Below are 1,153,433 nucleotides of genomic sequence, written 5' to 3' on the forward strand. Positions count from 1 at the left end.
TGGGCTCTTGAGCTGTCAGACTTTCTGTAGACTGTTCTGAACGTCCTCCCATACCGCCCCCGGAGTCAAGGTCTGTAAATAATGTTGAAGTTGTCGGTAAGCAAACCAGTCCGCAAGGGGTAGATGAAACTGTGTCCGTAGCTCGTCAAAGGGGACAGGAAGACCCGTGTGGAGCACCGCCTGAGACACATACTGGAGACTCACCTTAGACCAACGCAGGAATAATGCAGAGTCCAAGCCAGGTAAAAAGTCTCCATTGCCAGCTATGGAAAGGTAAGGTGTACTGCAGGGAGAGATCTTCAAGAGCTTGCACAGCATTTTCCAAGCCTTACACATTGCCGGTAAGAATGGATGTGAAGGCAACAGAGGCACATCCGGCAAGTGGAGAGCATGTAGTAGATAACTAAAATGGTAAGGCTGAAAGTGAAAGCATTCAATCTCAGGTAATGAAAAACAAGTAGTATTACAAAACCAGTCATGGATATGACGTAATTGACATGCAAGGTTAAACCTAGACACACACAGAAGACCCAACCCCCCCTGATTAATTGGTAGCATCAGTTTAAATAAGGAAATCCTAGCCCGTTTACCCTGCCACAAGTATGCAGAAAGATGGGACCTATGTTGGGATAAGTGTGAGGATGTTAACATAATAGGAAGCATTTGTAATATATAAAGCCATTGAGGCAATATCATCATGTTATAGAGAGCAATGCGGCCAGAGAGGGAGAGAGGATACTTCCGCCAATCATGGAGTGTGTTCGCTGTATGACGCAATAAGGGCAAAACATTAGCATTATGAAGCCTATCCAGGTCCTGAGGAATGACCACCCCTAAGTAAATCAGATGAGAAATGGCCCACTGCAGGGGAAATTCTCCCTGCCAGGTCTGTCGCACCTCAGGCAAAGTCGGGAGCGCCAACGACTTCTGTTTATTGAGGACTAAACCCGAGTAGAGATTGAACTCGTCTAGTAGGTCCAATGCTCGAAACAACGAACTATGAGGGTTACCCAAAGTGAGCAGAAGATCGTCCGCAAACGCTAACACCCGCAGCTGGGAAGAACCCTCTGGCAACCCCGTGATCTCATCATCCCTCTGAAGTGTGCGTAACAAAGGGTCCAGATACAAAAGAAAAAGAAGGGGGGACAGCGGACAACCCTGTCGCATCCCCCTGCCCACAGGGAAGGAGAGGGATCTCACACCGTTGACCAACACCGAGGCAGTTGGTCCCGAATAAAGTGTTTGTACCAATGCCAAATAACTATTAGGAAGCCCAATATACTGCAATACCTGAAATAGGTAATGCCAATGAACCTTGTCAAAGGCTTTTGCCGCATCTAACCCAACAAGTAAACCAGGATACTGGGTTTGTTGAGCTCGAGAAAAGGCCAACAACACCCGTCGAACATTGAGAACAGAATGGCGAGTCCGAACAAAGCCCACCTGTAAAGGCACAATGATAGTAGGCAACAGAGGCGCCAACCTATCCGCCAATACACGAGCCAAGATTTTAATATCAACATTCAATAAAGATATCGGTCGATAAGATTCTATGTCTGTGGGTGATTTAGAAGGTTTCGGAATTAATGTAATCAAGGCTTCATTGGCATATCGGGGGAGTGCACTGCGGTCCTGAACAGCCATGTAGTAGTCTAAGAGAGACCCCCCCTATAGAAGAAGATAAGATCTTAAAAAACTCAGGGGAATAACCATCCGGCCCCGGTGCCGTATAAGGTTTTAATTTCTGTATGGCCTGCAGCACCTCCTGCAGGTGTAAAGGTCTATCCAACAGGGATACCTGGGCTGCTGTCAGGCGAGGCATCCCCGCATCCTCCAGATAATCACATACATCAGGACCCGTGTAAAGACCCGGGGATGCATAGAAAGCCTCAAAATAGGTTTTAAAGCAAGCCGAGATATCCACCGCGGATGTCAACATCTTCCCCGAACTCTCCCGTAGCATGGAAATGTATCGAGATCCGTTCCAGCTCTTAGTTATGGACGCTAATAGTTTCCCCGCTTTATTGCCATATTTGTAAAATTGAAATTTGCGAAAAAACAACAATTTTTTATACGTTCATGAATAAGAGAATTTAACTCAGCCAGCACTGCTTTATACACTTCATTATTAGCCACTGTGGGATTACCTAATAAATCACGTTTCAATGTCACCAACTGACGTTCAAGCTGTATTATACGAAGCGCTATACGTTGGGTTCTAGTAGTAACATAGGCAATGATGTCCCCGCGTAACACTGCCTTGGCTGCGTCCCAAAATAATATAGGTTGGTCCATATGTGCGGCATTAAAGGAACAATAGGCCTCCCACTTTTCCAATAAGAATTTCTGGAAGTCGGCATCATTATGTAAATAGGAGGGAAATCTCCATCCGGACCCGGGACCCACGGGACCGCCCACTGCAACATCATGCCAAATCATATGGTGATCTGATACCTCAAGGGGGCCTATTGTTGCTTCAGAGACCCAAGCAAATAAGGGTTCAGAAATTAAGATGTAGTCAATTCGAGAAAATGAACCGTGTGCTCTAGACTGGTGTGTATAATCCCGCTCAGTTGGGTGAAGTAACCTCCAGGGGTCCACCAACCCCAAAGCTCGACAAAGATAAGGGATACCCTTAGTTTGCTTTACAGTCGCCACTCCCATTGACCCAGAGCGGTCCATGCCCGAATCTAATACTTGATTCAAGTCACCCACCAGTATCAATGGGCCTTCAGAATCCTGTAAACAAATGTTAACCAAATTTTGAAAGAAAGAATGTTGATAACCATTAGGGCCATAGCCCACCAATAACCGAAAGGGCCCACCAGGTCCGACCACTTTCATCAAAAGGTAACGGCCCTGAGGATCACGCCGCAGGACCTGAACTGTGCATGGTAAGCCCTTCCTAATTAGTATGGCCACCCCTGCCCTCTTCCCCAGAGAAGAAGCATAGTGCAAATCCCCAACCCAACCTCTCCGAAGTTTCTGATGTTCTAACTCCGTGAGTCTAGTCTCCTGGAGGCAGGCTATATCTGCCGAATGATGCTTCAATTGGGATAGGATTTTCGTGCGTTTAGCAGGGGATGTAATGCCCGACACATTCCATGAAAGTATACGTAATGTCCGGTCACCCATAGGGAACCCCACCAGGAACACCAAAGCAAGTAAACCCTCCCATAGGAAATGTCCCAGGGTGCCCAGCCTCACCCCAAGACTCCACATGCACACTCCATTCAAACCATTCAATCAGCCCTATTGAAAGAAACCCCAAACAACCGGTACTGTGATTTTGGCAGAAAAATGTCCAAGTCGTAAGCCTGCCCTAGTCCCACCCATACCACACCTCTAACATGTCTCCTTGAGGTTTAGATCAGGGCTGCCCAAGTCCGGTCCTCAAGATCTACTGGCAGGCCAGGTTTTCAGGATATCCACAATGAATATGCCTGCACTACCTTCTTGGAATGCAAATCTCTCTCATGCATATTCACTGTGGATATCCTGAAAACCTGGCCTGCCAGTAGATCTTGAGGACCGGACTTGGGCAGCCCTGGTTTAGATGAATTGTAGGTGAACAGTATATACATTCATTTAGAAAATAGGATTTGAAAATAGTGAATTGGAAGGGTTTGACAAGAAAAACATCCATCTGCCCCTTTATGCCACATACTGGACATTTTTTTTTTCTTTTTTTGAAAATGAGCTCCATAGTATTCCATACTTGGCACCAATATTTTTTAAATGATTTCACATTCAAAAAAGAATGTGTTTAATTGTTCCAACTTGGGTTGTACAGGACCAGTAATGTTTACAAATGGATAGGTCAATGTAATGGGCTTTTAATGGAGTCCACAAGGATCTGTGAGCTAAGAAATATATGGACATGATTTCTGAGGATGATTTAGTGGAATGGGAAGTTAAAAGCCAGAAATTATCCCATTCTGAATCAGTAAAATTGTCATTTAAATCTTCTTCCTAGCCCTTTCTGAGACCAGAAGAATTGGGAGGAGACAAAACACTGAAGGCCATAGAAATGGGATACCTTGTGACCAATTTGCTTAAATGTCAAACAAAATTTAAGTAGGTCTGGTTGCCGGTTTAGGTTATCGATAGGTATATTTCATTTATATATTGTCAATTTAAGCTGTAACCATTGAAAGAATTCAAGATCTGAAAGATGGTGTGTTGATTGCATCTCCTCAAAAGTAAACCATGAAGATGAAGAGGCATCAATAAAGGCACTAATATCTGTTTTTTTAAATCTTTTTATCAATGAGTAATTGAGGGTTATTCCAATGGGATTAACAGTATAAGTTTGACCATGGGATTTGCAACATTTGGTCTATGCATCTAAAAAACATAAGTGGTTTTAATAATAGGGTTGAAGATATACTCCTATTCACTGCATTTATTAAAACCTGGCAATCTAGACATAGGGATGGGGAAATAATTGCAGTTTCAAGTTTATTAGGGTTTACTATCATGCTCTTATGGTAAAAATCTTCAAGGCAGCTTATACTTCTAAAGGAGATAATATAGCACGTGTGCTTGACATAGATATGACAACGATGGTAAGGTGGGTAGAACTTTAAACTCAATAGGAAAAAGGGGGATAAAAACATATGGTAATCATTAATCCTTTCAGATTGTCGCTTTTTGCTGACTTTATGAATAAACATTTTTGAACAAGAAAAATTTTAAGTTCTGATTTAAATTTCACAAGGGTTGATTGGAGTCATATGAATTTGGGTAAAGCATTCCAGAGAGTGAGGCCATGGACATTAGGATGAAGTTAAGAGGAGTAATCTAGGGGAATATTTTTTTACAGAAAGGGTGGTAGATGTGTAGAATAATCTCCCGGTAGAAGTGGTGGAGACAAAGATTGTGTCAGAATTCAAAAAAGCATGGGGCAAGTACATGGGATCTCTTAGGGCACAGGTGTCAAAGTCGGTCCTCGAGGGCCGTAATCCAGTCGGGTTTTCAGGATTTCCCCAATGAATATGCATGAGATCTATGTGCATGCACTGCTTTCAATGCATATTCATTGGGGAAATCCTGAAAACCTGACTGGATTACGGCCCTCGAGGAGGGACTTTGACACCCCTGTCTTAGGGAGAGGAGGAGATAGTGGATGCTGTGGATGGGCAGACTGCAAGGGCAACTTGGCCTTTATCTGCCATCATGACAGTTTCTTGAAACGAGGGAATTACCATTTGGTTCTGGTCTGCTGAACGGAGGGTCTGGTGTAGAACGTAAGGCATCGGTTTCAAGTAATTGCCGATTTGGGGAGGACAGGTCAGTGGTATGGAACCATTCCGAGTCTTGCATAGAGATAAAAGTTTTATGATATAAAAGTAGATCAGAAAAAAATAACACCTCCTTGAGGTTTAGGAGCTTTTAACTTAGTCTGGGCTATTCTAGGCGGTTTATGAAAGTTGGTCATCAACTTATTCACTTTTTGTGGGAACAAAATTGGAAACATACTTAAAACATAAGTGATCTTAGGGACAGTCATCATTTTCAAAGAGTCCAGCTTGCCCTCCCAAGAAAGATGAAGCAGAGACCAAGGTTTAATAGCCTTCTTAACCTTATTGACAATATTGTCCATATTTTTTTAAGAAGAAACCAATGTCTTTAACAAATAATATGCCAAAGTATTTAGTGTATGCAGAGAACCACTTTAGTGGATAATTTGAAAGATAGACAGGTATACAATGATCATTTAATGGCATTAGTTCAATTTTATCCCTGTGCTGACTGTCCAGTAGATTTCAGTTACAGACATTGAACTAGCAGCTTAATAATATCACCAGGCTGGATTCTGCAGTTCCTTAAAAAAGCTTGCTTGAGTAACTTAAAACAAAGACATAAAATAGACTTACAATTCTGTAGATCTTAAGGATTTCTGCACTTCCACACTTCTACCTGTTCATCCCAAGGGCTGCAGAAACCTGTGAGTGTATCTTCACTACTTTCTGTGAAGATGGTGATACTGTAATTTAACCTTCACAACACCAGATTAATTAGAAGCTGGTAAATTCAATGTGGAAAACCAGAAGATGGCATAGTCCTGCACTAATCCAAATGCTCTCTGACAAAATGGATTCTGATTAGAGAATGATGCGGGGAAAAAAATTTGTCCCAGTCCCCATCCCATCCCTGTTCGCAATGGGGCTTATAATCGAAAGAGAAAAACATCCAAAAACCGGCCTAAGTCGGCATTTGGACGAACATTTCTCAAAAACGTCCAAGCGCCGAAAATAAAAATGGGTTTTGGACGTATTTCTAAACGACCTAGGCCTTCATAGTGCTGCTCAACGTCCAAAACGGGGCATTTCGGGAAGCATGTCGAGGGTAGGTGTTGGGCGGGACATGGGCTGGCTTAGACTTAGTCGTACAGCATGTATAACCGAAAGTTATACAGCCCATGATCGACGGAACTTGGACGTTGTGACTTAGACCATGTAAAACATGGTCTAAGTCACAAAAACCCACCTAAAGTCACCAGATAAGCACTGCAAACACATAACACAGACCCCCACACACTACCCCAGTGATCACTAACCCCCCCACCCCCATAAAAATTTTATTCACAACTTTAAATTTCAGCCTCCAGACCATCATCACCTGGCTGCCTGGCATAGGAAAGCCTAGTCGTCCAGCTCAGAGGCAGCTTAAGTCATCTTGGGGGTGGGTTAGGTAACCATAGAGAGGAGGACCCATGCCCATAAGCCCCTGTAATCACTACATTGATACTTAAACATGTGCACTGCCCTATACACCCCCAAACCTTTTTTTACTGACATATAAGTGGCTCCTGCAGCCATAAGGGGTCTAGGGGATTCTGGAGGTGGTTTGGGGGGCTTAACATGACCTATAAGGTAAGGGAGCTGTAGGGAGGAGAAACCATGGCACCCTTTTTGTGAAGTTCACAGCAGTGTCCTGTAAGGTACCCCACTATTTAGGTGGCATGTCTGGGTGTTCAATCCATCACTTTGCAGACCCCTCCCACATCCAACAGGGCTTGTTCTAGGCGTTTTGGACTTGGATGGAAAGTTGGACGGAAATGTGGTATAAAGATGGACGATTTAGCAGCTTGGACGATCAGATTGGCAGGACATATAATTAGACTATTTTCGAAAGTAAAAAAAAGTTGGACGTCTCTTTCGAAAATGTGTCTTAGGCTCTTTTTAACTTTGGACGACTTGCGAGATGGACGTAAATGGACATAGATCTCCCTTTCGATTATGCCCCTCTCTGTTCCTGCAAACTCTGATCCTATCCGCACAAGCCTTGAATAATTATGATTTTATATTGAAATCATTTTATTAAAGTATAATAAGAAACAATATTCTGTTTAACTGTAATTTTGTAAATCACAAATACAGAAAAAGGATCAACAAAACCCATCTCCCAATACAATCTCCCCTCCCCTATCAGAAAAAATGAACACTACATAGAAAATTCATCCTAACAGATGATTCATCCTAACACACATAGAACACAAATGCCAAATATATAATAGCTGACCAAAAATGATAAACATAAACCAAAATACCAAGAAGAAATCTATTTCCTCCTATACTGTGCAAAATATAAAGATAACACATGCCAGGGATGTGGTTAGGCCAAGGAGGACAATAAGTGCAACTGTCCCCTAGCTAGAGAAAGACCTAAGCCTGCTGGAAGCTGAAGATGGTATAGGCTAGTAGTAGGCTTTAGGATTCCCTCCCAAATTTCTGCCCTGGGTCTTACCCATGTCTAACACCAGCCCTGACAGGATAAACATTTCAGTAATCATATTTTCTAATCACAAAACAAAATAAAATGATTTTTTTCTACCTTTTCTTGTCTGGTAATTTTATTTTTCAAGTCATGTTGGTCCCACCCAGGCTCTGGTTTCTATTTTCCTATGTCTTTTCTTAACTCACTCGCCATGGACTCCTACTCATTTAACATTTCTTTTTTTCTGTGCTCACCATCCACCTTCCATCTTTGTGTACCTATTTTTCCCTTCTCTGTGTCCCCTGTATTTATCATCACTACTCTACGTCCTGAATTACTCATCTCCCTTCTGTTTTCCTATTCTCCCCCATATCTAGCACTTTCCATCTGTGTCCATATAACCCCTCCCATGTCTGGAATTGTCCCTCTTTGTCCATGTACAATTCCCATGCAATATTTCCCTTTGTGTCCCTGCCCCTATTTCCCCTCTATTCATGATACCTTCCTGTGTCTCTTCCTTTCTCTACTTTGTGTTCAGTATTTCATTCCCTCTTCCTTCATCCACTTAGTATGGCAACTTTTTCCCTTCTTTTCCCTTCAGCCCCTCCCAACAGATCCAGTACCTCTCTACCTCAGTCCTCCTTACACAGGTGCAGCACCTTTCCCCCTTCCCTCCATCTCCCTCTCCTACAGGTCCTGCAGTTCTCTCACTTCTCTTCAGTTCTAGCCCTCCCCTCCATATGTCAAGCACCTCTCTCTCCCTTTCCTCCAGCCCCAGCCCCCACTATTCCTTCCCTCCAGCCCTAGACCCCTCTCCTGTGCCCTGTCTTCCAGCCCCATCCTGTGCCCTGTCCCCCAGCCCCCCTCTAGTGCTCTGTCCTCCAGACTCAGCCCTTCTGCCTGTGCCCTTTCCTCCTGCCTCAGCATCTGTTTCCTTGCATTCCCCATCTCTTTCATCCTTGGGCTGACAGCTTCAGTCTCCCCTTGCGGGTCCCACGGGTCCAGCCCCTTTTCCTTCATGATCCGGCAAATCCAACCTCCCTCCCTCCCTCCCTGCTGTAGGCACATACCAGTTTGTAGAAGAGTGCACCAATCTCTACACAGGTCTGCTCAATGGTGCTTACAGCCTTCCTGCTGCCGGGCTCCTCCTTATGATGTAACTTCCTGTCTTTGTGAAAAGAGTAAGTTGCATCATAAGGAGGTGTATGACAGAGAGAAGGCCATGAGATCAGATGCTTTTCTACAAGGTATACTGTATGCCAGCAGCAGGGAGGGAGGGAATCCAGCTGGAGTTGCTGGACCTGTCAGCAAGTGAGAAGGGCTACAGCCACATGAAGGGGGAGGGGCTGGAGCCACTGAACCCATGAGTGTGTGGGAGGGGGAAGGGGGGCTGGAGCCACCAGACCCAGGAGCGAGGGGAGGATGTGAAGCCTCTGGACTCACGAGGGGGGTAGGGATAGTGGGAAGCTGTGATCATGAGGGCTAACCCCGCAAGATCAAAGCCTTTTACCACTCCTACAGACTGTCTGCCAAGTCTCTTCCCTGAAGAAGCCCTTTCTGGAAACGTCAATCTCTCCTCCTAAACTTACTTGCTCCACTTCATCACTGACGCTGAAACCGTGGATTGAAGACAAAGTTTTATTTTATTTTTCTTTCCAGCTTATGATTTATCTTTAATCTTATCTATTGTTTTGCCTTTTGTCTTTGTTTTGTTCTATTTCTATCATTTAAATTTCTCCAGAATTCTACTGTTCAACGGCTCCCCCTTCTGCTTCTATTCCTTTCTCTCCTCTCTTCTACCTTCCAAAGTATTTAGATCAATGCTGTCTTGTTAAAATGTTTATTTTATTTTTCTTTTTCCTCTAACTCTACTTTTCACTTCTCTATTACCCTCCAGGTACTTTAGTTAGATTGTGAGCCTTCGGGACAGTAAGGGAATTTTTCAAGTACCTTTCTTATTTCTAATCTTAATGTATATTTTCTGTAAACCGCTTAGAACCTAACGGATGTAGCGGTATATAAGAAATAAATTACATTACATTACATTACATTGTTCCCGCATCGGCAGTAAACACACAACATATTTGCCCATTCCTGCAGTTTTCCTGTGGTTTCTGCGAGTTAACCAGGGGAAATGGGCACTGTGCCGTTCTCTAATTCTGATCTCACACAGAAACATGTGCAGAACATTGTATTTGGGGATGCATTTTCACGTATTAAATGTTGCAGTAAAAAAGTAATGATCAAGTGGAGGGGCATAATCAAAACATTCATCTAAGTCCCATTTGGTCGTATGGCGCTAGACACCCAAAGTCAGCAACATGAAAATGTCCATTCTCGAAAAATACGTCTAGAATATATATATATTTTTTAAATCGTCTTTGGATGTCCAGGCTATTGTTCGTCCAGACTGCCAGTACTTCTGTCTTTATACCACATTTTCAACCAGAATTTCGTCCAAGTCCCAAACACCCAGAACAAGAACATTTAGGCATGGGAGGGGTCAATCTTGTAATGGACTGGCCACCTAGACATGGCAACATAGCAGTGGGGCACCTTACAGGGCACTGATGTGAACTTCACAAAAAGAGTGCCAGATGAACATAAGAATTGCTGCTGCTGGGTCAGACCAGTGGTCCATTGTGCCCAGCAGTCCGCTCACGCGGCGGCTCCCAGGTCAAAGACCAGTGCTCTAAATGAGTCCAGCCTCACCTGCGTATGTTCCAGTTTAGCAGGAACTTGTCCAACTTTGTCTTGAATCCCTGGAGGGTGTTTTCCCCTATAACAGACTCCGGAAGAGCGTTCCAGTTTTCTACCACTCTCTGGGTGAAGAAGAACTTCCTTACGTTTATATGGAATCTATCCCTTTTCAACTTTAGAGAGTACCCTCTCGTTCCCCCTACCTTGGAGAGGGTGAACAATCTGTCTTTATCTGCTAAGTCTATTCCCTTCAGTATTTTGAATGTTTCAATCATGTCCCCTCTCAGTCTCCTCTTTTCAAGGGAGAAGAAGCCCAGTTTCTCCAATCTCTCACTATACGGCAACTCCTCCAGCCCCTTAACCATTTAGTCACTCTTCTCTGGACCCTTTCGAGTAGTACCATGTCCTTCTTCATGTACTCCAGGTGATGGTGCACCATGGCCCAGTACAGCGGCATGATAACCTTCTCTGATCTGTTTGTGATCCTCTTCTTTATCATTCCTAGCATCTCTCCAGACCTCCCTTATAGGTTATGGTGAGACCCCCAAAACACACTATACTTACCTGTCTACAACCCCAATAGCCCTTATGGCTGCAGGTGGCACCTATATGGCAGTAGAGTAGGGTTTTGAGGGGTTTTGGTGGGTTCACATTTTCACCATAAATTTAATGGTTAGAATGACTGGTTCCTCCCTCTCTATGGTTCATTAGCCCACCCCCAAGCTTTTTAATACACCTCTCTGCAACTCTACTAGGCTTTCCTATACCAGGTGCTGATGCTCTGGAGACAGGTATGTATGTTTTTATTCCGATCTTAAGGGGTGTGTGAAGGGTTCAGTGACCCCTGGGGGAGTATGTGAAGGTCTTTACTTTGTCTCTGCAGTGATTATCTGGTCACTTTGGATATCTTTTTGGCACTTATACCTGTGTTGACATCGTCTAACTCACAACGATTAAGTTTCATCCAGGATGTCTAGTAAAACCTTCGATTATCCCTGCAGGACAACTAAGTCTATGTCGGCCCCCATCCCGCCCACACCATTCCTCCAGATACACCCATTTTAGCTTTGGGCACACAGCGGGATTCAGAGGCCTGTCTTTTAGGTCATCCAAGTGCCAACTTGGGCAGGTTTTTAGACGTGTTTAAGTTTTGATTATGAGCCCTCTTAGTGTACTTTTTGAATAAGTCTAACAGTCTTCTGGAAATATGATTTGCATCACATATGAGTTATATCCATACTAGCTTAATGTTCTTAAAATCTGGGAATAAATGATGGTGTTATTATTGAGGTTTATAGTGTCTTATTCAATAACTAGAATATCTGATCACTTCTTCCATTTTTAGATAAGCTTTTGAAACAAAAACAGCCATCACAAAGAGCAGAATCAGACAAATGACTTTCCAAAAAGCTAGAGGGGAATCAAAATTAATTATTTATTCAAAAACCACCATGAACAAAGGACACACAGTACTGATCGTTTATATCTAGTCTCAGCTTATGTGACTAAGAACAGTTGAACATACAGTATATATTTTATAAAGAATGGTAAAAAGATGCTGGAGTAACACAAAAATATTAGTTCACTATTTATATCTTCAGTTTCAAGTTTATTAAAATTTTTGATAAAATGCAAATCAAAACTTCTAAGCGTTTTACAATTTGTGATTAAATAAGGGGGGGGGGGGGTCGGTAAACAAGGAAATACTCACAAAATTGTACTTGACCAACTAGAAACAATAGGAAAATAGGGAGAACTACAAATTAAAAGTAAAGAATACATAAAAGGCAAGCCACAATAGGAAAACTAGGGAATAAAGATTATAGAATAACTCTAGCTTACAAGTTAAAATATTGGATTCCAGTAAAATAAAAAGTAGTGTTTGTCAGCAAATACTGTAGCACCTACGGGTCTAAATTCAGTAAGTGACGCCAAAATGTGGGCGCTGCTTATAGAATAGTATTTAGGGCCATATTCTGTAAATAGTGCTATACGTTAGGTGGTGGTGGGTGCCTTGATCACACCTACTAGCGCCTAACTTAATTGCTTTAGTTGGCGCAGTAATTGACCATATCATTTAAAACCAATTTTAAAAAATAGGTGCCGCTAGGCGGATCCTGGAGTAGGTGCCTGAATTGCACCTACAATATGGTGGCTAGTGGTGCCTGAAGTCAAAGTAGGTGTGGTTAGGAGGCGGAGATGCGATTCAGAAATTCTGATTCGATTAGATGACCTTAGGCACCGCTAGACCCGATTTTCAAAAAAAATCTTAGGTGCCGCTAATGTAGGCCTTTAAAACACTGGCCTATATTACTGGTGCCTAAGTTTTTTCTTGGGTGCCAGTAGCCGTAATTATCCCAGGACAAGCAGGCAGCATATTCTTGACTGATGGGTGACGGCACCGACGGAGCCCCGGTACGGACAATTTTAGAGTTATTGCACTCTAAGAACTTAGAAAGTTCTAGTTAGGCCGCACCACGCGTGCGCGAGTGCCTTCCCGCCCGACGAAGGTGCGCGGTCCCCAGTTTCTTAGTTTCCGTGGAGCTAAGAAGACGCATGTTTCCAACGGCTGTTGGACTCTCTTTTTTCGCCTTCCCGCTCGCGTAATTTTTTCTCGTGAATTTATTCACTTTTTGTTCTTTTCTTATTTTCTTAAAAAAAAAAAAAAGTCTATTTTTTTTTTTTTTTTTACTTTTTTCGGTCGGCCCCGGCGGGGCCTGTTGGCACCATCGCAGCCTCGGGCTTCGATTTTGCTACTGCCGTTTTTCCCTTCATGCCCCCTTCACCGGGTTTTAAGAAGTGTCAGCGGTGTGCACGCCCTATTTCCTTATCCGACACACATGGGTGCCTTCAGTGTTTGGGTCCGGACCATAGGGCAGAAACGTGCACCCGCTGTAGTTCTCTTCAAAAGAGAACTTTGAAGAACCGCCAAATTCAGCAGCGGATTCTGTTCGGTGCCGCGATGGAAGTTCCACCGGCGTCGACTCCGGCGACTTCCTCCAAATCGGCACCGGTGGTTTCGACACCGCAAGAGGTCTCTTTGGTGTCGCACCCTTCAGGTAAGCCGGCTAAGAAGCCATCCCCTTCTGTCCTTGGCCCGCCAGTCGATCAAGCAGTGAGCCAAGTCCTGAAGACTGCGCGCCGGCCCCGCAAACGCTCCGCTCCCCTAGAAGTCACTGCCTCTTCATCGGCATCGACTTCGCCTGAGCGTCGAGCGGCACCGCAGGTACCGAGCAAGAAAAAAGCGGTACCGGTGCCATCGGGACCGTCTCTGGATGAGCGTATAGCCTCCATCCTTCAGGTCCAGCTTAAGGAGCAATTGCAACACCTGCTCCCGGCTCTGCTAACTCCGAACCTTCCGGTGTCGGTACCCACTGAGCCTGCGGTACCGATAGTCGACCAGCCTATGTTATCGGCATCAACGCTATCGGCACCGCTTAAATCTGCCTCTTCCATTTTCATGCCTGTGTTATCGGCAGAGCCGAAGTCTCTTCGACGTACGGCTCACTCGGCCTCTGATCCGGTACCGCTCTCTGACACCCGTCCCGTGTTACAGTCACCGGGTACGGTGTCGATGCGTTCAGGCAAATCAGTACGCAAAACCAAGCATACCGAATCCTCTACTCCTTTGTCTCAGGGCCGTCTCCCATCGGTACGGGACCCTGATTTATGGGATGACTCCGATGATCCCCTCGGTACCGAGGAGGATTTTTCATCGGATGAGGCTGACCCATCGGTGCAGGATCCTGCTAGTAAGCCAGAGCACTCTTCCTTCACTAAATTTCTGAGGGAGATGTCAGACACCCTTTCTCTCCCCTTGGAGTCTGATTCTAAAAAGTCAAAAGCGTTCCTAGAGGCTTTGGACTTTGACCAACCTCCCAAAGAATTTTTAAAGTTACCCTTTCATGATATCTTACGGGAAACTTTTTACAAAAATTTGGAAACTCCTCTTACTATTCCAGGAGCTCCAAGAAAATTGGAATCACTTTATAAAGTTATTCCTATCTCGGGTTTGACAAACCTCAGCTTCCACATGAATCTTTGCTGGTGGAGTCAACCCTCAAAAAATCTGCAGGCTCTAGTGTATATGCCTCTGTCCCTCCTGGCAGAGAAGGCAAGGCCATGGATAAATTTGGTAAATGACTCTACCAAAATGCTATGTTGGCCAACCGTTCAAGTAACTATGCGTTTCACTTTTCCTTTTACCTGAAACATCTTATCCAGCAGATGGCCTCTTTTGAAAAATATATTCCTGACCGCAAGCTTTCTGCTTTTCAACAATGCACTGCCAGTCTCTTGCAACTCAGGAAGTTTATGGTCCGTTCCATCTATGACACTTTTGAACTGACCTCCCGAGCTACTGCTATGGCTGTAGCGATGAGACGATTGGCCTGGCTTTGCGTCTCAGACCTTGATGTGAACCACCAGGACCGCCTAGCCAATGCTCCCTGCCTGGGTGATGAGCTGTTTGGAGAATCTCTGGATTCCACCACTCAGAAGCTTTCTGCTCATGAGACGAGGTGGGATACTTTATTGAAAACCAAAAAGAAACCCCCTCCTCCTCGTCCTTTCAGGCAGCAGACGTCCTATCAGAGGCGTTTTTCTGCTCGGCCGATTCAGCCTCATCCTCCTCAGCCTCGGAGGCAAAGGCAGCAACAACAACAGGCTCGCCAACAACAGCCGCCTGCCATGAAGCCTGTTGCTCAGCCTAAACCGACTCAGCCCTTTTGACTCGCTTCTCCAGGGCATTGCCAGTCTTCCTCCCTCATGTCCTCTTCCGCAACCTATAGGAGGTCGACTAAACATTTTTCTAACTCGATGGGAAGTTATCACCACCGACCAGTGGGTGCTCTCTATCATAGCCCACGGCTACTCCCTCAATTTTCAGACTCCTCCGCCGTTAGGCCTGCCAAAAGAGTCTGCTTTCAACAAGTCTCAGTCCCTCCTTCTAGCTCAAGAGGTTCAATCCCTCCTTCTTCTCAACGCCATCGAAGAAGTTCCTCAAGATCAGAGAGGTCAGGGATTTTACTCCCGGTACTTTCTAGTTCCCAAAAAGACCGGAGACCTCAGACCTATATTAGCTCTCAGAGATCTCAAAAAATGCTTGGTCAAGGAGAAGTTCAAAATGCTCTCTCTTGCCACCCTCTACCCTCTCCTCTCTCAGGGCGACTGGCTATGCTCCCTCGATCTAAAAGAGGCTTACACACATATTCCTATCCATCTGGCGTCCAGGCAATATCTACGCTTTCTCATCAATCAAAACCATTATCAGTACAAGGTGCTACCCTTCGGTCTGGCCTCCTCTCCCAAGGTATTCACCAAGTGTTTGATTGTAGTAGCGGCCTATCTACGCTCTCACAATTTTCAAGTCTTCCCTTGGGTGTCACCTTAGACTCTTCTCTATCCTTCAACGAACATCTCCAATCCCTGGTGAAGAAATGTTTCTTCAGCCTTCACATGCTAAGGAAAGTCAGACCCTATTTTCACCAAAAACACTTCGCAGTCCTAGTACAATCCATCATCCTCTCCAGATTGGATTATTGCAATTCTATCTACCTCAGCCTAACCAAGAAAAGCCTCCACAGACTTCAGCGGATTCAGAAAGCCGCAGCTAAGCTTGTTTTCGCGAAAAGCAAATTTGATCACATCTCACCACTCCTGTCTAAGCTCCATTGGCTCCCAGTAATCCCCAGGATCCACTTCAAATGCGCGTGTCTGGCCTACAAGATCCTACATGGCATCCTTCCTGCCGTTATCCCTCTATCCTGGAACTCCCCAACCCCTACTTCCTTCAGATCCTCCCAAATTTTTAAACTATCCTTCCCTTCCATAAAAGGTATTTCCCATGTAGGCAAACTTGGGTCATCCCTCCCCTTTAGAATCACTGAGATCTGGAATAACCTCACCTCCCCTCTCCAAACCTCAAGCTCCCTCCAACTCTTCCGCAAACACCTAAAAACCTGGCTATTCTCAAAACTGTAACACTTCCCCCCTCTTAGGCCTCTCACCTTCCCCCTTTACACCTAACTCTTTAATCTCTCCACTGTAGTTCCTCTCTCATCTTTCTTCCTGTAAACCGTGCCGAGCTCCGCATTCGTGGAGATGGTGCGGTATATAAACCCAAGGTTTAGTTTAGTTTAGTTTAGTTTCCCTTACTTGGACGACTGGCTGATCAAGGCTCACTCTCCTCAGGCGGTTCTGCTTGCCACCAGCCAGACCATTCACTTCTTTCGACTATTGGGTTTCGAAATCAATCTACCCAAGTAGCACCTCATTCCAACCCAGCGACTTCAATTCATTGGAGCCATTCTGGACACTATTCTGATGAGGGCGTTTCTTCCATCAAACTACCTTCACACCATCCTTCATCTCTGTCAGCAGGTGTTTCAACAGATTACCATTTCTGCAAATCACATGATGGTGCTCTTGGGGCACATGGCCTCCACAGTACATGTCACACCCTTCACACGTCTCCACCTGCGTACTCCTCAATGGACCTTAGCGAACCAGTGGTCTCAAGCGACGGATCCTTGTTCACAACACATATCTGTGACCTCGTCTCTTCGACAGTCGCTTCTTTGGTGGTTGACATCTTCAAATCTATCCAGAGGTCTGCTGTTCCATCTACCTCCTCATCAACTAGTCATCACCACAGATTCCTCCCCCTATGCCTGGGGAGCTCACTTGAATGAGTTCCAAACTCAGGGGTTTTGGACTACCCAGGAAAAGAAACACCACATCAATTTCCTGGAACTCCGAGCGATGTTTTATGCCCTCAAGGCATTTCAACATCTTCTCTTTCCTCAAGTACTACTCATTTGCACAGACAATCAAGTTGCAATGTACTACATCAACAAACAGGGAGGGACGGGCTCTCGCCTGTTATGTCAGGAAGCCCAACTGATTTGGTCTTGGGCCACAGCTCTTCACTTATTCCTGAAGGCTGTCTACATTCAAGGGGAACAGAATTCCTTAGCGGACAATCTCAGCAGAATTCTCCAACCTCACGAATGGACTCTCGATCCCACGACTCTTCAGTCCATTTTCGCTCAATGGGGCACTCCTCAAGTGGACCTTTTTGCAGCTCCTCACAATCATCAGCTGCCCCTGTTTTGCTCCAGACTCTACTCTCCTCACCGTCTGGCGCCCGATGCATTTCTCCTGGATTGGACCAATCTCTTCCTATATGCATTTCCCCCTCTACCGCTCATGCTGCGGACATTGTTCAAGCTCAAGAGGGAACAAGCCACCATGATTCTCATCGCTCCACGGTGGTCCAGGTAACATTGGTTCTCCCTTCTACTTCAACTCAGTTACAGGGAACCCATACCTCTTCCACTGTTTCCTTCTCTGCTTACTCAGCATCAACAGTCTCTTCTGCATCCCAACTTACAGTCTCTGCACCTGACAGCTTGGTTTCTCTCGGGCTGACTTCGGCTCATTCACTCCTTTCTCAGCCTGTCCGTTCTATCATTGATGCTTCCAGGAAACCGGCCACTCTTCAGTGTTATCAACAGAAGTGGTCTCGGTTTTCTTCCTGGTGCCTCTTGCATCACCATAATCCCATGTCTCTAGCAATGGGACTGGTGTTGGACTATCTTCTTTCCTTGTCTGACTCTGGCCTCAAATCCACTTCTATCAGAGTTCATCTTAGTGCCATTGCTGCCTTTCATGAGCCAGTTCATGGAAAACCCCTCTCGGCTCATCCTTTGGTTTCTAGATTCATGAGGGGCCTTTTCAATGTGAAACCACCTCTCAAGCCCCCTCCTGTGGTTTGGGATCTCAATGTGGTTCTTTCCGCTTTAATGAAGCCTCCTTTTGAACCTTTGGCCACAGCACATTTCAAATTTCTCACTTGGAAAGTGGTCTTCCTAATAGCTCTCACTTCTGCCAGGAGAGTCAGTGAGTTGCATGCACTAGTGGCCGATCCACCTTTCACTGTTTTTCACCATGATAAGGTGGTTCTCCGTACACATCCAAAGTTTATCCCTAAGGTTGTGTCTGACTTTCATCTTAATCAGTCCATTGTCCTACCTGTATTTTTTCCAAAGCCTCATTCTCATCCAGGTGAACAGGCCTTACATACCTTGGACTGTAAACGTGCTTTGGCTTACTATCTTGAACGCACGAAACCTCACAGATCATCTCCTCAACTGTTTTTGTCTTTTGATCCTAATAAGTTGGGTCATCCTGTATCTAAACGTACCCTATCCAATTGGCTTGCTGCTTGCGTTTCATTCTGTTATGCTCAGTCGGGCCTGACACTGGAAGGTTCTGTCACGGGCCACAAAGTTAGAGCTATGGCAGCATCTGTAGCTTTCCTCCATTCCACTCCTATTGAGGAAATCTGTAAGGCTGCTACTTGGTCCTCAGTTCATACTTTCACATATCACTATTGTCTGGACGCATTCTCCAGACGGGATGGACACTTCGGCCAATCTGTTTTGCAAAATTTGTTTTCCTAATGGCCAACCTTCCCTCCATCCCTCTTTTTGTTAGCTTGGAGGTCACCCATCAGTCATGAATATGCTGCCTGCTTGTCCTGGGATAAAGCACAATTACTTACCGTAACAGGTGTTATCCAGGGACAGCAGGCAGATATTCTTGCGTCCCTCCCACCTCCCCGGGTTGACTTCTTAACTGGCTTATCCTAACTGGGGACCGCGCGCCTTCATCGGGCGGGAAGGCACTTGCGCACGCGCAGTGCGGCCTAACTAGAACTTTCTAAGTTCTTAGAGTGCAATCACTCTAAAATTGTCCGTACCGGGGCTCCGTCGGTGCCGTCACCCATCAGTCAAGAATATCTGCCTGCTGTCCCTGGATAACACCTGTTACGGTAAGTAACTGTGCTTTCTGGTAACAGCACCAATGTGTGATTGGCATGGGGCTGGTGCCGTTTCTCTAGGCGCCATCTGATTTAGACGCCGTTAACAGAATCCAGGCCTTAGTGCTGGGATCTGTGCCTAGTTTAGGCACAGGAATAGAAACCAAGTGAAACCTGGTGTAAATCCTTGTGCGTAGATTAGGTTTAGATCTGCCTTATTCTATAAACTGCGAGCCAGTTCTAAAAATACCTCTGACTCATCCATGCACCTTCCATGGCCACACCCATTTTTTGGGATCCATGCTTAAAATTTTACATGTGAATTTTTATAGAATGTGGGCTAGGTAGATGTGCATGTAAATTCAAACTGTTGCCAATTAGCTTATTACTCTATTATATTGAATGTACACTTTGGGCATGCACCCAAATTTGCATGCGTAATTTTTAGCGCCACTATTCAGGCAAACTGGGAAAATCCCTTCTCTTCAAAATCACAGGTCTTTGGAACAACCTCACCACCCCGCTGCGGAACCAGAGCTCCCTTCAGTTATTCCGCAAACAACTGAAAACCTGGCTTTTCAGCAAATTGTAGCTCTATCCTTCCCCCCTTTCTCTCCCCCCCTTCTACACATAAGTTCATGTAATCCTTTTTCTTCTTCTCTACCCACTATTTTAAGTTCTTGTAAACCGTGTCGAGCTCCATTCTCATGGAGATGATGCGGTATATAAATTTAAGGTTTAGATTAGATTAGATTAGATTAGATATATAGAATATGGGGGATTGTGCCTAAATAATACAAGATAAAAATTGTGACTATTACATCAAGAATGAATATCGCATTATGCTACGAGGTTGTGCCATTCAAAATTCGTGATAATGCTGTAATTTAAACTCCTTCCAGAATCCCTGAAGTCGAAGAGAAATGAAATAAAACCTACCTAAGCTTCATTCTGGTTTTATCCCTGACATTTTTTGATGGGTTTTAATGAATTTTTTCTTGATCTTGGACACTGTAAATTATTTCCAACAAAGATAATTTCATTATGACATTTGTATTATCTGCTGGGCTTTCATGGGTGTGATTGCCAAAATGTGTATGTGTTATGCTCTAGATGGGGATAATGAGCGAGCATTTTATTTTAATGGAATGGTTAAAGAGTAAAAACTGGTGTGGTATAGGGTGGTCTTTCATTTTAAGTAAACTAATATCAAGTTAACCTTTCCCTTTGCAATTAAAGGAAAGTTAAAAAAAAAAAAAAAGATTGTATGATTCTAGTATTACATTCAGTGGAAAGTTTAAGTTATGAGTTTTTCAAAAGTATTCATTGCAATGTGGGTCAGAGAAAACCCAAGGAAGTAGCAACAAATCAATTTCTATTTTAAGTAAAAAAATAAAAATAAATGGATAATATCTGCTAGCTTCAGGTACAATACCTACACCAAAGAGTTTTACTTGCTGATGGCCGCTTGCACTGGATCTCGAGAGAGCAGAGACAGTTTAAGCAGCATTTTGGAGAGGACACACAATTCCACCCAGAGCATCCGAATCTGGACATCTACATTTAGACAAGCAGTTTAGTCAAAAGGTCTGCCAATGTAGATTCTCTTCTAAAATGCAAGCCCCAGCAGCAGAATAGATAGCAAGAATGCTCATTTAGGAAAGCAGACAGTGAAAAGAAAAATGATGATTCTCTCTACCTCCCCCACCCAAACACACCAGGTAGATCATGTGTCAGGTTCAGCACTGCCATGCTTATATGGTGAATTTACACCATAGATGTGTCATACACTGCATGCCGGTAATTGACCTGGCATCACCAGAACTCCCTGCACAAAGCCTGAAGCACTCCACCGTTACAATACCTCCTGCGCAGATCCAAACTCCTAAAGCAGAGTCCCCTGGACTCCCACCTCCCTGGTGTCAACTCCTGACCTAGTCCCTAGACTTACTGGGGGTCCCTGCTGTCTACTGTGGTGGGAGTGATATCCACTAACTCCCTTGCCACACCTTGCAAAGCAAAATGGATGTCTTGCACCCAGAAGGAATAAAGGTATCGGTGCCCATTTTGCTTCACAGGAGGGCATAAGGCAGGAGTGGGTAGCAATCCCACAAAACTAGACACCAATAATTCCAGGGAATGGGTCAGAAGGTGAGGGTTGGGTTCTTGCACTCAGCTGGGCTATTATGAAGGTGGCAAAATCAATTAAAAATAAGCAGTGAAGCTTTTTAATATCACACAACTCCCTAAAGAAAGCTTCTTATATTCAACAGGAGAAAAAGCTAATGTACAAAATTATCCTAAAGCTTTGAGCACAGAAGAGTGATGTTTGAAATTGTGATCTTATTAACCTGAAGCAGCAAGTTAGCGAAATACTGGTTCATTTTTGAGCTCTGGATTTGAGAGATAAGTTTTCAGTTGCATTTAACACAGAGTTTATGTTTTTGAAGGAAGGTTTTGGGTTTTTTTGCTAATGAACTACCCTCTCCAGTCAAGAGGACAGAGATTTGCTCCATATTGGGTTCAGAGACTTTTTTCCTCCTTTTTATGATAATTTTTTACATTAGCTTTTTCTCCTATTGTATATAAGAAGTTTTCTATTGTGAGTGGCTCAGAGAAGTGAGTCTGGTAAAGACTACCACATATCAAGTTCATGCACACCTATGGGGGCTATCCCTGCTAGGAAAAATGGTCTAGGAGGGGATCTGAGAACAGGAGTAGGTATTATGATTGTAAGTGTGATATTGAAGATATAGCAGTTTCAGGTGTATGGTGGGAGGAAGATAGCATGGAACCAGGGAGTTGCATGGAGACAGAAATTTCACCTATCCCAGCCCTTCCTTACTGGAATCTAACCCAACCACACATACCTGCTAAGATCCATTTCATCCCCACCCACCCTTACAACTAATCTTCTCCATTCCATCCATACCCATAGGTACTTCCTTCTATACCTCACCCAAAATATCTTCTACCCAATTTCCTTCCAATCCCAACAACTTCCTGCCTCCTTTCTCAAAAAACGATTTCTAGGTTGTTGTTGTTTTTTTTTAAATTATTATTTTCACTATTAAACCAAAGAGTTTTCCAAGCTTCAGTATTAATGTTCTGGCTGCCCTCTAGGCATTCCAAGCCTCATTCTGATTCTCTCAGGGTGCTTCAAGCCTCACTCTGGCATTGTCAGAGATTTTAACTTCACTCCTGTTAGAAACCTGGACTAACGTCCTCCATTTCTGCAGGAATACCACAAATCCAGAACCTGTGAAATTTTCATGATCCCCATTCACATGCAGCCCTCCATATGGAACTCCATTTGCCAAAATTTACCTCAACCCCCGATGCAGGCTCTTAGTGGTGTTTGAGAGCAGGTCTAAATTCTGACATTAAAGTATAGAAATTTACAATAATCCAGATACGGGAGCCAGACTGCCTGAACTACTGTTCTGAAGTTGCTTTGATTCAGGACCGATTTTATCGCCTTTAATTATTTGTATGAAGAAAAAATTTTGATCAGAAAATCAATCTGGTCTCTAAATGATTACAGCAAAGGAGCATTATTCCTTGTTTCTGCATTGATATTTTTCTTTGATTTAGATTTAGAAAATGATACTCGAGTGACTATTTTCTCATTGAGCATTGCTTTGTGAACTGATCCATGGAATTACTTTGTCAAGTGGTCCATGGAGTCTCCAGATATTAAATTTCCCAAATTAGCATAATATTCTGGACAAAGGTCATGGTCAAAAAGTTGCACAAATTGAACCTAATCGGATTGATTGAGAATAGTTTTGGAGATCAATAACTGGAGCAGCAATGTTAGCCTCATTATTGTATAAACTTATGTTATAAACAAACTCAAACTAAGGGCTCCTTTTATGAAGCTGCGTTAGGGCATTAACGCGCAGAATAGCGTGTGCTACATTGCCGCGTGCGCTAGACACTAATGCCAGCATTGAGCTGGCATTAGTTCTAGCCGCGTAGTGTGTGGTAATATCCTGCGTGCGCTAAAAACGCTAGCGCACCTTAGTAAAAGGAGCCCTAAGTAGAATAGATGTGTAAACACTCAAAACAACAATACTACACGGAAAAAGGCCGGTGTTCACCACAACATTGAGAATAGTCACTAATGATGAAAGTGAGGAGGAAAAAGCCTCAGAGCCCCACTCTCTTCCAAAACAAATGGCAGGCAATATGAGGGGTGATCGCTGGCATAAAATAAACCCTTCACTGACATATTTTCAGTGACTAAATCACACAGAAAACACACATTAGAAAGGCTTTGTGCAATGTGATAATTACAAAGGAATTTATGAACAAAGGAAAGAGCTTATTTGTGACCAGGGATCTATCACACCGACGTCGGTCAGGTTTTGCTATTGGAGCTGTCTCAAGGTGTGAAAAAGAAGATCCATCCTGGGTAGCCATTAGTTTTCTTGGTACACAGAACTACTTGTATGACTTTTAGGATGTTGCAGGCCAGATTGGCCCAACTGGTACAGTGTTGGCATTGTGGATTACTAATAGGATATATGGTGCATATGATGCTTGAATGTCTTATTATATGTATTTACTGGGAAGCAATCTGTGCAAACTGTTGCTAGTGCCAAGAATCCCAGTAATCAGTGGTGTAAGGGGGGGGAAGGTGGTCCAACCCAGGCGCCATTTTGTTGGGGGCACCAACACCCATCCTCCTCTCTGTACTTCCCTCACTACTGCGTGCGCGGGCCTTCCCTCCCCTCGTACCTCTTTAACGTTCGCGATGTGAGCAGCAGCCCCAACCTGCCGCTCGCACTAGTTCTTCCTCTGATATCACTTCCTGAACCCGCGCCTAGGAAGTGATGTCAGAGGAAGAGCTGGTGCAGGCGGCAGGTTGGGGTGGCTGCTCATACCGCGGATGTTACAGAGGTATGGGGGAAGGGAAGTGGTGTGCACGTGCAGCAGGAGGGGGCAGGGAAGGAGCGGATGGGGGTGGGGGATGGAGGAGAGGGTGGGTGAGGGGACGCCTCTCACACTCGTTACGCCACTGCCAGTGGTGATCTTTAGAACTTCCTTAAAGAGATGCAACTACGCTGCCTCAGAAGTATCTTTTTAATATTTTGCTGTCATTGGCATCGCAACAGATTTTAAGTAATTGAAGAATTCCAAAGAAAACTATGATTTTTTTTTTTTTTAATGGTGAAATTCTGTTCACTTATGTTACCATTATGAAAGTACTGCTGCTGGTAAACTGAATCATATAAAGCATATTAGATGTGACAGCTGGTGGAAATTGTTTTTTTTTTAAATCAGCATGGTTAATGGTAAATGTGATTGTTGATGGAGTTATGCATCTGACCCCATTTGCTTTCATTATGGGAATTAATTTTGTATTCATATATTTCCCCTTTGTTGTGCTTTGTTCTGTTAACTTGTTTATTTATGAAGATATTTCAATAAAAAAAAAATTGACCTTAAAAAAGGAGGTTAGAGTCCATAGCACTTAACCATATCTTGCTGGAGTTATTCCCCCACCCGCTCCGAATGGAATAGTTACACAAACCTTTACACCTAGTAGGGTGGGATTAATGGATGGAATGTGCAGGTGAGAGACTGGAACTCTAAGGTAATGTGAGTATAATAGTCCTTTTAAGGACTGCAAAGGAATTTGTTCCTTGCTTTTTCTTATTTTTTTTAATCTTTCCCACAAAGTGCTAGATTATTTATTTTTGTGTTCCCTTCCCTTTTGTTTTGATCCTTCTCCCTCTCTTTTACATTATACAAATGTATTTCTACCCTTTTTCATTTTGTTTCGATAAGTTAACGTTTGTCTGTGTGTCTGATTGTCTGTTTTATTAATTATAATTTGTTTTTAACCTATGCCTTTTTATTCTCTGTTTTTAAAATCTTATGTTAAACCGCTTTGAATTTTGACAAGGCGGTATATCAAATTTTTAAATAAACCTGAAACCTGGTTGGAAAAAAAAGGAAAATTAAACAACTCAATAAGATTCAGGTTGCCTAAAGCCCAGGCCCACAACCTCGTCCCTGAAGATCTGGATTTGTCCTTGAGGATTTAAAAAAGAATTGTTAAGAACAATAGACTTTCTCAGCATCTTGAAGAAAGTGGCCTAGAGATCTGTCACTCTGCTTAAACCCAAACCTTCACATCTTTCTGATAGATTCCATTCTGTTTATCTCAAAGATGAACAGTGAATTTCTGCAAATTTACCTTAACAATGGATTGGATCTAGGGCATGCACTAGATGTAATGTACTTAGATTTCAGCAAAACTTTTGACATAATTCCTCCTAAGAAGTTCTTGAATACATTTGATGGACTGAAGTTAGGACCCAAACTGGTGAATTGGATTAGAATCTGGTTGACGGACAGATGTCAGAAGGTGGCAGTTAACGGAATTCGCTCAGAGGAAGGAAAGGTGAGTCGTGGAGTACCTCAAAGATCGGTGCGGAAGCCATTTCTATTCAATATGTTTCTTTTTTTCAATGAAAGGCTTTTATTGAAATACACTCCAAACAGTACAATTTCACAGGAAACGCAGGAACAAAGATATATAGAGCAAAATACCTCGCTCGAAAATAACAACAGAAACATGTGCAATTCCCACAGACTAATAAGAACAATCAAAAATACCCACCAAATCACAGCCCATACCCCCCCACCCACCCCCCTAGGGACAGAGCACAATACCAACATCTCTCAATAAGGTTGAGAAACAATCTATTCCAAACAGAAACCAAAACATGAAAAGGAATATGGTTGGGGTCCCCCCAAGTATCGCCCATCCAGTCCTACTCCAAAACAAACCCAGAGCCCCTAGCCACCCCTACCACAAACCCCCACAGAAGCCCGAAAACTATGCCAAAAATGAGCATAGCCATGTAATTTACCATGACGCAAAGCTGTTAAGTGATAAAGGTTCTGCCAATTAAGTAAGCGTTGCTCCACCAGGGCCCACGTGGGAGGGAGCGCCTGATTCCACAGAGAGGCAATGGCCAATCTAGCAGCAATGAATGCCAACTTACAAAATAAAGAGTCACCCCAAGCCAAATCCAATTGATGCCAAAACAACAAGGCGTGTCGCCAATCAGCCGGTATCTGGACGTCTAAGATCCGGGACACCCGAACAAAAACCTCAGTCCAGAATCCACACACCTGCCCACACTGCCACTACATATGAAAGTATGTACCCACTTCCCCACAGCCCCTCCAACATAGGTCACTCGCACCTCCCTGCCAACGAGCCACAACCTGAGGGGTATAGTACCACCGAAAGAGGACCTTGTAACCATTCTCGATTAGCAAAGCAGCTATACCTGCCGAGGAGATCTCCGATCATATGTCACCCCAAGTGTCCCAGGAAATAGCTGAACCACAATCATCTTCCCAAGCCCTCATGTAGGGAAGGGGAGCCCCCCGACAATTAAGGCACCTATATACTGCAGAGAGAGCTCCCTCCCGAAGCACTGGACGCAATAGCAGCTCAAAGGGCATCTTACCACCCCTCAAGTCTCCCAGAAGACCCGAGGCCCTGATATAATGGAGAACCTGCAGGTAGGGGAACAAATCCCTTATCCCAAACCCATATTTGCCCCTGATTTCCGTAAAGGGTCTAACACCGCCCAAAACCGGGTCCCACAACTGTCCCACACAAACTAAGCCCCGTGACTCCCAGTCTGCAAACACTCCCCCATCTCTTCCCGGTGGAAAGTCAGGGTTGTGTCTCAACGGAGTATACCAGGAATGTCGCCTACTCCCCAATAAACAAGCTCTGGTCTGATTCCATACCCTCAAGGAAGTCACTACCGAGGATACCCCCCCTACCAGTCACGCCCTACCAGGCACCCACGGCCGATGTAACAAAGGTACCCCCTCACTTAACCTTTGCTCAATTTCCACCCACGGTTTCAGCGTCTGCATCTGCCATTCTAAAAGGGCGCGCAGCTGAGCAGCCTGATAATATTTCACCACATCCGGGACCCCCAACCCCCCGTCTCCTCTCCCCATACATAAGACCTTCCTACTCACCCTTGGCCGTCGACCAGCCCAAATAAAATTAAAGATATGCCTTTGAACCCCCTCTAATGTTTTTCTGCCCACCCAAAGAGGCAATACCTGGAATAGAAACAACAAACGAGGCAGAATCATCATCTTCACAATGGCCACCCGGCCCAACCAAGAGAAATACAGATCTTTCCAATTAAGCAAATCTTGGCGAATGCGACGAAAGAGCGGAGGAAAGTTGAGGTCATATAACTCCACTCCCGGCGGTCCAAAATAAACCCCGAGATATCGCAGAGAACGTTGAACCCACCGAAATGGATACCGATCTCGGAGATAGGAAACCCGGTCAGCAGGCAAGTTAATGTTGAGGAGCTCCGATTTACCAACATTGACCCGAAATCCCGACACCTCACCGTAAATATCCAACTCCCGCAATATAGCCGGCAAGGAAGTTGCAGGGTCTTCCACCGTAAACAAAATATCATCCGCAAACAAAGCCAACTTAAAATCCCCTCCCGGCACCGTGACCCCCTTAATATCCGGATTCATCCGCACACGCTGCGCCAGGGGTTCCACCGTCAAAGCGAAAAGGAGCGGGGAAAGGGGACACCCCTGACGTGTTCCCCTTGCCAGAGAGAAAGTCTCCGAATAACCACCATTCACCTTGATGCAACTCAGAGGCCCACTATATAGGACCCGAATCCAGTCCCGCATTCGTGGACCCAGACCCACAGACTCCAGGACCTGAAATAAAAAAGGCCAAGCTACCCTATCGAACGCCTTCTCAGCATCGATAGACAAAAACACAGTTTCTCTCACCCCCCCCCCCCCTGGCCCGGTCATACAAGTTATAGACCCTACGAGTATTATCACCCACCTGTCTGCCTACCACAAATCCCGACTGATCTGGATGGATCAGCCGAGGGATCCAACTCATCAATCGGTCCGCCAAAATTCGCGTGAAGATCTTAGTATCAACCCCCAACAGGGATATCGGCCTGTAGGAAGCACATTGGAGGGGATCCTTCCCCTCCTTAGCCAGCACTGTCACGCCCGCCAAGCGCATGAAGTAGGGGAGGGCACTATTCCCTTGTAAAGAGTTAAGAAAACGCAACAAAGGGGGCAGCAGCAGATCTTGAAAACGTTTGTAGTACCGAACGGTAAAACCGTCCAACCCAGGTGACTTACCAAGCTTCATAGAGCGCAGCGCACTACGAGCCTCAATCAATGTAAGAGGGCGGTCCAACCTCGCCACATCAGCCTGTGCAATCCGGGGCAACTCTGCTGAAGTTAAATAAGCGACCTGGTCCTGTGAGGGCCCTGAAGCTTCCGGGGTATAGAGTTGAGAATAATATTCCACAAAACGTGCACGGATAGCATCCTCAGTCTGTAACACTTCCCCAGAGGCCGCCCGGAGCGAAAAGATCTGGTTGCGCGTCTGTCGCACCTTAAGACGATGTGCAACCAGTCGACTAGCTTTATTAGAGAACTCAAAATATCTCTGTTGGAGGAGCTGTAAGCAATCTGTCCAAGTCTAAAGCCTGGAGATCCCTAAGGGCCTGAAACAAGCGCTCCCGCAATTCCACATTCCAAGGGGAACGCTTATGCAAACTCTCCAACCTACCAATTACAATCAACAGGCCCGCCGCATCCTCCCGCCGTTTACGCTGCCGGGCCGACGACAGGGCTATTAACCTGCCCCTAAGGGTAGCCTTTAACCCCTCCCAAACCGCTTCCAATGAAGCTCCACACTCCACATTTACATCTAGATATTCTTGTATCCACCCTTCAATCTGTGTTCCCACCTCTGGGTCATCTAGAAGACTATCATTGAAACGCCAAAATTTCCGTCCCGAGCCTCCACCCACCCCCTGGAATCGCAACCACACCGGGGTATGGTCCGACCACGTGAGGGACTCAATCCCCGCGGACTCCAACCTCCGGAGTAGTCCCCGCTCCACAAAAACATAATCAATTCTGGAATATGAGGAATGTATTCCCGAAAAGTAGGTATAGTCCTTAACCGAAGGATGGAGCCACCTCCAGCAATCCACCACATTCAGATTGGCCAATGCCTCACGCAACAGTTTACGATCCCTTCTCCCATAATGATCCGCCCTCCCTGAGTTATCCAAATGAGGGGTCACTGTAAGATTGAAATCCCCACCAAAAACCAGGGCCCCCCCCTTAAACTTGAGGATCCGAGGGACCAACTCACGGAAGAAGGTTCCCTGACCCTCATTAGGGGCATAAACATTTACCAGGGAGTACAAGACCTCCTCAATCATAGCCTCCAACATGATGTATCTGCCCTGAGGATCCCTCACCACCCTACGCACCTCACAGCGGATCCCCTTACGAATAAGAATTCCCACCCCACCCCTCTTAGAAGTGCCCACCCGGGAAGCCCAAAAGGCCTGCGGGAACCTGTGATCTCCAACCAAGGATTCATGGGACTGCAGTAAATGTGTTTCCTGGACAAAGCAGACATCAGCCCTCAAACGGAGCAATTCCCTGTAGAAGGCCCTTCTCTTGTTGGGGGAATTGAGACCCCTAATGTTATAAGAAACCAATTTAAACACCCCCATATTCCAAATAAAATAATGACAATGCAAACCCAACCCCAACAAATATGTCCTCACTACCCCCCTCTCCCCCCCATCCCTCCCCACCCCCCCCTCCCCCACAGTGAGAGTCCGCAGATCTCCCACCAACATACAAAGAAGTGAACCATCTCCATGGCCCCTTACACACATCCCACACTCAAACATCAACTATCAAAAATGGTGTATACAAAAATCCCCCACTCCCATCCCACCAATCCCCCAAACCCCCATGCTATAATGCACACTCTCCCCTCCCCCACATTGCAATACCCCCCATATAACACGAACCCAAACCCCTCAACTTCCTCCACCCGCCTCATCCCGAACCAGGTAGGATATACCCCTTACAAAACACTCTCCCAAGGGGCAAGACTCAACAGTCCATTCCCTCGGGGGGGAGTCCAAAGACCCCCCGCCGAGACAGAAAACTGGCAGTAGAAACAGGAAAAGAACAAGTACAGTCAGTCAGCTCTCAGGGGGGAGCACTCGAGGAAGAAGCGGTGGCCCGAAGAGGGGGTCCACCCCCTCGGCCGCCCCTCCCGCTTCGGGATCCATTTTCCACTCTTTGCCAGCGGGAGGAGGCAGGGCGCCCACCCTGGCCAGGCACCACACCTCCCGCTGGAACAGCCTCCTCAGGGATCTCAATCCCCGCTTGTTGCAACAGCCCACGAGCCTCTCGAACAGTGGAAACTCTGGTGTGGACTCCATTGATGGTAATAACAACTCCAAAAGGATAAGTCCAACGATAGCGCAAATTGCTGCGCTGCAAAGCCTTGGTCACTTCTCTGAACGCCCGCCGTTTCTGGAGCGTGCCAGCAGCTAGGTCCTGATAAAACTCCAGCCGGTGACCCTCCCAGGTGACCGTGCCCATCTCCCGGGCTCTGCGGAAGATCCTCTCTTTAAGGACAAAGCTCTGAAGACACAACACTATATCTTTTGGTTGATCCAGTGTCCGGGGTCCCAGCGCGTGATAAGCCCGCTCCAGTCCTGGCTCCAGGGTGTCATCTTGCAGGAGCCACCTAATCAGCTTGATTGTAGTAGCACGAACATCCTTAAACTCAGGCAGGTCTGGTAGGCCCCGCACCCTCAAATTATTACGCCGGGTGCGGTTCTCCAGGTCCTCGACCTTATCCAGAAGAAGTTGGTAATCCGCAGACACTGTCTCCAGTGTTCTCTGCATTCCGGTTACACTGTCCTCACAGCTATCCATGCGCATCTCCACCACCTCGACCCTCGTGCCCACCTCCACCAGGTCAGTGCGCAACTCCTGCACCGCCTCCCGAACCTGCACCGCCACCGCAGAGATTTCAGATTTTACCTCTGCAATCCATCTCTACATATCCGCTTTAGTAAGCGGGTCCATCGATGTACTCTCCTGCACCGGGTCCACGATCATGTCAGCCACGGCCGCTAGGGTCCCGCTCAATTTCGCCGCCTCCCCGCTGCACGGCTCAGAGCCCATGCTGCCATGTGCAGCTCGGCTCAGCGCCTGTTCCATCGTGCGCTGGCCGGGTTTGTCGCCGGGCAACTTTTTTCGCGTTGCCATAGTGTTCACAGTGGGTTCGCACACCTCACCAGCCCCCGGGGATGAAAAATTTGCGCCGTTTACACACCGAAATGATAGTTATTTCGCCGGCCCGAACGGAGCTCTCAGTTCAAGCTCCCATCCGTGGCGATGACGTCACTTCCTCTTCCTATTCAATATGTTTCTGAGCGACATCACAGAAGTGTTAGAAGGTAAGGTTTGCCTTTTTGCAGATGATACCAAGATTTGTAACAGAGTGGAAATCATTGAAAAAGATCTGCAAAAGTTGGAAGAATGGTCTAATGTTTGACAACTAAACGTCAGTGCAAAAATAGTGCAGAGTTATACATTTGGGGAGTAGAAATCTGAGGAAACCATATGTGCTGGGAGGTGAGAAGCTGATATGCACAGAGGGGAAGACGGAGCTTGGGGTAATAAGAACATAAGAATAGGCTTACTGGGTCAGACCAATGGTCCATCAAGCCCAGTTGCCTGTTCTCACGGTGGCCAATCCAGGTCACTAGTACCTGGCCAAAACCCAAGGAGTAGCAACATTCCATTATCTCAAGAGTAGCAACATTCCATGCTACCGATCCAGGGCAAGCAGAGGCTTCTCCCTTGTTCTTCTCAATAACAGACTATGGACTTTTCCTCCAGGAACTTGTCCAAAACTTTCTTACCACAATCTCTGGCAATGTTTTCCAGAGCTTAACTATTCTCTGAGTGAAAAAAAATATTCTCCTATTGGTTTTAAAAGTATTTCCCTGTAACTTCATCAAGTGTCCCCTAGTCTATGTAATTTTTGATGGAGTGAAAAATCGATTCACTTGTACCCATTCTACTCCACTCAGGATTTTGTAGACTTCAATCATATCTCTCCTCAGCCATCTCTTTTCCAAGCTGAAGAGCCCTAACCTTTTTAGTCTTTCCACATACGAGAGCAGTTCCATCCCCTTTATCATCTTGGTCGCTCTTCTTTGAACCTTTTCTAACACCACTTTATCTTTCTTGAGATAAGGAGACCAGAATTGAACGCAGTTAAAGAAATTGATCAGATTTGTCTGACAAAACCTACCTCTAATGAATGTTGCCTCAGATCCTGTAATCCAGAAACTTCGCTATTCTCTGGTTTAAAAGCATTTCTATTGTTCAGCATGGGTGTCCCTAGCATAAGGACGTCTGTGTTACATATTCTTGAACAGGAAATCTAGACATCTTTCCTGTTTGACAACTACTGTGAAATGGACATTTCTTTTTTGGATGTTATGAATAGGATGTCCCAATTCTGACATAGATGTTTTTTCGAAAATGCCTCTAGTGTGCCACACAAGAGGTGATAAAGCTGATGGACCAATTTAATTTATTGTACTTTTATTTCCATTCACAAAAAGAAAAATGCATGTATCATTTATTAATATACCCAAATTATAACCCCTTTAAATCTGTGCATCCCAGACCAACTCCATATGAAAGCGGATTTTTGAAATCACCATTTATACTTGAACATATCTATATATGTGAATGCCACTCTTTACATATAGAAATGCCAAGGCTTCTAAAATGATCTCCTTGGGCACCTTTTACAAAGCCACGGTGGAGATTCCTGTGTGGCAAATGCAATTCAACCCATTTAGTTCCTATGGGCTGTTTCGTATTTGCCGTGCCGGGACTTACTACCGTGGCTTTGTAAAAGGGGCCCTTAGGAGTCTAATTTTAAGAGCTCATGTTTTACCAACATCAAGCCCAAAATTTCTACCCTTCTCCCTCCACATTCACAAGTTCGGCACTCGAGACTTCGATTATTTGCGGTTTTCATCTTGCTGACTCCACCCCCCCCAAATGACATCATCTCAGAGTGCCAAGAAAAAAGTTCAGCACTTTTTGTCAGGTCTGGTAAATGGCAGTATCAGAAAAAAGTGTGCAGAGAGAAAGGGGTACAGAGAGATAGGTTCAGCACTTGCTTCAGCATGGTTGTGAATATACTAATGATAAGTTTTATTTGCAATTTCATGGTATTCGCAAGGGCTATACCACAAACCCTGTGAATATGAAAGTTAAAAGTTATTCTCGGTTCTTTGTTATTCGTGGGCTGTCTTTGACCCTAACCCCTGCGAATAAGGAGGGAGGTGTATTTCTGTTACACTGGGAGATCCTCCTGCTTACAGATATCTCATATTCAATAGGCACTTTTTAAATTCTCTGTTTTATGAGGAAAAAAATCTATATTAAAACAAAGTTTGTTATAAGCTTTCCCTCAAACTGCAGCAATCCATCAAAATGTTCTCTTCAGCAAATTTCTAATCAACATTGTTTGTGCAGTATATGAAATAGTTAACTACTGAAATCAAAATGATGAATTCATTTAATGTGTTTGCTTACAAAATTATGATGATGGTGTGCTGTGGATGGAAAATAAAGACACGTGCCCTGTGCATTACAGAGAGGAAAGTTAGTAAAGAAAGAAGTATATGCCTTTTCATTTAAATTGATTCACTACAGAAAAAAAGTACAGGTTTCTCTTTTTTAAAATGAGAAAAATAAGTTCACTTTTTGATATAACTTTAACTGTTATGGCGTATACGTGAACCTTTATTTAACTCATCAGTTTCAATAAGTCTCCACTGTAATTAAGCTGTTTGTCAGAGCTCCTTTGTCATCAGAGTTCCAAAAACTCTAATTAACAAAGCTGGAGTTTATGGGACCACCGTGTACATTTAGGTAGTAATTATTAGTTACCGGTATATTTTTGGATTATGCAGGAATTTGGCACACAAATGAAATAACTGCAATCTGTGAAAAAAAAAATCTTGATAATGGGGTTTGAAGTGTTTAAAGTATATGCGTTTTGGCATATTCCAGTGTCAGCTATTTGCAAGAACATTTGAAGAACATGTTAATGATTTTATATGCATATGGGGCCCCAGGGCCTACATTTGTGAACAGAGTTATGTTGCCAGGTTGCCTTTGTTGATTTTTTTTTAGAGATTTTGGGCCTGATTCTCGAAACGCGTGTCCCGATTGCAGGCGGGGTAGGCATCCTACCACCGTGTGGCAGCCCATCGGGATGCATGCTTTTTAACAAAAGTGTCTGAGGCAGGACGCCTACATTGTAGGCCTCTGTAGCACGTCTAGGAAGACACATACCCACACTTAAGCATGCCTAAGGCGGGGTGTGGACGTGGTTTCACCCAGAAGTGTCCTTAGGTGGGCTTAACTTGATAAATCTTTTTTTTCTTTTTTTTCTGTTTAACATTTTTATTAATTTTTTCATATAACAACAAGTGTATCATAAAAATTCATACAATTACCTTAAGTATACACTTGATATCTCCATAAAATATTGTACATACAACATATCTTATATAATCCTTACTACAATTTTAGACATCATATAAAATTTAATAATTTTATCAACTATTATTCAATTATGAATCCCCTTCCCTCCCCTTATTTTGTTAGTTGCACACGATATAACAACTATTATGATAATTTATTTATATTTTATGATAAAGAGAATAAACCTATCCCCCCCCTCCTTTATCAAGTATCTTAACCAATTGTTAGTGTAGTCCTTATTCACTTCTATCTAAATCACTAACTATTCTCTCTACTCTTTTTAAATCTCTAATATTGTAAAGCTATATGGTGCCTGTTTATATATTGCGGCCCCATATACACTGTAAAGAGATTATTGGTCTAATACTAACATATACTTCATAATATATGTATATGTATATATATATTACCGTATTTTCTCGCATATAACGCGCGCGTTATACGTGGTTTTTACGAACCGCGCATACCCTTGTGTGTTATACGCGTGAGCGCGTTGTACAAAAATTTTTTTACATAGTTTCACCCCGACGCCCGATTCATCAACCGGAAGGAGCGCTCGCACTCCCACCCCGAAGGGCCGCTCGCACCCCCACCCGAAGGACCTCTCGCACCCCCACAGCCTCCACCCCTCCCCCATGGAGAAGCTGTCTACCTTGTTTCCGGATGCCAGCCCAGCTGCTTCCTCTGCCGGCGGTCCTGCCCCTTCTCAGAGCCCTGTGCTGCGCTGCTTTCTCTTCCGGCGGTCCCGCCCTTTCTCTGACATCAGAGAAAGGGTGGGACCGCCGGAAGAGGAAGCAGCGCAGCAGGGCTCAGAGAAGGGGCGGGACCGCCGGCAGAGGAAACAGCTGGGCTTGCTGGCATCCGGAAACAAGGTAGAAAGCTTCTCCATGGGGGAGGGGGGGAGGCTGAGGGGGTGCGAGCGGTCCTTCGGGTGGGGGTGCGAGCGGTCCGTTGGGTGGGGGTGCGAGCGGTCCTTCGGGTGGGGGTGCGAGCAGTCCTTCGGGTGGGGGTGCGAGCAGTCCTTCCGGGTGATGAATCGGGTGTCGGGGGGGCATCAGGCTTTCAGGATGGGGACAGGACTTCAAGAGGGGACAGGACTTAAAGGAGGAAAGGACTTCAAGGGGGGACAGGACTTCAAGGGGGGACAGGCAGACCTTCAAGGGGGAACAGGACTTAAAGGGGGACAGGCAGACCTTCAAAGGGGGACAGGACTTCAAGGGAGGACAGGACTTCAAGGGGGGACAGGACTTACAGGGGGACAGGCAGACCTTCAAGGGGGGACAGGACTTCAAGGGGGACAGGCAGACCTTCAAGGGGGGACAGGCAGACCTTCAAGGGGGGACAGGTAGACCTTCAAGGGGGACAGGCAGACCGAAGGGGGTGAAAAAGCTATAAAATAAACCCACTAGCGTGTCAATGTGTTGAGAGGAAGAGGTGGTCTGGGAAATTCTGCTGAGAAAACTCCGGGTCCATTTCCACCCCCCCAGTTACCCTAGTCCACTCCACTCAAGTGGTTCACACACTGAGTGGGTCTTTGGGATCTCTTTCAGTGGTTTGTCAGTATCTCCTTGTGGTCCAAGGAAGGAAACTTTGTTAACCTTAGCATTGACCTTCAGAATATATTTGTAACAGCGCTGCTTGTGTGGCATTACCATAGGCTATGTAGTGATGGAAAGAAAAAAACAGACCTTTGCACATTTTTGCACTAGGTATATGGTATAGGTATATAGGTATAGGTATTCCTGCACAGCTAAGTCCTTGTGAAGTTACGGTACCTTGTTCTTTCTGTATTTGACATCTAGCAAGGTCTCTGTTTGGAATGAAAGATTTATGTTATGGTAAAAGCAGATAGCGTTGCTGGTTTTAAAAAGGTTTGGACAAATTCCTGGAGGAAAAGTCCATAGTCTGTTATTAAGATATGAGGGAAGCGTCTGCTTGCCCTGGATCGGTAGCATGGAATGTTGTTATTCTTTGGGTTTTGACCAGGTATTTAGTGACCTGGATTGGCTACCATGAGAATGGGCTACTGGGCATGATGGATCATTGGACTGACCCAGTTAGGCTATTCTTATGTTCTCATCTGTAGGGGCCTTTGTTTTCACTTCTTATTTTAATGTATCTTTTTCTGGGAACTTATCAGTGTTTTTTATAATGGGAACAAAAATGGACATAGGAAAACTCACGCACCATTCACACACCCTCCAACCAAAAACATCAAAAGAAAAAAACTGTTCATTCTTATAAACAACCGTATAACTTTTAATCTAGAGTTAGTGAGTATGAATTCAGCAACAAGAACAGAAATCACATGTTCATTCTTATAAACTATAACATTAACCGGTAGATCAAACGAAGTATCGAGGACAAAAATAATCTAATACAGTTACTGTAGTTACGGTAAAGTTGTACGGTAAATAAACAAAGTTTACAGGTTTATTCAGTCATCATCATCACAGTCATCTGAATCCTTGAATCCATCAAAATCTGAATTGTCATCATCATCATTAAATAAAGTGAGCACAGCCTGCAGACGATCCTTGTTTATTTCTGAAGTGATATCGTCATCGTCGTCGTCATCATCGCTGATATCCATGTTGTTGCCTCCTTCCGCTGCACTGGTAGTAGCCGTAGTGTCATTGGTTTCATAAACAATGCCCGCTTTTCTAAATCCGTTTCGAATGGTATCTGGTGTTATTTTGTCCCATGCTGATGCCACCCACTTGCAGACTTCTGTGAAAGTTGCCCGCTTCAGCCGCCCCGCAGGTGTGTACTCGTGCGTGCCACTCTGCATCCACTGCTCCCACTCCTTTCTAACAAAAGTCTTGAATGGATGATTCACTGCGATGTCAAGTAGCTGCAGCTTACACGTCAGGCCTCCAGGTATCACAGCGATGTGGGCACGAGTAGAATTAATGTAGGCCTGAACATTTTTTTCTTTGTGGGCAGCCATGGCATCAAAAATTAACAAGGATTTTTTTTGCAAAGAATCCACCCTGTCTTGCCCTAAAGAATTTATCTACCCACAATCTCATTACGTCGCAGTCCATCCATCCCTTCTTGTTGCAGTGCACAACCACACTGGTGGGCAGCTTTTCACGGGGCATAGTGACCCTTTTGAAAATGAGCATGGGCTTTAACTTAACCCCGCTAGCTGAGCAACCAAGAACTACTGTAAAACACGTTCTTTCATGCCCAATTGTGGTGATGGCAACAGATTTAGTACTTGTGGGGGCTACGGTTCTTGTCGCTGGAATGTCGAATGCCATTGGAATTTCATCCATGTTGATGACGTCCTTTGCAGTGATGCCAAGTTCAGATATTTCTTTGGCGACAAAGTCACGGAAATCAATCAATTTTTGCTGCCAGTCATCCGGAAGTCACTGGCCAACAGTTGTTCTCATTCGAACTGATAGTCCGTTCCTTTTCATAAATTTTGAGATCCATGTGAAGCCAGCTTTGAAGTCGGGTATTCCTCTTCTATTGGCAAGTAGTTTTGCCTTCATCTGAATCGCAACAGTAGAGACTGATTGATTTTGCTTCCTTCTCTCCAGAATCCACAGCTTCAAGTCATCCTCCAGCTGAGGCCATTTTGGTTTGGCCCCACGACATGGGGTTTGCGTGGATTGCATTTCTCCAGTTCCTTTTCTCCATTCACGCACCGATGTTTCTCCAACATTGAACTCTCTTGCTGCGGCCCGGTTGCCTATTTCCTCAGCTTTCGCAACGACTTTAAGCTTAAAGTCCGCTGAATATGACTTTCGTCTCATTCCTTCCATTATGGCGGTAAATTTAAATTTAATTGATAAACTCTACTACCGGGTAGATAAATGCAGAATACCAATCTGAAGAGATCAAATTACTGAAATGTGGGCACTACATGCAGCATTAATCTTTTATAGGCTTATCCCAAAGGCTGAGATGCTGTTGTAAAGGCAAAATGGTATTTACTGGGCAAATTACAAGGCCAGATAGAGGGGGGGACAAAGCCACATGGTCAAAAGCACACCATGACAAAGACCCACCTTGGTGACAGATCAAAAGCGCGCCCCGACAACCCGGCGCAGAAAACTGAGCGGCAAGCATGCTCAGACCATCTTCTTTGTCTGTAGATGGTCTGCGCATGCTTACAGAGCGGCAAGCAGGACAGGGCGGCGAAACGAGCAGGCGGGACCAGAGGAGACTCGGGGCAGGGCTGGAAACGAGCAGGCGGGACCAGAGGAGACTGGGGCAGGGCTGGAAACGAGCATTCGGAACCAGAGGAGACTGGGGCAGGGATGGAAACGAGCATTCGGGACCAGAGGAGACTCGGGGCAGGGCTGGAAACGAGCAGGCGGGACCAGAGGAGACTGGGGCAGGGCTGGAAACGAGCATTCGGGACCAGAGGAGACTCGGGGCAGGGCTGGAAACGAGCAGGCGGGACCAGAGGAGACTGGGGCAGGGCTGGAAACGAGCAGTCGGGACCAGAGGAGACTGGGGCAGGGCTGAAAACGAGCAGTCGGGACCAGAGGAGACTGGGGCAGGGCTGGATACGAGCATTTGGGACCAGAGGAGACTCGGGGCAGGGCTGGAAACGAGCAGGCGGGACCAGAGGAGACTGGGGCAGGGCTGGAAACGAGCAGTCGGGACCAGAGGAGACTGGGGCAGGGCTGGAAACGAGCAGGCGGGACCAGAGGAGACTTGGGGCAGGGCTGGAAACGAGCAGGCGGGACCAGAGGAGACTGGGGCAGGGCTGGAAACGAGCAGTCGGGACCAGAGGAGACGGGCAGGGCAGGAAACGAGCAGGCGGGACCAGAGGAGACTCGGGGCAGGGCTGGAAACGAGCATTCAGGACCAGAGGAGACTCAGGGCAGGGCTGGAAACGAGCAGGCGGGACCAGAGGAGACTGGGGCAGGGCTGGAAACGAGCAGTCGGGACCAGAGGAGACTCGGGGCGGGCGAAAGGAGAGTCGGGCGGCAACGGGAGAGTCGGGGCGGCATGCGCGGTATACGGGTGTGCGCGGTATATAAAAATTTCTGTACATAAATTTGTGGTTTTCGCGCGCTATACCCGTGTGCGCGTTTTACACGGGTGCGCGGTATCTACGTGAAAATACGGTAATTCTTTATTTTTTCATTTGTATGGACCTTCGGATATCAACTGGACCATGAATAATGCCCTGCAATCTCTTGTCTTCATCAGTCCACTTTATTGTTTATTTACTCAAAACTCTAAAATTCATTTAGTTTCATACTTATTCTTAATTTCATAATTCCATAACTATTTCTTCATTGTATTTCATTTTAGTTTCCTTCATTTCCTTACTTAATGTCTTTTTCTTCTAATTTAATCTTATTACTTAGCTATTTAGCTTTGAGGTTAGCTCTCAAATGTTCATCAATGCCACCTCTCCCGACATGCATGTTTCAAACAATGTTTTTCTTCAGGGTCGAGGGGAACAATCGAGTGTGTGAAGAAAGACTGCACACACTCGATTGTTCCCCTCGACCCTGAAGGAAAACATTGTTTGAAACATGCACGTCGGGAGAGGTGGCGTTAGTTCTAGCCACGTAGCGCGGGTTTAACGCACGCTAAAATGCTGCGTGCTCTAAAAATGCTAATGCAGTTTAGTAAAAGGAACCCCAAGATCATAGCCTGGACAAAATAATAATAATTTTTTTAACAATTTCATAAAAGTGCATGAAATCCACATTTTTCATAGCTGCCCTGTTACTTAGATGTCTTGACTATGATTGACTGATAAAAGTGGCCTCATAATTGCTCAGAAATAACACATGCTGATTGGACATTCTCAATCCAGTTTTGAAGCATGATCTGTAAAAGTTATAGTAGTTATGTTCCAATGTCAACAAAATTGTAAAATTAGAAACAAGTGATCTTAAAAAGTTATTTCTAATAGAAAAATGCATCCCTTATAATTTGATACAAAGACAAATCTATTGGTTTAACCCTTTCAGGACCATAAGGATCGTAGGCCAATTTTTGTGGTTTTGACGACATTTTTATGGTAAAAAGGGCTTGCAGATGCCAAAAAATTGATTTTTTTTGTGAAATATCATTATTTTTATTTAAAAAAATCACACTTCTGGCTTATGGACAGTGTGGCAAGTGAATCTTCTCGTCAATCTAGCAACGACGCTAATGAATGAATGTCGGAATCAGTTTGTTTACATAAAGGCAGTATCCTATGGAATCTGTACATATCAAATTTAGAACTGTAGACTATCCCAATCAAAAATTTATAGGATTTTAAAGTTATGGGACAAATATGTCCCTTGGTCCTGAAAGGGTTAACAACGAAATTAAAATAAAAGGTCAGAAATTTGAAAGAATGCAAAATTCATAAGTGGTTCCGGACTTTTGCATACCACTGTACTATGTGAATGAGTGTTTGTTGCATATTTGACTACATTTCAGTAGCCTTAGCTTTGAAGAGATTAAAAAAATGTTGGGAAGAGGGTAGGATGACATTACTATTTTAAGTAGGGAAAGGTTATTGAAAAAATAATCTATGTTTTTGTGTTTTTATTGATTAGTCATTGAGTGGGTGGGTGGGGAAAATGGTTGTTCATGTATATTTGTATGATGAATGTGCTTTTATTGACTTATTATATAGATACATATTTGTGTTTTGCACTTTTGATGTTTGGAAAATCAATAAAGAATTAAAAAAAAAAATGTTGGGTTATGAATAGGCCTGGTGATGAAGTATCGCATGATGGATTGTCACCAAACCTTAAAAATCTGTTTGTAGATCTCAAGAAATTGAGTTATTTAACTCTTGACATTAGCGATATATTAATTTTTTTAGTTCAAATCTGTTTATTGGCATTATAGAACAGTAAACAGCAATACAGAGAAAGAAAACAATACTTATATATACAATGTTTTACTTGTGTTATAAATATGGTACTGGTATAGCACATTTAACCACTGACTGTCGATGTGTTTATTGTATAGCTATGTTAAGTTTAGAATTCTATTTCATTATTATTGATGTTTTTCTATTGGCTATACGGTGTTCATTCATTTCTGATGCAGAGCTACACATGCAAGTATAAGTAGCAATATATTAATTCTAACAGTGATAAAAAAGGCCACACAGTTAATCTGAGTGACCACTAACAGTGGGCGACATCGAAGTTAACAGTAGGATAATTTTGATTGGAGGGTAGTGAGAGTAGGGGATTGGGTGGAAAAGAAAAAGGGGTGGAGCTTGGGATGAGGAGAGAAGGAAAGAAATCAGCGGGCTAGAGAAGAAAGTAAGGGTGAAAAACCAAGGGAGGAGAGTAAACGTTTTTGAGTTTCGTTCCCTCCCACCGCTATTCGGGATTTAGGGATGGGACAGGTGCATGATGGAGAAGGTAGGGAATTTTTTTTTTTTGGGGGGGGAGAGGTCGGTCGCAGCTAGTTGATTGGTGCCTAAGGGCAGAGCCGTTATTAGAAGCAGATAGAATTTGAAGTACTATCATTTTGAATAGTAATATGTCCTCGTGTGCGACACCGCCATGAGGTGAGGTGGCTGGGAGTTAAGGGAAAGTTGGGGATAAGGGAGCTACTGTTGATACCGAATAGCTCTTTGAGGGAAATCATAAATGGTTAAGTGTGAAGTTTGCTGATGTTCACAAAAATTTTTTAAATTAATGTTTGGAAATAATATGAAATAAAGCTATGGCCATTATTTGCCCAATATGCATGATTGTCCTGGATTATTATTTATAAATGACTGCTGTATTTCGGAAGGGCTGATGTATGAGTCCCAATGTTATAATAATGATGGCAATAATACTACTGCCCCTGTTGCCATAGCTATTTAATTGTGTAAAATAATCATATGCTTTGTTCAAAAAGGATGAAGGTAGTAATTTTGTATATTTCACAAAAAAAAATCATTTTTAACTACAATTTAATGCTTAGGCCTAATTTTCTCTTGTATAACATACATCCTACTTTATGACTGCTTAGACATAAAATCAAGGCAGAAGGCCACACACAGAGCATATTCATACTCTGATATCAACACAGAGGAAAGACATAGAGGGAAAATGGGAATTCTGTTTCTTGGGTGTGAAGTTGTAACTAGGGGGGCCCTAAGAAACTGAGGCCCTCTTCTATCAAACTGCGATGGCAGCTTTTAGCGCGGGGAGCCTTCCTTAATGGCCCGCGCTTCTTCCGACGCTCATAGGAACTCAATGAGCGTTGGGAGCAGCGCAGGCCATTCAGCACAGCTCCCTGCCCTAAAATCTGCCATCGTAGTTTGATAGAAGAAGGCCTAAATCTTTGCTATATAATAATTATTTCACAAAATACTTTTTTTCTTGCCCTTGGGTGAATTTCTGACTGGTTCATTTACTTTTTAAATTTTGTTCTTAACTTTCTCTTTCATTTTTTTTCTGTTTATGCTAATTTCAGGATTTATTTATTTAAAATATTTATTATCTTCCTAAAATCTAGACAGCTTACAATAAAACATTCATAATCAGTTGAACAAACAAACATTAAACAAATACCACATTTTATACATCATCCATAAGCTATGATGAAACAGAAAGCTCACCAAGGGCTCCTTTTACTAAGCCACATTACGGCTTTAACGCATGGAATAGCGTGCGCTAAATTGCCGTGCATGCTAGACCTTAATGCCAGCATTGTGCTGGCATTAGTTCTAGCCACGTAGCGCGGGTTTAGCGCAAGCTAAAATGCTGCAAGCGCTAAAAACGCTAACGTAACTTAGTAAAAGGAGCCCCAAGTTCATAGCCTGGACAAAATAATAATAATTTTTTTAACAATTTCATAAACTTCAAGACAATATCACATAAATATAAATTTCCAGGCATATCATTCCACATAACTGGGCCAGTCACTGTAAGAGAAAGTACATCACTTACCATCTTCAAATCAAATCTGAAAATTTTCCTGACCAAAGGCGCCTTTGACTTATGATCGTCCTTTTAAGGATGATGCCCTTTCTCTTTGCCAGCACCAATGCCGGCCTCAAGTCTCCCTGCCCCTTGGTTCTTCCCTTCCCTTTTTCACTATCCAAATATTGTAGTTTTTCCCCTTTCCTTTTGTTCCTGTTTAGTCCACGACTTGTGTTTATTTGTACTTTTTAAAATCATTTTATGTATCTCCTATCGTTTTAAATATGTAAACCACCTTGAAACCTGATTTGGAAGAATATCAAATTTTTAATAAACTTATAAAGGAGGATTTTGCTGTATCAACATAATGTACCTCTTCGCATCTTCCCGCATCTTCCTACATCTTTCAGATCAGAAACTAACCTTGCCACATAGGAAAGTCAGAAACACAAACAGGCAGCTGCCTGGCACTTAGCTGGGGATAGAGTTTTGAAGCGGAGGGAGGGGGGGGGAGGAAGGGAGGCAATAGGAAAGAAGGGACTGGGTAGGTCTAAGAGGTTAAAACAGGAATAAGAAAATGGGAGGTAGCTAAGGGTATTAGAGGGGGGATGGGTAGCTGCAGTTAGGAATGAGGGGAAGTCTAAGAGATGGGGTCAAGGATGGAGACTAGGATCATGAAGGATCATGAAGTGGGGAGTGGGCAACTGCACAATCTCCATTTTGCCTGCATCTATAACAGCGCTCTTCCACACCACCCGCCCCAGTTTAGGGGAGATAGGAGTCATGTCGCAACATTCAGCAGAGGCTCCTAGCCCGATAGAGCACACGGCAGTATGTTTTGATCAGTGGTAAAAATTTGAAGTTGTTTTGTTATGTGCTAGCAGTGAAATGGATGTTGTAAAAGACCCAGGTCAGTCTCTCTCTTCTGTGGAGGGGGGGGCCAGTGCCAGAGAAACAGCTAATTACTATCGAAGCAACCGGGAAGTGTCAAGTTTCTTTATTTTTGATATACCGTCTATCAAAACAAATGTCTAGACGGTGTACAATATGAAAAGATTGTAAGGGACAATTAAAATAGGTAAATAAAAGCAATATTTTATCAAATATTAAAAATACTAGACAAATTTGGATTACCGTACATGAGACGGAAGGAAAGAAGGGGAGGGAAAGTTTGTTTAAAATACATCGAAGTAAAATTAATAAAAAAGGACGGTAAATGGGGGGATGGAAACATTAGGAGGGGACTCATTTCAAAAGAAGTATCAAATGTTTCAAAGCTTCACATGAATCAAGGAGTTAAGAGGCTGAATCTAGTACTAAAGAATAAAGGAAAAGTTACCAGTTGGGTTTCTTTCTAGTCACTGAAGCCGGGAGCAGAAAGCACCAGAAATAAGATTGGGGCATAAAAGCTAAGTATAGTGAAACGTTTCAACTTGCTTTTTTAGGTCCTCTAACAAAAGTGACCGGTTAGCAATAAGCATGATTATGGTTAAGATTAAGGCTTCATTTTACGAAACCGCGATAGCAGTTTCTAGCGCAGGGAGCCACGCTGCTCCCAATGCTCATTGAGTTCCTTTGAGCTTTGGGAGCAGCGCGGGCCATTCAGCGTAGCTCCCCGCGCTAAAAACTGCTATCGCGGTTTTGGAAAAGAGAGGGTAAGGGAATCGTTAAATCACAAAGATGGACGTTATAAAAATGACCGTTTAAAAAGATTGAGTACATAAAAAAGATAGCAGGCTCCGAAGAGACCAATGATAGCTCGCTAGAGGCTGTTCTAGCAAGACGAGTTCTAAAGCTAGGGAGCCGCGAGCACTTGAGGTCTGATTATCCCGATTACCAATCTTAATCACAACAAAATTATAAATTAAAAATACTAATAAAAAAGTAATATTGTTTGGTTTCCTTGATTATGTTGAAATAAGGGGGGAAGGGGTGAAAATATTTTTCCTGTCTTTTATTGGAAGCTGTAAGGGCTCCTTTTACTAAGGTGCGCTAGCGTTTTTAGCGCACGCAGGATATTACCACCCGCTACATGGCTAGAACTAACGCCAGCTCAATGCTGGCGTTAAGGTCTGGGGCGCGGCAATTCAGCGTGCGCTATTCTGCGCGTTAATGCCCTAAACGCAGCTTAGTAAAAGGAGCCCTAAGTGTTGTCTTTCTGATTTTCTGTAATGCATTCCTAGATTACACTGTTTTAAGTTTCAAAATGAATAAAGAAATTTAAAAAAAAACAACTTAAGTTACAACAGAAAGAATTGTTGAGAAATATAGAGGAAAAGTGAAAATCAAGGAGAAAGCATTTCCTTAGTCCATCACTATTATAGTATAGGTGGTTAGTATGGGTATGATGTTTAATAACATATATTATTTTATTTTAGTTATCAAGTTTGAAATCACTCCTCCTAAGAAAGCTGCAAAGTGAAACCTAGGTCTGGGTAGAGGAGTGTGAATTGTTTAGAGCGCGTAAAGGTGGAACACTTGCCAAATACTGAATACTTTCACATACACTCAGTAAAGTTAGCAATTATAATGCATACAATAGTTAATCCCATGTGTTTATTTTGAGTTATATTATAAGCCATTACAGGATGAGCCTACAACAGCAAACAAACCCCCCTCTTCTACGAAACCGCGCTAGCGTTTTTTACCGCAGTGAGCCATGCTGAATGGCCCGCGCTGCTCCCGACGCACTTAGGAACTCAATGAGCATCGGGAGCAGCGCAAGCCATTCAGCGTGGCTCTCTGCGCTAAAAACCGCTAGCACGGTTTCGTAGAAGAGGGGGAAAGTTTGGTGATTATTTATCAAGTGCAGTTCAAAGGATTGTCATCACACAGAAGGAATATAACTTTTCTGTATCAAGAATTTCTGGTTTAAACAAGTGATTTATTTGTATGCCTAGCATTCTTTATTACTCAGTTCCAGGCATGATTTGGATAATGCACCATTGGTATGTGTGATGCTCTATTTTAGGAGCTCTTTTTCCATCAGAGGTATTGTTAAGAAGTATTGGCATGTGCTGAAATGACATTCTATTTTTAATTCTTCCCCGTGGTTTGCATTTTTTTTCCCGTTTCAAGAATTCGAAACAACAGTGACTAAATCTTGCTTTTATAATTTGACTTCATTTTCATTGATTGACCCATTTATTCCACGTTATCCAAAACATTTTGGTTCAATGTGGCTTGCATTAGCATCAGAGAAGAAACACAGCTACAGTAGAAATACAATTCAATTGACTTTCAATAAAAACAGAAACAACAGAGCGAGATCAAAGTTTCAAAGATCAAAAATCTATTGATGAAGGAATAGACACGTCATAATAAAAGGGCGTTAAAATATAATCGAAACAACACTTATTTCTTAGGTCCTATTCTTTAGTTCAAGTTCAAGTTCAATTTTATTTGATGAATCGCCTATAACACTTTCTAAGCGATGTACAATTTAAAACATCATATAAGATAACAAACAGTATTAAAAACAAAAATTTTTAACAAACTTTTTTTTAAAAAGCATAAATTTATAACATACAGTGTTAGAACTTAAGGGGTTACATCACTAACTAGGTACATTAGGGAAAAAAGGGCACAGTTACAATTTTCTCAATCTAAGATGGAAGAAACATTAAAGGTAAACACATAGGGAAGGGGCAAAAAATATATTTAGAAGATTAAAATTTTGAGCTTGAAAAACAACAATTTTTTAAACAGAATTTTAAATCTTTAAATAATAAAAGCATCTTTAAATAAAAAGGTTTTTAAAGATTTTTTAAAGGAATTGAGGTCTTTTTCTTTTTTTATATAGAGGGGCAGATCATTCCAAGTTTGAGGTGCTAAAACGGAGAACATTTCATTTCTTCTTGTACCTACTATTTTTAGAGAAGGGACTGATTAATAGATCTTGAGAAGAGGATCGAAGGGATCGAGAAGAATGATAAGGAATAATCATTTTGGATATAAATTGTGGTTCATTAGATGCCATAGTCTTAAAGATTAGTAGTGCTATTTTAAAAGTAATTCGGTGGTTAATGGGTAGCCAATGGGATTCGATCAATAATGGGGTTACATGGTCATATTTTTTTGCTTTATGGATTAGTTTTATTGCGGTGTTTTGGATAATTTGAAGTCTCTTTTTTTCTTTTTGCGGTATATTGAAGAGTAAAGAGTTGCAATAATCTAGTTTTGATATTATCATAGAATGAGTAAGTATACTAATGGATTTGGGTTCTAAAAAAGAGGAAATGAATTAAACCTTTTACTAAACAGGACTAGAAGTTTTTAGCACGAGCTGGTGAGGTAAATGCTTCAACGCTCAAAGAATTCCTATGAGCGTTGGGGCATTTATCACACTAACCCATGCAAAAAACCTTTAGCGCCGTTTAGTAAAACCCAGTGTAAGTAATTTCCCCGTTTCCTAGTTTCCAGTGGGAGCAAATTCCACTGCCTCGTTCCATGATAGGCGAACCCAGCAGAATAGACAGATTTCTATTTTATGTTTTTTGACAGTTGGGAAAATGAAGAATTTGATATTCTCTTGAGTCTGCTATAGCATTTCATGCAGGAAGTTCAATCATAACTTGCATATATCCAGGAGCCATGCTATATAATATTTGGTAAATTAATATGCGTAATTTGAATATCAACAGTGTCTTAATAGGTAGCCATAATTGCAATAGCCGTGTTGCTCTCTCCTAATGTGAGGTTCTATAAATCAGCTGTGCCGCAGTGTTCTGTGCAGTCTTAAGTGTTTTTAAAACATTGATTCTTTACATCCGATATAGATCGCATTACAATAATCAATCTGAGCTAAAACAATGAAATGGGCATATGTTCAAATGTCGGGAATGAATATTTTTGTTGTGGTCAGTGATTGAAGCACAGAATGACATGTGAGACCACACAAGTTGTTTATCTGATTCTGTGCCCTATGCCATATACTAGGCATACAAAATTGGCTGTGAAGATTTGTATTGCTGAGCATTTGAGCAAGACGGGGGGATTCCATGATGGAGGCACCATCAGTGGAACACCGACTGTCCAAGAATCATTAGGGTGGACTTACAACTTGTTGTTTGAGATGCAGAGATAATGTAGAGCGGGAGAGATGTTTTGAAAATGTTGGTTTTACACATGAAGAACTTTCTCGTCCAATAGCCTCGACCATAAGGTTGAATGGCAGGCTTTTGTATGAATTGGATTAAATGATTGCTAATGACATCAGTGTGTGTGAGTGTGTGTGTGGGAGGGGGGGGAAGGGATTCAGCAATATTTCACTAGCTTTGAAACACTGTGAAAATGGCAGTTGAAGTGAATGCTTGTATGAATTGATAACACAACCAATCTCCAGGGAATATATTTTTTGGTCTTTTATTTTATGTTTGTTCTTATTTGATGTAAAGCATTTACCCCCTATTTTACAAAGGCGCACTAAGGGGCTCATAATTTAAAAAAAAAAAGTCTAAAAAGTGTCCTAAAAGGCTACTTGGACGATCAAAAAGCCTGATCGTCCAAGTACCCATAATCAAAGCTGGTTTTAGACGTATCTAAAACCAGCTTAGGCTTTTCCCCTGCCTCTAAACACACAGAGAGAAAAGAGGCATTTTTAGAGGAGGGGAAAGGGCGGGAGGTGGGCCGACCTAGACCTAGGCGTGCAGCAGGTATAACCAAAACTTTAGGCAGGTTGCCTAGTCGGCACTTATACGTTTTGACTTAGACCAAGGCAAAACAGGTATAAGTGCCGAAAAGGGGCCGCTGAGCTGATCGGGGCTGCTGCGATCAGCTCAGCGGCCCCATCAACCTGCCTACTCCCTACAGCAATGATCGCAGCAGGAGAGATGGCTCATCTCCCCTGCCGCGATCCACCCTTCCCCGCTCCCTACAACGATCAGGGCAGGAGGGGGCCCAAGCCCTCCTGCCCCGCGGCACCCCCAAACCCCTGATGAAGATCGAGGCAAGAGGGAGCCCAAGCCCTCCTGCCCCGCGGCACCCCCGAACCCCTGATGAAGATCGAGGCAAAAGGGAGCCCGAGCCCTCTTGCCCCGCGGCACCCCCGAACCCCCCTCAACACGATCGGGCAGGAGGGAGCCCAAGCCCTCCTGCCCATGATGACCCTCCATACCCCCAAACTGATACATGCAGGAGGGAGCCCAACCCCTCCTTCCCATGATGACCCCCCATCCCCTGAACCGATACGGGCAGGAGGGAGTTCAACCCCTCCTGCCCATGATGACCCCCCACCCTCCCAAACCAATATGGGTAGGAGGGATCTCAGGCCCTCTTGGCCACGATGCAACCCTCCCCCCCGACGGACCCCCCTGATCACCCCCAAACCCCCGATCTCCCCCGAACCCCCTGACCCCCCGACCGACCCCCCCAACACCACTTCCTTACTCACAATCAGTTGGCTGGGTGGATGGGTCCAAAGCCCATCCGCGCAGCAGGCCCACCATCTGCCAAATGGCAGGCCTTAGGACCTGATTGGGCCAGGGATATAAGGTCCTGCCCACATGAGGGGCCTTAGACACCTGGGCCAACCATAATAGGCCCAGTTGCCTTAGGCCCTTCCTGTGGGTGGGGCCTTAGACACATGGGCTGGGTTGGCCTCATGTGCCTATGGCCCCACACACAGGAGGGGCCTAAGGCAACCGGGCCTATTCTGGTTGGCCCAGGTGCCTAAGGTTCGCGACAGTTCGAGGATCACTGCCGCGATTGTTGCCGGGGGGGGGGGGGGAATTCTTTTTAAAAAAAATCTTTAGTAAGTTTTCAAGGCTAATACAAAGTGTAGAAAATAATACATACATCAATAAACAAAATCAGCACTTACAATCAATCAATAACAATACAAAATGAATAACACCCTCCCTCAAGGAATAAAACAAAAGACTTTTTATTTTTTTTTGAGAATGGACATTTTCCCTGCTGCTACTTTCAGCATTTAAGGCCTTAGGCCAAAAGGGGTCTTAGACTTTTTTTTAAAATTATGCCCCTCCACATACTTCTTTTGCATAGTGTGTGACCAAAAAAGCTAGTGGTAGTCAATGATACTGTTTGAGGAATGGAATTACATGGTTGAAACAGCCTGCTTTACAGAGAATCCTAACGGCATGGTTTTGGATTGATTGCATTCTCTGCAACAGAGACTAAGAAATTCCAGTATAGGCAGTGGTCTAATCTGCTAATTACCAAAGTCAAAAGCAAGGTAATTTGCAAAGAAGAATCTAAGAAAGAACAAATAGATCAAAACTGCCTGAGAGCATACAAACAGGATTTTGCTAGTGAGTTAATTTGAGGCTCAAATGTCAGGGCACTGTCAATGATGATCCCTAGATATCTAAAGTGTGGAACCAGTGTAAGGGGAGTTCCATTGACAGTTGATACTAAGGATAGTTAGAGAAGAGAACTTGTTATCCAACTGCCAATTGTTCTAGACAAATTTAATGCTAGGCGGTTATTGTGTAGCCACTGTGAGACCCACTGAAGAACAGTTTGTAATGCTAAGATGACCAGTGATAAGGGATTTGTTTGGAATAGGTTGAGTATGTCATCTGCATAGAAATAGACTGAGAGCCCTAACTCCTGCAACAATTGAAGAGAAGGGTTTCAAGAAGACGTTAAATAATAATGGAGTGAGAACTGAACTCTGAGGGCACCACAGGGAAAGGAGTAACTATGAGATGTTGATAAAGCAGTGGATATAATGAAAGGTCAATTGGTCAAAAATGAGGTGAACCAGTCAAGCACTGTACCAGTGACGTGAATGTTATTCAGACACTGTAGAAGGAGGAAGTAATCAGTCAAATTGAACACTGCGTTTAGAGCCAATGAGGTGAGAAGTGAAGTCTGAGAAAAACAGTATAACATACTGAGGGACATTTTTGGAAAAAAATGTCTAAGTCCAACTTGGACGTTTCCAGATGATCGTCCAAAGTTGGAAGAACAAAAATGGCCATTTTCGAATGGCAAACTGCTGGACGTCCAAATATAGTTGTTTTTGGTTTTTTTTTTTAATCGTCTGCTTAGACATCTTGGCCACCAGGACATCTAACTATATACCCCATTTTCAATCAGAAAAACATCCATGTTGAAAACATCCAAATGTAGACCATTTGGACATGGGTGGGGTCAGCATAGTAATGGACTGGCCAAATAGATATTTCAACAGAGCAATGGGACACATTAGAGGGCACTGATGTGAACTTCACATAAAGGGTGCCAGATGTATATCTCACCATAACCCACTTATAATTTATGGTGAGCCCCCAAAACCTACTATACCATCAATAGCACTTATGGCTGCAGATAGCACCTATATGGCTCACACATTCTACCATAAATATAGTGGTTAGAGTGCCTTATGGGCCTAGGTCTTCCTCTCTATTGTTCACTAGCCCACCCACCAGGCTACTTAAGACAGCTTTACTAGGCTCCCCCATACCAGATGCTGCTGTTTTAGAGATAGGTATGTACCTTTTTGTTCTCATTGTCTTGTGGTGGAAGGGGTCAGTGAGCACTGGGGGAGTGTGGGGTGTCTGGTGGTCATCTGGTCAGTTTAGGCACCTTTGTGGCACTTAGATGCTTCAAAAACAGGTCTAGTTCCAACCATCTAAGTTCATAGAAACATAGAAAGATGACAGCAGATAAGGGCTATAGCCCATCAAGTCTGCCCACACTATTGACCCACCCTATTAAGTTTACTGACCCCCTTGATTATAATTATTCTGCCATTCTATTGACCCGCTCTTTCAGGTCTATACCCTAGTGACCCTATTCCTTTGCTTGACCCTCGTAGGGATCCCATATAGGTATCCCATTTATTCTTGAAGTCTGGGATGCTGCTGGCTTTGATCACCTGCACTGGAAGCTTGTTCCAATGCTCAATCACTCTTTCCGTGAAGAAGTACTTCCTGGTGTCTCCACGAAACTTCCCTCCCCTGAGTTTGAGTGGATGTCCTCTTGTTGTCGAGGGTCCTTTGAGAAGAAAGATATCTTCCACCGCGACACATCCCGTAATGTACTTAAATGTCTCAATCATGTTCCACCCAGGATGTCTTGCAAAATGTTTGATTATCACTGCAAGATGTCCATGTGTAACCCACTCTTAGGCAAGCCCAAAGCACGCCCATAGCACGCCTCCACCGTGCCCATCTTTTGCTCTGGACACACAGAGGCAGGGACACCTCGCCAGATGTCGAGAAAGGCGGTTTCAATTATCGGCACTTGGACGTCCTGGTGATTAGGACGTCCAAGTGCCAATTTAGGATACTTTTTGAACTTCTATGTTTTTTTTATTATGAGCCTGATTGAATACAGCACAGACCTTTTAAAGCAGTGGTCTCAAACTCAAACCCTCTGCAGGGCCACATTTTGGATTTGTAGATACTTGGAGGGCCGCAGAAAAAATAGTTAATGTTTTATTTTAAAAAATGACAATTTTGCATGAGGTAAAACTCTTTATAGTTTATAAATCTTTCCTTTTGGCCAAGTCTTAATAATAATATTGTAATTTATAAGCTAAAGAGACATATGATCAAGAAACTGTTTTATTTTACTTTTGTGATTATGATAAACATACCGAGGGCCTCAAAATAGTACCTGGCGGGCCGCATGTGGCCCCCGGGCCGCGAGTTTGAGACCACTGTTTTAAAGCATGTCTTTCAGCTTTAACACATGAACATCTATTATCAATGTGCTGCCCATTTGTTTGTCTGCATGCCCTTATTCATATTGGAACAACTATAGAACCAATTTTATTAAAATTTGTCACACTGGATGTGTGCTAAAAGTTGTCACGCAATGACATTTTTTGAGTCATATTGGTTCCACTAGGAAGGGAATGGAGGAAGGGTAAAGAAGCATTTTACTATTTGTTTAGGTTATAGTGGTTTTACTAGTACGGTAACCGAGCCAAACAATTCGATTTGCGTTATAACATGGACTGAAAATACTAGGGACTGGTTTAAATATTTAGGTTTTCTTCAGATATAGAATATAAATATGTTTGTAACTAAAGTACAAAACCATGACCTTGATTACAAAATCATTTTCTTTAAACACTTTATTCTTGGCTCATTGATTACAGGCTGTAATTTTCATATATCCTTCTTGAGCTATGTTAATTAGAGCCCTTGATGGAGAGGAAAAAAGAAAGATCTGACAGCCGAAGCTATGAATTATTAGGCAGTCTGTTTTGAATAAAAGACAAGTTTCTTTTTCTGTAACCTTTAACTAACCTGCCCACTGTCTTAACCTCAACTAGCCTTTGGCCTCACAGCTGTCCTTCACTGAGCCTCTTTCACAGAAGGATTTTAAAGGAAGACAACTTCCTTCTTCCTAGTATAGTTATATATCGGATGTTATGATTAGTCCTGAAGCCTAAAACCAAAATAATAGATGGCAAGCACCCTCCAGTATTGCATCTAAAAAGATCAAGACTAAACAAAGCAAAAAAAAACACCAGTTTTTTTTATTTCATATTTGATTTTCTAACAACCAGATAACAGGGTGTAGAACCATATAAGAATGCGGATTTGTCTTTACATTGACTTAAGAGAAGCACTGAGTTTTTTTTAAAAGTAAGGCTTTGTGGTAGAAGCTGCCAATAAGACATTTTAAAGCAAATATCCACAGGTATTCAATTACTATTTTCTCATTTACCAATTTTGTGTTTTCTTGCTTTACTAAATAGTTTCTTATTTTTTTGTCAAGTGTTATCATTTGAAGTGGTGTCCTAAGGTACTCTTGATGACACTAAGGGGCTTAAATGCAGCAGGGAAGCCCCTTAATTTTGTAAGTTCTGCACCTAAGGGAGAACCTCACCTATGTTCCGCCTCCCTCCCCTTTTAAAATACATGCTATTTAAATTAAATAGGTATGTTACAGAACACTATTTAGGTAGAATATTAACATTTATACATGTACCCTCATGTTTGCATGCACAATTTAATTGAGAAACAAGCCAATTAAAACCAATTAAAACCACTCATCGGATAAGTCTCTCTTATCTGTATCCTTCTCCTCTACAGTCATCTCCAGACTCCATCCTTTCTACCTTGCTGCATCTTACGCCTGAAACACACTGCCTGACTCGATATACCAGGCTCCGTCTCTGGCAGTATTCAAATCCAGACTCAAAGCCCATTTCTTTGAAGATGCTTTCAATTACAAACTCCAACCCATCTTCTAAACACCAATATCTGTCTTATCATTCCCTATGTAATTCCCCCACCTGATCACAGTGTATTGATGCTCCCTCATGTCCAGTTTGTCTGTCTTGAATAAGCTCTTTTGAGCAGGGTATGTCTCGTCTGTGTTTTGATATCCTGAGGCCAGATTTAAATTTTACTACTTAATTCAAATTTTGCTCAACCTCCCCCCTCCCACTTTTTAGTAGTAGCTCAAGGTGAGTTGCATTCAGTTATATGCCTCTTCATGCAGTTATAATACCTCTGTATCGCTCCAGGGTGCAACCTCGCATGGAGTATTATGTTCAATTCTGGTCTCCTTATCTCAAAAAAGATATAGCGGCACTAGAAAAGGTTCAGTGAAGAGCAACCAAGTTGATAAAGGGGATGGAACTCCTCTCATATGAGGAAAAACTAAAAAGGTTAGGGCTCTTCAGCTTAGAAAAGAGACGGCTGAGGGGAGATATGATTGAAGTCTACAAAATCCTGAGTGGAGTGGAACGGGTACAAGTGGATCGAATTTTCACTCTGTCAAAATTAAAAAGATTAGGAGGACACTCGATGAAGTTACAAAGACTAGGTGGACACTCATAAGAACATAAGAATTAGCCTCCGCTGGGTCAGACCAGAGGTCCATCCCGCCCAGAAGTCCGCTCCCGCGGCGGCCCTACAGGCCCATCACCTGTGCAATGGTCCCTGACTATTCCTATATCCTACCTCAACTCCTATCTGTACCCCTCAATCCCCTTTTCCTCTATCCAATAGGTGGAAATATTTTTTCACTCAAAGAATGGTTAAGCTCTGGAACGCATTGCCAGAAGTTATGGTGAGAGCGGATAATGTAGCTGGTTTTAAGAAGGGTTTGGATAATTTCCTGGAGGAAAAGTCCATAGTCTGTTATTGAGAAAGTCCTGGGGCAAGCCACTGCTTGCCCTGGATCGGTAGCATGGAATGTTGTTACTCTTTGGGTTTTTGCTTGGTACTAGAGACCTGAATCGGCCACTGTGAGAATGGGCTACCAGGCTTGATGGACCATTGGTCTGACCCAGTAAGGCTAATCTTATATTAGATATTTTCCTGTTCCTGGAGGGCTCACAATCTAATTTCTCTACCCAAGGTTTACATGACTTACCCAAGAACACAAAGAACAGCAGTGGGAGTTGAACCAGGCACGGCTGGATGAGGGGGTTTATTGCTCTAACTTATTTATTTATTTAAAGTATATACCACTTATAGCCCAAGTGGTTTACATTCAGGTAGTCAAGCATTTTTTCCCTATCTGTCCTTACAGGCTTACATTCTCCCAAATCTACCTGGGACAATGGGGGATTAAGTGACTTGCCCAGGATCACAAGAAGTAGCATGGGGTTTGAACCCACAACCTCAGCGTGCTGAGGCTGTAGCTCTAACCACTGTACCACACACTCCCACTTGTAGGCTACTCCTCCACACTTTCAAAGCAGCACATTGGTTCAGTGGCATAGTGAGGGTGAGTGGCGCTCAGGACAGTGGCACTCCTCCCATACCCTCTTTTCTACCCCCAGCCCTCCCCCCCCCCCCCACTTACTACACCACTGCATTGGTTACCTGTTCACTGCTTTAGATGTGGTCTAATTAGCCTGGATTGTTATCTGGTCATCAGTGCTAAATTTTGGCATTGCCTGGAAACTTCCAGCCAGCTATGCCACTACTCTATCCTTGGACCACCCTAGCAGTATCTAGCTAGGGCCTGTGCATTGTCCAGTTAGTTGCTGCTAAATAGCTGTACTGAACCTGATTGATGGAAGTTAACCCGGTAGGAATGTCTCTTACCTAGTTAACTCCCGCTCAGTATTGACATGTGAGGAGCCTATTGGCTAAGCTTCATTAAGGTTCTTCACCTGACCTGTTAATGGGAAAACATCTGTGTTAAATGTTGGGGGCCGCTCTGAATATATTACAGAGTAATGATCATTACTGTGACTTAACATCACACCATTAAGACAGCATGCAGTTAGCTACACCACTGGAGATGTAGCTAATTGTACCACATTATAAACCATATTAGTAGTTTATGTGTGGTAATGACGAAGTTAATTGCAAGACATAGCCCCTGCCCATCCCCCACACATCATGCTCCCTAATAGGTAGAGTTACCGGACATGTCCTCTTTTTAGAGGGCATGTGCGGGTGTTTGGATGGTTTTTGAAAACCCAGCAGTTTGTCCGGATTTTAAAAAGCTCCTTCTTTGGGACCGCATCGGGAGGGCATTTAAACATGTGTGGATGCCTTCCTGGCTGATGAGAACAGGTTGGGTGGGCGGGGCTGGGGTGGGCCTAGGGGCAGGGCTTTGGGTCCGGAATTTATTTTTTTTTACTAAAATCTGGCATTTAGCGATCACTAATAGTAGCATGCTCATTAAATGTAATGTGCACTAGGCCCTGGTTCTATAAATGGAGCCTAACTTCTAGGTCCCGTTGAGCTCAATTGTCAATCATGGTGCTTTTCAATTAATGGCACAAATTAAGCTAATTAAGAAAATTAAGCTAGGTGCCTAGATTGGCTAGGCTCGCCAATCTAGGTGTTTTACTTCAGGCGCTGTTTACAGAATCTGGACCCTAATGCTGATCAATAAATTGGGCCCTTTAAGATGTAGAGTTGGAGAAAATTACTATTGTGCTTTTGTAGAGGACGTCACTTGTATAATTTTATTGTGATTTTTATCCATTTTACAAGTTGAAGAAATTCAGTCCCGAGGCAAAAGATGGTCTCTTTTAAATTTATGCCATTAAAAAAATGTTTCCCTCCCTCCAATACACTCAGCTCTGGCCCCGATCATTTATCCCAAAAGCATAATTAAGGATTTCAATATTAGATTATGTTAGGGACAGTTTTTTCAAACATATATAATAACCCAACTTTCACGTATGTTTTGCTGTGAAAATAGATCCTGTCATAGTTCTAAAAGTTACCTTATATCTGATTCAGGACTACATTTTAGATCATGGTATGCCATCTAGTGGTTAATTCAATTATCAAACATTTTATCAACTTTTAGTCTAATAAGGGTTGCATGGTTTTTAAACCAATGTACATAAAACAATGGAATAGGCATTATGGGATATAATACTTTTATACAAACATGATTTAACTTGATGACTTTTATGCCATTATTTTAATATAAGCAAGAGCAAAAGTGGAAATGTCCAATCAAGATGGTGCACAAAAAGTGTCTTTCAACTCATCTGATAAATCCAAATGTCTTTATTCATCCAAAATAACTCTTTCATCCAAAGTAACTCATTGACTCGACATGATCATGTTTCGGCCACCCGGCCTGCATCAGGAGTCTTAGGAGTCTTTGGGTATCAATTGGATAAATATGCTCTAAAACACAGCCTGCAAGACTGTGTTGGTTTGTAGCGTCACACGATTCGGAGCAACGGTTTGATCGTTGTGTTTTAGAGCATATTTATCCAATTGATACCCAAAGACTCCTAAGACTCCTGATGCAGGCCGGGTGGCCGAAACATGATCATGTCGAGTCAATGAGTTACTTTGGATGAAAGAGTTATTTTGGATGAATAAAGACATTTGGATTTATCAGATGAGTTGAAAGACACTTTTTGTGCACCATCTTGATTGGACATTTCCACTTTTGCTCTTGCTTGTTTGTTTTTTGTGGATTTGTTTCCCCTGTTTTAGTGTGATTATTTTAATATAAGCCAGAAGGTGTAGCCTAGAGCAGTGATTCCCAACCCTGTCCTGGAGGAACACCAGGCCAATCGGGTTTTCAGGCTAGCCCTAATGAATATGCATGAGAGAGATTTGCATATGATGGAAGTGATAGACATGCAAATTTGCTTCATGCATATTCATTAGGGCTAGCCTGAAAACCCAATTGGCCTGGTGTTCCTCCAGGACAGGGTTGGGAACCACTGGCCTAGAGGTTAGAGTAGTAGGCTATGACCCAGGGCAATCCATTGACACTCGTTTTGGTCTTGGGTAGATCTCTTAACCCTCTATTGCCTCCAGTACAAACAAAGGGTTCCTTTTACATAGCTGAATGCAAAGAATCTGATTTTATTTCCATGGGCTTCTTATAGTTCGATGTGCCACTAACTGGTAGTGCAGCTTTGTAACAGGGGCCCATAGACTGTGAGCCCTCTGGGGACATAGTAACATAGTAAATGACAGCAGATAAAGACCTGAATGCTCCATCCAGTCTGCCCAACCATACATGCTCCATAAATTAATCATTTAATTTAAATGGTCCTTATTCTTAGATATTTCTGGGCCAGAAACCCAAAGCTCTGCCCGGTTGTATGCTTAGGTTCTATTACATTACATTACAGATTTCTATTCCGCCATTACCTTTCGGTTCAAAGCGGATTACAAAAAGAGTTATGAAAGAAGGGTTACAATGTTAGATCAGAGAAGGTTTCCAAGAGAGGGAAAAGTAGGATCTGGGGTTAGGGAGGGGATGGTAAGAGGGGGGTTAAGCTTTATCATGGTATTAAGCTTTATTAAGGGATTTCTTGAAGAGTATAGTTTTTATTTCCTTTCTGAACATCTTGTAGTCTGGTGTTGTTGTCAATAGGTTGGAGACTTGGTTGTCTATCTTCGCTGCCTGAGTGGCCAGTAGTCCGTTGTATAGTTTTTTCTATCTACTGGAGTCTCCATCAAAACTCACTCCAGCCCATCTAAACCATTATGTTTATTAAAAGCTTTAACCGCACTTCGATTTACCAACAGCATGGTGTACAAAATGCATAAAAACAAGAAACGAAAAGAACGCCATTTAAAATAGGAAAGCAAAGAAAAGACGAAGCCCTCCCCAGCCCGTCCTCAACTGAATGTCCATATACGGGACACAGACCGTGCAAGCCTGCCCAGTATTGGCCTTAGTTCCTTCAATGTATACCCATTATTTTTTGATTCGAGATCCTCTGTGTTCATCCCACGCTTGTTTGAACTCTGTCACTGTTTTCCTCTCCACAACCTCCCTCAGGAGCGCATTCCAGGCATCAACCACCCTCTCCGTAAAGAATTTCCTAACATTACTCATGAGTCTACCACCCATCAACCTCAAATTATGCCCTCTGGTTTAACCGTTTTCCTTTCTCTGGAAATGATTTTGTTCTACGTTAATACCTTTCAATTATTTGGACGTTTGAATCATATCTCCCCTGCCCCTGTTATATGATCGATGGCCATTTTTTAGGCAGCCGACAGCAATGGCATCATTTACAAAATCTGGGCCTTTAGCACCCAAATTTTGGTGACCTTTATAGACTTGTCCCCTAGTTGTTTATGCGCCAAACAGAATACAAACCATACATCTCCATAGACACAATAAATAAATTTAGGGGTCTTTTTATCAAGCTGCGGTAGGGGTTTAACGCGCGTAATACCGCGCACTAAACTGCCTGCTGCGCTAGCCGCTAACGCCTGCATTGAGCAGGCATTAGTTTTTTAGCTGGCCACGGGGGTTAGCGTGTGATGAAATGTCTGACGCGCTAACCCCGCTAGCGCGGCTTGATAAAAGGAGCCCTTAGTAGAGTTCCAAAATTTTGAATGGATGCACTGAGTTTGTGGGACAGACTATAATTTAAGTATGATTTTGGAGAGATCTTATTTTCAATGGCAATGAGATAAGCTCGATGAATGAGAAAACTCTACATAAGAACATAAGAAGTGCCTCTGCTGGGTCAGACCAGAGGTCCATCGTGTCCAGCAGTCTGCTCGCGCGGCGGCCCATCAGGTCCAGGACCTGCGTAGTAGTCTTCTGTATGTACCCCTCGATCCCTTCAATCCTTTTTTTTTTTTTTCTACCTTATCTATATCCTTCTAACTGTACCCTTCTTCATCCTATATCTTCCCTATCTATATCCCTCAATAACTTCTTCTTTCAAGAATTTATCCAATTTCTCTTTGAAACCCTGTAAAGTACTCTGTCCTATCACACCCTCCGGGAGCGCATTCCAGGTATTCACTACCCTCTGAGTGAAGAAGTACTTCCTGGCATTGTTCTAAACCTGTCCCCTTTTTAGTTTCTCCGAGCGCCCCCTTGTTCTTGTAGTTCCCCGTAGGCTGAAGAATCTGTCCCTCTCCACATTCTCAATGCCCTTCATGATCTTATATGTCCATATCATGTCTCCTCTGAGTTTCCGCTTTTCCAGGGAGAAGAGCCACAGTTTCTCTAGCCTGTCTGCGTATGAAAGGTTTTCCATACCCTTTAGCATACCTGTAGCTTTTCTCTGGACCCTCTCAAGTATCGCCATATCCTTCTTCAGGTACGGCGACCAGTACTGAACACAGTACTCCAGATGCGGTCTAATTACTTTTAAGACAGCATTATTATTGCGTCATGTTTAGGTGAGGTTTTTTTTTTTTTTTAATCTGAGGGTCTCTCATTTTCAAAAATATTAGACATTTTTTTATTGTATTATTTTGCAGCCATCAGGGTTTTTGTTGTATTTGGGATAATAGAAGTGCTCAGCATTTACTGCTACCCACAGTGCAGAAGCTGAACCATGCAAACATGTTGACACTAGAAATCCTGTTTATTGAGGTGGTCTTTGCAAGCGAATGGTTTCTCTTTGCATGCATGCATATTTTTCCAATTTTCAAAAGTGAATTTGTCAATCAGTGTGTACTATTTTTCTTGTTGCTGCTGGTAAACTGGCATGGCAGGAATACTATATAAGAGCAGGCAGCTCTCCCAGCTCTTATTGTTTAGGAGAGGAGACAGGAAGGATAGAGATAGAAATACTGATATGTTTTTTGTTTTTTTTAACAGGCTGTTGAATACTGCATAGCTATGAATGGTCTGGTCCTAAATAAACAAGACTGAAATCTTAGTGGTGGGAAGGTTCCCTCATCACTTTTTTTTCCCTTGAGTGCCTGTATGGTGTTCTCGGAGTTGAAGGATTTAGGATAGAGATGGGATCTCAGGCCTTTTGGAGTAAAAGAGCAAGTGTCTCACACAGTCTGGTCTCTATTATAAACAAAAAGCCTCTTCACCAGTTAAAGCTCTAACTGTGGGTCTATTAGGTGCATAGTGCCGTTACCAGTCCTTCTTTATCTATATATATAAAATCGGATGTATGTATGTATGTGCCGCGATCACGCAAAAACGGCTTGACCGATTTGAACGAAACTTGGTATGCAGATCCCTCACTACCCGGGATGATATGTTCTGGGGGTCTCGCGGTCCACTTGTACACGTGGGCGGAGCTACAAACAGATAATCGGATTTCACCCATTCATGTCAATGGAAAAAATGTAAAAACTGCCTCCGCAAAACCGGCTTGCCCGATTTGAACGAAACTTGGTATGCGGATCCCTCACTACCTGGGGTGATATGTTCTGGGGGTCTCACGGCCCACCTGCTCATGTGGGCGGAGCTACAAACAGAAAATCAAATTTCACCCATTCATGTCAATGGAAAAAATGTAAAAACTGCCTCCGCAAAACCGGCTTGCCCGATTTGAACGAAACTTGGTATGCGGATCCCTCACTACCCGGGATGATATGTTCTGGGGGTCTCGCGGCCCAACTGCACACGTGGGCGGAGCTACAAACAGAACTTCAGATTTCACCCATTCAAGTCAATGGGAAAATGTAAAAAGCTGTGGGACCGATTTGAACTAAACTTGGTATGCTGATCCCTCACTACCTGGGGTGATATGTTCTGGGGGTCTCGCGGCCCACCTGCACACATGGGCGGAGCTACAAACAGAAAATCAGATTTCACCCATTCATGTCAATGGAAAAAATGTAAAAAACTGCCATTCTCACAGTAATTCCAACTACCTGGGGTGATATGTTCTGGGGGTCTCGCGGCCCACCTGCTCATGTGGGCGGAGCTACAAACATAAAATCAGATTTCACCCATTCATGTCAATGGAAAAAATGTAAAACAGCTGCCAACGCAAAAACGGCTTGCCCGATTTGAACGAAACTTGGTATGCAGATCCCTCACTACCTGGGGTGATATGTTCTGGGGGTATCGCGGCCAACCTGCACACCTGGGCGGAGCTACAAACAGAAAATCAGATTTCACCCATTCATGTCAATGGAAAAAATGTAAAAACTGCCTCCGCAAAACCGGCTTGCCCGATTTGAACGAAACTTGGTATGCGGATCCCTCACTACCCGGGATGATATGTTCTGGGGGTCTCGCGGCCCAACTGCACACGTGGACGGAGCTACAAACAGAACTTCAGATTTCACCCATTCAAGTCAATGGGAAAAATGTAAAAAGCTGTGGGACCGATTTGAACTAAACTTGGTATGCTGATCCCTCACTACCTGGGGTGATATGTTCTGGGGGTCTCGCGGCCCACCTGCACACATGGGCGGAGCTACAAACAGAAAATCAGATTTCACTCATTCATGTCAATGGAAAAAATGTAAAAAACTGCCATTCTCACAGTAATTCCAACTACCTGGGGTGATATGTTCTGGGGGTCTCGCGGCCCACCTGCTCATGTGGGTGGAGCTACAAACATAAAATCAGATTTCACCCATTCATGTCAATGGAAAAAATGTAAAACAGCTGCCAACGCAAAAACGGCTTGCCCGATTTGAACGAAACTTGGTATGCAGATCCCTCACTACCTGGGGTGATATGTTCTGGGGGTATCGCGGCCAACCTGCACACCTGGGCGGAGCTACAAACAGAAAATCAGATTTCACCCATTCATGTCAATGGAAAAAATGTAAAAACTGCCTCCGCAAAACCGGCTTGCCCGATTTGAACGAAACTTGGTATGCGGATCCCTCACTACACGGGATGATATGTTCTGGGGGTCTCGCGGCCCAACTGCACACGTGGGCGGAGCTACAAACAGAACTTCAGATTTCACCCATTCAAGTCAATGGGAAAAATGTAAAAAGCTGTGGGACCGATTTGAACTAAATTTGATATGCAGATCCATCACTACCTGGGGTGATATGTTCTGGGGGTCTCACGGCCCACAACTCTATTTTGCTTGCTCAAGGGTGGGTTCACCCAAGAATTTATTTGTTCTTGCTCCAGGAGGTGAAACTAAAATTGTTGTTTAAAATCACGTTTTGCGTTAGTTGTATTGTATTCATTTTGTCAAATATTTCACTTTATAATTTGAATATTGTACTTTTTATTAAGCTGTAAAAAAATACTTTCATTCACCACTATAAAGTATCTTTATTTCAATCCGTTTACTGTGTTATTGCTATTATTAAATACCCGTGCAACGCCGGGGCATCAGCTAGTTTTATATAATTGTACGCTCTGTATTAGAGAATGACATGGGAATAAATTTTTCTCTGTCCCGCAGGAACTCAATTTCCCCGTCCCATCCTCATGAGCTTTGTTACTGTCCCTGTCCTTGCCCCACTCCTGTAAGCTCTGCCTTAACCGCACAAGCCTTAAATATTTATGATTTTAAAGTGTTTGAGGCTTGTGCAGATGAGGACGGAGCTTAGGCATTGGTGGAATGAGGCATTATGACATCACTGAGCTCTAGAATGTTGCTACTTATGATTTTAAAGTGTTTGGGGCTTGTGCAGATGAGGACGGAGCTTAGGCATTGGTGGAATGAGGCATTATGACATTACTGAGCTCTAGAATGTTGCTACTTATGATTTTAAAGTGTTTGAAGCTTGTGCAGATGAGGACGGAGCTTAGGCATTGGTGGAATGAGGCATTATGACATCACTGAGCTCTAGAATGTTGCTACTTATGATTTTAAAGTGTTTGGGGCTTGTGCAGATGAGGACGGAGCTTAGGCATTGGTGGAATGAGGCATTATGACATCACTGAGCTCTAGAATGTTGCTACTTATTATTTTAAAGTGTTTGATGAGGATGGAGCTTGCAGGAATGAGGCAGGGACAGGAAAAGAACTCAATGGGACAGGAAAATGAGTTCCCTTGGGGAAAAATGTGTCCCCATGTCATTTTCTATTCTGTTTGTGGTATTGGCCAGATGATACTATGCCAGTAGCAGGTAGAGTAGAATGAAACTGCTAGATTAATCTTTTCACTACTGCTCTGGGTTTCAGCGATCCACAACTCGATATGTTGTACTGGCTATTTGTGCAAATCCAACCATAATTTAAGATGCTGTGTATTAGAGGCATAGAGAGGGAGGTTGGCGCCCTGGGCGGTGGCACCCAGTATCGCCGCACTATGTGCCCCCTACTCCTCCCTGCTGCTTGAGTGCCCCCTCGCCCCTCTACCCACATACCTCTTGAAATGTTTGCCAGCGCAAGCGGCCTCTTCCACCTTCTGCTCACGCTTGCCTCAGCTCCCTTCTGACATCACTTCCTGGTCCCACGTGGAAGATGCTACTCGCACCGGTGAACATTTCAAGAGGTATGCTGGGGGGAGGGGGCAGATAGGAGGAGAGGCGCCAGCACCGGTGCCTAGGATGGCCCGCCCCCCTGCTTCTCCTTTCTACATCACTGTTGTGCATAATATGTAGAGTTATTCATGATGATGGCCTTAGATATCTGGCTCCGAAGTCAGTGACCTATACTCTGAAATGTAATCTGAGCTTGAGCCAGAGAAGCTTACTGGAAGCATTCTTAACAGCAGCGCCCATGCTTTGGAACAAAATGTCAAGGACATTCTGACTACACTTGTGTACACTTTATAGAATAGTTCAGTGTGTCGCAAACTGTGTCCCGCAGCAGATTCCAGGTGTGCCATGAGACCCCCGAGGAGGAAAGGCGCCGGCTGACTGCTTACATGCGAGATGGCATGTCCTACAGGTAGTCAGCCAGCGCTGGTGCCTCTCCTGCTATTCACATCTCTCCCTCTCCAGAACCTCACCACCGGCGACAATAGGAGTCTCCGTGCCGAGGGTGAAGCACATCCGCGCATGCGCAGACATCTACATGATGACATCCCATGTGCGCGTGACGCCATCACATTGACGTCTGCGCACTTCCAGATGCCCTCCAGCCGCAGCCCCGCGTTTAGTGTGTTGCGGCTTTAGAAGGTTTGCGACACACTGGAATTGTTGTACCTACGCATCCAAATGCAGCATATAGGCACCACCATTTAACCCAGCCATCGACATAAATGGTCATGCCTAAAGTTTGGCGCACGACTTCTGACTTGCGCTGACATTCTGTAACAGATTTGACATGCAACTCTGCCATTAGAGAATACTAGCTTAGTACCCAGTTTTTGGGGCGCCTATCGTTTAGTGATATATGTTGAATTTGCCCCATTTTGTCAAATTGGAACTGATATCTTTGAATTTTTATGAATGAGAATATTTCCTATGTGAGATATCAACATGGCTATATTTTATAAGAGCATGCTACATATGAAAAGTACATGTGTGTGGCCTTGATACTGACAGCAACACACACACACACACACACACACATGATCCAGATTGGATACTGTTGCAGACAAGATCCTGGATGATGGTCCATTGGTTCTTCTTAGCACAGACCTGTGCGGGTACTAAAGCGGTCCAATTACTAGAGCAGCAGATTCTAGGGCAGGTGTGTCAAAGTCCCTCCTCGAGGGCCGCAATCCAGTCGGGTTTTCAGGATTTCCCCAATGAATATGCATTGAAAGCAGTGCATGCAAATAGATCTCATGCATGTTCATTGGGGAAATCCTGAAAACCCGACTGGATTGTGGCCCTCAAAGAGGGACTTTGACACCCCTGCTCTAGGGGTATGGTTTACTATTCTAGATATCATACCTCTAAAGAGAACCAGGGGTGTCCAGTTCAAATTCTGTGGTGGTTCCATATGATCTTGGGCTATAAATCAGTTAACCCTCCATGCTCTAAGAACATAACTCACCTAAAACTAGTTTTGAGCTAATTGCCCTTCCCTCAAATGTCACTCATGTTTTTCCAAACAGACTTTTGCCTTTTCACTTTTCTATTTCATTCTTTTCCCTAAATGTTGTACTGCTTGGGCCTTCTATTTGCACATCTGCACTCTCTAAGCTTGTGAAATTGTTCTCTTTGAGCCCTTCGAGCTTACTTTACTGACTTGACTCTTTCTCCACTGTATTCTCTGCACTCTCTACTTGGGTTAATATTTCTCTCTTTTTCTTGCATATCCTCCCTGACCATTTTCCCAGGCTGAAAATAGTGTTTACTGTTTAAACGAAGATATCAGGAGACCAAATTCAGAACAGTCTAACGCATGTGCGGCAGACAAGGATTCAGCTGTTCAGTCTGTCCCTGGCATGGTGACACGTGCTCTCTTACTGGAGTCCAGCACTCTAACAACTGGAATATCTGTTCTGATACAAATACAACATTCTGTTCTGGAACTATTTCAGAGATGCAAACAATGAGCTCTCGTTACCAACTCATTATGAGAAAGTGCAAGGCACAAGGCACCTCTGATCACCACTCCCTGAACCTTGGACCATTTGTGACTAATCACAATGACAGTTTTATGATCACTAATCATATCTTGGACTCTATCAGTAACTGTCTGACATTAATAAGATGCATGTGATTTGAGGTACATGACAAGCATTATCTGCCATCTGGATTGGATTACAATTACAAGACTCAAAACCAGGTCTCTCTCTTTTCTTACAACTTTCCTACTTTCATAGTTTAATGTTTAACCATCATATTAAATTTTGTTTAGAAAATGATTCATTCTCTCCTTCTTTACATCTACAAATATAGAAATATACTCAGTTTATGTTATATGTTTATATATTTACTAGTCTTTAACGGGTGCTAGAATATGTCTGTCTGTATTTCTGTCTCTCTCCCTCCCACTATCTTTCGTTCTGTCTGTCTCTCTTACTGGCCCCCTTTGTCTGTCTGTCTTTCTGTCTCTCTCCCTGGCCCTGTGTCTTTATTCCTTTCTTTCTGTCTCCCTCCCTCCCGCTGTCTGTCTTTCTTTCTATATGTCTTTCTCCCTGTGCCCTATGTAGCAGCAGCATTTATCTCTTCCCCCACTTTCCTTTGCAGCAGCCACAGCAGCATTCCCTCCCCCTACATTTCCCTGTGCAGCAGCAGCATTTCCCTTCCCCCCACTTACCTGTGCAGAAGCTGCATCAGCATTTCCCCCCTCCATTTCCCTGTGCAGCAGATTTTCCCTCCCCCAATCCCACTTCCCTGTGCAGCAGCAGTATTACCCTCCCCCCACTTCTCTGTGCAGCAGCATGCATTTCCCTCCCCCCTTCCCTGTGCAGCAGCCGCAGAAGCATTCCTTCCCCCTCCATTTCCCTGTATATCAGCATTTCCCTCCCCCACCCCACCTCCCTGTGCAGCAACAGCAGAAGTATTTCCCTCCCCCTCCACTTCTTTGTGCAGGAGCAGCAGCAGCAGCAGCAGTGGCGGTATTTCCCCCTTCCCCCCTTCCCTTCCCGCGGTCTGGCCTGCTCCCTTAGTCCCTTGCCGCCCCCCCTTCCCTTCCCGAGTTCTGGCCTGCTCCCTTAGTCTCTTGGCGCCCCCCCCTTTCCCTTTCTGCAGTCTGGCCTACTTAATTTTTAAGTTTAAAGGTGCCGCGGCAGCTCCTCTCACAACTGCCGCCTGCGTCAGAAGCCTTCTCTGACGCAGGTGTGGCTCATGAGAGGAGCCGCCGCCACACCTTTTAACTTAAAAATAAACTTCGGCCGGTGGAGAGCAAGGAGGCCAGCATGTATCTATTTCTCTGGTGGCTACTGGTTCAGCTAAGCGGAGGAAGACACAGATGCGGCTTGTGAATTTGGGCGTGGAGTGTAAGTGAGTCGGCCACAGTGCACATTACCTTGGGGTCAGCGAGTGTGGGCCCATTGGAAGCACATATGCGCACTGCTGCCTGCCACGGACATACGGAACACGGAACATGCAGTAGGAGTGTGCATGCGTGCTTAGCATTTTATTATAGTAGATTAGCTCTGAGAATTGAGGATGAGAGTCTTGGAGAGGGAGGGAGCCATAAGGCCTTGAGCATGCACAGATGCTCAAGGCCCTGCTCCAGCTCAGCGTAGGACATTGGCGTCAGCATCTTTCATCCCCAGTGCACATATGGTAATCGCTGGGGGGGGGGGGGTAAGATGGACAGCAGTGCCGATCATCATGGATGCAGAAGGCAGGACAGCAGTGTGGTGGTCTAGAGGGGTGGATTAGAGTAGAGGATAACAGCACCAGTAGTTCTCAAGGGAGGGTTGGAGTGAAAGATAGTAGCACTGGTGGTCTTAGGGGGGGAGAGTTGAGTGCGAGGACAGCAGCAACAGTAGTCTTTTTTTTTGGGGGGGAGAGGCTTAGATATAAACTGAGGGCTCCTTTTAGTAAGCTGTGCTAGCGGTTTTAGCGTGCGCTAGATGCTAACGCCTCCATTGAGCTGGCAGTTTTTGGCGCGTAGCGTGGGATTAGCATGCGCGGCTAAAAACACTAGCGCACCTTAGTAAAAGGAGCCCTGAGATTCCTATTTTTGGCCCCAAAATCTTAATTTATATTTGAGTATATGTGGTATATATTTACTGCCATTATACAGATAGGCAGTGGCTCTGAATATACTGTACATAGAAGACAACTGCTATTGCCAGCTATGTGCATACCAGAGGTATTCAGCCATTATGGATGGATTATGCTGCTGAGCTGGCCACTCACTCATGGCAACACACACAGTGAGGAATCCACCCTTTGATGTTTCTTGATAATAGTTACAGCAGAAGGTTATTTCCCAAACCTTAAAACTTCTGGAAAACCCGACCCATGAAATCAACAACCGCCAACAACCATTAGACAGAACAAAAAAAATGCACCCCTATGTCCAAGGAGTAACAGATCGCTTTAGAAAACTGCTAAAGCAAATAACATCAAACAGCCTACAGTGCACCAAAGAAACTTGCATCCAAACTCACACATGTGAAAGATCGGTTACCCCCTGCTCCAAACCCCTGGAGTGTACTAAATCCCATGCAGTTGCGGTCAATTTTACATTGGTGAAATTGGGCACACTATAGAGGTAAGGCTGCAAGAGCACAAGAGAAACCACAAGCTATACAACACAGAAAACTCAGTTGTAGCCAAGGAAGCTGGTCATATGATTAGATCTAAGAATGCAAACGTCTTGGAGAAAGAAGATTGCTGGTGACTGAGAAGAATCAAAAAGGCAACAGAGATAGTAAGACACCTAATAACTTCAATAGAGATAAAAGGCTCTCCATAAACAAAGCATGGCAACTCCTCATCCAAAATAAATTTAGCGTCTAATGGACTAGGGTCGAAGACAAAAGCCTTCTCCCACTCCCTCTCTTTCAAACTTCCCAGCCTCTTTTCCACCAGAATTTAAAACTGTGACTAACAGATTTACCTCCAAAACTCAAATTTGTTTTTCCTGCCACAATTCAAATTTGTAACCAACAAACTTTCCTGCCAAAATTCAAATTCATGACCGACAGACTTTCCTACATCAATCAGTTCAAGCCCCAGACAATCAGGTTTGAGGAACCACTATATATAAAGACAAACTACAGACCTCATAGCACAACCTGAAGAAAGCTACAGCACAATGGCAGAAACATCGGTTCTACCTATCCTGATGCAACAATACCCAGATAACTCCAACAATCATGACACCAGTCATGGAAGCCTAAGAGAACATAACCCAGTATTGAATGAATAAATGTTACATCAGGGAGTGCTAGGGAGGTAAAATTGTTAAATGTAATAAATGACTGTTTTTTGAAGCAACTGCTCCAGGAATCAACAAGAGGGGTGGGGAAGGGGCTATTTTTGATCTGGTCCTTAGTGGAATACAGGGCATAGTATAAGAAGTAAAGGTGTTGGGTCTGCTGAGAAATAGTGACCATAACATTATCAAGTTCATTGCAGGTTTCCAGGTCTCACTGAGTCTTGTCAGGTAGAACTGACATTTCAGCCATCATGCTGTGGCTTTCTTCAGGGTATGCTGTGAGGTCTGCAGTTTGTTTTTACATAGTAGGTCCTCAAACACGGTTTGCTGAGAATTGTGGTGAATTAGATAGGAAAGTCTATTGGTCATCAATTTTAATTTTGGTGGGAAAATCAGTTGGTCTCTTTTTCCCATAGAAGAGAAAAGTCTCTGGTGAATTAAAAGATGTTCTCCCCATGAAGCTGGGTTATATGTTTCCTCAGGGTTTTCGCAGCTGGCGTCATGCTTATTGCAGGTTTCTGGGTCTCACTGCCATGTAAAACTGTCATGTAAAACTGTCATGTCATGTCATGTAAAACTGATGTTTCAGCCATCATGCTTTGGCTTTCTTCAGGATATGATATGAGGTCTGAACTTTGTCTTTATATAGTTGGTCCTCAAACCTGATTGGTTGGAGTTTCAGGTGAATAAAACAGGAAAGTACATTGGTCACCAATTTGAATTTTGGTGGGAAAATCAGTTGGCCTCTTTTTCCTATAGAATGGAAAAGTCTCTGGTGAATTAAAAGATGTTCTCCCTTTGAAGCTGGGTTATATGTTCTCTTAGGGTTTCCAGAGCTGGCATCTTGCTGATTGCAGGTTTCTAGGTCTCACTGAGTCTTGTCAGAGAACATAACATGATCAAATTTGAGTTAATATATGGACTGAAATCACAAAGGATATCTACTGTAGAAGCATTTAATTTTCAAAAGGGTAACTATGATAAAATGAGGAAAATTGTTAAAAAGAAGTTAAAAGGATAAGTCAAAAAGGTTAGAACTTTAAATCAGGCATAGACGTTTAAAAATGCCATCTTGGCATCTTGGTATTCCACGTATTAACAAAGATGGAAAGAAAAGCAAATGATAGCCAGCATGGTTAAAAGGTGAAGTGAAAAAGGCTATTAGAGCCAAAATTATATCCTTCGAAGAATGGAAAAAGGATCCAAATGAAGAAAAGAAGCAACATAAGCACTGGCAAGTTAGATGCAAAGCATTGATAAAGAAGGCTAAAAGAGAATATGAAGAGAAACTTGCCACAGAGTCAAAAACTTACAGTAACAACTTTTTCAGGTATATCAGAAGTAGAAAGTCTGTGAAGTAATCTGTAGGACCACTAGATCATGAAGGAGTAAAAGGGGCACTGAGAGAGGACAAGACCATAGTAGACAGACTGAATGAATTCTTTGATTCAGTTTTTACAGAAGATGTATGAAATCTACTTGAACCAGAAATGTTTTTCAAGGGTAATGATGTGGATGACCTCAAAGAAATCTCAGTGAACCTGAAAGACATACTGAGCCAAACTGACAAGTTAAAGAGTAATAAATCACCTGGTCTATATGGTATGAACCCCAGGTTACTGAAACTTGAAATTGCTGATCTACTGTTATTAAAATTGTCCAGAAGATTGGAGGGTGGTAAGTGTAACGCCAATTTTTTAAAAAGGTTCCAGGGGTGATCTGGGAAATTATAAACTGGTAAGCCTGACTTCAGTTCTGGGCAAGATAGTGGTAACTATTATAAAGAATAAAATTATGGAACACGTAGACAAACATGACTTAATGGGACATAGACAGCATGGGTGCAGCCAAGGGAAGTCTTGCATCACCAACTTTCTTCATTTCTTTGAAGGTGTGAATAAACATGTGGAAAAAGGTGAGCCGGTTGACATAGTGTATCTAGATTTTTAGAAAGCCTTTGACAAAGTCCTTCATGACAGACTCCTAAGAAAATTAAAAAGTCATGGGATAGGAGACAATGTTCTGTTGTGGATTAGGAATTAGTTACTGGAGAGAAAACAGAGGGTAGGGCTAACTAAACTAAACTAAACTAAACTAAATTAAACTAAACCTTAGGTTTGTATACCGCACCATCTCCGCAAGCGCAGAGCTCGGCACAGTTTACAGAGGTTGAGAGGAAAGGAACTACAAAGAAGGGATATAGGAGAGGGACTGAGAAGATAGAGAGGGACAGGGTACTAGAGAACGGGAGGTGATTAGATTTTTGAAAAGAGCCTAGTTTTCAAGTGTTTGCGGAAGGATTGGAAGGAGCTAGAATTTCTGAGCGGGGATGAGAGGTTGTTCCAGAGTCCTGTGGTTCTAAAGGGGAGGATGTTCCAAATTTTCCTGCGCGGGATATACCTTTTATAGATGGGAAAGATAGTTTCAGTTTTTGGGAGGGTCTAGTGGAGAGTGGGTTTGAGGAATTCCAAAAGAGTGGGATAACGGGAGGAAGGACGCCATGTAGAATCTTGAAGGCTATGCAGGCACATTTGTAGAGGTCATGTTTCTCAATGGAGATGGGTGAATAGTGCAGTGCCACAAAGATCTGTACTAGGATCAGTGCTATTTAACATATTTTTTAATGATCTGGAAATTGAAACAAGTGAGGTGATTAAATTTGCAGATGATACTATATACTATTCACACGTGGACTGTGAAAAATTGCAGGAAGACTTTAGGAAATTGTAAGACTGGGCATCCAAATGGCAGATGAAATGTAATGTGAACAAATACAAAGTTCCACATTGGGAAGAATAATCCAAATCAGTTACCAGATGCTAGGGTCTACTTTAGGGGTTAGCACTCAAGAAAATGATCTAGGTGTTAGAGTAGGCATTAGACTGAAATCATCGCCCAAAGTGCTGCGGTGGCCAATAAAGGAAACAGGATGCTAGGAATTATTAGGAAAGGTATGGTAGATAAGACCAAGAATATTATGTTGCCTCTATATCATTCCATGGTGCAATCTCACTTTGAGTACTGCATTCAATTCTAGTCACTGTATCTCAAAAAAGATGTGGAAGGTCATTTTCAATAGGATGTCTAAGTTCAACTTTGGATGTTTCTTGCAAGACGTTCAAAGTCAGAGGCAGAAAAACGGCTCTTTTCGAAACCGGCATCATTGCAAGATATCCAATTTTTTTATTTTTTTTTTAATTGCCTAGTTAGACGTCATGGCCTACAGGAAGTCCAACCCTTAGAATGTCCAACTTTATTCACCATGTTCAACCACAAAAATGTCCAAGTTCAAAATGTCCTCATGCAGACAAGTTGGACGTTATAAGGACCTCTTAATTTATTGTTTAATTTCTTTTTCAATTTTCTTTTATGTTTTCCTATATTTTTTTCTTTTTGTTAATTTGACAAGTATTGTTTGAAAACTTCAAATTAAAAATAAGACTGTCTTTTTCTAATGCAGTATCTGGTAGTTCTGGCGTGTTCATTCTATTTTTCTTTTACTTTATTAACGTGTACTCAAGTTGTCTCTCTTATCGAATGTTCACAGAGGTTTCCAAAGATGCAGAGGAATCATACATTGCTGTGTGGTCTCATCTTCCTGTGTTTTTCTTTTCTGGGTAAGCAGCATGTTTTAAACATTTTCACCGTTTTATTAGCCTTATCTTTTATTATTTCTTCCTTAAGATCTAGAAGTTCTCAGTGCTTTTGCCTATAAAGTTTGTTAAGCCTTCAGAGTGTATACAATCATGTTTGTTTAATCTTTTTTTCTCATCCATTCCATTTAACCAAAAAGCATAGTCTATGCCAAGGTCATTGCCAGCATTTGCTCACATTCCTGGAAGCATTAGTGCAGGTGGTGGTTGAATTTGAACCCTGATTGTAAAAACTCCCACTAATGCTGAAAAGATGGCACCACTTCTGGCACCAAATTCTACTTGAAGAAGGAAGGCAGGGACTTGAATTCAGAGTGTTACTTTAAAGAATCCCATCATTTCTACAATTAGTTTCTTTCTTGCTTATTATGGATTCAGGAGGACACATCAAAGGCGAAATAATGAGACAATTGTAATGAAATATATATCTTGATGTAACTGTATAAAATTGTAGCTTGAAGTCAGAGGCATTAATAAAATCATACAGTGAGTAGGTTGACATTTATTTATACTACTTGGGTTTGAGACTAATTGTTTTAATTTCCATCCTCCCCAGCATTCTCTCCATAAAAGGCTACTTACCAGATACATATCATTGGGATAAAGTCAACACTAGACTAAAGAAAGCAGAAGAGCTCTGTCTGTGCTTCTGCATTCATATATAGGTAAATTGTTAGAACCTATGGGGCTCATAAACAAAAGAAAAAAACGTCTAAAAAGTGGCCTAAATGGCTACTTGGACGATCAAAAAGCCTGATCGTCCAAGTACCCATATTCAAAGCTGGTTTTAGACGTATCTAAAACCAGCTTAGGCCTTTCCCCTGCCACTAAATGCACAGAGAGAAAAGAGGCGTTTTTAGAGGAGGGGAAAGGGCGGGCGGCGGGCGGGAGGTGGGCCGACCTAGACCTAGGCGTGCAACAGGTATAACCAAAACTTTAGGCAGGTTGCCTAGTCGGCACTTATATGTTTTGACTTAGACGAAGTCAAAACAGGTCTAAGTGCCGAAAAAGGGGCCGCTGAGCTGATCGTGGCTGCTGCGATCAGCTCAGCGGCCACAGCAACCTGCCTACCCCCTACTGAAATGTACGTTGCAGGAGAGATGGTTCATCTCTCCTGCCAGCGATGATGATCGCCCACCCCCCTCCGAACCGCAGCACTTTGGGGTGAGCATCGCGGCAAGGCATCTCCCCTGCCGGCGATCCTCACCCCGAAGTGCCGCGGTTCGGAGGGGGGTGGGCGATCATCATTACTGGCAGGAGAGATGAGCCATCTCTCCTGCAGCAATCAGCCCTCCCCCGGCTCTTACGATCAGGCAGGAGGGAGCCCAAGCCATCCTGCCCCGCGGCCCCCCTGATTACGATCAGGCCAGGAGGGAGCCCAAGCCCTCCTGGCCTCTCGCCCCCCACCCCCTACAAGATCGGGCAGGAGGGTGCCCAACCCCTCCTGCCCAGGCGGCCCCCCTACCCTCTACCCCCCACTACAATATGGGCAGGAGGGATCCCAGGCCCTCCTACCCTCGACACTACCCCCCCAATGACTGCCCCAACCCCTGATCGGCCCCCCCCGCTGACCCGAGACACCCCTGCTGACCCCACAACCCCCCACCCCTATCCCCCTTCCCCGTACCTCAAAACGTTGGCCAGACGGACGGGTGCCAAGCCCGCCCATCTGGCAGGCCAGCCGGCTCCGGAATGGGGCCGGATTGGCCCAGGCAGCTGAAATCCCGTCCACAGGTGGGGCCTGAGGTGCCTGGGCCAACTATAATAGGCCCTGGAGCTTTAGGCTCCTCCTGTGCGTGGGGCCTTAAGCACATGGACCCAACCTGGCCCATGTGCTTAAGACCCCACCCACAGGAGGAGCCTAAGGCTCACGGACCTATTCTGGTTGGCCCAGGCATCTCAGGCCCCACCTGTGGGCGGGGTTTCAGCCGCCTGGGCCAATCCGGTCTCATTCTGGAGCCGGCTGGCCTGCCGGACGGGCGGGCTTGGCACCCGTCTGTCCGGCCAACATTTTGAGGTACGACGAAGGGGGGTTGTGGGGTTGGCAGGGGATCGCAGGTCAGCGGGTAGGGGCGATCGGGGGTTCGCGTGGCGGTCATGGGGGGGTTGTGTCGAGGGCAGGAGGGCCTAGGATCCCTCCTGCTCATATTGTAGTGGGGGTGGGGGGTAGGGGGTCCGCCTGGGCAGGAGGGGTTGGGCTTCCTCCTGGCCTGATCGTAATCAGGGGGGGCGCGGGGCAGGAGGGCTTGGGCTCCCTCTTGCCCCGATGTCGTGGGGGGGGGGAGTTGTTGGGGTGGATTCTGTAACCGGTGTTGTTTTTGACAGACACCGGTTACATAATCCAACTTTTAGGCGAAGGACTGGCTCCTCCTTCGCCTAAAAGCCCTTGTTTTGGACATTTGGAGCTTAGGCTTTTTTTAGGTTGATTATAGGGTATAAGTTTAGACGTAGTGGTAGTCTGGGCATTTAAACAGCTGAACGTAGAGGCAGGCCATTATAAAAAAAAAACTCTTTTTGCACATTTTTTTTGATTATGGACATTTTCCCTACTTCTACTTTCAACGTTTAAGGCCTTAGTCCAAAAGGGGACTTAGAGACATTTTTTTTTTATTATGCCCCTCCACATTATCTCAGAAAAAAAAATGTCCTAGATGATTGTTATGATAGACCCTTCCAACCCGTGAAGGGGCATAATCAAAAGAAACGTCTAATCAAAAGAAACGTTAGTTGTTCAAAGTCGGCAGAAACAAAAATTTTTTTTGCAAAAATCGTCTATCTGTACGTCCAGGCATTTAATTGGCCAGACTGCCACTACGTCTATCTTTTTTTTTTTTAGTTCCAAAACTTTATTGAAATTTTGTATAATAACATGCAGTAAAGCAGGAGAATAAATTAAATGACTCGCTCATAACATTATTAACACAAAGCATAGGAAATTAAGACACAAAATCCTTGAAATAAACTCTCTCTCCTCACCCACCCGTCCCATTTGCAGAGAGTGAAACACCAATATCCAACCATATCTACATACATACATCTCCATTCTCTCACTATAATTCAACTATTATCTGCAAACTCTTGTATAGATGCCCATAATGATTTAAATTTGGCCCCTTTACCTCTCTTCTCCATTATGACTGCCTTTTATTTCCCATCTAAACACACTGAATTCTACCAAAATTGGAAAGATAACAAGGATGCATTTTTCAAAGTTTTCAAAATGGTTTGGATTGCTACAGCAGTAAGTATAGCTACTAGTCTTTTATGAATATTAGTGTTATCAGCTGAAGCAAAGAGATTAAAGATCACTCCAGCGTATGTTAAGGGAATATTTATATGCAATAATGTTTGAACATGACTCCACACCTGTTGCCAGAAGTCATGAACCATAGGGCAATAGAATAACATATGATTTAACTTTCCTTTTTCTTGTCCTCAAGACCAACATAAAGGAGAATATTCCGAGTTAATTTTGTTTAACCTAACAGGAGTCCACATTACACATCTAATCACAAAAAATAGAGATTGTTTCATGAAAGCAGATTGACAACATCGGATGTGTGTAAGGAACATTAATTGTCATTGGTCATCAGATATAGACACCATTAGTTCCCATGACAATACATCTATCTTTATACCACATTCTCGACCAAAAATTTATCCAAGTCCCAAATGCCCAGAACAAGACCATTTAGATGTGGGATGCCCACTCCCTCCTTTTGGAACCCCCGAAGCCCCCTCTACCACAAAATGTCAGGAAGAGTGCTCTAATTCCTCCTGCTGCCACCTCACTGAGACATCTACCCAGCAAAAGCGATGCTCACTCCCTCCTGCCGGAACCCCACTCCCAACCCTACAAAGATCATTGGCAGAAGGGATGCCCACTTCCTCTTATCAGAAACCCCCCAACCCCCACAAAGATCATCGGCAGGAAAAAAGGTCCATTCCCTCCTGCTGGAAAACCTTCCACCCCCCTGAGACATCTCCCAGCAGGAAGGATGTCTAGTCCCTCCTGCCGGAATCCCCCCCCCCTACTCCCCCAAAGATCATCAGCAGGAGGATTGCCTATCTCTTCGGCTGGAACCACTCCCCGAAAGTCATGCCCCCAACCCCCCCCCCAATTCCACCCAGACCTCACCAATACCTTTTCGTTGATGCTGTGTGGCATCTGCTTGAAGATTTCAAATTACGGTGGCTGGGAGGGAGGAGGTTGGTGGGGGAGCACAGCCATAACTGATTCTTCCGACTGCCAATTTTTGGGGAGTCCATGGCCCTTGTGGCCTCCCCCATTTTGATACCTATGCTTCTAGGCATTGATTTATTACCCTCTGTTTTATATTTGACTATAGACACTATGTATTATGAAAAAATGGTCACTGAAAAAACAATTGCTTAACATTCAAATTAATCAAGATGTTGTTTGCCTGCTTTGAAATCTGGAGAAAAGAATTGCTCCATTTAAGTGACTGATTCAGAATTTTGGCTTATTAGATCAGTGGTCTGAAACTGGCGGCCCAGGGGCTACATGCGGCCCGCTAGGTACTGTTTTGAGGCCCTCGGTATGTTTATCATAATCATAAAAGTAAAATAAAACAGTTTCTTGATCATATGTCTCTTTAGCTATAAATGACAATATTATTATTAAGACTTAGCCAAAAAGAAAGATTTATAAACTATAAAGAGTTTTACCTCATGCAAAATCGTCATTTCTTTAATAAGACATTAACTATTTTTTTTTCTGAGGCGCTCCAAGTACCTACAAATCCAAAATGCGGCCCTGCAAAGGGTTTGAGTTTGAGACCACTGGTTTAAATGTATCAGAAATAATGCACTTGGAAAGCTAGTTCTAGATTTCCTTGTAAATGTTTCGTCTCCTATCAGGGGAGTAAATATATTTTCTTTGAACCTGCCCAATTAGGCTTTTTCCTTGAAGGTAAAGCAATCTCTACACAGTCCGAATGATACAGGTTATTTCATGCGGTATTTAATTTTTTGGATAGGATAAGATCTAGCTGCTCTATTTCTTAACATTTTCATTTTCTTTTGTATATGTCCCCCTTCCCGAGGGGCTTTATCTTCATCTTGTTCTCCTCTCCTCAGGTTGTGGACTGTATTAGATGATTTATTATGGATGTTTAAATTTCAGTTCTTTAGTTTGTGTTATGACTAAGAGAGTATTATATTTCTGTATTTCCCTTTAAACATCTTTGTATATAGGATGTACTAAAATGATAAATAAATAAATAAAAAAAAAAAAAGGAAAGCTAGTTCAACCACTAGGTGTCATGTCTGTTACGTTCAGGGCATGTTGTTTCTTAGTCTGCAGAACTACTACTACTGCTATTTATTATTTCTATAGCGCTGAAAGGTGTATGCAGCGCTATACATTCTAACACACAATAGAAAGTCCCTGCTCAGAAGAGCTTACAATCTAATTTAGACAGGACATTTCAGGGTTGGGGAGATTATAGTGGGTATAGGTATCTGACAGCAATGAGTGGGAGATAAGAGTTGAAAGCAGTTTCAAAGAAGTAGGCCTTTAGCTTGGATCTGAACACTTAAATTCTGAAAGCAGGCAGCAGGGATTATTATACAATCAGTTTAAATCAGATTCTTTATGCATTTAATAATTGCAAGAATATAAGAATAGCCTTACTGGGTCAAACCAATGGTCCATCAAGCCCAGTAGCCCGTTCTCACGGTACCTGGCCAAAACCCAAAGAGTAGCAGCATTCCATGCTACCGATCCAGGGCAAGCAGTGGCTTCCCCCATGTCTTTCTCAATAACAGACTATGGACTTTTCCTCCAGAAAATTGTCCAAACCTTTCTTAAAACCAGCTACGCTATCCGTTCTTATCACAACCTATGGCGATGCATTCCAGAGCAAGGATAATGGATCATTGATGAAAATGTGTATTTGTGAAAAATGCTAGCATTTATTTATTTTTCACATTTCTAATTCACGTACATCTTTAGCGGAGCGCAAGGCACATACATAATGATAAAAACATAAAACCCCTCCCTTATCAGGAAAAATGTTATGTGATAATTTGGTGGAGGGAAGAGGTAGGGGAGAAAAAGTAATTTCCAAACTCTCCACTCTAAAACAAATCTGCATGTGTTTTACACCTTTGAACTTTGCACCAATATCAAAAAGAAAATATGGGCATATTTGCCACTACTTTTTCTGATGGTACCATATTATGGAAAATAAGGTGTGTAGATTTAAAAATACAGTATATATGCATTATGGTCCATATTCCATAAACAGCACCTTAACTTAGGAACCAGAAGGCACTCTACCCACACCTACGTTAAGTGCAAAATACCGTTTAAAAGATGTTTAAAAAATTCAAAGTACCTACCGGCGCCTAAAAAAACAGTGTCTGCATTGCGCCTACAGAGGCGTTTTAGAATGTCTAACACCACTGTAGGTATAGCTAACTCTGTAAGTGGCGTTAGGCATCGTACAGTGCCTCTGTAAGCATGATTCACGTGAAAGGAAGGCGCCGGAAAGGTAGGCCTTGAAAACTTTGGCCTACATTTCTGGCACCTACCTTTTCTCAAAAGTGCAATTCTATAAATGGTGCTGTTGCATGATTGAGACTACGTTTTTAAGACGGCCACTGCCACCGCCACCGTTTAAAGAATCCAGGCCTATGTTCCCGCTTCAACCTTTAACAATACTTAAGGAGTATATATTATATAAATCATCCTGTGTACACAAAATTTTTCAATTAAACACAGGATCGTTAAACAAAAATTAAAATTTTTGTGGTATGATGTGCTCAGTACTAGAGAATGACACTGGGACAAATTTTTCCCCCTTCCCGCGGGAACTCATTTTACCGTCCCTGCAAGTTCTTTTCTTGTCCCTGCCCCATTCCTGCAAGCTCCATACTCATCTGCACAAGCCTCAAACACTTTAAAATCGTGTTACAGGCTTGTACGGTTAAGGCAGAGATTACAGGAATGGGGCAGGGACAGGGACAGCTGCAAAACTCAAGGGGACGGGATGGGGAAATTGAGTTCCTGTGGGGATGGGGACAGATTTGTCCCCATGTCATTCTCTACTCAGTACCCTTAAACCTGTATAAGTACATTGCAGGAAACATGGGAATTATCATTGTCACATCGATGTTCCCTTAAAGCAGTGATCTCAAACACATGGCCCAGGGGCCACATGCGGCCCCCCAGGTACTGTTTTGAGGCCCTCGGTATGTTTATCATAACCACAAAAGTAAAATAAAACAGTTTCTTGATCATATGTCTCTTTAGCTATAAATGACAATATTATAATTAAGACTTAGCCAACAGGAAAGATTTATAAACTATGGGGCTCATAATCGAAAGAGAAAAATGTCCAAAAACCGGCCCGTCGGCACTTGGACGAACATTTCTCAAAAACGTCCAAGTGCCGAAAATAAAAACGGGTTTTGGACGTATTTCTAAATGACCTAGGCTTTCATAGTACCACTGAACGACCAAAGCTAAACGGGGCGTTTCGGGAGGCGTGTCGAGGGCGGGAGTTGGGCGGTACATGGGCCGGCTTAGACTTAGTCGAACAGCATATATAACCCAAAGTTTAACAACAGAGCCTAGATGGGACTTGGATGTTGTGACATAGACCATGTAAAACATGGTCTAAGTCACAAAAACCCACCTAAACTCACCAGATAAGCACTCCAAACACATAGACCCCCACACACTACCCCAGTGATCACCAATCCCCCCACCCCCCATAAAACTTTTATTCACAACTTTAAATTTCAGCCTCCAGACATCATCACCTGGCCGCCTGGCATAGGAAAGCCTAGTCGTCCAGACCAGAGGCAGCTTAAGTCGTCTTGGGGTGGGTTAGGGACCCATAGAGAGGAGGACCCATGCCCATAAGCCCCTGTAATCACTGCATTGATACTTAAACATGTGCACTGCCCTATACATCTAAAACCCTTTTTACTGGCAAACAGTGTCTCACTTCCGGTTCACCACACAATTGTTTCTCACGTATTCACCTTTATAGGACCCCCAGGGACCCCTGAAAATGACTTTTTGTTGAAACTCGGACCGTGTTGGGTCCTGCATCCCTAGCGGACTAGGTCATTTAAGGCTCTTATGTGGATGATTTACTTTTATGTGGATGGAATTATTTTATGTGGATGATTTCAGTGTACCTTTGGTACTTTGATACTTTCAAATAAAGTCCATTTAGGAACATCGTCACTCCACAGAGTTTTTTTTTGTTTTCTCTGGATTTTCTTCTTTGTGGATATTTTGGGGTCAATTCCTTTTGTTTTTTGCTTATATAAGTGGCTCCTGCAGCCATAAGGGCTATTGGGGTGGTAGATAAGTGGGTCTAAGGGATTCTGGAGGTGGTTTGTGGGGCTCACCATCACCTATAAGGGAGCTGTAGTGAGGGGAAGCCTTGGCACCCTTTTTGTGAAGTTCACAGCAGTGCCCTGTAAGGTATCCCACTATTTAGGTGGCATGTCTGGGTGTGCAGTCCATCACTTTGCAGACCCCTCCCAGGTCCAACAGGGCTTGTTCTAAGCATTTTGGACTTGAATGGAAAGTTGGACGGAAATGTGGTATAAAGATGGACAATTTAATGGCTTGGACGATCAGATTGGCAGGACGTATAATTAGACGATTTTCAAAAGTAAAAAAAAGTTGGACGTATCTTTCGAAAATGTGTCTTAGGCTCTTTTTAACTTTGGATGACTTGCGAGATGGACATAAACGGACTTAGACGTCCCTTTCGATTATGCCCCTCCACAGTTTTATCTCAGTCAAAATTGTCATTTCTTTAATAAGACATTAACTATTTTTTTCTGAGGCCCTGCAAAGGGTTTGAGTTTGAGATCGCTGCCTTAAAGCCACTTCCACCATTAACAATCTTAGCCAAGTGAAAAGACTACAACACTTATCTTTCATGAGGGTGGCTTCTTTGGCTTGATGGATCCACCAGTGCCTGTGTCACCTGTGAATCGCCAGAAAAGTGTCTAAATTCAACCCAAACATAGTGGAAAATGAACATGAAAAAGCACTCCACTTTTCAACTCAATCTGAATTTTGTATGCTTCCTCTCTAACCTAAATATGCTCCTCACCCCCAAGAATGCATCCTCTCAATGTGGCTAAAGTATGAGCATTCTGGACAAACAAATGGACTTGTGCATGCTTTGAGGGAGAGCAATTTTCAGACAACTGATTTGACATAGCTAATGTTAGAACTTATTTTTCTTTACTTGAAAACATTTCAGCAGCCCCCTACACTGCTGTGCTGGAACATATATGAGAATTCTTAGATGTGCTGCATATTCCAGTTTTCTTAGCCATCCTACAGAACTATAGGACCTGACAGGAAATTTCAGTTGTGCACTAAATTAAAAAAGCAACTGGCTCAAACAATTCTCATAAGTGGTTGGTAATTTACCATTTTTGAAAAAAAATGCAAAGGCTGATATATGAGGGTCATTTTATAAATAATGCACACTATTTTTTAAAATTTACATTTTTTTTTTCAAGTATTTCTTTATAGTCCTTCAATATAGTCTCCCTGCTTTGCAAGGAACGAGTCCCAACATCCGGGAAGCTTCATTATTCCATCCAAGTCACCGTTTTTGTTCAGTTGCCGAATGGCTCGGCTACTGGTGGAAAAAAGCTCTATCAGAGATGCAAAATGCTGTCCACGCATAGGTTGTTTCAACTTTGAAAAAAGGTCGAAGTCTGGTGGACTCATGTCTGGACTGTAGGGAGCATGAGGTAACACCTCCCAGCCCTATTTGTGTAGTTTTTCAGTGACGAGTGGAGCGTTCCATCGTCCCCACGACCAAAAAAATTTTGACGAGCTCAATCACAAGTCAAACAAATGATGATTTTTGCTTATGATCATGAAGGTATCATCATTACAAAGTTCCATGTGGAAGAAGTGCTACAGCAGTGTATTATCATGATTTTTTGCAAAAAATGCACAGACAAATGCGTAAAACCCGACCTCAGTTGCTCTTGGCTGGGCCACTCATTCTTCACGACAACATTCACCCGCACATAAAGAATGTCGTCATTGAAAAACTACGCAAATACGGCTGGGAAGTGTTACCTCATGCTCCCTACAGTCCAGACATGAGTCCACCAGACTTCGACCTTTTCCAAAGTTGAAACAACCTATGCATGGACATCTCTGGAAGAGCTTTTTTCTGGCGGTACCCGAGCCATTTGGCAACTGAACAAAAACAGTGTCTGGATGGAATAATGAAGTTTTCCGGACGCTGGGACTCGGTCATTGCAAAGCAGGTAGACTATATTGAAGGATTGTAAAGAAATACTTGAAATAAACCCCAAAATATGGAAATTAAAAAAAAATAGTATGCATGAAATGACGCTCGTACTAAAGTGTGAAGTTACCTTGTGTGCAAAAATGCACAAAACATGAGCAAACTAACAAATCCCCCAATATGCTGGCATTTTGATCATTATTATATTAAAAAATTTTTAAAAGTGACACCTACTTTTGCAAAGTGACTTTGCAGAACTGCCCTTCTCAATAGAAAACATTTGCCTATAGACCACTGTCCCACTAATTCTATAGTCTTGGTAACTAAACCTGAGCACCGCGCATCTTCAGAGGCCCTCAAGATGCGACCTGGAAGCCAGAAAAGAAAGACGAGGCTTTGCAGGGGAGGGGCTGAGGTCAGAACAAGGCAGAGCGGGGAGAAAATGGGACGGGGGTCATGTGTCCAGGTTTCTCCATGAAAAATTCTGGTAACCCTACATCTGGGTTTTACTTCCATTGAAAGCAATAAAAGTAAGGAGGATAGATTGAGACACCTAGGTTTTACTTCCATTGATAGCAATGAAAGTAAAACTCGGATGGCTTGATCCATATGATAACCCTATTTATTGCTGCACCTTCTTGTCCTGTTTGTCTGTCTTGACTACATTGTAAGCTCTTCAAGCAGGGACTGTCTCTTCTTTGTTTGATATACTACACTGCGTATGTCTAATCGTGCTATAGAAATAATTAGTAACAGTAGTAGAGGTAGTAAACTGGGAAAAAAGCAGCCTGACTGGGGGGACATAAAGGTGAGGAAGGCGTAAGACTGAAAGAAAGTGAGATGAGAGAAACCATGGAGAGATAAATACACATGGCGGGAAAGAAATGATGAAAGACTGGAAAAGAATTCTTGAAGGAACTTGAGGATAGAGAGAATACCAAAATCAAGTAGAGAGAGAGAGAAACTAAGCTATAGACACAAAGGTTGGAAAATTGTTTAAGATTTTATAAAGACTTCTACGTCAGCTGAGCTGGATCAAGGCAATAGCTATATTTTGCCTCTCTTCTCCAGCCCTGTAGTAACCCTGTAGTAGTTATTTTACTGGAAGGTCATGGGGGAGGAGGAAGAGGTTGTGCCAGTATTTGATGCCATAGTTTGAAGAATATATTTCTTCTTTTTGGCAGCTCTGAAATACAGAGACCTACGAGTTTCAAATTGAAAGGGGAATAGAGAGTAACACCATCTCCTTTTTTCACAAAAATAAAACACTCACTCATTGTTACATCTTATAGGAGACAGTAGTTTGAGACTAAGTGGGCTCATTATGCTGTATAGTCCCAAAGGAATAGCATGGCAGCAGCTGGGAGAGGTTACAGGAAAGATGGGTGAATTTGGAAGGGGTTAAGAAGTTCTTGGTTTGGTTTTCCTCACATGCATGATTATCTCCCCGCTGGCGAGAAATTATATGTATATGCTTGCTGCAAAGAGCTCCTGAGAGAGACAGAAAGGTACCTACAGGGACGTAGTAGAGAAGCACCACCTCCAGTCTGGCAGACCCTGTGCTGCCTTGGAGGACATAGGTCTCCTAAAAGAGAACATTACCCTAGAGGAGGAGGGAAGGGGATGTTTGGGTATGTGTGTGTGTGTGGGATGGGTGCCTGGTATGAGAGTGGCAGGAGAGCGTGGGCATCCCTCCTGCCATTTTGCTGCCATAGTGGCAGGGGGGGAGGAAGTTGTTATGGCAGGAGGGAGGGAGCATTCCTTCCTGCCATTTCTTGTCGTGGGGGAGATGGGGTCAGCATGACAGGAGGAAGTGAGCATTCCTCTTGCTGTTTCACTGCTGGGGGGGGAGGGGCAGGGTCGGCAAGGCAGGAGGAAGTGGGCATCCTTCCTGCCAGTTTTGTCTCGCGTCAGGGGTGGGGAATGGCAGGAGAGAATGGCCATCCCTCCTGCCGATGTTCGCTAGCGTGGGGGATAGATTCCCGGTTCCGCATTCGTCGGGGGTCGTTGGGGAGGGTTGTCATCGGTGGAGCGGGGCTTTTTTAATGGGGCAGATATTGTGCATGTCACTCCATGCCGAAGTGCCATTTTATTTTGGAAGTCAACTTGCTTCATCGCAGTTCTCTTATGAATCGGGGAAATCTATGCTTTAGCTCCAGATGAAGGAGGTTGAGATCCTCCAAAACGGAGTCCCGTTGAGTTTTTCAATTTGACTGGCTTGGACAACATTGTGGCAGGAATGAATTGACTGTCTGCAATTGTGAGACAAGTACTCTTTTGTTCCTTAAAAGCTGGACACAGTTTTCTACATCGATTCAGCATTGAAAAAGGACATTTTGGAAGATGATATTACCATTTAGGACTTTGTAGCAATTTTGTACAGCATACTCTGGAGAGTTTAATATCGATGAATGTTTTGTGTTTTTGCACATTTTTCACAAAATTCATGAAGGGTCCAGGGATGTTACACATGTGAAAAACCCTGCTGGGTTATACTCTCTCAACTCCATATTACAGGCTGGTCCTGACTGTGAGTTGTGTAAAACTGAGGGCCCATCACCAAAAAAAATTTAATTCATTAATATATATTTATTATCTTTATTGTTTGGCATTCATTCTTGATGGTGATCTCCCAGTGTATTTGTTATTTATAGGAGGAACTTTTTCATATTCTATTGTATAACATGTACAGCATCTGTGCCCATTAAAAAAAAGGTTTCCTGCCTCAAACAGCTCAGTGGCAGGAGGCTTTCCCCTGCCTCTCAGCTGTTCAGGCTTCCCCTTCCGGGTCTGCGCATGTGAGAGAGTCGCTCTTACTGCAATCCATCGGATTGGAGAGTCAGGGATTAAAGCGAACATCCACGTGAATCATTTGCATGCAAACATTTTAGTGCATCAATAGCTCTTTCTGAATCGGCCAAAAAATCGGTTTGGTGCAGACCCACACGGTTTTACCGATCCTCTTAGTGCATCTAGGCCCTAGAGTTTTAGCAGGTGGGCTGGCACCCAGTGGATTGATGCACACCTAGGTTCACTGATTGCCTTCTCAGCATGTGATCTTTGGGATTTTCAATTTGAGAGCAAGAAGTACCACATGCAAATGTGGCTCTAGGGGCTGTGGAGCAACTGATTGCTGAGTTTCCAAGGTTTGTGCATTCAGATGGTGGAGCAACTCATAGGGTTTTTCTGGATGAGGAACTGCTATTGTATTTCAGTCTGTTAGTTAAGAACATAAGAACATAAGCAGTGCCTCCGCCGGGTCAGACCATAGGTCCATCCTGCCCAGCAGTCCGCTCCCGCGGCGGCCCAAACAGGTCATGACCTGTCTGAATCACCAGAAGGGGACCCCTTGCCACCTTGGTTTCCCATTGAAGTCCTATCTTCCCATCGAAGTCCTAACCCTCCGGTCTTGCACAGGCACGACCTGGTTGGGTTTCTATACTTATTACCAGCCCTCTTACCAGTTTCATTGCTCTCCTTTGGACTCTCTCAAGTACCGCCATGTCCTTCCTGAGGTACGGCGACCAATATTGAACGCAGTATTCCAGATGCGGACGCACCATCGCTCGATACAATGGCATGATGACTTCCCGCGTCCTGGTTGTTATGCCCCTCTTTATGATGCCCAGCATCCTGTTGGCTTTTTTCGAGGCTGCTGCGCACTGTGCAGATGGCTTCAGTGATGCATCCACCAGCATACCCAAGTCTCTTTCAAGTCTGCTGTCTCCCAACAATGCCCCCCCCAATTTGTAGTTGAACAATGGGTTCTTTTTCCCTATATGCATGACCTTGCATTTTTCCACGTTAAAGCGCATTTGCCATTTATTTGCCCAGTCTTCCAGCTTGTCCAGGTCCCTTTGCAGGTCCTCACACTCCTCCCTGGACCTAACTCTGCCGCACAGTTTGGTATCGTCTGCAAATTTTATAACCTCACACTTTGCCTCCTTTTCCAGGTCATTGATAAATATGTTGAAGAGTAACGGCCCCAGCACCGATCCCTGTGGCACACCGCTCGTGACTCCCTGCCAGTCAGAATATTGGCCCTTTACTCCGACCCTCTGCAGTGTACCCGACAACCAGTGCTTGATCCATCTGTGCACATCCCCTCCCACCCCGTGGTTCCACAGCTTCCTAAGCAGCCTTTCATGTGGCACCTTGTCGAAAGCCTTTTGAAAATCGAGGTAAATGATGTCTATGGGTTCCCCATTGTCCACCCGACTGCTTATTCCCTCAAAGAAGTACAGAAGGTTCGTTAGGCACGACCTTCCCTTACAGAATCCGTGCTGGCTTGTTCTCAGTAGGCCATTTCTCTCGATGTGCTCGCAAATGCCGTCCTTGATCATAGCTTCCACCATCTTCCCTATAATTGAAGTCAGGCTCACCGGCCTGTAGTTCCCGGGGTCACCCCTTGATCCCTTCATGAAGATAGGTGTGACATTCGCCAATTTCCAGTCCTCTGGTACCTCTCCAGTTTTCAAGGATAGGTTGTAAACATGCTGGATTGTGCCCGCTATTTCTTGTCTTAGTTCCTTCAGAACCCTTGGGTGGATCCCGTCTGGGCCCGGTGATTTGCTGCATTTTAACCTGTCTATCTGTTTGAGGACATCCTCCTTACTTACCTTTATGTGCTCCAATTTTTCGGCCTGTTCCCCACTCATGAGCTCCTCTGAGTCCGGTATATTAGATGTGTCTTCTCTCGTGAAAACCGACGAGAAGAACGTGTTCAACCTCTCAGCTACCTCTTTATCCTCCTTAATCACTCCCTTCCTATCCCCATCGTCCAACGGCCCCACCTCCTCTCTCGCTGGTCGCTTCCCCTTTACGTAACTGAAGAATGCCTTGAAATTTTTCGCCTCCCTGGCCAGCCCCTCTTCGTATTCCCCTTTTGCTTTTCTAACCTCTCGGTGGCATTCCTTTTGGCATTTCCTGTGCGCCTGGTGATTTTCTTCCGTTGGGTCCTTTTTCCATCTCCGGAAGGATACTTTTTTGTCATTTATTGCCCTCTTTACTTCAGTTGACATCCAAACCGGGTCCTTTGACCGCTTGTTCTTGCAGCCTTTCCTGAAACTGGGGACGTACATTCTTCGTGCTTCCTGCAGGGTGTCCCTCAATAGGGTCCAGGTGCTTCCTACAGTCTCCATCCTAAAGATGTTTCTGAGCTTCCTCCCCACCATTTCCCTCATAGCAACATAGTTCCCTTTCCTGAAGTTGAGCGCAGTTGTTGCGGTCCTCCTTACTATGGGTGTCCCCCTTTCTAATGTGAATCTGATCGCGTTGTGGTCACTGTTGCCTAGTGGTCCTCCCACTTCTACCCCTCTTGCAGGCCCCCTAATCCGTTTAGCATGAGGTCAAGAGTAGCACCCCCTCGCGTTGGTTTCCTGACTAGTTGCTCCATGAAGCAGTCCCTCACAGCTTCTACAAATCCTGTTTCCCTAGTGCAGTTGAAGTGACCCGTACTCCAGTCTATCCCCGGGTAGTTGAAGTCCCCCATCACTGTTACACTTCCACTTCTGCATTCCTGTCTCAGTTCAGCTTCCAAGTCGTGTCCGACTCCTTCTGGCGTACCAGGTGGGCGATAGTACAGCCCCAGTTTTATGCCTGCACCCTTGTTTCACGGCAATTTGACCCATAGCGATTCCAGCCCCTCTGCCTTCGTTGCCATATCCATCCCGACCGAGTAGATAGAGTCCTTTATATATAGTGCTATGCCTCCCCCCTTCTTGTGGGTCCTGGGGCTCTGGGAAGGGGGAGTAGGAATAAGGGTGAAGATAAAAATGTACAATGAATCTGTTTAGAAAGTATGAGGGATGGATATTTTAATTTGAGTATTCTAAACACCCGACAGCAGATGGCACTAGAATACTGAACTGAACAATTTACTGTCCAAAATCATCAGTTGCTCATATAACTAAAATTGTAATCTTGCTTTTGGAGAGAAAAGGCATTAAAATAAATGGCATTACAGGAAGAAGTTAAAAAAAAAAAAATCAAACTTTCATGATGAAAGGTTTTGTGATCCTAAACTATATATTTCGCCACAATTGTTTTCATTTTAATTATAATTAGGCTTCTGAGTTTAAATTTTATAGTTTAGAGGGTGGCACAGTGGCTAAAGCTGTTCTTTGTGGCCTTGAGCAAGTCACTTAATTTCCCCAGGAACGTTAGATAGATCGTGAGACCGCCAGGACAGACAAGGAAAAATGCTTGAGTCCCTGAATAAATTCATGTAAACCGTTCTGAGCTCTGCTGCAAGAACAGTATAGAACATTGAATATATAGCTAGATAGAATTATAGATATTTTTTTTTTTACAATTAGGGCCTTACTCACATGTATGACTCTGTATAGGACACCTGGTCTCAGCAGCTTCCTAAGCAGCTATTGAAAATTGTTCACAGGCATCCTATATAGAATCACGTTTGTCCAACCATCCCAATTCTCTAACTGGCGTCCATGTCATATATACCATTTAAAGAATTGCATTGCCGCTAAACTGATCTCGGCAAGGGAATCTCCATGCCGCAATCAGCAGTGGCAGGGAACCCCTGAGTCTCCCCACACTGTCTGGCACACCCGCAACATCCCCGGAAGGAGGGATGCCCCAATTACTTCTTCTGCAAACTAAACTAAACTAAACTAAACCTTAAGTTTATATACCGCATCATCCCCACGGAAGTAGAGCTCGGCACGGTTTACAAGAACTTAAAATGAGAAAGGGTAGGAAAAGGTTTACATAGGTTTATAAATCGAGTGGGAAAGTAAGGGAAAAGAAATTACATGTTAGAGAAGAGCCAGGTTTTTAGTTGCTTGCGGAATAAATGGATGGAGAGATGCAAACTCCCTCCTACCGGCACCCCCCTGATCCTCCACCTCCCAAAGCCCACCCGGTCTCCCCAATACTTTTAACAAGAAGGCCAGCTAGACGGGTGCCTACTTCCTCTGGCTAGCAGGCCCGCCTCATCAGAAAGGCAGGCCTTCCTCTTCCCGGTGCATCCTAGGATACACTATGGAGGTTCCTAAGACCCTGACTGGCCCAGGCACTTAAAGCCCCTCCTATGGGCATCCCTCCTGCCATGGATGTTGAGGGGGGTTTGCCGGCAGGAGGGATTGGGCATCCCTTCTAAATGGGATATTGCGGGAGGTGCTTGGCAGGAGGGATTGGGCATCGCTCTTGCTGGGACATCCCTGCTGGCCAACTTGCGGTGGGGTTCGGTGGTACCCTGCCGTGGCCGCTCAGCTGATCGCAGCAGAGGAATCAACCCCCCCCCCACACACACACACACACACACACACACGCCTGACAAACTACAAATCACAAACTTAGGGGAACCAAATAATCAACTTTCTAAACAAACCCTTGTGGAATTTACAAACCTTTCTGTCACAAGGATTGCTCTAAACACATACAACTTACAATTGGCTGGGTTTGTTTTAAGGAGGAAAAAGCCTCAGATTTAGTCTTACCGTTAGCATATTTAGCATGCAGTCAAGCAATACACATGAAGATACTTCATTGGCATAAAAAAAACCTCCTCCTAGCCAAATGCCTTTAACTATGAGCAAACTTAATTGTGCCGAATGAAGCCTGAAATGCCAAATGAAGCCTGGAATGCCCTGACGCAGCTTCAGCAAAACGCTGGCTGGCCATCGTCGGCTACGGCTGAACTGATTGATTTTGAATGATTGTGCTGTGTCGATTCCACAGTTCTGTGACAGTGGTGCTGAAAGATTAGTACAAATCCTTCATACAATTAAGTTTGCTCACAGTTAAAGGTGTTTGGTTAGGAGGAGGTTTTTTTTATGCCAGTGAGGTATCTCCATGTGTATTGCTTGGCTGCATGCTAAATATGCTAGTGGTAAGCCTGAGTCTGAGGTAGAGGTCTGTACAGGAACGGGGATCGCGGGAATCCCCCCTTAACCCACGGGACTCCCACAGGGACCCCCCTCTAGCCAACAGGACTCCCACAGGGATGGAAGGCTTTGGAAGCAGGGTTCGTCCATATAATACATTACATTACATTACATTACATTAGGGACTTCTATTCCGCCTATACCTTGCAGTGCAAGGCGGATTACAAAAGAGCTAACTGGACATTTCCAGTGAAGTTACAACAGTTTTGAGGTTTTTTGTTGTTTTTTTTTGGTTACAAGGGAGGAGAGGTACACGTCAGCCTTAGTAAAAGAAGGGGTTTATAAGTTAATTACCTGAACAGAAAACAAAAAAAAGGGTTCTATCAAAGTGATTCCACAAGGAAAACAGCAAAAGAAACTGTGGAATTGATGATCCTGTCAGAAGTAATTGCTGCTTTTTATGGGGACGGGCGGGGATGGAGGTAATTCATTGCGGGGACGAGTGGGGATGGAGAGGATCCTAACAGGGACGGGTGGGGACGGAGAGGATCCTGCCGGGGACGGGTGGGGACGGAGAGGATCCTGGCGGGGACGGGCGGGGATGGGTGGGATTTCTGTCCCCGTGCAACTCTCTAGTCTGAGGCTTTCTCCTCCTTCTTTAAACAAACCCAGCAGATTGTGAGTTGTATGTGTTGTGTGCTTTCTACTCTGGACTATTGCAACATCGTCTCTATGGGTATACCCCAAAAAACAGTGAGGAAACTTAGAATTATTCAGAACACAGCGGTCCGCTTGATATTTGGATTTAAAAAGAGCGACCATTTCACCCCCTACTACAAACTACTGCACTGGCTGTCAGTCGAGGCACAAATAATTTTCAAGTTCTCCTGCATATGTTTCAAACTAGTTTGGGGACTAACTTCTACGTACTTGCAATCTCACTTCGTATTCTACAACCCTATAAGACAAACCGGAAACTGCTATCTTTTTGCATACCCAAGCATTACCAATTGTAAATACAAAACCTTTCTGGATAGAACTTTCACATACCAAACAAACAAACAACAACATTGGCTAGACAACTACATTAACAAAGCTAGACTGACCTACAACGCTTTTAGAAAACTCATAAAAACTGCCTTATTCGATAGATATATCACCTAAACAGAATCTGCACCGAACTCTTTTTTCTTTTCTCGTCTTCCCAATATGCCCCCTCTGAAATCCTAATCAAACTGTATTTTGTAATTTCTGGATCTTTCATCTAAAATATCCTCTCCGAAAATTCTTAACAAACTGTACATTGTAATATTCGCTGTATTTTTTTGTAATTCGTGACCTCTCTCAAACAGGTCCTCTCGGAAATTTCTTAGCAAACTGTATATTTTATTTTTCGCTTTCTTAAAGTTTCTGTACTCTGTATTTCCTCTGACTATCTGCATATTGTAACTCGCTGAATGTCCAGCTCTCTTGACTGTAAACCGCCTAGAAGTCGCAAGATTGTGGCGGTATAGAAGAATAAAGTTATTATTATTATTTAAAGCAATCCTTGTGACAGGAAGGTTTGTGAATTCCCCCCTCTCCCATCAGCTGAGCAGCAGGGACTCCCCAAAGCCTTGATTATGTAACCTGCACCCTCAAAGGCAATCCAACTTGGGCATTGGTTACAGAATCACAACTTTGGGGAGTCCCTGCCATTCAGCTGATGGGGGGGGGGGGAATTCCCCTGCTGTGGTCTAGGGGCAAAGACAGGCAGCCAAAATGTAGGCCAGGGTTTATCTAGACCTACATTTCAGCCTCCTATGTTGACTGAATAGGTACAGTTCTGTGACCAGTGCCCTGGATTGACTGACAGGTGATTGGCGGACGCTTTTAAGGCTGCCACTGACTTGAGCATTGGTTAGAGAATCTGGCCCTAAGTGCTTAACATAGTTAGTAAAAGGGCCTCTACGTTTGTGTCTAAGGCAATGGAAGGTTAAGTGGCATGCCCAAGATTAACAGGCCATCTGCCAATAATTCTTTTATCCAATAGTAATAAACTTATAAGAGGTCCACGCAAAATATCAGTGCGCTAAACTGTTTTTCTTTTCTTCTTTAAATGCACAATGCATAGTACTATAGGGGAGTTCAGATCTCCACCTGGGTTAATAAAGTCAAGGTGGTATAATTCTTCATCATTTCCAGTACAACATTTAAAACATTTCTCATAAGTTAAATTAATTTAAAATAAGCTGATTTTCCACTATTTCATGATAGAATTTTCACTATTTCATTTTGAGAATACTTTTCTAATAAATAAGTTCATAACTTAGGGCTCCTTTTACTAACGTGGGTTAGCGTTTTTAGCGCACGCATGAAATCGTGCGCTGCACCGCGTGGTACGCTTCTAGAATAACGCCAGCTCAATGCTGGCGTTAAGGTCTAGCACGCGGGGCAATTTAGCACGCGCTATTCCGCAGGTTAAGGCCCTAATGCACCTTAGTAAAAGTAGCCCTTAGCTTTGTAACGAATGATTCCCCATCCCGACGCGTTTCGCTTGACTTTATCAAGGTCGGGGGAACTTAAAACTAAAGCTAAGCTTCTCCCCTTCAGAGCAGCCGCTGGTGATCAAAAGATCTTTTGATCGCCAGCGGCTGCCCTGAAATAGTGGAAAATCAACATTTTAAATCACAATTAATCTAACTTATGAGAAATGCTATAAATGCTGTACTGGGAATGATGAAGAATGATAACACCTTGAGTTTATTAACCCAGGTGGAGATCTGAACTCCCTCATAGTACTGTGCATTGTGTATTTAAAGAAAAACAGTTTAGCACACTGATATTTTGTGTGGACCTATTACAGGATTAACAGGAGCATCCGTTTTATTTGAATTCTGGCTTCTCTAGTTCTCAACCTACTGATCTGTTAGCTATACCTTCATACCATCAAACTTGGAAGACAGTGGCTAGGTGTTGCATGAGCAGCAGGTGGCTGACTTGCCTGTATTCCTCCAGATTGTTCTCAGGAGAATCCTGTGACTCCATTCTCTCCTACCAACCTCTGTGCAGGTAATGCTTATATATAACCTTTTCTTTGTACCCTCACACTATGATGTGAGGGTACAAGGAGAGCTGATATGCCATATCTTTGCCAGGTGCAATGATCAGATAGGGAGAGGAATAGCCAGATGAAGATAGCGTGGCCTCCAGAATTGTAGAATATTGTACACAATTCTGGAGGTCACATCTTCAAAAAGATATAAAAAGGATACAGTCGGTCCAGAGGAAGGCTATGAAAATGTCTTCAACATAAGGCATATGGGGACAGATGTATACTTTGGTGGAAAGGCTGGAGAGGGGAGATATGATAGAGACGTTCAAATACCTATGTGATCCAAATGTGCATGAGTTGAGTTTCTGTCATTTGAAAGGAAGCTCTGGAATGAGAATGCATAGAATAAAGTTAAGAAGTGAAAGGCTCAGGAGTAATATAAGGAAATACTTTTTTACAGAAAGGGTGGTAGATGCATGGAATAGTCTCCCAGAAGATGTGATGGAGACAGAGACTGTGTCTGATTTCACGAAAGTGTGGGATAGGCATGCAGAATCTCTTAGAGAGAGGAAGAGATAATGGTTACTGTGGATGGGCAGACTGGATGGGTCATTTGGCCTTTTTCTGCCATCATGTTTCTATGTTATGCAGTCTGTGTCACAATATGCAAAATTTAATGGATTTTTTTGTGTGTGTTTTTTTTGCTTTTCAAGGCCAAGATGTGAAGGTTTTCATTTGAGGTGAGTTTAGACAGATACTTCTGACTGATCTGGAGGGTTCTTATTTGCTGCACTGATGACGTGTTTAAGAATTATACATGGACATTTATAGAAAACAAGTCATGAGATTGAATTGTTTTCTTAATAATTCTGGGAAACTATTTTTCTTACAAGACTAATGAGAATGGGGCCCATTGCTGGAAAGCAACCAAAAGATAATTTTTGATTAAATTCATTGTTGATGTATTATTACAATGATTAGTAATTTTTTGTATAAAAGCGAAACACTAAAATAAGTTTTCAGATTTGTTCAATATACATATATAGACAAAACGTCATGCACTATATTCTTGATATCTCTATATTTCTAAGCTAATTTTAGCATAGAAGTATATAAATATCAAACATTTAGTTGGGTTTGTTTAGTGTGTTTCTTGTTATTAATCAAGAACAGACTGTGATAATTGTGTCAAAGAGGATTGCTGTCCTTAGTGATTGAACTCATCTGTTTATGTGTAGGTTAGGTACAAGCAGGGTGGGCGTAATGTGATTCTTGAGGTTCAGTCCTACAGATCTATCTCAGGCACAGCCTGGGAGGTCATTCACTTATAGGCAAAAGGGCAATTCATTTTTACACTTATTTAGGCCTTGGGCTATAATTAGATTCAATTGTTTGTGGCTGAGGATTGCGTGCCCACTTGTCTGTTGACCAAATGAGCTCATACCAGTGAACCTATGACCTATTTTAAATCTGGCCTTCAGTAGGTGAAAAGCCAGAGCCATAATATACCATATCACGTAGTTTATCATTTTGTCATTTTGATAGACAAAAGTCAACATGCTGTGGACATGGCCAGCAAATCCTAAAATGACCTTTTGTAACATCAGGTTATAGTGTCAGAAAGAAAGTGACTTGGAGCCTAAGAGGTTTATTATTACCGAGAGAACAGTACAAACTGTCTGTATTTCTCCTTTGCTCATGCTTCTGGTGTACTTGTGCTCTTTCTAAAATATTTTTAAACAATCACTTGTTCTATAGGTGCTGATAATAGTCTAAAGTTATTTTTATTCTGCAATAGTGATAGTTTTTCAGATAATTTTCAGCCAGTACTATCTATCTCCAACCAAAACAAGGGTGACGACCTCAAAGTTCCACAGAAGCATGTAGATATTTTGTTTTGAAAATTGTCTCCATCAGAATGATAATAAATACGTGTCCCCTTTACAATGGTTCTAGATTTTTTTTTTTTTTAAAAGGCATTTGTGAGGGAATGTTTAGGATGTAGTATGAGAACAAAACAAATAAGAGAGAGAAAAAAAAAAAAGACTGTTCCCCATAGTAAGACAACAAATAGAAGAGTGGTGATGACCCAGAAGAGGAACAGAATACTTAAGAGTATAATGCAGAGATTTATTGTAGTAACCAAAGGGGTCAACAGTAATCAAAGTAACCTGATATGGCTGTGTTTTGGCATAGTCTGCTTGGGTCAGGGATCTAGGAGTGTTTGATACATATAAATACAGTAAAAAGCTAAGAAAAAAGAAACATTAAAAAACCCTTAAAACACATTTGTAAAACAAATTAAGAGAAACGATAATAAAATAGAGAAAAATATATAAAATTCTATATATGAAGAAAAAGAGGGCTAAGAGCTTTTCTATAAATAGTGCTCTGAGTTGTGCAGCAAGAAAAACCAGGGAAAAACCTTCACAGTCCAGCCAGGAACAAACAAACGACAGCAGAGATGCGAAATAGTGTTGATGTTCTAATTTATAACAGCGGTACCTGGAGTGACCCGCTCCATCCTACCTCTTCCCAATCCCAAGAAGACAAAACACCTTAAATGGTAAAACCAGGCCGCAGCCCTGTTTATTGAATGATAACATATTCGTAATACAATTAACACAATTAAATATACATAATTTAACAGCCACAATTAACATAAACAAAACCCCATAACAATGGTATCACCATTGTTACCTGATCCCGAGCTACCATCAGAAGTAATTGGCCCCCGACCCCGCCATCCAAGCTAGGGTCTGAGGGGTGGCATGTCCCACACATGCCCCATTATCCAGGGTCAACCGACCCACCAGGCACGGCTCCCAGCCGGCCCACCGCTCACCCCTTGATGAGCTCCAGTAGCCAGTAGCTCGGGATACCGCCACCCCTACCAATCCCACACCCCAGAGACTAAAGGGCGGGCGGGTGGGAAAGCAGTCTCGGAGGACCAAACCGTTTAGGTCCTCCGAGCACGCCTCCTTTTAACCCTTCCCACCCACAATCCACCACGGCTGCGACAGCCCACTAGAAGGGGGGGGGGCCGCGATCTCGAGTCCACGGACCGCCCCCCCCTAACTCTTTCCGTTTCCTTCTTACCTAACCCCCTCACGTCTAGCTAGCCCGACGAGCGACTCAGCGGGCCACCTAGTCCCGCGTTAGGGTCGCCCGTCGAGACTAGCTCTCGGGCTTGTTTATTCCAAAACAACAGTAACTGTGCGATGGCTCGACATGCACGTGTTTCAGCCTATGTGGCCCTGCCTCAGGAGTGTAAAGTTTCCACAAGAAATCCTTATTAGCATTTTTTTTTCTTTTTAGGCTTTTCATCTATGACAGACTACACCACGCATGAAATAGTCCATTATTAATAAGGCTCCTGAAGCAGCCAATATAGGCTGATATTCATGCATGTCGAGCCATGACACAATTACTATTGTTTTGGAATAAATTAGCACATCAACACTATTTCGCATCTCCACTGTTGTTTGTCTGCTCTGAGTTGTGTGGCATTTATAGAATATTGTCCAGCACAGAACACCTAACTTTTAGGCTTGAGGATTTATACCAACTGAACTAAAACTAAACTAAACTAAACCTTAAGTTTGTATACCGCATCATCTCCACAGAAGTAGAGCTCGGCACAGTTTACAGGAGTTGGTAAAGAAAGGAACTACAATGAAAAGAAGAAGGACTTAGAGAGAGAAGTTTAGAGGGACTTCGTATATCAATGAGGGAGGGGTCATTGCATTTTAGAGAAAAGCCAAGTTTTCAAATGTTTTCGGAAGAATTGGAGGGAGGTCAGGCTCCGAAGCGGGGTAGTAAAGCTGTTCCAGAGTTCGGTGATCCTGAAGAAGAGGGAAGTCCCTAATTTTCCTGCATAGGCAATTTTCCTGAAATCTGGTGTAAGTTTCTGCAGCTAAATTAGAAGCAGATTGAGCGTAGTTTATTAACAGTGTGTTCAAATTCATGGAACGCCCACAACCTACCATGCTCATGTCCCCTTTACAGATGCTCACACTAGATTTATGTGTATATCTTTATAGAATCCAAAACCATCTCAATGTCCTTGATGTTCCTTTAATTTTCTTTTAAACTTTTTTTAGGCCTCAGACTAGCCATTAGGTGCCATGCATTTCTATGGTCACCAAACAAACTTATGGCAATGGCATCCTCATTAGCCCCATTATATATTTTTTTCACATTTTTCTTATTTAAAGTGCACGATGCTATTTTTCTTTAGTGTCTCATATAGCTTAATTCTTAAAATTATTATAACTTAATTGACTTATCTTATCTCAATCAGCATTATACAGATCGGGATGGTGCGAACAAGTTTGAAAAGGGGGGACTTTTCTTGAAACAGCCAGAAGGCGAAACATGTCGGAATGACAGGTCCCTTCCCGATGACAGTACGAGACAAGACTGACTTAAGATAAGTCAATTGAGTTATAATAATTTTAAGAATTAAGCTATATGAGACACTAAAGAAAAATAGCACTGAGCACTTTAAATAAGAAAAATGTGAAAAAAATATATAATGGGGCTAATGAGGATGCCATTGCCATAAGTTTGTTTGGTGACCATAGAAATGCATGGCACCTAATGGCTAGTCTGAGGCCTAAAAAAAGTTTAAAAGAAAATTAAAGGAACATCAAGGACATTGAGATGGTTTTGGATTAGTTATGTTTTCAATGTCTTACATTTGACTGCAGGAGATATTATATCTTTATAGATGCATGCAGAAATTAGAATTTTTGCCAATTAGCATCAATAATTGATTTGCACCCAATTATTTGGGCTAATTGGTTTATTATTCAATTAAATTGTGTGTACAAATTTCTGGTACAATTTTGAGCTCCATTTATAGAACCTGGGGTTTATGTACTAAATTGAATAAAACAAATAGTTAATTTGACTTGTATATGTGCCAAATTCTAAACAGTGTCTCCTGCAATCTGTAAATTCAGCCTGTAGTGCTGTACTCATTTTACATGTTTCTAAGGGGGGAAGTTATCAAGGTGTGGTAAAAAGTAATATTTTACTGAACCTTGATTTACCACAGGATTCATCAACCTGCAGAAGAACTAACAAATCGATTCTGGAAGAGACCAAACCAGCTATGTCACTCGAAGCCCAAATGATGAAATTATAACTGTCTTATTTTGGTCATACTATCAGAAGAGAAAGGTCATTGGAAAAGGACATCATGTTTGGGAAGATTGAAGGAACCAGGCAAAGAGGACGACCTTCAATCAGATGGTTGGACAAGTTGAAAACAACCATGGGGATGACACTGGAGGAACTTACCAGACTAGCACAAAACCAATTTCTTTTTAGATTTGTAATTCATCAAGTCACTAGGACTCAAAACATGAGTCAATTGCACCTAACTAACTAACTAACTCATCAACCTGCAGTCCTTCCCATGGCTTCATTCAGCCTTTCCTTGGCTCCAGACCCAAGGCTTAAGCATCCTCACCTCTCAAAGGGCCCAAGATCCATATTCTCCCCATCTTCAAAGAGCCTTGGATTCCCAAAAGAACTTACCATATCAAACAGTGGTGATTCAAAGGATCTTCAGGCAAGAGTGATGCCCAGATTCTCTTGCCCAGTCTGGCATAAACTCAAATTGGCACATCTAGAATAATCTTGTGTAACTACCACTAAGGGTCATATTTCAATATAAGGAAAAATGACCCCCCTAGAGGTAGTTGGATCATTTTGAGGAGAGTGCAGGACTGGGTAGGAGTGATGGGGCATAATTCCTGCCTATAGACCTTTTTGACTGCCAACGCTTGACTTTGTAGGCACTTTTAAGGATTTTGAAGCCGTGATTCTATAAACAGTGCTGTTGCGTGATTGGCACACAATTGGCGGCCATTTTTTAGGTGGCCGATGATGACTGTGCAATTTATAGAATCCGGCCCTTAATATATAACGTATCTCTGGTAATCTGTGGTCTCAATTATTAATACAATGCTATACAATACATTCTTTATTTATATCCACCAATACCTCATGGAAGTTTACAGTGGTTTACAAAAAATAAATGAACTAATACAACATTATGAACAGGTTATCTTAAAGTGCAAGACCATGGTGGGAGAGTGTGGCACAGTGGTTAAAGCTACAGTCTCAGCACCCTAAGGTTGTGGGTTCAAACTCACACTGTTCCTTGTGATCCTGAGCAAGTTACTTAATCCCCTCATTGCCCACGTATATTAGATAGATTATGAACCCACTGGGACAGACAGGGAAAAATGCTTAAGTACCTGAATAAATTCATGTAAACTGTTCTGAGCTCTCCTGGGAGAATGGTATAGAAAATTGAATTAAAAATAAATAAATAAAACTTTATAGCATCCAAAACTTAAAAAACACCCTAGCCTCAAACGGTAACCAGTGTAGCTCTCTGTAATAAGGTGTCACATGATCCATCTTCTTTACATTGAAAATTAAGTGAACAGTAGTATTTTGTATTATGTTATCAAGTTTCAAGTTTCTTTATTTTTGATATACCGTCTATCAAAACAAGACGGTATACAATGTAAAGAGATTGTAAGGGACTATTAAAATAGGTAAATAAAAGCAACATTTTATCAAATATTAAAAATACTAGACGAATTCAGATTAATGTACATGAAACTGAAGGAAAATAGGCAAGGGAAAGGTTGTTTAAAATACATCGAAGTAAAACAAATGAAAAAGGACGGTAAATGGGGAGGTGCAAAAACATTAGGAGGGGAATCATTTCAAAAGAAGTATTAGATGTTTCAAAGCTTCACATGAATCAAGGAATTAAGAGACTGAAGCTAATACTAAAGAATAAAGGCATTTTTAAAGAGGAAGGTTTTAAGTTTGGCTTTAAATTTTTCAAGCGAGTTCTCTAATCGAACGTCTAATGCAGTGGTTCCCAAACCTGTCCTGGGGGGACCCCCAGCCAGTCAGGTTTTCAAGATATCCCTAATGAATATGCATGAGAGAGATTTGCATACCTGTCACTTCCATTATATGCAAATCTCTCTCATGCATATTCATTAGGGATATCTTGAAAACCTGACTGGCTGGGGGGTCTCCCAGGACAGGTTTGGGAACCACTGGTCTAAGGGGAGGGCATTCCACAGAGAGGTGGTGGTAACTGAAAAGATGGATTTGCGAGTAGTATTGTATAATAGTTCTCGTATTGATGGTATGGAGAGTAAATTTTGATTATTTGATCGGAGGGTCCTGGATGATGAATAAGGGTTAGGGTTAGGGTTAGGGTTGTAATCAGTTGTCAAATGATTTATTAAAAAGATACATTTTCAGACCTGTTTTAAAGTTAAGAAAAGATGCTTCCATATGCAACTAAGAGGGAAGAGCATTCCAAAGAGATAAGCACTGCATTGAAAGTGAACTAATGATATCAGTCTGGTAGAATTAGAGTTACCAGATTTTACAGAAGTAAAATCTGGACCCATGACCATATCCCCAGGCCCGCCCAGTCCTGCCTCATTCTGTCCGAGTCACGCCTCCGTTCCGTCCAAGCTCCACCCCCCTCCACCTGTTCACTTGTTCAGAGTGGCATCGGGAGGGCATCTGCACATGCGCAGGTGTGACGCGATGATGTCGCACACATGCAAACATGCCCGTGACATCACCGTATTGCAGCCACACACGCACAAATGACCTTCCGACACTGCTCCCAGCTAAAAGGTTTTCAAAACCCGGACCGCATACCGGGTTTTGAAAAGCTGTCCGGACACCCGGACATGTCCTCTTAAAAAAGGACAGGTCCGGGTAAATCTGGACTTCTGGTAACCCTAGGTAGAATGGAATAGAAGAAGGGAACGGGAAATAGATTTTGATGGGCAGAGTATAGCATTCTAGCTGCTGTATAGGGGGATTCAAGTGTAATTGATATTATGGACCAAAGAGAGGATCCTAAAAGGAACATTCACTGATATTGGAAGCCCGCATTCTTCCTTTAACAGGGGTGTAATATGGTCTATCTTTGAGAAGCGTAACAGCAACATTTTGAATCAACTGAAAATGTTTATCTACTAAATGGAAGACATGAAAGAAGACATTGTAATAATCCAGATGTCATATTACCAAAGAGTGCTGAAGAATATGGATAGTATTTTGATCCAAAAGAAATCAAATGGATCAGATCATGTTCAATTTTAAAGAAATATTTTTGGTTTGTCTTAGATATGTGTGTGATCGATAAGAATGTTTGTAATCTAATACAAATCAAATGTAATCTATCTCAAAAAATATTTCAAAAGATATATTTATCTCAAAATATTTTTTGAGATAGATTACATATGGTTTGTGATATTACCCCCTTCTCTCTTTAGTGTGTTAGAACAATGTGGGTAATATTTGTGTTATGACCCTTTCTTCTTTTTTTGTTATTTAATACAACACATAACATTTTTATGGACCTCACAATGGTGATATTAGACTCTGTTTTCAATAATGGAATCAAAAAACTTGTGGTACATCCTCTATAATAAAACCCTTAGTGCACATGTGCAGTTGAAACTCCGTGCATCCGTGCTTCGTGATCCGTGTCTCCGTGCTGCTGCAGTTTGTTCATCAGCCTCCATCCTCCATCCTTATGCACATACGCGGCAATAGCTTCCCCCTCTCAGACCCCAGCCAGCCTGCGCCTCGACGAACAGCAAATGTCCAGGCCTCTAGGGGTCAAGGCCCCGCTGCCAGGCAAACACACACAGGAAGGAGCTGGAGGTTAAAGGGAGGAGAGCTACGATCGGACATCTTGCCTGAGAGAGGTAGAAAGAAAGACAGACAGACAGTGGGCAGGGAGAGAGACAGAAATAAAGAAAAAGACAGACAGCGGGCAGGGAGAGAGAGACAGAAAGAAAGAATGATAGGCAGTGGGCAGGGAGAGAGAGAGACAGAAAGAAAGACAGGCAGTGGGCAGGGAGAGAGACAGAAATAAAGAAAGAAAGACTGAAAGGGGGCCAAGGAGAGAGACAGACAGAAGGAAAGACATACACACAGAAAGACAGGGGGGCATGGAGACAGAAAGAAAGAAAGACAGAAAGCGGGCAGGGAGAGAGATAGAAAGAAAGACAGGCAGACAGAAAGGGGGCCAAGGAGAGAGACAGACAGAAAGAAAGAAAATAAGACAGACAGATAGCTGGCTGGGAGAGAAACAGAAAGAAAGAAAAAGACAGACAGACAGCAGGAAGGGAGAGAGACAGACAAAGAAAGAAAGACAGGGGGCCAGGGAGAGAGACAGAAAGAAAGAAATACAGGCAGACAGGGGCCGGGGAGAGACAGGGGGGCAGGAAGAAAGAAAGAAAGAAAGAAACGCCTCAGTGCCCCATTGTACTAAAAGTTTACACATCTATTCTAGCACCCGTTAATGTAACGGGCTTAAACACTAGTAAGAACATGAGAGTTGCCATACTAGGACAGACTGAAGGTCCATCAAGGCCAGTAACCTGTTTTTAACAATGGCCAACCTAGATCACAAGTACTTGGCAAGATCCCTGGTGATGTGATTCCTCAGAACATCTTAAGCAGGTAAATGTGAGGGCTAAGATTGAATTGTTCCCTTGTGTGCGCAAGGCTTTAATACAGCTGTTTTTAACACCTGGATTAAGCTTAGCGCATCTGTATTAAACTTTGCACTGTTTTGTTAATATGCCTTCATACAGCTTTGTTTTAATAGGACCAAGACCTTGACCACTTGACTCTAATGGGAAACAGAATTTCTGTTTATTTCTATGTTTATCACGCCAAGAAGCATCAGTCAACTTTCTCTGAACATTGTGTACAAATCTTTCAGAGAGGCAAGAGAAGAACGTATGCCAAAGACTAGAGTTTGCCATTGATTTAATACAGTAATTCTATTTTAAAAGGGAAAAAAAGATCCAATTTCTTTTTTTTTTTTTTACCTGCTATATTCTCACATTTATGTGTGAAAATCTTTCCTCTAGGATGTCACTTCAGTCCTTAAAATGTTAGTTCCCTAAGACAGGCAAAACAGATGTGTAGTTCATAATGTTTGGAAAATACGTTTGGAATTTTCTACGTGTTTCTATGGAGCCTAACCGCTATCTTCTACTTACTTTTGGCAGATAATGCTTGATGAAAAACATGATATATTCCTCTAGAATAACAGTATCTTTTGTTTGTTTATAGAATCATCAACACAGGCAGGAACGTTTAGTACATGGGCCACTCCAGGAAAGAAATCCCCTAAAGTGTCTGTATAAGCTTTACAGGAAAGGTCTGTAGAAAAGAAATACAGAAGTGCAGATAAGGGACACCCAGCTAAATTTCATGTGAAATTACTGCAGCTGCTGATAAATCTATTCACAAAAATACCAAGAACCTCCCAAACCCCAAGAATGTAAATGGGTGAGGGGGAGAGACAAAGGCAAAGCACGGTATCAACTAGCTTAAACAAACAAAATTATTTGTGAAAACGGGAGAGCCCTCAGTCACACAGCCACCTGCTGGGGGATCCCAGAGGAAAGGCTGTCACTGGCTTACACCCAGATGGGTGTTAACTGTGAAACATCCCCGGGCTCTCTCCGTATAAATGTGTAAATCAAGTGCACCCCAAAAGTACAAAGTGTGAAAAAAGTATATAAATCAATCCAAAAAAACACACTCTCATAACGTAGTTTGAGTTTGTCTCTGCCCCTTAACCAGGGGGCCAAAAGGAAAAACAAGTGTCCAAAATCAACCAAGCTAATCACAAACTGGAAGTACTTAGCTTCTCCGTGTGACAAACAGCCAGCAGATGATAACTTCGTCCAACGGGACTCCGTTTCGGGGGTGCACACCCCTTCCTCAGGAACAACTGGACTGCGCTGAGCTTCACAATTTCTCCGACCCAGCTTAGAAAGCAAAGTAGAAATTGGATTGATTTATATACTTTTTTCACACTTTGCACTTTTGGGGCGCACTTGATTTACACATTTATACGGCGAGAGCCCGGGGATGTTTCACAGTTAACACCCATCTGGGTGTAAGCCAGTGACAGCCTTTCCTCTGGGATCCCCCAGCAGGTGGCTGTGTGACCGAGGGCTCTCCCGTTTTCACAAATAATTTTGTTTGTTTAAGCTAGTTGATACCGTGCTTTGCCTTTGTCTCTCCCCCTCACCCATTTACATTCTTGGGGTTTGGGAGGTTCTTGGCATTTTTGTGATTTTTTCACCTCCCTTACTTTAGGGTTCCTTTTTTGCTCTTTTGATAAATCTATTCATGCATTTATTTACTAAGGAGTCCTTTTATTAAGGTGCAGCGAAATCTAGGCTTAGCACATTCTAACACAGGACTTCACCATGACCGTCGCTTAGATTTACTGTGGTATTGAAGTCAGACCTTTTTTTTCAGTTCATACGATAATGTTCTCATGAGTGCATTAGTGCACACTACCTACAAAAAAAATAACATGAGAGGTGTTAAGTGCTCCGTGTTAACCCTGTGTTGCCAGTTAGTGGGTGCTAAGGTGAACGTGCTAGCCAGTAATAAGGGAATGCCCACTCTCTGACCATTCATTAATCATCACCCTGAATGAATCACTTCAGACCTCGACGGTGCTACTGCATTGGTAGATATTTTAGAAGGCAAACTTATCACACCACTGTCGTCATTGGTCATGTAATCCTCTTAATTCTTTAAACTTAAAGTACATATCATAGATAATTCTTATCTCAATAATTTAAGTAAGTAATACTCAACTTTATTTTAATAACAGCTAGAGGATCTCTTTCAGACATAAAACTACAACAAAACATAGAATCTATCAAGGATATTCCCCTTAATTAGATGTCCCCAACTTTACCTGCATTCAAACTCTTTAAGAGACATAGATTCTATGGGCTCCTTTTACTAAACTGCGATAGCGGTTTTAGCGCACGCTAGACCTTAACGCCAGCATTGAGCTGGCGTTAGTTCTAGCCCCTTAGCGCGAGTTTAGCGTGCGCTAAAATCCTGCGTGCGCTAAAAATGCTATCGCAGCTTAGTAAAAGGAGCTCTATATTTTGCTGTAGCTTTATCAAGGATATTCCCCTACTTAAAGAAGAGACCTCATCAGGGTGTAAATCGTTAAAAAAAAAGCTTTATAAATGGTTTGAAATGCGTGTATAGACACACTCTGATCATGACATACCCCCTGTAAAAAATAGTTTTATAAAATACTTAACAGATACTTAGCACGCACAAACAAGCCTAGTAAAACAAAATGATTTAATGAGTTTGCGGTAGCCTATTTTTCTTGCACTAACAGACGGATTCTGTAATCGGCGCCCATGTCGGCATCCCTCCTCGGCATCATGGTTGGGGGGTATTTCGGGTGTCAGGCAGGAGGGAGTGGGCATCTTTCCTGCCAATTGGGGGAAGGTCCTCTGCCACAGCCAGCTCTGCTGATTGCGGCAGGGTAATTCCCCCCCCCCCCAATTAACTGAGTCATCAGGACTCTTCGGGGACCCTTGCCGGCTCAGCTGATCAGAGATAAATTCCCCTGCCACGATCAGCTTATGGTTGCTGTGGTTCCCAGGCCTACATTTCAGCTGCCTATCTGGATGTGAACACAGCTAAGCAGCTGATTTAGCCCACCTAACATCACTTCCAACACTGGCCACGCCTACTTTGGCTTTCCGTGGCCTAAAGCAGCTACCTAGCCACAATTCCAGCTGCCTTTTATTTAGGCATTGGTAGGTGCTTCAACACTGCTGTTTTTTGCCATTTCTGACAGCGTTTTTCAATTAACTTAGGCATTGGCAGGGCGCCTTCCACCATCTAAGTGTAAGTGCTGACTATAAAATTTCCCCTAAGTGCTCTTTAGTGCTTAAAATCCTTTAGTAAAAGGGCCTCGAAGATTACTAAATGCCTTTATGAAGAGATTCTCTCACAATAATGTACAACATAGATATAGTAATAACACAATAGTAGCACAATTGCCAAGTGTCAGTCAGCATAATACACAATTAGATGTACATAAGAACATCTTTACTGGGAACATTCTTACTGGGATCCAAGAATAGCCTTACTGGGTCAGACCAATGGTCCATCAAGCCCAGTAGCCCGTTCTCACGGTGGCCAATCCAGGTCACTAGTACCTGGCCAAAACCCAAGGTGTAGTAACATTCCATACTACCGATCCTGGGCAAGCAGTGGCTTCCCCCATGTCTTTCTCAATAACAGACTATGGACTTTTCTTCCAGGAACTTGTCCAAAACATTTCTTAAAATCAGCTATACTGTCTGCTCTTACCACATCTTCTGACAACACGTTCCAGAGCTTAACTATTCTCTGAGTGAAAAAATATTTCCTCCTATAGGTTTTAAAAGTATTTCCCTGCAGTTTCATCGAGTGTCCCCGAGTCTTTGTAATTTTGGACGGAGTGAAAAATTGATCCACTTGTACCTGTTCTACTCCACTCAGGATTTTGTAGACTTCAATCATATCTCCCCTCACCCTTCTCTTTTCCAAACTGAAGAGCCTGAACCTTTTAAGTTTTTCCTCATACGAGAGGAGCTCCACCCCTTTTATCATCTTGCAAATTATGGGACCCTTTTTGCCTTGTTGTATGCGGAGCTGATTTTGGATTATTCCCCTGAAGACGCGCCTTGTGAAATGGGGTTCTCCCGTAGGGATCTCATGCTAGGTCGACGTTGCCTACAGCCGGAAGAGGAGCAGCACAAGATAAGGGGCAATTTTGAGTTCTCTGTACTGTTAGATGTTTGCTGTATGTGTGGGACCTATTAATACTAATAGATAGGCTCTGCCATTCCTGGTATTTGATGAGGAGGAACTCTAAGCAATACTATATACAGAATGACCACAAAAACACCCCTTGAATTTAAATGGCTACAAAACCAAAAGTTATTGGAATATTATTTCACCTTTGAGGCTACAGTTTCAACTCATATGGTATCTGTTGATTACATACACTCGATGCGCGCCCCACCTGTTACTCGGTAAGCATTGATGCGATAATCAAGCTCAGACCAGACTCTTCGAAGCATATCTGGCATGATTGCGTTTATATCAGGACTGCCCAAGTCCGGTCTTTCAGGATAAAGACAATGAATATGCATAAGAGAGATTTGCCTGCACTGCCTTCTTGGTATGCAAATCCCTCTCATGTATATTCATTCTGGATATCCTGAAAACCTGGCCTGCCAGTAGATCTCAAGGACTGGACTTGGGCAGCCCTGCTGTTGATCATCCATAGTTGCTGGTAGTGGAGGTACGTATACAGTGGTACCTCGGTTTAAGAGTGCACCGTTTTGCGAGTGTTTTGCAAGACGAGCAAAACATTCGCAAAATCGGCACCTCGAAAACTGAGCATGCCTCGATTTACGAGCGCCGCCCCCCCCGCGATCCGGCACCCCCCACTCACGTCGCACCCCCCCCACCGCGATCCAGTATGCCCCAGGCACCCACCCACCCACCCGATCACATTCCTTACCCCCATTTGGCACCGGCACCAACACACCAACTCACATGCCAGTGCCAGTGCCTGAAGATCTGCCTTCTTCTTCACGCTGGGCCTTGAGCATCTGCGCATGCTTAAGGCCTACAGGTTCCCGTTCTCTCCGAGATTCTCAGAGCCTTGAGCATCTGCGCATGCTCAAGGCCTTCGGGTTCCCGTTCTCTCCGAGATTCTCCGAGATGCTCAAGGCCCAGCGCGAAGAAGAAGGCAGATCTTCGGGCACCGGCACCGGCATGGCCTGGGCGTTGGTGCCGGTGCCAAATGGGGGTAAGGAATGTGATCAGGTGGGTGGGTGGGTGCCTGGGGCATGCCGGATCGCGGGGGGGGGGGCACCATGAGCGGGAGGATGGTGGATCATGCGTGGGGACGAAATGAGCGGGGGGATGGTGGATCACGCAGCCTTCATGAGTGGCGGGGAGCAATGCCGGTTCTTGGGGGGTAGAGCAACGCCGCTGGCCTAGGGGGATGGGGGTGGGTGGGAATGAATCAAGCGAGTTTCCCTTAGTTCCTATGGGGAAACTCGCTTTGATATACGAGTATTTTGGTTTACGAGCATGCTTCTGGAACAAATTATGCTCGTAAACCAAGGTTCCACTTTACTCTGTCTTTCACGTATCATCAAAGGGAAAAGTCACAAACAGTAATGTCTGGTGATCTCGGGGGCCATTTGAGGAACACCTGGTCATTTTGTCACGTTGCATTGTTTGAAGGTTGTAACTTCTGCACCAATTGCAGCTTATAAGGGTGAAAGTGCAAGCGGTTGTGTACGATCTTGCTAACCGTGCTTTTGGGGACTTATATATGCTGTCATCTTATTTATAAACATACTAGCTGATGCCCCGGATGCCCTGGATTCAAATAAAGATACTTTATAGTGGTGAATGAAATTATTTTTTTACAGCTTTATAAAAAGTACAATATTCAAATTATAATGTGAAATATTTGACAAAATGAATACAATACAACTAACACAAAACTTGATTATAAACAACATTTTTAGTTTCACCTCCAGGAGCAAGAACATATAAATTCTTGGGTGAAGAGACCCCCAGAACATATCACCCCAGTTAGTGAGGGATCTGCATACCAAGTTTCGTTCAAATCGGTCAAGCCGTTTTAGATTTACTGTGAGAATGGCAGCTTTTTACATTTTTTCCATTGACATGAATGGGTGAAATCTGATGTTCTGTTTGTAGCTCCGCCCACGTGTGCAGGTGGGCCGCGAGACCCCCAGAACATATCACCCCAGGTAGTTGGAATTACTGTGAGAATGGCAGCTTTTTACATTTTTTCCATTGACATGAATGGGTGAAATCTGATTTTCTGTTTGTAGCTCCACCCACGTGTGCAGGTGGGCCGCGAGACCCCCAGAACATATCACCCTAGGTAGTTATTGATCTGCATACCAAGTTTCGTTCAAATCGGTCCCACAGCTTTTTACATTTTTTCCATTGACTTGAATGGGTGAAATATGATTTTCTGTTTGTAGCTCCGCCCACGTGTGCAGGTGGGCCGCGAGACCCCCAGAACATATCACCCCAGGTAGTGAGGGATCTGCATACCAAGTTTTGTTCAAATCGGTCCCACAGCTTTTTACATTTTTTCCATTGACATGAATGGGTGAAATCTGATTTTCTGTTTGTAGCTTCGCCCACGTGTGCAGGTGGGCCGCGAGACCCCCAGAACATATCACCCCAGGTAGTGAGGGATCTGCATACCAAGTTTCGTTCAAATCGGTCCCACAGCCTTTTACATTTTTTCCATTGACTTGAATGGGTGAAATCTGATTTTCTGTTTGTAGCTCCGCCCACGTGTGCAGGTGGGCCGCGAGACCCACAGAACATATCACCCCAGGTAGTGAGGGATCAGCATAGCAAGTTTCGTTCAAATCGGGCAAGCCGTTTTTGCGTTGGCAGCTTTTTACATTTTTTCCATTGACATGAATGGGTGAAATCTGATGTTCTGTTTGTAGCTCCGCCCACGTGTGCAGGTGGGCCGCGAGACCCCCAGAACATATCACCCCAGGTAGTGAGGGATCTGCATACCAAGTTTCGTTCAAATCGGGCAAGCCGTTTTTGCGTTGGCAGCTTTTTACATTTTTTCCATTGACATGAATGGGTGAAATCTGATTTTCTGTTTGTAGCTCCGCCCACGTGTGCAGGTGGGCCACGAGACCCCCAGAACATATCATCCCAGGTAGTGAGGGATCTGCATACCAAGTTTCGTTCAAATCGGTCAAGCCGATTTTGCGTGATCGCGGCACATACACACATACACACACACATACACACATACATACCTCCGATTTTATACATATAGATATTATTGGAGTTTAACTGACCCTTTTCCTGAGAATATATGTATTAGTTCACTGAGGTGCCCATTAGAGACATAGTACTTGGATATAATAAATGTAAACTCCTTTGACTGTACCATAGAAAAGTTGCATATAAAAATCCCTTTACCTTTACCCTTAATTCTGGGATATGTACAAACTATCCCCATGCTTAAAAATTAAATTTATTTTTGGGCATATCTGGAGCATATTTTTGGGCATATCTGGAGTGGAGAACGGGCTGACTGATTAGCACAACTATATTGCCACATACTAACTGATTAGCATATGCTTATCATGTGAATCATGTTCTTATCATGTGAACCATTGCACTCATGGCCACACGCCCCCTTTGCCTTGCCTGCCTGGATTTACTCTGTTCCAAATGCTGTGTTTTTCCTGCTTGGTTCCTGAGGAAGAGGCTCTGGCCCTGAATCCCCGCTGGGTTGAGCCATGGTGAAATAGGACTGTACTTTAACTTGCGCCTTGAATTCAAAAGGACTTGGGCTACCTTCGGTACTATATGATTACAGGACTGCATATTCAGCTAAGTACCTGGAGGGATAAGTGATTGAGATTTACATTTCTTCTTCATGGGTCAACGTGCTCAGGCATTCAGGCATTCAGGGACATTACAGGAGAGTTGATTCCCTGCCTTCCTATTTGTATATATTTATTTATTTATTTATTTTTTGCACGGGTTTGCACTGAAATTGCACTTATTAAATGAAGGTGTGCAGCTGGCGGGAGTAGCATTGCCTGCTCTATGTTTGCCGGCTCTGCTTTCTGAAGCAGAGCGGCTCTGTTGTGCTGCTTTCAAGAGTTTCCAAACTTACGCCGAGAGTGCTCCTTAATTTATACATTTGAATTTAAGCTTTTGCTGGAGTGTGGAGGCTAGGGAACCAGAGAGTGGTAGAAATCTGGGACGCTCTTCCAGAGGCTCTTATAGGGGAAAGCACCCTCCAGGGATTCAAGAATGGGTTAGATAAGTTCCTGCCAGAACCAGAACGTACAAAGGTAGGGCTATACTCAAATAGGGCACTGATCTTTGACCAAGGGTCGCCGCGTGAGCGGACTGCTGGGCACGATGGACCACTGGTCTGACCCAGCAGCGGCAAGTCTTATGTTCTTATATCTTTGTGTCTTTTAAGTACATGGTTTTTCTTTTTTTGGGATATTTTTTTGCACATGCTAATGGGAACATTAGCACCTATCCAGTAATAGGGAAAATAGAAAAAAATTGCCATTTTACTTTGGCGGAAAAAAATGGCCTTAACGCAAGGCAAAGACCCAGGTAAACACGTGCTAAGGCCACTTTTACTACAGTTTGTTGAAAAGACCCCTTAGGGGGCAGTTATTGAGTGGTAAACTGCACGTTGTGCTTTCTTTTTTTTTAGTTCAATCATTTTTATTAACATTTAAAGAGATCATACATAAATGAACGCAACAGTAGTCAAATGTATGAGAAAAGAAAAGGTAGAGAAGAAAAAAAAAAGCAAAACAATATAGCGATATAATAACAATTAACAATTAATCAATAATGCTATCGTAGATACAACGAAGGGGACAGTATGGATATACACCAAAATTATATACAGGATGAGAAAGAACATACAGTGGTGCCTCGCATAAAGAACGCCTCGCACAGCGAACGCTGCACACAACGAACTTCATGTCATGATTCATACAACGAACTTCGTTTCACACAACGAAGTCGCCCGAGCTTCCACGATCGCTGCCGATGCATTGCATCCTTCCGCGCAGGCGCTGCAGGCAGTCGTTAGTCACTGCGCTTAACGCGTTTCACATAACGAACTTTTCGCATAACAAACTTGCTCCTGGAACGAATTAAGTTCGTTGTGTGAGGCACCACTGTATATTCATTTCAAATAATACCCTTGTCAAATATCATTTCAATTGTCTTAGTCCAAGTTATCCAGAGGTGTAAATCCACTATGATTAGCTCATAAACTTAATTCCTTTTTGGTTACTATCTAAGAAGGGATAGTAGTAACCAAAGCCTCAGATCCCTGTGTGTTGTATACGTTTCACAAGCACACATTGGCTCCCAAGTTCAATGAACTCGCATACCCCAATTTTTGATTAGCCCACAAATTTGCATGCATAATTTATAGAATAAGGGCAACTTAATTTGACAATTGTCTGTTAATTGGAATGAACAACCAATTATTGGCTTAAATTAGTATTAATTTAAATTAGGATTGAAGACAAAGTTTTATTTTATTTTTCTTTCCAGCTTATGATTTATCTTTAATCTTATCTATTGTTTTGCCTTTTGTCTTTGTTTAGTTCTATTTCTATCATTTAAATTTCTCCAGAATTCTACTGTTCAACGGCTCCCCCTTCTACTTCTATTCCTTTCTCTCCTCTCTTCTACCTTCCCAAGTATTTAGATCAATGCTGTCTTGTTAAAATGTTTATTTTATCTTTATTTTTCCTCTAACTCTACTTTTCACTTCTCTATTACCCTCCAGGTACTTTAGTTAGATTGTGAGCCTTCGGGACAGTAAGGGAATTTTTCAAGTATCTTTCTTATTTCTAATCTTAATGTATATTTTCTGTAAACCGCTTAGAACCTAACGGATGTAGCGGTATATAAGAAATAAATTACATTACATTGCATATTACTTATTACAATTTGGCATCAATTTGCATTTGCACACCCAACTGCCTTTAGTCTCCATTCTAGAAGTCACGTGTTTCAGATTCTTTTACACCCAGTTTCCAGGGGGTGAGGATGTGGGAGGAGCCTAGGCAAGTTAGGGATGTGACTGGGAGTTCAGTGCACAGTTACACATGAGCACTTACACCAGCCTATGACATGACATAAGTGCTCACACCTAAAGCTAGGTGCAAAATTGAAGGCTTTTGTTAGTATTCTATAATGGCATAGAGGGGCATAATAAAAAAAAAACGTCTAGCACTTCGGTCACTAGTCACTCAAAGTTGGCAGCGGCAAAATGTCCATTCTTGAAAAGTACATCCAAAAGTTTTATTTAAAAAAAAAAAAATCATCTACCTATACGTCCAGGCATTTAATCGCCCAGTCCAACACTAAGTCTATCTTTATACCGCATTCTCAAACAAAAATTTGTCCAAGTCCCAAACACCCAGAACAAGACCTTTTAAACGTGGGATACCCAGTCCCTCCTGTCAGAACCCCCAAAGCCGCCCCCCCTCCAACTCCTGAATGTCCACGGAAGAAGGAGTGTCCAGTTCCTCCTGCCGCCACCTTGCCGAGACATCTACCGGCAGGAGGGATGTCCAGTCCCTCCTGCTGGAACTCCCCACCCCCTGTGTTGGTGTTCGCCATGTTTAAAACTTCATTGATTTAATAAGTAATAATTATATCAGTGAGATATTATTTAGATTTAATGTGTCACAGCGTAGGATTTTAATATTGCACTTTTTCTATTTATTATGGTATTGCTGCGCCTTGAAGCAGTACTTTGCATACAAAACATGCATGCCAGCATTGGTGTTCTTTATCTCTTGGTAAGCTAAAGTCTTTGCCAGGACTTTACAAATAAGTCTGATTTAAATTTTCAACATAAGCTATTTCAATATTTAATATATATAGTTTACAATCAGATTCCCTGCATTACTCTATGAGCTGATGAAGAAGCATAGTGGCGTATAGCTCCATATGTTTGCTATCTTGTTTACCTGAAGTGCCGCTTCTGATGGCTCTACATAATTGAAATATCTTCAGTGGTATTGTGATGATTTGAATTGCAATATTTTTTTCCTTGGAAAACGTGATTTACAATATTTTTGATTTGGATTCACGAGTTGACATTTTGGATTTAACAAACCTCTAAACTATTTTCAGCTGTTTCTTGTGTAATAACCAGCAGGGGTGACCAATTATTTTATTTTGGATTATTATTTTTTTTAATTTTGTGTTGTTTATAGCACAAACACTGGTACAACATCAGCTACAGCACTATTTTTCCCCCTGAAGAAGCCTGTGGTGAAATGAGTGCACTCCATAGGGATCAAAGATTGAAGATAAGTACTTTCTGTTTGATTTTGCATAGTTACATGGATGGAAGAAGGGGTTTTTTTTAAACCTATGATTAGATTGTGGGCTATCATCGCAGTACCGTTGAAATCATTTGGTCAGCTATACCCTATGAGGTCTTTTTTCCTCCTTACATGAATAATTAAAATATTTAAAAAAATATGCTAGAAACATAAATTCTTTACCTTTCTAGGTCCCACCGTTATTGTATTATCTGAGGATATTGTTGTGGGTGGACCTTTCTACTCTATTTTTTGGGTTTTTATAGTTGCTATAGTCAGTCAGGTGGCACCTACACCTCTGCTCCTCAACAGCACCTCTGCTTCTTCTCCTCACCTTTCCTTCTGCAGCACCCTACCACCGGCGTATAATAGGAGGCTCAGGGCCGTGGCTGAAGTACATCCGTGCATGAATGGAGGTCGACATGATGATATCACACATAGAAACACAAAAACATGATGGCAGATAAAGGCCAAATGGCCCATCTAGTCTGCCCATCCACAATATCCTCTGTTTCCTCTCCCTATTGGCTAAGGCTTTTATACCTGCATTGTGATGTCATAGAGCTTTACGTTTATAAAAACATAGAAACAAGATGGCAGATAAAAGCCAAATGGCCCATCCAGTCTGCCCATACACAGTAACCATTATCTCTTCCTCTCTCTAAGAGATCCCATGTGCCTATCCCAGACTTTTTTGAATTCAGACACAGTCTTTGTCTCCACCTCCTCTTCTGGGAGAATGTTCTATGCAACTACCATTCTTTCTGCAAAAAAGTATTTCCTTTGATTACTCCAGAGCCTATCTCCCCCCAATCCCGCAGGAGGACACCATACATATTTAAAAAGAAACAGCACCAGCACCTTCATTGCTGCACGACCGGGCCGGCGTGGAAGCCCTGCTCCGCCCCCCCGATCCCGCAGGAGGACACCATACATATTTAAAAAGAAACAGCACCAGCACCTTCATTGCTGCACGACCGGGCCGGCGTGGAAGCCCTGCTCCGCCCCCCCGATCCCGCAGGAGGACACCATACATATTTAAAAAGAAACAGCGCCAGCACCTTCATTGCTGCACGACCGGGCCGGCGTGGGAGCCCTGCTCCGCCCCCCCGATCCCGCAGGAGGACAACATACATATTTAAAAAGAAACAGCGCCAGCACCTTCATTGCTGCACGACTGGGCCGGCGTGGGAGCCCTGCTCCGCCCCCCCCGATCCCGCAGGAGGACACCATACATATTTAAAAAGAAACAGCGCCAGCACCTTCATTGCTGCACGACCGGGCCGGCGTGGGAGCCCTGCTCCGCCCCCCCGATCCCGCAGGAGGACACCATACCTTAAAAGAAACAGCGCCAACGGCGCACTGCTGTTCGGCGCGCTGACGAAGGTGCACGGCAAAGGCGCCTGCGCCTTTGTGAGCGCCTTCGTGTAGCACCAGAGAGGAGCACCTGAAGGGGAACACTTGCGTGGAACACTTCACCCTAAAAAACCGCTCCACCAGATCATCCGCTGACCCCAACAAGGTAAGGAGCGCGGGACCCCTGCTCCTCCTCCCGCCCAGCACCGACTATCAACCCAGTCAAATCCGCCGCAGTCCTATAACAATTTATTTGCAATCCTTTGCAAGAGTATTGATTGAAAAAGATAGAAAGCCTATATAGACAGAAAACCAACACAAGTCAAGACTAGAAGGACACCAAAACCAGCAATCATGAAGTTCTTATCAATTCTACTGATATATTTACTATGCAACAATGTGAAAAAAGTCATATCACTATATCCAAAGCTACACTCCGCCCACGAACCTGACACACCAATTAAACTCCTAACTAACCAGCAGGAAGAAAGAGTAAATCACATTAAAATAATCACAAATAAGAATAAACCTTACCGTGCCCTCAAAAAAAGACCAAGGGAGATAAAACTCATCAAAACCAATACACCCACCACACTCACCACAACCACCTCCATTTCCTGCGCCTACCTCAACACTAGATCAGTAAAGAACAAAGCCTTCTTAATCAAAGACTGGATCGCTTACAAAAAGATAGCATGCCTCTTTCTAACAGAAACATGGTTAATATCAGAAGAGGACCCAATACTAAATGACCTAATACCAGATAACTACAAAATTCACATGCTAAACCGTGAAGACCGAAGAGGGGGAGGACTAGCAATCATCCTCAAGGAAGAACTCAAACTTGAATTAGTTGATTCCAAGAAAACCAATCAACTAGAAACACTAGCATGCAAAATTAGCAATAAGGACCTAGAAGAGTACATCTCCTGCATTCTATTTTATGTACCGCCAAAATGCTGGTCAAAAGCCAGAGAAGAACTCTATGAATTCATCCTACACAACTCAATCACCCCGTCTTACAATATAATAGCAGGAGACACGAACCTACATCTAGAAAAAGAGGAAAATCCCGACACAAAAGACTTTAAAAAATTCCTATCCTCACTCAACTTCTTTCTACCTTCATCCACACAAACCCATGAAAAAGGCCACCAGCTAGATTTGGTAGCCATGTCCTCAAAAGAAATCCTAAATCCCACTATTTCCATATCAAACGGCATCTGGAACCACGACATCTGGTCCGACCATTACACCTATTACTTTAATTTAATCTGGAACCAACCAAAAGAAAAAACGCACCTAAGGATAAAAAAAGAACATCTCACAAGGGGCCACATTAACCCAGAGGAATACTGGGCCCACTATGAAGCGCGCGAGGAGATGAACGAAGAAGGCGAATTCTGGGAACAATGGTCAAAAACAAGCACAACCATCTTAGACAAAATAGCTCCCAAACAAAACAGAACAAACCGCTCAAATAAATATAACAACTGGTTCGATCCCGAACTACAAAAAATGAAACAATCAACACGACGACTAGAAAGGATCTGGAACAAAACAGGTGAAAAATCTGACAGGAACATTTGGAGAGCAAACATAAAGGAATATAAACAACTGATAAAAGAAAAAAGGAAAAAATTCTACTCATCCAAAATATACACATCCAACACAAGCTCAAAAGGAATTAACACTCATGAATTGTTCAATCTAGTCAAAAATTTATTCGACACCACACGCCACAGTCAATCAACGCAAGACATAAAACTTCCATCAACAGACGACCTAGCACAACACTTCAACTCAAAAATTGTGAACCTAAGGAAAAATGGCCCAACAAACAACACAGATGAACAACAAATAACCAACATACATGAAAACGAAACACCAGTAGACATGTATTGGAACTCCTTTCAGGACCTAGAATGGAACAGCTTCATAAAACTATATAACAAATACACCAAATCAAACTGCATCCTAGATCCCTGTCCACCCAACATAATGAAAGCAGCCCCTCTAGACTTTAAAATAACACTATGGACTCATATGTCCAACAATTTAAAAAACGGAAAATTCCTATCAAAAAATGGTCACATTATAATCACCCCAATCCCAAAAAATCGTAAACTACCCCTAACATCAGCAACCAACTACAGACCAGTAGCATCTATCCCATTTTTCGTAAAAATAATGGAAGGCTTGGTACAAACCCAACTGATGGACTACCTAGATCGGTTCTCACTGCTACATGAAACCCAGTCAGGCTTCAGACCTCTGTTCAGTACTGAGACGGTGATAGCAGCAATCTTAGAATACCTACGTAACCTATTTAGCAAAGGCCACAAAGCCTTAGTGATGCAATTCGACATGAGCTCAGCCTTCGACTTGGTGGATCACAAAAAACTACTACAATGTTTAGATTCAATCGGCATCGGAGGCGAAGTGCTGGACTGGTTCCGAGATTTCCTCACAACCCGCACATATCAAGTCCGCTTCAACTGCAATCTCTCAAAAACATGGAGAAACCCATCAGGCGTTCCACAAGGATCTCCACTATCCCCACTACTCTTCAACGTCTATATAGCTACACTAGGCACGCAGCTAACCCAGCGAGGCATAAAAGTATTCAGCTATGCAGACGATTTCATAATCATAATCCCATTTACGGCATCCCCCTCTGAAACCATCCCCACAGCAACTGAAGCGCTAAACACGATGGAACAATGGACCACAGATTTCAAACTGAAGCTCAATTCAGAAAAAACTAAATTCTTCATAGCCTCGCCAAACGCACAGAATACGACAACATCACTACACATTAACAATCTAAACTACCCCATTCAACCAACGATGAAGATCCTAGGAGTAATACTAGACCAAGGCCTAACCATGAAGGACCACATAGACTCCTTAATCAAAAGAGGGTTCTTCACTCTCTGGAAACTTAAGTCCATTAAGGCGTACTTCCACACTTCAGCTTTCAGAATGCTAGTACAATCCCTAATACTAAACCACCTGGACTATTGCAACATCACCCATCTGACGATCCCCCAGAAGCAAATGCAAAGACTACAACTGATACAAAATGCAGCAGTCAGGATGATTTTCGGGCTGAAGAAGTCCGATTACATAACCCCTTCTTACCGACTCCTACACTGGCTGCCGATGGAGGCGCGCACAAAGTTCAAGCTAGGATGTCTCTGCTTCAAAGTATTAAATGGTCTAGCTCCAAAATACATCACAGATCTCTTCTCATTCCCAACCAACAGACACGAAAGAAAAACACACATGAAATTTGTCTCCCCACCGGCTAGAGGGTGCAAATATAAGAGACACCATCAACAACTGCTATCATATCAAGCAGCCATATGGGGTAAAGACCTAGAAAAACTCATTGCACACACAAACAATTATGAAGAATTCAGGAAACACCTAAAAACTTACCTATTCGTGAAACACCTAGGCAACGAACCGGAACAACAACCCCCCTCGTAACATCATCACATAACTAAACTTACAAAGTGTTAACCACAACCCCTCATCACTAACTACGAACACTCTATTCAAGTCACGGAATATCTCTACTTCTGCGCAAACAGCTTGGCACTTCCTGGCCTTGCAACACACAAACTGTTGTTAACATTATTAATATTATCAGATGGAGACTGCATGGTACGAGATGTATACTGCTATACTCTTTAATTCATTGTAAGTAAAGTTTCTCTTTATTATATTGAGATGTACACTGCTAAACTCCTTAATTCATTGTACGTAAAGCTTCTCTTTATTGTATTTACATTTTCTTTTATTGTATTCACAATCTCTTTTACTGTAAACCGCCTAGAAGTCGCAAGATAGCTGGCGGTATATAAAAATAAAGTTATTATTATTATTATTATTATTAACCTCATCCTATGCCCTCTCATTACAGAGATTACTTTCAATTGAATGAGACGTCTGCGCATTTCCAGATAACTTATCTTTTAAACTGTCTGGTGACTTTTCAAACCAGGAATTATATTTTCTTTGACATGGCACAACTGGAAAAGTTTCTATGAAAGACTACAGTTTCATTGAATGCTGAAGGACACAGAAGGGCAAAATTAGACCTCAATTGTTAGCTGAAGAATAGAAGACTTTTTAAAATAAAGTTTCTTGTATTGGTTATGGTTTATTGTTCATGTTTGCTCTTTTCCTTCTTCCTTAGATTTTGACTACATTGATGTTTTAGAATGCTGTTTTTAGCTTTCCATTTTTATTTATGAAATTAACACCTTTTTTTGTTTGTTAAAATGTAACATTTCAGAATGTTTGAAATACATGAATACAGTTGATGAACAAGGATCTTGAGTGGGATTGAGTAGGTTTCAAAGATCACATAGTAGATATAAAACCCCATTCTCTGAAAGCCTTTCAAAATAACACAATTTAGCAATTTACAATGAACAGGAGAATCAATCATAATAAATGGATCCAATAATTATAGCAATATTTTTCCTAAAAAGTGATATACTCTGGGGTTTGTGATTGCTGGCGAAGAGGTTGCCTAGCATGTATACAGACTCACTGGAAACCCAGTACATAAAAAATAATTTATTGATTTTGGTACCAGAGCCAGGACTGGCATTCATTAGGAGGCTGAATAAGCAGTTTGTCTAAGACTGTTATTCACTCCAGTCACTTAATAATTCAGACAATGCCATATCTGATATTATGAACCAATGTTTTATTAAAGACAATTACTGACAATTCACAACTCATGGTGTTGTAACCCAATATCAGTGCACTTTATATTTACAATTCACAGTTACACCAGCAATAAACCTATGATAACAGTAGTCATGTAAATAGATAACAGGGACACATCTAATTTTATAGTATTCTGCATGTTTTTTACACTATTTTTTTTCCAATATTTTTATTACAAACTAGTCTTATAGCCCGTTACATTAACGGGTGCTAGAATATATGTGTGTGTGTGTCTCTCTTTATTTATTTTTCTCTCTCTCTCTCCTTAGCCGTTTTCTTTCTTTCTGTCTTTCTTTTTCCTTGGCTGTCCATCACCACCCCTTGCCTGCTCCCCGTCCATTCTCCTTCCTTTTACCTCCCCTGTGTCCACCACCACCCCTTCACAGCTCTCCTTATGCAGCAGCAGCCCTTCTCCCTTTTTAGCTCCCCCCTGTCCAGCAGCACCTTCCTTCTCCCCCTGTCCTACATTAGGCCTCCGTTCCTTTTTCTTCACCCACCCCCTGTCCATCAGCACCTCTTTCCTTCTCCCCCTGTCCAGCAGTAGGCGTCCCTTCCTTTTTCTCCCCCCCTCCTCCTTCTTTTCCCTATGATACAGTTACCTTGCTCTGCCCCTGATCAGAGGTTCCCGACAGCCACCCAGTTGCACCCATTGGAAAAGTTCCCTCTGCGGCATCCCGCACCCTTCCTGACGCGACTCCCGCTGTCTTTCTTTCTGTCTGTCTCTGTCCCTGGCCCCCTTTGTCTGTTTGTCTTTCTGTATATCTCCCTACACCTGTGTCTTTCTTCTTGTCTTTCTGTCTCCCTTCCTTCCTCTGTCTGTGTGTCCAAAGCAGCATTCCCTCCCCCTCCATTTCCCTCCCCCCACACCAGTTCCCTGTGCACCTGCCCCTGTGTCTTTCTTCTTGTCTTCTGTCTCCCTTCCTCCCTTTGTCTGTGTGTCCAAAGCAGCATTCCCTCCCCCCACACCAGTTCCCTGTGCAGCAGCATTATTGCTTCCTCTACCCCCTTTCCCTTCCCACAGTCATGACTACAAACGGGTGCCCGAGTCCTTTGCCGGCGGCCCCCCCTTCCCTTCCCTTCCCGCGGGTCCGAGTACACATGGCGATTCAAGCAGCGTGTCCACCAGTCTTCACACGCTGCTTCGGGTCCTTCTACTGGCCTGATTTACTCTGGCACGTCCAGAACAAATCAGGGTAGTAGAAGGGCCCGAAGCAGCGTGTGAAGACTGCAGGACACGCTGCTTAAATCGCCAGTCGGGGCCGTGGTAAGGGAAGGGGGGGGGGCGGCGGAAATCTTCTTCTATCTTGCCTCTCCTCCACCGTCGGGAGTCAGCGCCAGGAGCTTTAACGGCTTGTTGTTGGTCCGCGCTGAAACAATCCCGCGCCTCTTTGAAAACTGTGACGCCGCTGGAGCCGGGAGACGATGGAGAGGGCAGGGGGTGAGCCGCGCATGCGCACTTCCTAGCTACAGCTCACAGAAAACGGACCCACGCTTAGTAAGTGCGCATGCTCGGCTTTTATTATATTAGATACATTTTATTATATTAGATACAAAACCAGTAAAACTACACATGAAAATAGTATTAACAAACAAAAAAATATGGTTCGGGAAAACATGGAGAGAATGGAGACACCTCAAAAGAAAAACGGGAATACAAAATCACAGATTTATATAAATTCTAACTCAAAGATTTAGTTTAGTTTAATTTAAACCACCAGGTCAGTCGGTTTTCAGAATAGCCCTAATGAATATGCATGGCGCAGATTTGCATGCCTGGCACCTCCATTATATGTAGATCTCTCTCATGCATGTTCATTAGGGTTATCCTAAAAACCCGACTGGTCTGGTGGTCTAAATTAAACTAAACTAAATCTTAGGCTTATATACCGCATCTTCTCTACAAAGATAGAGCTCGGCACAGTTTACAGAAAATTAAAAAGAATATAATAGGGATAGGGATAGTATAGAAGGAGGCGAAGATCACAATTTTGAAAAAAGTCAAGTTTACAGATGTTTTCGGAATAATTGGAGAGAGCCCAGATCATGCAACTAGACAGGAAAATTATTCCAGAGCTCAGTAATTTTGAAAAGAAGAGACTTCCCTAATTTTACAGCATAGACGACACCTTTCAGCGTAGGGAAAGATAATTTAAGTTTTTGAGTAGGTCTGGTAATTTCAAATCTTGTAGAATTCCAAAATAGAGGAAGGAAGGAAGGAAAGATGCCATGCAAGATCTTAAATGTAAAGCAGGCACATTTGAAATAGTCTCTAGAAATAATTGGGAGCCAATAAAGTTTTAGCAAAAGCGGAGAAACATGATCGAATTTACTTTTTGCAAAGATCAGCCTAGCCGCAGTATTCTGGATCAACTGAAGTCTTTGAAGACTTTTCTTAGTCAGGCTTAAGAAGGCCACGTTACAATAATCCAACTTTAAAGAATGATTGTACAAAAACAGAAAAATGTTGTTGATGGAAGCAGGATCTCCCTTTCCTCAACATATGAAGACTAAAAAACCATTTTTTCACCAGAAAATTAAGATAGTCGTTGAAAGACACCCAGAACTTTACTTGAGAATTCAATCAGTAGTGAAGATCCTGAAAGTAGTAGAATAGACAAAGGTAGCTGATCTAATTTGGGGCCTAGCCAGGACAGGGTTGGGAACCACTGATGTAGACCACCGACCATTTTAGTAGCCTTCCTCTGGACTGATTCATCCTGTTTATATCTTTTTTAAAGGTGTAATCTCCAGAATTGTACACAAGATTGAAAATAAGATCTCTTCAGAGTCTTATACAGGAGCATCATTACTTCTTTTTTCCTATTGGCCTTCCTCTCCCTATGCACCCAAGCATCGTTCTAACTTTCATGGTCACCTTTTCTACCTGCTTGGCCATCTTAAGTCCTGCTCCATTTTTGTACACAAAAATTATTCACCCTCTAAACTGTACCGTTCTCTCAGAGTTTTGCAGCCCAAATGCTTGACACTGCATTTCATAGCATTTAATTTTAGCTGACAAATTCTGAAACATTCTTCAAGCTTTGCTAGGTCCTGCCTCATGTTATCCCCACCATCAGGAGAGTCTACCATATTACAGATTTTAGTATCTGCAGTGAGGCAAACGTTACCAGACAGCTCTTCAGCAATATTATTTACAAATGTTTAATAGAAGAGGCCCAAGAACTGAACCTTGTGGCACATCAAAGGTAAAATCCCTTTCCTCAGAGTAATTTCCATTCGACACTAGCCTCTATCGCCTGCCACTAAAAACAGTTCATAACCTAGTAGTCCATCACTTTGGGGCTCATACTGAGGGCACTCAGTTTATTTATTAGAATCCTGTGTAGAGCACTCTCAAAGGCTTTACTAAAATCTAAATACACCACATCTATTGCTCTCCAGCTGTCCAACTCTCTTGTCACCCAATCACAGAAATTGATCAGATTTGTCTGACGACATGTCTCTAGTGAAACCATTTTGCCTCAGGTCCTGTAATCTATTGGATTCTAGAAACTTCAGTATTCTCTCTTTTAAAATGATTGTTTCCATTAATTTACTTACCACAGAAGTCAGACTTACCAACCTATAATTCTCTAGCTCTTCCTTGCTTCCACTTTAGTGGAGAGGGACCACATCCACCCGGCTCCAGTTTGAGCTTTGCATTTGTTGTTTGTTACTGAGGTTTAAAGAGTGTCCATATCAAATGAAGAAGGCCATCATAATGCAAACCTTTAATTAACCTTGATTATGTTTATTAATACCACCCCTTGTGAACCATCAGAGTGGTTTACAATCAATAAAAAACAGAAAGGAAAGGAACTACAATAATCAATCAAGAGGACAGCAAAACAAGCAATAAGGAAAACAAATATATATATCGTATGTGCTGATACCAGTCCAGATGCCCAACTATGACTAAGATTCTCCAAAAACGGCCTGCTTGAATAAATGAGCTTTAGTGTCAATTAAGAAGTGTTAATTATAAATTATCAGAACCGATTAGGTCAATTAATCAATTAAGTTGTAGGGGTACATTAGCTACATGCACTAATGTACACGCACAACTTCCGGTACCATCTACAGAATTTGGAGGTAAAAGCAAAGATGTGCAATCAAGATTTTAGAATGAGGAGACTAGTTACTGGATTTAAAGCCCATAATTACTGGATTTCCAGAGATGGTGCATATCCTCTGTTTAAGCCCTGTCGCTGCAATGAAATGGGATATACAAGAAGGGGAAAATCCCTAGGTATTTGTGAATAAAAGCTCATAATGCCACAAACCAGCCATGCTTTCAAATGAACTGATAGGAGGAAATTGGGACAAAATAAAATACTGAACAGTCTCACTAAGAGGAATAGCCTAGTGGTTAACCCTTTCAGGACCAAGGGACATATTTGTCCCATAACTTTAAAATCCTATAAATTTTGATTGGGATAGTCTACAGTTCTAAATTTGATATGTACGGATTCCATGTGATACTGCCTTTATGTAAACAAACTGGTTCCGACATTCATTCATTAGCGTCGTTGCCAGATTGATGAGAAGATTCACTTGCCACACTGTCCATAAGCCAGAAGTTTGATTTTTTTTTTAAAAAAAATAATGATATTTCACAAAAAAAATCAATTTTTTGGCATCTGCAAGCCCTTTTTACCATAAAAATGTCGTCAAAACCACAAAAATTGGCCTACGATCATTATGGTCCTGAAAGGGTTAAAGCAGCAGGATGGCAACTAGGATAGCTATAGTTGAAATCTTGCTTTACCCATTGCTATTCCATGTGACCTTGGAAAAGCCACTTTACCTTCCTTTGCCTTTGGTACAATCTTATATTGTAAGCCTTTTAAGGACAGTGAAATACTTGCTGTACCTGAATTTGGGTGCCAATGAAAAGGTGTGGGCTAAATCTAAGGCCCCTTTTACAATGTGGCACTAGCAAATGGTACATGGCAAATGCCCCAAAGCCCTTTAAATCTCTGTGGGCATTGAGGCATTTACCGCACCGTCCTGCGTTAAAACACTTTGTAGAAGGGGGTGAGGCCTATATTAAATTTCATATGCAACATCCCACCAGAACACTGTTACTGCTACTCAGCACTTTCATGTATTAAGGACTGTTTTGTGATACTTTAAAGTAAATTTCTAAGTTTCACGTCTTCGATAAATAAAAATGAGAAACAAAGACAATAATATAGGAAAAATTAGACAAGTGAAGCTGAATCAAGGAAATTGTAGTTGCTGACAATAGACAATAGCCATTCTTTTGTCTGCTGAACTTAGCTACAGAAAGAATATATTTTATGCCTCACGTTACATTTTCTGTTTATAGTAAGTGAATATGTTATAAAATGATTTATACAAGGGATGGGCATTAAGCCACACAAGAAATTCCTACCTCTCCAAACTGGAGTGACTCACATTAATCCGAGCCAGATCCAAAACTGTTTTGACTCTACTCATTGGTGGGAGCAGAGAGATTATTGCTCTGGTTAGTAACATCATTGCAGCTGCTCTTGTCCCGGAGGACCACACAGTTGAAGAAAAAAAAAGAAAGAAAAGAAAGAAATTAGATCTGGGGGTCCAGCTTTCGAGGTCTAGTGTGATCAATGACAAAGGTAAACAACATTCAGTGGGTGCTAACTCTATCATGAGGCTGTAAAGAACATGTGTGTGTGTGGGGGGGGGGACTATATAATAATTATAAGAGCTCTATAGTCCAGGTGAATAAAGAAGGGCCTTGCTGCTTTCCTTCAAGTCCCACTTAGAAGAGGAAAAGGATAACTTGATTCTTCACCCCTGAACAAAATCTGTCTTGCTCATTATGGTTTCAATTTACACATGGGAAATATTTAGTGTCAATGTTCAGCTCTAAATTCCTTAAATTAAAATGCATAGCTGCCAACTTACCCAGTTCCAGTAGGAACATTTTAGGCCAATCTTGGATTCTGAAACCTCCATCCAGATGCATTATACTCGCATAAACTGAAGCACTGATTTAAATGGGTAGAATTGGGGATTACAAACCCCAGAATTGACTGGGAATGTAATTTAAAAACCAAGGTCAGCTAAAATACTTCTACTAGGTCTGGTCAAGTTGGCAGCTATTTAAATATGTGCAATATTCCCACAACGAATATCGACCTCACTGGTTAGGATTCGATTACAGAATGGCACAAGAGCCCTTAAAGTGTCCACATCTACGATTGTTGTCTTTGGGCTCAAATCCTGGCCTTCTGATTAAATGTAGCTGGTATGCTTACTGCTGTATTAACTGTTGTCTTTTTTCAAAATATTTAAATAAATAAAATAAAGACTGAAAACAGCATATGTTTCATTTTTACTTATCCTTTAATGCAGTGTCTCTAGCATGCCCCTACAGGACACTATACGGCTCTTGTGCCATTCTGTAATCGAATCCTAACCAGTGAGGTCGATATTCGTTGTGGGAGTTTCCAAGTTGCGTCACTTATTCATCTTCAATATTCCTCTAGTGTTTAATATGTATGATATTCCCATTTAAAGCGGAGAAACTTGATCCAGACTGGATGAACATAAACACTGGAACAAGCCATAAATGTATCATATTAATTCAGTTGTGACTTTTCAGGTTCAGGTCTAAGACAATGATAAGGACTCACCAGGATGACTTTTACAAGAAGACAAACTAAATTAGAAAAGAGCATTTCCCTTGTAAGAGCTGTTGGTCATTTGAATAAGATGATACCCTGACAACAGATGTGATGCTCTGCGCTTTGTGTTATGCTATGATAATTGCTACTAGCAGTTTCAGGTTGTCCTTTTGCTTGTTTCTCATTGGAAATAAGCATATTTAGAGTAATATTTAACTTGCAGGTGTCATTTTTTCAAACAGTGGGTACCATTTTTATCATCCAATCTGGCTTTGAATATATGGTATTTGGTGGCCCTCAAAAATTATCTGTCTACCACCAATATTTAATTCCAGTGCTCAGATATCTTTCCAGGCAAGTTAGGACAGCTACTGGTCAGACCTAGATTGCTTAGATTGTTGTCCAGGTTCTGGCAGTGGCATAGTGAGGGTGAGAGGTGCCCAGAGCAGTGGCACTCCTCCCCCGCTCTCTTCTCCGCCCCTAAAGGGGCAAGAGAAGAACAACTAAAATGGTTAAGGGGCTGGAGGAGTTGCTGTACAGCGAGAGATTAGAGAAACTGGGCCTCTTCTCCCTTGAAAAGAGGAGGCTGAGAGGGGACATGATCGAAACATTCAAGTTAATGAAGGGAATAGACTTAGTAGATAAAGACAGGTTGTTCACCCTCTCCAAGGTAGAGAGAACGAGAGGGTACTCTCTAAAGTTGAAAGGGGATAGGGTCTGTACAAACGTAAGTTCTTTTTCACACAGAGAGTGGTAGAAAACTGGAACGCTCTTCTGGAGGCTGTTATAGGGGAAAGCACCTTTCAGGGATTCAAGACAAAGTTAGACAAGTTCCTGCTTAATCAGAACATTCGCAGGTAGGGCTGGTGTCAGTTAGGGCACTGGTCTTTGACCTGGGGGCTGCCTTGTGAGCGGACTGCTGGGCATGATGGACCACTGGTCTGACCCAGCAGCAGAAATTCTTATGTTCTTATATGGGCCACCCCCATCTGCTCCTTCCCTGCCCCCGTACCTCTTTCACATTCACAGCAGGAGCAGCAACCCTCACCTTCTGCTCGTGCCAGCATTGACTCTTCTTCTGATGCTACTTCCTAGGCACAGGTCCAGGAAGTGACATCATGACATCATGACGCTGGCATGAGCAGGAGGTTGGGGTTGCTGCTCGTGCCCAGAACGCTAAAGAGGTATAGGAAGGGTCACGTGCGTGGTAGTAAGGGATTGGGGAAGGAGTAGGAGGGGAGGACAGGTGCCCGGCACCCCCACCAAAAAGGTACCTGAGGCGGACCGCCCCTGCCCTCCCCTTACTACAATACTGGGTACTGGTACTGATTATTGGCAATACTGGATAACTTCTGATTCTACAACTGGATAACGCTACTTAGTATGAATGCATAAGCCTTGCGAGAATTAGTTATCCAGGCCAGATGAAACTAACCACATAAATTCTTTAAAAGCACTTAAGAATCTCTAAATTTTTGGCCATATAACTTAGTATGAAGGGTAGTTTCTAATATGCATTAATGCCCAAATTTTGTAGGTGCCTAACTAAATAGATTAATTAGCTTAATAAGTGCCAATAACTGGCATTTAACAACTCATAATTGATGTTAATTGAAGTTAATTAAATGCACAACTTGGTAGCTTCTGAGGTCATTGAGGAACAGTTTGTTCACACGATATATTTCTTTTTTTGCATACAAATTAATTAACAAGCTCTTAACTCTTAATAAATGGGCACTGGCACTCATTGATTGCATATGCATCTGTCTGTGTGCTATTCTATAAGACTTGGTGCCTAACTGCAATTAGCATGTAACTCAAAAGGGGGCGTGGCCATGGGCATGTCAGACACATTCTAAAAGGTTGCACACAGTTATAACTTGGGCACCAGCATTTATTCCAGGTTTCAGCAGATGTACGTCTGCCCCCTAAAGCTGGCTAAGGAAATCAGCACCATGCGCGACTCTATAAAGAACACGTGCCCTTTACTGGATCACACGTAGGGGTAGTTTTGACAAACGGCGCTGTGAGTTAGGCAGTGGTTTAATTGGTGCACTAATTGGCTGTGCCGATTAAAAATCAATTAAAATTTTAGGCCCCTCAATCAACTTTAAGAATTCTAACCCTACTTCCTCTTTAGTTAAATAATGCTCAGAAGAATAAAAGCTTGTATAAAATTTCAAAAACTGTTTTAATATATTATTAGTTTGATATTGAATTTCCTTTTTTTATCTATAATTGCTGTAATATTTATTTTCTTCTTTTTTGCTTTTAAATAATTAGCCAGTAATCTTCCCGCCTTATTTGAATTTCCATAATACATAGCTTTATGAGACACCAACTATTTTCTAGCCAACTGAGAAGAAATTTCATTGTACCTAAATTTTGTTTTAAAAAGGCCTGAAAAGTATTTGAACCCAATTTGACTTCAATTGTCTCTCTAAATTTTTAATACTTTGTTCTAAGATAAGAAATTCTTTATTTAGTTGTTTTCTAATATATGAAGAATAAGAAATTATATCTCCTCTCAAGGTAGCCTTAAAGGCATCCCATAATGTTTCTATAGATATTTCATTTGAAGCATTAATCTGAAAAAATTCATTCATTTTCAATTGAAATTATTGAATGATATCTATGTTACCTATATGTATATTAGTGTAATGTATGTAACACCTACTGTTCTTTCATTTGTATGACACTGTTTTTGATTAGAGAAAACCAAAAAAACTCTATAGGAACTCTATGAGCATCGGGAGCAGTACGAAGCATTCAGCGCAGCTTCCTGCGCTAATAACGGCTATCACGGTTTAGTAAAAGGGAGGGGGGTATGTTTCCTAAATGCATCACATATGTAAGGCACACCAGAGCAAGACCGTACTAAAAAATGAGAGTGATAACTCAAAATGAGCAGCGGCAGCTGTTTTTTGAAGGTGATAGGATGACAAGATCATTGCATGTCACTTCGACATATCACGGAACAGTATTTTTCATTTTATGTTATTCATGCATTTCCATTATTAGGTTACATAAAAAGCATATTCCAAGTTATCAGGAGGAAAAAGATTGCATGCCAAGATTTTATTTTAATGTTAAATATGTTTAAATGCTTTTCTATTAAAATACATGGCATAGAATATGAATGATGGCCCAAGATATAGGTATCTGTATAATTTTAATTGGTTACTTTTCCATCTTATACGTTAGGCCTTTGTAGTTATCAAGATCTAGTAAAGTAAAGAGAAGTAAAACTCTCAGTGTAGGGTTAGCATTGAAAAGCAGTGATCATAACTACCATTTATCAAAATGTTCTATACAGATAAAATCTTACAGCAGTGGCCTACAAACCTTTTTTTCCATGTAAAGGGCCACAGTGTGAATAGGAGAAACTCTGAGGACCACTAGAAGATTTCAAGTTACACATACTATGAATTTTGTAAAATTGCCTGGATATTAAACATTAAAAATGAATACTAATATTGATTCTACAACACATCAAGGATATATTTTTAAAACTCACTTTATTTTGGATTTCCAACACTAGCAAATTCCATAAATGAGACACCCGAGGCACTTAAGAGATTGTTTGCAGTTAAGATATCAAGTGGGCAAGACTGAAATGAACACATTTATAGGATTGAAGAGCATTTTAGCAAGCTGAGGACTGCAATGGAAGACTTTGAGGGGGCACATGTGTCCCTAGGGCTGCGCATTGGAGCCTACTTTTTTTTTTAGCTTGAAATTTTATTGAGTTTTAGTGAAATACAAAAAGGAAAAAGGTGTACAAGGGTCATAAGAACAATCAAGGACAATCATATAAAGGCAATATCAAAGAAATCAGGGATTAATGATAATAGATAATATAATTCAATACGATGGTCAAGCATGTCCAATATGTTACACAAAAAGGGAAGGTAAAAGTGGTAGGAAGAGAAGACAAGGGGGATGAGGGAAAGAAAAGTAAAAGAAGGAGAAAAGAGTAAAAAGGGAAGGGAGGAGAGGAGAGGCTAAACGAAGGAAAGAAAGGGGAAGGAAAGGGTAGAAAAGAAGAAAGAAAATCCCTCAGAGGACAAGGAAAGAAAGGAGAAGAAGAAGAGGAAGAAAAGAAGAGAAAGCTAGAAGAGAGAATCATAGAAGGTTAAGATAGTCTATGAAGGCAGACCATTTTAGACGAGCATTGGAAGACATGGGTGTATAAGTGGAAATCAACATTTCATGTTTATGTTTAAGAAGCACTGACTGAAACCAAAAATGGATTGAAATAGATTCAAATGACTTCCAATTAGAGAGTATAAGTCTTAATGCTATAATAATAAGTGTATCAAATAAAGTGTGTTGAGTTTGAGGTAAGTTAACCATAGAAGCCTTGGATTTTAGTAAAATAATTGATGAAGAAAGAGCAGCTTGGATGTTAAAAATCCTACTGAGATGAAACCATATGTCTGACCAGGATTGAAATTGGGAAACATTTATAAAACATATGAAGCAATGTGCCAAGGAGAGATTTACAATTCCAACATTTATTTGATGGAAGAAGACCAGCAATATGTAGCTTTTGGGGTGTCCAGTTCGTTCTATGATGTAAGAAAAACATTGATTGGGTTGAGTTTGCAGAGGAAACTGTTCTGATGACTGTAGACCAAAGAGTCGTCCATTGCCTGTCTGATATTGGGTGTCCTACATCGAGTTCCCAGGTTTTACATAGTGAGGTGTCAGTTTTCGTATAAGGGGTGATAAGTAATTTATACATTCGGGATGCAACATGACCTGTTGTAATAAGCAGGAAACAGTGTGAGAGCAAAGAAGGGGTTCCAACAACTACTGATTGTAAAATTTTTGATTTAGTGATTACACTAGTTAGTTGTAACCACTGGTAAAAAGTCGAAGCCGGTAAAGCAAATTTGCTACTTAGTTCTGCAAATGTCAGTAGCTGTAAGGCTGGCGTACAAATGTCGTTGAGGGACCATATCCCAAATTTAGCCCAAGAAGACCAAAATAATTGGTGCTTTGTCAATTAAGAAATGCGGATTGAACCATAATGAAGTTAAAGAAGAGGTACAAATAGAAACTTCAAGTAGTTTATCTAGCTCAAGTAGACAAGAAACAGATTGGGAGATGATGTGGTTGTTCTCGTGGAGTTTTGAGTGGGATGTCAGCAATGCAATTAGCGACGGAGAGAAGGTACAGAGGGAGTGTTCCAACTGTAGCCAGAGAGGACAATAGTCAGATGACAATGAAAACCATTGGCTAGATTGTTGTAGAATAAAAGCTTTGTGGTATGTCAGAAAATCAGATAGTAATACACCCGTCGCAGTTTTGGGAGCCTTAAGTTTTTTAAGGGCAATTTTCAGTGGTTTTTCACTCCATATAAAGGATGAAATATGTTTGTCAATCATTTTGTAAAACAAAGTTGGAAATAAACGTGGGATCATACTAAGGATAAAATTTATCTTAGGAGCTATGACCATTTTAATTGTTTCAATTCTGCCCCACCAGGAGATATGAAGAGGGTGCCAGGAATGTAATAGAGTCTTGATATAAGCAATAAGTTTTTCACTATTGTGGTGCATTGTAGTAGGCAGAGTAGCATATAAATCAATTCCTAGGTATCTCATACTTGTGGGAGACCAAAGAAGATGAAAAGGTTGAACTAAAGCTGGTTGAGAATAAGTTTTAAGTGGTAAAACTTCTGTTTTATGTTGATTGATTTTGTTACCAGAAAAGAGAGAAAAAGAGCATATTAAATCAAAAAGGGCAGGTAGAGATTGATCGGGATTAGTAAAATAAGCCTTAAGTTTATATTCAATGTTGTTATGGAGGATTCCAGAAATTCTATCGCAGGAGTTAATTGCTAGAAGAAGATGTTCAAGAGTGATATTGAATAAATAAGGAGAGAGGGGACAACCTTGTCGGGTACCTCTATACAGCTTAAAAGAGGATGATTATATGTTATTGGTGATTATAAATGCTTTTGGGGAAGAGTAAAGGATTTTAACATAATTAATAAATTGCAGGAGAAGTCCAAACCAGTGCATCGTAAGAAAGAGCTAGGACCATTCCACTGTCAAATGTTTTTTCAGCATCAAGGGAGAGGGCTAAACAAGGTTCTTTGAAGTTACGTGCAATGGAAGTAAGATGGAAAAAGAGATGGGAGTTGTCTGTTATAAGTCGTCCTGGCATAAAGCCCACTTGATGGGGAGAGATGAGCGAGCCTATTGAACGTTGAAGTGTATTGGATAGTATAGTAGCATAGATTTTATAGTCAGTATTAAGTAGAGCTATGGGTCTATAGTTTGAAATTAGGTGAGGATCTTTGCCAGCTTTTGGGATAACAGTGATAATAGCATCTAAAAAATGACTGTTAGATACTTTTTGTGGATCTAAGGAATTGAATAAAGCTGTGAGAGTGTGGGAGAGTTTGTCGTGAAAGAGTTTGTAAAATTCAACTGTAATGCCATCAGCACCAGGATATTTACCAGAAGATAAATGTTTTATAGTTAACAGAATTTCAGAAGAGTGAAGTTTTTCAATGTCTGATTAACCTAATTTAGGAGATTGCAGCGTGGCCAGGAATTCTTCGGCACAGGGTGAGTGTTGTGTGATTTCAGAAGAATAAAGTTGAGAGTAAAAATCTTGGAAGGCTTGTGAGATGTCAGAATGTGATGAAAGGAGTTTCCCATCTGAAGCTTTAATAGAGGAGATCTGTACTTTAGTTCATTTTCGCTTAAGATAGTTAGCACGCATTTTACTACTTTTGTTCATCTCTATATAATATTTAGTGGAAGTGGTGAAAATGTCTTGTGCTAATTTATTATAAGTGTATTTTAGTCTATATATTTGGGGCAGAAGAGATTTATCATTAGAAAGAAAAAAGTCATGTTCAAGACTCTTAATTTGAAGTTAAAGATGATGTTGCTCTTTTCTATCTTGTTTTAATTTAAACGCTTGACAAGAAATCAATTCTTCTCTTAATGAGACCTTGAAGGCCTCCCATATAAGTAGAGGATCCATAGAATTGGAGTAATTGAACTGAAATAATTCATTTATAAATTTAGCAATCCTCTGTCTAACAGATTCATCAGATAGGAGGTGATTAGGCAATTGCCAAATGGGAGATTTGGTTAGGGTCACAGCGTTCCACTTTAATGCAAGTGTTATAGGGGCATGATCGGAGATGACAATAGGATTAATTGAAGTGGAGAGTAGATTAGGCACTAGTGAGGAGGAAATAAGGAAATAGTTGATTCTCGAGTAGCTTTTATAGGGGGAGGAAAAATAGGTGTAATCTCAATCATGTGGATGTTGTAGGCTCCATGGTTCAGTAAGGTCATAATGCTTAAACAGGGAGTTAAGACAAAATTAGCTTTAGAAGGTACAACAACACTGGAAGAGTGTCTATCCAGCCAGATGTCTAATAGAAGATTAAAGTCACCAGCTATAATAAGAGGGAGGGTGTCAAACTCAGCAATGGTGTGGAAAAGTTGAGTAAAAAATTCAAGGGAATCTACATTTGGGGCATATACATTAACAAGAAGAACTTTCTGTGAGAAAATATTTGCCTTAACTATTAACTTTCAGTATCATGTTTGACTTCCAGAAGTTGAACCGGAATAGTTTTGTTAAATAATATTGCTATACCATGTTTTCTACCGACCGTTGAAGCCTCTGCCAGATAAGTCAGCCAATTAGTATTACCTAAAAAATGGAAGAAATCGGAGATATGTGTTTCCTGTAAAAAAACAATGGAAGGCTTGAATTTTTTAAGATGAGTAATGATTTTTTTCCTCTTTATGGGATGTCTCAGGCCGTTAACATTCCAAGAAATAAAAGAGAGGTTGGAGAATGTTTTATCATCTGCCATTGAATTGTAAAAAGCTGTTCATACGTACTTGGCACTACAACTCAAGGAAGAATGAGAGAGAAAGAAAAAGAGTGAGAGACCTCTGAGGGAAAGAAAGAATAAGAGGCATAAAGAGCTGAAGAAAGCTCAGCCGGTCTACAGGAATTGTGAGAGAAAGGGGGAAAATCAGATAGACAAGGAAAGCCTGAAAAGAGAGAATTCTCCTATAGATGAAACATAATGTAAAGAGGCCGGAAATCAAAGAATCAAGAAGTAGTAAAAGAAAAAACAGAGTTGGGAATTAATCTTAAATTCAAGTACATAGATCAGGAGGAAAATAAAACAATTTTGTATATAGTAAAGAAATCAGTTATTGAGGACAAACAACGAAATCAATAGAAAGACAGAGATGGCAATTAAATATGAAAAGCAATACAACCATCTGTCAGTGATATATTGATTATCAAATATTATAGAAAGGGAAAATGGTAAGTAAAAGTAAGAGATAAATAAATAGGGAATCTAAAACAGCAGAAATCAAATACAGCAATACACAATTTATATAGTAAAATTGTAAATCTTGTGCTAATATAGAAATGTAGTTAAAACTGGTTATTAGAAACATATTGGTTCAGATATTCAAATTGATCTCGATTAATGCAACAGAAAAAAGTAAACAGGAATAACGTGGAATCAATTGTGATGCTTATAGAGGTAATTCATCAAAATTCATAATATAGAGAGTATAAAGTATTGTTAATTAGAGTAATAAAAGTAAATATGACATTGCAGTTGAAGAAGTAACAATTGATAAGTATCAAGAAAGAAATGACAGGGGAACTTCATCTAATAATTAAGAATTAGAAACTACTGAGAAATCATTAGAGTAAGGGCAGACAAAGAAAATTCATTGTACATATAGAATCAGTTGGAGATGGAACAACAATTGATTATCTGGAGTTGTAGGTGAGAAATTAATGAGTACTTAAAGAGGGAAATGACAGAAATAATTCATCTGTTAAGCAATAATTATAAACTATTGAGGAAACTAATTATAAAAGACAATCAAAGAAAATTCATCATATATTAGAGTTGTGATATAAGTAAATTGTCATGAGATTAAATATTAAGTGAATTAAAGGACAATTGAGAGTTAATAAATTAATTGAGTTGAGCAATAATTAAAAAGGCATATAATACTAATAGAAACCAATTATAAAAGAAGATCAGAGTAAAAATAGACTAATGCATATCAATATAGTATAGTATTGAGCTTAAGAGGCAGCAGAGTCTGTATCTAAAGCAATTGATTTCAGAACAGGAACTGGTGGTAAATGGTTATACAAGGTACAAGTTACTGAAGGTTTTGACGTGATCAGCAGAATTGAAGACAGAAGTATAAATAGTAAATAATAAAATAATTAAATAGTAGGAGATATATATATGACATCAGTGCAGGCAGCATGTGAGCATAATACATACAGATAACAAAGGGATAAAATTCATAAAAATTCATCATTGCTGGGAAACCAGGAGAACATGAGGTGAACGTCATATACTGGGACTTTAGAATGGTAAAATCAGAACTAAGGAGAAATAAACAAGTGGACAAGTCTGATGGAAATACAAACAATTGATAGTACTAGCGAGTGAATATATATCTAAAGGAATATACCATAATATAAAGTAATAGTGGGACACCAAGGAGACAGTAAAAGGGAAAGGCAATAAATGAGCACACCACAAGGAAATGAACAAATGCAAACCTCGGGCTCTAAGGACCCAGGAAATCGAAACAGAAAGTCAGAGCAAACAAACATTAATGTGAAATTAGATCGAAATCCAGAATCCATATACAGACAATAAAAGAGAAAAGGAAATAGCACGGAGCGGGGAAAAGAAAGGAACAAACAGAAGAGGAAAAAGGACAAACGTACACATAATGCGCCAGTCGAACAGCAAAAAGAGAAGCAAGCAGACGAATTAGAAAACAAATATTGAAATCATAATCAATTTATGAGGCAGGAAAGAGTCTGAGAAACATGCCAAATGAAACATGCTATAGTGCATATCAAAAAAGAAGAATCTCTGAGGTAGAGTGCAGGCATAGGCAAAACTGCTTGAAAAAAACACCAAACAGTAAGACTCAGAGGAAAGCAGGCACTGAGCGCAGAGAGGGGGAGAACAAATAATAAAGGGAAAGAAACATCAAGAATCAGGGTGCAACGATGAAATAGTCTGCCACAAAATACAGGAGACACAGCAACACAAACACCAAGTGGTACGTTGAGGCATAAAAAGAAGATAAAGAAATATGCACGGGGAGAGGGAGGGGAGTATATGAAGGGAGATGCCACAAATATCCAGGAAGAAGAAAAAGGAAGAAAAGCAAGCAATAAAAGGTTCAAATATTCATTTGTTAGGGTTCATCAGATAAAGTAAAAAGAAAATAATGGTAAAAACCTCATTGTAGGAGAAAAATCAGGTGAAAGAAAATGGAGTCGTATCGAAAGAGGAAGAGAGACAGAAAGCAGGAGGGAGAAGAAGGCAATTCAAAATGGTGGCGAAAACACATGTAATAGATATAAACAATCAGAAACTGTAAAATGCTGTAAAACCAAACAAGTGAATGAGAATTCAGCATTTGCAAAAGTGAGCACAGATAACCCAATAAGGGGAAAAGTCAAAACCAGTGAAGAAAGTTGAATTTTGAACTGTAGCTGAGTCTAAAAGTGATATCTAAAAGGCTCCAGCGCCCTGATCTTACAATTTGATCTAAGCAGTGCGTTTGACCTAGTTGACCACACTATTCTCCTGGAATGCCTGGCCCACATCGGAATCTCAGACCGGGTACTCAGCTGGTTCCAAGGGTTCCTACGAAACAGATCCTACAGGGTACACAAAAATGACAACTTCTCCTACAGCTGGGTGAACTCCTGCGGTGTACCACAAGGCTCCCCCTTATCCCCCACCCTGTTCAATATCTACCTCGCCTCCCTCAGTAACCTCCTTCACAAACTTAAGCTCAAATTCTTCATCTATGCAGATGACATCACAATTGTCATCCCTCTAACCAGTCTATCCCAGGATCTTCTCAACTACATAACTAGCATACTCAGCCAGATAGAACTCTGGATGCTCTCCTTCAAACTAAAGCTCAACCCAGACAAAACAAAATTCTTTCTAGCCACCCCCAAAGACAAAATCAAAGACACCACAATCCAGGTGAAAGGATTGGTTTTCCCACTCGAACAAACATTAAAAATACTAGGAGTCACGCTTGACAAACATCTATCCCTAGAAAATCACACCGACCTCATTGTCAAGAAAGGCCTTTCAGCACTCTGGAAACTCCGTACCATAAAGAAATACTTCGATGACACTGCATTTCGACTATTAGTTCAATCCTCTATCCTCAGCATACTGGATTATTGCAATATCATTTACCTAAGCTCCACAAAGAAAATCACCAGAAGACTAAAACTGATTCAAAACACAGCTGTCCGCCTCATTTTCGGCCTGAACAAATGGGAACACATCACCCCCTTCTACCACCAACTGCACTGGCTACCCTTCGAATCCCGAGTCCTCTTCAAGTTCGCCTGCATCTGTTACAAGACAGTATTTGGTCTCTCACCAAAATACCTCTCCCCACATTTCAATATGTATTGCACCAACAAGAAATCCCGCAGAATCCAGTTGTTTACCTTTCCCTCCATAAAATCATGCCAGCTCAAAAGATTCATCGACAAAACCTTCGCCTTCCAGGCGGCCAAGCTGAACCCTTGGCTAGCCCAAATGATGCTAGAGGCCCCGACCTACCTAGACTTCAGAAAACTTCTCAAAACACACCTCTTCCGCGAACAAGACCCTTAGTCCTTACTCCCCGCATACACTCCAACCCCCCCTACCCCCACCTCCCTCTCCCCCCCCCTCTTCTGGTTTCCCACTCCCTCCATTTTATCTTCTAACCCAACTATGATAAACCTGTGCCTCCTTCCGCGCTACCTGCAATTCCGATAAAATTTTTGTAAATCCGGGTTCAGACCGGATCCTAATGTAACGAATGTAAACCGCCTAGAACTCTTTGGGTATGGCGGGATATAAGAACCTAATAATAATAATAATAATAATATCGGACAGGCACCAGTGAATGAGGGCAAGACAGTCAGGTTCCCATTCCGTTGGACTGAATTTGATCCAAATGCTCATGGAGTAAGTCAGGTGAGTCAAAGACTTTGGTAGCATTGTTTATAGTAACAATCATTCTTGCTGGGTATTGCAGACCATATCGGGCATTCATTGATTTTAATCTGGGTCTCATAGCCAGAAAGGACTTTCTTTTTCTGGCAGTAGTTTGAGCCAGATCAGGAACAATAAAAATCTTTCTTCCATCAATGATCAATCCAGTGGGTGCTCTAGCTGCAGTGAGTACATGCAGAGCTTGTTGAAAGCGGAGAAATCTAACAACATTGGGCGTGGGGAAGATTGATTTTGTGTCATTCTGGAGGGAACTATGTGAGAGCGTTCAATATCAATGTCATTTTCAGGCTCAAGCTGTAGTACTGTAGGTAAACATTTCTGTAGAAAAGCAGTCATGTCAGATCCCTCAATTCCTTCCTTTAAGCCAATAAAGAAGAACACCAGATTCATTTGGTGTGATATAACATTAGCTGAGCTGATGTCACCGACTGGTAATATTTATTGAATGATGGGGGGAGGGGGGACAGAGGGTAAGGGGAATATATGAGGTGTTATCAAGGGTCTGTAGAATAAGGATTGACAATTTTATAAGAGGAAGTAAGAAAGGGTTAATAGACAGAGCTTGTAAGAAAGAAAAATGATTAGGGAGGTTTCTAAGGTGATGGGGTGGAGCAGCCACGTGATTGGTTGGATGTTGTGGCAGGCTGGAGTGAACTCTGTGAGGAAAGGGGAACAGTAGAGTAGTCTCTTCAGGAAAAGATTATCCCTCCCTCCCTCCCTCCCATTTGTGCTGGTATTATGTTTTGTGTTAGTGTTGTGGGGGGTGTACATGTTATATGTCGACTTGGGTGGATTTGGTGGAGCTTATGGGGTTGGGGGGAGGTGGTCTCAGCTTTGGGTGGGGCGGAAAATGGGGTTTGGCCCAGTTGGATCTGGGAGATGAGCAGTTAATAAATAAATAAATGTAACACTCGTATGCGATACCGCTGCGAGGGGAAGCATGGCCTTGCGTCACCGTGGATCATGTTTGGGGGGAAGGGAAGCATGACCTTGCGTCACCGTGGGTCATGTTTGGGGGAGGGGAGGGGAAGCATGGCCTTGCGTCACCGTGGGCCATATTTGGGGGAATGTTATAAATTTAAAGACTTAACGGGAGCTAGTTTCGACACCAAATAGCTCCCTGGGGATGTGTGAAATATGCATTGGGGGTTTGTTGGTTTTTGGACACAGATTGTATTGTAAGTGAAGATAATATTCAGATAGATAATAAAGCTGCGGCCAAATATTTATTCCAATAAAACTGAGTTGTGTGATTATTGATTGATGGTGATTAGCTTTCAGTTGCAGGTGACGGGAATGCGAATGCTAATGTTATTCTCAAATTATTTATACGACTGCAATTAGCCAGATCTTCCAGGTCTTGTTCCAGCTTTTTGAAACGTTTGTCCATAAGGCTCTGAGATTGTGCTGATTCCAGCGCAGCAGTGTCAGCACGTGCTTCAAGCTTTTCAATGCGCAGCTGAAAGTTGGATAGTGAAGTATTAATCTCAGCCAGATCACCTTTTAATTCTCTGGTAGCTTTAAAGTGTTTAGCTGTCAGTTCCCTGAGGGCATGGAGTTCATCCAGTACAATATCACTTGCAGTAGTGGCTTTCTTTTCAGGTGAAAGTTTTTCAGGAGTTGGTGGATACGGTTTGGTTCTTTTCATACCAGCAGGAGAGCCAGTAGCTACATCCATTTTACATGGTTTTGATACTGGTATTTTCCTTTATCTGGATTGCAGAAAAAATATGTTTTTTGATGGATATGTTTAGTACGGCTTTGAAAGAAATTGAAGTAAAGGAGAAGAGCAGAGTTCAGGCTTCCATCTTGTCTAGAGCTCGGACACGCCCCGGCATTGGAGCCTACTGATCTAGAGTAAACCATGATGGAATGGTGATTTATGTTTCAAGTAGACCTAAACATGCAAAGTGCATTCAAACATTGATTTTACTGTATGTCCATACACCTACAAATTTCTGCACGTTTTTGCTTACATTTTAAAGTTCTTATGTGCATTCAGGCCCTGATTCTGTTTAGGACGCCCAGGAGAGGTGTCCTATACAGAATCGGTCCTACACTAAACCCCGATTCTGTAACCAGCGTCCATGGTACAGACGCCGGTTAGAGAATTGGGTTAAATTAGACACAGTCGCTACACTTATCGCTGCAAGGGATCTCTCCCTGCTGCAATAAGTATAGCGGCCGCGGCCGCCTGTCCCATCACCGGCAGGAGGATGCCCAACTCCTCCTGTCGGAACCCCGAACCCCGGACCCCCCTCCCCCCCAAACTCGTAATCGCCGACAGGAGGATGCCCAACTCCTCCTGTCGGAACCCCGAACCCCCTCTCCCCCAAACTCGTAATGGCCAACAGGAGGATGCCCAACTCCTCCTGCCGGAAAGCCCGACGACCCCCCGCCCCAACTAATCTCCCTCCCCCAACTAACCTTTAAATGTTGGTCGGCTGGACGGGTCTTGCTGCTGTCCAGCCGACAGGCCCGCCTCGTGGAAATGAGACGGGCCCGCCCCTTCCCGGCCCATCCCCGCTAAATCTAAGGCCTGATTGGTCCAGACCATGGTAATGACCATGTAAAATGTATGTGCGATTGCTCTTGTGAGATTCCCACTTAGAGGGAACATAGGGCTCCTTTTACTAAGGTGTGTTAGCGTTTTTAGCGCACACAGGATTTTACCACGCACTACACCGCGCGCTACGCCGCTAGAACTAACGCCAGCTGGCGTTAAGGTCTAGCGCACGTGGCAATTCAGTGCGCGCTATTCCTCACGTTAATGCTGTAATGCACCTTAGTAAAAGGAGCCCATAGCTGGACTGACAAAAAGTTTTACTCCTAAAGCTAGGTAATTTGGCAACTGTGTCACATTACACACAGTGGGACTCATTTTCCAAAAATGCAGACATCCAAAAATGGCACTTGTACATCCTAATCACTGGGACGTCCAAGTGCCGATTTTCAAAATAGTCTTTAGATTTAGGGCTCCCTCCAACTATTCCAAAAACAACTGAAAACCAGGCTTTTCTCTAACATATAACATTTCTTCTCCTGTTTACATCCCCTCTATCCATATGCTATTGTAAATCTTTCTCCTCTCTCTTCTTATATTTTTAAGCTTTGTAAACCGTGTCGAGCTCCACTTCCGTGGAGATGATGCGGTATATAAACTTAAGGCTTAGTTTAGTTTAGTTTAGTCTTTCTGAACGTCTTCTTCCTGCTGTGCATCCAAGAGTAAAAGGGGGGTGGGCATGTTGAAAGCATGTTCTGGGTGGGCTTAGATTTGGACGCCTTGCGGCTCTAGTCATACCTTTCCTAGGGTGACCTCGATAGAACTTAGACGTTTTGAACTAGACCTGTTTTAGAAGCATCTATGTTCCGCAGAGGTACCCAAACCAACCAAATGACCACTGGAGGGATTAAGTAATGATCCTCCTCCCACTCCCCGAGTGGTCACTGACCCCCCCTCCCATGCCCCAAAATCTGAATGAAACATGTCTCTAGAATAGCAGCACCTGGTATAGGAAAACTTCATAGAGCATCACACAGGTGTCTTAAGTAGCCTGGTGAATGGGCTAGTGAGCCATAGAGAGGAGGACCCAAGCCCATAGGCCACTCTGACCACTACATTTATGGTGGAAAGTGTGAGCCCACCGGAACCCACCAAAATCCTACCATACTGCCACAAAGGTGCCACCTGCAAGCATAAGGGATGTTGGGGTGGTAGTAGAGTGACCAGGTTACCTATTCCAGAAGGGAGACTTTTTGGCCAGTCCTGGTTTTATAATTACATCTCAAAGCAGTGTAGTATTTATAGTCCAGGATTCTATCCTTTGAAATTAGTGCAGCAGGTCCAATAATGCCCCAGGATTAGGTTGGCAGAAATCCAGGACTGGCGACAAAGTCTCCCTTCTGGAATGAGTAACTATCACCCTAGGCCTAGGTGATAGTTACTCATTCTAGACTTGATGGGCCGTGGCCCTTATCTGCCGTCTATTTCTATGTTTCTATGTTTAGGTAATAGACAGGTGGGCATAGTAGGTTGGGGGAGTTTTGGTGGGCTCACCATACATTAGAAAGGGGTTATGGTAACATATACTTCTGGTACCGTTTATGTGAAATTCACAGCAGTGCCCTCTAAGGTGCCCCACTGCTCTGTGGACATGTCTGTGTGGCCAGTCCATTACATTGCTGGCCCCTCCTATGTCTAGTTTTGGATGTTCTTATTTTCATTTTTTTAATATTTTTATTGAAATTTTAACATAAGAAATGTACATGAATAAATTAAAGGCTCCTTTAACTAAGCTACAATAGCGGTTTTAGCATGCACTAGACCTTAACGCCAGCATTGAGCTTGCGTTAGTTATAGCCATGTAGTGCGGGTTTAGCGCGCACTAAAATCCTGCAAGCTAAAAACGCTATCGCAGCTTAGTAAAAGGAGCCCTAAAAACAAGGATATTTTACAAGTAAAATGTTACTTACATATAAATCATAGATGCAACTAGTATTTTAGCCCGTTACATTAACGGGTACTAGAATATATGTCTGTCTATCTTTATTTCCGTGTCTCTCTCTTTCCCGCTGTCTTTCTTTCTGTCTGTCTCTCTCCCTGGCCCCCTTTGTCTGTCTGTCTTTCTGTGTCTCTCCCTGTCCCTGTGTCTTTCTTCTTTTCTTTCTGTCTCCCTTCCTCCCGCTGGTGCTAGAATATATGTCTGTCTTCATTTCTGTTTCTCTCCCTACCCCTGTCTTTTTTTTTCTGTCTCTCTTACTCCTGCTGTCTTTCTTTCTGCCTCTCTCCCTCCCTGGCCCCCTTTCTCTGTCTGTCTATCTGTCTCTCTCCCTGCCCCTGTCCCTGTGTCTTTCTTCCTATCTCCTTCCCTACTTCCCTGTGCAGCAGCCGCAGCATTCCCTCTCCCTCCATTTACCTGTGCAACTATTAATCTGGTGTCCTATTTTAAAGCTGGATATAATTGCTCCAGTTGGAATCCATGAACATCTTTCATCTTCTTTTCATAATTATGGATGGTCTCCAATAGTTTAATTGACTGTCTTGGTACTATTTCTGTTCTGTCTCAGTCCTCCGGTTTTCATTTTGTCAGGGGTTTCTCGGGCTGACTGCCACCCGCTGCTGGTGGCTCCGTGCTCGGCCGCCGCGGCCTGCAATCGCCAGCAGCCGACAGCCACCATGGCCTGCAGCCGCCGACAGCCACCGAGGTCTGCAGCCGCCGACAGCCACCGCGGCTGACATCCGCCTCGGGGGGAAGAGAGAGAGAGATTCGTGCGCATGCGCACTCCTACCTGCGGTGCCCTACAGCTCACAGAAAATGGGAGCACGCAGGTGGGTTTTATTATATTAGATGAGGACTAAAAAGCATCTATGTTATCTAACCAATATACATATGAAGTCATTTATTCAAAGGCAACTATAAATACTTCTATTTAAACCAGGGACTAGATTAGTTTTGATTATAAGAGACCATTAAAATTACATTTATATATTATACTCAATAATACCAGTTGGATAGTATCTATAAATTAGGGTAAAGAAGAAATATTAGCTATCAGTGACCACATTTTATTAGATTTAAAGCTTTTATTAGTAAGGGAATTGGCTTTACATTCATATTTATGAATCATCATAAATATGATGCCCACCAGATAATAATTGAGCTTATTTCCAATGTGAAAGAATCATTTGTATAGTGACAGCAATTAATGTATCAAGTAATTTGGAATGCCATTTCTTCAAGTCCTCAGGCAAAGCAAGAGATCGAAAGAGAACAATGTTAAACGATAATTGAGAAGAAATGGGTAATATTTATTTATTCTGTTGTCTCCAGGGTTCTCTCCATGCCAAACCACCCTCAATCACACATATATGCATCAGAAAAAAAAGAAATGTTTTTAAATCTGTTAAAAATGTATCCAAATTCCTTAGCAATCTAGCAATGTTTTCAACTTGGATGTTTTTGTGGTCAAAAATGGCAAACAAAGCTAGGCATCCTAGCTATTGGTGGCCAAGACGTCCAAATAAATGATTTTTTTAAAAAAAATTTGGACGGCCAGCGGTTTTGAAAATGGCCATTTCTCCAACTCTGACTTTGGACCTCTTGCAGGAAAAGTCTACAGTCGAATTTAGATGCACTACCAAAAATGGCCCGCCACATATTCTGCAAACTGTTTCCTTTCTTAAAGCAGTATTTCCCAATCCTGTTCTGGAAGCACATTTAGCTGGTCTCGTTTTCAGACATCCATGTGTATACACTTCCCCCTCCCTATTCGCGGTTTCGATTATCTGTGTTTTTATCCCCAGGCCCCCCCCCCTGAGAAAAAACGGCCCCAGGACTTGAAGGGAGGTGATCAGAGGCAGCGGGGGGCAATCGGAGGTGGCGGGGGAGGGGGTTATGTTCGGAGCATGGACCTTACCTGGTGGGCTAGCGGTGTTGCAGGACAGGAGCGACCTTCCTACTCTCCTGCCCCATACAGAGCCGAGCTGTGAGTTTCCGTGGTCTCACGAGACTACAAGAGGGAGTTCCTATTGTAGTCTCGTGAGACCACAGGAACTCAGCAGCACGTCTCTGCATAGGGCAGGAAGGTAGGAAGATCGCTTCTGTCCTGCATCACCGCTAGCCCACCAGGTAAGGTCAGGAGGTGGATCAGAGCCGGCCAAAAGTTATTCGCGATTCTTCTCTATTCACGGGACGGCTCTGCCCCTAACTCCCGCGAGTAGGGAGGGAGCAGTGTAAGTGATCTTTGCACATGCAGAAGTTCTAGTGTGCACAATTTTATTTTATGCAGATTTATAAGTGCAATGCTGAATATCTGACTGACTACAGTAGTCGTGTCTCCAGGAAAAAGTTTGGAAAAAAGGGTTAGAGGATTAAATGGGAAATTAAATACAGAATCCATGTAATATTTTCTTTATGGAAGGTTCATCCTAGGGAATGTTGGCGGCACCTACAGAAAGGGTGATGAATGCGTGGAATAGCCCTGTGGAAACTGACTGTATCAGAATTTAAGAAAGTACGAGGCAAGCACAAAGGATTTCTCAGGGAGAGGAAAGGATTCTAGAGTAAAAGCACCATATGGTCTTTATCTGCTATCATTGTCTGTGTTCTATGTTTTTAGAATAACAAACAAATCTAATGTTAACAGATTATTCTGTTGGATTGCCTGCCCCAAACAATATACTGCAATAATATCTGGAATAAAGTCATTAATGGTATTAAGAGCAAGCAGCCACAAGAAATGCCATTCAGAAGTTGAGAAAACTCGTGATACGGTATTTACAGAGTAAAGACAAAACTTAAAAGCACAAATGATCATATCAAAATCAACTGTAACTTTAATTAACTTTAGCCAAAAATAAAATATGACAGTAGAGTGACACATTTCAAGCACACCTAGTCCCACCAACAGTAACCACCCCTCCCGTCGCTTCCTCGAGTGTTAAATGATTGCAAGGACCTTTTAACAAACATTGATAGCTTACTTACGTCTGATATTTTAAGTGACAACACCTATAAAGCGTATAGATATTATAGTATCTTTGACTGAAAGACAGGAATGCGACTTATAGTTTGTGAACAACTTTGGTATCTCCGACTGCTAGATAAAAATTCATTACACAGTCAAAATTAGCTGAGGTTACATGACTTCAATCAGGGAAACTGTTTCCAGACATAAACCAATAAAGAATGCTATCAGCTTTCTGGAGCCTGTCTTCAGATTCGCAAAGAGAGTCAATTTTTGTGCTGCATGATTCTTTCTGTGTCTTAATAAGATTGACAATTTTTTTTTAAAAAAACCAAACAAATAACCTAATAAACACCACAGTCAGTGCGGGGTTTAAATGCTAGCTGCTACTTTAAGGGCTCCTTTTACGAAGGTGCGTTAGGGCCTTGACGCGCGGAATAGCGTGCGCTAAAATGCCATGTGCGCTAGCCGCTACCGCCTCGTCTTGAGCAGGCGGTAGTTTTTCGACTAGCGCGCGCTAACCCGGTACGTGCGCTAAAAACGCTAGCGCACCTTCGTAAAAGGAGCCCTAAATCTAGCCCTAAATATTCAGCGCCGGCTGACACCCTGATAGCAGTGCTGAACACCTGAGTCTACCAGCACATTGAGGTGTGGAGGATTTCTAAGCTGAATTGATATTCAGCATTGATGCCGACATAATTATCTGGTAACAAGACAGTTATTTTGTGGTTCTTTGTTGCCTAGAAAATTATCCAGGTAAGCTTCTGAATATTAACAGTACCTGGATAGCTGCTGGCTCCTTCCCTGCACCACCCAGGCTCTACATGTATCGTAGCAGAGCAATTACCGTATTTTCACGCAAATAACACGCACCCGTATAAAACGCGCACACGGATATAGCGCGCAGAAATCACGATGATTTGCACAAAAACTTTGATATACCGCGCTCACGGGTATACCGCGCATGCTGCCCGACGCTCCTTTCGCCCGCCCTGACTTTCCGTGCGCTGTCCCGACTCTCCGTTCACCCCCCCTGACTTCCGTGCACTGTCCCCCCTTGAAGGTCTGTCCCCATCCTGAAAGCCTGATGCCCCTCCCCCGACGTCCGATACATCCCTCCCCCCCCCCCGAAGGACCGCCGACTCCCCAACAATATCGGGCCAGGAGGGAGCCCAAATCCTCCTGGCCACGGCGACCCCCTAACCCCACCCCGCACTACATTACGGGCAGGAGGGATCCCAGGCCCTCCTGCCCTCGACGCAAACCCCCCTCCCCCCCACGAACCTCCGACCGCCCCCCAGCCGACCCGCGATCCCCCTGGCGACCCCCACGACCCCCCCCACCCCCCTTCCCCGTACCTTTGGTAGTTGGGCCAGAAGGGAGCCCAAACCCTCCTGGCCACGGCGACCCCCTAACCCCACCCCGCACTACATTACGGGCAGGAGGGATCCCAGGCCCTCCTGCCCTCGACGCAAACCCCCCTCCCCCCCAAGAACCTCCGACCGCCCCCCAGCCGACCCGCGATCCCCCTGGCGACCCCCACGACCCCCCACCCCCCTTCCCCGTACCTTTAGTAGTTGGCCGGACAGACGGGAGCCAAACCCGCCTGTCCGGCAGGCAGCCAACGAAGGAATGAGGCCGGATTGGCCCATCCATCCTAAAGCTCCGCCTACTGGTGGGGCCTAAGGCGCGTGGGCCAATCAGAATAGGCCCTGGAGCCTTAGGTCCCACCTGGGGGCGCGGCCTGAGGCACATGGTCGGGTTGGGCCCATGTGCCTCAGGCCGCGCCCCCAGGTGGGACCTAAGGCTCCAGGGCCTATTCTGATTGGCCCACGCGCCTTAGGCCCCACCAGTAGGCGGAGCTTTAGGATGGATGGGCCAATCCGGCCTCATTCCTTCGTTGGCTGCCTGCCGGACAGGCGGGTTTGGCTCCCGTCTGTCCGGCCAACTACTAAAGGTACGGGGAAGGGGGGTGGGGGGGTCGTGGGGGTCGCCAGGGGGATCGCGGGTCGGCTGGGGGGCGGTCGGAGGTTCTTGGGGGGGAGGGGGGTTTGCGTCGAGGGCAGGAGGGCCTGGGATCCCTCCTGCCCGTAATGTAGTGCGGGGTGGGGTTAGGGGGTCGCCGTGGCCAGGAGGGTTTGGGCTCCCTTCTGGCCCAACTACCAAAGGTACGGGGAAGGGGGGTGGGGGGGTCGTGGGGGTCGCCAGGGGGATCGCGGGTCGGCTGGGAGGCGGTCGGAGGTTCTTGGGGGGGAGGGGGGTTTGCGTCGAGGGCAGGAGGGCCTGGGATCCCTCCTGCCCGTAATGTAGTGCGGTGTGGGGTTAGGGGGTCGCCGTGGCCAGGAGGGTTTGGGCTCCCTTCTGGTCCGATATTGTCGGGAAGTCGGCGGTCGTTCGGGGTGGGGGTGCGAGTGGTCCTGCCGGGGGGGGGATGTATCGGACGTCGGGGAGTCGGCCGGGCAAGAGGGCTTGGGCTCCCTCTTGCTCCGATCGTGGATGCGGGTGTGGGTGGGAGCGCGTGCGAGCGGTCGTTCGGGGTGGGGGTGCGAGTGGTCCTGCCGGGGGGGGGGGGATGTATCGGACGTCGGGGAGTCGGCCGGGCAAGAGGGCTTGGGCTCCCTCTTGCTCCGATCGTGGATGCGGGTGCGGATGGGAGCGCGTGCGAGCGGTCGTTCGGGGTGGGGGTGCGAGCGGTCCTGCTGGGGGGGTGAATCGGGCGTCGGGCGGGGTGGGAACTATGTTTTAAAACTTTGGTATACCGCGCTCACGCATATAACGCGCGAGGGGTGTGCGCGGTAGGTAAAAACGCGTATAACGCGCGCGTTATATGCGTGAAAATACGGTAGGTGGTGTTGAAGACACGTCTCTTCAACACCACCCAAGCTTTTCCCCCTCTACCAGTTATAATCCCCCTCGAAAGTCCATCCCCTACCTTTTCCCTTCCACCCCCAAAGCTTAATGCTGTATTCCTCTCTTACTCACATGGTATATATCCTGCTGTAAACAGCGTTGATCTCTTGTATCCTGTTCATATTGTAATATCCTGTATCTTATTGTAAACATCCTGTACCTGTTCACTTTGTAATATCCTGTATCTTATTGTAAACATCTCCTGTTCCTGTTCACTTTGTAATATCCTCTATCTTACTGTAAACATCTCCCAATATCTCATGCACATTGTAATTCCCTGTATCCTATTCATTGTAATATCCTACTTCCTATTTACATTGTAATGATCTTCCTGTATTCAGCTTTGATCTCTTGTACCTGCTCTAATCCCTTCGTTCTGTAACTTGACTCTAAATATATCGCCTCCTATCGCTAACTCCATTACTCTCCTTCCCTGTACCTTCTTGCAAGCTCCCCCAACTAGTTCTTTTTCATTACCTTTTCTTCTGGCAAACTGCCCCATCCAGAAGCACCAACGCATCTTAGATATCATGTTCCAAAGCTTATGTATCTCAAATTCCTGGTTCCAATACTTAGCTCATATCTTGTTCCAAACATATGTCTCCTGCTGTTAACACTGTACTCTCTCTCGGCATGACCCTCATTGTAAACCGCTTCGAACTTAGGGTATAGCGGTATATAAGAAATAAAATTATTATTATTATTACAGAACAATTGAGTGGTATTACCTATATTTATTTATTTATAAATGTATATACCGCATAAAACTATGCAGTTAACATATTGGTTACACACATAATATACTGATCACCCTTTAGTCGCATGGATAAGAACAAACAATAGACAAACATCATATCAACAAAACATTCAGCAATAAAACTGTAAAAGGTTCAAACCTATATAATGCTACTGAAAATCCAAGTGCTGTTAGGGAAATGATATTACAATGAAATGAAGGTTATACATTAGAAAATAAGAAATGCTCTCGATTGCAATTTTTCAGAGGATGTAGTTCTCACATTTAATAACATCAATCTGCTTTTTTTTTTTTTTTTTATTATTCTGGATTGTACATCCAGCTGGTATAATGTCCACAGTGTCAGGTCAAAAGCGCACCGGGACATAGGCGCGTGCAGACAGTTGAGCGCAGCGCGGAGGTGCGCGCCGCAGAAAATTACTGTTTTTAGGGCTCCGACGGGGTGTGTGTGTGGGAGATCGCACCGCGTTGTGGGGGGTTTGGGGGGTTGTAATCCCCCACATTTTACTGAAAAAAGTGAAGTTTACAGTAAAATGTGGAGGGCTACAACCCCCCAAACCCCTCACAACACCGGCGCGATCTCTATTAAGTAAACTGGGGGGCTCCCCAACAAAACCCCCTGTCGGAGCCCCTAAAAACTGTAATTTTCTTTGGCGCGCGCCTCCGTCTTGCGCAGTTGTTGGCGTGCGCCTTTGTCTTTCGCGGGGTTGTCTATGAACCATCCCAAATTAACAATACTGCCAAAGTAGAGAAGTGAGAAGGAAAAATCCTCGGAACCCCACCATCTCCCTTTTGAATGGGTAGATGGTGTGTGGGGTTATCACTGACATTTAAAAAAAAAAAAGCTTCCTTCACTTAAACAACTTCAATGGCTTCATGCAATGCAAATTCAAGACAAAAAATGTGCTTATCTACTACGGGGAGATCAATCACACCAACAGTGGCCAGCGTTTCGAAATCCTAGCTGCATTGGAGTGTAGGAACAAGGATCCACCCTGCATCAAAACAATGTCTTCTCTCTTCACAAGGAGGAGAGAGAGTTGCTAGATATTTGCCAAAAATTCTAAATATAAGAGGACAAACATTCAGCCATGTTTTTTACAATCATGTTTGGTTTTTTTGTTGTTTTTTTTATTTATTTTAATTTTATTTTAATTTTGTATTTTCATGAGTGGACAGGAAATTAAGGGGGTCCTTTTATCATGGCGCGGTAGGGGTTTAACATGTGGAATACCGCACGTTAAACTGCCTGCCGCGCTAGTCGCTAACGCCTCCATTGACGAGGCATTAGTTTTTCGGATTGTCGTGGGGGTTAGCACGTGATGAAATGTCTGACGCGCTAACCCCCGTAGCGTGCCTTGATAAAAGGAGCCCTAAATCAAAATTGTGTAAGCAAGTTGGACTGAAGAATATATTTCATTTTTATTTTTCCTTACTTTTGTACAAATTTTGCACCTGGACTTGTGAGCTTTATTTTCTAAAACAGATTTTTTTCATTCTGTATTGGCCTCAAAAGTTCTTGATAATACAAATATCATATTGTTTGTTTTTTTTTTCAGATTAGTATGATTAATATGACAGATATTGACCTAAATATGGGGTATTTACAATTTTCCATTATTTGTTCATTGGCCTTAGAATATGAATTTGATATTCAATTTATATATAGATAGAAAATGAGACACAGATGTTTCTATAAGGTGTATTATTACTTCTAATTAATGTATTATATCACATGACTTGGAATTAAAATTAGCTGTTTCCTTTATGATATCATTCCCCATAAACATAGTTTTTCAAATACGAGTCAAATTTGATCCCATTTTATGGATGCAGAAAATGACTGAGCAATGTGAATCATGAATGCTTCAGCCTGAGTTTTATCTCTAAATTGGACACATAGAAGTAGAACATTTTTAGACATGAGTAAAATTAAATGTTATTAATTCATATGGTTCTGCAAGCATGTGCTCTATGGGGGGAAATTATATAAGCGATTTCAGATTTTAAAATACTGCTCAGTTTCAAACGAGCATGTGTTGTCCCTGAAAGAGTGGGAACTCTTAATGACATTGTTCCTGTGACAACAAAATGATATAAAATGAACATTCCCAGAAACAACATGGGAAATGACATGCAACGAAAATGTTCTGGCTGAAGCCCTAGACTTGTAAATGCGGCCAATTAAAGGGGTCTTTTACTAAAGATTAGCACATGTTATCTGCAGCAGGACCCATAGGAATAAAATGGATCCAGTGGAAGACAACATGCTAATCTTTGGTGAAATTCCCATAAGCTGTTAGGCCACAGATTTTAATTTTCCTCATTTTGAAGGCAAAATTAAGGGGTCCTTTTATTAAGCCGCGCTAACCGATTTAGCGGGCGCTAAAAATTAGTGCATGCTAAATGCTAAGGCATCCATTATATTCTATGGGCGCCTTAGCATTTAGCGCACGCTAAATCGGTTAGCGTGCCTGAATAAAAAGACCCCTGAATAATGGGGTTGCGAAAAGGTCCGTGCCAGCCAATGGCCAATGGCTGGCCTGGACCTTCTCGCCGACGTCAGAATTGACGTCGGGGGTAAGGCTTCTGGGCCGGCGGCGTGCAATCGCTGCACCCGCCTGGCTCTTCCTAGTAAGTAGCAACAGGTGCTGCTCTGAGCCAGAAGTCGGGTGCCGCGCTGAGCCAGGAGTTAACCCACCCCCCCCTCCTGCTGCTGCTGCTTCTTCGTCATCAGGCATAAGGTTTCTGGGCCGGTGGCATGCAATCGCTGCACCCACCTGGTCCTTCCTAGCAATATCTGTTCCGGGTGCCACGCTGCTGAGCCAGGAGTCCCCCCCCTCCCCTGCTACTGCTGCTGCTGCTTTGTCGACGTGTCGTCGCAGCAGCAGCTGGAGGTAATTAAATTGGGAGGGCAGGCAAGCAGGCTTGGGGGGATGGCGGAAGAGGACAGAGGCTGGAAGTCTGTGAGGGGAACTGGAGGGAGGGAGGAAGTGACAATTGTTGGGCTTGAGGAAGGAAAGCAATAAAGAAATCACCAGACAACAGGGGTGGGGGAGGGGGAGGAGGGCATTGAGGGGGACATAGGAGGCAGGAAGGGACAATTGTTGGGCCTGAAGAGGGAAGGAAAGAAAGAGAGAAAGAAATCACCAAACAATAAAGGTAGGAAAAAAATGATGTTATTTTAAATTTAGTTATTAAAATGTGTCAGTTTTGAGAATTTATATTTGCTGTCTATATTTTGCACTATATTTGTTACTGAGGTGATATTGCATATTTTAAAAAGTCATCTGCCTTGATATCTGTGCCCTGTCCCTGCCTGCCCTATGCCCTGTCCCTGCTCACCACTAGACCACCAGAGGGGGGACAGGGTACAGAGCCTGGCAAGGAGTGTGGGGTTGGGTGCAGAGCCTGGCAGGTAGAATTTGGTTCAGAATGTTTTTTATCTTGTTTTCCTCCTCTAAATTTAGAATGTGTCTTATGGTCAGGTGCGTGGAATCAAAAAGGCTCCAATATTTGGGGGCCTGATAGGCAAGAAGGTTATCATGCATTACGATCTTTTCATACCTTTAACAGATATTGAAGAGAAACAAGCCAGGCAGTGAAAGCAACAGTAGCAGCATCAATGCCCCAAGATCCCAACACTCCCAAAGAGGAGCAGAGGAAGAAGAGGTGCTTTTGTTTTATTTATCATTTCTTTTTGTTTTGGGGAGAGGAAATACCCCATTACAATCAAAAAAAGTAGAAGCATGGATCAGAGCAAGAGATGTGGCTCTATTGAATTAAGCATGTAAAAGTTTGAATCTTTGAATCCATCTTTGATTTAAAAAAAAAAAAAATAGTTTAGAAACTCAAATCTAATCTCATCTGAGGTCTACTGTTCTGTTATTTTTCAACTCAGATTCAGAGAAGATTACAAGAAGAAGAATCATATATTAAGGAGAGCACATATACTTAAAAATTATTGCACAAAGAGATAAAATATCAAGAATATCAGCAAACACGTCGCTGGAATCCGGAGGAGCAGGAGGGACTGAGCACCCCTCCTGCTTCCAACTTGGAGGTAGGGGGGATGCTTGGCCGGGCCGGGGGTGGGCCATCCGGTCAGGTCCGGGTTCAGTCGGGGGGGGGGGGGGGAGGCCTACAGAGCAGGAAGGACTGAGTACCCCTCCTGCTCCCAACTTTTAGATATAGGCGATTTTCAGGCTGGGTCGGGGGTGGGCCGGCTGGTCCGGTCAGGTCTGGGTTCAGTCGGAGGGGGGGAGGCCTACAGAGCAGGAAGGACTGAGCACCCCTCCTGCTCCCAACTTTTAAATATGGATGGTGCCGTGCCGTGCCGGGGGTGGGCCATGCTGTGCCAGGGGTGGGCTGTGCCAGTCGGGGGAGGGGGGGGGCTTGCCAATTGCAGGAGGGAGGCCAACGGAGCAGGAGAAAATGAGCACTCCTCCTGCTCCCAACTTTTACGGGGGTGTCGGGTCAGGCCGTGCCAGTCGGTGGGTGTGCAGAAATCCTGACAGCAGTGACAGGAGGCTGCTTCTCCTGTCACTACTGTCAGGGTCTGCGCATGCTCGAGGATCGCTCTCTAGTGATCCGTGCTGTGGGTGGGGGGCATGTCAACGATTGTCCCCATTTGCATGCAGGTCTTTTGTGAATTTGTTGGCCTGCATGCAATCGGGAACGGATCGGTGACAGACTGGGGGGGTTAGTGAATCTAGCCCTATATATGGGACACAAACCGTTTTCTTTTTGGAATTTTTGGAGGCCTCGTTTATCTAGTTTAAAACTACTGGATGAAACAAAAATCACCATATCAATTCCAAATGCACATCCCTTCTATCTGATGTTTTAATCCCTCAGAATTATATCTGAGGACTAAAGCATCTTTATCTGACCACTGATCAGTCTAATCTACAATTTGGAACTATTTTTATTTGCTCTCCATGATACATAATAAATGCTGTGCCTCTCAGTTTATTCCTTTAAACAGCTAGCAGCTTGTCCCAAAAGAACAAGTTATGCCCTAACAGCTCAAGGTACAGGATCTCTCATGCTTCTGTTTCCAAATGTTCTATGGGATCTGTCCAGATGGATCTTTTCACCAGCACTTATCCCAATGACTTGTTCAACACTTTCTCATCCCCTTCTCTCTGGAACACCTACAATCTCAATGTTGGTGCGCCACTAATGATTGTTCAGATCACATTCTCTTTTTTCTAATTCTTTCTTCTTCTTTTGAGCAGATTTATTTTTTAAGATTTCACGGAGGAATCAGTCTGTTCCCCAATATTAATTTTGTTTCGTGTGGTTCCCATTTTTTACATCCTTTACTGCACTTTGCAAAGCAACCATAGCTGAAGGAATAGCTTGATCTCGGTAATTTCATTTCCTGCGCTGAAACCAGAATATCGGCTTTCAGAATTGGAGTTTTCATGCCCTTCAAGTCTTTATGAGAAGATTTTATGTTTTTCAGCAGCATTGTTTCAGCCACAGGCAGATTGGTTGCTTGGATTCCTCCCAAGTCAGTATGAAGCAGCAGCATAGCTTTGTTTCGGTTCAGAGTCAATGAAACAAAATTATTCAAAAGGTACAATTAGAGATCAAGCCACAGCTTACTTTAAATGGCTAAGAAGATATTAAATTAATCCTTGTGGTGACTAATGAAAAACAAAACAAAACTTGCTCAGTAATTCTGATTGAGAAGCAACTGAACCTAGAACTCAACTGTTCTAAAGCATGGATTTTGCTACAAATCAACATGCCAAGGTAATATGGTTCTATATTTAATTGGAGAAATATTGCTAAGTTATAGTACACAGACATCTGTACAATTAAGTCCCAGAAAAATCCTCTTCTCCTTTATTATTCCTTCTTTTTTGAAGACTAGGAAATATACTGTGACTTCTAAATAATGCCCTTGATGAATTAATCCTGCCCTGGTCACTGTTGATTTAAGTATGATAGCCCAGGAAAGCCTTGTTGCTTGTTGCGTATATGTGTGTGTGTGTGGGGGGGGGGGAATTTCTTCCTGAGCCATACCACAAATGGGGGCTAATCCTCCCTCCACTTCAAAATCACTGAGCTCTGGAACAACCTTACCTCCCCTCTTCGGAACTTGAGCTCTCTCCAAGTTTTCCGCAGACATCTGAAAACCTGGCATTTCTCAAAAAATGTAAGTCTCCCTCCAACTTAGGAATCAAGGAAACTCTTATATCTTGGCATCCCAAATCCTCTAAATTTTCTTCACACTTCTACCTCTAACCCTCTGTTGTAGTTCCTTCCTATTTCTCCTACTGTAAACCGCGTCGAGCTCTATGAACGTGGAGATGATGCGGTATACAAACCTAAGGATTAGATTAGATTAATCTGGTTGAGGGGTTCAATATGGGGCGATCTTGTTGGAGACCACCCATGAGAGGCATTTGGTTAAGGGAAGCCCCATGTCACTTACTTTTGCACTGGTGCTCTCCCATTGCTCCCAGGCTGCTGGACTAGTGCTGAATGCAAGACGTCTCACAGGTTGTGTTAGTCCTTTAGCATAGAAGTACTACAGATATAGAGATACCACAGACTGGAGATTCCCATGCTAATCAAGGTGAGGTAAATGCATACCTTTCACTTCACCTTTTAAATCTTCCCCCCTTAACCCTTTGGTTGTTAATGTGTATTCAGGGTCGTACCCTCTCTTTTACTAAGCCACAATAAGTGGCCCAGAGTGCTAAATGCTCTGATGTAGCTCCGGTGCTCATAGAACTCCTATAAGTGATGGAGCAGTGCAGGAGTATTTAACGCTCTGGTCAACAGTGGAAACCTCAACTGCAGCAGAAACCTCAACTGTGGCTCAGTAAAAGAGGGCCATATTTATCTATGTGGGCTCCCATTAATACCAGTATGTATTATTTTAGCACTTACTTGTACTGTCTTAAAAGAGGTCCCATTTTATGCAATGAGACCTAGTTACTAATAACCGGTGTTATCAATAAAATAGCACATCTGATGAGCATTTTACTCTTAACACCAATTAATAATTAAGGGATAAGGGAGTAATCAACAAAGGCTTCTCTATGATGGTATTGCAAATACTGACAGAACGATAAGTACTCTTTGCACTACCGTTATGGCAAAGATGTCATGTCTTACGTTGATTCTGGAGTGAATCAAGGACAGCTATATTAACTAAATGAACCATATTAATTATTGAAAAAAAAAAATAAAAATCAAACTGATGAGGAACTGGAGCAATGACATAAGAGATACAGCTATCTTGTGACACACTTTCTTATGGTTGAAAAAAAACACATATTTTTTGAGAAGTCTCTTTAGAGGGGCACCTAAATTTTATAGCAAGCAACTTCAAAAGGGGTGTGGCCAAGGGAGCGGCATGGACGGGTGAGGGGCATTCTCAAAATTTAGGTACGATATTATAGAATGCCTGCACTTGCATGTCGAACTGCCATCAGGAGGATTCCAGCATCTACGCCAGCTTTTGGCAGGTGTAAATGCTTCTGCCCAAAGATAGGCAGAAGGCCCAGATGCTATGAAAGATGCCTAAAGTTAGGCACCTAGATTGGCATGCCTAGCTGAACTAGACACCTAACTTATTTAATCAGCTTAATTTGTGCCAATTACAAGCTTAATTGGCTCAGTTATTGGCTTATATTAAAATTAATTGGATGGTAGACGTCTACCACTTTCAGATAAGCACCCAGGTCAAGGCACCTATCAGAACGTGGACATGGTTAAGGGACGATTTTTTGCATGTAGACACCTAAACTGGACTTATATTTAGGAGCCGGTATTTAGCCAAGAAAAACTTAGCATAAATAGGGGACGCCTAAGGTTTTGATGCCAACTGGCACCTAAGTCCAAGTTAGGCATCGCTAGGTTCACTTCTATAAACGGTGCCCAACTTGTCATGTGCTATGCACCATGTTCCTCGATGCCTATGTTTTAGGTGCCGTTTACAGAATCAGGGCCCAAATGCGTGCTACCTAACTTGGGCCACTCATGGCTTGCCCAAATGATACTCGAGGCCCCCACTTACCTCGGCTTCAGAAAATCACTCAAAACTTACCTATTCAGCAAACAAGACCCCTAAGGGTCCCCCCCAGATTTCATTACACTTCGCCCCCCCTACTTCGCCCCCCCCGCTCTTCTCCTCCTCCACGATAGCTTCTCTATTCCCGATCTTCCCCAATCTCCCCTCCTCCTCTATCAAGTTCGGTTAAAATTTGTTATATATCTGATAAATTGTTGTAAATCTGCTTGTCAACACGGATCCTAATCTAACTGATGTAAACCGCCTAGAACTCGCTGGTTATGGCGGTTTACATTATTATTATTATTATTATTATTATTATATATCTAATCTAGCCCAGAAAAACTCCCACGGGAAAAATCCCCTCCATTAACAAGAGGTAAACAGTATAAATTTCACACAGAGCTGGGAGTAGAAAAAAAAATTGCATTTGGAGCTATTCCGTCCTGTGCAACCAGGACTTATGTTACATAGCGATCATGTGTTTGAGAAGTTTATTACCTCAAATAAACATTTAGCCACTATTAGAATGCTCAAGAAACTGCTGGGAATCTAACACCTCTGACATATCACATTGAGTCTTATCTGAAATGTGTACCATTTCAATAGAGATCCTCCCTCTCCCCCCTTCCCCCCCCCCCCCCCCCACACACACATTTCTTTTAGTCCCTTCTGGATTCCATCTCTTTCAGCTGGGTGTTTGGCCTAAGACAGCATTGTAGTCTTTCACTAGTGCTCCAAATCCATGGTTCATTTCCATTTGAAAGGAAATTGAATGCTCTGTGTTAATGTCTGCTGAATTATTAACCTGATTGCTTATATTCTTGTACATTTCTTTGTATGTTAAAGTGAGCAGTATGATTAATATGCCAGTAAAATTGTTGATAACACAGTGTTCTCTGGTAAATTTTGGAGTGCAACAGCAAAAGGATTGTCACACCAACGTTCATACCAAGTTTCAACAGGTATAAATCTGGTACTCAGAGCCAGCTTAATGATTGGACCAGGTGAAGCTCCGGCCCAGGGCACTGGTCTACAGGTTAAGCCTTTTTTAATCCCCCCTTAGGTCTGATCTGTCTCTCTCTTTCCTTTTCCTCATGGGTCTGACACTGCTCCCTAAACTCTCTCACTTCCCCTCAGTCCTGTAAAGTTCACATCAGTCACCAACGGCAGCAGCAGCAACATAATGACAAACTGCCTTCGGCCAGACCACAAGGCTTCGCTCTGTTGCATCCAGTTTCCTCTGATGCAATTTCTTGTGAGCAGATTGCAGCAGAAGGAAGACTTGGTGTCTGACCAAAGGTAGCTTGTCATACTGCTGCTGCCGATGACCAATATGAACTTTACAGGACCACAGAGGAGTGAGAAGTATGAAAGCAATGCTGGACCAGGGTGGAGGGGGGAAAGATGCCATCTCAAACGAGGAAGCTATGCCAAATTCATAGGGGAGGGAGGAAGGGAGGGGATGCCCTGCTGGCCACCTTAAGATTATTACATACAATCACGCCCAAGTCCTGCTCTGTCGTTATGCACATAAGTTCTTCACCCCCCGAAACTGTACTGTACCCTCGGATTTTTTCAGCCCAAATGCATGACCTTGCATTTCTTAGCATTAAATTGTAGCTGCCAAATTTCAGACCATTCTTCAAGCTTCGCCAGGTCTTTCTTCATGTTATTCACACCATCCGGCATGTCTACTCTATTGCAGATTTTGGTATCATCCACAAAGAGGCAAATCTTACCCGACAACCCTTCAGCAATATTGTTTATAAAAATGTTAAAAAGAACAGGCCCAAGAACAAAACCTTGAGGTATGCCACTGGTAACATCTCTTTCCTCAGCGCGATCTCCATTGACCACTACCTTCTGTTGTCTTCCACTCAACCAGTTCCTGACCCATCCCGACACTTTGGGGCCAATCCCAAGGGCACTCATTTAATTTATTAGATGTCTGTGTGGAACAATGTCAAACATTTTGCTAAAATCTAAATACACTACATTTAGCGCCCTCTATCTAATTCTCTGGTCACCCAGTCAAAGAAATTGATCAGATTTGTTTGACAAGACCTGCCTCTAGTGAATCCATGTTGCCTCTGGTTCTGTAATCATAAATATACAGAATACTATCACTTACACATGAGCGTGCCAGCAGATCACCTAAATGCATTTCTACAATGGTGTACATGCATGGAATAGTGTGTAAATGCAAAGGAGGCATCTAAATGGTTTGTTTTCAAAATATCAAACATGAGTCATCCAAATGCTGGCTGTATCTAATATAATAAAGAGCTAGCCGTGCATGCGCACTCCTATTTGCGTGTTCTGTGCGCTGTAGGTCTGTGGCCGAAGGAGTGCACATGCGCGCTAATACGTCACCAGCCGATCGCCTCCACAAGCCGGACCGCAGCTAGATGACAATCTCTCTTCCTCCTTTGCCGCCCACCCCCTTCTCTTCCCGCGGGCCCGAATGGCGATTCCAGCAGCGTGTGCATCAATCTTCACACACTGCTTCGGACCCTTCTACTGCCCTGATTTGCTCTTCCGCGTCTCTGATGATATCATCAGGGACGTGCCAGAGTAAATCAGGGCAGTAGAAGCACCCGAAGCAGCGTATGGAGACTGATGCAAGCGCTGCTGGAATCACCACGTTTGTAGTCCGGACCGCGGGAAGGGAAAGGGGGGGGTAGAGGAAATGCAAATCTGCTGCACAGGGAACTGGTGGGGGGGGAGGGAATGCTGCTTTGCACAGACAGAGAGAGGAAGGGAAACACAAAGAAAATAAGAAAGACACAGGGGCAGGTGCACAGGGAACTGGTGTGGGGGGAGGGAAATGGAGGGGGATGGAATGCTGCTTTGGACAGACAGACAGAAGGAGGAAGGGAGACAGAAAGAAAAGAAGAAAGACACAGGGGCAGGGAGCTACATAGAAAGACAGACAGGCAAAGGGGGACAGAGACAGACAGAAAGGACAGCGGGAGCCGCGTCAGGAGGGGTGCGGGATGCGGCAGTGGGAACTTTTCCAATGGGTGCAACTGGGCGGCTGTTGGGAACCTCTGATCAGGGGCAGAGCAAGGTAAGAGTATCATAGGGATAAGAAGGAGGAGGGGGGATAATAAAGGAAGGGATGCCTACTGCTGGACAAGGGGAGAAGGAAAGAGATGCTGATGGACAGGGGGGGGTGAAGAAAAAGAAACGGAGGACTAATGTTGGACAGGGGGAGAAGGAAAGAGGTGCTGCTGGACAGGGGGGAGGTAAAACAAAGGGAGAAGGGCTGCTGCTGCATAAGGAGAGCAGTGAAGAGATGGTGGTAGACACAGGGGAGGTAAAACAGGGGTAGCAGGCAAGGGGTGGTGATGGACAGCCAAGGAAAAAGAAAGGCAGAAAGAAAGAAAGCGGCTAAGGAGAGAGAGAGAGAGAAAGAAAGAAAGACACACACACACACACATATGTTCTAGCACCCGTTAATGTAACGGGCTTAAAGACTAGTAACTATATAACTGTATAGTAGAAGAAGAAAGAGCAGACCAAACAGGTGTGTGGAGCAAAATAGCTTTTATGTAACATTTGCCTGATGTGGCCACGTTTTGCCCGAAGGCTGAATCAGAGGCAAGCATATGTAGAATTCAGTCCAAAATATAAAACAACAATTCGGACACATACAAAAAAATTAAACATCAAGGTGTATTGAATAAAAAAGTGGGAGCACCCAGTACATCTGTTGATGTAGGTCATAGAGATCTCGCTGGTTGATGCAAGTGTAAGCTTGAAGAAATTACAGATGGAATTAAGTTCAGCAGAACTTTTTTCATGGCTGCAGTTGTGTTGGACAACAAAGAAAAATGGGGAGACCCAATGATCCACAGTGAAAACAATCCACCAATAAAAACAAAAACTGTGGATACAAATGTTCTGGAGATAATTTATTAAACACTGACATAAAACCATGAAAATTCAATTAAAAAAGTACAATGATAAAAAATACTGTGATAAAAATCCAACCGGACCCTACATAGTCTATGTTTCGGCAAACACGCCTTCCTCAGGAGTTCAATGGTTTGCAACCTCACATATAAAGAATTGGACTGAAAACAGTCTATTGTCTTTAAACATGTGAGCAAAGAACACCGCAGACAAGCTGAAGTAGCAAGAAAACCTCTGTTTTCAGTCCAATTCTTTATATGTGAGTTTGCAAACCATTGGGCCCCTGAGGAAGGCGTGTTCGCCGAAACACGGACTGTGTAGGGTCCGGTTGGATTTTTATCACAGTATTTTTTATTATTGTACTTTTTTAATTGAATTTTCATGGTTTTATATGTCAGTGTTTAATAAATTATCTCCAGAACATCTGTATCCACAGTGCAGTTGTATTGGGTCTATGGTTGGTGTAACTGTGTGAATATAAATGTAAGGCTCACTGATACCAGGTTATAATAGTATTCCATAACTGAATCTAGGCGTCCCGATGCCATTCCCACTGTACAGCATCAGGGCACTTAATTTGAAGCCCAATTATAGAATTACTAAGAACATAAGAATAGCCTTACTGACTCAGACCAATGGTCCATCTAGCCCAGTCTCCCGTCTTCGCGGAGGCCAATCCAAGTCACAAGTACCTGGCAAAAACCCAAATAGTAGCAGCATTCCACGCTATCGTGTCTCAACAGCAAACTATGCATTTTACCTCCAGGAATTTGTCCAAACCGTTTTTAAAACCAGTTACATTATCTGCTCTTCCCACATCCTCTGGCAATGCGTTCCAGAGCTTGACTATTCTCTGAGTGAAAAAAAATCCCCCCCTAGTGGTTTTAAAAGTATTTCCCTGTAACTTCTTCGAGTGTCCCTTAGTCTTTGTAATTTTGACGGAGTGAAAAATCGATCCACTTGTACCCGTTCTATACCACTCGGGATTTTGTAAACTTCAATCATATCTCCCCTCAGCTGTATCTTTTCCAAGCCGAAGAGCCCTATGCGTCCTAAGTGTGTCCTCTGCATAGTGAGACACTTATTTATATCAATCCGTTGTATCTTGTCTCTTGTCAAGAATAGTATTCTTCTTTTACTTTTCTGTAAAATGTTTGTTAAATTTCAAAAAATCACTTTACATTTTCCTTCTGTGATGGCAGTAAGCTCTCAAGCTGAAGTGTGTGCAGTGTTTTCAGCAGTGCCGTAATTGGATGCATTAATCATTATGATAGCCAGCACAGAAAATTTCCCCGCATAGTTTCTGCGATTTCTCTTTTAAACCTCCAGTGTACAACAAGCATCATTGATGTGGAGCTTTAAAAGGCCTTGATGGACAGGGCAAGAGCATGCCTTTGGAGAACATGTTTCCTTTAATACTAGTTGCAGCTCATTTTTCCAAAATCCCCAGAAAAAAATAAATATATAGTAAACACAAGCGTATTAGAAAGCTTCCTGTTGTATATTACACAGAGTTAAGAATATGTCAGTGCATGACTGATTCTAAAGGGAAGTGGTGATTTTTGTTTACTGTGCTACGCTTGCAAAATGAATGATATTAACCATGTTATGAATAGTGTTACATGGCATTACATTATATGACAGAAAAAACACAGGGGTATAAATGTATTAAAATTATGAAATTCACTATAAATGTAAAATAGTATTACAAAGTATATAAAGCAGCATTTAGCAAGCAAATGATAATTTTCATTAGTGTTTTGCTATGTATGGTAAAAAAGTAAATAAATAAAGCTTATTTCCCCCCCCCCCTTTTATAAAGCTGCATTAAGAAAATAAGAATAACCTTACTGGGTCAGACCAATGGTCCATCAAGCCCAGTAGCCCGTTCTCACGGTGGCCAATCCAAGTCACTAGTACCTGGCCAAAACCCAAGGAGTAGCAACATTCCATGCTACTGATCCAGAGCAAGCAGTGGCTTCCCCCACGTCTTTCTCAATAACTTTTACTGCTGCGGCCGGCGATAAAAAACACTAATGCATCTTCATAAAGGTGGTGGTAGTGGTGGTGGTGGTGGGGTTATATTTACTAAGCCAATATATAATTTTCTGTAAGAAAACTTTATAATGCCAGGATCTAACAGGCCCCCTTGGTGAGGCCGTGGGAGAAGATTTTCAGTGGTGTTTGGAATTATATTTGTCGGGATATCTAGATATTTATTTCTGTTTTAGGTTTTCTTGCAATAAAGTTTGCTACTTTGCATGAATTTTGGAATTATATTTGTCGGGATATCTAGATATTTATTTCTGTTTTAGGTTTTCTTGCAATAAAGTTTGCTACTTTGCATGAATTTTATTGCAAATAATGCCTGCAAACAGATCATTATTGCAAGGAAAATATTGCATGTCAATGGCCCAGTTTCAAGCAAACAACATAAATGAAATAAGGTGATACCTTTTTTATGCAACAATGCTTTTGAGGGTAACTCTTCTTCAGAAGAAAAAGGGTTACCTTTGAAAAATGGACCAACAGGGACATCCAAGATGGCAACAGCCTTACCTTAGGTGTAGCCTCAGTTTTCTTTTTAGTTATGCCTAAGTATAGATCACATAAGAGAGTTTATCCTCCCGTCTTCCAGCAGTCTTTCTTTTGGGCCAATGTATTAGCATGTAATTCACTCTACCCCTCCAGCTTCTTTCAGTGTGGCCTGCCAATCAGAGTTGATGCCAATTTCAGCTGGGCTGGCAGACTCATTTGAACTTTGAAGATTCTTTAAGCCTCGATTTACAGAATCTATCTAGGTGGCTTCAGTTGGAGGGAGAAGCTAATTCCTGTGGTGTTCCCCTTAAATTGCAATCTAAGGGGGCATTGGGAGGTAAAGGCCCAGTCCTAGATGTAGCATGTGATTCTACCAATAACACTACTGGGTAAGATTTAAACAAAAAATGTCCCCAAAGGTCTTAAGCAAACAAAACAAAACAGAGGGACAATGAGCAAAATATAATCCTTTTTAACCGAGAAGGTGCTCAGAACCAGTAGATGGTACGAAAATCACAAAACCGTGGACAAACCCCTCTAAGTGTTTTCAAGAATCTATCATTGCACCATCTACAATCGATAGAAAGGTTTAAATAGTGTCTGAATAAATATATTATTTTAAAGTGTCCATTTCTTTATAAAGCTGCTAACTCCAATAAATTAAATTGCAAATGTTTTCAAGAACTTAACTTGATAATAAGGGTGAGGTTGTTAGGAAGTTGTCTCACTCTAGCGGGTCCTGACGCGTTTTGCCAATGGCTTCCTCAGAGAACCCCCTCACGCTGGCTGTAACAGATGAGTAAAACTCCTTCCTCACTTTTCAGACTAGATATATTCCATGTATTAAAAAAGAAGGAAGTATGATCAAACAGCAGCCAGTGTAGTTTACAAGTGAGGTAAAGGAAGCTATTAGAGCTAAAAGAGAATCCCTCAGAAAATGAGAGAAGGATCTGACTGAAAATAATTGTAAAGAGCACAAGGAATGTCAAGTTAAGGGAAAGAGAAAGAAGGGAAGTGAGAAAGAAGGGAGAGAGAGGCCTTCTGCCCCCACTGCCCCCTTCTGGACCACCAGGGAGACAGGTGGGCCCAGAGGGGCCTACCTAGACATTGGAGGGGTAAGATGGGGGGCTTTTTCAGGGAGAAGGAGGGGTATTAACTCTTAGAGGGACCAGAAGGTGGGTTGGGAGGGATTTTAAAGGTAAAGTTGTTATGTGGGTGCCAGCCTGAAATTCAGCTGACACCTGCATAGCTAAATATTGTAGCTTAAATTAGGTCAGCTTAACTATGTGGATGCTGGCACTGAATCTTGCCAGCACTTACACAACCCTGGGCTCCTTCCCAGTGCTGCCCTTGACCTACCCACTTTCTGTTTGGGAAGTCTGTGTGGATATTCAGCAATACTCTCTGGTTAAGTTTCACTGAATATATTCACTTAGGAGATGGGAAGCGATTTAAATGGGCAGGAGAAATTATTTTAGCACAAGTTCTCATTTTATGCAATGAGAGTTAACAGTAACTGACATTGATAACCCCCCCCCCCCCTCTATGTACATTCTAACCTATATAAACGCTCCCCTTCCCAGTTGAATTATTATCGTTGTTTGTTCTCAAAGGGAGTTCGGTGTAGAAAGGATCAATGCAAATATATGATAACTTGTTCTCTCAGGGTTTTCACAGCTGGCATTGTGCTTGTTGCAAGTTTCCGGGTCTCACTGCATCTTTTCAGGTAGAAACTGATGTTTCAGCCATCATGCTGTGGCTTTCTTCAGGGTGTGCTGTGAGGTCTTCAGTTTGTCTTTGTAAATAGTAGGTTCACTGACTTGATTGGGAACAGGCAGTCCACCAATTTGAATTTTGGCGGGAAAGTCAGTTGGTCAGAAATTTGAATTTTGTAGGAGAGTGTATAATGACTGAGAAATTAAAATTGTGCTTATTTTAGTATGTGAATTGGAAGATAGATTTTTTTCCAAGTAACAGATTACATATGTATTTAACTTGATATACCTCCTTGTTACAAAAGCAATCTTAGCGGTTACTATTAAAATACATATCACAAACAATATACACTGGTCACTCAGTAATTCTCTGTGCATACAAATTTGTGCAGTGCTGAAGATATTGAAGGGTTGATTTTCTCAACTTGCTTAAACAGCTTAGCTAATATTTAAAATAATCAAAATATGTTTTCATTAAACTAATCCAGTACAACCTTGCAAAAAATAAAAATAAAAATAGGAAAGTTGGTCAAATAACTTGGGATACTTTCTGCATATTCACATACTAATATAACCAAAATTCGGATTTTACAGCCGTTATACACTCTCCTGTAAAAACAAGGAATCACTTTTTTTTTTGTATACTTGCATTGCTCTTTACTTTGGGAAAGGGGAATTAATAACTAACTCAGAAGCCTAAAATATTCTCATTGCCATTATTCATATTTAGGGTAACTCTTTAATAATAATGATTTGTACAAGATAGCTGTAACCCCTTTCTAAGTTCAGTTTCTTTGGTATTAATATCTTGAAAATCTCCTTTTGTCTTCTATTTTCCCTTCTTGCTTAGTCTGACTGTTCTCGTTGTCCCTATTCTGTTTATTTCTATGGTGCATGAATGGGAGTCCTCTTGGCATGAGGTCAAGAGAAACAGTCCCTGCCCATCCTCTCACTTGAGTTTTCCAGCTCATTATTTATCTCTCTCTCACTGTGTCATAAACAGTTTAAGTAACCTAATGAAGTGCAAAACTGGTCACTCAATAATTCGCTTTGCCTACAAATTTGTGCGATGCTGAAGATATTGAAGGGTTGATTTTCTCAACTTGCTTAATCAGCTTAGTTAATATGTAACATAATCAAAATATGTTCATGAAACTAATCCAGTATAACCTCGCAAAAACAGGAAAGTTGTTCAAATATGTTGTTTGTAATTTGCAAAATATTTTGAGTGCATTACAGCAATACTGTAAATCCCAGTGACAAACTAGGTCAACAAAGAAGCAAGGAGTCATACTCCGTGCAGTGCCTTCCTCCCAATATCATGCATTACTAGTTTAATCCTGCTAAGACAAGCTTAACAGGCCCCCTTGGTGAGGCCGTGGGAGAAGATTTTCAGTGGTGTTTGGAATTATATTTGTCGGGAGAATTTTGCCCTTTTGTCCTTTGTGTTATTTATGTTTGAATGGTTTAAGATGATTTTTTTTGCTTTTGCTATTATTATGTGTTGGTCAAAGTTTGCTTATGGTGGGGAGGGGCCTGTAAAAAGATTGAAACTGAACTTGCTAAACAACAACAAAAAAATCTCATTTTAAACATGTGGAGAATATAGGTTGTTCTTCCCAAGAATGTAAGGTCCTCAAGGAGGAACTGAGAACAGCATTATTTATTTATTTATTCATTCATTCAATTTTCTAGCCCATGCTCCCAAAAAAGCTCAGAATGGGTTACAGGTTTACATACATAATAAAGGTTAGCAACAAGGTCACAAGTTGGCATAGATAATAGCGGTGTGGCAGAGGCTTTGAAACCCTGCCTCTTTCTCGTTCAGCTCCTAAGACAGAAGGTTTCCTGGAAGAATCTCCAGCACTCCTTCTCCTGGTCAGCTGGAAGAAAGGCAAGGATAACTCAGAAAGGAAAACAGCTTCAGGAGAGGGGGAGGGAAGGAAAGTGTCAAACCAGCAGTAGTGGTGGAGAGTTTAAAAGGAAGAGCCAGGATCAGATTTAGGGATCCCAGAGTGAAGGACATGAAAGAACTGTAACTTATTCCCAACTGAGGTAGGAACCCGCTTAACTGAAGATTTTTTTTTTGCTTACACAGAAATAAGTAAAAAGGCTGCATTTTAAAACTCTTTCTTAGAGGCAGGGTTGCATGAACTGTGCTCCTAGCTGGACACGAAGAACTGTCACCCAGAACTCTGGATTAGACTAAACTAAACTGAGAGGGGCAGTGCATTTTGGGAATGCAGCAGGTTTCTGTGAGGAAAACAGACCACAGTGGCATACCAAGGGGGGGGGGGGGGCAGTCCACCCCGGGTGCACGACTTGGGGAAGTGCACAGCCAGACAGGTCCGGATCCTCCTGCCCTACTACCCGGGTCTTCCTGCCCTCCTGCCAGGTCCGGGTCCTCCTGCTCTTCCTTTCCCCCGGTCCGCGCCGCTGCAGTCTTACCTCCCCGCTGCTGCTGCTAATCGCTGACAAAATGTCTTCTTTCCGATGTCAATTCTGACATCGGAGAGGACGTTCTGGACCAGCCGGGCCGTAATTGGCCGGCCCGTAACGTCCTCTTCAACGTCAGAATTGACGTCAGAAAGAAGACTTCTTGTCGGCAATTAGCAGCAGCAGCGGAGAGGTAAGATTGCAGTGGCGCGGACCAAGGGAAAGGAAGGAGAGAGGCGCTTTTTTTTTCTCCGCGGCAGGGAGGGAGGGAGATAGGCTAGCTTTGGGTGTGGACAAAATCTGGAAGGCAATGGGGGGACATAAGAAGAAGGCACTGGGGACACTAAGGACATGGGAAGGGGGCACCATGGACACAGGACAGAGGCACTGGGGGCACTAAGGACATGGGAAGGAGGCACTGGGGGCACTATGGACATAGGAAGGAGGCATTGGGGGCACCATGGACACAGGACGGAGGCACTGGGGACACTAAGGACACATCCATCCACTCTCAGAAAGCTTAAGTGGAGGTACTCAGCTATAGAATTGCTCCCCTTGTGGCTGAATATGGTAGCTGTACATGTAAGAGCTAATTTTCAAAAGGGATTACCGTAACCAGAGAGAAGCATTGAGCTGAGCTGAGCTGGCCATCAATATTCTTAACCAGGTAATACCATTGAATAGAAACATAGAATATGACGGCAGAAAAGGGCCATAGCCCATCAAGGCTAATGACCCACCCTCGGAACTTCACCCCGCTAGAGATCCCACATGCATATCCCATTTCTTTTTAAAATCTAGCACGCTGCTGACCTTAATCACCTGCAGTGGAAGTTCATTCCAATGATCGACCACCCTTTCAGTGAAGAAATACTTCCTGGCGTCGCCATGAAATTGCCCGCCCTTGATTTTCAGCAGATGTCCTCTTGTGGTCAAAGGTCCTTTAAGAAAGAAGATATCGTCTTCCACCTCGATGCGGCCCGTGATATATTAAACGTCTCAATCATGTCCCCCCTCTCTCTACGTTCCTCGAGCGAGTATAGCTGCAATTTATTCAGTCTTTCCTCATATGGGAGGTTCTTGAGTCCCGAGACCATCCTGGTGGCCATTCGTTGAACCGACTCAATTCTCCGCATATCTTTTCTAACCAGCATTTTCCTAATTGACTAAGTTGGGGGACGGTCTGGGGGAGGAGCTTGGATGCAGACTGCATTTAGCTGGTTAGCAGTCATAATCAGTAAAGTATACGTCCAAATAAACAGACTGCTCAGAGATTGGGTGATTCTGGATTGTCAGGTTTTCCAAATTCTCAGACAGTACTTTTAAAATTCAAATATAAGGAAGAATAAAGAAGAGATGAACAAGCAAATTTACAGGAGATTCACATTGCCTGTTTCACCCAAATTTTATGCCAATCCGTTCCACATCATATGGTTCTCGTTAGAGTGGCTTTGAGATAATTGGACCCCTGATGAAGGAGTGTTCTTCGAAACACAGACCGTGTTGGGTCCCGTCTTCTCACAAATGAGAACCACCTGTTGGATTACTACAGTTTATTCATTCCAATAAAGTTCCTGTGCTTTGTACATCAACTCTGCAATTCTCTTTTTTTGCTTCAGTTGCTTGATGTTCACTGCAAAGCTGTTTGACTTCTGGTTTTACCAATTTTTTGGGACCAAGTACAGTATTTAGCCCTAAGGTCCAAATTCTGCATGTGACATCTTAAGCCAGGGGTGCCCACACTTTTTGGGCTTGCGAGCTACTTTTAAAATGACCAAGTCAAAATGATCTACCAACAATAAAATTTTAAAAAAACACAACGCACACTGTACGCATAGAAAATGTTAATTATCATTCCTATTCCAGGGTTTTTCAAAGAGGTCAAAGTAGATGACTCTATGCACTATCACCTCAGTAACAACCATACAAAAATGGACAAATATACCCCCCTCCCTTTTTACTAAACAACGATAGCAGTTTTTAGAGCGCAGGGAGCTGCGCTGAATGCCCAGCGCTGCTCTCGATGCTCATAGGCTCCCTGCGCTAAAAAACTCTATTGCGGTTTAGTAAAAGGGGACCTTAGTGTAAAATATAGACAGCAGATATAAATTCAGACACATTTTGATCACTAAATTTAAAATAAAATCATTTTTCCTACCTTGTCTGGTGATTTCATGAGTCTGGTTGCACTTTCTTCTTCTGACTGTGCATCCAATCTTTCTTCCCTTCTTTTAGCCTGTATGCTTCCTCTCCTCCAGACCTCATTCCCTCCCCCAACTTTTCCTTCCTCTCTCCCTGCCCTTTATTTCTCTCTGCCTCCATTTCTTTTTTTTCTGTTTCTCTTCTTTCCTTCTATCTCCCTGCCTGCCCTTTTTCTTTCTTTCTACCTGCCCTCCCCCAAGCCACTGCCATCGGGGACCAGGCCCCAAACCGCCACCAATAACAGGCCCGAAAGCCGACACCGCCCCAAGCTCTCCCTGCTTCGGCCGACCAGCATTCCTCTCCCCGACGTCAATTCTGCCGTCGGGGAGAGGAAGGCTGATTGGCCCAAGATCGCGATCGACCTATTGGGGGAAATGCTGCCGGGTCCTGCCTTCGCGGAAACAGAAAGTAGGCAGGACCCAGCAGCAAGAAGAGCAAATGCTTCACTAACCTGTCTCCCGCCTTAGCCCATAGCGAACGCTTGCTTCAGGGCTCTCAACATGTGCGTGCCGGCTTCCCTTCTCCCCCCCCGGACATAACTTCCGGTTTCGGAGGGAAGAGAAGGGAAGCCGGCACGCACACGTTAGAGCCACGGAGCATAAGTTCGCTACGGGCTGAAATCTCCAAGCCGGTTTTGTTTGGTTTTTTTTTTTAATGTTCAGCAGCGGCGGCAGCAGCAGATGACAGCTGGGCGGACCGCCCAGCTAAAAGGCCCTAGAGAGAACACTGGAGAGGAAGGCTGATCGGCCCGGTAGATCAGGACGGCAACACGAGTCTATCACGGAGCCCGGGATGGGCTCCGCGATCGACTCTCGTTGCCTTCCTGAGCTACTGGTCGATCGCGATCGACGTGTTGGGCACCCCTGTCTTAAGCAATGCATGTAAATCAGTGCACATAACCAATTTGCACATGTAACTTAATTATGTAACAAGCCAATTGGTGCTGATAATTGGCAATTAACACCTAATTGATGCTAATTGGCAACAAATAGAAGTATGAATCTCAAAAGGGAGCATGGGTGGATCGTCAGCGTCCCTAAAAGTTAGGTGTATTGTGACAGAATATTCCTGATCCACGCACAACTTAGCCAAAGTTTTTAGGCCAGGTTTTCATTGGCTTAAATAGGTGCGCCTAAATCAGGGGTGGGCATATTCATTGGGGAAATCCTGAAAACCCGACTGGATTCCGGCCCTTGAGGACCGGAGTAGCCCACCCCTGACCTAAATGTTAATGATGCATACTGTATAGGCACTAAATGTGATTCTATATACTGTATGGCGAGTGTCTTTTATAGATCTGCATTGATTTGTAGGAGCCATAAATAAAATTTGGGGGGGGGGAGTGCATAAAGTTAGGATAGAAAAAAAAGGATGGAGGAGAGTGTGGCATAGTGGCTAGAACTACAGCCTCAGCACCCTGAGGTTGTGGGTTCAAATCCTGTGCTGTTCCTTGTGACCCTGAGCAAGTCACTCAATCCTCCACTGCCCCAGGTGCATTAGATAGATTGTGAGCCCACTGGGACAGATAGGGAAAATGATTGAGTACCACTTAGATAACCTTGATAGGCAGTATATAGATATCTAAAATAAATACAAATATCCTAACTTTGGCCCCCTTTTATCAAGCCGCATTAGGGGCTTTTTTTTAATATCGCTGGCCACTGCAGTAAAAGCTCCAATGCTCATAGGAATTCTATGAATCTCAGATCTTTTACTGCAGTAGATGGTGATTAGAAACCCTATCACGACTTGATAAAAGGGGGGCTTTATGCGCTGAGTTAACCAGGAACCAATATGAATACTGGCCTAGCATTGAATATCCATGATTAGCTCAACCCATGGTTGTGAGCATCTTATAGGCCACTTACCCCCATAAATAATACTGAAGTGTTCAGAGTAATGTTCTCAGAGTTAATCCTTACATTACCTTTGAAAAATGGTTGATATAAGAAGTTATACCTTTACTATACCAGTAAGCCATTAGCTTCTTTTGTACAGTGTACATAGTTTTGATTACATAAAACTTTGCACGCAATATCTTCCTCATTCTAAATCTTCCTTCAGGAATGCTTCCAATCAAAATGGTTAAAAATATGCATACTATTTGACAACATGCATACTTTATGGGCCACAGTGGGTTGGAAATATTCAAATAATCCAATTTTCCTGGTAAAATGTTGTTTCTTTTTAAACTATGCAAATGACTATTATTGTCCTTTCATGTCCAAAACAATAGACATCAAATGCAATCTACTTTCTTTCCACCATATAACGTTTCTGATTATAATACACATTGAAATGTTTATGTTTTTGAGGGGTGGGCACGCATCAGGGGGTTATGGTAGGTTTGTGGACATAGATGTGGAGGGGGGGGGGGTCAAAACCAGCTGGGCGGGAATGTTTATGTACAAAGAATCCAGGCAGTGGATTTAACAGTTTTAAAAATCAGCAGTTCTTCCAACTTATCGTTAAATGAAAAAAAACCTGTCACACAAATAAAATTTCATATGGCACGATTGAAAATAAACAGAATGAGTCAAATGGATTTATATGAAGCTCTGTTTTTTACCATAGATTCTTAAGCTTCTTGGATGTTACAGAGGTCGAGGCGATGCTCCAGTGATAATGTATTTGCACTCTTTTCAGTATTTTTATGGCACTAATGTACAGCGGTATCTATAAATTAATGTCTGCTAATACTTAAAGTTTAAGGCAGTGTGATAAACAATACTGTGCAATTTCTGTAAATCAGAGCTGCCAAGTTTTCTGAACACAAAGAGAAATGAGTAACATTTTGGAGTTTAACCCCTTTGTACAGCTTGAAATGGTATGCACTTTTTGTCTTTGATTTACTTTGTTCGCTTTCAATCTCTGCACCTCCAGGTTTAGGAACTTCAAAATTACAGCTGTGGAAAAAAAAAAAATAAAAAAAAGACACCGAGTAATATTGGCATGTCAATCATGTTTAGATGTCATTAACAGAATCATGGCTACCGGTGCCTATGAAAAAAACTTTGCCGCTGGTCTTAAAGGCCTATATATCCAGCGCATATGTTTTACAGAAAATCATGCATAGCTACGCCTAACATCATCTCCACCACTAACCAAGCCTGATTTGACCTTAGGCACTGCTATATGCCATGCAGTAGGCGTGATTCCGGCGCCTAATTTTTTTTTTTAAATGAGTTTTTAATTGGTTTTAAATGACACGGTCAAATACCACAAGAAAACAGGAGATGCTATCCTCTCAGGTAGAAAAGGCAAGGTGACCTGAGATGCTCAATCTCTTTATTGAATACATGGAGACTCGACCCGTACATGTTTCAGCTGAAGGGGCCTGCTTCAGGAGTCTGAATGATAATCACATAAAGCAAAGTGGCAAAATAGCACAAAAGTCTTTGGCTATGTTTAGCTGATACACGGCTTGCAACAAAGCATATGCTTATTGTTCATTCATCAAGGATATCATAAAAAGGCAGAAAGATTAGGTGATATTTTGCCAATTTACTTTATGCGGTTATCATTCAGACTCCTGAAGGGTGTCAGGTCAAAAGCGCGCCGGGGCAAAGGCGCGCGCAGACAATTGAACGCAGCGTGGAGGCGCGCGCCGCACAAAATTACTGTTTTTATGGCTCCGACGGGGGTGTGTGGGGGGGAACCCCCCCTTTACTTAATAGAGATTGTGCCGCGTTCTGGGGGGCGTGGGGGGTTGTAACCCCCCACATTTTACTGAAAACTTCACTTTTTCCCTGTTTTTAGGAAAAAAGTTCAGTTTACAGTAAAATGTGGAGGGTTACAACCCCCCAAACCCCCCACAATGCCAGCGCGATCTCTATTAAGTAAACTGGGGGAGCTCCCCAACAAAACCCCCCGTCGGAGCTCCTAAAAACTGTAATTTTCTTCAGTGCGCGCCTCCGTCTTGCGCTCAGTTGTCAGTACGCGCCTTTGTCTTTCGCCGACTTGTCTATGAACCCTCCTGAAGCAGGCCCCTTTGGCCAAAACACATACGTGTCGAGTCTCCATATATTCATTAAAGAGACTGAGCACCTCAGGTCACCTTTGCTGTTGTTCTTGCCGTGGTCAAATACCACACCAAACAAAGCCAATTAAAACAATTAAGTTAGGCATCAGTAGGTGCAATCAAGTACCAGTGCCTAACTTACGGTGCCCTTTTCAGATTCCAGGCAAAGTGGTCTCTGTAAAGTTTGAATGGGTTGTTCATACATTTCTAAGCCAAAGCTTTACTTTAACAATTGTTCCCGTAGACCTCTGAGGGAACTTAGGAACTTTCTTGCTACTTGCTGGCTGACCTTTTCCATGCTTCTCTAGAATTGAGAGTAGTCCTGGAGTACTGGAAAAGGGTTCATGAGGTCCCTCTCCACAAGTGAGTAGGGAGGCAGTGGGAGGCTACAGGCCAGTAAGTCTGTCTTATGTTATGAGTGGATTAATGGAGATGCTTTTAAAACAGAGGATGATGGGGTTTTTGGAATCTAGTGGATTGCGGGACCTGAGGCACCATAGTTTCACTGGAGGTGGGTCTTGTCAGACCAGTCTGATTAGGTTCTTTGACTGGATGACCAGCGAGTTGGATAGAGGGAAAGAGCTAGATGAGGTATATTTAGAGTTTTGCCAAACATTTGACACTGTTTTGCATAGATGACTAATAAATAGGCCAAGTTCCCTTGATGTTGGACCTGAGGTGACTGGCTTGGTTGGAGACTAGCTGAGTGGAAGACAACAGAGTGGTGGTGGTAGTGGAGCTTACTCTGAATAGGGAGATGCTGCTATTGGTGTGCCACAGAGTTTGGTTCCTGGGCCAGTTCTTTTTAATATTTTTGTAAGTGTTATTGCTGAAGGGCTGTCAGGTAATATGTGCCTCATTGTGAATGATACCAAAATCTACAATAGAGAAGGCACCCATGATTGTGTGGATAATACGAGGAAAGGATTAGCAAAACCAGAAGAATGGTCGTGCTCCTGGTTGCGCCCTTTGACTGCAATCCACCAATTAACGTTCCTACTCCCACGTCATACCAAGTCACTGGAATCAACTGCCCCCACAGATCAGATCCCATAAATGACTCCTCAACTTTAGAACATAAGAATTGCCACTGCTGGGTCAGACCAGTGGTCCATCGTGCCCAGCAGTCCGCTCATGCGGTGGCCCCCAGGTCAAAGACCAGTGCTCTAAATGAGTCCAGCCTTACCTGCGTACGTTCCAGTTTAGCAGGAACTTGTCCAACTTTGTCTTGAATTCCTGGAGGGTGTTTTCCCCTATAACAGATCCGGAAGAGCGTTCCAGTTTTCTACCACTCTCTGGGTGAAGAAGAACTTCCTTATGTTTGTACGGAATCTATCCCCTTTCAACTTTAGAGAGTTCCCTCATTCTCCCTACCTTGGAGAGGGTGAACAATCTGTCCTTATCTGCTAAGTCTATTCCCTTCAGTATTTTGAATGTTTCGATCATGTCCCCTCTCAGTCTCCTCTTTTCAAGGGAGAAGAGGCCCAGTTTCTACAATCTCTCACTGTATGGCAACTCCTCCAGCCCCTTAACCATTTTAGTCACTCTTCTCTGGACCCTTTTGAGTAGTACCATGTCCTTCTTCATGTATGGCGACAAGTGCTGGACGCAATACTCCAGGTGAGGGCGCACTATGGTCCTGTACAGTGGCATGATAACCTTCTCCGATCTATTCGTGATCCCCTTCTTAATCATTCCTAGCATTCTGTTCGCCCTTTTTGCTGCCTCCGCGCATTGCACAGACAGCTTCATCGACTTGTCGATCAGAACTCCCAAGTCTCTTTCCTGGGAGGTCTCTCCAAGTACCGTCCCAGACATCCTGTATTCGTGCATGAGATTTTTGTTACCGACATGCATCACTTTACACTTATCCACGTTGAACCTCATTTGCCATGTCTATGCCCATTTCTCAAGCTTGATTTTATCACATTGCAGATCTTCACAATCCCCCTGTGTCTTCACTACTCAGAATAACTTCGTATCGTCCGTAAATTTAATCACCTCACTCGTTGTACCAATGTCCAGAGCACGGGTCCAAGCACCAAGCCCTACGGCACCCCACTGGTGACGTTCTTCTAGTCTGAGTATTGTCCATTTACCCCCACTCTCTGTTTCCTATGCTCCAGTCAGTTTTTAATTCACGTGAGTATTTCACCTTCGATTCCATGGCTCGCAAAGGCCAATAGATTACAAAGAAATATTACAGTAATGTATATTGGTACTAGATCCTCGGTATGTATCACATAGGATAAAAACTTATATTGATAAATCTTACACTGTAACTATGTCAAATTTATCCTGCAAACTGTACATTACTGTATATTGGTATTAGATCCCTAGTATGTGTCAAGTTAGGATAAAACTTGTATTGTAACTATGGCAAATTGTAACCTGTTAACTGTATATTATGTATGTTAATCTGTAACCCGTTTTGAGTTCTTTGGGGAGAATGGGATAGAAAGCAAATTAAATAAATAAATATGGAATTTGGCAATTATGATTTAATGCTAAAATCCCCCTCTCCCCCCCCCCCCGAAGGGTCATGAATTTGAGCTGCCTAAACCCGGAGGTACAGTACAGCATAGGGAGTGAAGAACCTTTGTGTGCAAAAGAGAATTAGGACTTGGGTGTAATCATATGTGATGATGGGCATGATGGACCACCGGTCTGACCCAGCAGCAGCAATACTTATGTTCTTATTAGGATGTCCGGGGCGGTACTTGGAGAGACCTCCCAGGAAAGAGACTTGGGAGTTCTGATCGACAAATCGATGAAGCTGTCCATGCAATGTGCGGCGGCAGCAAAAAGGGCGAACAAAATGCTAGGAATGATAAAGAAGGGGATCACGAACAGATCGGAGAAGGTTATCATGCCGCTGTACCGGGCCATTGTGTGCCCTCACCTGAAGTACTGCGTACAGCACTGGTCGCCGTACATGAAGAAGGACATGGTACTACTCGAAAGAGTCCAGAGAAGAGCAACTAAGATGGTTAAAGGGTTGGAGGAGCTGCCATACAGCAAAAGATTAGAGAAACTGGGCCTCTTCTCCCTCGAACAGAGGAGATTGAGAGGGGACATGATCGAAACATTCAAGGTACTGAAGGGGATAGACTTAGTAGACAAGGACAGGTTGTTCACCCTCTCCAAGGTAGGGAGAACGAGAAGGCACTCTCTAAAGTTGAAAGGGGATAGATTCCGTACAAAAGTAAGGAAATTCTTCTTCACCAGAGCGTGGTGGAGAGCTGGAACGTTCTTCCAGAGTCTCTCATAGGGGAAAACACCCTCCAGGGATTCAAGGCAAAGCTAGATAAGTTCCTGCTGAACACGGATATACGCAGGTAGGGCTGGTCTCAGTTAGGGCGCTGGTCTTTGACCTGAGGGCCACCGCGTGAGCGGACTGCTGGGCATGATGGACCACTGGTCTGACCCAGCAGCGGCAATACTTATGTTCTTATGATGTTAGGATGGCCAAACAGACAGAAAGGCCAATGGCTGATCCTAGAAGGGTGCTTGGATGCAAAGGGAGAGGAATGGCCAGTAAGAAACAAGAGGAAATGATGCCCCCTTTATAAGACCTCTTTTAGATTATTGTGTACAATTCTGGAGACCGTACCTTCAAAGAGATATGAACAGAATGGAATTGGTCCAGAGGGTTACTGAAATGGCCAGTGGTCTTTGTCGTGAAGTGTATGGGACAAACTTAAGAACATAAGAACATCCATACTGGGTCAGACCATTGATCCATCTAGCCTAGTTATTGTTTCCAACAGTAGCCAATCCAGGGCACACTACCTGGTAGAAACCCAAATAGAAATAACATTCCATGTTATCGATCCAGGACAAGCAGTGGCTTCCCCCATGTCTGTCTCATTAGCAAACTATGGACTGTTCTTCCAAGAACTTATTCAAACCTTCCTTAAACCCAGCTACACTAACTACAGTAAACATATCTTCTGGCAGAAAGTTCCAGAATAGAGAATGTTTTGGCTGACCTGAGGAACTCTATCAGCTGTCCTTCTCCTCATTCCATTGGCTCCTCCCCTTTTTTGACTGGTTGAACCTGGAGAAACTTAGCAGCATCTGCCCATGGTGAGTCCTTTTCTATAACTAGTGAGCCCAGGAAACCTTGCAGATTTAGATACTAATTGCTTTCTCTTTTCTTCAGCTGGTTTAGCCAGGGGACCCTGCCTGCCCTGCAGTTTCAATCACTAGGATGACAGATCTAAGGGGGGGGGCGGGAGGGGAATCTTTCAGCCATGCTGTTTTTGCTGCCAGTTCTTCCCATACAATGCTTTTCATTTCTGTTTGCTAACATACTCACTGGTACTTCCCACCTATGACACCAGTGTTACAGGTGGACAGGCAAAGTAAACAATAAGCAATTCTTAAAATGACATGTTTTGACAGAGATATAACCAATCTATGTCACATGCCTAAATTCAGTATTTACTTGCTGAGAGATTTTTTATTATTTTTATTTGTTTCATAACATCTCATAGATCTCTAGATCCTCTTAGTCCTGTAGTTAAGAAATACAACATATCAAATATGATGAAAATTATGGTGCAAAAGCTCATCTAGTCTGCACAGATTCATTCCTAATATTGTACTGTAGATTCCAATTAATCCCTGGCTTAATCTTAATCAACTCACTTCTTAGTACTTAGGAATCCATTATGCTTTATGATAATTAGCTATTAAAGCCTAGCATGTGAGAATGGTGTAATCCCAAAGTACTGATAGAATTGAAAAATGAACTTGTAGAAAAATGAACTATTGTATCTTTAAAATCCAGCATGGTAACAGAAGACTGGAGGGTGGCCAACATAACACTGCTTTTTAAAAAGGGTTCCACAGATGGCCTGAGAAATTTAGACTGGTGAGTTAGACAGTGGTGCTGGGCAAAATGGTAGAGACTATTTATTATAAAGAACAAAGTGACAAAGCATGAATTAATAAGACAGAGCCAACATGGATTTAGACACGGGAAATCTTGCCTCACCAATCTATTGTTTATTGTTATTCAGGTTTTTGATTGAACGCTTTTTCGAAACTACAAAGCGTTGTACAAAATTTAAAATTAACATTTAAACAAAAATGTAACAAATAAAACTTACATTACTGTGATGACACATCTATTATTCATTGAATAATAATAAAAACTACATGACTGACAACAAATACGTACTAGGTAAAAAGGACCGAAAAGCCCCTGGACACGAATAGGAAGAGGGGGAGAAATACAATCAGTATAGAAAATGTGAGAAACATTTAAGGTAAACACAAAAGGGAATTGGGAAAATAAATGTAAGAAACAAGATTAAGTTAATTACTAAAACACAGTTGATCAATTAAAAGCATCTTTAAAAAGAAAGCACTTTAAATTGCTTTTAAATTTTTGTAAGTTTTTTTCCATTTTTAAGTGTAAAGGAAGAGTATTCCAAATCATAGGGGCTGCCACAGAAAAGATTGAGGTATGACGTGTACCAATTATTTTTAAAGATGGAATGTTAAGATTATATTGTGAAATAGATCTTAAAGCTCTCGGAGGGTCATATGGGATCAAAAGTCTGTCTATAAATGCTGGTGTATTAGACTGTAAAGTTTTAAATGTCATGTGGGTGATTTTATAAGTTATCCTGTTTCTTTGAAGGGGTGAAAGAACATGTGGATAAATGTGAGCTGGTCAATATTGTGTATTTGGATTTTCAAAAGGCATTAGACAAAGTACCCCAAGAAAGATTTCTGAGGAAATTAGAAAGTCATGGGATAGGACTCAGGAGTTAACATTCTATTATTGATTAAGAACATAACATAAGAACATAAGAATCGCCATACTGGGACAGACCAAAGGTCCATTGAGCCCAGTATCATGTTTCCAACAGTGGCCAACCCAGGTCCCAAGTACCTAACTAGATTCTAAGTAGTAAAACAGATTTTATGCTGCTTATCGTAGAAATCAGCAGTGGATTTCCCCAAGCCAACTCAATAATGGCCTATGGACTTCTCTTTTAGGAAATGATCCAAACCATTTTCAAACCCCAATAAAATAACTGATTTTACCACAATGAATTCCAAAGTTTAATTAAACGTTGTGTGATGAAATATTTTCTCTGGTTTGTTTTAAATCTACTACTTAGTAGCTTTATCGCGTGCCCCCCTAGTCCTAGTACTTTTGGAAAGAGTGAACAAGCGATTCACTTCTACCCTTTCCACTCCAGTCATTATTTTATAGACCTCTATCATATCCCACTTGAGCCGTCTCTTTTCCAAGTTGGAGACCGAGCTGCTCCAGCCTTTCCACATAGGGATGTCATCCAATCCCTTTTATCATTTTTGTCACCCTTCCCTGTACCTTTTTAAATTCTGCTATATCTTTTTTGAGATACAGCGACCAGAACTGCACACAGTATTCGAGGTGCGGCCATACCATGGAGCAATACAAGGGCATTATAACATTTTCATTTTTGTTTTCCATTACTTTCTTGATAATTCTTAACATTCCATTTGCTTTTTTGGCCGCTACTGCACATTGAGCACATTGAACTGAAGGTTTCAACATATCCTTAACAATGACACCTAGATCCTTTTCCCGGACAGTCACTCTTAAAATAGAACCGAGCATCACATAGCTATAGTTTAGGTTTCTCTTTCTTACATGCATCACTTAGCACTTGCTCACATTAAATGTCATCTGTCATTTTGATGCCCAGTCTTTCAGTCTCAAAAAGTCCTCTTGCGATTTTTTACAATCCTCTTGCAATTTAACAACTTTGAACAACTTTGTGTCATCAGCAAATTTAATTATCTCACTAGTTATTCCCATTTCTAGATCATTGAAAAATATGAGCAACAGTTCTCCCAGCACAGACCCCGGGGAACCCCACTATTTACCCTTCTCCATTGAGAATATTGACCATTTAAACCCACTGTCTGTTTTCTGTCTTTCAACCAGTTCTTAATTTATAATAGGGCTTTACCTCCTAACCTATGACTTTCTAATTTCCTTAGAATTTTTTCATGAAGTACTTTATCAAATGCCTTTTGAAAATCCAAATACACAATATCAGTCAACTCTCCTTTATCTATATGGTCATTTACCCCTTCAAATAAATGCAGTAGATTGGTGAGGCAAGATTTCCCTTGAATAAATCCATGTTGACTTTCTCTCATTAATCCATGATTATTTATATGTTCTGTCATTTTGTTCTTCATAATAGTCTCTACCATTTTGCCTGACACTGACATCGGACATACTGGTCTATAATTTTCCAAATCACCTCTAGAACCCTTTTTAAAAATTGGCATCATGTTGGCCACCCTCCAGTCTTTCAGTGGTATGCTGGATTTTAGGGAAAAATTTACAAATTACTAATAACTGCAAGTTAATTTTTCAATGCTATCATCACTCTAGGGTCTATGCCATCTGGTCCAGGTGATTTGCTACTTTTCTTTTTGTCAAATTGACCCATTATATAATCCAGTGTTACAGAGATAAAGGGGCTGGAACATCTCTCCTACAGGGAAATCTAAAGAGGTTAGGGTCCTTAAGCTTGCAGAAGAGACAGCTGAAGAAAGACATGACAGTACCAGATGGTCTAAAAAGTCCTGAGCAGAATGGAGTGGCTCAAAAAAAGCTTTAAAACAAAACCCAGACAAACAACAGGAAATGTCATGAAGCTACATAGGAGAGCATTTTAAAACAATACAAAAAAACTTTTTACTCAGTGTATTGCTAAGCTTTGGAACTTTGCCAGAGGATGTACAAAAGTAGTTAATGTGGTTGAGTTTTAAAAAGGTCTGGACAGTTCCTAGAAAAAAAAAAGACTTTTATTAAGGCAGACCTGGGGAAAGCCTCTGTTTATCCTTGGAAGCAATTAGCATGGAATCTATTTACTTTTGAGAATCCTGACAGGTTCTTGTGACCTGGATTGGCCACTATTGGAAAAGAGATACTTTGACCCAGTATGATGATTCTTCAATCCCTTATGATTCAATTTCTGCTTCTCCAGTCTCTCAAGTATTTTTAGTAGTATTATCCTTATTATCAGTTGCTCTAGTGCTGAGTCTGTTCTCTTTATCTGTGTACACTCTACCAGATAATCCCTTCAGTTTGTTCCTCTTAAGATAACGTTGTTGTGTCCACATGTAAAGAACTTAGCCACAGATTATTTATTAAATCCTTCCAATGCTGTAACTTGTTCTGATTTTGAATCTAACTAGTTGTCATTACTCAGTTACATTAATTGTGTTCATAATGATCCCTCAATACCAAGTTCCCTTCAGGATAACATTTTCTCCTAAGTGAACATATTTTGGCCCTGATTCTATAAAAGACGCCTAAAGTTTGGTGCCTAGATTGACACACATATCCAATCTAAACAACTAACTTAATTTTTTTAATTGGTTTAATCAGCACTAATAACTGAACAGCACTAATAAAAAAAACAATACAAAAAAAACCCAATTTAAAAAAAAAAAAAATTTCTGGTTGACATCTACAACTTCCCATCTATATCGACAAGTAGGCATGGTTAGGGGCGGATTTGGGGTGGATTTTGAGCATGGTTTGACTTAGGCACCAGTAGGCATACTTATTTAGGCCAAGAAAGTCTTGGTCTAAATGGAATTGTGCCTTAAGGATTCATGGCCTACTGGCTCCTAAGACTGCTTAGGTGCCACTAGGCACGATTCTATAAACAGTGCCTAGCAGATGATTGATAGCTGTACCTAATGGCACCTAAGAGTTAGGTATCATTTATAGAATCAGGTATTTTGAGCCAGATTCTATAAATAACGTCAAAAATTAGGCAACAGAAAAAAAATCTGTGATCAGCGTTATTCAAAAAAGGGGATGAACACCCTTTATTAAATAGCTCTCAGCACTGATTTCCATGCCCAACTCTGGGCGCAAGGACTTATGCCTATGAAACCTGGTACGTTTGGGAGCGGATCTCTGTTATTCTATAATACTATTTCTAAATCTTGTGAACACCCCTGACCCACCCATGTCCCTCTCATGGCCATGTCCTCTTTTGAGTTATGCAATGCAATTTAGGCCCCCATTGTTATAGAATAGATCTGTGCACAAATCATAAATTAAGTGCTTGTTAACTCCAACAATTAAATCATTGGTGCTCTTTAATTATTTTGCATGCATATCTGGGATCAACACCCAGTTTAGGCAATCTTTACAGATTCTGGGGGTTTGTGCACTTAATTACTTCAAAAGACTAGGGGCAGGATGCACAAAGCTCCGGCAACTCATTAGAAAACAATGGATTAGGAGCGTTTTAGATTTTCCGGGCTATGCTCAACACAAATAGCATGCAAATCATATGTACGCTATTTATGCTGAGTATCCTGAAGAAAGGGGGAGGAACTGCACCTGTGTACAAGAGCTAAGCGGTAGACAGAGCTCTTGTGTGCTGGCCCAGTACGTTTCCGGTGTCAGGTCAAAAGCGCGCCGGGACAAAGGCACGCGCAGAAAATTGAGCGCAGCACAGAGGCGCGCGCCGCAGAAAATTACTGTTTTTAGGGCTCCGACAGCCCCCCCCCCACTTTACTTAATAGAGATCGCGCCGCGTTGTGTAGGCGTTGTGGGGGGTTTGGGGGGTTGTAACCCCCCACATTTTACTGCAAAGTTCACTTTTTTCCTGTTTTTAGGGAAAAAGTTAAGTTTACAGTAAAATGTGGATGATTACAACCCCCCAAGCCCCCCACAATGCCGGCGCGATCTCTCTTAAGTAAACTGAGGGGCTCCCCAACAAAAACCCCCTTCGGAGCCCCTAAAAACTGTAATTTTCTTCGGCGCGCCTCCGTCTTAGAAACATAGAAACATAGAAAATGACGGCAGAAAAGGGCCATAGCCCATCAAGTCTGCCCACTCCAACAACCCTCCCCTAATCTACACTCTATCACTCGTCCCCAATCTGCCCTCCTCTATGCTACCCTCGTAGGGATCCGACGTGGGCGTCCCATTTATTCTTAAAATCTTGTATGCTGCTGGCCATGATCACCTGCTCCGGGAGCTCGTTCCAATGGTCCACCACTCTTTCAGTGAAGAAGTACTTCCTGGTATCCCCATGAAATTTCCCCCCCCTGATTTTCAACGGATGTCCCCTTGTGGACGAGGGCCCTTTTAGAAGGAAAATGTTGTCTTCCACCTCTATTCGACCAGTGATGTACTTAAACGTCTCTATCATATCTCCCCTCTCCCTACGTTCCTCGAGAGAGTATAGCCGCAACTTGTGCAGCCTGTCTTCATACGAGACATCCTTGAGCCCCAGGATCATCCTGGTGGCCATTCGCTGAACCGACTCAACTCTCAGCACATCCTTACGGTAGTGCGGTAGTGCGGTAGTGCGGTCTTGCGCTCAGTTGTCGGCGCGTGCCTTTGTCTTTCGCTGGGTTGTCTATGAACCACAGTTCCTGATCACAGGAGGTCTCGAGCAAGTTTATTTTTGTTGTTTTATATTGTTATTTCACACATGATACAGGTGCTGATGTTGTGTGTATTTTGTGTGAGTGTGTGCCCCACACCTAATAGCAACACCTCATAAATCACTCTGGATTCTTTTTCATTTACACTTATATTTTACTATTGGACTTCAGCGGTGTCACTCTGGGCTCAATATATCTCATAGCCCTAAGATTTATACCCCCACCTCATCATCAGTTCATTACATTCATCTACTTTAACCTTTATATAATCTGAACATTCTTAAAAATGTAATTTAATTTAATTCACTTATCCTTTTAATGTTAGTTTTACGGCTTTATAATTTTATAGCCATTTCTGATAGTCAGGGGGAGATCATACGCATCCAACATGCACATGTTTTGCCAGCTTAAAAAACCTGTTATTTATTAAACCTTAATATCTTATTTTACTCTTAATATAGCTTTTGCCTTACTGCCGCATCCATCATTCTTCCCACTTCTACCATTGGTCAAAACACATGTAACAGCACCATCATCCTGTTCACTCCATGCTTCAGTCAACAGATAATCACGATTTGCATATAACGCTCTCTTGTAAGCTCTCCGGATAGTCTTTGATGGACAGCCACATTGTTCAAACCTTACGATTAAGGTTTTAGCTTGCTTTATAAATTCTTCTCGTGTGGAACATAGCCTTCTCAATATAAGAAATTGTGAGTCTGGAAGACTCTGTTTTAAATGGGACGGTGGTGTTAATGCCACGAAACGATCGATGGGCTTATGAAGTGGGATCTTTTTTGTTGCTTACAAAAGAATATAATAGCATTGTTGACAGTATATTTTTTTCCTCGCAGTGCATAAAAGTACTGTTCATTTAATTGCAATGATGAAAGTGTTTTATGCCTATGATTCTTAATTGGTAGAGTTGTATTTAATTTGGCTCACCATAAACTGAGGCTTTTTCTTTCATCCGGAAAACTGTAAAGATCATCCTCTTCAACTAAAATTCCAACTGCAATCAACTTCCATCGCCCCCTAATATTCCCCCTTCCTCCTGCACCCACTTCTCCATTCTTAACCTATATTTAAGTTGCTGTACAGTCTTTGTATTCTCCAAATGTATTCCACTCTGATGGAGAAAGTGCAGAGGCGAGCTACAAAGAACGACTGAGGAAACTGGGACTGTTTACCCTCGAGAAGAGAAGACTGAGAGGGGATTTGATAGAGACTTTTAAAATATTAAAAGGATTTGATAAAATAGACCAAGAAGAAGCATTGCTAACATTTTCGGATGTGACTCGGACAAGAGGTCATAGCCTGAAACTGAGTGGCAGCAGGTTCAGGACAAATGTCAGGAAATTCTGTTTCACACAGCGGGTAGTGGGTGCTTGGAATGCACTCCCAGAGGAGGTTGTGGCGGAGACTACTGTACTGGGATTCATAGTAACATAGTAACATAGTAGATGACGGCAGATAAAGACCCGAATGGTCCATCCAGTCTGCCCAACCTGATTCAATTTAAATTATTATTATTATTTTTTTTTTTCTTCTTAGCTATTTCTGGGCGAGAATCCAAAGCTTTACCCTGTACTGTGCTTGGGTTCCAACTGCCGAAATCTCTGTTAAGACTTACTCCAGCCCATCTACACCCTCCCAGCCATTGAAGTCCTCCCCTGCCCATCCTCCTCCAAACGGCCATGCACAGACACAGACCGTACAAGTCTGCCCAGTAACTGGCCTAGTTCAATCTTTAATATTATTTTCTGATTCTAAATCTTCTGTGTTCATCCCACGCTTCTTTGAACTCAGTCACAGTTTTACTCTCCACCACCTCTCTCGGGAGCGCATTCCAGGCATCCACCACCCTCAAACGCAAGTTGGACGCACACCTTCTTGCATATCATATTGAAGGATACGGTAAAGTCGGGTCTCCAAAAAGGAGTACCTAAATGGGCCGCCACGTGTGCGGAGCACCAGACTAGATGGACCTCGGTCTGATCCGGTGAAGGCGTTTCTTATGTTCTTATGTTCTTACTGTGAATGTTCACTTGTAACCCATTCTGAGCTACTGGGAGGACAGGATAGAAATTGAATAAAATAAATAAAAAAGTACAGTGGCACTTAGCGATTGTTCATTGGTCGAGAGTTTTGTTTTCTTTATAAAATAATGCATAAGCACTCCCTTATAAAACTACCCTCTAGATGCCCAGATAACAGAATTGTTTTGCCAAAAATGTGCTTTACAATACTGTAGTGTTTGCTACAATTAATGCAACAATCACTAATACAACTAAAAACTCAGTTTCCAGATAATAAGACTTAAGTACTTTTTGATTACAATCAGGCGGCAGATCTATTAGATAAGTAATTGGCAGACCATCAAAACATATCCTCTGTAGTCCACTCTGGCAACCTTTAATTAGGTTTATTATTAATTAACTCATAATTTGGATTAAGAAATTCATTTTTTCCTGTATGCTTTCTATTTTCAGGCAGAAGAAAAGGTCAAGGTTAATTATACTGGGGTATGGTAATTAGAATGTAGTATACTGCATTATGGAAGACAACCAATAATGTAACTACTCCGAATATATAACCTAGCTGTAAAAAATAACTTCACCGTAAAGTTAACGTCTAAAACGTAAATGTAACATGACTGAAAATGTATAGTCTATTATGTAAATGTAACATTAACGAAATTGCAACTTTGCTGTAAATGTACAGTCTCTTCATCTGTTAACCGCATAGAACTTCCATGGTAATGCGGTATACAAGAATAAAGTTATTATTATTATTAGAATGTATTGTGGTTTTGAACCATCCATAATTATAAGTAGATTTTTGAATATGATTTTAGGTGAATGCAGGGCAGGATTAATTCTTCGAGGGCCCCTAGGCACACAAGTACACTGGGCCCCCCCCTGGCCCTGCCCCACCCCTAACCCACCCATGCCCCGCCTATGTCCTGCCCCCACATTGCCCATGTCCCGCCCCAATTTATCTGTTTTCTTCACTTCTTTATTTCCACCTGCATTTCTTTTTTTTTTCAAAATTCAAAACAAAGATTAGCATACCAGTGCACAGTTTTTCTTCTATGCAACCCCCAAACATCTCTGAACAAATCCCCCTTCCTTCTCACCTACTTACCCAGGAATTTAACTCTGAACCCTTTCCATGCATATAAGAAAGTGTTCAAATATTTGTAAAGCAGTAATACTATCCGAAATATAAGTCTATATTAATAACCAAGTTTACAACATCTCTCAACTGCCTCACTCTACATCAACCAACTGTAACCCATATGTATGTATAAACAACCAAATCTGTAACTCCTCTAGTATGTTCCACTCCATGTATGTTAACTTGCAACGAAACAACAAAGCAAGCAGTCCACCAAAGAATCCAACATGAAACAAAAGAAGATTGGCAAAAAATAAGGAGATTCAAATCACGTTAATTCAAGGTGCTCCCAAAAACCATGCCTGATGCATTTTGCCAAACAAGGCTAGTCAACACTAACAAAAAACCATGTCTTTCATACAAACAGGTCACAGAAAACACCTTCACCTAGTATGGAATATGTAATCACAAACTAACCTCTCCCCCCTTTTACAAAACTGTAGTATGGTTTTTAGCCAAAAACAAAAGGAATTGACCCCAAAATATCCACAAAGAAGAAAATCCAGAGAAAACCAAAAAAACTCTTTGTAGTGACGATGTTCTTAAATGGACTTTATTTGAAAGTGTCAAAGTTCCAAAGGTACACTGAAATCATCCACATAAAATAATTTCATCCACATAAAAATAAACCATCCAGATAAAAGCCTTAAAGGACCTAGTCCGCTAGGGATATAGGACCCAACACGGTCCGCGTTTCGACAAAAACTCTTCTTCTATAAAGGTGAATACATGGGAAACAATTGTGTGGTGAACCGGAAATGAGACAGGGGGCAGGGTGGTATGGAACACATCCAGCTGTATTGCGGTTGCTGCCGGGAGGGGGGCCTGTTGCTGTTGCTGCGGGGGGGGGGGGGCGTTGCCATCAGCTGTTACAATGCTGCTTTCGGCCTGTATTGCAGTTGCTGCTGGGAGGGGGGCCTGTTGCTGGCAAGGTGAGTCGTCCTCTTTGAGCGGGCCCCACTCATCGTTTCGGACCCTAGGCACGTGCCTAGTGTGCCTATTGATTAATCTGGCCCTGGGTGAATGTTGTATTAATTGTGGTATTTTGGCCCCTTTTTTTATGTTTATCTTGATAGACTGATATTTTTTTAAAAAAAACTAATAAAAAAAGAGAATATAGCTTTCTAAGCCTCATTCATAAGCATCAATAAGTAGGAGGAGATCTTGAGGGAGTATGGATCATCAAACAATTAGATTTTGTGAGATCAGTTTGGATTGTTCTCAGTTCTATACTAGAATCAATTGTGAAACATATTGTGCTCAGTTCATGAATGACCAAACATAATTCGTGAATGACCAGTCATAGAAAAAAACAAAAATACAGTCATAAAATGCACATCCAAAAGAAATCTCAGAGGGGATCCAAGGTAACTATCTAGATCAGCTCACTCTATACTACTCTTCTGTAAGATGCAACAGTCTTCTTTTATTTGGGGGGATTAGATGGCTAGCATGGGTATTTATAGAAAACAAATTATAGACAATGATGACAGAAAGACCACAATGTCTATTTGGTTTTCCCTTCCGTAACAAACAACAAGCTCCAGAATCCTTTTTCTTCCTTAGAGATACACTGTCTTAAATTCAGATATAGTCCTCTTCTCCAACTCCTCTGTTAGAAAGCTGGTCCATGTTTCCATCACCCATTCTACAGAATGAAGAAATGTTTCTTTAGATTACTCCTTTGTCTAACTCTAACCCCTTTCATCTTCATCTTATCCTCCTTGTTTCAGAGCTTTCATTTGATTGAAAGAGCCTGCCTCCTTTGCATTTGTGCCACAGAGGTATTTAACTGTTTCTATCAAATCTAACCTCTCCCAACTTTCTTCCAAAATATTTATATTGAGATCTTTAAGTTTTTCCACACATGCTATATGGCAAAAACAAAAGACCAGTGACCATTTTAGAATCCATCCTCTGGATCATCCTATTTATGACTTTTTGAAAATGTAGTCTCCAGAATTGTGCAAAGTATTTCAAATGAGATCTAGAGAAGTATAAAGATGCACTATAAATTATTTTATTCTGCTAGTCATTCCTTTCCCCATAAACACACATATATTTCTGGCTTTTTGCCATAACCTCTTCTATTTGTTTGGCTACCTTAAGATTATTTTATATGATTACCCCCAGATGCTGTTCTTTTTTTAATGCATGCTCTTATTTTCCAAACACTGGGAGGACTGGAGAAAGCATATCCAATATAATTCAAACTCTCCACCATATGAAACAAAACAAAAATGCCGCCATGCTTAAGGAAAACGAAAGAAAAAGCCTGTCTAATTTATGATGACTCAGCTCAATGTACATCATAGGCATAAAAAACCTTTCATCTGTCTACCAAAACGTCACAAGGAAAAATGTACCACTAAGTTCTATATAGTATTTGGCAGAGGTCTGAGTTAAGAAGGCCAACGATCATTTCATGGTATAATGCCACTTCCTCAGGGCCATTAAACTTTAACTATGAACCTGCAACAAATGATTTTATCGATGTAAATTATTGCAGGAACAAAATAACCTCCAACAAAACAATGCATAGCTTACTTACTGCTTGAAGCTCAGCTTATATTTATTGCCATATCTGGCATTAATAAATTCTGTGGTGAATATTTCATATTTAGAATCCTGTGACAAATCGTAGGGCCCTTTTCTTTGATGAGGCGTTGCAGTCTTGGTAAAACTTCACTAGGCACCTTAACTAGTTGAGATTGGCCTTTATCTCCTTTAAAGCTGTGATCCTCCTGCAATATTGATCTTGTAGAGGTGGTTCAGTGTAAGCATGGTCATCGTACCAACTCTTCTCCCCTGTCTAGTTTCTTCTCCATTATAGTTTGTTTTCCCTTCCTCCACCTCCCATCCTTCACAATCATTTTAAGTTTCATTTTCTTCATTGTCAAACACACTCATCAAACACTCTTCAGTGCATATTAAAACCTATACTGTAAATAACAGAAAGTCCATCAGACTAGAGGTCTGCACGGGAATGGGGATCGCGGGAATTCCGCGGGTCCCGCGGGGGTCCCGCAGGAATCCCCCTAACCCACGGGACTCCCATGCGGGCCCCCCTCTGGCCCACGGGACTCCCACGGGGATGGAAGGCTTTGGAAGCGGGGTTCGTCCATATAATATAATGGACACGTCAGCCTTAGTAAAAGAGGGGGTTTATAAGTTAATTACCTGAACAGAAAACAAAAAAAGGGTTCCACCAAAGAGATTCCACAAGGAAAACAGCAGCACAAACACAAAAGAAACTGTGGAATTGATGATCCTGTCAGAAGTAATTGCTGCTTTTTATGGGGACGGGCGGGGATGGAGGTAATTCCTTGTGGGGATGGGTGAGGACGGAGAGGATCCTGACGGGGATGGGTGGGAAGATCCTGGCAGGGACAGGTGGGGACGGAGAGGATCCTGACGGGGACGGGCAGGGATGGGTGGGATTTCTGTCCCCGCGCAACTCTCTACATCAGACCAGGATTAAGGGCTAGATTCACTAAGCTCACCGGTCATGTACCGACCAGTTTGTGAGCCTTCTCTGACCCGATTCACAAATCTTCTGCTCGATCCGAACCGCACACAATCCAATCCGCACATGCAAATGAGAGGAAATTGCATGCAAAGTAGGAACACAGCGATTCACTAAACAGAGGAAGGAACACCGATTGGGTTGTCCGATCCAAAATGAAGCGACTGCTGAGGACCAGTCGATCACGTCCTTGCCAACTGTCCTGCTCTCTTCCGCCCAGCCCCTGCTGACTGTCTTGCTTTCTGCTGCACTTCCCTGAAGTGCGAGCCTGTGGTTTTAACTCGCAGTTTTAACCTGCGAGTTAAAAGCGTGTTCTGTTCCTGGCTGCAGCGTGTTCTGTTCCATATAGCTCTGGCTAAAGCGCATTCTGTTCCAATAAAGCCCACCCCCTTGTTTTGACCTTGCTTGTGCGAAGAGCAAGCGCATATGCGGACCGCATCTACAGGCAAAGAAGATGGTCTGTGCATGCGTCTGGATTGCTCTGCAGCAATCCATGGGGTCGCTGTGGGGCGTGCCTCCGATCGCATTAATTTGCATGAGGACTCATAGTGAATGGGTCGCCCAGGAAGACTTGGCCATGGATCGCCCAACAAAGGAGAGGGGACAGAAAAAGTGTTTGTCAAACAGGATGATTCTGCTCTCAGAACTCAATTAGCTACTTTTGCAGTAAATTGCTTTTAATCAGTTGGGTTGAGATAAACTTTTATCACCCTAATCACAATGCTGACCAAGACTGACCTAGAGAGACTCCATTTTTCATATGTTTTCTTTCTAAGAGGGGTGTGTTTCCTGCATCATTAGCATATCATAGATTATTGCAGTGTGGCAAATGGTTGTTGCACCATACCATGCACTAATTGCAATCAGCAATGGTAGAAAATGCAGATTTCCTACAGAACATAGCATGTTTGTCATCTCAGTACACAGTCTCACATATTTGTATTTGTATTGCATAACAGCTTTGGGTACCCTTTTACTAAGCTACACTAAAAAGTGGCATGAGTTATCAGTGGCGTGAGGCTTTCCTGGGTGCTGAGGCCACTTTCAGTGTTGCTATGAAATGGCTGCATTTCCTATTTCCCTCACTGATGGCCATGTGCTAATTTCCCCTATTAAATAGCCTTAGCTAGGTGGTAAGGGCTCCTGCACTAACCATGCTCAAGGCTTTCTGGCTCTCACCCACTCATGAGATTCTCATGAGATCTCGAATTTCATAGAAACATAGAAAATGGTGGCAGAAAAGGGCCATAGCCCATTGAGTCTGCCCCTGCAAATTATCCGCCAATTATTTCATGAGAATCTCGGAGAGGGTGACAGCCAGAAGGCCTTGAGCATGCGCAGATGCTCAAGGCCCCGCAGCAGCCCAGCAGAGAACCGTCAGCAGGCATTTTCAGCACCGGCACACGGGTAAGGACAGGGCCGGTCAGTGGGAGAGATGAGGCGATCGTGGTCACGAAGGGAGGGAGCAGCGCTGGTGGCCTTGGGGGAGGAATAAAGCTGGTTCCTGGGGTGGGGTGTCAAAGTGAAGGACAGCAGTGGGATAAGATAGAAGAAGCGATATGGGTCGGGTTGGGTGTCAGGTTGGGTGTTGGCTCGGGTTGGGGGTCAGGTTCGAGAGATGTACCAACCAGTATTAAGTCAGTGGAACGAATAATCCGAGTTGTCATTATGGCCTATGGGGAAAGTTGCTTTGATATACGAGCACTTTGGGTTACAAGCATGCTTCTGGAACAAATTATGCTCGCAAACCAAGGTACCACCGTATATGGTTTGAATATCAATTGATACGTTTTTAGAAGCAAATTTTCACTGAGCAAATGACAAGAAAGATGGAAGAATGAAAAAAAAAATCTAAATCAGAGCAAGTGCTAAAATGTGCGTAGAATAAGTCAAAAGCAAAACCAGATGTACAATTACTTGATATCTTTGTATGTGTTTAATACTTGGTCACTTTAACAAAAAACAGATGGACCATTTTCATCCTAGGGAACTGCAGCAATCTGTGTGTCCTGGTGAAGCTAAAGCTGCTGTAAGACTAGGAAAGCTGCTTTGAATTATACAAAGTTGGATGGTATGCTGATCTTACAAGATGACAGATTCCTAAGTTACTAATCTACAAGAAATCTTCTTTGGGGGCTTTCTTGGCAGTTTGAAAGCTAACTTCATACCATTACAATCAGTGGTGTACCTAGGATATGTGGTACCCGGGGCCCATCATTTTTTGACACCCCCCCATGTAAAAAAATATTTTTTGTAATAACCATGAAACGGAATAAATGGTCAGAATAGAAACAGGCAGTGAAAATTTTCTTTTATTGAACCACATATATGTAACCATTATTCCAAACATAATATAACATAAATTATGTCTGAATTGTCATGACATTAGAAGTACATATGGTATAGTTGCAAGTGATGCTTGGGACATTTCTGATTGTGTTAGTTCGGTTTTATGTGTTTTTTGAATAGAAGGGTTTTTATTTCTTTTTTGAAGGTTTTGTAGTCTGCAACTTTCAATAAGGACTAAACATATCTCTGGCTCAGACAAGTGGTTTCTCCCTCTTACCCCCACAGCATTAGGGGGGGGGCTAAGAGTGCGTGTTAGAAATGATTGCACAGCCCCCCTCTCAGGGGGGACAGACTTTTTTGGGGGGGAGGTGCAGTCCTTTGGGGGGACAAGCCTTCAGGTGGGGGTGCAGGCCTTCAGGGGGGTACAGGGGTTCAGGGGGGACAGACCTTTGGGGGATAGGTGCAGTCCTTTGGGGGGGACAGGCCTTCAGGGGGGGTGCAGGCCTTCGGGGGGGAGTACAGGCCTTTGGGGTGAGGCGTAGGCCTTCAGGGATGGGGTGTAAGCCTTCAGGGGGGACAGACCTTCAGGGGGGAGGTGCAGTCCTTTGGGGGGACACAGACCTCCAGGGGAGGGGGTCCTGGTGTAGAAGTAGACGGAGGGAGGGAGGGAAGGGGGGGCTCAAAGATACGTGCATATGCCGGACTTTGGGGGGGGAAGAAATAATGGGTCTAAAAACAGAGGAGTGGGAGAAAGATGGTGGATAATGGGATTTAGGGAGGGAAGGAACAGAAAGGGAGAGAAGTTGGACACAAGGGATGGTGTGGAGGGGGGATAAAGATACTGGATAGGAGGATAGTAGGGAAGAGAAAGGGAGAGATGGTGGACCCTGGGGTGGTGGGGAAGGAGGGAGAGATGCTGGATGAAAGGGTAGTTGAGAAAAGGTGAATCTGTGGATGGAGACGAAAAAAAAAGGAAAGATGCCAGATCTCAGGGGGAGGGAAGGGAAATGGAAGTGGAGGACAGAGATGGCAGATGGATGGTTAGCACGGAGAATGGAGAAAGAAGAAAGAAGGAGACCATGGCAAGCAAGACAACCAGAGCCTGGGACCAACAAGATTTGAATATTGACCAGACAACAAAAGGAAGAAAAAATAATTTTATTTTCTGTTTTGTGATTACAATATGTCAGATTTGAAAAGTGTATCCTGCCAGAGCTGGTGTTAGACCGCAAACGTGAGCTAGGATTTAACAGAGAGCGGAAAAGTCCTTTTTGTTTCTTTATTTTGTTTACACCACTGGTTCCCAACCTTGTCCTGGAGGACCACCAGGCCAATCGGGTTTTCAGGCTAGCCCTAATGAATATGCATGAGAGAGATTTGCATATAATTGAAGTGAGAGGCATGCAAATCTGCTCCATGCATATTCATTAGGGCTATCCTGAAAACCTGATTGGCCTGGAGGTCCTCCAGGACAGGGTTGGGAACCACTGGTTTATACCACAGCGCCAGTGTGGTTAGGAGAAGCCAAAGGGAGTGAAAAAGCTATAAAATAAACCCACCAGGATGTTTGAAAAAAACACCCAATTGGGCAGGAAAATCAAATCGAATTGAAAAACCAATTCAATTGGCTGAATCGAATCGAAATTTTTTTTCCTGAATCGGGCAGCACTAGTTTGCATTACTATCTTAGACTTTAGGACCTGGGAATGAGGAGAGATGGCATCCTCAGTACTTTATAATGCAAGTGAAATGATGATTTGGTTAGACTTTTGAAGGGTCTGCAGAAGAAAAATATTGTATAGGTCGGGGACATGAGACAGAAGGAAATGGGAACTTTTCTTCCATCTATTTTTGTGAATGGCAAGGCTGAGGATGTCAGAGAGTTCAGTTAAAATATGTGCTTTATAAGAAAATATAATAATGTGTTTTATAAAGTTTATAAGCATTGCTGGCCTACCCGGTGAGGTGTTCCTAGTGGTGATGGTAGTGGTGGTGGTGGCAGCGTGTCAATGTGTTGAGAGGAAGAGGTGGTCTGGGAAATTCTGCTGAGCAAACTCCGGGCCCATTTCCACCCCCCAGTTAGTCTACTCCACTCAACTGGGTCACACACTGAGTGGGTCTTTGGGTGTTGTGCCTGGGTAGTTGTTTTGGGATCTTTTCCAGTGGTTTGTCAGTATCTCCTTGTGGTCCAAGGAAGGAAACTTTGTTAACCTTAGCATTGACCTTCAGAATATGTTTGTAACAGCGCTGCTTATAGGCTATGTAGTGATCGAAAGAAAAAAACAGACCTCTGCACATTTTTGCACTATATGGTGGGTGTATGAGGAGATTCATATTTCCTTCACAGCTAAGTCCGTGTGAAGTTACCTTGTTCTGTATTTGACATCTAGCAAGGTCTCTGTTTGGAAAGAAAGATCTAAGCTTAAAAATGAAGTGGCCAGAAGTTATGGTAAAAGCAGATAGAGTAGCTGGTTTTAAGAAAAGTTTGGACAAATTCCTGGAGGAAAAGTCCATAGTCTGTTATTAAGACATGGGGGAAGTGTCTGCTTGCCCTGGATCGGTAGCATGGAATGTTGCTACTCTTTGAGTTTTGACCAGGTACTAGTGACATGGATTGGCTACCATGAGAATGGGCTACTGGGCATGATGGACCATTGGTCTGACCCAGTTGATATTCTTATGTTATGTTCTCATCTGCAGGGGCCTTTGTTTTCACTTCTTATTTTAATGTATTTTTTTTCTGGGAAATTATCAGTGTTTTTTATAATGGGACCAAAAATGGAAGAGAATTAATGTGTGTGGAATGGAGGGGGAACTAATTTCTTCAGCTAAATAAGTTTACTTTGGTGTTCAGAAGCCAGGTCATTAAAAATGGATATACTAACAGTATAGGATCCCTAGAATAGAGGTTCCCAAACTTTTTAATGTCTCCTTTTTTTTACCTATCTTCCTCTTTCTTTCACCCCTCCCAGTATCCACTTTCCTCACATGTTCTTAAGATAAGCTATGCTATGTCAAGTCAAATTCCTTGGGCAGTCTGCATCATAAGTAGCTGGCAAATACCAGAGTAGATTAAAATTTTGCACAGTTGATCTGAAACAATGTGATGGCTTTTACTGGTCTTTTCATTCAGCCATCTCCGTTCTGTTCTCAATACTCTCTTGTTTGTTCTCCTCTGATTGGGCTATCGGTCCCAATCCTAACTCTTTAAACTCTTACCCCACTGGTTCAAATTGCCACCTTTACAATCTTATTCCAATCCCTCCTCTCTTTCTTATGTACCTTGTGAAAAGTCTTTTGTCTCCAACAAGTTTGCCTACATTCATCTTTCTCTCTCATACTTGCCAACTCCCAGAGCAATGAACTACTCCTACTAAAAAGACAATGCAGACAATTAGAAAGAAAATGGAGGAAACAGTCAAGATTCATCAACCATGATAAAACAACAAACAAGACTGGTCTACTCACTGAAGAAATTCGACCACATCACAGAGGCATACCACGACTCACATTGGCTCCCAATACAAGCGAGAATACACTTCAGATTTTCCTGCCTACTATTTAAAGCAATAAACTGAGATAGCCCAGCCTATTGGAACAATCGACTAATCCACCTCAACCAGACACAGGAGAACCCACACACCATTCACACACCCTCCAACCAAAAACATCAAAAGAAAAACAACAACCTCCTAGCCACTCGAGCTGCAACACTCAACCCCCAACTATTGACCTCTGCAACTTACAATAGTTGTCCCTCTGCCGCGGTCCCGCCCCTCATCTGACATCAGAGGAGGGGCAGGACCGCGGCAGAGGGACAACTCAGGAGGCCTATGGCAACCTGCAAGGATCGCTGAAATACCCGTGAACCTTTCTGCAGGTTGCTTTTTACAGGAATCGGGTAAAGGGAGGTGAAAGCCTTGGGGTCGGGCCATGAGAAGGGAAGTTCCCGGGCCATGACTCCAAGGCCGGGAGCACCCCCCTCATGGCTTGCACCCGGGGTGGACCGCCTCCCCCCCCACCCCCACTCCCCTTGGTACGCCACTGGTTACAATGCAATTCTTTCAGATCAGTTTTTTTAGGACTGGGGACTAGTTTTATTTCTTCTGATTTATTTTCAAGATGGCATTTTATTTATTTTTTTATTTTGTGACCGCATATTTTACCAATCCATTTCTTTATAATCTTGTAACTTTATAGAGATAAGACTCATGCTAAATTTACAGGATGACTCCGAAGCAATTCTATCATAACTATTCCTGCTTTCTAGTAACTAAGCAATTCTCTTCCTGGCTAATGTGTGCCAGACAAGGTCTTCAGCCATGGGGCTTTTTCCAATATGCCAAAGCAAGCCATTTGGTATTTATTTTTATTTGTTTATGTGTAAAAAGATTCCCATTATGTAGAATCATATGGCTTTTATTTTGTCCTTCACCAGCAAAGACGGGCGGCGTACACAAGAGCAAACCTTAACTACAGAGGACTGAAATGATCTGCATTTTTATTTACCTACCTTTGGGACCTATTTAAGAAAGCATTATGAAAACATAATTTTACAGGAGTGTTAAAAACAAATTAGTGTCATGGCAGTGTGATACGTATTCACTAAAATGAGGATGGCAAAAACACTATTGATGTGGCACACATTAACATCCCCTCCCCCCTTTTACTAAGCCTATCATGGCCCAGAGCGCTAAATGTTCCAACGCTTTTCTGACCCTCATAGAATTCCATAGTTAACGTGGGCAGTTAGTGTAACGTGGTCCACATTATTTACCTTCAGACCTCTAACATTCTCATATCCTTGTCAGTGGGTTAAGGTGAGAAAACTTTTGACTCTGGTGGAAGGTAGAAGAGAATTAAAAAAAACAACAACAACCCAAAGAGTAGGACTGGTGACTTCTCAGCACTGTGTCACGGATCATAACTTTTTTCTCTGCCAGTTATTTCCTTAATTTTCCCCATGTTTTGTGAGTATGTCAACATGAGTACTAGTGTATTTGGCTTCCACTGATTGGTGTCTGTTAGTCTAACTTTGGTTATAAAGTGTGCAAGAAAAGATCATCTAGGTGTGACTGGTGTGTAAAAGGAGCATGTTAGCTGAATTGATATGAATGAAGTGTTCAAGGGAAATTATTATTATAATTATAATAATAATAAACTTCATTCTTATATAGCGCCCTGCCATAAGTTCTGAGTGGTTTACCTAAAAAGAACACTGAACATTCAGTGATACATACAGACAATTGAAAAACCTGTCAAATTTAACATAAGAATGAACACTATACATTCAGTGAAGAATACAAACAATTAAAAAGTTCATCAAGTCTCACATTTTTTCAAATGATTTAGGGCTCCTTTTACGAAGGTGCGTTAGGGCCTTACCACGCAGAATAGCGCGCGCTAAAATTCTGCGCACGCTAGCCGCTACCACCTCCTCTTGAGCAGGCGGTAGTTTTCAGCTAGCGTCCAAGAATGGTGCCTGATTCCTGATTAAAGATTTGCCTATCGATTCTGAACTGTCCCCTATTTGTTGTTCTTTGTTTCTTTCTTGTTTTCAATTGCCAGGAAAAACTTGGGTGGTAAGGGCGTGGGGGAAGGGTTTGGCATCTGGGAACCCGGTGCAGGTTTTTTTTAAAGTTGTAATACTGTAAAGGTATATTGTATACTTAGAGAAGTGGTATGTGTAAGAGCCACCACATATTGCTTGAATTGTTTGTATATTGTTCTGAAATCCCCCCCCCCCAAAAAAAAAAAAACCAGTTAAAATAAAAAGGCTCTGTGATTAACACAAATACAACTGCTAAAATGAATATGTAAACTAAGCCAGAAGGTAAGCGCAGTACAAGGGGCTGCTGAAAAGTTCTCAGCCAAACCAAGAAGAAAATGATGTGGAGCCATGAAACTTACAAGTTATTCCACATTTTTCTTGACACTTTTCGATTCATTTCATATCATTGAAACAAAAAAGTGTCTCTTCTAGGCTGGGATGAGAACTTTTCAAACGGTCCCTCATGTTTGAAGAGCCTGCTCAATCTCATGATGAAATTAAATCCCAAAAAACCTATAAGATGACCTGAAAGACAAGGGGAAATTTACCAGACAGATCAGGAGAAACGCTTTTCTTTTCTGAACAGTCTCTAGCACAAGACGGAGAAAGACATGTTGAATATTTCCAGAGCAGGGACAGATTATGGCCTCCACATGACACTACTACGCTCTACTTATGAGTTTTACCAGTAATTTTACAATTTTCTAATTAAAACTTACACTAAAATCTGTTCTAGTTCAGGTCTCAGAGTATGCCAGAATGCACAAGCAACCTGACCTGGAAGATTTCCCAGATTTGCCGGAGGTACTGGACCCCAGAGAATTCAGCCTAATGTGCACTACACCATGGATGCCAAACTATCATTACAGTGATCCACATGCTTGCATGCATATGGATACACTACAACTGGCGCACACTCCAGGTATACACACCAAGGAAGATATGAGCCTCAAATTCCTATGATTTGCAAGGATTAGATCTAACAAGTTTCTGTTAGTCAAGGTATTAACCATGCACCTACGTGGTTAAAATATGATATGAAATTTTGCAAATGTATGTCCGAGAACCCAGCTATTACTTGGGAGCACCGAGTAGTGGATATGTGGCTGGATGAGATGACACCGGGTAGGCCATATAATCCAGATGGTGGGGTAACCTTTTCTAACAATTATAGCTCAGACCGTAATTATAGCTCGGACTGCACTGTCAATTTTTCAGCCGGTCAGTCACAGTTACCCACTTTCACACACAGGGCAGTCCACACACAGAGCAAAAGGATTTGTAGGCAGTTCAATAATGCGCAATGCACCTGGCAAAACTGCAAATTCAGACATGCTTGCTTTCAATGCGGCGCCCACCCGGCATTCCAATGCTGGGTGGGGAAGGACAGGCGTTTCCAGCCAGGAAGCCAACTGCAGACAAACGACACTATCCCCAGCACACACCCCAATTAAGTACTCAGCCCTACTCCCCTGGCTAACACGGTACCCAAGGAGAGAACAGGCCACAGTGTTAAGGGCTGGGTTTTGGGAAGGTTTCAGCATTCCATTAATGCAAGGCATGCCGAGCACGGGTCGTTGCCCGAGGAATGCCAAGTCAATCGCGTCTCACTGCAACATTGCAAGGGACAAAATAAATAAAGAAGTTCAATTAGAGAGGGTGGCCGGTCCATTCACATCCCCGCCACTGGGCAGTATGGTCTTCTCGCCACTGGGTATCGTGCCCAAGAAGAGGCCAGGGAAATTCCGCCTCATACACAAGCTATCATTTCCAGCCGGTGCATCAGTTAATGACCACATTGACCCAGAATAGTGCGTGGTTCACTACTCGTCCATAGACAGAGCCGATGAGATGATTCTTACGGCTGGGCCAGATGCTCACCTGGCAAAGGCGGATATAGAATCAGCTTTCCGGCTGCTTCCAGTTCATCCAGATTCATTCAAGTTGCTAGGCTTCACATTTGAAGGGGAAATTTACTACGACAAATGCCTTCCCATTGGATGCTCCATTTCCTGTAGCTATTTTGAAATGTTTAGCACCTTCGTACACTGGGTAGTGGAGCAAATACTCGGTTATCCAGCGGCAGTTCACTACTTGGATGATTTCCTATTCATTGGGAAGTCGCATCAACAGTGTAACGAGGCTTTGGGGGTCTTTACGCGGATAGCAGAGCAATTTGGGATACCGCTGGCCCCAGAAAAGACATTAGGGCCCTCTCAGTGCCTGTCATCCCTGGGGATAGAATTAGACATAGTGGGCCGAGTATCTCGACTTCCGCAGGACAAGCTAGACACGCTGTGAATGGAGCTAATAACAGTTGCAGGAATGTAGAAGGCTACCCTAAAGCAATTTCAATCCCTCTTGGGATGTTTAGCCTTTGCATCTCGTATTATTCCCATGGGTCGAATATTTTCTCGGAGAATGGCCTTAGCGACAGTGGGGGTGCGCCGCAGTCACCATTATATCAGAGTTACCACACCGATGAGATCAGACCTTCAGGTCTGGTGCAATTTTCTGCGCTCCTTCAATGGGCTAGCGCTCTGGCAGGGGCATCCGGCCACAAATGACAAGCTTCAGTTGTTCACAGATGCCTCTGGCGGTACAAGTTTTGGGGCCTATTTTCAAGGGGCTTGGTGCGCTGAGCGTTGGCCCATTTCATGGCATGAGACCGGAGGCATGAGTTACTCGGGATATTACCTTTCTAGAGCTATTCCCGATACTGATTGCTATGATACTGTGGGCCCACCAGTTAGCCAATTGCCACATAGTATTCAGATCAGACAACGCAGTGGTTGTGGTGGTAGTGAACCATTTACATGCTAGATCGCAAGGGGTGGTATTCATTATGAGGCAGTTAGTTTTGAAGTGCATGTGTTTTAACATTACTTTTAGGGCGCTGCATATCCCGGGTATACAAAATAACATAGCAGATGCTTTTTTTCATTTCAAGATGGAGGAATTCCGTTGCTACACACCTGCCGCAAACAAACACAGGACCCTTTTTCCCTCACAGCTCTGGAAGTTTGGCCCCCCACATATGGCGAATGATCTTCGCATCCCTATCCGAGGCAACGCAGAGGAAATACAATGCTGGAATTTCATCCTTCATGCAATTTTGCAAAGAGCACCGGCTACAGGAGACATCATTCTCTTCCCCGAAAGTGTTGCTCCAATATCTACTTCACTTGCGAGAGCAAGGAGCATCAGTATCCAGCGTGCGATCATGTCTGGTGAGAATCGGGTTCATGGCCAAGGCAATAGGTGGCCCAAATCCCACCAATCACTTCGTCACATATTGAAGGGTTGGGCAATATAGTGGCCCAGGACCCCAGATGTCAGATGGCTCATTATATTTGCCATTCTGGAATCGCTGCTGCGAGCCCTTCCCGAAATATGTTACTCCCAGCTAGAGATCTATCTATTCAAAGCCGCATTTACTTTGGCCTTCTTCGGGGCCCTGTCCCACCCAATACGCAGTAGACTACAGGGTTATTGCGGGGCAATGTCGAATGTAAGCATAATAGATTGTACATACATATACGTCGGTCCAAGACGGACCAGAGGGCAAAAGGATGTAGAATTATTCTGGGAGTCATTCCGGGCAACAGCATGTGTCCAGTCAGAGCATTGGGAGACTACCTGGCCGTATGCCTAAAAGAAACAGTACATCTCCTATGCCATTCAAATACACTCCCACTAACGCGCTACCAGTTCACAAGGGTACTCACCACAGTTTTAGAACACATAGGGCTAAGCAGTAAACGGTACAGTTCACACTCATTTAGAATTGGGGCAGCCACCTCAGCGAGACTAGCAGGTTTACCAAGCCCCAAGATTCAGGAGATCGGCAGATGAAGGTCTAACCGATACCAGCTTTATGTTAGACCCCACCTCGATTTTGTCTTGTCTTTTAGAAACAAAGTAGTCTGGATTTGCAGCCATTCCTACGTACACTGGGCGAGCAGGAGAGCTCAATCCCGCAAAGCTGCTGTAGGCCTAGGCCTGTTCGTGTCTGGTGTCATGCTGGAATGGTTCGGAATGAAAGGCATGAAGTGGGACCAGTTGCAACCATCCATCTTTGAGTTGTTATTGACCCGAACTCAGCCATGGGCACTCATAGTGCATCTTGGAGGTAATGACATCACGTCAATTCACAGTATCAAGCTTATAAAAAAGATGCAATAGGACATGTTGGAAATAGCCAACATGTGCAGTGGTACGCGGCTAGTGTGGTCCCACATCATCCCTTGTCGGGTGTGGAGAAACGAAAAATCAAACAAATCCGTCGAAAAGACAAGACAAAAACTGAACAAGTGGATGCGCAAATTTATGTACTCATTGAGGGGAGTCACTATAGGGCAAGAATTAATCACGGAGGACATTGAATATGTATTTTGGGTTCCTATTCAATTGCAACAATTTCTAATAGCTCGAGAACAGAAATGTTTTTTTCTTATCGTTTTAATGATTCATTACTGAGAAATTGGTGGATGTAAGATTCCCAATAGTAGTGAATGGTTAAGATTCATTATGAATCGAGAACCAATTCCTTGTTTTCCTTATTTTTGTTAGTTGGAAAGTTGCATGTCTCCCCATTGTTTGTGGGTATGAAAAGAAATGTTTGTGTTGTATAAGTATTTGTTAAAAACTTGATGTAAGAAACCTTTATTCTTTATCCTTGGTATCTTTTGATATTGTAAATCACTAAATTTATAAATTAAAAAAAAAAAAACAACTGGCTGGATCATAGGAAACAGACAGTGGGGGGTAAATGGACAATACTCAGACTGGAAGAGCGTCACCAGTGGGGTGCCGCAGGGCTCAGTGCTCTTCAACATGATCTGGACATTGGCATGATGAGTGAGGTGATTAAATTTGCAGATGATACGAAGTTATTCAGAGTAGTGAAGACAAAGGGGGATTGCGAAGATCTGCAACGTGACATAATCAAGCTCAAGAAGCGGGCATCGACATGACAAATGCGGTTCAACGTGGATAAGTGTAAAGTGATGCATGTTGGTAACAAAAATCTCATGCACGAATACAGGATGGCCGGGGCGATCCTTGGAGAGACCTCCCAGTAAAAAGATTTGGGAGTTCTGATCGACAAGTCAATGAAGTCATCCATGGAATGTGAGGCGGCGGCAGAGAAAAGGGCAAACAGAATGCTAGGAATGATTAAAAAAGGGATCACGAACAGATCGGAGAAGGTTATCATGCCGCTGTACCGGACCATAGTGCGTCCTCACCTGGAGTACTGTGTCCAGCACTAGTCGCCATACATGAAGAAGGACACAGTACTACTTGAAAGGGTCCAGAGAACAGCGACTAAAATGGTTAAGGGGTTGGAGGAATTGCCGTACAGTGAGAGATTGGAGAAACTGGGCCTCTTCTCCCTTGAAAAGAGGAGACTGAGAGGGGACATGATCAAAACATTCAAAATACTGAAGGGAATAGACTTAGCAGATAAAGATAGATTGTTCACCCTCTCCAAGGTAGGGAGAACGAGAGGGCACTCTCTAAAGTTGAAAGGGGATAGATTCTGTACAAGCGTAAGGAAGTTCTTCTTCACTCAGAGAGTGGTAGAAAACTGGAACACTCTTTCAGAGTCTGTTATAGGGGAAAACACCACCCAGGGATTCAAGTCAAAGTTGGACAAGTTCCTGCTAAACTGGAACGTACACAGGTAAGGCTGGACTCATTTAGAGTACTGGGCTGCCGCATGAGCGTTCTTCTGGGCACAATGGACCACTGGTCTGACCCAGCAGTGGCAATTCTTATGTTCTTATGTTGAACTCAATATGGGAAGCTATTTCCACATTACAAACTTCCTTTGGAACTCCAATTCAAAATTTAGCTGTTCATTGTTCTGGTTTACTATCGGAAACTTCTAAGTTACAGCAAAGAGTGGGAAAACTGGAAACTAAAGTTCTTGATCAAGAAAATAAACTAGAAGTTCTATGAGCACAAAGTTCCTAATAAAAGATAATGGAAATATTAACTATAAACTTGATATATTGGAGAATACAACAAGGAAACAGAATTTCAGATTAATTAGCTTTCCTAAGTTATCTACCGTGTCTGCTCATGATTTCTTTCTGAGATATTGAAAGTTACGGAAACATCTTATCCTCCTATTTCAAAGATTTATTATCTAACTCCGGGAAAGAAGAAATTAATAGAAGATCAACGTGGTCTAGCAACAGATGCTTTAGATCTAACAGATATATTAGAAAGATCAGATATAGAACCAGTATTAACTGCTACTTTGTTTGTCCAATTAGCACTAGACTCAGAGTGGTTACTAAAAATGTTCTTTAAAGTTAAAGATAAATTGTTTATGAGTCACAAAATTAGAACGTATCCAGATGTGTCCAGAATTGCACAGAAAAAGAGGAAGCAATTGCTATTATGACTACCTCAAGTCTTAATACTGGCTGTATCTTTTGTCTTTAGATTTCCCTGTAAGTATTTGGTTAACTTTCAAGAGGATAGATACATTTTCTTTGAATCTTTACAGCTGCCTAGATTGTAAAGAATAAAGAGGTGATTTCGTCTAGTACACCTATTATTACACAAGAATGAAGCTCATAATTGGAAAACCAGGCCAGCTTCAGATCACCCTTTTTTTCCTTTAATAATTATTGAAAACAATTTTCTCTGTTATATTTTCTTTGCTTTCTCCTCCTAGATAGAGGACTACCTAAAACAGGGGTGGGCAACTCTGGTCCTCAAGGGCCAGAATCCAGTCAGGTTTTCAGGATTTCCCCAATGAATATTGTGAAAGGGAAGCCCCTGTCACGTGGAAAAACCCTGCTCTAAAACCCTCCATCCCTAAAGTTAAGCCAGTTCAGCAGCCAGAGAATAGGTTTTTAACAAGAGTAAAACAAGCAGGGTTAAAACAAGAGAGACATCCACCAGGAAACCCAGTGGGGAGGTCTCCCATACCACAGTCTAATTGCCATTATTCCTTTCCCAAGAGCAGAGAAGTTTCCCTAAAAAACCAAGCTGTGAAACAGAGAATCAACCCAGAAGGGGTGGGGCTACACTGGGGAAACTGCAAGCAGAAGGGAAATAGATTAACCCCAGCTGTGGCTGGAAGAGAGATTCGAGCCCAGCACCCAGCTCCTGGTGGGACATTCCCTCCACAGAGACAGAGAGGCAGCTTTTTGCCACCCAGAGAAGGACAAACAGAAATTCCTCAAGCAGATAAGTACTGGGACCTTGCAGAGGGTTTTGTAAGGCGAAGGCAAAGTAATGCTACAGAGGGGAGGAGGGAAGCTTGGCCAGCCTGCTCTCCTAACTACCCTGAAGGGGGACGGGAAGGGGAAAATGTAAATGCAGAAAGCATGGAAATAGCTGAGTATGATTGTGATACCAGTAGTATGGGCTGGGAGAGCCATGCTAATATCCCAGAAGAATATAATTTGCCAGAAGAAGGCATGGAGTTGTAATATAACTGCTCCCCAGCACTGCTCTTTGCAATGTTTCTCTAACCAGAATATTAAATGAGCTAGGAACATGTTGGTGTTGGGAGAGGGCTGCAGAGTGCTGTTAAGAAACAAGGACCAAGTACAAGTGCTAAGGGAATTAGCCAATCCCTTGAACAAACTTTTAAACTGCCTGGCAGAAGCAAGGGGTGCTTGGAAAATTGGGTGGGGCATAGCACAACTTTATGCATAGGAAGAGTTGTTTTGTTTCCACCTCCACTGCTTAGGCAGAATGGGAGAAGTCCCAAAAGAAAAGAGCAGTGAAAGCTGAGAAGCCAAAAGTCAATGAAAACTGTTTTGGTTTATGGTTTGGACTGGTTATGATACACCAGGCATTGCCTTAAGAGAGGGGAGTAAGCTGGCAAGCACTCACTAAGAGGGAACCTAACTTCCTGTGGGTAGGGGTCCCAATAGAGACCATCATATTATTTGGACATTATTATTGGAGGAAAATGAAGCCTGGTGGCAATAAACTTTGAAATGAAACACAATGAGACTGCATGCTTTACCTAGGTGGCAGTGAAGACTGAACTGCAGGGAAATTGTTACTGGATTTAAGTCTGATATTTTGGGGGGGTTTTCTTCTGGACAAATAAAGTGTAAACCTTATTTTGAACTGAAACCCCCCAAAATTCCATGTCTTTCTTTTCACCAATCAGATCAAAGGTGCCCAAAATCTTGCCTGCGGTCCGAGACGGGTCTTTCGCTTGCCCAGCCCGGCCACAATATGCATGAGATCTTGAATAGTGGTTCATGGACTGTAGGGGGTGATAGCTGTGGTACGTTAATGGAATCGACAGTGCATGACATGATGGTGCAGCATTTTGTGGAGTTTTTCTACAAAAACGCATGCTTTTCGTATGATTCTGGGTAACTCTAGTTAGATACAAGCACATATGTTAGTTAAGGCCATGCCCAATAGAAGCGTATGAAAAGTTGGTGAATAAAAATCTGAATATGGATGTAGCGAAGGCCAGAAAAACACACTACAGATTAATATTGGAAAAGCATAATGATATTCTCTTTATGTACTTTGCTATTAAGCCAGATCATAGAGGAAATCAGGATATACATGATACATAGAAAGATATTAAGAACTCCATCTTGAGGTAATGACTCCATTTTATTCTCTGTCTTTATGTATCTTCTGCTTGGCTTTACTCCACTTTGTGTTCGGCTTATGTCCCTTCTGAGCCTTTGTTCAACTTCCTTTGTGGTTTTAATTGATACCAGATGGGCTTGAGCTGGGCATAGAAGAAAAGCTTTCTTGCATTAAATGTGAATGAAATATATTGTGCAGATCTATGGATGAAAGGGGCCCCAAATGAATGATGTATGAAAGATATGTGAAAGAATGGTGTGTACTTAATTTCCAATATTTTATATAGTTTAAAATGCAAGAAACTTTAAGGAGAAATCCTGAGGCAACATCTGGAAATAGTTAGAATCAGAAACACTGAACCAGTTTTTTAGAGCAGGGGGGATAGCCCCTCCTCCTCCTTTTCTGTGCTGACAGGGAGGGACATGAATTTTTCAACACTTTGAAATGCAGGCTCTCTTAAAACAGATAAGCAGGTTTAGATTTAAAGTTTTTGGCTATGTTATAAAATGTTTATGTATATTCAGAAATGAATGTAAACAAAAATGTGATTTCTGAAACTTTTATTTCATGTAAAAGGAAGTTCTATGTCCAAATTTAAGGACAGCCTCTGTTAATGGATTGGCTGACAAGTAATGATGTCATGCAGGACAAAAGGTACATATTAGGGAGCAATGAATTATCGAGTTGAGATCTTTGTCAGAATGCCAGCGTTTGGCGTCTGTAAAGATTTCTCAGATGACACAACCAACCTTTTGAGGTCCATTATGGCAATTAATAAATGGAACTAACTATTTTAATAAAACTTGCGGCATGTGTCATTTTCCATGTACATTTTTACACACCTAGAGTGAAACTAGCAGCTTAATTACAGGTACTGCTGCTTAAGCGTGTGCTTATGTCCAATTACCCTGCTCAGATCTACAGTGGAACCTTGGTTTACGAGCATAATTCATTCCAGAAGTATGCTCGTAAATCAAATTGCTCGTATATCAAAGCGAGTTTCCCCATAGGAAGTAAGGGAAACTCACTTTGATTCATTCCACCTCCTCCCCCCCAAGGCTACCAGCAATACTCCATTCCCCCCCTTGAGGCCACCGGTGCTGCTCCATACCCCCCCAGCGATCCGGCATCCCCCCTGTGAACCGGCATCCTTCCCCCTGCTCGCATTGCCCCCCCCTCCCCCGTGATCCTACATCCCCCTGAGCACCGAAATAACATCCCTTACCCCAATTTGACACCAGCACCAACGCACAGGACATGCCAGTGCCGGTGCCCGAAGATCCTCCCTCTTGGCTGTGCTGGGCTAGGTGGTGCGTCAGAGATCCTCCCTCTTGCCTGTGCTGTGCTGGACTGGGCCTTGAGCATTTGCGTATGCTCAAGGCCTAAAATCAGGTAAAATATGTATTTTGTGTTCTTGCCATTTAAGCATGTTTAACTGTCTGGCCATATTCAAAATGTCCAGTGCCCGCTGAAATCTAAGTATCTTACAAATAAGAGGCCTTGGACCTTTTTTCCGTTGAGAGCCCTAGATGAAACTTTATGAGCTCTCTCAATTTCAAACGGATGTTTTAAAGTTAGTGAAAGAATCTTTGGCAACAGGTCCTCCAGAAAGGAGATAGGATGGTTCATAGACAACGGCGCGAAAGACAAAAGCGCGTGCCGACAATTGAGCGCAGCGCGCACCGCCTGACCGCTCTAAATTACAGTTTTTAGGTGCTCCGACGGGGGGTTTTGTTGGGGAACCCCCCCAGTTTACTTAATAGACATTGCGCTGGCGTTATGGGGGGTTTGGGGGGTTGTAACTCTCCACATTTTACTGTAAACTGAACTTTTTCCCTAAAAACAGGGAAAAAGTGAAGTTTTCAGTAAAATGTGGGGGGTTACAACCCCCCACACCCCCGACAACGCCCACGCCCCCCCCGTCGCTCAATTGTCTGGGCACGCCTTTGTCCCGGCGTGCTTTTGACCTGACACCAATAGGATTTGTTCCTTCTGCCCCCCTCTGGGAGCCCCAAAATCCTGATGTTACATTTCCGACTCCTGTTATTCACATCTTCTAATTCCTTTGAAATGCAAGATATTTCCTTATGTGCAGTTTGAACTGAAATTAAATGGCTTTCCACCTCTTTCACCCAGTGTTTTAAGAGGTCTGTTTTTTCCTCACATACCTTTAATTGTTGGGACAAAGTATGTACTTCCTCTTGTACCTTGTTCAATTTTATAGTATTATCCTGAAGCAAGACTGTAATATTATTTAATTTATCCATCAATTGTTCAAATTCTGAGGTCTCCTTCGGAAGGTAGATTTTAGATGGGGTTGGCGGGTCAGACTTGGCCCGTTTGGCATTTCCCCCTGCTGCAAATGCCGTTTCTAATTTTGATTGTCTCCCAGAAGCCATTCTTATATCAGGTAGACTTAACGATGAAATTCACCCGTTTTTAAGGAAAAATTTCTCTATTTGCAATGAGCAATCAGCTTAGAGGTGCAGATGAAGGAGGAGCTGTGGAGTCAACCGACCATCTTGTTCACTGGCAAGCCATACCCCCATTATTGCAGTAGCTATTGAAAGAATAGAAACGTGCTTATCTGTGTAACGTCCCGTTCGGTATCAGCTTGCTTTTACCACTTTCTGTGCTTATTTCAGTCTGTGCTCTGTGTAGCCAACACACTGTGCTTAATTTAATCTGTGCTTAATGCAGCGTTGTTTCCTGCAGCTTCTGAGGCCCTTTTTCCTCCTTTAAAGGAAACATTAAAGCACCATATTCAGTTTTTGCTGGAGTTTATAACTATTTGTATGTTCTTAAATATTATACAGAGATAAGTTATAAGTAGGTAGTGCATTCCTCAAATTAACTCCTATTTATTTATTCTTCTTCTCTTTACGTGTTATATTCTTTCATGTGAGGATCTCATCCTTCTTTTATTTATTCATATGTAAATAAATCACAGCAATACACAGCACTATTTTTGCTACCAGTGTAGTATGCATCTGATTTTAATCTTACCCTTATACTGTACATATCTCCTCTAAAGGATTATTTCAACATGCATCATTATGTCTAATGTAATCAAAACACAGGCACCAGTCAAATTTTCCAGATCTGGTTCCTTGAGATTGATGACTATTGTCTGAACAAAATCAAAACTCCTGGTGCAGGCATTGTTGCAAAAGCACAGTTGTGTCAAGTCTATTGAATTCATCTCTGTGCTATGGAACCTTTTTGATAAGTGTGGAATTCAAAATTACACTCGGGATATGGCTAGTCACCCAAACTTTCCTGTCTACTCAGCATGAAGAACTTGAGTCTCTAACACATTCAGGTTATTCCATGCAGAATCATTGTCCTACTAGTTCTGCCACTACACTTTACTCTGCGTCTTATGTAAGTGATATGTTTCCCATCTACATGATGGTGTTATTTGTCTTGGTCAATGATATGCTTCTTTCCTATCTACAATGGTGATCTTTTCCTCTTTTTTTTTTCCCAAAAAATTTTAGATTGTAAACTGCTTAGTTCTGTCCTTTACAGTACACTTGCAGTGATACAGCAAATGTAAAATAAATAAATATGTTGACACCAGAACAAGAGCCATGTCATTTACTAGGATTTTATGGAATAATTTAGCTGGACAATTAAGGTTGCCCCTTGTCACCATTATTGTTTAATATAGCCTTAGAGCCTTTATTAATTGCTTTCTAGCAGCATAACTCCATCCAAGGTATCCAATTTGGTACCCAAATTGCCAAATATTCAGCCTGATGTTCTTATATATTCAACTGTGGATTCTATAATCTATATACTAGAAATTATTGGGAAATTTTCTGCTTTATTTGGATACAAACTAAATCATACCAAAACTGAAATTATGCCTCTCAACTGTCCAAAAATCAATACAGAGATCTCATGTTATCATTTTAAAAGGGCAACATTTAAATTAAAATATCTTGGTATACTATTCGGCCCAACTACTGAAGAAACAGTACAATTGAAAAAAGACGATCTAGTTAAATCAATTCAAGATTTGACAAAAAAAATGGTCGCCATTATGACTTTCTGGGTGAGGCAGATTTGACACTATCAAAATGATGATAACACCTACAATTAACTATACTCTTCAGATGTTGCCTATCTATTTTAATAACAAAGTTTATTGCAAATTGGGAAAAAAAAACTTTACGTTTCAAGTTTCAAGTTTTATTAAAATTTGATTAAAACACTTATAAGAAATTTCTAAACGATTTACAATGTAAAAATAGACATCTTAAAATATATAAATGACAGACAATATCCTATGTATTGCTATTAAAAAATTAAAAGCTAATAAATCATATGGGGGAGTAAATTTCCCCAGTTTTATGGAGTATCACATGGCGCATATTCTTAAACAATCTACTAGATGGAATATTGATAGCGAGGACATTAATGACTACTCTGATAGCATGTAATATCATTTACATTGGATAATTACCCAATACATCTTCTATCGTTCTCATTTATTGATAATTTCCCTAATAAAGATGCTCTTCTTCATAGTACATCACAAGCAGTGAAAATAATAGAGAATTGTTTTACCATGCCGTGGGAGACTACCCTACATGTACCCAAATGGAACAACAGCCACAGGAAGATACAAGGGAAGATTGTGCATTGGTCAGTATGGCAATGGGCTGGTATTTGGTCACTTTATCACCTAAGGAATGACGATAAATGGTTAACCTTTTAGGAACTGCAGACCAAATACAATTTGCATCCCGGTCAATTTTATAAGTGGCTGCAACTTCAACATTGCCTAACTACTTTATTGAAATGTATGCATCTCTATTCTTCTACTCCGAGTCTGCTATCCTACATGTCAGTGATAACTTCCAAAAAAGGGCCTGTTTCTAAATGGTATAAACTTGCAGGTTAATACATTCTCCCATCCTAAGGGAACTGAATCTACATGGCCATTTGATCTTCAAATGGATGTTTCTGAACAATATTGGGAACATATTTGGTCTTCTATTCATAACTCATTAAGATCGGTTGCAATTATACAATCCTCTCACTCCTACATGAGACTCAATCTGGTTTTAGACCTCTTTTCAGCACGGAAACTGTAATTGCGGCTATTTTAGATAATTTGCATCTATTGTTAAGCAAAGGCCTCAATGCCCTGATCATGCAATTCGACATGAGCTCCGCCTTTGATCTAGTAGATCATGCGAAAATGCTACAATGCCTAGATGCTATTGGCATCAGAGGTGAAGTGCTAAACTGGTTTCATGGCTTCCTTCTATCCCGCACTTATCAGGTACGTTTCAATAATGATCTCTCCAACTCCTGGAGCAACCCATCCGGCGTACCGCAAGGGTCCCCGCTATCCCCATTGCTTTTCAATATCTACATGACCTCACTGGGCATACAATTAACCCAGCTGGGGATAAAATTATTCAGTTACGCTGATGACTTTATGATCATCATCCCATTTGCCAACTCCATCTCGGAAACCATTCCCAGAGCATCAGAAGCCATAAACTTGATGGAGCAATGGATGACAGACTTCAAGCTCAAGCTCAATACAGAGAAGACAAAATTTTTTGTTGCTTCCCCAGACCCGCTTGACACCAAAACACCACTAGGCAACAACAAACTTAACTACCCCATACAGCCCACCATTAAAATATTGGGAGTAACTCTTGATCAATGCCTAACCATGAAAGACCAGGTGGAATCCTTAATCAGAAAGGGTTTTTTCACCCTCTGGAAGCTTAAATCCATTAAATCATATTTTGACAACTCTGCATTCAGAATCCTGGTACAATCCCTCGTACTGAGTCAACTCGACTACTGTAACATCGCCTATTTAGCAACCCCCCAAAAGAATATGCGACGCTTACAATTAATGCAAAACGCTGAGGTCAGACTTATCTTCGGTCTAAAGAAATTTGACCACGTGACACCATACTACAAACAGCTACACTGGCTGCCGTTGGAAGCTCGTGTGAAGTTTAAGTTCGCCTGCCTCTGCTTTAAAGTTCTTTACGGACTAGCCCCTAAATACATAACTGACCTCTTCTCCTTCTCAGCCAACAGACACAAGAAAAGCTCCCACTTACACTTCGTTCCTCCCTCGGTTAAAGGTTGCAAACTAAAAAAAACACCACGAACACCTTCTCTCATATCAAGCAGCTTTATGGGGTAAAGATCTAGAACAACTGCTCTCGCCCACCACTTACGAGGTATTCAGGAAACGCCTCAAAACTCACCTGTTCTCTTTCCCCTCTATAACGGTTCTATTACACTATCCCCCTCTTGTTTTCCCACCCCCTAAGTTCTCTCAACTTGTACTTCATTAATCTTTTGTAAACTGCATAGAACTTAACGGTACTGTGGTATATAAACTGTTATTATTATTATTATTAATCCTGTATAATTTGTATTTCATAAAGAAGGTGTTGATGTCCTTGTACAGGCTCCACTTGGAGTATTGTGTTCAGTTTTGGAGACCGTATCTGGAGAGTAATTTTTACTCCTAGTGTCAGTTGATATAAGACTACTTTGTACTTGCTCACAAGCATTTGCTCTCCTCAATCCCATGTTACAGAACATGATACCAGTAGAATTATCTTCTATAAAGTAATATCCAATATTTATGATAAAGCTTAAAGTAAAGTTTTCTATTTTTCAATTAGGCATTTAGCAGCTGAGTGCATTGCAACCATGGGGAGATTGTTGGGGATTTCTGGTTGGAGTGGGAGAGACAGAATATTGTTAGATTTTTATTTGAATTTCTTTTATTTTCCAATTTTTTATTCATTTTCATAATTACATAAAGTGTAAGTATATATTCAGTCACATTAAAAATACAGATATCACTTACATTCTATCATTTGTTTATTACATAACTTCTTATCCCTCCCCCCTCCCACCCCTCCCTACCACATAACCAATAATCATATAAATACACATCAATTTGAATTTCTAATCAGTAGCACACTTTGGACTTTCTAGTTTAGTTTGCTATCAAATTCTTTAAAACCAAATGTTCACGGATCTATGCTGGTATAAGAATAATTTATTCACACTGATCATAAAAACATAAAACAAAGAAACAAAAATGAACAGTAGTCCTGTGAATAAATTGTGGATACAAGTGCTGGGCAATCAGTGAGATATATCATATATTTGTGACGGTCCATGGAAGATGCTTGAGTACCTGAATGTAAACCACGTGGAGGGGCATAATAAAAAATAAAAACGTCTAAGTCCCCTTTTGGCCTAAGTCCCTAGATGCAGAAAGTAGGAGCAGGGAAATGTCCATTCTAAAACAAACAAACAAACAAAAAAATCCAAAATGAGGGATATTTTTTAGAATGGCCTACCTCTATGCTCACCAGTTTAATCATCCAAATCACTACATCTATGCTTAAAAGACACATTCCCAACCACAAAATCGCCCAAGTCCTAAACAACCAAAACAAGACAGGATTCTGTAACCGGCATCTGTCAAAAACAATGCTGGTTACAGAATCCTATAATTGTCATCTTCCCCCACACATACATATACACACCCCGATTGGGGCAGGAGAAATGGCCAATCTCTCCTGCGAAGAACACCCCCCCAATACCTGTGATGACTGGCAGGAGGGATCCCCAAGCCCTCCTACTGGAAAGAACACCCCCCAAACCGCAAACCCTGAACCGGCAGGAGGTATCCCAAGCCCTCCTTCCAGAAAGAACCCCCCCTCCGGAACCCGGAACCGGCAGAAGGGAGCCCAAGCCCTCCTGCAGGAAAGAAAACCCCCTGAACCGTGAACCCTGAACGGCAGGAGGGATCCCAAGCTCTCCTGTTGTAAAGAACACTCTTCCGAACCACCGGGATGCCCAGCAGGAGAGAGCCCAAGCCCTCCTGCTGGAACACAAGCACCCCCCAAATCCCCGCACCCCCCAACCTTGCACCCAACCCTCCCTGGACCCCCCGAACCCTCAGACCCCTCTCTAACCTGAAAAGTTGGCCAGACGGGTCCTCCCTTTATCCGTCTGGCAAGCCTGCCTTCCTCTGAATGGTGGGCCTGCCCCTTCCCAGTGCATTGTGGGATGCACCGAGGAGGGATTTAGAGCCTTATTAGAGGTTAGAAGGGGGCTCGGGGAGGGTCCAGGGGAGGTCTTGGTGGTTGGGAGTGCAGTTAGGGGGTTTAGGGAGCGTGCTTGTTTTCCGGCAGGAGGACTTGGGATCCCTCCTGCCTGTCATTGCCGCAGGTATTGGGGGGGTGTTCTTTCTGGAAGGAGGGCGTGAAGTCCCTTCTACCGATGAGCCGTGCGGGAGTTACTTTCCGGCAGGAGATATTAGGCATCTCTCCTGCCGCGATCGTTACCGGTGTGGGGGGACAGATTGCCTGGGCTGTTGAGCTGATTGCGGCAGCCATGAACAGCTCAAAGGCCCCTATTTGGAAATTATATCTGTTTTGACTTGGTCTAAGTCAAAACGTATAAGTTCCGTCTGGCTACCTGTCAAACCTTTTTGGTTGTGGCTGCCAGACAACTTAAGTCTGGGTCGGCCCACCTCCCACCGTTTACACTCCTCTAAAAATGCCCCTTTTCGCTCTAGGCATTCAGAGGCAGGGTAAAGGCCTAAGCTGGTTTTAGATAGGTCTAAAACCAGCTTTGATTATCGGTACTTGGACTATCTGTCTTTTTGATCATCCAAGTATTATGAGCCCCTTAGGCTATAAGTGGTATATAAATACTAAAAATAAATAAATAAAATTGTATGGCTGTAATTGCTGACAAAGGCAGGAAATGGAATATTATAGATATTGCTGATTATTTTCCTCCTTCAAGAGGTATTGAATACATTTCTGCCCAAACTGAAGTTCATTGGCTGACAAGTTAACAATTTGTTATTTTATTGCTTGTAAAACTGCTTTTGCAAATATTCTCTCAGTCAATAATAGCTCCGCTGTTTTAGCATAAGCAGTTAGTCTGGTTCAGAAGTGCTGTTTAATGTGCTCTATAAATGTAGTGAAGGTCACATTTAGTAATTGATTTCCCTTTGAATTGTACTGTGAAAGAAGGAAAATCAACACAGAATGACAAGTGCAGTGTTTTAGTAGAGATATATTTGGTATTATAAATTCCAGAGGATCTTTTAACAAGCAGCCAAATTCTCCGTATTTCAAGTTCTTTCATATTCAAACTTGTCAAGTGCGGCATGCTATATGTCATTTGACACTTGTGGGGTAAAATTGACAACCTTTTATGAACCTTCACAAGAAGTATATCTTTGCAAACATATCAGAGCTAATTTTAGTTTGCTCAGTGTAACTCACTGTTTCAGGATGTGATAACAGCAGAACGCAAGCCACAGATTAGGGGTAGGTGCATATTACGCATTCGATATGTTTATAGGATTTAAGCCTTGGAAAGCACATTGCTTAAAGGGTTTAGACCACAAAGCGACTCTGTATGTATTACAACATATTGTTATTGTAATCTTAGATGTTGCAGATTTGTTTTCTGTCTTCCACTCATATTGTAAGTTTGACATTTGCAATCTTTTAATGGTAGAGAAGGAAAGAAGGATGATATTGTAAGGATCATATGAGCCTCACAAGTTACCTCAAGAAATACATGACTTGTGGACAGGCAAAAGAAGTAAAACCCATTCATACAAATAGGGATTGATCCATACGTAAAGTGAAGCAAATACATTGCTGCTCAACATACTAATCTTAGTGTAGCCACTGGTAGTGGTAGAAACATGGACTACTGCAGGCCAGAGGTAAGCATCGGTACTTGGACGATCTGTCTTTTTAATCGTCCAAGTACCGACTTAGGCCACTTTCTATACCTTTTTTTTATTTATTATGAGCCCCTTAGGCTATAAGTGGGAAGGGAGTTCTGGCAGTGGTGCAGGAAGGGGCAGTGTCTGGGGACCCTATTGTTACACTGAACATTAGGAGGGCGGGGCCTGGAGGAAGAAGTAACATTTGTCTATATTTGAACAGAATCAAAGGCTTAGAAAAGGGTGTGTGTGTGTGTGGGGGGGGGGGGTCTGTCCCAGGTGTGGTCTTCCTCAGGGTGCTGGCACCCCTCTGGCTCTCTGCCACACTTCCTCCCTGCCCCACGTGCCATTCCCCCGTACCTTTTTAACTTCTGTGCGAGCAGCCACGACTTGGCTGCTCGCGTTAGCTTCGGCACTCTCTGTGATGTCACTTCCAGGACCTGTGCCAAAGCTGATGCAAGCAGCAAGTTCAGGGCTGCTCACACTGAAGATAAAAAGGTACAGGGAAGGGGTGCACGGCAAGGGGGGGAAGCAGAAGAGGGGCGCCATCGCCCCGGGTGCCGCTCACTCCCGCTACACCACTGAGCATAGTGGAAGTACAAATGGGTTGTTAGGACAGTTTATCAGAAACTAGGGTTGGGTTTTCATTTGCAATATGTGATATGTTGATGTCATATCCCATGTTGTTGCGTGCCATTAATGAATGAAAATGAGTAGAAAACCAGTACATTTTGTGGGGTTTATATGCTTCATTTTTTTTTTCTTTTCATTTGCCAATAGTAAGACACAGTGTTTCCAAAGAGTGAGTGAGCCCTGAGTGTGAAGAGGGCTCAATCTTTTGAAAGTGTGTGCATTCTTTATCCAACAATGCATCCATTCAAACCATTGCACACATGCAAACCACCGCACATGCACGAAGCCACGAACCACTGAGCGTGCATGGCAGAAGAGTGCGCTCTTTCCAAAATGCAGGGTTATAGCCCCAGGTGTATAAATCCAAATACGGAGCACAAGATGGCTGTAAAACACAAATGTCCACATAACATAAAGAAGACCTCAAGAGGATTCTATCCAGTGATTTCAAGAAAGTGAAGACAAGGCAGAAACAATATCCAGAAGAAGGTTAAAGTGCACAAGAAGAGGTTATAGAAAAGGAGCAAATATTCATTACATAGATCATTGGTGAGACCTCATCTGGATTATTGTAAACAGCTTTCCTACCTTTGCAAAGTTATAGTAAATAAATGGATAGATAGATAAGCGCTGCACCACGAACCCTACCAGCTGAAATTAACACTATATATATATATATATGTTAGATGAAAGAAAGAACAACACCTTATGGGGGGAGGCTGTTCTATTAGGAGACTTCAACATGCCTAATGTAGACTGGAACACACTATCAGCGACAACTTGTGATAGCAGGAGGATATTAACGTCCATGAAGGGAGTATGGCTCAAACAAATGGTACTAGAGCCCACTAGGGCCCAGGCCATCCTGGACCTGGTACTTACAAATGGGGAAAGTGTCTCGGATGTCTCGGTAGGAGAGACGCTAGCCACCAGTGACCATAACATGGTATGGTTTAACCTTAAGAAAGGCTTCCCTAGATCACAAACAAAAACAAGGGTACTCAATTTCAGGGGCACGGACTTCGCACGCATGGGAGATTTCGTCTACCAGACGCTGCAGGTTCAAGAGGTAACTGATAATGTGGAAGCTATGTGGACAACCTTGAAATCGATCCTTCATGAGGCAACTATCCGCTACATAAAATCGGTAACCAAACAACAAAGAAAAAGGAAACCCCAATGGTTCACAGATGAGGTATCATACCTCGTCAAGGAGAAGAAAAGAGCATTTCTATCATACAAACGCATGGGGGAAAAAGAAGCAAACATTGAATACAGGACAAAGTCTGCAGCGGTCAAAACAGCAGTCAGGGAGGCCAAACTTCGTATGGAAGAAACTCTAGCGAAGAACATCAAGAAAGGGGACAAATCCTTCTTCAGATACATTAGCGACAGGAAAAAAACCACAAACGGGATAGTACGCCTTAGAACGCCAGACGGGAATTATGTGGAAACTGACTCCGATAAAGCCAAACTACTGAATGATTACTTCTGTTCAGTCTTTACCTGCGAGGCATCAGGGCACGGGCCTCAGCTGGATGCAAAGCAAAGCATGGATGACCCATTTCAGAAGTTTGAGTTCACACCAGCTGATGTTTACAAAGAACTGTCAAGACTCAAGGTGAACAAAGCCATGGGACCGGACAATCTGCACCCAAGAGTGCTCAGAGAGCTATGCGATGTTTTGGCGGAACCGTTAGCCATGCTCTTCAATCTCTCCCTAAGTATGGGGAGGGTCCCCCTGGACTGGAAAACTTCCAATGTTGTTCCTCTGCACAAAAAGGGTTGCAGAGCGGAGGCTGCGAATTACAGACCTACTTAAAGGGAAATTAGACACGATATTGGATGAGAAGAATCTGAGGGATCTCTGTCAACATGGATTCACTAGGGGAAGGTCATGCCAATCCAATCTTATCAGCTTCTTTGACTGGGTGACAGGAGAGCTAGACTCGGGAGAGTCTCTGGACATAGTGTACTTGGATTTCAGTAAAGCGTTTGACAGTGTCCCACACCGTAGACTATTAAACAAGATGAAATCGATGGGGTTAGGTGAGAAACTAACGGCATGGGTCAATGATTGGCTAAGTGGAAGACTTCAGAGGGTGGTGGTCAATGGCACCCTATCTAAGACATCGGAGGTGACTAGCGGAGTGCCGCAGGGCTCAGTCCTGGGGCCATCCCTTTTTAACATATTCTATTTTAACAATTCTATCCTGGAATTCCTCAAATCCAACCTCCACTAGATCCACTCAAAAATTAAAACTATCCTACCCCTCCTTAAAAGGCATCTCCCTTGTTGGTAAACTTGGCTCTTCCCTCCCTTTCAGAATCACTCAGCTCTGGAACAGTCTCCCTTCCCCTCTCCGCAATTTGAGCCCCCTTCTACCATTCCGTAAGCATCTGAAGACCTGGCTCTTCTCCAGAACGTAACCCCGTCCCGCTCCTGGCACTCTCACACCAACCTCTCTTCTCTCATACTTATATAATTCCACTGGAGTTCCGTTCCTTCCCTAACCATGTAAACCGTGTCGAGCTCCATCTGCGGAGATGATGCGGTATATAAACCCAAGATTTAGATTAGATTAGATTAGATAAGAGACTTGACCCGAGGGCTTCAGGGAAAAGTAGCGCTGTTTGCCGACGACGCCAAACTGTGTAATATAGTAGGTGAAAACGATCTGATGGATGGTATGGCGCAGGATCTGATCAAGTTGGAAAACTGGTCATCAACAAGGCAGCTGGGCTTCAATGCAAAGAAGTGTAAGGTGATGCATCTTGGCAGCAGAAATCCATGCAGAACATACACCTTGAATGGAGAAACACTAGCTACGACCTCAGAAGAACGGGACTTGGGAGTAATCATCAGTGCAGACATGAAGGCTGCCAAACAAGTAGAGAAGGCCTCATCCAAGGCAAGGCGGATGATGGGATGTATCAATAGAAGCTTCGTCAGCTGTAAACCTGAGGTCATAATGCCACTGTACAGAACCATGGTGAGACCTCATCTGGAGTACTGTGTGCAATTCTGGAGGCCACATTACCGTAAAGATGTACTTCGAGTTGAGTCGGTCAAGCGAATGGCCACTAGGATGGTCTCGGGGCTCAAGGGTCTCTCATATGAAGAAAGACTGGGCAAACTGCAGCTCTATACCCTAGAGGAGCGCAGGGAAAGGGGTGACATGATTGAGACATTTAAGTACGTCACGGGTCGTGTCGAGGTGGAAAACGACATATTCTTTCCTAAGGGACCTTCAGTCACAAGGGGGCACCCGCTCAAACTCAGAGGAGGGAGATTTGGTGGTGACACCAGGAAGTATTTCTTTACAGAAAGAGTGGTGGATCACTGGAACAAACTACCGGTGCAGGTGATCAAGGCCACTAGCGTGCTCGACTTTAAGAATAAATGGGACATCCACGTGGGATCTCTACGTGGGTCGAGCAGCACTCTGACTTAATGGGGTGGGACAGTAGAGTGGGAAGACTTGATGGGCTATAGCCCTTTTCTGCCATCATCTTTCTATGTTTCTATGAAGTAACCTGTTAATGTTCAAAGAAAGATTTAAACTCAAAGGGTTGCAGAAACTATATTAGTCTTCTTCCTCTCTACGAAGACTCAGAACCTGAACCAAAGAAAATAAAGAAAGACATGATTTTAAGATGCTACATACTGGCTCAGATACTTTAAACCAAGATAAACACTTTTCCTTGTTGAGCATGATAAGGAAGGAATATTGGCATCCTTAGGAAATTAGCTCAGTGTCCCTAGAAAATAGTTCATAAGAGGAGCGCAACCTGGTTAGAATTAGCTGTTGCCTGTCAGTGTCTAGGTATCTGTCACTCAAATTTGTGATTAAGATAACATTGTACCATGGATAAGCAGCATAAAATCTATTATACTGCTTGGGATCTTGCTAGGTACTTGGGACCTGGGTTGGCCACTGTTTGAAACATGATGCTGTGTTTGATGGACCTTCGACTGTTGCCAGAGGTTGTGGTAAGAGCAGATAGCGTAGCTGGTTTTAAGAAAGGTTTGGACAAGTTCCTGGAGGAAAAGTCCATAGTATGTTATTGAGAAAGACATGGGGGAAGCCACTGCTTACCCTCGATCGGTAGCATGGAATATTGTTACTCCTTGGGTCTTGGCCAGGATTGGCCACCCTGAGAACGGGCTACTGGGCTTGACTGACCATTGGTCTGACCCAGTAAGGCTATTCTTATGTTCTTATAATCTGTCCTAGTATGGCAATTGATATGCTCTTATGGTAAATGATAATAACTTCCAAGTATGTCACATAACTCATGCAGCATACTATAAGCAGATCCCTGTTTCACTTATGATGAACCTCAGCGGCACCACTCAAAGCTCAAGCTTTATCATTGCTTCAAGCTTCACGTGCCAAATCGTCATCGGTTCTCATCTCACAAATCTCTTTTTATAAATTCTTTATTAAGTTTTCTAACTACAATTGTGCAATAAATGATTCACAAGTATGGATAATTAGAAACAAGCACAATGAAACTTACAGACTTCAACTTACAATTATAATATCCCCACCTTCCCACCTAACATACAATTAAATAAACCTTAATGAAATTGTTCATGAAATCCCTAAGTCAAATAGTAGAATAGTAGATTACTATTTAAATTTTATAATTCGTAAGTTTGATATTATTTAAATTTGATACAGGGATATGCTTATAGTATGCTGCATGAGTTATGTGACATACTTGGAGGTTATTGAGACTTAATATATCCCCGAATGACTATATGAGCCTGTTTGGAAACTAATTAGCTTATGGTAAATGGTGGCAGCTAAAGATCTGCACGTCCATTGAGTCTCCCCAGCAAGGCAGCCAGAGCCATTCCATGTAGGTTTCACTCCTTCATGATCAAACACTGGCATCACCATAAGGCAGTCAGCAACATGCCAACCACAAATACGCCATTATATTTGATACAACCTTGAAAGAGTGGTTTTGCAATTTTAGTTGCAGCACAATCACATTCATTGTCAATACTTGATTAAACCAACAATCCAACAATGTTGCAGATATTTTACTCGCTATCAACTTTAAGGTGTCTTTCCCAACTACTGAGAAACCTTCATAGCATATCATTGAGATCTTTGTCTAGCTCATCCATTGTGCCATTGTGCTCATCCATTGTGTAAATAACCCCATGTGATATACAATAACTAAGGGGAAAATTATCAATGTGGGCTACTGTCAAGTCAGGTTATTTTACCACAGGATTGATTGTTTTAGCACAGGGTCCCAATTTATGTAATTAGAATCTGTGCTAAAATAACCTGACTTATCCGTATCATGTTGACAACTTACTGTCTAAGAAGGTAATATTTACCAAGTATGCTTTGAAAAATTAGTCTTCAAAGCAGACCTGTTGCCCACTTGAGGACAGTGTGGTGTAGTGGTTAGAGCTACAGCCTCAGCAGCCTGAGGTTGTGGGTTCAAACCCTGTGCTGCTCCTTGTGACCCTGGGCAAGTCAACTAATCCTCCACTGTCCCAGGTGCGCTAGATAGACTGTGAGCCTGCCAGGACAGACACTAAACTGAAAGCTTATATACTGCATCTTCTCTATAAATATAGAGCTCGACACGGTTTCCCAAAAATTAAAAGGGAAGTACAGTGGGAGTTGGTTTGGTTGAGTGCAGATTGGTAAAATGTTTAAGTACCTGATTTATACCTTATTCTGAGTTCCTTTGGGAGGAGGGGCACAAAAATAAATAAAAATTTCAGCTAGGAATAGTGGAATAGGACTCTTGTTCTATTTTGTTGGTTTTCGGAACTAGGGCCATGATTAAGAGGGATGGCCGGGGGAATTCGTATTGTGCCAGTAGAGGTGAAATTCTTGTACTAGTGCAAGACAAATCAAAGCAAAAGCATGTGCCAAGAATATTTTATTAATCAAGACAGTAATTTAGATAAAGTTGTCTGGATAACTTAAGTGAATATATTCAACAAGATTTATTCAGATAGGCTTTGTAGCCAAATAAATTCATTTAAAATTATCTGAATAACTTTAGGCCAGCCTTTTTTGTAGATCAAATCATCAGTCTAAATTTATCCTGTCAGTACTGAATACTAAGCCTTGGCATATAAAGTTTTCTGTGTAAAAACAATACTTCTGAATTTGCCCAGTCCCTCCTGTCAGAACCCTGAGGAGGGGGAGGGGAAAGTCCTGTAAGCTCAGGTGAAGACCCCCAAGAATCTCCCTGTCACAGCAGTAGCAGGCCAAAGTAAGGCCAGTACAGCTAAGACCTAAAATGGCTGCTGAAAAAGCAAATGGATTCTCTGACTCTCTGACTAGAAATTGTCAACTCTGAAAGGGACTGTGAACTCTGGAAGACACTTCTACTTTTTCTTAGAAACAGAGGGCGTAGTTATAGAGAAAAACAGTTCTGATGAAAAATATAGGCAGGATGATAACTTTATGAAAGTTTTACCAGAGGAAAGACGAACCACGGACAGAAGTGTACAAAAGGCCAACCACAGAGCCGGAAAACTGTTAGGCCCAGGTGTTCAAAAGAGGAACTTGGTATATTAACGGGACATTTACGGGGAAATGAGGGAGAAGCTTATGAGAAAAGGCATGGCACAGAATCACTCAATTTATGTTAACCAATCCATAGCTTAATATATGATATAATGAATATGATTAACCAATGAAAGTGTGAAATGTAATATGCACCAATGTGGGCCAGAGCTGTCAGAATCATATAAAAGAAAACTCCCTGAACCATGGTTTCAGAACTCATTGGAAGTTCTCCATCAGTCTGCCAGTCTGATGTATGCTCTATCACTCTGTATGCTGTGTGATTTGTTCCTGTAAGCTATTACTATTTGATTATTAAACTCATATTATTTGTATCAGCATAAGGAGAGTTGAGTGGTCTATCTGTGAAGGCCTAGGGTCTTCAACCCCCCTGAAGACATGCCCTCACCCTGACCCTCAAGCCCATCCAGACTCCACCAGTACCTATTTTTTGTTGGCCGGCCAGAGGGATGCTTACTACCTCTGGCTGTCAGGCCCACCTCCACAGAAAGGCGGGTCTTCCCCTTCCTGGTACATTATGGGATGCACCAGGGAGGGGCCTAAGGCCCTGATTGGCCCAGTTGCCTAAAGCCTCTCCCATAGGCCTTTGAATGTCAGAGTGGAATCTAGTGTGACTCCTAGCACCTTTGCGGAGTTTGTTATCTCGAGCGTCTCGCCTGTAGGTAGAAATAGTTTCTTGCAAGGTAACAGGCTGCAGTCACCAATCCAGAGCATCCTGGTCTTTTGTTTGTTGATTTTAAGGAAGCTGTTATGGGCACAGGTACATACTCAGGCTTTCGACGGCTGCTTTATGAGGTGCATTGTGTCTTCCAGAGATTCTTTGGCTGCGCAAAGTATGAAAATGTCATCTGCAAAGGAGAAAATATGTGACTGAAGGAAGGGGAGGCTGTTGCCCACTGCTCTTACATAGATGTTGAATAGGGAGGGTGAGAATGGGGAGCCTTGTGGAACTCCACAGGAGGACACCAGCTCTGGGATCTTTGGCCACCCTTCCAGACCTCGTAGGACCTGTTTTTGAAGAACTTTGAGAACCAGCTGAGGACTGTTCCTTGCATACCCAGTTAAGAACATAAGAATAGCCTTACTGGTTCAGACCAATGGTCCTTCAAGCCCAGTAGCCTGTTCTCACGGTGGCCAATCCGGGTCACTAGTACCTGGCCAAAACCCAAGGAGTAGCAATATTTCATGCTACTGATACATGGCAAGCAGTGGCTTCCCCCATGTCTTTCTCAATAACATACTATGGACTTTTCCTCCAGGAATTTGTCCACACCTTTCTTAAAGCCAGCTATGCAAGCCACTCTTACCACATCTTCTGGCATCGCGTTCCAGAGCTTAACTATTTTCTGAGTGAAAAAATATTTCCTTCTATTGGTGTTAAAAGTATTTCCCTGTAACTTCATTGAGTGTCCCTTAGTCGATCCACTTGTTCTACTCCACTCAGGATTTTGTAAACTTCAATCATATCTCCCCTCAGCCATCTCTTTTCCAAGCTGAAGAGCCCTAACCATTTTAGTTTTTCCTCATACAAGAGGATTTCCATCCCCTTTACCATCTTGGTCGCTCTTCTTTGAACCTTTTCTAGCACCACTATGTCTTGAGATAAGGAGTCCAGAATTGAACGCAATACTCCAGATGAGGTCGTACCATGGAGCAATACAGGGGCATTATAACATTCTTAGTCTTGTTAATCATCCCTTTTTAAATAATTCCTAGCATCCTGTTTGCTTTTTTGGCCGCCGCCGCACTTTGAGCAGAAGGTTACATCGTATTGTCTACGATGATACCCAGATCCTTTTCTTGGGCCCTAATCCCAAGGTGGACCCTAGCATCCGGTAACTATGATTCAGGTTATTCTTCCCAATGTGCATCACTTTGCATCTGTCGACATTAAATTTCATCTGCCTTTTGGACGCCCAGTCTTCCAATTTCCTAAGGTCCGCCTGCAATTTTTCACAATCCACATGTGTTATAACAACAGTTTAGTGTCATCTGTAAATTTAATCACCTCACTCGTCATTCCAATTTTCAGATCATTTATAAATAAGTTAAATAGCACCGGTCCCAGTACAGACCCCTGCGGCACTCCACTGTTTACTCTCTTCCCTACCCTCTGTTTTCTATCCGATAACCAATTCCTAATCCACAACTGAACTTTGCCACCTATCCCATGAGTCTTTAATTTTCTCAAGAGCTTTCTGAAAATCTAAATAAACTATATCAACCAGCTCACCTTTATCCACATGTTTATTCACACCTTCAAAGAAGTGAAGCAAATTGGATCATTTAATCTCGGGAGCAGGAGTGAGTAGTCATGTCAAAGGTGGAGATGTCGAACTGCATTACGATTGACTGTTTTCACATCTTTGTGTGGTGGGAGAGGGGTTCAGTGACCAATGGGGGAGTAAGAGGGGGCCATGCCTTAATCCCTCCAGGGCTGGTCAGTTTGGGCACCTTTTTAGCATTTAGATGCTTTTAAAACAGGTCTAGCTCCAAAAGTTAAAAAAAGACAATGGATGTTTTGTTAAAGGTTTGATTAAGTCTACAGAACGTCCAAGTCCTAAGCCCACCCAAAACACCCCTACCCCCCCCCCCCCCCTTTTAAGATTTGGTTGCACTGGAGATAAAACAACCAGAAAGATGTCTGGAAAGTTTGTTTTGAGAATGCCCATTTGGACGTTTTGACTAGTAAGATATCCAAGTGCCAGTTTATGCTTTCTTTTGGATGTCTATCACTTTTGAAAATGAGCCCCATAATATCGAGTACATGCCGGATTAAAGGATAGGCCTAAGAGGCATGTGCCTAGGGCCCGGAATTGTCAGGGGGGCCTTAGGGCCGGCGTTAGGGGGAAGCAAACAGGGCAGCTGCCCTGGGCCCAACAGATCCAGGGGGCCCCATGGTCCGAACTTCTTGATTGAACTCCTACATTGTCCTTTTCAGAGGGGCCCTGTCACGGCAGCTGTTCTCACAAGCTGCCAGTGGCTGCCCCAAAGTTTTCCCTCTGCCGCGATCTGCCCTGTCGGAAATGGGAAGTTGCAGCAGAGGGAAAACTTTGGGGCAGCCGCCGGCAGCTTGTGAGAACAGCTGCCGTGTCGGGGTCACTCTGAAAAGGACAATTTTGCCTGCAGGGGAGAAGCGATCTCTTACCTTGCCTCGCCTCCTCCCCCTCCCCCATACTGTTAGAATGCCTCATCTTTCTCCCCCAAGAAATTCAGCAGTTTTCCTTCCTCCCTTCTCAGCTAAATTGGCAGGCAGGGCCGGCATTAGAGGGGAGCAAGGAGAGCAGCTGCCCCGGGCCCTTGCCTTCTCTTTTGAGCCGCGATGGTTGTCTGCTTTCCCCCTGTTTCCCCAACGCGGCAGGCCCACAAGCCTTCTTCCTACCCCCACCCCCATACCAATTCTGAAGTTCCAGGCCAGCCAGGCAGCCCTTGTAAATTACTCTATGTAGGACAAACATCTAGGAAATTCAGTATTAACCTTGTAGAACATAAGAGTAATATAAAAAAATCAAAAAATAGGAGCCCCTTTAGCTCGACATTGCATAGAAAAAAACCATGGATTCTTTTCATTGAAGGGGATCATCATCGAAATAGTTAATCAGAGCACCAGAGGTGGAGATTTTAAACGCTATTTAGCCCAGCATGAACAACGCTGGATAAATCGTTTAGGTACTTTAGATCCTGATGGCCTCAACATCAATTTAGAGTGGCAACATTTTTATTAAACGTTTTGGTTGCCTCGGGAATTGATGTCCATTACTGATGTTGAATACTTACATTAAAGCTTTATTCATCTTTCCTCTAATTGATATGTTAGTGTGAGGTCACGTTAATACGTGACTAAATACGTTGCCGGAAGTGTATAAAACAAACGCTGGCACCATCTTACCAATGCTCGAGAAAGTTTGGCAGTCGTAAAACACATAGTGAGTACTTCTCTATCTTATGTCTAAACTGAGATTTGGTATGATGTTAATTATTTAATCTCGTTGTAGATGCCTTAATGTCTTTTGGCTATTGGCCCTGAAGCAGTGGACCTAGAACATTGTCCACGAAACACTGGATGCGTCGGCACTGGCATTATATAGACAGTACAGTCAGTACACTATATAACGGGATATTCAAGTCACAATGAAAACTGTTCGAGACAAGTAACTCAGCTGTCAACTGTTTTTCTAACTTAGAGAGCGATGCATTTTGAATAAGTTAAATTTTGTATTTTTAATCACATTAGTTAAGCTTCACTAAAGAAAAAGTTCTAAAAAAATTATTTAAACATTATAAAGTCCAGGTTTTTAAGCCTATGACTGGAGTATGGAGCTGTAAAATTACGCTGACCATTCAGTCCATGATAGGACTACGCGTATGCTCCGAATCTGAGGCCTTTTCCTGAACAAGAGTATGCTATCTGTTTGATGCATTTCTCATATTAAGTGGCATATGCTTTATATATGAGTATAGTATATTTTGGCCACTTGGGTTGATAACATTTAGGTTCTATACCAGAAAAAGGAGGACAGATTGAGACATCCGGGTTTTACTACCATTGCTTTGAATGGAAGTAAAACCCAGATGTCTCAATCTGTCCTCCTTACTCCCATAGCTTTCAGTGGAAATAAAACCCGGATCCTCCTTTTTCTGGAGCTATATGGTAACCCTATTTACTGTATATGAGTTAATAAAGACAGTATTTCTTCATATGTTCTGCTTCTCTTCTGTTTTCCACTCTCCAGATACTTCTGAATATCAGCAGTATCAACAGTAGGTGACTCTCAGTGGCTGTTCCAGACTTGCATATTCAGTGCTAGTACCTAGTTAAGGGCCAATAATGAATATCTGGATCTGATTCAGTCAATGGTGACCAACTTTTAAAAACTATGCTTGACACCATTTGCTGAATAACCCCCACCAAAGTAAATAACGGTTGACTGAAGGTTTATAATATCTGAAAACAGATATGGGGGGAACAATTTTTCAATGAAATTTTCCCAGATACCTAAGAAATTCTGCAAGGAAGTTAGCAGAGCTATGAGGGGCTGCTGAAAAGTTCTTAGCCCAACCAAGAAGAGAATGACATGGATATGGTTCAATCAGTGATCTGAAAAAAATGTCAAAACATATAGGGCTCCTTTTACTAAGGTGCGTTAGGGCATTAACGAGCGGAATAGCGTGCGCTGAATTGTCACGTGCACTAGACCCTCATGCCGGCATTGAGCTGGCATTAGTTCTAGCCGCGTAGCGCGCGGTAAATATCCTGCGTGCACTAAAAACGCTAGCGTACCTTAGTAAAAGGAGCCCATTGTTTTGTTTCTGCAAATTGGCACTTAATGAAATACGATAACACTTTTTTCAGCTACAGTGACATAATTACGCTCAGAATTTAGGAAGTCGGTTGGTTGGTTGGGCTGAGAACTTTTCAGCACTTCTTCATAATAACTGCTACCTCTCAGCAATAAAGAATATGTGCTCTTTCCTACCACACATAGATTGTGGGTGAATAGGCCAGTGCTAGGAGTAATATTATTGGGGTGTCAGGTCAAAAGCGCGCCGGGACAAAGGCGTGAGCAGACAACTGAGCGCAGCGTGGAGGTGCGCGCCAAAGAAAAAGACTGTTTTTAGGGGCTACGATGGTGGGGTGTGGGGAGGGACCCCCCACTTTACTTTATACAGATCGTCCCGCGTTGTGGGGGCGTTGTGGGGGGTTTGGGGGATTGTAACCCCCCACATTTTACTGAAAACTTAACTTTTTCCCTGTTTTTAGGGAAAAAGTTACGTTTTCACTAAAATGGGGGGGGTTTACAACCCCCCACAACGCCGCCGCGATCTGTATTAAGTAAAGTGGGGGGGGCTCCCCAACAAAAACCCCTGTCGCAGCCCCTAAAAACAGTCTTTTTCTTCGGCGCGCGCCTCCGTCTTGCGCTCAGTTGTCGGCGCGCGCCTTTGTCTTCCGCGTTACTGTCTATGAACCATTATTGGAGGGAAGGAAAAATGCATGCACAGATTTCATTTTACATGCTTTACTTGAATGTCTTTTATACCTTCTGCAAAAAAAAACAGAAAAAAACATAAAAAGTTGGAAATACCTCATGTAAGTTAAGTCTAGGAAAGGTACAAGTGAGGTAAGGAAGGAACCAAACAAAATGTCTGAGAAATGTTCTTTTATGCATTCACTTCACTGATTTGTGACCTCAAAAATACAAATAAAAGTCTCAAATATACATATGAAAGGCTCTTCACAAATATGAAGCTTGCATTTCATTTGAAGACTCAACATGGCCGTGTTTTGGCAAAAACAACGCCTGCATCAGGAGTCCAATTTCAGAATAATGTCAACAAGGCACTTTTATTCTGATGGATGAATAATTGGCTCAAAATGGCAGTGTGAAGCTTCACCACAGAAAAAACGCTGCTGTCAAAAGAGACCGGTTGCTACAAGAAAGCCTGCAAACCTTCCTTACCTCTCTTTTTTTTCTCTTAATTAGGTGTTTATAATAATAGTTTAATAATAATAGTTTATTTTTGTATACCACCACACCATCAGTTCTTGGCGGTTTACACAATAAATTACAAAGTATTTAAAATACAGAGCCAGATAACAGTGTCTTATAAAAGGAATAACACAATTCAATAAAAGATACTAACTAACAAAGTACGACCCTAACTCATTCAAACAAAGTATGCACAATACAGATTATTTATAATAAAATAGATAAGCTTCTGTAAACCTTATTCCATAAAAATAATAAAAATCCATTTATCAAATTGATATTGATATCTATTAAGTATTGTACTGTTTAAATAAATAGGTCTTAAAATCTTTCCGAAATTGCTGATAACATAAGCAATGCCTCTGCTGGGTCAGACCTGAGGTCCATCGTGCCCAGCAGTCCGCTCATGCGGCGGCCCAACAGGTCCAGGACCTGTGCAGTAATCCTCTATCTATACCCCTCTATCCCCTTTTCCAGCAGGAAATTGTCCAATTCTTTCTTGAACCCCAGTACCGTACTCTGACCTATTACACCCTCTGGAAGCGCATTCCAGGTGTCCACCACACATTGGGTAAAGAAGAACTTCCTAGCATTCATTTTGAATCTGTCCCCTTTCAACTTTTCTGAATGCCCTCTTGTTCTTTTATTATTCGAAAGTTTGAAGAATCTGTCCCTCTCTACTCTCTCTATGCCCTTCATGATCTTGCAAGTCTCTATCATATCCCCTCTAAGTCTCCGCTTCTCCAGGGAAAAGAGACCCAGTTTCTCCAATCTCTCAGTGTATGAAAGTTTTCCATCCCCTTTCTCAGATGCGTCGCTCTCCTCTGAACCCTCTCGAGTAACGCCATGTCCTTCTTAAGGTACAGCAACCAATATTGGACGCAGTACTCCAGATACGGATGCACCATCGCCCGATACAATAGCAGGATAACTTCTTTCATTCTGGTTGTAATACCCTTCTTGATTATGCCTAGCATTCTGTTTGCCTTCTTAGCGGCCGCTACACACTGTGCCGTCAGCTTCATTGTCATATCCACCATTACCCCCAAATCCCTTTCTTGGGTACTCTCATTTAATAACATCCCTCCCATCGTATAGTTGTACCTCGGGTTTCTGTTTCCCACATGTAATACTTTACATTTCTTAACGTTGAGCTTCATCTGCCATCTCGTCGTCCATTCCCCTAGTTTGTTCAAGTCCCTTTTCAATTCGTCACAGTCCTCTTTAGTCCGAGCTCCACTAAATAGTTTGGTGTCGTCCGCAAATTTTATTATCTCACACTTCGTCTCTGTTGCTAGATCATTTATGAATATATTAAATAGCAGCAGCCCAAGCATCGAGCCCTGCGGAACACCACTCGTGACCCTCCTCCAGTCTGAGTAGTGGCCCTTCACTCCTACCCGCCAACCAGTTTCTGATCCATATATGTATGTCTCCTTCCACCCCATGGTTCTTCAGTTTCCGGAGTAGGCGTTCATGAGGCACCTTGTCAAAGGCTTTTTGGAAATCTAGATATATGTCTATGGGGTCTCCTTTGTCCATCCGTTTGTTAATTCCTTCGAAGAAGTGCAATAAGTTCGTTAGGCATGATCTCTCCTTGCAGAAACCATGTTGGCTGGTTATCAGAAATTTGTTTCTTTCAAAATGTTCATCAATGTTTTCTTTTATCAGTGCTTCCACCATTTTCTCCAGAACCAAGGTCAGACTCACCGGTCTGTAGTTTCCCGGGTCACCTCTTGATCCCTTTTTAAAGATGGGCCTAAAGTTGGCTATCTTCCAGTCCTCCGGGATCATGCCTGTTTTCAGGGTTAGATTGCAAATTTGCTGCAGTAGTTCCGCTATCTTCTCCTTTAATTCCTTCAGAACCCTTGGATGGATTCTGTCCGGACCCGGGGATTTGTCAGTTTTTAGTTTTTCTATCTGCCTGCGTACATCTTTAAGGCTCACTTCCATAGATGTTAATTTTTCTGCTTGATTTCCATTGAAAAATTGCTCAGGTTCCGGTATGTTAGATGTGTCTTAGTTTGTAAATACAGACAAAAAGAACATGTTAAGTCTTTTTGCCACTTCTTTCTCCTCCTTCATCACTCCCTTCCTGTCTCCATCGTCCAGCGGTCCCACCTCCTTCCTAGCCGGTTGCTTCCTTTTAACATATCTAAAGAACCGTTTGAAATTTTGTGCTTTCCTGGCTAGCCTCTCTTCATACTCTCTTTTGGCTTTTCGAACCACTCAGTGACATTCTTTTTGATACTTCCTGTGCTCTTTCCAGTTCCCCTCAGTTTTGTCATTTTTCCATTTCCTGAATGAATTTTTCTTATTGTCTATCGCTTCCTTCACTATTTTAGTTATCCACGCCGGGTCTTTTGTTCGACTCTTTTTGCACCCCTTTCTGAATCTGGGGATATACAGATTTTGCGCCTCACTCACCATGTTCTTGAGAAAAGACCAGGCATGTTCTACCGTTTGCCATTTTTTGGAAGTGTTCATAAGTTTCTTCCTTACCATTTCCCTCATTGCTTCGTAGTTTCCTTTCCTGAAGTTGAAAGTTGTCGCTATGGTTCTCTTTCCTTTCGGTATTACTACCTCAACCTTGAACTTGATCATGTTATGATCGTTGTTTCCCAACGGTCCCACTACCTCTACTTCCTTTGCAGGTCCCTTTAACCCATTTAGTGGCATTTCCTCTCGTTGGTTCTCTAACTGATAAGTGAGGGCTGGAGTAATAAGAGCATTCAAGCTTGTATTCATTACTCCTGCTTGAAATGCCATAGTCCTATCTAAAAATTTCTTAAAACGGCACACCTTTGCTGAAGGAAAATAAAATCAGCCAGTTCTACGTATATTTTTTTACATATAAAAAATCTAAAATGAGCAACAAGATAAAATGGGGCCAACCCAAATAAGACTTTGTAGCAAATACATCCAAATTTAAACAACACTCTAGCCTCAAACGGCAACCAGTGGAGCCTTTGATAATATGAGCTGATATGATCATGTTTCTTTAGATTAAAAATCAAATTGCTGTGTTTTGAATTAATTTTAATCTACTAGTTGTTTTTTTATGAGCACCCAAATAAACAACATTACATTAATCCAGCATTGAAAGAATTGATGATTGAACCAGTACTTTAAATGATATAAAATCAAAATATTTTCTAATGGTACGCAACTTCCAAACAGTGATAAAATATCTTTTGACCAATAAATCTGTATGAGCCTTAAATGATAAAATACGATCCAAAGTAACTCCTAATATTTATAAAGTAGGAACTATTGGATAAGTTTGACCGTTTACCGTAAGCATTGTTTCCGTAAGCTTATCATTAGGGCTAGCCTATCAAGGTTATCTAAGCCACTGTCCTTCAACTGCCGGTCTGCAGACCGGTGTCGGTCCGCAGGAAATTTCTGCTGGTCTGCGCAGGGCCGACAAGATTAAGGTGACCATAGGTCCATTTTCAGACCTCCTGTCCCGTTGTCCCTACACACAGTTTCGGGACAGTGTCATGAAGCTGTGCTCGGGGACAATGGGACAGGCAATCATTTCCTGTCTCTCCCTGCTGCACAAAAAAAACCACCTCCCTCCTTCCTTTCCCCGTGTCCCCTTCTTTTACCGCCCTGCCGCTGCTGCTAAAGCCGACAGGAAGTCTTCTTTCCGACGTCAATTCTGACATCGGAGAGGACGTTCTGGGCCAGCCAATCGTTGCCTGGCTAGCCCAGAACGTCCTCTTTGACGTCAGAATTGACGTCGGAAAGAAGACTTCCTGTCGGCTTTAGCAGCAGCAGCAGGGAGGTAAGAGCAGGGGAAAGGAAGGAAGGAGGGAGGCTTTTTTTTTTTTGTGCGACAGGGAAGGAAGGAGGTTGACAGGCAGGCAGGCTGGCTTCGGGGTGGGGGTGGGACAAAGTATGGAAGGCAGTTAGAGGGACATAGGAAGGAGGCACTGGGGGCACTAGAGAGATATGAAGGAGGCACTGGGGGCACTAAAGACAGGAATGAGCACTAAGGACATGGGAAGGAGGCACTGGAGTCACTAAAGACAGGAAGGGGTACTAAGGACATGGGAAGGAGGCACTGGGGGCACTAAAGACATGGGAAGGAGGCACTGGGGACACTAAAGACAGGAAGGGGTGCTAAGGACATTGGAAGGAGGCAATGGGGCACTAAAGACAGGAAGGGGCGCTAAGGACATGGGAAGGAGACACTGGGGGCACTAAAGACATGGGAAGGAAGCACTGAGGGCACTAAGGACATGGGAATGAGGCACTGGGGGCACTAAAGACATGGGAAGGAGGACTGAGTGATTTCCCCAGGGTCACAGGGAGCAGCGCAGGGTTTGAACCCACAACTCCAGGGTGCTGAGGCTGTAGCTCCAACCACCGTTACCAATATAAACGACTGGGTAAATTCAAAAAACAGAAATGTTCCTAAGTGTCCATATCGAGAAACAAACTAATAAAGGAACAATGCTACTTCAAAAAAATCTTTAAGCCTTAGGTGGTGCTCAGATTCCTAGATGGAAATCAAGACCTCAATGTGGGGACTTAACCCCTATAGAGACTCTTGTGGTATCTATCATTGCACCGTGAAGATTTTTTAGAGTACTTGTTGGTAGTTGACTCAAAATATTTACTGGTCTCTTGTTTAAACAACTTCAAAATAGCTGAACTTGAAAGTGAATAAACTTGAAAAAAAAGACTTAGCTGTAGAATACAGGAAGCGTTGGTTTTGCTGGGTCCTGACGCGTTTCGCCGCCCTGGCTTCCTCAGAAGACCCGCATGCGAACTCGTATTCAAAGCTTGTCCTAATTAACGTCAGTGAATAGCAAAGTTGTGTTCAAAACTTGTCCCGCTGTAGCGCGGAACCTCTTCCCTCCAAGGTTACAGCATCGCAAAGATTACCGAGCCAAGTCACACCTCCTCACTCCAACGTTGAGGAGGTGTGACTTGGCTCGGTAATCTTTGCGATGCTGTAACCTTGGAGGGAAGAGGTTCCGCGCTACAGCGGGACAAGTTTTGAACACAACTTTGCTATTCACTGACGTTAATTAGGACAAGCTTTGAATACGAGTTCGCATGCGGGTCTTCTGAGGAAGCCAGGGCGGCGAAACGCGTCAGGACCCAGCAAAACTAACGCTTCCTGTATTCTACAGCTAAGTCTTTTTTTTCAAGTTTATTCACTTTCAAGTTCAGCTATTTTGAAGTTGTTTAAACAAGAGACCAGTAAATATTTTGAGTCAACTACCAACAAGTACTCTAAAAAATCTTCACGGTGCAATGATAGATACCACAAGAGTCTCTATAGGGGTTAAGTCCCCACATTGAGGTCTTGATTTCCATCTAGGAATCTGAGCACCACCTAAGGCTTAAAGATTTTTTTGAAGTAGCATTGTTCCTTTATTAGTTTGTTGCTCCAACCACCGTGCCACATGCTCCTCCCTCTTGTACTTTTTTCTATACCTTCTTCTGCAGTTGGAGCATGTTCGAGGGGCATGTTTTATCTGTGATAACCAATGGCCTAGAATTTCCGAAATGAAACATTTTGGAGCATTTGTCTCTGAATACACTAAGGGGTCCTTTTACTAAGATGAGCTAATCAATTTAGCGTGTGTAAACGATTAGCATGCGTTAAATGCTTATGCGCCCATTATATTCTAGGGTCGCATTAGCATAGTGCGCACTAAATCTGTTAGTGCGCCATAATACAAGGACCCCTCAGTAACAATTTTTTTTGTTCCTTTCTAATAAATGTTCTATCTTAATTGCCTTTGCCACAAAAGTGTAGAAAATAGTATCATTCCCCTCAAATTTTGCTTTTGTGACTAAAACATTGATATTTTGAAATTAAACTTATTTGCAGAACATTCCAGATTGCTTCCCAGCTGTGTAACCTTAGGGGCCCTTTTACTAAGGCGCAAACATCCAGCAGATGCATTTTGCTCTGCATGCGGCCAATTTATCAAGACAAAAGGGAAAAAGTACTCCACAGAAGCAAGGCATATTTCAGCATGCCTGTTGGGGATCAAGACAAATCTTGAGTACCTCACTTCACATGCGAGCACTGCCAAAAAGATGGTGAAATGCTTTGCTATAAAATTTCTTAGAATGTTTAACTCTTTGATACTTAACTTTTGGCGATCCATTTGGGGGTCAGATAAATAGTATATTGGAAGTTCCATTGGCATTGACATATGATATAATGCTGTTTGGTACGTTATTTTTTTTTTTTTCCCCTTTCTAGGTCCTTTTTTTTTTTTTTTTAAATCTTTATTAGCAATTGCAAAGGGAACATACAACCAGGATCACAACTAGCAGAACAAACAAATCAGGCATAGATACCAACTCTAGAAACCCATGACAGCGAAGGAGTCACAAAACAGGAACCCAATGGTCGCGGTCTGTTTGGTATGTTATTGATCGCCAAGAGTCCTATAACTTCATATAATAATAGACTACTTATTTTGAAAAATTGGAAAAATTGGGACAGGTTAAACTATAGTTTTTGGTAGGAATCCTTGTGCCAAACTTACAAATTTGAACATATGAGAGCAATTCAATTTGGACATTCTAAGAAATTTAAGGATGTTTGGGACCCATTGACAAAATTTTGTAAAGATTAATTATTGGTTTTAGCCTTCTGATTATACACATCCAGGAGGGGTGGGGATATGTCTTTAAAATATTATTTGATTGTAATTTGTTGATCTTGATCAATTGTATTACTCTTGCTTATCTTTATGCTGTATGAAAGGATGGGTGGGAGGAGGGGAAGGATATGTATTTATTATATCATTTGATGGAATTAAGTGCTGTTTATTTTGTACAATTGTTTGATAATATGTTGCACTTGATGTTGGATTTTTAAAAATGAATAAAGATTAAAAAAAAGAATGTTTAATTTTTAAAACTATTTACATTTTAAAATTTTCAGTGTTATTTGAAAATATATCATATATGAAATATGTTGTGAAAATCTCATATACATCAGTCATAGGTGAAATACATTTACTATATTCATTATCACAATTTCATAATGTTTGCTACCCCAAGAATTTCGGGGGAACCCACTGACCACTCAAACAACTGCTACTTCTGAATGATGGACCCTTTCAAATGTTGAACTGGCAAGCATGCTTCTGCAATCACATATCCGAACATTCCTTCATCCATCACCCCAATGCTACATTGCTCTGAGCTCTCCATACTCCCCCAGAGAGAGAGCAACTGTCTTCAGAAGATAACAACAAGTCAGAGAGTGATGGAGACGTGGATCCAGTTTACAATATCAGTGGTGCAGCTGATGAGAACATGAAAGCATACTCAGAGCAGCAAGGAGAATGCTTCCACCAGGATTTACTGGACTTCAAATGCCGCTACCAAGGACAATATAATGAGAACATGATGGAATACTACATCTGGGTGTTGATTAATGAAAGTGATTTATTGTCACAAATCTGAAAAACTATTCACTTCTAAATCTCCTGTGGTCATCTGTGTATAACTTCAATATAAATACATGAAAATTGTAATTCATATATTGCCTTTTATGACTTTATAAGAATGAAAAGATGAAAAATTGTTGTGTTCGCATTTTACTTCCTCCTTTACAAAGCTGCACTTATGTTTTTAGCGCCAGCCACGGTGCTAATAGCTCGGACGCTCAAAGGAATTCTATGAGCATCGGAGCTGTTACTTCGGTGGCTGGTGCTAAAAACGCTAGCACAGCTTTATAAAGGAGGGGGTTAAATAGGTAAATTGCAAAATTTCACAAAAGCACAGGGCTCCTTTTACTAAGGTGCGCTAGCGTTTTTAGTGCACGCAGGATATTACTGCGTGATACACCGCACGCTATATGGCTAGAACTAATGCCAGCTCAATGCTGGCATTAAGGTCTAGCGTGCACACCAATTCAGCGCGCGCTATTCTGCAGGTTAATGCCCTAACGCAGCTTAGTAAAAGGAGCCCAAAGTTTTATAGAAATAACAGACCTTTTCTATACTTTTTAGAAATGAGCAATTGTGAAATTACACTTACTGCCCAGGAACAAAAATTATGTTACATTGGGCTTCTTCTATTAAACTGCGCTAGCAGTTTGTAGCACATTGAGCTGCGCTGAATGGCTACGCTTCTCCCATAAGAACATAAGTAATGCCTCCGCTGGGTCAGACCTGAGGTCCATCGTGCCCAGCAGTCCGCTCATGCGGCGGCCCAACAGGTCCAGGACCTGTGCAGTAATCCTCTATTTATATCCCTCTATCCCCTTTTCCAGCAGGAAATTGTCCAATCCTTTCTTGAACCCCAAAACCGTACTCTGCCCTATTACCCCCTCTGGAAGTGCATTCCAGGTGTCCACCACACGTTAGGTAAAGAAGAACTTCCTAGCATTCGTTTTGAATCTCTCCTCTTTCAACTTTTCCGAATGCCCTCTTGTTTTTTTATTTTCTGAAAGTTTGAAGAATCTGTCCCTCTCTACTCTATGCTCTTCATGATCTTGTAAGTCTCTATCATATCTCCTCTAAGTCTCCTCTTCTCCAGGGAAAAGAGACCCAGTTTCTCCAATCTCTCAGCGTATGAAAGGCTTTATATCCCCTTAATCAGTCTTGTCGCTCTCCTCTGAACTCTCTCGAGTAACGCCATATTCTTCTTATGGTATGGTGACCAATACTGGACGCAGTATTCAAGATGCGGACGCACCATTGCCCGGTACAGTGGCATGATAACTTCTTTCGTTCTGGTTGTAATACCCTTCTTGATTATACCTAGCATTCTATTCACTCTCTTAGCGGCCGCTGCGCACTGTGCCGTCGGCTTCATTGTCATGTCCACCATTACCCCCAAGTCCCTTTCTTGGGTACTCTCAGTCAATTGTATAATTGTACCCCGGGATTCTGCTTCCCACATGCAATACTTTACACTTCTCAACATTGAACTTCATCTGCCATCTCTCTGCCCATTCCCCTAGTTTGTCCAAGTCCCTTTGCAATTCTTCGCATTCCTCCTTCATCCGAGCTCCATTAAATAGTTTGGAGTCATCTGCAAATTTTATTATCTCACACTTCGTTCCTGTTTCTAGATCATTTATGAATATATTAAAAAGCAGCGGCCCGAGCACCGAGCCCTGCGGAACACCACTCGTGACCTTCCTCCAGTGCGAGTAGTGGCCCTTCACCCTTACCCTCTGTTTCCTACCCTCTAACCAGTTTCTGATCCATCTATGCACATCTCCGTCCACCCCATGGTTCTTCAGTTTCCGGAGTAAACGTTCATGAGGCACCTTGTCAAAGGCTTTCTGGAAATCTAGGTATATGATGTCTATGGGGTCTCCTCTGTCCATCTGTTTGTTAATTCCCTCGAAGAAGTGCAATAAGTTCCTATGAGTGTCGGAAGCAGCGTGGGCCGTTCAGCATGGCTCTTTGCGCTAAAAAAAATGCTAGTGCAGTTTAATAGAAGAGGGGGGGGGGGATAGTGATGTTAGATGCAATATCCCTGATCATTTTCAGATTTTCCTCCAAATGCTCCAGCATTCAGACTGTAATATGCTGGGTGTGCATATGTAGGCAATTTATAAGAAAGATTCCAGAAGGATCAAGCAAATTCAGTGGTCTGCAAAAAGATGGAGACTATTCTCGTTGCATTGCTATAGGTTTAATTTACATAAATATGTAAATTAAAGGGGGAGAGAAATGTATTGCAATATAAAGAAGTCACTGAAGAATATCACATCACATTAATACTGTTTTAGGTTGTTGTTTCATTTTTATTGTTAAACCTTTGGAACGCGAGGAAACCACAGGGCAAAAGTGTTTTGTAGTCGTGGTAGCTTGCAGGTCTTCCATCCTGCTTCTCTCCAGGAAGTCCACAAGTGAAGGCAAGAACTTTAAACATGAAGTTCTGAGGTGATAGGCTCAGGAGTAATCCAAGGAAAGGGTGGTAGATTCATGGAATAACCTCCCAAAAGACTGTGTCCAAATTCAACAAAGCCTGGGATAGGCACGAGGGATCTCTTAGGAAGAAGAGGAGATAGTGGATGCTGTGGATGGGCAGACTGGATAGGACATTTGGCCTTTATCAGCCATTATATTTCTATGCCAAAGCCTGAGAGATATCCTGACTTGAAGAATAAGGGCAGCAGTCTTTGTTAAGAAGGTAGTTTTCAAAGATGTAACATAAAAAAAAAAAAGATGTGACAACATGGTTCTAAGGAAGTGAATTAAACAAATTGCTGCTTATTGAACAAAGGAGAGCCCGAGAGTCTCGTCTCAATGGGCGGCTGTAACTCGGGGATGGAGGTCCCGCATAGCCTCCCATGGAGACGAGTGCTCTGCGCGAGTGGGCGGGTATAGGAGAGCAGGAGGCAGCTTAGCGATAGGTGGGTTTTTCCTGCCGCGGGTCTGCCTCCTGATAGGCAAGGCGAGCGGCTAACGGCTGGGCGGAGACTATAAAGCCGGGACCTCGGAGGACTCGGCGTCTTCCTGGATCCTCCGAGGCGGCTTTTCCTGCCCACCCTCCCACCCCCTATTTGTCTGGTTTGGTAGGTTGCAGAGTTTGGGTTGGCGGTTATCCCGAGCTATGGTATGGTGTAACTCATCAGGAGATGAGCGGGGGGACCGGCAGGGAGCCGTGCCCGGGTTCTGGTACTCTGGTTAGGGGCATGTTGGGACATGCCACTCCCCAGACCCTTGCTGGCATGACAGGATCGGGGGCCGAATATTACTGGTAATGGTTTAAGGTGTAGCTCGGGAAACTGTTTTTTGTTTTGTAAGTGTTAAATTAATTGTTTGTTAATAAACAGAGCTGCAGCTATTTATCCATAAGCGAGTGTGGTTTGGTTATTGGAGGGGAGTTTATGTGTGGGTTGGGTGGGGGAGAGAGAGAGGCCAATACATATCCCACTGTTACAAAAAAATAAGAATTTTCTGTTAATGCTTTCCCGTCCTGTAAATGTTTTTATGGGATTTTGTATTTCCATCTTGTTGGATGAATTTAAAAGAAGGTTAACCGTTAGTTAATGTTTTATTATGTTTGTCTTATTGAAACATGTTTAGCATTTTTAAATATGTATGCATGTAATTTTGTAAACCGCATAGTTTTTATGTGGTATAGAAATTTTTAAATAAATAAATAAATAAAGCATTACCATTTATTTAGGTTTACTTAGTGGGTTTTATACCATTCCTCTGAACCTATTGACTTTTATATTCAGGATTGGTATAGCTGGACAGGGAATGCCCTCTGTTTTTAATTAGGAGACCATGTGTTTTGTATTACAGAACTTGTAAGGATACTAGCTTTGCTTCCATATTTCCAACAAGCCCTAAACATGATCTGACTACTTCACTTGCAGGGCTCTCTCACCTCATTCTGCATCCCTATGAAGCAGTTGCACTGTTATTCTACTTCTGTACAAAAGGACTGTGATTTCCTTACAAGGAAAACTGAGAAATGTCAAGGTTGAATATCTATACAATGTAACCATAGACACTCGTTAGATAGGTTTGAGTGAAGAACACTCCAATATCCAAAATGATCAAATGCAAGACTTTATCTCACAATCATGCAGTACTTTATTCTCTAGATTTTAACTAATCTTACTGGTCCTCAGCGGGCCACCACGCACTCAAACTACTCTCATTGTGCTGGGCTTTATGCTCCCACTCGTCATCGGATCCAGTGCAATAAATATTTTGATTATTTTTAATAGTTATAATTTAAATCATTTGAATAAATATGCACTAAAAGTACTTAGCTGTGCAAAAGACGCTACTCAACGGGGGTAGAATCACCAACATGTTTCGTCCGTGTAGTTCTGAGAGCTTTCTCAAGGTTCCCACTCCCTCTTTATACCATTCACTCCAACCATTGCGTCTGAAACAAAGCTTGTCCTGATGAAGCTCTTGTTTAAATAATAGGAGCGAAACGGAGATCTTCCGTCGTTAAGAATAAAATTGAAACAAAGTACTTTTCAGCTAAAGAATATGAAAAGCTAAGTACTTTTAATTAAACATGGGAGAGTGATGCATTAAAAATTTAGATTACTAGATAATTTTATCAGTTTCTCTAAATTAAAGAAAAAAGCATAAAAATAACAAAAAAATAATCAATGTTATAGAGAGTATATGGGACCGATGATAGCTCACTGAATTAGTCACTAGCTTTGAGAAAAACATCGGGCTTCTGACTGTGAGCACTTGAGACCCCTGGTTTCTCTCTAGACTACTTATTCAAGTGGTTATAGACTTGTGTGATAGCCAAGTCTTAAAGATTTCAGTGAGTTTCACAAGAGTTTGGAAAGTGGATTTCAAAGAAAAATGACCCAAATGATATAGGGGGTGGAACTCCTCTCATATGAGAAAAGGCTAAAGAGGTTAGGGCTCTTCAGCTTGGAAAAGAGACAGTGAGGGGTGGTATGATTGAGGTTTACAAAATCCTGAGTGGTGTAAAATAGGTAAAAGTGATTTGATTTTTCATTCTTTCAAAAAGTACAAAGACTAGGGGACACTCAATGAAATTATATGGAAATAATTTTAAAACAAACAGGAGGAAATATAATTATGTTATATTAATCAGGTTTTCTATTCTGCCTTTACCCATTCAGTTCAAGGACAGATTACATTACAAGAGGTTGGGTCAGTTACCCAAGAATGGACAGTTTGACATGGGCATTCAAAAAAGTTGTTATATCATAGTTACAAATACATAGTTATAAGTTCAAGTAGGTCATTGTTGGCTCATTGTTATGTCTAGGAGTTGCATTAGACAGTTTAGATACTGGCTTTTAAAATTACCATTTCAATTACTTCAGCTATAGCTCCCTGTCTTGGTACAAAAATGCTTTTGAAAGTTTTCTGAACTTGAGATAATGATCACAAGATTGTAGTGTAAGTGATAGTTGGTTCTAGCATTTTGCTAATTGATATTGGATGGGGTAAGGTAATTTGCATGGTAGACTTTATATTGTTGCATGCTGGGAATTTTAAGTGGAAAAGATTTTTGGTGGAATATCTGTTGGAGGCACCCTACAGTACGATAGCTAACTCTGTTAGGTTAGGTAGTCAGGGGCTAATTTAAACTTTATCTTTGCAATTATGGGCAGCCAATGAAATTTCATATAATAGGACTGCAGGTGTTCCAATTTCCAAAGTCCATACATGAGTCTTACTACTACATTTTGAACTATTTGTAGACGCAATAGCAACATTTTAGAGCAAAGAACTAGTGATACATTACAGTAGTTTAGTCGAGATAGGATTAGAGATTGAACTAAAATTTGGAAAGCCTCTGTTTCAAAATATTTCCTGATGGATCTTAGCTTTCTCATCACAAGGAAAGATTGTTTTATTATCGACTTTAGGTGACTCTTTATGGATGGGTGCTTATCAATTTCTACTCCTAAAATTCTAGTTCTAATAGAAAGTCTGTGTAGTCTACTGTAATCCTTGGAGTGTAGCATGGGCCAGTTGAGGGTCCTAACCAAAGGAATTTGGTTTTGTCTTATTTAGTTTGAGGCAGTAGGTTGAGGTCCAGTTTTCTATGATGTGGACATGTTTTTTGACAGTAGTGATGGTTGAAAGGACACCTCCCTTGTCATTCTTTTGTGCTAAGAGTAACTTTCCCACATCTTCCTCTGTGAAGACCAAGGCAAAGAATTCACTTAATCTCTCCGCTATGGCCTTGTCTTCCCTGACAGCCCCTTTTATCCTTCAGTCGTCTAGCAGGCCAACTGATTCTCTTCCTGGATTCTTGCTTTAATATACCTACAAAAAGATTTTACTGTGTGTTTTTTCATCCAGCACAATCTTCTTTTCAAGGTCTCTCTTTGCGTTCCTTATTAGCGCCTTGCATTTAACTTGACATTCCTTGTGTTGTTTACAATTATTTTCAGTTGGATTCTTCCACTTTCTGAAGGATTCTCTTTTAACTCTTTTAACTTTCTTCACCTCACTTGTTAACCATGCTGGCTGCCGTTTGGTCTTCCTTCCTCCTTTCTTAATATATTTATTGCAGCGATTAAAACCAATGCTAGCACCATACGATTTTCGAACTGTAGTTCAGGCTATGGAATATTGTGTACAATTCTGGAGGTCGCATTATCAAAAGATGTACGGAGAGTTGAGTCGGTTCAGCGAATGGCCACCAGGATGGTCTCAGGACTCAAGGATCTCCCGTATGAGGAACGACTGGGTAAGTTGCAGCTGTACTCGCTCGAGGAACGCAGAGAGAGGGGAGACATGATTGAGACGTTCAAATATGTCACGGGCCGTATCGAGGTGGAAGAGGATCTAAACTAAACTAAACTAAATCTTAGGTTTGTATACCGCGCCATCTCCGCAAGCGCAGAGCTCGGCACGGTTTACAGAAGTTAAGAGGAAAGGAACTACAATGAAGGGATAAAGGAGAGGGACTAAGAAGATAGAGAGGGACCGGATGCTAGAGAACGGGAGGTAATTAGATTTTTGAAAAGAGCCAAGTTTTCAAGTGTTTGCGGAAGGATTGGAAGTAGCTTGAATTTCTGAGCGGGGGTGAGAGGTTGTTCCAGAGTTCTGTGATTCTAAAGGGGAGGGATGTTCCAAGTTTTCCTGCGCGGGATATACCTTTTATAGAGGGGAAAGACAGTTTCAGTTTTTGTGAGGGTCTAGTGGGGTGTGGGTTTGAGGAGTTCCAAAAGAGTGGGATAACGGGAGGAAGGACGCCATGTAGGATCTTGAAGGCTAAGCAGGCACATTTATAGAGGACTCTGGAGTATACTGGGAGCCAGTGAAGCTTGGAGAGGAGTGGGGAGACGTGATCAAACTTGCCTTTTGCGAAAATAAGCTTGGCCGCGGCGTTCTGAATTAACTGAAGTCTATGGAGGTTTTTCGTAGTTAAGCTTATGTAGATGGAGTTACAGTAGTCCAGTCTAGAAAGGATGATAGACTGTACGAGGACGGCGAAGTGAGAATGATGAAAGCAGGATCTCACTCTCCTCAGCATATGAAGGCTAAAGAAGCATTTTTTTTACCAGGGAGTTGAGGTGATCATTGAAGGAGAGAGAGGAGTCTATGACGATGCCTAGGACTTTGCTTGAAAACTCAAGCTAAAGGACCCACGGCAACAAGAGGGCATCCGTTGAAAATCAGGGGTGGGAAATTTCATGGCGACACCAGAAAATATTTCTTCACCGAAAGGGTGGTTGACCGCTGGAATAATCTTCCACAACAGGTAATTGAGGCCAGCAGCGTGCCAGGTTTTAAGAAAAGATGGGATTGGCATGTGGGATCTCTTCATGGAGGTAGTTAGGGGGTGGGCCATTAGTGTGGGCAGACTAGATGGGCCGTGGCCCTTTTCTGCCGTCATTTTCTATGTTTCTATGTTTCTATGTATATGTAGTCTGGGCTTCCAGGATGATATTTTTTAATAACATCCACACTTGATGTATATTTTTGACCTTTGCAGTTATTCCTGTATGTTTCTTTTCTACCATTCTCCTCATGCTATCATAATGTCTTTTTTTATAGTTTATGGTTTATAGTTTATAGTTTATGGATTGAAGGCTATATCAAAAAGGTGGGTTTTTAGTAATGGAATGGGCATGACGGACAAACTCAGGTAGACTATTCCAGACATATGGTGCAGCTAGATTAAAGGAACAAAGTCTGGAATTGGCAGTAGAGGAGAAGGGTACAGATTAAAGCAGTTTATCTGAGGAAAGGAGTTCTCAGGGAGGTGTGCAAAGAGAGATAGTGAGGGGCTGCAGCATGAACATTTGTTGGTTAGTAATACAAGTTTGAACTATATGCGGAGGTGGCTAGGGGAAAATCAAGTGGGAGCGGAATTGAACACATTAACCTAGGAACCAACAAATTTTATTTATATAAACTCAAGTCAAAATAAATACATGTATAAATACATGGATATAGAGTCCTTTGCCTTTGGAGACCCAATATGGTCTGTGTTTCAGGAATGGGCATGACGGACAAACTCAGGTAGATTATTCCAGGCATTCGGTGCCGCTAGATGAAAGGAACAAAGTCTGGCATTGGCAGTAGAGGAGAAGGGTACAGATTAAAGCAGGTTATCTGAGGAAAGGAGTTCTCGGGGAGGTGTATAAGGAGAGATAGTGAGGGGCTGCGGTATAAACACTTGTTGGTTAGTAATAGGAGTTTGAACTATATGCAGAGGTGGATAGGGAAAAACAATTGGGGAGCGGCGTTGAACATATCAACCTAGGAACCAACAAATTTTATTTATATAAACTCTAGTCAAAATCAATACATGTATAAATATATGGATATAGAGTCCTTTGTCTTTGGTGACCCGACACGGTTCATATTTTGGCTTCCAATCAGAGGCGTGGGAGTCAGTCCACTAGATGGAGCTATTGTGCTGGAAGTACAAACTCTAAGCCAGGGGTGCCCACACTTTTTGGGCTTGCGAGCTACTTTTAAAATGACCAAGTCAAAATGATCTACCAACAATAAAATTTAAAAAAAACACAACGCACACTGTACGCATAGAAAATGTTAATTATCATTCCTATTCCAGGGTTTTTCAAAGAGGTCAAAGCAGATGACTCTATGCACTATCACCTCAGTAACAACCATACAAAAATAGACAAATATACCCCCCTCCCTTTTTACTAAACCACGATAGCAGTTTTTAGAGCGCAGGGAGCTGCGCTGAATGCCCAGCGCTGCTCTCGACACTCATAGGCTCCCTGCGCTAAAAAACTCTATTGCGGTTTAGTAAAAGGGGACCTTAGTGTAAAATATAGACAGAAGATATAAATTGAGACACATTTCGATCACTAAATTTAAAATAAAATCATTTTTCCTACCTTGTCTGGTGATTTCATGAGTCTCTGGTTGCACTTTCTTCTTCTGACTGTGCATCCAGTCTTTCTTCCCTTCTTTCAGCCTGTATGCTTCCTCTCCTCCACACCTCATTCCCTCCCCCAACTTTTCCTTCCTCTCTCCCTGCCCTTTCTTTCTCTCTGCCTCCCTTTCCTTTTTTTCTGTTTCTCTTCTTTCCTTCTGTCTCCCTGCCTGCCCTTTTTCTTTCTTTCTCCCTGCCCTCCCCCAAGACACTGCCACTGCCATCGGGGACCCAAACTGCCATCGGGGACCAGGACCCAAACCGCCACCAATAACAGGCCCGAAAGCCGACGCCAATAACACGCCCAAAAACCGACGCCGCCCCAACCTCTCCCTGCTTCGGCCGACCAGCATCGCGAGGAACTGTTGGGGGAAATGCTGCCGGGTCCTGCCTTCGCGGAAACAGAAAGTAGGCAGGACCCAGCAGCAAGAAGAGGAAATGCTTCACTAACCTGTCTCCCGCCTTAGCCCGTAGCGAACGCTTGCTTCAGGGCTCTCAACATGTGCGTGCAGGCTTCCCTTCTCCCCCCCTCCCCCTCCCCCTCCCCGGGCATAACTTCCGGTTTCGGAGGGAAGAGAAGAGAAGCCTGCACGCACACGTTAGAGCCCGGAGCATAAGTTCGCTAGGGGCTGAAATCTCCAAGCCGGTTTTTTTGGGGGGTTTTTTAACGTTCAGCAGCGGCAGATGACAGCTGGGCGGACCGCCCAGCTAAAAGGCCCTAGGGAGAACACTGGAGAGGAAGGCTGATCGGCCCGTAGATCAGGACGGCAACACGAGTGCGATCGACTCGAGTTGCCTTCCTGAGCTACTGGTCGATCGCGATCGACGCGTTGGGCACCCCTGCTCTAAGCTATTACATACACTTGTATAGAGTAGAACTTAAAACTCATAAAACAAAACTTTCTAAGCATAGATCGTAAAAGATCTCAATAAACTTAGGGAAAAAAATGTCTGGTCAGTGAAGTGATTTTAGGAGAGGGGTAAGGTGAGTGTAGTGAGGTTGGCAGAAGATAATTCGTACAGCTGAGTTTTGCACTGATTGCAGGGGAGAGAGGCGGTTCTGTTAGAATTGCAGTAGTTTAAAAGTGAGGTTATGAGAGTGTGGACAAGGATCCGGGTAGTGTGCTCATAAGACTAGCCAGCAGCTCATGATCAAGGAGGCTCAACCATTTATCATTTGTCAAACATCAAGGTTATTTGTGGGATTATTCACACCTAATTCTTTCTGAAAGAAATTAAGGCCTGCTAGATGCAAATGCATCTTTTAAACTTGACCACATATTTGCATGGCAAATCTGCATGTCAGAACAACTGTTCCTGCTGAGTATGGTTAGAAGAATAAGGTGCATAATCAGTGGCATAGTAAGAGGGTGGTGGTGGGGCAGTGGGGCGATCCATCCTGAGTGCCATCTTGGTGAGAGTCCATCCTCTCTGCCCACCCTGCTCCTTCCCTGCCCCCCCTATCACGCATACATGCTGCTTCCCTTCCTCCATACCTCTGTAATGTTCCTGGTGCCAATAGCAACCCCCAAGCTGCTGTCGCACCAGTGTAAGCTCTTCCTCTGATATCACTTCCAAGACCCGTGCCTAGGAAATAACATCAAAGGAAGAGCTGACACTGTCACGATGGCAGCATGGGGGTTGCTGCTTGCACCAGGAATGTTACAAAGGTACAGGGAAGGGAAGTGGTGTACGTGTGGCAAGAGGGGGCAGGGAAGAAGCGTGTGGAGGTGGGGGCTGGAGAAGAGGGCGGGGGAGGGATGCCACTTCCCCGGGCACCTCTCACTCTCTCTATGCCAGTGTGCATAATAGTGATTCTTTTTTAAAACTGTTTGCACAATAGAAATCAAGAAATTTATCAAAGAATCCCTTGCACTTCTTTCTAGTTATCTCTTATAGGGAAGCTAACACCACCTTTTAGCTATTAGCATAGCTGGGTTTAAAAAAAGGTTGGACAAGTTCCTAGAAAAAGAGTCCATAGTCTGATATTGAGACAAACATTCTATTTGGATTTTTTAACTGCCCTTTTCATAAACAGATTCACCCAAAGAGGTTTACAACATGTTGAATGGTAAGGTACTCTTCAGTATTTTCCCTATCTGTCCTGACAGGCTCACAATCTAACTATGGTACTTGGGTCAATGGAGGGATTGGGTAACTTGCCCAGGGTTACATGGATCAGGCTAGAATTGAACTCCCAGCATTAGGGTACTGAGGCAGCTGCTCTAACCACTAGGGATACTCCCTCCCTCAATGGTAGATTGGGGAAGCCATTACTTGTCCTGGGATTGGTAACATGGAATATTGCTACTATTTGGGTTTCTGCTAGGTACTTATGACCTGGATTGACTACTGTGGAAACAGGATACTGGGCTAAATGGACCATTGATCTGACCCAGTATGGCTATTCTTATGCTCATGAGGCTTAGGATTACCATAAGAAACATAGAACCATGATGGCAGACAAAAGCCAAATGGCCCATCCAGTCTGCCCATCCACAGAACCAACTATTTACATAAGAACATAAGGACTGGGTCAGACCAATGGTCCATCAAGCCCAGTAGTCCATCCTCACGGTGACCAATCCAGGACACCAGTACATGGCAAAAACCCAAACAATAGCCTGTCCCACGCTTTCTTGAATTCAGACACCATCTTTGTCTCTACCACCTCTTCCGGGAGACTATTCCATGCCTCTACCACCCTTTCTATAAAAAAAAGTGTTTCCTTAAATTACTCTTGAGCCTATTACCCTTTAACTTCATCCTATGCCCTCCTATGTCTCCAGATAAAGGAGGACAGATTGAGGCATCCGGGTTTTATTTACATCGCTTTCAATGGAAGCAAACACCAGATGTCTTAATCCGTCCTCCTTACTTACATTGCTTTTAATGGAAGTAAGATCAAGCTGTCTCAATCCATCCTCTTTTTCTGGAGCCATGAGGCTAATATTCCACACCTGCCTCAGGGATTGGGGTTCTGTTGTCATTAGTCAACAGGGTGAAAAATAGCATCTTCTATGTTACGATGCATCCTTGAAATATGTGTGCTATAAACATATATAACACAAATATGAATACTATGATGAACCAGTCCTGTCAAAGATTCAGCAGGAAACCTTATATACTGAGGAGGAATATAGTGGTGAAAAAAAAAGACTTCGGAGTTATATCACTCTCATTAAACCCATCTGCACAACATGTCACAGGTAAGAGCAGCTCAAATCATTGGTCGATAAAACACCTCCACTTTTCCCATATCAAAAAAGTCTCCTCGTGATATGACTTTTAGAACAATATCTCCTTAATTCTTTAGAACATGAACTAGAAAGCAGAATACTTAAAGGCAGGAAACTGATCCAAAATTACTCACTCTGATCTCATGAAAGAGTTATTGTTATGGACCTCACACACATTTTAGGATTGCACCGTTAAAAGCAAGCTGTGGATGAGAGATGAGCATTACAATTTAATAGTATGAGATTTATAGCACATTTTATACGATCAGGGTGAGGGATTTTGGATTTAGTTTCCCTCCTTTAAATATGCTGTTTTCCAGTCTGTGTCCTAAAGAACTTTAAAACATTGAGGAGATATTGTTCAATGTCATATTAACAGTAGCCTTTTTGATATGAGAAAAGTGGAGGGGTTTTTTTTTGACCAATGATTAGGACTGCTTTAACCCACAACACATAATAAAGGTGGGATTTAATGGGAGTGGCATATCTCTGAGGTGTTTTTCTCCACTATATTGCTTCTCAATATATAATTTTTCCTGTTGAATCTTTGACAGGATTGGTGCAGTATACTATTTATAACTACACTGCTTAATGCCCATGTCAATAGCAGTTAATCAAGAATAACAAACCCAATCCATTATGTTTGATTTTCTGAATTATACGAGGGGCCACTGAAAAGTTCTCAGCCCTGCCAACAAAGTTGGGGCAGTCTCCATCAAGGGCTATACACTTAGGACCGGATTCTGTATAGGACGCCCGGTCTCAGAAGCCACCTAAGCGGCTTTTGAGAATTGCACACGGGCGCCTATATAGAATTGCGTCTGTCCTCACGGACAGACACCTAAGCCCACCTAACACCATGATTCTCTAACTGGCATCCATGTCACACGTGCTGGTTAGAGAATTGGGTTGCCTCTGAGCTGATCGCAGCAAGGGAATCTCCCTGCCACGATCAGTTTAGCAGTCACAGCAGGGACCCCCTCCCCCCGCGAAGACTACTGGCAGTAGGGATGCCCAGTCCCTCCTGCTGGAACCCCCACTCCCGAATGTCTGCGGCAGGAAGAGTACACCGGGGAGGGGCCTTAGGCACCTGAGCCAACCAGAATCTTAAGCTTCTCTCCCAATGCATATAGGCCTAAGACTCTCCCAGTGCATATAGGCCACTCTCTCAGTGCATATAGGTCCATAGGGGGTGGCCTATGGGAGCTAACCAATCAGAATCTTAGGCCATGCCCAGCATATCCCAGAATGCACTAGGAGAGAGACTGAAGATTCTGATTGGCCCAGGCACATAAGGCCCCTCCTATGGAAGGGGCCTTAAGCACCTGGGCCAATCAGGGCCTTAGGCCCCTCCTCAGTGCATCTCATTGAAGGTGGGCCTGCCAGATGGAGGGAGGAAGCATCCTTCCAGCTGGCCAAATTAAAAAAGATACTGTGTAGCCTGGGTGGGCTTGGGGGGGAGGGAGCATGATCTTTGGGGAGGTTCCAGCAGGAGGGACTGGGCATCCCTCCTGCCGATGATCTTTGGGAGGGGGTTTCAATAGGATGGACTGGACATCCCTCCTGCCGATGATCTGGGGGGGGGATTCCGGCAGGAGGGACTTGGCATACCTCCTGCTAGTAGTCTTCGGGGGGATGGGTTCTCTGCTGTGGCTGCCAAACTGATTGTAGAAGGGAGATTCCCTTGATGTGATTAGTTTAGTAGCCGAGTCCATTAGAAATGTGGGAAAGGCTGAAAATTTTGAAACTGTGTAGAAAGAAAGTCATCCTGTTATGAATAAACCCTGAGGTAGTAGTACAATTAACACCATGAAATGCTGGCCGTGTTGGTGAAGGAGGAAGCAGCTATCGTTTACATCAGAGAAGGAGGCATGGGAGAACATACAATGTAGTAAATCAAGAATGAATGCTGGACTGCTAGAAAAAATACAGCGTCCAAGATAAGTACACCATTTTTTGGATTCCCTTTACTCTGGCAGTTCTCGTTTCTGAGTGTCACTGAATTCAGTAAAGAAAAGAAAGAAATTGACTTTGAAGTAGGTGGATATAAAGAAAATAGAATCCTGCTACATCATTCTCCTGGATGTAATATACAGTGGAACCTCAGTTTGCGAATAACGCGGTTTGCGAGTGTTTTGCAAGATGAGCAAAACACTCAGCAAACTTTTGTCTCGCAAACCGAGCACTGCTCCGATAAACGAGCACCTACAGCTGCAGGGGGTGCCTTCCACACTGGGTGCCTTCCGCATGTTGGAGAGCCTCTATCTGAGCCCACGCAGCCGAGTGCCATCCCACCTGCACATTGCGTATGATCATGCACAACGTTAATCATCGACGTTTTGCGTGATCATACGGAATGTGCAGGTGGGACGGCACTCGGCTGCATGGGCTCTCATAGGCTCTCCAACATGTGGAAGGCACCCGGTGTGGAAGGCTGACCGCCGGACGGAAGAGGAATCCCTCTGAAGCGGTGCTGTGTGGGCTCAGGGGTTCTTCAGCGGCTGGCGGACGGAGGAGGTGTTAATAGAGACCCGGCCCCAACAGGTACAGACCCCTGGGCCACCCCTCGCCACTTCCTCGGCACCTTTTGGGTTCTGGAATGAATTGTCAGCATTGCCATTATTGCCTATGGGGAAAGTTGCTTTGATATACGAGTACTTTGGATTACGAGCATGCTTCTGGAATGAATTTTGCTCGTAAACCAAGGTACCACTGTATAAGAGAAAAGAAAGTATAGAAACAAACAATTTGAAGAGAAAATAAAAAAATAATGATTTAATAAAGTAGGTAGGTTGGTGGTTTTTGCTGATTATTAAAATCAGGAACATGAACAGAGATCATATACAAAAACTGGATGGTGCTTGTGCTCCAGATCTGAGGCTTTTTTCCACCAAAAAACTGGAGAATTTAACTACATATATGAAATATAAGGGTATAATATTATAAAATATATATATTAATATTAAAAATGTACTAGAGTTATATGGAGTTCTCTCCCCCTCATCCGCCCAAGAAGATAAGAGGGATGCTCACTCCCTCCTGCCACTGGATGCTCCCCCAACCCTCTCAACCCCCCCCCCCCCGTACCTTTGTCCATTGGAAGGAGGAGGGAAGCATGGTCCCTCCTTCTTTAAGGCCAGCCAATCCTAAATGGTGGGCCTTCCATCCTTGGTGCATCATGTAATGCATAGGGAGGAGCCAAAGGCCAGATTGACTCTGATATCAATCGCCCCTCCCCTTGGGTGTTTGTAAGTGTATCTTATGTGTTCCACCAAGGATAGTTAGATTGAACAGAATATAAGTTATGGAAATAAAATAAATAGATGTATGCAATATACACATATACTGTATATGACAGTTTATGCCTGGCCAAATCACAAATAGGGTTTTAAAAATAACAACTCAAGTCTGCAGAATATGTTTGAAATAAAAAGTGCAGTTTTCCTTTGAATGTAAAAGCCTCCGTGAATTCACTAATCATTGATCTGACTTTAAGACTTGTAGATCACCTATATATATATATATATTTTTTTTTTACTTTAATTTTTTTATTGCATTTTCAATTTTACAAGCTTATACATAACTTGTTACAGATCAAGAAATAGAATTTTATAAATACTAAATATAGAGAAAAGAAAATATAGCTCTTATTTAGTCCAAAATATAAGAGATCAAGAATAGAAATTAAACTGAGGAAATTATTAACCTATTACAAAAAAGACAGCAAAAGATACACCTTCCTACAGCCGCTGGCAAATCTATAACAGAGCACCTATATTTTTAACATTTTAATTGTTTATTCCTTCTGAGACTATAGGAATATAAATATTTTCCAAAAAATGCTTAATTACATATGAATTCAACTGATTCAACTGCTGCCATAAATAATAGAATGGTGATTCCTTCTATAGAAATTAGTACTTGAATTCATCTCTTTACTGTGTCAAGCACATGAGATATAAGTTGGATATCCAAAAACATCCTAATTAAAATAGACACCCCATTCTTTGTTGTTGCTGGAGAGAAAAAATATAATCTACTATACATTTTGCTTTAATCTCAAGGCTTTTACATGTCTTTTCTTCAGCATAAGTATATACACATTTTCTTATTGACATACTGCAGTATTTTATTTCACATAATATGATGATTGATATTTTTATTTAGGGGTAATACTGTAAAGTCTTTTGACTAGTACCCATAATACTAAATGAATAACAGGCAAAACTGAGCATCCGTCACTGGAACCAATCCGTCAAGAGAACACATGGAACCAATCTAAGAATGTTTCTTATACAATAAAAGTAGGCAACACTAGATAATATGAAATATGAGATTTACATGTTTTTCTCAGTATAAAATCCAACTATAAACAATAATTGCACGGATGAAATTCTACCACATCCCCATCCAAAGAAATATCTAGTACCCTAGAAAAAAAAATTCATCATTGTTAGGAAGAAAAATTAATCAATCAATACACATATATTAGTTAACATATCATCTCAGTATGATAGCTAAAATATTATCTAATTCTAGCATTCACATGCCCATTCCTCCTCATTCCAAACATACCAAAATAAACACTCCCCACAACAAAGGCTTGTGTCACAATCTGTCGCAGCTTTATTACATTAGATAACATTCCATAACTTGCATGAATATTTGGTAAAAGTCTCCAGTTCTTAAATAACTGATGAACCACAACTTGTAACAAACTCAAGGTCAGTCGGAGACAAACTAACTCACAAACTTCCCCAGAGCAGCCTTCACAACCCAATATCATGGTCTGCGGTAAAGTTAAACCATACCCTTTTCTTTTCAGGTCCTTAGGGGTACTGCACATTAATCATTCCCATATTTTCTCATTCAAGATTTCAAACTTCTCCAGAACCATCATTTTATCTTGTAGCACAAGAAGGAAACTCATACTTCGCCAACAGCAGGGATAGCTTTGCTTGTCACCATTTCTCCACCCCAAAGAACTGTCGACTGATTGGGTTAAACACAAGTTTCTAAAAGATCTTGTATTCTAGATAATAAGATATCTATCCCAAAGTCCAAAAGATGGACACCGTCAGCCCAATATAACCTGGGGCAGTCTATAGTTATTAAATCATGGACCAAAATTAGCAAACTCCTCAGAGTGATGATAAACAGGTGCTGCACCATGCAATTACAAATCAAAACGACCATCCAGAAAGCCTTTATAGTCATGTGCAACCTGCGAAAAATAAGAAAATTCTTCGACAGGGAGCAATACCGTCTCATAGTCCAATCCCTAGTCCTGAGACTTTTGGACTACTGCAACATCCTCTACCTGCCATGTCCTGCAAACATGATAAAACAGTTACAGAGTACAAAACACAGCCCTCAGACTGATCTATTCACTATGTAAATATGACCACATCACCACAGCATACCTAGACTCACACTGGCTTCCTACCCAAGTGCGAATACTATTAAAATTTTTCTGTCTACTATTCAAGAGTAATGAACGGCACTGCCCCCACCTACCTAATCAATCGCCTAAACCAGAACATATCAACCAGACCAAGGAGAACTCAGACCCCATTTACCTACCCCCCAATCAAAGGTTCACAGCGCAAGAAGATGTACGACAACCTACTAGCAATGCAATCAGCAAAACTAGATCACCACCTCTCCAACATGTTGACAACAATGACTGACTACAAAACATTCCAAAAGGAAATTAAAACCTTGTTATTCAGAAAATTTATCAAGAAATACTAATACTAATACGGTACATCTCTTTGACTATTCCCAGTCTTGTAAACTTCCCAGCAAAGTCTCAACCATGTAATTAGCACCCTTATCTGTAATTTTTCTGGAAATGTCCAGTTATCTTCTTTTGTAATCCGCCTAGAACTGCAAGGTATTGGCGGAATAAAAGTCACTAATGTAATGTAAGCATATCTAGCTTACTGACAACCTCAGCATTCACTCTTCTGAAGCCTCTCGATTGCCTTGACATCCCTCAAAACCCAATTAGAAATAATCTGGGACAAAATCATAGGGGCTGCAGGGAAATAACAATGTGTCACCGACAAAAGCTGAATCAGCTCAATGCATAAATCATTTCCTCCCAGGTGAATCAGAATAATAGCTAGTGTAGAGAAATATCTGGCCTATAAAAGTAGTGGAAGAACCTTCACTAGTTATAAACACATTGCATGAAAGATGTGAAGAGAGAGCAGCAATATGCGAGTACTGTACTCTGGTTTTGAAATAGGGTTCACTTTTCTGCAGGACATTATATAAAGGCTCGAATAGTAAGAATATTTTACTTACACTGTAGAAGTCCTGACCTTGAGGCAACATCTATGCAAAACATACTGTATGTTTTGTACCACAAAAAGAAGTAAAATTTAAAAAAATTAATGTATAAATTATTTATTTATTATTTTAAAAGCTTCTAGCTCACTTATCCCCTCCTTTACAAAGCCAGCTAGTGTTTTTAGTGCTGGCCGCCAAGGTAACAGCTCTGATTCTCATAGAATTCCTATGAGCATGCTAGCTGTTACTACCACGGCCGGCACTAAAAACACTAGCATGGCTTTATAAAGAAGGGGGTTAAATCCTAAGTGTGTTTTAAAATCACATACATAAAATGCAAGTGACATATAAAATACATAATAAACTTCATTAAAATCAAAACAGTAGCATATTACTCCTACATCTTTCTCCAATGTTAAAGAAAAAATAAATATACTTCTCCCCCCCCCAAAAAAAAAAAAAAACAACTTTCACTAATCATATAATTTAAAAAAATGATGTAGGGTATTGCATACAATATATTAAACCAACCTCTGTTTAGGAAAAAGCTCCAATAAATAAAGAAATTTTCAAAAACTTTTTAAAAATGGTTTTAAGTTAGCTGTCATCCGTAACTGCCCAACTAACTTTTTCCATAATTTTATAACTTATTCCATAATTCCATAATAACTAATTTATTCCATAATTTCACTCTGGCCATAGAGACAGCTTTTGCTCTTGTGTCAGCAAATTTGTCTTTCTGTAAAATGTCTCATGGAAGACGCATTGCTACCTCTGACCTCAAGGAATGCTGTGGATGATACAATCATCATACTTCAAACTTGTTTCCTTTTTGAAACAGGTCATAAAAGATTGCCGACTAGATCCTCAGATGCACCACTCCATGTTCAATTCGATTTCATAACGTTAAGCTTAATGTGCATTGTCTTCATCAGATCCTATTTTATAAATTCATATATTGCTCTGTATATTAACTTTATAAATAATTTTAACTTATCTTTTAGTTGTGGTCTCTCTTTCTTAGGGACTTCCTTTTGCCAACATGTTTCGCTGAAGAGAGCTTTTTCAAGGCTCGGTCCCTATGGAAAGACAATGGTATATTAAACCAAATCCATGTAACCTAACAGCTTTATCCATTAAACTTAGCTAGTCCTAGTTACCTAATAGTTATACGCCATCCATCAAGATCACACTTCTCAATGAATTAAGATGGCAGCGGTTTGGTTTACTCCCCTTTTATGTTATCTCACAATAAGGAACAGCTGAGTGGGATGCATTGAATACGTAATAGCGTCCTCACTCAAACTGCACGGAGGGATTAATCCTCTCTATGGCATTTAAATCTTCCTATACTGAACGAAAAACCATATGCTTAAAAAGTATTATCCGTCCCACAAACTCATTTATTAGATGTTTTTATATGGTTAGATCAAGGAGCCCCATTCTAATTCCTAATTTAAACCGTGGGGAGCTACCGTATTCAATTGGTAGATCCACCTTTGTTCTCTAAAATTAAGAATTTCTTCTATATTCCCCCCTTCCCTACCCTGTATGTTGTCAATAATCCGCCATCTAATATCACTAATATGATGTTTCATCAGCAGCCAGTGCTGCACTAAAGGAGCTTATACATTACTGGTAGTGATCCGAGACTTATGCTCATTCAGTCTCAATTGTATTGGACGTTTAGTCCGTCCTACATAAACCTTTTCACAAGGACAAAGAATTATATAGACCACTTTCGCTGTTTTACATGTAGTTTGGCTTTTTGCTTTAATGATAAACTTGGTGTGAGGATCCCTCCATTCTTCATCTTCAATTGTGCATTGACACCATTGGCATTTTCTGCATTTAGCATGAAAACCCTTGCCCTCCGGGACATATCTCTGATGTTTATGTTGAATCAATAACTGTCCTAAAGATCTTCCTTTAGTAAAGGTGAATCTTGGTAATTCTTCAAAACCCTTATGAAATTGAACTATGTTCCAGTGATCCTTGATCAAACTGATAAGCTGTTTCGCTGCTTCTGAATACGGAAGGACACAAGTCATTCTTTCATGTTCTTTTTGAATAGTGGATTCTTGCAAAAGAAGTTGTCTATGTGCAAATTTTGACCTTAAATATGCTTGTTTAATGGCTTTCTTTGGATATCCACGGTTCAAAAATCGTTATGTCAAATCCTTAGCTTCCACTTGGAATTTCTTCATAGTGGAGCATATTCTTCGCGCTCTCAAATACTGGATAATGGGCAGGTTGTACTTTAATTTATAGGGATGATAACTTGAAAAATGAAGATACGTGTTGCAGGCAACTGGTTTCCTATAAAGATCCGTTGTTAATTGGTTCCCTTCTCTTTGGATACGGATATCTAAAAAATCTATAGTTTTTACTGTAAGTAACAGTAAACTTTAAATTAGGATCACGATCATTTAACCATGTCACAAATACTTGACGTTCTTCTTCTGTGCCCATCCAAATAAAGAACATGTCGTCCAGGAACCGCTTCCACATTTTAATTTTTTGGTAGTATGTCGAACCATAAAGTATCTTGGCTTCAAATCTATCTACATATAAGGTTGCTACCGATCGGGCTAAAGCAACTCCCATCGCTATACCCTGCGCTTGCCTATAAAATCTATTATCAAACTGGAAATAGCAATTGTAAATCACCCATTCTGCTATTTTAGTCAAAAAAGACATTGTAATACGTTGATAACCTTCTCTCGCATCTAAAGTTTCAATAATCACCGACATGGCTCCGTCCTGAGGAATTTTTGTATATAACAAAACTATGTCTAAAGAGACCAGCCATTCCTCATCTTCAATTTGTGATTCTTCATTAAGAATTCATAAAAAATGAGAAGAGTCTTTCAGATATGAGGGAACCTTCGCTGCTGATTGTCTCAAAAAGGTATCCAGAAATTTTGACAAGGGTTCCAACAGAATATTTCTAGTGTTTACTATAGGTCTACCAGGACGGTTATTAACGTCTTTATGTATCTTTGGGACAAAATATATATAAGGAGTTGGCGGGGCAAGAGGGCTTGGGCTCCCTCTTGCCCTGATGCTGTCGGGGAGTCGGTGGGGCAAGAGAGCTTGGGCTCCCTCTTGCTCCGATGCTGTCGAGGGTTCGGGTTGCCGCTGGGGCAAAAGGGCTTGGGCTCCCTCTTGCCCTAAACATAGTCGGGGGTTTGGGGTGCTGCGGACTAGGAGAGCTTGGGCTCCCTCCTGCCCAGATCGTTTTAAAGGGGGGGGGGGTGATTCTGTAACCGGTGTTGTTTTTGACAGATATCAGTTACAGAATCCAGCTTTTAGGCGAAGGACCGGCTCCTCCTTCTCCTAAAAGCCCTTGTTTTGGGCGTTTAGGACTTAGGCTTTTTTTAGCTTGATTATATGGTGTAAGTTTAGACGTAGTGGTGGTCTGGGTGTTTAAACAGCTGAACGTAGAGGCAAGCCATTATTTTTTTTTTTAAATTCCTTTTGGACTTTTTTTTGATAATGGACATTTTCCCTGCTTCTACTTTCAACGTTTAAGACCTTAGGCCAAAAGGGGACTTAGACGTTTTTTTTTTTATTATGCCCCTCCACGTATTCAATGCACAGTCTTTATTCAAAGCCTTTACAAATTGTTTCTTCGGGCCTAGCTTTATAAGGTATGTAGTGGTGGCAGTATGATTCTTCTCTCATATGCTACCAAAGGTTCATTGATTACATTTTGTCCTCCAACCACCATATATTCTGTCGGAAGCCAATCTTTTTTTGCCCAATGTTCATGTTTGGCTCTACTATCCCAAAGGCATAAAAAGCAAGGATACTTTGGGCTCCTTTTACTAAGGTGCACTAGCGGTTTTAGCGTGCGCTTAGTGCGCGCTACAATGCTGCGTGCGCTAAACGCTAGCACCTCCATAGAGCTTGCGTTAGTATTTTTCATTTAGCACATGGTTAGTGTGCGCTAAAAACACTAGCACACCTTAGTAAAAGGAGCCCTTTGTGTAGCCACTTTGTTGACCAAGAAGAAAATTAACCATCTTCAAATCTACACAAATCACCCATTGATGTTCTTGGTAATTTATCTTTTCCAAGACTAAAGAAAGCTTGTTATGATATCCCAAATCTTTTAAATAGTGTGAAAAAATTTAATTAATTCAACCATATCTAAGAAACGAGCTGATGCAGTCTATCCAACGCAATTTTCTGAATCTGCACCCCAAATAACCCTAGGAACAGGGTCAAAAAAACAAAGGCATCCAGAAAAAAAAAATTTGTTGGCCTGTGTAATTAACTGGAATAGAGGTGCACTGGTCTAAAATCACCCTGAGTAAATCTATTGAGAAAGGGATTGCATACTGCCTTCTTGTAGTTTGGCAACCACACTCAAAGTGGTTTACATACAAGTACTTCAAGCATGTTTTCCAATCTGTCCCCTTGGGCTCACAATCTATCTCAGGGGTCTCAAAGTCCCTCCTTGAGGGCCGCAATCCAGTCAGGTTTTCAGGATTTCCCCAATGAATATGCATGAGATCTATGTGCATGCACTGCTTTCAATGCATATTCATTGGGGAAATCCTGAAAACCCGACTGGATTGTGGCCCTCAAGGAGGGACTTTGAGATCCCTGATCTATCTAATGTACCTGGGGCAATGGAGGATTAAGTGACTTGCCCAGGGTTAAAAGGAGCACTGTAGGGTTTGAACCCACAGCCTTAGAATGATGAGGCTGTAGCACTAACCATTATGCCACATTCTCCTACCTGCAAGCTTTCCTACATTTCTACAGCTAGAGTTCTTCCCTCTTAGCATTTAACCAGTTCCCTCAGTTTTATTTTAACAAAATGGATACTAACCCTGTTGTTCCAAATGATTTTATTCAAAGCTCTCTGGATTGAAACAAGTACAGGGAATAAAGCTCCTTGCTGATCTCAGTATACTGAAAGTGCACAAAATGGAGCCGGGACTTGAAGACTGGTACAAAGTGTCAGCTTCCCCTTGCATATTTCAAAGTAAATGAATTATCCATTTTGGTGAAACTACTAAAAATTACAAAAATAATTTCTAAACCATACAGAGTCTTAAAAAAAATTACTATTATATTATCATATTTATATTTCTATAAAGCTGCATTTTAGAATAATCCAAATCCACAAATAATTGCCAGGTGATATGCAGAATGAAATATAAATCATAATTTGTAAACATCACCTTCTGAAATGAGACAAATAGCAAGTTAATTTTATATGTAATAAGAGAAGGATGGAAGCTTTAAGAAATAGAAAAGGTCAGTGAAATAGTTCCAGTTCAAAGAGTGCTAAGAGGCTCATTAATCAAATTGAGAAGAAGTGTAAAAAAATAAGCAACTAGGAGGGGGTGCTGAAAAGTTCTCAGCACAACCAAGAAGAGAATGACGTGGATATGGTTCAATCAATGATCTGAAACAATATCAAAACATAGAATTTTGTTTTTGCAGATTGGCACTTAACGAACAGAGGCAAAATAATGCTCAGAATTTAGGAAGCGGGTTGGTTGGGCTGAGAACTTTTCAGTACCCCATCGTGCATTAGCTGAAAACAGTAATGTAATTTTCACTGAAAGATTTTCCTGGAAGTCTTTGTATCCAATTCTTGTCTGTGGCGACCATATTTATTACATATGCCCCTTTGTTTTTGAGAACCCCCCGAGAGGACCCTCCAACCAAAGGCCCTGAAATGCTTTGCTCAACAATAATAATAATAGCTTTATTTCTATCCCATCATACTTTTCAGTTCAAGACAGTGTACAATAAGAGGTGCTGATAACAGTGGGTTAACATCGGTTGGAATTGGGAAGGGATAAGTGGGCGGTTATGTGGTTGGACAGCATAGGCGGTGGGAGGGGGAATGTGTAAGAAGTGACATGTTTTGTGTTATGGCTCCTAAATTGTGGAATTCATTGCCACATTATATCAGAAATGAAAAAGATCTTACCTCTTTTAAAAAATTTTTGAAAACTTTTTTGTTTCAAGACGCTTTTAATATTTAATATGTCTTATTTTGGACCCTTCATACTTTGTTACAGATATTAACCCTTTTCCCTCCCTCTCGTTTTTTCCATTTTATGTAATTTTCAATATAAAATGAATTGTAACTTTTCCCCCCTTTCCCTCTTTGATCATGTCTGTTTTTAATCTGATTGCAAAATTGTTTGTCGGTTTATTTATTTTGTATGTTGTCTTTTATACCCAATTATCTATGGGACCACTAACCCGTGGTTTTTTAAGTTGTTCATTGCTTAGAAAGTTTGTATAAGCGATTCATCAAATGGTAATAAAACTTGAAACTTAAGAAGAGGTAGGTGTTGAGCTATTTTGGAGGTTCAGACAAATTTGTCGAATAAGTGTGTTTTTAGTGATTTTCTGAATATGTGGTATGTTAATGAATATAGGATTAGGTCACTTAGGGTGTTGTTCCATATTCCTGCTTGGAAGGTAAGAGTCCTGTTGAGGAATCTTTTGAATCGGCATCTTTTGGGGGAGGGGAATGTAAACAGGAGTGTTCTGCGTGGGAAGCAGAATTTGTCCTGTAGGATGAAGTGTTTCAGGAGGTAGGTGGGAGCAATGCTGAAGAGTGTCTTGTAGCAGAGGCAGCTGAAATTGAAGATTATTCTGGCCTCGGTGGGTAGCCAGTGAAGTTTCTTGTAATATGGGGTGATGTGTTCAGATTTTTTTCAAGCCAAAGATTAGTCGAACGGCTGTGTTCTGGATTAGCCTCAGTTTCTTGATGGATTTTTTGTGCGACCCTAGGTAGATTATGTTGCAGTAATCCAGTGAGCTCAGGATCAGCGACTGGGCCAACAGTATAAATGATGTGAAATCAAAGAATAGTTTTAGTGTGCGTAGTTTCCATAATAAGTGGAAGCATTTTTTGATTAGGATGTTGGTGTGGGCTTCGAATGTCAGTTGTTGATCTAAGGCAGGGGTGGGCAACTCCGGTCCTTGAGGGCTAGAATCAAGTCGGGTTTTCAGGGTTCCCCAATGAATATGCATTGAAAGCAGTGCATGCAAATAGATCTCATGCAAATTCATTGGGGAAATCCTGAAAACCCGACTGGATTCTGGCCCTCAAGGACCGGAGTTTCCCACCCCTAAGGTGACTCCTAGGATTTTAATGGTAGGATCAATTGGGAAGTTTCTTCCATTAGGTTGATGGAAGGTTCGGCAGGATTGTTTGAAGGGGAGGCCATAAATATTTTGGTTATTTCCGGGTTTAGTTTTAGTTTGGAATTTGTGGACCAAGATGGGAAAACCAGGCCAAGCACAAGATAAATTCTTCTAAGGACAAAATGACAGTTTTAAAACTTCTTTTCTGCACATCTCTGTTAACTGCTGAATGACTTATGGGGACATTTTTTCAGAGAGCTGAACATCAGATAAAGGGCTAAGAGCAGCACTAAAAAGCAGAAGTTGTGCCATGGTCCATGGTGACAAGATGTTCTGCACCTACTCACTGACGCAACACTTTCAAGAAGAAGGGGGGGATTCTGAAAAGGGTCAAGTACATCTTGTGGTCAGCCTCAGGGATAAAGCTGTGTCAGGCAGATAAGATGGTGCTTTTCGGGCACCTCCCAAGACTGGTAATGGCATATGTCAATAACACTTCAACTTATCACAATGGAAACAGGTCAAATATCGGTTGATATATGTCAATAACAGACATGCCCAATTAGAAATTAAGTATGTAACTGCAAGCCAATCAATTAAAATGCCAAGGATTTCTGCCAATAGAATTAAATTTAATAAGTCTTCAATGCAAAGATGTGAAAATATAATAGTAGTTGTAAAACAGAAGTTAGATTAGAGCAGGCTCGGGGCTCCCAGACAAGCATGCAACTGGGGGCGTTGTTTCTGCTCCCACAATTGCTGTACATTTTTGTGATGCATTTCCTGTAAGCTGCCTTTATTATTCATTAAACTTAAGTAATTATATGAAACAACAACTGTGTTGGCGTTGAGGTCATTTCGTGAAGGGCTAAGCAGCCGGCACTTCATTTTGTCATATCCAGATATAAAATCCAAGAAAGTTTGGCAAATGTAATGGGTCAGAAATTGTGCTTAGAAGCAAAGAATCTGAGGTCCAGCTTTCCATGTCACAAACTTGAATATTTATTTATTTACCCCCTCCTTTACAAAGCCACGCTAGCGTTTTTAGCGCCGGCCACCACGGTAATAGCTCTGACTCACAGAATGCCTATGAGCATCTGAGTTGCTAGCAGCGCAGCCGGCGCTAAAAACATTAGCACGGCTTTGTAAAGGAGAGAAGGGGATGTGCGCACAGCCGGGGGGTGCGGAGAAGAGGGCGGAGGACGGGTGCCACTATACCAGGCACCGCTCACCCTTACTACGCCACTGAGTGTAACTTAATGTTATCAGTTAATGAAAAGTGTGAGCTAAATCTAACACCACAATATACCGTATTTCCCCATGTATAGGCTGCCTCCATGTATAGTCCACAGGAAAAGCCGATTTAGGTTTTAAAACACTTACTATGTTACTAGCCGCAGCTTATCCAATAATTTTTAAACCTACATTGGCCTATACTGTACATCGGGGCGGCCTATACATCCCCCTCCCTTAAATACCTCCTTTGCCACTCTCCCTGCCGGAAAAATCCTCCTGGACGTCTGCCTCCTCCAACCACACTCTGCAGGGCAGGAGCAATGTTTGCAATTTTAAGCCTCTCCCTGCACCACTTCCTGATTGGCTGCCGTCAGTTCGTGCGACGGCATCCAAAATTTCTTTCAAAATTTGGGGCTGCTTAATAGATAATTTTTGATTGGATATAAGGCAAAGGAAGGATGGTTGGAAGACATTTAGGTGATGTGTGCCTAAATGTTTATGGGATAATGGCAATATTTGGTTATATTCAGGTAACTTTGGGACAATTGTTCATAGTAACTGGCATATATTCAGTTAACTTTAGGACATCATATTCAATTATTTGAGTTGGCTACATAAGTTATCTAAATATCTGATTACAAGTTCATAGATAAATCTCTGCAGAAGCTGAAGGTGAAATGGCAATCTGTTTTCTTGAAAAGATAAGCACCTACTTTATTCAGGTTTGTTGCTACAGGCCATTTGTGCTGAATTTTACATGAAATGGAAAAGATATTGAAAAATTATACAAGTTGCTTAAATTAATAAGTTAGTAAGTACAATAATTTTATTTATTTATTTGAAAATTTTAGTTTCTGCTTACAACCTAGGTGGATTACAATAAAATAAACACAGAATATTTCACACCATCTTCACAACACAACAAACTGCAACTGCAACAAGTTGTTAAAAAGTAAAAAAAATAAAAAAAATTGTAAGGCTTTTATGACTGATGATAGAAATGTTTCAAGTCCTATAGTTCACGTCATGCTAGACTTGGACAACTGAGGTCCCCTTAGTGCAGGGCTGTCAAACTCAATCACATAAGGGGCTGAAATTTATAACATAGACATATTTTTTATTAAGATACTTAGGGGTCCTTTTATTAAGGTACGCTAACCGATTTAGCGCGTGCTAAATGTGCACCTTAATAAAAGGACCCCTTAGTAGAAGTATAGGGTTACAACCTCTTCAACCCCACACCAGCTCTGTGATGTAAACAAAATAAATAAGACTTTTTCTCTCTCTTTTAGGTCCTAGTTCATGGTTGCTGTCTAACACCAGCTCTGGCAGGATACACATTTCAAATCTGACGTATTTTAATCACAAAACAGAAAATAAAATTATTTCTTCTACCTTTTGTGGTCTGGTCATTATTCAAATCATGTTGGTTCCAGGCTCTGGTTGTCTTCTGATAACTTGCTTGCCAGGGTCTCCTGCCCATTTGTCGTTTCCTTCTTTCTCCATGCTAACCATCCATCTTTCATCTCTGTCCTTCCCTTCTATTTCCCATCCCTCCCCCGGAGGTCTGGCATCTTTCCTTTTTTTGTCTCCATTCCTGCAGCTGCTGTGATGGACCCCACCATCACCAGATCCACAATCTCTCCTTTTCTCAACTACCATTTCATTCAGCATCACTCCCTCCTTCCCCACCACCCCAAGGTCTACCATCCCTCCCTTTCTCTTCCCAACTACCCTCCTATTCAGTTGCTCTACCCTCTTCCACACCATCCCTTGTGTCCAACTTCTCTTCCTTTCTGTTCCTTCCCTCCCTCCATCCCATTGTCCATCTTTCTCTCTCCCTTTGTTTTTAGACCCATTATTTCTTCCCCTCCCCCCTCAGTCTGGCAATTGCACATCTCTTTGGACCACTCCTTTCCTCCCTCTGTGTACTTCTATACCAGAGCCCGCCACCCCCCCTCCCAAAAGGTCTGTATGTTTTCCCCCTTCTTTCTAGTGTCCTCTGGCTTCCCGGTCTCACCTTCAAAGCAGCCTGCAGCAGATCGCTAGTAGGCTGTAGTGATCCTAGCAGGTTGCCATTGGCCTCCGCAGTATGTTCCTTATGTCACACTCCCACCCCTCCTCTGGTGTACAGGACCATGGCAGAGGGAACATGCTGCGGAGGTCGATGGCAGCCTGCTAGGATCACTATAGCCGACCAGCAATCCGCTGCAGGCTGCTTTGGAGGTGAGATCGGGAAGCTGGGAGAGAGCTGGTGGACAATGAGATGGAGGGAGGAGAGGAACAGGATATTTTCTCATGGGTCCAATTTAATTACCCTGCAGGCCAAATTTGGCACATGGGCCTGAGTTTTACACCCCTGCCTTAGTGTATCTGGGTTAAAAAAAAATTTGGACACGTTCCTGGAGGAAAAATCTATATAGTTTGCTATTGAGATAGCATAGGAGAAGCCACTGTTTGCTTTGAGATTGGTAGCATGGAATCTTGCAACTATTTGGGTTTCTGTCAGGTACTTGTGATCTTGATTGGCCACTGTTGGAAACAGGAAACTGGGCTAGATGGACCATTGGTTTGACTCAGTATGGCTATTCTTATTTCTGAATTTCTGATCTGAAGAAGAATTACCTTCAAAAGAAGAACGCCTCGCCTTACGGAAACAATAGGGGAGGAGTCATTTCAGCCAAAGAAGTCTTTATTAAAACATTTTTGTCTACACACCACAGCGTTTGTAGGCTGCACTCTGCAAGCAACTGTTGCAGCTTTTATGCCAGTGTCCCCTGAGGATGGTGTTATGTCTCATACCGAAACCAGGATCCTTGTTGGGACATTTTGAATAAAGACTTCTTTGGCTGAAAGGACTCCCTCCCCTTGTCTTTTTCTGTTGTCTGAAGGATTACCTTCAAAAGCTCAATAATAAAAAGTATTGTCTGTCCAATAAAAAAAGGTAGAATCTTATTTTCTTTTCTTTTACTGCTTTTTATTACTTTTAAAAGTAGACTAACAAGGCTACCCTACTACTTTATGTTTAAAAAAAAAAAAAAAAAAGTGTTAGCACAATCAGTCTTATTTTTCTGTGCCTAAATCTAAGCTGTGCAGAAATTGTTTCCACTTGAAAGTTTTGAGAGGCTTCTACTTAGGTGCAGAAGAACAGAGTGATTTATGCTTTCACTTTTAGTTTTGTTTGGACCAGCACATACAGTATGCTTGTTTCTTATCATCTGTCTTTGAAACTTGCATGGGCTTCCTTCCACTTGCATAACAAGACAAATCCAGCACTTTAATATGAAATATAGACAAGAAATCCTCTCTGCAAAACATTCTTTGCTAAGCCAGACCCTTACAGAAAAATTCTCACTTTATGCACATGTTAAAAGTGGGCAGTGTACTCTCTGCATTCCACGACATAAATAAATTACTTCATCAGCATACATTTTAACACAATTTGTGGTGGTTTCTTCTGCATGAATTAACACCCACTTATATGTCTTCTCTGCATTCTTCAGCAGACCCTCAGCAACCCTGAGGCTAAGTCCTCAGTTGCTTTCTACATCGGCCCCAGAAATGGCGCGAAGGAGCCAGCTAACAGGGCCAGGGCAGGGGCGATGGGGGAGTTGCACAGGTCCTCATGCTCTCAGGGACCCCGAGGAAATGGCCCTGGTATGTACCTCCCCCCCCCCCTCCCAGGTGCAGGCAATGTCTCTCTCCTTCCCACCTTGAATCCAGTGTGTCTCCTTCTCTCCTGGATCCTATAAACTTACCTCATCCCTGGCACTAGCATCAATTAAGGCACACAGCAGAGGGCCTTCCCTCTGCTGGGTCCAGCCTGTATGGAAGCAGGAAATTACCTCACAGAATGCAGGACCTGCTGGGGATGAGGCAAGTTTAGAGGATTTTGGAGAGCAGGAGAGAAGTTGGATTTGAGGTTGGGAGAAAGGAGAAAGAGATGTTGGATCCAATGTGCAAGGGAGATTGGGACGAAGATGGAGACATGCTGGACTGTGAGACACCTATGACATGCTAACCCATTAGTGATGTGGCAGAGGGAAGGCCCCAGCGGGGTAGGCCGCAAAGCAGCCTTTTCAGAGCGCTCCCGCCTTGGAGGTATGGTATATCAGTCTCATTGTGGGAGGGTCAGTGAGGTTCTGCTGCACAGGGAAATGGGAGGGAAGGATATAAAGATGCTGCACAAGGGGATGGGTGAGAGGGGAGGAAAGATGCCTAACATGGTGGGGGGGGGGAGAAATAATAATAATAATAAACTTTATTTTTATATACCGCCATACCAATGAGTTCTAGGTGGTTCACATGAAAAATAGCTGAACAATCAGCAAATCATATAAATACATGACATATACATCATAAATGCAATACTAAACAATCAAGATATAAATTTATCAAACAAATAGGTTTTCAATACTTTTCTAAAAGAATGATAAGATTGAGCTTGCGGTATTAGAGTACTCCACCAGGTGTTCATTTTACTAGCCTGGAATGCAAAAGTTTTAGATCAAAAAATCATGTTTAGCGACAAGCTTTGGGGGATGGACACGCAAACCAATAAGATATGCATGTATTCATGTTCATTCTATGAAATTCAAAATGAGATACAAGATAAGCTGGGCTGAACCAAATAATACTTTAAAACAGATACAGCCAAATTCAAACAAAACTCTTGCCTCAAATGGTAACCAGTGAATTGGGCAGCACTAGTGTCAGGGATGGAGTTGGAGAGTGTCGGGGCCATTCGGGAGGAGCTTCAGGGGTCGATCTTAACTAGGGCTTATTTTTGGGGTAGAGCTTATACTAGAAGCATCTTTCAAAATCATGCTAGGGCTTATTTTCAGGATAGTTCTTATTTTCGGGGAAACAACAGTACCTATCATTTTACAGCTGTAACAGTTACATGTACCAATATAGCAACAACATTTTTAGACTGTTTAAACAAGCTAATAAGTGCTGGCTTTTAAAAAGCTGCAGTAGAGGTTTCTGCCCAGGCCGGTGAAGTGAATACTCTGATGCTCATAGAATTCCTACGAGTGTCACAGCATTTACCTTGCAGGCCCATGATGGAAACTTCTACAGCAGCTTTGTAAAAGATATTTGTTTGTTTGTTTATTTTTTTTTAATGAAATTGAAATCATTTTTATTTTGTTTTATTTTTTTAATTCTTCATTGATTTTCAAACTTTGGCAGTGTATTACAATTAATATAACTTTAACAGATTGCATATTATTTATTTTAAAAATTTTCCATATATATATTAAAGGGGCCCCACAGATTTCTCTGATAAAATAATAATGTTTTAGATTTATTTTCTGCCTTGTTCATGAAGAGATTCACTCAAACTGGCTTCAGTCGGGTACTGAGTATTTTCCCTATCTGTCATGGCAGGCTCACAATCTAATTGTGGCACCTGAGGCATTGGAGGGTTAAGTGACTTACCCAGAGTCACAAGGAATTGAACTTGTAATCTCAAGGTCCTGATAAAGTAGTTCTAACCACTAGGCTACTCCTACTCTCCTATATCCGGAAATTTCTTAGAGAAGCTTAGGAATTATCTAGTTATCTTCCCCCCCTCACCCCCCCCCTGCCTTTTTACAAAACTGTAGCGCTGTTTTTACCACGGTGGTAACAGCTCCAATGCTCATAGATGAGTGTCAGAGCTGTTACTGATGCGGCTGGTGCTAAAAAATCATGCTATGGTTTTGTAAAAGGGGGATATCTTTTCAAAAAAATTATATTATTTTTGGATCCCTTTTGCAAAGTGGCGCAGCTGAGTGCCGCACATCAAATGCTCCAATGCCCTCTCAGTTCCTATGGGCATCGGAGCATTTACCGTGCCGATCCGCACTGCTGGCTTTAGGAAAAGAGGGGGCTTATTTTGAATGAGAAGAGGAAGAAGCTGTGGCCCCCCCTTTTTACAAAGCCACGTAGCTGAGTGCCACGTGACAAATGCTCTGACGCCCATTCAGCGATTACGAATATGCAGCGATTACAACTAGTGCAGAATGCGGCGGTCAGGCTGATCTTTGGGTTGAAGAAGTTCAGTCATATAACTCCCTCCTACCAACTCCTGCATTGGCTGCCGATGGAGGCACGTGTGAAGTTTAAATTTGGCTGCTTTTGCTTTAAGGTACTATTCGGTCTAGCCCCCAAATACATAACCAACCTATTGTCCTTTTCAACCAATAGATATAAGAGAAGCTCAAACTTGAATTTTGTTTCTCCCCCGGTTAGAGGATGTAAATTTAAAAGACATCACCAACATCTTCTCTCTTATCAAGCAGCATTATGGGGCAATGATCTGAAACAATTACTTACGCTTGCCAATACCTATGGGGAATTTAGGAGACACCTGAAAACATATTCTGTTCTCCCACAATAACTGATCTCTAGAGCTGTTAATCAATAGATATTAACTATGTTAATTCTACTAAATCTGTAACATTTATAATCATTGTAAACCACATAGAACTTCACGGTCTTGCGGTATATAAACTGTTATTATTTATTTATTCAATTCCTATGGATATCAGAGCATTTATCGCACTGGCCCGCCCTGCCAGCTTTAGTAGAAGAGAGAGGGGGGCGTATATTTGTTTCATTTTCAAAATTCAAAGGGTTTTTTTGTTCACTTTCTTTAGAACAGAAATTATGTGCATGACGATACAGCAGCAAATGTGCTGTTTATGAATTAAAAGTAATTACTTGTGAAGTGTAACATTTTGTCCAGTTATATATTGTAAACACTTCCAGATATGAGAAAAAATAATGGATGTGCAAATTCCTACACTGTAAACATGAACAGATATGAGGAAAAATAATGGACGAAGAAATTCTTCAGTTATTATTACTTTTGCAAGCATACTTCTGAGTACAAAAATAAATGAGGATGTTTCTATGTTTCTATGTTTCTATGTTTTTTTAAGTGCTAACTAGTTTTCATTTTGACCTTTCTAGTTTTTGCTAATAGTTTAGAACCTTTTTTGTTGAATGGAGAGTGAAAAATGAAAACTAATTATTTTCCTATGATTTTGTGTTAGGATCCATCTAACTTCCGTCTTAATCAACCTGATTCCTCTTCCACACTCAATTCTGGTCTAATAAACGTACGCTCCATAAAAAACAAACATCATCTAATCCATGATATCATCACCCAATATAATCTCCAATCCTATGTATTACCGAAATCTGGTTAACTCAGGGAGAGGAAGCTTACATCACTCAAGCCTGTCCACGCAATTACAAAGCTATCTTTCAACCCCGCACAAACAAAAAAGGAGGTGGATTAGCAGTTCTATACCATTCCTCTATCCCTCTTCAGGTAAATACTTCCAACCTATTTTCTCACGCTCCCATCGAATCTCTCCAATTTTCTATTAAATTTTCCTCTCCCCTTAATTTTCTTCTTATCTACTTACCCCCACCAATAACCAAAACTTCACTCTCTTCCCTTATTTCCACTATATCTGACTTTAATATCGCCTATCCTGAATCCATAATACTTGGAGATTTTAATATCCATTTTAACTCTCCTAATCACCATAATACCTCTGAACTCTTAACCCTATTCGCCGACTTATCACTATCGCCCCTCATCCATATGCCTACCCATTCTGCCGGAAATACTCTTGACATAATTCTATGTCCAACTACCATTAATCATCTTTTTCATAATTTTGATTTCCTTTCTATACCATGGTCAGATCATACTCTGATTATTTGGCAACTAGACTTCCCAACACATTTAAACCACATTCAACAAACAAATAATGCTCCTTTCACCCACAACATAAATAACATAACGCTCCCAGCCATCCAGTCTTCCTTTGATCTAAATCTCAAAGACTTTTCCTCCCTTCCTGTCACTGAACAATTTTCTATTTGGGAAACATCTACGAAATCCCTATTAGATTCTCTTGCACCCAAATCTGAAAAACTAAATAAACCCATCTCTAATCAAACTTCAAAGAATCATCAACCCTGGTTCAACAAAAATTTGGTCCTTCTCCGCCGACAACTCCGGTCTGCCGAAAACAAATGGCGTAAAACACACTCTAACAGTTATCTCCTTCTTTATAAAGAAAAAGCCTTTCATCCAATGTTACCAAGTCTATACTCATTCTGTTACTATGTCTTACCCTAAATGTCACGTACCCTCCTGGAAATGTCCAGCTTCTTCTTATGTAATCCGCTTTGAACCGCAAGGTACAAGCGGAATAGAAATCACTAATGTAATGTAATGTAATGTAATTATTAAAAAAACCATTCAACAGACCAAAAAAGATTATTATTCTAAACTTATCTCTTCTACTCGTAATTCTTCCACTCTCTTCAGTATAGCTCAGTCTCTTTCAAAATATTCTAAAAAAAAACTTACCCTACCAGTTTCAACCTTACCATCTGCCGAAGAATTATCTCAATTCTTTGATACTAAAATCAAAGCTATAAGAACCCACCCACCTTCACTGCCTATCTTCTCTGCTCAAACTAATAACGATTCAACTCAACTACCTTTCAGCTCTTTCACCAATTTTAAAACGCCTTCTCTAGCTCAACTATTTCTTATTCTACAATCTATAAACTCCCCCAATAACCCTTCGGAAAGTATTCCCCCAATACTTTTTAAGAAATTTTTCTCCTTCTTTGGCCCTTACCTATGGGAAATGATTTCTAAGTCTTTCTCCGACTGCCTCGTCCCCGCAGCTTGGAAGACAGCTCTTGTTTTTCCAAAACTTAAACAATACAATACAGATCCTTCCTTACCCAACAATTACCGTCCAATCGCCAATCTACCTTTAATCACTAAACTCACTGAAAAAATTATTCATTCTCAACTGTCTGAATTTTTTGATCAAACTAACGCTTTACATCCTTATCAAACCGGCTTTCGAGCTTCATATTCAACTGAATTATCATTACTTGGCCTTATCACAACTATCCAATACTATCATGACCACCTCAAATCTGTCATACTAATTTCCCTCGACTTATCCGCAGCCTTTGATACCATAGACCACTCTCTTCTTTTATCTAGACTAAAAGATTGCGGTATTACAGGTCACGCTCTCACTTGGTTTATATCTTACTTTCACAAACGCAGTTCTAAAGTTCATGTAAAAAACCAAACTTCTTCTATGGTATCACAAACTTTCGGAGTGCCTCAAGGTTCCATTCTATCTCCGTTATTGTTTAATATCTTTCTATCCCCCCTTCTCTCTTTAGCCCAATCAATAGGATTCACAACTTTCGCCTATGCAGACGATATACAACTTCTTCATCCAATCAACACATCAAACATCTCAGATATAAAAGATTTAAACAATAAATTAGATACTATAAGCGACTGGCTCTTCTCAAATAAACTTTCACTCAATATTGATAAATCCTGCGGTCTCCTTCTTCCCATTAAAACATCTGAATCATTATTAGGACCAATTTCTATCAAATCCTTACCACTACAAATGGTTACCAAAGTAAAATTACTAGGTGTTATCTTCGATAGAGAGCTTACATTTCGTGATCACATAAGTTCAGTCGTAAAAATTTGCTTCTTTAAATTACGTATCATTCGTTCACTCAGTTCTATTTTAGATACCGACTCAATTAATATCCTTATTCACTCCCTAGTTATTTCCCACTTAGGCTACAGTAACTCTCTTTTTAATGGACTACCCCAAAAAGAACTTCGACGTCTACAACTTGTACAAAATACGGCAATAAAACTTGTTTACAAAAAAGGTAAATTCGAACACGTCACCCCTCTTCTCAAAGAGGCTCATTGGCTCCCTATCACCCACCGCATTATCTATAAAATTATCCTACTCTCCTTCAAAATCAAACTTTCTCTTTTGCCTTTATTTCTTGACAAATTACTAATACCTCAAAGTTCCCCCCGTTCTCTAAGATCAACCGACCAAAAACTTCTTTTCATTCCATCCTTAAAAGAATCCTATTATACTCGTAAAACCAACTTTGCAATAACTGCACCCACATTATGGAATTCTCTTCCTCAATTTCTCTGCGACGAACTTCAATTATCCAAATTCAAGACTAAGCTTAAAACTTTCCTATTTCAAGATGCCTTTAATAAATCATAATCTAAATTTATTTTTTTTTAATATATTTTTCTCAGCCTTATCCTCATCAACCATGCACCCTTACCCTTCTCGTTCTATCCTTCCCCCTCTATCTCATTTCTTCTAAATTATGTAACTTTTCCCTTCCTCCCCATTTATCCTCACTTTCCAGTTTGTCAGTTTACGTCATTTACGTTCACTTCATTTACTTTTGTGCACTTACTATTATTTCTTTCTAATTTTTTCTCTCTTTTAAATTTTATTGTTAACCGGTCAGATATTTGTTTTATGATCGGGATATTAAAAACTAATAAACTTGGAAACTTGGATATTTTGTGAAAACCAGACTATTTGCACAATAGAATAATCTCTACTGAAAAGAAATTGGTCTGATTATTTACTAAGAAAAATACAAATGCCTGGTTATCTTAAACAATTAAAATGATGTTCTGATCATCTGGCACATTCCCATTCAAAGTACTAAAAAGCTTAATGCAAGAAAATTAGATGTGGAGGACCATTTTTTTGTATGACATATAGAGCTCCTTTTACAAAGGTGTGTTAGGGCCTTAACGCACGGAATAGTGTACGCTAAAATGCCGCGTGCGCTAGCTGCTACTGCCTCCTCTTGAGCAGGTGGTAGTTTTTCGGGTAGCGCGTGCTAGTCCAGTGTGTGCACTAAAAACGCTAGAGCACCTTTGTAATAGGAGCCCTTAAATCTGAGGTTAGACTTTTTTGGTAGTACGTTCAAAAAATCAGATAGAATGAATACATAAATAAACAAATAAAGAAATAGAGAAAATGGCAATTTTTTTAAACAGTAAAACCTCTATCCTGCTTTTTCAAAAATGGCCATTTTTCAGATGTGTATCTATCTTTTTAAACCATTAAATACAATGCATAAAACAAGCTATTGGGATGCAGGAGGAGCCAGTATTTTTACAGTATGTTTATTAAGGTACTTATATACTCCATTTTGCAAGACCATCAAGTATTGTTTTGGGGTTTTCGTTAGAGTACCTGAATGTTAAAAAAAACAAAACAATCTAACAGGCTCATAATAAAAAAAATATAGATGTACAAAAAGCATCCTAAATCCGCACTTGGATGTCCTAATCGCAAGGATGACCAAATGCTGATAATCAAAACTGTTTTTTTCTGTACAACTAGTGAGGTGTTCCAGCTTCTGTGCGTCCAGATCATGAGATGGGCGTGGTCAAGACATGCTATGGGTGTTCCAAGGGCGGGTTAGACACGGGTGTCTTGCAGTGATGAACATTTTGCAAGACATCCTGCACGGAATTTAGACATTTTAGAAGGGTGCCACAAAAGTACCCAAACTGACTAGATGACCACTGCATGCATCAAGGTAAGACACCTCCACACTCCCCCAGTGCTCACTGATCCCCTTCCGTCAACAAAAATGAGAACAAAAAGCTACATACCTGTCTCTAAAACAGGAGCATCTGGTATAGGAAAGCCTAGCAGAGCTGCATACAGGCGTCTTAAGTAGCCCGGTGGGTGGGCTAGTGAACCATAGAGAGGAGGACCCAGGCCCATAAGCCACTCTAACCACTACATTTATGGTAGAACGTTTAAACCCATCCAAAATCTACTATACTGCTATATAGATTCTCCCTACAGCCAGAAGTGTTATTGTTTCTTCTACATACTGAGATTCTGGAGCTCAGCCTGTCTCTGGAGTCCTGCATGTGGAATAGACAGTATTTGTAAGAATGCTATCATGTAGATTCTGGATTTCAATTACTAAATTTATTTAGAAAATTTCTAGACCACTTTCTAGATTTTTCTTCCAGACCTTTTCTCCTGCACTTTTCTGTGTTATTGATATCCATATATACCACACAAAATTCTATCTAGCTGATAAATAAGGTCCACAACTTGTTTTACTTGGCAGGTAAATTACTAAGCAATCTATACAATCTCCAACAATCTATTTTCCTATTGATTGAACCACCAACTACAGCAGCAGTTTTATCCCTTCCCTATTGGATACATCCCCTCGAGACATGTCTTTTCCACATGAGGTTACTGCATTATCAGGGAAGATGAGGCCTTCATCGATGATGTCCTCCAGGAGCTGTCCCAAGTCTCTGAGCAGGCACAAGGAGAGACCTGCAGCTTTGGAAGTAACGGTTGGGGTACAAGAAGAGGCTAGAGATGTTGACTCCTGGCTGCTGGTTATCTCTACAAGCAAATACAGAAGACCTTCCTCTTCTTCAAGCAATCAGAGTAGCTTCACATCAACCCCACAGATCACCTTGAAGAACAGGTTCCAGCTTCTACAGGAAGGACCAGCCAGTGACTTTCAAGACGACTTTCAGGAGGATTTCCAGCGGATGACTCTGGCTCCGGGGGCAACGGATCAGCTCCCCCTGAAGAAGCGCAGAGTGGTAGTCATTGGGGACTCCCTGCTGCGAGGCACCGAGGGACCAATATGTAGACTGGATCTACAAATCAAGAGAGGTTTGTTGTCTGCCAGGAGCCAGGAGCCAGGATGTGACCACCAGCTTAAGAAGACTGATCAAGCCCCAAGACCACTATCCTATGCTTCTCATCCATGTCAGGATGAACACCACCACCAGGAACACCTTGGAGAAGATACCCGAAGACTTTGGAGCCCTGGGTAAGAAGCTGAAGTGGATGGGAGCGCAGGAGGTCTTCTCTTCCATCCTTCCAGTGAGAGGCAAGGGTAAAGCCAGGGAAGATCATGTCCAGAAGACAAATGAGTGGTTATACGGATGGTGCAGAGAGATGAACTTTGGTTTCCTGGACCATGGACAGGCACTTCAAGGACTACAGGGACCAGACGGGCTCCACCTGACCAGAAGAGGGAAGAATGTCTTCGGTAGACAACTGGCTCGCCTGCTCCAAAGGGCTTTAAACTAGGTAAGTTGGGGGAAGGTACCTACTCTCATCCTGGTGTGGTAAGTAACCATCCCGGTATGGTAAGTAACCACTCCATTACTGAGTCTGAGGTAAGTACTTTCATTGCAGACAGTACTGCAGGGGATAAACTAACTCAAAAGGGACAAAATAACTCAAACGGGAAATAAGGGACACACTAAATCAAACGGGAAAATCTCCACACAGTGGTAATGCTGCTTTACAGGTCCATGGTGAGACCACATCTGGAATACTGTGTTCAATTTTGGAAGCCACGTTATCAAAAGGATGTGCTGAGAATAGAGTCAGTTCAGAGATTGGCCACTAGGATCGTCTCAGGACTCAAGGATCTCCCATATGAAGAACGTCTAGGTAAGTTGCAGCTATACTCTCTCGAGGAATGCAGAGAGAGGAGAGACATGATAGAGACATTCAAATATGTTACTGGCCGTATGGAGGTGGAAGAAGACATCTTTTTCCTTACAGGACCCACGGCGACAAGAGGGCATCCACCAAAAATCAGGGGTAGGAGATTTCATGGTGACATTAGGAAGTATTTCTTCACCGAAAGGATTGTTGATCGTTTGAATGATCTTCCACTTCAGGTAGTAGAGGCCAACAACGTGCTCGATTTTAAGAATAAATGGGATAAACATGTGGGTTCACTTGTTTGAGGGGGGTAGGTTATTCGAGTGGGCAAACTTGTTGGGCCGACGGCCCTTTTCTGCCGTCATACTCTATGTTTCTATATATCTGCAAGATGCTAACTCTGTATTATAATACCTTAATAAAAGCTCATGCATTGTAACACCATTACAAAGGCATATATTGCTCTGAATTGACTCCCCAGTCATCATTAGCGATATAGAAGTTTTCAATAAACAGGTGCTACAATATTATATGTATCATTGTTGATTATTAAGTGATACATTTATGGTTATTTGTATGGATATGTTATCACACTTATTATAAGTTTAAAAATGAATAAAGATTAAAAAAAATAAAATAAAATAAAGAGGTGCTAGCTACAAAATTACATCCTTTCACACCAAGGTAATGTTCTTTTTACAGGTGACCTAGGTCCTCTAAGACAAAACGGGGACTGCCAGGCTAGAGTTGGAACCACTCTACTTGCAGGCCAGTTATATACGAGTGTCTGCTCCTTCAGAGTTGCAACTCCAACCTCTAAGAACTAGACTTATTCTTTCAGAGCCAGGAGCTCTTTGCATAGATGTGTAACCAGGTACAAAAAGGGCTAGTAATAATAATATAGGATTAATTATGCATGTTTGTAGTGTAATCTACCTCGAGCTGTGGTTTGTGTAGAATATTTATTTGATCAAATAACTCCATTCTACCATAAACTACATTGGCTTCCTATCGAGGGAAGAGTTCTTTTCAAATTGGATGCCTTGTTTACAAAGCCCTACATGGCCTACTGCTTAACTATCTAACTGCTCAATTCTTATTCTCGTCACTAAGCTGCTCCACACATTCCCGATCACTTTTTACCTACCCTTCAGTCAAAGGCTGTACTCAAAAAAGATTCACTTACTGACTCTTGTCATACCAAGCTGCTTCCAGGAATCGTGAACTGGGCCAAATGGTTAGAATATCAACATCATATATGCATTTTAAGAAAGCTATTAAAAACCCATCTGTTCTCAAAATTTTTGTAATCCCTTCAAAGCAGCATACTGATATGAAACTATTGTTAACTCGTTGATACCAATATTCTATATATTGTAGCTCACTGACAATGGTCAGCCCATCTCTTTTGTAGACTGCATAGAACCGAAAGGCTTTTGCGGTATATAAATAAAAATTTATGTTTTGTTCTGTTATTTAGCGTTATTTAACAGGATATGAGGGGCTCCTACATGGTTAACTAGTGCTAACCAGGTTGGAACATAATGCTTAGCAGAACTCAAACAGGTAGTACCACTGAATATTATGCCTGACTGCCACAATTCTTCCTGGTGAAGTCCAAGTAGAGTCAAGACATACCCAGCAGTTATCTGGGCATCACTGATATTTATTGCCAGTACCTGAATAACTAAATGGGCAAGTAGGACTATAAAAAAATCTAAGTTAATGATAGTATGTCCAGTTAATTATCTGGGTATTAACACTGAATATTAGCAGGAAAGTGACACCTTCTGGGGCTCATCAAAGAACCTGATATCCAGTATTGGTGGTCAGATATGACCCCACCATTGAATATCTTGGTCTAATTCACCCCATAGTGATCAGAGCTTAAATAAAACAACAACACTGACTGCCATGGCCTAAACACTGACTGCCATGGTTAGTAAATAAAGACAATGTTGGGATCTTTAGTTGCAGGGAAGCAGGGCCGGTTTAACCAATGGACTAGGTTAGGCACTGGCCAAGGATCGCCAGTGATAAAGGGTGCAAAACACCTGAGCCTGACAGACCATAGGTTAAGCTGAAGCCATGCAAAGAGGGAACGGCTCAGCTTGCTTACCATCTCAAGTGGCGTGCAGGTAGGAAATAGAATTCATCTTTCAGTTTTCCTCTTCCTCTGCTGACCTGCCGGTGCACCTATAGTTTTAGGACCTCCCCCTCATGGCAGCTGGCTTGTAATGCTGACGTCATCCCATTCCCTTAGGCTGCTTCATCCCTCCACACTTGTGGGAGCTGGCCTCTGATAGGTATACAAAACATCTAATCCCACTGTGCCTTGCAAGGAGGAGCAGGACACAGTGAAGTGGGATAAATGTGAAATGGGGGAACGGCAGGGGGCCCAAAAGGAAAAGTTGTTCCAAACCTCTTGAGCCAGCCCGGTAAGGAAACAAAATGAAAGCAGGAAATCAAATAGAATCTACAAAATTTTTTCAACAGAATGAGAAGAAGGCAAACCCAGTGGGTTTTGGCTGTCATTTTATCCTATGTTTCTTTTTTCAGATTAGATCACATTTAAAAGTGTCATGATTTTAACATGTATGCATTCTAGCAGTGAAGTAATTAATCACTAGGTAATAGTGCTAGTCTTAGAAAGACTTACCCCCCCCTTTACAAAAGTATAGCAGTTTTTAGCAACGGCCGTGGCAGTAACAGTTCGGACGCTCATAGGAATTCTAGGAGCGTCGGAGCTGTTACCACTGCGGCTGATGCTACAAACTGTGCTACGCTTTTGTAAAATGGGGGAGGGTGGGGGTGGGAGTGGTGGAGGGTTATTCACTTAATAACATAAATATGTAGGAAGTGCCAAATTGGTCAGATCAAGAATCCATTTCTCCAAGGTTTTCTCTCAGACAGTGGCAAGCAGGGAGAGCTTGGAGGAAATTTGTAATGAGTAGGGCATGTGTAGAGGAGGTGTTTCACTGCTGTTTTAATTAGGCATGATCTATGGATCTATTGAACCTGGAGTGACCATCAGGGGAAGCCCAACCATTAAGCAGGACTAGGCAGGCAGCTAGGGCAGCAGCTTTGGGGGAAAAGGGGAGCCAAGAGTAGCTGAACTCAAAACATTGTATCCTGGCAACCATTAGACAGAGACTGCCATAACATTTTTTTAAAAGATTAGTGTTGCATTCTTGGGCCCTAGTTAAATCATTAATCCTTATTTATATTTAAAGGGACAGGAGATTTTTTACTATCCTAGAAACACTGATCTTTCTACTGCAAATCGTACTTAGAAATAGCTTAAACAATGCTTACACAATCTCAAAAATGGGAGAAAAAAGGCCTCAGTTCAGCTTCATATGGCCATAAAAACTCCCAGTTTACATTCATGAAAAGCTTGTATCAAAAACTACACTGCACAACAAAGTTTTTGCTTCCTGAACACTGCTGGGTGTTTCTTATAGAATTTTGGGTGCTGATCATGAATATTACATCAAAAATTACCCATCACGTACCATTTCAGAGAAATCTTCAATTTTGTCGTGATTTTTTCTTATATTTGGATGCAAACAATTTTTTCTCCCATAAGTGTCTTATTAACAACGGTTTGTGCCACCTGGGTATGTCCATGCATAAAATCTAGCCAGGTTGGAAGCTGTTTTATGGAAGATGACATCCTGGGCATGTCTGGGCAGGTCTGAACGAGCTTGCGCTGTCTCACCATGCTATAATGGTGGCTTCCATACACCGATCCTGCTCATTTGGTTAATATAGATAGTCCGTGTGTGTATATAGTATCAGTATAGTAAAGTATAGTAGTATAGTAGCTGTAGCAATATAACAGTAAGTAAGCTTGATGCTATAGACGTTTTGGTGTCGGGCAATATGTCTCGTCGGTGTCGTAACAGCCGCGACACATTCTGCTATATCTGTGGGGAATATACACTTACGCCTCAGAGACGTTCGATGACTGCCCTTGTAAAGAAAGCCTATCATCTGTATTTTGGCTGCAAAATAGGTGATCAAGACAAGCAATGGGCGCCTCACATTTGCTGTGCGACATGTGCTGTTAGTCTGAGAGCCTGGCTCAGAGGTACTCGAAAGACGATGCCATTTGCTGTTCCGATGATATGGCGAGAACAGAAAGACCATGTGACGGACTGTTATTTCTGTTTGACTAATGTGTCTGGTTTCTCTGCCAAAAACAAGAAGTCAATTGAATATCCTAATCTGCCTTCAGCAATGAGACCCATGCCACATGATGACAGTCTTCCAGTTCCGAAACCACCAGAGGATTGGACCTTAGACGAACCAGATGAAGAAACTGCAGTGCAGGGTTCTAACAGTGACATTGACCCGGATTTTGAACCATCCTCATCAGGCGATCCACATCTGATAACACAGTCCGAATTGAACGATTTGGTCAGAGATTTGGGTCTGTCAAAAGCAAAAGCTGAGCTGCTAGGTTCGAGACTGCAGGAATGGTGTTTGCTATCACCAGGTACGAAAATTTCTGTGTTTCGAGACCGGCATCATGATATAACCAAATTTTTTGCACAAGTCGACAGTCTCTGTTTCTGTTGTGACATTGAAGGATTGTTCTCGGTCTTTGGTTGTGATCACAACCCGGAAGAGTGGCGTCTTTTCATTGATTCGTCAATGTTAAGCCTGAAAGCTGTTCTGTTGCACAATGGCAACGTTTATCCTTCAGTACCTGTTGGCTATGCAGCACATATGAAAGAAACATATGAGAATATGGAAATGTTACTAAAGTATGTCCAGTATACCAGGTATAACTGGAATATCTGTGGAGACCTCAAAGTCGTTGCTCTGTTACTAGGACTGCAGCTTGGCTATACAAAGTACTGCTGTTTCATCTGCGAATGGGACAGCCGAGACAGAGAGTCGCACTATTCTAGAAAGAACTGGCCACTCCGTAAAAAGTTAGTTCCAGGACAGAAAAATGTAGCACATGAATCGCTTGTTGACCCGACAAAGATATTTTTGCCTCCTCTTCACATTAAACTGGGACTCATGAAGAATTTTGTGAAAGCAATGAACAAGGAAGGGGAAGGTTTTCGTTATTTAAGACAGATGTTCCCAAGAATAACTGATGCCAAGATCAAAGAGGGTATTTTTGTTGGCCCCCAGATCAGACATGTTATGAGTGACAAGCGATTTGAAGATCTGTTAGTTGGGCCGGAAAAAATTGGCTGGAAAGCCTTGAAAGACGTTGTTGACAATTTTCTGGGCAATTACAGAGCCCCAAACTACATTCAGCTGGTAGACAAACTTCTCAAAGCATACAAGAGAATGAAGTGCAATATGTCACTCAAGATTCATTTCCTCCATTCACACTTGGACTTCTTCCCCGCAAATCTCGGTGCTGTGAGTGACGAGCACGGTGAAAGGTTTCATGAAGACATAGCTACGATGGAGAAACGATACCAGGGCAATTGGAATCCGTCAATGCTTGCCGACTATTGTTGGATGCTACAACGTGATGCACCAGACACTGAATATAAAAGAAACTCGGGAGCAAAACACTTTTAATTCTGTTTCATTTAGTCGCTTGTGCGAAACGTAAACTTGACTATATATTTTATTGTCAGTAAACATAAAAATGTCTATTTCTCATAGTTCTTACGTGATGCAGTAAAACCAAAACCATATTTGAGCATACCAAGTTGGTACCTGTCATAATCACCAAAAACTTTTCAGGAATCAAGACTTAACCAAAAAATTGTTGTGCAGTGCTATCAGTATTAATGCATATAGTTGAAATACAGTTCTATATAGAAAACACCACCTGCTAAAAGTGGCAATCAGCATCAAAAAACAGTCCCTTAGCTTATGTTGTCAAATTAGCCGTTCGTGCTCACTGCAACGGCTTGCAATAGCAGCGTTTTCTTCATCCGCTCCACCTTACATTAGATGCAGAGGGAAGCCATGTCCCTTTAAATATAAGTAAGGATTATTGATTTGCTTGATATTGTAAACTTACTCTCCAATATATTAGGGGGAGAGATAAAACCCAATGCTGTATCTTTACAAGCAGTGAAAAGATTTGCTGAACTTGTACACTTGTGAACTCTGCTTTGATACACTTTGGGCTCCTTTTTACGAAGGCGCGCTAGGGCCTTAATGCGCGGAATAGCGTGCACTAAATTTCCATGCTACCGACTCCTATTGAGCAGGTGGTAGGTTTTCAGCTAGCGCGCACTGTAGCGCGTGCTAATCCGGTGCGTGCGCTAAAACCACTAGCGCACCTTTGTAAAAAGAACCCTTTAACTCAATGCAATATGAAAGAGTAAAACAGACATAAGGCTGGCATAGTCTGTTTCCAATAATTTTCCAATGAAAACAATATGAGCGTGTTTTTTCCTATATATCTATATGCTAGGTTACCATATGGCAGGGGTATCCAATGTCGGTCCTCGAGGGCCGCAGTCCAGTCGGGTTTTCAGGATTTCCCCAATGAATATGCATGAGATCTATTAGCATACAATGAAAGCAGTGCATGCAAATAGACCTCATGTATATTCATTGGGGAAATCCTGAAAATCCGACTGGACTGCGGCCCTCGAGGACCGACATTGGACACCCCTGCCATATGGGATATCTCTTCAGAGCTGCTACACTGCTGGACACATTTGATTTCACATAATGGCTTGTTCCAACAAAAAGTTCCTGGAGCAAGGAAATTAATTCTTGAGTCATGCTAATTTTGGTGACACAGTACAGGTGGTGTCAACGACTTTACTGTAACAGATTGGTTGTGAAGATCTGAAATTGATTTTTGCTGTAGATTTTTTTTTTCTTTTAGTAAGCTAAAATTAAACTACCATGTCAGTGAAAAGTTAAATCCAGCTATAAAAGCTTTAAATGTGGTTTTGTTGCTACACAATAATAATGTTCATCAGCTGTATTTTATTAAAAATAATTGTAGTTTGAATGAATGAACATGAAATGAAACATTGCAATAATCCACCAAAGTTTGACGTGTAATCAAGAGTGTTTTATTTTTTTTCTTCTTTACTTCATTTTCTCTTCTTTTCTGCATAGTTAAACAAATGATTTTAATAGTATAGAAGCCAATATGTTTTCAAGTGTTATCTTAATTGCAATATTGTGATTTAAGAAACTTGAGTTTTGCAGAGACCATAGGTCAATTATTCCTAGTACTTGTAGCCTATAGGGAAAGGAAAGGGATTAGAAATGTCACCTTTCTGTGGTTACAATCAACGTACAGCTACATCAAAGACAGTGCTGGATTTAGAACTGGTGAGGCCCTAAGCTATATAAAGCTTTGAGGCCTCTTGTTAATAAGTTACACCATATCATATATCCTAGAAACAATGTCATGGGCATCGGGATGGCATCACAATATGCAGAACTCAAAGAGTTCTACTTGTCCTCTTTAGGATGCATTTAATATAATGCTCCAGACAGAAGAGGTTCTACAGGATTGGAGAAGAACTGATATGATCCTTCTTCACAAAAATGATAATATAGAACAGATTGCACCTGCATTCTCTATAACAAAGTCTCTCTTTCCTATATTATAGCTTCATTTTGCTATATTTCAGGTTTTTTCTCTTCTTATTTTCTCTTTGGCCTCTGGGGAATTTTTTCTCTTTCTTTTCTTCCTTTTATCTCTACCCTCTTTTCTTTCTCCCTTTTTATAGTACATATATAATGTTTAAATGGATAGGAGAGTTCAGTTTATTATGTATATGTTATCACTTTTCTGTTTCATACACCTCCATCTATTATAATGTAAGTTCTTCTTGTCTCGAGTTTTTTCTTTTGTATTTTGATGAAAATTTTCAATAAAATTTCATGGCTGACAAGCCTTACCTTTATGGCTCTAAATGGAGATGCTAGTGAAGGAAAGAATAATGAACTTTCTACAATTCAGTGAGTTGCAGTAGAGTTTTTACCAAAAGGAATATCATGCAAAATGAAATGTGATTGATTTATTTGACTGGATAACCAAATAATTAGATGGAGGGCATGCACTGGAGGTAATCTACTTTCTATGTAAACCGCCTAGAAGTCAATCTGACTATGGCGGTATATAAAAATAAAGTTATTATTATTATATTACTTGAATTTCAGCAAAACATTTGTTACTATTCCTCATAAAATTTGTTACTATTCCTCATGAATAAATTGAGCAGCCTGAAGTTAGTACACAAGGTAGTGAACTGGATTAGAAACTGGTTGACCAACAGATGTCAGAAGTTGACAGTAGATGAAATTTACTCAGAGGAAAGAAAAGAGAGTAGTGGAGTGCCTCAGGGATCAGTCCAGGGTTTGAATTGGTTCAATATCTTTGGGGACTTTTTACTAAGCTGTGTTAGGCACTAACACATGCCTAATGCAGCAAAAAAAATGGACTACTACCATGGGATGTTTTATGCATTAACTGCATGCTGTATTTTTTTTGTTTGAGAGGGGTATGCTGGAGGTGGAGTGCGGGCATTCCTACATTAGCCAGTTAGAGCATCTACATTACTGGGATAATCATGTGGGATCTCTTAGAGAGAAGAAGAGATAATGGTTACTGCGGATGGACACACTGGATGGGCCATTTGACCTTTATCTGCCATCATGTGTCTATGTTTCTAAGTTTCTGTGTGCTAACTGGAGCTGAAGAATTGTTTTAGGCCACCATAAAACGATTTATATCATGTCTGTTGCTGCTTCTTTTTTTTTTTGTTTTAATCAATTTTGCTTCTTGTAGCTCCTTATCAGCACACCATCTCACACTTTCATATCCCAAAGCTTTGCTTGTACCTGTTGTTTCAGGCAATTGTAAGCAGCCTTTCTTGCACAGTCAGACTTCACACTGATCCAAGCAGGGAAAGTGGCATGCATTGTACCTAGTAAGTGACGTCAAACCAGTTCTTAATGTAGAAACTAAAGATTTCCAAAGCATTCCAATAATCAGTGGAGATCAATATTCAAAGCAACTATGCAACTTTCAAAAAAAATGGAGAGAATGCATAAATCATCACATCAAAGCAGTATAATTCAACTGAAAAATAAAAATAATTGGCGTCAGATAATTTAGCTATTTTTCATTAGGACAAACCTCTCATGATTTAAAATTTGGCCAAGACTGAAGTGCTATTATAGTTATCCACCATGTATTTTCTTACCAAGTTTATTTCATATCCCATAATGTATATGTAATCCACCATAAATAACAGATTACAGCCAATTTTCTGTGTGAACAACAGCAGTCTGTAATTCACAGACATCTGCACTTTCCCTTGGTAAAAGCTGGCTTTTCTTTCAACTACCACTTATCTGTATGTTCAGCAGTAGCCTACAGATGGAAAGCATCAAAGTGACTCTGTTTTACAAATCAAAGTTGCATTTGTTTGACACTGGTGTTTTAACACCGATCATGCTTTAAACTTCTCCCATTTCACTTTCACTTTTTTTAGTAACCTGTTGGCTACTAAAGCGGTTATACCTGCCAGTGAAATCGAAACAAACATATAGAAAAAAAATCTCTAAAGAGGCGCCTAAACATTAAGATCTCCTGCATCTGAAATACTTTCATTTAGTGAAAATAAAACATTCCTCAGGGATGACTTCATAGATTTTTTTTTTTAGTTCATTAACTTTTTATTGAAAAAGTTTAACAAAAAAAAAATCTTTATTATTATTTTATATACTGCCTATCAAGGTTATCTAAGCGGTTTTACAATCAGGTACTCAAGCATTTTCCCTATCTGTCCTGGTGGGCTCACAATCTATATAGCATACCTGGGGCTATGGAGGATTAAGTGACTTTCCCAGGATCAAAAGGAGCAGCATGGGATTTGAACCCACAACCCCAGGATGCTGAGGCGGCAGCTTCAACCACTGCGCCACATACTACAATTATGCATGCAAATAATTCATGTACATATAAAATTCAAGAAAAGCACAATAAACTTACAGATATTAATAAATAATTATTTCCCTCCACCCTCCCACCTAGTAATCAAGAAAATAAATACCCACATGAAACTACCTAAAAAAATCCCCGAATCAATTCCAATGCAAACCCCTCCCCCCTCCCAGAACAATATAACATAATAACAGAACATAAAATATTCAAAAACACAATCCTGCAGGAACTGATGGAAAATTCGAGTATGACATGCTACATAATAGTTTGATGATATGTGATATGCTACCAGATAGAAATAATAGGGGAGAGACAGATCAAAAGTGAATAGTATCATGATATTCTAACACCTTAGACCACACTTTATTGAATGATAGTGATGTATTCAGTTTTTCTGCTGCCACCTTTTTGTATTTGGCATAGAGACAAATGGTATTCCACCACTCATTATAGTTTAGGTCAGTAAAGTCTTTCCAGTGAGACAGTATCGTTTTCAGAGCAATCAGCAGTAAACAAGTATATAATCTTAGACCATATTTATCCAATTTCGATTTAATAGTGGAGCCCCCCCAATAATATAATGGAAAATGAGATGTCATCAATAATAGGTAGTATTTTACATATAGTGGACCATATTGCTGTCCAAAATGGTTGCAGAAGCTTACAGTAGTAGAATATGTGTTTCAAGGTACCTATCTCTCCGTTGCAGGACCAGTGAAGGTTGTAACCAGACGAAGAAAGCTTGGAACGTTTGTATGGAGTCCAGTAGGCTCTGTGGTAAAGGAAGAGCACAATTTGTTTAATGGCCGACGACTGCAAAGACTTGGAAGATGTAAGCCAAATTTCTCACTGCACCATTGGAGAAAGTGAAGCCGAAGTATCTCTTGACCAAATGTCATATAATGCTGAGGGATAAGTAAACTTGAATTGCTTTAACAGTTTGTACCAGGCAAAGCCTTCTCCTCTCTGCAGTCTGAATTTCATGCTCCACTTTAAAATGGAGGGGATTTCAGTTGTTAAGGAAACCTTACTCAGCAGAGATTTAAGACAGTGGTGTAATTGAAACTAGTAGTAGAACTGGCTGGCAGGCAGATCAAAGACAACTGAGAGTGTCACAAAGTCAGATAACTTATTATCTACTAACAATTGATTTCTATTCTATGTATTGACCATGTATTCCAATAAAGCCATTTTAGTAGATTGTGTAATAATTAGAGGAGAAAAAAGCAGAATTGTGCAAGTATTCTTTGTTATATAGTTTGTGCTCTAGTCGTAGCCAGGTAGGAATATTGTGGTGTTTCGGTTCCAGCAGCCATTGTGAGCCTTGTCTTGCCAAAAAGGCTACATGATAATCATACATGCTAGGAAAGTTTCCCCCCCTCTCACCCCCCCCCATTATCTTTGGTGCATTTTAATTTCTTTAAGGCAATGCGGGGGAGTTTGTTGTTCCATAAATACTTGGCCAGTAATGAGTCAATCTTATTGTACGTTCAGATGGGAAATAAAAAGGGTAACATTGAAAGAATATAAGTAATTTTAGGTGCTAAAGTCATCTTAATGAAGTCCAGTCTGCCCCATCATGTATGTTTCAACAGTGACCACTGTTCAGTGAGGGATTTGATAATCTTGAAAATGTATTCGGTATTATATTCACAAGTTTCCTCAATATTATTACCAAAGAAAACACCTAAGTATTTTAGTTTGCTTGGAGAGTATTTGAGATTGAGTTGGGAAATGATGTCACTACATAGGAAACCATTCAGTGGCATAATCTTTGTCTTGGAGATGTTGAGCTTGTACCCCAAAATCTATGCATAGTATTTGATTGTTGGTAGAATGGTAGGTAAAGAGTCTAGAGATGAGAAAAGAAGGCCATCATCTGCATAAGCTGACAGTTTTATGGATAGCTCTTCCAGTTGTAGGCCACAAATATTGGGGTTGGACCTTATAGCAATTAGCAGTGGTTCCAACGCAATGTTGAACAGCAAAGGCGATAATGGGCAGCCTTGTCTGGTACCTCTCGAAGGATGAAAAGATTCGGAGAGCACATCATTAATCTGGAGTTTAGTAGTGGGATATGAGTATAACACTCCAACCATTTTGATAAATACGTCAGGGATGCCATACCATTTCATTGCTTTGAAAAGAAAGGGCCACTCTATGCGATCAAATGCCTTTTCTGCATCTAGCGCCATTGCTACCATTGGGACTTGTGATTTTAGAGCTTGTAGAATAACATGGATGAAAAGTCTATTGTTCTCACTAGATAACCTTCCCAACATAAAGCCATTTTGATCCACATTGATGATTTTGGAAAGAACAGCATTCAGTCGTGAAGCAAGGATTTTGGCATAGATTTTGGCGTCCATGTTTATTAAAGAAAGTAGTCTATAATTTTGAACATTCAAAGGGTATTTCTCTGGTTTAAGTAAAACTATGGTAACCACTTCAGTGAAAGAACTTTTTGCGAAGCCAGTGGTAGTAAGATAATGAAAATATTGCATCAAAAAGGAAAGAATGGTATCCTGAAAAGCAACATAAAATTCCATGCTGAGGCCATCTGATCCTGGTGATTTCCGTTTAGCCATGGTGTGTAGTGCTTCTTCCAGATGTGATTGCATAATTGGAGCACAGACTGTCGGCTCCGGGCGGCTTTCCCGCAGAGGAGAGAATCCTGCATTCACCGTGGGCCTCATCTGGGGCAGCCTCCCTGGAGCGGCTGGGGCACGGGCAGTGTGTCTGGGAGGGAATGCATGGATGGGAGAACATCTCAGGGGAGGAGACATAGGCATCCTGGGACTGTCGGCCAAGTCTCTTCCCTGATGAAGCCCTTTCTGGAAACGTCAATCGCTCCTCCTAAACTTACTTGCTCCACTTCATCACTTCATCATGCTTCTATTCTTTTCTCTCCTCTCTTCTACCTTCCAAAGTATTTAGATCAATGCTGTCTTGTTAAAATGTTTATTTTATTTTTATTTTTCCTCTAACTCTACTTTTCACTTCTCTATTACCCTCCAGGTACTTTAGTTAGATTGTGAGCCTTCGGGACAGTAAGGGAATTTTTCAAGTACCTTTCTTATTTCTAATCTTAATGTATATTTTCTGTAAACCGCTTAGAACCTAACGGATGTAGCGGTATATAAGAAATAAATTACATTACATTACATTACACAGAGGATTGAGGCATCATCTTCCATAAGCATGGTATGATGGAGATCATGTAAAAATGGATTAAACAAATTGGAGTCTGGTGTTTCTGACATATACAGTTTTTTGTAGAATGCGAGAAAATGGGAACAAATATCCTTGGTATTTAATAACATCTCATCAGAATCATCCCGGATAGCTGATATTGTTGTCTTCTCAGTATATAGTTTCAGGTATGTGGCTAGTTGATGACCGCATTTATTCATATAGGAATAGTAGCTTACTGATTTCAGGAAAATCTCGTTGGCTGCTGTTGTACTAAGAAGAAGATTATATTGAAATCTCAACTTTTGTAATTTGGAATGAATTTGCAGGTTAGAGAGATCTTCCATATGGAGACATTCAGCATCCTTGATTTGACGTTCCAAAACACGTAGTTCTGCTTTACTTTCTTTATTTTTTTCACAACATAGGCGATAATGACTCCCCTGATGCATCCCATGTAATTTGCCTTGAAGTTTTAGCTACTTTATTGAGATCAAAGAATTCTTTAATGTGTTTAGAGGTATGTTCAATGAAGGCTGGATCAGCTAATAAGGAAGTATTAAATCTCCAAGTATCTTTTGTAGAGGGGGTACCTATATCCTTAAAGGTGATTAATATAGATGCATGATCTGATATTGATATTGGATGCATTTCAGTGGTTTCTACTTTGGATGACAGTGAGAAGCTTGATATAAAATAATTGATTCTAGAATAGGATGAATGTGGAGGCGAATAGAAAGTATACATGCGCTCATCTTGGTGTAATAATCTCCATGGGTCTACTAATTTCATTTGATACATTAGATTTTGAATGCAATGTCAGGCTTTAGATTGCTGGAATGGGGCACGTGATTTTCTGTCTATAGATGGATTCAATATTTGATTGAAGTCACCCCCAATGAGACAAGGGGTGTCACCAAGGGACGATATCATATCTACTAGTGTTACAAAAAAAGTTGGATCATCAACATTAGGTGCATAGAGGTTAATAACTGTAAGGGGGGAAACCCCAATACAGAGGTCGACTTTAATCCAACGACCCATAGTGTCTACAGTATGAGATAAGATGTTGATATCCGAGCGGTGTCATATGAGAGTCAGGCATCTGTTTTTTTCCCCTATTGCTGGTGAGTAAAGAGAAATTTTGGAGAAATTGATGCAAGAGGCTCTTCCTGTAGGCAGTCAGGCAGCACCAGTGGCTCTCCTCCTGCACAGCGTCTCGTGGACACCTGAAATCTCTGGAAGCACACTAGTGTGCCGCAGCACACAGTTTGTGATAAACTGCACTAGAGGTAGGTCTTGTCAGACAAATCTGATCAATTTCCTTGAGTGGGTGACCAGAAAATTAGATAGAGGGAGTACTCTAGATGTGGTATATTTAGATTTTAGAAAGGCCTTTGACAGTGTTTCACATAGGTATCTAATAAATAAGCTAAGTGGCCTTGGTTTGACCACCAAAGTGATGGACTGGGTTAGGAACTGGTTGAGTAGAAGGTGACAGAGGGTACTAGTCAAAAGAGATCTCTCTGAGGAAAGGGATGTTACCAGTGATGTGCCTCAAGGTTCGTTTTTTGGTCCTGTTTTTTTTTTTTTTTTTTACATTTTTGTAAGCAATATTGCTGAAGGGCTGTCAGGTAAGATTTGTCTGACGTCAGAGGGAAGGTTTCCAGGTCAGCCATGGCTTTGCGAAGAGAAGTGTGGCTGGTAAGAGGCAGCCGGCCATCGGAGGTAAACACTTGCGGGAAGGAGGAAGGTAGGCACTAATTTGGGATGCAGAACAGAGGAAAGGATGACGCAGGTCAGTTGGGACATGGAAGGTAGTAGGAGGGTCATGTTGAGACATGAAGGGAAGAAGAGGGGGCATATTTGCACAGGAAGGGAGAGGAACTGTTGCAATTAGCACAGATGCAATTACCATCTGTTAAACATACTAAGATGAACTAAGTGTATCTAGACTACTATAAATAAACTTGGGGAGATTTTCTCAAGCAGTGTTTGGACCTGTTTTGACCTTAAGTCAAGTTAAACATAAATTAAAAGGCCCTAATGCTGCCCAAGCTAAAATACCATGGCAATATTTAAGTCTCCATAGGTTAGGTAGTAATAAAACATAGAAACATGATGGTGGATAAAGGCCAAAGGGCCCATCAAGTCTGCTCATCTGTAACATTCACTATCTCCTCCTCTTCCTAAGAGATCCCACTTGCCTGTTCCATACTTTCTTGAATTGAGACAGTCTTTGTCTCCACCACCTCTACCAGAGACTTTTTCACCCATCTACCACCTTTTCTGTAAAAAAGTATTTTATTAGATTACACCTGAGCCTATCACATCTTAATTTCATCCCATACTCTCTCACTCTGGAGTTTCCTTTCAAGTGCATTTATGCCACATAGGTATTTAAATGTCTCTCATATCTCCCCTCTCCCGCCTTTCCTCCAAAGTACACATATTGAGATCTTTGAGTCTGTTCCCATACACCTTTTAACATAGACCATTGACCATTTAGTAGCCTTCCTCTGGACTGACTCCATTCTGTTTTTAACTTTTAGAAGGTGCAGTATCCAGAAATATACACAATATTCAAAATGAGGTCTCACCATTGTCTTAAACAAGGACATCCATACCTCCTTTTCCTACTGGTCTACATTCCCTGTTTGTAAGCACTAAGTTCAGAGTAATTCATTTGGGGATTAATAATCGGAAGGAACTGTATATGCTGGGAGGTGAGAGGCTGATATGCACGGATGGGGAGAGGGACCTTGGAGTGATAGCGTCCGAAGATCTAAAAGTGAGAAACAGTGTGACAAGGTGGTGGCTGCTGCCAGAAGGATGCTGGGTTGTATAAAGAGAGACGTAGCTAGTAGAAGGAAGAAGGTGTTGATGCCCCTGTACAGGTCGTTGGTGAGGCCCCACTTGGAGTATTGTGTTCAGTTTTGGAGACCGTATCTGGCGAAGGATGTAAGAAGACTTGAAGTAGTCCAGAGGAGGGCGATGAAAATGATAGGAGGTTTGTGCCAGAAGACGTATGAGGAGAGACTGGAAGCCCTGAATATGTATACCCCAGAGGAAAGGAGGGACAGGGGAGATATGATTCAGACGTTCAAATACTTGCAAGGTATTAACGTAGAACAAAATCTTTTCCAGCGAAAGGAAAATGTTAAAACCAGAGGACATAATTTGAGGTTGAGGGATGGTAGATTCAAGAGCAATGTTAGGAAATTCTACTTTATGGAGAGGGTGGTGGATCCCTGGAATGCGCTCCTGAGAGAGGTGGTGAAGAGGAAAACGGTGACGGAGTTCCAAGAAGCGTGGGATGAACACAGAGGATCTAGAATCAGAAAATAATAGTAAATATTGAAGAACTAAGGCCAGTACTGGGCAGACTTGCACAGTATGTGTCGGTTTATGGCCTTTTGGTTAAGGATGGGCTGGGGAAGGCTTCAATGGCTGGGAGGGTATAGATGGGCTGGAGTGAGCTTTGATGGAGACTTCAGCAGTTGGAACCCAAGCACAGTACCGAGTAGACCTCTGGATTCTTGCCAAGAAATAGCTAAGAAAAAATTTTTTTTAATTGAATCAGGTTGGGTTGACTTGATGGACCATTCGGGTCTTTATCTGCCGTCATCTACTATGTTACTATGTTCAGTATTGCCCCATCCCACATGGGTTCCATTGCCAACTGCTGGAGCAGTTCTCCTTATAGAGAATCAAGGATCTCCCTACTTCTAGGAGATCCCGCAATAGCGATACACCAACCAGCATCTGGCTTATTAAAATCAGCTATTAGTAGTACTTGCCTTTTTAGAGCTATATTTTGAATGTCTTCTATTAAATCTCTCTCTATTTCTTCCAGCTGTGAAAGAAGCCTGTATGTCACACCAATGTAAATATATTTTCCATTCTCTTTCCAGATTTGTTAGGTCCTTGCCCTAACAATCGCCCTTGACAATTCTTCAGTTACTTTTCTCTCGTTATTGTGAAAAAAAGTATTTTTGCATCTTTTAATTCCATATATTTTACAGGTGTCTTTGTTAAAAAGGAAAATAATATCTTAAAGTTTAAAAGCAATCATCACTTTATTTAACTTTCTATACTGTTCTCCTGGAAGGGCTCAGAACAGTTTACATGAATTTATGCAGGAACTCAAGCACTTTCTCTGTCTGTCTATCTAATGTACCTGAGGCAATGGGGGAATTAAGTGACTTGCCCAGGGTCACAAGGTGCAGTGTGGGTTTGAAACTATAGAATGACACGGGGAAAAAATCTGTCCCCGTCACTGCACCGTCCCCAGCCCACCATCCTATGCACCGCCCCGTCACCGCCACTGCCATCCCATTCACCGCCCCGTCACTGTCCCCGCAGCATCCATATAAGCCTTAGTACTGCAATATTTAGCTTATTCCTTTCTTATAAATCAAAGTTCTGGCTGCTGAACTAGAGAAAGAGATGTTCAGCTGGCAGGGCTTTGTTTATAAATTTTTATCAACACAACTAATATACTACTTTATCCTAAAGCAAAAAAATAAATAAATAAATATAATTTTTTTTTCTTCCTTTGTTGTCTGGTTTCTGCTTTCCACATCTTCTCATTCAATTCCTTCCATCCACTGTGTGTCTTCTCTCTGCATCTTCCATTTGCTGTTACTGTGCCTCTCCCTTCACCCCCTCCCACAATTGGTCTAGCACCCATCTTCTTCCCTCTGCTCCCCCATAGTCTAGCACCTGTCTTCTTCCCTTCCAGCGTCTTCTCCCCACTCTGCCTTCCACATTTCCCTTCAGGGTCTGTTCCTGTCTACCCTTTTTCAATGTCTGTTTTATTCCTTTCCACTACCACCCTTCCCTCCCTCCTTTACCATCTGTTCCTTTCTACCACCCTTCTTTCATATGTTCTATCAGTCCCCCCACCATCACTAGCAGTCTCTCTTCTCCCTTACTATGAGCAAATAGAACTTCTGAAAATTGTATTGCTGAGGCATTATTTCTAATGCCTCAGCATTAGAGATCAATTTTATAATTCTTACTGTCTGCTCTGATTTCATTCACAATTTGGTTTGTGTTGTGGCTGAGGATTCCATGAGGCATTTAACCTTTTCCTGTCTCTTGAATTGTGATTTCAAGTTGATTCCTTCAATAATGGAGTCTCACGGCAGTAGCAGTTTTCTCTTTTGGGCTCTTTTGACGTTGTTTAAGGGATTTCTTGTACATTTGGTGCTGGTCTTCTTTGATGAGGTCACTTCAGAATCTATTTCCAAGGAAGAGAAACTTTTTCCCTTTCACTCCCTCCTTCCTTGTGTGTGCCGGGAACACGCGGTCCCTGCAGCCCCCACCCGCACGCCAGCTCGATCGTTTAACCAACTTCCTCTCTCCACCTCACCTTAGTTTGCCGGCTTTCTTTTTCGGCGACCAGCACGCTTTCAAAGAGCCGCGCATGCACGGCTGCTCAAAGTTCAATCTTCTGCAACTTCCTGTTTCTGGTTGGGTCAGAGCAGAAGATTGAATACTGAGCAGCCGCGCATGAGCGGCTCTTTGAAAGCGTGCCGGTCGCTGAAAAAGAAAGCCGACAAATTAAGGTGAGGTGGACAGAGGAAGCTGGTTAAACGATCGAGCCGGTGTGCGGGTGGGGGCTGTGGGGACCGCGCGATCCTTGATGCCTCACTGCGGTGACAAGACCATTCACCGCTCCACGGGGCGGTGAATGGCCTTGTTCCCGTCCCCGCAGAGGCTATTTTTCATTCCCCGTTTTGGCGGGTTACCCGCGGCTAAACGCGGTAGCCGCGGGTAAACCGCCACCGTGTCATTCTCTATTTGAAACCACAACCACAGGGTGCTAAAGCTGTAGTTTAAACCACCGCACCAAACTCTTCCTACCATAGAATTTTTAACTTTGTTTTAACATTCTAAGAATTGTATATTTGTTTTATGTAATGAAGCATATCACACAACAATTCTCTACATTCTGTCTTTGTGCTTACAGAATTTGGCAGAAGGTTTTATTTATAGAGCTTTTGATCTATTTTCTTTAAAGAGAAAAGTAATGTATGAATGCTGATCTTATTTGAAATATGTAATATCTGTCCATATAGCCCAGTGAAAATTGTGCATTTCTGACAGGCCGCATACCTGGAAACACCTGGTGCTTTAATATTCTTTGTTTTCATTTTTTTTTTTTTTATCAAACTATTAAAGATACCTGCAATCTCTAATTCTCAGGAATTCTTCTTAAATTGACAGTCTTGTTTCCTGATTTCTAGGCAATCTTTTCTTCCTTCATCTGCTTTCTTTCCCTATTCCAAGTTAAGATATATTTATTCAGCCCTACAAATTGCGGAGACCTTCCTTTCTCTTGAATAAGAACGGTTCCCTGGGGATAGAGAGATATGAGTACTACTGAAAGCCTGGCCTGAGTTGTTTTCTCAGGTGGAAGTCGTTCCAAATGGGTTAGTTTAGGCTTTTCATATCCAGATATTCATTTCTGGGCTATACAGATAGTGGCCGATGCTACCTCTAAGGATTGGCTGGGTGTGTGCACATTTTTTACGTGAGCGACAAGTTCTAAAAACCCACCAATTTTCCAGAATTGTAAGTATTTTTGTGACCAACCACGTAAAATCTGTGGGTGACGTTCCTAGAATGTATGAGCAACTGCTCATGTGCTCAGCTTAGAGCAGGGGTAGGGAACTCCAGTCCTCAAGAGCTGTATTCCAGTCGGGTTTTCAGGATTTCCCCAATGAATGCATGAGATCTATTTGCATGCACTGCTTTCAATACATATTCATTGAGGAAATCCTGAAATCCCGACTGGATTCTGGCCCTCGAGGACTGGAGTTCCCTACCCCTGGCTTAGAGGGAACAAAAGTAGTGGCATTGAATGGTACTTATTTGAGCACTGACAATATTTAGCCCAGTACCCAGATAGCTACCTGGATCATGTTTAGACTTCCATTTTTCAGTCCTGACTTTTTAGTTTTATTTATTTTAATATTACTTTAAAAAAAAAAAAATTTGTAAAGCTATGTTTGGTACTTCTTTTTTAAAAACCATCTTTATTCATTTTAAAGCTAAAAATAAGTGAAACATGTTATACAGACAGTTTTCACTTTAACAGCACTTAAATTCAAACAAATTATATTTCATAACAAATATCATGTCCCTTCCCCCCCATCCTTATACCCAACAATTACACTCTACCATAATTAAATTAAAATAATTTTCCCACCCACCCTGTTTGGTATTTCAATTATGAAAAATAGCCCGCTAAACTTCTTCTCATTATGACAGGTGTGGCTTTGCAAACGATTGCAAGGAATTTGAAAAATGGGATAAGTTAAATATGCCGTTTTGGTGAAAGACCCTATGGGCTCCTTTTACTAAGCTGCAATAGCGTTTTTAGCGCATGCAGGATTTTAGCGCGCGCTAGACCCGCTCTACTTGGCTAGAACTAACACCAGCTATTTGGCCTTTAAGGTCTAGCGCAGGGGTGTCCAATGTCAGTCCTCGAGGGCCGCAATCCAGTCGGGTTTTCAGGATTTCCCCAATGAATATGTATGAGATCTATTAGCATACAATGAAAGCAGTGCATGCAAATAGATCTCATGCATATTCATTGGGGAAATCTTGAAAACCCGACAGGACTGCGACCCTCGAGGACTGACATTGGACACCCCTGGTTTAGCGCATGCGACAATTCAGCACGTGCTAAGCGTGTGCTAAAACCACTATCGCAGCTTAGTAAAAGGAGCCCTATGTCTGTATTACCGATATGAGAAAATGCTTGCAGAAAAAATAAATGAATCACAAAGATTTATAGGAATCTGGGGTCCATGAGATTTTTATGTTAAAAAAACTTTAATAATACTTTGTACCTACCATATTAAAGATTTCATATTTTACATACAAATCCAGAGAGGAGGAGGGGATTATTTATTTTGTATTCATGTATTGTACATAAATGTTTTTCAAGAATGTTATTGATGACTAATCTGTTACACTAAGGGCTCCTTTTATCAAGCCGCGCTAGCGGTTTAACACGTGTAATAGCGTGCGTTAATCCACTTGCTGCGCTAGCCGCTAACACCTGCCTTGAGCAGGCGGTAGTTTTTTGGCCAGCGCAGGGGTTAGCGCGTGATTAAAAGTCGCCTGCGCTAACTCCACTAGCGCCGCTTGATAAAAGGAGCCCTTACTGTAAGATGTGTTTTTATAAACATTAAAATTTGTACAGCTATGTTATGCCTGAGTGGCGTCTGCTTCGGCCTGTCCCAGTTCCGATGCTGAGATGCTCCTGGAGAAGGGTCTGCTGCCAGCGTTTTTGCCTGCCATGAGGACCCCGTTCCTATATGCTTCAACATGCATCCCTCTATTTGCATCCTTTTATTATTTATTTATTGTTTTATTTATTTTTATTTTCTTTTATACTAGAGAATGACGCAGTGACAAAATTCATCACCGTTCCCGTCCCTGCGGATAACCGTGGTAAACCATTTTCATGTCATTCTTTAAGGAGAGAGGGAAGAATTAGAGTATGAATGGCCACAACCACTGACTCGCAAGCTTTGCTTTGAAGAATGCTGGTGTAGAAGGACAGAGAATGAAATGGACACTAGAAAATGACATGGGTTTATTTCCCGCGGTTATCCGCAGGGACGGGAATGGTGATGAATTTTGTCACCGTGTCATTCTCTGTTTTATACATAATCTTACCATTTAGTTAATGGCTCCTCCCTTTTATCCTTTCTTCCTTTATTGTCTCTAACCGATGTACGCTTTCACCTCATGTACTTTTATTTCCTATAATTCATCTTTAAAGGTTATTTAGCATAGATTGTGTTCTTGGGTGAGAGGTGACAGAATGGGATGACGTGTGTATTGGTGGAGGGGGGGGGGGAGAGGGAGGCAGCCAGTCAATCCAATCACAATTTTTATGGATGGAGCTGATCCCATTGAGGAGGAGTGCTAATCACATCGGAGGTTGACACAGTGCTGGAGGGACATTTTTTTAATGGGGCAGAGAGAAAACAGATGGGGTTGATGATGACCATGGAGGCTGTATGCCAGCCTCAGACCTGGGATAAAGTTTCTGGCATTGAGCTCCCATGGCAGACAACAGTACATAGCCCTTCATGCTACAGATAAAACTACTCATTAAGGGCACACCGCATCCCACAGTAGATTTCTGCATCAGTCCCAGAGTCTGAGATTTGTGTCTAAAAGTTGGAGCAAGTAAATCAGAGACTAACTGAAGCAGTTTTCTCTTTCGAGCATCCAGTTATACAATTGCCCTCCTTAGCCACCTTGGAATGTATTGATATAGTTGGTAGACAGTGAAATGGAGAGAAAGAGAACTTAGGGGCAGAAGGCATTCAGAAAATATATTTTGAATATGTGAAAGATATGAAATGGCATGGTGGGGGAAAATACATGCATGGAAGGAAGTGAGAACAAAGCAAAAGGAAAAGGAAACAATGTGATAACTGAGAAATGGGAAAAAACTTTATGAAAAGGAAATGACGGGACGTAAGGATAAAGGCCCCCTTTTATGAAGCCATGTGAGGCTTTTTTAATGCTGGCCGAGGTGGTATTATCTCTGATGCTTTTACCACAACAGCTGGTGATAAAAAAGCCTAATACGACTTCATAAAGGCGGGGGGAGGGGGGGGGGAGCGAGTTTGGACAGGGCAGAGAGTGTCAAAAGAGAATGCTATCAGGAGCAAATTAAGATACAATATATTGCAATTCTAGAAGCTATTAAAAACCCATCTATTTGTTTGGGCCCTTTTCAATGTCTGATTGTCACAGTATTAGATTTGTTTCAGCTGACTGAGTTACACAGCACTGTGACAAATAATTATGTGTGGAGGGTGTCAGCAACACAAAATAAAGTGGAGTTGTTATGTAAGTATATTGAAGTGTTAGTATTATGTCTGCTCTGCACATATTAATTTTATTATATGTGTTTTACATGTATGATCTACCTAGGTTATAGACAAGTTATAAATGTAATAAATAAATAAATAAATACATAAATGTGCATGGGAGACTTGATAATTGAGCAAATATAGAAGATTCATTGATTCTGCGTTTACCTTGTTGGCTGTATTTATGTTTATTTGGTCATTTCACTACTGTTATGCTGTTAACAAATTTGTAAATTTTATGTTAAACTGTAACTGCTGTATACCACCTTGGGTAAATCACTTCATAAAGGTTAATAAATCCAAATGAATAAATAAATAAATAAATTAAGGGGTCCTTTTACTAAGGCGCGTTAACTGATTTAATGCATGCCAATCTGTAGTGCGCGCTAAATCGGTTAGTGCGCCTTAGTAAAATGACCCTAAATTAGGGCATACTCATTTATTTATTTGGCTTTTGTTTGTGCCTTTTTCAGTAGTACCTCAATGTGAGCTACATTCAGGCAGGGCGAAGCCAGACACCCAATTTTGGGTGGTCCTTGACCCAAGTAATGTGGGAAGATCTCTCCATCCCCTACCCGGACGATATGGCCCCCCTGGCACTCTGGTGTCTCAAGCACTCTGGTGTCTGGTGCCAACCTTTTAGAGAGCCAATCTTCACCAGCAGCAAGCAGAGTGACTGATACACACTGCTTGCTCCAGCCCCACCCCCCCCCAGACTTCCTTGTGACGTGACTTCCTGTTTCCGCATAGGCAGAGTATTTCAGAAGGGAGGCTGTGGGGATGACATGAGCAGTGTGCATCTGTCACGCTGCTTGCTGTCGATAAAGATCAACTCTTTAAAGGTAAGTGACAAGAGAGATTTTGAGAGGAGGGCGACGAAAATGATAGGAGGCTTGCGCCAGAAGATGTATGAGGAGAGACTGGAAGCCCTGAATATGTATACCCTATAGGAAAGGAGGGACAGGGGAGATATGATTCAGATGTTCAGATACTTGAAGGGTATTAACGTAGAACAAATTTTTTTCCAGAGAAAGGAAAATGTTAAAACCAGAGGACATAATTTGAGGTTGAGGGGTGGTAGATTCAAGAGCAATGTTAGGAAATTCTCCTTAACGAGAGGGTGGTGGATGCCTGGAATACGCTCCCGAGAGAGGTGGTGGAGAGGAAAATGGTGACGGATTTCAAAGAAGTGTGGGATGAACACAAAGGATCTAGAATCAGAAAATAATATTAAATATTGAACTAAGGCCAGTACTGGGTAGACTGCATAGTCTGTATCTGTCTGTATATGGCCATTTGGGAGAGGATGGGCTGGGGAGGGCTTTAATTGCTGGGAGGGTGTAGATGGGCTGGAGTCAGTTTTGATGGAGATTTCGGCAGTTGGAACCCAAGCACAGTACTGGGTAGAGCTTTGGATTCTTGTCCAGAAATAGCTAAGAAGGAAAAATTTAAATTGAATCAAGTTGGGCAGACTGGATGGACCATTCGGGTCTTCATCTACTATGTTACTATGAAAGGTTTTGTTTTAGCTGGCAGGGATTGGGGATCGCCACCAGCTACTTTACAGATGTACTGCTACTGGGTGGGCCTGAGGTCAAAATGCATTCAGGTACACTAAGTATTTCCTTGTCTCTGAAGTCTTTTTGCTAAGCTGTGTTACACGCTAATGCGGGCCTAATGCAGCAAAAGTGGAAATTGCAGGATGCACTACAGCATAACGCAGTAGTTTTTTTATGTTTGTGCTAACCTTGGACTAAATCTTTTCTTTTTTTCTAAATTTTTTTAAATTTTATGTCCTACTAAAGGACGCCTTTGATTAAAAATCTCTTTTTAAAAAAAAAAAAATTCCTTATGCAGATGGGATCCCCTTCCTTCATGCACTAACCTTCTTTGACTTGCTGTTCTATAACAGATGTAGTTCTTCCCCTTTCTCCACAATTGTTCCATTGTGTTTGTTTGATTTTTATGTCATAGTATGGCTGTTTGAATATTTTATGTAATCCCCAATTTTAAATTTATGTACTCGGCGTAGAAGTCTGATAAACTGATTAACACATTTTAAATAAAGTTGGAAAATAAATAAACTTGGTGAGGGGGGGGGGTGTCAGGGGCGGAGAATGGGAAGTCTTGCACTCACCAGTTAACACATCTACATTATTGCACACTAACTGGTTACTGAGGGGATAAAGCAGGACCCCTTACCACATTAAGAGGCAGTAAGTGCTCCTGCAGTAATTTTTGAAAATGGTTGCTTGCTAATGGCAATGTTAGTGCATGAAATAATATAAATCTGTTAGATTTGCACAGAATATGGCTTGGTACACTTACAATTTGGCCCTGAAGCTGTGGTTATGAATTGAATTCCACGAAACGCTGGCCACATTGGTACTTTCTGATACACAAGCACTGACTGAAGCTAAGTAATTTTTCAGTAACATTTGAGTGCAATTCGCTGAATGGAAATGAAACTATTGTAAATGGAAAGAATTTTTTCAGTAATGTCTCATTAATATGAATTAGTGCAGATGAAGTTGAAGAATCATAGATAAAAGAGTAAAGAAAATCAGAAATAGATAAAAGAAAAAGAAAATTTTGGAAAAAAAAAAGTTTAGATAGTATCATTGTAGAATTTTTAGATTATCTAGTAATAAAACGGGCAGAAATAAGTTGTTTTGAAATAAGGAGATACTGGAGTATGGCCGATGATTGGAGCAAAGGAGCTGAGTAACTACGCTGATAACCCTAGTCAGTGAATACGACTAGGCCTCCTCCTGTATGAATGTTACTTTGAAGTGGTAATATTATGCACTCTTTCATAAAAGTGGGAAGTGTTTGATTTATATTATTTTGTGTAATTATTTCCCACTAGGGAACTTTAATTTAGAATGTTAGTGCATGGCCATTAATGGAAAAAATAGTAAGCTAAGGCTTATTTTTTAACACAGGTTAATTAAAGGACCCCTAAGTTTGTACCTGAGGCTATGGAGGGTTAAGTGACTTGCCCCAAATCACTAGGAGCTGCACTGGGATTTAAACTTGGCCATTTTGGTTGCCAGCCCAGCCCAGTGTGGTTGAAGAAAATATTCATATGTGCAGCACCAAATGTGTGTTGAAAAGGGAAAAATAAAGCATGGACAGGGATATGGCGTTTTAAGGAAAAGAAATATCACATGGCATTACAGAAATAAGAGTGGACACACTGGAACAATGGGGGAAAAATAAGGTCAAAAATAGTACATTGCAAATTAATTTAAATGTGGGTATTATGGAGGAAAATGGAAAATGGCTAGTTGCAATTGGTTTGTAAGCAATTTAGAAACTCATTGAAAAAGAAAATAATATAACGGTAGCATTATATTATGTTTACTAGTCTTTAAGCCCGTTACATTAACTGGTGCTAGAATAGATGTGTCTGTCTGTCTGTTTCTTTATCTCTCTCTCCTTGGCCGCTGTCTGTATCCTTCTTCCCCCCCCTTGAGCAAAGCTGTCTGCCCCCAGGACACACCTCCCCCCAAAGCAGCCACCTTTCCCTCTCCCTAACTGTCTCTCCATGGCCCTCTTCTGTCTCCCCCCCCCCGAGCAAAGCTGTCTGTCCCCAGCACACCTCCCCCCAAAGCAGCCCCCTTTCCCTCTCCCTATCTCTCCATGGCCCCTTCTGTCTCCCCCCAGCACACCCCTCCCCCCAAAGCAGCTCCCTTTCCCCCTGGCTCCCGGTATTGATTCCCTTCTTACCCTCCCAACATCCAGGCGTCTTCTGGCCTGCTCCTCTTCACCAAAGCAGCCTGTGATTGTGGTGGCCGGCTTTAGCGAACCTCGCAGGCTGCTCTCCAACTTGGTAGCACGTTCCCTCTAACGCGATCCCGTGTGTCAGAGGGAGCGTGCTACTGAAGCTGGAGAGCGGCCTGCGAGGTTCTTTAAAGCCGGCCACGATCGCAGGCTGCTCTGAAGAGGAGGAGCAGCGACGGCGGCAGCAGCGGCGAGTGAGGGCGGGAGGTGACACGGCGACTCCTTCTTCTGCAGGTGGAGAGCGGCTTGCGAGGTTCGCTACAGCTGCTGGCGAACCTCAGCAGGCCGCTTTGAAGAGGAGCGGGAGGGAGGAGTCGCTGGTGTCTTTGGCGCAGGCGCCCTGAGGACTGGCACAGAAGCACACCTCAGGGCGCCAGCGCTCATGAATTTTTAAGAGCGCATGCGCCTCTAGCATTTTATTATTATTGATGCTTATGCAGACCAGAATTTTACTACAGAAAACAGAAAACAATGTAGCCTGTGCTAAAAAGGAAAACAAAATGTACTTGCCCAAATCGATTTCAGTAGAGGTTCAGAGTAGTATAAGGAAAATGACTTATGGTGGTAACTGTATTCCATTGATTGGAGGTGAAGGGATTCGGGGGAAGCAGATGGATTAAGATGAATATGAAAAAGAACACTTAAATTACAACCCACAAATTAATCATGGGAACTGCATTTGGAAATAAAGCTCTTTTACAGAAATGTCAGAGACTCCAGAAGGTAGAGTTTATCTCTTCATTTTCTTGGCAATCTCTGAAAATGCAAAAGGTAGACATAATAAATGAATCCCAAAGGATTTGTAAGATTACAGTGTGACCACAAATTTGGGAAATCCATTGTTTTATCTGAAAATATCTTTTGACTAAAATGTATATATTTTTTTAATGAATTTGAGAAGAATTTCCACTTGTTTACCAGACTACAGTAACATCGAAACAGAGAAAAATAAAGGCAGATAAAGACCATGGGGTCCTTTTACTAAGGCGCACCTTAGTAAAAGGACCCCCATATGACTTATCTAGTCTGCTTATCCATTCCATCTACTTCTTCTCCCTTAGAGATCCAATGTAGGTATCCCAAGCTTTCTTGACATCAGATACATTTTTTGTCTCCACCACCTCTACCAGGAGGCCATTTCATGCATTCACCACCTTTTCTGTGAAAAAGTATTTTCTGAGGCACTTCTGAGTCTATCCCCTTTCACCTTCATTCTATGTCTCCTCTTTCCAGAATTTCCTTTCAACTGAAAGAAACTCATCTTTATGCCACATAGGTATTTAATCATCTCTATCATATCGCCCCTCTCCCACCTTTCCTCTAAAGTATATGCAACATGGCTACATATACATACAGTGAACCCTTGATTTAATGGACTGCTTGGGGGGAGGGAGGGATGTCTGTTGAATCCGATTGTCCAGAAAATCTGAGTATCCCTACCTTCCGTGAATAACTCCCTCCCCAGAAGCTTTTCCTCCAAAAGTTGCACTGGAATCACTCGATGAGCATCGCTGAAGAGGGTGATGCATTGCAAACTGGGAGTTATAATCAACGGAGCGCGGTCCATTAAATCCGAAGTCCGGATAAACTAGGTCTGGATAATTGAGGGTTCACTGTATTGTGATCTTTGAGTCTGTCCCTGTACACCTTATGACATAGACCACTGACCATTTTAGTACTTTCCTCTGGACTTGCTCCATCCTTTTTATATCTTTTTGAAGATGTGGTCTCCGGAATTGTACATAATATTCTAAATTAAGTCTCACCACAGTCTTATAATGAGGTATCATTACCTCCTTTTTCCTTCTGGCCATTCCTCTCTCTATACACCCAAGCATCCGTCTAGCTTTCGCTGTCACCTTTTCTACCTATTTGGTCATCTTAAGATCATCAAATACTATCACACCCAAGTCCTGCTCCTCTTTCATGTACAAAACTTCTTCACCCTCTAAACTGTACCATTTCCTCGGGTTTTTGCAACTCAAATGCAGTACCTTTGCATTTCTTAGCATTAAAATTTTACCTGCCAAATTCTGGACCATTCTTCAAGTTTTGCAGGATCTTCTTCATGTCATCCACACCATCAGAGAGAAAACTAAGTGGTAATAGTTTTGGCATCCAGATATGTTTATACATTCTAGATTGGTGAATTCATGTATGGTTATTATAATGAGTAGTGACGTGCATCCTTGTTCAGCTCACTGATAATAAAAAGTCAGTAGGATGCCCTAATGTATTCTATAACTGCTGGAAATACAATGTGACACAGAGGTAGAGCCCTTGTGTGTAGCCTTGGAGATGCACAAAGATTTTTAGTGCATTTTAGAATTTACAGACATACATTTCTGGTATTTCCATTCAATATACGAAAATGACAATTAAGTTCATGAACTCATCCTAGAAAAAGTGCTACATACCTCATTGCTGAATATCACTCTAGTCACCTTCTAAGTACTCCCCTTGGGAAGCTATGTACCAACTCTAGCATCTAGTCCAGAGGTGGGCAACTCCGGTCCTCGAGGGCCAGAATCCAGTCGGGTTTTCAGGATTTCCCCAATGAATATGAATTGAAAGCAGTGCATGCAAATAGATCTCATGCATATTCATTGGGGAAATCCTGAAAACCCGACTGGATTCAGGCCCTCGAGGACCGGAGTTGCCCACCACTGATCTAGTCCATCCTTCAGAACAATTTTGGAACTCTTTTTCTGGAATGCCTATCAGAGCTGTCATCATATTACCTTTGATGTCCTGAATGTCATCAAAATGTCTTTCTCTCAATATTTCCTTTATCTTCGGGTAAAGAAAAATCATTGGGGCCAGATCAGATGAGTATGAAGGGTGTTCCAATACAGTTATTTACAGGCTAAAATCTCCCTCACAGACAGTACCATGTGAGCTGGTGCATTGTTGTGATGCAAGAGCCATGAGGGACCATTGTTGCACACCTTTCTCATGCCAAGATTTTCAGTTAAGATTTTCCTGTTTCTCTATTGATGTTTACTTGGTCTGCTATGTTTCTCAGTCAACCAACTATTTTGATGCATAATTCAACAAATTTTTGCTATGTTTTATTATCAGTTCTGTTTGTTACTGGCCGCTCTGACCTAAATTCATCGGTGATGCTTTCTTTCCCCTCAGTAAAACGTTTAATTCATTTGTACCCTGCCGTTTTCTTCATGGCATTATCCCCATATCATATCCCTGATTTCATTTCCACTCTTGCCAAGTTTAACATGAAATTTAATGTTTTTTTGTTGCTCTAATTCATGCTCCAACATTTTTGCGATGACACACAAAAACATGCAACAATAATGAACACCACCCAGCAAGACGCCACCACACATCGACACAAACATATCTGTGAGACACTGATATACCAAGGTTATGAAACCTTATCAAGTTGTTTCTACATTCAGAAAGTGACTAATAATACATGAGACAGAAGGCTGACTAATGCCAGCCCCAACTCCCAGAGGCCTTTGGAATGTTTCAGTGGCCAAAAAAGAAAGAGGAGTAGTTACTTGTACATAAACTGGAAGGGTCTGTCCCCTGAGAGTGGTGTGCTCCAAGTCCTCCTGCAGTTGCTCACACAGATGAACTATGATCTTCCGATAAGCAGTGTATAGGTCTCTTTCTTCAGCCTCAATATACACCCAGATGGCAGATTGTCACTAAAACAAAAACTGGAATATCTGAAAATACTTGGGATTTGACCCCATGACTTTTGAAAGATGGTAGAGATGCCTTTAACCACTGAGCCATAGGTGCTTCCTTTCAGTCATGGTTTCCTGCCATGTGGTATGATAGCTTAGAAGATTATGCATCTTAGGGTAAAAATAAGTTTCCCTCTGATGAGTGCTGATGAAAATGGCAAAGTCCACTGTCCATAGTCTCTTATGAGAGCAAATAAGAAACTGTAAAGGTACTAGAAAAGGGAGGGGGTGGATTCAAACCCATGATCTTCAAAACATGAAAGAGATGCCTTTAACCACTGAGCCATAGCTGCTTCCTAGTAGGCAGGGGGTTCCTGCCATGTGATATGATAGCTTAGAAGATCCTAGCCATTTCAGGGTAAAAATAAGTTTCCCTCTGGACCCTGGAAAGGGCAGAGTGCTGATGAAAATGGCAAATTCCAGGGGGGGGGGTTAGATTTGAACTGATGACCTTTGGAAGATAAAAGAAGGGCCTCTATCCATAGAGCAAGAGGTGCTTTCATCTAGGCAAGGGCTACTAAGGTGTTTTTTTTTTTGTAAGTCTGCAATCTAGGTGCATGTTGATGATGTCACAATGATGTCAAGATTGTGCATCAGACACATCATCAGACACATCCACTTGCTCTGAAGGATAGCTATTGTGTGAGTAGTGTATTTCCTTTTTTTCTTAACCTTTTGGAAATGAGGTTTAGTATGCTATATATATATATATTCATGTGCTTTGCTTAAGTAATGCATTATTAAACATATTTTGAGCTTAATATGGAGTCCTCTATACCCAAAAAATAAAAGCTCCGTTCATCTATAAATGGATGCCTATAGCATGCCTAACTGACGCCTAAGTCACATCCACCTAATTCATGTCTACCTAGTACCCAGTTCACACTCAAAAGTAGACCTGGTTTTGTAACGCCTATATTTTAGGCGTTAGGTAGATGCATTCAGGTGATGAGCAGCATGTGATTCTCTAAACAGATGTCCACATCAAAGCAACTCCCATGCCACACCTACACCACGCCTATACCTATATTTTAGCCGCAGCTTTTTCCAATGGGTGTCTACGAAATTGTGGACATCTATTTGTAGAATCGGGTCCAGAATCTAAGTTCCAATTAATGATTGTTAAAGCCATTAAGTGGACATATTATCCACTTTATTTGGATGCCTAAGTCGGTGGACGTCCACATTTTGGATGCTTAAAGTTAGACATCCTTTACAGAATCTAGCCCTTATTCCTCAGGTTTTTTTCCATGATTCTTGCATTCTTGCAATAATAAATTATTTCTGGTCCCCCTTAACCTCATGTTTGGTTGGCAACATTTTACAACTCGACTTTCTACAATCTCCTTCCCCCCTTCCCATTACAATGCTCTCTTTAAATATTTCTGCCATGAGACATCATTAGCAAATTTTAAGGCAGCTCTTAAAGCCTACTTTTCTAGCAGTCATTTTGTGACTAATTAGGTTTGTGCCTCCAAGTTCAACATAGTAATTGCGCTGAGTCTTCTTTCTTTCTTCTGAATTTTATGATTATGCAGTTATATGTTTTGGATTGCAGTATAGCAAGACTGATAACAAATGTAAACATGCATATAATTTCCCCCCCAAGCACTCATTTCTAGTCCTGGCTCAAATGAGCACTTTGCAGTTTATGCATTCCTTGGAAAAGGTGCAAGCGTTGGCAGGGGAATTTTTGAAAACGTACATGTTGTCCCATTGTAAAAGGGAAATAAATGTATAATTTTTTAGGCCTATTCAAACACACACCCAAGATAGAACCCCTATAAATCCAGGCATCAAGGGCATTTTTTTCATATGTAAATAGGACCAGCTTCATCCTATGATTAAAACCTTCACTAAGGCCCAGATTTCATAAATTGTTAGGTGCCTTGATCGGCATGCCTAGCATATCTAGGCACCTAAGAATTTTTTGAAAAGCTGAATTGGTGCCAATAATTAGCAATTAACTCATAATTAATGTTAATTGCACTTAACTAAATGGTAAGGGTGCCTAGTGCAGTACTCAGAGAGACCCCCCAGAAAAGAGACTTGGGAGTACTGGTCGACAAGTCAATGAAGCCGTCCATGCAATGCGCAGCGGCGGTGAAAAGGGCAAACAGAATGCTAGGAATGATTAAGAAGGGGATCATGAACAGATCGGAGAAGGTTATCATGTCACTGTACCATGGTTATCATACCGCTGTACCGGGCCATGGTGCGCCCCCCACCTGGAATACTGTGTTCAGCACTGGTCGCCGTACATGAAGAAGGACACAGTACTACTCGAAAGGGTCCAGAGAAGAGCGACAAAAATGGTTAAGGGGCTGGAGGAGTTGCCGTACAGTGAGAGTTTAGAGAAACTGGGCCTCTTTTCCCTTGAAAAGAGGAGACTGAGAGGGGACATGATCGAAACGTTCAAGATAATGAAGGGAATAGACTTAGTAGATAAAGACAGGTTGTTCACCCTTTCCAAGGTAGAGAGAACAAGAGGGCACTCTCTAAAGTTAAAAAAGGGATAGATTCTGTACAAACGTAAGGAAGTTCTTCTTCACCCAGAGAGTGGTAGAAATCTGGAACGCTCTTCTGGAGGCTGTTATAGGGGGAAACCCTAAGTGGTTTACATTCAGGTACTCAAGCATATATTGAAGAACTAAGGCCAGTATTAGGCAGACTTGCATGGTCTGTGTCATGTATATGCCATTCAGTTGAGGATGGGCTGGGATGGTTTAGATGAGCTGGAGTGAGCTTTGTCGGAGACTTCAGTAGATGCACAATACCGGGCAGGGCTCTGGGTTTCTGGCCCAGAAATATCTAAGAAAAAAAACAATTTAAATTAAATCATATAGAATGTTTGTTTGGGCAGACTGGATGGACCATTTGGGTCTTTATCTGCTGTCATTTACTATGGGCTACTTTTATCAAGGCACGCTACGGGGGTTAGCGCTTTGGACATTTCATCACGCACTAACCCCCGCGGCAGCCTAAAATCCTAACGCCTCGTCAATGGAGGCGTTAGGTACTAGCGCGGCAGGCGGTTTAACGCGCGGTATTCCACGCGTTAAACCATTACCGCGCCTTTGTACAAGGACCCCTATGTATCTGTCTTGTTGGGCTTATATTCTATATAATGTCAATAGTCTGTTATTGAGAAAGACATGGGGGAAGCCACTGATTGCCCTGGATCAGAAGCATGGAATATTGCTACTCCTTAGGTTTTGGCCAGGTATTAGTGACCTGGATTGGCCACTGTGAGAACAGGCTACTGAGCTTGATGGATCATTGGTCTGACCCAGTAAGGCTATTCTTATGTACCTGGGGCAATGGGGACTAAGTGACTTGCCCATGGTCACAAGGAGTAGCATGGGATTTTAACACACAACCTTAGGGTGCTGAGGCTGTAGTTCTAACCACTGTGCCACACACTGTGCACCTAACTTTTATAGAATCAAGCTTAGTGCCTCACTACTTAGCGCCTAACTTATAGGCGTCATTTATAGAATTGGACATATAAAGCTTGCTTAGCACTAAGCGACCTTTATAGAATAGTGTTTAGCTCAGATTCTTGTGCTCAATTTGGGTGCAAGGACTTTTAAAAGCTGGTGTAAATCATCAAGCCCACCTGCCAAAAGTTAAGTGTATAAATTTGGTATTCTAGAACACTGTGCCTACATTTTTGAAATACCCTCATTCCACCCATAGCCATCTCCTGACTATGCCTCTTTTTGAGTTGCACATGAGACAAGTTCGGTACCCAGCGTTATAAAATACAGTAAATCCCCGCAAATTCACGGTTCACAAATCATGGACTGAGTAATTCACGGTATTTTCCAACTGCCTCTTCCTGGTACTAAAGTCATGGTTACACCAATCAGGAGCTGCTTTGACACCACTATCTGGCGTATAAAAGCAGCTCCTGATTGGTGTAACCATGACTTTAGTACTAAGAAGAGGCAGTCAGAAAATGTGCCCGGCTTCGTAAGTACAATTTAAGCACCCACCGTCGCCCCAGCTGCCTTCTCCTGCCTTCGATCAGCTGGAAACCCGTATTCACGGTTTTTCAAAATTCGCGGGTGTTCCTGTAATGGAACCCCTGCAAATTTGGGGGAGTACTGTAGTGCATAAGTCCTAATTAGTGGCAATTAACATTAATAATTGAATGCTAACAACTCGTTAACTAACTAGTATGTGCACGGATATGGGATCCACACCCAAAATTGGACGATCTTCATAGAATCTGGAGAACAGTCACATAAGGGGAGAGTGTGGTGAGGTGGCTAAACTACAGCCTCAGCACCCTGAGGTTGTGGGTTTAAACCCCCCATGTCTCCTTGTGACCCTGAGTAAGTCACTTAATCCTCCCATTGTCACAGGCACATTAGATAGACTGTGAGCTTGCCAGGACAGACAGGGAAAAATGCTTGCGTACCTGACTACAGTACTCCCCTGAAATTTGCGGGGGTTCCGTTCCAGGAACACCCGCAAATTTCAAAAATCCACAAATACAGTTTTTCTTTTTTTTTTTTTTTTTTAATTATTTATTCAATTTAATTAATACAAACAAGCAATAAACATACTTGTACACAGATTACACAAAATATTATAAGAAAAAAAAAACTATAACCCCAATTCCACTTAACACAGTGTTTTGGGTTACTCAATAATAATTCAAATTATTTAGTCCACAACTTTTGGAGAGAGACTTAAGAAAAAATAAAAATAAGAAATAAGACGAATCTTGTCCAACTTAGAAAGTGGCATAGTGATAGAGAATATATACTACGCTTGTTTTTTCGTCATATTAATGATCAATTTTTAGGCTCTAATGTTTGAATATTTCCTGATATGTCATTGAGATCTCAGAGGCGTAGGAAGGAATTCTTGGCATTATGGCCAAAAGTCCTAGCCTTGGGAGCAAATTTTATGTTGAAATTTCCTGTAAAATGTTTTGTTTCATATCAGAACAAGAATTACTTATTTTTTGAGCCTAAACAATTGATAGGATTTATAGAATCTAAAGAGCATGTAGGGCCTGTAACTGAAAATGAATAACCTGCTATGAATGGCTGTAGCACCGCTGAAAAATGCCGCTTTCTAAGTTGGACAAGATTCGTCTTATTTCTTATTTTTATTTTTTCTTAAGTCTCTCTCCAAAAGTTGTGGACTAAATAATTTGAATTATTATTAAGTAACCCAAAACACTGTGTTAAGTGGAATTGGGGTTATAGTTTTTTTTTTCTTATAATATTTTGTGTAATCTGTGTACAAGTATGTTTATTGCTTGTTTGTATTAATTAAATTGAATAAATAATAATAAAAAAAAACCAAATACAGTTTTTCAGCTGATCGAAGGCAGGAGAGGGCAGTTGGGGCGCCGGTGGGTGCTTAAATTGTACTTACGAAGCCGGGCACATTTTCTGACCGACTCTTCCTGGTATTAAAGTCATGATTACACCAATCAGGAGCTGATAGCGTGTCAAAGCAGCTCCTGATTGGTGTAACCATGACTTTAGTACCAGGATGAGGCGGTCAGAAAATATCGTAAATTACTGAGCCCGCGATTTGCGAACCACAAATTTGCAGGGGTTTACCTGTATATTCATGCAAACCATTATGAGTTCCACTGGGTATAGAAAAATAAATAAAATTCTAAGATAATCATTTACATCTGGGCTTCTGAATGACCTCAATAATCTCTCACAATTCTACTTTCTGTCCTTCAGGTATGCAGTGTTCATAGTAACAGTCTCTATACATTCCAAATATTCAAGTATCCTTATTACTCATTAATGTTGCTTCTTTTGTTCTATTACCTTTCAAGATCAGATTTTAGGAAAATTGTAGCTCTGAGACCACTTGAGTACAAAGAACTAAAAGTTCTACTTGAAAGAACTGAGCAGAGGTACACACGTCACAGTGGTTAGCATCAAACTTTAGCCATTCTTGTAATGAAGAGATTTGGCATATCACTTAGTTGTAAACAATGTGTATTGCATTCATAAATCAAATTAAATTGACTCTAGAATGCAATTTCACATTTTTGACAGGATAAAGAGTTATGCCAGAAAAGACAATAATTCACTCAAATTTGCTTGAAACCAGGCATGGCCTTTTGATCGTTCACAGTAAAGTCATGACACAGAAAACAAAACCAACATAATATGGAAAATATTATACAGTTACTGCTCCACATGATAATGTCTTACACTGCCCAAAAATGCAAGAATACAGGGACCTCAAATACAAGTTCCTGTATATTCTCCTTGTTATGACACAGCAGCACATTTGCCTTTTGTGTTTGATTTAGCACAAGTTATTGCAACAATAAAGTCATCCTGAGGCAGAGAGAGCGTCTGTTTCTTATTTTCTAGATGTGTTCTCTATTTAGCTTCCTGTTCATTTTTTTTCCTTGTATTTTATAGGTCCATATGTTCCATTTACCTACTAGATTTGAAAAAAACATATGTGAGCACATTCATCAGTTTGGAGGACAATTGCCAAAAACATGGACATTCATATCCTGCTGTTCGCTCCCTTCTCCAAAAACACTCAACAAAGGAGGCTATTGGCAGTCAAATGCGGCATCTTTATTAATATCCAGCTTAAACCACTAGTGAATGAATTTGAAATAGCGACTGCCTCTAGCCCCCTCTCAATATAACCATCAGATTATGGCCAACTCTACCACTTGACCTCATTTTGCATTCAGTTCTGGTTGCTGTAGCTCAAAAAAGACATAGCGGAATTAGAAAAGGTTCAAAGAAAAGCAACCCTTTCCAATTGAGGGTAGACCTGGAAAACTTTTTTAGGAAATTACAGTTGCGTCTTCATTTTTTATCTGTAGAAAATGAGTACACTGATCGTTCAGTGGTCAAGCAAAAATCTTCTTGGGTCCCAACTGGCCCTTTAGATCCAGCACTTCAATTATATAAAGATCTAGTTTTGAAAGATGTTGAAAGTCGGGAAGCTGAGACATTTTTCTATTCCTGGAATATGACTAAACAAGAGCATGGAGCAATAAAATCGCTACAGCGTAATAAAGATATTATTATTAGATGCACAGACAAAGGTAGAGCAGTAGTGATATTAGATCACCAGAAATATATAGCTGAAATTTTACGTCAATTAAGTGATAGATCTGTATATTTTCCATTAGATGAGGTTCCGACAGATGCTCTGAGAAAGGAGATTGCTTTCTTAATAACTATGGGTAATAAGCAGGAGTTTGTGACACAAAACGAGCTCCAGTTTTTATGCCCTCAATATCCAAATATTCCTTTCTTCTACATTCTACCTAAGATTCATAAGAGCATGATATCGCCACCAGGACGGCCGATAATATCATCCTGTGGCTCTTTATTAGAAAGAGTGAATCAATATATAGATGTTTTCTTAAAACCACTAGTGCCATTAACAAAATCCTTTATCCAGGATACTACACATTTTTTACTCCTATTGACTCAACATCACCCAACTGGAAATACGATTTTAGTGACCCTTGACGTGCAGTCATTATACACAAATATTCCACAGGATTCTGCTTTGGCAATTATAGAAGAATATTTAAATCAACGGGAACACCCACATCAAGTTCCTTCAGAATTTTTGATAAAACTATTAGCCATATCTTTGAAGAAGAACTATTTCATGTTCCAAGGGATTTTTTACCAGCAGCTATCAGATACAGCTATGGGTGCGACGTGTGCACCATCTTTAGCCAATCTTTTTATGGCACATTTTGAAGAACATTTTGTATATAGATCAGAATGGTTTTCACAAGTAACTTTATGGTGCAGATACATTGATGATATTTTTTTTATTATGGGAAGGTTCAATGTGTGATTTACAATCTTTGTTGCCTTTTTGAATACCTGTTTACCTACCATACGTTTTGATATGTCTTCTGGTGTTCAACAGATTGCATTTCTAGATGTGCTTATTACAGTCCAAGGTGATGACTTTTTTACCTCGGTCTTTCGTAAGGACAAAGCTAGAAACATCTTTTTAGATTTTTCCAGTTCCCATCCTCTACATCTGAAAGAAAGTTTACCCAATTCTCAATTTCTCCGGTACCACCGGTTCTGTTCTACAAAAGATGAATTTAAGATTCAAGCCAGAATTTTAGGTGATAAGCTGTTGGATAGAGGTTATCCAGAGGCATGTATTAAGAGATCATATACACGAGCATTACATAATTGACGAGATTTATTGTTACAATACACTGAGCGTGAACTAGAAGTAGACCAATTAGTCTATGTATTAAGACATTTGCAACAAGCACGTTTTTTTGGGAAAATTTAAAAAAAACATTGGAACTGTTTATCTATTCATTCATGCTTCAGGGATGTACAGTTGACCACAGCGTACTCCAGAAATAAAAAACCTACAAGAATTAATCTGTCCAACTAGCAGAGGTGCCATGACAATGGATGTTATAAGAAATATACAGGGTGAGGAGGTGGGTCATTACAAATGCGGACACTGTTCAATTTGTTCCGTTTCTCTGGACTGTCAATCTTTTTTCAATCCGTCAGACAATAAAGAATATGTATTAAATTTTTGCACGTCATGTGAAACCAATGGGGTAATCTATGCAGTGCTGTGTCCTTGTAATTTACTATACATAGGACAAACTCAAGACCTTTTAAAACTAGAATGATTGAGCACCGCTCATGCCTGTCATGCAATAGAATAGAGGCACCTATGGTGCAACATTGTTTAGATTTACATCATTCATTCGAAGATATGCGCTGTTGGATCATTGAAAAACTTTTTCCATCAAAAAAGGAGGGGACTTTAAATCACTGCTACGGAAGCGAGAACAGAAATGGATTTTTAAATTGCAAACTTGCATTCTGACGGGTTTAAATGCCCGAGTAGAGCGGCGAGCCTTTTTTTAGTTCCCCACTCAGGAATGATATTTGATTGGCTGTTTCCCCTGCCTTTGCTATGATTGGTTCAATAGGATGTCAGCGTGTTTCTTTAAAAGCAGATGCGTATTGTAGATAATGATTAGTAGCAGGGAGTCATTCAAGCCACATATACATGAATTGCTGGCACAACACAAACTGTATGAAAAATCATAATACAACGGAGAAAAATAAACCTCAATTGTGGAAGGCTGGGACTACGCAAGTGCCCAAACCCATGCACATCATCACGGGTTTATAAAAACACTCCATATACATATAAATAAATAAATAAATAATTTCCATTCATACAGAATTCACTTTTCTTCAAAATTTTTTTAGTGTAAGCAGTGTGCACAAAGTTCAATGCACTAATCATGTCCAAAAAGGAGTGACCAGAATCCCAAACTAACTAAATTATTAGCGAGGGCTACAGCTCAACTTCACTTGTGTAAGCGGTTGTGGAGGCGTAGAGCATAGAATCACAATAACAGAGAAAATACACTCATCTGAAGGCGTAGAACTTCAAAAAAGGCTTTTAACTCCTAGTCCCGACAGAAAAGGCTTTCTGTTTCGCCTGGGAAGGCTACTTCAGGGGATCCATGCAGTGTCCAAATATCTCCCCGCTTCTTACAACCTGACAATAGTAAAGCCGGCTCCTCTCAAAATGGTGCTGGGACTGTGAGATGTGCCCGGCTCGAATAAAAAGACAAATGAACCGGGCGATGTGACGTCATCACGAAACGTGATGCATGATAGGCTAAACACCGGCTCATGTAGAACCCAATATAATTAAAGGTTTTTTGAAAAGTATTAAATCATACATACAGGATACGACCCAATTTCTAAAGATGTTAAATGAGTTGGAAACTGAAATGCCTATAGACTGCATATTGGTCACCTTCGATGTGTGTTCATTGTACACAAGCATTCCACAAGAAGAAGCCCTTCAAGTACTCGAAGCTTTATGGAATTCTCAACTGTCTCATGACAACAGTCATACTTGTTTTTTAAAAGAATTATGTGCAATAGCCCTGAAAAATAATTATTTCATTTTCAATGGAGAATTTTTTAAACAACTTTCAGGGATTGCGATGGGTGCTTCATTTGCACCCACAATAGCCAATCTTTACATGTCATGGTTTGAAGAGTCATTTATTTACACGCTATCCGAGTTTCAACATATATTCAAATGGTGGCGGTTCATAGACGATATATTTGCTATATGGTCAGGCACTTTGCAACAACTTTTAGAATTTAACAGATTAATAAATCAATGCCATCGATCTATCAAATTTACTATGTCATACAGTAAGGACAAGATTAGTTTTTTAGATGTTCTAATTCAAAGGAAAGATTGCAGTTTTGAAACTTCCATCTATCGTAAAAAACAACTTTCAGGGATTGCGATGGGTGCTTCATTTGCACCCACAATAGCCAATCTTTACATGTCATGGTTTGAAGAGTCATTTATTTACACGCTATCCGAGTTTCAACATATATTCAAATGGTGGCGGTTCATAGACGATATATTTGCTATATGGTCAGGCACTTTGCAACAACTTTTAGAATTTAACAGATTAATAAATCAATGCCATCGATCTATCAAATTTACTATGTCATACAGTAAGGACAAGATTAGTTTTTTAGATGTTCTAATTCAAAGGAAAGATTGCAGTTTTGAAACTTCCATCTATCGTAAAAAAACAGACAGAAACACTCTATTGAAGTTTGATAGTATGCATCCTGTCCATCTGAAAACCAGCATTCCTTTTGTACAATTTTTGAGATATCGACAAAATTGTAACACCAAAGAAAGTTTTATACAAGAAGCGAAAATTTAAGAACAAAGATTGCTATCTAGGGATTATCCCGATACTATAGTTAAAAAAGCAAAAAAACGGGCTTTACATAATCTCAGAGAAACGTTGTTAGATTACAAAAAATCTCAACCAGAAGAAGCATTGATTCCTTGTATAATTAAACAAACCCGAATGTCTCAGCAAATTATTAAGAAATATAAAAGACATCTTCCACTTCTTAAAACTCTCCCTTGTTTTGAAAATAAGCGATTCATTTTCTCTCAGTCAAGAAATAGGAATCTAAGTGACTTGTTATGTCATACTTCCAAAGAAAAATTTAATGATGAGGACATGAACACCATATTAGGACATAGGCCATGTGGCCATTGTTCAAATTGCAACATAATGGTCACTGCTTCCAATTTCATTAATCCAAGTAATGGTAAGAACTATATTTTACGTCACACCTCTTCATGTCAATCTATCAATATTGTGTATGCAATCCAATGTCCATCTGACCTATTATATATAGGCCAAACATCACGTACTTTAACCGTGAGATTAACAGAGCACAAAAGTTGTTTAAATACACGAAAATTGACAGCTCCTATAGCTCCTATATTGACAGCTCATTGCATCCAATATGGGCACAGGTTTGAAAATCTGAAATGTTGGGTGATAGAGAAAATGCTTCCTTCCCAGAGAAGAGGAGATATTAGAAGAGTGTTGTGGCAGAATAAGCAACAATGGATCAATCGACTACAAACTTTAGAACCTCTTGGTTTAAAAACTGTTTATGAATGGCAACCTTTCTTTTGAATTTGAGAATGATTACAATACATAGATCCTTTAATTATATTGGGTTCTACATGAGCCGGTGTTTAGCCTATCACGCATCACGTTTCGTGATGACGTCACGTCGCCCGGTTCGTTTGTCTTTTTATTCGAGCCGGGCGCATCTCACAGCACCATTTTGAGAGGAGCCGGCTTTACTATTGTCAGGTTGTAAGAAGCGGGGAGATATTTGGACACTGCATGGATCCCCTGAAGTAGCCTTCCCAGGCGAAACAGAAAGCCTTTTCTGTCGGGACTAGGAGTTAAAAGCCTTTTTTGAAGTTCTACGCCTTCAGATGAGTGTATTTTCTCTGTTATTGTGATTCTATGCTCTACACCTCCACAACCACTTACACAAGTGAAGTTGAGCTGTAGCCCTTGCTAATAATTTTGTTAGTTTGGGATTCTGGTCACTCCTTTTTGGACACGATTAATGCATTGAACTTTGTGCACACTGCTTACAATAAAAAATTTTTGAAAAAAAGTGGATTCTGTATGAATGGAAATTATTTATTTATTTATTTATATGTATACGGAGTTTTTTTATAAACCCGTGATGATGTGCATAGGTTTGGGCACTTGCGTAGTCCCAGTCTTCCACAATTGAGGTTTATTTTTCTCCTTTGTATTATGATTTTTCATACAGTTTGTGTTGTGCCAGCAATTCGTGTATATGTGGCTTGAATGTCTCCCTGCTACTAATCATTATCTACAATACGTTTCTGACAAATATTTATTAGTTATTTACGATTGTATTCTTGAATTCTTTTAGTTGTACACCTTTAAAAGCAGAGCCAGACGCCGAGTCGCCATTTTCTTAGAGAAGATCTTTGAAGCAGCAGCTCATTTTTCAAATGTAAATTATATTGGAATGCTGTCCTTTTTGATGTAAGTACTGTGTGTACTGATATGTAACTAACTGGGACTTTCTTTATTCCTCAGAAATTCCCCTGATGCAGCATGGTTGCAAAACAGGGCCTGTCGGGAATTTCTTGGTTATTTCCAGTGCTATGTCATATTAAGTGAAACAGCACTGAGTGATTTTTTCACTGCACTGCAGTGATCTTGCCCACACCAGAGGACAGAAAGATACCATTAAAGATAAGTGCAAGTCTTTTATCTAAAAGATTTTTGGAAATATGTTTTTGTGATAATAATTTATTGAACGGAGTTTTTCTTAGACCAAGGATGTGTTTCCTATGACACTTTTGCAATTGCCATAGATGTTCCCTGAGTTTTTCTCTTGGAACACTGAGGTCTTTTCTCTGTATAATTTAGATACCTGCTAAATTGAAGTCTCTGGTAAGGGGATTTAGTGTATGAATATACTTTTAGTGGTTTTATATTAGAATAGAAAATGACACAGGGACAAATTTGACCCCATCCATGCAGGAATGAAGCAGGGACAGGAAAAGAATTCGCTGGCACAGGAAAATGAGTTCCCATGGGGTAGGGGAACATTTTATTCCCATGTCATTCTCTAGTTTAGAATAGGTGAAAGTGAATTCACTTTTTTACTTTTTCAAAAAGAAAGATTAAAGGAAACTCAATGAAAGTACATGGTAATACTTTTAAAACAAATAGGAGGAACATATTTTTTCACTCTACGAATATGAGTTAATCATTGGAACTTATTAATAGAGAATATAGTAACAGCAGTTAGTGTATCTAGGTTAAAAAAAGGTTTGGACAAGTTCCTGGAGGAAAATTCCATAGTCTCTTATTGAGGTAGACATGGGAGAAGGCACTGCTTGCCCTAGGATCAGTTGCATAGAATGTTTGTACTACATGAGTTTGTGTCAATGCTTGTGCCCTGGATTGCCCATTTTTGGAAGCTGGATACTGGGCTAGATTGACCATTGGTCTGACCCAGTATGGCTATTCTTATGTTCTTACCTTTAACCTGAATATTCTTTCTCAATGACATTCTGAATTAAAAAAAAGAGAACAGCTTATCAAGTTAACCCTACTCCCTAGTTCCATCTGCACTCCAGCTGTCATATATATATATAAATTCACAGAGAAATTCCTTTCTCCCTGCTTGTACCATGACTGACAATTTCAATTGCAGGGGTGACATTAAGGAGTAAGCTGATTGGAGATTTACTACTGATATATATATATATATATATAAAACTAAAAAAACAAAGACAAAAAGTAAACTTATAAAAACTACTTTGTAGAAGCCTTCTTTTGAATTAGGAGATAAGGATTAGAGATGAAGTACATATTATGCTTTTTGAAAAATGAAGAATTGATGGAAAAATTAGTAGGAAGGAATGTTTTTGAAAAGAAATGTATATTGCTTTAATGTACTTTTTAAAGTTTTATCTGTTTTATGATTATGTATGTATGTTGGAACCCGCTTAGTTATAGGCGGGCTATACGCTTTTAAAATAAATAAAATAAAAACTAGCTATGAAATAAATGTGTGCTGTCCACTCTCTTTATATCCCTAATGCCTATTGACAGTTGAGGATTGACCCCTGCTGTCCTTTCTCTACTGCCTTAATCTCCTAAAATGAAAGAAAATATGAGTTCTCCATTAATGAGCAATCATCAACTACCAATTAGAGCACAAATTAACTTTAAATTTTTTTGCTTTAGCTTTAAAGTCTTGAACGGGCTTGTTCCAGAATATTTCCCATCTTTGATTTATTTCCCTGGTAGTAGAGATGCCTCTAGATTGAGAAATCATCAGTTATTGAATTTTCTTTCTTTTTCAATTGATTTGCTTTCAGGGAAATCTTAGAAACATCCTTTTCTTATCAGGAAGTCTTGGTTTTAAAATAAAATACCATAATAATACTAATAACAGTTTATATACTGCAAGGCCGTAAAGTTCTATGCGGTTTACAATAGTTAAAAATACAACAAATTGAATAAAACTAAAAAGGTAAAAGCCAATAACTAAAAAACCCTAAAAAGATCTGATTATTGCATGATAAAATTCTACAAATCAGCTACCTAAGTACTTCAAAAACAGGTATGTTTTTAGATGTCTCCTAAATTCCTCATAAGTATCAGTAATCAGAAACAATTGTTCTAGATCTTTGCCCCATAATGCTGCCTGATATGAAAAAAGTTATTGATGATGTTTTTTAAGTTTACATCCTCCAACCGGCGGAAAAACAGAATTCGGGTGTGAGCTTCTCTTATGTTTGTTGGTTGCAAAAGAGAAAAGCTCAGTTATGTATTTAGGAGCTAAACCAAATAAAACCTTAAAACAAAAGCAACCAAACTTAAACTTCACACGCGCCTCCATCGGCAACCAGTGCAGCACTCGATTGGAAGGTGTTACATGATCGTATTTCTTCAACCTGAAAATTAACCTGACTGCCGCATTTTGCACCATTCACAATCGTTGCATATTCTTCTGAGAAATTGCTAAGTAGGCAATATTACAGTAATCAAGTTGACTTAATATAAGAGATTGTACCAAAATTCTAAATGATGAAACATCAAAATACGCTCTAAAGGGCCGAAGCTTCCAAAGAGTCCACCTGGTCCTTCATAGTCAAACCCTGGCCTAGTATTATCTTCATCTTATGTAGTTTTTCAAAAGCATTTAAAAACCTACTTGATTCAAAAATTCCTAATTCTGATTATTGCTGAAATCAAATATGAGCAGTCATAATTTCAGCAGTAATATAACATAACATAATACCGCAAATCCATATGAATTTTTGCGGTTAATAGTCAATTAAGAAAAACTGGACATCTATCAGTGAATTATAAAAAAGAATTGTCAATTATAAAAATCTATCATACAAATAAGATTTTAATTGTTTTCTAAAATTCATATACGATGTGGAAGCAAAAAATAGTTGCAGAGAACGGAGTCCCGGATGCTGCTTGATATGAAATAAATCTATTGTAAATCTTTTATAATGACATCCTTTAACCAGTGGTAACTTAAACATATATACAGGATGTCCGGGGCAGTACTTGGAGAGACCTCCCAGGAAAGGGACTTGGGAGTTCTGATCGACAAGTCGATGAAGCCGTCTACACAATGTGCAGCGGCAGCAAAAAGGGCAAACAGAATGCTAGGAATGATAAAGAAGGGGATCACAAACAGATCAGAGAAGGTTATCATGCCGCTGTACCGGGCCATGGTACACCCTCACCTGGAGTACTGCGTCCAGCACTGGTCGCCGTACATGAAGAAGGACACGGTACTACTCGAAAGGGTCCAAAGAAGAGTGAATAAGATGGTTAAGGGGCTGAAGGAGCTGCCGTACAGCGAAAGATTAGAGAAACTGGGCCTCTTCTCCCTCGAACATAGGAGATTGAGAGGGGACATGATCGAAACATTCAAGGTACTGAAGGGGATAGACTTAGTAGATAAGGACAGGTTGTTCACCCTCTCCAAGGTAGGGAGAACAAGAGGGCACTCTCTAAAGTTGAAAGGGGATAGATTCCATACAAACGTAAGGAAGTTCTTCTTTACCCAGAGAGTAATAGAAAGCTGGAACGCTGTTCCTGAGGCTGTTATAGGGGAATACACCCTCCAAGGATTCAAGACAGAGACAAGTTTCTGCTGAACAAGAACGTGCACTGGTAGGGCTAGTCTCAGTTAGGGTGCTGGTCTTAGACCAGAGGGCCGCTGCGTGAGCGTACTACTGGGCATGATGGACCACTGGTCTGACTCAGTAGTGGCAATTCTTATGTTCTTATGTTGATATACGTGGGAAAACATCAAACACTAGAAATATTGAAATGGTCAACTAAATACCCAGGAGCCATACCAATCACCGCCTTATAACATAAACATCCGAACTTAAACATCACTCTCGCCTCAATAGGGAGCCAATGTAATATGGACTTACGTGATCTGCCTTTTTCAATCTGCAAATCAGGCACATGGCAGTATTCTGTATCAATCACCATCAATGATCATTTTTTTGAAGACCGCCCAAATGTACAATATTACAGTAATCCAATATTCCTAGAACAAGTGATTGAACTAATAATCTGAATGCATTGTCATTAAAATAATAGGAATATGATGAGTTTTTCATTGTCAACTGTTTTGGATGTGTGTATCTCTGCATAGTTCTTTCAAGTAGAACTTTTAGCACTTTGTACTCAAGTGGTCTCAGAGCTGTAGTTTGCCTGAAATCTGATCTTGAAAGCTGTGCTGTATGTAATTCATTACGGTGTAATTAAATCTAATATAATCTCATCTCATGCAGTGTACATAGTAACAGTTTCTATACAATCTAAATATCCTTATTACTATTTCTTTTCTTGTATTAAATAGTAATAAGGATATTTAGATTGAATAGAGGCTTACTATGTACACTGCATGAGATGAGATTCGATTCGATTTAATTACACTGTAATGAATTAGGAACAGTACAGGTATGTTTCTACAACCCCTTAAAAGACTATAAGGCAGTCCTAACTATTGTTGAAGCATGATACCTAATGATGAAACTCAGGTTCCTCATGCAGCTATGATATGGGATCCCTGGATTATGGCTGCTGCTCCAATAATTAGACTACCACAGTGGCTCTCTACTCACTCCTTGTCCATACCCAGTTAGTCAGGTATTTAGGATATCCCCAATAAATAGTGCTTGCAAACCTGTTTCATACATAATTCCATTATGTGCAAATCTCTCTCTAGAATATTCATTTTGGATATCTTGAAAACCAGACTGGCAGGAGACAGAGTGGGTTGAAAACCCCTGGGCTAACACCATAAGCTCGGAGAAGGTCAATTATCTCTGGAAGGAGAACACAAGACAAAAGACATACCATACTGGGACAGATTGAAGGTCCATCAAGCCCAGTATCCTGTTTCCAATAGTGGCCAAACCAGCTCACAAGTACAAGGCAAGATCTCAAAGAGTAAAACAGATTTTATGCTGCTTATCCTAGGAATAATCAATGGATTTCCTCAAGTCCATCGTAATAATGGCTGATGGACTTTTCTTTTAGGAAGTTATCCAAACTTTTTTAAACCCTGCTATGCTGTTTTACAACATTTTTTGGCAGTTAATTCCAGTGTTTGATTACACGTTGAGTTAAGAAATAATTTCTAAGGTTTGTTCTAAATCTGCTACTAGTAGCCTCATTGCATGCCCCCTGGTTCTAGTATTTTTGGAAAGAGTAAACAAGCAATTCATATCTGCCCATTCCATACCAGTCAATATTTTATACACCTCTATCATATCTCCCCTGAGCCATCTCTTCTGCAGGCTGAAGAGTCCTAACCACTTTAGCCTTTCTGAACAGGGAAGTCATCCCATCCCTTCTCTGTACCTTTCTAATTCTGCCATATCTTTTTTTTAGATTCAGTGACCAGAACTGCACACGGTATTTAAGATGTGACCACACCATGTAGCAATAAAAGGGCATTATAACATTCCTATCTTTGTTTTCCATTACTTTCCTGATAATTTTTAATATTCTGTTTGCTTTCTTAGCTGCCACTGCACACTCAGCTGAGGATTTCAACATAACCTCAACCATGACACTTAGATACTTTTCCTGGGTGGTGACTTCTAATGTAGAACCCTGCATCACATAGCTATAGTTTGGGTTCCTCTTTCCCACATCCGTCACTTTGCACTTGCTCACATTAAATGTCATCTGCCATTTTGATGCCCAGTCTCCCAGTCTTTCAAGGTTCTCTCAAATGTTTTCACAATCATCTTGCAATTTAACAACTTTCAACAACTTACTGTCATCAGCAAATTTAATTATCTCACTAGTTATTCCCATCTACAGATCATTGATAAATATTGTATAAAGCAGTGGCCCCAGCACAGACCCTTGGGTAATCCTACTATTTTTTTCTTTTCCATTGAGAATGTTGATCATTTAACCCTACTTTATGTTTTCCGTCTTTTAATCAGTTCTTAATCTATAATAGGACTTTCTACTTTCCTCAGAAGTCTTTTCACCTTTATCCACATCCCCCCAGATTCTCTTACCGGTACCCATGTTGGTGGCAGCCTTAAAAGTGGGTGCCAATTGCTTGTCAATCATGGTGAAAGCACCGGTTAGGGAATCGTGCCTCAAGCACCTACGCCAGGGGTGTCAAAGTCCCTCCTCGAGGGCCGCAATCCAGTCAGGTTTTCAGGATTTCCCCAATGACTATGCATGAGATCTATTAGTATACAATAAAAGCAGGGCATGCAAATAGATCTCATGCATAGTCATTGGGGAAATCCTGAAAACCCTACTGGATTGCGGCCCTCAAGGAGGGACTTTGACACACCTGACCTACGCAAAGACGGGCACCAGAAATGTAGGCCCTGAAATCCCTAGCCTACATTTATGGCACGTATCTTTGCTAGGTAATCCCCTCCATAGTCTGCTATCAGCTGATCATGGCAATGGAATCACTGATGAGCTGAGCTAGCAGGACTCCCTGAAACTGCAGCTGTCCTGCTGAGATTAGCTGAACCAACAAGGAAATCTTAAATTCCTCTTTCTCTCCCTCCCTCCTACCCACCCACCCACTGACTGATTCCCCTAGTACCACTCCAAGGAGAGACCCGTCCTCTAAGCCTGAAATTCCCACATCACCCTTGTACCTTTGATTGACAATCTGCAGGAGGGATATCCATTCCTTCCTGCCGGCAGGCCTGTCTCTTCAAAATGGCAGGCCTATCCCTTCCTGGTGCACCCTAGAATGCACTGAGAGGGGCCTAAGACTCCAATTGGTCCAGGCGCCTAAGGACCCTCCCATGGGAGAGACCTTAGGCGCCTGGGCCAATAAGATTATTAAGCCCCTCTCACTGCATACCAGAGTGCATCAGGAAGGGTCCTAAGGTCCTGATTGTCCCAGGTGCCTAAAACCCTTCCCAAAGGATCTTAGACACCTGAGCCAATTAGGGCCTTAGGCCCCTCCCAGTACATCCCAGGGTGCATTGGAAAGGGGGGAACCTGCCATTTTGATGAGGCGAGTCTGCCAGCAGGAGGGGGGCATCCCTTCTACCGATTGTCCATCAAAGGTACAAGGGTGGGGTGGGGATATCAGGGTCTTTCCTTGGAGAGGTACCAGGAGGATCGGTAGTGGGTGAGAGGGAGGGAAAGAGGAATCGAGGATCTCCCTGCCGGTTCAGCAAATCATGGCAGAGGAATCCCCAATCAGCTATGCTGGCAGGACTCCCCAAAGCTGTGGTTTCAGGGAGTCTTGTTGGCTTAGCTGATTGGTGATTCTTCTGCCACGATCAGTTGATGGCAGACTGTTGACTGAGGACCAGTCAGCATGGTTTTAGCAAAGGCAGATCGTGTTTGACGAACTTGCTGCACTTTTTAAGGGAGTAAACAGACAGATAGACAAAGGCGATCCGGTAGACATTGTATATCTGGATTTTCAGAAGGTGTTCGACAAGGTTCTGCATGAACGACTACTTCGGAAAATTGTGAGCCAAGGAATCGAGGGTGAAATACTCACGTGGATTAAAAACTGGCTGGAGCATAGGAAACAGAGAGTGGGGGTAAATGGACAATACTCGGACTGGAAGAGCATCACCAGTGGGGTGCGGCAGGGCTCGGTGCTTGGACCCGTGCTCTTTAACATCTTTATAAATGATCTGGACATAGGTACGACGAGCGAGGTGATTAAATTTGCGGATGATACGAATTTATTCAGAGTAGTGAAGATGCAGAGGGATTGCGAAGATCTGCAATGTGACATAATCAGGCTCGAGGAATGGGCATCGACATGGCAGATGAGGTTCAACGTGGATAAGTGTAAAGTGATGCATGTCAGTAACAAAAATCTCATGCACAAATACAGGATGTCCAGGGCGGTACTTGGAGAGACCTCCCAGGAAAGGGACTTGGGAGTTCTGATCGACAAGTCGATGAAGCCGTCCACGCAATGTGCGGCGGCGGCGGCAAAAAGGGCAAAGAAAATGCTAGGAATGATAAAGAAGGGTTCAAGAACAGATCAGAGAAGGTTATCATGCCGCTGTACCAGACAATGGTGCGCCCTCACCTGGAGTACTGCGTCCAGCACTGGTCGCCGTAAATGAAGAAGGACACGGTACTATTCAAAAGGGTACAGAGAAGAGTGACTAAGATGGTTAAGGGGTTGGAGGAGCGAAAGAGTAGAGAAACTGGGCCTCTTCTCCCTCGAACAGAGGAGATTGAGAGGGGACATGATCGAAACATTCAAGTTATTGAAGGGGATAAACTTAGTAGATAAGTACAGGTTGTTCACCCTCTCCAAGGTAGGGCCAACGAGAGGTCACTCTCTAAAGTTGAAAGGGGATAGATTCCATACAAACGTAAGGAAGTTCTTCTTCACCCAGAGAGTGGTAGAAAACTGGAACGCTCTTCTGGCGTTCTGAAAACACCCTCCAGGGATTCAAGACAAAGTTAGACAAGTTCCTGCTGAACTGGAATGTACTCATGTAAGGCTAGTCTCGGTTAGGGTGCTGGTCTTTGACCAGAGGCCGCCACATGAGTGGATTGCTGGGCATGATGGACCACTGGTCTGACTCAGCAGCAGAAAGTCTTATGTTCTTATGTTGGGATCACCTGACAAAGACAGGCACCAGAAATGTAGGCCAGGGTTTTCCAGGCCTACATTTCTGACACCTATCTTTGCGTGAATTGCAGCTATATAGTCACTTTAGGCCACCTAACAGCACTTCTGGTGTTGGCCACGCCTACTTTGGCATTCAATGGCCCAAAGCACCTACATAGGCCATTTATTTGGGCCCTTTAACCTTACTGGTTTTTTTGCCATTTCTAATGGCATTCTTTAATTAGCTTAGCTGTTGGTAGGGCCCCTACTGGTACCTAAGTTTAGGCACCGCTTTTAGAATTTCCCCCAAAGTGTTTAGTATAGATTAGTATTTTAGGTTGCATTTCAGAGTATAAAATAAAATCAGATTAGGGTGAGGAAAGTCTCTATTTAGTATTTCATTCCATCCCACACTTCCCAGCTCCCACCCATCCCAAGGCTGATTAGGAAAAGAACATTGCTTTGGTAGGATATTTTTCTTCTCCTTTTTTTCATCAGGTGTGAGTACTTCTGCAACAGTATGGCTGGGAAGATTTGTGTCACAAAAGCTGTTGCTCAGGTTACAATTTCAGTCTCTCTGCAGACAGAAAATATTACCCAAGCAGAGACAGTGGTTCCATATGCAAACTATATTCAGCTTGAATCTCTCATGAAGGAAATAAAGGAACTGAGATAGGTGGCAAGACTGAGAAGCAGCTCGTAGAATGAGAGGTACTTCGATGAAATGCTTCATGAGGCATTTCAGATTTCCAGTAGTGGAGAAGAAGAAGCTGTGTTGATGGAGGGCAGCTGGACTCAGATTACATGACCCTGCCCTTGAACTTATATGCAGCCCTGGAAGTGTAGGAAATGAGAGCATCCTAGGGAGAGCAAGGATCAAAGCACAAAATTCCCCAAATTCCTGGATCCATGACCACTAGGAGGTGCAATATAGTGGTGGTTAGTGATTTCCTTTTGAAAGGTGCAGAGGTGTCCATCTTCAGACCAGACATGATGTCCCAGGAGGTGTGCTGTCCACCTGGTGCCAAAATTTAAGATGTTAAGGAGAGCTTGTCAAGACTCATCAAGCCTAATGACTATTATCTGATGCAACTCATCCATGTTGGCACTAACAATATTTCCAGGTACCCCTCTGAACATATCAAAAGTGACTTCATGGCTCTGGGAGCAGTCAAGTGCACAGGTGGTATTCTTAGCGATCCTCCCTGTTGAGGGTAAAAGCCAAGGCAGAGAAGCTCACATCCTGGAGATAAATATATGGCTGAATGGATGGTGTTGTCAAGAGCATTTTGGATGGTGCAGACTGTATTTCTGGAGTCATGTACTTCTGGAGTTGTATATTTCTTGAGTCATGTACATGCCTATTGTATAAATTGTGTATTATTCATTAAATACAAACACACATTTAGCTGGATCTTTTTTTCTGAGCCCTCTTCTGCTTGCCTGACCTAAAAAAAGATTATCCTCAAGATAAGCTATTTTATTAAATGTTTATGGGCTCATTATAGCTGTATTGGGGTTCTTTTTTCTCCATCCAAATACTGTATACAGTGGCTTTTGGAGTGGCTTTCCAGCTACATGGAGATGATTGTGTTTCACCCCCTCCCAAAAAAAAAAATATGAATAAAATAGTACATGCCTGTCTGTAGAACAGCAGCATCTGGTATAGGAAAGTTTAGTAGAGCATCACACAATGTTTTATGTTCAAATCTGTTTTTATTGTGAGTGAAGACAGAAAATAGAGCCAACAGAATCCAAAATAAACAACAAATAGTAAACAAGTCACAACTGTGCAAAGAAAATGCAACCCATCCGTATCCACCCAAGCCTGCCCCAGCAATGCAATCCCCTCCTTCCTCATGAGATCAGTATTGAAGGTGACCAGAAGGTCTCCAGCACACCAGAGGTGTTTTAAGTAGCCTAGTGGATGGGTTAATGAGCCATAGAGAAGAGGACCCAGGCCCATAAGACATTCTAACCACTACATTTATGGTGAAAAATGTGAGTCCACCAAAACCCTCTCAGCCAATCGGGTTTTCAAGGTATCAATAATAAATATGCATGTGAGAACTTTACATGCCAACTCCCTAGTTTATTGGCAGATCTCGCTCATGCATATTCATTAGGGATAACATGAAAACCTGGCTGGCTGGAGGTCCCCCAGGACAGGTTTAAGAATCACTGAGGTAAATTATTTATATAGCAACAATAGTCAGCAAAATAGCTATCCAAGTTCTGGATATTGATGTAGAATACTGCCATCATCTGGATATCACTGGTGGTGACCATTTTACCCAGACAGTACTGAATATTTAGGTATGTTCAAATATTGTAGTTATCAAAACAGAAAATCCATACATAAAATATATAATTAAAGAAATATACACATTAAAGTGAATAATGGTGCTCAGTCAAATTAATACCAGGTACATTAGTTAGATTGTGAATAAATATTGAGTTTTTGATGCTTCAAATATTGTAGTTGTCATTTAAAAGAAACACTGACCACAGTTTAAATATTACCCCAATAATTACAAATATACATTTTATAGGTTTATTGTTAGAGAGCATGATTGTAGAGCTTAATTATTAAAATCTTTCAGAAGCACTGAAGGTCTAAAAGTTAATAAACAGGGGGGAGGACGGACAAATCTGGAGGTTCCTCTAGGATACTTCGTACCTTTGCAGCTGTCCTGAGTCTCATCCCTCTCTTTATGCTTCTCCTGCTCAACCCTCTATATTTCACCTAATCAAAGAAAGATGTCATTAAAACTCATTTGTGATATCATAATCATGCTAAAGGGCGTTCAGGTATGGTTGCCACTTTAACCATTGATCTGAATTTCCTAACTTGTATTCATTTCTATTGAGATAATAAAGCTACTATAACATGGGTATATGTAAATGCAGTGTTGTTTTTTTTAAGCCGGTATCATTTTACTGCACTATGGTCACCCTACTAATCCTGGAAAGCTGTAGTATGAGATCATCCTACTTGTGTTGGCTAGAGGGCTCCAAAGGCCTGGACTTGGTTCAGCTTTTCAACAGCAAACGCTCAGCAACACTACGATCCGTCATGGTCTGTGGATGTCACTGCTCTGGCTGATAGCTGTCTTTGTGGAAATAAAGCATCATCATTACTATTGACATATTTATTGGTGAATGGTTAAATTGGTAACCCTGCAACTCATGGAAAACAAGCGTTTTATCTTGGGTTACATTTACAGATCAAGATAAATTGAGGTTTCACAATTTTTTTTTCTGTGGAATGTTTTTCTATTTCAAAAATTTATGGAAATGAAGGCCATGAATAATGCGTAAAAAAGACATGCTACAACATTTTAGATTTTACAACAGTGGGTAAGCAAACTTCACATAGAAACTTAGAACATCCTGCAGATATTGATCATATCACCATATAGATTTGAAGGCTTTGTAACAATTTACATCTGGTTATGACTCTGCCACTGCTTATACTTCTCCAGCTGGTTCTTCTCTGCAGTATTCTTACAGCTTCAATTCTGAACTTAAGAGATGTGGCTCTGGGATTCTCCAGATGCTATACCCTGAATTAAGAACTTGCAAACTGGTTACTTTGCCACATAACCTTATAGAAAGTCCCATTATGCAATCTAATACTTGCATCCTTTTCCTGTCGGCCTCAAGACTGACAGTCTTTCATTTAATACCTTCAAAAGAGCTATACTTCTGCCCAAACTTCAGTCTCTTGATTTGGTTGAGCCCACTTAGCTCTGTTTGTTCTGCCATTACCCCCCTGAGTTCTTTCTTGTTCAAACTGACTGTTTTGCTCAATACATTGGACAAGGGAGCCCTTACCACACCTACCTACTCAGAACTCCTCACATTCTCTAGGACTAACTTTAGCTTTTTTCTTGTCAAGGTAGTTCATACTCCTCTTACTTAGGCTTATACCTTTCTTCCACTGGGATCTCCACCCTCTCTGATCTTTGAGATCCCACCCTCAGAGTCTCTTTGAATCCTGGGAATTGTAGTTCCCTCTCCCCCAAGTTCTCTCTTTTTGATAGGAATATAAATCCCATCACAGCAGAGTTGTCAAACATTGGTCAATGAGGACCACAGTCCAGTCAGGTTTTCAGGATATCTCCAATGTATTTGAATGAGATCTATTTGCATGCACTGTCCCCTACTCTTCTTCAGTTAAATCTGAAAATGTCAGAAATTTTCCTCAAGTATCAAATACTCCCCCCAAAATTTATAGGGCTCATTAATTTTTTTTTTTTAAAATCCAAGAAATAACAAAACAGGGAGATGGACGGCCACCATAGTCATCAAAACATCCAAAGCATATAATTAAAAGAAACCAACCAAAAAAGCGTTGAACGCTAGTCACTGAAATCAAAATGTCTGCAAAGGGGGTATTCAGTGGGTGTGATGCAGTTGCAACATGGACAGTATCAGGGGATATATGTCATGGCAAGACTTATAATCCACTGAAGAAGATTAGGGGGCAGATGTGCAAAGCCCCCCCCCCCATGCTGGCAACAGGGAAAATGCTTAAGAGTACCTGTTTGCTCTCCAATCACCAATATGACCAAATCACTAGTAAGTCAAAAGACAATGTTGCTCACCTTATTTACTTTTAAACCAGATCTAAATCTTGTTTCAGAACACTCAAATCTTTCTGCTATCTTTGTAGAGAATCCAGGATCTCCCTTCTTCTAGAACACCCCACAATAAGGAAAGTTCAATCAACATCCGGCATGTTAAAATCATCTATTTTAACTTGCTAACATCTATTAGTTAGCTGAATGTCTACTATCTTTTGCCTGTGAAAGAGGCCTACATATATCACACCAATGTGAATATATTTTCTATTCTCTCTTTCCAGATTGACCCACAGTGCCTCTTCCTTACTCTACAGATCTTGCAATTGTGTGGCTTTAATATGATTTTTAACATAAAATGCCACTCCCCACCCCCTCTTTTCTTCCTACCCTGTCTTTCCTGAACAAACTATATCCTAGTCATGATTCTCTGTGCTTGGAAGAGGGCTACCATTCAGGATCTCTGTTCTGGGCTAATAATGGACTCCTTGATCTATTGTAGGACCTGCTACTAAACAGGAGACACTACACTATAGCCACTAGCCACCAGACTACAAGGGAAGCTGTGGACTTTGAGGCCTGTGCCTTGTGACATTTCCATTCCTAAGAAGGAACCTGTCAGGGTTAAGTCCTGTACTAAATAGAAGTTTCGTCAGCCGAAAGCCTGAAGTCATAATGCCGTTGTACAGGGCCATGGTGAGACCTCATCTGGAGTACTGTGTGCAATTCTGGAGGCCACATTACAGTAAAGATGTGTGCAGAATTGAATCGGTTCAACGGATGGCCACCAGGATGATCTCAGGGCTCAAGGGTCTCTCGTACTAAGAGAGACTGAACAAATTGCAGCTCTACACTCTTGAGGAACGTAGGGAGAGGGGAGACATTATCGAAACATTTAAGTACCTCACGGGACGTGTCGAAGTGGAAGATGATATTTTCTTTCTCAAGGGACCCTCGGCCACAAGAGGGCACCCGCTCAAACTCAGGGGCGGAAAATTTCATGGCGACACCAGAAAGTATTTCTTCACAGAGAGAGTGGTTGATCATTGGAACAAGCTTCCAGTGCAGGTGATCAAGGCAGACAGCGTGCCAGACTTTAAGAATAAATGGGATACCCATGTGGGATCCCTACGAGGGTCAAGATAAGGAAATTGGGTCATTAGGGCATAGACAGGGGGTGGGTAAGCAGAGTGGGCAGACTTGATGGGCTGTAGCCCTTTTCTGCCGTCATCTTCTATGTTTCTATAAATCCATTCCCCGACGCAGGAAACCGGTTGCAAGTAGAGCTCCAGAGGTTGTTGAGGATAGGGCTGCCTATTCTGAGGAGCATGAACATGACCATGACCTAGAACCCATTCTAGAGCCAGAGCATGTCAGGAAAGCAAGCTCCCTTAAAAAGTTCAGTCAGTTCCCAGACTGTGATATACCTAATGAACTTAAAAGGAGCCAGAGAGCATTCAAACCTGTGCTCCAGCCACATAAGATAGGGAGTGGTTTTAACTCCTTAAAACAGCTCTCAAAGTCTGTGAAGTAGGCAGCACACGAGGACCTGTCAGATAGGGCTCTTCTGGCCAGGCAAAGACAAGGCACAATCCAGGAACCCATGGAATGGGAAGGCTCTACACCCCAGGAGACTATAGAGCTGGCAGTTCCAGAGGAAAGCATGGACACAGCAGAGTTTGAAATGCCTGAAGCTGAAACCTTGGAACCAATGGACGTGAGTTTGGCAGTTTCTTGCCAGTGATTTAATTTACTCTTTTTGAATATTTTTGTTGGGACAATTTACCAAGGAACTGTTTGTTTTTGAAAAGTGTTTTGTGTTGCACAGCAGTGGGGGCTGGGCTGAAAGAAGTGCTGGAGTTGTGCACAGCACTAATTAAGCTGCTACACACCAGCTGTGACTGAGCCAGGAGAAAGCTGGTGTAGTTTTTGGCTGTATTGCAAGCCAGTGACTTACAGGATTGGGGAGGGTTCCCTGAAGACCAAGGGTTGGGATTTTGCGGGTGCTTGAAAAAGCCATTATTGAAAGGGGACCCAGCAATTCTGTTCCCAGTCTTCAGAGGCTAAGAGTTGCTGCAGCCTAAAGAGGCAAAGGCTACAAACAGCATTGCTTTAAAGTTTATTTTGTGGTGTATTGTTCAGGAGCCTGGTGAAGAACAGGACTGGATTACTAAAAGCCCAGGGCTCCAGGAAGACTTGGAGAAGTGTTTGCTTTATAAGAAGATAAGAACATAAGAAATGCCTCTGCTGGGTCAGACCCGAGGTCCATCGTGCCCAGCAGTCCGCTCACGCGGTGGCCCAACAGGTCCAGGACCTGTGCAGTAATCTTCTATCTATACCCCTCTATCCCCTTTTCCAGTAGGAATTTGTCCAATCCTTTCTTGAACCCCAGTACCGTACTTTGCCCTATTACGTCCTCTGGAAGCGCATTCCAGGTGTCCACCACACGTTGGGTAAAGAAGAACTTCCTAGCATTTGTTTTGAATCTGTCTCCTATCAACTTTTCCGAATGCCCTCTTGTTCTTTTATTATTAGAAAGTTTGAAGAATCTGTCCCTCTTTACTCTCTCTATGCCCTTCATGATCCTATAAGTCTCTATCATATCTCCTCTAAGTCTCCTCTTCTCCAGGGAAAAGAGACCCAGCTTCTCCAATCTCTCAGAATATGACAGGTTTTCCATACCTTTTATCAGACGTGTCGCTCTCCTCTGAATCCTCTCGACTAACGCCATATCCTTCCTAAGGTACGGCGACCAATATTGGATGCAGTACTCCAAATGCGGGCGCACCATCGCTCGATACAACGGCAGGATAACTTCTTTCGTTCTGGCTGTAATACCCTTTTTGATTATACCAAGCATTCTATTCGCTCTCTTAGCGGCCGCTGCACACTGTGCCGACGGCTTCATTGTCATGTCCACCATTACCCCCAAGTCCCTTTCCTGCGTACTCTTATTCAATAACATCCCTCCCATTGTATAGTTGTACCTCGAGTTTCTGCTCCCCACATGTAATACTTTACATTTCTCAATGTTGAACTTCATTTGCCATCTCGCCGCCCATTCCTCTAGTTTGTTCAAGTCCCTTTGCAATTCTTCGCAGTCCTCTGTAGTCCGAGCTCCATTAAATAGTTTGGTGTCGTCCACAAATTTTATTATCTCGCACTTCGTCCCTGTTTCTAGATCATTTATGAAGATATTAAATAGCAGCGGCCCGAGCACCGAGCCCTGCGGGACACCACTCGTGACCCTCCTCCAGTCGGAGTAGTGTTTTGAAGCTGTGTGAAGCTGCCAGAAGGTTACCTGGAACTTATAAGTACTTACCTGGGACTAAACTTAAGTTTATTCACTGGACTACAACTGGTTTCTATGAACTATTTGTTGGAAGAAGAAAAGCTGGTGAAATAGTTTTTGTGGGTTTTTTTTGTTTTGTTTTGGGTGAATTAAACCTGTTGCATTTGTCTGAGCACGTGTTGGCTTATTATTATTGTGCAGCCAAGGAATTTAGGGTCTCCCCCTTTGGGAGCCGCGCCAGGGTCGTGCTGCCACCTGTCGGCGGTCCCCCGCAGTTTTCTTGCGGGCTCGGCAGGTGACAACCTCCTCCCTGTATCTAATCTAATCTTTCGGTTTATATATCGGATCATCCTCTAAACCAGGGGTAGGGAACTCCGGACCTCGAGAGCCATATTCCAGTCGGGTTTTCAGGATTTCCCCAATGACTATGAGATCTATTTGCATGCACTGCTTTCAATGCATAGTCATTGGGGAAATCCTGAAAACCCGACTGGCATACGGCTCTCGAGGACCGGAGTTCCCTACCCCTGCTCTAAACAATAGAGACTCGACCCGGTGTACATGAAAAGGGGTTAATATCTGGTTCCTCAGGTGAAATAATTTATGTAACAATTTTTGAAAAAGAAACGTGTTTAGGTGTTTTCTAAAAGAGAGAAAATGTTATGATCTCAACTGGTAGTCCATTCCAGTAAAGGTAAATGCAAAGGAGCAAGAGACATAGCCTAGTACTTTTATTCCCTCAATTGAGGGAAAAGAAAGTTTGTACAAATGAACAGTTCTTGATCTTCAAGAATTAAAGGAAATGGGGACTAGAGGCAAGAAGATTCCATTCAAAATTTTGAATATTATCATTGTACACTTAAATTGGATTCTGAGAGGACTGGCAACCAATGAAGAGCCCTCAGCAAAAGGGACACATGATCATACTTCCTTTTCCTACATATCAGTTTTAGCCGCTGTATTTTGAATCAGCTGCAACCTCTTCAAGCTGCCTTTAGACAGGGATGCATAATGAGAGTTACAGTAATCTAATTGCGCCAATACAATAGATTGGACCAAAGTGGCAAAATACTGTTGAAACACACGGCAAACTTTCCTCATGACCCTCCTGTTCAACAGAGCCAGAGCAGAAGCCCCCTCCCCTAATATCAGGACTATGGGTTGATTTGGTTGGACAGCAGATGTATATATATGTTCCCTGCCCTTCTCATGTATATATCCCCCATCTGTGTCCATCTCCTCCCCTTCCCTATAATTACCTCCTTCATCTGACCATGTGTATGATTTTTTTGAGATCTATTTGTTAGTGTAACCTTTTAAAAATGATGTCACATTGTTCTTATATATATTTATTTACTGAAAGCAGAATCTGTAATGTGATGTCACAATTTTATCATCTGTATGTAATCTTTCACAGATGTATATTTCATGACATTTATAACCTGATGTCACATGAGCATCATCTCTGCTATTGCCAATGTGTAAATCCGACCATGACCTTGTCTAATGAATATCTGACCATGACTAATGAATATCTCCCTTATGTTATATGTCCTTCATTGTAATATGTTGCTGGAAAACAGCTGTTTGTGAATCTCCTAAAGGCCTCAGCCATGTAGGTTGAGGTACAAGATACATGCTAAACAGAGAGCAAACTCTAGTCTATGCACTATATTTCTAAATCTGGAGGCTTTGTCCCTCATAAGTTGCTAGCGCGAGACCACAGACCTTTACATTGACCATTTCTCCCACTGTGGGGTGTGTGACCAGTGTGGGGTGCTGTTTGGTGTGTGGTTTGGGGGGAGGGGGTTGAAGCAGCTCACTTGATGCAAGCAGTGAGGGTTATACAGGGATATTCATATGGGAGGTGATAAGTGGGTGACAGTTGGGGGATGGGTCCAATACCACTAATAGGGTTAGCGGCGGGAAATTGAGAAGTTTTTAAATTAGGAAGAAGGGGAAAGCCGACAGTCAACCAAGAGTCAATGGTTCGGGAAAAGGTATACCCAGGGCATACCGTGTAGGAAGATTGCGGGGAAGACTCACCATATCATAGGCAAGGCAGAAATCCTGACGGATCAAAAGGAACTCAAGAGGGGAGGAAATGCAAGAAAGCAACAGGCCGCAAACTCAAGTGTATGTACACGAACGCAAGGAGCCTAAAAAATAAGATGGGGGAATTGGAAGCTATAGCACAAAAAGATAACATTGACATCATCGGCATCACGGAAACATGGTGGAACAAGGAAAACGTCTGGGACACTGTGCTACCGGGATACAAGCTATACCGCAGAGACAGAGTGGGTCAAAAGGGTGGGGGTATTGCCCTATACGTCAAACAGGAAATTGAGTCTACTGGAGAGAACATGACGGAAACAAAAAAAATAAGGTAGAGTCTCTATGGGCCAAAATTCCGGGAACAAATAGAACGGAAACGAAGATCGGCATCTACTACCGACCCCCAAGGCAGTCTGAAGAAACTGATGGAGAAATGATGGACGAGATTAAACGCAACTGCAAGGGAGGCAACGCAGTTATCATGGGCGACTTCAATTATCCGAAGATAGACTGGAACCTAGGCATCTCCAGCTGCGGTAGGGAGATCATGTTCCTGGATGCTGTAGGCGATTGCTTCTTGGAACAACTTGTCAAGGAAAATACGAGAGGAAATGCAATTCTGGACTTAATTCTAAATGGACTACGAGGACAAGCGCAAGATGTAGAAGTAGAAGGGATGCTGGGAAGCAGTGATCACAATATGATCCACTTCAACTTGGACACGGGGGCAAAACAATGATCCAGAACGAAGGCCAAGGCACTGAACTTCCGAAAAGGGATGAGACTCATGGTGGGGAAGAAGATTAAGAAGAGGATAAGCACTGTAAAAATGTTAGAGCAAGCATGGTCCCTTTTTAAGGACACAGTCACCAAGGCTCAAAATCTATCTATCTATCTATCTATCTATCTATCTATCTATCTATATATATACCGTGTATCAACAAGGGATCCAAGAGGAAAACGAACAAGGAACCGGAGAGGCTCACTGTAGCTGTGAAAGAAGTGATCGGAGACAAGAAGACTTTGTTTAATGAATGAAAAAGGTCAAAAACGGACAAAAACTGGAAAAGCACAAACAACATCAAAGCAGGTGCCACAAGGTGGTAAGAGGGGACAAAAGAGACTATGAGGAAAAAATAGCCAAGGAGGCAAAAAACTTCAAGCTGTTCTTTTGATATATTAATGGGAAACAACCTGCGAAGGAAACAGTGGGGCCGTTGGATGACCATGGAATAAAGGGAGTGCTAAAGGAGGACAAAGCCATCACCAACAAATTGAACACATTTTTTGCATCTGTATTTACCGAAGAGGATATACACAACATACTGGAAGCTGACAGGCTATACGCAGGAAATGAAGATGGGAAACTGACTGGGTTGACAGTCAGTCTCGAAGAGGTATGCAGGCAGATTGATAGGCTTAAAAATGATAAATCCCTGGGACCAGATGTCATCCATCCAAGGGTAATCAAGGAACTGAAAGGGGTTATAGCTGAACTGCTTCAACTAATAGCCAATCTGTCGATCAAATTGGAAAGGATTCCAGAAGACTGGAAAGTGGCGAATGTTACAGCGATCTTTTAGAAAGGTTCGAGGGGAGACCTGGGAAACTAGACAGGTGAGTCTGACCTCGGTACTGGGAAAGATGGTAGAGGCGCTGATAAAGTACCTCATCATTGACTACCTTGACGGACACAATCTGATGAGGACCAGCCAGCATGACTTCAGCAAAGGAAGATCTTGCTTGACGAACTTGCTGCACTTCTTTGAGGGAGTTAGCAGGCAGATAGACAAGGGTGACCCGGTCGACATTGTATATCTGGATTTTCAGAAGGCATTCGACAAGGTCCTGCATGAACGACTACTTTGAAACATTTCGAGCCATGGAATCGAGGGTGAAATACGTGGATTAAAAACTGGTTGGTGGATAGGAAACAGAGAGTGGGGGTAAATGGACAATATTCGGACTGAAAAAGCATCATGAGTGGAGTGCCACAGGGTTTAAAGGTAAGATCGGGAGGCCAGGGGGGAAGCCGGAGGCTGTTACCCCCTTCCTTCCCTCCTCAATATGAACAGACCTCTCTCACATGATCTTCCCCCTTCCTGTGGACAAATCCAAAGTGATGCACATTGGGAAGAATAACCTGAATCACAGTTACTGGATGCTAGAGTCTACCATAGGGATTAGCACCCGAGAAAAAAATCTGGGTGTCATCGTAGACAATACGATGAAACCTTCTGCCCAATGTGCGCTGGCGGCTAAAAAAGCAAACAGGATGCTAGGAATTATTAATAAAAGGGATGGTTAACAAGACTAAGAATTTTATAATGCCCCTGTATCACTCCATGGTGCGACCTCATCTGGAGTATTGCGTTCAATTCTGGTCTCCTTATCTCAAGAAAGATATAGTGGCGCTAGAAAAGGTTCAAAGAAGAGCGACCAAGATGATAAAGGGGATGGAACTCCTCTTATATGAGGAAAGACTAAAAAGGTTAGGATTCTTCAGCTTGGAAAAGAGATGGCTGAGGGGAGATATGATTGAAGTCTACAAAATCCTGAGTGGAGTAGAATAGGTACAAGTGGATTGATTTTTCACTCCATCAAAAATTGCAAAGACTAGGGGGGACACTCGATGAAGTTACAGGGAAATACTTTTAAAACCAATAGGAGGAAATGTTTTTTCACTCAGAGAATAGTTAAGCTCTAGAACGCGGTGCTAGAGGTTGTGGAAAGAGCAGAAAGCATAGCTTGTTTTAAGAAAGGTTTGGACAATTTCCTGGAGGAAAAGTCAATAGTCTCTTATTTAGAAAGACATGGGGGAAGCCACTACTTGCCCTAGATCGGTAGCATGGAATATTGCTACTCCTTGGGTTTTGACCAAGTACTAGTGACCTGGATTGGCCACCGTGAGAATGGGCTACAGTAAGGCTGTTCTTATATTCTTATGCTCTTATGTTCTCCCAAAGGAGTCGACCCCACATAGAAGCACCCATGTGGGGGGAGCAATATCAATATATGGCAGTCTCTCCCTTCTGTCCTCAGGGCTTCAGTCCCCAAAATTGTTCTAGGTCCACAAGCCCACTTACCTACCATCCTCCTGACATAATTCATGGACTTACCAAGGGGGTTTTGCTGCCTTGCTGTGGTACAACCAAAGCAGATTACATGTTATATATGAGGTGCTACCCAAAAGTTTTGGAAAGTCAATCTGGGCCCAGACAGTTCTCTAAAAATAGGATATGTCTGGTAACCCTAGGGCAGGGGCTTCAAAAATGATGTACCCCACCCCTACCTCACCCACAGATACAGGAGATGCTGTATAGCAAGGTATGTACTGCTCCCTCTTATCCCTCATCCTCTTATCTCTCACCTTGCACCGTTTATTGCCATCATCACTCACTTGTAGCCCTATTTGTGGTATACAGACAAGAAGATGGCCACTGCAGAAGTCTTGTCTAGGACTGTAGGAAGCCTGACCTCAAGTGGTAATATTGTAAAACTGTTCTGCCCAGGGTATTTAACCACCTCCCTGCATTAGCCCCACCGCTCTGTATCAGTAGGTTAGTGCCACCTGCCATAACCTGTTTAACTTCAACACCAGTGGGAGAGTGTTCTTAGGGAAACCTACCGCTATACCACTAATTCCTTCATAATGTGTTAAAAGGATCTAGAGTGCATGTAAAATATTTTACATGCACATGTGAACATGTACATGAACATGTGAAACGGAGAAAATCCCCCAAGAGGGAGAAAATTGTGCACATTCTTAGGCCCTATTTTTGTCAACCTCAGCACATGTGTAGTCCTTTCAGTTGAGGATTTAATTCCCTGCAAGTATAGGAAAAGGAAAAAAAAAAAAAAATCAGCAGCAAAGGCCTATGAACTACTGTGGGGCTTTGCCTGATTCAATAATCTCTTTTTTGGATAAAAGTCAGAAGTACTATTTGCATTCTACAGATGTAAGTTCTTCTATACGAGGGGCTGCTGAAAATTTCTCAGCCCAACAACGAAGAGAATGATGTGGAGCCATGAAACTTCCACACTTTTCTTGACACTTCATTTCAACGATATGAAATTGAAACAAAAAGTTTTTTTTACTAGGTAGTGATGTTTCGGATTTTGACAATCTGTTTTATTGAAGTCTTGTTAGCCATGTACTAGTTTTAATATGTTAGACAACTTGGAGGAGTGAGTAGATAATATTGTACTGATTATGTATGTTTACTTTGTAAACTGCTTAGGTCTGAGGCGGTGTAGACATTTTTAAAATAAATAAATAAATTTTTTTTTTTTTAATCTTTATTCATTTTTAGTACTTTCATTAAGTGAATACAAGAAAAAAGATACATTTTACACTTTATACAACACTTAAAATCCTTAGAATATATAATAAGATCAACATATTTCCCCATTAAAAATTATTATAGATATAGTTATTGATAAAGTATATTTATAGCCTTCCAAAAGTGCAAATGTCAAATTTCATCTTTATAAGGAAATAGTGAGCTTATATTTTTGTTTCAGTTAAATAAATAAATAAATTATTTTCTTGGTTGGGTTGAGAACTTTTCAGCAGCCCCTCTTATTACTGGCAACAAACTATACAAGAAACTTCTCAAACCTAAGATGATGTAAATAAAAATGTTTTACTTTTAATATTTATTTACCTTTGACAAAATGAATATACCAATTATAAAATCATAGCTGTCCAGTACTGTTTTTTCCCCTATTCCTCTCTAATACCATTAAGTGGAGGAAGAGCTTAGTGGTTAGTGCGGTGGGATAAAAAGCAGGAGAATGCTTTAAGTCCCACCATGGCTCCTTTAGATCATCATCAAGTTTTTTAGCGCTCTGTTGCCCCAAATTCCAAAAACAAACAAGAAGCTTAGATTGTGAGTCACTAGAAACAGAGAAAGCACCTGTGCGAGGTGCTACCCAAAAGTTTGAGGAATGTGAACAGCGGGTGCAAACTGGAAATAGTTTGCCCTTCCGCCGCTAGAAGTGTCTAGCAGTATGCTTTGTGAATCAGTGTGCCAACGGGCATGCAGCTGAGTGGTCGCGTTGTTTTGTTCTGTGCGATTTTGTAAGATTGTGTTTTAGTGACTCGGCGGATTTTGATATGATGGATTTTACTGAGCAAAGAATCTGCATCAAATTTTGTTTCAAACTTTAAAAAAAAAAACTGCTGCAGAAACCCATCGTATGCTCCAGGAAGCCTTTGGAGATAATGCCATGGTGCCAAAGGAAAACCTTTCTTTGGTACAAACGCTTCAAGGACAGACGAACATCTGTCCACGACGATGACCGTTCTGGACGACCGTCAGTAAGCACACCAGAAACCATAGCAAAAGTTTGAGAGACTATCCTTGCAGATCGTAGGCAAATTATCCACGGTGTTTATGAGATAGTAGGACAGTCATACGGGATAGTTCATTGAATTTTGTCAGACGAATTGAACATCAGGACGCATTTCTGCGAAATTTATGCCAAGACTGCTAACCGGTGAACAGAAGGCCTTTCAAACATCACTCGTTGTTTGACAATTCCTGACTTCCAGAAATGTTACAATGATTACACACCCTCCCTTTTCACCTGACCTTGCCCCCTGTGATTTTTTTTCCTATTCCCCAAAATGAAATTACAACTGAAATGGCACCGTTTTTAAAAAAAAAATTAAATCTTTATTCATTTTAAAGCTAACAATAAGTGCACCAACAAACATTTTACACTTTAACAGCACTTAAATTTTATCAAATTATATTTCATATCAAACATGTATCAACCTCCCCTTTCTATATACCCAACAATTGCACTCAACCATAATTAAATTAAAAGTATTTCCTCACCCTGGACGTGTATGTTCAAAGGGCAAAATAATAATCATTCCTTACTGAATTTTGTTAATGGCTTCCAAACATCCTTAAATTTCCTACAATGTCCCTGCTGTAAGGCATACAGATTCCCACCAGAAATTATAATTTAACCGGTCCCAGTTTTTCCAATTCTTTTAAAATAAGTTGTATGGCAACTCCTGCTGTTTTAACATGATTGAAGAGATCCAGGCAGAATCGCAGGAGGTCCTCAAGGTACTCACCCTAGATGACTTCCATTGATGCATGGACTCATGGGAAAAACGCTGGGATCGCTGAATACATTCTCAAGGGGACTACTTCCAAGACTGTAGAAACTAGGAGTTTCGGTAAGCAATTTTTTTTTTTAAAACAATTGAATTCCCCAAACTTTTGGGTAGCACCTCATATATAACATGTAATCTGCTTTGGTTGTACCACGGAAAGGCAGCAAAGCAAATCCATGAGCACATCACCAATTAAATCAAAAGGGAAGACCTGCTACCCCACTTTTTTTTTTTTTTTTAATATAATGTAATTACACACTTTCCCTACCGTTCTAATCCCCTTCTAGACCTCATTTGAATCTTAATACTTTAGACGAGTCCATCAGAACTATATTCTGGTGAGCTGCTTTTATTAGGGCAGGCTTTTAGCTGTTTGCACAGAATGGAGAGGCTGAATAGGCAACACACACACTGAGGTCAGGCTTCTAGGCAGCTTGTAAAACGATCCCTCTGTACTGAGGCATCAGCCATCCTTAGCAAAGGGGCGCACTCGAACACACATTCCTGTCAAGTCATCTTGTGAAAGGCAGGCTGCTTCCAGCTTGGCTTGAATGTGCAGCCTTAATAAAACTCACTGAGGTCTGAGAGTAAATAGCAGTTCTGCAGCCGATGGCGTAGGGGGAAGAGACCGGGTTTATGCAGAGGGTTTAAGGCAGGCGAAATGCTGCTCAGTGACAGAGAGGAAGCAGCAAATCTGCTATTATCTACCATGCAATAACTGTTCCACATTTCTAAGGAAGCTCTCAAGCCACAGTGAAATAAAAGGCCTGTTTGAGCCAAATTAACACCTGTGTGATTCTCTACAATTCCTTTTCTGACGTTTTTAGGGTTTGGGCTTTCTTTCTTTCTTTTTTTTAATTTCCAAATAAAAGAACAGAGAAAAGGTTCCTAGAAAGCCAGGGAAGGAAGGTGTCATTAGAATGACCAGCCTGCTTTCACTTGCTCTTCTGGTTGCCGTGCTGCTGGAGGCAGGATGCAGCGTGCAGCGGCGAGGCGCAGAGAGCGGGGGCAGGAGGTACAGCCGGATTCAGCACGGCCAGTGCACCTACACGTTTCTCCTGCCCGAGCAAGACGGCAACTGTCGTGAAAGCACCACAAACCAGTACAACGCCAACGCTCTGCAGAGGGACGCTCCGCATGTGGAGCAGGATTTCTCTTCCCAGAAGCTGCAACGTCTGGAGCATGTGATGGAAAATTACACTCAGTGGCTGCAAAAAGTAAGTGTTGAAAAAAAACAAAACAAAACCCCAACCTCGTTGCCGGCAAGCTGTTTATTGTGGAGCGGATAAAGCCCGGCTTTTGCAAAGAAGGGGGAACTTGCACCACCTTCTCCGGAGGGCTGCGCTTACAAGCGGAACTAGTTGCACGCCGGGGGTCTTATCTCGGTGCGCTGCTTATGAAGTTCAACAGCATTTGAAGTCGTATTAACGCGACGGTTTTTGCGCGTTCTAGAGGGAAGGCGGAGCAGTGTTTCACCAAAGTCTTTTTATAGTCCCTCGGACTAAATGTCACCTATTGTATCCGGATCCTAATCTTACCGAACGCTTGCATTTAAGCGAAAGAAACGATCGCTGTGTTTTTTCAGTCCGTGTTTTGGTTTGAAATTAATATTGTGAATATAAATGTAATGATTATTTTATTGTATATTTATTGGATTCTTTCAATAAAATGTTATAAACTTAAAAAACCCCCAAACAACTAACTTGAAAATTTAATCTGCAAGAAACCTTCACTTTTATCTGTTGCTAGAATAGTGGATGTTAGGGTGATGGGGGGGGGGGGGGGGAAATAAAATGCAACACCGATTCTGGATTGAGCAGAGAAAGGTTTGCATGTTAATACTCTCCGGATTGAATTAGTTGCTGGATAAACTTTTGCTAGACAACCCTTCTTGCTCCAATTTGCTGCTGTGGAAACATGTCTTAGATTTTTGGGTTTATGCACTGGGATGCTTTTCTGCAGGATATTAGCAGCTGAATGTCATTAATAGCATGCACCGTGCACACCTATAGCATGCTCTCCTTGAAGAGCGTGTAACATTGGCGCATCGCTGCACGCTCTTTCCAGATAGAGGCACATGCATGAACTGTCTTGTGTGCATTCTGACAGGAAAGATCGTGCACGCTGGCAAAGAGTGCACATTCTTTAAGGAGAGCACGCACTGCCCTCTGGATTCTAGGTCGCCCAGCGTTTGGTGGTAAATTCTGCGCAGAGGTATTGGACATCAATTGGGCCTCTTAATTCAGGCTAATTAGTGCTCGATTGAAGTTGCCCACGGATGTCTCCTGTGTGCTGTTGTGAAAATTGATGCCTAACATTTGCTGCACAGAGCCGAAAAGGGGAGGGGCATAGGCGGGTCATGGGCATTCCCAAAAGTTAAGTACCAAGCGATGGAACAGTACCGATTTCAAACAAGAAAGACCTCTGCTGGAGAATATTCCAAAATAGAATAAATCCTCAAATTATCCTATTGGAAAATACATTAGATGTTGCCATCCCAGTTATGAGCACTGAGAAGCAAATTGAACAAATAAGTTAATAATTTGTGTAAAGGAGTCCTCGGCGTTTAGGAGACTAATAATAAAAGTTGCCAAGCGCTAAACTCAGTTGTTAAAAACTTAAAACATATCTCTTTATAGACATTCCCCTACCCTTCACCTCTTCCCCCTAACAACCCATGATTGAGCTTAACTATGTAACTTCAAGAACTTGATCTAACTCTTATTTTAAGCCACGTAGAATCCTTATAAAGAATTGCATTATATAAGACACTCTATTGAAAGGTTGCTGCATCCCGCACCATCAGTGGACCTTGTGTGGAAAAGTGCTCTTCTCCTTAAGTGTTCTCTTTTCTGTCTTATCAATTGTAGTTCCAATCCCTTCTTTCCTTTCGTTCCCGTTTGTCTTTGTTTTTAAAATTGCCTTTTCCCTCGGTTCGTTTTTATTATATTGCATTTTAATTGGCTTATTTTTATGGCACTTTTGTACACCGCCTAGAAGGCTCGAGTGGGCGGTATAATAAATTTTAAATACACTTGAAAGTGAATATTTAATATTTAAGCCTTTCTAATCTAAAATACTATTCTGCCTCTCATTGTCCACAAAATCAACATTTAAGCTGAGCGTGTCTACAGCTACTGGTCTCAAACAACCCTAATTAAAAAAATACATGTCTTTTTTTTTTTTTTAAAGGCCACACTTATCGCAATAAACATTCTATTGTGGTGCCGGGTTTTGGGTGAATCAGCTGGGTTCTATGAAGCTCCATAGTGGAACTATTACTTCCTCAGGAACCCAATAGTTTAGCTGCCATTTGCTCTCAATCTTGAGTCCCTTATGATCAAAAATGGCGCCGTCAGCTGATGCACTCAGCTGATATTCACATTCGGAAATGACGTCACTCCATCCAGAGTTCTGTTCTGCCAAGTCTCATTCGCTGCTTGCAGAACCTTCTTTCCCAAGGGCCTTTTTGCCGTTTCCCGGCAGGCTTCTCCTCCTTCAATCCAGTAAGGGTCACAGACCGTATTGTTGAGAGTGAATGTCGGCTAAACTAGCAGGTTCCTGAAGAAGGAATGTTTCTGAAAACAGAGCTTCGTAGGACCAAAACAGGAACCACAGTAGAACGATTATTGAGACGCGTGTGGCCTTTAAAAAATATACTTTTTTTGCTTGTGTCTTGAATATTTTTGTATTAAGGTTGTTTGAGATCAGCAACTGTGGACACTCCCATCGTAAATGTTGATTTTGTGGACAGTGAGAGTATTATAGATTAGAAAGGCTTACATACTGATTAGAAAGGCTTACACTGAAAAGTTCTCAGCCCAAACAACAAAGTTGGGGCAGTCTCCACTGAGGGCTATACACTTAGTCCAGCAATTTTTCACTTTTTAATGGTTCAAATTTTTCCGACGGAACAAAAATAGTGACAAATCACTGGACCAAATGTATAGCCCTGGATAGAGACTCCCAACTTTGCTGGTTGGGCTGAGATCTTTTCAGCGGCCTCTCCTATTAAATATTTATTTTCATTTTGAGCACTTTTCCACACAAGGGGCTAGATTCACTAACCTTCCAATCTGTGTCTGATCCGTGGGTGATTGGAGGCAGGCCGACCGTTCATCATAGAAACATAGAAATAGACGGCAGATAAGGGCCACGCCCCATCCAGTCAGCCCACCCTAATGACCCTCTCCTACTTTTCTCTGTGAAAACTACAAGAACGAAAGGGCATTCGGAAAAATTAAGAGGGGACAGATTCAGAACCAATGCTTGGAAGTTCGTCTTCACTCAAAGGGTGGTGGACACTTGGAATACGCTTCCAGAGGGTGTGATAGGACAGAGTACGGTTTTGGGATTAGATAATTTCCTGAAGGAAAAGGGGATAGAAGGGTATAGATAGAGGATTACTATACAGGTTCTGGACCTGATGGGCCGCCGCGTGAGTGGACTGCTGGGCATGATGGACCTCTGGTCTGACCCAGCAGAGGCACTGCTTATGTTCTTATGTTATGTTCTTAAGAGATCCCACGAAACGATCCCATTTCGTCTTAAAATCAGGCACGCTGCTTGCCTCGATCACCTGAAGTGGAAGACTATTCCAGCGAACAACCACTCTTTCGGTGAAAAGGTATTTCCTGGTGTCACCATGCAGTTTCCCATCTTCATTCAAATGGGGGGTTAAAACCACGGGCTCGCATTGCAGGGAAGGATGGCAGAGAACAGGAGAGTCGGGGTAGGCAGAGAGCAGGTCGCGACATTGAGCAGGAGAGCCGGGGAGCCAGAGAGAGAGTCGGGGAGGCAGAGAACAGGTTTATTTCAGGGCTGGCAGGGCAGGACAGTCGGAAAGGACGTGAGTGACTGGTCCCCAGCAGTCGCTTCTTGTTGATCGGCCAGCCCAGTTGGGCCAACAAGATTTTTGTTTAGTGAATCGCCATCTGCCTACTTTGCATGCCGTTTCCCCCTCATTTGCATGCACGGATCGGAATAGGATCGTTACAGAGGTGAGTGAATCGGGTTGGAGGGAAATCGGGTTGCAAAGGGGTCGCAAACTGATCGTTACACAATTGGTTTGCTTAGTGAATCTAGCCCAAGGTCCACTGATGATGTGGGATACAGAAACCTTAACAACTGAGTCATGTGGTGATGTTTAGAGCTTGTCAACTTTTATTATTAGTCTCCTACATGCTCATAACACACACTGAGGACTCCGTTAATTTTTGGTGCTTCTTACTGCTCACAACAACTAATGTATTTTCCAATAGGAGCATCTGAAGATTGATTATAGGTCAGTACCTTAGGCACTAGACTTATGAGGGGGGGGGAGGGGTGCTGAAAAGTTCTCAGCCTAACCAAGAAGAGAATGACGTGGATATGGTTCAATCAATGATCTGAAACAATGTCAAAAAACATAGAATTTTGTTTCTGCAAATTGGCACTTAAAATAAGACAATGTTCTTTTCAGCTACAGTGGCAAAATAACGCTCAGAATTTAGGAGGTTGGTTGTTTGGGCTGAGAACTTTTCAGCACCCCCTTGTATGTAATAAAAGTGAGCCAAGTATAGGACAATCAAACCATTGTGACATCACTAATGAGGTTGGCTCATATTGGTGGAATGAGGCATTATGACGTCGCAATCTCAGCTCTGGTTACCAGAGATGGAAACTCTTCACACTGCCAGGGGGTGCTGAAAAGTTCTCAGCCCAACCACGAAGAGAATGATGTGGATATGGTTCAATCAATGATCTGAAACAATGTGAAAAACATAGAATTTTGTTTCTGCAAATTGGCACTTAACAAAATAAGATAACACTCTTTTTAGCTACAGGGGCAAAATAACACTCAGAATTTAGGAAGTTGGTTGGTTGGGCGGAGAACTTTTCAGCGCCCCCTCATACACTTGTTTTTATCAGGAGTAAGTTGAGTGCTTCAAGTTAAGTGTGACTTACGGGCTATGTTGGCATTCTTAAAATGGGTACCCCTTGTAGAATAGGGGCTCAGTACTGGAATTTTCCGTCCTAACTTTCAATGCTGTATACAGAATTCTCACTGTGTGCACTTAGGGGTCAATTCTACAAATGGCGCTTTATGCTAGGCGGTAGGTGTTGTACCACTATGTAACTTAAGTGACCCGCATCCTTAAAACCTACTTTAAAGCACATTTAAATAAAAAATGTAGCTGCCTACCTGCGCCTCCCAAAGTGGCACTTCAGTCGTGGCTATAGAGGCACCTACCAGCGCCCATAACTGAAGCATGCGGGGCCACCATCGGAAATGCCGTTGGGCGCCTCTGTAGACATGAGTCACATGAAAGGTAGGCGACGGAAAAGTAGGCCTTCCAAACCCTAGCCCTACATTTCCAGTGCCTACCTTTCACGCAAGCTGCGATTCCGCAAAGGGCACTGTCACGTAATTGCCACGCAATCTGCTGCCGATAGCTGCGCCATTTGAAGAATCTGGCCCTTCACGCGTGCTGTTATTAGTGGAAGGCAGTTGTTTCAAACGACATTCCGTCCTTGTAGAATATGTGTTTTTTTTTTAGCAATGTTAGACTCGGCTGTGGCATGTTGTAATATACCTTTCACTATGCAAATAAGTGAAATTTTCATTCAGCAAAGAACAGGTGATAAAATATATTTGATAAACGGTACTTCATTACTTCTATCTCATACAGAGGGAAGCGATGTTGTTACTGTGTCAGCTCGCTCGGCTACAAAGGACGACAGAAATGTTTTCTTTATATTTGTTGCATTTGCCTAATAAGGAAACGTAAAAGTTAGTCGCATCCACCTTTTCTTTGGATTGAAAATACATCACCTACAAATTGTTCATGCATCTTTTGTGTTCAACATTACCTTGGACAGAATTGCATAAACGTGTCAGAAAAAAACGAGGGTAGGATTTGTGTTTTCATCATCATCTTCCCTAGGATGATTTGTTGTCTTTGATACATAGCTAAGCACTCTTCTGAGGTAATTCTCTCTTCATTCAGATTTCCTAATCTAATATTCTATATGTGCATCACGCATACCGATGCAGGTGGTACCTTTAACTAAAGCGTGCCGGACAAAAACACGCCGACAATCGCATGCAGGACTTATGCACGCGGCCTTAAAACAGTTTCTGTTAGCGCTCTGAGGGGTGTGTGTGTGTGTGGGGGGGGGGGAAATCCCCCCAGTATACTTACAAGTGTTCGTGCTTCCATTGGGGGTGTGTGGAAACTGCCGTTTTCCTTCGGTTTTGGATATTCGGCAGTTTTCAGTGTAAGGGGGGGGTTTCCCCCCACACCCCCAACGGGAGAGTGAACACTTGTAAGTTTAGTGGGGGAGTTCCCCCCTCAGAGCGCTAACAGGAACTGTTTTAAGGAGGAGTGCATAAGTCCTGCACGGGATTGTCGGCGCACGATTATTGGCGCATTTGTGTCTGATGTGGTTTTGACGTGTCACCAAGCAGGCTCAAGAGAGAAGTAAGTGGGAAAAAGAGGAGAGACGGGGAGGAGAGGAAGAAAGAGAAAGGGGAGGCAAGAGGGAATCTTCTAGAATTCATGTATTAAAGAGGAGGGTTTTCAGTTTCTTCTGGAATATGGTATAGCTAGGTTCCATTCTGGTTGTTTCTGCGAGGTCATTCCAAGTTTACACTCCTAGGAAGGTTAGCATGAAGTGAAAAACACGCTTGTACTGGAGATTTTTTTGTAGATAGGAGATTTAGTTGTATCCTGTTGAGGGTTCCTCTTTACTTCACTCATGTCTCTAGGTCTGTGTCCGCACCAGCACAATATCCTTGCTATTAATTCCTCCAAAACATTAACCAGTAGCAGCTAGTTGAGCATTGTATAAGATCTGTTATTAGCAATTTGTGAATGAAAAGGTGTTCACATTAAATGAAGCATCTCTTCCACTGTGCACAGCAATTATATGTAATTATTATTATTACTACTATTTTGTGTAGCGGTACCAGTGTGTGCATGACATTCTTTAAAACTTGTTTTGCAATATAGACAAGTAATGAGTGAAGATTCCAAAGAAAAGTATTGTTATGTCACAAACTGTATGAAAGGATCTTTTGTGTGCTTTATATTGATCTTTGTTTCCTTGTTCTTTTATTAAACTGCATGTTCTTTCATGGTTAGGAAATATGGCTGTTCCCACTGTTGTCCACTAGGTACTGAACTAAGATCACTGTTATTTTTGCTGTAATTTCTAGAGCTAAGCAGTCTGTATTATACCTTATCCACATTTTATATATACAGTACTCCCCCGAAATTCGCGGGGGTTCCATTCCAGGAACCCCCGTGAATCTTGAAAAATTGCAAATACAGTTTTTCATGGGGGAGACTGAAGAGGGCAGCGGCAGAGCAGCCAGAGCGCTGCGGGGCCTGGCGGGGGGAGGGGGTGGAAAGGCTTGTGCAGTCGCTGCTGCATGCACCTGATCTGTTGGCGAAGAGGGCAGTGGGAGAGCAGCCGGAGCACCGCAACTGTGGGAAATCACTTGCGGTATGCTCCGACCGCCTCTTCCTGCACTAAGTCGGACCTTATCCAATCAGAAAATCTTAATGTTATACTCACTTGCAACTTCTAACTTGTACAGTGCTCTGAATTAGATTGCAGTCAAAGTGATTAACCATAATGATTTGTACTAAAGAGCAAGTGAATTTTGATGGGAGTTAAAGTGTCAGGGTTTCTGGGTTTTTTTTTGCGGAAAATAAGGCAATTTCCTGTCACAAAGCTTTGACTTGTTATAGCAAGTCAGTGGTTCAGCTTGAATGTCATTATTCAGTTAATTCTTTACAGATAAGATTCAGGATTTCTAGATTTGTCTGCATCTTCAGGGACAATTTGTATTGTACATCGCTTAGGAAATTAAATAGGCGATTTATCAAGCATTAATAAAACTTGAAACTTGAAACAATCACTGAAGAAAACAAATGCCTCACCGAATCATGCAACAGTTAACCAAAAGGGGATTGTTAGGTGTTTCTTTTGGCTTATCCTGTGGCTTGAAGTAGAGTACTGGCTAATGGTATGAGACATTTTAGCAGGCTCCTTAATTTGTTTTGATGTTGTTTTTAATTATATGTATTTTTAAATGTATAATAATAACTTTATTTTTCTATACCGCCATAATCTTGCGACTTCTAGGCGGTTCACAATGAAGAAGAGCTGTACAATCAGCGAATTACAGTAGATGAATGCAAGGTGGTTGAAAGGAAAACTATACATAGGTTGAATTATGAGAAATTAACTATTTTACATTGAAAATAATCGGACACCAGCGAGTATCTGGATACAATTATGAAGAGGGAATTTTAGCAGACAGGGAATATGGATACCTAGTGTGAGGAAGAAATTCAGGGTAAGGTGTGGAAGTTATGTTCGCGGGAGAGCGTCTGGCTAGGACAAGAATTTCTTAAACAAAGTGGTCTTTAATTCTTTCCGGAAGATGCTGTAGGTCAACCTAGCGGCATCGATGAAATAGCCTAGCCATGATTGCTGTCTACCAGCTTGGAACTTTGAAAGTTCTGTCCAGGAAGGTTTGATATCTGCAGCCAGTGATTTTCGGGTATGCAAACAAGTTGTGGTTTCTGGTAGATCTAATGGGGGAGTAGAATTTGAAGTGAGGTAGAGGTAGTTGGGGGCCATTCCCCAGATTAGTTTGTAGCAAAAGCAGGAGAATTTGAATAGAATTCTTTCTTCGATTGGTAACCAGTGCAGCCGTTTGTAGAAGGGACCAACGTGATCACTTTTCTTTAGTCCGAATATTAAGCGGACGGCCGTGTTGAACTATTCACAGTTTTCTTACGGTTTTTTTAGGTATCCCCAAGTAGATGATGTTACAATAGTCCAGGGTGGATAGAATCAGTGACTGTACCAATAATCTGAAAGATAGAGGGTCAAAATATTTTTATTGTATTCTGTTAGTACTGTTTAGAAATATTTTTATTGTATTCTGTTTTATTGTATTCTGTTTAGTACTTAGGTCGTGTATAAATTGTTAAATAAATATGCACATGTGTTCATGAAAGCCCTTACTTTATAAGCCTTATTCCTATTTGAGATATGCATAAACTGAGACTGAATAGTTATCTTACTTAAATATTTAAGTCCCCACATTGCAAAACTGGGATATGCACCTCTCAAATCTAAGTGTGCAAATGGCAGGGGGCATGTTTAGGTAGTTCAAGAGCATGACAGGAAAATACACATAAGCTCCCCCCACCCTCATACTATTGCTATGTAAATCTGTCAGTGAAGCAGTCTGTTCGCTTTTCTGCTCTTGACACCCTTGTTCTTCCCAATGCATGTCCTGTAAGATACGCCAAACCCCAGCCCTGGATGACTTCTAAGATCTGCTGCTTACGTTCCTGTGCGGAATGTCACTGACTGAAATCTGGCACACATGCTGACTTTCTTCACTTCAATTCTTGCTGACTTCCTTCCAGTCTGCCCTGCCACTTGCCAAACAAGACTACTATGCTCGCTTGACTGATTCTCTTGAATCCAACCCTTACCATCTCGTTTGCATGCTCAACTCTTAAAATGCACTCACTTTTGATTCCTCCTTCGCTTTTTCCCCAAGACCATGGCTGAATACTTCCACAACAAGGTTCACAAGATTAACCTTGAGTTCTCGACCATATCGCCTCTGCCTCTCCCTCCTCTCATCCACCCCGCCAACCCTCCACTGACCCCTGACACCTTTTCTTCTCTGAAATCATAGAGGAGGAAACTGCACATCTTTTCTCCTCCTCCAAATTCACTACCTCATCCTCTGATCCCAACCCCACCCATCTTATGATCACCATCTCGCCTACTGTCATCCCCGCTATCTGCCATATCCGCAATCTATCGCTCTCTACTGCAACTGTACTGACACTTTCAAACATGCCATAGTTACACTGCTCCTCAAAAAAAAAAAAAATCACTGGACCCTACCTGCCCCTCCAATGATCACCCTGTCTCCCTTCTCCCTTTCCTATCCAAGTAGCTTCCAAGAGACTGGAAGCCCTGAATATGTATACCCTAGAGCAGGGGTGTCCAATGTCGGTCCTCGAGGGCCGCAATCCAGTCGGGTTTTCAGGATTTCCCCAATGAATATGTATGAGATCTATTAGCATACAATGAAAGCAGTCCATGCAAATAGATCTCATGCATATTCATTGGGGAAATCCTGAAAACCCGACTGGATTGCGGCCCTCGAGGACCGACATTGGACACCCCTGCCCTAGAGGAAAGGAGGGACAGGGGAGATATGATTCAGATGCTCAAATACATAAAAGGTATTAACGTAGAACAAAATCTTTTCCAGAGAAAGGAAAACGGTAAAACCATAGGACATAATTTGAGGTTGAGGGGTGGTAGACTCAAGAGCAACGTATGGAAATTCTTCTTTACGGAGAGGGTGGTGGATGAGAGGATAACGGTGACAAGAGTTAAAAAAAAAAAAAAGCGTGGGATGAACACAGAAGATCTCAAATCGGAAAAAATGAAGGCCAGTACTGGGCAGATCTGCACGGTCTATGTCCGTATATGGTCATTTGGTTGAGGATGGGCTGGGAAGGGCTTCGATGGCTTGGATGGTTTGGATGGGCTGGAGTGAGCCTTGATGGAGACTTCAGTAGATGGAACCTAAGCATAGTATCGGGCAGAGCTTTAGGTTTTGGCTCAGCAATAGCTAAGAAGAAGGAAGATTTAAATTAAGGCAGTAATTTAAAGAGTAGATAGGGTTGGGCAGACTGGATGGACCATTTGGGTCTTTATCTGCCATCATCTACTGTGTTACTATGTGCTGTTCACCACCATTGTCTTGACTTTCTTTTGTATCGAGCTATTCTCAACTTACTCCAATCAGGCTTTCACCCCCTCCATGCTACAGAAGCTGCCCTTTCTAAAGTCTTAAATGACCTGCTCCTGCCCAAATCCAAAGGCCTCTACTCCGTCCTCATCCTACTTGATCTTTCTTCAGCATTCAACACTGTAGATCACTTCCTACTCATTGATATACTATCCTCACTTGGATTCCGGGGTTCTGTTATCTCATGGTCTTCTTCCTATCTTTCCCATCATGCCAGTGTATGCTCTGGAGGATCCTCCTCCGCTGCCATACCTCTATCAGCATACCTCGATCTCGCTACTGACCTCAACAACCTGGCGTGGAATGGTCTTCCATGCCAGGTGGTCGAGGCCAGTAGCGTGATCGACTTCAAGAATCAATAGGACAAATAGGTAGGGGTACCACAGAGTTATGCTTAAAAAATGGATACCCCAGGGAGGGAGGGCTAGTCTTGAGTGGGCAGACTTGTTGGACCGCCGGCCCTTATCTGCCATCATACTCTATGTTTCTACGTTTACCTCGGGGCTCTGTCCTGGGACCTCTTCCTTTCTCCATCTACACTTCCTCCCTTGATGCTCTAATCTCTTCTCTAATCAGCTTCCAGTACTATCTCTATGCTGATGACTCACAAATTTACTTCTCTATGCTCCAAATTTCTATGAGAATCCAGGCCCGAGTGACAGCCTGCCTGTCTGACATTACTACTTGGATATCTCGCCACTATATATAATTAAACATGGCCAAAACTGAACTCCTTATCTTTCCTCTTAAACCTGCCTCTCCCCTTCATCCATTATGTATTTTGGTAGCTAATGCTCTCTTTCTCCCTGTCGCGTCAGTTTGCAACCTTGGGGACTTCTTTGACTTGTCTCTTTCCTTCTCTTCATATATCCTACAGACTGCCAAAACTTGTCACTTCTTTCTATACACTAATGTCGGTAAAGTTTGGGCTTTTTTTCTCAGCACACTGCCCTTATCCACACTCTTATCACCTCTTGCCTAAATTACTGCAACATGCTTCTTGCGGGTCCTCTGCTAAACCATCTTTCTCCCCTTCAATTCTATGAGCGTCAGAGGTATTACCGCCACAGCTGGCGTTAAAAACGCTAGCGCAGCTTTGTAAAGGAAGGGGTAAGTTTTCAATTGTTTAGCTTCTACCAAAAACTGCACTTGATTTTGACTTAAAAAAAAATCTAGTGGAAGATATTAAACCCACATATTTACATATGTTCCAAAGTTGAAAAGTGCCCCCTAAAGACTGGACCTGTTGTCTATTCATCAAGAATTTTTTCTTTCTCTTTTGAGCTGATTTAGTCGGATCTGGAAAAACCCAGATCTTCTGTCCTATATTCCACATTATCCCAGGACAAGCAGGCAGCATATTCTTTACGCATGGGTGACGTCACCGACGGAGCCCTCGGTACGGACCTTTTTACTAGAAAGTTCTAGTTGGCTGCACCGCGCGTGCGCGAGTGCCTTCCCGCCCGACGGAGGAGTGCGTGGTCCCCAGTTTCTTCGTTTCCGCGGAGCGAAGAAGACGTGTGTTTTTCAACGTCGTTGAAATCCTCCTTTTGCCTTCCCGCTCGCGTTATTTTTTCGGTTTATTCACCTTCGGGTGCTTTTTTCTTTCAATTTACAAAAAAAAAAAAAAATCTTTCTTTTTGCTTTATTTTTCGTTCCTGCCCCGGCGGGGCCTGTGGTCACGATCCAGGCCTCGGGGTTTGATTTTGCGGAGGCCGTGTTCCCCTTCATGCCCCCGCAGCCCGGTTTTAAGAAGTGCCAGCGGTGTGCACGCCCGATCTCCCTCACTGACCCACACAACTGGTGCTTGCAGTGCTTGGGACCGGAGCATCGGGCGGACTCCTGCACCCGCTGTGCCACTCTTAAAAAACGCACTTTGAAGAATCGTCAAATCCAACAAAATCTACTTTTCGGCACCGGCCCGACTATGGATTCGACCTCTTCATCTGCGGCACCGTCGAAATCGGCACCGACCACTTCGACGCCGCCTGAGACGACATCGGCGCCTCCGGCGCCAGGTAAGCCGGCTAAGAAGCCTTCCACCCTTGAGCGCCCTCCCACCTCGGGGACGACACCAGTCCTTTCGGCTCCACGCCGAACCAAAAAACGCTCCACTCCGATATCGGTGAGTGCCTCGTCATCGGCCTCCTCATCGCCGGAGTGTAGAGCGGCACCCATGGAACCAAAGAAGAAAAAAGTGGTTCCAGTGCCTCCCCTGGATGACCGCATCGCGGCCATCCTCCAGGACAAGTTGCAGGAACAACTCCACCAGCAACTTCAGCAGCTCTTACCCTCTATCTTGGCACCGCTGCTCTCGGTACCAGACCGGCCCGAGCCCCACACCGTCCAACCGGTATCCACTCCATCGGTACCTATGGACTCCTCCATGCCCATTCTCTCGGCACCACATCTCCATTCCCATGCCGAGACTATCGCCTTGACGACGACCGATCCTCCTCGGGACCGAGCAGGGCACCGGTCTTCCCACGACCCTGACCGGCACCGTACTTCCCGGGACCGAGACAGACACAGGTCTTCATCACCCGGTAACGTCTCGGTACGCTCAGGCAAGTCTTTGTCTAAAACTCACCATACCGAGCCCTCCACTCCAGTCTCTCGACACGCACACACCGATGTCAGAGACCCGGACCTATGGGAAGAATCCCCTCCCGGTACCGAGGAGGATGCATCGTCGTCGGACGATGAGCCTTCGGCACCCGATACCACATCTAAACCTGAACAATCTTCCTTCTCTAAATTCCTCAGGGAGTTGTCGGGGGCCTTATCTTTGCCACTGGAATCTGACTCTAGGAAGTCACAAGCTTTCCTGGAGGCATTGGATTTCGATCAACCTCCCAAAGAGTTCCTAAAGTTGCCCGTGCATGATATCCTACGGGAAACTTTTTATAAAAATTGGGAGAACCCGCTGACTGTCCCTGGGGCCCCCCGTAAATTGGACAGCCTCTATAGGGTTATACCAATCCCAGGATTTGATAAACCCCAACTGCCTCATGAGTCTCTCCTGGTAGAGTCCACTTTAAAGAAGACTCAGGGCTCCAGTGTTTATGCCTCCACCCCTCCTGGCAGAGAGGGCAAAACTATGGACAAGTTTGGCAACCGGCTCTACCAGAATGCCATGCTTGCCAACAGGGCAAACAACTACTCGTTCCATTTTTCATTTTACCTGAAACATCTGGTAATGCAACTCTCCGCCATGCAAAAGTACATGCCGGAGCACAAGGTTCCACTTTTCCAGCAGCACATCTCCAGCCTGCTTCAACTGAGAAAATTTATGGTGCGCTCTATCTATGACTCCTTTGAGCTCACTTCCCGTGCATCTGCCATCGCTGTGGCTATGCGCCGCCTGGCCTGGCTCAGGGTCTCGGATCTGGACGTCAACCATCAAGACCGACTAGCCAACGCCCCATGTCTGGGAGACGAATTATTCGGAGAGTCCCTGGATACCACCACACAGAAACTCTCCGCCCATGAGACCAGATGGGATACTCTCATTAAACCAAAGAAAAAGGCTCCTCCTGCTCGTCCTTACAGACCACAGACCTCATATCAACGCAGGTTCTCCGCCAGGCCGCTCAACCCACCTTCACAGCAACCTAGGCGGGCCCGCCAACACCAACACACCCAGGCTCGTGCCCAGTCTAATCAACCGGCCAAGCCTCTTCCTCCTGCCAAACCTTCTCAGCCCTTTTGACTCCTCTCTCCAGGGCTTAGCCAGTCTTCCACCCTCATTGCCTCTTCCTCAGCCAATCGGAGGCAGGCTCCACATCTTCATCAGCCGTTGGGAGGTCATCACATCGGACCAGTGGGTCCTCAACATCATCCGCCACGGCTACTCTCTCAACTTCCAGACTCTTCCACCAGACAATCCTCCCGTAGAGTCTGCTTCTCTTTCAACTCAGACCCCCCTCCTCCTGCGGGAGGTCCAATCCCTCCTTCTCCTCAATGCCATCGAAGAAGTACCTCTGGAACAAAGAGGCCGGGGATTCTACTCCCGTTACTTTCTAGTTCCAAAGAAGACAGGAGACCTACGTCCCATTCTCGATCTAAGGGACCTCAACAAGTGTCTAGTCAAGGAGAAGTTCAGAATGCTATCCCTTGCCACGCTTTACCCTCATCTCTCTCAGAACGACTGGCTATGTTCCCTGGACCTCAAGGAGGCCTACACTCACATCCCAATCAATCCAACCTCACGTCGCTACCTGCGATTCCAGGTGCACCATCGCCATTATCAGTACAAAGTGCTACCTTTTGGCCTCGCTTCATCACCCAGGGTGTTCACCAAATGCCTCATTGTGGCGGCGGCCTTCCTCAGGTCTCACAACCTCCAGGTGTTTCCCTACTTGGACGATTGGTTGGTGAAAGCACCTACGTCTCCGCTTGTGCTACAAGCCACTCATCATACCATCTCTCTCCTACATCTTCTGGGGTTCGAGATCAACTACCCCAAGTCGCATCTGCTTCCCACACAGCGCCTTCAGTTCATTGGAGCAGTTCTCGACACCACGCTAATGAGGGCGTTTCTCCCCTCCGACCGACAGCGGAATCTGCTCCGCCTGTGTCGTCAGGTACTCCTTCATCACTCCATTTCTGCCAGACGGATGATGGTCCTCCTGGGACACATGGCCTCGACGGTGCATGTGCTTCCCCTGGCACGACTCCACCTCAGGACACCTCAATGGACTCTGGCCAACCAGTGGTCACAGACCTCGAATCTTCTTTCTCATCCCATCTCTGTGACATCGTCTCTTCAGCGATCTCTACAATGGTGGTTGAACTCCTCAAATCTTTCCAGGGGCCTTCTTTTTCATCTGCCCCCACATTCCATGATCATCACCACGGATGCCTCCCCTTATGCATGGGGAGCTCACCTGGGAGACCTACGCACCCAAGGTCTTTGGACCCCACAGGAGCGTCTACATCACATCAATTTCCTAGAACTACGAGCCATGTTCTACGCTCTCAAGGCCTTCCAGCACCTTCTTTGTCCTCAGGTTCTGCTCCTGTGCACGGACAACCAGGTCGCCATGTACTACATAAACAAACAGGGCGGCACCGGATCTCGCCTCCTTTGTCAGGAGGCTCTTCGCATTTGGACCTGGGCCACGGCCCGCAGTCTCTTCCTCAAGGCTGTCTATATCCAGGGCGAACAGAACTCCCTGGCCGACAATCTCAGTCGCATCCTGCAACCTCACGAGTGGACTTTGGATCCTCCCACGCTCCTCTCCATTTTTGCTCGCTGGGGCACTCCGCAAGTGGACCTGTTTGCAGCCCCTCACAACCATCAGCTGCCCCAGTTCTGCTCCAGACTCTTCTCTCCTCACCGTCTGGCACCGGATGCATTCCTTCTCGATTGGACGGATCGGTTCCTCTATGCCTTTCCTCCTCTACCTCTGATGTTGCGGACTTTATCCAAACTCCGCAGGGACGGAGCCACCATGATCCTCATAGCTCCCCGGTGGCCTCGTCAACACTGGTTCTCCCTCCTGCTTCAGCTCAGCTCCAGGGAGCCCATTCCTCTACCTGTGTTTCCTACTCTACTTACACAACAGCATCAGTCTCTACTACATCCCAATCTGTCTTCGCTCCACCTGACAGCTTGGTTTCTCTCGGGCTGACCTCTCCAGGAAATCTATCTCAGCCTGTCCGTCTCATTTTGGACGCCTCCAGGAAACCTGCCACCCTCCAATGTTACCATCAGAAGTGGACCAGGTTCTCCTCTTGGTGCCTCCGTCATCATCACAATCCCACCTCTTTAGCGGTGGAACCTGTTCTGGACTACTTGCTCTCCCTGTCCGACGCAGGCCTCAAGTCTACCTCAATCAGAGTCCATCTCAGTGCCATCACGGCATTTCATGAGCCTGTCCTAGGAAAACCCCTCACGGCTCACCCTCTGGTTTCCCGTTTCATGAGGGGCCTCTTCAACATCAAACCACCTCTGAAGCCTCCTCCGGTCGTCTGGGACCTGAATGTGGTTTTGTCTGCCCTCATGAAACCTCCTTTTGAGCCACTTGCCACAACTTCGCTCAAATTTTTGACTTGGAAGGTGCTTTTCCTCATTGCCATCACCTCTGCCAGGAGGGTTAGTGAGCTTCATGCACTGGTTGCCGATCCACCGTTCACCATTTTTCACCATGACAAGGTGGTTCTGCGCACCCATCCAAAGTTCCTCCCCAAGGTGGTCTCAGCTTTTCACCTCAACCAGTCCATTGTGTTGCCTGTTTTCTTCCCGAAACCTCATTCACATCCCGGGGAACAGGCATTGCATAGTCTTGATTGCAAGCGTGCCCTGGCTTACTATCTTGATCGTACAAGGGCTCACCGCTTGTCCCCTCAGCTCTTCCTGACCTTCGACCCAAATCGTTTGGGTCGACCGGTCTCTAAACGGACGCTATCCAACTGGCTTGCAGCTTGCATCGCGTTCTGTTATGCTCGGGCCGGTCTGTCACTGGACGGTGCTGTCACGGCCCACAGGGTGAGAGCTATGGCCGCTTCTGTTGCTTTCCTCCGTTCCACACCCATTGAGGAAATCTGCAAGGCGGCCACTTGGTCCTCAGTTCACACATTCACTACTCACTACTGTCTGGATGCTTTCTCCAGACGGGATGGGCACTTCGGCCAATCTGTACTTCAGAATTTATTTTCCTAAATGGCCAACCATCCCTCCTCCCTCTTTGTTAGCTTGGAGGTCACCCATGCGTAAAGAATATGCTGCCTGCTTGTCCTGGGATAAAGCACAGTTACTTACCGTAACAGGTGTTATCCAGGGACAGCAGGCAGATATTCTTACGTCCCACCCTCCTCCCCGGGTTGGCTTCTTAGCTGGCTTATACTAACTGGGGACCACACACTCCTCCGTCGGGCGGGAAGGCACTCGCGCACGCGCGGTGCGGCCAACTAGAACTTTCTAGTAAAAAGGTCCGTACCGAGGGCTCCGTCGGTGACGTCACCCATGCGTAAAGAATATCTGCCTGCTGTCCCTGGATAACACCTGTTACGGTAAGTAACTGTGCTTTTTTGTACTTGAAGAATAGCCTTAAAACAGGGTTGTCCAACATCAATCCTCGAGGGCCACAATCCAGATGGGTTTCAGGATTTCCCCAATAAATTTGAATGAGATCTATTTGCAGACACTGCTTCCATTGTATGCAAATAGATCTCGTGCATATTCATTTGGGAAATCCTGAAAACCCATTGTATGCAAAGAGACCTCGTGCATATTCATTTGGGAAATCCTGAAAACCTGACCTGGCGAGGGCCAAAGTTGGATGCCCCTGCATTAAACTATGATCATGGTCTTGGGGAAATATAAATGGAGCCATTAGTGTGGCTCAACTGATTATTTCAGGTTCAGAGCTTTCCAAATACCCTGTTAAATCCAAACTATCTTGGGTTAAATTGTTTCATGTCTTAGAAGCATCCCTTCTTTCTTGAGGTAATGCTTTTGAAGCAATATAATGAACTTTTGCAAAGGGAGGCAATTGTTCTTTTGGAATACAAAATATTTCTTTAGAATTTCTTCAGATGACAGACTGGGATGTTTTGGAAAGTTTAAAAAACACAAATGAAGATATCTAGAAGAGTTTTTCAACATTCTGCAAGCATCTGGAGATCAGCATTTTATTCTTCACAATAAATAAGCTTTCTGCAAGACAGTAGTCTACCCTTCTAACTTGTCCAGTCAAGCTTTTGAGACAAACAAAACAAGATAGGCAAGCGTGATGTGTGTCAACCAACAGTTACATTTATTATCATATAGTCCAAAATAGAACGCATGTAAAAAAAAAATCCAATGGTGTTACTGGACTTGGAATCGGATCTTACAAAAGATGTCCGAGTCCAAGTCCAGTAACACCATTGGATTTTTCTACAGTGCTCTATTTTGGAATATATTATAATAAATGGAATTGTTGGTTGACACACATCACACTTGCCTATCTTATTTTGTTTGTCTCAAAAGCTTGACTGGACAAGTTAGAAAGGTAGACTACTAACTTGCAGAAAGCTTAATTCTTAGGCACAGGCAGACATAAAATCCTTAGGTAGGCTCCATTTAGGAAAGGGCTTTCTTGGCATAAATGAGTTCACCTAAGGTAGGCGCCTACCAACGCCTAACTCAGTCGATGCCCAAACTCTGCTCCAAATCTGCCCCAAATATGCATTTAGTCATGTCTACTTCATCGACACCTTCATCAAAGTGTTAGGTGCCTACTGGCAAATTAATTTAAAAAGTTCATTTCTTAATTGTTTTTTTCTTAATGGTGCTTTCGATTATCAGCACCAATTAACAAAATAAGTTAGGCGCCTAACTGATTCGTGCTTGCTTAGTGCATGAGCCCTTACCACCAAAAAAATGGGTGGTGGTAAGGTCCCACACACTATCGGCAACAGTAATGCATAGCTATTAATGCCATTAATGCCCAAAGTAGAACATCAGCTATTTTCGGCCATGGCAAAAAAGTAGCCTTAGTACGCAGGAAAGACCCACATAAGAGCATACTGAGGTCACTTTTTCTTGCAGCTTTGTAAGAGAGAGGTTTGTGAGAGAGAGACTTTACAACAGCTAGAAAATTTCCCTCCCATTGTACAATAAAAATCATTTCTAAGATCCACTTTTAGGTGTAGGAGAAAATCACTAACTGAGGGAGGGAGAGGGGTGCAAGTTAGAATATCAGCAAGCATTTTGCTAATCATAAAAGCATGTTGAAAAGAAAACTGACAGATACCCTTCCACCTTTCAGTTGTGCTGGCAGTGCTGAAGTTTGTCAACAAGGAAATTCATGTAATGGAAATATCTTGAGGTGCCTTTACAAAACCACACGAGCAGCACCGCAGAGGAATGTAGAGGAGCTTTGTTTGCAGATATCTGAGGAAAAAAAAGAGTCTGTGCTAGAAAATACCTGAATGTTTGCTTACCTGACCTTTGATCCTAAGACAACTTAATACTGTTAGAAGTGGTTCAAAAAACCTACTGTAAATACAGAATTACAGCCGGATCCCCTTATCCACATGCTTTTGACACTCTTGAAGGACTCCAAGGGATTTTAGGGATATGGTTTTCCTTTTACAGAAGTCATGTCGAGATTCTTCCCCAACAGATCATATTTACACATATGACTCATCATTCTGCTTTTTATTATAGACGCTACTGATTTCCTGGAACAGAAGTTCAGTTTACCAATGAGAAGTTCCCTGGGTCACAGTTTTTCTGAAATATTGATTTGTGTAAACTTTTTTTTTTCTACTTTATTATCCTTCAGATTTATGGTAATATAATCTTTGAATTCATGTGACTTTGAAATACCGCAAGTCAGCCTCAAAGAAGCACGGAGATTCAGGATAAAAAGCAGAGATGTGTATAGAACAAGTACTTTAGGGCTCTGTTTACTAAACTGTGAAAGAGCTTCGTACTGCGGGCCGGTTTTATATTTTGACTTGTGGACTTAGCATATACTTTCAAAAAAAAGGGACTAATGACCAAAACTTCTAGCTTAATCGTGCTCAACCCATTCTTTGGAACTTAAATAGCCAATCAGATCTTCAGGATATCCACAACGAATTGCATGAGATTAATTTGCAGACAATAGATCTCATGCATATTCATTCATTCTTTCTGAAAAGTCTGACTGGCTAGGTGCAGTGGCATAGTAAGGGGGAAGGGGAGCGGTCCGCTCTGGGCGCCATCTTGATGGGGGCACCGGTACCCATCCTCCTCTCCACCTCCCTGCTCCTTCCCGACCACTCCCTGCTGTGCGTCTTCCCTTCCCGTCCCTCGTACCTCTTTTGCTTTCCCGGCGGAAGCAGTGTCACAAACTTGCTGCCCACGTCAGTGTCTGCTCTCCCTGACATCACTTCCAGGCCCCGCACCTAGGAAGTGATGTCATAGGGAGAACCGACATGAAGCAGGCAGCAAGTTTGTAATGTCGCTCGTGTTGGGAAAATTAAAGGAGGGGAGGCGTGCATGGCAAGGGGAGTCGGGAAGGAGCGTGGGGGCAGAAAAGATGGTGGGGAAGGGGTGCCATTGCCCCGAGCACCACTCCCCCTTGCTACACTACTGGCAAGGTGTGTCCTCAGGATGGGGGTGAGAATCCCTGTTCTAGCTGAATGTACACAGCACTGATAAGGTTGTTGTGGCTAATATAATTTATTCTGTTGGCCCCTTTTATCATTTAATTAAGCTATTAAGCTCCTGGAAATATCAGCAACCTGTAGGTGAAAGTTTGAGGGGGCTTGCCAGTAGAGCAAGCAGTGGAGTGTTTCAGCTTAGTGGGAATATAGCATGGTCCAGGACTGAGAAGCAAAGGTGAGACCCAGAATGGCTCCCCAAGAGTTAAATTAAAGGGATTCTACATACATCTGAGAGTGGTTGCCAGGAGAGAACAGAGACATAATTTTGTGGAGACCTATCCCTAAGAGAAACTGAGAATGTGAGTGACCCTGTGAATAGTAGAGCCCTGTGGAGTGTTTCAGCTTGGCGGGAAGATAGCATGGTCCCGGGCTGAAGGAAGAGGGGAAAGGGAGGGGGGGTCATAGAGCAGCTTACCATGAGTAAAGCGGGAATTTGTGTGAAGAGATAAGGAGGGATTTATAATAATGATTTGTGAACTGGAACTTTGACTAAAGTTTTGATTAAAGATGCTTTAAAAAAAATATATATATATTTAAGAGTATGAAACTGCAACTAAAACTTTATCAATTTTTCATCAGTCTCAGCTTGATTTATTCCAGAAAGTTCAGGTTACAGAAAGTTGCTCCAGTAGAGCAGCTCTCAACTGGAGGGATTAAGGAAAGTCACAGCCTTAATCCCACAGTGATTTCTGTAACCCCTCATGAATGTGAAACTGGCAAGGGATATGGGCTCTGTGACAGTTTCAGTAACTCTGGGCATTTATGGTACTAATTTATTTATTTTTATAATTAACTTCTTACTATATTTCCATACAGAGTTGAGGGATTTCTTAATGGTTAGAGCAGTGTGTTGAGATCAAGTTGACCCCGTTCAAATTCTATTTCAGCTCTTTCAGTTTTGTATTGTTTTTTTTTTTAATTGTGAGCCCTCCAGGGACAGAAAAATACCTACTCTACCTAGCTATTGAAGTGGTGTACATTCAGGTTTCTGCCCCTGAATGACTCAAAATTTTAAAATAAAAATTACAAAGAGCTGAAGTGGGATTTGAACCAGAGTACACTTGTTCTCAGTCAACTGCTCTAATCATTAAGCTACTCCTCAAAGCCATTTACAAATTGGGTGTTTCTGTGCTGCCACAATGATGTCCATGTACCATGTTATGACCTGTTCACAACTTGGACATTTGGAAAAATGGTTGTTCTTCTGGATGTAACCAGCCCACAGACATCCATTTCTCATGTACAGTAAAAACCTTGGTTTGCGAGCATAATTCGTTCCAGAAGCATGCTTGTAATCCAAAGCACTCGTATATCAAAGCAAATTTCCCCATAGCAAATAATGGAAACTCAGACGATTCGTTCCATAACCCAAAAACTTTAATCCAAATTCTATATGTACTTGCATTGCAAGACCTCGCTCATTTAGAACAGTCACTACACTACAGCGTCAGAGAGAGAAAAACCATCGGCTCAGTTGTGATGATGTGACGTGTGTATACTGCATGTACTCGTATTGCAAGACTTTGTTCGATTAGAACAGCCACTACACTCGCAGCGTCATAGAGAGAAGAACCATCGGCTCAGTTGTGATGCGTATATACTGTATGTGCTTGTATTGCAAGACACTGCTTGTATATCAAGTTGAAATTTAATAAAATGTTTTGCTTGTCTTGCAAAACACTTGCAAACCAAGTTACTTGCGATCCTTGGTTTTACTGTATTTTAAAACAGGCTTTACATTGTCTTATTCTGTTCTAAAACATTAACACCATCAGTGCCATACTGACTTGGATGTCCTTATTCTGAGTTGGCCTCTTTTCTAAAACGCTCTTCAACATATCTTTATAAAATAGGTTCGACACCCACCTCTAATAGTGTATGAACTGTATAGAAAACTGAATACATAAATAAGTAAAAGATATTATTTTAAAGAGTACCTGATTACTATTCAATGAATTGTAAACTGCTTTTGGTGAAAACGTGGTTAATAAATATAAAAAAATTAAATAAAGTGTTGTAAAAGCCTGACCTTTAAGAAACCTTGATAACTTACCTCTCCCCCCTTAGCCAGGGCTGTAGCAAGCTATATTTTGGCCATGTGGCTGTAGAGGATGCAAAGGAGGCAGCGGGCTCCAAAATTGTGTCCTGTCCATTGCTTTCTCTGCTTGGCTGCAACACAGTGGTCAGGATAGGAATTCTAGGTGGTATGTTGCATGCATACATAGTTAAAACCGTGCGAGACAATCACGCACAGACAAAGCCAGGCTGACAATCGCACGCAGGACATCAGCGTGCTGGATTTAAACTCAATTTGAAAGTGTTCCGAGAGGGGTTGTGGGGGATGGGGAACCACCGCACTTAACTTAGTATTGTTGGCGCTGCCATTGGGGGGGGTGTTGTGTGTATGGGAACCCCCCTTATAGAGGAAACAGGCTTTTTCCCTACTTTTTAGTGAAAAAAGGTATCTTTTCCTCTGTAATGTGGAGGGGATCCCCCCAACGGCAGCGCCAACACCACTAAGTTAAGTGGGGGGGGGGTTCCCTCCCCCCACCTTCAGAGTGCTTTCAAATTCAGTTTAAATCCAGTGCGCTGATGTCCTGCGCGCAATTGTCTCGCACGGTTTGGGAGGGTCATTTAAGAATGATGCTCACCCCAACTTTTATGTCTCATTTAGGATACAGTAAGCATGGTTAGACAAAACACCAATTGTTAGGTTGGTCTTCAAAAGCAGACTTTAAATCTTATCATTATAAGAATATTTTTTGACAATCTTCTTTATGAGAAGTACCACATTTCTAAGGTATTATCTCAAACTAAATGTTACCTTACTTCTGTATGTTCAGTTAAGAGCTATCTGTTGACAAAAGATCTGTTGTCCAAGACGGCACCATTTAAAGGAAGTGACACTGATAACATTCCAATAGAGTTAAAGCCTTTATTTACTGGAGGATTACTACCCGTCTGTGCTGATGTTTGAAAGGGAAGACGATCACAATGATTAGTGGTGAAACTCTTTTTATACAGCTTTAACAAGCTTTTTCTTTGATGGGTTCTTTAAGTAGAGGAACCTACGGCTTAGAATCTTATTTGTCCACCTCTTTCCAGACTTTCCATTTTTGTCATTCATACACACCAAACAGTAAAACATTCTGAAAAAGTTTAGTTTTCAAGCATGCTTATATTTGGCAGAGTAAAGATGAGAAGAAAAATAAGCAAGTCATATTTAGAGAGTGCATTCAACAACACTGAATATTGCATTTCAGAGCAGTTGGAGTCTTTGTACGTGATGATATCTTTCAGTTAGTGTCAGCCTTTCAGCTTTTCAGCCTAGTGACTTGATGAATTACAGATCTAAAAAGAAAATGGTCCGGTAAGATCTTCCAGCATCATGCCCATGGTTGTTTTCAACATGTCCAGCCATCTGATTGCAGGTCGACCTCTTTTCCTGGTTCTTTTGATCTTCCCAAACATAATGTCCTTCTCCAACGATTTTTCTCTTCTGACAGTGTGACCAAAATAAGACAGTCATAACTTCATCATTTGAGCTTCATCAGTTTGATCTCTTCCAGAATCAATTTGTTAGTTCTTCTGGCAGTCAACGGCATGCATAAAATCCTTCTTCAATGCCAAAGCTCAAATGAGTCAATCTTTCTATCTTGTTTCCGTAGTGTCCAACTTTCACATCTATAATTGACCACTGAGAAAATGAGTGCATGGACAAGTCTGATCTTTGTTTGGAGTGTTATTTTCTAGCCTTTGAATACTTTGTCAAGAGCTTTCATTAAATAGTGACCCAGTGCTACTCTGTGGAGTATTTCTTCCTTGCTAGTTGCTTCTTTGTTTTTTGAAAGAGCCCAGGAGATTGAAATCCTTTATAACTTCTAGTCCAGGGGTGCCCACACTTTTTGGGCTTGCGAGCTACTTTTAAAATGACCAAGTCAAAATGATCTACCAACAATAAAATTTAAAAAAACACAAAGCACACTGTACGCTGAGAAAATGTTAATTATCATTCCTATTCTGGGGTTTTTTCAAAGAGGTAAAGGCAGATGACTCTATGCACTGCAGTGTTCTCCCTAGGGCCTTTTAGCTGGGCGGTCCGCCCAGCTAATTTAGACAAGCGCCCGGCTATCATCTGCTGCTGCCGCCGCTGCTGAACATTAAAAAAAAAAAACTGGCTTGGAGATTTCAGCCTGTAGCGAGCTTATGCTCCGGGGCTCTATTGGGGGAAATGCTGCCGGGTCCTGCCTTCGCGGAAATAGAAAGTAGGCAGGACCCAGCAGCAAGAGCAACAAATTGTAAGTTTCCCGCCTTAGCCCGTAGCGAACTCATGCTCCAGGGCTCTGACGTGTGTGCCGGCTTCCCTTCTCTTCCCTCCGAAACCGGAAGTTATGTCCGGGGCGGGGAGGGGGGGAAGAGAAGGGAAACCGGCACACACGTCAGAGCCCTGGAGCATGAGTTCGCTACGGGCTAAGGCGGGAAACTTACAATTTGTTGCTCTTGCTGCTGGGTCCTGCCTACTTTCTGTTTCCGTGAAGGCAGGACCCGGCAGCACTTCTCTACATCGCTCCTTAGTTTTTTGAAGTGGTGCAGTGAGGGGCCATCGGCTGTGGTTACCACAGCCAGCACTTTACTGGCGCAGGCAGTAGCAGCAGGAGGATGATGGTGGCCTTATGTAATCAATGAGGCGAGCCCAGCGGTAGTGCTGCAGTGCCTGCGGGAGGCGTGCGAGAGTGTGACAGCCGCCCTGGAGCCGCTGCACTTCAACAAACTGGACTTTGGTGAGACCGCGTGCTCAATCACTTCTACAACGCAGGTGCACGGGAAGCGCGAGAGTGGGGGTAGAAAGTGGCCAGAGTGAGAAGGTATCAGGCCCCGTGGGGTTGTTGGGGGTGTATATGGGTTTTTTATTACTTATAACCAGCTGAATTTCAAAATAAAAGTGTGAGCAGAGTGGCTGTACTGCTATAAATAATTCGTTTAAAAAGTGCACTAACGAATTGCCATCTTAATGGAAATTATTGCAAGCCCCCTTGTTAATACTGCTGTTTTCTTGGTAGTTATTCAGCTGGGGTTTTTTTTTTTTTTTTTTTTGCAGCTCAGAAGAGCCAAACTGAGCAGTCTTTTACCTCTCCTTTACTGTCACTACAGAATTTGCTTTTTCTTCATTGTCATTTTCAGAGCCCCCCACACCCTTTTTCCTGCTCCTCCTTTTCACAGCTGGGCCTTCCTCCCACAAAAGGACAAACAGTGAGTGAGAAGTGTCACCATCACATTGTCCTGTCCAGAAGGCTGAGCCAATCTTCCATGTCTGCTTTCATAGGCTGTTCAGAAAAATCTAAAGTTGGAAAAACTGAATTGAAGTTTTCCCCATGAATTTGATTGTACTTGATCAGAAAATAATTTTTTAAAAAAATTTGAAAGCCCTTCCTGGGGTCCCTCAAAATCACTGATTACAAAGCTCCCTTTTTCTTAAAATTTGCTATTATTGTTTATTAATGAAGCAATTTTCTTGGTATTATAGCTATAACTGTTTAGATTGCTGCAGCTGCCAATGCTCCTGGAGGGAGGATTGTCGGTCATCTCACGGTAGGGTTCGTATAGAAGGGAGAGATAGGAGGGTCAGCGGGGGGGGGGGGGGGGAGAAGTGGGCTGCTTTGGTTGCTCCAAGGCCTAGCGTCATTAACTTCTTTGGGCAGTGTTTACAATTTGCTGCTGTTGCCAGCTTCAGGCCTTCCTCTCTGCCAAGTCCTGCCTAATTCCTGTTTCCATGAAGGTAGAATCCAACAGAGAAGGCCCGAAGCCGGCAAAAGCAGCAAATTGTGAATGCTGCTGCCCGAAGAAGTTCATGACCGGGGATGGGGTGACAGAAGGAGGAAAGGGAGCAGAGGGTGGAGAGAATTGCTGCACGCAACTGGAGGGAGAAAGAAAGGGAGAAGGAAGATGGGGGAGGGTGGGAAAGGAAGGAATGAAAGGAGATGCCAGGGCATGGAGGGGGAGGGAGAGATGGAAGAAAAGGAGAGAGATGCCAGGGAATCAGGGAAGGAGACAGAGATGCAGCCTGTGGGGTGGGAAGGAAAGAAAGAAGAAGAGGAGGTGGTGACAGAGAGAGAAAAATGGAGAGCTGGCAGAGCTGAAATCAATTATGTACAAAGGAGAGACGGGGCGCAGGATAGACAGTTTATGGAAGGAGCATAGAAAGAGGGAAGATACCATATGGAACAGGGAGAGGGCAGACAGTGAATGGAAAGGGCTGATGCTGCATGGAAGACAGAGAGAGGACAGATGCTAGCTAGAAAGAAGAGAGTGAAGACAAAATGATTAAAGCAGAAACGACAAAAGATAGAAAAAAGATTTTTTGTTGCTTTAGAATAAAATAATATTGTAGTTGTATTGATAAAACTTTTAGAAACAGAAAATAAGGTAATCTTTTTACTGGACTTATTTTAATACATTTTTTACTAACTTTTAGAGACCAAAACCCCCTTTCTCAGGTCAGGACAGAATAATGTAACAGCAGTATACTATATTGACCTGAAGAAGGAGGCTGTGGCCTCTGAAAGTTAATTGAAAAATTGATTAGCCCAATAAAATGGTATATTCTTATCTTCAATTTATGTTTTATTTTTATTTGTTAATTTGTAATTGTTATGTATCAGTTTTTTCAAATTTACATTTACTGTCTTTATATTTTGCACAGTATTAGGGGACAAGTGTCACTGTTTCTGTGGTGGCAGATTCTGGTTTCTTGGTGGTTCAGTTTAATTTTTGTCTACATATTTTTATTTTTAGTTTGTGATTATTCCATATTGGGCAAGGGTGTATCTGTGTTCTGTGTGTATGAAAAGGACATGGTTTTCTGTTAGCATCGACTGTACAGGATCAATTGATTGTGCAGGATCTGGTTTGTTTAGTTTTACAGTGTGTGTGTTGGTGTTCTAGTGTTCACTGCAGTGTTTAAGATCCTGCCTTGTCCTAGGTGTACCCTTGTTGTGTGACTCATGGATTATTACTAAAAAATAACTTTTTTATATAGAGGAGAGGGTTGTTAAAAATGATTAGCACTGGCTGTCATATATACTAGGTACGTCACTGGATTTAATGACCCTATTCTAACCACCAAATTTCCCTGTCCCGCCCCACCCGGCGACTTTTTCATGCCACCCGGCTGAAAAAAATTTCTGGGGAGAACACTGCACTGTTACCTCAGTAACAACCATACAAAAATAGACAAATATACCCCCCTCCCTTTTTACTAAACCACAATAGCAGTTTTTAGCGCAGGGAGCTGCACTGAATGTCCCGTGCTTCTCTCGACACTCATAGGCTCCCTGCGCTAAAAAACGCTATTGTGGTTTAGTAAAAGGGAGGGCCATAGTGCAAAATATAGACAGCAGATATAAATTCAGACACATTTTGATCACTAAATTGAAAATAAAATCATTTTTCCTACCTTGTTTGGTGATTTCATGAGTCTCTGGTTGCACTTTCTTCTTCTGATTGTGCATCTTTCTTCCCTTCTTTCAGCCTTTATGCTTCCTCTCCTCCAGACCTCATTCCCTCTTCCAACTTTTTCTTCCTCTCTCCCTGCCCTTTCTTTCTCCCTGCCTCCCTTTCTTTTTTTTCTCTCTTCATGGACCCTTTCTTTTTTTTCTCTTTCCCTTCTTTCCTTCTGTCTCCTTGCCTTCCCCCTTTCTTTCTTTCTTCCTACCCTCCACCAAGCCACTGCTACCACAATCGGGTAACAGGCCCCAAAGCCGCCACCGCACCAAGCTCTCTCTGCTTCCCTGCGGGCCGACCACTTTGCCCTGGCGATCTACCGGTTGATCGCGATCAACCTATTGGGCACCCCTGTTCTAGTCTATCGCCTTCAAGCTCAAAATCTTCATCATTTTCCGTGTTCATGATTTTCATCTTGTTTATATTCAGTTCCAATCCCATGTTATGACTTTTGGCTTTAACTTTTCTCAGTGGATACAGCATGTCTTCTTTACTGTTGGTGATGAGCGTTGTATCAACTGCATAGTGCAGTTGTTTATATTTTGGCCATCTTTGAAATCAACGTGCTCTTCTTCCAAATTTGCTTTTCAACAGATGTCTTTGCCATAAAGATTGAACAGGTAAGACGACAAGATGCATCCTTGCCTGATGCTATGTTTTATTGGAAACCAATCAGTGTGCCATATTCTGTTCTTGATTTTCATAGAGGCTCTTTATCAGCTGAGTTATGTGTTTGGGTATCCCCATTTATGCTAGAGTTCTCCATAGTATATTGTGATCCACACAGTTGATGAAGCAAAAGTATAGGAGCTTTTGGATTCTTTGCTCTTCTCCAATATCCATCTAACATTGGCAATAATGTCTCTTGTTCCTCAACCTTTTCTGAAACTAGACTGAACTTTGGGTATTTCTTCCTGAACATAAGATTGTTGCCTTTGTTGTATTATTTTCAGCATAGTATTTTAGATGTGTATCATAGTATTTTAGACCTGGAGCTTTCAAAAGAACACAGATCTCTACTTCAAATCTTTGCTGTCTCAAAAGTTTATGCATTAAAATCTCTGTATTTGTTATTGCTCTACAAAGTGCTGTAATTTTTCTCCAGGATTGATATTAACTTGCGGTTTGTATGTGTCAAAACTAGCACAGATTGATTTAGCACATCCCATGGTAGGCTTTTTTTTTTGTTCTTGGAAAAGAACTCCTTAAATATATCACCTCACCCCTCTCCTCAAATCACTTCCCTGGCTTCCTATCCACCTTCGCATATAATACAGTTCAAACTCCTATTACTAACCTACAAGTGTGTTCATTCTGCAGCCCCTCGGTTGTATCTCTCCTCTCTTGTCTCTCCTTATACATCTCCCCAAGAACTCTGTTCCTCAGACAAATTGCTTTTATCCAGGGATCTCAAAGTCCCTCCTTGAGGGCCGCAATCCAGTCGGGTTTTCAGGATTTCCCCAATGAATATGCATTGAAAGCAGTGCATGCACAGAGATCCCATGCATATTCATTGGGGAAATCCTGAAAACCCGACTGGATTGCGGCCCTCAAGGGGGGACTTTGAGACCCTTGCTTTTATCTGTACCCTTCTCCTCCACTTCCAGTTCCAGACTTTGTTTCTTTCATCTCGCCACCCCATATTCCTGGAATAAACTACCTGAGTCTGTCCTTCATGCTCCTTCCCTTGTTCTAAAGTAGGCTGAAAACCTACCTTGTTGAGATAGCCTTTCACTCATACTCCTCTCTGCCCTCTGCTCACCACCCTCGCTGATAGTTTACCTACCCCTTCCAACTGTAAACCCTACTCTGGCATCCTATAGTTTCATAGTTTTTTAAAATTTGATTAAACGCTAATCATAAAATTTGAAGCGTTGTACATTAAAATGATCCATAAAATGGGGCACTAATGTCAAATAACAGATAAGACCTAAACAAACTTGACAGAGGGAAGGATAGCAAATGAGGAAAAGAGGGAGAACTACAATTTGTAAAGAGAAGATAGCAAAAAGGGTAAAAACAGAAGAGGAGAGGGGGGTCATTTAAAGGAATGAAAAAAAGTAGAAAGGATAAATCAATCATGGGCATCTTTATAAAGAAAGCATTTTAAACTACTCTTGAATTTATCTATGTTTAGTTCTGCTCTGATATAAGATGGAAGGGAATTCCAGGTTGAGGGTGCTGTCACAGAAAAGATCCTGTTTGTCTGTCTTGATTATTTAGATTGTAAGTTCATTCGAGCAGGGACTGTATCCAGTGTGACCCCTTGGTATTTTAACACAAGGAATACCTGCTGTGAAGTTTTCTTTTTTAAAAAATATTATATTGGTGGTTCCTAAACCTGATCCTGGAGACACTCCAGCCAGTTGGGTTTTCATTATATCCAGAATGAATATTAATGGAAGAGATATGCATGCAAAGGAGGCAGTGCATGCATATCTCTCATGAATATATCATCTAGATATCTTCTACAGTTAACACAGCCAACAAAATAATGACAAACTCCATAATGAAAGTGATCACAAAGATATTTTTTTCTTCCATGGGATTCAGAAGTGTGCAAAAGATAAACAAGTGAATAAACCCCAATTGCTTGGAGCTCAAGACCCCCCTGAGCTGGCCTCAAATTCTTTTTTTTTTTTTCTTGCAGTGTGAGAAAAAATGCCATAGGCCGAATCTCTCAGTGTTCTCTGCCATTTATTGGATTCAGGAAATTGATGGAACTGAGGCCAAATAGGAGGAAAATTATATGTTAATGAACACTGTCTTTTGCTTGACAGTTTGTTTTCACTTATGATTTGGGCCAAGACTAACAATTTCACTGTGCAGTGTTTTAGATGGATGTTCAGTTCTTATCTTACCGCTCAACATTCAAGACATTGTTTGCTGCTGTGTAACATATAAAGATGTTTGAAAAATAATGGATTCACATCTTCTGATACCAAAGCACAGTATACAGCAAGTATTCTGCTCACATGGGCATCTTTATGTTGTTAGAGAAAAATATTCCATCCAATATTTAAACTCTGCAGTTGGCATTACTTTATGTGTTAAGATAGTAGCATAGTAGATGATGACGGATAAAAGACCTGTAAGGAACATCCAGTCTGTCCAATAAAATAAACTCATAGAGGGGCATAATCGAAAGGAACGTCTAAGTCCGTTTTCATCTAAGTCGCAAGTCGTCCAAAGTAAAAAAACAGCTTAGGGCACAGTTCTTCAACCGCCGATCTGCAGTGCTGGTCCGCAGAAAATTCCTGCCGGTCCGCGCAGGACCGGCGAGATGGACGCCATTAAATTTCCTGCCTCGGAGGTGTTCGTGGAAATCTTCTGTTCCTCTCAGCCTCGGGCGATCAAGACAGACTGCCGACGTCGGCCATTCCCTGTGTGAGTCTCGCCTATGCGGAAACAGGAAGTTGAAACAAAATAGGCGGTACTCAGAGAGGGAAGGTCCCGATGTTGGCAGCCTGTCTTGATCGCTGCCCCTGCCGAGTCACCGAAGAAGGCCGCGGGGAAAGTGCAGGCAGAGAGGAGATGGTCAGTGTGCGCGGGGAGGTCAGCGTGTCAATTGGGGCCATCAGCAGGGTTTGTGCTGAGAGTCTGCCCACGTGCAGGATGTGGCGGGTAGGGGCCTCCGGCTCGTCTTGGGCGGCAGGGCCTGCAGTGCAAAGCTGTTTTTGCCAGTTTGGGGGGGGGGGTCACGAATGTGCAGGGCACAGCAGGAGTAAGATCATGGGGAGCCTTCAACAGTGGCTGTCTCCTCTCCTAGCAGTTCTGTACTTACCAGGGCAGTGATTCACTTTGGCAACTTCCCCTTTCCTCAGAGGTGGCAATGGACCCAAGGCTGCCTAAGGAAATCCCTGCTGCAGGCAAGTACTGAGAGCTGCTGGAAGGAGAGGAAGCCACTGTTGGAGGCTGGGAGGCTGCTGGATAAAGGGAGAGCTGCTACTGCACCTGGAGGGAGGTAGAAAGAGAGATGCTGCTGGGAGGGGAAGAGGGAAAGGGATGGGAAGAGAGCTACTGTTGGATGGGGGGAGGAGGGAAGGGAGAAGGAAAAAAGGAAGGAAACAGCTGGCAGGGAGATTAGAGGAGGGAAAGGGGAGAGACAGGAATGATAAAGTAGAGAGAGTTTGATGCTGGAAAGGGGGTTAGCAGAGAAATGAGAGAGGGATAAAGATGCTAGATCTGGTGTAGGAGAGATAAAAATAAAGAACGCAGTGAAGCTGGAATGAATGATGTAAAAAGGAGAGAGGAAGCACAGGCTGGATGGAAAGGGGAGAGGGGCATAGAAAGAAGTCAGATACATATGGAAGGGGGAGAGGCTAGACAGTGGATGGAACGGGCAGACGCTGGAAGGAAGAGTGGAAAGAAGATGAAAGCAGAGACCAAAAAAGGTAGAAAAAAATCATTTTATTTCTATTTATCAGATTTGAAATATATATCCTGCTAGAGACATAACTGGGGACTGCAAAGCCTAACACTATTCCTATCATGTGTGACTGCAGTATTCTGTTAGCATGATATTTCTGTGTAGCATTCTGTAATAATTTGGCTTGTTCAGTTTTCTTGATAGTAGAGGGGATATATGTGAAGGGGAGGGGAGACAGGGGTTTTGTTGGTCCTTGCTCTGAATATTTATATTTATAAAATGACAATTGTACAGAATATTGTTTCTTTTTATACTTTAATAAAATATGTTCAATATAAAATCAAAACTGAGGCTTGTGCAGATGGGATCAGATGGTTTGTGGGGACCGAGCTTGCGGAGACGGGGCGAAAATGTGTGTTTTTATTTCGGTCTTAGTAGTTTGCCGGTCCACAAAATAATTATTTTATTTCTGCTGGTCCATGGGTGTATAAAGGTTGAAGAACACTGGCTTAGGACACATTTTCGAAAAATACGTCCAATTTTTTTTTCGTTTTGAAAATTGTCTAAGTATACGTCCTGTCGATCTGATCGTCCAAGTCACTAAATTGTCCATCTTTATACCACATTTTCGTCCAAGTCAAAAACGCCTAGAACAAGCCCTGATGGACGTGGGAGGGGTTTGCAAAGTGATGGACTGACCACCCCACCTAAATAGTGGGGTACCTTACAGGGCACAGATGTGAACTTCACAAAAAGGGTGCCATGTCTTCATCTCACTACAGCTCCCTTATAGGTCATGGTGAGCCCCCCCAAACCACCTCCAGAATCCCCTAGTCCCACTTATCTACTACTCCAATAGCCCTTATGGCAGCAGGAGCCACTTATATGCCAGTACAAAAGGGTTTTGGGGGTGTATAGGGGATTGCACATGTTTCAGTATCAATGCAGTGATTACAGGGGCTTATGGGCATGGGTCCTCCTCTCCATGGGTCCCTAACCCACCCCCAAAACAGCTTAAGCCGCCTCTGTGCAGCACGACTAGGCTTTCCTATGCCAGGCGATGATGTTCTGGAGGCACAATTTTCAAGTTGTGATTAATGTTTTTTGGGGTGGGGGAGGGTCAATGATCACTGGGGTAGTGTGTGGGGGTCTGTATTATGTGTTTACAGTGCTTATCTGGTGACTTTAGGTGGGTTTTTGTGACTTAGTCCATGTTTTAAATGGTCTAAGTTACAACAACCAAGTTCCGTCAATCCTGTGCTGTATAACTTTCAGATGCAGTAAGTCTAAGCCGGCCCACGTCCCGCCCAACTTCCACCCTCGACACTCTTCCTAAAATTCCCCATTTAGCTATGGTCATTCAGCGGCACTATGAGGGCCTAAGTCGTGCCGACTTAGGCCAGTTTTTGGACGTTTTTCTCTTTCAATTATGAGCCCCATAGCATATAATGAAATATATATACAGTAGTACCTTGGATTACGAGCATAATTCATTCCAGAAGTATGCTCGTAATCCAAAATACTCGTATATCAAAGCACAATTCCCTATAGAAAACAATGGCAACGCTGACAATTCGTTCCACAACCCAAAAGGTGCTAAGGAACTGGGAGGAAGTGGCGAGGGGTGGCCCAGGGGTGTGTAGGTTGTCGAGTGCCGGGTGCTGAAGTTTGTATGTGGTCAGCCACACGCAAACATCGGGGTCCTTGTACAGCTGCAGGCAGCGCCGCTTCAAGGAGATGCCTCTTCCGTCCACCAGCCAGCCTTCCACTCCACGTTGGAGAACCCCCGAGCCCATGTAGCTGAGTGCCGTCCCACATGCACATTACATATAAACACGCACAACATCGATGATTGATGTTGTGCGTGATTATACATAACACGCATGTGTGACGGCACTCGGCTACATAGGCTCGGGGGTTCTCCAACGTGGTGCGGAAGGTACTTGGTGCGGAAGGCTGGCTGGCGGACGGAAGAGGCATCTCCTTGAAGCAGCGCTGCCTGCAAGTGTAAGTGCTCGTTTATCGGGGCGGTGCTCAGTTTGCGAGACAAAAGTTTGCTGAGTGTTTTGCTCGTCTTCCAAAACACTCGCAAACCGCGTTACTTGCAAATCATGGTTTGACTGTATTGTTGATCTTGATCTGTCCTTGACATTGACAGGACACAGGCCATAGAAGTTTACCCAGTAAATGAACATAGTCCCCAACTAATGGAGTTGCCATTGAAGCCCACTCCAGCCCATCCAGATCTGTCTAGCTATAATTGGGGCACAGAGTGTAGATGTCTCTCTGGCATGAGCCTTAGTTCCAAATTATTAGAGTTACCATCGAAGCACTACTAAGTTTTGTCTTGATTCCATTTTCTTTCCACGTAAGAATTCTTTGTGGTTTATCCCACATAATTTTGAATTCTGTTACTGTTTTCATCTCCATCACTTCCCGCGGGTGGGCATTCCAGGCATCTACTACCCTCTTCGTGACATTATTTATAGCTTATTTATTTTTAAAATTTATATACCGCCAGGAATCTCAGCGGGTTCCAAAGTAACACACTTAAAGCATAAAAATATACACAAACTGTTATGCAATAACCCAATAAAATCATCATACACATATCTAACAACATAGCAATTGTACACTTTGAGGTACTTTCAACCATTATTCATCAACTACATTACAGGGAAAACAGCGCAATTTCAGAGGAGTTAATTCACATTATATATCACAAGTAGGCATCAATGAATAGCTTAGTTTTAAGCAATTTCTTAAAGCTAGTATATTCCACACATAATATTAATTGACCGGATAGGTTATTCCACAAAAACCTTCCAGCAGTCGTAAACATTTTCATATTTATAGCCACATATCTTATATTCATAATTGATTGACATACTAACTCATTGACATTACTCCTAAGTCAGTTCCCTGCAGCCAATTCATGTTATTTTGATCTACTGCTTCCCCTTCCCTGGAAAATATTTGTTTGCATATTAATACTTTTCAAATATTTAAATATATGCATCATACCACCCATATGCTATTCTTATGTTCTTATTGCTTGAGTACCTGATTGTAAAAACCGCTTAGATAACCTTGATAGGCGGTATATAAAATCCTAATAAAACTTAATAAAACTATTGAGAAAGACATGGAGGAAGTCACTGCTTGCTCTGGATCGGTAGCATGGAATGTTGCTACTCTTTAGGTTTTGGCCAGGTACTAGGGACCTGGATTGGCCACTGTGAAAATGGGCTACTGGGCTTGATGGACCATTGGTCTGACCCAGTAAGGCTATTCTTATATCCTTCCTTTTCTCTAAGGCAGTGTCCCGCAAACTTTCTTGAGCCGCGGCACAGTAAAGGCAGTGGCCGTGGTTAGAGGCACCTGCAAGTGTGCAGATATCTCCGTGATAATATCACGCACATGCTATCGATGTCTGTGTGTGTGTGAAGGCCCTCCAGGCGGGCCCATGTGCCTCAGGCCCCACCCACAGGAGGGGCCTAAGGCTACTGGGCCTATTCCGGTTGGCCCAGGTGCCTCAGGCCCCACCTGTGGGCGGGATTTGAGCCGCCTGGGCCAATCAGGCCCTAAGGCCAGCCATTCAGCGAATGGCTGGCCTGCCAGATGGACGGGCTTGGCACCTGTCCGTCTGGCCAATGAATTTAAGGTACGGGGAGGATGATTGGGGAGGAGGTCGAGGGGTTGAGGGGTCTTGCGGGTTGGCGGGAGGGGGCCGATCGGGGGGTTCAGGGGGGGCGTTTATGGGAGGGGGGTGTATCGAGGGCAGGAGGGCCTGGGATCCCTCCTGCCTGTATCTTAGTGGAGGTGGGGTTAGGGGGGTTTGCCTTGGGCTCCTTCCTGCCCAATCGTAATCGGCCAGGAGGGGTTGGGGGTGCCGCGGGGCAAGAAGGCTTGGGCTCCCTCTTCCCTGATGGAGTCGGGGAAGGTCAGGCTCGCCGGGGCAAGCGGGCTTGGGCTCCCTCTTGCCTCGATCCAGTCGGGGAACTTCGGGGTGCCGCGGAGCAAGAGGGCTTGTCCTCCCTCTTGCCCCGATCATAGTTGGCGGGGCCAGGAGGGCTTGGGCTCTCTCTTTGCCCGATTGGATCTGGGGAGGGGTGGATCGCTGCAGAAGAGATCCCAAATGCCGCATTTGGCGGCACTTGATGGTATTGCTATTGCGGCAGGGGAGATTAGGCATCTCTCCTGCCCCGATGGGCAGTGGGGGGTGGGTAGTTTTCTGGGCCGCTGAGCTGATAGCGCCAGCCGCCATCAGCTCAGCGGTCCCTTTGTCGGCACTTATGCCTGTTTTGACTTGGTTTAAGTCAAAACGTATAAGTGCCGACTAGGCAACCTGTCGAAACGTTTGGTTATACCTACTATACACCTAGGTCTAGGTTGGCCCACCTCCCGCTCACTGCCCGCCTTTTCCCCTCCTCTAAAAATGCCTCTTTTAGCTCTATGCGTTTAGAGGCTGAGGAAAAGCCTAAGCTGGTTTAGATACATCTAAAACCAACTTTGATTATGGGTACTTGGACGATCAGGCTTTTTGATCATCCAAGTACCCATTTAGGCCACTTTTTAGACGTTTTTTTTTTTTTATTATGAGCCCCATAGCATATACATATCATAAATACAGTACTAAATGATCAAGATAGGAATTTATCGAACAAATAGATTGCCAGTTATCTCCTGCTGAATATTAAAGGCAGTGGCGTACCAAGGGGGGGAGTCCGTCCCAGGTGCAGCCTTGGGGGGGTGCACAGCCGGCCAGGTCTGTAAAATTTAGCAGTGAATGGTGTTGAAACAGCTCCCTTTCTCCCTCCCTGCCCCTTACCTTTGTGGCGCTTTCCCCCCACCCGCACGACCGACCCACCCACAACAGGCCTGGTCCGACAAACCTCCCTGCCCTGTGGCCGCGAATCTAAATTACCTTCTTACAGCAGCTGGAGTATTGAAGCTGAGTGTGGCTGCCATAAATGTCATTTCTGATGCAACCGGAAGTTGCATCAGAGACGACCTTTACGGCAGCCATATGCAACTACAACGCTCGGCTGCTGTAAGAAGATAATTTAGACTCGCGGCCAAAGGGAAGGAAGGTTTGTCGGACTGGGTCTGTTGTCGGGCGGGCGGAGCGGGGGGGGGGGGAAGCGCCACGAAGGTAAGGGGCAGGGAGGGAGAAAGGGAGGAAAGGTGGAATGGAGTGGGAAAAGACACTTGAGGGAAATGGGTAAAACAGAGGGGGGAGAAGGATGCTGAAAGCTCATGGGGAAGATGGGGGGGGAGAAAGACGTTGAAAGGACATGGAGAAGACAGGGGGGAAAGGATGCTGAAAGCACATGGAGAAGACAGAGTGGGGAGAAGGACGATGACAGGACATGGGGAAGACTGGGGGGGAGAAGGACGCTGAAAGCACATGGGGAAGACAGAGGGGGAGAAGGACGCTGACAGGACATGGGGAAGACAGGAGGGGGAGAAGGACCCTGAAAGGAAATGGGGAAGAGAGAGTGGGGAGAAGATGCTGAAGGGAAATGGGGAAGAGAGAGTGAGGAGAAGACGCTGAAGGGAAATGGGGAAGAGAGAGTGGGGAGAAGACGCTAGCAGGGAAGAAGACAGAGATCCCAGACTATGGGGGGAGTGGAGGGAATAAGATGGGTGCCAGACCAATTTGGAAGGGGGGAGAAAGGGAGAGTCACAGTAACAGAGCAAATGGAAGATGCAGAGAGAAGAGAGACAGTGGATGGAAGGAATTGAAAGAGAACATGAGGAAAGCAGAAACCAGGCAATAAAGGTAGAAAAAAAATTATATTTATTTATTTATTTATTTATCTTTTTTATTTTTTTTTTTTGCTTCAGGATAAAGTAGTATATTAGTTGTGTTGATAAAAATGTATAAACAAAGCCCTGCCAGCTGAACATCTCTTTCTCAAGTTCAGCAGCCAGAACTTTGATTTATAAGGAAGGAATAAGCTAAATATTGCAGTACTGAGGCTTGTATGGATGCTACGGTGACGGGGCGGTGAATGGGATGGCGGTGACAGGGTGGTGAAGGGGATGGTGCAGTGACGGGGACAGATTTTTCCCCGTATCATTCTCTAGTGCTCACGTCAAAAGCTTCCCTCTGACTCAGCTTCCTGTTTCTGCTTTTGACTGAGCACCGTGTTGCCGATCTGAAGTTCTGTTGATGCCAGGAGTAGAAGGAGGCTCATTGCCGATCTTAAGTATCATCATGGGGGGAGGGGGGTTTGCAGATCTTGTTGCCAAAATCGGAAAGGTGAGGAAGGGAGAAAGATGGGCCTGTGGTGGATGGAGAGATTGAGAGAAGGGGCAGATGATGGAAGTTGGGAGAAAGGGGAGAGAGAAGAGGGCAGATGATGGAAGAAGGGAGAAGGGGTAGATGATGGAAGTGGGGAGAGAGCGAAGAGGGCAGATGATGGGGGAAAAGATTGAGTTAGGGAAATACTGGAGGAGGTGAGGGAAAGAGGGGGCGAGCTATAGGTAGTAAAAAAGGAAATTGATGAGAGGGTAGTAAGAACGTAATCTAGATGAATGCAGAAAATAAATTGAAAAGGAAAATGAGGGAAGAAAGGGATTGCAGAAGAGAGGTGTGGGAGAGGGAAGGAGAGAGAGATGCCATACCAATTGGGGTGAAAGGAGAGATGGAAGGGGGAGGCATACAGTTTCTGGTAGGGGCATAGAAGGAGAGAAGATGCCATATAGGGAGGGGTAGAGAGATGGTTGGAAGGAAGACAGTAACAAGAAGATGAGGAAAGCAGAAACCATAGAAGACAAAGGTAGAACAAAAATTTTCTATTTATTTATTGCTTTAGGAGACATGTGTCACTGTTTCTGTGATGTTGCATTTTATGCAGAGTCCAGCTTCTTGCTGGTTCAATTTAACCTTTGTCTATGTATTTCTATTTTATCCCCCCTTTTACAAAACTGTGGAGCGTTTTTTAGCGCCAGCCGTGGTGGTAGCAGCTCTGATGCTCAGAATTCTATGAGTGTCAGAGCTGTTACCACCGTGGCTAAAATCCACACTACAGTTTTGTAAAAGGGGGAGGGGTTAGTTTGTGATGACATATTCCATACTAGGCAAAGGTGTTTTCTGTGTGTTCGAAAGACATGGTTTTCTGTTAGGATTGACGGTGTAGGATTGATCTGTACTAGTCTGTTTTGTTTAGTTTTACAATGGGTGTATTGATGTTGTACTGCTCACTGCAGTATGTAAGATGTTGCCTTTTCCTAGGTACTCATGTGCGACGTGTGGCTTGTTACTAAAAATCATGTTTTTCATACAGATGGGGGGGAGGGGGTGCCAAAAAATGATGGACCCTGGGTGTCACATATGCTAGGTACGCCACTGATTAGAGGTTAGCCAGCCAAATGGTATTTAAGTGGCCAGGAATCATACTTGGCTGGTCAAATAATGCTGAATATTGGGCATGATATATTTGGCATGTAAGTGTGTGCAATCTGCCCTTGGCCTGCTAAGCCCCGCCCACATGCATTCCCCTTGTAATCATGCACTAAAGCACTACCTTAAAGAAAAGCACCTAAGTGAGTTACGGGCATAACTGACATTTATTCCCTTTCTGATGATTAACTTCTGTTTGTGCACTAAATGTTAGATACTGAGTCGGTGCCTAACTTGAGGTACACTGTTTAGAATTAGGTGGATATTGGGGGAAGCTATCAGTATGAGTTACGGTTAAAGAGTATTATTTTATCACAAACGCATTTTATTTCAGAACAGGTCCCATTTTATGCATTGGGACACAGTTACTTATATCCAGGACCAGTGTTAGACATGCAGGGGCCCAGGCAGTAATTAAGGAGGGGGGCCCCCGATTCCTCTTCTCCCTGCTCCTCCCCCAATTACCTCCCCCGCCAAATGCCCTCCCATCCAGCATCTCTCCTTTCCTCCTCATTCCCTCTTTCCCCCACCCCCGCCCCCACCTACGGGTCCACCACATACCTTCCCATCCATCATCCTCCCTTCATTTAAAAATCCGCTGCTCTTGTGGGACCCTGCGGACCAGGATGTCCTTTCCTTTTCCCCACCCCATTCCGAAGTCCCCCCTCACCTTTTAAGTGCAAAGGGGTCAACAGCATGGCAGCAATTTTCTAACGCTGCTCGTGGCTTCCTCAGCGCTGTTCCCCTGCTTCAGTCCACCCATCTCTGACACATCTTCATGCTTCCGGTTGGGTAGACCAGAGCAGGAGAACAGCGCATAGGAAGGCGTTGGCAAACCCATTGTATTTTAAAAGGTGAGGGGGATTCAGAATGGGGTGGGGCGGGGAGAGGAGAAGGTCATCATGATCCCCTGGAGCCTCCTAGAGCTTTGAGACCCAGAGCAGTTGCCCTATTTGCCCCTCCCCCTCTTCAGCCCTGATTATAACCCAAGTAAACAGTTAAATAACCTGCTTGTTGCAGGTTTCCGGGAAAGTCACTTGGCCAGAAATTTGAGTTTTGTTGTGAAAGTCCATGGAATGGAAAAAGTCTCTGGTAGGTTTAAAGATGTTCTCCCCATGGAGCTGGGTTAGATGTTCTCTCAGGGTTTTCGCAGCTGTCATTGTGCTTGTTGCAGGCTTCCGGGTCTCGCTGCATCTTTGTCAGGTAGGTTTCTAGGCACTCTGTTATAAAATACTCTTTTTGTTTAACTAGAAACCTTTGCAAAACTTAGGCTGTGTTAAGAGCTGCTACAATTGTGCTTATCCTCTGAAGGCAGGTTAATTGTTGATGTGGTATCGTTGCCAGATTAATGCAGGAAACGATTAATCATGAGAAAAGGAGAAGGACATAGGATCAGAGGATCAGAGATCCAAATAAAGGACAGGTCCAAGGGTTAAGCTGGTCAAGAGGTTGGAAAGCAGGAAAGGATGGAAGGAAGAAGAAAGTAGTGGAGGTTAGGCAGGTGCCCTTTCTTCCATCATGCTTATGCTGCAGCTGGTCCTGATGAAAACTAAGTCTGAGTAATAAGACCAAAACATCTGAGAATCCTGAGCACTAGAAGATGATATCAATTCTTTTTCAGAAAACAAATTGGAGACTGGGTGATTCATGTGTGCAGAAGAACGAGAGAAACATGACATACAAGGGTGAGACAGTGAGTTTTACATACTGAAATCCTGGCTTGGAGACTTTGTGGGGATCTTTGATTTACACTGTTATAATCATCAACAGGAGTATGCAGATGGGTTTGTGTTTTAATGGGATTCTTGATTACAACTAGAGCAACTTTTAAAGACCTCAGAGTACCAGAGAGAAATAGGAAGAACGTCTGTGATTTGGTTCACGTGAGGCTTCTCTAGTTTAAAGGCTTCTAGTTTACAGGAAGACATTAAGTTTGACCGTGTACAGGAATTTACCACATAACCAAAATGGTGTTCTAAAATGCCTTTACTTATTGTGTAAAGATTTCTTATGAAATATAATAAATTCACAGAGAAGAGATGGTAGTAATCGTTTAGGGATGTGAACAGACAACAATTTTCAGCCAGTGCTGATTGAACATTCGTGATTTTGTGGTTTCACACATTTGTTTTACTAAAATGGTTTTAATATATGTGAGAATTTGTTAAGGCACGTGTACATAATATGCATTAATTTGTAGGCTGAAATGTGTTAAATCATTATCATGCATGCTAATTATTTGGGGAAAGGGGCATGTTTCAAATGCAGAGTTAAGCTCTGGAAAGCATTGCCAGAGGTTGTGGTAAGAGCGGATAGTGTAGCTGGTTTTAAAAAGGTTTTGGACAATTTCCTGGAGGAAAAGTCCAGAGTCTGTTATTGAGAAAGACATGAGGGAAGCCTCTGCTTGCCTTGGATCGGTATCATGGAATTTTGCTACTCTTTGAGTTTTGGCCAGGTACTTTAGTTGAGATGGTCAGTGAAATGGTATTTTTAATGTGGGATATAAATATGCAAGTTTTAATAATTTATAGGTCTGGCTAATGATTAGAAAGGGATGGACTAGGAAAAAAGTTTCCATAGAATCGGGTGTAGATCAGTTGGAACAAATTGATTTTGATTTAACGGGTTTCCTGGTGGACTCACAAGATATACAGTGGTACCTTGGTTTATGAGCATAATTTGTTCCAGGATCATGCTCGTAATCCAAAATGCTCGTTTTTCAAAGCAAAGTTCCTCATAGGCTTTAATGCAAACTCAGAAGATTCATTCCACAACCGAAGTTTGCAATGGTGGCCCAGGGGTAAGAACTTGCCTGCAGGTGCTGCACAGCAATTCCAAAGTGTTGCCTTCCTTCCTCGGGGTCCCCATGCGGCTGCCCTCCTGCTTCTGCGATGCCTCTGCCGTCCGTCAGCGCTCTCCCGGCTCCCATCTAAACTGGCCATCCTGAATGAGCATGCGCGCGACTTCTCTCTCCTCTCCTAAGGCAGCCGCTCCCCCGACAACATGCTCACCACGTACAAGCACGCAGGATGTCCTTGTACGTGGTGAGCGTGTTGTCGGGGGAGCGGCTGCCTTAGGAGAGGAGAGAGAAGTCGCGCGCATGCTCATTCAGGATGGCCAGTTTAGATGGGAGCCGGGAGAGCGCTGACGGACGGCAGAGGCATCGCAGAAGCAGGAGGGTAGCCGCATGGGGACCCCGAGAAAGGAAGGCAACACTTTAGAACTGCTGTGCAACACCCGCAGGCAAGTTCTTACCCCTGGGCCACCATTGCTGAGTGCTCGTATATCGGGGCAGTGCTCGGTTTACGAGACAAAAAGTTTGCTGAGTGTTTTGCTCGTCTTGCAAAACACTCGCAAACCAGTACACTCGTAAACTGAGGTACCACTGTAATTCAAACTAGATCTACACTTCTTATGACGTGCACAAGAGAGATAGATAAATCCTTAATAATGAAAGCTTATTTTCAAAATAAGCAAACTAAATTCTGTGGAGATAATGTATTGATATTCCCAGATGTGGCCCAAGCAACACAATTAAGAAGAAAATCCTTTTTGGCTTTGAAATCTAGGGTGTTAGCTTTGGGTGCCACATTTTATTTAAAGTTTCCTTTATGATTATGTTTATTGGGACTCTATTCAGTTAGAACAATTTTTGCAACATCATGAAGCTAGTTCTTCTATCACCACGTAATTAATATTTGGAGTTTTGAAGTATTAAAGCACCATTGTGTTTGATCTTTTTTTGATCATGATTATATTTGAATGTTTCTGTTTCATTTAAAACCTGTTTGTTCTCTCTCAAATTATGTGGACTTGAGGAAATTAGTGATATAACTTTTTGAGGTTATAATTCTTTTCTTTTTTTTTTTGTTTCTGTAAACTTCCTTTCTTTATTATTTGTATAAATGATAAAGTTTAAAAATTTGATAAATAAAAAAAAAAAAAAAGAAAGGGACGGACTACTCTGTCATTTGATTTTACTGTGTATGGCAGACTAATTTCCCTGATTGGCCACCGTGAGAACGGGCTACTGAGCTTGATGGACCATTAGTCTGACCCAGTATGGCTGTTCTTATGTTCTCACTTCACCACACAAAATATATTCAGAACATCCCACTGCACCAGAGGTTATTCAAGACAGTTTCCTATCCTTAACGGAGAAAATACCTCAGTTCTTTTCCAGGGATAGTTGTCACCTGGAAAAACTCTGTTAGCTGTGCTCTGCCTTACAGCTACATAGGAAAAAACATCCTACAAAAACTCCATACAGTATTCAAAAGTTTTAACAGTTCATATCTTTTAACTAATATTTCATAAGAAAATAGGTAGTAATTGGTGAGGAAACTTATCTTCAAAAGTGCTCTGTCCTCTGGGCGTGATTCAAATCTTAGCAGTCCACGTTATTCTCCCAGTGCTGCTGTCACTATATTGCACGGGAGAGAAAGCTATACATGAGCCAAATATAGGACAATTAAGCCATTGTGACATCACTGATGAGGTTGGCTCTGAGGCCCTGTTGAGCAATGCATTATGACATCACAATCGCAACTCTGGAATGTTGCTCTTATTGGGGTTCCGGAATCTTGTTATTCTTTGAGATTCTGGAATGTTGCTACTCTTTAGGTTTTGGCCAGGTACTAGTGACCTGGATTGGCCACTGTGAGAACGGGCTACTGGGCTTGACCCAGTAAGGCTATTCCTATGTTCCTATGATTCATATGAATAACTGCAGCTGGTATAAATCCATTTTCAGCCAATATACAGCTCGTATACAGTAGATAGGACTGGGTTGAAGTTATAGTGGTTGAGGGCAGAAGCCATAATGTATCCAAATAATAATAATATTCATGCACAATAGCGATAGCCTATGCGTTTGACTTTCATATGATGAATAGTGTTTCCATATAGATAAGGGTTAGTGATAAATACATGTAGGACCCCTTTTACAAAACCACAATAGCGATGCTGCCACGGTAAATGCACTAATTGAATGGGCTTTGTTGCATTTACCGTGACAGGATTGGTTACCGTGGCTTTTGTGAAAGGGGCCCAAAACCATCAGTGCTACATGTATAATTAACACTGAATTTACATATTTTTAAAAAGCATGGTAAATGGTTTTAAAACAAATTTTGACTACCCCTTTTAATATAGACCAATTTAAGGCGTGCTAACAAATGAGGGGGAGGGGGGATGGGGGAGGGGCAAGGAGAGATTATCAATCTGGGCTACCATTAAGGCAGGCTATTTTACCACTAATATCTGCTATTTTAGCACATGTCGCATTTTATACAATTATATTAATGAAACCCTCTTTAAAGAGGTTTTTTTTAAAAACATGCTGGTACTTTAGGCTGCCTAGGACCAGTCAGAAAGATATATTGTACAATGCATTCTAATACCTCATGTGTTACGAGGGGGAAGGATGCAGCCATGGGCCAGATTCTAGTAAAAGCGCCACAAGTTAGGCAAAGGATGCCGTATCATCACCTAACTTAATTGTGTCTAATTAGTGTACTTGATGCGGTAATTGACCGTGTTGTTTAAAACCAATTAAAAAAATCATTAAAAATATAGGTTCCCACAGGTGCCTATATAAAAGGACACCATAATCGCATCTACAGAGGCACCTAATGTAGGGTTGCCATATTTTTCTCCGGAAAATCCCACATGACCCTCACCCCGTTCCAGCCCCACCCACTTCCACCCCAAAGCCCTATTCCCACAAAGCCTCCCCTCTTCTTCCACACAAGCTCCAGCTGCGTCTGGAGGACCTGGAACATGCCCGGGTGTGTGTGATGTCATCCGCGCATGCTCAGAGGCCCTCCAGATTTGGCTGGAGTTCGTCAGGGCTTTACAGAATCTGGATTTTGGAAAGTCCGTCCGGGGAGCCCGGACAGTCCTCTAAAAACAGGATACTTCCGCGTTTTCCCAGACGTCCGGTAATCCTAGCCTAATGGCACCTAAGGCCAAAGTAGGGGTGGTTTATGCTGGAAATGACGCTTTGTTCACAGGAATCCCCCTTAAAGAAATTAGGCGCCTGCAACTTATCCAAAATGCCTCTATCAGACTCATATGGAAACTTGACCATAATTCACAACTTCTCAAAAAATCTCATTGGCTGCCGGTAGCACATTGAATAACCTACAAGATATGTCTACTAACCCTTAAATCAATACTTTACAAATCCCCTTCCTTTATTGACACAGTCTTAATACCCTATGCCCACACCTGATCACTTAGATCTAATGATCAACATTTGCTGGTTGTCCCCTCTCTTAAATCCATTAACACATGGAGACAATATATTTTTTCAGTTGTTGCTCCACAATTGTGGAACTCCCTTCCAATACACATAAGGGAAGAACGTCTCATTGATAGGTTTAAAAGCAAGATAAAATGCTTTCTTTTTAAAGATGCTTTTGACTGCTAGCTTTTTATAGTTAGGTCACGCTTTTGAACCTCCAACCTTTGAACCTTTTTTTTTTTTTTAATCCCTCCCTATTGTTATATCCGTTACCCGTCTCATTTACTATCATACATTTTATTTCTTCCCCCTCTTCCCTTTTGGCCCTGTTTATGTTGTGTCTATGTTATTAGTATTGAAGCCTTGTATTTGTATTTGTTGATGTATTATTTTTAGACTTGTTCATCACTTTGTATTACGATTAAGCGATTCATCAAATTTTAAATAAACTTGAAACTTCAAATGACCTTAGGCACCACTAGGCGCCTCGGTAGATGTGATTCTCATCAAACGTAAGCGTCGGTAATGCAGGCCTGCAAAACCCTGGTGCCTATATTAGACGTAAGCCACAATTCTCTTCATGTTGCCTATGTGTGATTGACATGCATCCGGTGCCATTTTTGGAGGTGCCAGTTGATGCAGGCACCGTTATTAGAATCAGGCCCATGTTGTGCAAAGGCAATGGGCGTGTTTTTGGTGATAAAGCAAATGTGTCACCTTGCTATCCAGATAAGGCAAGCAAAGCGGCTCTAGAGGAGTTGTGTATAGGAAAAAAATGGACTTTCCCCTAGCTGGAGATTTTGCAGGATCATCCGCATGAGAGGAGGGTTTTTGTGGCTGACTTATCCTGACTTAACCTGTTGTCCATGGAGAACTCTCATTACAGGACCCCTAAGGAAGGCGTGTTCGCTGAAATACAGACCGTGTAGGGTCTGGTTGGCCTATTATATTTGTATTTTAATGATTTATTGTGAATAATAATAAATAATAAGTCTTTTGTCAAGGAAAATACGAGAGGAAATGCAATTCTGGACTTAATTCTAAATGGATTGCGAGGACCCGCACAAGGTGTAGAAGTAGAAGGGACGCTGGGAAACAGGCGATCACAATATGATCCGCTTCGACCTGGACGCAGGGGAGAAACATCGGTCCAGAATGACGGCACTGAACTTCCGAAAATGGAATTACGAAGGGATGAGACTCATGGTGGGGAAGTGGATTAAGAGGATAAGCACTGTAAAAATGCTAGAGCAAGCATGGTCCCTTTTTAAGGATACAGTCACCGAGGCGCAAAATCTATATGTACCGTGTATCAACAAGGGATCCAAGAGGAAAAAGAACAAAGAACTGGCGTGGCTCACTGTAGCAGTGAAGGAAACAATCAGAGGCAAGAAAACTTTGTTTAAGGAATGGAAAAGGTCAAAAACGGACAAAAACTGGAATAAGTACAAACAACATCAACGCAGGTGACATAAGGCGGTAAAAGGGGCCAAAAGAGACTACGAAGAAAAAATAGCCAAGGAGGTGAAAAACTTCAAGCTGTTCTTTTGATATATTAAGGGGAAACGACCCGCGAAGGAAGCGGTGGGACTGTTGGATGACCATGGAATAAAGGGAGGGAGTGCTAAAGGAGGACAAAGCCATTGCCGACAAACTGAACACATTTTTTGCGTCTGTATTTACCGAAGAGGATATACACAACATACAAGAACCCATCAGGATATATGCTGGAAATGAAGATGGAAACTGACAGGGTTGATGGTCAGTCTAGAAGAAGTATGCAGGCAGATTGAAAGGCTTAAGAGCGATAAATCCCCAGGACCTGATGGCATCCATCCGAGGGCCTTGATGCTTTTGAGACCTAAATGTCCTTTTCAGAGCTACATAGTTTTATTCTACCTTTTGTCTTTTCCCTATATGTTCTTTCTTTTTACTTGATAATTGTAGTTCTACCCTGTTTCCCTTTTTGTTTCTGTTTGTTTTTTTTTGTTGTTGTTTTTAAATTGTTTTTTATAATTATAAATGTTTTAAATGATGTATTGTTATCTCATATATGCTTTTAAGACAGTGTACATACACCGCCTAGAAGACTGATTGGGCGATATATTAAATTTTAAATAAACTTGAAACTTGAAGGAACTGAAAGGGACTATAGCTGAACTGCTTCAACTAATAGCCAATCTATCGATCAAATTGGGAAAGATTCCGGAAGACTGGAAGGTGTCGAATGTTACGCCGATCTTCAAAAAAGGTTTGAAGGGAGATCTGGGAAACTACAGACCGGTGAGTCTGACCTCGGTACCGTGCGACCTTAGAATTACGTGGTTCTAACTGTACCGAAAGTCATTGCTGTTGGCTCGCAGTTAGAACCTTGTAATCCCATGCATAGACTAATTTCTGTACATAGAACCATGTAATTTCTTACGAAATGAAGGAACGGTTAAGTTGCAATAAATCCTCGTGAGTGTTGTAACATCTACATGTCGGATAGAACCCAGAAGTCATCAGAGTTTAAAATACTGAAAATTGTCACTTAGAAACCTGTAATTCTAAGGTCGTGACCGAGAAAGATGGTAGAGATGCTGGTAAAGGAGTGCATCATTGATCACCTTGATGGACACGATCTGATGAGGACTAGTCAGCACGACTTCAGCAAAGGCAGATCCTGTTTGACGAACTTGCTGCACTTCTTCGAGGGAGTAAACAAGTAGACAAGGGTGACCCGGTCGACATTGTATATCTGGATGTTCAGAAGGTGTTCGACAAGGTTCTGCATGAACTTCGGAAAATTGCGAGCCATGGAATCGAGGGTGAAATATTAACGTGGATTAAAAACTGTCTGGCGGATAGGAAACAGAGAGTGAGGGTACATGGACAATACTCGGACTGGAAGAGCTTCACCAGTGGGGTGCCGCAGGGCTTACTGCTTGGACCTGTGCTCTTCAACATCTTTATAAATGATCTGGACATTGGTATGACGAGTGAGGTTATTAAATTTGTGGACGATACGAAGTTATTCAGAGTAGTGAAGACACATGGGAATTGCGAAGATCTGCAATGTGACATAATCAAGCTCGAGAAATGGGCAGCGACATAGCAAATGAGGTTCAATGTGGATAAGTGTAAAGTGATGCATGTCGGTAACAAAAATCTCATACACGAATACAGGATGTCCGGGGTGGTACTTGGAGAGACCCCCCCCAGGAAAGAGACTTGGGAGTTCTTATTGACATGTCGATGAAGCCGTCTGTGCAATGCGCGGTGGCAGCAGCGGAAAGGGCGAACAGAATGCTATGAATAATTAAGAAGGGGATCACGAATAGATCAGAGAAGGTTATCATGCCGCTGTACCAGGCCATGGTGCGCCCATACGTGGAGTACTGTACCCAACACTGGTCGCCGTACATGAAGAAGGACACGGTACTACTCGAAAGGGTCCAGAGAAGAGCAACTAAAATAGTTAAGGGGCTGGAGGAGTTGTCGTACAGTGAGAGATTGGAGAAAATGGGCCTCTTCTCCCTTGAAAAGAGGAGACTGAGAGGGGACATGATCAAAACATTCAAAATACCGAAGGGAATAGACTTAGCAGATAAAGACAGATTCACCCTCTCCAAGGTAGGGAGAACGAGAGGGCACTCTCGAGAAGGGGTAAAACGCGGACCTTACAGACCTTATGGACCTTGTGGATCTAAAACTGCACATCCTTAAAAATCTGAAGTCCGTGCCACTTGTAGTCTCTGGCTCTGACAGACCTCTATGACAATTTTGCTCTGATCCTAATGCTTTTCCCTCCCTATGCTGAGACTAGCGGCAAAACATTTGCCCTGAGGTCTGTGCCACTTTTAGTTTCAGCATAGGGAGGGAAAAGCATTAGGATCAGTCAGCGCTAAAATGTCATAGAAGTCTGTCTGAGCTAGAGACTAAAAGTGGCGCTGACCTCAGATTTTTAAGGATATGCAGTTCAGATCCGTGAGGTCAGATGCACTGCAGACCTTTGCACACATTGTTTAAACCCTCCGCGAGGCCCATAAGGTTCGTGAGGTCCGCATTTTACCCCTTCCTGGCACTCTCTAAAGTTAAAAGGAGATAGATTCCGTACAAACGTAAGGAAATTCTTACCAGAGAATGGTAGAAAACTGGAACGCTCTTCTGGAGTCTGTTATGGGGAAAACACCCTCCAGGGATTCAAGACAAAGTTGGACAAGTTCCTACTAAACCGGAACGTAAGCAGGTGAGGCTGGACTCATTTAGAGCACTGGTCTTTGACCAAAGGGCCGCTGCGTGAGCTGACTGCTGGGCACAATGGACCACTGGTCTGACCCAGCTGTGGCAATTCTTATGTTTTTATCGTCTGATTATTATAAGAATAGGTGTTAAAATGAAAACCAGGATAAAAGGGGCTTTTCTTCTCCTCTCTCTGTCTGGGGTGGGAGTAGGGATCATCTATGTTATACAAGTCTACAGGTACAAGGTTTGGCCAAGAGAGGGCTGGAATTCAGAAGGATCCAAGGCATAAATGTCTCTGTTTGAGAGGAATTATTTTCCTTGCTGTTGAGCAAAGCTGCAATTACAGCTCTCTGCTAAAAGAGGGCTGAAATTAAAAAGAAGTTAAATAGAGTGATTCCTCTGTTCTGAAAAACCTATCAGGGCTGACAGATGATTGAAATAGAGAGTTGTGCGGGGACAGAAATCCCACCCCTCCCTGCCAGAATCCCATCCATCCCCGCTAGAATTCCGCCCATCCCCACCTGTTCCCGCGCATAATCTCATCCATTCCCGTGAGGAATCCCCTCTGTCCTTACCTATCCCCCCCTAAAAAAATTACCTGTCCCCATAAAAAGCAGCAATTACTTCTGACAGTTTTGATCTTGCTTTACAGAAAATTCAAAACAAAGTCAGACATCTGCCAGAACAGGCATAAAACCCCAGTCAGGTGGGGTTGGCATGCAATCAAAATGTTATCTCAAAGAAGTAGATTTAAGACAAAATTTGATGAACAGAAAGAAGAAGCCCGGTGCAGCAATTCTTTCCCCCTACGCTCCCTCCCTCTCTTTGTCACCCTCCCTGCCCGGTTGTCAGTGCAGCATTCACAACTCACTGCTCTTGTTGGCTTTGGGCCTTCCTCTCTGCCGGGTCCTGCCTTGGCAGAAATAGAATTTAGGTGGGACCCAGCAGAGAGGTAGGCCTGAAGCCAAGACCAGCGAAATGTGAATGCTGCTGCTGACACCGGCCCACGAGGAGTTAGTAGAGCACCGTACCTGTTATGCCGAAACCCCCCCCCCCCTTGGTATGCAACTGGTACTACAGGGCAGAATAAGATCTAATTTTTTTATTGAAATTACATATTTAATGTTGGTACCTGCTAGGCTGAAACAGTTTAATGCAGGGTAGTCCAGCTCCACAGCTGCACAATTATGCTGCCCAGTTTCTTCCACGCTTCTCTACACAGCTACCGTGAGTGCTAGCGGGCTTGAGCCAATGAGATTCTTGAGGTGAGGTTTCGCGCCATGGCACACTGCTGGGAGCTCTGCACATTCTCCAATCTGGGAGAAAGAGCTAGAGCTTGATGGCTAATTAGGAACACTTCTACAAGGATGTGCTCCTGATTGGCCATTAAGCTCCAGCTCTGTTTCCCAGATTGGTGGATGTACAGAGCTCTCCCATGTGAGCGGCAATCAGCAACTGGTGCACTGAGGGATCGAAGAAGTTTAGAGGGTACATGGGAATAAAGGTAGGCTGGCATTTCTGTGGGGAATCCCGGAGAACCAGCATCCATCCTCGTGGGAGTCCCGTGGACCATGCGATCCCTGTTTCCGTACAGACCTCTAGACTAAAATTCTAATAGAGACAAGTTCACAGTGGTATTTGTTTAGCTTTTCTTGGGGTGCTCAACATTTCTCTCCTCCCCTTCCCCATAGTCTCCAACACTTCTTTATCTCCCTAACCCTCCTATGGTCTCTAGCTTTTCTCTACACTTCCCAGCCTCCTGTAACATGCTTAGTGCCATACTTCCCTTCATCGGGGTGGCGATTCTCCAACTGACATAGCACCAAAAACTTAGAGGTTGGTGAGCATGGGGCCTTGACCATCTGCACAACCATAAAATAATTACCTATCAGCATTTTTGGTAGGTTGCTAAGTGGCCACCAGGCATTGAGCTACCAAAGACTAGGTACAGCTAATAAAGATATGTGTTATCTGTATTGTATGTTAGGTGCCATTGATTCATGTTCAAGTCCTAGCAGAATACAGAAGTAGATTTGCCAGAAAAAAAAGCCACTGACAGCAGTGACAGGAGGCTGCTTCTCCTGTCACTACTGTCAGGGCTGCCCCGATTCAATCACTCACTGAGTGATTGAGTAGGGGAGTTTGCATGCAAATGATTTGCACCTCCATGCATGCAAAAAAGGTAGTGAATCAATCGCTGTTTCAAAATCGGTCAGTAATTGGCCAACAGCGATTGAATCGCTACCTTTTAGTGAATCTGGGCCTATAACATTTAAGAGCCTGTTCTCAATTAAGTAGGAAGTAAATTTCAAATGTAATAATTTTCCATGCAAGTAAAGTGTGAGGTCTTATGCTAAAGCTTGTCCAGATTATGTGTAAATTCAGCCCTGGGTATAAATTTAGGGCTCTTTTACTAAGCCGTGATAGAGGTTTCTACCACGGCCTAGAGCGCTAAATGCTCCGATGCTCATAGGAATGAGTGTCAGAACATTTAGCACTCCGGGCCGCAGTAGAAACCTCTACCGTAACTTAGTAAAAGGGGAGTTAGATTGTAAGCCCTCCATTGACAGGAAAATACCAATTGTACCTTGAGCTATAAGTGGAAAAAAAAAAAAGGCTTCAACTAAATTCAAAATCCCCCCCCCTTGAGTGAATGAGAAGTAGGTGATATGATAATAGTGTTTTTAAGGACTTCTTCCAATGTATAAATCCTTAGTGCTAAGCATTTTTCCAGAGCTACAAAATGAAAGTAAAATTGTAGTGCATAGGCCTTATAATATCAGATTTCTCTTTTTAGACCTATTGGGAGGAAGTAAGAAAATGCAGGATGTGGGAAGAAAACGTTAACGTACAGAACAGAGTCTTACAGGTCTTCTGAATGCAACTTGTGTGGTCAGATGTGTGTTCTAGGATAATTTTATAGTACATTGCTTGAGCTGGAGAGCTTCGACTGCAGAAATTGCAAAAGACCTGAAATTCTATTTTCAAAGACTCTGGCCACATAACTTTGGGATTAGGTGACCTAATAGACCTCACTGAAAATTAAATTGGGCTGAATGCATGCGCAAATGCATGTGCTTCATTTTACAAGCAGTTTCCAGGACATTGTTTGCACATCTAAAACCTGATCCTCTAAAGCAGTGGTTCCCAACCCTGTCCTGGAGGACCACTAGGTCAATCGGGTTTTCGGAATAGCCCTAATGAATTTGCATGAGAGAGATTTGCATATAATGGAAGTGAGAGGCATACAAATCTGCTCCATGCATATTCATTAGGGCTATCCTGAAAACCCGATTGGCCTGGTGGTCCTCCAGGACAGGGTTGGGAACCACTGCTCTAAAGGACGCCTAAAAAGTTAGACGCCTAAACAGTGCTGAACTCTGCTGAGCATGATTCTACAAAGGATGTCTAATGTAGGCACCTAAACGGCGCCTAACTTTAGACGCATTTTGAAGAATCAGGGCCTAAGTGCCCCATAGCCCATAGGTATTCAATAGGATGCACAGCATGTAGTGTGCGCTAATGTCCATAAGCATGCGCTAAGCTTTAGAAAAAGAGTCCCTTTGTTTGTAAAATAGCTAAATGTTGTATGGCCAAAAGAGTGGCATGATTTAGGGATGGGGTGGTGATGGCTAAAAATGTTATGTATTTGAAGGGGAAATTCAACCACTGAACATGTAATTTATCTTAATAGTACTGATGGATAAATAGCTGGTGTAACTTTTTGAAGTTCAGTAGAACCTTGGTTTACGAGCATAATTCGTTCTAGAAGCATGCTCGTAAACCAATTTACTCGTATATCAAAGCGAGTTTCCCCATAGAAAGTAAGGGAAATTCGCTTGATTCGTTCTACCTCCCATCCCCTCCTGGCTAACTGCGTTGCTCTACCCCACCCTACCATATCCCCAAAAGACCCCCCACCCCCGAGGTGACTGGTGCGCTTCTACATCTCCCCTCCCTGCGAACCAGCATGGCCCCCCGCCTACAAATGCTGCCCCCCCTGAACTGGCATCGCCACCTCTCGCGAATGCCCCCCCCCCTTGCGAACTGGCATCCCCTGCCCGCCCAAACTGAAAGCTTACCCTCCAATGTGGCACCAGCACATAGCACCAAGCCACAGGAGGTGCAGGTGCCCGAAGATCATGTCTCTCCTCTGACTGGGCCTTAAGCATCTGTGCATGCTAGAGGCCTTCTGGCTCCCGCCTCTCTCCGAGATTCTCGGAGAAAACGAGAGCAAGAAAGCCTTGAGCATGTGCAGATGCTCAAGGCCCAGTTGGAGGAGAGGCATGATCTTCGGGTACTGGCACCTCCTGTGGCTTGGTGCTGTGTGCCAGTGCCACATTGGGGGGTAAGCTTTCAGTTTGGGCAGGCGGGGGATGCCAGTTCACGTGGGGGGGGGCGGCATTTGTGAGAGGTGGCGATGCCGGTGCGGGGGGGGGGCAGAGGGCGATGCCGGTTTGCGGGCGGGGGGACTCGCAAATCGAGTCAATGCTTGGTTTGTGAGTCACGATTTGCGAGAATGTTTTGCTCATCTTGCAAAACACTCGCAAACCGGTGCACTCGTAAATTGAGGTTTGTCTGTATATCTGGCCATTTACAGTATAATTATGAGGATGAATCAAAAATTAAAGGCAATTGTTAAATTACACGATAACCAGAACAGAGCTAGCGAAATGCAACACATGTACTCGTACATCGCCTGTTGGATTGTTTGTCCACACACACAGTGCAGCGCTCGGCTTTTAGTTGTGTGGCAGCCACGAGGTCAGAAACATGGACGCTCCATTGCATGATCTCACCATCGAAGAACAATGTTTAGTCGTGCACTTTCTTTGAGCAGAGGGAATGATACCTCTGGAAATTCACCATCGGATATTGACTCAGTATGGACATAACACCATGAATCAACAAAAGGTTTATGAGTGGGTACAAAGGTTTAAAGTAGGAAGAGCAGGTGTAGCCGATGAAGGTCGTTCTGGTTGCCCATCGACATTGTGCACACAAGAACACATTGACCGGGTGGATGCATTGATTAGAGAAGACTATCAGATAACAGTGTCTCAATTAGCTGCAGATTTAGATATTTGCTATGGATCTGCGTTTTCCATAATGCATGATGACTTGGGATACAGGAAAGTCTGCGCACGACGGGTTCCCAAACAGCTTATTGACCTGCACAAGCAACAGCATGTGGAGGTTGTGACTCAGTTCCTGAAACGGTATGAAGAAGATTCAAGTATTCTGGAGAGAATTGTCACTGGCAATGAGACATGGGTGCGTCACTGCAGAAATGTAGAAGCTAGTTGAACGATACAACAAACACGTCATCTTGCATAGGAACTATGTGGCAAAATGATATGCTCAGTTGCTCACAGTTACTTCTATTAAATCCGTTAAATCTTTTTTGCCTTCACTTTTTTATTTACCCTCGTATGTTTCATTCATTCTTTACTTGTTAAGTAACAATAAAAGTCTAAACATTTTATCACGGAGGGGATTTTTTTTTTAAATTAGAAATGTACAAGTTTGATGTTTAATAGGCAAACAAATTCTGGCATGCAATAAAGCAAAATCTCCAAGAATGAGGGAGCGTGGTCATAGATACTGGATTACAAATAAAACTTTTTCACTCCCACGTCTTAGAAATATTCACCAACTTTAGCCCACAGGCCTCTGGAGTATTTCAAGTTGACAGAATTGTGCAAGACTGAAAACATCTATATCACTATGTACACAGCAACACCACTTGAATGGTTCAGAATTATGCTACTTCATGCATTAATTTCATGTATATAATCAGTACCCCTATACGACAGCTGAAAGCTGTTATTTTACAAGAGAAACATACGGCAAAAAAAGATGAACAAAATTCATATATTTAAAGTCTTATGTTCTCTCTAATTTTTGCTGGCCGAAGCATATGGGGAAAATATTTTGGGGACCCTTTTATCAAACTGCAGTAAAATGTGACTTTATCACAACCTTTACGTGGGTCATTCGGATATACTAAGGGCCTGATTCTATAAATGGCACCTAAAAAATCAGCATCGATCAGAATGGCACTTAGCGCAATTCTATAAAATGTATGTGCCCTTCAGTCTTCCGGTACTGTGCTGGATTTTAGAGAAAAAGTACAAATTACTCATACTAACAATAGCTCTGCAAGTTCATTTTTCAATTCTATCAGCATTCTGGGATGTATACCATCCAGTCCAGGTGATTTGCAACTGTTCACTTTGTCAAATTGACCTATTACATCTTCCAATAGTGGCACACATGGAAAGACTCAACATGGCCATGTTTCAGCAGCAACAATACCTGCAGTTACGAAAAAGCTCTTTAGATGTGTCAGTAAATAAAAATCATATCCTCTAAAACTTCAGGTGTCCAGCATTAAGGCTCTAAGACAGGATTTTGAGTGCATGAAATGCTAAAAAAAAAAACACCTAGCAGTACCAAAATATGCTGTTTCAGAACAGTAAAAAAAAAAAGAGCAATAAGGTATATCATGAATGTCATTATCATCATCATCATTTATCAGCAGGACAAGAATCTCATTATGGCCCAGGCAGCCAACCTATCCTTAGCCAGGGAAATTGCATAAAAACTGGCAGCACTTATAAGAACCAAGGGAAATTGCCTTAAAACTGGCAACACTTATAAGAACTAAACAATTTGAGGGGTCTGATGTCCTACCTCACAGTGGAAAGGAAACAGAAACATTCCTCAGTCATTTGTCAGTGAGTAATATCACATTTCTCAGCTGCTCAAGAAGCAAACCCTTCTCTATGTACTCATTTTTCTCAGGATGTCTGGTGGAGCAGTCATCATAAATCTAGCAGCCATGGTACTCAGATATAATAGTTGTTATTAGAGCCTATAAAGACCAAGGGTTCCTTTTACTAAGGTGTGCTATGTGTTTTAGCATGTGCTAAATATTAGCACGCGCTAACCGCTAACGCATGCATGTTAGTGTATGGATGCGTTAGCACATGCTAAACGCGTGCTAAAACGCATAGCGCATCTTAGTAAAACAGGGGGCAAATTTTTTACCATAAAGAAAAATAGATAAACCACTGGACCATATTATATTGCTACTACATTTCTCTTTACTGATGGAAGTGATACTGGATATGTTGTTAATGCAGCATCTGTGTTGCTACTGATGACAAAGTTAATCTAACTGGGAAGAGATGGGATATCAACTCTAGTGAGAAGAACAGAGTTGGAATAAGAACATAAGAATTGCCACTGTTGGCTCAGACCAGTGGTCCTTCTTGCCCAGCAGTCAGCTCATGTGGCGGCCCTTAGGTCAAAGACCAGTGCTCTAACTGAGTCCAGCCTCAAATGTGTATGTTCCAGTTTAGCAGGAACTTGTCCAACTTTGTCTTGAATCCCTGGAGGGTGTTTTCCCCTATAACAGACTCCAGAAGAGCATTCCAGTTGTCTACCACTCTCTGGGTGAAGAAGAACTTCCTTACGTTTGTACAGACATATCCCCTTTCAGTTTTAGGGAGTGCCCTCTCGTTCTCCCTACCTTGGAGAGGGTGAACAATCTGTCTTTATCTACTAAGTCTATTCCCTTCAGTATCTTGAATGTTTCAATCATGTCCCTTCTCAGTCTCCTCTTTTCAAGGGAGAAGAGGCCCAGTTTCTCCAATCTCTCACTGTATGGCAACTTCTCCAGCCCTTTAACCACTTTAGTCGCTCTTCTCTGGACCCTTTCGAGTAGTACCGTGTCCTTCTTCATGTACGGCGACCAGTACTGAACGCAGTACTCCAGGTGAGGGCGCACCATGGCCCGATACAGCGGCATGATAACCTTCTCCGATCTGTTCGTGATCCCCTTCTTTATCATTCCTAGCATTCTGTTCGCCCTTTTCGCTGCCACTACGCATTGCGCGGATGGCTTCATTGAGTTGTCAATCAGAACTCCCAAGTCTCTTTCCTTGGAGGTTTCTCCAAGTACCACCCCGGACATCCTGTATTCGTGCAGGAGATTTTTGTTACCGACATGCATCACTTTACCCTTATCCACGTTGAACCTCATTTGCCATGTCGATGCCCATTTCTTGAGCTTGATTATGTCACGTTGCAGATCTTCGCAATCCCCATGTGTCTTCACTACTCTGAATAACTTTGTATCATCCACAAATTTAATCACCTCACTTGTTGTACTAATGTCCAGATCGTTTATAAAGATGTTGAAGAGCACAGGTCCAAGCACCGAGCCCTGCGGCACCCCACTGGTGATGCTCTTCCAGTCCGAGTATTGTCCATTTACCCCCACTCTCTGTTTCCTATGCTCCAGCCAGTTTTTAACCCACGTGAGTATTTCATCCTCAATTCCATGACTTTCAATTTTCTGAAGTAGTCGTTAATGCGGAACCTTTTCAAACTCCTTGTGAAAATCCATATATACAATGTCGACCAGGTTGCCCTTGTATATCTGCTTGTTTACTCACTTAAAGAAGTGCAGCAAGTTCGTCAAACACGATCTGCCTTTGCTGAAACCGTACTGGCTGGCCCTCATCAGCCCGTGTCCGCCTCTACCATCTTTCCCGATACCGAGGTCAGACTCACCGGTCTGTAGTTTCCCAGATTTACCCTCGAATCTTTCTTGAAGATCGGCGTAACATTCGCCACCTTCCAGTCTTCCGAATCTTTCCTAACTTGATTGACAGATTGGCTATTAGTTGAAGCAGTCCAGCTATAGTCCCTTTCAGTTCCTTGATGACCCTCGGATGGATGCCAAACAGTAATGTCGAAATTAGAAATAAGGGCCCTGATTCTATAAAAGATGCCTACAGTTAAGCATCTAGATTGGTATGCCTAGCTGATCTAAGTGGCTAACTTAATTTTTTTAATTGCCATAGTCAGCACTGATAATTGAAAGTGCCGTTAAAAACAAATTAAGAAATTTAAAAAATGAATTTGAATTTGCCTGTTGGTACCTACAGTACCTTTTGGAGATAGGTGTCTACACCGAGGCATCTACCGGTGCCTACAAGGCAAGTAGGCCTGGTAAGGAGCGGATTTGGGGAAGAGCTTGGGCATGGATTGAACTAGGCACTGATAGGCTCCTACTATAGGCATAATCATTTAGGCCAAAAAACTGACAGAGAGCCTAAGGATCTAATGCCTACTGATGCTGCTAGGTGTAATTCTGTAAATGGTGACTAGCAGTTGATTGACAACCATACAGAACAGTCCATAGCTGATAGGCGCTGTTTAAAGAATCAAGGCCAAAGTGGACAAGGGCCACTACTTTGCAGAGTATCTAGATCTGATTCCACTCATATGTCCAGTGGACCAGTTCTGAGGTTGTAGGACAGGTGGCATTCATAAATGTGCTGCCATAAAGCACATACCAAGCCACCCATGTTATTCCTATGGTCATTTTTTGTAAAAGAACCCGATAGTCCCCTAGGGAGGAAAAATAATTCTTGGACATTACCCTTTGGTGATCCTAGTGGTCAGATTCAGATTGTACAGATAATAGACTCTATGAACTATAAAGACTCACTGCAAAGGCTGGACTTTGTGGAGTGTTATAAACAAGAGGAAAAATCATCAGCTAGCTGTACATGAAGGCTTGTGGGCTAGTTCTGGCAGAATATGTATCTCCAAAGGAGCAGGAGGAAACTTGAGGGGCACAAAAATAAGCAAGACAAGGATAATATATATCTTTACTTCTTTTATTGCTGTCTTCACCAAAGATGCTTATCAAACTTTGGGGACGATGTAGTAAGCTCACATTTGCGAGAATGTGGCGCAGTGGTTAAAGCTACAGCCTTAGCACCCTGGGGTTGTGGGTTCAAACCCATGCTGCTCCTTGTGACCCTGGGCAAGTCACTTAATCCCATCATTGCCCCAGGTACAATAGATAGATTGTGAGCCCACTGGGACAGACAGGGGAAAACGCTTGAGTACCTGAATAAATTAATGTAAACCATTCTGAGCTCTCCTGGCAGAACGGTATAGAAAATTGAATAAATAATAAGTATTGCAAACATTTTGTTCCTAATGCAGTAACCAAATAATATCACACAAGTGCAAAATATATGTGCTAACATGAGAGCAGACTGGACACACATGACCAGTATGGATGTAGTCTATCAGCATGCTCTAAAAACACTTGTAATTGTTGTGTGTATATAGTAACATAGTAAATGATGGCAGATAAAGACCTGAACGGTCCAGCCAGTCTGCCCATTAGTCTGTTTCATTCTACTTCATTTGCATTTGATGTAGGATATATTTATTTTTAATTTAGGTTGCATTGCAGAGTGTTTCAAGCAGATTAGAAAAGACTCTTTGGAAGAGAAATTGATAATACTGTACATGTATGCCAGTAAAGCTCATCTTTGGCAGATTTTAACAGTAGAGCTTTACACAGATTTAAAGAAAAAAAAAAAATCTAAATTGTAGGTTAGTCATTTCCATATCAAAATCAAAAAAGCAATTGCATTATCCCATTCAGGGGACAAAATAGTCATTTATGAGAACATTTTAGAAGAATTACATGGTTTTTGCATATCTAAAAAGCTAATCTACATGTTTAAATCACATGCATTTATAAACTGTGCTTTTAGAACAGTCACTGTCTAAATGTACAGTATATTGCACGGTATTTAAAGATGTCAAGCAAATATGTCCTGGGCATAATTTGAGAGATCTTTTAATATATAAATGTATTCAATATGTCAGAAAAGTAATACACATATAGTTAAAAAAAAAAATCTTGCTTCCATTTAAATCTCTCCCAAGGCACACATAACGTTCGGCAAACTTCTCATTCGGAAGACTCTGCAAGAGCTCTTGAGAGAGGAATCATACTTATCTGACTGGCATTCAAAACCACTTCAATTTGCAAAAGCACTCTTTCGTCAAATATTCGTGGACGTACAAATTTCTAAAATCCATCAGGCGAATGTATCAGAACATCATTTAAACATACAAGCCACAACGTTTACTTATTTTAAAAATTTCTTCTCCGCTTCACGCCTAAGTAGATTACAGTAAAAACATACATAATCAAATATACTCAGACAAATTATAAGAACAACATTTCTCTTCCAATTCTCCCAACCCACAGCACATCTGCTAAAAAAAAAAAATCCCAGCATAAAAGCAAACTATAGAATAGGCTTAATATAGGACAAATATCAGGAAGTTCTGCTTCACGCAACGAGTGGTGGACACCTGGAATGCTCTCCCAGAGGAGGTTATTGCGGAATCCACCGTTCTAGGATTTAAAAGCAAACTAGAAGCACATCTCCTTACGAGAGGCACAGAGGGATATGGGTGACTAAAATTACGCCAGGTGTACACCTGGTTGGGCCTCCGTGTGTGTGGATCGCCGGACTTGATGGACCGAAGGTCTGATCCGGAGATGGCAGTTCTTATGTTCTTAACACCAATAGTAAATAAAAAGCTTTGACAAACAAATAAGTTTTTAATTGCTTTCTAAAAGATCTTTTCTTTACACAATCTCAAGTATCCTGGCAATGCATTCCATACCATTTATCTGTGTATAGTTCTACTCACACAATGTAACCCTTAGAGGGCTGGAGCTAGAACTACAAACTCAGTACAAAAATATTACTCCAGAAAATTTGAACAGTAAACATGAAAATTAGGTGGGGGGGGGGTCTTTTACTAAGACGCTAGTTAATTTAGCACATTCTAAATGCTAATGTGCCCATTATATTCTATGGATGCTTTAGCATTTAGCGTGTGCTAAATTAGCTAGCGCACCTTAGCAAAAGACCCCTTAGGTGCTGAAAATAACAGAAGGAAAAACTTCAGACCCACAAAATGTGCTCTTCAGTGCTTGGGTGTCTATCAATCATTGGCATAAAAATCTCTTAAACTTCGAACACCCCTCTTCCACAAAGGTGCATTAAGCTTTTTAGTGCGCACTAAACACTAATACGTGCATGTTATCTTATGCGTTAGCGGTTTTTCTTTCAAATTGAGGGTTCACTGTCACTGGTGATCAAAATTAAGAATTGGATGGTTAATGTTGAATATTTCTAAAACCAAATTAATGCTTCTCTCGAGAGATTCAGAGCTTGATTTTCAGGCCCCCATGAATGTGTTGGACAATGACATGAATCTCTCCAGAGAAGTCTGCGGATTCACAGTTGATGTGACAAAAAAAGACCTATTTCAAATTGTGGTTGTTAAGTAATCTTTGGAAATATTTGTTGGGAAATGATTTCCAGCAACTTCTTCAGTGCTATCTAGTTTAGACTATTGTAAAATAGTATTTCTAGGAATGTCATATACCATTATACATGCATTACAATTCACTCAAAATTCAATTATTTGTGCTTTGTTTGAAATGATGAAGAATGATCATGTTTCCCCATATTTTGTGTAGAACAGCAAAAAACAAAAAGACCTAATATTCCACAGTGAGAGCAATCCAAATGATAAAAACAAAAAAACTGGATGAGGATGTTCTGAAAGATGATTTATTTATCACTCTTCACAATAAAAACAAATACAAATCCAAGTTGATAGTCCACATATATTTGTCCTACCAAACCCTACATGGTCTGTGTTTCGGTGAACACACCTCCCTCAGGGGTCCTAAAAGTAAGTTATGATATGGTATGAGTGTAAAGAGTGCAAGGTGACTATGATGCCAAACTTGTACTGTACATGCTGTTTTTTGTGGCTAAAAATGGCCAAAAATAGTGCTGTGATTGTTTAAAGCTATATAGATCATTTAAAGCATACAGAATGTGAAAATACAGGAGATGCCAAGGGCAGTAAACGGAGGTGGAACAGGTGAAAGACCAAATTGGCCAAAAAGAGTGCTATGATTGTTTATAGCTATATAGATCATTTAAAGAATACAGGATGTGAAAATGCGGGAGATGCCAAAGGCAGCAAATGGAGGTGAGACAGATGACAGACTAGAAAGCCATGAAGGAGCACAATTTTAAAAAATGTCTAAATCCCCTTTTGGCCTAAGTCAGTAGATGCTGAAGTTGGCAGCAGGTAAATGTCCATTCTAAAAAAAAAGTCCAAATTGAGGGCTTTTATGAGAATGGCCCACCTGCACGTTCAGCAATCTACTGTCTCAGACTGCCACTACATCTATCCCTACACCACATTCACGACCAAAAAATTACCCAAGTCCCAAACACCCAAACCCAGACCTTTTAGGCAAAGGAGGGGCCAGTCCTTCGCCTAAAAGTAGGATTCTGTAACCGGCATCTGTCAAAAAACAACGCAGGTTACAGAATCCTATAACTGGCCCACCTCCCACCGCAACAAAACCCTGAACCGGCAGGAGGGATCCCAAGGTCTCCTGCCGAAAACGGCACCCCCGGAACCCCACCCAAACAACACTGCAGGAGAGAGCCCAGGCCCTCCTGCTGAGGTGCACCCCTTTAACCCCCCACCCCCCCCAACACCAGCAAGAGGGAGCTCAGGCCCTCCTGCCAAAGGCGCGCTCCCCACAATCCCCCCAAACACCTCCTGAACCTATGAATGATCCCCCACTACCTGGCCCCCCTAACACCAGACACCCCTCCTTGCTTACCTTAACGTTGGCCAGCTGGCCGGGTCCTAAGTCCATCCAGCCGGCAGGCCCGCCATCCTCGGTATGGCAGGACTAGGACATGATAGGCCACTGTACACAACTCTACCAGTGCAAGCAGGCAGGCAGGACCCCCACTCAAGACAAGAAAGAAGGCAGGGCCACCCCAAACTCCCCGTACCTTATTTTAGTTCCTCTGGCGGTCCTGCCCTTCCCTCCAGCTGCCTACCGAAAGAGCAGCGCAAAAGCCGCACTTATTCCCTCCAGCTAACTCCCATCAGAGTGGCATAAAAGGCAGGCACATGCTTTTTGCGTGCCTGCCTTGTCCTGCGCCACTCCGTCAATGGCTACTGTCAGTGTTGCTTATTTTGCACAAGAGGTTTTTTTGCTGGCATATTATTCTCCAGTGTAGAAAACAGCTGCTATTTAATTTTAGCAAGTTTGCACAATTATAATAATTGCTCATTTGCACAAATAGTGTTTTTGCCACAAGATTGCATATTTGCACTATTTTGCTGCTATTTTTGTGTGTTTCATATACTTGCATAATCTCGTTGATGCTTATTTATACGAGAATCTTTCCCGCTGGTTTACATATTTCCAGTGTTGATAAATTAGCTGCTATTCTACTTTTTTTGCAAGTTTGCACAGTTTTGAAAATTGCTTATTTGCACATATAGATCTAGGCTTGCTGCACTTTTTCTAAAAATATCTTCTGCATATTCAGCATTAAGAAAAATTTTTTAAAATATAAAAAATTATTTAAAAATAAGAGTAAAAATTATTTAAAAATAAGAGTAATGGTTAAAACATTGATAATTTAGACATAACTAGTCTTAGGTTTACCATGAAGGTTTTATAGATCAATGAAAGAAAACCACGCCACTAATCCATATGTGGGCTATAACAATATAATCCGCAGGAGTGGCATATCTGAGATCATTTTCCTTCATGTAAACTAAAATAGATTGGTCAACTAATATTATGACCTTTGAGTTTTTTGGCTTTTTTGATTAACCTTTTTGTGGATCTACTGTCAGTTCTCACCACTAGGTCTGCCTGCCCTGTGCCCTGTCCCAGCCTACCACTAGACCACCAGAGGGGGGACAGGGTATAGAGCCTGGCAGGGAGGGGGGACAGGGTGCAGAGCCTAGCACAGAGTGTGGGGTTGGGTGCAGAGCCTGGCAGGGAGAATTTGGTTCAGAATAGTTTTTTTCTTGTTTTCATCCTCTAAATCTAGGGTGCGTCTTATGGTCAGGTGCGTCTTAAGGCGCGAAAAATATGGTACTCAAAGGAACCTATTTACTAAAAGACATTAAACTTTTAACACACAGAAATAGACTATTGCATGACTGCGCTAAGGGGTTTTTCAATAGTTTGCATGGTGTTGCGCATTAAACTTTGGGTTACTGCATTTTTCAGATTATTTTTCCCCCTAGAGTGGGCATGTATTAGCCAAATAGTTTGTTATACTTATTGCACTGAATTCTATACATTTGCACCTAAAAATCAGTGCCAAAAAAGTGCTATTCTATAAGCCATGCTTAAATTTAAGCAGAATTTATAGTATAGCACTTATACTGACCTCACCTAAATTTAGGCATAGCCATTTGCACCAAGGAAGATGTGGTACAGATGCCTGTATCTAAGTTTAGGTGCGGAGGCCCTAATTATTCCACTGCTCCTGACACTCATAGAGTTCCTATGAGCATCGGGAGCAGCACAGAATATTCAGCGCGCTGGCCTGCGCTAAAAACCATTTCTGCGGTTTTCTAAAGGAGGGGGGGATGTGATTACGCCCTGCCCATTTCTGTGCCCTCTTTTTCCTGACTTGCACATAAAATTTAGGTGCAGATCCACACGGTAAAATTCCATATTAAGATATGGTAACTGCAAATGTTAGCACATTTTTGCAAAAGGGCCTCAAAGTTAGATCAGAAAAATTACTTACCTGACTTTACCTGGTCAACTTTTTGGATGGTGGTTTTTTTTTTTAATATCACCATTACCTGGCTAGCTCTGGGACTGACCATTCTGCATGAATATTCAGCACCAACCATATTGCAGATACCAATGTTGAATATTCATGCTATTTTAGCCACTGTGGCCAGTGCTAAAAATCAGTGCTAGTCTGAATATGGAGCCACACATTGTTTTCCATTATCAGGCATATCAGTCCTAGTCACAGTAATCCTCATTATCACCTAAAATATTCAAATTATTCAAAATCTTACTATAATTGAAACAAACAAAAAAAGAAACAAAAAGATCAATAATCAAATTGTTTACAGTCTGGAAAGGCTTCCTGCTTTTTACCGCAGGCCCGCAAGGTAAATGCTCAGTTATTCTTTCAGTTCCTATGAGTATTGGAGCAGTTACCTCACTGGCCCGCGGTAAAAAATTCTACTGTGGTTTGATAAAAGAAGCCTCAAATTAACAGCATGTAAAATGCAATGAGAATAGTATGTCTTCCTGCTGAGTAAATCCCATTCTCTTGCTCTTTTTCCATGTAAGTTATAAACATGAGGGTCTTCCTCCAGTAATGATTTTCACCGTTTCCTCTCTCGTGTATGGTCAACACATTCCACGTTACATAAATCCTCTGTGCACCTCTCAAGAAGGGAATGAAGAAAATTCTCATCAGAGCAATTTTAAGAAGAGCTGATAAATCTCTATTCCAGCTATTCACAAGCTCCCCTGTGGTTAAATCAGCCTTCTAAAAATTCAGGAAACCTCATAGGATTCATAAGGTTTATGTCAACATTCATATTATATATGACATAAGCTTTTCTAGTTATCTGAGAACTTACTTGCTAGGTCATCTTATATAAAACCCAGTTAGAAATGATCAGACCAAGATAACTGGCAAACCTTAAGGTTCTAAATGGACAGAGACTGTGGAGCCATCTCAGTAGAAAAAAAATCAGGATCAAAAATATGTCCATGAGATGTATAGAGACCTGAGCTGCTTAAATTAATCCTGCAATAGATGTACCTGATAAATTTATCTTCATAAAACTTACAGGTTTATTAAGTACATTAGTCGTTAAGCCCGTAACATTAACGGGTGCTAGAATATAGGTGTGTCTGTCTATCTGTGTTTCTTTATCTCTCTGTCCTTGGCCGCTGTCTGTGTCCTTCTGTCTCCCCCCCCCTGAGCAAAGCTGTCTGCCCCCAGCACACCCCTCCCCCAAAGCAGCCCCCTTTCCCTCTCCCTAACTGTCTCTCCATGGCCCACTTCTGTCTTCCCCCCCAGAGCAAAGCTGTCTGTCTCCAGCACACCCCTACCCCCAAAGCAGCCCCCTTTCCCTCTCCCTAACTGTCTCTCCATGGCCCCTTCTGTCTTCCCCCCAATGCAAAACTGTCTGTCCCCAGCACACCTCCCCCCCCAAAGCAGCCCCCTTTCCCTATCTCTCCATGGCCCCTTCTATCTCCCCCCAGCACACCCCTCCCCCAAAGCAGATCCTTTTCCCTCTCCCTGTCTCTCCATGGTACATTCTGTGTTCCCCCCAGAGCAAAACTGTCTGTCCCAGCACACCTCCCCCCCAAAGCAGCCCCCTTTCCCTCTTCCTATCTCTCCATGGCCCCTTCTGTCTCCCCCAGCACACCCCTCCCCCAAAGCAGCCCCCTTTCACTCTCCCTGTCTCTCTATGGCCCCTTCTGTCTCCCCTCAGCACACCCCTCCCCCCAAAGCAGCCCCCTTTCCCTCTCCTTCTGGCCTCCTGTATTGATTCCCCTGCTTACCCTCCCTGCATCCCGGCGTCTTCTGGCCTTCTCGAGGCCGCGATCGTGGTGGCCGGCCCCAGCGAACCTCACAGGCTGCTCCCCAACCCGGAAGCACGCTCCCTCCTGACACGATCCCGTGCATCAGAGGGAACGTGCCACCGAGGCCAGAAAGCGGCCCGCGAGGCCCACCAAAGCCGGCCACGATCGCAGGCTGCCCCGAAGAGAAGGAGCAGCGGCAGCAGCAGCGGTGAGCGAGGGCGGGAGGTGAGGTGCTTGCTTCGGGTTGGTGAGTGAGGAGGGGAGTGGCCAGAATGATCCCTGGCCGCGTTCTAAAATGGAACGCGGCCACGGATCAGAAAACACGGCCCCAGGGATCATGATATTTCAAGAGCGCATGCGCGCTCTAGGGTTTTATTATATAGGATGCACATTAACATTTCACAGGGTTAAAGGGGACAGTGTGGCAAAGTGGCTAAAGCTGGAGCCTCAGCACCCTGAGGTTGTGGGTTCAAACCCATGCTGCTCCTTAGATAGATTGTGAGACTAGTGGGACAGATAGGGAAAAATGCTTTGAGTACCATGGGAGTGACCTTTGGTATCTGGGCCAATCGAAGTCTTAGGCCACTCCCAGGACATCCCAGGATACAACTAGAAGGGGGCTAAGGCCTTAGGCCCATCCCAGGATGCACCGGGAAGGGGAAGGCTTGCCATTTTGATGAGGTGGCCAGAGGGAGTAGGCATCCATACGGCTGGCCTTACTTCTAAAGGAACAAGGGGATGAGTGTCAGGGTTGTCTGAGGGTATTGGGGTAGAGTGTCAGGGGTTTAGGGGGGGCATCCTTGTTGGGTAGCAGGAGGGAGTGGGCATCCCTCCTGCTGATCTTGGGGGGGCATCCATGTTGGGGGACTATCAGGAGGAGGGAGTGGGCGTCCCACTTGTCAATCTCAGGCGGGCTTCCGTGGGAGTTGTCAGGCAGGAGGAAGTGGGGCATCTCTCCTGCCAATCTCAAGAAGGGGAGGCTATCCTTGTCGTAGGGTGTCAGGCAGGAGGGAGTGGCAATCCCTCCTGCCGCACAGATGCGGGTATCGGGGGTCCTCTGCTGCTGCCAGCTCAGCTGATTGTGGCAGGGGTATTTTCCTTCAAATCAGCTGAGCTGGCAGGATTCCCCGAAGCTGCAGTTTTGGGGAGTCTTGCCAGCTCAGCTGATCAGGGATTCCCATGCCACGATCAGCTCAGCTAGCCACGTCTACTTTTCAGATGAAATGTAGGTCAGCATTTTGTAGGCCCACATTTCAGGCATCTGTCACGGCTCTAGGGAAATGTATAGGGATGCATAAACTCGCCTAAATCCACTTCTGGGTGAAATGACAACCATGCCCAGCCTTGGGTGAGCTTAAGTGTCACTACTCATCTCCCTAGACCAGTGTATCTCAAACTGTGTGCCTCCTGAGATTTCAGGTGTGTCAAGGTACACTGGGAAGGAGGAGAGGCGCCGGTGTCAGCTGACTGCCTACAGGACGTGCCTCTCATGGCGAGAGGCAAGTCCTGTATGCAATCAGTGGACGCCAGTACCTATCCTCTCTGATCCTTCCCACTGGAGTCTCAGGGCCCGCCTGGAGGGTCTTCACACATACATAGACATTGACATGATGATGCCATGCATGTGTGTGATGTCATCACAGCGATATCCGTGCACTTCCAGGTGTCTCGAGCCACGACCACTACCTTTAGTGTGTCGCGGCTCGAGAAAACTTGTGGGACACTGTCCTAGACCCATGACAAATGCCTACAGTGTAAGTATCCTGCCTCAGGGAAATTTAAAAAAAAAAAAATAGTGCGTCCCGATTGGCTGCCAGACAGTGGTAGGATGCCTGTTGCCGCCTACATTCGGGATGCCTGTTTGAAGAATCAGGCCCTTAGTACAGTGATTTTCCATTTGTTTTATTCTGTATTTTTCAGACAGAATGAAAAAAATGGAAAATCACTGGATTAAGGCCCCCTTTTATCAAGCCGCATTAGGGATTTTGTCATTGGCTACTACGGTAAAAGCTCCAGAATTCCTGTGAGCACTGGAGCTTTTACCGTAACGGCTGGCAATAAAAAAAACCCTAACGCAGCTTGATAAAAATATAGCTCTTGAAGGAGACTGCCTCAACTTTATTGTTGGGCTGAGAACTTTTTAGCGGCCCCTTATATGATTCAGTACAGGAACAATGGTCCAATAATTCTCTCCATAATCATACAGCTTGATCTGCCAACAACCTCTTTATATATCACTGATTTGGTCAGCCACAAATAGATGGAAAAGCAAAATGATTGGTATCACGAGTTACCTTCAAATAGCATGCTATTGCTTAGATGTATATGATATAATCCATCAATAATTTTAAAAAAGAAGTATTCATAAATATTTTAACTTGACATTTCAAAATTTTGGTACAATCAATTATCATGAGTTAAACTGATTATTGCAATATTGCTTACCTAGAATGTCCACTGAAAATTAATAAGGCTTTACAGACAGTTTAGAACAAGGGTGCCCACCCTTTTTGGGCTTGCAAGCTACTTTTAAAATGAACAAGTCAAAATGATCTACCAACAATAAAATTAAAAAAAACCACAAAGCACACTGTACGCACAGAAAATGTTAATTATCATTTATATTCTGCGAGTTTTCAAAGAGGTCAAGGCAGATGACTTTATGCAATGTCACCTCTGGAACAACTATACAAAAATAGACAAATATACCCCCTGCCTTTTTACTATACCGCGATAGCGGTTTTTAGCGCAGGGAGCTGCGCTGAACGCCCTATGCTGCTCTCGATGCTCATAGGCTCCCTGCGCTAAAATCTGCTATTGCAGTTTAGTAAGAGGGGGCCATAGTGCAAAATATAGACAGCAAATATAAATTCTCAAAACGGACACATTTTGATCACTAAATTGAAAATAAAATCATTTTTCCTACCTTTGTTGTCTGATGATTTAATGAGTCTCTGGTTGCACTTTATTCTTCTGACTGTGCATCCAATATTTCTTCCCTTCTTTCAGCCTGCTGTATGCTTTCAGTCCTCATTCCCTCCGCCAACTTTTTCTTCCTCTCTCCCTGCCGTCCTCCCCTTTCTTTCTTTGTCTTTCTTTCTTTCTGTCTGTCTCCCTGCCCCCTTTCTTCCTGTCTGTCTTTCTCTCTCCATGCCCCTATTTCTTTTTGTCTTCCTGTCCCCCCTTTCTTTCTTTCTGTCTCCCTGCTCCTCTTTCTTTCTGTCTATCTTTCTCTTTCCATGCCCCCATTCTTTCTGTCTTCCTGTCCCTCCTTTCTTTCTTTTTCCCTTCTTTCTGTCTCCTTTCTCCCTCTTCTTTCTGTTTCCCTGCCTGCTCCCAAGCCACTGCCACTGCCATCGGGGAACAGGCCTCCAAACCACTGCCGCCCCAAGCTCTCCCTGCTTCCCCCCACAGAAGTGTCGGGCCAACCAGATTTCCTCTCCTCGATGTCATTTCTGAAGTTAGAGAGGAAGTTCCAGGATAGCCAGGCAGCGATTGGCTGGCCTGGAACTTCCTCTTCAATGTCAGAATTGATGTTGGGTGGGAGAAGTTGGTCGGCTCGGCGCTTCTGAGTTGGGAAGCAAGTAGAACGTGAAGGCAACGTGATTGACTTGCGTTGCCTTCGCGATCTACCAGTCAATCGCGATCGACCTTTTGGGCACCCCTGATTTAGAACATGGCTCTGCATCTGATGTATTTGTTAAAGAAATTGGATAGTATATCCCCTTATTTTATATGATCGTATTGGTTATCTGCTGAAGCAAGAACACTTATTTTAATTTTTATTGTTTCTTTTATAAAGTCTTATTTGGATTGGTTCCAATTCATTTTCATAATCTGTTTATTTTAAAAAAGGAAAATCATGTTTCAAGGAATTCAACTAAAAATGTTTTCTGTTATCGTTCACCTAAAGATATAAAAACATTAAAATATTTTGAGCAATTATTATCTTATCAGACAGCTAAACTAAATAATGAGATTACTATCATAATAGAGTCTTCTTTGTCTTAACAGATGCTTGGCAGGAATATTAAAACTTGCCTGTTTAAGAAATGTGTGCTATCACATTGACATTATGTAAATTTGTACTTATTGAGGATAAATTGTTCCTTCTATCTTACGCCCCCTTTTATCAATCTGTACTGAACATAAGGACATAAGAATAGCCTTACTGGGTCATAACAATGGTCCATCAAGCCCAGTAGTCCGTCCTCATGGTGGCCAATCCAGGCAAAAACCCAAAGAATAGCAACATTCCATGCTACTGATCAAGAGCAAGCAGAGGCTTCCCCATGTCTGTCTCAATAACAGACTATGGACTTTTCCTCCAGGAAATTGTCCAAACCTTTCTTAAAACCAGCTATGCTATCTGCTCTTACCACAACCTTTGTCAATGCATTCCAGAGCTTAACTATTTTCTGAGTGGAAAAATATTTCCTCCAATTGGTTTTAAAAGTATTTCCCTGTAACTTCATTGAGGGCCCCCTAGTCTTTGTAATTTTTGATGGAGTAAAAAATCTATCCACTTGTACCTGTTCTACTCCACTCAGGATTTTGTAGACTTCGATCATATCTCCCCTCAGCCATCTCTTTTCCAAGTTGTAGAGCCCTAACCTTTTTAATCTTTCCTCATACAAGAGGCGTTCCTTCATCTTTATCATCTTGGTTTCTCTTCATTTAACGTTTTCTAGTGCCGCTATATCTTTCTTGAGATAAGGAGACCAGAACTGAACGCAACACTCAAGGTGAGGTTGCGTGATATAGAGGCATTATAACATTCTTAGTTTTGTTAACCATCCCTTTTTTAATAATTCCTAGCATCTTCTTTGCTTTTTTGGCCACCGCTGCACATTGGGTGGAATGTTTCATCGCATTGTCTACAACAGGGGTGCCCAACGCGTCGATCGCGATCGACCAGTAGCTCAGGAAGGCAATGCGAGTCGATCGCAGAGCCCATCCCGGGCTCTGTGATAGACTCGTGTTGCCGTCCTGATCTACGGGCCGATCAGCCTTCCTCTCCAGTGTTCTCCCTAGGGCCTTTTAGCTGGGCGGTCCGCCCAGCTGTCATCTGTCGCTGCTGAACATTAAAACCCCCCCCAAAAAACCGGCTTGGAGATTTCAGCCCATAGCGAACTTATGCTCCGGGCTCTAACGTGTGCGTGCCGGCTTCTCTTCTCTTCCCTCCGAAACCGGAAGTTATGTCCGGGGGAGGGGAGGGGAGAAGGGAAGCCGGCACGCACATGTTGAGAGCCTGAAGCAAGCGTTCGCTACGGGCTAATGCGGGAGACAGGTTAGTGAAGCATTTGTTCTTCTTCCTGCCGGGTCCTGCCTACTTTCTGTTTCCGCGAAGGCAGGACCCGGCAGCATTTCCCCCAATAGGTTGATCACAATCTTGGGCTGATCAGCCTTCCTCTTCCCGACGGCAGAATTGACGTCGGGGAGAGGAATGCTGGTTGGCCGAAGCAGGGAGAGCTTGGGGCCTGTTATTGGTGGCGTTTGGGTCCTGGTCCCCGATGGTAATGGCAGTGGCAGTGGCTTGGGGGAGGGCAGGGAGAAAGAAAGAAAAAGGGCAGGCAGGGAGACAGAAGGAAAGAAGAGAAACAGAAAAAAAATGAAAGGGAGGCAGAGAGAAAGAAAGGGCAGGGAAGAGGAAGGAAAAGTTGGGGGAAGGAATGAGATCTGGAGGAGAGGAAGCATACAGGCTAAAATAAGGGAAGAAAGATTGTATGCACAGTCAGAAAAAGAAAGTGCAATCAGAGACTCATGAAATCACCAGACAAGGTAGGGAAAATGATTTTATTTTAAATTTAGTGATCAAAATGTGTCTGAATTTATATCTGCTGTCTATATTTTACACTAAGGTCCCCTTTAACTAAACCGCAATAGAAGTTTTTAGCGCAGGGAGCCTATGAGTGTTGAGAGCAGCGCTGGGCATTCAGCGCAGCTCCCTGCGCTAAAAACTGCTATCGTGGTTTAGTAAAAAGGGAGGGGGGTATATTTGTCTATTTTTGTATGGTTGTTACTGAGGAGATAGAGTCATCTGCTTTGACCTCTTTGAAAAACCCTGGAATAGGAATGATAATTAACATTTTCTCTGCGTACAGTGTGCTTTGTGTTTTTTTTAAATTTTATTGTTGGTAGATCATTTTGACTTGGTCATTTAAAAAGTAGCTCGCAAGCCCAAAAAGTGTGGGCACCCCTGGTCTACAATGACACCCAGACCATTTATTTGGGTGCTCCCAAGTTGGACCCTAGCATCTGGTAACTGTGATTTGGGTTATTCTTCCCAATGTGCATCAGTTTACATTTGTCCACATTAAATGTCATCTGCCATTTGGACGCCCAGTCTTCCGATTTCCTAAGGTCGGCCTGCAATTTTTCACAATCTGCATGCATTTTAACAACTTTGAACAGTTTAGTATCATCTGCAAATTTAATTACCTCACGGTCATGCCAATTTCCAGATAGCACCAGTCCCAGTACAGACCCCTGCGGCACTCTACTGTATACTCTCCTCCAATGAGAAAAATGATCATTTAACCCTACCCTCTGTTTTCCATCCGATAACCAATTTCTAATCCACAACTGAGCTTTGACACCTATCTCGTGACTCTTAAATTTTCTCAGGAGCCTCTCATGAGGATGGGAACAAATCAATTTCATTATCTTTTATATTAAAATTATTGGTTTTATATAGCAATAAGAAGATAAGAAATGTCGCTGCTGAGTCAGACCAGAGGTCCATCGTGCCCAGCAGTCCACTCCCGTGGCGGCCCCTAGAATCAAAGACCAGTGCCCTAACTGAGACCAGCCCTACCTGCGTACATTCCGGTTCAGCAGGAATTTGTCTAATTTTGTCTTGAATCTCTGGAGAGGGTTTTCCCCTATAACAGCCTCCGGAAGAGCGTTCCAGTTTTCCACCACTCTCTGGGTGAATAAGAACTTCCTTACATTTGTATGGAATCTATCCCCTTTTAACTTTAGAGAATGCCCTACCTTGGAGAGGGTGAACAACCTGTCTTTATCTACTAAGTCTATTCCCTTCAGTATCTTGATGTTTCGATCATGTGCCCTCTCAGTCTCCTCTTTTCAAGGGAGAAGAGGCCCAGTTTCTCTAATCTCTCACTGTACGGTAACTCCTCCAGCCCCTTAACCATTTTAGTCACTCTTCTCTTGACCCTTTTGAGTAGTACCGTGTCCTTCTTCATGTACGGTGACCAGTGCTGGACGCAGTATTCCAGGTGAGGGCGTACCATGGCCTGGTACAGCGGCATGATAACCTTATCTGATCTGTTCGTGATCCCTTTCTTAATCATTGCAATGTCTGAAGAGTCCATCTTGCAGTAGGCAATTTCCCCTCCCCTTCCCCGCGAGTTTTGTTGCTGTCGCTGTCCCTGCATGCCTGTAAGCTCTGCCTTAACTGCACAAGCCTTGAACACTTATGATTTTAAAGTATAAGAGGCTTGTGCAGATGAAGACAGAGCTTGCAGGAATGGGGCAGGGACAGGAAAAGAACTTGCTGTGATGGGACGGGAAAATGAGTTTCCGCGAGGACAAGGAAAAATGTGTCCCCGTGTCATTCTCTACTTATCAGGTAACCTTAGAATAGTTCATTAACTACTTTGCAAGATAAGTGTTTGACATTTTTTTTCCCTTTTCACTTTTGTATCTCTTTGAATCAACAAAATGGTTCTTTGACCAAATTAATTAACCTGTAACACAAGAGGAAAAATGTTGTGACTTCATTGACAAGAAAATAGTATGTTAAGACATCTTTGGGGTCCTTTTACTAAGGTGTGCTAACTGCTTTAGTGTGCGCTAACCGCTTTAACGCACACTAACCGCTGTAGTGTGCGCTAATCGATTTAGCGTGTGCTTAAGATTAGTGCGTGCTAAATGCTAAGGTGCCCATTATATTCTATGGGCGTCTTAGCATTTAGCGCACACTAATCTTTAGTGCGTGATAAATCTGTTAGCGCACCTTAGTAAAAGGACCCCTTTGTTTGGAGGTTAAGAGCAGGCTATGCAAATGATAACATCACCTCCGCCAGCTCACTAGTGTGCTGAAATTGCATTCTTGAATACAGGCAGTCCCCGGGTTAAGAACGAGTTACGTTTTTAAAGCTGTTCTTAAGTCGGATTTGTTTATCAGTCAGAACATGTAGATTTTAAGATTCTTGCTGCTCACGTCTGCTCCCAGCTGACAAAAGGGTTAACTGTTCCTACCAGTGTTCCATCTAAGGTACAACTTGCACAACCACACACTGTTCTTAATGTGGCCATGCATCATTCCTGAATCTGCTGCAGGAGAAGTGTGGGAGTCTATGCCACTGGGAATACTGCTCAGTGAAATCAAATGAGGCCCGTGACCATTTTCTCAAGTATGAGTCGTATTTAAGTCAGGTGTCTGTAACTCGGGGACTGCCTGTATTCCAGAAAAAAGTCTGTAGACTAAATATTCAGAGTTCACACAATACACTAGAAAATAGTCTTAATGATGCTGAATATCCATTTTTTGACATTTTATCTTTTTAGAAGTCTTTTACTTACTCAGGTCCAATCTCAAATGCACATTAAAAAAAACAACAAATAAAGATATCTCTATATTGAAAAATGCTGATAAAAGAGCCTATGGGGTGAATGCTTTCCAGACCAAATGCAATGACAGAGATGATGGGCCAGTTGTGCTGAATGAGTGTCCACCTGACAATCTGTCCCACTGCTCACATTCATACATTGTTTCTATTATTTTAAACATTTACAGACAGGAGGTGCATTCAGAAAACTTTCCATAGATTTCCAGATCCTCTGTTTAATGGTTTTTCCAGGACTGAGCAGTTTGCGAGTGAAAGGACCCTTTCTCCTTCACTTTTTACCTTTGTGCCTGCATGATTTTCCCAGTGTACCACGGACCTGCTTTGATTTGCTTTAAGGAGCAATGCAGAAAGCTACTGTAGGCAGAAGCCCACGGTTAGCGAAACTTCCGCATGCACTTTTACGGACAGGCGCAGAGAAATGTGTTTCATGCAGAAGATATACTGTAACTAAGCAAATCTATGCATAGGGTGAGCAGCTTATTAAAATTTATGCCAATGAGGCACTTGTCTTTATTTTCTATTATGCTGGTTGGGCTGAGAACTTTTCAATGGCATTTCGTAAATATAAATTCTAGTATATTCAATTTCTATATTGTTCTCCCAGGAGAGCTCAGAACAGTTTTCCATAAATGTATTCTGGTACTCAAGCATTTTTCCCTGTCTGTCCTGGTGGGCTCACAATCTATGTAATGTACCTGGGGCATTGAGGGGGGGGATTAAGTGACTTGCCCAGGGTCGCAAGGAGCAGTGTGGGTTTGAACCCACACCCCCAGGGTGCTGAGGCTTTAGCTTTTACCACTGCGCTACACTCTTCCTAGAATACTTATAAATAAGAATTTCTATATTACCTTACATTTCAAACCATGGCTTCACTAGTCATGCCATATCAAGTATAGCTTAAAGATAATACTTATTAAATATAGCATGTTGGAAAGCTTATCACATCTGTTGCTAATACAGACTTTGTAAATACATTAAATCTTAAATCATTTCAGCTTGTAGTATTGCATGCATACAGTACTTGTAGTCATTTATTTTCAGATGTGATGACATTTACCAAGAAAAAAATGTTAGAATAACGTTACTATTTCCATTCAAGATAAAACATAAACTAAGACCTAGGTTTGCTGTAATTTATGATCGGTCCCCATGGACACCCAACCATTTAGGTCTTCAGAATATCCTTAATGACAGTGCTTAATTTCTAGGGGATCAGTCTGGCATGCAGTCCCACCACTTTATTAAAATCCAGAGCAACAGGAGGTTTTCTGCTCCTTTCTTGTATGCTTGATGATCTGTTATTGCAACGTGAATCTTAGTAATGTGCAGTGCTCTTTTTTTTTCTAGGAAAAAGGTGCCAGTAGGGGGCTTTTATTCAACTGGTACTATTTATGCAACCAAGTCACCAAGAACAGCTAAACTTGGAAGGTTGTTGCTTTAGAACAGGGGTCTCAAAGTCCCTCCTTGAGGGCCGCAATCCAGTCGGGTTTTCAGGATTTCCCCAATGAATATACATTGAAAGCAGTGCATGCAAATAGATCTGATGCGTATTCATTGAGGAAATCCTGAAAACCCGTTTGGATTCCGGCCCTCGAGGACTGGAGTTGCCCATGTCTGGAGTAGACACCCCTGATGGTGTGATTAACATGAGGAACGACCTAGCGAAGCTTGAAGAGTGGTCTGAAATTTGTAAGCTACGGTTTATTTATTTATTTCAAGCACTTATTACCTAACACCTAGGCAGTTTACAATAAAAACATTCATGTTCAAATAAACAATACATCTACATTCCTCAATAAACTACACAGCTATAATAATAGCAGCTAGCAACTCTTTCCTGTATGTCTAATAAACTTTCTTTAGACCATATGCTACCCCTTTAACAGAATGCTTGCACAAACAAATATGTTTTAAGTAATTTCTTACAGTACAACAAAAGAGGTAAGGGAGGAGTCCAGACGGCCAGGGCAATTGCTCTTTTGCTGTACTGTCTGTATTTTGAGGCGAGGTGTTCCTTTTTTCTCTTTGTTGATTAAGTAAGATCTTAAACATCAGGCCTTTACTACATAATCACATGTAACCTGGCATAGCATGTCACATAACTGGGCCAAAGTAATCAATAGGCACCTCAGATAGTTACAACAATACTTAGATTAGCACTGATGTATATTAAGTTATCATGAATGAGCTTTTATGCACAACAGGGATCTTCAGAATACCACCCGAATAGACAGATCAATAAGATGAGGTAATCCGGTGTGGCAGCACTCCTCACAAGTTTCCCTTTTCATCGGTGTGTAATCTTATTAAGTTCATTCGTGCTGTAGTTTAATGAAGTGTTTGAGTGCTTTAAATATGAATAACTATATTTTATCTTTCAAACCATTGATTTCATAAATACTGTTTAATCCTTTGATTATATAAATATTGTTTCACTTCATATATTTCATATGAAAAACTTAGCTTAGTCAAAGCCATTACTGCCCCAGTCCCCCTCCGACACGTTTCATTCTTCTTCAGGGTCGGGGTTACTGAAACTGCAAAAATCTTAAGCTACTCGCTTATGCCTGTAGAATGTATCACCAACGATATCAATATATTGTTGATATATTGATATTGTTGATATATTGAAATCGTTGGTGATACATTCTACAGGCATAAGCGAGTAGCTTAAGATTTTTGCAGTTTCAGTAACCCTGACCCTGAAGAAGTATGAGACATCTGGGCTTTACTTCCATTGAAAGCAATGGAAGTAAAACCTGGATGTTTTAATCTGTCCTCCTTTTTCTGGAGCCATATGGTAAATCTAATTGTAGGGGACCTTAGTGTACGCATATTCCAACTCCCTTAGCAACTTAAGAAAGAAATCACCAGTATTAAGGTGCAGGCAGCAGTCCAGCAGCAAGATGGGGCTATCCAGTCTTTTGCACTGAGTGTCACATGTTTATCTCCCAGTTGATAAGAGATCTTATATGTGTGCTTAGTGCAAAGAAATCTTAGCACTCAAGAAATGGGTCCGATCTCTTGAGGATAGAGGAACAGAGTTGGAGTATCTGAAGGAAACAAAAAGGTACATAGAGGAGACCTACAGAGAAGTTGTAGAGAAGCCCCCCTTCCTCCAGTCTGGTAGCCTCTGTTTTGCCTTGGAGGAGGGAAGTCTTCTTAAAGGAGAGCATCTCCCTGGTGAAGTTGGAGGCAATCTGGTAACCAGGGGATGCAATGTCCTCTCGCACTAAGAATGTGTCTCCTGGGGCTTCTGCCCTGGAGGAAATGATTAGGATGGCCATTATAATGGGAGATTTGTTCGTTAGGCAAGTAGATGGCTGGGTGGCTGTTGAACCTGAGGATCACTTGATGACTTGCCTGCCTGGTGCGAAGGTGGCAGACCTCACACATCACCTACATAAGATTTTAGACAGTGCTGAGGAGAGGTCTGCTGTCTTGGTATATGTGGGTACCAATGACATAGGATCCACTAGATTGCAGGCAATGTCAGCTTCTGCACACACGTACAAAAATCAATCCAAAAAGAGCATAACAGACCAGGTATTCAAACCAAAGGGAATTTAATAATAATCATACATGTGAAAGAATGTTGTGATTTGACTTAATTTGAAACCCCATGCAATTTTTCTATTTTCAGTGGTGGAAATATCTTTTCTTACTTTTATTTATTATTCCAGCTTTAGCCCAAGGATGTACAACATCCTTTTGATAGTCCTGGACCTCATGTTTTAGTTTTTCCAATTTAATTTGTTTAATATCTTTCCTTTAGACATCTATTTTCTTTTCAGTGTCCGCAGTATCACCTTCTCTCTTAATAGCTGTAATTTTCGTATCCAGTTCATTCTTTTAACTTTCATTCCTCTCCTTGGAGCCCTGTGGTTATAACGGAGCAGATTTGAATCATGTAGCCTGGTCCCTGTAAGAAACAGAAAGAAAGGCCACTGCCATTGCCAGCATCAGAGCCCCAGCCAGACCAGCATACTGATACTGCCTGGTGGCAAGGGGCTTGCAAGCTAATTTTTTTGGGGGGTGGTACCTGTTAGATTTAGGAGTCCTTTTACTAAGGCGTGCTAACTGATTAGTGTGCCTTAGTAAAAAGACCCCTTAATGTTTTTTAAAAACCCTGTTTTTAATTATGTAAATCTTTTGAATTTCACCCCATAGAGAACAGAAAATGCAACAAAGATTTTGGCATAACAAATTGCATGATATTTTCCTTCAGGCATGATAATGTAATGTTTTTGAATTTCTTTATTTTGAATATCTATGTTGAACGAAGTACTTTAGCAGACTACAATTATATTTTTATAACAGTTTATTGGGTAGAAAATAAAACTGCATGTCTAGGTCAAGAAATGGGCCAGCTTTATCAAATACAGTACCATGAAATTAAATGACCAGTAAGAAAATAAATATGCCTTAACACATAGCAATGTGCTAAAAAAAACCCAAAAACAAACCAATCACATGCAACAAGATGCTAACTAATCTACAGAGTTAAGACATTCTGTGCTATACTGTGTGTGTGTATGGGGGGAGGGGAATTCTTTATAAAAAAATAATTCACACCTGATCTGATTTTCTTTCCAATTGTAAAAAAAGTGTTTTCCTTGAAAACAACTATTAATGGTATTTCAGCTAACTAATAAAGGTTTTTTTTAGAAAGAATGTTCTAAACTGAAATCACCCAGACCAGTTTTCAAAGAAAATTATACACTTACCAGAAGCTATACTGGTATGCCAGGCAATAACCAGACACTGGCATTGATTATTTGGGTCAGAATGGATACCCGGAAGTTACCTAGGTACCAGTCAATATTTAGACCAGTGCTCAGGAAGCCTGGTGTATAAAGTTAGGAGAGACTTTTCCATATGGCATCTTCCCTCTTTCTATGCTCCTTCTATATCCTATCTATCCTGTGCCCCTTCTCTCCTTTGTACATGATTGATTTCAGCTCTGCCACCTCTCCGTTTTTCTTTCTTTGTCACCACCCCGTCCCCTATGCTCTGGCATCTCTCTCTTCTCCTTTCTTTCCTTCCCACCGTACGGTCTGGCATCATCCCTTCCCTGATTCCCTGGCATCTCTCTCCTTTCCTTTTCTTCCATCTTTCCCTCCCCCTCCATGCTCTGACATCTCCTCCTTCCTTTCCCCCTTCCTTTTCCCTTGGTCTGGCATACCTTCCTCCTTCCCTCCATGCTCTGGCATCTCTTCTTCCCTCCAAGCCATGGCATCTTCTTTCATTCCTTCCCTCATCTTCCTTTTCCCTCCAGTTTGGTACAGCAACACTCTCCTGCTGCTGCTTCCTACCGCCGCTTCAAACGCCCCCCCCCCCCTCCCGTTTTGAAGGCAACATTGGACCGGCACACTTAGCTGCCCTGTTCTCACTCCCTCTAATGCTGACCCTGCAGCTCCGGACTTTCCCACACCTGCTCCCCAAAATTGCCGATGCATTGGTTCCTCTTCTTCCTTCCTCCCTCCCCCCAGCGGGACCCTGCGGCACCATCAGCTCTCACTCCCTCTAATGTTGGCCCTGCAGCTCCGGACTTCCTCACACCTGCTTCCTCCGGATCGCTATTATTTTAAATTTTATGGCAGCCGCGGCTCTGTATCCATCAGAGGAGACTTCTGCCGTCAGCCTACCTCGGAAATCTTCCTGCAACAGCAACTTCCAATTCCCGCCTAGGCTGGCGGCTGCTGCAGGAAGAGTTCCGGGGCAGGCTGAGGTTAGATATCCATCAGGTCTCCTCTGATGGATAGCTGCCATAACATTTAAAATAATAGTGATCCGGGGAGGGTGGGTGGGGGGGGCAGGTGTGGGGAAGTCCGGAGCTGCAGGATCAGCATTAGAGGGAGTGAGAACAGGGCAGCTAAGTGTGCCGGTCCAATGTTGCCTTCAAAACGGGAGGGGGGGGGGGGGCGTTTGAAGCGTCGGTAGGAAGCCGGTCCGGGGGGGCAGGCTTCAGCTTCGGCGCTAGAGGGAAGGGAAGCGATCGCCTGTCCCTTAGTCCTTAGTTCCCACGGACAGCTTCGAGACACTATCCCTGAAAACGGGACATTTCAGCGTCCCGAAGCTGTGCGTGGTGACAACGGGACAGGGGATCTAAAAAAGGGACAGTCCCATTCTAAACAGGACATATGGTCACCTTAGGTATGTACCATATCCCATACAAGAATTGGGATATCGATGTTCTCTGTTGCAAGTGTGAAGTTTTGGAATGCTCTGACTGGGCAACTCCGTCTATGCAAGCCAAGAGAGGTTTTTAAAGAAATTATTGAAAACATATTTGTGTGTATCAGTATTCATGTGAATTCATGAGAGAGGTTCTATTCATAGAATTCTGTCTGAAATAATATGTGATGTGTCAAGATGTTTTTGTATATTGATTGTATACTGCTTTAGTTTTGTAAAAGGGGGTCTAAGTCTTAGCGAGTTTCTAGGTTTTTTTGGTATCGTAGGAAAAATAGCTTACGAAAAAAAACAGGAAACTCGCTAGACTATGTTGTTTAATTTGCTTTTTTTTAACAAATGTTTCAAACCACTCTCATGCGCCCAAATCCCTAACCACAATAGCAGAGAGCTAAGGAATAAAATAAAATAGTAAGGGGGCAAGGAATGAACCCTGTGGGACACAACAGGGTAACTGATGAATAGATGAGGAGGAGGAGGAGGAGAAACTCCCGAGGAAAATTGAACAACAATGAGATAGGAAATATCCTATTATTGAAAAGTAGAAAAGAGAGAGTAGGGCTAAATAGTCAATTCTCTCAATAAAGGAAGATAAATAGTGGAGTACCACAGGGATCTGTATTGGTGGTAATGTGTTTTAACATATTTGCATATTAGGGATGAACTGTCATATGTAATGACATGGGAAATGTCAACAGTGTATCATCCTATGTTATTGCATTTCATTAATGAATGGAAATGAGCAGAAAAACACATTTTTGCAAAGAGCATGCAATCTTTTTGAAAGAATATGCCTTCTTTGCAAATATTGTCGTCAACTCTTTCAAAAGAACGTGCACTCAGTGACCTTGCTCCCTAGATGATAAACTGGCCGAACTGAAAATGAATAAAAGTGCATGTTCCCAGAAATGGCATGGGAAACGACAGGAAACAAACATTTTCTGGCGCTCCATTTCCAAATATTTATAAATGATCTGGAAGTGTGAACTAAAAGTGAAGTGATCAAATTTGCAGATGAAACCAAATTATTCAAATCTTTTAAATTGCATGCAGACCGTTATTATTATTTTTTCCCCCCTTTTATGTTTTTGTTTTATTTCTACATATTACCTTGAAGAGTGAACTAACATGGCCTCCACACCATTTCCCTCATGCAGACTATGAGAAATTGCACAAGGGCCTTGGGAGACTGAGCCCCCCCCCCAAATGACAGATGAAATTTCACGTGGCCAAGTGCAAAGTGATGCACATTGAGAAAAATAAACCCACATTATAGCTACGTGATTCTAGGTGTCATCATGGGCAATATGTTAAAATCTACTCGGTGTGAGGTGATGACCAAAAAAGCAACAGAATGTTCGGAATTATTAGGAAAGGAATGGAGAATAAATCACCGAATGTCATCTGCCTTATATATTATTCCATGGTGTGACCTTACCTTGAGTATTTTGGGTGCAAATCTAGTTGCTGCCTTTAAAAAGATATTGCAGAAATATAAAAAGGCTGCCAAAATGATAAAGGGGATGGAATAACTCTCATATGAAGAAGAGAAGTTAGAGGTTAGAGCTCTTTAGCTTGGAGAAGAGACCGTTCAGTCCAACACAGTGAACCGCAAACTGTGTGCCCTGGCTGATTCCAGGTGAGCCGTGAGATACCAGCGAGGAGGAGAGGCACCGGCATCCTGTAGTCAGTCATCCGGCGTCTGCGCCTCTCCTTGGCTGGTGCCTCTGCTCCTTCTCCTCACCTCTCCTTCTGCAGCACCCCGCATCGGCGGTAATAGGAGGCCCAGGGCCATTATTGGACGACATCCACGCATGCACGGCCGCCGACACATGCACGTGATGTCTTCATGTTGATGTCTTCACATTTCCAGATGCCCTCCAGCCATTTCCCTAAGATTAGTATGCTTCAGCTTTAAAAGTTTGCAACACACTGATCGAGCATACCTTACAGACTAGGGAAAGCACCAGGAAATTACACAGTAGCATAGGAAGTAGAATGCTTTTTTGTTGAAAGTTCCACCCTATACCTACCCAAAATCCACCTCTGACTCCACCTCCATAATAATAATACTAATTGTAATGCAATTTCTACCATCCATTTTTCATATACACACAATATAATCTTATTAATACATAATGGTAACTACAAAATTTAAAAAAATACAAAGCACACTGTACGCAAAGAAAATATTAATTATCATTTATGTTTGTTTTTGTTTTTTTTCCAAAGATGTCAAGGCAGATGACTTTAAAATATGCAATCTCACCTCAGTAATAACTATAGAAAATAGTTAATATAGTGCAAAATATAGACAGCAGATATAAATTCTCAAAACTGGCACATTTTGATCACTAAATTGAAAATAAAATCATTTTTCCTACCTTTGTTGTCCGGTGATTTCATGAGTCTCTGGTTGCACTTCCTTCTGACTGTGCATCCAATACTTTCTTTCTTTCTTATCCAAGATTTCTTTCACAATCCAACCCCATCCTCTTTGGGCCCAGGTCTCTCTCTCTCTTTTACCTCCTTACCCTCCCCAGATTCAGTCTCAGTTATCCTTTGTACCTACCAGCACCTTTGTTCCAGGTCTCCCTCTCTCTCCCTCCTATGTTATGATCTTCCATTTCTCTGTTCTTCCTCAGGGTCTCTCCCCCTCTGTGTGTACCTCTCATAGTCCATCATCTGCCTCCTGTCTTTCCCCTTTGGTCCAGGCCTCTCTTTCTTCTGCTTACAACCCCTCCCCCAAGATCCTATTGGCAACATGTCTCCCTCTCTCTCCGTCCTCTGTTATGATCTTGCATCTCTCTGTTCTTCCTCAGGGTCTCTCCCCACTCTGTCTCTTCTGTCTGCATCTCCCATTTGGTCCAGGCCTCTCTCTCTCTCTGTCTTTCTTCTGTTTACATCCCCCCTCCTCTGTTATGATCTTCCATCTCTCTATTCTTCCTCAGGGTCTCTCCCCCTCCCAAAATCCAACATCTGCCTCCCTACTGTCTTTCCCCTTTGGTCCAGGCCTCTTTCTCTGTCACTCTTCTGCTTACAACACCCCCCTCCCCCAGTCTTTCTCTGCCTCTCTCTCTCTCTCCTTCATTCCTCCCTCCCTCCTATGTCCCCCTCACTGCCTTCCAGCCTTTGTCCCACCCCTGAAGCCAGCCTGCCTGCCTCCCTCCTACGCCGAAGCTTGGCCTACCCGCTGCCGAGTCTTCCTTCCCCCCGGACCGTCACCGAAGCCAGTCTGCCTCCCTCCCTCCTTGCCACATCAAAGCTTGGCCTATGCGCCGCCGATTCTTCCTTTCCCCCGGTCCACCGCTGAAGCCAGTCTGCCTCTCTCCCTCCATCCCTGCTGCACCGAAGCCTGGCCTACCTGCCGCTGATTCTTCCTCCCCTCTCAAGGTCAGCCGCCGCTCACTGCCCGCTGCTGCAGCAAATCCAAGAAGGGAAGAGCTAGGCATGTGCAGTGGCACCAGCCCACAAGCCTTCACCATTGGTTGACTGGACCTTCTCTCTGACGTCAGAATTGACGTTGGGGGGAAGCTTGTGGGCCGGCGACGTGCATTGGCTACACACGCCTTGCCCTTCCCTTCCTGCAGTTACGGTGGTGAGCAGCAGTGGCAGGCAGGGAGCAGCAGCGGTCAGCCCGCATGCCCCCTGTCCTACAGGATGGGCAATTTTTGGGGAGGCCATGGAGGCGTCCTGAATGTAGGTGGCAGTATGCATCCTATGCACAGTAGTATATTTTAAATAAATGGGGGAAAAATACAGTATATAAAAAATTAAACTCTGGAACCTGACTTGTTGCCAGAGGATGTGGTAAAAGCAGTGGCATAGTAAGGGGGTTGCGGACTGCCCCAGGTGCCAAGTTGGTGAGGGCACTGGCTCCTCCCTGCCATGCCATGCTATACTCATTCCATTCCTTCCTCCACCACTTACCTCTGTATTATCTTCACTAGCGTGAGCAACTTGTTTCTGTGCTCACACCACCCTGGTTCCACTCTGAATCACTTCTGGGTCACAGGGCCAGGAAGTGATTCAGAGGAAAATCCAACGCTGGCGTGAGGAGCATGCTGCTGTAGCCACTCTCACTGGCAAAGAGGGAGAGCATAAGTGTGCAATGGGGGGGGGGGGAAGGAGCAGGGGGAGGAAGGAGTGGTGGTGTGGGGGGCACGAGGGGGATGCCACCACTCCGGGTGCCTCCTATTCTTATTATGCCACTGGGTAAAAGCAGTTATTGTATCTATGTTTTAAGAAGTTTGGACAAAAGCATGTAGGTAATGTCCTTAAATCATTGCTAAGATAGCCCTGGGATTCAGTTGCATGGAATCGTGCCCCTTTTTGAGATTCTTCTAGGTCTTCATCTAGCCCTTTCTTTGGAGTTCCTTTCTCATTACAATTCCTGTAAACCGTGTCGAGCTCCATGACTATGGAGATGGTGCGGTATACAAACCTAAGGTTTAGTTTAGTTTAGTTAGTTTAGGTACTTGTGACCCCGATTGGCCACTGTTAAAACAAGATACTGGGCAGATGGACCTTTGGTCTTATCCATTATGACAACTCTTAAAAAGATTCTTGCAATTTGGTGGGAATCGAGAAAGAGCTGGGTCTTTTAGTACCGTATTTCCCCATGTATAGGCCACAGCCTATACACGGGTTTTGCAAACTGGCTTAGTGGGTGCGGCTTGCAGAACTGGGGCAGCCTATATATCACCCCCCCCCTAAATTCCTCCCTCGCCGGTAGTAAGATCGGGCGTGTTTTTATGTTGAGTGGAACAAACATACTGGGCGGCTGCCATCTCCACGCTGTGCAGGGCAGGAGTGATGTTTGCTATCTCAAGCCTCTGTCCCGTGCCGATTCCTGATTGGCTGCTGTTAAGAACTGCCCCGAAGTCCATAGGGACTTAAAGAGCTTTGGGGCTTTTGCCACGCCGCAGCCACTAGCATGACTTTGTAAAAGAGGGGGACTATTAGCAAATAGCAATAACTTAAAACATTGTACTGAGTTTTATTTTAACATGTCTCACAAAAATCAAATGCAATATAAAACACACACACACACACACATATATATATATTTATATACACACACACATAATCTGACCTTGGCACATCCTTATAAATTATAAATTCTTTATAAATTGGGGTGTCTCTATCATAAGGTATTAATGGGTTTGGTTCCGTCCTACCTAACTGAGTTGTTTTATTATTCTTGCATATTGCCAAAGCCTTTTTTGTTTTTCCTCCATCTAGGGGCTGTAGGTACAAAAGTTATCATGATAAAAGCCACTCTTCAAATTGCTTTATGGGACGAGGATTTGAAGCGGCTTTCATCATCATCATCCATTTCTTACCTTCATTACAGGAAGCAACTTAAGACTTCCTTGTTTATTCAATTTCTTGGCTCTTAATACTAACATATTCTTCACATTGATTTATGTATCATAGCTAGTCTTTTGTAAACCGCATTGAACTTTACGGTAATGGCGGTCTAGAAATAAGCACTGGAAAACTGGGTTTTAATTCATGGTTTCAAAGGCTCTGTGTGAAAGCAGTTAAAAGTGAGTACTTGACAAGTTTCGCAAATGCATTATTACTTTGTGTTAAGATTCTATAATATGCACTTTGTATATCACTTTGAAATGCACATATCTTGTTTAAAGTTGGACATCTCTAAGTTGTTTATATCTATAAATAAGTAGCTTGAATTCCAAAATGTTGCTATTCTCCTTCTTCCCTTCTAAAATGCTCTTCCTCAAACAAGGTACCCTATTTTTTTTTGTAAATCTTTAACTTTGAGTGGTATAATATATTTCTTTGATCATAGAAATGTATGAATGTCTTTCAAAGGGGACCACTTTCTAAATTGCTAAATTTACTTAAAACATACATTTATATTTCACTGTATGAACTTAAAGGGCTAAAAAAATCCCTCATGGAATCCTGCAAATTACTACTGTAGATGTCTTTAACGGTTATAGAAAACTAAAATAAAAACCCATATCTTTTGCGGATCTCTGAAAATCTCCAGTTTTGCTGAATCAAACCGTATTGAAATCCATCTGTTTCAATTCCGTTTCAAATATATCCGGCCTCAAAAGAAGAGATATTCAGTAACAACAACTGGATTGGAAAGATTATAGGGTAATTTAGAGCAAAAAAAGAAAAGAAAAAATCCTGTAAAGAAAGGAAAAGCAAAAGATTAAGCACAGAAAAAGGGTTTAAATAGCTTTCTTCTCAATACACAAGGAGTCAGTGAAGCAGATGAGAATTAGACCCCCAAATGGAAGGATTGTAGGATTCTCAGTCTGGCTTTCTGCTTTTATTGCTTGTCTGTGCTAATTGAGTTTACGATTTGGTTCAGCTAACCTGCTAAGAAGGAAAGAACCAGGGTCCAGAACTTGATGGACTGAGAAAGGTTAGAGTTCTCAGGGCATTATTCCCAACAGCTGAAGGAAAGTCATACTTACATTTGTTAAGCCTCAGTGACAGCATTGTAGAATTTCTCCATTGTGAGAATGAATGTAGTGCGTCCCTTGTCAACAGAGAAGAACTTGAATAGAGACAGAGAAAAGAGCCCATGCTAGCACAGTGAATAGAAATAGCACGCAGTGTTGAAATGATTCTTAATGACGACATTTGGCAATTATTACAGTATACTGTATACAAAATCTCTCTTGATGCATTGCACCTTGTCAAAATTAGTGGTTTATTCTTTTTTTTTTTTTTTTTTTTTGCAGAATTCCTTCTGTTCAACATGACATTGCCAAGTACAGAGTTTATAAAAACTCACACAAACAAACTAGCAATTGAAAATATGCGTGCCTTCATTTAATGAAGCTTTCATTTAAAATGCTATCAATCCTTCCTGTGCGTCTTGAAAAATTCAGAGTTTGAGAAAATTTTGCAAAATGGCCGTTAAATATTTATAATTTGCACAGATTGCAAAATGATCTGTGCTTTTCTCTTTTGAACGAGCCTGCAGACTTTAAAATGAGATTAAAGACTGAAAAGAATAAAAGGTGATTTTTTTTTTTGGCTATTTTTTTCACACCTACTCTTGAATATTGTTTCCCCGAGCTGCATTTGTCAATAAAAGGACAGATTTAAGTAATTGCTGTCACAAGTTGGTGGATATGATAGGAGCAAGTGTCAGAAAACTTAGATATCGTACAATAGATGTCAATAAAGAAAAAATATTTGGCCCACCCAGTTAGCCTGATTTCTTTCCCCTGCTTACACTACTTTATTAAGGGCATCTTCCAGCTGTCTGCTGTATGAACTTATTGCCAGTGCTCTTGCAGCCATGGTTAGTACGGTTCCTTTGCCTTAACCTTAGCCACTGTGTTAAGGATATCTCCCAGCTGTCAGTTGAATTACGAGGGGGTGCTGAAAAGCTCTCAGCCCAACCAACCAACTTCCTAAATTCTGAGCGTTACTTTGTCACTGCAGCTGAAAAAAGTATTATCTTATTTCGCTAAGTGCCAATTTACAGAAACAAAATTCTATGTTTTGGCATTATTTCAGATCATTGATTGAACCATATCCATGTCATTCTCTTCATGGTTGGGATGAGAACTTTTCAGCAACCCCCTCATAACTAGGAAGAGGCAGTTGTTTTCAAATGACTTATTGCAATATGTAGAATGTAGGGCCCTCCTGCTCCCGAAGATGGGAGCTTCGAAGGATCGAAGGAGCAGGAGGGACTGTGCACCCCTCCTGCTCCCAACTATTTTCAAGGTACTAGGGTGGGTGGGCCGGGCCCGACCACCGGGGCTGACCAGGGGTGGGCCGGGGGGTGGGAGGCCTAGGAGCAGGAGGGACTGAGCACCCCTCCTACTCCCAACTTTTAACGTCAGGTCGGGTTGGGCCGTTTCGTGTTGGGGATGGGCCGGGTCATGTTGGGCAGTGCCGAGGGGGAAGTCAGTTGGTGGTAGGAAAGAGTTGGCATCCCTCCTGCTATATGTGGGTCACTGGGTGGGGGAGGCCGGGGGGCCCTCGTGTTTGTCGGGGGGGGGAGTCCCTCAATCTTTTTCTGACAGGTCTGCCTGTCTTTTCATTTTTTTTTTATGGGGCAGATATTTTGCATGTGTAACACACGCAAAATATCTGTGCCATGTAAAAAAAAAGAATAAAAAAGACAGGCAGGCCTGTCAAAAACCCTGCAGACCTGTCGGTAACTCAGTTACTGATTAACAAAAAGGGGGTCTAGGATAACTTATATTTCCTTTAATACAAATTTTCTCTGGCACCTAAAGTGCTTTAGAATGTAAATAATTAGATTTATTAAAACGTTTTTAGACCTATGAGCAATGACTTAATTGAAAGATAGAACTTATCCCCAAACTCTATAATGAGGTTGAAGTATCATAAATATGCATAATTCTCAGTAAAGAGACCTCTTATAACCTAGATGTTATTTCAAGTCTTCATTCTGAAGGCATATGGTATAATCATCTACTTCAAACCCTCCTTCCTACCTATACATTTGTTTATTCCTATATAAATTTATTGAAATATTTATAAAATTAGTGAATTATTTATAAAATTATTTATTAATGAAATGATTAAAAAACCATTTAACTGGGGAATGTGTAATTTGAAAATAATTGAACTTAATCAATATGTGTATATTATTCTAAGTATATACTTTATACAAGAGCAACAACACTTATCTTAGTGGCTTTCCAGCCAAGGCCGACGTTGGGGGACCATGAACTGCCCTCAACTACCGACAGGTCTGCAGCAGTCGGGTTTGTGAATGGTAAAACCTGACTCAAAATAGCCAAGCAATTGTTAGTGAATCACTCTCTTGGCTATTTTGCATGGAGTTTTACTAATTTGGATGGGAGGATTGGGATCGGATCGCTATAGGCCTTAGTGAATAGTGCAGGAGGGAAATTTGGTCGCAAAGGGCTCGCAAACTTTGCTTAGTGAATCCTGGCCTATAATAGGGAGTAACGTGATCTGACTTTCTCAAATTAAAGATCAGACATACAGCAATGGTGCTCATTGGCTTATTAAGCAAATTGTACACACAAGTTTGAGTGCTATATGGAATGGAATATTACTACTGTTTGAGTTTTTGCCAGGTACTAGTGACCTGGATTGGCCACCGTGAAAACGGGCTACTGGGCAAGATGGACCATTGGTCTGACCCAGTAAGGCTATTCTTATGTTAATTAGAGGGTTAATGACATTAGACAATGACAGAAAAAAATAAACACAAAAATGACAACTTTTGGGGTACCCGCCCCTTGCTTTAACATGACGATCTGCAGGAAATCGTTCTCCTTTTTCCTTAATTAATCTAAGATTTGTACTGGAAAAGGCAATTAGCTGATCATGCTAGAAACTGTCACTTCCCTCTGAAGGCTACACTGGGAGGATTGTTCATATCAATTAACTTGCACCATATATGTGGACACACAGAGGGGTATTTTCTTTTATAAATTCTTTATTCATTTTCAAAATTACATTAAATGTATATATATATTCAATCACATTAACAATAAATATATCATTTTACATTCTATCATTTGTACAGTACATAAATTTTTATCTCTCCCCCTTCCCACCCCTCCCTATCATATATTCCATAATCATATAAAAAAAAAACATATTAATAAAATATCCCTCACCCTAACCCAAATTAATTGATACATTAAAGGGAAACATTTTCAACTAATCCTTACAAAATTTTGCTAATGGAAGGATTGGAAGAGACTAAATTACAGTTTTTGGTGGAAATCTTTGTGCCATATTTATAAAATGGAAAGATTTATTGCAGTATAAAGAGGGTATTTCAAGAAATGTCCGAGTATTTTCAATATAACGTTCAAGTCCAATCGTAGATGTTTTGCTAAGAAATATCTGAAATTTTCAACCTGAGCCTAGCAATTTCTTTGTTTTGAAAATACCTAATTTCCAAAATTTTTTTAAAAATATGGGGTACTTTTACTAAGGCGTGCTAGCCGTTTTAACGCATGCTAAACGCTAACACATCCATAGAATATAACGGGCGCGTTAGCCTTTAGCGTACCTTAGTAAAAGGACCCCTACATTTTTTTAACATTTCTTATATACTACTTTTATTCAAAGTGGTTTACATTCAGGTACTCTAAGTAGTTCTCATAATCTAACTAAGGGGCTCACAATTTAATTATTGTACCCGTGGCAATGAAGGATTAAATGACTTGCCCAGGGTCACAAGGAGCGGCAAGGGAATTGAACCCGCAACTTTAGGGTGCTGAGGCAGAGGTTCTGACTAGAGAGTGATGCAGAGAAAAAGATTCATCCCCATCCCTGCATTTTTCATCCTCATCTCCTCACCGTCCCCGCAGTCTTAATTTTTCCCCCGCATCTCATCACTCAATGCAGAAAGTGTAGCTGGTTTTAAGAAAGGTTTGGACAATTTCCTGGAGGAAAAGTCCATAGTCTGTTATTGAAAAAGACACGGGGGAAGCCACTGCTTGCCCTGGATCGGTAACATGGAGTGCTGCTACTGTTTGGGTTTTTGCCAGGTACTAATGACCTGGATTGGCCACCGTGAGAACGGGCTACTGGGCTTGATGGACCATTGGTCTGACCCAGTAAGGCTATTCTTATGTTCTTATGTAACGATGGGGGGAGAGTGTGGTGCAGTGGTTAAAGCTACAGCCTTAGCACCCTGGGGTTGTGGGTTCAAACCCACGCTGCTCCTTGTGACCCTGGGCAAGTCACTTAATCCCCCTATTGCCCCAGGTTACATTAGATAGATTGTGAGTCCACCAGGACAGACATGCTTGAGTACCTGAATAAATTTGTGTAAACCGTTCTGAGTTGGCCTGGGAGAACGGTATAGAAAATTGAATTAAAAAAAAATGATTTTATGTAGTTTTATGGATCTAAGACATTGCAAATAAACATTTTAAGCCGATCTGTGTCCGTGTGGGAGGGGTTCTAACTTTTATTTTGTTTGTACAATTTGTGAGGCGTACTGGGTTCTGTAATTGCGCACAGAAAATCAAACATTAGCGCAGTACTAATGATATTTTAGTCCAACTCTCCCACAAATTTTAGTTCTTATTCAGTTCACAAAATCACAACAAATAATCCAAAAAGTGATTTTAAAAAAAATTGTGACTAAAACAGACACAATTGCAAATATATCAAGAACAGCCCTCAGAATATCACACACAAATAACTTAGGGCTCCTTTTATTAAGGTGTGCTAGCGTTTTTTAGTCCACACAGCATAATAGCACACACTAACCCCGTGCTACGTGGCTAGAACTAACGCCAGCTCAATGCTGGCGTTAGCGTCTAGCACACACGGCATTGTAGCGTGCGCTATTCCGCGCGTTACAGCCCTAATACAGCTTAGTAAAAGAAGCCCATAATGGGTTTTTTTTTTTTTCAGTGGAAAGGGTCAATTAAAGAAGACAAACAGGTTGCCGATAGGTTAAATTCATTCTTTGCCTCTGTCTTCACAAATGAGGACACTACAACAATGCCAGACACAGGGAGAATATTTACCGGAGGCATAGAGGAAAGCCTCGCAACAGTAAATGTGGAGCTGAACATGATATACTTTCAGATTGACAAACTAAAAAGTGACAAATCCCCTGGACCGGATGGAATTCATCCGAGAGTACTAAAGGAACTTAAGGTAGAAATTGGAGAACTATTACAATCCTTAGCTAACATGTCAATTAGGACCGGACAAATACCAGATGACTGGAGGATAGCAAATGCCATCCCAATTTTCAAAAAAGGATCAAGAGGTGAACCAGGAAACTACAGACCTGTGAGTCTTACATCGGTTCCGGTCAGACCACACTTAGAATACTGTGTCCAACACTGGTCTCCATACCTTAAGAAGGATATAACTTTGCTGGAGAGGGTGCAGAGGCGAGCCACGAAACTAGTCAAAGGTTTGGAAAATTTGAGCTACAAAGAACGCCTCAGAAAATTGGGACTGTTCACCCTCGAAAAGAGAAGACTGCGAGGGGATTTGATAGAGACTTTTAAAATATTAAAATAGACCAGGAAGCAGCATTACTAACGTTTTCAGATGTGACACGGACAAGAGGTCATAGCCTGAAACTGAGTGGCAGCAGGTTCAGAACAAATGTCAGGAAGTTCTGTTTCACACAGCGAGTGGTGGGCGCTTGGAATGCTCTCCCGGAGGAGGTTGTGGCGGAGACTACTGTGCTGGGTTTCAAGCGCAAGTTGGATGCACACCTTCTTGCAAATCATATTGAGGGATACGGGAAATCCGGGTCTCCAAAAAGGAGTACCTAAATGGGCCTCCGCGTGTGCGGATTGCCGGACTAGATGGACCTAGGTCTGATTCGGTGAAGGCGTTTCTTATGTTCTTATGTAACTCTCCTTTCTGAACACGCTACCAAAACCATATTCTCATTGCCTATCCCTTACATTACTGCAACTTGCTTCTCTCAGGTATTTTTATCTTGTTCCGTTATCCCAGTTTAATGTCTAAATTCTGGGCCTGCTCCAAACACACACTTAACATGCCCCTTTGCAATTTAGATGAACTGCAGAGAAAATTGTTTCAAATCTGAGTTTTGAAAATTGCAATTTGGACGTTCTGTGAAGGTATTCCTCCACAATGCATAGAGGTGATTTTAATGCATCCACAATTTAAAAAAAAAAAAAAAATAATAATAATCACCCCCACATCCGTCACAGTGTAGAATAGATAGTTGAGCGATTTAATGCCAGTTTTGGGGATTTACTGCCAGTTTTTTTTATTTTTATTTCTGCAACCACATGCATGCGACGTTAAAAGATAGAATGGATGTAACAGCTGTTTGTGGAGGTGGGAGCAGCTTCACTGTGTACGAGTCTGAAGAAGATGAGAGTATCAGCCCACATCATCGCAAGTTGTTCTGAGCATAAATATTAGCTCACAAATATGTTATGTGCAAGATATTTTTTTGAGGTCAATGTTTATGCACAGAACAAAATTCCAGTTAATCACAGATGAGTGCTGACAATTTTGTTTTCTTTGGACAAGTGTACAATGAACCACGCTTACCAAAGAACCTTTTGTGCATGTGTCAGCAGGCTTTCCCTGATTATCGGCAAAACTCCATGTGATTTACATTTGTGTCTCGTTCACTTACTGCATCACCATTCACCGTCCATTCAAATTTCACCCTACTCCTTTCTATTTTTCACCTACCTATCAACTTTCCTTCTCTCACCCCCTAGCTCTCCCATTTCCCATCCCAGCCTCCTATTCCCATTTATATTTCATCTGTTTCCCATTGCCACATGTCTATCCTCTGTTCTAGTGCTGCCCAATTCAGGGAAATTTTTTTTTAATTTGATTCACTTTGTTGAATCGATTTTTTTATTTTGTTTGATTTGCTTTCAATGACACAGCTTTTTAAGTTTAAACATTTTATTTAACCAAGGCAATATTATGTTGAAGATAGGAATATCTAATCTATAACATAGTGTCTATGCAGCTTACATTTTGGTCTGACCCAGTATGGCTGTTCTTTTGTTCTTATCTTTCTCTTAAAGTGCTCTTTTCCATTTTTCTCTTTTCTGCCTCTATCCACTCAGACGTAATTCTTGCTTTATTCCTTTTCACTTTTAATTTGATCAACTTTCTATCCCCTAGCTTTCAAATTTCCCATCTTCCTATTCTCTTTTATCTGCTTCCCATTACCACATTTCTACCCTCTGTACTCATTATTCTCTCACTCATCCTTCACAGCTCTCCTACATGGATGCACCATTTTTACAATCATGAGAACATAAGAATTGCCGCTGCTGGGTCAGACCAGTGGTCCATCATGTCCTTACTTGTCCTTTACTCCACCCTTGTATTCCAGCATTTTCTTCCTCTCTCTCTCTCTCTCTCCCTCTCTCCCTCCCTCCCACAAGTCCAACATCTCCTCTTTCTTCCCTCCTCCCAAGTCTTACATCTTTCCCTCCCTCCCCCTTCTGGCCCCGAGTCCCTTCTGCCTTTCCCTATCTCTCTTCCCCCCTCTGCTATTTTTGAGTTGTTCATCTCTCCCTCTCCCCATTTTTTCCCTCCTTCAAATGCATCTCTCCCTCTCTCCCTTTCACACCCTCTCCCATCTCTCCCTCACTCCTTTTCACCCTTTTTGCCATCTCTCCCTCTCTTGCTCCCTTTGTCCTTCCTCAAGGCCATCTCTCCTTCTCCTGCCCCCTTCATCCTTGCCTAAGTCCATCTCTCCCTATTCCCCTTCTACCCCACTCTGCTATCTCTTCCTGTCCCCCTTCTAACCCCTCTGTCCTCCCCATCCATCTCCCAAATCTGACATCTCTCCCTCCCTCCCTTAGCTCATCCCTGAGTCTATCTTTCCATTCTTTCCTCACTTGAGTCCATCTCTCCCTTCTCCCACTCCCTCCCTCTGAGTCCAATATCTATGTTCAGGCGTTCTGTTGAGAGAGCAACATCTTGCTGCCAGCCCTCTCTGCCGCTCCCCTTCCTGGCGTTTAATGTACCTTTCACCCTTCTCCCCCAGTCAGAATTTTTTTCCATTCTTTGTACCTCCTCCCCCCCCCCATCTAGCTTTAATTTTCTATAAATGTTTTTCGGCGGTGGTGCTGATTCCCTGCCGCCGGTTCCGGCTTTTTCTCTCCACTGCCCTCTTGCTGAGGCGGGCCGCAGTGGAGAGAAGACACTTGGACCAACGGCTGGGAATCACTACTGCCGCCTGGCAGCTTTTATAGAAAATTAAAGATAGATGCAAGGGGAGAGGGGAAGAGAATGGGAAAAATTCAGATTGGGGGGAGGATAAAAGGCGCATTAGATGCTAGGAAGGGAACAGCAGAAAGGGCCAGCAGCAAGATACCGCTCCCTCAATAATGCCTCCTGAAGCCACAACCTCAGTTGACCTCATTATAGTGCCGCCCAGACATACACTGTGAAAAATACCACCAAGGCACCGAAAATTGAGAAGCTGATTCTACCAGGAGCTCAGTTAAAGTTAATTGTTCAAGTGGACTATAAATTTAATGGCCCTTATCTATTCAAGTACTTTATCAAAATATATGCTTATGGGGGAAGCACTGGATAAATCATCTCCACTGACAACACGCACTGTTTCAAGAGCTTCATAGTCCAATGTGATCTTCCTAAGCTAAACACATGCAGTAGATTGAATTATTAGTAGCACTCAACATGAGTTGTGATGTGTCTGGCAAGAGGTGGATAATGAAACACAATAAAAAATGAATACAATTTCCTGCCGTGAAAAAGGATAAGCTCATCAGAGCTTTCAGGTTAGAAGTGGAATTTAAAAAAAAGTAGTATGAAGGAATTCCCAGCAACCCATTTCCCCCCCATTCTCTCAGCCCCTACATCTGTATAGTAATCATGGCATGATCAGATATACAAATAGGAGATATATCAACATTATTAAATGCTAATAAAAATTATTAAACTATCAGCCTCTACATGTTTGTAACTTTTTAATTCAACCTAAAATGCTGTGATTATGGGATGTATAGAATCCCCCCTCCCCCGACTGCTGATCTGCTATTTACTATCCATGATGACTGATTGCTCCTGTGTTTTCTCAATTGTAAATGCCTCAGAGTACAAAGTCTTTGGTGGTATTTTTCAGCATGTTTAATAGATTTTGGTTAAATAAACATCCTAGCCCAAATCAGCAAAACAGGACCTAAAATAAATAATGCTACTGTGCCAAGTTCATAATTACTTACATATTTTCGTGCATTACCCAAGTTCTAAACAGGATCATCCATAGCAGATTTGTGTGCTTGATACAGTATAATTGGCTTCAAACCACAGTTATTCAAATATTGTATCATGTTTACTGTTTTGAAAAATACTGTATATATATATATATATATATATATATATGTTGTGAGTGAAAATATATTAATGTATGCCACCAGAAAATATCTCCAACTTAGACTGATCAAACGTGGATGTAAGTCCTTCTGTGATGTATGAGGAACTCTTTAACTGGCCACTTTGCTTTTCTCTCCTTCCTCCTCTCTTATTCCTGCTAGCCAACTAGACAAGCAAAGCAACTGGCTACTAGGTTCCCTAAAACCTACCTGAGATAGTAAGACCTAGGGCTACCATATTTATTAAATCTAAAAAGAGGGCACCTGACCTCACCCGTGCCCATGTCTCTAAACCACCATACCCAGCATACCCTCTCACTCTCCAGTCCCCCAAAATCGGGTATGGCTTTCTGAGTCTCCCCTGTCTTCATTACCTCCTCTGGCGCTGCAATTTCAAAGCTTTGGGCAGCCGGCAGCGTTAGCAACAGGATCCTACTGCCTTCGGTATGCCCAGAAGCCTTCCTCTGTAGCACTTCCTGTTCCTATATAGGCAGGATGCTGCAGATCAAAGGCTTCTGGGGCAGGTAATTGCAGCAGGATCCTGCTGGCTGGCCGAAGTTTTGTGAAATTGCAGCACCAAGGAAGATACTGGAGATAGGGGAGAGTCCAGTGGCATACCAAGGGGGAGGAGGGGGTGATCCACACTGTATGTAGACCATAAGGTGGTGCTCCTGGGGTCGGTGTCATGGTCCGGGAACTTCACTACTCTGCCGGCGTTGGACCTTACTCTCTGCCAGGTCCTGCCTTTGCAGAAGCAGGAGGAAGGCCTAACGCCAGCAGAGCAGCAAGCTAAAGCTGCCGACAATGAGAAAACGCTCTGAGCAGGTTTCTTACGGCCCTTCTGTCGTGCCACTGATGACGTGGCAGAGAGAATCCCTGGTGGAGCAGGCCACAAAAATCTCACGGTGGGATGAGGTGGGGGGTTCAATCAGGTCCAGAGCTGCTGCACAGGGGGATAGGACGGAGGGATAAAAAGCTGCTGCACATGGGGGAGAGCAGAAGAATTGCTGGACATGGGCTGGAGAAGAGGAAGGGAGATGCAACAAAAAGATAGAAAGGGGTGAGAGAGAGAAATCCTGCATATGGTGGAAGGGAGGGACACATGCATGAAGAAGAGAGGAGAAATGTTGGACATAGGATGGAGGGCAGAGAGAGATGGTGCATGGGGAGAGAGAGCTAAATGTTGCACATGATAATGGAGGGAAGGAAGGGAGAGATGCTGCATGGAGTGGAATAGAGAGCTTTGACTCAGGGCACAAGGCAGAGAAAGAGAGAGAGAAGGTAGAAAGTGAGAAAGAAATAGAAATGTTGGATATGGCAGTAGAAGGGAAGGTACAGAGATGGAAGATGGATGGTGAGCACGGAGAAAGAAGAAAACATCAAATGGGCAGGAGATCCTGGCAAGCAAGTTAACAGAAGTCAAACAAAAACCACCAGAGCCTGGGACCAACATAAATAATAAAATGACCAGACAACAAAAGGTAGAAAAAATAATGTTATTTTTTGATTACAATATGTTGAATTTGAAACTGTATCCTGCCAGAGCTAGTGTTAGACAGCGAGCATGAGCTAGGACCTAAAAACGAGAAAGAGGAAAAGTCTTTTTTGTTTATTTTGTTTACACCACAGCACTGGCGTGGGGTTGGAGAGGTTGTAACCCTACTTAATTTTATATTGTAATACTGTGAATGTTAAACTGTAATTATGAGCTGTCTGTGGAGGATGGGATATAAAAATAAATAAAATTACTAAAAATTTTTTTTTTTTCCTTTGGGGAGGGAGGAGTTTAAAAAATGATCGGCCCCAGGTATCACATACCCTAGGTCCACCACTGGGAGGGTCCCGACTCCAGGGTGGGGGCTGGACTGGAGAGAGTGGGTCTAAAACCTGGACGAACTCCCTCTAGTCCAGGAAACTATCTGAATACCTGGACAGTCCTTTGTAAAGAAGACATGTCCAGGTAAATCTGGACACCTAGTAACCTTAGTAAGACCTTGATCTTAAATTTAATTCCTGGGACCTCATTGTCACTACCACATTCTAACAAGATACTAACCATATTAGCATACGGTAGGACATCAGCATTTAAAAAAAATCATGCAGGTCCTTTGGGCCTCTTCTCCATTCCTATCCTTTCAAGCCTCAGCAGACAGCTATGAAACTTTCCAGTTAATATCAGATATATCATCACCATGCAAGAACACATCTATATATCCTCTGTGGAAAGTCCATGGCGTAGAAAAATACATATTAAATAGTCTGACAATATCAACTTGCCAGATCATCTAGTATATTTCTGTTCTAAAAATCATATATTACTGCTCTCTCATTCTATTATCTACATGCCAACCAAGTACCAAGTATGCAAACTCAGAGTGATACAGGATGGCCACCTGTCCCTTTCAGCCCACATCTCACAGGTGATCTCCACTTCCTTCTACTATCTGTGCCAACTAAGAAGGATCAAGCCTTACATCTCTAAACCTGACCTAGCCCAGCTCCTTTATGCCTATGTACTCCCTAGGATGGACTACTATAACTCCATATTTAATGAAATTACCACTAAAAAACTCAAACACCTCCATCGAGTCCAAAACTTGATGATCCGCCTCCTATACAGTCTCAACTACTGAGACCCCATCTCCCCAGCTCTCCACTCAAAACATTGGCTACCTGTCAACAAACATTCATGTTCAAAGCCCTGTTAATAGCGTTCAAAAGATTCCTTGTCGTCACCCCCGCTTACTTCACATCCAAGTTACACCAGTACACTAGAGAATGACACAGTGGCTGTTACCCGCGGCTAGCCACGGGTGGCCGCGATTAACCCGCCAAAATGGTGGGGGTAAGGAAAAGTGCTCACTGCGGGCACGGGGACAAGGCCACCCACCACCCCATGGAGCGGTGAATGGCCTTGTCCCTGTAATTAAGGGAGGGAATGCGTGCGGTCACCGATCACATGCAGCCCCCCTCCCTCCTTCCTACCTACCGGCCAAATCTATTTCCCTCCCTCCCTCCCCCTTACCTTCGCGGCGCGTTATTAAAGTAACTTGCTCAAGCCGGCCCAGCCTGACTGCTGTCGCATGCATCTGTGGGCGGAAGCTTCTCCTCTGACGCAACTTCCGGTACTTTATGCATGGATCGGTTGGTGACTGAGCACTTCACTTATATTAATGAATATTCATTACTATTACAAAGCATATTGTGTTTTTTAGATATATATTGGTTCTATAACTTGTGGAGTATTTTCAAGAAATTGACTTAACACAAGTAATTACTATTTAACTCCTTAATATTATTGAGATAAAAATTTATAAACAAAGCCCTGCCAGATGAACATCTCTTTCTCTAGTTCAGCAGACAGAACTTTGATTTATAAGGAAGGAATAAGCTAAATATTGCAGTACTGAGGCTTATATGGATGCTGCGGGGTTAGTAGTCACGGGGACGGGGCAGGGACAGTGGTCGCGGGGACGGGGCGGTTGCAGGGCAAGGCTGGGTAGTACAGTAACTTGAGGACAGTCATAGGGAATTCCTGTAGGGGCATTACAGAAGATTGGACTAGGGGGTCGCCAGCTGGTAGTTGTTGGTGGGAGAGAGATCAGAGGAAACTGTTTGTGGTTGGACTTTAGTTGAAGAGAAAGGCCTTCACTGCTCTTCGAAAGGTCATCAATGAGTCCAGTGATCTGATTTGAGGGGGGAGTTGGTTCCAAAGCTGTGGGATGAAGTGGTTGTGGGAGCGTTTGCAGGCGGTTTCCATTAGGGAGGAGGAGATAGAAATCAAAGCAAATAAATAAGTATGGCTTCATGCGTATAGAAAGAGCAGCCAGAACAGGTTGTAGAGGCAAAAAAGTGTTTACCCTTTTTAATTTCCCAATGTGATAATCACAGCTATGATCACTCAGTGCTGGAGACAAGCAGGGGATGACCTCAGGGAGAGGTCACTGTGAGCTATGAGCCTGCCAGGGAATATTGAATAGAAGACAGGCATGTGCTGGAGGTGGGGGGATAAGCTTTCTCACTGGCCCTCAAAGCAGACTGGGCTATCAAAAAGAGGGAGGCCAATGGGTCCATAGAGCCTAAATGGCTTAAGAAAATACTTCTTCATACACCTTCTGCTGCCATAATGAGTTCCAAAGAGGTGCTGGGACTGAGCCCATTAACATGCATACATGGTAACCAAGCATAATCCAATAAACAAAGTCTGAATAGAATAAATCTAGGCCATAAAGGTTGTTATGAGATACTGGATTCAAAAGGGCCAGTATTAAAAAGCACAGGACTGATTTTATAAAAATTTATTAAACAATCTTACAACTTATTCCATTGGGTCCCATTCAAAGTACGCCCCCTTCCCTATGTATACACTTTTCCCAATGTCGTTTCCACTTCTGGAAACAGTCCTTAAACGCCTCTTCAGGAATTGCCAAAAGTTGCTGCATCAAATTTTGCTTTATGTCTTCAATGATGTTGAATCACATTCCTCTCAGCGTGGATTTAAGTTTAGGAAACAAGAAGAAGTCAGCAGGGGCCAAGTCAGGAGAGTAAGGTGGCTGGGGATGAGCTATTATCGCAGTTTTGCGCAAAATTCACAAATTTTGACGCATTCAAAACACCTTCCACGACTCATGACAGGTTCCCCATAAGCCACTTTCAACATTTCATAAGTTTCTGTAGCCGTCTTACTCAATTTAAATCAGAACTTCACACTGTAGCTCTGCTCATTGAGGTTGCACATGAAAACACACTTTCACAAAAACTGCTATAACTAGGAGACAAAAACAGATATCAACAAACGGAAAAAAAAAGAGGTTATCAATAAGGTTTAAGCTCCCCAATGCCACCTAGCACATGTCGAAAGAACTTCCCTTTGATGCAGTTAAAACTGTCCTGGAACATTTTGAATAGACCTCTTATGTAGTAATAATAATAATAATAACTTTATTTTTGTATACCGCAATACCACAAACAGTTCAGAGCGGTTTACAGGGGAAGAGACTGTACATATATAGCGATAATACAGAGAAATATTGTCAAGTACATTAGTAACCAATTTCAATTACAAGAGAGTGCCGAGAGGGGATAGGTAAAACCGGAGGAAATGGAGTACATTGATATGTAGAGAGAGGAATGGGAAAACAGGAAAAGAAAGAGATACAGTTGGTGCTTCGTAGTATGGCAGGGAGGGAAGGAGTTAGAGAAATTGATCAAAGAGGTATGATTTGAGTGATTTCCTGAAGGATAGGTAGGAGGGAGCATATGAGATGAGGGTGGTCAGGCAGTCATTCCATTTGCCAGCTTGGAATGAGAGAGTTTTGTCAAGGAATATTTTGTAGACACATCCCTTTGTGGAGAGGTAGGCAAACAGGTGGGCACTGCATGTGCGGGTGGTGCCTGGAAACACAAAGTAGCGCGACAGGTAAATCGGAGATGAGCCCGTTAAGGTTTTGAAGCAGAGGCAGGCAAACTTGAAGATGACCCTTGCTTCTATTGGCAACCAGTGAAGTTTTCTGTAGAAAGGGCTAACATGATCTGACTTTTTGAGGCCGTAGATGAGGCGGACGGCGGTGTTCTGAATGATTCTCAGATGTTTAATGGTTTTCTTGTAGGATCCCAAATGTATGATGTTGCAGTAATCTAGGATGCTTAAGATTAGGGACTGGACCAGCAGTCTGAAGGAGGGGAAGTCGAAATAGTGTTTGATAGTATGGAGTTTCCAGAGGGTGCAAAAACATTTTTTGACTTGGACATTGATATGGTCTTCAAAAGTCAGGCAACGGTCCAGGATGACTCCGAGAATTTTAATGGTGGAATTGATTGGGTAAGTTAGCCTGTTTAGTTGCAGGGTGGTATGTAGCCAAAATCAGGAGGACATGTCCGGGGAAATCCAGATGTTTAGTAACCCTAACTATAATGAATCAAATGATTCAGTGATGAAAAAAATGCCCAAATAGGTACTCAAGGCCTAGAATGACCTGAAATGAGCTGACAGGAATAAAAACAAGCTTAAAAATGACTACAAACTTAACTAGGGCTTTCTACATGGAAAGGAAAATGCACAACAGTAACTGGGATTACACAAAAAGTAGATATTTTTGATTTTTCTCCTTAAAATGAGCTCTATAGCATCCATGATGTAAAGATGTCCACCAATCTTCAAAAAGCTAAGGACTGAAGGGGGTCCTGCATGATAGTGGTGGGAGGAAGGAGGTGTGCATTCATGTGTCGAGACTTGCTTAATAGTTCTGGAAAAATTCTGAAGAAATATTTTTGCACAGGCTCTATCACAAGGCATCACCCACATATGAGGATTCATCTGTCTTGATTGTTTTCAGAGAATGCCAGCCTTTATGTGCCTTCTTGCCACCTAAAAACTAGGCTGTTCTTTATACAATTACCCCCATGGTGGCTATATAGAAAAATAAAGAGCATGGTAGCAGAAAGATCTTATGGCCTAACTAGTCTGTCCATCCAAAAAAAACCCCAGCACAATCTTTTCAATTCTTTCTTTACCATCAAAAATCTGTGCTTGTCCCATGGTCTTTTGAACATGACACTGCTCTTACCTCCACTACCTCCTCTGGGAAGCTGATCCATGCATCTATTATCCTTTGATAAATAAATATTTCCTTAGATTACTCCTGAGTCTATCCCTCATTTATTCTCATACTCTGATCCCTTATTATACAGTAGGACTTTTTCCACTGAAACAAGCCGAATTCTCATTAATTTATACCTTGGAAGTTATTTAAATGCATGGCATGTCTCCTTTTTCCATTGTTTATATTCTAAAATACAGCTTGATATAGAGTGGAATTCAAATCTATGATAAAATGGGAATTGTTTTTGCCTCAGTTCTTCCACCCTCCTGGTATAATTTGAATTTATGTTTAAGAAGGAACAATGCTAATTATAATGATTAATATGTTTATGTATTGATAAGATTACATGGCTAGAAGAAAGACAAATTCCTGCATGGTAAAATAGTGAAGAAATGCATAGACTGAGGATTTATCTATAGCAAATTTTCAGTCCAAGAAAGAAATGCAGTCCTCTTCTAACATCTGAGCTTAGAATACTGAGTTTCTGATATTATTTACGTGCATTCTTTATCAAATATAATTTAGATGTCATGACCCTGCACTTATTACTAAAATAGAACATTTTATCAACACATAAATAAGGCTTATTTTGAAACAGAGCATGTGTTCATGTGTGTTTTGGTGAACATTTCTCATTTGTTTTCTTAAACTATGTATTCCAGGGCTAGCTCAAAAGGCCCTGGTGCTTCAAAATCTGGGTTCATTTCTCAGACTTCAGCTCCTGCACTGTTACCGGTATACTCTTTTGATTTTGTTAATAGAGAGAAACTGGCCATTGTCTTTCAGAAGGAGGGCACTGATAGAAGTAGAGATGTGGAAGGGCATTTTCGATATACCGTATTTTCACGTAGATAATGCGCACCCGTGTAAAACGCGCACACGGGTATAGCGCGCGGGAAACCCAAATATATGTTAAAAAAATTTTGTATACCGCGCACACCCGTATACCGCGCATGCTGCCCGACTCTCCTTTCGCCCGCCCCGACTCTCCTCTGGCCACCCTGTCTCCTTTCGCCCGCCCCGACTCTCCTCTCCCCCTTGAAGTCCTGTCCCCACTCTGAAAGCCTGATGCCCCCCCCGACGTCCGATTCCCCCCCCTGCAGGACCGCTCGCACCCCCACCCCGAAGGACCGCTCTCACCCCCACCCTGAAGGACCGCTCGCACGTACCCGACTCCCCGACACGATCGGGGCAAGAGGGAGCTCAAGCCCTCTTGCCCCCCCGACTCCCCGACATGATCGGGGCAAAAGGGAGCCCAAGCCCTCTTGCCCCGCCGACTCCCCAACTCCCCGACAATATCGGGCCAGGAGGGAGCCCAAGCCCTCCTGGCTCTGGCGACCCCCCCCATACTAGTTGTTCGGGCCAGGAGGGAGCCCAAACCCTCCTGGCCACGGTGACCCCCCTACCCCCACCCCGCACTACATTACGGGCAGGAGGGATCCCAGGCCCTCCTGCCCTCGAAGCAAACCCCCCTCCCCCCCAACGACCGCCCCTCCCCAAGAACCTCCGACCGCCCCCCCAGCCGACCCGCGACCCCCCTGGCCGACCCCCACGACACCCCCACCCCCTTCCCCGTACCTTTGTGTTGTTAGCCGGACAGACAGGAGCCAAACCCGCCTGTCCGGCAGGCAGCCAATGACGGAATGAGGCCCGATTGGCCCATTCGTCCCAAAGCTCCGCCTACTGGTGGGGCCTAACGCACCTGGGCCAATCAGAATAGGCCCGGGAGCCTTAGGTCCCTCCTGGGGGCGGGGCCTGAGGCACATGGGAGTCAGGGGGGGCAAGAGGGCTTGAGCTCCCTCTTGCCCCATCGGTTCTTCGGGGTGGGGGTGCAGGTGCTTGTGTGCGTGCGGGTGCGTGCGAGCAGTCCTTCGGGGTGGGGGTGCAAGCGGTCCTGCGGGGGGGGGTGAATCGGACGTCGGGGGGGAACTATGTAAAAAAAAATTTGTACAACGCGCTCACGCGTATAACGCGCAAGGCTATGCACGGTTTGTAAAATTGTGTATAACGCGCGCATTATATGCGTGAAAATACGGTAATATCCAAGTACAGGAATAGACGTTCACCGGAAGACGTCCACAATATAACATCTATAATCAAAAAACACCCAAAATATGTGGTGTGTTTTAAAAATTGGTAAGATAAATAGCTGCAAACTTGATGTCTAAAGATGGTATCATTGTTTACAGAAAAGTGTTGACACGTATCGAAAATACACCACGGAAAAAGTCTGCAATATTACCATGTACAGAGAACATCAGCTATGACGTCAATACCTTACTGAGAAAGCGAAACAACATTCCTGCAATGTGCTCATACTATACATCATAGGCGTTGGAACAGGGGAAGCCACAGGGGCCATGGCCTCCCCCCAAATTGGTGCTCGCCTGCCCACCCAGCTCCCGGAATTATATCTTAAATCTTTGGGCAGGCCACCGTGCAGCGTCAACGAGCAGGTCTGCCCCCAAACCCTTCATTCTACTTCCAAGGCCAGGTCTGGAATGTTCCACTGCCCATGTACATGGAGAACCGTTTCTTTGTAGGAATGAGGAGTTAGAGAGAGGAGGAGAGTAGTGGATTCAGAGTATAGATAGAGACAGAAAGTGAGAGGAGAGAGTGATAGAGAGATGAGGAGGTAGAGATAGAGTAGGAGAGAGGGACGAGAAATAGGAGCATGTCCATCAGAAGGGAGCCTATTAATCCCCCTGGAAGACCGAGACCCTAGTGCTGCTGTGCCTTCACTACAGGAGACACATTTATGTACCACTGTCACCTATCCCCCCCACCCCAATGTCTCTATGAGGGCCTGGAGAGCCATATGCAGCAGCCTACACAGATATCTGTGAAACTGTGTCCCCCAGAAGCACAGCAGCACTCATGTGCAAGCACCAACCACAGGCAGGGTGTGGCTCCAATACACAGAACTGCTCATGTCCTAACAAAGGAAAGCACAATCCACAGAACAAGGCATGAGGAGCTCACATGGTTCTCCCCCCCCCCCCCCGCCCTAACTGTACTCTGCTAACTTGAGGGGCCCCACAGATGTAAGACTCCTTTCCTTCTACCAGCCCATGCTAGAAAAAAAAAGGATGCATGGCCTAGCCCCATTCCACCCTGGCCCAGCTCTGTTCCGCCCACAGCCCTGCCTCATTCTTCCACCCCTCAACCCTGGTCCCACACAAACCTTGTCTCTTCGGGGCCAAATCTGGCGGGCATCCACATCTGCATGGATGCAACATGGTGGCCATTATTGAGATGGCTTGGGGAGGTCCCTTGCTTATTCCTAGAATAAGCAACATAAAATTTGTTTTACTACTTGGGATCTAGCTAGGTATCTGGGACCTGGGTTTGCCACTGTTGGAAACAGGATACTGAACTTGATGGACCTTCGGTCTGTCCCAGTTTAGCAATTCTTAGGGTTTTCATGCCATCACACATGTGTGTGCATGCATGTGATGTCACTGCATTGCATCCACACATACGCAGATGCCCTCCAGATGCAGCCCTGATCTCAATGCTTTTCAAAACCTGGACAAAGTGGCAGGTTTTGAAAAGCTGTCTGGATGCCTGGACAGTCCTCTAAGAAAAGGAAATGTCCAGATAAATCCGGGCATCTGGTAACCCTAGGGTTGCCAGATTTTACATTTGTAAAATCCGGATCTCTAGACCCGCCCCCAGGTCCGCCCACCCCGCCCCGTTATGCCCCAGTCCTGCCCCTAATCCTGCCCTAGCCCCGCCCCTGCTGCTTGCTCTGGTCAGGTTTTGAAAAGCCGTCCGGACCCCTGGACATGTCCTCAAAAGGAGGACATGTCCGGGGAAATCCAGACACCTAGTAACCCTATGTTGGGGGCAGCTCCCTAAAGTGCAGTGAGACACCCTAAACCACACCTGCCTGTCTCCAATATCCATCTCTATATATCAGAACAATGCAAATATGCCACACAAAGGCTATCATGCCACCCTTGGGCCCCAGGCTTATTCCAGGTCACAACTTACCTGGGCCTTGTTGACCATCCCCTCCCCCCAAGCCCTCCCTGCTAGAAGCCTGTTGCCATCTGTCCCTCGTGTGAGGAGCAGTGCACAGCATGGCTATGTTTATTGTATATACTGCCCAGCCTTCTTGGATCTCAACAAGCAATCATGTATGTATGTGAAGCCAAGAAGGCCTATCACTTGACCCCATTCTCCAACAACTTGTGTCTTGCAGGTGCTTAGGGGTTCAGAGACAGACACATGCCACAACAGACACATGCACCGGGAGGATTCCAACCTCATCCGGCGCATGAGACTGCGTCTCAGGGCTGAACATAAGTACCCTACACACAGCACTCTTGCAACCTCCCTGTCCCCCATCAGATCCTCAGTGTGCAGGGACTCTCCATTCCTGCAACCCCCAGAACCTCAAACAATGAGACAACATGATATGGTTCAGGGGAGGAAGGGAAGGCATTTGCCCACCAGCAATCCAAAAAGCCACAGCGTGCCACAAGCAGTAGCTGGGGGAAAAAAAATAAAAGCAGGCCCCACAAACATCATCAGTGGGTCTCAAACCCCCCCCCCTTCTATTGCTGCACCTCAGTCCTAACCCCTACACTACCGAAGCACCAGACAAGAAAACGAAGGATTACACACTAACCACAGAGGGCCCTCACAGTATCCCTAGTCCTTCAGATACCTGCTCACACCCCCTAGCCCACAGTCATTGGATAGACTACCGTCAGCACCCTAGACTTGGATGCTGCTGTGGTAGACAAGCCTAGCAGGCACAAACCCAGAGCCCATTATATATCCTCCACAGCACAGGACCTCCCCAAAAGTTTCTCCACCCCCCCAGGAACTCCCATCTATGTCTATATGTCCTCTGCACCCCCCTGCAACCCTAAAGTATGGCCATCAGGATCATATGTGCAGCCATCCCCATCACTCAGCTCCCCACAGCTATTGCCTATGTCATAACTCCATCACACCTATGGAGCACTCACTTTGCAAACATCTTGATTTGGTTGGCTAGCATACAATGCTCTTTTTTAAATTTTGTTTTACTATATTCTTAGGATTTTTTTCGGCAGATGTCTGTCCATCTCCCCATTTTCGCACGGTTGTCACGTTGTTGATTACCCCTCCGCTTGATTATTGTAACTCCATTTATCTGGGGTTGCCCAAATGTGTTTTGCGGTCGTTGCAGCTAGCACAAAATGTTGCAGCACGTCTCATAGCTCATACCTCCAAATATGATCATATCTCACCAATACTTCGTGAGCTTCATTGGTTGCCAGTCGATATGCGGATTAAGTTTAAAATTCTCTGCTTCATCTTCAAAGTGCTTCAGTTTAACTGTCCATCGAGTGTTCACTGTTTGTTACAGTGGTTTTTACCTTCACGTGCGTTACGGTCCTCTGACAAAATTTCTTTGGAAGTCTCGTCATTGGCGGTGGCGCGGTTTTCAAGCAAATGCAAGTCAATGCTTTCAATTAAAGGCCCAATACTTTGGAATTCCCTTCCTTTATCTCTGCATCAAACCACTATGCTTTTCCCTTTTATTTTATATTCTGCACATAATGCTGTTTTGTGTTTGTTTTTAGCATATTTTGTACGTCATTTTGTTCCTCGCCTAGATTTGTGGATAGGTGGGTTCTAAATAATTTTAAATAAATAAATAATGTTTTGTTTTGGACTTCTTTCTTTTTTGAAAAATGAGCCCAATATTCAGCCGGTAATGATTAGTGCTTTGTTAACCACCACAGACTTTAAACCCAGAAATTCAACGCCAGGCCATGTTCAGACACCAGCACTGAATTTTCAGGTTTTTGGAGCAGGCTAATGCATAACTGGTTAACTCATCTAAGACTGAACTAGTATAGATTTACCGATAGCCTTGCCTTGCCTCTCATCCATATATCTCCTGGGACTTACCACCCTGGAACCCAAAGACCAAGGGGTTCATAATCGAAGAGAAAATAATTCTAAAAATCTGCCTAAATCGGCACTTGGACGATCAAAAAGACAGGTCATCCAAGTACTGATAATCGAAATGGGTTTTAGATGTGTCTAAAAGCAGCTTAGGCCTTTTCACTGCCACTTTGTGCCCAGAGTGAAAAGGGGTATTTTTTGAGGAGAGGTTAGGGCAAGAGGTGGGTAGGATGTGGGCCGACCTAGACTTAGTCGTCCTGCAGCGATAATCGAAAGTTTGACAGGTTGCCTGGATGGAACTTATACGTTTTGACATAGACAAAGTCAAAACAGGTATAAGTTCCGGATCGGGCCGCTGAGCTGATCGCGGCTGCCATGAGCAGCTCAGCGGCCCAGGCAACCCTTTCACTCGCTCCCATAATGATCGCGGCAGGAAGGATGGCCAGTCCCTCCTGCTGGAACCTACCGCAAATCCCCCTAAAGCATTAGCGGCAGGAGGGATGACCAGTCCCACCTGCCAGAACCCACCACGACAACTCCCCCCCCCTTGAGCATTGCCGGCAGGAAGGATGCCCAATCCCTCCTACTCAAACCCACCGTGATCCCCCCTCCCAAGCATCGCCAGCAGGAGGGATGCCCAGTCTGTCCTGCCCGAACCTACCATGAACCGACAAGCCTCTACATTAAATCAGTACACAAACGGCGGAGAAACAACAAACCCCAATGGTATTCCACAGAAATCTCGCACCTCGTCAAGGAGAAGAAAAAAGCATTTATTTCCTACAAACGAACGGAGACTAGGGAAGCTAAACTAGAACATAGGGTGAGGTCTGCAGCAGTCAAAACGGCAGTCAGGGAGGCCAAACTTCGAGTGGAAGAGACTCTGGCAAAGAACATGAAGAAAGGGGACAAATCCTTCTTCAGGTATATTAGTAATAGGAAAAAGAACACAGACGGGATAGTACGCCTTAGAAAACCAGATGGGAATTGCACAGAATCAGATTCTGATAAAGCAGAACTACTGAATGAATACTTCTGCTCGGTCTTCACCTGCGAGGCACCGGGGCATGGTCCGCAGTTGCAGGCAAGGCCCAGCGTGGAAGACCCATTTCAGAATTTTGAGTTCACACCTGGCGACGTCTACTACGAACTGGCAAGACTCAAGGTGAACAAAGCCATGAGACTGGACAATCTACACCCCAGGGTGCTCAGTGAGCTGCGTGATGTCCTGGCAGAACCGCTATCAGGACTCTTCAATCTCTCCCTAAGTTCGGGGAGAGTCCCCATAGACTGGAAAACAGCTAACGTCATTCCACTGCACAAAAAGGGTTGCAGGGCAGAGGCTGCAAACTACAGACCGGTGAGTCTCACAACAATATTATGCAAACTCATGGAAACACTAATCAAATGTAAATTAGACCCAATCTTGGATGAGGAGGGTCTACGGGATCCCAGTCAACACGGATTCACCAAGGGTAGGTCCTGCAAATCCAATCTCATCAGCTTCTTTGACTGGGTAACAAAACAGCTAGACTTGGGAGAATCCGTGGACGTCGTATACCTAGACTTCAGCAAAGCTTTCGATAGTGTCCCACATCGCAGGCTGTTGAGCAAGATGAAATCAATGGGGCTGGGAGAAACACTAACTACATGGGTCAATGACTGGCTGAGTGGCAGACTTCAGAGGGTGGTAGTTAACAGTACCCTCTCTAAAACATCGGAGGTGACCAGTGGAGTACCACAGGGCTCAGTCTTGGGCCCGCTCCTTTTCAACATATTCATAGGGGACCTAACTCAGGGGCTTCAAGGTAAGATAACGTTATTCGCTGACGACGCCAAACTATGCAATATAGTGAGAGATGGCAATTCACCCGATAGTATGACACAGGACCTACATTTGTTGGAGCTTTGGTCCTCGACCTGGCAGCTGGGCTTCAACGCTAAGAAATGCAAGATCATGCACCTCGGCAGCAGAAATCCGTGCAGAACTTACACCTTGAATGGTGAGACCTTAGCTAGAACTTCAACAGAACGAGATTTGGGAGTGATCATCAGCGCAGACATGAAAACTGCTGATCATGTGGAGAAGGCTTCATCTAAGGCAAGACAGTTGTTAGGCTGCATCCGCAGGAGTTTCGTCAGCAGGAAGCCTGAAGTCATAATGCCATTATACAGAACCATGGTGAGACCTCATTTGGAATATTGTGTGCAATTCTGGAGGCCACACTACCGAAAAGATGTGCTGAGAGTAGAGTCGGTGCAACGGATGGCCACCAGGGTGGTCTCGGGGCTCAAGGATCTATCATATGAGGAAAGGCTGAAAAATTTGCGGCTGTACTCACTCGAGGAACGTAGGGAGAGAGGAGACATGATCGAGACGTTTAAGTATATTACCGGTCGTATCGAGATGGAAGAAGAGATTCTCTTTCTCAAAGGACCCTCAGCCACAAGAGGGCATCCGCTCAAACTCAGGGGCGGGAAATTTCATGGCGACACCAGGAAATATTTCTTCACCGAGAAAGTAGTTGATCCTTGGAACGAGCTCCCGGTGCAGGTGATCGAGGCAAACAGCGTGCAAGAATTTAAGAGTAAATGGGATGCCCATGTGGGATCCCTTAAAGGGTTAAGCCAAGGGAACCTGTCACCGGGAGTGGGATCCTTAGGATAGTAGACTTGGGGGTGGGTCAGTAGAGTGGGCAGACCTGATGGGCTATGGCACTTATCTGCCGTCATCTTCTATGTTTCTATGAACCCCCGCAAGCATCGCTGGCAGAAGGAATGCCCAGTCTCTCCTAACGTGGAACTCAGTATCACATAGCTATAGTTTGGATTCCTCTTTCCCTTATGAATCGCTTTGCACTTGCTCATATTAAACGTCATCTGCCATTTTGATGCCCAGTCTCCCAATCTCACAAGGTCCTTTTGCAATTTTTTCACAATTCTCTTGCAATTTAACAACTTTGTGTCATCAGCAAATTGAATTATCTTACTAGTTATTCCCATCTCTAGATCCTTGATAAATGTTAAAAAGCAGCGTTCCCAGCACAGACTCCTGGTGATCCCTACTATTTAATCACAATTGTAGTATGCAGAACACTGAAAGAATCAATTATATCCACCACTGTATACCTCTCAGCCAGTACATTTTCAAAATTTGTGTTATGAAAAACCATTCATAAATAAACCCTTCTTCCCTCGATATTTTTTGTTGTTGTATAAACTTCTCACTTTAAGTCAAAGCCAATAGTTAATAGAGAACTCTCATATGGCCTGACCAATAGAGGGAAAAAGCCTCAGATCCCCATATGCCACCAGTACAAAACTTATGCAGGCTATACTGGAAAGGGAAGCTACCTCATCGGCTTCAAAAAAACCTCCTAGTTAAACAGTGTCTATGCATGCAAAATCTATTCAAAGCTTTTGAAAAGTAATCAATACAGCTTCTTCAACTCCCATAGAAGAAATGCCAACTTATCTTGTTTGCGATCATGGTCTTGTTCCATGCCTCTCGTCCTCTGCTGACGTTTTGGCTAGCTGACGTTCCGCTGGGAAGCTGCGTCAGGGCCAAGGACTTAGTTGCACGTCATAACATTTTTGGATAGTCAAAACATTTCATATGTTAGGATATTGGTCTTGAGGGGGGTTTGTGGCTTCAATCCATTTAAAATTAGCTTTAAATTTTGTCTCTGTTCAGTGCAGTAAGAGTCCTTAAATGTCATGACAGAATTTAAAGCTAATTTTAAATGGTTCTGAAGACGCAAACCCCCTCAAGACCAATATCCTAACATAAGGAATGTTTTGACTATCCAAAAGTGTTATGAAGTGCAACTAAGTCCTTGGCCCTGACGCAGCTTCCCAGCGGAACGCAAAATCGTCGGCACAGGACGAGAGGCACGCAACAAGACAAAGATCAAACAAGACAAAGTTGGCATTTCTTCTATGGGAGTTGAAGCAGCTTTATTGATTACTTTTCAAAAGCTTTGAATAGATTTTGCATGCATAGACACTGTTTAACTAGGAGGTTTTTTGAAGCCAATGAGGTAGCTTCCTTTTCCAGTGTAGCCTGCATAGGTTTTGTACTGGCGGCATATCTTTTGGCTGGGCCATATGAGAGTTCTCTATTAACTATTGGCTTTGACAAGTGAGAAGTTTATAGAACAACATAAAATATCGAGGGAAGAAGGGTTTATTCATGAATGGTTTTTCATAATTCAAATTTTGAAAATGTACAGGCTGAGAGGTATACAGTGGTGAACCCTACTATTTATCCTTCATTGAGAATATTGACCAATTACCGTATTTTCACGCAAATAACGCGCACCCGTATAAAACGCGCACACGGGTATAGCGCGCAGAAATCACGCTGATATGTACAAAAACTTTGGTATACCGCGCTCACGGGTATACCGCGCATGCTGCCCGACGCTCCTTTCGCCCGCCCTGACTTTCCGTGCGCTGTCCCGACTCTCCGTTCACCCCCCCTGACTTCCGTGCACTGTCCCCCCTTGAAGGTCTGTCCCCATCCTGAAAGCCTGATGCCCCCCCCCCGACGTCCGATACATCCCTCCCCCCGAAGGACCGCCGATTCCCCAACAATATCGGGCCAGGAGGGAGCCCAAATCCTCCTGGCCACGGCGACCCCCTAACCCCACCCCGCACTACATTACGGGCAGGAGGGATCCCAGGCCCTCCTGCCCTCGACGCAAACCCCCCTCCCCCCAACGACCGCCCCCCCAGCCGACCCGCGACCACCCTGGCGACCCCCACGACCCCCCCACCCCCCTTCCCCGTACCTTTGGTAGTTGGGCCAGAAGGGAGCCCAAACCCTCCTGGCCACGGCGACCCCCTAACCCCACCCCGCACTACATTACGGGCAGGAGGGATCCCAGGCCCTCCTGCCCTCGACGCAAACCCCCCTCCCCCCCAACGACCGCCCCCCCCAAGAACCTCCGACCGCCCCCCCAGCCGACCCGCGAATCCCTGGCGACCCCCACGACCCCCCCACCCCCCTTCCCCGTACCTTTGGTAGTTGGCCGGACAGACGGGAGCCAAACCCGCCTGTCCGGCAGGCAGCCAACGAAGGAATGAGGCCGGATTGGCCCATCCATCCTAAAGCTCCGCCTACTGGTGGGGCCTAAGGCGCGTGGGCCAATCAGAATAGGCCCTGGAGCCTTAGGTCCCACCTGGGGGCGCGGCCTGAGGCACATGGTCGGGTTGGGCCCATGTGCCTCAGGCCGCGCCCCCAGGTGGGACCTAAGGCTCCAGGGCCTATTCTGATTGGCCCACGCGCCTTAGGCCCCACCAGTAGGCGGAGCTTTAGGATGGATGGGCCAATCCGGCCTCATTCCTTCGTTGGCTGCCTGCCGGACAGGCGGGTTTGGCTCCCGTCTGTCCGGCCAACTACCAAAGGTACGGGGAAGGGGGGTGGGGGGGTCGTGGGGGTCGCCAGGGGGGTCGCGGGTCGGCTGGGGGGGCGGTCGGAGGTTATTGGGGGGGGCGGTCGTTGGGGGGGAGGGGGGTTTGCGTCGAGGGCAGGAGGGCCTGGGATCCCTCCTGCCCGTAATGTAGTGCGGGGTGGGGTTAGGGGGTCGCCGTGGCCAGGAGGGTTTGGGCTCCCTTCTGGCCCGATATTGTCGGGAAGTCGGCGGTCCTTCGGGGTGGGGGTGCGAGTGGTCCTGCCGGGGGGGGGGGATGTATCGGACGTCGGGGAGTCGGTCGGGCAAGAGGGCTTGGGCTCCCTCTTGCTCCGATCGTGGATGCGGGTGCGGGTGGGAGCGCGTGCGAGCGGTCGTTCGGGGTGGGGGTGCGAGTGGTCCTGCCGGGGGGGGGGGATGTATCGGACGTCGGGGAGTCGGCCGGGCAAGAGGGCTTGGGCTCCCTCTTGCTCCGATCGTGGATGCGGGTGCGGGTGGGAGCGCGTGCGAGCGGTCGTTCGGGGTGGGGGTGCGAGTGGTCCTGCCGGGGGGGGGGGGATGTATCGGACGTCGGGGAGTCGGCCGGGCAAGAGGGCTTGGGCTCCCTCTTGCTCCGATCGTGGATGCGGGTGCGGGTGGGAGCGCGTGCGAGTGGTCGTTCGGGGTGGGGGTGCGAGTGGTCCTGCTGGGGGGGTGAATCGGGCGTCGGGCGGGGTGGGAACTATGTTTTAAAACTTTTGTATACCGCGCTCACGCATATAACGCGCGAGGGGTATGCGCGGTAGGTAAAAACGCGTATATCGCGCGCGTTATATGCGTGAAAATACGGTAAACCTTCTCACTGTTTTCTGTCTTTCAACCAGTTCTTAATCCATAATAAGACATTACCTCCTACCAGCTCCTACCTGCTTCTAACAGTGGCTTATCTGGGTCACAAGTACCTGACAGAATCCCATCCTACTTATCCCCAAAGATAAGTATTATTTAGGCCCAGATTCTATAACAGTGCCGTTATTGTCGGCTGCCTTAAAAGTAGCTGCAATCGCATACAGTACTCCTCTGAAATTCACAGGGGTTCCATTCCAGGAACCCCCGCAAATTTTAAAAAACTGCGAATATGATTTTTATAGGCAGGAGAGGACAGCTGGGGCGCCGAGGCAGGAGAGAGCAGCTGGGGCACCGAGGCAGGAGAGGACAGCTAGGGCGCTGATGCAGGAGAGAGCATCTGGGGCGCCGGCGGGTGCAAAATCACTAGCAGTATGCTCCAACTGCCTCTTCCTGTTGCTAAAGTCAGGCTACACCAATCAGGAGCTGCTTTGACATGCAGCTTCTGATTGGTGTAGCCTGAATTTAGTACAGGAAGAGGCGGTCGGAGAATACCGCGAATTAGTGAGTCAGCAATTCGCAAACAGCGAATTCGTGGGGGAACACTGTATTTTATTTTTATTTATTTAAATATTTATATACCACTTATGGCCTAAGTGGTTTATATTCAGGTACTCAAGCGCTTTCTCTATATGTCACTTATGGCCTGAGTGGTTTATATTCAGGTACTCAAGCGCTTTCCCTATATGTCTTGGTAGGCTCATAATCATTCTAATGTATCTGGGGCAATGGAGGATTAAGTAACTTGCCCAGGGTCACAAGGAGCAGCATGGGTTTGAACCCACAACCTCAGGGTGCTGAGACTGTAGCTCTAACCACTATGCTACACTCAGTCATGTGATGGTACTGTTTATAAAATTGTGGCTTTGGAAAAGGTATGGGCTGGGAATGCAGGCCAGGGTTTTCAAGGGCCTACCTTTTACGTGAATTGCACCTTTAGAGGCGCTTTATGATATCTAATGCCTCTTCTGGCATTATTCCACTAAATAGTTCCTTAGTTGCAAATCCTTAAATTATTAATTACCACACCGAAGTTCCTCAGTATGCCACACTTCATCTCTCAACTGGAGAACGTGTGGTGACTGTCCTCAACGGAACTTAACAAACCGGTGTTATATAAATTAATATATATCTGTTTATAGGTTTTTTTGTAGATTTTTTATAGTTTTTATTTAGATTTTAATTATTGTCATTAAAGTGCCAGTGCTATTCTTAAGATTGATACTTAAATATGTTTATAAATGTAGATATAGAAAGTGAGACTTAGCTTTGAACCATTACTGTTTCATTCTTCTTCAGGGTCAGAGAAAGTACAGAAATGTTCACACTATTAGCTTTTAGCTTATTCCATAGAAAATCATGCCAGGACCGCATTAGCCACGTCTACAGTGGCATTGGCGTCATAAAGCACTTTTGTAGGCACAATTCCAGTGCTGTTTGGTACCTTGAATTTTGTTGTGATTGTTTTGAAATGTCGTTTTGCACGGTTCATAGACAAGTCGGCGAAAGTGTGAAACCTACAAGCAAGGTCGGCATCCCCTGCACTGAGGTGATCCGGGAGATGACCTCAACCTACGTACAGATGGAGGAGAACACAGCACCAGGAAAGGACGTCTCCGTGCAGACCGAGACCATCCCACAGCAGTACATTACGGCCTCCACACAGACAGAGGAGGTCAGCCAGCAGGATGACGACATCATGCAGGAACTCAGGAGCCTCAGGGAGGAGGTGAAACGTCTGAGAGGCATTAGAGAGGATGAGGCCTATATCGATGGGATAGTGCAGGAACTGTCCCAAATCACAGAACGGGCCCGTGACGGATCTCCCATGGTGACGCCAGGGCCGTCACCACAGAAACCAACTGTTGGAGTTCAGGAGATGGATGGAGACACTGATTCCTGGCAGTTGGTGACCTCATCCACAGGTAAATGTAGGAGACCCCGCCCCCCATTTACAAACTCTTCACCTTCTTACTCTTTCTCTCACCAGGACAGCTCCACATCGACTCCACATCTGAACCTGAAGAACAGATTCCAGGTCTTGCAGGAGGAGACTACCGACGTGGAGCAAGACCAGGATCAACACATATCTCCTTCTCCGGGGACAATGGATCGACACACCCAAAAGAAGCGTAGAGTCATAGCCATTGGGGACTCCATGTTGAGGGGCACCGAGGGACCAATATGCAGACCAGATATGCAGTCGAGGGAAGTCTGCTGTCTTCCTGGAGCCAGAATACGAGATGTGACCACCTGTCTTGATAGACTTCTCAAGCCCCAGGACTACTTCCCCATGCTGCTCATCCATGTCGGAACGAATGACACTGCCAAGAACACCCTGGAGGACATAGCCAGAGACTTCGGAGCTCTGGGAAAGAGGCTGAAGCAGACAGGAGCACAGGTAGTATTCTCTTCAATTCAAACGTATCCTGAAGACGAATGAGTGGCTACAACGATGGTGCCGGGAGATGAACTTCGGATTCCTGAATCACGGAGAGACACTACAGGGACTACAGGGACCAGACGGACTCCACTTGACCAACAGAGGTAAGAACGTCTTCGGACACCGACTAGCCCACCTACTTCGAAAGGCTTTAAACTAGGTAAGTCGGGGGTGGGTACCCACTTTTACACCAGAGCAGTAAGTAACAATCCTGATGTGGCGAACCAAAACTCCGCTTCTAAGTCTAAGGTAAGTACCATTACTGCAAAAGAATTGCTAGGAGACACTTTAACTCAAATGGGTGGCTCTCTGCATGAGCTTAGTAAACAAAAAGAGTGGAGAGCTATGTATGTTAACGCACACAGCCTAGGGAATAAATTTCTAGAACTGGAAACAGAAATAGTTAATGCAGACCTAGACGTAGTAGCAATTTCAGAAACATGGTTCACAGACTCTCATGGGTGGGATATAACTATACCAGGATACAACCTGCTTCGCCAAGACAGAGAGGGTAAGTTAGGAGGAGGGGTAGCACTTTACATCAAAGAAAACATCAAGACAACCAGAATCACGGATATCAAGTATACTGGGCAATCCATCTGGGTAAACCTGGCCAGAGGCGGAGAAAAATGCCTGTATCTTGGTGTGGTGTACAGACCTCCAAGACAATCGGAGCACAAGGACATTGAATTAATTGAAGACATTGAGAATATCACCTTACGGGGAGACGTTGTTCTGTTGGGAGACTTTAACATGCTTGATGTAGATTGGAACACACTCTCAGCTACTACTTATGATAGCAGGAGGATATTAACGTCCATGAAGGGAGTACGGCTCAAACAATTGGTATTAGAGCCCACTAGGTCCCAGGCCATCCTGGACCTGGTACTTACGAACGGGGAAAGCGTCTCAGAGATCTCGGTGGGAGAACCGCTAGCCACCAGTGACCATAACATGGTATGGTTCAACCTTAGGAAAGGCTTCCCTAGATCACAAACAAAAGCAAGGGTACTCAATTTCCGGGGCACTGACTTCACACGCATGGGAGACTTCGTCCATCAGACGCTTCAGGTTCAAGAAGTAACGGGTAATGTGGAGGTTATGTGGTCAACCTTGAAATCGACCCTTCATGAGGCAACTATCCGCTACATAAAATCAGTAACTAAACAACAAAGAAAAAAGAAACCCCAATGGTTCACTGATGAGGTCTCGTACCTCGTCAAGGATAAGAAAAGAGCGTTTCTCTTGTACAAACACACGGGGGAAAAAGAAGTAAACATTGAATACAGGACAAAGTCTGCAGCGGTCAAAACAGCAGTCAGGGAGGCCAAACTTCGAATGGAAGAAACTCTAGTGAAGAACATTAAAAAAGGGGACAAATCCTTCTTCAGGTACATTAGCGACAGGAAAAAGAACGCAGACGGGATAGTACGCCTTAGAACGCCAGACGGGAATTATGTGGAAACAGATTCTGAAAAAGCCAAACTACTGAACAATTACTTCTGTTCAGTCTTTACCTGCGAGGCGCCAGGGCACGGGCCACGGCTGGAAGCAAAGGAAAGCAAGGAAGACCCATTTCTGAATTTTGAGTTCACACCAGCTGATGTTTACAGAGAACTTTCAAGACTCAAGGTGAACAAAGCCATGGGACCGGACAATTTGCACCCAAGAGTGCTCAGAGAGCTGTGTGATGTTCTGGCGGAACCGTTAGCCATGCTCTTCAATCTCTCCCTAAGTACGGGGAGAGTCCCCCTGGACTGGAAAACAGATAACGTCGTTCCTCTGCACAAAAAGGGTTGCAGAGCAGAGGCTGCAAATTACAGACCAGTGAGTCTCACATCAATAGTGTGTAAACTCATGGAAACTCTACTTAAAGGTAAATTAGACACGATAATGGATGAAGGGAATATAAGGGATCCCTGTCAACATGGATTCACCAGAGGCAGGTCATGCCAATCCAATCTTATAAGCTTCTTCGATTGGGTGACAGGAAAGCTAGACTTGGGAGAGTCTCTGGACATAGTGTACTTGGATTTCAGTAAAGCTTTCGACAGTGTCCCACACCGTAGACTATTAAACAATATGAAATCGATGGGTTTGGGTGAGAAACTAACTGCATGGGTCAGTGATTGGCTGAGTGGAAGACTTCAGAGGGTGGTGGTCAACGGCACCCTCTCTGAGACATCGGAGGTGACTAGTGGAGTGCCGCAGGGCTCAGTCCTGGGACCATCCCTTTTCAACATATTCATAGGGGACTTGACCCGGGGGCTTCAGGGTAAAGTAGCACTGTTCGCCGACGATGCCAAACTGTGTAACATAGTAAGTGAAAGCAACCTCCAGGATAGTATGACACAAGATCTGATCACGTTAGAAAACTGGTCCTCGACATGGCAGCTAGGCTTCAACGCTAAAAAATGTAAGGTCATGCATCTCGGCAGAGGAAATCCATGCAGAACATACTCCTTGAATGGAGAAACGCTAGCTAGGACTTCAGAGGAACGGGACTTGGGGGTAATCATCAGTGCAGACATGAAGGCTGCCAAACAAGTAGAGAAGGCCTCATCAAAGGCAAGGCAAATGATGGGATGTATCAATAGAAGCTTCGTCAGCCGTAAACCTGAAGTCATAATGCCACTCTACAGAACCATGGTGAGACCCCATCTGGAATACTGTGTGCAATTCTGGAGGCCACATTACCGGAAAGATGTGCTTCGAGCTGAGTCGGTCCAGAGGATGGCCACTAGGATGGTCTCGGGGCTCAAGGGTCTCTCATACGAAGAAAGACTGGGCAAACTGCAGCTCTATACCCTAGAGGAGCGCAGGGAAAGGGGTGACATGATTGAGACATTTAAGTACGTCACGGGTCGTGTCGAGGTGGAAAACGATATATTCTTTCCCAAGGGACCCTCGGTCACAAGGGGGCACCCGCTCAAACTCAGAGGAGGGAAATTTAGTGGTGACACCAGGAAGTATTTCTTCACAGAAAGGGTGGTAGATCACTGGAACAGACTTCCGGTGCAGGTGATCAAGGCCACCAGCGTGCTCGACTTTAAGAATAAATGGGACATCCACGTGGGATCCCTACGAGGGTCGAGTTAAGGAACTAGGTCATTAGCATTCAGACTTAATGGGGTGGGTCAATAGAGTGGGCAGACTTGATGGGCTGTGGCCCTTTTCTGCCGTCATCTTTCTATGTTTCTAAAGACAAAGGCGCGCGCCGACAACTGAGCGTAAGACGGAGGAGCGCACCGAAGAAAATTACAGTTTTTAGGGGCTCCGACGGGGTTTTTTTGGGGGGAGCCCCCCCAGTTTATTTAATAGAGATCGCGCCGGCGTTGTGGGGGTTGTAACCCTCCACATTTTACTGTAAACTTAACTTTTTCCCTAAAAACAGGGAAAAAGTGAAGTTTTCAGTAAAATGTGGGGGGTTACAACCCCCCACAAAGCCCCCACAACGCGGCGCGATCTCTATTAAGTAAAGTGGGGGGGATCCCTCCCACGCCTCCCGCCGTCGGAGCCGTAAAAACAGTAATTTTGTGCGGCGCACACCTCCGCGCTGCGCTCAATTGTCTGCGCGTGCCTTTGTCCCGGCGCGCTTTTGACCTGACACCGTTTTGCACTGGCACTGGCAGGTTGCTTACTGGCACCTAAGTTAAAATGCGGTTTATAAAATATGGGTAGGATTACCAGACAGCAAGGATATGATATAAACTTTTAATAAAATTAAAAGAATTACTAATGAAGCAAACCTTTTTCCAAATAAGAAGCTCTAGAACTTGACATGATATGAAGCTACAAGGAGGTAGAGTCAATAGCAGTATCATAGAAAGGATGATGAATGCCTTGAATGAACTCTCAAACCCATTCTAATCCCAGTGTACTCACATGCAAACATAAGGGCTATTGTTATGGTGTACAATTGAGTTGGGTAAAAGGGTTTTGGAGGGCTCACCATACAATACAAGGGGGCTATGGTGAGATATGTACCTGGACCTTTGTATATGAAGATCACTGCACTGCCCCCCTAGAGTGTCCCTCTGCTCTGCTGGGATGTCTGTGTGGCCAGTCTACCAAGAATGCTGGCCCTTCCTACTTCCAATGGCTTGTCTTTTTCTTTAATGTTTCAAAAACATATCCATTTTTTTTTTAAAGGCGTTTTGCAGTTTTGAAAATGGGCATATTTGGTACTGGATTTTTGTGTGTCATCTGCAAAACTTTGCTTGCTCACCTTTAAATCTCTTCTCAATAAAACTCCAGCATTCATATATAAACTACTAATCCCATACTATCCAAGTAGAGCTTTAAGATCCAACGAACAAAATTTACTAACTGTTCCTTCACTCAAGATTATCAACACAAGACGGCAGTTTATTTTTTCAGTAACCGCTCCACAGATTTGGAACGCTCTTCCGATTTACCTACGAAATGAGCATGACCTGGGAAAATTTAAAAGTAATCTAAAAACATTCCTTTTTAAAGATGCCTTTGATATTTAATCTTTTAATTCTTTGACCATTGTTTTTTTTATTATATTTCATAATTATTTGTTTCCCTCATGTATTTTCCCTTTTTTGTTCTGCTTTTCTATCATGAATTGTATTTCGCTTCCCTTTGTTGCCTTATGTTATGAATATGTTGGACTATTTTTAACTTTATGTTATTGTTTAAAGTCTGTAATGTATTGTTTCCCACTGAATGTGTTTTAAATTGTACATCGCTTAGAACTATGATTAAGCGATTAATCAAAAGAACTATTAAACTTGAAACTTGATGTCATATTGAAAATACCCATTTTTTTGTGCCGCCATCTTTTGTGCATTGAGACACGAGTTATCGTGTTCGTTTTTGAAAGCTCGTGATCGGAGGTCACACCCTGAGGCAGCACTATGTGAAACGCTGGCCATCGTTGGTGTTCCGACCAAGTTCACAAACAAAAGTTAAGTTTCAAGTCACTTCGGGTGACTGTTTTTTGAGTCAGTACAATTTTAAGAATTTGACCTAACCATTGAACTTCACTATTTATTTATTTTGTCTACTAAAACATAATATAGAGCCACGATGGTCTCCACGGGAGGTTTTTATGCCGATGAGGTTCTCCGCCTGAATACCTTAGCTACTGTTGTGGCGGTGGGAGGGCTTTGTCTGATGCTTTTCCTCCCCGTGGGGGCTCTTTTTAGCTCACACTGTAGTATATTCTTACCTTCCACTAAATCGTTGTGAAAGTGTTTATTGATGATATCGAAAATACCCCTCCACATTTGATACAAGGTCATACAGAATATTCTGCACTGATTTCCTTTTGACTCTTGTAGCTTTTTAAAAATGATTTTTTTTAAACGTTTGATTGACATAGCAAATGAAACTAGAAGTAATTGGTTAGGCTTTTCAAATGAGACGGAAAATGTTACAATCATTTTATAAGGTTTTATTAGAAATCAAGGGAAATGTGGTAAAAAGTCAAACTGGTTTTACACTTGTGAGAACGTGAACATGGAAATGTCTGAGGAAAGAAAGACTGGTGGCAGAATGAGCTCCTGAAGCTCGGCATGGAGCTCATTAAAATGCTGTCGTCATGCGTCTCCAAACAGTAGAGGAGGCCATTAAAGTCAAAGAGCACAAACAGAAATATCTAAGGAAAACTTGCACTTCTTCATTAACATTATTAAGTTCACATATATTAAAACCTTTAAAAAGAATTGCAGGTAGAAAGCTTCTTACCCAAATGCAGGCTTACCTATTGTACTTTAAGTAGGGGGAGGGTAATGATTCTGTTGTCTTGGTTTAGCAAACACCATTCGGTTTGAAAATATGTGTATCGGTATATCAGGCAATTTAATTAAGATAGCAAATCAAGTGGCCTTTTTTCAGTGTGTGTTATTTGGGATCCTAATAAATACAACATTTGCTAGGGAGTTGATGCAAGATGAATAGAAGGTGCATAGTCAAAGGGACTTTGCTTTATCAGTCTGCCAATTTAATTTTGTTTTGGACCTGGTAATGATCAGGTTCAAAATCATATGAAAGCCTTATTGACATGTTTATTAGATTCTCTCCGGAAAATTTATTTACATCTATTGACTGAGTTCCATGTGCCCTTTGACTAATACTATCTCCATAGTGATCAGACATGAGAAAAAAAAAGACACATTTTCACCCCAGATAAGAATAACGGCCAGCAATGAGAAGAGAAAGGGTTTGGTTTTTACCTTTCCAATGTCTGGAAAGCGACCACAGAATATTTTAAGTTGAATATGCCAATGTACATTAAACCAGAAAATATTTATTGCAGCTTTTTTTTTTATTATTATTATTATTCCTTTGGCAACAAAATTGCTAGTGAACAAATCCTTACCCCTTCCCCCTCCTTTCTACAAAACCGTGAAAGTGGTTTTTAGCACCGCCAGACAAGCTGAATGCTCTGCATTGCTCCCGACGGTCACAGAGTTAGCATCGGAGGAAGCACAAAGTATTCAGTGCGCTAAAAATCACTTCCTCAGTTTTGTAAAAGGGGGGGTTAGTAAAAATCTCTTCTAAAGGCACAGTGTGGCAGTGTGACAGCCATACCAAATCAGGCAACACAAACAGAAAGGAACCAACCATTTTGGTACTTTTTCTTTCTTTCTTTCTTTTTTTAGATATTTGTACAGAAATATTCTAACAGGATGGATGTTACACATGCTTAGCACAGCTATGTTTATTGTTATTTCTATCATAATGTTTTTTTCTTTCTTTCTTTTTAACTTTTACCACATATAAAATTTCAAATATTCAGTATTACACTGGTATCAAATGTTTTATAAATATGACTGTGGGTTATGATAATTATTAGCTACTCAATATATGAACATTAAGGAGGAATTTATCAAAGGGTACTACCGTGTAAGTGCATATTAAATGCTAAATGCCCATTATATTCCTATGGGTGTCTTTAGTATTTAGCATGCACTAACACAGTAGCATCCTTTGATGAATTCTCCCCTGAATGTCACAACTATTAATATGAGTGGTACTATATCATTTACATGGATGCTGCAATAGTAGATATTTCTTCACACATGTAATTAAACTCTGGAATTCATTGCCGGAGAATGTGGTGAAATCAGTTAGCTTAGCGGGGTTTAAAAAAAGGTTTGCATAATTTCCTAAAAGAGAAGTCCATAGGCCATAATTGAGATGGCTTGGGGAAATCCATTGCTTATTCCTAGGATAAACAGCATAGAATCTGTTTTACTACTTGACCCCGATTCTGTATGAAGGGGCTATCAGACATGTATGGGGAGGGGCATGGTAGAAAGGATAAGAGGTGAAGTGTCATCCCAAATTCTTCCACCTGTTCTGTAAATTGCTTGCTCATCTTGCTTGCCTTCCCTTGACTTGCTTGAGTTTGGGATGTAGGTGGTAAATTGGATTGTAGTTTGTATAATAATTTGCAAGTGGTTAACTAACTAAACGAGATGAATCATTCTGAATGCACAAAGTAATAATTATTGTATAATATGATGCCATTCTTTGTTTCTGATAAGGGGCAGAGGCTACTTTTTCAGTTTGAAAGGGGCAGAGTTTCTGGGCCTGTTGATAAGAGTCAGAATTGTGTTCTGTGAGCAAAAAGGAACTTCCAACTGGGCCATAGATCGAGAATATATATAGCAGATTGGTGACAGGTCAAAAGCGCGCGACGACAAAGGCGCGCAGACAACTGAGCGCAAGGTGGAAGTGCGCTGAAGAAAAACAGTATTTTAAAGGGCTCCGACAGAGGGTGGGGGGGAACCCCCCCCACACTTTACTTAACAGAGATCGTGCCGGCGTTGTGGGGGGCTTGGGGATTGTAACCCCCCACATTATACTGAAAACTTCACTTTTTCCCTAAAAAAAGAGGGAAAAAGTTAACTTTCCAGTAAATGAGGGGGGTTACAACCCCCCAAACCCCCCACAACGCCGGTGCGATCTCTATTAAGTAAAGTGGGGGGGATCCCCACCAACACCCTCCGTCGGAGCCCCTTAAAATACTGTTTTTCTTCAGCGCGCTTCCGCCTTGCGCTCAATTGTGTGCGCTGGGTTGTCGTCGCGTGCTTTTGACTATGAACCAGCAGATTCAACAACAAAAAAATAACATTTATCAGATGCCAGAGTTCAAGTGAAAAAGCAGGGTCATGTTTAAGACATATAGAAAGGTAGAATGCATTACTACTACTATTTATCACTTCTATAGCTCTGAAAGGCGTATGCAGCGCTGCACATTTTGATATTTAATAGATGGTCCCTGGTCGGAAGAGCTTTCAATTTAACTTGGACAGACAGACATAACATATAGGGTGGTGAAGTGGAGCAGGAGTGATTTTCCTACGCTCCTGCCCCGTGAGAGCTATGATCATCTTTACATCTGTTGTCTATATTTTGAACTATTCAGGAAGAAATGCATTTCTTTCTGTTTCCCTGGTGTTGTACTGCATGCAGAGCCTGGCATCTTAGGGTTTCGTTTGTGTATATTAGGACTTTTAGTTTGTGGTAGTGTATTTGCATAGGGTTAATCTGTGTTCTGCATGTGTTACTAACAGATGTTAGTGACAGAAGAAAATTATTTAATCTAGTAAAGGAATTAACGAACACTAATATAATTAATATTCCCACGGATAATTAAGATTCCCATGGAGTTCCCACTGCAATCTCGTGAGTTCTGAGGAACAATCTCGCAAGATTGCCACAGGAACTCATGGAAGCCATTTTTGATTTCAGCTCTCACAGGGCAGGAGTGTAGGAAGATTGCTCCTGCCTTGCAACATAGCTAGACCACCAGGGCTTTAAAGTTAAGGTCTAGAGGGGTCAGGGAGATGGAAGGGAGGAGGAAGGAGGGATGGTTTAGAGTCAGCTGGAATAGGATGCGGGAAGGATCACACCTGTTCTGGCTCACTGCTAGACCACCTTGGCTTCAGACAGGCCTGCAGTGGGCATGGGGGCTGGGTAGGAAGGGATGGTTGAAAGACAGGGAACTTGAAATAAAGCCTCTGGCTTATAGATGAAGCAACATATTTCAGTCTTTTTTAGGAAAAAAAATAGAGGGGCATAATCAAAAGAAAAAAAACGTCTAAAAATTGTCCTAAATGGCTACTTGGACGATCAAAACGCCTGATCGTCCAAGTATCCATAACCAAAGCTGATTTTTAGACGTATGTAAAACCAACTTAGGCCTTTCCCCTGCCTCTAGACGCACAGAGTGAAAGAGGCGTATTTAGAGGAGGGGAAAGGGCGGGCGGTCGGCGGGAGGGGGCAAACCTACACCTAGGCGTACAACAGGTATAACCAAAACCTTATGCAGGTTGCCTAGTTGGCACTTATACGTTTTTGACTTAGACCAAGTCAAGACACGTCTAAGTGCCGAAAACGCAACCTGCCTACCCCTCCACCGCAAGCATCACGGCAGGAGAGATGCCTCATCTCCCCTACCGCGATGCCATCACTCCTCTACCGGAACTGCTGCGACCTGCAGCAGGAAAGATGCCCTATCTCTCCTGATGCGGGTCGCGGCAGTTCCGGTAGAGGAGTGATGGCATCGCGATAGGGGAGATGAGGCATCTCTCCTGCCGTGATCCATCACCCCCCACACACACACACACAACATCGGGGCAAGAGGTAACCTAAGCCCTCTTTCCCCGCCGATTAACATCGGGCCAGGAGGGAGCCCAAGCTCTCCTGGCCCTGACGACCCCCTCTGATTCGAACGGGCCAGGAAAGAGCCCAAGATCTCCTGGCCCCGGCGACCCCCCCCCCCCCCGAGTACGATCGGGCCAAGAGGGAGCCCAAACCCTCCTGGCCCCGGTGACCACTACATTACGGGCAGGAGTGATCCCAGGCCCTCCTGCCCTCGACGCAACCCCCCTCCCCCCAATGACCGCCTCCTCCCAGAACCCACGATCGCCCCCCTTGTCGACCGGTGACCCCCCCCCGGCCGACCCCATGACCCCCCACCCCCACCCCCCTTCCCCGTACCTTTTTAGAGTTGGCCGGACGGATGGGTGCCAAACCCGCCTGTCCGGCAGGCAGCCGACGCCAGAATGGGGCTGGATTGGCCCAGCCGTCCCAAAGCCCCGCCCAGGTGGGGCCTAAGGTGCCTGGGCCAATCAGAATAGGCCCGGGAGCCTTAGGCCCCTCCTGTGGGCGGGGCTTTGGGCACATGGGCCAACTCTAAAAGGGGAAGGGGGTGGGGTGGGGGGTCTTGGGGGTCGGCCGGGGGGTCGCGGGTCGGCGGGGGGGGCAATCAGGGGTTCTGGGGGGGTGGTCATTGGGGGGGAGGGTTGCGTCGAGGGCAGGAGGGCCTGGGATCCCTCCTGCCCGTAATGTAATAGGGGGTGGGGGTAGTGGGTCGCCGGGGCCAAGAGGACTTGGCCTCCCTCCTGGCCCATTCTAGTCGCGGGGGGGTCACCGGGGCCAGGAGGGTTTGGGCTCCCTCCTGGCCCGATCGTACTCGGGGTTGGTCGCCGGGGCCAGGAGGGTTTGGGCTCCCTCCTGGCTCAATCGTACTCGGGTGGGGGGGTCGCCGGGGCCAGGAGAACTTGGGCTCTCTCCTGGCCCGTTCGAATCGGAGGGGGGGTCGTCGGAGCCAGGAGAGCTTGGGCTCTCTCCTGGCCATATCGGGGGGGGGGGAGCACGATCGCCGGGGCAAGAGGGCTTAGGCTCTCTCTTGCCCCGATGCTGTGTGTGTGTGTGTGTGGGGGGTTCACGGTTCCACATGGCAGGAGGGCTTGGCCACCCTCCTGCCTGGATCATTGTGGGGGGGGGGGGGGTTCTGTAACCGGTGTTGTTTTTGACTGGCTCCTCCTTCGCCTAAAAGCCCTTCTGTTGGACGTTTGGGGCTTAGGCGGTTTTTTGGTTTATTATGGCAAAAAAGTGTAGACGTCGTGGGGGTGTACTTTTAGACGTAGTGGTGATCTGGGCGTTTAGTAGAGGCAGGCCATACTCAAAACAAGGACGTTTGTTTTGGTTATGTACAGTAACTTCACAAAGGAAGACACTTTGAATGCCAGCAAGAACATAGCCATATTTTCAGTGAGGTTAAACTAAACATTAAAGTAATAAAAAACAAGCCCTGGTCTCTTTATCAAAGTGGCAGAAAGTGTGCACATGAAGTGCAATTCTATAACCTAGGCCCCCATATTTATATGAACATAATGCACATCAATATTTAAAATTTAAACCCCACCTGGGGAAGTAAAATATCAAATACCTCTATAGTAATGGGAAAAAAGGGCAATGTCTGGAAAGCGTTGTACTCTAATGTCTTGATATAGGAAATAAGATTCTGGATCTAGAGGCTGTGATAGAAGAGACAGGCTTGGATTTAGTGGCAGTCATGGAGAACCATGACTGGACAGGCCATATAGAGCCCTGATATTTGATTAGCAGCAATCATCATTTTGTTGACTGCTGCTGGCGTTATCCAGAATTTCAATATCGAACCAGGTTTGGATGCCAGAATTAAAATTCCAGGTTTCCAGATCTGGCTAATGCATAGCTGGTTAAGTGTGATATGCAGCACTGAACCAGCTATGCATTAGCCAGATCAGGAAACCTGGAATTTTAATTCTGGCATCCAAACCTGGTTCGATATTGAATTGAATATGCAGCACTTAACTGGCTATGGGTTACTACTTAAAGATAGGACTAACTTATGTGGTCTTATGTATGCAGTAACCTTATCAAGTTGATTGCTGTGCTTACTGCAGCTTAAAATGATGTGCCACGGGACACGCTCAGGCATTCTGCTCTAATACAGGGGCTAATCATTTTATAGATTGTATTTTTTGGGGGAGGAGGCCTATCGGGGAGAGGGGTGATGACCCTGTGTTAATCAATTAGTGCAGCTAATGTATATTACCATGAGCTAACTGGGTTTTAATGCACGATTACCATTTAAGGGCCACATTCTATAAGCAAGCCTACATTTCAGGCACCGCTCGGTGCAGTTGCCACTTATAGAATCCCACCTAGCAGTGCCTAGGCATTGCTAGACATCCTAGAGGCAGGTGCTGGTATATTAGGCGAGGTTATACCTGGTCTAATTTACTGTCGCCTAACTCAGACACCTCGTGACGCCTAAGCCAACCACACCTAGTCTCCGCCCCTAACCACACCTACTTTTCAGATAGGCATTGGATGTTGCCTCCACTTTGACATTGCTAGGCATCCTAAAAGTTCAGCGCCATACTCTTAGACCCGCCCCCCCTTTTTCTAAGCCGCAGTAGAGGTTTCTAATGCGGCCCAGAGCGCTAGCTGCTCCGACGCTCATAGGAATTCTACGAGCATCTAAGCAGCATCAGAGCATTTAGCACTCTGGGCCTCAGTAGAAACTTCTACTGCAGCTTAGTAAATTGTTTGTAAAAAGATTTTGGAGCGCTGGGAAAGAAGTTGAAGCAGATAGGAGCACAGGTGGTCTTTTCGTCAATCCTTCCAGTAAGAAACAAAGGCAGAGCTAGAGAAGAGCGTATTCAACGGACTAACGAATGGCTCCGAGATTGGTGCATAGAAATGAACTTTGGATTCCTAAACCACGGCGAGACGCTCCAGGGACTACAAGGACCAGACGGATGTTCTCTGTGGCATTCCTAGCAGTGTCGTTTGTGCCTACATGGATGAGAAACATGGGAAAATGATCATTAGGTTTTAGAATTTTGTCTAGGTTAGTGGTAATATCCTGGATCTTGGCTCCAGGGAGACAGCAGACCTCTCTTGACTGCAAATTAGGCCTGCAAATTGGTCCCTCGGTGCCCCTTAGCATGGAGTCACCAATGACTACCACTCTTCGTTCCTTCCGAGGGGGCCGGTCTGCGTGCTCTGGATTTGACGTTGTGAGCTGGGTATCCTCATGAGTCTCTTCTGCTATTTCCTCGGTGGTTCCATCCTGTAAGATCTGAAATCTATTTCTTAGAGTTAGCTGTGGTATTGCTGAATGGTTATCCTGTTGAAGAGAAAAAGAAGAAGAGATTGAGAATGAGGTGGGTTTATTTCGCTTGCCCGTAGAGGAGGTTACTAGTTGCCAGGGGCCAGCATCTCCAATCATCTCCTGTACTCCAATCGTTGTGTTTAGTGCTGTAGGTTTGGGCGTGTCGAGGATGGACCTGTCGTGGGTTCTCTCTGTGATGTGTGACAGTTCCAGGATGGCTTCGTCGATGAAGGCCTCGTCATCCCTTATGCTCCTCAGGCGCTTTACCTCCTCCCTGAGGCTCAGTAGTTCCTGCAAGATATCCTCGCCTAAATTTCCCAGCTCCTCTGTCTGCGTAGAGACTGTAGTGCACTCAGAGAGGGAGGGGAAGGTCTCAGTCTGCACTGAGGCCTCTGCCCTCTGATCCATGTCGCCCTCTGCCTTCTGTGTACAGACCTCGACCATCCCCTGGGATCCTCCGGATGCTGGAGTGTCGATCTTGAAAGTAGCTTTGGTACTCCATGTCCTTCCTCCCTGCCATTTCCAAGTTAGAAGGATTTATTTCTGTAAAGAGAAAGGTTGAGATGTCAGAGAGTATGTAAGGATAAAGCTGAAGATAGAGATATTAAAGATTTCAATTTTTTTTTTTTATAGGGTCTGAGAGGTTTAAGGTTTAAGGCTGAGAGTGTAAGAAAGTGTATGGGTGTGAGAACAAAAAAGAGGAAGAGTGTGATTGATCGAGTGGTGGAATGAAGAGTTTAGATTAGGCCCTTCGCAATATATAGCACTTTAACCGGCTGCGGGTCATTGCATACAGATAGGACTAACATTTTTTATGCAGCATTACTTATGTGGTGGCCTTGGCCAGTTAAGTGATAAATATCGGCATTTAGCAAGCCAAATGCTGATATGATTCCTGGAACACCATCAAAATATCTCGTTTTGCTTTAGAGGCTAGCTGATCATTTTTAGTAACACTAACTCCCTCTTTTACAAAGCCACATTATCAACTGCCCTTTATCCCTAAATCTATAAGGATTTAAAGGACTTCAGGGTTTTGCCACACGGTAGCCACTAGCGCAGCTTTGTATAAAAAAAGGGGGGAGGGTAACTGGTTATGCACCACTGGAAATGAGCAGTTAACCCTGAACATTCAATTTAACTGGCCTTGAGACATTTCTGGCTGGTTAAATCGCTTTGAATATCAACGATGTAGTTTTTTATTTTCCAAATTACACATGTAAGTACTACCACCAGCAGATGTGCCTTCCAAATATCTGCTCTTATGGCAATTGCTCTTTGGAATTTTGTCAGAATTTACTCGGAAATATCCTACTGTTCAGCCAACAGAGGCCCACAAGAATTTGATATGTTGAAGGTTTCTGTGGTTTCTCTCAGGGCCTACCTTAAAGCCCCACAAGAAGATCATTTATGAGAAAATTCAAAGTACCTCTCCTCCCAACCACCCACTTGTGTTTTCCTAAGGTAAAAGAAAAATATTTGGGTAATAGTTCAAAAACAATTATGCATTTGCTGGCAGCAGGCATATGCATAATTGGCCTATTGAGGTATTACTTTAAAGTCATTTTAGCATGCATATTGTAATATATGTACATATACAACAAAAGTGAGGTAGCACCAGAATGGAACTTTAACTATGTCTGTGTTATTCGCTGACTTTAAACATGTATTTAAAGGAAGAAAAATGCTCTCATCGTTGGCTATACAAGCCTATTGATATCCTCAATCATCGGTCAAAAAAATCTCCATATAATATTTACTGTCATGAATGTACAATTTATCAAAATAGCATAACTTATCTTAAAGGGTCCTGATCCTTTTATAGTCAACTCTGAGAGAGTTTGATGTGAGTCTGAGGTCTTTTTCCTCCTTTAAGTACATGTTTAAAGTCTGCAAATAACACAGACAGTTAAAGTTCCATTCTGGTGCTACCTCACTTTTGTTGTATATTTTCATTGAATGGTGTGAGGTTTTCTTGTCATTGTTTTTCTTATTCAAGTAATACACAAAGGCGCAAAATTTCTGAGATCACAGACCTCACAGAACAGGTGAGACACTGGGATGAGGCACCATTAAAACTACAAAAACCAAACAAAAGAAAGGATAGGTCCACCCCCCCTCAGAAGAAATCATGAAACTAAAAAGAGAGAAAATAAATCTTGAAAGAAAATGGAGGCGATCAGATGAAGACGAAGAAGCTAGGAAAATCTGGACTAGAGTCAACAGAAAAGAAAGGAAAGATTTCCTCTCAAAAAAGATCCTCAAAGTCAGAAACGCCACAAAAACCCTTTACTAGGTAGTATATGGATTACTATGGGGGGGAAAAGAAAGAAATAACAAATAAAAGCTCCCTAAACCAGTGAAAAATTCAGCAACTTCTTCACAGAGAAAAAAAGGAAGCTTCAGAAAGACAACAGCCCAAATAACAACATACTAATGGACAAACATACTGGTGTAATAGAAGACATAATGGAAGATTTTGAACCCATCACAGAGATCCAGGTGAAGAAACCACTAAGAAGAGTAAAACCAGGCCCAACATCCTTCGACACATGCCCGATACACCCAATGAGAGAAATCGAAGGCCCAAGACTCTCCTATCTCACCGACATCATTAACAAATCATTACAATTGGGACAGTTCCACTTAAATGGAAATTCTTAGTCACCAAACCCATTCTGAAAAATAAAGTAAAAGACCATGAAGATCTCTCCAACTACAGACCAGTAGCCAGTTAACCATGGATATCTAAACTAATAGACAAAATAGCCTTCCAACAAATATCAGACTTCCTAGAAAATATGTCAAAGCTTGACCAGGCCCAGTCAGGTTTCAGATGACACCTGAGCACAGAGACTGTACTAGTAGCAGTACAGGACTCGGTCCTGAAACACCATAGAAAAGGAGAACATGTGCTACTAGAGTTCCTGGACCTCTCAGCAGCCTTTGACCTAGTTCAATACACACTGCTAAAATCAAGATGCAAGATACATGACCTTGAGCCTCAAAGGAAATGTCATAGCATGGATTCAATCCTTTCTTACAAAAAGACTAATGAGGGTAGAATGGCAGGGGAATACAAGCAGCTGGAGAGAAACAGACCTAGGGGTACGGGATAAGCCATGTCACCCATGCTCTTCAACTTCTTACTCCAATCTGGGATGGGAATGTTACATCTATGCAGACAATGTCCAACTGATCATCCAACTAAAGAAACAAAAAGTGAAAACTAAAATCTAATCTTCCATTCTAATGTAATCTCCCATTTATGAGTCGCACATACCTATACAGGCTCAAGGTGACAGATCGAAGAGGAAGGGGAAAGAAGGAGGAGAAGAGGACATGGAGAGATGAGGAGGGACTTAGACATAAGGGATGCTATACATAAACTGAGATAGTTAGTTGTCAAAAAGGTGAGTCTTCAGGTTTTTTTTTGAATGTAGTGTAGTTTGTGTCTTTCCTGATAGCTTCTGGTAGGTCATTCCAGGTTTTTACACCCAGGTAGGTTAACATAGAGTGGAAAACTCGTTTGTAGTGGAGGTGTTTTGTGGATGGCATTTTTAGTTGGACTCTGTTAAGGATTCTTCTTGATGTCGACCAAACATTAGAGAATAATTGGGTTCTGCTGAGCTTCCATATAGGATCTGGTGTAGGATTCATGATGATTTGAAGATTATTCAGGATGATATTGGGAGCCAATGTAGGTGCATGATGAAGGTTGTAATTGAGGCAAATTTCTTTAATTTGTAGATTAGTCTAACAGCTATGTTCTGGATGAGTTGTAGTTTGTGGATAAGAGTGATGTTGATGCCAAGGTAGGCAGAGTTGCAATAGTCCAGTTGGGGTAGGACCATCATCTGAACGATCAGAGCAAAGTGGTGTGGGTGGAAGTATGGTCTTGTGAGTCGCAGGTGATGCATAATATAGATAGTCTTTTTCTGCAGGTTAGATATTTGTGATTCCGTTGTGAGAGTGTCGTCTAAGATACAGCCTAGCACCTTGGTGGATTTTTCCATTATGAGAGTGATGCCTGATGAAAGAGTGAGGTTAGGTATGACATTCTGTTGTGCGGTGTGGAAACCAATGGCTTTGGTCTTAGTGGCATTCAGTTTCAACTTGTTTGTTGCTCAGGTTTGAATTTTATCTATATTGTTTGAGATTTGTTCGGCAGTATTGGGATGGTTATTGGTTATGGGGATGATGAGGAGGATGTCGTCGGCATACGATAGTATAGTTTCATCCATTTTGATGTGACCCAGTGAGTTCATGATTAAATTGAATAGGATTGGGGAAAATGGAGATCCTTGTGGGATGCCACAGAATGCATTCCAAGGGTTGGAGTATGATTCTTGCCTTTTGACCATGTATTTCCGATTTTGTAGGAAGTCTGCAAACCATTTCAGTACAGTTCCTGTTATTCTGATTTCCGAGAGTTTGGTTAGTAGTAATTGGTGGTAAACTGAGTCGAAGGCTGCGGAGATATTAAGTTGGAGTAATATGGCCTGATGACCCGAGCTTAGCAACTGTTTGATTTTAGTGATTAAAGTGATGAGGAGGAGCTTGGTGCTGTGCTGTTTTCGGAAGCCATATTGGGATGTATGAAGGCAGGAGTGTTGCTCTATGTATGAGGCTAGCTGTTTGCTGACATGAGACTAGAGGATTTTAGTGAGGATCGGAATGCCAGCAATTGGACTGTAGTTGGATGCTATGGAGAGGTCTGCTTGGGCTGTTTTTGGTATAGGGGTTAAGGCTATTTTACCCATTTCTTTGGGTAGGTGTCCTTGGTTCAAGGAACTATTTAACAGGTTAGTGAGCCAGTTAATGATATGATGTGGAGCTGCTGAAAGAAGGTATGGAGGTCAGTTGTCAAGGAGACTGCTTTGTAAGGCTAGTTTTGATTCAAGCCTATTGGTATCGGGGAAGGAGAGGTTAGTGAATGAAGACCAGATCTGGTCTGCATTTATGGGTTCATTGTATTCCGTATAGTTGTGTTGGGACGAGTTTGATGAGGATCAAGGCAAGTCTAGAAAAAAAATCTTCGAGTGGTTCCAAACAACTACAGAAATAATTAATAGTAGTAGTACTAGTAGTAGCCAAAAAGGAGAAAACAGAATTACTGCTAATTAACAAATGGGGAGGAAATAACCCAAGATACCAACTAACCTTGGATGACAACACCTTAAAATCTTCCACGTAGGGGATAAGAAACCTAGGAGTATGTCTAAACCCAAACCTAGACATGACAATACAGATCCAACACATCGTAAAAAATGCATATGCAAACTCTACTGGGTCAGAGAACTTAAACTCTACCTCATCCACCAAGCAATGTCCAACGTAATAATGACCCTGATAGTCTCAATCTTTGACTACTGTAACGTGATCCTGCTGGGCATTCCAAAGTACATGATTATGCAGATTCAAATGGTATAAAATGCAGCAGCGAGATTTCTGCTGGGAAAATCGAGGCTGACGAGTGCCACCCCACTACTGAAAGAACTACACTGGCTTCCGATCGAAAGCAGGGTGAAAATCGAAAATCAAGGTGAAATTCAGAATCATTCATCTCTCAGAACCACAATTTCTAGTGGACAGACTACATCACCACACCAGCATGCACACTACACTCGAGCCAAAACCTCCTGCTGGAAATACCCTCCTTCAGAAGCATCAAATACAAGAGCATCAGGAAAAAAATGTTCTCAGTGATTGCTCCAAATTGGTGGAATGCTCTTCCTAAGGAACTAAAACTAGAAAAGTACACTGGAAAGTTCAAGAAAGGGATGGAGACCATCCTCTTCACAAAATACTATAGCCAATAATGCAACAAAGAGGAGATAGTTGGCTAGTCCCTACTAGAAACATCTATAGCAGTGGTCTCAAATTCAAACCCTTTGCAGGGCCACATTTTGGATATGTAGGTACCGTATTTTCACGCATATAACGCACGCGTTATACATGATTTTTACAAACCGAGTATAACCATGCGCGTTATATTCGTGAGCGCGTTATCCCCTTTTTTTTTTTACATAGTTCCTCCCTCCCCGATGTCCGATTCACCCCGCAGGACCGCTCGCACTCCCATCCCGAAGGACCGCTCGCGCTCGAACACGCACCCGCACCCCCACCCCGAAGGACTGCTCGCACCCCCACAGCCTCCCTACCCCCCACCCCCATCATGTAGAAGCTGCCTACTGACGTCAGAGAAAGGGCGGGACCACCAGAAGAGGAAGCAGCGTAGACGCAGGGCTAAGAGAAGGGGCAGGACCGCTGGCAGAGGAAGCAGCAGGACGACGGTAGGCAGCTTCTACATAATGGGGGTGGGTGGGGAGGCTGTGGGGATGCGAGCGGTCCTTCGGGGTGGGGGTGCGTGTGCGAGCGCGAGCGGTCCTGCGGGGGGGTTGAATCGGACGTCAGGGGGGGCATCAGGCTTTCAGGGTGGGGACAGGACTTCAAGGGGGGACAGGACTTCAAGGGGGAGAGGAGAGTCGGGGCGGGCTAAAGGAGAGTCGGGTTGGCCAGAGGAGAGTCGGGGCGGGCTAAAGGAGAGTCGGGCAGTGACGAGAGAGTCGGGGCGGCATGCGCGGTATAGGGGTGTGCGCGGTATATAAAAATTTATTTACATAAATTACAGTTCCCCGCGCGCTATACCCATGTGCGCGTTTTACATGGGTGCGCGGTATATGAGTGAAAATACGGTACTTGGAGGGCCTCAGAAAAAAATAGTTAATGTCATTAAAGAAATGACAATTTTGCATGAAGTAAAAACTCTGTATAGTTTATAAATCTTTAATTTTGGCTTAGTCTTAATAATAATACTGTATTGTAATTTATAGCTAAAGAGACATATGATCAAGAAACTGTTTTATTTTACTTTTGTGATTATGATAAACATACCGAGGCCTTCAAATTAGTACCTGGTGGGCCACATGTGGCCCCCGGGCTGCGAGTTTGAGACCACTGATCTATAAGATAAACACAGTAGGGACAGGGAATAAGATAATCATAGCACAGATAACTAGATTTATCAGGAAGTCAGTACTTCCAAGATGAACATAGATCACAATACAGATACTAAGCACATATTGAAATAGGAGTAGTATGAACACAGTACAAGATACTAAATATGGATGTATATATAAATGTGTGTGTATAAGAAAGTATAATATGAATTAATATATAATATATTTTATATAGGTATGTACAAATAGGCATGCAAGCACCACCCATGCTCTTTTAATCCATTTGAGGATTTCTTACCATATGTAGAATAGAAGGGTAAGTTATAAGTTATTTATGAACAATATATAGAGCTGTATGTCATATGCTCACATAGGTGCTTATAAAATGGTATGGCAGATTGTATATAAAAAAAAAGGTATTCAGACTTCATAGTACCTATTTGTGCCTTTTGTATAATATGAAGATCATTTTATAAACATTTTGCATATTTTTGGAAAGAGTAAACAAGTGATTCACATCTACCCTTTCCACTCCACTCAGTTTTTTTATAGACTCTTGTCATATCACCCCTGAGCCCTAGCCTCTTTAGCCTTTCCTCATAGGGAAGTCATCTCATCTCTTTTAGCACTTTTGTTGCCCTTCTCTGTACCTTTTCTAATTCCACTACATCTTTTTTGAGATACAGCGACCAGAATTGTATGCAGTATTTGAGGTGCAGCTGTACCATAGAGTGATACAAGGATATTATAACACTAGTCTTTAAGCCCGTTACATTAACGGGTGCTAGAACATATGTGTGTGTGTCTGTCTTTCTTTCTTTCTCTCTCTCTCCTTAGCCGCTTTCTTTCTTTCTGCCTTTCTTTTTCCTTGGCTGTCCATCACCACCCCTTGCCTGTTCCCCCTGTCCATTTTCCCTTCCTTTTACCTCCACTGTGTCCATCACCACCCCTTCACTGCTCTCCGTATGCAGCAGCAGCCCTTCTCCCTTTGTTTTACCTCCCCCCTGTCCAGCAGCACCTCTTTTCTTCTCCCCCGTCCAACATTAGTCCTCCATTCCTTTTTCTTCACCTCCCCTGTCCATCAGCATCTCCTTCCTTCTCCCCCTGTCCAGCAGTAGGCATCCCTTCCTTTTTTATCCCCCCTCCTCCTTCTTATCCCTATGATACTCTTACCTTGCTCTGCCCCTGATCAGAGGTTCCCGACAGCCGCCCAGTTGCACCCATTGGAAAAGTTCCCACTGTCGCATCCCGCACCCTCCTGACGCGGCTCCCGCTGTCCTTTCTGTCTGTCTCTGTCCCTGGCCCCCTTTGCCTGTCTGTCTTTCTGTGTATCTCCCTGCCCCTGTGTCTTTCTTCTTTTCTTTCTGTCTCCCTTCCTCCCTCTGTCTGTCTGTCCAAAGCAGCATTCCATCCCCCTCCATTTCCCTCCCCCACACCAGTTCCCTGTGCACCTGCCCCTGTGTCTTTCTTATTTTCTTTGTGTTTCCCTTCCTCTCTCTTTCTGTCTGTCCAAAGCAGCATTCCCTCCCCCTCCATTTCCCTTCCCCCCACCAGTTCCCTGTGCAGCAGCATTAGCATTTCCTCTCTCCCCCCCCTTTCCCTTCCTGCGGTCCGGACTACAAAGGTGGTGATTCCAGCAGCGCTTGCATCAGTCTCCACACGCTGCTTCGGGCCCTTCTACTGCCCTGATTTACTCTGGCACGTCCCTGATGACATCATCAGAGATGCGGCAGAGCAAATCAGGGCAGTAGAAGGGCCCGAAGCAGCATGTGAAGACTGATGGACACGCTGCTGGAATCGCCATTCGGGCCCGCGGGAAGAGAAGGGGGTGGGCGGCAAAGGAGGAACGGAGATCGGCGGCGGCAGGAGGAACGGAGATCGTCGTCTGGCTGCGGTCCGGCTTGTGGAGGCGATAGGCTGGTGACGTATTAGCGCGCATGCGCACTCCTTCGGCCACAGACCTACAGCGCACAGAACACGCAAATAGGAGTGCGCATGCGCGGCTAGTTCTTTATTATATTAGATTCTCATCCTTGCTTTCTATTCCCTTCCTGATAATTCCTAACATTCTATTTGCTTTCTTAGCCACTTCCGCATACTGAGCTGAGAGTTTCAACATACCCTCAGTGATGACACCTAGATCTTTTTTCTGGGCAGTGACTCCAAACATGGAACCCTGCACCAAGTAGCTATAGTTTGGATTCCTCTTCCCCACATGCATCACTATACACTTGCTCACATTAAAAGTCATCTGTTTTCTGAGTTCATATAGTCTACATGAAGAGCCATGCGGTAGACTTTCTTATCATTTTCCATTTGACGTCCAGTCTCCCAGTCTCACAAGGTCCTCTTGCAATTTTCCACAATCCTCTTGTGATTTAACAACTTTGAACAACTTTGTTTCATCAACAAATTTAAGTTCCTTCCTATTTCTCCTACTGTAAACCGCGTTGAGCTCTACGAACGTGGAGATGATGCGGTATACAAACCTAAGGATTAGATTAGATTAGATTAGTTATTCCTGTCTCTAGATCAGGGGTGTCAAACTCAATCATATCTGGGGCTGAAATCTAAAACATAGGCTAAGTCACAGGCCAAATTTTTTATTAAGATACTTAGGGGTCCTTTTATTAAGGTACGCTAACCGATTTAGCGCACGTTAAATGTGCACCTTAATAAAAGGACCCCTTAGTCTTAGTAGTATAGGGCTACAACCTCTCCAACCTCTCTCTTTTAGGTTCTAATTCACGCCTGCTACAGAAAGACCTATTCTACTTGAAAGTATAAAGTTCGTTGAACTTTAATATATCCAAGAGGGCTAACATAATCACATGCTACTTTATTCAGATACAACAAAATCTTTCTTGCTCTGATTTTTATTTTTGTAAAGCTCATCTTACTTATCCACTTAAAACCATTATGATTCAAACTAAACTAGTTCGTTATTATGGTGCCCTTACTGGTGCTCCACACAGGTGTTAATTGCAAAATGACATATGTAGAGCCACAAGTCGCCAGAAGAGTGGAATTGTGGGATATCTTTGGGTCATAAAACACTTTCTGTTCCACGCTGTGAAAATCATCCTTTACCAAATTATTACTAAGAAGAATGGACACAAGCATTAGTCCAAGGAAAAAGCGCAAAAGGCGGGATGATAACAGTACTGTACGAGGGCTGTTCAAAAAGTATCAGACCTTTATTTTTCTTGCGTAAACAAATAAAGCTAGGGAGGCGTGGTTTGGGGCTCGTATGTAGGTGACCCTAATGTACATGCATGAATTTTTTCCCACCTACAGAAGCTGTCAGTCGCCGGAAGACTGCCTTTGAGTGAGGAAGTGTAAGTGAGCGCAATACGATTTTCATTTTTGACAAAATGACAGAAAAATTGAAAAATGCTACTGGATTAAATTTTGTGTAAAACTTGGTGATTCCCAAGTGGAAACGATCCGCAAGATTCAACAGGCCTTCGGAGATGAAGCAATGGGCACCACACAGATAAAGGAGTGGTTCAACTGCTTCAGAGATGGCTGCACATCAGTGGAGAGTGAAGCACATTCTGGTAGGCCCTCAACATCCAGAAATAGTCATTGACCAAGTGATGCAGGATCGTCTAATCACCAAGGGATACTACCAAGAGGTTTTGCGTCACCTTCATAATGCTGTAAGACGCAAACGGCTGGACCTGTGGGCAGCGGGCAATTGGCAGCTCCATCACGATAAAGCACCTGCCCATTCTTCACATTTGATATGGAGTTTCCTGGCCAAACACAACACACCTGTGATTCTTCAGGCTCCCTACTCTCCCAACATGGCTCCATGTGACTTCTGGCTTTTCCCCAAGCTGAAAATGCCCCTAAAAGGGACCAGATTTCAGTCAAGAGAAGACATCATGCAGAATTCGACAAACCAGTTGTGAGCAATCTCAAAAGAGGTGTTCCAGCACTGCTTCTGACAGTGGCAGAACCGTTGTAAGAAGTGTGTGGCAGCCCAAGGGGACTACTTTGAAGGAGATTAGTATAAGAATACAAGTATTTTTTTTATGAATAAAGGTCTGATACTTTTTGAACAGCCCTCGTATTTTCAAGATTCTTACACTTTAGCGCTACTGGCAGAACAAACCTTACTATTTTTGAATTAGAAAACAGCCCAGGAATTAAAAGATACTTAAAGTCAACAGCAAACGAGGAAGCGCAAACAAAAGAGCATTTCTCAACTCCGGTTTGAAGCTCCTGCCCACACTTACCTAGGGGGTTTGATGAATATCTCCACTTGCACTAGTAGGTTGTACACACACTCCACCGGATACATCTCCGTCATCTTCCAGTGGGTAATGGAATGAAATGCTAGGGGCGAGGAGGAGAAAAACCACTACTTCCCAGGTAGTTCTGTAGCTGCTTCTCATAGCTTTACTCTCTGGTAACTTCTGGATACCGTCGCTAGGCAACGTCGGAGGGATTGGCGGCTAACAGCGGAGGAAGACGAGTAGAGCGTGGTCTGTAGTAAATAATTGTAGGTGTGTGTGATTGTTATAGGGCAGAGGGAACGTGCTGCTGAGCTGCTTGTACCTGATTGGGTAACAAAAATGTCTGCCGGCGGGCCAGCAGACAGTGAAAATTTGTAATTGTCTGGTGAGCCAAATTTTATTACACCGCGGGCCAGATTTTGGCATGTCTGCTCTAGATCATTGATAAAAATGTTAAAAGCAGCAGTCCTAGTACAGACCCCTAGGTAACCCCACTATTTACCCTTCTCCATTGAGAATATTGACCATTTAAACCTACTCTCTATTTTCTGTCTTTCAACCAGTTCTTAATCCATAATAGGACATTACCTCCTGTCCCATGACTTTCTTTTTTTTAATATAGCTGATGACCCGGCGTTCCACGGGTATTTAATTATAGCAATAACACTGTAAATGGATTCAAATAAAGATACTTTATAGTGGTGAATGAAATTATTTTTTAACAGCTTTATAAAAAGTACAATATTCAAATTATAATGTGAAATATTAGACAAATGGGATATGTTTTTTCTGGTGCTGTGGGCTGTTCTTCTGGTTATTCCCCGAGTCTGATTTTCTTTCTATGCAAGCCGCGGCAGGGTAAATTTTGCGGGGCTCGAATCCGACTATGTTTCTAGGAGCGTTGATGCAGCGGCCACGTGTCAGCGAGAATCAGGCGTGCGCATGGGTCTCCGGCGATGGCGGGAGAGCTGCAGCGTTCCGGTAGTTTGTTTCCAGCTGACTTTGGTCAGGGTATGCCGGGGCTTCTCTTCTTTCCGGTTCAGACAAGTTGTATGTGTTTCACCAGCTTTGGGACAAGCTTGGGCAGCTTTATATGTCTATGTCTGTGTTCCTGCTGTACTCCCTTGAAGGAAGCTGCTTGTTTAATCGGACTCTGGGGTTAGCACTCAAGGGGTTTACCAGAGAGACTCTGACCTGTGCTAGGTCACCCAGTCTCGGTTTGTCTCCAGACTGGGGCGACATACGGCAACTCACGGCACAGTGAGATCAGCAGTAAGATAGTGCCCTGTATTTCACACAGATATCTCATTGTCTCTCTTGGGGTCCCTGCAGATTGAGCTTTTGTCTATTGGTAACTGTCCTTGTTTGGGCCTCTGTGCTGAGCTGCATGTGTCTAGTAGTGGCACAGGATATTTTTTTATGCTTAAATCTTTTATTGATTTTTCAATTTAAATTTCAAGTATTACACTTGTACAGAAAGCAATAATAGAATAGATATCAATTATACAGTAAATATAACTCACAAATTAACAAATTTTACTATTTATGCTCAAGTCCTCAACTTAGGATCCAAGAGTCAAAGAAAATTGGCGAAAAATAGAAGAAATTAATAATAATACATAAGAAACTGAAAGCTATAGCACTGAAATGAGGTCATCAATAATCAAATTTAGGGTTCAAAGGTTGTTGCATTCAGACGAGACATTGCCACAAAGTTTGTCAATTGGGATGGTTCAAAAAACACATATTTGAGAGTACGGTAACACACAATACATTTACACGGATGTCTCAAATAAAAAGTCGCCCCCAAGGATAAAACCCCAGGTTTCAAAAGAAGAAATTCACGGCGGCGCCTTTGCGTCTCCCGTGCCAAGTCTGGAAACATTTGTATTTTGTGACCAAGGAAACTTTTCTGTCTATTTTTAAAGTAAAGTTTTAACAACCATGTTTTATCAATTGGCAAAGCTAAATGGCACAGGATATTTATGCCTAAAGGTAGTACAAGCAGTTTCCAAGTTCAGGCTGTCTCTATGGGCATAATGACACTGCGCATATTCCTGCAGCCAGGACTCTCTTTCTCTATTTCTGAGGGGGCCTGGACTTCAGATTTCCATGCTTATCACGCTGGTTTCTCCTGTCACCATTTTCTCATGGCACATGCTAGACGGGCCCCCCAACCAGACAGAAAAGGCTGTACAGCTCCTTTTAACCAGGAGCCAGTTACCTATTCTATCAAACCCATGGAGGTTCACACACTATGTGGCTGTTAGCCTCATCCCTGAAGCTCTCATTAACGATGTGAGCTTTGTCTGATACCTGTAAGGATGCTGTTGTTTTCCACGGGGCGGTAGATGCAGCATCTTGATTGAGTCTAATACGTATTCACTTTAAAGGACATACGTATTTCACTCATGTTGCATGGGGTTAGTACTGTTTTCATGGTTCCAGTATATTCCTCTTTACATTGTGAACCTTGATTTTTCCTAGGAGAATCTTCTTGCAGATCCTACAGTCTTATTCTGCCATTCCCTGACCTTCTGCACTTCATTCTGAGGGGATCTTGACTTCTTCCAATGACTCTTCAGGCTTTCTCATGAGGGAGAAGAAACTATAATGTCAGGTCAGAGGGCTGTGAAGATTTTTCAGGGTGCTTGCATCTTTGCATTCTCCTCAGGTTTTCCAGTTCGTTCTTGGAATCTCTATGTTTTGTGTTTCCCTTTTCAGTGTTACTGGTCCTCAGGACGGTTCTTGTAGTTCTTCGGGAACTAAGGGACGTTGTTCCACTTACCGCATGGTGCCCGAGATAGGGGGCATTGGGCAGGCTGGATCCCATTCTGCTGAATTAGTTTCTCGGGGTTACACATTTCTGCAGACAACCTGGGAGTATATTTACATTTTCTCTATGGACTCCGAATCGGCACTTGGTTTGCCTGCCTCTCTTGGAGCGGCGCTTTCGGTTTTGGCACATGCCATTTTGCCTACCCAAGGCTTCACGAATGTTTTAGGTGATGTGGGCAGTGGTACCGTTTTGGCGCTACCAGGCGATTCATCTAATTTCTTCTTGACTGCCTGCTTGATTCGGACGACTTCCAGTCGGGCCATTTGACTGACATGAAAAGGGTGATATCTTTTCCTCAGTTCTTTACACGTGCATCTTTGAATTTGCACAGCACTCTTTTCTCCTGTACTATTTATAGGTATATCAGGGTGATGTTTTTATTCATATAGGAGAGACATGTGTTTCTTTCCGGAGACTTGGGCGTGGGGTCTCGGTCTCAGATTGGTATTCTTCTTCGCTTACCATGACCAAGAGTATGGGATTCTGTACAGTTTCTGGGATCCATATTGCTGACTCCACTGGGGACTTCGGCTTGCTTTCCCCTTCTTACGCTACAGCAGTCGCTTTTGTTCCGGTGGTTCCCGGTATCTCAGGGCACCAATTATTTGGTATGCTCGTCCTGCATCACTCTGTATGATTTGGTGGCTCCGCGCGATTTCTCTTTTCAAGGCATGCCTCGGTCTTTGCTGGACTATCTCATGATCACCGACCATCCCGGGCTGTCGGGTTGGGGGGCTCCGTGGCTTCCATCCTCAGCTCCTGGAGTCTGGTCTTCAGAGGCGACTCAGTACTTGTTCATTCTTCTGCTCTTGAGCAGGGTCAGGCTACCTTTCTGGAGCTTCAAATCATTCTTCCGGATTGCCGCTGAGGGTCCTTTTGGTCAGTATTAGGATGGGGGTATTTCTCTACTGCTTGGGCAGTAAGTGTTGTACTCATTGGCAGGTGAAGTTGTTCTGCTTCAATGGGTGGACTCTCATCTTCGTCTTCTGTTGGCAGATCCTTTTATGGATCAGGATAAGAGTTTGGATAGACTTTCTCTCCGCGGAATCTGAGCATGGCCCATTTCTTGTATGTTACAGTGTACAGCGCTGTGTACGCTCTGGAAAGTGTGCATGTTAGTAATAGTGTAATCTTCTGCATCCTGGATATTGAGATTTGTGGCTCAAGCGTTCTAGCTATTTTTATGGAAGTGAGATCTGCTTGACCTAGACCTCATCTCTCAATTCTAAGCTTCCTAGCTTCTTCGGCGGGCCCAGGGAGTGGGAGTTAGAGGGGGTAGCTGCATGGCTCCTTTCTCGCTTCTGCCTTCTCTTTTTCAGTGTTTTCCGATGGCTTGGATTTGCCACCTCGAGCTCGCTTTCAGGGCACAGTATTTGTAGAATCTCTGGATTGGCGGCGCCATCCTTACTTTGCGGATTTGATGAGTCTTTCAACAGCCGGACTAAGAAGTTTCCTGGTATCTCCGGCTTTGCTCGCCTAGGGTCCGTTCAACATGGATATTTGTACTACTTTAGTATTACGACCTAGTTTTTTTAAAAATCTTGGCTGACGTGTAAGGATTATGCGAAGCAGGTTGTTTCTTGTCTTATCCAGGTGCTACGGACGTCTTCTCCTGTGGCTTCTGCTTCCTTTTGGAGGTTTTTCCTTTCTTGGGTGCTTCTTAACGTTTGAACCACTCCAGAGTTCCTTTTTGGCACAGGTGTATTGCCGAGGGCTTAGCGTTCAATTCTCTTCAGCTTCTAGTGCCCTTCTTAGCTTGTTACAAGGGCTAGGTATATTGCTCTTCGCTTACTTCTCAGCTTCATGTAGTTCAGGACCTAAACAGAGTGCGGTATATTCATGCGCCTCTTAGAAAGCCCGGTTTGGAGTACAATCTTCACGTACTTCTTCTCAGTATACCGAAGGCTTCATTTCATCCTTGTCTTTTGGGACTCTAAAGGGCTGTGCCGTTGAACCTGGGGTTTCTTGTGGCCATGGCTTCAGCTCTGCAGTTTTCTATGTTGCAGGCCTTGTTCAACGGGGATTCCTATTTCTGATTTCCGAAATATGGGGTATCAGTTCGGATGGTACCATTATTTCTTTCTAGGGGGGTGTCATCCTTTCTTTTATGTCATGCTCGATTTTCCTTCCTTCTTCCTGGGAGGGGAAATTGGGAGCAGTGCTTTTATTCACTGCATTTTTTGATATGTACGTAGCGTTCTCTGTGAGCTCGGTTTCTTACGACTTTTAGTTGTTTATCTCTCCTTTTTACATTCTTCAAGGGACGCCTCAAACGTTTGGTGGCGTCCGAAGCCTCCATCGCTCAATGGGTCCAGGAGGACATTCTTTATGCTTGCTTGCTGGCAGGGAAGCGGTTGGCGAAAGAACTTCATGACAATTCCGCTGGAGCGATGGCTACTTCTTGGGCTCGGCCCAGAGGTTTTTTTCCTTGAAGGAGATTTGTCTCGCGGCTAATTGGTCTTCCGAGCGTGCTTTCTCTCCCCATTTCTGCTTGGATGTGGGGGCGCATGCGGTAGGGGCGTTTTGTGCTTCGGTTGTTGCGGAGACGGCGTTTGCTTCCCACCCAGATTGAGGATTGCTTTGCTACATCCCATTGGTCTCTGGATTCATCTGCTGCTGTTGCTAGGGAAGGAAAAATTATGTTCTTACCTGTTAATTTTCTTTCCCTTAGACGCAGCAAATGAATCCAGAGCCCCACCCTTTCTGGATATTGTCTCTCAGTTTTTTCTTTTGCAACTTTCACAGTTTGTTATTATGGCAGGTTGTTTTCTGTATTATTGCATTTTGAGATTTGTTATGGGAAAGAAGTTTTTTACATGCTATGCCTATTGCTGGTTACGTGTGCTTGGGCAAGGAGCTATACTGTTGAGACAGGAGGAGTTCCAGCCAATAGGACCACCTGTTAATCAGTTTATCTATCTCCGCCTGCTGGTAGATGTGAGCTATCCCATTGGTCTCTGGATTCATCTGCTGCGTCTAAGGGAAAGAAAATTAACAGGTAAGAACATAATTTTTCCATTAGTTTCCTGTGTACTCTCTCATGACATTTATATGATACAAAGCTGATTACTGCTTTCAGATTACCCTATTTTGGCAACTGATATATTACTGTTTATGTAGGCATTTAATTCTGTTTCTCTTGAATCATAAATATGGTAATACTATAGCATGCAAACTATATCTCCACAAGACTCATTATTCAAAAAAATATATATAAATGTGTTAAAACACTTACAAACAAGTGTATTATAAATATAAGTGCTCAGTCATCAACCATACAGTGTCATATAAAATGCCAGCTATGGTTGAAAAGAGGGACCATCATCGCACTCTGAGAGTCCCTCTACCCGCCCTCATTACAATGCTTATGTGATAATGCTGAATATGCAAATGATTATTATCTAGTAGTTATAAAACAGTAACTTATCTGTCATTAGATTCATTGCAAAGAAGGGCAGGAGCTTGGCAGAAAATTAACTAGGTAATCAATTAGTCCATTTCAAGTGCTGTGAAACCCGTGAAAACTCTGTTCAGAAAGCTAAAGGCCTCCCTTCGACTCGAGTTTCGCTCGAAGCGTCGTCAGGAAGGGGGGCAGCGGCCTAAAGAATCCCTGCAACTCAGAGGATAACAGCCCTTTCTGCTAATTAATTTTCTGCCAAGCTCCTGCCCTCCTTTGCAATGAATCTAATGACAGATAAGTTACTGTTTTATAACTACTAGATAATAATCATTTGCATATTCAGCATTATCACATAAGCATTGTAATGAGGGCGGGTAGAGGGACTCTCAGAGTGCGATGATGGTCCCTCTTTTCAACCATAGCTGGCATTTTATATGACACTGTATGGTTGGTGACTGAGCACTTATATTTATAATACACTTGTTTGTAAGTGTTTTAACACATTTTTATATATTTTTTTGAATAATGAGTCTTGTGGAGATATAGTTTGCAAGCATTGTTGTTTAACACAAGCAATTTATAGATTAGCTCCTTGCTTGATTTAGTATAATACTATAGCATACATTACTCCTACTTGAAGCTATGTTTAAAGTATAGCTATGTTGAGCTTAGAAAATTAACTTTGCCTTGTTGATGCTTCATATTAACTATGTTGTATTTGCTCATTGCTGACGCAGAGTTAAACATGTATATATAAGTATTATTTTCTTTTTCTGTATTGTTGCCTATAATTCCAATAGAAAGACTTGAACTAAATTTCTTAATGGACCCCCCTTTTCTAGCATTACATAGAGAATCCCAAGTTGAGAAAAAGTTAAGGTAAAGCAGATGATTAAGTGAAATCTACAGCATAAAACAGGAAGGAAGACTTGGCAGAGCAGAAGTGCCTTATGGTTCTTATCAGTTGTCATGTATTATTTCTCTCTGTTTCTCTATTTATTTTCTCTTTAAAGCTGGAGAAGCAGCCAACTTTCTAATACTTAAAAAGATGCTATTAAATTATGGAGAGCCTAAGTGACTTTTGGTTGAAAGCAAAGAAACCGTATGTATATAGTTCAGTCCTGTTTTATATTTGTTGAGAAGATGTGGAATGGTAAAGGAAAAGCAGGGTAGCTATTTCTTCTGTTGGCAGCTTAACCAACTAACTTTCCCCCCCTCCTTTACAAAGCCACGCTAGCATTTTTAGTGCTGGCCGTCACGGTAGTGGCTCGAATGCTCATAGCATTCCGATGAGCGTCCAAGCCACAGGTGTCAAAGTCGGTCCTCGAGGGCCGGAATCCAGTCGGGTTTTCAGGATTTCCCCAATGAATATGCATGAGATCTATGTGCATGCACTGCTTTCAATGCATATTCATTGGGGAAATCCTGAAAACCCGACTGGATTACGGCCCTCGAGGAGGGACTTTGACACCCCTGGTCCAAGCTGTTACCGCCGCAGCCAGCGCTAAAAATGCTAGCACGGCTTTGTAAAGGAGGGGGGTAAATTAATTGTATAAAAGGTCTAACAATGTAACTACTTAAGGGAAAAATACATTAAAAAGCAAACCTTTAGAAGAGATAGTTTCAGAACGTACTATGTATTTCAGTGACCCAAGAGAGGACTATTTGATCTTCAGACTTATAGACATCAGCCAGCTGTAAAATTCATTACTGGCAACCGAGTGAGGCATGTTTCACAGATAAAATATATAAAGTTAGATTGATCCAACTTTCAGCCTGTGATGTAGGATTTCCAATCCAGGAGTCTAGTGTATTAGGAAAAATTTTATTTTTAGATAATGCTTTCTAAACACAGTTTACATTGAGAATTGCACTTAGTAATACACCTTAGGGAAAGGCAATTAAATCTCTTTTGCTGAACTCAAGCATATATACATACCTTTTGAAGGAATCAGAACCTGATGAGAAAAAGGGTTGTTTGAAGGAAAGAGTTGTGAAGACACAGGATGATTGCGAAGACCTGCAACAGGACATAAACACGCTCGAGAAATGGGCCGTGACATGGCAAATGAGGTTTAGCCTAGATAAGTGTAAGGTGATACAGGTCGGTAACAAAAATCTTATACACGAATACAGGATGTCCGGTGCAGTACTTGGATAGACCCTCCAGGAAAGAGACTTGGGAGTACTGGTTGACAAGTCAATGAAGCTGTCCGCGCAATGCACGGCGGTAAAAAGGGCGAACAGAATGCTAGGAATGATTAAGAAGGGGATCACGAACAGATCGGAGAAGGTTATCATGCCGCTGTACCAGGCCATGGTATGCCCTGACCTGGAATACTGCGTCCAGCACTGGTTGCCGTACATGAAGAAGGACATGGTACTACTCGAAAGGGTCCAGAGAAGAGTGACTAAAATAGTTAAGGGGCTGGAGGAGTTGCCGTACAGTGAGAGATTAGAGAAACTGGGCTTCTTCTCCCTTGAAAAGAGGAGACTGAGAGGGCACATGATCGAAACATTCAAGATAATGAAGGAAATAGACTTAGTAGATAAAGACAGGTTGTTCACCCTCTCCAAGGTAGAGAAAATGAGAGGGCACTCTCTAAAGTTAAAAGGGGATAGATTCTTTACAAACGTGAGGAAGTTCTTCTTCACCTAGAGTGTGGTAGAATTCTGGAACGCTCTTCCGGAGGCTGTTATAGGGGAATACACCCTCCTGAGATTCAAGACAAAGTTAGACAAATTTGTGCTGAACCAGAATGTACGCAGGTGAGGCTAGACTCAGTTAGGGCACTGGTCTTTGACTTAAGGGCCGCCACGTGAGCAGACTGCTGGGCACAATGGACCACTGGTCTGACCCAGCAGCAGCAATTCTTATGCTCTTATGTTCCTGATCCCTCTCTTATAAGGTAAGTTACTCTTATCTGAGCCCTTCTCCTCCACCGCCAACTCCATATTCCATTCCTTCCATGTTGCTGAGCCACGGGCCTGTACTGGCGTTCCTGAATCAGTGTGTCATGCTGTGTCTCTGGCCCTATTCGAACCTAGAACAAAAGCTGACTTTTTTTTTGAGGCTACTTTTAACTCTTAACCCTTTATTCATCTGTTCAATATCCATGCATTTTCAATCATTCCCAAAATAAATAAAACTCCCTAATCCCTTATTTATCCTGTTTCTATTGAATAGACTGCAAGCGTTCTTGGGCGGGAACTGTTACATATTTGTGTACAGCACTGAGTCTAATAGTGCTATAGAAATGCTAAGCAATAGTTGTAGTAATAGTAATAGAAGGCTGCATGAGAGGGGAATTGGAATGTGCAAGTCAAAATGTGCTCAGTTTCTCCCATATTTTTTAAAAGGCTATGCTGAATGGAGTCTTTTGTAAAATACAGATGGGGGCACTAGAAAATACATGGGAATTTGCTGGCAAATCCAGCAGAAACAGAAGTTTTACAAAGAACGACTTGAAAAATAGAGCATCTGGAGTTCTTTGCATTGTGTTGCTGCAGCCAGGGATTCTGTAGGTTCCTGATTGCAGCAACAAAATAGCGGGTACAAATTCTGGTTCATATTTGTTAAAAAAGCTGGAGGGGTTATTAGAGAATACCTCCCTCTGATCCCCCTAACAATAACAAGAGGCATTTGCAGATATCAATGTCATTTCCACCCAATGACCTTGTCAGGGCCCCCAACTAACTCCTATATCCTTCTCCCTTGCCCCCTCAACCCAAGCAAAACGCCTCCTATACTCCCTGGATGCTCACACACATACACACTCCCCCAGTGGTTATTGATCCCTCTCTGATCCCCCAAAACTCTGAATAAAACAGTTCATACCTATCTCTGGAACAGCAGCATCTGGTATGGGAAATCCCATTAAAGCATCACACAGGTGTCTTAAGTATCCAGATGGGAGGGCTAGTGAACCATAGAGAGGAGCCAGACCCATAAGGCACTCTAACCACAACATCTATGGTGTTAACTATGAGCCCATCAAAACCTACCAAAACCCTACCATACTGCCATATAGGTGCTACCTACAGCCATAAGGGATATTGGGGTGGTAGACAGGTGGGTTTAGAAGATTTTGGAGGAATTTTGAAGGGCTCATCATAATTATAAGGGGTATATGAAATGTATATCTGGCACCCTTTATGTGAAGTTCATAGCAGTGCCCTCTAAGGTGCCCCATTGCTCTTTTGGCATGCCCATGTGGTCAGTCCATTAGAATGGTGGTCCCTCCCACATCTACTGTAAATGGTGCTGATTTGGACATTTCTAACTTAGAAATTTTTATGGTTAAAAATGATGAATAAAGATAGACATCCTGGTGGTCCAGATGTTTTGGTAGCTAATACGTTCTAAAAAAACCAATATTTAGGTCCCTTTCGAAAATGGATGGTTCTGTGCTTCTGAATTTGGACGTTTAGTGGGAAATATCCAAGTCAGCCTTAGACATCCATTTTGAAAATGCTCATCCAAGTATCATTCCAATTTATTGATGTTGATCGGTTTTCTTAAGATGTACTCCCACTTTGAACCTTGATTTAGCGATACAGCAGGTTATAAAAACATAACATAATATAACATGCAGACTTAATCACTTTGCTAACGGAGAACTGTTGATGCTTTAAGCCACAGTGGCATTTTTTTGTTCTGGTGCTCCAGCAAGCTCATATGTCCCGTGATGAAGGCATAACTTTGTCGAAACTTGGATCCTTGTTGGGACGTATCATTTTCAATAATAAAGATAACATGTATGGTGATTAGGACATCTCTCTTGCCTTTCTTGTGTGTTCCTTTACAATAAGGCAAGTCCTTCTCTCTGGTTTGTTTGACTTAATCTGTAGAGTGATGATGTTCCTAAATGGACTTTATTTGAACGTGTCAAAGTTCCAAAGGTACACTGAAATCATCCACATAAAAATAAATCATCCACATAAGAGCCTTAAAGAACCTAGTCCGCTAGGGATACAGGACCCAACACGGTCCGCGTTTCGACAAAAAGTCTTCTTCAGGAGCCCCTGAGGGTCCTATAAAGGTGAGTACATGGGAAACAATTATGTGGTGAGCCGGAAGTGAGACACTGCTTACATTTACTCAAAAACACTAGTCACAGTAGTCACCACATTATTAACTATCAGTGATTATCTGAACTTAGACACATGTTTTGAAAATGCCCCTCTGTGTGTCTAAATGCTTTGAAAATGAGGCCAATAGGCTATAGATTACTCCTAACTATAAAAACAGATTTTTCATAAGAATATCATGGACAAGACTTTGCCAAATTTTACCAAACATGTTATAATGACTCTGGTAATGTCCTTCTATTATAAAGAATGAATAACACATGCTTCCTAATAATATTTCACTTGATGATGAAACAAGTCAATGCATTTAGAGTAATTAATGTTGCACAATGTTATCAATATTTTTTACTATTTTCCCATGGTGTAGAAGAGTAGATATGCATTATGCCAAATAACACAAATCTAATTATTTTTAGCCCCAGTTCCTCTAAAATCTTAGACAGATTTGTGGTCACTAAAGAAATATTTGCATCTGTTGTTTTTGTTCTAACATGAAATTGAAACGGGCTCTAAACTTTGAGAAATGTTTCAAAACCGAAACTCTAAGAAAAACCATGTTAGAAAAACATATCAGATAGCAGCATTCAATGGCCATAGAAGGAGAACATAGAGGGAAGAAAATGGATGTTTCTATAAATGTAAATTTAACGACAATTATTATCTGAAAAGAGCAAATTAATTTAGTGACAGCAAATATGTGTCATAATGAAATTGCTTTGCTGCGCTGCACAGCTAGATGAACAGCTGGCACCTTGCCCTGCTTCTCTCCCTCCAATAAAACACGAGGCATTTATTATTCTGAGAAAAAGTCATGCCATTATCTATCAGAACAGACATAATACAACCATGCTAAGTAAGTTAGAATGAGAGATCAAACCTACCTTTCAGGACATAGTCAATCCCCCTCTGCTAATATTCAGCACTATTTGGCTAGCCGGAATAGCTCTTGGTTGGCCAAATAGCATATAGCCAGCTAGCCACTGATAGTCGGTAGGAAACAGCTGGCTATCTCCCATCCCCCTAATTGGCAGGTAACTGGCTATGTCACACAACATAACTGGTCACCGCAAGTAGTAAGTGGGTAGCTGACTAAGGCTAGCGGCTAGATAGACCCACCTAAAAAGTAGGTCTATCTTTGGCCACTAGGCCTTAGCTGGCCAGCCGCTGAGTATTGGCTTAGCCGACTCAGTCCACGGTAGCAAACTTTGACCTGAATATTCAATGTTAGTGGCCAGATACAGCCCCAGCATTGAATATCCAGGACTGCCACAGACCACAGTAGGTAGCCAGGCTGCCTCCTGCGGTCTCAATATCAGGCCCTTGATGCCTAGTGTTGGATGCTAATTGCATGCATATATTTACTGAATTATAAATAGGGTCAACCATCAAAGATGTTTCTCCACTTCTTTTCCTCAAATGTTCCTTAATGTCCCAACTCATCAATGAGAACTGGACTCCTTCAGTAAGGATCAACATCCACCACTCCATCTGTCAAAGACTGCTAGTGGCAAGACCTTTCAGCAATAAGCAGTTCTGAATAAATAAGCCAATCCTAGCTTGAGAAGCAGAAGAGTGTCAACATAATGGCAGATGATGTTTAAAGTGAACAAGTGTAAAGAGGAACCTGAACTATAGTTACGTGATGCAGGGTTTCATGTTAGGAGTCACTGCCCAGGAAAACTATCTATCATCATTGTAGATATGTTGAAACCCTTAGTTCAGTATGTGGTGGCAGCTAAAAAAATAAATAGAATGTTAGGAATTATCAAGAAACGAATGAAAAACAAACATGAGAATGTTATAATACAGAGGTTCTCAACACGCAGTACGCGTACCCCAGAAGGCACACAGCATGGTATGTCTCTTATTGCTCTGTTTGCCTTCCTTGTCTTCTCTCCCTAGGGCCCCCCTCCCTCCCCCAGAGTAGCAGCGGCAGCTCACTGTGTGCTTTAATTTCCTCACACAGCTGCCGCTAGCTTTAGTTTAGATGGCAATTCTATCAGGCAGCCTCGGGACCTTTGCTAGGCCAGCCCACCTCCGATGAGACAGGCCAGCCTTTCAGAGGCCCTGAGGCTGCCTGATGGAACTGTGGCTAAACTAACGCTAGCGGCAGCTGTGTGGGGAAGTTAAAATCACACAGAGGTACTGCTGGAAATGGGGAAGGAAGAGGGAGAGGTACTGATGTACATAGGGAAGGGAGAGGTGCTGCCAAACAGGGGAAGAGGAAAAGGGAAGGGAGAAGAGGTAATGCTGGACCTGGCAGAAGGGGAAGGGAAAGTGCTTCTGGACTTGAAGGAGAAGGGTAGGGTAGAGAGAAGTGCTGCACACTGGGGAGGGAGGGTGAGATGGTGCATGGGAAGAGAGCATATTAGTTGTAAGTGGGGTTGGGAGGAGGGAAGAAAGGAAAATTGTTGCAGGAGGAGTGAGAATGATGAGAGAGGGAGAAATGGACATGGGGTGGAGGGAGAAATGGTGCATGGTGAGAGAGCATGTTGGGACTGGGAGGTGGGAAGAAAGGGAGTGAAAAATGTTACATTAGGGGGAGATGACTCAAGGAAGGGAGAAATGTCAAATGCGGAGAAGGGTGAATGAAGGAGAGAGAGAGATAGAGAGATGTCAGACCACAGGAAGGGGAAGGAGGAGAGACATTATTGTCACGCCTATTGTTAAAGAACCTATATCCACAGTTTTCAATTATAGGCCAATCGCCTCAATTCTACTTTTCATCAAAATAATGAATGGAATGGTACAACTGCAATTATCACATGACTGCAATTATCTTACATGACTTGCAATCCGGATTCCGTTCTCAATTCAGTACAGAAACTGTAATAGTTATGATTCTGGACTATCTTCACAATTTATTCAGTAAAGGCAGTAATGCACTTGTACTACAGTTTGATTTAAGAAGTGCCTTTGATCTGGTCAACCCCAAAAAACTTCTGGAATGGCTAGATGACTGGCATTTATGATAAGGTTTATTCATGGTTTAGGGATTTTTGGAATTACGCACTTGTCAAGTTCGACTCAATGATGTCAACTTAGTATCATGGAAAAATCCCTGCGGAATTCCTCAGGTATCACTCCTGTCCCCGACGCTTTTCAACTTCTATCTCTCTTCTCTCGGACAAAGATTGTCTAAATTTGGAGTAAAATTGTTTAGCTATGCTATAGTCTCTTGTAAAACATTGCTGAGTAACAAATTCACATCATTGAGGCTGTTTTCAACACCATTGAGGCTTGGATGTCAGAATTCAAACTGAAGTTGAATTTTGACAAGACAAAATTTTTCTTTGTCTCTCCTCCACAGTCATCTTATGATTCATTCATAATCGTAAATTCCAGAAAATGAACGATCCATTCTTAAAATATTGGATGTTACTCTAGATCACAATTTAACTATGAAACATCAAGTCAATGCTGTGGTCCGAATGGGTTTCTTCATGTTATGGAAACTGCGTATGCTCAGATCTTATTTCCATTCTTCAGCATTTCGATCCCTAGTTCGGTCTCTGGTCTTGAGCCACTTTGACTATTATAATATAGTATATCTTGTGGGCTTCAAGAAAACCATTTCAAGATTGTGTATTACCACACAGAAGCAGGAGATGATAACTTCCCAAAACTTGGAAAGTAGAAAACAAAACAGCGAAGGAAGACTCTGATGCTCAACATCTTTTATTAGTATATCATGAGTTTTATTTCTGCAACATCTCTATCCAAGGCTGATCTAAGGAACAAAAGTGAGGTTTAAGAACAGGAAATTAATCTGACGGACAGACTCCTAGAAAGACAGGAACATAGTGACATAGAACATTTAGGAAGATAAGGTCACATGGCTCACCTCAGAGGAACTGGTTTAATTTTTTGTGAATAATGACAAAAGCAATCTAGTAGCAAGGATGTTCTGAATCTTCTTTTTTCATTTACATGCAATAATATAAAATATAGACCAATTTAACTACATATACATTGAAGGGACTGAATAATGAAATGGAGTAAGACCATTTACTTAATAGTAATTTTTAGTTGTGACAATGAGGTTTGTTCCTTAGAATAGAATATACTATTAACAACGACACCTTATAGTGTCATGGAAAGAAGTAAGTAGCTGTGAGATATGGCCTTTGTAGTGACTCTCTATTGATGATGATTTTCTTTTCTGATATTTTTAGTTCACGCCTTTACAGGTTTGATTTTCTTTCCTGAAAATGAGGTTTGCATGGCTTTAGAATGTGCTCTCAGTAGTGTCTCTCCATTGTAGCACCAGGGTATATTTTATTGATATGAGATGTATTCTGGTATCTTTATCGTGATTTTGTTTTTACCCACAAGTTAATACAATTAGTTCAGTGAACAAAATGTTGCTCTATTCCCAGTGCCGGTCTTAGCAACTGTGGGACTCTGTGCAGACCAGTTCAGAGTGGGCCCCTACCTTGCCCTGCCCTGCCTCACCTAGCCCCACCTTCCCACCCACCCCAACCCACCCCGCCCCACATGGCCATGCCCTCCTGAAAAGAATATTTTAACTTGTTTTTTTAATTTTTTTAATTTATGGCATTTCAAATAAAGACAAACCAAGCATAACTTATACAGGAAAACTGATTCAAATAAGCATAATGCTATAATTGGAAACCTAGTACCAAGTTCCTTACCCTAAATCAGCCATCTGGCTACATCACTGAATATAATATAAAAATGTCAGTGATGTGCATATCCAAAAGATAACATATTCTAATTAATAAATTCAAAATAAAACACTTTTTCAACCTTTCTTTTCTGGATATTTTCTGTTTCCATTATCTTGGTCCCAGTTTCCCATTTCTGCTTTCTTCTCTGTCTTTTGCTAATTCTCTTTCCAGTGTCTGCTGTCTATTTTAATTTTATTTTCTCCTTTTTCCCTCTTATTCACTATGAGGTTCATAATCGAAACAGAAATGTGTCTAAAGACCAGCTTAAATCGGCACTTGGACGATCAAAAACACAGGTCATCCAAGTGCTGATGATCAAAACAGGTTTTAGACGTATCTAAAAGCAGCTTAGACCTTTCCACTGTTGCTGTATGCCCAGAGTACGCCCAGAGGAGCATTTTTGAAGAAGTGGTTAGGATGGAGGGTAGGCAGGATGTGGATTGACCTAGACTTAGTCATACTGCAGCAATAAGTTTAATGAGATTGCCTAGACAGAACTTATACATTGAGACTTAGGCGATCTAAAAACAGGTCTAAGTGCCCAGGAGGTATCCAAAGTGACCAGATAACCACTGCAGGGACAAAATCCAAATCCCCACATACTCCTCCAGTGATCAGTGACCCCCCCCCCCATAAAATTTGGAATAAAAAAGTATATATCTACCTCCAGAACATCAGCACCTGGCATAGGAAAGACTAGTAGAGCTGCACAGAGGTAGTTTAAGTAGTCTGGGGGGTAGGCTATGAACCATAGAGAGGAGACCCAGGCCCATAAGCCACTCTAACCACTGAATTCATGGTAAAAAAATATACACCCACCAAAACTCCCTAAAACCCTAATGTACTGACATATAGATGCCACCTGCAGCCATAAAGGCTATTGGGGTGGAAGACAGGTGGGTATAGTAGGTTTTGTGGGTGTTTTGTGGGGCTCACTAAGACCTATAAGGGAGTTGTGGTGAGATGTTTATGTGGTACCCTTTTTGTGAAGTTCACAGCAATGCCCTGTAAGGTGCCTCACTACTCTGTTGTCATGTCTGGGTGGCCAGTCCTTCACTTTGCCGACCCCTTCCACATCCAAAAGGTATTTTTCTAGGCATTTTGGGCTCGGATGATTTTTGGGATGAGAATGGGGTATAAAGATAGACAACTTAGTGGTCTGGAAGATCAAACGGCTGGACATAGGGACATAGAAGTAGACAATAATCAAACAATATATATTTTGGATGTATTTTTTGAGAATGGACTTTTGACGACTAGCGCCTTACGCCCAAAACGGACTTAGATTTTTTTTTTTTTTTAATTATGCCGCTCCACATATAACAACATAAGAATAGCCTTACTGGGTCAGAACAATGGTCTATCTAGCCCAGTAGCCTATCCTTACAGTAGCCAATCCAGGTCACTAGTACCTGGCAAAAACCCAAAGAGAAGCAACATTCCATGCTACCGATCCAGGGCAAACAGTGGCTTCCCCCGTGTCTTTCTCAATAACAGAATATGGACTTTTCCTCCAGGAAAATGTCCAAACCTTTCTTAAAAACAGCTATGCTATTTGCTCTTACCACAACCTCTGGCAATGCATTCTAGAACTTAACTATTCTCTGAGTGAAAAAAATATTTCCACCTATTGGTTTTAAAAGTATTTCCCTGTAACTTCATCGCGTGTCCCCTAGTCTTTATAATTTTTGACAGAGTTAATAATCAATCATTTGTACCCGTTCTACTCTATTCAGGATTGTGTAGACTTCAATCATATCTCCCCTCAGCCATCTCTTTTCCAAGCTGAAGAGCCCTAATCTTTTTAGTCTTTCCTTATATGAGAGTTGTTCCATTCCCTTTATCATCTTGGTCACTCTTCTTTGAACCTTTTATAGTGCTACTATATATTTCTTGAGATAAGGAGACCAGAACTGAATGCAATACTCCAGGTGAGGTCACACCATGGAGCGATACAGAGGCATTATAACATTCTTAGTCTTGTTAACCATCCCTTTTTAAATAATTGCTAGTATCTTGTTTGCTTTTTCACCGCCGCCGCACATTGGGCGGAAGGTTTCATCATATTGTCTACAATGACACCCAGATCTTTTTCTTGGGCGCTAACACCCAAGGTGGACCCTATCATTTGGTAACTGAGATTTGGATTATTTTTCCCAATGTGCATCACTTTGCATTTGTCCACATTAAATTTCATCTGCCACTTGGATGCCTAGTATTCCAATTTCCTAAGGTCCGGCTGCAATTTTTCATTATCCGCATGCGTTTTAACAGTTTAGTGCCATCTGCAAATTTAATCACCTCGCTTGTCATTCCAATTTCCAATAAATAAGTTAAATAGCACTGGTCCCAGTACAGAATGCCTGAATGTAAAATATTGATTTTTCTCGTTCAGTTCTTTCTTCCCTTTTTTTTCTGCCTCTATCCATCCAAATTCTATCCTCTTACTCTTCTTCTTTTTAATTTTCAGCCACCTATCAATTTTCCATCTCCTCTCAATCCCTAGCTCTACCTTTTCCCATCTCACACCTTTCCCAGCCTCCTATTTCCTTCCACCTTCTCTCCACTACCACATTTCTACCTCTGTACAGTACTCCCCCAAAATTTGCAGGGGTTCCGTTCCAGGAACACCCAGAAATTTCAAAAATGCAGTTTTGAGTCTATAAAAAGGCAGGAGAGGACAACTGGGGCGTAAGCGAGTGCAGTAAATCATACTCGGTATCCTTTGGGGGGAGGGGAGAGGAGGAGGAATTGGCTGTGCAGAAGGCTGATTCGCGGACTCATTCCCTATATTTTCTGACCGGAAGAGGCAGTCAGAAAATACCGCGAATAACTGAGTCCGCAAATCATGAATTTGCGAGGGAACACTGTACTCGCTATTCTCTTACTCATCTTCTTGCTAGCTCCTTTTGAACTCTCCCACATGGTTATACAATTTCCAGAATTCTATCTCCCTTTCTCCACTCTTGTAGCCCACCCCACTCTCACTGCCTGACACCTCCCTGTCTCTTTCCTTCCACTTAGGACACAGACGAGTAGTTTGAAAGCACCAAAGTTACTCAACTTCAGCTACTAGGAATGTAGTCAAAAATCATTTTTGGATGATGCCAAATGCAAAATTGTGTTGAATAAAATTATATACAACAGGGTTGATAAATAACTTTTAAATCTCAGAAGATCCACAGCTGAATATTATAAGCAGCAAAATAAATCTTCTGATACAGAATTCATAGTTTGAAAACTCCACAGGCAATCAGTCAAAGGAAGTCAATACTTTCACAATGAGTTCAGTGAAGAGATTTCCAACAAGCAGAGGCCAAAGGACGAAGGGCTGAATGAAGTGGGGGAGGAATGGTGCCCAGATGGAAAATTCATAATTATTTATTGTGAATCATGCATAGAAGTAATCTTCCAAAGTCTAGAAAGAAATGGAAGGGGACTGAGATGCAGAGACATTTTTGAAAAGTGAAGTGTGGTAAAGGGCTGTTGGAGAGTGAAGGCAAACGTATTTTGCAGATCGACATAATAATATGACAAATGTAATAGGAGAAACATCAGACATTAGATATAGTTTTCCTATTCATAAAAAAAAGAACAGCATCACTCCTCCTCCTATTAATTATTTCTGTAGCGCTACCAGACACACGCAGCGCTGTACAGAGTCACAAAGAAGAAAGTCCCTGCTTGAAAGAGCTTACAATCTAAACAGACAAGACAGACAAACAGGATGTCATGGATACAGTTAAGGGGGTTCAATTACCAGGTGTCAGAACAGTTATCCCTATAGAGAAACCATCTCCCTACTTCTAGACAGTTCTGCAACTGGGATGTTTCAACTGACATCAGCTAACTGAAGTAATCTAACAATAGCATCTCCCCTTTCATGGCAATTCTGTGAAAGTCTTCAGTTTAATCTCTATACATTTCTGCTTGTGAAAGAGGTCTGTATATCAATCAAATATAAATAGGGTTACCAAATGGCTCCAGAAAAAGGAGGACATCAATTCAACCAATGAGAAATCCTTTATTCATACATATGAAAGTAAAACTTGTGGATAAGGTGATGTATGTCGGTAACAAAAATCATATGCACAAATACAGGATGTCCAGTGCTATACTCAAGAGAGAGCCCCCAGGAAAGAGACTTGGGAGTACTAGGAATGATTAAGAAGGGGATCACAAATAGATCTGAGAAGGTTATCATGCTGTTGTACCAGGCCATGGTACGCCCCCACTTGGAATACTGCATCCAACACTGGTCGTCGTACATGAAAAAGGACATAATACTCAAAAGGGTCCAGAGAAGAGCAACAAAAATGGTTAAGGGACCAGAGGAGTTGCCGTACAATGAAAGGCTAGAGAAATTGGGCCTCTTCTCCCTTGAAAAGAGGAGACTGAGAGGGGACATGATCGAAACATTCAAGATATTGAAGGGAATTGACTTAGTAGAGAGAAGTTGTTCACCAAGGTGAAGAGAACGAGAGGGCACTCGCTAAAGTTAAAAGGGGATAGATTCCGTACAAACGTAAGGAAGTTCTTCACCAAGAGAGTTGTAGGAATCCCGAAGGCTGTTATAGGGGAAAACACCCTCCAGGGATTCAAGACAAAGTTAGATAAGTTTCTGCTGAACCAGAACATACACAGGTAAGGCTAGACTCAAATAGGGCTCTGGTCTTTGACCTAAGGGCCGCTGTGTGAGGGGACTGCTGGGCACGATGGACCATTGGTCTGACCCAGCAGCGGCAAATCTTACGTTCATATGTCTCAATACGTCCTTCTTTTTCTGGAGTCATATGGTAACCCTAAATATAAACAGATGTTCCATTTACTGCCCCATATTAATCTTCCCTGCTGTTCTGTTATTTTAGTATTGGGTTTTTTAAAAATATATATAACACCACTTTTCTCATTCCTGCCCTATCTTTCCTGAATAGCTTTTGGCCTACTGCAGCCATTTCTCAGTCATAGTTTCCTTGTGTTCATCTCCGTAACTGCTGTCAAATCCATTTAAGGCTGGATTATGTATAGTTCACCTACTTTAGGCACCGTTAGGTGCCCTAATCAAGGATGTCTAACTTTGGAATCCACGCGCAACTTTTTTTTTTTTTTTAATTGGCATGGAAATTGACCACGCCAGTTTTCAGCCAATCAAAATAAATGTAATTTATTTCTTATATACCGCTACATCCGTTAGGTTCTAAGCGGTTTACAGAAAATATACATTAAGATTAGAAATAAGAAAGGTACTTGAAAAATTCCCTTACTGTCCCGAAGGCTCACAATCTAACTAAAGTACCTGGAGGGTAATAGAGAAGTGAAAAGTAGAGTTAGAGGAAAAATAAAAATAAAATAAACACTCTGTCACTTAATGACACCTATCTGAACAGTAGGCATGGTAGGGGCAGAGAATAGGTGTTGTTGACTTAGGCATTGCTAGGCGTCCGAGTTAAGCACCAGTAAATTAGGTCAGGTAAAGCAGGCCTAATATACTGGCGCCTACCTCTAAAATGCCTAGCAACACTTATGCATGCCTAGGTGTCACTAGATTGGATTCTATAAAGGACCCCTGGAAGTTGATTGACAACTATATGGAGCAGCACCTACAATGTAGGTGCGCTTAGGTGCCATTTATAGAATCTGGCCCTTAGTCTTTTTCATGAATATCTGTAGATCCTTTAGTGTGCAACTGAAAAGGGAGTGAGGCCATACAGTAGGAGGGGCATGGACAGATCAGAGGAATTCACTTAAGATGCATGCACTAATCTTAACCCCCTTGTCTTATGTGTTTAGGGGCAAATTCTGTACAGAATGCTAGTCTCAGCAGCTGCCAATCAGAGTCTTAGGACACTCCCAGTGCATCCCAGAATGTACTGGGAAGGAAGCCTAAGACTCTGGTTGGTCCTATGGGAGGGTCCTTAGGCAACTGAGCCAATCAGAGCCTTAGGCCCCTCCCCAGTGCATCTCAGAATGCACCGGGAAGAGGAAAGCCCGCTATTTCGGAGTGGTGGGCCTGACAGCCTTAGGGTATGAGCATTCCTCTAGCTGCACTTTTTTCGTACAAGTATGGCGTGGGGGTGAAGTTGTTGGGGTAGACTTAGGTGGGTCGGGGGGGGGGGGGGGGGGTTCAGCTTTACGGAGGTGTTGGTGGTTCCAGAGGTGGTTCTAGAGGAGTGGCAGAAGGAGGGAGTGAGCATCCCTCCTGCCCTGATGCTGCAGAAGGGGTTTGGGAGTTTGGGGGCAGGAGAGAGTGGGCATCCCAACTGCCCTGCTGCTGCAGCAAGGATTTGGCAGTTTTGGGAGCAGAAGGGAGTGGGCATCCCTCTTGCTGGCTGACGTCGTGATGGCATTCCCTGCCGTGGCTGCTCAGCTGATCACAGCAGGGGGATTTCCTTGCCACAATCAGCGAACACGTCTATTTGAAATATAGGCCAGCATTTTGCCTAGGGCTGCTTAAGCTTGACCAAGGCCACTTTCAGGTGAAACCATGTCCACTCCCAGCCTTGAGTGAGCTTAAGTGTCCAAACGCATCTCCTTTAACCGTTACAAATGCCTAAAGTGTAGGCACCTGCCTCAGGGTTTTTTTAAAAAATTAGAAGCATGTGTTCTGATTGGCTGGTTAGAAAGCAGTAGAATGCTTACCACTGTCTACAAAGAGTGGAGATGTCCTAAAATGACTGGTGAACTCAAATGCATTTCAAAAATCCCAGTCAGGTAAATTCCGTCCTGACTCCAAGATTTTTTATCCAGAATTATTTATAGTTCTGCACCCACAATTTGATTGTTTGTACTTTTGTGGATCATTCATATCAACCACGGGATTCTTAAGACACCCGAGGCAGGCCATCCTGGCCGAAACATGTACAGGTCGAGACATTGAGTTACCTTTGGATGAATAAAATGACATTTCTGAAATACATTTGAGTCCACCAGTCGTTTTAGGACATTTACACCCTTTGTTTTGCCATCTTGTGTTTGTTGACTTGACTCTCCTGTTTCTTATCCTACCACTGTCTACAATCAGGATGCCATTTATATAATTTTCACCTTAATGTATAGCACTGCATATGTCTTATAACACTATAGAAATGATAAGTAGTGGTAGTAGTAGTATCAAATTCTGTACAGATATTTATGCCAGGGTTCAGTTGCTGTAAATCCTCACACCTTAAATTTAGGTGTGGGTGTCAAGCATTCAACACACATTTTGTGGTGCCTAAATTTGGACACCATTTACTGAAGTTACCCCTTCTTTTACTAAGCCACGGTAGAGGTTTCTACCGTGGCCTGGAGCACTAAATGTTCCAATGCTGCTCCAATGCTCATAGAATTGCTTTGAGCGTCAGAGTATTTAGTGCCCCAGGGCTTAGTAAAAGGGAAGGTTAGTCCTTACTGTGCTGCTTGCTCCTTGGGGTGCTGTTGCCATTAATGTATGTTGCATGAAACTGTGGCAGTGCTCAAATGAGCTGAAAGTTTTAGAAATACTCTTAGAACATAAATTAATAAGTACAGAATAATAATTTTGAAAATTACTTTTTGCTTTTTGTTCAGAAATATTTTTCATCACATTCCAAAATCTAATTTAACATAGATCACTGTTCCTTAACTAAAGTGGTATGCATTCTTTCCATGAGTTTGTTTGAAGCTTTTTTTTTTTTTTTAATCCTCTTGAAATGGATAAAATGTTCCCTTTTGCTTCTTCTATTTACAAAAGAAATACTAAAACTGATGAATTGTTGTGGTAAGTATCTTTGTATTGCCTCTGCATGTTATGTTATCATAGCTGTAAGTGAGAGATGTTAACAAATTTGGGCATTCAATTTGACACATTCCATACCTTTTTCACACACCTCATGAAAAAGATGCTGAGAATCAAAACTATTTTATAAAAGCTTTGTACGTATTCTTCATAAATGCTGTTTGTCTTGATATGTGGTAGCTGATCTATTGTTTTGATAACATGCGTGAAGGAGAAAGCATTTCTTAATAAACAAAAAAGGATACATTTGGAAATGCTCATAGCCCTGAGGATATCTCCCAATGAAATCTGAAGGTGGCTGATGGGGATGATGTTACTAACACAGTTGGGTACAGTAGGTTTTGGAGGTATCACTATGCAATGTAAGGTGACTGGTGGGGATGATGTCATTGTACAGTTGGGTACAGTAGGTTTTACAGGGCTCACTGTACAATATAAGGTGTAAGGTGACTGGTGGGGATGATGTCATTGTACAGTTGGGTACAGTAGGTTTTACAGGGCTCACTGTACAATATAAGGTGTAAGGTGATTGGTGGTTGGACATCTTTCTGGTTTAAAAATGACTGTCTTCTCTACTAGATTTTTGGATGATTGAAAATGCCCCTGATAGCGTATCTAGGTTTCCAGAAAGCTTTTTCTAAAGTCCCTCATATGAGACTCCTGAGAAAAATTTAAAAAACACGGCATAGGAGGCAATGTTCTATATTAGAATGTGAACTGGCTAAAAGTTAGAAAACAAAGAATAGAGTTAAATGGCCAGTTCTTCCAATGGAGAAAGGTGAATAGTGGAGTGCTACAAGGATCTATAGAAGGATAGGTAATTTTTAACATATTTATAAATGATCTGGAAATGTGAACTTAAGAATAACCTTACTGGATCAAAGCAATGGTCCCTCTATCCCAGTATCCCGTCTTTATGGAGGACAATCCAAATCACAAGTACCTGGCAAAAACCGAAATAGTAGCAGCACTGCATGCCACCAATCCAGGGCAAGAAGTGGCTTCCCCCATGTCTGTCTCAACAGCAGTTTATGGACTTTTCCTCCAGGAACTTGTCTAAACTTTTTTTTAAAAAAATATCAGCTACATTAACAGCTCTTACCATATCCTCTGGCAACAAGATGATCAAATTTGCTGATGATACAAAACTAATCAAAGTTGTTAAATCACATGCAGACTGCATGAAATTGCAGGACTTTGAGAGGTTTGAAGACGAGGCATCCAAATGGCAGATGAAATTGATTGTGGAAAATGTAAAGTGATGCACATTGGGAAGAAAATTCCAAATTATAGCTTCACGATACTAGGTTTCACATAAGGAGCGATCAGCAAGGAAAACGATTCAGGGATCATGGTGGACAATATATTGAAATCATTTGCTGAGTATATAGTAGCAGCCAAAAAAAGCAAACAGAATATTTGGAAGTATTAGGAAATAAGAGTATAAAACAGAGAATGTCAAAATGCTTCTGCATCGAGAGACTGCATCTTGGGTATTGTGTGCAGTTCTAGTCTCCCCGTCTCAAAAAAAAGATGTACTCATAGAGGAACTGGAAACGATTAAAGGCATGAGAGTACTCTCATAAGGAAAGGTTAAAGAGGCTAGGGCTCTTCAGCTTGGCGAAGGGATGGCTGAGGGTTTCTATAAAATCCTAAATGGAATGGAACGAGTAAACATTAAACAATTGTTTACTTTATCGAAAAGTACAAGAACTAGGGTGCACTCCATAAAGTTACATAGTAGCGCATTTTAAACAAATAAGAAAAAATATATATTTTTTTCACTTAATAAATAATTGAACTCTAGAACCCGTTGCCAGAGCGAGTAGTAAAAGAGGTAGGTACCTACTAATTTAGCCACTGTTTATAGAATTAAGGCCCCTTGTGTGTATGTGTGTGTGTGTTTTCAACCTTCTAGTTGGTTTTAGCATGCAGTAGCATGAGTCTGTGCTAATCTATATCATGTAGTAAAACCCATGCTAGTTCCTTAATGCATCTTATTAAAAGGGCTTAATTTTTAACGCTTTATACGCAAAATAACTTTTCAATGCACTTTGCATAGGCCCCTAAGTTTTAAACACAAGCCAAAAATAGGCATAAGCTATTTTCCAATTGTGCTGTACGTTAGTGACATTAATTATCTTACAAAGTGCATGCTTTATTTACATGCATTATGAGGACATCTTTATTCTAGACTCTCTTTTCTAATCACACCACTGATATGTTCAAGGACTAGTGGAAGCTATTGCGTGTCTTTTTCAGAAGTCACATTTCATTCTTCAATTCTTGGTTTCAGTAAAAAGCTTGCAGTGTAATTAGGAACAGAACAAACTTTTAAAAGAAGAGGGAAAGCATAAAAGGCCAAACATTAACATTTTAGAAGCTTACCCAGCTCTTTTATATTAAGAAAAAACCCCACTCTTGCCCCTGTTAGTCTTCAGAGCTTGTGTTAAAGGAAGGAATTACCAGGAGCCTTTGTAGTGAAGATTTTTTTCATTCTTTTTGTGCTGCCTGGCATGATCCGGTGAAACTACAGCCAGCTTGTCCCATTCTTTTGTGTTCAGGAGAATCAGAATTTCCCCATGAATAATCTACATCATGCCCAGACCTCACTCTTTGTCAGAGGGGACAGCTTTACAGCTTTAGTCATGGACTTGATCAGTCAAAAGCTCAAAATCCTGGAAAGTAATTTTGCACAGAACAGGGCTAGTTTTACATAGAGAAAAGAAAAACAAAGGTTGCACAGAATTAAGTAATATTTGAAATGTTGTTATGTAATACAAATAACAACAAGACATGATAATTTTAGGAACATAATTTCAAACAGCAAAAACTATCCCCCCTCTTTTACTAAGGTGTGCTAGCAAATTTAGCACATGCACATGCGTTAAGTCGGCTAGCGCACTGTAGTAAAAGGATCCCTTAGTCTACTTCTAACCTGCCAATTATACAATTAAAAATAAGGGGGGGGGTCAATATTCAAAAAGATTTAACAGGGCAGGAGAGGATCCTGCATGGTTAAACTCCACTGAGCTAGTCATTCCTGGATATTCAGTGGCACAGAGGGAAGAATTCATCAAGCAGCGTTAGTTAGGGTTTAATAATAATAATAATAATAATAACTTTATTTTTTGTATACCGCCATACCCCGAAGAGTTCTAGGCGGTTCACATTAGTTAAACAGAGATTACAAGTGGTTACATATCCAGTTGATCATAGAGTTGCAACGTGCATTAAGGGAATTAGCATGTGCTAAGTTCTAAAGCCCATTTTATACCTTTGGACTTTTGGGGCCCGATTCTCTATAGCAGGGGTGTCAAATGTCGGTCCTCGAGGGCCGCAATCCAGTCCGGTTTTCAGGATTTCCCAATAAATATGCATGAGATCTATTTGCATGCACTGCTTTCATTGTATGCTAATAGATCTCATGCATATTCATTGGGACAATCTTGAAAACCCGACTGGATTGTGGCCCTTGAGGACTGACAGTTGACACCTTCTCTACAGTGTGCCGTAGCACACCTACGTTGTAGGCGTGCGGTTGTCAGTCAACCATTAGGCACGCGCAGTAGAATCACACCTACAATTTTGTATAGGCATGCGAAATGTAGGCCATCATTTTTGCGGGCCTGCATTTCAGACGCCTACCTCATGTGTTCAGAAGCATATACCGAAGCCTAAGCACGTATAAGGCAACTTCCAGTGCAAACCAAGCCTCTGCCTGCCTTACGCATGCACAGGTGCCGCTATTAACCTTCGTACACCCGAGGTAGGTACGTTAGTATAGCACGCCTAATTTTTTTTTAAAGAACGTGCTCTTTCATTGGATGGTTAGGTGGTGGTAGTGCGCTATCACCACTTAACTTTAGCGCGCGCTATAGAGAATCCGGCCCTTGGTACTTAACACACGCTAATTCCCTTAACACATGTTAAGGCATGTTAAACCCTAACACTGCTTGATGAATTCCCCTCTTAATGCTACTGGCCATCTTAGTGTTACTGGTCATCTCCTAATCAGCTTGGTTAGGGGAAGACCAGGTGTGGAGTTAGTGCACGGATGCAATTTAGCTAATTAGCGGTGTTATTCAGTCTTTTAACTGGGCATTACAACGCTCTTCCAGCCTGAGCCCCACAGTTATCAGTCCCCTTTTAGCCAGTCTCACACAGCTTCAACCCCCTTCTAGTCAGTGCCCCCTTAAAAGCTTCAAACCTCATCCAGCTGACCCCCCCCCCCCCCAATCACCAGCCCTTTTCCAGCCCCCTTCAAGCTAGCCTTTCTTTATCCCAAACACAATTTCCACCCTCTTCTAGCCAGAACCCCCTCCCACCCATTAATCATTTAATGGTAGGAGCATGTTCCTTTGCTGTCGTGCTTTTCTTCTGTGATGTGCTGGCCCTGTTGCCAGCACTACAGCTGGCTGTAAATGCCAGAACCGGGATTTCCCATATTCTCTCAAGAATACAAGAAATGCACACTTTTGCATGTTTAACACTAGCACTGAAAGCAACGTTTAGTAGCTGGAGAAGGAATTTGCTCCTGCCACTGTGAGGGAAGAGCCAGTGAGAGTGGCTTTTGGAGCTCTTTTGCTTGGTCACCCCGTCGAGCCAGTGTCTCATTGGCTTGCCGCTTAAGCCAGCCCCAACGAGTCTTCAATTTAGCTGCAGGGCTTGACTATTCCTTCCTTTGTGTCTATGGAAAGAAAAACATCACACCTTTTGCAATTAGTACTGTTAAAATTAAATAAAAGAAACAAAGCTATAAAACAAATTTCCGATTGCTATCATTCAATTTAATCAAAATTTTTCTCACTCTGCCTTTAAACAGACCATGAGTAAATAAATACCATTCTGCTCTTTAGAACCTATTAAATGAGCATTTCTATATGTGTTAGGATGATATTCGCTATGAAGAGCCGCATAAAGGCGGCCCTAGATTCAATAAACCTCCATTTCCATTTGCATGCCGGCTGACAAATTCAGTAAAGGTCTGCATTCAAATGGGGACGATCGCTAACATGCCCCCTACCCACGGCCAGGATCAGTAGAAAGCGATCCCCGCTCATGTGCACACCCTGACAGTAGTGACAGGAGAAGCAGCCTCCTATCACTTCTGTCAGGGCTCAGCCCAGATCTCTCTTGCCTGCTCCCGGACTCTCCTGCTCTCTGCTGTCGTTCCCTGCAGTGCAAGCCCGTGGTTTTAAAGCGGGCCTGCACTGCGGGGCAACGGTGGCAGAGAGCAGGAGAGATCGGGGCAGGGCAGGCAGGAGAGTCTGCAGTAGCCTGACACCCCTCCTGAATAAACCCTGATTGGCCCCACCACCTTATCCATGACTGGCCCACCCCAGGTCGGGCCAGGCCCACCCGCCACGTGTACCTTTTAAATTGTTGGGAGCAGGAGGGGTGCCCAGTCCCTCCTGATCCTTAAGGCAAAGCTCCTCTTCGTGAGCAGAAGGGAGTGCCTGCTCCCTCCTGCTCCTAGGCTTCCATCTTCAGGAGCAGGAGGAAGCGCAAAGTCCTCCTGCTCCCCCGTGGACCGCTGCGCAATAGCAGCCTTAGGCTACGCCCCAGTGCATCATCTGATGCACGGGGAGGGGCCTAAGGCCTTGATTAACTGAGGCGCCTCAGGTTCCTCCCCCCTTGGGAGGGGCCTGAGGCACCTGAACAAATCGGGGGCTTCCTTGGGCTCAGGACTTCGGGGAGATTCAGGGCAGTGCAGGGTGGCAGGACTTCGGGGCAGAGAGCAAGAGATTTGTGCTTGAGTTGGGGCAGAGAGCAGGATATGCAGTCAGAAAACACTGAACGACTGGTCCCCAGCAGTCGCTTTTGGAGTTAATCGGCCATCCTAGTCATATCGGGAAATTTGTTTAGTGAATCGTGTCCCTACCTACATTGCATGCAGTTCCCCTCATTTGCATGCATGGAATGGAAGTGGATTGTAGGAGAGGTTAGTGAATCGGGCCAGAGGGAAATTTGGTCGCTAAGGGGTTGCAAACCGATCGGTACATGATCAGTTTGCTTAGTGAATCTAGGCCAATATGTTTTATGCAGTCTTATTTGTGTGGTAACCTTAGTTAAGGACTGAAAATTGGCACATAACTGGCTAAGTGCCAACGCCACCCCGGAATGCTCTCAAAATAGCCAATTTGGGCTTGGATGCTAACCAGGCATTTTTTCCCATCCAGTTAAGTGCTGTAGAAAATGCTTGGTTAGCCTCAGATGGCCAATTTAAATAGCCAGGAGCCTCTCCTGACCATTTGAAGGGCTAGATTCACTAAGCAAACCAATCATGTACCGATCGGTTTGCGAGCCCTTTGCGATCCGATTTCCCTCCAACCCGATTCACTAACCTCTGTCCCGATCATCCTCTGATCCTCACATGCAAATGTGGCTAATATGAGGAGGGACCTAGCAAAGCTTGAATAATAGTCTAGAATTTGACGGCTAAGGTTTTATATTAAAAATGAAAGTTCATGCATTTGAACTACATTACCTGAGGGACCAGTACAGTACAGGGGGTGAAGTACTTCTGTACACGAAAGATGATCTTAAGGTGGCCAAACAGATAAAAAAAAGACAATGGCAAAAGCTAGAAGGATGTTTGGACTCATAGGGAAAGGAATGGTCAGCAGGAAAAAGGTGATAATTCTTCTGTATATGTCTCTGTTGAGGCCTCATTTAGAGTACTAGATACAGTTCTGGAGAGAGCACCTTCAAAGATATAAACAAGATGGAGTCAGTCCAGAAGGCAGCTACTAAAATGGTTAGTGGTCTTCATCATAAAGTGTAAGGGGACAGACTTAAAGATCTCAGTTTGTATACTTTGGAAGAAAGAAGGGAGAGGGGTCATATGATAGAGACATTTATTTATCTTCATAGCATAAATGCACAGGAATTGAGCCTCTTTCAATTTAAAAGAAACTCAATTTAAAGGAATAAATAGGCATAAGATGAAGGTGAAAGGGGACAGACTCAGTTCTTCATGAAAATGCTAGTGAGTTTGTGGAACTGCCTCGTGGTATATGTGGCAGTAATAAAGATTGCATATGAATTCAAGAAAACTTGGGACAAGTACAGAGGATATCTGAGGGAGAGGAAGCAACAGTAGATGGCATAGATAGGCAGACTGAATGGATAGACCCTATAGCCCTGGTGAGTCTGATGTTGGAGCCTGGCAAAATAGTAGAGACTATTAAAAAGAACAAAATTACAGAGCACATACATAAGCATGGATTAATGAGACAGAGCTAACATGATTTAGTCAAGGGAATTCTTGCCTCACCAATCTACTGCATTTCTTTGAAGGGGTGAATAAACATATGGATAAAGGTGAGGCCGTCAATATTCTTTATCTGGATTTCAAAAATCATGTGACAAAGTACCTTCTGAGGAAATGAGAAAGTCATGGGTAATGTCTTATGAATTAAGAACTGATTAAAAGTTAGAAAACAGATTGTAGGCTTAAATGGTCAATATTGTCAATGGTGAAGGATTGGAAGTGGGGTTCCCTAAGGGTCTGTGCTGGGATGGCTGCTTTTTAACATATTTATAAATGATTTCGAGATGGAAATAACTAGTGAGATAATTAAATTTGCTGATGACACAAAGTTGTTCAAAGTTGTTAAATCACAAGCAGATTATGAAAATTGCAAGAGGAACTTATGAGCCTGGGAATCAAAATGGCAAATGTTTAATGTGAGCAAGTGCAAAATTGTGCTTGTGGGAAAGAGGAACCCGAACTATAGGTAAGTAATGTAGGGTTCCACATTAGGAGTCACTGCACAGGAAAAGGATCTACTTAGGTGTCATCATTGAGGATATGCAGAAACCCTCAACTAAGAAAGAAAATAGAAACATAGAAGATGACGGCAGGTAAGTGCCATAGCCCATCAGGTCTGCCCAATCTACTGACCCACCCCCAAGTCTACTATCCTAGGGATCCCACTCCTGGTGACAGGTTCCCTTGGCTTAACCCTCTAAGGGATCCCACATGGGCATCCCATTTGCTCTTAAATTCTTGCACGCCGTTTGCCCCGATCACCTGCACCGGGAGCTCGTTTCGAGGATCAACCACTCTCTCGGTGAAGAAATATTTCCTGGTGTCGCCATGAAATTTCCCGCCCCTGAGTTTGAGCGGATGCCCTCTTGTGTTATGAATTATTAGGAAAGGAATGGAAAACAAACATGAAAAAGTTATAATAACCTTGTATTGCTCCATGCTGCGGCCACACATCAAATACCATGTGCAGTTCTGGTCATCACATCTCAAAAAGATATAGCACAATTAGAAAAAGTACAGAGAAAGGCAACAAAAATGATAAACGGGATGGGATGACGTCCCTATTAGGAAAGTCTATGACTCTTAAGCCTGGAGAAGAGACAGCTCAGGGGAGAAATGATAGAGGTCTATAAAATACTGAGTGGAGTGCAATGGGTAGATGTAAATTGCTTATTTACTCTTTTCAAGCATACTAGAATTAGGAGGCAGGCGATGAAGCTACCAAGTAGTAGGTTCAAAACAAACTGGAGAAAATATATCTTCACTCAACAAGTAATTAAACTCAGGAGTTCATTGTCAGAAAATGTGATGAAAACAGTTAGTTTAGTAGGGTTTTAAAAGGTTTGGATAAGTCCCCCCCCCAAAAAAAAAAAAAAAAAAAAATCCTAAACCATTATTAAGATGCACTTGGTGTGCCTCAAGGTTCAGTTCTTGGGCTTGTTCTTCTTAACATTTTTATAAGTGATATTGCTGAAGAGCTGTCTGGTAAGATTTGCCTCTTTGTGGATGACACCCCTGATAGTGTGGGTAACATGAGCCGGGCCGGATTAATGAATAGGCCCAGTTGGCATGTGCCTAGGGCCCGAAATAGTCAGGGGGGCCCACTGAAGAACGACTTACCATGCCATTTTTTTTTTCAGACAATTCCATGTCAACGGGCCCCGAACCGACGCCAACAAAGCTGGCCCCCCCCTCTGGCAACGGGCCCCCACCCGACGCCAACAATGCCGGCCCCTCCTCCCCAAGGCATCGATGGACAGCAATGCAGCCAACCACCGGCATCAACAGCAATGCGGCCAACGCAACTCCAAAAAGGTCTTGCAATGACTGCGTCTGCCAGTCCATCCCCCTCTGATGTCATTTGCTTCTTCCGGCAGACACAGTCATTGCGGGATCTTCATGGAGCTAAGCCAGCCGTGTTAACATTGATGCCGGGGAGATGCCGTCCATCGATGCCGGGGGGCGGTGTTGTTGTCATCATCGATGCCAGGTGGGCTCGTTGCCGTAGGGGGGGGCCTGTTGCCCTTGCTGGGGGGGTATGCTGCCATTGCTTTATGGAAAGAGTGATGGAGGGAGAGATAGGACGCAGATGCTGATGGAATTGGTGTGCAGGGAAAGGGGGAAAACAAGGGGGAAGGATAATGGATGGATTTAGGCTTGAGGAAAAGAAAGGGGACTAATGTTGATGGAATTGGTGTGCAGGGAAAGGGGGAAGGATACTGGATGGATTTAGGTTGGAGGGAAAAAAAGGGAGCATATGCAGATGGAAGTGGGGGAAAGAGAGAGGAGAGACTGAAATGCCAGACCATGGAGGTGTGGGTGTGGGAGAGGGAAGGGAAGAAGAGAAGAGGAGAGGAGAGAGATGCCAGATCATTGGAGGAGGGAATGGAAGAAGATGGATGCCAGACCAATGGGGGTGAAGGAAAAGATGGAAGGGGGAGGCATACAGTTTCAGGAAGTGTGGCATATGACAGGGTAGTTGAGAATAGAAACTGAGAGATGATGAACCTGGGCTGGTGGAGAAGGAGGGAGAGATGCCTGATGAAAGGGTACTTGAGAAAAGGACAGATGGTGGATCTGGGGATGGTGGGGTCCATTGCCGCACCTGCGGATATGGACACAAAAAAATGGAAAGATGCCATACCTCCGAGGGAGGGAAGGAAGCGGAAGGGAAGGACAGAGATGGAAGATGGGTGGTTAGCACGGAGAAAGAAGAAAAGACAAATGGGCAGGAGACCCTGGCAAGTGAGTTATCAGAAGACAACCAGAGCCTGGGACCAACAAAAGGTAGAAAAAATAATTTTATTTTCTATTTTGTGATTACAATATTTATTTTGTTTACACCACAGAGCCAGTGTGGGATTGGAGATGTTGTAACCCTATATTTCTGCTAAGACTAAGGGCTCCTTTTACGAAGGTGCACTAGGGTTTTTAATGCACGCACAAAATTACCCCGCACTATAGTGAGCAGTAGACAAAAATCTACCGCCTGCTGAAAAGGAGGCGGTAGTGGCTAGCGCGCTTAGGAATTTAACACGCACTATTGCGCGTGTTAAGGCCCTAGCGCACTTTCGTAAAAGGAGCCCTAAGCCTTAGTCACTTAGGGGTCCTTTTATTAAGGTGCACATTTAGCGTGCGCAAAATTGGTTAGCGTCCCTTAATAAAAGGACCTCTAAGTATCTTAATTAAAAATTTGGCCCGTGACTTAGCCTTTTTTTCAGATTTCTGCTCCTTATGTGATTGAGTTTGACACCCTTGATGTAGATTGAGGCAGTTAGGCGATGTAAACTTGGTTATTAATATAGACAAATTTTGGATAGTATTACTGCATTACAATATATTTGAACGCGGCAGACCCGGCAGATCCAGCAACACCACCGAAACGAAAGGACCAAGAATGAGCATGAGTGATTTCCGCCAGCCACAGGTCCACATCCTGATACCCCCAAACCCAGAATTTGTCAGCCTCCAGACTCTTTCAAAAGTACTCGTCATAGTTTAACCATGACCAACCCCCATATGTTCGAAAAGCCCGCAAGATCAAATCAGAATATTTCAACAACCCTACATACAATGCAGGCCTAGCAGCATCAACAACAGAGGCATAAATATTAAAACCCAACAGCCAATTCATAATCATGCGAGGAACACGAAAATGCTTATGCTGCCCAGCCACCTTACTCTCATCCTTCTTCTTATCAACTTTGTCATGCTCCTTCTCCAATAAACAAAAAACATCTACATACTTGCCTTTCAAAATTTTTTGCTGCAATTTCTTAGAAATACTGCAGTCCAAAGGAGAAATTTCACACTATGTATGACCTCTGCGTGTCATCTGAGCAGCTGCCACCATAAGACCACCCACCACCAGTACAGACGGCGCCAATTGTGCAGCAGCCACACCAACATTGGAAGGACCTGGAACCACATCATCATCAGAAGAAGAAGCAGCCGAAGAATACTCAGAAGAGTCCCAAGCTACCATAGGATCCTCTAATACCCCTCTGCGCTGCTTCTTCTCCACATCCAGCCATTTTACCACATGCTGCAACTGTTTAAAAAACTTACGGTCGCACAAACGCTTCGATTCTGCATGTACATCCTGACAACCCCTTTCCAATTACATTGTGCTACCCCTTTACCACACCCAGCTTAACTAGAACCAGCCAACACATCATAAAACACGTGTTAGTGACTCACCCTGCAAATATGAAAATGCTGGAGCCACCCCCAAAGTACTGGGCTGAGCAGAAATTGGACCAGCATCAGACATGGAATGTGCTAGTTAGACAAGTTCCTGCTGAACCGGAACGTGCTCAGGTAGGGCTGGTCTCAGTTAGGGCACTGATCAGAGGAACACCTCGTGAGCGGACTGCTGGGCACGATGGACTACTGGTCTGACCCAGCAGCGGTAATTCTTATGTTCTTATGTTCTCTAAGAGCTCGAGAAGCCCAGGAACCATGCCCCCCCCCACCCCCGAGGCACTGAACCTCTCAGTCCTGTCTGCCCGGCAGCATGCCAATGCACAGCAGCTACAGCCGGTGCCATAGCAGCATGAGATGCACCTATGAAGCTCCCTTATCGAGCTCCCTTCATAGGAGCACTCCCACGCCCACTCCACATCTTTTTAGGAGCCATGAAATGGTTCCCCACTCACTCCTTCCAACCAAACCCACAACAGCACATCATAAAATCAGCCCTCCCGCACCCCAGAACCCTTGACTATCCGTCCAAACCCCCCCGCCTCCACACACACAGATATACACACAAGCCAAATAACAAAACCCCGACGCAATCCAGCAGCTGCAATAAAGAATTGACACACACGCACCCTCTCAAAATACACACACACACCGACAACCAACTCTGTCAGAAAATTACAATTATGGCACTCACCCGGCACTAAAGATAGGAACCGGCAGCCAAGAGCAACAAACAAAAACCCCCAGCACCCGCCTACAATAGCAACACACAGCTTCCCCCTGCTTACCGCTACCAGACCAAACCGGACAGCACTGCCGACTCAGAGCACAGATGCACAAGAATAAAACACTCCTCACCGTCGCGCATCACTTCATACAACACTCGCTACTACCCGATAAAGAAAAAACCACTAATAGAACTAAAACTGAGCAAAATCTTAACAATTTTGCTCCCCAACACCACCCACAACCTCCCGCACCCCCTCCCTTCAAAAATAACAATAAAACGCCAATTTACTTCATGAACTTCACCAATCCCACTCCCTCTCTTCCAACCAATCCCTACCCCACTTCCTTATTATTAGCCAAACGTTTTCCCCAACTACTTGCACCAATCCCACACTCAAAATTCATTCCTAACATCCCACCACCCAATCAACTCCCAGTTTTTTCTTAAACTTCCCACCTCCCTCCTTGCATTCCCCCTCCCTCCCTACAACCTTTAACCCTCGGATGGCTCAGCCATTGTTATCAACTTACAGTCAAAACTGCAAGTTCACAAATGAATAAGATAAAAATGTGTTGGAAAATGTTCCATGTATGACATTTTGATGTCAGTAGTATTGTAACATATGAGGGATGAGATCAGAAAATAAGGAAAACTTTGCAATATCTAAATCTCTACTTTTTTCTCCCCAGAAAACATCTACGCCTTGATGGAAGACATTAGCAAACAATACTATAATGACATTGGCATGACTTTTTGGATTTGAGGATTAGAGATGTAAATCTATGTTACAGGCTCATAAATCAATGCAACACATTCTGCAACTACTGAGACATAAATGAAGATAAATTAACCATCGGTAGGTTAGATCCTTTAACACAAAGCTACATAAGATATATTTACAAGACAGCAATTACTCATGGCCATATATTTTGCTCTTGTCTAATGGCTGTAGCAAGTATTCTTACTCTGAGCTGCCTACAGAGGCTGCCATTAGTTTATTTTATTGCTATAATTCTAAGTAAATATAGTATCTCAGTATCCCACGCAGTTCATTTTGTTCCCTAAGTGTATCTTATAGTGTTATATACATTTCTTCTTGAACTTTTGAACTATAATACAAATCTGAAGTAGAGGACAGATGCTTTCATGCGCAGAGGGATTCTACTGACCTGCTCGGGTTTGTTAACATGTTACATCACAGGTGTCAAAGTCGGTCCTCGAGGGCCGGAATCCAGTCGGGTTTTCTGGATTTCCCCAATGAATCTGCATGAGATCTATTTGCATGCACTGCTTTCAATGCATATTCATTGGGGAAATCCAGAAAACCCGACTGGATTCCGGCCCTCGAGGAGGGACTTTGACACCCCTGTGTTACATTGTTGGGTTTGTAAATGTTTCTTTCTCCATGGGAAATTAAGGTTATAAATTACAAGAATATTTTGGATAAAAATAGCATTGGATATTATCGCTTATATCAACCAAGACAAAACTGCCAAATAGACTATGAGAGGCTACCAGATATGTCAAGGAAAACAAAAGAGGCGACCTTAGGTGCTCAATTTTTTTATTCATTCAAGACCCGACACGTACGCGTTTCGGACAAATGGCCTGCCTCAGGGGGTCTTATGCTCAATCCGAAGCACTTTGTTTGCAATTCTCCTCTTATAGTGAAACAGTCTAAATTTAACGGATAGTGATTCAAAAGAATGGCCTTTAAAAGCCAATCCGCTGTGTGTGAGAGCGATGCCTTGTTTCCAGTAAACAGAAACTCAGTCGCCTCTTTTGTGTTCCTTGTTCCGTGAGGAGGTAGAATCTCCTCTTTGATTGTACCAGATATGTGAGCCATAAATTATCAAAAAAGATTAAAAAAAAGACCTCACTGTAGGGCTGCTTGTATCTGAGGACAGGTTGTTTCAAACAGTGGCTAGGAAACAAAACTCTTTCATATTTATAGAAATAAAAATTAAATGTTTTCCAAAATTAAAGTATCAAGGGACAATAAAATAACAAATGATCTAATGTCCCATTTTGGATCAGGTAAACAAAGTAATGAAAAATCTAGTGGCACTAACATATGACACTGTGCTATTTGGCACTATGATAAGAGCTAAAAGCCAAATATCATCCCATAATAATAAACTTCTATTTATTATGACAGGGGTTGCCATACAGCTTATTCTAAGGAATTGGAAAAACTGGGATAGACTGAACTCTTCCTTTTGGTGGGAGTCTCTCTATCATGTTTTTAAGATGGAACGTAATATGGCCATATATCAGGGATATTATAAGAAGTTTCTGAAGATTTGGGAGCCATTGACAAATTTTGCACAGAGTGATTGCTGATTATGCCCTTTGTCATACACGTCCAGGATGGGTGGGTGGGAGGACGGGTTAGAATGTATTTTTCAATTCTCAATTAGAGTGTAGTTCTTAGATATAATTATGGGGGTGGGGTGATAATCTTTTTGTCATAGATTATAATTGTAATTGTATTTAAGTGCTTTTATAGAATTATGTGATTGTTTTTTATTTTGCATTTATTTATGGCTTTAAAATGAATAAAGAAATTAAAAAAATATATATATTAAATGTTTTACAAAAAAAAAAGCCTCTAATTACTGGTAACCACTACACAACATAGATTGTTAGAAGGGAGTCAAAAGGGAAAGATCATCAAATTTCCAATATCAAAGAAACCACGGTTAAAAAAAAAATCCACCTCCGTGATTTAAATCCATAAATTTATCAACTTAAGGTATAGGGAGGGGGGGAAGTTTATTATTATATGTTTTATATGATAATGGAATATATGGGAGGGAGGGATGGGAAAGGGGAAGGGATAAGAATTTATGAAATATATCAATGATTGTTTGTAAGTGATGTATTTATTGTTAATATGAATGAATATATTTAACACTTAATGTATTTTTGAAAATAAATAAAGAATTAATAAAATTAAAAAATTAAAAAAAATCCAAATTTATCTGAGAGAAAAGCTCTTCCCAAATTCTGTAAATCTTCAAGTCATATATGTCCAAAAGCTTGTATCTAAAATCTTGATGGGAGATCGCACTTCGCTATCCATTTACATCAAGGGGATATTTCATCTAATTCCTTCAAATCTCTGATTCCTTACAGAAGTGTCAGGAGCAAGCAAACAATGGGGTCCTTTTACTAAAGCGCTCTAGCCGTTTTAGCACACGCTAAAACAGCTAGCACGCCTTACCCCATTATGTACAATATATGTGTAGTACCCCATGTGGATATCTCTGGGTTTGGGGGCCGACCTGGCAGGAGTCCCTCTCAATCAGGCTCCATCAGTCCTGTCTAAACTTGATCATTGTAATTCCATCCTTGTTGGTCTTCCGAAATATCTCTAAAAAGGCTTCTAAGGTCTCCCCCCCCCCCATTCAACTATATGGTGACTATAATGCAACTACAATTTAAGATTGCTTTTCTGAAATATCCTTTGCACCACAGGCCAGAAAATCCAGGCAGATTGGATGTGTTGGTTTTTTTTGTTTGTTTTTTTTAATCATGCACAGCTTTTATTATAATAAATAACTGAATGCCCATGGCATGATGGATAAACAAGGCAGACTAAGTTGTTGTTTTTTTAAACTTCATTTAACCACATATACAGATTATTAAATCTTTTATACAGAATAAGTACCAGGCAGGAAAAAAGGACACTCTGCCCAAAAGCTCGAAAAGGCAGTAGATTAAAATTGAAAAATGTTGCCAAAGGAAATGCAAGAACACTAAGGACTCCTTGTATGAAGTCGCGTTAGCGGTTTAATGCACGTGTAGTGTGCGCTAATTTGCCGGCCACGCTAGCTGCTACCGCCTCCTCTTGAGCAGGCGGTAGTTTTTCGGCTAGCGCGGGGGTTAGCACTCGCTAAAAATGTGCGTGCGACTTCGTAAAAGGAGCCCAAAGTAATTTTGGCCCCCTTTTACAAAGCTGCGCAGCATATGCTCTGACGCCCTTTCAGTTCATGTGGGTGTTGAAGCATTTACTGCATCAGCCCACACTGCCGGCTTTTGTAAAAGAGAGGGTTTATTGCTATAGCAATTGGAGTGCTACACTGAGATCATTTCATGTCGATCATTTCATGATCATAGTTCAGCTTTCTATACTATCAATATTGGATTACGGAAATGTTTTATGTTTAGGGATAGCTTTCAAACTAATTGATAGGATTCAACTGCTTCAAAATACATCCACTAGACCAGAGGTGTCAAACTCAATCACATAAGGGGGCCGAAATTTAAAACATAGGATAAGTCGTGGGCCAAATTTTTTATTAAGAGTTGGATCCGCCCCAAGTGGTGATGGTTATATGGTAGAATTTTATGCATCATTTTAAAACATATTGTTACCCCATCTACTAAATTTATATCAGGCTCAACTGAATAATTGTTGTATAACAGGTACTATAGCGGAATCATTAACTATTGTTTTGCCAAAACCAAATAAAGATCCTTTGTTGGTTGCTAATTATAGGCCTATTTCTTTGATTAATGTAGATGGGAAAATATTAGCTAAATTATTAGCTTTACACTTGGCCAAGGCTCTTCCTTATATTATTGGTATCCACCAAACAAGGTTCGTAGCTCATAGACATTCTTCAAATAATACTATATTGGCCTCTCATATGCTAAGTTTGACAAAGAAAATGGATTTTCTGTTTCTTTAGATGCAGAGAAGGCTTTTGATCAAGTAGAATGGTCCTTTATGTATCAGGCTATGGAATGATTTGGTATTGGTTCTGGATTTATACAAATGATTCAAACCTTGTATATCTCCCCTTTTGCTAGATTGTACATTAATAATACTTTTTTAGAGCGGTTTCACTTGGTAAGGGGAGATAGACAGGGATGGCCGTTATCTCCTTTGCTGTTTGACATTGTTTGGAATCTTTATTGTTGGCTATTAAACAAGCAGAGGAGATTTGTGGTATTCCTTATGCAGGTTGGGAATACAAAGTTTCTGCATATGCAGATGATATCTTGCTTCATTTGAGAAATCCTGAAACTACCATCCCACGTATACTGGACCTGATTAATAAATTTGGAAAATTATCTGGTTACAAAATAAACTGGAGTAAATCAGAAGTTCTTCCATTGAATGTACATTGTACTAAAGGATTATTTGATGAGTTTCCTTTTATTTGGAAAGAAGATGGTATTAAATATTTAGGTATATGGATTAAAAATACCTTGGAAGAAACGATGAAAATAAATGAAAGATCATTATTATTAAAGGTCACGGAGATGTGTGAGCAATGGAACCCTTTACATTTGTCTTGGTGGGGGAGAGTTCAAACAGTCAAAATGATGATCTTGCCAGTAATTTGTTACTAACTGGGTATGTTACCAATTTATTTTCAAGGGTCCTTTTACAAAAAGTTAAATATTATTCTGACAAAATTTATTTGGCTAGGGAAAAAAGCAAGAATTGCTTTAGTATCTCTACAAAAAATAATTGCCGAGAGTGGGGTAAGTTTTCCCAATTTTTATAGGTATCATCAAGCCTATATAATGCGTCAAGGTATATATTGGATCCTACCTGAGCTCTTGGAACATCTGCCAGACTGGAAAATCATGTCCTCGATGAGATTGTCTCATATATTAAATATTAAAATACCTTGTTATGCTAAGGACAATACGATTTTATTGGACACGTGGAAAACAATTAAATTTATTGATAAATTAACAGATGTTCCTATAATTAAGTCTACTTTGAAGTCCTTATGGTTAAACTCCAAGATTCAAATAGGCAGTGCTGGGATCGTTTGGAAGAATTAGATGCAGGCAGGTATTCGGACATTAGATGACGTTATATCTAATGGAAATCTGCTTGATTTTTCACGACTGTAACAGGCATTTAGAATTTTAAAATCTCAACAATATAGGTGGTTGCAGTTGAAGCAGGCTATTCAGAGTGGGTTCCCTGAATGGAAAAATTTAAAAACTTATTTCAGCCTGCAGATCCTTTGCTACCAAACTGATCTAGCAGCTGCCCAGGCTGCCCAACTGATCAGGCTGCCCAGTGGTATAAATTGATTTCTGGATTTTTGAATAAAAAGCCAAAAAATAGTCTTAGAGACATCTGGAGCATCGAGATAAAACAGTATATTTCTGTGTCTCGTTGGCCATGAATTTGGACTTGGAGATTGAAATGTTCAGCGTCAGCATCTAGGAGACAAACATGGTTATTTTTGTTACATAGGATATTTTGGACCCCAGTTTGATTAAATAAAATAGATAGTTCTAAGTCTAATAGATGCTGGCATTGTCATATTAAAATAGGGACTTTGGATCATCTGCTACATTTTTGTCCGTTTATTTTTATATTCTGGAAGTCAATCTGGGGACAAATAAATTTAATTTTGGATTCAAATGTTCCACTATCATATGAGGCTTTAATTTGTGGAACAATTTTACATGTGAAACCCACTCTAGATAAATATGATCGTCTATTTATGATTATGACAGGTGTAGCTATTCAATTAATCATGAGTAACTGGAAGAACCATGATAGAATAAGTTACACTTTTTGGTGGGTGAACGTATGCACTACATATAGATATGAAATAATTAATGCAGAGTGTAGATGACTTAGTGTTGTTTTTAATAAAGTTTGGAGCCCATTGACTAAATTTGTGAAATTATAATAATGTATTTATCTTGTTTTTCCTTTTGTTCAGTTACCTTTACACATCCATGGGAGGTGGGGGTTTGGAGGGGGGGAATAAATATTGATGATGACATTTGGGTAACTTTATTCTTCAATTATGCTATTACATTACAGATTTCTATTCCGCCATTACCTTTCGGTTCAAGAGTTATGGAAGATGGGTTACAAAGTTAGATCAGAGGTCGTTTCCAAGAGAAGGATAAGTAGGATCAGGGGTAAGGGGGGGTATTTGTGGTATTAAGCTTTGTTAAGGGATTTTTTGAAGAGTATAGTTGTTATTTCCTTTCTGAACATCTTGTAGTCTGGGGTTGTTATCAATAGGTTGGAGATTTGGTTATCTATTTTTGCTGCTTGAGTGGCTAGTAGGCCTTCGTATAGTTTTTTCTGTTTTACTTCTTTGATTGGAGGGTAGGTGAATGGGGTGTGTGTTTTTCTATCAAGTTTCAAGTTTATTGGCTTTTAATATACCGACCATCAGCAAGTATCTGGCCGGTTTACAATAAAAAATTTGAAGGAAAAATAAATAGATAGTTTAAAAATAATCAAGGTGTACACTGAGGACATTAACTAGACAAACTTGAAAGTGAGGGAAAAATGGGAAGGATGGGGGGAAAGTTACATGTTAAAAAAAGAAAGGAGAAAGAGGGAGGAGGGTAAAACAAATAGGGTGGGGGTCGCTTTATAAAAGCGGTTGGTTAAATGTAAAAAGGAAGAAAAAAAGATAAAGAATGGAGAGAAGGAGAGAAGGAAGAAAAGAAACTATATGTATTTAAAGGAAGATCTAAATACAGGAAAAAGCATCGCTAAATAAGAAGGTTTTCAAACTTATCTTAAATTTGTCGAGTTGATTTTCGGATCGGAGTAGTTGTGGCAGAGCATTCCATAAGGTGGGAGCTACTACTGCAAAGTTTATTTTCCTAGTGTAGAAAAAATCTTTTATAGTAGGAATTGACAAGAGTTTCTGATCTGCTGACCTTAGGAGACGTATTGAGCGGTGTGGGATGAGAAGCTTGTCTAGGTATGAGGGCAGGTGAGAAAGTCTGATTTTAAAAGTAAGCAGAATGGTTATATAAGTGATGCGGTGTGTAATGGGGAGCCAGTGTGCTTCCTTCAGAAGAGGGGTAACATGGTCAAATTTCCTGGCTTTATAGATGAGTTTTATTGCTGTGTTTTGAATTAGTTGTAGACGTCGAATTTCTTTTTGAGGAAGTCCATTGTAGAGAGAGTTGCAGTAATCGAGGTGGGAGATAACTAGAGAATGAATTAGAATTTTGATTGCATCTGTCTCAAGGATCGAAGTTAGAGAGCGGATAAGACGGAGTTTGAAAAAGCAAATCTTAGCGACCGAGCTGATGTGATCGTGAAAAGTGAGATCTTTATCGATAATAACTCCTAGTAATTTTATTTTTGGTTCTATTTTTATAGGAATGGATTTGATGGAAATTTTTCCTAATAGAGTCTCACTGTTGTTAATTGGAAGTAGGAGACCACAGGATTTGTCAATATTGAGGGAGAGTTTATTTGTGTAAAGCCAGTCGCAAATTGTATCAAGTTTATTGTTAATAATGTTTATTTCTGAAATGTTTGAGGTATTGATAGGATGAAGAAGTTGTATGTCATCCGCATACGCGAAAATCTTGAATCCGATAGACTGTGCTAGGGTTAAAAGAGGAGATAGAAAAATATTGAATAATAGAGGAGATAGAATAGAGCCTTGCGGGACACCATAGGTTTGTGAAATGGGGGTAGAAGTTTCATTCTTTACATGAACTTTAATACAGCGTTCAGTAAAGTAAGAAGCAAACCATGAAAGTGCCTGGCCTGCAACACCGCAATCTTTGAGTCGGTTAAGGAGGAGAGAATGGTCAATAGTATCAAAGGCAGCTGATAAATCAAGAGAGACGAGAAGAACCGATTTTTGATGGTCATGATAGTAGTGTATAGTAGAGAGTAGACCTAGTAATGAAGGTTCCGTAGAATGTGAAGAGCGGAAACCGGTTTGACATGGATGTAGGGCATGAGTATTGTCGATGAATTCGGTAAGTTGATTATGAATGATTTTTTCAGTTAGTTTGGAAATCAATGGGGGTTAGCGATAGGGCGATGCCTGGTAGAGGTAATTTGGATGAGGCGGTTGTTTAGGTAGATTGGGCTGACTCCGTTTATGGTTTTAAATAATATACAGTAGAATTTAAATTGTATTCTTTCCTGGATTGGAAGCCAATGTGAGTCGATGTATGCCTCAGAAATGTGGTCATGTTTCTTCAATGAGTAGACAAGTCTCAGCGCTGTATTTTGAATTGTTTGTAGTTGTTTAATCATTATTGCAGGGCAGGGGAGGTAGAGGATGTTGCAGTAGTCTAGGATACTTAGGATTAGAGATTGTACTAGGAGCTGAAATTGTGTTTTTTCAAAGAATTTTTTAACTTGTCTAAGGTTTCTCATAACTGCAAAAGATTTCTGTATTGTTTTGTTTATTTGTGGTTGCATGGTGCAACCTATGTCAATAGTCATACCTATTAGTTTTAGGGTGGTTTGCAAAGGGTAATTGGTAGAGTTGATTTCTAAGTTGGTTATGGTTGGGATTTTGTTATTTTCTAGGAGGATGAATTTAGTTTTGTCTGGGTTGAGTTTCAGTTTGTGGTCTTCCATCCAACTAGAGTTCGGTGTAATATGTCTGTCATTGAGAGCTTTGGTTATATTATGTTATATTATATTACTATTATATGTAGGGAAACTGAAAATCTTGAATGATATATATGTTACCTGTACAGATATTAGTGTAATGTATGTAATACCTACTGTTCTTTCATTTGTATGACACTGTTTTAGATTAAAAATCAATAAAGATTTTTTTAAAAAAAAGATACTTAGGGGTCCTTTTATTAAGGTACACTAACTGATTTAGTGCGTGCTAAATGTGCACCTTAATAAAAGGACCGCTTAGTCTAGTAGAAGTATAGGGTTACAACCTCTCCAACTCCACGCTGGCTCTGTGATGTAAACAAATAAAAAAGACTTTTCCTCTTTTCTGCACTAATTCATACCTATTTCAAATCATTCATATTTCTGTGCAGCTCTCCCTAAAATGTATTTTCTATATAATTTTCTCTGAATTTTTAAACTTATTTTTAAATCAAAGCTCCCAGGTTTGCCTTTTCCGTTGCTTCCAGCTCTTTCGCTTGCTTCCCAATCCGATCTTCTGGGCACTGTGAACCTACAGCTGATGTGGCATTTGTACCGTCGGGCCAGCTTAAGTGCAAAGTTGAAATTGTCTGGCGGGCCAGATTTCATTACACCGCAGGCCAGAGTTTGGCATGTCTGCACTAGACTGATATACTATAAATCTCGTTGTGACTTGATCCTTTACTGATCAGCCTACATTGGCTACCAGTGAGATCTCACATGAAATTTAAAACAGATTGTCTGATTTTTAAGACTCTTACTGGCCTTTGTTCAGAGTTTGGTTTCCCTGTTAAATTCATTGCATTAATATGCTGTCCCTAGACAGTGTAATTATATGCTCTTGGAACTACCTTCAGTCAGGAATGTTAGGTTCAGGGCTATTTTTTCTTGTTCTTATGTTTCTTGCTGCATAATTTTGGAATAGTCTTTCCATGGTAATTTGCGCTTCTGACAATTATTTATCATTTGGAAAACTGTTGAAGATACATATTTGAAAATTTTTTTTTTTTAAGTTTTTTAATTGATTTTTTTTTCATTTAACAACAAGTGTCATAAATTTTCATACAATTATCTTAATAATACACTTGATATTTCTATAATGTATTTTATATATAACATATCTTATCTTATTTTTTTTTATAATTTTATATATCATATAATTGTAACTATTTTTCTTTTAAAGTTATATAACATATATATTGTAATAATTTTAATAATTATTATTTCATTATAAACCTTTTCCCTCTCCCTTTATTATGTTGTTTTCATGTATATATACCATTTTTTTTTTTTAAATTTATAATTTATGGTAAAGAGAATAAATCCCCCCCCCCATATCCCCTCCCACCCTTCTTTTTTTGATGTTGGGCAACTTTTATTGTTGCAATTGCCTGCAGTTGGTCAGTTTAGCTCAGGTTTTATGCATTCTGCCTTGAACCTGGCTAAGGGATTTGGTAGATTATAAATCCTATATAACAACAAAACAGATCTAATATCTGTTATGGTATGTTATGTTATATAGGATTTGATAAAGAAGCAATTGATCAAGACAGAGGGACACGGCAATGGTAGGGGACAGCCTTGATACAGTCGGATTGGCGAAATATGCAAGATAGTTCCTAGCCGACAACCTTTAGATAAGCACTATTATCTAAAGAAAATTAAGAAAGTAAAATAATAATAAGAAATAGAGTTACTTGGATCAATGATGATTCTAGTGCAAAAGCTTTTTTTTTCCCCAAACAAGGGAATTAGCCAGATTGATGCACTACACTGCCGAAAATCCAGCTTATCTTTAAAATGTTTGTGGAGCGAATGATACAGGGTTGCACAGTATTTTATGATATTTCATTTTTCCTTTGACACACACCCCCTCTTTAACAAAACTGTGATAGCAGTTTCTAGTGCGGGGAGCCGCTCTGAATGACTGCGCTGCTCCCGACGCTCATAGGAACTCAATGAGCGTCGGGAGCAGCGCAGCTCCCCATACTAGAAACTGCTATTGCAGTTTTGTAAAAGAGGGGGGACAGTCTAATGCCAGCATTTAGCTTAGTCTATACCCATTCTCATATAAAAGATTTGCATACAGAAAAAGAGACAGGGTTGTCTAATTTGGTCTAGTCTGCTGAGTGAGTCTTTTCTGTACAGAGGATTATATTAATCAGAAGGGCGAAAGTAGATGATTTTGTCTGCTTTTTGAAGCAAACTGATTTCTGCTTGAATATTCTTTTGCATGTACAATATTTAGTAGACTACTGATGGATTTCTATGCAGTATTTTCATAGCAATCATTTGATCTCCATGTTTATGGTCTGTCTGAAATGACTTACTGGTCTCAGTCCAGTCGCCACTACACAGAAACGTTACTAAAAGTCACCATTATGGTTGTTGCCCTGACAGCCTAAGGAAGGAGCCCAAAGGGTCATGAGAAATTTAATTACCCTTTCACCCTTCAAGACAATTTCATCAGAGAAAGCTTAAGGAGCACTTGTGGGACAATACATAGAAGTCTGCAACTCTATATGCTGAGCTGTATCTGCTTTCCTTCCTCTCTGTCTACAGTGGTGGTTCATCAGGATAAGAAAAGTCCAGTGCACCCAAATATAGAACCCTCTTATGTACTCTGTCCTAACATTCCTTATCACTAGAATGTCACATCAATGAATATGACTCAATATTTTGGTGAGCGCTTTTAAACTTGGTTTGAGTGCTATGGGACTTGCAGCCAGGACTGGCAATCCTGCCTTTCGTTGTGCAGTGTTAGTAGCAGAAGTGTCAGCTTCATTCTAGAGGAGGCAAATGTCATGAAGAAATCCCAGGAAGGATCCCTTCCCTTTTCTTTCTAACTGGATGTCCTGGAGCGGCCTCAGAGTCAGAGGAGCTGCACTGTGGTCACAAAGCTGCATGACTGGATCAGCACAGGAATAATGAAAGCATTATGGAGCCAAATTTATAAAGGGCATCAAAAGACAGGCTCTAAGAAAAAGTATGCTAAATGTTACAAGGTCGATGTTCAGTCAGCAGAGAATTTATTAGTGATGGAGCTAATCTTGAATATTCAATGCCAGGCTATGTCATCAGTGATGTGACAGAGGGACTCACCAGCAGGAGAAAGCCGTGAAGCAGCCTGTTTAGGGTGCTGCGGCTGCCGACGCTACTGGAGGGAGGTTTGCTGCTCAGTCATCTCGCTGGGAGGGTCAGAAGGGTTCGCTTGGGGGGGGGAGAGATAGGAGGGTCAGCGGGGCCCGAGCGATGATGCTGCCGCTGCTGAATCCAAGCTGCGATCCCCTGTCCCGTTGTCCCCACTCACAGCTTCGGGACGCCCTCTCTGAAAAAGGGACATTTCGGCATCCCAAAGCTGTGAGTGGGGACAATGGAACAGGGGATCTGAAAAAGGGCCTGGTGCCATTATCTTCTTCGGGCAGCAGCAGCATTTACAATTTGCTTCTGTTGCCGGCTTCAGGCCTTCCTCTCTGCCGGGTCCTGCCTACTTCCTGTTTTCATGAAGACAGGACCCGACAGAGAGGAAGGCCTAAAGCCGTCAACATCATTGAATTGTGAATGGTGCTGCTGCCCGATGAAGTTCAGGACACCAGGCCTTGGGTGACAGAAGGAGGAAAGGGAGCAGAAGGGGAGAGAATTGGGGAGAGTGTTGCTGTACCCAACTGGAGGTAGAAGGAAAATGAGGGAGGGAATGAAAGGAGATGCCAGGGCTTGGAGGGAAGAAGAGATGCCAGGGCATGGAGGGAAGGAGGAAGGTATGCCAGACCAAGGGAAAAGGAAGGGGGAAAGGAAGGAGGAGATGTCAGAGCAAGGAGGGGGAGGGAGAGATGGAAGAAAAGGAAAGGAGAGAGATGCCGGGAATCAGGGAAGGGATGATGCCAGACCGTGGGATGGAAAGGAAAGAAAGGAGAAGAGAGAGATGCCAGAGCATAGGGGAGGGGGGTGGTGACAGAGAGAGAAAAATGGAGAGGTGACAGCTGAAATCAATCATGTACAAAGGAGAGAAGGAGCACGGGATAGATAGTTTATGGAAGGAGCATAGAAAGAGGGAAGATGCCATATGGAAGAGAGAGAGAGGGTGGACACTGGATGGAAAGAGCACAGAGAGCAGTGAATGGAAGGGGCAAGATAGAGGGTGAACAGTAGATGAAAGGGGTAGAGAGAGGGAAACAGACACTGAATGGAAGTTTGGGGGAGAAGAGGGACAGCTGCTGAATGGAAGTGTGAGGGACAGGGGGAGCAGATGCTGGAAGGAAGTGGGGAGGAGAAAGAAAAAAAAATGGCATATGCAGGATTGAGGGAAGAGGATAGAGTTAGTTACTGGAAGGGGTGAGGGAAAAAGGTGGCAAGCTATAGGTAGACACAGTGAAAGAGGGAAATTGAGGACTGAATAGTAAAAAAAAGAATTTAGATAGAGGCAGAAAATAAATTGAGAAGGAAGAACAGGAGGAAGGGAAAGGAGAGAGAGATGCCAGAGCAGGGGGGAAGGAGAGGAGACAGATACCAGACCTGGGAGGAAGGAGACAGATACTAGATCTGAGGGGGAAAAAGGAGGAGAGAGATATGCTAAAATCTGCTGGGAGGGAAGGAGGAGGAAGGAAAGAAGGAGATAAAGAGGCAGAGAAAGGGGGGGATGTAAGCACATTAAAAAGACTACAGAGAAAATGGCTTGAACGAAAGTGGAAAGACAGGAGGCAGATGCAGGTCTATGGGAGTTTCAAATAGAGGGGGAGAGAGAGGGAGACCTGGAACAAAGGTAGAAAGGAGAACTGACTGAATCTGGGGTGGATTACAGAGGGAAAAGAGAGAGAGACCTGGACCCAAAGGGGATGGGACTGGATTGTGAAAGAAATGTTGAATGCAAAAGAAAGAAATATTGGATGCATAGTCAGAAGGAAGTGCAACCAGAGACTCATGAAATCACCAGACAACAAAGGTAGGAAAAATGATTTTATTATCAATTTAGTGATCAAAATGTGTCTGTTTTGAGAATTTATATCTGCTGTCTATATTTTTGCACTATATTTGTCTATTTTTCTATAGTTACTGAGGTGACATTGCATATTTTAAAGTAATCTGCCTTGACATCTTTGAAAAAACCCTGAAACTCATAAATGATAATTAAACATTTTCTCTGCGTACAGTGTGCTTTGTGGGTTTTTAAAAATATTTTATGTTTACCATTATGAATTAATAAGATATTGTGTGTACATGAAAATGAATGGAAGGAATTGGGGGCAGGGCTAGGGTAGGGGCTGGAGGTGGGGCTAAGGCGAGTTGGAGGCGGGATTGGAGGCGGGACTGAATATTAATAGATGTCCTGTTTTGATGAAAAAAAAATAAATGGTCACATTAGGTATAGAATAGACTCAAAGATAATCTAAGGAAAGGGTGGTAGACATGTAGAACAAACTCCTGGTGGAGGTGGTAGAGATGAGGATAGTGTCTGAATTAAAGAAAGCAATGGGACAGGAATATGGATTCTCTTAAGTGGAGAAGGAAATAGCAGATGATATGAATGGGCAGACTGGATGGCTCATATGGCCCTTACATGCCTTTATTTTCTATGTGTCTATGAGTAAATTAAACAACAGATGGTTGGAGAGATATAATGAGAGAAGATGGACAAAGAGGGGCTGAGGAGGAGTTAGGAAAGACTTGTCTAGTGGACTTGATAATACTAGTATTTCTATTTTGATCTATTTCCTTTACATTTGTTTATATAACCTGAACTTGTTATATGTTGTAACAATTAATAAATTGATAAATAAATAAAAAAAGACTTGTCTAGGGAAGGGTGAGTCAATGATATAAGGAGATGAGAAGAGGAATGGTAACTGGGGAGTGTTTAGAAAATAAGTTTTGGCTAGAAGGAATATGAGAGGACCCAAGAGATAAGGAGTAGAGATGGTGATTGCAGGCAAATTGGGGGAACTGAGGAGTGAAAGGAGGAACTGAGAAGAACAGAAGAGGTTATGGTGGCATGGAAGAGTGAAGGAAATGGAAGACTGAAATCAAGAGGTAAAAACATGTCCAAGGAGGAGATGGAATTGGAGGAAATGATGTAGGTTTACAGTGAAAAAAGGAAAAGTGTTGAGGAAGAGGAAATAAGGGATAGAAGGCAAAAGTAGGAAGTGAAATGAGAGAGAAAGCAAGTCAGTTGTGCTAAATCACCTCGTGAATGCCATCTTTCCAGTCCTCCAGTACGAAGTGATAAACTGTCCCTCAAACAGTGATATTTTTTATTGTTGGCATTTATTTATTTCTGCTGGTTTTATTTTAAAAAATATATGTTGTTTTCTTTGACTGCGGTTTTCAGAGTATATGAGGGGAAGCACTGCAGGTGTCTGTTAAGATTATTTTTTAGCCGTCTAGCAGACTATTTGTACTGCTTTCCATTCTCTGTTGTCTGCAGGGTTGGTATCAGTTACATATGTTTTACTGACATATTTCTCGACATATTTAGTTTGTAACCATTAGCTCCACAAATTACAGAGCACCTTGAATACGTCTTCATGACTGATATGGCTGAAATCCCTCCACTATTCCATTTTAAAAGCATTCTGCAGCTGCAAAAATTTATTACAGTCAGCTCAGGCCTAAAACCCATAATTAGTTGTAGTGGTCTTATAAATGCCTCAAAAATTACAAAAGTGAAATTGTTCTGACATAGCAACACACATGGAGCACTATGCTCTTCTGTATTTCCTGTATTACTTTTTTAAATGCATCTGTATATGGGTATAAGTTGGATATTAAGAAAATTGTTACATCTGTGCTGATCCCATGAAGGGTGGTACAATTAGGAACAATTAGACAACCAAACGTTCTTGTTCAAATAATTTTTATTGATTTTTAGGAAGAAAACTTAGAGCCGACAATGGCAGTGACAACCAAACTTTCTAAATTCTGTTGGGAAATGTGAAAATGAATGTCAAGAAAGTTTAAAAATGAATGACAATAAATCTAGACTATAGCAATAGGAAAGCAAATTTTCACTTTAGACAATAAATCAGGAATAAAACCTCAGGTTTCATAACAAACTAATTTAAATATGTGACATTGGCATTGCTGGTGTGCGTAGAACAAGGAAAAGAGAAACACGTCACTGCACCAGATATTTGCTAGAGAATGGTATACATTTTAGATATCATGTTAAGTTGCTCCCGCATTCCTGTAACATCACTTGAGATTCTTTGTTGTTCCCGATGAAAGAATTTGCTGTTATTGGGCCATGAGTCCAGCGTTAAGCCCTGCCCATTTCCGTTTATCATTCGAGATGACTTTCTATTTCCTTAAAATTTACTTCTCTCATTTCTGTGGCACATTTATCTTTCGACTTGTGCTGTGTTTGTCTTAGAAGTGCTTTGCTGATCCCTTTGACAGAATTTTGTTCTCAAGCCATGAGCACAGTGTTAAGCCCTGCCTATTCCTCTGGCATCGCTCAAGGTATCTTCCTGTCACCTGTAAATTTCTATAGCTGACGCTGCATCGCAACCCAAATAATGCAATGCTCCTTTCTATGCCTCTTCATGCGCCTTCTTTGGGCACCTATGAAAAGAGTGCTTCATTGACAAATTTCAGATGCAGAGTGAGGGGGGAGACCGTGTCAGAGAGAGTACACGGTTTAATAGACTGAAGATTTCTGAAATTATTGGTGAGGATCGGTCATTTCTGGGGAACAGGGTGATGAGTCATGAGGGTTATGCATGTCGGAGAGGGGAAGAGTTGAGGTAAAGAAGTTGGTAACGGAGCAGTCAGTTATTTTTATTTATCGTTTTCTCAGGTACTTTAGCTAGATTGTGAGCCTTCGGGACAGCTAGGGAAATCCAAAGTACCATTTTTATTTATTTTATTTTAATGTATCTTTAATCTATCTTTATTGTAAACCGCTTTGAACCTCACAGTATAGCGGTATATAAGAAATCAAATCAAATCAAGAAGACAACATCAATCATTCCTTTAATAGTTCCCTTCCATCTTTTAGCCCCCTCTGTGTGTCTATCATAATTAGATTGTAAGCTCTTCTGAGAAGGGACCATCTCTTGCATGTACAATGTACAGCACTGCTATAGAAATAATAAATTGTTGGTGTTGTTAATGTTACTCTATTTTTAATATATTACAGGTATGTGTACAATGTTGTCTTTTGTTAAAAGGTTGTCTATTCCAGTTTTGTGTGGATGCTACCCCTAATCACAAGCTGCTTCTTGATTCTAAGTGTACTGAACATACATGTCTTTTGAACTACTGATATTTATGACTCCTGATGCAGACCTTGCTTCATAACATGACTCGTATCAGCTCTTTTAATAAAGTTGGTTCTTCACATCCCACCTCGAAGCCCTTTGTACTTTTTAGTTGCGCTTGCATATATGTGCTATGGATCTCTCGCTTTGGTTGCCATAGGATCTTCTCTTGAAACACAATCTGAAGGTTTTTTGCCTTAGTGAATCCTGGCTTTCAGAGTCTGACCGGTTCTAGATTTAAAAAAAAAATATCTTGTCCTCATCTCATTTCAATCATGGTGGTGTCTTGGCAGTTCTGGCTTCATCTCTCGTTGGTACACATTTGCATTCATGCTCTTCCCCTATTTTTGAAGCTATTTCATTTAAAGTCTGTTATTTCAAGCCCTTCTTTTATTACTGGGTTTTCTACTCCCACCAGTTTCCCGTACTTCACTCCAGGCTCTTTATGATGTTACTACTACTACTACTCATTTCCATAGCACTACTAGACATATGCAGCACTGCACATCAAAACATAGAAGAACTTACAATCTAATCAAGACAGATAAACTGGAGAAGAAGGTGCATCTATACACAGTGCTCAAGTGGGGGAATTACAGAGGGAATGATAAGACAGATATTGGTGCTTAGCAGATGGGTTGGAGTTTGGAATTGAAAGCAACTTCAAAGAAATGGGCTTTGAGTCTGGATTTGAATACTGCCAGAGACAGAGCTTGATGTACTGTGTCAGACAGTTTATTCCAGGCATCCGGTGCAGCAAAGCAGAAGGGACAGAGTCTGGAGCTGGCCATAGAGGAGAAGGGTACAGACAAGAGAGACTTTTTCGATGAGCGGAGTGCCTGGGTGGGGAAGATGAGAAAGGAGAGATACTGAGGGGCTGAGAAGCAAATACACCTGTAGATTATTAAGAGGAGGCTGAACTTTATGCAGAAACAGATAAGGAGCCAATCAAGTGACTTGAGGAGAGGGGTAACGTGGGCATAGCGACATTGGTAGAATATAAGGCGTGCAGTGGAGTTCTGAACAGATTGAAAAGGAGAGAGATGGTTTAATGAAAGGCCAGTAAGAAGCAGGTTGCATTAGTCAAGTGTTTGAGGCCCTTTATTCTATGCAATCATTGTGGTGCTTTAATTCCAAGACATACTATTTGGAGGCTTAAGGCTTGCCCCATCTGTCTTCAACTTGCTAGTATTGAGGAGGAGCTCTGCAAACTTAAACAGGAATTGAATACAATTAAAGCAGCTTCCATCACTCCACAAAATCATACCAACTTACCACCTCTACCTCAAAGAATAAAACAGCCCAGGAATAAATGGGTCACAGTAGGCTCAGGAAGACTGCGACATGTAACTCAGAAACATCCACCTTCACTAATATTACCTCTACAGAATTCCTTCGCTCCACTAATGCACTGCGATACTCAAGAAAACAGAAGGGAGGTGGGACTGGAACCAATGAAGGTAACTCGAGAACAAGCGCATCCTAAGTACAAATAAAAAAGCCAAAAACAGAAAACTATTACTGTTGGGGGATTCCATCATCACAGGGCGAGGAGACCAAAATAGTGAAATGTCTTCCAGGATCCTCAGCTACCAGAAGTTCCAGGCAAATACTGACTATAATTAAGGAAGAAACTAAGGATTTTAACACTGATGTTGTTATCCATCTGGGAACAAATGACCTGGCCAACAACTCCACACTTGCAGCACAGAAAGCTTTTCAGGAGCTTGGTGAGGGCGTGAAACCTTTTGTAAAGACTTTAGCTTTTTCTGAAATACTGCCTGCATATGGAAAGGGAGAGCAAAGAGTGAAAAACACAGAGGACTTTAGTAGATGGCTCAAAGCCTGGTGTCATCAAGAAGGCTTCAGGTACATAGGAGGATGGGGAAATACATGGAAGGACAAGAAGCTATATTGCACTGATGGTCTAAATATTACTACAGCAGGAAAAAGAAACCTTGCAGAGAAATTTAGACAATATTTTTCTAGGCATTTAAACTAGAAGGTGGGGGTGGTGTATGTACGAAGGACAATTATAGAGACCACCCCCGGCAAAAGAAAAGATATGATAGTAGTAAAGGCTGCAACATAAGCAATATCAGCAACTCATTTCTTAGTATTGCAACGGAAAGTGAAACGACACAAAAATCCATACGAAAAAGGAGATTATCGCTGAAAAATAGCTGGAAAGCGATGACCACAAATGCTCGCAGTCTAAGCAACAAAGTTCATGATCTGCAAGCCCTGATGTTAGAGGTAGATCTAGATATTGTTGCTATCACAGAGACATGGTTCAGTGAATCACATGGATGGGATGCAAACATACCGGGATATAATCTTTTTAGGAAGGACAGAGATGGTCATAAAGGTGGAGGAGTAGCTCTCTATGTAAAGATCAATATCCAAGCGACCGAAATGCAAGGGACCTGGGGAGAGGAAGAAGCGATATGGATTGCTCTGAAAAGAGAAGATGGAACTTCTATCTACGTGGGTGTAGTCTACAGTCCTCCAACTCAATCGCAGCAAATTGATAAGGATCTGATTGTGGATATCCAAAAGTTTGGAAGGAAAGAGGAGTTTCTGCTGTTGGGAGATTTCAACCTGCCGGATGCGGACTGGAATGTTCCATCTGCGGAATCGTAAAGAAGTAGGGAGATTGTGGATGCCTTTCAAGAGGCTCTGCTCAGACAAATGGTGACGGAACTCACAAGGGAAAAAGCAATATTGGATCTGGTCCTCACAAATGGAGAGAGTATCTCTAATGTTCGAGTGGGTGCTCACCTGGGAAGTAGCAATCATCAAACGGTTTGGTTTGATATAACGGCTAAAGTGGAGAGCGGCCGCACGATACTTAAAGTCCTAGATTTCAAACGTACGGACTTTAATGCAATGGGAAAGTACCTGAAGAAAGAGCTGTTAGGATGGGAGGACATAAGAGAAGTGGAAAGACAGTGGTCTAAGCTGAAAGAAGTGATAAAAATGGCTACGGACCTTTATGTGAAGAAAATCAATAAAAACAAGAGAAAAAGGAAGCCGATATGGTTCTCCAACCTAGTGGCTGAGAAAATAAAGGTGAAAGAGTTGGCGTTCATGAAATATAAAAAAACCCAAGAAGAGGAAGCAGAAAGGATTACAGGGTGAAACTGAAAGAAGCCAAGAGAGAGATACGTTTGGCGAAGGCACAGGCGGAAGAACAAATGGCTAAAAATGTAAAAAAGGGAGATAAAAATTTTTTCAGATATATTAGTGAAAGGAGGAAGATAAAAAATGGAATTGCTAGGCTAAAAGATGCTGGGAACAAATATGTGGAGAGTGATGAGGAGAAAGCAAAAGTGCTAAACAAATACTTCTGTTCTGTGTTCACAGAAGAAAATCCTGGAGAAGGATCGAGACTGTCTGGCAAAGTTACACGAGAAAATGGAGTAGATTCTGCGCTGTTCACGGAGGAGGGTGTTTATGAGCAACTTGAAAAACTGAAGGTGGACAAAGCGATGGGACCAGACGGGATCCATCCCAGGATAAGGGAGCTCAGAAAGGTTCTGGTGAGTCCTATTAAAGACTTGTTCAACAAATCTCTGGAGACGGGAGTGATTCCTGGGGATTGGAGGAGAGCGGATGTGGTCCCTATTCATAAAAGTGGTCACAGGGATGAAGCAGGAAACTACAAGCCGGTGAGCCTCACTTCAGTTGTTGGAAAAATAATGGAAGTGTTGCTGAAAGAAAGGATAGTGTACTTCCTTGAATCTAATGGGTTACAGGATCCGAGGCAACATGGCTTTACAAAAGGTAAATCGTGCCAAACGAACCTGATTGAATTTTTTGATTGGGTGACCAGAGAGCTGGATCGAGGACATATGCTAGATGTAATTTACTTGGATTTCAGCAAAGCCTTTGATACAGTTCCTCATAGGAGGCTGTTGAACAAACTTGAAGGGCTGAAGTTAGGACCCAAAGTGGTGAACTGGGTCAGAAACTGGCTGTCGGACAGACGCCAGAGGGTGGTGGTTAATGGAAGTCGCTCGAAGGAAGGAAAGGTGATTAGTGGAGTCCCTCAGGGTTCGGTGCTGGGGCCAATCCTGTTCAATATGTTTGTGAGTGACATTGCTGAAGGGTTAGAAGGAAAAGTGTGCCTTTTTGCAGATGATACCAAGATTTGTAACAGAGTAGACACCGAAGAGGGAGTGGAAAATATGAAAAAGGATCTGCAAAAGTTAGAGGAATGGTCTAATGCCTGGCAACTAAAATTCAATGCAAAGAAATGCAGAGTAATGCATTTGGGGATTAATAATAGGAAGGAACCATATATGCTGGGAGGAGAGAAGCTGATATGCACGGACGGGGAGAGGGACCTTGGGGTTATAGTGTCCGAAGATCTAAAGGCAAAAAAACAGTGTGACAATGCAGTGGCTGCTGCCAGAAGGATGCTGGGCTGTATAAAGAGAGGCGTAGTCAGTAGAAGGAAGAAGGTGTTGATGCCCCTGTACAGGTCATTGGTGAGGCCCCACTTGGAGTATTGTGTTCAGTTTTGGAGACCGTATCTGGCGAAAGACGTAAGAAGACTTGAGGCGGTCCAGAGGAGGGCGACGAAAATGATAGGAGGCTTGCGCCAGAAGATGTATGAGAAGAGACTGGAAGCCCTGAATATGTATACCCTAGAGGAAAGGAGAGACAGGGGAGATATGATTCAGACGTTCAAATACTTGAAGGGTATTAACGTAGAACAAAATATTTTCCAGAGAAAGGAAAATGGTAAAACCAGAGGACATAATTTGAGGTTGAGGGGTGGTAGATTCAGGGACAATGTTAGGAAATTCTACTTTACGGAGAGGGTAGTGGCTGCCTGGAATGCGCTCCCGAGAGAGGTGGTGGAGAGTAAAACTGTGACTGAGTTCAAAGAAGCGTGGGATGAACAACAGAAGATTTAGAATCAGAAAATAATATTAAATACTAGCTGATGGCCCGGCGTTGCATGGGTATTTAATTATAGCAATAACACTGTAAATGGATTCAAGTAAAGATACTTTATAGTGGTGAATGAAAATATTTTTTTACTTTATAAAAAGTACAATATTCAAATTATAATGTGAAATATTTGACAAAATGAATACAATACAACTAACACAAAACTTGATTATAAACAACATTTTTAGTTTCACCTCCAGGAGCAAGAACATATACATTATTGGGTGAACCCACACTTCCCACGTGTGCAGGTGGGCCGCGAGACCCCCAGAACATATCACCCCAGGTAGTGAGGGATCTGCATACCAAGTTTCGTTCAAATCGGTCCCACAGCTTTTTACATTTTTTCCATTGACTTGAATGGGTGAAATCTGATTTTCTGTTTGTAGCTCCGCCCACGTGTGCAGGTGGGCTGCGAGAGCCCAAGAACATATCACCCCCGGTAGTGAGGGATCTGCATACCAATTTTCATTCAAATTGGTCCCACAGCTTTTTACATTTTTTCCATTGACTTGAATGGGTGAAATCTGATTTTCTGTGTGTAGCTCCGCCCACGTGTGCAGGTGGGCCACGAGACCCCAAGAACATATCACCCCAGGTAGTGAGGGATCTGCATACCAAGTTTCGTTCAAATCGGTCCCACAGCTTATTACATTTTTTCCATTGACATGAATGGGTGAAATCCAATTTTCTGCTTGTAGCTCGGCCAACGTGTGCAGGTGGGCCGGAAGACCCCCAGAACATATCACCCCAGGTAGTGAGGGATCTGCATACCAAGTTTCGTTCAAATCGGTCAAGCCGTTTTTGAATTAATGTGAGAATGGCATCTTTTGACATTTTTTCCATTGACATGAATGGGTGAAATGTGATTTTCTGTTTGTAGCTCCGCCCACGTGTGCAGGTGGGCCGCAAGACCCCAAGAACATATCACCCCAGGTAGTGAGGGATCTGCATACCAAGTTTCGTTCAAATCGGTCCCACAGCTTATTATATTTTTTCCATTGACATGAATGGGTGAAATCCGATTTTCTGCTTGTAGCTCGGCCAACGTGTGCAGGTGGGCCGGAAGACCCCCAGAACATATCACCCCAGGTAGAGAGGGATCTGCATACCAAGTTTCGTTCAAATCGGTAAAGCCGTTTTTGAATTAATGTGAGAATGGCATCTTTTTACATTTTTTCCATTGACATGAATGGGTGAAATCTGATTTTCAGTTTTTAGCTCCGCCCACGTGTTCAGGAGGGCCGCGAGACCCCCAGAACATATCATCATACATCCGATTTTATATATATAGATTGAACTAGGCCAGTTACTGGGCAGACTTGCACGGTCTGTGTCTGTGTATGGCCGTTTGGTGGAGGATGGGCAGGGGAGGGCTTCAATGGCTGGGAGGGTGTAGATGGGCTGGAGTAAGTCTTAACAGAGATTTCGGCAGTTGGAACCCAAGCACAGTACCGGGTAAAGCTTTGGATTCTTGCCCAGAAATAGCTATGAAGAACAAAAAAAAAAATTTAAATTGAATCAGGTTGGGCAGACTGGATGGACCATTCGGGTCTTTATCTGCCATCATCTACTATGTTACTATGTATATGCCCATTATACTTTTTGTAGTTTAATATTGCCTGGACAATTCAATATATCATATTTTTCAGATCATAAGATGCACTTTTTCCACCCCCAAAAAGAGAGTAGAAAAGGGTTTGTGTCTTAGGGGACTGACTACCCCCTCCCCCCGGTAGCTTTTTAAGTGGTAGTGGTCCAGCGCGGTCTCCTGATGGATGGCTGCCTCTTTGCAGTTATTGACTGCAGCCAATCATAGAGCGGCACGGGACCAGGCAGGAAGTGCAAAGGTTCCGCTCCTGTGTTGTGCGTCGCTCTGGAGAGAAAGGCAGCTGTCCAGCAGGAGACTGCGCTGGTCCACCGCTACTTAAAAAAGGTTCTAGGGGGGTGCTTGGGGCTGCAGGTGGCTTCTTCAGGTGGCTTCGGGCTGCGGGCGGCTTATTCGGGCAGCAGGTTGCTTTTTCGGGCTGTGGGTTGCTTCGGGTGGCAGGCTGCTGTTTTGGGCTGCAGGCTGCTTCGGGCTATGGGCTTCCCAGCACCAGACACATCTATGTGTAGAGGAGTAAAAACCAAGAAGAAAAAATTCTGAACCAAATTTTTTTTCTTAGTTTTTCCTCCTCTACAGGTGGGTGCGTCTTATGGTCCAGTGCGTCTTATGGTCCACAAAATATGGTATTAAAAAAAAGAATGCTTTCTATAAGATATTATAAAATGAGCTGTCTTTATTTTTAATTGTAAAGGAAATTGCAATCTGAGCAAACATGTTTAGTGCAATTGAGGATACATCACATTCTGCTTTTTAAATCTATCTTACTCTTTCATTCAGTCAAAAATTAGCTGAAACCAGAAGGAGTTTCCTGCATTTGATTAAGAGAAAAGAAAATGTAATGAAATGTCTGATATCAACCAACTCAAATTTGTTGAACTTCTGAGATCATTGATGTGGAAAAGGAACTTTGCCCTCCGGATTTTGACCTAGTCAGAAAATAAAAACATTTCCAGGATTGTTAGTGATACTTAGATATGCACCATGTTTTACAATCCAACTAGAACATGTGGTTATTATACGACAATAAAACCAGCACACTCTGCTTTATTCTGTTTACACAATGCAGAGCAGAACATCCCTGAAAACAAAATGAACATGAAAATTTCTTTCAAAGTTCATACAAGGTTGTATTGAGTCTTAAGTCAGAACATGTGAAACCCCAAAACAAGTAGTCCAGGTCAGAACATGCTCAAGGGATGTTACATTGGTGAAACAAGCCAAATGCTAAAGACCGGAATCAACCTACATAGTGTGACAGGGAAGCGCCTGTCACTGGTTCAAACTCTGCTTTAAACCCTGCCACTAAAGCAAATGTGCCTATTCTTAAGCCAAGGAAACTGTCCATTAACCCTGTTCCCAGTGCTAAGATCAGACAGGCAGGGCAGAACAGAATACCTGTTCTAAGTCCCTTTTATAAACCATCTGTTAATACTTCTGTAAAACCTCAGGTCAGGCAATCTGATATAGCAAGGGTTAAGGAAAGGGGTGCAGCTAACAGGCAGAATGTGGTTAGAGCACCAGTGAAAGTTCCTCAGCAGAATAAATCAAAGCTAGCTGAGAACAGAGAGAGGCAATCAGGAACCTGGAGGGAAGGACGTTCCTCACAGAACAGGGAACTGAAGGCTAGAAGCTCTGTCTTACTGCCTTCTGCTAAGAAACCCCCTGTCCCACAGCACTGCCATGCTGACAAAACTTTGCTTTCCAAGCAGAGGCTAATTGGAAGGGAAAAGCTCCATGAGCAGGGCTGGCCAAATGCTGCTCTAGAGGATAGCTTGTACCCAGCTTCAGAGAGTGAAGTAGAGGGATATGTCGCTGAGGGGGATGAAATGAGCTGCAGCTCAGAAGCCTTAGACTATATGTCTGAATGCAGCATAAGTCAGTAAGGCAATGGCGTACCTAGCCTATGTGATACCCGGGGCCTATCATTTTTTGACACCCCCCCATCTGTATGAAAAACATGATTTTTTAATAACAATCCACACGTCACACAAGAGTGTACCTAGGAAAAGGCAGCATCATACATATTGCAGTGAGCAGTACAACATCAATACAACAATTGTAAAACTAAACAAGCCAGACTAGTACAGATCAATCCTGCACAGTCAATCCTAACAGAAAACCATATCTTTTGAACACACAGAACACAGAAAACACCAAACACCTTCGCCTAGTAAGGAATATGTAATCACAAACTAACCCCTCCCCCTTTTACAAAACTGTAGTGAATTCTGAGCATCAGAGCTGTTACCACCACGGCCGGCGCTAAAAAACGCTCTACAGTTTTATAAAATAGAAGTACGTAGACAAAGCTTAAATTTAACCACCAAGAAGCTGGACTCTGCATACAATGCAACACCACAGAAACAGTGATGCATCTCCCCTAAAGCAAAAAAATAAATAAACAGAATTTTTTTTCCTACCTTGTCTTCTCTGTTTTCTGCTTTCCTCATCTTTTTATCACTCTATTTGTTTCATCCACTGTCTACTCTCACTATGCTTCTTCTATATGGCATCTTCTCTCCTATTCCCCTTCCAGAAACTTTATACCTCCCCCTTGCATCTCTCCCTTCACCCCCATTGGTCTGGCATCCATCTTCTTCCCTTCCCTTCTCCAATGGTCTGGCATCTCTCTCCTCTCCTGTTCTTCCCTTCCCTATCCCACATCCCCATGTCCTGGCATTTCACTCTCTCCTCTCCCTTCCCCCCCTTCCATCAGCATCTGCCCCCTTTCTTTCCCTCCAACCCAATTCCATCCAGTATCCTTCCCCCTTATGTCTCTCTCCCCTTTCCCTGCACACCAATTCCATCAGCATCTGCCCCCTTTCTTTCCTTCCACTACTCTTCCATATGACCCTTCCCCTTTCTCTCCCTCCACCACCCTTCCATACCACCCTGACCCCTTTTCTTTCCCTACACCACCCTTCTATGCTCCTTTCTCCCTCCAAACCAGCAAGGTCCTGTGATGACTACTTCTGCTGCCTCTGCTCTGGAAAACGTCAATGACGGAAGGGGTGGGCCGACAGACGCAGGGAGTTGCGTCAAGGTCCCACGATGACCCCTCCAATGTCACTGATGTCTTCCGGAGTAGAGGCAGCAGAAGCAGTCATCGCAGGACCTTCCTGCACTTCAGTGCGGCTGCCGACTCTGCTTTGGAATAAGTACGGCAGCCGCGCTGCAGGTGCCATTTAGAGCAGCGTGGGAGGTTCCGGACCCGGCCAGTTGTGCACCCCTCTAGGGCTGGCACACAGGGCGGTCCACACCCCCAGCTCCGCCCTTGGTACTGTGTGGGGAAGAGAATGAAAGTTTGTTCTATACAATGGTCTAAAGCAGTGTTCTTCAACCTTTTTACACCCGTGGACCAGCAGAAAAAAAAAAATTATTTTGTGGACCGGCAAACTACTAGGACTAAAATTTAAAAACCCCGTTTCCGCCCCATCTCCTTGAGTCGGTCCCCACAAATCATCTGATCCCATCCACACAAGCCTCAGTTATGATTTTATATTGAATACATTTTATTAAAGTATAAAAAGAAACAATATTCTGTACAATTGTCATTTTATAAATACAAATAATTCAGAGCAGGATCAACAAAACCCCTGTCTCCCCTCCCCTTCACATATATCCCCTCTACTATCAAGAAAACTGAACAAGCCAAATTATTACAGAATGCTACACAGAAATATCATGCTAACAGAATACTGCAGTCACACATGACAGGAATAGTTTTAGGGGAGTGCAACTAGGGCAACTGCCCCCTAGTCAGAGAGCGCCCTAAGCCAGCTGGAAGCTAAAGAAGCACTGCCTGGGTTTTGCAGTCCCCAGTTATGTCTAACACTAGCTCTAGCAGGATATATATTTCAAATCTGATATATTCTAATCACAAAGTAGAAATAAAATTATTTTTTTCTACCTTTTGTCGTCTCTGCTTTCTACTTTCAATCTTTTTTTCTCTCTCTTCCTTCCAGCGCTTGCCCTCTCTGTCTCTTCAATCCAGCATCTGCCCCTTCCATCCACTGTCTGTCCTCTCCCCCTTCCATATGGTATCTGTCTTCTTTCTATGCCCCTCTCCCCTTTCCATCCAGCTTGTGCCCCCTCTCTCCTTTTTACATGATTCATTCCAGCTTCACTGCTCTCTTCATTTTTATCTCTCCTACACCAGATCTATCATCGTTGTCCCTCTCTGCTTATTTTTCTGCTGACCCCTTCCTATCATCAATCTCTCTACTTTCTCATGCCTGTGTCTCCCCTTCCTCTCCTCTAATCTCTCTGCTAGCTGTTTCCTTTCTTTTTTCATTCTCCCTTACCTCCTCCTCCTGTCCAGAAGTAATTCTCTTCCCTCCCCTCCCAGCAGCATCTCTCCTTCTCCCTCTCCAGTAGCAGCTGTCCTTTTTTTCCTTGCCCAGCAGCTTCCCAGATTCATTTCCCTCCTCCCCTCCCAGCAGCATCTCTCTTTCTCCCTCTCCAGTAGTAGCTTCCCTTTATCCCAGGACAAGCAGGCAGCATATTCTTTACGCATGGGTGACGTCACCGACGGAGCCCTCGGTACGGACCTTTTTAACTAGAAGTTTCTAGTTGGCCGCACCGCGCGTGCGCGAGTGCCTTCCCGCCCGACGGAGGAGTGCGTGGTCCCCAGTTTCTTCGTTTCCGCGGAGCGAAGAAGATGTGTATTTTTCAACTCCGTTGAAATTCTCTTTTTGCCTTCCCGCTCGCGTTAGTTTTTCGTTTTATTCACCTTCGGGTGCTTTTTTCTTTCTGTTTAAAAAAAAAAACAAAAAAAAACCTTTTCTTTTCTTGCTTTATTTTTTCGTCCTGCCCCGGCGGGGCCTGTTGTCACGATCCAGGCCTCGGGGTTCGATTTTGCGGAGGCCGTCTTCCCATTCATGCCCCCGCAGCCCGGTTTTAAGAAGTGCCAGCGGTGTGCACGCCTGATCTCCCTCACTGACCCACACAATTGGTGCTTGCAGTGCTTGGGACCAGAGCATCGGACGGACTCCTGCACCCGACTATGGATTCGACCTCTTCAACTGCGGCACCGTCGAAATCGGCACCGACCACTTCGACGCCGCCTGAAACGACTTCGGCGCCCCCGGCGCCAGGTAAGCCGGCTAAGAAGCCTTCCACCCTTGAGCGCCCTCCCACCTCGGTGGCGACACCAGTCCTTTCGGCTCCACACCGCCCCAAAAAACACTCCGCTCCGATATCGGTGAGTGCCTCGTCATCGGCCTCCTCATCGCCGGAGCGTAGAGCGGCACCCATGGAACCAAAGAAGAAAAAAGTGGTTCCGGTGCCTCCCCTGGATGACCGCATTGCGGCCATCCTCCAGGATAAGTTGCAGGAACAACTCCAACAGCAACTTAAGCAGCTCTTACCATCTATCTTGGCACCGCTGCTTTCGGTACCAGACCGGCCCGAGCCCCGCACCATCCAACCGGTATCCACTCCATTGGTACCTCTGGACTCCTCCATGCCTATTCTCTCGGCGCCACATCTCCATACCCATGCCGAGACTATCGCCTTGACGACGACCGATCCTCCTCGGGACCGAGCAGGGCACCGGTCTTCCCGCGACCCTGACCGGCACCGTTCTTCCCGGGACCGAGACAGACACAGGTCTTCATCCCCCGGTAACGTCTCGGTACGCTCAGGCAAGTCTTTGTCTAAAACTCACCATACCGAGCCTTCCACTCCGGTCTCTCGACACGCACACACCGATGTCAGAGACCCGGACCTATGGGAAGAATCCCCTCCCGGTACCGAGGAGGATGCATCGTCGTCGGACGAAGAGCCTTCGGCCCCCGATACCACATCTAAACCTGAACAATCTTCCTTCTCTAAATTCCTCAGGGAGTTGTCGGGGGCCTTATCTTTGCCTCTGGAATCTGACTCTAAGAAGTCACAAGCTTTCCTGGAGGCATTGGATTTCGATCAACCTCCCAAAGAGTTCCTAAAGTTGCCCATGCATGATATCCTGCGGGAAACTTTTTATAAAAATTGGGAGAACCCACTAACTGTCCCTGGGGCCCCCCGTAAACTGGACAGCCTCTATAGGGTTATACCAATCCCAGGATTTGATAAACCCCAACTACCTCATGAGTCTCTCCTGGTGGAGTCCACTTTAAAAAAGACTCAGGGCTCTAGTGTTTATGCCTCCACCCCTCCTGGCAGAGAGGGCAAAACAATGGACAAGTTTGGCAAGCGACTCTATCAGAATGCCATGCTTGCCAACAGAGCTAACAACTACTCATTCCATTTTTCATTCTACCTGAAACATCTGGTCATGCAACTCTCCGCCATGCAGAAGTACCTGCCAGAACACAAAGTCCCTCTTTTTCAACAGCAGATCTCCAGCCTGCTCCAACTAAGAAAATTCATGGTGCGCTCTATCTATGACTCTTTTGAGCTCACCTCCCGTGCATCTGCCATCGCTGTAGCTATGCGCCGCCTGGCCTGGCTCAGGGTCTCTGATTTAGATGTCAACCATCAAGACCGACTTGCCAACGCCCCATGTCTTGGGGATGAGTTATTCGGAGAGTCCCTGGATACCACCACGCAGAAACTCTCAGCCCATGAGACCAGATGGGACACTCTCATAAAGCCTAAGAAAAAGGCTCCACCTGCTCGCCCTTACAGACCACAGACCTCATATCAGCGCAGGTTTTCTGCTAGGCCGCTCAATCCACCTTCACAGCAACCTAGGCGAGCACGCCAGCACCAGCACAACCAGGCTCGTACCCAGTCAAATCAACCTGCCAAGCCTCTTCCTCCTGCCAAACCATCTCAGCCCTTTTGACTCCTCTCTCCAGGGCTTAGCCAGTCATCCACCCTCATTGCCTCTTCCACAGCCAATCGGAGGCAGGCTCCACATTTTCCTCAGCCGTTGGGAGGTCATCACATCGGACCAGTGGGTCCTCAACATCATCCTCCACGGCTACTCTCTCAACTTCCAGACTCTTCCACCAGACAATCCTCCCGTAGAGTCTGCTTCTCATTCAGTTCAAACCCCCCTCCTCCTGAGGGAGGTCCAATCGAATGCCATCGATTGAAGTGCCTCCGGAACAAAGAGGCCGGGGATTCTACTCCCGTTACTTCCTAGTTCCAAAGAAGACAGGAGACCTCCGTCCCATTCTCGATCTCAGGGACCTCAACAAGTGTCTCGTCAAGGAGAAATTCAGAATGCTCTCCCTGGCCACGCTTTACCCTCTTCTCTCTCAACACGACTGGCTATGTTCCCTGGACCTCAAAGAGGCCTACACTCACATTCCAATCCATCCAGCTTCACGTCGCTACCTGCGATTCCAGGTGCACCATCGCCATTATCAGTACAAAGTGCTGCCTTTTGGCCTCGCTTCCTCACCCAGGATGTTCACCAAATGCCTCATTGTGGTGGCGGCCTTCCTCAGGTCTCACAACCTCCAGGTGTTCCCCTACTTGGACGATTGGTTAGTGAAAGCACCTACGTCTCCACTTGTGCTACAAGCCACTCATCATACCATCTCTCTCCTCCATCTTCTGGGGTTCGAGATCAACTACCCCAAGTCGCATCTGCTTCCCACACAGCGCCTTCAGTTCATTGGAGCAGTTCTCGACACCACACTGATGAGGGCGTTCCTCCCCTCCGATCGTCAACGGACTCTGCTCCACCTTTGTCGTCAGGTGCTCCTTCATCACTCCATTTCTGCCAGACAGATGATGGTCCTCCTGGGCCACATGGCCTCGACGGTGCATGTGCTTCCCCTGGCACGACTCCACCTCAGGACACCCCAATGGACTCTAGCCAACCAATGGTCACAGACCTCGAATCTTCTTTCTCATCCCATCTCTGTAACATCGTCTCTTCAGCGATCTCTACAATGGTGGTTGAACTCCTCAAATCTTTCCAGGGGTCTTCTCTTTCACCTGCCCCCTCATTCCATGATCATAACCACGGATGCCTCCCCTTATGCATGGGGAGCCCACCTAGGAGATCTACGCACCCAAGGTCTTTGGACCCCACAGGAGCGTCGACATCACATCAATTTCCTCGAACTGAGAGCTATGTTCTACGCTCTCAAGGCCTTCCAGCACCTTCTCTGCCCTCAGGTTCTTCTTCTATGCACAGACAACCAAGTCGCCATGTACTACATAAACAAACAGGGCGGGACCGGGTCTCGCCTCCTTTGTCAGGAGGCTCTCCGCATTTGGACCTGGGCCACGGCCCGCAGTCTCTTCCTCAAGGCTGTCTATATCCAGGGCGAACAGAACTCCCCGGCCGACAATCTCAGCCGCATCCTTCAACCTCACGAGTGGACTTTGGACCCTCCCACGCTCCACTCCATCTTTGCTCGCTGGGGCACTCCGCAGGTGGACCTCTTTGCAGCTCCTCACAACTATCAGCTGCCCCAGTTCTGCTCCAGACTCTTCTCTCCTCACCGTCTGGCCCCGGATGCATTCCTGCTCGACTGGACGGATCGGTTCCTCTATGCCTTCCTTCCGCTACCTCTGATGTTGCGGACTTTATCCAAACTCCGCAGGGACAGGGCCACCATGATTCTCATCGCTCCTCGGTGGCCTCGCCAACACTGGTTTCCTCTCCTGCTTCAGCTCAGCGTCAGGGATCCCATCCCTCTTCCTGTGTTTCCTACTCTACTTACGCAACAGCGTCAGTCTCTACTGCATCCCAATCTGTCTTCGCTCCACCTGACAGCTTGGTTTCTCTCGGGCTGACCTCTCCAGGAAATCTGTCTCAGCCTGTCCGTCTCATTTTGGACGCCTCCAGGAAACCGGCCACACTCCAATGTTACCATCAGAAGTGGACCAGGTTCTCCTCTTGGTGCCTCCGTCATCATCACAACCCCACCTCTTTAGCGGTGGAAACTGTTCTGGACTACTTGCTCTCCCTGTCCAACGCAGGCCTCAAGTCTACCTCTATCAGAGTCCATCTCAGTGCCATCACGGCATTTCATGAGCCTATCCTAGGGAAACCTCTCACGGCTCATCCTCTGGTTTCCCGCTTTATGAGGGGCCTCTTCAATATCAAACCACCTCTGAAGCCTCCTCCGGTCGTCTGGGACCTGAATGTGGTTTTATCAGCCCTCATGAAACCCCCTTTTGAGCCTCTTGCCTCAACTTCGCTCAAACTTCTAGCATGGAAGGTGCTTTTCCTCATTGCCATCACCTCTGCCAGGAGGGTTAGTGAGCTGCATGCACTGGTCGCAGACCCACCGTTCACTGTTTTTCACCATGACAAGGTGGTTCTGCGTACCCATCCTAAGTTCCTTCCCAAGGTAGTCTCGGCTTTTCACCTCAACCAGTCTATTGTGTTGCCTGTTTTTTTCCCGAAACCTCATTCACATCCTGGGGAACAGGCATTGCACACTCTTGATTGCAAGCATGCCCTGGCTTACTATCTGGATCGTACAAGGGCTCACCGCTTGTCCCCTCAGCTCTTCCTGACCTTCGACCCTAATCGTCTGGGTCGACCGGTCTCTAAACGGACGCTATCCAACTGGCTTGCAGCTTGCATCGCGTTCTGTTATGCTCGGGCCGGTCTGTCACTGGACGGTGCTGTCACTGCCCACAGGGTGAGAGCTATGGCCGCTTCTGTTGCTTTCCTCCGTTCCACACCCATTGAGGAAATCTGCAAGGCGGCCACCTGGTCCTCAGTTCACACATTCACTACTCACTACTGTCTGGATGCTTTCTCCAGACGGGATGGGCACTTCAGCCAATCTGTACTTCAGAATTTATTTTCCTAATGGCCAACCATCCCTCCTCCCTCTTTGTTAGCTTGGAGGTCACCCATGCGTAAAGAATATGCTGCCTGCTTGTCCTGGGATAAAGCACAGTTACTTACCGTAACAGGTGTTATCCAGGGACAGCAGGCAGATATTCTTACGTCCCACCCACCTCCCCGGGTTGGCTTCTTAGCTGGCTTATCCTAACTGGGGACCACGCACTCCTCCGTCGGGCGGGAAGGCACTCGCGCACGCGCGGTGCGGCCAACTAGAAACTTCTAGTTAAAAAGGTCCGTACCGAGGGCTCCGTCGGTGACGTCACCCATGCGTAAAGAATATCTGCCTGCTGTCCCTGGATAACACCTGTTACGGTAAGTAACTGTGCTTTTTTCCCCTGCCCAGCAGCTTCCCAGACTCTGATAGTGGTTTTCTCCCCTCCCAGCAGCTCTTCTTACTTCCCAGCGCAGCGATTCACGAAGGCAGCCTCGGGTCCTTTGTTGGGTCACGCCGCCTCTGAGGAAAGAGGAAGTTACATCATCAGAGGCAGCCGCAACTCAGCAAAAGCCCCGAGGCTGGCTTCGTTAATCGCTGTTCTGGGAAGTAAAGGAGAGCTGCAGAGAGGGGAGAAAGCCACTGTCGGAGGCTCACCAAGATCTCTCCGGCCCAGCGCAGACTTTAGATGTTGATCTTGCCGGCCCTGCGCCAACCGGCAGGAAGTTGAAGTGAGTCAATCTTGCCGGTCCTGCGCGGACCAGCAAAAATTTCCTGCGGACCGGCGGTTGAAGAACTGTGGTCTAAAGTACTTAAACATTTCTGTCCTTATGAGGGACTGTATAATGAATGAGAGTTTGATGTGTGAATGTGAGGATTGGTTACTAGCAGAAATTAAACCAGAATCCCTGTATGCAAGCAAAGCATAGAGAGTGGGGGATGGGTAATGCTAACTAACCTTAAAAGGAAAAATAAAGCCCGGAATGGATTCAGTAACCTGGCATTTCACATCCCTGATAGTGGAAACTTTTGTGAGGGAAATCTTAGACCAGGGGTAGGTAATACCAGTCCTTGAGAGCCGGAGCCAGGTCAGGTTTTCAGGATATCCACAATGAATATGTATGAGATGGATTTGCATGCACTGCCTCCTTGAGATGCAAATCTATCTCATGTCGGGAAGTGGGGGTGGGTCACCCAGAAGAATACCACGAATAACCAAAGTTGCAAGTTCCAAACCCGTGAATATGGATGGGGATGTGTACTGCCTTTTTGTTACTTTGGAATTTCAAAGCTGACATTCAAAGCAGTGGGCACTGGAGGATTAAGTTACTTGCCCAGGGTCACAAGGAGCAGCACTGGAATTTGATATCACAACTTCTGGATGCAGAAGCAGCAGCTCAACCATTTAAGGTTCTCTCCAGCATCTATGCATAATTGGATGGGTTTTGCATTCTCACTATAAAAAAAACTGGCTCTGTTGCTTAAACATCTTAAGCACAGCCTTAGAACAGTCTTCTTACCTTGGATAGGACCAACTTGTCAGCATGACCTCTATCCTAACCTCTGCCCTGGCTGTTTTCAGCTTAGTCTTTAGTTTTCAAGGAAAAAACAAGTCAAACACAAAATACCAGTAAATGCCTCTTGCTGGGTTTCCCCATCAATACAACTTTGCTTTGATTACAAGATTTGATTTATTCATTTTGATCCCACTTATAACTAAACAATGTATAAAAATATTGCATAAATAAAACTTTATTCTTAAAAACTACACATAAAATCCATAACAACAATTACACACTTAGGCCTAAATTCTGTAGGGACGCACTGTACCGCCGCCTAACCAACCAATTAGAGGGCACGTTTCTAAAAATAATTAAAGGCACCATTTTAAAGTGCCAGGGATGCCTATGGACGTCTAAGGTTTGTGCCGGAAGTGGCCTTAGGCCACCACTGAAGGCGTGAGACCAGTGCCTTAAATGTAGGACTTTCAAATGCTGGCCTACATTTAAGGCGCTCTGAAGTCTGCTGTGTGACGGTAAATAGTGGGTTCACTGACCTGATTGGGAACAGGGCAATCCACCAATTTGAATTTTGGCGGGAAAATCTTTTTTTTTTTTTTGAGGACAAAATCTGGCAACCCTAGTTACAGAGAAACCAAGAAATTTGAAAAGTAATGACCCCAGTGAGAAAGAAGGAGAGATCCTGTCTCAGAACACTAGAGTCAAATGCTGAATGAGAACTAGACAGAGATCCTGCCTCCTTAAAGTCTAATTTAAAATGGCTACAAAAATACAAAGGATCGCTGGGTATTCTAGGGAGTCAATATTCAGCCTGAGTTGGCAGGGCCAGATTAAAAGGTAGGCCCAGTAGGCACGTGCCTAGGGCCCAAAATTGTCAGGGTGGGCGCTGAAGGAGGGCAAACAGAGTAGATGTCCTGGGGGGTCTCCCTTCCCCTCACTTTCACAGGTCCCTTTTTTCCAATTTTTTTTATTTTTTTCAAATGGCGACGGACCCCGGCAAGTAAGTTCCACTGTTATCTTTCAAGCGGTGCTGCTCGGCCAAAGCTTCCCCTCAGACGTGAGCTTCCTGTTTCTGCCTGGGCGTGGCTCGCATCAGAGGGGAAGATTTGGCTGACCAGCACCGCTTGCAAGGTAACAGTGGAACTTATTTGCCGGGGCCCATCACCGTTTGCTATGGTTTTATATACACGATGTACTAAACCTGTAATATAAATATTAGTTTTTGCATCCCTATCCCTTTCATGCGGGCAGCCTTTCTTTTCCGTCTCTCTCTCCCCCAGCCCCATCACACACACTGAGCTTAATAGCTAAGATTGTTTCTTGAAGTGGCCTCAGCACCGGCTCCCACATTTTCAGGATACTACAGTGTCCAACATAGCTCCTTTCGCTGCCTAAGAAACAATTCTCCTTCTTCATGTCCATCATTTCATCTGCCCCACTTTCTTGACTTGCACCGCAGCTTGTTGTCGGAAGGAGGGGAGTGCATGGCCATCCGACAGTCCGCACATTGGAGTCTGTGAGTGCTCGAGCAGCCCTAATACTGAGCTAACTCCTTAACTGTGTCCACCGAGGGCTAATTTCATTGGGTTTAACATCCCCAATCATTTTGCAAAGTTTGCGCTCCCGCGAGGTCTGAGCTAAGCTCTGTTTTCTGCTTGTACTTCTGACACACAGAGCAGATAGAGCTACATTGGTTGCCATAGCCTCTGTAGCTTTTTTTGAGCCACAGGGGCAGCTGAAGCAGTTTCTGTTCAACGCATCAGGCATTGCTGGTAAACAGTCTCACCGGCATGTATCTCTTTGCAGCCTACTTCCCCACCCTCTCTCACCTGCAGGGGAAAGAAAGTGACCCGCAAAGGTGAGGGGAAGGGGAGCAGATGATGGAAGTGGGGAGAAAGGAAAGAGAGAGATAGAGAGAGGGAGAAAGAAGGGGGTAGATGATGGAAGTGGGGAGAAGGGAGAGAGAGAGAGAAGGGGGCAGATGATGGAAGTGAGAAGAGAGAGAGAGAAAAGGGGCAGGTGATGGAAGTGTGGAAAAGGGAGAGAGAGAAGAGGGCAGATGGATGTCAGTTGAGAGGGGAGAGCAGATGCTCAATAGAAGTGGGGAAAGAACACATACGGGATGGAAGGAGGGGATAAAGAAAAAGGGCATATGCTGGATGGGGGAAGAAGATAGAGTTAGTAAGATAATGGAGGGGTGAATGAAAGGGGTGACAGGCTGTGGGTAGACACAGTTAAAAGAGGGAATAGTAAGAAAGAATTTAATTAGACAGAGGCAGAAAATAGAGAAGGAAGACCAGAGAAGAAAAGGGAACAGAGAGGAGAGAAAGATTTCAGATCTGAGTGGAGGGAATGAGAAGAGAGAGATGCTAAAAACCACAGGGGGGGAGGGAAGAAGAGATGGAAGAAGAGAGATGCCAGACCATTAGGGGAACAGAGGTAAGATGATGGATGCCAGACCAAAGGAGGGGGAGGGCAGGAAGAGAGATATCAGGGGAAGACAGACAGTGGATGGAAGGGGCAGACAATGGATGGAAGGAAGAGAATGACAAGAAACCATGACAGAGAGCAGAAACCATATGACAAAGTTAGAAATTTTTTTTTTAACTGCTTTAGGATAAAGTAGTATTGTAGCTGTTTTGATAAATGGTTAGAAATAGAAATGGCAATCCTTTTACTGGACTAATTTTAATACATTTTTGACTAACTTTCAGAAAACAGGTAAATAAATGGGGGTGGGGCAGGGGGTGGGGTGTGGGCGGTACACAGGGGGGCTAGGGGCCCAGTGTACTTGTGTGCCTAGGGGCCCTTGAAGAATTAATCCTGCCCTGTGCGTTGGTTAGCATTTTGCAAGCCACTTGCTGCTGCAGGCTGAACTTAGCATTGAAACAGTTCAAACTCTTCATACTGACCTACAAGTGTTTCACTCTGCAGCTCCTCAGTATCTCTCCTCTCTCCCTATACTCCTCCTAGGAACTCTGCTCATTGGACAAGTCTCCCTTATCTGTACCTTTCTCCTCTATGGCCAACTCCAGACTCTGTTCTTCCTACTGTGCTGCACCGTATGCCTGGAGCAAACTGCCTGACTCGATACGTCAAGCCCACTTCTTTGAACCTGTTTTCAATTTCTTACCCCCCATGTATCTAACATTTCCTCTGTAATTCCCCACCTAAGCACTGTGTATAAATGCACCTTTTTGTCCAATTTGGCTGCCATAGCTAGGGTGACAGGGAAGCCCCTGTCACGTCTAAAAACCCAGCTGGCTAAAGCTGTTCTCATTCATGTAAAGCCTGTCCAGAAAGTTAAAAATCCGCTCAAAGTGCAAATAAGGGGTTGAGGCAGAAATAGCCCCAAAACTGCTTTGTCACTCTATCATTCCTTTTATAAGTGCCAGGGGAAAGCTTACTTTAATCCTCAAGCAGGGCTTCCTGACAAGAGAAGGGTTAAAGAAAGGGGGGACACAAGCAGAACTGACATGCTCCAGGCACAACAGCTGGTTGCCAAGGGAAACAGAAAAGTGCAGGAACCTTATGTGAATAAATCCCCCACAGCTGAGAACTCTAGGGAACCTGAGCAGCCCAGGACGCCCAGGCAAAGGACCCTCCCAGCTATGCAGGAAGGTTGTGAGAAGAAATAGGCTCTTCTAACACCATATTAACCTGTAGGGGGCAGCCTGGCTACCTCTTGTGGGCTGTGGCAGTCCTGGGAATTGAATGCTGGGGCTGTATCCAGCCACCAGCATTGAATTTCCGGTTTAATGTTTGCCGCCATGGAATTAGCTGGCCAAGCTCATATTCAGCAGCCAGTCAGCTAAGCTAAGACCTAATGGCCAAAGATAGACTTGCTTTTTATGCGGGTCTGTCTGGCTGTATGCCTTAGCTAGCCAGCCACTGAATTTCAGCAGTGACTGGTTATGTCACGTGCCACAATCGGGCTAGCCAGAGATCTGGATATTTAGCAGGACATAGCCAGCTATCTCCTGCTAAATATTGGCAAATGGCCTGCTAAGCAATACTTTGCCAGTTGGGAGCTCTTCCCGGCTGGCTAAATACCACCGAATATTGGCCAGCTAAGCATTAACTTTATGAGCCATGCTCAATAAAACAAATAACCATTCTTAAGCTAAACTTTGTAAATCTCAGACAGTATGTTCTATGTTCTTCCCTGCACAGTACCTCTAACAGAATTAGGGCAGTCTTAATTAATATCTCCTCATCTCTTTAGTAACATTTCTTCCTACTTACTATACATCCCCATCCATGTTCCAAATCGTATCCATAAGCTGGAGTTAACTGGACCGATGGGTTTTCTGAGAGGTTTGGCAGTGTCTGGCTTCGTCAATCTCCGCTGCTTTGCTGTAGAATCACTGGCCTCTTCAAAGCTCTGCTTGTTTTGCTCCGTGAGCCTTTGAATTCTCATCATTTGGCCTCCTGCCAGGAAGGGCTGCCGGGGGCCATCTTTTACAGGGCCCACATTGCTCCACCCAAACTGCTTGGGGCTTGTCTGTCTTTCCTGTTGCTGCATCCCACTCTTTCTTCAAGTGAGGCCATGTCCTCTGGAGTCTGTGGCCTTCAGTTCGTTTGTCCCTCTTTTGAGGGAATCCTCAATTCTCAGCTAAAAAGGTAAAAAAAAAAAACACTAGAAAAAAAACCAGACAGAAATTCTGTTATTTATCGCAGGAATTTAAATCAAACTGCCAGAAGCTCTGGGGTCCTACACAAACCCCCCTTGGTTAGTTTTGGCAAAGAGTTTGTTTTGACACCTGAAAATATACCTATGTAATTCATATGCTTCAGCACATACAGTATATTCTTACTCTTCAACTCTTATCAGCTAATTATTATTAGAGTATGCAGAATTACAAATTGTGATTCTTCTTTTACAGTGGAACCAGCAAATTGTATATTGTGCCTAGGGTGACCAACTGTCGGCTATTAATTTAAGGGAGATTTAGTTGTGACAATTTTTTAGCGGTGCAGAGTCACTTTAGCAAATGTTCACGGAATGGATAATATTAAACAAAACAATGGGTTAGATTCACTAAGCAAACCAATCGGTTTGCGCTCACTTTCCTACTACGGCTCGATTCACTAACCTTCCTCCAGACCCCATCCGCACCCTATCCGATCTGCGCATGCAAATGAGTAAAAAGGCATGTAAATTTCTTAAGGCATCGATTCATGAAACCATTTCGTCCAAACCGACTGACCTTTCCGACCCAAAAAGTTTCGACTGCTGAGGAGCAGTCGCTTTACATCCTCGCCGACTATTCCTGCCTAGCAACTGCCGCGTGCATGTTAAGAACCCCATTAAAAATATATATCTACCCCGCAAAAAATCCAAAATATATCTAAACTTTAAATATATGTAAACTTTCATGTATATAAGCGTTAGAAATATTTTTTTGATTGCTTTGGAATGTGCATAGCGAGCGCGGGAGTGAATCTCGGATTTGTAATGCACAAAAAATAAAAAATAACTTTTAAGGGCCAGCTATCCATCCCCCCTTCCTTCCAGCTAGATTGTCGCGTGCATCTGACATCACGGGGTCGCCTTTGGTTGCTTCATGCTTCACGGCAGAAAGAGCCGCACAGCCTCCTGGGATTCATAGGCTGTGATTCCAGCAAATTCAACTGCTGCTAACTGGTGTGCCTTCTAGCAACTTAACAGTTCCTTTCCTGAGAGAAATGTTAAGCTGTTTGGAAGCGCGCAATAAATTTCGAGATCGATCCGTAAAAAAAGGACGAACTCGAAGAATTCCACAGCTCGCTTACAAACCTCTGATGCTATTTCTCCATAAACCTCTCCAACAAATTTTTCAAAAAGCTACATTCACAGTTTAAACAGCTTGTAACAGCACTTAAGAAAAAAAATAGAGGTTGATAAAAACTATAGTTCTTATATTGCATTTTTTACGACAACAATGCTTTGCGGTAGGCGTATTCGGAGCCCGCCAATGACGTCCGTGATTAAACTCCGCCCCATTTCTACACAATGGAGTCCTAAAGAGCTTGCGCATGCGTTATGTGCTTCAAAGCCAACAAGGAGACAGTGCGCATGCACGCCGATCGATGTTACAGCGAGACGTGTGGGCGTGTTTATGATTTGATCATTTGCATGGACAAGCTTTACTGAATCGATCGGCCAGAATGACTCAGAAATGGATAGGATACGAATAGGATAGATTTGTGAATCTAGGCCAATTTACTTTAAAAAAAAAAAAAATAACAATTTATATTCTGCATATCCTACAATTGTATGTGGATTACAAATTATTCAGGTTCTCAAGCATTTTCCCTAACTGTCCTGGTGGGCTCCCACTCTATCTAATGTACCTGGGGCAATGGGGATTAAGGCCCAAATTCTGTAACCCGCGCCTAATGTTTGGCACCTATTTCGGAGGCGCCTATCTAAATTGAGTAAAAAGCTTAATTAATCTTTTTAATCAGCAATAATTGAAATTTAAGCACCTGTCAAGAAAGAGCGATTCTGCAACAAGGCGCCTCTAAAAATATAGGCGGCCTTAAAAAAAAAAATAGGCACTAAGCCCCTGTTAGGCGCCTTGTTGTGGAATCACTGCTCTTAAGCGCGATTAAGCGGCTAACTTTCAGTTGTGTCTAGAGCTGGCCTATTTCTTGGGCGCCTCCAAAAAAGGTTCCGCGCAGCGTGATTCATTAAACAGCAGCCAATTTCACTTGAATCGCGCTGAACAGCGCCTAATTAGGCGCTTCTTATAGAATTTGCCCTTAAGTGACTTGCCCAGGGTCACAAGGAGCAGTGTGGGATTCAAACCCCACAACCTTAGGGTGCCAAGGTTGTAGCTCTAACCACTACACCACACGTCACAATATAGAATAAATATTTACAAATTTGCATGTTTCTTGGTCCTAACCTATATGTATCATAATGCAAGAAAAGGGACCAAGTCTTAGAATCCGAGTTATTCAGCTGGCTAAGTACAGTGGTGCCTCGGTTTACAAGCGCACCGATTATCGAGTGTTTTGCAAGACGAGCAAAACATTTGCAAAACCGGTGCTTCGGAAACCGAGCATGGCTCGATTTACGAGCGCCCCCTCCCCTGCAATCCGGCACCCTCCCCCCTGCGACCCGGCACCTTCCTCCCGCGATCCGCCCCCCCTCCCCCGCTACGATTGGGCACCCCCCCCCCGCCGGTGCCCAGATGAGGGTAAGAAGCGTCGGGGAGTGCCCAATCGCGTCGGGGGGGGGGGGTGCCGGATCGTGGCGGGAGGGGGGTGCCGGATTGTAGGGGGGCCTTCGGGAGGAGCAATGCCGGTTCTCGTGGGGGGGGGAACGCATCAAAGCGAGTTTCCATTATTTCCTATGGGGAAACTCGTTTTGATAAATGAGCATTTTGGATTACGAGCATGCTCCTGGAACGGATTATGCTCGTAATCCAAGATACCACTGTAATCAAAAAGATGCTGATTCAATTGTAACAAACCACATCTTTCTATCATTTCATTTGCCGGAGATATACTGTTTCAATTAACAAATTGTTGTATCGGATAAATAGAACCCAACTGAAAATGTTACCTCATTTCTCAAGTAAGCGTGCACTAAAGGCTCCTTTTACAAAGGTGCGCTAGCGTTTTTAGCGCTCAGCAGAAAACCTGAAGTCATAATGCCGCTGTACAGATCCATGGTAAGACCTCATCTGGAGTATTGTGTTCAATTCTGGAGACCACACTACCAGAAAGATGTGCTGAGAATCGAGTCGGTTCAGCGAATGGCTATCAGGATGGTCTTGGGGCTCAGGGATCTCACGTATGAAGAAAGACTAAAAAAACTGAGGATGTACTCACTGGAGGAACGAAGAGAGAGGGGAGACATGATTGAGACCTTTAAGTATATTACGGGACGTATAGAGGTGAAAGATGATATCTTCTGTCTTACAGGGCCCTCGGTCACCAGAGGGCACTCGCTGAAAGTCAAGGGAGGGAAATTTCATGGTGATGCCAGGAAGTACTTCTTCACCAAAAGGGTGGTCGATCATTAGAACGAGCTACCTCAGCAGGTGATTGAGGCCAACAACGTGTCAGATTTTAAGAGAAAATGGGATATTCACGTGGGATCTCTGGGGGAGTAAAAGTCAGGGAGAGGGTCATTGGTATGGGCAGACTTGATGGGCCGTGGCCCTTTTCTGCCGTCAATTTCTATGTTTCTATCCGAAAAACTACCACCTGCTCAAGAGGAGGCGGTAGCGGCTAGCGTGCGGGGCATTTTAACGCGTGCTATTCCGCGCGTTAAGGCCCTAACGCGCCTTCGTAAAAGGAGCCCTAAAATTTGGTACCTTTTCTTAGATTGCGACACATATATATATATATGTCCGCTGATGCCACGGAACCAAGCCGGGAGGATCCCCAAAAATGTGCTCATTAGCTCTCTAATAAGGGAGCTCCCAAGAAATAAGGGAGAGTTGGTTACCCTAGCTGTGTCCCTTGCTGTCACCTTTGCCCTACATACCCTGCTGTATCAATTTGCAGTGTTAGTTTATAGTGTTTGCTGATAGCAAAGCTGACCATGTCAACGACAACGCTCCCTTCCTCTCTCCGTTTACTTTTATCAGAGGATTAGTCTTCTACTTCCCCGGGCTTAGGGAGGAATGTTTTCAAAGAGGGGGAGGGGAGGGCAAAGTAATTTTTTTTTTACTTTATCCAACAGAGCTTCTTTCTATGGAGCAGGTTGTAACAATCGGCCGAGTCCATTTTAGGGGTAGATTTTTATTTTTTCAAACTTTACAAACTACTAGTGACCAAATGTTGCAGTTTTGCATGCTGAATCTTAAGCTATCTTCAGAATCTGCTTCAAGTGACTCTTACCTACATCAGTCAGATCACAGCTGAAATATATAGAAATTAAGTAATATTTATTTGAACTTACAAATAGTCTAACCCAGTGGTTCCCAACCCTGTCCTGGAGGACCAGCAGGCCAATCGGGTTTTCAGGATAGCCCTAATGAATATGCATGAGAGAGATTTGCATATAGTGGACGTGACAGGCATGCAAATCTGCTTCATGCATATTCATTAAGGCTATCCTGAAAACCCGATTGGCCTGGTGGTCCTCCAGGACAGGGTTGGGAACCACTGGTCTAACTGACATCTGTAGCCACATGATTGTTTTTAAAATATCATTTATGCAGTTAATTTAATGTTGTTTAACAAAATCCAGCAAAGAGGCCATATCTTGCTTGATTTGTTTTGGCTCATGAGCTTCCTGCTGACCATCTGACCCCTAATATAATGTTCCTTCCTCTCCTGCCCAGCAGAATCAGTTGTCATTTTTTACACACCTTTCTGTGGACGGGGGACAAGATTCTCAAAACTTTAACGCCGTCGCTAAACTGTTTAGCCTGCACGCATTTTAGCGGTGGATTATCTCCCTTCCATTCATCCAATAGCTCTGGCATACCTATGATTGACACACCACTTATGGTTTATATGACGCCACTGATGCTTTATGGCAGGGAAACTTCACAAAGCTTGCCGGGATATGTCTCACGATTCCAGAATTTTTCTGAGCCGCTCATGTTTTGTGTTAAAATATGGATGGTAGTTCATGTCTTTGCACTCTCCATGTTGTGCTGATTGCTTAGGGAACAGCGATCACAACGTGATCCAGTACAAATTAAACATGGGAACATCAAAAGTGAAAAGAACCACAACGACAGCACTCAACTTCAGAAAAGGAAACTACGAGGCCATGAGGAAAATGGTAGGAAAAAAGCTCAGCAACAGCTCAGGGAAGGTGAAGACCGTAAAGGAAGCCTGGACACTGCTTAAAGGCACAGTGCTCGAGGCACAAGACCTGTACGTCCCAAGGTTTAGGAAAGGGTGCAAAAAAATCGAACTAGAAACCCAGCGTGGATAACAACTGCAGTTAAAAAGGCGATAAGCGACAAGAAGTCATCCTTCAAGAAATGGAAAAAGGAACCAACAAAGAAAAACCAGGAAGAGCACAAAAGACACCAGAAAAAATGCCATCGAGAGGTCAGGAAAGCAAAGAGTGAATATGAGGAAAAACTGGCAGGAGAAGCAGGAAACTTCAAACCCTTCTTCAGGTATGTAAAAGGGAAACAACCAGCCAGAGAGGAAGTGGGACCACTGGACGACGGAGACAGGAAAGGAGCGATAAAGGAGGAAAAAGAGATAGCTGACAGGTTAAACAAATTCTTCACGTCAGTCTTCACCAGAGAGGACACATCCAATATCCCAGAACCCGAGGTGATTATAAACGGAGAACACAACGAAAGGCTGGTACAACTAGAGGTAAGCAAAGAGGATGTCCTCAGACAGATAGACAGACTGAAGAGTGACAAATCACCGGGCCCGGACGGCATCCACCCAAGGGTGCTAAAAGAACTGAGAAATGAAATAGCAGAGACACTTCACCAAATATGTAACCTCTCCCTAAAAACTGGGGAGATACCAGAGGACTGGAAAATAGCAAATGTCACGCCCATCTTTAAGAAGGGATCAAGGGGTGACCCGGGAAACTACAGGCCTGTGAGCTTGACCTCGATTCCGGGAAAGATGATGGAAGCAATGGTAAAGGACACAATCTACGAACACATAGAAAACAATGGACAACTGAAGGCGAGCCAGCATGGCTTCTGCAAGGGAAGGTCGTGCCTCACAAACTTGCTGTACTTCTTTGAGGGAATAAACAGCCAGATGGATAAGGGGGAATCCATAGACATTATTTACCTTGACTTCCAAAAAGCCTTCGACAAGGTACCCCACGAGCGGCTACTTAAAAAGCTGTGGAACCACGGGGTACAAGGGGATATCTATTGATGGATCAAACACTGGTTGGCAGGCAGGAAACAGAGGGTTGGAATAAAGGGCCAATACTCAGACTGACAATGGGTCACGAGCGGAGTTCCACAGGGGTCGGTGCTGGGACCTCTACTGTTCAATATATTTATTAATGATCTGGAGACGGGGTCAAAATGTGAGGTTATCAAATTTGCTGATGACACCAAACTCTACAGCAGGGTTAGAAACACGAAAGACTGTGAAGACCTGCAAAGGGACCTAACGAGACTGGAAGACTGGGCAAAAAAGTGGCAAATGAATTTTAACGTAGAGAAATGCAAGGTCATGCATATAGGGAAAAAGAACTCGATGTTCAGCTACAAAATGGGGGGAACACTGCTAGGGGTGAGTAACCTTGAAAGGGACCTGGGGGTGATGGTCGACACATCACTGAAACCATCGGCGCAGTGTGCGATAGCTTCAAAGAAAGCAAACAGAATGCTGGGCATCATCAAAAAAGGTATCACGACCAGGATGAAGGAGGTCATCATGCCGCTGTATCGCGCAATGGTGCGCCCGCACCTGGAGTACTGTGTTCAATACTGGTCGCCATACCTCAAGAAGGACATGGCGGTACTCAAGGGAGTGCAGAGGAGGGCGACTAAACTGATAAAAGGTATGGAAAATTTTTCATACGCTGACAGGTTAAAAATGCTGGGGCTGTTCTCCCTGGAGAAGAGGAGACTTAGAGGGGACATGATAGAAACCTTCAAAATCCTAAAGGGCATAGAGAAAGTAAATAAGGACAGATTCTTCAAACTGTGGGGAGCCACAAGCACTAGGGGGCACTCAGAGAAATTGAAAGGGGAGAGGTTTAGAACAAATGCTAGGAAGTTCTTTTTTACCCAGAGGTTGGTGGACACATGGAACGCACTTCCGGAGGAAGTGATAGGCCTGAACTCGGTACAGGGGTTCAAGGAAGGTTTGGATAGGTTCCTGGAGGATAAGGGGATAGAGGGGTACAGATAGAACTTGAGGTAGGTTATAGAAGTGGTCAGAAACCACTTCACAGGTCGTGGACCTGATGGGCCACCGTGGGAGCGGACCACTGGGCGAGATGGACCTCTGGTCTGACCCAGTGGAGGCAACTTCTTATGTTCTTATGCTTTGCGTTGTTTTCCCAGGAATTGCACACATTCAGGCCTCTGTCTTTGCATATTCTGCGCATGTGCCAGTCACTGGCACCAGCGACTCGACGCATGTAAATTTGGAGAATCTTTGCTGCTGTCCACCAACATCCTTTGCATGCACGATTTTTGGAAAATGTCTCACTTTTTTTAAATTCACCATCAAAACGGCTGCGTTAGCAGACCGTCACTTTTTAACGCGGTTTTCTGAGAATCTTGCCCTATGTGATGCCCAGATTGGATCCACCATGGGCTTGCTCAGAAATGCCTTGATCTCTGCCCGTGTTATGGTACAGATAAGAGGAGGCCCAGAAAGTCCAGAGCTCTAGTCAAGTAATTGGTTCCATGTATGACTATCTTCCTTACCTCTACGTAGTGGCATAGTAAGGAGGGGAAAAGTCTGCCCTGGGCGCCATCTTGGTGAGGGTGCAGGCAGCCATCTTCCTCTCTGCTCCCCCCCCCCAACTCCCAACCTGCTGTCGCACCAGTGTTGGCTCTTGTTCTGATGTCACTTTCTGGATCCGCACCTAGGAAGTGAAGTTAAAGGAAGAGCTGGTGTTGGGTGCGACAGCAGGTTGGGGGCTTGCGCCAGGAGCGTTAGAGAGGTACGGGAGAAGGGAAGCGGCGCGTGTGTGGCAGAAGGGGAGGGGGAAGCGGAGAAGATGGTGGGGAGGGGTACAGGAGAGGCGCCACTGCCATGGGTGCCCTCACTCTCGCTACGCTACTGTTCTTTCAATAATTGCAGCTGGAAGAGGAGGTGTCTAGGACCCAGTAGTGTACTAAGGGGGGGGGGTGGAGATCTGCTCCGGGTGCACGCCCCAAGGGGGTACACAGCCGACCACTTTCCCTATTTTGCCGCTCACCACCGCATCCCGGCACCGGCTGCCCCGCAGCGTCATTCCTTAACCCGGCCGGCCGGCAACTGGTAGGTAAAGACAAAAGATGAGGCGGGCTGGTGGGCGGGGAAAAAGCATCGGGCCCACAAGGCTTCACTTCCGGCGTCAATTCTAACATTGGAGGGTAAGTTCTGGGCCAGGCAATCGCTGTCTGGCTGGTCGGCAACTTCCTCCCCGTTAAAACTGACGCCGGAAGTGAAATCTTGTGGGCCCGATGCTTGTAGTGTCGGGCCTAGCTCGGGGAAGGAGCAGGGAGAAATCGGCTGCCGGCTTGGGGTGGGGGTAAGGAAAGAATTGTGGAAGTGGAGAAATCGGCACGATGGCTTTGTGAGGGCTAGGGGGAGAGAGAAAGAAAGGCAGAAATAAAGAGGGGGACTAGGGGGAGAGAGAAAGAAAGGCAGAAATAAAGAGGGGGGCCAGGGGAGAGAGAAAGAAAGGCAGAAATAAAGAGGGGGGGGCCAGGAGGAGAAAGAAGAAGGACCAGAAGAAGGACCAGAGACTTATGAAATCACCAGACAAAAAGGTAGGAAAAATGATTTTATTTTCAATTTAGTGATCAAAATGTGTCCGTTTTGAGAATTTATATCTGCTGTCTATATTTTGCACTATGGCCCCCTTTTACTAAACCGCAATATTGATTTTTAGCGCAGGGAGCCTATGAGCATCGAGAGCAGCGCGGGGCATTCAGCACAGCTCCCTGCATTAAAAACCACTATTGCGGTTTAGTAAAAAGGGTGGGGGTATTTGTCTATCTTTGTATAGTTGTTACTGAAGTGACATTGCATAGAGTCATCTGCCTTGACCTCTTTGAAACCCCCCCCGAATATAAATGATAATTAAAATTTTCTCTGCGTACAGTGTGCTTTGTGTTTTTTAAAAATTTTATTATTGGTAGATCATTTTGACTTGGTCATTTTAAAAGTAACTCGCAAGCCCAAAAAGTGTGGGCATCCCTTCTGTAAACAATGGTGTCCGTCCCAGCTTGTGCTCCCTCTGGTGGTTGTTTCACTTCTGGCCGGCTCTCCTGCTCAAAGCCGCGGGTATCGGCTCCTCACGCAATCCGCGGCTGTGTCAGAAGTGTTCCTTCTGACTTCACGATGTCAGAGAGAAGGCTTCCAACACAGCCACGGATCGTGTGAGGTGTAGACGCTAACACGTCTATAGACTAACATGCACACGTTAGAGTTTAGCGCGTGCTAATTTGATTTCATGTATGTTTTTGTTGCAAATTTCTTAGCGTTAAGCAGAGTATAACTTGTAAATAAATAAAATGTCTTCCCATCTGCAACCAGACAGCTACTCACAGAATTACCCTTTTAAATAACAAAGTGTAGCAAACCTGACACTACAATACTGAGAAACGGTTCCAATTGCAGCCTTGCCCAGAGTAAAAACCAGACCTGTGCATTCCAAATGATGTCATTCCTTGCCTGACTGAACGTGAAGACAGCAGTAGGACGAGCTCGGTTTACTGTCAGCATCCCATGGCTGCCTATTTTTATGCAGTAGCTGCTGAAAGATAAACATTGGGACCTGCAGGAGGAGAGTTTGCCTGCCTAACACCTTATGCATATTTTGGTCGGTTTAGTGAATGGCGATGCAGGTGAATAGTTGATATGTCTTATCTTTGTAAAGCTGCAGTCATGCTGCAGCATCAATGCAGAAAGTGCATTGAGATGCGTATAAGAACATAAGAATATCCTTACTGGGTCAGACCAATGGTTCATCAAGCCCAGTAGCCCATTCTCACGGTGGCCAATCCAGGTCACTAGTACCTGGCCAAAACCCAGAGTAGCAACATTCCAGCATCTCAAAGAATAGCAAGATTATGGAACCCCCAATGAGAGCAACATTCCAGAGCTCTGATTGTGATCTCATAATGTCTCATTCAACAGTGCCTCAGAGCCAACCTCATCTGTGATGTCACAATGGCTTAATTGTCCTATACTTGTCTCATGTAAGAACATAAGAACAGCCATACTGGGTCAGACCAATGGTTCATCAAGCCCAGTAGCTGTTCCCTCGGTGGCCATTCCAGGTCACTAGTACCTGGCCAAAACCCAAGGAGTAGCAATATGTTTGTATGAGTTGATTGATCATTTTACCTGGTGCTCACTATTTTCAGAGCCATCATGCAGCAGTAATAGCTGCGTTTCTGGCTCATGGCTTGAGCATACTCTCTTTGGGACCCAGGACAGGAAGCAATAAGGGTGAACGATGCCTTGATATTTACAAGAGGCCTCAGCATACCTTTCATCAGGGAGGGCTAATGGTGAGTGCTATACAGCTGCTAGGTTTTTTTCAGAGGTGTTAAGTGATTGCATCTGTGTAGGAAGAGCATATCTGTTTGGAAGTGTGAAATCATGCTTAGTGTGGCATTGTGACAGTGAGTACGATGACTGATTTCTAAATGTCAGAGAAGTTACATTTTCATGAAATGTATTGATTCTGCATGGGGAGGGTTAATTTTATAACAGGGTGCTTATGAAATTTTTAAAAATATGTGTATCTAATACCTATTTTATAAATTCATCTTCCCTGATTCCTTGTTACATGCCAAATTAACACAAAACAGTTTGAAAGGCCCATCATAATGGAAACATAATGTTGATGAATAAAAATGCTGCTACCAGTATATATTTCTGAAATAACTTGTAAGTCTAAAACCAAATCCCCCCCCCCCCCTTTTACAAAGCCACGTTAGGCTTTTTTATTGCCAGTCCTATGAGCGTCAGAGCTAATATCATCATGGCCGATGATTAAAAAAAAAACCTAATGTGACTTTGTAAAGGGGGGGGGGTTGTGATAAATACTTTCTCCCCAATATTCAGTGCTACTTAATCAATCAAGAATGGCTTGTGGCCAGTTAAATAGTGCTAGGTTGCCTCTCTCGGTTGCCCCATGCCCTGATGGGCTCGTAAAATAGTGAAATTGCGCTCTGCTGATCCTGTCTCCGTCTGCATAAATTCATAAGCAAATCTCCCACAGCACAGAGCTACAATCCTTATAAGCTGCTGTTTCAGGAATCCCCCGTAACTACAGATTGCATTTGTGGGATCTATTTTCTAGATTTTCAATTTGTTCTCGGAGAGAGTCCAAAGCAGCCACTTCCTTTCGATGATCAGCCTGTAACTCATACACCTGCTCAGCTACCATTTTCCCCATGAGTGTGCAGGCCGTCCAACTACGATTTTAAAATCTGAAAATGCTACCTGCACATCCTGTTGAACTCCTGAGATATCTTGCATCAGTTCCTTGAATCATTACATAATCTCGTTTTTGGTGACTTCTTGATTGTGCAGGTCTTGTGCCATCATTTCCTCCACTTCTGAGACAGGTTCATCCACACCATCTTCCTATTAACAGTGTTTGTCAGCGGATCTGACTTTGCAAGGTCTCCTAACTCCACTGTATATGGTACTTGAATTTTTTTTGCCTCTTGCACGTAGACATCTCAGCTCAATCTAACGTCACAATTGGGGAGGAAATATAGCCCAGTACTACTGCAACAGTTGTTTACACTCTTAGCTCTGATGCAGTTCCTGCTTCAAGCGGCCATCTTCTTCCATGACATCACTTCCTGTCATTTGTTACTGATATAATAACTAGCTTGTTCACATCCTATGGCTGTTATTTAATGTGATCTGATGTGAGTGGCAAATATTGTTGAAGAAATGAGTTGTACATCAAGGTTTGCGTGTGGGTCCATGTTTGTATATTATAAAAGAGAGGAAGAGAAATGAACAGATGTTAAGTTGATAACAAAAATGGCATGCCTGCGATAAATTTGGGTCATAACAAAGCACTTTTAAAAGGCAAGTACCATGATGTGATTCAGGATTTGGAGAATTGGCAATGTTTTTGGAAGAGGGTGGGAGCTATGCTTTTGGACTATTCTTATATCATCCTCCAAAAGTCAAATACTAATGCAGTATTTTGTAGAAGAACATATGAAAATAAGAATAGCCTTACTGGGTCAGACCAATAGTCCATCAAGCCCAGTAGCCCATTCTCACAGTAGCCAATCCAGGTCACTAGTACCTGGCTAAACCTCAAAGAGTAGCAATATTCCGTGCTACCAATCCAGGGCAAGCAGTGGCTTCCCCCATGTCTTTCTCAATAACAGACTATGGACTTTTCCTCCAGGAAATTGTACAAACCTTTCTTAAAACCAGACTTTTCAGATAAGTACAGTTTTGTTTTTTCCCCCACAAATTTGATCACAGTGTAGGTGGTTTATTTTATTTAAAGATTCCATAAAATAAAAAGGATTCAAATACTATAGGTAAATAATAATAAAAGTAATAATAATGAAAAATATACTATAGAGCCTTTGAGGTTAGAAATTCCATGTGTAATAGAGAAGAACCTAGCACTGACAGGTTAGTACAATCACCCACCAAGAAGGTTGGTAATAGACCATGAAGTGCTAACAGAGATTAAACAAGCTGCTTAAAATTCGGAACACACTGAAAACCAGAGATTTCAATTATCCCAACTTCAACTAAGTGAATATCTCATCAAGTTGTCAGGAAGGTAAAGTTTCTGGGTGCCATACATGACTGCTTCATGGATCAGCTTGTCCTGGATCTAATGAGGCAGAGAGATTTTAGATCTAGTTCTCAGTGGAATGCAGAATCTGGAGCAAGGAACAATGGTTGTGGAGCCACCTGGCAACTGTGATTTCAGTACAATGAATTTTGACATGATCACTGGTAGGAGAATGTTAAATCAAGCTTCAAGTTCAAGTTCTATTAAAATTTGATATTCCACTTATCCAAGTTTATTAAATATTTGATTAATCGCTTATTCCGCATTCTAAGCGATGTACAAAACATTAAAATATTAAATTGCAATAATCAAAGGGAAACAGACAATGTAAATATGACTAACAAGACAAAACAAATGATACAAGTGGAAGGGAATAGGAAAAGAAATACAAGTTTAAAAATAGTAAAGAAGACATATAAGGGAAAAAAAACAGTAGGGAAGGGGAGAATCATAAGCATCAGAGAATTTAAAGACCAGGGCTCAGTAGAGACACTTGATCTAATCCTATCTCAGGATTACAAACCAAATCTAGTTTTATTAGCTGTCAAATGCATCTTTAAAAAGAAAGCATTTTAGCTTGCTCTTAAATCTATCCAAACTGAATTCTTCTCGTACATGAATTGGGAGTAAATTCCACATTTGGGGGCTGTAATTTTCTAAGGAAAATTTTTGTTGTTTACCTGCAATTACATCACTTTCTTTGTCAGAGATAAATTTAAAAAAAGATTTGACATTGATAAGTGAAAATTTCTTAAGAAAGAACTGAATATCTCATGGGGTGTACTAATTTTTTCACATGACAGTACATACATTTATATTCTGATATTTATGGCAGTGTGAGGGGGTAAGTGATCACTGGGGGAGTATGTGGGGGTAGAGAATGACACGGGGGAAAAATATCTGTCCCCGTCACTGCTCTGTCACCGGACCACCGTCCCCTTCACCGCCCTGTCCCCGCCGTCCCCTTCGCCGCTCCGTCCCCGTAGCATCCACCCTTCCCTCTCGCCACCTCACTGCCCTTCAGCACCCCTCATGTGGTCCGTGCATCTCCCTCTCTCCCCCTTACCTTCGCAGCTCATTTTAAGGTTTGAGTAGCTTGTTGAAAGCCGCCGGAGTGTTCGTGCAGTCGCGTGCGTGTATGGGCAGCAGCTTTTCCTATGATGCAACCGGAAGTTGCGTCAGAGGAGAAGCTTCTGCCCACACACGCATGCGACTGCACAAATATTCTGACGGCTTTCAAAAGGTCTCAAACCTTAACGCAGCATGAAAGTAAGAGGGAAGGAGGGAGATAGATAGATTTGGGTAGGTAGGAAGGAGGGAGGGTGCCTTGTCCCCGTACCTGCAGTGAGTACCTTTCCCCCATCCACCGTTTTGGTGGGTTACCCGCGGCTACTCATGGCTAGCCGCGGGTAACATTCACCGTGTCATTCTCTATGTGGGGATCTTTACGTTATCTCTGCAGTGGTTATCTGGTCTCTTTGGATACCTTTTTGGCACTTATATCTGCTTTTACATTGTCTAACTCACAACGTGTACGTTTCATCCAGGAAGTCTCATGAAACATTCGATTATCCCTGCAGGATGACTAAATCTAGGTCAGCCCACATCCCACCCAAATACCGCCCTAACCACTCCTCCAGATATGCCCCTTTCAGCTCTGAGTGCACAGCGGGATTCAGAGGCCTGAAAAGTCCCTGGATACGTCCAGAAAGTCGGTTTGATTATCGGCATTTGGACGGCCTGTTTTTTAGGTTCTCCCAGTACCGACTTGGGCGGGTTTTTAGAAGTGTTTAAGTTTCAGTTTTGAGCCCCCCCCCCCCCCCAGCCTTCCAATTTCCTAAATTCTTCCTGCAATTTTTCACAGTCTGCATACATTTAACAACTTTGAACAGTTTAGTTCACTTTCAAACCTCACTTTCAAACCAAACTAAAATATAAAAATGACCCCCCCCCCACCATTTTTTACAAAACCGTGAAAGAGGTTTATAGTGCTGGCCAGTGCACTGAGTACTCTGCGCTGCTGCAACGGTTATAGAGCTCCTATTGTTCTAATTGTTGTTTTTTTTTTTTTTTAATGTGCTGCTGACGCACACAAAAAAAATTTGCACACACCAGTATACTCCTTAGAGGGAAAATTGCTTATCACATCTTAGTAACATTGTTCCCCACATGCCTTCACAGAGATGCAACGGCTCCCTTATGAGAAAAGGTGAACAGTTTAGGGCAAGAGATGGTTTAAAGCAGTGGTGTCCAACCTTTTGGCTTCCCTGGGCCGCATTGGCTGAAATTTTTTTTTCTGGGGCCGCGCAAATGATGCAGCAAGACAGAGGAGGGAGCCGTCAAGACGGTAAACACCCGGGAGAAGCAGAGGAAAACACTGCATCGCCCTCGACCGGGGCCGCACAAAATATTTCACGGGGCCGCAGGTTGGACACCCCTGGTTTAAAGGGTACCTTATATACACCGTCTCAAAGTTTACGATCAGTCGATTGTGGGGATTTGAATGTCCCTACTTTAAACTCAATGAGATTACATACGACTAGAGGCGGCTCTTTTTCCTGTGTTGGCCCTGATACTTTGAATAGCATTCCGCTTTACATTAGACCACAGGGGGGGATTTGAATACTTTTAAGAAACTATTGAAACAACATTTTTTTGTAAAATGAAATATGAGTGTTGAGCATTTCTATTTTTATCTTGGAGCTAGCTGAATGATGTTTATTAGGAGGCTTTTGTAATTGTTTGTTATTTATGGATGTTTGTAATGATTAATATGTATGCATTTTTGTGACCCACCTTGTTAAAGGTGGGCTATAAATAAATAAACTATAAATTGTATGATAGAGGAATAAAAAATTATGGATGGTGTGTTAGTAAAGAATGATCATTTACTCTATCAAGCAATGCAAGAACTAGAGTCACTCAATGAAGCTACCTTGCAGTAAATTTAAAACAAATATTATTTTAGTTAACACACAACTAAGCTGATGCATCTGTTGGCTGGATGAACTGACCAATATTAATAGCATGCCTGGGTTTAAAAATCAAGCATGATGCAGGCAGGAATGAACCACAGATCTTCTGCATATTTCTAAATGATTCAGATTGTCTCTAGCTCAGGGGTAGGGAACTCCGGTCCTCGACAGCCGTATTCCAGTCGGGTTTTCAGGATTTCCCCAATGAATATGCATTGAAAGCAGTGCATGCAAATAGATCTCATGCATATTCACTGGGGAAATCCTGAACACCCGACTGGAATACGGCTCTCGAGGACCGGAGTTCCCGTCCCTCTGCTCTAGCTGAAGCCATGACGCTCAATGGACCACTAGTCTAAGCCAATCTGGCATGCCTTATGATTTCAATTGTGGAAAAATCAGTACTATTTAATTTTTACAGAAGAGGATTTTAGCGCCAGCCATCACGCTGAATGCTCTGCGCTGCTCCGATGCTCATAGGAACTCTATGACCAGCGGAGCAGCGCACAGCATTCAGTGCGCTGGTAAGCGCTAATCACCTCTTCCGCACTTTTGTAAAAGGAGGGTATAAGTGAATTTTCTCAGGAATTTTCAGAGATAAACATTTTTTCTTTTGATTTTGGAGAATTTGTCTTTATCACTAACTTTTGTTGATTTTTTTTCCATACTGTCACTGAGTTGAAAGATATACTGTATATGGATGGATTACCAACACACCAGTGTTATTGATGGGTTTAAGTTCTATACTGCATTAAAGCCAGCCAGTCGTTCAATAAATTAACTTGTGGAAAACCCACTTGCTTGATTCTATGTGAATCCATGGTAAACACAAAGGGGGAAGCTTCCAAATGGTACAAAACCTTTAAATGTGCTAAATTTTAATCCCCATGAGCATTGCAAGGTATTTGAGATTGATGAATCTCAATGGGAGAAAATCTGGCTAACATTTTTCGTGCTGACAACATTCGACACACTTTTCTAGACACGACTCGAGTATACCAACGTTGAAAATGTTTATCCCATGCACAGCTCTATCATTTAGCTAGGATTTTCAAGTCTGCCACAAGAATGAAAGAACATAAAATTAACAGAATTGTTCCTTTGGCCTATAATGCAACGTTGGCAAATGATTTCATTCATTCACATATTACAGACTGCCAAAAGCTATATAGCAAGTGCATGTTAAGCACACATGATCTGGCATTCTTAATACACTTTCTCAATGGCACCTATGAGATTAATAAATCTGCCCAGTTATCTACAGATATTCCAACTCTGGGCCTGATTGAGTTCTGGAAAGTTTGGAGTAGTGAATAAAAACTCCACAAGGGTGTTGAATTATCCTTTGTGCTAGGCCAGCTTAACCATTAGGCATGTCTGGGTGATTGCCTAGGGCAGCAGCTTCTAAGGGGCAGCACGGTACAGCAGCAGTCAGAGCAGAACAATAGATTTTGACAGCCACACAAACTCCAAGAACCATCAGCAAATTATTTTACCTGCAGAGAGAGGAGTAATTTTTAAATATTCAATTTGCCTGGGTAACTGACTTCTGTGCAGTCTCCATCGAGGGCTATGCACTTAGTCTAGCGATTTTTCACCTTTTTTGTTCCGTATTTTCTGACGGACTGAAAAAAGGTGGAAAATCACTGAACTATGGGGCTCATAATCAAAACTTATACACGTCAGCATTTAGACCTAAACTTATGCACGTCGGCATTTAGACCTAAAAAAAACAGGTCGTCCAAGTGCCGATAATCAAACCAACTTTCTGGACGTGCCGCAGGACTTTTTATGCCTCTGAATGTTGCTTTGCACCCAGAGCTGAAAGGGGCTTATCTGGAGGAGAGTGGTTAGGGCAGTATGTGGGTGGGATGGGGGCCAACCTAGACTTAGTTATCCTGCAGGGATAATCAAATGTTTTACTAGACATCCTGGATGAAATTTAAACATTATGAATTAGACAATGTAAAAACAGGTATAAGTGCCAAAAAGTATCCAAAGTGACCAGATAACTACTGCAGAGACAAAGTAAAGATCCCCACACACTCCCCCAGTGGTCACTGACCCCCTCACACCCTCACAAATATCAGAATAAAAAAGTACATACTTGTCTCCAGAACATTAGCACCTAGAATAGGAAAGGCCAGTAGAGCAGCACACAGGTGTCTTAAATAACCTGAGGGGGGGGGGGGGTGTTAGTGAACCATAGAGAGGAGGCCCCAGGCCCATAAGCCACTCAAACCACCACATTTATGGTGGAACATTTGTGCCTACCAAAACCCTACTCTACTGCCATATAGATGCCGCCTACAGACATAAGGGCTATTGGAGTTGTATACAGGTGGGTATAGTGGGTTTTGGGGGGCTCACCATAAACTATAAGGGAGTTCTGGTGAGATGTTTATCTGACACCCTTTTTGTGAAGTTCACAGCAGTACCCTGTAAGGTGTCTCAGTGCTCTGTTGCCATGCCTGGGTGGCCAGTCCATTACAAGATTGTCCCCTCCCATGTCCAAATGGTCTTGTTCTGGGAGTTTGGGACTTGGGAAAAATTTTGGTTGAAAATGTGGTATAAAGATAGACATCCTGGTGGCCTGGGCATTCAGATAGATGATTTTTGAAGAAAAAAAAAAAAAATTCTAGATGCATTTTTCAAAAATGGGCATTTTCCTACTGCCAACATTGGGCGTCTAGCACCATACCTCCAAATTGGTAGACTTAGACGTATGTTTCGATCATGACCCTCAATGGAGACTGCCCCAACTTTGTTGGTTGGGCTGATAATTTTTCAGTGGCCCCCCTCGTATATAAAGAGCAACATTTATGGCATTTAGTGGCAATCAATGTTTTGCTAACCACCACCATCATTATCCCTGGAAATTTAATGCCAGGTCATGTTTGTGCTCTGGTTTACAGTGCCAATGAAAACATAGCCAGTTAAGTGCAATATTCAGCACTTCATATGGTGAACTGACTTTTATGTGGAGTGTGTGGTGCAGTGGTTGGAACCACAGCCTCAGCACCCTGGGGTTGTGGGTTCAAACCCCGCGCTGCTCCTTGTGACCCTGAGCAAGTCACTCAGTCCTCCATAGCCCCAGTAGATAGATTGTGAGCCCTCCGGGGCAGATAGGGAAAATGCTGGAGTACCTGATTGTAAAAACCGCTTAGATAGGCGGTATATAAAATCCTAATAAACTTGAACTTGTCCTATTTTTGTGTTTACCTTGGCCGGTTTGGCATTAGTGGCCAAGTGCTGAATCCCCATACCTGGAATGCCCCCATAATAACTGGTTTTGAGTTGGGTGCCAACTAGACATTTTCAGTGGCACTAAAGCCCTGATTCTCATAAGGACGCCAAAAGTTAGGTGTCCTACTGCCGCCCAACTTAATTGGCGATAAACAATGTAGTAATTGACCGTGTAATTTAAAACTAGTTTAAAAGAATGTAGGTACCTGCAATTGCCTACAAAACAGGTCACCGATGTTCCGTCCACAAAGGCACTTACTGGCACCTACAATCAAATTGGGCATGGCTTGCGCAAGAAGTGATCACGAGCGCCGGTAAAGTTGCCCACGTGTAAAACTCTGACCTACATGTCTGGTGTCTAGTTTACATGTGGCCACGATTCTGCGAACAGCGCCAGTACATGACTGATATGCGGCGGGTGACAGTTTGGGAGGTGCCGGACGATACCGGTGCCAGTTGCAGAATCCAGCCTTGACTGGTTAAATGCCACTGAATATGTCCGGTTAGCCCCAAACAAGTGTTTTAAGTGGCCAAGAGCCATTTCCGACTGAGTAAATCACTTCGAATATCAACCCTTTAATATATTTTTAAAATGATGTTCTATTATGCATTTTTATAAGATTTATTTTTTCAAAAAATATTAGGACTAGGTGTTAGGCAATGAAGCTACTAAGTAGTAAATTTAAAATAAACCAGAGAAAATATTTCTTCATGCAACACACAATAAAACTCTGGAATTCGTGGCCAGCGAATGCAATGAAAGCAGTTAGCTTAGCAGGGTTTAAAAAAAAAAAAAAAACAAGGTTCGTATAATTTCCTAAAAGAAAGCCATTATTTAAGATGAACTTGAGGAAATCCACTGCTTATTTCTAGGATAAGCAACATAAAATCTGATTTACACTTTGAGATCTTGCCAGGTACTTGTGACCTAGGTTGACCACTATTAGAAACAGGATATGGTCTATGGATCTTTGGTTTCTCTTCCACTATGACAACTCTAATGTTATTATGTTGTATTCTAAAAGTGGTACTGGAATGATCTTGGTTATTGAGCTTAATTTTCAAAATTTTGGGTGGGGGGGGGAAGAGGGAGGGAGCTATAAAACTGAAAATTAATTGAAGGAGGGAAGAGGTACGTATGAAGATTTGCCTTGGCCACCCAGTACTCTTGCACTGACCCTGCATTTATGGGTCAGTTCATAGGAAGAGCGGAGGGTGGTGATAGACCACCGTGGATGACTTCTCCTCATGCACAGCCTGTATGTTTCCTATCCAGCTGTGCTGAACATATTTTTTTTCTACCTAAATAGGTCTGAAACAGCTACTGTATGACAAAACCTAAATGTCACAAGTTGTTCTCCCTCCAGAAGCCAAGCCTATCGCATGTGAATTTAGCCCTTGGTGCTGAATCCCACAACGTGCATAAATAATCACGCTTTCTGTAGTAGTCACGCATGTCTTTAAATTGAAATGTCATGATCCATTCAGAAAAATCTCATGCTGAGAGATATTTGATGTTATAGACAGTGACTTATGCCCTGTAAATGTAGCCCTGGGAACGTTTTTCACACTCTTCTGTAATAAATTGCTTATATTGCCAGTCAGACAAATTCTGAAACATCTGCATGCCTCTGAAAATCATTTTATCATCGAAGATGCATAGTACAATTTCCTTTCATTGCATAAGAACATAAGAATAGCCTTACTGGGTCAGACCAATGGTCCATCAAGCCCAGTAGCCTGTTCTCACAGTGGCCAATCCAGGTCACTAGTGCCTGGCCAAAACCCAAAGAGTAGCAACATTCCATGCTACCGATCCAGGGCAAGCAGAGGCTTCCTCCATGTCTTAATAACAGACTGTGGACTTTTCCTCCAGGAATTTTTCCAAACCTTTCTTAAAACCAGCTACGCTATCTGTTTTTACCACAACCTCTGGCAGATCTTGTGTGTTTGTTGTCCCAATGCTGACTTTCTTCCTCATCTCCAAGACATATCTAATCACCAGGGAAAGCTGGGAGTTACCATAGGATAATTGGAGTTTCAGGACCCCATAATTATGTATACATGGGCAAGTCTAAGGCACCTTTATTTTGATGTCTAAGGCAGTGCACTGAGGCCCTGATTCTATAAGACATCTATCTAGGCGCCTAACTTACACTGGCATTTAGAAAACTGTGGTAGAGGTTTCTACCGCAGACTGGTAAGGTAAATGCGCCAACTCTCAAAGAATTCCTATGAGCATCAGAGAATTTACCTCACCAGACCGCAGTAGAAACCGCTTCCAGGGCTTTGTTAAAAAGAGCCCTTATTTTTTTTAATTGGCTTAATCAGCGCTGATCATTGAAAGTGATGTTAAAATCCAATTAAAAATTGTTTAAAAAAATTTATTTGCCGGTAGGCGCCTGACTCAGTAGGTACATACCACTTCAAAGTAGACATGAGCCTACCAGTTTTTAGGCATGGTTAGGGATGAATTTGGGGCAAAATTGGGGCAGAGTCTGGGCATGGATTGAGTTAGGCGTCGTTGGTAGATGCCTACCTTAGGCACACTCATTTAGGCCAACAAAACCCTGGCCTAAATGACAGTGTGCCTAAGGATTTAGGGCCGGATTCTCTAACCAGCACCGTTGTCAGCAGCCACCTTAAAAACGGCCACCGATCGCACGTCAGTCGCAGAATCATGCCTCTGGCACAGGTAGATGCTGGAAATGTAGGCCAGGTTTTCCCAGGCCTACATTTCTAGTGCCTACCTTTGATGTGAATCATACCTCCATAGGCACTTTAGGCTGCCTAACGTCACTTCCAGTGTTAGCCTTGCCCACAGTGGCATTAGGCGGCCTAAAGCGCCAACAAAGGCATGATTCTGGCACCAATTTTTTAGGCGCCGGTAGACGCACTGAAATTCAGCTAGAAACATTGTTTAAACAGCGTTTCTTACTGAATTTGGGTGCCTATCGGCGCCGTTTAGAGAATCTGAGCCTTGATGCCAACTGGTGTCCAAGAATGCGTAATAATAATAATAATAATTTATTTTGTATACCGCCATACCCAGGGAGTTCAAGACGGTTCACAACAGATAGATGAATTACATACAGTGCGGTTGGAAAAGTAAAGAAGAACATAACAAGGCAATCATAGGGTCAAACTCGTTTACATTAACAATTTAGGTGAGGGAAGGGCTAAATACGGAGTACATACAGTGTGTGCTGTAATAGAATACAATTGAGTTTAAGAGAAGGGGGGAACAAAGCATATTAGATGGAAAGGGGGGGAGCAACAATCTTAGAAGGGGGGCGGGCGGAAAAGTAAAGGAAGAGGTGAGGAGCGTTGAGGAGGGGGGAAGGGGAGCGTTAAGGGTTTGGTCTGTTGCAAAGAAGGGTTTTGATCTGTGTAAGTGCCACTAGGTGCAATTCTATAAACAGTGCCTAGTGGTTGATCTATGCGCCATTCAGTGCAGTTGTCAGGGTTAGCCACTGTTTATAGAATCAGGATTTGAGTATTATAACAGCATTTGGGCACCCATGTTCCTTTATTGAATACTTCAAGCAGAAAAGGGAAGAAGGGCAATCATGTGGTACAATAATTCTATATACTGTATAAAAAAAAGAAGCATATACTGTAATATTAAAAAAAACAACACATCAGAATAGTTATTTAGCAGGCTATTAGATCTCTTATAGTGCTAGTTGTTTCAAATTCTGAGCCTATGAATTCTCTATCAATCATCAGTCTGTTCTGTTTTAATTACCAATTTTGAAACTATTACAAGCTCTTTGTTAACTTTCATTATTAAATAAAATGATTTTATATATCAAAAACGGGATCACTTTGCTGCAGCTTGCAGAAACAGTTCTGGAACAATAATGGAACACCATTGGTGTTCAAAAATACACATGACATGGATGTCCATTTGGAATGTTCTGACAAGGACAACCCCTATTCTGATTTGGATGTTCTTTCAAAAAAATGCCAATGCCCCTCCGCGATACTAAACTGGATAGAATAGCAAGCTGGAAAGCCAGGTTTCAAATTCCGCCGACACTGCTTGTGACCCTGGGCAAGTTACTTCATCCTTCTATGGACAGGGAAATACCTACTGCACCTGAAGGTCACTTGTTTTGAGCTACCACGGTAAAGACTGAGCTAAAACAAAAGAAACAGCATCCTTGACTTCTCTTCAAACCGTGCCCAGGTTTTATGAGCCTATCAATAGATTATGAGATACAAACTTCATTTTGCCATATTGCTAATTATTCTGACCATTGGAACAGAGATAAGAACATAACATAAGAATATAAGATTTGCCTCTGTCGGGTCAGACCGGAGGTCCATCGTGCCCGGCAGTCCGCTCACGCGGCGGCCCCTCAGGTCCAGGACCTGATAGTGCTCCTACCCTAAAACTCACATACACTTTTCGCTTTTGTCCTGTAGAGTAACCTTCTATCTATACCCTGCAATCCCCTTCGCTTCCAGGAAGCCATCCGGTCCCTCTTTGAAACCCAGTATTGTACTCTGTCCTATTACCTCCTTTGGAAGCATGTTCCAGGTGTCCACCACCCTCTGAGTGAAGAAAAACTTCCTTGCATTCGTTTTGAATCTGTCCCCTCTCAGTTTTTCTGAGTGACCTCTTGTTTTTGTTGTCCCCGCTAGTCTGAAGAATCTGTCTCTCTCCACCCTCTCTATGCCTTTCATGATTTTATATGTCTGTATCATGTCTCCTCTCAGTCTCCGCTTTTCCAGGGTAAAGAGCCCCAGTTTGTCTAACCTTTCGGCATATGAAAGGTTCTCCAGAAGGTCTATTCAGATCAGAACGTGTAAAATATAGTTGAGAACTTTCTGAGTCACTGCACGTAACCATCAAAGTGCAGACACTTGGCTGTTAGTAATGCATTCAATAGCTGTTAAGTGCCACTTCAGAGGTTATTCATTTGGAGAGGGCTAAGCAATGCTCCCAACACATTTCGCAGTACAAAAGCCGGAGCTCGGGTAATGAACTTTTAGTAATTGCTTCTCATGATTCTTCTGCCCGATTAACAATTCAGAAATTTGTTCTCACAGTATAATGATGGTCGTAATTAATGACAGCTATGGTCGGGATCCATTCATTTTCCCCTTTTTACCTGGTGACTAGACATGATGCATTAGTCTTGAGTAATGGAAAACAAAATTGGTTTCAGAATGAATGGCTTAGCTTATCTAATCCTTCATTTATCCTTTTTTTTGTTGTTTGTTTGTTTTACCTCTCTCTCCTCGTCACATAAAAAAAAAGATTTGCATCAGCTCCTGTATTTGCTTCTTGTGACTTTTTTGACATCTGCGATTCTCCCAAGCTTCAGCATCGCACAGCAATCGTTTTCTCAGAAATATACGAGACGATCCTGTAGCCTATGACGGATTGATCTTCTGCAGAAATGCAAATCCCTTTTTGAACCCACTTATACTATTGCTAAATCTTGTGGCAATGGATTCCGCAGGCGAACACTGTGTTTCCTAAGAATCTTATGTCTTCCCCCCCCCCCTCTCCAGTGTGGCGCAGTAGTTAAAGCTACAGCCTCAACACCCTGAGGTTGTGAGTTCAAATCCCTCGCTGCTCCTTGTGATCCTAGGCAAGTCACTTAATCCCTCCATTGCCCCAGGTACACTAGATAGAGTTTGACCCCGCCGGGACAGATAGGGAAATATAATAAAGTACTTGAATGTAAAAACCACTTAGGATATAAGTGGTATATAAATAAAATACTTGATAGCTGTATTGGGTGCTTGTTCTGTTATTATGAGGTATGCTGAATAATAGCTTTGTATATGCTTTCACCACACTGTTCAACAATTCATCTCCCTCATTTTATGTGATTGGGATTTTATAACAGGACACCTGGACAGGAAAGCACATAGGTGCCCATTGCATATGTAATGTATGAGCCTATATGCCTTTATGGAATTACCCCAGGGAAAGTAGATGAAAACACCACAGGTAAGGTTGGCTACTTATGCACAGATTTTATTTTAAAAATGAGGACACTGCTAATTACACCCCTATTTCACCCATTTATTGCCACTAGGAACATCTTTACATGTGGAGAACAATTTTCTAAAGGGACACCTATTTTTAAGCACCAAGACGGTGCTTATTTGGAGCCTAAACAAAAAAGAAAGTGGGCATCTACCTTCCTTTTTTGTGGCGTCCATACTCTCCTAGAAGGGAGCTGCATTCCTCCAATCAATCCTTACTGACCATTCCATCAGTTAGGCAGCATTTTTCTAGATATTTACAGAGATTCTAGTTTCTCTGTAATGGCCCCCAAAGCTCTGGAACTCCCTCCTGCTGTATCTGCGCACAGAAAAATCTCTTCAATCACTTAAATCACACTTGAAAGCCTATTATTTCAAACTGGCGTTTGACTCTAGTTCTTAACACTTCAGTTTAGTTCTTCCTTTGCTTTCTTCTTCTCGCATTTTTTCTCCTCCCTATCCTCCTGTTCTTACTTTATTTGTTCTTCTTACCTCTTGATATTGTAAACTTTTCCTGCCCTTAATTGTCATTTTGTGTCTAGTATTGTTAATTGTACAGCATACATTTCCCTGTTGTGTTTATTTAATGGGTTTTTAAAAAATTATTTCCCTTTGATTTTTATCTATTGTTAACCACTTTGATTTGACTATTTTTGTTAATAATGGCAGTACCGTATATACTCGAATATAAACTGGGATTTTGGGGCCAAAAATTGGCCCAAAAATGGGGGTCCTGGTTTATATTTAAGTCATCCTCCAGTGACCACCCAAAACCCTCCCGGATTTCCTGAAGGCCTGCCTTAGGCCGGGACAGGAGGGATCCCTCCTGTCTCCTGCCCCAGCCGACACTAATAATTATCACCCTCCCTCCCTCCTTCCCTCCCTCATGTACCTGTTTCCTGGTGGTCCAGCGTGTATCCTGCGATGAAATCCTCCAGAAGATTATAAAGGTAAGTAGTCAGCAGAGCACCCGGGCCAGCACGTAGGAGCGAAACTTTTCGTGCTACCGGCCAGCCCTGCATCGCTCCTTGATAGGCTGCGGCAAGTTCTCGCGGGATTCGTGGTTCTCGTGGCAGCCTATCAAGGAGTGGTGCAGGTCCAGCAGGCAGCACAAAAAGCTTGCTCCTGCGTGCCGGCCCGGGTGCGCCGCTCGCTACTACCTTTTCAAAGGATTTTGGCGCGGGAAACTCACTGGACCACCAGGGAACAGGTACATGAGGGAGGGAAGGAGGGAGGTGGTAATTATTAGTGTCGGCTGGGGCAGGAGACGGGAAGGATTCCTCCTGTCTCGGCCTACCACTAGGTGGTTTAAGTTAAGGGGAATCTGCTTGCTGGGTTAGAGGGCAGAGGGGAGTACAGTACAATCAAGCCATTGTGACATCACTGATGAGGTTGGCTCTTTTTAGGGGAAAGAGGGTACAGGGAAGGAAGGTGGGACAGTGTTCAGAGCCTGGCAGAGAGGGGGGCTTGGTAGGGAATGCGACTGAGTGCAGGCCAGGGAGGGAATGGGGCTGGGTGCAGAATTTGGCAGGGAGGGGGGCTGAGTGCAGAACCTTGCAGGGAAGGGCATGACGGAGGAGACACTGGGTGCGGATCCTGGCAGGGCATGGCACTTGACTATTAAGCCCCCAACTTATATTCGAGTTAACCATTTTTCCTCCTTTTTTTTTGGGGGGGGGGGAATTGGGGTCTCGACTTATATTCAAGTATATACAGTATATGAAATAAAATAACTGTAACTGTGTCCTTCTTTGCAAGGCCTCTAGGTTAATTGTGGTTCCCATTGATCCCTGGTGTGTGGTATGCCTCCCTAACACCTTCTCTCAAAACATACTTCCCTGTCAAGTAGCTTGGTGCTGACCCAGTCTTCAGAACAACTGTTCTGTTTTCCTTTATGACTATATCAAAAAACAAATAAGTGAGAGCTTTAAAACTCCCTTTTGGAATTACCCCCTGAGAAATAATAATAGGGTAGTTGAAATTATTAAAAAGACTTTCAGTATGGGCTCAGGCTACCCTGCGGTTCAAATTTAGCCCCTGGTGGAAGTTCATTGATAACTAGCACCTGACCGAAATCTAAATAAACTCCACCCCGTAAATCATAACGTCCTTGCAAAATTATTCAATTCAATTAGAAATAAATACTCCTACCAATTAGCCCAGAACACTGAGAATAATTTCAAAAGTGGGAGCAAAAAAACTGAGAAGCGCTTCAAACCCCCCAGAACCACAACTACAAAATAATATAATGAAAAAAATCAAAACTTAAACTCAAACAGAAAATGCTAAGAAAATTTCAACTTAGCTGAGTCCCATCAAGTTCGTTTCACTGCTCTATCTCTACTTGACAGAGCCCCATTTTGCAATCTTTTTCAGGAGTAAAGATGAAAAAATTCTAGAGAGATGAAAAGATGGTAGCATGTCCATTCAATGAAAATAGGAGGCAATGAATTCTGCTAACCACAGCTTGGCAGTCCTTCAGGACTGTCAGGTTAATTTATTTATTCAATTTTTTAGCCCATCCTCCCAAAAGAGCCTAGAACGGGTTACAAAGTACATCCATAATAATCGAGACAGGACAGTGATGACATAATTTACATAAATTACAATATAGATATGACAATAATTTACAATATAGACATGGCAGTAAAGCATATGCACTAAGTAGCATCTGGTGAGATTAGATGGCATAGGTGCGTTGACTGAGTGGCATTTCCGGGTGAATGACTTTAAGGCACTGGGTTTGTAAAGAGGAAGGTTTTCATGGCCTTCCTAAAGTTCATGAGTCCATCTAGTGATCTAACAGATGGGGGGATGGTATGCCAAAGTCTGGGTATGAAATGTGAGTAGGAGCATTTCAGTTTTGAGGGAGCGGCCAGGAGGCATGGTCAGTCGTTTTTCTCCTTGGGACCTCAGTGGTCACTTTGGGAAATAGATTTGTAGTTTAGTTTTCATGTAGTACGGAATCATTTCTTGGAAGGTTTTGAAAGCGAGGACCAGGGCCTTGAAGGTGCAGCGTTTTTGAATAGGCAGCCAATGCATGGAATCTAATGCAGGGGTAACATGATTGTGGATGCCTAGGTTTTTCAGAAGGCAGATTGTAGCATATTGTACCCTTTGAAGGTGGGAGAGAGTTTAGGCAGGCCTACTAGCACAGTGTTAAAATAGTCTACAAGGGATAGTACAAAAGCGTAGAGTAGTTGGGCAAATTTGGGTTCTGAGAAATATGCATGTATGGTTTTTAGCTGGCGGAGGTAGTAAAAGGAGGATGATACTAGTTTAGATATGTGATCTGTCATTGATAAGTTAGACCCAAAATATGAATCTGGGATAAGAAGTAACCATGTGGGTGATACGTGAAATAGATGCAAATATGAAAACACCCACTCTATGCTTGAATCCAAACAGTCAAAACTTCATCTAGTTAGCAGTACTCAGACCACACAAGTGGTAAAAAGAAGATCACAACGGGGTGAAACCCCCGAAGGCAGTGTCTTCAATGTTCAATCATTGCACTTCACACTTTATATTGGTGAACACTCCAATTACTCAAAATATTAAATGGTACAAAAAATTAATGTCTGCTCATCTTAAAGGGCTGATTCTTCCAGGTTCTGACGCGTTTCGCCCTCAGAGAACCCACAAATAATTTCTTCCAAATTTATTTTAAAAGTTTTGTTTTAATATATATATATTTTTCAGATTGGTTTACTCTTGTTTATTGTTTTAATTTTTAGATCACATAAATTTGGAAGAAATTATTTGTGGGTTCTCTGAGGAAGCCTGGTCTGGCGAAATGCATCAGAACCTGGAAGAATCAGCCCTTTAAGATGAGTACACATTAATTTTTTGTACCATTTAATATTTTGAGTAATTGGAGAGTTCACCAATATAAAGTGTGAAGTGCAATGATTGAACATTGAAGACACTGCCTTCGGGGGTTTCACCCTGTTGTGATCTTCTTTTTACCACTTGTGTGGTTCTGAGCACTGCTAACTAGATTAAGTTTTGACTGTTTGGATACAAGATGGTAGGGAAGTGGGGAGACAGCACTGCAGCCCCTATATGGAGCAGTTTGAATTATGCGCCAATGGGAAGTTCTTTTTGGGATGCACTAGGTGGTGTTTAGTAGCTTGAATCCTTACGAGTAACTTCCTTTTTTCCGTTTGTTGATATCTGTTTTCATCTCTGAGCTACAGCAATTTTTGTGAAAGTGTGTTTTCGTGATCGGCTATTTTTCATCACGTGTGACCTCAATGAGCAGCTCTTCAGAGTGAAGTTCTGTTTTAAATTGGGTAAGAGCGCTACAGAAACATGAAATGTTGAAAGTGGCTTATGGGGAATACGTGGAAGGTGTTTTGAATGCATCAAAATTCACAAATTTTGCACAAAACCATGATGACGGTTCATCCCCAACCACCTTACTCTCCTGACTTGGCCCCTGCTGACTTCAGCAGGAAACTTATATCCATGCTGAAAGGAAAGTGATTTGACACCATTGAAAACATAAAGCAAAATTCAACGCAGGAACTTTGGGTGATTCCTGAAGATGTGTTTAAGGATTGTTTCAAGAAGTGGAAACAACGATGGGAAAAGTGTATATGTAGGGAAGGGGACCCAATGGACAATGTAATATTGAACAATGTAATATTGTTGAACAATGTAATATTGTTCAACAAATTTTTATAAAATCAGTCCTGGAACTTTTTTTTTTTTTTTTTTTTTAATATTTGTATTAACAATTGCAAAGGAACATACAACCAAAAGGAGAGCCTGGAACTTCTTGAACAGACCTCGTGTAAAACAGTGTGGTAATCAACCCGTACGAACACATTAGACATTAACGTGTGTAGATGCAAAGGTTTAACATACAGTAAAATCCATATAAATTGCTCATCACTGCAATATATTCTGTTGCTGGGAGTTTGCTTAAGAAACTGCTCAGTATGTTAAGACTAGAATTTTTTTTTTAATAAATACAGTGTTTCGGTACCTAAACATATGACCGAAACTTTCTGATCTACATTGTGAAGGAGATTACTAGTGAGTGTTGAAAACATCACTGAACGATTTGAAATGGCTGTTACACAAACTTTCCCTTTAACAAGCCCTACTGTTTCACTGGATAGCAAACCCATAAAAATGAGACTCTGCAATTGAGCATGAACAAATTGGCTGAGGCTAACAGCTACCCATGTGGCTGTAAGAGAAAAACAAACTGGGCTCAGATCAGAGAAATATTAAGCGAGAGATGTAATAGTTGACTACAGTCTGGTCGTTTGCACAGTTGCGGTCTCTACGGGGAGCTTATGTCCTCTGTGTGATGAAGTAGTTGAGGAAACATGCTACAATTGCCTCGTAATTATACAAGCATTGTCCTGTCATGAATCAGAAAACTGGTACATATTTTTTTCCATTAATTGAACTTTTGACATTTAACAAAACTTCAGTAGAGCACATGCTTTGATCATTGTATTACGGCTATGATTTTTATTTTTTTTTTTAATTATGAATGCTCAGAAGTATTATTTCTTCACAACTATAGTTTTTTAAAAAAAAAATCACTACCTTTCAATTATGCTTACAGTCATTTGACTGAACTAAGGGCTCCTTTTACGAAGCCGCGCTAGCGGGTTTAAGGTGCGTGACTTTTCATCACGCGCTAGCCCCCCCCCCCCCCCCCGCTGGACGAGAAACTACCGCCTGCTCAAGAGGAGGTGGTAGTGGCTAGCGCATCCAGCGGTTTAGCGCGCGCTATTACGTGCGTTAAACCGCTAACGCGCCTTCGTAAAAGGAGCCCTAAATGTTAATGAAAATGATGCGTTCTTAGCACTAGAAACTTATGATAATCTGTTATCCACACTTTCAAAACAATCAGTGTAGAAACAGATTCCTTTTTTTCTAAATTCTGTAGAAAAAGAAAGAGGATCGAGCCCCATCAATAGGCAGCAAACACAGAACAGCGGTGACGACCCAGAACGGAAATAAAAACCTCAGGGCTTTACTGCATTTGCAGTTATTTATTATGGTCTCTAGTAGTGACAAAGTAGTGACTTGACATGACTACATGTCGGCATATTCCACTTGCATCGTGTGTCAATCACTTTATATGTTCCAAACTCAATGGGGCTCTTTTTCAAAAAAAGAAAAATGTCCAAAAAGTGACATAAATAAGTGGATGGATATTGTTCTCGCCAAACCTTCCAAATCACTATTTTCAAAATCCATTTTGTATATGTTGTTTGTCTGCATTGCATTTAAATCTGAAAGGGGTATGGTGGAAGCACATTTTGGGCAGGAAATGTTTGGTGCAGTGGTTAAAACTATAACCTCAGCACCCTGGGGTTGTGGGTTTAAATCCCTGATGCTCCTTGTGACTCTGGGTACATTAGATAGATTGTGAGCCCACCAGGACAGACAGAAAAATGCTTGAGTACCTGAATAAATTAATGTAAACCATTCTAAGCTCCCTTGGGAGAACAGTATAGAAAATTGAATAAAGACCAGGCTTATGATTTGGAAGTTTTTCTGTAATAATAGGTATAGAGTACATCCAGGGCACAATTTGGATGTTTTATTAACGAATGGAAGAAAAGCCGGGCGTTACACTTGACCCGAGCTAAGTACTATACAGCATACAGCATAAGTTAATACGTAAATAATTTTGTAATTTAAACATTGCTCACAGAGAAAATAAGACGGTTATCAATGATAGCCCAGCTATAAGCCTAGTAACTATGATATGCTCTGGTTGCAGGCTTTGGGCACTTGAGATATAGAGTCTTTGTCTCTATTTATGAGCAAGCTGGGATCTTTTTGTTCTACTGTTGGCCTCTTTTTAGGATTTTGAGTAGCTATACTATTTACTGATTTGGACAGTTTATTAACGAATGTGCCAAAAAGATGCACACACTGACCAGATGAACCATAAAGAGATGAAGGCATGCTCCCACCTTACTCTCAATCCCTAAATATGTGAATTATGGTACAACTATTTTTTTATTGGTTTTCAAATTAAAGTACAAACAAGCACTCATGGCATAGCCCCAGACCAAAACAAGTCTCATACAGAACTAGAACAATAAGCAAGAATAAACAGCTTATACCCCCCTACCCCCACCCCCACCCCAAGCAGGGAGCATCCTCCATAATGAAGTACAAAAATACTATGACAACAGCAAGAAAGTGAACTACATTTAAATATGTGAATTAAATGAGAGCTGTATAAGAACTTCAGATTTATGACCAGTCCTATTACAGCAGAAAGCAGATTTCTTGAGTAGCCTGGTGGTAGTTGTATTGACCTATAGAGATGGAGACTCAGGCCCATATCTCCCTCTAACTATTACAATTATGGTGGAATCTTTGAACCTTCCAAACCCTATCCTAATTGCACTGTGCCTACATATATAGGTAAATCGTCAAGTGAAAAAAGGCCTTAAGGTATTTGTCTAAGCATTCAGACCCATAGACCTCAGAAGTACCGTGCTGTATGTCAAATCTCTTCAAAAAACATACAGACCAATTGCGGCACCCATGGTCGTCATAGGTCTCTATAACATTTTTTAGTTTTTAAGTTTTTATCTTAGTTTTTTAGCTTATAGATATTTAGCATATCAAAAAAGTACTTATCTTTCATCTATGCGGGTGGGGGTAAGCACTCCGACATAGACTTTATGTTTCGCCCCGAATGGGCTGTATCAAGGAATCCCCCTGGAGTTAAGCCTAAGGCAGCATTCCTCCTCTCAAGGGTCGCCCAAAGGAATGCTGCCTTAGGCTTAACTCCAGGGGGATTCCTTGATACAGCCCATTCGGGGCGAAACATAAAGTCTATGTCGGAGTGCTTACCCCCACCCGCATAGATGAAAGATAAGTACTTTTTTGATATGCTAAATATCTATAAGCTAAAAAACTAAGATAAAAACTTAAAAACTAAAAAATGTTATAGAGACCTATGATGACCATGGGTGCCGCAATTGGTCTGTATGTTTTTTGAAGAGATTTGACATACAGCATGGTACTTCTGAGGTCTATGGATCTGAATGCTTAGACAAATACCTTAAGGCCTTTTTTCACTTGACGATTTACTGTTTTTGACTTATAAAGAGGTCTTAAAACTTTTGAGCCTGATATAAATTTGTATTTACATATATAGGTGACACATGCAGGCATAAGGGCTATTGGAGTGGTGTAAAGTTAGGTTCAATAGGTTTTGGATGATTTTTGGAGAGCTCACCATATACTATAAGGAGGTTATGATGAGATGTGTTCCTGGGACTTTTTATGTGAAGTTCGCTGCAATACCCACTAGAGTGCCCTTCTGTTCTGCTGGAATATCTGTGTGACCAGTCTACTGCTGGCCACTCCTACATCCCAATGGCTTGATCTGTGCACTTTTCTTTGGAACACATTTTTTTCAAAAATGGTTCATAAAGATAGGTGTACCGAGGGCAAGCACATCTGAGAAATGGCCATATTCGAAACAAAAAAATGTTTTTTTTGTTCTAAAAATGGTCATGATCACTACTGGATTTTTGTGCATGTTCCTCAAAAATGTCTAAACTTGGATTTAGAAATCATATTGAAAATGCCCCTCTATACAACACGTTCTTCAGATATTTGAAATGCTCAAATTGCACTCCCCTTTAAGAGCTTAACAATTGGGTAAAACTGAACAATGAAGTCATCAACCAGTTTTTGTTCCTCTCCTGAGACATTACTGCTCTCCTGTGTTTGTCTCCAAAGTAGCTTATCATTTATCTAATAGCTTGACATTTATTTGGCCCATGCCAAAGCTCAATGCACCTGAACTGAGCGATTTGAAAAAAATTTCCTGGAGAAGACTGTCTAGTGTTGTGAATATAAGGGTAAATCAAAAAGTAAAGGAAAAATACATTTAACGGCTTTTATAGAAGTAACTGAACATATCACTTTTCCTCATAGTCCCCATGCAAGACAACACATTCATTATATCATTCAACTAGCTTCTGTATTCCTACAGAGAAGTTTTTTGGCTATTCCTGAAGCCATGTGAGAATCACCTCTTTTACTTCATCATGCTTTGTCTTTTGCTCTCTGGGTCGCAGTGATGCACCCATGTCTCATTGCTGGTGACAATTCTCTTCAAAATGCTCAGATCTTCTTCATACCATCTTAGGAACTGAGTCACAACCTCCACAAGGTGTTGCTTTTGCAGATCAGTAAGCTTCTTTGGGAACCCATCGTGTGCAGACTTTCCTCAGGGCATCATCAGGGCAGGATTAATTCGTCAAGGGCTCCTAGGCACACAAGTACACTAGGCCTCCTGCCCCGCCCCACCCCTCCATGCGCCCAGGCGGAAACAGGAAGCTGCGTCAGAGTGAAGCTTTGGTCAAGCAACACCGCTTGCAAAATTACAGTTACCGTTGCCTTTTTACCCGCGTTGCTTGCTTGTCTTACTTTCCATTGATGGGGGGGGGCCGCATTGCTGATCGGGGGGGACTCGCATTGCCGATCGATGCTGGAGGGGCCCATCGTCGTTTTTGAAAAAATAATGTTGATGCCCTTCTTCATTGAGCCCCCCTGACCATTTCGGGCCCTAGGCACGTGCCTGCTGGGCCTATTGGTTAATCCTGCCCTGGTCATCATGCATTATGGCAAATGTAGATCCATAGCTCATATTCAAATTTGCAGCCAATTGAGACACAGTTATCCTTTGCTCTTCTCTAATCAAGGCATTTGCTCCCGTCAATGTGCTCTTGTGTGCGTGATGTTGATGGATGACCAGAACGACCTTCATCGGTTACACCTATTCTTCCTGCTTTAAACCTTTTTACCCACTCATAAACCTTATGTTGATTTATGGTGCTATGCCCATACTGAGTTAATAGCTGATGGTGAATTTCCACAGGTTTCACTCCCTCTGCCCAAAGAAAGCACAGTACTGCATATTGTTCTTCGATGATGCAGTCTTGCAATGAAGCGTCCATGGTTCTGACCTCGTGGCTGCCACACAACTAAAGGCCAAGCACCACACTATGCATAGACGAACTTTCCAACAGGCAATGTGCAAGTACATATGTTGCATTTCATTAGCTCCATTGCTGTTATTGCATAATTTAACAATCACCTTTAGTTTTTGAGTTGCCCTCTCGTACGAGTACACATCTAATTTAGAAAAAAAGAGCTCAGAGAAAAGCTAGCACCTGTCCTGTGGAAAATGTTCCAGTTCCAATTCAGTTAAGTACAGAGATTTACTATCTTACTGGCAACTCTGCTCTTGCTGTCTGTGGGGCCATGTTGGAAGATCAGTGACTGCCCAGGTAGTGATTTAAGGCCAAGAAGAGCTATGATCTGCAGCTGTGGTGAAGTAGCCATGGTTGTAAGTCCAAAGAGGTGTGATCAAAGGATCGTGCCCCTTTGAAACCCCTTCAGATACCCCTTTGGGACTGTTGGAAAGATTGGAAGATGTGAGATACACTGCTATGTGTGTACTATTGAACTGAATCCTTTATTATATTATGAATGATGGTGAAAAGGGAGGGCAAGGTTAGAGAGATTATAAGGCCCAGTTGATTCATTATAATAACTGACCCATCTGAAGATCTTAGGATGACATTCTATTGGAATAGACAAGGAGAATATTTCCCTAGCAATGTCTCTTGTGTTCCTACACCTTTTCCTAAGCCCTGTTGGTCAACTTGAAGAAGCCAGTAGAGGTAGACAGTATAGGAGAATCTAATCAAGTGATGCTACTGTTTGTAATGCTATAGAACAGCGGTCTCAAACTCAAACCCTTTGCAGGGCCACATTTTGGATTTGTAGGTACTTGGAGGGCCGCAGAAAAAAATAGTTAATGTCTTATTAAAGAAATGACAACTTTGCATGATCCAAAATGTGGATTATCTGAAATTAGTTTATAGATCTTTCCTTAATTGCTTCTGATAATTTCAGCTATACACAGCAGAAAGCAGTGCAACATGCAGAAAGTGAAAAACTATCAAAGTATCAACCGCAAGAGACAAGATTTTGGACCAACTATTTTGAGGCCCTCGGAATTATAAAGGATGATTGATTCTTTATGGAAAACTTGTGCCTTAAGTGTCCTCCAGCACCGGACACACGTACAAGCTGCACTGCCTCCAGTAGTTACCTTACGTTCTGGAACGTTGCCCGCCTCACTGCTGTAACCTCACGCAAGCGCTTTCCTGCGTCCGCACCCGATTGTGAGGTGGAGTGGAGAGGACAATTGCGTACAGACGCAGGAAAGCGCTTGGGTGAGGTTACAGCAGCGAGGCAGGTAATGTTCCAGGACATGACCGCCGGACACTTGAGGCACAGATTTTCCATAAAGAGTCATTCTTTTTAATACCGAGGGCCTCAAAATAGTACCTGGCGGGCCGCATGTGGCCCCCAGGCCACGAGTTTGAGACCACTGCTATAGAACTTAAAATATCTAAAATGAGTACCAGAGAAGTGTGGTATTAGAGAATGATTGGGATCCCTGCCATTTAGGAGTCCTTTTACTAAGTTGTAGTAAAAAATGACATTACTTGGGGGTTTTCTCATGTACTTTGGACATTATTAATGCAGCCAGAAAATGGCCATTTTTCTATTTGTTTTTTTAATAATGGCTGTGTGCTAATATTGCAAACAGATATGAACTAATGTGCACACAGGTGATTATAACACACACTTTCTAACACTTCTCAGTGCTCAGAGAAGTGTTAGAAAGTGTGTGTTATAATCACCGGTGTGCACATTAGTTCATATCTGTTTGCAGTTTAGTGCACTTGGGGCAATTAATTATTCCTGAATATATATTTGTGTGCTAATATTGCCATTAACACGCAGCTGAAGTATTACTATCACTTGTATCTGTTATACCTACTAATATTCAATAAAACAGTTGAACAATAAAAAAAAATTACCTTATGAGCACTTACCATCACTTATTTTGTAAGCGGTAAGGGCCCACCAGGTAATCCAGTGTGATAATGTAGCCTGCTCTCGGTGTCAGGTCAAAAGCGCGCCGGGACAAAGGCGTGAGCAGACAATTGAGCGCAGCGCGGAGGCGCGCGCTGAAGAAAATTACTGTTTTTAGGGGCTCCGACGGGGGTTTTTGTTGGGGAGCTCCCCCCCCACTTTATTTAATACAGATCGTGCCACGTTGTGGGGGCGTTGTGGGGGGCTTGGGGGGTTGTAACTCCCCACATTTTACTGGAAACTTAACTTTTTTCCCTGTTTTTCGGGAAAAAGTTAAGTTTCCAGTAAAATGTGGGGGGTTACAACCCCCAAACCCCCCACAACGCCGTCGCGATCTGTTTTAAGTAAAGTGGGGGGGCTCCCCAACAAAAACCCCCGTCGGAGCCCCTAAAAACAGTAATTTTCTTCGGCGCGCGCCTTCGTCTTACGCTCAGTTGTCGGCGCGCGCCTTTGTCTTCCGCGATTATGTCTATGAACCCCTGCTCTCTGCCCCCAAGACACACTCTCTCCCAAACAAATGCAGACAAATAAATATTAGTACTCAGATTAACTCACTGATTTGGACTTACCGCAGGACACCTGAGCACTTCCTGCGATAAACCATTTTCAGCTACAATAAGAACATGTGCTTACTGCAGCTTACTAAAAGGTCCCTTAGGTTTTTATTATATAGACAGTATATCAAATAGAGTAAAACCTTAGATTGCAAGTAACTTGGCATGCAAGTGTTTGGGTCCTAGATATTTCTTTTTGTGGATTTTTGGATTGAACTTTTAATAAAGCTTGCATCTTGATCATCTTCTCCACAGTGTCTTTGATTTTTGCAAGACAAGCAAAACATTTTATTCAATTTTAACTTGATAAACAAGCAATGTCTTGCAATACAAATACTCTTAGTATACACACATTACATCATCACAATTGAGCAGATGGTTCTTCTCTCTCTGACGCTGCGGGAGTGTAGTGTCTTCTAAACGAGCGAGGTCTTGCAATATGAGTACATACAGTATTTTGTATTAAAGTTTTTAGGTTGTGGAACAAATCGTCTGAGTTTCCATTATTTCTTATGGGGGAAATTTGCTTTGATTTGCAAGTGTTGTGGATTACAAACATGGTTTTGGAACGAATTATGCTCGCAAACCAAGGTTTTAATGTACATGTAAACTGAACCATGAACCTAGGAATATTAAAATCTGTGATTTTATCTGGTCTCTTTCAGATAGTAGGATTCACAAGCAAGGGGAAAAATTGGGGACAGTGTGGCACAGTGGGGTTGTGGTTTCAAACCTACACTGCTTCCTGTGACCCTGGGCAAGTCACTTAATCCCCCCTCCATTGCCCCAGGTGCATTAGATAGATTGTGAGCTCACCAGGACAGGCATGAAAAATTCTTTAGTACCAGAATAAATTAATGTAAACTGTTCTGAGCTCTCTTAGGATAATGGTATAGAAAAATAAATAAAATAGAATCTGCTAATTTGGATATTACTGAATATGTGCAAAAGGGGCACAGTGAAATACACTTTGACTAGAAAATTCTACTTTTCAATAGCAGGTCCAATATTATGGAATGGACTTTCTGCAGTAATACAGTTATGTAAAAATATTTTACATTTTCAAAAGTTGCTCAAAACATATTTTTTTGTCCAAGCATTTATCTGATATCAGAATTTCCTTTTGGGTTAAGATTGTAACATATATATTTTTCCCCTCTGTGCTGTGACATGGGGAATACACATATAGATAGTAATACCACCCAAGCCCTGCCCAAATGAAACTGCCTTATATTCCTACCTAAAATGGATCTTTGTGTTCATTTATTTATTCAATTTTCTATATTGTTCTGAACTCAGAATGGTTTACATGAATTTGTTCAGGTACTCAAGCATCTTACCTTGTCTGTCCTGGTGGGCTCACAATTTATCTAGTGCAGGGGTGCCAACACTTTTTTGGCTTGTGAGCTACTTTTAAAATGACCAAGTCAAATGATCTACCAACAATAAAATTTTTAAAAAACACAAAGCACACTGTACGCAGAGAAAATGTTAATTATCATTTGTATTCTGGGTTTTTTATCAGAGGTCAAGGCAGATGACTTTAAAATATGCAATGTCACCTCAGTAACAACTATACAAAAATAGACAAATATACCCCCCTCCCTTTTTACTAAACCGCGATAGCGTTTTTTAGCGCAGGATGCTGCGCTGAATGCCCCACGCTGCTATCGATGCTCAAAGGCTCCCTGCGCTAAAATCCACTACTGCGGTTTAGTAAAAGGGGGCCATAGTGCAAAATATAGACAGCAGATATAAATTCAGACACATTTTGATCACTAAATTTAAAATAAAATAATTTTTCCTACATTTTTTCTAGTGATTTCATGAGTCTCTGGTTGCACTTCTTCTGTAAAGCCAATATTTCTTTCTTTCTGCTTTTCTTTCTCTCTCCCTCCTGCCCCCCTCTTTATTTCTGCTTTTCTTTCTTTCTCCCCCTGGCCCCCCTCTTTATTTCTGCCTTTCTTTCTCTCTCCCCCTGCTCCCCCAAGCCATCATGCCGATTTCTCCACTTCATGATTCTTTCCCTACCCCCATCCCCAAGCCACCAACGTGATTTCTCCCTGCTGCTTCCCTGAGCCAGGCCTGGCGCATACAAGCGCTGGATTCACAAAACTTCACCTACGGCGTCAATTCTAACGTAGGGGAGGAAGTTCCAGGCCAGCCAGGAAGCGATTGGCTGGCCCAGAACTTCTTCTCCGACGTCAGAATTGTCGTTGGAGGTGAAATTTTGTGAGTCTGGCGCTTGTACACGCCAGGCCTGGCTTGGGGAAGCAGGAGGGAGAAAAATATCAGAAAAGCAACGCGATTGACTCGCGTTGCCTTTGCGATCTACTGGTCGATCGCGATCGACCATTTGGGCACCCCTGATCTAGTGACTTGCTGAAATCATTTTTATAGGTGCATGTGATTTACATTTCACATCACTAGTATTTCCAAGTGGAAATTGCAAATATTTGTATGTTCTAACTGTACACTACCTATAGAAGCAATAAATAGAAATAGAAATGTATTACCTTGGGCAAAAATATGTTGGCATTTTAATGCTTAAAAATATTAAAAAGCCTGAGATTAAAGACAATAAAAATTGTGTGTATATGAGAAAGAATCAAGAAAGAACAACCTTAGGAAATTGATAACTCAGAGTATACACTTGACCTCGTGTTGGTAGAAATATTATCATAACTTTATGATAAGAAGACATTTTTTAGAAGTATATTATACTGTAGTACTACTAGCTTAGACAAGGTATATGAAAAACCTAACCACGAGAACATTGTATGTATTGTATATACATCATAAACATCAAATAAGTTAACAGGAAGTTATTATTTTATAGTTTTTTTTTATCCCACAATTACAACTCTCTTATAATGCTTACTCCATTCTCCTCGTCTCAAGTTACAGCAACATAAACACTGTCTTTCTCTCCTCTCTTGTCTCATCCCCAATGAAAACAGAAAAAGAAAGAGTGCCCAAAACCACACTATGATAAGTTATGTAATCACAGCAAGTTGCTAATTTAAAATGTTGTTAGCGCTACAGTTCAGAAAATCAGACCACATGCCCTAATTTAAGGGTCCTTCTACTAAGCTGTGGTAAATGCTAGCATGTGCTTACAACCAGGGACGGATTAAAGGGTAGGTCCAGGAGGCACATACATAGGGCCCAGAATTGTCAGGGGGGCCCCAGGGCCAGCGTTGGGGAGCAAACAGGACAGTTGCCCTGGGCCCAACAGATCCAGGAAGCCCCAGGGTCTGAACTTCTTTGTTAACTCCTAAATTGTCCATTTCAGAGGGGCCCCTACACAGTAGCTGTTCTCACAAGCTGCCGGCAGCTGTCCCGAAGCTTTCCCTCTGCTGCGATCTGCCCTGTCGGAAACGAGAAGTTGCGGCAGAGGGAGAACTTCAGGGCAGCCGCCAATAGCTTGTGAAAACAGCTGTCATGTCGGGGCCCCTCTGAAAAGGACACTTTTGGCTGCGGGGGAGAAGCAATCTCTTGCCTTGCCTCCTCCTCCATACTATTCAGCTTTCCCTCCCCTGCTGGCTGGAACTCCTCATCTTTCCCCCTTCTCGGCTGTATTGGCAGGCAGGGCCGGCGTTAGGGGGGAGCAAGAAGAGCACCTGCCCTGCGCCCTTGCCTTCTGTTTGGGCCGCGATGGTTGTCTGCTTTCTCCTAGCTTCCCCGATGAGGCGAGCCCACAAGCCTTCCTCCTCCCCCCCACCCCAACCCCCAATGTCAATTCTGACGTCTGAGAGGAAGTTCCGGGCCAACCAGAGTTGACATCGGGCGGGAAGGCTTGTGGGCCCGTTGCGTCGGGGAAACAGGGAGAAATTGACGGTGGTGGCTTAGCGTAAACAGCAGCAGCGGCAGTGGCCATGGGGGGCAGGGCAGAGAGAGAGAGAAAGAAAGAAAGGGGAGGGAGCAGGAAGAAAGAAAACCTGAAATAAATAAATAAAGGGGCAGGGAGAGAGAATGAAAGAAAGAAAGAGGGGGGCAGGGAGAGAAAGAAAGAAAGAGGGGGCAGGGAGAGAGAGAAAGAAAAAAGAAAGGGGAGGGGCAGGGAGAGAGGAAGTAAAAGTTTAAAGTTGGAGGAGGGAATGGAGTGTGTTGGATGGCAGGGTGCAGGCAGGGAGAGAGGAAGAAAAAGTTGGACTCATGGAGGGACAGAGAGAGATGTTGATTGGAATGAAGTCTGGAGGAGAGGAAGCATGCAGGAGGAAGAAAGAAAGGATGCACAGTCAGAAGGAAGTGCAACCAGAGACTCATGAAATCACCAGACAACAAAGATAGGAAAAATGATTTTCTTTTCAATAGTGATCAAAATGTGTCAGTTTCTTCAAATTTACATCTGCTAAATTTATATTTTTCAGAGTATTAGGGGATTATATGTCATTGTTTCTGTGGTGCTTCATTGTATGCAGTTTGGCTTCTTGGCGGTTCAATTTAACCTTTATCTACATATTTCTATTTTTAGTTTGTGATTACTTATTCCATGGGTAAGGGTGTATCTGTGTTCTGTGTGTATGAAAGACATGGTTTTCTGTTAGTGTTGCCTAGCCTTGTTTGGCGAAATGCATCAGGCATGGTTCTTGGGAGCACCTTGAATAATTAAATATCCTCCAAAAAGTCGTGAAACACACAAAAAAACCTTAAAGGCTAAATCACAAGTAAGAGAGGATTCTAATAAGAGCTCTTATTAGAATCCTCTCTTACTTGTGATTTAGCCTTTAAGGTTTTTTTGTGTGTTTCACGACTTTTTGGAGGATATTTAAGAATTCATTATGGCAGAAGGCCTATGGCAGTCTTCTTTTGGCTTTACTTCAGCAATTACGAATCAACTACTACAGGATACAGCAGCATTTGGCGGACATGCTATTTCCGATATGACCAAGGACATTAACGCACAGACCGATTTTTCTTCGATTATAACATGTTCGAAATATATCACCAGACTTGAACTAAACGGGTCTGCACTTATAGAATATTGTAAAGCAGAACATTTGAACAGAAAATGAGTGATGTTCAAGATGTTATTAATCCATACCGAGAAAATATCAGAAAACAAACAAAGAAAAGCCCTCCGAGATGCTAATGACTATTCCAACAAAAGAGTATACAAATGGATGTATACCACATTACTGAAAAATAATGAAAAACCATCAGACCAAAGTACAGAGTCCCTTTCAGGCTCCTCTAGTAGTGACGGCTTTGGAAATAATCTCTCTGACCAGCAGCAAAAAAACTATCAAAGAGGCAGAGGAAAAGGAAGGTCCAGGGGCAGAAGTCGAGGACGCAAGAACAGCCGCAACAACTATTAGATCAAAAGATCTCCTCCTCTACGATTATCAATATTTCTGACCGGGTATTGACTCAAGAAGAAGAAAATATGTTATCTAAAGGGTTAGCGTTTGTTCCAACTGCTCCCTTTGACTATTTTCAATTCCAAGTTGATCTAGAAAGATTTATTCGTTCTTTGTCTCTAAAAAAATTTTTTTATGACAAAGAATCTTGTTATGACAGATCTATAGTAACTAAGAAGTCTAGTTGGTGCCCTCCAGGCCCCCTCGATCCGCTACTTTACACTTTTAAGAAATTGGTTTTACAGGATGTAGCTCCTCTTCGATATAAAAAAATTGAGACTCATAACCTAACTAAGAACGAACATTCTGCTTTATTGCATCTTCAGCATGATCATTCTGTAGTGATTAGTAGAGCCGACAAGGGTGGAGGAACAGTCATTTGGAATATGACAGATTATTTAGATGAACTGATGAAACAACTATCAGACAATACCACCTATGTTCAGTTGAACGAAGATCCTACTCCACAGCTGAGAGCCACCATTTTGGCTTTAACTCAAGAGGGGTTTAATGAAGGATACGTGACTAAAAAAGAATTCCAATTCTTAAACAGGGAATACAGTACTATACCATGGATGTATTTACTCCCGAAAATACACAAGAGACTGAATAAACCCCCTGGAAGACCAATCATTTCCTCCATTAATTCTATTCTTGAGCCTCTTTCAACCTATGTCGACTATTTTTTAAAACCTATAATTATGACAGCTGATTCCTACATTAAGGATACTTCTCAGTTTTTGTTATGGCTACAGAGTTTGGAGTTAGCAAACGGCCCTACTATTTTAGTTACTTTAGATATTGTGTCATTATACACCTCATTACCCCAGGATAGATGTCTTGATATTGCCCACGTAGCTCTTCGAACTAGACACCGTCCTCATCAATGCCCTACTGCTTTTCTGATGTCTCTGTTAGAGCTAGCATTAACAAAGAATTTTTTCACCGATGGTAAAGATCTGTACCTGCAAATAAAAGGGGTAGCAATGGGTGCTACCTGCGCCCCGTCTATAGCAGGTCTTTACATGAAGCAGTATGAGGAGACATATTTAGTATCCCACCAATGGAGTCAATACATAGCAGGCTGGAAACGTTATATAGATGATGTTTTTATGATCTGGCAAGGTTCAAATGACCAGCTTATTGAGTTTACTGATTGGCTAAACACTAACGATACTAATATTCAGTTCACTAGAAATTATTCTATGGAAGGTATTAACTTCTTGGATACATGGGTTAGTGTTCGAGATAACCATTTTGAATCTAAACTTTACATCAAACCTACCGACACAACCAGCCTGCTTCATTATGATAGTTACATTACATTACATTACATTAGGGATTTCTATTCCGCCATTACCTTGCGGTTCAAGGCGGATTACAAAAGGTTAATTTAAAAAAGACAGAGTTACATTGATTTGCTAGAGAGGTAAGTTGTAGATCTTAGGAGCATTTAGAGGTCGTGTTGTTATTGCTGTTTCAGGAATTTCTTGAAAAGTGTGGTTTTTATTTCTTTTCTGAACGTCCTATAGTCTGGGGTGGTCATCAGAAGGTTGGAGATCTGGTTGTCCAGTCTTGCGGCTTGGGTGGCCAGGAGGCCGTCGTGTAGTTTTGTTCTTTTTACTTCTTTGATTGGGGGGGGTATGAATGGGGAGTGCGTTTTTCTGTGTCTGGTACTGGGTGCTTGAATGAGGCGATTGTTCAGGTATGATGGGCTGTCTCCGTGTAGGGTTTTAAATAATATGCAGTAGAATTTGAATTGGATTCTTTCTTGGATTGGGAGCCAGTGTGAGTTGACGAAGGCTTCAGTGATGTGGTCATGTTTTTTCAATGAGTAGATGAGTCTCAAAGCTGTATTTTGGATTGTTTGGAGTTGTCTTATCGTGGTTGCAGGACATGGAAGGAAGAGTATGTTACAGTAGTCCAATATACCTAGTATTAGGGATTGTACTATAAGTTGGAATTGTGTTCTTTCAAAGAATTTTCGGACTTGTCTCAGGTTTCTCATGATTGCGAATGATTTTTGAATTGTTTTATTTATTTGCGGTTGCATTGTGCAGCATCTGTCTATGGTCATGCCTAGTAGTTTTATGGTGGTTTGGATGGGGTATTTGGTTGTGTTTATGTCTAGGCTGGTTGTGGTTTGGATCTTGTCAGTTTCTAGGAGGATGAATTTGGTTTTGTCTTGGTTGAGTTTTAGTTTGTGATTTTCCATCCAGGTTGTGACTGCTTCAAGTGTTTGGTGAAGTTTGTCTGTCATGGTAGGTTTAGAATGATCGTATGGGACGAGGATGGTGATGTCATCCGCATAACTATAGGAGGTTATGCCTAGATTATCCAGATGCGTTCCTAGAGAAGCAGTGTAGAGATTGAAGAGGGTAGGGGATAGTGGAGATCCTTGTGGTACGCCGCAGGGGTTTGACCAGGATTCTGACTTTTCTTTGTTTGATTTTACACTGTAGGTTCTGAGTTTTAGGAATCCTTCAAACCAGGAGTATACTTTGTCTGAGATGCCTATTGCATCTAGGATCTGTAGGAGGATGTTGTGGTCTACTAGGTCGAATGCCGCCGATAGGTCCAGTTGAATGAGTAGCATTTTTTTCCCTGTACTAAGTTGTTGTCTGACGGTATCCATAAGGGAGCCTAGTAGTGTCTCTGTGCTGAAGTTTGTTCTGAAGCCTGATTGCATGGGGTGGAGTAGGTTATGGTCCTCTATGTAATTGGTGAGGAGTTTGGCTACTAGGCCTTCTATAATTTTGACATATAGCGGAATTGAGGCTATAGGTCTAAAGTTAGATGGGAGGTTTTGTGGTGCTTTTGGGTCTTTTTGGATTGGGGTGATGACAATTTCGCTGAGGTCAGCAGGGAATGTGCCTTCTGTGAGCGTGATTTGGATCCATTGTAGAGTTATGGTGCGGAATTTTACACTAGAGGTGGTAAGGAGATATGAGGGGCAATGGTTGAGGTCACAGGAGGCATGGCTGTATTTTTTGTAGAATTTGTTGAATTCTGACCATTGTATGTTAGGGAATTGAGTCCAAATTCTGTCTGCTGCGATTGCCTCTTTTCCTGTAGGGTGGATTGTGATTGGATTTTGATGGGATGGGTTAAGGATGAGTGTGGCTCTGGTGTTGGTGATTTTGTTCTTGAAGTGTTCTGCTAAGAGGGTGGGTGATGGTGGAGGTGTGTTCGTGGTGGTAGTGTATGGTTTGGTGTCTGTTAATTCTTTCAGGATTTGGAATATTTTTTTGGAATCTTGGGTTTCCGTGCCTATGAGATTAGTATAGTAGCTTTTCCTCTTATCTTTTAGTAGCTTTTTGTATTGTTTGTTGATTTTTTTCCAGTCGGTTTTTGTTTGATCTTGGTTCTTTTTTCTCCATTTTCTTTCTAATCTTCTACACTGTCTTTTGAGTTGGAGTAATTCATTATCAAACCATTGGTCTGATTTCCTGCTGGTTCTGGTTTTGGTTTGTAGGGGTGCCAGATCATCAAGGATGTTGGTGGATACATTTTTCCAGTGGGAGATGAAGTTTTTTGGGTCGCAGTCTTGGATAGTTTCGTCTACATTTGACCAGAAAATGGTTGGGTCGATATGTTTGCGTGAGGTATAAGTGGTTTTTTTTGATTGAGGTGTGTGTTTGGTCTTGGTCCAATTGATGTTGAAGTTATAAATGTAGTGGTCTGACCATAGGGATGGGGACCATGTTCCGTTAGGAGTTTGGATTGCTGGATTGGATGGTTGGTGAGACATGAATGCAGCAATGTCCAGTTGATGACCTTTTTCATGGGTGGTTTGTGGGTTTAGGATCTGGAAGGATAAGGCATTGAGGAAGGATAGACAGTTATTTGTTGGTGTGGAGGTTGTGTCTTCTAGGTGTAGGTTTAGGTCTCCTAGGATGAGGTTATATTCAGCTGTTGTCACCCTACTCCACTTAAGAACAGTCTACCATTAGCGCAGTTTCTGCGTTTCAGACGTATTTGCACCCATAAAGCTGATTTTAAATCTTCAGCTAAGAAACTGGCTACAAATTTACGACGTAGGGGTTATCCAGAAAAACAGCTAAAACAATCATACCAAAGAGCCAAGTTTAACCACCAGGAATGGCTTCTTCATCCCCCTAGAGATAAGACGGTCGAGGGCACTGACATAGAACACGTTGACGAAGTCTATAACTTTGTACTTAAATATAATGCAGAATCAGACCAAATAGCGAGCATTATTAACGATCACTGGAGGATTGTTCAAAATAATCCTTGTTTTGAGAATTCAAAGTTACGTTTAACATATTCAAGATCACGTAATTTAAGAGAATTTTTGAGACTACAACCAGATTTAGTACAGAATAATTCTGACAATACGGCTGGATCCCATTCTAGTTGTGGAAGATGTCAGATTTGTCCATTGAATATTCAAGGTACATTTTTTGAAAATCCTTTAGATCATAGGAAATACTGGTTAAAACACACCACTACCTGTAGATCAAATTATGTGGTGTATTCTATTATTTGTCCCTGCAATAAGATCTATGTAGGTAAAACAACTAGGCAGTTTAATATCCGTATGGCAGAACATAAATCCTGTCTAAAACTTAAAAGGAAAGAGGCACCATTGGTTGCCCACTGCCTAGAACATAATCATATTTTCACAGAATTAAAATGTATGATCATTGATTCAATACCGGCATCTATAAGAGGGGGGGATAGGGGTAATAAATTGTTACGTTTAGAACAACGATGGATAGATCGTTTACACAGTTTACAGCCATCTGGCTTAAATATAGCCATTAACTGGCAAGCTTTTATTTAAGTTAATAGTATCATCAGAACTGGCTTGCTTGTGTGTATATATATTACTATCTAAAACAATCTTGCTTTCCAAATAGTGGTAAGCCCCGGATATGACATCAGCCCCGTTGTCTAAATAAATCTTTAAGTTGAGTGGTGCTGTTGTTTCCGGATATGACCTCAGACGCCTTCATATTTAAACTCTGAGTACCGGCAATTTCTTTAAGATGGCTTCAGATTAGACTCAGCTACGCTGTGTCTCTTAACCTGCAGGTTTTTCCTCGTTAAAATCAAGGCCGATCTAAAGAGGTATGTCTAAGAATTATAGCGTTATTTAACCATTAGATAATTCCTTAAATTTAGGTGTATCTTTTTGTGTGCCTGGGATTCATCTATAGGGGTTTTCAGTAATATGCACTGATAATCTATATATATATATATACATTTCCTGTTTTCTCTCTTTTGAGATATATAAAAATTAAGCTAAACATTCAGAAGTACTCCCAATAATTCTGCTCTTAGGCTTTCTAGCATACAAGTAGATAAAATTCCTTTTTGGATAGTTTCTGCTTTAGACATTTGAGTTTTAAATAATTATTTTTATAATTATTCTTATTTCTATGTTTCTTTCATTTTGTAGTGAGAATGTCGGCTTTTTTCCTGATGAAGCTCTCTTCAAATTAATGAGAGCGAAACGGAGATCTTCCGTAGCCACCCTGATATCTCGCTATTGAAGCTAAGTAGCTTAAGATCTATGCCACCATGACTTTTTGCTATTTAAGCTAAGTAGTCTAAGATCGCTATATGGAAGTTATAAACTCCGACAGTTCTATTTTAGAATTATAAGTTATAGAATTCCATAGAATTATTAAAATTAAATTAAAAATATAAAAAATTTTTCTGAGATAAAACTATCTATAGTGGGTTTCTGATAGTATAGAGCATATACTGGAGCAGTGAATAAAGATCGATGATAGCTCACCCTAAGGTTATCAGCTTGTAAGATATATCGAGCTTTTAACCGTGAGCGCTTGAGACCCTTTCTATACTCTCCTAGAGCTCTTATTAGAATCCTCTCTTACTTGTGATTTAGCCTTTAAAGCACCTTGAATAAACCTGATTTGAATCTCCATATTGTCTGCCGATCTTCTTTTGTTTCATGTTGGATTCTTTGATGGACTGCTTGGCTTGTTGTTTCGTTACAAGTTAACATACATGGAGTGGAACGTACTAGAGGAGTTACAGATTTGGTTGTTTATACATACATATGGGTTATAGTTGGTCGACACAGAGTGAGGCAGTTGAGAGGCATTGTAAATTTGGTTATTAATATAGACTTATATTATGGATACTATTACTGCTTTACAATATATTTGAACACTTTTATATACGTATGGAAAGGGTTCAGAGTTAAAGTCCTGGGTAAGTAGGTGGGAAGGGAAGGAAGGGGAATTTGTTCAGAGATGTTTTGGGGTGGCATAGAAGAAAAACTGTGCACTGGTATGCTAATCTTTGTTTTGAATTTAAAAGAAAGAAATAAATACAAGTGGAAATAAAAAAGTAAATAAGAAAACAGATAAATGGGGGCGGGGCAAGGCCAGGGGGACCCAGTGTACTTGTGTGCCCTCAAAGAATTAATCCTGCCCTGCTTACAACAGTTTAAAATGGCTACCAGGGGACTTGCTGAGGCATCCTCTGGTAAATTCTTAATCTGTGTGTACAATATGGGTGCTAATATATATATATATATATATAAATATTTTGTTTTTTCATAGAGGCTTGGGGGCAGAAAGCGAGTATCAGTAAGGGCTCCTTTTACAAAGGTGCGTTAGGGCCTTAACACGCAGAATAGCGTGCGCGCCAGTTGCTACCGCTTCCTCTTGGTGTGTGCGCTAAAAATGCTAACGAGCACCTTTGTAAAAGGAGCCCTAAGTGTTAATGCAATATATTTTTTTTATAATAGCCGCACACCAATAGTGACATTGTGCATGGCTATTAATGTAAATAATGGAAAATTGGCTGTTTTTACCTGTGCAGTAAAAATGGTCTTAGGGCCATAATGTCAATGTGCCTGCATAGCCTTCAAGATTCTACATGGCGTCCTTCCTCCTGTTATCCCACTCTTCTGGAATTCCTCAAACCCGCTCTCGACTAGATCCTCCCAAAAATTGAAACTATCTTTCCCTTCTATAAAAGGTATATCCCGCGCAGGAAAACTTGGAACATCCCTCCCCTTTAGAACCACAGAACTCTGGAACAACCTTTCTTCCCCGCTCAGAAATTCTAGCTCCTTCCAATCCTTCCGCAAACACTTGAAAACTTGGCTCTTTTCAAAAATCTAATCACCTCCCGTGCTCTAGTATCCTGTCCCCCTCTATCTCCTCAGTCCCTCTCCTATTTCCTTTCCTTGTAGTTCCTTTCCTCTCAACCTCTGTAAACCGTGCCGAGCTCTGCGCACGCGGAGATGGTGCGGTATACAAACCTAAGGTTTAGTTTAGTTTAGTTTAGGGCCAAAAAATTGGCACTGACTAGAACAGCACTCACGAGCAACGTTTGTGTGCCTTATACAGGGGACCACTGAGAAGTTCTCAGCTCGGCCAAGGAGAGAATGATGAGGAGCCATGAAACCTAGACGTTATTCCACACTTTTCTTGACTCTTTTCATTTCAGTGATATGAAAATGAAACAAAGGGCTCCTTTTACGAAGTCGCATTAGCGGCTTCAGCGCGTGCGACTTTTCATCACGCGCTAGCCAAAAAACTTTCGCCTGCTCAAGAGGAGGCGGTAGCGGCTAGCGCAGCCGGCGGTTTAGCGCGTGTTAAACCACTACCGCGCCTTCGTAAAAGGAGCCCAAAGTGTCTACATCATTCTCTTCTTGGCTGGGCTGAGAAATTTGCATGTCGAATCACGCTACGTGCTAGTGTGTGGCAAAACTTTTAGGCGCACACATTAGGCCAAGAAAACCAGGCCTAAATAACTGTGCCTAACTTATATGTGCATCGGGCATATTCTATAACAGTGTTCCTCACTTGGCCACGTCCCTTTGCAGATTTATGCACTAGAAATGGTGCGTACCACTTTATAGACTATGCCTACCAAATCATGCATATAATTGCTAATTAGTGCCAATTATCATCAATTATGAGGTGTTAAATTGCCAATTCTTGGCACTGATTAAACTTATTAAACAATTAAGTTGTGCATGCATATCGTCTGTGTGCACCAATTTGTGCACACAAATCAGCTGTGTGCACTGATTTGCACACACAGCTTAAGATGCCATATACAGAATTTGGGGGTTAGTGCACTTGAGAAACTTGCATTAGGGCACAGTAAAGCCACATAATACTGTAGCTTCATAAATGGGCCTCTGCAAGCTAAACAATCTTTCCATCTACCCTAATTAATACCCCAATTGTCAAACAGATTTAATAAATCATGAAAATCCTCTTGCAACACTGCAAATAATGTTTCTTTTATCCGCATTTTCAAATGCATAGTTGTAATGGAGCTGTCGGTGCTCTGAGGCACTCAATATATTACCGTAAAATAAATTAAAGGGAATTTCCACTGCTTGGGTTGAACCATTTTGATTGCATTAAATCAGTCTCTGATGCATCTTCCTGTAATTTCCTGTAATGTTAGTTTACTGGTATCACAAAACTATAAAGTGAAGCTAATGCTGTGCTGCAGTATTACATTGGGCTTTTTTTATTTATAGTACATCTATTATAAACTGAAAATAATAACTCAAGAACTTGGTTATTTGCATAAGAACTTCCTGAGTGCTTTTCATTCCACTGTTTGTTTATAAGACACTTAATCATGAATTATAGTAGTTCTAATTCTATATTTAACTGATAAACATTGAAAAAATACATAAAACAATATAATATGGCTGCAGTGCCACCAAAAGGCAAGTACTAAAGGCCAAATCATTTAGGAAAGAAACGCCCAGATTCTCTAAATGGCACCCATTCTGTCAGCCACTTTAAAAGCAGCTGCCAATCATGTATCAAACGCATGACAGTGCCAGTTAGAGAATCACACCTCAAGCGCCTATGTAGGTGCGATTCACAGAAAACCAAGCACCAGAAATGTAGGCCCGGAAAACCCTGGCCTATATTTCTGGCGCCTATCTTTGCCAGAGGATCCCCTCTACAGCCTGCCATCAGCTGACCGGAGCAGAGGAATCACTGATCAGCTGAGCTGGCAGGACTCCCCGGAACCATGACAAAGATAGGCGCCAGAAATGTAGGCCAGGGTTTTCCGGGCCTACATTTCTAGTGCCTGTCTTTGTGTGACTCGTGCCTGTGTAGGTGCTTTAGGCCGCCTATCACCACTTTCAGCACTGGACATGCCTATTTTGGCCATTCAGTGGCCTAAAGCACCTATGTAGGCACAATTTCTTGCGCCTTTTATGTAAGCACTGGTAGGCACTCCAACCCTGCCAATTTTAGCCATTTCTAACGGCATTCTTCAATTAACTTGGGTGTCGGTAGGGCGCCTACCAGTACCTAACTATAGTACTGTATTCTGCAATTTATACACAAATCAATTAACTCCTTCAATCTAAACACTTGTGCACCCATTTTTTGTGCTTAAGGGTAAATTCTATATAGGTTGTCTAAATAATTGGTGCCAACAATGTTGATGCTTATTGTGATTCTATAAACTGCCTCCAGAGCTAGGTGTGGTTTATAGAATGGCACATAGCGCCCATCCGCGTAACTAACATTTAGGCACAGACATTTATGTCAATGAAAATCAGGCCTAAATGCCTGCACCTAAGTTGTGCACCTAACTTTTAGGAATGTCCATGAGATGCCTGTGTTCCTCCCCTGGCCATGCCCCTTTTTGAGATTCACGCACTAGAATTTATGTGCAGTACTTTATAAATGATGCTTAGAAGGTTTGTGCGATTAAATTCTCTAAATAGTACCAATAATTGTTAGCTGGCTGATTGGCTTGTTAGCAATTGCATTGCACACAACTGTGGCTGCAGTATACAGAATCAAGCCCTCAGTGTGCAAACTTGCACGCATGGAGGGGCAATTTCAATAGGATGTCTAAGTAAAACTTTGAGAAACCAAAAAACACTGTGGAATGATGTTCCTGAAATGGACTTTATTGAAAATTTAAAAGTTCTAAAAGTCTACTTAAGCAATCCACGTAAAGATAAAATAATTCACATAAAAACCTTAAGGACTTAGTCCGCTGTAAACGTAGGACCCAACACAGTCTGTGTTTCGACAAAGTAGTCTTCTTCAGGGGTAGTAGATACGTGGAATAACAAATACATGGAGAATCGTGAAGAACATGCCCAGCTGCAAAAATGACAATGTAAGTGACTGCTTTCCTTATTTTAGCTGTGGCCTTCATGTGGGAGCCCTTACTGGTCCTAAATAGGAGGCAGTAAGGGTTCTCGTGTTAACTTGTTCAAATGGCCGCAAGCTAATGGTAACATTAGCATGCTGCCAGAAATGAAACAAATAGAAGAAAAACTATTTTATGGCCACACTAGAAATAGGATTAGTGCATAGGAAAGACCCATGTAAGAGTGCACTAAGCCCTTGTATTAGTACAGCTTAGTAAAAGAGCATCTATGTGTATGAGAGTGAATTACACGGTCGAGTCACATTTATGACCACCTGCTAATAGCCAGAATAACTACCTCTGGCAGAATGGATGGTAGCCAGATGCCATGGGAGTGACTCAATAAGATGGGTACATTTAGGGGGAAATGCTTGAGTACCTGAATGTAAACCACTTAGACTATAAGTGGTATATAAATGCTTAAATAAGATGCTGGGTGATTTCTAGAGGTATCTGGAGCCATGCAGACTGCAGTGCATCTGACAGTTGTTTGCAAGTGGTATACAGTACTCCCCCAAAATTTGTGGGGGTTCCGTTCCAAGACCACCCGCAAATTTTGAAAATCCGCGAATACTGGATGTGGTGCTAAAATGGCTAAATATGCCCTCCAAATCAAATTTAAATAGAGTAGAATGTGTGTTCTCACCAATAATGATGAAGGTATGGACAGGAAAGCAGCAAAGCAGAGGATTTACAGCTCCTCGGGTGGTGTCTCTTCTTCAGGCGCATAAGAAGGAGTCATATCTTCTGATGGGTCTTCTTCTGGTGTGGTTTTGTGCTGGCTTTCCTTCATAGGTTTGAGGAACATTGTGATGGGAAGTTGCTGTTGTTGTTTCTTCATGGTGGCAAGGAGGGTCTTATATGTCTGAATGGAAGCATCGATGCCATTATTAACTTTGAGAGCCTGAACCATATAGGGATTCCATGCTTCAATCATCCCTTGCAACTCCCTTGCTGTCCTAATAATCTGGGAAAGACATTCTAATGTCAAACCCTGCTCCTCCTCCTTAGGATCAGTCGCTTCCCCCTCATCTTCGCTGGCAGACTTTGTTAACTACAACAAATCCTCATCCGTCAGGGGCTCAGAGTGAGCATCAATCAGATTGTTGAACTCATCTTAACTGATGTCATCAAAACCTTTGCCACCTAGTATCCTTGCCAGTCCCACAGCCTTATCGACAGCCTCATGCTGCATTTCTTCTGGTGATAAGCCATTGTAGTCATGGACATACTTTGGCACAGCTTTTTCCAGCATGCGTTGAGGGTTTCCTTTTTCATCTCCTTAAGAGCAGCTTGGATGACTGACAGGCATGTTGCAATTGTAAAGTTACACCAGTATCTCTTTAATGTCAAATTAGCATCTGTGTTCATTGCATTCACAAGGTGTTGGAGAAAATTTCTTGTATAAAGAGCCTTGAAGGCACAGATCACACCTTGGTCCAGAAGTTGTATTAGGGAGGTGGTGTTGGCAGGGAGAAACTCAATCTGGACTCCCTCATAATACAAATCCAAAGGGTGTTCACCAACATTATCCATAATGAGCAACACTTGGAAGTCCATGCCTAAGTCATGGAGGTAATCCTTGGCTTGAGGGATGAAGCACTGGTGAAACCAGTTTGAAGCTAGGATTTTGGTAATCCAGGCCTTTGGGTTGTGCATCCAGTGGGCTGGCAGCAGGTTTTTATTTTTGTTTTTGAGGGCTCTAGGGTTCACTGATTTGTAGATGAGTCCTAGTTTCATCATGTAGCCAGCAGCATTGCCACACATAATGAGCATCACTCTGTCCTTCTATGCCTTAAACCCTGGAGCTTTGGCTTCATCCATCATGATGTAAGTTCTGGACGGCATCTTCTTCCAGAACAAGCCTGTCTCATCCATGTTGAAAACTTGTTTTGGCTTATAGCCCTTCTCCTCTATGATGTCCCTGAAGGTCTTGGGGTACTTTTCAGGGCTTCTTTGTCAGCAGATGCTGCCTCTCCATGTAGAGAAATACTTTTAATATTGAATCTTTTTTTAAAATGATCAAACCATCCTTTGCTGGCTTGAAAATCTTCAGGCTCTTGTGTTGTAAATGATCCAGGTTGCTGTTCTATGGCATCCGTTGCAAACTGCTGGTACAATTTCCTAGCTTTTTCACGGATGATGTTACCATCCAAGGGGATGTTCTTTTTCCTGCAGTCAGTGATCCACAATGCCAAGGCAGATTCCATCTTAACGATAGTCTTATTTCTTACTGTCGTCACCTTTTTGGCAACATCACAGAAACTTGCTGATACGGTGCTACTGATTGCTGCCTCGTTCTTCTATATGTATCATACGGTGCTTTCATTAATGCCATAATGGCACGCTACTGCAGCATAACTTTTTTGTTCTCGGAGCAAATCAACTTTCCCCTGGAGTGTCTTACACTTCTTCTGGCGCTTTGATTCATTGCCATAGGCTTTTGAAGGTGCTGGATGTTTGGGTGGCATCTTAGAGCTTTCACCGGTTCGTGAAGCAATTGAGATAGCTACACTCTGACTGGCTACTTTCAAAACTCCCGTCAAACCTTTTCAATCATCCTGATTGGCCACTGTGCTTCCAAACATTTTGTATATGTAAATTTAGCTCTCAAGGGATGATTGAAGCATGGGATCCCTAGACAGTGTAATTCAGACTCTCAAAGTTAATAAAAATGGCATTGATGCTGCAATTCAGACATATACAGTAAAACCTTCCTTGCCACTATGAAGAAATGACTGTGCGGTACTTGGGGAAAAATGAGGCAGCAATCGGGAGTACAGTATCAGTAAGTTTCTGTAACAACAATAAGAGATAAGAAATAAGAATTGCTGTTCAGTATATAGTTCTAAATTAATTCTTGTCAGGAAAATACAAGAAAAACTGCGATTGAGTGAGGGAAATTTACGGATGAAAAAACCGCGAATGATTTGGGGCGCAAAAACTGAAACGCGAATAAGCAGGGGAGTACTGTATCCAGTTGTTGAGCATATCAATAGAGGTGGTCCCAAATGTGCTTGATTAGGTTAAGGTCTGAGGAATTCAGAGGCCAGGGAAGTAACTGGAAGTCTTGGTCATATTCTGCAAACCACTCTCAAACAATTCTGGTGATATGACATGCAGCATTGTCCTGATGAAGATCCCATTGGCCTAGGGAAGATCATTAACAAGTACGGGTGTACTTGATTGGCAAAGTTGGAGAGATACTCATATCAGTTGAGAGTGCCTTCCAGAGGTATCAAAGCATCCAGATCATATCAAGAAAACATTTCCCTTACCATAATGCTGCTGCCACCAGGTTGGTACATCCAACAGTGGTTGCTAGGTGTTTCTCCTCAGTGGTTTTATGCCTGATACGCCAATGTCCATCCATTCGATGAAGCTCAAAACATGACTCATCGGAGAAGGCAACCCTCTGCCAGACAGTGTAAGTCCAATGCCGGTACTCCTGTGCAAATTGCAGCTGTTTTTTGCGATGAACCCTTGTGAGCATGGGTGCAGTCACCAGCCATCTGCTCTGGAAACCCATTTGCAACAGGGTTGAGTGCACAGACATATTGGACATACATCTGAAATCCCCTAGTTCATTTGGATGATGAGTTGCTCTATGGTAGTTTGCCAATTGGCCCACACCAACCTGCGCAGCTGATGTTCACCTCTCACATTGATAGTTCATGCTGCCTCACAGTTTAACATGTCATGTCATAAAAAAGGTTCCATTCGTCCACTCACAATACACTTTAACCACAGGAGCCCATGAACAGTTCACAAACTCCACCGTTTCCAAAATGCTGCCACTGTTGACCTGGTAGCCAATGATCATGCCTTTTTCAATGTGTGATAAATCGTTCTTTTTTTCCCCATGACAGCCATGGCTATATTGTCAACTTCCTGACATCCCACCTTATATACTCACGAAGTCTACTTGTGACATGTGATTCATTCATTGGCTGTGCGTCTCTGATGTCAGAGGTAGGCGGAGGTCATAATAATGTGACTCGACTGTGTATTTAAAGGTGTATGTGCGAGTCAAGAGTGTTTATTTTAAAAATAAAGCAAAAATAAATAAAATAAACTCCATCAGTATAGTACTGATGAAAATCCATCTAACTGTTCTGGCCAGAGTGTCAGTTCTCCAAGAAATAAAAACATTTCAAAGTCGGTCATTTCAAGAATGATTGCAGCAACATGCATATCATATACAGAAATAATTGTAGTCTAATCTAGAAACCTAATATCAGAAATTTACTAAAATAACTTACAGCAAAGAAATCACTGTATATTTCACTGTTGTGGTAAGATTTGCAAAATTGTCTTATTTCCTGAAGACCAAGACAGCACGAAGAAAGGCTCCAAAACATTGAGGGGGTAATTTTTAAAAGACATGTCTGCCAGAAAACAACATTTTATGCTTAGAAAAGCTGGAGAGAAAAAGACCAAGTATTCCAGTGATTCTACTTGAAGCCAGTTTCCCACTTTTCCATCTTCTGTGCCTCCCGGCACTAATCGCATTGCTTTGTACCCCCTACTAAAGTCAAACCAGCCAAATTCTTTTGAAACACAAGATGAGCCAGAGGACTGTTTAAATAGATACATGCAGGAGCTGGCAGCACATAACACTTAGAGACTCAATATAGTCTCAGCCTCCACTATGGGAAGAATTTATCCTTCATCCATCACTACAACAAGGACATCCATTGGAGAAGACACCAAAGGCTGAGCAAAACTTACAATTGAAGTCCATGAAGATAAATTCATGGATGACATGGAAGAAGGCCTTCATGGCCAATATTTCATTTCCACATACAAATGACAGAGAAACTTTTAAAAGATAATAGTACAATTGTGGTAAAGGATGAAATGGATATATCTTTTCACAGCACAGATTGGCATGCCCTTCCTTCAAACTTTGTCCCCGGACCATTCACAGAATAACTGCTCTTGAACAAACTTGACCGACTGAAAGACCCAAAGTGGTGAACTGAACTAGAAGCTGGTTGACAGACAGACGTCAGAGGGTGGTGGTTAATGGAATTTGCTCGGAGGAAGGAAAAGTGAGAAGTGGAGTGCCTCAAGGATCGGTGCTGGGGCTGATTCTGTTCAATATGTTTGTGAGTGATATTGTCGAAGAGTTAGAAGGAAAGGTTTGCCTTTTTGTGGATGATACCAAGTTTGGTAACAGAATGGGGGGGGGAGTGGAAAATATGAAAAAGGATCTGCAGAAGTAGAAAGAATGGTCTGTTGTCTGGCAACTAAAATTCAGTGCAAAGTGATGTTTTGGCAAGAGGCCGAAATGCACAGATGGGGAGAGGGACCTTTGGGTGATAGTGTCTGAAGATTTGAAGACGACAAAGCAGTGTAACTAGGCATTGGCTTTAGCTGGGAGGATGCTGGGCTGTACAGAGGCATAACCGGCAGAAGAAAGGAGGTGTTGATACCCTGTACAGGTCATTGGTGAGGTTGTATCTGGCCAGCATATATGAAGACTTGAAGCGGTCCAGAGGAAAGCAATGAAAATGGTAGGGGGTTTGCACCAAAAGAAGTATGAGGATAGACTAGAAGACCTCAACATGTTTAATCTGGAGGAGAGGAGGGACAGGGGTGATATGATACCTTTCAAATATTTAAATGTCTGTATTAATATAGGATTAGATTGTGAACTTCAAATACCCAACACCCACAACTAATTGGTGCTTACTGGGGTGCATATGTCATCACCAATTCACATCAAACCTGCTGAAGGCTGTTTTTAATAAAATGCTGAATGCTAATAATACTCAGACTGTAATATAACAAAAATTCTTAGCTTTTACCCAACGGGAGCTCAGCCATTTTGCTAATTTATGCTTCATCAGGGGTTGAAGACTTTTACAGTCTGTTATATCAGTTTAAACAGACTTGATCACCCGTAACCTAACAACTGACTGCAATATTTTTCAAAGCTTCCATGAAGAGAACAAGCTGAGGGGGCGGGGGTTAGGGGCGAGCCTGAGGTGTGATGTGGGTGTAATGGAGCGGGGATAGGTGGAACTGGGTGGGCCTGGGGCAGGTCTATGGGTCCAGATTTTATAAAAGTAAACTCTGATAACCCTACCCCTAGGTCTAGTATTTTTTAAAAGAGTAAACAAGATGATTCACGTCTAACTGTTCCACTCCATTTGATATTTCATAGATCTCTATCATATCTCGCCTGAGCTGTCTCTTTTCCAGGCTAAAGATCCCTAGCCACTTTAGCCTTTCTTCATAGGGAAGTTGTTTCATCCCTTTTATCATTTTAATCGCCTTTCTTTGTACCTTTTCTAATTCCTCTACGTGGCTCAAGTTCAAAAGAGAAAGGCGTCCAAAAAGAGGCATAAATGGGCAGACATTTTTCTCACCAAAACCCTTCCAATTCTCTACCTGTTTTCTATACGAACATCTATGCTCTTGAGCAATAGGATGTCTAAATCTCAAGGAATGTGTTAAGAGGCATGGTGTGGGAAGGATTATGACTTGGATGTTTTTCTGCCACATAATCAAACATTTCAGAAGACATCCGGGGCATAGACATCTAGGGCTAGACCAGATCAGATGACCACTGGAGACATGAAGGCATGCCCCCCTCCCTACCCCAAGATTCCCCCAGTGGTCACAGACTTCCCTAACGTGCTCCCCCCCCAAAAAAAAAAGTGAAACTAGAATGGTGCTCACCGTGATTCTATTAATGGTACACACACTTTATAGAATCACACTAAGCACCAGTATGTGGCATAAATTTTAGTCACATCCATCTAAGCCAGGGATCTCAAAGTCCCTCCTTGAGGGCCGCAATCCAGTCGGGTTTTCAGGATTTCCCCAATGAATATGCATTGAAGGCAGTGCATGCACATAGATCTCAAGCATATTCATTGGTGAAATCCTGAAAACCCGACTGGATTGCGGCCCTCAAGGAGGGACTTTGAGATCCCTGATCTAAGCCAAATATAATCAGACCTAAATGGATGGCTTATGCCATAGACTCATGGCAACAGCAGAGTATAGGAGTGGTTTGCCATTGCCTTCTCCTGGGCAGTGTGTGGTTCCACTGTGTTGCTACTGCCCAACATAGGGCCTTGCAGCCTACCGCACCTGGTATCTCAGCCAGGTACTAGCCAGGCCTGACCCTGCTTAGCTTCTGATAGTAAGAGTAGGCCTACTTAGGGTGGCCAGGTTGTAAGCAGGCCTAAATACCTTAACCTAATTTGTGTACACATCAGGGCGTATTCTAGAACAGTGTGCATAAATTTTAGAAACTCCCTCGATCCGCCCAGGCTCCTCCCCTGGCCACGCCCCCTTTTCAGGTTCACACACTAGAACTGATGAGCAGCACTTTATAGAATGCACCTACCAAGTTGTGCATGTAACTTCTAATTAGTGTCAATTAGCATCAATTACGAGGTATTCATTGCAATTATTGGAGCTGATTAGGCTTCTTAAGCTATACAGACAAATTGACTATGCACACAGATTTGCAAGTACAACTTAAGGCACCGATATACATAATTTCCAAGACAGTGTATATTTGCCATGGGGTGGGGGAGCATACACAGGGCAGAGCATAAATGGGATATAGGCCAGGACTTATGCGAATAATTTTCAGAACAATGTATTATGCACATCCCTGCTGTACTTAGGCACTTGCACATACACCATATCTGTGGCTGGAATATGTGCAAGTGCCTAAATTTTAGGTGCATGGATAGCTGGTTATACAGTATAAGTATTCTATAATGGAACCTCCTTTATAGACTAGGCTCCTTCTGTGAACTATCTGTGTCTTAAAACTATTTTCAAAAATGTAAATTTTGTTTATTAAAATACTTAATTATAATATTATAATTACATAATTAGTCTTATTGTAGTAATTTGGTAAGAGGGGGAGAAAATGATTGTTCTAAGTATAAATTATGGGGGTAATAATAATAAAAAAAAGTCTAAAAAGTGTCCTAAGTGGCTACTTGGACGATCAAAAAGCCTGATCGTCCAAGTACCCATAACCAAAGCTGGTTTTTAGACATATCTAAAAACAGCTTAGGCCTTTCCTCTGCCACTAAACATACAGAGAGAAAAGAGGTGTGTTTAGAGGAGGGGAAAGGGCGGGCAGTGGGCGGGAGGTGGGCTGACCTACACCTAGGCGTACAACAGGTATAACCAAAACAGTTTAGTCGGCACTTAGACCTTTTTGACTTAGACGAAATAAAACCAGGTCTAAGTGCCGAAAAAGGGGCCGCTGAGCTGATGGCCGCTGGCGCCATCAGTTCAGCGGCCCGGCAACCTAACCATAGCGGCAGGAGAGATGCCTCATCTCCCCTACCGCGATGCCATCACTCCTCTACCCGAACTGCCACAACCCGCGGCAGTTCGGGTAGAGGAGTGATGGCATCACGGTAGGGGAGATGAGGCATCTCTCCTGCCGCGATGCATCACTTCCCCCCCCAACACACAACATCGGGGCAAGAGGGAGCCCAAGCCCTCTTGCCCCGGGCACCCGCGGCACCCCTGACAACATCGGGGCAAGAGGGAGCCGAAGCCCTCTTGCCCCGCCGATCGTGCCCCCCAGACTCGATCGGGCCAGGAGGGAGCCCAAGCCCTCCTGGCCCAGGCGACCCCCTACCCCCCGACTCGATCGGGCCAGGAGGGAGCCCAAGCCCTCCTGGCACAGGTGACCCCCTACCCCCACCCCCACTACATTACGGGCAGGAGGGATCCCAGGCCCTCCTGCCCTCGATGAACCCCCCCCCCCCCAACGTCCGCCCCCCCAGAACCCCCGATCGGCCCCTCCAGCCGACCCGCGACCCCCCGGCCGACCCCACCCCCACCCCACTTCCCTGTACCTTTTTAACGTTGGCCGGACAGACGGGTGCCAAACCCGTCCGTCCGTCAGGCAGCCCACAGCAGAATGGGGCCGGATTGGCCCAGCCATCCCAAAGCCCCGCCTACTGGTGGGGCCTAAGGCACCTGGGCCAATCAGAATAGGCCCGGGAGCCTTAGGCCCCTCCTGTGGGTGGGGCCTTAGGCACATGGGCCCAACCCGGCACCTCTCTGTCTGGCCAATGTTAAAAAGGTACGGGGAAGGGGGGTGGGGGTGGGGAGGTCGTGGGGTCGGCCGGGGGGTCGCGGGTCGGCTGGAGGGGCCGATCGGGGGTTCTGGGGGGTCGGACGTTGGAGGGAGGGGGGTTCGTCGAGTGCAGGAGGGCCTGGGATCCCTCCTGCCCGTAATGTAGTGGGGGGTGGGGGTAGGGGGTCGCCTGGGCCAGGAGGGCTTGGGCTCCCTCCTGGCCCGATCGAGTCGGGGGATAAGGGGTCGCCTGGGCCAGGAGGGCTTGGGCTCCCTCCTGGCCTGATCGAGTCGGGGGGGCACGATCGGCGGGGCAAGAGGGCTTGGGCTCCCTCTTGCCCCGATATCGACTGGCTCCTCCTTCACCTAAAAGCCCTTCTGTTGGACGTTTGGGGCTTAGGCGTTTTTTTGTTTCATTATGGCTAAAAAGTGTAGACGTGGTGTGGGTGTACTTTTAGACATAGTTGTGATTGGGCGTTTAGTCAGAGGAAGGCCATAATCAAAACATGGACGTTTGTTTTGGTTATGGACACTTTCCCTGCTTCTGTGTTGAACGTTTAGGGATTTAGGCCAAAAGGGGACTTAGACGCTTTTTTTGATTATGCCCCTCTAAATGTTTAATAATGCGTTTTATGAAATATTTATGTTCAGATATTTATATTGCATTGTCAAAGTTTACGAATCAATAAAGATTTATTTTTAAAAAAATGTAAAACTATTTTCAAAAATGTAAATTCCGCTGCTCTCTCTATAATAACTAATTCTTATGATATTTTTCTTTCTTCAAAACTCATGTAAACCGTGCCGAGCTCTAGCCTTATAGAGAAGATGCGGTATATAAGCTTAAGGTTTAGTTTAGTTTGTTTAAACAGATGTCTCTGATTTTCTAGCAGTATTCCAAGACCTCTCAATTGTCAGTTTCTAACTTTAGGGGATCTTAATGTTTGTCCAGTGTGGCAGTTTTAAGTGATATTGTAGACAGTTCTCTTTGTAAGTGCATTTGAGTTTTTATCTGTACTTCAGTGGATGTATGTTTTAGATTGTACTCCACTCTGTTGGAATTATGATGGACACTATAATCGAGAAATTAAAATACTGTAAATACATGTGCATTTCCATATATACTCGGTGGCAGCACCATTGTATAAAAAAACAAAACAAAACAGCTTCTATTTACAAGCCCAGATGCTTACATGTATGTGTTGATTTTTTTTAAGCACATATCTATTATCAAATCATTTCAAGCAAATTACATTTAAAACACATCCAACAATATAACAAAACAATCAACGAGTCTATGCCTAATGTAGAAACAAAAGCTTGGATTTCATAAAGGAAAAGCTTATACAAAATAATAGGCTTTCAGATCATTTTTAAACTGAGAAGTATTGGCATAAAGCCTCAAAGGACGAGGAGGCTTATTCATAGCACTGGCCCTGCAACGGAGCATGAGTTGTAGCATAATGCAATTAACTCCGCCATCATTTGTCAGATTTTCATTTTCAGATCTCAATTGCTGACATGGCGGTTGTATCTTCAAAGCCCTAGAGATATATACTGGAACATTAGCACACATTCTCTAAAGAATCAACAGCAACCCTATACTCAACTAGCAACCAATGACATAATTTTACTATAGGGGTAATATGCACTCCGGTTATTAATCTTACTGCAGTGTTCTGAAAAAATCTTAAAAAAGCCCGAAATCAGGTTCATGATATGCCCAAATAAGGTGAATTACAGTAATCAATTTTGGTCAAGGTCAAATTTTTGCGGCCAAGCTCATCTTCGCTAAAAGTAAATTTGACCATGTCTCCCCGCTCCTGGCCAAGCTCCACTGGCTTCCGATAATCGCCAGGATCCACTATAAATGCGCCTGTTTAACTTTCAAAATCCTATATGGTATCCTTCCTCCCTTTATCCCTCTTTCTTGGAATTCCTCAAACCCTAATACCACCAGATCCTCCCACAAATTAAAACTATCCTTCCCCTCGCTAAAAGGCATTTCCCACACAGGAAAGCTAGGGACCTCCCTCCACTTCAAAATCACTGAGCTCTGGAACAACCTTACCTCCCCTCTTCGGAACTTGAGCTCTCTCCAAGTTTTCCGCAAACATCTGAAAACCTGGCTTTTCTCAAAAAATGTAAGTCTCCCTCCAATTTAGGAATCAAGGAAACTCTTATATCTTGGCATCCCAAGTCCTCTAAATTTTCTTCACACTTCTACCTCTAACCCTCTGTGTAGTTCCTTCCTATTTCTCCTACTGTAAACCGTGTCGAGCTCTATGAACGTGGAGATGATGCGGTATACAAACCTAAGGATTAGATTAGATTAGATTAGACTATCCTAAAATCAGGCACAGACAGCATTGGTTTCAATTTACTTATGAGTCAAACCTGAAAAAATGAGGTTGACAGCACATTTTGTACTTGGTTCTGCATCAAGTACTCTCTTTTATATGTATTAGAGCTGCCAATAAAGAAGCCAAGATCCTAAAGGCAATTATTTACATTTTAAAGGTGATACTAATTACCAGAGGTCTATGCACAATTGCCCCCTCAATCACTTTCTCCAAGCCCTAGCCAGAATGAGCATTCTGTTGTATCTCAGAGGAGCTATAAAAGCTGACAGTGATATTTTTAAAAATATACAGTAAAACCTTGGATTGCAAGTAACTTGGTTTGCAAGTGTTTTGCAAGACAAACAAAACATTTTATTAAATTTTAGCTTGATATACAAGCAATGTCTTGCAATACAAGTACATATAGTATACACACATTACAACTGAGCCGATGGTTCTTCTCTCTCTGACGCTGCAAGAGTGTAGTGACTGTTCTAAACGAGCGAGGTCTTGCAATACAAGTGCGTATAGTATTTTGTTTTAAAGTTTTGGGTTGTGGAATGAATCATCTGAGTTTCCATTATTTCTTATGGGAAATTTGCTTTGATATAGGAATATTTTGGATTACAAACATGTTTTCAGAACTAATTATGCTCGTAAACCAAGGTACCTTCCCATTCGAGATCAGGAATACACACATAGGCAATTCTATATAGGTTGCTAGAAAGTAGGGACCAAACAAGTTATTCCAAGCTGGTATTCAATAATTTGATTTGATAACTTGATATACTGTTCAATTCAATAACGGTTTTAAATCAGTTTACAAACACAATCCTCAAAATAACATAGAGTGACGAAACAAAAACACAATGCATAAAATTACAATAACATAACAAAATAACAATGTAATAAATAAGTATAATGCATTATTTCCCTCACTTTCTTAAAGACTGCCAAAAAATGCTCTTACAAAACAAAGTCTTTACAGCTTTATAAAAGCCATAACATTGGCATTCACACTCCATCACCTGCAACTGAAAGCTAAACACCATCACTCAATAATCACACAACTCAATTTCATTGGAATAAATATTTGGCCGCAGCTTTATTATCTACCTTAATATTATCTCCACTTACAATACAATCTGTATCCAAAACCAACAAACCCCCAATGCATATTTCACACACACCCAGGGAGCTATTCGGTGTCGAAACTAGCTCCCATTAAGTCTTTAAACTTATAGCATCCCCCAAACATGACCCACAGTGACGCCAGGCCATGCTTTTGCTTCCCCCAAATAGACCATGCTTCCCCTTCGCAGTGGTTTCGCCTACGTGTTACATTTATTTATTTATTAACTGCTCATTTCCCAGCTCCAACTGGGCCAAATCCCATTTTCCACCCCACCCAAAGCTGTGACCATCTCCCCTAACCCCCCCCCCAAGTCCACATAAAACCTGTAACCCCCCCCCCCCAAGCACTGACACAAAACATACCACCATCATACATGGGAGGTAGGGAGGGATAATTTTTTTTTTCCTGAAGAGACTACTCTACTCTTCCCATTTCCTCACAGAACTCCCTCCAACCTGCCACAACCATCCAACTAATCCCATGCCTGCTCCACCCCATCACCTCAAAAACCTTCCCAATCCTTTTTCTTTCTCAAAAGCTCGGTCTATTAACGCTTTCTTACCTCCTATCGGCAACTATCTTAAGGGTTTTACTTTGTTCTAAACTGCATGATAATTGGTTGTTCCCTTTAAAAAAACAATTAAAACCTAATAAAAAGAATTAGGCGACGCTAGGCAGCTTCTGGGTCCAGCGCATAGGTCCATGGTGCCCAGCGTCGCCTAGTGACATCGAAGCCCGAAAATTGGCATGTTTAGGGGCGGCCCCAGGCTTTGACATCACTAAATGATGCTAGCCGCAGTTCTGCAAGGACCCTAGTTGCCTGAAATGTAGGCCTGTAAAACTCTGGCCTACATTTCCGGTGCCTAGGGTCCCTGCTCACCGCGATTCTGGAAGCAGCATCTGTCCGTGACTGACATGCAGCAGGGGCCACTTTCAGAATCAGCCCCCTAGTGATTTTTACAATCATTCAATAAAGAGTGTGCAGTAAAAGTTAGCCCTGATGAGAGAATCTTTTGGAATGTTTGTCAAGCTATAGCGTTGAAATTGTTGACAGTTTTATTTCTGAGAATAGTGTGATCTTAAAACAGAGTTCCAGTGCATAATCCCATGTTGACAGTTCCTCTAAAATTTAATGAGTGTGCTGAATTAATAAAAGGACTCTGACATAAATAAATGTTGACAGAAACAAAGAAAAGTTAAATAGAACATTTTGTCTTTTGGGATGATATATTCTTTGTATCTAGTCTGTCTCCTTTAATTTAATAGGATATAACAGTGACAATATTCAGCTGTGGTAGTCGGTGTTTTTTCTTAAACAATAGCCATATATATTTAATGCCAATATTCCTATGCATATCAATCGGTGCCGTAATTTTACTTGCATAACCACCTTGATACTTTAGGACATCCTTTTTTGTGTTATCCAGATAGGTATCTGGATATTGGCACTGAATATTTGCTGGCCTCTAGGTAACTTCTAGCTCTGTCCATATCCACCCTTGGACCTCCCTGGCACCATTCAGGGACAGTTCTCACCCACCAATTCCCACCTGGAAAATTACCGCCTAGTTCAGTTCCCACCTACTCATAATGGACAATTCCCCTACATGACCAGACATATACCCAATGATAATAATAATAAACCCACCCATTCCACAAAAGAAACCTTACTCTAACACTTGGGATCTCCCATTAACCCTAACACTCGGAGGCTGCACATACTCAGGGTCTCCCCCTAACACTCAGGGGCTGCACTTACTTGGGGTCTCCCCCAACCCTAACACTCAGGGATTGCACATCTTAACACTCGGGCACTGCAAATACTCAGAGTTTCCCCCTAACTCTGCCCAATTGTTTATAGTGTTACGATCTAATTGTTTGCCTGTTTTTTTTTGTTTTTTGCCAGATCCTTTCCAACTGCCTTACTAATTGTTTCATTTTAAGGCGTTCACTATCGAACCAATTATTATAGCTGCTAAAGCATGCACTGCTTTCAATGCATATTCATTGGGGAAATCCTGAAAACCCGATTGGATTGCGGCCCTCAAGGAGGGACTCTGAGATCCCTGGTGTAACAAGAGATCATTTACAAATGTAAAGGAGCTACTTCCACACATAGATGACTAGAATACTGCTACCGTGTTTCCCCGATGGTAAGACACTGTCTTATTTTTTTTGGAAGGCCAAAATATGCTCTAGGGCAGGGATGCCCAACACGTCGATCGCAATCGACCGGTCGATCGGGAAGGCAACGCCAGTCGATCTCGTGTTGCCGTTCCAATTGGCCGGCCGATCAGCCTTCCTCTCCCCAAGGTTCCCCACCGGAATCTCCCCAAGGTTCCCCACGCACACTCATTCTTGCTGCGCCCTTCCTGCCCGACTGCCAGAACCCGTCTTCCGACTGGGGGATGAAGTCACTTCCTTCGGGATAAGGCGGGAGGGAGGTCTAGGGAAGTCACGACCCTTGAGAGCTGAGCGCCGGCTGCCCCTGGCGGAATTGACAAGCCAGACTGGAGAAAGGCCAGAGGTGCTCTGCCCAAAAATGCTGGAGCTGCTGCTGCTGCTGCTGCTCTGACGTCTTGAGCCTGAAAATGGGAAGTTGAGTGTCGTGCTAAAAAGAGACTGGAACGGCTCTCATGGAAGACTGGCTTTTTTTCTTTTCTTTTCCTCGGCCCTGGGGATCCAGAGATTTGGGCCTGCAGAAGCCTAACGCTGACCAGCATTCCTCTCCCCGACATCAATTCTTACATCGGAGAGGAATTTCTGGGCCAGCCAATCGCTGCCTGGCTGGCCCGGAACTTCCTCTCCAACATCAGAATTGATGGGGAGCAGAATGCTGGTCAGTGCAAGGCTTCTGCATGCAGAGCTTGGGGGGCGGTGGCTTGGAGGCCTGTTCCCCGGTGGCGACGGCAAACCTAGTGGCTTGGGGGAGGGCAGGGAGAAAGAAACAAAGGGGGCAAGCAGGGAGACAGAAAGAAAGTGGGCATGGAGAGAGAGAGAGAAAGAAAGAACAGGAGGCAGGGAGAAAGAAAGAAAAAGTTGGAGAGAATGAGGTATGGAAGAGAGAAAGCATATAGGAGGCTGAAAGAAGGAGTGGACTGAAATCAGAAGATGTCAGAAGAAGTGCAGCCAGAGTGAAGTGAGAAGAAGTCAGAAGAAGAAAGTGCAACCAGAGACTCATGAAATCATCAAACAAAAATAGGAAAAATGATTTTATTTTCAATTTAGTGATCAAAATGTGTCTGTTTTGAGAATTTATATCTGCTGTCTATATTTTGCACTATGGCTCCCTTTTACTAAACCACAATAGCGGTTTTTAGCGCAGGGAGCCTATGAGCAGCGTGGGGCATTCAGCGCAACTCCCTGCGCTAAAAACTGCTATGTGGTTTAGTAAAAAGGGAGGGGCTATATTTATCTATTTTTGTATGGTTGTTATTGAGATGACATTGCATAGAGTCATCTGCCTTGACCTCTTTGAAAAAAACCCGGAATATGAATGATAATTAACATTTTCTCTGCCTTTCAGTGTGCTTTGTGGGGTTTTTAAAAATTTTTTATTGTTGGTAGATCATTTTGACTTGGTCATTTTAAAAGTAGCTCGCAAGCCCAAAAAGTGTGGGCACCCCTGCTCTAGGGCTTATTTTCGGGGGGATGCCTTATTTACCCTTTCATGTCCCCTCTGTATCTCTATCCTTATTCAGTAGGTCCTGCTTACCCTTTCTCTTCTTTGTGTCACTATCTCCATTTTCAGCTTTCCCCCCCTTTTCCTTTGTTACTGCACCCTGTAGCTAGAATCTTTCCACCCTCCCTCCACTCCGGCCCAGCCCAGTATGAAATATTTCCTTTTGTTTTCCTCCCCTCTCTCTTTCTCTCTCTCTTCTGCTCCCTCACCCACGAGTCCTGCATCTGGCCCTCTCCCTTCTACCTGCACCTGGCAACACCCCCCTGCTCCGCGGCTCTCTTCAGCAACTCGTCAGCAGCGGTGATCAAGACAAGCTACCGACATCGAGGCCTTCCCTCTACGAGTCCCGCCTTTGTGGAAAAAGGAAGTTGAAACAAGCGGGACTCGCAGAGGGTAGGCCCCGATGTCAGAAGCTTGTGTCGATCGCTGCTGCTGAGTTGCCGAAGAGAGCCGCGGAGCAGGGGATGTGGCCGGAACCAGGTAGAAGGGAGAGGGAGATAGGAAGGCTGTAGATCTCCGGAGCATGACACCGACCCCGGCCAGGATGATTTCTTTTTCAGGCGTGCATCTTACAAGTCCGGCGTCGCGGCGGGAAATAGCCATGCTGAGCAGTGAGCTCAGCACTACACAGATGAAAGCCTTGCTTGCTGATTGGTCCGGCGGCACGGCCGCCGGACCAATCAGCAAGCAAGGCTTTCATCTGTGTACGTGCTTAGCTCACTGCTCAGCATGGCTATTTCCCGCCGCGACGCCGGACTTGTAAGTTGCATGCCTGCGTGACACACTACCGGAGCCACGACAAAGGTGGAAAAGAGCCGCATGCGGCTCTGGAGCCGCGGGTTGCCGACCCCCGCGGTAGACGGAGGGACCACACGGAGTCACCCACCGTACCACCCGATTCGGGTAAGCGCAGGTATCGGTGGGTGGCTTATTTGCGGGGGGGGGGTGCCTTATTTTACAATTTTTTTCTAAAAAGGGGGGGCTGTCTTATTTGATGGCCCTGCCTTATCATCGGGGAAACACGGTATTTATGTACCGTCATGCTGCCTAAAACTAGGTGGGCCCTTATAGAATTACCCCCTTACTGCTTGGTAAATGCACAACTTTACTACACTTTAGTAAAAAGGGCTCCGTAATTTCACTTCAATCGAGTAAGCACAGTTAATAAATCAAGAGCTGCAGTGAATTGTAGTCAACATGGCCAATTTCCATCGGCTTGGAAATACATAGATTCGCCCCATAATCAAGGACCCAACACTTGGTCTATCTAATCCTGCCAATTTTGATCCTATTTCTAATCTCCTATTCGTCTCTAAAATAATAGAATCTCTAGTCCAGGAACAACTAGACAATATACTAACGTATACCTACCCTTGTCTTTGCCCATCCGAAGAGCAAGTCACTTGATACTTCATTGCCTCAGGTACAAATAAGTATCTGTCTAAAATATGTCAACTGCTTTAGAAACATAGAAACATGATGCCAGATAAAGGCCAAATGGCCTATCTACTCTGCCCATCCGCAGTAACCATTATCTCTTTCTCTCTCCGAGAGAACCCACGTGCCCATCCAAGGCCATCTTGAATTCAGACCCAGTCTCTACCACCTCTTCTGAGAGACTGTTACCACCCTTTCTGTAAAAAAGTATTTCCTTAGATTTCGCCTCTTAACTTCATCCTATGCTCTCTCATTACAAAGTTTCCTTTCAAATAAGAGACTCGACTCGTGCAAATTTACATTGCGTAGGTATTTAAGTTTCAAGTTTATTAAAATTTTTGATTAAATGCAAATCAGAACTTCTAAGCTTTTCTACAAATTGTATTAAAAAGGGGAAGACAAAACAGACAAATATACAGTTCACAAAACTTGACCAATACAAAGAAAACAATAGGAAATAATGGGGAGCTACAAAATTAAAAGTAAAGAGTACATTGAAGGTAAGCCACAAAAGGGAGGGAAAATAATCAAGATTGTTGAGCAACTCTGGCAATATTCAAGATCTTTTTAAGAGTCAAATGCATCATGGCAAAGATAAGTCTTTAAATTTCCCTTAAATTTGGCTAGATGTTTTTCTGCCCTGATATGAAAAGGTAAATAATTCCATATCGTGGGGGCTGTAATAGCGAAAGAAGTAGCTCGACGTGTGCTAATGATTTTCAATGATGTTATATGGAGTAGATACCGAGAGGCGGATCTTAAGATTTGAGTAGGTTCGTGAGGAATAAGAAGTTTATGGATAAAGGCTGGTTCTTTAGTATTTTGAGACTTTAAAGAGAGAATAGCTATTTTATAAATAATCTGGTAAGTAATTGGCAACCAATGAGCAGATTTTAGTAGGGGTGTGACACGGTCAAATTTTTTTCTATTTGTAATAATTTTTATGGCAGTGTTTTGTATCAATTAGAAGTGGCGGATGTCTTTTTGACAGATACCCTTATACAGTGCATTGCAGTAATCGAGTTTGGATATAATAAGAGAATGGATTAAGATGTTGAGAGATAGTGGGTCAAAAATATTCACTAGGGATCGAATCATTTAAATGTCTCTATCATATCTCCCCTCTCCCGCCTTTCCTCCAAAGTATACAGATTGAGATCTTTAAGTCTGTCTCCATACGCCTTATGATGAAGACCACACACCATTTTAGTAGCCTTTCTCTGGACTGACTCCATCCTTTTTATATCTTTTTGAAGGTGCAGCCTCCAGAATTCTACACAATATTCTAAATGATGTCTCACCAAAAGTCTTATACAGGGGCATCAGTACCTCCTTTTTCCTACTGGCCATACCTCTCCCTATGCAACCTAGTATCCTTCTAGCTTTTGCTGTCACTTTTTCAACCTGTTTGGCCACCTTAAGATCATCACATACAATCACACCCAAATCCCGCTCTTCTGTCATGCACATAAGTTCTTCATCCCCTAAACTGTACCATTCCCTCGGGTTTTTGCAGCCCGAATGCATGACCTTGCATTTCTTAGCATTAAATTTTAGCTGACAAATTTCAGACCATTCTTAAAGCTTCGTCAGGTCTTTCTTGTTATTCACACCATCTGGCATATCTACTTTATTGCAGATTTTGTATCATCCGCAAAGAGGCAAATATTACCCGTTATAAAATCGTTTATAAAAATGTTAAAAAGAACAGGCCCAAGAACAGAACCTTGAGGCACACCACTGGTAACATCCCTTTCCTCAGAGTGATTTCCATTATTCACTACCCTCTGTCACCTTCTACTCAACCAGTTCCTGACCCACCCAGTCACTTGGGGACCCATCCCGAGGGCACTCAGTTTATTTATTAGACGTCTGTGTGGAACACTGTCAAAGGCTTTGCTAAAATCTAAATACACTACATCTAGCACACCCCCTCTATCCTATTCTGTGGTCACCCAATCAAAGAAAATGATCAGATTTGTCTGACAAGACCTACCTCTAGTGAATCCATATTGTAACAATATAGAAAAAGTAGTATATCAAGTCCCATCCCCTTTACCTTACCCTTTACCTTACAAACCATACTAAATGTACTCTCTGCCTGATTGCTAGTTATTATTACTATACCGCTATGTACGGTAGTTCCTTTCATTTCTGAATAATGATATTTTGTATTTATGAATCACCCAGATACTTGTAGTTCGCTCTTGAGCCATATATCAAGATCTAAATAAACTTGAAACTTAACTGAGACCTAAGGAAATCGGGGTTCAAATCCTGTGTCTCCCATTTGATAATCCCTATGGCAACCCAATAGATCCACTAATAATCACTCAAATATTCTATTTTCAAAATTACATGGTCCCCAGGCAATAGTGAATCATAGGGAGGTACAGCTAATTTCACTGCCTGTTAAGGGAAGTCATATTAGCAACCATTATTCTGCATTAGGGTTATGGCTACCTCCTTCTAAATGCTGGAAGTGCAAACAATTAATATGGAGGTTTTGCAGCTATCACATAAATTTTTGCTTTTAATATGTATTAGCTGCACTGCAAAGCCTTGCTCCAATTTTACAAATGGGTCTCTAAGCATTAACACACTTAAAATATTAAAGTGGGTTAGTAAAGATGATCTGGTATTTCTCTTCCCTAGAAGGCTCACAGTGTAATCTGTACCAGAACTCAGAATTGGAAAGGCAAATTAAATCCACCCAATCCAACTCCCCCTCCCCCCCCCAGAACCTGTGTTATACTAAAATGAACATGGCAATGTTCAGCCCTGATGCACCTACATGTTTAACTGAAACCGATGCCTCACATTAGGACCCCTCTTGGCACTGAGTCCTCCCAGCATGAACTCATTCTAAAAGAACTCCATTTCTGGCATCCCTCCAGCTCACTCACCCCAAAGTTTAATTTGCTAAGTTCCAGCAACCTCGGTACAAAGTCTGTCCAACACAGAATTTTAAAAATGATCAACAGTGAGAATTCCTATACCTTTCTATCTCAAAACTCCTTTGGAGAACCTTAAAAACTCTAAATATTTAGCACTAGGAACCCCGCACCAAGAATCTTATTAGCTCTGGTGTGAATCCCAGTCAAACCTGCCCAACCAATGCCCAAATCAAAAATGGTGCCAATGCACAAAAAAAAAATACAATTGAACGGGCTAGAAGGACCATCTTTAATTCGTTGTACGGGATATTCACTGTTATACTCTTCAATTCGCTGTATGTAAAGTTTCTCTTTATTTTTATTGTATTTTCAGTTTCTTGTATTGTAAACAGTTTCTTTTATTGTAAACCGCCTAGAAGTCGCAAGATTGTTGGCGGTATATAAAAATAAAGTTATTATTATTATTATATTTCAGACATTTTATGGTAGCTTGACAGTATAACATTAGACTTTTTTTTTCTAGTTCATACAATCACTTCTACGATGTCATAAAACAACATTCTGTAGTGTGTTAGCGAAGAAATCAATATTAATCATGCTCACAAAATGTATAACAGAAGTGTTTATAAACCAGTGGGAGATGAATGCAGACAAATAAAGTGTTACAAATTGTCCCTTCATTTTTTTTTTGTGCCGTATCAGAATATGTTATTGTAGAACTGTACATGTGTAAAGGAATGTTTTATAGATAAGATGAAAGTAACCCTTCTTATTAATCACACATTGTATATTTGATTTTCGCTTGCACTATCAGTCTCCAAATCAATCACATCTGTTTCTTATTGCTTAGCTAGGAAGCTTAGCCTTTTTCTTGCAATAAAACATGTTCATCTCTGTGAAACCCATCAACCTGACCAATTACTAACCAAATACAAGTGGCTAAGGTTAGGGCATTCAACAGGGAAGGTATTTCTGGGGGTAAAGCGATGCAGAAATGAACTATTACAAAAATCTTTGCCTTTTGGGTGGGTACATTTATAGGTCTATAGCTTGTGGATACTGTATATAAGTTTGCCTGATGCTGGAAGAAGCATTTATGAGGTCAGAGTTGAAGAAGAGTTTATACTTATTGTGTATGTATTGGGGTGGGGGGGTGGGGATTCTGTATATGGCACCAAAAATAGGTGCCAACAAGAATTGTGCTGAGCCCCTGTTCTATAAAGGGCACCTAACCTTTATAGAATACTGGCAATAGTGTTACGGTCACACTTAACTTTGGATGCTGGACTTAGACACAGATGTAAGTCTGGCGCTCAAAGTTAAGCATGGATTGGTGCTGTCCTAGAACTTGGCATTTAACATTTGGGAATGATCTGTCTGTTCCTTTCCCATGGCCCTATCCCCTTTTGGTTTGTACGTGGGAAAAATTAGGCACCAAATTATAGAATAGCGCACAGGGGAGATCTGCACACAACTACAAAGAGGCACCAATTAAGTGGCTGATTAGTGTCTATTTCCGTGAAGTTTCACATGAATCTATTTATCTCACACTGAATATTCACATTTAGCATGCTAAGCACTACACTTCCCCTTCCCTATTCGCGGTTTCGATTATCTGCGATTTGTTTTTTTTTTTGGGGGGGAAGAAAAAAAAAATCATAGTTTAGGGCCTTCCCGCCTCCCTACAGGACTTAAAATGTCTAGTAATGCTATAGATTACTCCTTACCTGGTGGTCTAGCGGGCTTTCAGGGCAGAAGCGATCTTCCTACGCTCCTGCCCCGTGTAGATCGCCAATAGTCTCGGCAGTCATTTCCTATTGGCGATCTGCACGGGGCAGGAGCGTAGGAAGTTTGCTCCTGCCCTGAAAGCCTGCTAGACCACCAGGTAAGGCCGGAATGCCGGGGGGAAGGCGGAGGTGGTTCAGAGCCGGACGAGAAGTTATTTGCGGTTTTTCACACTTCGCGGTCTGGCAAATACCGAGGGAGAAGTGTATTTAACTGGTCAGTGCTAAATATCAGCCAATCAGGGCCTTAAGCCCCTTCCAAGATGCATTGAGATGGGTAAGGCCTGTCATTCTGAGGACACGGCCCTATAGGCAGGAGGGAGTGGGCTTCCCTCCTGCCGATTTGTCATCTGAAGGTACCGGGATTGTGGGGTGGATGTGGGGAGATGAGGAATGTGGAGGGATGCTGGGGGAAAGAGTGTAAGGGATCAGCGGGTGTGAGGGAGAGACACATTTTTTTTTCTCCCTGCTGATTTAGCTGCTCCTGGCAGGGGAATCCACCATAAGCTGAGCCAGCATGACTGCGCTAGAACTGGTTGAGCTGATGGGGATTCCCTTGCTGTGATCAGACAAGGTAGTTGGGTATGCCTGCAAAACTTGCTTTTGTGCGTTTTTTCATGTGGACGTTTTTATTTTTGAAAATGGCCAAAAAAGATATGTGCTAAGTACCAAAACATCTACATAAGTCGTTTTCAAAGATAAAAGATAGACATCTGATTGTTTTGAAAATGGACATTTTTTTCTATTGGATTTCTGGATGGATTTCTCAAAACATCCAAATTAGACTTAGACATCTTATCGAAAATGCCCCTCCACAATTTAAGGTTTAGGGAGGGGGGAATTTTATCATTGCATGTTTTATATGATAATGAAATATATGGGTGGGAGGAATGGGAAAGGGGAAGGGATAAAAATTTATGTAATGTACCAATGATTGTTTGTAAGTGATGTATTTATTGTTAATGTGAATTAATATATTTAACACTTGATGTAATTTTGAAAATGAATAAAGAATTTTTTTTTAAAAAAAGAAAATGCCCCTCCATGGCTGTCTTCAAATGTTTCCTTTTCAAGAGAAGATTTCTAATTTTCTTATCATGGCAAAATGCAGGGGAAGAGTTGCTTCTTGCCACTCAAAAGAACCAGAGTCCTGACCAGGATCCAATATTCATGGTGGAAAATACCCAAAGCACAGCATGAGTTAGGAACAAGCCCACTTGAGATGCCAATGCATAGAGGGAGTTTTCCTGTATCTATAGCAGGGGTCTCAAAGTCCTTCCTTGAGGGCCGAATCCAGTCGGGTTTTCAGGATTTCCCCAATGAATATGCATGAGATCTATGTGCATGCACTGCTTTCAATGCATATTCATTGGGGAAATCCTGAAAACCTGACTGGATTGCGGCCCTCAAGGAGGGACTTTGAGATCCCTGATCTATAGGGTTGGATGCCAACAAACCCTGACATTAGAGCATCTCCTCTGCAGCTGAAATTCTCTGGATTGCTGGTGACAGCTTGTGGGGTTTCCCAACCAGAAGTTTTGAAGTTACCCCTTAGCATGCAGGAGAGGTACAACTCAGACCCCCACCTATGGAGTCCTGGTATGCAACTAGAGTCAGAGAATGAAAACTTTCAGGGAGTAATGGCCACTAATAAAGAAGAGAGTGAGCAAATTTTTGACTCTGTGGGCTCCTTTTACTAAGCTGCGCTAGCATTTTTAGCGCGCGTGCCCCCCCCCACGCTAGATGGAAAAACTAACACCAGCTCAATAGAGGCGTTAGCGTCTAGCACGCGCTAAAACCGCTAGCACAGCTTAATAAAAGGAGCCCTGTATTGGGACTGGTACCAATGACAGAATTGTCTCAATTTCTTGTGACTAAGGCCCTCTTTTACTAAAGTGCGTTACCGATTAGCATTCGCTAATCAATTTAGCGCGTGCTAAACACTAACGCGTGCATGTTAGTCTAAAGATGCTTTAGCGCGCTTGTTAATCGGTTTGCGCACCTTAGTAAAAGAGGGGGTTAGTCTACTGAAATCACCTTTGTTGTAATATGGCAGATGATTGAAGAATTAGGTAATAGACTGACCAAGCAGACTAATTGTGAGATAATGTGGTTAATAATTTAACAAAAAATAAACAAATGCTTGGCACAAAAACCTCTGAACCTGTGCTTTGCGGTGTCTATGCTGTTCCCTGCTTACGAGTTTATCTGTATCTGTGGGGGGATGGGGAGGGGTGGGTGGGGGTAGGGGCTTCTTTGTTGGGGGGTGGGGGTATGGTGGGTCTGGGGAGGACATAAGAGTCCAGTCCTCCGCGGGTGTTTGATGAAAATGTATCCCATGGTTGTTATTGCCGTTGTATTTACTGTTGCTTAATAAAATAGATTTGAACTAAAAAAAAAAAAGTTCAGAAGCTGAAACAAAAGGTTGATGATTCTTTGGCTTGGAATACTTTGACTAATGTAGAAAAGCTGGAAAAATGATTATGGCAACTCATGCTTTACAGAGTACAATCGTTTTTATTATTATTATTATTATTTATATATCATTTTCAAATTACTAATTAAGTATCACTTGTACAGAAAGATAAAGGTAAGCCAATAAGGCAATAATATATTCACTCTAACATCAATGAAAAGAAAATCATTATTGCTTAACTTCAACTCAAGTCCACAATAAGGATCCAAGGTATACTTAGCGGACAATTAAAGTAATATTATCAAACTAAATTGATATATAAAGAAGAAAAAGGCCCTATAGACTGAGACAGGAAATTTTTTTAAAAAATTATTTATTTATACAGATTACAATTGTTAAGGATTTTATTAATTTGAGGAGAAAGTGTGAATCTTTAGAGAATTTTTTTGAGAAGCAATAATTTACATTTTCTGTCAATTCAAGTTGTGATTTATGCATGTAGTTTATAAAAGACATATGTAAGCTTGTACCTTATATGTGAACATTTACACCTGCTTCCAAACAGGCGTAAATGTTCACAGCTTCAGTCATAGAGCAATTTCTTCCTCTTGGCCCTCTTACTAAGTTCTTCCGCATGGCAGACATTAGGGTGAACCTCAGCTAATGGCTTCTGCACTAGTACAGTAGTGAAAAACCCACACTAGCTGCTTAACATGGGATTGGGCAAGAACTAGGCACGCAGTGGCGTAGCAAGGGTGAGAGGTGCCCAGGGTGGTGGCAACCCTCCTCTACCCTCATCTCTGGCGATGGGAGGAGTGGGAAGAGGTAGGGTGGAGAGGAGGAGGGGTGCTGGCACCTCTACCAACATGGCACCCGGGATAGACCGCCCCCTCGCTCCTCTCCTCCTTACTAGGCTAATGCAGGGATGACTTTGGTGAGCAGATAAATGGTCAGCTGTAACAGCTAGCTCACAGGTTGGTACTGTGCACTAGTATCTCAAGAGGAAACAGTAAGCGCAGAATTAGCATAACTGCTGCCAATCGAGGTGCAACAGTGCTCCCTCCACGGCACCCCCATTCTCAGTCTTCACCCCTCAGAGACATCCCTCATATCTGATCCTACCACTCACATCCAATCCCCTGTACACCTCCCCCTCCGTATTCGTGGTTTCGTTAACCGCGGTTTCGCTTATTGGTGGTTTTTCGTTCCCTGGTTCTGCCCCCAAATTTATGTCACAGGAAATCGCAGCTCCCGGCATTGCACAGAGGAAATCGATGCTCCCAGCGTTGTATGGAGCAAATCGCTACACTTGCAGGTCAGGTTATTCGCATTTTTTAATCTTTTTTTTTACAGAAAAACCACGAATAACATACATAAAGTTATTTGCGGTTTTTCAGTATTCGCTGCCATGCTGTTCCCTTATCATTGCGAATGCGGAGGGGAAAGTGTATATCTGGTCCCACCACATGGTTTATGGTTTAATTTTATTTAATATACTGTCCATCTTTAGGAAATAACAGAGCGGTGTACAAAAACGAAATCCCACCCACACATCCAGTCATCCCCAAGACCTCCCCAAAGGTCTGATCCTTCTGTACACAAACCTTACCCCATCCCAAAAAACATCTCTGAAGAAAACATCTAAACCAAAACATGCATCCCCCTCCTCCCCGACCCTCTGGGACCTACCCGGCATCGCCATTAATGGTCCAGTGTAGGGTTACCAGATGTCCGGATTCCCCCACACAAGTCTTCCTTTTGAGGGGGTCTGGGGACGGCTTTTCAAAACCCGGCACTCTGTCTGGGTCTTGAAAAGCCTCCTCAATCTGTGTCGGGTAGGGAGGAAGTCCATGCATGCGCGGATGCCACATGATGATGTCACGTACACACATGCATGCGCGTGGCGTCCGCGCATGCGTGTACTTCCTCCCTGCCGGACAAGAGCAGGCAGTGGGGGGTGGGTCTAGGGGTCTGGATTTTCCAATTGGAAAATCTGTCAACCCTAATCCAGTGGAACCTAAGTGGGAGAGGGACCCCCTGCATCCACCTAGGCCTCAACTGGGTTTCAAAATGGCTGCAATTACCCCTAGTGCAGTTTTACGGTACTACCATTTGGAGACATTCTTTCATATAAGGAAATTCCTCATGCTCATGCTTTGCCATTATGTACACTTCCTTGCAAACACACATTTTGTAAGTTAAGTGGGTATTTACAGAACATCACTTAGGCAGAATTGTGACAGTTACGTATGAATGTGCAGACATATGTGCGTAAATGTCATTATTCTAAACATTTATCTGTATAATCATTTTGCACACATCATATGCAAATACACTATCACTCTTTTTCTTCTTACATCCCACAAGTTTAGGCCACACACTTTTCGGTGTAGTTTCATTTTAGTTTCTTGGTCACATTCAGACGTATTTTCTATTACCATAACTCTATTATCCTTGAATTCCAATTTCTCATCTTTGCGCATTGGTTTCATTAAAGCGCACAAGTAATGAACCATTTTGCACTTACTTTCAGATTTTATTCTTTTTAATTTTTATTTCATCTTTCCTTAGAAAGGACCCCTGATGAAGGCAAAGGTGCCGAAACACAGACTGTGTTAGGTCTGAAATATGTTACCGCCTTTTTGAGCAATTAGTTAGTTATGTTTTGTTTGGGTTTTTTTACCTAGATACTTTATTTGAATATTTTTTTTTTATTATTGATCAACAGTTCCTGTCACATCCAGAGACTATTGTTCCATTCTGTTTTGTTTTGGACTTACCAGTTTTGTTGGAACATAGGTCCTTTGTTCTTTTTCAGTTAAGTGACTTGCCCAAAGTCACAAGGAGCAGGCAGGGATTGAAGTTGTAACCTCAGGGTGCCAAGGCAGCTGCTCTAAACACTAGGCGACACTCTGTTGGGTTGTCTAGAACAGGGGTGGACAATTCCGGTACTCAAGAGCCGGAGCCAGGTCAGGTTTTCAGGATATCCACAATAAATAAGCATGAAATAGATTTGCATCTCAAGGAGGCAGTGCATGCAAATCCATCTCATACATATTCATGGTGGATATCCTGAAAATCTGACCTGGCTCCGGCTCTCGAGGACCGGAATTGCCTACCCCTGGGCTAGAATAAAAAGGAAAAAATTAGTACTAGAAAATGTCAGAGAACGTAGAAAAAGCATATATCACAACATGAGAAAAGCAAGTCATGCTATGCTGAAGTAAATTAAGTGGCTTAAGTAAATATCTCATTCAACTTTTGAAAGGTCCATAAACATTGCTCTCAGAATTTATGCTCTCTCTACTATACGATAACAGTCAAAATCTGTTTCCTTTCTAAACCAACTTCATTTTTTTATTTTCTTACAGCTTGAGAACTACATAGTGGATAACATGAAGTCTGAGATGGCCCAGATGCAGCAGAATGCAGTGCAGAACCATACAGCCACCATGCTTGAGATCGGAACTAATCTACTGAGTCAGACAGCCGAGCAAACCAGAAAACTTACAGATGTTGAAACTCAGGTACATCCTCAAGGGCCACATTCAAGCGCGCTAAGATATCCATCGGTCTCTTTCATTCCTGATTGCAAAAGCACAGCAGAATTCAACCGTGTACACGCAGACACATATTTTGTAGCCAGGACCGACGTAACATAGAAACAACAATTAGACGCAATCATGAATAATAACTTTGATTTAAAGAGGATGGGAACACTGACGGTACCTTGTATTCACGGGGAAAGAAACTAACAGCACTTTCCTTTCATTTGCAAATTGTGTGTCAAGTAGCATGGCTTTGGGTTAAAATTGAACTGATTTATGGGCTCCTTTCCGCATTTTCTCTGAAAGAGTTTCTTTCATTTCAGAAATATCGCACCTGTGGAATTCTTACAGCTCAAAGAGTAGAGAAATAGCATTTATTTATTATCTGCCATGCAACTAAGATTTGCCGCTCCATCTGATTAGTGTAGTATAACCTAACAATCCTGCTTGTCAGGGAGTATCATTTGCAGAAACAGCCTTCTGTTCTGACCCAATATATTTAATTCAAAGCCGTAAAAATGTGTAATCTCTGTGATAATTCATTTACGATACAAAATGAGGCCTGTTATACTGCATAACACTGGGGATATAAATTGATCATCAACATTTTCCATAGAATTCATACCTAATTCAAAGATCAGAGTCTAAAATGTGTTGAGCCATGAATTTGTCTTTTATGTAAAGTAACCATGAAGGGAATCTTTATTTAACATGGCTTAATCAGCAGGAGAGGCTCCTGACTACTTAAACTATACTCCGGGTCCCAGCCACAAATATTCAGCAGTGCTTAAACTAGCAATACAGCTAGATATCAGCTCAGACCACTGCAGCAGTGTTCAGTTAGTGTTGGAGCAGTCCATGGACAAATCGGGGAGCAACCAGCACTTATGCAGGCACGAGCCATATTTAATGCTGGAACTTACATAACTAAGCAGAGCAGGGAAGACAGCCTAGTGGTTAATGCAGTGGACTACGACCCAAGAAACATGGATTCATATCCCACTTTAAAGATGAAATGGCCATTTCTCTCAGTGGAGGAGGGTAAAAAGTGGTGTGCCCCAGGGATCTGTCCTGGGACTAGTGCCAAATACATAGGCAAAATACAACTAACGGCTTTAATAGAAGTAACTGGGAGCAGAGACAGGGTTGAGAGCTCCCCTTCATATGGCAACTTTGTTTTTGAATTTTACTCTAATACAGCTTTTTCAATGCCTAAAACAAGGGGAAAACAGAGAGGTTTTCCTCCACCTACCTCTGGCTCTTCAATTCCGCCACAAACTGTAATAACAGCGTTTATAGTCCAACCCTACTAATCAGGCGTATCTGCTGCTGTTATTGGGGTAGAGCACAGCTTGGACGGCGAACCTTCGCTGAGCCCGCGAGGATCGCACACGCCCCCAAAGCCCAGTGAAACATCGGAAGAGCAGACGCTGCTGGAGGGCATGCCGAATACATCGAGCATGGCACATACTGCATCTGAGATTGACCTGGAAGTGACTCTAGCGATGCCGACTCTAAGACAGGAGTCGTTGCACTTTGGGAGCATGGAACCTGAGGGGACCAGCGGTGGGGAGGGCGAGGGAGCCCGGAGTTTCCTCTCTGGGGATTTAGCCCAAGGAAATCTGGCAGCTTTCTCCCCCCTCAAGCCACTGGAGAAACCACAGGCAGTAACTCTTGATTCTATTTGGTCAGAATGTTGAAAGAGTAAGCAAAATGATTCGATCAAACAGATGATTGACTATTAGGGAAATTTCTGAGGATCTGAACATCTCTTATGGTTCTGTTCAAAACATTTTAACAACAGATTTGAACATGAGGTGAGAAATGGTCAAACCTTTTCATTCTCTATCATGACAATGTTCTGTGTTACACATTGCTTCTGGTACAGCAATTTCTGTCAAATAACATTATGGTGTGTCCTCATCCACCTTATTCATTGGATCTGGCACCGTGTGACTTCTGGCTTTTCCCCAAAGTCAAAATGACCATGAAAGGTAAATGTTTTGAATCGATTCAGGACATTGAGGCAGCCACAACAGCACAACTAAAGGCACTCACGAAAGGACTTCCAGAACTGCTTCAGAAAGTGACAAGAACGATGGGATGCGTGTGTTTGAAGTGAAAGGGAGTATTTTGAGGGGGATTAATGGTAATATATTTTACTGTAATCATTTTTTTTTTTTAACATTCACCATATTTTTTATCACACCTTGTACATCTAAGTGGGACTTTGTACATACTTTGGATTTGTTGAAAAAAGCTGTTACTGTTCAAAACTATTGCCTCTTCTGTGTTTCAAGGAGAAGTAAAGGTTTGAGTAATCCAATAACTTGCTGGTGTGATCTATCATCATTGGGAGAGCGAGTGGAAGTCTGGTGCATGCTTGATGAGGAGTCCAGCCATGGAAGTTGGCTCCCGCTCTGGTCTCACCTAAATAAAATAACTTTGTGTGCCCCTTGCTAGCATCCAGGAGAAACAGGGGTTTATAGGTGATTATTATAAAGTCATTTTAGAGCACATATGGCAAATGTGGCCTCAAAATGGCTTTTTTAAAATTAGCTAAGAGTCATGCATTTGATAAACCATTTTCCTGTGATATAACTACAATGGATGTATTCATGTAATCCGTTCTGGGCTACCCTGGGAGGATGGGCTAGAAAACTAAATAAACCTAAACCTAAAAGAATACACAAAATGTCATTGAGAGCATACTTTCACCAAGTGGTGTAGCAAGGGTAGGAAGTGCCTGGAGAGTGGTTCCCCCACTCCTTCCATGTCCCCACCTCTTCCCTGCCACCTATTTCACACTCATGCCCTCCCTTCCCCCCCAAACCTCTTTAAAATCTCTACCAGTGTGAGCATCTTTTCCAGCCTGCTACTTATGTCGGCGTTGGCTTTCCCTCTGACATCACTTCCTGGCCCTGCAACCAGGAAGTAATATCAGAGGGGAGCCAGGCTGGTTTCCAGAGGCTCAAGAGTAATGTGAGAACCCAAGCCAACCTTGGAACTGCTTGAAGGGTGGTCTCAAAAATGTGACCTTATTCCAGAAGAGTCTTAAGCTCTGGCTTGGGGTGGGAAGTTTGTCTTTTGGGAGAACAAACCAATTGATCACAATAAGAACTCAAGTTTAAGTGTAGGTCTGTCTCCCACTTTTTAGACCTGGACCTTGGATTTGCAGCAAAATCCATCCAACAAGGAGGATTCCAGTGCATCTGCATTATTTAAGAGGTGTGTAAAAAAAAAAAAAAAAAAATACGGTGAATGCTGCTGCCAAGCATCATCCAATGGAAAGACAGGAATCTTCAATACTGGAAGTGGTACGTCAAACCTTAGTAATGGTGTCTGACAACTTTCAAATTGTTTGGTGCAATCAATCGGTTGTGAGCTACGGTAGAGAAAAAGGTGTGTTTTAAAGTGTACTGTAAATCATGGATCACATAGAAACATAGAAACATAGAAGATGACGGCAGAAAAGGGCTACAGCCCATCAAGTCTGCCCACTCTGCTTACCCACCCCTTGTCTATGCCCTAATGACCCAATTTCCTTATCTTGACCCTCGTAGGGTGATATAGCTACAACGGTTTACATTTACAGAGCCATTTAAGAAAAATCATGGATGTCAGCATATAGACGCTTTAGGCAAATCATAGAGCCTGTGATGTATTTTACAGATGCAAGACTGGCCCTTGACTAAGGCATTCAAAAATGTCTCAAAATGTGGTAATACATTTTTTTTTTTTTTTTAAAGTGTACCCATGGTTGCCTAAGAAGCTGTAAAAGGTCCACACAATCTCACACCATCATGCCCTGCCTCCATAGAACATGTACATAACATTTGTGAGGCCCCCCACAACATCCTTTTTTGTCCCTTCAGTGCCTGCAGGGGAAAACATCTAGTGCCAGTTAAGTGCCTCTGAAAATGACCAGATATCCACAAACAAATTATTTAATCAGACAATGGCCATTTCCGGATGGCCAAATAATTTTGAATATTGGCTAGATAGTATGTGATAATATATGCTAGAGAATGGAAACATGGTAGCAGCCTTTTACTGAATATGGCTCTTATTTTCTTGCCTCTCTTGATTCCTTGTGATGTGTCATATAAATTCTTCAGTCCAAGAGAACGCCAGACTATCAATAGTTTTCTTTCCTCTGTGTGTTTCAAGGTTCTCAATCAAACATCTCGGCTTGAAATTCAACTGCTAGAAAATTCTTTATCTACTTACAAACTGGAGAAGCAGCTGTTTCAGCAAACACAAGAAATTCTGAAGATTCATGAGAAAAACAGGTAAGAGAATGTATTTGCAGCATACATTTACTATATTAGAAGCTTCACTTCTTCATTTCCCTGTAGAATTGAGCATTGCCTGGACAATATTCAGACCATGGGACACAGGCCAGCTAACTCCTATGGTTGGCGCTGATTGCGGATATTCAATGCTGGGCCATTTTTGGTGACTGGCGCTGAATGTCTGGTTTATTTTTGGCTGGCATAAACTTAGGGCTCCTTTTACAAAGCTGCGTTAGCGGTTTAACGCGCATAATAGCGTGCGCTAAACTGCCGGCCGCGCATTGAGCTGGCATTAGTTCTAGCCGCATAGCGCGGGTTTAGCATGCGCTAAAAAGCTGCGTGCGCTAAAACTGCTAACGCGGCTTCGTAAAAGGAGCCTTTAACCAGCTAAATCAATATTCAGCACTGCCCAGTTAAGTTTATAGCAGCCATAGATATTTTAACAGCCTAATTTGGCCACTAAACTTTTCCGGTCAGTGCTGAAAATTGCCCATTATCACATGTATAGATAAAAAAATAAGGGGGCTATAGGGCTAAATCAAGAAAACCTGATGGGCCACTGCGGGTGCAGACTGCTGGGCGCGATGGACCTCTGGTCTGACCCAGAGGAGGCAACTTCTTATGTTCTTAAAAACTATCTGGAAATATTCAGTGGAGATAATCGGTTATCTGTCGCCAAATATTTGCATTTAGGCCCCTTTTATCAAGCCGCAGTAAAGCGCTTTACCACTGGCTAGTGAGATAAATGCTCTGACACTCATTCAATTCCTATCAGTGTCAGAGCAAAAATGCTCTACAATGGCTTGATAAATCAGGGTCTTAGCCAGTTATGCGCTATTTAACAAGTTAGCACCATTTCTCGTTGGTTAAACTCCTATTCAAGGCCAAAAAATTTGACCATGTGACACCGCTCTTGATTAATGCACATTGGTCACCACTTTCCCACAGAATAAATTTTACTTCAAACATTCAAATCCAGAACCGTTCACTCCCCAGCATTTATTGATAGATTGCTCATTCCCTATAACTCATCTGGACTACTACGATCAAATAATCAAAATCTTTTAGTTATACCTTCATTATGTCAAATGATTTATGATACCCCTCGCAAATCGATCTTCTCTGTAACTGCTCCCCTATTGTGGAACTCTCTGACATCACATCTTTGAGAGGAATCTTCTCTGGATAGATTCAAATCTTAATTTTAAAACTTTTTTTTATTTAAAGATGCTTTTGATCTATAATCCCTTAATAACTCCTAACTACACAAATGAAATTATTTCCCCCCCATTGTATTTACAATCTATGTTTTCCTATCCTATAAATTATTGTATTCCCCCCCCCACAACCTACTGTCTGATAATTTATGTTTGTTAATGAGTTTTGTATGTATTACCTCATATTTTAATCATTATACCTTTTTACGCTGCTTAGAAATTTGATAAACGGGATATGAAATTATAATAAACTTGAAACTTGAAGTTTAAATAGTGCTGAATACTGACTGGTGCATGTGCAGTAACATTATAGGTGGCAAAGTCTTGAGAGCTTTCTAGAGGAATCAATCCAGTCGGAAAGAAAGCTTTTCAGTTTCTAGTTATTGTGTAGCTGTTGGCTGACTTGCCCAACTCATCCTAATAGTGGCCCTGTTTTCCTGCTGTCAAAACCCATTTACTGAAAAATGAAATAGCCCACTTCATAATTGATACATGATAATGACTGTTAATGACTATTTTCAACCATAATGTAGATTTAGAGCAGAGGTGTCCAACCTTTAGGCTTCCCTGGGCCACATTGTCCGACAAAAATGTTTCTGGGGCCACACAAATGCGCAAACGCTGCAGCAAAACAGAGGAGGGAGCCAGCAAAACAGTAAACACCCAGGGGCAGCAGAGGAAAACACTGCATCGCCCTTGACCAGGGCCGCACAAAATACTTCACTGGGCCGCATGTGGCCCTCGGGCCGCAGGTTGGACACCCCTGATTTAGAGGATACTTTTCATAACTATTTGTGTGCATAAAACAGTAGCTTATGTGAGGAATCAGCTTGTTTTGAAATTTCCTGAGTTTTAAGCGGTCTTTGAGTTTACAGCAAGAGAAACGTTTCTGCTTCCCCTCTATGAAAAGACTTCATTTGGAGTGTGCTCGTAAATGAGCCTACTCCCAGTTTATAACTAAGGCCTCCTTTTATGAAACTGCGATAGCAGTTTCTAGTGCTGGGAGCTGCGCTGAATGGCCCGCACTGCTCCCAAAGCTCATTGAGTTCCTATGAGCGTCGGGAGCAGCGCAGGCCATTCAGCGCGGCTCCCCGCGCTAGAAACTGCTATCGCAGTCTCATAAAAAAGGGGGTAAGTTATGGAACCAGCTCCCTTCTTGCATCGGATAGCTAGACAATTTTATTTTTCCGAAGAACTGTTAAAACATATTTGTTTAGTTTCTAGATAAGTGGCTGAGTTCATTGTTTAGAAGTATTGTAAATATAAATTACCTAGACGTAGTACATTAGATTTTAATTTTTATAAGAATGTGAAATTTAAATTTAGATTTATTATGATGGTATTGTGGGCTTTTACAAAGCTGCAGCAGAAGTTTCTACTATGGGCCAGCAAGGTAAACACTGACACATACAGAATTACTATGAATGGCAGAGCATTTACTTTGCTAGATCACGGTAGAAACCTCTACCGGGGCTTTGTAAAAGAAGCCCATAATTTGTTATTTGTTTGTCAAGATAAATATGGATGTATTCATGTAATCCGTTCTGGGCTACCCTGGGAGGATGGGCTAGAAAACTAAATAAACCTATACCTAAAAGAATACACAAAATGTCATTGAGAGCATACTTTCACCAAGTGGCATAGCAAGGGTAGGAAGTGCCTGGGGAGTGGTTCCCCCACTCCTTCCATGTCCCCACCCCTTCCCTGCCACCTATTTCACACTCATGCCCTCCCTTCCCCCCAAAACCTCTTTAAAATCTCTACCAGCGTGAGCATCTTTTCCAGCCTGCTGCTTATGTCGGCGTAGGCTTTCCCTCTGACATCACTTCCTGGCCCTGCAACCAGGAAGTAATATCAGAGGGGAGCCAGGCTGGTGTGAGCAACAGGCCGGAGAAGTTGCTCATGCTGGCAAAAATGTTAAGATGTAAGGAGGAAAGGGAGGGCATGAGCATGGTGTGTGTGTGGGGGGGGGGGGGGGGAGAGGTGCCGGTTTCCCCACCAAGATGGCACCTGGGGAAGTCTGCCCCACTTCCCCCCCCCTTACTACACCACTGCTTTCACCCATGGTTAACAGATGGTTTCCTAGACTGAGGTTGCGTTTGTGTTTCCATGAATACTTGTGGATTTTCTGAAGTATGCATTTAAATTGACAAAGACTTGGTACATACATAACAGGTCCAACTTTGAGGGGTTTTCTGAGGGCTTATTTTTGAAGGAAATGTGTGCATGTACTTATGTGTATCCTGGCTATGTAAATTATGTTTTGATTCTCTTTGCAAAACGTGCATATTATTTTTATATTTGTTTTTCAAATTTGATATCCACTATCTTGTAAGTGCTATGCACCAGTTATAATAATAAAATATTAACAGTACCGCCAAATATAAGCGTTCCCTTCATAACAACGCTGTCCATAAAAGGCAGGAATACCAAGCATGACCTTTTTTAACCCAAACGAATAAGCATCTCATACATACCCTCAATTCAATGTTATAGCAAAATAGTCTAGCTTTGTACTGGGAGAAAGTATTAAAAGACATGTAGTACACATAGAATAACATGAAAGATTGATGTTAACTATGATAAATACGGTATGGGTTATATTTAATTTGGCAAAATGTTTACTCTTTTGTATGCTAAGTCTTGTGTTATACTGGGGCCCTTTTAGTAAAGCCAGTAGCCCATAGGTATAAAATAGGATGCACATCATTTAATGAGCGCCTTTGTCCATTAACGCATCCTAAGCTTTACTAAAATGGTCCCGTTATTTGCTTTTGAAATAACTTGCCAGGAAACAGTGAAATTATGTTGAACTTGGAATTATGTGCAGATAAGTATACCAGATTTCCGGGAAAACCTGGACATGTCTTCTTATTAGAGGACTGTGTGTGCCCAGGGAGATTTCCAAAACCTGGCAGTTTGTCTAGGTTTTGGAAGTCCCCAAGCATGGGTCCATGACTGGAGGGCTTCCAAGCTTAGTATACATGTTTCACATGTGGGAAAGCCGTCATATGAAAGGAAGCTCCGGAATGAGAGGTCATAGGATGAAGTTAAGACTAAGAGATGATAGGCTCAGGAAATACTTTTTTATTTTTAACAGAAGGAGTGGTAGTTACATAGAATAGTCTCCTCTCGGTAGAGGTGATGGAGACAAAGACTGTCTGAATTCAAGAAAGAGTAGGACAGGTACTTGGGATCTCTTAGGGAGAGGAGGAGATAGTGGATTCTGTTGATGGGCAGACTAGATGGGCCATTTGACATTTATCTGCCATCATGTTTCTATGTTAAACAACTTATATCACACAGTTAACCACTTGGCTAGTGATCATAGCTCTAAAAACAGATTCAGATGTCATTTGTATTTTTTTTTTCTCTTCTCGTCCCAGTTTTCTTCCTTATTGATCTCTATTGATAACATCATGTGTACCAGAATCTTTGCCAGTCTGAGAGTTTGAGCACCACTTCCTCTCATACCAATTATTATTCATCATGGCAGTCATCTTCCCTTCCTGGACTTCAGCACATTCTCTCTGTGGTGCACCTTGGCCACACCTCTTCCAGTCCTCCATGGTACGGTATGCAGTGCTAGAGCTTAAGCCATGGGATGACATTATGTTTCAAGTTATTTAATATTAAACTGTTGTGAGAAAAGCATTTGATTCTACCTTCCTATTTATGAGCTGAAGTGAGGGAGGTTGCTCATCACCATTATCAAGTCATAAATGATCCTAGTAGTTTCCTGTGAATGCTTTTACTTATGAACATGTGACAACATAACATGAGCTACTTTCAAATTATTAACTGGTAGAAGAGTTGCTACTGCGGCCACGAATCCTTTTTAAAGCAGAGAAATGATGCCTTTAGTTTGTCAGGATGTAAGTCAGAAGGAAGTCTCAGCAGGAGTACTCTGTGTGGAGACGCCTCTTCCCCGCCTTGAGACTGCCGGTATAGAAGAAGCCACACACTGACCCTCAGGTTAAACTTGCAATCATTCTGAAGGAAGGAGTGCTTGATTCAGATACATTTTATTTGCAAGTTATTGTACATGAGTGGTTTGTTGATCCAGACCACACTGTTGTAGACTAAGGCGAGGTTGTACAGCTGTTTCAGAGTGGGTGCATGTTTCAGTAAGCCTAGGGTTACTAGATGTCTGGATTTTCCCGGACATGTCCTCCTTTTGAGGACATGTCCAGGGGTCCGGACGGCTTTTCAAAATCTGGCCCTACCCGCGCTCAGTGTTACACTGAGCCTGGAGGAGATCCAGGCATTGAGTTGCATGCCGAGCAGCCCGCAGGGAGAGAGTAACGCTGCGGATTGCGCGTCACCAGAGGGGAGTGTTCGGAGCGCAAAAGGAGACGCTGATGTGTGGGACACCATTATGGGAGCCGAGTCTGAGCTCCTCTTGGAGCCCGAAGGTGCTGTGGGTGGTTCACAGCCCTGAGAGAGCTCCTGGACCGCGAAATATGGCCAGCACCAGAATACTGGTGAGCACAGCGTCACACCTATGGTCAAACCTTCTTATGTCACCAGATTCCATCTGGGACGCTGTTGCGCGCTTGGAGAAAATTTTCATTGGCAACAAAGTTTTGGTGGATAATTCTTTGCAAGATGTTAAGACCAGAATTATCACTCAGGAAGCAAAAAACATTGAGTGAGAGAAAAAAATGGAGGAAGCTCAACAAGATCTGAAAGAATGTAAATCTAACACACTGATTTATAGTCAGGGGTTAGTGGGATTGAGAAATAAAGTGGAGAAAATGGAGAATTATACCCGTAGGTTGAATCTACATTTTGTCAACTTTCCTCAATCCAAGACTATAGCTCCCATTGAACTGCTTAAGAGATATCTGATGGAAGTTCTGGGGGCTCCAAAGGAAGCTGGGCCTCCATTCACCAGTGTTTGCTACGTGCCGGGGAAAAAACGACAACCTCAGGTTCAGGGAGATTTATCCATTAACAGTTTGAATGCCACTCAGTTATAGGAAACATCTAGAGAGGAAGAGAGTATAAGATCTACACTCCTGGTGACATTTGATTTTTGAGTCTGATAAAGACAAGGGACTTCTATCAAACTCCACTAGAAGTTTGTAGTGCGGTGAGCCATGCTGAATGGCCCGCGCTGCTCCTGACGCTCATAGAGTTCCTATGAGTGTCGGGAGCAGCGCGGGCCATTCATTACATTACATTAGTGATTTCTATTCTGCCTTTACCTTGAGGTTCAAGGTGGTTTACATAAGAAGTAGATAGTATTGTAGAAGGAGTTTGGGGCATGTCTGGTTGTGTTATATTGGTTTTATGTATTTTTTGAAGAGTAGGGTTTTTGTTTCTTTTTTGAAGGTTTTGTAGTCTGTGGTCAAAATCAGCAGATTGGTGAGTTGTCTGTCCAGTTTCGCTGCTCTGGTGGCCAGTAGGTTGTCATACAATTTTCTTCGTTTGACGTTTTTGGTTTGGCGGGTGTGTGAATATTGTGTGGGATCTCCTGTGTCTGGTTGAGGTAGATTGAATTCAGCGCAGCTCTCTGCACTAAAAACTGCTAGCGCAGTTTGATAGAAGAGGCCCTGGGGGATGAGGCTGTATTTTTGTAATAATGATAAATTGTTTTTGAAATTACTCTGTTTTTACTTTGTTAAAGCAGATGATAAATAATAAATAAATAAATATTCCCCTTTTTTAGAAAACCGCAGAAGCGGTTTTTAGCTCAGGCTGACGTGCTGAATGCTCTGCACGGCTCCCAAAACTGCATCGGGAGCAGCACAGAGCTTTCAGTGCCCCAGCCTACACTAAAAAAAACACTTTTGCAGTTTTGTAAAAGGGGGAGGGGTGAATAAATCAAAGATGCACAGCACAGATGTACAGCAAAGGCAGGCCTATTTCAGAATTTACTGTCATTTCCTCACAACTAAGGATTCCCTATATATATATATATATCCTAGGTTTTCCTGATTTACAATACAGTTTATCCCCTGTGGTACACCTCTTGTGAGGTTGGTTATTTTTCTGCTTACTTACAGATGGGTAAAGTGTTTCTAATGTCTGAGTAGGTGGCCACAATTTAATCAAGTGCAAAGGAAGACAGGGGTCACTTAAAGGTCAGAAATCCAACTTTCCTAACATGAGGAAGTGTGTTAGGCAGACACAGAAAGGGTAGGGAAAATTAAGCAAATTAGGAGAACAGAGGAATAATTTTAAAGGCATCGTTAGAAGGGTGATAATTCTTTTTGAGGGCAACATCAAAGCCGTTTCAATGAAAAGGTAGTGTTTATATGCTTAAATTGGCCATATGAAAATTACCCTGCCTCTATAAGAAAAGATGTTTCCCAAGAATGTTTCACCTATGTGAAGGAATTATTTTTATTTATATATTTTTTTCGCTCGTCCTCCTAAAGGAGTTCAGAACGGGTTAGAAATCAGGTATGAACACAGAAGATTTAGAATCAGAAAATAATATTAAATATTGAACTAGGCCAGTTACTGGGCAGACTTGCACGGTCTGTGTCTGTGTATGGCCGTTTGGTGGAGGATGGGCAGGGGAGGGCTTCAATGGCTGGGAGGGTGGAGATGGGCTGGAGTAAGTCTTAACATAGATTTCGGCAGTTGGAACCCAAGCACAGTACCGGGTAAAGCTTTGGAGTCTTGCCCAGAAATAGCTAAGAAGAAAAAATTTAAATTTAAAAACAAATAAAATTTAAAAAAAAAAAAATTTAAATTGAATCAGGTTGGGCAGACTGGATGGACCATTCGGGTCTTTATCTGCCGTCATCTACTATGTTACTATGTTACTATGTACTCAGGCATTTCCCTAACTGAGACCTGGTGAACAAAGGGCTCCTTTTACAAAGGTGCGCTAGTGTTTTTAGAGCACGCACAAGATTAGCGTGTGCTATAGTGCGCGCTAGCTGAAAAATTACCACCTGCATAAAACCGCTAGCACACCTTTGTAAAAGGAGCTCAAAGAGTCAGGAGGGATGATGTTAATGGAAGAACATGTTTTAGGAGAATACAGTTCACCAAAAGGTTCTTTTACTAAGGTGTGGTTAAGCACTAGTGATTTTTACCGCAGCTTAAAATGGCTTCCGCAGGACATTGCAATTGTGCAGTATGCAAGAGGTGTCTGCATTACAATGTGTTAACTGATTAGTGTAGGATTAGCACGCACATCCTTAGGCCCAGATTCTCTAAGGCAGGGGTAGGGATTTCCCCAATGAATATGCATGAGATCTATTTGCATGCACTGCTTTCAATGCATATTCATTGCGAAAATCCTGAAAACCCGACTAGAATACGGCTCTCGAGGACCGGAGTTCCTTACCCCTGCTCTAAGGGCTCCTTTTAAGCAGGCGGTAGTTTTTTGGCTAGCGCGCACTAATCTTGTGCATGCGCTAAAAAACGCTAGCGGACCTCAGTCAAAGGAGCCCTAAATGTCGGTAGCTGGCGGCCACTGATCGCGTGTCAATCACATGACAACGCCGTTTAAACAATCGCGCCTCCAGTAAAGTTAGGCACCAGAAATGTAGGCCAGCGTTTTCAAGGCCTGCATTTACGGTGCCTACCTTTGATGTGGATCGGTGCTTCATGGTGCCTAACGCCAATCCTGGCATCAGCCACGCCTACAGTACTGGCGCCATTTGTGTAGGCACCTAAGTTAAGGCGCTGTTTATAGAATATGGGCCTTACTGCCTATAAAATAGGTATCAGATAATCAAAAAGGGCAAATATCTCTCAAAAAATATTCGAGAGAAGAGTGATCAAAGAACAGCAACAAAAATGAAAAAGTAATCACTCAATGATAAATAATCAAGTACTGATAATGAATCAATATGCTCAGAGAAATGGAGGTGATAACAGGGAGAACCCAACACTACCACCTCACCACCCAATCATCGCATAATTCAAAGCACCAGCTGTAAAATTTTTTAATTGTTATGCACCATTGTCTTGAGTGCGCCAAGCTACTATTTTAGTAAAATAACAAACATTAAGCAATTAGTCTGGAACAGCAAACTTATCTTAAACTGTGCTGACATTGTAGTTTCTGTAAATGGTTGCACGTTAATGGCAACATTAGCACATGGCCATTAATTCAGAAAATAGAAAATTAGTCATTTTCCAGCTGCACTAAAAATGGCTTTAGTGCACAGGAAAGACATACATAATGGTGGTGTTTAACGTAACTTAGGTCTTCTTTTACAAAGTCCCGCTATGCGTTTTAGCACGGATTTAGTGTGTGCTAAATCAATGCATGCACTAACCGCTAACGCATCCATAGGATAACATGCGTGTGTTTAGCACACACTAATATTTAGCGTGTGCTAAAAAGCTTATCTCACCTTTGTAAAAGAGGGGGTTAGTTAAAGTACTTCTAAATGTGTACACTTCCCCCTCCCTATTCGCGGTTTCAATGTTCGTGGTTTCGATTATCTGCAGATTTTTCCCCAGGCCCCCCCCCCTTCATAATCACTCGTTGGCATAGAAAAAAAACGGCCCCGTGCGATCAGAGGTGGCGTGGGAAGGCGATTGGAGCATGGTCCTTACCTGGTGGTCTAGCGATGATGCGGGGCAGGAGTGATCTTCCTATACTCCTGCCCCATGCAGAGCCGTGCTGTGTGTTCCTGTTGTAGTCTCGTGAGACCATGGGATCTTAGCAGTACGGCTCTGGACGGGGTAGGAGTGTAGGAAGATTGCTCCTGCCCCGCATCACCGCTAGACCACCAGGTAATAATAATAATAACTTTATTTTTCTATACCGCCATAGTCATGAGACTTCTAGGCGGTTTACATTGAAGAGAGCTGGACAGTCAACGAGATAAATATGCAGCGATGAGAAATACAGTATGCAGAAACTTAAAAAGGCAGCAAAATACAATATACAGATAGATAACAGATGTTAGAAATATCAGACTTATACACTGAAGTGGACATGTTTGTAATATTAGAAATTGATTTAGTGTTTTGTGTAGATACTTTTTAGGTGATATTTCTGTCGAATAAGGCAGTTTTTATGGCTTTTCTAAAGGCGTCATAGGTCAGTCTTGCTCCATTAATGTAGTTGTCTAGCCAGTGTTGTTGTTTGTTTGCTTGGTACATAAAAGTTCTATCCAGAAAGGATTTGTATTTGCAGCCGGTAATGCTTGGGTATGCAAATAGATTTCTGTTTCTGGTTTGTCTTGTAGGGTTGTATAGTACGAAGTGCGGCAGCAGGTAGGTAGGAGCTAATCCCCAAACCAGCTTGAAACATATGCAAGAGAACTTGAATATTATTTGTGCCTCCATTGGCAGCCAGAGAAGCAGTCTGTAGTAGGGGCTGATATGGTCGCTTTTTTTCAGTCCGAATATCAAGCGGACCGTTGTGTTTTGAACAATTCTAAGTTTCCTCACAGTTTTTTTGGGTATACCCATATAAACAATATTGCAATAGTCCAATGTAGAAAGCACTAGCGATTGCACTGGTAGTTTAAATGATAATGGGTCAAAGTATTTTTTGATGGTCTTTAACTTCCATAATATCAGGAAACACTTTTTTACCACTATGTTTGTGTGTTCAACCATTGTCAAATGTGTGTCTAATGTGACTCCCAGTATTTTTATTGTTTTAGTAATCGGGTAGTCGCGATCTTTTACACGCAACGTTGTTTTGGTAATTTTGTCTGTTGGGCTTGCAAGGAAGACTTTTGTTTTTTCTGTGTTTAGTTTCAGTTTTAAGTTTATTGTCCACTGTTCTATTTCGGTCATAATATGAGAAATGTATTCTGAGGTCTCGTTTGTTATGCTGTTCACTGGGATTAAAATGGAAATGTCATCTGCATATATGTAGTAGTTAGGTTTAGCTTTTCCAGGAAGTGACCTAAGGATGATATGTAGATGTTGAATAGGGTGGGTGATAGTGGTGAACCTTGTGGTACACCCGAGGGGTTTTTCCAGGTGTTTGAGTATGTCTCACTGCTAAACACTCAGTAAGATCTCTTTGTTAGGAAACCCTGTATCCAGTTCCTTACTCTTCCCGTAATTCCTATTCCATCTAGGCAGCGTAGCATTATTTCGTGATCAACAAGATCAAAAGCGCTGCTGAAGTCTAGGTGTAAGATCAGAGCACTTGTACCTTTGCTGAATAAGCTGTATAGGTGATTAAGGATCAAGGCTAGGACTGTCTCCCTGCTATAACCCTTTCTGAATTCTGATTGGTGTTCATTGAGTATGTTAAATTTGTCTAGATAGTCCACTAACTCTAAGTTGACCAGTCCTTCGAGCAGTTTGGTGAATAAGGGAATGCTTGCTATCGGTCTGTAGTTAGTTTCTATGTTTCTAGTTTTCAGAGCTAGAGAGGGGTGGGTCAGAGCTGGACAAAAGTTATTCATGATTTTTCCCTATTCGCGGGCCGGCTCTTCCCCTAACCCCCGCAAATCGAGAGGGAGAAGTGTAATGTTTAGCTTTTATTGATATTGTTAGGTAGGCTGAAGATTATAACAGTTTACCAAGATATATAACAAATTGGGTGATGAGAGAGCTGGTGGAATTAATTTCAGAGGCAATCTTAATAGATAAACAACTAATAGTTCTTGAAAATAATATTTGACAGTGGTAGAGGCTATGGGTTATAAACTGGATTCAGTGTAAATCTAATTTGACAGATGCTGAATATGATTTTGACCTCAATGTTATTGTCAAACCATTGGGGTTATCATTTAATGATATATTAGAAAAATATGAAAACATGGCAGCAGATAAAAGCCAAATGGCCCATCCAGTCTCTCCATCCACAGCATCCACTATCTCCTACTCTCCTTAAAAGATCCCACGTGCCCATCTCACACTTTCTTGAATTCAGACACAGTCTTTGTCTCCACCACTTCTACAGGGAGACTTTTCTGTAGAAAAAAAGTATTTCCTTAGAATACTCCTGAGTCTATCACCTCTTAATTTCATCCCATGCCCTCTCATTCTGGAGTTTTCTTTTACTTGAAAGAGACTCACCTTAGGCATATTTATGCCAAAACATGTTGTAAAGAAGCTCCACAACACATCCAAACTGCTCCTACATGCATTTTTTCATGTGCTTGTTCTTTTTTTTTTTTTTTTTAATGTTTATCAAGACTCCAAGGTGAAGAAAACAATTGATCTGAGAACACAGTTCGAGCCGGGTGGGGGTGGGGGGAGGGAGGGGAAGCAATTGCCTGTCCCGTTGACGCCGCGCACAGCTTTGGAACACTGTCCCTGAAAACAGGATATTTCAGCATCCCGAAGCTGTGTGTGGGGCAACGGGACAGGGGATTCAAAAACAGGACAGTCCCATTCAAAACGGGACGAATGGTCACCTTACTCATGCCCCTTCCTTACTTATTATAGGGCTTTCCAATTTCTCACATAGCACACTTCAAACTCACAGTGTTAACCTTTTTAAGGATGACTCCCACCCAACACTTAGTATTCCTATGCACTCCTTTGCATTAATTTTAAGCTGGATTCCCTTCTCCCTTTACATGCAGTGCATTAATTAGGAGGCTGGCTTCCTACCTCTTCTCTTACTCTTTAGAGTTTCTTCCCCTTTGCAGGTACTTTAACAGCACCATCATATTCCAGGGCTTTTCTGCTACCCTTCTTCCATAGTTCCTGAACCAACCTTTCTCTCTGCTTTTCTCCCTTTAATATACTGACATTTCTGAGAGTTAAAGCATTCAGTCCCACCCATTTCTAAAGCTGGAGAAGGCTGATAATCATTGGTTTGGGAACACACAGCTCCACCCCCTCTCTGCAGCTACTGAGCACTTGCAAGGATTGATGAATACAATTCTCAGAAGCCTGTTTCCAGTCACCCAGCCCAACACTCCTTCCCGCACTGCAGTGCCTCCCAGGGCTTCCTTTCCCTGGCTAGAAACACCTTCTTCCAACAAAGAACAGTGAGGCTTCTGTAGAGGCTAAGGGGCTCATAATAAAAAAACAAACAAACGTCTAAAAAGTGGCCTAAATGGTTACTTGAATGATCAAAAAGCCTGATCGTCCAAGTACCCATAATTAAAGCTGGTTTTAGACGTATCTAAAACCAGTTTAGGCCTTTCCCCTGCCTCTAAACGCATAGAGCGAAAAGAGGCGTTTTTAGAGGAGGGGAAAGGGCGGGCGGTGGGCGGGAGGTGGGCCGACCTAGACCTAGGCGTGCAGCAGGTATAACCAAAACTTTAGGAAGGTTGCCTAGTCGGAACTTATACGTTTTGAATTAGACCAAGTCAAAACAGGTATAAGTGCCGAAAAGGGGCTCCCTCTTGCCCTGATCCAGTTGGGGGTTCGGGGAGTCGCCAGGGCAGGAGGGTTTGGGCTCGCTCTTGCCCCGATCCAGTTGGGGGTTCGGGGAGTCGCCGGGGCAGGAGGGCTTGGGCTCTCTCCTGCCCGGATCGTTGTAGTGGGGATGGGATTCTGTAACCGGTGTTCTTTTTGACAGACACCGGTCCAGCTTTTAGGCAAATGACTGGCTCCTCCTTCACCTTAAAGCCCTTGTTTTGGGCGTTTGGGACTTAGGCTTTTTTTGGGTTCATTATATGTAGTAATTGTAGACGTAGTGGTGGTCTGAGCATTTAAACAGCTGAACATAGAGGCAGGCCATTAAAAAAAAAACCTCCTTTTGGACGTGTTTTTTGATAACGGACATTTTCCCTGCTTCCACTTTCAACGTTTAAGGCCTTAGGCCAAAAGGGGACTTAGACGTGTTTTTTTTTATTATGCCCCTCTAAGTTCTTAGATCCAGCTATATCCCAGGAGATAGCATGGATCAGTCTATGTTTTGATGTTCCTTGAAGAACTTTTCTGTGATTTCCATCTGGCACTTCGGTGGGCAGCTGTTTGTGGTGTCATTGAGGACCTTAAGGTAGCATCTTTGTGACTTCTGGCCACAGAATGTGATCATAGGAGTGTGCCACATTCCTTGGGAACCCCTTGGATGATCATTGGACCACAAGAGCACAGAGGTTTTTTTCAGGATATCCTGATGTGTGACCTATTGTTCAAACATGGGGAAACAGAAGACTAAGACAAAGTCTAATCCTACAATAGTGAATGGGCCCACTGATAGGAACAGCATTTGTTTAGTACTGGTACTCCTGGAGCAGGTATCACACACTGGTAGGGACGTTTTTAAGCTCTGTTGAGTGTTCTCCTCTTTCCTTTCCATTAATTGAAAATCATACTTTTTCATGTGGCTTGCAATTAGCCACATCTTCACTTCTGGAGATTTCTGGTAGTAGAGCTCCTACTTTTTCCATTATCCTTTACTAGTTTACCTAAAGAATGCTACTGTGAGTCCCTGAGAGTGAACAAGATAATATTACTTTAAAAAAATCTGAGGTTAGTTATTGCCAGAATGGAGGGAATGCTTGAATCTGTGATCTCACAGATTGCTATTTTCTCCCAAGAAAAAGTAGCTAAATTAAGCGCCCCTTATACAAAGCTGTGGCAAATGTGACACAGCCCATAGGAATTGAATAGGCTGTGTTGGATTTGCTGCACAGGAATCACTACTGCAGCTTTGTAAAAGGGGCCCTAACTAATGTACAGTGTTCCCCTGCAAATTTGAGGTTTGCAAATTGCGGACTCACTCATTTGCAGTCTGCTCCGACTGCCTTTTCCTGTAGTAAAGTCGGGCAACACCAATCAGGAGCTGCATGTCAAAGCAGCTCCTGATTGGTGTAGCCTGACTGGTGTAGCCTGATTGGTGTAGCCTTACTACAGGAAGAGGTGGTCAGAGCAGACTGTGAGTGATTTTCTTCACCCGCCAGCGCTCCAGCTGCCCTCTCCTGCCTCCCCTGCCTTTTGACAGGCAAAAAACCCGCATTCACTTTTTTTTCAAAATTTGCAGGGGTTCCTGGAATGGAACTCCTGTGAATTTCAGGGGAGTACTGAAAATTGATAAATATTTAATTGTTAAAACAAGTTTCTTCTGTGTAGACTATTTCAATGTTTGCAGTTAAGGACTCTTAATAATCATTTTAAACTAAAAAGTCTTGATCATGCTAATAGAGCTAGGAACTTGTGTGTTTTGTTGTTGGTGTTTTTAATATTTGCTGAGCCCAGAGATTTTGTTAAAGAAATACCTGAAAGAAGTTTTAGAAATGGAATCATCAGATGAAGTTAATATTTCTGCTATTATATACCTGTAAAAAAGGGGGCTAAAACTGAAGGGCACAAGAGATGGAGCCTCTAGAGTTACAAGATTTTGATCTTGCAGGTTTCTTAGAAGACTCTCGGGATAATATTTCTTCTAGAGTTACCCTCTTGATGACCTTTGTTAATGAAAGTGACAGGCAACAGATTGTGAAAAAATACTTTTAAAAAAATGATGTCATTTATTGTGGGGCTAATAGTTCAGTATTTTCAGATGTGATTAGAGCCACCGAGCTTCGAAGGGAGGTTTTCCTTGCTTTAAAACCATGGGTTGTGGCTTTCCAAGACACTTTCTCCCTTAAATTTCCCTCTAACTACCTTTTCATCTATTGGAAAAATTGGAATAGATTAAATTATAATTTTTGGTGGAACTCCTTATGCCATATTTATAAAATGGAGAGACATTGCAATACAACAGGGTTGTTTCAGGAAATTTCAAGATATTTGGGAGCCATTAACAAAGTATTGTAATGATTAGAAAAATCTTGTTTCCCTTAAATTTACAAGTTCAATTATGGGGTGGGAGGGAGGGTATTTTTATTGTTACATGTTGTATAAGTATTGATTATATGATAGATAAGAGTGGGAGGGAGATAAGAGAATATCATATGTATCATTGTTGATTATTAAGTGATTATATTTATGGTTATTTGTATGGATATGTTATCACACTTATAAGTTTAAAAATGAATAAAGATTTAAAAAAAAAAAAAAAAAGAAATGTTGAGAATGTTTTTTGGATCATTTGAAATTAGAGAAATTTCTTGTAGAACCTAAATGTTTTTTCCATCCTATTATATTTTTCACTCAAAATCTTATAGCTTGTTCCCCCCCCCCCCATTGGTTCACTAAAAAGCTATGAATCTGTAACTCTCAAACTCAAAGGCTGCCAGCTTCCAGGAAGAGCTACGGTATTTTGGATCACAAAGGTGTTGTGTACCACTGCACCAGCTAAAATAAGTCCTGGTTACTCTGTTCTCTCTCTCCCCCCCCACCTCTCCACACACACACAAAAGGTTGGTTCTGTAAATGTAGATGTTTCTTTTCATTCTAATTAGTAGTTCTTTGAGGGTACAAAAAAAAATCAGTGTTCATGAGGGGTTTTGCAACACAGGTTCTGTTGCTCTGTCTGTTACGAGTTTTCAAAGCAGAAAAGGCATAGAAGCTGAGAGGTAGATACAAAATGAGTCGGGGAAAAGTGAGAGAAAAAACCGGTGTTCGTCTGTCTATATCCAGCAAAAGTCTGTTTTAATTTCTTTTACTTTTTTTTTTTTTTTTGGAGGGGGGTAAGGAGCGTTTCATCAGTGTTATCATTTGAACCTAAAATCAGAACCTCTAGCTATATTCCATAGGCTTTTATTATACCAGTTTTGTAAATTTCTTGTTCTGCAGTTCTTTGTTAGTTGTTGGGGTTTTTTTTCACATCTTTGTGTGCTTTTCTGCTTAGCTAACTTCCAGGTTCAGCTAAGTTACAGGGAAATACTTTTTAAAACCAATTGTAGGAAATTTTTTATCACTCAGAGAATAGTTAAGCTCTGGAATGCGTTGCCAGAGGATGTGGTAAGAGTGGATAGCGTAGCTGGTTTTAAGAAAGGTCTGGACAAGTTCCTGGAGGAAAAGTCCATAGTCTGTTATTGAGAAAGACAAGGGGGAAGCCACTGCTTGCCCTGGATCAGTGGAATGGAATATTGCTACACATTAAGTTTTGGCAAGGTACTGGTGACCTGGATTGGCCACCGTGGGAACCGTCTGACCCAGTGGGAATCGTCTGACCCGTGGGAACTGTCTGACCCATTGAGGCTGTTCTTATGTTCAACAACTCATACTTTTAAACAGGCCTTGACAAATACTCTTTGGATTTCGGAAGAAGCCTAAAAGTTTAGGAGCCAGTGACTGAGACCTTCCAGCCCTCCAATGTCTCTGTTGAACTTGAGGACTCTGGGTAGGGTGTAGGGAAAGCTCTCTTCTGAGGTCTACCACAGCTCCTTTAGAGTCTGATTTAGAAGGGGCTCTTTTTACTAAAGTGTGGAAGGATTTGCACTTACTGCATGTTTAATGCAAAAATTAATGTACAGGAACTGCAAAGCATTTCTGATAAGAACAAAATAACTGTCATACTGGGACAGACCAAAGGTCCATCAAGCCCAAGATCCTGTTTCCAACAGTGGCCAACCTAGGTTCCAAGTACCTACTGTAGATAGATCCCAAGTAGTAAAACAGATTTTATACTTTTTACCCTAGGAATAAGTAGTGAATTTTCCCAAGTCATCTCAATAATGGCCTATGTACTTCTCCTTTAGGAAATTATTCAAGTCTCTTCTTTTTTTTTTTTTTTTTTTTTTTTTTTGAACCCCGCTAAGCTAACTGATTTCACCACATTCTCTAGCAATGAATTCCAGAGTTTAATTGCATGTTGTGTGTAAGAAATATTTTCTCCAGTTTGTTTTAATTCTACTCCTTAGTAGCTTCATCATATGCCCTCTAGTCCTAATATTTTTTTGGAAGAGCGAACAAGCAATTTACATCTACGCTTTCCCCACCCCCCTTTCCTTCTAAGAGGTTGGCATTGTGGATATTATTTCCAAGAGGCAGCAATCCCTTTTTACTGCCACCTGTGTCAGTATTGGAATCCAAAATGGCACTGACAACTCCCTTGAAGTTATAGTAAGTTCAGTTGTGTTAGCTACATATCCACCCATGTTATGCCCATCTTCCATCCACTCCCATATTAGTCAGCTAATGTGGGATTTTAACCATGATAGCTGCTTTTCTAACACAGGAATTAATAGCTCAGGCCTTCACTACTGTATACCACACAGTAAACCCCATATTATCAACTTATCAGAGTTTGTTTTTCCATTCCATATCTAGGGGGAAAAATCTAAATCAGGTCCTTAATGCACCCTTTCAGGCCATTGGTAGAAATGCATAGCTAGCAACTCTCTTCTCTACCCATTCATTCTATCTCTCTCATCTACCCCCTCCTTCCCTTAAGGCAGTCTCTTTTTCTCTCTCCCCAGTCTTTACCCAGTATCTCTCCTATAGCTTCTTCTTCTTCACTATCTTCCTCCCTATCACACGACCTCCCTTCATCCTTAAATCAGTCACCTCTCAGCCCTGCTAGCTCTTATTATCCAGTAAGCCAAACCTCCAGTTTTTACCCCACAAGCCAGTCATCCCTCTCTCTCCCACAGCAAGCTTCAGAGCCAGTGATCTTCACCCTACTATTCATGACTGCGGCTATAGCCAGGATTTCTTGTGTGAATTTTATATGTGAGATGCACGAACTCTCATGTCGGTCTATGGTTCTCAAGTCTTGCACGATCAGGGTGACAGCTCCTGCATCACATGTCTTAGTTTCACACAGAGCCACATGGTGCTGTGACCACAACAAAGACAAGAGGCATGAGAATTCCAGGCACCAGATGGAGATTTCTAATCACCATGGCAACCTGGCATCTGGGATTTGTTGAGCCCTGCTCTAAACTGTCAAAACCCATCCTCCTTGTACCAGCTCTTCAGTCATGCATTGAAATTTCTCATGTGACATGCCTGCAATATACAGGCAAAATCACAAAGTCATGCTTTTCTGACAGCTGCTTAACACACTATCCTCTGTCTTCCTTAACTACTAATTTAATATGGGGTCAACATTCAAAGCTGTTTAGAAACATGATGGCAGATAAAGGCTAAATGGCCCATCTAGTCTTCCCATCCGCCGTAACCATTATCTCCTTCTCTCTCCGAGAGATCCCACATGCCTATCCCAGGCCCTTTTGAATTCAGACACAGTCTCTTTTTCCACCACTTCTTCCTGGAGACTGTTCCATGCACCTACCACCCTTTCCATAAAAAAGTATTTCCTTAGATTATTCCGGAGCCTATCACCTATTAACTTCATCCTATGCCCTCGCATTGCAGAATTTCTTTTCAATTGAAAGAGACTCGACTCATGCGCATTTACATTATGTAGGTATTTAAACATCTCTATCATATCTCCCCTTTCTTGCCTTTCTTCCAAAGTATACAGATTGAGATCTTTTAGTCTGTCCCCATATGCCTTATCACGAAGACCACACATCATTTAAGTAAGCAAAAGAGGTTTCTGCCTGTATAAATTGTTCAACCAGCCATCTGCCTATATTCAGTAGTGCTACTGAACAGTGGCATTTTCTGGTTAACATGAAACTGGGTCTGCGAGGGAAATGGGATTTGATATGCTACTTTTGCAGTCAAAGTAGCTTATGTATTATATACAGGTATTTATGTTGTACCTGGGTCAGTAGAATTGACCAAAGTCATAAGGAGATTCAGTAAGAATTGAACCCAATCCCCCTGGTTTGCAGGTTACCATTAGGGTATTCCTCTATTCCTAATGTTTTGTGTTACAGAGGGGTGTTATGGGGCAGAGGCAGGGAGCAACTGGCCTTTATGAGAGTACTGGCAATATTCAGTGCCAGTGCTTCCATAGCTAACTGGGTAAACAGGACTGCATAAAAATCAATCCTGACTTTGCCCGGTTAACTATCTGGGCATCAGCAAAGAATATTAGTTTGTGCCCGGCTAACATCTGGGTAGCAGCCTCTAGTTCTGTGCTCTTCCCTCTTAACCAACCCCTCCTTGAAGAGTATTGATATGCCCCTCCCCCTTCAAGAACATTAGGGTATCTTCCTTCCTCCCAGCCTCCCTCCCTAAAAGAGCATGTGTCCCACAACAGTAATCCCTCCCACTCCATGTAGGCTTCTTGGGTGTAACAGAGAAAAATTAGGAGCAGTACCCACTCACACCTGCCTAATGTGGTTCCCATTCCAAATGGCTGCCTCAATATCTAGTGAAAGCCTCAAGGTATTACCAAAATTGTAACTTATTTTTAAAATCAAGTGTGGTATCTGAAGATTGGAGGGTGGCCAACATAATGACATAAAAAAAAACCCAACATTCTAGAGGTGACTTGGAAATTTTTTAGAAAAACATTCTAGAAGTGACCTGGAAATTACAGATCACTTAGCCTGAAGCCAGTGCTGGGTTACAGAAACTATAAATTTATCTTGCTTCTTGGTTACAGCCCATTAGATCTAATTTATTAACTTTATATACTGCTTAATACAAGAGTTTAAAAGTGGTTTACAATCCCCCCCCCCCACACACAATATAATCAAATTCAAATTACCAAATACAATTAACAAAATAAAATAATAGAGCATAATCATAAAGTCCTTAAATCACAAATCAGATATCAAAAGATGAAAACAACCAGGTCTTCAGAGCTTTTCCATTCCTTTTATCTAGCATACTTTGGTCCACAAGGAGGGCGCTTCCTTTTGCTTCCAATTGGAATAGATAATTGTATGTTGAACAAATGTTTGCTTAAAAAATGATAAAAATCTGAAGAAAAATAAAGATTAAAAAAAATCATAGGACTCCTAATGTGGAACTTTGCATTATGTAGCTATAGTTTGAGTTCCTCTTTCCCGCATGCATCACTTTGCACTTGCTCACATTAAACATCATCTGCCTTTTTGATGCCCAGTCTCCGAGTCCCATAAGGTTCTTTTGCAATTTTTCACAATCCTCTTGTGATTTAATAACTTTGTACCATCAGCAAATTTAATTATCTCATTAGTTATTCCCATCTCTAGATCATTGATAAATATGTTAAAAAGCAGCAATCCCAACATAAACCCTTGGGGAACCCCCACCTTTCCTCTTTCTCTTCCTTCCTGGGTCCAGCCAGCATCTATCTCTATCTCTCTCCTCTCTACCCATACACGCCTGAGTTGAGCATTTGCCCCTCATTCCCAGTCCCCTGGTCTCAGGTCCTTCAAACTTGTGTGCATCTGTGGCAGCAAATATGACACTAGTCTATGATCCCCCACCCGAATGGAAACAGGAAATAGAATGGTGCATGGAAATTTGAAGGACTGGGGGTGGAGGGAGAAGTTGAGAGAGAAATGCTGCACTCAGGAGTGTAGAGGTAGAAAGAAGAGAGACAGACACTGCCTGGAGTCAGGAGAGAGATAGAGATCAGAAAAGGCGTCCAGAAACAGGGAAAGAAAGGTAAGAGACATCCCGAACCAGGAGCCAGAATGCTTGTGAGAACATAAGAAAGGGCACAAATGTGAATGTCACATGCCAAATGCTTGTAACTTGGCATATCTGTGCATGTTATCTGCTGTAGGGCCCATAGGCCCTAGGCAGATAACAGGCACTAATATTAGGTAAAAGACCCCCACAGTTGTTCAAATTTGGTAAATCCCAAGATGATGGTGAGAAATTGCAAGAGCACTCAATAGTGAGAGACTAGTTTTTCAAATGGCAGACTAAATTTAATGTGAGCAAAAGCACAGTGATACATTTAAGGAAGAACCCACATTATAGCTACACGATGTAAGTTAATATGGCTATTCCAACTGTGTCTCAAACTGTGTGCCCCGGCACAGTGGTGTGCCCCAAAGGGATTCTGGGTGTGCCATGAGAGATTCCAGAATTTTACTTTAGTTTTAAAAATTCCCTTCATAAGCAATCAAGGCTTTGTTACCCTTTGGACCTTCTTATTTTTGCAAACTTGGATTTTCAAATCTGACAGAAATTACATCGAAATAAAAAGAATGACTGCAGATGGTGGATAATGAAATGCATCTTTGCTTTCGAGTATCGAGCCGTGTTTTGAGTTAATTTGCACTCAAAAACAAGCATATCCATCGCATTGATTAGCAATTCTATTCTATCTACTTTAGTTTCACAGTTGTTACAATTACCCATATATAGAACATAAGAAGTGCCTCTGCTGGGTCAGACCAGAGGTCCATCATGCCCAGCAGTCTGCTCGCGTGGCGGCCCATCAGGTCTAGGACCTGCGTAGTAGTCTTCTATATGTACCCCTCTATCCCTTCAATCCCTCTTTTTTATTTATTTATTTTTTTTAACCTTATCTATATCCTTCTAACTGTACCCTTCCTACATAAGAACATAAGAAACGCCTTTACCGGTGCATCTATTCCGGTGACCTGCACAAGCAGAGGCCAAGCCAGGTGCTCCCAGATGGAGACCCTGTTAGTGTTGCAATTTTATAATTTCAATTATAATGTGCCATGAAAAATATTTGCTTCATTTAGTGTGCCAGAGGTAAAAAAAAAAAAAAAAAAAGTTTGAGAGCCACTGGGCTATTCTTAAGTTCCACATTAGATGTCATCATCCAGAAAGAAGGATCTAGGTGTCATCTTTGATGATACATTGAAATAATTTCCTTAGTGTGCAACATAGGCCAAGTATAATATTAGAAATATTAAGATAGGACTAGAAAATAAAACAGATGAAACCCCTTAAAGAGGGATTTTAAGAAATGGAAAGAAAATAAAAAAAAATCTTTGGTTAAATTGATTTTGGAATGAGATTATTCTTTATAGCTGAGGTAAATAGTCTGGGAGAGAGAGAACAATTTATAAATGACATTCTGCTCTGACAGCACAGCAGGTCTCTGAACAGTAACATTTTGATCCAGTCAGTGAACAGAACAATATAGTGAGCTGGATATGCTAAGGGCTCACTAGGAGAAAAGACAGAAAAATGATCCACATTTACAGTATATACTCAAATATAAATCAAGATTTTTGAGTCAAAAAAGGCACAACAAAATGTGGGTCTCGGTTTATATTTGAGTCTCTTGTTTCAACTCCCTCCTCACAGTTACTGCCATTTCTTGCTCCGCCTCCTGACCCCCCCCCCCATAAGTATCATATTTTACTTGCAGGCCAAACCTCCTTCTGCTGGCGCTGACAAACCTCATGCTGTGCTGGTGCAGGGCCAGAAAGGCACAGTACTTAGAAAGTTGATAGTTGGTTTCTTAATCCTTACCTGCTTTCCTTGTCTCCAACAATTCTGTTGCTGTTTAAGGAGCAGTGTGTCCGCAGCACACAGCAGAATTAAAATGTACCACATGATATACCCTGCGCTTAGTAGCTGCAAAGTACATAAACAAGAGCAGTTTCTGTTCCAAAGACACTAAACTTTAAATATGATATGTAATGTGTGTTACTTTTATGTACTGTATGTATCAATTGTTACCAGCTTAGTTGATAAGCGAGATAGAATTTCTAAAATTAATTAATTAATTGATTAATTGCATGAATTATAAGACAAGAAGCCTTTTTCCTCATTTGGCCCATTTCAGGTATGAAAAAGCATAAATTACATCTATCAAAAGATGTCCCTTTAGTATGTTCCAAATACTGTATTTTTTGCTCCATAAGACCACCCTAGATTTAGAGGAGGAAAACAAGAAAACATTCTGAACCAAATTCTCCCTGCCAGGCTCTACACCTAACCCCACACTCCTTGCCAGGCTCTGCACTGTGTTCCCCTTCCCTGCCAGGCTCTGTATCCTGTCCCCACTCTGGTAGTCTAGTGGTAGGCCGGGACAGGGCGGACAGGGCATAGGGCAGGCAGGGACAGGGCACAGATGTCAAGGCAGATGACTTTTAAAATATGCAATGTCACCTCAGTAACAACTTAAGAAAAATAGACAAATATAGTGCAAAATATAGACAGTAGATATAAATTCTCAAAACTGACACATTTTGATCACTAAATTGAAAATAAAATCATTTTTCCTACCTTTATTGTCTAGTGATTTCTTTCTTTCCTTCCTCAGGCCCAACAATTGTCCTTTCCTCCATCCTTCCTATGTCCCCCTCAATGCCTTCCAGCCTCTGTCCTCTTCCTTCCCCCCTCCCCCGTTGTCTGATGATTTCTTTCTTTCCTTCCTCAGGCCCAACAATTTTCCCTTCCTCCCCTCACTGCCTTCCAGCCTCTGTCCTCTTCGCCCCTCCCCCCAAGCCTGCCTACCTGCCCGCCTGCTGGATTTAATTACCTCCCGCTGCTGCTGCTGTGAGGACATGTCGCCGAAGCAGCAGCAGCAGGGGGGGCGGACTCCTGGCTCAGCAGCGCAGCATCTAGAACGGCGGACTCCTAGCTCAGCAGCACGGTACCCAGAAGGGCCAGGCGGGTGCAGCGATTGCGTGGCTATGGCGGGATTGGAGATGAGACTGAATATTAATAGATGTCCCGTTTTGATAAAAAAAATAAATGGTCACATTATCTTTGGGCCACTGTTGGAGCCCAAGGCCCAGTGAAAGAAAGGCTCTTGGGAGAATAATTGGTACTCAGAATCCTAGCAGAGGCTCCTGGGGAAATAATTGGTGCTCAGAATTCTAGCAGAGGCTCCTGGGAGTGCAATTGGTATTTGGGGCCTAGAAGAGGAGAAGAAGGCTTCTGAGAATTTGGAGCTCAGCTGAGAATATCCAGTAGCCACCAGTCCAGAGTGCTTCAGCAAGAGGTTGAGATCTTGGGAAAAGACTCCGAGAAGGAGTAAGAGGGGACTTAAGTTAGGGTTACCATATTTTTTGCCAGGAAACCCTGGACACAAGACCCTATCCTGGTCCACCAACAGCAACACCCTATTCCACCCCAGCTCTGCCCATTTCCACCTCCAGTCCCATCTAGTTCCGCCTCCTTCCCCACCTCGTTCCGCCCCAAGCCCCGTCCCCACAAAGCTCCACCCTATTCCACCCCAGCTCTGCCCATTTCCACCTCCAGTCCCATCTAGTTCTGCCTCCTTCCGCCTCAAGCCCCGTCCCCACAAAGCCTCCGCTCTTCTTCCGGATGAGCTCAAGCCGCGTCTGGAGAGCCTGGAGCTTGTGCGGATGTGTATGATGTCAGTGCTTTCCAAAATCCAGACAAATGCCGGGTTTTGGAAAGTCTGTCTGGGGGCCCGGCATGTCTGGGTATTCCTGGACGTCTGGTAAACCTAACCTAGATAATACTACCACTCATAAAATATAGTGGCATAGCAAATTTATTTTGTTGAAATTTATTAATGTACATCTATGATGTTAGTTATATGTTAATTATTGCTATTATCTATTGGTAGTTATTATTATGCTACCTTCATTTGCGTTTTGTTTTAATTGCATCAATTAGTTTCTTTTTCTAATGTTTTATATAACTACTAGCTGATGGCCCGGCGTTGCACGGGTATTTAATTATAGCAATAACACTGTAAATGGATTCAAATAAAGATACTTTATAGTGGTGAATGAAATTATTTTTGTACAGCTTTATAAAAAGTACAATATTCAAATTATAATGTGAAATATTTGACAAAATGAATACAATACAACTAACACAAAACTTGATTATAAACAACATTTTTAGTTTCACCTCCAGGAGCAAGAACATATAAATTCTTGGGTGAACCCACCCTTGAGCAAGCAACATAGAGTTGTCCATGGGAAAAACAGGGGGATCTTATATCCACTCCACAGTATGTAATAGTCTGTCCCTGTGATTTGTTGATTGTGATAAAGAATGCAAGTCTCACTGGAATTTGCAATCTCTTAAACGGAAAAGGAAGTTTTGGAATAAGTGGTATCCGTGGGATAAATACGGTTTCACCTTGTCCCTGTCCCGAACAAAAGTTTCAGTATTGATTTAAAAAACTAAATATGTGGAAACTCAGGTTGAAAAGAAACTCCATGCAGGTTTTTCCCGGTTCAGAATGGAACCTGTGTTCCTAGTTCAGCATATGTGAGTACTCATGTGATGTAATAACATTATGAACTGGGGTGCATGAAGGAAACAGTTACAAGCACAGTTAGAACATACAAACTCTATATGTATGGTGTCCGTGGTAGAATAGTAACGATGTCCCTAGTGGTTATAGTGTCATAAAAAGTGTTTTATAGTTGGAATTACTGTGAGAATGGCAGCTTTTTACATTTTTTCCATTGACATGAATGGGTGAAATCAGATTTTCTGTTTGTAGCTCTGCCCACGTGTGCAGGTGGGACGCGAGACCCCCAGAACATATCACCCCAGGTAGTGAGGGATCTGCATACCAAGTTTCGTTTAAATCGGGCAAGCCGTTTTTGCATTGGCAGCTTTTTACATTTTTTCCATTGACATGAATGGGTGAAATCTGATTTTCTGTTTGTAGCTCCGCCCACGTGTGCAGGTGGGCCGTGAGACCCCCAGAACATATCACCCCAGGTAGTGAGGGATCTGCATACCAAGTTTCGTTCAAATCGGGCAAGCCGTTTTTGCGTTGGCAGCTTTTTACATTTTTTCCATTGACATGAATGGGTGAAATCTGATTTTCTGTTTGTAGCTCCGCGCACGTGTGCAGGTGGGCCGCGAGACCCCCAGAACATATCACCCCAGGTAGTGAGGGATCTGCATACCAAGTTTCGTTCAAATCGGGCAAGCCGTTTTTGCGTTGGCAGCTTTTTACATTTTTTCCATTGACATGAATGGGTGAAATCTGATTTTCTGTTTGTAGCTCCGCCCACGTGTGCAGGTGGGCCGCGAGACCCCCAGAACATATCACCCCAGGTAGTGAGGGATCTGCATACCAAGTTTCGTTCAAATTGGTCAAGCCGTTTTTGCGTGATCGCGGCACATACACACACACATACATACACACATACATACCTCCGATTTTATATATATATAGATTATTGTATAGGACGATTGATGGTTCCTATGTATAATGTAATCTGTTATGATTTTTTTGTATTTATAAATTTTATATAATAAAACTTATTGAACTATCAAAATTTGCAACAATATAACTTTTAGAGCTTTTACTAAGAAAAAAAAAAAAGATAATAAAGGCAAGGAGAGTAACTGGGCTCAACAGCACTGTTTAAAAGTTGTTTAGTAGTTTGCTTATTGAACACCATTCACTCAGAAGATTTAATAAGTTGATTATCATGAATACTTCCATTGCAATTATTTTAATGCTTTCATAAAACATAAAGGATGTATGGTTCAGAAGAAAGAACCAGGAGAAAACAAAACCACAAATAGAAAGAGACCAAAATGGAATTGTCCAGATCAGAATGATGCGCACTAAAACATTGTCCTCCAATTCATCTGGTTATATGAAGATCTTTATTCCTCCAATATCACAATGATTATTCAGCGTCTCAATGATTCGACATGTACATGTTTCGGCCAACAGGCCTGCCTCAGGAGTCTTAAAAGTCACAAATGGTGGTTTTTGAAGTATACTGCCACCCAAATAGATTTAACCAAAATTCAATCTGAAAGGAGTGTCATATCTCTTGTAGTCCGACTATTGCCATCTACCACGTTCGGTGACACATCCTGTAAGCAGTCAGCCAGCGCTGGCTCCTCTCCTCCTTACCAGCATCTTGCGGCACACCTGGAATCTGCCGGGGTACACTAGTGTGCCCCAGCACACAGTTTACAATACATTGGTCTACCTCATGGATCAGTTGGCTACTCCACTTGCTTGCTGCTTTCTTATGAAGAACCATAATATCTGGAGCTGCCCTAGAGCCTGGTATCTACTGTCACTGTCACATCTTTGGGGGGTAGGTAGGGGATAGTGACCACTGGGGAATTAAGGGAGGTCATGTCTTTATCCTTTCTGTGGTTAAATGGTCAGTTAGGGCACCTTTTTTAGACTTGTGACTGAAACAAGTCTAGATAAGAACATTCTTCTTTTCTGCCCTGGACCTCATCTTTCTGTTCCATTATCACACACACACACACACAAAAAAAAAAATCCAGATTTAAATCCAACTAATCCCCACTCATAGAAACATGATGTAAGATAAAGGCCAAATGGCCCAAACAGTCTGCTCATCCACAGCATCCATTATCTCCCTAAGAGATTACACGTGCCTGTCTCATGCTTTCTTGAATTTAGACACAGTCTTTGCCTCCACCTCCTCTACCAGAAGACTATTCCATGCATCTACCACCCTTTCTGTAAAAAAAATAGTATTTTCTTAGATTACGCCTGTTTTTTTTAAAAAAATCTTTATTAATTTTCAATTCGAGAACAAAGTGCATGAAATTATATATACAGTTAATATCATAAACAGCATTTACATTTGATCAAAGAATACTATAAAATATATTTCCTCCCTCTCGACCTAAATTCGAGAACAAAGTGCATTAAATTATACATACAATTAATATCATAAACAGCACTTACATTCGATCAAAGAATACTACAAAATATATTTCCCCTCCTCCCTCCCACCCTCCCTGGATGTGCAAATCAAATAGGAAATAAAGGAATTATATAACTAATCAGAGTTAACAAAATTCATCAATGGACCCCATGTTATTTTAAATATTTTATTATGACCCAATATTTCTTATTTTTTTTTTATAATTCTTTATTAATTTTCAAAACTTCAACAGTGCAATATGACAATATTTCTGACTTCATTTTTTCATATCTATAACATAGACGTAGAGTTTCCCACCCAAAGGAAAAATTAAGCCTGTCCCAGTTTTTCCAATTCTTGGTAATCATCTCCTGTCATAATGATAAGAAGCCTGCTTTTATACTTGTCTAATGGAGGTTTAACTTTCAACAATTATTAGATTACTCCTGAGCCTATCACCTCTTAACTTCATCCTATGCTCTCTCATTTCAGAACTTCCTTTCAAATGAAAGAGGCTCGCCTCATGTATATTTATGCCATGTAGGTACTTAAAAGTCTCTATCATATCTCCCCTCTCCCACTCAAAACATGCTTCCAACAGATCCCCTTGTTATTTAGACACACTCAATGAAAAACGTCCCGATTCTTCGTTTTCAAAAATCCCAGTTTAGACATTTTGGCAAGAAAATGTCATCTGCTGCTCGGTGCCGCTTTTGAGACATTTTTTCTCTTGAAAATGAGCTCCATGGTTCTTTCTAGATAGCAGGTGTGAGTAGTGGACTGTTTTGCCTTCAGAGGCTTGCAAAGAGATCTCTCATCCTCAATAAATGTTCATAGAAAAATATGATGTAGTTTGGGTTGATGAGGAGGACAGGAGGGAATTGCTAACCTAAGCTTAGCCTACTCAGTCTGGAAGCCAAACCTTTTGGAAGTAAAAACTCACAATGTAAGGAAAAAAAAGCCATTTATTAAAAATGCATTCACCAATAACAAGTAAGGCAACCTCAAGCAATTTGCATGGTAATTATAGGTAGACCCAGCCAGAATCTGGAAGCAATTATTGCCAATGCTGGCTAGAAATGCAAACTCAAGTGTGAAGCCACAACAAGAAACACTTAGAATGATCTGTGTTCAATAAAAAGAGAGAGTATGTAGAATAATTTTTTATTTTCTAGCTATAACAAAGTTCTAATGTGACTTCTCGGGTATGATGCCTTGCTTTGTTCACTAAGGGAATGACAGAATTTCAAAATGAACAATGAAAGGCAACTAAGTTGATTAAGAGAATTAAATTTATACTATACAGTACTGAGAAAGATTAGAACAGCTAACAATGTTTATCTAGGACAGAAGGAAGCAAACAAGCCATCCAACTGCTGTTTAGAAATCCCTGGAAGTTTGATATATGGAAGAAATAGTCAAGGGGCTGTATTTATAAAACTAGTCCAAAGAAATGCTTGAGCAGTTGTCCAAGCTGTATGCTTCTCTGAGTTATTTATGCATGTCATTTTTTTTTCATGTTAAGTGTACCCTTTCTAAATTCAAACAGAACAATATGTAAAAAGCTGATCATGAACACATGGGGAGAAAGGGCATGCTGAAGGCATTTCTGTTCATTTAGAGAGAAGCTGCATATCTGTGGTCACATCAAGGAGCCAAATAAATTCAGAGGGGAAAGCTTTTGCTACTTTGTAGGTGACACCAAAATCTGCAATAGACCATGGGCATTGGAACGGGGAAGGCCACAGGGGTCATAGCCTACCCCAAAACTATTAGCAGGGGATCCAAACAATTGGTAGGATGAAATTGGTAGGAAGACAATTCGTAGGATACCACGATTGGTAGGATGACAATTGGTAGGAAAACCCTAGGAATTGTCTTCCTATCTATTACAGGTCCTTATCTATTCATGCCCTATCTATTCATGGCCCTCTCCCAAGGGTTTTTTTTTGTACCTCTCCGTGTAGGCCTACTGTGTCGGAATGTGAGATCCTTAAAGTCATTTATTATGAACTCCTCCAAACCTTTCAACCTCCTATATCATGCTAGGTTTGCACTGGATGGTCAGCTGAGGAGCACATGAGGGGGTAAGGGCCCTGGGCTGAGCCCTCTATGGTACATCTAGGGCTGGGGAATTATAGGGGCTCATATGTCAGGGAGAAATTTGGTGAAAAGCAAAATACCCAAGAGATGACAAGGTGATTCCCTGAAGGTCCTCTGGGCTTCCTACTCAGGGCATTTGATTTCTATGCTGATGATGTGCAATTTCCAATCGGTGCTTGGGGAGATGTGTTAGCATCCCAGTTGAGTTTTATGTAAGAGGTTGGTAGATGGATGAGTATGCATGGTTTAGTTTTAAATGTGGGGAAAACTGAGATTACGATTGTTGGAAATGTGATGGAAGGTATGTGGCATTGAAAGTGATTCACTTTTTTGAGATAAGGAGTTGTTCATATGATTTGAAACCATTTCTTGTGCTTTCTCTATCGCGGATCCACGGTTGTAGAATAGCTTACAAGGGGCTGTATTTAAGTACAACAGTTCAAGAATACTTTGAAAACAAATTAGTTCATTGAAGCATTCTCATGTATGTAAGTTTAGTTTGCATTACTACTATATCTTATGCCAGCCAAGGTGTAGGTTAATTTTTATTGTGAATGTTTTATTGTAAGCCACTTTGGTTCAAGTAGCATATAAATGATTTAAATAAATCAATCAATTGAAACCTATTTTGTCACTGTTAGGAATGTATTGCAGAGTATGGTTTGGGCACTGCTGAATCATTGCAGGTACTCCATAGCTCTGCAGCAAGATTGTTGGATGGGCTCTCTCACTTTGAGCACATTTTTTTTCCAGTTTTGAAACAACTTTACTGGTCGCCCTTCCAGTTTCAGATACAGTATAAGGTACTGACACTTATTCATCCAAGAAGTTTGTTGATGTTGTTCAATGTGGGAGGACAGTCTGGCATGCGTTATGCCAGTATGAGGCAGTCAGACCTTTTTGTGGCCAGCTCAGCAATGCGGAATGTGCTGCCAGGCTACTTACATTTGTCTGCCAGTAGATGATGTTTTCAAAAAACCACTGAAGACGTACTTTTTTGTGCAGGCCTTTTTCTGAATAACTGTATGGAGTAGACTGGTGATGCTTTTTGAGAGCAAAGTATATCAAATTCAGAGTGTAGCCGAAGGTATGTTTTTTTGTTGTTTTCTTGTGTGATTGTATTGTTTTTAATTTCACTATAAATGTATTTTTGTAAACTGCGTAGTGGATGATACATAAATAAGAATCTTCAGCAATATAGAATAATGTTATAATAGTCATAATAGTTCACTAATTGTCATTTGGCAAATCATAATGCATTTCTTATATAACCTTTGAAGTCTCCAGAACAAGGGTGTTTTCGTTCTCTTCCTTCCTCCCTTTTGACAAGCTTCCGAAGGCTGGAACTTTCTTCATTAGGTCAGGTGAGGAAGAAGATTCTAGCCTTCAAAAGTTAGTCATAAAATAAATTGCCAGTCCAATAAAAAAAAGGTTATCATTGCCCTTTCCCCTTTATTTTATTTCTGTTAACTTTTAAAGTTGACGAACACGGCAACAACATTACTTTATCCAATTGTTTTGTTACTTCTGGCCATACCATAGTTTCTGATACTCACCTTGTCTATTCTCTTCTGTTTGCTAGATGTGCTCTACAGGATTCTCATATCAACATCTCCAAAAATTATGTTTCAGTTTTAGTTAGTGTGTTAACTGCAATAATATTTTTCCCTTATAAACTGCAGAATTGCTTTGGGTTCCCTTTGAATAGTTTATTTAGGCAAATTCTGTTGTTACATTCTCCAAGATTACTATGAACTGAATAAAGTGTGGAAAAATTGACCATTCTTGTGAAATGTAAATAAATTTGACCTTGGCAAAGTAACTTTAGAGAAACTTCAAACAGCCTGATTTTTGAAAGCCTTAGGGCTCCTTTTACGAAGGCGCTAGGCCTCCTCTTGAGCAGGTGGTAGTTTTTCGTCTAGCACGCGCTATAGCGCGTGCTAATCTGGTGCGTGCACTAAAAACGCTAGCGCACTTTTGTAAAAGGAGCCCTTAATAAATGGGACATGGAGCTCTGGAAGCAGACTTTATCAAGATCATGCATAGGAATGCTTATGAATTCTCGAGTGGTTTTAAACATTTTGTTCTGATGGGGAAAATTCCATAAATGGGCTCCTAATTTAAGCAGACTGTGGATCTATTCTATGATGGTTCCTATGCCTACAATTGCCATTATATAATATTAGCTTAAGTCAGCACAAGGTCACCTACATTTAGGTCTAGATTCTGTAAACGGCGCCTAAATCATCCAGTGCCTAGAAAAATGGTGCCAGATTCATGTCAATCACGCTTAGGCATCATTCACTGCATTGATTTTTTTAAAAAATCTGTGTCCTGATTGGTCTGTTAGAAAGCCATAGGACACCAATCACAATCTACAGTTGGGATTTTATAAAAGGTGCCTAACTCGGTAGATGCCTGGGAAAATGGCGCCTAAGAACATAAGAATTGCCGCTGCTGGGTCAGACCAGTGGTCCATCGTGCCCAGCAGTCCGCTGACATCTCACCTGCGTATGTTCTGGTTCAGCAGGAACTTAGCCAACCTTTTCTTGAATCCCTGAAGGGCGTTTGCCCCTATAACAGCCTCCGGAAGAGCGTTCCAGATTTCCACCACTCTCTGGGTGAAGAAGAACTTCCTTACGTTTGTACAGAATCTATCCCTCTCGCTCTCTCCACCTTGGAGAGGGTGAACAATCTCTCTTCCTCTACCAAGTCTATCCCCTTCAATATCTTGAATGTCTCGATCATGTCCCCTCTCAGTCTCCTCTTTTTAAGGGAAAAGAGGCCCAGTTTCTCTAGCCTCTCATTGTACGGCAACTCCTCCAGCCCCTTAACCATTTTTGTCGCTCTTCTCTGGACCCTGGACCTACCACTTGTCATTCAAAGTTAGGTGATGTTTATAGAATTGCATCTACTGGCAGCTGACTCGAGTTAGGTGTCTGCAACTTAAGCGCTGGTATATTAGGACTTATCAAAGTTCCAAAACCAGTACATTTTACAAAATTCTTATAAATTTCCAGTTTTTGAGGCAGGTAGGAAATGTGTATTAAAATTGAAATAAAATATCTTGGGCACCAATGAGCTAATTTTATAGCACAGCATCGGTACAAATATTGAAAAAGGCATCTGTGGTGGTAATTCAGTAACAAGCTGCGTAGATTGAAGTGGCAAGAACGTGCATAAACGCTGCTTTTCAAGTCATGTGTGTGCATGTGTTGATAATACATGGTTCTGGAAATGAAATCACCAATGTTCGATGGCGTGCACCTTGCAGGTGGGTGTGCACACAGATGGAGGCTGGGGGCGGGGCTCACATTTATGCGTATAACATCACAAAATACTATCATGTATGCCCATTGTATAACAACTCAGATGCTAGAATTTACCCTCAGTTCTATGGCTAATATAAGTGATCATACCTAAGATACAGTAATGTTTTTCACCTATTATGCTTGTATTCTATAAAGGTAGGAAGTGGCTCAGAGGAAGTGCATGCAAACAGCATATGAAAACCTAAAACTTAAATGCTTGAAAATATTTTTGTAATGAGGGAAGGTATCACTGTAAACTAGTACTGTCCTAGCACTTTGAGAATGACAAATCTGTGCTGAAGATCGACCGCACTGTCACTGCTAGATCATATCATTTTGCCAAGCTATATAATTCATTTTGCTTCACCTCAGTATGTGAAATAGAAACATGATTACATTACATTACATTAGGGATTTCTATTCCGCCATTACCTTGCAGTTCAAGGTGGATTACAAAAGAATTATCCAAGATGTATTACAACAAGAACTTACAAAAAAAAAAAAAATTGGTCATTTTCAAAAAGAGTAAGAAATGGGTAAGGTTATTTGTTTGGCTTTAGTGAGAGGTGGAGTTTGAGACTTGCGGTATTATTTCTTTTTTCAGAGTTTTCTTGACGAGTATGGTCTTTATTTCTTTTCTAAAAGTCTTGTAGTCGAGGGATGCCGTCAGTAGATTGGCGATTTGGTTGTCTAGTTTGGCTGCTTGAGTGGCCAGGATGATGACAGATCAAGGCCAAATGACCCATCTAGTCTGTCCATCTGCAGTAACCATTAAGTCTTCCTCTCTCTAAGAGATCCCACGTGCCTATCCCACACCTTCTTTAATTCAGACACAGTCCCTATCTCCACCACTTCTTCCGGGAGACTTCCATGCAAGAAGTGATGTCACCATGGAAAAAATATATAATCTCTACACCATTCCTCTAAACCACCACCCGCCTGAAAATGACTCAAAAAGGTGCTTAAATAGCCCCAAAAGTAAATATATATAGTTCATAAAGCATAGCAAAATATAATGCTTATCTGCGTCTTAAGCCAGCCTAAATCGGCAAAGATTCTCTCAACGGTAAATACCGACATTTCCAAGTAGGACCCCGTTTCAAACTCTTCTTCAGGGATTATAGTGCATCTGATTATCTCTCTCGACTCTGTCATTTTTGTATTCTGTTGGGTATTGTGGATGCCACTTGAGCTTTACACTTTAGTGCTTAAGGCGCTTGAGAAATGGAAACCCTTTATCTAACAGGAAAGACGGCACGGGAAAGGTTCACGGTAGCATTTCACACACTGAGGTGGAGCAAAATGATGTGATCTAGTGGTGACAGTGAGGCCAATCTTTGTCATTCTCAAAGTGCCAGGACAGAACTAGTTTTCACTGATACCTCCCTTCATTACAAAAAATATTTTCAAACATTTAGGTTTTCATATACTGTTTGCACACACTTCCTCTGAACTAACTCCTACCATTATTAGTGGGAGTTTGGTTACCTGTGTATTGGACTTATATTTTTCTCCCTCATTCCTAGTTTTTTTGTAAGGGATTTATTCTATAAATAACAATAGGGGTCATATTCTATATACGATGCCTCAAATATCAGCACCAAAGAGGACAGTGCTTAGTGTGGTTCTATAAAACATCTCCAAAGTTATGTGCAGTTTATAGAATCACATTTAGCGCCTGTACGCATGAATAATGTTATAGCACAGTCATTTTGGCAAATGAAAACCAGACCTAACTACCTGTACCTAAGCTGTGCACAGATTGGGTGTATTCTATAACAGTGCACCTAACTTTTAGGAATGCCCACGACCTGCCCATGCACCCCACCTGATCACATCCCCATTTGAGATCTGCACACTAAAATTTAGGCACACAAATTTATAGACTATGCTTGGAAAGTTGTACTGTATATGCAAATTCTAATTAGTGTCAGTTATATATTAAACTATTAAGTTGCACGCACAGATCGGCAATGCACACAATGGATGGGGAAACTATTGTAAAAGTTCCTGAGTGTTATTAAATTTCCAAGTGGGACCTGTATGATACAAGGAGAAATTGCTTAAGCAGTTTACACAGTAGACATTTGCAATAGAGAAATTTTAAGTGATTTTAAGAGAAATATTTTAATAACCAATGTTGCACTTTAATTGAGGATGTGTTAATGATTTTTAAATGATAGTTTGACATGTTAAATACACTTTAAGGGCTCCTTTTACAAAGGTACGCTAGTGTTTTTAGCGCACGCACCGGATTAGCGCGCGCTATAGTGCGCGCTAGCTGAAAAAGTATCGCCTGCTCAAGAGGAGGCATAGCGGCTAGGTGCGTGTGGAATTTTAGCGCCCGTTAAGGCCCTAACGCACCTTTGTAAAAGGAGCCCTAAATTTATGGAAAGCACTTTGAAGTGAATGTATGAAAAGTGTTGGGCGATAAATATTTCATTTATTAGGAATTGGTGTTTGTGAAATGGTGTTCCTCTATCTGATGTATACTGAGACTCACACGATCCAGAGACTTTTGCAAAAGTTTTTATACTACTGCAGTGCGTTTGGGGAGGAAGTGTACCTTGACTCGGGGGAAATTTTACTCGCTACCGCTGCTGTTACCTCAGCTAATTAGCTTGTACACTGGGTCAGGGAGCTGCAGGTGTTTTCATAAAGACAGGTGCATTTTGACAGAATTTCCCACCACATTTCTGCACATTTTTAAACACTGTTTTCTGTCTGTAAAATATGCTTTTCAAACAGAAAAAAAAATGTTATAAAATTTCCCTCAAGTGCCTACAGACTGGTGTTATGGGATAGTAAACAGGGCAGTTGCCCTGGGCCCCCCAAGCCTGCCTCATTCAGAAGGAGACATAGCTTGCAGGCAGGCCAAGTTACTGGGTGTCAGGTCAAAAGCGCACTGGGACAAAGGCGCGAGCAGACAACTTAGCGCAGCGTGGAGGTGCGCGCCAAAGAAAAAGACTGTTTTTAGGGGCTACGACGGGGGGGTGGGGGGGCCCACTTTACTTTATACAGATTGCGCCATGTTGTGGGGGTTTGAGGGGTTGTAACCCCCCACAATTTAGTGAAAACTTAACTTTTTCCCTATTTTTAGGGAAAAAGTTACGTTTTCACTAAAATGTGGGGGGTTACAACCTCCAAACCCCCCACAACGCCGCTGCGATCTGTATTAAGTAAAGTGGGGGGGGGCTCCCCAACAAAACCCCCGTCGCAGCCCCTAAAAACAGTCTTTTTCTTCGGCGCGCACCTCCGTCTTGCGCTCAGTTGTCGGCGCGCGCCTTTGTCTTCCGCGTTACTGTCTATGAACCAGTTACTGCTCTGGGCACCATAATATCTAACGCCAACAAACGTTTAGTAAATCAATGGTTTTATGGTTTCTCCTATAGCTTATTAGAGAATAAAATCCTGGAAATGGAAGATAGACACAAGGAAGAACTGGACACCATAAAGGAGGAGAAAGAGAGCCTGCAAACTTTAGTCTCACGCCAAAGCTATATCATTCAAGAGCTGGAGAAACAGCTGAACAAAGCAACAAACAACAACACCATCTTACAGAAACAGCAATTAGAGCTGATGGATACAGTTCACAACCTGGTTAGCCTGTGTTCCAAAGAAGGAGGTAAGGGCTATGAAGTTTCTTTTTTTATCAAAGAGTGGTACAGATGATTTTTTAACCCTGATCTGCCTGATAATAATTTAGCCAGCTACCGAGCAGTTAAATTGCTTAGTCAGAGCTAGCCACTAATGTTCAGCGATATGTAACCGTCTAAATGCCGCTGAATATCATGGTTACCAAACACGTGGCCTAGCTCCTTCTTTCCGGGATTTAGTTTCCTTAACGATTGGTAGACAGGGTCATATACATGGAAATCAATTCTGTTTACAATTTCCATTGCCTAAATCAATTAAGCTATTCCGTCAACTTACAACCTCTTTTACAAAGCTGCGCTTGTTTTAATGATCAAGCTCCGACTATTTGGAATAAATTTCCTCTCACTGTTAGATCAGAAACTAATTATTTAGTTTTTAGAAAGCTTTTAAAAACAGTTTTATTCAATAAATTTATGAACTGATTGCTTTTATGATTTTTTTTCAATATTTCCTGTTAATCAGGTTTGTTTCCAGTCATCTGCTTTATTGTAATCCACCTGGAACTCGTAAGGGCTATGGCGGAATATATAAAGCTTTGTAATGTAATGCAACACAAAGACAGCTATCTCGGGGGGTGTTTCAGGGTTGTGGTCAGTATATGACCACTTAAGTGAATATCAACTCAAGTAGGTATATGGTAGCCAGCCTAAGAGTTGGCAGATATTGAAAGACAAAGCCCACATTGGTCCAGGAATAACGTCGGGGGCAGTGAGCAAAACGATGGCTGAGTTTTTGGCCCCCTTATTTATATCTGGACACTCTTTTTCTGCAGTCTGAAAAACGTACTTCCCATCAAAATTTGCACAACCACAGTATACACACTGTTTTGCAAAAATCTGAAAACACGGCTTTTTAAGAAATCTCTACTAGGGCTCCAAAGAGACTCAGACTAACAAGTCACCCGAAACAAAGATAATGTTAATGGTCATCTACTATTTATGATATATTACCTCAGACTTTATGTATAATTTGGTAACTTTGTGTAGCATATATAATTCTTTGTAATATATTTAGCTCTATACAAAATTCTGTGTAACAATATGTTGCATGTAGCCCACCAAGAACTATGCACATACGCACCCTAGATTTAGAGTAGGAAAATGAGAAAAATAACACCCAGCATTGCTATGTCATGCGCCCCCTGCTTTTCCCCGCTGCTCAAGCACCCCCTCCATATACCTCTTAAAATGTTCACCGGCATGAACAGCATTTTCCTCCTCCTGCTCTCACTGGCCTTGGCTCCCTTCTGATGTCATGTCCTGGTCTTGCAACCAGGAAGTGACATCAGAAGGGAGCCGAGGATTGCCTGAGCAGGAGGTAGAAGATCTGCTTGCGCCGGCGAACATTTCAAGAGGTACGCAGGAGGGCAGGGAGGAGGAGAGGCCCTGGCGCCCCCACCAAGACAATGCCCAGGGCAGTCCACCCCCTGCCCCCTTACTATGCCACTGGTTTTACTGCGCCTTGATTTACACAGGAGTCAAGAACCTCTGGTATCTCAGAACCATAGGTTGCTAACTCCCATGTTATTCTAATATTCAGTAATAGGATCTGGTGCCCAGGTGCCAAAATAGTTGTACAATGTTTTTCAAGATTGTTTAGAAATTCCATGTTAATATAGGGACGTTGGATCATCTGTTGTTCTATTGTCCATTGATACTTCATTTATGGAAGTCAATTTGGGGACAAATCAATGTTATACTTGGGTTATCGATACCAATGACATATGAAGCCTTAATTTGTGGTACTCTATTACATATTAAACCTTCTTTGGATCGACATAAAAGCCGGCTTTTCTTGATAATGACGGGAATAGCCATCCAGATGGTTACACGTAACTGGAAGAGTTATGATCGACTGAATTACACTTTCTGGTGGGCAAACCTATGTTCCAGTTACAAGTATGAAAGAATGAACGCGGAATGTTTGGGATATAGTAACGCATTCAAAATGGTGTGGAGCCCATTGACTGCATTTATTGAGTCACAATAATTGTCATGTACCTTTCCTTTAATTTGACTTCCATACACATCCAGGGTGGGTGGGTGGGTGGGAATGTATTATTGTTTGCTATACTTAATTATCTATATTATTGAAATTAAATATGTACTTCTTCTTCTATAAATTATGGGGAGGAGGGGGGGAGAAAATGATTGTTTTTTTTAATTGTTTGTGTATTTAAAATGCGTTCTGTGTAGTGTTTATGTTTAAATTCATTGTATGGCACTGTTAACATGTGAAAATTAATAAAGATTTATTTAAAAAAAAAAAAATGTTTAGAAATGCCCATTAAGCCAAGTCAAATGTTTTCTGACTTTTGTAACAGTTAACATCCTTGTAAAGTGACATACAGTCCAACAGTTTAAGTTGTGACAAGGTAATGCTGTCTAAAGATCCAAGGTTTAGCAGGCCATTGAGAGTGCATGAGAAGGATTTCCCCAAGTACAATACAGGAAGTCTGAACTTACCCTTATGAATTTCTCTCTTATTTGTTTTGCAGTTTTACTAAAGAATGGAAAAAAAGAAGACGAGAAATCATTCAGAGACTGTGGGGATCTTTATCAAGCTGGTTTTAACAAAAGTGGGGTCTACACTATTTATATTAATAATGTGTCAGAGCCTAAGAAGGTAAAGGAATTCAAAACTGTTTGATATTTGAGTGTTGTTAATTAATTGTACAGCTCATTGCACAAAACACTCAGAAGGTGTAAGACTGATTGTCTTTGGTAGTAGGGTTGCCAGATTTCCTCTTTAAGAAACAGAGGACACCTGGCCCCGCCCCATTTTGCCCCAGCCCCACCCCATTCCACGTCCAGCTCTGCCTCACTCCACCCCCAAGCCCCGTCCTAACACAAACCTCCAGTCTCCTTCTCCGAGCTTGGGGCCGCGTCTTGAGAGCCTCTGTGCATGTGTGGACATCAGTGCGATGATGTCACACGCATGCATATGATGTCATTGTATCAATTTCATCACAACAGTGACATGCACAGAGGGCCTCCAGATGTGGCTCCGAGCTCAGGGACTTCCAAAACCCAGACAAACTGCCAGGTTTTGTAAATCTCTCTGGGTAACATGCTAAAACATTAATGTGATAAATAAAAATGACTCCTTTTTAATAGTTCTGTTTTGGATTGCCTGACCACTGTTCGCTCTTTGAACAGTTTAATCTTCCCAGAACTCAAACATCCATAGTTCTAAGAAAGTAGAGGAGAGTGTGGTGCAGTGGTTAAAGCTACAGCCTCAGCACTCTGGGGTTGTGGGTTCAAACCCATGCTGCTCCTTGTGACCCTGGGCAAGTCACTTAATCCCCCCATTGCCCCAGGTACATTAGATAATTGTGAGCCCACCAGGACAGACAGGGAAAAATGCTTGAGTACCTGAATAAACTCATGTAAATCGTTCTGAGCTCTCCTGGGAGAACGGTATAGAAAATTGAATAAATAAATAAAACATTATAATAAAACGTTACAGGAATAATTTAGAACTGGAGGAATATATACCTCAAACCTAAATTAGATACCTGTTTACTTAATGTAGTACTGTTTTGCAGTTACTGTGTTGTTAATGTGTGATAAATGCAAAACCTCTACTTTTGCTGTTGGGGATATCCATATTGTCTAGCCATTTGGCTAACGCAAAGAGAAGTTCCTTACCACGTTAACTGCATTACCAATAAAGCAATATAGTTAGCTGCATCTATGGATGTGATGTTAACAGATAGGCCAGGATTCTCTATACAGCACTATCGGCAGCTGCCTAAAAAGTGGCCACCGATTGCGTGTCAATCATATGATGGCGCCGTGCAGAGAATCTCGTTTCTGGGAAAGATAGGCCCCGGAAATGTAGGCCAGGGTTTCCCAGACCTACATTTCTGGAGCCTATCTTTGTCATGAATCGCGCCTATAAAGAGGTGCACCTAAATTCTAGTGCGCTAATCTGAAAAGAGGAGCAAGGGCGGGTCATGGTCATTCCAGTGAGTTGTGCGCACTGTTGGAAAATGCGCCTGATCTGCACCGTTAGGAGCAGGGAATTACACCAGGTTTCAGTTGGCATTAATTCTCGGGTATAAATCTTTGCCACAGATCCCCCGTGCTAAGTATTTTCTTTAAATAGCAACCAAATGCTGTCTATAGAATTGCAGTTAGCGTGCATTTTTTTTTTTTTTTTTTTTTTTCAGCACCATATATAGAACTTACCTCATTTAGAGCCCGTTTGACAAAGCCACAGTAAGCCCCAGCACAGCAAAGCCACAGTAAGCCCAGCACAGCAAATGCAACAAAGCCCATAGGAATAATTGTGATGTGAATTGTATACCGCTTATATATCTAAGCAGTTTTCATCAAATAATGATTAGGTACTTTTAAGTGTTTCTCTATCTGTCCTATAACTACGGTACCGAGGGCAATGGAGGGTTAAGTGACATACCCAGAGTCACAAGGAACAATGTGAAACTGAATCCCACTATTTTATACAACACATGTTTAAACAGAGAGGAAAAGGATCTCAGAAACCTGCTTGATTATCAGAAATGAACCTAAGGCCCTCTTTTACAAAGGCGCGCTGAGCGTCTTAGCGTGGATTTAGCGCACACTAAATCAATGCGTGCGCTAACCACTAACGCGTCCATAGGATAACATGAACGTCTTAGCATTTGGTGTGCGCTAAAAAGCTTACCGCACCTTTGTAAAAGAGGGGGGGTAAGTCAAGACTTAAATAGTTTCACGTTTCTATTATTGATCTTGAAAAACCTCTCTCTATTGATTATGCCTATTAACTGCATCCCATATTCCTGTACTTTTTTAAACAATTTTTTTTTAAGAACATAAGAATTGCCACTGCTGGGTCAGACCAGTGGTCCGTCATGCCCAGCAGTCCGCTCCCACGGTGGCCCTTAGGTCAAAGATCAGTGCCCTAACTGAGTCTAGCCTTACCTGCGTACGTTCTGGCTCAGCAGGAACTTGTCTAACTTTGCCTTGAATCCCTGGAAGGTGTTTTCCCCTATAACTGCCTCTGGAAGAGCGTTCTAGTTTTTTTTTTTTACCACTCTCTGGCTGTAGAAGAACTTCCTTACATTTGTACGGAATCTATCCCCTTTCAACTTTAGAGAGTGTCCTCTCGTTCTCCCTACCTTAGAGAGGGTGAACAACCTGTCTTTATCTACTAAGTCTAGTCCCTTCAGTATCTTGAATGTTTCGATCATGTCCTCTCTGTCTCCTCTTTTCAAGGAAGAAGAGGACCAGTTTCTCTAATCTCTCACTGTATGGCAACTCCTCCAGCCCCTTTTAATATGATGAATTTTATCATAACCAAATAATGGTAAAATAAATTATTTGAATATAAATCCAAATCAGCCCACGCTTATCTCAAATAAGTATAAAATATTGGGATTCGATTTGACATTGTGAAGTTTTCAGTTTTATCCCATGTACACACAGTTATTTTATTTGATATACAGCCATTTTTAATTTAAAAAAATTAGGTGAAATCAAAGCGGTTTACAAAAAATAAAAGCAATGGGCAGTAATTAAAATCGATAAAAACAAACGAAGGAAATAAATATAGACAAGTTAACTAATCTGGACACAAGTAGGCAAACAAGGGCGGGAAAGGTTTACAATATCATAAGGAAAAAACAAACAGGGTAAGAACAAGAGGAGGGTAGGTTAAAATGCAGAAAGAAAGAAGAAATAAAGAAAGAATGTACCATCTGTTTGGTTACATAGGGCTCCTTTTACAAAGGTGCACTAGCGTTTTTAGCGCACGCACCGAATTAGCGCGCGCTATAGCGCACACTACCCCGAAAAGCTACCACCTGCAGAGGCTGTAGCGGCTAGCGCACGTGGCATTTTAGCGCGCGCTATTCCACGCATTAAGGCCCTAACTGCTAGAGACGAAGCATGACGTATTGACTCTGGCAGCCGGTTCATAGACAAGTCGGCGAAAGACAAAGGCGCGCGCCAACAACTGAGCGCAAGACAGAGGCGCGCGCCAAAGAAAATTACAGTTTTTAGGGGCTCCGACGGGGTTTTTGTTGGGGAGCCCCCCCAGTTTACTTAATAGAGATCACGCCGGCGTTGAGGGGGGTTTGGGGGGTTGTAACCCTCCACATTTTACAGTAAACTTAACTTTTTCCCTAAAAACAGGGAAAAAGTGAAGTTTTCAATAAAATGTGGGGGGTTACAACCCCCCACAACGCGGCGCGATCTCTATTAAGTAAAGTGGGGGGTTCCCCCCATACCCCCCCCCCCCGTTGGAGCCGTAAAAACAGTAATTTTCTGCGGCGCGCACCTCCGCACTGCGCTCAATTGTCTGCGCGCGCCTTTGTCCCGGCGCGCTTTTGACCTGACACCCTGGCAGCCTGTTCCAGGCATTCGGTTCAGCTAGAACGAAGGGACAGAGTCTGGAGTTGACGGTGGAGGAGAAGGGTACCTTTGTAAAAGGAGCCCATAGTATTAAACTCTCAACCTTAAGGTGCTGAGGTAGCAGCTCTAACCACCAGGCCACAAACTGCTACTATGACTTTTAAAAGGGGCCCTAAGTGTTGGTGCATATTAATTGACAGATTACTAGCTAACACGGTTTAATAAATAGGCCTCTTAATGAGGGATATTCCTGGACAGATACAAAATCCACATAAACTGTTTACAAATGAACTATCTAATAGTTACTGTATTTTCACTCATATACCGCGCACCCGTGTAAAACACGCACACGTGTATAGCGCGAGGGGAACAGAAATTTATGTAATAAAATTTTAATATAGCTCGCACACGCATATACCACGCATGCTAAAACCTCCTCCCGCCTACTCCGAACCGGCATCCTCCCCCCCGCTCGCGTCACCCCTCCTCCCCCTCTGATCCGAGATAATCTGATCCGGCATTCCCCCTGCGAACCGGCATCCTTCCCCCCCCGCTCGCGTCACCCCCCCCCTCCCTCGCGATCCTACATCCACCCAGCACCCCAAAGACAACTCTTACCCGATTGGGCACTGGCCCTAGCACCAACGCACAGCATGTGTCAGTGCCAGTGCCCGAAGATCCTCCCTCGTTGGGTTGGGCTGGGCTGGGCAGTGCAAGAGAGATCCTCCTTCTTCCTGTGCCGGGCTGGACTAGGCTTTGAACATTTGCGTATGCTCAAAGCCTTCTGGTCTCGCTCTCTCCGAGATCTCGGAGAGAGCGAGACCAGAAGGCTTTGAGCATGCGCAAATGCTCAAAGCCTAGTCCAGCCCGGCACAGGAAGAAGGAGGATCTCTCTCGCACCGCCCAGCACAGCCCAGCCCAGCCCAACCCAACGAGGGAGGATCTTCGGGCACTGGCACATCCTGTGCATTGGTGCTGGTGCCGGTGCCCAATCTGGTAAGAGTTGTCTTTGCGGTGCTGGGGGGGATGTAGGATCACGGGGGAGGGGGGGTGACGCGAGCAGGGGGGGGGGAGGGAGGATGCCGGTTCGCAGGGGGAATGCCGGATCAGAATGAAAAAAAAATTTGTACAACGCACTCACACGTATAACGCGCATGCTTATGCACGGTTTGTAAAATCGTGTATAACGTGCGCGTTATATGCTGAAAATACGGTAATCTGCAGTTCTGGGCTGAAGATATTGTGTTTTTCCATTGTACATAGAATGGACTCCATGAGCGTTCAATTTCACCTGCTTTCAATTTAATCCCCTTGAGGTTTTTGTTATATCTGAATAAAGATCAGCATATGTCTTGTATTTTTCATTCAAAACAGAATTGTAGAAAGTTTAATAAAGGGCAAACCTCTCATAATTAAAAGATTTGGTTTTAAATTGAGGTCTCGATTCTATATATGCTGCCTAAAAAAAAACCTCACTGAGCACTATTCCATAAACAGCACAAAGTTAGGTATGATTTATAGAATAGAACTTACACTGGGAACCATGCCTAATTTTAGGTGCATCCATTTGCACCAACTAAAACTTGGTGGAAATCAATTGCACCTAAATTAGGCACAAATCTCCCTTGTTCTATAACTATGTGTGTAAATCCAAGGAACGTCCCAGTCTGCCCACGACCCTCCCCTTTCTTCCCCCCTTTTTAACTCACATAAAAACAGGATGAATAGGCAACAAATGCTGCCTCAATGTCTCCTTTAACAATCAGAGCTATGGGTCCCTGCTCCCTAACCAATTGCATCTCCTGATCAAAGGACACATATTGCACTAAACAGAAATCCAGATCAATAAATGCATTCACCCCATGACCAGCTGGGAAAGACAGATTGTGAATGTGTCCTGCAAATCTTCCCAATTGAAGCTCCTTCCAGATCTTGTCTCGAACGATATCTCTATGTACCATGACTGAAGCAGCATTCCTACTTCTATGAGCTTAGGGAGGACTGCAGAATAGGATAACAAATCCCAATGAAAAAACATTCCACAAAAATTGAGCCATTACCGTACATTGAATATTCAATAGAGCTTGCAATCTAATAAGGACAGACAGATAGGACGTCTTAGGGTTGTGGGGCACATGGGAAAATGAAGAAAGAGGTGAATTGTTGGGCATAGGGAGGGAGAGAGAAATATTGGGCATGGTGGTGTAAATTCATAATTTGTTTAGAGGGATATAAAACTAACCAAATAAAAAATTTCTGGCAGAAGGAATGATACAGTGATTTAAGAGTTGAAAGCAGTTTCAAAAAAGTGGACTTTTTATTTATTTTAAAACTAGTATTTTAGCCCGTTACATTAACGGGTGCTAGAATATATGTCTGTCTGTCTTTATTTCTGTCTCTCTCTTTTCCTCCCGCTGTCTTTCTTTCTGTCTGTCTCTCTCCCTGGCCCCCTTTGTCTGTCTGTCTTTCTGTGTCTCTCCCTGCCCCTGTGTCTTTCTTCTTTTCTTTCTGTCTCCCTTCCTCCCGCTGTCTGTCTTTCTTTCTATCTAGCTGTCTCTCTCCCTGCCTCCTATGCAGCAGCATTTCTCTCTCCCCAAGATTGAATTTTGGCAACTTTGTTTTTAGACTACCCTTAGGCTAACGGCTCCCTTAGTTACTTTGAGAAGTTTATTTTTATTTTAAAAGCCGCCTTCGCTGCTCCTCTCTAAATCCCCGCCTGCATCGGAAGCCTTCTCCGACGTAGGTGTGGCTCGAGAGAGGAGCCTTTGTCTGTTGAAAATCATCTGTTCTGCCAAAAAACAAAAATGTGCAGCCACCCCTAGCATGGCTTACTTTAGGTTTCTTCCCCCTCCCCCGTTGCCGAGTCGCTGTTAATATTCAGATACCATCTCTCTGTCTCGCAGCGGGTTTGCCATCTCCGGCCAGACAAAGTTCATTTTTTAGTTCAAAGCCGACGCTACGTCTCCTCTCTCGATCCCCGCCAGAGTCGGAAGTCTTCTCCGACTCTGGTGAGGTTCGATAGAGGAGCCGCAGCGGGGGCTTTGAACAAAAAAAATGAACTTTGTCTGGCCGGAGCTGGCAAGCCCGCTGCGAGACAGAGAGATGCGTGGTAAGCACGCATGCGCACTCTGCCGGCCACGGAACTACAGATCAGGCAACATAGTGTTAAGAGTGCGCATGTGCGCTTAGCGTTTTATTATTATAGATGTATATCCCATCTAAAAAACTAAACGGTTTACAGCAATAAAACATACATAAAATAGACATCAAAAAATAAAATCTTTAAAAATTTTTTTAAAATCTTCACTCTTAGTTTCTTCTGCTCCAAAACCAACCAAATATGAGGTCTGTTCAAAACATTCCAGGACAGTTTGAATTGAACACCAACAGGACGTTCTTTTGAGACGTGCTAGGTGGTGTTCAGTAGCTTGAAACCCCTGTTTGTTGCTATCTGTTTTCGTCTCTCAGCTACAACAGTTTTTGTGAAAGTGTGTTTTCGTGATTGGCTATTTTTCATCATGTATGACCTCAATGCGCAACATGGCAGCATGAAATTCTGTTTTAAATTGGGTAGCACCACTACAGAAACTTATGAAATGTTCAAAGTAGCTTATAAGGAATATGTCATAAGTTGTGGAAGGTGTTTTCAATGCGTCAAAATTCACCAATTTTGCACAAAAACCCAATAGCGCTTCTTCCCTAGCCACCTTACTCTCCTGACTTGGCCCCTGCTGACGTCTTCTTGTTTCCTAAACTTAAATTTACATTGAAAGGAAAGCGATTCGACACCATTGAAGACATAAAGCAAAATATGATGCAGCAACTTTTGGCGATTCCTGAACATGCGTTTAAGGGCTGTTTCTAGAAGTGGAAACAATGTTGGGGAAAGTGTATACATAGGGAAGGGGACCCAATGGAATTGTTTAATAAATTTTTATAAAATCAGTCCTGAAACTTTTTAAACAGACCTCGGACATTACTGTAATGCTATAACAAACAGCTGGGTTTTTAACTGTTTCTTAAATTGTTTGAGCATAGTTGTAACTGCCCTACCAAAACATCCCACAGCTTAACACCAGCAATACAAAAAGGCATTTCTCTAGTATCTGCATATCTTCCTCATATTATCTGGTCCAATAACTTTTGATTTTTGGATCACAAAGATCTATTTGGCTGATAAAGTACCACAACTTGGCAAAAATACCATGGTGTTTGATTAACCACAGAAATCACCTTATGCTGAACCCGGAATGCAACTGGATTTGAATACTGCTAGAGACGAAGCATGACATATTGACTCTGGCAGCCTGTTCCAGGCATTTGGTGCAGCTAGAACGAAGGGATAGAGTCTGGATTTGACGGTGGAGGAGAAGGGTACAGAGTTCATGGGGGGGGGGAACTTAGGAGGAGATGAGTGAGGAGAGATATTGAGGGGCTACAGAGTGAATGCACTTGTATTTGGAAACGGATAGGTAGCCAATGAAGTGACTTGAGGAGAGGGGTAATGTGAGCGTGACAGCTCTCATAGAATATGAGTCGTGCAGCAGCATTTTGAACGGATTGAAGGGGAGAGAGACAGTTGAGTGGAAGACCTGAGAGAAGTACGTTGCATACAACATTCAGCAGGAGATAGCTCCCTATCACCTGCAGTATATCCCACTCGCTGCATTGACCGGCCACCAGCCATGTTGTACGACATAACCAGATACCACCAATATTCAGCAGCTGGCCAGTTAAGGCTAGTGGCTAGATAGACTCGCCTAAAAGATAAGTCTATCTTTTACTGCATTGTTTTAGCTAGCCAGCCACTGAATATCGGCTTGGCCTGCTAAGTCTGAAGCAGCAAACTTTGACTCGGTTATTCAACGCCAGTGACTAGATATGGGCCCCAGCAATGAATGTCCAAGATCACCACAGACTGCGGGCGTTAGCTGGGATGACCCCTGTGGTCTCAATATCATGCCATCGGTGTCCAGAATATCCTCTACAACTGTGTAATTAGTGCCAGGACATTCTGTGAGTGGAGCCAGGAAGGAGCTGGCAGTTATGCCATATTTCACAGTACACACATAATTAATTGGGCAAATAGGTTGGCACAAAAGGTAGTTCTGCCTTTGCCTGCTTAGCTATGCAGGTGCTGGAGCCCATATACACTAGTTGGCACCTGACCCAGATATTCAATGCCATTGCCTGGACATGAAGCCAGCGTTAAATAATCAAGGTAGGATTCGGCCCACGTTGGTCAATGGCTTTAAAACCACTATCCTATTCTTATTTATTTATAATCTACACTATTCTCACAATAGATTCTAGATGGATAACAACAGTTGAATAAATATTGTATCCATACAAAATTATTCATTTAACAATCATTAAAAATAAAAAGTTTTTAACAATTTTCTAAACATACTGTATAAGAAGAAACTTTTCTTAGTGCAGTTAGAAGATCATTCCAAAGCTTTGTTCTTATAAACTCAAAAGATTTGTTCATCAAAGATTTCAAACGGTCATATGAACTTATAGAATAGTCAAGCCTCAAAGACTGTTTATACAGAGAGATAGCTCTTGTTATACTGGGAAAGTTGTATACTTCATTAAACCCTCTGGTCCCATTCCCTGCAACAATATATATATAATAACCAATTAAAAATTTACTGACCACCATGGGCTGAATATCAGGGGAGATAAATGGTGATGCCTTTGAATTCACAGTTGAAATGAAGGAAAATGTTTAAGTGCTATTGGTCCTTATATTTTAAAAACAAAGTAAAAGTAATTTTACAATAATTATGATCAGTCCATCTTTTATGCATGTATAACACAAGCAGCTTGCAAAGAATCTGCATTGAGTTAAGGATTTAACCTCTGAGCATGCTAAAAGGTGTTTAATGACTGAATGCTTTGACCTTCTCTGGGACTTCAGCCAGTCTAGGACATTTGTTGGCTAGAGTTAAGCAAAGTTAACATTTACAGTCCACTTGGCACGCTTATAAATGCAACAGGTGTTCACATACAACAAGATGGAAAGTGCCAGACCACACAGGGATGACCAATGAATAATTTGTGCTAAGTCACTCTGGTACATGCACTTCACTGCACCATTCTCTTTTAGTGGCTACATCAATCACTTAAGAAACATCCATAAATTAATTATTTTGGGGGGCTGTCTTAGTTTCCTCATTAAGGGCAGGGTTTAAAGACTGAGGAAAATTTCAGGGAAAAAAAAGAAGTGCAAAAGGTCTAGAAACCAATTAGTCCATTTCAAATTAGCCCATCTTTCAGCTAAGACTTCTAGTTCCTACAACTTCTGAATGGGGGTGGGGAATGGCATAAGCACAATTTTGAGGTCAAGCAAATTTTAGCTTGTTCCAAGTTTGAGAGCAGTTTTAGAATTTCCCATGATCACTTTGGGAATTGTAGGTTATTCCCGGAAAAAGTGAGAAAAATGCAGTACTATTTTCTCTCCCTCCTTCACTGATGCTAATTAAGCATTCCCTCCATGGGAACCTAGGGTTACCAGACACCTGGATTCACCCATGTCCTCTTTTTAGAGGGTATGTCCGGATGGCTTTTCAAAACCTGGCTCTATGTCTGGGTTTTGAAAAGCAGATTGCGTCGGGAGGAGCATCCCTGCATGTGCCGATGCAACACGGTGACGTCAAACACACACGTGAATGCGTTTGATATCATCACGTCGCATGGACGGTTGCCCTCATGACAGATGAGTTGGCTGAGGGGTGAAGGGCAAAGCTGGGGCATGGCATGGGCGTAACGGAGCAAGGATGGGTGGAACTGGGCGGGACTGAGGGGGGGCAGGTCTATGGGTCCGGATTTTACATAAGCAAAATCTGGTAACCCTACTCCAACCCACTCACTGAAGCCAACCAGATTCCTTCTGTCCTTCCCATCCCAAGTGATGATGCCAAGCAATGCTGTCTCCCACCTCCATTAATACCACTAATGCCAATTAGAGTTGCGGCTGAATAGATTCATAGAAGTGCATGCACTGGCAAGATAGCAGGTCCTTATATGTATGCACTGCACATAGACATTCCTAGGGGCGTAGCTTGGGTGGTGTACATGTTTAGAGTGCAGAGATGCCAAGTTATCCATATTCAAGGCTGGACCTTTTTGGGATAATTTTTGAACTTATAATATGAGCAAAGTGGGAATTTGTGGTGGTTTCAGGCTGCCCATTGAAATTAGGGCTGCAAGTCCCAGAATGCAAAAGAATAGGGTGGTCAGAAATCCAGGACTGTCCCAAAATCTCCAGCTTGAGACTGAATAACTTGGCATCTCTGGTGGTGAGGAAGGAGAGAGATACCAGAGGCTGGGGCAACGGGGAAGAGAGAGAGTCTCAAAGACTCCAGAGACTGGATCAAGGCTGTGCAGAAAATACGGCTTATTCACGGGTCAGCAAACACTGGGATACAGGCAGTAGCATACCTGGCCGGGCGGGAACCTGGGGAAGAGCGCCCCATCACCACCACCACCACGTGTGCAACCATGCAACCGTTGGCTTTGCTGGCCCCCCTGCCCTGGAACAGGAAGTTGATGTCAGAGGGGGTGGGGGCTAGTGGATCGTAGACCTGCACCTGCTCCCGGGGCATACTGACCCTACCCACCCTGCCCTTAGTATGCCACTGGCTACAGGGTCCCTGCTTTGAGTCCTGGCACTGCTGACAGCTAGGTGGAAACTGATAAAAAGAAGAAACAACTACCTGTACAGTTATAAAATCTAAATGCTCCATAAGTATTAAAAAAAAAAAAGACAAAGGGAATGCCTTAAAGACTAGGATAAACCCAAAACTGAATAGGCTTCTCAGCTCACTGCACCATGTGACCCCCCATGTAGCCCACATTAATAGAAGCCCACATTGATAACTTCCCCCTTTGAATAACTTTTAAAAAATGAGACCAGTACTAAAATCCTTCCCCATTAAAAATAACCAGGTCAGTATTCAGCCGGCGACATTCAGTGCTTTTTTTATATGCTGACCACCATCAGCTGTATTCTGGGCTAAGCACCAGTATTTAATTCTGGACCATGAACAGGCATCGACATTTAACATTCAGTACAACTGTGCTTGCTGGTGGTTCTTATTCATGTCCTGGCCAATATACAGGAAGTGCATTTATTAGAAACAATGGGGCCCTTTTACTAAACGGTGGTAAGCGCTAGCACATATTTATTGCACGTTAAAAAGGCTTACTGTGAGACATATGCTAATTAAAATGGTCAATTTGCATGGCACGCAAAACGTGCTAAAAATATTTTTAATTTCTGAGAGGGGGATGTGTTAAAGGGTGGATAGTGGGCATGAGTGCTAATCCGTTAGCTCATGAGGCATTGTCGCACGCTAATTGATTAGAGCAGGATTAGCGCAGGGGCACTTATCTCTTACAAAATAGATGGCAGTAAGGGCTCATGCCATAATGGTTACATGCTAATGGCAATATTAACGCATGGCTTTTGGCCATTAATTAGGAAAAATCAGCCTATTTTTGGCCATGGAAAAAGTGGCCTTGGTGCATGGCAAAGACCCGCGGTAAGGGCACGCTAAAGCCACTTTTCCTAGGGCTTTAGTAAGGGACTCTAATGTGTGAAGTATGTATGACATTTCCCATTCTGTTTTTGTGTCATATTTTCTAAACTGACAAGAAAAAAAAAAACACATTTCAGGGTTGTTGTTTTTTTGTGTGTGTCATTAATAGTGTACATTGTTTCAAGAGTATGCCCTTTTGCAAAAGTGTGTGCACTCTTCCTATTCTGAAAGAGTGCACAATTTTTACCATAAGTGTTCACTGTGAAGAATGTACCGGTAGTTTATTTGCAAATAGGATACACTCTTTCCTGATAAAACACACATACTGGTAAATAAACCATTGCTCTCGTGTGAGTAGTGCATACATGTGCAATATCAGGAAAGAGTGTGCACTTTTTCAGCAATAGTGCACACTTTGTTTAAAATGCACACTTGCAGAAAAGTGTGTACCCTTCGCAAATAGTGCACACTTTTTGTTAAATGCATATACTCTTTTGGAAGAGTGCACACTTTTTCTGAAAGTGTATATGCTCTTTTTAAAGGAATATGTACTCTTACCCCCCTCCTATACAAAGCCGCGCTAGCGTTTTTAGCATCGGCTTCAGCAGTAACAGCTCGGATGCTCATAGGAATTCTATTGAGCGTTGGAGCTGTTACCGCTGCAGCTGGCACTAAAAACGCTAATACGGCTTTGTAAAGGAAGGGGTTAATGATATTGTTCCCACAATGGGGAGATAAATGAACAAAACAAAACTAAAAATCATATAAACAACAAGAGAAGCAATAAAAAGAAGAAAATTTCCAGGCTGAACACATCTACTAATGAGTTAAAATAAAAAAAATTCAGTGCAACAGTAAACATATTGTTTTACAAGAGCGAATTTTAATATTTACATTGTTTTTATTGCTAAGGTCTATTGTAATATGGAGACTGCAGGTGGAGGCTGGACAATTATACAGCACAGGGAAGATGGAAGTGTAGATTTCCAGAGAGGATGGAAAGAATACAAACTGGTAAGGGGATATACAGCATACCATGTGATGCCAGTAATCAGGCTCAACTGACGAAGCTTGTGAAATCACAGCAGTATTTATTGTGGTATTTTATACCTCATGATTTTATTGTTTCTAGCATAGTGAGAACTCAGGAATGAGGAAATGACTCAGGGCGGTTGCTATCTCCCAAACCACTTTTGGCTGTGCCAGCTTGATTTAAAGATAGCAGCTAAAATTTATATCATGCAAATATTATCTATAAGGAACATTAACACTGGAAAATATCTTCTCATTCACATGTCTTCCATGAATTTATTGTAGAATATATGCAAATCTGAATAAAGCTAAGTTTTGTAGCTGGCAAACGGGGTAGGGATGGACACCCTGAATTTTTTTTGTGTTGTGTTGTTCCCAATGTAGGGCCCCCCCCCCATGTCAGACCTCCATCCATGTCCCTCACCTTTCCTGTTGAGGTAAATCCTTCTCCTATATACCTTTAGGTCTATCTTAAGCATTGATGGTCTTAAGCTGGGGCAGGAGCAATGCCCACTCCTTCCCACTGTCATAAATATATCCAATGTGGTAGTACTGTAAAACTAGGGTGAAAGGTCATGGCTACCATATTGATGGGATCCAATACCATTGGCAAGAGCAAGTGGGCAATCACTCCTGTCTCATCTTCCCCTACTGAACCACTGATGCGTAAGGTAGGCCTGAAGGAGAGGAGAGGAAAGAAGTGGCCAGGAGGTAGAGACAGAAATCACAGGGGGAGAGGCTTTCATTTGTGAATCTGTCATTGGCAAATGACATCTTGCCCGATTTTGTCACAGGAAATGGCAAAACAGATATATGTAGTTAACGTTTGTTCTGTCATTGTACGAGTATATGACTGAACAAAAAAAAAGAAAGGAACTGATTCTCCATGAAAATAAAACAAAAAGTCCAATAAATGGAGAAAAAAAACAAAGACCAAGTAGGGATATTTTTCTCTTCTAAAGAGTCTTTATTAATATAAAGTATTATGACTGCCCATCCCTATAGGACAGTGGTCTCAAACACGCAGCCCGCCAGGTACTATTTTGAGGCCCTCAGTATGTTTATCATAATTGCAAAAGTAAAATAAAACAGTTTCTTGATCATATGTCTCTTTAGCTATAAATGACAATATTATTATTGGAGACTTGGCCAAAAGGAAAGATTTATAAACTATGAAGAGTTTTACCTCATGCAAAATTGTCATTTCTTTAATAAGACATTAACTATTTTTTTCTGCAGCCCTCTAAGTACCTACAAATCCAAAATGTGGCCCTGCAAAGGGTTTGAGTTTGAGACCACTGCTATAGGAGGTTGTCCTTTCAGGTTAAGCAATTCTAAGGTGTTTGTTTTTTTTGTTTTTAATACTTCCCAATACTTTTAATACTTTAATATGGTTCCCAAAGCTGCAATTATGATTGGTACCATTTGTAAATCCAGTATCCATTTGTAAATCCTGGTGTTTTGTGATCTTTTCCTGTTCTTTTTCTGACCTAGAATTGACTCTTCAACAAATAATATAAACTGTTATGTCTGGCATATCATTTTGGATTCTAAACTCTCAGTATTTTTTTGCATTTCCATTTTCTACGACTTTATCCTCAATTTCCTGTTCCCAATAATTTTCAATACTGAATTGATATTTTTACATCAGTGCCACTTAATTAATCTGGTCACTGTGTTGTGTCATTTCATAGATTCAAATTGGGCAGTTTTGCTGCGGTAATTGATAATGCAATCTAAAGTTTCCACTTTTTCATCACACAGTCTGCATTTAGGGCCAGAGTCTAAAAACAGCGACTAAGCACACCTATATTGTAGGTGCCAATCTGCATGATTATTAGTCAACCACTAGGCATTGCTTATAGAATCATGCCTAGCAGTACCTAGGCCTGGGCTTGGGCTTCACTATAGAAGTAGGCTCCAGTATATTAGGCCAGTTTTTGCCTCGTACCTGTGCCAGATTCGGACACCTAGTGATGCCCACATCATACAACTCTTATTCTCCAACCTTAGCTGCACCTACTTTTCAGGTAGGCGTCATTAGGTGTCAGAGGATCCCTGGACTTAGACGTTGCTAGGCGCCACTCGTTGTTCCATGCAGAAATCTGGGTCATTTTTTTTTTTTTCCTGTAAAAGATTATACGTTTGTAATGTACATTAGGAAAACTGTATTGAAAAATCCTACACTGTAACTATGGCAAATTTAACCTGTATACTGTATATTATGTATAATAGGATTAGACCCCTAGTATGTGTCGTTAGGATGAAAACTTGTATCGTAAATTTGTACTGAAATTATGGCAAATCCAGGGCAAATCATAACCTGTTAACTGTATATTATGTATGTTTAAGCTGTAACCCATTCTGAGCTCTTTGGGAAATAGGATAGAAAACAAATAAAATAAAATAAATAAATAATAAAGGGGTCCTTTTACTAAGGCACGCTAGCCGTTTTAGCACGCACGCTAAACGCTAACACGCTCATTATAGTCTGTGGACGCATTAGCGTTTAACGCATGCTAATATTTAGCGTACGCTAAAACGGCTAGCGCACCTTAGTAAAAGGACCCCAAAATGTTTTACATAGAAACATGATGGCAGATAAAGGCCAAAATTGTCCATCCAGTCTGCCCATCCGCAGTTACCATTATCTCTTTTGTCAGTTGGATTTATGTATGTGAATTGTAATCTGCTTAGGTTATAAGAAGAATAGAACACTTTAAAATAAATAAATACACTTCAGTGGTATAGTCAACCAGTTTTCACGCCTTTGAGATAAGCACTGCATTTAGGGCCTGATTCTGTATAGCATGCCCGGTCTCAGCAGCCGCCTAAGCGCTTTGGAGAATCGCACATGGGCATCCTATATAGAATCGCATCTATCCTGATGGACAGATGCCTAACCCCTTATAACCACCCCGATTCTCTATCCGGCGTCCATGTAACAGGCGCTGGTTAGAGAATCCCGTTGCTACTGAGCTAATCATGGCAAGGAATCTCCCTGCCACAATCAGTTTAATGGCTGCAGCAGGGACCCCCCCCCCCCATGAAGTCAGCCAGCAGGAGGGATGGCCATTAATTCCTGCCGGAACTCCAAAAGCTCCCCCCCCAACTATCCGCGGCAATAGGAGTGCCCAATTCCTCCTACTACAATGGCAAACCCTACCAACACAGTCCAAAGCAGAAGGGATACCCACTCTCTCCTGCTGCCACCCACAGCAGGAGGGATGCCCATTCCCTCCTGCTGCTGGCCTCATCATCCCCATCATCCCACCAAACACTCCCCAACTCCACCCCTGACACTCCCCAACACCCAAACATCCCCTGTCGCTCCCTGACTCTTCCCTGACTCCACCCCCAAGATCCCCCTGCTGCTCTTCCTGAGATACCCCCCAATGCCCCTGTACCTTTATATGATGGCTGGCAAGAGGGATCCCACTCCATCCTGCCAGCAGGCCTGCCACTGCAAAATGGCGGGACTTCCTCTTCCCAGTGCATTCTGGGATGCACTGGGGAGGGGCCTAAGGCCCTGATTGGCTCAGATGCCTAAATAGGGGCCTTAGGCACCTGGGCCAACCGAAGTCTTAGGACCAGCTATTTTCCAAAAATACCTATTGACAAAAAACTAATCAATCTACAATTCCCCGCAATAACAACATAAAGGTCTTACTTAGCAGACCTCAGTGACCCCACTCATATCAGATTTCACTTGCAATATGAGATTTTAGCAAGCCAACTTCTTCATCAGTCAATGATGCTCTCCAGATACTTCAATAAATATTTTCTCACTCATAGTCTTTAATTAATAGAATATCTAGTACAAAATTACTCATCTCAATTGCTTTTCGGGAAAAGTGTCATAATTTAAACTGCTGTGCATGTAAATGTTTGCACTTACATATACTGTATACGAGTAGGTGGTGGCTATTGAAACCTGTACATGTAAGTGGTGGCATAGCCATAGGTAAGCCCAAGTGGGCAGTGTTGTGCCTAGTAGAGATACCTAAGCGCTCTCAGCTGAATGTTCCTGGCGTCTCCCTCCTTTCCCTACAGATGGTTGTTGCCTCTCAACACTCACCCCCCTCCCATGCACCTTTTAAACATTCGGTTCTTTGCTGTCAGTGAATAGCAACATATCCATGCAGCTGCACCAGCCCTAGAGACTTCCCTCTGATGCATCTTCCTGTTTCCGCACAGGCAGGACCACAACAAAGGGAAAGACTCCGGGGCTGGCACAGCAGTGTGTAGGAATCACTGCTCACTGCTAGTGTTTAAAAGGTACACTATGTGCACTAGCATTTTTTTCTGTCACGGCCCCTACCATCTGGAATTCAGCACCAAATTATATAAGAGAAATTACATCCCTCGATAAATTTAAAAGTAACTTGAAGGCTTTTCCTTTTTAAAGACACATATGGTGTATAATAATCCTTTTAGGACGGTAATGGAAATCTGTTCCTTGCCACCTTTTAATCATTTTAGCTTATTGTACATTATTCTAGACTTTTTATACTTCGTTCCCTTTCCTTTTGTCTTGATCCCTCTTCCCCTCTCTTTCTCTTTATACAAATTGTATTTCTGCCCTTCTCCATCTTGTATCGGTAAGTTAATGTTTGTCAGTGCATTTAATTGTTTGTTGCATTGTACGTATTTTGTTTTTAATGTACGTTATTATTATACTTTGTATTATGTAAAACCGCTATGAATTTTTAATAAGGCGGTATATCAAATTTTTAAATAAACCTGAAACCTGTATGTTGAGAGAAGCCAGATCACCTGCAGGTGGAGGAATTGAAAGATGGCGGGAGGGGGGGTGGGAGATGATGGATCACCTGTGAGGGTGTCTGGCTACACCACTCCATGTAAATACTGATATTTATACTGTACATACAAAACTAGCAGGTTTAAACAAAACTGTGACTAAGGGGTGACAATTAAGCAACCGAGCACTATCACTTTATGTTTTTGCTGTTTTTCACTATCAGAAAGGTAAGCGTGATTCTATCCTCAATCAGTTCTCCCAAAAATGTGTGCAAAGTGCAGTTAGGGAACTATTTAGAAGGGTCAATTTTATACACCTTTATTCCACATAAAGGCCTCTTATAAAATTAGGTCATTTCTAAAATAATATGCATGTATACTAGGCACGCCTGGGAGCAGAGTTTGAAGGGAGTATTGATGAAGTAATAATTTACCGCAAGGATGTACTGAGGCTTGAGTCAGTCCTGCGAATGGCCACCCGGATGGTCTCGGGACTCAAGGATCTCCCATACGAGGAACGGCTGGATAAATTGCGGCTATACTCGCTCAAGGAACGCAGAGAGAGGGGAGACATGATCGAGACGTTCAAATACCTCACGGGCCTTATCGAGGTAGAAGAAGATATCTTCTTTTTCAAAGGTCCGACGGCGACAAGAGGATATCCATGGAAAATCAGGGGCAGGAAATTGCACGGCGACACCAGGAAATACTTTTTCACCGAAAGAGTGGTTGATCGCTGGAATAGACTTCCACTTCAGGTGATCGAGGCAAGCAGCGTGCCTGATTTTAAGAAGAAATGGGATCGTCACGTGGGATCTCTGCACAGAGATAAATAGGGGAGGGTCATTAGGGTGGGCAGACTAGATGGGCCGCGGCCCTTATCTGCCGTCTTTTTCTATGTTTCTATATTAAATATGTGCGAATGCTCATATTGTATGTGTATACATTTATACCTGTTCTCCAACAGACATAATGCCTATGGCTTCAATCTAGACATGATTTCTGCAGGATCTGTCCCAGTATTCTTCAGTATAATGACACATAAGTACTTATGTACATATATATTGGACTAAAAAAAAAAGTACCTTCTTGCCCAATTAACCTAGGCATCCTGTTATAAAATGATCCTCTTAAGGTCTTCCCAAACCACACTTAGCAAATACCGTCTTCAAGCATGTGTGTGCTGTGTTATAAGTAGCAGATTTTCTAGAAATCCCCTCTTTCACATATATAATAATAATAATTTATTTCTTATATACCGCCAAAGCCATGGTAGTTCGAGGCGGTTTACAATAAGAGGAGCTGGACAGTCAGCGATATAGTTACAGTATAGAAGCAATGAATTCAGTATACAGAATATGAGAGATAATGAACAACAAAATTCTAGGTGACAAATCGGTTGAACAGTTTCGTTTTTACTAATTTTCTAAAACCTAGATAGGATGAGGAGAGCATGATAATGTTACCCAGCCAGTCATTCAGTTTACCTGCCTGGAAGGCTAGAGTTCTGTTTAGGAATCTTTTGTAAAGGCAGGCCTTTATTTTTGGATGGTTAAATATGTGGAATTTACGTGTGGGCCTAATAGTGCAACCCAAATTGAAGTGGGAGTCCAGGTATATAGGGGCCAAACCAAAGATTGATTTGAAACAGAGACAAGAGAATTTAAATAATACTCTAGCCTCGAGGGGCAGCCAGTGAAGTTTTTGATAATAGGGACTTATGTGTTCCCATTTTTTTAAACCGAAAATCAGACGTACTGCCGAATTTGATCATTTACACATGTTTGTTTTTTACATGTGTAAATAGTATCTAACCTTTTTAAAATGACCTCCCATGTCTTATAGTGCATTCTGGTGCAAGGTCTTAGTTATTCATGGTCCGGACATGGGATGTCTGGGTCTTGTTAAAAAAAAGAAAAAACACAATAGCGCTGGAGCCTATGCATGAGATCTGTTGCTAACAACCACAATAGCAAGTTGTGGGGTCGCAGCCTGAAGCCGCTGTGAAGAAATAAGTAGCTGTGCAGGTCCAATTTTGTGGGGCCGTGAGGGCTGGAAAGGTCATGCCAGAAAAGGAGTAACAAGTCTGAGATAATGTGGTTCTAGACAACAAAGTTAAAAAAGGCCGTGCTGTTTTCTGCTCCTGTGTTTGGGAACTGGAAGTACTGCTATAAAGAGTGCTGGAAATCAGAGACTGTAACTTTACAATAAGTTCAAAATTAGTCACCCTTCCAAATGCACAGTTGCAGACTCAAATTGAACTTTAACGCCTGAATGGTGTTACCATGGAAATTCTTGAAGACTACCAATTGGGCGAGAGAAACGACAGTTTCCACGGGAATCCTGGTGCTGAGGTTTAGGGGAACCAACAAGAGCTACTCGTCTGAGACAATGAGTGAGAGCGTGGAAAGTTATGGTAGGAAGTGTTAGTGGTTGTGTTGGAGTAAAAGGGTTGGTAGTGGAGAGAAAAGTCTTAAACTAGAGCCTCGAGAATTCTCTCATAGAAACATAGAAACATAGAGGCAGAAAAGGGCTATAGCCCACCAAGTCTGCCCATTCCAAAGTATTCGCTCCCGAATTTACTCCCTTAAAGATCCCACGTGAGCATCCCATTTACTCTTAAAATCTTTCACGCTGCTGGCTTCAACAACCTGCAGTGGGAGTTTGTTCCACTGATCCACCACTCTTTCGGTGAAGAAGTACTTTCTGGAGTCTCCTTGAAACTTCCCTCCTCTGATCTTCAGCGGATGCCCTCTGGTGGTCGAGGGACCCATAAGACAGAAGATATCATCTTCCGACTCAATGCGACCCGTGATGTACTTAAACGTTTCAATCATGTCTCCCCTTTCTCTTCGTTCCTCAAGTGAGTACAGTCGCAACTTCTTTAGTCTTTCTTCATACGTTAGATCTTTTAGCCCCGAGACCATCCTGGTGGCCATTCGCTGAACCGACTCGATCCTCAGCATGTCTTTACGGTAGTGTGGTCTCCAGAATTGAACACAGTACTCCAAGTGAGGCCTCACCATGGATCTGTACAATGGCATAATGACTTCAGGTCTCCTGCTGACAAAACCTCTGCGGATACAACCCATCATTTGTCTTGCCCTGGAGGAAGCCTTCTCCACTTGATTGGCAGCCTTCATGTCATCACTAATAATCACTCCTAGATCACGTTCTTCCTTGGTCCTAACCAAGGTCTCTCCATTTAGTGTATAAGTTCTGCGCGGGTTTCTCTTGCCCAGGTGCATTACCTTGCATTTTTTAGCATTGAAGCCCAACTGCCAAGTCGTTGACCATCTTTCCAGCAGTAGTAAGTCCTGTGTCATATTGTCAGGTAATAAGCTGTTGCCTACAATGTTGAAAATTTTGGCGTCATCGGCGAACAGTGATACCTTTCCCCTAAGTCCTTGCGTCATATCTCTTATGAATAAGTTGAATAAAATCGGACCCAAGACTGAGCCCTGCGGTACTCCACTGAGCACGTCCGACGCTTCTGATGGGGTACCGTTCACCACCACCCTCTGTACTCTACCGCTCAGCCAGTCCCCAACCCATTTAGTTAGAGTGTCTCGCCTTTGAAAGGCCCAGAAGAACTGAAGTAGTGCTGAGAAGTACTGGAGCCTTTAAGCTGCAAGGATACTACCATAAAATGTATCATTCCTGATGAAAGAAGGCTGAGAATGGAAAGAACCTAGAATTATTTTACAAAAATATTCAAGAGCTGAGTGGGAGAGTAACAGAAAGTGATTGAGAGCGATGTGTTTTAAAAGTGGGATGAGAGGGTGTGTATAATTTTAAGTGACTATGGAGTCATTTTATTGCCCCTGCAACTGACTCATCAATAAGATATTCTGATATAGGCCTGTATGGCATATTTATTATAATGTAAGTTTTCATGAGTTCATTTTGAAAGGATGTGATTAATAAGACTAAGGGGGGAAGTTATCAAGGTGGTGCAGTAAAGAGCAGGCTTTTACTACACCTTGATTTACCACATGCTCTCCCCCCCAGCAGTGCCCCCCCCTGAATCCTTCCTCCCCCCCAAGCATGTACCCATGCCTTCCTACCCTAGCAGCGCCAAGTCCCCCAGAATCCTCCCCCCATCCCCACATTTTAGGTAGGCCTCCCCGGGCCTAGTTAAGTACTTGGTGGTCTTGGTGGGAGGGGGGGGGTCATTGGGGGTAAGAGTGCAGCCTCCTTGCTTTTGGCCTTTGTGGCATCTCTTGAAAATAGCTGCTGTGACCTCTCTGGGCACTTCATATAGTACCATGAGCTGCTGTGAAAAGTCATGGGAGCTATTTTGAAGAGTCGCCGCAAGGGGCAAGAGTGCTGCCCCAAAGACTGGACCACCTGGAACTTAGGTAGGTCTGGTGAGGCCTACTGAGACAATAGGGGTAAATGTGTGTGGGAAGAAGGGGGAAGAGAACAAGGGGGCATGTTTGAATTTTTTTTGGGGGGTAGGGGTCAGGAGGATTTTAAAAATATATTTTAAAAAAATTATACGGGCCACAAGTATCTACAGCAATTGCATTGGCTACCAGTCGCCTTCAGAATACAATATAAAACAGTAATGATCTGCATTCAATTCTTGTATGAAACTAACATGTTCAGTTATACACCAAACAGATCATTACATTCTGAAAATCTAGCTTTACTGAAGACGAATGTGAACTCAAGGCTTGTTGAGACTGGTAAAATTACTTTCTGTTGCGCAGGTGTTAAAATATGGAACTCCCTTGTGGGCCAAATTCGAAATTGTCGTGAAAAGGGCACGATTAGGAAACTACTCAAGATGCAACTATTTGTAGATGCCTTTTTCTAGTCAATAATTGCCCTCCCTGGTAAAGCTAATGAACTGTTCACGACCTTTTTTAACATGGTTTTAGCTTGTGGATATGATTTCTGAGGATTATTTGTATGTCTATGTTATGATAATTTTGTTTTAAATTATGTATATAATTCTGTAAACCATATAGTTTTAAATGGTATAGAAATTTTTAATCACAAAAAATTGCACCCTTCAAAATACAGGACAAGAGAATCACCTTTCCTTACAAAAAGGGAGAAAAGACCTCAGTGTCTAATAAGGGCTCTTTAAGCTTCCCATATAGACAGGCTAGTTTTAAACAGAATTTAATCCTAGCAGACACATCCTTGGTCAGAAAAACTCCCAATTAGTGCGTGAACTTCTATTCTAATTTTCTTATAGTTTTATGTATTTTCTTATATTATATATTTTTTTACTTTTCTTCAAACAGCAATTGTCAAAAATAGAAGTCACTTATCTGAGTACTTTGATATTCAGGTGTGGTCCTGGAGTAAAGAAAGCAGGAAAAACTGCTCTATGGAAAAAAGCTATCAATCAAACATTCTTCCAAAATATCCAACAGGGGCCCCTGTTTCGCAACAAGATGCTTCGTCAGGGATTTGAGCGATCACACACCCGCTTCCACTTCCACTCGGGTGTGTGATCGCTCAAATCCCTTATGAAGCATCTTGTTGCGAAACAGGGGCCCCTGTTGGATATTTTGGAAGAATGTTTGATTGATAGCTTTTTTCCATAGAGCAGTTTTTCCTGCTTTCTTTACTCCAGGACCACACCTGAATATCAAAGTACTCAGATAAGTGACTTCTATTTTTGATAATTGCTGTTTGAAGAAAAGTAAAAAAATATATAAAACTATAAGAAAATACATAAAACTATAAGAAAATTAGAATAGAAGTTCACGCACTAATTGGGAGTTTTTCTGACCAAGGATGTGTCTGCTAGGATTAAATTCTGTTTAAAACTAGCCTGTCTATATGGGAAGCTTAAAGAGCCCCTATTAGACACTGAGGTCTTTTCTCCCTTTTTGTAAGGAAAGGTGATTCTCTTGTCCTGTATTTTGGAGGGTGCAATTTTTTGTGATTTATTTTGGGCATCCTTTTCTTGATTTTTTGGATATTAGAGAAATTTTTAAAACAGAATAACTAAAATAAAAGTTCAATATTCATCTAGGGCTGCATAACTTTTATGCAGCTCTGACTGAATATTGACTAGGGTCTCATAACTTTAAAGGGCCCAGCCACTAGATTGAGACCTTGATATTCAGTGCTGGTGCCCGGACATGGTCTAGCCCAGGGCTGCCCAAGTCCGGTCCTCGAGATCTACTGGCAGGCCAGGTTTTCAGGATATCCACAATGAATATGCATGAGAGAGATTTACATACCAAGAAGGCAGTGCAGGCAAATCTCTCTCATGCATATTCATTGTGGATATCCTGAAAACCTGGCCTGCCAGTAGATCTCGAGGACCGGACTTGGGCAGCCCTGGTCTAGCCGGTGCTGGTCTAGCTGGTGCTGACCAGCGTTTAAAAAAATACTGACTACTGCCAGCTGAAATATTGGGGGAATATATATACTTGGGGCTCTTTTTATCAAGGCGCTCTATGGGGGGTTAGCGCGTCGGACATTTCATCACGCGCTAACCCCCGCGGCAAGCCAAAAAACTAATGCCTCGTCAATGGAGGCATTAGCGACTAGCGTGGCAGGTGATTTAACATGCGGTATTCCGCACGTTAAACCCCTACCGCGCCTTGATAAAAGGACCCCTTAGTGACATTCACTCATATTTTTAATAATGATTATGTATTATATTTTAATTTATTTATTTATTTGGATTTATTAACCACCTTTATGAAGAAATTCATCCAAGGAGATGTACATGAGGTATTTTAAATAATGGCTTCAAATCAAAATACAGTGAATGAGCCAGGAGTGTAGCCAAATGGCCAATATAGGGTGGGCCTGAGCCCAAAGAGGGTGGGCCCAAAAATTTATCTCTCCCCTGCTCTCTTCACTCCCTCTGGTACTCCCCCAACTATAAAACAAAGAAATACTTAAGTTGGCAGGGCTGCTCAAGCTCCACCAGCCCAAGACCTCCTCTCAGCAGAAACATGCATGCTCTGTGCACCATGTGATAGAGGTCCCAAACCACTGACATGGCAAGCCTCCGCATATGTGCAGTAATGGAGCATGTTCGAGGGTTGGGGCAGCAGCGGCTCGGAAACACTGCCACTGGCTGCACATGCCTTAAGTGTTTCTGCTGGGAGGCGACTTTTGACTAGCAGGAATTGTGGATCCCCACCAACCATGCCAATGGAGCACTGATTTGGGGTGGGCCCTGATTTTGTGTGGCCCTGGGCTTCCCAGGCCTACCTGTGGCTATACCATTGGAATGAGCTGTATGCTTGCCATAATAAATATCATACACTATCCAAAATATCTACAGTAACATGCAATAAGTTTTACAGGGCTGTATTGAGAACCAACTCAGGAAACGCTAACTCTGTATTGTAACACCTTTACAGAAGCTCATTTATTGGAACACCATTACAAAGCTCATATAAACTGCTCTGAATTGACTCCCCAAGTCATTAGCAGTGGTATAGAAGCTTTCAATAAACAATAAAAACATAGTGCTTAATACAGCTTTGTAAAAGGATTCCTAACACATACTTACTACAGCAAAACATGGCATACCACAGAGTGTGCCTAGGCATCCTGCTATAATTTTGCCATGTGCTAGTGTCTCCCACCAATATGGCATGCCTGGGGCGGACTGCTCTCTCTATTACTACACCACTGGCCACATTAAAGGGTCCTTTTACTAGCCGCTTTATTGCGCGCTAAACGCTAACGCCAAATTTGGAACTCCCTACCCTTCTATCTTAGGGAGGAATCAAAGAGTGATAAATTTAAAGGAGCATAATAAAGCTTCCTTTATAGAGATGTTTTTACTCTATAGCTCGGGATTCTTTCACAATTTCAGAAAAGGCAGCTCTGAATTAACCTTTCCCTACCCTTTTGTGATGCCCTTAATTGTGTTCTTTTCTGATAATATTGTATTTCACCCTCTGTCTTCTTGTTTCCTGTTTGTCTGTCGGTTTTGGCCATGACTTGGCTTTTGTTAATTATTTTAATTTTGTTCCCCTCATTTTAATTGTACTGTACATCGTCTAGAATGCTGATAGGCGATTAATCAAATTTTTTGGAAAACCATTATATTCTATGGACGTGTTAGCGTTTAGCGCGCTAAAACGGTTAGCATGCCTTAGTAAAAGGACCTCCAAAAGTGGCCCAGTGTATAAAAAAACCTCATGCTACTGATACAGCAGACCACTTTTTACCATAGCTTAGTAAAAGGGCCCCTAAATATGTAGTAGTTCAAATATAAATTCTACTTCTAAATGCATTTCTGCAAAAAAAGCAAGAAAAATAATATTCAACTTGAAACAAGAGAGTCAAAGAGGTATTTATACGAGCGAGTATAGTCATAAGTAGAGGAGTTACATATGATAAAATGAAACATTTTTATTAAATGAAGTCTCTAAAAACAAAATGACTTGGGAAGTACATGTTTTAGAGGAACTGGTGTTAATTCTTTATGTAATCCAAGACCCCTGGGGCCTGATAAATTTTGGAATTTTCAAAGCAATGTGAGAAATATTTCAGAATAAAGTAAATGGAACAGAGATAACGTTAGGGTAGATCAGTTTTCAACTAAAATAGTTTCTATGTTCTAGAATAATAAAAAACATTACAAAAATAGAGGCAAGTTCCTTTGTTTTTTCATGTTAAAGTAACAACCCTGTATGACCTTAATATTGCTCTAAACCATTACTTAGTATCCAGGGACCGGCCGTTCTTTAATTTTCATGTGTGGATTGGTTTCAAGAAGTGTGCTAGGAAGAGAGTGCTCTTATTATAAAGACATGCTTTTTAAAACAAAGCTTCAGGACAAGGAACATATGCTATTGCAGGGGTCTCAAAGTCCCTCCTTGAGGGCCGCAATCCAGTCGGGTTTTCAGGATTTCCCCAATGAATATGCATGAGATCTATGTGCATGCACTGCTTTCAATGCATATTCATTGGGGAAATCCTGAAAACCCGACTGGATTGCGGCCCTCAAGGAGGGACTTTGAGATCTCTGTGCTATTGTGACTATTCAAGCCTTATTCATAAGAGAACCAATACTTGGTCATACCCTGATTTAATAAAAGTTACACAGGAGTGAAGGAAAATGTCTAGTACTGAAGCAACAGGGATTGGCCCTTGCAGGTAAATTCTTGTTATAGTTTCCTTAAAAATGTTGTGCAATATAGTCCTCTTTAAAATATGCATATTTTTGATCCTGAGCAATTGAAATTTTCCACGGGTGCTAAGAGAACAGAACTGCTTATGTCATCGGGCGAGGGTAATAACAATGTAGGAGTGTAGCTGGACATGTGGAATATGGTCTGGCTCTCTTGAGTACAGTATAGTCCTTCGAGTTCTGTTGGTTTCTTTTCTTATACAGTAATCAACAACAACGCAACATAGCAACAATTTCTTGGAGGCTGCTCGCAGCCTGCCCCAAAGCACTTTCTATGCCCACCCCACCACCACCACCAAACAGGGAGTTACCGGTACTCATTTCCTGTTTGATGGGAAGAATCATAGAGAGTTTCCGGAGTAGGCCAAAACCAGACTCCGAAGACTGTTGCTGTGGCTCTGAAGCTATTTTTGCAGGTACTACACAGGGAGTGCGGTAGGGATTCCTGGGCTGACAAGGGGAGAGAGAGAAGGAACATCTTTCCACCGGGGGTAGAACGGAGAGAGAGGTGCTGACCCAGGTAGGGTTGTATAGATAAGATGACCCTGGTTTTCCCAGTACTTGTTTTCTGTGCAAAATATCTCAACTTATAGTCAAATATATGTCCCCCCCCCCCCCCTTTTTTATGAAGGTTTTTTATCGCCGACCGTGACAGTAAAAGCTCTGACATTCATAGGAAGTCTATGAGCATTGGAGTTTTTATCGCTGGGACCGGCAATAAAAAAAAACCCCTAACGTGGCTTCATAAAAGGGAGGGGGGGGTATGTTTTTTTATTTTGTTTTTTTAATCATTGTGAATTGGTTTTCCTATTTGTAGGGTTACCATATTTTTGAAGACAAAAAAGAGAGCACATGACCCCCAGCCCCACCCCGACCTGCCTCAGTCCCACCCCTGGCCCTGCCCCAGCCCAAGCCTCACCCCTCTCCCTGGTGGCTGCCAGCTGTGTGCAGTCAGGACCGTAGCAAGATATACCGTAATCGCGCCCTGTGCAACTTGCCCTCCATGATGTCCCCCATCCTTTCTTATGCTGCGCCCACCCTCTCCCCCCCCATGATATATCAGACTTTCAGTTCTTATTTTTACCTTTGTTGTCTAGCCGTCTAATTTTTCTATCTGCTGTCCTATGTCTTCTAAAGTCGCATGCCAGGTTTTTGTGTCCAGGTCATTTTTCTGTGTATATGAAATGTGGCAGAGATTTGCATTGTAGCAAATACTTTTACATGACAGAAGCTGGTTGCATCTTATAGACTTTAAAGTCCATTAAGCAGTTAACTTCATGCTTGAAAAGGGGCAGTAACTGCATTTGTGCTAATTGTAGTCTTAGACCCCCTTTTATTAAGCCATGATAGCATTGCTGCGGTAAATGCTCCAGCACGGACTTTCGAAGCAAAACAACAACCTCTATGGACATTTCTTGCTTACGGAGATAAGTATCCTATATATTCCTTTATGTACTGTGATTTTTTTTTCTACGTACTCTGAATACTGCCCGTTATTGTTGGGTATTTGCATCAGGGGATAGGGTCTCCTTTCTTGATTAACAATTTTTGCATTTAACCACAGGGTAAAGATTTGATTGGTGTTCACTTTGCGTTGATTTTACATACCTAGAGAATGACACGGTGACAAAATTCATCACCGTTCCCGTCCCCGCGGATAACCGTGGGAAATAATCCCATGTCATTTTCTAGTGTCTATTTCAACCTCAGTCCTTCTACACCAGCATTCTTCAAAGCAAAGCTTGCGGATCAATGGTTGTGGCCATCCATACTCTGATTCTTTCCTCTCTCCTTAAAGAATGACATGAAGATGGTTTCCTGCGGTTATCCGCGGGGACGGAAACGGTGATGAATTTTGTCACCGTGTCATTCTCTATACAGTACTTCACATAATAAGGTCCAGGGATGCATTACGCTTACCATACCCTGCTGGGTTTCTATAAGCTTATAACTCATGAAACAAACTAACACGTTTTGAGTTATACATACTGAGGACCATAAAAATTATGTGCTGATATACACTTTTTTACACGTACAATATTATTGACAGCACGCATACAAGTAATTTTGAAGTGATCTTCCTGTGTGGTGTAAGAAATACATTTTTTTTCTTATTGCGGTAAATGCTCCGACACTTATTCAGTTCCTATGAGCATCAGAACATTTATCGCACCGGCCTGCAGTAAAACGCTTAGTAAAAGGGGACCTTAATTATTATTGTTATAATTTATTGTCTTGATATACTGCCCTTTCCAATCAAGGATCTTGGCTGTTTACATATTAAAAAATGAAATAAATAATTCTACACAGTGTAGGATAGCGACAACATTCAACAGATACACACACATACACACAGCCGCATCTGCCCTACTGACTACATTTCAGGGTGGTAACTGCAGAGGATATACTGGACAGTCCTCCCAAAAATATTCTGAACAGCCTTCACACTTGCCACACATTAATTTTTCCAATTAAAGTGCAGGTAGTGCAACAACTTCCCCCCCCCCAAAAAAAAAAAAGCCATTAATTAGAATTAGGATTAGGATTTTTCTAAAGTAATTAATTAGAAACTGTAGGGCAAATTCTATAAAAAGCGCCCAAAAGTTAGGCGCCTAAATAGGCACCGTTCAGCGCGATTCAAGTAAAATTGGGCGCTGTTTAGTGAATCGCGCTGAGCGGCACCTATTTTGGTGGCGCCCAATAAATAGGACAGCTTAAGGCACAACTAAAAATTAGGCGCCCATGCGACCGCTTAAGCACGCTTAAGAGCAGCGATTCTGTAACAAGGCACCTAACACATAGCCACGCCCATGCCTAATATGCATACCGCCTATTTTTTTGGAAAGCCGCCTAAATTTTTAGAGGCGCCTTGTTACAGAATTGCGCTTTCTTGATAGGCGCCTATGTTTCAATCAGTGCCGATTAAAAAGTTTAATTGAGCTTGTTATTCAATTTAGATAGGCGCCTTATCTAGTTGGGCGCCTCCGAAACAGGTGCCTAACTTTAGGCGCTGGTTACAGAATTTGGGCCTGTATGTTAATAACTTTTAATATTGCTCAACTATTACTTAATATCCCATCCATTCTTTAATTTTCATATGTGGATCAGTTTCAAGAAGTTTGCTAGGGAAAGAATATTCGTATCGGCCCTCTTTTACTAAACCACAGTAGATGTTTCTACCATAGCCCAGAACGTTAAATGCTCCAACGCTTCTCTGACACACATCGGAATTCTCTGAGCATCAGAGCAGCTTTGGAGCATTTAGTGCCCCGGGCCATGATAGAAACCTCTCCTGTGGCTTAGTAAAAAGGGAGGATTATAAAGATGTGCTTTTTTTTTTCCATTAAATTTTATTTATTTTCAAAAAGGTGAACAAACAGAAAAATAAATTATACAAGCACATTGCAGAGGCTATCATCCGATGATATACAGGCTTTCAACACAGTATGAAATAATACCAAAAGCCTGATACTTCTTATGTGTGTTTCAGACACTAATATCATACAGATATGGATTGTAGATATATATGTAGTAAAGACCAATATTTATTCACTGAGTATAACTGCCCTCTATGCTCTGCTACTGCTCGCTCAAATTTATGATGCTGTAGTTCCACTACACAAAGGAATCCGACGAAAACTGCAGTATCGCCAGCCAAAGCAAAAGCAAAAAACAAACTGCAGACTCCTATGTACGAGATGCAGGCAATGTTAATTGTACCAAATATTTTATTTTATTCAGTTAAAAATACCACTTTATAACAAACCAAGGGACCTGACACGGTCCGTGTTTCGGAAAACACTCCTTCCTCAGAGGTCCATGGTTGCTAAGGTATAAAATAAACCGCAATGAAAGGTATAAAACAACCGCCTGTATGGTTATCCTTCTCCACTTAAAATGTGCGACGCAAAACTAGTAAAACCATAAACAATAAGACTAAATTTCAGGAAATTAATTTTCAAAGTGTTTAGCAAATAAAGTAGTTTTTAAAGATTTGCAAAAAAATTGAAGTGAGCCGGAACTCCTTAAAAGAAACGGAAGATCATTCCAAAGTTGAGAAAACTTAAAGATCAGAGATTGACTAAAAACCTTGACTCCTATAATCCCTTTTTTGGAAGGAAGAGATAATTGAAATTGTTGGTTACCTCTTGCAAAAGAAAGTCTGTAAGTATTCCAAGATAAAGGAAGGAGAGGAGTAAAGATAGCATATAAGATTTTAAAAACAACTCAAGCACATTTAAATTGAACTCTAAAATAAACCGGGAGCCAATATATCAAAACAAAGCTTCAGGGCAAGGAAAGTATGCTATTATGACTATTGAAGCCTGCCCTAGAGCACTCTCTATAATTCTTCCCATCATACAGGAAGTAAGTAACTCCCTATTTTGGGGGGGCATTCAGAGAGAAACCTCAGAACTCAAAGGGCTAAACCCGAGAGCCATACATATTCCAAACTTCAAGCTACATTCCTACATTATTATTACCTCCACCTAAAAGCATAAGCAGCTCTAATCTCTTAGTAACTATGCAAAATTTCTGTTGCTCAGGATCAAAAATATACATATTTAAAAGAGGAATATAACGTTAAACTGAAGACGCTTAACTAAACATTGTGGGACAATGAGAAGTATTCAGAAACTGTTTCAAAATTTACGGTAATCAAGTTAAGTATTGAGGAATTGTAATATCAAATACTTCTTCTGCTGGAGTATTTTGGCCGATGAAGTTATTGCCCTCTTCATTTTGAGGAGAGATTAAGAACATAAGAAGTTGCCTCCACTGGGTCAGACCGAGGTCCATCTCGCCCAGCGGTCCGCTCCCGCGGCGGCCCATCAGGTCTGCGACCTGTGAAGTGGTTTCTGACCACTTCTATAACCTACCTTAAGTTGTATCTGTACCCCTCTATCCCCTTATCCTCCAGGAACCTATCCAAGCCCTCCTTGAACCCCTGTACAGAGTTCTGGCCTATCACATTCTCCGGAAGCGCGTTCCATGTGTCCACCACCCTCTGGGTAAAAAAGAACTTCCTAGCATTTGTTCTAAACCTGTCCCCTTTCAATTTCTCCGAGTGACCCCTAGTGCTTGTGGCTCCCCACAGAATCTGTCCTTATTCACTTTCTCTATGCCCTTAAGGATTTTGAAGGTTTCTATCATGTCCCCTCTGAGTCTCCTCTTCTCCAGGGAGAACAGCACCAGCATTTTTAACCTGTCAGCGTATGAAAATTTTTCCATACCTTTTATCAGTTTAGTCGCCCTCCTCTGCACTCCCTCGAGTATCGCCATGTCCTTCTTGAGGTACGGCGACCAGTATTGAACACAGTACTCCAGGTGCGGGCGCACCATTGCGCGATACAGCGGCATGATGACTTCCTTCGTCCTGGTTGTGATACCCTTTTTGATGATGCTTTCTTTGATGCTTTCTTTGAGGCTGTCGCACATTGCGCCGATGGTTTCAGTGATGTGTCGACCATCACCTCCAGGTCCCTTTTAAGGTTACTCACCCCTAGCAGTGTTCCCCCCATTTTGTAGCTGAACATCGGGTTCTTTTTCCCTACATGCATGACCTTGCATTTCTCTACGTTAAAATGCATTTGCCACTTTTTTGCCCAGTCTTCCAGTCTCGTTAGGTCCCTTTGCAGGTCTTCACAGTCTTCCGTGTTTCTAACCCTGCTGCAGAGTTTGGTGTCATCAGCAAATTTGATAACCTCACATTTTGTCCCCATCTCCAGATCGTTAATAAATATATTGAACAGTAGAGGTCCCAGCACCGACCCCTGTGGAACTCCGCTCGTGACCCATTGCCAGTCTGAGTATTGGCCTTGTACTCCAACCCTCTGTTTCCTGCCTGCCAACCAGTGTTTGATCCATCGGTAGATATCCCCTTGCACCCCGTGGTTCCAAGCTTTTTAAGTAGCCGTTCGTGAAGTACCTTGTCGAAGGCTTTTTGGAAGTCAAGGTAAATGATGTCAATGGATTCCCCCTTATCCATCTGGCTGTTTATTCCCTCAAAGAAGTACAGCAAGTTCGTGAGGCATGACCTTCCCTTGCAGAAGCCATGCTGGCTCGCCTTCAGTTGTCCATTGTTTTCTATGTGTTCGCAGATTGTGTCCTTTACCATTGCTTCCATCATCTTCCCTGGAACCGAGGTCAAGCTCACAGGCCTGTAGTTTCCCGGGTCACCCCTTGATCCCTTCTTAAAGATGGGCGTGACATTTGCTATTTTCCAGTCCTCTGGGATCTCCCCTGTTTTTAGGGAGAGGTTACATATTTGGCGAAGTGTCTCTGCTATTTCGTTTCTCAGTTCTTTTAGTACCCTTGGGTGGATGCCGTCCCGGCCTGGTGATTTGTCGCTCTTTAGTCTGTCTATCTGTCTGAGGACATCCTCTTTGCTTACCTCTAGTTGTACCAGCCTTTCATCGTGTTCTCCGTTTATAATCACCTCGGGTTCCGGAATATTGGATGTGTCCTCTCTGGTGAAGACTGACGAGAAGAATTTGTTTAACCTGTCAGCTATTTCTTTTTCCTCCTTTATCGCTCCTTTCCTGTCTCCGTCGTCCAGTGGTCCCACTTCCTCTCTGGCTGGTTGTTTCCCTTTCACATACCTGAAGAAGGGTTTGAAGTTTCTTGCTTCTCCTGCCAGTCTTTCCTCATATTCTCTCTTTGCTTTCCTGACCTCTCGATGACATTCTTTCTGGTGTCTTTTGTGCTCTTCCTGGTTTTCCTTTGTTGGTTCCTTTTTCCATTTCTTGAAGGATGATTTCTTGTCGCTTATCGCCTTTTTAACTGCAGTTGTTATCCATGCTGGGTTTTAGTTCGATTTTTTTTGCACCCTTTCCTAAACCTTGGGACGCACAGGTCTTGTGCCTCGAGCACTGTGCCTTTAAGCAGTGTCCAGGCTTCCTTTACGGTCTTCACCTTCCCTGAGCTGTTGCTGAGCTTTTTTCCTACCATTTTCCTCATGTCCTTGTAGTTTCCTTTTCTGAAGTTGAGTGCTGTCGTTGTGGTTCTTTTCACCTTTGATGTTCCCATGTTTAATTTGTACTGGATCATGTTGTGATCGCTGTTCCCTAATGGTGCTAGTACCACCACTTCCTTTGCGGGTCCCTCTAGCCCGTTAAGGATTAGGTCTAGAGTGGCATCCCCTCGCGTTGGTTCCGTGACCAGTTGCTCCATGAAACAGTCCCTTATCGCCTCTAGGAATTTAGTTTCTCTCGTGCAATTTGAATGCCCAATGTCCCAGTCTATTCCCAGATAGTTGAAATCCCCCATAACCACCACTCTTCCACTTTTGCACACCTGTCTCAGTTCGGCCTCCAGGTCCAGGTCGTTTGCTTCTGGCTGTCCTGGTGGGCGATAGTACAGTCCCAATTTGATGTCAGCTCCTTCCCCTCCTGTCAGCTTAACCCCAACAGGGTTAAGAAGTCTTTTTTCTCCAGTCATCAGAATCACTATTTTCTGGTTTGTAGCCTTCGGAAGAAAGTATGTTTTGATAGATTGTGAAGGCAGTGGGAGTCATAAGAACATAAGAACATAAGCAGTGCCTCCGCCGGGTCAGACCACAGGTCAATCCCGCCCAGCAGTCCGCTCCCGCGGCGGCCCAAAACAGGTCAAGACCTGTCTGAATCATCAGAAGGGGCTCCCTTGCCACCTTGGTTTCCCATTTAAGTCCTGCCTTCCTATCGAAGTCCTAGCCCTCCGGTCTTGCACATGCACGACCAGGTTAGTTTATACTCATTACCTGATTTACTTCCTATACTTGTGTTACCTCCCAGCTCCTCCCTCAGTATCCCACGATCCCTTTATCCCTCAGGAATCCATCCAATCCCTGTTTGAATCCTTGTACCGTATTCTGTCTGATCACTTCCTCCGGTAGCGCATTCCAAGTGTCCACTACCCTTTGGGTGAAAAAAAACTTCCTTGCATTTGTTTTGAACCTATCTCCCTTCAGTTTCTCAGAATGTCCCCTCATATTTGCTGTCCCCTTCAGTCTAAAGAATCTGTCCCTATCCACCTTCTCTATGCCCCTCATGATCTTGAAAGTCTCTATCATATCTCCCCTGAGCCTCCTTTTCTCCAGAGAGAAGAGCCCCAGCCTATCCAGCCTCTCGGCATATGAGCAGTGTTCCAGCCCTCTTACCAATTTCGTTGCTCTCCTTTGGACTCTCTCAAGTACCGCCATGTCCTTCTTGAGGTGCGGCGACCAATACTGAACGCAGTACTCCAGATGTGGACGTACCATCGCTCGATACAAAGGCATGATGACTTCCCGTGTTCTGGTTGCTATGCCCTTCTTTATGATGCCCAGCATCCTGTTGGCTTTTTTCGAGGCTGCTGCGCACTGTGCAGATGGCTTCAGTGATGCATCCACCAGCACACCCAAGTCTCTCTCTAGTCTGCTGTCTCCCAACAATACCCCCCCTAATTTGTAGCTGAACAACGGGTTCTTTTTCCCTATATGCATGACCTTGCATTTGTCCACGTTGAAGCGCATTTGCCATTTGTTTGCCCAGTCTTCCAGCTTGTCCAGGTCCCTTTGTAGGTCCTCACCCTCTCCCTGGTCGTAACTCTGCCGCACAGTTTGGTATCGTCTGCGAATTTTATAACCTCGCACTTTGCCTCCTTTTCCAGGTCATTGATGAATATGTTAAAGAGTAAAGGCCCCAGCACCGATCCCTATGGCACACCGCTCGTGACTCCCCGCCAGTCAGAATATTGACCCTTTACTCCAACCCTCTGCAGTCTTCCCGACAACCAGTGCTTGATCCATCTGTGCACATCCCCTCCCACCCCGTGGTTCCACAGCTTCTTAAGTAGCCTTTCATGTGGCACCTTGTCGAAAGCCTTTTGAAAGTCGAGGTAAATGATGTCTATGGGCTCCCCATTGTCCACCCGACTGCTTATTCCCTCAAAGAAGTACAGAAGGTTCGTTAGGCACGACCTTCCCTTACAGAATCCGTGCTGGCTTGTTCTCAGTAGGCCATTTCTCTCGATGTGCTCGCAAATGCCGTCCTTGATCATAGCTTCAACAATCTTCCCTATAATTGAAGTCAGGCTCACCGGCCTGTAGTTCCCGGGGTCACCCCTCGATCCTTTCTTGAAGATGGGTGTGACATTTGCCAATTTCCAGTCCTCCGGCACCTTGGAATTTTTGTCCAGCAGTGGCTTTCCCCATGTCTGTCACAATAGCAGATTATGAACCTTTTCTCCAAGAACTTGTCCAAACCTTTTTTTTTTAACCAGCTACATTAACTGCTGTTACTACATAGTAACATAGTAGATGACGGCAGATAAAGACCCGAATGGTCCATCCAGTCTGCCCAATCTGATTCAATTTAAATTATTATTTTTTTTATTTTTTTTTTTCTTCTTAGCTATTTCTGGGCGAGAATCCAAAGCTTTACCCGGTACTGTGCTTGGGTTCCAACTGCCGAAATCTCTGTTAAGACTTACTCTAGCCCATCTACACCCTCCCAGCCATTGAAGCCCTCCCCTGCCCATCCTCCTCCAAACGGCCATGCACAGACACAGACCGTACAAGTCTGCCCAGTAACTGGCCTAGTTCAATCTTTAATATTATTTTCTGATTCTAAATCTTCTGTGTTCATCCCACGCTTCTTTGAACTCAGTCACAGTTTTACTCTCCACCACCTCTCTCGGGAGCGCATTCCAGGCATCCACCACCCTCTCCGTAAAGTAGAATTTCCTAACATTGCCCCTGAATCTACCACCCCTCAACCTCAAATTATGTCCTCTGGTTTTACCATTTTCCTTTCTCTGGAAAAGATTTTGTTCTACGTTAATACCCTTTAAGTATTTGAACTACATCCTCTTGCAATGCGTTCCAGCATTTAATTATTCTCTGAGTGAAAAAAGATTTCCTCCTATTAGATTTAAAAGTATTTCCTTGTAACATCATTGAGTGCCCCCTAGTCTTTGTCATTTTTGATGGAGTAAAAAAACTGATTCATTTATACCCATTCTACACAACTCAGGATTGTGTAGACTCAGTCAGTCTCCCATCAGCCATCTCTTTTCCAAGCTGAAGAGCCCTAACCTCTTTAGTCTTTACTCATACAAGAGGAGTTCTATCCCCTTTATCATCTTGGTCACTCTTCTTTGAACCTTTTCTAATTCTGCTATATATTTTTTGAGATACGGCGACCAGAATTGAATGAAATACTCGAGGTGAGGTCGCACCATGGAGTTATACAGAGGGATTATAATAGTCTTATTTACCATACCTTTTCTAATAATTCCTAGCATCTTGTTGGTTTTTCGGCCTACACCGCATATTGGTCAGGAGGTTTCAGTGTACTATCTATGATGACACCTAGATCTTTTTTCTTTGTTTGCCAATCCCTAAGGTAGACCCCAGCATATGGTAACTATTATTTGGGTTATTCTTCCCAATTGCTTCTGCGGCTTTGTTAAAAAAGCCCTTAATGTTGCAATTTATGAATTCTTACTTTTCACAAATCTCTAACCTTCAGGTCCCATACCATATAACATTTTATATATCAATATAACCACTTTAAAATGTATTCTCTTCTCAACCGTCAACCAATACAATTGATTTAAAAATGGAGTCAGACGATCATATTTCTTAGCTTTGAATATCAGATGTGCCCCTGTGTTCTGAAGCAATTGCAACCTATATTTCAACTTCACTGTAATACCACAGTACAGTAAATTACAGTAATCTAACGGGGTAAAATAATTGTCCTAACTATTGTTTGAAACGTTTAGTAGAAAGGACAAAACATATTGTACATATCTGACGTAATCGGAAAAAAAAACAACCAACCCTCTTACTCAATTCATTAACTGTAAAACTTCATCATGACAGAAATAAATTTGATAAGGTGACCCCCCCCTCACCTCCTTACTTTGGTAGCATCACTGGCTCCCCCAATTTTTGTATATTTAGGGCTTCTTTTACTAAGGTGTGCTAGTGGTTTTAGCGTGTGCTGCACGCTAACGCCTCCATAGAGCTTGCGTTAGTATTTTCTGTTTAGCGCGGGGTTTGCGCGTGCTAATCTTCAGCGTGCGCTAAAAACGCTAGCGCACCTTAGTAAAAGGGGCCCTTAGTTTGCTGATGATAATTTTGTTGTTGCCTACAATTTCGGAGCGGTAGATAAGCGGTGTAATAAATAATAAACAAAATTTGGTACCGGATTCCCTTTAAGAGCCTAATAATTGTATATCAGGTTTTCTATAAGGTATCCCCTCTTATAGTAGTAGCTCGCTTATTCTTTATCACTCCACCTGTTTGTTACACTCATCTCAACATAATCTTCAGGGCCCCTCTCATATGCACATTTAACTTGTCTGTACCCAGTATTTTTGTTTTAAGGTTGCAGCCCCAACCCTCTGGAATCAACTTCCCCTTGACATTGGGTTGGCGACTTCCTAAAAAAATTCAAGCAGGCTTTGAAGATATTTAACTTTATTAAAGTATTTCTCCAGACTAGTCCATCACCTAACTGAACAATGTTCCCTTCAATTTTTGTACCTACCCTTAATCCTGTACTTTATTTAAATACACTTTTCCCTCCGTATTCGTGGTGATTGGGGGGGTGAACTGACTCGCAAATATGGAAAAACCGCAAATAACTTTCTCATACGTTATTTGCGGTTTTCTGTTAAAAACCCTCACGAATATGATAAAACCGTGAATAACATCTGAAAAAATGATTCGCCTCCTCCCCCCACCTGCCCGGGTCTCTCCTTAACCCTGGCCCCGCCTGCAGAGCAGGGGAGAGAGAGAAGTCCACCGCCAACTCCCATTGCATTGCTACAACCCCTCCCACCCCAACAAGCCGCCGCTCATACCTCCAGGTCCCCCTCGCGCCCGGCCAGTCTCCTCTTCTCAGAGCCACGGACCCAAATTCTCATTCCAGCAGCGCTAACATGACGGTCTCGGCCAACGGCTGGGTGCTACTTTCCGTCCGGGCCCCCCGCCGGTCTCCAAGGCAACAGGAGATCAAAGGGGGCAGCGGCGGCCAGGTGGAAATGAGGCTTTAGCACATCCCTATGCAAAGTTATTCTCTGCCCTCTTTGCACCCCTTTACTTGATTTGGGAGTCATAAGCCTCTGGAACCCATGCAACAGTGTCCGAGTTTGCACTTATATGCACAGGAAAAAAAAAAGGTGTTGGTGGCAATTCTATAAATTGGCCAAGGATGAGAAGCCAGCATGCAAAAAATCGCGAATAACCAAATTCACGAGTACTGAAACCGCGAATCCGGAGGGAGAGCTGTATCGCATGTTCCATTCTTTTGTACATTACTCCCATTTTTAAGCTCACCAGTGGATTGATAAAAATGTAACCAAGGCCACTTTTGTGTTGTCTTTTCTTTCATTTAATTATAAACCACTTAGTATAGCAAATAAATGTGAACTGTGAACATTTCATTATTTTCAAGATAGAACATTTACAGATGATCTGTGAGACAGAGAATGAGTCTACAGAACTTAACAGTTAGTATGGATAGGCAGATTGGTTCATCTATGTGGATTTTTCTGCCATCATGTTTTTTGTTTCCATGAAAACACAGTCACAAAAACAGTTCTATATGTCTGTGAAAATGTCAACACAAAACTTTAATGGATGAGCTACCTTGCATTCCACTGTCTTTCTCCTTCCCTGTGAAATCATTCACCACCTGCCTGTTTTTCCACTTGCTAGTTTCAAAAGCATTTTTTTATGCCTGCATTCTTTGCCTAGTCTCAGATTCGGGAATCTTTACTGATATGACGGTTTGCATATGTTGCCTAGTAATGCCTATTTTTCTTTATAGAATATTAGTATAACTAAGTATATGTATGCCTACTTATTTTTGCAAGATGCTAGTGTATGTGACAGAGAATAAGGCTCGAATGAAGGCAAAATAACTTATACCTACTCAAGAGTCAGGCTATACCTACTCAAGAGGAAGGCTACTAAAATGGTACGTGGTCTCTGTCATAAGGCGTATAGGGACAGACATAAAGATCTCAATCTGTATACTTTGGAAGAAAGGCGGGGGAGGGCAGATATGATAGATACGTTTAAATAGAGGAGCGGAACTTGGGTGTGATACTATGTGATGATTTTAAGGAGGGAAAACAGGTTGGAAAGGTGAAGATGAAAGCTAGAAGGATGCTAGGTGCATAGAGAGAGGAATGTCTAGTAGGGAAAAAAAGGGTATTGATGCCCCTGTATAAGACATTGGTGAGACCTCATTTAGAATACTGTATAATTCTGGAGACCACACCTTCATGAAGATATAAACAGGATGGAGTCTGTCCAGAGGAAGGCTACTAAAATAGTCAGTGGTCTTCATCATAAGGCATATGGGGACAGACTTAAAAATCTCAATATGTATACTTTGGATGAGGGGCAGGAGAAGGGAGATATGATAGAGGTGAGTCTCTTTCATTTGAAAGGAATCTCCAGAACGAAAGGGCATAGGATGAAGTTAAGAGGTGATAGGTTCAGGAGTAATCTAGGAAAATACTTTTGTGCAGAAAGAGTGGTAGATGTGTAACATAGTCTCCTGGTAGAGGTGGTGGAAACAAAGACTGTGTCTGAATTCAAGAAAGCATGGGGCAGGCATGTGGGATCTCTTAGGGAAAGGAGGAGATAGTAGATGCTATGGATGGGCCATTTGGCCTTTATCTGCCATCATTTTTTTATGCTTCTATGTAACTTTCTATTTGCAGCAGCTAGAATCCCATTCTACTTGGGTCTAGTGCTTACCTGCACATCACATCCTGCTGCTCCCTTCTTCTACTGACTTCATTTGAAGCCTTTTTCTCAGCAGAATCTTTTCCTGCCAGACTACACCCCTCCTTCCAACTGAGGCTGCAGGTACACAGAGTTCCCTTCCCCCAACCTTTAAAATGACATAACCTTCCTTTCCCTTATGCCATCCTAGGGCTGACATCTCAGTCTGCTCCGTTACTCCTGGAGCTGCTACCGGCCAGGCCAGGGAACAAACCTTTCCACCCCAGGAATTCCACTCCAGTTGTCTTTTCCCACCCTGAACTCTAAACCCTTTTGCAGCTCCTTGTGTTAACCCAAAATGGAAAAATGCAGGACTGAGCCTTTCTGCCAGGCAACTAGGGAAAATACTTAGAATGCCTGATAAAATAAAAAATTGATTACCACCATGAACTTCTCCAAGATAGGGTGGTATATGAAATGTCAATATACATATGCATTCTATTGAACTTTGTGCAGCCACCTCCAGGGCTTTCCAGCTTCTCCCTGGACTCCAGCTTCTCCCGGGCTTCGGCAACTTATTAGCCCTTCCCCCCAGCTGTCAGCATTACATGTTTTCATGCCTGCAGGAGCAGCCTTGCACAAGAACCAAAATCAATAGAGCTGCATCTCTCATTACTCAGCTTCCATCCCAAATATCCCACTCCCAAGCAGGGCACAGATGATCGGCTCCCTTGCACTCCCACCAAGATTAGTGCCTAACAACGAATTGTAACACTGAGATCTCCTTGGCATCACCAATGATACCCTAAGGTGTCATAAGTCACATATGCATAAAACTCCTTTAGATAATTACCCCAAATGGTTATAATATAAAAATAGTAGCTATGCACTGTACTTAGAAATTAACTAAAAGATGTGTATAATATTCAGTAACTCATACAAAGCCAAGACGCATCTCAATCATTCCTTATTCATTTTCAAAGAACTGTCAGAGGCGAGATTAGAGCAATAACTTTGCTGCTTCACCAAAAGTTCTTCATCGGCCCTGTGCTTAAATCCCCAAAACTCTTATTTTTTATTATTTTCCTAATTTGTACTACTCATTTAATAATAATTGAACTTTGCATTTGCGTCCATAAATTATCTGAGGTCATTCAAACATGTAAGGAGAGCCAAATACTTATCTTAATCGCATCAGGGTTTAGTGTCCTTTTGCTTCCTTCTGCTACTGACTTCACCAGGAACCTTTTTCTCAGCAAAAGCTGTTCCTGCTGGACTATGCCCCTCCCTCCTTCCAAGTGAGGTTGCAGGTACCCAGACTGTTCCCCTCCTCCAACCTTATGCCAGCCTAGGGTTGACCTTATGCCTCTCAGCCTAGGGCTGACCTTATGCCTCTCAGTAAAATAAAATTGCAAAATACAGAAATCACAATAACAAGGTCAGTTCCAGACTCCAGTGATGGCTAGCATTGTCTCTGATTACAGTTTTGGCATATTGGTAGGATCTAACATATTTTGCAATTACAGCTACTGGTTCTCATTTTTCTTCCAGTGTTGTTCTAAGTTTTGTTTTTCTTTTGTGGATATTCCTTTATTTTCTCTGACATCTTTAGGCCATGTGTATTTCTTGTAATGTACGTATTTTGCTTGATATAGGAGGCAATTCATTTCTATTTCTGTAGAATTTCAGGGCTTCCAGTTTAATTTTATTTATACATATCTGTGATTGCCTCTCACTAGTACTTTATTTGTCATGCAACTGATTAGGCTTTGCACGTGTAACATAGGTGAAGTATTCTCTCAGCATGTAACTGCTGTGTAGGAATCTAACGCAGTCTGGTCTGTTATCCTTTCCAGTCTGCCCATTGGCTTTCCAGGGCCTGTGGTAATATTTGCAGTGCTGTCTTTTCAAAGTTAGTGTTTAGGGATGTGTGCACAAATGCAGTTTTAGGCCAAAATTCTGCCTCAGCACTATTCTTTGAATACACGCATATCTTGTGTAGTGAGCATTTTACAGATGTGCATATATACAGTATAGGAAGGGCATGGGCAGAACACAAACCTATGTGCACAACTTATAAAATTCTATAAGTTACACACATATAATTGACACATAGGTGCATATACATTCTGTGTGCCCCAATAGTTAGACACACACACTTCTGCCAGATCTATAGCTGGCATAACTGCTTTCACCTGTCTTAAAGGCACAAATTTTCATGGTTAAACTAGTATTCTATATAGGTTAGGGTTACCATATGGCTCCAGAAAAAGAGGACGGATAGAGATATCGGGTTTTACTTCCAATGGAAGTAAAACCTGGATGTCTCAATCCATCCTCTTTTTCTGGAGTCATATGGTAACCTTGACACACACACACACACGATTACATACTTTTATGTGACTGGTGTATTTAGGGGCAGATTTAATTGGAATATGGTATAATCATGATTACACACATTCAGGTCAATATTCAAAGAGGGCCATCTTCGATAGGACATCTCAATATGTATACTTTGGATAAAAGGTGGGAAAAGGGAGATATGATAGAGGTGAGTCTCTTTCATTTGAAAGGAATCTCTAGAATGAAAGGGCATAGGATAAAGTTAAGAGGTGTATTTAGGGGCAGATTTAATTGGAATATGATATAATCATGATTACACACATTCAGGTCAATATTCAAAGAGGGCCATCTTCGATAGGACATCTCAATATGTATACTTTGGATAAAAGGTGGGAGAAGGGAGATATGATAGAGGTGAGTCTCTTTCATTTGAAAGGAATCTCCAGAATGAAAGGGCATAGGATAAAGTTAAGAGGATAAAGTTAAGATGTTACACATCTACCACTCTTTCTGCACAAAAGTATTTTCCTAGACTCAGGAGTAATCTAGGAAAATACTTTTGTGCAGAAAGAGTGGTAGATGTGTAACATAGTCTCCTGATAGAGGTGGTGGAAACAAAGACTGTGTCCGAATTCAAGAAAGCATGGGGCAGGCATGTGGGATCTCTTAGGGAAAGGAGGAGATAGTAGATGCTATGGATGGGCCATTTGGCCTTTATCTGCCATCATGTTTTTATGCTTCTATGTAACTTTCTATTTGCAGCAGCTGGAATCCCATTCTACTTGGGTCTAGTGCTTACCTGCACATCACATCCTGCTGCTCCCTTCTTCTACTGACTTCTACTGACTGGTCTTCTTAGACCAGTCTTCTATAATTTACTAAATTCATTACAACTTTATTATCTTGTCCAGTTTCATACTCTCTTATCTATTTACAAAACACAAAATTCAATAAAGAGGGGTTTTCAATAATTTATCAACCTTAGTATGACAGAAAGTAGCAAGTGTGTTGAAACAATTATGTGCATGTTGTGATGTCTCAAGGTTACTCATGCATGGTTATGGCTCATTGTAAGTCTAACATTCCAAGAGACAGGATGTCAGGAGAGTCCTGGTGTGAATCAAGTAAGAAACTGCTAGGTTTGGAGAACTATTCAGTGATAAAAATTTCTCACAAATGAAGGGAAAAAGCCACTACAATGACTGTAGTTTATGATGAGTCTACCCCATCATCCTACAAAGTAAAATTTTGAAGCAAACAGTTTAAGTGGGGTAGAGAGTCCATTGAAGATAACCCTCACACTCCACGGCCTGTGGTAGCAACTTCCACAGAAATGTGCAAGAAAGGTGAGGATTTAATTTTGTCAGACAGACAAATTAAGGTTTTCTGAATAGCTGAAGAAATGGCCATCTCGGCAGATACAGTTTAGAAAATAATTCATGAAAAGTTGGGTATGTCCAAGGTTAGTGCAAAATGAGTTCTAAGAATGCTGATGCCATGTCATAAGAACAAATCAATTTACTCAACAGTCAGTGTATCCAAAGACCCATTATTCAAATAATTTCATATATAATTTTTTGGTCTCTATGGATAATTCTTTATATACTTGAAAAACATTTCATAGACCTCGGCGGTACCTTCTGTGTGGCCATGTTATAAGGCCACGAGGCTCCAGTGCTGTCGGGAGAACTTGGAGATGTTCTGTGAAGATCAAGATAATTTTTTGTAATCATTTGGTGACTGGAGATGAAACTTTGATCCATCACAGAGATCCTAAGTCCAAAATGGAGTTAATGCAGTGGAAGCACACATCATCCCCCTCCACAAGGAAGTTCAAGACAGAAAATTCTGCAGGCAAAGTCATGGCAACTGTCTTCTGGAATGATGAAGACTTTTGTTTCTGGAGTTCATTTTGTTTTATATACTGACCATTTTCTAATTAGGGATTACATGCCTTTTTGAATTATGTCACAATTTTTGTCCCCACAAGCTCCCTCAGGAGGGCAGTCCAGACATTGACCATTCTCTCTGTGAAAAATAATTTCTTGATGTTACTCCTAAGTATTGTTACCAGATTTTACGATCGTAAAATCCGGACCCATGATTATAATAGGTCTATTAACCTTGCCCTAAAATGTTCTTCACACACTCTCAACCTCTTGTTACTTTCCTTCATCAATGGTGTAGCAAACCGCATTAGTCTTTTTTATTGCTCCTGGAAAAACAAAACCGCTGTAGAGCACAGATTTATTAACTGTTTTCTTCACCGAGTTGTCTGACAGAAGATGAACCCCGTAGGATATACTGACTGTGTCTGGTTTCAATTTTGTTTTGTCTATAAAAAGTCAAAGCTTCCTACGAAACGTTATCAGGCAAAATAAATAAAGTAAAACAGATAATTGTTTAATGAACATAGAGCAGCATGGATCAAGTAAAATACTCTAGCACTTCTTGCCAAAGCTAATAAAATTCTTTTTCCCTGTGCATAGTTTTTCAGGCTTATGTCAGTTTTGAGAATATTTACATTCATTCTATACTTCTTTCAGAATTTCAGTGACAGGAAGTAGGGCATTTTCATATTATGTGCTTAAACTCTTGCATTCCCTTCTGCTTGAATTGTGGATGGCAGCAAATATAGGACCTTTTTATAAAACAGGCTAAAATTTGCAGGTAATATAGAATAACATGGAGCTTTCCCATGCAGTACCTGCACAGTTTTTAGTGCCAGTCATGGTGGTAACAGTTCCGACACTCATAGGAATTCTATGAGTATCGGAGCTGTTACTGCCGTGGCTGATGCTAAAAACTGTGCTACAGTTTTGTAAAAAGCGGGGTTAGTGTTTTGTTTTTTAGGGTACCGTATTTTTCGGTCTATAAAATGCACCCGTCCATAAGATGCACCCCCCCCTGTAGAGGAGGAAAAACCAAGGAAAAAAAAATTCCTCCTCTATAGGGGGGTGCGTCAGGTTGTCTGATGCATCTGATGCTTAGCAGCTGAAGCAGACCGTCCGCAGCCCATAGTCAGAAGCCACCGCAGCAAAGGAGCCCGCCCGAAGCCACCAGCAGCCAAAGCAGCCCGCTCACAGTCAGAAGCCGCCCAAAGCTGCCAGCAGCCCACCCACAGTCAGAAGCTGCCTGCTGCGAAGGAGCCCACCCACAGCCACCCACACCAGCAGCCGAAGGAGCCAGCCCAAAGCCACCCCAGTACCTTTTTAAAGTTGTGGTGCTCTCCTGCTGGACGGCTGTCTTTGGAAGCAGAGCGGCGCGACGCAGAAGCGTGACCTTTGCGCTTCCTGCCTGGTCCTGCGCTGCTCAGTGATTGGCTGAGGTCAGTTCTGACATCCTGCCGGTGCCTAACTTAAATGTTTTAATTGGATCTAAGTAGTGTGATAATTGATTATGCCATTAAAAAGCAATTACAATGGATTTTGTAAAAAATAGGTGCCGCTAAGCACCCCTTCCCCCCTGACCAGCACCTGAATCTATGGTACCTAGCAGTGCCTAGTGATACCAAAGCCCGGAAATGGGTGTTTTCAAGGGCAGCGCCAGACTTCGGCATCACTAGGCACTGCTGGCTATGATTCTACAAGGACTCTGTGCCACTGTGCAATAAATGAACAGGAGACAAATCACTTTCAATTGAAAGAAAGCTCTGGAATAAGGAGACATAGGGTGAAGGTGAAAGGGAATAGGCTCAGGAGTAATCTAAGGAAATACTCCTTCATAGAAAACATGGTGGATTAATGGAGTGGCCTCCCGGTGGAAGTGGTGGAGACAAAGACTGCATCTGAGTTCAAAAACATGTGGAACAAGTACCTAGGATCAGGGCAGGATTAACCAATAGGCCAAGTAGGCACATGCCTAGGGCCCAAAATGGTCAGTGAGGCCCGATGAAGGAGGGCATCAACGTTGTTTTTTCTAAACGGCGATGGGCCCCTCTAGCATCAATCGGCAACACAGGCCCCCCGAACGGCAATGCAGCCCCCCCCAATCGACGGAAAGTAAGACAAGCAAGCAACGCGGGTAAGAAAGTGCTGCTTGCCCAAAGCTTCCCTCTGATGCAGCTTCCTGTTTCCGCCTGGGCGCATGGTGGGGTGGGGTTGGGCGGGGCAGGGGGCCCAGTGTACTTCGGTGCCTAGGGGCCCTCGACAAATGAATCACGCCCTGCCTAGGATTTCTAAAGGAGTGTAAGGGATTGCAGACTGAAGAGGCCATATGGTCTTTATCCCTCCGCTATGTTTCTTTATCCATATCATGATATATTTCATATTAGGAATAGAAATCAAAGGCACTATTCAGAATTGGTTTGTTATAGCCTAAATTGGATGAAATGAGGGATAGCATGTGAAGATCTGATTTATGGAATAATATTCTCTTAGAGTCGCAAGACCTGGGCTCTTTTCAAATATTTCACAAACATCTGAAAACTTTTTTATTTTCAAAATTGTGAATTCCGTCCTTTCCTCTTCATTATTATTAATCTTGTAAACTGAGTCGAGTTGTAGCTGTATAGAGAAGACAGGGTCTATAAACTTAAGTTTTAGTTTAGTTAGTTTAGTTTAGTTGCAAAACAATGTAATGAAAGCCAGAAAAATGCTAGGCTGTGTTCCAAAAGGTATAAACAAAAAAAAAAAAAAAATGGCAATAATGTTCCTGTACAGGTCACCGGGGAGACTTCATTTGGAATACTGCATTCAGTTTTTGAGTATCTCAGGATATAAAGAGGCCAAAATTGGTCACGAGGGAAGTGATTAAAATGGTGTAGATTTTGAGGTCCTTTTGTATATAAACCTAGAGAAGAGGGAGAATGAGAGAGATATGAATCCAGATGTTTAAATACTCAGAGGTACAAGGGGTGTTCAATAATTTATCTACCTGAATATGAAAGAAAGTAGCAAGCATGTTGAAACAAGTCTGTGCATGTTGTGACATTTCTCAAGGTTACTCATACACAGTTGCAGCTCAGTGTGAGTCAAATATTCCAAGAGACAGGATGTCAGGAGAGTCCTTAAGTGAATCCAGTAAGAAACAGCTAGATTTGGAGCACCATTCATTGATAAAATTTCTCACAAAAATGGTAAAGGCAAAAGAGATCCATGAACGCATGACTGCAGTTTATGGTGAGTCTTCCTCATTATTCTACAAAGTAAAATTTTGGAGTAAGCAATTTAAGTGGGGTAGAGAGTCCACCGAAGATAAGCCTCACACTGGACAGCCTGTGGACGCAACTTCCACAGAAATGTGCAAGAAAGTTGATTTAATTTTGTCAGACAAACTAAGGTTTCCCGAATAGCTGAAGAAATGGGGTATCTTAGAAGATAGTTTATAAAATAATTCATGAAAAGTTGGGCATGTCCAAGGTTGATGTAAGATGGGTTCCAAGAATGCTGACACCACGTCAGAAGGCCACGAGGCTCCAGTGCTGTTAGGAATACTTGGAGATGCTCCATGATGACCAAGTTCATTTTTTTCATCATTTGGTGACTGGAGTTCAGACTTGGGTCTATCACAGAGATCCTGAGTCCAAAATGAAGTCATTGCAGTGAAAGTACAAGTCATCCCCACCCCAAAATAGTTCAAGAGAGAAAAATCTACAGGCAATTATGGCAACTGTCTTCTGGGATGATGAAGGACTTTTACTTCTGGAATTCATGCCACACAAGACAACCATAACCAGGGAGAGGTACACCAACACAGAGATTGCTTTGTGGGAGTCAATCAAGGAGAAAAGACAAGGAAAACTCACAGCAGGCGTGCTGCTTCTTCATGACAATGTGCCAGTGCACATGTCATGACAATCATAGGCTGCCATCCAAGAACTTGGGTTTCAGCAGGTGAACCATCCATCCTGCAGTCCTGACCTGGCTCCCTCAGTTTATTTCCTGTTCCAAGCTTTGAATAAATCTCTCCATGGACTGTGTTTTTCAAGTGATGAAGTCATCAAGGAAGCTGTAACGTCCTAGTTTGAAGGTCAAACAGAAGAATTCTTTTCAAATGGGGTTAAAGTAGATGACGTGTAAGGAGCTATCAGGGACTATATTGAAAATTTTAAAAAAATCATTTTTGAAAACTCTCTTCTTTCCTACTGAGATAGATAAATTATTGAACTTGCCTTGTATTAATTCTCAAATAAACATTTTCCTAAGAAAAGGAAGCTGTAAAGCAAGGGGATAGGACATGAAGCTTCAAGAGTAACATCAAGAAACATTTTTACAGAGAAAGGGAAGTGGATGCCTAACATGTCATCCCAGAGGAGATGCTAAAGACAAAAATAGTGATGGAATTCAAAAAGGAGTGGGATACAAACATAATATACCTAATCAAGAAAAAAAATGGAAATCAAGCACTGAGCACTTCATCTCAAAACAGTAATGTCACGATTTTGCACTTCTAGGAAAGTATACTTGGAGAGGTATTGAAAGGCGTAACTCCACAAGGCAGAAAGATGGTATATCAAATTCATTACCCCTATTATACCATATCATACCATACTGTACTAGATGTTGCAGTTCACAATCTCATTACTGGTCTATAATTTGCTGAAAATTTTCTAAAAGCTTATCCAACATTTTATGAGCTCCAAAGAGCTGTTCATCTTATTCATTAAATAATACAATAATTTTGCTTAGACTAAGCTACAAAATAACGTCATTTGAGTTTGGGAATGAAGATTGTGGATGAAAACTGTTTGGAATATCAGCACCTTCATGTGCATATGTGTACACATATCTATCCAATGCTATCAGGGTGTATAAGCATTAATTTGCACGTACCTGCTTAATCATCAGAGCAGGTATTTGCAAGTGACTGTACAATTGGACAGAGTGTAGGTGGGATATAGATGGAGCTTCGACTTACATATTTAAATAATGCTGTAAGTTACAGGATATGAAACCCTGAAACATTTAAGTGCCTTTGCTAAAACTAGCTCTATGGCTGGTATAACTACAGATGCTTAAATGCTGGGTGCTTTGATACAAGGTTATGCTTTTTTGTATGTGTTCACTTCTTTAGTTAGATGCCCTCAACTCATGTTCGAGTCCTAGCAACTTGATAAATTGCAGATCTAAAAGGAAATAGTGAATAAAAATTGTTCATGTGCATGCTTGGTAAGGTCTTCCAGTATTATCCCCATGGTTGTTTTCAACGTGTTCAGCCATTTGATTGCAGGTCGCCCTCTGCCTGGTTCCTTCGATTTTCCCAAACATGATGTCCTTCTCCAATGATCTTTCTCTTCTAACGGTGTGACCAAAATAAGACATACTTTGGGCTTCGAGTGAAATAGCCAGTTTGATCTCTTCCAGAATCAATTTGTTAGTTCTGGCGGTCCATGGTATGCATAAAATCCTTCTCCAGCACCAAAGATCAAATGAGTCAATCTTCTTTCTGTCTTGTTTCCATAATTGACCGCCTGTCTTGCAAAATTGACCACCTGTCTTGTATAATTGCCATAATTGACCATCTGTCTTGCATAATTGACCACTGAGAAAATGAATGCATGGACAAATCTGATCTTTGTTTGGAGTGTTATTTCCTTACCTTTGAATACTTTGTCAAGAGCATTTATTGTATTTCAAATAAAAACAAACTTTCTGTGTTCAAATATTTTTAATGTATAAAGAACAATCTATATATATAAAATCGGAGGTGTGTATGTGTGTGTGTATGTGCTGCGATCACGCAAAAACGGTTTGACCGATTTGAACGAAACTTGGTATGCAGATCCCTCACTACCTGGGGTGATATGTTCTGGGGGTCTCGCGGCCCACCTGCACACGTGGGCGGAGCTACAAACATAAAATCAGATTTTACCCATTCATGTCAATGGAAAAAATGTAAAAAGCTGCCATTCTCACAGTAATTCAAAAACGGCTTGACCGATTTGAACGAAACTTGGTATGCAGATCCCTCACTACCTGGGGTGATATGTTCTGGGGGTCTCGCGGCCCACCTGCACACGTGGGCGGAGCTACAAACAGAAAATCAGATTTCACCCATTCATGTCAATGGATAAAATGTAAAAAGCTGCCATTCTCACAGTAATTCAAAAACGGCTTGACCGATTTGAACAAAACTTGGTATGCAGGTCCTTCACTACCTGGGGTGATATGTTCTGGGGGTCTCGCAGCCCACCTGCACACGTGGGCGGAGCTACAAACAGAAAATCAGATTTCACCCATTCATGCCAATGGAAAAAATGTAAAAAGCTGCCATTCTCACCGTAATTCAAAAACGGCTTGATCGCTTTGAACGAAACTTGGTATGCAGATCCCTCACTACCTGGGGTGATATGTTCTGGGGGTCTCTCGGCCCACAACTCTATGTTGCTTGCTCAACAATTTATATGTTCTTGCTCCTGGAGGTGAAACTAAAAATGTTATTTATAATCACGTTTTGCATTAGTTGTATTGTATTCATTTTGTCAAATATTTCACATTATAATTTGAATATTGTACTTTTTATTAAGCTGTAAAACAATAATTTCATTCACCACTATAAAGTATCTTTATTTGAATCCATTTACAGTGTTATTGCTATAATTAAATACCCGTGCAACGCCGGGGCATCAGCTAGTATCAAATAAAACAACCAAAAATAAACAACTATTACACATTGCGACATCATTATAGAAATGGGGCACTATGTCCCAGATTTATAATTATCTAACAATTTTCCGCTTGTGATACTTGTGCTTATTCAAGACTTTCTTATCCTCTGCCTCCTTCTTGTACTTATGATATACACTGACAGCGTTCCACCATTGAGCCTCTGATAGCAAAGAAGTATTTTTCTAGTTGGTCAATATCAGCTTAAGAACCACAGTCAACAAAAAAAATAAAAAAGCTGATTCTGTCCCTTTTGGTAGTGAACTTTCCAGACTTAAGGATTTCCAAACCACAATCTGATACATGAGACTCTGAGATATGTAGCAAACAGGAAATCTTATTTCAAACCACAGTCCAAAAAGATTGCAATTAGGAACAGGAATGAAATATGTGCTCACAGGTTCTAACAGCATCCTTACATGACTGACATTTATTACTAATATCAGGACTCAGTTTTGCCAATTTATTAGGTGTTCATAAGCTTAATTAAAGAGCATATAGTCTACATATCAGGGTGAGGCAGATAGAGATACCGTTCATGGTGCACATCGTCATATTTCTCCATGCAGCCACAAATCAACAAAACAATACAGAAATCATTCACAGTCATGAGAAACCTAAGGCAAAAATTCTTCGACAAAAAACAATTCCAGCTCTTGGTCCAGTCCCTAGTCCTGGGTCTTCTAAACTACTGCAACATCCTCTATCTTCCCTGCTCCGCAACCATGATAAAACAACTACAAATAGTACAAAACACAGCTCTGAGACTTATCTACTCACTGAGGAAACACGACCACGTCACAGCGGCTTACCTTGATTCACACTGGCTCCCAATACAAGCAAGAATACTATTCAAATTCTACTGTCTACTATGTAAAACCATAAACAGAAACTGCCTAGCCTACTTGAACAACCGACTAATCCAAACAACCACAACCAGACATAGGAGAACCCACACTCCATTCACGCACCCTCCAATCAAAAACGTCAAACAAAAAAAAAAGTACGATGGCCTCCTGGCCACTCAGGCAGCAAAACTAGATTACCAATTCTCCAATTTAATGATCACAACCCCAGACTACAAATCCTTCTGAAAAGAAATAAAAACCCTGCCATTCAAGAAATCCTTAAAGACAAACTAACACACCAAGAATCATCTCAATCCCCAATAGCAACCCGCTCCACTTCATAACTCCTTATGTATTCCTAAATGTCCAAATAACTCCTTATGTAATCTGCCTTGAACCGCAAGGTAATGGCGGAATAGAAATCACTAATGTAATGTAACATATCCAATTCGGTAAGAAATTCACTCTCCCAACATCTCTCAATGGAAACAGCACTGACATCTTCTGTGTACGAAGCACTTTATAAAAATTAGATCCCATCTTTATTGCTATTTCAAGTAAAACAAACACAATCTGTAAAATTCCACATTTGCTAGGGATAGTGGTGTAGCGAGGAAAGGAGGCGCCCAAGGTGGTGGCATCCATCATCACTGTACCATACACCCACCAAACTCTTCCTCATCATGCCTGCCCCCCGTATACCTCTTTATTGTTGTGCCTCCCCTCCCCACGCATATCTCTTCTAAATCTTCAAGCAACTTCTCCTAGCCGTAGCGTGCGCCAACCTCAGCTCTCCCTCTGATGTCACTTTGTGGTCCCACAACCAGAATGTAACATCAGGAGAGCTGAGGCCGGCACAAGCAGCATCTAGGCTATGCTGTTTGCAGCCGCTGAAGATTTTGGCAAGGTGGAGGGGTGGAAATGAGAAGTGCCAGCACCTTCAGCAAGATGGCAAGATTGGAGGGTGGTTTGGAAAACCACAGGAGAATCTGCCTTCACACAAGTGAACAGCAGCACACATTGGATTTCCTGTCAGCTGTCAATCCAGTTCTCTGGTCACCCAGTCAAATAATTCAATCAGATTCATTTGGCAAGATTTACGGATCTTGTAACCCATTGAATTGTAGGAAATGCACTGTTCTTTCCTTCAGTTCTGGTACTAAGAAGTCTTAAAAGACCTTACAAAATTCCACAGTTATACCATCTTATACAACGTGAGGGTATAAATGATATTTTATATTTATTTATTTATTTTAAAAATTTATATTCCGCCTATCAACAAGGCAGATTACAAATGAACGTACATAAAATGAGACCTACAAAAAATACAAACAAAAATAAATTCAACAAATATAAAATATAACTAAATAAAAAATATAAAGACTGGGGTGGTTAATTGTGGCATGGAAGTAAATATTGTATGAGAGGGTGAGGGTGGTTTGTTTTTTATGTGTATTTTATGTAGGACAAGGCAATTAAGATAAGACTGTGTTTGCAAGTATGTGTATTTGTGCTTTTTGCTATGTATGTGTTTTTGGAACCCGCTTTGTTTATAAAGTGGTATATACATAAAAACCATAAACCATCTTCGCCATTTGTTTTTCCATTCTGCAACATTAGTACAGCTCATGCTACCTAATGTCTTTCTCTAAGCTGACTTATGGATTCGGCATGAAACGAGAACTCCTTAAAGAGCTAAGAAAGAATTTGCAACATTCAGAAACAAGTGTCTTCTATAGTTCTTATGGGAGATTTGTATCTCCAAATGCCTGTTATTTGGCACTGTTGCTCTCGTTCAACATCAACTTATGTAAAGCAGCTGTTTCATCATCTGCCAATTAAAGGATTAACAACCAATTGACCTGCATGGAAATAATGCTATTCAGACCTGTTTTACTGTTAATAGCGGGAACCATCTCTCTAGTATATCTCCCTTTAAGATACAAGGTCAATACATTACCATCACTATTAGAGGCCTTAACATATGGCATTTGTGAAAAGAACTTGTCTCTAGCCCTGTGGCTAAGTATGGCATTATGTATTTCTGTAAATTGCTTAGTTTTAGGCAGGGTACAAATTATAAAAATAAATAAATAAATATTGAAAAGTAAGTGCAGGATTATGGTTGCATTATCCCATTGCAATATCAGTTATGTTTCTAATTTTCAAATGTCCTTTTTCAGTTGCATATGTTTGTGTTTCTACACCTCATTTCTATGTATTGTATACACAAGAATCACGTTACCGATGTTTGCTTTGAAAGCATCTCACTTGACAACTAGTGATACAGGTCTTTATCCATTCAATTTATTTATTTTTCCCATGAAATTTTATTGATTTCATGAAAAAATGCAAAAATACAGTAAATAAATGGTTCCTGTAATAATTGAGACCCGAAGTTAGGATCTTGCAGGAGTGCATTATTAAATATTCAAATAGGGGGAGGGATGATGAGCCTAGCTTTACATCTTTAATTACCAATACAGTCTCTGCATGATTTGAGATAAAGGTGTTATCAATATGGACACACTTGACCTTTTCTATTAAGGTTTTAGATATCAAGAAAAAGTGAGCCTTGAAAATGATTGATTATCTGTGAATGAAACATGAACTCTTGACCCATAGAATGCATCACTTCTAGATATGTCCACTATCCCACTTATTAAAGAACCATTTGATTTGTTTCTTTGTTGTGATCCATTATAGGGTCTAGTACCTGATTAAAATCATTATTCATAATTTGCTGTACATCAGCCTCTTCTATGACTTATGTATGAATCCCTTGCATAAACATTAAGAAAAACTAACTTTCTCCCTTAAGAACTTATAACTAAAGATCCCCTAGATAAATATAGGAGGCGATTGTTTTTAATTATGACAGGTACAGCTATACAATTAATTATGAGAAACTGGAAAAATTTGGACCGTTTAAATTTTACATTCTGGTGGGCAAATTTATGTTTAATTTATAAATATGAGAAAATGAATGCTGATTTGTCGGGAAATATAAAAAAATTTTAATTAATATGGGGCCCATTGATGTCGTTTGTAGATTTATTATAGTTTTGAATTTGTTTTTATATCAAATGCACATCCAGAGGGGGGGGGGTGGATTTTTCTTTGTTTTTTTTTATTGAATGATGGGGTGGGTGGGTTGGATTGGTTTGGGTTTTGAATAATTAAATATTTATATAGGTGCTTACTATTTCTTTATAAAGATGAAAAATATGACATTTGCACTTTTGGAAGGTTATGAATATACTTCATCAATAACTATATAATAATTTTTGATGGAAAATGTGTTAATCTTATTATATATTCTAAGGATTTTAAGTGATGTATAAAGTGTAAAATGTATTTTTCTTGTATTCACTTAATGAAAGTATTAAAAAGAATAAAGATATTTAAAAAAAAAGAACTTATAACTATACACAATGCCGTTCACTATTTTAATACTGGCCCAAAATCAGAAGATTCAATGCTTTATTCAACAATATGAAAGTTAAAAGAAGAAAAACCACCTTGAATACAGATAAAATACCAAAATACTTCTATGTAAAAAAAAGTTGCATTTTTGTTTTGAACAGCTGACAGGAGGAAAATGCTGAACTGCATGCTAGTTTATAGTAAAGATGGAATTACTTCTTAATGATAATGTGATGCTCTTACTTTATTAACTCTCTTCTCTAGGGCTTTGGCAGTCCATCTGGTGAATACTGGCTTGGGAATGAAATTATCTTTGCAATAACTAGCCAGAGGCAGTATTCTTTGCGAATTGAACTAATGGATTGGGAAGGAAATCGAGCATACTCACTCTATGATCGATTTCACATAGGAAATGAAAAGCAGAATTATAGGTAAGTTCTTATAAATGCTTTACTGTTAGCATATCCAAGCAAAGTTTATTGCCCTCCAGAGTGTGAAAGTTGAAAAGAAAGTGTTAAAACTCAAAGATTCACCTGCTGGAAAAAGCCGAATATTATAGTTCTGTTAAAAAAAAAATGAAAATAAAATACATTTATAAAAACCCCTAGGCTGAAACAATGGCTAAGAGTAATTTTATTATAATGCAATTAGCATCCCCATTGCTTTTGGTACTGGATTCTGCAGCTTTGAAGAACATGATCTCCATTTTTTTCTTGAAATCCCCCTCTCTTCCCCATAAATTGTTCCAATACAAGACACCTCAGTTCTTTGAGCACATGTTCAACAGTGACACAATGTTGTACCATTGGGGCTTCACTTTTCAGTTGTAGCCTATGTAGCCAGAGGGGCTGAATGAGGCTTGGTGAATGTTTGGATTACTTCACCTTGGTTTCTGAGGCTCATTTTTAGTAAGATTTAAGGTTTTGGCTTGTGCCTTTCCCAGCACAGTGTGTGAAGTTTGTCAAGATTGTAATTGAATTTGGAATATATATTTGACAAATCCACCTTTAGAAAAGTTTTTTTTGCCAGTGAAGATTACTCCAGCAGTGCCTTATTCTGATGATTTAAAGAGGACTTGCAAAACTCCTCAACCAAATGCCCAGTTATCAATATTGGCATCTAGAATCTGAGCAATATGAATGCTTCTTTCATCTATCACAATTTTAATTTGTAAAAGGCGAGTTACACATCTAGCCTGAAATGTGCCTCTTTCAGGTCTCTGTTGAAACCTCAGATTTTCAGTCCCACACACAGCCTCCTGTCCTTTCCCACAAACTGCTTGTCTACTGGGACATTCATTAGGCTACCAAATAACTAGATGTGGTGTCTTTACAAAGCAAAACCAAAGTGAAACTAATTAATATCAAACCAATGCTTTGGGTTCAATGATATACTTCAAAGATTTGCTTACATAGAAAATAATGGGAGGAAAAGCCTCAGTAACCTCACTGGAAGATTTCAAAGAAACAAATTTCTTCCATATGTGTGGGTTTGTTATCCTTCATAGGGGGGGAACCTCCCACTTGACGTTAAAGAATACTATTGAAATAATGTCTATAATAAATATTGAATTGCAGCATGAAGTTAAGTGCTGCAATTCAATGACACCCTCCCGCCCTATGAAAGATAACAAACCCATTAGGCCTCACCCCTTGCAACTTGCTGCATGGTTTGAACTTAAAGACTTTACATCTTGGTGATGTTTCTTGTCAGCCTGTCTGCCTTATCAGATTGTGAGATTCTATAGTCTGTAAACGACAACATCTGCCTAGAATTACTAGAATAATTATAGATAGATAAATAGATATAGGATTGCATACATACATAATTAAAAATTTCCAAATATTTCCATTTATGAGTGCAGATGGTCCAGGGTGCACAGATTTAAAGCAGGCATGCTTAAGTTGCAAGCCGAAACATTATGGACTAAATTCCGCAAATGGCGGCCATGCTGCATGCGGAAAATGGCATGCTGAATGCTATTCTATAAACAACACTCCAAGTTGGGTTCCGTTTATAGAATAACGTTCAACATTGGGATCTGTGCCCAACTTTTAGGTGCATAGATTTAGGTGCAAAGAAAGCTGGTGTAAACCCCCCATTTGTTAGGTGTGAATCCACTGAATTCTAATATCACATGTATCTTTAGTGAATGCCCCTGACCCGCCCATGCCCTTCTCGTGGTATGCCCCTTTTTTTAGTCATGCACCAAACATTTACACACAAACCTTTATACAGGAGAATAGCACTTAGCAAGATGCATGCAAACATTCAAAACTGTTGCCAATTAATGCGAATCATAGTTAGTGCCCAATTATTGGTACTAATCGGCTTGTTACTCAAATCGTATACACCCAAATGTGGCCACACAATTTTAAGCACCATTTATAGAATTATGTGGTATATATGTATTTCAGATTTTGCAGTAGAAGTTCACATAGATCTAGTTTTTTAAAATTCCCTGTTAGCTTTTGTACCTCCTCCAATACACATGTAGTTTTTAATTTTAATCTTTATTAAATTTCCCAAACTACCATTGTGCAAACAAATAATTTTAATATACATAATATTACACGAAATGCACATTAAACTTATAGACATTAATGCACAACTATTCCCCCCTCCCCAAATAATCAGAAAAAGTACATACCTATAGGAAACCTTCCATATATTCCTCAAATAAAACCCTCCCCCCTCCCACCCACCACATGTAAAGTTTCATCAAAATGCTTGTTATTGCCCACAATACTAATTCATCAAAAGCTCATTTGATTGATATGTGCCTATGTATAATCACCGAAGTCCCTCAGATTACCACACTGACGAAACTTGTATGGTGGTCTTCCTCACCAGAACTATTTAATCAGTGTATTCAATTTTGCTTCTTCTTTAAATCTTTTTTATATATAAAAAAAACACCCATACTTATATCATCTATGTTTTCTTATGATAAATATGGAACTATATAGTTATTTATCATAAGAAAATAGTTCCATATTTATCATAAGAAAAAACAGATGATATAAGTATGGGTGTTTTTTTATATATAAAAAAGATTTAAAGAAGAAGTAAGCAAAATTGAATACACTGATTAAATAGTTCTGGTGAGGAAGACCACCACACAAGTTTCGTCAGTGTGGTAATCTGAGGGACTTCGGTGATTATACATAGGCACATATCAGTCAAATGAGCTTTTGATGAATTAGTATTGTGGTTTATAATTTCAACTATAAGTGCCAGGATTGTTCTTGTTATTGCCCACAGCATGAAATAAGTAAGGTGAGATTTAATGTTCCCATTGAATGTCGATGTTCTTGGGCATAATTTTGGAACAATCTACTAAGTCCCTCTTCTTGACATATTCTACTCCCTGTTATTAATACAGCAATAGAAAAAATATTGTTTCCGCTGAGCCCCCCATCCATAGTAGAAGAAAAATCATCAAAATCACAAAACCCCATTCCATTTTCTTCCAACTTACATTCACTTCATTTAAACTAAACTAGGAGCCTCTTCTATCAAACTGCGCTAGCAGTTTTTAGCGTAGGGACCCAAGCTGAATGGCTCGCGCTGCTCCCAATACTCATAGGAACTCTATGAGCATCGGGAGAATGCGGGCCATTCAGCGCGGCTCTCTGCACTAAAAACTGCTACCGCAGTTTGATAGAAGAGACCCTAAATCTTGAACTTGTATACCGAGTTAGCCCTGAGAAACAAGGCTCGACTAGGTTAATAATAGTTGTAGTTAATAAAAAGAATTGACCTCATGGAAACTTATGTGCTAGAAAACGCTGAAACAGAGTAGTTTTCAGAATTTTTCAAAAAACTTGAAGGGATGGACAGGATCTTATTTGAGAAGGTAGGTCATTCCAAATTGCTGTTAGTAAATAGGGGAAGAAATGAACAGTTTTACTGATAAATCTGGCACCTTTTACAGTGGGGAAAGAAAGTTTAAATACATGGATAGTTCTGCAACTTGAAGATCTTGAAGAATTTAAAGCTAGAGGGATGAACGAACCATCATTTTGGCACAATTGGACTATTGTAACTCTATTTTACGTGGGTTTGAGCAAAGGAAATGAAAAAAGACTCCAGTTAATTCAAAATATCGCTGCAAGATGTATCTTTGGTAAAACAAAGCATGACCATGTGTCACCTCTGTTAAGGAGTTTACATTGATTTCCTTTTTGATTGAGAATTTAGTTTAAATGTGCCTGCATAATTCTTAAAATCTTACATGGCATCTTTGAATTGGACCAAAATTGCAAAATGATGTTGATAAAACAGGTGACGGACGCAAACTGAAGAAACATTTCTTAATCAGATGGTTTACCTGACAATGGAAAGAGAGGGAGGAGTCTAAAAAGATTCCCACCACTCTAGATGAAGACTCATTTGGCAGAACATCACCGAAATTAAGGGTAATTGAACTAGGAAGGTTTGCGATTTCTGGACCAAACCAAAGTAATTTTATTTTTGTTGTGTTTAATTTCATTTGAACCAGAGATGACCACGACTGTAATTTGGTTAAGCAAACATGTATGTTGACTGTACGATTAATCAAATTAGGGTCGACTTCAAGCAAAATAAAAATGTCATCCGCATAAGTAAATAGTGATTTGATAGGGCTTAGTTTATAAAATTTTAACAAAGTCATGCAGATATTAAAGAGGATAGGGAACACCGCTATCCAGTGACCATGCAGACAATGATGTGCCCCCAAAGTTCTCTACATAGGACTGCAATGAAAGAAATCCTTTGAACCAGGTCAGAACTTTATCCTCCATGCCCATATGTGAAAGCAGTTTAACTAGAACAGGATGGTTTACTACGTCAAAGGCAGCTGAAAGAGCAAATTGTAATAGTATGGCATAGTGATTCTGGGATAATAGGCTTTGAATTTTAGAAATCAGTGATAGTAATAAGGTTTCTGTGCTAAATGGAGAGATTTATTGCAATACAGCGGGGATGTTTCAGGAAATTTCAAGATGTGTGGGAGCCATTAACAAAGTATTGTACTGATTAGATGACATTTTTTCCCTTACATTTACAAGTTCAATTGTGAGAGGGGGAGAGGGGTAATTTTATTGTTACTTATTGTATAAGGTATTGATTATATGATAGGGAAGGGTGGGAGATAAGAGCATATCATTTATACCATTGATGATTATTAAGTGATATATTTATTGTTAATTTGTTTGGACATATTGTCACACTTATTGTAAGTTTGAAAATGAATAAAGAATTAAAAAAAAAGAAAAAAGGCTTCTGTGCTAAAATTAGAACGGAATCCATGTGGAAAGGGCGACAAAATACTGGGGCCCCTGCCAGGCTCTCCACCCCCCTCCCTGCCAGGCTCTGAACCCAGCCCACTCCCTCTCTGCCAGTCTCTGCACCAGCGCCCACTCTGCCCTGTACCCTATCCCCCCTCTCTCCCAATGTCCTGTAGGCCTCCACCGGGCTTGATGTCTTGTGAGAACTCTGGGTAGCCATTCAGCAAGTGGCTCAGCACTGGACAGGAGCAAGAGGAAAGCTTTTTCATGCCTGGTACACTGCTGGGCTGGGAGAACTCGAGGCATCTATTCAGGGAGGGACATCATGGGGCAGGAGTGCAGAATGCTCACTCCTACCCGGTACACTGCTGGACCACCAGGGATTCAAAAAGTTATGCGGGGAGGGGGGGGGCAGGAGGGAGGTAAAAAAAAAAAAATTGGCAGAATCGGCGGTACAGAAGATTGGAGGGATCCCTCCTGTCTCGGACAACCCCACCAGGCTACACAGCAGGCCTGGCGGAGGCCTGCAAGAAGTCCAGAAGGGGGCAGGTGGGTAATGACCTGAATATGAATTGAGACCCCCATTTTAGGACCATTTTTTTGGCCCAAAAATCTCAGTTTATATTTGAGTATATTACGGTACATGTTACTGTAGGGATGACTGGTTTGGAGGGAGAAATATATCAATGTGTTCTACTGTTGAGACATGCTATTATACTGGTAATCTCAATTATTAGTTACTAGGTATCCTCATTGCATAAAATGGAACCTATGCTGAACTAGCACAAGGTAGTGGTAAAATAACACATCTTCATAACAGCCCACATTGATAACTGTGCCCCTAAATCTCTTCCCTAGAGAAGAAAGCTCCCTTTCCTCATACCAGCATCCATGATATTTGCAGGATTAGCTCTAAGAATTGTGCCAAATGAGCCTCATATCCTTGAATTCCTAACAATGGCACTCGCACCGCTTCAGCTTCAGTCATATCCATAACCATAACCCAAATAAATACCATAACACCAATCTTTGTGGAAAAATTATTTGGCTGCAGGTTTATTAACAAATTTCTTTTATAACCATGTAACAATCTAATATAATAAAACCCTAAGCGTGCATGCGCACACTTACCTGCGTGTTCCATTTTCCATGAACCTGTAGGTCCCTGCTGGCAAGAGTTTGCATGCGTGCTTCTACTCCCTCCCTCAACTCACTATAAGGAGGCAGTTTGTCATCTTCGCCCCCCCCCCCCGCCATACCTGAACCCCCGTTGAGCCTCCCATTCACCCCGAAACAACAAAAAACCTTCCAGAACCAGCAGCATCCCCAACACTTTAAAGACGCTGCTTCGCAACCTTCTAATGCTGATTTCCTCTGCCATGTCCCTGATGACGTCATCAGAGACAGAGACGCGGCAGAGGAAATCAGCATTAGAAGGTCGCCAAGCAGCGTCTTTAAAGTGCTGGGGACGTTGCTGGTTCCGGAAGGTTTGTACGTCGTCTCGCAGTGGGAGGGGCGGATGGGAGAGTCAATGGGGTCAGCTGCACGGTGGCAGGGGGGAGGGAAGATGGAAACAGGCTGATCACCGGTTCTACTGCACAGGGGGGATGGGAGGGAGGGAGGGAAATAAAAATACCGGGTTCTACTGTACAGGAGGAATTGGGGGGCACTAAGGACACGGGAAGAAGACACTGGGGGCACTAAGGACACAGGACGGATGCACTGGGGCCACTAAGGACATGGGAAGGAGGCACTGGGGGCACTTAGGACATGGGAAGGAGGCATTGGGGGCACTAAGGACGTAGGAAGGGGTACTAAGGACATGGGAAGATGGCACTGGGGTACTATGGACATAGGAAAGGGCACTAAGGGCATAGGAAGGAAGCACTGAGCGCACTAAGGACATAGAAGGCACTGACGGCACTAAGGACATAGGAAAGCAGCACTGGGAGCACTAAGGACATAGGATGGGACACTATGGACATAGGAAGGGGGCCACTGACAGGCAGGCAGGGCGCAACAGAGAAATACAGGGGGCCAGGGATACAGAGACAGAAAGAAAGAAAGATAGACAGGGAGCCAGGGAGAGACACAGACAGAAAGAATGACAGACAGACAGACAACGTCCAAGGAGAAAGAGACAAAGAAAAAAAAAACCCCAAATAGACATATACTCTAGCACCCGTTAATGTAACGGGCTAAAACACTAGTAATAATCATAATGTCCAAATGTCATCCAACCCCATCTTCCAGGCCAGCCACTTAATACAAACTTGACAGTCAGCTAGTCGGTGCCGACCTAGCCTAATTCAAAATCACAATCTTGTGTTCATGTAAATATCTATGTTATTTACTTCCCATCCCCCCAAAGAGACCTGCGTTGTCGCCTGGCCTTACCCCTACTTGTAGCAGTATTGCATTCAAGTAATCTCTAACAATTCCATTTACCAATACTTCAATAACTTCACCAAACTGCTTGGCCCTGGAAGAACCACCATTCTGCAGCTGCGACTCCCACCCTCCCAACACCCACCCAAAGAAAACACCCAACCACCCTGCCCCAACACACCAAACACACCACAGTGGGTAGGATGGGAAAACACCCCACTTTTCTACACTTACACCCCCCAAACTAACTATACTAACTTTCTCTCAAACCACCACCCTTCCTATCCAACATTCACAAAACTAACTCCTTCACCTCAAACCTCTTCCCGCAAAATTCCTTCCAATCACTAACACCCTCTCTCCTCCAATCCCGTAGCACCCTTTCATAGCAACACCTACTTCCACCAATCTAATCTCTTTATTCCCACCTGTTATCTTACTTTATCTACAGCCTTCACCCTTCCTCTTTATAACTCCCCCCCCCCCTCACTCTTTACTGAGCTATTCAGCAGCTCAGCCATTATTATTAGCCTACCACTAACTTGGTAGGCTTTCCAAAGTCCTGTTCCCTGGTATCCTAATGGAAGCTTTTTGTCCCTCTGTGCAAAGACTCTCTTGAGAGAGTGTTTCCTGGTCGAAGTGGCAGAAATAAAGAGAAAGAAGATGTCATAAATTCTCCGGTTCACAGATGTTTAACAATTTTCTTGCCTGCTTTGAATTGCTGAAGAGGCGTTCTATCTCTATACAGCTTCAATTACTGTAAACTGATGATTATACCAGTTGAATAGGTATTCTGTTCTTATTATGGATACGTTGAACAGCTTTGTGGTATCCCAGGCAAGAAATAAACACGATAATTAGATGTAGATTCTTCTTTATCAAAGACAAATCACTACCCGTTTTAAGAAAAATCAGAACTGGCACATAAAACAAGTGTTCAAGTTTGTTTGGGCATCAGACCAAACAAATCTGAAACAAAGCATCTTGTATAATCAGAGGATAAAACCAGAAAGAGACAGAATATTTAAGGGCAGTGTCTTTTTGCAGATTAGAGATGGGTAAAAAGCAAAAACTTTGAGAGATTGACTGTAATACATGTCGGTATAGCGCTAATGCTTTTAGTGATAAATTGTGTCTGAGAAAATATATAAAACATTTTCCTGTCACGTTATTTGCCAAAATGTAACCCCAGTGTTTGGTTCAAGCCTGTACTTTTCCCAACGGTGATTTCCAAAAGTCTCTGTTTTTTTATCTGAACTATTTATCATCTTCCTCCTACTAAGTTTTATAAGTTCAAAGAATCTGGGATATAAAGGGTAATGTTAAACACATGGGTTATAAGATGTATATAAATTTAATTTTAAGGCATGCACCTTTTCATTCATCCGAACATACAAAGCAGAGGACAAAATTAAAAATGCAATTAAATCAAATTCCAATTACTTTGTTTATTGAACAGTACAAGTTCCAGTAAAAAAACACACACAATTTGAACGACAAAAGCTTTGTTATGTATGGTTTCATATCTCTCTACCTTTTACACACACACAGGCATGCACTTTAAAAAAAAAAAAATCTCTTTATTGGTACACGTGGTGCAAAATACATGTGATCATAGCAACACGAAAGTCAACTCATCAAACGAAGGATGTAATTAAAGAAGGGTGTAAATTAAAGAACTAAGGCTGGTACTGGACAGACTTGCACGGTCTGTGTCCCATATGTGGTGATTTGGTGTAGGATGGGCTGGTTAGGGCATCAATGGGAACTCCAGTAACTCAGAACATGAGGATGTTACTGGCCAGACTTTATGCTAGATATCCTGCAAACAGTATGGTTGGATAGACTGGAGTGAGCTTGGACGGCAACTTCAGCATTTGGAACCTAGGACTTTACAGTCTATGACCCAGAAATATCAAAGAAGAGACAAGTTAATTTAATCATGTATATTTTTAATAGATATAACTAATGGGCAAACTTGATAGACCGTTCAGGTCTTTATCTGCCGTAATTTACTATGTTACCTGGCAGAAACCCAAAGAGTAGCAACATTCCAGAGCTGAGATTGTGATGTCATAATGTCTCATTCCACCAATACCTAAGAGCCAACCTCATCAGTGATGTTACAAAGGCTTGATTAGATGGCAACTTCAGCATTTGGAGCCTAGGACAATACCAGGTGGACTTTACAGTTTATGACCCAGAAATATCAAAGAAGAGACAAGTTATTTTAATCATTAATTTTTAATGGCTGTAACTAATGGGCAGGTTGGATGGACCGTTCAGGTCTTTATCTGCCGTCATTTTCATTTCCAATGAAGAACAGCAGACTCATACATTCCAGTCTGTTCTTTAGCAACTGCAAAGGGGTTTGGCTTTTAGAATAGTTAAACATGTAAAATAATCCAGTTTTCGCACCAATGGCATATGCGACATATGCAGACACATTTAGATGGGAATTTTATAGAATCTTAAGAGTCCAAATAAGTGCTTGCTATAGACGTACGTATTTTATAAAGACACAAGGTATAAATTCTTTTCAGGTCACCTAAAATTAGGCACTAGGTTGCTACACACTAACCCTGGATTCTGTATATGACACTTTTTATACTTGCAAATTTTTTATGTTCCTAATTTGCCTGTGCAGTTTAATTGATAAATCAGTGCTGATAATTGGCTACTAACAAGCAGTTATCGGCACTAATTGATTATTGGACAGAAACCAGAGGATAGGGTTATATGACCATTTTTCTCAATAGAGGAAGGTAAATAGTGGACACTCAGAGGGACCACAGCCCTCTCTTTCCTGCCTCCTCACAGCTGTCTTCTAAAATGCCTGCCATGACCTCTCGTGGCAGCTAGTGGTACTACAGGAAATGCCACGAGCAGCCGTGAAAGGTCACATCAGCCATTTTAGAAGGCAGCTGTGAGGAGGTAGGAGCGAGAGGCCTGTGGTCCTGCCACAAAGACTACTGCTGGAGCACCAGGTACCTTGGTTAGTCCCAGGTGGAGGGCACTTACCTGTACATGATGGAGTGGAGGAGGGCTGGGGGCATTGTGGGGTTGAGCTGCCATGAGGAGGCCATGCTCCTGCCCCAAAGACACCCTCCCCTGCTGAATTCGGTACCTAGGAAGTTCTTCTTCACTGAAAGGGTGGTTGATCGCTGGAATAGTCTTCCACTCCAGGTTATTGAGGCCAGCAGCGTGCCAGATTTTAAGGCCAGATGAGGTAGACATGTGGGATCTATCCGCAAAGATAAATAGGGTGGGTCATTAGAGTGGACAGACTTGATGGGCCGTGGCCCTTATCTGCCGTCTATTTCTATGTTTCTATGTTTCTAGATAGGCCCAAGGGGGAGGGAGAATCACAGAGTTGGGAAGGAATTCAAAGGGTTGGTGCCTGAAGAGGGGAGAGAGCCTTGGCTATGGGTTAGGGGAGGAGCAGGGAGAGAGGAAGGGAGGCATGAGAGGTATTGAGACCTGAGAGGGGTTGGAGGGGAGAAAAGCTAAATCTTGAGGAGGGAAGAGAGTGATAGACCTGGAATATCTCAAACCCCCTTCTCTACCCATTACAGCTCTTTGTAAATCTTGGATCAAACATTTAGAATAAAATGGTTCTGTGCTTTAAAAAGGTTGCCAACCCCTTCCCTAGAGTGTGTTTACTGTATATAATGCCATCATTATCAGAGCTACTAGAGGGAGGAGACAGCAGTGTTCAAAAGTGTCCCCACTGCCCCTTTACTGCTGACACAGGTGTCTCCACCACAAGGATTTTAACATAGTTCACCACGTTCCATCCCAGCTCACCCTAGACCCACCCCTGCCCTGCCTCATTTTGGACTCTCCAAATAACCGACTCACGGACCACCTATGAGTACAGATCAAATAAAAATGCATAGCTAAGGAGACTTTCATTAGAATAATCAATCCAATGAAGCACACTTAAGATCAGTACTTAAAACTCAATCACCCCAATCTTACACCCAGGTACCCCAACCCTTCTATCTCACATTCTCACATTCATACGCTTAGATGCATCCAATGTCAAATACTCACATTTACTCACTGAATGAAATAGCAATTATAACACACAAACCAAAAATACATCACTCACAGCAATCCTCCCAAAAGAAACACCCCAAACAGCAAGCCATAATAATATCACTTAAGTCCTTAATGAAGGAGGCACTGCAGACCAATCAAATGCAAATAAAAGGTCCAAAGGTTCCCAGAATAGGTGGCCTATCCCACAAATACACTGACTCTGGTTCATTCTTCACCAAGGCTTTCTTTCTCTTGGTCTTGCTAAAAATGTGCTTGCCAGGGTTGACTCTTGGACCTGGTGTTTGAACACATTACTGGAGGTGCCGCAGATGGAACTGGTTGTGTGGTAAGATCAGCGTCAGAAAGCAGTATCCAGGCCTTCTCCAAATTGCACAATCTCTGAACCTTGCCGGCCATAATGAAAGAGAGAGAGAAAAAGGGATGTGCCCACTCATTGTTAATGTATTCTTTCAAGAGAATGTCCAGAGCAGGTTTTAAAGTTTTATGCTTCTAAAGCAGGGATCTCAAAGTATCTCCTTGAGGGCCGCAATCCAGTCGGGTTTTCAGGATTTCCCCAATGAATATGCACTGAAAGAAGTGCATGCAAATAGATCTCATGCATATTCATTGGGGAAATCCTGAAAACCCGACTGGATTGCGGCCCTCAAGGAGGGACTTTGAGACCCCTAGTCTAAAGCGTGAAGCTTGAAACATCCTGACAGGCTCAGGAGTAATCTAAGGAAATACTTTTTTACCGAAAGGGTGGTAGATGCATGGAACAGTCTCCCGATAGCGGTGGTAGAGATAGAGACTACATCTGAATTCAAGAAAGCGTGGGATAGGCACATGGGATCTCTTAGATTAAGAGAGGAAGAGATAATGGTTACTGTGGATGGGCAGACTGGATGGGCTATTTGGCCTTTATCTGCCATCATGTTTCTACTATATTTCTCATGCTGTTTCTTTTTACCTTCTCTGGCAGCACTAGTACAGACCATGGGCCACAAAATAGTACCTGGTGGGCCGCATGTGGCCCCTCCAGGCCTCAAGTTTGAGACTACTGCTATAGATTCCCCTTTTTCGTTTTGTTTGGACAGCCTCTTGCACTATAGAAATAATAAGTAGTAGCAGTAGTAAATTCTTCTCCTTTCAACTATTTTCTAGCTCATCAAGTTTATTATTCAGGTCCTCATACTTTGCCACAAGAGTATGATGGTAAGCTCACATGTCTGCCATTGGTAAATGCCTCAAAGCCTTCCACTCAGCTCTCCCCCCAATCTCAATGCAGTCCAGAATTTCATGCTGAAAGTCTTTAAGCTCCTGATTCAAGGCTAAGAAATACTTTTTTAAGTGCCTAATGTTTGCGCAGGAACTAGGAAGTTGAACAGATTCACCTGCGTAGAATAGTATTAAATTGAGACTTTTGGTTTGATGTGCCATGTCAAAAACACTACTCAGCACCACCCTCTGAAATGAGCTTGAATTAAGACTGATAGGATTGGAGTGGAGTCCTCAGCTCAGACGTCATAAGAGCTTAAGAATAGCCTTACTGGGTCAGACCAATGGTTCATTTAGCCCAACAACCCATCCTCACGGTGGCCAATCTAGGTCACTAGTATCTGGTAAAAACCCAGAGAGTAGCAACATTCCATTAAGGATGCTGACATCTCATCGTCGCCTTACCTAAATGACTTTTGAGAGCAATAAGAAGAAACTAAAAAGACATAAGAACCTAGAATGGCCCAGCTCCTACGATGCCCATTGAAGAAAATGTTAAAATTACAGTGTTCTCCAAAAGAAAAAAGGACTGCCTAAACTTACTGCTGTTTTCAGTGAGGATACATGTATTTTGGGTAGAAGCCTTGGGGATGCAAATAAAAACCACACATTTAGGTGGGAGAATGCACCTTTGAGATCAAGAATAGGGGCAAGTTTTGCTTTTTATTAGTTTTTGTTTGAAGGCTGCGTGAATCTCAATGAAATTTCCCTTTTATTGACAGATATTCAGATATTTGGATGCTATTCATCCGATGGAGGCTAAAGCCAGAGTAAAACCAAATTATTTAATATTAGTTTAACACACAGTGATGCCGATATTGAAAGCAATTTAAGTGGGTAGGAGCCTCTCCTGCTGCCTAACTGGGAATTTTCAATGTCACTTAACTGCACACTGCAGTTGAATATTGTCACAGACCGCTCAACAAAAAAGAGGGCAGGTCAAAGGCAGCACTAGGCGGCAGTATTGGGGAAGAGTCAGGGGTTATTCAGGTGGCAGCAATATTTAGTCTGTGAGCATGAATGCCCCTCTCCCACTTCAGCTTCCTGAGGTCTAGGCCAACCTGACTCCCTGGTGGTCCTAGTGGGATCATTTGGGGAGAAGCAAAGCTCTTTAGCTCTTGCCTATTGCAGCTGCACTTACAAAATAGCAGCCGCAATCTCACACAGCAGTTTGTGGTACTGTGCAAAGTACCTCATTCTGTGTACAGAAGGTCAAATTAGGCTTATTTTTTGTGAAACTAAGATAGTAGTCCCGAATATCAAAATGATTTAAACAGCCAGGAGAGGCAATTAACTAAATATTGGCAACCAGGACACTGAGAGGGAGTTTATCAATGTGGGCTGCCATTAAGAAGTGTTATTTTACCATAAGTAAAGTAACACATTCGGTGCTATTTTTATCACATGTAATACAGGGTCCCATTTTATGTAATGAGAACCTGTGGTAAAATATCCTGACATGGTAAAATAACCCTTTTTAATGGCAGCCAACATTGGTAACTGCCCCTGAGTGTGATTTCACTGAGCAGGAGCCTATCCTGCTCAGTTAAATTGCTTTGAATTTTGGGCCCTAGAATTCTATGTAAAGCGTGCATTGAGGGTTTTTTTTTGTTTATTTTTAAGCTATCTTGGTCAATGTGATATCAGCTTGTTACTGAATGTCAGTGAACATTTCACTCAGGCAAGTTTGTTTATCAGTCACAAAAGCCACCAAGGGAGTTAAAATATTTTTCACAGTTATTTATATTTATTTTACTAGAGTCTTAGTGCCATATAACTCATTGTGGCACTTCTTTTTTGCTAAATGTGTGCCTAAGAAAACCCAATGACTTTTAAAAATAAATATAAGCAACTATAAACATGATCTGTTCCGTGGACTACATTTTCTTAGCTTGTAATGTTAGTTTGGATCACTGCTGTATATTTTTACTCATATTTTTTATACATGATAACCTGAAAGGTTTGGGCCTGAAAATGCCAGGTTAGCCCTGGTCAGACGATATAAATGGCCAGGAGCATCTCCTGGCCATTTATATCATTTTGAACATCAGTCCCTTTGTCTCGGTGGTGATTTGCAGTATTTGTACTTACATTAAACAGAAAAGCATGCAAAACAAAGATATGATAGTCCAAGAATCTGCTTTGTTGATTTTGGAGGGATATTCCTAGCATCAGTTTATTTTTTTGTCCTTATGCTTCATGTTGCAAAGCACATAGAATCATAACCTGAAAGTTTTATGAATTGTTTTCAATTAATCTCATTCTGGTTTTATATGGTTGTTTCCCCTGTTGCTATATGCACAATGTTCAAATGCAATTAGATCCCTTGATCTTAAACAGAAAACATAAATTAAATCAGTAAACTGAAACTATTAATGATCCCTTTTTGTACTTGTATTCAAAATGACAGCTCTGAAATCTAGCAGTAAGTCTTGCAGAAGAACCATTAAGAGGCAACCTGCCAGACAAGGAGTGTATACCCTTATTTGGCAGCTTGACTTCATTAGGGGTCACAGTTGCCTTTCTGAACCTGCTAAGATAGGGCTGGAGTAGGGTTACCAGATGTCTGGGAAAACTCGGACATGTCCTCTTTTTAGAGGACTGTTCGAGATCCTGGAAGGACTTTCCTAAACTTGGCATTTGTCCATATTTTGGAAAGCCCTGATGAGCTCCCGCCGCATCTGGAGGGCTTCTGAGCATGCACGGATGATATCACACATGTTCACGCATGCTCCAGACTCTCCAGATGCAGCTGGAGCTCATCCAGAAGAAGAAAGGAGGCTTTGTGGGGCTTTGGGCCAGACATGGCAGGGCTGGAGGTGGAACAGGGTGGGGTTGGGGCACAATGGGGTGGTGATAGAGGCGAAACAGGGCGGGGTCATGTGTCTGAGGTTTCCCAGAGAAAAATATGGTAATCCTAGGCAGGAGTGCACACATATACACACACAAGACAATAGACAGAAACACACACTAGACCAGACATGGGTAAACTATGGCCCACAGGCCATATCCGGCCCATTTAGTGTTTTAATCTGGCCCACCAAATAACTTTCATAGTGATATTTACTTTTATTTCTACAAGTAGCTGGAGCCTTGAAGTTGCGTGTGGCTGCTGGAAAATCCTTCTCTGATGCAACCGGAAACGGGAAGTTGTGTCAGAGGAGAGCTTTACGGCATATGCACACGACTTCAAGGCTCCAGCTGCTTGTAGAAAGAAAAGTAAACATCGCCACAGAGGTAAGGGGAAGGAAGGGTAGGGATATGCTCGGACTGCGGCGGGAGGGGGCTGCTGGACCACGTGAAGGATGCTGGAGAGAGGGGTGGAGGAGAGGAACAGACGCTGAAGGGAACTGAAGAAGAGATAGAGGGGAGAAGACGCTGCTGAAGGGAAATTGGGAAGAGAGTGTGGGGAGAAGATGTTGCTGAAGGGAAATGGGGAAAAGAGAGTGGGGAGAAGACGCTAAAGGGAAATGGGGAAGAGGGAGATGCCAGACTATGGGGGGAGCGGAGGGAAGAAGATAGGTGCCAGACCAATGGGGGGGGAGATGGAAGGGAGAGGCACAGTAACAGAGTATATGGAAGAGGCAGAGAGAAGCCATACAGTGGATTGTAGGAACTGAATGAGGAGAAGATGAGGAAAGCAGAAACCAGACAGCATAGGTAGAAAAAAAAAATTCTATTTATTTTCTTTCTTTTATTTTCCTTTAGGATAAAGTAGTATATTAGTTGTGTTGATAAACATTTATAAACAAAGCCTTGCCAGCTAAACATCTCTTTCTCTAGTTCAGCAGCCAGAACTTTGATCTATAAAATGACAATTGTACAGAATATTGTTTCTTTTTATACTTTAATAAAATAAGTTCAGTATAAAATTATTTGAGACTTGTGTGGATGGGATCAGATGGTTTGCGGGGCGGGATGGGGATGGGGACTAAGCTTACGAGGACGGCCCCTCTGTCAAATTTAAGAACTCATTGTGGCCCACGAGTCAAAATGTTTGCCCACCCTTGCACTAGACCCTAGGATATCTATGTATTCAGAATGGCAGGGGGGCTGTTGTGGGAGGAGGTATTTGTTGAGAATATCAGGGGAGTATGAGGTATATATTGAAAATGTTTCCGAGAGAGGGTTGAGAAGTACCGCTTTAGTAGATAGGGCCCATGTTCCATAATTCTCACAAGGAGAACTTTATGTGGGGTCATAGTACTTTTGGATTTCTGGGTGGGCGCATAGTAAGGTGTAATCTAGTGATTAATATAGGGTAAGACCTGAGGCAATGGAGGGTTAAGTGGCTTGCTCAGGGTCACAAGGAATATCAGCCGGATAGTGTTGTGGTTTGACAAAGATGGTCTTTTGCTGCCAGCTACAGGAAACTGCAATGCGTACTAATGGAATACGTTTCCAAAGGCTAGCTAAGGCAAATCTGCACCGAGTTACGAGAAAGGGCACCTTTCCAGCCAGCCACAATGTATAATATATGTTGGTGAGCATTTCCCAAGATCCACGTTCTTTCTAATATGTTGTTGGAATGAAACAAATGTGTGATTGTTAGTCTTTTTTTTTGTTTATTTTTTTCCTCAAGATGATATCATGGTCAATTAAGCAGGCCAAAATAATTTTAAAATGATATTGTTGTTTATATATATGCACGATTAGTTAAAACGGTGCAACGGTGGATGAATGGACCATGCTCTAAAAGTTTTACCTAGAGAGAGAGAGAGAGAGAGAGAGATTGAGGGTGGCTATTTTGGGAAGCAGCCAGGAAAAGCCCTGCAGATGTTTTCAGTTAGTCTGATTTTTAACCTGTCAGATCCATTTGAAAACCTCAGAAGCTGGAGGCTCCAGAGAGAGAAAGAGAATATCCCTGCCCACCCTCCCCCAGCATACAGCCAGCCTGCTTCCTATAAAGTCTGAAAAAGATTTGCTACCTATTAGGGAGGACAGAAGGACGGTGAACCTTTTAGCCTTGATATAAGGATAAAGACTAATTGGACTGAACTTATGTTTTGCTGGTTCGTAAAGTGAGAAGAAGCTTAATGAAAATCTGCACACAAATGGGTCCTTAAAAAAATCAACACAACTATGTATGTGGGTAAAACAGGGCTTTATGTGTAGACTGGATCCATGTTTGTATTTAAAGCAGAATCTGGAAGGGCCCAGGACAATCGCACTGTTCCCATGCCCTTAATGTTGACTCCCACTTCTAAAAATGAAAATCTTCTTCTAGGGAAAGCAGGATTGACACAAGTAATATACAAAGCTATCCTAGGCAGAGTGGGAAAAAAAGAACTTTAAATGTAAAATAGAATAATAATTTTGAGTGACGGAGGAGAATCTCAGCAATTAGACCGATACCACAGTCTAAGGAGCTCAGAGTAATGAAAGCGCATCCCCCAGATTCTATATATGGCACTTTGAGGTCTGCAAATTTGGGTGTGCACCCAGTTTGTATACGTAACAGTTGATTAACAAACCAATCAGTGCTGATAATTGGCCACTAACAAGCAATTATAGGCCCTAATTGACACTAATTTATGTGTGCATCTTTTCAGGCATATGGGGGAGTGTATGGCACACTAGAACTAGGAAGTTGAACAGATTCACCTGAAGGGTACACCAACAGGAGTGCTAACAGTTTTAAGTAAAGTGTGTGTGTGTGTGGGGGGGGGGGGTTTCCCCCCTAATTTTACTAATAAATTATACCCTATTGGAAACCATAGAAGGGACCTACCTAGACACTACCAGGTCTACCCACTCATTCATTTAACACACACACACACAAAAAAAAAAGTGGAGAAAAAGCCTCAGTTCATCTTCATATGGCAAAAAACTCCACTTTTAAACAACCATTAAGCAAGGTCCAAAATGTATCAGTTCACTCAGCATTGAGAAACACTATAGTAGCCCTTGTAGGAACCACCTCAAAAAAAACCTCTATCACGCCAAATTACAAAACTTCAAAAAAATGTGAGTAAAGCAAGCAGCACATATATGAGTCTCAAACACAGTCAATGGTAAGCAGGAAAAAAACAAATAAACACTTAGCTGCAGACGGTGTCTAGGCTGTCTTCCATGCATCCAAAAAGTGCAAGCCTGCCTAGCCCCGCAGCCACTCTTTCCCGACGGGGAAACCTCCGTTTCGCTAAGCTGCGTCAGGGGAATGATTCCAGCCTACTCCACCAGCAAATGTAGAGGCTCTCCAGTGCTCCAACTGCTCACATCCACACACATAGAAGCTGAGGCGTGGGATTCTCCAGCAATCAGTGTCTTCAAAATGGAGTACAGACTCCTCCCCCTTCCAGTCAGACCAATCCCCAGCTAGCTTCAACCAAAAAACATCGCCCACTCAATTCGGGCATTCCGCCTAGCTGGGTGGACAGTTTGTAGATTGTAGATCCATCTTTGTTCCCTCTGACGTAGCTGATGTCTCCAGTCACCACGTCTCACAGAACAGGGGAGATGATCAATCACCATACACCGCAGTGAACTAAAAGGAATTGTTCAAATTTAGAGAATATGTGACTTCTTGTCAAACTGCTTTGCGTTTTGAGATGACATATCATCGGACACAGATCTCATTCCTAGATGTGAGATTGGAGATCCTGGATGGACATTTTAACACCACTATCTTTGTGAAGGATACGGATCGCAATTCCTAAACTAAACTAAACCTTAGGTTTGTATACCGCACCATCTCCGCGTGCGCAGAGCTCGGCACGGTTTACAAAGGTTGAGAGGAAAGGAACTACAAAGAAAGGGTATAGGAGAGAGACTGAGGAGATAGAGGGGGACAGGATACTAGAGCACGGGAGGTGATTAGATTTTTGAAAAGAGCCAAGTTTTCAAGTGTTTGCGGAAGGATTGGAAGGAGCTAGAATTTCTGAGCGGGGATGAAAGGTTGTTCCAGAGTTCTGTGGTTCTAAAGGGGAGGGATGTTCCAAGTTTTCCTGCGCGGGATATACCTTTTATAGAAGGGAAAGATAGTTTCAGTTTTTGGGAGGATCTAGTCGAGAGCGGGTTTGAGGAATTCCAGAAGAGTGGGATAACGGGAGGAAGGACGCCATGTAGAATCTTGAAGGCTATGCAGGCACATTTATAGAGGACTCTGGAGTATACTGGGAGCCAGTGAAGCTTGGAGAGAAGTGGGGAAACGTGGTCGAACTTGCCTTTTGCGAAAATAAGCTTGGCCGCGGCGTTCTGAATTAGCTGAAGTCTATGGAGGTTTTTCTTAGTTAGGCTTATATAGATGGAGTTGCATTAGTCCAGTCTAGAGAGGATGGTGGATTGAACGAGGATGGCGAAATGAGAATGATGAAAGCAGGATCTTACTTTCCTCAACATATGGAGGCTAAAGAAGCATTTTTTTACCAGGGAGTTGAGGTGATCGTTGAAGGAGAGAGAGGAATCTAAGATGATGCCTAGGACTTTGCTTGAAAACTCAAGCTGAAGAGTGGGGCCGGAAGGTAGAGGGATGGAGGTGGGTAAATGGTCTGAGATTGGGCCGAGCCAAAGTAGTTTGGTTTTGGACTCATTCAGTTTCATTTGTACAGATTGGGCCCAGGATTGGAGGTTCGTAATACATGTGGAGATGTTCTCAGCGAGGTTCGAGTTGGTTTCGAGGAGGATGAGGATGTCATCAGCGTAGGAGTAGAGAGTTTCTAGGGGGGATAAATGAAGGAGTTTCAGAGAGGACATGTAGATGTTGAAAAGGATAGGGGAGAGGGGTGAGCCTTGCGGGACTCCACATTTCGGCTTCCAGGCGGGGGATGAGGTACCGTTTGTGTTAACGGTGTAGGAGCGGAAGCGTAGGAATTTCGAGAACCAATCCAGGACTGTGGAGCTTATGCCTATTTCGGAGAGTTGGAAGATTAGGATGTCGTGGTGAACGACATCGAAGGCTGCGGAGAGGTCGAATTGAAGAAGAACAGCAAATTTGTTGCGAGAATGGAGTTGTTGCACCTTAGAGATTAGTGAGGCCAAGAGGGATTCGGTGCTGAAGTTGGGTCTGAAGCCGAATTGGTGGGGTAGGAGGATAGATAATCGTTCTAGGTAGGATGAGAGTTGGGTGGATATGATGGATTCTAATAGCTTGGTTAGGAGAGGGATATTTGCTATTGGACGGTAATTTGATGGAATGGAGGGATCGAGGTCGGCCTTTTTCAGTAGAGGGGACAGTGAAATGTGTCCCATGTCGGGGGAGAAAAGGCCTGATGTTAGGGCAGAGTTTATAAGTTCGGTGAGGGAAGCGATGGCCTGTGTAGGGATATTCTCGAATAGGTAGGAGGGGAAAGGGTCCAAAATGCACTTGCAAGTTTTTAGTTTGAGGCAGAGTTTGGAGACTTGCGGTTCAGAGACAAGCTCGAAGGCGGTCCAGGATCTGTCGGCAGGAATGGATACAGGTAAGGTAGAGTTGGGAACAATAGAGGTCAGGGAATTGTAGGAGACTGTGGGGGGGAAGGAGCATCTTAGGGTGGTAATCTTTTCATTAAAGACATTTGCAAGGGCCTCGGCTGATAGAGATGGTGGAAGCAAAGACGGGTCTTTTTTTGTAGTTAGGGAGCGCCAGATGTTGAACAGCACACTGATCTGGTTGTTGGATCTGGAGATCTTGTCTCCAAAGAAGTTTTTCCTGGCTTTTTTTAATGTTGAATTGTAAAATTTAATATTAGCCCTCCAGGTCTGTCTATCAGAGGGGGATTTGGATTTTTTCCATTTGCGCTCCAAAGCGCGACACTTCTGTTTCAATTCTCTGTGAAGAGGTAGGTACCAGGGGGCCTTTCGGGGATAGGAGATGGTTTTGGTGGTTAATGGAGCAAGGGAGTGGTAGGTGGACTCGGAGAGGACGGTCCAGTTGTGCCAATGTGATTCGGGGTCTATAGGTCTAGGGTTGGAGGAGAGTTTGTTGAGAAATTTGGACCAGAATAGGTTGCTCGAGGTTTTTTTGCGGAAGGTTATGGAATGAGAGGAGTGGGGTGGGGAGTCAAGATGTGACATGAAGACAGGGAGACAGGTAGTCCCTAAGAAGTGGTCTGACCAAGGGACTTGTTCCCAGCGAGTGTCGTCGGTTGAGGTTTTGAAGGCGGTAAGATCAATGAAGGTGGTGAAGTCTAGAGTATGCCCTTTTTCGTGGGTTGGGGATGGGGTGGGTGAGGGAAAGCCAAGAGAGGTAAGGAAGTTGTTGAATTCGGATGTATCATTGTTATTTGTGTCGTCGAGGTGGAGATTGATATCACCAACAATCAGAAGTCTTTGGAATTTAAGGAAGGCATTTGTTATGGTCTCATAGACGAGATTTGAAGATTTCGCCCAAGGGGTGGGTGGCCGGTATAGTAATAGGATGCCCAATGGGTGGGTGCGGAGTTCGTCATTGACTGAAGCAAGCAAATATTCTAGAGAAGGATGGGTGCCCGTCTCAAGGAGCTGGACGTCGAAGAAAGATTTGTAGAGGAGTGCCAGGCCACCTCCTTTTCGATTGGGTCTGGGGGAAAAGAGGCCTTGGTAACCGTGGGGGAGGAGTTCGTTTTGTGTGAATAGGTCGTCTTTGGCGATCCATGATTCTGTGATGCACAGGAATCCAGGGTCGAGCTCGTCTAGAAGGTCTTTCAAGATTTGGGTCTTGTTGCACGCGGATCTGGCATTGCAATAAAGTGTCGGGACTGGGGTGAGAGAGTCCGGGACAGTGTTGGGAGGATTTGCAGGGGGTAGGGGCTTTAGGGAATCTTGGTTGACTTTTCGGGGGTTTTTCTTGGGAGGGGAATTTCTGGTGCGTATCATTGTGGGGATTCTGAGTCCGGGGCAGATGGTATTGGTGTTAGCGGGGTCGAGTAGGTTGGGGGAGGGAGGTTTCAGACAGAGGGAAGGATAGAGAGGTGAGCAGAGTAGGAGGAGAAGGATCCAGAAGGATGGATTCATGGTGGGGTGGTTGGTGTGTGAGGGTCTGCAGCAAGGGGGAGTAGAGTTGGTTGAGGAAGGAGCAGGGGAACTTGAATTGAGCTTACTAAGTACGGGGCCGAGAGAGGGGAGGAGAGCTTTTTTTTTTCTTTTATATATATATATATATATATATTTTTTTTTTTGGGGGGGGACTAAAGGGGCTAGTGAGGACAATTGGCGGCTAAGCGCTTTCTGTGTGGTGCCTAGAGCGGAGAGACTTGGGGCAATAAATGGGTAATAGGGGGATTGCACAGTTAAGATATATAAGTAGCCCAGGATGTGCTAGGGGAACGGGGCAACTGAAGTGAGAGACTGGTAAAAAAACCTTTGGCAGAGAGTACAGTATGGTGCAGAAACTGAGCAAAAAAACTGGTAAAAGTTTGGCATCAAAACAGGAGCAAATACAATAGTAAAATATGGTACAGAAAACAGGGGTATAAACAATGGTAAACTTTGACAACGGGCAGAATCCGGGTTGGGTAAGGGGAGCTGAGAGTCTGGAGGCCTTCAGTGGACCTTGATAGGCCAAGGAGGGGGAGGGCGGTGGGGTGAGGCAGAGAGGAGCCCGAGCGTGCTAGTACAGTCTTGCAGGGGCTTCGGCAGCTCTTGGGTGGGCTGTGGGGCAAAGTTTCTAGTGAAGAGCAGGTCCGCACGCTCCTGCAGGAGTGGCGTCGGGTGGAGGAAGGAGGAACAAGATGGAGGAAGCTTCCTCCTTCCTCTGCCTTGGAGGCGCTGGAGCGGAGAAAAAAAGAAAAACTTTCGTTGGCCTGCAGTGGGCTGGAGAGAGGCCGGGTCACGCTGGCCTTTAGCAGCCCTCGGATGGGCTGGATAGAAGCAGGCTCGCAAAGTCTGCAGGGCAGGGCAAATCCCTCCTGCTCGAGTGGCGTCGGGTGGAGGAAGGAGGAACAAGATGGAGGAAGCTTCCTCCTTCCTCTGCCTTGGAGGCGCTGGAGCGGAGAAAAGAAAGAAAAAACTTTCGTCGGCCCGCAGTGGGCTGGAGAGAGGCCGGGTCACGCTGGCCTTTAGCAGCCCTCGGATGGGCTGGAGAGAAGCAGGCTCGCAAAATCTGCAGAGCAGGGCAAATCCCTCCTGCTCGAGTCCCTTCTAGAATTTAGCAGCATGCACCCGTACCCGTCTAAGACCAGTATACCTTTTGCCCAGTTTCTCTGCTATCGACGGATTTGTAGCTCCAATGCTGAATATAGGCACCAGTCAGTATCACTGATGGAGAAGTTTCATCAGAGAGGATATCCAGAAACTATTGTGTGTAGAGCAGCTAGACGGGCTCTTTACAATCACAGGGAGGCCCTATTGGAGTACCGGAGGGAACAACCTCAAGAGGATGTGATCCCTTTTGTTTCTAAGTTTAATTAGATGTCCCCTCGGGTGAAACGGGTCATGCAAACACATGTTGGGCTCCTGCAGGTTCACCCGTGTTTACAGGATACTAGGATCCTTTTTGCTTATGGAAGGAACAGGAATCTATGTGATATCTTGAGCCCTAATATGTTACCTGCAGTGGACAAGGAGGGTGTTCAGAATGGTGAATGGGGACACCACAATTGTGGTGGATGCTCTGTGTGCTCTCTGATGTTAAATATCACTGAATTTGTGCATCCGGTTTCAGGACAAAGGTTTAGACTGAAGAGCAACACTTCCTGCATTACAGAGGGGTTGTTTACATCATCATATGCCCCTGTCCTTTGTTATTTTTGGGACAGACCTCATGGAAATTGAGGGTTAGATTACTGGAGCACAAGTCATGTATATATACTAAGAGAGTAGAAGAACCCCTGGTGGTGCACTGCCTTGAAGCCCAACATGCTTTTAGTTCACTGCGGTGTATGGTGATTGATCATCTCCTCTGTTCTGTGAGACGTGGTGACTGGAGACGTCAGTTACGTCAGAGGGAACAAAGATGGACCTACAATCTACAAACCGTCCACCCAGCTGTGTTGAATGCCCAAATTGAGTGGGCGGCGTTTTTTGGTTGAAGCTAACTGGGGATTGGTCTGACTGGAAGGGGGAGGAGTCTGTACTCCATTTTGAAGACACTGATTGCTGGAGAATCCCACGCCTCAGCTTCTATGTATGTAGCTGTGAGCAGCTGGAGCACTTGGAGAGCTTCTACAGTTGCTGGTGGAGTAGGCTGGAATCATTCCCCTGACGCAGCTTAGCGAAACGGAGGTTTCCCCGTCGGGAAAGAGTGGCTGCGGGGCCAGGCAGGCTTGCACTTTTTGGATGCATGGAAGACAGCCTGAACATCGTCTGCAGCTAAGTGTTTGTTTGTTTTTTCCTGCTTACCATTGACTGTGTTTGAGACTCATATATGTGCTGCTTGCTTTACTCACATTTTTTGAAGTTTTGTAATTTGGCGTGCTAGAGTTTTTTTTTGTGAGGTGGTTCCTACGAGGGCTACTATAGTGTTTCTCATTGCTGAGTGAACTAATACATTTTGGACCTTGCTTAATGGAGCTTTTTTGCCATATGAAGATGAACTGAGGCTTTTTCTCCACTTTTTCTGTTTTTGTTTTTTGTGTGTTAAGTGAATGAGTGGGTCTTTGCATAAGTGCAGTGGGTAGACCTGTTAGTGTATAGGTAGGTTCCTCCTATGGTTTCCAATAGGACATAATTTATTAGTAAAATTAGGAGTTTTGTATGTCCTTCCTGAGATTTTTGGGGGGTCCCCCCCCCCCACAACCCCTCGGAGCGCTTTAAAATGCTGTTTAAATCCAGCGCGCTGACATCCTGCTTGAGATTGTCTGGGTGGCATTGTCGGCGCATCTGTGTCTTGCGTGCGATTGACCCGTCACCGGTATTCCAGCTGACGGAGGTACTATAGGGCCTACTATTGATACAAGTTAATGCACTGGTATGTTTGCTTGTATCAAAGTACCAGTATCTAATTCTTCTCCTAAGGGTTTTAGTAATCTTTTACTACTATTACTATTTATCATTTCTATATTACATTACATTAGTGACTTCTATTCCGCCTTTACCTTGCGGTTCAAGGCGGATTACATAAGAATTGTTGTGATCTTAATACATAAGCTTATATGGTAAGGATTTCTAATTTGCCGAGGCGAGTGAAGTAGGTGTTGGAGTTTGGAAATTTGTTGGTAGAGTGATAATTGGTTTTATGTGTTTTTTGAAGAGTAAGGTTTTGTTTTCTTTTTTGAAAGTTTTATAGTCTGTGGATGAAGTCAGCAGGTTGGCAAGTTGTCGGTCCAGGTTCGCTGCTCTGGTGGCCAGTAGGTTGTCATATGTTTTTTTTCGTTTGACCTTTTTGGTTGGTGAGTGTGCGAATATTGTGTGTGTTCTCCTGTGTCTGATTGAGGTGGAATAAGTTAGTCGATTGTTCCAATAGGAAGGGCTGTACACAACGCAGTACATTTAACATTCAATAGACAGTCCCCTTTGAGAAAAGCTTACAATCTAATTTGGACAGACAGATAGGACATTTCAGGGTTGAGAAGTTTCTGACAGAAGTTTCTGACAGTGATTGGGAGTTAAGAGTTAAAAGCAGCTTTAAAAAAGTGAGCCTTTAGCTTGGATTTGAATACTGCCAGAGACGGAGCATGACGTATTGACTCTAGCGTCCTGTTCCAGGCACATGGCATGGCAAGAAAAAAAGGGACAGAGCCTGGAGTTGACATTGGAGGAGAAGGATACAGATAAGAGGAACTTACCCAATGAATGGAGTTGACACAAGGGTTGGATGGGGAGCATAGGAGCAGATAAATGAGAGACATTGAGAGGCTGCAGAGTGAATTTAGTTTCCAGTTGGAAGTCCACTTGGAAGCCCTTTCCAATTCCAGTATTCCTTCTGCTTACTGTACTCCTGCCCATCACATTATGGCATTTTCTTTGTTCATCCAGTTATCTTGCCAGAATTTTGTCCCTTATTTTTGTAAGAGTACCACCCTACCCCCAATCTCTGTTTCCCTGCCAACAACGATCTTATCTCAGTGCATGCTCTATGCCTTTGGAATTACTATCCCCTCTGTTCAGCTTCAGGAGAAATCATATCTGGCACAATATCAGGCCTACAAGCTTACTGAACTGCTGGTTCCTGAAAAATTGCCCATATGATTCCTAAAATGCCATCATTTCCCCTGATCCCAAGACACCTAAAATCCTAAGGGACACTTTTATTAAGCTATATGCTTTGCTTCGGTGACCTGTGGTAAATTTGCATTTTGCACACACACAATGCGCACAAAAATTTAAATTAAAATTTTCTGAAAGGGATCATGTGTGGGTGTGGGGAGTAGGTGTGGCAGTGCAAATCCAGTTAGTACATGGGGCATAGCCGCATTAATTGATTAGCACAGGGGCTCTTACCACCTACAAGACAGGAGTTGGTAGGGCTCAAGCGTTTATTTTTTTAACGGTCATGCGCTAATGGTGAAATTAATCTAGAAAATGGAAAAATCAGCCATTTTCCGGCCACAGAAAAAGTGACCTCAGCACATGGGAAAGACCCACATAAAGGGCACACTAAAGCGTTACTAATTCACCATACCCTGAATTTGGCCTTCTGCACACCAGAATTGAATTGGACATCACTGATCATGTAGGGACTATTTAAATGCATCACAGACAGCTTTCAAAGGATGAAATAAGCACTAATGCCTGAGATTTCTGTGAAATAGTATCTTTGATCCCCCAAGTAGAATTGTTGATTAATGTAAGGAGGAAAGAGTGACCTAGTGGTTAGAACTACAGGCTTAGCACCCTGAGATTGTGAGTTCAAATACCTTGCTGCTCCTTGTGACCCTGGGCAAGTCACTCAGTCCTCTATTGCCCCAGGTAAGTTAGATAGATTGTGAGCCCCCCCGGGACAGGGAAAATACTTGAGTACCTGATTGTAAACCACTTAGATAACATTGATAGGAGTATATAAATACCTATAACAAATAAATACCAGGTCCAATGATGCTGTCTAACACTATTGGAACACGAGCAGTCCTCTACCCACATTCCAAACACAACACACCATCTTGAGAAGTATTCTATATGAGCTCCCAACTCACTGGCCTTCTTGGATGGAAACTCAAGGTCATTCACTCATAAACCCAGATTGTCAAATCCACAGACCAAATGTTTGTTCTACTTATTATTAGGTGAGCATGTACCACCCAGTCATAGGAAGAAAGAGAGACAGCAACCGTCAGATCCTCCAGCTTAAAATATCTTACCAAAGAGTAGCATCCTTATTCCTCTGCATTTCAGTCTGCAAGCTCAGCCTTTCATCATTTGAATAGGCGAAGAGCAAGGAATACTCTCATCCTAGGGTCAGTTTGCCTTTCAGCAATCATTACTTCTTCCCCCTTCACCCCACTGCTCAGGCGTCCATGTTATACTGGGCAGACCCTGAACTTGGCCTTCTGCACACCAGAACTGGATTTGGACATCAATGATCATGTAGGGACTTATTTAAATGCATCACAGGCAGCTGTCAAAGGGTGAAATAAGCACTAATGCCTGATATTTCTGTGAAATAGGATCTTTGATCCCTCAAGTAGAATTGTTGAATCAAGTAAATCATTTAGAATTTTATTCAAATAATTGTGAGAAAGATAAATCAGCTCCAGATGGTAGCAATGAGAGTATTCACAGCTGTACTAAAACTCTACTTTGCTTTCAGCACCAAGAAGTTACACTTTAGAGACCTATTTGAAATTTTATTGCGTAAAGTGCTAAAGTGCTGAAAGAAAAATGTCAGTCTTTTTAATGATATTTCTCTGAGTCCAAAACCTGGCCCTATAAACCATTTGATTTATGTTAAATAAAGCCTGACCCCTTAGTTAAAAGTCAGCTTTAACATCATTCCTAAATAACCACAGTCTTACTGCTTTATTATTGTGCGAGTACTTACCCCAAATGACAGCTTAAACTTTTATCATGTATTAACCACAAAATAAGCATAAACTGGAGACATGAACATGGTTCTCAGACTAGGGTGTGAGGCACTTATTATAGAAAGTATTTCTTATAATCTTCCACTCATCCTCAAAGCTTCTTCTTCTCTTCCCCCATTTTATTTTAAGAACCAAAGATTTGCACCCCTGTGATTTTAATTTCCACTGTTTTCCTCATGCACACATGCGTACACACGTTAATAGCTTGACCATCAGACAAGCATATACTCAGCCTTAGGGCCACACCCATGCAAATACCTTCATCTAAATATCTTACATAAAACAACAAGTATATACATTAGAGTGTGAGCCCACCAGGATAGTTAGGGAAAAATGCTTGAGTACCTGAATGTAAACCACATAGGCTATAAGTGATATATAAATACTTAAATAAATACAGTAGATCAGTGACTGAGAGGAAACTTATGGTGCCACTTTTTAATGGACTGAAACAGAAGCTTGTGCCTTTTTTTCTAGCTGGCCTGAAATTATGGAATGCACTACCAGGTCATCTCTGATTTTGTTCCTCATTACAAAAATTTAAAATGCTACTCAAAATACCCTTGTATGTTCAAGTTTCAAGTTTTATTAAGAATTTGATATACCGCTAAGGACAATGAGCCGTCAAAGCGATTACCAATAAATTTAGCTGAGCAGCTAATACATTATGTAATAAAGCGGAAGAAGGATGGACTTCCGGTGTCTCACAAACCAGGTGATCTTTCTGCTCCTGCAACCCCAGCAAACATCAACATCTAAACCTGATAATTTGGTCCCAATTTGGATATTCTTGGTTTGTGAAGTTGCTGCTCTTTGGTAGAATGGCTCTTTGAGGTGAATAAAGCCAACAAATGGCAACAAAATTGGCCAAAAAGGATAGAAAGGAAGCAAGGCCTAGAGACACAAAGGTGGCAGATAAAGGCACACCATCCTTGTCGTCACTCTGCTCCAAATAGATGGTGGAGATTACGGTGGAAGTAAGGGCGGAGGTTGAGCTTACAGTTGGGAAACAACTACAGCTCATATTGGATTAATTAAATACCAAGGAACAATGATTTACTACCCTGGCTATGGATCTGCAATCAATACAGAACCACATGGGTATGTTGGAAGAAAAGGTGCACACCATAGAACAAGAGAGTTCGAGGTATTGGGACATCCTAAAGGAAGATAAAGTAGAAGACCTAGAAAATAGGTCTTGTAGGAACAACTTTCACTTAGTTGGCCTCATAGAATCCTGGACAAAGATCTACACGGCTTCTTAGAAACATGGCACACAAGCTCTTTGCAGCTCTCGGATCATATGGGGCCTTTAAGGATTGAACCGTATAGGGCAGTGAAGAGAGAACAGTAACCTTGTGGTGATCCTTAAACTATTGAATTACATGCACAAGGTGGACATTCTTCAATCTCTATGAGGAGGTAAAACGTTAGAATACAAAACACAGCCCTGAGACTTATCTACTCGCTGAAGAAATACGACCACATCACAGAGGCATACCACAACTCACACTGGCTCTCAATACAAGCGAGAGTACTCTTCAAATTCTACTGCCTACTATTTAAAGCCATAAATGGAGACAGCCAAGCCTACTGGAATAACTGACTAATCCAATCCACCTCAAACAGACACAGGAGAAGCCACACACCATTCACGCACCCTCCAACCAAAAACGTCAAACAAAAAAAACTGTATGACAACCTCCTAGCCACTCAAGCAACAAAACTAGACCACCAACTCTCCAACTTACTGATCTCGACAGCAGACTACAAAACCTTCGAAAAAGAAACAAAAACCCTACTATTCAAAAAATACATAAAACCAAACTAACACAGCTAGATCTATCTCAAGCATCACCTGCAAGACTCTCCAATCCTTAGCAACTCAGAAAATGTCCAGACTTCTACTTATGTAGTTCTAAATGTCCTGAAAAATTCATATGTAATCCGCCTTGAACAGTAAGGTAATGGCAGAATAGAAATCACTAATGTAATGTAATAATACCAAAATTCTATGCTTCCAGGATTATTCCAGCAAAATATCACAGGCCAGAAATGTGTTTGCTCCCATGTACTCCTGGTTGATTGAGTGATGCAAAACTGGGAGTTACATCAGAAGGAGGGACTCGGCCTGAAAAAGTCCTGGAGCAGCCCTGCGTAAGATGTTGCCTCATCTTCCATGAAGCTTTTAAGAGGCTGGTAGGCCTGCCCCAGGAGGCACAAAGGGGCCAACCCAGGGGAATCACAGTTGTTGGTTTTTTTGCCAGTTTTGCCCTGGTTTGCATGGATGGGTTAGGGACAGGGACCAAGCTCACAGGGACGGGACAGGGACAAATTTTTTCCCATATCATTCTCTACCCTAGCATCTGGTAACTATGATTTGTGTTATTCTTTCCTATGTGCTTCACTTTGCATTTGTCTAGATGCACTAAGAGGATCACAGTAAAACTGTGTGGGTCTGCACCAATTCGATTTTTTTGCTGATTCAGAAAGAGCTATCGATGTACTAAAATGTTTGCATGCAGATTATTCACACGGATGTTCCTCGTAATCCCCGACTCTGCTGTCCGATTGACTGCAGTGAGAGCGACTCTCACACATGCGCAGAGCTGGCAAGGGAAACTCGAACAGTTGAGAGGTAGCCTCCTGCCACTCAGCCTTTTAGGCAGGAAACCTTTTTTTTCTTTATTTTTTTATCGGGCATAAATGCTGTGCGTGTTACACATGCACAATATCTACCCCCCCCCCAAAAAAAAATAGAAAAAAGCCTCCCTACTTCTCTGATGACAGCTCTCCCCAATGAACCAGGCACCAGGAAGGTGCACCCCCTCCCCCCCATGCTAGCGAAAAACGGCAGAAGGGATGGCCATTCCCTCCTGCCATTCGCCCCCCCCTTTTTCCCTGCGCCAGCAAAATCTTCCTCCTGCCAATGTGACTCCCCCCTAAACAGAAGTGATGTGGCAGGAGAGATGCCTACTCCCTCCTGCTACCGAAGGCCCACTCCCGTGCCATGAAGCCCCCTGCACTCCCCCCAAACATCCCCTCTCCTCCCATAAAAAAGGCAGGAGGGATGCCTATTCCCTCCTGCCACCGGAGGTCCCCCGCCGTCCCCCAACCCCCATACTTTCTTAGAAATGTTGAAACAGGATGGATGCTCAGTTCCTCCCGCTCGTAGGGCTGCCACTCCACAATAGTGCGCCTTTTCCTCCCCGGTGCATCATATGATGCACGGAGAGGGGCCTAAGGCCCTAATTGGCTCAGACGCCTAAGGCCCCGCTACTTGGGAGTGGCATTTGGCATCTGAGTTAATCAGGTCCTTAGACTCCTCCTCCTTATATCATGGTATACAGAGGAAGGAGCCTAAGGTTGTGATTGGTTCAGATGCCTAAGGCCCCTCCCAAGGGGCAGGGCCTTAGGTGTCTGAGCCAATCAGGGCCTTAGGCCCCTTTCCATGCATCACATGATGCACTGAGGAGAGAAAGGCCTCCATTGCGGGGCAGCGGCCCTACGAGCAGTATGGACTGAGCTTCTGTCCTCTAACATTTTTAAGATGGTATGGGGGGGTTGGTGGGACAGCGAGAGACCTCTGGTGGCAGGAGGGGAGTGGGCATCCCTCCTGACCTTTTTGGGAGGAGGAGGATAGAGGATATTTGGGGGGAGTGCAGGGATGGCGTATGGCGTAGGAGTGGGCCTTCGGTAGCAGGAGGAAGTGGGTACCACTGTTGTTTGGGGGGAATTGCATTGGCAGGAGGGAATGGGCATCTCTCCTGCCATATCGCTGCTGTTTGGGGGGAGTCACATTGGCAGGAGGAAGTGGGCATTCCTCCTGCCATTTTCGCTGGCACGGGAGGGAGGGGTTGCAAATGGAAGGAGGGCATGGCCATCCCTCCTGCCATTTTTGCTATTGGGAGGAGAGGGGTTCTCCACAGTGTCGCGTTTGTTGGTTCATTGGGATCACTAAAGTTTCAAGTTTATTTAAAATTTCTTATTCCGCCCAATCAGCCTTCTAGGCGGTGTACAAATTCATAAAAACATAAAACATGCTTTAGCTAAAATACAAGTTTAAGAGATATTGCGTCACCAAACTTTTTTTTAGTGCATCAGGAAGCCATGTTAGAGCATCAATCACTCTACTAGTGTACATGGAATTTTAATATTAATTAGGTTATTTGCATGGTTGGATTGGGGAATGAGCAATCATGCAGGAAACCAGGCAGAAAGCCATTTTCTGCTTCAGTTCGGCAAATGTTATTGTCTCTAAAGCTGTTAAAACAGGTTTATCGATGATCGCTGACTTAAGTGCATCTGGGTCCCAATCTTCCAATTTCCTAAGCTTTGTCTACAATTTCCCACAATCTTCATGCATTTTGACAACTTTGAACAGTTTAGTGTCATCTGCAAATTTATCCCCATTTTACGAAGCAACATTAGCTTTATTATCATCAGCTGAGGCGGCATTAGCTATCTACTCTTACCACTACCTCGGCAATGCTTTCCAGAGCTTAACTATTCTCTGAGTGAAAAAATATTTCCTCCTATTGGTTTCAAAAGTATTTCTCTATAACTTCATTGAATGTCCTCTAGTCTTTGTAATTTTTGACGGAGTGAAAAATCAATCCACTTGTACCAGTGGCGTACCTAGGGTATGTGGCACCCGGGGCCCATCATTTTTTGACACCCCCCCATGTAAAAAATTTTTTTTTTTTTTGCAATAACCATGAAATGGAATAAATGGTCAGAATAGAAACAGGCAGTGAAAATTTTCTTTTATTGAACCTCATATATGTAACCATTATTCCAAACATAACATAACATAAATTATGTCTAAATTGTCATGACATTAGAAGTACATATGGAGTAGTTGCAGGTGATGCTTGGGACAGTTCTGATTGTGTTAGTTCGGTTTTATGTGTTTTTTGAATAGAAGGGTTTTTATTTCTTTTTGAAGGTTTTGCAGTCTGTGGTTGATATCAATTGGTTGTAGAGTTGGGGGTCGAGTGTTGCAGCTCGAATGGCTAGGAGGTTGTCGAACAGTTTTTTTCTTTTGACGTTTTTGGTTGGAGGGTGTGTGAATGGTGCACAAGTTCTCCTATGTCTGTTTGAAGTGGATTGAATTATTTAGCTGAAGAAATTAGTTACCCCCCATTCCACACACATTAATTCTCTTCCATTTTTGTTCCCATTATAAAAAACACTGATAAGTTCCCAGAAAAAAAATACATTAAAATAAGAAGTGAAAACAAAGGCCCCTACAGATGAGAACATAACATAAGAATAGCCTAACTGGGTCAGACCAATGGTCCATCATGCCCAGTAGCCCATTCTCATGGTAGCCAATCCAGGACACTAATACCTGGTCAAAACCCAAAGAGTAGCAACATTCCATGCTACCGATCCAGGGCAAGCAGACACTTCCCCCATGTCTTAATAACAGATTATGGACTTTTCCTCCAGGAATTTGTCCAAATCTTTCTTAAAACCAGCTACACTATCTGCTTTTACCATAACTTCTGGCCACTTCATTTTTAAGTTTAGATCTTTCCTTTCAAACAGAGACCTTGCTAGATGTCAAATACAGCACAAGGTAACTTCACATGGACTTAGCTGTGCAGGAAATGTGAATCTCCTCATACACCCACCATATAGTGCAAAAATGTGCAAAGGTCTGTTTTTTTCTTTCGATCACTACATAGCCTAATGCCACACAAGCAGCGCTGTTACAAACATATTCTGTAGGTCAATGCTAAGGATAACAAAGTTTCCTTCCTTGGACCAGAAGGAGATAAACCACTGGAAGAGATCCCAAAACAACACCCAAAGACCCACTCAGTGTGTGAATCAGTGTGTGAGTGGAGTGAACTAACTGGGGGGGTGGAAATGGGCCCGGAGTTTGCTCAGCAGAATTTCCCAGACCACCTCTTCCTCTCAACACATTGACACGCTGCCACCATCACCACTAGGAACACCTCACTGGGTAGGCCAGCTATGCTATAAACTTTATAAAACACATTATTATATTTTCTTATAAAGCACATATTTTAACTGACCTCTCTGACATCCTCAGCCTTTCCATTCACAAAAATAGAAGGAAGAAAAGTTCCCATTTCCTGCTGTCTCATGTCCCCGGCCTATACAATATTTTTTTTCTGCAGACCCTTCAAAAGTCTGACCAAATCCTCGTTTCACTTGCATTATAAAGTACTGAGGATGCCATCTCTCCCCAATCCCAGGTCCTAAAGTCTAAGACAGTAGCGCAAACTAATGCTGCCAGATACAGGAAAAAAAAATTTTGATTCGATTCAGCCCTATTGAATTGGTTTTTCAATTCGATTTTCCTGCCCAGTTGGGTGATTTTTTTCAAAACTCCTGGTGGGTTTTATAGCTTTTTCACCCCCTTTGGCTTCTCCTAACCACACTGGCGCTGTGGTGTAAATAAAATAAAGAAACAAAAAGGACTTTTCCTCTTTCTGTTAAATCCTAGCTCACGTTTGCAGTCCAACACCAGCTCTGGCAGGATACACATTTCAAATGCTCATTGGCTCATTGGCTACCAGTTACACATCGGGTAATTTATAAAATTTGTTTGCTTACATTTAAGACTCTTTTCTTCAAAACTCCTGCATTTATCTATAAATATTTGATTCCATACTCCACCAACCGAACATTAAGATCCACAGAACAACATTTATTATCAATCCCATCTCTAAAAATCATAAGCACCCGTCGGCAGGTAATTTTCTCTGTATCAGCTCCCCAACTTTGGAATTCTCTCCCTATCTATTTAAGGGAAGAATCCAATATAGAAAAATTCAAAGGTAAACTGAAGAGTTTTCTCTTTAACGATGGTTTTGCTAATTAACCATCTAATTTTTTATCACAGTATATTATTTACTCATAAGCTTCATCGAAGCTTTAATTCTTTCCCTTTCCCCTTTTGTGCTTCCCTTATTTGTTCCTTACTCTTTAAACATATTGTAACTCTTCCCCATATTTTTCCTCACGTATCTTGTTTTTTAATGTATTGTCTGTCTTTTAATGTATTTTTCCCTCAAATTTGTAATTTTAGTAATTTGTAAATCGCTTAGAATTTGGATTAAGCGTTTAATCAAAATACAATAAACTTGAAACTTGAAATCTGACATGTTATAATCACAAAACAGAAAATAAAATTAATTTTTCTACCTTTTGTTGTCTGGTTATATTTCAAATCTTGTTGGTCCAAGGCTCTGGTTTTCTTCTGATAACTTGCTTGCCAGGGTCTCCTTCTTTCTGCATGCTAACCATCCATCTGCCAACTCTGTCCTCCCTTTCCATTTCCCTTCCCTTCCCAGGAAGTCTGGTATCTTTCCTTTTTTTCATCTCCCTCCACAGATCCACCTTTTCTTAAATACCCTTTCATCCGGCATCTCTCCCTCCTTCCCCACCATCCCAGAGTCCACTATCTCTCCGTTTCTTTTCCTAATTACCCTCCTATCCAGTATCTCTATCCCTCCTCCACACCATCCCTTGTGTCCAATTTCTCTCCCTTTCTGTTCCTTCCCTCCCTAAATCCCATGGTCCATCATCTCTCTCCCTCTCCTCTATTTTCAGACCCATTATTTCTTCCCCCCCCCAAAGTTTGGCATATGCATGTCTCTTTGAACACCCCCTTCCCTCCGTGTACTTCTAAATCATGGTCCCCCCCCAAAGGCCTGTTCCCCCTTAAAGGTCTGCCTGTCCCACCTTGAAGGCCTGCACCCCCCTTGAAGGCCTGTCCCTTCCCCTTGTAGGCCTGTCCCCCCCTTGAAGGCCTGCCTGCCTGTCCCCCCCTTGAAGGTCTGCACCCCCGAAGGCCTGCACCCCCCCCGAAGGCCTGTCCCCCACTTGAAGGCCTGTCCCCCCCCCTTGTAGCTTCTCCCCCCCCCCTTGTAGGCCTGTTCCCCCTTGAAGGCCTGCCTGCCTGCCTTTCCCCCCTTGAAGGCCTGTCCCCCCTTGAAGGCCTGCACCCCCTTGAAGGCCTGCACCACCCCCCTCGAAGGCCTGCACTCCCTTGAAGGTCTGCACCCCCCCCCCGAAGGCCTGTCCCCCACTTGAAGGCTTGTACCACCCCCTTGTAGCTTCTCCCCCCCTTGTAGGCCTGTCCCCCCCTTGAAGGCCTGCCTGCCTGCCTTTCCCCCCCTTGAAGGCCTGCACTCCCTTGAAGGTCTGCACCCCCCCGAAGGCCTGTCCCCCCCCTTGAAGGCCTGTCCCACCCCCTTGTAGGCCTGTCCCCCCCCTTGTAGGCCTGTCCCCCCTTTAAGGCCTGCCTGCCTGCCTTTCCCCCCCTTGAAGGCCTGTCTCCCCCTTGAAGGCCTGCACCCCCTTGAAGGCCTGTCCCCCCCCTTGAAGGCCTGTCCCCCCCCCTTGTAGGCCTGTCCCCCCCCTTGTAGGCCTGTCCCCCCCCCTTGTAGGCCTGTCCCCCCCCTTGAAGGCCTGCCTGCCTTTCCCCCCTTGAAGGCCTGTTCCCCCCCTTGAAGGCCTGCACCCCCTTGAAGGTCTGCACCCCCCCAAAGGCCTACACCCCCCCCGAAGGCCTGCACCCCCCTGAAGGCCTGCCTGCCCCCCTTGAAGGCCTGCACCCCTTGAAGGTCTGCCCCCCCCCCGAAGGCCTGTCCCCCCTTGAAGGCTTGCCTGCCTGCCTGTCACCCCCTCCCCCTTGAAAGCCTGCTTGCCTGCCCGCCCGCCCCACCCTGAAGGCCTGATGCCCCGACCCACCCCGAAGGACCGCTCGCCCCCCTGGCCTCCCCGCACCACCTATGAACAGCCGCAGCAGGATCGCGAAGTCAGCGTCAGCGATCCCTGCGCTGCTTCCTGCGCCACGGTCCCGCCCCTCCTCTGACGTCAGAGGAGGGGCGGGATCGCGGCGCAGGAAGCAGCGCAGGGATGCTGACGCTGACTTCGCGATCCTGCTGCGGGCTGCTTCACAGGTGGTGCAGGAAGGTCAGTGGGGCGAGCGGTCCTTCGGGGGTGGCGGGGGACTGAACGGCAAGGCCGGGAACACCCCCTTAGGGCTGGTACCCGGGGCGGCCCGCCCCCCCCCGCCTCCCCCTAGGTACGCCACTGACTTGTACCCATTCTACTCTACTCAGGATTTTGTAGATTTCAATCGTATCTCCCTTCAGCCATCTCTTTTCCAAGCTGAAGAGCCCTACCATTTTAGTCTTTCCTCATATGAGAGGAGTTCTATCCCCTTTATTATCTTGGTCACTCTTTTTTGAACCTTTTATAGTGCCACGATATCTTTCTTGAGATAAGGAGACCAGAATTGAACAAAATTTTCCAGGTAAGGTGGCACCATAGAGCACTTAGGTGCTCTCATTTAGGCCAAGAAAACCTTGGCATAAATAGAGTGTACCTAAGGCTTCAATGCCTTCTGACACCTAAGATTGCTTTAGCTGCCACTAGGCGTGATTCTATAAATGACACCTAACATATGATTGACAATTGTGCTCCTTATCGCCTACAAGTTAGGGACCGTTTATAGAATCAGGGCCAAGAAGCACACCAAGGTAGTTGATGCAGAGCACTCTTTTCAGAATACTAGTTTAGCACAGATCATAATTTTGGACACCATTTACTGAATCTGGCCCTTAGTGTGGGCAGGTCCACATTTATGTGTATAATTTGCAGAAAACTACATTATGGAAGATGAGACTTGACAATGGAGAGTTAAGTGACCTGCAGATCTCACAAGGAGCCACAGTGGGAATTGAACCCAGTTCCTATAGCCACTATCCTAACCACTAGGCCACAATGTTGATGCATAAATGCCAACTTACACCAATATTCTGTAATAGAATAGTGTCCAGATGTTGTTATAGACTAACTTTTGCCACTCTTTATTGGCTTGCTCCCTAAATGTTCGACTCCCATTGAAAATCTGTCCCATGATTTTTCTAGCCCAGTGAATTTGAAATGTCAAAATTATTATTTTTTTCCTTTCTTAAGGAATATTTGTGAGTTTATCAAGTTATAGTGATTTCTGTTTTGGGACTATGTTCATATCTTTGTGGCTAGGTTGCGAAAGTTATATTCCCTTTAGCAGGCCAGTGAAAAATGAGATGGAGTTGATGACTCTTAGATATACAAGTAAATTCTAGGCTGGTTATAAATATGTATTTGTTTTCAAAGCTGTAACGAGTTCTCAAGTAACAGGATTCCCCAGGAGCAGGAAGTGATACCAATAGTCACGTCTAAGTTTATTTTTTGATATGTGAAGGATGTAAAGGTATGCAAGTGAAGCGAGAAAGACAGCTGAAACAACTACCATTAAACACCCTCTCTCTCCCCAAATTTACACCATGCAAAATATTTGTATCTCTTTGTTCTTAAATCCCCCTCATACAGGCTGTCTGTTGTTGGCGATAACATGTATTTAAAAGAATTCTGGCAGACTATTGTTACCTGTCTCTGAGCCAAATGCTTTACTCTAGCAAGTATTTGGATTCTGTCCTTTGCTTGCAAAACATCGTCTACCATTAAATCTCTGTGATGTATTCTGTCTTCACTCGTTTGCCTCCCTCGCTCCTTAGATGTAAGGCCATCTCCACTACTACTAAAGAAGGGTGTATAAAATTTCAATGTGGGTGGGAGCACACTGAACCTTAACATTGACGTTGAAATGATACCTTCTTCTCAGTCTTGGGATTATCACAGTTGTTATAGTTACAGTATATACTTAGAAGCAAATATTTAATGTTTCCAAAATCAATTGTACAAACTAGAAAAAAAACAAAACAAAATTCAGAACATACCCTGGCAAAAATATAGTACATGTACAAAAAAATTACAGTCACTGATACCACTCCCTGCACTGGCATAACCCTGAAACTTTCTGGCGTGCCCTGATCTGAATAGGCTAGAGCTGGAGTCATCATATACAGGACCCCCACCCAGTTAAACAGCATATTCAAATAGGCCTCATGTTCATTTTGAGAAATCAGAAAAACTCAACTGTCTCCTGGCCCTCGAGGACAAGATTTAAGGACCCATTTAAGAACATAAGAAGTTGCCCCCGCTGAGTCAGACCAGAGGTCCATCTTGCTCAGCGGTCCGCTCCCGCGGCGGCCCATCAGGCCAAGTGCCTGAACAGTGGTCCCTGATTAATTTTGTAACTTACCTCTAATCCCATCCCTATAATCTACCTCTACTCTTATCTGTACCCCTCAATTCCTTTGTCTTCCAAGTACCTATCCAAAGCTTCTTTGAACCCCTGTAGCGTGCTCCTGTTTATCACATCCTCTGGTAGCGCGTTCCATGTATCCACCACCCTCTGTGTGAAAAAGACCCATGACTAGTAGAGACGTGCGTATGTTAAAGTACAGGGTGCCCACAAAAGCACTCCTTGATTTTAAATGGTTATAACCTAGTGGATTGGATCAAGACCACACAGTTTTACACACCCGTCTCTCTTGAGCAGCAACTGATAGCTCCTACTCACTTTCTGTGCTAAGCGCCCTCATAGGATTTTTTCTACTAGGAGTCATCCTTTGCTGCGATCCATGAGACAATGTTGGCAATGGCGGTGCAAACGTATGCATCTGCCTTTTAACTCCACGATTCCTGGTGCCCCTTATGGGGTAATCAAGACCTAGATCCTGATGCTTCTAAACTTTATCTGCAGCGCTGGAGTGCTCAGGGACTTTGCTATGTCAGAGATGTGGTGTCTGTGGAGGGAGTGCCTTGTTCTTTCCAGGACCTACAGGCGGAGGGTTACTTGGAGGCTAGAGACTGGCAGCTGTGTGGAACCAGGATCTTTCCCCTTCCGAACATGTTACAGGGAATGGAGTTTGTCTCCTTATGAAACATCTTCCTCAGCTGACTTGTTCCATTGTGCATATTCATTTGGGAAAACCTGACCTGGCGAGGGCTGAGGTTGGCTACCCTTGACATAGGGAATGGGATTAATGGATCCCTAAAAGTATTTTTTTTAATGTTTCCCTTCTTGTTATTGCATGGGATATTTACTCACAGTGTAGCAAATAGCCTCATCATGCTTCTGTGGTTTGTACAGGTTTTTTGGGGGTTTTTTTTGGGGGGGGGTTCTGACAGTGCACACTTTTTAATGCTGTTATGTGATTTGGTTATGTGATTTGGTTATGTGATGTGTTAATGTGCATTCCATCCTATCAATTTACTGTATTATAAATATTGTTTAGATTTTGCATTAAAATGCTGGCGCTTAGCACAGTATTCAAACACATGTCTTTTTGCATCAAAGTATCTGTCTCGCTTTAAGGGGCAATTGTATACACTATAGTATTTTTGCTATTTATTTATATAAGAAATTTAAAACCTTGTGTGAAGTATGCTAGTGCACGCTATATGAGGGATTTCACTCATCCTAAAGAGTATGCCCTATTTCCCAATAGTGCATTGATATACAAACCATCACATGTTGCCTAAAACTGGAGACTGAGAAGACCAAAATGTTATGGCTAGGTGCATCTTCCTCTCCTTTATCAAATAATGTTCTTTCATTGAGGAACGTCTCCCTTCCAAATTAACCAGTACTGAACATTTAAGGAGTCATTATCTATTCTATATTGTCTTTTGCAGCTTATGGTAGCCTGTTGAGTAAGAACATTTTATGGAAACTGAAATAACTTTGTAGAATTTGAAAATATCTTTCTACTACTTACTTTAGTTTAGTCATTCATGCTCTTGTAATGAGTCAGACAGGTTGCAAAGGTGATTGCAGGCATTGCAAAAAAAAAACATTGGCTACATAAATATTCCAAGTAAGCAGACGGGGAAAAGCATATCCTGTATTGAGATGCTTGCATTGGTTGCTGATAGAGGCATGTGCATTGTTCAAATAATGTATGTTAATATTTAATTTAGCTCAATTCTTGGCACCTCTGCCTTTAAAATTGATATAGTCTTTATTTCTCATCTGACAGATGCCTTTATTCAGAACATGTTCAATCTCTGTTTTCTTTCTGTTGCATATATCATATGTAAACAAATTCACTCCCTTTTTATTTCTTATCAGCAAAGAACATGTTATTATTAAATAGTGCAACAACCAAAGCTCTCCTGTTTCCTACAAAGGAAGCAGAAGAGCTTGAAGCTCCAATCTGTATACGATCTATCCCAATTAAATTGGACACGACCATTAAATTGTTAGGAGTAATTCTAGACAACAAACTACCACCAGCAAATAAGTTCAGCTGTTCAAAATATGTTTCTATAAACTCAAAATGATTTGCTCAATCTCAGCGCTTCTAGATATCCGCATCCCTCAATACTCTGTTCCATTCCTTGCTCATATCTCACCTGGATTATTGCAATTCCCTTTACCATGGCATTACTCAGAGATCAGAAGATCCCAAATCATTCAAAATATGTCCATATAAATTATGTACAATGTCAAAAAATTTGATCTTTAATGAAACATGCTCACTGGCTACCAATTTCGAACCGTATAACATTCAAAATTCTAGTTCTAATATTCAAAATGAAATCAGCGCTTTTATTGAAAGACTGATCATACCATATTCTACTTCTAGACCTCTATGCTCCACAGGAAGGGGTAAAACGCGGACCTCACGGACCTGACGGACCTCGCGGATCTAAACCCGTACCGCCTTAAAAATCTGAGGTCCGTGTCGGTCCGTGTCCGTGCCGCTTCTAGTTTCTGTCGCTGACGGACCTTGATGAGATTTTAGCGCTGACGGATCCGTCTCAGCATAGGGAGAGAAAAGTGTTAGGATCCGTCAGCGCTAAAAATCTCTTCGAGGTCTGTCAAGAGCCAGACTCGTGCTGGAGTTTGGAGACTTCTTTTCCATAACGCACGTTCAAACCTATGTCCCCGCTCTTTTGGCTTCTGCTCTGCCGCTCCAGCATTAGTCTCTGGCTCTGACAGACCTCGAAGAGATTTTTAGCGCTGACGGATCCTAACACTTTTCCCTCCCTATGCTGAGACGGATCCGTCAGCGCTAAAATCTCATCAAGGTCTGTCAGCGACAGAAACTAGAAGCGGCACGGACACAGACCTCAGATTTCTATGGCGGTATGGGTTTAGATCTTTGAGGTCCATCAGGTCCGTGTTTTACCCTTTCCCACGCTCCACTAATCAATTAACTGTTCCTTCATTGTGTAATATTGTCTATGACACCACCCATAAATCCATCTTCTCTGTTGTTGCAGTAAGATTCCTTTCCCAAATTTAATCAGAACTTTGTTTTATTTAAAGACGTTTACAGCTATTAGGATTCAGTACAACTATGATATGTAGCACATTTTATCTTCCCTTCTCTTGTGCTCTCCTCCTTTCCCCCCCCTCTTTCCTATATACTGGTCACCGTACCTCAAAAAGGACATGGCAATGCTTGAAGGAGTCCAGAGAAGAGCAACTAAACTGATTAAGGGTATGGAAAACCTTACATACACTGACAGACTGAAGAAGCTGGGGCTGTTCTCCCTGGAAAAGCGGAGACTCAGAGGAGATATGATAGAGACCTTCAAGATCCTGAGGGGCATCGAAAAGGTTGACAAGGACAGATTTTTCAATTTGAAAGAAACCACAAGAACAAGGGGTCACTCGATGAAATTGAAGGGGGACAGGTTTAGAATAAACGCAAGGAAATTCTTTTTCACACAGAGGGTGGTGGACACATGGAACATCCTTCCGCAGGCCGTGATAGGAAATAGCACAGTACAGGGTTTCAAGGAAGACCTGGATAGGTTCCTGGAGGACAAAGGGATTGAGGGGTACAGATAAGAGCAGTGGAAGGTTTAGAGATAAGTGTTGAGGTAGTTATAAAATTAGTCAGGGACCGCTGCTCAGACAATATGCCTGATGGGCCGCCGCGTGAGCGGACCGCTGGGCGGGATGGACCTCTGGTCTGCCCCAGCGGAGGTGACTACTTATGTTCGTATATACATTGTATTTCTTCCCCTCCTCCCAATTTGGGGTTTTTTTTTTCCTAAGTCTTATCATGTATGTAATATGTCTATTCATATTATTTATTATTTTTAAATATTCTATTGTGCACTGCCCAAATTTCTGTAGATAAGCAGTCTATCAAAACTCAATAAACTTGAAACATGAAAGATTTGGAGTTTGTTATCAACTGCTATCAAACAGGAATCATTAATCAACAAGAAACCTTTAGGAAATCAAAAGAAATATATTATGTGAGTTTTAGAAAGAAGTTAAAAGCCTATTTAGTCAGTTGTTAAGAGATTAATCATGGAGGTCTTTATTTTTGTATTTTTCCTGAGTTTGTCTAGTTCATTATTATCATAATATGAACCTTATTCTCCAGATTCTATATATAGATCTTTGAGTTGCATAAGCAAATTTGAACATGCACTCAATTAGCACATGCAACATAATTGAATAACAAGCCAATTGGCATTAATAATTGGCATCTTAACATTAGTGCATCTTAATTATTAGTGCTAATTGGAATTAATTGAAAAATATGCTCATAAATTTAAGTGTGGGATCCACATGCAGCTCCAAAAAAGGGGCATGGTCAGGGAAGAATCAGGCGTGTTCCTCTAATTGATGCACACGGTTATAGAAAAAGGGGTATACACTCCTAATTTAGGTGTGAGGGTTTATACCATGTTTCAGTTGGTGTAAATGGTTGTGCCTAAATTTATTTATGGGTCTGAGGCATAAGTGCTATTTTATAAACCATGCTTTTATTCTTGATATACCTCCCATCACAATGCATCTGGACAGTTTACATTCAATCAAGTAGGCTAGACAGTGGGAGGGAAAAGAACGAAATGAAAATGCAAGGAAGGAATCCTTGGAAACCTTACATAATTTTGGCTGATTTGACATAACATGTGAACTTTAAGATAAGTACAAAATTATTTGTGTGACTTACATAAGAACATAAGAATTGTCGCTGCTGGGTCAGACCAGTGGTCCATCGTGCCCATCAGTCCACTTCCGCGGCGGCCCTTAGGTCAAAGACCAGTGCCCTAACTGAGTCTAGCCTTACCTGCGAATGTTCTGGTTCAGCAGGAACATGTCTAACTTTGTCTTGAATCCCTGGAGGGTGTTTTCCCCTATAATAGCCTCAGGAAGAGCGTTCCAAATTTCTACCACTCTCTGGGTGAAGAAGAACTTCTTTACGTTTGTAAGGAATCTATCCCCTTTTAACTTTAGAGAGTGCCCTCTCATTCTCTCTACCTTGAAGAGGGTGAACATGCGAACAATGATGAGTATTAAGATGAAATAACAGACCCAAGCTCTTTAATGCATCGTTTTGATGTTTGGGGGTTCAAATTGGTGAAGAAAATTTGTTTTTGTGCTCTTTTGAGTGTATTTTATAGTGAAGTTCTTTTTCTTGACCAGTGATTGAATGTGAGCCTGTAATTTATAGCAGTTAGCTAAGTAAGCAGTGCCCCTGTTTAACTGAGGTTCTTCTCTCCGCTATTTTTTTTGAATAATCAATTTTTTCTCCCACTTTTGACAACTGTAAGACATATGATTTTCAGTAATTAAATATCCTATTCTCTCTTGTTTACATATGATTTCAACTACCCCAATACTGACTAGTTAAATGTTACATCAGGGAACACTAGGGAGATTAAAATTCCTAGATGTAATAAATGACTGCATCTTAGAGCAACTGGTTCAGGAACAAACAAGAGAGAAAGCTATTTTAGATATAGCCTTTATTGGAATGCAGGGCATAGTATGAGAGGTAATGATGTGGTGTCTGCTGGAAACGGTGATCATAACATGATCAAATTTGAGCTAATATCTGGAGTGAAGTCACAAGGAAATCTACTGTAGAAGCATTTAATCATATATCTTTATCCCTCCTTTCCTCTAGGGCAGGAGTGTCAAAGTCCCTCCTCGAGGGCCGCAATCCAGTCGGGTTTTCAGGATTTCCCCAATGAATATGCATGAGATCTATTGGTATGCACTGCTTTCATTGTATGATAATAGATCTCATGCATATTCATTGTGGAAATCCTGAAAACCTGACTGGATTGCGGCCCTCAAGGAGGGACTTTGACACCCCTGCTCTAGGGTATACATATTCAGGACTTCCAGTCTCTCCTCATACGTCTTTTGGTGCAAACCTCCTACCATTTTTGTTGCCTTCCTCTGGACCACTTCATGTCTTCTTAAATCCTTTGCCAGATATGGTCTCCAAAATTGAACACAATACTCCAAGTCGGGCCTCACCAACGACCTGTACAGGGGCATCAACACCTTCTTTCGTCTACTGGCTATGCCTCTTTCTATACAGCCTAGCATCCTTCTGGCAACAGCCACCACCTTGTCACACTGTCTCTTTGCCTTTAGATTTTCAGCCACTATTACCTCAATGTCCCTCTCCCCATCCGTGCATATCAGTCTCTCACCTCCCAGCACATACGGCTCCTTCCAATTTCTAATCCCTAAATGAACTATGCACTTCTTTGCATTGAATTTTAGTTGCCAGATATTAGACCATTCCTCTAACTTTTGCAGATCCTTTTTCATGTTTTCCACTCCCTCCTCAGTGTCTACTCTGTTACAAATCTTGGTATCATCTACAAAGAGGCAAATCTTTCTTCTAACCCTTCATCAATGTCACTCACAAACATATTGAAAAGGATCAGCCCCAACACCGATCCCTAGGGACTCCACTACTCACCTTTCCTTTCTCCAGAGATGGCCAGAACTCCCCTCCACCAAGCGCAGCAGTCTCTGGCAGCATCCCTGAGTACTGAGGTGCCAGCATCTGTGATTCAAGGATGCTACTGCTGCCTGCCAAGCTTGGGAAAGGGGCCCTCGGCTACCTGCAAAGGAAATCCTCAGCTGACATAGCTTGGGAGTCCTCATCAGCTGAGTATTCATATTTTATATTTACACTAGAGGATCTGGCAGAAACTTGTTTACAAAGTATGTATTCTTCTCAATTAATATTTCCAAATTAATAAAGTGCCTTTGCTTATTTGTAAATGGGTCTCTACCAGAGCCTTTAATTGGGGCGGGGATGGGTTTGATTCTATGAGGGATGGGTGGGGTGCTGCAGGGCAGGGTTCGTTAATGGTTAAATGTCGAGGACTGGTGGGGATGCAGTGACATTCTTTAACCATTAACAAACCCTGCCCTGCAGCTAAGTAGCTTGATTTTTTTGCAACATTTCAAAATCATCACGTTTAAAGCTGGTTTTTGAAGAAGCAAAGTTGTGTTTAGCGGGACAGGAGGGGGACCAAGAGCCGGTGAGGATTTATTCCCTTTCCAGTGCTGTTGTAAAATCTAGCAGCACACGAGGATCTGAGGCTCTCCCCTTAAAGTGTTTTAAAAGAGCAGGAAGATGTTCTCCAATGAATTTGTGTCTATTTCAAGAATTTAAAACAATTTGAGAAAGGTATTGGATTAAAAAGGATTAAGTGACTTGCCCAGAGTCACAAGGAACAGTGTGGGTTTGAACCCACAACCTCAGGGTGCTGAGACTGTATCTTTAACTACCGCGCCACACTCTCTGCCAGTCCTCAGGGCACACCCAGCCAGTCAGATTTTCAGGATACCTACAATGACTATGTATGAAATAGATTTGCATTTCATATTTCAGAAGGTGAATACATATTTGTGTCCAAATCTTTTGACATTGAGATTCACATTTGTTACCTGGGTTGTCTAGGTTTCAGAAAGATCCTCATTTTGTACAGCACTCCGGAGACGTCACCTCCTTAATCCTCCAATGGTTGCTGTCCTCTTGAATGAAAAACTGGCAATGGATATTGGACTGTGTGACAGCTTAGCAAAAATAAACATTAATGTTTCTAAAATGGCTAAAATAAATGTTTATGTTCCAGCACATAAATGTTTATGTGCTGGTGTATGAATGTTTTATGTGCCTATTTTTGGCTCCTTTGATATTTTAGACTTTTATGGTTCTAAAATGGGTCACATCAGCATAGTATTGATTGGGTCATATCAATAAAATATTGATTTATGAGAACAAAGACTCTGAGTCACTGCAGTACAGTCTCTCTTCAAGCCAGTTATTAGAGACTTTATTCAGCCCTCTTGAGTACGTCTCCCACACTCCTGACACGACAACCCCCTTCCCTCCCTCTATCCCTGGCAGGGCTTTTCCTGTGCCACGTCACTTCCAACACAGCAGAGGAAAGGCTCTGCCAGAGTTGGCCACAAGCAGCCTGTTTACATTGCTGCCACTGCTCCTTTGAGAGAGCTGCAGGTAAGAGATACCAGCTCTACGGGGTGAGAAGTGTCCATCGGAGGCCAGACCTGTGTGGAGGGAGGGAAAGCAGACCTGAGGGGGTGGAGGTGGACCAAAAGTAGGGGGGAGGAGGATGGGGCATGGATGCTGGACCTGTAGGGTAAAGAGCAGGGGAGGGGAGATGGATGCTGGACTCATAAGTGTTGGGAGGGGGGAGGAAGGGACACGGATGCTGGACCTGCAGAGTGAAGGACAGGGGAGGGAAGATGGATGGATTTAAGGGAAAATTGGACGCACATCTTCTTGCAGGACATATTGAGGGATACGAGTGAATAAGGTATTCGCCAGGGTACACCTGGCTGAGCCTCCGCATGTGCAGATCACCGGACTGGATGGACCCCAGGTCTGATCCGGTGCAGGCATTTCTTATGTTCTTATGCTAGACCCATAAGTGTGTGTGGGGGGGGGAGGGGAGAAGTGAAGGTGGGGAAAGAAAATGACCCAGACCAGAAAGGACTGTGGGAAGGCCTGTTTTTAATAGTAACTCAAAAGCAACCCGAAAATACATTTAACTGGCCTCTACCAATCCTTAAGGGTGCCGGTTAACTGAGAATCTACTGTACCATGTTTGAAATACATTTGGGACTCCATTTCTTGTGTTTCTTTGCTGTTCTTGTGGAGATTTTGTTCTTTTTTTGCATTTATTCTAAAATGAATGCTCCCGTTGCTCTTAACTGGTACACAAATGCCCATTTCGCCATGAATCATAGAAGAGGCTCTGAATTGGCAGATCCTGTTCTAAAATGCGAGCGTACCTTGTCACATTCTGACCTCGCTGTCTCAAGTTTGACTTGGACTAAGTTCTCTTTTCAATAAATTAATTAAAGTGGCTATGTGATGCCTTTAATAAATATACATTTGGAATATCTATGTGCATGTGAGAGCCTTCAGTTTAAATGGATCCATTCTAGGAGTATTGACTGAACATTCTGGGACTTACCAATTACCTCAGGGATCACTATATGTGAGCTTAATCATCCCAAATAAACATCAGCAGGCTTCTCATATGTGTTCAATGTACAGGGTAAGTCAAAAGTGGTATACAGCATTTATTCACTATTTATTTTTATTTTACAGGTGTCACAAATAACTTTTGTGTGAAGTTTTTGTATCAGATACATTGTTTTACTTTTACTTGATTATTGTTCCTATTCAATACCTGTAAAATAAAAAAAAGAAATAATGAATAAATACTATATATCTGCTTTTGGCCCACCCTGTAGTGCCAAAAGTAGTCCAACGTGAAATAACAATGTAAATGTTCAGTACACAGTCAGTTGCTCCAATCTCACTAAATTCTATAGTGTGAGAGAATAAACACAGTACAACGTCCAAAATAGCTGTTACATACTCCCGCATAAATGACACTTATCTTGTTTCAAAAGTCTGTCTCCTGTGAAAAGGATGCAACAAAGCTCCATTTCGGAATCACTTGCTCCTTCCTCAGGAACCCCACAGTGTTGAGTAAGTGAGAGATGAACATCACATGTTGTTAAGACCATGTGATCTGACATTTTGAGAGCAATGCACGGATCTAACAGTGCATGGAGGTTCATTTTCAAAAAGAACGTCTATGTCCGACTTGGACATTTCTCATTAAACGTCCAAAGCCAGAAGCATAGAAATGTTCATTTTTGAAAGCCGAACCACTATAATATATTCTTTTAAGAAAATCACCTACTCGGATGTCTAGGCCAACAGGATGTCCAACCCTTAGGATGCCTAATTTGATACCCCATTTTCGACCAAAAAACCAACCAAGTTGAAAACGTCCAAATCCAGATTATTTGGACTTGGGAATTGCCATCATTGTTTCAAGTTTTATTTAAAATTTGATATACTGCTTAAAAAAGTTGTCTGAGCGGTGTACAAAACTAGAATATAAAATATTAAAATCTATCGGGAGACATAACTAAGACGTAAACAGTAACAAACACATATATACAAGTGGGAAAGGGTGGGGGAAGAAATACAATTTGTAATAGGATAGAAGAACGAAAAAGACCAGCACAATAGGGGGGGTATGCTCTTCCTTTATTGATTATCTATCTCTAATGGAAGGTACAAATCATAGGCATCCTTAAATGAGAATGTTTTTAGATTTGTTTTACATTTCTCGGTGTGGGTCTCTTCCCGTAGATACAGTGGAAGAGAGTTCAAGAGACTGAGATTTTTTTCTTTCTTGTGATAGACTGCCACAAAGACATGCCAACAGAGCAGTCTTTTTTTTATCCTATGTGAAGCAGCTTATAGAATGTTTCTTTAAAAATATTACAAACCTGGGTATCCATAGTGAAAGCTGAATGCAACATCACACCCAGCACAAGAGTTTTAACTGATGGAATTCTGCTTCCTGCTAAAATAGGATTTTCTTGTCGAAACAAAGCAACATCACTGCCTATCCATGTTTGTTTTTCTAGCATTTATTTTTAAATGTTGGACAGATGTCTAAATCTCACGTGCTAGAAACATTTTCCCAGTAATTCGTATGTTAGAACATAAGAAATGCCTGCACCGGATCAGACCTGGGGGTCCATCCAGTCCGGTGATCCGCACACGCGGAGACTCAGCCAGGCGTGCCCCGGCGAATACCTTAGTCACTCGTATCCCTCAATGTGTCCTGCAAGAAGATGTGCGTCCAATTTTCCCCTTAAATCCTAGAATGGTGGTTTCCTCCACCATCTCTTCCGGGAGAGAGTTCCAGGCGTTCACCACTCGCTGTGCGAAGCAGAACTTTCTGACATTTGTCCTGGCCGTGTCCCCTCTCAGCTTCAGGCCATGACCTCTAGTCCGAGTCCGAGTCTGAGTCACATTTGCATCTTAGTCGGGTCTTGAATAGACTCCACCTCTGAACCTGTGTTTCGCGGTGTCTATGCTGTTCCCTGCTTACGAGTTTATCTGTATCTGGGGGGGGATGGGGAGGGGTGGGTGGGGGGTAGGGGCTTCTTTGTTGGGGGGTGGGGGGTATGGTGGGTCCGGGGAGGACATAAGAGTCCAGTCCTCCACGGGTGTTTGATGAAAATGTATCCCATGGTTGTTATTGCCGTTTTATTTACTGTTGCTTAATAAAATAGATTTGAACTAAAAAAAAAAAAAAGAGGAATTAACAATAAAATATCCTCTATATGAGAGAATAAAATATGCCCAACTCCTATAAACCGGTACTAAAAGAACTTAAGAAGATATTAAATAAAACAGGCAAGAAAGGGGAGCTCTGAGGACCCCCCACATCTAGCATTCCAGTATTTAGGGTAACAATGACTACATAAACTTGACTGGTTCTGCTTACATTCTTTCTGGTCACACAGAGATTGTTTCTCATACTCTTATTTATTTAATTCATTTTCTATCCCGCTGTCCCCAAAGAGCTCAGAATGGGTTACAGGTTAAACATACATAGTATACACTTGCAGGGGTCTCAAAGTCCCTCCTTGAGGGTTTTTAGGATTTCCCCAATGAATATACATGAGTTCTATGTGCATGCAATGCTTTCAATGCATATTCATTGGGGAAAACCTGAAAACCCGACTGGATTGCGGCCCTCAAGGAGGGACTTTGAGATCCCCAGTATACAGTTAACAGGTTACTATTTGCACTGGATTTACCATTATTTCAGTACAAGTTTACGTTACAAGTTATTATTCTAACTTAACACATACTAGGGTCTAATATTAATATACATAATATAGGATTTCCTGTTACAATTTGCCATATTTATCCTTACAGGGCAAGTTTTCCAGTACAAGTTTTATCCTAATTGATCACACATAGACAGTTTACAGGTTGGATTTGACATAGTTATAGTACATGATTTTACAATATAAGTTTCATTACGTGGCACATACCGGGTTCTGGTACCAATATTAATTTCTTTATGATCCATTGGTCAAGGGCAGGGGGTTATGTGAATAGGTATATTTTTATTGCTTTCCTAAAGCTGAGGAGTCCTTCAAGGGATATGATCTGCGGGGGCTCAGTATAAAGGGGGAGTAAGAACATCGTTTGGTGATTTGAAATCTAAGGGCACACCCAAGGGGCATTTTGAGGCATATTTCATCCTGGGAGTGAAGGGACCAGTTCGGCACGTACGGAGAAAGCTTAGCCATCACATAGCCTGGCGCCATGTCATGCAAGAATTTGACTGCTAGCATCAGGCCCTTGAAGACACTGCATTTGGTTATGGGCAGCCAGTGAGCTGATGCTAGAGCCTGGGAGACAGGGTCGCAGGCACGGAGGTTTTTAAAAAGCCTGATTGCTGTGGTTTGAACATGCTGGAGATGTTGTATGTTCTTTGCCGTGAGACCATTGAATAGTGCATTGAAGTAATCCATGCGGGAGAGTACTAAGGCATAGAGTAGTTGGGGGAAGTCAGACTCTGAAAAGTAGTTCCTTATTTTTTGGAGTTATCATAGGTAGTAAAATGAGGAAGATACCACCTGAGAGATATGGTCGGAAAGTGATGGGTTGTCATCAAGGAGTATTCCTAGGCTGCACACATGGTCTTTTGCAGTTATAGTAGGCTAGCCCCAGCACAGCGAGGACAGGTGCGGACGCAGCATTCTTTGCGGACCAAAGGAGTTCTGTCTTGTAGTAGTTTAGTTGTAATTTGTTGACAGACATCCAGATTTTGATTTCCAAGAGGGATCTTAGGAGTTTCACAATCTGGGTGTCATGGGTTTCTCCTAGTGGTATGTACAATTGGATGTTATCTGCAAAGGAGTGAATCTGTATTTGATATTTGTGGACTATGCCTAACATATAGATTGAATAATAGAGGGGATAGCAGAGCCCCCTGAGGAACACCATATTTGATGCTGAGCAGAATGTGTGGGATCTGTTAAGAAAGAGGTGAACCATTTAATTCCAATTTCAGAGAGCCGTTCAATGAGGCGAGGATGGTCAATAGTGTCGAACAGTACCAGAAGGACATCTTTACCCTTATCCATGAATTTCCAGAAGTCATCGATGATGTCGAGAAGGGCGGTCTCAGTACTGTGGTATTTCCTGAATCCAGATTGGAAGGTGGATAGGCCTCCTTGTTTGTCGATGAAGGAGTGAAATTGGTTTAATACTGTTTTTTTCCAGGATCTTGGAGACACAGGGTAGGTTAGAGACAGGTCTAAAGTCACTGGGCACATTAGGGTCGAGTGTGGGTTTTTTCAGGATTAGTCTGATGACCACTGACTTCCAGTTTGCAGGTACTATGCCTGTTTGAAGAGAAGTATTGATGAGACGAAGAATGGAGTCTACAAAGGCGTCTTTCACCGCCACCAGGAGGTGAGGCGGACAGGGGTCCAGGTTGGAGCCAGAAGAGTCAATGGCATCTAATATCTTGGTGATGTCATCATGGGAGACCGTTTCAAAGTGAGTTAGGTTCCCAGTTGCGTTTTAATTACTTTCTCTGAGTCGCGGAGGGATGATGTCTGTTGCACAGTGGAGTCAATGTGAGACCATATTTTGTCTATCAGCGAAGTAGTCTGAGAGTGTTTCGCTGTCGAGTTCAGTGTTAAGACACTGGATGTCTCCTTGCAATGTTGTGAATATCTTTTTTGTTAGTTTTAAAAGGATTTTTGATCTATTTAGGGTCCTTAATAGTTGTTCAGAGTAGTATTTCTTTTTAGACTTCAGGGTGGCTTTTTTATATTCTTCATGCAGTTTCTTCCATTTGGACTTGTCATTGTTAAGCCAGGATTTGTATCATTTCCTTTCTTCTCTTCTTAGTTCTCTTTTCCTAGTTCTTAAGTGGTCGGGCGAAGTGTGCAGGGGCTGTGGAGACTATCTCAAAAATTCTTCTAGTAGTTACAGTAGGTTGAGGCTGGTTAGTGATTGAAGACAGGAAGATAGTTTATATGGGGGATAGAGTGTGAAGAAGCAAGAGCAGAGCTATATACAATTAACAGTTCAAAACAACATTTATCAGAACTATACCAGTTACAGAATAATCAGCTACCTACTTTGAAGAAGTTAGGCCCTAAAAGGGGAGGTAGAGGGAAAGAGTTCTGGGTTCAAAGCAGAAGTGGAGGTAGAAGCAGGCAATGACTGCAGTTAATGGCTGGATGTTGTCTGGTTTGCTTGCGTGAGAGTTTTGTTTTGTTTTTCCAGTATTACCATTTTCCCTTTCTTCTTTAGTAAGGTGGTTTCTTCCATTTGAGCAAAGTTAAATTGAACTAATTTAGGGGCTCTTTTACTAAAATGCATTAAAATTTGGATTTAATACATTTTAAGGCAAGAGTTTCCCATGTGCTAAGCTCAGATTTAAAAACCCTTTTACAAAATTTTAATATGTGCTAATAGAATTTGCATCTGCTAAATTCTAACAAACCCATAGGTATAAAGGACCTAATTATATATATAGGCCCATATTCTATAAATGCCTCCTTAATTCCCCCCCCCCCCCCAACACACCTTTACAAAACTACAAAAGCGTTTTTTAGTGCAGGGTGGCGCACTGAATGCTCTGCGATGCTCCTGACACTCATAGAGTTCCTATTTGCCAGGAGCAGTGCAGAGCATTCAGCACACTGGCCTATGTTAAAAACCGCTTTCATGGTTTTGTAAAAGGGGTAGGGTAAACCTAGGTGCTGTTAGGTGCCCTACTGGCGCCTAACTTAAGTAGCAAAGCCATTTTAAAATGAGTTTAAATAGTTTTAAAAAAACCAAAATTTAGGTGCCTAGAGATACCTATAAAACCAGCACCTAGATCACATTTACGGGGGCACCTTAGAATGCCTAAGGTTGGAATAGGCATAGCTTTTACCATCCTTAGGCATCACCGTAGATGCAATTCACATCAAACATAGGTGCCAGAAAAGTAGGCCTTGAAAACCCTGGCCTATATTTCCAATGCCTATGTTTGAGGTAACAGTGATTCTACAAACTGTGTCGCATGATTGACATGCGATCGATGGCAGATTTTTAATTGGCCGCTGATACTGGCACTGTCTGTAGAATCAGTGCCCAAAAAATCCTGCATAAGTGCTATTCTATAAACAGCGGCTAGAGTTATGTGCTGTATATAGAATAGCACTTACGGCCGTGAGCCATGCCTAACACGGCCATTTCCAGCAACAGAAATGTGTAAATCCTGACACCTAAAATTAGGTATGGATGCCCCTTATTCTATAACTAGTCTTTAAGCCCGTTACATTAACGGGTGCTAGAATAGATGTGTGTGTCTGTCTTTCTTTCTTTCTCCCTCTCCCCTTGGCTGCTGTCTGTCGTCTATGTTCATTTGTTTCTCTCTCTTTGGACACTGGCTGTCTCTCCTTAGACGCTGGCTGTCTCTCCTTGGACGCTGGCTATCTGTCTTCCTCTCTGTCTGTCTCTCTGGCCCTCTGTGTGTCATTCTTCATGTCTGTGTCCTTGTGTCATTCCCATGCCCCCCCCCAGAGCAAAGCTGTCTGGCCCCAGCATACCCCTTCCCCCAAAGCAGCCCCCTTTCCCTCTCCCTGACTGTCTCTCCATGGCCCCCTTCTGTCTTTCCCCGAAGAGCAAAGCTGTATGCCCCCCAGCACACCTCTCCCCCCAAAGTAGCCCTCTTTCCATCTCCCTGACTGTCTTTCCATGGCCCCCTTATGTCTTCCTCCCCCGAGCAAAGCTGTCTGCCCCCCAGCACACCTCTCCAGCATAAGCAGCCCCTTGTACCTTGCAGCACCGGCACGACACCCTTCAGCCAGTCGTGAGTGCTCAGAGTGCGAGAGGGAGTAGAGCCTGGGTGTATTGGGCGCGGCGGGGGAGGCCCCGACTGCCCCAGCTGCAGTTTCTTTGGCATCGGTGAGGAAGGATAGGTTTGCCCGACTCTCCGCAGGGGATTTGGGGACAGTCTTCTGCGGCTCGAAGCCCTCCTCCCGGCAGCCACTGCCAGCAGCACTCTGCACTGCCTTCCTCCCGCCGCCCAGAGTAGATGTCTGTATGTCTGTATTTTTTTTTATTTATCTCTCTCTCCTTGGACACTGTCTGTCTGTCATTCTTTGTGTCTGTGTCTCTCCCTGGTCCCCTGTTTGTCCATCTTTTTTTCTGTCTGTCTGTCTCCCTGGCCCCCCCCTGCTTGCCAAAGCAGCCCCCTTTTCCTCTCCCCCTGTTCTGCAATGCCTACCTGCTCTGTGGCCCCTTTCTATTCCCCCCCCCCATGATTTCTGTCTGCACTCAGTACAACCCTCCCACCAAAACAGCCCCCTTTCCTGCCTGCTCCATGGCCCTTCTTTTTCCTCTTCCCCTCCCGTTCTTCCCCTACCTCCATCCATGGTTCCAGCCGCCGCTGCCGCTCCTGTTCAAAGCGGCATGCTGAGGTTCGCGGCCGGCTGTAGCGAACCTCGCCGGCCGCTGTCCACCTCAGTAGCGATCGCGTCAGAGGGAACGTGCTACCTTGTGGAGAGCGGCCTGCGAGGTTCGCTACAGCCAGCCGCGATCCTCAACAGGCCGCTTTGAACAGCAGTTGGTGCGGGAGGGGGCAGTCGGCGACGTGCAGACCGCTTTGAACAGGAGCGGCAGCGGCGGCAGGACCATGAGCCCTCCTCTCGCCAGCCGCCGCCAGCGCCGCTCCGTGTCGCCCAGTGCATCAAACTGACGCATGCGCCTCAAGCCACCGAATACGGCCACGGACAGACACAGCACATGTCAGGTCCCCACATCCTCCTAAGTGCGCATGTGCGCTTAGAGGATTATTATTATAGATTATGTGCATAAATGTGAGGAAGACTCCTAATCTTCCCATAACCTTTCCATTTCCCCGCCTCTTTTTTGGATCCCACACCTAAATTTGCATCATAAGTTTAAATTAAATCCAATAAATCCTGGTAATTGCTTGTTAAAAAATAAATTATCGGTGCTAATTGGCTCATTATTCAATTAAGTTGTGTGTGAAAAACAGGTCTGTGCCCAAACTTACATGTGCAATTCAAAGCGCCATATACAGTATAGAATTCAGGGATAATGGGCTTCTTAGCACTTAGCATATGCTAATGTCCATTAGTGCGCACTAAGCTTATGCTAAGCTTTAATAAAAAGGGCCCCTTGATATAGAAGCATTTAGGGCTTTTATAGCAGATACTATATATTTTTGTACAGCTCCCATGTTAACTTTTCCATTTGTCTACCGTTAGTGCACAATAATCAGAATGTGGCAGCTGGATGATACTGCCATGCCCATTCCCCCTCCATGCCATGCCCATTTCTAAAAATATTAAAAAGAAAACACACAGCATGTACAGCCCTTTTTACCTGCTAAATGCATGACAGGGATTAACAGCCTTTAGTAACAGGGTAACTAAACCATCAAGCTTGCTAACTGCATCTCCCGAACAGAGGCCTTTTTGAAGCAGCCTCTGCTCAAGTGGCACGGTTAACAAGTTCAGAGGTTTAGTTACCTTTGTTCATCATTGGGTGTACTTGAGATTTATTCTTCTAATTGTATTGTTTGTTTGGACGGCCCCTGATGCAGGCATATTACGTCAAAAAATGGCCCGTCAGGTCCCACAATAAACAATTTTGAACGCCTTTGGTGCCTTTTTGCTTCCCGGTCATCTCAGTAACAGCAACAAACTCTTTCTGCTACCAAGCACTCTCCCCCTTATTCTACTATATGTAGTACACCTGACTTATAGGCACTTAAATGGAAGCTAGGCACCTAAAATGGAGAAGGGATGCAAACAGCAGTTAGTTGCTTATCACACTTAAGTGCCACTTATCTAGACTTCTGTAAAAACTTAAAACATATATTTTCTCTCTATAGACATTTTCCTACCCTTCTCTTCATCCAAATAACCACAAGACCAAGCTTAAACATTCAGATCTAACTCTTATTGATTCACCCAAACAATCACCAGACCAGGCTTAAACATGTGACGTGATCTAACTCTTAATGTAAACCGCATAATTTAATTGAATAACAAGCCAATTAGCACTGATAGTTGATCACTAATAATTATCAGCACACTAAACAATTAAACTGTACGTGCAAATTTTTAGGCATCAGGATTCACGTGTACAATGGGAATGGGCGGATCGAGGTATTCCTGGAATTTACATGCAGTTTTATAGAATAAGGAAGATCTGCACGTAATTTAGGCATTAGAATTTGCACCAGGTTTTACTTGGTATAAATCCTCACACATAAAATTGGGCATGGATCCCGGTGCCAAATGCTATTCTGTAAACAGGACCCAACTCTGAATATTGTTTCTAGAATAGCGTTTAGTGAAAAAAAATTTTATCGACACCCTATGCAGAATCTAGACTTTAGTGCCTAACTACAATGGGGGATTGCATGTGGGAAGGAAGTGAGCTGGGCACACACATAGGCGCCAAACCCATAGACTACTGTAAGTAGTCAACATTTAGGCTCCCATATTTGCATCTACAAGTGTGGGTGCCTATATGATGGCACCTAAAGTTAGGCAAATACATGTTGGCACCCAAATAGCAGCTCGGGCTCTAGATTGAAATGGAATCTGGATGCCTAGATGCTGTTATAAAATACTATCTTAGTGCACACGTTTTGTGCATCTAATTTTTTTGCACCTTTTATGGAATTGACCCCTTTCTGAAGTAGCACAAACAATGAAAAAACACATTCAGCATTTATACTAGTATTACTCGTATTCATTGTTGTTACGTGCCATCGACTCGTGCTCAAGTCATAGCGATTTGACGAATTGCGGATCTAAAAAGAAATCGGTTTTGTGCTAGTCCGGAAGGGTCCTCCGGCATCATCCTCATGGTTGTTTTCAATGTATCCAGCCATCAGATTGCAGGTCACCCTCTTCGCCTGGTTCCTTTGATCTTCCCAAACATAATGTCCTCCTCCAATGATTTTTCTCTTCTGATGGTGCGACCAAAATAAGAGTCGTAACTTCATCATTTGGATCTTCTGCTTTTTAATTCTCTTTTTCTTTTTCAACTTACCTTGTAGTAAATGTGTTAGTTTGGCAGCAAATTTAAAATTGCCATGCCAAGAAAGTTATCTGAATCTGTCTGGGGATAGGTAGCCACACTTAGACCTCTTTATTAGAGAATGACACGGTGGATGTTACCCTTGGCTAGCCACGAGTAGCCATGGGTAACCCGCCAAAACGGTGGAGGGGGAAAGATGCTCACCGCAGGTATGGGGACAAGGCCATCCACCACTCCGTGGAGCACTGAATGGCCTTGTCCCCGCAGTTAAGGGAGGGAATGCGTGAGGTCACTGAACGCGCACGGCCCCCCCTCCCTCCTTCCTACCTACTCACCCGAATATATCTATCTCCCTTCCCCTTACCTTCGCAGCGTGTTTTAAGGTTTCAGACTTGTTGAAAGCCGCCGGAGCGTATGTGCAGTCGCGTGCGTGTGTGAGCAGAAGCTTCTCCTCTGATGCAACTTCCAGTTGCCTCAGAGGAAAAGCTTACACCCACACATGCACACGACTGAAACCTTAAAACGTGCCGAGAAGGTAAGGGGGAGGGAGGGAGATGCACGGACCGCACAAGGGGTGCCGAAGAGCAGTGAGGTGGCGAGAGGGAAGGGTGGATGCTGCGGGGAAGGGGACGGGGTGATGAAGGGGACGGCAGGGACGGGGTGGTGAAGGGGACGGCAGGGACGGGGCGGTGAAGGGGACGGCGGGGCAGTGACGGGGCCAGATTTTTTTCCCTGTGTCATTCTCTACTCTTTATCCCCTGTGGAAGTGAGAAAGAGAGATCTGTTGTAGCAGATTTGTGTGCTGCTATAATTTGTTCATGTTGCCAGCCATTAATTTCAGAACAAAGCAAAATTTTAAAGGGGTGAAATTAAAGAATAATGATTTTGCACTGGGGTATTTTAAATGTGACACTAGATTTGGAAGACTTCATTGCACAAATTGAGTGCGTGTCTGGCTTCGGAAATGTACATCTGATCTGCTCAAGTTTTGACATCTCTTGTTCTTGACTGCAGAGTTCACAATGTCACTCTACAGGATATTTTATGATATTTCTTTCCTTTTAAACTTTATATGATGTTACCAGAATGCAAATGAAAAATGTCAGCTTCTTTTAGGCAGGTTAGAGTAATATTTTTTAAACGTTGTAAATCTTTCTGAACGTGGAAAAAGAATAACATTTGCCTGCCAGGCTCATTACAGGACTATCTCTTGACCTGTATGTTTTCAATTTTTCTTGATAATATTTTCATTTGTGGGTAGATATCAGTTTAAATCTTATGGAATGTGAAGCATTAGCAGAAGAATAAATGTGGCATTATGGGGCCCTTTCACTAAAGCTTAGCATGTGCTCTCCCAAAATGACATGCACTCAGGCCCTAATTCTATAAAACAGTGTCAATTGTCCACTAACGGCTCATTTTACTAAAGTGCGCTAGCGTTTGTAGCACGCACTGAAGATTAGCGTGCGCAAATCCCGTGCTAAATGAAATATACTAATGCAGGCTCTATGGAGGCGTTAGATCTAGCACGCACGGCATTGTAGTGTGCGCTAAGCGCGCGCTAAAACCGCTAGCGTACCTTAGTAGAAGGAGCCCTAGGTGCTGTTTATAGAATCGCACTAGAGAATGACACGGGGACAAATTTGTCCCCGTCCCCGCAGGAACTCAATTTTCCCATCCCGTCCCCGCGGGTTTTGTCGCTGTCTCTGTCCCTGCCCCATTCCTGTAAGCTCTGCCTTAACTGCAGAAGTTTCAAACTCTTATGATTTTAAAGTGTTTGAGATTTGTGCAGATGAGGATAGAGCTTGCAGGAATGGGGGGGGCAGGGACAAGAAAAGAACTCGCGGGGACGGGATGGGAAAATGAGCTCCCGCGGGGATAGGGAAAAAAATTGTCCACTTGTCATTCTCTAAATCGCACCTAACGGTGCCTAAGCAATCTTAACGGTCAGTAGGCGTTGAAACTTTAGGTGCACTCTCATGTAGGCCAGAGCTTTCTCGGCCTACATGAGTGCACCTAAGTTAGATGCCTACTGATTCAAACCACACCCCAAATCCATCCAGAATCCACTAAAGGCACCTTGGAGTAGATGCCTGCCGTAAAGTGTTATATGCCTACCAAGATAGACGTCTATCAGCTAATTGTTTTTAAAGTTTTTTTATGAAACCGAGGTAGAGGGTTTTACCACAGGCCGCTGAATTAAATGCTCCGACGCTCATAGGAATTGAACGAGCATCGGAGCATTTGCCTCACCGGTCTATGGTAACATCCTCTACTGTGGTTTCATAAAAGCCAACGTCAATTAACAGCATCGATTAAGCCAATTAAGAAAATTAAGTTAGATGCCTAGATTGGCTAAGTGCACTAATCTAGGTGCCTATGTTTAGACACCATTGATAGAGTCAGGGCCTCAATGCATTCTGGCCCATAGGCATAAAATAGAATGTGCAGCATATAGTGTGCACTAAGCTTTAATAAAAGGGCCCCTACATAATTGTAGGTGTCCTGTTATAAAATTAGAACACTCGTAAGAACATAAGAGTTTCTATGCTTGGACAGACCAAAGGTCCATTAAGCCCAGTATCCTGTTTCCAAAAGTGGCCAATCCAGATCACAAGTACCTGACAAGATTCCAAAAGAATGAAACAGATTTTATGCTGCTTATCTTAGAAATAGTCAATGAATTTTCCCAAGTCCATCTTAATAATGGCTTATTAGCTTTACATTTAGGAAATTTTTGAAACCCTGTTAAGCTAACTGCTTTCATCATATTCTTTGGCAATAAATTCCAGTTTAATTACATGTTGAGTGAAGAAATATTTTCTCTGGTTTGCTTTAAATTTACTACTTAGTATCTTCATTGCATGTCCCTAGTCCTAGTATTTTTGGCAAGAGTAAACAGGTGATTTACATATATCTATTCCACTCTACTTATAATTTTATAGACCTCCTCTGAACCATCTCTTCTCCAAGCAAATGCATTTTAACTCTTTATTTGGCATTGCTGCTCAGAAGCAACATGTGTTTCCTATGGTTCTTATGGGAGATCTGCATCTCCAAATGTCTGTTACTTGGCACTGTTGCTCTCGTTCAACATCAAGATACAAAAAGCAGCCATTTTACCATCTGCCAATTAAAAGGTTAACACCCTAATTCTATATAAGGCACTAAAAAGTGTGTGTGTAAATTTGGATGCTGTAGTGCAAGTAATCAAATAGTGCTAATAATATTTATCAATGCTAATTTGCATCAATTAAAATGTATGAGCACATTTGTAGGGGCCAGGATCCATGTGTAAATTTTACGCGTGGATCCAAAAAGAAGGCATGGCCATGGAAGGAGCCATGGTTGGACTGGGGATGTTCCTTGAATTTATGTGCAGTGTTATAGAATAAGGAAGATCTGTGCCGCATTTAGATACAAGATGTTGTGCCAGGTATTACTTGATGTCAATCCTTGCACCTAAAATTGGATGCAAATCCCATTTCCAAAGCCCTGATTCTTAAAAGGCACTGATAATTGAGAACATCATTAAAAATTGATTAAACAATACAAAAATGAATTAAGAACATAAGAATAGCCTTACTGGGTCAGACCAATGGTCCATCAAGCCTAGTAGTCCGTTCTCACGGTGACCAATCCAGGTCAATGGTACCTGGCCAAAACCCAAGGTGTAGCAATATTCTATGCTACCAATACAGGGTAAGCAGTGGCTTCCCCCATGTCTTTCTCAATAACAGACTATGGACTTTTCCTCCAGGAACTTGTCCAAGCCTTTCTTAAAACCAGCTACGCTATCCACTCTTACCACAACCTCTGGCAATGCATTCCAGAGCTTAACTATTCTCTGAGTGAAAAAAATTCCTCCTATTGGCTTTAAAAATATTTCCCTGTAAGTTCATCGAGTGTCCCCTAGGTTTTGTAATTTTTGACGGAATGAAAAATCGATCCAATTGTACCCGTTCTACTCCACTCAGGATTTTGTAGACTTCAATCATATATCCCCTCAGCCGTCTCTTTTCCAAGCTGAAGAGCTCTAATCGTTTTAGTCTTTCCTCATATGAGAGGAGTTCCATCCCCTTTACCATCTTGGTTGCTCTTCTTTGAACCTTTTATAGCACCACTATATCTTTCTTGAGATAAGAAGACCTAACTCAGTAGGTGCCTATGACCTTGCGATAGGCGTCTACACTGAGGTGCCTACATGAAAAGTAGGTGTGATTAGAGGTGGAGTTTGGGCATGGATTGATTTAGGTGTTGGTAGGTGTATGTCAGGCGCTGGCATATTAGGCCAAAAAAACTCCTGTTTCAATATACTAGCATCTAACATTATGATGCCTACGGGTGCCTAAGTCGAGTTAGGTGCCGCTGGGTGCGATTCTACAAACAGAGCCTAACTTTGATTGACATGCGGTAGGTCAGGGGTGTCAAAGTCCCTCCTCGAGGGCCGCAATCCAATCGGGTTTTCAGGATTTCCCCAATGAATATACATGAGATCTATTTGCATGCACTACTTCCATTGTACGCAAATAGATCTCATGCATATTCATTGGGGAAATCCTGAAAACCCGACTGGATTGCGGCCCCCGAGGAGGGACTTTGACACCCCTGCGGTAGGTGATGCTTTGCAATGTGCTTACCGAGTTAGGAACCATTTATAGAATCTGGCCCCAAATGCTAGTCGATAAATGGCCAATACGTATCAATATGTGTCTGACCATGGGGTCCAAAAATTTCAACAAATAATAGAAAAAAACAATCATGGAATTATGTCCTGTTGAGATAATTCATTAATTCAATAACTAGTAAATTTATAGGCACTAATTAAATTTACTGAAGTTATTGAATTAATTGAATTATCTTGACAGGACATAATTCCACGATTGGTTTTTTCTACCGTGTTTTCCCGAAAATAAGATCTACCCTGAAATTAAGCCCTAGTATGATTTTCGGGGTAGGTTTTAATATAAGCCCTACCCCCAAAATAAGCCCTAGACCCTAGATTTGCCAGTGGGAGAAGGCTGCGAAGCAGCCTGTTTAGAGTGTTGCTGCTCTGGAGGGAGGTATGTTTGGCTCGTGGTCAGCGGGGTTTAGATGGAATGGAAAGATGTGAGGGTCAGCAGGGATTCGGCTGCATGGCTGGGGCAGGGGGTGCTCAAGGGTTTTGCTGCACGAGGGATGGGAGGGAGGGAAGGATAGAAGCTGGGCAAGGGTTCTGTAGCACAGGGGGGGAGGGAGGAAAAGAAAGATGCTGCAGAGGGAACACACAAGGGGTTGGGTGAGAGGGGAGGAAAGATGCTGCACATGTGGGGGAGAGAAAGGAAAGAGGAAGAATTGGGGTGAAGGAGAGGAAGGGAGAGATGATCATGTACATGAAAACAATAACCTGACACTGGTAAAGGAATTGGTTCCTTTACCAGTGTCAGGATATCATTGACCTTTAGGAACTTCCTTCTTATATCTCCCCAGTCGTTTATATCATGAAAACAATAAGACATCCCCCAAAATAAGACCTAGTGCATTTTGCGGGCCTAAAATTAATATGACACTGTCTTATTTTTGGGGAAACACGGTATTATTCAATAAATGGCACCAAACTTTGAATACCATTTATAGGATAGCACTTAGTGAAATCTTATCCACACTAATATTTTGGCGCCATATATAGAATCTTGCCCTTAATGGGTGCTTTGAAAGTTCTAGGTACTGATGATTTAAGTAGAACAATAGAGCTGAGTAAATTACAAAATAAAAATCGATTTGCCTTATTGAAGACAGAACATCTAAAGAATTAAAAGAAAAGAAAAAAAAATTATATTAATGAAAATTTCAGTATACATATGAGGGTAAATCAAAAAGTAAAGGCAAAACTCATTTAATGGCTTTAATAGAAGTAACCGTGAGCAATTGAACACATCACTTTTCCAGTTGTAAGGCGATACATTTGTATCGTTCGACTAGCTTCTGCATTCCTGCAGAGAAGTTTTTGGGCTGCTCCCAAAGCCAGGTGAGACCGCTTTCCTTACGTCACCATGCTTGGTCTTTACATTTCTGGGTCACAGTGATGCACCCATGTCTCGTTGTCAGTAACAATTCTCTCCAGAATACTTGGATTTTCTTCATACCGTTTCAGGAACTAGGTCGGCATCTCCACACGGTGTTGCTTGTGCAGATCAGTAAGCTGTTTGGGAACCCATCATGTGTACACTTTCCTGTATCCCAAGTCATCATGCATTATGGAAAATGCAGATCCATACCTGATATTCAAATCTGCAGGCAATTGAGATACCGTTATCTGTAGGTCTTCTCTAATCAAGGCATCCACCCTGTTAAGAACATAAGAATTGCCGCTGCTGGGTCAGACCAGTGGTCCATCATGCCCAGCAGTCCGCTTGCACAGCGGCCCTTAGGTCAAAGACCAGTGCCCTATTTTGAGTCGTGTTACCTGCTTATGTTCTGGTTCATCAAGAACTTATATAACCTTTTCTTGAATCCCTGGAGGGTGCTTTCCCCTATAACATTCTCTGAAAGAGTTTTCCCCAGATTTCAATCACTCTCTGGGTGAAGAAGAACTTCCTTACGTTTGTACGGAATCTATCCCTTTTAACTTTAGAGAGTGCTCTCTCGCTCTCTCTACCTTGGAGAGGGTGAACAACCTGTCTTTATCTACTAAGTCTATTCCCTTCATTATCTTGAATGTTTCGATCATGTCCCCTCTCAGTCTCCTCTTTTCAAGGGAGAAGAAGCCCAGTTTCTCTTATCTCTCACTGTACGGCAACTCCTCCAGTCCCTTAACCATTTTTTGTCGCTCTTCTCTGGGTCCTTGTGTGTGTAATGTTGATGGGCGACCAGAATGACCTTCTTCAGTTACACATGTTCTTCCCACTGTAAAACTTTTAACCAACTCATAAACCTTTCATTGATTCTTGGTGCTATGTCCATACTGAATCAATATCCAACAGTGAATTTCCACAGGTTTCACTCCCACTGCCCAAAAAAAGCTCAGTATTGCACATTGTTCTTCGATGGTGCAATCTTGCAATGGAGTGTCCATGTTTCTGTCCGTGTGACTTCCACACAACAAAAGGCCAAGCACTGCACTGTATATGGACGAACTATCCAACAGGCAATGTACAAGTACATATGTTACGTTTCACTAGCTCTGTTCCAGTTATAGCGTAATTTAACAATTGTGTTTAATTTCTTCCTGTCATATACAGTATATAGAAGCATAAGCTAAATGATACACATTAGGACATTGTTATGGAAAAAGAAACACACACAAAGATTAAAAACAAACAATTAAACCTAAATGGATAAGGAGAAAGGATTAACCTACAGTTAGGCCAAGCTGTAAACCCACAAATTAACAAAGATGAATTATTAAGTAGTAGGTTGATGGTATGATTATTCTCACAATATTTTTTAAAAAATAGGGTTACAATATAACTCCAGAAAAAGGAGGACGGATCGAGACTTCCGGGTTTTACTTCTGTTGAAAGCAATGGAACTAAAATCCGCCCTCCTTTTTGTGGAACCATATGGGTCACCCTATTAAAAAACATTTTTTGGTGCTGTTCACATTCAGTTATTAGCACAGAGCGTCATTTTCTGCTTTATATTTTATAAATTATAAGCTGCTTGGCTTGGCTAGCACCCAAAAAGACAGAATATAAATTGTTAAATTAAATAAGAATTTCCAGACGTTCTAGCTGCGTTAATAAATTAAATCGTCTGAAACATATTTACATTCCTGGCCTGCTACCTAAAACAACAGTTAATTGAACCAAACACAAGTGTGTGTGTGTGTTTCTGTTTGTGTTAATCACCATTACTAGAGGACTGTCATAATAAAGCAAACACACTGGGATAACAAACAGAAACAGCTAATTTATTTGTTCTGTTGCATTTGTTTACTGTTTCCTTGTTTCATTTTATCTTTTTTTTTTTTTTCTTTTCAGATTGTACTTAAAAGGCCACAGTGGAACAGCAGGGAAACAGAGTAGCCTAATTTTGCATGGTGCAGATTTCAGCACTAAAGATGCCGATAATGACAACTGCATGTGTAAATGTGCCCTCATGCTCACAGGCGGTATGTAGTGCTTTGAACTATTGTACTGACATCTGTTAAATAAGTTGTTAACCAGCGGTAATGAAGGGGTCAATTGTGTCAAAGAGTTACGGTTCCTAATTTTGGGACCCTTTCACTGAGGCCCTCTTTTACTAAGGTGCACGAACCGATTAGCACACGCTAATCGATTTAGTGCACGCTAAACGCTAACACATGCTTGGACACGTTAGTGTTTAGTGCGCGTTAATTTGATTAGCGCACCTTGGTAAAAGAGGAGGTAAGTTGCCTAGGCACTAATGTGTGCCTAACAAAGAACATAAGAACATAAGCAATGCCTCCGCTGGGTCAGACCTGAGGTCCATCGTGCCCAGCAGTCCGCTCACACGGCGGCCCAACAGGTTCAGGACCTGTGCAGTAATCCTCTATCTATACCCCTCTATCCCCTTTTCCAACAGGAAATTGTCTAATCCTTTCTTGAACCCCAGTACCGTGCTCTGCCCTATTACATCCTTTGGAAGCGCATTCCAGGTGTCCACCACACACTGGGTAAAGAAGAACTTCCCGGCATTTGTTTTGAATCTGTCCCCTTTCAACTTTTCCGAATGCCCTCTTGTTCTTTTATTATTCGAAAGTTTGAAGAATCTGTCCCTCTCTACTCTCTCTATGCCCTTCATGATCTTGTAAGTCTCTGTATCCCCTCTAAGTCTCCTCTTCTCCAGGGAAAAGAGACCCAGTTTCTCCAATCTCTCAGCGTATGAAAGGTTTTCCATCCCCTTTATCAGACCCGTCGCTCTTCTCTGAACCCTCTCGAGTAACGCCATGTCCTTCTTAAGGTACGGCGACCAATATTGGATGTAGTACTCCAGATGCGGACGCACCATCGCCCAATACAACGGTAGGATAACTTCTTTCGTTCTGGTTGTAATACCCTACTTGATTATACCTAGCATTCTATTCGCTCTCTTAGCGGCCGCTGCACATTGTGCCATTGGCTTCATTGACATGTCCACCATTACCCCCAAGTCCCTTTCTTGGGTACTCTCATTCAATAACATCCCTCTCATCGTATAGTTGTACATCGGGTTTCTGTTTCCCACATGTAATACTTTACATTTCTCAACGTTGAACTTCATCTGCCATCTTGTCGCCCATTCTCCTAGTTTGTTCAAGTCCCTTTGCTATTCTTCGCAGTCCTCTTTAGTCCGAGCTCCACTAATAGTGTCATCCGCAAATTTTATCTCACACTTCGTCCCTGTTTCTAGATCATTTATGAATACCATTACTACTACTACTAATCATTTCTGTAGTGCTACTAGACATATGCAGCAATGTACATCAAAACATGGAAGAAACAGTCACTGCTCAAAAGAGATTACAGTCTAGTCAAGGCAGACAAACTGGACAAGAAGGTGCATCAATACACTGCTCAGGTGGGGGAATTACAGAGGGAATGATAAGACAGATATCGGTGCTTTGAAGGTGGGTTGAAGACTGGAATTGAAAAAGTACAGTAAAACCTTGGATTGCAAGTGTTTTGCAAGACAAGCAAAACATTTGCAAACTTGGTGCCTCATAAACCGAGCGCGCCTTGATTTGCGAGCACCCCCCCCCCCCGTGAACCGGCACCCTCCCCCCCCCTTCGCATGTCCTGTGCTGGTGCCGGTGCCCGAAGATCTGCCTCCTGTGCTGGGTCTTGAGCATGCACACATGGTCAAGGCCCAGCACAGGAGGCAGATCTTCGGGCACCGACACCAACGCACAGGACATGCTGGTGCCGGTGCCGGTGCCGGTGCGGGGGCTACATCAAAGTAAGAAGAGGGTTCGGATGGGTTGGGGGGACCTCAGGTTGTGGCGGGGGGGGGTGCCGGATCGCGGGGGGGTAGGGTGTCGGTTCATGGGGGGGGCCTTCGGGGGGAACAATTCCGGTTCTGGTGGAGGAGGGGGGGGAGCAGCGCTGCTGGCCTCAGGAGGGGTGGAGGATGGGAACCTATCAAAGGGAGTTTCCATTATTTCCTATGGGGAAACTCGCTTTGATAAACGAGCATTTTGGATTACGAGCATGCTCCTGGAACAGATTATGCTCGTAATCCAAGGTACCCCTATACTCATAGTATACACACATCATCACATCATCACAATTGAGCCGATGGTTCTTCTCTCTCTGACACTGCAAGAGTGTAGTGACCGTTCTAAACAAGCAAAGTCTTGCAATACGAGTATATGCAATATACACGCGTCACATCATCACAACTGAGCCGATGGTTCTTCTCTTTCTGATGCTGCGGGAGTGTAGTGACTGTTCTAAACGAGTGAGGTCTTGCAATACAAGTACATACAGTATTTTGTATTAAAGTTTTTGGGTTGTGTAACGAGTTTCCATTATTTCCTATGGGGAAATTCACTTTAATATATGAACGTTTTGGATTACAAGCATGTTTTCGGAACAAATTATGTTCGTAAACCAGGGTTTTACTATATTTCTATGTAATTTCATTGAATGTTCTCTGGTTTTTGTACTTTCTGAAAGGGTAAAAAATGGATTCACTCTTACCCATTCTACACCACTCAGGATTTTATACACCTCAATCTTATCCCCCCCCCCTCTCAGCCATCTCTTTGCCAAGCTGAAGAGCCTGCCAGACTTAACTGACTAATAAGCTGTTAAATATCAATAACTGAATACTAACAACCAATTATTAAAATTAATTGGCATCTGGCTGCATGCTGTTCTATAGCACTAAGCACCTAAATTCCATAGCATGCAACCCAAAAGGGAGCATGGCAATGGGAGGTGCAAAGGTGGATTTTGGGCATTCTAAAACTTTACACGCAGTGCCATAGAATAACGAGTCTCTGCACTCAACTTGAGCATCAAGATTTTATACCAGATTTCAGCAGGCATAAGTCTGGCATTTAGAGCTGGATGTGGAAACTGGTGCTAAATCCTTAATAGAACAGCACTTTTAAGTACCATTACAAAATTCCCCCAATATGTGAATTTTCAGCATATACACATGTATGTACATATTGTACATATCCATGTAATCATTTATACGCATATTTGGCATTTAACTGTTAGCACCTTATTCATAGAATTGCCCCTCTTCCAACATGCAATGGCACTGTCTATGCACATAGGGCTTCTTTTACAAAGCTGAGCTGGCGTTAGTTCTAGCCACGTAGAGCGGGTTTAGCGTGCGCTAAAATTCTGCATGCGCTAAAAACGCTATTGCAGCTTAGTCAAAGGAGCTCATAATTTTAGGACTCAGACTAACCCAACATTCTAAACCTCTGCAAAAGAATTATTCTTATTTCATGTTTTACCATTCTAAGCATGCTCACATCCATAAAAGTTTCTTCAATAAATAGTGACAATGCAAAATTATTATAAATGATAAATATTGAATATCAATAATACAATAAAAAAATAAAGGGGTCCTTTTATTAAGGTGCACTAACCGATTTAGCGCACACTAAAGATTAGCGCATGCTAAATGCTAAGGTGCCCATTATATTCTATGGGCACCTTAGCATTTAGCGCACGCTAATCTTTAGCACGTTCCAAATTGATTATCGCGCGCTAAATCGATTAGCGCGCCTTAGTAAAAGGACCCCAAAATATAGAATCACAGTAAAATCATTAAGTGATGTAAAATAGTTTATTAGAAAACTTCAGCTAAATTAAATGCATGGATAACATTAGGGAAAAGTGTTCATTTTATTTCTTTATTTTTTTTAAATATCTTTATTCATTTTGAAGCCATAAATAAGTGCAACATATTATACAATCATATTACACTTTAAAAGCACTTAAATTCAATCAAAATAGATATATCACCCCCCCATACATATATTCAAAAATTGCACTCAAATTAAAGAATTAAAAATATTTTCTAACCCCCACTCCCTCCCACCCACCCACCCTTGACATGCATGATCAAAGGGCAAAATCAATAATCACTCTGCAAAATTTTGTCAATGGCTCCCAAATCCTCAGAAACTTCTTATAATGCCCCTGTTGTATAGCCATAATACGTTCCATTTTAAAGACGTGACACAAAGACTCCCACCAAAAGGTAGAATTCAATCGATCCCAGTTTTTCCAATTCCTTAAAATAAGCTGTATGGCAACCCCTGCCATAATAAAGAGAAGTTTGTTATTGTGAGATGATATTTGGCTTTTAGCTCTCATCAAAGTGCCAAATAGCACAGTGTCGTATGTTAGTGCCACTGGGTTTTCCATTACTTTGTTCACCTGATCCCAAATGGATCTCCAAAATTGAAGTATCAAGGGATAATAAAATATTAAATGATCTAATGGCCCAGGTTCAAGATGACAGTGCCAACACCTATTAGACTTGGAACTATCTAATTTCTGTAATCTAACCAGAGTCCAAAATGTTCTATGTAACAAAAAAAACCATGTTTGTCTTATAGATGCAGACACCGTACATCTCAACCTTCAAGTACAGATTCGTGGCCATTGAGACGCAGTAATCTGATGCTTTATCTCAATGCTCCAAATGTCACGAAGACCAGTTTTTGGTTTCTTATTCAAAAATCCAGATATTAATTTATACCATTGAGCGGCCTGGTGACCCAGGAAATCTGTCTGGAAGCACAGGAATGGCAAACTATACTGAGTTTTTAGATTTTTCCAATCAGGGAACCCCTCCTGAATGCTTCAACTGCAACCACCTATAACTTTAAGATTTAGCAATACCAAATGTTTGTTGCAGTCGTGAAAACTCAAGCAGCTTTCCGTCTAATGCTACATCATCTAGAGTACGTATGCCCGCCTTCATCCAGTGCTTCCAGATGACCTTAAACCCGCCAATTTGAATCTTGGATAAGTGGAATCTTGGACAAGTGGAGTCTTGAATAAGTGGATTTATGAATTGGAATAGCTGTTAAATTATTAATAAATTTTAATGTCTCCCAAGTGTCCAATAAAATTTTATTGTCCTTACAACCTAGGTAGCTTGATACTCAAAACTTGACACAATCTCAGTGGAGACAAGAGTTGCCATTCCAACCATAACCAGTAAGGAAGATTTTCCATGAGCTCCGGGGGGGGATCCAATACATATCCTAATGCATTATATAGGCTTGATGGTACCTATAAAAATTTGGAAAATTTACCCCACCCTCCACAATTGGCTTTTGTAGAGATACTAAGGCAATTCTTGCTGCTTTCCCCAGCCAAATAAATTTAGTGAGAATATTATTTAATTTCTTATAAAAGGGCCTATGAAAAAACACTGGTAACATACCCATTTGGTAACAAACCATAGGCAAAATCATCATCTTAACTGTTTGGACTCTCCCCCACCAAGACAAATGTAAGGGGTTCCATTGTTCACACATTTCCGTGACCTTTAGCAATAAAGACTTTTCATTTACTTTCATCGTTGCTTCCAATGTTTTATAAATCCAAATTCTTAAGTATTTTATACCCTCTTCCTTCCAAAGAAAGGGGAATGAATCAAACAATCCTTCAAGACATTTTCTCTCTGCTCTTTGAGGACATTTTTGATCTTTAAAGCTGATGCAATAACTTTCTCATTAGAAGTAAATAGTGAGAATTCAAATAAAATCAGTGTTGAATTCTGTGAAAAATAAGGCCAGATCAATTTCCACTTAACAAACTCCAGTTTTCATACTTTCTTTTACATTTCATAGTAACACTTTCAGCCTCTTTTACAAAGCCGCGGCTGTGCTGCGCTAACGGCCCCAAAGCCCATAGAGATTTAAATGGCTTTGGGGCTGTTGCCGCGTGACAGCCTCTAGTGCAGCTTTGTAAAAGAGGCCGTTTAACACAGTTTTATTGCCCACACACTTCCCATAAATCTCTTTCTTTTCTTCTTTTTTTTTTTGTTGCTTGTATTATTTCTGCAGCAGGCAATGTGAAAGAGTTTGCAAATTTGGCATGAATATCTCCAACAATGTTATAATAATATTCACTTTCTTCTGAAGCTATCACAATTTATTGTTTTAGGCTATTCAATCAGAGAAATAAACATTCTGAAACCGAGTCTACTGAGTGAAAGATTCCTTTGAAGTCATAATCCCCAAAGGCAAAAATGACTGTATGCTTAGTTCCCTATGAACGTTTTACTGTATTCCTTTCAAAGCATATGGAAGAAACAATTAGTAATATACAGTACTTAGGGCAGGGGTCTCAAAGTCCCTCCTCAAGGGCCGCAATCCAGTCGGGTTTTCAGGATTTTCCCAATAATATGCATGAGATCTATTTGCATGCGCTGCTTTTGTTGTATGCTAATAGATCTCATTGCATATTTATTGGGAAATCCTGAAAACCTGCCTGGATTGTGGCCCTCGAGGAGAGACTTTGACACCCCTGACTTAGGGCCTAGATACGAAAGTGTGGAAAGGTTTTGTAATTGCTATGTGATAATTGGCAAATGAATGTATAGCAATTGCAAAACCTATGCATTAGTTTGGGGGACATTCCCAGCATGTTCCCATTCAGTTACCCCCAAATTATGTATATAGCACCATAAATTGTGCATGCAAATTGTTGAGCATAGCTGATTTGTATGCACAACTTATTTAACAGAGGATGCGGCCAGGGAGGAGCAAGGGCAGATCGTCTGTATTCCTAAAAGTTAGGCACACTGTTATAGAATACGTCTGATCCACGCACAAGTTAGGTGCGGGTATTTAGGCCTGTTTTTTTCTTTTCCTAGAAGGGATCTCAAAGTCCCTCCTTGAAGGCCGCAATCTAGTCGGGTTTTCAGGATTTCCACAATGAATATGCATTAAAAGCAGGGCATGCACATAGATCTCATGCATATTCATTGGGGAAATCCTGAAAACCCGACTGGATTGCGGCCCTCATGGAGGGACTTTGAGACCCCTGGAAGGATATGTCTAAAAGTTATGAAGCACACTGACACTTAATGGGATTCTATAAGGTTCATGTACTTTGTATAGAATTGTGATATGCACCGTTCTACTCAGTGCCGATTTTTTTTTGAGCGCAATATATAGAATATTGTCCTTCATGCAGAGAATAATTATAACTATGCAGAAACTACATGGTAGATAACAGCACCATAAGGGGTTTAGCTAATTACATCACTTTACCTCAGTGGTCTCAAACCCGTGGCCCGGGAGCCACATGCAGCCCACCAGGTACTATTTTGAGGCCCTCGGTAAGTTTATCATAATCACAAAAGTAAAAATAAAACAGTTTCTTGATCATATATCTCTTTAGCTATAAATTACAATATTATTATTAAGACATAGCCAAAAGGAAAGATTTATAAACTATAAAGAGTTTTTTACCTCTACATATTCATTGTGGATATCCTGAAAACCTGACCTGGCTCCGGCTCTCGAGGACCGGAATTGCCTACCCCTGATTTAGGTTAGCAGTAAGGTGCACTCTCTACCTTCTTTCGCTCTAGCTGTTTAACACAGGAATTACTCTGTACAAACTGTTTAGTGAATAGACCTCAATAGTTTGCTAGCTCACGCTACATTTTTTTTGGCATAGAAAGACCTGCATTTATCGGATTTAAACATGTGTTAACCCTAAGCCTGTTTATGCAGTTATATACATACTGAGATCTTTAAGCCTGTCCCCATGCACTGTGGGCTAAATTCTATATATGGCTGCCAAAAAAAAGCACTATTCTACGAGTAAGCCATGGCGAAGGTTATGCATGGTTTATAGAATAGCATTTACACCTGTGAACCTTGACTAAATTTAAGCATGGCCATTTGCCCCAAGGAAAATGGCTACACCTAGATTTAGCACAGATGCCCATATTCTATGATTACATGTGCACCCAACCCCACACTCCTTGCCAGGCTCTGCACCGTGTGTCCCCCCCATGCCAGGCTCTGCACCCAACCCCAAACTCCTTACCCTGTCCCCCCAGTACCTTTTTAAATCCCCCCATACCTTTTAAAAACACCCCTGCCCCGCAAGAACTGACGGCAGCCATTCAGGAAGAAGGGCGGACCCAGGCAACAATGCGGAAAGCTGGCTCCTGCCTGTGCCGATACACACTGGACCACCAGGCTATAAGGGTGTTTTTAAAAGGTAGGACAGGGTGGAGGTGTTTTTAAAAGGTACAGGGTGGGGTGTTTTGAAAGGTATGAAGGGGTGGGGGGTTGTTTTTAAAAGCTACAGGGGTGGGGGTGTTTTAAAAAGGTACGAAGGGGCGGGGGTGTTTTAAAAAGCTTGGGGGTGGGGTGTTTTTAAAAGATACAAAGGGGCGGGGGTGTTTTTAAAAGGTAAAGGGGGGGTAAAAATTTGTATCTTCGCTGCATAAGATGTACCGACATTTCCACCCACTATTGGGTCTAGACGCATACACAGACCATCTACAGATGGTCTGCGCATGCATCAGGATCGCACACCAGCGATCCTTGCCAGTAGATGGGGGGTGTTCCTCCAATCGCCCCCAATTTGCATATTGGAGGTTTAAGAATCCATCGGACATGCCCGGATCGGACACGGATCGGTCCCGATCGGGTAGGTTCATGAATCTAGCCCCAGGACTTATAATTTACACATAAAGAGCAGTAAATACAGTACTTTTCATTAATTATTGTAATTCCTGATGATATCAAAATATTGTGGCTATCTGTGGAGCAACCCAGAAGAATTTACTGGCAGTGACTTCACAGCCAGTGAAGGACAGAAATCAGGCAAGGGATTAGGGCGTTTGAATCCCATCCCAGCAAGCCGAATTGAAAATACGGAAAGTAGAAGAGTTTTGAGGCGGGAGATTGCTTAGCAGAGCCAAAAGTAACTTCACACCACTGCGCCAGTATCCACTGCTGAATGACTGCTTGGCACCATCAGAGCTCTGCTAGGAATTGATGTTCTGTGAGGGACTGATGCAGCAGGTTTACACAGATGTGCTGTAGTACAGAACGAGAATTCAGCAAAAGAAAAAAATGCACTTAGGAAAAAGGAGATTTCATTTAATGAAAACAAGGGAAAAACTTGAAAAACATACGAAAAATCCTCAGTGCTTATTATCTCGATACTACCTGACTCATTAACTTCTAACAGATAATGAGACAATTTTCAGTAATATTTTCTGAATTCCATAATGCATGCATGTTTTAGCAAACTAAGAGACCCTTTTACTAAAGGATGTTAGAATCTGGGCTAAGCCCAGATGTAATATGGCAGTTTTTAGGGTTTTTAAAAAATTTGTTTTATTTTGAAGGTCCAATGCTAATTTATCCATGAGCTCATGGGACTTGCAAAAATTAATGTGGGAGTACATAATGCCTCCTCTGTAAAAGACTCTAAAGTACTCCCACATTAACCTAATGTGAGCTAGTTAGCATGCACTAATGTGAATATCCTGCCCGGCTAACTCTTCCTTGTCTGTTCGTTGCCTGAGACATACTCCTCCCTTGGGGTAGGGAGAGATGGCAGACCTGGTTGGGGGGGGAGGAGCCGTGGCTTTAGAGAGAGCTATAGACAAGTCCTGCAGGGGAGGGAGAGATGCTGGACCATGGGGGTGGGGAAGAAGGAAAAATGCTGAATTGAGGGTTTGACTCCCAGACGTTGGCTGAACAAAAAAAAGCTAAGTACACTGGCACTGTAAAAGATTAATATTTATTAAAACTATTGAGATAATACAAAAGCAAAGAAATTTTGATAAAAAATGCGTATAAGCAGCCAATGATGAGCTCTCACATAATTCTTCCCGCAATGGCAAATTAACACAGCGGTGGAGTGGTGGGGCTGAGGCTACTTTTAAAAGAGCATAGAGAATAGTGAATGGGACTGTTGAATATAGCCTAGGTCTACTGTTATTGGACTGAGAATTGAGGGAGAGAGCAGAGGAGAAGTTGGACTCAGAGGGAGAGAGAGGATCTGGGGGTGGAGAGGGTGAAGGGATGGAAACAAAGAGGGGTGGGGGATGGGAGAGAGAGAAAAGAGAAATGGATCTGAAAGTAGAGGAAAAGGAGGAAGAGTTGGTTGGATCTGGGAGCAAGAGAAAGAAAGATATTGGGCTTTTAATCTGTGGCATAGTTACTGAGCGGGGCCCTTGTGGTCCTGGGCCCCCACTTTGGATTCAGGCCCTCCCTTTAAAGCTACAATACCTGTTCAATGGTTGATGGAGTAGCCAAAGCCCTGCCGAAGAAACCCACCCCCTAATCCTCATACTGCCTCAGGTGGAAATCAGTGGGGTGTCTCCAACCGCTGATGCTGACACACCTCAAGCATACTGAGTTCATGCATAAACTGAGCATGCTTGGGGAGTGTAAGAGTTGGTGGCTGGAGGCATGCCACTAACTTCCTACCACTGAGGCAGTACAATAAGGAAAGGGTCAGCTGCATTTCTTCAACTGGTGGGGGGGGGGGAGGGAGAGGAAATGTGTAGTCCTACCCCAAGTCCACCCCTGTACTCCCCAATGCTGCTGGCTACGCCCCTGGTTTTAAATGTCATGATTAATTGCAAGATTAACATTTTTAATCACATGATTAATCATGATTAAAAATTTTAATTGAAAGGCAGCCCTAATTTTCATATGCTACCTGCAAACTGGACGAACATAGCTACTTTATCCAAATAAAACCTTGCCCAACACAATATTTATTTTAACTTCAAAATGATTTTAGACGTGAAGAAATGCTGAAGCCATTTGCTTTGGTTTCTATGACAGAATGCTATTACAGTAAACTGCACTCCTAGCAGGAGTGCCAGTTGCGATATGAACAACATGAACTGTGCAGAAAACATCGCACAGTTTCTGCCAGCTTTTAAGCTACCACAAGCTTCTTATCATTCTAATGCAAAACACTGATATGTCTCGGGGGATTATATGTCAGAAGTACTACGGTGCAACTCTGATGAATCAAAAATGAGTATTTAGCAATCCTTCTTCTTAGCCATGTATTACAGTGCACTTAGTCTCATGGAGCTAAAGCTGGTTGGTGACTGTAATAGAAGGCTAACTAAAAGGAGTCTTAAAACATTTAATAATTGTTCAGGCTAACAGACCTCAGAAGTACCATACTGTATGTCTATAAGCTTTAAAGATCATACAGACTCAATTGGCACCCATGGTCGTCATAGGCCTCTATAACACTTTTTTACAGTTTTCATATATATAAATATAGATATTTTAGGTATCAAAATGTACTCATCTTTCATCTACGCGGGTGGGGGTAGGCACTCCGACAAAAAAAAATAAAAATAAAAAATACCCCCACCCGCATAGATGAAAGATGAGTACATTTTGATACCTAAAATATCTATATTTATATATATGAAAACTGTAAAAAAGTGTTATAGAGGCCTATGACGACCATGGGTGCCAATTGAGTCTGTATGATCTTTAAAGCTTATAGACATACAGTATGGTACTTCTGAGGTCTGTTAGCCTGAAAAATTATTAAATGCTTTAACACTCCTTTTACCTAAGGAGGTCTGAAATACTCGAGCCTGATAGTGGTGACTGTAATGGCAGTTGTCCAGGGAAATCTGTGCTTATGACTGCTTGTGCTGTTCTAACTATGGAAGAATGACAATCGAAAAAGAAAACGCTTCATATGATTTGTGACGTTGCTGTTTTCTTTCCCCCCCCCCCCTTCAGGTTGGTGGTTTGATGCTTGTGGGCCTTCTAATCTCAACGGGATGTACTATTCCGCAGGGCATAACCATGGGAAACTGAATGGAATAAAATGGCACTATTTCAAAGGTCCAAGCTATTCTTTACGCGCCACCACGATGATGATCCGGGCTTTGGACTATTGAAGGCACCCACGAAATGGGACGCATTCCAAAACTGCAATACCACGGCCATATGGAAGAACTTTAGTGACTCTCGGAAGCAAGCAGCTGTGACTTATTGACGGGAAACGATGACTCGCAGTAATGCTTCACACACGAAGTCACCTCTTAAGTTGCTGAATTCCGAAAAGTTGGGTTGGGTTGAAATTGGCAAGTTTGATTTTGGAATGGAAGACAGTGAACTTTGATTACTATAATTATCATTTGATTTCTTTGAAACAGATGTATATGGTAACGGAGCTACAAAAGGTGTATAGCATTATACTTGAAGAAATGATTATAAGTATGGACACTCCTACAATAATCACATTTGAGAAATATGCACAGTAGAGGAATGATACGGTGCATCTGTGGAAAATCATCACCGGTAAACCCAGTAACTAGAAGGAAATATCCAAGATCATTTCACAATGTCACCTTCCCTAATTAACTGACAGGGCACTGAGAGATCTCTAAGCCCCAGATTAAATGATGCCACTTGGTTTGCTAAACTTTATTCCAATAGACATGGAGTAGGAGAAAAATCTTAGCTTTCCAGGTCCATAAGGTGTAATTATTCTAACTGATGTCCTCTTCCTGAAGGAAAACAATTCATATACGCATTCTAAATAAGAGCATATGAAAAATCAAAGCAGAAGAACAATGCCTTCACTTTCCATACAGCTGATGGTAGAAGGCATGGTTAGATAATCGCATTAATCCAAGTAATCCTTCAGCTAAGATTAATGGGCAAGTGATACTGGTGCTTCTCCCCGCTGTAGCTTGTGCCTGCATTATAATATTTGGAATGTCAAAATGAAAAAATCAGGAGGATATGTGAAATATAATCCTGAAGCATTATGTTATTTTGGTAACTTAATTGCATGTCATATTTTGTTTTGAAAGTATACAGAACAGACTTATTTTTGCATTTATTGAACCAAAGTAAACACATAGCTTAACTGGATGGGTTCATTTGTATCTCTGCATGTACAAACTGAAATGTGCGACTTGAACTATTGAAAGTTTTCTTTCTATTCAGGCTATTCCTTCTTCACAATCTTGTATCATCTTAACAGCTAGAATTATTAACGTGCATTATAATATCCGTGTGCTATGCCATTAGCCTGTGTTATTTTACGGCAGGCCCTGTTTTATTCAATACGCGTTAAGCTTTTAGGGCGAAAGTCTATAAAAATTTGACACCGTAAAACATTGGTGCAGAAGAAAACAGCACTCATTTACACCAACTGAAATATGCCTGAATTAGGTGCAGTGGTTAGAGCGACAGCCTCGGCACCCTGAGGTTGTGGGTTCGAATCCCACGCTGCTCCTTGTGACCCTGGGCAAATCACTTAATCCCCATTGCCCCAAGTACATTAGAGTGGGAACCCACTGGGACAGTTAGAGAAAAATGCTTGAATCTCTGAATAATTTGTAATCCGCATAGAATTGTAGGATATGTGGAATATAAATTATTCAAACAAACACTATAAGCATAAATTCAAGGAATGCTCCCGATCTGTCCATATCCCTCCTATTTCTGCGCATAGCATAAACCCCCCTCCTTTGCAAAGCCTTTAGAATTCCTATGAGCATCCGAGCTTTTTCCACGGCGACCGGTGCTAAAAATGCTTTGAAAAAAGGTGTGGAAAATAACCTAAAAATTCATTTCTATACTGCAATACCATTAAGTTCTATGTGGTTTATAAAAATAGAGTGAGCAAACAATTGAATAAAATCACCACCAATAACTGCTCTTCTAAGATGCCAACTACAAACAATCCAAAATACAGCTCTGAGACTCATCTACTCATTGAGGAAACACGACCGTATTTCAGAAGCATACATCAACTCACATTGGCTACCAATCCAAGAAAAAAATACGATTTAAATTCTACTGTATGTTATTTAAAGCCTTAAACGGAGACAGCCCAACCTACCTGAACAACCGCCTCATCCAAACCACCTCAGTCAGACATAGAAAAACACCCCCCCCATTCACACACCCCTCGATCAAAGAAGTAAAACGGAAAAAAACTATACGATGGCCTCCTAGATAAACAAATCTCCAATCTACTGATAACGACACCAGACTACAAGACGTTCAGAAAAGAAATAAAAACTACACTCTTCAAGAAATTCCTGAAACAGCCCAAACTTATCGTCCTTCCCCCCCTCCCTCTTCCCGCCACACAGAAACTACATAACCTACTCTTTACCTCTCCAGAAAGGACAAAAGTTCTTCCATTGTAACCCTTTGTTTTTTATTTCTTTTGTAATCCGCCTTGAACTGCAAGGTAATGGCGGAATAGAAATCTTTAATGTAATGTAATGTAATTATCGGCAGTAATTGTCTCATGATTCCATTAAATTGGGCATGCAAATTGGGCACACACCCAGATTTGCACATACAATTTTTAGCAAGAAAATTTGGGGGTTATTATGAGCGCACAGCAACGCGTAAATGTATTTCTGCTGCTTGACACTTAGAACGCACAAATTCCCATGTTAGCTTTGAGAGTGCACTTGGGCAAGGAATGGTAGGGGCTTCACCTTGTAATTAACACTTGGCAACCCTTGGATTCTACATATGGGGCCTGATTCTCTTTAGGATGCTGATCTCGACGGACGCCTAAGAGGTGGCTATCGATTGCAAGTCAATCACGCATCAACGTCCTACCTGTGTCTGCATTATAAGAACATTAGAATAGCCTTACTGGATCAGACCAATAGCCCATCGAGCCCAGTAGCCCGTTCTCACGGTAGCCAATCCAGGTCACTAATACCTGGCCAAAACCCAAGGAGTAGCAACATTCCATGCTACTAATCCAGGGTTAGCAGCGGCTTCCCCCGCGTCTTTCTCAATAACAGACTATGGACTTTTCCTCCAGGAACTTGTCTAAACCTTTCTTAAAACCAGCTACACCATCTGCTCTTACCACGACCTCTGGCGATGCGTTCCAGAGCTTAATGATTCTCTGAGTGAAAAAATATTTCCTCCTATTGGTTTTAAAAGTATTTCCCTGTAACTTCGAGTGTCCCCTAGTCTTTGCAATTTTTGACGGAGTGAACATACGCATTAAATGTAAGCCATCATTTTGCAGGCCTCATTTAAGGCATCTGTCTTGCGCATACGAAGACATGTAGGGGCGATTATGCACACCCAAGGCCACTTTGGGGCAAAACCACACCCTATCTTTGGTATGTTGAAGCGTTCCTATACATCTTTGTAGATGTATGACACACGCCTACATTACAGGCGTCCTTCCCCCTTTTTTTAAAACATGCATCCTGATTGGCTGAGAGATGGTGCTAGGATGACTACCGCCGCCTACTTTTGGGATCCGCATTTGCAGAATCAAGCCCATGGTATCTAGATTTGCATTCCAAAATGTGGATATGTTCCTGGATGCTAACAACCAATTCTTGAGGTTAATTGGCACTCATTGGAATTTGCATGCACATCTGGCTGCATTCTATTCTGTACAGTAGGGCACCTAACTCCCATAGCGTGTATCGGAAAAGGAGGCCATGGCCATGGGAGGGGTATGGGCGTGTCAGGGGCATTCTGAAAAATGATGTACTTTGTTTCAGAATACTGCTTCAGCATGCCTAACCTGGGCACTAGCATTTATGCCAGGTTTCAGCAGGTGCAAGTCTGGCACCCAAAGTTTAGGCACAGCAATCAGCACTAAGTGTGATTGTTTTAAGGGCATGCACTTTTAATAGAATGGCGATCAATGCTGTTCTTTTTTTTGGGTGCCCATTTTTCAGTGCAGTTTAACCCTTTAATTGACAGATGGTGAGATGGCTGCTTTACGTAACTTGATGCCGAACGAGAGCGACAGTGCCAAGTAACAGGCATTTGGAGATGCAGATCTCCCATAAGAGCCATGGGAAACACATCTTGCTTCTGAGCAACAATGCCAAATAAAGGGTTAAGGACACCCCCCCCCCCCCCCCCACATACACACACACACACACACACACAAGCCAGTACTCAGCCTGCAGTAGTCACCTTTGAAAAAAGAAATGCTGGCCTCCATAGGAGTTCAAGAGTGAAACAAACAGAAGAAGCAATCCACCTCAGGCCAATCGCAGAAGCAAACAGCAGGGGTTGACAGAAATTTGCCAAACCACTGGTGTTTCTTCAGAAAGCTTTATTGTAACATCAACATAAAAGTCTTTTAAGTTGATCTTGCAATAAGGTCTTCTGAAGAAACATCACCAGTTTGGCTGTTTTCCCCTCAACTCCGCTGTTATTTGCTCCATAGGATTTGGCACTTGGCCATATACACATGCCGGACATATGAGGCTAAATCATCTGCCTACCACTATCCAGGTCATAGCAATATTTACACCGGTAGCTGGTTCATTTCCCAGATATGGTCAAGACATCCCCCACCCCTTTTATGAAGTCAGGTTAGGGTTTTTATCGCCGGTCACTGCGGTAAAAGCTCCGACACTCATAAGAATTTTATGAGTGCCGGAGCTGTTACCGCCGCAGCCTGCGATAAAAAACCCTAATGCGGCTTCATAAAAAAATGGGGGAGGGGGATGTTTTCCTTTTATCTGGATAGTTACCTACTTAGCTAACTGAATATTGTCTAAAAATCAGCACCCAAAAATAGCGCGTAGTGTTATTCTATATATAGCATGTAAAGTTAGATGCTGGGAGTCATGCTTAACTGTAGGCACAGCTAGTTACACCAGCCAAAGCAGTGTTTCTCAACTCGGTCCTGGAGTACCCCCTTGTCAGTCAGATTTTCAGGATATCCACAATGAATAGGCATAAACTTGATTTGAATACACTGCCTCCATTATATGCAAATTTCTTTCATGCATATTCATTGTGGATATCCTAAAAATCTGACCTGTAAGGGGGTACTCCAGGACCGTTTTGAGAAACACTGAGCTAAAGCATAGTATAAATCCTTGCACCTATATTAAGTGTGGATCCCCTCTTAGTTTATAACGGCACGTGTAATTTGCAAGAATGCGCCAGATCTGACCATGACCCTCCCGTGGCAATGCCCCCTTTTCAGAACCACACGTAAAATTTACATGCAGATTCAGCACCTGAAAATACACATGCAAATTTTAATTCCAATTAGCGCCGATAATTACTTGTTAAGATTCCAATTATCAGTACTAATTGGCTCATCATATAATTAAATTGCATGCACAAATTAGGAGTGCATCCAAATTTGCATGTGCAATTCATAGTGCTTTTTAAAGAATTAAACTGTTATTGGGTAACAGTACCTGGATAAGGCAAAGGCAGCATGAACAGATATTTAGTGGCATTGTCCATGGCAGATAACACAGAGCATTTAGCACCACCTAAACAAGTGATTTTAAAATACATCAGTATTACCTGAAGTTCAATTAGCATGCATTAATTGTATTTTCTCCATGCTAATTGCATCGGCAGATGCTGAAAATGCCCCAAACAGTTAACACAGTAATAAGTTTAAAAACATAACAACATAAGAAAAGCCATACTGAGTTAGACCAAGTTCCATCAAGCCCAGCATCTTCTCTTAGAGGCTAATCCAGACCACACGATCCTAAAAAGTAGTTTTATTCCTCGTACATCATTTCCAGAGATGAGCAATGGCTCTGCCAAGTCTTTCTGGATAATAATTTTTATGTACTTTTCCTCCAGGAACTTGTCCAACCCTCTTTTAAATCCTACTATATTTTAGTTGCCATGACTACATACTCTGTCAACAGATTCCACAGCTTAGGGCTCCTTTTACGAAGCCGCGTTAGCGGCTTTATTGCAAGCAACTTTTTAGCGCACGCTAACCCCCACGCTAGCTGAAAAACTACCACCTGCTCAAGAGGGGGCAGCAGTGGCTAGTGCGGCTGGCAAATTAGCACACGCTATTATGTGCGTTAAACCGCTAATGCGAATGCGTAAAAAGAGCCCTTAATTATGAGCTTACAAGATCATGAAGGCCATAGAGAAGGTGGAAAGGGACAGATTCTTCAGCCTATTGGGAACTACAAGAACAAGGGGGCACTCGGAAAAATTGAAAGGGGACAGGTTTAGAACCAATGCTAGGAAATTTTTCTTCACTCAGAGGGTGGTGGACACCTGGAATGCGCTTCCAGAGGATGTAATAGGACAGAATACATTAAGAGGATTCAAAGAGGGATTGGACAAGTTCCTGAAGGATACGGGGATTGAAGGATATAGATAAGAGACAGAGATAGGATGATGAAAGGGTATTGAAAGGTTTTAGACAAAGGATACTTACAGGTCATGGACCTGATGGGCCGCCACGTGAGCGGACTGCTGGGCGCGATGGACCCCCTGGTCTGACCCAGCGGAGGCAACTTCTTATGTTCTTATGTCATCTAGAAACTTTTCCTCCCTAGAATATCCTGATGGGATATTTTTCCAATCAATACTGGGATCATTGAAACCTCCAAACTAACTAAGGATAGGGACACAAACAATCACCACTGAGTTAAATGATCATTGAAACCTCCCATTATTAGTAGAGAAGTTGGAACTACTCTGTTTAGGGAAGTGATGAATGAGGGGAAATGTGATAGGGGTCTATAAAATCCTGGGTAGAAACAAATAGATATTTTACTTTTTCAAAAAAAATACAAAGACCAGGAGACATACCACTAAGGGTATATTTACTAAGTTGTGGTAGAAAGTAGCCTAACACCGAGTGTCTCCTAGTCTTTGTAATTTTTGACGGAGTGAAAATTCGATCCACTTGTACCCATTCTACTCCACTCAAGATTTTGTAGACTTCAATCATATCTCCTCTCAACCTTCTCTTTTCAAAGCTGAAGAACCCTTACCTTTTTAGTCTTTCCTCATACGAGAGGAGTCCCATCCCCTTTATCATCTTGGCCATTCTTCTTCGAACCTTTTCTAGTGCCGCTATATCTTTCTTGAGATAAGGAGACCAGAGTTTGCCTGTTTCTGCACATTAAACTGTGTGCTACTGTATTTTCCAGATTTTTTTCCCCTCAGAAGACATGACATGGGCAAAGAGTGGGTATGGAAGTATTAGCCAGCTAGCATGTTAACACTTTATCTCTCAGCAGGTGCCATGCACATTGAACAATAGTACATGGCTTGCAATAACGGGACTGTCCCCAAAAGTAGCTGTTTAAAATTTGCAGTTACTATGCAATAAAATTTGATCCAACTTGTTTTGATAAAATTTCTACTCTTATATCATACTACCCCATTTGTTGTCTTTCTTCTACCAGGTCCTCGAGATGCCTGTTATATCTGATTCTTATTTGCTACTATTAGACTTGTGGCATTCTAATACAGGCGATTTAGAGCATGTTTATCTGTATTTATAACCCTCATAGCAGTTAACAGGGTTAATTTGGAATCATTTATCTCTGTCTGTTCTTTATTTAAATACTGCTCCTGGACTGCTTTGGCTTTTGTGAATTTTAATTTAAACATTATGGGGCTTGTTCTAGGCATTTTATGACTTGGACAAAAATGTGGTATAAAGATGGACAATTTAGCGACTTGGACGATCAGATCTGCAGAACGTATAGACGATTTTTGAAACAAAAAAAATTTTGGATGTATTTTTCAAAAATGTGTCCTAGGTTGCGACTTGCGAATTAGACGAAAATGGACTTAAGACATTCCCCAATTTGGGCTTTGCGGCTGGGTAATGTGGGTGAATACCATGCAGAAACTACAAAAAAAATGTGCTATATTTTTGTAAAAGAGCCCCTTAGCTGCTAATAACATACACTAATTGCAGTGGCACATGTTAATAAATATAGCTGTTAATTTGTGAATAGCAAAGTGTGTCAGATCCATACTGTGCTCCCATTACTATCAAAATTATTCTTTTCAATTTATATGACAATAAATGAATGTTATAATTCTGTATTATAAGTAGTATTTTTATATCTATGGTAAATAAGCAATCGTATTTTAATATAGCCTTTGCCCCTACACATTGCAAATACAATGAAATGAAATGTGCAGTAACATGAACTTCCTGAAGTGTAATGAATGAAAAAATAATTACATTTCTTGTCCGAGTCATCGTGTGGAGCAGTTACTGCTATGCTGTATTAAGCTGTCTTTGTAATGAAAATAAACCAGCATGTTTCATTGATATAAACCATGAAGTTTATGTCAATATTTAGAGAAAAGTGAGGGCATATTGTTAAATGTTGAAAGCACTCAGTTCTTCTACGTAATTGCAGTTTAACTGAAAGGCAGCCAAACAAGTGCTAAGCTCTGAAGTAGACATGCCTTGAATATCAGTGCAAGTTGCCACTGTTGAAGTATCTTTGAACTGCTTACTTGGTGTGTCCCTTTCAAGAGCAACTAGAAACAGAACATAACACATATGAAAATAATCTGAGGAAAAGCTATAGAGAGAAAAGTAAACCATGATAGCATTGCTCCTGCTACTGTACTCTAACCAAATGCACCTAAGATCTTTCACTTGAATTAGTCCTTCAGGAAATGGCTCTGGATGTTCCCACTATTCAATATTTGATATTAGATGGATTTTTCTATAAAAAAAAAAAAAAAGGCAGCAGTGGAGGCATTTGAACCAGTGGCAATGTTCATCCTTTGAAATATTTCTGCATCTCTGACATCAGTGTCCCCTGAATAATAATGAATAAAGTGAATGAGGGGCCCTTTTTAATTCTGTAACAGTCTGTCGATATTTGTGGAGGTGGGTGAAGAAATGGAACAGAGGTAATGCTGATCAATTTTAAAAGTGCAAAATAACAAAGTAACACAAGAGTTTTGGCAAATGTGAGAGCTGTAGAAACATGATGGCAGATAAAGGCCAAATGGCCCACCCAGTCTGCCCATCCACAGCATCCACTATCTCCTCCTCTCCCTATTGGCTAAGGCTCTTTACACCTGTATTGTGATGTCATAGAACTTTATGGTTATAGAAACATAGTAATTAATCTGTGTGAATTCTCCACTATTTAAATTGAGAGCACTATCTTAACGGAAGAAAAAGCCTCAGGTTTTTTATTTTAGGTAGAGTATAAATGCTCAAACCTCCTCCACCCACATCATCGGCAAAAAAACTTCCGAGGAGAATGTGCAAATATCACACAATTTGTTAGTGCAGGACTAAAATAGCTGCTGCCTCTATATTGTAAGGAAACAAGTGATATTTAAATAATAACCAACGTTTCACGGTAAAAAACGTTTCTTCAGGGCATCTTAACTTTCACTCTCCAATATGTTTTGAGTTGCTTGCTCGTTCTCACCAGCGTCCTGTTGATGATATGGGTGGAGGTTATTTGAGCATTTATACTCTACCTAAAACAAAAACCTGAGGCTTTTTCCGTTGAGATAGTGCTCTCAATTTAAATAGTGGAGTATTCACACAGATTATTTATTATTTATTACCCACTTTCACCAGATTAAATATATAGAAACATAGTAACATGATGGCAGATAAAAGCCAAATGGCCCACCCAGTCTGCCCATCTGCAGTAACCATTATCTCTTCCTCTCTCTAAGACAGGGGTGTCCAATGTCAGTCCTCGAGGGCTGCAATCCAGTCGGGTTTTCAGGATTTCCCCAATGAATATGCATGAGATCTATTTGCATGCACTGCTTTCATTGTATGCTAATAGATCTCATGCATATTCATTGGAGAAATCCTGAAAACCCGACTGGATTGCGGCCCTCGAGGACCGACATTGGACACCCCTGCTCTAAGAGATCCCAAGTGCCTATCCCAACTTCTGTATACCTCTCTACAATAGCCCAGTCAAACGGGTTAAGTAGATTTTGTGTCTTGCTTTTCAGTCATTCGCATCATAGCTGGGCCCTAGAATACGCTTTCATGCAGCTTCCAACGGCCTAAATTTCCCTTATTTGTATGCACAGGGATTTTGTTTTTAAGAAATACAACTGTGGTTTGTCTTCCTCTGTGTTCTGACATGGTAGTTTTCAGGTTTCTGAGGGAGGAATGCTGTTTTGTAGATTATATTGCAAACAAACAAAAAAGTATATTTACTGTTGGTTTATTTATCTGGGTTTGAAAATGGGGACATGGTTTCCAATCCTTTGTAATAAAACATTTTAAAATATTTTAAGACTCCTTTGTTTATTTGATCTTCCTCATGGTTTCAAGCACACATATTTGTGGTTCATGTAGGAAACTATTATGGTGAAGTAATACGCTCAGAATAATATCAACAAATTACTGCTACAAGGGGAAACCATGAAGGATACCAGCATGAATGAATGACTTCTGCCCTAAAGTGCATATTTTTTTTTATTTCACCTTCTACTGTTTCTTAAGAAAAGCATTGCAATCATCATATGCAGTGGTACCTTGGTTTGTGAGCATAATTCATTCCAGAAGCATGCTCGTAATCCAAAGTGCTCGTATATCAAAACAACTTTCCCCATAGGCCATAATGCAACTTGGATGATTCGTTCCACTGACTTAATACCGGTAGGTACATCTCTCCGACAAGAGCCAACACCCAACCCGACCCCCGAGCCGACCCATATCTCTTCTTCTGTCTTCTCCTACTGCTGTCCTCCACTTTGACACCCCATCCCGGAAACTGGCTTTGTTGCTCCCCAGAGGCCTACGGCACTACTCCCTCCTTTCGTGACCTTGATCGCTTCCTCCCTCCCTCCCCCCACACTGACTGGCTCTGTCCTTACCCGTGCACTGATGCTGAAAGTGCCTGCCACCAATTGGCGGCAGGCACTTTCAGCACTGACACACGGGTAAGGACAAGGTGGGTCAGTGGGAGGGAGGAGGCGATCACGGTCGCAAAAGGAGGGAGCAGCACCGGTGGCCTCGGGGGAGCAACAAAGCCAATTCCCTGGGTGGGAGCTGGCAAATCGAGTGAACGCTCGGTTTGTGAGTTACGGTTTGTTCGAGTGTTTTGCTCGTCTTGCAAAACACTCGCAAACCGCGTTACTCACAAACCGAGGTTTGACTAATGGGAGAATAATTTTATGATAGGTTGCCTAAGCTGAAAAGGTACCCAGCACAGTACCTGTGGCACAAAAACATCAATAAATATTAATTTTACAGAACCTCTAGCAAGCTGGAAAATAAACACTTAGAAATAAATATCCAGCAAGTGGCAATCTTCTTTTTTTATTTTTGCCACCTACAGCATTATCCCAGGATATTCAGTGCTAGACATATGCAGGCACTGGCATGGATTAACACTTATGCAGTTAAGTGCAATGTTTAGCACTTAACTGCACAAGGTGAACAGCATAAAACAGGGCTTTGTTTAATGTGGTCTCTATTTGTGCTGTTCCTTATTTTTATATTTATTGATCTTGTCTCTATTTTTCTACTTTCCCTATCTTGTCCTTGTATGGAGTTACCTTCATATCAAGAGGGATGGCGTGGCCTAGTGGTTAGAGTGGCTATCTCAGCACTCTCAGGTCATGAGTTCAATCCCAGCTTGGTCGTTGTGACTCTGGTCAAGTCATATAACCCTCCATTGCCCCAAGTGCCAAAGTTAGATTGTGAGCTTGCATAGAAGTTTTTGGACCCCTGTTAGATTACAAAAGCTAGATAGTTCAAAATCTAATAGAGGCTGGCACTGTCATCTTGACATAGGGACACTGGATCATCTGTTGTTCTATTGTCCTTTGATACTCAATTTTTTGGAAGTCTATATGGGGACATATTAATTTGATTCTGGAGAGTGCGGTTCCGCTGTCGTACGAAGCGGTAATCTGTGGGACGTTGGTATCTCCTACTCCTCCAATAGATAGACATAAGAGCAGATTACTCGGTATAATGACCGGGGTAGCCATGCGAATGGTGACTACAAATTGGAAGAATTTTGATAGATTAAATTTCACCTTTTGGTGGAATTCATTATGCTTGTGTTATAAGTACGAGAAAATGAATTCTGAACAAACGGGTAATAATAAGTTGTTTAAATTGACGTGGGGTTCATTGACCAATTTTATCAATTCTAATGGTTTATTTCTCTATTTCTTGTTTGATTTGCACATCCAGGGAAGGGGTGGGTGCTTGAGAAAATTTGGCAGTCTTAACGCACACAATGCCTTAATGTCTTTTGGCTACTGGCCCTGACGCAGTAGACTTAAAATGCTATCCACGAAACGCTGGCCGCGTCGGCTCAGGCATTAAACAGGCAATCACACTAAATAAAGAACGGGATGCTCAAGCAACAATGAACACTGCTTGAGATAAGTAATTTAGCTGCCTATTAAGTGAGAAATGCACTGTGAATACGTTTAAAGTTTAAAAGTTTAAATTTTATAGGATTGGACTTTTAAATCACATTATTTAAGCTTCACTTTAGAAAAAGTTTCAAAAAAATTAAGTCCAAGTTGTTTGGCCTATGACTGGAGTATGGACATTACGCTGACCGTTCAGTCCATGATAGGACTACGCGTATGCTCTGAATCTGAGGCCTCCTTTCCTGAATAGGATTATGCTGCTTAGGTAGTGTATTTCCCATATTAAGTGGTATATCCTTTTTATATGAGTATATCACATTAAACATCATCTGCCATTTTGAAGCCCAGTCTTCCAGTCTCACAAGGTCCTCTTGTAATTTTTCACTGAAATAATATTTTAAGAGGAGATATACATTTCTTGAAAACTGGTTCTGAGTGAATTAAGGGTAGTAAAGAGTTCCATAATTTTGTTGCAATAAAAAACAGAAAGCTGAATTTTTGGTTGACCTGCTTACATTGGAAAGTTGGTCCTCAACCTGGCAGCTAGGCTTCAATGCTAAGAAATGTAAGGTCATGCACCTCGGAAGCGGAAATCCATGCAGGACGTACTTCTTGAACGGAGAAACTTTAACTAGGTCTTCAGCAGAACGAGATTTAGGCATAATCATCAGTGCAGACATGAAAACTGCCAATCAAGTGGAGAAGGCTTCATCTAAGGCAAGGCAGATATTGGGTTGTATCAATAGAAGTTTGGTCAGCCGAAAGCCTGAAGTCATAATGCCGTTGTACAGGGCCATGGTGAGACCTCATCTGGAGTACTGTGTGAAATTCTGGAGGCCACATTACAGTAAAGATGTGCGCAGAATTGAATCAGTTCAGCGGACGGCCACCAGGATGATCTCGGGGATCAAGGGTCTCTCGTACGAAGAGAGACTGAACAAATTGCAGCTCTACACACTCAAGGAACGTAGGGAGAGGGGAGACATGATCGAAACATTTAAGTACCTCACGGGACGTGTCGAAGTGGAAGATGATATTTTCTTTCTCAAGGGACCCTCGGCCACAAGAGGGCACCCGTTCAAACTCAGGGGCGGAAAATTTCATGGCGACACCAGAAAGTATTTCTTCACAGAGAGAGTGGTTGATCATTGGAACAAGCTTCCAGTGCAGGTGATCGAGGCAGACAGCGTGCCAGACTTTAAGAATAAATGGGATACCCATGTGGGATCCCTACGAGGGTCAAGATAAGGAAATTGGGTCATTAGGGCATAGACAGGGGTTGGGTAAGCAGAGTGGGCAGACTTGATGGGCTGTAGCCCTTTTCTGCCGTCATCTTCTATGTTTCTATGTTTCTATGACCCTGATTTCATATGTGGCATCTAGATTGGAACCACCTAGCCGAATTCTGCATGGAATTAATTAAAATTGTTTAATTAGCTTAATTGGCATGGCAAATGACCATGCCATTAAAAGCTAATTTAAAAAAAAATTAAACTGATTAATTCTGAGTTTCATGCAGAACTTGGCATGGCACCCACTGATGCCTACAACGAAGTACCTGCACCTACCCAAAAAGTAGGCGTGTTGAGGGGCAGATAATAGGCATGACATGACTTAAGGACTAGATTCACGAACCTGCCCGATTGGGACCAATCCGTGCCCGATCCGGGCAGGTCTGATGAATTCATCAAAGTTGAATATGCAGATGGGAGCGATCTGAGGAACGCCCCCATCTGCCTGCCCGGATTGTTCTATAGCGATCCCAGTGCATGTGCAGACCATCTGTAGATGGTCTGCGCATGCGCTAGACCTCCGGGCCCGGCAGATTTGCTTTTTGTTTTTTTTTTCTTTTTAAAACTTTAAAGCCCGTGGTTTTAACCCGCGGGTTAAAACCAGGTGCTTGCACTGCGGGGAAGGGTGGGAGAGTCGGGGCAGGCAGGAGATCCGGGGACGTGGGAGAGTTGGGGCAGCGGGAGGCGTTCGGGGCAGCAAGAGATCGGGGCTGACAGGGCAGAGAGCAGGGCGACAGAAGGCAGGGCAGTCGCAAAGGGCTTGAGCGACTGTTCCTCAGCAGTCTCTTGTTTGTGATCGTCCAGCCCAGTCAGTGTTGCAGGGTTATGCTTAGTGGATCACGTCCCTGCCTACTTTGCATGCCATTCCCCTCATTTTCATGCGCGGATCGGAGGATGATCAACAGAGAGGTAAATGAATCGGGCTGGAAGGAAATCAGGTCACATAGGGGTCGCAAACAGATCAGTACACGATCAGTTTGCTTTGTGAATCTAGTCCTTAGGCATCAGTAAGTGTTTGTGTTAGGCACTGGTAAATTCAGAAAAACTCTGGCCTAATATACGAATCTATCATTACAATGCCTAATGGTGCCAAAGTTGAGTTAGGTGCCACTAGGTGCAATTCTATTAACGACGCTTAGCGGTTGATTGACCACTGCACCGAATTGAGCTTAAGAGTTAGGCACCATCTATAGAATCAGGCCTAGTGTGAGCTTCTTGGGCCTGGAAGAACTAAATAATATGAGTCAAGAAACTGTAAAGCGTGCAGTGGAATAATTAAAGTAGCATGTATAGAATAATTAGCCCCCTCCCCCGCCTTTATCGAAGCTATGTTAGGGTTTTTTTTATCAGCGGCTGCAGCGGTATTAGCTCTGACGCTCATAGAATTCCTATGAACATCAGAGCTAATGCCACCATGGTGAGCAATAATAAAGCAGAACACGGATTCGTAAAAAGAGAAGTAAACATAGAAACATAGAATATAAAGGCAGAAAAGGGCCAACGGCCCAACAAGTCTGCCACTCAAGAACCCTCCCTCCCAACTAGCCTGCCTACTCAAGAACCCTTCTTCCCTGGAGTATCTATCGTTTGAGCATAACTCTGTAGTACTCCCACCTGTTTGTCTCATCGACTCTTGAAGTCGAGCACGCTACTGGCCTCGACCACCTGGCGGGGAAGATTATTCCATTGATCAATCACCCGTTCGGTGAAGAAGTATTTTCTGGTGTCACCATGAAATCTTCCTCCCTTAAGTTTTAGTGGATGCCCTCTTGACGACGTGGGACCCTTTAGAAAAAAGATTTCCTCCTCCACTTTGATGTGACCCATGATGTATTTAAATGTTTCTATCATGTCCCCCCTTTCTCTGCGCTCCTCGAGAGAATATAAGCGCAGTCTGATCAGGCGTTCTTCATATGGGATGTCTTTAAGTCCTGAGACAACGCTGCATAGTTTTGCGTCATCGGCAAATAGTGTAATTTTGCCTCGAAGTACCTGAGTCAGATCCCCTACAAAGATATTAAATAGCATCGAACCCAAGACCGAGCCCTGCGGCAGTCCACTGGTCACTCTTGACGTTTTTGAGGGGATACCATTTACCACCACTCTTTGAAGCCTGCCGCTAAGCCAGTCTTGTACCCATGATGTCAGTATTTCTCCTAGTCCTAGCGAGTTCATCTTATTTAATAACCTTCGGTGTGGAACACTATCAAAAGCCTTACTAAAGTCCAAATACACTATGTCCAGGGACTCATCCTCATCCAGTTTTTTTGTTACCCAATCAAAGAAGCTTATCAGATTGGATTGACAAGACCTTCCCTTTGTAAAGCCATGCTGGTGGGGATCTCTTAATCTTTCATCATCCAGGAACGTGTCTAGTCTGTTCTTAATCAATTTTTCCATGAGTTTACTCACTATTGATGTGAGACTCACCAGTCTATAATTTTCAGCCTCTGACCTACCTCCCTTTTTGTGGAGTGGGATAACATTGGCAGTTTACCAGTTTAGGGGAAAGTAGCAAGATAATCAGGCAAACCAGAGTTGTAAGCTAGTTGGATAAGGTTCATAAAAATTTTTAAACTAACTCCAAAACTACGTGGGCACTGGAAAGCCCTGAAATTCACAAAAGCCAAAGCATTCCAGGAGCAGTATTTAAATAAAGAACAGACCGAGATAAATGATTCTAAATTAACCCTGCTAACTGCTAAACATTGCACCAATGTAATGCAAAGTTTGTAGCCATAAGTCGAAGTTTAGTGATACCAATGTAAATATAGTAATCCATCCGTGACAACAGAAAAGTGGGAACTAAGGTGTGCAATGTGCAAAAGTCTAAAAGACTATGGGCTGCTTTTACTAAGTTGCGATAGCGTTTTTAGCATGCACAGAATTGTCCCACGCGCTAAACCCACGCTACATGGCTAGAACTAACGCCAGTTCAATGCTGGCCTCTAGCACGAGTTCTAAAACCGCTATCGTAGCTTAGTAAAAGGAGCCCTATGTAGAGATAAAAATTTTATGCAGACTCTTAAAAACATGATATATGTTTCTGAAAATCATCCCCCAAATAATGGAAGGAGTCAACAGTTGAGAACTGTCTGTCAAAGAGAATTGGTGACGTGACAGGTTGTAAATGGTTTCCTTTAACCCAGCAAGTAACTATCTTCTCAGGATTTGATATTAATTTGCGATGAGTAAGCTAATTGTTCAATGTTTCAGACCAGACTGCAGAGGACTAAGATCAGGGGAGATAGGTGAGGTGAGGAATAATAACAGAAGCAAGTCGTCAGCCTACAAACTAAAGGCCTGCTAAACATTTACACTGTTGAAAAGATTCCTGCATTTGATATTTCCACCATTGCCTTTTTGTCAACTTACTGTATGTTGACGCTTAAGCAATCTAAGACCATGGCAACACCAAGGACTTTTTTTTTAATGTCGTTTGTGAGTTGGTGCAACAGATGAAGCCAGAGAGTTCAGATGAGAACCCAGGGTGGAGTTCTATCTAACTGATTGTTTCTCAGTGGTTAGAGAAAGAAAATCATCAGAGAAGAGTGAAAACAGGGAGTGCACGAGGAAGTATTCAAATTATAGAACCAATGCATGGAAGAAGAATCAATAAAAGGTTGTCGAAATATGGATAAGCAGTTAAGCGCTAAATAGCACTTAATCATATAAGTGTTCACTCCACCTTCAAACCGCCCATAAATTAGGCACTAGACAGTAACCCCAGATATTCAGTGGCTATGGACAAGCAATACAGCCAGGCCTCTCCTGGCTATGTCAATTGCTTTGAATAGTGACCCCTTAAATTTATAATTTTTAAACACTTCAGAATAGAAACTCTTAATATGAATTATTCTGTATGTTTGCAGTTAGACAAACCATAGAAACATGACAGTAGATAAAGGCCAAATGGCCCATCTAGTCTGTCAATCCACAGTAGCCATTATCTCTTTCTCTCTCTGAGAGATCCCACGTGCCTATCCCAGGCCCTCTAGAATTCAGACACAGTCTCTGTTTCCACCACCTCTTCCGGGAGACTGTTCCATGCATCTACCACTCTTTCTGTAAAAAAGTATTTCCTCAGATTACTCTGGAGCCTATCACCTCTTAACTTCATCCTATGCCCTCTCATTGCAGAGTGTCCTTTCAAATGAAAGAGACTCGACTCATGCACATTTATATTACAAAGGTATTTAAATGTCTCTATCATATCTACCCCTCTCCCACCTTTCCTCCAAAGTATACAGATTGAGATCTTTAAGTCTGTCCCCATACACCTTATCACAAAGACCACACACCATTTTAGTAGCCTTCCTCTGGACCAACTCCATCCTTTTTATATTTTTCGGCAGGTGCAGCCTCCAGAATTGTACACAATATTCTAAATGAGGTTTCACCAGAGTCTTAAACTGAGGCATCAATACCTCCTTTTTCCTACTGGCCATAGGTATTGGAACCATCAGCACTCAATATACTTATCCACTCTCTGGTTATTTTGAAACTCGACTACTACAATTCTTTGCTAAAAGGCATCATCCAAAAACAAATAAGGAAACTCCAACTTATCCAAAACACGGCAATAAAAATCATAACAAATTCAAAAAAGTACAATCATGTAACATGTCTCTTAAAAAATGCACATTGGCTGCCAATACTCCATTGTATTATCTATAAAATACCATTACTTTCATTTAAGATCCACCAATCTAATCTACCTACCTTTTTGGACAGGTTACTTATCCCCTATACTCCATCCAGAACTCTGCGGTCCTCTGACCAAAACCTTTTTTAGTACCATCTCTTAAAATTATCGGCACAAGATGAACAAAAATATTCTCGATAGTTGTGCCTCAATTATGGAATTCTGTGCCAGAATATATTAGAGGAGAATCTGCTCTAGATAAGTTTAAAAGTTTTTTTGAAAACATTTCTTTTTAAAGATGCCTTTGGAAATTAGAATTCATCAAACTTATTTTTATAAGTCTTTTTTTTTTAATTAAATAAATAAATATACTTCTGCTTTTATCCCCTCCACATTGTTTGACCCTTCAATGTTATCTTTCTCAAAAATTTTGGAGTTCCACCCCTTTCCCCATTGTTTTCTGTAAGTCTGTCTATTTTTTTGTTAATATATGTGTGAAATGTTTTATTACCCCTTTTTATATTTGTAATTGGCTTTGAAACTATGTTATAAGCATTTGCATCACATTTTAAGAAACATGAGATATATTGGCATATCTTTGAAAAGTAAAAAAGCAAGTAAATCACTATAACATTTGGCAGACTAAGAAAACAGAAAACTAGTGGCTGTTCTTGAATGTAGGAGATACAGCACTTTTAAATCAACTGCTCTTTGTATAGTCCTCCCTAGGGAACTTTGCCTTTCATATCTTATAGATGGATAGACAGATACTTGTATACACTGTAAAAGGAAGGAAGAAGGCCTACTGCTGGACAAGTGGAAGCAGGGAAGAGGTGATGCTGGACAGGGGGGAGGTAAAAGGAAGGGAGAAGGCCTACTGCTGGACAGGGGGAGCAGGGAAGAGGTGCTGCTAGACAGGGGGGAGGTTAAACGAAGGGAGAAGGGCTACTGCTGGACAGGGGGAGCAGTGAAGGAGTACTGCTGGACAGGGGGGAGGTAAAATGAAGGGAGAAGGGCTACTGCTGGACAGGGGGACCAGGCAAGGGGTGGTGGTGGACAGCTGAGGAAAGAGAGAGACAGAAAAAAAGAAAGACAGACAGCGGCCAAGGAGAGAGAGACAGAAAGAAAGAAAGACAGACACACACGTCTATTCTAGCAACCGTAAATGTAATGGGCTTAAAGACTAGTGTATATATGTATATATATATATATATATATATATATATATATATATATATCTACACACACATATATATATAAACACACAGTACTCCCCCGCAAAGTCACGTTTCAGTGTTCGTGGCCCCAATTGTTCGCAGTTTATTTCCCTCCACAACAATATCCTCCGTCCGCCTCTTCCACGACCCGGGATACCGCCATGCATATCCTCCAGCTCCCTGATCCGCTCTGCCAGACCAGCAATCCCAGCCCGGGTTGAAGCCGCAAGCGCCCACCGCCCACATCGAAACTTGCAGCAGCCACCCCTCTCCTGTCTCTGATCCCCGCTCCTAAACTGCATCCAGTTATCGCAGTTTTTTAAAATTTGCGGGTGCTCCTGGAATACAACACCCGCGAATTTCGGGAGAGTACTATATATCGTATAAATTGGCTTTAAGAGGTAAAGATATAATTGGAATTCACAGCAGGGGTACACTACAACAAATTTGCCATTGATTCTTCTAACATTAGCATTGCCAAGCATCCAATAATACCAGCTCAAGTTCATTGAAAAGTTGATTTATTGCTTCTTTACTTGTGTAATATATATACACACTTCCAAAGAAAGCCCCTGAAAAAATGTCTCTTGTTGTTACTGTTTCATATTCTTTGATAAAGTTTTCACTATTTATTTCCACAGCTTGATGCTCGAATTTGCCAGATGTTACATACAATATTAGGAATTTTTGAAAGCCTGCTTGAGCAAAGTTTTGGACACCTTACAAAAGGAATGGAAAGTAAACCATTGCACTACTAAATTTCTCCCTATCTATTCCTAAGCTTTACGAAAATATATTGCAGGGACACTGCTATACCAGTTTTAGATGATGAAATAGTCCAGGTCAGTACAAGGTAATGTCAAAATGCCTACACACTGTACAGTAGACCTGATTTACTAAACATTTTCCCCATAAATAATGATCAGGAAAAGAGCTTTAGTGACACTTTTGCTAAACTGCGGGCCTCTTTTGCAAAGCAGTGTGAGCGAGTGCCACTCTGCAAATGCTTTGACGCCCATTCAAGCCTTATGGACATCAGAGCATTTACCGCTATCAGGCTTTGTAAAAGAGTGTGTGTGTGTGTGGGGGGGGGGGAGGGTTAAATACTTAACTCACGTATTGCTTTAACAGCTAGTGCAGTCACATTATAGGACTTTACACTAATTTAGCAGTTACCAAGCAGTAAGCCAGCAGCGTGTCAGATTTTAAAAACAGATGGGATGCCCAGGTCGGATCTCTAGGAGAGTAGAGTTAAGGGGATGGGTCATCACAGCACAGTATCTCAAAGGGTAGCTAGGAGAGAGGGTCAATAGAGTGGGCAGACTTGATGGGCCTTGGCCCTTTTCTGCTGTCACTTTTCTATGTTTCTATGTTTCTATATTAAAGGGGTCAATTCTATAACCTGGCTCCTCAGTCTAGATGCCCAATATTGTGTGCTTAGTGGCAATTCTATAATTTTATAATATTCATAACTTAGAAACATAATGGCAACTTGCGCCAAGATTCCTTTATAGAATACTAGAATAAGATTTACAGCACGCTCATATGTAGGCATAACCTCCTACATTGTGTTTTTGCCAGGTACTTGTGACCTGGATTGGCCTCCGTGAAGATGGGATACTACGCTAGATGGACCATTAGAAGAGTGTGGTGCAGTGGTTAAAGCTGCAGCCTCAGCGCCCTGAGGTCGTGGGTTCAAACCCTGCACTGCTCCCTGTGACCCAGGGCAAGTCACTTAATACCCCCATTGTCCCAGGTCCATTAGATAGATTATGAGCCCGCCAGGACACACAGTGAAAAATGCTTGAGTACCTGAATAAATTCATATAAAACCCTTCTGAGCATCCCTGGTATAGAAAATTGAATAAATAAATAGGTCTTATCCAGTAAAGCTATTCTTATGTGTATGTATGTTCCAGCATAACTCTGAAATGCATGGAGGAATTTCAACCAAACTTGGTATACATATCACTTACTATCTGGGGAAAAATGCTGTGGGGTGGGAAGGGGGTGACATGTAAAAATTATCGAAAAATACAGATTTTACTGTCTACCCCATAATTTTCAAGGCTTGTGCAGATGAGGACAGAGCTTGCAGGAATGGGGCAGGGCCAGAAAAAGAACTTGCGGGGACGGGATGAGAAAATGAGTTCCTGTGGGGATGGGGAAAAAGTTGTCCCCATCTCATTCTCTTGTTACATCAACTGAAACCAGGTATAAATCCCAGCACATAAGTTGGCACAGATTTGCACTATTCTATAACACTCCGTGCATCTTAAGAGAACGCCACTGACCCGCCCATGCCCCTCCCGTGGTCACATACCCTTTGAAGATCCTCATGGAAACACTTAAGCGCTATTCTAAGAATGGGGGCATAAGTGTGCTTTGCACAGAGCTAATACCTTCTATAATCACAGCTGAACTTACAATAATGTTATATTTAATTAAATATTGTGAAAATCTCAGACCCAAAACCCGTGACTGGTGATAACACCAAACTGGGGTTCATTGGGGGACCATCATCGTTTTTCACGACCATCCACATAAATATTACAAGAAAATCCAGATTGAAAAGACTTATCTGTGGATAGGATGGTATGATCCCAATAATGATCCTCAGCGGTGAATAAATTGTCTCGTGCTTATAGTGTGCTAAAAACAACCACTGTTACTCCTCCATAATATGTCCTTGTCCCCCCGACTCGAGTTTCGAGAACTTTCTTCTTCAGGGAAGGACTCTATTTGAACAAACATACAGTGAAGTAAATCAGTGAGATTATTAAATATACTAAATCTTAAAACCAATATAAACGGGAACCTCTAATTCTATTTATCTACACAAGGTAAATATATGCCATACTATATCTATCTCAAATCACCAATCTCATACCTAGTACCGGCTCCACAATTCGGCTTAGTGCCGAGAGCTGGGCTGAAGTGAACTCAGACCGCGGGACAGCTAACCTTTAATAGGATTCTTACGGGCCTAACGCCACCATCAACAACAGCGGAAGTGATGTCACCAGGGGGGAGGAGGAGAAAAAATAAAAAAATATTAAAAAATAAAAGAAAACTATACAGATTAAAGGGACAACCACTCGATCTCGTGATTCAATCCATTTGGCATTAAGGTATGCCATTCATAAATGAACCTTTGTTCTTTTCTAATCAAACATCTAGCGAGGTCACCGTCAAAGTTCTTAATTTGTATCAACACGGTGTACCTCAAATCATGGATTGAATTCGATTTCTCCAATCAATGACCTGTAAGGGGAGCGGAAGCTCTTTGATTACGAATACCACTGATGTGTTCCGTTATCCTGACTTTGATTCTGCGGGAGGTCTGTCCTATGTATAATTTGTGACAAGGACATTTAATACAATAAACCACTCCCGCAGAATCACAGTCAGTCCCAGAATTGAGTTTAAAATTATTGCGCTTCGCCCCTGGAATATTAATCTGAGAAATATCCCATACATACTGACACAGCCTACATTTACCACAAGCTTTGTGTGGAAGTCCTGAATGAATTTCACGTGTGGCCGGTCTGTATTTCAATTTTTCTCCAAGGTTAGAAGCCCTGGAGAATGCAAATTTGGGTTTGTCTTGCAAAGCTTTATGATATTGCACTATAGGCCAGTGCTTGAGGATAATGTGTTTTATATCATTACTGTTATTAGAATACGGCATTACACATACCGTCTGTTGTTGGTATTTAAGATTCTTGCTCTTACTGTTAGTTGTCATAACCCATGGGCGATGGCAATTTTTGGCCCTTTTCCATGCCCCCTTAATTATTTTATGTGGATAACCTCTCTCCAGAAAATTATTATACATGATAGAAGCCTGAATATCAAAGTCTTCCTCTGAGGAACATATCCTTTTTATCCGGAGAAATTGTCCAACCGGAATACTGTTTCTCAAGGGACGAGGGTGGAAACTCCGATATTGTAAGAGAGCATTTCGGTCTGACGTTTTTCTGTGAAGAGTGGTGGATGGACTGCCTTGATGGATTTTGATTGTTATATCTAAGAATGAAATTTGATCTCTGTCAAATTGATAAGTGAACTTGATATTAGGATCAAGGGAATTAATGTCATTCATAAATTGTTCTAATACTTCCAACCCACCACTCCACACAAAAAATACGTCATCTATAAATCTTTTCCAACTTCTAACATGTCTGAAGAGGGGAGATTTATATACCAAAGATTCCTCGAACTGTGTCATATAAAGGCATGCCAGTGTGGGGGCAACTGTGGCCCCCATTGCTACTCCTTTAGTTTGTAAATAAAAAATGTCTTCAAAGCGAAAATAGTTGTTATAAATAACCACTTCAGCCAGCTTATCCAACAAATTTTGTTTAGATTTGGACATGACCATTTTAGCCGAAAAAAACTTTACCACAGTGGCAGCTGCACTTTGGGGAATGTTGGTATATAATGCTACCACATCAGCGGTGACCAAAACACATTGGTCCCACTGGATTTCTTCAGAGACTTCATCTATGTATTGTAAAAAATGAGTAGAATCTTTGATGTATGATTTAGCCAAAGACACATATTGTTTGAGGAACCCGTCGAGGTATTGAGACACCGGCTCTAAAACAGAACCAGACCCTACTACTATGGGGCGACCTGGTGGATGGGTATGAGATTTGTGAATCTTAGGGATGAAATGTATAAAAGGAATCCTCGGATGCACAGAGCTGCCATTTCTGCCCTATTTTGGCGTCTTGCATCCATTAGAATTCTTTTTCCATGACACAAATTCAGCAAAAAAGAAATGCCTGGTGTTTGATGCTATACAGAAATGTGGTGATAGAGGCACACTTAGGAAACTGCTTAAAACACAATTATTTGTAAATGCCTTTTTTAAGCATTGATCTTTCCTGATTCTGATTTTCTGAGAACCTATTCACAATTGTTTACAAATACCTTTTCAGGCATTGTTTCCCTAATGCTGATTTTTTGGATGACTTTTTTATTAATGTCATATGTTTTATTTTGTTTTACAAGTATAATATCATGTACACCGTTTAGGAATTAGATGGTATAGAAACGTTACAATAAATAAATACAGTGATACCTTGGAATCCGAACTTAATCCATTCTAGAACCCCGTTCAAGTTCCAAAGCGTTCGATTCCAAGACAATTTTTCCCATTGAAAATAATAGAAACTGGATTAATCCGTTCCTGGGTCCCACAAACTCATATTTTAACAGTAAATACATTGGATTTTAAGGTAAAATGTTAACAAATATTCCAAAGCAGCATTCAGATTCTGGGGCACAAACACATACATACAATGTGCAGACCAATGGGGGTGAAAGGAGAGATGGAAGGGGGAGGCATACGGTTTCTGGAAGGAGCATAGAAGAAGAGAAGATGCCATATAGGGGCAGAGAGACGGCAGACAGTGGATGGAAGGAAGAGAGTAACAAGAAGATGAGGAAAGCAGAAACCAGAGAAGACAAAGGTAGAACAAAAATTTTCTATTTATTTATTGCTTTAGGAGACATGTGTCACTGTTTCTGTGGTGTTGCATTGTATGCAGAGTCCAGCTTCTTGCTGGTTCAATTTAACCTTTGTCTATGTATTTCTATTTTATCCCCCCTTTTACAAAACTGTGAAGCGTTTTTTAGCACCAGCCATGGTGGTAGCAGCTCTGATGCTCAGAATTCTTTGAGCGTCAGAGCTGTTACCATGTTGGCTAAAATCCATACTAGTTTTGTAAAAGGGGGAGGGGTTAGTTTGTGATGACATATTCCATACTAGGCGAATGTGTTTTCTGTGTTCGAAAGATGGTTTTCTGTTAGGATTGACAGTGTAGGATTGATCTGTACTAGTCTGGCATGTTTAGTTTTACAATGGGTGTATTGCTGTTGTACTGCTCACTGCTGTATGTAAGATGCTGCCTTTTACTAGGGACTCATGTGTGACGTGTGCAGGGCAGGATTAACCAATAGGCCAAGTAGGCATGTGCCTAAGGCCCGAAATGGTCAGGGGGGGGTCTAATGAAGAAGGGCATCAACATTGTTTTTTTCCAAACAGCAATGGGCCCCTTCTGCATCGATCGGCAAAGCGCCCCCCCCCCCCCCGATCGGCAACGCGGCACCCCCCCCCCCCCCCCCGCATCCTCTCCCCCATCGACGGAAAGTAAGACAAGCAAGCTACGCGGGTAAGAAAGGAAACGGGAACTGTAATTGTGGGAGCGGTGCTGCTTGCTCAAAGCTTCCCTCTGATGCAGCTTCCTGTTTCTGCCTGAGCGCATGGTGGGGTGGGGCGGAGCAGGGGGCCCAGTGTACTTATGTGCCTAGTGGCCCTCGACAAATTAATCCTGCCTTGGACATGTGGATTGTTACTAAAAATCATGTTTTTTGTAGGGGGGTGTCAAAAAATGATGGGTCACAGCTGTCACATATGCTAGGTACCTAAATAAATAGTCGCTGGTAACCCAGATGTGATGAAAAACAAAATGTATAATAGAGTAAACACTTTCAACACTGAATGTGAAGATGTCCAAAAATGTAAGACAGGAACAGCATAGACCTAACTTAATCCAAAAAAATGTTTTTTTGGATTGAGTTAGGTCTATGCTGTTACTGTCTTACATTTTTGGACATCTTCACATTCAGTGTTGAAAGTGTTTACATATGCTAGGTACGCCACTGCCTACAAATATATTTGCTCTGCAATTCCTCACTCTCTCTCTTCTCTCCCTACATTCCCCCCCCCTCCTTACCCCTCCCCCCTCCGCTCATCGGGTAAGTCTTCCCTATCTCTAACCTTCTTTTCTATGGCCTGCTCCAGACTCCGTCCCTTCTACTTTGCTGCACCATATGCCTGGAACAAACTGCCTGGCACAAAGCTCCATCTCTGGCAGTATTCAAATCCAGACTCAAAGTCCACTTCTTTGAATCTGTTTTAATTTCCAAATTCCAACCTACCTGCTAAGCATCAATATCTGTTGTTAGGGACCAGGCTGTCACTGTTAAAGCTGTCATTCTACTTGCTAAAGCACCAATATCTGTCTTATCATTCCCTCTGTAATTCCCCCACCTGAGCACTCTGTATTGACAGTGGCGTACCTGGGGGGGGCGGGTCGCCCCGGGTACCAGCTCATTAGGGGTGCTCGAGCCTTGGAGTCATGGCCCGGGAACTTCCCTGCTATGGCCCGACTCCAAGGCTTCCGCGAGTCCCCGAAGTGATCCTGCCTGAGCCCTCTCTTTAACTTCCATGCCCCCACAGCCACACCCCCCGTCGGGGTCAGGGGGGGTCGCCGTCGGAGCTTGGTCAGCAACTTCCGGTTTCCGGCTGGGTGGAAGCAAGAAAGGGAGCCCGAGCCGCGTGGGACACTGCAATTAAGGCAGGAACTGAGGGTGAGTATCGCTGGGCTGCTTGGCGGTGGTTTTATTGTTATTTTTTTTTTCTGCCCGAATCAATTTTTAAAAAACCCCAAAATCGGCCTCCCAAATCATCAACTAACCCTCCCCCCCTAAAGCAGGATCAGCAACTTCCTCTTGCTAGCCGGCTCCTGCTTTAGAGGGCGAGGGGGGAGGGTCAGTTGGGAATTGCTGCAATGTCCTGCTTCCCCTCTGGCCTCCTGACCCGTACCTAATTGCATTAGACAGTACTAGATGGGGGGTGTAGGCCTTAAGGGGTGGGGTGTAGGCCTTAAGAGGGAGGTGTAGGCCTTAAGGGGGGGGACAGACCTTTGGGTGAGAGGTAAAGACCTTCGGGGGGGGTGTAGGCTTTCAGGGGGGGACAGATCTTCGGGTGGGGGGGTGCAGGCCTTCAGGGGGGGTGCAGGCCTTCAGGGGGGTGCAGGCCTTCAAGAGGTACAGACCTTCAGGGGGTGCAGGCCTTCGGGGGGGTGCAGGCCTTCAGGGGGGGTGCAGGCCTTCAGGGGGGTGCAGGACTTCAGGAGGTACAGACCTTTGAGGGGGTGCAGGCCTTCAGGGGGGTTGCAGGCCTTCAGGGGGGTGCAGGCCTTCAGGAGGTACAGACCTTCGGGGGGGGTGCAGGCCTTCAGGGGGGTGCAGGCCTTCAAGGGGGTGCAGGCCTTCAGGGGGGGTGCAGGCCTTCGGGGGGGGTGCAGGCCTTCAGGGGGGTGCAGGCCTTCAAGAGGTACAGACCTTCAGGGGGTGCAGGCCTTCGGGGGGGTGCAGGCCTTCAGGGGGGGTGCAGGCCTTCAGGGGGGTGCAGGACTTCAGGAGGTACAGACCTTTGAGGGGGTGCAGGCCTTCAGGGGGGTTGCAGGCCTTCAGGGGGGTGCAGGCCTTCAGGAGGTACAGACCTTCGGGGGGGGGTGCAGGCCTTCAGGGGGGTGCAGGCCTTCAAGGGGGTGCAGGCCTTCAGGGGGGGTGCAGGCCTTCAGGGGGGTGCAGGCCTTCAGGAGGTACAGACCTTCGGGGGGGTGCAGGCCTCCAGGGGGGTGCAGGCCTTCAGGGGGATGCAGGCCTTCAGGGGGGTGCAGGCCTTCGGGGTGGGTGCAGGCATTCGTGGTGGGTGCAGGCCTTCGGGATGGGTGCAGGCCTTCATGGGGGGACAGACCTTCGGGTGGGGGGTACAATCCTTCGGGGAGGGTGCAGGACTTCAGGGGTGGGGTTTAGGCCTTCAGAGGGGGACAGACCTTCGGATGGGAGGTAAAGTCCTTCGGGGGGGTGTAGGCCTTCAGGGGTGGGGTGTAGCCCTTCGGAGGGGGGACAGACCTTCGGGGGAGGGGGGTCCTGGTGTAAAAGTACACAGAGGGAGAGAGGGAAGGGGGGTTTCAAAGATACGTGCATATGCCAGACTTTGGGGGTTAGAAATAATGGGTCTAAAAACAGAGGAGTGGGAGAGAGATGGTGCATAATGGGATTTAGGGAGGGAAAGAACAGAAAGGGAGAGAACTTGGAAACAGGGGATGGTGTGGAGGGGGATAGAGATACTGGATAGGAGGATAGTTGGGAACAGAAAGGGAGAGATGGTGGATCCTGGGGTGGTGGGGAGTTGAGAAAAGGTGAATCTGTGGATGGAGACAAAAAAAAGGAAAGATGCCAGATCTCCGGGAGAGGGAAGGGAAACGGAAGGGGAGGACAGAGATGGCAGACGGATGGTTAGCACGGAGAAAGGAGACCCTGGCAAGCAAGACAACAAGAGCCTGGGACCAACAAGATTTGAATATTGACCAGAGAACAAAAGGTAGAAAAAATAATTTTATTTTCTGTTTTGTGATTACAATATGTTAGATTTGAAAAGTGTACATGAGACAGCTTGAAATGGGAACTTTTCTATTTTTGTGAATGGCAAGGCTGAGTTCAGTTAAAATATATGCTTTATAAGAAAATATAATAATGTGTTTTATAAAGTTTATAAGCATTGCTGGCATACTCGGTGAGGTGTTCCTAGTGTTGGTGGTGGTGGTAGCATATCAGTGTGTTGAGAGGAAGAGGTAGTCTGGGAAATTCTGCTGAGCAAACTCTGGGCCCATTTTCACCCCCAGTTAGTCCACTCCACTCAACTGGTTCACACACTGAGTGGGTCTTTGGGTGTTATTTCTGGGTAGTTGTTTTAGAATCTCTTCCAGTGGTTTGTCAGTATCTCCTTCTGGTCCAAGGAAGGAAACTTTGTCAACCTTAGCATTGACCTTCAGAATATGTTTGTAACAGCGCTGCTTGTGTGGCATTAGGCTATGTAGTGATCGAAAGAAAAAAACAGACCTTTGCACATTTTTGCACTATATGGTGGGTGTATGAGGAGATTCATTTCCTGCACAGTTAAGTCCGTGTGAAGTTACCTTGTGCTGTATTTGACATCTAGCAAGGTCTCTGTTTGGAAGGAAAGATCTAAGCTTAAAAATGAAGTGGCCAGAAGTTATGTTAAAAGTAGATAGCGTAGCTGGTTTTAAGAAAGATTTGGACAAATTCCTGGAGGAAAAGTCCATTGTCTGTTATTAAGACATGGGGGAAGCGTCTGCTTGCCCTGGATTGGTGTACTCAGCAGCAACAAATACTAGTTTTGGCTGGCTCTTTCCCCGCATTTCTCCTCTCTTCCCCACGATTTAATATCCAGTTCAGGCAGTAAGTAAATACATCGGCAGGGGGGGTCTGGTAAGTCTTGGGGGCTGGGGATGGAAGGTGAGAATCAGTTCTGTAGGCTATCAGAAATTTGCTTAATTATCTACTCACACAGAAAAGCAGTAAAGTCAATAGGTTCTCTGAGTGGGAACAACCTGTTTGATCTTGCACTATTGTGATTGACCAATTGTTTATCACTGTTTAATTTATCACATTGATTAATTTGAGCACACCTGAGGTGTCCTATGATGGTGTGCACTGCAGGCAGAGGGTGATTAACCTGTGCCTTATTGTGTAAAGCGCTGGAGAATTCTCTCCTCTCGCTTACCTCTCATGCTGAGGACACCCTGCTTCAGTATAATCATTTATATGATTTATCTTATAAACATTATTACGTGGTCTTTTCCTCAAGTGCTGAGACATCAGGTTGTTCCCACTTGGAGAACCTATTGACTTTTACTGCTTTTCTGTGTGGCTTTAACATTTTTGCTATTCAGTATACCTAAACTATTATTCAGTAGAAAAATTTGGTTTGTTCAATCAAATCCTGTGTGGACATTGGACTTCTATGAGTGAATGTTCTGCTTGATTGAACAAACTAAATTTTTTCTACTGAATAATAGTCTAGGTACAATGAAAGTAAATAGCAAAAATGTTTGAATAGATAATTAAGGAAATCTTTTTCATATTGCTTGCTTATGGACTGGGAAAAAAGACTGTTCAAGCAAATGTCTTCAGAACTGCTTTAGTGGAAAAATGTGATTTTTTTTTTTAAGTACTTTGTGAAATTTATTGTTGTTGTGAAATTTATTGTTGTACTTAATCACCCCCCGCCCCTCCCCATTCCTGTTCAGCCTTTACCAATTCATTTAGCGATGTTCAGGCTATTTGATCCTTGTACTCTCCACCACTGCTTCATCTCTTCTCATACACTATGTTAACCAACTCTGTCAATTAAGTGATTTCTCATACATTATGGATTTTCCCCCCTTTCTTTGACAGTGCTGCTGAACACCACGGCAGGAACTTGCAGAGTCACAGTCATTTGGATTATTGTGAAGCCAGCAACTGACGTACAGACTCTGTACTAACATGAAACAACATCGACCTAGTGGAACTCAACAAAGAAAAATTAAAAAAGCAAAAGGGGAGGCGATTGAATCAATATCTGGATCTATGTTGAAATATGTAATGCTTTCAGCATCGCATAAAGGTAATGAAGAAGATTCTGAAGAAGTGCAAGCTGGCACATCCGAAATACCTGTAGTAGAAACGCAAGATTCAGATGACCCTGAACTGAAAGAAGACAGTGAATCGTCATCTATAAGCACTGACACTGAGGAAGAGAATCTAATTGATAGCAAGAGTCAACACCAACAGCATAAAAATAACAGTGGAGAAGAAAGGGATGCTAGTAAAGACCAAGAGTTTGAAGAAATAGCGTATGGCATTTTACTTTATTGTGATATCGCTGCTTGGCCAGTACCAGTTCCAGATGACTTAAGAGTTAACCTGGTTAAGAAGGGAAGTGAACCTTTTCAAAATAAAAATGGACCTTTCTCTGCTAGTCAGCGAGAAGGAAAAAAGAGCAAAGGATTCAGTCGACACTTAACAACCTCATGGTTCTATAAATCTTTACCAAAGGGCGAAAAAGTTTTGAGAACCTGGATGGTTTATTCAAAATCAAAAAATTGCTTGTTTTGTTTTTGCTGCAGACTGTTTGCAGATAGTGAGACAAAAGCTGGAACATCTGTCTTTGTAACTGGCTTTAAAAACTGGTGGAAATTAAATCCTAAAGTCCCTGAACATGAGCGATCAGAACAACATCTCTTCTGCTTAGAACAATGGAAGACCTTGGCAAGGGGACTGGAACTCCATAAAACTATTGATAGAATTCATGAAGTGGAAATGGATAAAGAGAGAAAATACTGGAGAGACATTTTACATCGTGTTTTGGATGTAATTATGTTTTTGGCTAAACAAAACCTTCCTTTCCGTGGTCACAGAGAGGATATGTTATCAACAAACAAAGGAAATTTTTTGGAGTTGATAGAATTACTATCAAATTATAACCCAATTTTGAAGGAACATTTTGTAAAAATCAAACATGCTATTCCTTCTGAAAGCAGATTGAGTTCATACTTATCTCCAAAAATTCAAAATGAATTCATTCATCTTCTGAGAAATTATGTCAAAGAAAAAATTGTGGCAGATATTAAAAAAGCAAAATACTTTGGCATTCTTTTTGATAGCACCCCTGATGTTTCATACACTGATCAAATGTGTGAAGTGATCAGATATGTCTATATTGAAGATGATAACGTTGAAATAAAGGAATCATTCTTGGGCTTCTTTCCTATTTCTGGGAAGTCTGCTGCTGAACTCACGGAACAGATCTTGAAACAACTGGATAGTGATGGACTGGATATAAACCTCTGTCGTGGTCAAGGCTATGACAACGCTGCAACTATGGCTGGCATTCATGGTGGTGTTCAGGCAAAAATCAAAGAAATTAATCCCAAGGCTTTATTTGTGCCTTGTGCAAATCATTCTCTGAACCTTTGTGGAGTTCACTCTTTTGGAAGTGTTTCTTCATATGTGACTTTTTTTGGAGCTTTGGAAAAAGTGTATTCATTCTTTTCAGTCTCAACTCATCGATGGGAAATGCTGTAGAATGTAGGTATAACAGTGAAAAGACTTTCCCAGACAAGATGGAGTGCTCATTATGAAGCAGTGCATGCCATAAAGACAAATTTTGAAAAGTTAATTTCAACCCTTGAAGCACTGTGTGATTCAAAAGAAAATGTGGATACAAGAGGATCAGCTCAGATTTTGCTCTCTGCTGTATGTGATTTTTCTTTTCTGTGTTATCTCTTTTTCTGGTGTGAAGTTTTGCATGAGGTTAACCAGACACAAAAATATTTGCAAACAGCCGGGATCAGCCTTGAACAATGTACAGTGAAACTGCAAGCTTTAAAATTGTTCCTTGAAGACCAGCGCACAGAAATTGTGGAGAAGGCCATTAACTATGGAACAACAAAATGTAAGGACATGGACATTGGCATAGAAAAAAGAATCAAGTTTCGAAGAAGAATGCCTGGAGAAACAACAAAAGATGCTGGTCTTACTTTGACAGAAAAAACCACAAGGGCTATGTTTGAATGTCTTGATCGTTTTCACCAAGAACTGGAGACTCGTTCTAAAGCAAAGGATCAAATAATGTCAATGTTTGCTATCATTCAGCCATTCTCTCTAATTTTTGCAGAAGAAGAAAACCTTCGCAAGATTTTACCAAATATAACTGAAATTTATGATGAATTTTCTGGTGAAGATATCATACTGGAAATTTTTTGACTACGGAGACATTTAAAAGCTGCTGGAATGAATCCCAAAGAAACAAAGGCATGGACAGTTTTGCAATTTCTAGAATTTATTGTGAAATGGGATTTTTATGAATCTGTGCCAAACTTATCCTTATGTTTAAGACTTTTCCTAACTATTTGTGTATCTGTTGCTTCATGTGAAAGAAACTTTTCAAAATTAAAATTAATAAAAAGTGTTCTTCGATCAACTATGAGCAATGATAGATTGACGAATCTAGCTATACTGTCCATTGAATATGAATATGCAAAGAAGATCAATTTTGATGAAATCATTGACAAATTTGCTGAAGCTAAGATTCGAAAACAGAAACTGTAATATTCATTACTGTGAAAGACCAATATGAATGTATGGGTTTTCCCTGTATTTTTCAAAAAATACATGGATTAAAAAGTATTAATCCTATTACATTTTCCCTTTTTTTGTACAAACCAAAACCAGAATCCATAGAAAATCTGACAAATGGTTCGACAATGAACTACTCCTACTGAAAAGACAATGCAGACAACTAGAAAGAAAATGGAAGAAAAACAGTCAAGATTCCACAACCATGATAAAACAACTACAAACAATACTGGTCTACTCACTGAAGAAATTCGACCACATCACAGAGGTATACCACAACTCACATTGGCTCCCAATACAAGCGAGAATACACTTCCAATTTTCCTGCCTACTATTTAAAGCAATAAACGGAGACAGCCCAGCCTATTGGAACAATCAACTAATTAAATCCACCTCAACTAGACATAGGAGAACTCACGCACCATTCACACACCCTCCAACTAAAAACTGTTCAACAACCTCCTAGCCATTCGAGCTGCAACTCTCGACCTCCAACTCTATAACCTATTGACTTCGACCGCAGACTACAAAACTTTCAAAAAATAAATAAAAACCCTTCTATTCAAAAAACACATAAAACCGAACTAACACAATCAGAACTGTCCCAAGCATCACCTGCAACTACTCCATATGTACTTCTAATGTCATGACAATTTAGACATAATTTATGTTAGGTTATGTTTGGAATAATGGTTACATATATGAGGTTCAATAAAAGAAAATTTTCACTGCCTGTTTCTATTCTGACCATTTATTCCATTTCATGGTTATTGCAAAAAAAAAAAAAAAAAAATTTTTACATGGAGGGGGGGGGGTGTGTGTAAAAAAATGATGGGCCCCGGGTGCCACATACCCTAGGTACGCCACTGTGTATTGATAAGCCTTTTTGTCCAGTTTGTCTGTCTTGACTAGATTGCAAGCTCTTTTGAGCGGGGACTGTCTCTTCTATGTTTTGATAAACAGCACTGTGTATGTCTAGTAGCACTATAGAAATGATAAGAAGTAGTAATAGTATGTAGGTTCCTGGAGTAGCCTAGTGGTCAGTGCAGTGCACTGTAGAAATGGAACCCAGGCCCATATCCCAGTCTACCAAGTGCACCTGTGATGAAACATATGTGCCCTCCAAAACCCACCTAAAACCTACTATACCTACACACACACACATTTCCAGGCATCAACCACCCTCTCCATAAAGAAGAATTTCCTAACATTACTCTTGAGTCTACCACCCCTCAACCTCAAATTATGCCCTCTGGTTTTACCATTTCCCTTTCTCTGGAAAAAGATTTTCTTCTACATTAATACCTTTCAAGAATCTGAACACATGAATCATATCGCCCCTTTCCCTCCTTTCCTCTAGGGCATACATATTCAGGGCTTCCAGTCTCTCCTTATACATCTTTTGGCGCAAACCTCCTACCATTTTCGCCACTTTCCTCTGGACCACTTCAAGTCTTCTTATATCCTTTGCCAGATATGGTCTCCAAAACTAAACATGATATAATGGCACTAGAAAAGGTTGACAGAAGAGCGACCAAGATGATAAAGGGGATGGAACTCCTCTCATATGAGGAAAGACTAAAAAGGTTAGGGTTCTTCAGCTTGGAAAAGAGACAGCTGAGGAGAGATATGATTGAAGTCTACAAAATCCTGTTGGAGTAGAACGGGTACAAGTGGATCGATTTTTCACTCCACAAAAATTACAAAGACTATAGGACACTCGATGAAGTTAATAATAATAATAATAATTTTTATTCTTATATACCGCCATACGCCTTAGGCAGTTTACATCAATTAGATTAGGATCCGCGTTCAAAAGCAGATTTACAAAAATTTATCAGATTTATAACAAAGTTTTAACCGAACTTAACAAAAGATGAAGGAAGAGTGTAAAAGATAGGGACGAGAGAAGCTATCATGAAGGAGGAGAAGAGCAGGGCGAGGGGTGAAGTGTTATTGTAGGGGGGGGGACGGTTAAGGATCTTGTTTGCTGAATAGGTAAGTTTTGAGTAATTTTCTGAAGCCGAGGTAAGAGGGGGCCTCGAGTATCATTTGGGCTAGCCATGGGTTCAGCTTAGCTGCTTGGAAGGCGAAGGTTTTGTCTAGGAATCTTTTGAGATGACAAAGTTTTAGCGAAGGGAAGGCAAACAGCTGAATTCTGCGGGATTTCTTGGTGGTGCAATAAAGGTTAAAGTGGGTATTGATGTACCTTGGTGATGAACCATTTACCGATTTGTAGCAGAAGCATGTGAATTTGAAAAGAACTCTGGACTCGAATGGCAGCCAGTGGAGTTGGTGGTAGAAAGGGGTGACATGTTCCCATTTCTTTAGGCCAAAGATGAGACGAACGGCGGTATTTTGGATTATTAATCTCCTGGTAGTTTTCTTCGCAGAGTTAAGGTAAATGATATTGCAATAGTCTAGAATGCTGAGGATGGAAGATTACAGGGAAATACTTTTAAAATCAATAGGAGGAAATATTTTTTCACTCAGAGAATATTTAAGCTCTGGAACACTTTGCCAGAGGTTGTGGTAACAGCAGAAAGCATAGCTGGTTTTAAGAATGGTTTGGACAATTTCCTGGAGGAAAAGTCCATAGTCTGTTATTGAGAAAGACATGGGGGAAGCCACTGCTTGCCCTGGATCGGTGGTATGGAATATTGCTACTTCTTGGGTTTTGGCTAGGTACTAGTGACCTGGATTGGCCACCGTGATAACAGGTTACTGGGCTTGATTGACCATTGGTCTGACTCAGTAAGGCTGTTCTTATGTTCTTAGACTTGTATATTTTTGAAACTAAACCTATGGTCTAATGCAGAGGTTTTCAACAGGGATATCCTGAAAACCCCAATTGTTTGGGTGTGCTCCGAAGAATGGGTTGAAAATCTCTGGTCTATTTTCTACTTTTTCCTGCCCCCATGACCTCTAAATACCTGATCTGGTGGGGATAGCCAAGCCTTTCCAACAGTACAGATTCTCCACTGGTGACCTGGCTGTTAGTGGCACTTTCCATGGGCTGCTGCCAAACCATGTCCCCCCCCCTCCACACACACACACACATACACATGCTTATTTTGCGCAAATGCATGATAAAAACCAAGTATGCGTGGAGAGGCCAGCATTGCTGTGCCCTATGGAATATACTGCCGACTGCCAGCCTACTGGTGGAAGACCTATTTTGCTAGCAGGGCCTAGGAATCCCCACTGAACATAGCTGCAGATGGTGCTACAATTTTGGAGGGGCCTGTACCCAAATGGGGGGAGGGGGAGGGAAGGAGCAGGCTACTGAAGCTTTCACTGTGATGTTATTGGCTTTAACATGTTATCCTTCCATGTGTCCAAAGTTTATTCAAATGTGTAAATTTGAGTGAATATACTACAATGTCTTTCATTTCACTAATCATAGTATGTTGGAGATGTGCATTTTTATCTGAGTCTCAAGCTCTTTTGTAACCTCTGTCAGTAATTGTAATGGATATTGTTTTTCTGAAAAAACCTTTCAGTCATAAATTTTGACTGGCATTCAAAATTCTTTCTGAAGGACAAAGATGTCTCAATCTCAAGAACTGGCTTGCGTGCTGATTGAACTTCAAAGACCCGTTATGGAAAATTGTAAAATGAAAATATTTGGTTTTATCCATTGTTTTGCAGTAGATGGATGTACAAAAGCCACAATCATTTTTAATTATCAAAATACAGAGTCTGCTTTCTATCATAATTTAGCTATATGGACAGTCATCTGGGCTCATTTGGCCATGGATATTGTAATTTGGCTTCTAAAATAAGGGCCCAAATCTTCCAGCAAAGTAATATTCATTTAACTAGTAAGGCTTCCTCTTTTCTCAGAAATCCCTCTGAAAATATGATACTTAGGCCTTTTCTGTATTTTTTCTTCCACAGACCCTTCAATGATTAGTCATTAATTAATCTGCCCCAGTGGGGGCAGATAAGACCTGATCAATCTGCCCCACAGTTTCAAATTTATTTGAATATTTGCTATCACGCCCATCATAACGGTGCCTGAGTGGTTTACAGGCTTAAAAAAACAGATAGGAGGGGTTGACAAGTTACTCTGGATGTTTATTCTGCTCAACTCCACTTCCATCCCTCTAGTTAACAGCACAAGAATCTTTGGAGTAATCATTATTACAAGTTACAAGTTTATTATATTTAATATACCTTTATTAAGACCAAGCTCATTCAGCGATATAAATAATAAAACCAATTTATAAAATTTCCAGAAAGGAACTACATAAATAAAAGAACATCCCCCCTCAAATACCAACCCCATACATACCCTAAGATAAAAAAATATATATACAGTTAATATAAATACAAGTATTCACTGCCTCTTATAGATTCTGCCATCTGACTCTATCGCTATATCATATTTCATGTAATTCAAAAGCTGACATAAAAAATATAGGTTTTCTGTAGACAAAGATAGAAGAATGCCACATTGCGGGTACGGGTCAAATATGACTCCACCTGGAGCAGAGAGGCCTAACTTGAACGGAATATACGAGATGGAACATAAGATGTAAGCAGTTTAGCTAATGTACTGGAGAAGAGTGTGGGGCGGTGGTTAGAGCTACAGCCCCAGCCCCAGCCCCTGAGGTGGTACATTCAAACCCTGTGCTGCTACCTGTGACCCAGGGCAAGTCACTTAATCCTCCACTGCCTCAGCTACATTAGAAAGATTGTGAGCCCATTAGGACAGATAGGGAAAATGCTTGAAGTACCTGTATGTAAACTGCTTTGAGTGTGGTTGTAAAACTGCAAAAAGGCAGTATACAAGTCCCAATCCCTGTGTATATCCTATTCCCATTTTTTATTTTCAGTTCAAAGATTGTATTGATTGTAATATACAGCAAGAACAGGAAATGTTAACAAGGCAAGATACAAATAAGCTGCACAAAATAAGGAATCTCAAAATGTTGACGAACAATACAATACAGCAGGTTGAACCATGCCTATCTAACATAAACTAAACCTCACGCTTATATACCACATCTTCTCTATGAAGATAGCGCTCGGCACGGTTTACACAAATTTTAAAGGGAAAACATAATAAGAATTAGTGATTATATAGAGAACAGCGAAATTTACATTTTTGAAAATAGCCAAGTTTCAGATGGTTGCGAAATAATTGGAAAGAGCCCAAATTATGCAGCTGGACAGGAAAATTATTCCAAAGCTCAGTAGCTTTAAAGTAAAGAGATTTCCCAAATTTTCCAATATAGATAACGCCTTATAACGAAGGGAAATATAATTTAAGCTTTTGGATAGATCTGATAATATCAGGTCTCGCAGAATTCCAATAGCCGAGGTTATGAGGCGCTCATTCAACAAATTTAGGATGATATGCTCTATCTAGACTTTATTCCATTCCCCCATTCTAAATATAATTATACACGCATTCATTGTCAATCACCTTGATTATTGTAATCTTCTCTACAAGGCAATAAAGACAAAGGATCTCAAGCATCTTCAGCTGATACAGAATACAGCTATGAAGTTGATTCCTCGACATAGGAAATATAATCCCATCCCACGCCTTCTGAAAGAAGCATACTGGCTGTCAATTACATATTGCATCACTTAAAAGCTTCTTATTTCAAGACCCAACTTTCTGGAGAACCTTTATTCCTTTTCTGATTTCTGACCCTTATTTCCCCTATAGAACATTATGATCATCACAGCAGACCCATCTTGAAGTCCCATCTCCACGAGAAGTTGTCTATGATTCTACCAGGTATACTATTTTCTCTGTTCAGGGGTCAGGACTTTGGAACTTATTACTCAACCATCTCAGATGATATTCTTTTCTACAACAAATTAAGGGCCCATTTTACAATTGCATGATAGAGATGCTGCCGTGGTAAATGTACTGAAACTTATTCAGTTTCTATGGGCTTTGGTGCATTTACCGTGGCAGCACTGAAAATCTTCCTCTTTATAGACTGTTATACTTAAGACTGATATTTGAAGATTATGAAACTGGATTACATAACTGTCACGGTGTGCTTCTCCCCTTCCTCCACTTTCTCTTTCATCATTGTAGTTCTTTCCTCTCTCCCAAATACACCTATGATTAAATCAGTAATGAATGTGATATAAAATACTTGATCATTGTCCAGTTTTGGCATTCTGGAACATAAACCGTAAAGTCCATTCTGGTGCAATGTTCTCACAAAGTGTTCCATACTATGCTTGACAGGCAATTTAAACCAGGGTCGGCGGGGGGGGGGGGGGGGCGATCGGGGGTTCTGGAGGGCGATCGTTGGGGGGAGGGGGGTTGCGTTGAGGGCAGGAGGGCCTGGGATCCCTCCTGCCCGTAATGTAGTGGGGGGTGGGGGTCGCCGGGGCTAGGAGGGCTTGGGCTCCCTCCTGGCCCGATCGTACTCGGGGGGGGGGGTCGCCGGGGCCAGGAGGGTTTGGGCTCCCTCCTGGCCTGATCGTACTCGGGGGGGGGTCACCGGGGCCAGGAGGGTTTGGGCTCCCTCCTGGCCCGATCGTACTCTGGGGGGATCGCCGGGGCCAGGAGGGTTTGGGCTCCCTCCTAGCCCGATTGTACTCGGCGGGGGGGGCACGATCACCGAGGATCGTCGGGGGTGCCGTGGGGCAAGAGGGCTTGGGCTCCCTCTTGCCCTGATATCGTCGGGGAGTCGGCGGGGCAAGAGGGCTTGGGATCCCTCTTGCCCCGATGTTGTTGGGGGGGGGGTCGCGGTTCGACATGGCAGGAGAGCTTGGGCACCCTCCTGCCTGGATCGTTGTGGGGGGAGGGTTCTGTAACCGGTATTGTTTTTCACAGACACAGGTTACAGAATCCAGCTTTTAGGTGAAGGTCTGACTCCTCCTTCGCCTAAAAGCCCTTCTGTTGGACGTTTGGGGCTTAGGCGTTTTTTTGGTTCATTATGGCCAAAAAGTGTAGACGTCGTGGGGGTGTACTTTTAGACGTAGTGGTGATCTTGGCGTTTAGTAGAGGCAGGCCATAATCAAAACATGGACGTTTGTTTTTGGTTATGGACACTTTCCCTGCTTCTGCTTTGAATGTTTAAGGACTTAGGCCAAAAGGGGACTTAGAAGCTTGTTTTGATTATTAACCCCTTTATACTTTTACACTAGTAAAAATCTTGATGAAGGGGGTCACGTGATGACGCTGAGCTGAACGGCGGCTCCTGGCTCGTGCTCCGACCCTCTCGCGCCTTAATCTCCGCTTTTTAAAGCCTTTCAGCTCTACTCTCCTGCCTTTCTCGGCGACCTGACCAGCGGACAGCAGTGGGAAGCGACCGGCTGCTTCGGCGGCTTTCTGTGCTGGTTTGCGGGCGAGTTATGCCAGTCAAGACCCCGCGGCCGATACGAGCCCAGCGACTGCACGGCGCACCCAAGATGGCTGCCGGATCTGCGACCCCGCCGAGAGTGCTGTTGCAGGAAGACGCGGTACAGGAGCTGACCCGAACTATATCGGCAGCAATTGATGAGCGGCTCACCAAACTCCAGGCAACAGTGGAAGATGTGCGGGACTGCCTGGAGCGGCATGGCCACCGCCTTCAGCAAGCGGAGTCTCGCATTGCCACCCAGGAAGATCGCTCCGGAGCGCTGGAGGAGCAGGTTCGTGGCTTGCAGGCTAAATGCGCTACCCTACATGAGCGATTGGAGGACCAAGAGAATCGTGGCCGTCGCAATAATATCCGACTGGTGGGCCTGACAGAGAATATCCGCGACGCTGACCTGCGTGACCTGGTGGAGCGGTGGCTACCTGGCGCTGTGGGATTTACCCCAGCAGGATCGCGCGCCTTGGTGGAGAGGGTGCATCGCCTGGGCCAGCGCCGTGAGGGCGCGGGCAGGCCCCGACCTGTCATCGCCAGGTATTTGAATTTTGCTGATAAGGCCCAGGTCATGGCTTTATATAGGAAAAAGGGCGCGCTGGAGCGCGAGGGCGCTAAGATTCTACTTTTCAATGACTACTCCGCGGAAGTAGCTGCCCGCCGGCGTGCCCTGGCACCTCACTGCACCGAGCTCCGCAACAGAGGTCTACGCTTCGTGGTGCAATATCCTGCACGGGTCCGGGTGTTTGAAGCCGGGGGACCGAAGACTTGCGAAGATGTGGAGGCGTTACAGGCCTATATCAGATCTTTGGCGCCTGTACCTCCGGACCCATGAGTAGCACTGCTTTGCTTTGCTGCCCTAAGACTATCTGTGGTCTCTGCATATCTGGTACCTGACTCGGGGGCCTGACAGTCTTGAGCCTTTGCCTTGTGCTTCGCTTTTGGAGGGGCTTCGGGGACTAGACTGGTTCCCCACTCTGCCGAGTTCCTGGCTGCCCTGCTGGATGCTTCAGGGGTGTGCTACCCTGCTGTACCTGACGCCTCCTCAGCTTTATCACCTGCTTAGGACATGCCTATCCGGATGCCTGGTTTTGGGTTGCTGCATTCTTATTTCACACGCAGGGATCCTGGACTCTGGACTTTGAGTGTCTGGTGTTTTCCTCTATGCCCCTTGTTTTCTTTCCTGTTCTGTTTGGCTTCTTTGTCGCCCTTGGACATGTTTGTGGGGGGCGGTTTTGTTACTGGGGGTGGGGTGGATTTTCGAGGTTATATGGGTCTTTTTGCGCGAGGGGGTTGGGGGGGGCTTTCAGAAATATGTTTTTAGTTCAGGGGGGATGGTCGGGATGTTGGATGGGTAGGGGTGGGAGTGGCGGGTGGAAGAACGGAAGGGGTATTGCATGTATGGTGAGTTGTGGACTGTCTGTGTGGGGTGTGCTTGGGTGTGTATGTTTGTGTGCTGTGGATACGGGACAGGGAGCTGGGGTTTGGTTGTGGGGGGGTGATTCCCTAGTTCAGTGGGGGGTCGGGGGCTTCATCGCTTGTACTTGGGGGTTCAGCTGGGAGACCCTCGGGGAATTTGGGCTGCTTCGCTGGGACGGTGCATTGGTGCTGGGTTCTTCCCACGGCTATGGCTGACTTGGTGTGTCTTACGCTGAATGTGGCAGGCATCAACTCGCCGGTAAAGCGCACGAAGGTCCTATCGTTCTTGAAGAAGGAAAAGGTCTCTGTGGCTTTTCTACAAGAGACTCACCTCACGGCATGCGAACATCAGAAGTTGCAGCGTGATTGGGTGGGGGAAGTAGTGGCGTCCTCTTACTCATCTAGACAGAGGGGGGTGGCTATCCTCATACATAAGGCGGTGGTAGCGGTCACACACAGAGCTATCCGGGACCCTCAGGGCCGCTTTATCATCTGGGTGGGGACTCTGAATGGCAGGCCTGTGGTACTCTGCAATGTTTACGCTCCAAATGTCTACACTCCCTCTTTCTTCTCTACTCTAGTGGCCCAATTGATAGCACTACCGACTTACGAACTTCTGGTGGGAGGGGACTTCAATATCACCAGCGACCCTTCTATAGATTGTAAGCCTCCGAGACCAGTGGCGGCGGACAATGAGCGTCGGGGGGTGAATTTCCTGATGGGAGAACTGGACCTCCAGGATGTGTGGAGGGTGTACCACCCTGGGGAGGTGGATTTTACCTTTTTCTCAGGGGTTCACCATTGTCATTCTCGTCTGGACTATTTCTTACTTCCCTCTCGCACCATCGGGCGGGTGGTGCGCACCCACATATTGGACGTCCCTTTTAGCGATCACGCTGCTGTGACATTGACTTTTAAGTGGGGTAGTGGCTCTCAGGGCGATCGTGTGTGGCGTTTTAATCCCTCCCTGTACCTTGACGAGGAATTTCACACCTACCTCATCGAGGAATGGTCTAAGTATAAGCAGACAAATGAAGGGACTGAGGTCTCGGACACGATATTCTGGGAAGCGGCGAAGGCCTACCTCCGAGGCTGTATAATAGCCTACTCTATTCGTAAGCGTAAGCTCCGGGATGCTGAACTTACGTCGCTGGCAAAACAGATGAGGGAATGCCGGTTATATCATTTGCGGCACAGCTCCGAGGCAGCTCGACAATCTTATCTCCGACTGCGCAAACAAATTGACGCCATCCTTTCTGCGCGGGCTTTGACCCACCTTGACGTGTACAAGTTTCAACTTTATAGGTGGGGTAACCGGGCGGGGAAGCTCCTGGCCAACCTGGTTCGTCCACACCGTCGCGCTGCGTGTATTTCCCATATTCGGGACTCCTCGAATGTATCACATCGGACTGAGACGGCTATCCAGTCTCAATTTGTACGTTTTTATAGCGAGTTATATAGCGCGGGCGCGTACGATACTGAGGCTCGTGATCTTTTCTTTAGAGGCTTGAATCTTCCGACCGCCTCGGAGACGCACCGCGACCTGCTCAATGCTCCTATTACTTGTCAAGAGATCTCCATAGCTATTGGCCGTCTTAAACTTGCTAAGGCTGCTGGACCGGACGGTATGGGGCCCGAGTTCTATAAGATTTTACAACATCATGTGGGCCCTGCTTTATGCGCCATGTTTGGTGATATGCAAGCCTCGGATAGAATTCTCCCGGAGCAGAACCATGCTCATGTCGTAGTGCTTCCTAAACCGGGCAAGGATCCCACTTTGGTGGGTTCATATAGACCCATATCCTTGCTTAACCAGGATATGAAACTCCTTACGGCCATCTTAGCTAAGCGCCTAGCGCAGGTTGTCCCTATGCTTGTACACCCTAACCAGGTGGGTTTTGTGCCTGGCCGTTTCTCCTCGGCCAACATTCTTAAGGCTCTGGTGGCTTTGAGAGAGGGCAAGGAACGATCGGGAGACGACTTGTTGGCTAGTTTAGATGCCGAAAAAGCCTTCGATAAGGTTGTATGGCCTTACCTTTTCTGGGTCCTGCACCGCTTTGGCATTACAGGATCTTTTCTCGAATGGGTGGTTCGTTTGTATACGGCTCCTACTGCTCAGCTCCTTATTAACCGCCAGCGCACGGCTCCTTTTCCTTTACGGAGAGGGACCCGGCAGGGGTGCCCCTTGTCGCCGCTGTTGTTTATACTTTCGCTTGAACCTCTGGCGGCTAAGATACGAGATGCCCCGGGGGTGGCGGGCATCCGAGTGGGGGCGGAGGTGTGCAAGATTACCATGTTTGCGGATGATATGTTACTCTTTGTCGGCAATGCCCGGACCTCTATCCCTTGCATTACTTCCTTCATTGATTCTTTTGGGGCCTTCTCCGGATTATGTATTAATTTCAGTAAGTCCGAGGCGCTCCCGGTTACTTTGCCTTGCGCATCGCGAGCTTTGCCCTCTTTCCCTTTTAGGTGGGCGGTGGGAGAGCTTAAATATCTTGGGATCTTTCTCAGCGCTGATTGGGCTGTGGTCTATCGAAGCAACATTGTGAATCGTCTTGCCCAACTTCGGGACGCTTGCCATCGATGGGGCGACCTCCCCCTGTCGCTTTTTGGTCGTATTGCCTTAGTTAAAATGGTTCTGTTGCCCAAGATCCTTTACCCTCTACAGATGATCCCCTTGTGGCTGCGAGCGTCTGAGGAGAGGGCCTACAGGTCCTTTGTTGGCTCTTTTATCTGGCGGAACCGGAGGGCCCGTGTGGGGTTTTGGAGACTTACGCAGAGCAGAGCTCGGGGTGGTTTAGCGCTCCCGGACATTCGGCTATACAATGTCGCAGCCCTGATGCGATGGGTGCATGAACTATATACGCTGGGTTCCCGATTTGCCCCCCCGAGATTGTTTGATTCTTGGGTGGCCCCGTATTGTGCACTGGCTTGTCTTGATATCCCTAGATGGCGACGCCCCAGGACGGGTTGTAATTCTCTTTGGCTAGATCCGCTGAGGCGTGCGCTGCTCTGGTGGCGGCGCCGGATTGGGGGGGGATCGCGGGACAACTGGGCTTTTCAATTTGTGAGGGGCAACCCTGAGTTCCCACCGGGTGTCGGTGTGGCACGCGGCCTGGAGGCTAGTTTTGGCGCGTGCTTCTGCTTGGGGCATGTTGCGGCATCGACATCTGTGGCGGGGACATTCCCTCCCCTTGCTGACCTCCGCCGTCACTGGTCTCTCCCTGATATGCCTTTCTTTGCTTATTTGCAGTTACGGCATTTTTATGAGGCCTATAGAAAAGGCGCCCCTACCGGCCATGGCTTCCTGAAGGTTGATCACATTTTTCTATCTCTTCCTACCTCTCTGAACTCTCTTTCTACTTGGTATAGGATGGCCCGGGGGGAGCGACCGGATCCTCGGCTCCTTGGCTTGGCTTCTCAATGGGCTGAGGAGCTCGGGGAGCCGGTCGGGGTTGAGATGTTGGTTGCATGTTTTTCCAGCATCCCTCGAGGGGCACGGAATGTTTCCCTGCAGGAGATACAATTCAAAATACTACACCGCACATACTTTACTAGGGTGCGGGGCAGGAGGGCGGGCCTTTGGGGATCTGATCTATGTGTTAAATGTCAGAGTATGCGTGGCACCCTTGTACACATGTTATTGGAATGTCCGCAGCTGGCAATTTACTGGAATGGGGTGTTGGAATTCCTGGCTCGGGTTGTGCAGCTGCCTTTTCAGTGGTCTTACCTACTTATTCTACTGGGGTGTGAGGGAGAGGTGCTGGACCAGGGCCTTAGCTCAGAGCACTGGCGTTTTCTATACACCGCTCTTTTGGTGGCTAAACGTGGAGTGCTCCGTCTCTGGATGGATGTCAATGCTCCCGAGGTGCTGGTTTGGAAGCGTTCCTTACTCGAGGTGGCTCGCTGGGAGCTCCGCGTTCATCCAGAGCCGCTTTCGGCGTCCCGGCGCCTGTACCGTTCTCTATGGGATGCCACTATACTGGAAGTTGGCTCTTTGTGAGTGACTGTGCATGTCTTGCCCACACTCACTTTCACTGAACTGGGGGGGGGTAGGGGGTCTATATCTGTTTACTTGCTGGATTGGATGGATGTTGGTATGTGACTGTGTGGGTTGGTGCGACTGGGGTGTGCTTGAAGTATGGTGTGTATGAGTTGGATGACTATTGGGGTTTCTTTCTATGTACTTAACTTGGGGATTTTGTTCATTGTAAAACGTTGACTTGTACTGCTCAGCTTGTGTGTATTATATGCCTCTTGCCTATGCGGACTGAGTTGGGGTGGTTTTTGTTTGGCTTGCCCTCTTCGGGGCCTGGCGGGGTTGACTTTCCCCCTCATTTACGGGGGGGTTCCCCTGTCTGATTTGATTCGCTGTTTTGTTCACTCCCAATCCTGTCTGTAATGCAATGTTTTTTCTTGGCTGTGCAGTGTTTTTCTGTTTAATAAAAATTATTTCAAACAAAAAAAAAAAAAAAAAAAATCTTGATGAAATCACAATAAACTTGAAAGATGCAACCATAAAACAGCATGGCAGTTTCAGCTCCCAGAGGAAATATGCTTTTACAGACCCTATGGAGAGGAAGTGGGGGTGCCACTTGCAGGGCCGCCATCAGAAATTTCTGGGCCCCTTACTGAGCAATCCTATTGGGCCCCCCTCGAACCCCTTCCCCCCCCCCCCAACGCCCCCCCTTCTTCCATGGGCCGAATACACACAGACTTTTCTGCTAATGCTCCACCTAAGCCAGTCCCGTAAAATCTTCTCACGTCCAATGGGTGATTTGGCATAGAGGAGATATTCATAAAAAGAACGTCCGTCAAGATCTTTACTCATAGACTGTACCATTTGCTTTAAATCATCTTCCATCATTAATCCAAATTGCACAATTCTTTCTCTGTCTTTGTCCTGAATGGCATCTGGCCACATTGCTGGATCCTTCCAGTCAACAAATTTATGAGCAGGCGCGGAGAACGCATTTTTAAACAAATGTAGTTTATCCTTGTACTCCTTATGTAATTTTAATCATCTATGGATATGTTTGTATGTTTATTGTTCAAATGGTTTTATTTCCCCAAATTTATTTTTGTTATACGCATTGAAAATATTTGATATTGCGTTTAAATCAAAATCTCAATAAACTTGAAACTTGAAACGAGTGCCCGTGAGATTGTGGGAGGGTTAAATACTCAAAACTTAGAAGAATAACAATTTACTTAAAGTTTTTGCTATGCCAGCTTTCTGGTATCTTTACATACAGTGGCGTACGTAGAATATGTAACACCCGGGGCCCATCATTTTTGGGCACCTCCCCCATCTGTAAGAAAAACATGATTTTTAGTAACAAACCACACGTCACACATGAGTACCTAGGAAAAGGCAGCATCTTACATAGTGCAGTGAGCAGTACATCAATACACCCATTGTAAAACTAAACAAGCCAGACCAGCACAGATCAATCCTACACCGTCAATCCTAATAGGAAACCATGTCTTTCGAACACACAGAACACAGAAAACACCTTCGCCTAGTATGGAATATGTCATCACAAACTAACCCCTCACTCTTTTACAAAACTGTAGTGTGGATTTTAGCCACAGTGGTAACAGCCCTGACGCTCATAGAATTCTGAGCATCAGAGCTGCTACCACCATGGCTGGCGCTAAAAAACACTCCACAGTTTTGTAAAAGGGGGGATAAAATAGAAATACACAGTTTCAACGCTCTAGCTCAGAGGTGCCCAAACTTTTTGAGCTTGTGAGCTACTTTAAAATGACCAAGTCAAAATGGTATACCAACAATAAAATTAAAAAACACAAAGCACACTATACGCTGAGAAAATGTTAATTATCATTCCTATTCTGGGTTTTTTTCAAAGAGGTCAAGGCAGATGACTCTATGCATTGTCACCTCAGTAACAACCATACAAAAATAGACAAATATACTCTCCATCCTTTTTATTAAACCACAATAGCAGTTTTTAGCGCAGGGAGCTGCGCTGAATGCCCAGCGCTGCTCTTGACGCTCATAGGCTCCCTGCGCTAAAAACCACTATTGCGGTTTAGTAAAAGGGGACCATATTGTAAAATATAGACAGCAGATATAAATTCAGAACTGTGCATAGTAAGTGAAGGGAAGTTTTCATCTCTGGGAATTTACCCAGTTAACTATTAAGTTATTTGGGCAAATTCCTTTGAAAACTGTGGTAATACTGCCTCCACTTTGCTAAATTTAAAATAAAATCATTTTTCCTACCTTGTCTGGTGATTTCTAGTTGCACTTTCTTCTTCTGACTGTGCATCCAATCTTTCTTCCCTTCTATCAGCCTGTATGCTTTCTCTCCTCCACACCTCATTCCTCCCCCAACTTTTTCTTCCTCTCTCCCTGACCTTTCTTTCTTTTTTTCTTCTTTCCTTCTGTTTCCCTGCCTGCCCCCTTTCTTTCTTTCTCCCTGCCGTTCCCCAAGCCACTGCCACTGCCGCTGCCATCGGGGAACAGGACCCACCAATGGATAACAGGCCCCAAAGCCGACGCCGACCCCGACGCATGCTCTCCCTGCTTCGGGCCGATCAGTCTTCCTCTCCCCGACGTCAATTATGCCGTCGGAGAGGAAGTTCCGCCCAGCAAGGCAGCGATTGGCTGTCCCGAACTTCCTCTCCGACTGAAGAATTGACGTCGGGGAGAGGAAGACTGATCAGCCGGATAGATTAGATCGCCAAGACAAAGTGAGTCCTGGGTGATCGACTCACTTTGCCTTGGCAAGCTACTGGCGCCCCTGCCTTAGAACACTGCCTAGGACCCTGGGGGAGCACGGGCCCCCTGTCAGCTCCGGGTCCCTGAATGCAGGACTGGTAGTACTGCCCTGATGGCGGCCCTGGCCACTTGTCCAGTATGCTTAGAAAACAAACAAATAAGAAAGAGTCCCTTAATAGGGTTACCAGATGTCATGAATTACCCGGACATGTCCTCTTTTTAGAGGGCGTATCTGGGCATCCGGACTGCTTTTCAAACCCCGGCACTTTGTGCTCGGATGCCTTCCCAACCGAGACAAGCAGGCTGAGGGGGTGGGAATAGGGGCAGGATTGGGGCATAACAGGGTGAGGATGGGTGGAGCTAGTAAGGCCTGGGAGGCGGGTCTATGGATCCGGATTTTACATATGTTAAATCTGGTAACCCTGTCTCTTAAGATGCAGGAAGCTAGACATGTACTCTGAATGAGCCTATTACAAGTTTACAGGGACTTGTAGTCCTAATATACACTACAATCATATTACCTGCCTCCGTGCAAATGAGGGCAGAATAACTGCTAGAAAAAATTCCACTATCACTTATTCAGAGAAGTGCATTCACTTTTTAGCTATAATGGGAAAAGGCCTCAGAAATGGAGCCTACACACGGTCATAGACTGAATTGATCAAATTGATCAGCGTAGTTGTCACGCTCCTTGCTCCAGTCATCGGCCAACAAAAACTTTATTTCTAGAATGCTTAAATCTTATTCTATCATAATAAATTATTAACTTTATATTGTTTAAAACTTAGCTTATGTTCTAAAGCATTTTTATGAGTTTTCTTTTTTATAAAGCATTTTTATGGGTTTTCTTTTTTATAAATTTTCATGCACAACTCTATATTCACTGAAAACAATGCTGTAATTGTAACTTAGCTTCACAGTGGTATGGATGCCTCCCACATATGCCAACGCGGCCAGCGTTTCGCGGATCTATCAAAAAAACAGCTGCGTCAGGGCCGGCTTCAGGGCATTCCAACAAACATTTACCTAAGAAAACAAACATATTCAATTAATATTCTTGTCCAAAACCAAAACCTGTCAAAACCCACTTCTGTCTAACCAAATCCACTTTGTTATTTGCTGGACATACACTGTAAAATTCTGTCTGGCACTGTCCTCATATTCCAATTACTGGAACTCTCCAATCCATCCTAAATTAGATTACCACCTATGGGACACCGACTGTACAGATCTGCTCAGAACCAGCCTTAGTCCTTCACAGCTAGAGTTGGCATCTAATCACCACTCGACATACTAAAAACAAACAACATTTAAGTTTTGTTTTCTGTACCATTTATTTTCTAATTAGAGATCTTCTGTGTTGATGCCATGCCTTTTTTGAATTCTGTCACCAATTACATCTTGGAAAGGGCAGGCTGCTTAGACCCTTACCATAAAGGACTAACACCACACCTGCAATGCTGTTGCTTAAAAGTATAAGTTTGTTTTGAATCAAATGACAGCATAAAAGAAAAAGCAAAGTGGAACAGAGCAGATATAATCTCTTCACCTGCAGAATGGAGAGAAAACACCCTGTCTGCTGCTCTTCCTTATCTTACATGAACTGATATATTATTAGCCTTGCATTACAATCTATTGGAAATTTCTGATTGGTTATTAGCATTATCATAAGTGATCAGTTGCTAGTCTGATTTGCCAGCATCATTAGCAAAATTAATTCCGTGGTTACAGATGCATATAATTGGCTATATCCCTAATTGACGTGAGGGTCATTAACATCTGCGTATGTCCTTAAAGCAATTTTTCATTTACATATGTCGTTATCAGATTGGTTTGACCACCTAAGATTATCTACCCCCTGACACCCTTCTGCTTGTGCTGTGGTTTTGAATATGTGCAGGTCATCTCGTGGACCAAGACAACTGTAGTTCAAATGTTATCTGATGTCCAAAGAGGCTTTTACTCCATCTGTAGTGGGCAAATGTTAGAAAGACAACCTTGTCACTTATCGCAAATGTCCAAGCTTTGCATCCTGTGCATATGGTGCATAGGCCTCATGCCTGGCCTGCTGTCCATTGTTTCACCTTTGGCCAGGGAATACAGGAATTACTGCTGGAGGCCTTACACCTGCATCTCTGTCTCTGTCTTCCAGCTGAGCACCAGTACTATAATTTTCTTTCCATGCAGCAAGCACTGATCTGTGCTGTGTGGTAAGATCTGTGCTGTGTGCTATGTCTTACTTATCTCGATCAGCAAAGGTTGGAGGAAATTGCCACATGAAGCATAGAAACAGTTTCTATTCCAGAGTTCTTGTAAGGATGAAGTTATGCTGACATCAAGCTTGGCCTGTTTTTAAGTCCTGTAGTCATGTCCCTGGGGGTCTTCAGGGAGGGGTTTAACAGGGATTCTCCTTCAGTCTCCACCACCTACCCTGGGAGGACATTCCATGCATCAACCACCCTCTCCATGAAAAAGAATTTCCTAACATTATTCCTAAGTCTTACCACCTCACAACCTCAATTCATGTCCTCCATTTTACTGTTTTCCTTTCTCTGGAAAATATTTGTTTCCATTGCATATTAATACCTTCAAGTATTTAAACATCTGTATCATATCTCCCCTAGTCTCTCCTTGTATGTCTTTTGGTGCAACCTCCATATTATTTTTGTCACCTTCCTCTGGGCCGCTTCAAGTCTGATTTACATCTTTAGCAAGATACAGCCTCCAAAACTGAACACAATACTCCAATGATTTATACAAGGGCATCAACACCTCCTTTCTTCTGCTGTTTATGCCTCTCTATATACAACCTAGCATCCTTCTGGTTACAGCTACTGCCTTGTCACATTGTTTCATCACCTTCAGATTCTTGGACACTATCACCCCAAGATCCCTCTTTCTGTCTGTGCATATCAACCTCTCACCCCCTAACACATATAACTCCATTGGATTTCTACTCCCCAAATGTACCACTCTGCTAAATATTAGAACATTGCAGATACTTGTTCATATTTTCCACTTTCTGAGGGGGTATCTTCTCCAGCACCAGTCCTTGAGGCACTCCACTACTCACCTTTCTTTCCTCTGAGTGAATTCCATTAACCATTGTTTGCTCTGAATGACTACATAAACAGGTTTCATTCTCCCCTCAGCTCTTTCTTCCATCTCTGGATGAGGCCAAGGAGAAAAACTACTAAACACAAAAGTGTAGTTTAAACATCATGGCCTTGGGAATTCTTTATGTTCTACTAAATGGTAGAATACCAACCAATAATCTCCTCGAATTACAAGTGATAGGCCACTCTATTATGACATCATCAGCTAATTCATTATTAAACATACATAGTTGGCACAACTTCCAATAAAATTATAATTGCCTCATTAAGATCCAATGATAAATATCATACTCCAGCAATGTTCTTTTGCTTGGTTTTGAGTCAGCCAAAATGAATGACTGGCTTGGTAAAACAATTTCATGTGTCTCATCTTACTACTCTTTCAGAAAATTAGTACAAACGCAGTTATTTGATAGATTTGAAACTTAAGGTTTTTTTTTATCTTTAGTTCATTGTTTTTTTGTATTTTTCTTATGAATTTGTATGTCACTGACTGTTCAGTTTCTCTTCTGCTGTAAACCACCTTGAACTATCATGGTTAGGCAGTATATAAGAATAAAGTTATTATTACAACACAAAAATGGATAGCTGTCAGTCATGTCATGTCAGTCATGTCATGTATTCCACACTATATTAGTTTGCTTTGTGTGCTCAGCATGCAGAAATGTCACCTCACAATAAATTTTAAGAAACTTGAGTTTTAGTTTATATTTCAAGCAGCAGGCCTGTATTACCCTGCGGTGCATTTGTTTGCTCAGTGTACCTTATGTGTGTAACTAACTTGTAGACACCAATTAAAATGAAACTGAACATGCTCTGTTTTTGTTTGTATGACAGAATAATCAGCCATGTGTTACACTGCACTGTATCAGCTTGTTTTCTTTGCAGTCTGTAAAATTTAGACAATTCTAATTCGCAGCAGAAAGAAATTATAAAGAAAGCCTCTGAATTAAGCAGAATAAAGGCCGAGGCTTGTACTTCCAAAATATCAAATGTGACCGTGAATCATAATTTGCCTCATGTACACTCAGCTCAATAATTACTGTGTTGTAGTATAGTAGTTTATGATGTTGACCTTTACAGGGATGGATGCTCTTGGGTGCATATCAAATATGATACGCTGGATTCAAAGGAAAGAGGCAAGATAAAAATTGCCACTCTGATGGCACTACTGGCTACATAGTGGGACTCACTAATAGTCCTTGATGAAACTTCTCTCCAGTTCTTGTGGCATGCAAGGACTTCGGAGTTTTTGAATGAAAGAAAATGAAGTCTGAAACTTCAATTGACTCCTAGGGAAAGCAGCCTAATGGTGAGTGAAGTCAACTTTGATCCTGATGACCTGGGCTCAATAACCACTGCCATAGGCAGCGGAATGCTGCTTTGTTTGGGGGGGGGGGGGGGCCAAGGAGCTCTGCCCTGGCGCACGACCTCTCAATAGCTCCTGAGTCCCTTACCCACCTCTTCCCGGTGCTTTAGTTTTAAATCTTCAGCAGCCACTGAGCAGTGTCCATGAGCAGGCCTGCCCCTGGAAGTAGAATGGAGGTTTCCAGGGCAGGCCTGCTGTTTGATGCTGCGTGGCGGCTGCCCGAAGATTTAAGCATAACACTGGGAGAAGGGTGGGTGGGAGGGCTAAAAAAAAGTGACCAAGAATTTTGGGAGAGGCCATGGCCCCTGTAGCCTCCCCCATTCCGACACCTATGGCCACTGCAACTCCTTATGACCTTGGACAAGTCACATAACCCTCCATTGCCCCAGGTACAAAAAGTTAGATTGTGAGCCCTCTAGTGACAGAGAAAGTACCTACATATAATGTGTACAGCCTTCTAGAAGGATAAGTTATACCACTCCCCCTCTGGCAATTTCCTCTTTCTCCACAACAGAAGGGAGGCTTCCAAGTTAGCAGCAAGCAGAGTGTGAGAATCACTGTTGGCTGCCGCTGACACATTGAGGAGTAAGTTGTAGAGATGATGGACATGGGGTGAAGTAGGGGCTATGGAGAAAGAGAGAGATGCTGCTTGAAAAGGTGAGGAAACAGTGCAGGACCCAGAGGGGGAGGGGAGGGGACGGAGAGAGAAAGAGAGATGGGGAGAGACTGGACGAAGGTGGGTGGATGGGTGGGAATAAAAGGCTTAACCTCTAGACTAGGTGAGGTCAGAAGCTGAGTATTTTTGATACCCTCAGTCTCTGGCAACCTGGGCCGGAGCCTCACCTGATCCAATGGTGAAGGTGGACCTGATTGTACTTGCATATCTAACCAGGTAAAGTTAGGACTGCATTTTCTGTTATGTATGAGGCACTGTCATTGAATATCATTAGTGTCTGTATAATTCCTGGCTCCTCTCAGACTCTGTTCCCGGATCACCCCAACACTGCCCAGACAGTACCACAGCCTGTTAAGTGCCACTGAATATCGGTGGCTGGCTAGATCAGCATGGTTTAAGCAGGAAGCAGCCTTTCCTATCTACTTAAACCATGCTGAATATCTAGTCCCCACAGCACATACCTTCAGATTGTTTGTTTCAGTTGCTTGAGCTGATTTTAAGCTGGGAACGTTGTGATGGGATTACAACCGATGTATGGAGAAAAATGTTAGAAAAATACAGGCAAAAACAAGAAAATTGACCCAATTGTCTCCACAGCCAAATCCAAAGAGAAACAAAAACCATGTGGAGAAGTGATGTTCCTGAGATGGACTTTATTGATATTAAAATAATATAATATTAAAACTTGGCAAACCACATAAAAACCTCTAGGACTCAGTCCACTGAAAGCATTGGACCCTGGACCCAACACGGTCTGTGTTTTGACAGAATGTCTTCTTCAGGGATCCCTGTAAGTCCTATGGCAAAAATATGTGGATAAATATGCCAGTCCAAATTTACGGATTCGTAGAAAATACGCATAAACCATGGGCTCAAAAAGCCGAATGAAAAATGTTAGATAGGCATTACTTTCCGGCAAGGCTTAATAATCACTTCCTGCCAATTTGAGTTTGGTCAGTGTTTAGGGTCCCCTTGAAGGTCCTATGAGGACCCTATTTCACAGACTATGGCCAAAATGGAAAGACGGAAGAATGTGGAAAGGGGAAAACATGGCCCAAAGGAAATCTTTGATGTCATTTCACTCCTTCTGGCTTTCAAGAAAGACTGTAATTCTGAAAATCCTTAGTAGGATGGAGAGGATGTACACCAAACAAGAAAAAAAAGCAGCAAATCTTCAAAATTTGTCTGATGATGGCTGAATGTCAATTGGCAATAGAGCAGAGAAAAGATGACATTTTCAGCATGGAAACTTGGCCTATTGATTTACAATCATGGCACCAATGAAAAAGGAGTTATTTAAAAAACAAAGTGAAAATCAATGCCTCCTGTAGTTTCTGAGTCTTGTATATTGACTCTATCAAAGCAATATAAAAGAGGTTCTTTGTTTCCTATCATTAGGTATTTGATCACTCCCAGTACGGTTGGGATTAAGTGCTATAAAGACACACTGACTCACCACATGACTAAGAATTGTTTATATCCTGAGTTACTGCTTTTGTGTATATGTAAAAAAGAGAATGTTTTTTTTCTGCCATAATAGAAAACATCTTTAAAAAGAATGTATGAAAAACTTTCACCATAACCTAGTCTCAACATAATTTATAAAGTTAGTATCTGAAGCATACATGCTGCCATCTCTGAGATGGGATGTCTTGCAGCTTCTTAAGTAAAAGGACAATGAGTAATAGATGTACCGTATATATGAAAAAAAAACCCAACAACCCCAAACCCCCAACTCTAAACACTAGTTGAGTTTTATAATTTTGGATAAGGAATATTTCATAGTTTTGGATAAGGAATAATTCTTCAAGCTTCGCTAGGTCTTTCTTCATGTTCTTCACTACTCTATTGCAGATTTTGGTATCATCCGCAAAGAGTATCACTTAGAGTAGTGTTTTTCAATCTTTTTACACCCGTGGACTGGCAGAAATAAAAGAATTATTTTGTGGACCAGCACACTACTAGGACTAAAATTTAAAAACCCCGTTCCCGCCCCATCTCTGCGAGCTTGGTCACCTAAGTAACTATAGAAAAATAGACAAATATAGTACAAAATATAGACAGCAGATATAAATTCTCAAAATAAAATCATTTTTCCTACCTTTGCTGTCTGGTGATTTCATGAGTCTCTGGTTGCGTTTCCTTCTGTCTGTGTATCCTTTCTTTCATTTCTTTCTTTCTGCACTCAGGCCCAACAATTGTCCCTTTCTATTCCCTCCCTCTTTCCTTCCCATGTCTTTAGTGCCCCTAGTGCCTCCCTCCCATATCCTTAATGCCCCTTCCTGTCTTTAGTGCCCCAGTGCCTCCTTCCTATGTCCCTCTCACTGCCTTCCACACTTTGCCCCACCCCCACCCCCACCTCCAAAGCCAGCCTGTCTGCCTGTCTACCTCTCTCCCTCCCTCCCTGGCCAAAGCCTGCCTGCTTGCCTGACTACCTCCTTCCCTCCTTGCCGGCAAAAAAAAAAGCCTCCCTCCTTCCTTTCCCCTGCTCTTACTACCCTGCTTCTGCTGCTGCTAAACCCGACAGGAAATCTTCTTTCTGACGTCAATTCTGACATCGGAGAGGACGTTCTGGACCAGCCAGGCAGCAATTGGCTGGCCCAGAATGTCCTCTCCAACGTCAGAATTGATGTCGGGAAGAAGATTTCCTGTTGGGTTTAGCAGCAGCAGCAGCATCAATCTTGCCGGCCCTCCACGGACCGGCAGAAATTTCCTGCGGACCGGCACCGGTCCGCGGACCAGCGGTTGAAGAACAGTGACCTAGAGTATTGCATTGAATTCTAGTCTCCTTATCTCAAGAAAGATATAGCGGCACTGGAAAAGGTTCAAAGAAGAGTGACCAAGATGATAAAGGGGATGGAACTCCTCTCCTATGAGGAAAGACTAAAAAGGTTAGGGCTCTTCAGCTTGGAAAAGAGATGGCTGAGGGGAGATATGATTGAAGTCTACAAAATCCTGAGTGGAGTAGATCGATTTTTCACTCCATTGAAAATTACAAAGACTAGAGGGACACTCGATGAAGTTACAGGGAAACACTTTTAAAACTAATAGGAGGAAATTTTTTTTCACTCTGAAAAAAGTTAAGATCTGGAATTTTTGCCAGAGGTTGTGGTAAAAGTGGATCGCTTAGCTGGTCTTAAGAAAGGTTTGGACAAATTCCTGGAGGAAAAGTCCATAGTCTGTTATTAAGACATGGGGGAAGCCTCTGCTTGCCCTGGATCGGTAGTATGGAATATTGCTACTTCTTAGGTTTTGACCAAGTACTAGTGACCTGGATTGTCCACCGTGAGAACAGGCTACTGGGTTTGACGGACTATTGGTCTGACCCAATAAGGCTATTCTTATGTTCTTATGATCTCAGACAATAACATCGGCCTTGCTTTTTTCATTGAACTCTGACTGAAAGAGAAAGATAGCCCAGAACTCTCCCACCTCTGTCCTGAAGGATACAGTTCTCTCCATGCTCCAAGATTAGCCAAAAGAAGTGGAGGTCTTGCGCTGGTCTACAAAAGCTCATTTCATATTGCACTATTTGACTTGTGCACTCAACAGGACCTCGAATACATGACATGTGTCCTATGGGATGACACAAACACTGATTTCTAGATCAAATGGACTGCAGGACCCAAGGCAGCAAAGTTTTATGAATGGCAGGTCTTGTCAGACAAATCTGATTGATTTCTTTGACTAGGTGACCAAACAGTTGTTTGGGAGGGGCCTTTAGGCATCTGAGCCAATCAGGGCTTTAGGCCCCTCCACAGTGGATCCCAGAATGGAGTGGAATAGCGAGCCTGCCAGCAGGAGGGTGTAAGCATTAGAGAATGATGGGGGGGCAAATTTTTTCCTGTCCCTGGAGGAACTCAATTTCCCGTTCCCGTGAGTTTTCTCGCTGTCCTTGACCCTGCCCCATTCCTGTAAGCTCTGCCTTAACTGCTGAAACCTTGAACACTTATGATTTCAAAGTGTTTGAAGCTTGTGCAGATGAGGACAGAGCTTGCAGGAATGGGGCAGGGACAGGAAAAGAACTTGCCGGGAAGGATGGAAAAATGAGTTTCCCTGGGGATGGGGAAAAATTTGTCCCTGTATCATTTTCTAGTAAGCCAAACTTTCTACTATTGAGGTAGGGGAGTGGGGATGTCATAGGGACTTAGGGGTGCCGGGGGACCATAGATTTGGAGGAGTGTAGGGGTTCTGGGGGTTTACAGGGGGTGTCACTGGTTGGGTGGGGATTGGGAACTTCTGGGGTGGGTGGCAGGAGGGAGTGGGCATCCCTCCTTCAGGGGAACTTCATGGGGGGGGAGGGGAATCAGCAGTTATGGCAGGAGGGAGTGAGCATCACTCCTGTCAGGGGACTTCTTGAGGGGGTTTCTCTGCTGCAGCTGCTGAATTGATCAAGGCAGGTGGGTTCCCATGCTGCAATCAGCTCAGCGGCCACATTTAATTGAAATGTAGGCCAGCTTTTTGCTGGCCTACATTTCAGGTGTCTGTCATGGCCCTAGAGAGATGCCACGTCCAACCTTGGCCGAGCTTAAGTGTTCTGACAATCTCCCTCAACCGTGACAAATGCCTACAGAGTTGGCATCCTGCCTTGTTTTTTGGTTTTTTTTAAACATGTATCCCGATTGGCTGCTAGACAATAGTAAAACATCAACTGCTGCCTACAAGCAGGTCACCTGTTTATAGAATCTGCCCTATAGTGTCCGGAATATACTTGAAGACATGCTGCATTTTGCACCAGATATGTCACACCAACTCAGCAGATGTGTTAACCCATACCTTCTCAGAAATCAAATTCTCTTCTGTCAGAATCTACACTTCCAAAAAAAGCTCTTTTCCTCTCCAAAGAGCGGCAAATACAAACAACAGGAATAGCATCTCCATGGATGTAAGATCGGAAAACATCTACCTGAATTTCAGAAGAAAACTGAAAATATTCCTTTACAGCAACCATCTCCTACCATCTTCCAAGTGTTCCAGACCCAGACTTTCACAATCCTACCTCTCATTTTTTCCACAAGCCCTTCACTTGCCTTGTATTCTCTTGTTTGAAAAATGTTATACTGACTACGTCTGTAAATTTTTTTTTATGTAAAAATGTTTTTTTCATCTATTTTTGTAAATTCCCCACTTTCTATTGAGTGCCAATTTTTTGGGTGCTGATTTTGAGCACCATTTATTGAATCTAGCCCTCAATGTGTAAGTAAGCTCTGGGATTCATGGCAAAGAATATGGTAATAGCAGTTAGCATAGCAGGGTTATAGAAAGGTTTGGACAAATTCCTAAAAGTTCATAAACTGTTATTAAGATGAATTTGCTTATCTATTTTATTCTTATTGGCTTGCCAAGTACTTGTGACCTGGATTAACTTTTGTTGGAAACAGGATGCTGGATGTGATGATTCTTTGGTCTATACAACTTTGGGTATATTTAAGTTCTTACTGTATGTACAGTCATAGCAATACATTATTTCTTAAGGAATTTAGCTTCTGGCACTATAAATATGTTTTTAGAATTTTTCTGTATGTCTGGATTGTTTTAATACTATTCAATTGAATAAAGGAGATTACAGCTGTAAGCTATGTATTTTTAAATGGGATAGGTTTGGGCAAGTTTCAAAGTAGAATGCATCTGTGTACTGTGTGGCACAGCTCAGTAATGAGGCTGCTGGCTGCAGATCTTTCAAGCTGGGCTTTCCTTAATATATGCATGTCTCAGTGATGGACGTAATCGTGATCAGAAGAACATACTTATTAGCTGGCTTAGTATGAGTTGAGTATCTTTCTGCAGGAAAAAAGTAGCTTATTTTAATCAAAACTTCAGTTTCAAGGATCTTGAAATTTAATAATTAAAAATCTGTATTTTGTTACAGAACAGCTATACTAAATAATAAACAGTCATTTTAAGAAATCTTCGCTGTGACACAAACTGGTAGATATCTTCTTTTTCTTTATTCTTCTTTTCTAGCAAATCTAAATGATTTCATTCCTGCATTGTAGGATAATGTCATATAAATAAATTTTTTTTTTTTTTTTAGCAGACCCAAAAAAATTTCATTGGCTGCATATCAGTTACACTTTGCCTACCTTACATTGTTAGATAATTTCATATTAATTCTTCAACTCATCTAGCCAATGACAACGTATTAATTACAGATCTGTTCTATGGATAGATCTTGTGATTCAAGTTTCAAGTTTATTAAGATTTTGATTTACACGCAATATCAAATATTTTCAATGCGTATAACAAAATTAAAATTGGGGAAATAAATAAATCATTTAAACAATAGACATAAAAACATATCCATAGACAGTAAAGAATACATAAGGACTACTGGGATAAAATTACATTTGTTTAAAATAAAAATAAAAAAACATTTAGGGAGGAACAACATCAGGAAAGGTTGAAGGGAGGTAGAGGCTGCTAAATGTGAGTGAGTTTTACTGAAGTTTTTTTCTTAGAATACACAGAGCCTTTACAATTTATTGAATTTCCATGTAATTAAGTAATTGAGAGACCTTTTTATTAAGTTCCACTAAGCCTCAATGTGGACTTTGGAGGCAGAGTCTCAAAACTAAAATCTGCCTTTAACGTGCTCACTAAACCGGTTCCAGCTAGTTTAGCCTGCATGTATTTTAGCGGTGGATTATCAAAACGGCTTACCGAGGTCATTAATATTAAAATGATCACTCCGAGCAATTCTCTATAATCGCTGAGTGATTCTCTAACCTCGTTGTGCCACATTTGCGACTAAAATTTGCTGACAGGTCTTAGCTGTTGTTGTCTTACGTTCTGATCAGTGCCTGAGTGCTGATTGGCTCAGGCACTGACAGGAAAGTAAGGTTTGATAGCTCAGAACCACTCTCTCACACCACACACACAAATTAAAATATATATATATATATATATATTTTTTTTTTTTTTTTTAATTGAAGATCAGCAGGAGAGATGCTCACTCTCTCCTGCTGCATTGCACAATCATCCAACACTGCTATCCCCTCCTCCCACAGCGGGAGAGAGGCCCACCCAGAATCCATCCCTAATCATGCCTGCTTTCTGGTAGGCACTTTGGAGTAGACATCTACCTCAAAGTAGTAGGCGCCAACCAGATAATTTAGGCCCCCTTTTATGAAGCTGCGTTAAGGTTTTTTTAATCACCAGTTGTAGTGGTATTAGCTCTAATGCTCATAGGAATTCTATGAGTGTCAGAGCTTTTACTGCTGCTGCCAGCAATAAAAAAGCCTAATGTGGCTTCATAAAAGGAGGGGGGAGGGTTAATTTTTTAATTGTTTTAAAAATTAATTTTTAATGGTGATTTCGATTATCAGTACTGATTAAGCCAAATTGATTAATTAAGTTAGGCAGCTAGATCAGATGGATGTTCCAATCTAGGCGCCTAAGTTCAGGTGCCATTTATAAAATCAGGGCCACTGAGGAAAGCACATCTAAGAAATGGCCATTTATGCATTTATTAATGCATATTAAGTAAATTCAAAAGTAATAAACTCATATCAAGTGAATTTCATTACCAGATCTCAAACACCCAAGGCACCGCTTTTTGATTTTTTTGTGCCCTTGCTGGGGTGATGTGTTCACCATCGGTCTTGGTAAAGTGACGTGCGCAAATTAATTTTTTAAATTTGTTTTTAATAGGCTCTATAAGATTATAAAGTGCTGTAAAAGGAAGGCACTTATCTTTATGTCCGGGGCTGCCCAACCGTTTCACTCTTGGTTTCGGCAGGGGCTACGCGTTACACAGGCAGACTGCTCTGCTAGTCTTTTTGTTCAGGAACTGGTTCCTTCATCATAAAAACTGGTGTTTCTATTCAAGGAGCCATAGCCCTTGAATATATAGCTCCTTGTGACCCTGGGCAAGTCACTTAATCCTCCATAGCCCCAGGTACGTTAGATAGATTGTGAGCCCACCGGGACAGAAAGGGAAAATGCTTGAGTGCCTGATTGCAAAACCGCTTAGATACCCTTGATAGGCGGTATATAAAATCCTAATAAAACTTGAAACTTAAAACTTAAACTTAATAGCCCCTGATGAAGCCAAGAGTGAAATGGTTAGGCAGCCATTGGGCATAAAGATAAGTGCCTTCTTTTTACAAAATTTCAAGCACTTTATAGTCTTACTAGTGTTTTAGCCCATTACATTAACTGGTGCTAGTAGATATATATATATAAAAGGTTATTTTAGTGTTAGTAACGAAGTGGGACTTGTGCTAAAACTGCAAGAGCTACTGATCATATCATTTCCTCTAAAGAGGTAATTTTAGCAGTTTTGAACCGGTGGACCGTAAGCTATTCCCTATTGGATGAAGACGTAAACCCGACAGGGCGCCTGGCTGCAACTGTCCCAGTCTACCTTAAAAGCCCACCTCGGCGGCGACGACTCCCATCCACTTGCCCAGAGGTCGGCGCGCGCAAGCCCCAACGGCTCCCTTCGGCCGCGCTCGCACCCCCCGTCTCCTCTTCCTCATCGACATGGCGAGCCCAGCACTGCCTCCCCCCCCTGGCCCCGGCACCAATCCCCTGCTACCAGGAATGGATCCTAGACACCATCGACTCACCGACCTGGAGCGCATCTGACTTTGTCTGGCCATGCGTGGAAAGTGCGCATGTGCACTCTGCTGGCCACGGAACTACAGATCAGGCAGCACGGCGGTGCGAGTGCGCAAGCGCGCTTAGCGTTTTATTATAAGAGATAGAGCCTGTTAAAAATAAATTAAAAAATTAATTTGCACACGCCACTTTACCAAGACCGATGATGAACACGTCATCCCAGCAAGGGCACAAAAAAATCTAAAAGTAGTGCCTTGGGTGTTTGAGGTCTGGTAATGAAATTCACTTGATATGAGTTTGTTCTCTATTACTTTTGAGTTTACTTATTGAACATCTCTTGCTTTTTTCCTTATTCAGTCAATATTAAGTAAATTAACATGTGATAAAATGTATTATTGTATATTAAAAATAACACAGGCCAACCGAAAATAAACAATTCTTGGTGCCTTGGATTTTTGACCTGTTCCTGGGGTTATTTGAGGTGCTGATTCAGAAAATTGCAAAGGATAGACTGCATCAGCTCTAGTTTCTTAGATATGGTTGTTGAACAGTAAATATGCCTTTGGGATAGTAGAGCCAAACATGAACATTAGGCAAACAAAGAGTGGCCTCTGAGGAAATATATGGTGGTTGGAGGACACAATGTATTCAATAAACCTTTGGTAGCATGAGATAGAATCATACTGCCACCACTACATATAAAGCTAGGACTGATGAAACAATTTGTAAAGGCTTTGAATAAAGACGGTTCATACATTGAATACGATAGCGCATATGTTACCTGGATTTACCATGGAAAAAGTGAAGGCAGGAATTTTTGATAGTCCACAGATCAGGCAACTTATAAATGACTCACATTTCATAGATCAGTGAAAGAAATCGAGCCATGTGCCTGGTCTTCATTTGTTCTTGCTGTGAAAAACTTTATTGGCAACAAGAAGGCAGACAACTACACACAATTAGTAGAGGATATGCTCTTTCATTTCAACAGGCTTGGCTATAACAGGAGTGTTAAAGTCCATTATCTGCACAGTCACTTAGATCACTTTCCAGAGAACCTTGGTGACTTAAGTGAAGAGCAAGTGAAAGATTTCACCAAGACATAAAAACAATGGCAGCCAGATACCAAGGAAGATGGGATGCACACATGATGGCAGACTATTGTTGGAATCTTATGCGGGATTGTCTTGGCAGATCCCACTCTTGGAAGTCTTACAAAAGGAGCTTCTTGTGTGTCAAATGCCTGGAAAGCTTATGATACAAACTTGTGCTTTTGTTATGAAATAATTAGATTTTCATGTTGTACACTTTTCTTTTAATTCTTTAATGTTTCCTTCATGCTTAAAATATATTAATTTAAACAGGCTCCTTTTACTAAGCTGCGCTAACGGTTTTAGCGCGCGCAGAAATGCCGTGCATGCTAGACGCTAACACCGCCAGTGGGCTGGTGTTAGTTTTTGGCGCATAGCACTGGGTTACCGTGCGTGGTAATGTAGCGTGCACTAGGCAGATCATAGGATGTATACGTAGGAGTTTCGTCAGCCGTACGCCTGAAGTCATTATGCCGTTGTATAGATCCATGGTGAGGCCCCATCTGGAATACTGCGTACAATTCTGGAGGCCTCATTACCTCAAGGACGTACTGAGGCTTGAGTCAGTCCAGCGAATGGCCACCCGGATGGTCTCGGGACTCAAGGATCTCCCGTATGAGGAATGGCTGGATAAATTACGGCTATACTCACTCGAGGAACGCAGAGAGAGGGGAGACATGATCGAGACGTTCAAATACCTCACGGGCCGTATCGAGATAGAAGAAGATATCTTCTTTTTCAAAGGTCCGACGGTGACAAGAGGACATCCATGGAAAATCAGGGGCGAGAAATTGCACGGCGACACCAGGAAATACTTTTTCACTGAAAGAGTGGTTGATCGCTGGAATAAACTTCTACTTCAGGTGATCGAAGCAAGCAGCGTGCCCGATTTTAAGAAGAAATGGGATCGTCACGTGGGATCTCTGCACAGAGTTAAATAGGGGAGGATCATTGGGGTGGGCAGACTAGATGGGCCGCGGCCCTTATCTGCCGTCTTTTTCTATGTTTCTATGTTTCTATGTTTGACTAGAAACGCTAGCACACCTTAGTAAAAGGAGCCCTACATTAAAATATCCTGATTTTTTAATGGGCGAGCAGAGTGGCACATGTTCTGTATCTCAAAAACTACAGCGGATAGGAGAAAACTGGTACCATTTTTGAAATCAGCAGGTCAAATATACCTAGGAACAGGTTTAACATTTTAGGCACCAAAATGAGTGTTTGCCAGTGTAATTATTAACAGCTAAGGGATGTTTGTTCAAAAATAAAAATTTAAAAGAAGAACACAACTAATAATTATTAAAATTCATCTATAAAATAAAGAGAAAAAAGTTTAAAAATTGTGATAAAAGGCCAAACTGAAATTAAACATGTGTGCTCTGAATACATCCTAATCACTATACAATAAAAATTAATTACAAATGTCTGCATTAATAGCACAGTGATATAGATACATGTATTATCAGTCATCACGCAGAAGGTGTAATGCAGACTGCACTGAAAATTTTGGAAACCTACTTGAAGTACATTTTCAACTTTTAATCTGAACCATTTCCAGCTTGCAGATTTCACATAATAAAGAGGAATATTTTTTAAATACAGATTTTTATTTATTTCAGCAAGTTCTGTGTTTTCCACCAAGTGTGCGTCTTACTGGATGGTAGATCTGGTATCGTGTTCCACTGTAGTACTGACTAATGTCATAAAAGAACAGACAGATCTGCCAGCTTCATTTGGAGATGATGAGTTTAAAAAAACTTTCCATTTTCACATGCAAGATGTTTTTTTTATCTTAAACAGTAACAGAATAGCAACTATCCTTTTTTTTTTTTTTTTTTTAACTCCATGGGGTATGAAAAACAAACTGCACACATGAACATTTACAACTGAACCCTATAATAACAATGCTTCTGCCATGCAATATCAGTCAATTACCCTAAGGGAAAGATTCTAATAGGAATCTGATGAGAAAAATCCACAGACTTCTCTAACCAAAAGGTTAGATGTATCGCTCCATGGTGCGACCTTATCTGAAGAATTGAATTCAATTCTGGTCTCCTTATCTCAAGAAAGATATAGTGGCACTAGAAAAGGTTCAAAGAAGAGCAACCAAGATGGTAAAGGGGATGGAACTCCTCTCGTATGAGGAAAGACTAAAACGGCTTGGAAAAGAGACAGCTAAGGGGAGATATGACTGAAGTCTACAAAATCCTGAGTGGAGTAGAACGGGTACAAGTGGATCGATTTTTCACCCCCTCAAAAATTACAAAGACTAGGGGACACTCGATGAAGTTACAGGGAAATACTTTTAAAACGAATAGGAGGAAATTTTTTTTCACTCAGAAAATAGTTAAGTTCTGGAACACATTGCCAGAGGATGTGGTAAGAGCGGATGGCGTAGCTGGTTTTAAGAAAGGTTTGGACAAGTTCCTGAAGGAAAAGTCCATAGTCTGTTATTGAGAAAGACATGGGGGAAGTCACTGCTTGCCCTGTATCTGTAGCATAGAATATTGCTACTCCTTGGGTTTTGGCCAGGTACTAGTGACCTGGATTGAGAATGGGCTACTGGGCTTGATGAACCATTGGTCTGACCCAGTAAGGCTATTCTTATGTTCTTATGCCACTGAAAAGTTTTCAGCCCAACCAACAAAGTTGGGGTAGTCTCCATCGAGGGCTATACACTTAGGAGCTGATTTGATAAACGGGCGTCCAATTGTAGGCAGCGGTAGGCATCCTACCGCTGTCTGGCAACCAAACGGGACGTATGTTTTTAGAAAAAAAAACAGGCAAGGAAGGTCTGTCGCGGGTCTATAGAGACACGTAAACGTGCCCAAGACTGGACGTGGATGTGCATGTGGTTTCACCCGGAAGTGACTTTGTGCAAGTTTAAGCATCTCTACACATCTCCCTAGAGCCGTAACAGATGCATGAATTGTAGGCCAGTGGCTTGAAGGAGTCCTGCTGGCTTAGCTGATCGGGGGGAGAAAATACCGCTGCCATGATCTGCTGAGCTGGTAGTGGCAGAGGACCCCCCTCCCCTAACACACACATCCATGATTGGCAGGAGGAATGCCCACTCCCTCCTGACTAAGTACCCTAACACTCTCCTGCCTAAGACCCCTGACACTACCACCCCTATGATAGGCAGGAGAGATGCCCACTTTCTCCTGCCTAAGACCCTTAACACTCCCACCTCCTGTGATAGGCAGGAGGGATGCCCACTTCCTCCTGCCTAAGAATCCCAACACTCCTACCTCCCATGATAGGCAGGAGGTATGCCCACTCCCTCCTGCCGTTGGGTCCCCTTGATTCTTTGAACACCCAATACCCCACATCCCTCCTGATATTCCCAACACCCCACCCAGTACTCTAACACCCCCGACAATTCAACATCCTACCCCATGAATCCCCCCATACCTTTTAAGAAGGCTGGCAAGACGGATTCCCACGCCCTCCTACCAGCAGGCCTGCCTCTTTGAACATTGCAGGCTTTTCTTGACCTGGTGCATCCTGGAATGCACTGGGGAGGGGCCTTAGGACCTGATTGATCCAGGTACCTAAGGCCCCCCCCCCCCAAATAGAATATAACTTAGGTACCTGGGCCAATCAGAGCCTAAGGCCTCCTTCCCCAATGCATTCTGTTATGCCCTGGGAGTGACTTAAGACTCTCCAATTGGTCCAAATACCAATGGCCACTACCATTATGGAAGAGGTGGGCCTGCCAGCAGGAGGAAGTGGATATCCCTCTTGCTAGCATTTTTCAAAGGTTTGTGGGGTGTCGGGTGGGATGTTGAGGTGTTGGGGTGTAGGCTGGGGTGTTGGAGTTTCAGGTGGGGTTTTAGGTGGTATATTGTGGTTTCATGTGGAATTTGGGGGTGTCAAGTATTCAGGGAATCAAGGGAGTCCAGTGGCAGGAGGAAGTGGACATCCCTCCTGCTGATTGGATATAGTGGGGTGTTAGGAATGTTAGGCTGGAGGGAATTGGCATCCCTCCTGCCCATCGCAGGGGGTGAGAGTGTCAGGGGTCTTAGACCGGTAGGAGTGGGTATCCCGTTTGTCAATTGTGGATGTGAGAATTGGTGAGTTCTCTGTCGCTGATAGTTCCGCTGATCACGGCAGGGGTATTTTCCCTCCCAATCAGCTGAGCTGGCAGGATACCCCAAAGCTGCGGCTTTTTGGGAGTTCTGCCGGCTCAGCTGATCGGAGATTCCCTTGCTGCGATCAGCTGATGGCAAGGGATCCCTTGGCAAATATAGGTGGCTGAGCCACTTATCTTTCCAATCAGGCTAAGGTGCAATTCTCTAACTTGCACCAGTGACATGGGCACTGGTTAGAGAATCGAGGTGAAGGCATCTGTTCTTTAAGATGGATGTAATTCTGTATAGGACGCCGGTGCACAATTCTCAACTGCTTCTTAGGTGGCTGCCAAGACTGATGTCCTATACAGAATCAGCCCCTTAGTCCAGTGATATTCCACTTTTCTTGTTCCATCAAAAAAATGCGGAACAAAAAAAGTGGAAAATCACTGGACTGAGTGTAAGAGTATAGCCCTCAATGGAGACTGCTCCAATTTTGTTGGTTGGGCTGAGAAGTTTTCAGTTGCCCCTCAATATAGTATCCACAGAATTACAGGGGCCTGTGCTCATTTGAGGTGTAAGAATAGGCTAAAATACCTTTCACACACTTGAGATAAATTGTCTAAAAAGATAAGTCTGAAAAATAAGGAAAAGGCAGAAGCTCATCTTACAGCTTTCTTTTAGTGATAATTGAGGTGAAATATGATTTTCATTTTGAAATTTGCTTGAGTTTTTTTGTATGACAGCTACATTATTCAGCATCCTTTTTGAAATCTACATGGCATTCAATATTTTATTGAATTTTCTGCAGACATAAGGCATAAGAAATGCCATCCTGGATCAGACCGAAGGTCCATTTAGTGCGTATCTTAAGGGTGGCTACATCAAATCAGAATCTCAAATAGTAGCAAAATTCCTTTGCTATTGAATCCCAGAGATAAGCAGTGGCTTTCCTCAGATCTACCTTAACAATGGCTTATGAACTTTACAAAACAAAATGGAAGGGGTGACTGGACCACACGTGGAGGGGAATTTTTTATAGGACGTCCAAGTCTGACTTTAGACATTCTGAGAAAAACATCCAAAAATTGGGTGGAAGAAAAATGTCCATTTTTGAACCCGCAAGATATCTATCTTTTTTTTTTTTTTTTTTTTTCGAAATTGGCTCAGCTAGATGTTTTATCCATCTAGATGTGTAATTTTTTTTCACTATTATTAACCCCCCCCCAAAAAAAAACATTCAAATTTAAATAGTCCAAAACAAGCCATTTACATATAGGAGGGGCCAGTAATTATAATGGACTGGCCACACACATGTGCCAGCAGAACAGTGGGGCACCCTAGAGGGTACTACTGTAAATTTCACATTAAGGGTGTCAGGTACACATCTCACCATAACCCCCATATATTATATGGTGAGCCCTCCAAAACTCCCCCAAAACCTAATGTACCCACCTTTCTACCACCCCAATAGACTTTATGCCTCTCGCCCCCCCTCCCTTTTCCATGCAGCATCTCTCCTCCCCTTCACCACTATAAACAAGATGTATGCCTTTGTCACCCCTATCTCATCTCCTTTCCTGCATCTCTCCCTTCTCCCCAATCCCTTCTACCCCATGTCCAGCAATGCTCCCTCTCTTGCCCCTTTCTCCACCCAGTTCAGCATCTCTCCTTCCCTCGCTCATTCCACTTTACCTAAAGCTCTCATCTTGCTAGCGTGGAAGGAACAGGGTGGGATCCTGTAGTCTTGGCTGCGTCACTCAGTTTCAAGTTCTTTATTTTTGATATACCGTTTATCATTCAGGTATCTAAATGGTTTACAATAATATGTAGTAAAAGTTTAAAAAAGAATAAAAACTTGGCTAAACTAAAAAAAGGGAAAACATTTACGCATGAACGTACATGATACATTAGGAAAGGATGGGAAGGAAAAGGTAATAAATACATCGAGATTAAAATAAAAGAGGGAAATGGGAGAGGGAGGTACAATTAGGCTGGGGAGTTCGCTTCTAAAAAAAAGCATTTTGGATGCCTTAAGAATTCTGTAAAGGAAAATTGAATTTCAAAGGAAATAATATTTACAGGGTAAAGGCGTCTTTAAAGAGGAACGTTTTAAGCTTGGATTTGAATTTATCTAAAGAGTCTTCTAGATGAAGATCAGTGGGAAGAGCATTCCACAGTGTGGGAGCTGTGACAGAGAAAATGGATTTGCGTGTGGTGTCGTAAAAGAGTTCTCTTATTGGAGGAATAGTGAGCAGGTTTTGATTACTAGATCAGAGAGTTCTGCAAGATGCATATGGAATTAAACGTTTATCAATGAAGGCTGGTTGATGCGTGTTTTTTGTTTTGAAAGTAAGAAGTAATATTTTATAGGTAGAACGGCGAGTGATGGGCAGCCAATGAGCTTTGCGGAGAAGGGGAGTAACGTGATATTATTTTTTTGCGTGGTAGAGAAGTTTAACAGCAGTGTTTTGTATTAGTTGGAGGCGATGGGTTTCTTTCTGGGTTATTCCTTGGCAGAGGGCATTACAATAGTCTAGGGTCGAGATGACGAGTGAACGAATCAGTATGCTGATTGAAGGGGGGTCGAGAAGAAAGGAGATAGAACGGATTAGTCATAACTTTATGAAAGTATTTTTGTGTTACAGCACTGATTTGTTGGTGGAATGTAAGATCTTTATCAAAGATAATGCCAAGAAGTTTAACTTTATTGTCCAATTGTATGCTGCCTACCACTAACCTGGAAGCCTCCCCTCCATCACATATTTTAGCCTGTTTTATCAATGCTTTGCATCTAATTTGCCAGTGCTTATGCTGCTTCCTGTTTTCTTCATTCAGTTCCTTCCAGTGCTTATGCTGCTTCCTGTTTTCTTCATTCAGTTCCTTCCAGTGCTTATGCTGCTTCCTGTTTTCTTCATTCAGTTCCTTTCTTCATTTTTTGAAAGGTGTTCTTTTGGCTCTTTCACTTTGCCTTATAGCCATGCTGGCTGGTGTTCAACCTTATTTTCTATCCTTTTTATTCTTTTTTTTTTTTTAAATACTTAGGAAACATCTGGACAGAGCATCTAAGATAGTATTTGCAAATAAGACCCATAGCTGATTTAAACTCCTAACCTTTTTAGTTGTTCTTTTTAGCTTTTTAAATCATTTTTCTCATTTTGTAATAGAGTAGTTACCCTTTTCGTAGTTAAATTCTAATGCAGTAGGTTTTTCCTTAGTGTCTTCATCCCAGTTATCATCTTAAATTTTCACCATTTTATGATCATTATTGTCAACATTGTTACCTCATATAATAAGTCCTATAATTTCACTAAGGACTAGAACTAAAATAGTTCACTCTCATATTGCCCCTGAACTAGGAACTTTATCTTCCTTGCATATTTTTTTTGATCTGATATTTTTCCAGTCAATATTAGGACAATTGAAATCAGAAAAAAAAATCATAGCTCACAACAGGAAAACTGTCATTAGTTCCCTTAGTTCTAATTATACAGCCTTGGTGCTCACACTACAACCAAGCATACAACAAAACACACTTAACCAATAATTTACCTTTCAAGAGTTGAACATAAAAACATAAGAGTTGCCATTCTGGGACAGACCGAAGGTCCATCAAGCCCAGTAGCCTTTTTCTAATAATTGCCAACCCAGGTCACAAGTACCTGGCAAGATCCTAAGGACAGAGACATATTTTATGCTGCTTATCCTAGGAATAAGCAGTGAATTTCCCCAGGCCATCTTAATAATGGTATATGGACTTCTCTTTTAAGAAACTATCCAAACCTTTTTAAAACCCTGCTATGCTAACTGCTTTCACCACATTCTCTGGCAACAATTTGCAGAGTTTCATTACACATTAAGTAAATAAATATTTTCTCCAGTTTGTTTTAAATCTACTACTTAATAGTTTCATTGTATACTCCCTAGTCCTAATATTTTTGGAAAGAGTAAACAAGCAATTCACATCTGCTTGTTCTACTCCACTCAGTATTTTATAGACCTCTATCATATCTCCCCTGAGCAGCCTCTTCTCCAGGCTGAAGAGCCCTCACTGCTTTAGCCTTTCCTCATAGGGAAGTTTTCCCATCCCTTTTATCATTTTTTTCACCCTTCTCTGCACCTTTTCTAATTCCGCTATATCCCTTTTGAGATGCAGTGGCCAGAACTGCACAAAGTATTCAAGGTGTGGCTGCACCATATAGTCATACAAAGGCATGATAAGTTATGTTAATCAGGTTTTCTATTCTGCCTTTACCTATTCATTTCAAAGTTGGATTACATTACAAAAGGTTGAGTCAGTTACCCAGGAAATTACAATGGACAGTTTAACATGGACATTCAATAGGGTTGCTAGTACAGGTAGATCAGTCATACAAAGGCATAATAACATTTCATCTTTGTTTTCCATTCCTTAACAACTTCTTGGCAATAAATTGACAACAGCTCTATTTAAACAAACAGCAAGCATTTGATATGACTACAAATACAAGCACCCTTGCCAGATCATCCTTAACTGAATTCCCTCCTTCCCATTTTCTAAGGCTAGTCAGTGACAACATAGCCCCTTACAAGTCACAAAATGAACTGTAAACCAAACCATAGTTTAATTGAGGCTCGCAGTAACACCAAGCCTTCACATCTACTTGAGGTGGTATCCAACCTGAGCCTTTCAATTCCAACTTATATATACCTTCTTAATACAAACCCCTTTCCCACCCCTACCGAATTGACTGCCTGGAATAATGACTTCCCCCCCTCCCAAACAAATCTCTAAACCACTAACCTAAATATGACCAGCCTCTGCCCTGCCCCAACACAATATTCACCAAAAACCAACTAAAATCCACCACAGCCAGAGCGACTTTAATCACCTATGGGGTTTTGGACAAATATTTGTGGATGGACACTCCCATTCCAGTGGCACAGCTTCCTTAGCTCCTTGACAAAAAAGCAGCATAAATAGAAACTTGGAAACATGACGGCAGATATAGGCCAAATGGCCCATTTAGTCTGCCCATCCGCTCTGCCCATAGCTTTGCTGGTTTTGCCCCTCAAAAAGAAGAAGTCTGTGTCAGAAGGGGTGGGGGGGGCATACAGCAGAGGCATTAGATGTGTATCCTAGACAGGAGCTCCACACCTTTATATCACTTTTTTTTGCTGGGAAGGTGTGGGTGGAGGGTAAGGAAGCCCCTAGGCCAGGAAAGGGAAAGGAAGGAAGATGTTGAACCAGAGTGCAGAGATGTCTAGGGTGGCCCATACCAAACAGTGAGAGTGAAGGCCAATGAGTAAGTTGTTCTAATGGCACATTTGTGGCATAAATTTGGCATGGAGGAAAAGAGGGCTGAAGCCCGGGGAAGGGCTACTTTTATTGACAAATAATTCTTTCATGTGAATCTAAAAATTGATTTGTATGTCACAGGTGAAATGTTACATATTTTAAATCCAATTACTTCAAGCAATTAACCAACACAAAACCACATGCATATCTATTGAAACAATTCAACTGTATTTAAAGACCCCCTCAAGAGGCATTTAAACATGAACAGACACAATTCTGGTATATATAATCACCCCCAATACATATCAGATCACGCAAAATCTTCTAAATCAGTGTTTCTCAACTCGGTTCTGGAGTACCCCCTTGCCAGTCAGGTTTTCAGGATATCCACATTGAATTTGCATAAACCTGATTTGCATACATTGCCTCCATTATATGCAAATGTATCTCATGCATATTCATTGTGGATATCTTGAAAACCTGACTGGTAAGGGGGTACTCCAGGACCGAGTTGAGAAACACTGTTCTAAAGCCACATCTAATACACTAGAATCTCAGTTAACCGGCATCCATGGGGATTGATAGATGCCAGATAAATGTGGAACACTTAAGAACATAAGCATTGCTTCTGCCGGGTCCATCGTGCCCGGCAGTCCGCTCCCGCGGCGGCCCCCCAGGTCCATGACCTGAAAGTGTTCCCTACCTAACCTAAAATATCCATACCCTATTCGCTCAATGTCCTGTAAGGTAAACCTCTATCTGTACTCTGTTATCCCCTTCGCTTCCAGGAAGTCATCCAGTCCCTTTTTGAACCCCAGAATTATACTCTGTCTTATCACCTCTCCGGGAAGCGCGTTCCAGGTGTCCACCACCCTCTGAGTGAAGAAGAACTTCCTTGTATTCGTTATGAATCTGTCTCCTCTCAGTTTTTCTGAATGACCTCTTGTTTTAGTTGTCCCTGCTAGTCTAAAGAATCTGTCCCTCTCCACCTTCTCTATGCCTTTCATGATTTTATAAGTCTCTATCATGTCCCCTCTCAGTCTCCGCTTCTCCAGGGTAAAGAGCCCCAGCCTGTCTAACCGTTCGGCATATGAAAGGTTCTCCATACCCTTTATCATCCTCGTTGCTCTCCTCTGGACCCTCTCGAGTATTGCCATGTCCTTCTTGAGGTATGGCGACCAGTATTGGACGCAGTATTCCAGATGTGGGCGCACCATTGCTCGATACAGTGGCAGGATAACTTCCTTCGTTCTGGTAGTGATACCTTTTTTGATAATGCCCAACACTCTGCTCGCTTTTTTTGAGGCCGCTGCACATTGCGCCCCTTTACCTTTATATCTAAGAGAAGAAACAAGAATTGATCATTTTCAAGGTAAACTAAAAAGCTTCTTATTTAAAGATGCTTTTCTATCTTAAATCTAATATAAGGCCTCTTTTACAAAGCCGCGCTAGCGGTTAAGCTGCGCTAACAGCCCCAAAGCCCATAGAGATTTAAAGGGCTTCAGGGCTGTTGCTGCGCGGCTTTGTAAAAGAGGCCGATAGACTTTTAAATTTTTATTATTTCTTATTATTCTTTTTTTTTTTTTCGTTTTCTTTTCTACCTTGAAATCATTTTTTCTTTTATTCATCTTTTTTTTTCTTCTTCCTTCATTCCCCCCACACAGTTGTGTTAACCTTATATGTTTTTCTACTCTATAATTATTGTAGTTCTTCCCCTTTTTTTCCTTCATGTTCTTGTGTGTTTTCTTTCCAGGGAATGTCATTTCATATTCTTGTTGTTCTGTAATTGAAATATTTGTATTGTTTTTACCTCTATTTTATATATACTTGTAATCCGCCTAGAAAGTCATTGATAGGCAATTATATCAAATTATAATAAAACTTGAAACTATTAAAAATAGGCCTAAATAATGCTATACCCCATGCTATGCCATATCATAAACTGTTCCAGACAAACTATTGGACAAGTGGTAAACAAAGCGTGAGCGAACTCAGGTGTGGAGTGCCAAGTTTAAACTTAAATTTCTGCCAGAAATTGATTTTAATTTAATTTTTATTTAAAGAATTACAGTATTTGTTAGATTTTTATTTTTTTTTTTTGCTGGTTCCTTCAGTTCCAATTATAGTTTTGAAGTTCCCTCAGTAAGGCCAACACACAAACCCTCCACTGCAAAACACCATGCACAAACATATACAAAGCCCAAATTTAGAACTTGCTATACCATAACACCACTAAATCCCAGGATTCAAAGAGCATGAACTTTATCTGTGCCATTAATTTCTATACAGACACTACCGGTACATACTAGCAGAATACTGCACAAAATATAGACAGACTCTCAAAAATATGAAACAAAGGACCCTAAAATTAGTAATAGAGAGTTGAAGGTAAAAGACTTAACTGAAACTTCAAGAGGTCAGGCTCTGCATACAACAAACATAAAGAAATAGAAACTGCAATGCAAGATTTCAAAGATGCACAGTTCAATTCAAAATGACACTCCACTAATTAATACACTAGGGGCTCCTTTAACCAAGGTACGCTAGCGCGCGCTACATAGCCACATGCGCTCCATGCTAACGCCTTCATAAAGCTGGCGTTAGTATTTTTCATGTAGCGTGGGGTTAGCGCGCGCTAATCTTCGGCGTGCACTAAAAACGCTAGCGCACCTTTGTAAAAGGAGCCCTAGATGCCAGAATGTTAATGCAAAAGAAAGAAAAAAGCCTCAGTTATTGGTGAACTAATCAATCAAAGGGGAACACAGCCGTATCGAATAATAATAATAAAAAAAAACAAAAAAACGCACTGTGGAGAAAAACAGACCTCATACACAGACAGCTGGGACTATGCTGTACCCTAAGCCATCTGTATCATCACTGGTCTGAAAAAAACTCCACACATAAATATCTTATCAGTCTCTCATATATCAACTGGACTTATGTTTCAAATTTTCTCTTTAAAGACAGTATGGTAATCAAGATTCCACTGCGTAAAACTTCATGTCAATGGCTACAGCTGGGTAGAATGCATTTGTAGTATAACATTCATAAATAATTTCTCACGAAATAGAGCGTGAACAAAGACTTATCTGAAAATAGTCTGAGGCAATCCGTTTATCCTCTTCTTCATAAATTGCCACAGCGACTTTATCCTGACAGAAAGTACTTCTGTTTTGCCTGCTCAGCAAAGCTACATCAGGGGAAAAACAGCAAAAACATCACTCGTATGAGGAAAGACTAAAACGGTTAGGGCTCTTCAGCTTGGAAAAGAGACGGTTGAGGGGGAAATATGACTGAAGTCTACAAAATCCTGAGTGGAGTAGAATGGGTACAGGTGGATCGATTTTTCACTCCGTCATAAATTACAAAGACTAGGGGACACTCGATGAAGTTACAAGGAAATACTTTTAAAACCAATAGGAGGAAATATTTTTTCACTCAGAGAATAGTTAAGCTCTGGAACGTGTTGTCAGAAAATGTGGTAAGAGCGGATAGCGTAGCTGGTTTTATGAAAGGTTTGGACAAATTCATGGAGGAAAAGTCCATAGTCTGTTATTGAGAAAGACACGGGGGAAGCCTGGATTGGTAGCATGGAATATTGCTACATCTTGGGTTTTGGCCAGATACTAGTGACCTGGATTGGTCACCGTGAGAATGGGCAATTGGACTTGATGGACCATTGGTCTGACCCAGAGAGGCTATTCTTATGTTCTTATATTAGTTTCAATTGGTTGAAATCCTTGCACACAAAATGTAGTGTAAAAATTGACTGTAAGCGCTAATCAATAAATGACACCCAACTGAGAGCACTATTTATAGAATAGCACTCCGCATGGAGTGTTTTTTTGTAACCAAATTTTGAGCTCCATCTACTAAACCTAGTCTCATATGTGCGTCTGATGATCTGCAAAGTAATTGCTCTGGAAAATAAAAATTGATCACAGTTTGATATCTTTGAATGTTATATTGCAGCAACAGTTATGGAGCACCTCTCTCAGGATCCTGTCTGGTTCCTTTTTGGGGGATAATTAAAAGATAATTGTGGTACCACAAAGTGAAAATACTATTCATAGTACTATAAAAAATTGAAATTGTAAAAGACAAATTTATAAAAATGTGCACTTTTTTTTTTTAAACGAGCGATTGAATAAACCTATGCCCTTTCCATTTTGTGCTTTAATGAGCTAGTGAGTAAATATTCTGAGGTCTTTTTTTCTCTACTTAAAAATTTTACAATTGAAATTATGTAATTAAAATTAAGGGAACCAAGAACAGTTTTCTGTTTTGAGCTGTGATTTATTTTTTTTTTTTGACTTGCTGATATCTGTATATCATTTCCAGATTTTTAGAAAGCCTCTCACAAAGTTCCTCAAGAGAATCTCCTGAGAAAATGAAAGAGTCGTGGGATAGGAAGCAATGTTCAGTTATAGATTAGGAATAGTTTATAGGACATAAAACAGAAGGTAGGTTAAATGGCTATTTTTCTCAATGGAGGGTAAATAGTGGAGTGCCACAGGGATCTATACTGGGACTGGTGCTATTTAACCTATTTATAAATGCTCTAGAAATTGGAATGATGAGTGAGGTGATTACATTTGCCGATGACACTAAACTGTTCAAAGTTGTTAAAACACATGCAGATTGTGAAAATTTGCAGGCAGACTTTATGGAAATTAGAAAACCGGACATCCAAATGACAGATGAAATTTAATGTAGACAAATGCAAAGTGATGCTAGGGTCCACTTTAGGAGTTAGCAGCTAAAAAAAAAAAATCTGGGAAATATGTTGAAGCCTTCAATTCAATGTGCGGCGGTGACCAAAAAAGCAAAACAAGACACTAGGAATTTTTTTAGAAAATGTATAATGTCTCTGTATCGCTCCAAGATGAGACCTCACCTTGAGTATTGCATTCAATTCTGGTTGTCTTATCTCAAAAATATAGTGGAAATAGAAAAGTTTCAAAGAAGAGCAACCAAGATGATAAAGGAGATGGAACTCCTCTCATATAAGGAAAGACTAAAGAGGTTAGGGTTCTTCATCTTGGAAAAGAGATGGCTGGTGAAGGTATGATTGAAGTCTACATAAACCTGACTGGTGTAGAACGGATACAAGAGGATCAATTTTTTTTACTCCTTCAAAAATGACAAAGACTAGAAGATACTCGATGAAGGGAGATAGCTTTTAAATCAATAGGATTGGAAGGCAACAAAGGGTAGTGATCAATGGAGATCGTTCTGAGGAAAGGGATGTTACCAGTGGTATGCCTCTAAGGTTCTGTTCTTGGGTCTGTTCTTTTTAACATTTTTATAAACAAAATTGCTGAAGGGTTGTCGGGTAAAATTTGCCTCTTTGTGCAATACAGTAAACATGCTGGATGGTGTGAACAACATGAAGAAAGACCTGGTGAAGCTTGAAGAATGGTCTGAAATTTGGCAGCTAAAATTTAATGCTAAGAAATGTAAGGTAATGCATTTGGGCTGCAAAATCCCAAGGGAATGTTACAGTTTAGGGGATGAAGAACTTATGTACACAACAGAAGAGCAGGACTTGGGTGTGATTGTATGTGATGATCTTAAGGTGGCCAAACAGGTTGAAAAGTTGATGGCAAAAGCTAGAAGGATGCTAGGTTTCATAGGGAGAGGTATGGCTAGTAGGAAAAAGGAGGTATTGATGCTCCTTTATAAGACTTTGGTGAAACCTCATTTACAATATTGTGTACAATTCTGGAGGCCCCACCTTCAAAAAGATATAAAAAGGATGGAGTCGGTCCAGAGGAAGGCTATTAAAATGGTGTGTGGTCTTCGTAATAAAGTGTATGGGGATAGACTTAAAGATCTCAATCTGTATACTTTGGAGGAAAGGTGGGAGAGGGGAGATATGATAGAGACATTTAAATACCTACGTAATGTAAATGCGCATGAGTCAAGTCTCTTTCATTTGAAAGGAAACTCTGCAATGAGAGGGCATAGGATGAAGTTAAGAGGTGATAGGCTCCGGAGTAATCTAAGGAAATACTATTTTACAGAAAGGGTGGTAGAAACATGGAACATTTTCTCAGAAGAGGTGGTGGAGACAGAGACTGTGTATGAATTCAAGAAGGCCAGGGATGGGCACATGGGATCTCTCAGAGGGAGAAAGAGATAATGGTTACTGCGGATGGGCAGACTAGATGGGCCATTTGGCCTTTATCTGCTATCATGGAGGAAATATTTTTTCACTCAGAGAATAGTTAAGCCAGAGGATGTGGTAAAAATGGTTAATATAGCTGGTTTAAAAAAAAAAAAAGTTTGGACAAGTTCCTGGAGAAAAAGTCCATAGTCTGCTTTTGAGACAGACCCCATGCAAGCCACTGTTTCCCTGGATTGGTAGCATGGAATGTTGCTACTATTTGGGATTTTGCCAGGTACTTGTAACCTGGATTGGACACTATAAACGGTCTGACCCAGTAAGGTTATTCTTATGTTCTTACGGGTAATTAATGCATCCTGGCCTATATTTCCAGTGCCTATCTTTTATAAAGGCGCAATTCTCTATAGGGCGCCATTGCGTGATTGAGACACGATCGGTGGCCACTTTTTAGGTGGTCATCGATATCCACGTCCTATAAAGTGTCCAGGCCTAACTGCAAATTTCAACAGCACTTAGCCTGTTAAGGGCAAATAAAAATTAGCAGCCAGCCCCAACCAAGCAACTTAGCCTTTCAGCAGCTGGCTACATCACTTTGAATATTGCCTATGTAATGAAAAAGTGCTACCAATTGAGTATCACGGCTGAACATTTTTTAATCCATCACAGAAAGCCCTGATCACAAGGAGAACTTTAAAAAATAATCTTTGTATGCCTTTCAACTGCTGCAAAATCTGAAAGGGATTTTTTTTCTCATATAAGTGTACATCTGTAGATTTTTATTCAGTTCAAGCCATGTCCAATCCATGCCCCTTCTCTAGAAATTCCTATTTATACCGGTACACTGACAAATGCACGCACGACTATTGCACCCCGTCAAATGCACGCACCAACAAGTATGCGCAGGACAGTGGTGCCCTGTCAATCATGCTAGTGTTAGGGTTCCCATAATCCTCATCTAAACCTTACCCTAACACTAGATACGTGGAGGGGCATAATCAAAAGGGATGTCTAAGTCCGTTTTCATCTAAGTCGCAAGTCGTCTAAAATAAAAAAACAGCCTAGGACACATTTTCGAAAAATACGTCCAAAATTTTTTTTTGTTTTGAAAATCGTCTAACTATATGGCCTGCCGATCTGATCGTCCAAGTCGCTAAATCGACTCTCTTTATACGACACTTTCGTCCAACTTTTCATCCAAGTCAAAAATGCCTAGAACTGGGGTGTCCAACCAGCGGCCCAAGGGCTGCATGCAGCCCCGTGAAGTATTTTGTGTGACCCCGGTCGAGGGAATGCAGTGTTTTCCTCTGCTGCCCCCAGGTGTTTACCATCTGCCAGCTCCCTCCTCTGTCTTGCTGCAGCGTTTGTGCAGCCCCAGAAACATTTTTTTCGGCCAGTGCAGCCCAGGGAAGCCAAAAGGTTGGACACCCCTGGCCTAGAACAAGCCCTGTAGGACGTGGGAGGGGTCTGCAAAGTGATGGACTGAACACCCAGACATAGCACCTAAATAGTGGGGTACCTTACAGTGCACTGCTGTGAACTTCACAAAAAGGGTACCATGTCTTCCCTTATAGGTCATGGTGAGCCCCCAAACCACCTCCAGAATCCCCTAGACCCACTTATCTACCACCCTAATAGCCCTTATGGCTGCAGGAGCCACTTATATGCCAGTAAAAAAGGGTTTTGGGGGGTATATAGGGGAGTGCACATAGTAACATAGTAACATAGTAGATGACGGCAGATAAAGACCCGAATGGTCCATCCAGTCTGCCCAACCTGATTCAATTTAAATTTTTTTTTTTAAATTTTTTCTTCTTAGCTATTTCTGGGCAAGAATCCAAAGCTTTACCCGGTACTGTGCTTGGGTTCCAACTGCCGAAATCTCTGTTAAGACTTACTCCAGCCCATCTACACCCTCCCAACCATTGAAGCCCGCCCCTGCCCATCCTCCACCAAACGGCCATACACAGACACAGACCGTGCAAGTCTGCCCAGTAACTGGCCTAGTTCAATATTTAATATTATTTTCTGATTCTAAATCTTCTGTGTTCATCCCACGCTTCTTTGAACTCAGTCACAGTTTTACTCTCCACCACCTCTCTCGGGAGCGCATTCCAGGCATCCACTACCCTCTCTGTAAAGTAGAATTTCCTAACATTGCCCCTGAATCTACCACCCCTCAACCTCAAATTATGTCCTCTGGTTTTACCATTTTTCGTTCTCTGGAAAAGATTTTGTTCTACGTTAATACCCTTCAAGTATTTGAACGTCTGAATCATATCTCCCCTGTCTCTCCTTTCCTCTAGGGTATACATATTCAGGGCTTTCAGTCTCTCCTCATACATCTTCTGGCGCAAGCCTCCTATAATTTTCGTCGCCCTCCTCTGGACCGCTTCAAGTCTTCTTACGTCTTTCGCCAGATACGGTCTCCAAAACTGAACACAATACTCCAAGTGGGGCCTCACCAATGACCTGTACAGGGGCATCAACACCTTCTTCCTTCTACTGACTACGCCTCTCTTTATATAGCCCAGCATCCTTCTGGCAGCAGCCACTGCCTTGTCACACTGTTTTTTCGCCTTTAGATCTTCGGACACTATAACCCCAAGGTCCCTCTCCCCGTCCGTGCATATCAGCTTCTCTCCTCCCAGCATATATGGTTCCTTCCTATTATTAATCCCCAAATGCATTACTCTGCATTTCTTTGCATTGAATTTTAGTTGCCACGCATTAGACCATTCCTCTAACTTTTGCAGATCCTTTTTCATATTTTCCACTCCCTCTTCGGTGTCTACTCTGTTACAAATCTTGGTATCATCTGCAAAAAGGCACACTTTTCCTTCTAACCCTTCAGCAATGTCACTCACAAACATATTGAACAGGATTGGCCCCAGCACCGAACCCTGAGGGACTCCACTAGTCATCTTTCCTTCCTTCGAGCGACTTCCATTAACCACCACCCTCTGGCGTCTGTCCGATAGCCAGTTTCTGACCCAGTTCACCACTTTGGGTCCTAACTTCAGCCCTTCAAGTCTGTTCAACAGCCTCCTATGAGGAACTGTATCAAAGGCTTTGCTGAAATCCAAGTAAATTACATCTAGCATATGTCCTCGATCCAGCTCTCTGGTCACCCAATCAAAAAATTCAATCAGGTTCGTTTGGCACGATTTACCTTTTGTAAAGCCATATTGCCTCGGATCCTGTAACCCATTAGATTCAAGGAAGTACACTATCCTTTCTTTCAGCAACACTTCCATTATTTTTCCAACAACTGAAGTGAGGCTCACCGGCCTGTAGTTTCCTGCTTCATCCCTGTGACCACTTTTATGAATAGGGACCACATCCGCTCTCCTCCAATCCCCAGGAATCACATGTTTAAGTATCAATGCAGTGATTACAGGGGCTTATGGGCATGGGTCTTCCTCTCCATGAGTACCTAACCCACCCTCAAGATGGCTTAAGCCGCCTCTGTGCTGGACGACTAGGTTTTCCTATGCCAGGCTGCCAGGTGATGATGGTCTGGATGCTGAATTTTAAAGGTGTGATTAATATTTTTATGGGGATGGGGGGCTCAGTGATCACTGGAGTAGTGTGTGGGGGTCTGTTTTATGTGTTTGCAGTGCTTATCTGGTGACTTTAGGTGGGTTTTTGTGACTTAGACCATATTTTACATGATCTAAGTCACAACATCCAAGTTCCGTCGATCCTGGGCTGTATAACTTTCGGTTATACATGCTGTACGACTAAGTCTAAGCTGACCCACGTCCCACCCAACTTCTGCCCTTGACACTCCTCCTGACATGCCCCGTTTAGCTTTGGTCATTCAGCGGCACTATGAAGGCCTAGGTCGTTTAGAAATACATCCAAAACCCGTTTTTATTATCGGCACTTGGACGTATTTTGACAATGTTCGTCCAAGTGCTGACTTAGGCCGGTTTTTGGACGTTTTTCTCTTTTGATTATGAGCCCCCAAGTGAATATTTTAAGTGTAGTGGGTGGGTTCCCCCCACCCCCCCTCAAAAAAGAGGGTTACTTTGTAACCCTCAAAAAGACAAAATAGTATCTGCGATTGAGAGGGCGCCATTGTCCTGTGCGCAGTTGTCGGTGCGCAATCGACGGGACGCCATTATCATGCACGCCCTTGACAGGTCACCATTTAGTATACCTGTACACAATCTACTCAAATAAATGCTGCTATGCACACATGAATATTTATACCATGAAGCAAGAGCAGAAATGGGCTGTGTTACCAGACTACCGGCAGCACAGCTGCACTTACCACCTCCTCGGGTTGCCAGTATGTCTAGATGTGCTATTGGCATTTGTGAGAGCTAGTGTGTGGTACTGACCCATGCACTAGCTGTTACAGCTGGCTACACCTTCACCCACAATATACTTTACTCCACTCACTCAGAGAAGTGCATCTAGCGTCTATCTTTCGTTTTACGCTAGATGCACTTTTCTGAATGAGTGGAGTAAAGTATATTGTGCTATTTAGATTATTTATACCACTCGGGTTGGTTAATTTAGGTTGCACACCTTCACCCACCCACGTCACATCCATATTTTGCTCACTCCTGCACTAGGCAGCTCACACAGGATGTTTACTGCAGCGGCTGCTGCTTTAATGCAGAAGACAATAGCATAGGCTCACGCTACTCTATTGCATGGTACACCTTTGTCAGCCGATTAATGCAGTTTAATCAAAGGTCCTCCCCTAAGGGGTCCTTTTACTAAGGCGCGCTAGCTGTTTTACTATGCGCTAAATATCAGTGCACGCTAAACATTAACATGTCCATTATAGTCTTTGTCTTTCAATCTAATTCCAAGATTTACAATATTTATGGTATTAATCTTCTTTCACCATCTTCCAGCTTTCATATTTCTTATAATGCCAAAGACCTCAGACACACCTCTCCTCCGTCCCATTCTAGGTAAAATTTTTCGGGGAGGATCATGTGTTACCTCCTCACTGGTCCAGGCTTAATTTTCTATATTCTGTTTTCTATTTTACTGCTGAATTTGCACTCTTGGATCCATCGACTCAGTACAGTAGAGCCGACTGGATTAAACGCTGAGATAGAGTGGGCTACAGTCTTCTGACTCCTCCAATAGGATCAATGAAATCGTTGAAATTGATGATGTCAGTATGTAGGACGTAACGCCTTTGGGGGTAGGGGGCGAACGTCCTTGGTAATAGGCTAGAGTAGGAAATTATGGGAGGTTGGTCTATTGATGAATGAAGTATAAGTAATGGCCCCAAAAGACGCCACCACCATCTTGCTAAGCAGTTGATATGAGGGATGATTGATAGCGGCTATGGTAAGGAATAATTAATAGAGTAAGGTATAGGAGGTTATACTACAGTGATTGAAAGATATATTTTTAAAAGTTTTTAATCATTGTGGTTTGATTTTATAGTGTGGATCCCTGACGAAGCGGAAGCGAAACATATCGGGTCCAACCGCTTAGTTACCAATTAAGATAAGTACAGCATAAAATGTTTAATAAAAAGTCTAATAAAAGAGTGCAAATTTAACAGTAAAATAGAAAACAGAATATAGAAAATTAAGCCTGGACCAGTGAGGAGGTAACACATGATCCTCCCCGAAAAATTTTACCTAGAATGGGACGGAGGAGGGGTGTTTCTGAGGTCTTTGGCATTATAAGAAATATAAAAGCTGGAAGATGGTGCAAGAAGATTAATACCATAAATATTGTAAATCTTGGAATTAGGTTGAAAGATATTGATTAGAGTTCCAAGATATTAATATCGGCTTCACATTGATGTTTGAACATTATAGTCTTTGGACACGTTAGCATTTAGCGCATGCTAAATCAGCCAGCGCGCCTTAGTAAAAGGACCCGTTAGTGTCCAATCTTTGTCAGAAGAGTGGGAGCAAAGCAAAGCGTGCTTTAGACACAAACCTGTTTCAGGTTGTTAACTTTATACCTAGATAGTATAAAGCCTTTTTCTCCACCATCATATACACATTCTTCTTCTTCCTTACTCTCCTTTTATCCTCTGTGAATCCTGTGGAGCAGAGCCATATAAATGGTTCTGATTATATTTCAATAGCGCAGCAGTGATTGAAGTGTAAGTATTGTTGGCTTCTTGTTTCATGATGTATCATGGCAGGAGCACGTTCAAATATCTTGCTCTGCCCAAACACAGATGTTAGTATTCTAAGCAGGAGATGTCTTAAACCCATGAAAAATTGGGTTACTTTCTTCGGTTTTCATCAGATATTGAAGAATTCTGATCTGTATATTGTTTTGATGTAACATTAAAAAAAAAAAAAAAGATTCCATTTTTTATTAAAGTAGTTTAAGAACACAAGAATGTAAGAATAGCCACACTGGGTCAGACCAGACCAACGGTTCGTCTAGCCCAGTATTCTGCTTCCAACAGTGGCCAATCCACGTCACAAGTACCTGGCTGAAACCCCAAAAGTAGCAACATTCTGTGCTACCATTCCCAGGGCAAGCAGTAGCTTCTCAATAGCAAGCAAGCGTCTATCTCAGTAACACACTATTGGCTTTTTCTTCAGGAACTTGCCCAAAGCGTTTTTTAAACCCAGCTATGCTAACCGCTGTTACCACATCCTCTGGCAACAAGTCCCAGAGCCTAGCCATTCTTTGAGTGAAAAAATATTTCTTTCTATTTGTTTTAAAAAAAGTATTTCCATATAATTTCATTGTGTGTCTCATGGTCTTTGTACTTTTTGAAAGAGTAAACAACCAATTTACATTTACTTGTTTTATTTCTCTCAGGATTTATCATATCCTCCCTCAGCCATCTCTTTTCCAAGCTGAAGAGTCCTAAACTCTTTAGCCTTTCTTCATATGAGAGTGATTCCATCCCCTTTATCATTTTGATTGCTGTTCTTTGAAACTTACCTAATTCCGCTTTATCCTTTTTGAAATATGGTGACTAGAATTGAATGCAATACTCAAGGTGAGGTCACGTTATAGAGGCACACAGAGGCATTATAATATTCTTGGTGTTATTTACCATCACCTTCCTTTTTTATAAGTTCAAATTTTTTATTATAACTTTTACAATACAAAATGAAATCAAATACATAACAATGTACAGTATAAATGTCCAAAGGGCATAATACAACACAATGATCACTCTACACAATTCCTTGTTTACCATCCCCTTCCTAAAAATTCCTATCATTCTGTTTGCTTTCTTGGCTGCTGCCGCCATACACTGGGTAGGAGATTTCAGCATATGAGCGTCTATAATGACACCTAAATCTTTTTCTTGGGTGCTGACAAGGTGGACCCTAGCATCTGGTAACTATGCTTCATCATTTTATCCCATCAGGACCCCTGAGGAAGGCTTTGTGTTGGGTCCGCATCAAACCCCATGTCATTCACTCCATGAAGTGGAGATTGTTCTGATTTTATCTAATTTTAAATAAACGCCTTGTCAAGATCACTGGAATCCACAGTCTCTTGCCCTTTTTTAGTCTTGGACTTCTATTTTTTAACTGTGGAATATTTGGGCTCTCTTTTGTTTGGATTCTCATCTGCCATTTGGATGCCCAGTCTTCCAATTTCTTAAGGTCTTCCTGCAATTTTTCACAGTTCACATGTTCAAATGTGGAGATTGAATTGTCACTGAAAAATAAAAAAACATGAACCCAATTGTAAACTGTTTCTTTAAATTTCACATAGTAGTGGAATAGACCTCAGACACTCAAACCTCAGCCCTATTCATCAGTATATTTACTGCAAACGACTGTTATTAAGTGGATAGATGTCAGTCATAGGTCAAAAATCCCCCACCACTCAAAACTGTACAGTTTTGAAAATCTAGATGAACTGGTTCACTTTTATCCACTTTTATTTACACCTTCAAAAAATGGAGTAGAATGGTATGGTAAAAAAGTTATACTTTTTATTGGAATAACAATATATTCTTTGATTAGCTTTCAAAGATAACTCTTCAGATCAGAAATAAATGTTGAGCCCTGCAAAGGATTCATATTGGAAAAATATGTGGATATCACTAGAATGCTCTGCTGTGTATTTTCTATAAAGAGTAAAATATGGAATTTTATGTGTTGGGTGTTAGGTAATATCACCATATTAAAAGTTGTGTCAACATCAAGACTGTAGATCATGCCCCATCCACTTCCATGTGATCCAATCTATAGGGCTGCAATCAATATATAGCCATTCTTTAACTCCACTTCTATTCCATAGAGAGACTGTTTGGTCTGGAGCTCCCAGATCAAAAATGACCACCCAACCCTGTTCACTAGAATCACTGTCAAGATGTTGACATCCACATTAAATAGCAAGAGAGGTCAATAAGACTCTACCACATGGAGGAGACCCTGCTCTTTTGAGGTAGCACTGCTATCATGGTCAGTATCATGCATTTTCCAGCACACAATTTTATATATGTTTAGAGGGCCTTCTATATGAGACTTCACTGTCTTCTGGTACCAAGCCATTAGGCTCTTCTGTCATATAAATTTTAAGCCTCCTTAGAATAAAAACCTATTACTGTAAGAGGAGTATTGAGCTATAAAAGGTCAGCATAGTGTTCCACAAACCTCTACAATCTTCTCCACTGTGTGCCACAAGATCCCAGACTATTTTTTTTTTTTAGCTCATACCTTTTCAAGAGTAATTCAAAGCAAGTTCCTTTGATATTTTCTAGCCTTGAAAGGCTTACAGTCTAACAAAATAAATAACTTGCCTAAGATTATAGAGAGCAGCAGTAGGATTTCAGTCCTGGCTTCCCAGTCTCTTGGTCCAGTGCTGTAATCATTATGCTCCTCCTCCATCCGAGACTGAACTCTGAGGTCTTTCTTAAAAGATCAGACTCCACAGGTGACTCTTGAGGGGAAGAATGTTGGCCTAGTGCCTAACCCTCAGTAAGCCTGGTTCTAAGAGAGAGATTGTAGAGGCTCAGCATTAAAGATAGTTTTCACAGCAACCTGTGAACTGTCTGGGAAAGGTAAACTTGGGTTTCAGTAGGTTATATCATTGTAGTTCTACTGGGTAGGAAGATAAAGAGGGGGAGTAGCGTTATATGTTAAAAAATCATATCAAAGCCACACAATCGCAGGATCTGAAGGGCAAGGAAGAGGCATTGTGGATCAATTTGGAAAGAAGGAATGGTGAATATATTTACATTGATATGTTATATAGGCCTCCTTCACAGACCGAAGAAGTGGACAGAGATTTACAGTAGACATTGAGAATATATCTAAAAAAGGGGAAAATGTTACTAATAGGTGATTTTAACATGCTGGATGTTTATTTATTTAATTTTCTATACTGTTCTCCCAGGGAAGCTCAGAATGGTTTTACATGAATTTATTCAAGTACTCAAGCATTTTCCCCTGTCTGTCCTGGTGGGCTCACAATCTATTTAATGTACCTGGGGCAAAGGGGAGATTAAGTGACTTGCCTGGGGTCAGAAGGAGCAGTGTGTGTTTGAACTCACAACCTCAGGGTGCTGAGGCTTTAGCTTTAACCACTGTGTCACATTGTGGGGTCTTCTAGAAGTAGGGTGATCCTGGATTCTCTACAAGGAGAACTGTTCCAACAGTTAGTAATAGAACCCATGTGGGATGGAGGTCATATTGGACTTAGTGCTTACACACGGGGAAAGTGTCACTGATGTTACAATGGGTGACTATCTGGCATCCAGTGATCACTGCATGGTACAGTTTAATATTAAGATGGGTATAGAGATGGATCATTCAAAAGCAAAGGTTCTAGACTTTTAAAAAACTAACTTTGTTTGGATGGGGGATTACATCATGGAATTGTTGTCTGGATGGGAACATCTGGAAGAAGGGAAAATGCAAAGGGGAAAACTGAAAGGAGTAATTGTAAGAGCAACAAACCTTTTTGTGAGGCAAGTAAGTAAAAGTAAGAGGAAAAGAAGGTCACAATGGTTCCTAAAAGTAGTAGCTGAGAAGGTAAGGAATATGAGGTTAGCTTTCATAAACTTCAAAAGATCACATAAATCTAATCTAATCTAATTTAATGCTTAGTTTTGTATACCGGGTCCTCAATCTGGGAAAGCTTGACTCGGTTTACAGTGGTTAGATAAGATAATACAAATATAAAACAGTGATTAAATTATACAAATAACAGTATAGCAGAGATGGAAAAGAAATTAATTACCAAAGTGTTTGGTAAACAGAATGGTTTTCAAAGACTTGTGAAAGAATGAAAGAGAACTAAAGCTTCGTAGAGAAAGTGGAAGATCATTCCAAAGTTGGGTGAACTTGAAGGGCAGAGATTGACCAAAAGCTTTGATTCTTTTGATACCTTTACTAGATGGACAAGATAGCTTAAATTGTTGATCGCCCCTTGCGAAGAGAATCTAAAAAGATTCCAAGATAGAGGGACTAGTGGAGAGAAAATTCCAAAGAGAATTTTGAAAATAACACAGGCACATTTAAACTGGACTCTAAAATGCACAGGAAGCAAGTGTAGATTATAAAGAGGAACACAAGAAAAAATATCTGAAAAGTTAAGAGGCTGGTCATGTAGTCAGGAAAGCAAAGATGCAAATGGAAGAAAAAAAATAGCTGACACGGTAGAACAGAAAGACAAGACATTTTTTAAAGATATATTAGTGATAGGAAGACATGCAAAAGTGGCATTGTGAGACTAAAAGGTGAAGGGGAGAAATATGTAAAAGCTGATAAAGAAAAGGCTGAATTGCTTAACAAATATTTCTGTTCCGTGTTCATGGCTGAAGCTCCGAGAGCAGGACCACAGAAGACAAACATGAATAGGGATGAAGGTAAACTCTGATCGATTTTCAGAGGGTTGTGTTCATAATGAGCTATCCAAAATAAAGTTGGCAAAGTGATGGGGTTGGATGGTGTACATCTGAGGGTGCTGAAGAAACATAGGGAAGTTCTGGTGGCTCCACTGACTGACCTTGTCAATGAGTCTCTAGAGTATGGAGTGGTATCAAAGAACTGGGGAAGGGCAGATGTGATCCCTCTCCACATAAGTGGAAGTAAGGAAGAATTAGGGAATTACAGGCCAATAAGTCTGATTTCTGTGGTAAGCAAATTAATGTTTGACGAGCTGGGACATATATTTTCTTATTCCAGAAGAAAGAAACCCAACACTGTCAGTGTTTTGGCTCTTAGCCTGCCTCAGGGTTTTTTTGAGCAATCATACAATTTTTTTTGTCCCAATCGTTGATTGAACTTTTTTCAGTGATTCACAAGAGCGGATCTTATCCTTCTCCAGTTAAACAATCTTTTATGCCAAGCTCTCTACTAATATCAAGGCAAATTTTACAAACCTTTTTATATTTCCTGGATATGTCATGCAAAACTGACACATAAGAACAGCCATACTGGGTCAGACCAATGGTCTATCTAGCCCAGTTTCTTATTTCCAACAATGGCTAATCCGGGTCACAGTATCTGGCAGAAACCCAAATAGTAGCAAGATTCTTTGTTACCAATCCAGGGCAAGCAGTGGCTTCCCCATGTTGATCTCAAAAGTACGCTATGGACTTTTCCTATAGGAACTTGGTCAAACATTTCTTAAACCCAGCAATGCTAACCACTGCAATCGCATCTTCTGGCAATTAGCTCCAGAACTTAACTATTATTTGAGTTAAAAAAAAAAAAATTTCCTCCGATTTGTAATTCATTGAAAGTCCCTTGATTTTTGTACTTTTTGAAAGGGTTAAAAATTGACTCACTTTTACCAGTTCCACATCACTCTGGCTTTTTATTTATTTATTTTTTACTCTGGCTTTCATAGTCCTCAATCATATCCCCCTTCAGCTGTTTCTTTTCCAAACTGTAGAGCCCCCAACCACTTTAGTCTTTTATCATATGAGAGGAGTTCTATCCCCTTTATCATTTGGGTTGCTCTTCTTTGAACCTTTTCTAATACTGTTATATCTTTTCTAAGATGTGGCGACAAGAACTTTGTGCAATACCCAAGGTGAGATCATACCATGGAGCAATGCAGAGGCATTATAATATTCTCAGTCTTATTTACCATCACTTTTCTAATAATTTCTAGTATCCTGTTTCTTTTTTGCTGAATCTGCACACTGGACAGAATATTTCAGCATAGCGTTCACAATGACGCCCAGATCTTTTTCTTGGGTGCTAACTCCTAAGATGGACTCTAGCTTAAGGTAATTATGATTTAGATTATTCTTCTCGATGTTCATCATTTTGCGTTTGTCCACATTAAATTTCATTTGCCATTTAGATGCCCACTCTTCCAATTTCATAAAGTCTTCCTGCAATTATTCACAGCCCACTTGTTTTGACAACTTTGAATAGTTTTGTGTCATCTGCTCATAGGAACTCTATGAGTGTCGGGAGCAGTGCAGAGCATTCAGCGTGCTGGCCTTTGCTAAAAACAGCAATCGCGGTTTTATAAAAGGGGGTTTAATCACCTCACTTGTTCCAATTTCCAAATCATTTATATGTTAAATGGCACCAGTCCCAATACATATCTGATCTGCGGCACTCCACTATATATCTTTCTCTATTGAGAAAAATGGCCATTTAACCCTACCCATATCCACTCATTGTACATTGAAAAGATTTCCAAGCTATTGGTCTTTATGAAAAATGATCTTCTCTGCCAGGCCAAAAATTTATGTAGAATTCTATAGTATATATAGAAATGTGAAACAGATGTCACCTCCACACCCTTTTCTATAAACTCACACTTGTCAAAAATTTCTTCAGTGTTCACCGACCCTCAGAAGTGCCACCAAGATACTCAAGACATTTCATTGTATCCGGCTTCACGCACTATATCTTCACTGGGTCCAACTTTTCTAATTTAACTAAGACAGTTAGAAAAGTTGGACCCGCCTGGCTGTTTTGGAGTTGCAGCAGCAAGCAGAATTAAATGGAGCCAGTGGGTGGGTCGCAAGCAGGCAAGGACCAACAGCAGCATTGTCTATAGAGGCAGAAGATATACACAGAAACACCACTGCCACCTGCATTCATCGTAGCAGCATATCGGGCCCACCCTTTAATCTGGCCCTAGATGTGCGGGAGGCTAGGGGGGAAGCCAGAAACCAGCACTTCCCGACTGGCCCTCCCCCTTGCACTCTAAAGCAGGATTGGCAGCGGCCGGCCAGCAAGAGGCAGCGCTGCCGCTCTTGTTTTAGGGGGCGAGGGGGGAGGGTCAGTAAGCAAATTGATTTTTTTTTTGTTTTGAATCGATTCACCCCAAGTGAATTGGTGAATCGATTTGAATTGTGATTCGGGCAGCATTAATGCTCACTGCCTCCTGCCGGCACCCCTCCCAAACCCATGACCACCCAAACACCCCACTCCTGAAATGACCCCCCTATACCTTTATCAGGAAGGCCGAGTAGAGGGATACCTACTCTCTCTGGCTGGCAGGTACGCCTCTTCAGAATGGTGGGCCTTCCCCTTCCTGGTACATCCTGAGATGCACCGGGGAGGGGACTAAGGCTTTATTGGCCAAGGTGCCTAAGGTCCCTTCCCAGTGCATTCTGGCCTAAGATTCCGATTGGCCAGATCCCTAAGGCTACTCCCATGGGTGGCAGGATGAATTAGGCATTCTTACCGCTGAAGGGGGGGTGGCAGCAGGAGGTAATGAGCAATTTGGGGGGGGGTGGCTCCAGCAGGAGGGAGTGGGAATCCCTTCTGCTGGCCAACTTGGGTGGGGGCTTCGGGGTTTCTCTGTCGCTGCCACTCAGTTGATTGTGGCAGGGGGATTCTCTTGCCAAGGTCAGCTCAGCAGTAATGCAATTCTCTAAATGGTGCCTGTGACCATTTAGAGAATCGGGGGGAGGGGGAGTTAGGTGTCTGTCCATCAGGACAGACGCAGTTCTGTATAGGACGCCCATGTGAGATTCTCAAAAGCAGCTTAGGTGGCTTTTGAGACTGGGCATCCTATTCAGAATCAAGCCCCATATGAAAATGCTATTTTGAACTTACTTGGCTTGCCCACCCTCAAACTTTTTATTGGGTGTATCCTCAAGGAGATGGGCATTTCCAAAAACATTCTCTTTGCCTGTTGAGAAATGTGACTGTTGAGCATGTGACTCTTCCTCCCCTCCACTCCCCCATTTCTGTTGTGAGCTTGGGTAGAGAGACAGAATGTAGCAGGAAAAAAATCTAGAATGACAATAAGGACTGCCCCAAAGGATTCCAGAGTCCACCAGTGCAGTGGCGTACCTAGGGGGGGGGGGCATAGCGGTCCGGGTCTGGAACATCCTGCCCTACTGTTGAGAAAGATCTGCACCTCAGCACGGCTGCCGGTGCACCCTCTCCGATATACTTGCTTTGGAGCAGAGTCGGCAGCCGCGCTGAGATGCAGGAAGGTCCTGTGATGAGTACGTCTGCTGGCTCTGTTTCGGAAGAAGTATGTTACGTCGGAGGGGATAGACCCGGCAGATGCAGGGAGTTACGATGACTGCGTCTGCCGGGTCCACCCCCTCCGATGTAACTTACTTCTTCCGGAGCAGAGCCAGCAGACGTACTCATCGCGGGACCTTGCTGCATGAAGGGAGCAGGACTTTAAGAGTGGTGGAGGGAGAGAAAAGGGGAAGGGTGGTACTGATGGAATTGGTGTGCAGGGAAAGGGAAGAGAGGCATAAGGGGAAAAGATACTGGATGGAATTGGATTGGAGGGAAAGAAAGGGGGTAAATGGTAATTGAAGAGGGGTGGATGGAGAGAGAAAGGGCAGGCATTGGATGGTAGTGGGGAGGTTAGAGGGGGAGCCTATGCTAGATGGTAGTGCGGATGGGAGAGATAAGGGAGCAAATGCAGGAAGGAAATGGGAGGAGAGAAAAAGGGGAGCAGATGCAGGATGGAAGTGGACAGAGAGAGAAGGTACTAGATTGAAGGGGGTAGAGAAAGAGGGCACATGATGGAAGGAGGGGATAAATAGAAGGAGGGCACACGATGGGGGAAAAGGATTGAATTAGTGAAATACTGGAGGAGGTGAAGGAAAGAAGTGGCGAGCTTTAGGTAGACAGTAAAAAAGGAAATTGATGAGCGGGCAGTAAGAACGTAATCTAGACGGATGCAGAAAATAAATTGAAAAGAAAAATGAGAGAAAAAAGGGAAAGGGATTGCAGAGGAGAGGTGTGGGAGAGGGAAGGAGAGGAGAGAGATGCCAGACCAATGGGGGTGAAAGGAGAGATGGACGGTGGGGGGGGGGGGGAGCATACAGTTTCTGGAAGGGGCATAGAAGGAGAGAAGATGCCATATAGGGGCAGAGAGACAGCAGACAGTGGATGGAAGGAAGAGAGTAACAAGAAGATGAGGAAAGCAGAAACCAAAGGTAGAACAAAAATTTTCTATTTTTTTATTGCTTTAGGAGACATGTGTCACTGTTTCTGTGGTGTTGCATTGTATGCAGTCTAGCTTCTTGCTGGTTCAATTTAACCTTTGTCTATGTATTTCTATCTTATCCCCCCTTTTACAAAACTGTGGAGTGTTTTTTAGCGCCAGCCGTGATGGTAGCAGCTCTGATGCTGAGAATTCTACCACCATGGCTAAAAGCCACACTACAGTTTTGCAAAAGGGGGAGGGGTTAGTTTGTGATTACATATTCCATACTAGGGGAAGATGTCTTCTATGTTCTGTGTGTTCAAAAGACATTGTTTTCTGTTAGGATTGACTGCAGGATTGATCTATACTAGTCTGGCTTGTTTAGTTTTACAATGGGTGTATTGATGCAGTATGTAAGATGCTTCCTTTTCCTAGGTATACTCTTGTGTGACGTTTGGATTGCTACTAAAAATTATGTTTTTATACAAATGGGTGGGGGGGGGGGGGTCAAAAAATGATGGGCCCAGGGTGCCACATATGCTAGGTATGCCACTGCACCAGTGGTCCCCAAACCTTGCACTGAAGATCACTGATCTAGGGTGACACTTTCTTCTGTCAAAGATTATTTTTGACAATGTTGCACATTTCCCAAATAGTCCCAAATGCTCAAATTGGACAAAATTCAATTATTAGAAATACAGAAATATTTACTCTAGCTTCCCAGAGGGACCTGAAGTGAGTTAACACTAATAGAATTGTTAAGCATTATGAAAGCATTGGGATCCGATTTATAGTAACACAGCAAACAGGCAAACAGAAGAGTTCCTTGCCTTGGGATACAAGCAAAACATAAAAACCCAAAAGAGTCTAAAGTTATTAGAAACAGTAAATCCCAACAAGGATCCCAGTTTCGGCTGTGAAAGTGTCAAGCGCAGCTCGTTTTTTTTCTGCTCCAGTGTCCCCTGAAGAAGGCGTTTTTAAATGCCGAAACTGGGATCCTTGTTGGGGCCTACTGTTTCTAATAAAGACTCTTTTGGTTGTTAAGACATCCTCCTTGCCTTTTCTGATTTTTTTTTAAAGTAACAAACTAAACGATGGCAGATAAAGACTAGTATACAGGGATTGGTACTATTTTTCCATTTATTTTTGTGGTGCCTCTGCCATGTTTGTTCCCACCCATTGACCCACATTTAAAGTTGTTAGTCATGTTTCAATTTAGTCTGTCCAGTAAGGTGGTTAGGGTTATAATTGCCTCTCCATGCAGGTTCCTCCCCACTTTAAGTCAAAGGTTTTAACTGCTGCTCTGGTCAGGTTACTTCCCTATATGTTTTCTGAACTGAGAAAGCCATTTAAGTTTTGCTTTGTGAAGATGCTTTCTGTACATTGATTCCATCCTCTTGCTGTACAGCAATCCTGTTTGTCCCATTACTGTTTCTGTCCATATCACCTCCGCCTTTTCCAGAAAAAATATTCCTCTCATGTTGCTTTTAAACTATCATTTGTTTTAGCTTTATTTCATGTCCTCTTTCAAATGATATCTCTGAGTAAGTGTACAAACTTGACAACTAGTGTTTTAAATCTGTGTTCCTCCTCGGAGAACTGACCCAGTTGAAGCTATCAGAAATTTCTGGAAGTAACATGGACCTTAATGTAATTCATATGTCAAAACAACGGATAGGTTGTCAAATTAATCTACACTGCAAAGAGGATCTTTATTGCACACCCAGTGAACTATGAGCTTATGGTCACATCAAGGATAAACTTGGAACTGCACGAGGAAATATCACTTTACCCTGTTTATTCCAAAGTGCTTATCGACAGCAAGTGGTCCATGCAGTACATTCCAAAACAAAGATTTCACAATGGACATCTCCATCTGCTGATACCCCAGAAATATGACAAAAATCACTAGCTGCACAATACTGAGGAGTCAGAAGCACTTACTTTCCTGGTTAAGCATTTCTCTCTTTATTTAAAACAAAAATGCAGATTTTTCCAAGTGATTTCTCATCATCATTGTTTATTTAAGCATATATGCAATTTCATTCCAAGAAAACTTGGAGAACAGGAATAACAAAATTCAATCTCAAGAATTTAAAAAAAAAAAAAAAAAAAAAAGTAAAGGAAAATATAAATACACATCACCAGTTATATTTACATTCGCAAGACTGGCTCCACATCTATTTGATCAATATCTTATAAAGTTCACAATTATCTAGGAAAACAAGCCAGAAATATGTAACAGAAAATGAAGGGGCTTTATCCTTAATACTTAAACAAAGCTACCTGTTATGGGGGTAATTTTCTAAACTATTTTTAGTGGGTAAACCCCATTTTGCCTATGGAAAAAAGCTGTTTTAAAATTACTGCATGGGATTTGGGGTAGATTCTCTAAAGGGCCCCTAAAATTAGGCAATGTGAAAGAAGGCTAAGCATAAATTCTAAAACAGTATTTGTGTGTGGAACTGCCCTTATAAAATACTACCTGAAGTTTAAGTTCAAGTTTATTCAAAAAAAATTTTAAACCGCTTAATCAAGTTTCTAAGCGGTGTGCAATATAAAATTTACATAAAAACAAAATAAAAATCGGGGATACTAGATAAAACCTAAGGGGCTCATAATCGAAAGAGAAAAACATCCAAAAACTGGCCTAAGTCTGCACTTGGATGAACATTTCTCAAAAACGTCCAAGTGCCGATACTAAAAACGGGTTTTGGACATATTTCTAAACGACCTAGGCCTTCATAGGACGACTTGCGAGATGGATGTAAACGAACTTAGATGTCCCTTTCGATTATGCCCCTCCATGTAAACACGTAATACGACATGTGGACCAAATTCAAACAATAGGAGAAGAAGGGAAGAACTACAATCGTAAAAGAAAAGTGAAACAGAACAGACTCCACGGCTCTCAAAGCTGGAGGGCTGACCAACCAAGGGGCCAGGCCGCCGGCTGAGGCACCTGTACAAAAATGTGGGGAGGTTGAGGAAGGTGTAACACCGAGTGTAACACCCCCGAAGTCTGCATTTTCACACTTAAGTTTAGGCGCAAAGGGCCTGATTCTATAAATGGCACCTAACGGTGCCTAACTGGTATGTACTGGTTGACGCAGTTGTCAATCAGCCACGCGGCACCATTTATGAAATCAAGCCTAGCAATACCTAAGCAGGCTTAGGTGTTGCTAGGCATTCTAGAGGTAGGTGCCGTTACATTAGGCCAGGGTTTTCCTGGCCTAATATACCAGTGCCTAACATAGATGCCTAGCAATGCCTAAGTCAACCACACCTATTCTCTGCCCCTAACCACACATACTTTTCAGGAAGGTGCCTCAACTTATGCGTCGCTAGGTGCCACACAATATTTCACGCAAAACTTTAACTGATTGTTTAAAAAAAATTTTAAGCGGTTTTTAATTCCCATGCCAAATAGACCAATTTAAAACAATTAAGTTTCACATGGATTTCAGTTGGGCATCATTAGACATCTACAATTAGGGTGCCTGGCAGCACCTAACGTAGGGACCATTTAGAGAATTTTCCTCGAAATGCTTTGCACCTACCCACTGGCATTAGGCGTGTGAATGTAAATATTCTATAAAACCATGTCTAAATGCTGGGTATGCCCATGAGAAGTAAAGAAGGCCTTGGGGTAAAACAGAGCAACAAAAGAAGAGGCACAGATGGCAAAGCAAGCCTTCAGTTACACATACTTTACTGGTGGAATATCCAAAATTCAAAAACAAGTCCTTGATATATAATATAAATTGGTCCCGACTAGGATACAAGTTTTGGCAACTACGTCGCCTTCCTCAGGGAACAATAAGGAACTAAAATTGTAATGGGGGGGAATGTGTGGCGCAGTGGTTAAAGCTACAGTCTCAGCACCCTGAGTTGTGGGTTCAAACCCACGTGGCTCCTTGTGACCCCGGGCAAGTCACTTAATATCCCCATTGCCCCAGGGTCATTAGATAGATAGTGAGCCTACCAGGACAGACAGGAAAAAAATGCTCGAGTACCTGAATAAATTCATGTAAACCGTTCTGAGTTTCCTTGGGAGATAGGTATAGAAAATTGAATAAATAAATAATATGAAGCTTTAAACATAACTATGTATATGCAAAAAACAAAAGAAACAAGTGATGAATGTTACATGCAAATACATGAATATAAGAGGGATAAAATCAATATATGAAAACAACACGTGGAGGGGCATAATCAAAAGGGACGTCTAAGTCCGTTTACGTCCATTTTGCAAGTCGTCCAAAGTCATAAAGTGCCTAAGTGACATTTTCGAAAGAGACGTCCAACTTCCTTTGACTTTCGAAAATCGTCCAAATTATACGTCCTGCAGATCTGATCTAAAATGTCTATCTTTATTGTCCATTTTCGTACAAATGTCCGTCCAAGTCCAAAACATCTAGAACAAGCCCTGTTGGACGTGGGAGGGGTCTGTAAAGTGATTAACAGAACACCCAGACATGGCACCTAAACAGTGGGGTACCTTATAGGGCACTGCTGTGAACTTCACAAACTGGGTGCCATGGCTTCTCTTCACTACAGCTCCTTATAGGTCACGGTGAGCTCCCCAAACCACCTTCCCCTAGACTCACTTATCTACCACCCCTATAGCTCTTATGGATGCAGGAGCCACTTATATGCCAGTACAAAAGGGTTTTGGGGGTGTATAGGGCAGTACACATGTTTCTGTAACAATGCAGTGATTACAGGAGCTTATAGGCATGGGTCCATCTCTCTATGGGTCCCAAACCCACCCCCAAGATGACTTAAGCTGCCTCTGGGCTGGACGACTAGGATTTCCTATGCTAGGCAGCCAGGTGATGATGGTCTGGAAGCTGAAATTTCAAGTTATGATTACATTTTTATTTTGGGGTGGGGGTGTTAGTGATCACTGGGTTAGTGTGTGGGGGTCTGTGTTACGTTTTCAGTGATTATCTGGTGAGTTTAGGTGGGTTTAAGTGACTTAGACCATGTTTTAGATGGTCTAAGTCAAAACGTCCAACTTTCCTCTAGGCTCTGTTGTTTAACTTTCGGTTATACATGCTGTATGACTAAGTCTAAGCCGGCCCACGTCCCGCCCTCAACACGCCTCCCAAAATGCCCCGTTTAGGTTTGGACGTTGAGCGGCTCTATGAAGGCCTAAGTCATTTAGAAATATGTCCAAAACCCGATTTGATTATCGGCACTTGGACGTTTTAGAGAAATGTTCATCCAAGTGCCAATTTAGGCCGGTTTTTGGACGTTTTTCTCTTTTGATTATGAGCCCCATAAGGTATAACTTAAAAACTTTTTAACATAGATGTGCTAATATATGACAAAGATAGTAAATAGAGATGTATTATGAAAAAGTTGTTGAATACTGAATTTTGTTAAACAAAGAAGAAATACCCAATGGATGGTATGATAATTGCCCTTATATACATATACATAGGATAATTAAATGCCTATGTATATAAAAAAGAATTAATTAAAAAATTAAAATGTCAAGCAAATTGATATTAATAACTTGAGAAAATAATAAATAAATACATACATTTCCAAAAGAAATGGACATATTAAAAAATTAAAACCAGATATATGATACCTAGGCAAATGTGTGACATATACAAAGATCAAATTGATGGTAAAAAAGGCCAATTAATTATATGATAAATATCATTAATATACTAAAAGGAAGAAAGTAAAATGCCTATGGATAAAAAATGAATTAACTAGAGATTAAGACAACAAACTAATTGACATTTACGATAACTTACAAAAAATGTTTTAAAAATGATCAATTCTATCCCTAATTATGAACTTATAAAAAATAATTATTTATCTTTCAATTGTATTATGAGCTTCCTAAAAAACTAAAAACTAGAGAGCATTCAATATTAATTGATACATTGCCAATAGAGAAAATGAAAACTGAAACAAAATGAGTAACTGCCTAATACATACCCCCTGTTTTAATAAGAGCTTCTTTTATCAAGGTGCGCTACGGGGGTTAGCACGTCAGACATTTCATCACGCGCTAACCCCCGCGGCACACCAAAAAACTAACGTCTTGTCAATGGAAGCATTAGCGACTAGCATGGCAGGCGGTTGAACGCGCGGTATTCTGTGCATTAACCGCCTACTGCAGCTTGATAAAAGGAGCCCTAAGGTGCGCTAATCGAATTAGCGCATGCTAAATGCTAACGTGACCATAGACTAAGGGCTCCTTTTATCAAGGCGCACTACGTGGGTTAGCGCATTGGACATTTCATCACATGCTAACCCCCGCGGCAGCCTAAAATCCTAACGCCTCGTCAATGGAGGCGTTAGGTACTAGCGCGGCAGGTGGTTTAACGCGCAGTATTCCACGCATTAAACTGCTACCGCGCCTTTGTAAAAGGACCCCTAGCATGCATGCGTTAGCTATTAGCATGCGCTAAATCGATTAGCGCGTGCTAATCAGTTAGCGCACCTCAGTAAAACAGGGCCATAGACAATTGTGTATCATATTCAAAAATTAAAAATGATGGCCAAATTGATACTGTTAATGTATTAAAAGATAAATATTATGAATATGAAAAACAAATTGATTCCTAGTACCAAGTACTACAATGACATCAAAAATCAAACGATCTGATATATGCAAAATAAATTTAATAGACAAATAATCAATTATATTGCATACGTATTGTAAGCCATCTTGAGCCATAAATAATATAAAAACAAGAAAGCATACTGTATGTACTGATCGTGGTATGCATGTTTTGCCATTAAGTATAACTTCATAATACATGGTCTATTTCTTGACATATTTAATATGCATAGAAAAATGTTAATTACTAATATATTAAAACAGTTGAAAACAGAGGAATGAAATATAATTGAAACTAAAGTGCCATTTATAATCTACTGAAAAGGTGGGAAATGTTATGAAAACCTGTTAAATACCGAAAGCTATATGAACGAGAGCTTGAATGTGATTAATTATGTAATGAAAGGACCGACTAAAGAACAGTTAAGGTACAAATCGCTGCTTTAAAACAGTGATGTGATAGGCAGAAGTATGCTACAGGGCTTCAAAGAAGGTCTGGACAGGTACCTAGAGGACAAAGGGATTGAGGGGTACAGATAGGAGTAGAAGTAAGGTTATAGGGACAGGATTAGAGGTAAATTATAAAATTAGTCAGAGACCACTGTTCAGGCAGTGGGCCTGATGGGCCGCCGTGGGAGCGGACCGCTGGGCAGGATGGACCTCTGGTCTGCCCCAGCGGAGATAACTTCTTATGTTCTTATGTTCTTATGAGTACAAGTGATGGCACTATTGGCAGCAGGGACCTATAATGAGTAAACTATGACTGCCTTTGAAAATGCGCCAATCAGAAAAAAAGAAACGGAGCAAAGAAAACATAGTCAATTGAAATAAGTGACCGGCACCATGCATGCAAAGCCCCACTTTCTGTGACCGGCAACTGCGGAGATAAAATGCAATGGTCTTGTATTTTAATAGTACAGACCTTGTAATACTTTGCAAATGTTGTAGGGAGCTGCAGTCATAAAAGAAATAAAAACCATGAAATGTAAATGCAACAGACTGTAGAAATTACTAAAATTAGGTAGACTATATAAATGGTTCTTACTGCTTCAGTGTCTCTGTTCAAGAAAGAAGCGCCAAAAATTCATGTAGTAGGTATTTTTGTGTTCCCTAGGGAGAATCAAAGTCTGAATTTGTAGCTCACGTAGTGGAGGGATAAATAACTTGCCCAAGAACACAGTGAGCCACAGTCAAATTTGAACCATGCTCTCCTGGTTGTCAACTCACTACTCTGTTAGGTGACTCCTCCATGACGATTGAAACGTGACTAACAACTTTAAATGAGGATCAATGGGTGGGAAAAAACATGGCAGAGGCATCACAAAAATAAATGGAAAAATAGTACCAATCCCTGCATGACTTTTTACTGCCTCTTAAATCTATCTCACCCAGGCAGGGGTGCAGGTATCTCTCCTCCCCCACCTCAGCAATGGAGGATATCTTAAATGCGCTCCTCATGGTACCTTTTAAAGTCTTCTAGTCTTCGCCGGCAGTGAGCAGCTTCATGCTGGCTCTGAGCCCTCCCTTTGATATAACTTCCTGTTCACAGGACCAAGAAGTTACATTAGAGGGCAGGACTGAGCTACTGTGAGCAATGGGTAGGAGACCCTGCTCGCTGCCAGTGACTTTAAGAGATACGGGGAATGTGCATTTAATAAACCATCCTATCACCAGGGAGGATTTCGGGTGCCATCTTTCTTCTTCCCCAAGTACCAGCTTCCCTTGTTACGCCACAACATTCTGACCAGCTATTCTGACTAGTTCAGTGCTTTCCTGTCAATCCACTCGTACTTCAATATCAGCTTAAATCACAACAGCCCTGGCAGACTCATAATAGGGGGAGGGAGAGTAGAAGCAGCAATGGCTCCCAAGCTTTACCAACCATCCATTCCTTACTAGTCATTCTCTGCTAACCCTTCAGTATCACTGTTACCTGAGGCCTTCCTATGGTTACCACATTTTACTCACTTAAAATCCGGACCCAAGGCACACACCCAAGGCCTGCCCGGTTTCACCCGGCTCCACTCTTTTCCACCCAAGCCATGCCATGTTCCAACCCAAGCCATGCAAGAGCAAAGTGGAAATGTCCAATCAGAATGGTGCACAAAAAAGTGTCTTTCAACTCATCTGATAAATCCAATGATCTTTATTCATCCAAACCAATTCAAACATCCAAAGCAACTCAATGACTCGACATGATCATGTTTCGGCTATCCGGCATGCATCAGGAGTTTTAGGAGTCTTTGGGTATCAAATGGTCTTTAAAATAACAAGTGGACTAAAGTAAAATGTTCATGCCGTTGCTCTGAATCTATAGAACTGCAAAACAACTCGGCCATGCATGTGGAATTGGTTCCCCTGTTTTATTGTGCCAACCCAAGCCATGCCCCATTTCCACCCAAGCCAGCCCCACACCAACCCCCCTCAATCTGTTCTCTTTCTCGCATCTGCATTGGGAGGACATCTATGCATGCACAGGTATGATGATGCAATTACATCACGTGCATGTGCGAATGCGTGTGATGTTACTGCGTTGCATCCATGCATGCGCAGATGCCCTCCCAACACGGCTCCTGAGCTGGAAGCTTTTCAAAACCCAGACAAAGTGCCGGGATTTGAAAATCCATCCAGATGCCTGGACATTTCTTCTAAAAAGAGGACATGTTTGGGTAAATCCAGATGTCTGGTAACCCTATGCTGGAGGCTATACACAGAGGATCAAATTCTATATATGGCACCGAAAATAACGCACATAAATCAGTGCACTTAGCCAATGTATGTACATAACTTAAATAATAGGACATATTTGTGCTGCTAATTTCCAATTAGCACCTCATAATTGGTGTTAATTGGAGTTAATTAAAGGTTGGGTGCACAACTTGGTAGGTTCATAGCATAAAGGGCTAGATGCAGTAAAGTCAGTGATCGTTGCTAAACCTGTTTTCACAGCTTTAGTGACGATCACCCAATGCACAAAACAGCTCACCACTTGTTTTTCCCCTCAATCGCCCGTTTTTCAATCCGGCCATGCAAATTAGCTTAAACCCTATGCAAAGTAGCCAAGTGATTGATGCACTAATATTGCATGGCTATGCAAAAAACAAACAAACAAAAAACAGGGGTTTTAGCTATCGGAAAAAAAAAAATTACTGGTCTAGACCTATTGGTAACTGTATTACTGACAGGTCTGCTTAGTGTTTTGTCATTTGTTTTCAATGGCACAAATATTTTGCATATGTTACACACGCAAAATATCTGTGACATTAAAATTATTTTTGGAAAAAAGTCCCCCACCACCAATGATGGCCCTCCCCAATGACCCCCCTATGAACTGGCACCGTGATCCCCCACCCACAGCAACAAAAATGGCAGGAAGGATGCCTGCTCCCTCCTTCCTGGCCAAATACCCCTGCACCATGCCCCCACCTGGTCCTGGACTCCCGTTCCACTGAGCCTCGAACCATCCTCTACCCTCCCCATTTCCTCCTACAAAAAAGGCAGGAGGAATGCCCACTCCCTCTTGTCACTGGATGCTCCCCAAAACCCCACCCCTACTCACCTTTGGTAGACGTTGGGAGCTGGAGGGAAGCATGTGGAAAATGATGGGCCTTCCCTACCCTGGTGCACCATGTGATGCACAGGGAGGAGCCTAAGGCTCTGAGTGGCTTAGATGCCCAAGGCCCCTCCCAAGGAGGAGGGGCCTTAAGCTCCTCCCTCTGTACCCCACGTGATGCATGGGGAGGTGCTTTTCTCTTTTTTTTTTATGGGGCAGATTCTGCGTATGTAACACAATATCTATGCCATTAAAAAAAAGAAGCCCTAAAAGCAGTGACAGTAGGCTGCATCCCCTATCACTGCTGTTAGGGTTCTGTGTATGTGTCAGTCGCTCACTGAGCAACTGATTTGTCGGGTTTCCATGCAAATGATTTGCACCTCTGTTCAAATCATTTGCATGCAAACTTGGTAGTGCATCGTTGGTTTGGCCAGAATTGGTCAGAGAATCGGCCAACAGTGACTGACGTTAGTGCATCTAGCCCAAAGTATTATGCCCAGTACGTATAGTTAAAAGTTGGTATGGTTGGGGGAGAGGGGCAGATCATTGGCGATTTTAATGTTATGCACAAGTTTTTGACTTATCGCCGATGTGTGTATAACTTAGGTGCAAGCATTTAGGCCAGAACAAACCTTGCCTAAATGGGTGCTCCCAAAAGTTATGATACAGAGCGGTGTATAGCGATGCTTAGGGTGTGTAGGCATGATTCTATATAGTGTACATAATTTTTATAGAATCGTGCTTAGTGCCACAGTTAGCATCAGTTTTTTAGGCAGCATATATAGAAATGGGCCCAGACTGAGTAAATTGTTTAATCTTTAGTTGTTCCTGTTTGTTCTGTTTCTATACATCTAGAAAGGTATCATGACCACTGTGGACATGTGACCTATGAGGGACTCTTATTTATTGAAAACTTCTATACTGCTACTAATGACTGGGGAGGTGCTTTCAGCATTATATTGATTGTATAGCATTATATTGATGAAATGCTAAATTTCCCTTCCAGAGAAGTTCAGGGACCCTAAAATGTTAGAAAGGGCCAGTTGAGACTTTATCAAACCTGCCTCATCTAATGTCCAAATAATATGGAGGAAAAATAACAGCAGTATCCCTTGCCTCTGGAATCCCAGAAAAGGCTTAACAGTTGGCATTTGTTAACTTCAATATCAGGGTCAAAATTCAGCCAACAGTGCTCAGTGGTTTGTTTACCGCTACTGATGTTATACCCAGAAATTCAATGCTGGGTCTTATCTGGGCCCCAGCATTGAATTTCCTTGTTTATGGACTTAGCAAAAATATAGAGATATTGAACACTTAGGCCAGGATTCTCTATAGGGTGCTGATATCAGCTGCCGCCTAAAAAGTGGCCTTTGATTGCGTGTCAATCACACGATGGTAACCTATAGAGCAGGGGTGCCCAGAAGGTCGATCGCGATCAACCGGTAGATAGCGAAGGCAATGTGAGTTGATCGCGTTGCCTTCGCATTCTACTTGCTTCCCAAGAGCCAGATGGACCCAAAGCATCCTTACGGTCCACATGCGCCCGGCAGCTCCACTCACTATCTGCATGGAACGGCGCCAGTCAGCCTCCCTCCCCCCTCCCCCCTCTCCCCACCATCTTACCTTCTCTCAGGGATTCCCAGGCCAACCCTGGAGCTTTCCCCTCTGACACAGGCCGCCCCACCGGAAGTAGGAAGTTGCATCAAGTGGGGGGGACTGGGGGGCAGGAAGTGGCATAGAGTGCAAGTTCCGAGGTATCAGTCGCGAGCACCCTCGGAGATGGCGGTGCGGAGGGTGGAAATGGGAGGAAGGATTCGTGGGGGGGGGGGGTAGAGAACCGATCAAACGCCTGTTCGCTTCATTGAAGTCCCCAGGGGATCGTCCTTGGAAATACCTGCAGAAAACTCCCTTTCCGTGCAACAGTTTGTGACAGGTAGTGTTTGTGGCTCCTAGGGGGAGGAGGGGAGGTGGTGGTTTGGAGGCCTGTGCCCTGATGGTGGTGGCAGTTTGGAGGCCTGTTCCCCGATGATGGCAGCAGTGGCTTGGGAGCAGGCAGGGAGACAGAAAGAAGGGGGAGCAGGGAGACAGAAAGAAAGGGGGCACAGGAAGACAGAAAGAAAGGGGGCACAGGAAGACAGAAAGAAAGGGGGCACGGAAGAGAAAGATAGGTTGGCAGGGAGACAGAAAGAAAGAAAGAAAGGGCAGGGAGAGTGGAAGAAAAAGTTGGCGGAGAAAATGAGGTCTGGAAGCATACAGCAGGCTGAAAGAAGGGAAGAAATATTGGATGCACAGTCAGAAGAATAAAGTGCAACCAGAGACTCATGAAATCACCAGACAACAAAGGTAGGAAAAATGATTTTATTTTCAATTTAGTGATCAAAATGAGTCCATTTTGAGAATTTATATCTGCTGTCTATATTTTGCACTATGGCCCCTTTTACTAAACCGCAATAGCGTTTTTTAGCGTAGGGAGCCTATGAGCGTCGAGAGCAGCACGGGGCATTCAGCGCAGCTCCCTGCGCTTAAAACTGCTAACGCGGTTTAGTAAAAAGGGAGGGGATATATTTATCTAATTTTGTATAGTTGTTACTGAGGTAACATTGCATAAAGTCATCTGCCTTGACCTCTTTGAAAAAACCCCGGAATATAAATGATAATTAACATTTTCTCTGCGTACAGTGTGCTTTGTGTTTTTTTTAAATTTTATTGTTGGTAGATCATTTTGACTTGGTCATTTTAAAAGTAGCTCGCAAGCCCCAAAAGTCTGGGCACCCCTGCTATAGAGAATCACGCCTCCATGAAAGATCGGTGCCAGAAATGTAGTCCAGGGTTTTAAGAGCCTACATTTCCAGAACCTATCTATTCCACGAATTGCACTTACATAGGCGCTTTATGTCGCCTAATGCCACTTCTGGTGATAGCCACGCTCATAATGGCATTAAGCTCTGCAAAGCACCTACACAGGCTCCTTTTATTTAGATGCCAGTAGGCACTTCATTTTTACTGTTTTAAAATGGCATTTCTCAATTAAGTTAGGCAACTAAGTTTCAAGACGGTTTATAGAATATCCCCCTTAACCCCTTATACAGTCCTATTTAGGCAGCTTCCTTGGCTGGTTAAGTGCTCAATATCAGAACTTAACTTGCCAAGTGCTGACTCCACCTCCCAAATGCTCTCCAAATAGCCAGTTTTGAGTTGGATGCTAACCAGGCATTTTCAGTGGCATTAACCAGACTGGTTAAATCACTTTGGATCTCAACCCCATAGTTTTTCGCTTATAAACCTATCTTCTAAATCCTAAACCACTGGCAATTGTTCTATATTATTTCATTGCTGTTGTTCTTCTTCCTCCCTAGCTGACAGCTATATTAACTGTAGAGCCTTATTATAACAGTCTGACAGAATATAGAGAACTGACAGGCGAAAATGAATCCATCTGGAAATTGTTTTGATCCAAATCAACTTTACAGTTGGGGGATATTAGAAACAGCGATCCCTATTGAAAACTTATACAGTAATACATGTTAAAAAGCCAGTGTTTATAATCAGAGTTGCCAGTCATTGTCACGTTATTGTTATTTATTTTGTTTAGGTGTAAAGGGCTAAATTCAGTAATTGGCACCCGGATTTAAACGTCAAAAATTAAGCCTTAAGGGCTATTGTATAAACGGTGCTCCAAGTTGGGTGCCATTTACAAAATAGCACTTAGGGCTCCTTTTACGAAGGTGCGCTAGCGTTTTTAGCGCACGCACCAGATTAGCGCGTGCTAGCTGAAAATCTACCGCCTGCTCAAAAAGAGGCGGTAGCGGCTAGCGCGCACGGCAATTTAGCATGTGCTATTCTGCACGCCAAGGCCCTAGCGCACCTTCGTAAAAGGAGCCCTTAGTGCAAAGATATGTGCCCAATTTGGGGCAGGAGGATTTGCGTCAACTGAAACCTGGTGTAAATCCTCATACCGAAAGTAGGCACTGAGCTTCCATAGTCTAGGAATGTCACTGATCCACCCGTACCCCTCCATGCCACACCCCCTTTTGAGATCCATGTGTAAGAATTTACTGCACATCCTTGCAGAATACTAGCTAGGAAGATGCACGCATAAATTCAAATTATTCCCTTTTAGCACCATTAATTGTTAGCTCCCGATTATTGGTACTAATTGGCTAGGCTAGCTCAATCCCTATCTAACATATGTGTTTAGATTCTACTATTCGATAGACTTCTCAAACTGCTCGCCTTGACTGTAAAGTTGAAACCCCACACACTGTTATGTTTAAATGATTTTTATTATTCCAGCAGTAAGAAGCAAATACAAACAGTAGTACCATTCAGGAAATAACATTTTCAACAATATAATCAGTTCCCCTCCCATCCCCCTCTCCCCTCCCCTCCCCAAGAATCCATGGCCAGTCCAACAGCTGAGAGTGGGAATAAAATCTTAAAGATTCAAAAGTCTACTGCGAACACGCGGTGTGAGGTCCTGCCAGAAGTGCTCCCACACCTGACAAAATTTGCGACCCGAGCCAAGAGTCAAGTCTCCCACCATGCGTCTCTCCAGTGTTGTGTGCACTATCATTAGGGATCTCCATTGTGCATATGACGGGGGATCACGGGAGAGCCAGTTGGTGAGGATGGCTTTTTTTCCCAGCAAAAGGGCTCTGGAGATAAATGCTGACATTCCCCTGGGTTTGGGTGAGGCTATATTATAAAATCCAAATAACGCCCTCGGTTGCGGAAGCCATCGCCTTCCCCAAAGCGATGTGGTATATAGGCCAAGATGTCTCCAAAACTGTTGGATTGCGGGGCAGGCCCAAAACATGTGACTCAAAGATGTGTGAGCCTGATTGCATTTCGGGCAAGAATGCGACGCAGTAATCCCCATCCAGGCTGCACGTTCCGGTGGAATGTAAAGCCTAAGAACAATTTTCAATTGCATTTCTCATTGTAACCCTATATAATGCATATGGTAACCAAATGAATGTTAAACTGTAACCCATTCTCAGCTCTCTGGGGAGGAGGGGATAACTAACTAACTAACTAATTATTTATTTAATTAAATTGTGTGCACAAATTGTAACATAGGGCTCCTTTTAGAAAGGCGCGTTAGGGCCTTAACGCGTGGAATAGCACGCGCTAAAATGCCACATGCGCTAGCCACTACCGCCTCTTCATGAGCAGGCGGATGTTTTTCAGCTAGTGCACGCTAATCCGGTGCGTGCGTTAAAAACGCTAGCGCACCTTCGTGAAAGGAACCCATATTTTTTCATTATGCTGCACTTGCTAATGATTTTTAGCTTCTGTTCATTTATTCTGACACTTTTGTGACTTCATTATTGAATAATACCCCTCTGTTTAATATTAATGTAGGGTTTGTGGAAGAGATCCAGTGGACTGTCTTAGTTCAGCTTTCAAAATAATTTATTCATTTTGAATTACATGACCATCTGTCTTTATAAAATAGTGCCTCCTAAGTAGACACCTATTTACCTTCCTATACCAGTTGCCCTTATATAAAATGATTTATTTAATTTTCTATACTGTTTTCCCAAAGGAGCTCTGAATGGTTTACATGACTTTATTCAGGTAACCAAGCATTTTTCCCTGTCTGTCTCGGTGGGATCAGAATCTTTCTAATGTACCTGGGGCAATGGGGGGATTGAGTGACATTTAAGTGTGTCAATGCCAAGTTATGCTAGAATTCTACAACTGAATCTGGCACCCAGATGCTGTTATAGAATGGGCTTTCGACACACCCAAACAGAAGATACTACCACCTTAAGGTAGAGCAAAAAACAAAAACAAAGGGGGAGACCTGTGGTGCTCAATCTTTTTATTCACTCAAGACCTGACACGTACGTGTTTCGGTCATGAGGCCTGCCTCAGGGGTCTTTTCCTTAATGTAAAATGCTTTTTTGTAATTGCCCTCTTATAATATACAAACAATATCTGATTTAACGATGAGTGATTCAATAAGATGACTTCAAAAACCAAGCCACTGTGTGCAGGGACAGTTATTTCTCTCCACTCGATCAAATGCAAGAATTCACGAGAGCCATTCAGGAAGCCACTCAGCACCGAGCAGCAGCACCAAAGTGCGCTCCTGCTCGGTACTGTTCAGCGGCTGAAGCCAGAACTTGCAGCAGCAACTGACCGGGTTAGCTCGTTCCTGTCCACTACACCTCTGGACTAGGGATTCTAGTGGCAGATGAGGTACGATGGACAGGGCAGGGAGGGGGACAGGATACAGAGCCTGGTGGCCCGGCGGAGGCCAGCAATAAGTCTGGGAGGGATTGGGTGGGCGCTAGCCTGAATATAAACAGGGACCTCCATTTTGGGCCAATTTCTGAGCCCAAAAATCCCAGTTTATATTCAAGTATATACAGTAAATACTGCAATCACTGTTTTAATGCTCACTTCAGTGTTTCAATATTGATATCTACAGGGTAAGGCAAAAAGAAGTAACTCCCTACAGTTTTTTGCATTTTCTACACAATCGCTTTGAATTTCAACAAGAAATTTTATGTACTTATCTAGTCATCATATTTATGTGTTACTGTTAAGCTTTGCTTACTGACATTTTAATGCTACTTCCAAATGATTTTTGTTCTTTAAATATGTTTGAGGTAAATAAAACAGATTAAAATAATATCATTCAAATGATGCAATTAATAATGGCCCCCTTTTATTCAACATCATTGTAATCCATATGGTTCTCAACTAGTGAAGCATAGGACAACTCGGATCCCTGAGGAAGGAGTGTTTCTCCAAAACATGGACTGTGTTGGGTCTGGTTCCCATGCACACGAGAGCCATCCTTTGGACAATATTTTACTAATTTTTAATAAAGTTCCTGCAACTTGTACATTCTTCTCTGAGTTTATTTTTGTTTTAGGGTTTTTTTATTGTGAGGCACTGTGGTAAATAGAGAATGAAAGGAGACAAATTTTCCCCGTGGGAACTCACTTTCCCGTCCCATCCAAGCAAGTTCTTTTCTTATCTCTGCCCCATTTCGCCAAACTTTGTCCTCATCTGCACAAGGCCCCAAACACTTTAAAATCATAAGTGTTTGAGGCTTATGTAGTTAAGGCAGAGCTTACAGGAATGGGGCAGGTATAGCGACAGCGACAAAACTCCTGGAGACAGGATGGGGAAATTGAGTTCCTGTGGGGACGGGGAAAAATTTGTCCCGGCGACATCCTCTAGGGCAGTGGTTCCCAACCCTGTCCTGGAGGAGCACCAGGCCAATCGGGTTTTCAGGCTAGCCCTAATGAATATGCATGAAGCAAATTTGCAGGCCTATCACTTCCATCATATGCAAATCTCTCTCATGCATATTCATTAGGGCTAGCCTGAAAACCCGATTGGCCTGGTGTTCCTCCAGGACAGGGTTGGGAACCACTGCCCTAGTGGTAAAAGTTCCGATGCTCATAGAATTCCTCTGGAGTGTCGGAGTATTTACCTTGCCAGCCTATGGTAGAAACCTCCACTGCAGCTTTGTAAAAGGAAACCGATGTGTTAGCATTTTGCACTAACTGCGAATGCTCAAAGTGTTCACTCCAAGCTTTAACACAGGCCATCAGTTGCTTTGGGAAGTTTTTAACAGCCTTGTTAACTGATCCCTGTGATAGGCTCTCCCAGATCATCTGCCAACACCTTGCCATGATTTGCATTCTAATCTGAAATGTTTTTAAACAGATTGTCTGCAAATTATCGTTTACATCCCCCCCCCCCCTTTCATGAAGCTGCATTAGGCTTTTTAATCGTCAGCCATGGCGGTATTATCTCCGACACTCATAGGAATTCTATGAGAGTTAGAGCTTTCACCACCATGGCTGGTAATAAAGCAGCCTAATGCAGCTTCATAAAAGGGGAGGGGGAGATGTATTTATCTATTTAAAATATGTATTAACTGCCTAAAACTTAGGCAGATTACAATAAATAAATACATACATCAGACAAGAACAATAAACAAAGACAACTTAATTAAAACGATCTTCCTCTTACATCGTTGAATCTCCAATACCGTACAGAAAATTCTCTAAGACAAGCAAGTTTTATTTCAATGAAACGCTTGAACACAAAAATGTGATTTAAACAATTATCATATTATTGAATACAAAATATTCAAATTCAAATTATTTTGTATAAAATGTCTGGATCACTGTGACATCATTAATAGTAAGCTGACTTCTAGGTGGTCTCCATATCATCTATCTTGGCGGGGCAGAATAGAAGCTGTGAAAATGACTATAACCCCTGTAATTAACTACGTTATGGGGATGCTTTCCCAGAATGGCTAGTTGGTCCTTTTATAAAGAGTTGGAAACTCCTTTGCTAATAAAAGCTTCAAATCTATTTAAATTTGGTCACCGATTGCAAATATTTCTTCTTTAACCTAATTCATAGATATTATCCAACTGGTATTATTGAGAATAGTATATTATATAAATAATTTTAATGGGTTTTTAATAATCAAAATTGATCTCATCTCTGGTCTATATGGAGTTTTTATTGTTGTCTGTATATTGGATTGATAAAATAGATGCTTTTAGTCCTCATTGCATCTATGATCTGAATGTAACATTTTAACTGTAAAATATCCTTGATTTTAATTTATTTGTGATTTGAATGTAAGTAATATTTTAATTGCAAAATATCTTTGATTTTATTTTATTTGTGTACATTTCTTATGTTGAAATCCAGTAAAATATTTTTAAAAATGAAAAATGAATAGTAAGCTGGTAACTCTCATTTCAAATACTGGTAGTTCCACAGTGCAAACATTTTTGAATGTGTGAAAATCGCTGGGTGATCACCCTAAAAAGTTTATAACTTTGCTGTGTTCAAAGATAATCTCAATCCACTCAGCACATAAATGCAGATAGTAACAACAAATAAAGCCGTATAATTTCATGTTGAAACTCCAAGCGGTTTCTGAGAAAACAGCAAAAAAAAATAAAAATACTTTAAGGGGCTACTTATTTTGCCCCACCCTGTATATATCTACAATTTTTTTCTATATCAATCTCTTTTTCTGGAGAAAGAGAGAGAGACAGACTGAATAAAGAGAATATATGAAACATTTCTATTAGTTTGTAAGGGATAAAGATCATATGTTTTCAATTTTGAGATCCTTGTATGATTTGTATGGTGGTTTGGAGTGCAAAGGATTTATTTTGTTTGGTAATTGGTAATTCTGCTCTTTGACACATGTAGTACCAGTATGATTGCTTATGTGTGCATCTAGTTATGATTGTGTTGATGTGTTTGAAAAAAGTGATTGCGTGACTCATGACTCTGCATTGACCTGGCTCTTAGCTATAGGCTGATGGGGATTCTTGTGTGTTTTAACCTGCATAACCTTTGAGATTGTAAAAGTGTGAGTTGGGGGTAGGGGAGTCGTCCAATATGAAGAAGGCCTTTTATGGAAGGAAATATAATTCCATGCAGCATCCATAAGGGACTATCCTCCTCTTTTATTAAGGCGTGCTAGCCAATTTAGCACACGCTAGCAGAGAGAGGGAAATTTTTACATAACGGAGAAAACTTCTACTTCTACCATTTCCCAGGCTATTCAAGTGCTTCACAAATGACACACAGTAAAAACACTTGAAGTTCTTCTTCCGGTATAGCATATATCAGTAATATACAGTAGATATGAAATATTGCCATGCATTTCTGCTTTCGAGGGATCTGGTGCACTATTAGGTCCTTTCTGAAGATAGGAACATATTGAAACATTAAGAAGAAACCAGGAATAAAAACATTCAGTGTGTCGGATGCCTGCACAACTATTCACTTAAAAGGTACACGTGTGTTTGTGCACATAAGCAGAGAATGGGGTATTTTCATATATTATTATCCTATGGAAGATAACTTTGTAGAGTTTGTCTATGTCATAAAACATATTTAAAATCATGCATTCATTAAGATAGACAGAAATTATTGCCTATGTCTGTTTCTGGGTCTCCCAGATCAGGTTGGGTTTTCTGCGGCCGGTCATTTGGCTCCTTCTGGTCAATTCTGGCTCCTTTATTCACTCTCCTTGGCCACACAAGGTAGGTTTATCCTTAGCCTACTAGTTTTTCTGGGCTCAGAGGTCTTTTGGAAAGGGTCCTATTCTTCTTATGGTGAGGGCATCTTCTTCATCATCTTTTGTTTATCTCACATGAAATCCAAGATGAATCATCTGATTTTACAGTGCACTCCAGGGTCAGACTGGATCCCCTCATCTTCTTTAGGTGGGTTTTCTAGAGCATTAAGTTATATGCAAATGAGGCTTTTCCAGCTTTGCCTTCTAAGAAGAGTATATACACTGCTCCCTCCATATTTGCGGTTACAGCAATCGCGGTTTCGATTATTCGCGGTTTATAGCTTCCTGCTTGCATAGAGAAATCGCTGGTTCCAAGCGTTTACATAGAAAATCGCTGATTCCCAGCACTTTCGTCACCGTTATTCGCAGTTTCACCATATTCATGATGGTTTTTAATAGAAAACAGTGAATAACATGAAAAAGTTATTTGTGTTTTTTCTGTATTTGTGGGTCTGTTAATCCCCTATCACAGTGAATACAGAGGGAGAAGTGTACCCAGCAAGTTCTGGCATATTGCTCCTCTTGACCCTGTCACAATGTCTCTATCTAAAAGACTCAGCAAACAGTCTTCTATCATGTTTCCCCGAAAAAAAGATCTTGCATGATTTTCGGGGTAAGTCTTAATATAAACCCTACCCCCAAAATAAGCCCTAGTTGAAGCGCTGGATTCACCGGCAGCAGCACTCCCCTCCCCCCCTGTGCACACCTCCCCCCTGCTGACCCTTCCATCCTCCCATCAGAACCGTAGACTGATATACCTTTTTCCAAATGGCATCGTCGGCAGCAATCTAATCAGGTTGGATTCACCGGCAGTAGCGTTTCCCCGCGCCCCCCCCCCCCATGCACACCTCCCCCCTGCAGACCCTTCCATCCTCCCATCAGAACCGCCGACTGTGAGACTGATGTACCTTTTTCCAAATGGCAGCATTGGCAGAAATCTAATCAGGCTGGATTCACCGGCAGAAGGGAAAGAGGAATAATTGGGGTGGAGGAGAAGACGGGAGAGATGATCATTGTACATGAAGAAAATAAGACATACCCCAAAAATAAGACACTGTTTTATATTAATTTTGGGCACAAAATATGAACTAGATCTTATTTTGGAGGAAACACGGCATAAAATTTTTGTAGCGCTACCCATGAAGCACAACTGGAACAGCCATTTTACAGAAAAAAAACTTGAAAAGAGATCAGTTATACTATAAGCACAAAGTTTGAACTTTCTTCTTATACATGTAAGTGGTACCACTCAAACCTTCAAGTAGTGGATTTTGGATATCTTTAAGCTCACAAGGAACTGATTAAGGAGGTGTAAAGAAGATTCATTTGATTGTGCCTAGGGGAGAATTTGTATATGCATTCCTTCCCAATGCCAGTAATTATCTGGCACAGAGACAGCTGAGAATGAATCTCAGTTTCATAATGATTTATTCAAAAATAGCAATAGCAGGACTTATAAGAATGTGGTAGATATGGTCACAGGTTCATTTTCAGGAGAAAAAAAAATCCTAATCTTACATCAGCTAATAATTTCATTAGCAAAGCTAAATTAGTACATCACAAAACCTGGTTTACACTTTAAAATAGTAAAGATCATTTTAAACTCATTAACCAAGAATTTCAAGAAAAACAAACCCACATCCTTATAGCCTTTTGGAGACCAGGAGGAGGCCAACTCGCAAGTTGGTGGCACAGTTGCCTTCCCCTAAGTGCCGGGAATTCTCTTAACACATTTCGCCCAGGTTTTGATGCTAACCAACATTAATTGCAAAGCCCTAAAAGCGACTCATGACATAACTCTTTAATCTCAATAATACTGCATTATTTGCTGACTCATGAACAATAATCATGTCAACTGTGTATTAAACTAAAATGTATTGCAGTATTAAATGTGACTACTATCAAGTTTAAAACATGAGCTGTACTCATACAGCAATTTCATGATTTCATCAATGGAATATGCCACTGAAATATAAGAATTAAACTTATTTAAATTCTTCACAAAAAAAAAGGATGGGCAGAGGCAGTTAAGTTCTTCATGTGGACTCTGTGGATGGTCCCATGTAGTCCAATACCTATCATTGTTTAGTATTTTTAAGTAAACAATACTCTTAAATACTAATATAAGAAAATCCATATTGGGCACTGAGACAGACCAATGGTCCATCTAGCCCAGTATCTTGCTTCCAATGGTGGCCAATCTATGTCACAAGTACCTGGCAGAAATCCAAATAGTACTGGTGGCGATTACATCAGCAAAACGAGTCTCAAGAGTTACAAGCTCAATCCTATAGGGAGCCACTCCTTAAGATTATGGAAGCAGGGCTTTCCTTAAGCATGGTTCCATACTTCTTACAGTAGTCTCTGCCTTCCATACAGTGGCGTACCTAAGAGGGCAGTCCACCCTGGGTGCAAGCCTTAAGGGGGTGTTCTGCATACATACACTACCCCACCTTCAAGTTTAAATGCCTAGAAATATATTGCCTGAATGTCTCAGCAAGGATTATTTTTCCTGCCATAGTAAGATGCAGCCCATAGTTACAATGTAGTCTCTTGTTTTTCCATGCATTCCTTGTCCTACTATGTACCTGAAGCCTTCTTGATGATACCAGGCTTTGAGTCACCGTATTTAGTACTCTTTCCTCTCCTTTTCCATAAGCAGGCAGTATTTCCAATAAAGCTACAGTCTTTACAAAAGAAGATGTAGGACCCGAAGTTCAAACAAACTGATCTCCTATATTTAAGGTTTCTATATTTGTGTTCTATTTTTATCCAAGTTTAGAAGTCTAAGGGGGTAGATATTCAAATCGTCTTAAATGGCTAGGAGAGGCTTATGATCTTTTACATATTTTATGTGGAGCTAATTGGGGATATTTAGCAGCACTTAACTAAAGTACTGCAATGCTGCTTCTAGAGGTTGCAGCCGTTATTTTCTAGGTGCAGCAGCTAGGGACAGGAGTGAGTGGGGTTTATTCCTGCGTCTATCACTCCTAATGGACCCCCCAGGGACTTAAAGAAGGTCCAGGAGGCCTATTCTGATTAAAAGTGGTTGAGAGATGATATAGGCCTGGAGGTAGACTGGTATGGAAGTCTTGCCTCAATGGGAGGTAGGGGAAAGAGAGGGGGAAATCCAAAGGGAGGAGCTGTATGCTTCTGGGGAGAAGATGGGAAAAAAGGAGGGTGCATTGGAAGGGGCTTCTGTGCTTACAGAGGGTGCTAGGAGGGAAAGCTGGGGAGCAGTAGCCTACCTAAGTGTCTTATTTGGGTCTTGGCTGAATGTCGGTAAGGACCTGCATAAGCTCAACTGGAAATGGTCTGACACTAAACATCTGGGGCTAATTCTGCCTGTGACAGTCAGTATTTAAAACGAATGTTGACCACTGTGGACTGAATATTGATCAGAAGATTTAAGCTATTGCTTATTTACATAGAGGGGCATAATCGAAAGGGATGTCTAAATCCGTTTGCGTCTAAGTCGCAAGTTGTACAAAGTAAAAAACAGCCTAGGACAAATTTTCGAAATACGTCCAAAATTTTTTTTGTTTTGAAAATCATCTAAGTATACGTCCTGTTGATCTGATTGTCCAAGCCGCTAAATCGTCCATCTCCAAAATTTGGCGGTGACCAGTGGAGTGCCGCAGGGCTCGGTATTAAGTCCGATCCTATTCAACATATTTGTAAGTGATCTGACTCAGGGGCTTAAAGGTAGAATAACATTATTCGCCGATGACACCAAACTCTGCAACATAGTAGGTAAAAGCACTTTGCCCGACAGTATGACGCAAGACCTACTTCTACTGGAACATTGGTCCTCTACTTGGCAGCTTGGCTTCAATGCAAAATAATGTAAGGTCATGCACCTTGGCAGCAGAAATCCATGCAGAACTTACACACTAAATGGCGAGACCTTAGCCAAGACTGTAGCAGAGTGATAATCAGTGAAGACATGAAAATTGCCAATCAGGTAGAGAAGGCTTCATCCAAGGCTAGACAAATGATGGGTTGCATCCAAAGAAGCTTTGTTAGTCGGAAGCCCGGAATCATCATGCCGTTGTACAGATCCATGGTGAGACCTCACCTGGAATATTGTGTTCAATTCTGGAGGCCACATTACCAAAAAGATGTGCTGAGAGTTGAGTCGGTTCAAAGAATGGCCACCAGGTTGGTCTCGGGGCTTAGGGATCTCCTGTGTGAAGAAAGGCAGAATAAATTGCAGCTGTACTTGCTCGAGGAACGTAGAAAGAGAGGAGACATGATTGAGACGTTTAAATATATCACAGGCCGAGGTGGAAGATGATATCTTCTTTCTTAAAGGACCATCGGCCACAAGAGGGCATCCGCTGAAAATCAGAGGAGGGAAATTTCATGGCGACACCAGGAAGTATTTCTTCACCGAAAGGGTGGTTGATCTTTGGAACGAACTTCCACTGCAGGTGATTCAGGCAACCAGCGTGCCAAATTTTAAAAGTAAATGGGATACACATGTGGGATCTCTAGAGGGGTAAAGTCAAGGGGGTGGGTGATTAGAGTGGGCAGACTTGGTGGGCTATGGCCCTTTTCTGCCCTCAATTTTCTATGTTTCTATCTTTATACCACATTTTCGTCCAACTTTTCATCTAAGTCAAAAACACCTAGAACAAGCCCTGTTGGACATGGGAGGGGTCTGCAAAGTGATGGACTGAACACCCAGACATGGCACCTAAATAGTGGGGTACCTTACAGGGCACTGCTGTGAACTTCACAAAAAGGGTGCCATGTCTTAATCTCACTACAACTCCATATAGGTCACGGTGAGCCCCCCAAACCACCTCCTGAATCCACTAGACCCACTTATCTACCACCCTAATAGCCCTTATGGCTGCAGGAGCCACTTATATGCCAGTAAAAAAGGGTTTTGGGGGTATATAGGGGAATGCACATGTTTAAGTATCAATGAAGTGATTACAGGGGCTTATGGGCATGGGTCCTCTTCTCCATAAGTCCCTAACCCACTCCCAAGATGGCTTAAGCCGCCTCTGTGCTGAACTACTAGGCTTTCCTATGCCAGGATGCCAGGTGATGATGGTCTGGAGGCTGAATTTTAAAGGTGTGATTAATATTTTTATGGGGGTGGGGTCGGTGATCACTGGGGTAGTGTGTGGGGGTCTGTTTTATGTGTTTTCAGTGCTTATCTTGTGACTTTAGGTGGTTTTTTTGTGACTTACACTATGAAGACACTATGAAGGCCTAGGTCGTTTAGAAATACGTCTAAAACCCGTTTTTATTATCGGCACTTGGATGTATTTGGACAATGTACGTCCAAGTGCCGACTTAGGCTGGTTTTTGGACGTTTTTCTCTTTCGATTATCAGCCCCATAGTGTTCCTTGTAATAGGCAGCACTGTACACAAACATGTAAGAGACGATCCTTGTTCCACAGAGTTTACAATCTATTCACGGCAAACAAAAAAGATAAATAATAAATTAGGAAGTTTCACTTATTATGGAAATTATTAAAACAAGGTACAACAAGTTAGTGAGGGGGTAAGTTTTAAAATCATTTCCAAAAATGTTTGAATAGATCCAGAGATAAAGCACAACGTACCAACCCAGGAAGTGCATTCTAGGTGTATAGTGCAGTAAGATGGAAATAAAGGAGTTTGATTTGATGGTGGAACATCTGGAGTATTGCGTTCAATTCTGGTCTCTTTATCTCAAGAAAGATATAGTGGCACTAGAAAAGGTTCAAAGAAGAGCGACCAAGATGGTAAAGGGGATGGAACTCCTCTCGTATGAGGAAAGACTAAAATGGTTATGGCTCTTCAGCTTGGAAAAAAGACAGCTGAGGGGAGATATGACTGAAGTCTACAAAATCATGAGTGGAGAAGAACGGGTACAAGTGGATTGATTTATCACTCTGTCAAAAATTACAAAAACTAGGGGACACTTGATGAAGTTACAGGGAAATATTTTTAAAACCAATAGGAGGAAATATTTTTTCACTCAGAGAATAGTTAAGCTCTGGAACGCATTGCAAGTGGATATGTAAGAGCGGATAGCGTAGCTGGTTTTAAGAAAGGCTCGGACAAGTTCCTGGAGGAAAAGTCCATAGCCTGTTATTGAGAAAGACATGGGTGAAGCCACTGCTTGCCCTGGATTGGTAGCATGGAATATTGCTACTCTTTGGATTTTGGCCAGGTACTAGTGATCTGGATTGGCCACCGTGAGAACAGGCTACTGGGCTTGATGAACCATTGTACTGACCCAGTAAGGCTATTCTTATGTTCTTACTTATCGATAAATATTATTCCTTGAGAAGCATTTAAGAAGACTACAACTAATCCAAAATACTGCAATTAAAATCATAACAAACTCAAAAAAGTATGACCGTGTAACACCCCTTCTAAAAAATGCTCACTGGCTGCCAATAACATCGTATCTCGTACAAAACTGCACTATTGTCATTCAAGATCCGCCAAGCTAATCTTCCTACCTTCCTAGATAGACTATTGATTCCATACACTCCATCTAGATCCCTGTGGTCAACTGATCAAAATCTCTTTTCTGTACCTTCCCCAAAGATTATTGGCATAAGACGGGCAGATAACTTTTTGGTTGTTGCACCACAGTTATGGAATTTATTCTCTGGATATATTAGAGAAGAATCTGTGCTAGACAGGTTTAAAAGTTCACAGAAAACTTTTCTTTACAAAGATGCTTTTGAAAATTAAATTCTTTTGTCGATATCATTACTGCAGACTCCCTTTTTACTTATTTGTTTAAGCACTCCGTTCTTTCCTCTCTTCCCATCCTATTATGTTACCTTTCAATGTTGCTTTTCTCTAAAATTTTGTAGTTCTACCCTCTCCTCTTGTTTTCTGTAAGTCTGTCTATAATTTGTCCTGTATGTATAATTAAATGATTTGTGTTACCCAGATTTTATATATATGTAACTCGTTTTGAAATTATTATTATAAGAGCTTGCATCAAATTTTAATAAACATGAAACAGACATACTCAGGAGCTTCAAAATGAATGTACTTGTAAGCCATTAGGAGATGTTTGAACTGCGTATGGAAACTGATAAGGAATCATTGAATTAACTTGCATTAGGGAATTATGCAAATGGAAGCACGTTAGCAAAAGATAAATTATACAGCAAATTTTTTAATAAATTGAAGGAGAGAAAGATTTATCTGTGAAAAGAAGATTGCAGTAGACTAAATGGAAAGTGAGAGTGTGGTTAAAGATTTTGGTAGCGATTGCCTGCATGGTCCACAAGACCATTTATGGGGAAAACTCCTTGGACTAACCTTGGACGTCATTGTTTCAAACTACTTTCTCAGCTTGAGATCGAAGCAACACTTTAAGCTGGCCTTCCCCTCTCCATTGCGCGTACACAAATAGAAACTGTTCGCATTCACTTTTGCATTCCAAGGCCCCAAAATCTGGAATGGCCTCCCATATTACCTGCGCCAACCTGACACTTATTATAACTTTAGAAAAAAGCTTAAGACTCAATTCGTCAGACCTCTAAATAAAAATGGAAAGACATCTCTGCATCTTCTAACTTGTAATTCCATGTTCATGTCAGATATTTAGAAATCTTATTGTAAACCACATTGGATCCTTGTAGAAACTTGAGGTATAGAAGGAAATGGTAAGGTATGGTCAGAAAGGAAGGGGAAATATTTGGTGAAGGGGAAATATTTGGTGATGTACTAAAATGAAAGGTTTTAAATATCAGCAGCAGTGGAGATCAACTGCTTTTACACCTAAGCAGCAACGAGACCAGCCACAACCACCGAGAGCACACAGACCCGATCCTACCAAGAGTGTGAACTCTTCCCCCCATGCAATCCGCTAAGAAGATCGACTGTCGGCTCCGGGTGGGCTTTCCCGCAGAGGAGAGAATCCTGCATTCACCGTGGGCCTCATCTGGGGCAGCCTCCTTGGAGCGGCTGGGGCACGGGCAGTGTGTCTGGGAGGGAATGCATGGATGGGAGAATATCGCAGGGGAGGAGATATAGGCATCCTGGGACTGTCGGCCAAGTCTCTTCCCTGAAGAAACCCTTTCTGGAAACGTCAATCGCTCCTCCTAAACTTACTTGCTCCACTTCATCACTGACGCTGAAACCGTGGATTGAAGACAAAGTTTTATTTTATTTTTTCTTTCCAGCTTATGATTTATCTTTAATCTTATCTATTGTTTTGCCTTTCTATCATTTAAATTTCTCCAGAATTCTACTGTTCAACGGCTCCCCCTTCTGCTTCTATTCCTTTCTCTCCTACCTTCCAAAGTATTTAGATCAATGCTGTCTTGTTAAAATGTTTATTTTATTTTTATTTTTCCTCTAACTCTACTTTTCACTTCTCTATTACCCTCCAGGTACTTTAGTTAGATTGTGAGCCTTCGGGACAGTAAGGGAATTTTTTCAAGTACCTTTCTTATTTCTAATCTTAATATATATTTTCTGTAAACCGCTTAGAACCTAACGGATGTAGCGGTATATAAGAAATAAATTACATTACATTACATTGATGGGATATGTGCAGGAAAAGAGTGGAGTCAAAGAAAATCCCAAGTTAAGGGCTATGGAGACAGGAATGACAACAGCTTTACCCACAGAACTAGAAAATGGGGAAAGAGGGGAGGTGGGCTTAGGGGAAAATAAGTTTTGGCATGTTCAGTTTCAGATGGTAGTGAGACATTTAGATAATAAGTCAGATATGGGCCTGGATTCCAAGTGAAATTTCAGGTGTATGAGATCAGAGGAAACATATAAAGAGAGAAAGGGACCCAGGACAGAGCCCTGAAGTACCGCAGTGGAGAAGGATCTACTTGAGCATACACAATGGGAGAGACAAAAAGAAAACCTAAAAGAACAAAGCCTTGAAATCCAAGTAAGGATAATATTTTGAGGTGTAGGTTATGATTAACAGTGTCAAAAGCAGTGGATAGGTCAGTAAGGATGAGCAGTGCGTAAAGGCCTTTGGATCTGGCCAGGAACAGGTCACTGGACCCTTTGGCTATGGCTGTTTCTTTAGAAAGCAGTGGGTGAAAGCCAGATTGGAATGGATAAAGAATAGAATGAGATGAAATAGTATGGGTCTTGTTATTCACTCTAAACAAACTTCTGCCTGTAAATTCCTGGCTACAACCTCCTTCTGCTTCACTGCTGATGCTGAAGTGGTTGCCTACTAATAAAAATATTAAAGGAATTTTGAAACCACAAACAAATCTTTCTTCCAGAATCTTGGCTTTCTTACACTTTCCATACTGGGCCCAATCATAGCTGCAGTTCATGAACATTTTACCATTGTAGGGGTCCTGGTAATAAAAGACCTTATTTTCTCTGACCACCAAGAGAAACAAAGCCATGCTTTCCGCATTTAAATCATTATGTGAGTGGATGCACAATTGGCCAAAGATTAGTCTGAACTTATAAATGGCAAAGCTGCAAAAGAACTGATTTGGATTTCCAGAACATATCCTATCCTCTAGAGTAGTGGCATAACAAGGGATGTTGGCGCCCAAGATAGTGGCACCTAGCCTCACTGTGCCATGTGTTAGGAGTTAAGCCAAAGCCAGCATTCCTCTCCAAGGGTCACCCCAGCTGCCGAAGGATACTCTTGGTTTTCTCTACTCTCTCTTGGACCTGTCCTTTTCAATACCATTGTTCCCTCATGGTGAGTGGACAGCTCCCAGCAGCTCTTACAGGATAGTTTGCAAATTAGCTCTTTCTTCCAACTGCTCAGGCTCCCTCTGCTGGCCTGGTAGAGGAACTTTACTCTGTCAAAGTGCCGTAAATGTAGACCAAGGGTTTAAAGTGCCTTAGAATGCCTAAGGTCATTTCTATAGTATGTGATGAGGTGCCGTTTTTTTCTAGACACTAATAGGTATGTGTTCTTTGAGTCCGAAGCACCTAGCCCTTATTTGTCATTTTAATTAACCACATGCTAATGGTGTGAATGCCCTAAGACATGTGCCTATTCTCCTCCATCTTATCTCTGTCTGTTTCATCATAATTCAACAAGGTTTAACCTTGGATACTGTATGCTATAAAATAAATTCCCAACACTTGAATAATAGAAAATTTGTGGACCCCTTTTACAAAGCTATGTTAAATTCACCAAAGCCCATAGGAACAGAATGGGCTTGGTATATTTACTGCAGCAGCATCGCTACCGTGGCTTTGTATAAGAGACCTTAACATAGGTCAAAACCAAATTCAACCAATTCATATAAAATGAATGTGTTCAAATCTCCACCTGTCTTAAATTATATTTCACAGCCTTAGCTGACAGGTTTCATCACCAATCCAACTTTGAACAAAATGATATGAAACTATACTATGATTATATGAATGAAGGACTTGAGATATTTTGATTCACATACAGAGTGATTGCACAAATATTTTCAAAGTTTATAAAATTCACTTATCCAAATTCCTAGATAAGTGAATTTTATAAACACTGAAAAAATTATCTGAGAATAAATGAAGATTATATGGAGGAAGGTCTTTATGAAATATATTGATTCAAAAACACAGAGTGATTGCAGAAATATTTTCAGCTGGATTAATGTTAGAAACATGATTGCAGATAAAGGCCAAATGGCCCATCCAGTCTCCTCATCCGCAGTAACCATTCTCTCTTCCTCTCTCTAAGAGATCCCACGTGCCTATCTCATGCTTTCTTGAATTCAGACAAAGTCTTTGTCTCCACCACCTCCTCTGGGAGACTGTTCCATGCATCTACCACCCTTTCTGTAAAAAAAATAATTTCCTTAGATTACTAATGAGCCTATCATCTCTTAACTTCATCCTATGCTCTCCATTCAAGAGCTTCCTTTCAAATGAAAGAGACTCAATTCATGTGTATTTATGCTACGTAGGTATTTAAATGTCTCTATCATATCTCACCTCTCCTGCATTTCCTCCAAAGTATACAGATTGAGATCTTTAGGTCTGTCCCCATACCCCTTATTACGAAGATCACGCACCATTTTAGTAGCTTTCTTCTGGACCAACTCCATCCTTTTTATATCTTTTTGAAGGTGCAGTCTCCAAATTGCACACAATATTCTAAACTAGTATCACCAGAGTCTTATACAGGGGCATCAATACCACCTTTTTCCTACTGGCCATACCTTTCCTTATGCACCCTAGCATCATTCTAGCTTTCACTGTCACCTTTTCAACCTGTTTGGCCACCTTAAGGTCATCACATACAATCATACCCAAGTCCCGCTCTTCTGTCATGCACATAAGTTCTTCTCCCCCTTAAACTGTATCATTCCTTTGAGTTTTAGTCTAAATGCATCACCTTGCATTTCTTAGCATTAAATTATATCTGCCTAATTTCAGACCATTCTTTAAGCTTCACCAAGTCTTTTTTCATGTTATTCACACCATCTGGGATTTCTACTCTATTGCAGATTTGGTATCATCCGCAAAGAAGCAAATCTTACCTGACAGTCCTTCAGCAATATTGCTTATGAAAATGTTAAAAAAACAGGCCCAAGAACAGAACCTTGAGGAACACCACTGCTAACATCTCTTTCCTTAGAATGATCTCCATTAACCACTACCCTCTGTCGCCTTTCACTCAACCAGTTCCTGACCCAGCCCATCACTTTGGGGCCCATTCTGAGGACACTCAGTTTATTTATTAGATGCCTGTATGGAACACTGTCAAAGGCTTTGCTATAATCTAAATATACCACATCCAGCACTCTCCCTCTACCCAATTCTCTGGTCATCCAGTCAAAGAAATTGATCAGATTTGTCCGACAGGACTTACCTCTAGTGAATCCATTTTGCCTCCGGCCTTGTAATCCACCAGATTCCAGAAACTTCACCATTTTCTATTTTAAAAATGTTTCCATTAATTTGCATACCACAGAAGTCAGACTTACCAGCCTATAATTCCCTACTTCTTCCTTACTTCTACTTTTGTGGAGAAGGACCACATCTGCCCTTCTCCAGTCCTTCGGTATCACTCCTGACTCTAGAGAAGCATTGAAAAGTTCAATCACCGGAGCCACCAGAACTTCCCTACGTTTCTTCAACACCCTCAGATGTATACCATCCAGCCCCATCGCTTTGTCTACTTTTAATTTAGCTATTTCTTCACAAATACAACCCTCTGAAAATCGATCAGGGTCTACCATACCTTCATCTCTATTCACGTTTGTCTTCTACGGTCTCCTGGTGCAACAGTCGTGAACACAGAACAGAAATATTTGTTAAGCAATTCAGCCTTTTCTTTATCAACTTCTACATACTTCTCCCCTTCACCTTTGAGTCTCACAATGCCACTTTTGCACTTCTTCCTATCACCGATATATCTAAAAAATGTCTTGTCTCATTGTTTCACCATGTCAGCTATTTTTTCTTCCATTTGCATATTTACTTTCATGACTACTTGACCAGCTTCTCTTAACTTTTCCAGATATTTTTGTCTATCTTCCGCTTTCTGCGATCTTTTGTAGTTTATGAAAGCTACCCTTACCTTCTCAGTTACTACTTTTGAGAACCAAAGCGGCCTTCTTTTCCTCTTACTTAAGTGTGAAAATTCTGTCACACTTACAATAAATCCTTTTAGTTTTGTCCACATACATTTCTACTCCCTTCCAGGCAATTCCTGACATAATCCCCCCATCTGAACAAAGTTAGTTTTTTTAAAGTCTAGGACCTTTACTTTTGAATGAGCCCTCTCTATACCCATCTTAATATTAAATTATACCATGCAGCAGTGATCACTGGATGCCAGATGATCAACCACTGTAACATCAGAACACTTTCTCTGTAAGCACCAAGTCCAGTATGACCCCATCCCACATGTGTTCCATTACCAACTGCTGGAACTGTTAACCTTGTAGAAAATTCAGGATCTTCCTACTTCTAGGGTACCCCAATCAACATCCAGCATGTTAATATCACCTATTAGCAAAACTTCCCCTTTTTTAGATATATTCTGAATGTCTACTGTTAAATCTCTGTCCACTTTTTGTGTCTGTGAAGGAGGCATATAGATCACAATGTAAATATATTTACCATTTCCTCTTTCCAAGTTGATCCACAGTGCCTCTTCCTTGCCCTGCATATCCAGCTAATTGTGTGGCTTAAATATAATCTTTAACATATGACACTACTCCCCCCTTCTTTTCTTCTTACCCCGTCTTTCCTGAACAGATTATAGCCTGGTATAACTTACATCCCAGTCATGGGTCTCTGTGAACCACATCTCTGTGATCGCCACTATATCCAACTCATCTTCCTCCATCTCTGCTTCTAGATCCAGAATCTTGTTTCCCATACTTCGAGCATAGTATATACTGCTTTCCAGACATTGTCCCCTTTCCCCATCCATGTAGAGGTATTCAGTGAGGGCTTATACTCACCTGGGGGCTTTGATCACCCCTGCTCCATCGCTTCTAGTTTAAAGCCCTCTATCATTTTAAAGCTGTGAAATATAACTTAATTCCTTGTGATGCGAGGATTCATTTTTTCACTAGAATTAGTGGAAGATCCGAAATAAAATATGCATAAGCTAGGCACAATATGTGCTGAGCTGTTTCATATTTACGCAGATGTTAATCAGCCTCAGGAATGTACATAGTCCAATTAATCAAACACAACATAAATAACTCCCAGATATTTTTAATTATTTTCTTCAGATCCTCAGTAGGCTCTTTCGAAGTTTGTGATGAAAACAAATCACCACTAAAGTTACATTCGTCATTGGATCTACATTTTTTTTATTTTTATAATTCCTTCTTCATGTTTTAAATTATTATTTTATTTTAAAAACTGTATAATGTATAATAGAAGCCACTTATCTGTATGGGCTTAATGCAAGGAGCACATCTTCTGACACGATCATGTTTCAAAATACTTTATTCAGGGTCGAAGCTCCTCCAGCGCTCTAGATAAAAACATCATAATTTAAAATTGATGCCATACTATAGGAAAAAAATATATAGATAAGCTATTTTATTCCAATTATTTTTGCTAATCCAGGAGAACATTATACATCTTACTATTTTCAATATTAATTACCTCTTGCATATACTTAGGGGACCTTTTAATAATAATAATAATAATAACTTTATTCTTATATACCGCCAACAATCTTGCGACTTCTAGGCGGTTTACAATGAAGAGAAACTGTACAGACAGCGAATTACAGAGTATAGCATTGAACATCAAGTGATAGTAACAGGAGAGTTACAGGGCTGTGTATTACATGGTTTCACAATGAGTAGCATTATACAGTCGACGATATTCAGAGCATAAGTAGGAGAAGAGAAAGGAGATTGCGCTTTGAGTTACAAAGGTGCAAGGCTGCGAAGGTGAAAAAGATAACATAAGATGTTGATGAGAAGTAAGTTGTTAACTTGGTACATTTGAATGAAGGACGGGCACCAGTGGGAAAAACTGGTAACAATTAAAGATAGAAATTTTGGCAGAAGAGGGTAGACGGACTCCTTGGGATGGGAGGAGGGCTCCGATTTTAGGGGAGAAGTCTGGTTAGGTTATAAATTTCTTAAACAATGTGGTTTTTAGTTCTTTCTAAAGATACTATATGATTCTCTGGCGGCATAAGTGAAGTAGTCTGTCCAAGTTTGCAGTCTACCTGCTTGGAATTTGATGTTTCTATCAAAGAAGGTGCGATATCTACAGCCTATGATATTTGGGTAGGTAAAGAGGTTACGGTTTTCTGGTAGGCCTAATAGAGGAGTGGAATTCGAAGTGAGGTAGTAGGTAGCTGGGGCCAGTCCCCAGATTAGTTTATAGCAGAGGCAGGAGAATTTGAATAGAATTTGTGCTTCAATTGGTAACCAATGAAGGAGTTTGTAGAATGGACTAACATGATTGCTCTTCTTTAGTCCGAATATTAGACGGATGGCCGTATTTTGAACTATTCTCAGTTTTCTCACATTTTTTTTAGATATTCCCAAGTAGACAATGTTACAGTAGTCCAGGGTGGATAAAATCAGTGATTGTACCAATATTCTGAAGAAATAGCGGGTCGAAGTATTTTTTTATGGTTTTCAGTTTCCAAAGGATGAAGAAGCATTTTTTTAGTCATTGAGTTTATGTGCTCGGTCAGGGACAGGTGGGTATCCAGGGTGACTCCCAGTATATTTTATGATTTTTAGTATTGGGTGATCATGGCCCGTTTACATATATTGTAGTTGCGGAGGCTCGCTAGTGTGTCTTAGCAGGCACTAAATGCTAATATGTGCAAAATTGACGTGTTAGCATTTCTCAGATAAGTGTTCCTTTCTCAACAATTTATGAAGCTACATGGACAAATATAACACAATAGAAGCCGTTAAGCGCTTATATGTGCTATGATTAAAGAACCAACACAGTGTCAGCGAACCTCGTAATTGCTGTTAGGTGCCCTGCTGAAGCAATTATGAGCACATTTAAATTTAAAAATGTACTACAAAAAGTTTGTTATACATTAGTTTCAAGCACACGCTGATTCAACAGGTCTTGATGGGATAGGGTCTTTTGCTTTGTTCTATAATGATTTTTTTTCCCTACCCTAAGTAATTTGCTTTGGACTTAAATCCGCTGTGATTTTTGGATAAAGATGGATGTATGGCAGAAAGTGAAGGAGAGAAAACAGCAAATGGATATGGTGTGGCTCTGGATACACAGTTAAGAGCACAGATCGGAAGGCAGTGAATCCAGAGACTGGGAAAGATGGTTTTGAAAACCAAAATCACCAGACAACAAATAGGGGAAATGATTTTATTTTCAATTTAGTGATTGAATTGTGTCAGTTTGAGAAATTACATCTGCTGTCTATATTTTGCACTGTTAGGAAGAAATGCATTTGTTTCTAATTCTCTGAGGTTGTACTGCATGCAGAGTCTTGCATCTTAGGGTCTTGTTTGTATATATTTGTACTTTTACCCCCTCCCCCTTTTAGTAAACCACAATAGCAGTTATTAGTGTAGGGAGCCATGCTGAATGCTCTGCGCTGCTCCCGATGCTCAGAGTTCCTATAAGTGTCAGGAGCGGTTTAGTAAAAGGGGGGCTTAGTTTGTTATCTATATTTGCAAAGGGGTTATCTATGTTCTGTGACCAAGGCCTAGGTGTTCTGGTAGGAATGAATGTTGTAGAAGCATTACAGTGTGCTTTGTATAGTTTAATTTTGTGGTTAACCATTATGTGTTGTTTATAAAATCATAGTGTGTGTATATATGAAAATATGAATGGTGAAAAAAATGGTATTACAATTAGTACTATTATGGCGGGTGGGGGTCTGGGCAGAAGCTTTTGTGGCCCCCTCAAACAAAAAAGCATTCTGCTGCCTATGAGCAAACTTATCCCCATACATGCATTCCAGAATTGCGGGAGCAGACAGTGAGATGTGAGGCAGAAAATGAGGAAGTCCTTGAAAAAACTGCTTTGGCTCTGGCGAAACATGTCTGGACATGCTCCCCCAGGCTGATGGGACACCATGCTTAAAATGATACGTTTGCCTTGTATAAAGCTACCTAACACTGCTTGAAGGATAAGAATGATGGGTGGTGAAGCACTATAAAGATTATTTAAGAATGTATGAGGATAGAAAGAAAGGCTGATGGACAAGGGGTGTGTGGGAATCTCATTTACAATGACAAGGTTTGAGCTTTGGGTGGACAGGCACATGAAGCCTGATGTAACCTAAAGGTTCAAAAGAATAAAAGAAACAAAAATAAAAGAATTGATGGTTATATATCCTGAGGCTTGATACTGTTAATTTGATAATCTTGAGACAGAAAAGTGGACTTCCTATTACACTGGATTTAATCACATGTTATACCGGGCATGCTTTGTTTGTTGTGCCTCACTCTTCATTTAGGTACCTTAACTGGGTAATGCCAATGAGTTATCACCTCTAAACCAGCTAGGTTAAGGGGGTAGACTAGGGCCAGAGTTAGGACAGAGTGACAACCTAGCCAGTTAGCATTGTTATTCAGTCTACTATATGGCTAAAAAGTGCATAAAGTAAGAACAGGAAATAAAGTGCCAAAACTATGTCTGAATACTGGTCAGTGCCCAGTTAACTTCCCAGTCAGCGGGACATATACCCAGATATTCAGTGCTGGGTAGCTTCCCAATTCCTAGCGTGTGAATATCTGAGTTAGGCAGCCAACAGCTGGAAGCGGTTTATAAGCTACTTACTGCCTCAAGCTGAACATTACCAAACTATATTTATTATTTAATTTATGGCCAAGAACAGCAAGGTTTGGTTGTGCTTAATGCCTGCCAAGGTCAAAATAAAAACGCTCTAGCACTTCCATTTGGCACCTTCCATCTCACTCTCTGTTTCTGGTGTTTATACCAAATTGGATTACGAAATTCTTATGAATCGTTGTTTTCAGTAGAACATGATGTGCCTTAAAATTATTATCAAGCCTATCATTCCACAATATTATCCTGTCATATATATCTAAAAGTGGTGCTTTTGAAGCCTGACATCCAGTGGTTTCATTAGTTCTTCCAACCATGCTGCATTACCCATGATCAACGTCATGCTGGCTAAAAGCTGATAATGTTTGGACCAACTGTAAAAAGACAAAGCCAAAAGTTAAGTATTGAAGGTTATAATTCATAAATGGCTTTTTTATTGCTTACTATAAATTTTAAAAAATAATTGCAAAAAATAATTGCAAATATATAGGTGAGATTTCATTATGAGTTCAAAATTGTTTTCTAGATGTGAACAAAAGTGATATAGATGAGAGCTTTCATAGATCAGATATAACATGCCTTCTAACAGCAAGCTGAGTGTAGGATACCCTGTATTAATAAAATATATACCGGTACATGTACCTGCTAAATAGAAATGACTTCAATTACCAAAAACTAAAAAATTCAATTGAAAATTAAATCAGTTAGTTGATGTATAATGCCACTATAAGTAAATCTTACCAACAATACAGATTTCACTAAGGTCAATATTGATTCCCAGAGGTCTGCTTTTGTTTTTGTAATGCTAGTCTGTGTGAATAGTGTTCGTACAGTATTTGAATAGTGATCAGTGCTAAATATCCAGATAAAGGCCAGACTAAATATTGCCACTCAAAGTTGTATTTGTTTATTCAACAAGGACGGCGATTGAGATAAGTGAACTTTGAGCTTAAGAAACTGCAATGTTTGTAATTATGGATTAGGCAGATGCCCCTGGAGACACATCCTTGGTTGTGAGAGGATACTGCATCCCCTGCTGGGGCAGGTCCTGGCTACAGGACTATTGCCTACTTCACCAGGATGATGCTCTCCTTCTTGGAGACATCTCTCCTCTAAGGCAGCAGAGGGGTTACCAGACTGGAGCTGGGACTTTTCTACAACATTCTTGTAGGTCTCCTCTATGAGTTAGGAGTTCTTTTCAGTGAGCACACACATATAACTTCTCACTAACCAGTAGCATGAAATATTGCTACTCCTTGGGTTTTGGCCACGTACTACTAGTGACCTGGATTGGCCACTGTGAGAACAAGCTACTGGGCTTGATGGACTATTGATCTGACCCCAGTAAGGCTATTCTTATGTTCAGTTACCAAAGACTGGTTAGCACTTCTCTTGCTGCTGGACTACTGTCTGTATCTTATTATTGAGCTGATTAATTAGGTAAACCTTATTAAGCTACTAGGAATATACAGTATTATACTAATATAGAGAGCCTTAGGATTATATTATATGCTTTATTTAGTGTTTGTTTCTTAGCAAGTAATGAAATATAAAGAGTTCTCCTGTTGTCCTAATTAGAATAATTGGCAATAAAGACTATAACTAAGGACATTAGCTAGGGGTTGGTGGGAGGGAATGGAGACTAAGCCAGACCCTGTTTTGCCTGCCATAGAACTATCTCTAGCAGAAGGTTCAAACTACAAATTATAGAACTATAAAAAGGCTACTATTCTATGGAGACTAGCTAAGTAAAGTTTGCTCTTTTAAACTGTCTATAGAAGGGAACCTACAATTTGGCTTTTCTCCCCAAACCTATCAAAGCTCAGAAGCAAAATATTGTATACTTACCCAAAAGATATGTCTTTTACTCTTCTCCCTATGAAAGAGAATGTTCTCTTCCCTCTTTCTTTCAGGAAAGTCCTCTTCCTCTTTCTTTCTTCTCAGGAGATACCAAGATTTGTTAACAGAGTGGATACCCGGAGGGAGCGGAAAACATGATCTAAAGACATCTAAACAGTGTGATAAGGCAGTGGCTGTAGCCAGAAGGATGATAGGCTATATAGGAAATTGATAACAAGAAGAAGAAGGGAGGTATTGATGCCCCTACATAGATCATTGGAGAGGCCACACTTTGAGTATTGTGTTCTGTTTTGGAGGCCATATCTGGCGAAGGATATAAAAAGACTTGAAGCGGTCCAGAGGAAGGCGACAGAAATGGTAAGGGGTTTGAGCCAAAAGAAGTACAAGAAGATTATTTTAAAAAGTCATAGTTAACAAGACTAAGAATGTTATAATGCCCCTGTATCGTTCCATGGTGCAACCTCATCTGAAGTATTGCGTTCAATTCTGGTTTCCTTATCTCAAGAAAGTTATAGTGGCACTATAAAAAGGTTCAAATTTGAGCGACCAAGATGAATAAAAGGGATGGAACTCCTCTCGTATGAGGAAAGACTAAAGGTTAGGGCTCTTCAGCTTGGAAAAGAGACAGCTGAGGGGTGACATGATTGAAGTCTACAAAATCCTGAGTGGAGTAGAACGGGTACAAGTGGATCAATTTTTCACTCCGTCAAAAATTACAAAGAGTAGGGGGACACTCGATGAAACTGCAGGGAGGAAATATTTTTCCACTCAGAGAATAGTTAAGCTCTGGAATTGCATTGCCAGAAGTTGTGGCAAGAGTAGATGGCATAGCTGGTTTTAAGAAAGGTTTGGACAAGGTCCTAGAGGAAAAGTCCATATTCTGTTATTGAGAAAGATATGGTAGAAGCCACTGCTTGCCCTGGATCAGTAGCATGGAATATTTGTACTCTTTGGGTTTTGGTCAGGTACAAGTGACCTGGATTGGTCACCTTGAGAACAGGTTACTGGGCTTGATGGACCATTGGTTTGACCCAGTAAGGCTATTACTTATGTCTAAAGATGGGTGAGTATCTGGAAGGAGGAAGAAGAGTAGATAATATCTGAACAAGGTAGAAAAAGAAAGAAGGTCTGAAGAAATACCTGGAGGGAGAGAGAAGGAGGCTTGCCTAGAGGGGATATAAAAGACTGATTGGAGGAAAGGCAGAGATAAGGCAGAGAATGAAAAAAGAATGGAAAGGAAGGAACATCTTCCTCTACAATTCTCTTTCCTTCTCTTCCATGCAGTCTGTCCATCTCTAGAAAGCTCTTAAAATATTTTCCCAGCCTTGCAAAATTACTATTCACCATCATTTTTTTCCATGGCCTCAGACTAGATCAGCGGTTCTCAATCCAGTCCTTGGGACACATCTAGCTATTCAATTTTTCAGGACACCCACAATGAATATTGCATGAGATAGATCTGTATACAATAGAGGTAATACATGCAAATTTATCTCATGCATATTCATTGTAGATATCCTGAAAAACTGACTAGCTAGGTGTGTCCTGAGAACTGGGTTGAGAATACTTGGACTAGATCAGGGGTTAGCAATGCACAGCTCACAAGCCACATGCAGCTTCTTGACCATGTGGCTGTGGTTCTTCTTTTGCATCAGTGGGTTTGTGGCAGTGATTCCTAAAGTTGCCTGCCACTAACCCAGAATCCTCTCCTCTGCTATGTCCTATACGTCCTATTTCTGCCCAGGCGGGTAGTGACAGAGGAGAGGCTGCCTTGTTAGCGGCAGGCAGCTGTAGGAATTGCCGCTGACCCGTTGAAGCAAGAAAGAGTATAATATTTGTGAGTTGGGGTGGCGAAGGAAATATGTTGCAAAAGGGATTAGAGTGGTGAAAGAAAGAGAGGGAGATATGGACATAGGGGTGGATGGGAAGGGCGAGAGATGGTGTTTGGGGAGAGTGATATAGACATAGGGGTGGAGGGGAAGGGAGAGAGATGGTGTTTGGGGAGAGAGGGTGATATGGACATAGGGGTGGAGGGGAAGGGAAAGAGATGATGCTTGGGGTAGAGAGGGAGATTTGGACATAGGGGTGGAGGGGAAGGGAGAGAGATGGAGCTTGGGGAGAGAGGGAGATATGGATATAGAGGTGGAGGGAAATGGAGAGAGATGGTGCTTGGGGAGAGAGGGAGATATGGACATAGGGGTGGAGGGGAAGGGAGAGAGGGAGATATGGACATAGGGATGGAGGGAAAGGGAGAGAGATGGTGCTTGGGGAGAGAGGGAGATATGGACATGGGGTGGAGGGGAAGGGAGAGAGATGGGGCTTGAGGAGAGAGGGAGATATGGACATAGGGGTGGAGGGGAAGGGAGAGAGATGATGCTTGAGGAGAGAGGGAGATATGGACATAGGGATGGAGGGGAAGGGAGAGAGGGAGATATGGACATGAAACAACTCTGTGTCAAGTCTCATTAAATTGTTTTTCTTTATTTTCTATAAGTACTTGAAGTTTAGTTTTTGTTTTAAATGCATTTATACCCATATTGCATTAAAATTATATTTCAAACTCTCCCCCCCCCCCTCCCTCTCTATCCATTGCAGATCTTTGTAAATATTGGGTCAAACATTTTAGGATAAAATGGCTCTTTAAAAAAGTTGCTGACCCCTGGACTACAATAAGAGTTCTCAACTTACACACCCAACCAGTTAGGTTTTCAGGATACCCACAATGAATATACATGGCTAGATTTGCATGAATGTGCGTGTGCTGCCTCTACTGTATGCAAATCTATTCCATGCATATTAATTGTGGATATCTTGGTCTATTCCGAGGAATGGGCTGAGAGCTCCTTGACTATATGAATGAACTACCTCAGCTTTTCTATCTATTCAAGTGCTTATATATAAGCTTGTTTTCAGTTTTAATTTTGCCCATCTTTTATATTCCCATTTTAAGCCTTAAGAAAGAAAATGAAAGGAAGACAGAAATGGAAACATAGTCATAATATATGTATGATGGTCTTCTTTTGACATGGGAGAGAAAATACATTTTAGTCTTTTAGACCAATAGTTATGGACCAGGTTAATTGGTGCTTCTTGTGTTTCATCACATTCTCTGTTTTCTATCATACACACTCCTATGAATACTGTATACAAAGGAACAGAGTCCCACAGAGCATATCTGTCTAAACATTAAGATGGACATGGAATCATGTTCTGAATAAAAAGTTCTTCCAAGGGTGAAAACTGAATCTAATGGTCAAATACATTTCCAAAGCATCCAAAAATAACAAAATGTAGCAAAAAGAAACTAGCCATGAGTAAATATTATTTGTACCCTATATTTCTTTAATAATTCTGAGTGTTCCTTTCACTGGCTTTTATCAAACTGCGGTAGAGCTTTTTACCGCAGGCCGGTGAAGTAAAAGTACCAACACTCATAGGAAGTGAATGAGCATCAGAGCATTTACCTCACTGTCCTGCGGTAAAAAGCTCTACCACGGTTTGATAAAAGGAGCCCTTTGTTTATTAATGATTAAAGACATTCTGTCCACCAAAGGGTTAAATTGCACAGGAAATGTAGTTGTACACCATACAGTACTGAAAACATGTAGTTCTGCCATAGCTACTGTGCTGGTGCATGTGGGAAACTTCTGTACGCAAAGAAGCCCTGTGGCAGCCACAACCGCTCCATAGGATCCCACAAAAATGCACTTAAGAGATCTACATTGTATATATTGGCAACTCAAAATAAAAAAGTGGTTGAATAACACTGCTAGAAGTACATGCTATGCCCAATTCAATAGAGAACTGGTTACAAGTTGAGAGGGTAGCCAGTAGCTATACAGAAATGTCAGGGTTTTATGGAAACTGTTGAGCATGTGGCCATTAATATAAATGTGAGCAAAGCTTCACTCTTCTTAATAACTAGTTATTTAAAAGTAGTTAAAATGTTATTATTCTTTTTAGTTTTGCCTAGGCAATGAAAAAGGAAAATAAGTCTCCATGCCCTTCTTTTCTTCAGTTTATCTAATTCCACGATACATAAACATATGAGAGGTTGTTATCCAGTGAGCTAATATGAAAACTGAATGCATGTCTGTCATATATCCATGGACAGAACCAAAAATTGAAGTGTTGCTCACCACAGATTGGAAACTAGCTACACCATCTTCTGGATGAAGCTGAAAATTCTTCTCTTCGACAATTAAATCTATATGCTCCGTCTATCCCCCCTCTTCTCTCAATCCTTTCTTCAGCTCTCCCCTGCCTTACCCGTCTCTCTCCTTTCACTGTAAATTGCCTAGAGCCTGCACACAAATGGAAGATTAGATTAGATTAGACACACTGATAATAAATAAATATGGAAAAGAGTTTAAATTGTCTCTTAGACCATCAGATAATATTTGTATTCCCAGTCTGATGCAAGGGATACGCCTGTAACTTTTGGAAAATTTTGAGAAAGGTAGATATAGATTTATGCTGTGCAAATCAGCACCCAGAATATTTAAGTGGCAGGAATCCCAGGTCCACTAATTGTAGATTTAGATTTATTTAGTTTTCAGCCTGTCCTCTCAGAATAGCCCAGAATAAATCCATATTTATCTTGGCAAACACATAAATTATGTTAATACAATATTATGGCCTAATAAATCTAAGTTTAAATCTTCACATTGTCATCAAAATTTAAAATCCAAAGTAGTATTTCTAATTAAATCATATTTACAATACTTTTAAACAATGATCTCAGCCACTTATGTAGAAACTAAACATTTTTTAACAGCTCTTTGAAAAGACAACAAATTGTCTAGTGAACTGATGCAAGAAGGCAGATGGTTCCACAGCTTGGTAACTAACTGGGAGTAAGCCTGTTTATGAGCACACTCATAAATACTGACCTACATTTCAAAACCTAAAGGTAGATGCGGCCAGCTCAGCTGATCACGGCTTCAGGGAATCCTGCTGCCTCAGCTGATTGGGGGAAAAATACCCCTTCTGCAATCAGCTGAATGACTGTGACAGGGGACAAGTACCCCCAAAATTAGCAGCAGGGAATCCCACTCCCTCCTGCCACAGGCTCATGATCCCCCGACACTCCTGCAAAACACTATCAGTGGGAGGAATGCCCACTCTCTCCTGCTGACACCCCTCAAAACCCCGACACCCCACCATAAAATAGCCCAGCAGGATGGATACCCACTCCATCCTGCTGCCACCCCCTAGTACCCCTTAACACCCCCAGAAAGTAGCCCAGCAGGAGATGCCCACTTCCTCTTGCCACCATTCCCCAGAACTCCCAACACCCTCCAACCAGTGACACTCTCCAAATCTCCAGACCCCCCTGATACCCCTCAAATCTCTAGATCCTCACCCCACACTCTTAAGACTATCCAACATCCCCCCCCCCCACACACACACACTCCCGTACTTTTAATGAAGAAAGACCAGTTGGAAGGATGCTTACTCCTGGCTGGCAGGCCCACCTCTGCAAAATGGTGAGCCTTCCCCTTCCCAGTGCAACCTGAGATGCACCGGGGAGGGGCCTATGACCCTGTTTGGTTTAGATGCCTAAGGCCCCTCCCATAGAAGGCCAATAAGGACCATAGGCCTCCTTCCCGATGCATCCTGGGATGGACTGGGCATGGCCCAAGACTCCGATTGGCCCAGATTGCAATTTTTGAGGGTGTGTGTTAGGGGTGGAGATTGGAGATTCCTGCACTAACTAGGGCCTGATCTTCAAAGGATTGATGGTCGGGATTTTTGAAACAGCACCATTATCGACAGCCACCTATAAAACAGCCACCAATCACGTATCAATCATGCAACGGCACCATTTGCAGAATCGTGGCTATGTGAAAGGTAGGCCCTGGAAATGCAGGCCAGAGTTTTAAAGGTCTGCATTTCTGGCACCTACCTTTCATGAGAATCTCACCTACAGATATACTTTATGACGCCTAATGCCACTTCTGATGTTAGCCACGCCTACAATGGTGTTAGGCATTGTAAGGTGCCTCCTTAGGTGAGATAATGGCTGCCTTATGGGAGGTACCATTAGGCACCTCCTTTTTTTACAAATTGAGTTTTAATTGGTTTTTAATTAGCACAGCCAATTAGTGCACTCAAACCAATTAAAACCAATTAAGTTAGGCAGTGGTAGGCACTTGCTGCCTTGCCATCTAGCTCTGGGCACCATTTTTTAGAATCAAGTCCTATGCTACTAACTTTGAATATCAGGCCCTAAGTTTTCAGTTGAAAATTCATTTTAAATTAGGGGTTCTTTTACTAAACGTTGGGCACATATCTTTTACTAGCATTAAGAAAAGGCATTCCTGGGGAGGATGGGAGGTACAACGGATCAAAAACAATTGCACCCCACTCAAAGCACAATGTAAACGGGAGAATGGACTTCAGAGACCTTTTTGGAACTACTTCACCACTTGGTGGAACAGACAGTAGTCGGTCAGCTCTCTATCATTAGTTCAAACTGCCCATATTGTGATATTTTCAAGATTTTTAAGGATTTTTAAAGTGTTTTTTTTTAAGTGGATAAACCAATTATATACTTTAAATGTGCCTGATACAGTGAAATTAAATATATCAGCACTTATCTTAAATGCCACTGCATCACCAGCATTATATGCTCTATGGGGCCTCCGTTTCACCCAACAAGGCTTCTTCAGGAGCTTACTGAAATGCCTTATGCAAAAGATGAAATAACAATGAAACACTGAATTTAAAGTTCAAAACTGTGCTTAACATAGTAACAGCAGCGGAACAGAACTTACTTGGCTTTCACAGTCTAGTTTAGAAAATGGTGCCAACATGCTTGCATACGGAGGACGGGGGGATACAGCAGGACTGAAACAATGTACGTAGCTTTAATTTTTCCAAAACTACATGCAAAGTTTTTGTAGGGAAAATTGCAAAACGGGAAAAAGTCTTTGCTTTTTCTGTTTCCTTTGGCAATTTCCTCAGTGAAAATACGTGTGTGTTTTTTTCTCTTTCAAACTAACGTAAAATATGCAGGTTTAAAATGACCCATGGATTTTCTATTAACAGAAACAGCATGAAAATGGCCCTCGTGGGAGTAATTTTACGAGATGCTTGCGTAAAACGTATGCCCATATTTATGCTACTAACTTTAAGAATTGTGCTCCTAGATTGGCCTCTTGAAAATTGACGGTCTGAGTGTGTAAATGTATACTTAAAATTCTACTGAACTTGTAAATTTAGGAGCATAAAAAAGGTGGCAACAGAGGTGGATCTAGGACAGGGAATAAAATTAGGAGCTTAGCACTGTTTTTTTTTTGCTCTAGGGGATAAATTCTATATATGTATGTTGCCTAAAAAATCATCACCATAAAGGTTGGCATGAAGTGTGATTCTATAAACCACCTCTGGAGTTCGGTACGGTTTATAGAATCAGGTGTAGTACCTGCCCACACGGCTAACATTTAAGCATTTATGCCAATAAAAACCAGGCCTAAATGCCTATGCTCAGTGGCAAAGTAAGGGGCAGCGGTGCCTGGGGATGGTGGTGCCCCTCTCATGCCCTCTTCCCCGCTCCTCTGCCGCACGTGTGGGCACACCTTCATCGTATCATTTTAACTTTGGCATGTGCAACCGCCAATTTGCTGCCCGCGTCAGCTTCTGACATCACTTCCTAGGCATGTGTCCCGGAAGTGATGTCGGAGAGAGCGCCGAAGCCGACGTGGACAGATGGTGGAGGATGGGCAGGGGAAGGCTTCAATGGCTGGGAGGGTGTAGATGGGCTGGAGTAAGTCTTAACAGAGATTTTGGCAGTTGGAACCCAAGCACAGTACCGGGTAAAGCTTTGGATTCTTGCCCAGAAATAGCTAAGAAGAAAAAATTTAAAAAAAAAAAATTTAAATTGAATCAGGTTGGGCAGACTGGATGGACCATTCGGGTCTTTATCTGCCGTCATCTACTATGTTACTATGTGATAGCACGTTGGTGGCTGATCGGGCCAAAGTGAAAAGGGTACAGGGGAAGGGAAGGGGCGTGCATGCAGCAGGGGGAGGAGTGATAAGGGAAGAGGTGGAGAGGAGGAGGGGTGCCAGCGCCCCGAGCACGACAGTGCTTACCACGCCACCGCCTATGCTTAAGTTGTGCATGGAGTGGATGTATTCTATGACAGTGCAGCTATCATTTAGGAACAGCCATAAGCCGCCCATGTGCCAACCACGACCACACTTCCTTTTTGCTTCCATACACTAAGCAAGGAAAGTCTGTGCTTGGAAGAAGAGCGAGACTTGGAGGTTATTGTTTCTGATGATCTCAAGGTGGCAAAACTGGTAGAAAAGGTGACGGTCAAAGCCAGTAAGAGGAATGGCCAGTAGGAAAATGGAGGTGATAATGCCGTTGTATAAGTCTCTGGTGAGGTCCCATTTGGAATACTGTGTGCAGTTTTGGAGACTGCACTTTGAAAAAGATATAAATTATATGGAGTTGGTCAGGAGGGCTGCTACAAAATTGGTTTGTTTATTTCTCACCTGCCCTTATCCAGGGCGAGTTACATATTAACATACAAGATAAAAGATTTAAATTTATCGTACAAAACACTTAAGAAACACACTATAACAAATTACATACTTACATATTAAATCAAATTACATATAACATACAAGTCACATCAACGACGAATTTCAATTTAAGGCCAAACTGACCAAACCCACACATACATCAAAATATAAAATTCCATAAATCATACAAGATGCCTCAATAACAGACATCAATAAACCAAATAAAACAAACCAGACCATCGAACACCTCCATGACCAGCACTCAAGAGTCATCACTCCACCCTCAATCAAACCCTCAACCAAACTCAGACCCTATATTTGGCCTTTGTCATAAATCGTCAGGGGACAGACTTAGAGAACCTAATATGTAGAACTCTGGAAGAAAGACAGGAGAGAGGGAATATGATAGAGACATTTAAATGTCTCCATGGTGTTACTGTACAGGAAGAGAGTCTTATTCAAATGAAGGAAAACTCCAGAAGGAGAGGGCATAGGATAAAGAGGTGACAGACACAGGAGTAATGTGAGAAAATAATTCTTTACAGAAAGAGTGATAAATGCATGGAACAGTTTCCAGGTGGAGGTGGTGGAGATGAAGACTGTTTCTGGGATCTCTTAGGAGATAGTGGATGATGTGGAAGGGCAGACTGGATGGGCCATTTGGCCTTTATCTGTCATGATGTTTCTATGTTTCTCTTTATAGAATACACCTAAATAGATGCACATGTAAATTCTGATAATTGCCTGTTAGTGTTCAATTTTCAGCGCCAACTGGCTCATTAATTAAGTTGCGTGCATAAATTGGGTGCATGGCTAAATATGCAAATGCACCTCAAAGTGCCAGGGTTGGGATCATTAATCTAGGCATACGAATAGCAAGCCTAAATGTATAAGCGTAACTTTTAAGCTCTTAGCATGATAAAATTTTCAGCTGAAAATAGGGCCAGATTTAGGAGCTCAAATTGGGAAGCCCATCTATTTTGAGCACTGGGCCTTACATCTTCAGCTTTTTATGTGTGTTGTGGAACAATTCTATGGTATCACCCCACACTGAGGGTGGATAGTTTTCAAATTGCTCGTTACTGCAATTACAATACTGTTTTACCTCTTGAAATGACAGCGAATATTATCCTTCCCATACCAAATTATGTCCCATAAATAGTATACTCAGAAGAACATAACACCATTGCTGTTGATAACGGAACTCTGCTTGTATGTATCTTTTTTTTTTTTTTTCCCCCAACTGTCTACATCCTGCATATAATGCCATTTAAGGTACTGATGATTATTTTGTTGCTAGCTCTCCCAGTGGAAAATGTGAAGGTTTCCTGCCCTGTGGTCTGCAGTGATGATAGATCATGTTGAATGATGCTTAAATTAAACCGTGGGCACCAGGAATCAGAAGGAATGCAGGTGGCAACTATTCATGTCGTCGTTAAGGGGCTCAGAGAGGAAATTGATAAGGAATTCTTCCAGATTATCTTGGGGGTCTCTAAACTTACTCTAACCCATGGATGACCTGCAAGGCATATCTCAGAGGACTCTTTCTGGCCTCAAACTCTAAACATAAAAAATTGGATAGAGATTAAAAAAAAAAAAAGAGACCTTCTTCAAATTGAAATAAAACAAACATAGCCATATATCTATATATATATATATAAGAACTTCCCCAGTGAGCAGACCTCAGTGAATTAACGTATCACTGTTAGAAAAACAGAGTAAAAAAAAGATTCTGCAAAATTCACCCTACTCAAATAAAAGCAAAGAGTTGAAGATCAGATGATTAGAAAACCATTAGACGAAATGATAGTTAAAAACATGAGCCATGGAAGTGGAAATATTTAACCAAATAGTAGAACCATAGATGGATGTGTTTTAAATCAAATTATGCAGCTCCAGTAAAATCTTAGCATGTTTAAGAAAAAAATCCAATGAGATATATTGAGAAGAACATCATAATATTGCACATTTTGATTCAATCAAAAATAATTGCTTCAAATGAGAAAATGTGTTTCTAAAGAAAGTAATGGGAACCCAACTATGATCATCATTCTAAGAAACTGGGAGAACTTTCTTTTCATTTCCTTCAAAATTGTACCCTATCAATTTATCTAGATATGTTATTAATACTTAGAAAAGTGCAGACAGAATTGCATTTTTCACTATACAGTAAAACCTTGGTGTACCAGCATAATTTGTTCCGAAAACATGCTTGTAATCCAAAATACTCGTAGAGCAAAGCAAATTTCCCCATAAGAAATAATGGAAACTCAGACGATTTGTTCCACAACCCAAAAACTTTAATACAAAAGTTATACGTACTCGCATTGCAAGGCCTCACTCATTAAGAACAGTCACTACACTCTTGCAGTGTCAGAGAGAGAAGAACCATTGGCTCAGTTGGGATGTGTGTACAGTATACTGTATGTACTCGTATTATAAGACCTTGCTTGTATATCAAGTTAAAATTTAATAAAATATTTTGCTTGTCTTGCAAAACACTTGCAATCCAAGGTTTTACTTTATTTAATATATCTCCCACTAACTGCAATTTCTCCCTCTGACTATTCATACCTTATTTCATTTTTATTTTGCTGGGTTTGTCTTATTTTTTTTTTTTTTTTTTTCTTTTTTCCTGCCTGATATAGTAATTTATATTTGTCTTGTTAGATTTACTATTCTATCTTTTTCCCTACAATGTAACCACACTGTTTCACTTTCCCTGGTTCTCTACATCTCTCTGGGGCTTCTTCTTCCTTCTCATCTTCTTTCAATACAGGCAGTCCCCAGGTTAAGAAAGGGTTCCATTTTTAAAACTGTTCTTAAGTTGAATTTGTATGTAACTCGGATCTTAGTATTCTTCCCACCTTCTCCACCTCCTTGAGGCTCCTCTTACATCCCTTTCCATCCATTCCACAATTCCCTTTCCTCCACTACATTTAACATTACTCCTTCTCATCTCTCTCTTCCCTATGCATCTCTACTTCACTCCTCTCCCACCATCATGTCCAATGATTCTCTCTTTCTCCCTATGCCCAACAATTCTCCTCTTTCTTCATTTCCCCATGTGCACATCTCTCCTTCCCTCTCACTCAGACACCCAATTCTCCATTTCTATTCCCTCCCCCATCTCTTTACCTGATTCCTTCTACTTTTCCATCCTATGGCTCATGCTCCCCTCCCTCCCTCCATTCTGTGTCCCAAGTTCATGCCCCCTCCCTCCTTCCTTCCCTCCTTTGTCCAGTTTGTGCTCCCTCCCTCCCGAGTCCCAATGTGCTCTCCTCCCTCTCTCTCAAATTCCAACGTGCCCCTTCTCTCCCTCCCTCCATTCTGTGCCCCAAGTACATGCCTCCATCTAGCGGGTTTTTACCTTCTTCTGGCAGTCTCCCTCCTCCTTCCAGCGCAGTTATTTCTCTGAACAAAGCCTTGGGCAGTGACTCCTACGTGTGTCCTGTGGCTGAGCCTGAAGCCTGCCCTCTGATGTCAGAAGAAGCTCCTCTCATATAATGTTTCTTTAAACTTAATACGGCAAACATTATAAACAGATGGCTTAAACACCAAATGCTGGTTGTGAAACACTACACCTCGACCCTGAAGAAGTGGGTGTCAGAAGAGGTATTGCTGCAATATAAGCTAAGTTATCACGATAATTAACAATATAAGAACACAATATGGAAATAATGCTTGACTGAATTATAAAAATGATAAAATTAATATTTACCGTATTTTTCAATCCATAAGACACACTTTTTTCCACCCAAAAGTGGGTGGAAATGTTGGTGCATATCATGCAGCGAAGATACAAATTTTTACACACACACACCCCGTAAATTTTTAAAACACTCTCCCCCTCCTACCGTCAAACCAGTACCTGACCTCACCCACCACCAAATCCCACAGCTTCTTTCTTCGGTCCCCCGACCACATCTGACACAACTTCTCTCCCTCGCAAGCATCCTGGATTTTCCAGAAACAGGAAGCTGCGTCAAAAGAGAGCAGAACTTGTGGGCAATCTAAAGTGAGAAACCTGAGCTGGGGGATGGGAGCAGTTCCTACGGCGCTCACATACGAGCGTAAGAGCCTCTCTGTGAGCACCTACATACCCAGGGTCCACCTCCTATTCTCTTTATTAAAACATTCAGTACAGCCGCTCTTGCTTTCTGCCTGGGCTGACGCAGCTAATGCCCTCACTGACACGTGCACGGGCCAGCAGCATCAAATTCAGTGGATACCTGATCTACTGGGCATGCATGTGGCAACCTGCACCTGCAGCATGTGGAGGTCACCAGTAGATCGGAAAAGAAGCAGATGTATGATTATTGAACAGACAGGCAAACAGAACACCTCAACTTAGGAGTATAAGTAGATAACAAGAAGACATAGGGGGTGTTTTAAAAAGTTACGGGGGTGTTTTAAAAAGGTACTAGATTTAGAGGAGGTACTGGATTTAGAGGAGGAAAACAAGGAAAAAACCATTTTGCACCTTGTCCCCCCTCCCTGCCAGGCTTTGTCCCCTGTCCCAGCCTACCACCAGACCACCAGAGGGGGAACAGGGTACAGAGCCTGACAGGGAGGGGGGACAGGGAGCAGAATGGTTTTTTTCTTGTTTTCCTCCTCTAAATCTACGGTGCGTCTTATAGTCAGGTGTGTCTTATGGAGCGAAAAGTACGGTATATAAGAAATCAAGAAGGAGAATCAATGAAGAATTGAGCTATTGTTGAGTTATGTTACTCGAATGGCAATCTGATGACTCTCTAAAAATAAATATATTAATAAGAAGCAACATATTTATATTGTCTGTCATAGAAAAAAAATTATATAAATTGTTGAAGGCTTTAGATATAAGAGACATTGTATTTCAATTTCAATCTAGGTAGCCTTTTTTTCGTACAATAGAGGTTTGGTGGTTCTTTGGCCATTATATACTTAGCTGGTCAGCGCTTATTATCAATTTTTCCAGCTAAGTTTATAACAGCTATAAATTTACCGAATATTTCAGTGCTGATCACCGGAAACAACCCAGCATTGAATATCTGGGCTCAGCACCGACCATGAAAGTCAGCCTGGCTAAATCCCATGGTCTGAATATCAAGCCCCATATGTATAAAATAGGATGCATAGTTTATAGTTTATTTATTTATTTATAGCCCACCTTTAACAAGGTGGGTCACAAAAGTACACACATATTAATCATTACAAACATCCATAAATAAACAATTATTACAAGAGCCACCTCATAAGCAGAGCATAGTATTTAGTGCACATTAATTTTGTTAGCATATACTGTTCCTCTTTTACTAAGGTGCGCTAAGCGTTTTTAACGCGTGTTTAGTGCATGCTAAATCAACAAATGTGCTAACCGCTAATGCGTCCATAGGATAACATGCACGCGTTAGTGTTTAGCGTGCGCTAATATTCACCGTGCGCTAAAAAGCATAGCACAACTTAGTAATAGAGGGGGTAAGTTTTACAAAAAAAGCCCCCCAATTAGGAACATAAATTCTGAACATTGGGTATTACGGGCCGGATTCTGCAACCAGTGCCTCCAAAACCGGCACCGGTTGTAGAATTGCGGCCACATGTAAAGAAGACGCTGGAAATGTAGGCCAGGGTTTTCAAGGCCTACATTTCTGTTGCCTACCTTCGATATAAATTGTGCCTACATAGGCACTTTATGACACCTAGTGCCACTTCCGGCATTAGCCAGGCCTACCGTGGCATTGGGCATCATAAAACACCTTCCATAGGTGTGATTCTGGCACTGTTTTTTTTAGGCAACTACATTTTTCCAACAGGGCCGTGTGCTGATCCTGGCAGGGGGAAACCCCATCAGCTGAGCCGGCAGGAATCCTTGAAACCAGCTCAGCTGATAGGGATTCCTCTACCCCGATCAGCTGATGGCAAGCCCTCAATATTCTGTTTTTCCCTCATTTCTGGGTGGTGGTAGGGGGGGGGGTCGGTGACCACTGGGGGGGGAGTAAGGGGGTATCATGCCTTAATCTCTCCAGTAGTCATCTGGTCAGTTTAGGCAGCTTTTGGGCACAGACATAACTAAAACAGGTCTAACTGCCAGCTTTGATTATCGCTGCAGTATGTCCAGGCTTATGCCACTCATAACACGCCTCCCAACACACCCCTTTGAGCTCTGGACGCACAGCAGCTTAGAAGTGCTGCTGCATATCCAGAAAGTTGGTTTTGATCATTGGCATTCGAACGTCCCTGTTATTAGGACGTCCAAGAGTACGGTACAAGGTTCAAACAGGGATTGGATGGATTCCTGAGGGATAAAGGGATCATGGGATACTGAGGGAGGAGCTGGGATGTAACACAAGTATAGGAAGTTAACCAGGTAATGAGTATAAACCAACCAGGTCGTGCATGTGCAAGACCGGAGGGCTAGGACTTCGATAGGAAGGCAGGACTTAAATGGGAAACCAAGGTGGCAAGGGAGCCCCTTCTGATGATTCAGACAGGTCTTGACCTGTTTGGGCCGCCGCGGGAGCGGACTGCTGGGCAGGATGGACCTGTGGTCTGACCCGGCAGAGGCACTGCTTATGTTCTTATGTTCTTAAGTGCCAACTCAGGCAGGTTTTTGGACATTTTAAAGTTTTGATTATGCCCCTCAAAACCTACCGAGTATCTGCTGCTAAACCTTTGCATAAAATTTGTAGGACCATCATATCAGATACCCTTCCTGATTATTGTCCGATGGATTTTCTAGAACCCTCTTTGCGTTGAGCACTGTTTGAGAGCCTCTCACATAATGTCAAAAGTGCTCAAAAGGTAATATGAAGAATGACCATAATGATTATGGAGCTGGAACGCCTCTCATATGAGAAAAGGCTTAATAGGTTAGGTCTCTTCAGCTTGGAGAAAAGACAGCTGAAAGGGGATATGATAGTGGTCTACTAAAACCCCGATATGATATGAGTAAGATAAGTAAATGTAAAGCGATTGTTTACTCTAAAAGTACAAAGACTAGCGCACACTCCGTGAAGTTACATAGTGATACTTTTAAAACAAATAGGAGAAAATATTTTTTTCCACTCAATAGTTAAGCACTGGAACTCATTGCCAGAGGATGTAATAACAGTGGTTAGCATATCTGGGTTTTAAAAAAGTTTGAATAAATTCCTGGAGGAAAAGTCCATAGTCTGCTATTAAGACAGACATGGAGGAAGCCACCGCGTGCCCTGAGATTGGTAGAATGAAATGTTGTTGGGTTTCTGCCAAATACTGGTGACCTGGATAAGCCACTGTGGAAAGAGGATACTGGGCTAGATGGACCAGGCAGTATGGACTGAGCCAGTATGTCTATTCTTATGTTCTTATAATAGAAGGTTTCCAAACAGGTGACAAAACTGCTATCAGTGAAATGGAGATAGATGTAAACTATTTATTTATTTATCATTTATTTTAGTAGAAAAACACCCCCCCCATTCACTTACCCCACAATCAAAGAAGTAAAACAGAAAAAACTATACAACGGACTACTGGCCACTCAGGCAGCGAAGATAGACAACCAAGTCTCCAACCAGTTGACAACAACCCCAGACTACAAGATGTTCAGAAAGGAAATAAAAACTATACTCTTCAAGAAATCCCTTAATAAAGCTTAATACCATGATAAAGCTTAACCCCCCTCTTACCATCCCCTCCCTAACCCCAGATCCTACTTTTCCCTCTCTTGGAAACCTTCTCTGATCTAACATTGTAACCCTTCTTCCATAACGTCCCAGCAGTGTCTACGGTGAGCTGTCAAAGCTCAAGGTTAACAAAGCAATGGGGCCGGACAACCTGCACCCCAGGGTGCTTAGGGAGCTGAGTGATGTCTTGGCGGAGCCACTGTACGCACTCTTCAACCTCTCCCTTAGTACAGGCAGCGTCCCGTTGGACTGGAGGACGGCTAACGTCATTCCACTCCACAAGAAAGGCTCAAAGATGGAGACAGCAAACTACAGACCAGTGAGTCTAACATCGATAGTGAGCAAACTAATGGAAACTCTAATCAAACACCAATTAGATAAGATCCTGGATGAGGAGAATCTACGGGATCCCCGACAACATGGATTTACTAAGGGGAGATCCTGCCAATCCAACCTGATCAGCTTCTTTGACTGGGTAATGGGGAAGCTGGATATTGGGGAGTCCCTGGACATCGTGTACCTGGACTTTAGCAAAGCATTCGATAGCGTACCACACCGCAGGTTACTGAGCAAGATGAGTTCTATAGGATTAGGTAACACATTGACGAAATGGGTTGGGAGCTGGCTTGGAGGTAGGCTCCAAAGGGTGGTGGTGAACGGCACCCCCTCCGAAATGACGGAGGTGATTAGTGGAGTACCACAGGGCTCAGTCTTGGGCCCAATCCTATTCAACATCTTTATAAGAGACTTGGCAGAAGGGCTTCAAGGTAAAATAACATTATTCGCCGATGACGCCAAACTGAGTAATGTAGTGGGCAAATGCACAACAGACGAAGATTCAGTGCCCGACAACATGATGCATGACCTACTCCTACTGGAGCGATGGTCTAGGACATGGCAACTCAACTTCAATGCCAAAAAATGCAAAGTTATGCACCTGGGCAGCCAGAATCTATGCAAGTCTTATACCCTTAATGGCGAGATCCTAGCAAAAACGGTAGCAGAACGAGACTTGGGGGTAATCGTCAGTGAGGACATGAAGTCTGCCAATCAAGTGGAGCAGGCTTCGTCCAAGGCAAGACAAATCATGGACTGCATACGAAGGGGTTTCGTCAGTCGTAAGGCGGAAGTCATTATGCCATTGTATAGATCCATGGTGAGGCCCCACCTGGAATACTGTGTGCAATTCTGGAGGCCGCATTATCGCAAGGATGTGCTGAGACTGGAGTCGGTGCAAAGAATGGCCACCCGGATGGTCTTGGGACTCAAGGATCTACCATACGAAAAACGGCTTGACAAATTACAGCTATACTCGCTCGAGGAGCGCAGAGAGAGGGGGGACATGATCGAGACGTTCAAGTATCTTACGGGCCGCATCGAGGCGGAGGAAGATATCTTCTTTTTCAAGGGTCCCACGACAACAAGAGGGCATCCGTTGAAAATCAGGGGCGGGAAACTACGAGGTGATACCAGGAAATTCTTTTTCACTGAAAGAGTGGTTGATCGCTGGAATAGTCTTCCACTACAGGTGATTGAGGCCAGCAGCGTGCCTGATTTTAAGGCCAAATGGGATCGGCACATGGGATCTATTCACAGGGCAAAGGTAGGGGAGGGACATTAAGGTGGGCAGACTAGATGGGCCGTGGGCCCTTATCTGCCGTCTATTTCTATGTTTCTATGTAACTCTTTTTGTAATCCGCTTTGAACCGAAAGGTAATGGCGGAATAGAAATCTGTTATGTAAAGTAATTTAATGTATTTATATATCACTTATAGTCTAAGTGGTTTACATTCAGATGCTCAAGCATTTTTCCCTATCTATCCCGGTAGGCTCACACTCTATCTAATGTATCTGATCTTCAGCTATACGATTTTAATTGTGAAATTCCTGAGCACAATAAATTTCAGCTTTGGTAAATAAACCACCCCATGGTGAAATCCAATATTGTTTTCTACTAAAATTTTGATTGAATGGAAATTTTGAAAATTTTTCAAGTAGCTGTTTTAGGTTTAAATGGTAAGTTGAATTGAAGCAGCTGCCCTATTGAGGGGGTAACTTTTTAGAATGACATTTCAGTGTTAACACAAGACTTTTTATTTAAACATGGGCATAATATGATTTTACTCAAGCAGATATGTGGCCAATAAAAGTAATGCACGGTGTGCATTACATTTGGAAGTATATTGTAATTAATGAAGGAGGTTCACAAAACTGTGTTATGCTTGCAATTCACGAAGTCAATCTTATTAAATTTCAGAGTCCTTTAAAATACTTCATTAAGAAATGTCCTTTATTTTCTTTGTGTTTGCAATTATGTTTGATTATATTCCAAGCTAAATTTATATGCACACATATAGCTTATAAAAAAAAAATCAGCCATCTCAGTGGCTTTTATGCGCATGATTCTAGAATTCTGTCAACGTTTGCATGTCTGTCAACTACACATAAAGCCATAAGGATCTTGCAGACAGGAAAGGGTCATTTAGCTTATTGAAATCTGTCTCTTTCAGGAATATCTCAAATACAGTTTGTCATTTTTTCAATAGCTTTCAGCATACAAAATGTCAGTCTAAAACTAATTTACACAAACTTGGTATCATACCCTTCATATGATGGAATGTAGCTTTCCACAGTTGTAAGTGAACATAATTCATATACCTCCAATAAATGAGCGATCCTATAAACATTTGCAGTTAAAGCTCATTCATCTCGGTGCAGCAATCTGTCCATCGGAGATAGGCTTAAGTCCAGATCCAAGCTCAGGGATAATCGCACCCCAGCCTTTCTTAAATAAAGAGGTCAATGGGAACAGAGTGAAGTTAGACATGCGAGATAGGGGAGCATGACTGATTTCAGGATGCAAGAAAAGGAGCAGAGTATGCCTGGTCTTCAAAACCCTTCTTTATTGGTAGCAATTAAAATATGTACAAACAGTCTAAAAAAAAAAAAAGGTCACATAAATATGGTGGGTAATAATTTCAAATCATGGACTCGGCCCGGCCCATGTTTCAGCTATAGTGCCTGCATCAGGAGTCCCAAGTAATAAAAACAAACCACTAATGATATCCAAATTCCACCAAAAGATACAACCAACAATAATGAAATTCAAATACAAAATGATACCTGCAATCTCACATAATGTAGAGTGACACTGAAGTGTAAGGCCCTTATTTAAGAACCTCTATTTCTGATTTTGCTCATCTGAGTCCTGACATTTAGACATCCATGTCCAAATCCCAATTTTATAAAACCAGGATATGGATTAGAGAATGACACGGGGACTGCAGGTCACCGCAGTAAATCCGCAGGAATGGAGACATTTGCAACTGGTTTACCGCAGGAATGGGGACAAGACCTTTCACCGCCCCACGGGAATGAGGACAAGACCTTTTACTGCCCCGTGGGAGCAGTGAAAAATCTTACTCCTGTGGTAAAAAAATTTGCGCCCGTGTCGGACTCTGCATCTTCTCCCCAGCTCCTCTTGCGCCTATTTTACCTTCAGGAGCAAGCCATGCCACGATGAAGACAGAAGGAACCTAAAACCAAAGCCTGAGACCAATGTGATTTGAAGAATAAAATTACCAGACAACAAAAAGAAAAAAAAAAAAATTATTTTATATTTTGTGATTAAAATATTTAAGATTTGAAATATGTATCCTGCTAGAGCTGGTATTAGACATAACTGGGGACTGCAAAGTCCAGACTGTGCTTCTTTAGCTTCCAGCTGGCTTAGGGCTCTCTCTCTGACCAGGAGGCAGTTCCCTAGTTGCACTCCCCTAACATTATTCTTGCCATGTGTGACTAAAGTATTCTGTCAGCTTAATTTTTCTATGTAGTAGTAGTTTGGTTTGTTAAGTTTTCACAATAGTGAAGGGGATATCTGTGAAAGGGAGGGGAGATGGGTTTTGTTGAATCTTGCTGTTTTATTTGTGTTTATAAAATGACAATTGTTAGAGGAGAAGCTTCCGCCCACACACATGCAGCTGCAGGGCGTCACAGGCAGGCTTCGCCGGCATCAGTTTCTTTTCTAAAGCGCTGCGAAGGTAAAGGAGAGGAGGGAGGGAGGGAGGGAAGGGGCCACACGCGTGATCGGTGACCGTGCACCTTCCCTCCCTTAAGTTTCTTTACACAGCGAAGGTAAGGGGGAGGGAGGGAGATTCTCAGGCCGAGAGGGAAGGGTGGATGCTGCGGGGACAGGGCAGTGAAGGGGACGGCAGGGACTAGGATGGGGCGGTGAAGGGGATGGCGGGTTCAGGGATGGGACGGTGAAGGGGACAGTGGTCCGGTGACAGGGCAGTGACAGGGACAGATTTTTTCCCCGTGTCATTCTCTAATATGGATGTCTAAAATTGAAGAACGTCCTTATGGCAAGGGGTAGTGATCTGGATATGTTTTGGGCAGGATTAGGAGGGGGCAAATTATGGACATCCAACTTTGACTTCAGAAGGGGAAGGGATATGTCTACAAAGATAGATGTTGTTATTTAGACCTAGCACTGGTGACCCATCAGGCAGGACATTGGAATGCCGACAATTCCGCTCCAACGTTTGCGCACAGGACAAATGTGTGCCACCCCCTATGTCTTCCCATTTGCGCTCTGAGGGGGAGTTCAGGGGGGGACCCCCTAAGACACTTGCGCTCCCGTTGCAGGTGTGTGAGTGGGGGGGGGGGGGAATCACCCTCACTACACTTTAAACTCATGCTCTCCTCCCGAAGCCTTCCCTTTTCCGCTCTACACTACAATCGCGCTGTCCTTGATGCTGACATGCTCGATTGCTGTAAAAAAAAAAAAAAACAACCCTCCTCATTGCACTTACAATTACGCCCCAAAATTCCAACTCCCTTCATGTGCGCACTTGTTGGTGCACACATTTGACGGAGCGGAATTGTCGGGGCGCAATTGTCCTGCGCGCATTTGACAGTGTACCCCTAGTACTTGGTACATCCAGGTTAAAGAAAGGTGCTTTGATTGAGCAGTTGTCCATGGAAAGGATTAAAGCACATCACCGCTTTAATCCAGAGTTATTGCTTTTCTCCTCCCTTCCTCTGAAACAAAACTAGAAAGGAATACAGTGTTCCCCTGGTCGTTCACTGTCGGCAGTTCACGGTCCCTGTCATTCGTGGTATTTTCCGACCGCGAACCACCGGTCAAAGCAACTCCTGTCAAAGCTCCTGATTGGTAAGGCCCAACTTAATGCAGGAAGAGGCGGTTGGAGCATACAGCGAGTGATTTCCTGGAACGGAACCCCCGTGAATATCAGGGGAGTACTGTATTTGGCTTTATGACACCTTCAGGAAATATTGACATTTATGTTACATGAGCTTGTCGTGCCACTGGGGTTTTGCGTGCATCTGAGAAGCTGAAAGTTATGCCACCAGTAGTTTTACTACCAGGAGGGCCTTCCAAGGCAGACATGTTTCAGAGGAAATGTCAGACTAATGATGTACCACCCATCTGGGCATCAGCAGATGGGCAGTGTTGGAATCAGAGGAATTTCTTTGACTAGATCCACTTTGGTTTGAATCCATGGTTATAGAGTATATGTGCAATGTAATTTTGCTCTTTATAATAGCCTCTACCATTTTGCCTGCACAAATGTCAGACTCACTGGTCTATAATTGCCCAGATCACCTTGACTATAGAGTTTAAAGGGAATACTGGTTTGGGGGAGTACATGTGTGTGTGTGCGAGGGGGACGGGAGGAAATTAGATTGGGAGCATATAGATTGTGGTCATGCTATGATGCTGCCAGTAGTACAGCTACCCTTAAAGCCTCCTCAACTGCAGTCACACTATCAGCAATTATAGCACCACTGCACACACACGGCGTCCCGATTGTAGGTGGCCAACTGCTGCCTAACCAGCCAATTGAGATGCACGTTTTTTTAAAAAAAACTCCCGAGGTAGGTCGCCTACAGTGTAGGCACCTCCAAGAGCCTAGGGAAATATGTAAGCCCACCTAAGCTCGCCCAAGGCTAGGCATGGGCATGCTTTGGCCTGGAAGTAGCCTTAGGCAGGCCTAGACGGCTGTATGCGCCTCCCTAGACCTGCTGTAGAAGTATACAATGTAGGCCAGCAAAATGCAATGTACAGGGGAGGAGGGGGGTGCTGGGTTCTGGCAGGAAGGACTGGGCATCCCTCCTGTTACGCGATGTTCGGGGGGGGTGAGGGTTCTGGCAGGAAGGACTAGGCATTCCTCCTGCCAGTTGTCTTCACGTGGGAGGGGACGGGTTGCTGCTAAACTTATTGCAGCAGGGAGATCCCTTGCAGCGATATGCTCAGCGGCAACCCGATTCTCTAACCAGCACCTGTGAGATGGACCTCGGTATGATTCTCTATAAGACACCCGTGTGCAATTCTCAAAAGCCGCTTAAGCAGCTTCTGAGACTGGGCGTCCTATACAGAATCTGGCCCTAGCTGTCTGAGCTGTCCACTCCTGCCCACCTTAAGCATCTAGTTCAGGGATTCTTTTTTAACCATGCTGGATAGTTTCAATTTAAAAAAAACAAATGGTGTAACCCTGTCCACTTCTATCTGTCTAAGAGGTCTATATATTGCATCAATGTAAATACATTTTTCATTCCCTCTTTCCAGATTTCCTTACCCAGCAGATCTTGCAATTGTGTGGCTTTAATATGATCTTTAACACATAATGCCACTCCCCTTCCTTTTCTTCCTACCCTGTCTTTTGTCACAAACCCTCTGCAGCGGCGGGCTGTCGTGTGACAAACACAAGGATTCTGGCGTGTCCCCTCTAACCAGGGGTACCTTCAGAACTTTTCAAGGTAGCACTAGGCAACTGCCCAGGCTTGGGAGAGACAAGGCAAGCAAAGGGCTTCAAAATATCACCAGTCCAAACCAAGTTCATTAAGAAAGAATAAGATGTTTATTCTGACCCAGAGGTCAAAAAGATGCAGCATAAAACAAAAATCACTTTTGCATTTCATTCAAAAATAAAGTCAATTGTAAAATAAAGATATCACAAAACAGCAAACTCCTGTAGTTGGTTATTCCTGGAATCATGTGCTCTTGACTCAGGATTGCTTTACACTGGTGCTCACTCATAATTCAAACTTTCTCTCAGCATTAATATCAAAGGCATGTAACAGCAGATTTCAGCAGCCAAATAAAGTTTGAAATAAACCTTTGCTGTAAATCCAAATTAAACCAAACTCTTTAGGCAATATAGCTACAGCACACTCTTGCAACAGTTCAGCTTTTCCCTCAGCTCCCTCGTGCAGGCAAAACACACAGCTGAGAGAGATAAGCTACAGGATTTTCCAAAGTTCAAAACACCAACTTAAAGGTTCTATCTTGAGCTTCTTGTTCCCAAACTTGACTCTAAACCAATCCAATAGTTTAGGATTCAGGTAAGTATTATTCTTAAACTCAAAAATACTCATAAAGCCCAAACATATAACACATTCTTCAGGCTTGGTTTGCACAGCAGGAAAAACATAGGCAAAAGGGGAAAAAAAACCACAAATTTTTCCCAGTTACTCACTCCCTTCATTCAGTGTCCATACATTCTGTCTGGCTCTCTAGCATAGGGCCAGCTACTTGTACCTCCATGCTTTCCACACGGTCTGGAATCTGGAAGTTTGAAGTGGGAAGGATTTCTTCCAAATCCTGCATGGGCCAATCTGGCACGGTTGTCTCTCCTGCTCTGCTCCACAGCTCCTCACCTGCCTTGGGCTGTGAGAGTGACTCACCCTGGTCACTCGCTCCTCCTCCTCCTGCTTGTCTCAGCCTGCTTTTAAACAGCTCAGAGCCAATCCCCTTCAGCCTGTAGCGGGGGATGGGCTTTGGCTCTAAAGCAGCTTTTCTCTGCCTGGGTTTATCTAATGCAGCTATATCCCTTGTGGCTTCTCTAGCTGCCCTAAAGCCTGGAGGCTGCTGTTGCCAGTCTGCCTGCCTCTGCTCCAGATCACTACTGCTCTGATCATAGGGGCAAGGGAGGTCAGCCTCTAGTTGAGCGCCAGAATCAATCTGATCAGCTCTTCTGCACCCGATCCTATTAGGGACCGAACTAGTGCTGGTGCTGGGTTTGTCACACTTTCCCAAACAGATTATAGCCCGGTATAACTATATCCCAGTCACGATTCTCCGTGATCCACATCTCTGTTATCACCACTAAATCCAACTCATCCTCTTCCATCACAGGCTCTAGATGTAGAACCTTTCAAGACACTGCCCCCTTTTACCATTTATGTAGAGATATTTAGACATGGAGGGGGATAAAAGCAAGAAAGGAAGAGAATGGTGCTTTAGTCTCAAGGATGTTGTTACCCTGTGAGGGGAAAAGGGGTGGGGGCATTAGTAGTAAACCTTGACTGAGTCATTTGACTTTGATAGAAAAACCAGTGGTAAAATTTTCAACTAGTGAGAAGACTTGATAGCTGATATTTATTTATTCAATTTTCTATACTGTTCTCCCAGGGGAGCTCAGAACTGTTTACATGAATTTATTCAGGTACTCAAGCATTTTTCCCCTCTGTCCTGGTGGGTTCACCATCTATCTAATGTACCTGGGGCAATGGGGGGAGAGGGACTGGTTGACTTATGTAGAGTCAAAAGGAACAGTGTGGGTTTGAACCCACAACCTCAGGGTTCTGAGGCTGTAGATTTTAACCACTGTGCCACACTCACCCCCTCTTTCTTGTAAGACACTTAAGGGCACAGAATATACATGAGGCGTTTGACTCGGAATGGAACGATCTTGAGAGATGATTCCTTTTAGTCTGAGTCAGAGAGAGCTCTATAGAAAGTATTTTCTCTAAAGAGAGTGTTTTCTGAAAGTCTGGAGATCCACAGTTGAGGAGCTTTAATGCCAATTGCACTCAGCTTGCTGGAGCTGGTGCTATAGAAGACTGAGGCCAAGGCTCTGTGTATTTCTGTCTAGAGTCACGGAGCCATTCAAGAGCAGATATATCAAGTACTGTACAATATGCTAACTTGGTCAGAAAGAGACAAGGATAAGTTAGAAGTGAATATTGAGTGAAAAATCAAGCAGATTTCTAAAACTAAACAAATAAGAGACAGTACAATAATCTGAGGATGCCACTTGCGGTCAAAAGAAATTAAGAAACGCTCAAATCACAAAAGGGGAATGATGGATGGCTGAAGAACATTAGGTGCAAAAGGGGTGATAAGAACATTTATGATGTGACCAATATTGTGAAAGAAATACCATAAGAAAAAAGTGAAAAGAAAAGAAGTATGGCCAAATAATTGGGGAGAAAAAGGAAGTTGGGATTAGGAAGATCTGACCCAGAGCAAATCCAAAACGGGAGAAATGGAGGATTGATATATGGTAGGTACAGCCACAGGCAAGAATAACTATGAACTTAGAGATAGCAGAAGATTTCTGGAGATGGACCCTGAGAAGCAGAAATTGACAGAGAATAAAGATTACCAGAGAAATGCTGGCAAAGGCCCATGTTATACTTAGAATCAGCATCTTAGGTTGGCATGACCCTGAAGAAGATTAAACAGCCTGCTGATATGGATAACTATATATCAGAGTAAGTAAGAAAGAATGCTTTTGGTTGTTTCATAGTTATATGCCAGGTTGGATTTCAACACCACCTATACTGTACATGTATAGAGTGCTTCCAGGGATTATATCTTTGTAGTTTTCCACAATATAACAGATCTCAGGAGAAAATAAAAAGAGATTAGGTTTTTTACCTTGCTAATATCTTTTCTAGTAGATAGGTGTGTCATTCTGGACAGATGGGCTATATTCCAGTGCCCTTGAGCTGTGCAGAAGGAATCCACTCCAGTTTTTTAATCCCTCATTCTTCACAGAGAGCTCTGTTGTACCCTACAGTTTTGTTCCAGGCAATAGTCCCTTCTAGAAACAGATGTGAAGGAGGGGTAACTCCCCAATGAACAAGTCTGTTCTGCTCTGAAATTATTACACTTATTATGAAAGGGAATTATAATGGCAAAACAAGGGTGATACTGAAAATACTGTTTTGATTAGTCACCCATCAGCAATCTATAAATCTTTGTATATATAAAAAATGAACACACAAAATATGATACGTGCTTAATAGTGAACGCTCAGACACACAACTATATCCCAGTGAAATATCACAGAGAAGCTGTGTAAAGAGACCATCATTGCTTGTTCACAGTCTCACCCACCATTACTATATAACATAAGTTCTAACGACATCCACAGCTCCTAAAAAAGGAACAAAAACTACTTATCTTAGTAAGGTGGTACTGTAGTCTTTACAGCTACTCCGGGTACATTCTTAATCACCACTGCTGCACAAAATGCATGTTCACCGCCTCAAAATAGTACCTGGTGGGCCGCATGTGGCCCCTCCTGGCCGCAAATTTGAGACCACTGCCATAGAAGATAGTGTTACAGATTGAAACTGAGTTATTGAACGGTTCTATTATTTAAAGCACTGTTCATTGCAAGTCTCATGAGCCAATGGCAGCCTACAGAGACCTCCTGTGCGGCTCACAACTCCTCACTAGGTTCCAAAGCCTCCCCCCCCTACACACACACCTCAAAAACTAAAAGGTTGACGCAGTGGCGTACCTAGGGTATGTGGCACCCGGGGCCCATCATTTTTTGACACCCCCCCCCCCCCTCATGGAAAAATTTTTTTTTTTTTTTTTTTTGCAATAACCATGAAATGGAATAAATGGTCAGAATAGAAACAGGCAGTGAAAATTTTCTTTTATTGAACCTCATTTATGTAACCATTATTCCAAACATAACATAACATAAATTATGTCGGAATTGTCATGACATCAGAAGTACATATGGAGTAGTTGCAGGTGATGCTTGGGACAGTTCTGATTATGTTAGTTTGGTTTTATGTGTTTTTTGAATAGAAGGGTTTTTATTTCTTTTTTTAAGGTTTTGTAGTTTGTGGTCGAGGTCAATAGGTTGTAGAGTTGGGGGTCAAGTGTTGCAGCTCGAATGGCTAGGAGGTTGTCGAACAGTTTTTTTCTTTTGACGTTTTTGGTTGGAGGGTGTGTGAATGGTGCGTGAGTTCTCCTATGTCTGTTTGAAGTGGATTGAATTATTTAGCTGAAGAAATTAGTTACCCCCCCATTCCACACACATTAATTCTCTTCCATTTTTGTTCCCATTATAAAAAAACACTGATAAGTTCCCAGGAAAAAAATACATTAAAATAAGAAGTGAAAACAAAGGCCCCTACAGATGAGAACATAACATAAGAATAGCCTAACTGGGTCACACCAATGGTCCATCATGCCCAGTAGCCCATTCTCATGGTAGCCAATAGTGCTGCCCGATTCAGAGAAAAATATTTCATTCGATTCGATTCACCCTGTTGAATCGATTTTTCGATTAGATTCACTGTTAATGACACCGCTTTTTAAGTTTAAACAAAGTATAACAATAAATTTCACAACAACAATAAATTTCACAAAGTACTTAAAAAAAAAAAATCACATTTTTCCATTAAAGCAGTTCTGGAGACATTTGCTTGAACAGTCTTTTTTCCCAGTCCATAAGCAAGCAATATGAAAAAGATTTCCTTAATTATCTACTCAAACATTTTTGCTATTTACTTTCATTGTACCTAGACTATTATTCAGTAGAAAAAATTTAGTTTGTTCAATCAAGCAGAACATTCACTCATAGAAGTCCAATGTCCACACAGGATTTGATTGAACAAACCATATTTTTTCTACTGAATAATAGTTTAGGTATACTGAATAGCAAAAATGTTAAAGCCACACAGAAAAGCAGTAAAAGTCAATAGGTTCTCCAAGTGGGAACAACCTGATGTCTCAGCACTTGAGGAAAAGACCACGTAATAATGTTTATAAGATAAATCATATAAATGATTATACTGAAGCAGGGTGTCCTCAGCGTGAGAGGTAAGCGAGAGGAGAGAATTCTCCAGTGCTTTACACAATAAGGCTCCTCTGCCTGCAGTGCACACCATCATAGGACACCTCAGGTGTGCTCAAATTAATCAATGTGATAAATTAAACAGTGATAAACAATTGGTCAATCACAAGAGTGCAAGATCAAACAGGTTGTTCCCACTCAGAGAACCTATTGACTTTACTGCTTTTCTGTGTGAGTAGATAATTAAGCAAATTTCTGATAGCCTACAGAACTGATTCTCACCTTCCATCCCCAGCCCCCAAGACTTACCAGACCCCCCCTGCCGATGCATTTACTTACTGCCTGAACTGGATATTAAATCGTGGGGAAGAGAGGAGAAATGCGGGGAAAGAGCCAGCCAAAACTAGTATTTGTTGCTGCTGAGTGCACCAATCCAGGGCAAGCAGACGCTTCCCCCATGTCTTAATAACAGACAATGGACTTTTCCTCCAGGAATTTGTCCAAACCTTTCTTAAAACCAGCTACGCTATCTACTTTTAACATAACTTCTGGCCACTTCATTTTTAAGCTTAGATCTTTCCTTCCAAACAGAGACCTTGCTAGATGTCAAATACAGCACAAGGTAACTTCACATGGACTTAACTGTGCAGGAAATGAATCTCCTCATACACCCACCATATAGTGCAAAAATGTGCAAAGGTCTGTTTTTTTCTTTCGATCACTACATAGCCTAATGCCACACAAGCAGCGCTGTTACAAACATATTCTGAAGGTCAATGCTAAGGTTGACAAAGTTTCCTTCCTTGGACCAGAAGGAGATACTGACAAACCACTGGAAGAGATTCTAAAACAACTACCCAGAAATAACACCCAAAGACCCACTCAGTGTGTGAACCAGTTGAGTGGAGTGGACTAACTGGGGGTGGAAATGGGCCCAGAGTTTGCTCAGCAGAATTTCCCAGACTACCTCTTCCTCTCAACACACTGACATGCTACCACCACCACCAACACTAGGAACACCTCACCGAGTATGCCAGCAATGCTTATAAACTTTATAAAACACATTATTATATTTTCTTATAAAGCATATATTTTAACTGAACTCAGCCTTGCCATTCACAAAAATAGAAAAGTTCCCATTTCAAGCTGTCTCATGTACACTTTTCAAATCTAACATATTGTAATCACAAAACAGAAAATAAAATTATTTTTTCTACCTTTTGTTCTCTGGTCAATATTCAAATCTTGTTGGTCCCAGGCTCTTGTTGTCTTGCTTGCCAGGGTCTCCTTTCTCCGTGCTAACCATCCGTCTGCCATCTCTGTTCTCCCCTTCCGTTTCCCTTCCCTCTCCCGGAGATCTGGCATCTTTCCTTTTTTTTGTCTCCATCCACAGATTCACCTTTTCTCAACTCCCCACCACCCCAGGATCCACCATCTCTCCTTTTCTGTTCCCAACTATCCTCCTATCCAGTATCTCTATCCCCCCTCCACACCATCCCCTGTTTCCAAGTTCTCTCCCTTTCTGTTCCTTCCCTCCCTAAATCCCATTATGCACCATCTCTCTCCCACTCCTCTGTTTTTAGACCCATTATTTCTAACCCCCAAAGTCTGGCATATGCACGTATCTTTGAACGCCCCCTTCCCTCTCTCCCTCTGTGTACTTTTACACCAGGACCCCCCTCCCCCAAAGGTCTGTCCCCCCTCAGAAGGGCTACACCCCACCCCTGAAGACCTGCACCCCCCGAAGGACTTTACCTCCCACCCGAAGGTCTGTCCCCCTCTGAACGCCTAAACCCCACCCCTGAAGGCCTGCACCCTCCCCGAAGGATTGTACCCCCCACCCGAAGGTCTGTCCCCCCCTGAAGGCATGCACCCCCCCTGAAGGCCTGTCCCCCCTTGAAGGCCTGTCCCCCCCCTTGTAGGCCTGCACCCCCTTGTAGGCCTGTCCCCCCCCCTTGTAGGCCTGTCCCCCCCTTGAAGGCCTGCCTGCCTGTCCCCCCCTTGAAGGCCTGCACCCCCTTGAAGGTCTGCACCCCCCCCGAAGACCTGCACCCCCCCTTGAAGGCCTGCCTGCCTGTCACCCCCCTCCCCCTTCAAAGTCTGCCTGCCCGCCCGCCCGCCCCACCCTGAAGGCCTGATGCCCCGACCCACCCCGAAGGACCATTCGCCCCCCTGGCCTCCCCGCACTACCTATGAAGCAGCCGCAGCAGGATCGCGACGTCAGCTATCTTTGCGCTGCTTAGGAGCTGCTTCCTGCGCCGGGCTACCTTAAGCTACTGCCCCCCCCACGCCCGAAGGACCGCTCGCCCCACTGACCTTCCAGCACACCTATGAAGCAGCCCGCAGCAGGATCGCGACGTCAGCAATCCCTCAGCTGCTTGGGCGCTGCTTCCTGCGCCGCGGTCCCGCCCCCTCCTCTGACGTCAGAGGAGGGACGGGACCGCGGCGCAGGAAGCAGCGCCCAAGCAGCTGAGGGATTGCTGACGTCGCGATCCTGCTGCGGGCTGCTTCATAGGTGTGCTGGAAGGTCAGTGGGGCGAGCGGTCCTTCGGGCGTGGGGGGGGACTGAGCGGCAAGGCCGGGAACACCCCCTCAGGGCTGGTACCCGGGGCGGCCCGCCCCCCCCCCCCGCCCCCCCCTAGGTACGCCACTGGGTTGACGCTGGCAGCAATGATTTTTCAGCGCTGCCAGTGGCCTCCTCTGTACTGTTTTTCTGCTGCGTTACATGGATGGAGGGAAGGGGAAAGCAAGATGGGAGAGGAGGGGCTGGAGATCAAGGAAGTAGGAGAGAAGAGAGGGAAGAGATGGTGTTCATCGACGGAGAGGAGGGGAAAAGAAAAGAGGGAGAAGATGGTGCACATGGATGGAAGAGAGAGGAAGAGATGGAAAGATAGATTTGAGATGAGGCAGAAATATAGAAGTAAACTGAATATGAAAATCAGTGCCAAAGATGGATGTAATGCAAAAAGTGAAGAAGGAGAGGAAAGAAACAGCAAATGCATAAGGAGGCCTTGGAAACAGAGTTAAGAGCACAGAGGGAAGAAGATGATCAGAAAAATAAAATTACCAAATAACAAAGATAGGAAAAATTATTTTATTTTCAATTTAGTGACTGAAATATGTCAATTTAAAAATTTACATCTGTTGTTTTTATATTTTGGACTGTTCAGGAAGAAATGCATTTCTTTCTGTTTCTCTTATGGTGTACTGTGTGCAGTCTGACATATTAGGGTTTTGTTCTGTACAATAGTACTTTTAGTTTGTGGGTTTGTATTTGAAAAGGTTTTTTTCTGTCATCTTGTACATGTGTGACTGTGGCCAGGTGTTCTGGTGGGGATAGAAGTCCAGAAACTTTGGTTGGTGTTGTGGCTCCAAGTAGGAAGATATTTGTTGGCTCTCCTTCAGCTTTTTTGGACTTGAAAAGGCCTCAACTGAAAATTTAGTAAAGACTGCTGGTTTAAAGTCTTAGAGGGGCATAATCAAAAAATACGTCTAAGTCCATTTTGGGCCTGTCGGGAATTCTATAGCTTTCTCCTCGGTGCAATATAGTTACAGCAGCACTGGGAGAATAAGATTGTGAACTGCTAAGATTTGTACCACGTCCAGAGGACAGAGCACATTTAAAGATAAGTGTTGATTTCCTATCATTTGCTAAAGAAATTTGTTAAATAAAGCACCGATAAAAGCTATGAACTATTAAATACTATACGGAGTTTTTGTAGACCAAGGATGTTTTTTCTTATGTAACTGTATAACTAACATAGAGTTTTTCCAGATGATAACTATCCCTGGAAAGAACTGAGGTCTTTTCTCCATTATTGATAGGAAATTGTCTTGATAACCTCTGGTACAGTGGGTTTTTCTGAATATATTTTGTGTGGTAATGTGATTTTTGGATATTCAGCTTGTATCTATTTATTTTTGTCTATATGTTGTTATTACATATTTTTAGTTTATCAGGTACTTTAGCTAGATTGTGAACCTTCGGGACAGATAGGGTAGTTTTTCTCATTTTAGTTTGATACTTTGTAAACCGCTTAGGTCAGTAAAATGCAGGAGCGGTATATCAAATCTTAAATAAACATAAACAGCTGTAAGATACCTGGATATTCAGCATTGGTATCTGAGTATAGTCCGGTGCATAAATATCCAGGTATAAAAATCTGCAATGGCTGGTGTATAAAAAAATACTGATTACAACAGGCTGAATATTGACCTTTAGGCCCTGATTCTGTAAAGTGAGCCTAACTTTAGGCATGGTTTAGGCGTCCGATTTAAGTGGATAATGAGCGATTTAAGGGTCTTGACAAGCGTTAATTGAGACGGAGTTAGGCGTCAGGCGTTTTCAGAACAAAGATGCGACATAGACACGAGTTTAGGGAAAAGTTGCATCTAAATTTTTAGAACATCTTAAACTCAAACATCACTGGGTGGGGGAGGTACTATATATTTTGAATCTCAAAGAGGTATGGTATGGAAGGTATGGTTGACAAGGAGGTATGGTATGGAAGTCTTTGCAGTGTGAAACCACAGTACTGTCTAAATCTCCTGAGGGTCGTTATCTGCTACTCCACTTGAATCTGTAGGGCAGAGAAGTCATATTATTGGTTGTACATGGTCCCGCAACACTTGATTAGTATTTATATAAAATATTTGGTAGATTCCCATTTGAGCTACACCAGCAATGATTTTTGGAATACTTCCTCCTCTGCGACTTACTGTAAAGGACTTAATTTCTACAATGGTCTATTTTGATTATTTTGAAATGTGTTCTGGTTCTTTGGATCTCACTAGAGCCGCCATCAAAGCAGAACAAGACTTCGGTCAGCGGTATTCATTTACAAGCATTTTGGGAACATTTCTGGAATACCCTTACCCCTCTGACCAGAAGTCAAATTTTAAATAATTAATACTGCTCGCAGATTGCTACTTATCAGTGACGATTATTTTGTTTGGAAGTATCTTGAATATAGGTTTATGGTATTGAACCTATTATCTCTCTGGCACTCATACTGTCAGCTTCTGTGAGATGGTTGGGTAGGGTGACTTTGAAAGAAGTTTATTAGTTTATTGGGAGGGAAAGAGGGGGTTCAGTTGGGGGTTTTACCATAGGGTAAAATGTATCATGGTTCTGTCTGCACTACATTTTCTATTCTGATGTATTGAGTCGCAAATGGAGTGTGCTGTGCTGGTTTTTTCTCCTTCAGTTGTTCAATAAAAATCATTTAAATATAAATTTCTATTTAACAAATATAGGGGTCTTTTTACTAAGCAGAGTGACTGGCACTATCCCCAGCGTGGGTCTTTCCCATGTACAAAGACCACTTTTAGCGTGACAGTAAAATATCCCAGAATTAATTTCCCAGTTAGTGTGTGGCCATTAGAGCATGAGCTCTTACAAACACCTACAAAGGACTTCTGGAAAGTTTTCAGCCCAACCAACAAAGTTGGGTCAGTCTCCATCATGGACTTTACACTTAGTCCAGCAATTTTATACTCTTTTCATTCCGTATTTTTCCAACGGAATGAAAAAAAGTGGAAAATCACTGGACTAAGGGCTTCTTTTACTAAGCCGCGTTAGGGCTTTAACGCGCGGAATAGTGTACGCTACATTGCCACGTGTGCTAGACCTTAACTCCAGCATTGAGCTGGCGTTAGTTCTAGAAGCATAGGGTGCGGTAATTTCCTGCGTGCACTAAAAACGCTAGCGCACCTTAGTAAAAGGAGCCCTACGTGTATTGCCCTCAATGGAGAGTGCCCCAACTTCGTTGGCTAGACTGAGAACTTTTTTTATAGCGGCCCCTCATATTTTCTAAGTGGTAAGGGCTCGTGTGCTAACCATATGCTAATTGGTTTGTGTACACTGATGTAGCTTCGCTAACCAATTAGCACGGAATATGCCTATTTTCCACCACAGACATGCCCCCAGTACTGAAAAAATAAATTATATTTTTTAGCATGAGGGTAGCACGCACCAATTCCAAAACTACCACAATATACAAGTTTCAAGTTTATTAGTTCTTGATATCTCGCAAATCGTTTTACAACTAAGCGGCTTACAATAAAATCATTGTAGATACAAATGACATTTAAATTATCACTGTCAAGATACTGTCATTCATGCTTTAGATGTATGTATACATTAAAATATTAATAAAAATGATTGAACTTAAAAAAAAAATATTAATAAAACATTACAAAATACAAAAGGAGAAAGGGAGAACAATAGTTTTTGATAGTAAAGTAAGGGTAAGGGTAACATAGAAGGGTAAGAGGCTCGTTAATTGTTTGACCGGAGTGTTCTAATTATGAATTTTAGCATGCTTTAGTGTTTACCATGGCTTAGTAAAAGGACCCTATAATTAAAATATTTCAGTATTGTCAATATATTAGTACTTTTTTCACTCAAGTTCATTTCTGAAATGTCCCCCTCTTTTGCTAAACCACGATAGCGGTCATTAGCGCAGGAAGCATTCAGCGCGGCTCCCTGCGTTAATAACCACTATCACGGTTTAGTAAAAGAGGGAGTGTATGTAGAACAAAAAGAGGAAGGATAGCCCGTTAAACTTCATTTAGACAATCACTAGGAGAGTGGGAATGTTATCGGTAATGTTCTGTTTGCCAGGATTCAGTTCAACAGTGCTGCAGAAAGCAAAAGAAATATACATTAGTCAGTGAAAGAAAGCAAAATGAACTTCTTTTATAGCATGTGTTTCCTGTAAATTAGCAATGAATATAAACAAATATGGAGGGAATTAGAGTCACAGCTGAATGAAAATGCAAGTCAACTCTTTGTAATAAGGGTCATCAAAATGTGCTAGCTTGTTGACAATATACTTAGGTCAACATCAAACATAATTGCAGACCTCCTTGTTTTGCTTTTCCAGTGCAAAAATGTATAGTGTCACAGAAGTGCTCAAATCATAATTCAAAAATAAATGAAATTGAAACCACTTCTTGGAAATGCCTCAGCCCAGTGCTGTTTCAACAGATACTCTCTAAGCCAAGGGGGTCGTGTATTTGAAGCTCAGATGTCTCTTTGACATATTCTTCTTGTATTTGCAACATACCAAAGGCAGTACAAGAGATTTGTGGTTATGACTCTTTATGTCTGAAAATTGCCCATCTAGTAACATAATAAATGATGGCAGATAAAGACCTGAATGGTCCATCAAGTCTGCCCAACCAATGCACACTCTCTATAGATTAATGATTTAATTTAAATTGTCCTTTTTCTTAGATATTTCTGGGCCAAAAACCCAGAGCTCTGCCCAGTACTGTGCTTAGGTTCTATATACTGGAGTCTCCATCAAAGCTTACTCCAGCCCATCTAAACCATCCCAGCTATCGAAGCCTTCCCCAGCCCATTCTCAACTAAATGGCCATACACGGGACACAGATCGTGCAAGTCTGCCCAGTACTGGCCATAGTTCTTCAATATATACCATTATTTTCTGATCTGATCTTCAAAAAAGGATCGAGAGGAGAACCGGGCAACTATAGACCTGTGAGTCTTACGTCGGTTCCTGGGAAGATGGTTGAAGCACTAATAAAGGATAGCATAGTGCAACACCTGGAAAACCACGACCTGATGAGAGCTAGTCAGCATGGCTTCAGGAAGGGGAAGTCATGTTTGACAAACTTACTTCAATTTTTTGAGGAGATGAACAAACAAATCGATAACGGTGAACCAGTGGATATAATATACTTGGACTTCCAGAAAGCGTTCGACAAGGTTCCACACGCAAGGCTTCTAAAGAAACTACAAAGCCATGGAATAGAAGGAGATATACTAAGATGGATAGGCAAATGGCTGGAAAATAGATTGCAGAGGGTGGGCATAAATGGGAAGTTCTCTGACTGGGAGGTGACGAGCGGTGTACCCCAGGGTTCGGTCCTTGGGCCCATCCTGTTCAATATCTTCATAAACGACCTGGAAGAAGAAACAACAAGTAATTTAATCAAGTTTGCAGACGACACAAAACTATGTAGGGTAGTTGGGTCACAAAAGGACAGAGAAGAACTCCAGAGAGATTTGAACCAGCTAGAGAAATGGGCAGAAAAATGGCAGATGAAGTTCAACATAGACAAATGCAAAGTGATGCACCTGGGTAAGAAAAATAAGGAACATGAATATAAAATGTTAGGTGTAACATTGGGCAAGAGCGAACAAGAAAGGGACCTGGGGGTGCTGATAGACAGGACCCTGAAGCCATCAGCACAATGCGCAGCGGCAGCAAAGAAAGCAAACAGGATGTTGGGCATGATAAAGAAGGGGATCACGAGTAGATCGGAGGACATCATAATGTCGCTTTACAGAGCATGGTCAGACCACACTTGGAATACTGTGTCCAACACTGGTCTCCCTACCTAAAGAAGGATATAACCCTGCTGGAGAGGGTGCAAAGACGAGCCACGAAGCTAGTTACAGGTATCAAGAACTTGAGCTACAAAGAACGCCTCGGAAAACTGGGATTGTTCACCCTCGAGAAGAGAAGACTGCGAGGGGACATGATAGAGACTTTTTTAAAATATTAAAAGGATTCGACAAAATAGAGCAAGAAACATCGTTATTCACATTGTCCAATGTGACTCGGACAAGAGGTCATGGATTGAAGCTGAGGGGCACCAGGCCCAGGACAAATATCAGGAAATTCTGCTTCGCACAACGAGTGGTGGACGCTTGGAACGCACTCCCGGAGGAGGTCGTGAAGGAGATCACCATTCCGGGATTCAAGGGCAAGTTGGATGCACACCTTCTCGCAAATCACATTGAGAGATACGAGTAAACAAGGTTTCTCAACAGGGAACACCTGGCTTGGCCTCCGCGAGTGCGGGTCGCCGGACTGGATGGACCTAGGGTCTGATCCGGCGAAGCCATTTCTTATGTTCTTATGTTCTTAAGATCCTGTGTGTTCATCCCATTCTTTTTTTTTTACTCTGTCACCATTTTCCTCTCTACCACCTCCCTTAGGAATGCATTCCAGACATCAACCATAAGAGGAATTTCCTAAGAGGAAATTTCCTAACATTACTCTTGATTCTATCACCCCTCAACCTCAAATTATGCCCTCTGGTTTTACCATTTTCCTTTCTCTGGAAAAGATTTTGTTCTATGTTAATACCTTTTAAGTATTTGAATGTCTGAATCATATCTCCCCTGTCCCTCATTTCTTCTAGGGTATACATATTCAGAGCTTCCAATCTCTCCTCATACATCTTTTGGTGCAAACCTCCTACCATTTTCATCACCTTTCTCCCCTTCACATCTTCTTATGTCCTTTGACATATAGTTTCCAAAACTGAATACAATACCGAGTTGGGTCTCACCAACAACCTGTACAGGGGCGTCAACACCTCTTTCTTCTACTGGTTACACCTCACCCTATATACAGCCTAGCATCCTTCTGGCAACAGCTACTGCCTTGTCACATTGTTTCTTTGCCTTTAGATCTACGGACACTATGACCCCAAGGTCCCTCTCCCCATCCATGCATATCAGCCTCTCACATCTCAGCACATATGGCTCCTTCTGATTTCTAATCCCCACTCCCTCCTTGGTGTCTACTCTGTTACAAATCTTGGTATCATCTTCACAAAGGCAAACCTTTCCTTCTAACCCTTCAGCACTGTCGCTCACGAACTTATTGAATAGGATCAGCCCCAGCACCAATCCACTACTCGCCTGTCCTTCCTCTGAGCAAATCTCATTAACTATCATCTGCTGGCGTCTATCCATCAGCCAGTTTCTAATCCAGTTTACCACTTTGAGTCCTAACTTCAGCCTGTCAAGTTTGTTCAAGAGCCCCTATGGGGAACCTATGCTGAAATCTGAGTAAATTACACTTCTCCCTCCGTATCCACAGGGGGTAGGGGTAGAGCCAGCCCATGAATATTATAATACAGTGAATAATATTTGGGCCGGTTCTGCCCCCAACCCCTACTTCCCCCAGCTATTTTAAGCCCTGTAAGCCCCCCCCCCCCCCCGCTTAAGCCTTACCTGGTGGTCTAGCGGGTTTTTGGGGCAGGAGTGAGAGACTACGGGAGCTCAAGGTAGCCATTTCCTATGAGTGATCTGCACAGGGCAGCAGCGTGGGAAGATCGCTCCTGCCCCGAAAACCCGCTAGACCACCAGATAAGAACATAAGAACATAAGAATTGCCACTGCTGGGTCAGACCAGTGGTCCATCGTACCCAGCAGTCTGCTCCCGCAGTGGCCCCTAAGTCAGAGACCAGTGCCCTGAGACCAGCCCTACCTGTGTACGTTCTGGTTCAGCAGGAACTTGTCTAACTTTGTCTTGAATCCCTGGAGGGTGCTTTCCCCTATAACAGCCTCCAGAAGAGCGTTCCAGTTTTCCACCACTCTCTGGGTGAAGAACTTCCTTACGTTTGTACGGAATCTACCCCCTTTTAACTTTAGAGAGTGCTTAAGTGGGGGCTTAAAGGGCTTAAAATAGCTCAAAAAATTTAAATGGTGTTTTTTTGTTTAAAAATCACGAATAACTGAATCCGCAGATGCTGAAACCATGGATTCGGAGGGAGAAGTGTACATCTAGCATATGTTCTTGATCCAATTCTCTAGTCACCCAATCAAATAATTCTATCAGATTTGTTTAACACGATTTACCTTTAGTAAAACCAATTTGCTTCGGATACTGTAACACATTAGATTCTAGGAATTTCACTATCCTTTCTTTCAGCAACACTTCCATTATTTTTCCAATCATACTGGCCTCTAGTTTCCCACTTTATCTCTGCAACCACTTTTGTGAATAGGGACCACGTCCTTTCTTCTCCAATCCCCAGAAACCACTTCTGTCTCCACAGATTAATAGGACCTGCTAGAACATCTTTGATCTCCCTCAATATCCTGGGATAGATCCCATCCGGTCCTATTGTTTTGTCCACCTTCAATTTTTCAAGTTGTTGGCAAACACTTTCTTCCATGTATGTCATGGTATCTACTCCATTCTTGTGTGTAACTTTATCAGGCAATCCTTCTCCAGGATTTTCTTCTGTGACTACAAAAGTATTTGTTTAGAAGATTTACTTTTTCTTCATTGCTCTCCACATATCGGTTTATAGCATCTTTTAGTCTTGCCATTCCATTTTTCATTTTTCTCCTTTCACTAATATATCTGAAAAAAATTTTGTTTCCCTTTTTTACAATTTTATCCATTTGCTCTTCCACTTGTACTTTCACCAGATGTATCTCTCTCTTGGCTTCTTTCAGTTTCACCTGGTAGTCCTTTCTGTACTCCTCTTCTTGAGTTTTTTTATATTTCACAAACACCAAATATTTTCCGCTACTAGTTTGGAGAACCATATTGATTTTCCTTTTATATTTCACAAATGCCAACTTTTCTCCTCTACTAGTTTGGAGAACCATATCGGTTTCTTTTTTTCTCTTGTTTTTATTTATTTTCTTCACATATAGGTCAGTAGCCATTTTTATTGCTCCTTTCAGCTTAGACCACTATTTTTCTACTTCTCTTATGTCCTCCCATCCTAACAGCTCTTTCTTCAGGTACTCTCCCGGTTTACTAAAGTCCTTACATTTTAATTCTAGGACTTTGAGTTTTGTGTAGCCACCCTCCACTGTAGCTGTTATATCAAACCAAACCGTTTGATGATCGCTACTTCCCAGGTGAGCATCCACTCCCCATTTGTGAGTACCAGATCCAGTATCGCTTTTTCCCTCATGGGTTCTGTCACCATTTGTCTGAGCAGAGCCTCTTGAAAGGCATCCACAATCTCTAAACTTCTCTTCAATTCCACAGATGGAACTTTCTAATCCATATCCAGCAGATTGAAATCACCCAACAGTAGCACTTCATCTTTCTTTCCAAACTTTTGGATATCTGCAATCAGATCTTTATCATAAGAACATAAGATTTGCCATTGCTGGGTCAGACCAGTGGTCCATCACTGGTCCGCTCACACGGCGGCCCTTAGGTCAAAGACCAGTGCCCTATTTGAGTCTATCCTTACCTGCGTATGTTATCTGCTCCACTTTGCTGCGATTGAGTTGGAGATCTATAGACTACACCCACATAGATAGAAGTTCCATCTTCTCTTTTCAGATTGATCCATATCGCTTCTTCCTCTCCCCAGGTCCCCTGTATTTTAGTCGCTTGGATATCGACTTTTACATAGAGAGTTACTCCTCCACCTTTTTGACCATCTTTGTCCTTCCTAGCTTTCTTTGTGAGCACCTCCTATCTTCGTCATTGTAGTCAAACTTCTCCTTCACTTCAACGCTCTCTCCTAATCTTTCTCCTGCTCACTGCAGTAGATGTCAATCCAAACCCTGGCCCTCCATGCCATCTGCTTCCTACATGTGTAACCATCCCAACCTTATTCCTATTCATCTGCCTTTCTCATATGCCCTGTGTAATGTTCACTCTGCCTCCAGCAAACAGCCCTACATTCAGGACCTCTTGTTTGCTCTGAGATGTGGATTCACCCTGAGGACTCTTTTTCAGTTGCTGTCCTTTTCCACCGGGGTTACCACTTCTCCCATATGCCAAGTTCTACTGGATGAGGCAGTGGTGTTTGGCTTCTTCTCTCACCTTCTTGCAGATTTCAACCTCTCCTCCCACCTCAATCACTTCACCTTTCTTCATTTGAAGTCCACTCTGTCCACCTATTCACTCCTCTACCTTTCCGGATAGTGGTCATTTATCAATCCCTGACAAATCCCCTTCCTCCTTTATCACCGAGTTTGGCTCCTGGCTTTCTGACTTCCTTGATTCATCTTCTCTGACCCTCCTTCTTGGTTATTTTAACATTCATGCTGATGATACTTCTGATATTTATGCCTCTAAGTTTCTTGCCTTAACCTCCTCATTCGACCTCCAGCTATGCTCCACTACCCCTACTCATCAGCATGTCCACTGCATTGATCTTGTCTTTTTTTCTAACTGTTCCCTTTCTAACTTCTCCACCTCATTATTCCCTATCTCTAACCATCATTTGATAACCTCACTACCCTCCCCCTCAGTCACACCCATTTATCAGCAACAGATTTTGAAATCTTCAAGCCCTCGATCCTTGCATACTCTCCACCACTTTCACCTCTTCTCACCTCCGTTATGTTATCCAATTCTGTCAATGAGGCTGTCTCATTTTAGAACTATATCAGGTGTACCAAACCTCAACCTTGGTTCACTACCAGTATCTACTACCTACATTCCTGCACCTGCTCCACCGAGTGCCTTTGGCTTATCTTGCACACATGCTGACTTCGTACACTTTAAACTAATGCTGACCTCCTTTAATTCTGCTCTTTCATTGGCCAAGCAAGACTACTATATCCAATTAACTCCCTTTCTTCCAACTGTTACATACAGTACATAAAATCTTAAAACAAATTAAAACAACTTTTAGATACAGATCAAGACAGATACACGCAGAAGTATTCAATTCTTTCTAGAAATCAGCAGACAAGGAGAATCAGTTACTTAAAGGAAGTCATTTACAAATAATTGAGTTTTCAGTAACTTTCTAAATGCCCCGTTATCACTACATTTCCTGACTTGCCCTACAAGAGAATTCCACAGTTTTACTCCTGCACAAGAAAAGGTCATTGCATTGGTTTCCACATATTTTGGATTGACATTTGTCTTCAGCAGCGCATAATTTTCAGAGCGCAAAGATCTTCCTGGTTGGAAACTAGGCATTTTATTCTTAAAGAATTTGGGAATTGTACCATATAAGATTTGGTGACAGATCATAATTGCTTTATATTGCATTCTAAAAGCAACTGGCAACCTCTCTACACCCAAGATTTCACCTAAGAGCCAAGAAAAAAATCTTAGCTAGTTTGTCTGACATTGCAGCCTGGATGTCCCACCACTACCTGAAACTAAACATGTCCAAGACTGAGCTGCTCCTCTATCCTCCTAAACCCTACACTCCCCCATAAATAATACTCAGATGATACCAAAATTTGCAATAGATTAGACACTTCTAATGGCGAAAATAACATAGCATAACAACAAATTTCTAGACTGCATAACCATAAGTTCTATGCGGTTTGCAAAAGATTATACTAAAGAAAAGAAAACATATAAGTTTTAAGAAGAATACAGAAATAACTAATTTGTCAAAAATTTAGAAAAAAGATAAGCTTTCATCAACTTTCTAAAGTGCTCATATGAAATGGAATTCATTAAGTAATCGGAAATCTTTGTCATGATAAGCAAGGGTGTGCTCATGATATTTTTTACTTTTACAGCCCTTAACCGAAGGAAACACAAACAGAGCATGTGATCTTCTATTATTCTTTTGTGGTAAAATATCAGATCTGTCAACCAGGTATCATGGGGCAAGTCCAAAAGCTACCTTATAATACCTTATAGTATAAACATTCCAACTTAAAGATTATTTGAGCCTCGACTGGTAGCCGATGCAGTTCAATGTAACAAGGCATTAAGTGGCCAAACTTCCTCAGACCGTAAATCAACTTTACCGCCGTTTTCTGCAGCATGAAGAAGGACCTAGCGTATCTAGAAGAATGCTCTGAAATTTGCAGCTAAGATGTAATGCTAAGAAATACAAGGTCACACATTTGGGCTGCAAAACCCAAGGGAATGGTACAGTTCAGGGGGTGAAGAACTATTGTGCATGAAAGAGGAGCAGGACTTATGATGATCTTAAGGTGCCCAAACAGGTTGAAAAGGTGATGGCAAAAGCTAGAAGGATGCTAGGGTGCATAAGGAGAGGTATGGCCAGTAGGAAGAAGGAGTTATTGATGCCACTGTATAAGACTCAAGTGAGACCTCAATTAGAATATTGTGTATAATTCTGGAGACCAGATCTTCAAAAAGAGGATATAAACAAGATGAAGTTGGTTCAGAGGAAAGCTACTAAAATGGTCAGTGGTCTATGTCATAAGGCGATAGACTTAACAATCTCAATATATATACTTTGGAGGAAAGGCGTAAGAGGGGAAATACAATAGAGAGCTCAGAATAAGAGGGCATAGGCTGAAGTTAAGAGGTGATAGACTCAGGAGTAATCTAAGGAAATATTTTTTTACAGAAAGGATGGTAGATATTTGGAATAGTCTCCCGGTAGAGACAAAGACTGTGTCTGAATTCAAGAAAACATGGGACAGACACATGGGATCACTCAGGGACAGTAGGAGATGGATGCTGTGGATGGGCAAACTGGATGGGCCATTTGGCCTTTATCTGCCATCATATTTCTATGTTTCTGTCTCATCTACTCGATCCCATGTGCAACTTAATTGTTTTTTAATGGGTTAATTTGCATGGTGATTGGCCACACAAATCAAAAAATAGAAAGGACTTAAAGAATTTATTAGATAAATATAACATAATCTCACTCAAGTAAAAATTGTTAATCAAAGTGCAAAATGCATGAAAACCTCAGATGTTACAGGGGCTAATGCCCATTACACAAGCAAAGAGTAAGCAATCATGACTTAACTCTACTCTTGCAACATCCTCACCGGCAGAATAAAACCTTCCATCAATACAATGCCCATTCAAAAACAAAGTCCCAAACTTAAAGTAGAACTCTACAAGCCAATAATAAATATTGTGCCTTATAAAAGGAAATGTTTTTGCAGCTTATGTATTTTAAAAAGTATGCCTCCAGTGCAATCTAATACTCTAACACAGTTTGTATAAAAGTATTAAGCAATTTGTAAAATTTGTATAATCTAATTTCTTAAAGGTTATTTCCCCTGTTCAGTTTTAATTGGGGAAGGCTTTTTGCCTGAAAAAATTGTTGCTTTGGGAAATGAATTTGCCAAATTGTATGTTATAATTCACTATTTGGTGCTAGAGACAGAAGCAGGACTATAATCTGGCTGTAATTCAACATTTCTTTGTTATTGCTGGCTAACGAATCCCTACCTCCCTTCCTCCTTTTTTCCCCAATTGCACCTTCCCCACAGTATTTCTTGTTTTTCTTCTCAAAGCTCTTCACAGAAAAGGGCCAGGCTCTTCTGAAACATCTTATAATGTGGTTTCGGTGCTCGGATCAAGTGTATAGCATAATAATACTTTAGGATCACAAGGTCAATCAATAATAAAAAGCTTTGAAATGTATCGCATTCCATTGTATTAAAACAGAAATAATTGAGTTAAACATTATAGAAATGTGGAACTGCAGTGATTCGAATTAAAGAGGACATCACTTGTATCCAGAGGGCACCAAGTCCAACTATGTTGTTTCATACAAAAAAAGTAGAATAAATACAGAAGGTTATACTTTTAAAGAAGTGAAGGTAAAGCAGGAAATCAAGTGGCATCAGTAGAGTGGTGTCGTAGTGACATAATAGTTGACGATAGAAAAAGACTGGCCCATTCAAGCTCAGCAAGCCAGAAATTTGGTGTACAATACATGGAGATTGCAAGTTTTGCTGTAGTTGCTGTCACTCTGTAGAATACGAAGGGACAATGAAAAGTTCTCAGCTCAACCAAAAAGAGAATGATGTGGAGCCATCAAACTTACAAGTTATTCCACACTTTTCTTGACGCGTTTCATTTGAATGATATGAAATGAAACGAAAAGTGTGGAATAACTTGTAAGTTTCATGGCTCCACATCATTCTCTTCTTGATTGGGCTGAGAGCTTTTCAGCGGCCCCACCTAGCTTGACCCTTTCTCTCAGGCAAGAAGTGTTGTTGAGAAATTTAAATCTCTATGAAAAGCTTTTGATTTCTACCAGACCTTTCTGGATGAGTCTTGAACTTTTGACCTTCATCTTCTGGTAGTGGTGGTTACAGTGCAATAGTGATTGCATTATCTCTGTCTTTCTCCCTTTTGTTTTCAGTGTTTTTTATGTTTGGTGCTGATTTGTTTTCTATTCCTTAAGTTGATATTCCTCATTATATAGCTGGTCAAGAATAGCTCCAAATCAGCTAAATAGTGCTAAACCGGATAACTGCCGATATTCAGCAGGAAATAGCTAGCTATCTCTCACAGAATATCCCGGTCACTGGCTAGCCCAGTCACCAGCTATGTCACAGCTATGTCATAGCAAGTCAAAGCCAATATTCATTGGCTGACTGGCTAAGTCTAACAGCCAGACAGACCCACCTAAATAGCAGGTCTATCTTTGGCTGCTATGACTTAGTTGGTCAGCAGATTCAGAAAAAAAAAAAAAAAAAAGGTTGGCTTACTTCAGCCAGCCAGCGTCTCTCAGGTTTGTAGTCAAAGCACATACAGGAATCACCTCTTCCTTCTTCTTTCCTGGATATCCTCTAATTAGTTCTGGCCCAGTCACTTATACTTCCTAGTTCCTGTCTCCCTGACTCCTCCTTCCCATATCACTTCCACCTAAGGAGGATCTACCTATATTAAGATGGCTCTAGCATTGTGAGGGAGTCATTTAGGCTCTCTCACAGCCTCCTTTAATCAAGCACAGCAAGTTACAGTAGTATTCTGTAACTTGTTAGGCCTCTTTGAAGATAGTCAATCTTCATGATCCCAAAACACTATGGCCATGACCTTTCCTGCTAACCTTTGGAGTTTTAATTTCCTTAGCCTTAGAGAATCTGAGTGCCACCATTGCATGGACTGATTTTTTATTTTTTTTTTTGTCTCAGAATCATAGTAGTGTAACCATGTTTCATCAACAGTAACTTGTCATTCCAAAAGGTTGACACCAGCTTGCTAAAAATGCTGCAAAATCAATTTGGAACTGTCCACTCAATGTCATTTCTCATCAGCATTCAAACATTTGGGTACCCACTTGGCTGACAGCTTCTGCATACCCAGCTGCTCATGGATTATACACCCAACACGTTCCCTGTAGTTATCTGTAGTTTCCTTGTAGTTCCCTGTAGATATCTGTAGTTTCTCAGCAATTGTTTTAGCCAATATTTAGCAAATATTTTTTAGCCAATATTGTTTTAGCCAAAATCAGGTTATGGACATGGTCAACAAAGGAGCTGACACTTCTTGACGCCTCCCAGACCTTAATGTATCTTCAGTCTCAAAATCTCCATGCTGGAAGTTTGCACCCCACTTCTTCACTGGTGGAGTATGGTAAGCATTTATCACTCAATGTTTGCATCATACTTATACATTCATGGATAGCCTTTGGAATTTTCATCTGCAGGAAAAGAAACGCCATGATGGCTCAGAGTTCCATACTTGAAAATTCCACACTTTTTGTTGGCATGGTTCAATCAATGATCTGAAACAATGTCAAAACATAGCATTATGATTCTGCAAATTGGCACTTTGCAAAATAAAATAACACTCTTTTCAGCTACAGTGACAAAATAATGTTCAGCATTTAGGAAGCTGGTTGGGCTAAGAACTTTTCATCACCCCCTCATGGCACGTCTAGATTTTGTATGATGGCTAGATGAGAGATATCCAAAAGTGAAGTTTGTCATGTCATGTAATAACATAGCATAACATTCTGATTATATACCGCAGGTCCATGAAGCTCTATGCGGTTTACAAAAGGGAAAGTTGTTACAATTGAATAGAATAACTTAGTTTCCTATATACTGTACTGTACTTGGTGAATAAGTATGTTTTCAAATGCCTCCTGAAATCTAAATATGTGCTGGAAGTCCCAGGACGCTACCTGATAGGATAAGAGACGTTGGTGGAATTTTTTGAATTTACATCCTTTTATTGATGGTAAAATGAAAATGGCATAGGAACGTCTAGTATGTTTACTAGTTGCGAGTGAAATTGAACTTGTGAGGTAACTCATGGCAAGAATAAAAAGGGTTTTATAGCAAAAACACCCAGAGCCGCCATCAGGGCAGTACTACCAGTCCTGCATTCAGGGGCCCAGAGCTGACAGGGGGCCCGGGCTCCCCAATGTTCTCCCCAGCGCTTTTCAGCCGGGTGCAACGCCCAGCAAATTTAGATGCCTTCCCCGGCTGTCATCTGCCGAATCCTGCTGCTGCCACTGCTTAATGCGCAGCCTGAAGAGCCGCCGAAAAACCCACAGGACTTTAAACAAAAAAAAACCCCAGCTTCCCTCCGAAACCGGAAGTTACGTTGGGGGGGGGGGGGTTAGAGAAGAGAAGCCGGCACGGACCATTAGAGCCCCAGAGCATGCGGGAGATAGGCCAGTGTCACAATCCGTCCCCAGTGGCTCCGCTCATTCCAGAGCTGCCGGTGGCTAAACCTTATACAGCCATTCAGCGAGCTAACCACGGGGATAGGATTGTGACTAGTCCCAGGAAAAAAGGTACATTTCCCTTTAACTGGAAGCAGGCTGAACTGCAGGGAGTAGAGGAAGGAGAGCAGAACAGCTCAGAAGAGCCTGAGAGGGACCTCCCTCCTCCTGTTCACTCCCAGCTGAGGCCCATGGTGAGAAATGTAAAACAAGCTAAGCAATCAAGGCAGGTAACTCCTCCCCCTCCGAGAGCAGGGTGTGTTCGTTTGAACAATATAGAGGCTGCTCTGAGGAGAGGAAAGTTAGTTGGCCCTGAGCCAGCTCAGGGAAGGGTCTCTCCTGACTATATTCCTGACTGTGAGGATGTGACCATGATGGAAACTGACACTGACCTTGTTGCCAACCAGCCAGCCCCACCTGAACCCATGGAATGGGTAGAGAGCCTTGGACTGCCTGAAGATACGCTCATGCAATAAAGATAAGTGGCAGGTCTGAAGGTTTGGAGCCGTTCTCTGTTTATTAGAACCCTGTTGTGCAGTTGTGCTGTGTGTGAGAAAGTGCAGGGACTTGTGCTGAGAAAAAAAAAAAAAAACGTTTTTTTTTTTATTTTATTGTTGTTTTGTAACTCAAGTGGCCTGAATTGGGGATGCATTTCTGTGACTGTGAGGGAAGTAAATGTCATAACTTTTGGGGAGAATTCACTTAAGATCCAGGTCGGGATAGTGGGGCCATTATTGGCATTCTGATACTTCAGAAAAGTAATAAGTGAATTCCTTTACTCCCCTCCCCCACCAACAGTTTCTCTGTTGGATTCAGCCCAGCTTTAAACTTGCTGAGCTTAGAGGCCCAGAACTTGAGTGAGAGTGTGTAAGGTTGCTTTATCTTCCCTAAGGTAAAGACAAGCCCACTACAGTTCTGTTTGCTATTTTTGGATGTAAATGATACTTACCTTAATTGCCTGATTGAAGGTAGCAGTGGCAACCCATTCCAGTGGGTCCACTCCGGACTTTATTTTTGGTTATCTGTGTGCAGCATTCTATTTGGACTTTGGGGTTTTTATGAATGCTTAAGGGAGACGTTGCTCCCCACTTCGGTTCAAGGAATAAAGGAACTTTGAACAAGTGAACTGATTTGTTTATTTTTGCTATTTTGCTTCCTGACAAGAAAAGATATTCCAGCAGGACTTCCTTCCTTCATCGGAAGCACGTCGGAGTTGCGCTCGGGTGAGCAGAGGCCGGGTTACGGCAAATACAGGTACCGGCTTCTGTCACATATGGTGTCAGAAGTGGGATAAGCGCCTCCTGCTGGACATTGTGAGAATTGGAGAAAAAAAAAAATATTTTTTTTGTTTGGGAAAAAAAAAAAAAAAGTTTTTGGACTTGTGAATAATTTGTTGTTTTAGCTTGTTATTTTAGTTTGTTGTATTGGTTCCAGTCTGAGCAGAGCGGAGTTCCGGAAGTCTTCCGACCGGGGTGCAGAGGAAGCAAGTGGCTTGGCTGACCCAGATGCACCAGTGAGGAGCCAGAGTCGGAGGAGGCTGAGGATCGATATAAGAGGACAGAAACGCAGCTATACGACTGGGGGCCAAGGAGGCCTACAAACAAAAGGCAAAGACTCACCTTGTGCTCTGGTAAGAGGCTTGACCAGGGGGGTGAGGGAGTTTGACTACACTCATATAGTGGTACCGCACTTGGGTTGGTCTCTCTCGCTTTGTTTCTTGTAGGTTAATCAGCAAGATGGACCAGCAACAGCTGATAGCGTTCTTGACGGCGGAACGCCAGAAGCAAAGTGAGGACTTACAAGCAGTGCTAAAGACCAACCAGGAGTTATGGTACCGGTCTCAGGAATTATCTCGGCGGCAACACGACGAGATGGTGCTAGCGATGGGGGAGCAAACGCAAGTACTGTCTAGAATTTTGCAGAACCCATCGACATCTGCAGGCAGTGAGCCTGGACATAGTAATTTGCCACAACCCTCAGGAGCAGCTAACCCTCTAGCCACGCTAAATCTGTGTAAGATCACACCAGCGGATGCGCCGGATGAATTCCTATCCGCGTTCGAGAGGGTAGCTACTGCTGCTGGTTGGCCTCAGGGTCAGTGGGCTGTAAGGCTACTCCCATGCCTTGCAGGAGAAACCCTGTCTGCTTATCAGACACTAGCCCCTGAGGTAGCTAACAATTATCAAGCTGTAAAGACACATATATTGGAGTACTTAGGCTACACTCAAGAGCATTACCGCCAGCGGTTTAGAGCAACCCTTATGCAGGATAAGGAAAGGCCTAAGGCACTTGCTCAAAAACTGTCTAAGTTGGCTGAGAGGTGGCTTAGTCCATGGCTTGGGGATGCCCGGGCTATTGTATTAGAGGTGATCAGGGAGCAGTTTCTGCAATCCGCTCCCAAGAATTTGAGGGGCTGGGTGCAGAAACAGGGCTGCAAAACCTTAGCCCAGACCTTAGAGGTAGCAGAAGCCTATTTGGACGCCCAAGGCGCCTATGAGGAGGGAAAGACAACCACCCTACCAGGCCTGGGAAAAGCTAAGGACAGCCGAGGTCAGGACCCACCTAGGAAAACTACAGGGTACCCTAGGGCGAAGGAGCCTGTCCCTGAGAAAACCCAGAGGTGCTATCGTTGTGGGAAAATAGGGCATACCCAGAAGTTCTGCAACCCTAAAAGAGAGCTGATGGTAACGCTAGGAACACATACCCAGGTTCCGGAGGCTTATAGAGCTACAGTCTCAGTTGCCGGGAGAATGGTGGAGGCTCTGGTAGACACAGGAGCGGATCAATCCATGATGTCTACCCCATGTTATAGGAAATTGTTTCCCTCTGAAGCCGAGCATAAGGGGGAAGAATCTGTGGTTATTAAGTGCGTACATGGAGACAGGGTAAGGTATCCTCTCCGTACCACGACCATATTGAATAAGGATAAGGTAGACAGGGTCAAGATAGCCATAGTACCCGGCGCACCCTACGACCTCATATTGGGTCGGGATTGGAAGGGTTTAGAGGGGTATCTCAAACCTAAACAAAGCCTAGTGAACACTCGATCCCAGGGACCCCTTTCTTCAGCCGGAGAGGAGGAACTGGGGAATATATTTCCCTTTAGGGGGGAGGTAATAGGGGAGGCAACCCAAAGGCCGAACCGAAGCTCTAGGGCACAGAACCGCAGACAGAGGCAGCAACGGAGCCAGGCTATGAAACAGGTTAGCACAGGCAAGGATATTCCCTGGTTACCCAAGGAGGTGACACAGGCATTTCCTACTTTCGCCGCCGAGCAGAAAGCGGATGCCTCTCTGGCAGAGTTCTGGAAACAAGCTTCCCAAACCCCTAGGTCCCCAGTGGGCTTTAAGGTAAAACAAGGGTTATTGTATAAACTCACATTGGGGAAGGACTCTAACTGCAACACGGAACAGCTAGTAATTCCTCAAGGGTTCCGGAGGATAATAGTGGAAACAGCACACGATCATCCGCTTTCTGGGCACAAAGGAACGGAGTCCACGGAAACTCAGGTCTCCCAAAGATTTTTTTGGCCAGGCCTCGGTCAGGATGTAGCAAGTTTTTGCAAATCTTGTCCCACCTGTCAAAAGCTCTCATTGAATAGACCAGCTAAGGCCCCGTTAATACCTATACCCAGAATAGGAGAACCCTGGGCCCGGGTGGCTATGGATATTGTGGGTCCATTGGAGAGGACTCCAAGGGGATACAGCTACATTTTGGTGATAATGGACGTGGCCACTCGGTATCCCTGGGCCTTCCCGTTACGGAAAACAACGTCCTCAATACTTATGAGGGAGTTGATGAACCTCTTTTGTATGATGGGGTTCCCCCGGGAGGTCTTAACGGACCAAGGGAGCAATTTCCTGTCAAAAGAGATGGAGAAATTTTGGCAAGGGTTCGGGATCCGCCACCTTAGAACGGCTGCTTATCATCCCCAGGCTAACGGGATGGTGGAAAGGTTCAATCAGACATTAAAGCAAATGATTAAAAAGGTGGTGGGCTCCGAAAAGCGAGATTGGGATCTTTTTCTGCCCTTAGTTTTGTTTGCCGCGCGTGAGAGAGTGCAAGATTCCTTAGGGGTAAGCCCTTTTGAGATGATGTTTGGGAGAGTCCCTAGGGGAATATTGGATGTGGTTAAGGATCAGTGGGGCTCCCAAGGAAGCGAGGATATGAATGTAGTGTCCTACTTAGCCCAGCTAAGGAAAAAATTAGAACAGGTGGCCCAGGTGGGCAAACATAATTTGGAGTGGAGTCAAGAAAAACAAAGAAAGTATTACGATAAGGGGACTCGGGTTCGTCACTTGAACATAGGGGATAAGGTCCTGGTTCTGATACCCACAGACCCTCATAAATTCCTAGCAGAATGGAAGGGACCCTCCACGGTGATAGAGAGAGTGAATGAAGTGGACTATAAGGTCAGGGATGAGGCAAACCGCGTTCAGACTTTCCACATAAATCTCTTAAAGCCCTGGAGGGATAGGGAAATATTAACCATGATGGCGGAGCAGAAACCCGACGACGACCTGGGCCCACAAATAGCGGACATGGACCAGAATGAAGGGGTCAATATTGGGACTGAATTGTCCACCAGTCAGGCCAGACAGTTGGAGGCTTTGGTGCAGGCTTTTGGGGATGTATTCTCGCCAATCCCGGGGCGGACTGAAGTGGTCACTCATGAGATAATCACCACACCAGGGAAGGTCATCCGGGTGAAGCCTTATAGACTCACAGAGGGAAAGAAAGAACTGGTTCACAAGCTGGTGGAGGAGATGCTAACACTGGGGGTGATCGAACCATCCCAAAGTCCTTGGAGCAGCCCGATTGTTATTGTTCCAAAGGCTGATGGCACCCCCAGGTTTTGCATCGACTTCCGTCAGTTAAACGAGGTCTCGCAATTTGATGCCTTCCCCATGCCCCGGGTGGATGACCTCTTGGATCGGTTGGGTCAGGCCCAATTTCTCTCCACGTTAGACCTAACGAAAGGGTATTGGCAAATCCCGCTATCCCCATCGACCAGACCAAAGACAGCCTTTAGTACACCCCACGGGCTGTACCAATTCAGGCGCATGCCCTTCGGCCTTCATGGGGCAGCCGCAACTTGCCAAAGAGGAATCACGGAGGTCCTAAGGGGGCATCATAGTTACGCAGAGGCGTACCTTGACGACATTGTGATTTTCTCTAAGGATTGGGCCCAACATCTGGTGCATGTGCAAGCGATACTGGAGGCCCTAAGAAAGGCAGGGTTTACAATCAACCCAAAAAAATGCTATCTAGGGCAAAAGGAGGTAAAATACCTAGGGTACGTGGTAGGCCGAGGGCAAATTAAGCCTTTAGTGGACAAGGTACACTGCATAAAGGAATACCCCATCCCTAGCTCCAAAAAACAGTTGAGGGGGTTTTTGGGTCTCCTCGGGTACTACCGCAGGTTTATTCCAGCATTCTCTACCAAGGCCGCAGTCCTCACGGACATGCTAAAAAAAAATAGTCCGGACACCTTACGTTGGAAGGAGGAGGGAAGGCAGGCCTTAACCGAGTTAAAGGAAGCTTTGTGCACTAACCCGGTGCTCATAGCAATTGACTTTAAGCGACCGTTAATTTTACAAACCGATGCGTCGGGAACAGGGTTGGGGGCGATATTAAGCCAAGAGGTTCAAGGGGTAGAACATCCAGTCCTCTTCCTCAGCCGCAAGTTACATCCTAACGAAAGGAGTTATGCCACGGTGGAGTTGGAATGTCTGGCAGCCAAATGGGCTATGCAAACCCTTGAACACTACTTGCAGGAAAGAGAATTTACCTTAGTGACCGACCACGCAGCCCTGAAGTGGCTGAACACTATGCGAAATAACAACGCAAGGCTAACACGATGGTACTTGGCACTGCAAACGTTTAGGTTCAAGGTTTTGCATCGCCCTGGCAAGTTAAGTGTGAATGTGGACACTCTGTCTCGTATGCAAGAGGATAGTGAGTTGCCCCGGGAAAATAGGGACAATCACTCCTTAAGGGTGAGGGTATGTCACAATCCGTCCCCAGTGGCTCCGCTCATTCCAGAGCTGCCGGTGGCTAAACCTTATACAGCCATTCAGCGAGCTAACCACGGGGATAGGATTGTGACTAGTCCCAGGAAAAAAGGTACATTTCCCTTTAACTGGAAGCAGGCTGAACTGCAGGGAGTAGAGGAAGGAGAGCAGAACAGCTCAGAAGAGCCTGAGAGGGACCTCCCTCCTCCTGTTCACTCCCAGCTGAGGCCCATGGTGAGAAATGTAAAACAAGCTAAGCAATCAAGGCAGGTAACTCCTCCCCCTCCGAGAGCAGGGTGTGTTCGTTTGAACAATATAGAGGCTGCTCTGAGGAGAGGAAAGTTAGTTGGCCCTGAGCCAGCTCAGGGAAGGGTCTCTCCTGACTATATTCCTGACTGTGAGGATGTGACCATGATGGAAACTGACACTGACCTTGTTGCCAACCAGCCAGCCCCACCTGAACCCATGGAATGGGTAGAGAGCCTTGGACTGCCTGAAGATACGCTCATGCAATAAAGATAAGTGGCAGGTCTGAAGGTTTGGAGCCGTTCTCTGTTTATTAGAACCCTGTTGTGCAGTTGTGCTGTGTGTGAGAAAGTGCAGGGACTTGTGCTGAGAAAAAAAAAAAAAAACGTTTTTTTTTTTATTTTATTGTTGTTTTGTAACTCAAGTGGCCTGAATTGGGGATGCATTTCTGTGACTGTGAGGGAAGTAAATGTCATAACTTTTGGGGAGAATTCACTTAAGATCCAGGTCGGGATAGTGGGGCCATTATTGGCATTCTGATACTTCAGAAAAGTAATAAGTGAATTCCTTTACTCCCCTCCCCCACCAACAGTTTCTCTGTTGGATTCAGCCCAGCTTTAAACTTGCTGAGCTTAGAGGCCCAGAACTTGAGTGAGAGTGTGTAAGGTTGCTTTATCTTCCCTAAGGTAAAGACAAGCCCACTACAGTTCTGTTTGCTATTTTTGGATGTAAATGATACTTACCTTAATTGCCTGATTGAAGGTAGCAGTGGCAACCCATTCCAGTGGGTCCACTCCGGACTTTATTTTTGGTTATCTGTGTGCAGCATTCTATTTGGACTTTGGGGTTTTTATGAATGCTTAAGGGAGACGTTGCTCCCCACTTCGGTTCAAGGAATAAAGGAACTTTGAACAAGTGAACTGATTTGTTTATTTTTGCTATTTTGCTTCCTGACAAGAAAAGATATTCCAGCAGGACTTCCTTCCTTCATCGGAAGCACGTCGGAGTTGCGCTCGGGTGAGCAGAGGCCGGGTTACGGCAAATACAGGTACCGGCTTCTGTCACACCAGCCACGGAGGGAAGCTTACTTGCTCTTGCTTACTTCGGGCCTTTCTCGCTGCCGGGTCCTGCCTACTTTCTGTTTCTGTGAAGGCAGGACCCGGCAACGAGAAAGGCCCGAAGTAAGCAAGAGCAGCAAGTTGTAAACTTCCCTCTGTCGCTGCCCTTTGGGAGATAGGTCAGTGACCAAGGGAAACTTGCAACTTGCCTTTGTCTGTAGCGAATCTGCCGGGTGTGTGAGACGGGGGGGGGGGGGGGGGGAATGGGAGGAGTAATGCTGCTGCACCCAATTAGGGGGGAGGGGGAAGAGAAATGCTGCTTCTGCTGTACCCAATTGGGGGGGGGAAGAGAAATGCTGATGATACTGCTGTACCCAGTGGGGGGAGGGGGAAGAGAAATACTGCTGCACCCAATTGGGGAGAGAGAGGGAAGGAGGGAGAAGGAAGATCAGGAAAAGGAGGAAAGAGATGCAAAGACCATGGGAGGGAGGGAAAGGAGATACCATACCATGGAGTGAAAGAGAGAGATGTCAGGGCATATGGGAGGGGGGAAGCAGGGCCAGTAGGCACAGGCCTAGGGCCCAAAATAGTCAGGGGGGGCCTGCCAGTGCTGTGCTTTGGGGCCTCACCCTTGCTGGATTCGCTGGCAGCAGCAGCAGCCTCATCATCATCCCGGGCGACCCCCATCCTGATCCGACCCTCCTATCTCTCCCTCCTTCCCTCATCAGTGAAGTGCCAGAGGGAATCACGGCAGAAGAAAGCCCTGAAGCAGCCTTCTTAGAGTAGAGCAGTGCTGTTTAGAGTCTCGTGATGGGAGGGAGGGAGCGATAGGAGGGTCGTGGGGGGGGGGGGAGAGTAGCAGTCTGCCCTGGGTGTTCGACCTGGCATCATGAACTTCTTCGGTTAGCATCAGCATTTACAATTTACTGCTGTTGCCAGCTTCAGGCCTTCCTCTCTGCCGGGTCCTGCCTACTTCTGTTTCCATGAAGGCAGGACCCGACAGAGAAGAAGGCCCAAAGCTGGCAACAGCAGCAAATTGTGAATGCTGCTGCCTACTATTCAAGAAATTCACCCAAACGTCCTAATCCCTTCCTTTCCCCTTTCACCCCCTCTTAGAATCCTCGCATCAAAATTGCTTTAGACCTTACACCTTTAATTGTAATTGTATTTCTCTTCCTGGAAATGTCCAATCATCGTTCTGATGTAATCCGCTTAGAACTGAAAGGTACAGGCGGAATATAAGCCAGTAATGTAATGTAATGTAATGTAAAGAAGTTCATGACACCAGGTCATGGATGACAGAAGGAGGAAAGGGAGCAGAGGGGGAGAGACTTGCTGCACCCAACTGGAGGGAGAAAGAAGATGAGGGAGGGAATGAAACGAGATGCCAGGGATTGGAGGGAAGGGAGGGAGGAAGAGATGCCAGGGCATGGAGAGAAGGAGGAAAGTATGCCAGACCAAGGGAAAAGGAAGGGGGAAAGGAAGAAGGAGATGTCAGAGCACGGAGGTGGAGGGAGAGATGGAAGAAAAGGAAAGGAGTGAGATGCTAGAAAATCAGGGTAGGGAAGACTGTGGGGTGCGAAGGAAAGAAAGGAGAAGAGAGAGATGCCAGAGTATAGGGGACGGGGTGGTGACAGAGAGAGAAAAATGGAGAGGTAGCAGAGCTAAAATCAATCATGTACAAAGGAGAAGAGAAGGGGCACAGGATAGACAGTTTATTGAAGGAGCATAAAAAGAGGGACGATGCCATATGGAACGGGGAGAGGGCGGACAGTGGATGGAAGGAGCTGATGCTGTATGGAAGACAGAGCGGACAAATGCTGGCTAGAAAGAAGAGTGAAGACAAGATGATTAAAGCAAAAATGACAAAAGATAGAAAAAATTGTTTTGTTGCTTTACGTAGAATCAAGTAGTATCTGTTGATTAAAGTTTATAAACAAGAAATGGAAATAAGGCAGGTTTTTTGGGACTAAACCCTTTCCTCAGGTCAGGACAGGATACCATAACAGCAGGGGTGCCCAAATGGTCGAGCGCGATCGACCAGTAGATCGCAAAGGCAATGTGAGTCGATCGCGTTGCCTTGGCAATCTTTTTCTTCCTGCCTCTCTGAGCCAGGCCAGGCGCGTAGAAGCGCCGGACTCACAAGACTTCACTTCCGATGTCAATTCTGACATCAGAGAGGAAGTTCTGGGCCAGCCAATCACTGCCTGGCTGGCCTGGAACTTCCTCTCCATCGTTAGAATTGACATCAGAGGTGAAGTCTTGTGAGTCCAGTGCTTGTACATTCCTGGCCTGGCTCGTGGAAGCAGGGAGAAATCGGCATGGTGGCTTAGGGGGTAGGGAAAGAATCGGGGAAGTGGAGAAATTGGCGCGATGGCTTGGGGGGGCAGGGGGAGAGAGAAAGAAAGAGAGACAGAAAGAAAAGGGGAGGGGCAGAAAGAAAAAAATATTGGATTTATAGTCAGAAGAAGGAAGTGCAAACAGAGACTCATGAAATCACCAGACAAAAAGGTAGGAAAAATGATTTTATTTTCAGTTTAGTGATCAAAATGTGTCTGTTTAGAGAATTTATATCTGCAATAGCAGTTTTTAGCGCAGGGAGCCTATGAGCATCGAGAGCAGCACAGGGCATTCAGTGCATCTCCCTGCTCTAAAAACCGCTATTGCAATTTAGTAAAAAGGGAGGGGGTATATTTGTCTATTTTTGTATAGTTGTTCCTGAGGTGGCATTGCATAGAGTCTTCTGACTTGACCTCTTTGAAAACCCGCGGAATTTAAATGATAATTAACATTTTCTCTGCATACAGTGTGCTTTGTGTTTTTTTAAAAAATTTTATTGTTGGTAGATCATTTTGATTTGGTCATTTTAAAAGTAGCTCGCAAGCCCAAAAAGTGTGGCCACCCCTGCTGTAGAGCCATTTCTTGTATGACTGGATGAGCTATATTTATCTTTTTTTTAGTTGTTTAAATTCATGCGGAAATAAATGGCTAGATTGAACCTAATGACTTCATTAACGTCTGTCCCTTTTTTTTAACTTCTATACCATTTGAAAGAGGGCAAATACTTCTTAAATTTAGTAAAAATATTCTGGCACGTGTCAAACCTTAAAAAAGGAAGTCATATTGAGCATTAGAAAATAATAATAATAATTAACTAATAAAAATAGGGCTCCTTTTACTAAGTTACGATAGTGGCTTTAGCGTACGCCACGCACGCTAGATGCTAACGCCAGCATTGAGCTGGTGTTATTTTTCCCACGTAGAGTAGGGGTTTGTGCGCGCTAGACATATGTTAGTTTAGAATAGATAGGTATAGATTAGTTTAGTTTAGGTTAGGTTAGGGCCCTGCTGAAAGAGTCTACCTTGACGTGGTTGCAGGCTTACAAATCTTTTGGTCAAAGAGTGCGGTGACAGAGAAAAGTATATATGTATTCGGCCCATGGAAGAAGGGGGGGGGGGGTCGGGGCGGGGGGGGGAAAGGGTACATGGGGGGCCCAATAGGATTGCTCAGTAAGGGGCCCAGAAATTTCTGATGGCGACACCCAAACTTGTACTTAATCCAAGCCTCCACTGGTAACCAGTGCAATTCACAAATGAAGGCAGTGACATGGTCTGACTTCTTTAGCTTGAAAAGGGAGCTTACAGTTTAGCTGTAAGCTGATAACAGTGGCTGAGCGAACCCTTATACAGCAGTTTCAGTGGGTTGGGGATGGGGGGGCTTAGAATGTGAGGGTTGGTAGTAGGAGCTGGAGGTTGGCAGTGATTGGTGGTTGGGGTGCTAGGACAGAAGGATTGGTTGTTAGGAAGGGTGAAGGGTGATTGGTGGAGGAATGGTGTGGGATTAAGGGTGATTTTGGCGGGTTAAATCATTTTGGGAAGTGTGGGTGTGTGGGAAGAAGTGGGTAGGCAGGGTTAAATTTGTTCTCTTCCCGCCCTCCCAGTTTTTTGGGTTGTCTGGTTTTGGTGGTTGGTGGTTGGGTTGGTCGAAGCTTTTGCGGAAATGTGTTATGGGGGTGAATTGTGGACAGTGTGGCTTATGAAGTTATGTACTTTATGTGCTTATTCTGCTCATGTGCGGAACCGCCATGGGTGGCCGGCATGATTCTGCGATACCGCGAGTCTTGCTGGGGGAAGTGGGGTTTGCTGGAATGTGATGAATTTGGTGAGCTGAGCTAATTCGACACTGATTAGCATCAAGGGGTTTGAGTTTCGTGAGTTGAGCTAGTTCGACACCAAATAACTCAAAGGTTTATGGTTATTGAGCTACACTGAATTATTTATGTATGAAAATGTTATGTTTATATGAATTAATTGATGAATAAGTTTAATAAAGCTGCGGCCCATGCTTTGCCATTACTAAGTGTTGTGTGTCTTTATTTAGTGATGTGTATGAGGAGTGATGCGAATGCCAGTGTTATTAGTCTCACCGCTGCATTTTGGACAGAGAAATCATTTTTGGATGTAAAATTAGTTTCTATGAATGCGGCTTCGTGAAAGGAGCCCTATATGTCTGTGCATGAAAATGTACGTAAGGCAAACAGTGGAAATTTAGAATACAGATGAGCACCAAGCTGCTTCATGAGATGTATGAGATGAAGCACCCCTCAAACAACATTGACATCTTCACACAAGTTTGAAGACTTCAAGACTTGAAATGTTTTGTTTGTGACCAAATTCCTATAAATTATCAAGGAGTGAGTCGTGGCTAGCGTGCTCGTTATGGGACGATATTGAAATGGATGTCAGAAGCATGATAGTGCAGTATTTTTGTAGCGCCAGTTTTTCGTATGATTCTGGGTAATTCTAGTTAGACAAACATCTGTGTTAGTTAAGGACTGTGCCCAAATAGAAGCGTACGAAAAAACAGGTGAATAAAACATTTAAATATAATGTAGCTAAGGCCAGAAGAAAAAACACACTAAAGATTAATATAAGGAAAAGAATGGTGTTTTCTTGTGTACTTTGCTGTTGAGCTAAATCATGGTGGAAATCATGGTGGAAATCATGATTACATGATTACATGGAGGTTCTTTTGTATGTGCTATAACTGTCCTGTCTTAGGCCAGCATCTTGTGCCAGTGAATAGTTTCTGTTCTTTGTTCAGCTTCCCGCCTTTAGCCTCGTGGTTCTAATTGTTAACAGATGTGCTCAGGCCAGTTAGGAAAACTCCATATTCCAAACTGAGATATAAAATGTATGAAGTATGAATGGCCAAGATATGAATGAAATTATGAATGTTTGGGGCCCCTGAATGTAATATGTGGTGATATGATTGTGGATATATAAATGGTTTTATAAGCAGAAACACTAAGAAAAAATCTTGAGCACAACATCTGGAAGTGATTAGAGTCAGTCTCAAGAATAGGGAGAAGGGGGGCATTGGAAGCCCACGCTTCAGGAAGAGGAGAGGGGGATTTAACCCCCCTTTTTCTCCTGAGTAAGATTTCTGTGTAAGGCTATGCAATTTGAATCTGTCAGCTTAGGAGTTTTTTTTCCTTTAAGGCTCAGAACTTGTCAGCATGGAAGGACTGAGAATTTACCATGTTAATAATTGTGAATTCTTTTGAATGTTAATGTTAATTCAGAAATCATCTGAAACTTTGACTAACTTTTAAACATGGAGGAATGTTTCTTTGTCTAAACTTTGAGACCACCCATAGAAATGTTATTGGTCGTCAAACTTGATGATGTCACTAAACCAAAAGTTATATAATAGACTGTAATGAGATAGAAAAACGAGACCATTGTGAGAAGGCCAGCCTTTGGCCACGATGATGATCTCCCATGAGCGCAACGTAAGCAATTATGCTGTTCTTTTGATCTAATAATGGGAAAATAGAACCAATAATTCAATAAATCCTGGTTATAATTTTAAAACCTTGCGCTGGTGTCATTTTGCATGTAGAATTATTTTCAAACCTGAAGCTTTCACAAATGGCGTCAATGCCCCATGCTCAATTGGTGCCGAAACCCGGGAACTAACTAATTTGACGCCTTGAAAAAGCTTATAGGTTATTCATAGAAACTCTAGGAACTTTAGAGATTTCGCATGGTTGTGTAACTAAAGGTAGTCACAGGTTGACTGGCTGCGCAGGAATATGGCGGAAATTAGAGATAAAACGGGACCGGAAAACTGGAAAATTGTGAGTATTACGCCTGTTTAAAAAAAAAAAAATTAATAAAAAAATTTAAAAATAATTAAAAAAAATTATTTAACAGTAAGGAGCATGCATGCTTGTATATATCTGTACATAATTGTATAAAGTTAGTGGAAATTACTTGTTAATGGAAAAGAAAGAAAAAAAATCCCTTGCAGTGCTGGCATTTTTCCATCTGGCTTTTAAACTGAGCAGTGCCTGTCTGAAAGGTAAAATGCCCAGTAGAGAGCAGATCTCCTCTGTGAACGTAAGTTTTTGCTTACTGAGTTTGAAGAAAAAATATATATTCTCCGGCTGTGTGTCTAAGCTTTGTCTCTGAACTAACTCTTTCTCTCTGTGAAAAAGAAAACTGTCTGTTTTAATCTGACTTTGAAAAGTTTCCCTCACCCGTCTCTTTGTTTGAAAAAACGGGCTGAGGGTACCCCCTCTTTCTTTGTCTCCCTCTGCATTTTCAGTGCCTATCTGAAGTAACTACTTTGAAAAGAAAAAAGAAATTGTGTTTCTCAGCTTTGTCTTTCTAAACTCCAGTTCTGTCTCTCTCTGTCTTTTTTGCTCTGCCCTAACTTTTTCTCTTGTCTCTGAAAAAAGAAAAATAAAGTTAATGGCTTCCCGTTCCCTTGCTTTTTGTGTGAAAGAAGAGCAAGCTGCAAATGGGGATTTTCACCCCCACCTTTTTCCTCCATGCCTTCCACAGAGCTATCACGTGAGGAAAGAGGGGGAGGGAATAGCAGCAATGGAGTCCTTTGTCTCAGGGCTACAGATTTTCCAACAGGTATTTGCTTATATACTAGTCAGTTAACGAATTTGATTCTTCTTTTTTGAGGAGTCTCGGAGCAAGTCTGTTTGCATATTAAAAGGGTTTATTGAGAACTGGTAGTTTAGCAAGACATGAGAATCCTATGTATCCGTGGCTTAAATTTGTTTCCGATGTAGTAGAAAAAAGAAAAGTTTATGTAGTGTGAATATCAGGATTCAATGTGGTCTCTTTCTGATAAAACTTTACCAACTAAGCACGAGCATGTAATTCAATTGTTTTGATGTCGAGAAGTTGAATATGTTGATTTAAGTTCAAAATGCAGTGTATTGGGAGAGCAGAGTTTACATAGCTAAGTGATCCCTGCGGTGTTAAGAACAATGGAGGTACTTTGGGAGAGTTTCAGAAGCTGTTTGTAGCCTAAGGGCTCTGTACAAGATGCATTCTAGAAAAAAAAAAAAAAGACGTTATGTAGCTTGAATTTTTCCCTTGTTCCTTTATTTTTTAAAAGGGTTATAAGAGTGTTGCAAGAAAAGAAATGTTGGGTCAGAATGTGATATTTAAACAAGGTGGATTTTGCCATAAGTGAAAAGGAAAAGAAAGTTTGAATAGCTAGATCGTTTAAATGTCTGGCGGTTTCAAAGCAGGGAGATAGTCTGTAGAACGAACGTACAAGAATGTGGAAGAAAGTTTTGTGAGACGTGTTAAGGAAGGATGTGCTATGAATTATGACCTGATTGTAAGGGATCTGATATGGAGGAGTTCGATAGGGAAGATGGGAGAAGAGAAAAGAATTCTGCTGGACTTGGGAATGTATTCAACAGTGAAAGGATAATTTTGTGGAAAAGAAAAAGATTTATTCCAAAAAACAGATACCATGCTTAAAAGCAGGCAAGTGTGCATAAGAAAAAAAAAAAAATCCCTGCCTTTATAGTTTTATCTCAGTGTTTCAAATTAATTTTGAATATGAATTTTTGTGCCCCTGCATGGTTTATAAAGTATTTTTAAACTTGTGCATTGTCTGAAATGTATGATTAGGGAGTAATTAAATTTAAATGCATTTTAAAATTAAAATGGGAAGTTTAAAATAAAAAGATTAACAAAAGTAGAGGTTAAGTACCTATATTTTTTTGAAAATCGAAATAAATGTGAAACAAAAAGCTGGCTAACTTGGTTAACGGAAATGAACAATTATAATAAACTTTTATGTAAGTGGATGAATTCGGAATTGAAATTTTGCTTACTTTTTACAAGTAAGCTCTTCAGGATAGGAACCTAATAAAGAATATGGAATTGAGAATAATTCCCTGATGTTAGAAAAAAAGAAAGTCTAATTTTAACATGTAGAGAATGTGTCTGCATGTTTAAATTTTCCTGTGGCCATATTTTGGTACTACAGGACCCTGAAAAAAGTCTATTTAATCTGTATGTTTTGTGTTTCAGTTAAGAACCTTCTTTGAATCCTTTCAACAATTCAACACAGAAACTGTAACTCTGCAATACAAGAATTAGTACAGTTTGCAGAGGGGAAAACTTTTCATGTGTTTCTTTTCTTTGTTCTTTTGTTAATGAACATGTGCTTTCCTTCCAGGATTTACACTGACCCGCAGTACCACATTCCACCACTAGAGCTGTGGAGAACACAGAGAAAAATTCCGATGCTGAATTTTCGGCGGGAATTTCAGTGTTCCTTTGTCTTCAACTAATGAGCTGTGCTTACCTTTCAGTTGTACCAGTACGGGTGTAAAGAAAAAGCAGTTCCATAGTTACAGAAAAGCCAAGCTTGAATTATGAAAACGTTGCAGCATGAACTTTTTAAAGCCATGATTTAAATTTCACTGAAATTAATTTAGAGACTCCGACCTTACAAGTTGCTAAAACTATTTGCAAAAGACATTTCTGGACTCATATAAAAAAATTTTTGAACGAAAAAACAGACTTTATCTTAAACCACGTTACTTTAAATCATTTCATTTGAATTAGGCTTCTGAACTTTAATTATGCTTTTGCATAATTTCATAGACTTATTCTGATATTGTATTAATAACTGTATTTTCTTTATCATTGTCTTCATGCATTGTTCTCAGAAAATATTTTGTTTATCCTGTATTTTAAATTTTATTTCATATGACTGTATTTCTATACACAGTGGCAGCTTCTAAGTTGTAACACAGTGCCACAATATTGTTTAATTGGGTTTAACAGCTGATATCATCAGTCCTTTTAATGATTTTAATTTAAATTTGAGAAATGAATTCCTGCAACACACACAGAAAAAGAAAACTTATATCTGATGTGCATGCATTATCTGCACATGAGTACATTTCCATATTAAGCATATATTTGGGTTTTCTTAACACTGTGCATTATTTTACACTTTATTGATAGAATTCCAAGATTTTATAACATAACACTTTTGAGCATAGGGACTAATTAAATTAGGTAATACTGAGGTTCTCTTTATCTTAGGGAAATCTAGGGTTCTATTTTTCTTTAGCTATACTTTCTCTAAATTTTCTGACTTTTAAACTTTAAAAGTACTGGAATTTCATGAATATCTCTATGAATAAAACAACAGACGTCTCTGCTCTAGGACTGTACTTGCACCTAGAACAGACACTGACTGTCTAACTACCACTGGAATGGTAAGTTTCCTATATGATATGGTTTAGACAGCAACTTACATAAATGTACACTTGAATGGGTTTTATCTAGAATAGTGGATGGGATTTGCTTGCATTCTCACTAGAGAATTCAAGTAAGCTTTGGGTAAGATCTTCTAGGCACCTGCCGTTGCAGGCCTAGGTAGTACATTTTTCTGGCTTTTGCTATCTAATTGGCATTTAAAAGAATATACTTGCACAGACACACTGATCCATAAGAAGAACCGTACCCTGAGTGAACCCCAGCGCCACAGATAAGACCACGAGCTCAATTATGAATATTACTTCATAAATTCAGTAATATCCAAGAGGGGAATGAGTCGTGGCTAGCGTGCTCGTTATGGGACGATATTGAAATGGATGTCAGAAGCATGATAGTGCAGTATTTTTGTAGCGCCAGTTTTTCGTATGATTCTGGGTAATTCTAGTTAGACAAACATCTGTGTTAGTTAAGGACTGTGCCCAAATAGAAGCGTACGAAAAAACAGGTGAATAAAACATTTAAATATAATGTAGCTAAGGCCAGAAGAAAAAACACACTAAAGATTAATATAAGGAAAAGAATGGTGTTTTCTTGTGTACTTTGCTGTTGAGCTAAATCATGGTGGAAATCATGGTGGAAATCATGATTACATGATTACATGGAGGTTCTTTTGTATGTGCTATAACTGTCCTGTCTTAGGCCAGCATCTTGTGCCAGTGAATAGTTTCTGTTCTTTGTTCAGCTTCCCGCCTTTAGCCTCGTGGTTCTAATTGTTAACAGATGTGCTCAGGCCAGTTAGGAAAACTCCATATTCCAAACTGAGATATAAAATGTATGAAGTATGAATGGCCAAGATATGAATGAAATTATGAATGTTTGGGGCCCCTGAATGTAATATGTGGTGATATGATTGTGGATATATAAATGGTTTTATAAGCAGAAACACTAAGAAAAAATCTTGAGCACAACATCTGGAAGTGATTAGAGTCAGTCTCAAGAATAGGGAGAAGGGGGGCATTGGAAACCCACGCTTCAGGAAGAGGAGAGGGGGATTTAACCCCCCTTTTTCTCCTGAGTAAGATTTCTGTGTAAGGCTATGCAATTTGAATCTGTCAGCTTAGGAGTTTTTTTCCTTTAAGGCTCAGAACTTGTCAGCATGGAAGGACTGAGAATTTACCATGTTAATAATTGTGAATTCTTTTGAATGTTAATGTTAATTCAGAAATCATCTGAAACTTTGACTAACTTTTAAACATGGAGGAATGTTTCTTTGTCTAAACTTTGAGACCACCCATAGAAATGTTATTGGTCGTCAAACTTGATGATGTCACTAAACCAAAAGTTATATAATAGACTGTAATGAGATAGAAAAACGAGACCATTGTGAGAAGGCCAGCCTTTGGCCACGATGATGATCTCCCATGAGCGCAACGTAAGCAATTATGCTGTTCTTTTGATCTAATAATGGGAAAATAGAACCAATAATTCAATAAATCCTGGTTATAATTTTAAAACCTTGCGCTGGTGTCATTTTGCATGTAGAATTATTTTCAAACCTGAAGCTTTCACAAATGGCGTCAATGCCCCATGCTCAGGAGGCAGCCAACAGTTGGCTCTCCAGCATAAGGAATAGTATTAAATATACACATTAAATACAATACAGCCCCCATGGATTGAATATGGCTATTGATTGGTTTTATTTTTAAGCAATTTCTTGCATTTTTAAAAAATACTTTATTAATATTTGTTACTAAAGATAACAAAATTCAGGAAAATTAAACAGTATTATACATAAAACAAAGTCTAATCAGGAAAAAAGAAGATTTCAATTCCAGTCCACATTAATGAAGCCAAATACTACTACACTTTAGTTATATAAAGAAAATAAAATAAGGTATTCATGGCAGAAAAATTAGGCCTCATTTAAATATGTCACTTTTTATCTTCAACCAAATTAGTATCTGAAACTTTCTGCACAGGTTTATCTTTCAAGAAATTCTCCAACTGTAATGGATCTACAAAAACAAATGTATCATTTCCATATGTTACAAGACACACGGAAATTTTAGGAACAATTTCTTTCATTTTTGTATTTTTTTTCACTGCTGTGTTATTATTGGTCCATTGTCATGACTGTCATTCTCCACTGGCCTATTGCAGCAGTTTGAGTGCTCATTGGCTATAGTAGGGTTTAAACACCGAGATACCATGTTTGCTCCGTTGCAAGAGTGAGACAGAAGCAAACATATTTTGTTTGGTATATACACGGCATTTCCAAGCATGGGACTATTTTATACATTGCTGTAGTGTGATAGAAAAAAATTATTATTTTTTTTTTTGTAGATGGCCCCATTGCCTTGAGGAAGTGATTATTTTGACCATAAAATAATGGTCATATAGATAGACTATGTTAAAGTTTAAAGATGAAAAAAAAAGCTTGGTGGCCTGATACCTTTTCAAGTTTTATTATCTGTACGTTATTGGTCTTGTATTGACATGTGTTCTTGATATCTTTGCAATATTGCTGACCATTGTTTTGCTTGTCACTGTTTGTTCAAAAATGAATAAAGATGATTTAAAAAAAAAAAAAAGAGAAAGATAAAAGAAACTCAGAAAGATGGTTAGACTTGATATGTCTTAACTGATTGCCACATTTGATTTTAATTTTTTTATTATTTAATTTCAGGGAAAATACCTCAGAAGTCTGTGTTTATAAGTGGCTCATATATCAGAACTCATATGTCACAATTACCACAGACAAACTTCAGTTAGTTGAGTGCACTGCATGGCACACCTAAGCATGCCCACTTATGCTAGCCATTGACCTGTCATAAGTAAGCACATCTATCTTGAGGCATACAAAGCAACTTTCTGCTAATATTCTATAATGACATAGGCATACCCTTAAGCAAAGAACTAGTCTTAAGTGGGCCCCTTTGTGGCACAAAAATGTGGCTCAACTTTATAGAATTACCACCAAATTAACACATTTTGATATTATTTGAGTGTTTTGATTAGAGTCAAATGATATGACTCGAGCCAAATCTTAGTGTTCAGACAAATCTTAGTTTTGCTTTGTATGTTAAATATTTGTTAAACTCTAAACAATTCAATCCAATCTTTAAGTTTTTATACCGGGTCTTCCCTATGATAGGGTTCTACTTGGTTTAGAATAATTAATTCTTCACATAAAGCAAGATCACTTGAGAAATTTGAGAACATCTTTAAATTGAGAAATTGAGAATCTTTAAATCTTTAATTTAAATCTTTAAATCCTTAAACCTAAAAGAGACTTTTTCCATTCTATGGACTTTCACAACAAAACTCAAATTTCTGACCAACTGATTTTCCCGCCAAAATTCAAATTGGTCAAATGCCCTGTTCCCAATCAGGTCAGTAAACCCACTATTTACAAAGTCACACTGCAGACTTCAGAGCATACCCTGAAGAAAGCCACAGCATGGTGGCTGAAATATCAGTTTCTACCTGAAAAAGATGGAGCGAGACCCCGAAACCTGCAACAAGCAGGTTTTTTATCGTTTCAAAAGTTACCGAGTGGCGGCATTGATTCACAAGGGCTGCCCTTCTGCCACTGGCCCAATGTCTTCTCTCTAGAACATTATTGAAAAGGCAATTACAATAGGTGATACTTTCTCATTCTTTTATATGGTTATCATTTAGGCTCCTAAAGCAAGTCATTGGCCAAAAAACATGTATGTCGAGTCTCAATTGATACGATAAGGAAATTAAGCAACCTAGGTCGCCTTCACTGTTTTTCTTGCCTTTCTACATTGGGAAGGTAGCATCTCCTGTTTTGTTGTACTGTGGTCTCCCTCTGATGCACCTTGGGATCTTAGATAAATCATGTCACTTTCCATTGCCTTAGGTACAACCAAGATTGTAAACCACCTGAGGCAACGGAAATACATACTGTAACTCCCCTTGAACTTGGATTAAGAAAGGTGACTAAATCTAAAATACAAACTCATAGCACTGGGTTTGAATAGCGTGTCTCCTTCTTCAGTTGGCCTGTTAACCCTAGAAAGGCCAGCTACCAATCTCGTTCTCCAATATAAGCTTTCCTTGGGATCACATAAAAATATTGTATTTTTAGACAGTGCTCATACATGACAGATATACTTATGTATCCAAATGTAAATGCTAGTTTGTTTTTTTACTTACAATAAAAGTAATTCACATTTATGAGTATAGTTAAACAACAACACATCAATTCGTAGTACTTCAATGTTTTGACTTGTATAAGCAATAATGAACTCTAGACATGGCATTTCCTGTCAATTAATTACAGTCTGGATCCAATAGGCCATTCGAAACCAGGAAATTCCCCATCCATTGATCAGTTAATTATGAACCTGAAAGGGCAATCAGACTACTTTGAAGGCACAGAACCAATTAACAAATTAACTGGCGGCCCATTCTACCAGTGCTTCTCTAGCTTTTTAATTTCAGGGCATGCATGCACATTTGCTTGATCCCTGTAGCACACCAAATCAAATTTTGCAAAGTCGTTGTATCTGCTAATCATTGTTCACCTCATTGGAAATGTGTTACAAACTAAAATAGACAGTATTAAAAAGCCTAAAACATAACTAGATGGGTATAGAAATGCCAGATATGCTCAATTATACCTAAACTTGTATTTCATCTATTAGATTGATACACTGCACCTGTTATACAGGGCTAACTGGCCAGGAACTGGCTATTTCCGCTGAATATTCATGGTTAGTGGCTAAATTATGCAATAAAGAACAATACTGAGTGCTGATTGACCACATTTATGGCTAAATTGGGCATCATAACTTTGGCAGCTATAAACTTAACTGTCTAGTTAAATTATAGCTGCCATAAAAACCCCTGGATATTGAACGGTCCGGCACTGAATATCCAGACTTACAGCTAACCAATGTAGTTAGCTGGCTTGCCACCCACAGTCTGAATATCAGCTCCACTGATTTCACAGAGAAAGCATGAAATAGCATATCATAAAACCAAATCATAAACACATAAAACAACAATGAAAAGAAACATACCTATTCCTACAAAAAAAAGTTTTAAAATATTAAATATATTCAACTCTTCCCTTCCCTCCCATTGTCCACCATCTCTCTCCATCCCTTGTGCCTTAGGCCCAACCTCTCTCTTCCCCATCCCCCATGCAGCATCATACCTCCCTCTATCACAACTTCCTGTTTTTTTGCCTAGGCTTGACACGGCAGAGGGGACGCTTCTGGGTCACTTGCAGAAAGTGTGTAGGAATCACTGTCACTGCTGGAGACCCATTGAAGCAAGATGGATGGAGTGGGATGACGGAGGGAAGGAGATGCTGCAAGTGGGTGGGAGGGGAGAGAAGAGAATTGCTAACATGATAGAGAGAAGGAAGGGAAAGATGCAGAAAAAAGGAAAAGGGGCAAGGGATAAATCTTTTATATAGGGTGAAAGGGAAAGAGAGATGCTGCATGGAGAGAGGAGATGGTAAGGGGTGAGAAAGGGAGAAAATATTGGGCATAGGGTTGGCGAGGAGGAAGCGATGGTGCATTGGTGGCAGTAAGTCTATCCATGCTACTGGCAGTTGTGACAGCTAGCACATAGTACCGACTCATGTACTCATTGTCACCACCACCCACCCCTTCATCACCCATGTCATGCTCTGCTCCTGACTACTCCTGAATTAAGCAGCTAGTGTGCATGTTTTTCTGTAATAATGCAGTAAATGTTAGAGCAGGTATGAACTAATGTCTGCTGCAGAGGAAAACTTACACTAGCTGCCTAACACAATTTAGTAAAAGGGCCCCAGTACTTAAAATCAGCAAAGAAAATTGTAAACTCTACATTTAAGGCTTGTATCATCTGTAGAATCTCACATGTTTACATTAAATGAAACAATTAATTTAGCCTTGACCTGCTGATTATCAGGCTTAGCTATTCTTGGACTAATGCCCTGGGCTTTCTGATCTCGGCTTTTGTTTGGTGAGCTAGATGAATTCCATGACACAAAAAGATTTCCTCTGAATTTGTATTGACTCTGCCCTTCTGTCAGCCCATTGAACCAGGAGAAATCAGTCTTGATTGATCGGAGTCTTTAACTTCCTGTGTAGCTCCTTCTTCCTGCTAACAATTCAAGGTGCCCACTTGGACCAGGACCCCCCTACTAGCGGCTGGGAGAGTCTGTCTCTGAAGTTGTTTTATAATACCTTTAGGCATTCACATAAGGGGACTTATTTCACTGCCATCCAACTCTACAACAATGTTATTTAATATACAGTGGTACCTTGGTTTGCAAGCATAATTCGTTCCAGAAGCATGCTCGTAATCCAAAGCGCTCATATTTCAAAGCGAATTTCCCCATAGGAAATAATGGAAACTCGGATGATTCATTCCACATCCCAAAAACTTTAATAGAAAATACAGTACTGTACGTACTTGTATTGCAAGATCTCACTCGTTTCGAACAGTCGCTACACTGCGGGTGAATTGGGCATGATGCTTTTATTACATTCAGCTGCACTCAGCGTGAGATATGCATATGTTGTGCGCACTTGAACTGCGGGTGCATGTATTACGTTCAGACGCGATCAGTGACGTGACGTGCATATACTGTGCATATTTGACATTATGCACCGTATATGTGCTCGTACTGCAAGACAACCCTCGTTTATTGAGTTAAAGAAAATGTTTTGCTCGTCTTGCAAAACGCTCGGAAACCACGTTACTTGCTATCCAAGGTTTGACAGTAATTGGAAATCTTATGCTGCTGAAAAAAAAAAAAAAATCCTAGAGGTAGGGAGGAGAAGCTGAAACAGAGCTGTTACGTAAATATAAGAACCAAGTTGCACCAACTTTCAAATATAGAAACCTGAAACTCTGAAAGTCAGACTTCTTTTAAATAGATTTTATTTTTTTTATTTTTTTTCATGGCAACACTTTGGCTGTTAGACATGAATACTTGTTAAAAACTGTTAGTATTCTTTGTGTATAATAAATTTTAGGCCTTGATATTCAAAGTGATTTAACCAGCCAGAAATGGATCCTGGCTGGTTGAATCATCTGTTCAGGGCTAACTGCTAATTTTCAGACATCTAACTGGTTAGTGCAGCTGAAAATCAAGTTCAAGTTTCAAGTTTTATTAAAATTGGATTCAATCGCTTATCAAATTCCTAAGCAATGTACAGTACAGAGATTAAAAATGGGTACAAAATTTTAAATGAGCATTCCAGCGCACTGAATGATTACAAAATACAAATACAATTGAAACAAAAAGGGAAGGAAAGGGGGAAATATATTTGTGATAGGCTAAAAGAACATTTAAGGCAAAAAGAACAAGGTAGGGGATAAAAGATAGGGATTCATAGAATGTATAATGCCAACATAAATACCGGCTCTTTTGGGGGCATTCCATATAAGCATAGAAACATGATGGCAGATAAAGGCCAAATGAGCCATCCAGTCTGCCCATCCATACTATCTATCACTTGGTTGGTTAAGTGCCGATATTCCGCATTTAACCAACCAGGTTAACTGCATAAATAAGACCACATAAATGTCAGTCTTATCTTTATGCAGCCAGAAACCCATAGCTGCATAAGTGCTGAATATTGCAATTCATTGGCTGGAAACCCAGAAATTCAATGTTGGTGCTCGGATATGGCCCAGCATTGGCTTTCCAGGTTTAACACCTGCAGTGGTCAGCATCCAGCTGATGGCCATCAGCTGACTATGGAGCTTTTAGTTTTTAATAATATTCTGCTTATTACTTTTTTCTTCTTTCATATTCCATAAAGAAAACAGACAAGTAAACTTATGCATGCGACCTCTATGACCAAACCCTCTTTCTTTTTCAATAGGTACCCTAGGGGGCCAGAAATAAAATGAGCTCTAGCAAATAGCATCAGTGTTACAGTAACTACTATAAATACAATAGTGAGGAGCAAAAGTGGGGGTCAATGTTCAAAGGATTTAGCCACATAACTTCAGGAGCCAGCAAACCATTAAATTTTATCTGACCAATTTAGATTCAAACAATTTTTATTGATGCATACAATATCAAAAACAACATAAGAGTATCACATTATGCATAATACATCAACAATGCATCAAATAATATAAAATAAGAAGCATAAATACCCTCCAACTCCCCCCCAAACCCTCCCTCCCCCCCCGTGGTATTCTCTAATTCACCTCACTATGACACATCAATACACTCTAGGAAACCCATCTTAAGACCACACTACGGCCCTTAGGATGCAAGGTTTGTAAGTAAGGTTCCCATATATTCATAAACATGCCTAGGGGTCATCGGGTGCTGTGTAGGAAGATGAGTTTATTGGCCAAAAAATGTATTTTACAATATTAGATGGTTCCTGACCCCCCAAAGTTTTGGCATTGGCGAAACCAATTACATCAGTTGGCCATCTGGGAGGCGAGAGATGCTGGAAGGCCTGAGAAGCGAAAGTTGATGTTTATCTGACCAATTTAATGTGTCATTAAAATTTGACCAATTATCTTGGGGTATACTGGATACATGGTTACTTCATCTAGTAGCAATGTTTCATGGTATCCAGTAAAATATGATCAGCTGAGTCTTCCTAAAGTTAGCTAGAAAAAAAAGTCCATATTGATATTACACTATAATAATCGAGAGGGGGGGTGCTCAGTGATCAGTGGACAACCAATTGTTCTTCATGTGCCTTTATTAATACTTACCCCCCCCCCCTTTTACTAAACCGCAATAGCTGTTATTAGCGCAGGAAGCCACACTGAATGCTCCGCACTGCTTCCGATGCTCATAGGACCTCTATGATGATCGGGAGCAGCGCGGCTGCCTGCACTAATAACAACTAGGAAACAAAGAAAAAGGGACTCAACCCAGGCAGTGTATCGACATGTCACCTGCGTCAGGAATCTAAACACAATCTCTCAAGGAGCAAAGCAGAACACAGTTCCACTGAGCAAACTAGCTACGGCCACTAGACAGATAGCTCCTGAAATGGAAGTACAAGTCCATTTCTGATTGACCACCAAGCTGTCTCTTTTGATTCTCTATTTTTGATTATATTACAGCTTCAGAGTTTCAACCACCCACTCAAAAATTGCCATTATAATTTAATTTTACTTAATATAATTCTAACATACTTTTTAAATAGAAATCAAATGCATGGAATAGTTCTCGACCAATACATATGAGGGGGTGCTGATAAGTGTTTGGCTTTTCTCATTTCATCTACTTTTACCCCCCTCTTCTACGAAACTGCGCTAGCAGTTTGTAGCATGGGGAGCCACGCTGAATGGCCCATGTAGCTCCCGACACTCAAAGGAACTCAATGAGCATCAGGAGCAGCGCAGCTCTCTATGCTCTTTCTGCGCTAAAAACCGCTAGCGTGGTTTCGTAGAAGAGGGGGTAAGACTAATAATACTTCATCACAAGAAATGTTTATTGTTTTGTATGTTTCTGACCTAAATTTCATAATTGTAGCCTAATTATTTATTTATTTATGTTGCAGATCTGAAGTGAAAATGGTGAAAAGAATGGAGATTTCACTGCAAAAGACTGCTGAGCGGTGATGAAATATCTCCTAAAAGGGAACTTGGCCAAACAAATGTATTTTGATATGTCAGCTAAATTAGGAAATAAGTGTTCTTCTTACTCCACAGTCAAGAACTGGGTTGCTGCATTTAGAACAGGACATTGGAACACAGAAGATGAAGAATGTTGAGAGAGACCAACTCATATGACAATTCCAGAAAACGTAGACACCATTCAATCCATGATCCTGGACGATCAAAGAACATCCACTAAAAAGATAGCATAAACCCTAGAGATATCCTGAGAAAGAGTAGGCTATATTATTCACTAGATTTTAGACATGAGAAAGCTCTCAGCCAAATGGGTTCCAAATGGCTCATTGCTGACCAGAAGTGTGATCGAATAGTTGCCTCACAATTCATTTTGGACCAATCATAGCAGGATCCTGTGGGATTTTTGAACCATCTCATAACTATGGATGAAACTTGAGATATATATCCTATATAATAAAATGTTAATGGCTCAAGGGTCTCACGTACGAAGAAAGACTGAACAAACTGCAGCTCTTCATATGAGGCGATATGACGGAGGTGGCACCGTCTATGCCGTACTTTACCTACTTTCAACTCTGACATTATCATTGCAAGCTTCAAGGCTAATCCCAAGGGGAGGCTTTCCTGCATATTGACAACATCTTTATGCACATCCCAATTTCTCATAATTTGGTGTTCCTGTGGTGCGGGATGGGGAGAGCAGAAAGGAAGCTTTCTCATTTGAGTTCCCTGGTACCACAGTGGTTGCAGGAATTGAGCACCACATTATCTGAACAGTAAATGCAGGACTGATTTACTCAAATGGCCAAGTTTGCAGAATGTCCAGTTACAGAAATTGCAATTCAAGCTGCTCCAGCTTTGCTGGGGGGGGGGGGGGGAGACAGAAGGACACAGACAGCGGCCAAGTAGAGAGAGATAAAGAAACACAGACAGACACATCTATTCTAGCACCCGTTAATGTAACGTTAATGTATACATATATATACTAGTCTTTAAGCCCGTTACATTAACTGCCCTGATTTGCTCTGCTGCATCTCTGATGATGTCATCAGGGACGTGCCAGAGTAAATCAGGGCAGTAGAAGGCCCCGAAGCAGCGTGTGTACAGTGCTGCTGGAGTCAGCAGGTTTGGAGTCGGGACCGCGGGAAGGGAAGGGGGGGCGGGAAGGGACTAAGTGAGCCGGTCGGATCAGGGGAAGGGAAGGGGGGGGCGGCAAGGGAGTAAGTGAGCCGGTCGGATCGCGGGAAGGGAAGGGGGGGCGGCAAGAGATTAAGTGAGCCTGAAGTTGTGAGTGTGGGGCCGTTTCTGCAGCTGTGCGAGGTGGAGAGGTGAAGAGCAGGGAGGCTTGTCTGGCGCGCATGCACACTCCTACCGCCAGAGCCCGACGGATCAGGGAAGCACTCGGTAACAGTGCGCATGCACGCTTAGCATTTTATTATTTTAGACATATATATATATATGATCCAGATTCAAAACAGCAATCCAAAGAATGGAGACACAGTGGTTTTCCACGTCCCAAGAAGTTCAAGACATAGAAGTCATAAAGCAAGGTGTTGGTATCTGACTTCTGAGACAAAGATGGTGCAACCATCATGGCAAAGTACTACATTGCACTTCTCAACAACCTGAAGCAGCAACTGGTCCCCAAACATCGAAGCAAGCTTTCAAAAGGAATCTTGTTCTTCAAGACAATGCCACTAAATTACACAGCAGAAATTGGCACTTTGAAGTTCTGAAACACCTGGCCTACTCACCTGATTTGGCCCCTTCAGATTATACTACCTCTTTCCTAACCCCCTAGAAATACCTCATGGGAAGAAAGTTTTCAATAGCTAAAGCGCAGAACCCCCCCATTCCCCTCCCAAATTAGTGGCTTAGTGATGGAGGTTGGCACGTGTGGTGATTGCTCCCAGCATTGCCGTGCTGTTGCCCTCCCCCACCTCTCACTCTTCCCCACTGCTTGGGCGCCCCCCTGCGTACTTCTTGAAATGTTCATCAGCACAAGCAGTATCTTCCACCTGCTGCTTGCACTGGCCTTGGCTCCCTTCTGATGTCACCTCCTGGTCCCATGACCAGGAAGTGATGTCAGAAGGGAGCCGAGGCTGGCACGAGCAGTAAGTGGAAAATGATGCTCACACTGGTGAACATTTAAAGAGGTATGTGGGGGGTCCAGAGAGGACGACAGTTGCTGGTGTCCCTCGCAAAAACGGCACCTGGGGTGGTCCATCCCCACCCCTTACTATGCCACTGCCCCTAAGTACACTCCTCTGTATAAAGTAGAAGCCTATCAATAGGAAACAACAAGTATGATGTATTTAACACCAAACTTCTTTCTTCGAAAGATAAATCCTGAATGTATGGCTCCCACACCTTCCAAAACTGTCTTTTCCTTTTAAGAGTTAAACAAGCATCACAAGCTTCTAATAACATAAGTGTGTGAAAAGCTGCTCTTCAGTGCCAGAAAGATGGGGACTGTACTAACTGCCAGCATGGCAGCACCCATTTCTTTTAATGTGAATGGAAGTCTTTATTTTAATCCTTTTTGTTAGTATATTATTGCCCTGTCCGTATTTTATTAGGTCATTTATTTAATTCTTTGTTTTTACCAATGCTGTTTCAATTACCCTTTAAATGTTTTCAATTATTCTCTAATTGTTTGTAATTATCTTGTATTATTGCCTTTTATTGCTTACTTTTTTACTTTTTCATCTTTTAACTGTTTAATTGTTCCTAATTGCTTTGTATTGCCTTTTATTGTATATCTTTTCTTATTCATGCTCAACTATCTGGGTAGATTTTATTTACCGTACATGTTTCCATTCATGCCTTAGATTATGTTTTGGATTATTCCATGGACTATGGTTTCTTTACCGTTTTGCATTCACCTCTTATTGCTTAGCTCTTCTCTATTATCTGCTTTTGCTTTTATACATATGTTTTAAAATATGTTTTTAATTATGTTTTATTCTGTCCTAACATGATCCCTTAGACTCTTGATAAAGGCGTAGACGCCGAAACACTGCCAGTGTCAAGTCTTTGAGCCATTGCAGCATACCCATCAATAAAGTGACTTATTGAACTCATATATACCCTTGGCTGATCTCTTGACATCTTGTCCTCATGACTCCTTTGTTGTGAGCACACATTTCTTACCCACAATACTTGCTTTTGATGTCAAACAGAGGAGATTGAGAGGGGACATGATGGAAACATTCAAGGTACTGAAGGGGATAGACTTAGTAGATAAGGATAGGTTGTTCATCCTCTCCAAGGTAGGGAAAACGAGAGAGCACTTTCTAAAATTGAAAGGGGATAGATTCCGTACAAACATAAGGAAGTTCTTCACCCAGAGAGTGGTAGAAACTGGAACACTCTTCCGGAGTCTATTATAGGGGAAAACACTCTCCAGGGATTCAACACAAAGTTGGACAAGTTCTTGCTGAACCAGAACGTACGCAGGTAGGGCTAGTGTCAGTTAGGGTGCTGGTCTTTGACTAGAGGGCCGCCACGTGAGTGGACTGCTGGGCACGATGGACCACTGGTCTGACCCAGCAACGGCTATTCTTATGTTCTTATGTAGTACCAATGCACAGTCAACACAATTGCACAGTCCTCAAATTCTATATACCGAGTGTAGCATTCTATATACCGAGTGAAACAATTTTAAATCACTCATGAAGCTAAGGTAATACCATTTAAATATAAGGCTGCCAGTATATTTGGGTCTCAAAGCTGCAGTAGTAATGAATGGTCTTCGGCTGATTAGGTGATATAATTTAGAGCACCATCTGTTCTTCAGTATGCTCGAAAAAAAGGGTGGAGAAGCTGTTGTAATCCTAAAACTTCTAATTACTTTTGTTACTCTATGCCTGTCAAATCATTTCAATGTTTGTTTGTGTTCAAGTCTAACAATATTTAAAGTTCATTTGTTTTAAAATTAATTGACCTTGTGTGTGCATTATGGTGATTGATTGCCTTGTTTGTAGCATATGGGTTTTATTTCTCCCTTTCTTGCATGAAATACATGCTTTCTGTATATTTATCCAGATTCAATGACCCATTTATTGTCTTATTTGTCTTGATGACAGTTTGGTTCTAAAGACTTCCCAGGTAGATTTGATAACTATTTTAAAGTGAAACAAAATTAATATAGTACGAACAAAGCCTCTGAAATAAATCTGTTTACTCTTTGGGAAGATATACAATGATATATGGGAAGAAGATAACAAATAATCCCCCCCCCCACTTTTTTTATCAAGCTGTGCTAGAAATTTTTAGTGTTGGCCGGTGAGTTAAGAGCGCTGATGCTCATAGGAATTCCATGAGGGTCAGAGCATTTACCGTGCTGGCTCATGCTAAAAAAAACCTCTAGCGCAGCTTGATTTAAAGGGGCCCAAAATCTGCACTATGTGAAAACCCAGTTTTCATAGAACATTGAGATCAGAACTGGGGCATCCAGGCTAGGATGTGCTTAATCCTAGCAGTATTTTACAGAAGGTTCTGCTGAACATGGCGCCATTAATAAAATATGTATAAGCGGTGGTGTAGTATGGGGGGGAGGAGGGGCGGGCAGTCTGCCACAGGTGTCATCTTGGTGAGAGCGCTGGCACCTCTCCGCTCCCCCATGCCATGCCTGTGCCACACTCTTTAAATCTTCACCAGCATGAGCAACTTCTCCGGCATGCTGCTCATGCCGGCCTGGCTCCCCACTGAAATCGATTCCAGGTCGTGGGGCCAGGAAGTGACAGCAGAGGGAAAGCCAACGCCAATATAAGTAATAGGCCAGAGAAGCTGTTTGCAATGGTGAATATTTAATGAGGTTTGTGGGGAAGGGAGGGTACAAGTGTGGTGGTGGCATGGAAGGGCAGGCAGAGAAGAGGATGTTGGGGGGTGCCACCACCCCGGCAGCCTCCTGTCCTCGCTATGTCACTGTGTATGAGGACATACAGGAGTTCCTGTGCATTTGCCAACACACATAGAAGAATCCATTTTATAAATATACATGTGGTAAATATGAATGGCAAGAGCCCAGCAGCTTCTATGTGGAAGTATGCAGCAATTCTGCATCTTCCACATATGAGACACCACTGTCATGTATAGCTGCCCTATTTTACACACCTGAACATATAAGTGCCATCAATCAAGTAGAAAAGATTTCTTATGCTTTTTTTTATTGAGGCAGAAATAAATAATGGGAGAGCAAAAAGGAGTTAATCCCTTAGCCTCTTATTTAAAACCCTGGTTGAAACAGGCATTTAAAAAAATCTGTGGATGCCTATGATCTGTTTCAAAGCTCGACAGGTATATTGAAAAATGGGGGAATACATATGTAGATTTTTGGCCACCCCTAAGCCACACACAAGTCATGCACATTTGGAAATCTCTGCAGAGTATGGATAAGAACATAAGAAAAGCCTTCACCGGATCAGACTGAGGTCCATCCAGTCCGGTGATCCACACACGCAGCGGCCCATTTAGGTACTCCTGATTGGAGACCCAAATATACCATAGCCCTCAATACGATTTGCAAGAAGGTGTGCATCCAACTTGCGCTTGAATCCCAGAACAGTAATCTCTGTCACAACATCCTCCGGGAGAGCATTCCAAATTCCCAGCACGCGCTGTGTAAAAAAGAACTTCCTGACATTCGTCCTGAACCTGCTGCCACTCAGTTTCAGTCTGTGACCTCTTGTCCGTGTCACATCCGAAAAAGTTAGCAATGCTTCTTCTTGGTCGATTTTATCAAATCCCTTTATTATTTTAAAAGTCTCTATTAAATCCCCTCTCAGTCTTCTCTGCTCGAGGGTAAACAATCCCAATTTCCTAAGGCGCTCTTTGTAGCTCAAATTCTCCAATCCCTTGACAAGTTTCGTGGCTCTCCTCTGTACCCTCTCCAGCAGTTATATCTTTCTTGAGGTATGGAGACCAGTGTTGGACACAGTATTCCAATTGCGGTCTGACCATTGCTCTATAAAGTGGCATTATTACATCTTCCGATCTACTCGTGATCCCCTTCTTAATCATGCCCAACATCCTGTTTGCTTTCTTCGCCGCCGCCGCACATTGTGCCGAAGGCTTTAGGGTTCTGTCAATCAGTACCCCAAAATCCCTTTCTTGTTCGCATTTTGCTAATGTCACCCCCAACATCTTATACTCGTGTTCTTTGTTTTTTTTTCCTAGATGCATCACCTTGCATTTGTTTATGTTAAAATTCATCTGCCACTTTGTTGCCCATGCTTCTAGCTTGTTCAGATCCTTCTGGAGTTCCTCGCAGTCCCTTTGGGAGTCAACAGCCCGACATAGTTTTGTATCGTCTGCAAACTTTATTATATTGCAAGTTGTTTCCTCTTCCAGGTCATTTATAAAAATATTGAACAAGATAGGCCCAAGAACCGAGCCCTGGGGCACTCCGCTAGTCACACTCTCCCAGTCTGAGAATTTCCCATTTATGCTAACCCTCTGCTTTCTGTTCTCCAACCACTTGCCGATCCATCTGTGCACTTCTCCTCCTACTCCATGGCTTACTAGTTTCTTCATAAGCCTTGCATGTGGAACCTTGTCAAACGCTTTCTGGAAGTCCAAGTAAACTATGTCCACTGAATCTCCACTATTCACTTGTTTGTTCACTTTCTCAAAGAATTGTAGTAAATTTGTCAAACATGACTTCCCTTTCCTGAATCCGTGTTGACTAGCCCTTATTAGGTTGTGATCCTCCAAATGTTGTACAATGTTGTCTTTAATCAGTGTTTCAATTATCTTCCCAGGAACCGAAGTGAGGCTCACAGGTCGATAGTTTCCTGGATCACCTCTTGATCCTTTTTTGAAAATTGGGATAACATTTGCTATCCTCCAGTCTTCTGGTATTTGTCCAGTTCTAATTGACATATTAGCTACAGATTGTAGCAATTCACCAATTTCAATCTTAAGTTCCTTTAATACTCTCGGGTGAATTCCATCCGGTCCAGGGGATTTGTCGCTTTTCAGTTTGTCAATCTGAAAGTATATCATGTATCTCCAAATGTAAGTAGTGGTTTTCTGAAATCACCATTTACATGTACAGTACTACCCTGAAAATCATGGGGGTTCCATTCCAGGAACCCCCATGAATTTTGAAAAACCGTGAATATGGTTTTTATAGGCAAGAGAGGGCAGCTAGGGCGCCGGTGGATACAAAATCACTTGCGGTATGCTCCAACCGTCTCTTCCTGTTGCTAAAGTCAGGCTACACCAATCAGGAGCTGCTGACATGCAGCTCCTGATTGGTATAGCCTGAATCTAGTACAGGAAGAGGCGGTTGGAGAATACCGCGAATTAGTGAGTACGCGATTCGCAAATCGCAAATTCACAGGAGAACACTGTATATACAGTATAATCTACATATCTAAGTACTTTTATTTTTGGAGAAACTTCTACAATAACCATTATAAGCACACTACTGGGCAGGACTGGGTTTCTGGCCCAGGAATATCTATGAAAAAGGACCATTTAAACTAAGGGCCTGTTTTACAAAGCCATGCTAGCGGCTGCTGAGTGATAATGGCCCCAAAGCCCATAGAGATTTATAGGGCTTCGGGACTGTTGCCGTGCGGCAGCCACTAGTGCGGCTTTGTAAAACAGGCTGTAAATTAATTTATGGAGCATGTATGGTTGGGCAGACTGGATTGACCACTCAGATCTTTATCTGCCGTCATTTACTATGTTACTATAACTTCCTATGGTATATCTCTAGGAAGAAAAACTTGCAATGCTGATATTCAAAGAGCATTTCTCAGTTAACCAGATAAATGGAATTTTTTTAGCAAGACATCTCAGTGGTTAGACAAACATTATGGGCCTGATTCTAGTAACAGTGTCATAAGTTATGCGTTAGTAGGCGACCTACTGCTACCTAACTTACCACCCACACCCACACTCACACACACCTTTTTCTTTTACAAAACCATGCAAGAAGTTTCTAGCGCTGGCTGGCATGTTGAATGCTCGGTGCTGTTCCGACGCGCATAGGAACTCTATGAGCATCATAGTAGCGCAGAGCATTCAGCACTTAAAACCTCTTGTGTGGCTTTGTAAAGAGGGGGGGGGATTAATTGTTTTAATTGGGGCTAATCGGTACGGTAATTGACTGCATCATTTAAAAACAATTAAAAAGTCATTATAAAAAAAATTGTAGGTGCCCGCAGGTGCCTACAAAAAAGGACCTCATAATTGTGTCTACAGAGGAGCCTAATTTCAAAGTTTGCATAGTTTACATTGGAAATTACCTTAGACACAGCTAGGCTATCTGAGGTTTCTGCCTAAATATAGGGCTGCCCCTGAGTAGACTGTTTCACTTTAGAATTCAACATACAAACTCTGCTGGCAAATCACTGTTAGCAACACAGATACTCTCTACTACCAACTGCTGTGTGGAGATAATACAAGATCTTGCAAATAGATCTTCAAAAGCATAACATACCAAAGCTAACAGAAAGCCATGTCTCTGTCACACATGCAGAACACAGACTCTCCCCAGTATAGAATAAGTAACCACAAATTAAAATAGAAATAAAATTAAACTGAAACCCAAAGACTCCACCCCAGAGGTCTCAGAGGGCCACCTTCAGCTCGTGGGCCTTGCAATTAAGTTCACTGACATAGATCACAAGGAGTAGCACAGCTTCCCTGGTTGTCAGCTCAGTGGCCTAACACCAGGTTACTATTCAACTTTAAGGGATCCTCCCTCCTTCTATTCTCAATTAGGTCTTTTGTAACAATGGTATTGAGACTGGGAGCCATGTACCAGAGCTACTTCCAGAATCCTGTGTCATGTTTTCCCAAGCCAGATACCAGGTGTTGCCCTTAACAATAACCATGACTCCTCCCACCAGTATCTGTGAACATTTACTTGACTCCATTACCAGTTTCTGCTTCCTATTGTTAGATATGTCTTGTTTAAAATGACTTCTGTTCAAGAGCTACACACATATTGAACATAGTATTTTTTTTTAATAGTTCAATCTCAACAAATTGAAATGTTTGTTGAAGAGTTTCACATTATATTATAGAATTATTATTATCATGCCTCTGGAAACGTAAATGAGATGTTAAAAAGATATCAAACAATGTTTGATTTCTCTCGTAAAAATCCAGCTTCAGCATGACAGATCCAGCTGGTATTCATTTCGCTCATCTTGCTTAAGTTTCAGGATTTAAATATTTAGGTTGTAATATGGGGTAATTAAAATATCATTTGTACATCCAGACATTAATTTGGAAGAAATATGTTCAAGAAGCTCCATCCAAGTTAAAAAAAAAAAAAAGAAAGAAATGCCACAATGTGGTTGAAAACCAACTCAATTTTCAACATTTTATTGTTTCCTTCCATAGATCTGCAAATTATTGTATTTCATTCAAATTACATTGCATCAGATTTGTAAATGACAATTTTTACAAACTATGATATGTTAGTGACATATTTACTGATCATCATTAAGCAGGTGTAAGGCACTTTAATTTGTGTTATCTGTTAGCTCAGCATGCGCTAATGTCTACCATACAGTAAAACCAACCATTTGGAAAAATTCCATGCTTAGTGACTGACATGGGTTGGGGCAGGATCGGGGCGGGATTTGAGAGAGGATTGGATATGACTTGTAATGACAGCTATCCACCCCACCAGAAAGCAAATCCCCCCTCCCCCTCCAATGCAGCTACATCATCTGATCCCCCACCCCAATCAGCATTCCCCAAGATTTTTCTTCCAGAACCCCCTGTTCGCCCAACAGGAACTTGCAATCCTCACATCAACACTTGTTATCTGTACCGTCTTTTCTAAAGATGTTTTTTGACATTAATCGGAACTGTAGCTTCTCAGTTATGGCATTTGAATCATCTTCCTCATCGATTTACGCTCTTTGTTTAACACAAACACTTTTATCTTTCCTTTTTTCCTTTCTTCTCTTTCTTTATCCCTTCTATCCTTTGTTGTTTCCTTTTATGTTCTTCCCCATATTATATTGTAAATTTTCCCTTCCCTAGTGAACCTTCTTGGGTCTTGTTTGTTTCCTTGTTCACGTTTATTACCCTGTTTGTTGTATTTTTTAAAATTATTTTTTATCTTTGTTTTTATTATTGCAAACTGCTTTGATTTGACAATTCCTGTTAATAATTGTGGTACAGTGTTCGCGAATCACAGACTCACTCATTCGCAGTCTGCTCCGACCGCCTCTTCCTGTAGTAAACTCGGGCTATACCAATCAGGAGCTGCATATCAAAGCAGCTCCTGATTGATGTAGCCCGACTTTACTACAGGACGAGGCGGTTGGAGCAGATCGCGAGTGATTTTCTTCACCCGCCAGCGCTCCAGCTGCCCTCTCCTGCCTCCCCTGCCTTTTGACAGGCGAAAAACTGCATTCGCGGTTTTTCAAAATTCGCAGGGGTTCCTGGAACAGAACCCCTGTGAATTTCAGGGGAGTACTGTATATCAAATAAAATAACTGTACCCATTCAAGAGAACCTCCTTTATCTGTTCCTTCCCCTCAGGTACCCTGCTTCAAACCTCTTTGAACAGTAATCTTCCACTCTTAATTACATAAGATCAAAGTACTCAAGTACCTCCCCAACACTATATCCCCTAGCAGTGGCATAGTAAGGGGGGGGGGGGTGAGGGGGGTGGTCCACCCCGGGCACCATCTTCCTCTGGATGCCAGCAACCCTCCTCCTCTCCGCTTCCTCCCCCCCCTTCCCACTCCTTCCCCTGTCATGCACATGCCCCTTCCCTTCTCCCATACCTTTTCAACTTCGGCAAGAGCAGCCACCAACTTATTACCTGCATCAACTTTGATGCTCTCTCTGACATTACTTCCAGAGCCCACGCCTAGGAAGTAACATCAGAAAGAGCACCGTAGCTGACACGAGCAGTAAGTTGGTGGCTGCTGGCGCAAAGTTTAAAAAGTATGGGGAAAGGGCATATGCGCACGTTGGGGGGAGGGGAAAAAGGCAGGGAGGGGCACCGTTCCCCCTAGCTACACCACTGCCCCTGGGGGTCTCCTTGGTATTCTAGCATTTCTGAACACAAATGCACATTAATGCATATTAAGAGGGTCATTTCATAAATAATGCACAGGTTGACTACATTGGGGAGTAGATGATGTAATTGCAGTAAACCTTGTTTCACTTCAGTGCTTGAAGCAGCAGGACGTGTGCTTAGGAGCTCTGTAGTGTACATAGTATGGCTATGACAAGTGTGGGAAATGGAGGCTGCAGGTGTCTCGGGTACTGTGTGTTTTGACGATCAGAGGTCGTACATTAAGATTGAAACTCTACATAGCAAAAACCCAACAAAAATCCACAGTGTGTTACGTGAAGTTTGTGATGAGTTAACAGTGAACTGTAGTATAGTTTCTCGGTGGCCAACTTGTTTTCGGAGTGATCATGTGAGCATAGATGATGATGCAAGACCAGGAATGCCAAAATCAACAACCGATGATTAATGTGTGAAATTTGTGGCTGATGCTCTTGAACAAGATCATTGTGCGACATGTGAGGAACTGTCTGATACCACAGGGATTCCACCGACATCAGTATACCACAGAAAAATGCATAAAACCCAACCTCAGTTGCTCTTGGCTGGGCCACTCATTCTTGACGTCAACGCTCGCCCGCACATAGGGAATGTCGTCATTGAAAAACTATGTGAATACGGCTGGGAGGTGTTACCTCATGATCCCTACAGTCCAGACATGAGTCCATTAGACTTTGACCTGTTTCCAAAGTTGAAACAACCTATGTGTGGACATTGTTTTGCATCTCTGGAAGAGCTTTCTTCCACCATTACCTGAGCCATTTGGCAACTGAACAAAAATGGTGTCTTGGATGGAATAATGAAGCTTCCCAGACGTTGGGACTCAGTCATTTCAAAGCATGGAGACTATATTGAAGGATTGTAAAGAAATATTTGGAAAAAAAAAAAGTGTGCATTATTTATGAAATGACTCTCGCATTTACCACAAATCCCATTTTATATAAAGAAACCTATTTACTAATAATGGGCTCCTTTTATGAAACCATGGTAAAGGGTTTTACCGCAGACCAGCAAGGTAAATGCTCTGACGCTCATAGGAATTGATGAATTGATTTACCTTGTCAGCCTGTGATCAAATCCTCTACCACAGTTTCATAAAAGCCAATGAATGTGAAATAATGCACATTAATAAATGAGCCTTAAATCGAATACAGCATGTGACAGGGTAGAGAATTTATGTAAATTATGGAAAAATTCCATATAATTCATTCCATATCCAGGTCAAGAACAAAAGAAAGTCAAGATTTTATTTTTTTTCCCAATAATTGTTTATGCTTAATGTTCACGTTCAATGAGTCATGTTCAACATCTTCTTACACACTGAAAACATCAAAGCCCCCAACAGCTGTGCCTTGCAGAGAGGTATATAGTACCTTCCTGAACAGTTTTGCTTTATTATTTACATTTGTCAGTTACATCTCACATATAATAACCAAGAAATAAGGAAATTGAAAAATTTTCAGAAAAATAGAGGATTTAAAGCAGCAAATTACTATTTTAGCCCATAATGTGAAAGAGAAGTAATGTGTAATTACAGATAGCAGTTAGATGCAAAGCAGCCATTTATGTGGGTAAATGTATAGTTAGGAATACGAACAGGAGAATCTGCCTTCACAACTGTGAACAGCAAAAAACCACAACAAAGGTGACCAATGGTGTTCAGTCTCTTTTTATTGTGATTGACTCGACACGATCGTGTTTCAGCCCACAAGGGGTCTGCCTCAGGAGTCTTGTAGTTAAGTCGTGATAGACAAAATCACAATGCTCTTTTACTCATAATAATAATAATAACTTTATTCTTCTATACCGCCATAGTCAAATGACTTCTAGGCGGTTCACATCGAAGAAGGCTGGACAATCAGCGAATTACAGAATGCAAGAAGTGAGGGTACAACTTATTAACACAAGAAATAGATAAAACGAAAATATGCATCTTAAGTATATAATATAGATCTCATGCATGCAGCCCAAGGAATAAAGCTGGACAATCTGCAAATTTCAGAATAGAGCTGGATATTAAAGCGAATTGCAGAATGAAGCAAATTACAGAATAAAGTGAATTACAGAATAAAATTGGACAATCAGTGAATTATAGAATGCAAGAAGTGAGGGTACAACTTATTACACAACCCAAGGAATGAAACTGGACAATCAGCGAATTGTGGAATGCAGAAAGTGAGTGAAACAATATATTACACAAGAGATAAACAGAGGGAGATGTTTAGGAGATGAATCTGTCAAACAGTATGGTTTTAATTATTCTCCGATAGGCGCCATAGGTCAGCTTAGCTCCATTGATGTAAATACCCAGCCAGAACTGCTGTTTGCTTGCTTGGAACATGAAGGACCTGTCCAAAAAGGATTTGTATTTGCAGCCGGTGATCTTTGGGTATGTAAATATGTTACGGTTTCTGGTTGACCATGTGGGGTTGTGTAGTACGAAATGTGGTAGAAGGTAAGAAGGCGCTAGTCCCCAAACCTGCTTGAAACAAATACAGGCAAACTTGAACATTATTCGCGCCTCCATTGGCAACCAGTGTAACCTTCTGTAGTAAGGGCTAATGTGGTCGTTTTTCCTCAATCCGAAGATCAAGCGAACTGCAGTGTTTTGTACTATTCTTAATTTTTGTATTGTTTTCTTTGGGATGCCTAGATAAACGTTTGTGCATTACTCCAGTATTGATAGGACCAGGGACTGCACCAGTAATCTAAAGGATGTAGTGTCAAAGTATTTTTTAATGGTCCTTAGTTTCCACAGTGTACAAAAACATTTCTTCACCACTATATTCGTGTGGTCAGCCATCATGGAAAGTACTACTCCGTATAAAACCTGCATGTGCGGCTGAACTGCTGGCTTGAAGAACCAATGTGTGCTGCTGTCACGACTTAACTACAAGAACAAGAACCAACGTATGCTGCTATCACGACTTAAATACAAGACTCCTGAGGCAGCACACGTTGGTTCTTCATGCCAGCAGTTCAGCCGCATATGCAGCTTTTATACAGAGTAGTACTTTCCATGATGTCTATAAGAGCATTGTGATTTTGGCTATCACGACTTAACTACAAGACTCCTGAGGCAGGCCTCTGGTGGGCTGAAACATGATCGTGTCGAGTCAATCACAATAAAAAGAGACTGAATACCATTGGTCACCTTTGTTGTGCTTTTTTGCTAAATGTATAGTTATGCATGTTGGTGGCAGTATTCTATAAATTTACACAGGCAATTAGAGCACAAAGCCATGGTAGTGATTCTCCTGCAGCAAATGCACCAAAGCCCAAAGGAATTAAATGGGATTCAGTGCATTTGCCTGGCTCCCTGCTACCAGCCACAGAATCCATGGAAAGGCAACACTGAGGTCCTGATTCTGGAAATGGCGCCTGCTGCAGTGGATGCCTGCAAAACGGGCGCCTACCGCTCGTTACCAGTAAGCACTGTTTCCAGAACCGCATCTATTTTCTTCTACGGATATCTTAAATGTAGGCCAGCATTTTACAGGCCTACATTTATAAGAAGCGCCTATGCACATCTATGGACACCTAAAGCCACTTCCGGCATAAACCACACCTACACTGGCCTTATGCATCTGTAGGCATGCCTTGACATCTCCGTAAGTGTGTGAACAACACCTACATTGTAGGCATTCTTCACTCAGAGAGTGGTAGAAACCTGGAATGCTCTTCTGGAGGCTGTTATAGGGGAAAGCACCCTTCAGGGATTTAAGAAAAGTTTGGATAAGTTCCTACTGGAACAGAACATACTCAGATAAGGCTAGACTCAAATAGGGCACTGGTCTTTGACTTAAGGGCCGCGCATGAGCAGACTGCTGGGCATGATGGACCACTGGTCTGACCCAGCAGCGGCAATTCTTATGTTCTTATGTCCCAATTGATCCATTAGATGGCATTAGGACGCCTACCGCTGCCTACAATTTAATGCTGTATTTAGAATCAGGCCCCGGATGTGCAGAACCTGAGCTCTTTTATTAATACTTTGGGGACCATAGGTCATTTTTATCAAGCAATAGAAAAGGTGCCAGTACTCAGTACTCCTATGTACCCCCTCAAAAAAAAAAAAACGAGTCCTGCTTTTCTACCCAAGTTCATTAACTTTAATAATGACCACTTGAAAGTCTGCTAATCATTAATCTGTATGATTAAATTCCACACTTCCCAAGTAAGAGTCTCCTCTCCACATCAGCTTTATAGAAGCCAGCCTTCCATGCCAATTCAATGATTTCAGACTGCAAAGAATTGCAATCAAGGACTAGACTGTCCATCAGGTTCTGAATCATTGCTGACATTTCTATAGAAACATTAGTTGCAGACATACCCAATTTCATCAAAATTTAGCAATGTAAGCAAAAAGAAAGAACTGGCAGCAATTTGGTCCTAGCAAGCACTGTGATAGCTTTGCAGAAGGCAGCTTATTCAAGCATCACTATCGGATCAAGGCAAGGAAGAAGAGATGAACATAAGAATAGCCTTCCTGGGTCAGACCAATGGTCTATCAAGCACAGTAGCCCATTCTCATGGTAGCCAATCCAGGTTCCTAGTACATGGCCAAAATCCAAGGAGTAGCAACATTCCATGCTACCGACAGGACAGGATTAATTCCTCGAGGGCCCCTAGGCACACAAGTACACAGCCCCTGCCCTACCCTGCCCCACCCCATTTATTTACCCGTTTTCTTATTTACTTCTTTATTTCCACTTTATTTCTTTTATTTTAAAATTCAAAACAACCAACAAAGATTACCATACCAATGCCAGTGTACAGTTTTTCTTCTATGGAACCTCCAAACATCTCTGAACAAATCTCCCCTTCCTTCCTGGAGGAAGAGATCTTCAGCTGGCAGGGTATTTGTGAAGTCTACCAGTTTATATTTTGCATATGGGTAGGAGGCATGGGGCAAGAAAATTTAGAATAATACATTTTATTAGAATAATACATTTCTCACTTAGCTTTCAGAGGTAAAACCTCTTTCTTCAGGTCAGTAAACTATACTGCTGTTACAGTATCCTTGTCCTGACCTGAGGAAAGGAGTTATGGTTTCTGAATTAGTAAAAAAAAAATGTATTAAAATTAGTCCAATATTGGATCACCTTATTTCCATCTTCTATTAATAAACGATTATCAACACAGCTACAATAATACTTTATCCTAAAGCAAAGAGAAATAAATAAAACAAATAGATTTTTTTTTCAACCTTTGTTGTCTGGTTTCTGCTTTCCTCATCTTATCATTCTCTTCATCTTCTCATCATTCTCTTTCTTCCATCCACTGTCTGCCCTCTCTATGCCTCTTCCATAAGGCATCTAATCACTTTATATGCCTCTTCCAGAAATTGTCTGCCTCTCTCTTCCATCTCTTCCTCCCCCCCCCCCATTGGTGTGGCATCATTTTCTTCCCTTTCCCCAATAGTCTGGCATTTCTTTCCTCTCCTCTCCTTCCCTCTCCCACACCCCCATGGTCTGGTATTTCACTCTCTCCTCTCCCTTCTCCCCAATTCCATCAGCATCTGCCCCCTTTCTTTCCCTCCAACCCAATTCCATCCAGTATACTTCCCCCTTATGTCTGTCTCCCCTTTCCTTCCCCCCCTTCCATCAGCATCTGCCCCTTTCTCTCCCTCCACCACCCTTCCATACCACCCTGGCCCCTTTCTCTCCCTCCACCACTCTTCTATGCTCTTCTCTCTCTCCCTCCAAACTAACCAATGCTGTGAAGCAAGGTCCTGCGATGACTTCAGCTACTGGCTCTGCTCAGGAAGTAAGTGATATTGGAGTGGGTGGGCCGGCAGACACGATGAGTTGCTGCAAAGTCCTGCAATGACTGCATCTTCCGGTCCACTCCCTCTGACATCACTTACTTCTTCCTTGAGCAGAGCTGGTAGACACAGTCATCGCGGGACCTTATAGCAATTCTCCGTGTCTGCTGGTCCACTCCCTCTGATGTCACTTATTCCGAACGCGTTACTGTTGATGCCGGGGGGTGTTGTCAATCTCCCGTGGGGGGCAGCTAGCGCTGCCAATCTTTCCTGGGGGGCCCGCGTTGCCAAAGAAAAAAACCCTGAGTCCTCTGTTTCTTCAGCGGGCCCCCCTAACAACTTCGAGCCCTAGACACGTGCCTACTGGGCCTACCCATTAATCCGACCCTGGCTATCGATCCACGGCAAGCAGTGGCTTCCCCCCTATCTTTCTCAATAATAGACTATGGGCTCCTTCTACTAAGGTGCGCTAGCATTTTTAGCGCATGCAGGATATTACCGTGTGCTACGCGGCTAGAACTAATGCCAGCTCAATGCTGGCTTTTAGGTCTAGCACGTGCGGCAATTCAGCACGCGCTATTCCACGCGTTAATGCCCTAACGCAGCTTAGTAAAAATGAGCCCTATGTTTTTTTTCTTCCAGGAAATTATCCAAACCTTTCTTAAAACCAGCTACGCTAAACGCTCTTACCACAACCTCTGGCAATGCGTTTCAGAGCTTAACTATTCTCTGGGCAAAAAATATTTTTTCCAATTGGTTTTAAAAGTATTTCCACTCTCCATAGTCATTGATCCAGAAACTTCAGGTTATGTGGTGGGTCTATGTAGATTCCATCTCATCTGGCAGAAGGAAAGTGTTAAGCAAAATCAAACAAAATTTAAAAAACACACTACTGATAAGTATTGGAGGGACTGCCACAATCATTCAAACAAAAACTGAAATCATAGATATAATAAGCAAATTGTGGAGAACACAAACCTCAATGCAGTGGTTCCAGGGCTGCAAGGCACCCAAAAGGAGCCTTTATCATCACTGGAATGAAAAAACTCCACAACATCAATATGACTCAGTCGTACACACTGATTCATCAGAATCTTCCTTATCATTGCGAATTTGTTAAAATCCAGGCTCCACACCAATAAACTTTGAAATGAAAGCTACAATTGTGGGAAAAATGAGTTTTTAAAGAAATGCTCTAGTTGGCGTGAAACATGTATTGACAATTCTGTCAAAATATTAATGAAAACACTGTCCAGAAAAGAGTGTGTAAAAAAAACCACGTATCTCAAATAACTGGAACAGGTCTTCTAGGACAGTGGTTCCCAACCCTGTCCTGGAGGACCCCAGAGCCAATTGGGTTTTCAGGCTAGCCCTAATGAATATGCATGGAGCAGATTTACATGCCTGTCATTTCCATTATATGCAAATCTCTGTCATGCATATTCATTAGGGCTAGCCTGAAAACCCTATTGGCCTGGGGGTCCTCCAGGACAGGGTTGGGAACCACTGCTCTAGGACACAGCCATTAAATCCAACTCCATTATCTTGTCCTGACAGGACAATTATCTTGTCGCCACCTCAATACGCTACATCAGGGGATGAAAGGTCAAGCTGGTATCAGAAACACGCCTTCAATCTGCTAGCGCAGTTCTTCAAAATGGCCACCCCTTTGAGAGACGCGCTCAGCTTTTTCAAACTGAACAAAATGACATCACCATTGTCATTTCTTATGATTGGGTGAATTCTTGTAAACAATGATGTCACATACAGCTGAACATTAGATGAACAAAACAGCTTATAGGAGACAAAATCCATTGACATCACCTGACATTGTGTCTTAATGCTATTAATGGTGAAAAGTCCAGTTACAAACCCTAGATAAAATATATTTAAAAATTTTAGTTATTTAAATATAACCCTGTAAGTGATGTGCAGACCGACACCTGCAAATCCCGAAAGGACATTAAATATCAAAATAAAAAAATTTCAAAAAGCACTGCCTGCATGTCTATCATAAAAAAGTTCATAAATCAAAAGAAAGGTTGCCATTCCAATACATTACTGTGGTCAATCCGTGTGGTTGCAAGGTGTTTAAATGATGAATCCATTGCCACAACTGCCGTTTAACATCTTCCCCATCTCAGGGATCCTGGGATCAAATCAATAACCCAGCATTGATGATTAATATAATGGTGATCCTCTTCTATGCAGCGCGTTACAAGGGGAGCGTATATCTTCTGAGTATGGTTAAGGGGCTGGAGGAGTTACCATACAGCAAAAGATTAGAGAAACTGGGCCTCTTCTCCCTCAAACAGAGTAGATTGAGAGGGGACATGATCGAAACATTCAAGGTACTGAAGGGAATAGACTTAGTAGATAAGGACAGGTTGTTCAATCTCTCCATGATAGGGAGAATGAGAGGGCACTCTCTAAAGTTGAAAGGGGATAGATTCCGTATGAACGTAAGGAAGTTCTTCACCCAGAGAGAGGTAGAAAACTGGAATGCTCTTCCGGAGTTTGTCATAGGGGAAAACAACCTCCAGGGATTCAAGACAAAGTTAGACGAGTTCTTGCTGAACTGGAACATATGCAGGTAGGGCTAGTCTCAGCTAAGGCGCTGGTCTTTGACCAAAGGGCCACCAGGTGAGCGGACTGCTGGGCTGACCCAGTAGTGGCAATTCTTATGTTCTTAAACCACTTTTGTGTTCAAGAATTCATGTGGTTAAAGGTCTAGAAGTCTGACCAATATAAAACAAATCACAAGGGCATTGCAACCAGAAGATGCATCAGAGGAGAAGCTTCCGCCCACACACACGTGACTGCAGGGCGGCACAGGCAGGCTTCGCCGGCTTCAGTTTCTTTTCTAAAGTGCCGCAATGGTAAGGGGGAGGGAGGGAAATAGATTTGGCCGGGGTAGGGAGGGGGCTGCGCGAGATCAGTGACCATGTGCCTTCCCTTCCTTAATTGCGGGGACAAGGCCATTCACCACTCCATGGGGCAGTGGATGACCTTGTCCCCGTGCCTGCAGTGAGCACTTCCCCCCTTACCATTTCAGCGGGTTACCCGCGGCTAGTTGCTGGTAACTGCCAACCTGTCATTCTCTACATCGTAGCACACGCCCTCCCTACCTCCAATATGAATAAAAAGGTAAGAAAAATACTTATCTCAGTTGTTTTCTCTAATGTCCTCTCCTGATCAGGAAGGCAATAGTTAATGTGCCATGGCATTCTGTCTTGTCTGGCAAACAAAATCTTCATTACATGCAAATCTCTTTCATGCATATTCATTAGGGCTATCCTGAAAACCTGACTGGCTGGTGGTCCTCCAGCAATTGTGTGGCTTTAATATGATCTTTAACCTATAATGCTACTCCCCCTCCTTTTCTTCCTACCTATCTTTCCTGAACAGATTATAGCCCAGTATAACTACATCCCTGTTATGATTCTCCAGTGATTTTGGTTACTCTGGCATATTAGTTAGATCGAGTGACCCCTGATGCAGACGTTCATCAGACGGCAAAACACAGTGCTGTGTCGGGTCCACAGCTTCTGCTTGTGGTCCTTTAATGAAATAAACAAGTTGGTTTTACATGAGTGATCTTCAGTGGAGTGTTCATTGTCCGTTCCCACTTCCTTTTGTACTGTTTTATACCCGTGGGTTCTCTGTCCTGTTGGACTTTTTGGTGTTTACATGGTTCTCCATGAACGTCTCCATGATCACCACTATATCCAACTCATCTTTTTCCATCACTGCTTCTAGATCCAGAATTTTGTTTCCCATACTTCGAGCATTAGTATTTACTGCTTTCCGGACATTGCCCCCTTTTCCCATCTGTGTAGAGGTATTCGGTGATTTACTTACCACTACTCATTTTGTAGGTAATCCTGCACTAACCAGTTAGAATGTGCTAATGTGAATGGACTGTTTAGCATAGGAATACCCACAATTCACCTGTAACATGCCCCTTAAACAAAAAATTAAACATATATTTTACCATAGCTAGCACTCACAGATTTGGCAATTACCACAGGAAACTTGTGCGCCTAACACAGCTAGGCTTTTTACAAAGAGAGGAATTTCCTAGTCCAACTTGGCTTAATCATTAAAAGAGAGTTAGGAAGAGAGCAGAACCTGGAGAAGTTTGGCAAAGTTCCAACTAAAAACAGGGGAAAGAAATAGCACTTTTAAAATTTAGATTTCACCACAAGGGATCACCAGCACTCTTTTGAACCAGTGCTGGCAAGTGCAGGAACAACTGAGTCACTCTTGCCTCAACTCTTCTAGACATCTGGAATTATGTCAGCTAGGCCCAGGAGGGCTTAAAGGGATAGGGGTGATTGACAGGAGGGCTTTGGGAGGGAATCTTGAATAAGGAAGCCATTGGTGTGGTCTTGAATAGGGTCCATCAAAAAAGAAGGGGGTCTTAAATGTGGGATCATCAGAGGGGGGGTGTTGAATGGGAAGTCATCAAGGTGAATGGGGAGAGGGTAGCTTGGGATATCATTTGCTGGCATCTTTAAGAAGTTCACCAGAGAACTGGGTTACAGCTTAGTGCTTGATGCTCAAAGACAGTTTGAATAATGCTGCTTGTAAGGCTGATTACAAGCAGCATTATCAGTATACTAGGGGAGTTACTAACCTGCAATACTGAGATACAGCAGGTTAGTCTCACTCATGGGAAATTAAGGTGTGGTAGACTTGTACCATACCTTAATAGCTACCCTCCTTAGTTGGTCAACATTTCATATTGTTTGTTTTATGTTGCTGTAATATATTCTTTATTTTCTTTTTATTATTATTATTTATTTATACTTTTATAGATATATATAAACCAGTATATATATAAGGAAAAAGAGCAATTTTACATACAGGTTAAAAAGAAACAGAAACAAAAACAAATAGGACTCAATATGAGATTACCAATCTCTCAGATAAAGCCCACAATCTGGGAGAGACAATTCACATTATCATGGGATCTGATATTTAACAAGGATAAAGAAAAAAAATCATTAGCAATGTCTCCTACAGATTTATTCTATAGATTTCTTAAGGACTTGTTTAAATACCCAGAGACTGGTTTTCCACCCTTCCAGTATCTAAGAAGGCTTCTCAATCTGAGGTCTCATCTGACCCACTGAGTCCAATGGATTTAACAAGAATATTGGAAACCTCAGAGGACAAAGTTACTTCATACTCTACACTTATGGTAACATTTGTCTTTCAACAAGACAAAGAGGCACTTCTTAGGCTGTTTTTTAGGCTTAAAGAAGTGACCTTTATGGATTCTAAGATCTCCATGTTCCTAGACGTCTCAAAGTTAACTCAGATCAGAAGGAGAGGGTTCCTACAATTGAGACAATCCGTACTTTCTTTGGGGGGTTAAATTTCAGCTTACATATCCTTGTAATTGATTGATCCTTTTAGATCAACATTCATATTTTTTTTTTCGACCCCTCTCAGCTATGGTGTTTTCTAGAGGGAAAAGGAGTAATGCCTCCCAGTACCTCCACAGTGACGTAGGTCCTTAAGAATAATGTAGAAGATGTAACACTATACTAATGATTATTTTCTTTATCCTTTTTTTTTTAAGTATACTTGGTGCGCATGAATAATAAAAATACATTTAAAAAAATTAAAGCATGAATTCAGATCCAAAGATATTAAAAATAGTAAATTGAAACAGATTTATATTTTTATTTCTGTCATTATATTTTTGTTTTTGGGTTGTTTTGGAGGGTTGGGGGGTTTGTTTGTTTTTTGCTTTCCCTTTAAGATATTTAAGCTCATACTGTTAATAGCTGTGCAGTTCCTTGAATGAACAGTTTATTGTTTTAAGAATAACATAAATAATTGTTTCCTAGATAAAGTTCTCAGACCAAGAGGCACCTGATTTTGAGTCCATCACAAAACTGATTCTGCTAGCCTCGAGCAGGTCTCATGGATAGAGTCTCTCTTTATGGATTAGGCAGACTTTTCAAGTAGTTCATATTCCCATGAGAGCCTCCCACCCTTCCCAAAGCACTCACACACACACACACACACATATATATATATTCTGATTATGAAAATACTACAGTCACCTCTGAGTCACCTAAACTGAAGATCACCAAAAACATTTACCTTTCATTTGTTCTCCATATGAGCCAGTCTGGAAGACCCTGCCATATTAAAACATCTGGAATTCATCACATGTATTCTTTTGATTAGCAATTTAGGCTGATCAGTGCCAGATGTTCAATCACTAGAGTTGCTTATATATTACCAGCTTTTTGGGACATCAACAGGTTAAGGATTATTGATGCTATAAAGAGCATATATTTATTTAAAAAGGATATGAGCAAGCTAGATTGGTGAGAAAAGTTTCCGGATCAATCCCTGAGGTGAATATTCTGCACCCCAGGTTGGTTGGGGCTGTAAAGTGGAAGGAGACATGCATGGGATTACGGCCCTGAAGTATCAAAGAAGAGGCAAGTTAGTCAAATCATGTATTTTTAAAATGAGTATCACTAATGGGCAGACTGGATGGACTATTTAGGTTTTTATCTGCCATCATTTCATTTACTATGTTTAAAGGACCTTTAAGCATGCAGTGTTGCCTGTGTTAGATGTGTTTACTCAGAAGAGGGTTTCCAAGCACAGAATTTGGATTTCTGCACAGGTTTTATAAAATATGCCCTTAACCGTGTAAACTACACTAGAAAATTGGGTCTAGGAGATAGGTTGGCATTGTAGACCAATGCATAGAGCCAGCTCTATTAGATTGCCTTGCTGCATTTAAGTTGGGTTAAGGAAAGGGCTGAATTTGATCTTTGAACCACCCTGCCCTGCAGGGACCCCCATTGGTGCCACAGGATAGGGTTACCATATGGCTCCAGAAAGGGGAGGATGGATTGAGACACCCGGGTTTTACTTCCATTGCTTTCAGTGGAAATAAAGCTCAGATGTCTCAATCTGCCTCCTTATTTCCATTGCTTTCAACGGAAGTAAAACCCGGATGTCTTAATCCATCCTCCTATTTCTGGAACCATATGGTAACCCTAACACAGAACATCCAGCAGTTTGCAACTCAGAGTTCAGCATCTGATTCAGAGGTATAGAGGAGTCTGGGTAATATGGAGCATTGTGCAGGCACATCTGCTCTGAGTAAGAGTGATGTCTCACTGAGCTTGCTAGATTGGAAGTTGCCCTATCTGCCAGGTGAAGGTCTCCAAGCTGAAGCCTCTGTGTATATGACTTCTCCAAGGTACTGCTGTGACTGCAGACGTAGCTCTTCCTGGCTCTTCAAAAGAGGCACATTTCAGACAGGGAGTCATATTGGAACAATTTGTGGCTTCTGATCTGTGTTGGTGTATCTCAGAGCTTTGACAACACAGTAATAAATACCAGGTTGGGAGCATTTTTTTTATTGGGTGATGCTCTGCACAAATAGCATGCAAATCATATGCATGTTATTCGTGTGGAGTAGCCTGGTAAAAGAAAGGGGGGGGGGGGGGGGAGACTGTGCTTGGTGCCTGCGCAGAACAGTAAATCAGTAGGCACAGCTTTTCTGAGCAGGCCCAGTAGTTCCCAGGCTCCCTTGTCCTTTGCCCACTGCCCAAACCCTCTTCTCCCCTGCCTGCAATCAGCTGGTAAATGTTGCCCGTAAAAGGTGGGAGTTCCCTTTTAAGAAACATAGAACAATGATGGCAGATAAAGGCCAAATGACCCATCTAGTCTGTAAGCATTACAAGGAATGTTCATTTAAATAGGGTTCTCGGTGGCTACTACAGCAATTGGTAAAAGTCCCTGAGAACCATTTTGTGCATTGGAGGCTGAGCTGCCATGCAAGCAAGATTACCATCAATCCTACATGCACGGCAGACTTTTGTACATCCCACATTGAGTGTTCAAGAGAACCTGGAGGCAATTACCCCAGATAGTTTTATGCAGCTATTGTAAATATGGAAATAGCAGTAGTCCAAAGAAATGACGATCTGTTAATAACAATATTAATATGTGGCCATTAAAACAGAAAATAGAAAATCAACCATTTTACTGCTGTTATAAAGTAGCCTTAAGTACGTACATGGGAAAGACTCACACATAAGGGCACACTAAGGGTATCTTTTTCTTGCAACTTAGTAAAAGGACCCCACTGAGTGCCAATTCGATAAAAGGATTTCGGCATCAAGAATCCATTATAGAATACAATGAACATGTCCCAGGGTATAAGATCTTGGACACATTTTTTGGGTACAGTTAAATAGGAAAAGCAGGCAGAAGAGATGACTGATAAATTCAAGGAGAGGGGCTTCCCCAGTAAAAGCATAAATGAGGGATATTTGAAAGCCCAATATGAAAGTAGATAAAAGTTATTAAAACAGGAAAAAGAGAAAAAAGATCCAGAAATTGTCTGCATAATGAAAATCTCCAACATAGCACATGACATCCAGAAAATAATTTTTTAAAATAGTACATTTTGGAAAATCATACATAAATAATACATTTTGGAAAATGCCTGCTTGAAAAATAGCAAACCAAACATCACTACCCCCACCCCCTTTTATGAAGCTGCGTTAGCGTTTTTTATCGCCAGCCACGGTGGTTAAAGGTCCAATGCTCATAGGAATTCTATGAGCCTCAGAGCTTTTACTAACACGGCTTCATAAAAAGGGTGGGGGTGGGGTGAGGTAAAGGCAGCTTACTCAAGAGGTAAAAATCTAAGGGGAATGTCTTAAAGCCTGCTAGTAAATGGCTTAGCTTAGCATGTGCTAATGTGGGACTTTCTTCCACTCTAAGCCCATTTCTAGCACTCCCAGAAAATATGGATACTTTCCAGTATTTATCTTTCAGGCCATGTGCTAATGTTCATATTAGTGTACATAACTTGAAAAAAAAATTGATGGGGAAGTATTTACCTATTTAGGATGCAGTAAAAGTTTCTGCTTTATGGTTACACTAACCAGTATTCAGAATGTGCTAGCTGAATAGCATGTCCTCTAGGGCAGTGGTCCCCATCCCTGTCCTGGAGGACTACCAGGCCAATCAGGTTTTCTGGAGAGCCCTAATGAATATGCATGGAGCAGATTTGCATGCCTGTCACTTCCATTATATGCAAATCTCTGTCATGCATCGTCATTAGGGCTAGCCTGAAAACCCGATTGGCCTGGTGTTCCTCCAGGACAGGGTTGGGGACCACTGCCCTAGGGTGGTCCATGGTAGTATGCAAAAAATTCAACCTTGTCAAATCTTGTCTCCACAAGGCTTATTTTTGTCCACTTGGTATGTCTTATTCATGTATCAAATTTCAGCTTGGTTAGACAATATTTAGAGGTCATCCCAGCATGCACTGTTTGATTGTGTGTTGTGTATGTAGGTGATTGCGCATAATTAATTTGTATGGCATTGAATAGTTTGCGATCTGCACCCGAAAATTTGCTGCTTTGGAAGTCAGTCTGTAAGCTGTCAACTGCTAGACCGCCATGTGGACTGGATGTTCTTCAACTGGTCAATTTTCATAACTATGATGAAGTAAAACCTATACCAGAAAGCTATAAATTGGTGTGTGAGTCAGTGATGACAGTATGGGATTGAGCCAGGATACTGACACAATGCATAACCTTTTGTATTAGGAAGTTGAAGGAACTACATGAAGAGTATTTGTCCCTAAAGAAAACTGAACACGTCAAGGAAAAGGTGATAGAATGAAGAAATGTAACAGGTTTGGCTTTGTTTGTCAGTTTTGTGCACGTTCAACAACGGGATGAAATGCCAATGGGAATTAGAGCTCCATACAATGATAATGAATTGCTTTTTACTCTCAACATTTATCCAAATAAAACTGTTGTGAACAAGACACTCACAGCCATTTCCAGACATCTATGGTTTCTGTCCGAGCACCTAGCAGCACTTGCCTTTTTTGATGACAGAATCACATCAGAAACAAAGCCACGAATGGTGAAAAACGTACAGCATCCACCATTGCCAGACGTCTCATTTGTATAGATGAAACAGAACCTGTGACCTTTGAAAGTCTTGTAACACAGAGAACACAGTCATTTTTTTTATCTCTTGATTGAAGGAGGATCAACCAAAGCAAAATATTCCTGAAGAAACATTCCACTGATGATCCAGTTTTCAATGAACTTTGGAATCGGGCATCCAAACTGCAGCAGAATGAGGGATAAGCCTCATTGAAAAATATGATGATACTTTGCGAAAAGATGAAGAACAGAAGCAATTTGTTCTTCGGCTAGTGGCCAGCCACTGAAAGAAGTTTCCTTCTGCATCAAAGGCGGTTCTTATGTCATAGACCGTTGATTATTATTTGGCGAGTGCAGCAAGAATTACAATATACTGTTAAGTTTAGTAGTAGTTTTTAAAAAACAGCAAGGTAGAGTGACCTCCTAACTTTGTTTTAAGTAAATTTTGTGTGTTTCATTGTTATATAAAGGAATAAAATTAGCTTTGTGGACAAATGAAATGTGTTAATTAATTTTGGGGGGACCATTGTAATGTCCACACCCATTTTCTGCCCCTGCCATGCCCCCTCCAGAAAAGTAATACAAAAAAAAATGAATACTGCATGCTTAGTCTACATAAACAGTTTATTTACTGAAAAATGCTTTATTGTTAGGGCTTAAGTGTTGTAGTAAACATATCCCTAAAAGAAAAATTAGTATCTTCAACTTTACCAGAAAAGATTTTATACTATGGGGACATTTTCCTTGGGCCAAGTGCATTGTTTGCTTTAAATGAATGACAATTTCAGAATCTGAACATCCTGTTGCTATACAAAATATAATATAAGACAATATTCCAGCTGTAATACCATAAATGTCATTTTTGTGAATCAATGTCCTTGCCAATTTTTATATGTTGGCACAGCTGAAAGGAAAGTTAAAACTAGGCCTTTGGAACAGAAAAGTTGCATAAAACAGAACCATTAAGAGAGATCATTGTCTGACAAAAACAATACATTTGAAGAACTGAGATATTTTTAAGGTCCATCAATAAAAGGAAGATTGCCTCAAGCTTGTAGGCCCTTGGTACTGTTTTTTTCAGCTTTTTGTGTGTTTTGCACTTTCCTTCTCTATATATATTGATTCCTTTAGGGCTCAAGAGATGGATCTGAGAGCTCTTCTGTGAAGGATATAGAAAAAGTTATACCTGTTGTTCCTTTCCTTGTTTTATTTGATTTTAAGGTCTAACAAGTGTTCTCATGCGATATTTTGTGACTGTTGTGTCGAATATAGCAATCACATTCACAGCTTTTTTAAAATTTGTATTTCCAAACAATAGTTAGTTCTTACCTTTTTTAATAATGAGATAATGTTTATACACACAGCCAGGTGATTTCCATCTGCATTCTGCAACTGAAGAACTTTTCTTCCAGCAAGGGACCATCATCTTCTCAAGCTATTTTCTGCAGACGCAAGACCTCCATAATAAGAGTGAGTTGTTTTCTTCCAGCATAATTAACCATTCAGCTTTCCAGCAACATTTTATCTTGTGGCACATTCCCCTTGTGTAAAGATCCCTAAATTTCCAGTGCTAAGGGCTCCTTTTACGAAGGTGCGCTAGCGTTTTTAGCGCATGCACTGGATTAGCACGCGCTATAGCGCACGCTAGCCAGAAAACTACCGCCTGCTCAAGAGGAGGCAGTAGCGGCTAGCGCACGCTATTCCGCACGTTAAGGCACTAACGCGCCTTCATAAAAGGAGCCCTAAATGTATTGCATTGCCTATATAATATTGTAAATAAACTTGCTATGTAAAATTACATCCTAGTTCTTCCTTAGGGGTCCTTTTATTAAGGTGCGCTAACCGATTTAGTGCGCGCTAAAGATTAGAGCGTGCTAAATGCTAAGATGCTCATAGGATATAATAGATGCCTTAGCATATAGCGCACACAAATCTTTAGCATGCGCTAAATTGGTTAACACACCTTAATAAAAGGACTCCTTAATATATGTTCTTGAATATTACAGAGCTAAGTTATAAGCAGTAAGTGCCTTCCCCAAATTAACATCTATTTATCTATTACATTGTCACTTAATAGTCCTCCAGTATGTCCCAAATGTGCAAGTATATATAAAAACCTTTTTACCAAACAAGGGACCCGACACGGTCCGTGTTTCGGACAAACCTTCGTCGGGGGTCCAAGATGAAAAAGGTTTGAAAAATATGCCACAAAAATTATAGAATAGACTATCATAAACTAAAATATCCGATGCGCCAAGATCGCCAACTCGGTGCATCGGATATTTTGGTTTATGATAGTCTATTCTACAATTTTTGTGGCATATTTTTCAAACCTTTTTTCATCTTGGACCCCCGACGAAGGTTTGTCCAAAACACGGACCGTGTCTGGTCCCTTGTTTGGTAAAAAGGTTTTTATATATATTTGTCACAATAAATTTTGCCTACATCTTGTACACATCTGCAGTTCGTTTTTGTTTGTTCCTGGTTGGTGTTTTTTCTGCAGATAAGGTTGGACCCCTCCTTCCTTTTTTTGTTGCCAAATGTGCAAGTGTTACTCATGTGCTAACATATTTTTATTTTTGGGGTTAAAGGAATATATCTGGGGTCAGTATGTGTGTGATAATCTTATGTAAGAGAATTCTATAAATGTTGGCAAAAAAAAAAAACCTGGGCAGCAAAAACATTTGGTTCTAAACACAATTCTCCTGTATAAAGTGTGCACACATTATATAGAACAATGCTTAGGCATGGATCCTTCATCTAACTTATTGGCGCTGGACTTATGCCTGCTGAAACCAGGTGTAAATGCTGGCACCAAGTTAGGCCCATTTCTGTAAATGATGAAACTTTTGGGAATACCCTGACACACAACTGGCCACACCCCTTTTTCAGATACTTACTATAAAAGTTGTGTGCTGATCCTTATAAAACAGTGTTCAACCAGATTTATTTATTTAGTTAGTTAATTCGTTTTCTATCCTGTTTTACCCAAAGAGCTCAGAACGGGTTACAGATTAAACATATATAAAATACAGTTTATAGGTTATGACTTGCCATAATTACAGTACAAGTTTACAATACATGTTTTTATCCTAACTCGATACATACTAGGGGTCTAATATCACTATACATATACAGTTTATAGGTTACAATTTGCCATAGTAATCCTTACAATGCAAGTTTTTCTCAATACAAGTTATTATTTTAACTTCACACACACTAGGGATCTAATACCAATATATACAATGTACAGGTTCAATTTCCATAATTATCATGAAAGATGTTTCAATTCAAGTTTTTATCCTAAGATGACACATACCAGAGGGCATCCACTGAAAATCAGGGGAAGGAAATTTCATAGTGATTCCAGAAAGTATTTCTTCACAGAACGGGTGGTTGATCGTTGGAACGAACTCCCACTGCAGGTGATTGAGGCCAAAAACCTGTCAGAGTTTAGAAGTAAATGGGATATTCATGTAGGATCTCTAAGGATGTAAAGGGGGGTGGGTCAGTTAAATCAAGGGGGTGGGTCATGAGAATGGGCAGACTTGATGGGCTATGGCCCTTTTTTGCCGTCTTCTTCTATGTTTCTATGTTTCTATACTGGTCAAGGGCAGGGGACTTAGGGCAAGAGGTATGTTTTTATTGCTTTCCTAAAGTTGAAGAGCCCTTCAAGGGATCTGATTTGTAGGGGCAGTCAATTCCAGTTTCTCAGTATGAAGTGGCAGTAGGAATGCCATTTGGCAGTTTGCAGCTGTAGGGCATGGCCAGGAGGTGTTTTGAGGCATATTTCATCCTAGGAGCGGAGGGACCTGTTTGGCACTTACAGAGGAAGCTTGGTCATCACGTAGCACGGCGCCATGTCATTTGGCTATGGGCAGCCAATATGCTAACGATAGAGCCTGGGAGACAGAGTCATGGGCACAGAGGTTTTTTAGAAGCCTGATTGCTGAATTTTGTACACACAGGACTTGCGAGAACTAGTGGCAGCCATTCAGGGAGCGGCTCAGCGTGAAAATCTTGCTCCTGCCTAATACACTGCTGGACCACTAGGGATTCAAAAAGGGAGGGAGGCAAAATAATTGTTAGAGTCAGCTGGGACAGAAGACGGAAGGGATCCCTCCTGTCCCAGCCTACCACAGGTCATATGGCAGGCTCGGTGGATGCCTGCAGGACATTGGGAGAGAGGGGGAACAGGGTGCAGAGCAGGGAGATGAGACAGGGCGCAGAGCCTGGCAGGGAGGGAGGGGGACAGGGTGGAGAGCCTGCTTCTATTTCACTGTTTGAGAATCTGAATTTTCAAAAGGCATTTTGACAAAGTACCTCATTAACGACTCCTGAGAAAATTACAATGTCATGGGATAATAGGTAATGCCCTATTGAGGATTAAGAACTGCTAAAAGATAGAAAAAAGAGAGTAGAATTAAATTGTCAATGGATGGGCCATTTGTCCTTTATCTGCCATCATATGTGTCTCAATGGAAAAGGGTAGATTTTGGGGTTCCCTAGGGATCTGTGTTACAACTACGACTGCTTTTCTTTAAATGTATAAGTGATCTAGAGATGGGAATAACTAGTGAGGTAATTAAATTTGCTGATGTTGCAAAGTTCTTCAAAGTTGTTAAATTGCAAGAGGATGATGAAAAATTGCAAGAGGACCTTACGAGACTGGTCAGCCAAATGGCAGATGGTGTTTAGTGTGAGCAAGTGCAAAATGATGCATGTGGGAAAGAGGCTTTCCCAATTAATGGCAGTGCACTAGTTTCAAAATTAGCGCATGGCCATTCGTGTGTGAGTCCTTACTGTTACTGCTTTTGTAGGTGGTAAGGGCTTCCTCGTTAATCCTGCACTTATCTTTCAGACCATGCATTAACCAATTAGCCCAGAGCATACGTACTCTCTGCCCCGATGCATCCACTGTACTAAAAAATCAAATGGGTGGCTTTTGCGCAGTGAGCCCACAGTTTGAGTGTGGTTCCTGATCATGGTCCACTAGTGCCATCTTTAAGTGTGGTAAAACATGTTAACGCTTAGTAAAAGGGCCCCCTTATATGTTAATGAGACTGTTACTTATGCAGGTCTGCAATAATGAAGGTCTAAGGTACAACAGAAAATTTCTTTATCTGCTGTCAATTTCTATATAAATTCTAGGTTTAAAAATGGTCTGGTTTGCATTAAACAAAAAAAAGGTTTGTAATCAACTACAGGCCAACTACAGTTTGGAATATAAATATTTGAAAAACTGACTTTTCTAAACATTAACATGACACTTTTTTTCTGGCTACACATAGCTCCTTCACTTTATCTCTTCCTCTTTTCATATTTTCCTACTTATTAAATCACAATTAATTCTTTTCAGTTTTATGCTTGAGGAATCTTACTTGAGGCAACAGGATGAAACGAATCTTGCAAGTGAAAGCTGTGACATGCATAATCTAAGGCTCAAGATACCAGTTCTGATCTAATTTCTAAATTTACACAGAGCTTTTCAATAATCTTGCTACTTCTTGATAGGGAAAGGGTTAAAGGGCAATGAGGGAGATATTTGGAAACAAATCCTGGTATAATGGCAAATATATATACCTAACAAATTATATGAGGACGCACAACATATATGTTCATATAATGATTCAAAATGTTGTGTGATCATGGCACTGAGGTAACCCCCTCTTCAAACCGAGCATGCACCCAAAAAGAGGGAGAAAAAGCCTTAGACTAATGTAGCAGTATAGAACCAAAAGGTACAAATCAAAATTAATTTTGCTTTTGCTTTTCACTAGCAAAAAACTCCCTCACAGAGCAGCTCAGGTTTAGAAAAGAGCAAAGGCGCCCGGAGACACGTTCAAGGACTTAGTTGACAAAAGACGACTTGAGCTCCAACGCTGTCACGTCTTCTCCAATGTTTCCAAGAGACCTTGTTTCATCAATGTTTGGCTCATCAGGGGAACAAACAATACAGCCTTGAAAAGTGCAGCAATGCTGAGACCACAACACAACATGATCAAGTTTATTAGGTATTTATATACTGCCTATCAAGGTTTATCTAAGCGGTTTTTACAATCAGGTACTCAAGTATTTTCCCTATTTGTCCCGGTGGGCTCACAATCTATCTAATGTACGTGGGGCTATGGAGGACTGAGTGACTTGGCCAGGGTCACATGGAGCACCGCGGGGTTTGAACCCACAACTCCAGAGTGCTGAGGCTGTAGATCTAACCACCACGCCACACACTCCTCCACAGAGCATTTTGAATCATTATATAAATATATATATACCTAGAATTTATATAGAAATTGACAACAGATAAAGACATTTTCTGTTGTATTATACATATATATATATATATATATTTTTTTTTTAATCCAAATATATATATAGACAGTATATTTTTTTTGCGGGGGGACGATTTAAGATTTCCTCTGATTGAGAATATAGGGCCCCTTTAATCAAGCTGCACTACAGTTTTTTAGTACGAGCTGGTACAGTAAATGATCCGATGCTCGTAGAATTCCTATGAGTGTCAGAGCACTTACCTTGCCGGCCCACGCTAAGAGCTTCTAGCGCAGCTAGATAAAAGGAAAGGATAATAATATATTGTTTAGCATCCTCAAGTACCATGGAAGTTTGGAGTTAAAAACAGAAATGAGACAGAGTAGATAGCTCCCAAGATGGCAGACACATACTGAGGGCCTGATTCTGTATAGGGAAGGGAGACTTGTATACTGCCTTTTTCATTGGCTTTCAAAGCAGTTACTTGCCTAGGATCACAAGTGGCTGCATTGGGATTTGATTGCACCACCTCTGGGTGCATAAACAGCAGTTCTCCCAGTTGAGCCACAGCCACAGGTCCACTAAGGGCACTTTTTAGCGCTGCTTTGTAAAAGGATATCTAAGTGACTTACATATACCAGACACAGAAAAGTGACTAGCACTTACGTCCGTGACTTTCCACTTCCGTTGTCAATCGTGCATGCAAGTGCTATTATTCTGTAACCAATGCATAATATTGGAGCCTAAATTTAGGCATCAGCTTATAGAATTGCCTTTCATGTGATTATATTCAGATCACTAACAAGATAAAATTAGGCCAAAAAATCCTCACTTTCTGGTTAGTTATTTGGATAGAAACATAGAAACATAGAAAACATAGAAGGTGACGGCAGATAAGGGCCAAGGCCCATCAAGTCTGCCCACATCAATGACCCTCCCCTACCTCCCTTTGCGAAGAGATCCCACCTTTCGATCCCATTTAGCTTTAAAATCAGGCACACTGCTGGCCTCAATCACCTGCCTCGGAAGACCATTCCATCGATCCACCACCCTCTCGGTGAAGAAGAATTTCCTGATGTCGCCATGTAATGTCCCTCCCCTGATTTTCCATGGATGCCCTCGTGTTGACGTGGGTTCCTTGAAGAAGAAGATATCCTCCCCCACCTCGATACGGCGCGTGAGGTACTTGAATGTCTCGATCATGTCCCCCCTCTCCCTGCGTTCCTCAAGGGAGTAGAGCTGCAGTTTATTCAGCCGTTCCTCATATGGGAGATCCCTGAGCCCCGTGACCATCCGTGTGGCCATTCGCTGGACCGACTCAAGTCTCAGCACATCTTTGCGGTAATGTGGTCTCCAGAATTGTACACAGTATTCCAGATGGGGTCTCACCATGGACCTATATAATGGCATTATGACTTCGGGCTTACGGCTAACGAAACTCCTTCGTATGCAACCCATGATTTGTCTGGCTTTAGATGAAGCTTTCTCCACCTGAGTTGCAGTCTTCATGTCCTCACTGATGATTACCCCTAAGTCTCGTTCCGCTACAGTTCTCTCTAGGATCTCACCATTAAGAGTGTAAGTCTTACATGGATTTTTGTTGCCAAGGTGCATGACCTTGCATTTTTTGGCATTGAAGTTTAGTTGCCAGGTCCTGGACCACTTCTCCAGTAGGAGGAGGTCGTGTGCCATACTATCGGTCTTGGATTTGTTGTCAGGTCCTGTTGTGTTCTTGTCCACTATATTGCATAATTTGGCATCATCGGCGAATAACGTTAATTTACCCTGAAGCCCTTCAGCCAAGTCCCTTATGAAGATGTTGAACAAGATTGGGCCCAAGACTGAGCCCTGCGGCACTCCACTTAACACCTCTGTTGTTTCGGAGGGGGAGCCATTCACCACCACCCTCTGAAGTCTACCTCCTAGCCAGTCCCCCACCCATGTAGTCAAGGTATCTCCCAAACCTATAGAGCTCATCTTGCTCAACAACCTGCGGTGTGGTACGCTATCGAATGCTTTGCTGAAATCTAAGTACACGACGTCCAGGGACTCCCCAATATCCAGCTTCCTCGTCACCCAGTCAAAGAAGCTGATCAGGTTGGATTGACAGGACCTCCCCTTTGTAAACCCATGTTGACGGGGATCTCGCAGATTCCCCTCGTTAAGGACCGCATCCAATTGGTGTTTGATTAGAGTTTCCATTAGTTTGCTTACTATTGATGTGAGACTCACTGGTCTGTAGTTCGTAGCTTCCATCCTACTTCCTTTTTTGTGGAGTGGAATGACATTAGCCGTTTTCCAGTCTAGCGGGACTTTTCCTTTGCTAAGGGAGAGATTGAAGAGTGTTGATAGTGGTTTCGCCAAGGTGTCTTTTAACTCTCTGAGTACTCTGGGGTGTATGTTGTCTGGCCCCATGGCTTTGTGAACCTTGAGTTTGGATAGTTCACTGTAGACACTATTGGGCGTTATCTCGAAGCTGCAAAAAGGGTCTATCGAGCTATCCCCTGTTGGTGGTTGAGGGCCGGATCCCTGTGCCTCACGGGTGAAAACTGAGCAAAAGTATTCATTTAACAGTTTAGCCTTCTCGGAGTCCGATTCTACATAGTTCCCGTCCGGTTTCCTAAGGCGTACTATCCCTCCTGTGTTCCTGTTTCTATCACTAATATACCTAAAGAATGCTTTATCGCCCTTTTTGATATTCTTTGCTAGATTCTCCTCCACCTGTAATTTGGCCTCTCTGACTGCTGTTTTGACGGTTCTTGACTTGGCCAGATAGTCTTCTCTGGAGCCCTGCTTCCCTGAATGTTTGAAGGAGATGAATGCTCTCTTCTTCTCTTTTATGAGGTTGGAGACCTCCGTAGAGAACCACTGCGGTTTGTTTTTTCTTCGTCGTTTACTTACAGATTTAATAAATCTGTTTGTTGCTTCGTGTATGGTAGTTTTCAGCGTTGACCACAATTCCTCTACATTATCAGTCTCTGCTTGGTTTTGCAGCGACTGATGGATGAATTCCCCCATGTCCTCGAAGTTGGTGTCCTTGAAGCTGAGGACCTTAGTTAATGTGTTGGGTTTGGTGAAACCTTTTCTGAGGTTAAACCATACCATGTTGTGGTCGCTGGATGACAGCGTGTCTCCCACAGAGACATCTGTGACACTTTCTCCGTTGGTAAGTATCAGGTCCAGAATCGCCTGCTCCCTAGTTGGCTCCAAAACCATTTGCTTGAGTCTTGCTCCCTTTATAGAGTTTAATAGCCTTTTGCTGCTGCCGGTCGCAGAGGAAAGTGTGTTCCAATTCACGTCAGGCATATTGAAGTCCCCCATCAACACCGTGTCCCCACGCAAGGTGATATTCTCTATGTCCTCGATTAATTCCATATCAAGGTCTTCCTGTTGCCTTGGAGGTCTGTATACTATGCCAAGGTACAGGCATTTGTCCTTTCCCCTGGCCATATTTACCCAAAGGGATTCCCCTGTGTACCTAACATCTGTGATTCTGGTAACTTTGATGTCATCTCTGGCATATAGTGCTACCCCTCCTCCCATTTTGCCCTCCCTGTCTTGGCGGAACAAATTGTAACCCGGTATGACCATGTCCCACCTGTGGGAGTCCGTAAGCCAGGTTTCGGATATTGCCACCACATCTAGGTCGGCGCCCCTCATTTCCGTCTCCAATTCCAGAATCTTGTTGCCCAAACTGTGGGCATTGACGTACATAGCCTTCCAAATCCTAGGTTTGTTATGGCTATCTAGTGATCTTCCCGATTGAGCTCCAACGGCTCCTTTGGTATTGTTTGCGATGTGTGTATTTTCCTTAGACCCTGAAACATAGTGTGAACTTACCCTGGATTCGAAAATGTCAGTATCCCCCCTGAACCCGGAAATGTGAGCACCCCTCCCAGATCCATGATTGCTATGTGTATATACCTCAGATCCTGAATGGTATTTGCAGCTTACTTCATTAGATAGGTTATTAGTGCCCGTACCCTCCCCCAACTTACCTAGTTTAAAGCCCTATGGAGTAGGCGGGCTAATCGGTGTCCAAAGACGTTCTTCCCTCTGCTGGACAGGTGCAACCCATCTGGTCCCTGTAGTCCTTGTAGTGCCTCTCCGTGGTTCAGGAACCCGAAGTTCATCTCCTTGCACCATCCTTGCAGCCAGTTGTTTGCCTTCTGAATCCGATTCTCTCTGGCTCTTCCCTTGCCTCTTACTGGAAGGATCGAGGAGAACACAACCTGCGCATCCAACCTCCTCAGCTTCTCACCCATGGCACCAAAGTCCTCAGGTATCCTCTCCGGGGTGCTCCTGGCGGTATCGTTGGTTCCGACATGGATAAGAAGCATGGGGAAGTGGTCCTGGGGCTTGATGAGACTGTCCAAGCAGGCGGTTACATCCCGGATCCTGGCTCCTGGTAAACAGCAAACCTCTCTCGATTGAATATCTGGTCTGCAGATTGGGCCCTCCGTGCCCCTCAGCATTGAATCCCCAATTACCACAACTCTACGCTTCTTAGGGGAGGGCCGTACTGATGTCTCTGGGACCGGAACCTCCTGCTGGATATCTTCCTGTTCCTCATTGTCAGGTCTTCCCTGAAGCAGCTGGAATCTGTTCCTCAATGGGATTTGCGGGGTTGATGTAGAACTACCCTGTGTGTGAGAAAAAGAGACAGTATATGAGGAAGGTTTTTTGTGTTTGCCTGTGGAGGAGGTTACCAGCTGCCAGGAGTCAGCGTCGTCTGCCTCCTCCTGAATTCCAATTGTTGGTCCCAATGAAGCAGGAATGGTGGTTTTGGGCGTCCCGAGGATGGTCCTGCCAGGTTCCTGTACGGTGATCTGGGACAGTTCCTGGATGACTTCATCGATGTAGGCCTCGTCATCCCGGATACCTCTTAAGCGCATGACCTCCTCTCTCAAGCTATTCAGTTCCTGTAAAAGGCTGTTCTCTAGTTGATCCGTCGTTTCTGTCTGCGTAGAAACTGTAGCCATTTTTGTGGGGATGGCCTCGGTCTGTACAGATACCTCTGTGCTCTGTCCCAGCTCTCCCTCTGTTTCCGTGGCCACCCCCTCGATCCCTTTGATGACTAGACCGCCTACCTTGATTGCAGTCCTGTTGCTTCTGGTTCTACCTGCCATTTTTTTTTTTTTTAAGATATTTGTAAGTTATTTAATTGGGTGTTCGTTAGTTGTCAGACAGTTGAAGGTTAGAAGGATGAAGGTTAGAAAGATGTAGGGTGTCAGCTAATTGTTAGTTATACTGCCTGTTTATTAGTTTGCAAGTTTGAGGATAGGGTGACTTCTGGTAAGAAGAAATTAGAATTTAAGCAGCAAGTTTAAGAAAGTTTAAGAAAGTTAGTGATAGAAAGCAGCAAGTTTAGAAAGTGAGTGATAGAAGGTTATAGAGGGGCTGGGATAGCTTAAAAGCTGGATTAAAGGTTAATTAGCTAGTTATCAGTGAAGGTGATTGTACTCTGCCTTGTTGTGTATTCGGATCCTACGTTGGCAGTTTTCTGGAGCCCCTCCTAGAGGCCCTCCTCGAGGCCCTTCGCAAAGGCGCTCTCGCTAAGGCGAGCGCCTTTGCCGCTCGCCTTCGCCGCGCGCCGAACGGCTGCACGCCGTTGGCTCGCCCCCTTTTATGGGGGATCTCGGCTGTACTTAGAATATCACCACTATGGATATTGTTGATGCTTCCTACTGTATCTACATATTCAGTATGGCTGACTATCCAGATATCTAGATTTCATTGAAATACCATAGCCAGCATTTATTTATGCAAATTTAACACAGTTTTACATGTATCAGATACTTGAAAAAAGGCATTGAGGGTCAGACATAGCTAACTTATAAGTAAAATAGCAATTGGAATAAAACATAAGAAAAGAATTGCCATACTGGGACAAACAGAAGGTCCATCAAGCCCAGTATCCTGTTTCCAACAGTGACCAACCCAGGTCCCAAGTACCCAGCTAGATCCCAAATAGCAAAACAGATTCTATGCTGCTTATCCTAGGAATAAACAATGGATTTCCCCAAGTCATCTCAATAATGACCTATGGACTTCTCTTTTAGGAAATTATCCAAACTTTTTTTAAACCCCACTAAACTAAACAATTTCATCACATTCCTTGGCAATGAATTCCAGAGTTTAATTACATGTTGTGTGAAGAAATATTTTCTCCAATTTGTTTTAAATCTACTACTTAGTTTCTTCATCGCATATCCCCTAGTCCTAGTATTTTTGGAAAGAGCGATTCACATCTGCCCTTTCAACTCCAATTATTTTATAGACCTCTATCATATCACCCCTGAGTCTTTTCCAAGCTGAAGAGCCCTAGCCTTTCCTCAAGGGGAAGTCATCCCATCCCTTTTATAATTTTTGTTATCCTTCTTTGTACCTTTTCTAATTTCACTATATCTTTTTTGAGATATGGCAACCAGAACAGTGTTTAAGTTGTGACTGTACCAAAGAGCAATACAAGGGCATTATAACATTTTCATCTTTGTTTTCTATTCCTGTCCTGATAATTCCAAGCATTCTTTCTTAGCTGCCGCCACACATTGTGCTGAGGGTTTCAACGTATCCTCAACAATGACACCTAGATCCTTTTCCTGGACAGTAACTCCTAACATAGAACCCAGCATCATGTAGCTATAGTTCAGGTTCCTCTTTCCCACATGCATCACTTTGCATGTGCTCTCATTAAACGTCACCTGCCATTTTGACATCCAGTCTTCCATTCTCTCATGGTCCTCTTGCAATTTTTCACAATCAACTTGTGATTTAACACCTTTGAACTCCTTTGTGTCATCAGCAAATTTAATTATCTCAGTAGTTATTCCCATCTCTATATCATTAATAAGTAGCGGTCCCATCACCCATCCCTGGGGAACACCACTATTTAATCACTCACTATGCAAAGCCACTGTGCAACGGAAACCTCACTATTTATCCTTCTCTATTGAGAATATTGACCATTTAAACCTACTCTCTATTTTCTGTCATTCAACCAGTTCTCAATCCATAAAAGGACATTACCTCCTCACATGATTTTCTAATTTCCTCAGAAGTCTTTCATGAGGTACTTTGTCAAATGCCTTTTGAAAATCCAAATACACACTATCAACTGGTTCACCTTTATCCACATGCTCATTCACCCCTTCAAAGAAATGCTGTAAATTGTTAAGGCAAGATTTCCCTTGACTAAAATCACGTTGGCTTTCTCTCCTTAATCCATGCTTACGTATATGTTCTGTCATTTTGTTCTTTTTTTAAAAACTTTATTTATGTCAACCTGAAACAGCTTACAAATAAGGCAACACAAGTACAACAGTAGTCTCTATCATTTTGCCTGGCACTGAAGTAATTCTCACCGGTCTATAATTTCCAAGATCACCTCTGTAACCCTTTTTAGAAATCCACGTCATGTTGGTCACCCTCCAGTCTTCCTGAACTATGCTGGTTTTTAAAGAAAAATTACAAATTACTAACAATAGCTATGCAAGTTCATTTTTCAATTAGCACTCTGGGATGTATACCATCTGGTCCAGGCGATTTGCTACTGTTCAATAAACAAAATTCCACTGTAAGGGGGGGGGGTGAAGTTTCATAAAGGAGAGAAAAGAAAACAGGAAAGTCACAAAAGAAAATCCAAGATATGGACTCTTCTAGGCTTCATATCTATTACAGCAGAGCTAAGATCAAGTTTCAAGTTTTATTTAAAATTTGATAAATCGCTTAATCATACTTCTAAGCGATGAACATAGCTAAAAAGTTTTACAACATTCAGGGGAAACAATATGTCAAATGTATAAAAGACGCACAGGGTTTACTGTGCCAATGGGAAAGAAGGGTAAGAAATACAATATCGGATAGGAAAGAAGACAAATAGGGGAAGGACAACAGGAGGGGTGAGTAGGAATCAAAAAGAAAGTGGAGATAAAAGCAACTAGAAAAGAAATAAAGAAGTTGCAATATAAACGAAAGAGAGCAAAAAAAAAAAAAAGAAGAAGAAAAGGAAGATTAACTATGCAGGGAAAAAGGTCGAGTGTAAGGGTGATGGCCTAACTTAAAGAGCTAAAGGTCAAAGGCATTTCTAAAAGGAAAACATTTTAAGTTCCTCTTAAATCTATCCAGGAAGCGCTCTTCTCTCCACGTTTGCAGTGCCGTGACTGAGAAAATGTATTGCTGGCATGTGCTAATAATTTTAAGTGAAGGTACTGTCAATAAATGTTGATCATTGGATTTGAGCAATCTTTGGGGACATAAGGGACAAGTAGTCTGTCAATGAATGCAGGGGCCTTGGAAAGAAGTGATATGAAAGTTAACAAACATATTTTATAGGTTATCCAATGAGCACTCTAAATAGTTGAATTAACTATAGTTTTGTTACTAAGGAAAGGATTTCAAATATTTATTTATTTAGGCAATTTTCTATACCGTTCTCCCAGGGGAGCTCAGAATGGTTTACATGAATGTATTCAGGTACTTGAGCATTTTTCCCTCTCTGTCCCAGTGGACTCACAATCTATCTAATGTACCTGGGACAATCGGGGGATTAAGTGACTTGCCCAGGGTCACAAGGCACAATGTGGGTTTGAACCCACAACCTCAGAGTGTTGAGGCTGTAGCTTTAACCACTGTATCACACTCTCCCCTTACTCCCAATAACATACCCAGAAGGAAAATAGTAGGAAATTAATTCCAATCTGAGAAGTTCAAGGATGTAATATTTATTTATGTATTCAATTTTCTACAATGTTTTCCCAAGGGAGCTCAGAATGGTTTACATGAATTTATTCAGGCACTCAAGCATTTTTTCCTGTCTATCCTGGTGGGCTCACAATCTATCTAATATACCTGAAGCAATGGAAAGATTAACTAACGCCCAGGGTCACAAGGAACAGTGGGAGTTTGAACTCACAAAATCAGGGTGCTGTCTGTAGCTTTAACCATTGTGTCACACTGTCTGCACCTCCTCTGAGTAGCCATAGTCACATTCAGAAATACCATATCTTGTTATTTTGCCACTGTACCTGAAAAGTGTAATTTTAAATTGTGAAGTGCCAATTTGCAGAATTGTAATGCTTTGACATTGTTTCAGATCACTGACTGAATATCAATGATAAGTGTGGAATTTTCAAGTGTGGAACTCAGAGCCATCATGAAGTTCCTATTCCTGCAGAAGAAAACTCCAAAGGAAATCCAAGAAATGTATGATGCAAATACTGAGTGGCAAATGCCCATCACATTCCACAGTGAAGAAGTGGTATTCAAACTTTCAGCATGGAGATTTTGAGACTGAAAATGCAGCAAGGTCTAGGAAGCCTCAAACGATGTCAACTCCTGAAATTGTCAACAATGTCTATGACCTGATTTTGGCATATCAGTGAATATTGGCTAAAACACTACAGATATCCAGGGAATGTGTTGGGTGTATAATCCATGAGCGGCTGGATATGTAGAAGCTGTCGGCCAAGTGGGTGCCCAAATGTTTGAATGATGATGAGAATCGACATTGAGTGGATGCTTCCAAGCTGATTTTGCAGCATTTTCAGCGAGTTGGTGCCAATTTTTTGGAATGACTAATTACTGTTGTTGAAACATGGTTACACCACTATGATCCTGAGACAAAGCAACAGTCTATGCCAGTGGTCCCCAACCCTGTCCTGGAGGAACCCCAGGCCAGTCGGGTTTTCAGGATAGCCCCAATGAATATGCATGGAGCAGATTTGCATGCCTGGCACTTCCATTATATGCAAATCTCTCTCATGCATATTCATTAGGGCTAGCCTGAAAACCCGATCGGCCTGGTGGTCCTCCAGGACAGGGTTGGGAACCACTGGTCTATGCAATGACGGCAATCAGGTACACCAAGTCCATGGAAATTCATGACCTAAAAGTCAGCAGGAAAGGTCAAGGTCACAGTGTTTTGGGATCAGGAAGGTGTTGTAATGACTGACTATCATTCAAGGAGCCAAACAGTTAATGCAGAATACTTCTGTAACTTGCTATGCCTATTAAAGGAGGCTTTGAAAGAAAAAAGGAGAGGGAAGCTGCAGAAAGGAGTTTTCTTTTTTGCAAGACATAACATAAGAACATAAGAGCTGCCATCTCCGGATCAGACCCATGGTCCATTGAGTCCGGCGATCCGCACACGCGGAGGCCCAGTCAGGTATACACCTGATGTAGTTTTAGTCACCCATATCCCTCTATGCCTCTCGTAAGGAGATGTGCATCTAATTTGCCTTTGAATCCTAGCACAGTGGATTCCTTAATAACCTCCTTTGGGAGAGCATTCCAGGCGTCTACCACTCGCTGCGTGAAGCAGAACTTCCTGACATTTGTCCTAGACTTGTCTCCCCTTAGCTTCAAACCATGTCCTCTTGTCCGTGTCACGTTGGACAATGTAAATAATTTATTTTCCTGCTCTATTTTATCGATGCCTTTCAGTATTTTGAACGTCTCGATCATGTCCCCTCGCAGCCTCCTCTTCTCAAGGGAGAACAGTCCCAGTTTCTTGAGTCATTCCTCATATTCCAAGTTCTCCATACCTCTTATTAGCTTCGTTGCTTGTCTCTGCACCCTCTCCAGCAGTTTTATATTCTTCTTTAGGTTGGGAGACCAATGTTGGACACAGTATTCCAAGTGTGGTCTGACCATTGCTCTATAAAGCGGCATTATGACTTTCTTCGATCAACCGAGAGGTTAGAAAAGCAAAAAGGGAATACGAGGAGGGGCTGGCCAGGGAGGCGAAAAACTTCAAGGCATTCTTCAGTTACGTAAAAGGGAAGCAACCTGCGAGAGAGGAGGTGGGGCCGTTGGATGATGGGGATAGGAAAGGAGTGATTAAGGAGGACAAAGAGGTAGCTGAGAGGTTGAACACGTTCTTCTCGTCGGTCTTCACATGCGAAGACACATCCAATATACCGGACTCAGAGGAGCTCATGAGGGGGGAACAGGCCGAAAAATTGGAGCATATAGAGGTAAGTCAGGAGGATGTCCTCAAACAGATAGACAGGCTAAAAAGCGGCAAATCACCGGGACCGGACGGGATTCTAAAGGAACTAAGACAGGAAATAGCAGGCACAATCCAGCATGTTTGCAACCTATCCCTGAGAACAGGAGAGGTGCCAGAGGACTGGAAACTGGCGAATGTCACACCTATCTTTAAGAAGGGATCGAGGGGTGACCCCGGGAACTACAGGCCGGTGAGCCTGACTTCAGTTATAGGGAAGATGGTGGAAGCGATGATCAAGGACAACATTTGCGAACACATCGAGAAAAATGACTTACTGCGAACAAGCCAGCATGGATTCTGTAAGGGAAGGTCATGCCTTACGAACCTACTGTACTTCTTTGAGGAAATAAGCAGTCAGGTGGACAAAGGAGAACCCATGGACATCATTTACCTCGATTTTCAAAAGGCTTTTGACAAGGTGCCACATGAAAGGCTGCTTAAGAAGCTGTGGAACCACGGGGTGGGCGGGGATGTACACAGATGGATCAAGCACTGGCTGTCAGGTAGACTGCAGAGGGTCGGAGTGAAGGGCCAATTTTCTGACTGGCGGGGAGTCACGAGCGGTGTGCCGCAGGGATCGGTGCTGGGGCCGCTACTCTTCAACATATTTATCAATGACCTGGAAACGGAGGCAAAATGCGAGGTTATAAAATTTGCGGACGATACCAAACTCTGCGGCAGAGTTAGGACCAGGGAGGAGTGTGAGGACCTGCAAAGGGACCTGGACAAGCTGGAAGACTGGGCAAACAAATGGCAAATGCGCTTTAACGTTGAGAAATGCAAGGTCATGCATATAGGAAATAAGAACCCGTTGTTCAACTACAAAATGGGGGGGGGGGGCACTGCTGGGAGACAGCGGACTTGAGAGAAACTTGGGTGTGCTAGTGGATGCATCAATGAAGCCATCCGCACAGTGTGCAGCAGCGGCGAAAAAAGCCAACAGGATGCTGGGCATCATAAAGAAGGGTATCACAACCAAGACGCGGGAAGTCATCATGCCACTATATCGGGCGATGGTGCGCCCGCATCTGGAATACTGCGTTCAGTATTGGTCGCCGCACCTCAAGAAGGACATGGCGGTACTTGAGAGAGTCCAAAGGAGAGCAACGAAGCTGGTAAGAGGGCTGGAAAACTGCCCATACGCCGAGAGGCTGGATAAGCTGGGTCTCTTCTCTCTGGAAAAGAGGAGGTTCAGGGGATATATGATAGAGACCTTCAAAATCCTGAGAGGCATAGAGAGGGTGGATAGGGACAGGTTCTTCAGACTGAGAGGGACAACGGGTACGAGGGGGCACTCGGAGAAACTGAAGGGGGATAGGTTCAAGACAAATGCAAGGAAGTTTTTCTTCACCCAAAGGGTCGTGGACACATGGAATGCGCTCCTGGAGGAAGTGATCAGGCAGAATACAGTACAGGGATTCAAACAGGGACTGGATGGATTCCTGAGGGACAAAGGGATCGTAGGGTACTGAAAGGGGTGCAGGGACAAAGGGTCAAGAATTGGGTGGGAAGATAGGACTTCGATGAGAAACCAAGGGGTGATTCAGACAGGTCATGACCTGTTGGGCCGCCGCAGGAGCGGACTGCTGGGCGTGATGGACCTGTGGTCTGACCCAGCAGAGGCACTACTTATGTTCTTATGTTCTTATGTATTCGTGATTCCTTTCTTTATCATGCCTAACATTCTGTTTGCTTTCTTTGCCGTTGCCGCGCATTGTGCCGATGGCTTCAGGGTCCTATCTATCAATACACCCAGGTCCTTTTCTTGTTCGCTCTTACCCAGAGTTGCACTTGCTCATATAGCTTGCAAAACAATGGATGTTTTGATGCAGTTGGGGTTTCAGTACATAGACCATCCAACCTTCTCACCAGATCTTGCTCCATCTGACTATTTTCTATTTCCAAACCTTAAAAAGAGATTGAAAAGGTGACAATTTTCAAGTAATTCAGAGGTGATTGCAGCAACCGAGCAGTATTTCAGTGACCAGACATCAGAGTATTTTTTGTTAGGGTTACAGAAACCTCAGATGTGATGTGCCAAGTGTGTTGAACTTAGGGGTGAATATGTGAAATAACTTGTAAGTTTCATAGCTCCATATCATTTCCTTCTTGGTTGGGCTAACTTTTCAGCACCCCCTTGTAAAGATTCAGAACCTTAACTCTTTCTATTTCTGATATAAACTTTGCAATCAAATTAAGGGAAAGTGTAGTAGATCTTTTAATTTGCGTTTCAGATTAATCCAAAATATCTATTGACAAGTCCAATCCAACTGAACGATTCAGTTTCACTGGTCTGAGTCAAAGGAGGGATATAAAAAAGCTTGTTCATTTCTGTTATATGTACACAGCCTGCATTTAAAAAAAATGCTAACCACAGGGTCCTTTCATTAAGCTGCAGTAAAAAGTAGCCTTAGTGCATGCTTATGTGTGTCATTCCGACATTCTACGGCCATTTTACTGCATGGATAAAATGGCTGATTTTTCTGTTTCCAGCATTAATGGCCATGCCCTAACCCCTCCTTTTATGAATGCGTAGTGCGGGTATTAGTGCCGGCAGTGGCGGTAACTGCTCCAACACTCATAGGAATTCTATGAGCATCTGAGCAGTTACCACTACTGCTGGTGCTAAAACCCACGCTACGTGTTCATAAAAGGAGGGGGTAAATGTCCCATTATTGTGTGAGCACATACTGACACCTATTTTGTAGGTGGTAAGAACTCAGGTGCTAGCTACATACTAATTATATAGCGTGTGGCAATGTAGCTGTGCTAACCAGTTAATGCAGAACATACCTACTCTCAGTCTCCGACTCCATGGGTAGTGCAAGCACATGGAAAAATTACCATGGAATGTCTGAGCGTGCCCTGCAGTAAGCTCATTTTTGCTGTGTTTACTGCAGGAGGGAGGTCCAAAAAATTAACATATTTTGTTTGTTCACAAAGTAAATTTTATTCCCATATATGAGGGTAAATCAAAGAGTAAAGGCAAAATGCAGTACCTTTAATGGCTTTAATAGATGTAACTGTGAGCAATTGAACATATCACTTTTCCACATAGTCCCCATGCAAGTCAACACATTTGTTGCATCATTCAACTAGCTTCTGTATTCCTGCAGAGAAGTTTTTTGTCTGCTCCTGAAGCCAGGTAAGCATTGCTTCCTTTACTTCAACATGTTTTGTCTTTTGCTCTCTAGGTCGCAGTGATGCACCCATGTCTCGTCGCAGATGACAGTTCTCTCCAGAATACTCAGATCTTCTTCATACTATTTCAAGAACTGGGTTGTATCAGTAAGGTGTTTGGGAACCCATCGTGTGCAAACTTTCCTGTATCCCAAGTCATCATGATATCCAAACTTGTAGTCACTTGAGACACTGTTATCCGTTGTTTTTTTCTAATCAAGGCATCCACCCTGCCAACGTGCTCTTGTGTGCACAATGTTGATGGGCAACCAGAACAACCATTATCAGTTAAACCTGTTTTCCCCACATTAAAGCTTTTTACCCACCATAAACCTTCCATTGATTCATGGTGCTATGTCCACACTGAGTCAATATTTGACTAAATTTACACAGGTTTCACTCCCTCTGCCCAAAGAAAGCAGACTACTGCACATTGTTCTTTGATGGTGCAATCTTGCAATGGAGTGTCTATGTTTCAGACCTCATGGCTGCTATATGACTAAAAGCCAAGCACTGCACTGTGCTTGGACGAACTATGCAACTGGCAATGTGCGAGTATGTGTTGCATTTTGCTATGTTGTGGTTATTGTGTAATTTAACAGTTGTCTTTCATTTTTGATTAGCCCTCATATAAACATGAAAAATACATCAAATTTTATTTAAAACAAAGTTTAGGGGTTGCTCCACCTTGCTGTTTTTAAAATTACCGCTAAGCTTAACAGTATATTGCAATTCTTGTGCACTCAACAAATAATGAACAATCTATGACATAAGTGTAGGAATGTCACATATGAAACACACACACACTCAGTCTTAGAGTCGGGAAGGAGGCACTCCAAATGAATGGTCTCTCCCCCTTTTATTGAGAATCATAGCTCCATTAATTACTTAGTTAATGCTCTACAAGGTTATAATTTCATAATGCATTTACAGTGAAGATTAGACCAATGCAATTCATTGTTTACATATTTCATGTGATTCTCAAAGTTACTATCTCACGTGACATATGAATACATAAGAACAGTTACAATAAAGTGATTCTCAATGTGTACATTTCTGATATGTCTCAAATCTTACTATAGCATGTGACAGTCCAAAGGTTATAATGCATGCTTCTTAAGCTCTCTTGATTAGCCTTAAACTCAGGGCCTGCTTTGACACATAGGCAAAGTCTGAATGTTGCCCATATAAGGGATGCTTAAACAAAATAAGAGATGAGATAAGGGTAAACCTGTGTCAGGTTAATATGTGGCAAGAGTCTTGTGACAAAAGGTAGGGGGGAATGCCTCAGCATTCTGTCTCAAGGTGCAAACCTTTTTCCTTGCTTTTACAAGAGGGAAAGAGAAAGAATTCATACTTCTACACAGTGCCTCAAAGCCTTACTCAGGGCCTAGATCAGTGTGCCGACCTGGCCTGGTTCAGAACTGCCTGTGTGCTGACCCTGCCTGTGTTCTGATGCCCTGTATCAGAACTTATCAGACCTCTATCCCTACACATAAGAGCCACTTTTGATGCAGAAGGAAACTTCTTTCAGTGGCTGGCCACTAGCCAAAGAACAAATTGCTTCTGTTCTTCATCTTTTGTCAAAGTATCACTGTATTTTTCTTTTCTTTTTATTCAATTATCGAAATAAAGCAAGTACAACTACTTGTTCATGAAATACAGAAATCCTAGCATCATAAAGTAATAAGCCAAATTAAAAGCTAACAGAAACATCTCTAAAGGGTTTAGATTCTTCCTTAAACCTCAATAATCTGCTGATGAGGAGAGTTAGAAAAATAAAGGAAAATTCATACTAAAATTACATCAAGTCATTGTATTTTTCAGTGAGGCTTATCCTTTGTTCTGCTGCATCAACAACAGTCAGTGGATTCCCCGATTCCAAAGTTCCTTGAAAACTGGATCATGAGCCCATTCTGTGGGATGTTTCTTTAGGAATAGTTTCACTTTTGTTGATCCTCCAATCAAGAGATCAAAAAATGACTGTGTTCTCTGTGTTACAAGACTTTCAAAGGAAACAGGTTCCATTTCATCTGTATGCACGAGATAAGAACATAAGAACATAAGAAGTTGCCTCCGTTGAGGCAGACCAGAGGTCCTTCCTGCCCAGCGGTCCGCTCCCGCGGCGGCCCATCAGGCTTATTGCCTGAACAGTGGTCCCTAACTAATTTTATAACTTACCTCTAATCCTATCCCTATAACCTACCTCTACTCCTATCTGTACCCCTCAATCCCTCTGTCCTCCAGGTACCTATCCAAACCTTCTTTGAAGCCCTTTGAAGTCATGGAATGTCTGGCAAAGGTGGACGCTGAAGGTTTTGTACCATTCGTAGCTTTATTTCTGGTGTGATTCGGTCATCAAAAAAGGCAAGTGCTGCTAGGTGTTTGGACAGAAACCATAGATGCCTGGAAATGGATGTGAGAGCCTTGTATGCAACAGTTTTATTCATGTAGTTTCTTCAACTTCCTAACGCAACAGTCTATGCATTGTATTGGTATCCTGGCTCAATCACATACCGCCATCGCTGACTCACATGCCAATTTATAGCTTTCCGGTAAAGGTTTTTCTTCATCATGGTGATGAAAATTGACCAGTCGAAAAACATCCAGTCCTTGTGGCAGTCTAACAGTTGACAGCTGGCAGACTGACTTATCAAAGAACTAGTTTCGGGTACAAATCGCAAACTAGACAATGCCATACAAACTACTTATGCACAATCACCTATATACACAACACACAAGCAAACCGTGCATGCTGGGGTGACCTCTAAATATTGTCTAATCAAGCTGAACTTTGATACATGAGTAAGACATACCAAGTAGACAAAAATAAGCCTTGTGGAGACAAGATTTGACAAGGTTGATATTTTTTTTATATATACCACCATAGACCACCCTATTACTGCAGCTTAGTGAAAGGACCCCTTTATAAATAAATACATTTTTCAATTGAAAAAAAAAATTATGCACTTCAAATGAATTGGATAACCTTTGAGGAACTTCCTGCAAAACTAAACTAAACTAAACCTTGGATTTATAGACCGGGTCATGAACCACAAACAGGAGCTCGACTCGGTTTACAATAATTAAAAATAAAAATATATTAAAAAAAGGAAAAAAAGGAAACATACAATACAAGTAAGAGGTCCTAGGAAGCGTAATGAGAATGATTTACAAAAGATGTTTTCAGGTTTTAGCGAAATAATTGAAGAGAGCCAGGACTCCTAATGGTAGACGGCATGCTGTTCCAAATTTCAGTCAATTTAAATGAGAGAGATTGGCTCAATTTACCAACCAATTTAATTCCCTTAAAAGAGGGAAATTAAAGTTTAAATCTTTGGGTACTTCTTGCCAGATCTCTGAACATTCCAGAATAAAGGAACAAGAGGCACAAGGAAATCAAACAAGCCATGAACATGTGGTTGGTATTCAAAGAGAAGCAGGTGTTTTACATATAAACATATTTGATTAGCTTTATACTAATGCCTAATGTCTACACCCACCTACATTCCTCTGCTAATAAGAAATCGTGTTACTTTAATATTGTTTGTAAACCACATCCAACATATGATGTAATAATAAATTGCAATATGATTTTTATAGTAATGCTAAGCTTAACGTGTTTATAATATAATTATATGAACAAATTGGACACACTAAATAGAAAGCATTCTTCAACATATTTTATAACTTTTTTTGAACAAAATCTCAGTCATTTGCTATAATTTGCCAAACATTTTGAGAACATAACATACATTGTATAATATTTAAAGTTAAATAGGTATACTAAGAATTTCCATGGCCACATCTTCTTGAAAATCATATTGAGGGATACGGGAAATCCTAAATGGGCCTCCGCGTGTGTGGTTCGCCGGACTAGATGGACCTTGGTCTGTTCCGGTGAAGGCGTTTCTTATGTTCTTATGGTGAAAACAAAAGAAATGGTACATGGTACAATTACCTCTTCCATTGGAAGGTGCATATATTCCAAGATGCAAATATCATTCTGAGCCCATTTCAGATGATGATGGCAATTAGACCTGAATGGTCCACCCAATCTGCTCAACAAGACAGCCAGAGCTTCACCCACCAATCTTTGCAGATTACATTCCTTTTCGACTGAACACTGGCATCACAACCACTAGCGCTGGCAACTTGTTACCATGCCTACCATATATAAGCAGTTCTATATGTTTAGGGTTGCCAGATTTCCTCTTTGAAAAAAGAGGATGCCTGGCCCTACCCCGTTCTGTACCCCAGTCCCGCCCCTTTCCACTTCCAGCTCCATCCCGTTCCTCCCACAGTCCCACCCCTGCACAAACCTCCCCAAGCTCGAAGGCCGCATCTGGAAGCCTTCGCACATGCACAGACATTGGCACAATGATGTCACACGCATGCGTGTGTGCGTGCGTATGACATCATACGGTGATGGCCACGCATGCGCAAAGGCTTCCAGACACAGCCTCTGAGCTCAGGACTTCTAAAACCCGGACAAACTGCCTGTAAAAATAGGACATGTCCTGGTTTTCCCAGACGTCTGTTACCATGTTTATCATATATAGGCAGTTCCATATACTGCCACAATATCACATCAGAAGCAAGAGATCACCACCAAAACCGCTGATGCGGTGCCCCCACAGAATGACACAGCAACCAGGAATGTGGAGACAGGATGGCAGGCTACCAAAGGAATACTGAGGAGAGACAATCAGCAGTTAATCCAAGCTTTATTAGAATGCTCATGTTTTCATAACTATGCTGATTGTAGTTCTCCCTACTTCCCTTATGTATCAGTCTGTAATGTTTGTGTGTTTATTGTAGTTAATAACTAAGACCTTGTTTTTAATTGCAAATCACTTTGAATTCACGATATTGCGATACATCAAAATTTTTATAAAACTTGAAACTTGTCACAGAGCCTAGTCATTAAGAGCAGCTGTACAATGCACTATGTAGCTAACTTGCCACTATTAAAGTACACTAACCAGAGCGTGCAGGCTTCAGTTGCCGAAGGAGGTACCTGATTCTAGTAAATCTTGGATTATCTACTGGTTGGCTCCCTTGGTCTTCCATTGTTAGCTCGTCTTCCTGTCCCTACTTTCCTGATTGCATTATCACAGCACTATAAAAGTGGTTTTACTATTGTAGCTTCAGCACAGTCACATTCATTATAACGACTGAACCAACTATCCAACCATATTACATTTTGCCAGTGTCTATGTTAGATGCTGGTAAACTAGGCCAGGAAAACCTTAGCCTAATATACTGACACCTAACATTATGATGCCTACCGGCATCTGAGTCAAGTTGGGTGCCACTGGGCATGATTCTATAAATGGCACCTAGCGATTGATTGACAACCGCGCTGAATGGCGCCTAGGAGTTAGGAGTTAGGCATTGACATGCAGCTCCTGATTGGTGAGGCCAGACTTTAGCACAGGAAGAGGAGGTCAGAACATACCGCGAGTGATTTCCTTCACTCGCCGGCTCTCCAGCTGCCCTCTCCTGCCTCTCCAGCTGCTCTCTCCTGCCTCTCCGGCTGCTCTCTCCTTGCCCGGTCATTTGCGGTCAGAAAATACCGCAAATGACTGGGACCGTGAATCACGGACCATGAATTCGCGGGGGAGCACTGTACATGATGCTGGGTTCTATGTTAGGAGTCTCCACCCAGGAAAATGATCTAGGTGTCATTGTTGAGGATGCCCACTCGATCCTGCCTGTTGCAGCAGCCTCTCCAAAATTACTCTCATGACTCCTAGGGGCAGCCTCATGGTACATTGAAATATCTCTCCTGACCATTTAAGACTACAAGACATTCAGACTACAAGACATTCAGAAAAGAAATAAAAACTATACTTTTCAATAAATTCCTGAAGCAGCCTTAACTTCACATACTCTTAATAACTCTAAAATTGACAAATGATCTACTCTTTACTTCACCAGTAATGACTATTATGCTTCCATTGTTACCCCCTTTTAAATCTTTTGTAAGCCGCCTTACTCTTAACAACCCGAGAAATGTCAAAAGATCTACTATTTACCTCTCTAGTAATCAATCGTTCTCTCATTGTAACCCCCGTTAATTAATCTTTTGTAAGCCGCCTTGAACCGCAAGGTAATGGCGGAATAGAAATCCCTAATGTAATGTAAATTGCTATGAATATCAACCCCATAGGGCTTCTTTTACTAAGGTGCGCTAACATTTTTAGCGCACACACAAGATTAGCGCGCGCTAGTTGAAATATTACCGCCTGCTTAAAAGGAGGCGGTAGCAGCTAGCGCACAGAGCAATTTAGCATGCGCTATTCCGCACGTTAAGGCCCTAACGCACCTTTGTAAAAGGAGCCCTTAATGTGCAAATGGCGCTTATATTTTGATTCTAAGGTTATAGAACTGGGGTGAAAATGTACAGTATATTCCAACTGAACTTATAAATAATTGTCATAACCAAAATATCTTTAATTATCTTGTCATGTCTTTACTGTGATATTTACTTTAGATTTCATTAATAAATGTTTTATTGGATTATACTTGGCATAGAGCCCTTTTAGTCGTTTATTATTCTAACCCTACACCTGGATCTTCCATATTAGAACAAACAGGATGACTAGGAAAGTCAGGCTTTTCAGATGTAATCTAATAGTAAATTCAGCAACAGAACCCAAAGTATTATCAGTTTTCTTATTTATGTCTATTTTCATATATGCAATGCAATTGGTACTCAGAGCAACAATACTTTAGTTATATGTCCGCATATGAAACATACATTTTAATCTCATACAATTCCATTGACATATTAAGCCCCCCATGGATCGCTATAAATGTAGGCTTTTCCTAATTATGACAGGGATAGCCATGCAAATGGTAAGTCGCAATTGGAAAAATTGTGATTGCCTTAATTTTCCTTTTTGGTGGGTGAGTTTATGTTTATGCTTTAGATATGAGAAGATTAATGCTGATATGTTGGGGCATAGCAGTTTATTTAAATTGATTTGGGGGCCATTGACATCTTTTATTACTTCATTATAGTTGTCTTTTATCTTTAGTTTATGTTTATTTTCATACACATCCAGGACAAGCGGGGGGGATATCTCTTTGGTTTATTCTCTGATTAAATGTTTGGAAGGGAGGGGAGGGATATTTTTCTTCTGCATTGTTATTGATTGAATATAAGTGCTTATTTTGATTATTAATGTCTGTATAATTCCTTGCACTTTGTAATAGTTTTGAAAACATAATAAAGATTTTTTTTTTTTAAAGATGCATTTCAACAACAAAACCAATTAGCAATGGTAAGTTCTCAAAGATAAGTTAGTGCCAACCCTTGCCATCCCTTTGCCATACTCCACTCTCTACTCACTTCCCCCCAGATGATGGCAGAGTTCTTCTACGACAAGATTCACAAGATCCATCTTGAATTCTCAACCAAGTCACCTCCCCCGCCACCCCTTCCAGCTGTCCACTCTGCCAACCTTCCTTCAACAACCGTTGCCAACTTTTTTTTCTTTTTCTGATGTCACAGAAGAGGAAACTGCTCACCTTTTCTCTTCCTCCAAACCCACTACCCGTTCCTTTGATCCGATTCCCATCCATCACTCTCACTGTCATTCTGCCCATCTGTCACATACTTAACCTATTGCTCTCCATCGCAACAGTTCCTAATGTCTTCAAATAAGAACATAAGAATTGCCATATTGGGACAGACTAAAGGTCCATCAAGCCCAGTATCCTATTTCCAACAGTGGCCAATCCAGGTCACAAGTACCTGGCAAGATCCCAAGAAGAAAAACAGATTTTATGCTGCTTATCCTAGGATTAAGTAGTGGATTTCCCAAAGCCAATTTTAATAATGGTTTATGGACTTCTCTTATAGGAAATTATCCAAACCTTTTTTAAACCCTGCTAAGCTGACCACTTTCGCCATAGTGCCATAGTTACACCTCTCCTCAAAAACCCTCACTAGACCCTACATCCCCCTCAGACTATTGCCCTATGTCCCTCCTCCCCTTCCTATCCAAGCTACTCAAATGTGCTGTTCACTGCCATTGACTGAATTTCCTTTCTTCTCAAGATATTTTTGACCAACTTCAATCAGGCTTTTGCCCTCTCCATTCTATGGATTGCCCTTGCTAAAGTCTCTAATGACCTGTTCCTGTTTCAATGGCCTCTACTCTATCTTCATTCTTCTTGATCTGTCTACTGCCTTTGATACTGTTGATCACCACCTACTCCTCAATACACTGTCCTTGCTGGGATTCTAGGGTTCTATTCTCTCCTGGTTTTCTTCCTATCTCTCCCATCGTACTTTCAGTGTGTACAATGGTGGATCTTCCTCCGCTGATATCCCATTGTCTATCGGTTTGCCTCAAGGCTATGACTTGGGTCTTCTCCTCTTCTCCATATATAACCGCTTTCTCAGTACACTGATCTCCTCCCATGGTTTTCAATATCACCTCTATGCTGATGACTCCCAGATTTACCTCTCCACACCAGATATCTCTAAAGGAATTCGGGCCAAAATCTCAGCCTGTCTGTCTGACATTGCTGCCTGGATGTCTTACCGCCATCTAAAACTGAATATGGCTAAAACCAAACTCCTTATCTTTCTGCCTAAACCCTCTCCCGCCATTCTCTATTTTTCTGTGGATAACACTCTACTCCTCCCTGTCTTGTCAGCTCACAACCTCAGGGTTATCTTTGATTCTTTTCTCTCCTTCTACGCTCAGATCCAACAAACTGCTAAAACCTGTTGCTTCCTCCTCTATAATATTACCAAAATCTGACTCTTCTCTCCAAGCACACTTCCAAAACCCTTATATGTGCAAATTTTTTTTAGCAACGCCCAATGAAAGGATAAAAGAAAACATGATTCACGTGAGTGGGCGGGAATACAAAATTTAACAATCCATAAAAATATTGGGTGTAACTCTCGATAAACATCTGACCCTGGTAAAACATATTGATCTACTGTTTAAGAAATGTATTTTGGTCTTATGGAAGCTCCGCACCATTAAAAAGTTTTTTGATGAACTTTCTTTTCATTTGCTAGTGCAGACATCCATTTTGAGTATTTTGGATTATTGTAATATTATATATTTTGGGGCCTACAAAAAAATACTCAAAAAACAGACTGATTCATAACTGCGGTTCGCCTCATTTTTGGACCAAAAAAAAATAGGAGCACATTACCCCTTTCTATCAACAACTCCACTGGCTGCCAGTGGAGTCCAGAGTTCTGTTTAAGTTTTCTTGCATTTGTTACAAAGCAGTTTTTGGGATGCTACCAGATTACCTTGCCTCTTGGTTTTCTTTGAACTATTCTATTAAGAGTACACGTTAGAATAAATCTATGTAATTACCCTTCTCTAAAGTCATGTCGATCTAAGAAGTTTTTTGACAGAATTTTATCATTCCAAGCCGCTAAACTGAACATATGGCTTGGAAAACCTGTACTTGAGGCTACTTCTTATTTTGATTTTAGAAAATCACTAAAGACACGCCTGTTTGACATGTTTACATTTTGGTTGTGATACTGTTTTAACTTCTTCTTGCTTTATAATTGATATATTCTTTTTTATCGACTGTGCTATTATGTACTTTATATACATTGACTGTATGTATCTTTTCTGTTGTGAATTGCTTTGAACTTTTGGTATAGCGGTATAAAAAAAAAATTATTATTATTATTGCTTAGACTATTGCAATGTACCAAATCGTGCACTCAGCACTGTAGCTCTTACCCCTCATGGACTAGCATAGAACAATGATGACACTCAGGCATTTATCGACTCATGTGGAATTTATTTGGCCGCAGCCATAACAGCACAATTACATCCAACTGTTATCAACTGAACATAATAATCAGGCATGAACGGTGATGCCCTGTACACTGTAACCGCACTTCTGACAATGGCATAACACACAAGGTACATCACCAGGCAACATATAACCAACCGATGATCAGGCGCACAGCATATGCCTCCTTATCCCCGCACAATGTGGGGTGCCGTACAAGCAACCCCGGCTCACCGGACCCTTCCCGTTCAAGGAGGTGTCCCCTCGTCAGCGGTACGTAGGTGTGAAGATCATGGCCTGGCCTCCCTGCCGTCCAAGCAAGGCGACGTGCCCCATGTCTTAACCACAGTAAAGATGTATGCCTTCTATCCATATGCTGTGCTTACCTGCCACTACCCGTGATAGCGAAACCTCGCTAATCGCGGGTTCCCCCCAAGTGTCATGGCTGCGGCCCCGCAGGTTCACATAGCCACAATGACAACATCCTGTATTGAACTGGTGAATAGGCGGTACCGACACCGACAGCTGTCCTATTGCAGGCGGGCATAAATTTTGTCCAGTACGTATTGCATTTCTTGCGAGTTATCTCCACGGCTGTGTGAGATCTAAGCAGGGTATATAAGGGACTACAATAAGGTACTGTGGGGGAGCCTGCTGGCTCAGGATAAACAATCGGGGCTCAGGATAAACAATCGGTCTATTGCGAGTTATCTCCACGGCTGTGTGAGAGCTCGGAGCTTCTGCCTACTAACTGGGTATAAATTGTATAAGATGTGACCAAGTAAGGTAGCGTGGAGAAGCCTGCTGGCTGAGGATAAAGCATCGGATCAGATAAGGTAGTGTGGGAACCTGATGGCTGAGGATAAGGTAGTGTAGGAACCTGCTGGCTGAGTAAAACCATCGGACCAGATAAGGTAGTGTTGGGAAGCCATCCGTATAAGGTAGTGTTGGGAAGCCATCCGTATAAGGTAGTGTTGGGAAGCCATCCGTATAAGGTAGTGTTGGGAAGCCATCCGTATAAGGTAGTGTTGGGAAGCCATCCGTATAAGGTAGTGTTGGGAAGCCATCCGTGTTAAGGTAGTGTTGGGAAGCCGTCCGCCGTCCGTATAAGGTAGTGTTGGGAAGCCAAATCATCGGGCCCCATAAGGTAGCGTGGGGAAGCCTGTTGGCTGAGGATAAAACAGCAAGGTAGCGTGGGGAAGCCAGCAGGCTGAGGATACAACAATGAGGTAGCGTTTTATTCATATATACCGCCATACCCTTATTCATATATACCGCCATACCCTGTGAATTCTAGGCGGTTTACATCAATTAGATTAGGATCTGCAGGCCAGCATCAAAGTTACAGCTTTAATCGGACCTGGATAAACCCTCTTAAGGTAGTGTGGGGAAGCCTGCTAGCTGAGTATAAAGAATAGGTCGAGTGGGGAAGCCTGCTGGCTGAGGATAAAACATCGGGACACATAGGGTAGCGTGGGGAAGCCTATAGGCTGACCCTCTGGCTGCCTTTTCTTGCCTAACTGTACACTGGACGTTGGGGTGGAAGGATGAGCATATTCCAAGTACTGATGAGCATATCCTGATGAAAACATTAGGAGGAAATATAAGGAACTTCCTCAAGTAGCGTATGCAGTAGCCTAATATTGATGAATATAACCAACATACTATAACCCTGTAAACCCTAAATGTGAAAGTCATTCAGCATCCCGCTGTAGCTCTAGCTAGTCGTCTGGCGAAAACTCTGCCCTAGTAAGCCCAACCGTTCTTGGAATTGGCGTAATTTTATTTATTTATTTATTTATTTATTATTATTATTTTTTTTTTTTTTTTTTTTTTTTTGATGTCCTGCATGGTCATATCTCAATACCTAGGAATGTGAGGACGCTCGCCCGGCCTAATGTTTTCTCCTGGGCTAATGGAATGCCAAAGTGGATGACTCTCTTCCGTATTTTTTCTTTTATTGCTCTAGGGACACCTGAAGCTAGCGTGGTTACACCGCAGGAGATGTCTTCGCCTCTTCTGCTCGCCATTGGGTCAGTGTGCAATAGGGGCGCTGTGTTACTAGCGTGAGAAGAAGGTGGAGCCCTAAACTGTTCAAAGATCAACAGTGCCTCCCGTATAATTTGTGCTAGTGTAAACTGGTCCTCCAACCGCCCACTAGCCGAGGGCATGAGAGGTGAGGGTGTAATATGTGAAGGGAGAGCGCCCAGTGGTGTAGCTGAGGTTGGCTCACCTGGGACTAAAATCGATTGTGCTGGTAAGATCGCCTGTGCTGGCGGTGGATATGGTTGTGGTGGCTCCTCGCGGTTGTTGTTGTGGCGCGTGTTGTCCTCGTCTTACGTCGACTGGTAGCCGCGGGCTTCTTTTGCTCTGCTGGTTTTGAGCGTGGCTTACGTTGAGCCAGCATGGCTATATTAAATACTAAAAGAATAAAGGCAGTCAGTAACGGCAGACGAGGGTAGGAACCCGGAACTGGCCCTAGTATAAATAAGGCCTACATTCAGGATCAATCGTAGGAAGCAATATAGGACTATGGCTATAAGAAACTCCAGCTGGAGAACAGAGCATTGCAGCACAGTAATAGTAATAACGTATGGTGGCATCAAAGAGCATCTAATGACTTCCAAATCGCGTATAATGGCATGTAATAGCAAATAATAGCCGTACAAAGCATAATAGTAGTAAAGCATATAATCGCCGTAATAATTCAAGATCGCCCTGATAAAGGACTCCTGCTGGAGAGATCGCTGTGATGCAAAGTTTAAAGGTATAGCATATAAAGCATAAAACTCCTGCCGGAGAGATCGCTGTGATGCAAAGTTAAAGGTATAGCATATAACGCATAAGACTCCTGCCGGAGAGATCGCTGTGATGCAAAGTTAACGGTATGGCATATAAAGCATAAGACTCCTGCCGGAGAGATCGCTGTGATGCAAAGTTAAAGATATAGCATATAAAGTATAAAACTCCTGCTGGAGAGATCGCTGTGATGCAAAGTTAAAGGTATGGCATATAACATAAGACTCCTGCTGGAGAGATCGCTGTGATGTAAAGTTAAAGGTATGGCCTATAACGCATAAAACTCCTGCTGGAGAGATCGCTGTGTTGCAAAGTTAAAGGTATGGCATATAACGCATAAGACTCCTGCTGGAGAGATCGCTGTGATGCAAAGTTAAAGGTATGGCATATAACGCATAAGACTCCTGCTGGAGAGATCGCTGTGATGCAAAGTTAAAGGTATGGCATATAACGCATAAGACTCCTGCTGGAGAGGTCGCTGTGATGCAAAGTTAAAGGTATGGCATATAAGGCATAAGACTCCTGCTGGAGAGATCGCTGTGATGCAAAGTTAAAGGTATGGCATATAACGCATAAGACTCCTGCTGGAGAGGTCGCTGTGATGCAAAGTTAAAGGTATGGCATATAACGCATAAGACTCCTGCTGGAGAGATCGCTGTGATGCAAAGTTAAAGGTATGGCATATAACGCATAAGACTCCTGCTGGAGAGATCGCTGTGATGCAAAGTTAAAGGTATGGCATATAACGCATAAGACTCCTGCTGGAGAGATCGCTGTGATGCAAAGTTAAAGGTATGGCATATAACGCATAAGACTCCTGCTGGAGAGATCGCTGTGATGCAAAATTAAAGGTATAGCATATAAGCATATAATCGCGTATAAAGCATCGAAATAGCATATAAAGCATCTCAATAGCATTCCATAGCATATAATAAATAGCATAGAATATGAAATAGCATCGCATATAGCAGCCTTAATAGCCTAGCATAGAAAGCATAGAAAGCGTGTAATGGCAAGATATTGACGGTAGATAGAGATCGTCGGTCAAATCTTGCTGGGGCTAAGCCGTAGAAGCCATTGCCGCTGGTGAGGCCGTAGAAGCCGCTGCTGTGAGAGCCGCGGCTGTTGTTGTGGCACGTGTTGTCAGCCGCGGGCTTCTTCTGGCTTGCTGGTTTTGAGCGTGGCTTACATTGAGCCTGCATGGCTATAATAAATACTACAAGACTAAAGGCAGTCAGTAACGGCGTGCGAGGGTAGGAACCCGAAATCGGCCCTAGTATAAATAAAGCCCTCTTTCGGGATCAAGCGTAAGAAGTAATATAATGACTAAGGCCAGGAAAATTTTGCTGGAGAACAGCGCATTACCGCAAGTAATAGTATAAGCCTATGGTGGCATCTAGGCGCATATAATGACTTCCAAATAGCATATAAAGGCAAGCCTTACAGAGCATAATAGCGGTAAATCGCATATAATCGCCGTAATGAGTCTATAACAGCCTTAATGGAACAGACTTAATGGCAAAGCATGTCAGAAAAATTCCTGCTGGAGAGATCGCCCTGATAAAAACTCCTGCTGGAGAGCTCGCCGAATACAAATAGCGTATAATTGCAGTAATGCGTCTATAACAGCCGTAATGGCTAAGCATGTCAGAAAAACTCCTGCTGGAGAGATCGCCCTGATGCAAAGTTAAAGGTATAGCATATACAGCATATAATCGCATATAAAGGCATCGAATTAGCATAGCATAAAATAAATAGCAAAATATAAAATAGCATCGCATATAGCAGCACTTAATAGCATAGCATATAAAGCAAGTAATGGCCCTAATAGCAAGAATACATGTACATAGAGAGCATACCTTGGACGGGGCCACGTGGGTGGTCCACACTCCCTCACGGGCTTGTCTCGCTGTGGAAGCCATCAACCACTGGTCCTGGTCAGAGCCCTCACATGGGAGCGAGCAGCCGACCTCCCCGATTTAGCAACGGCCGCTCGCCGACCGCGAGGCCACCGCAAGAACCGCTCTACACCCACCACCCGCAGCGCCACAGCCGCCCAGCCGTGCGCGGGCAGAAAAGGCAGGACGCGGAGCGGAAGGGCAGGCGCGATGCGGCCAGGCTAGCAAAGCAAACGCGAATGGGGGGGCGGGTCGCCCCCCCCCCTCGCCAGGGCGGCGGCCTGAAGTCCTGCCAGCGGAGGGGACGAAGAGAACGGCGGACCAGAGCAAGGCCAGCCGATCCCGCTTCCCTCCCCTCTCGCAGCGGCCGTCGGGGTCCCCCCGACACGAATGGAAGGGCAGGCCACAGCAGACACAACGGGTGGAGGAGAGGCCGCAGGGCTGCAGACCAACATCGGGCTCCCCCTCCCTGCATCAGCACCCATGGGCCTGCCGCCGCGTGGATCGGGAGGGAGGATGAGGCCAACCTGGCGATGCAGGAGGCTCGCCCCGTTTCTTTAAGAGGACCGCGGCCGCCGCGTGGCGGAAGCAGCCACCCCCCACCCGACAACCAGGCAGACGAACTCACTGTTTTTTTTTTTTGTTTTTTTTTTATAAGGCGAAGCAGGAGAGTGGTGAAGAGCTCCACTCGCCTCCTCCTAGGCCGCGGGCCGCGTTGGGGCAAGCGGCTCGCGGCACCGTGCGCCAGCGCTAAAAGCCAAAGACTCCCCTCATCCTAGGCCGCGGGCCGCGTTGGGGCAAGCGGCTCGCGGCACCGTGCGCCAGCGCTAAAGGCCAACGACTCCCCTCATCCTAGGCCGCGGGCCGCGTTGGGGCTAGCGGCTCGCTGCACTGACCGCCTCCGACCGGCGCTCCGGCGCTCAAGGCCAACGACTCCCCTCCTCCTGGGTCGCGGGCCGCGTTGGGGCTAGCGGCTCGCGGCTCCCCCCTCCCTACCGACTGAATAAGACCGGCGCTCCGGGGCGGCGTGCCCCCTGGCCGCGTGTGTCGCGGCCCAACTCCCTCTCCGCCAGGACTCCCCCATCCGGCAGCTGCACCAGCGTCCCGTGGGGACACCGACACCGGTCCGAGACACTCCGGTGTACAGCTGCCAGAGAGAGGACGCGGGAGAGGAAAGTCCACCGCTGGAGCTGGAAGCGCCAGTACCTGCGAGGCAACAGACCACCAAAGGGTGGGAGGAAGGGAAGCCGCCTCTCTCTTTGGGATCGCCGTACCGAAAGGGCGACCTCCCTTCCGCTCACCCCTATCCCCTAACCCCCCCCCCCTGCTTCCTGTTGCTTGGCCCCTCCCTTCCCCCTCCCCCCTCCTATCCTATCGCTCCGGCTTCGGCCGATTTGGCCTCGCTCCTCCCTATAAGGGATCGGAGCTTGTTCTTTCTCTCAGGTCTTCCACTCAACCATCTCTCTCCCCTTCAAGCCGTTCAAAATGCTCAACTCATATTCCACAAGAGCCGCCACGCTCATATTACCCCTCTCCTCAAGTCACTTCATTGGTTCCCTATCCATTTCCGAATACTGTTCAAACTCCTCATGCTGACTTACAAGACACCCCTCAATGTCTCTCCTCACTTATTTATTTATTTTAAAAATTTCTATACTCTCTAATTCCTGGGTGGTTTACAATATATCCTCATACCTAATACTTTAAAAAAGTACAAAAAGGGAAAAATCATCAAAACCTACATTACACAGTCAATCCTCGATCAGAACAAATCAGATCCTATAAGAAAGCGTTAACAAACAACTGTGTTTTGAGGAGTTTTCAGAAAGTTACTCTATGGCACATTTTCTTAACTGCCCTACCATCGAATTCCATAATTTTATTTCAGCACAACAAAAGGTCTCCCCCTATGTTCCCCCCACCCCACCTCATGAACTCTGTTTGTTGGGTAAGTCCCTCTTATCTGTACCCTTCTCCACCTCCATCTCCAGACTTCATCCCTTCTTTCTTGACATGCCATATGTCTGGAACAGGCTGCCAGAGTCAGTACATCATACTCTATCTCTAGCAGTATTCAAATACAAGCTAAAAGCTCACTTTTTTGAACCTGCTTTCATCTCTTAACTCCCACTCACCATCAGATTTCTATACCCATTGAATCATTCTTTCTGCTAGAAACTCCCCAATCCTGAGATGGCCCCTCTTTGAAAGTTATTGGACTCGACGACATGATATGTTTTCTGTGATGGCTCCGCAACTTTAGAACACCTTGCCTCAGCATCTAAGAGAGAAAAATGATTTGACTCGTTTTAAAAGTAACTTAAAGAGTTTTCTTTTTAAAGATGCTTTTAATCTTTAAATTATGCCCAAATTAAATATTCGTTTTCTTCTTGGTTCTCACTCTTCCCTTCCTAATGTTCTTTCCATATATGGTTCTCCTCTGTACTTTAAAGCACTGAATTGTAGTTCTGCTCCTTTTTACCTTGTGCATTGATTGGTCTGTAAGTCTAGTTGTCTAACCCACTATTTTAAATTTTAAATGGTATGTCTAAATATATGCTTATATTTTTATTAATGTTGTATCTTGCTTAGTAAAACTAAATAAGCAATTCATCAAACTAAAATAAAAAACTTGAAACTTGTCCAAATTAGATTGTAAGCTCTTCTTAGCAGGGACCGACTATTGAATGTTAAATGTACAGCACTGCATATGCCTTTCAGCACTATAGCAATGATAAATAGTAATTGTAGCAGTAAGTTAGAATAAAAATTTGATGTGAACGATCTGCTTGATTCATGCTTTTACTGTAACACTAAAGGGAGGGGAATTATTAAAGTGTAACAAAAGCTGGGCTTTAATGCACCTTAATTCACCTTGGGAGTCATTAACCTGCAGTAAGTCAGTACACAAATAGCACTATTTGAGCTCAGCTTTACAAGTAGTGGGCATCAAAATAGCAGATGGCGTTTAATGTGAGAAAGTGCACGTGGGAAAGAAGAAACTGAATTATAGCTACACTAGTGTTTAAACCCGTTATATTAACGGGTGCTAGTAAAGCCTCTTTCCCTCACATGTCCCCTATTTTCAGCCCCAGCTGCAAACTTATTTTTACCCCCCCCAGCCCCCTTCTCCCATCTTTTCCCTTTTAACTTCCAGCCCCAGCCCCCTTTTCTCACCAGCAGCATTTCCCTCCCCCCTCACTTCCCTGTGCAGAGCAGCATTCCCTCCCCCCTCCATTTCCCTGTGCAGCAGCAGCATTTCCCTCCCCTCCACCCCACTTCCCTATGCAGCAGCATTCCCTCCCCCTCCATTTCCCTGTGCAGCAGCATTTCTGTTTTTTTCTGGCCGGCTCCCTTACAGTCCCTTGCCAAAGTTATTTTTCAGTTTAAAGCTGCCACGGCGGCTCCTCTCACGATCTACACCTGCGTTGGAAGTCTTCTCTCTACCTTGGAGTACGACCGTAACTTGAATACTGTATGCAGTTCTGGTTGCCGTATCTCAAAAAAGATATAGCGGAATTAGAAAAGGTACAGAGAAGGGTGACAAAAATGATAATAGGTTTGGGACAACTTCCCTATGAGGAAAGGCTAAAGCAGCTAGGGCTCTTCAGCTTGGAGAAGAGATGGCTCAGGGATGATATGACAGAGGTCTATAAAATACTGAGTAGAGTGGAAAGGGTAGATGTGAATCACTTGTTCACTCTTTCTAAAAATACTAGGACTAGTGGGCATGTGATGAAGCTACTAAATAGTAGATTTTAAACAAACCAGAGAAAATATTTCTTCACACAATGTGTAATTAAATTGTGGAATTTGTTGCCAGAAAATGTGAAATCAGTTAGCTTAGCGGGGTTTTTTTAAAAAAGGCTTGGATAATTTCCTATAAGAGAAGTCCATAGGCCATTATTAAGATGGCTTGGGGAAATCCACTGCTTATTTCTAGGATATGAAGCATAAAATCATTTTTACTACTTGGGATCTAGCTAGGTACTTGGGACCTGAGTTGGCCACTGTTGGAAACAGGATACTGGAATTGACTGACCTTCAGTCAGTCCCAGTATGGCTGGATATTGGGGAGTCCCTGGACATCGTGTACCTGGACTTTAGCAAAGCATTCGATAGCGTACCACACCGCAGGTTACTGAGCAAGATGAGTTCTATAGGATTAGGTAACACATTGACGAAATGGGTTGGGAGCTGGCTTGGAGGTAGGCTCCAAAGGGTGGTGGTGAACGGCACCCCCTCCTAAATGACGGAGGTGATTAGTGGAGTACCACAGGGCTCAGTCTTGGGCCCAATCCTATTCAACATCTTTATAAGAGACTTGGCAGAAGGGCTTCGAGGTAAAATAACATTATTCGCCGATGACGCCAAACTGAGTAATGTAGTGGGCAAATGCACAACAGACGAAGATTCAGTGCCCGACAACATGATGCACGACCTACTCCTACTGGAGCGATGGTCTAGGACATGGCAACTCAACTTCAATGCCAAAAAATGCAAAGTTATGCACCTGGGCAGCCAGAATCCATGCAAGTCTTATACCCTTAATGGCGAGATCCTAGCAAAAACGGTAGCAGAACGAGACTTGGGGGTAATCGTCAGTGAGGACATGAAGTCTGCCAATCAAGTGGAGCAGGCTTCGTCCAAGGCAAGACAAATCATGGGCTGCATACGAAGGGGTTTCGTCAGTCGTAAGGCGGAAGTCATTATGCCATTGTATAAATCCATGGTGAGGCCCCACCTGGAATACTGTGTGCAATTCTGGAGGCCGCATTATCGCAAGGATGTGCTGAGACTGGAGTCGGTGCAAAGAATGGCCACCCGGATGGTCTCGGGACTCAAGGATCTACCATACGAAAAACGGCTTGACAAATTACAGCTATACTCGCTCGAGGAGCGCAGAGAGAGGGGGGACATGATCGAGACGTTCAAGTATCTTACGGGCCGCATCGAGGCGGAGGAAGATATCTTCTTTTTCAAGGGTCCCACGACAACAAGAGGGCATCCGTTGAAAATCAGGGGCAGGAAACTACGAGGTGACACCAGGAAATTCTTTTTCACTGAAAGAGTGGTTGATCGCTGGAATAGTCTTCCACTACAGGTGATTGAGGCCAGCAGCGTGCCTGATTTTAAGGCCAAATGGGATCGGCACATGGGATCTATTCACAGGGCAAAGGTAGGGGAGGGACATTAAGGTGGGCAGACTAGATGGGCCGTGGGCCCTTATCTGCCGTCTATTTCTATGTTTCTATGTTTCTATGTTACCCCTGAAGCCACCTATATCACTTCCTTCCCCCTAATCGCTTTCTCTCAAATCCGCCCCCCCTTCATATTATTTCCCCTCAATTACAACAATCCCAAAGCTCCTATTGCCCACCCAAGGGCTCCACTCTCTTCCAAAGCCCTTCTCCCATCCCCTAGCCTCCCCCCTCCTCTGCAGCATACCTCTACAGATCTCTGGGGTCTATGGAGTATTAGGGTAAGTGTGATCTCCACTCACTCCTGCCTCACCATGCACTGTGTTCAACATAGTATTGGTGACTCCAAGGTGTCACCAATGCTATTCAGAACCTGGTACTAGCAGGGTAGGTGCAACATGGGATCACTCCTGCCCCAACACTAGTAGACTCTAGCAATTTGTAAATGTAGATCCAAGGGAGCTGGGGGGGGTGTCATTGAAAAACAGGGCATTCTGGGGGGTGTTGTGAATAGGGATATGCAATGTGAAATGACTTCACTGGTTGCCGTACATGAAGAAGGACACAGTACTACTCGAAAGGGTCCAGAGAAGAGCGACTAAGATGGTTAAGGGGCTGGAGGAGTTGCCGTACAGCGAAAGATTAGAGAAACTAGGCCTCTTCTCCCTCGAACAGAGGAGGCTGAGAGGGGACATGATCGAAACATTCAAGGTACTGAAGGGAATAGACTTAGTAGATAAAGACAGTAGATAGAGAGGTTGTTCAGCCTCTCCAAGGTAGGGAGAACGAGAGGGCACTCTCTAAAGTTGAAAGGGGATAGATTCCGTACGAACGTAAGGAAGTTCTTCTTCACCCAGAGAGTGGTAGAAAACTGGAACGCTCTTCTGGAGTCTGTAATAGGAGAAAACACCTTCCAGGGATTCAAGACGAACTTTGACAAGTTCCTGCTGAACCAGAACGTACGCAGGTAGGGCTAGTCTCAGTTAGGGAGCTGGTCTTTGACCAGAGGGCTGTCGCGTGAGCGGACTGCTGGGTACGATGGACCACTGGTCTGACCCAGCAGCGGCAAGTCTTATGTTCTTATGTTCAGAGGGATACCATTCTGAGACTTTTCTACTACAGCCCTGCAGATACTATTCTGAGACTCTATATAGTTTGTATTATCTTGGTTTAACTTGGTGTTTTCAACCCTCCTATAGCATGTGTGTCGTATAAAAAAGTCTCCATTTTCTATAGCACGTGTGTGTGCTGTTCCTGTAGTTCGTTATTGATCCTGTAGCATGTAGATTCACTGTAGCATGTGCGTTCTTAGTTTCCCCATAGCAGGCATGTTATCGAAAACCATCTCAATTTTCTGTAGCTCATTATAGATCCTGTAGCTTGTATGTTATTGATTGCGAAAACTACTGCGTACGTATCCTTGTAACCCGTTCTGGGCTCCTAGGGAGGACGGGCTATAAAACTAACTAAAGGCTCCTTTTAGTAAGGTGCGCTAAGCATTTTAGCGCAGCAGTAAATGTTAGCACGCTCTAACCAGGTGCTAAACGCTAACACTTGCATGTTAGTCTATGGACGCATTAGCGTTTAGCGTGCATGTAGATTTAGCGCACCTTAGTAAAACAGGGGGCAAATAAATCTGTATTTACTCTTCTCCGCATCTCACTATCTAGTAGCTCTCTAAATATACTGCCAAGGTGAATCCACGTATGCGAGTCAGGGGAGACATGCCGTAGAGGAGAAGCAGATTTAAGTAAGTGCTCATTGAACTTTGTCAAAGGATGTCTGTTTTGCCTCTTGGTCTCATAATATGTTAAAGTATTCTTTCATTCGACCAGGTTTGGTCCATTCATAGACACAGCCTCAGTTTCTAGGGTTCAATGAAAATAAATATTATCGTTCAATGAAGGATAATGAGATGGAGAACTCATTAAATGATAATGGCAGTGATGAAATACAGCAAAGCAAAATATAAAATGTTGTAAAGTCTGATTATTATTACCTAAACCAATGTATATATTTAAACTTTAAAATAATACAATTCTTGCCAAGTGTCCATTACTGCCAAGTCAGGGTAATTTTACTGTTCGTGTCTAGCAGTCAAAGCATTCACACACATACTGTGATTGGTTTAAGGAACAGAACATTGTCAACATAATACAGTACATTAAAGCACATTCTGATGGAAGCTGACAAGTTAGAAACTTATTAGTATAACAAAATACTTATTCACAATCATATTTGTCCTCTTTTCAACATATTGTACCTCTAGAGGATATGTCTAATGTGTGCCTAGAAGGCAAATACATATGCACTGGGTTAATATTAAAACATGTCAGATTTTGAGGTTAGCTGTGGTTGAGAATGTAAATATCACATATGGTTCACATTGTGCGAGCATCAACATACAGAGATCTAGGATACAATGTGAATCGAGCATGCTGATACAATACTACGCTATTACCAAGTACTAGATTGCAAATTAGTAACAATGGCTACAATGCCTGCCTTTCTGGAAACTTTTTTTCCACCCTTAATGCACCAGACTAAATGTGCATTATTGTAGCAAGACCCCAGGATTTGTCTCTATATTTTAGTATGAGAGAAAGTCTAGTATCCTTGTTCATAATGTGAATTGTGAGTGATGCACTACAATAGAGGTATAGAAACATAGGACTCCTTTCCCTAAGGTGCGTTAGGGCATTAACGTGTGGAATAGCGCACGCTAGACCTTAACGCCAGCATTGAGCTGGCATTAGTTCTAGCCGCGTAGCACGCCGTGTAGCGCGCGGTAATATCCTGTTTGCGCTAAAAAACGCTAGCGCACCTTAGTAAAAGGAGCCCATAGAAACATATCAACATGATGGCAGATAAAGGCCAAATGGCTCATCCATTCTGCCCATCCACAGCATCCACTATCTCATTCATAAGAAAATAAGAATTGCCATCTCCGGATCAGACCCTGGGTCCATCAAGTCCGGTGATCAGCACACGCGGAGGCCCCACCCAGTGCACCCTGGCCTAGTTTTAGTCCCCATATCAACATATGCTTCTCAAGGGAGATGTGCATTTAATTTACCCTTACCCGTATCACTCTATGACACTCTTAAGAAGATGTGCACCTAGTTTACCCTTAAATCCTAGAACGGTTTTAGTCCCCATAAGGGAGATGTGCATCTAATTTACCCTTACCCGTATCACTCTATGCCACTCTTAAGGAGATGTGCACCTAGTTTACCCTTAAATCCTAGAACGGTGGATTCTGCAATTACTTCCTTTGGGAGAGCATTCCAGGTGTCCACCACTCGCTGCGTGAAACAGAACTTCCTGAAATTCGTCCTGGACGTGTCCCCCCTCAGCCTCAGTTTATGTCCTCTTCTCCGTGTCACATCGGATATTGTAAATACGTAACTGCTTCCCCTGCTCTATGTCACAAAGCTTTATGGTTATAGAAGCATTGTATCTCAAGACTCTGTTCAATAACATTTATTGTATCTCAAGACTCAACCCGATCGTGTTTTGGCCCCAACTGGGCCTGCCTCGGGAGTCTAAACAAACATCCATAATAATAAAAGGCTAAGCGTGCATGCGCTGTCGAAAATCCGTGAGTCCTGGTGGCGTGTGCCAGTGCTCACGGCGCCTGCGCTAGCGCGTGTGCCAGCGACTCCTCCCTCCTACTGCCGGTCCTCTTCAAAGCAGCCTGCTGAGGTTCGCCAGCCACTGTAGCAAACCTTGCAGGCCGTTCTAGCAAATCCAGGGAGGCGAAGGCGGGACGGAGGCTGCAATCGGCAGTGGCTGCTGCTACTCCTCCAGCTGCCTAGCTCCTCTCCGCCGGCCCCGGCTGGCAGCCCCCTCTGTCCAGTCCTCTCTGCTCCGGTGGCCCGCGCAGGAGAAGGAGCGGATGAAGCAGGGAGACTGTGCAAAGGGAAACAAGGGGGGTTGACGGGAAGGAGAAAGGGAGGGGGAGGAAGCCGAGGAATCTCTAGCACCCATTAATGTAACAGGCTTAAAGACTAGTATATAATAAAATCTTAAGAGTTTACATCTCAAAAAAATAAAACAGCATATAAAAAGAATTCATAAATAATAAAAGAACAGGGACCATATACTTGTCACGTAGTAACATGTCACTACTGGGCCATGTGTACACAAATTATTAAAACATACATAATAATAAATAACAGTACAAGAACTCTATATGTGGTATATGCATAAATAAACTGATTAAAAAATAGGACATTTGACATTTGGCATGTACCTGTATATGAAAAGCATATGAATTTAAACATGTATACATCGCATGTACTATGGAAATACATCTATACACAAATATAAAATTATAAAATAAGTATGGACTATGAATCATAAACAATGTTAATACATATATTAATAAGTAGAACATGTTAATACCAGGGTTAATAAAAACAGGGTTAAAAAGAAACAAAAACAAAATAACTAAACCCATGTGGGAGAACATGGTGTTTGGATACATATTTGCTTTCTGATACACATATGATGAAAGTGCATAACATTTCCAGTTCCTTGTGATAATTTGGATGGCTATTCCTGTCATGATCAATAAAAGACGGCTTTTGTATTTATCCAAAACAGGCTTTACCTGTAACAATGTACCAACAAATTATGATTTCAAAGATAAAGGAATAGATGATTCAAGAATAATATTTATCTGTCCCCAAATTGACCTCCAGAAATTAAGTATCAGTGGACAAAAATATAACATATGATCAAGAGTCCCAATATTAATATGACAATGCCAGCATCTATTAGACTTAGAATTATCTATTTTTTGTAATCTAACTGGGGTCCAAAAATCATTATTACAAATAAACAGAAACAAGTTAAAATAATACAAGGAAATTTCAACAAGGAAAATTATTTCTTTTGATCTATTAATTAGTCCACTATGGGCTCCTTTTACAAGGTGCGGTAGCGGTTTTAGCGCACGCTTAGCGTGCACTAGCCACTACCACCTCCTTTTAAACAGGCAGTAATTTTTCGGCTAGCGCACACTAATCTTGTGCATGCGCTAAAAACGCTAGCGCACCTTTGTAAAAGGAGCCCTATATATGGGGAAGAAACTTCAACAAGTCAGACAATGTCAAAATCATAAACCATCATTAGGAAAAAAGAACATCTCTGACATTAGCCCAGGAGCCTTCCTCCTGTACGTTGGCAGGGGTACTTGCAGAAATTACATTTTTACTCATTATAAATCTTGATAACTGTGAAGAATCAAAGAAAATGTATCTAACTCCTTGAAAATTAACACAACATTTACAAGGAAACCTTAATACAAAAGTAGCGCCCAGTTTCAAGACCTGAGATCTTAATAAAATAAATTGTTTCCTCTTTTTTTGGGTTACCCTAGAAACATCTGGGTACATTCTTATTTTTTGTTTCAAGAATAATTTATTTTTATATCTAAAGAAAATCTTTAGAAGCCAGTCTCTATCCGAGTCCAATGCCAGTTGAACAAAGAGTGTAGCTACCTCCATTTGTTTAGAATCCGAAGATTGTAAAATATTTGTGAGATCCAACACATCCATCTCCAGGGCCTGTTGCTATTCAGATGTTTTCTTTTTCCCGGTTGGAAGATAATAGATTTTTGAAAAAGGGAGGGAGGGGGGGTCAGTGTTTTGAGGAACATTCAAAATCTCAGTGAGATATCTCTTAAACATATCAAGAGCCGAAACTGTTAATATCTTAGGAAAATTAATTAACCTCAGATTTTGCCTTCTTGAAACGTTCTCCAACATTTCCAATTTGAAGACCTCTCATATACTGACAGACTGAAGAAGCTGGGGCTTTTCTCCCTGGAAAAGCGGAGGCTTAGAGGAGACATGATAGAAACCTTAAAGATCATGAAGGGCATAGAAAGAGTAGACAGGGACAGATTTTTCAAATTACGGGGAACCACAAGTACAAGGGGGCACTCAGAGAAATTGAAAGGGGAAAGGTTTAGAACAAACGCCAGGAAGTTCTTTTTCACCCAGAGGGTGGTGGATACATGGAACGCACTACCGGAGGATGTGATAAGCAGAAGCACGCTACAGGGATTCAAAGAAGGTCTGGACAGGTACCTGGAGGACAAAGGGATTGAGGGGTACAGATAGGAGTAGAGGTAGGAAATAGGGATAGGATTAGAGGCAGTTACAAAATTAGTCAGGGACACTGTTCAGGCAATTAGGACTGAGGGGCCGCCGCGGGAGCGGACCGCTGGGCAGGATGGACCTCTGGTCTGACTCAGCGGAGGCAACTTCTTATGTTCTTATGTTCTTATTTTCTTTCATCAAAAGTTGATTTTGTACTGCCACTGAGTCCATTTTCTGTTTTTGTTGCACTAAATCCATTTCAATTTTATCCACTCTTTGATGTAATTTTGATGTAGACTCCTTGGGGCTCATAATCGAAAGAGAAAAATGTCCAAAAACTGGCCTAAGTCGGCACTTGGACGAACATTACATTACATTAGTGATTTCTATTTCACCAATGCCTTGCGGTTCAAGGCGGATTACATCAAAGTTATCAAGAATTACATAAAAGTTTACAGGAATAGCATAAGCGATGTCATAATAGTTACTTAAGAAGTACCAAAGAGTTGTCGAGATCTTAAGGTGATAAATGTTGGGTAATAAGAATTACCAAAGAGTTGGCGAGATCTTAAGGTGATAATGTTGGGTAATTAGAAGCATTTCAGATTTTGTTGGGTAGTTAGAAGCAAATTAGAGTGTATTAAGGGTATAGAGAGGGTAGGTGGGGTTTGGATAGGGACTGGTCGTGCTAGATGGGATTTATGTATTTTTTTGAAGAGTATGGTTTTAATATCTTTCTTGAAGGTTTTGTAGTCTGTGGTCAATGATAACAGAATGGTGATTTGTCTGTCCAGTTTAGCTGCTTTGGAGGCTATTAGGTTGTCATATAGTTTTTTTTGTTTGACATTTTTGGATGATGGGTGTGTGAATAGTGAGTGGTTTCTCCTGTGCCTGGTTAAAGAGGATTGAGTTAGTAGGTTATTCCAGTAGGTTGGACTTTCTCCGTTAATAGCCTTGAAAAGTAGACAGTAGAATTTGAAGTGTACTCTTGCTTGTACTGGAAGCCAGTGTGAGTCATGGTATGCTTTTGTGATATGGTCATATTTTTTCAGTGAGTAGACGAGTCTTAAGGTTGTATTTTGTATTGTTTGTAATTGTTTTATCATGGTCGCTGGGCATGGGAGGTATAGTATGTTGCAGTAGTCTATTAGTCCAAGGATAAGAGATTGTACCAAAAGTAGGAATTGTTTCCTGTCGAAGAATTTTCGGATTTGTCTTAGATTTCTCATGGTCACGAACGATGCTTTTATTACTTTGTTGATTTGTGGTTGCATGGTAAAGCCTCTGTCAATTATTACTCCCAGAAGTTTTATTATGGGTTGAATGGGGTATGAGATCGAGTTTATTACTAGATTTGTTAAGGTTGGAGTTTTGTTGTTTTCTAGAAGGATGAAGTTTGTTTCGTCAGGGTTAAGTTTTAATTTGTGCTCTGTCATCCATGTTGCTAATGTTTCGAGTGTTCTGTGTATTGTGCTTGTCATGGTAGGTTCTGGGTGGTCGAAGGGGAGGAGAATAGTGATGTCATCTGCATAGCTGTATGAAGTTATGTCATGTTTGTCTAGGTAGGAGCTGAGGGAGGCTATGTATATATTGAATAGTGTGGGTGATAGGGGTGATCCTTGGGGAACTCCGCAGGGGTTGGACCATGGTTCTGATTTTCCTTGCATTGTTTTAACCCTGTAGGTTCTGGATTGTAGGAAGCCTTTGAACCATGCAAGTACCTTGCCTGAGAGAACTGGTCCTATATTCTACAGCGGTCAAAACAGCAGTTAGGAAGGCCAAACTTCGAGTGGAAGAAACTCTAGCAAAGAACATTAAGAAGGGGGACAAATCCTTCTTCAGGTATATTAGTGATAGGAAAAAGAACACAGACGGGATAGTACGCCTTAGCAAACCGGACAGGAATTACATGGAAGCAGATTCCGATAAAGCCGAACTACTGAATGAATACTTCTGCTCAGTCTTTACCTGTGAGGCACCGGGACACGGTCCACAGTTGAAGGCAAATTCAAGCGCAGAAGACCCGTTTCAGAATTTTGAGTTCACACCAGGTGACGTTTACAGCGAACTGGCAAGACTCAAGGTGAACAAATCCATGGGACCAGACAATTTGCACCCAAGAGTGCTCAGAGAGTTGTGTGATGTCCTGGTGGAACTGCTAGCCGTGCTCTTCAATCTCTCCCTAAGTATGAGGAGAGTACCCTTGGACTGGAAAACAGCCAACCCTCCAAATAAATATACCAGTATATAACTGTATCCTCTAAATCAGTGTTTCTCATTCCCAACCCTGTCCTGGAGGACCACCAGGCCAATCGGGTTTTCAGGCTAGCCCTAATGAATATGCAGGGAGCAGAGTTGCATGCCTATCACTTCCATTATATGCAAATCTCTCTCATGCATATTCATTAGGGCTAGCCTGAAAACCTGATTGGCTGGTGGTCCTCCAGGACAGGGTTGGGATCCACTGCTCTAAATACTCAAATAATCTCTGAATTTACCTAGATTGCTGTTTGTCCTCATAGAAACATGAAGGCAGATAAAGGCCAAATGACCCATCTAGTCTGCCCATCCGCAGTAACCATTACAGACATCATTACAGTCAAACATCATATGACACTTTCCATAAAAATAAGCAATTTCTGTACCTCCATAATTCATAAGTCTTGGATATTCAGTACCGGAGCCCACACATAGCCTTGCACTAACGGCCTCTTTTTCAAAGCCACGCAGCAACAGCCCCGAAGCCCTTTAAATCTCTATTGGCTTTGGGGCCATTAGCGCAGCGCAGCTGCTAGCGTGGCTTTATAAAAGAGGCCGTAAATATCCAGGGCTAATTTAGCCAGCCTTGGGCAGCGTTTAAAAAAAAAAAAAAATGCTGACTGCCACAAGCTGAATATTACCCCTATGTTTTATGGAAGCCTTTCCACCTAACCAGCTTTCTAGTTACTAGGAGGATTTTCCAGTCATCTCTGTTGGAGAAAGTACTACTGAAATAGGATTATGGGTAATCTACTCTATTAGAACATAGCTCCTCTCCTTCTAATTTTGCTAACTTTCTTTTACTCCTTTTACAAAGCTGCAACAAAAAGTGGCCTTAGGGCTCCTTTTACTAAGGTGCACTAAGCATTTTAATGTGCACTAAATATTAGCTCGCTAACCACGCTCTAAAAGCTAACGCATGTATTTTAGTCTTAGGACATGTTAGCGTTTATCATACGCTAAAACGCATAGCGCACCTTAGTAAAACAGGGGGCTAGTGCGCCTTTCCTGCGTGCAACTGGAATATAGATGATGTCCCATTTTCTGATTTAATGGCCATGTGCAGCCATTAACAAGAACTAGGTGGAGGTAAGGGCTCACACACTATTTGGTTGTTGGTAAGGGCTAGGGTTACTAGACTTCCAGGTGTCTGGAGGGCTTTTCAAAACCCGGAAGTTTGTCCAGGGTTTGAAAAGCTTCCACATCGGGACCATGTCGGGAGGGCATCTGCGCGTGTGCGAGGACAAGAACAGGTTGAGGTGGGCGGGGCTAGGCCAGAATGGGGTGTGACCAGGCATATCGGGGTGGGGCTGGGTAGAACAGGTCAGGTTTGGGGGCGGGGCTATGGGTCCAGATTTTACAGGAGTAAAATCTGGTAACCCTAGCAAGGGCTCACAAACTAAACCTGCATTAGGCTTGCAGCAATGCAAGTTCACTAACTGATTTGCCTAGAAACTTCCAGCTTCAAATCCATTGGAAGACATATCACCACTCATGACTATGTGATCCACCGATAAAAGTGCACGTTGTTATGTTAGATTTTGAAAGGAACTAGGTTGGTCTAAATTAGGAGCATATACATTTAACACAGTATATTTTACATTTGCAACTTGGAAGTACCACAGGAATCCAGCATCCCTCTGCATCAGCACAACGAACACTGAATAAGTCATTTTCTTTGCCAATAAAATGGCTATATCATTTTTCCTACCTAACCCTGGGGAGTAAAAACATTCTTGAACCCACTCAGTTTTTAATTTTGCTGACTCAGATGCAGAGACATGTATATCCTGTAAAAACATTACAGATGGAGAAAATTTATTTGTAGGAGCAGACACAGTGAATAAAAACAAGAACTTTATTAGCAAATCAAATAGAAAATAGTGTTATTTTATTTGATCTACTAATAAAGTTATCTTCTTCTATCCCTTGTGTATGCTCCTATGGATTTTTCCCTTTCAAAACCAGTGGACCATACAGTAATATTTTTCTATGCTTATTGGGTGAGATATTCTCGTACCCTTCACATTAAGCAAGAGAAAATTCAAACTTCCCAGTTTAACAACTCCATAGAAATGCAGCCATAACAAGAGTTCAATGTAGTGTATTTAGATTTCAGAAAAGCTTTTGATAAAGTTCATCATGAGAAGCTCCTGAGAAAATGAAAGAGTCTTGGGATTAAGAATTGGTTATCGGACAGAAAACAAAGGGTAGGATTAGATGGCCATTTTTCTCAATGGAGGAGGGTAAATAGTGGTGTGCCGCAGGGATCTGTACTGAGACCTGTGCTATTTAACTTATTTATAAATGATCTGGAAATTGGGACTACGAGTGAAGTGATTAAATTAGCGGTGGCCATGAAAGCAAACAAGATGCTAGGAGTTATTAAAAAAGGGATGGTAAACAAGACTAAGAATATTATAATATCTCTTTATCACTCAGTGATGCGACCTCACCTTGAGTACTGCGTTCAGTTCTGGTCTCTTTATCTCCAAAAAGGTATAGCGGCACTAGAAAATGTTCAAAGAGGAGCAACCAAGATGATAAAGGGGATGAAACTCCTCTGCTGTGAGGAAAGACTAAAGAGGTTAGGGCTCTTTAGCTTGGAAAAAAAATCAGCTGAGGGGATATGTGATTGACGTCCACAAAATCTTGAGTGGTGTAGAACAGGTACAAGTGGATTGACTTTTTACTGCATCAAGATTTACAAAAACTAGGGGACTCTTTATGAACTTACAGAGTAATACTTTTAAATCCAATAGGAGGAAATATTTTTTCACTCAGAGAATAGTTAAGCTCTGGAATGCATTGCCAGAGGATGTGGTGAGATTGGTTAATGTAGCTGGTTTTAAAAAAGGTTTGAACAAGTTCCTGGAGGAAAAGTCCATAGTCTGCTGTTGAGTCAGACATGGGGGAAGCCAGTGCTATTAGCTACTAATGGTGTGGGAGCTGAAGGAGGTTTTGGGTTTTTTTTTTTACCAGTAATGTTATCTGCCCTCTCAAGTTAGAGAAGGGCTTTTCTTCCTTTATCCTGCAAGCATTAATCCAGCACTGCTGTCTTTTCACTTTTTCAGTTGCATGGCTTTTTGGTGAGAAGAAGCCATTGCTTGCCCTGGATCGGTGGCATGGATTGCTGCTACTATTTAGGTTTTTTCCACGTACTGGTGATTTGGATTGGCCTCTGTGAAGATGGGATACTGAGCTAGATGGACCATTGGTCTGACCCAGTAAGGCTATTCTTATGTTCTTTAAGAACATAAGAATTGCCGCTGCTGGGTCAGACCAGTGGTCCATCATGCCCAGCAGTCCGCTCACACGGCGGCCCCCAGGTCAAAGACCAGTGCTCTAAATGAGTCCAGCCTCACCTGCATACGTTCCAGTTTAGCAGGAACTTGTCCAACTTTGTCTTGAATCTCTGGATGGTGTTTTCCCTTATAACAGACTCCGGAAGAGCATTCCAGTTTCCTACCACTCTCTAGGTGAAGAACTTCCTTACGTTTGTACGGAATCTCTCCCCTTTCAACTTTAGAGAGTGCCCTCTCGTTCTCGCTACCTTGGAGAGGGTGAACAATCTGTCTTTATCTGCTAAGTCTATTCCGTTCGGTATTTTGAATGTTTTGATCATGTCCCCTCTCAGTCTTCTCTTTTCAAGAGAGAAGAGGCTCAGTTTCTCCAATCTCTCACTGTACGGCAACTCCTCCAGCCCCTTAACCATTTTAGTCGCTCTTCTCTGGACCCTTTCGAGTAGTACTGTGTCCTTCTTCACAGGGGTTCAGAAATAACCTTTTTTCCCCAGCATTTAAAGTGGAGATTATATAGTTGTTGATTTGTTTATTGCTCTCCATTTCCTCTTGATTTCCATTCTTATACTTGTACATTTTTGCGACTATTTGGAATACACTTTCTTATGAAATCAGATCTGTTACCTCTCTTTATTTGTTTAGGAAATCCCTGAAAACTCTTCTCTTTCAGCAGGCCTTAGATGAGCACATAATTAATCTAAATTAGTATTATGAGTGCCGATGAACTTGGACTCCTTTTCTGTCCTGTTGTTCCTTGCTTTATAACAATAATGTAAACCTAGTCGAGCCCCAGTATCTGGGGATGATTCGGTATATAAATGTAAGGATTGGATTGGAAGTTTAATAGCAGTTGCAATGTTTTAAAAAATGTAAAAGGCAGTGCTATGCATAGTGAATTTTAATAGTGTGTGAGATCACAAGCGAATTAGAGAATTAGTGTACGTAAAAGGGCTGGTGTCAAATAGTGTTTCACTGCTTTGATACGGTGAAGTGTAAAGAATGAAGAGCGAATAACAGCATTGATTTGGTTTTTAATTGAAAGGTCACTGTCCCAGATAATGCCTAATATTTTAACAGTGAGAATTATATGGGTTGACCATCAATCAGTGGTGAAGAGAGCTGGGTTTTTTTTGGGGGGGAGAGAATCAAATTGATTCACAGAGATATTTGGTACATATTTATGTAACAGACAAAATAATCACAGTTGCAAAACTATTTGATGGGCTCTTTTTCAGAAAAACAACCTTTCTTTTTAAGGAGGTCCTTATTTGCTCTAGATAAAAAAAAATATAAACATTGCATTGAAATATAACTTAACATTTTGCAAGGGTGCTTCATGGAAAACAGTGACCCAGTTTGAACCACATTCTGGCTCAGAACAGGAACTGTTTCTGCCAAATCTGGGTGTTGTGTGCTATATTCTGGAAAAAAAAAAAAGTCTAACCTTCTGATTTAAAAACAATAACTCCCTTTTCTGGAAAGATAACTTCAAAACTTGGTCTTTGTCATGGTCTAACATAAATATAATAAGCGGGGCTGCTTTCCTCAATTATTTTCTCTCTTCAGCTTCCAATTTTTGGGTCAGATTTATTGATATTTCACTCTCCTCTATTACCAAAAATTTGGAATTTATTGTCGTCGTTAACCTGATGTTGAGGTAAACAATACGCCTTTTGAAAGAGGGAGATCTTGTTTAAATATCTCTTAAAGGATATCCAAAGGAAACACATTTTTCCATATGAGAAAAGTTAATTGAACTCAAAATTTTTATCTTTCATATTTTAAAGATTTTTTTTTGTTTGACAAGTCAGTACAAGATCTTCCTTGAGAAGAACAGCATTAATTGCTTGAAGGGATGCCAGTTTTCACTAAAGCTTCCAGGATTTTTCATAAGTACAGATATACTAGAGTTTGCAGTGTTTGCACAAGAGTTGCTTTGGTGTTTTACCTTGGAAGTCATCACAAATTCAGTGTTCAATATGATATTATTCTTCCAAGATAATGCTGATTAGAGATACCACATTAGGTATAATTTGTTCATTAACTGCAGTGTCCAATATTGCTGCCCCTATTACAGTGAGTATTAATCATTTGCCTTGGGAAAAACCAGAGTTATAACCACTCTACTCTGGCTTAAGGCTGTATTTGTTTGTTTAGGGGTCCTTTTACTAAGGCACGTTAACCGATTTAGCGCACGCTAACTGATTTTGCGTGCGCTAAAGATTAGCGTGTGCTAAATGTTAAGGCGCCCATAGAAAATAATGGGCGCCTTAGCATTTAGCATGCGCTAAATTGATTAGCGCGCCTTAATAATGGGACCCCTTATTTATTTATTTATTTAAACATTTATATACTATATATTAATTAAACTGTATGGTTTACAAAGATTACAATCATAACAAGTTAGACACCACATACAGACACAATTGCAGAACAGCTCTCATTAAAAAAAAAAATAACTAACACAGGAAAGCACTAACAAGCAATTGATTTTTCAGCATTTTCTTAAAATTCATCCTCCCAGTACAGTATTACTCGACTTTTCGATTATCCAACAAACTGTTAGTCCCATTTATGTTGGAACAATATTTGAGTGCTTGGTCTTCTGAAGGGCTGTGAGGGTACAGGCCCTGTACAATTCTTGGAAGAGCTTCTGCCAAAGGTTCTGCAGTTAGCTTTCAAGTGCCTTCTTCACCTAATGCAACTCAAAAGTCTCCCTGGCCTTTTGTTCTCAATGCCCTCCATTTTCCTCAGGTGAAATAAATACTAAAGATAGCAAAATCTATTCCAGGTCTACAGTGCAACAGTCACTGTCTAACTATCATGGCTGATTTTACTAAGTCCACTGCGGAAAAACATAAGCATTTATTAGCCCTAAAGCTTATGCTGAAGGCGCTTGAAAGTTACCTGCAGGAATATTACCAAGACATTTGTGAACCCTAAGCTGGTTGAGCAATATTTAATGGAGCAAGAAGCAATTGGAATGCATGTTACCTGAACTTTGAATACTTAGATAAGTTTTTGTTGGTATTATACTGTTGTGTCTCAAGGGCATTGTTTTCTATTATTACTATCCCTATACAATGATGAGTAATGTGGAGCTCTTTACTCTTCTGTGAACTTGTCTACGAGGGGTACTTGGAGCTTTTGATTATTTCATTGTGGTTATATGTTGCTGCTATGATTATCTTTCCTAGGCACAAGTTCTTATAAGGTTGGGCTTTGTCTGTGTTTTCTGGATTCCAAGGAGGCAAAAAACTTCAAGCCGTTCTTTTGATATATTAAGGGGAAACGACCTGCGAAGGAAGCGGTGGGACTGTTGGATGACCATGGAATAAAGGGAGTGCTAAAGGAGGACAAAACAATCACCAACAAACTGAACACATTTTTTGCGTCTGTATTTACCAAAGAGGATATACATAGCATACCGGAACCCATCAGGCTATATGTTGGAAACGAAGACGGGAAAATGACAGGGTTGACGGTCAGTCTAGAAGAGGTATGCAGGCAGATTGATAGGCTTAAGAGTGATAAATCTCCAGGGCTAGATGGCATTCATCCGAGGGTCATCAAGGAACTGAAAGGGACTATAGCTGAACTGCTTCAACTAATAGCCAATCTGTCGATCAAATCAGGAAAGATTCCGGAAGATTGGAAGGTGGCGAATGTTACGCCAATCTTCAAAAAAGGTTTGAGGGGAGATCCGGGAAACTACAGACCGGTGAGTCTGACCTCGGTACCGGGGAAGAGGTAGAGGCGCTGATAAAGGACCGCATCATTGATCACCTTGACGGAAACGGTCTGATGAGGACCAGCCAGCACGGTTTCAGCAAAGCCTGACAACACTAAGATTACAGAGGTAAGGGTTAACTGAATAGGAGCCTCATATAATTGCTAATATAACCTCAGAGTGAGTTCAGTAGTGCTGTCCATTCAGAGGAGTCCTTGTTTTTCAGTACAAAGCCTGAGAAAATCTATGGTAAAATTGTTCAGTGAAGCTGTAAAACTTTCCCGTAAAAGCTATAGACAGCATAATGCATTTTTATGTATGTGAGAATTGTTATTGTCATGTATTTGCTGGGGTTGTGTTGGTCTCCTCTTAATATATTTGTAAGGGTTAGTAGTGATGCGGGGAATTTGTTGATTTTTATTGTGGATACTTTTCTGTAAGCCACTCTGGCCTTAAGCGGCATATAAATACTGTAAATAAATAAATAAATATATTTGAGGACTGGGTGGGGGTCAGCGACCACTGGGGGAATGGAGGGGCTCATAGTTATATCCCTCCAGTGGTCATTTGGTCAGTTTGGGCACCTTTTTGTTCTAGCCCCAAATGTCCAAATTGTATATTAGACATATTCTGAAATGTTCAATTATGGCAGAAAAGCATCTAATAAATAAAATAATGTAGGAGAGGAGGAACAACAATTATAATCAATAAGAAAAACTACTCCACTATATTCTAATTTTAAATGCAGCGTTGCAAACTGCAGAGGGATCTTCTTACGGAGGAAAAAGCCTCAGGTTAAAGAGAGCCAAAAGGCTCAGCTTCCAGACATCATAGGCTAAAAAAAAAAAAAAAAATCCCTCTGGAACGCTGCTATGCAGTGAACGCAGGGCAGGGAAACAAAACCAGTACCGCTAAAAAAGCTTCCGTTCCTACGTGGACCCGTGTTTCGTGGTTCTAAGACCACTTCTTCAGGGTAAAAGGGCTAACGTGCTGCAAAAAAAATACTACGCCAACATCAGATCTAATGCAATCTAAACGCTGTTGTAGAAACAATCAGGAAATACTTGCTGCTGCATTGCTGTCTCCCTCGTTCGACTATGGCATTCAGATTTTCAAAAAATATATATATATGTGGACGTACTTTTTGAGAATGGACATTTGTCACTGCCAACTTTAGGTGACTAGCACCCTACATGCTAATCAGACTTAGACCTTTCTTTTGATTATGCCCCTCCACTAGCAGCTTTATCAGTATTTATACAAAAGCTTTTTATTTTAAATCTTAAATATAAAAAGGGGATGGAAAATGCCTCAGAAAGGTCTGGATAGCTCATTTAGCAGGTAATAGTTTACCTACTGAAGTGACAAATTTATAACATTTTCACATTCTCTTTTTCAGGTTCGTATTTATTTTATATATTCTGGTCTTAATTATTTGTGAACCGAGTCAAGCTCTATTAGGAGATGACCCAATATATAAACCAAAGACTAGACTAGACATATTTTTATGTGCTCCAGCATTTCAATCACAGCCAAGAATCTTCCAGACCATTGATTTAATATGACTTTATTTTCATAAATAAACATCAATAAGAAACTTATCTCGAAATGTCCTGCTTCTGACAATAGCCAGCATTTTGTAAAAGTGCTTCAAGGAAAGTAGGAATAAAGTTTAGTCAGATGCCAACCCAGTTCAAACAGTATTCCCAATCTAGAACAGTCCTGTTCAAAAAAATGGTGTAGTCACCGAATAAAGTATAAATAGAATGCCAATTATTTTTGAATGATGATAAGGTCTGAAAGCAGGCATAATTCTTTGCCAAAACCACTGTTCCCTTTAATCTGAGTAGGAGTCCTCCACCAATGCCAATGGGAAGTGCTGTTTCACTATCACATTTTCAATAGTGAGGGAAAGACAAGCTCTGCAAGACTCCAGGGAACCTGCCTGTCCCTAGTGATTGAAAACACAATGTTGAAGCACCACCCCCTACTGGCAGCAATGCAGTTGGAGGACTGTCGCTCAGCTTAGAGGGAACAGTGGCTGAAACAGTGGCGTACCAAGGGGGGGGCGGGGGGGGCGGTCCGCCCCGGGTACCAAGCCCTGAGGGGGTGCTCCCGGTCCGGTCCAGTTACCCCCCCCTGCGCCGGGTGTCGCGTCTGGAAACAGCCTGCAGCAAGATCGCGATGCCAGAGATCTTTGCCTGCTTCGACTGTTTCCTCCGCCACGGTCCTGCCCCTCCTCTGATGTCAGAGGAGGGGCGGGACCGCGGCGGAGGAAACAGCCGAAGCAGGCAAAAATCTCTGGCATCGCGCGATCTTGTTGCAGGCTGTTTCCCCAGGGCAGTAGCGTACCAAGGGGGGCGAGGGGGAGGTCCATCCCGGGTGCCGCCTTAGGGGGGGGTGCACAGCTGGCCCGGTCCCTATCGCGCTCCTACCCTCCCAGCGAAAGCAGCATCGGCGCCATTATCGAAAAAGGTAATGGCGCCAGGCCTTGGAGCACCAAGGCAGACCGCTTCTCCCCCCTCCCAGCCGAAACCCCGCTGACCATCCTATCTCCCCCCCCCCCCCCAAGTGAACCTTTCTGACCCTCCCAGCGAAAGCAGCAAACCTCCCTCCAGTAGCGTCGGCTTTATCCTCCCTCTGCCGCATCACTGATGACGTCATCAGTAACGCGGCAGAGGGAGGAGAAAGCCGCGAAGGAGGTTTGCTGCTCTCGCTGGGAAGGTCGGAAAGGTTCACGGGGGGGGGGGAGATAGGAGGGTCAGCGGGGGTTCGGCTGGGAGGGGGGAGAAGCGGACTGCCTCGGTGCTCCATTACCTTCTTCGGGCAGCAGCAGCGTTTACAATTCGCTGCTGTTGCCGGCTTCAGGCCTTGTTCTCTGCCGGGTCCTGCCTACTTCCAGTTTTCATGAAGACAGGACCCGACAGAGAGGAAGGCCTGAAGCGGGCAACATCAGTGAATTGTGAATGCTGCTGCTGCCCGATGAAGTTCAGGACATCGGGGAAGGAGCAGGGAGAAATCGGCTGCTGGCTTGGGGGTGAGGGTAGGGAAAGAATCGTGGAAGTGGAGAAATCGGCACGATGGCTTTGTGCAGGCTAGGGGGAGAGAGAAAGAAAGGAAAAAATAAAGAGGGGGGGGCCAGGGGGAGAGAGAAAGAAAGGCAGAAAGAAAGAGGGGGACCGAGGGGAGAGAAAGAAAGGCAGAAATAAAGAGGGGGACCAAGGGGAGAGAAAGAAAGGCAGAAATAAAGAGGGGGTCAAGGGGGAGAGAAAGAAAGGCAGAAAGAAAGAGGAGGGCCAGGGGGAGAGAGAAAGAAAGGCAGAAAGAAAGAGGGGGACCAAGGGGAGAGAAAGAAAGGCAGAAATAAAGAGGGGGGTCAAGGGGGAGAGAAAGAAAGGCAGAAAGAAAGAGGGGGGCCAGGAGGAGAGAGAAAGAAAGGCAGAAATAAAGAGGGGAGCCAGGGGGAGAGAGAAAGAAGAAGGATCAGAAGAAGGACCAGAGACTCATGAAATCACCAGACAAAAAAGTAGGAAAAATGATTTTATTTTCAACTTAGTGATCAAAATGTGTCCGTTTTGAAAATTTATATCTGCTGTCTATATTTTGCACTATGGCCCCCTTTTACTAAACCGCAATAGAGTTTTTTTAGCGCAGGGAGCCTATGAGCGTCGAGAGCAGCGTGGGGCATTCAGCGCAGCTCCCTACGCTAAAAACCGCTATCGCAGTTTAGTAAAAAGGGAGGGGGAATATTTGTCTATTTTTGTATAGTTGTTACTGAGGTGACATTGCATAAAGTCATCTGCCTTGACCTCTTTGAAAACCCGCGGAATATAAATGATAATTAACATTTTCTCTGCGTACAGTGTGCTTTGTGTTTTTAAAATTTTATTGTTGGTAGATCATTTTGACTTGGCCACAAAGGTAAGGGGGAGGGAGGGAGGGGAACTGCTGAAAGACATCTAATAATCCTTGCAGGCTTGACTGCAGGGAATTATTTTTGTAAAATCATGTTTTGTTATGTGACTGGCATTATCTAGACTTTAATTTCTATGAATGAATAGAATGAAAATGATATAAAATTACTTGCTTGTTTTTATGTGCGTGCGCTGAAGGAAAGTGGAGAGAGAGTGGGCTGAGGATGCTGAAGGGAAATGGGGAAGAGAGTGGGGAGAAGACGCTGATTTATAAATTGACAATTGTACAGAATATTGTTTCTTTTTATACTTTAATATAAACAATTCAAGGCTTGTGTGGATGGAATCAGGTGGTTTGCGGGGATGGGGACCGAGCTTACGGGGATTAGTCCAATAAAATTGTATTTTTTTATATCTCATTATTTGTTTTATTTTTATTTGTTAATTTATAAAGTGGTGATTGTTATGTATCAGTTTTTTCAAATTTACATCTACTGTCTTTATATTTTGCACTGTATTAGAGGACATGTGTTACTGTTTTTTGTGGTGTTGCATTGTATCCAGGGTCTGGTTTCTTGGAGGATCAGTTTAACTTTTGTCTACATATTTCTATTTTTAGTTTGTGATTATTCCATTTTGGGCGAGGGTGTATCTCTGTTCTGTGTGTATGAAAAAGACATAGTTTTCAGTTGGCATTGACTACAGGACCAATTGACTGTGCGGGATCTGGCTTGTTTAGTTTTACAATGTATGTGTTGGTGTTCTAGTGCTCACTGCAGTGTTTAAGATGCAGCCTTTTCCTAGGTACACTCTTGTGGTGCGATATGTAGATTGGTACTAAAAATCATATTTTTCATATAGATGGGGGGGGTGTCAAAAAATGATGGGCCCTGGGTGCCACATACCCTAAGTACGCCACTGCCTGCAACTACTCCATATGTACTTCTAATGTCATGACAATTTAGACATAATTTATGTTTTGTTATGTTTGGAATAATGGTTACATATATGAGGTTCAATAAAAGAAAATTTTCACTGCCTGTTTCTATTCTGACCATTTATTCCATTTCATGGTTATTGCAAAAAAAAAAAAAAAAAAAATTTTACATGGGGGGGGGGGGGGTGTGTCAAAAAATGATGGGCCCCGGGTGCCACATACCCTAGGTACGCCACTGGGCTGAAATGCCATTTTTAACACAATTTTCAATCTTTAACCTGTTATTGTGTAGGTGCTAGTTGTTTGACTTGTTTCAGCATTGTCAAACAGATGTACAGATAAGTGATCACCTTTCTGTTTAATGGTTTTATAAAAATATTTTTGAGGCATGATATAAGGTGAAGGATTTTCACTATGATTTCTAGGGGAAAAATTATTATGAACCCAGCAAAGGTTGAAATTTGTGCTGTCCTATAAAAGATCTTATGTCTTTTTAGAAAGTCTCTCTGATATCCTCTCATTAAAATTAAAATATATTACAAAAAATTGTAGAATAATATTAGATATACAGTATATGTTAGCATTTTTTCTTAACGCAGATTATGGGTTTTTCTCTCAATTATTTTTATTGTTTAATTACTGAATTTTGGAAGGGAAGCTGTTTGCCCTGTGTTTTGTTATCTAGAATGACAGGTGTTAGCGGAAGAACCCTATTGTTCAAGCTAGGATGTCTCTGCTTCAAAGTATTAAATGGTCTAGCCCCAAAATACATCACAGACCTCTTCTCATTCCCAACCAATAGACATGAAAGAAAAACACACCTGAAATTTGTCTGCATATATAAGAGACACCATCAACAACTGCTATCATATCAAGCAGCCATATGGGGTAAAGACTTAGGAAAACTAATCGCGCACACAAACAACTATGAAGAATTCAGGAAACACCTAAAAACCTACCTATTCCTGAAATACCTAGGCAACGAACCGGAACATCAACCCCCCTCGTAACATCACCACATACCTGAACTTGCAAACTGTTAACCCAACCCCCAATCACTAAATATGAACACTCTATTCAACTTACGGAACATTTCTACTTCTGTATAAACAACTTGGCACTTCCTGGCCTTGCAACACACAAACTGACGTTAACATTATTAATGTTATCAGATGTACACCGCTATACTCTTTAATTCGTTGTACGAGATATTCACTGCTATACTCTTCAATTCACTGTACGTAAAGTTTCTCTTTATTTTTATTGTATTTACAGTTTCTTATATTGTAAACCGCCTAGAAGTCGCAAGATTGTTGGCAGTATATAAAAATAAAGTTATTATTATTATTATTATTATTATTATTGTAAGGTGATTTACTGAAGAAGCCAAATTCCTTTCTCTCACTGGATCAGAGAAAAGGGAAACTTGAAACCTACCAAAGCCAAACAAAATAATAGAAATAATGTCACTTGTTTGACCTAAGTAAAATTAGTACAGTGTCTGAAAAATAAATTTCTTTAAATTCAATACAATTATTTTCCCCCCACCCCCTTTTACAAAATCATGCAAAAGGTTTTTAGCACTGACCGGTGCACTGCTATGACCGTCAGAGCAGCGCAGAGCATTCAGCGCGCCAGGCAGCTCTATAAATCTATTGCACGGTTTTGTAAAAGAGGGGGGTTAGACTCACTTTGAACAGTAATTAAAAATGTATATTTCATTAGCAAGAGAGAGAACTTCAGTGGCATACAACTCTTGGTAAGTACAACACATGAGTCATGAATGTTTTAACATAGAATAAAATAACATCTGTTTATTGATCGACTCCAAAATAAAACTAGCTAGCTCCCAATTATAAATCATTGCCATCTTCTAGGAGTGCTTCAACAAACAATCATCGCATTTTATATGAATCCCAAGGGCTAAGGGGAGAATTCTATAAATGATACTCAAAATGGGCATAATAAAAGACCTACTCCTCCCCCCCCCCTTTTTACTAAGCTGCAGTAGAGTTTTCTACAGTAATCCTGTAGCACTAAGGGCTCCTTTTACTAAGGTGTGCTAGTGTTTTTAGCGCACGCACAAAATTACTGCATGCTTTAGCGCGTGCTAGCAAAATTATTACCGCCTGCTTAAAAGGAGGCGGTAGCAGCTAGCGCGTGCGGCAATTTAGCGCACGCTATTCCCCGCGTTAAGGCCCTAGCACACCTTTGTAAAAGGAGCCCTAAATGCTCCGATGCTCGTAGAATTCTATGAAAGTCGGAGCATTTTGCGCTCCAGGCCATGGTAGAAACCTCTACCGCAGCAGAGTTAAAAAGGGCCTTTAAGTGCTATTTTTAAAAGGGTGAGTGACCTTTATAGAACATCACTTAGCACTATCCCCCTAAGAACAGAGAAAGTACCTGAACTGCTTTGCTTGTACCATAGAAAGTCCTGTGGTATTACCCGAAAGGTCAATTTAGTCTGCCCAACAGTCACACTCAATAAATTGTCTTTAGGTTCCCACTGCTGGAGTTGCCATTGAAGCCCTGGAGCTTCAATCAAAGCCCCTCCCCCAGCTCATCCTAAACCAAAAACATATATGGGACACAGACCGGGCAGAATTATCCAGTACTGGCCTTAGTTTGTTTTATACCAGGGGTCTCAAAGTCCCTCCTTGAAGGCCACAATCCAGTCAGATTTTCAGGATTTCCCCAATGAATATGCATGAGATCTATGTGCATGCGCTGCTTTCAGTGCATATTCATTGAGGAAATCCTGAAAACCTGACTGGATTGCGGCCCTCAAGGAGGGACTTTGAGATCCCTGCTTTATACCATTCATTTTCTAGTTAGAGATTATCTGTATTCATCCCATGCTTATTTTGAATTCCATCGTCGTTTTCATCTCCATTCCAGGCATCCACCATCCTCTCCGTGAAAAAGAATTTCCTAACATTACTCCTTTACCAGCCCCCTCTTTTACTAAGGTGTGTAGCGAGCGCTACATGCTAACACGCCCATAGACTAACATGCACGCATTAGCGTTTAGCATGCGCTAAATCGAGTAGCACGCACTGATCGGTTAGTGCATCTTAGGATAAGAGGGCCCTAGTGTTTAGTGCAGGAATGCCCATTCTCCACCCCTCAGACACACCGACTTGCTGTTGCTATCTTGGAGTGAAAATGCAAAAACTGGCAGGTGAAAAGATTTCACTGAGACCTGTTAGGAACAATGGGGAGACAAGATATAATAAAGCACCATGGGATAATGTTGATACTAGAGATAGGTAAAAAAATATTGCATAGGTTAAAGAGAAAATGGAGATGGAGGAAAACTAAAGGAGAATCAGAGTGGAATTTCAACAAGAGCTGCCACACACTAGTATAACACATTCAGTTTACAATTTTGAAAGTAACCAGCTGATATTCAGAGATATTGCTGGCCACTGACTTGTTAAATCACTTAGTCAGGGCTAGCCAGTAATTTTCAGCGGCACTTAACTGGCTAAGTGCTGCTGAAATTTGCGGCTAGTGCCTATCTCCAAGCTGACAATGCTGGGGGAATTCCAGGGCATGATCAGCACTTGGCCACTTAAGTGTTGATATTCAGTCCGTAAGCAGCCATGTTTAGTGCATAAATGGGACCACATGAAAGTCTGTCCTATCTTTATGCACTAATCCATGACCGCTTAAGTGTTGAACATTGACTTAAGTGTCTGTGTGTTAGCTGGCTCAAAATAATTGGATATTCAAACTGAAGCCCGGACATGGCCCAGCCTTGAACATCTGGGAATAACTCCATCGGCAATGAGCAAAACACTTACAATTGCCAGCTGAATATTGATATCCAAGTACATAAGTACATACCAGCCAATATTCAGTCCATGGGGGGTCAGAATTTTTTAAAAATATTGACTTCCACATGCAAAATTAATCCTGGATATTCAGTACTCAGCTATGTCCCAGCATTAACATTGAATATCTAGGGCTAATTCCTGCTACCACAGCTTTTATGTGGGTCCCAGTTGATATTCAGCCAGGACCTGTATAAGTTTTTGGCCATGTCTTGAACATTACATTATATTAGAGATTTCTATTCCGCCATTACCTTGCAGTTCAAGGCGGATTACAAAAGAGTTATAAACAGTGGGTTACAATGAAAGATCATTTGTCATTTCTAGAGAAGGAAAGAGTAGGTCAGGTAGTTTCTGAGTGGCGGGAAGAGGGAGGGAGGACGGTATATGTGATGTTAGGACTGTTTCAGGAATTTCTTGAAGAGTATAGTTTTTATTTCTTTTCCGAACATCTTGTAGTCTGGGGTAGTTATCAGTAGATTGGAGATCTGGTTATCTAGTTTAGCTGCTTGAGTGGCTAGGAGGCCATCGTATAGTTTTTTCCCGTTTAACTTCTTTGATTGTTGGGGGGGGGAATGGGGTGTGTATTTTTCTATGTCTGATTGAGGTGGTTTGGATGAGGTGGTTGTTCAGGTAGGTTGGGCTATCTCCATTTAAGGTTTTAAATAGCATACAGTAGAATTTAAATAGTATTCTTTCTTGGATTGGTAGCCAGTGTGAGTTAATGTATGCTTCTGTAATATGGTCGTGTTTCCTCAATGAGTAGATGAGTCTCAGAGCTGTATTTTGGATTGTTTGTAGTTGTTTAGTCATTGTAGCAGGACAGGGGAGGTAGAGGATGCTGCAGTAATCTAGTAGACCTAGGATTAGGGATTGTACTATAAGCTAGAATTGTGTTCTTTTGAAGAATTTCCTGGACTTGTCTTAGCCTTCTCATAACTGCGAAGGATTTCTGTATTGTTTTATTTATTTGCAGTTGCGGTTGCAGTTGCGGTTGCGGTTGAACCCCACTTCCGTCCTCTCTCCCACCCTCCAGAACAGCATGCCTAACTTTTAAGATCTTATTCAGCATTTGTCCTATATTAATTCCTCTGTCTTGGATCTCTAAAAAATTTGGTCAGGCTAGAACTATGCATAAACTTAAATTATCATTTCCCTCTCTGAAAGGCATAGTTTCCACTAGTAAACTGGGGAAGTCTCTCTCCTTTAATTTAACTGAATTATGGAATAATATCCCTCTGTGGCTGAGAGAACTGGATTCCCTTCAAATCTTCCGTAAAAATCTAAAAGCCTGGTTATTTACCAAATTGTAAATCTTGCCTTTTCTGGTTTTCTCTTTACATCAAATGCTGTAAACCGAGTCAAGCTTTATTTTTATAAAGATGACGTGATCTATAAATTTAAGGCTTATTTTAGTTTAGCATATTCCCTTCCAATCCTCCCTCCTATCCCTTAGAACTGATGAATTCCCTCCCCCCAATTCCAGTCCTACCTCCCCTATGCCGGAACTGTAACCCCCCAACACAATCCTCTTCCCACCCCATGGAGAAAGATCAAGGCAGGCCCAAGTCTCTCCCACCCTCAAAGCATCGTTCCTCCAGTCTAACTTGATGGTCCCTGGTAATCTAGTAAGGCATATTGGCAGGAGCGATGCCTACTCAATCCTGCCTAACATGGCTGCCTGTTCAAAATGGCTGCCATGACCTTTAGCAGCAGCCTTGTGGTACTACCCAAATAATCTTTATGTGCATTTACTATACTAACCACAAAAGACAGCTTCTGATTGTCAAGTGAAGGGACATTCAACCAGCTGACTCCCAAACACTATATGGAAGTGGGAAAAAAAAGGCCTCAGCAAATAAACATCTGATTCAGCAACAAGTATTAACAGCAGCCTTAAAAAAAAAAAAAAAACAACCTACCATCATAGGTCCAAGAAAAAAATTTCACTTAACAAACATGACTGTCAAGCAGAGCTAGGCATTTTACAGACTAAAAGAAAAAAGAAAGGAGCTACAAATTCTCCCAGGACAAAAAAAAAATTAATGTTCAGCCTTAGCTCAAACCAGGAATTCATAAGGAGAGAAACATAAGAATTGCCGCTGCTGGGTCAGATCAGTAGTCCATCGTGCCCAGCAGTCCGCTCACGCAGCGGCCCCCAGGTCAAAGACCAGTGCTCTAAAATGAGTCCAGCCTCACCTGTGTACGTCCCAGTTTAGTATGAACTTGTCCAGCTTAGTCTTGAAACCCTGAAGGGTGTTTTCCCCTACAACAGACTCCAGAAGAGCATTCCAGCTCTCCACCACTCTCTGGGTACAGAATCTAAGAAATTTCTTCTGCACAAACAAAAGGTAAGAGCATAGGAACACCAAAAGGAGTGCAGGATGGTATAAAAATAGATTATGGTCCTATCACTGAAACCATCCTCAAGAACTAGGGTTACCAGAAAAAGGAGGACGGATTGAGACATCCGGATTTTACTTCCATTGAAGTAAAGCTGAGATGTCTTAATTTGTCCTTCTTACTTCCATTGCTTTCAAAGGAAGTAAAACCCAGATGTCTCAATTCATCCTCCTTTTTCTGGAGCCATATGGTAACCCTACCAGAGCACCAAAAGTCTGTCTAAATAGCCAGGTCATAAAGGTAATTTATTATTAAAATCATCCTTGCTTATACAATTTTTTGAGAATTAAATTAATTAATGATTACTCTGTAGCTCACTGGGAATGCCCCGTTCTTTATGTTTTGTGAATCGCATCGATCCGTGAGTTTTTGCAGTCTAGAAATGTAATGTAATGAAATTTCTGTGTTCACAGTTAAACATATAAATTATATAAAGAATGGCTTAATACAGCCACTAGCCATATAATCCTTTTTTTTTCCTTTCATTCTGCCCCAAATCCCATTCCATCTGGCCAATATTAATCTGTATATGTGCCGGGATATCTTAATTACTGCTTCTGCTTTTGGATAATCCCCTCTGTGTTTCTTAGACCACCATTGGGAGCAATTAATTAAAGAAGAAGGTAGGAGTAAACCTTCCAAACTGAAAAAAAAGAAAAACTAAATAAATGCGCAGACTAGTCTCATGGAGAAATACAAATCAAAACTTTGTTGATTAACTAGTTGGAATCTGCCTTACATACCAAAGCATAGGGTTGAGTCCACTGCTCCGACAAAATCTGAATTTGGTCTGGCTCCTAAAAATCAAATTTGTTTCCAGTTAATTTTACTTCATCACTGCAAGAGAAATGCAGTTTCTATCATTTTAAATGCAACTTATCACAGTCCACCATCTAATTTTCTCCACTGTAACCCGATTCCTATATTTTCTGAGAAGGAGCGGCAATCACCACCTTAAATGAAGTAGGGTCTAGAGGCCTGAGCCAAACAAGTAAATCAATCTAGCAGTCATACACAACACCAGCAAAACAAACATAAACATTTCCTCCGAATGAAACATGGGCAACCAAATTCCTCATATGCTAACAACAATAATTCTGGTGAACTCTAGAGAAACATGCATTAATTACCAGTATATACTGACATTTCAATAAATATCCCATCAATCACATATGATAATGGAACCACTGCTACCACCACAATAAATGACAGACTTGCAAAAGCTTACATTTGTATGGTATAAATTTGCTGGGAAAAGGAAGAGTTTAGGTAAATATGAACATCATGGTGAAGCTAAGAAAAAAGACATCATTCTTAAACGTGCTTTATGGCTCTGATTCTATAAACAATGTCTAACATATAGACGCTGAGGAGAGCAAGTGTCAATCATAAGTTAGGCACTGTTTATAAAATCATGCCTAGTGGTACCTAAAACAGTCTCGGACACCAGTAGGCACTGAAACCTTAGGTACACTCTATGCCAGGGTTATCTTGGCCTAAACGAGTCAAAACACACCCAAGATCCACTCACAATCCTCTCCTAACCATGTATACTTTGGGGTAGGCACCTTGGAGTAGATGTCTACTAGAAAATGACATGGAGGACAAATTTGTCCTCGTCCCCTCAGGAACTCAATTTCCCGTCCCTTACCCTCGAGTTCTGTCCCTATCTACGCCCGATTCCTTCAAGCTCTGTCCTCATCTGCACAAGCCTTGAACGCTTCAAGATCCTAAGTGTTCAAGGCTTGTGCAGTTAAGGCAGAGCTTGCAGGAATGGGGCAAGGACATGGGCAGGGAAAAGTCTTGCGGGGACAGGATGAGGAAATTGAGCTCCTGTGGGGATGGAAACAAATTTGTCCCCGTGTCATTCTCTAATGTCAAAGTGGTAGGTGCTGACCAAGATAGGCATCTTCCATCTAGTTAGTTGTGATTTAATTGCTATTTTCAATTAATTTTATCTAATCTTCATTTTATATACCGAATCTACTCTCTTAAGGAGCTCGACTCGGTTTACAGTTTGTTAAAAAATGAAACATAACAAGTAAAAACTGTGGGATAAAAATAGATTGGTTAGATTAGATGGATGGAAAAAGTTAGAAAAAAGTAAGTTGAATTGCTTAAAATTACTATACGATAGCTAAAATCAGATTAACTATTGTGGAAACAACCAGGTTTTTAAACTTTTTTTGAAATTGAAATAACTGATTTACCAGTTTTAGAGAATTTACTAAGGATTTACTAAGCTTCCCAGTGCTTTTAATACCTTTCAGAGAAGTAAATGCTAATTTGTGAATTGTTGTAATTCTTGAATAGCAGGATCTAAAGGAATTCCCACTAAGGGGAATCAAAGAGTCAAATATTCCATAAAGGAGTTTGAAAACCACACATGCACACTTGAACTGTATCCTATGATGGACCTGAAGCCAATGGAGTTTTCTTAGCAATGGGAAAAACATGGTCATACTGCTCTTTCCAAAAATAAGTTTGGCTGTTGTATTCTTTATTAACTGGAGACGATCTAAACTGCCCTGTTTAATACCCAAATAAATAGAATTACAGTAGTCCAACTGGGCCAACACAGTAGATTGTACTAGTAATAAATAATGTTCTTGATAAAATAGTGCCCTGACTTTCCTCAGCATGCGCAAACTAAAGAAAAATTTATTTGCTAAGGAATTTACCTGGTCAATTAAGGCATTTTAAAATAATTTTTAGGCATCTAGATCAGCTAGGTGTGCCAATCTAGGCACCTAATTTTAGGCATCTTTTATCAAATCAGGGCCTTTGAGGGTAATTTTATAAAGAGGTTTTTTTTCCATTCATGAAGGATTTTTTTATGCATATAAAGTAGGGTTACTAGATTTTGCATCTGGTAAAGGAGGCCACGTGGCCCTGCCCCGTTCTGCCCTCAGACATGCCCCATTCTACCCCTAGGTCTGCCCCGTTCCATCCCCGGCCCGGCCCCATTCCGCCTTCCAACCCCAGCCCCATGCAAACTTTGTCTTTTCGGGCTGGTAAGATCAGAGCGGAGTCTGGCATGCATTTGTGCATGTGCAGATGCAACGTGATGATGTTGCATGCATGCACCCATGCATGGGACATCACCATGTCACATCCACGCTGAAGAAAGAGTGCCCACTGTGAACCCTTGAAAAAGCCCTTCTGGGCGAAACGGGTCCCGTCGGGGACATGCTAGTATCTCTGCTGTATGGAAGAAAATAAATGATTGGATTATTCCATATATTTGGTTTGTCTTACTTCTGATATGGTTTGAAGACTGTTTATCTGAACCCTGAATGTACAATATATTGGAGGTGGCTGTTCTAAATTGGTGGATTCAGCCATATATCTCTTTCTTGAATATTGTGAGGTGGAGTTTTGGATTCCTCATGAAATTACCCCAGGAGTTATATGCATATAAAAGGAGGCATAAATATCTACCACTTCATTCTAGGCATAATTTCTGCTGTTTTGCTCTTAGCATTTTATGAAGACATGTAGGTTCCTATGGTGCTCATTTTCGAAGCAGGTAGATGTCTCAAAATGGCCATTAAAAGCCTGTCAGCCAAATATGTCCAAATTGCGATACTCAAAAGTCAGAATTTGGACATTTTACACTGTAGTTCATTCAAAGAACAAGGGGCATGTTTTGGGCAGAACTAGGACAGGCCCAGAATTAGGATGTCTTTCAGCGATAATAGAATGGGAAGATACGTACGAGGCTAAAAAAGACATTTATTATCTAGACTTGGTTCGATCACATTAAGGGTTCAAAAAGGTGCCCTGATTGAGCAGCTGACCACTGGATGTATAAAGGTATGTCCCCATGTAACCAAAATATTTCAAGGTGGATAACAATACAATCAGAGGGGCATAATCAAAAGAAACATCTAAGTCCCCTTTTGACCTAAGGCCTTAAACGTTGAAAGTAGAAGCAGGGAAAGGAAGGAGATAGAGATGCCATACTATGGGGTGGAGTGGGAAGGTAGGAAGGAAATAAAGGAGAAGAGAGAAATGCTAGAGCATAGGGGAGGGGGTGGAGACAGAAAAATGGAGAGGAGATGAAGCAGAAATGAATCATGTAGAAAGGAGAGAAGGGGATCAGGATATACAGTTTATTGAAGGGACATAGAAAGAGGGAAGATGCTGTATGGAAGTAAGAGAGGGCGGTAATGGATAGAAAGGGCAGAGAGGGCAGACAGTGAATGGAAGGGGCAGAGAGAGGGTGGATTCAAATCCACACTGCTCCTTGTGACCCTGGGCAAGTCACTTAATTCCCCCATTGCCCAGGTACATTAGATAGATTGTGAGCTTGCTGGGACAGACAGGGGAAAATGCTTCAGTACCTGAATAAATTCATGTAAACCATTCTGAGCTCCCCTGGAAGAAAAGTATAGAAAATTTAATAAATAAATAAATTATTATAATGCCTCTGTAATGCTCCATGATACATCCCCTCTGTAAATATTGCATTCAATACTGGTTACCATATCTCATAGAAAAATATTGCAAAGTTTGAAAAGGTTCAAAGTAGAGCAACCAAAATGATAAAGGGAATGAAACTTTTCTCATCTGAGGAAAGGCTAAAGAAGTTTGATCTCTTCAGTTTGGAAAAGAGATGTTTAAGGGGGATATGATAAGATCTACAGAATACTGAGTGGTGTATTGAAGAATGGGTAAATTGAATCAATTCATTATTCCTTCAAACATTTTAAAGACTAGGGGACACTCAATTAAATTACATGGAAATACCTTTAAAACACTGGTTATCTGAATTGGCCACTGTTGGAAGTAGAATACTGAGCTAGATGGACTGATCCAGTATGACTATTCTTACCCATACTAATAAAAGGCTAAGCGCGCATGCGCTGTTGAAAATCCTTGAGTCCTGGTGGCGTGAGCTGTGCTTCTGTGCCAGTGCTCACGGCGCCTGCGCTAACGCGTGTGCCAGCGACTCCTCCCTCCCACTGCCGGTCCTCTTCAAAGTGGCCTCCTGAGGTTCGCCAGCCACTGTAGCGAACCTTGCGGGCCGCTCTAGCAAATCCAGGGAGGCGAAGGCGGGACGGAGGCTGCAATCGGCAGCGGCGGCTGCTACTCCTCCAGCCGCCTAGCTCCTCTCCGCCGGCCCTGGTTGGCAGCCCCCTCTGCCCAGTCCTCTCTGCTCCGGTGGCCCGCGCAGGAGAAGGAGTGGATGAAGCAAGGAGACTGTGCAAAGGGAAGCAAGGGGGTTGACGGGAAGGGGAAGGGGAAAGGGAGTGGGAGGAAGCCGAGGAATCTCTAGCGCCCGTTAATGTAACGGGCTTAAAGACTAGTGTTTAATAATGCGTGACCTGCAATAAAAATAAGTAGAGGGAACGAGATCATGAGGGGCATAGAGAGGGTGGATAGGGACAGATTCTTCAGACTGAAGGGAACAGCAAATACGAGGGGGCATTCTGAGAAACTGAAGGGAGACAGGTTCAAAACAAATGCAAGGAAGTTTTTTTTCACCCAAAGGGTCGTGGACACTTGGAATGCGCTACCGGAGGAAGTGATCAGGCAGAGTACGGTACAAGGATTCAAACAGGGATTGGATGGATTCCTGAGGGATAAAGGGATCGTGGGATACTGAGGGAGGAGCTGGGATGTAACACAAGTATAGGAAGTTAACCAGGTAATGAGTATAAACCAACCTGGTCGTGCATGTGCAAGACCGGAGGGCTAGGACTTCGATAGGAAGGCAGGACTTAAATGGGAAACCAAGGTGGCAAGGGAGCCCCTTCTGATGATTCAGACAAGTCTTGACCTGTTTTTGGGCCACCGCGGGAGCGGACTGCTGGGCAGGATGGACCTGTGGTCTGACCCGGCAGAGGCACTGCTTATGTTCTTATGTTCTTATGAATACTTCCAAAAGGGGTGCCGCATTAATCCCCTCTTTTACTAAAGCGTAGTGCGGGTTATAGCGCCGGCAGCGACGGTAACTGCTCCAATGCTCATAGGAATTCTATGAGCGTCAGAGCAGTTACTGCCACTGCCGGCGCTAAAACCCGTGCTACGCGTTAATAAAAGGGGGTAAATAAATCTGGGTTTAGCACATAGAAAAATCCTGCACTGCAGTGTCTTAAATCTAGATTTTAGCATACTTTAGCAAAAGGGCCCCATAGTTTGAAATGTCACCCTGAAGATTAAACCTTACAGAATAAATAATCATCAGAGTTAATGTTACATTTTTATTTGTGTAAAACTACAGGACTGTAATTTATAATGAATAAACAGAGATTTCAACACACCCAATGAGAAAAACATGTCAAAGCATTTTTTGTTTTGGAAGACAGCAACGATAAGACTTATAAGTGGAGCTGTTTAACTGACCATGGTGTTGCATTACAAGTGATTGCAATCTAACAAGCCAGCAAGTTTAGCAATTCAACAGACTACACTGTGTCCATAACTGCAGACAGAAAAGCTTAGAAGTCACAATTTTAATAGTTTTACAAGCCAATTACAGACTTAAGGCTTAAGAAAATAAATAACTGAGAGCTAATTTTAAAGGTAAATAATACGAAACATGTCCGGTGACCAAACTGGTTCTAAGGCATAGTTGACAAAAGTTGTTGGAAGACATATATCCCATAATCTAAATGCTTCCTTCTAAATAGACCACGACCTTGGCTTTCTTTCCCACAACAAAGGAATTAAAACTGCTTTGTCACCTCACTCAAGCTCACCTTGTTGGGCGATCCATGGCCGAGTCTTCCCGGGCGATCGATTCACAACGCGTCCTCATGCAAATGAAGGCAATCGGAAGCACGCCTCACAGCGGCCCCATGGATCGCTGCAGAGCGACCCGGATGCATGCGCAGACCGCACAAGTGAGGTCAAAACAAACAGGGGGTGGGGGGTTGGATTGGCATTCTCTCATAGCAGCTGCTAAAGAAACTGCCACTGCGGCCATAACACTCGCAGAAGGCAGGCAGGACAAGACGAGGATAGGCAGCCTCAGGCCGGCATTAGCGCAATAGTCTGAGTAGTGGAAGGTGGGACGCGAGAAAGTTAGCAGCAACCCATCACTTACAGGGTCCCCAGCTCCTCTGAGGTTGAGCTTGGACACATCTCTTCTCGGGGACCAGCGAGCCTCCGACCACCGCAATGAGGCTACCCACCGCCCAGCCAGGCTCTAGCCAGATATGGAACAGAACACACTGCAACCAGATTAGAACAGATTAAAACCATGGGCTGGCACTGCAGGGAAGGGCGGCAGAGAGCAGGACAGTCGTCAAGGACGTGAGCGACTGGTCCTCAGCAGTCTCTTCTGTTTGGATCGGCCAGCCCAATCGGTGTTCTGTTTAGTGAATCGCTGCCTTCCTACTTTGCATGCCATTTCCCCTCATTTGTATGTGTGTATCGGATTGGGTCGGAGGTTGATCGGCCAGGAGGTTAGTGAATCAGATCGGGGTTGGAGAAGGATCGCAAACTGGTCAGAGAAGACTCGCAAAGCTTACACCTTCTTCTACAAAACCGAGCAAGCAGTTTTTAGCACACAGAGAGCACAGAGAGCTGTGCTGAATGGCACGCACTATTCCCGACGCTCATTGAGTTCCTATGAGCGTCGGGAGCAGCGCTGGCCATTCAACGCAGCTCCCCGCTCTAGAAACTGCTAGCGTAGTTTTGTAGAATAGGGGGTTAGTGAATCTAGCCCTTTGTCTCCAACCACCTCTGAAATGCTTTCATGTTTCCCTTAAATATGCTGATTTTGCCATTTCCTTATTTTTGATCTGAGGAAGAAGGGGTTACCTTTGAAAGCTAATCATAAATTACATTAAGGTACTCCAATAAAAAAAGGTATTATATTTTTCTCCTTTATGTTTTTGTTTTATTTCTAAATAATATATCAAAATTTAAAGGGTCCTTTAACAAAATTGCAGTAAAAATTAGCCTTTTTTAAAAAATAATTCTTTATTGATTTTCCAAACTTCAATAGTGCAATACACAAATATATAACATACTAGTATTTTAGCCCGTTACATTAACGGGTGCTAGAATATATGTCTGTCTTTATTTCTGTCTTTCTCTTTGTCCCGCTGTCTGTCTCTCTCCCTGGCCCCCTTTGTCTGTCTGTCTTTCTGTGTCTCTCCCTGTCCCTGTGTCTTTCTTCTTTTCTTTCTGTCTCCCTTCCTCCTGCTGGTGCTAGAATATATGTCTGTTTTTCTTTCTGTTTCTCTCCCTACCCCTGTCTTTCTTTCTGTCTCTCTCCCTCCCTGGCCCCCTTTGTCTGTCTTTCTTTCTGTCTCTCTCCCTGCCCGTGTCCCTGTGTCTTTCTTCCTATCTCCTTCCTACTTTTACTGACTGGCTATCCATTAAAACTCCCCATAGGCGTCTTTTAAGTTAAAAAGAAACTTCAGCCCAGCCTGTAGGTCAGGGGTTTCTCGGGCTGACCGCCACTCGCTGCTGGTGGCTCCGTGCTCCTGCTCGCTCGCCGCAGCCGACAGCCGCCACGGCCTACAGCCACCGATAGCCGCGGCGGCCGACATCCACCTCGGGGGGAAGAGAGAAAGAAAGAGAGAGATTCGCGTGCATGCACACTCCTAACTGCGGTGCCCTACAGCGCACGGAAAATGGGAGCACACAGGTGGGAGTGCGCATGCGCAGCTTAGGGTTTTATTATATTAGATAATAAGTCAATAAAAGCACATTTAACTTACAAATATACATAACCAGCCTTAGTGCACCATTATTTAGATTTTTCCCACGCTATGGACATTTCTTTCATTAATAGCCATGCATGAATGGAAACATTAGCATGTAGCCATTGATCATAGGAGCACTTACCACCACCTATTTTGTAGATGGTAGGAGCTCTTATGCTATGAGTGTGCTAACCAGTTAGCAGCTGGTAGGGTAGATGCGCTAACTGGTTAGCGCAAGAATTTCCACTCTGCCCCTGACAATACCCCTCAAAGCTCAAGCTTGATGACCAGCAGAGGTCCTGGTGGAGGATGTGTAAGTGGATATGCATCCAGGAAAAGACAACTGTGCGACTGGGAGTGTGTCTGGAAAAAGGAGTAGCCAGAGGGCATGGTAGTGGTTAGAGTCCAGGTTTCCTCCTACTGACCAAATTAAATGGAATCTCCCTCTGTTTGATGTCAGTGTCTTCAGAGTCAAAGAAGCCATGTATTGCTAGCTGGAAAAATAAAATAACTCAAGAGTCCCTCTTCTGAATCTCCCATCCTGTGGGTGTCACTGCTGCTATTCACAGTCGGGCTCTACTATTAGCAATCACCACACCAGCCTCTGTCCGCTTTTCTCTTCACCCAGAATGGGCATTCTCTCTCCCTCAACTCCTTCCTGCCCTGCTACAATTTTCTGCATGTGCACACTTGCAGTGCACACACATTTTGTATTGCCTTTGGCCATTTGGGCCACCAAACAATCTTCAAGACCATAGCTTCCCCTTTGCCAGGGTCACCACAATAAAACCACTGCCTCTGCGGCTTTCTGTGGTCCCTTTCTGCTCTTCCTAGCCCCTGATGTCATTCCACACTGCGCGCCAAGGCCTCCAGTGCTGGCTTAGCCTCCATAGCCCACAGTTACCTCACTGGGACCTGACCACGACCTGGCGAGGTTCTTGGTAGGGCATGGCCACTGGCGCTCCCTCTTTGGGCCTTCCCTGGGCCCATTTCTGCTCTTCTCAGCCCTGGTGTCAAGTGCTCCTGCGTCTTTCTTTGGACCCTCCTGCCCATCCTGAAGATCTTCAGTGTATGCACAACCTACAGTGCCCGATGCGACTGACACTCTCCCCACTCCAAGCAGTCAGCACTCATGCCGCGACCACCATAAAGCCTGAATAATGTGCCGCCCACCAGGACCTGCCTCCTCGTTTCCCCTTCTCCCCAGCAGACAGCCCTTAAATAAAAAAGATAATCTCCGGCCACTCCAAGGCCCCAACAAAATCAAACAAAATTTAAAAAAAACAATGGGCCCAGGACACAATGGCCCCTACAAGCCTTCCAGGTGGATCCATAAAATAAACTTTTACCCCTTCTTACAAGTCCATCTGCGGATTGTGGAAAATTGCAGGCGGAACTTACGAAATTGGAAGACTGGGCATCCAAATGGCAGATGAAATTTAATGTGGACAAATGAAAAGTGATGCACATTGGGAAGAATAACCTGAAACACAGTTACTGGATGCTAGGGTCCACCTTGGGGATTAGCACCCAAGAAAAGGTCAATACAATGAAACCTTCCGCCCAATGTGTAGCGGCGGACAAAAAAACAAACAGGATGCTAGGAATTATTTAGAAAGGGATGGTTAACAAGACTAAGAATGTTCTAATGCCCCTGTATCGCTCCATGGTGCTACCTCATCTGGAGTACTGCATTCAATTCTGGTCTCCTTATCTCAAGAAAGATATAATGGCACTAGAAAAGGTTCAAAGAAGAGCGACCAAGATGGTAAAGGGGATGCAACTCCTCTCGTATGAGGAAAGACTAAAATGGTTAGGGCTCTTCAGCTTGGAAAAGAGACGGCTGAGGGGAGATATGATTGAAGTCTACAAAATCCTGAGAGGAGTAGAACGGGTACATTTGGATCGATTTTTCAGTCCATCAAAAATTACAAAGACTAGGGAACACTCGATGAAGTTACACGGAAATACTTTTAAAACCAATTAGAAGAATTTTTTTCACTCAGAGAATAGTTAAGCTCTGGAATGCATTGCCAGACAATGCGGTAAGAGTGGAGAGCGTAGAAGGTTTTGAGAAAGGTTTGGACAAGTTCCTGGAGGAAAAGTCCATAGTGTGTTAAGAAAGACATAGGGGAAGCCACTGCTTGCTCTGAATCGGTAGTATGGAATATTGCTACTCCTTGGGTTTTGGTCAGATACTAGTGACCTGGATTGGCCACCGTGAGATCGGGCTACTGGGCTTGATGGACCATTGGCCTGACCCAGTAAAGCTATTCTTATGTTCTTATTGAGGAAATTACAAATGGTGCAGAACACTGCAGTTAGGGTGATCTTTTATATTTCTAAATTTGATAGATTTACTCCATATATTATCAAATTAAACTGGTTGCCAATGAATGCAAGAATGTATTTCAAGCTTTGCGTTATGATTTTTAAGATCATGTATGGTCAGGAGTCACAGTATTTAATGGAATTAATTATATTTTTAGTAGGTAAGCCAGGTCATGTTTCACAGAAGCAATTTTATCTGCAATTTCCATCTCTGAAGGGGATCAAGTCATTCACCCCTTAGAATGCTTCGATTTTTTACTAGGCTCCTTTAATTTGGAATGAACTTCCTACTCTAGTTAGATCAGTTTTTAGTGCAGTGGTTAAAGCTGCAGCCTCAGCACCCTGAGGTTGTGCGTTTAAACCCACACTGCTCCTTGTGACCCTGAGCCAAGTCACTTAATCCCCTCATTGCCCCAGATACATTAGATAGACTCAGAAAAATGCTTGAGTGCCTGAATAAATTCATGTAAACCGTTTTGAGCTCCCTTTGGAGAATGGTGTAGAAAATTGAAAAAAAGAATGAATAAATAAATGCATTTTGTTTATAATTGTACCGTACATCTGTCATTATGTTCTAACTGAGTTTGTCACTAGAATTTAATACTTCTGTTATCTGAACTCGTACGGGCTTTGGCAGAACGCAAATTGTAATGTAATGCACTGGTGAAAGCAATCAGTAACTTCCCCGAGAATTCCATTCTTCAGACAAATTGCGTTTTATCTGTTCCCTTCTCCTCTATTTCCAATTCAAGACTTTGTTCCTTTCAGCTCGCTGCTCTGTATGCCTGGAATAAACTACCTGAGTCCATTTGCCATGCCTCTTCCCTTCCCTTGTTCAAAAGTAGGCTGAAAGTTCACCTTTTTGAGCCAGCCTTCAACTCATAACCCTGCTCCCCTCTGTCCTCTGCTCACCACCCTAGCCAGCAATTTTACCATCCCCTCTAACTGTAATCCCTACCCTGGAATCCTGTTTGTCTGTCTTGATTGTTTAGATTGTAAGCTCACTCAAGCAGGGACTGTGTCCTTTGTGACTCTGTACAGCACCGGCTACAGCTGGTAGCACTCTAGAAATAATTAACAGTAATTGTGGTAACTGTTAGCGTGGATCCATTCTAATGGCCACTGTTCCTGTTAGGTGCCATCGTCTCATGTTCAAGTCCTAGCGACTTGATGAATTACAAATCTAAAAAGAAGAAATTGGGGGGGGGGTCTGCTTTTGGGGAATTCCTCTTGGGAGGTGATATTGCTGGGGCATACTTTTGAGGGAAACTGATCAAATTGATCAAGGTCTTATATCACAAGGTCTTATATTACAAGAATCTTAATTACACATTCTGGTGGAATTCGTTATGCCATATTTTTAAGATGGAAAGAGCAATAGCGATACAAAAAGGGACATATAATAACTTTGTAAAGATATGGGGGCCATTGGCAAAGTATTGTGATGAATAGACATCAATTCTTTTCTTTTCCTTTTCTTTTCTTTTTTAGATCTATTTAGCACACTCAAGGGGGAGGGTGGATATGGAGTGTAAGTTAATAAGATATGTTATCATATGTTATATAATATAGTACACTCTATTTTAGTTGAAAATGTGATGAAGGGTGGGTGGGTGAGTGGGTGTGGTTTTTTGTTTTTTACACTATTAGATCTTATGTGTTAGATATTATAGTGCTATATTGGAATTACTTGTATGATATATTTTTGTGCACTTGTTTGATTTGAAAATGAATAAAGATTTTTTTTTAAAAAAAAGGTCTTATATCAGGGGCAAAGGTCAGGAGGGCTTTATTGTGGTAGAGTACTATGCTTGGGGTGTTGATCAGGGGACTATCTGGGGGTAGTGTTGATGATCAGAGTGCTGGGTCAGATTGGGGAGGGTGTCTTGATCAGAAAAGCTTGTAGGGGGGTGCTGTTGGAGGCAATTGTTCATTGCGCTGGGTCTCACGTGCCCACCTTTCAAAAACCACATAGGGTTTGCTATTCATCCAGAGGCGGGCAATGATTTGACCGCCTGCCACCAACATTAATCCCAGCTATTCAATGCCAAGCCATTTCAGAGACCAGCATTGAATATCCATTACTTTTATGGTCACTGAACATTTATCCGGTTAAGCCAATATTCAGCGGCTGACCAGTTAAGGCACAGGTGTCAAAGTCGGTCCTCGAGGGCCGCAATCCAGTCGGGTTTTCAGGATTTCCCCAATGAATATGCATGAGATCTATTAGCATACAATGAAAGCAGTGCTTGCAAATAGATCTCGTGCATATTCATTGGGGAAATCCTGAAAACCCGACTGGATTGCGGCCCTCGAGGAGGGACTTTGACATCCCTGAGTTAAGGTAAACATTTTATATGGTCTGATTTAACAGCTAATCTTATCTGGTCTGGTGCTGAATATCCTTGCTTAACTGGTCAGTGGTCATTTCTGACTGGTTAAATAACATTGAATATTAGGGGGATAGATTATAAAATAAAATAATTTATGCATGTACTTCAGTAAGGTTAGTGTACAATAACCATGTGTGACACTTACACTAGATTTTTATTGGAAACAAGTAAACACCCACATATCTTTATAAAATAGACTTCATATAGTCACCTTAAAGGGCACTTTAACTAGGTACCCCCTTATAAAATTACTCTCTAACTGCTGCCATGCAAGTCTAGATTTTTTTAGAAATGTGCCTTTATTTCACAGATCAGTGCATCAATGATTTTATAGTGAGAATATTAAAAGGAAATTTTAAGACAGTCTGAGAGCAAAAGAACTTTGAAATCATAATGATAAATATTTTGACACACACCAGACAGGACTCAACAAAAATTTTGGTCTTCTATCGCATAACAAACCATAAAAATATACTGCTTTGTCACTTTCTTATCATCCATCATCCATATCTTTCTGTCTCTCAACAACCTAGCCCTCCCTCTTCCCGGAAGAGTTGTCGGGCCTTGGCTGAGACCTGACAGGGTGGATTATATCATGTTTTTCATACAGATGGCATGGCCGGGGGTGTATCAAAAAATTATGTGGGGTATGAGGGGGTGTCAAAAAATGATGGGCCCCGGGTGTCACATATGTTCGGTACGCCACTGTATATAAGTGAAACATAAAAACATTCCATTGGCAGTCTCACTAGAAGAAGAAGGGGTAAGTAAGATGAAAAAGAGGGAGGGCTAGGTTGTTGAGAGACAGAAAGATATGGATGATGGATGATAAGAAAGTGACAAAGCAGTATATTTTTATGGTTTGTTATGCGATAGAAGACCAAAATTTTTGTTGACTATAAGGTTGACTATAAGGTAGTCTTACCGCTGCCTTCTAACTTCTTCCCTGGATCCTCTTCTGCTCTTCCCGGCCCTCTGATAGTCTGTGACATGCTCCCACGCCTCTGGCCTAGTCCCAGCTCCTTCTGTGCATGTGCCATCAATCCTCCAGCATTCCCCAGCAACCAGCAATCAGCTGATTGCTGCCGCTGGGGAACCTGACTGCTGCCTCAACTTCAGTGCTGCCAGGAGCCCCCAAGGGACCGTGGCAGAGCCACGATTAAACCTCCTACCTGCCCTGGGATCGCAGCAGAGCCACGACCCTCTGCCTGCTGCTCTCCCCCACCTGGAAGTTCCCAGACCATGACCCCAAGGCCGGGAACACCCCCCTCATGCTTGCAACCGGGGCGGTTCCCCCCACCTTGGTATGCCTCTGCTTATATATACTGATATTTGTCAACATTTGCTTATTTCAGATCTGAAGAAGGGTTAGCTTCAAAAGCTAATTTTAAAAAAATGCATTTAGTCCAATAAAAAATATCACCATATTTCTTTTATGTTTTGTTTTATTTCTATATTTGGTAAATCAAAAAGTAAAGGCAAAGTGCATTTAACGGCATTAATAGAAGTAACTATGAGCAATTGAATGTATCACTTTTCTACATCGCCCCCATGCAAGATGAAGCATTTATTGTATCGTTCAACTATCTTCTACATTCCTGCAGAGAAGTTTTTCAGCAGCTTCCGCAGCTAAGTGCGCACCACTTCCTTTATTTCATCATGCTTTGTCCTTTGCTCTCTGGGTCACAGTGATGCACCCATGTCTCATCATCGGTGATAATGCTCTCTAGAATACTTGGATCTTCTTCATACCGTCTCAGGAACTGGGTCAAAACTCCACATACTGTTGCTTGTGCCGATCAGTAAGCTGTTTGGGAACCCATTGTGCGCAGACTTTCCTGTATCCCAAGTCATCATGCATTATGGCAAATGCAGATCCATAGCTGATGTCCAGATTTGAAGCCAATTGAGACACCATTATCCATTGGTCTTCCCCAATCAAGGCATCCACCCTGTCAATATGCTCTTGTGTGTGTGTAATGTCGATGGGTGACCAGAACGACCTTCCCACTTTAAACCTTTTTACCCACTCATAAACATTTCGTTGATTCATGGTGCTAGGACCATATTGAGTCAATATCCGATGGTAAATTTACACAGTTTCAGTCCCTCTGTCCAAAGAAAGCGGAGTACTGGGTGTCAGGTCAAAAGCGCGCCGGGACAAAGGCGCGTGCAGACAATTGAGCGCAGCGCGGAGGTGCGCACCGCAGAAAATTACAGTTTTTACGGCTCCGACGGGGGGCGTGGGGGGGGAAACCCCCCACATTTTACTGAAAACTTCACTTTTTCCCTGTTTTTAGGGAAAAAGTTAAGTTTACAGTAAAATGTGGAGGGTTAGAACCCCCCCAAACCCCCCACAACGCCGGCGCTATCTCTATTAAGTAAACTGGGGGGGGAGGGGCTCCCCAACAAAACCCCCCATCGGAGCCCCTAAAAACTGTAATTTTCTTCAGCGCGCGCCTCCATCTTGCGCTCAGTTGTCGGCACGCGCCTTTGTCTTTCGCCAAGTTGTCTACGAACTGGAGTACTGCACATTTTTCTTCAATGGCGCCATCTTGCAGTGGAGCGTCCGTGTTTCTGACCTCATGGCTGCCACATGACTAAAGGCCGAGCGCTGCACTGTGCATGGACAAACTATCCAACAGGCAATGTACAAGTACATATGCTGCCTTTCGCTAGCTCTGTTCTGGTTATCACATAATTGCCTTTAATTTTTGATTCGCCCTCATATCACCTATATTATGCAGAATGCAATTACAGTGGTGCCTCGCATAACGGACGCCTCGCACAGCGAACGCTGCGCACAACGAACTTCTTGTCTTGATTCGTACAACGGACTTCGTTTCACACAACGAAGTCGCCCGAGCTGCATCGTTCAGTGGCGCTACATATTTTAAACCTCCCCCCGCCGCCACCGCATATTTTTAAACCTCCCCCCGCCGCCACCGCATATTTTTAAACCTCCCCCCGCCGCCACCGCATATTTTTAAACCTCCCCCCCGCCGCCTGGGCCTGCGCTGATCTCTGAATGGCTGCAGTCAGCTCTCGCGGGACTCACAAGAACTAACTGCAGCCATTCGGAGATCGGCATGGGCCCACACAGGCGTGCAGAGGAATTGCTCCTGATCTCTGCGCTTCTGGCCTGTACGCCACTGGCTGGGAAAGATGGGAGGAATTAAAAAAGGTACTGGGGAGTATGTGGGGGGTGATTATAATACACAGCAAGGATCAACAAAACCCCTGTCTCCCCTCCCCTTCACATATATCCCCTCTATATCATGCTAACAGCTCTAACAAGATAAATTTATCTTTTTTTATGTCATCTTAGCATATTTTATGCTACAGAACGAATTATTTTTTTTTACATGTATTGTTATGGGAAAACGCGTTTCACATAACGAACTTTTCGCATAACAAACTTGCTCCTGGAACGAATTAAGTTCGTTGTGTGAGGCACCACTGTAAAGTGGAAAATAAATAGAAAAAGTTTGGAATTTACTGCACATTTATACATAATATCCTTTAAGATAGGGGTGGACAACCTGTGGCTCACAGGCCACATGACCATGGAATGTATACACAGAAAACACCCCACACAAACATCATTAACCAGAGTTTTGTTATTAGAATCGTTGGAAGATATAACAGGACAGACCACTGCTTCTTGTGACCCTGGGCAAGTCACTTAGGCCCTCTTTTACAAAGGTGCGGTAAGCATTTTAGCGTGGATTTAGCACACGTTAAATCGACACGTGCGCTAACCGCTAACGCGGCCACAGGAGAGCATGCACATGTTAGCGTTTAGCGCGTGTTTATCATGCGCTAAGATTTATCGCGAACTAAAAGAGGGAGTTAATCCCCCATTGCCCCCAGGTACATTGGATAGATTATGAGCCCATCGGGACAGACAGGGGAAAATGCTTGAGCACCTGAATGTAAACCACTTAGACTATAAGTGATATATAAATACGAAAATAAATAATAATAATAATAAAATAATAATTTTATTCTTATATACCGCCATACCCAGCGAGTTCTAGGCGGTTTACATCAATTAGATTAGGATCCGCGTAGACAAGCAGATTTACAACAATTTATCAGCAAATTTCTTACAAATTTTAACCGAACTTGACAGTGGATGAAGGGAGATTGTAGAAGGTAGGGAAGAGAGAAGCTGTCGTGGGGGAGGGGAAGGGCAGGGGGGGGGCGAAGTATTATTGTAGGAGGGGGAGACAGTTAAGGGTATTGTTTGCTGAATAGGTAAGTTTTGAGTAATTTTCTGAAGCCGAGGTAAGTGGGGGCCTCGAGTATCATTTGGGCTAGCCATGGGTTCAGCTTAGCTGCTTGGAAGGCGAAGGTTTTGTAAATAAAGACTTGTTTGATGCTGTTAGCAACAGTTTGGAAAGACAGCTGTATACAGTAACAGACCATGCTGGAAATAATTTATATTCATTAAGTCATCACACTGAGTTTTGGTAGATTGACACACACTTGCACACACCCCCCTCTCTAATGGTTATAGCCTGACACATTTGTTATTTTTCTGTATGCGGTCCACTAGGGATCGTACTGGCATTCATACGGCCCTCTGTATAAATATTGTCCTTCCCTGCTTTAATTAATTCATTAATTTAATTAATTTGTTTTCCATCTCATTCTCCCAACGAGCTCAGAACAGGTTACAGGATAACATACATACTGTAATATACAGTTAACTGGTTACAATTTGCGATAGCTATAGTACAAGTTATTCCAATACAAGTTTTTATCATAACTCGACATATACTAGAGATCCAATACCAACATATTTAATATACAGTTTACACTGGTTACAATTTGCCATAGTTAAAGTGCAAGATATTGTAATACAAGTTTTTATCCTAATGTGACACATACTGAGTACCAATATACATTTCTTTGTAACCCATCGGTCGTGGGCGGGGGATTTAGGTGAAGAGGTATGTTTTGATTGGTTTCCTAAAGTTGAATCGTCCTTCAAGGGATCAGATCTGTGGGGGTGGGAGGGGCAGTCGATTCCAGTGGCTCGGTATGAAGTGGGAGTAGCAACATCATTTGGCGGTTTGCAGTTGAAGGGCACGACGGGAGGGGGGGGATACTTTACAACTATATTGGCAATTTAACTCACAGAGACCCAGTGTTGTAATATTACAACATCACATTTAAGGCTACAAAATAAACCCTCCCCCATTTTTTTTTCTTTTTAAAACTTCATGTACATTACTAATAGAACCTATTGTTCAGTTCTGCAACACCATTGGATGGTTGAATGTGTAAATAGGTCTGTTTATCTGGCCATGAAGTCATACAACCCTGTTGCCTGCTTTGGAGTATATCATCTTGTTGTTTTGGACGGGATACATCAGGACTAAAGTAAGTAAAAAGCTTGAAATATTTTTTTATGTGATCATTAATATGTGTAGATCATGCAGATTTTATGACATCATTGAATATACTGATTTTAAGAGATTTAGAGCTGGTTATTTCTATGTTGTAATTTTACAACAGTGGGTCAAAGTGATAGCAAGGTTTTGTCTGCACTCCCCTGAGACCCAGTGTTGTAATATTACAACATCACATTTAAGGCTACAAAATAAACCCTCCCCCATTTTTTTTCTTTTTAAAACTTCATGTACATTACTAATAGAACCTATTGTTCAGTTCTGCAACACCATTGGATGGTTGAATGTGTAAATAGGTCTGTTTATCTGGCCATGAAGTCATACAACCCTGTTGCCTGCTTTGGAGTAATGATGTCCATTCCCTCTGCACACCACTGGAGTACTTTCAGAAGTTTGTGACAGAAGATATGATCAACGCTCTGGCAGATAACACAAATCAGTACAGTTTTCAGAAGAAAGGATCATCTATAAACACAAACACAAAGGAAATAGAGCAGATGATTGGCATGTATCTGAAGATGGGTCTTGTCCAAATGCCTGGAGTCCGTATGTACTGGGAAGCAGACACAAGATACAGTCCTGTCGCTGATGTAATGTCACGAAACAGATTCCAGTCTCTGTTGACATCATTACATTTTGTGAACAATCTAACCGTGTCTGAGATGGAACAAAAAAGTGACAAACTCTGGAAACTCAGACCATGGCTTGATGCTTTCAGAGAGAAATGCCTAAAAGTGGTCCCTGAAGAACATAACTCTGTTGATGAAATGATGATCCCTTTCAGGGGGAAATTCAGCAGCATCAAACAGTACATGCGTGGCAAGCCAAACCCATGGGGGTTCAAGCTGTGGGCAAGGACTGGAATCTCTGGTATACTTTGTGATTTTGATGTGTACCAAGGCAGTGTGAATGGAATACGGGCAAGATCTGAACTTGGACTATCAGGGGATGTTGTGATGAAACTTGCTTCCACACTTCCACATAGTCACAACTACAAGATCTATGCAGACAACTTTTTCACCAGCATCCCATTGATAGTTAGGCTGCTGGATTGTGGAATTCATTACACAGGAACAGCCAGACAAGTGCGCCTTCCAAACTGTAATCTTGAGGATGAGAAAAGCTTGAAGAAAAAGGGAAGAGGAAGCTTTGATGTCAGAGTGGAGTCAAATCACAACATTTGTGCTGTGAAATGGTTTGACAACAGACAGGTTACACTTGTGTCTTCCTTTGCTGGCCCACAACCAGTGGAGAAGATTCAACGCTGGGACAAAACTGCCAAAAGATTTGTTGAAGTTGAGAGGCCTTATATCGTGGCTGCCTATAACAAATTCATGGGCGGAGTGGATTTGTTAGACTCATTTGCAGCAAAATACAAGTTTCCACTGAAGTCCTACCGCTGGTACCTTTACATCTTCTGGCACACCATTAACCTAGCTGTGATCAATGCTTGGCTCCTGTACAAAAGGGACTGCAAAGCTTTGGATATCCCAAAGAAACAGATGCTAAACAGGAGAATGTTTCAGGCCCAGTTGGCATCTTCTCTTATCCTGATCGGAACGGCTGGGTCAGTGTCAAAGCGAGGGCGACCATCTGCAAGCCCAGTTTCATCAAGAGGGGGCACCTTGACTTCCCAAAAGAGGCAGTTTACAGATGATGGAGGTTCTTCAGCTGCCATGACAGCCAAAAAGTCAAATGCACACCCTCCAAAGGAAGTTTGCAAGGACATGATTGGACATTTTCCCATCAAAGCCGATAGAGGACGGTGCCGACACTGTGCAAAAGGCTATACCAACACACTTTGCAGGAAGTGCAATGTTTGCCTGTGCTTTTCAGAGCAAAATAACTGTTTTTGGAACTACCATAACTGAATAAATGAACAAATAAAACATGCACATATAGGGCTCGATTCACAAAACCGTGCTATGAAGATAGCACAAGTGCTATTTCATAGCGTGGCCGTTTTTACCCGTATTTGCGCTAACATGAAATTTTTTGTGCAAAAACACGAAATTTCTTGATTACCGCTGATAGAAGTCAATGGGCGCTTCACAGGGAAAAATTTGCGTTTTTATATGATACTCATTTTTTGTATTAAATTGATAATAAAAATTACTTTTTTCTTTATTATACTATTGTTGTTGTGTATATACATAAACTTAGGTGGGTCTTTATAAGCTGTAAAGTACAAATAAACTTTTAATTATTCCTTACATGTGTTCAGAGAGAGAGTGACACTATTGAAATTCTGCTACCTTACAGGCCCAGCGTTGCAATTTTACAACATCCTCCCCAAAAGTTACTAAAATGTCAAAATAAAAAAAAAAAACACTGATTTAGGGATCACAAGCCTCCTATAACAACATGTGAACGTTCGAAAACATTTTTTTACGTTTTTTTCTATATTTGGGTCTCTGGGGGTTTGCTTTAACATGTGTACTTTACACAGATTTTCAAATTGAGTCAATGTGGTACGTTTTCCTTTTGGGGAAAAAAAAAAATAACATGAAGTGCCTGCTTTAAAAGTGATCAGGCATTTGTTTCCTTGTATGTAGGCGGCCAAGAGTGAGATAACAGCATGCATACTTGTGAAAATGTCAAATAGA

General features: G+C 42.4%; 2 protein-coding genes across 6 annotated transcripts; both read left to right on the forward strand.

Annotated features, from left to right (window-relative positions):
* The first annotated feature begins 339,688 nt into the window (after window positions 1-339,688).
* Window positions 339,689-832,800, forward strand: ANGPT1 (angiopoietin 1). 5 transcript variants are annotated; one of them, XM_033934816.1, is made up of 9 exons: window positions 339,689-339,857; window positions 651,981-652,136; window positions 656,328-656,449; window positions 693,601-693,833; window positions 696,363-696,490; window positions 709,683-709,784; window positions 752,892-753,058; window positions 819,551-819,681; window positions 831,262-832,800. In XM_033934816.1, exons 1-9 carry the CDS (start codon window positions 339,744-339,746, stop codon window positions 831,420-831,422), a joined length of 1,314 nt encoding a protein of 437 aa, XP_033790707.1. In that variant the 5' UTR covers window positions 339,689-339,743; the 3' UTR covers window positions 831,423-832,800. The 5 variants fall into 5 exon arrangements, with proteins under 5 accessions (XP_033790707.1, XP_033790706.1, XP_033790708.1 ...); XM_033934815.1 differs by lacking the exon at window positions 339,689-339,857 and adding an exon at window positions 350,247-350,843; XM_033934819.1 differs by lacking the exon at window positions 339,689-339,857 and adding an exon at window positions 655,315-655,385 and having other exon boundaries at window positions 652,012-652,136.
* A 29,144-nt stretch (window positions 832,801-861,944) lies between these two features.
* Window positions 861,945-863,525, forward strand: LOC117354804 (zinc finger MYM-type protein 1-like). Its single transcript, XM_033932785.1, has one exon. The coding sequence runs from the start codon at window positions 861,945-861,947 to the stop codon at window positions 863,523-863,525; it is 1,581 nt and encodes a 526-aa protein (XP_033788676.1).
* Window positions 863,526-1,153,433: the final 289,908 nt, after the last annotated feature.

Source organism: Geotrypetes seraphini, chromosome 2, assembly GCF_902459505.1.
Source record: "Geotrypetes seraphini chromosome 2, aGeoSer1.1, whole genome shotgun sequence".
NCBI lineage: Eukaryota > Metazoa > Chordata > Amphibia > Gymnophiona > Dermophiidae > Geotrypetes > Geotrypetes seraphini.

Bases quoted from the DNA above. Each gene is read 5' to 3' on its own strand.
- ANGPT1 (XM_033934815.1), top strand. From the start codon at position 350,547: ATGACCAGCCTGCTTTCACTTGCTCTTCTGGTTGCCGTGCTGCTGGAG. The intron at 350,844-651,980 runs GTAAGTGTTGAA...ATTTTCTTACAG, and splicing joins ACACTCAGTGGCTGCAAAAA to CTTGAGAACTACATAGTGGA. The intron at 656,450-693,600 runs GTAAGAGAATGT...TTTCTCCTATAG, and splicing joins AAGATTCATGAGAAAAACAG to CTTATTAGAGAATAAAATCC.
- LOC117354804 (XM_033932785.1), top strand. From the start codon at position 861,945: ATGAAACAACATCGACCTAGTGGAACTCAACAAAGAAAAATTAAAAAA.